Here is a 990,379-nt window from a genome sequence, read left to right as displayed (position 1 = left end):
TTTTGAGGAAAATTCTTGCCATGTTGCAGGAGTTATAACAACACCGCGTGTAGTAGGGTATAATATTTTATTTTGTTCCACACATTCACGTAGATGAATGTTCATTCTGTTTTCAAACTGATTTATGGACACAAAATATCCCCAACCAAGAGTCCACTGTGCAATCAACTTCGAACTTTCTTTTTTCTGTTCTCGATTATTCGGCATTAAGATATTTTCAGGAACAGACTTCATATAGTGGGCAAACCAGTCATCCTCTGGAAGTTCATCCTCATTATCTTCCAAGCGTCGTTTTTTAATTTTCGAAATTTTTATGTTTCGGAATGTGATACTAATTCTAGGATCTTTAACGTCAGGTTGAGAGGGTATTCCGTGCATCCAAAATTGATTCGTTGGGGGTTTCATTACAAGGAGAGTTCCATGAGTTAAGTCCACGCTTCGAGATGTGAAATTTCGCCTGGTAAATACCATTTGACGTTTTGCACCTAAACTGATGATAGGTATATCACTTTCAGGTTCGAGACAAATTTCATTGTCTTTATGCGTTGAAATTTTCGCCATTCCGTCAGGATAATAGTTCAATAAAGCAAAATTATATTTTTTGCCAGTTATCCTTTCAACATAATCTTTTACATTTAGAAGAGTTTGAGTCCATGGTTCTGCACAAATGCTCGTTCCAGAGAATTTGTAACTAAGTCCTTCATCACCAAAACCGAGTACTTTTCTTCATGGAACATACTGAGTCCCATTAATTTCAAAACTAATATTTTTAAAATCATAATTTGATAGTTCATCTAGCAAAATATCAGCTTCATTTCGTGAATAAAATTCTTCGTATAATTCCACATTTAACTCTGTATCACATATATTCCTCATATTCGCTTTTGAATCTAACGACAATTCTGAATGATATAGAAATACGTAGCATTCTTAAATAGCAAAAATTATCTAAAACATACATTAACGAAATGATTTCATCAACACTTATCGTAATACATTCTTGTCATGTCTTGTTTATGAAGCCAGTCTTTCCGGCGTCATATGTGTAAAAATAATCATGATAGGATAGTGGGAAAGAGTTATAGTGTCCTAATGTTGTTATTCTGAACCTCGATATTACATATATGCATTAGGACACTATAACTCTTTCCCACTATCCTATCATGATTATTTTTACACATATGACGCCGGAAAGACTGGCTTCATAAACAAGACATGACAAGAATGTATTACGATAAGTGTTGATGAAATCATTTCGTTAATGTATGTTTTAGATAATTTTTGCTATTTAAGAATGCTACGTATTTCTATATCATTCAGAATTGTCGTTAGATTCAAAAGCGAATATGAGGAATATATGTGATACAGAGTTAAATGTGGAATTATACGAAGAATTTTATTCACGAAATGAAGCTGATATTTTGCTAGATGAACTATCAAATTATGATTTTAAAAATATTAGTTTTGAAATTAATGGGACTCAGTATGTTCCATGAAGAAAAGTACTCGGTTTTGGTGATGAAGGACTTAGTTACAAATTCTCTGGAACGAGCATTTGTGCAGAACCATGGACTCAAACTCTTCTAAATGTAAAAGATTATGTTGAAAGGATAACTGGCAAAAAATATAATTTTGCTTTATTGAACTATTATCCTGACGGAATGGCGAAAATTTCAACGCATAAAGACAATGAAATTTGTCTCGAACCTGAAAGTGATATACCTATCATCAGTTTAGGTGCAAAACGTCAAATGGTGTTTACCAGGCGAAATTTCACATCTCGAAGCGTGGACTTAACTCATGGAACTCTCCTTGTAATGAAACCCCCAACGAATCAATTTTGGATGCACGGAATACCCTCTCAACCTGACGTTAAAGATCCTAGAATTAGTATCACATTCCGAAACATAAAAATTTCGAAAATTAAAAAACGACGCTTGAAGATAATGAGGATGAACTTCCAGAGGATGACTGGTTTGCCCACTATATGAAGTCTGTTCCTGAAAATATCTTAATGCCGAATAATCGAGAACAGAAAAAAGAAAGTTCGAAGTTGATTGCACAGTGGACTCTTGGTTGGGGATATTTTGTGTCCATAAATCAGTTTGAAAACAGAATGAACATTCATCTACGTGAATGTGTGGAACAAAATAAAATATTATACCCTACTACACGCGGTGTTGTTATAACTCCTGCAACATGGCAAGAATTTTCCTCAAAAATATATGAATTTAATCTTGTCTATACGACTGCCAGCATCATTTGCAATAATGAGTTGGTAGTTTTCAACAAAGAAGGTGAGTGTATTTTTCAACAATGTTTTTAAACAAGATGAAAATTCTTTTAAACTAAAACCTACATACCTAAAAGTAAACTGTGATATTTTAAAAAAATTGAAAGAAATTATTCCTGATGTATCTAATACTTTATATAAAAGTATTTTTGAAATTATTTTACCGTTGCAAATCAAATGTAAAAACAATTGTTCGGATATGGTAAGTGATGATGATGAACTTTTTAAAGAACTCATAAACTCTATCAAAACTGAATTAAATTCAGTGATTAAAAAACTATTTAAATGCGAAGGTTGTATTGTAAATCATCCTTCACAAACAAGACATGATTGCATTATAATAAGTGTTGAGGATAGAATTAAATATATTGGGGAAGATATATTTTTATGTATTAATTTTAAAAATATAAGAGATTCTTTAAGGCAGAAAAAAATGTTTCATTTATTTTGTAATAGGTTTTTTGAATCGAAATGTTATGAAGATTATAAAAATGCACTAATATAAGTACAGCTATTCTATTTAAATTTCTGTCTTTGGTTGATGTTATGAGTATTTTTTTTTCCTTATGTTTTTTTTTAATAGAAATATATTGAAATTTTAGTTTTAATTTTAAATCAAACATGTATATCAAATATCAGTAAATGGATATTGTTGTTAATTTGATATTAACTAATGAAAGAAAATTCTAAGTATATTTTATGTATAATACAGAAACTTGTTCTTTGGAAATAAATAAATGTATTTAAATAGAAAAGCTTCTTGGTGAAATGAATGTATTTTTATTTTTTATAACAAATTTTTTTAAGTATTGTATGTTTACAGTGCAGTATATGCTTCAAGTGATTCACTCGTGTTGAAAATTTAAGAGTTTATGAAGCGATTATTCGCTGAACTTATGTGATATATTTGTAAGGTTTCTTGAATACGAGTAATCTGAAGAGATATTTGAAATCTCATGAAAGAAACATCAGATGTAGTGTATGTCCTAAGAAATTTAAGTTTGTAGTTTGAAAAGTCGCGAAGCTTCTCGTCTTAGAATTTTGTAGTGAATAATCACAAGTTCTTTTCATGTAAAAAGGATATGAAAACTTATAAAGTTACTTTTAAGAGTAAATCGTGATAAAAAATATTTAGTGAGCATAAGAATTTAAAACAATATGAATCTTTACATCGTATTGAATGTTCGGACATTTTTTTCAAGTAAAACAGAATTTGAAGAAAAATCTCACGAATCTTTTTTTTTTTTTTTTTTTTTTTAAATTTTGCCGGTGTCAAAAGAAACAGAAATATGCTGATGATGATGTTTTGAAACAGCATGATACTTCTCTTCTTATAAATTGCATCCATTGTTTACAAGTGTTTAAAAGAAAAAGTGATCTCTTACACCACATTCGAATGCGACATGATTTGATGTGAATCTTATAAAAACGAAGAAACGTTGACATCGTTAATACATGCAAGTCTTCTAAAATCGCAAGTCTTAATAGTATGTTCGCAATTGAATCGATTTGCTAGAACATAGAAAATGATCATGTCTTAGATGTACTTCTTGAATATATAAAATTGTAGTTAGTAGGGAAAAAATGAGTTATGATGTAGTTACACTGAGTTAACACTGAGTTATGATATCGGTGTTTGAAATGGTAATCAATAGTTACATTTAAAATGTGTCGTGAGTGTGAAAATGCAGAAATAAAAGAGCTTTGGCGAATTTAATAAACTTGGTTCAATGTGGTTGATGGGAAAAATTTGTTCCATGTGAATTAAATAGTGTAAGATATGAACCTCTTTCTCTCAATAGTTAATTATTCAATTGTAAGACAATTAAACTTTAAATATATATGCATATAATACATGTAATGATTAATATTACATTGATTAATGTAAATAACTGATGATATGTGTATTAACATAGTGAATGTTCGCTTTTATGAAGTTCTAAGCATTACTTTAAATACCATTCATAAAACTTTTATCTCATATATACAAACATGACAATATCTATTGAGTTTTCGTTTATTCTTTGGAATGTATGAAAGTTTAAATATTTTTTTTTAATTTAATGTAGATTGGAGTAAAATATCTGTATCTTTCTTCATTTCAATCGGTAATATCTGTATGCTGGTAAAGGTACATATGTTCGTAAGAATTATACTGTGTCACATTTTTGACAATCTTCTTTCATTCATATTAGCTAATAAGAGAATTATTGAAGTTAGTAAAGTAATGAAAATCAACGTTATTGAAAGAAAACTCTAAAAGCATTTACCTTTCCAGAAATATATCAAAGTTCCTTTTCTTAAAAACAGCAGGTGTATCGTAGTTTTTATTTCTATTTCATTAAAAGCTGAACTTGTAAAATGAAAATTTTCTATTAGTGTAAGGTAAACAAAAAGAAAATCAAGAGACAATCCGTATCATGAATGAAATTCAAGTCTTACATCGGATTAAAAAGAAATATTATGAATCTAAATGTTTATGCCTATTTAGCACAAAATGCGTTTATTTGTGTTATAAATTTAACTAAAACCATTCTTATAACAGTATGTTGCCTTTAAACTGGGTAAAAGTGTTAAGTATATTTTCTGATGGTATTGATATACTTGTCAAAGAAGTTCTAGAAACCTCAAATGTCGAAAGAGCATATGATAAGAATCTCCTTTCCTATCGCTACGTCAGTTACAGGTTAAGGGGTGGCTTGAATGGATAAAGGTAATGTTTGTGCAAAAATATAGTAGTTCTATTTTGAAATGAGAAATAATTCGCTTTTTGTCAATTAAGGAAACTTGTGGTATTATTAAACAGAATGTCAGTGAAAGACATTGCGTTTGCATAGTGAATTATGAAGGTACTGAAAGGTAGTAAAGAAGGTGAATGAAAGAATTAATTTGAACAAATAAGGTAAGGCTATCATTAAAAGAAAAAACTGTTTAAAAGATGTATGTTAGAATTAAAAGTAAGATGTTAAAATTTAAAAAGATGTAACAGAGTAAAACCAAAGAATACTGGTAATTCCCATCTGGAAAACAGTAATTTGAGTACGATATTGAAAAAGTTGGTTTTAAGAATTTCTTTATGCATGTGATGCAAAACAGTTGCTAGTTTATCATGAGTGCTGACATAGATGCAATTAGTGCATGAAAAATAGTAAAATTAGTATAATTAGTCTCTCTAAAACATGAAAAAATAATAGTGTGAGCAGTGTAAATTCATTTGAAGTACTGAAATATGACATAGACTAAATATCAGAAAATGTAAGAAATATTTTGGTATGTGTGGATGAAACACTGAATGTGGTTGTAAAATTAGAAATGCAAATTATCAACACACTTAAAGGTAATCGGGATTTAAAACTAAACATGATGTTAGAAACTTTGAAGACCATAAAACTATATGAGAAAGAAATGCATTTAGATATAAATGGTATTAAACTGTAAAGTTGTGAATGGAAATTTCTGAGTAAAAACTGTAGATGATCTATTATGATCGAGGAATAAAACAAGTATTATAAAAATTGTAAGGAAATATTTGAATATGGAGTAAATGAAAACAATTTATATCGTCAAAATGAATAAAAAGGGATAAAATGTTGGAATTACGAGTGATGAGACGGAAATAAAAACATTATAATAAATAAGTTAAACTAGAATTAAGAAATATAAGCACAGAAGGGAAATCGTGAACGTAAAAAAAGCAATTAAGAGTTATAGACTTACGTTTTTAAAAAAATATTCGGTAATATAAGGAAAATATTGTTGAACATGTGAAAGAAATTAGAAATTCTGTAGGAAATTTAGCAAAAGAACTAAGATCACGAAAAATAAACGTTTCTTTTTAAATAGAATTTCAAACCACTAAGTTAAAGTGTGTATAGAATACTAGAGTGGTTTAAAAAAAGTAAATGAAGTTAAAATTCAGAATATATTGAACATTATAACGTTAAAAAAAGTGTTAAATTGCATCTAAAATTAAGTAATGTAACAAATAAACAGCATGTGCTGGAACGTTTGTGAAATATAACATATAAGTTAAAAATCAGGGTATGCTGAAATTTATGAAAGGTATGAAAAAAAAATAGTATGTGGAAATTAAATAAATATTACAAATTAGAAACGTGTTAAGTATTAAAAAAATATGACAGTAAATGAATATGTTATTATGAACAGAAAACCTAAGAAATAAGTTAAAGTTTCATTTAAAACTACAAAGGATAAAAGTATCAGAATAAAATTGAGTAATAAAAACAAATTATCTTGTAATTTCATTTTCATGACATGATGAACTATCATTAAAGGAAAGTCTTTTTTATATTTGTTTCTTTTACATTGTTTTCAGAGTCGCGCATTGAATAATTTTAACACCAGACTTAAAAAATATATTTCTAAAACATATAATTCACTTTTTAGTCAAGAGAGGGCAGCATCGCTATATCATCAAAATTAAGATGCAGAAAATATTTCCCGTTGCCAATATAAAAAAACTAACTTTAAATGAAAAGCAGGAGGTCTACAACTCAACCAGCAGTCTACCAACACCTCAACTCAACTCGAGACCACGCCCCTTTGGTGTGATGACGTTGCCTTTGGCCCCGCCTTCTGTGTGACGTCATTGACCACGCCCTCAGCTCCTCAGCTCCTCCTGCCGCAGAACGCCCATTTTCATGCTACTGACGAGACTTCATAATGTTAAAGAACACTAGAGCCTATAAGAAGAGATGTCTTCATGATGAATTTCTTTAGAGAACTTCGAGTGTATTATCATTTCAGATCAGTGAAACACTAAAATTTCATAATATAGGGTGAAGCATAATTAAAGTTTAATTAGATTAAAGAATAATAATTTTTCTTCCAGCTTCATTTACATTTTGCCGTTATTAACATTAAATACAATTAATGGAAATATGTTTACATTATGGTTTAAAAATAATATTTACAAAATGACGGACATTGTTAGTCATGATCTGTCGTGCTCTATTCAGAAAAATTTCGATTAGTTTTACTAGAATCTCAAGTTCTCATTTTTGAATTGCACGTCCAGTATGCGTGCCCCTGTGTATCATGAGATTTTTCATGAGTTTCCTTATGTGCCATGTAAATACGAGCCAGTTTCCATTGAGAAAGTCACGCCCATATTCACGCAGAACTATTATGCGATGTAAGAAAGAAGTTGTACTACTAAAATTGCTGTATAAAATTAAGTGAAAGAAGGAAATAAAATAAATACGAATAAAGAGGCAACAGAAATTGAATAAAAGTGAATCTTAAGGAGGTAAAATATATCTTATATCTATCATATTTATTTCCTTATTTTTCAGCATACGACGATAGAAATTTTTGGTTTTCCAATACGTTCGTTCTTGAATTCATAGGATGGATTCCTTCATAAGAAACTGTAAAGAACTTTACTGAACAGAAGTCTGGTTTTGCATTCAGTAGTAAGTGCAAAAGTGAAACCTGTTGATCAAATAATATCAGGTAAGTTATCAGGAAGACTTACCTCAGTTTTCATCTAATGGATGTTTCAATGAACAACCATTAAAAACAGACTCTCTTTTAATCAGTTCTACAACGAGTAGACGTGAACGGGATTTCGTCGTTCATTCACAACCGGAAACAACTGGGTTCTTCTGAGCCGACTTCCTGATGGATTTTGGATGCAGGGTTGTCTTCGTTGATACAGCAGCAATAATAAAAAAACTAATAAAATTCGTGAAAAATAACTGTAGGAATAGCATAATAGTCAATGGTCTTGAAGATTATTTCACATGGTCTCAAAAAGAAAATGTCGGTAACGCTGATTAATAATGGCGATATGAATCCGGAAGCAGACGACACAGACTACAAGAATGATATTTATCTACCTCAAATTTTAATAATGGAGCAAAAATGTTGCAGCATTTCTCGTTTCTTAGTTTATTTTTATAACTATAAATTACAAGAATTTCCTAAATTACTTAATAAGAAATTTGCTTGCGCACGTAGTTTAAGGAATGGGTAAACATATGATGCGAAAGTAAAAAGAATACTTGAATACACTAAAATGAAGACAGCAAGTGTAACTGTCTTTCTCAATTCCTTGTACGAAGTAAGTAAAAAAGGGTTACACTTGCTGTCCAGAAAAGTATTCTTTTTACTTCCGCATCATGTTCGAAATAAAGGAAGTATTGTAATCCCAAAAATTTCGGGTGTCGTAATGAAAATATCTATTTTGATAGCTCTCGAATCCATCTGAACAATGCTTTTGCGTTACATCTGTACGTACGGACAGAATAAAAGACTCCTTTTTCCAAAACGGATTGTCAAATGAATTTAAAATGGATTCAGAAAAGATTTTTTTCGTGACGTCTATACGTAGTACGTGTATTTCTTGCATAACTCAAAAACGAGCAGCCATAGAACAGTAATATTTTGTATATGAGACTGCTGTAACATGTTATGCACATCTCTTTTTGGTTGGAATTGGCCGCACCAGACGGATATATATATATATATATATATATACATATATGTACATATAACCCCTCTGTTACCCGGCTCGGTGAGCTCGGTATTTTTATTGTTATATGTTGGTAAATCGTGCCTTTTTTGCTTTAAAGTGATTGAATTAGGTCGTTCTTGTGCTCCGGTTAAAGTTTTTATACCTTTAGTTAATCTTCATGCAGTAGCTGTAGAATTATCAACAATTTAAAAGCTTAAATGGAGCTAAACCTAAAGAGGTCACCATTTGTTTACATTTGAAATTCTTAAAACATTGAATTCAGTTGGTGCACCAACTTCAATGTCTTTTTGCCCACTGTGGCCGAAAGTTAACTTTCAATTGTGTGCAACAAAAAATCTGTCTGGCCGTGTCATTTGTTTTTGCGTAGAAACTTTAATTTTAACTATAAAAACTGCTTTTAAAATGTTTTTTTACTGTGTTTGGTGTTTTATGTTTTTCTGTAGTTTACAATTTTGAATGAAGATGATTTTGAGTTTTTATGTTTTCGTACCTTTCCGCGAAATGAGAACTGAATTAATGGAATGCGAAACATTTCACTAATGAAATTCGAGGAAATAAGTTTAAATGAAATGTAGCAGCAAATGTGTGTAATTTAATAGGCCTTACAAAGAAGTCATGTGGTGTCCACATAAAATACTCTATACTTACACTAAAATGAAGACTGCACTCTAAATGTTTCTGATCAACTAATCACGTGTACAGTCCTGAGCTCTCGTCCAAAAACTTTTACTAGTAAATCTAGGCGTCTCTCTTAACTGTTCCGTTGCACTCTGAAAGTATTTTACAAATGGCTCGCTTGAAAACTGAACCTTTAGCTTAAATACATAATATTTTAGGCCTACATTTTGTATTTAGTTGTATGTCGTTTTTAACTTTTCATATTAGTTAAACGTCTAATTTATTTGTGCATAAATGCTTGCATACATTTGATTGCACTGCTTATTTTGTTTAACGTGTCCTTTAGTTGATCTTAACTTCTTCCCCGTTTTATTCACTATTATTCTAAATATGACCTCTTACGTCATCGTTGAATACATATTTAAACTATTTATCTTAAATTTTATAATTTTGTTGCGTTGTTGTTGCTGTGACTAATCTCGCTTGTCTGTCAAGCAAACCCACGCAATTCATCATGGCAAGCAGGGAAGATTGTGTCTGTCGTTGGAAGAGCTTTGGGTACCATACAGCTGGCAGTGCGACTTTGCTCATTTCTGCCCTCAATTCTGAAGAAGAGCTAGGGGAGAGGGAGGTTCCCAGGGTCTTCCACCCCTCTTCCCCTACCACTAACTTTTCGAGAGGACCTTTGGCTCTCCGCATATTTTGAGTGCCTCATGGCGCACAAACGCTACACATTTACAAACATCCATGCCTCTTCCGGGATTCGAACCCTGGCCCTTCGGTACGGCACTCAGCGTCGATAACAACGATTTCCGTTAGGACTTATGTTTTTGGGCGTAGCAAAAGTAATTTAAAGCAGTTTGCATTTAAGGATCGATTGTGATGAAATTTTAATCTCCAAATTATTATGCATCTGCTAAAGAAAAATTGTTTTCAGTTGAAAAGTCATTTCGCCTTTGGCAAATAAAAAATAATTTAATTTCAATTTGTCTTTGAAAAACGTTTTCACAGTTGTGTTTCATTTTCCTAATTTTCTAATATGTCGTACGTTCAGCATTTTTAATTTAATTTTTGACAGCATTTTTAATGGTTACTATTCATGAGCCCCATTTGACTTTTATATTTCGCACTTCTAGATTAGTTGAGTTTAATTTAATTTACTTAAGTTACAATAATATTCAAATATGTTCCTAGGAGGTACTAATTAAATTCTAATATTAAATATATATGTATATATATTTATATTTTTTCTTTAACTCTTATCTACCAAAATTGGTATAGCTTTGATAATTTTTCCTTTCTCGATTTTTAAGTGACAAAATTAGGCAAAAAGCGAGTAAATATTCAAGTAAATAGAGTAGTTAATAATAATGTCATTCGTATTTTTATATTATTTTCAATTTATAAAAGTTTCCTTTTAGAGTAATATAACTTATCATTCTTTATGAACTTAATCACATTTTATTGGTAATAGATTAGTAATAAATAATGATTAAACTTAAAATAGAACCCGAAAAGAGATTAATAAAAACTCACTTTATTCAAAAATGCATTATGACACTTTTCTTCGAATGTCGTAAACGAAACTCGGGCTGGAGATATTCTGGGTTGATAAACAAGTCAATTTCCTCCTTGGTGTTCCTAATTGAGACGAGGCTAAGATTACGGACTTGACCTTCCTTGTCTCTTAACTCCTTTTAGCGACAACTGTAATGAAAGCATCTTATAAATTTTAATTCTGACTTTATGATGCTTTAGTTTTAAAAATGCAGATCAACAATCATATCTGCCATTAGAGGACTGCGGCAATAAGAAACATAAATTAGTTAAACCTTAGGATTTTTAGATTTGTTCTGTTTTTAACCGAAAAATTGCTCGCATTTCTCATAACTTTCTCCTTCCTGGAGTTTTATTTCTAAACAGGTCTTCTCTCTATAAGCAAACTATTTCTAGCAGTTGATTTATATTTTTATGCGTAAATGCATTAGGTTATTTTTTTAAAATTTATTTTTCTTTTATATTCTATGTGATATAAATTATTGTTACTGAATAAAAGATTAAGGCTAGAATTTTTTTTAAGCCCAAAAGGGATAAATGCGTTGTATCACTTTTCAAATTGTTGCCACCAAATACTATCGCGCTGTATTATATTTCAAGAAATTAAATAGTGAAGAATCTGCATGAATCTGTATGTTACTAGCATTGTGATAAAGCAACGGTACTTACAGCCATCCAATTTTAAATAACGTAGTCCTCCAGCCGATCACGGGCACCTGAAAACCCGAATTTTGAATTTGTTTTATTATCTATTTCGTATTTTGTAAAACTTTAAAGAATTTTTATTAACAAACTCAACGATTTCAAAGCTTTCAAAGTAAGAGTTGATAGGTAGACTGCGAACTCAGGGAGAGCGTAAAAGACCTTAACGAACCCTTTTAGGCTAATGTTAAAATTTAAACCATTCAGATTAAAAATATTTTGTTGAAAACAGACATATGAGCAATATATAGTACATTTATGAAATAATTTTCTTTACAAATGCTTGAAATTATTAGATAGCTTTCATGATCTGAAACTTAAATATCGTGATGAAACTTCTTTAAGCGTTTTAATTGAAAAGTAAAATTTCGTGTCGTTACTAGCTCTGCTTTACGATGCACTAAATCAAGCAACAGAAAGCTAAAATATATTAATGCGAATAAATTTTGTAGAAATAAAGTAAAAAAGAATTTTTAATTTCATCATTAATGATGCCCGTTCCTTAAATGATCCTAATTTTATCATTACTGCATAGTCACGTAGTGTTTAAAATGAATTTTGACATCACTAATAGTTTCATATCGTTGAACATTAATACATTGCATTTCTAGTTTCAAATGAAATTCAGAATGATCCTGTTTGCTTCCCGCTCATTGCAACGCATAAAACAGCGAGTTTAGCATCATGCGGACAATATGCGCCTTAGAGTACACTTCAACGGAACATGTTACTTTTTATAGATGTGTCTAGATTCAGTGTGAACATTGATTCTCGGCGTACCAGTATTAGGACAGAGCCTGGAACACGATACCATCCTTCCCTCATCAGGGAAATGCTCATTACGATGGAGGAGATTTAACAGTTTGGGCAGGCAAGACAGCCTCATACCCTTGCATGAGTTTGATAAGGACTCCCTGACTGGTATGAGGTATAGAGAAGAGATCTTAGAACCCTATGTTCGAGTTTTCAGGGCGCAGTTTGTCTGGGTTCATGTTAATGGAAGACAACGCTTGTCCACCCAGCTTGGCTCAGCCGGTCGACTGTTATCTGGAAAGTAAGAATATTCACCACATGGATTGTCCAACCAGGTCTCCTGACTTTAATCCTTTACAGCATATCTGGGACATTCTTGGGATGACAATTTCATCTCGCCATCTCTCTTGAAGAAACACCCCGGAGTTGAAAATTGCCTTGCTGCAGGAATGTGATCAACTGTTGCAGGGACTCTCTCAACTGCCTCCTATCCAATATGCCGTCACGCTGGCTGCGCGACCTGTCTGGCGGTAGTGGCTGGACGTCCCCGACCAGAAGCTTTACTAATGATTATGCGCGCATAAAATATCTTTTGGAATGGTACATCTCTTTCTGTTACAAATGTATATTCATAGCAAATTCCATTAAAATCTGTCCATTTTTTTTTTCAGAAATTCGGCATAATGTACGAATTCTCTTAATTTTGCACACGAGTGTATTAAAGTGACAGATTAAATCGAGATTTTACTTTAGACTATATCACACAGCACTATTATGTTTATGAAATTAGGGCTGTAAATAAACGCAAATCTCATAAAACAGGTAAAGGAGTAGCCTTATTTTTGGTTACAAATTAGATAATAGAACAAGTGTAAAATAGTTGCTTCGAACAGTCCAAAAGCAAACAATCAAGTTAACAGATATGTGATTATATCATCTTATTTAATCAAAAGCTATAACTAAATACGTTCTCTAATCTATTAAGTATTATTCAATCTACAAAGATTTACTATTCCCTTATGAGCATACTGAGTAACTTTGTAGATGGAGGAATTTTAAAATTAGTTATTTAAATAAACTAATTTAAATGACTTTACATTCAATACTTTTGAAAAATACTGAGATTTATTTCTGAAATAAATATTTTAATAATCACAAAAACTTCGAGCAAGTTATTTATCTAAAGCCATAAAGGTCATCTTTTAAGTCTATCTCCATTGTATGATAATTTCAAACTCTCATCTTATTTCCGGAGTCGGTTACAGTATTTCAAGTTGCATAGATCGTAACCCATAGGCAACTTAACTCTTGTGTGTGTGTGTGTGTATTATGGCAAAGCCTCGAGGGCTATCTGCCTAAGAGGAGGGATGCCTTCGTGGAGGACTTTCTAAGGGAAACTGGCTCGTATACACGTTACACATGGGGAAAACCACGAAAACACCCATGCAGCCAGCCCGTTCGCGGGATTCGAACCTCGGACCGAACTACCAGTGTTCAGCGACTTTACCGCTCGGCCGCTGGTGGGCCAACTTAACTCTTGATTTCTTCAGGTTCAACGATGAAGCTCAGTCAAAGAACTGTGTTAAAGTTTGGGTCAAGGTTAAAATTATTTGCTTATGCCCACATCACGCTCTCCATCGATAAATCCGCAGCATTAATTATTCCAAAGCCAGGCACCAACCCATCACGGAAACCCTGTATCAAGCTACAGCAAACCAATATCAAGATCGTTTCTGAGCTCAAATACCTCGGGATTATCTGGGATCGAGGCCTGACGTGGATCCCCCATCTTCAGTACATACGCAGCAAAACAAACGCAATAGCCAGAAAAGCCAAACTTTTCCAAGGAATCAACTGGGGTCAGAATCCTCATATCAACAAAATCCTGTACACAACCGTCATAGAACGCATTTGCTTGTATGCCGCAACAATCTGGGCAAATCCAATGCAGGGCAGAAAGCAAAAACAGCTACTCACTATCCAGCGTCCTTTCGCGCTTATGATATGCAAAGGTTTTCGAACCACTGCGACATCCGCAGCACTAACACTAGCCGGCATCCCTCCCCTTTATCACAGAGCCACGCAGGAAGCAGCGACCACCAGGATACTACAACTCAGACAAGATGCCACCTTTAATGGACACACCTTCAGCCCCACCTCCTACGAACACCTAAGGCATCACAGCAGACAACATCCAGGTGACAAAGGAAAAGGAGTCATCATCAGCATCCCAAAAGCTCCCTCTTCAAATATCACAAGCGCTCATCCTGTCTACTATACGGACGGCTCTAAGCAGGACGCAGGAGTCGGCAGCGCCTTCCTTCTTACCCACCATAATGAAGTCATCACAAGCTGGAAGGGCCATCTCCAACCACATAATAGCATCTTCCAAGCTGAGGCACTCGCCATCCTGAAGGCCATAGCACACGCTGCACGCTTCAACTACCGCTCACCCATAATCTGCACTGACAGCCAGTCAACACTACATGCCATAAAAAATCACAGACATACATCACCAATCATCAAAGACATTCAAAGTCTACTGCAGCAGCATCGCTCCAACCCAGCAAGACTCATATGGGTGAAGGCCCATGTGGGCCTTGCTGGCAATGAAGCTGCAGATGCCCTAGCCAACGAGGCAGCCACCAACCATGAGGCCATAGAAGTGAACCTACCAGCTCCATCCTCCTACCTCAAGTCACAGCTCACACGAGCAACCATTACAGCCTGGCAACGCGACTGGCACAGCTGCGACACGGGGCGTCGCGCTCATATTTTTCTACCAAAAGTCTCAACTAGCCGACTCTGCTCCATACCGCCGCTTACCAGGTTTATAACAGGGCATGGGCCCTTTCCCACGTACTACCACAGACATGGCATATCCACCACAGACATCTGCATATGCGGACAAGAAGGCAACCCTAACCACTACCTGTTCGCATGCCCTCTTACCTCGGCCATGCACCTTCCAGAGCCTACCACCGATCTCGATGCCTTTCTCCGTTTCACGGTTAAAAACCGTGCAGTGGTGAATAAAATTTGCCAAATGGTTAACTACCTAGCCACACAGGGTCAAGACGTCTGTCACCCGACTTAAAACGTCCATCGCCGTTCTTCACAGAAGTCCTCAACCGCAGTATACTGAGTGCCTGTGCTAACTGAGCTACGCTAACTGTGCTACGCTAACTGTGCTACGCTAATTGTGCTATAATCTGTGCAACAAACGTGCATAACGGACCAACGCATCATATGTTAATTTTTTTTTTAAGCATGATATATGCCATGCATGTTTATATCCCTGTTTATTACATATGTGCACTATGTATAGTAATTTAAGTGTTGGGGTATAGTGTTTTGTATCTTAAGCGCATGCGTTTTGCTCATCTGTGTATTTTGTTTTCAGCATTGCGTTATATGTGTTTATCACAGCATATTTATTTTATGTGTATGTCCAATGTGTATCGCACTATATGCATCTGTCACTGAATAAGTATTTGCCTCAATGACAGCACTGAATGTACATTACTATTGCTTCTGTATTGCGCTCGTAATATACTCATGTCTCCGAATTATAACTTATGTGTCACGCATATCGTCTCCTGCATATCTGCATTTTGCTTCTTGTACCTTTTGTATATTTTGCGCATATGAGTACTACACTACAGTATATGTGTATATGTAATTATTATTGTAAATTGCAAGATTGCAATAATTGCCAGACTGCAATTTATCGCCAGATTGAAATGTGCGCCTTTGTACGAAATAACCAAACTTTGGAAATTGCCATTTGATTTGTAATTATGCTATTGCAACAACACTGTGCGCGGAAAATGCTTATATTTGATTTTAATACGTAATGTGTACATTGTAATGTTTAATTATGTGTAATTATGTTTACTTGGGTGTTTTAATTATGTTGATGCAATGTTTAATTATGAGTATAATGAAATTTGCGTAATGTGTTTTAATGCGCAATGTATGCAACATGTTTATATCTCTGTTACTTATGTGCAATGGGTATAGTATTTTATGTGTCGGTGTATAGGGTTTCGTATATTAAGCACACGCGTTTTGCGCATCCGTGTATTGCGATTTGTATCAATTGAGCATGAGTCTTGCTTTACATATGCTTATCACAGCATATTGTATTTTATGTATGTATAATACGTATCGCATCATATGTATACCCTGTACAAGTACTTACCTCTATGGCGGCATTGCTCGTACACTACTATTGCTGCTGTACTGCGCGCGTAAATGCTAATGCATTAAATTATTACTTATGCGTCATGCATATCATTTCCTGCGTTTTGTACCTTTTGTATCTTTTGTGCTTATGAGTATTGCATTACATTTGCTTATTATTGCACTTTATATCATTGTATATTGCATTACTTCTATTGCACATCGTATTACCTCTATGGCTTCACTGATTGTACACTATTATTGCTACTGCACTGTGCGCGTAATATGCTAATATCTCCGATTATTACATATGTGTCCTGAGTAAAGTGTTCTGCGTATTTGTGTATTGCGTTATGTAAATTATATGCATATGAATTCTGCACTATATGTGATTATTACTGTATTACTGTATATTATATTACCTCCGCTGCATATTGCATTGCATCCTGTGTCCTACGTACTGCATCCCATGTATCTGTGTACTGCGTCTGGTATCAATTGTGCATATGAGTACAGCATAATATGTGTTTATTATTGCACTTGCATCTGGTTAGTGGAGGGCGTGGGACATATGCCTGCTTACCCCTGTTAAACACCAGGCGTCCCCGTCCTCCGTCACCTGTCACCTGCTTATGCCCACATGAATATGGTATCTAAAAATAAAATCTCAGCGTGCTTCGATTAGCAGATAAAGAGTAGAATAGAAAGAACAGTCAGGACAACAACTGCAGCCGCATTCTTCTTTTATAAACTTTCCGATTATTTCGGGCAAATTTCGATTATCTTATTATTGTGGGAAATTTTTATACTATCTCCGCAATTTTTCATATGATAATTCGCTGTTTTTTCGAAAATAAATTTCATTGTATCGACCAATAAATCTCGAAGGAAATTTTGCAAAATTACTTCAAGAACGTCACTTTTCAGTTCATTTTATTAACTCAAAACCTCCCCAACAGTGTACCCTCTCCAAGACAACCATCTACGGTTTCAAATGATTCTAACCTTCTGACAAAGTGACTGTCTTCGAAGGTGATTTTTAATACCGATATTTGTTTATGTTCTGAGAAATACTCGCTTCTGAGAAATACTTTCAGAAATGGTCGTCTTAGGGAAGTGGTAGCCATGAGAAGATGTACTGTGTTTATTATTCTAAGTGTAATTTTGTAGGTATTTATGTTAATTAACCAATTATTTTATTATTCTGTTTGTACTTCTACTTTTGTAGACTCCCACTAGCTACAAATTAGCTAGTGTATGAAACCGCAGAGTTCTTGAATTCGAAAAAAAAAAAAGCCTTCATTGCCATCATTGGTAGCCATCATTGACCAGTCACATTACTACTTCTTCCTGCGATTAAATTACTTTATTGATTTCAGCTTCATTAGCCGTAATTGCTTCTTGAAAATACAGAGTCCTGAAAAGAAGCTCATTTAGACGCAAGATGCTTGTATCCAGCATTTTAATTTCACTGGAACGTATATTCAACGTTTTCTCGCAAGAAGAGGCATTTGTATTATTGAATAGCATAAGTAACCGTAAGGCTGTCATGTGAATAAAAAAAAGTCTGATGTGGACACCACATTACTTCTCTTTTTGGTGTATAAAATTACACACCTGTTTCGCAGCACTTCAATTAAGCTTATTTTTTTAACTTTCATAAGAGATATATTCCTCATTCAATTAATTCAGTTATCACTTCGCGGCAAGGCAAAAATACATAAAAACTCAGAACATCTTCATTAAAAATTATAAGATGCAGAAAAATCTATAACACCGAATACAGTTAAAAATATTTAAAGAAAAAACTTTTCCTATTAAAATTAGAGTTTCTAGGCCCCCAAAAAAGGAATTTAACCGGCGGGCAGAAAGGCCGAATTTTCGATGCACAAAAATTTGAACTTTAATTCTGCCCCCACTGGGCAAAAAGACACTTAATTTGCTTTGCCAAATGACTTAATTCACTGTGCTACTAAGAGTTTCAAATTTAAGCAATTAGCCGACACGTTAGGTCAAGCAGGTTAGTTTTATACTGTTGATAATTCTACAGCTATTGCATGAAGATCAATTAAAGGCATAAAACCTTAATCAAAGCATAAGAACATCATAATTCAATCGCTTTTAAAGCAAAAAAATGTCAAGTTTATCAACATACAAGCGTAAAAAGACAGAGGTCATTGAACCAGATAAGCGTCATATACATATACATACATATATATATATATATATATATATATATATATATACATATACATACATATACATATATATATATATATATACATATACATACATATATATATATATACATATACATACATATACATATATATATACATATATATATATATATATATATATATATACATACATATATATATATATATATATATATATATATATATATATATACACGTTTGGGTGCGGCCGATTGTAACAAAAAAAGTGAGTTACATAACTAGATGTTATAGATAGCACTCCCACATACAAAATTTCAATGTTCTAAGGCTTATCAGTTTTGAGTTATGCGAGATATATATACACTTACGTACGTATAGACGTCATGAAAAAAAATTCCATCTGAATCCATTGTAAATATATTTTACAATTTTTGGAAAAAAGAGGCTTTTATTCTGTCCGTACGTACAGACGTCGAAGTACGAAGTAAAGTCCGTACGACAGACTTTACTTCCTTCAAGGAAGTAAAAAAAACTTTTTATCAAGCCTTTTTCTCAATCTATATTTGTTGCATTTTAGAAGGTGAAACTAAAAGATTGGTCGTCGGTCTATATTTACTATTTTAGAAGTCAACGTTTAAAGTAACGTGGAAAAATGAAATAGATGGTTTGTAAAGATAATGATTGTAAATTCGTAGTTACAAAAATTTAAAAATGTCAAATTTAACTCTAACACAGAAATATACTAATGGCACAGCCGCTTTGAAAGAAACTTTAAAATAAGAAACGCCTGAAGGTTCTTTGCAAAAAAAAAAAAAAAAAAAAAAAATTTGTATGATTATCTCACTACGCGGAGAACCATATCACAAGAACTCCAGTTGTTTGACTTAAATTCACTTTATGACGCATGATTCAGGTTATAAGACTATATAATGTGGTTCAGATGTAAAATAGATTAATATTTAAGTTAGATATTCAGAATTTTATGCTCTTTGATTAATTTCACCTTGTAATATTCTCGAGAAAAATACTGAATAGGGAAGATCTTTTATTTATCAAAGTGTGTTTAAATGATATGAAAATAAAATTAATAATTCAGGTATACATTGTTGTGTGGATACTCTTAATAAAGTACAGTTCATTGATGTATAACAAAATTAAATCAAAATATTTTATTGAATTTTCACACAATTATGTAAATGTCTGCAGAAAATTAAGGCAATTCATGTCAAATAAAATCTAATTAGAAAAATTATGCTGAAATTCATTGGGATGGGGAAATGGAAAGTTTCCTTAATTCAGTTTAATTTCTCTTATTACCGTAAAATATTTACCTCAGTTTCCTGAATGAAGGTTAAAAATTAAAAACAGTTACACTGGTTACCTATCGGGAGATGAGATGAAGAACTGGGAGAGTCGGCAACGAAGTAATAATGATTATTATTAAAGGGACTATATCCCTTTAAAGACAACCTTGAGAGTTTAAAAAAAGAACGCAAAGAAAAAAAAAAAAAAAAAAAAAACTGAAAGGTTTTAGATTTTAAATTACGTCAAAGGGGCGTTTTTTTAACGTTTTGAGTGTTACCTTTATTTATTCATGTTCTTTGCACTTAAACCATAAAATTCAGTTCAATAGCAATGTCGCAAAATAATTTTAAAATGAGCATATCTTTAGAATTTCCGATACACAGTTCCGTGCGCTGAAGATAAAAAAGGTTCTTCCCCCCCCCCTGTAGAGTGTTGCCATGGTTTGGTTGTCATTCAAAAATCGATGGCTCTATGTACTGTTGTTTTATCACAATGCGAGAAATAGACAAACATTTATGCAAATTTTTCATTATTTAATTTCTTCAAATATAATGCAGGACTCTAACGTTTGGTGGCAACAGTTTGACAAGTGAAACGAACATTTATAGTGATTCAATGCAAAATCGCAAAACATCACAATCAATGATAAAGCCCCTTTGGACTAAAAATTCTAAATTCTTTATCGCTGACTCAAATGAAAACTTTTTAATTAATTAATTATTGAATTACATGAAACTGTATCTGGAAAATTAATACTGTTTTAATAATAAAAACACAGATTTTCAGTCTAATATAATTTCACTGCCATACGCGATGCAGCTAAAAAAAAAACAATTTAATGAAAGAATGTTTGTAAAGATCGTGACTTGTAAAGATCATGACTTGTAAAGATCGTGACTTGTAAAGTTCATGACTTGTAAAGATCGTGACTTGTAAAGTTCATGACTTGTAAAGATCGTGACTTGTAAAGTTCATGACTTGTAAAGATCGTGACTTAAAGAGAACGTGAAATATAAATAATAGGACAAGAACTTGCATTTTACGGTGTGGCAACAAGAAGAGGATTCAGAAGATTTTTATATATTTTGTTTGTTTGATTTTTATATATTTTGTTTGATTTTTTAGTATTTTAATAGTTGTAAGAGTTTAACTGTAGTAGTTAAGAGTTTAAAATTTTGATAGTTAAGAGCTGCAGCATTTATTTTATTTTATTTTATTTTATTTTTTTTTGTTCTGTTTTAAAATTCAAATAAAAGTATTTGTTCATTCTGAAAATTTAGCTTTGTTCTTCCTACAAGGTTCAATATCCGTTATATTGAAATAAGGAAAGGATTTTCATTGGCGCAGCCGGTAGGATCGGGGTTTCCCCGCATATAATTACGAACCAAAATAACTCAGGTGAGAGCTCAATTTACCTTGTAAACGTAAAATAATTAATTAAGATTATGAAAAGTTAATTATTATTTCCGTCATGGAATCTTAGTTTATTTACTTGTCAAGGTAATGAATACGCCAGTGTTCAAATGTAATTTCGTTTGACTCGCCAGAGTAGGTCAACAACACATTAAGTATTGATTCCACTGATTGATTTTCGTGCCGAATAAAATTAAATTCATTGTGAATTATATTTAAATAGAAAAAGAAAAGAGAAAAAAATTAGTTTTTTATAAAACTAAGAGTCTATTGGCTGAATAAAATCGAGACATGGCTTTTATGGGACGTGGGAAAAAAGAGGATTTGCTGGCTTTAGCTGCTGAATTAGAAATTCAAGTAGATCCAAGTATGAAAATCGTGGCGATAAAAAATGAAATAATTCAAAATGATACATATGATGAAGCATTTGCTAAAGAAGTGTTTTTAACGATTATTGAAGAGAGGAAAAGAAAAGAAGAGGAACAGCGAAGAAAGGAGAAAGAAGAGATTGAGGAACAGCGAAGAAAGGAGAAAGAAGAGATTGAGGAACAGCGAAGGAAAGAAGAGCTTGAGGAACAGCGAAGGAAAGAAGAGCTTGAGGAAAGGCGAAGGAAAGAAGAGCTTGAGGAACAGCGAAGGAAAGAAGAGATTGAGGAACAACGAAGGAAAGAAGAATTAGAAGCACAGCAGAAAAGAGAGCAAATGGAGTTTGAATTGAGGAAACTCGAAATTGAATCTCGTGTTCGATTAACACAAACTCCACCAACAAATGAAAATGGACATCATAATTTTGATTTAATTAAGCTTATTCCCAAATTCAATTAAAGACACGATGATATCTGGACCCATTTACAAAATTTGAAAGGCGACTTAAAATATTACCAACGGGAAGGACTATTTAAAGTACTAAAATCTTATGTAGATGTTTTCAGTAGCAAACCTGGTCAAGCCAATGTTGATGGTCATGACATCAAGGTTACAGATGAATGTAATCCAAAAAGATTGAGGCCCTACCATGTTCCTGTTTCACTTCAAGAGGAAGTCGGTCGTCAAGTTAAAGAACTGTTAGAATGGGATCTTATAGAACCCAGTGACAGTGACTGGGCACATCCTATAGTATGTGTTGCAAAAAAGAATGGCGGCGTTAGACTGTGCATAGACTTCAGGCTTTTAAATAGCTTCACAATTCCGGACGCCTATCCGATGAAGATTGCTAAAGATTTACTATTCGAAATAGGGAAAGACAAATTCATAACAGTTCTCGATTTAACCAAGGAATATTGGCAAATTCCTATGAAAGAAGAAGCTAAACCCTACACAGCATTTATCACTCATTCCGGCCATTACCAATGGAAAGTTCTCCCTTTCGGTTTGAAAAATGCTGGAAGTACCTTCCAAAAATCGATGGATAAGGTGCTTGCAAACCATAAGAAATACTGCCGTTCATATATTGATGATGTGGCAATATTTTCTGAAACTTGGGATGGCCACCTATATCACATCGACCAAGTGTTTCAGACACTGAGAAACGCAGGTCTAACCGCAAATCTAGAAAAGTGTGATTTCGGAAAGAGTCACATGAAGTTTCTAGGACATGTAATAGGTTCTGGCACTCACTCTCCAGATCCTGAGAAGGTAAAAGTCATCAGAAATCTGTCTAAGCCTACCACTAAAAAAGAAGTCAGAAGTCTTTTAGGGCTAGCAAGCTACTATAGGGATTATATCCCAAATTTTTCTGAGATTGTTTTACCTCTAACAAACCTTACAAAGAAGAGTGTTCCAAATAATATTCCATGGGACTCTGAAAAAGAAGCAGCTTTCAACAAACTTAAAGAAGAGTTGATTAAAATGCCATCTCTGCATACTCCGGACATCAGCAAGCCCTTTCAACTCTATACGCATGCATCTGCTTTCGCAATTGGAGCGTGTTTAGCTCAAAACGACGAACATGGCAAAGAAATGCCCATAGCATTTTTCAACAAGAAATTAACGCCCTGTCAACAACGATGGTCAACCATCGAACGAGAAGCATTTTGTGTCATCGAAGCCTTAAAAAAATTTGACATGGATTTTCGGTGCCAATGTGCAGATTGTGTCTGATCACAATCCCCTCACCTACTTGACCCAAAGCGCCCCTCATGGTGCTAAACTGTCTCGTTGGGCCTTAGCGTTACAACGGTATAACATGACTGTGACATACCGCAAAGGAAGTTCACATGGGAATGCTGATTCTTTGTCAAGGTTAGATGTTAACTCTTTCTTTCTCAATGAACTCTGAGCAACATTGTCTCTACGGTGACGAATGTGCTTCTTGTGGGGGGACTTGTAAAGATCGTGACTTAAAGAGAACGTGAAATATAAATAATAGGACAAGAACTTGCATTTTACGGTGTGGCAACAAGAAGAGGATTCGGAAGATTTTTATATATTTTGTTTAGAGAGTTTAATTTTTTAGTATTTTAATAGTTGTAAGAGTTTAACTGTAGTAGTTAAGAGTTTAAAATTTTGATAGTTAAGAGCTGCAGCATTTATTTTTTTTTTTTTTGGTTCTGTTTTAAAATTCAAATAAAAGTATTTTGTTCATTCTGAAAATTTAGCTATGTTCTTCTTACAAGGTTCAATATCTGTTATATTGAAATAAGGAAAGGATTTTTACTATGTTAAAAAATTATATAATATATTAATCAATATAATAATTAAAAAGTCAAGTAGATTCATTCTTGAGCAAATGTTTAAATATTTTCTCTCTTTCGCTTTATTTATATAATTTACTTATTATTTATTATTTATATAATTTCATTTAATTTATATATATATTATAATTAATTAATATATATAAATTAAATTAATTATTATTACATTTACATTTAATTTATATATTTTTATTTATTTATTTATTATATAATTTATTAATCAAAATAATAATTTAAAAGTAGATTCATTCTTGAGCAAATGTTTAAATATCTTCTCTCTTTTATTTATTTATTTTTTTATTTGTACGTATATGTAATAAAAATATATGACTGAATCATATTTAACAAAGCACATAGAAAAATAACTGAAGGACTTCTAGATCTCGTGTGCACATGACTCTCAAAAGAAAAAAAAAATAATTTAATTTAATAATAGTTTAACAATAGCTGGTTTAAGGTGATGTACAAGCTTCTTTTGTGCTTAATATCAAGTGATATTACAAATAAAACGTGTTGCTCTATGAAGCACTAAATGCCGTAATTAAAATAATAATAAATCTGAAAGGTTTTCCGATTTTAACAGGCGTCCAAAAAAGGGTTTGTTAAGGTTTTTTTACGCTCTCGCTGAGTTCGTAGTCTATCAGTCTGCTGTTACACTCACTCCTCCTAATAATTTTTTGGAGTTTTTTTGTTGCTTGTTTGTTTGTTTGTAAAAGTGCTTTTAGCTTTCTAAATAAGCATAATTTTCTTCGCCAAATCGTCATACACAATTAAACAAATTAACAAACATTTTAAAAGCACCATGGCAGTATACACTTAGAATTCCCGACGCAGCGTTAAGTGTGGATATACATTTTTCTGATTATTTTTTCAGTCTTGTTTCAGTTTATCATATCAAAGTTCGGTTTTCTTACTTTACAAAACTTGCCTTTACAAAACTTTTTTTGTGATGTTTTATTATTAACGTTTTGAGCGTTTACTGTATTTATTAAATACCACGTTCTTGGGGCTTATGCTACATGCGATTCCATTCAACAGCAAAATCACAGAATATTTAAAAACAGCATATTTTTAGAATTGTTGAAGCACATTCTCTCGCGCTGGATATATATTTGTTTTATTCCGTACAGTGTTGCATTGCTCGCTTTGAAATCGTCGAGTTTGTTAAAAAAATACATTAGTTTTACAAAATATGAATTTGATAATAAAACCAATACGAAATTCAAAATTCGGGTATTCAGGTGCTAATGATGAGGTGAAAAACCACGTTGTTCAAAATTGGATAGCTCTGGGTACCCATTTTTCACAGATTTTTAAAAGGGCGACTGGGGAATTATCGTCCCCTACCTTTTAGTTCGGAATTCTTTGTAGAGTCGCATTTTAAAAGAGGGAGTATCTAAGGTAGTTTCTCCCTCCTTTTTCGCATGCCTTCGTGGTGTAACTGGAAGTACGTTCGACGCGTAATCGGGAAGTCCGGAGTTCGAGTCCTGCCGAGAACACTGCGGATTTCTTCAGTGTTCTAACATAAAAAAAAAAAAAAAAAAAAAAAAAAAAAAAAAAAAAAAAACTTCTAAATGACTCTACAGTGTCTCAAGAACTAAAATGTGGTAGACAATAAATCTTTACCACCAGGATTTGGCGGTTGGGTTCGCTCATCCCCAGTCGCCTTTTAAAAGGGGGGTATATAAATTATTTTCTCCCTCCTTTCCACATGCTTTCGTGGTGTAACTGGAAGCACACTCGGCACGTATTCTGAAAGTCTCGAATTTTTCACGTTCCAGCATCGATATAAGCTAATGACACTACAACTGTTTTGTATTTAACTGTTTTTCATTTTTGTGGCTTCCACATCAACGAATTTAAAAGAATTCATAATTAACCAATACCTATTTATAATAATGATAAGAAAGTGAATTCTATTTTAGCTCGGGAAAATTATTTTGAAAATTAATTGTACTGAGTTAGCAATGGAAATAAAAATAATATTCCGAGTAAAATCTCAAAAAAAAAAAAAAAAAAATTATTTAAATAGCTTTTAGAGATATTCCAAAATTCCATATAACATTCCAGGTAAGCAATTAAAATTGCAAATATACCGGGCAAACAGATATATTTATAATATATTAATAACATATTAAACTTCATTAAAATATATTAAAATATTGCTGAAAATATATTATAAATTTGCTTGTAAAGTGTATATTAATCTTTGTAGTAACATAATTATAAACTGAATTCCTTTCCTAATAAATTGTAATTAATTGATAAATTAAAAACTATTAATATAATTAAAAAACAGTTTCGTATTTAATTAAGATTTAAAAGCATCTAAAATCTGAAAGAACTTGTAAAAGCAGCACATTAGTTCTATAGTTTCTACCATAGATTCGCATTTACTTGTTTTTAAAATGGGGCACTGCTCCTTTGGCCTTCAAAATCTAACCAAGTTAAAATTTTTATTTTCAGCTCCATCTTTTATGTCACGTATATCTTATTATTTATCAGAGAGGATGACGTGATTAGAGAACACAGTAGCATTTTTTTTTCTCTTTGTACATGAAATATCTCGACAATTTTTCACCTGCAGTTACAAGTTTTAATGGTATCAGTGGTTAGGTGAGTAAGGTCATCGTTACAATAGTTGCTTGTTTTGAAAATCGTTAATTTGTGCATTTCTAGTTTGTACATTTCAGTGCTGCTTGTATGTGATTGCATTTTTAAAAGCATTTGCTTTCTAATTTATCTGTATAACTGGGTAGAAAATAAAGCTTCCAGAAGACAATGAATCTAGGTTATATTAACTGAATATTGGCCTGAATATAACGTGGTCTCATGTATACAACGATCCTCAATTTTTAATATATTTTACAAGAAAAACGAAAGACATATACAATATGGTCTCTTATACACAAAACTGATTTGTTAAAGATATTGATTGTATATCCGAAATATTTGCTAACTATCTTTATTGCTCTTTTACACCGGTATATGTCGACAATCCCTGTGCACGGATTGTGTATGCTTGATAAAAATACTTTTGTTACGTTTTTAAATAATATTTTATTATTAAAACTTATTGTGATATATGTCAAAATAAAAGAAAGCTTAAGTAACAGCACATGTAAATAAAAGGTTGATCTTAAAACGAATAGTACTTTCGAAACAAGAAAAGAAAATAATACCAATAGTAAACTTGTGTAATTAAGTGGCTGACGTTATACAATCTTATTCATTGAAACAACTTAAACTATTATGACACTTCGAATCGCACAGTCCCTTGCTTTTGTAACACCTTTCTCGGCTTCTTGTTTCGACCTCCACCAGACTATATCTGTGCTTATCGACATACACCGGAGAATGGCGACATTCTCAAATTTTAGTCTTTCACGGTAATTCTTATATATAGAAAATTAGGATGCTTAAATAAAATATACTAGTATTTAGGCTGCTTAAAAGATAAAAATGAAAAAATAATAATGTATATATAAAAGATAACCATACGCAAAACTTCTAGAATTTAAGGAAGCACTGGGCAACAGAATTTTGGGGCTACAAAGTTTTTAGAGTTTAGGGAGACACAAGGCAGCAAAAATTAGTAACCTGCAGTGGTTGCATCGGATAATAAAAAGGCCTAACTCTGGCTTTTCTTGAGGGAGCACTTTTTGCACCGAGGGTCTCGCATGAATACCATTTTAATATGAATCGCAAAACCTTTCTTAGACCAAAGGATCGATAAGCCATAGACCAAAGCGTAGAAAATACACTTGACACCGCTGAAGCGTTTGTCGAAGAATATCGAGAACAATATGCTCTTTCAACCACAGCAACATGCGATTTCTTCACAGTTTCATCTGAAATCGGTTTCCGTCTTCTTAGAAACACAGTCTACCTAGTCTCATCAAATTTAATAATCTTCTTTTTTAAGCCATTCATCGACATAGGCATTTCTCGCAAGCCTTTCAAACGTCGAATTTCTAACAGTACAGTTAAACTACTATTGCAGTTCTGATAAAATAACCTGAAGATTTAAATTCGACATTTCTTTCCTAAAGGTAATGGATAAGCATGATTTTACGGCATTGACTGTTGAAAGGTCAGTGAGTGAAAAGCACAGCTGAGAGACAATCTTACAACTACGAGAAAAGGTCAGGGCAACCAAGCCAGAATTTACACGGCAAGCGACGGATGGATGATGAGCCAAGCCAACGGGTAAAGTTCCAGGCGAGCCAAAAGAGGTTTCCAACAACATAACTAAGTAGCGAGAAAGCGGCCGGCTATGCCAGAATTCCCACAGCTTTCAGAGGAAATCCAGGAGAATAAGAGACAGGGCCTTAAAACGCAAGCTACCAGTTGATGAGGAAATCAACGGCCTAAAAGGAAACTACGTATCCATCACATCAGTACTTTCACGTCCTGGCACGAATTTCTGCGAGAAAAGAATGGACGAGTTCTAAAGAAATACAGATAAATGAAAATTTATCTATATCTTTATTCCTTTGGAACTGAAAATTTAATTTAATTTATTTTATAAATGAAAACTGAGTAATCTTTTGAATGTAAATGAATTTTAAATGTTTTTTCATAAAGTATGTTAGTTAATTGTTTTATAAAAGTTAAGTGTTTGACTATTGCGTCTGATAAATTTAAAGTTCAAGCTGGCAAGTGATAATGATTTGAAGTAAAGAAAAATCTAGCGATCTATGTCCAGTAGGTGTAGAATAAGGTGTCGTTGAGGTGTAGTAAGTCTAAGTAATTAACATGTAGGATTTTGATAAGCAGGTAGATGTTTAAAACTCTGCATATTTTCACATGCATTTGCACACACTACAACGCTGGAGACTAGGGGTGAGAAACTGAGTTTAAAAGAAAGAAAAAGTTAATTTTTTTTTGGAAGGGTAAGATGAAATGAATAAACGTCAAATATTTTATAATTTCAGTTTTTACTGTAACTTTTCCCTTCCGTATTCTTCACCAGAATGCAAATGAGTAGCTAGTATTTAAACTGAGGTTTTTGGTTTTGATACAGAGCATGTTTTTGGCATAGCGTGCGTACTATGTTTTTAGTTTCCTTCCAGCTCTGATAGTTGTAATTATTCGTCTTTGCTTTCTCTCGCTGCTGACACTAATTCTGAAGCTTCGGTAGAATTAGTGAGCCATTTTTAGTAGTATTTAATTGTGTAGTCCTTGATTACTGTTCAATGGTTAGCTTAATTTGAACTATTGTATTTTATTTTGCATCACAAGTTGTTGAAATTTTAGAACAAGAGAGTGCCTTTATGTTCTAAATTCTGTTTAAATAAAAATATTATTTTAACCTTCTCAGGACTTTATCATTGTTCTCAGACATAGCGATAATTCGCTTCACGTCTTTTAGGGTTATTAAACTAAAACAGATCAAATGTAACCATAAAATCTTAAAGACTCATTCAGTGGAAATGTTTGCCAGATGGCGTGTAAAAGCATGTAATGCATAATGTCAAGCATAAATGGCCAAGTAAATTTAAGATTTCGGTAAAAGCGTTTAAAATGTCAAAAAGTGTGCGTGGAGGAATTTCATAGAACTCCGATGATTTCATGCATTTCTTTGTTAATTATGTTTATACATTGAAAACTCAAATACAAGTTTTAAAAGGAATATTTTTATATCCCCCTTTTTATATCACCGTATATTTATTCAGGAATAAAACCATGTAATTTTATTTTTAATTTATTTTATATTAAACACTTACTTATGGAACAATCTTAGAACTGGTTGAGAGCATGCAAACTGTCGAGATCCAGAAAATAACCTGAAGTGTAGAAAGAAAAACAACTCATGGTAATCATTAATTATACGTTCCTAGAAGCATATATATGCCCACCCCCCCAAAAAAAAGCAGGGATTCTCAACTACTTTCTCTAGCCCTTAAAGTTTTCTCGACTATATTTTAGGAAATCATCGAAAAGTGGAACATTTAAAGTATACTAAACTCCTAATGTATTAAAGTAAAAAGGAGAATTCGATTAGAAATATCACTCAGAAAAATTTTCTAATATTTTAGATTATTACCTTTAAAGCATATTTAAGCTTTATTCGGATTTTATTATTAATGTCTTAAGATAAATAGTGTTTATAGTTTACACAGAGTATAAGTTAAATTATACAAATTTCATGCTAAAAGGTTTTCACCGATATTAACTGACACCCTCTGGCTCTTCTATTCTTATGATTTTTCTTTTCTATGTGCACATGTGAATGTTATATGTGCGTCCGTACCATAACATCAGAATTCGGATAATCATTATAGAATTATCAGCGTAAACTTGTTATAAGCGGGTATGACAGGAACTTAACCAATCACAAAAAATCTACATTATAGACAGAAATATGCAGTAAATTTGTGAATAACAGGAAGACGTTTTGTAAATATTTGCAATGTTTTGATTCGAATGAAGCTAGAAACGTACTATTTTGTCTATGCGTAGATATTTTAATGGTGTGGTTTCACACTCATAACTTGGTATTTTTATACCAAATTTGCAATGTATGTAACGTTTTGAGTTACTTTGTAACTGTAAATTAAAGCTCGATTATGAAGAATGTATATTATTAGAATTTATTTTTCCAATATCTCTAGTTAAATGAATTAACTTACAGGGCAGGAAAAAAATAAAATTATATTATTTATCAGTAATAAAATACTAATAGAATTTTCAAACAGATAAAAATATATAATTCTGAAGTATATTTCGAGAAATTTTATTTCGAAACGTTTTCAAGTAACTGGACATCACATAATATTTGATAACTGAAATGAAATTTATGAGTGAGAAAAAGTTTCATGAAGTTTTTCTATGAAAGATTTACAAAATAAGTTTAGTTTAAATACCAGGATGATGGCAGGTTCGATTTGCCAGTATATCCCTACATCTTTCCAAACGCTTTTAACTCTAAAATGCTCAAGTATCTTTGCTTAAAGAGAAAGGATAAAAATTCTTAGAAATTTAAATAAATAAAAAAATAAAAATTAAAGAAAAGAAAAGTTTCAGATTTTAACGATAGCCCAAAAGAATTTGTTAGGTTTTTTACGCTTCGCTGAGCTCGCAGTCTACCAGTGTGCTCTTGCACTCACTTTTGCTAGCCCATCTTTTTTTCTGTCTTTTTAGCCTTATTATTAAGCATCGTTTTGTTTGCACTTAAACCACATACATTTCAACAACAAAATCACACAATTTTCTAAAGCTGTACTTTTATATTTTTTTCATTCTTTTCTCAGTTCATCACATTAGTATTCAGTATTCAGTTTTCTTATTAACAGGCTAACAGAATTTTGTGGTCTTTTTATGTGTTAACTTTATTTATTACATAGCATGTTACGCCACATAAAATTCAATTCAATGGCGAAACAGAAACTATTTGGAAACAGTATATTTTTAGAATTTCCAATTGAGTGTTAGAGGTTGCCGTACATGCTTTATATTCACTATATTATTTCTTTAAAAATTAGTCATTCGCGCGTCCAGTCGCCTAAAATATTCATCATAAAACAGAAAAAAGTATATAATTATTTTATTGAGTCCAGATTGGATAATTTCATAAAAATACTGAATATTTTTAATTGGACATCTTACGATTTTATTATGCATTTAAATCAAACACATTAAAACATAGAAAAAAATATTCTTAAGAATCATTTTTAAATCAGTCAGTTTATTACGCAATAACCTTTCAGATTAAATCTGAAACTATCTTAGGCTTTCAAATGGCAACACGCTGATGCACAGAAGATAAAAGTATTTTATTTCCGGCCGAGGCAACACATTTCTTTGACAAATTCGTGTTTGTTAATTAAGATTGAAACACAAATATCTTACATTTTTTCGAAAGGCAACAGTCTCTCGCGCAGGAGATAAAAATGTTTAATTTCGAATAGTTTCGCCACTGCCTTCTTTCAGATCGTTGAGTTTGTTAATAAAAAATTCATTAAAGGTTTCCATGCGCACATGTTCGAGTGGAGGATTACGCTATTCAAAATTGAATGGCTCTAGGTATCGTCATATTTTCACAGTGAGGGAAATATACATACATACGAGTACATGCAGTTTTTTTTCATTGTTTAATTTCTTTAAAATTAATTGAGGGCGATAATATTGGTCGCAACAATTTGAAAAGTGATCTTCTGTTTATAATGAACAGACGCAAAATCATGTTTCAAGACTATATTGCACCTTCTGAATTAAAAATATAGACACGAGAAGCGTAAAGTTTCAATATTTCCGTTAATTATGTAATGAAAGCCATGAGCACCAATGAAGCTACAGGTGTTTGTATGTTTTGCCCTTTTTAAACTCAGATACGCCCAAAGTAGTGGAAATGCCAGGCTGATGAATTGACCAAATAAGAGAAACCGGTCTTATGGTATTTAAAAACCGAGGTAAAAATAGAGATAGTTCCTCAAACAGTCCTGCGTCTGAAGGTGAAGTTGGCGGTTAGTGAGTAACTGTATCAGCTCTGGCTCGAAGATATGCATCTTCTTGGCGTCTCTTATCGGATTTTTTTTTTTTTTTTTTTTTGGTATTAAACAAAGCATGAAACATCTTATTTACCACATTCTTGAGCAAGCTTAGTCCCATGTATTCTAATAAAAATAGGACAATATTACGAAGAGGCTGTCATGGATAACAAAAATTCGAGCAAAATTTATGCTTAAAGTCTTACAAATGAAACTTAACACTTAATTTGCAATTCTTACTGTCTTATAAGAACTGCTGCTTGCGTTTTCTATACAAAACAATATTAAATACATTTTTACTAAAACGCCAGGATGATTGATCAGATTAATAAGGTATTTTAGTGAAAAAGGTGAAGAATTTTGAATAAAGAAAACTATTTTCAAATAGTACTACTGAATGCGATAACCGTTCTTAAAAGTGTGAAAAGAATTAAAAAATACTCTTCCTATATGTTCGACTGTAGTGCAATGTTGTCGCCCAAAAGGGATAGTGGCTATTAATGCTGACTGCCATACCGAAGGCTCGGGTTCGAATCCCTAAAAAAGCATGGATGTTTAGAATAGTGTCTGCGCGGCAAGGGGGCTCTTAAAGCACACGGCGAGCCGAAATCATCTCGAGAGACAGATGGTAGGAGAAGAGGGGTAAAAAGACTCTCGGGCTCCCCTTCTTACCCGAGCTGTTCTCAGCTAGAATTCCAAACTGGGAAGGTAGTTTAACAGTTAGCTAGGTACAGTAACGCTTCAATCCCCTACAGGACTACAAAGGCGCTAACTTAGCTTCTACCTGTACTTGTAAATCCATAAGTGTGACTCACCTACTGCACCGGATTTGGTACAACTTTAGCATGTATTTGTACCTCTAGTACAATGTTTAGCGTATCAGTCCAGCATGCCGAAGATCCAATATTCGACTTGTAATTTTCAAATATTACTTGATTTTTAGTTTTAGAAAGATTAATATTGTTATGAATTTAATATAGTTTTGTTTGAATTATCTCCTAAAGATTTCTTAGTTTATTATTAAACGTTTTGCTATAATAAACCTGTAGAATACAGAAGCAACAGACGTAAAATTCAAATTCTATTGAAAATTCGAATATACATTCTGACTTCCCAAACACTCAATAGTAGAAGTTTACTGTTCATTGGAAGCCTTATCATTACTTTAACAATTGATGAACTCATAATTCGTATGTTATCCACATTATAGTAGCATATTCCTTTTTTAAGAAAAAGGTAGGATCTACGTCGTAGGAAAATCGTAGAAAAGAGGAAACTTTACTTTACTGTCGTAGCATTTTTATCAACTGATAGCAGCACTAAGATACCTACTGATAACAACTACGATATCGTCTTTGTTTGCGACATGGCTCGTCTGTCCGTCAGCATCTTCATCAGTATTATCTCATATGATACAAAAACCACATCAGGCCTTTATCACTTTACTTTACTTTGCTTTTAATTAAGAAGACTTTACGTACGTTTTTTGGTTGAAAGAAAAGATTTCTGCTTTTGAAAGGAAAAGGCGAAAAACGAAAACATAACCCAACGTTTGTATAATGAAATGACTGGCGAAATATTTGCTTTTAAACCTGGACGAGTAAAAGATGCAGGGAAGTTTTGCAGAATGTTCTGATTAGCTACAGCGATATCTACAGTAGAAAAATGTATCATGTTTAGAACTCAAAGAGAATGTCTTCGATATCTTATAACACATGACAAAACTTTAATTTTTCACATTTTGGCAGTGAAATGAAAAAAACTGAATGATTAACGTAAATAACGATTAGAATATCAACAGATAATCTTCTATACCTAGGGCCGTCGTTAGGCATTTTATACTGCACAGTGTAGTCTTTGCCTCCCTAAGAAATGTTGCCATGCATAAATTACGCTACCATATCTTTCTTAAATGCTAAAAATTCTGCCATTCTTAAATTTTATTAACTGGCACTTCTTTAAATTCTAAAATTTTGTCGCTCAGTGCAACTGCAATGGTTTCACTGGTTTTGGCCTTTTACACGTTGTATCTTCTATTACCTAAAGTTCGACGACTCAACGCATCACCAAATCTTTCTCTATCCACAAGTCATTATGTTCTATGTTTTCCCGACTTTTTTACCAATGACAGATTGTGAACAGTTACAGTTTTGTAACAGAGTCATTAATCTATACCAAGGCCAGATGTGGTGGTCTCTTTATTATGGAGGCACCGGTGGGCCACCATTGCCTCCTATGAAGGGACGAACAGTTACAACCATGCCTTCTCCGGGATTCGAACCCAGGCCCTTCGGTATCGCAAGCAGGCTACCCTAACCACTATACCGTCTGGGTGGCTCTGTCTTCTCAATTTTGCGGCAAAACTTCGAAGTCTACCTGCCTAAAGGAAGGGATGCTTTCTTGGAGGATTTCCAAAGGGAAGATGGCTCGTATACACGCTACATATGGAGAAAACCACGAAAACGATCATGAAGCCAGCCCGTTAGCGAGTTTCGAACCTCTTATCGAACTATCAGTGTTCAGCGACTTTACTGCTCTGCCACTGGCAGGCCTTTCAGTTTTAGAAGACGAAACTACAGGATAAATATATTCAACTACAGTGTACTTATCATATTTTTTTTAATGTTTAATGTAAATAATTATTTTGTGCAATTGCAAGATCTTTTTTTCAAGAGCTGAGAATGCTCCAATTCTCCTTTCAATGTAAATATGTAAATTAATGGTAACTATTTCCTCGCTTTAGGCCATTATGCGGCTTAGGAAAAGTTTCACAGGAATATTATACTTTCGCAAAGTTAAGGAAGCCTATGTTAAAAACACAAGCATAAAAATCCAGTGCTTGTTTATGCATATTTTATCGTTTCAAACGCAAATATACATATATCTGTCCTTGAGTGAAAACATCAATTAGCTGGGCTTCGCTTACCTGAAATTCTGTTTAATCTAGCCTAAGATAAACTCAGGAAACTTAAAACAAGTCAGTTCCGCTTTTTCTGTAAATGGACTTTTTCATTTCCTCATTATTCAAATGTAAATACTTATTTCATTGATGCAAGCAACAGATTGCAGCATATTTGTATGCAAAAATAATGGGCAGTGAGATCTTTGTCTTGGAGATGGCCATAAAGCGCGTACGTTCACTGTCTGTCATACCTACATAAATATTATTTATCATGGTACAAAACAAAAACGCAATGTAAAAAAGTACTATCTTAGATAGCATGAAACAACAAATTTTACATGCATCACTTATATGTATTATAAAACACAGTTGTTTGTTTCGTAATACATATGAGTAATACGTACAAACATTTTTAATGATAGCAAATGTTATACATATCACAGAACGCAACAGATGTTATACAAGTTAAAAATTAAAATCCGCCAGTTAAAATTTCCGCTATCCTGAAAATTGATCAGAATATGAGTAAACTACCGAAAATGAACATGTCAGAAATTTCAATAAATCCTAAACGAATCTTGAAAAATACTTTCATAACTGCTTACCATTTTCTTAGAAAAGACGCTCTTTTGTCATCAAAACGACAGGAAGAAAATGTGCCACATATTTCACTCCTACAACAAAAATTCCTTTTTCGGTAACCACAGTAGAATACTATGTTCTTTATATGATTTTAAAAAATTAATTTAAAAGAGAAATTTTGAAATTTACTTTATTCTTAAGGTATTCAAAAGTAGCATTATGTGAAAGAGCCATATCTATTTTTAATCAAAACAAATCTCACCACAGGCTAGTCGAAAAAAATGTTTAAAGGAAACTGCTAGTCCCAGTTAGCTCGGATAAGAAGGGTTCTATAAGATACATAATATAAACTTTAGTTTCTTAAATTTTTCACATTTCTAGTGTACGTATCGAGGACGAATTTCTCATTCTGCCGCAGATCTCTAATATGGTTTCTAGTGAAATGATTGAATAAAATCAATGCATAAGTTCTTTTCCGCAATTAAAACTCGCGTTTTTTCAAGAGAAAACTATGTGTTTTAATGTGTGCGAGGGGAAGAAAATGACATAAAAACCTCATTAAAACATTTTAAAATATTCAATTTGTCTTTCAGTTTACAATTTTTACTTCCTTGTATGAAGTAAAAGAAGTACTGTAATCACTAAAAATTTCGGGTATCATATTTCAAAGGAAATATCCATTTTGATTGTTTAAGAATCCATTTGGACGATTCTGTACGTAAGGACAGAATAAAGGATTTTTCCCTCCAAAACGGATTGTAAAATGGATTTCAAATTGATTTAGAAAGGAATTTTTTCGTGAAGTCTGTACGCACGTACGTAGGTATGTATCTCGCATAACTCAGAAACGGGGAAGGTTCTTATTATCACAGAATATTACAAAGAAAAAAAAACTTTTCCATAATCATAACTTATAATTAAACGCAAGACACAAATATTTACGGTACTAATTTTCATATTGATATATTATATTTTAATACCATAAATAATAGTAGTAACATTTTCAGAAACTATGATTTCACCGTTATTATCTTTCATTTCCAATTCCTGATTTTACCAAACTGGAATGCCTCGCAGTACTAAACAAACATATCCATCAATAGGCTATCCTCTTGAGCTAACCAGTATGTTCTCTGCGCTAGTGGCTCAGGGTGCCTTGGTAGTTAAATTTACGTTGCTATGTTAATCTTTTACATATTCTTTATTTTTCTTACGGATATATACCGCTCTTTTAGCTGGTTTCTATTTTCGCATTTCCTTTTTTGTTTGTCGTGGGCAGATCCTTCCATTTACAGAAATGTTTAAATAACGAAAATATTCATATTTCATGTTTTGGCAAAGTCAAATTTTAAAAAAAAATTAGGAAGGGATTTTAATGAACTTGCAGTTTCCGATGTCATTTTCTGGCTACCTCGAGGCATCGATTAATTAAATTAGAGCAATTTGAAGAAATAAATTTAAATGAAGTGCAACCAAAAATGCGTGTAATTTAATAGGCCGTACAAGGAAGTGTGCACATCAGATTTTTTATTAAATACTGCGAATAATATTACTAAGCGCTAATACTGAAGCCTGCTAATGTATTCTAGAAAACGAATTCTCTAACTTTCTTAGAATAAAATTTCTTTTTTGAGAGTGATTATAATAACAATAACTATCAATAGTTTTCACAATAATCTACATAGGAATGCTCGTCCCGTAACCAGAATCCTTTTTCTAAACGATATTTTGTTTTAATTTATGCAAACACATCTCAATTTTTGTACGGCCCCTGAATACGATTTCAGATATCTATATGAAATATCTAGGTAAATGTTTTCGGTACCATATGTTTTATGTTTATTTTTTGTAAGGTATACAACATTTTTCTAAATGTTAAGTATAGGAATCGGAAGAATGTGTAAAAATTTAAATTTCGTAATTTTGACAAAACTGATTTTTTTTTAAATTTAAAAATGACAACACCGGAATCTTTGCGTCAATTAGAATTGTTTTGAAATAGGAAAATATGTTTAAAACTGACAGTTCTGAAAATAAAGGAGTTTTGTGGACACAGTGTATATTACATATATATATAATTAATAAGCTAGGTTGTAAGTAAATGGATTTAAGTTCATACAACATTTGATATGCTAAATAGCAGCTACTATTAGCGCTATTTATCTCTTACCTAATGTACCCACTTTATATATTATCTCCAACCTTTTTAAGTTTTAAAGTTCTTATACAAAAACTTTACTGTATTGAAGGTTAGCAGCCTCCTTACTTTTATATCTTGCTAGTTTAACTCATATTGAAATCACTAAATGTCATTCCACTAGATGACAAACTTGAAAATTTAACGCCATGCCTGCTACAGGTAAACCCAAAAAACAATTTCTATGAAAAACATTTAACTGTATTTACATGATTACATGCGGTACTTGACATATTAAATATATAGGACAGACTAAAAACAATCTTAACTTTCGAATCAATAACCATAGAGCTCAAATCAAAAAATTCAACGCACAAAAAAATAACATTAAAATAAGTACACCATCACAACTTAATACAGCAGAATTAGAACACTTTAAACACCATGACTTCAACTCTATTCAACTTCAGATACTAGATATAATACCCAATCACAAAACACGAATTTTTCAGGAATCTCTCTATATACTAAAACAACGTTCACTTTATCCATATGGACTTAACACTTATATACATAGTCATAGAGATACTTCTAAGAAGTCTATTTTCAGCCAATTTAAACTCTACAGCATCAAAACGCAGAGAGGAAAAAGAGGAAGCAAAATAAAAAATAATGCGAGATTTTTATCCACTTTGGATACACTTGCATTGAAAAAACAATTGAAATGTTTTTTTGACTCAGACTGTTTTCCCAAGAAACTTCTCAACTGGTTACACTCCTGTACTAATAAATTCCTTATCAAACTAAAAAAATTCATTCAAGAAAGCTACGACGACATACAAATCATTAAAGACATGATTCTTGATTTTAGTCTTTTCAGACTCTCTAATAGTCTCACTCAACGCAAAATTTATTTTAAAGTCAATTTTCTGCATCCGCAGTTTGACAATATTCATTTCTCAAGAATCATCAGAGATTGTAAAGATTACTTCCCCGCAGTTGACACTATACCAATGATTGCATTTAAATATCAAAGGACCTTAAGCAACTTGCTTACTAACCACCATGAAATAGATGAAACTGCAGAATGACATTGTAAGACACCAATTTACAGCAATTACGTAGATTCTCATCACCAGCACATAATTACTGGCAACCTGAATATCATACAAAACCATCAACTAAAAACACTAATGAGTTATGGTACAAAATTTAGACCAGTCAGAAACATGACTACAAATTACTGTTACAAGACTTTCGAAAACAACATCAACGAATTTATAGTTAAAGCAAGCTATCAACTGAATTTTCCCATAGATACCTTCTTAAAATGGAAAGCTAAAATTCTTCAACGCATATCCACAGAAATCAGTCACCTCAAATTTAAAAGTACACTGAACTGGTCGCAACTTACATCTGATATTAGTAAATTAAAACAGCTTTTTACTATTACAAAAATAGATAAAGCAACTAATAACTTTAGCATTATATGAAAACAATTCTACACTGAGATTATTCATAAAGAACTTCTCAACGCAACTACTTATCAATCAGCCAACCTTACAGAAACATCTATAATAAACAGGATTAAAACTTTTCATAAGAAACTCAATATTCCTTTCAATGCAAACTACAACAGATTTACTAATCTTTATGCGATTCCCAAATTCCATAAAACACCATTAAAATTTAGATTTATAGCTAATGGAACTAATAATTACAAGAAAAATATAGACTATTATTTTTCAATTCAACTTAATAAAATCTGTAAATTTATTTTCAATGATTGTAACACTAATCATAACTATTGCTGGATCATTCATAATAAAACTCCTGTCATTAATACCATTCATACCATTAACATCCAAAACATTAACTGCTATGATTTTGAAAACTTATATACCTCACTTCCTCTAGAAGAAATCTATACCAGTCTACTTGATCTACCAAAACTTTTCCCTAATATACTCAATATCATGACTCTTGACAAATAGAAAACCTACCTAAAATGCACACTTTTTCATAACTACATCAAGTTTCAAAATCAACTTTTTAAACAAGTCAGAGGATTGCCAATGGGCTTACATTCCAGCACCTCGATCTGTAATATCTTTTTATTTGTCAAAGAATTTAACTTCCAAAAAAATCTACAACCACAAGAGTTAAATTACTACAAACACACCTACAGATTTATTGATGACCTTATTACAATTAATAATTTTGGTAAAATTGAAAACTCCGACATTTATCCGAATTGTCTTAAACTTAATAAAACTAAAAATTCACAAAATAGCATAGACTTTCTAGATCTTCAAATCATTAACTACAAAAAAATTTTACTTTTTGACAAAACAAGAAACTTCAATTTCAATACTAACAAATTAATAAATTGGAACTCCAACATATCCAAAAAAGTAATTAACAATACTATAATTAATCAAATACAACGAATTAAAACTATATGCACAGATACAATAGATTCACAACGCGAAATTTTGATCCTTATCAAAATTCTCAAAAATAATCTAATTCCCTTTCAATTTATCAACCATTGCCTTAAAAGAGCAGGCGTTAAATACTCACTCTAAATCATTTAACTGATAGGGATATGATAATTTATTCCTAAACCTGAGAAGGCGGTATAAGTTGGATGACTGTCAGTTGAAAGATTTGTATATAGTGTAATTGCTCAATTGTATATATTGTAAAAAGCTAATTGTCTTCAGACATATACTGTTACTATACTGTTACTAAAAAAATGGGCCTATTTCCTGCCTTTAGACTGTCTACTAGCTCTTGGATAGCGAAAATGCCTTTTTCCTTTCTTAAATTCTTAATCATTGCGACACGACAATTAGCCAGAAATTAATTAATTTCCATTCACTAGTATTTTTAAAAAAATCTTAACAGACGGTCTCTCTCAGATAAGAACTCCACAAAATACATCCCTCAAGAATTCCAAGTCCCACCCACTACCATAAATTTCTTCACCCAAGTCTTGCCGACTGATATAATTCAAAGCCCCTACTGCCGCTAAGAATTTTCGGACACCCTACACTTCTGAGTCAGACACGAAGAGAACACACTGCCAACTCCCCCACTAGAAAGAATGTAAGTTACTTAATACCTTTCTGGCCTTTATATCTTCATGTACATTCACTGATCTTATTTATATTATTTTCTATTTTATTTTTATATTATTTTTATGTTCTCTTTGATTTGTTTTTGCAAAGTTTGCATTATTTATCTTTTTTATAATCTTCTATGTTTATTTCAACTTTACTTTGATTTCGATTTCATAATGACAATTTCCAATGTTTAATTTCTACAAATAATATAGTACTCAAATACATAAAGATGATAGTGTCGGGGACGATTACTCGAGTTTTACAAGATTTCTCTACAGTAATTGATTTTTACTCCAAATTGAATTGACTAAAATGCTTCATGAGAATCAGTTCTTTGAGTAACAACTATTCGCGGAAATATTTGGCCTGACTAGAATTGCCGGTTTGGCTTTAATTTATAACTCGAGTAAAGACGAAACACTTTCATATTTACGTATTTCTATCAATTATTGATCATTGAACGGGAGTTGGTTTGTTCCCCTTGAAAAGTCAACTAATTTCCGATCAATGACAATAATTACATGTTTTAATTTTTACTTTTACAATTGTAATATTATTCTTCGTGATGATTTAACTCCAGTCCCCGTTAAAACATTATTAACATTTTGCTTTCAAATTACTTCAAAACATCTTTCAAAATATAACTTACCAGTATGGATGCACACTTTTAAAATAATTCTACTTTAATTAAACTTAGGAGATAATATAATCAATTAATCAATACGGTTTAGGAAATAAATTATTATTAACTAACTTTGCAGCAATTGCGCAAGTAATAATAACTTGTATTCGCACTAAATGGATTTAAGTTCATACAACAAAAAGACCAATTTGATATATATATATATATTTGCATTGTTACGGTATTTGTTCTAACCGCTGGTAATATTCATGACATAAACACAACACATTTTTTAGAATATCACAATATTGTAATCTAGGAAATTCAAAACATGTATTCTGACAACATTCACACTAAAATGCGGAATAAAGTAGATGTAGCATTCAGCTGAGTGTATAAACACGTGTAGCAGGGAATGCCAAGTACTAGGAAAGCACCTCTTTAAAGGCAGCTGGAGCGACGTGTGGCGGCTAAGGTTAGAAAATTTATCTTGTTGAGGCATCCGGCAGAATTACATTATTTTTTCTTTGTTACAGGTGCGCAAACCAAATTTCATGAATATTTCATGCAAGAAGCAAAATTCTGCAGGTATAGGTCGTGATTTTTCATGTATATATTTGAAGAAGCTCTTAAGCTGTACACAAACTCACCTTGTAATTAATTTAATTCCCCATAATCCTTCTCCTGAAATTACATTTCATTTATTTATCGGATCATCCGATTAAATAATCTGGTGTGGATACCACGTAACTTCCTTGTACGGCCTATTAAATTATGTACACTTTTTGCAGCACTTTATTTATTTAAATTCTTTTCAGCAGATGTTTTAACTTAATTAACCGATAAAATTGAAAATGACATCAAAATTTGGAAATTTTGAAATTAAATATTCTTGTCAAGTTTTGTCGCCCGGGTGTCAAACTTCTTACCTTTTTTTTTCATAACGAGTATAAAAATTAAAAGTTAAAATTCTTTATTTGTCAATATATATCTATATTTTGAATTGACATTGCCAAATTTGAATATTTTCGTCTTTAAAAACACATCTATAGTTGGAAATATATGACTACGACCAACGAGGGCGAAAATGAAAGCCAAAATATACTACAGAAGTACTTTTAAGCCGGAGAACGGGGTGGATATATTTGAATTTTGAGTTATGCGAGATTCATGCATACATAGGTGAAATATTGGCTGGAACTTGAGCTTTTACGACCATCTGATTAGAAAGACGAAAATCATGAAAAACTGTGTGCCATTGTTGCTGATATAATAAGAGAGAATTAGTTTATTTTTCTATCGAACTTTTTTATGTGGGCTCCATATCGTATCAGACTGAAAAACGTATGACTATAAATCGTATTTTTTGAATCGTTATTCGAAATGGATTAGGGTGGCATCCTTCTCTCTGTTGTTAGATACATTACTCTCAAACTAACTTAACTGGCATCGGTCACTTCCGCTAGTTAAAAAATAAATAACTAATGAATAATCTGAATGTTCCTCGCATTTTGGAAAAACGACAATCCTAGAGCTGCCGAATTTTTAATACACATAATTCTCCTTCCGAGCGGTACCTCGAATCCCGAATTTATAATTTAGAGTTTGTTTTTGATTTATTTTATATTTTGTACAAATTTAACGAATTTTTTAAACAAATTCAGCGATTTGAAAGTGAGAAGTGGCAACACTGCTCTAAATAAAACATTTTTGTCCCCAGCGAGCCAGGCTGTTGTCATTCGACAAAATGTAAGTTATTTATTATTCAGTTTTAATAGACGAATTCCGCTCTTTCAAAGCAATGGGCTTTTACTGCCTCATATACAATATTTATTTATCTCCACGCAACAGCGTGTTGCTGGTGCGTAAAATTCAGTAAAGCGTAAAATAGTTAAATTTCAAATTTAATCTTTCTGATGTTGAGTAGCAAACAAAGCAATAAACATAGTTCTTAAAAATAATTTTTCTACTTTTTAATTTGATTAATTTAAATAAAACCATTTAAATCATGAGATGTCTAATCAGAAATATTAAATATTTCTATGAAATTACATTAGTTGGATTCATTAAAAAATTATATCCTTTTTTCTTTTTACGATAACTCTTCTAGGTGGCTTGCTGCACGGTAGGCTGTGAACTGCGCGAAATTTAATTAAAGATTTCTGCTTATCTAAGTGCCAACTTCCTTACAACGAAAAAAGGCAGCTTTTCCATCCATCTTATATACGTAGAGTAAACAAAGCAAAGAAAACTCACGAACTGCGCGACTTTGCTTTTCCTCTCTCCTCTTTCTAAGAACCAGCTTTTGCTTCCCAGCTTCTTAATGTGAAATGTTAACATATCAACTACTCTCATCAAGTTATATACAATAAATTATCATATTTACAGCCAGCTTAACTCCTATTAATTTCCTTTAATGTTTATAAAAATAATTATAATAATTATAATAAGTTAATAATTATAATAATGATTAGTTAACTCTTTTCATCTTTCTAAGCTACCAATATATTCTATAAGGGGTAGGGCCTTGGCCCAGGCATCCCGGTGTCTCAAAACACCGTTCTACTGGGGAGTTCTTTCCAAGAACCTGTATTTCGAAAAGGATGGTGCTACAAAAAGTCATTTATCCTTATAACTGGGACATTTGATTGAGATTACTAGCCTCTATTTTCGTTTATAAGATATTGTAAAAATTGTGCGTACAAAGCAAATATTACATGCTGTTCGGGTTTGACTAGAAACTTTCACTCTGCCGATGTTCCCGTTTGATTAGAAACAAACTTTTCTCTGCCTCAGAATGACAACAGTGAGAACTTGACTTTCGATTCGTTATGCTAGAACGCTGCTCCTGAGATGAAATATTAGATTCGATTCTAGATTCTAGATTAGATTAATTTTTTTAGTATTTGATAAATCTTTTAAAACTAGATTGAGTATTTGATCATAGAATTATAGTAGCTGAACCACCGCTTGCAGAAATTTAGATGTGGCATTTAGATACGTCGTTAGATAGTTAGATGCGTAGAAAGCGACATTTGTGATTCGATTAGTGTACAATAGTGCGTACATAAACATATGCTAAAGTAAAAAAAGTATTTCTTTTTACACTCATATTTATAGTTTTATAATGCTTAAAAGAATAGTGAACCAGATCCTGTTTATTCTCCGAAGGAATTCAAAAATGTCCAAGCTGTAGATTTTAGCTGCTGATATTAGGATGATTTGAAGAAAGTTGCAACAGACTGGCGATGATTCTGTGCGTTATATGATGACTTGGAGAGGCTTTACTGCGTAGTTAAAAAAATGACACTCGAAGACAGACGTAGGCGTAAATTCCACATATAGTTTTATTCCTGGATAATTAATTCTGAGGAAACATATTATTTTTCATTTCTTAGCTGGCAGTGACTAAGCGAGCGAACTAGCGTCTTAACGGGAAAAGAGCTGAAGCAAAAGTGCACAGTTACCCAACACGGAAGCTCACTAAGACAAGGTTTCGGTTTAAGTTGGCTTATTAAGAGACCGTTCTCGAAGTTTTGAGTTCAAGTTCCGAATCAGCTACGTCATGAGCGTTACACAAGTCATACGGGATGGACTGATTAAGAAATTATGCAGTACAGAAAATGGCATTACTATTTTTAGAACACAATAGGGGAATTAAGGGCTATTGCTAGTATAAATTACAATTTTGAGATTTACATATTTTTTTATCTTACACATATACATGTACACTGTAAAAAAAAAACTCGAAGTTTACAGACAAAAGTCTTGTATAGTTACAGAAATGCGAACAATTACGAAGGAAATACCTGTAACGAACACAGAACCAAACGAAACTGTAAACTCTACAGGAGTTTTTCAAGAAGTTTTTCTTGGATTTTGTCCGTAGCGTGTGATCACGTGGCTTAAAACGGCTGAGAAAGAAGAACCAATCAGGAAGAGGTGGAAAAACAGCGTCTTAGCGGGAGAGTTCAACGATAGTCGCCATGTTAGCCATTACTTTTGCTATGGTCGAGGTAAGTTCGAAATAGTGTTTGACGTGTATTTTACTAATTTTATGTAATGTATTTGTTATGTTCTTTACACTATCTATAATTAAATTCTTTTAATGTTTAGCTTATAATTCTAATGCTCCTAAATAAACCTGTGTTGAATTATTGTTAGAGTTCAAATCACAGAGCTTGTGTTCCATTTAGTAAAATAACAACTTTTATTCGTTACATCTGCAGGTGTCTGCATTTAAACTGCTCATATTTATAAACAGAAACAAATTTGTTAATATGTTAGTTTAAAAACAAATAAGCTTAATATTAATGTTCTATCTATAGTCTAATAATTTCTCATGTTAAATATTTATGTATCTTTTAAAACATATCGCGTTAGAATATTCATATTTTTCATTTTGTTGACAGATGTAACATTATTATTCCATACATGTTATGATTAATCCCAGCGTGAACTGCTTTAGAATATTTTTCAGAGCATTATTACACTATGTATGTTATTATTAATCTCAACGAAAAAGAAAAAATAAATGTAATATATTTAAAAAATTCGACAAAATAACTTAACATACATTAAAAATGGAATATCATTTCATTAATACATGCGATAAGTTCGCCTTAAAAGATTATATAGTCGGATAGCAATTACATATTTCTAAAAGTATTCAATGTATATTATTTTTTGTGTTAAAGATAGTTTTAATCCAGGACAGTCTTTACCAACTTATAAAGCATCTATTAAGTTACATTATAACCAACATTTACAAAAGGCAATCGAAATGCCGTGACTTTGACATATTTTTAACTATGATGTAACATACTAGGAACATTAAAGAAAAAAAAATCTATTTTTTCCTTTATGCTTGTTGAAAAGTAAAATATTAATAAAATGGTACAACATTCATTCTAGTACTTACAATGTAAATTTACATATAAATTTACTATAAATTTTGGTGCAAAGTTCATTATAAAATGCATTTGCTAATATTTAATAGTTATAGCATTCAATATCAAATCATGGAAATATTAGTAATGATACGTCAGTTCCATATATTAATTTCAATACTCAGCTCAATGCCAAATTTCTTCTATATCTGAGATAACATGTATTTTTTGAGAATAATTCTTTTGTGTCATCTTTTCATTTAAAAATCTCTTTGAGATATATTTTAATGTGAATTATTTTCAAAATTATCCTCATTAGAATGAATGTTGTTCTCTTTATTATGTTTGAAACTGCCGTTACGCTAAAAAATATATTCAGAAAACTATTTATTGCTGAATGTTTAAAATAAGTTCTACTGCTCCTTTTTGACAAAGAGTATCCATTTGAATTGCAGTTGGTTTTAATTAATCGTTGGTTGTATTTTTAAGAACTACTTGATAAAATTCAACAAATTAGTTCAATCTATGAGTTCATCTGAAAAACCTAAAATTTTTATTCCAATTCTGTCATGTGTATATATTTCAAGAATGAAAAAGAATTACAAATCCACTATCCAACAATACTGAGTAATATGTTGTTGATATAGCCAAACTTAAAATGACTCATTTTAAAACCAGATTAAATAAATCATCGCATATTTTCGGTCATCGAATTTCTTTGGCGTTAAAAGTGTCATAGATTTAGTAAATCCAAGGGTCAAGGTAAGCTCAAATATTTTTTTTCATAGTTCATATTTGCTAAGTTATAAATTTTGCTGATGCAAAAGTTATGTAACTTATGCAAACATATGCTTAGAGTATTTGAACTAGTGTTGAAAAATCACTGGAATTTAAAATGTAATTGACAGTAGGCCTTAAAGCTTGTTTTGGTAAAAGCATATTTATGGGTGCCCCTTGGCAAAATTTGGCGATTTTTGGCAGTACATGGATACCGAGTTTGTGCAATTCTTTGACCATGTTATTTTGGCTTGTGTAGCGACGATTTGTGTGCCAAAAACCGCCGATACACGAAGACAGATTGCACATACTCGGTATCCATGTACACATCGACCTATTTTCACTTAAAAAAAAATCTGTGAATTGTACAAACTTGGCATCGCGCACTCCCTTGACTTTATCCATGTACACATCGACCTATTTTCACTTAAGAAAACATCAGAGAATTGCACAAACTTGCGCTCCCTTGATAATACAGGGAGCACCCTTCAATATACTCTAACTGCTATTTTTCATAAATTAAAACATTTTAGGCATTTAAGATATCTTCCTGTAAGTTACAACTAAATGAATGACTCTTAAGCATAAAAATTTCAAATTTTTATGCTTAAGAGTAGAAGGAGTTATACACTTTTTAAATAACAGTGTCAGAAAAATATACTTTTTAAAATATGTAAACCATTGTTTGAAGTATAGGAAAACCTTCCTTAGCAACTATACCTCTTTAAGTGATTATGTCAAGTATTCTGGTGATACAAACATTGATATTAATTATCACTGAGAATCATGCTTTGTGAAGTAACCACCTCCATTAAATATCAAAATTGTACAAAATTATGGAAAAGTTATAGAGTGGTTTTACTGTATACTTAAAGTATATCATATCACTGTTAGATATTGATGATGTAAAAGATATTATATAATCATAAATATTTCAAGCATTAAATAGCTTAGTGTAAATCAATAAGTTTTCAGATTCTGACTTTGTACCCTGTCTTTCACTATGTAATATTTTTCTAGCAACTGTGTTAAGTACCAGTAAGTAAGTTTCTGTCTTAAATACCACTTAATGTAATCAGGTATCATCTGTTCTGTCTGTAAAACTTAATCGTAATAAGTGAACAAATGAATATCTGTAAAACTAAAGATGACACTCTATGTAAAAAATACAAGTATTAAAATGTCTATGAGAGGAACATTTAAAATATTAAATCCATGATCAATTTTTGCGACATCTAAGATAGAAATCCAAACTGACTAGTTAATTCAGAGGATGAATGCATGTAACATCATTGTTCTAGTGTAAGTATTGAAGTTCATGCATTAGTTGTTGATAACTATATTATTGGCCTTATATATATATACTTGCATTTCAAAATTTTGTATATTTTGCCAGTGAGCTAAGTATTAAATGCTGTTACGTATAAGTTCATATTATGTGGAAAAATAGTTTTTGATCTAACACTTTCTGAGAATTTTTTAATGTTGATCATCAAGCTTAAAGCATATGGCTGAAATTACCAGTATTAACCATAATTTAATTATTCTCCTGTTTCAGCGTTTCTCAAACTTTTTTCGAATAGAGATTATGTGAATTATCATGATTTGTGAATCACCTTGCTGCTGTTCCCTTCGAAAGCAATTTTGTAGCATATATTACTACTAGTACACTTATATTTTAATATATAATTAAAATCCGTTATATTTCATAATTAAGTCCATTGAAGAAAAGTTATATTTCTAATATTTCAAGATTATTAATGAGAAGGATGATTTGTAATTCTTGCATGGCTCTTCTATATTTGGATATATGATGGTAAGACCACAGTCTTAGTGGATATATGATAGTATATTTGGATATATGGTGGTAAGTACCACAGTTATAGTGCTTTAAATCCATCTTTTACTGCTAAGACTGAGTGGGAAGTCTGTAAGTAGGGTAACCAATAATAAATTTCATAAAATGTCTATCTTACGAGAAAAGGGGATAGATGATTGTCATATGTAACTTTTTAAACTCTGAGATTTTTCAACTAAATTTTTTTGTCTCCTTTGGAAACTTCGGAGGACCATGAGGGCAAGCTGTATGATCCACAGATTGAGAAGTGCTACCTTAATACATTTCAATTTCTAGAGAAATTAAAAAAAATCTGATCATTATTAAAACTACTTTACAGATTTATTTTATATTACAAATAACTATAGTAAATATCTAATAAACCTCAAATTATTTTCTTCAAAATGAATTATTTAAATTTGTACTGTTTTTGCTTCAAAAATGGATGATACATGCAATTTATGATTTCATGAAAGGACCAAAAGGAATCTTGTTTGCAATTTAATTATTTAATTTAAAAAAAGATTTAAATCATTTGGAATATGTGCAAGTGCATGCAATTATTATGAAGAGATTCTAAATTAAAATGTCACATAACAAATTTAGAATATGTTATGTACTTCTAACGAATGTGATTTTTTCTTTATTTAGGAGCCATGCTTTGAATCCTAAGAAGAAGAGGACTGCACCTTCACAAAATAATTAAAAATAACAATAATATAAATTTTACCTATTTTTTTATTTTATTTTCCTTTTGGATAGTTTTCAAATAAAAATAAACCTATTTTTGTTTCTATATTCTGTGTATTGGAATAAAGAGTCGAAATCCATTGCAATATCCAATATTTTCAAAATATGATATTTTTTGAAATAAAATATATGATTATGGAATATTACGTTAAAATGAAATGGTTCCTTATGTAACCTGTATGTTACACTAAAAGGCTTCATCGAATACTTGTAAAGTAATGAGCAAATACTAAGTTAATATCTTGTGTGAATGAATATTATCTTACAGAATTTTTTATTCCATAAAAATCTATCTAAAAATATAATTTTGTTGAATGAAGATTTAAACATTTTTCCCGAAGATTTAAAAAGTCGTTTGAAATAATGATAACAAAAACATTAATCTGAACCATTTAATAAATGAATAGAAAATTTTGAGAACAATTAAATCATCCACAGGAATTTTGAAATAATCATCGTATTTTTTACATCAATTAAAGAAAGAAAATCTGAGTCATTTTGATTATAGTGATAAATTAGTTCCATTAATAGTAAGATAGAAAATTAAAATTTTAAGGAGCCATTATGCATTATCAATTTTTCATTAAAAAATTTTTACATTATTACTACTATCATATCAATTATTAATGCTGAATTCTTTATCTTCAGTTTTTACATTCTTTTCTTAATTTTCTAGGCATAGCAGAGAAAAATATAATTATAGGATCAAGGCATTTCCAAATACATTATATTTTCTTCCTTAAATTTTTAAGATCATTCTATATTCATCATGTATTATAGACACAGTATCAGGGGATTCTGTTCAATTTTTCAGTTAGAATTTGGGACGAAGTTGTGAAGTCATACCTACATTAAATGCTTGAATTGATTATTTGAAATATGACAAAGCAAGAGAGGGCCATCTGTCCAAGGAAAGGAATATTTTAAGGAAAACTTCATGTTACACAAACATTTACACAGGCAGCCCATTCTCTAGGATTTAAATCTAGAGCCAAATGCTAGTGTTCAGCTTACTGTCTGGCTGCCTGTAGGCAATAAATGTTTTAGTAGAAGGAATACTTGAAAAATTAAATTTAGGACTAACTAATTCTTCAATTTTGTATTCAATGAGAAGAATGTAATTTATTAATAAAGTTTTAAATCTGGGAAAATACCTGTACAACTGTCCGATTAATTAATCTATTATTTCAATTAATGGTCAGTAGCAGAAGAGATTAAAAAGCATTTATGCCTAAAAGAATTATATGTTGTAATTAAAATGAATAATGCAATTAAGCATGAAAATAATTTTGGATAACTTGTGATAACTGAATTTAAGTTCATTGTTGAGTTACATAAGTAATTTTTTTTAGAATTTGAAAAAATATTTAGAATTGTTTATTGAAACAATTTCATTAAAATATTTTTTTACTGTAATCATATCCAATTGCAGTCTCTTTAGATTACACTGTTGGGTATAAGGAGAATGATTTGGTTTAGTTTACTTAAGTATGGCAAAGCACACTAGGACTATCTGCCTAAGTGGAGAAATGCCTTTGTGGAGGACTTTCGAAGGGAAACTGACTTATATACATGTTACACATGGAGAAAACCATGAAAATACCCATACAACCAGCCCATTCGCGGGATTTGAACCTCGGACCGAACTACCAGTGTTCAGCGGGAGAATTCTAGAACGTTACTAATTTATTGCCAAAAAACCATTAAGTCTAATACACAAGTTTTTTTTCCAGCTATTTCGTGATGCATATGTAACTTTGAGATGTCTTAAAATTCAATAAAGGAAAGTAATGAAGATGTAAGAAAAACATAAAATTTCAGCTTCTTTTTAACACTGGGAATATTTTGAAAGAAAATGTTGTATATCTTTTAGAAAATCTAAGGTATTTTTCCTTAAAAAAAACTTAATATTTAAAGTTACATAACTTCCCTTTCCCCACAAATAAATAAATGCAGCATATTTTGTTACAAGCAGTAGCTGTAGACATTTCACATAAAACATATGTTCTACATGTGTAATTATTTATAGTAATATTACAATCAAAATATTTAATATTTGAGAATACATCATTTTTGTATTTTGTATAAGACAAATATGTTCTATATGCATAATTATTTGGAAGAACTTTTAAGTAAATTATCTGCAACTTTTACATATATATCCTTTAAAATTTCACATGAAAATACATGTTCTTACATAATCACTTGCAATAACCTTACAAGCAGAACACTAGTAATCTACAAATATTCCCTTTAGTAATTCACATTCAAAAATTACGATCTACTTACCCTATTATTTCCTGTAATCTTTACAGATGTTTACATTGGTAAATCACATATGAAAAACATGTTATACTTACACGATAATTTCCTGTAACATTACAGATCTTTGATCTGTAACCTTTACAGGCATATGCTTCGGTAATCAACATACAAAAACTTTGTTATGCCTACAGAATAACTTCCTGTAACATTACATGTCAAACATCTGTAACCATTACAGGTATAATCTCTGTAAAGTTACTAAGAAAATTCCTGTTTTGATTACTCAAATAATCCATGGCATCCCAGTTTCCACGACTTTTCTTAGTAACTTTACAGATTGTTTTTTACAGTGTACTATCTTTTAACATGTTTATTCTAGAACTATACTTTAGTACCGAATAACCGTTTGCACGCCAGTTAACTACATTAAATTTACCAGTGTAGTTCAGACACCATGACTTTTTTTACCAAAGAAAGATGCTAAACAATAATAGTATTAACAGATGTAATTTATACGAAATATAATTCGTATACTTTATAATTATCTAATTTATAATACTATTATAACATTATTTGCTCTAGTATTGCAATTAATGAAAAATGTTTCTAATGCTAGTATGTGTGCTTACTAATACCTTTATTTTTTCTGCTAGTTCTTGCATTTATTACTGTTATTAAAGTAATTTACCTGCTTATCAGATATTCGTGTAACTTACTTGTTCTTATGATATGCAATTCTGTTTATCTATTTTTCTCTTCCTTTTCGCTGCTATTGGCTTCAAAATTTAAACTAAAGGGAAGGGCATTCTTAGAATGAGGGCGTTAAATTCCCTGGCCAGGCAAAAGGAGAAACACCGATTCTCACAGTTGGGCTATACCGGGCTGTAATGTAAGGGTAATGTAAGGGTGTAACTGATCCGCAGTTACATTCAGATTTATTTTCGCTCTTCTACCACACTTTCACTTTCGCTCTTCTACCACAAATAAGTGCCGCCCATGGGAACGTCCTCCAAAGCATAATACCGCCACCCCAGCCTGTGTATGACCTGCTATACAGGGACAGGAGCAACTGTTTGCTTGGAAGACGGCGTATCATGACACAGCCATCGACGTAACGAATGAGAAATCGTGATTCATCCGATCAGCCAGTTGTCTTCCACTTGTCTATAGTTCCGTCTCGATGTTTCCTGGCCCACTATAGGTGTAGTTGACAATGATGCTTGATAAACAGAGGCACACGAGTGTGCCTCTGTTTAGAGTGTGCCGAGTGGGATATCTTCTGCGCAGTCCCGTATCCAACAGCATCTGCTGAACTGTGTGCTACGAAATATTTGCACCTGAACATGCATTGAATTGGGCTGTCAGCTGATCGGGACAGACGCGCGGACGTCCAATACCTTGGTGTATACTGCTGGTTTCACCTTCATTTATCCACTTTGCATAATTACTAATAATGGTAGATCGTGAACAACCTATCAGTCGTGCAGTTTCGGAGATACTCGTTCCGAGTCTTCGGGCCACTACAATCTTTCTTCCATCAAATTCGCTTAGATCAGCAGCCTTTCCCATCACTAGCAAAGATAAGTGCAAGAATGATTCCGTACTTTCTCCAGCAAGTTTGGTACACTCTAAGTTTTATACACGTTTGGTACTGCTCATTGCAATAAAGAAGGCACAAGTAGGCGGATGCACAACCATAGCATTCCCACATACAAAATATAAACTTTCTACAGCTAACCACTTTTGAGTTATGTTATATGCATACATGAATTTATATATACATAAGTCCGTTAAGTCCCATGTGTCTGAAAGTCATTTTTGACCAAGGGAAAATTTTGAGTAATTTTTTTTTTCTCATTTGAGGTTCGCTGGAGCTTCTGTCACTCTTTAGTTGTTGTTGCGACTTACCTCACTTGTCTGCATTAACATCAGTTCAAGTCCTTAAATGATACATAGGTTAGAAGTGCAAAAGCATTTAGTCTTATTTTATAATTAATGCTAATATAACTTGAAAATAAATAGTTTACATGTAGTATCTACATTTATTTATCATTAAATTTTCAGACATTAAGCAAAGTTTTAATCGTATAGAGACCAGAAAAGTATAATTTTAATTATTATTTTAATTTAAAAGACCTTTAAAGACAATGTTACTGGCTGTCTCGCACGAGAATTTCAAATAAAACCTTAGAATTTTCCATGAGAAATGATTTTGAAAAATACCTTAATATGCCTACCATAATTTCCCTGATTCCGCATGAAAACTTGTATTAATTCTACTTATATCTCAAAACCTTATGCCTTTTAATAACGATAAAGACACAAGTATGTGATATATAATTGAGTTAATAATGAGTCCTTAAAAATACACCTTAAAGCTGTCTGAACGATAATATACGAGGAGTTACAAGAAAGGAGGAGAACAAAGAAAAGTTGAATCCGAGAAAACCATATTTCAGCTTATTACTAAATCAACTCTTATAACAGGACGATCCTAGTGAGACCGAGTCTCTAAATGAATGGTCTCTTGTAAGTCAAGAACCGCTCCTCAAAAGAGCAATCAATCTTACAATGTTTTTAAATCATCATTCAGCCGGACCTTTGAGTGTTGCCACTTGGCACCCCATTCATACCGGCCTCGATACATGATCACGCATCATTTGAAATGCTAAATGAAATCCAAGCAATCGTGAAGGCCGAGTTTTCCTTGAATGGAAATGCAGTGCTTTCAAAGTAAGGAAATTGGAACTGGATCCTGGGCATACTGCGCAGCTCGCGCCATCCGGCAACCGGAAGTCGTGGAACATCCTTTTTGATTTTTCGTGGCCGGTGAAAGGAGTAGGTAGGAAGGGGGTAATCAAAGGATCTCCCAGCGCGTCTTCATTTTTTCCATTTAGTTTGTTGCATAAGAGGATAACGTTACAGAAATTCCAGATGTTATTTTAAAGCATACATATTTGTACTTCTGTAACATTATTTTATCTTGTAACAAACTATAAGAAGTTTTTTTTTTTTCAAATACGTTATTTATCATGTTTAGTATCATCACAAACTGAATTAAAATTAAAAATAATATTATTCTAAGATAACTGATAATCCTAAGATATTCTAAGATAACTAATAAATATTATATTCAGAAATATAAAATTCAAATATAAAACATATGTTCAGAAATTAGGCTAAGACGTAATTAACAGAAGCTTTTGATACTCTAATAAGTAAATAACACCGAGTAATAACTAAATACATTAAGCTGTATAGTCTTCGCCCTACGCATACATATCGATACGAATATCACGTGATCTCACATATAAAATTAGCCTACAATTTTTTAGTACTTTATAAGAAGGGGGGGGAAAGCTTCCACATGTATAACGGCCTCAAATATGCGAACTTTGTTGAATGTATTCCACTAAAAATTAAATGCTCTAAATACTGAACTTTGAGATAAAATTTAAAAAAGTATATTTTACATTAGTGCAAACTGTAACGAATAATTGACTTTTAAACAGAGACTAAGCATAACAAACGCATACGATTTTCAAAGCTATAATTCAGGGAAAAAAAATGGTGACTTATATATTCGGGCTAATATTGTATATAACTAAACAAAACATACAGTTCAATATATAATATTCATATATGTAAGATTACTTCTGCACTGATTATCTTCGCCAGAAACTCTCTGGAAAGGGAAAACTGTGGTTAAGATCAAAACAGTTTGTAAAGAGAAATTGACTGTACTTAAGTTATACAGAGTTCATTCTGAATATACTTATAAGCTTTATTACCTTCAATGTTGCTCCTAGATAAGTGCTTATAAAATATAAAGTTTCTTAAAATAAAGTTGAGAATTTTACGGAAACATTGACAATACTATAGAAAGGAAGATTTTCGTAAATACAGAATTTAGCTTTTATATGATAACCATAGAGCAAAAGTTTCAGTTAACAAAAATTTCAGTATGTTTTAGTGAATTAAATGCACATTTACGCTCAAAAGTCACAGACGTATGCGCACTTAATATTTTCATATGTTATGATAAAAAATTTAATTAAGAGTGCTGTTTCATCCAATACAAATATATCAGTCGTTAAGAACAGCAAGTTCTATTTTGCACTTGTTTCTGCAAATTTCATTAAAAACTCTTGAAATAGGTGTCTGGAATTCGGTTTTAAAGTGATCTATGTCAGTAAACTGGTTCTAAAATATCGAAACGAATTTTGCATCGAGTGATATTACTATTTAAAGGCAAGAATTAATTTATTCACTGAGATTTTTCTATAAGAGCCCGCAAAAATTTTATACATTCGGAATTTTGTATCCGAATTATTAGAATTAGTCTCATAAAGTTTCTTTCCTTAATTTGAGAATTTTTTTCCGTTTAAGAACTTGAGATCGAATTAGCAGTACACTTTTAATACTTTCTTTCACTGCTCATGTCTATTCCAGTTACAGTATGCTCGAATAAACAGCAATTCTTAATTGAGCTTACATTATTTTAATTAATATATTATTATAATTAATAAGTTATTACAAATTGCAGTTAATGTATTATAATTAGTAGATTATTATTTCTACACAAATTGACATATATGAATTCGTAAGGCATTATGTGAAATCCGTAAATTTACGTGCTCATCTTGGCGGACATGCATTTTGCAGAAAGAATGAATAAGTTTTAGTCTTGATTGAGCCTGCACTATTTTAATTAATACATTATTATAATTAATAGGTTACTACATTTTAAAATTAATGTATTGCAATTAATAATGCATTACTTCTACAAAAATCACTTTATATGAATTCGTAAGACATTATGTGAAATCCATAAATTTAAGTGTTCAGCACGGCGGCCATGCATTTTGTGGAAAGGATGAATAAATTGTAATCCTTAATTGAGCTTCGCAGATACGCATTTTGAAGAGCGAATTATAATGCGTTCAGAGAATAAAAGCTGTAGCCACTGTTTTTAGCATCATCGTGGGCAGTGGAAGATGAGTAGAATCCAGGTGATTAAATTTTAACAATAAACATTAAATTAATACCTTTAATAAGAAATGTGCCTCTTTCGTGTATTTGGCAATAAATTTGGAATAAACAATGATTTTCGTTAAAAAATAACACGTCAGAAATCTGTAATTAACATGGATTGTTTTGTAGTTTAGAAACTTTTAACTCTCTGTTTTATATTAAGGGAAAATGAAGCATTAAAAAGGCATTAGGGAGATAAAAACTGCTGATTGTTGGAATAATAATTTGTTTTCGAAAACATTCGTACTGAAACACTGAGAATACTTTTCGCTAATGATATTTTTAGAGCATTTGAAGGGGGGGGAGCAACATGTGGAGGAAAGCAACTCACTGCAGGAGGCTTAACTTTAGAGATAATTAATAACATTATTTAGTTGTATAATTAATTACAAAACTCCGTGAAACTAAATTATTTACATCAGAGTTAACTGTGTATGACATTCCACAGTGGCTTTTAAAGCACTAGCAGAAAAGTTTAATGATTTACCGGCAATTAATCTCAGTTTTTTTTAAGAGCGATAAATTTTGCAGGAATGTAAACGAATAAGTTTATAAGCATAAGGTTATTTACCTAGTCGGGGTTGTGGATTCAACCCCTTCTTGAAATGTATTTCAAGCATTCATTTTAATATCTTTCAAAATATGCGTAAATAGACAAGACTTCATTCCAGATGTCAATGTAAGTCTGCTGCAGATGAATTTTTTAATACTTAATTTACTAACGTATTTTCGCCTTTTTTATACTACCCTTATATACCTTTTACTTCTTTATACTTTTTGTACTTTCTGTACTAATTTCATCGTACGAAAATCAAGAGGAGGAAATCATGCGAATAATTTAATTTTAAAGGACTCGGCTACAGAAAGAACATGACAAATGAAAAGCAGTCATGAATAAACTACAGGTTGTAAGGATCCTAAGTTTTACTAACGTTTATTTTGTTTTAAATCTTTACTATCACTTCTTATTTTCTACTTCCGGCCAGAATTAAAAGCTTTTAAATATTTATGCAAATTTGTCCTGCGAACGCCAAGTACTTAAGTTGTGGCTTTTTGCCAAGCAAGAGAGAGGAAGGAGCTATTAGAAGCAGACCGCTTGCCATAGTAGTTTTACTCGGTTGCTGGTTGCCTTCAAGGCCACAGGTTTAATCCTCTTGATAATTTTAAACGTATCGTAGTGTTAGCAGTTCTCTGTACTACATACGGCTTTTTGTTAATATACGGCCAATCTTGGAGTTAGGCACTTGTTTATTAATCCAAAGTTAGTTTAGTTAGATTTTTAGTTAATATTTTTTATATTCTTACGTTCAGACCACAAGTGGTTGGTCTTGTAAAGTTCCGGAAATCATTGCAAAGAGAGAAAAATAAAGGGTTTCGTATACCCTTCCTGTGTGTATTGTCTACTTCCCAAATTTATTGAACATAGCTTTAGTAAGCTCTCTGTTCCGAGTCAGGACAGTTAATGTTCCCAAAGCAAGTAAGGAGGAACATAGAACCTGATAGTGGCACCCGACGAAGAAGAATAACCATGGCCGAGTTTCAAGAAGAACCTGTGCTGCCTGTAGAAGCGGCTCAGAATCCAGAAATGCCAGCTGCCGCCCTGGAAGGATTTGGTTACATCGTCCAGACCATGCGCGCATCGATGAAACTAGAAGCAACATTTAATGGAAACTCACAGGTAACCATTTTTTTGGAAACATTGGATGACCACTTCATGCTGTATCCAGTACATGAGTTCCAGAAAGTCACCTTAGCTACCAGCGCTCTGAGGGGCCAAGCGCTTAATTGGTTCAAATGTATAGGCAGAAGCCTCTTGGGTCAAGCGGGAAGTCCCACCTATACTTACGAAAATTTTAAGGCTGCCTTAGTAAAAGCCTTCCCTGTCGTAAGAGATCGTGCAAGATTAGAAACGGAACTCTTCAGCATATACCAGAAACGAATTGAAAATCTCTCAAGCTTTATTTTAAGAAAAATTCACGTCTTTAAACTCTTGTATGGAAACCGTCCGAATCCTGAGATAATCCAAGTGATTTTGCCGAGGTTCCTTCCCCAAGTACAAGACTTTATTGAATTAAGAAATCCGACTACACTGGAAAAGTTGTTTGAGCTAGCAATCCAGTTTGAAAGTAGAAGAACGGCGGACATTGAAAGAAGACGCCAGTATGAGCAACGAAGCCAATTTGGTGCGCCAAGACCACAGCAAAGTCAAGAACAGCTACGGAAGCAAAGCGAATCAGTGGGCAAGGAAACCCGAGTATCCAAAAACAACCGGTGAACGTCGACAGTTCAATAGTAAGCCAGAAAAAAAGTCTGAAGGCCAACGGAAAGAGAAGGAAGGCATGGAAATGAAGAAACAACATTTAAACTAAAACGGATTTCTGCTAACGGGAGGGTGCAGAAATCCGAAGGCTAAGAAAACCCTTCTTCCTTTAAGTTAAATACACTTATGGTGAAAAATTTGACTCTTCCAAAGATTTTTGGTGAATAACAAGTTTTGGTGAATAACATCCCAGCCACCGCACTCCTGGATACGGGCGCGCAGTGTTCCTGTGTGGCAGAAGACTTTTTTAGGAAGTATTTCCGTAAATACCGCATATGTATAATTCGGATAATACGACAGTGTTAGCTGCGCAGGGAGAAAGATGCAAGTGCATAGAGGCAGAAGCAACGCTGGATTTTAACGAAGCGTCCCTTAAGCTGACGATGAAACCAGTTCGAGAAGAAAAAAACAGAACCACCGACGTTAAACCTCGACCACCTGCCTAAGGAAGAGCAACAAAAAATTCGACAAGTGGATCCGGCACGGCAGGCACAAGCTCCAGAGGTGGAACAACGACAATCACAAGGGCAAGCTATTAGGAGGCAGGAGCAATTGAAAAGAAAGTTTCCCCGTTGGAAAATTGAAGGTAACAAGAAAAAGAAGCCGTTCCACAGACCAGAAAAGAGAGAGCACGACCACCCCCAGAATGAAGAAGGGAGAAGTACGACGAATGCAAAGAGAGCCAGGAGAAATGACGGCAACTATAACCCGGCTCCAAAACGGAAGATCTACCCATCGGATAGGAGTCTACGCAGCAAATGTCGACGAATTGATGAAGGAACACCAGCTGCGGAGGCAAAGAAACAAGGAAAATTTGAACAGCCAGCAACGAGATCCAAGCAGGAACGAGAGAGAGTTGTCCCAGTTCTGCCAAGACCAGCTGCCATAAAACGGCCGAGACCACAGGCAGAGGCTAAAAAGAAGGTCTTCAAGGGTGACCGCACTGGAAGAAAAAGAAAGCTCATCGAGGAAGGAACCGAAGGGCGAACCTACACAAGAAGGAAGATAAACCAAACCGTAGTCTTCGCTACCTTCCAGGACTGGGCAGAAAAAAGGATGTCCGAATATCACAAAGATAAGTAAAACTTTATGTTACTTTGAAACCTTAAGTTAATTTTTCATTCTTACTGCAAGTGGCAGAATTCAAGAAGTTTTACCTCATGTGAGGCCTACCTTTATCGCCAAAAAGGCGAGAAATGAGTTGTTACCTATTTTGATATTGTTTTTCAATTACTCGCGAGTAAAACTAAAATTAATGTATAATAGGAATGTGTAAATACTTGAATATTGTAAAAGCATTGATAATCTTTGAGAAAGGTACCTTATTGTAAAAAATTATTGTATAAAATTTTATTTAAAAGATTCTGGCAAGAAAGAAGTTTTAGTCTGAAAGACTTTTGAAATGTAGTATTTCAATGTAGAAGAATTGGCACTTGCTTGGAAAAGAATAGAAGTTAACAATGTACTACTAATGTATGTTTTAAAATGCGTAAAATTAACGGCATGTTAATATGTCCTTATATACAATGTGAACTGTTATTTTAAACGTTAAGAAATACTGTGATATGGTAAAAGTGAAAGTAATGCCAAAAATTTTAAAACTTATTCGTGTGACTGAAAAAAGACCAAATTATGGTGAATATGTGTTAAAGGTTGAATGAATGTAGTTAGGCTCTCTGACGCTACACTTCAGAATTAGCCACTTTCAGAATAGTACCTCAGGGTTTAGACTTGAAGATAGGGTGTGTTACGAGGTCTTGTCATGTTGAATTTTAACACGTTAGTGTTTTGATTGTAGGAGGCAGTGTTGAACACGTATACATAAACACATTCGTGTTCGGTGTTTTTTTACAACACATGTCAGAGAGCACGGGGAGAGATAATTAAAATAGTCATGAATGAAATAAGAATGTTAAGAGAAATATAAATATGCATGTTACTTGCCATTTCATTGTGTAACATTTCATTAAACTAGTTTTCCTTCCACAGATCTGGAAGGAACCAGATTTGAATAAAAGCGCCTGTTTAGATGCAGTACAGATGAAAAATTGGGTGTCCATGGAGCTGCTATTGTAAAAACAAATTTTTTTTTTAAATTTCTAGTTTCTAGTGAGAAATGTTTGTAAAAGATTGGCCTCGCGTTAGATTCTAGAGCTAAACGTTTTCAACAAGGTCGTTTTAGACCTCAGTTTCAAACTAATTAAGTCTGGCGGGAAGTATGTAAGGATCTTAAGTTTTACTAACGTTTATTTTATTTTAAATCTTTACTATCACTTCTTATTTTCTACTTCCGGCCAGAATTAGAAGCGTTAACTTATTTACGCAAAATTTGTCTGGCGAACGCCAAGTACTTAAGTTGTGGCTTTTTGCCAAGCGAGAGAGAGGAAGGAGTTAGTCGAAGCAGGCCGCTTGCCTTAAAAGTTTTACTCGGTTGTTGTTTGCCTTCCAGGCCAGAGGTTTAATCCTTGTGATAATTTTAAACGTATTGTAGTGTTAACAGTTCTCTGTACTACATACGGCCAATCTTCCTTGTTTATTATTCCAAATTTAAGTTATAGTTATATTTTTATATTCTTACGTTCAGACCACAAGTAGTTGGTCTCTGTATTCCGAAGTACGGAAATCATTGTAAAGAAAGAAAAATAAAGGGTTTCGTATACCCTTCCTGTGTGTATTGTCTACTTCTCAAATTTATTGAACATAGCTTTAGTAAGCTCCCTGTTCCGAGTCAGGACAGTTAATGTTCCCAAAGCAAGTAAGGAGGAACACAGAACCTGATAAGGTAATCAACAGAAAATTATTTATTTAAAAGAAACCTACATTCTAATAGGAGTACATTATAATACTAGCATCACAATAAGATATTTCCATTTCTACTTCCCAATATCTTGAATCTCAACTGCTCTTACTGTTATTAACTTCCAATCCCAAGGTCTTGAATAATTTAATGATACTGGAGACGCTGTCTGTATCTTCTTGATACCGCTTACAAGTTGTCGCTATTGTCGCTGTCTTCGTCACCGTTCGGTCTGTCTTCTCGCATGCAATGATCTCAACCTTCCTGAGTGTTAGATATCTCCGTTTTTCTGAAGCTCTTCACTAGTATTACTTCATTAGTCAGAGCCTATGCACACAAAATTCCCTCCCAAATCAATCAGTAAGACGAAATCGACCATTATGTGTAGGAATTCATTTTCAAATTTAGTGGAGTTTAGTTTATGAACAGTTTGAGGAAGGGGAAAATTACGTGGATATTTAAAAAAACTTTTAGAACTTTGGGAATACGTGGAGGGGAACAATATGGGAGTAAATATGGCATTGTAATCGTTTACAACCTTTCTTCTGTATAGGAGCTAAACACATCAGATTATGTTTTATTCTGAATGTAAAATTAATTTGTTTTTGAGTTTTATTTAATATTTTCTGGCCAAAAGAGACAAATGAGAATGCATAACGCAGCTTCTGTTAACTTATTACACTCGAATTACAGTAATGAAAACTCTATGTATAAAAATCAATCTGAGAACAGATTCTTGAAATAAATTTTGTAAGAGAATAATTTTTTTCCTCACATTAGAAAATAATGATAATGGCAAGTATTTTCGATTCGTTAGCCAATGAGATCCAAATTTAACCTGTACAATTGATCTTTAAAGCTCAACTAATATTCTACAGGGTATCCAAACAAGATCGCCCAAACTCTTCACAGCCAGATTCCTCGCTTGGAATAGATAAATGATGCCCAAAGAACTGTACTTTTATGATTCACAGTTTTCCATAGACCGTAGTTAGGAGATAAATGAGGAAAAAAAAGTATGAAGTCATATCCGTCGCCTATGGTTCCAGTCATGGAGTCCAGTGTGATGGAGCTCCTGCGCATTTCAGCGCTTCAGCACGCAATCGTCTGGGTGCAGAATGTCCAGGTTGCTGGATTGGACTTATAAGTCCTATGAGACTATCTGAAGGAATAGATCTATCAAGACCTAGTTTTTACAGAAAGTGACTTAATTGCTCATTTTCACGCTACGTGTATTTTGGTTGACACCAAGCTGCTGCAAAGTGTCCAATCAGCCATTCTACGGTGCGTGCATGCACGCCTCGATATGTGCGATGGACATTTTCAACATCTTCCCCCGTAAACATAATGCAGATACGGATGATCATTGATTCTAAAACAGGTTTTTTTTTTTTTTTTTTTTTTTTTTTCCTTCCCATTTTGCTCTTTTGTTTAGAAGTGGATTTTGAGAAATACTTTTGAAACTGCGTATTAGATTCTATTGGAGCTTCGCAAGTTTTGGATACAGGTTACAATATAAGCAAAATCACAATATAAAAACAAAATAACTCTAAAGGTATGGATGCAAAATAAGTTTAAAAGCGCAGAGAGAAAGAAATAATTAGTTTGAAAATTTAAAAAAAAAAAAATCTTTTACAAAAGAAATACCGAGTTTATTGAAAAACAGAACTTTATAAAGACATACAATAAACAATATTGCCTTCAGAGAAATAAATATAATTTCAGCTTTCTCTTATAAACATAGATACATCGCACTTAGTGCTCGTACCAGCCTTTAGGACATTGGGAGCATATATAAGCATGTTAAGCAACGTAATATAGTCAGTATTTTAATATATTTTCAGTTTAGCTCCACTAAGATTCTGTCGCTCGTTAGAACTTGGCTGGCTCGTTAGAACTTGGCATTTCGTAAATCAGTGCCTAAGCATGTGTCTCAGCTGCCTATCTCTGGATTTTAGCTTTAAATTAATAGCAATAGTAATTAGTCTTAAAAAAAAAGAAAGTCTGGAAACTTTCAGATTTTATATTCCCCTTCCCCCCCAAAAAATGCCTTTTTCATATTTACACACACATACACGTTTCGAGAGCATTTGGGCTAATGTCTTTTTGGGCTGAAAATATTTAAAAAAGAGTATATCTTTAAAATTTCCGATAGACAGTCTCGCGCGCTGAAGATAAAAATGTTCCCGCCCCCGTACAGTATTAGCACACATTTTGAAATCGTTGAGTTTGTTAATCAAACGTTGGTCATAAAGTTTTAGAAAATATGAAATAGATAATAAAATAAATTCGAAATTCAAATTTCTGGCTTCCAGGTGCTTCATTCGGACGGAGAACTATGTATTCAAAACTGGAGGGCTCTAGGTACCGTTGTTTCTTCACAGTGCGAGAAACATACACATTCATGCAGGTTCTTCATTATTTAATTTCTTTAAATATAATACAGGGCTTTAATAATGGTGGCAACAATTTGAAATGTGATACATTGCATTTAAGTAATTCAACGCAAAATGCCGTTTATATGCTAATAGCCTTTCTGGGCTAACTCTCCTTTGGGCTAAAAAGCTACCAAAAAAAGACACATTTATTCTTTATTTTTTAAAACATCTATAAAAAGATTTTACTCGATTTATTTGAAGAAACCCTTTTAAATATCACATAAACCTATTTCTAACACATTTATGACTTTGGAAGAAATGCAGACACCATAAGTACACTTTCTTCAGTTTCGGAAGTGAATGTGAGAGAAAATATTTATGCATCATTACCCATAATTCCATGTATGCTTTTGTAAATACGCGGAACATTAGTAATATGGGAATAAAAGAGGGAAGCTGTTATTCGAATACTTTGTACGCTTGAAAAGCAGAGGCGATTTCAGTAATCCATTTCTTACGTATTCCTGAACTTCTGATGCAAGATAAAGCGACGTAAACAGCAATAGTATATCGTTTCGATTTTCCGAATTGCTATGTGATGAAAGTTAACGTTGTTTTAAATGTAAGTTCTACGTGATTTCTAGTGCATGATTGCACAACGTCTAACAACCTTGAGTCCCCCCCTTTTTTGTAATCTCCCATTTTCCGAATGTGACAAAATGAAAAGCAGTATATATATCATTGGAGTTTTGCTTCAATACTCTAAGTTTGGTTCAAAAAATGAAGGGAAATAACTAAGCTTCAGGAAATTGCAAAAACTTTATATTTATTATTTTTTGCAGTTTCCTCCATTGCTTTCTGAAAATGATGTCCAAGCTTAAAAATTTTAGTGATTTAGCATACTTTTGCTTCATTCTACAATGTTTTCAGATTTACTCCAATTCAGGCTTATAAATATACGTAAATTATAAAATATGAAACAAAATTATTAAACTTGGTAAACGTTGCACCAATTTTCATCACTCTGCAGCATATCACATCACTATTTCCCTGCGACGTCTCTGCACTGCGAAATCTTTAGCTCAGTTGCTGCTCAGGATTAACAAAAAGACTTTCCGGCTATGAGAATGACTGCTGTTAGCACGCATTACTTTTTCTCGCCTGCTGCTTGAGTAAATCACGTTTCTCATTTAGCTTTCATTCTCTATTGTTTAAAATGTAATCTGCGTATATAGAAATTGTGGAACACATTTTGCATTCTTAGTGTATTCTTAAGCAAAAATGAATTTCTTAAAATTTTCTTCCTGTTCGAAACAAAAATAATATTTTAACGATCAAGCTAGTAATGATTTTTCCTCCAGTCATCTGCACGGCAGTTTTTCTCTGCTACGACTCAAGAGTGAATTGGTTTCACCTACCGTGTAAACCACAATACCACGTATATACGTAGCGTATTCGGAAACTAAGTACCGTTTCATTCTAGCGCCATCGCAGCGCTGTAGTAGGCGTCCCGCGCATGCGCACTAGTCTTTCTTGTTCACTGACTTTCAATTGTCGCCATTTTGGTTGCTCTATGTTGTGTTTTCAGTTTGCTGTGCACATTCAAAATGTTTAAGACAATTAGTTCTCCCGCTGACTGTGAGATTCGAGCCGTGATTAAATTTTTGAACGCGAAGAATGTTAAACCGGCCGAAATTTATCGTCAAGTGACAGAAGTTTACGGTGAATACGCGATAAGTGATGGAATGGTGAGAAAGTGGGTAAGAATGTTTAATGCAGGTCGAACAAATGTCCACGCCGAGGCTCGGAGTGGTCGGCCTTCTATTGTCACCGATGATTTGGTAAGGAAAGTTGATGAAGCAATTCATGAGAACAGACGCTTCACAATGACAACTCTTTCAGAGGCATTTCCACAAATTTCATGTACTGTTTTGTTCGAAATTGTGTCTGACCGCTTGAATTATCGCAAACTGTGTTCCCGATGGGTTCCAGAAATGCTCACTGATGTTCACAAAACAAAGCGACTTGGTAGTGCCCTGACATTTCTCACGCAGTACAGTGATGAGGGAGAAAACTTTTTAAACCAAATTATGACAAGTGATGAAACTTGGGTGTGTCATTTCACACCAGAATCGAAACAACAATCGATGGAGTGGAGACACACTCATTCTCCGAAAAAACAAAACTTCAAAGTGACAATGTCATCACAAAAAATCATGTGCGCTGTCTTCTGGGATAGGAAAGGCGTTTTGCTTACTGAATTTCTTCCCAGAGGTGAAACCATTAATGCGGCACGATATTGTGAGACTTTAACAAAACTAAGGCGTGCCATTCAAAACAAACGAAGAGGAATGCTCAGTAAAGGAATTGTGTTGCTCCATGACAATGCTCGGCCCCATACTGCTGGTGTCACTCAATCGTTAATTTGACAGTTTCATTAGGAGCAGTTCGATCACCCGCCGTACAGACCGGACTTGGCGCTGTCTGACTTATCACTTGTTCCTGCAGATGAAGCGCGAGCTTGGTGGCAAGCGCTTTGGATCTGACGATGACACGAAAAATGCTGTGTAGTCGTGGTTATCGAAACTGGCGGGAAGTTTCTTTGACGATGGTATACAAAAACTGGTCACCCGCTATGATCATCGGCGGAAACTATGTTGAAAAAAAGTTTAAGACATGTATTTTCATGTAAAAATAAAATTGGATTCGAAAAAATTTTTTTACTATTTTTTTTTTTTTTTTTTTTTTTTAAACGGTACTTAGTTTTCGAATACTCCTCGTATTTATTTCTGTTAGAAATAAAGTGGAAAGCAAAATAAATTTCATTTAAGTAAGTATTCAAATATTCCATCTGTGGCAGTATGGCAAGATAAACGAGCGAATGGATTGTTTTTATTCGCTTCGACCTTCCATTATAATTGCCAGTATCAAATCTGCATGCCAATTACATAAATGAGCCAACGTCGAGGTAAATTAATTTTTGTAGCTTTGGCTATTAGCTTATTTAAATTTAACTTACATTTGAACTGGCTGTTATTTTAAGTTACCTCGCCATAAGAGTTAGCTGAACTTGTGAGCACCATGTATGCCTTCTGTTCTTCTTAGTTTTAAATAAAAAAATAGCCTTTTACACACTTCTCAAGTTTCAGCTGTTATTTCAACTTAGCGATAGTTCGCTTAACATCTTGCGAAGAGTTCGGTATCAACTATCGAATGATTTCAAAACATGCCAAATGTTGTAGTCTTTATGTTCATCTTTGGGAGTTTTGCTACTGGATGTCACAAACGACTTTCAGTGTTCAGGCTGACGAAGGCCTTGATTTCTTTATATTTGCAACAGAGATGGTATGACTCCATTTTTGAACTAGACTCTGAACGCTTAGCTGTTAGTTTTATTCCTGTGTAAGCGAAGAGCTATTGCGCTTCCTTAATCAATCCGCTTTGCACGTAGTTCTTCAGAATCATTACTGGCTGTGTAAGGAAAACACCATCGTTTGGATGCAATGTGCATAAAGGACTGAGTAGGAAAATACAAAATGAAACCTGATTACTGCACAAGGCTCGCCATCAAGTCACCAAAGAGACGGACAGATAGCAGATTCTGGAGCAAGCGTCTATGTGCATTTCTGAAAAGCGTGGTATGGTTATAAAAGGAGGGATTGCCTACCCTGTGTTTATAGTTGATGGCGTTTCACACATCCGTTTGCTTGGGAAGAATAAATGAGCTACGATTTCAAGTAACTTCTACTTCTCTGAAGGCCTTAGCGTTGCAAGAAAGAGGCACGATTTTTTCTTTGCTTCCGGGAAAAAAAAAAAAAAAAAAAAAAAAAAAAACTGTAGATTTTGCTTTTTTACTACAAGCGTTCTTTTTTGGTCTCTGTGTTTGCAATAAAAACGCAGTTTCCTTTATACAGGAGAACCCAAAAGTGTTTCTTGGTGATTGGCTGTTTTATATCATGTGATAAAGCAGAAAATTTGCTTTGAACATTTGTTCTTCCGAAATGCTACGAATGTCTGATACAGCCTTAACAATCGCAAGACATATATTGTGTCTTGTTCCCTATACTATGGGCATGCATGCACAAAATATAAGATTGGGTGGAAAGGCCTTAAATTAACATAGATTTTATGTAAAATTCTATCGATTTTGAAGGCGAAGGATAAAGTCCTTCTTTTCCAAGATGAATTTTTTGCTTAAGTTTATTATTTGCATTAAAGTAAGCTTTCCCACGTATAATTTTGTAAAATACTGATATAAGTACATTATATTTTTTAAAAATATAAATGAAAATGGAGCAAAGCTTCCTTCACTGGACGATTAAATAGCAAAAATGTTGGCTTTGAGATTTATAGTTCATGGCTTAGATATCTTTAAACACATAGTCTCTTAATAGTTTTGTTTGTAAACATACTTAACGGACAGAGATTAGAGAGCAGCGGAAATATCTGATAGCACAAGACTGGATAAATGACGTCATGAGACTGCTGTCATGGACCTTATAAGAGATAGACTAACCCAGTGGGGCGTGCGTCACCGACATGTCGGCAAGAAAGAGTAGGGACGACTGGTTTACTGTAACATTGAAACCTATGGCGTTTGTATCACATAACTCTTTTTAATTATTAAATGTGATACGTTGTAAAGTGATGAGATTATGAAAGGCACAGTTTTTTCTAAATAGGATTTAATATATCTCATTAAAGCACTTTTTACTGCATTTTTTTCATGCGCAATTCTTGTACGAACATCTTTACTTTGGTAAAAACTCTAAGCACAAAATTTATGAACTTAATTTTGCGTAAAAATAAATTAAAATTAAATAAATTAAATAAGATTGATAGTACGTGATACTTTGAAATAAATAAGGTAAAATTAAACAAGATCTGACAATTTTCTTTTTTTAATTTAATGAACATTTTCAGGCAGTGATTTTCCAAACTATAATAACATTCAAAACGATCATATTTATTTGATTATATGATCATTAAATTATTAACATTAAAGTGGATTAGTTATTTTAATAATTCATAAAATTCGGAGCATAAAATTTTCTGAGCGTAATGAAGGGAAGGAAAAAAAAAAAAGATAAACTAAAATTTAGAAGCACTCAGATTTTTATTACTCCCAAAGGGAACCTTTTTTTAAAGTTTTGTGTGTTTATTGAATATATTTTTAAAGTTTCTATATTTATTGAATATCATGTTCTTTGCCCGTAAACCACATACATTTGAAAACAGCATATCTTTAGAATTTCTGCACTGGAAATAAAACTGTTATTTTCCGTACAGTGCTCGATCTGAACTCGTTGAGTTTGTTAATCAAGAATTCGTTAAAGTTTTAAAAAATATGAAATAGATTAAAACAAATTCGAAATTCAACCGTCCAGAAGCCCATGTTCGGGTGGAGGATTACATTATTCAAAATTTGATGGCTCTAGATACTGTTGCTTTTGTCACAGTGCGAGAAACATACATGTATTCATGCAGATTCTTCATTATTTAATTTCTTTACATATAACACAGGGCGATAATATTTGGTAACAACAATTTGCAAGGAGACACGGACATTTATAGTAAAACAGCGCTAAATGCAGCTTCGAAACTAAAGGCCTTTCTAGGCTACCACCGCTTTGGGCTAATAAATTAAATTAACAGTAAATAAAAAAAATCTTTTGCAAAATTAAAAATAAATTTAAAAAATAATCTCTATAAAATACAAGCAAAATTAATTATTACGGTTAAATACATTTTTAATATTAGAATTAAATGTATAAAAATTTTTAAGGAGTCAAAGGTTTTTATCACTATGATGTATTATGAAATATAATTGAAATAAAATTCCTTTATAGAAATTGTGCTATAATACTCATCTATAATTTAAAAAAAGCAGCGCAATTTAGAATTTTAAACAAAACTTTCAAAAATTCGTTTTTAAATATTTTAGTATTTTTTACTCATTTACACCAATAAAAAGCATAAAAATTGCAAGAGAAAATTGCTTGTTTGAAATTATCTATTAGTTCAGATTTAAAATATAATTTTCTAAAAGAAGTAGTTACAAATTTCCTTACGGCATAGGAAAAGCTAAAAAAATATCCAGCTCTGAAAGCATGCAATAGCTTTATAATTATTTGGAACGTTATTTATGCTTGATAAATATGCTAAAATTTTAAAAATCAATCTCAATTTCAAAAATAAAAATATGTAGAAATTCTAATTTGTGAAATGAGGCGCTACAACCAGATTTTTCTTGACAATTATACGCGCTGCAATAGACGATCAATGTTAAATTTCTGCAAGTCTTCCCTACTCCTCCGGATGTGATCAAGGTGACAGGCGGCAACGCCTCAGACGAGGGAGAAAACCCGTTTGGGTTAGTCTGTTTCTTATAAGGTCCATGACTGCTTTGGCCCTACTTAGCCAATGACAGATACTGTTATGATATGGCATGGAAAAAGAAAGTGTCCTGTTTATTATAGCAGTTCGAATACAGTTTTCGTATATTGATTAGAACATAGGCATATTAAGAGTACTAATAAATTTAAAAGAACTGTATTTTTAGTTTCAGTAAATAAATATGCAATCAATAATCAGTAAATATATGATATCAAAAATTTAGACATCTTGGGACATTTATTTACTGATGTTTAACTACTTCAACGGCGAGCAAAACTTCTATATTTTGTACCATTTTTCTCTTCCAAAGGTAAACATTTTGTGTCTGAAATTTAGCTCAGTTAACGAGAGAAATATTTCCTTCCCCCTTCCACTACCTGTGAGGTCTATTGAGAAATTCTATTGAAATGAACCTGAACCCCGTACTTGTCACACTCAAGGACGTCAGTGACAACCCCATAAAGGCAACCATCGAACACAAAAGCTGGTACCTCGTAGAGGAGATTTTATCACCTTTGACCACACTACCATTTAAGACCAAGCTATGTCGTCCCTGGAAATCTGTTTTTATGATTATTTTAAATATAGGAATAATTTTAAAGTGTAATATATCATACATCATTTTATAAATAATAAAACTATATTCGTACGAAATATTCCTAAATTAAAAATCTTACATAAAAATAAATAAAATATCTTAATATCTTATATAATATATATATATATATATGTGTGTGTGTGTGTATTCGGGGTAATGATCTGATGATAAAACGTCTTAAAAACTCGCATCCGTCTCATCTAATGCTATGCATTTTAGGACTTTTCGATTTGCATCTGATAATTAGTAAGAAGAGTAAAATCGATTGTAAAATCGATTGAAAGTTATTCAAATTCAAATGCCATTTTTGATTGTGAAATAAAAGCTTTGTTAATTAAAGCAAAAATCAGTATATTTGCTTATCTGAAATAGCTATAAATAATGTTTTGCTACTATTTTTCTTAATGCACTGTAATAAAACACGCTCGAATTACTTCTCATATATTTTCATACATTTAATTATTAGCCCAAAAGCGCTATTAATCTCATATCGGGATTTTTCATCCTGTCACTTTAAATGTCTGAATCATTTTTAAATTGATCCCACCAAGTATGTTATCGCCTTGCATTATTTTTAAAGAAATTAAATAATGAAGAATCTGCATGTATTGTGAAAAAATGATGGTAGATACAACCGTCAAATTTTGAATAATGTAATTTTCATGCGAACATGTGCACCTGAAAGCACAAATTTTAATTTCGAATTTGTTTTATTATTTTTTCATATTTTGTAATACTTTAATTAATTATTAGTTAACAGTCTCAAAGATCGGAAAGCGAGCAGTGGCAACACTATTCCAAATAAAACATTTTTTATCTCCGACTCGCGAGACTGTTGCCATTCGGAAAAAAAATAAGATATTTCTCTTTCATTATCAAATATTTTGTCAAACATCTCGTTTATTTTTGTGAGCCCACCAGCAACTGAGCGGTAAACTCGCTGAAAACTGGTAGTTTGGTCTGGGGTTCGAATCCCTGCGGAGAGGCTGGCTGCATGGGCGCTTTCGTTGTTTTCCGATTTGTAACATGTATACGAGCCAGTTTCCCTTACAAAGGCCTCTACGAAGGCATCCCTCCTCTTATGCAGATAGCCCTCGAATGCTTTGCCGTATACATCTAAACCAAACCGAAATACTTTGGGGAATGAACAAAAAGAAGAATAAAAAAAAAAAAAACTGATGTGAACACCACAAGACGACTTATTTACATCATACATATTTTTTCTGCGTTTCATTTAAACTTATTTTCTCGAATTATTCTAATTAACCGATCCCTCATGCAAGTTGAAAATGAGACGAAAAATAGCACTGAATATCCCGGGAAATTTTTGTCGTGCAGATGTCAAGCTTCTTGTAAATTTTTTTTTTTTTTTTTTTTTTTCATAACGAGTACAGAACTAGCCTAAATAGGCATGGGAACCTGAAGAACACATTGAAAGATAGATTTCAATATTTATCCAAATAATTTTTTTTCTTTTAATTTGACATTGTCAAAACATGCATATTTTCATCATTTATAATACTTTCATAATTGGATATACATGACTACCACCAAAGATTGAGAAAATAAAATAAAAGCCGTGTAAAAACATTTAAGCTGGTAAGGGGCAGTATATATATATATAGATATATATATATATTTGGTACTGCCGATTGCAATAAAAAAGAGAAGTGCACAACTAGATGTTATAGCTGCCCAACATACAAAATTTCATTGTTATAGGACTAATCGTTTTTGAGTTATGCGAGATACATACATACGTATGTACGTACCATACAGATGTCAGGAAAAAAAATCTATTTTACTGTTTAACTACCCATTTAAGAAAAAATGACTTCTTTATTCTGTCCGTACGCACAGTTGGAAAAGGATTGTGAAAATGGATTTGGGAACGGGAAAAATGGATATTTCCGATGAAATATGAACCCCAAAAATTTTCGCGCTTATAAACTTCCTTTACTTCTCACAGTAATAAAATAAAACAAAAGCGAATACAATCACTTCAACTAAAAAACAGCCAAATAACATGAAAAAGTGGTACGTTTTCAAAGTGAATTCATTTCTCTACATTCAAAAAGTTAAAAAAAAAATTCTTCAAGGAATCAAAATTAAAACAGAAAATATTTTATTTATACTAAGTTAATCATGAATGGGTAAGGGAATTATTTCTATGCGAAATTCTTATTACTTCAGAAAGAGTTCAGAGTATACAGTGTATGTACTCAAAAAAAAAAAAAAAAAAAAAAAGGCCACGTTCGGATTTGAAAGGATAGCATTTAAAACCTTCAGACTTGTTTGTCAGTTAATGGGAAGGTGTGTGAATTGTTGTGCATCTCTCGAAATCTGTGTTAAGGGGGATTATTCCCTCGGAAAAAGCGATCCCCCGTCGTTTGCTTTTCAGGTACAATCTGTGGAGTGAGTCTGGTCAATTAAGCCATCAATCACTTCTTTTCCTTTTCGACTGGTACTGAGGGGTAGGAAAAATAAGAAGCGTCGAATCTCTCTCGGGGTCACGGTTCATGCCAAATTTCACCTCGACGATAGTCTGCCGTCGCTGACGGTTAAATAAACATTTCAAACTGACGATACTCTATCGGGGCAAACGGTGAAGTGGTTAATCAGTTCAGATAACTTGTGACATTTATTTTAAATGCTAATAAAAATGAAGTTGGTTTTAACAATTCTCTAATTCACTTCAAATACATTTTTTCTCCTGTCATTAAATACTAGTTTGTGGAAGTTAACTGAAACTTATTCAGCTTTCAGGAAGAGCATCTTGGCTACTAGAGATTGTTTGAGGGAGGGAACTAAAAGTTTATGAATGGGAAGTAAGAAGATTTGGGAGATTCAATTCGAGTGCCTTCTTAGATGATGAATGAATCCCTTTTACAACTGGTTAGGTAAAAATGACAAAATCGGTGTTTTGCTTCCGAAGTTAAAAATCTCTGATAGTTTTAGTAGGTTGGTAAAAGGGCAACTTGCCCTATTTGTTGTCAGACCAATATCGATAAGTAATCGAAAGTTTTAAGCTACATATGTGCTCTTAACCGGGAAAAGACCAGATCAGGTCAAATAAAACTTTGCTGATATTAAATGTGTTTTTAATTAAAGCGATAACTTTACTGCAATTTTGGAGATAAATTGATCTTGTGATTAATTAGTCCGCTAGGTAAATTTATCTTTAATAAAGTTTGGCGTGTTGTTAAGTTTCTTTTCATTAGAAAAATAAATCTGATGTGAACACCACATGACTTCCTTGTACGGCCTATCAAATTGTACAGAATTTTGTGCTGCATTTCATTTAAATTTATTATTTTATTAGATATATTTTTTTAGAATTTTATTAGATATACATTTTGAATTTTATTAGATATACATTTTGAATTTTATTAGATATATATTTCTCATTCAGTCAACAAAGTTCTCATTTAGCGGCACGCCAAAAAACATAAAAACTCAAAACAACTTCATTAAAATTTACAAAATACAGAACGGAATATAGTTGCAAAAACAATTTTTACAATTAAAATTAGAGTTTCTAGGTGCAACGGGCCAACGGGCAGGAAGACACATTTTTTGGTACGCAAAATTAAATGTTAACTTTTGGTCTCACTGGGCAAAGTTTCTTTGAAATGTGATACCCGAAATACTTCGCGATTACAATACTTAGTACAAAGAGGTTAAACTGCCAGAGATAGTTACAAAGTTATGAAATTAGAAGTTTTTAGCTATATTTTTCAACTACCAATTTATAACTTTGAGAGATTCAACTAAATTGATATAGTATTCATCCTGCATTTTGCTTTCATCTATAAAAACAAAATCTTCATTGTCTGGATGACCTCAAAAATTTCTTTCTTTTGACACACAAAGGAGCCTCACGCGCACGCATTCAGAATATCGCCGATCTTCATCAACGCTAAGTGTCCAACTGCATCTTATTAGTGTTATGTTTCGATGATTAATAATTCATGCGCATAGCTTGGTATTTCGATAACGAAAAGAATGAAGGGCATATATTCTGAGCTTTAATAGGTCACTATCAAATTAATAAAATAAAAATTTATACAAAAAACTTAACAGAGCATTCTGTTCAGGAGAACCTGGAAGGATGCCCCTTTTTCCCAACCTTGAAAGAAGTGCATTGTTTTAACTTACCGTATAAAATCTCATTCTGCAAAAATGAAATCAGCAGACCGACCATGCTGTACTAGTGTAAAAGTCGAAAGGAAATACTCTAGGAGCAAGTAGCATTTGGCAAGTGCTGTCACTATGAGCAACATAAAACATTAAAATAAAATTAGCAAAGCAACAACCTTGTGTTTGGGAATCTGCAGTCAGTCTTGCAGATATTTTTGTTCCTGATGAAAAGAGACCTATACCTGTTGCCCTAAAAATCAATTAAGTTATTGACTAAATGTACGCCATACACAAGATTGTTGCTTTGCTAATTTTATATTTCACTTTGACATGTTTCTCTTCAGTTTCGATAAAACATTAAATTTGTATCCTTCGCGCTTTGGCACAGCAGATTCTCAGAATGTTGCCATTCGACAAAGCACAATATATTCAAATTACCTTTCAAATCAATTCAGTCTGTTTCTGAATAACAAGCTGAGCAATTTAAAAGAAATAAACGCACATCTTAAGCAATTTAAATCTTTATTTAACGTTTTAATGATATATAAAAATGCTGTAAACATTTTATTTGTAATATATTTAATTGATTATCTTTATGAATATTTACAGCATTTTTGTAATTAATAAAATATTTCTAACCCAGTATGTTACGTGATTAGTTCGGAATCATTTATTTTTTTTAATCAAGAATGGTTTGAAGTATCAAATATTTTTATGATGCTTTACATTCCTTTAATGTTTTAAATACTTGAAATATTTAATAATAAGTCGCTTTTTAAAGTGTTAGACTACAATCTAATGTCTTCAGACTGCAATAAACCCTAGAAGATGAAAAATTCAGAACTATAGCTATCGGTATTCCATATAGCTGTATTTTTAGTGATTCACATCGACTTTCTTTTTTCATTGGCTTGATAATGTTAACGGTATTAAGTGTTTGGATTTTGATCACTAATTTAAATAATGTACAAAAGTGCAAAAATGTATATATATATTTTTTAAGAGGCTACTCAATTCATTTGATGAAAGGCGATTGCCCTGAACTAAAAGTACTTATCTTATAAAAATTAATGGAAAAAAAATGGTACTATCTTCTGTCCGAGACCATCTTGTTTAACGAATGTGCAAACTGCAACTTGTAGTAATAGTATTAACTATGAACTCGATCTTTATTTAATACAAAGCATATTTGCAATAAATAGATAGAGTAAGTTATGCTGCAAGCTAATTGCTTACACAGAAAATATTTCGGATAAATATAAATACATGTACATTTGTTAAGCAAATATATGAGTTAACTGCTTGTTTAACTGAATGCGGCAAAGTAGCTAAGGGTAAGAATGTCTTCGTGGAGAACTTTCCAAAGGAAGTTGATTTGTATCATAGAAGGAAAACTACGAAAATACCATAGACTGTTTCCTGGAATTCGAACTCGGATTGATTTACCACTTACCAAAAAGGGAGATGCACAGCGTACTGAAAAGGGAGATGCACAACTAGATGTTATAGCAATCCATATACAACTCGTCTACTCGATTACTTCTGAACCAAAAATTTAATTGCTTTTTCAGTTATATCGTAATTCTAAATACCATTATGTCGTAACTGCAATTACAGCTTCATTAATTATAGTTTTAACTGTGACTACAAAAAGTACTAACTTTGTTCAATCGGTAAAAGATAGTTTAAGTTTTGATGATATATTAAAGATCTTATGCTTCGCGGAATGGCAATATTCTAAGAAACTGCTATTCGCGAAGGCACGTGGAAGTTTAATCAAGATCTCATCTTTCGCGCACTGGCATTACTTCCCGACAGCTGGTTCTAGATTACAACTGTTCAGCTTGTCCGTCAATTGCCGAGGCATGACCCCGCGCCTGAAAATTTTGTTTTTCGAGGACAGCATTTTATACCATAAGTAATAATAATGTGCAGTCCGTTAAGGTGTAATAAACCGCCAGTACTAATAAATCTAATTATAACTGCATTGTAATTCTAGTTAATGTAAATACAATGTAATTATAACCGCGACTGTAATTTTATTGTAACTGTAATCATAATGTAATTGTAATTATAAATCGAGCAATTAGAGTCCATTGTAATTCAATCATATTGTAATTGTACAATTTATAATACAATTACATTGTAACTGAATTAACTGTAACTGCAATTACTTTGTAATTGAATTAACTACAATTAAAATTAAATTGTAACTGTAAGATTTTAATACCGTTGTATTGTAACTGAATTACTTATAATGTTCCGATTTATAATTACAATTAACTTCAATGGAAGGAATTAAAACTTTACATTAAAATTTTATATTCGGAGAATTAGATAACATATGAACACTTACACATACGTTCACAAACACTTACGAATGCATCTGAATATTATATATTTTTATGTTGAAAATATATAAAAATCACCCTCACATTAACTCTATCAGCATGTGAGAGGATTAGTAATTTCTAAACCACTTTTAACATATGGAAATCATATGTTTTATTATTGACAATTTATGGTTGTTATCTTACTAAGAATCAGAAATGATAAAGGATCTTGTCTATTCTTTATTAAGAGTTATATCGAAATTTTATCAAACGGAAATATCATAAACAGTGTACTTTCTTACAACATAGTGAAAAATAGCAGACTTTAGTCATAAAAATAAAAAAGGGCATCTGCAAAATGATGCGAAAAAAAAAATATTTCTTTTGCATCTGTCTTGTTTTTATGTGCAGAATGTTTCGAAATATAATGAAGCTGATTGTCATAAGATAACAATCTCTCAGCTTTTCAAGGTTGCTAGTGCTCATTCATATTCAGGTTTGGTTATTACTCATATCATATTACAATATTTGCGTTCTTTACAAAGTAATAATAATAAAGTATAAAATTTGAAAGCTTTCAGATTTTACATTACGCCCAAAGGGGCGCGTTTTTGTAATGTTTTGTGTGTTACCTTTATTTATTAAATATGTTCTTCACACTTAAACCATAAAATTATGTTCAACAGCAAGATTGCAAAAATAATTTTAAAATGAGCATGTCCTTAGAATTTCCTGTACACACTCTCGCGCGCTGGAGATAAAAATGTTTTTGCTGCACGACGTTGCCACTGCTCGCTTTTAAATAGTCGAGTTTGTGAATAAACAATTCGTTAAAGTTTTACAATATGAAATAGATAATAAAAGAACTTTCAAATTCCAAATTTGGGCTTCCAGATGCCTATTTTCGGCTGGAAACGTACGTTATTCAAAATTGGATGGCTCTAGGTACTGCTGTTTTATCATAATGCGAGGAACATAGATACATTTATGCAGGTTCTTCATTATTTAATTTCCTTAAATATAATACAGGGCTCTAATATTTGGCGGCAACAATTTGAAAAGTAAACCGACGTTTCAACGCAAAATGTCAGACAATTTGCCTCTTTGGACTAATAATAAAATAATTTAAAAAACCTGAAAGGTTTCAGATTTTAACAGTTGCCCAAAATTATTTTTTAAGGTTTGTTTGTTAATTATTGATTTTTTACTCTCTCGCTGAGCTCGCAATCTACCAGTAAGCTATTACACTTACTCCTAATAACCCATTTCTTTTTCTCCTTTTAGCTTTATTATTAAACTTAATTTTCTTCGCACATACGCCATATATACAATTCAACAGCAAAATTACAAAAAATTTAAAAGCAGCATAGCAGTTTATGCTTAGAACTCACAATGCAGCGTTCAGTTTTGGCACACATTTTTCTATTTTCTCTCTTTCTTTCTTTCTTTTTTTTTTTTTAATTTTTCTTAGTTCATCATATGAATGTTCAGTTTTATTACTAAGATGGCTTTAAGAAATATATATATTTTTTTTTTTGCCTTTTTATTATTAACATTTTGTGCGTTTACTTTATTTATTAAATATCACGTACTTGGCGCGCTTACGCCACATAAATTCGACTCAACAGCAAAATCACAAAATGTATCACAAATACTTAAAAACAGCATATCTTCAGAATTTCCGATAAATAGTCTCGCACGCTGGAGATAAAAATGCTTTATTTAGTACAGTGTTGCCACTGCTTGCTTTGAAATAGTTCAGTTTGTTAATAAAAAATTCGCTAAAGTTTTACAAAATATGAAATACCTAATAAAACAAAGTCAAAATTCAAATTTCGGTTTTCCAGATGCCCAAGTTCGGGTGCAGGACTACATTATTAAAAACTTAATGGCTCTAGGTATCGTCTTTTTTTCAGCACTCGAGAAACATGCATATATTGATGCCGATTCTTCATTAATTAATTCCTTTAAAGGAATCACTTACAGGGCGATAGCAACAATTTAAAAAGAAATACGCCGTCTATAGTGATTCAACGCAAAATCCCGTTTCGAGACTAATATCCCACACGAGATTAACATCCTTTTTGGGATAATAGATTCATCCATTTAGTTGAAAATGTAGTCAGAGACTAAGAAACGTAGTTAGGATTTTCACCGTCTGGGGAAACAAAAAAAGATTCTGCCCCCAAACTCCTGTTCATGGAGGTAGGAAGTAAGATTCTTAATAGGAGGCTAAGGTTTTCTTACCTCCATGCTTCCTGTTTGTCACAATGCAATGGGGAACATTAATTTGGTGCCCGCTGGATGCTATGCCCGGAGACATATGTCCCGCCTTGCTGTCCCGTACCTACGACACTGCAGCATAGAGGTAAGAAGGGACTTCCTACCTCCATGCGCTGCAGAGCAGTGGCGTACATGGAGGTAGGAAGTAAGATGGAGTAGCCCTAAACAGGTTTCTCCCGTACCCAGCTCTGAAGCACAGGCGATCTCTACGTGGTGACCAAAACATTGGGTCATTTACCATTCAGTTCAATGGGTTTTGACGCGATCGGATGTAAATATTTTGTAATTACGTCGTAAATATACATACAAATATATATATTTTCTTTTTCTACAACACTTCAGAGTCCTAAGTATATAAAAACAACATATTTTTAAACAACATTTCATTCTGAATTAAATTAGATGCTATACTTTTCGCAGAACAGTTTTCTCAGAATGGTTTAATTTCAATGAAATATTTTCACACGTTTTCGTTAATTACATTAGAAAAGAAATTTAAGGTAATTAGATTTTATTCGGTTAAGATACAAAAATTAAGATCAAAGTTTATTGTATTATTAATATTAAAATTATGCATTATTTCTTTTCTATTTATAGAGCTTCTTCCTAAAATACTTTCTTAAATATGACATTTTTCGGCTTCTGAGGCATCTTTTAAATCGAAAAATATAAGTCAATTTATAATTAATGCTCTATTCGGTTCATTTTAAATTAGAGAATTATTAGAAATTAGCGAAATACTTTAAATAGTACTTAACTTTCTCTGAATATTTCGAAAGGGAATAAAATAAGGATTTTTTTAAAGTATTATTTAAAACTTGTAACTGAGTTGTTATAAAATGTAAGAGGAATAATTATTTTAATTATACTTATGAGATTTTTTTTTACCATTAATTTCAACAATACATATTCCAAAACTCTTTATTACTTTCTTAAGTGCGCATCTCATAGCATTTGCTTTACAATGTTTTTTAACAGATTGCTCTCCAGTACGAATAATTCTTGCTTAAATAGTTTTATAACGTATTTGTCAACAGGATTTCAATATATGTTTACAATTCAATATTAAGGTTATTATACATTTAGATAACATTTGTAATCATTATAAATTAGATACATTTAATAATTAGATTTCTTCACAGTTGTTCATAAATGAATAAATTCTTCATTTCAAATACATTTATAAATAATTTAATGAATATTTATGTATTTTGTTAAAGGCAGATACATGCTTTTTGCAAGCACATGCATAAATACCCATACATATTTCATATTTTTCATTTCCGGCATGTGCAAATCTTTAATTTATGTGCATTCACTATATTTTATTTTTAATTAACCCAAATAAGTAAAACGTGTAAGCCCAAAGGGATTATTTTTCAGATATATAAAATTAAAATGATGAGTTTAAAATGAGCAACAGTAAAGCCTCTCCTCTGAAACATTTTAAAAGGTACATGTTACAATAATATATGGATGTGAAAAAAATATTATTTTATTTAAAACATTTTTGCGTTTGGAACATAAAATAAAAGTAGCGAATACTCTATCAAGGGTATCGAAAGATGTTTACAATTTTAAAGGTACCGTAAGGTATTTTTCATTCTTTAAGCATAACATTTTTGTTAAAATTTATATTTTTGTAGTTCAACAGCTTAGAATTTTATAAAACAAATTCATAATCAAAATTGCTGTTGTTAGTTATCGAAAAATAACCAAGATGTGATTTTTGAGTAAATGTCACTAAACTATGCAAATTGCTATTATCCATTACACTATGAATGTTTCCTTCCTTTCTTACCATGGAGGTAGGAAAGGAAGGAGGGGCCAACCGGCACTAGAAGTGAAGCACTGCTTCGAAGCTTGGGTTACCAGATGGGGTGTTCTTTGTTTACATTTAGAAGCTCCCTTGACAGGGTTCTGATAGTATTTCGACACACCACAGTTCCATACAAATCGAAAAAGGGACACTTTCGCATGAAAGAAACATTCATAGTGTGATGGATAATAGCAATTTGCATAGTTTAGTGACATTTACTCAAAAATCACATCTTGGTTATTTTTCGATAACAAACAACAGCGACTTTGATTATGAATTTGTATTATAAAATTCTAAGCTGTTGAACTACAAAAATATAGATTTAACAAAAATGTTATGCTTAAAGAATGAAAAATAGTTTACGGACATCTGCCTTTGACAAAATACATAAATATTCATTAAATTATTTATAAATGTATTTGAAATGAAGAATTTATTCACTTATAAACAACTGTGAAAGTACTGTGAAGAAATCTAATTATTAAATGTATCTAATTTATAATGATTATAAATGTTATATAAATATATAATAACCTTAATATTGAAATGTAAACATATATTGAAATCCTGTTGACAAATACGTTATAAAACTATTTAAGCAAGAATTGTTCGTATTGGAAAGCAATCTGTTAAAAGGTATTGTAAAGCAAATACTATGAGATGCGCACTTAAGAACTTAATAAAGAGTTTTGGAATATGTATTGTTGAAATGAAGGATAAAAAAAATCTGATAAGTATAATTAAAAGAATTATTCCCCTTACATATTATAATAACTCAGTTACAAGTTTTAAATAATACTTTAAAAAAAAAAAAACTTATTTTATTCCCTTTCAGAAATGTTCAGAGAAAGTCAAATACTATTTAAAGTATTTCGCTAATTCCTAAAAATTCTCTAATTTAAAATGAACCGAATAGAGCATTAATTATAAATTGACTTACATTTTTCGATTTAAAAGATGCCTCAGAAGCCAAAAAATCATGTCATATTTAAGAAAGTATTTTAGGAAGAAGCTCTATAAATAGAAAAGAAATAATGCATAATTTTAATATTAATAATACAATAAACTTTGATCTTAATTTTTGTATCTTAACCGAATAAAATCTAATTACCTTAAATTTCTTTTCTAATGTAATTAACGAAAACGTGTGAAAATATTTCATTGAAATTAAACCATTCTGAGAAAACTGTTCTGCGAAAAGTATAGCATCTAATTTCATTCAGAATGAAATGTTGTTTAAAAATATGTTGTTTTCACATAGTTAGGACTCTGAAGTGTTGTAGAAAAAGAAAATATATACATTTATATGTATATTTACGACGTAATTACAAAATATTTACATCCGAACGCGTCAAAACCCATTGAACTGAATGGTAAATGACCCAATGTTTTGGTCACCACGTAGGGATCGCCTGTGCTTCAGAGCAGGGTACGGGAGAAACTTGTTTAGGGCTACTCCATCTTACTTCCTACCTCCGTGGTGGCGTAGCTAGGGTGGGGCACGAAGGGACATCTGTCCCTGGGCGCAGCATCCAGACGGCGCCAAACTGATGCTACGAATTTTTTTAATGAAAAGTTTTCCATTCTTGGCACACAGAAAAGGGGCGCAAATTCACCAGTTGTCCCCGGGCGCTGGAATCCTAGCTACGCCACTGCTGCATAGAATAACTATTATACTGCGTAGCAGGTATGTGATTTAATCGCATCTTTTTCTTTCTTTCTTTTTCTTTTCTTTTCTTTTTTTTTTTTTTTTTTTTTTCAGAATTTGAATAAGTAAGCTGGAAAACCACAGGACAGGAATTAGCATAATGAAGAATGGGAGAATAAGACTTTACCATATGGTGATAATACAAGTACTGTTCGTGATGTTTCTGATTCAGTGAAGCATCCTACAGAAGCTCCGCTCAAACGTCCTTTTCCACAGCATTTCCATGCAGTTATTATTTAGAAGAATTTGGATACTAATATACTAAAATCCATTTTATAACAAATATTTTTCACAAATATCTTGCCCTTCTTCTGAAAGGTATTTTATTATTGATATTGCGATGAAATTTTGGATTATTTATGATATATCTTCGAAACGCAGGTTTGTTTGAAGTTGGTCTAACGCTGTGATGTGCTTGAGGTAATCGGCATGACAACAAGAGGTAGTATTCTGAAGATTCTCTTTCGCCATAAACACATTTGTCGGAGAAAGAGGTAATTCTGCCGTAGTAATAAGTGGGAAAGGATCCATGTTTAGATATGATTTGGTTTAAACGGAGCTATTGGGACATCTTTTCCCATTTGTAACGTTGATTAGCTCTTCTGCCTTGGGGAGCAGTGTTCCATTAGTTCTGCCAAATATGATTTCTTTTATTGTGTGCTTCTATTTTTTTAGGTATGACTTAGAAGAACTTAAGTTCATATCTTCGAAATCAGGAGTAGCAAATGCATCTTTAGCAATAAATGACTATTGAAAAAAAGAGTAAAAATCGACTTGTATCTGTTGTGAAGAAAAACGTGTAACCAACTATAAATGCCGCTTTAAGGTCCCTAAATGGGGGGGGGGAGGATTCATAAGAAAACAATTAAGAAGAACCAGCAGATGTTACAGATCAGTTTAAAATTTTGAGCCTCCAGTCACGACAAACTTTATTCTCAGCCACAGGAAATAGCAACAGAGGTTTATAAATTAAGTAGTGAATTTTGATAACAGTAGCTATTTCTCTGAAATTTATTTCATGCCTTTCTTTACAGGTGAAGATTTTTCTAGAACTCCTACCCGAAGTGTGTGCCTGATAGAAGTTTTTTTTTAGCATTTGATAATTCGGCAAACAGGTTCAGTTGTAGTCAATGCCCCATACAACATCTAAAACCAAATTCGTCTACATATTTTACAGTTCATAACGCTTAATATTTATTAATTCCCTCCCTATTGGTAATGAAATAACCGTATTACACACCTTCGACTGAAAAGATTGCAAGGAGGAAAAAAAAAAAAAAAAAAAAAAAAAAAAAAAAATCAATGTAAGCAGGCTCTCAAACACAAGTTTTTTCAGTTTGTGGCTATATTTCTCCAGTTCGAGCTATTTCCACTGCTCGAACGTTCAGAAACTTTAATACAAGCTGCTTTATCGATACACTAAAATATAAATTTGACTGTACGAAGCAAGGAAATATTGCAATCGAGAAAAATTTCGGGCATTATATTTCAACAGAAATATTCATTTGGACGATTTTTTTTCCCTTTGCTTATGGACTTCCGCATGTACGAACAGAATAAAAAACTGTTTTTTACCAAACGGATTGTAAAATGGATTTAAAGTGGATTCAAAAGATTTTTTCGTGACGTTTGTACGTACATAGGTACGTACGTATGTATGTATATCGCTAACTCAAAAACGATTAGAGAACTTTGAAATTTTGCATTTGGGACTGCTATAGCATCTAGTTGTGTACTTCCCTTTTTATTGCAATTGGCATACATATAAAATGTAAAAAAAAAAAAAAAATTATAACTAAGTAGGCAAGAGAAATTGAGCAAAAAATATAAAGTAATGATACTGCAATGTATATACATATATATGTGCATTGCAATACATTGTAATATCATTATTCTTTCTTTCGCAATTGCAATAAAAAAGGGATGCACACAACTAAATATTATAGCAGCCCCATATACAAAATTTAAGCGTAGTTGCGGCTAATGGTTTCTGAATTACGCGAGATAATTACTCACGTAAGTACACATATTACGAAAAAAATCAATGTTGAATCTGTTTTAAATCCATTTTACAATCCGCTTTGTAATTATGAGTCCTTTATTTCGCAGGAACGTACAGATGCCAAGTTAAAAAAAAAAAGCCAAACTGTATTTGGAAACGGTACAAATGGAGATTTCCGTTGAAATCGGATTTCCTCTTCTTACAAGGAAGGAAAAACAATTTTGGGTTGAAGTTGAGAGTATTAAATGATTAAAAATAGTGTAAACGAATTGTATTATTTAATTAATATTTGCATTAAACTAGCAATAATAATGTAATAATTATTAGTCCAAAGGGGCAATTTGCCCTGAAGCACTATTAATTTCATTTTGGCATTTTGCGTTGAAAACTTTAAAATGCAGTATCATTTTTCAAATCGTTGCCACCATATATTATCGCCCCGTCTTATATTTAAAGAAATTAAATAACGAAGAATCTGAATAAATGTATGTATGTTTCTCGCATTGTGATAAAACAACGGTACCTAGAGCCATCAAAATTTGAATAACGTAATCTTTCACAGAATATGGGCATGTGGAAGCCCTAATTTGAACTTGAAATTTTTTTTATCATTTCAGATTTCGGAACACTTCAACGAATTTTTGATTAAAAACGCTAAACAATTTCAAAGCGAGCAATGGCAACATTGTACGAAAAAAAAAAAAAAAAAAAAAAAAAAATATATATATATATATATATATATATATATCTAGTGCGCAATATCCTGTATCAGAAATTCTAAAGATATGCTGATTTTAAAATTAATTTGCGATATTGCTGTTGAACTGAATTTTATAGTTTGAGTACGTTGCACATGATATTTAATAAATCAAAGTAACACACAAAACGTTAAAAAAATTGCCCGTTTGAACATAATTTAAAATCTGAAATAGATTAAAATTTTTTATCTTTAATTTTCAAATGCGTCAATAATAACAGGAGATACATGAATCGCACTATATCTGTTAAACTGAGATCTCCATGTTTAAATAGAAATTATATCAATCCAATTATTTTTTTCATCATTTTTTCCATTACATTATCTGAGGGTTAAGTAGAGATTTTTCTGTTAATTGTAGTTCTGTTAGTGGCGTCATCTAGGAGCAAGGAAAGAACACAGCAAATATTCTCATACAAATAAGTGCAAAGTAATAATTAGTTGAACAAATTATAATAAAAGCAGTATTCTAATTAAAAGCTAGTATTAAAAAGTATTTACTATAGAAACTCCAACTTCATATGTGATTTAAAATTTGAAATGAATTTGTTTAAAATATATCTGATATGTATTAAATATCGAGACATGCATCTATTTCAGCATACAGACAGACAAAGTAGACACATATGTCTTGTTTTGCACATTGGGTAATATTTCATTATGGTAAAAGTTTACAATTGGGTGCCCCTTGTTTTTTGGCGATTCTTTTTTGAGGCCAAGATAGGCACCAGGAAGAAACAATTTCAAGATGGCCGTTACACAAAACCAAAATAAGAAGTCAAAGAATTGCATAAACTCTTGTGTCCATGTACACATCGATCTGTTTTCACTTAAAAAAACATCCCAGAATTTCACAAACTAGGCATTGCGCACTGCTTTAAACTTGTCCACGTACACATCAATCTATTTTTATTTTTTTAAAAAATCAGGAGGCTAAAGCAAAGTTAAACTATCTTGGTAACCAGAAATAAGATTTTATCGCTAAAATTTTACAAAAAATTGTCACTAATCGAAGGGGCAACCAGTGGCGTAGCTAGGGTGGGGCAAGGGGGGACATCTGTCCCCGAGCGCAGCATCCAAGGGGCGCCAAATTGATGCCACGAAATTTTTTAATGAAATGTTTTCCATTCTTGGCATACAGAAAGGGGCTCAAATTCTTCAGTTGTCCCCGGGCGCTGGAAACTCTAGCTACGACCCTGTGGGCAACCGAATTCTACACTAGAGCCTTTCATTATAATTAAGTGGTTACAGTTTTTTTTACTAATCACAGTTATTTATAGTATGTCTTTTAGCAACATTTTAATATTTCGATAAAATTATTTTCGTTATTTCATTTAAGTTCGAGAGTTAAGAGATAGATGGCGCCAGTATTCATGATTCATCAATTCTATTGAAAATAAAGAAAAAAGAGCAGCCTTTGTTTGGAATAGATTTTATATAAAACTCTCTATTTCATTTGATAAGGAGCAGCACTTTCTTTCTAGTCGAGTAATCGAAAATATTTTTTCTCTCTGTAAAGTCAATCATTGGTGTAAATTATAAATGACCGTTGGTAACAGCATATGAAATACAATATGTTATAAGAAAACCGAAGGGCCCGCGTTCGAATCCCGGAGAAGGCATGGGTGTTTGTAAATGTTTAATAAAAAGTTGTAAAAACGTTTGATGTTAAAAGTCTTCGTTTCAATATTAACCCTCACGGAGTGGAGAAAACGGCGTGATACAGATACAAATAAGAAAATCAGCCGATGCAAACAGATGCAGCTACATCAGGCTGTAGAATTTAGGAAAAGCAAAATTTTTATAATTTAGATAAGCAGAGAGCATCAAAATTTAACATTTGCAAAAGTTTTAGAATTTAGGACACTATGCATTAGAGTTTAAGGGCTACAAAATGTTTAGAATTTAGGGAGGCACATTGCAGAATAATTTGCACGATGTGGCAAAATGCCTAGCACTGGCTTGACATATATATATATATATATATATATAATGTTGTATGATCTTAAATTCATTTAGTGCGAAAACTAGTTACTACTACTTGCGCAATTGCTGCAAAGTAAGTTAATAATAATTTATTTACTAAATAATATTGATTAATTGATTATATTATCTCCTAAGTTTAATTATAGTAGGATTATCTTAAAAGAGTGAATCCATACTAGTAAGTTATATTTTGAAAGATGTTTTGAAGTAACTTTAGATTAGATTTTAGATAATCCTACTATAATTAAACTTAGGAGATAATATAATCAATTAATCAATATTATTTAGTAAATAAATTATATATATACAGAAGACTCCCGATTATCCGCACCTGCCGCACAAAGGTTTTTTTTTTTTTTTTTTTTTTTTTTTTTTACAAGCGTAAAGTAAAGAAATTAAAAATGTTCACGAAACTGAACGAAACGTTAAATTTGCTAACATCGTGCTTATTTATGGCAAAAATATCCCAGGCCTTCTCGGAATCTTCCCCTTTGATGAGTAAGTGATTTCTTATTCACCCTTGCCGTGCCCTCTCCCCCCTCTCTCGTCTTAATCTTACTGACACGTCCACTTCCTCCCACTCGCCATTGTTAGTTTAAGCCTGATAGTGTTTGCAACTGGTCGGAGTTAATTATTGTGTTCAGTGCTTGTGCTTTTTGGTTTTGTGTTTTCGTTACCGATTTAAAATGTCAGGAAGACGGAAGAAGGTTGTGTTGACGATTGCACAAAAACTAGAATTAATTTCCAAAGTAGCAAATGGCGTTACAAGGCAGCAGATGGAATTGGATTACGGAATCGCGGAGACAACAATGCGTGAGATTCCAAAGCAAAAAGACAAACTGGTAAACTTTGCATTAATGTCGTACAGTGCTTTCGCAATGAAAACGCGAAAAACTATGAAGGGTTCTACCTTTGATGAGCTAGACACGGCATTGACAGAGTGGTTAGCTGAAGTTCGAAAAGAGGGTACTCCTGTAAATGGTCCTATCATTGCGGCGAAGACAAAAGCCTTTTTTGAGTTGTTAGGCCTGAAAGGAAATTTTGGTGCGCCTTCTGGCTGGTTGACTCGTTTTAAGCAGCAACATGGAATTCGAGAAATTGGACTTCACGGGGAGAAACTTAGTGGTGACCAACAAGCAGCGGACGATTTCCACCATGGATTTGAAGAATTTGTTTTAAAAGAAGAGCTATCTTTTGGAAAAATTTACAATGCCGACGAATCGGGAATTTTGTGGAAATGTCTTCCCACTCGCAATTTAGCATTCGAAAATGAAAGTAAAGCGGTGGGTCATAAAAGCAGCAAGGAAAGGATCACTATCATGTCTTGCAGTAACGGACATAAACTTAGACTTGTTGTCACTGGAAAGTCAAAAAAACCGAGATCTTTCAAAGGCACAAGGATAGAAAATTTGCCCGTTGATTACTTTAACCAAGAAAAAAAAAAAAAAAAAAAAAAAAAAAAGGATGGATGAACATTTTTCAAGAATGGTTCGAAAAAATCTTTGTTCTTCAAGTGCGTAAACATCTTAAATCGAAAAACCTGCCTGAAAAATGAAAAAGCTGTGCTATTGATCGACAACGCACCTTCTCACACAGCAACAAGCGTGATAAAGTCTTCTGATGGACAAATTTTTGCAAAGATTCTCCCCCCAAACATTACTGCGCTAATCCAACCCATGCACCAAGGAGTCATTGCAACAATGAAGAGAACATACCAAACCAAGCTGCTAATGACCAAAATTGAAGAAGGTTATGATCTGAAAGAGTTTTGGAAACACTACATAATCTTGGACAGCATCTACGATATTGCATCTGCATGGGACTCAGTGAAACCGTCAACTCTCATAAAATCATGGATAAAACTTACGCCTAATTCTGAAGCCAGCAACAACCTAACCCCTTTGAGTTGTGAGGAAGAGAATGAAGATGTAGACACGCCTACGCCAACTCTCGCCGATATGGTGAAAACAGTTCCGGGTGGTGAGAACGTCGATGCTGAAAACACTAACGAGTGGTTGGAGTGTGACGTCAACGAACCTGGCTTCGAACGCTTGACAGATGACGAAACTGTGAAGAAAGCAAGAGGAGAGACCGAGAATGAAGGAGAGCGAAGTGAAGGCGAAGAAGAGCCCACTGTACAGATGCGGAAGACTCACGAAACGGCTTTACAACAAGTCGACGGACTGCTGAGCTATTTGGAAGAATAAGATGACGCGGAGTTGTCCGAGAAACTTATGCAACGAAAAATGCAATCTCGGATCAAGAGTAAATGCTTCCAAAGCAAGAAGCAAACACAAATGACAGATTTCTTCAAAAACGTGTAGTTTTACAGTTATGCTTTTGTAATTACATAATACATTAGAGTATTAAAACAGTACATATGTATTAATTTTTCTGTGTATCCTTGACGCCTCTCGTATATGCAAAGCACTTTTCAGGTTTTCATTAACAAAATACATTTTAGGTTAGTTTTGAGTGATATTCTAAAATATTAAGCGTTAATTAAACATTTCCTGCTGTTTATTTTACGTTTTATTGTACATAAAACGATTTTTCAAAGTTGGAATGACTGTTTTCTCTTTTGCTATACCCGTTTTTAGATTTTTTCGGATAATCCGCGATTTTTGTTATCCGCGGCGGCCGCGCCACCCAATTCCGCGGATAATCGGGAGTGTACTGTATATATTTGCGCATTGAGTTGCAAAATTTTTTAAAATTTAATAAGTAAGAGGAATGTTAAAAAGTTAATGCTAAAATATACATTTGACACTGTAGTTCCTTAACAAAAATGTAAAATCTTGTCACAATTAGAAACAATAATAAAGTAGTAAAAGCTATCTCGTAAAAACTAAAGGTAAAAATTACAAACGAGATGACTTCAAAATTAAAAAAAGGGTGATAAAAATTACAGAAATTTTAATGTACAAAGAATTTTAAACAACTCTTTTAAAAAATAAATACATTTCAAATGCACAGTAAATAGGTGCAAAAACATGCAATAAATGGTAAATAGCTCAACTCCAGTTTTGAACCGGATTTATCTAGGGAAAAGCAGCTCAAATCTCGAATTAAGTTAATACCTAAAGCGCTTTCGTCAAACGATAATAATTGAGATTACAAATGTAATTTCACGAACAGAAAAATCCAACTCAATAATCTAAAAAAGAGTGTAGCAAGTCTCAGTTGTATCGTTTCTTTTACCAACGCGCGGTAATTTAAATTGCAAATGTGAAACTTACAAACAAACAAGAAAGCATAGTAAGGCAAACGTACAGTGAAAATATACTAGCTGAAAAGCAATGGACGCGCAGTAATTTAAATTGTAAATATAAGTGATTATTAACCAAGTAAAAGCTATACAAGAAAGCTTAGTTAGGCAAATGTACAATTAAAATAAATAGCTAAAAAGCTATTAGTTCAAAAATTACATAATTTTAAGGGATGTCCCTTTATTTAGAAAAAATATAAACTTTTTTAATGAGAAGAATCAAAAGAAACAGAATAAAACGTATCGGAATGGGTCTTGTAAAGACCAAAGAAGGAAATAAAAAGGACGAAAAATACTTACGTCCAGGGCTATAGTCTGTTCAACGTAGGAATGATCAAAATGGCTGCTAAGGGTGTCGTAAAAAGAATTATTCTCAAAAAGTGTTACCAGAAATATATATACATACATACAAAACACTTATGTATATAAAAATCCTTATGCGGTCTTTATATTCGCAGCTTCTTGTCACAGACATAAATACATCCATTTACAAAAAAAAAAAAAAAAAAAAAAAAAAAAAAAAATACAGCAAATATTTGTTGGGATTTTTTAATTAAATAATTTGAATCAACTCCTGATCCCTATAGTAATATTTATAAAAAGTATATACTTATTGCAAAAAACGAAACACAAATTTGACATTTGTTAAGATATTTATTTTCAAAATTTGACATTTCGCCAAATTTTTTGGCTTTCTTTGAACAAAGAGCTAAAAATAAATTATAATAATTCAAGATTCCCCTTTTTTAATGTCAATCAGTGATATTCTTGTGTGATTTGATAGTGTGTAACAAGCTTTAATTTATACTTTTGTTGCTTATGTTATGTCAAAAGAATATTCACACAAATAATTTATAAATTTTCATACGTTGTGCCACTTTTCAATTAAAAAAAAACTCAGTCTTGTAAAAATTATGAAATCTATATTTTGATATGCTCCCCCGATGCTTATATTTATATTTAGCAAAAGTTTAGGCTCAATATATATATATATTAAAAAAAAAAAAGTTCGATTGTTGTGCAACCGAGATAATTTGATCGAGATATTTATATTTCAAAGTGTCATATCACATCCGTAGGTCGTACACAAATTGAAAAGAGAAATATTTCCAGTTGTACGTATCTCACTTTTTCAAAAAGCATGCATTAAATCGAGACTAAGAAAGACTTAATTATCGTTATGTCTAGAATATAAACGTACGCTTTTACTAAGAACTGAAATAATTGAACAGGCGGTAATGCTTGCGTTTACAAAACCAGCCAGCACTTATGGCGTAACTCAAAAGATAGATTTCAAATGTCAGCTAAGTCTTAATTTAGCCAAAGGCTACACAGAAGCATTTTGGTGTTAAATTCTCCGTAAGTGGTTCAAGTTCGTAGGAGAATCCGCTGGCGTCTCATACCATCAAGTAACGGACTTGTATGGAACTGCATCATATGTGTAGTGTTGAATCAAGCGATTAAAAATGAATTCATCAATCGTAATTTTACATACAGAAGCGGAAATTGGGTGAAAAGACTGAGCATGGCCAGTGGGCATCTATGTATGATCACTATTAGTTCTGTACTTGAATTTCCAAAGGATACATTACTGTGCGGAACGTGACTGGTAAATCTTATGCCATCTGCTGGCGCAATCAGGTAATGGACTTGCATGGGACTGCATCATGTATGAAGTGTTCAATCGAGCGATCAAAAATGGATTCAACGATCGTGATTTTATATACAGAAGTGGAATTTGGGGAAACAGACTGAGCATAGTCAGTGGGCATCTATGTATAATCGCTATTAGTTCTGTACTTAAATTTCCAAAGGATACGTTACTATGCGGAACAAGACTGTTAAATATCATGCCATCCGCTGGCAGGTCATGCAATTAGGTGATGGACTTGCATGGGGCTGCATCATGTATGTAGCGTTAAATCGAGCGATCAAAAATGGATTCATCGATCGTGATTTTACATACGGAAGTGGAATTTGGTGGAACAGACTGAGCATAGTCAGTGGACATCTATGCATGTACACCTGCATTTGAATTTCCAACGGATTCATTGCTATGCGGAACGCCACTGTTTAACTTGCAACCGTTTCATAGCTTCTGATGGTACCAAGTGAAAATACTGATATAACGTATGGACCAAATTTTCACACTTTTGAATTTAAGTATTTCAGGGAAAATGAAATATCGGTATCATACATCTTCCCCGAAATGAATCAAATTGGTGTAATTCTGATCTGCATCTTTAACTGCGTTCGTGACTGAGAGCTGATATTTGTGCAGTGCATCTACGATTCAGCTAATGACTCAGATTCGTTAGTGTTCTCGAACGAAGACGTTATAAAGATGGAAAAGGAACTGGAACTGCTTTGATCATCTCGCATCTGTCGGGAATATATTAGACATTCTACCGTCGAAGCTCATTTGACTACACAATCGACGGTATAAAGCAGTCTTAGAAAATATTCTATAAGATCCTAAACTTATAATGAGATGTGTCACAGGAGCGATCATGATATTATTTATACAATAGAAGAGAAATATTTGTAGGTAATATTAATTAGGCAGTATGAATCTTAATTAAATTATCTTGCGTTCTATCATGATGCGTAATATTGGTCACGAGAGCTGTTTGAGCACTATTAAGGACTTCGGAGATATTAAATTATTTGGATTAAAATGAATTCTATACAAAGCTCTAAACTTGCCTAATCATAAATGAACTTCTTATACATTTATTAGATTTTTATTATGTTTTATATGTTGACAATGGCGGTAGTATAATGAAATCTAAAAATCACATTAGATTTTTATGTTATTCTTATACATTTATAATGTAAATAATGTGATGAAATGCTAAAAGTCACTTTTTCTCTCACTTCTTTGATCACCAAGTTGACAGCTGACTCACTAATTAGCTTTCAACTTGCACTTCTTATTTGCAGATGCTTGCAGATATTTACGAAATTCACCAATTATGAGTAGTCACGAGATTAATAATTCCAATACGTTGCTCCTCTCGAAATCTCGGTAGTGAGCCGTATATATGGAGGGTTGAGAATAAACATTCTTCAGGTATAGTTGCTGAAAGATTCTATATTGTAGGCCATAGCTACTTTTTATTAGATAATTATTAGATAACTATTAGATCATTCATAAATATACATTTCATTGTGCCGCTCAGACAGAAATACATTTCATTGTGCTGCTCAGATGGAAAAGTGGTTAGTATCACTGGCTACGGTACCAAAGGGCCGGGTTTGAATCCCGGAGTAGGCATGGATGTAATTTGTCCGTCCCTTCATACGAGGCAAGGGTGGCTATAGGAACAATTAGGTGCCTTTATGAAAACGTAACCACCTCTTCCAGCCTTAATAGTGAGCAACGCTTATAACGGCTAGTGCTTACCGTTGGAGGAAAAATCATTGTCATAAACATGTCTTTCATGTCCTATAAATATTAAACTGAATCAACAGGTTTTTGTGACTACTTCAAGGTTTCATAACAGAGAACAGGATCGATAATTCCTTGTGTTGAAGGTCAATGGTCCTACTGTATTGATATTCTAAAACTTACAAAACGTTGCATTATCTTGCCGAACTGCTTCTCTAACATCAGAATAATCGCCAGTAATGAAACTTTCAGAAGATCTGTGACTGTGTTTTTGTTTCTTATTGCAGTCAGAAATTGTTTCAAACAGGTCTTAAGGCCAAAACTATGCACAAGAGTTAATATGTTGACTAAAGAATGGCGAAAGTCGCCTGAGTAATTGAACATGAAGGCTCTTTCACTGATTTACATGCTTGAAAATGCCATCAATAAAATTATTATTTGAAACTAACCAGTTATTTATACTTCAGAATTTACTATAACTTCCGTTCTCTTCCGTTTCGTCACCAAAATGCAAACCAGTTAGCCAGTATTTAAACTGAGATTTTTGGATTGTAAGGCAAAGCATGTTTCTGCCATTCGCAGGTACGTTATGTTAGTTTCTTCCAGCTCTGATATGTTTGTAATTATTCGGCTTTGCGTTATCGCTGCCGACATTTGAAATTTTTAAGCCTGTAGAGTTATTGAACCAGCTTAGATTAAAATTTAGTTGTATAGTCTTTCACTACTTGTCCAGGTTTTAAATTGAATTTGACTGTCACTTTAGTTGCATCACTCTGAGTTGTGGTCGATGCTGTCAGCAAAAGAACGTGCACTGATGCTGATGTTCTAAGCTACGTTTGAATAAAAAGGTTTATTCAAACCTTTTCTAGTCTCTGCAGTTACTTCAGATAACGACACATACAGATAATTCGCTTTATGTGTGTTAGGGTTTGATTTGGATTAAGATTAAAAAAAAAAAAAAAAAAAAAAAATATAAACTTTGACACCTTAACTTTAGAAAACAGAAGTTTTGCACGATTTTTGATGTTGCATTACCAGTCACAAAATCAGGTTACTTTCAACTTTCAATGTGCGATGAATGAGTTACTATTCTGAAATGTGCTGTGTTTGTAAGGTTTTCTGCTGACACACACAGGAATTTGTTGAACCATCATGCATACAGAGCTCTAATTTACCCTTAGCGTTTCAATTCCCATGACTATTTTAGGTAAACAAAAAACATGTTCGGCCAAAATTCTTTCGAGGAGTGATGGTGAAGGAAAAAGAATAGATTTTTCGCAAATCGTGATAAAGGATGGTAACAGAAAGATAACAATAGGAAAAAATATTACAGATTTCATCAGATTTTATTTTCTGGAGTGCTGTTGGTTAAAATCAAGGTGGAGTTCATTCAAATACCCTTTGTTAGGGAATCCAATATAGTTTCACGCCTGTTGGCTTGTTAGCGTAAATGAGTAAATGAAATTCAATACTAAATGAAGTTCGGTCTGTTTGCAAGGGTAAAAAAGTAAATTAAAGAAGTTAAGATTTTCTAAATCTTAATTCGATGCAGATATAAAGCTATATTTTTCCAGCGAAATTATCATAAAATGAAGCCATGAGAAATATTCTTTTAATCAATGGCTACAGCAGATATAAAATTACTTCCTTTTAAAAGTGCATCAGAAAAGAATTAAGGTAGTAGAATCAAAATTTTATCCACTTCTAAGCATCGCAAAGGAACTATTAAAAGAAGGCGTAAAATTCCAAGCCACTTGATCATAAAACGGAATATGTTTTTAACTTTTTCAGAAAATAAGTTCAAAATTTCATTACAAGAAAACCCATATCAGTGACGTTGAAGTCTTGCAAGATTTTTCACGAAGAAAAATTGATGATAAGCTCTCTCTTTTAGTTTAAAGAACCGATGGTGTTTATTGAGTACGATTACTAACGGAAGTGGGAAGATGTTATAGAACAAGTAAAACAAACAAGTTTTTACATACACAATATATTTAATTTTTTTATTTATTACATATATTCATTAAAAATGACCCTATGTAAAATTAGTCGATGATATGAGAAATAAGATACATAATTTAAAATGTCTGCAGTTGTATTCCTAGTAAATGTTAAATCTATAAATGAAATGCCAAGTGTCATGGATAGTTACTTGATATCCCATCATAATGATAGGAACACCTGTATTTACAGTAAACTCGTCATCGATTAATAAAGTAGTCTCAGAATATTTCATCAATGCACTAAACAAGAACGTCTTCAAATCTCCCGAGTTAGCAATTAGATGAATATATACGGATGTTTGACTGTCCATGAACAATTACATCAATTATACAAATATCGTCTTCTTCTCAATCTTGTATTCTTTTACGCTACTTAACAGTAAATTCCATTGGTACACAATCTACTACACTCGCCAAATTTCTATAAATTGCAACACCACTAGCTTGCCGAAATAAAATACAATACAGCAAACACACCCGAACACGCAGATGACCTTGCAACTCACACGGGGTCGCGTATGTGCAGAGTTTTGACTTCACCAAAATTTCGCTACTTCTGTGCTTTGACGTCACCAAAATGCGTTTCTATGCGTATGCCCTTTGTCCAATTAAGTTTTTATTGGGGTTTGTTAATGTGCGCTTTCATCTATTTAATGATGCATTTAGATTGATTGTAACATTTGTAGCTTTGAAGATATAAACATTTCCGCACACGTCAAGTACTGTCTTATCTCTCGCTTTTCCACCAGAACATTATGGAGGAATAATTCTGCGTTAACAACTGCTTTGGATTCCTGAGAAATTGTTTGAAGTATAGAACAAATAATAAAATGCTGCAGAAATGTATCCATCAAAATATGGGGGCTGCTAGAAAATGAAATTAAAACATCTTTTGTATTATATACCCAAAACAACGGGAAACTAAGAAAGAAACGCAGAAATGGGAAGAGAATGGTGGAAGACATAGAGGATAGCGATTGAAGGGAATGAATATCTTTAAAAAACGTATACCTGCTATGATTTTTCGAGTGCAAACATTACTCAATAATATTTTGCATTTATCATACTATTTAGTATTTAGCAGCTCATAATTATGATAATTTTCCATTCGGCTCTGTCAGTTTTAGACATGTAACACTATCATTGAATTTCTGGTAATATTTCAAGATTCCAACTTTTATGAAAGGGAAATTTGAAGGAACAGTCTTTTCTGAAAACTGAATATCAAGTATATATAAATCTAATTACATTAAAATCGATATGAATTTGTATTAATTTTAGGGATTCCGAATAGTAAATAAAATTATTAGTCGTATCGCTAAATAGATATACTCTATCTGAGGTTCCATTCTGCTTTATTAAAATATCGTATTTTTAAATCTGGCCCTGGAATAAGCGAAATCAGTTCTGCAAATAAACATTTCTACTCGTCTCACAAAACTTATGATCTATCTCCATCGGTGTAATGATTAACGAAATTTAGTCATTACACAGATATTGTTTGGATAAATAGTTTACATCTGCACTACTTAAATAATTTCATCCAATTATCGTAAAATAGCCATTAAATTTGCAATGCTACTGAAGATGTTAGCAATATCTGCCTGTTTGGTACATCATAGGAAGACATGGATCACCAAAAACAGCATATGCAAATCATGTGGATCAATAACGCTTCCTAATAGTGGTGCAACCGTGTTGACGAATTTCGACTCTGAATGTAGAAAATTCTTGCTTATTGAGAATTAATAATTATCTTCCCCCCCCCCCCTAAAAAAAGTGGTAGTCATGTTGGAGAAAACGCAGCCTCAAGCACACATGAGTCAGAGAAATGAGAATTTTCTGACTTGAAAAACTTACAAAGACCATGCTATACTTTCAGCTTAAGCGTGAGAGTGTGTTCAACAAAAACTAGTCTCCGGCCGAAGCGTTAAATATTGTTTATACAGCCGGGGAATTTCTCCACTGCTTCAAATATCTTACACGACTGGCAACTGTGGTTGCAGTAATGCTTAGAACATCGTAGACGCGCGAATGAATTGCATGATATCGTCTTTTCAGAGCAATCTTGCTTTTGTCTTCACCACCATAACCCCATACAAGAACTGCAATACAATATATCCGCAATTGAAGGTATCTTGGCGTCAGAGAATTCTAATTTAAACATCATCATACAATCCTACATCTGATATATAGTGTAATAAGCAAATTTATTTCTGAATTGCACCTTTCTACTCCAAAAAGAATTACAAAAATTCTTCCATGTTACAGCGTATTTGAGTCTTCCTTCCCCATACAAGAACTGCAATGCAATAATGAGTGTAGATGATTAAAAGTATGTTCGTCTATGCCTTTGAAGCATCTTTACGAAAGCCATATATATATATATATATATATATGTTTTTCGTAAATAGGAATTGACGTTTCTCTTCTCTTTCAGGATAGTGCTGTAGAAAATGATTGCGTATCTGAATATCTACAATTTCTTACGGAAAAATAAAAAGAATGTGCAACTGAACTTACGGAAAGGGAAAAATAAAAAGAATGTGCCGACTTTTTCTTTTAAATCGTTTAAAGCTAAGGGTTCACGAGCTTTCGGTAAATTAAACGTATCGACTTGCTTTAAGTAATCTTCGATAAAATAGCACATGCGCACTAAGGTAGGCACTAAAAAGTTCTTTAAAATTAGTTATCGAATATATTATTCTAAATGCATTTGTTAACAAAATAATAATACATAAGAGTGTTATGGTGGGTAAAACTATCCCTGCCCTTGGCCTACGAATAGCTGTATCAGTATATATTTTTAATCATCCACTCTTGTTAACAGGACAGGTTGAAATAGACCACTGTATTCAAAGGATTTCTGTCTTATTTCTAAATCTTTGAGTGCAATGCACGCAAGTAAGACAGAATATCAAATTCCGTCAGCTGCATGTAGCCGAATTCAATGAACAGTGATTCTGTTTAGCAAGATAATCCTCTACTCTCTTCAGAACAGCAACTAGAGTAACCAAATGGACTTCTGCAATGTTATCGATGATTTTGTTAAAAGGAAATACCCAGAACAGCATTTTAGAATTTTGGGATTAAGGTTTTACTCAAAAAATAAATTTAGAATTAAATTTTTTTTCCTGATTATGCCATTAGATAATTCTATTCCTATAATACATTAGACGTTTTAGAGCTTTACGTGTACTGAGAGGGACTGGCAACTCAGAAGCTGGCCCTGGTGGCAAAAGCACTAGCAACTCAATTGAGCTTCATTATATGAATGGGTTCAAACAGCTCTTGAAAGACACAGTTAGGGTGGATTGCTGTTTAAAGCTTAATTACTTAGTTAAATTAAATTTTAAACATTAGAAGTGCAATGGACTCTTACACGTAATTACATTTCAGCGTATAATTTTCACATAGAAGGCATTATAGATACACATTCTGGGTAATGAGCCTCTCATACAAACTACTTTAGCATAATTATGCGCAATTCGATGTTAGACTGAGATCATAACAGACAAAATGGTTATGAGATGAAAACTATATAATTCTAGCCTTATGCACTTCCAGAAAGTGCATCCAATAAATTATAATCAATATGAATACACACACACCCACACATATATAATTTTATATTCTCATGCTTTTGAATTAGTGACAAATTGTTTTCTGCAGAAAGGATAATTTACTGTAAACAGTGTAGATGCAGTTATGTTTATAAACTTATGCAACAAAAATGTGTTGGAAAAAAGGTAGCATACTGATATAAAGAATTCCGAATGATTGGTTTAAAAACAACTTATTACTCCTATTCGACATTAACATCTGAACCCATTTCTTTCATACGTACTGTAATTTCCTATAAGATTATAAGGTATTTCTCCCACTTCCCTAGCGTGCCTTCGTGGTGTAACGCTAGCACGCTGGGCCGGTATCCAGAGGTCAGTGGTTCGATTCCAGGCGAAGGCGGTTGCATATTTTTTATCTTTTCTGCTTCCAATTAACCTAATGACTCTACAAGTGGAGCCCGAACTAAAAGGGTTGTGGATGATGATTCTCCGCACCCAGGATTTGGCAACTAGGTCCCCTAAAACCCTAGTCGTCCTTTAAAAAGGGGAGTATATAAGGTATTTCACCCACTTCCCTAGCGTGCCTTCGTGGTGTAACTATATTATATTAACTGTCAAGAATTTCACGATATCTTGGTTCAAAAAACACTAATTCGAATCACACACAACATCAAGATACATGAACACTACAAATCAGGTTTCTAAACTCCCAAGTTTATTCATGTCTAACACACATTCAACTGGCGGTGCCAGATCCAAGAACAAGAAGTATACATCATGAAAGATTTACGCCCTCTTTGGCAATTAAAATATATTTCGACATAAAATTTCTTACACACTGGGCCCGGCTGAACTGTAGTTCAGAACAATCAAGATTATCAGTGTTACATGAACATTTCAAGAATTATTTTCAAGAATCATTATGCATTTCAATACAAATTCAAGTTTTGTAATAAAGAAATGTCCCAGAAATATCAAGAACATGTAAAACTTACCATATGTTTCAAGAATATCAAGTAAATTTTCAAGTAAATTTCATCAAGAATTATTGTTATAACATTCCTGTTCAAGCATCAGGATTTAAATCAAGAATTTATATAACTCAAAATAATATTAAACAAATTATTTCAAAATCAAGATTATCATAATTCAACTAAAATACTAGAATTATTACAAGAAACCTGTCTTTTTTTCAGAATTAAATTAAAATTTTTAAATACACTTATACATTTCTACAACCTTAAAAATTTCTAATCTATACATTTCTTTAAATATTAAATATACAGTACTTTAAATAGCAATTAAATAAAATAGATACAACATTAGTAGCATTACGATTACATTTTCAGTAAGAAATATATTATCATACAATATTAATACTCTTAGCACTCTAAATTTAGATAGAGGTAATGGTGCTATGATTGTCGCATCGGTTGCGAGTTATAACGCTGACATAGTACACAGTTTCTTATAACACGTTTCGCATTTTGTCTGGATCTAATTATCCAGTACTTTTCACGGAGGAACATGAGAGTAGTATCTACACCTGTAAGAACTCATTCATGTGCATCACGTACTAGAAGATCTGTAAAATGAGTTTTTGAAGGAATAATTATAGGATGCTTTTCATGAAAACTTAAAGTTGATTTTTGTAGTCTTCCTCCTACTAACAAAACTCTTTCCCCACTTAGAAAAGGATTTAGTTCATAAATGTTTGAGTGTTTTGAAATCAACTGTCCCGACTTTAAACTATTAATTTCATCAGAAAAACGTTCATATTGAACTTCTTTTATCAAATACACTGACTACCAATAAGTATTTGGACACCTATGCAAGTGACAATATCTGCGGTCCTAAGGTACGTCACAGACTCCGCCGGTATATATCGTGTAGGAAACAGCATCGGCTTTAGTCGCATGCAAGATGCCTCGCAGTTCGGAGCTCTCTGGTTTCGAGAAAGGTATAATTATCGGGTATCACAAATGTGGCCGATCCTTAAGGGACATATCTAGCGATCTGAAATACCCAAAATCGACAGTGGCCTATGTGATTAAGAAGTGGAAGGTGAGCGGTGATTGTCGGAATGTGCCCAGAGTCGGCAGACCAGCGAAACTGGGAGATAGAGACCGACGAGTGCTGTCCAGAGAAATTCGGAAGAACCGCACCCAACCGATGGCCCTCAACCGAGAGGAGTTTCAACAGGCATCCGGGAGTATTGTTTCAATGAATACTATCCGTAAGGAAGCACATTTGCTTGGTTTTCATGGTCGTGCTGCTGGCCATAAGTCTTTGATCACAAAGTCCAACCGCGCTGCTCGGTTAATGTGGTGCAAGGCACATCGAAATTGGACCGTAGATCAGTGGAAACGGGTTCTTTGGAGTGACGAATCAAAGTTCACCCTTTACCGTTCGGATGGCAGGGTCTGGGTCTGGCGTCTACCTGGAGAACGTCTCCTGCCAGACTGCATTGTGCCAACAGTCAAGTTCGGCGAAGGTGGAATTATGGTATGGGGGTGTTTCTCTTGGTATGGGCTGGGACCCTTGGTCCTCATTCATGGTAAGCTCAACTCCGATGCCTACTGCACTATTTTGGATGACAATGTGCTTCCTACGTTGTGGCAGTTTTACGGGTTGGACCCCTGTTACTTTCAGGACGACAATGCCAGTTGCCATGTTTCGACGTTAACCAAGGCTTGGTATGGTGCCAATGGAGTTCATCGAATGGACTGGCCTGCCCAAAGTCCAGACTTGAACCCTATCGAGAATCTTTGGGATGAGTTGCATCGCCGAATTCAGTGGTGCACTACCCGTGCAAAATCGGTGAAGGAACTTCTATGTCTTCCCCAAGCCGAGTGGAAGATAATACCACTAGTTGTCATACAGACTTGTGGAAAGTATGCCCCGGAGGGTCAACGCTGTAATTACCTCTAGTGGAGGCTCTACCAACTATTTTGAATAAAGTTAGTTTTTCTTTTCTATCACAGGTGTCCAAATACTTATTGGTAGTCAGTGTATTATTCTGCGGCAAAAATTTCTTCCGCTATCAAGGGTCCGGTTTTCTTGTCAGTTTTATTTTTCAGATTATGAATAAACCTAAATATCTATGCAGTTACTCTAATAGCTCTAATTAATTTACTATAATTTTCAAGATTGAAGAGAGATTTCAAGATTCAACAGAGAATTAGATTTTTTCTGCAATAGACGGTAGTATTGTCGTATCATTTATACACTTTTTGCGCTCTAATTCAGCATCAGAAAACTCCGTTGTCACGATAAATTTACTAGGCCAAGCACTCACTGATTCAACTAACCAGTCTGGTCCAAACTGCCATAACCTTGAAGACAACAAATATTCGGCAGAACATCCTCGAGATAAAATGTCCGCTGGATTGGACTTCCCATTACAATGTCTCCAGTTATTTGGGCAAGTTAATGATTGTATTTCGGATACTCGATTTTTTACAAACATTTTCCATCGTTCAGGAGCACTATGAATACAGTGAACCACTATCATACTGTCAGTCCACAGATAAATATTTTCTTCATGAATTGAAAACAGCTCTTTTAAATTTTTAGCAAGTCTTGCCGATGTTAATGCTCCTAGCAAGTCTAACCCTGGAAGTGTGAGTTTTTGTTTTATTGGCGCAATTCTAGATTTTGCCATAATGAATGCTACCTGTCCTTCTTCAACTGACCTAAAATATGCAACTGAACCATACGCTTTAATAGATGCATCACAAAATAAATGAAGTTCGATATCTTTATTTTGATTCAATTTGCCGGGGAAATATTCTCGAGAAATTTCAAATTTCTTTAACTTTTCAATTTCACCGCTCCACTCGGACCACAACTGCTTACATTCAATTGGAACTTCATCGTCAAATTCTAAACCCAACTGCCAAAGGTTTTGCATTATCAATTTTGCACGTAATACAAATGGCGCCAAGAAACCTACTGGATCGAAAATAGTAGCAGTCACCTTTAATATATTTCTTTTTGTGGTTTTTCTACAACTATTTAATGTTTCGCACAAGTTGTCTATGTTCAAGGAAATTACATCTTTACTCGTACACCAGTTAAGCCCTAATACTTTTAAAGAACTATTTAGTTCATTTTCTGATTTAATTATTCCACAATCATCCCAAAGTTTCTTTAGTTTCTCGGAATTTGTATTAAACTGACGCAAATTCATTCCGGCATCTTTATGCACGCAAGAGGCTCCAGTACTTAACTTAAAAGCCTGTTCCACAGAATCTGCACCATAGAAAACATCATCTACGTAGATCGAACAGTTCAACATCTCAAAAATATCTGGATTTACTAACTCTATTTTCTTTATATGCTTTTTTATAGTGCACGCTAGAATGAAAGGGCTACATGATACACCGAAAGGAACGCGAGTCATTTTATAATGTTTCAAATTGTAATTATTATCAAAGTATAAAAACCGTAATACATCTCTATCAATTTCAGAGATTCCAATCTGGAGAAAGGCCTTTTCAATGTCTGCTGAGAACGCATGTTTGTATTGTCTGAACCGCAATATCAAGTCCAAAACAGAAGGATTCAAATTTGGGCCGCGGCCCACCAGCGGCCGAGCGGTAAAGTCGCTGAACACTGGTAGTTCGGTCCGAGGTTCGAATCCCGCGAACGGGCTGGCTGCATGGGCGTTTTCGTGGTTTTCCCCATGCGTAACGTGTATACGAGCCAGTTTCCCTTAGAAAGTCCTCCACGAAGGCATCCCTCCCCTTAGGCAGATAGCCCTCGAGGCTTTGCCATAATCACACACACACACACAAATTTGGGCCAGGCATCAAACAATTGTTCAGAGGTACCCTATTACACTTCGAAGATGCGTCAAACACGATATGGACTTTAGTTTTTGATGCATTTTTTCTTACAACTGGAGCATGTGGCATGTAATACATTTTACTACTATCACAACTTTCAATTTCGCACTCTTCAATTATTTCATTTTTTAACTGTTCGTTTATTATGCTATCATAATTCGCCCTAAGCCATTCCTCACTTTTTAGTTTATTAACCAAAGATACTAGACGTCGCTTGGAATTTTCTAAATTATTACTCAAGTTTGCATGATGTGATTTCCATAACAAACGAGCTACATATCTACCATTAGTAAAATGCAATTCTTTTTCAAATTTCTCAGTGACTGATTTATCGTCAGGATTCTCGTTCTCCTCTAAACCCAAATGGTCCAGAGTCCAAAACCTTCGCAAACAGTCATTAACTGAATTATTATCTTCCTTCAAGCAATGAGAAGCACCAGTTGTAAAAATACAGGCACTAGACTGATCACCTTCTAAAGATCCAACTAAGGACCAACCAAATATAGAAGACACCGCAAATAATTTATTAGTTACTCTTTTCTTTTCTCCTGCTTGCACTTCCAAACATGAATCAGATCCTAACAATATTTTTATTTCAGCTGCTTCACCACTATCGGCTAATTTTAGATTTTCTGATTTTAATATTTCTAAAATGTTTTTGGAGGGAATTTTTATGATCGCTCCAGAAATTGTATCTAACAAGAGCTTCAATAGTGATTGAGTGATTAGGGAAATGCATACTTTTCAGGGTAATTTGAACAACATTATATTCTATTAGTCTACCTTGGCTATACCCAAATGAATAAATATATAACCTTTCTTTCCTTAAAGTCCTTAATTTCAGTTCTTTAGCCAAATCAGATCTAATAAATGACCTCTGTGATCCACCATCAATTAAGATTTTTACTATTTGGCTTCTAGTATTATCTGTATCTGAAGCGTTAACAGTGCAAGTTTGTAAATATACACCTTTATCAGCAGTTTCAGAAACAATCTCAGAGTTAAACAACAGGGATGCAACTACATTCTGCTTAGAATCTGATACTGTAACTACTTTCTGTTTAACATCTGAAACTGCTTCCACTTTAGGAAGAATATTTTTACAAAATAGCTTATTATGATTTAAACCATTACACAACTCACAAGGCTGAAGTTTCATTTTACATCTGGAAGCTACATGACGTCTCTTCACACATCTGTAACAACGTCCATGGTATTTTAATATCGCTCTTTTTTGCTCATTAGTTTTCTCACATTTTCCTACATCATGTGTAGTTTGATTACAATAGAAACAATACGGCTTAGTCACTGTAGCTAACGCCGAAGCAGTAGGAACACTTGCCCCTTTTAAGTAATTATTTTTATTCTGTTTAACACCGTAATTTGCGTCCCTTTTCTTTGAGTTTATTATTAAATTAGAAGCTTCCCGACTCTCAACTTCCAATCTAATGAATTCGAGAAGTTCTGTTAGGCTATATTGCTGTTTAGAGTTTCTTTTTCTATTAAACTTCAGATTCATATCGTCTGGTAAAAGTTTTAAAATAACAGATCCTAAAAGGGTTCCGTAAGCTTCCGACACAATACCCAATGAATTTAAGAGCTTCTTATATTGATTTCACAGGAATCGTATAGTGTTCTTAGTGCTTTCACATTGGACGAACTTCTAACCGGTTCAAGATTCAAGAGTTTATTCATGTGCGAAGATATTAACAAATCTGTTCGTCCAAATCTTTCTTTAATTAAACTTATAGAAGCGTCATAATTTTCATTAGATAGTGCAAACCCGGATACTGCACTTAAAGCAGGTCCTGCGAGTAAGGATTTAAGATAGATAAACTTCTCGACCTTTGTTAACTCATTATTATTACCGTAAATTTTCAAAGGAATTATAAAATTCCAAAAATAAACTAGGATCACCATAATATTTTGGAATTGAAATTTTAGGTAATCGAATGTTAGTTTTGTTTTCGACCTTTACGGCAGCAGTATGGTTACCAGGCGATTCACTTTCAATGCTCACTATCTGATAATTTAAATTAAGTTTCTTTTTAGCCCTAAAAATACATAAACTTATTTTTTCATCATACTCTAACACAGTATTACATTTTTTCTCAATTTCAGATTTATCCCCTTTAAAACAATCCAATATTTTTTCATTAATTTCTTTTAACGCAGACTGTTTAGAAGTAAGTAAAAACACATTTTCTTCTACCATATTCTTATCCCAAATGTCTTTTTTAATTTCAGGTTCTAGTACATTTATTATTTTAGAAATAGCTTGTCTCATGACTTTTCTAGTAGCTTTCAATTTAATAATATCGTCTGCCATAATAACAACAAAAGTAATTTTTATTCTCTTACCTGGTGCAGGCTTCAAATGGTTAATTCCTAATTTGGTAACTCACTTTCCTGGTGAAACACATTCACACGTATTCCGAACGTTAATCCTGCCACGTTCAGTGCAAAGGAATAATTTTTCAGTAACACGAAAAACACCGCATTCTAAATAAAAAAAATTGTTCGTGCCCCACGTTGGGCGCCAAAAATATAAAATATTATATTAACTGTTAAGAATTTCAAGATATCTTGGTTCAAAAAACACTAATTCGAATCATACATCAAGATACATGAACACTACAAATCAGGTTTCTAAACTCCCAAGTTTATTCATGTCTAACACACATTCAACTGGCGGTGCCAGATCCAAGAACAAGAAGTATACATCATGAAAGATTTACGCCCTCTTTGGCGACTAAAATATATTTCGACATAAAATTTCTTACAGTAACGGTAGCATACTGGGCCGGTATCCAGAGGTCCGTGGTTCAATTCCCGGCGAAGGCGGTTGTATAATTTTCATCTTTTCTGCTTCCAATTAACCTAATGACTCTACAAGATTTTCTTTCGCATGATTTCTTCAGAAATATAGTATCTATCCTATAAGTACATTGACAAGCATATATGCACATTTAAAGTGTCCTAAAATTATATTTAATGAAATATTAATTAATTATTGTACTACAATACCTCTTTACCACGTTCAGGGCACTTACAATAAACAAACTGTAAGAGAAAGATTAAGCGCTTGATATGAAATTTTGTGTGCATTCGTAACGTCGACAAATATACAATCTTTACTTAAATATTTGAAGAAATTAAATTTTTTTTCCAGCATAACACATTGTAATATTAGAATATTACATTTTATAATTCTTGTATACGTCTGTAATGAAGTTTTAAAGAAATCTCACCATTTTTGAACAAACAACCAACTTTATTAGTCAAAACTTACAGAGTAACTGTAAGTTTTGACTTAACATATTTTTAAGCGCGTGCATCGTCTGCGGATATTCTTTGCGGATAATTGTCTGCGGTAATTTATATTTCTTAGTGAATTATGTTGGTAGCGTAGCAACGCAAATACGTTACAACACTTACTTTTGATCAGTGCCTCAAATATTACCCGAAGTTGTTGATTAATATGTCTTTAAATGTAAGTTTTCACAATTTTTACGCTTAGGAATGATTAAAATCCCCTCTTTACATAAGTTAAGAAGATAATAACAAATTGAAAAGAATTAAAGAAAAACTCTACAAATATGTTTTTTCTTTAAAGTGAATGTTCTTAATATAAGCTTTTACTCGCTTCTCCATCTAAATTTTTTTTGGGGGGGGGCTAAGGACTTTCAGATTTTTAACCTGTAGAACTAAAAGGTTTTTATTAAGGTTTTTCTATGCTCTCGCTTCAGCTCACAGTCTACCAGTCCACTTTTGCACTTACTCCGGCTAACTCATCTTTTTTTTCGGGGGGGGGGTCTTTTTACCTTTATTATTAACTACCGTTGTTTTCACAATTACGTTACATTCAAATCAGCTATAAAATCATACAATTTTTTAAAGCTGCATAGCAGCATATGTTCAGAATTCATAATGCAGTGTTAAGTATTGACATACATTTTTATATATTTTCAGTCTTTTTCTCAGGTCATCATATAAGTATCTAATTTTTTAGTAAGATGGATAATAAACACTTTTTTCTTTTTATTATTAACATTTATATGTTAACCTTATTAAATCTTACGTTCGTCACACTTGTGCCATATCACAAAATATTTAAAAAGAGCATAAACTTTAGTATTTCCTATAGACAGTATCGCGTGCTGGAAATACAAATGTTACATTCCGTACAGTGTTGCCACTGATCGCTTTAAATCGTTGAGTTTGTTAATGAAAAATAGTTAAAATTTCACAAAATATGAAATATAAAATTCGGGCTTCCAAATACACATGTTCTGATGGAAGACTACATTGTTCAAAATATGATGTTATGCGGTTCTAGTTAAATTGTGTCCTTAGCAACTAGACCTTGGAGACGAGTATAATGACTATTCGCTGTTTTTCTTACAACTATAGAAACAAAGTTCAAAGAAGGCATAAAATACCCTTTTATTCCCCTCAAAGAATAATAACAGTTGGCCCTTAATTATACTTCACCGGCGAATACTAGCAGGCACGTAAGACTATGGCCGAGCGTAGTAAGATAGGCTTGAAACAACGACGTGGCCAGAAGGCAGAACATGCTCTACTGAGAACTGAGCTATTCTACGGAAGTGATTGAACTTCCCATCTAATATTGGTTCTACCTCACTTACATAAAAAGGGATACTGAAAACTCATTCTGGCAAAGAGAGACTGAAAACTCATAATTCAATTATTTTGCTTATTCCTCTGAGTGACACAAAGTTTGCAATATACTTATTTACTATACAGTACTAAATCGAGATCATCATCAAGTACATCAAAATAAAGCTAATATAACATTAAACATATATAAATTTTTGTTGTTTGTCTTCTGAATTAGTATTTATTCAACGTGTTATTGTGTCTTAATTAGATATATATTTGTTTCTAATTGCATTATTTTCGGAGTATCAGTCTTTATATGATTTGCAGGTCCATACCCAAGTAGCACGGCAACGTCGTAATGACGCTGCAAACTCGTCGTGGGTCAAGTTGCAAAAACGTTGCAGTATGTCCTTTTTAAGACGCCCAGATGTCCGCGAAACTCCACTGTTTTGCAACCGTTGCAAAGATGTCTTTATTATGTCTTTGCAGATGAGGTTTTTGTCGCACAGACGTCGTTATTGCGTCTCTCTCAGGTTATATTTTAGCTGTGAAAGCATCGTATCACGACGTCTTAACGACGCCTAAATCTTCGCAAAATTCCACCTTTTTGCAACAGTTGTGAAAATGACGTTATTATGCCCTTGTGTTACATATTGATTTATGCAGAAAAAATAGCTTAATAAATATATTTTTCTTCTTTTTTAAAATTTTGTATTTCTTTTATTTTTCTAAAGTTTAAAGATTTTACCATTTCCTTAAAACCAGAAGATAATACAGTTTTTTCTCTTTAGACTAAATATGCATAATTAATAATAGCCTTAATTATTTTCAGTACTTTAAACTATAGCTTTTAAATTTCTCTTTAGACTAAATATGCATAATTAATAATAGCCTTATTTTCAGTACTTTAAACTATATTTTTTAAATAACTTAAATTCCAAGTTACGATTATTTAAGATTTCATCATTTTTCCCCTTAATCTTTTACTATGTACGTGACAGTAATTATGCAAGTTGGTATTATAAATATATAACAATAGTAGTAGGTTTTAAGTAAATAAAACTAAGACATAAATAAATGTAAAGCTACATATATGGGTTTAAAAAAAGAGCGTTTCTGATTATAACAGCATTATCGCATTTACTTCTGTTAAATCTCAAAGACAATGAAAATTGCCACTGTCATAATAAATTAGGAAGCGTAAGGTAACACAATCAGTATATTACCTTTATTTATATATCAGTATTCAGTATTTTAACTCAAGTATACATTTATTCGCGTTTCATAGTAAAAAATATAACCATCAATTTCTAAATCTATATGTAAATGAAAGACTGTATAAAGTAGTTAATAAATGTGATCAAAAATATTTCATACAAAAATATACTTAAATATAATAACCAAAAAATAAAAACTTCCCATATTCATATCTAAAATGAAATAATAACCTAACAAACAACATACACAGCACTATTTAAGAAAAAACATGTACTAGCAGTGTTTGAAAGTATAAAATAGCAGAAGGAAGGTAACAGAACTATATAAAATTTCCAATTAATAAAGAATTATTTGTGTTTTTAAATGGTAAGCAATTAAAAGTGCAATAATTATGGATTACAGTACTTACTAGTAATGCTGATGTTTCTTAACACCGTTTATTTCGATCATATGTAAATTTATTTACTTATTTTTAGTTTCTACATTTTACAAATAGTGGTAGATTACAATGGTAGTTTCATGCAAGTTTATAATCAATAACTTTCCTTTAGGTATCGTGCAGAAATAATTTAAATAATATAGTATACTATAGTAAGCCAAGTACGTTAAAGTAAGCAATTCGTTAAATAGCACATGAAACTTTTTGTTTCTATTTATTATGAATTTCTTTGTTATCACAAGCACATAGAAAGTAAGCGAAGAAAATAGAATATACTTGCATTTAATAAAAAATAAAACCTAAATTCCAGCATTCATTTATTGAGATAATCCAATAAACATACATAACGGCAATATTTAAAAAAAATGCGAATTATACAGTGTTTGAAAGAATAGATACCAGACGAAAAAATTTAATTTTTTTATTGATAGCAATTTGCAATCAATAAAAAATTTACTGTTTTTTAATATTACACAATTAAATATCACACAATTATAGATTCAATATTTCATAGTAATGCTAATGTTTCATTACTGCTATTTTTTTGATCATATGCGGATGTATACACATTTTTATACATTAATTCTGAGCACCAACCTTTCACTATGAACATAATAATCAATTAATATGAATGTTATACGATACAGCACTTAGGAGGCTATAACCGAAACACAACGCTAATCCGTGTTTCCAAATATTGCACCGGTGGTACCGCTGAAGTTTGGAGAACACAACCATATAATTTTAATCACCGAAAACACATAAAACACCAAAACAGAACACTATTTTACTCTATGGACGACTGTAGCACGTTGCATCCGATATTTTCTAAACGATGTATCCAAAATTCAAAATTCGTCTTGTAGAGCAGATATTCACAAACAAAATAAGCACAAATTCGGAATTCCCACGATGATTTCTCCTCAACTGAAAATAAACTGGCCATATTATATTCTTGTGCATCGTCCTCTTTCTGTACTAAAGCTGAGTATTTAATTAATGAATAAAGTATTTAATTCCGACGGTGAATTAGAAAACCGTGAAGAAAAAACTCACGAAAATAAAATGGAGTCTCAACTAAATTGCGCAGTTAGCAACCTGTTCGAATTTGGCAGCTAGCCAAAGCGCGCAAACCTCGAGATGTTCGTTTATATAAGCATCCAGTAAATAACATAGGCCGAACAGCAATGCAGTGTAACTTTCAGCGATTTATACGATTGCATTAAAACCTTTCGACGGTTCTTCTGATAATTTAATAGAATCTTTTTTAAATGGCCTACAGAAGAATTATTTCAACTGAATAGAATTACGAACAATGTTCGCAGGATTATATTTACAAAAAAATATTTATCGTGCTCGCTAAAATATTTGTAATGTCAATGTCACCAAATCCCGAGTGTACCATATACTAGGATTAAAACTAAGCATTTTTGAATGCATAGAGATGGACGAAAAAATAAAAACATAACAAACAGTTCAGAATTTTTATAAGTAATGAATTTCGTATTTTTGTTCACAGTTTCTCTAATTTTGATGTCAACATTTATTAGTAATTTATCAAATCCATTAATTTTGTCGTTTTCCATGAAAAGTGTTAATATTTCTTTCTCCTTTTCCATTAATTTTTCCGTTCTGCTTCTTCTGACTGTCGGTGAGTGTTCCGTCATATATATGGGAGAGCCGTTAAATATGCATGAATATGCATCGTCTTTTAACATTGGACGTTTTCTAGGAATTCTTAAAATCGCCCCATTTATAACCGTGAATACATCTTCACGCACAATCATATCTTCGCGGATTTTGTACTTTTTGAACTGTATGCTGTAAAATGTTTCATATTATGTCAGCATATTAATTTAAATAAATTCGTCCTTACTTCAAAATTAATAAAGTTATAATTCTGTAGTGAAATAATTGCTAACATATGATTTGCATTGATTTTGGAAATATGATTTTTTAAAATATATAAAATGCATAACATAATAACTTACTTTATAGATTAGTTTCATTTTTAAATATTTTGCTATAATATTTATAAAAAATATTTTAAATATTAATTATTTTAACAAAATTTTAAACAATAATTTAGCCCTTATTTTTAGTACCAATTAAATTTAATAATTCAAGTATACTTACGTTAAATTTATATTTCATTAGATGAATCTACCTTAGATCAATGCATTTAGATGAGAAATAAAATAATGAAACATTGCAAAATAAATCTTATGCGGACTTCAGATACTTGAAAGGGCAGATTTAGTCTCTTTTCATTCCAAAAGTAACGCTGATGAACTATGAAAAATATTCTAAAACGAACACGTCTAAAAGCCGTCATATTATGGCGTTTCAGTGACGTCGACAAATTACCAAGATGCAACGGCAAATATCTTTCGACTTCGCTGCTTTGTAAAGACGTCGTAAAAGTTACCACGACCACTTTGTAACCTCTCGGATTTGCAACGTCTTTGCTACGTCGTGTGCTACTTGGGTAATTAACAAGATAATTATCTCCAAACAATATTTACATTGCAAAAACTGCACTTAAATATTAAACTTTACACAAGTACGCATTTCATTCAAACAAAATATTTTTAATATATTTTCTCAATATGCCATTTATTTTTCCTATTTTCCAATTTAATGATGATATAGTATATTTTACAAGGATAACAAACACAGTAAAAAAGTCATTTCTTTTCTTGAACAAGTTTCCACTGTAATATCCAACACATATGCCAATAGGATATGCAGAGAAAGAAACAGAAGTAGATAGATGTCTGCCTATTGCTTTACGAATGGTATCATTTTTCTGATAAGGGAGTTAAAGCAGAGTGATCGGTTGAAAGAATTCATTTACATGCTCCCTGCTGGTAATTCAATTTCAAGTTGTACGATTCGCTTGCAGAAATTTCAATTTCACTTTTTTTTTTCACTTCTTTTTAATTTTATTTCAACGTATACATTAGCTAAAGCGTTCACGAGCAGAACATCAAGTGGATCCTGTTTCAGGGTTAGAACAGGTGTTCTGAGTTTTCCCAAATTCATTTTAATGAGAATAGTGTCTTCAGCTTCCTTTATGCATTCCCCTTTCCTTGTAGATATCTAATGTTCTGTTTAAAAGTGATTCTTGTTTGTAAGGATTATGTTAATTTTATTAACAGTTAAATTTTAAGTTAAAGTTCCTTTTCTATCAAATTCTTAACTTCAACTTACTACTTCCGACCAGAACGTAGTTTTGGAATCTTGCTGAATATTTAATGAGGAGGAGCGGTATTTAAACCACGAAGTTACTTACTGAGTCAGAAAGAATCAGAGTTTGTGACTTACGCGCGTTTGCCTTTTCGGCCACTCTCTCTCTCAAAGCTGTTATTATGCTCGGCCGTACTCAGGCCCTTGCTAAGCTTCGTAGTCAAATAAGTTAAGGGGCCAACTCGATTTGAACCTTCATAGCTTCGGCTATACTTCTTTAGTTAATCTTAATTTTAGTTTAATTCTTAGTCTTTTAAGTTCAAGTCCGAGTGCGGGCTTTGCTTGTACACTCCCAGGCGGAGTTTTGTTAAATCTTATTGAAATAATAAAGGGTTAGTTACCCTTCTATCTTGTTGTTTCTTGCCACCGAACTCAAGCGATTATTCGCTTATCAGTTCTTAGATTCTTCACTTCCAACATTAATTTAGAATTCCAAAGTGGGGAACTCTACATGTTCCTAATTCTTCAATTAGTAGTGCAGTTTAGTACATCTAGTTCCCGCAATTTACTTGGAAGCAAATTTTGTGTTCCTTAATATTGGAAATATATTTGTAAAAATATACCTCCCTCTAACATAAAAATTTTAAGAATTCTGTATAATTTATTCTTTTGAAGAATTTTATTATTATTTCGAAATTTTTAGTGTGCTTTTCTGAAATGAATAAAGCTATAATATGTGTAAATACGATAGTCAGTCACTTAAAACTGTACAGAGATTCCTTAAATTAAAATTTTGCAGTTACAGTATAGTCATATTCCCTATTTATAAAAGTAAATTATAGTTTTAGCTAAGTCTCTAATTAAATTTTTGTTAAGAAATGGTTTTTTTAAAGCACATTAAATGCTAAACTATGTGTCTGAAATGTAATGCGGAAGACCATCCAACAAGGTATGTCAATGCAACAAGTCATATTTCGGAAAGTACCAGTGCATTCCTCGAAAAAATACAGACTGATACAGATATAGTATACATACATTTTTAACGTATTCCTGCGAAGTCCCCTGACGTTTCGCCTATGAACTTTTGTGTCTCTGGCTCTTGAAAAGAAAACTCTTTCTAAGCGCAAACCACCACAATTGATGGACTCCTGAAAGTAGTGGAAGAGAAAGGGAAATCAATACCCACGGTAATTTTGAGAAAAGACTTTCTATCACGGAAATCATGATGCAGACATACAGTACAGAAAGAAAGTTATAAGATGGAACACTTAAAAGAGTACTCTTTATATTTTAAACATTAATTAAACTGCTCTGAAATCGTTCTAAAAATATATAAACACCCTCTATATATTTAAGCATTTTATACGCTTTTGAATATTACGTGTAGTCTTTTTAATTGACAATTTTGAGGAATTAAAAAGGGTGATAGTTTTTTTTCCTTAAATAATTCTCGGAAATTAATTATAGAAATTTAAGAAAAAATTATTGCAGATTTTGGAAAGTATTTTAAAAGATGATAACAAGAAGTTATGCATGGAACTGAGCTGTGGGACGAGCAGATAATAAAAGCAAAGATAAATTAAGAATTTCGACCAGTATGACATCTTGATAGTTTAACTGGAGTGTGCTTCATAATTTGACATTTTCTAATTTATTGATTTTTCTTTATTATTATTATTTTACCTATTAACATTGTAACTTGCGAATGTAGCTTTCAGCTACATACACATACATATGAAAGGAAACTATAAATCTGTACACACTTGTAAATGATACAGACTCACAAAATGCCAGAGCTGGTCCTGCCAGGACTGTCGGCTTAAGAAGTGCCTTCATGGAGAATTTTTAAAAGGAAACTGGACCATATTTTTGTTACACATGAGGAAAATAGTGGAAATTACAGGAGTTTGAAAATAGACTAACGATTCGATTAAGAGCGAAGCATTTTATGTGTTATTGCAGTTTTTTAATTGCAAAACAATATTTTCTTTTCTCTTTCTTCTAGATTTAAATTTGATGCAGGTAAGTTAAAAAAATTAATCTGATTTTCTTTAAGATGCTATTATTTTCAGCCCAATGGGGTAATTTAGCATTTGATGACGTATATAAATTTAATGCATTCATGTAACTACTAGGCAATAACAATAAGCTGAAAACTGCATAAAATACGAAATACTGATTTTTCTGTTTCGTTTTAAATATTCAGTAATTTCAAATCATTTATAATTAAATAAGATTTCGATTTATTTAGTTAACTGATTAAGGCAAAGCAGGTGAAAGGTATCTAAATTAGAAGAATGGCTTGGTGGAGAACTTTATGAGGAAAATGGTCTGTTCTGTTACACATGGAAAGAGAAATACGAAAGCCCGCTCGTTAGACTGAATTGAATTACCAATGTTCAGCAGGCTTATCCACTCGGCTGTTATTGGGAAAGTAAGTATCTGATAGTGATTATTTTCTAAGAACCGTAATTATTACTGAATATATCCGCTTAAGGCATCCGCAGAATATACCAACGCTCGAAAATTTGAATGAGTTGAATTACTTGAATTCGTCTCCAATTGTCGTTTTTGTAATGAAGCAAAGTATTTCATTTTCATGCCTTGAACCCAAGACCATGTTCGGACCTCAAGAGGCCCAGCGGGAGACTCTCGCTTCGTACTTCGACCCACAGATGTCGCCACGAGCAAGCCTCTGTTGAAACAACGAAAAAGAACCAGACGTAAATCAACTTCTCCACCACAGCAGACTATTTTTGTAATTTAATTTGGATTGTAATAAAATTATTTATGAAGAAAAATTTTATTTTACGTTTACGTAATCATTTAATAAAGCAATGTTTATTTGCTACCATTCTTGCAGGCATTAGAGTTACATTATTTCTTTATTATTATTGGGCATTGGCAAATATCAGTGTTTTTGCAATTTTCCTCTCTATTATTTTAGAATTCACCCAACAGTTTTTTCTAATTTTTTCAAAAAATTTCAGAATTTTAAACAAAAAAAAATTTTTTTTGATGTTAAATTATTTATTGTTTTGTTTCCAGGCCCGGGCCTGGTTTCAAAACTGACGTTTGGGGTTGAAACCTTTTATAAATCTCCATTTTGCTCTCATTCTATTCAGTGTGACATATTACTGATGTGAATAATGTAAGTTATTTAGTGAAATAGTCTATTTGTTTATTACCTCTTCATTTAAAGTTCTTTAAGCAAAAAAGTAAATCATCGTCCATATGTTTCGTTTTTACGGTTTCAGTTAGTACTTACTGTATCATAGGATACTATATTATAAACCAGGCTTTGCCCCCACCTCTTCTAACAAGAAAAGTGAGAGTACAAGGCATACGTCTGGAAGCTTGGATTTTGGAAGAATGATATTTAAAAAAATTAAAAAAATAAAAATAAAAATAAAAATAAAAATAATAATTTAAAAAAAAAAAAAAAAACTGAAAGGGTTTAGATTTTGAATTACGTCCAAAGGGGCTATTTTTTTTAACGTTTTGTGCGTTACCTTTATTTATTAAATATCATGTTCTTCGCACTTAAACCATCAATTTCAGTTCAATAGCAATGTCCCAAAATAATTTTAAAATGAGCCTATCTTTAGAATTTCCGATATACAGTTCCGCGCGCTATAGATTAAAAGCCATTTTTTTTTTTTTTTTTTTTTTTTTTTCCTCCCATAGATTGTTGCCATGGCTCGCTTTCAAATCGTTGAGTTTGTTACTCAAAAATTCGTTAAAGTTTTACAAAATATGAAATCGATCATAAAACAAATTCCAAATTTCAAATTGGGCTTCCACATGCTCATATTCGCAGTAGGATTACACCATTCAAAATTCGATGGCTCTATGTATCGTTGTCTTATCACAATGTGAGAAATATACACACATTTATGCAAATTTTTTCATTATTTAATTTCTTCAAATATAATGCAGGACTCTAAAATTTGAAAGGTGATACTGCCTTTTAAAGTTTTCAACGCAAAATCGCAAAACGAAAACAATAGTCCTTCAGAGAAAAAGCCCCTTTGGACTAAATATCAAATTAATAATTTTCTCTACTTCTAAATTTACATTTACGGATGTGAATTTATACATACTCTTGTGAATAAGGCAAGCTAATACTTAGTGAAATAATTTAGTAATTTATTAACTTTTCATTTAAAGTTCTTAAACAAAAGTACATTGCATCTCCTATACGTTTTCTTTTTATGGTTTGAGTTTGCTATGCGTTATAGAAAAAATAAGCTTGTATACTTTAGCAGATTAGCTAAGTATACAAGCAGATTAGCTTTAGCAGATTAGCTTGTATAATAAGCAGATTCTGTTCCCCCCCCTTCCTGGAAAGAAAAGGGAGAGTAAAAGGCATAGGTCTGGCGGCTGATTTTAGAAGAAAGACATAAAAAACTAAAATAGGAAAATATTTTTTTAACTACTTCTAAATTTACATTTTGAAAACTAAATTAAAAAAAATTATTAAAAATGTTACCTATTTTAAGTACATTAGAAAGATTCGAGATTCCTTGAATGTTGAGGCTACGTTAGCCTTGTGTAAATCAGGTCCTAATAGTGTCTTAAAGTACATAACAATCCAAAAAGTCTAGTAGGGTTATCCTGTATCTCTCTACAGGTTTAAAGAATGACACTTAGGTGCCTACTCACCTAATCCGTATAGTAGTATTGTTACTATTTCGTATAGTAGTATTGCTCCTATTCCAGGAGTAATCTTGTATGAAATCAATAGCATACTGCTGAATGTAAGTACGGATAACAAAGGAAAAATCTCTGACGATACTTTTGCTTCAGTGATGAACTTTATATTGGAAATAATAATTTAAATAATGATATTTTGAAAAAAGGACATCAACAATCGCAAATTCTGATATTAAATATACAAGTCAATTTTTGTCGTACAGGATCAAACTTCTTAAAATTTCATTTTTTTCATAAAAACGCTTTCCAACTAGAAATTTACATTCTAGCAAGAAAATGGAAATGAGGAAGCTAGGAAAGTAGTTTAACATAAAATAACTAGTTAAAGAACTTAGACCTTATAAAAAATAAGTGATTGTCTTTAGGAAATAAAATTGGCATTTATTAGATTTTACTCCAGAAAGTGTATATATATAGTATAGTATAGGAATATAGTATAGGTATAGGAATATATAGTATAGGAATATATTCCTATATATATATAATATATATAGGAATATATTCCTATATATATAATATATATTCCTATATATATAATATAGTATAGGTATAGGAATATATATAGTAGTATATAGTATAGGAATCGGGAGATCGCATAGAGAGTTATATTTCGTTACTTGCCAAAAATTAAATTTAAAAAAAATTGACATTGCCAAAAGATGAATACTTTCGCCATTTAAAACATTTCTGTAGCTAGAAGTATATGACTACGGCTAACGATTGAGAGAATAAAGGCTGGGTAAGAATTTTAAGCCGCATAAATGGAGGAGTATATACGTTAGGTACTATCGATTGCATAAAAAAGGAGGTGCAAAACTAAATACTATAGTATATAAAAAATTTCCAACATTTTACGACTAATAAGTTTTGAGTTATGCGAGATATACTCATACATACGCCCGTACGTACGTGCGTACAGGTGACAGGTGACGGAGGACGGGGACGCCTGACGTATAACATAGGTAAACAGGCATATGTCCCACGTCCTCCACTATCTCGAAGAAGCAACTCGCTGGAGCCCCGTGAGGCTGCACCAGGAGTTTACATGGCCATACAGGGGCTAGATGTCGGGTAGTTTTCACATAGGACGTTGTTAATAACACAAAGTAACTTAGAAAGAATATAAAGGATACCATTAAAACACTAAAACACTCATATAAGCTGAAACACATAGATATACAAAATTAAACGTAAAAGCATAAAACACACTCGTAATTACGTAACATAAAGACATAGAAACACACACGAAAATACATATCATGACACATAGAATACATATGGAAACACGTAGAGCACATAAATGCAAATATTACACTCAGAGGAAACATATAAGACATAGTAAGGTGTGCGTAAAGCAGTAGTGCTGTGCGGAAATATGCTCAGTTCCCATAATACATAATGTACATACTTTCATTAGGGGCTTCTGTTGCATGAATTACATATTTCGTTGCATACACTACATTCGTGCATTGTACGGATATTATATATTTCGATTTACGATAACACATCATTCCATTGGGTGCCCAGTGCTTCACACTGATAAACATGTCAGTAACATTATATCTGCAAGTTGGTGGCTATTGAAAGCAGATGTTAACACGAGGCTCGAAATTGAATGTGGAATGTGTATTACAGAATGTGTACATACTGCGAATATCTAATAGTTGAGTACATTGTCTGCAGTACCATGCTACTGTGGCTCGCAAATGTCTTGCCCTAGGGCGTTGATTTGCTGTACAACTGCGCAGATGCTCCTTATAGCTGGCGGGTGTTTGATTATGAAACGATAGTAAAGTGTTCTATCATTCGTTGGATGTGGTAAGTGGTGGTTTGTTGTTAGACTGCAGTCAAATAGATAGTGCTCGGGAGAACCTAGCATGCCACAGACACAACTGTCAGATGCTGAGATGCCATGACGCATAAAATAAGATGGAAATGGGCCATGACCCGTTATGTACTGTGTCAGTGGGGCTATTGTTATAAGACGTTCCGTGTCTACCTTTGGTAGGAAGTTATACGTCCTTCTCCCTGTGTCGCCACTATTCCATTCTTCTTGCCACTTTTCTTTACAGATGTTACGCAGAGTTTTCTTGAGGTGTGAGACGGGGGTAGGGGCACTTATAGTTTGAGCTTGGATGTTGTTGGCAGCCTCATTAGCCAGTCGGTCTGCAACGTCATTCCCTTCGTTGTCGGAGTGTCCTTTTACCCATACCATGTTAAAGCAGGCTTGATGATTATTGCGTAAAAGTTGCTGTATATCTATGATGATGGGTGAAGTGTGGTGATGATCCCTGAGTGCGTGTAGCACTGACATGCTATCTGTGTAAAAAGTCGCATTGGTAAGGGAAAGGTTGAGGGCATGTCGTAGCGCATTCAATATTGCTAGTGCCTCTGCTTGGAAAATACTATTGCTGTTAGTGAGATGTCCTTTCCATTCCTTTACTAGTGTGCCATGTTCGTAGTGAGCAAACGCGCAGCCCACTCCCTGATCATGTTTTGATCCATCAGTGAACAGTTGTGTAATCGCACAGGAAGTGCATTGTCTGGAGTGCGATGGCTGATGTTGGATTTTGACATGGATCCCTCTACCTTTGATGGCAGGGTGGATGTGTTGCACACTGCCAGGGAGTTCATAGTCTGTTGTTCTGAACGTAATTCCTGCATATGTGGCTTCTTGTCTGTGATGAGTGATTCGTACATAGGTAGCCTCTGCCTCTGCCTTTATGTGTAATGGCAGCAGGCCTGCAAGTATCATGCCGGCGCTGGACGCTGTTGTGCGATAACCTCCGCAGATGTTTAATGCAAACGGCCGTTGAATTGTGGTCAGTAGCTTGGTCTTTCGGCTGTTCATTGGTTGTGCCCATATGACTGCTGCGTAGAGAATTATTCTCTCTGCCACTGTCAGATATAATAGTTTCCTGATATGAGGGTTTTGTCCCCAATTTCTCCCTTGAAATTGCCTGGCTTTCCTTGCGATGGTCGATGTTTTTGTACGTATTTCTTGGAGGTGCGGTAACCAGGTGAGTCTTTGATCCCAAGTGACTCCTAGATATTTAATCGTCTTCGTTATTTTTAAGTTCTTTCCCAGTAGCTTTATACATGGACGTCTTGTGGGATTTGTGCCAGGACGTGGAATTACGATGGCTGCGGACTTTTGCCGAGAGATGGTTAACTTAAATTTATTGCATAGGTCCGTGAATATCGAGCAGGTTTCTGTGGCATTCCGTTCCAGTTCATCTCTTGTGCCGAACGTGCGTACATACATCCCAAAAAAGTCCCTGTTGAAACCATATTAAACCCATTTTACAACGAAAAAACAGTCCCTTATTCTATCTGTACGTACAGGCGTCACACAAAAAAAATTGTTCAATGGATATTTCTGTTAAAATATGATACGCAAAATTTTTCGCGATTACAATGGCTTCCTTTACCTCGCACAAGGAAATAAAAATACGAAACCATTGTAAAACAAAATACAAATAAATAAATAAATAAAAAGTAATAAAAATTAAATTAATTCTATGAAACGAAAACAAATAAACAATTATGCACAAATATTTACGCAAATTTACAGCAACGTACACTGAATGGAAAACAGTTCAAATATTCTAGAATAATCTATCTGTAGAATTCAATTTTTAGCTGAATCACGAAAATTAAGAATGAAAAATAGAGCACTGTCAGATATTTTTATTGAAAACGATATCTATACTTGGAAAGCTAAGCATCGAAAATATCTATTTCCCTCTGAAAAAAAGGAAAAAGAGGGGGGAGAAAGGAAAAGTTCTTGATGCAAAAGCGACAAGTTGCCTTAAGCAAAAAACTTGAAAGAGAATCTTAAAATGAAAAACCGTTTCTAAGAATAAACACTGTAGTGCAGATATCCTTCGTTAAAGAAAAAATATGTTTATACGATATATTTTAAGTTGCTTGGAAACTTCAAAGAAAACGTGTCTTTGATCTTAACGATATGCGAATACAAGGTACCGAAAATGTAAGATATAAATTTTAGAATTTTTTTCCACTATGTTTGCATCCTTTTGGAATGGTAGTAATCCAGAATTATGCATTAAGAATTCTATTTTTTCTTTGAACATCTGGAATAATATTTTTTTCCCAACAAATAATTTCAGAAAAAGTTGAGTTTCTTGTTATGTATCTTACGAATTTCATTAGTTAAAGAAGAAATTCTCTTATATATACAGCACCAAACATTCAGAGAAAAAAAGTCGTCACAGACCACAGAGGAATTCAAGAGTAAAATATTAATCGTTTCATATTACAATATCGCGAAAGAAAGAACTTAAATCCGTACACACTAATATTAAGGACGAAAAATATTGCAATCAGGAAACTTCAGATTACAATATAGTATTCTAAAAAGTTTAAATTCAACAATTAAAATAAAATACCTGATGTAGACACTACATGACTTCCTTATACGGCCTATTAAATTATACACATTATTTGCTGCATTTCGTTTAAACTTGTTTCCTCGAATTTCATTCGAGATATATTTCTCGTTCGATTCATTCGGTTCTCTCTTCGCGGAAAGGCAAAAATACACAAAACCTCAGTCTTCATTAAAAATCGTAATATACAGAAAAGTCTAAAATACCAAATACAGGTTAAAACAGTTAAAAAATTTATAATTAAAAACAAGCAATCGCCCGGCCAGCAGGAAGACAAAATTTTCTTGGTGCACAAATTTTGTAGGATCTTGTTCCCTTTGCTATCATAAAACAGATCTCTTTAAGAAACCTGGCGACTTCTCGCACAGCGTAAAGAATACCAGCACAGAAGAAGAGTAAAAGAAACCCTTCATTATTCGTTAAACAAGGCTGACTCAACAACATATATATAAGATATTAAATGGCCAAAAAGTAGTATTAGTGACTCAACGTAAGAGCAAAGACAAACTAATATCGTGCGCTGGATAGCGAAATCATGCTGTGAATAAACTGCATGATACGCCCATTTAAATACTTTTTCCACCTAACTTTAAATTTGCATCCTGGCGAGGAAATGCGAGGGAAAAATGATAAGATCAGAAAACATAAAATAATTTGTTATGAAATATAAGGCAAACCCTACAAACTGAAAGTTAACTTTTGGTCACATTGGGAAAAAGGACACCGAAGTTGGTGCACCAAAAGACTTAATTCACAGTTCTACCAAGTGTTCCAAATGTAAACAAGTGGCGGGAGCTTTAGGCTTAGCTCCACTTTAAAATTGTTAATAATTACAACTGTTCTCATTTTTGAGTAATGCGAGATACATACATACGTACAGACGTTACAAAAGAATCTCTTCTGAATCCAAAATCTGTTTTGGGAAAAAGAGTCCTTTATTCTGTCCGTACATACATATGTCCCGTAGAAACACAGTTCAAATGGACATTTTCTTTGAAAATAATGCTCGAAATTTTTGGAGTTTACAATCTTTCCTTTACTTCTCACAAGAAAGTAAAAATGCAGTCGGATCTCTGTATTCAAAATCCAGTTTAGTACTTGAAATAAGTTGAAACTATACAACTACCAGAGGTCTTCTGACCTTAAAATTAATTTTACAAAACTTTGAGGTGCAGAATGTGAAATCATATATTTAGAAAAAGTTTTTCAAATGAGCAATGCTAGATATCAGGTAAAATAACGGACGTGCTTACAAAAGCCAACAGTTATGGCTTAAATCAAAGAAAATGGCTTAACTGAAATTAAGAAAAGTAAATTAGTCTAATGGCTCCACAATTAGAATAAAGCGAAAGTTGGCTCTGACTTAGGTTGGTGTAACAAGCAATGGCAAGACTAACGCAACGCCTCAGAATACTACTCGCAAGGAAATCAATTTAACAGCTTGGGCTTCAGCATACTCTAATTCTACTTTCTAAAACCTTCCTTTAAATACTCTCTTCTTTCTACCTCATTTGAACGCCGCGCGAACTATAAATTTACATTCTAGCAAGAAAATGGAAATGAGGAAGCTAGGAAAGTAGTTTAACATAAAATAACTAGTTAAAGAACTTAGACCTTATAAAAAATAAGTGATTGTCTTTAGGAAATAAAATTGGCATTTATTAGATTTTACTCCAGAAAGTGTTTCATCTCATCAACGTTTATATCTGCAGGCAAGCTAGAGATATGACAGTCCTTACATTTTGATATTGGAGAAGGAGGTAATTGGGAAATTTAATATCTCAAAATTTTTAATTCTCTTTGTCTTCAGAGTCTCTTTTACATACAGTGGAAGGGTACGAACTACAGACAGAATGGAGAGCAAACAGCCATTATTCGGTTTGCTTCATTTCGTACATATTATAGATACTTATGGAAAAAAAAGATCATGAATCAGATCGCATCATCGTGGATTTGGCAGTAAAAGAAGGATCCTTTATATGCGAGAAGGAGTCTCTCGCGAAGTGTTTCTATAGTATCTTGAAAGCTATTAGGCCTACAACTGAAACACTATGCTAGGAAAAGGAAGAAAAAGATGCTGAAAAGTTTAACTGTTCATAAGAGTAGGAAATTCTAATAAAATGTATTTAATTTACATTATTTGATACTATTACCTATCTCAAATTATCTTAATGAAAGTAATTTATATTTTTTAGAAGGCCTAGGATCTAAAATTCTTTTTCTACTTGTTAAATATGGAAAGAATTTCTCTTCTCTCTCTATATATATGTGTGATTGTAATGAACACAAGAGACAAAGATGTAGCAAATGTTGATCGCGTAGCACATAGATAGTGTATTAAAAAGGAATAATTCTGACTGTAAAAAGTGTAAATATGTAAGAAAAATAAAGAATATGTAAAAGATAAATTAGAATTTAAATTAGCAGCTGAAATTAGTTTCCTTTCTCTATTCTAAAACTAGTAATCTCTTTTTGCACTGCCTCATTTTGAGACTAATCCAAGTCATATAATTATTGCATACTTCTGATGATGTAAATGGAACTAAAACTGAAAGAGCAATAATAATTTTACATCAGTATTAATTATTCAACCAAAATTCATTGAGAAGGAAATCAGTCTGGATTAAGATTTTATCCTGAACGTAACGCATTCGCTTGCTTTCAGTCTAGCTGGACTGCTGTCTGCTGCTTCTTTCTTACTGCAAAGTTATCAAAAATATAAGCATTTTGAAATAGGCACGAATAATGTGCCAAGGTGTTTGTGGCCGCAACATGTTTACTGAAATAAAATGAAGATTTAATCTGCCTTGGCTGCAAGTTTCCCATTTAATGTGGATCTCGGCATATCAGCATTCTACGCCATCAAAATTCTTGCTCTTCATTACGGATTCAACCTTATACGTTCTACACCGTCAATATTGCAAAGTCCTTTTCTGTTATATATATATCTACCAGACCAAGAAAAGACACTTCGGATCATCTTATAGAATGCTCAGGTTTCTAGAGGCAAAAATATATGAGAAACATAATTCTTTTAAAGAATTGCGATACTGGATCTGAAAGAAAGGCTCTTGTTTCGGTTATTTCCCTTTGAACACTTTCTTTTATAAAGTAAGAAACCAGCATACAGAAAAGTATTAAAAAGGAAGAATTCTGACTGTAAAAAGTGTAAATATGTAAGAAAAAGACTGCATCTGTTGATAAAATCTCATGCATAGTATACATTTGCAAGAGATGAAAACAAGATGCGTTGCCTTCTTTGCTCCAGAAAATGAATTATTGATGTGAAATGCTACAAGAAGGGACGTGTTTGCAATCAATTTTATTATGATATCGCTCTGAAAAGAATTATTAATAAAAATCGATAAACTTTTAAGAACCCGGAAATGTCAAAAAGGACTGGGCCGTTGATAATCAGTATTACCCTTCAAGAAACATTTACACGTGGGAGGTGAGCGGGTCTAAGAAAGAAATTCGGCTCTCTGCCGCATCAAATTCACTTATTTCGTGATAAAAGATACCGCGTTAAAATGTTTTGTGACACAGGATAGTGGGATGACACCAAGTCACATTTGGGAAAAGCTTAGTTGTTTATTTATGGAGCCTGTTTTTTTCACAATCTTGACACGTGTTTACTTTGTATTATTTTTCTTTCGAGCTTGTTGCTGGGTTATTAGAATCAGTTCTCCACTTTTGAGCTGGGTGATAATCGTGATCTATCACAGAAATTATCTGATCTCATCGGGATAAAAGTGATTTTTTAAACTGGGTTAAGTTAATAAATATTCAAACGGAATTGCTATAATTAATAAAACTTGATAGCTTCAACTGATGCCATCAGCTAGCTGTTTGAGTCGTGTAATCTCAAATAAAAGTAAGTAGTTAAACTGACTATATTGGCTTTATTTGTTATGCATTATATATAGTTAGTATATTTAAAGCGCGTAAGATAATAATGTTCATTCAAGAAAAACTTAAAAAATACTAAACAGGAAAAGTACGAAGAATGTAATAAACTAGAATCATGAAATAATAAATCAATAAATCAATCTAAATATATCATTGACTGCAAGCATAAACGTTAAAAAATTGCTAAATGAAATATATAACTTTGCTATTTAAACTCTCCTATGATCTTATGTCTGGTTAAATGTAATTCTTGCAAATTACTGAGTTCACCATCGGCCAAGTCACTGAACCCTGGTAGTTCAGTCCGGGATTCGAATCCTGACAAAAGGGCCGACTGCAGCCCTTTTGCAGCAGACTGGTATTTACGACTAGCAGCAGACTGGTATTTACGAGATTTCTTCATGTGCAGCGTGTATATGAACCAGTTTTCTTAGAAAGTCATCCACGAAGGCATTCCTTTCCCTGAGGAATATATCCCTGGAGTGCTTTACCACCATCAGTAAAACGTTCATTCTGACTTTGAGGCTGTTATCCTCTCCGGAGATGTTTCACATTATGTGCTAAAAGTTTATCATATTATCACTAATAAAAAGTTGTTTGTTAGAGATTTTTTAACGCTGTCTGTAGATATCTTTTTGACATTTTATTTGAAACTATAAAATTTAAAAGCTTTACGCACACTAAGCTTTGTTTATCAAATCCCTTTCAGCGAATGTCGTATTCACTACGTATGTTACCTGGATCTAAAAAAAAAATCTTAATTCTAGTGCTTGTTTCTAAAACGTAATTTAATATTACAATTTTAATGGAATATGTGTTCCATTCATTCTCGAAAAATGAATGAATTCCAAACATACAAAGACACGTTTACAGTCGTCTGCCCTCATTCACAGCAGAACCTAACGCTTCAACCGTGGATTTCAGTACTCACATTAGTCCTAGCACACTTTTTTAAAGTTTTGCTTCCATTTTTGCATTTTTTATTATTTTTCAAGATCAGTAATATTATTTCTTTTGAATATCTAGTTCTAGATGTACTGCTTATAAGAACTTCAGAGGTGAACACCGGTAAGAATTCGTTGTAGAATATTCCAGCTCCGTCTATGGCATATCGCTGATTTTGTCACCAACAGGCGATTTCAGGCCAAATCTGCAACCCTGCCTTTTTTTGCACTTTCTGACAACCCTACCCGGCTTTGCGGAGCAGCTATCTTACCGTAACTGGGCATTTCGTAACAGAATTCTCTTTTAAAAAACTGAATTATCCCTCTCTTGTAGGTAGCGATTTTAATGCGAAACATCAATATTGGAATCCTAGTGCAAGCAATAGAAAAGGTACTGAAATTTTCAATTTGATCCAGGATAAAAATTATGCTATACATGATCCTGATGAACCAAAACATTTTGATTACCATAGCTCTTCCATCATTGACTTTTTTCTTTCAAATAACCTCAGTTACAATAGACAAACTTGTGTTATTCCTGCTTTATCTTCTAATAATAATCCTATCTTGCTTGAAATTAATATCAACTGTTTCCTTCCTGCATTAGGTTGCAGCATTGGAATTATCGGCCTATCAGTTTACTTAGTCAAATTTCTAAAATTGCTGAAAAAATTATTCTGTTTTATATTAATCGAATCATCATTTTCATAATGATGAAGCTCTTATACTCCTGATGAACAATTTGGATTCAGACATCTGCACAGCACCAATCATCAGCTTCTCCGCGTTATCAATTACATTACTGATGGATTCAATTGAAAATTTCCTACCGGAGCAATTTTCTTAGATATTGCTAAAGCCTTTGACAGTGTGTGGCACCAAGGACTTGTATTCAAACTAATTCAGCTCAATTTTCGGAACCACTTTATTCGACTTATTGCCTCTTACTCAGAAATCGAAATTTTGCTGTCAAAGTTGGAAACACCCTCTCAACTACTAGAAATATTACTGCAGGTGTCTCTCAAGGTTCAGTTCTCTCTCCTTTTCTTTACAATATTTATACTTAAGACATTCCAAAAGAATCTCATATTACTATCTCCTTATTTGCCGACGATACCGCTATCCTATCTCAAGCTTCAACCATCAATAATATGCAAATTTTTCTACAAAACTATTTGGAGCTTCTTGAAAACTGGATGACGTTGTGGTGAATTGCCGTTAATACTGACAAAACCAAAGCCATTATTTTCAGAAAAGGACAAACAAACTTCCTTCCACCTAATCCCATCTTCTTTGACGACGAAATTCAGTGGACGGATCAAGTGAAGTATCTTGGAGTCATACTTGACAAAAAACTCCCTTTTCGGCAACATTTACATGAAACTGTCAGGAAATTCAATATCTCAATAGCTACTATGCGTCATCTCCTCGGCAGACATAGCAATCTGACTATCAACAATAAGTTGAGTGAGATAATAGTTTTTGTTGTGAGTGAGCTAATAGTGAGATAATATTTTGCAGAAATTTAACTTTCGGGTTGTTTATTCTCCCATCAATAAAATTCCGAGTTCCATAATCAAGGACCCCATTCCGGATATGAATTCCTGGGGTATTTATAGGATTCCTTGCCAGTGTGGTTTAATTTACATTGGCCAAACTAAGAGAGCCTTAAAATTTCGCGTCAAGGAACATGAGGCATATGTTAGAAAAAAAGGAAACACAGAAGTCTTCTGTTGCTCAACATTGTTGGTCCGAAAATGACACTTTCAATTTTTCTGCTGCCAAAATTATTCAAAAAACATCTTCCATTGGAGAACTGGATTTTCTAGAGGCATTTCACATTCATAAAAATCTTTCTGTTCTAGTTAACGATCCTAAATCCAATCCAAATTTGCCTTCGGCCTTTAAAGAAATTATGTTTTAGTTCTGATTTCACCAACAGATGGCGTCACTTGCTTATTCTTGTCCAGGCTTTCTTATCTTATCTAATTATTATTTCCTATCTTGTTCATTTGCGGTTTTGCAGCTGAGGATGGTGGTTCGGTAAAACCATCGAAACTAGTCCTGTGAAAATTTTGTAAATATAACGCTGATTTTTGTTGTTTGACTTCTGAATTGGTATTTGTTCGGCGTGTTATTGTGTCTTAATTATAGAAGCCCCAAACAGGCTTATTTTTTGCTTTCTTTTTTGCACGTGGTGTGGCCGCCATTTTATGATTGCATGAGTTTCGGTAAGTACTTTTTTGCAATTTTCAAGTTATGTTTATGTTTTGTATATTTGGATATTGTGCTTTGGTTGTCTGATTTCATGCATTTTGCTTACAAACGTTTTGTTTGTTTTGTGTGTGCTTTATTATTGCTTAGTTAATTTAGTTTGATTTTCTGCATTGTTTATCATGCCTTCATCAGTTAATCGTTTCACTAAATTACGCCTGAAACGGCAAAAATTCCTGAATCATCTTGACTTTTTACTTAAATGTAAATGTAAAAAATTGCTCCCCAATTTTATTCAAATCAAATCTAATCAAAAACCTTCGAGTCACGTTTCAAGAATTATGTTAAATTGCAAGCTTGCCTTACTTCGGTCCGTCATAAGGGATACACGTCAACAATTGTCCAAAATTGAACATGAACTCTATAAGCTTCCTCTGGAACTCGCTAAATCATATCCAAAATTCACTGCTCTTGAACAAAAGTCTTGGTCTAGAACGGAGAAAGCAGTTTACCGTCATAAAAACACCCTTGCAGTTAAATTCGAAAAACTTCTTTTACAGTCTTCCAGTTCAAGTAGTTCAAAAAATCTTCGCATTGTAAACATCAAGCCAATAGTTAATATTTCTAATTTCAGAAGAACAAGAGAGAATTCTAACATATAATTTTAACTTTTCACAAACCTGTAAACCCTCCATTCCAAAGATTTTGGCTCCTATCGAAAAAGCTTTCAAGTTCAGTAAAGTTTCAGATTCACAGAAAGAAATGATTAGGCATCTTATCGCTCATAATGTGAAATTCAATAATAAACCTTTAAAACCAAATCTAACTGCGAGAGAAAGAGCTACAATGCGCGAAATTCATTCTAACCCAGATATTATCATTTCAAAGGCCGACAAAGGTGGCCAGATAGTCGTCATGGATAAGAACACTTACATTGATGGTGTCACTAAACTCTTAAACGAAGGACCATATAATCCGATCCCTAAAGATCCTTCACCTTCGGACTTGTCAAAAATAAAAACTGCGAACTTCGCAAATCATTTCAAGCAACTTAAAACATTCGCTTATCTCACCTGTTGCGAATTGTGCCAGATTATATGCTCTTCCCAAAATTCACAAAAGTGGTATTCCTTTCCGTCCTATTGTATCAAATTTAGGTACTGCCGCCTCGTATCCATTAGCTAAATATTTAGTTTCTAGATTTTCAACTCTATTAGACAATAACATTTACACCATAAAAAATTCAATAGAGTTTGTAAAAAAGGTTAAAAATATTTCTCCTAGTAATGTACTCATGGTTTCTTTTGATGTAAAATCATTATTCACCAATGTCCCAGTTGAGGTTGCATTAAGATGTCTAGAAACCAGACTTCGCAAATTTCATTTCTCTTGTATTGAAATTGATGAGCTCATTTCTCTCACTCAACTCTGTTTGAAACAAACACATTTTGTTTTCCAAAATAAATATTACAAGTAAACTGAGGGATTAGCCATGGGAAGCCCCCTCAGTCCCATCCTGGATGATATCTACATGCATTATTATGAATCAAAATTGTTTGAAACTTTAAACTTCCCGGCATGGTTCCGTTATGTAGTTGATACTTTTACTCTGTTTGAAGGTAATAAAGATGATTTAAATAAAGTTCTTTCAACAATGAATTATATTGATCCTGCTATTCAGTTCACTTTTGAACTTGAGACTTGCAATTCTCTACCGTTTCTCGACATTCTGGTCACACGTAACACATCCAACTTCAGTACTACGGTTTACTGTAAACCTTCATCGGTTTGCCTTCCACCACACTTTAAATCATGTCATCCGACTAAACAAAAGTTAGCTTCATTTTATTCCTATGTTTTCCGTGCTCTTCAAGTTTGCTCCTCCAAACTAGCCCTTGATGAAGAACTAAAATATTTAAAAGCAATAGCTATTGACAGGGGCTTTTCACTCTACATTATTAATCAAGCAGTTAAAAAATTATCATCTCAACACACTAAAAAGCACATGCTTGTTTTAGGAGATTATAAAAATTCTGTTGTCATTCCCTTCTTTCCATTAATTAGCTATAAAGTTGCACATATTTTGCAGAAATTTAACTTTCTGGTTGTTTATTCTCCCATCAATATTCCATACTCAAGGACCCCATTCCGGATATGAATTCCTGGGGTATTTATAGGCTTCCTTGCCAGTGTGGTTTAATTTACAATGGCGAAACTAAGAGAGCCTTAAAATTTAGCGTCAAGGAACATGAGGCATATTTTAGAAAAAAGGAAACACAGAAGTCTACTGTTGCTCAACATTGTTGGTCCGAAAATGACACTTTCAATTTTTCTGCTGCCAAAATTATTCAAAAAACATCTTCCATTGGAGAACTGGATTTTCTAGAGGCATTTCACATTCATAAAAATCTTTCTGTTTTAGTTAACGATCCTAATTCCAATCCAAATTTGCCTTCGGCCTTTAAAGAAATTATGTTTTAGTTCTGATTTCACCAACAGATGGCGTCACTTGCTTATTCTTGTCCAGGCTTTCTTATCTTATCTAATCATTATTTCCTATCTTGTTCATTTGCGGTTTTGCAGCTGAGGATGGTGGTTCGGTAAATCCATCGTAACTAGTCCTGTGAAAATTTTGTAAATATAACGCTGATTTTTGTTGTTTGACTTCTGAATTGGTATTTGTTCGGCGTGTTTTTGTGTCTTAATTATTAAACAATAAGCTTATTTTATACAAGTCCATCCTGAGACCTACTTTACGCCAGTCCGGTATGAGGACACGCCGCTAAAACCCACATAAAAAAGATAAAATTTTTCAAAATAAAACCATTCGTGAAATTATTAATTGATATTATTTCTGGTTCATCCTAAATTCATATATTCACAGAGATCTTGAAATTGATACTATACAAAATTATATAAAAAAGACGTGCAACAAATTTTTTCCTTTCCGTACTATTACTTCCAAACAGCTGTATCAGCTCTTTGGGATGCTCACCTTTTCCTAGAGCAAAACGAAAATATCCTTCGGATATTTTAACCTAACATTTTATTAATTATTTGACGTACCTACTACCTTACTGATCCAACTTTTTTTGACATTGCTGGCCTATTTTCATTTATTTCATCTTTTTTCGCCGACTGATGGCGGCTAAGTGAAATATCCCATTCTACCATCCCTTATTCATATTTTCCTTTTGTTGTTCCAGACATTCTTTTATCTGATGCAAAGTAAAAGCGCGCTGTCGCACGCTGTCACTATCTTTCCTTTCGACACAAGTTAAGTGTAATCTTAGAGAGGTAATCTTTTTAAAACGTTCACGCAGTACATCTTTGCGTTTGCATTCGGGAGCTCCAATACTTTCAATTTTTGAATAACAAATGTATTTGAACTTCACTGACACACCGTCATATGCGCACTATATTTTAACCATATAACAAAAAGGAAAAAATTATGTTTAATATAAAGAAGGAGGATTTCATAGACATAAACATAAGTGATAGTGATGATTTACTAGTGGTTCGGTCATTTGGTCATTTTTAATATATTCATCCAATGACTCCAAGAGATCTTCACGATGTACCCTTACTTCGTAAGTTATAAAGTGTTATAGGGTTGGCTGCCGTTTACCAAATTGTGTACCATCAAATTATATACTGTGTATTACCTATGTGTTTTAAGTCTGGAGATCTGGTTAGCCAACCCATTCCCTCAATATCTTCAATCGGAAGGATCTCTCTTGTTTAAGAGTTTTGAACGAAAATGGTAATGGTAATCTAATTTGCATAAGAGAAGTTTTATATAGAATACTTTTTTTAATGTTTATGAGTTGTTGAACATTGTTTGAAATATACACATAATAATACGTGGAATCTGCTGGTAGCGACCATTTTTCTAGGAAGGTCATCTCTGAAACTGCCCAGTATTTCTTAGAACGTAAATAAACCTCGTTATTGGGCAGTACCTCTGTAAAGCGAACACTTCTACAGAGATATTACTATAGACTGCCGTCTTAGGGAGGATTCATTATATACATATTAAAATACGCATATAAACAAATGACCGTTCACAGAAACGGCTATAATATTGTAGTAAAATTAGATTCCTTTTACAGATTTTTATAGATATTTTAAAATAAAAGACATTCCGAGTTTTGTTTTTATTGCCTGCAGAAGAAATAAATTGAAAAATTCCCTTCATGTTTTGAATAAATCTGATTATTGAAAGTATAAATTTATAGGACTAATTTAGGTTTACATCTTGACAAAGAAATAAAAATTACTTTGCAGATTGAAAAGAAAGCCGTCCACTAGAGTAAAAGCAATTCTCAAGACTGAAAACAAAACAAACAAAAAACAAACAAAAAAAAAAAATACACAAAATTTATATCAACATATGCCAGCACTCTAAATTATTTTAAACTCATAAAACATTTCTCAGAGAAAAAAAAAGATCGTTTTACGATAACTTTCATGAAAAACTGTTTATTTTATTATTTGTGAGAATCTGTAATGGTTTTCAGAAAGCCATTTTCTCCTGGCGATTTAGTTTTTAGACAATCGAGTCAATATTTATGATTGTGTTATAAAAAAATTAAATTTGTTACCTCGAAATGATAAACCTGAGAAACAACAATTCAATTTTCTTCAATATTTTTAAAAGAATCTTTGTAGAAATATATTTAGTTTCGTCTAAAAGTATTCTTAGTTTAAATTCATATTTGCCTGAAATAATTATACTACTCAGACGTAATGATAGCTCGCAATCATACTTCTTTTATTAAGTTTATTTTACAGGGGATTAATTGCTTTTCTCTAGATAAAGATTCTTTAGAATGTTCTCGGAGATCCCTTAGAGTTCTCTTGGATGCCTCATCTGTTTTTTTTTTTTTTTTTTTTTTTTTTTTTTTTTTTTTTTTTTATCATATCAAATGCCTTTGCTTACAATTATAAGCACATATTGTAGGATCGTACTCTCTTTGGTAACATAAACTCTGCTAGATCCTACTAAGGAACCTTGCGACTGCTCGCACAGGTGTAAAGAAATACCAGCACAGAAGAAGGGTAAAAATAACCCTTTATTATTCATCAAACTCTGCTCCGCGTAACAGCAAGGACAGACTCGTAACGTGCGCTGGCTAGCGAAAACGCGAATGTAGTCTGAATAAACTACAAGATTCACTCGTTTAAATACTCTCTTAACATTAAATTTTCGCCCTGGCGAGGAAATGTGAGGGAAAAATGAGAGGTTCAGGAAAGGTACTAAGCTTAAAATAATTTGTTTTGCAAAATAAGGGAAACCCTATAATAATATGAGTTGCGGATTAGATTATTTGGGCTGGGACAAAGCATGCGAAAGCTGTCTGCCCGAAAGGAGGATTGACTTCGAGGAGGACTTTTTAACAAAATCAGCTTCATATTTGTATTACGCAAGAGGAAAACTAGAAAACCTTCCATGTAGTCAGCCCATTTCTCGAGATTTGAACCTAGATGCCCCTGTTGGTCTGGATGCCACTGGAACAATGCTCCTGTTTGTTTGCTACGCAGAAGGAAGTAGAAAAGGAAAATAATATTCTAATAATATGGTAGGTATATAACGTTGAATGAGATACATCCTTAAGAGAAGAGGAAGAATGAGCTTTTTTGTTTTCATTAGCTGTACATAAATTACGCGATCTTTGTTTACATTAGCTATACATAAGACACATGATCTCTGAAGTCATCGGAATGTATCTCACTAATGCAAAAGCACGCCTTGATCAAACAACAAATAACTCGCGATAGTAATCTTTTCATCTCCGAAATGTATGCCTAAGACGCGAGAAACGGGCGAATATATGCACGCTGTATTTAGTTTTCTAACAAACGCATTTGTGAAATGAATATATTCGTCGGTTGTAATTTAATTTAGATGGCGGTCAAATAAAGACTCTTGCCGGAAAAGATTTAATCAGAGATTCATGTGCATCTGAAAAACGGTACTTCTTTTCTAAAGGAATGTAACTTTATTATCTTCTGAAAAACATTTCTTCCGATAGATATTCGAGTAACATGCATTGTAATTTACAAACAACATTTTCTGGAAATGTAATCACATCATAAAGTAACCCGGAATCTGTTTTATGCGAGTTTTGAATATCAGGTACACTACACACATTCAAACACTCACTTTTATCAAAATTCGCTTTGAAGTTTAAAGCTATCAATCTGAAAGCTATGCCAGTAGATGTGCACTGAGCAAGAAAAATCATTGTTATGAAAAAGTGTTATTTCTTGTTTAAAAATGTACTAATAATTATTGCCGTCTACGTCATCTTGTATTGTAGCAATGAAAAATTCATCTTGATAAATATTAATATTATTAACTTTCGGCTTTCGAGTAATTTAAAATTTAGTAATTTGGGCTATGAAATAGGGATCCCAAACTTAAAAGATTGGATTTTTTGATTACGGCAAAGCACTCGAGGGGTATCTGCTTAAGGGAAGGGATGCCTTCGTGGGGATGCCTTTTTTTACGTTTTAAGGGAAACTGGCTCTTTATGCCAGTTACACTCGAGAAAAACCACGAAAGCCAGCCCGTTCGCGGGATTCAAACCTCGGATCGAATTACCAGTGAACAGCAATTTTAGCGCTCGGCCGCTAGTGGGCCAGACATAGAAAAACTATTTTATTTTTTGTACAAACCTTATTCTTGAACCGAAGATTTGTCTCAAGGCAAAAATGTAACTGAAAATTGTTGAGGTTAACAGTTTCCTGTCTCTCAAATGTAAGATAATAATTTAAAAAAAACCAATGAAAATTAAAACTTTTGAAATTCCGGTGTTCACCACAGTGAATTTAATTATCCTGAGATATGAAAGAAAATTCAGACTACATAGTTGGCAACATTGAAAACTGTGGGATCTTCCTTTAACAGTTCTCCAGTGTTTGAATGATCTGAAAGCTTCGCGTAAGCCCTATCGTTCACATCGAATTGCCACATATTTTTTATGATCTAAAAACTAATTTACAGTTTAGTTTGTGTTATAAAATTCATTCAAAGTGCGAGATAGATCAATTGAATTTCAGCATAAAAGACTATAAGTAATTATTGATAGTCATGCACGCTTCAAAATAAAAACGTTTTATAGAATGCATCCTTATTTAAGTTCCGATAAATAATAAATAAGGGTATTTGAAATTATTGATAAATGCAGATAAAATACACAGTTTTGTTCCAATCACTTATCTTTCAGAGGCTTCATCATGGTTTATCCTTTTTAATCTGAATATAATACCTTAATGTGCCAATTACAGTTGTAGATATGCATTAATACAATGTTCTGTTAAGCTATATATTACAGTGAAACATTCGCAACCTGAACAGCCTCAATTCGTAACCTTAAAAACACTATAAACCGCGCTATTCTTAAAATGTAATACAGCGTTATTATAAATGATTGCTTTTCAAAACGCAGTAAAGTATTGCAAGTAAATGAAAACTCGAAAGTATAAATAAAGCAAAAATATTCCGGATTATAGTTACAGCATTTTAAATGCTCGTATATACTTGTATTTGTTATGGGACCAACGTCCAAGCGGAACTCCAATTCTACTTCCACACGCTGTCACTTTCTCATCTTTGATGGTCACCAAAGCAGTTGTGCAATAATGGAGAAACTTTTAATGTTACTTTCAACAGAGCAACATACGCATTGTCTCCGAAAAGAGAAAAACTGGGACTAAAGTCGGGAGACCTTGATGACCCTCTGAAAAATATCAAAGCATCCTCCCCATTTTGACTAAGCTTATGACGAGCTTATCATTCAGGTAGCGACGTTCCACTGTAATAATGAGGTGGAGGTGCATATTGCTGGAATATTAAATTTTCTGAATCATCTTCTGTTTGAGGAGATGATCACAACTGCAATGCACTAAAATATGACAAATCTGTCATAGTAGTCTCAAATAAAAAGGATGGTTGAAAAAATTTAGTTTTTATGAAAACCGTGTTATTCAGTGGGAGCATGACAATTTCCTGTGACCCACATCAGGATATTGTGGGGCTCTGCCATTACACTTCATTACTGAATATCAGATGTGTGGGGGGCAAAATAGTCTTCTTGCATGTGATTACAAATTTCATAATGCCTTATACAGTCATCTTGCTCCAAATGTTGCAATATACGTAAAAAATATAGTCTAACTTACAGTTATCGCAGGAAAAATTTTGTCAAATGTTTGGCTTCAACCAGTGTTCATGAACTCTCTATATATGTGAATTTGAAGAATTAACAAACGATTTTTTTAAAAAAAGATTTTAGGAAAAACTTTCAAGTTACAAAATTCAAAACCTAGTGAATCATTCTTAGAAATCTTTTGTTATTAATGTAACTTTAAAAATCAAAGTATGTAAGTTACTTTCTTTTTATTTCATTTGCAGGTTCATTCATACATTTATTTTATATTTCTTAGTATTCTTAAATTTGTTTAAAGAATTAACAAGTCCATAAGCATTTTGATATTTCACATTCAAGATTGTATGTAATACTCTATTGATTTCTTAAAAAATATTCTATGGTTTAAAGAACATCCATGAAAAATGCAAAATGCAAAACTGTAAGCAGATGTTCAAAAAAAACTTAACTGTAATCTGTATGTAAAATGAGACTGTGTATATATATGTTATTGCTATTCTTTATTACCTTACTTGGAAAATACGCCAAGAGGGCATCCCTCTCTGTTGATAAATAACATTAGCGTGATTTGCGCAATCAAATAAATCCAATCAGCTTCACTATCTTGACTTTAGTTTGATGTTTAATACGCCAGAAAAAAAAAAATTTGTTTTTATGTAATATCGGTTAATACCTTTCAGTTATTGAATTTAAAATACGACTCTTCAAATTTAAATAGCGTAACAATTATGTTTTATTGAATCAGTAGCTTTTGAGTCAACTACAATTATCTAGTGTAAACATACTTCAAGATCATGTTTTAAATAATACAGACTCATTTATTCAAAAACCAGATCTTATATTTTCACTTTAAAAGCAAATATCGCAAATTTTATTATAGATATGCATTAATGTTTTAAGATTTATTTTAATTAGAAAATGCTATGAACTGTGAACATTGATTTGGTCCATTTTAAAAATAAAAGAGCCAAATTTGCAGAACACTTTGTTTTATTAAATAGTACTCACACACGGTAACAATCAAGAACAATTAGCTATTTTAAGAATACTACAGTATTGATAACTCAAAGGATTTTTAAGGATTTTTAAGGATTTTTTCAGTCTTCAATTTTGTTTTCCGTTTTTCTTTTGTGTCGAATTACTTTTCAGATAAAAGAATGCTGCCACCCATGGCGTACTACGTATTATTTTTTAAAGAAATAATACAATAAATATCATTTAGAGAATGCAAAAAATGTATGGCAACACTTGACACTCTATTGGGAACTCTAAAGAAACACCATTTTTAAAGATTTTGTGTTGTTGTTGAGCTGTATGTGACGCAAATGCGGAGAACGGGATATTAATAACTAATGAAAAATAAGGAAATTTTATCTTATAAAGAAAACTGAACATTAGTATCTAATGCTGTGATAAAGGAGAAGAATTGTATGGCAACACTTAGCTCCCTGTCCGGAATTCTAAATTTATACTGCTTTTAAAAATTTTGGTTAAATCATTGATTTATGAATTCGAAATACTATATGACAAGAAGATATACTACGATCGACGCGTTGTTTTCAAATCAAAGCAAGAGAATGGATGTCCACAGAGAACGTATAATTTTCATTTCCCCTTGTACGGGAGAAATTAATAATAAAATTGTATAAGAGGGGGGACTATAGCATACTGATGAACTGTGAGGTCAGAGAGATCATATTGAAAAAAGCTTTCTTGGGCAAAGTAAAAATCTGAACCTTTTTAGATCTTTTTTTTTTTAATTTTTACTTCTTTGCACGAAGTAAAAGAAGTATTGTAATGTCGAAAATGTTCGGATATCATATTTCAACGGAAATATCCATTTTGACCGTACTCGAATCCATTTTATTGCCTGACACCTGTATGTACGGACTGAATAAAGGAATATTTTTTTCCAAAACGGATCGTAAAATGCATTTAAAATGTTTTCAAAAGGAACGTTTTTCGTGATGTCCGTACGTATGTATACATGTATGTGTATATCTCGAATAACTCAAAAACGATTAACACAGAACGCTGAAATTTGGTATATGGGATTGCTAATGACATCTAATTCTGCAACTCCGTTTTTTATTGCAGTCGGCAGTACCAGCATGTATAAATATATAAATCCATCCTTGACCCGGCTTAAAACTCCTTCCCGGCCTTTATTTTCGCAATTGTTGTCGTAGTCATCTTTCCAACAACAGAAGCGTTTTAAATGACGAAAATATTCATGTTATGGCAATGTCAAATGAAAAAAAAAATTATTTCTGCTACATAGCGAAATTTAACTTCAAATACGGTCTCCCGGTTTCTGTACTTATATTTGAGAAAGTTTTATACTTGTTATGAAACAATAAAATTGTGAGAAGTTTGATTCTCGTATGATAAAAATCAACCGGTATATTTATTTTGAGCTCCTTGCCTGAACGAATCGGTTAATTAAGTTAGAATAATGCAAGGAAATAACTTTAAATGAAGTTCAACAAAAGTGTACACAATTTAATAGGCAGTACGAGGTTGTCAGGTGATGCTCACATCAAATATATTTTATTGTGTCATTTTTGAATTTTACTTCTTCAGTCTATAAGGTATTTCTCCCACCTTCTTGGCGTGCCTTCGTGGTGTGGGGGTCTACACACTGGGCTGGTATTCCAGAGGTCCGCGGTTCGATTCCCGGTGAAGGCGTTTGCTTCTTTTTTACCTCTCCTGCTTCCAAAAAAACATTATGTCTCTACAGTGGCGCCCGAACTAAGAGGGTGGTGGATGATGATTTCTCCCCACCCAGAATTTGGCGATTGGGTTCCCTAAAAACCCCAGCTGCCCTTTAAAAGGGACAGTATATAAGGTATTTCTCCCACTTTCCTAGCGTGCCTTCGTGGTGTAGTGGTTCTGCACGGTGGGCCGGTATTCCAGAGGTCCGTGGTTCGATTCCCGGGGAAGGCGTTTGCTTCTTTTTCACCTCTCCTGCTTCTAAAAAATCTTAATGTCTCTACAAGTCCTTCGTTTTTTCTTCTAATCTTCCAGATTTTATGGATTCCTTATAAAAAGTTTTTGCCTTCGTATTTAGAGGTACTAATAATATATTAACCGTTTCTATATTCACAATGTATTGCTCATCTAATAGCAAATGAGTATCACTAGACATTTGTTCCAAAAGCCGTATAAGATATATTGCATTGCAGAAATAAAGGGAGAACGAGGGTAGTGATAATCATAATTATTCCTGTTGGAACCATAAGTGTTTTTCATGCTCTCAGAAGAGTATCCGAGATGAGATATTATTTTCGGGACATATCCTGCATATTAAACATATTTTGTTCTTTTAGATCTATCTTTTTTCTTCAGTATGGGCAAGAACAAGGAATAATATATTGCTAGCTATTTCACTGCGATTATTAAATTATGGTTGTTTGCTTGATAGAGTAAGGGATCTTTGACTTACAAGAAGGAAATATTTATAACAAGAAATTTTATTTTGTTGCAGCAAGGAATTATGGATGCTATGTATATGTCACACGCTGCTGTTCTTTCTACTTTTCCATATTTTCTATTATATTTCTTCGACATTGTTATCAACCAGCATTTAATATGTTATTTATACAGAGTTCAGTATAGTATTTAATCAGTGTTTCTTTTAATATCTTTCATTGTTATTCTTTACTGGCATATTCGCAGAAATGTTATATACGAAAAATTGGAACCATAATTGCTTGCAGAGAGTAAAATGGAATGAATCTGATCAATTATTTTATCAAAGCAAAACTGGAACATAAATGCACGATTCATACCTACGATGAGACACTTGTAATGATATAACTTAAAGTAATAGTATATTCAAATTTCAGATTAAAACTAAGTCTAGCAGCAATAATAGCTACATAATTTCATTAACGCGAAGTTGGCTAACACTTCTCACTGGCGTAACATTTAACTGATGGCAACTATAATGAAAAGCCAAATCATACAATCTTATTTGAGCTAGCGAAACCTAGAAACACGGCCTCGAGAAGCACAAACATGCTCTGTCTTAAAATCTGACAACTCAAGTTTAAGTACGCAATCTAATTTGCAGAAAATAGAAGAAAGAAGCTACAGTAAAGATCCAAAATATGAAAAATAATAGCATCATTATAAGGTATTTCTCCTGCTTTCTTAGCGAGCCTTCGTGGTGTAGTGGTTTGCCCGCTCAGCGCGTTATTGAGAGGTCCGCGGTTCGATTTCCGGTGAAGGCGTTGCTCATTTTTCACTTATTCTGCTTCCAAAAAAATACCTAATGCCTCTACAGTGGCGCCCGAACTAAAAGGGTGCTGGATGTTGATTCTTCTCACCAAGGATTTGGCGATTGGGTCCGCTAAAAACCCCAGTCGCTTTTTAAAAGGGGGAGTATATAAGGTATTTCTCCCGCCTTCTTAACGAGAATTCGTGGTGTAGTGGTTTGCACGCTCAGAGCGTAATTGAGAGATCCGCGGTTCGATTCCCGGCGAAAGCGTTGTTATTTTTTCCACTTGTCTGCTTCCAAAAAATACCTAATGTCTCTACAACCTTACATCCGTAATTAAATCAACAAAAAAATACTATAATTAGTTTACTTGTATTTTTAAGCAGTTTAATCCGCGAATACATTGCTAGTAATGGGATAATAACCGCCAGAAATTAAGGTATAAATAAAATTTTTCTGTTGTTTTACAATCTAAAACTTAACATTTTTAGACAGGAATCCGGTTTATCTGAATCAAGCAAAGCAGCAATTGAATATACGAAACTTCATTTGAATATACGAAATCGAATATACGGAACTAATTGCTAGACTTTCAGTTATTACTGCAGGTTTCTACGCAATGCCCAGAATTTTCCAGAATATACGGATATATTTAGGTGGACGATGTGAAAACGGTTTTAGAAGTAGTGGGCTGTTATTCGAGCAGTTTTTATAAATTGAAATTAACTTTATTACTTACTTATGAAAGTCTTAAAATTATGTTTAATTTGCTTTTGCGTTTATTGCGTGTGTTTGTTACGTTTTTACTTCCTTATACGAAATATTTGAAAAATAACGAAAGATTTTGGTCATCATATTTCAATGAAACTATCGGTTTTGACAATGTTTTCTTTTGCGTGATATCTGTACGTACGGACAAAATAAAGGACTCTTTTGGCTCCTTAATATTGATCTAAAATGAGTTCAGAAGTGATTTTTTCGTGACGTCTATACGTACGTATGTATGTATCTGGCATAACTCAAAAATGAGTAGACGTAGAACATTGAAATTTTGTATATGTAACTGCTATAACATGCAGTTGTGCACCTTCTTTTTTCGTTGCAATCGGCCGCACCGGCTCAGTGAGTTCAGTAATTTTATTCTAATGCGTTGGTAAATTGGGAATTTTTTACTTTAAAAGTGGTTCAATTATATTGTTCTTATCTTTCGATTAAGGGTTTTAGGATTTAAGTAATCTGCATGCCGTATTTAAAGAATTATGAACAATTTAAAAGTGCTGCTAACCCTAACAAGACCGCCATTTGTTATCCGCAAATTAAACCTTTTTCAAAATAAAGCGAATGTATTGCTAGTAATGGAATAATAACCACCAGAAAGGAAGGTCTAAAGTCCTAAACGGCATTTTTCTATTGTGTTCCACAATCAAAAACTTTACACTTTTTAGACAGGATCCGGTTAACCTGTATCAGGAAAAACCAGCAATCGAATACATGAAACTTCATTTGATGAGGAACTACTTACTAGATTGCCATTGGCCAAATTGCTCGCTTTGGCCTAGCTTAATTGCAAAAGTTATTTTTTTAACTATTTTTAACTGTATTTGATGTTTTAGTTTTCCCTGTATATTACAATTTTTAATTTATGAGTATTTTGCATTTTTTTCTTGCAGCTAATTGATAATTGAATTGATTGAATGAGACATATATCTCTAATGAAATTCGAGGAAATAAGTTTAAATGCAGGCAAAAATGTGTATAAGTTAATAAGCCGTACAAGAAAATCATGTAGGATCCACATCAGATATTTAATATGTTTTGATCAAAATAAATAAAGGTAATCCTTTTTGACACTTTGTTTTCTGATATTTTATCTTAATAATTTTGTCTTTGCTTTTATTTTTTATGCTACGCCTATCTCTTCATAATTAAAGAAGAATGCTTTGGAAAAAGGAATGAGCGCTTCAGAACCTAACCTTGAAGGTGAAATATATATTCTACCACAGAAAGAGTTTGTTTTGGCCTGTCTATCATCCTGTTATATTGATCTAACAGTTTTGAAAATATATTTATGTAATGCAATGCAGTTTTTGTATTATCAGGAAACAATGCAAACATTGGACCGTTTCAATATTCTTTGTTAACGTTATACAGATTTACACACAAATTCCTTAACACGTAAGATCCGAATATAAACATGTACTTTTAAAGCGTACGAAATGTTTGAATTATTCCTTAAGATTATGGAATAGTTTACTTATCAGGACTGATTACTTCATCCTGTAGCACCTCTTCTCGCCAGAGGCTTGTGTTTTATAGATTTGTTCTATACTATTCCTATATTATTCATATAATATTCGTATACCAATCCTGTACTTTCTTATTTGTATTTGTACTTTTTTTGGATTTCTCTTATTTTTCCTTCCTATATTTTTATTACTCCCTCATACGAAGTAAAGGAAAATCACGAAAGATTTTTGGGCATCATATTTCAAAGTAAATATCTATTTTAACCGTTCCCGAATCAATTTTGACGATTTTGTTTTGCGTGTCATCTGTACGTAGCGACAAATACAGAAGTTTTTTTTTTTTTTTCCAAAACAGAATCTAAAATAGATTGGAAACGGATTAAAAGATATTTTTTTTTCTAGACGTCTGTACGTACTTATGTATGTATGTATATATCTCATATAACTCAAAAACGATTAGCAGTAGAACTTTGAAATTTTGCATATGGGACTGCTGTAACGTATAGTTGTGCACCTCCCTTTTTTATTGCAATCAGCAAGACCAGATATATGTGTGTGTGTGTGTGTGTACGTATATACCCAGCTCCTTACCTGGCTTATAACTACTAACCTGCCGTTTATATTCGCAATCGTTGGTCGTAGTCACATACTTCCAGTTACAGAAGTGATTTAAATTATAGAAATATTTTAAATTATAAAATCACGCTGTGGCAATGTCAGATTTAAAAAAAATAAAACGTTTTTCGATAAATAACGAAATGTAACTTTTAATTTCGATCTTTCGGTTCTTGTATTTTTATCTGTGAAAACGTTCGTTATGAAAAGATAAAAATTTAAGAAGTTTGACCCCTGTACGGCAAAAATTGACCGGGATACTTAATTTTAAAATTTGCAATTTTGATGCCATTTTCGACTTGCCTTGTGGGAGCGGTTAATTAAGTTTACAAGAAAAGTCATGTGGTGTACATATCATATTCTTTCGGTGTGCTCTGCATTTTTCGTACCATTAAAATAATCGGTTTATAAAGAAATGTCAGATATGTATACCGCTATAAACATAACCGCTGTTCTAAATGATTTTAATAAATAAAATATTTACCTTAATATAAAATAATTTCTCTTAATATAAAATGCTTAAAATAAAATATTTTCTCCAATAAATCAATTAGTTTTCCATTGAAACGATAACATCTTAAATAAATATTCAGAAACTCTACATAGTCCCGAAATTAATATAATGTGTAATTGGTTCCATTTTCTTGATTATGAAAAAGCACACACGAGCTATCTGCATTCGTGGATGGCTTCGTGGATGGCTTTCTAAGGGAACCTGGCTCGTACATACCACAGGCATGAAGAAAATCATGAAAACGCCCATGAAGCCAGCTGAAGCCAGCCTGTTGGCGCCCGCCAACAGGCTGGCTTCATGGGTGTTGAGTTCATGGGGTCAACTATGAGTGTTGAGCGACATTACTGCTCAGCCGCTGATAGGCACATGCCATGCGAAATAATACCAGCATATTAATGTCAGATAGTACAACAAAATATTATTAATGCATATAACGAACCGCAGCAACTTTCCCCCACTTCTTCTAATGTTAATAATTTATCTAGCATTTTAGGAAAAGATATCGGGGGTAGGGGAACGTTGTTAGTGATTCGCATACAAGATGTCAGTGCCACTTACTTCCCCGTGTTGAGTAAACAGCTTAGGAAAAGAGCACAAAAACTAGTTAATGACGGGATGACAGAGTTGTGGTGGCAAGTCGGGAAGCTGTAATACCCTATAAAAGAAGCCATCGTGTTTAGCTAATCGATTCATCTTTATTTGCCAAGATGAATCATCGATGATACGCACTTCCTTTTCGAGGTAAAAAAAGCTTTTGCGGCAAAATAATATTTTCGTAACTGCGTGTTTTTATGTCGGGTGATATTTGATTTATAAGTTATTCTAGCGCATAGGTGTTTTTCATGGACTTACATTAATCAAATGACAGCTTCCTAAAATTTATTTTTGTTGATTTGAATTAGGGATTCCCAAACTTTTTCTTGCATCGATCCCTTTATAAAGAATGTTTTCTTCATCACCCCCTTACATTTTTCTTCTTAATACAGAGCATAACAATAGAATTTTAATAGTGTGTGTGTGTGAGGGGGGGGGGAAGAAAGCTCCGCTTTCAGCCATCGATGAAACACTGGCAGTCAATTGCGTTATAGGTTAAACTTTCCAACTCTTCCATTAAACCATGCGAGTTATAGCAATACAAAAATTCATTGTACAGGAACGTATTTTCTCTTTATCAAAAATGGGAAACTTTAGCTCCTTTTTCGAGCAAGTTTTTCTCGCGCAGTCTAGGTGCTAACAACTGTAAAGCTTTTTTGGACAGTCCCAAATCATTCAATTCATGCTGGTCAACTCTTAAGAAAGGAATCATCTTCATTTCAATTATTCGCCGTTGGGATTAAGTCGATATTCACCAGAATCGTACTGCTTTATTTCCAAAGACGGTAGATCTTTGAAAACTGGCACTGGAAGTTCAGCTAAGTGAGGCACTGGGAGTATACCCCCTCTGATGATGAACTAGGATACTCTATTTTATATTTGTTTTTCTTGTTACATTCTGACGTTTTCACTAGATAAAAGTAACAATCACTTGAGTGATCCTTGAGCTTTTTCCAAATCGCAGGCACACCAAATGGAAATTTAGGACGTGTTCCTTTCATCCCCATTCCGACATACTGCTTACACTCTTTATGAGAGTCCCATAATTTACCTCGATCCCCAATTTTCCCATTTTAATAGGTAAAGTAGGCTTGCCTGACAAATGTACCGAAGTTTTGTTGACTGGAAATAGTAAAATTACCATACATATATATAACAAAACGAAGCGGGACTATTTAAGCACTTCCGATGCGAACTAATAGAGAAAGACATAAGGAAGGTTTTTCAGGTCAAATATAAATAAAAACTAAATTGTTCCACAGTGTTATTAATATATGAGGGTATATTTCGATGAATACCCTTTTTTTATATACTCGTGTCAGAAACCAGATTTTTGTTCTTCAGAAGCACAGTTTAGTAGTTTCTGAAGAAGAGGGAGCATTATCAGTGTTCCTCGAAATGAATGAAATTTTATGTATGACCGCATGTCCTATGACAAACTAAGATTGAATTTTTATATTTTTAATAAAAAGATTGATGTTTCAAATCTATGATTGACGAAACGTTTTAAATTCATTTATATCAAATGAATGGACAGTTTGTTAATTAGATAATTACACAAGAAAAGTATAGCCGCATACAGAAGTAGCTTTACTAATTATAGAGCTTTACTAATTATACTTAAATATAAATTTTCGCAACAGAATACTTCAAAATTTAACTTTACAAGGCCAACGACTGTAAAGACAGAAAGTTCCAGGGAACATTTTTTGTTATGTATAACGTGAACGAGTGTTTTTCTTTAAAATGTTCTCCACGAACGCAACTTTTCTCAGGCGTTTAGCTTTCAAAACGTTTTGCCGTTAACAAAACTAAATCAATAAAAGGCAGAAAGCATTTTTACGCTTTGAAAATGTTTATTAATCGGAGTCGGTAGCAGAGTCGCAGAGACTGCTGCACAAATATAGTAATCGATTACAATTTAATTTATGTTGGAAGTTTTCACGGAATTGTTTTATATATGGATAGAATAAGTCTACTTCACATCCGATTTACATTCACGAGACTGATGAACAGTATTCGTTTGTTGTTGAAATAAAAATAACTCACTTAGCAAATTATTTGCAGGATTTTCGCTTTTTTAATTCTTATTGAAGACAGCGATACTAATTCTTGAAAACAATAAACAGAATTACAAGCCCCTAGGCTACATCGAGTACCTTCTGTACGTAGCCTATAGTATAAAATCTTTACTAAATTTACACGGCAGACTTCAAATGTTCAGTCTTACCATCCGACACGTCGTATATTATTCATGGAGTAACTAACGAGAAAGGTAATACAATTTGGTTTCCTTCTTTCTGTAAAGAGTGTTTATGTTGTGACGCAATGCCATAACATAATTAGCAGTAGAAAATTATTCAATCAAATCAAACATTATGTAATCAAGTTAATCAATAAGTAGAGATTACGCATTGCTATCTTTATAGCTTTGAGTACACTTTTATGTGAAAAATAGCTATTAATTTTCACCCAAGGTCCGAGAAATAAAATTATTTCGTCGTCTCTTTTCTCTCTCTCTCTTTTTTTTGGAGGGGGGGGGGCATTGGTTTAAATCTTGTAAAATTTTAAAACCAAGAGGAAAGATTTTATATTGTTGAAAGGAATCAGATGAAATTGATTAATCTTAAGGGCCTTTTCTCTAAGCGATACAATATAAATCTTTAGCAATATTTTAAGCCTAGGCATTTAGAGTATGTTGTGTAATAAAAACCGATCCAAATATGCAATGATGATATGTTCCTTCATAAATGACAACTGATAAAAATATTGTTACGAATTTTGTATATATGTAAATAATTTCAAGAAAATTACTTGTAAAATTTTAGTATCTTTTGCAAAATGTAACACGAAATGCTTGAAAAAGCGAAGCCTTGCCAGAGAAATAAGGTTACAGGGGCAAGTCTATTTAACATGTAAATGGCTCTCTCGCTAAGCTGGCAAGACATCACCAAGCTGGCGGTGGTTTTGGCACTTAATTTTTGTCTCCAAATTTGGAGAGAAATCGGCCAAAACTGACACACTTGGTGATTATTTGGGTCCGGTCCCTGTATAACTGAACTTGGTACTGTAATTGATACCTATAGGTAGCTTTCTTTCTTTTCACCATCGACGGAATAGCTGGCCCACTGGTTTAGGTGCTTTTCAGCCTGTTGGATCCCGTCGATGGAATTAAAAATAATACATGAATAAATACAAATAAAGAGCTTAGTACTGTGTCCTCCGGGGATTGGCCACGAAACGAGGAACATTGAAGTAAGGACCAGAACATGGAAAGAAGGTGCATGGTGGGGACTGCTGAGACTAAGCGGAACACTTTTCACTATTATCGTACATGTTAGGCATGCAGTTATATTAAGGATGTGCTTTAAAAATCAGGTACAGATGTAAAGATGACCAAATACATTACAAATTGTGGAATACATTAAATGAGTTCTGGATTAGTCATAATATTAAATATAATTAAAAACCACAAAAAAAAACACACAAGACATTAAGTAAATTAATATATGTACAGAGCAGGCTGCTGACGGCATGGTGTCCAAGGAAATAAGTAACTCCAGGTTGTCAGCAATGCTTTTAGCAATGGTAGTGCAGTCTCTAATGCGGCTGAGTGCATATTTATTCTTAATTGTGTTCTTGAACCATGCTGGCATATTGATTGCAGTTGGTCTTTTCAAATGTGAATTCCCTGTGTGCGAGCAGTCAAACAGATAGTGATCTGGGTCACCAGTACTGCCACAAATATATTGGTCACTGTCTCTTAGGCGAAATCTGTGAAGATAGGACATATATGGGCCATGTCCTGTCAGATACTGTGTGAGGTGCGAAGAACTGCTATTTAAATTGTGGTTAACTTTTGGTTGGAAATCATACAGCCTTCTGTCTGTGGTGCTTGTCTCCCAGTAGTTTTGCCACTACTACATTAGTTCACATTTGAGAGTAGTTTTAAGATACGAATGCGGAAGGGGCACACCAATGCTACTCACGTGGGGTTCATTGGCTGCGCCCTTCGCAATCATATCTACTGCTTCATTTTCTTTAATCCCTATATGGGCCGGAACCCATTGTAGCTGGGGCCTCAGACTTGCAGGAGGCGAAATTAATAGTTTTTGTATGTCTCTGACAATTGGATGTCTACTGCGGCCGCCTTGGATGGCCTGCAAGCTTGACTACCATTGTTAGCCATTGTTAGCAGTAAAGTCCAGAGCTGCCGTTAGGGCTGTAAGTTCTGCCTGAAACACCGAGTTACTGAAGCTTCTTAGCCCAGGAATGGATTATGTGGTCACCCTCCATTGCACACCAGGCAATCCCACTCCCGAGTTCTCCTTTGGAGCCATCAATATATACGGCTAAGGATTGTAATGCACTTGGAGGATTACAGTTTGCTTCTATATCGAAGTCTGCAGGGTGGCAAGGAGAGTGGGCAATGTGATTCTCGTAGTCCGAGGATACATAAGTCTTACTCCAAATAGTAACGTATTGTTTTAGTCTGATCACTCGCACCACAACACTCTCGCTCTGTACTATCAAGTGCAGGGGCGGAACTCCAGCCAAAACATTTAATGCAGTTGTAGGAGACGTACGGAATCCTCTACAGATACCCAGAAGAAATGGTCTTTGCGTGGACTTCAATACATGTTGCATGTTAATCGTGAAATTGACGCCCCATATGGAAACGCCATGAAGAGCTATGCGCTCAGCGACTGTGGCATACCATATTTTGAGCATCTGTGAGGAGACACCCCAGTTAGCAGCAGCTGTTCTCCGCATTGTATTAGACAATTTATGAAGCCTTTCTTTAAGATCCTTGATGTGAGGGAACCAGGAGAATCTGTCGTCTATAATCACACTCAAGTAGCGGAAATGTCTCACACGAATTGTATGTTTCTGCCATGAAGGTTTACGCACGCGGTACGCTCGTGCCTTTTTTCTGGGCTAATTATTCCTTTGGTTTTTACTCTTGAAACTGTGAGCTTATGTTCACTGGCCCAGCGGACTATTTTGTCTAACGCTTTTTGGGAATTTACTCGTAACTGTTACGCCTGTGACCGTTTGAAATTAGCAAGAAGTCGTCAGCATACGCTATTATTTCTGATGCTTCATCATCATCAAACAGGTTGATCGCGGTGTCTGCTACCAGGTTCCACAGAAGTGGACCTAGGCAGGAGCCCTGCGGGCAGCCTTTCGTCACCTTTTGCATGTGGACGCCTCCGTCCGTTGTACCTTGAATTCGTCTTTTACTCAGGTAGCTATAGATAAAATCAAATAAAGTTTTGGAACAATTGATATCTTTGAGACATTTCAAAACATCATGCCACCACAACGAATCGAAGGTACCTTGAATGTCTATACTGATGACAACAATGTGCAGTTTATTCTGCTTGTTTTTAAGTACCGTGTTCCGTAGGGGATTCAGTGCGTGATCCACTGACTTTCCTGTTATAAAGCTGATTTACTATAGGTAACTGTAACCGTATACAGCCCTTATATGGAACTTTAATTATATGTGCCTTCAAATTATTTTAAGAAATAAAAAGTACTAGAAATTCTCGGCCGCCGGGGAAAACTATATGAAACTGGAGAGAGCATCAGTTCTCAGATGTTTTTAGCTCAGAGCTGATTTCGGAGTATTGAGATCTCCGTGAGAGCTTAGTCTTTTAGATGCGTTTTGTATTGCGTTGTAGTTAACATTTCTAGCAGTTTGAAGTGTAACTACTTATTGTGTTCTGCGGTACTAAGAAAAGCTGTACGAAAGCTTTCGTGGTTCCAGGATTGCAAAGTGTTTCTTTTGAGAAAATAAATTTTATCAAGCTATCATCGGTTCTGTGTGCATTCAATCCGTTATGATCATGTGCGGATGTAACAATGTTATAAAACGTATTGTACCATAAATTAATGAATATGAATATTAGGTTCTTATAGAAGTTCTAATGTTACAGAAATTATTTATTTGACAGCCACTGAACTGGGATAGTGGTTAGGGACTCTGACTGCCGTACCGAAGGACCCGGTTTTGAATCCCGGAGAAGGCATAGATGTTTGTAAATGTATAGTATCTGTGCGACATGGGGACACTCTAAATAAGTGGCGAGCCGTAAGTCCTCTCAAGAGGTTGGTGGTAGAGGAAGAGGAGTGGAAGACCCTTTGGCTTGTTGCTCCGGAGTGCTCTCCTTCAGAATTGGGAGCGAAACTGAGCAAACCTTCACCTGTAGGGTGCCCACAGGCGCTATCTTGCCTTCTTGCCACGATGAATTTCGTGGGCTTGGTGTGATATTAAAGAAGCGAGATTAGTCACAACAATATTTTAGAGAACTATTTTAGACAATGAAATATGCATTTAATCATATACATTTAAGGCACTATGTAAAGGAATATTCCAAACTACCTCAAACAAACAAACAAAAAAAAAAAAAAAAAAAAAAAAGTTAAAATTTATATAAACATGTCAGCATTAAAGATGTTACAAGGGAAGATAATTTAAGCGAAAAACTTCGTAAGGGGCTTTTGCTGTTATTTGTAGAATAGACACTTAATAATTTACTTCTGAATGGTATCTGCAGAACCTTGAAAGGCGAGGTTTCGCTCGTAAACTCGTTGTTTAAATCCATTAAATATCATCGGGCAAACTTCCTAAAATGAATGTAACAATACGCTGATTTAAGCTTTGAAATCTCCCAGAGCTGAATCTGCATAATATCTATAAACGTTGCGTATGAAATAACCTTTTGACATCATTCAAGACACCTTCTCTAACAATTTTAATGTTTTATTGATTAACAGTAACGGAGACAAACAGAATTTTAAAATCCCTGCTTTGCACTCCACTTATCACGTAAAGCTCCCATTTTGACGTAAACAATGATCCCTGTAGATGATAAAAGACTTTTATTAATATCGAAGGTGATCTGTGTTTAAACAACAAGGTAAAATATTTCGAAACAAGTTTCAAAATAAAGTAAACACCATCAACGCTATTTTCAATCAAGAGAAAATTATTTCTCTTTTGATGTTAGTTTCTTTGTTTATGAAATGAAATTGCTTTACATGCATTGCTAGTTTGCTCATCAAGTATCAGACCATTCTATAATGTATTTTAATATATGTAGTCTATAATGTAATTCTAAGTATTGTAGCATGTAGCTCTTCCCATTGTCATCTCAGAATTTCCTAATTTTGTAACAGAAAAGCGAAATGAGAGTAAAACCGTTATATGCAATATATATGCAGCTCAATTAAATTCCAAAATTCTTCCTTTAAAAAAAAAACCTTTTTTTTTCTATTTATGGTTCGAAATTAATTGATTAAACGACTAACTTATAACGACGCACATTAGCATATAAAATTTATTTTAAATTTGCGAATCCATTAATTTAAAACTTCTCAATTCTGACCATTTTAATTTTTTTCATTAACATTGCCTTATTGGTAAAGCAGCAACAGTCAATTGCCGTAACCTCGATTTCCAATTTAAGTCGTGTGTTGAGTCTTCACAATTCTGTTAACCTAGCTGCTTGCTGCAATAAAAGACTTTAGGGGCCACCAATTGACTCCAGTAAAGTACAATCAAGATTCCAGAAAACACTCCAGCAAAGTGCACCAATTTAACTAGAATAACAGAACACAAAATAAACGAACAGAAAGCTAATATTATCATTATGATTTGTCATACTGTACAAGTGCCACTGATTTTTTTGGGCGAGCTTTCATTAACAATGCAGAAAGAACCGCCACTTTTAGGCAATAAGTGAGCAAAATATTTTTCTGTTGACGGCAATTGGTGCCACTGATGACTCGGCGACCGTAAACTTAACTTCTTAATTTCTTCAGTTAGCGAAGAACTGTTTTGAGCCATTATTACCAAGTTAATGTTTTTATGAATATCATCTGTGCGAATGCATTAAACAGAGGAAAAAACTGAAATTATATTGTACCCTAACTACAAGGGGCAGAAATTAATAGCTATTAAGCTAATTAGTAATCATTTATGTGTTGTGTTCTTCTGAACTTCATTTATACTTTTTAAGACAGGTGATCGTAATTCATGCAGACACTTTTCAGTACAATGGCTATAGTAGTCAAGTGAATATTAGATAGTAAGGTAGATCCTTATAAATTAGTCTGTTACATTGCTATATGTCGATTATATTGGCGAGTCTGTGGTATTGCTGTACTACTCTGATATGATAGCTAATAATATTTATGTTGCCTATACAATCAAATTTTATTCGGTTATTTCTACACAAATCTTCTATTTACAATTTCCTTGTCTTTCAGCTAGTCGTGATTTAATGGCAAATAACATATATTAAATACACAGTGTTGCGTTTAAAAGAGTCAAGTCTCGTAAATAGAACGTAGATTATATAAGCGTGTGATCAACTGCTAAAATTAGGAGTCCACTTTTAAATTAAACACATGTAATGTGTTTAATTCTAAACACATATAATGCGATATCAAACAAGAGCGATTACTCAGAGCTCTTAAATTCTCCATTTTAACTAAAATTAATGATTTAGTACCAGTGAATTATTTTAGTTTTTCATTTTCACTGCTTCCTCAAAAAATAAACGAACGGACCCTTATTTTAATAAACCACAGAAAACAGATGCCTTATTAGGTGCAGAATGCTTTTATGAACTATTAAAGGCTGATGAAATTCATCCACGAAATTCGAATTTAACTTTTCAAAATTCCGTAATACATTGGTAGGGGTTTAAGTTTGGTTAAAATTTCAAACAATACGATTCAGTGAGGATTTATGAAAGTTGAAGAAAACTTAAATTCACTAATCAAGTCTTTTTGGAAAATTAAGGCTGTTACAGAATAATAATAATTCTCAAAATAAAAAATAAATAAGAAATTGAATGTGAGGATCATTTTGTGAAAACTCATCATCATCGGGATATCGAGGGTAGATATACAGTGACACTACCAATAAAGTAAGATGTACAGTTGGGTGATTCTTCGCAATTGACCACACAACGGTTAGATAATTTATGAAAGAGACTAAAGAAAACCCCTGACATTTCTAGGATGTACTGTGAATTCATGAGTGAATATGAAGAGTCAGGGCATATGCAAAAGATGCAGAATGTGAAGGAAACTCCTAAATACATAATGCCCTATCATAGTGTTTATAGAGCAGAAAGCCGTACAACTAAGTTACGAGTGGTATTTGACGCTACGGCTCTTTCATCGTCTGGTTTTTCATGAAACGACTGCTTAATGAACGGAAGTATGGTGAAAGATGACCCGAGATCTATCCTGCTGAGAAAACACAAGGTGGCTTTCACTGCTGATATACGTAAAATGTATCGGCAGATTCGTATAAATTGTGAGCAAAGCAGACTTCAATGCATTCTTTGGAAAAATACATTAAGTGATGCATCTAAACTTTATCAATTACTTACCGTAACATGAGGAACAAAATCAGCGCCTTTTTTAACAATAAGAGTTTAGAGGGAATTAGCTATAGATGAAAAGGATAGGTATCCGTTAGATTCTGAAACGACAATCAACGATTTTTGTGTTGATGACATTTTGTCTGAAGCAGAGCATGTCACCTCTGCTGTAGAATTGCAAAGACAGTTAATAGCCATGCTACAGTCTGGAAAAAAGGAATTGCACAAGTGGTGCTCAAACGAAATAATTCTTTCAGAACAAGATCCATTTGAAAAACAAGAGTACCATTTTGAAGAATCTTTACAAAGCACCATAAAGACTCATAAAATCATAGGCTTAAGATAGAATCCAGAAGTATCTTTTAGTCTGTGTCTAGTTCATCTAATATCTGTATTAAGCGTTCGGTTTGGGGAGATATTGCTAAAGTGTTTGATCCCTTAGGTTTCCTAGGACCTGTAATCATACGCGCTAAGATGTTTCTGCAAAGACTGCGGATTTTACATCTAGAGTGGGATGGTCAACTTCCTTTCAAAGAGCGACAAGAGTGGGAGACATTTCAAAATGCTTTACCAGAGTTGAAACAAATTAAAGTCCTTCGTTGCATTCTAATAGAATCAGTTGAAGAAATTGAGCTCCACTGTTTTGTTGATGCATAAAAGATTGGATATTATGGAGTTATTTACTTGTTGTGTCTCTGAAACTGGCGAAGTTAAAGTGACTGCTTTGAAGCAAATCTCGAGTATCGCCTATCAAAGTAGTAACAATTACTTGTCTGGATTTGTGTGCAGCAAACCTTCTTTCCAAACTTGCGTGTAAAGTAAAATTATCTTCGAGTTTTCAAATTGACAACTTTATTCTGTACGCAGATTCAAAAATAGTGTTATCCTGGATTGCTACATTTTCGCATCTTCTAAAGGTATTCGTGTCAAATAGAGTAGCTCGTATCCAAGAGCTAATTAAGGATTTCTCCTGGCAACATGTCAGAACCACAGACAATCCTGCTGACCTAATTTCTCGTGGTTTGAGACCGGAAAATATTGTTGATAACTCTTTATGGTATCAAGAAACAAATTTTCTGCATCAACAGGTCATTAATTATAAAAGTGTTATAATAACTACTTGGAAAAATCCAATGAAACCTATTTGCATGATCTAAAAACTCTTTCTAATGTAAATTTCACAGTAACAGTTAACAATTCTCTTTTTTGATTATGTTTCTAATATTAATAATCGTTATGATAAATTAATTAATGTTTTTGCTTATGTTCTAAGATTTATAAGAAATTATAGATCCATCGAAAAACAGCTATGCCCTCTGACAGTAGTTCGTCATGCGAAAGGAAATTGATTTCATTAGTCCAACAGTAAGAATTTCCTGAATTCAGTTACCTGGCTGAAGAGTTAAGTAAGGAAAGAGAAGTAGGTAAAAATAGTCACTTTTAGTTTTTATGTCCCTTTGTAGATGAATCTCAAGTTATTAGAGTAAATGGTAGACTGCAGAAAGCTAACTTGTCTTTTAACACAAAGCATCCTGCCGTCTTGCCAAAAAATCATAAACTGGCTAGCTTAATTATGTTAAACCACCATATTCGAAACTTCTGTACCGGAGCACAAGCGCTCTTGCATAGTGTTAGAAAAAGTGTTTGGGCTCTTGCATAGTGTTAGAAATTCTGACAGTAGAGGAGTTTTCGTCATGCGAAAGGAAATTGATTTCATTAGTCCAACAGTAAGAATTTCCTGAATTCAGTTACCTGGCTGAAGAGTTAAGTAAGGAAAGAGAAGTAGGTAAAAATAGTCACTTTTAGTTTTTATGTCCCTTTGTAGATGAATCTCAAGTTATTAGAGTAAATGGTAGACTTCAGAAAGCTAAATTGTCTTTTAACACAAAGCATCCTGCCGTCTTGCCAAAAAATCATAAACTGGCTAGCTTAATTATGTTAGACCACCATATTCGAAACTTCTATACCGGAGCACAAGCGCTCTTGCATAGTGTTAGAAAAAGTGTTTGGGCTCTTGCATAGTGTTAGAAATTCTGACAGTAGAGGAGTTTTCGTCATGCGAAAGGAAATTGATTTCATTAGTCCAACAGTAAGAATTTCCTGAATTCAGTTACCTGGCTGAAGAGTTAAGTAAGGAAAGAGAAGTAGGTAAAAATAGTCACTTTTAGTTTTTATGTCCCTTTGTAGATGAATCTCAAGTTATTAGAGTAAATGGTAGACTTCAGAAAGCTAAATTGTCTTTTAACACAAAGCATCCTGCCGTCTTGCCAAAAAATCATAAACTGGCTAGCTTAATTATGTTAGACCACCATATTCGAAACTTCTATACCGGAGCACAAGCGCTCTTGCATAGTGTTAGAAAAAGTGTTTGGGCTCTTGCATAGTGTTAGAAAAAGTGTTTGGGCTCTTGCATAGTGTTAGAAATTCTGACAGTAGAGGAGTTTTCGTCATGCGAAAGGAAATTGATTTCATTAGTCCAACAGTAAGAATTTCCTGAATTCAGTTACCTGGCTGAAGAGTTAAGTAAGGAAAGAGAAGTAGGTAAAAATAGTCACTTTTAGTTTTTATGTCCCTTTGTAGATGAATCTCAAGTTATTAGAGTAAATGGTAGACTGCAGAAAGCTAACTTGTCTTTTAACACAAAGCATCCTGCCGTCTTGCCAAAAAATCATAAACTGGCTAGCTTAATTATGTTAAACCACCATATTCGAAACTTCTGTACCGGAGCACAAGCGCTCTTGCATAGTGTTAGAAAAAGTGTTTGGGCTCTTGCATAGTGTTAGAAATTCTGACAGTAGAGGAGTTTTCGTCATGCGAAAGGAAATTGATTTCATTAGTCCAACAGTAAGAATTTCCTGAATTCAGTTACCTGGCTGAAGAGTTAAGTAAGGAAAGAGAAGTAGGTAAAAATAGTCACTTTTAGTTTTTATGTCCCTTTGTAGATGAATCTCAAGTTATTAGAGTAAATGGTAGACTTCAGAAAGCTAAATTGTCTTTTAACACAAAGCATCCTGCCGTCTTGCCAAAAAATCATAAACTGGCTAGCTTAATTATGTTAGACCACCATATTCGAAACTTCTATACCGGAGCACAAGCGCTCTTGCATAGTGTTAGAAAAAGTGTTTGGGCTCTTGCATAGTGTTAGAAATTCTGACAGTAGAGGAGTTTTCGTCATGCGAAAGGAAATTGATTTCATTAGTCCAACAGTAAGAATTTCCTGAATTCAGTTACCTGGCTGAAGAGTTAAGTAAGGAAAGAGAAGTAGGTAAAAATAGTCACTTTTAGTTTTTATGTCCCTTTGTAGATGAATCTCAAGTTATTAGAGTAAATGGTAGACTTCAGAAAGCTAAATTGTCTTTTAACACAAAGCATCCTGCCGTCTTGCCAAAAAATCATAAACTGGCTAGCTTAATTATGTTAGACCACCATATTCGAAACTTCTATACCGGAGCACAAGCGCTCTTGCATAGTGTTAGAAAAAGTGTTTGGGCTCTTGCATAGTGTTAGAAATTCTGACAGTAGAGGAGTTTTCGTCATGCGAAAGGAAATTGATTTCATTAGTCCAACAGTAAGAATTTCCTGAATTCAGTTACCTGGCTGAAGAGTTAAGTAAGGAAAGAGAAGTAGGTAAAAATAGTCACTTTTAGTTTTTATGTCCCTTTGTAGATGAATCTTAAGTTATTAGAGTAAATGGTAGACTTCAGAAAGCTAAATTGTCTTTTAACACAAAGCATCCTGCCGTCTTGCCAAAAAATCATAAACTGGCTAGCTTAATTATGTTAGACCACCATATTCGAAACTTCTATACCGGAGCACAAGCGCTCTTGCATAGTGTTAGAAAAAGTGTTTGGGCGATAAGTGGACGTAATCTTGCTAGAAAGATCGTAAGGGAATGTGTAACGTGTACCAAGGTAAAACTAGTATTGCTAGATCAAAAGATGGGTAATTTGCCATTAGAGAGACTAAATCCCTCCTTTCCCTTTCATCACACTGGTGTTCACTTTTGTCGTCCTTTTTGTATAAAATATATAAATCAGAGGAAGGGCATAGTGCATTAGATTTATGTTGCAATTTTTGTTTGCCTCTTGACTCGTGCAGTCCATCTAGAAATCCCCCCTCCTGGGGGTTGACTCAGGCGAACGCCTGGGAAGTACTGTTTAGGATCTGTACCTAGGCAGTCTCAACCACGGGGATATATAATTTGACTTCACAAGACTAGAGCCCGAGTATTGTACTCAGGTTGGTTCAGGCTTGGAAGGAACCGTACTGTCGTGTCTGTTCCTTTGGCTGTGGTGGAGCTAGATCGGAGATCGTCGACTAAGTCCCCCGGGGTTTAACCCCATACATTTCTCGTGGCGGGGACTGACAGAGTGGACAGAGCACCCACCAACAATGGAATTTTTGCTGATGGAGTGGTGCCTGGAGGCAAGGTGATAGAGTTTTTGATTTTGCAACGATTTAGTTCTGCCCAATGCTTTGTAAAAGCCGGGCGGGGACTGCGGGGTTCGCGCCCGCGAGGACGAGGTCCTACGGACGATGGATATTTCAAAATTCTGTATGGGTCCTGTAGAATGAGGACCTGGGTCGGAGGTCCTTTGTCTGGTGTGTCGGTCCATTTAGAAATCGTTTCAAATTTGTCTACAGAATCATTTATTGTAGCCTTGAAACAATTTATTTCTAGAAAAGGGAAATGTGCATCCATATTTAGCGACAATGCTAGAAATTTTGTTGGGGGATAGCAATGAACTGAAGCGACTATATAATTTGGTGAAATACCATAATGAATTTTTAACCAAATATCTGACATCTGAAAGGATTCATTGGAAGTTTATCCCTCTTAGAGCTCCTTACTTTGGAGCGATCTGGGAGGCAGGTGTTAAGTCGTTTAAGTTTTATCTTAAACGGGCGGTTGGGAGGCTGATTTTGACATTTGAGGAGTTTCTTAAAATTTTAAACCAGATTGAGGGAATTTTAAATTCAAGTCCAATATCCCCTCTGTTGAATGACACCAGTGATTGAGAAGTACTTATACTCGTACACGTTTTAGTCGGGCGACATTTAACATCTATAACGCAGCCTGATCTTACTGCCTTTTCTGACAACTCTTTAAAGCGCTGAGAGCACACTACTAAAGTGACTCAATATTTGTGGAACAGGTGGCAAAATGATTACATTAATAATTTACAACAACGATTTAAGTATTATTTTTCTAAAGATAACGTTAAAAAGGGCACTATATTTTTAGTAAAGAGACACAACATACCCTTTTCAACTTGATTACGGAGAAAATAGAAGAACTAATTTATGGTAAAGATAAAAAAGTTAGAGTCTGTACTGTAAAAATCAAATCTGGTCTTTAAAAAAACCAATAGATAAATTAGCTATACTACCAGTAGATGTTACATAAGTTCAACGTATATTTGCTGAGTTCAAAAAACTGTTTATGTATTGTTTTTGGATTTATATTTGGTTCATTTCAAGTTCTGTGTTCAATTATGTTTACTGCCTTTGTGTATCAATTTTAAATTTTGTGATTTATGATTTGGACTATATGGTGGTTTAAACTGTTTAATTCTGGTCAGACAGAGAGAACCGAGCGGTCGTTTACTCGGCTTCTCTTAATAGAATTTGATTTGAATGGGGTATAATCCCTATCTTTTGATTTAAAATTAATCTTGAATCATGTAAATAGTGTATAGCAGATGTACGTTAATAAGTGGTCATTGAGACTTCTTTTGAATTGTGATTCGAGTTTGAATTGGATTTCGAAATCGAAAGCTCTCTCAAATCATACTCATCGGCATTTTGAATTCGTGGATTAGAACAACCATATTAAAAATAATATTTGAGATATTTAATTAACTTCAGTATATTATAAACGTTCCTGTTAGTATTTAGTTATTCTATTACTATTACCATTATGAAAACATATTAATAATATGAAATATATTAATATAATATTACTTATTTTAAAACTTAAACGAAAACAATGTATTAAAGTTAGAACAAAACATTTATTAGCTGCATATTAAATATAATACATATATACAAAAGAATACAGGTAAGTTTTAGAGACTAGAGAAACAAACAAAATATCAAATGATTAAATTGATAATTAAGTGCATCTCACATCGTATACAATTTCCTGTAGTACCAAGAAAAATGTAGTTATATTCGATATATAGTTACAATTGGCGTTATTGTTCGAATGAGCATAAAAATTTGCCTAAAAGATTTATAGAATATAATATTGCCACTTACTTTAAAGTAAATAGCACAGGAAAAAAATATTACATTACATTTTCCCCTTCATTCAATAAATTAGGTACAAACAAACATGTACATTATGCAGTGATAACATACAAGCAAATTAGATTACATACAAATACGCACATTCATGTGCAAAATTAAGTTAATTTGGACATTATGTCGCATTTCTGAAGAACTAATGGACAGATTTTAGCAAAATTGGGTATGAATATCTATATATTACTTAGAAAGAGATTTATTGGTCAAAAGTCATTTTATGTATCCATGATTATGAGTAAAGCTTACAGTGTAGGGATATCTAAAACCCACATTGCGATATCGAACTGGAAATGAGTTAAAATATATATATATATATATATATATATTTTAACTCATTTCCAGTTATATATATATATATAATATATGTGGGAGATCATCACCAACGTCCGGTGCTGAATTAGAATACCAGGATTATGACGTCATCAGTATAGCATCGCTCAGTAAGAATTATCCCAGACGGCAAGAGACAGCCGGCAAACGTGGACGCGAGCAGACGGCTCTGTCCTCTTCAAGAGTTAAAGAAGACTGATGGTCTTCTTGTTCTTCTTTTGCTGTTATGCCTTTAGCTGTGATGACTTTCGATGAGCATACTATTTAAAACTAGTTGGAAACGCTTATTGTATCAACGCCGGAGGAACTCTGTGTGAAAGGACTGTTCATCATTATGTTAATCCTGCATACCGTTTACTTCATCTTTACTTAATTTACTTTTCTTATTTTATTTCTTTCTATTAAAATAAAGCAAATATCCGTGCTCTCATGATCTGAGTTAAGTCGAATTTTACACACACACATATGTATATATATATAATTCCCCTCTCACAGCCGGACAGGTCTCACAACTTGACAGTATATTTGATAGGAGGCAGTTGAAGAGTCCCTGTGGCAGTAGATCTCACTTCTGCCGCAAGGGAATTTTCAACTCCGTAATGGCTTTCGGCGGGCGATGACGAGGGAAATTGCCTTCACAGCGTCCTAGACGTAATCAATAGGGTTAAGATCATGTGTTCTGGTTGACCAAACCATGCGGCAAATATCCTCACTTTCCAGGTAATCGTCGACTTGCTAAGACCTATATGGACGAGCGGTTTCGTCCATTAACAGGAACCAGAGCCAACTGTGTCCCGGAAAAGTCGAAATTAGGGCTCTATGATCTTCTTTCTATATCCCAAAGCAGACATATCGAGAGCTTTGTCAAACATATCATACTTTTGGCAGACCTTTGTCAAACATATCGAGGAGTGTGCGGCCGTTCAACATAAATGCCTGTCAAACCATTTCATTTCAATCACCGTAATGATCCTTTTTCCTAACGAGGGAGGGCTGGCATCGTGTTCTTGGCTCTCTCCAGATACAGGTAAGCTGAGAATCAAGGCTGAATCTCGACTCATCTATAAAAAGCACAGTGTTACACTGAATTCTGGTTCAAGGAACATGTCGGACCATGCTAAATGCGATCTTTCGCGTACTAGCTTCATAACTAGTTTTCGTGTTTTTCCCATGTGCAACGTGAATGCGAGTCAGATTCCAGTGCGGGACAGATCCTCGATGAAGTAATCTGTCCCCTTAGCCCTTCTTTCCTTTGCTCAGTACCCTCGTTTGTTTTGCCTTATTGAAATAACCTAGCCTAGCCTTACCAGGGCGTACTGACATTTACATACACTATTTTGAAGTTAAATTGGTTTGATTTGAGTTAATTGATTACAGGAAAGCACACGAGAGCTGTCTGCTTAAGGTGAGGAATACCTAAATGGAGGATCTTTTAAGAGAAACTGGCTCAGATACACCTTACACATGACGAAAACCACAAAAACTCCCATGCAGGCAGCCATTTCGCTGGGATTCGAACACCGGACCGAACTATTAGTGTTCAGCTATTCTACCGTTTGCCGCTGGTGGACCTGAAATAAAATGACTTGAAAAGCTACTTTTCGGCTTTGAGATCGCTACGTAGATCACACATTTGCGCTTTTTTGATGCTAACAAAGAAGGTTTATTTCAGATTTATCTGTTATGAATATGCTCCGGTTTGAAATTGAATCTCTTAGTTCTTTTCCTTCCCTTGATAATGTAATACTCCGCAATGAATATGATTTCAGCGCCACTATTTATTGTAAGCCTTTTTTTGTTTGTCTCCCGTTAATCGTGTCAACTTGCTAAGCGAAAAGATGGTTTCCTTTTACGTTTATGATGCTCTCAAAGTTTGCTTGAAGCTCAATTTTTAAGTCATTTTCCAAATTACCATTAAAATTCGTTGTTAAATTCTTAAATATTTCATCTGTTATTTTAATTCTTAGGAAGTCCAAGCATATCTTGTTCAGCGTGGTTTCGCAGCAATATTTTGCTTTTGAAGAATAGGTAGCAATATGTCTAATCGCCTTCGAAATCGATAGAGTGTTGTGTTGTTTAAAATTACGGACAAATAAATTTACTGTTTTGTTTTATTTTAAGTTTTATATTGTATTTTTCTTTCTGTTTGATGTAGTTACTAATAATATGATAATAGAAATAATTGCATCAAACAGGAAGGAATTATTAGCAAATCAATCAACAATAGGTATGTTTATCTATCAATTAACATTATATCGCTCGCTTTATGTCATTCTTTTAAATCATATTTTACATTTTATTGGTCTTAATTTACTCTTGAACTACACTTTTTCTATATCGATCTATTTATTTATCTCTATCTCTATCAATTTGCTCATACACAAATATTTTGCTAATGCAAGCTCCTAAAAATCAATGAAGTAACACACATATAAATTAATTAAACTGCATCCACTCATGTAATTACAGAGAGGTAATACATCATTTGTCTCTGGAAAGAAACAATAAAGTAATTATATTCTTTCTTCCATAGTTAATCTGTGTTCTGTTCATTTTAAGATAATCTTAAGACTAAGCCTTCTTCAAAGCACTTCAGTTAATTACATGTACCGAAGAATATGTTCTCTTTGAAGCCTGAAGTATTCCGTAATTAAATCATTTAAGTCTATTATACGTCCCTAGGTAATACTTTTTACACAATACTGAAGAGAAAACTTATGCTTATAATAATGTTTTGTTTTGATCTTTGAACACAGAAGGCTGTAACGAAATTTCTTAGCTAAGGAAAATTAAAGGCGCTGAGAAAATTGCTGTAATATATTTGACAATTGTTTTTTTTTTATTTACGAAGGAATTCTTGAAGTCCATGAATATCAGTAATGTTTGTCTGAACCAAGAAGAAAGAGACAGAAAAAGAACTATTTATCAAGCATCTTCTCATAAATTATAAGGTTTAAAATTATTATAAACGAAAAGAAACGAGAAAAATTCTTTAACCATATCTATTAGCAATGTGATTTTATGGTGGCTGCAAATCATATTTATTTTGTTTGCTTTAAAAATATTAATTTATATCCTATTTAATTTTAAATATGAGTAAATTTTTGCACATGAATTCATTATTTCTAGACTTTGCACTTTAATTACAACATAACATATTTGGTTGTAACGTAAGTTTCCCACCAAAAAACGTTCTTAATAAAGCTAGAGGAAAAAAAAAAAAAAAAAAAAAAAAAAAAAAGCGAAAGCAGTACCTTTAGTGCGGGTAGTAATCACCGTCCAAATCTCTAATTTTCTGCCAATGTTTTATGGTAATGTTTTAAAGCCTTCGGCCCAGAAACTTGGTGGCCACGAATCCAAAAACAGATCAACCTCATTGCGGACGTCCTGTGCAGGATGGAAGGCAGCATCAGAGTCCAGCCGGTGAATGCAGACACATGTGGTCTTGCATTATCTTGATGGAACAGTACCTTTTTGTACCGGAACTCGGTTCGAAGTTTTTCCTTGATAGCAGCGTCAGCATGGATTAGCATCTCGCTGCCCACCTTGCTGTCGAGGATTTTACCTTTTTCCAGATACATTTTGTAGATCCACATAAATTCCACCAGATACAAAGCATGGTCCTTTTGTTAGTCAAATTGCGTTTAGCGATGCTCCCGAAGACCAAACCCCTTTTTGGCCTGTGTTGTTCAAGCAAATCCACTTTTCATCATAAGTGACGATCTGGTCTAGAATTTTGTCCTTGCGTTGATATTCCAGTAGATTAGTGCAGGCGTGAACATATCTGTTCTTATCTGCTTGAGTCAGCACATGAGACACCAAGCGATTGAACCTGTACCTCAAGTTTATTCGATGGATAGCGCGACTAATGGACATAGGACTGACGTCTAATTCCTTAGCAAGCTCTAGAGTGGTTGCATATTAATCTTCCAGAAATTCTCGCAGGCGGGTCTCTTCAACATCACTAGGCCGTCCAGAGCGCTCTGCTTCTTCAGTGTCATAGTCCTCGTTCTTACTCTTTCGGTACCAAAACTTCACAGTGTCATATGATACAACCTTAGTACCTATAGCTGCACGCATGATTTGATGACATTCTGTAGCAGATGTTTTGCAAAAGAATTTGAGGTAAATGATTCTAATCGGCAGAGTGATAGTTCCATTTCAGACACCTTATACTTAATGATAACAATATTTGTTTTCAAATTTTACAACAGTATTTTTAAGCAAGTCTTTTTCTTTCAAATGCCAAAAATCGTTTGACAAAATATCATTAAACACGCCAACGCGAACGGTTTGCGCAGACGATATTTGAGGTTGCGAGAAACTTTCGTTAAAACCCGATATCTGTACATATCACACTGTTTTTAATTTTAATAGTCTAGATTTGCTTTCATTCTAGTGTTCCTTGCTTTCATGAAGAAAATTATTATTTTGAGTTTTGTGACTAAAATTTTGCTTTTGAGTTATAGTACTGATCAAGTATATGGGTTAATGCATTAATGGAATATGAAAATAAATAAGCCATATATAGATAAAAAATCTGATGTGTACACCATATTACTTCCTTGTACGGAATATTAAATTATACGCATTTTCTTCCATTTCATTTAAACTTATTGGATTGCATTAAATCTACTTCGCCGACAGCGCATAAAGCACAATAGAATAAATGCGTTCTTTAAAATTCACTCTAGTATTTCTTTACCATACCGACACTCTGGAGCTAGATTCACTTAACAGTATTATATTTCGTTCATATTATAACTCATAATGCACAAAATTTATATAATTTAAAGAACCGAATTATCTAATCGTTGTCACATGTTCTATTCAAATACTATAATAAAGCTAGCATGATTTATAAAAGAAATTAAGCAAACAAAGCAAAAAAGAAACAGTTTTTCACAGACGATTGAGTATTTCTCATTCAATTAATTCAGTTCTCACTTCGCGAGAAGGCAAAAATACATAAAAACTCAAAATATCTATATTAAAAATTACGAAGTAAATCTTAAACACTTATTTCCTCGAAAAAATTCTAGAAAGGATTAAGCATGATTTAATTGACAATAATAAATGAAGGCTATCTTTGTTGTTGCGAAGCTAAGTTTCTCTAGATTGGCAACAAATCCACTAGTCTCCTGTTTCAAATGTAAACATCAATGGCCGCCATTAAAAACAGGCTTAGCGGCAATTAAACAACTTTAAAATTGCTGATAATTCTAAAAATATTGCAAACAGATTTACTAAAGGCATAAAATCCTAACCGGAAGATAAAAACAATATAATTCAATATTTTTTAAAGCAAAAAATGTACAATTTACAAATATATAAAAGTAAAGAAACTGAGATCACTGAGCCAAGTAACAGAGTGGATATATATATAACTATATTTATATACGTTTGGTGCTGCCGATTGCAACCAAAATACGAGGTGCACATCTACATGTTATAGCAGTCCTATATACGAAATTTCAACGTTCTGAGGCTACTGGTTTTTGAGTTATGCGAGATAAATACGTACCCCAGTACGTACATACGTTCGTACAGACGCCACGAAAAATTCTCTTCAGAATTAATTTTAAAGCAGTTTTATAATTTTTTTGGAGGAAACGAGTCTTTTATTCTGTTCTTTTTCGTTGAAAAATGCTGCCTGAAACTTTTTGCGATTACAATACTTCCTTTTTACTTCGTGCAAGGAAGTAAAAAAATATGCCTTGAAAAATGATCAGTGATTCTTAAATTACAATGTCGTTTAAAGTAGAGCTTGAAAAATCATTAAACAGAAACTACAAGAGAACAATGAAGTATAGTTCGGAAATGAACTATGAGCTAACAATGAACTATAGCTCGGAAAATACATATAGCATGAAAAATCTGAAGATCTGAAGAGATTGAAACTCTACGTGAAAATAAGATTACAGGAGTAAGTCTATTTACATTGATGTAAATGGCTATCTTGCTTAATTGGTGAGATATCGCCAAGCCGTTGAGCGTTTTGGAGATTTAACTTTAACCTCAAATGTCTTGAAGTAATTTAGAGAAATGGAAAGCATTGGAAACTCCTCAGCGTCAGGAGAAAACTGTATAAAATATCAGAGGGCATCAGTTATACCAATTTTTAGCTCAGTGACGACTTCGAACTATTGAGATATTTCCGTGCGAGCTTCGCCCTTTAGGTGCGCTTTGCATTGCGTCGTGTTTAACATTCTTAGTACTCTGAAGTGGTAACTGTTGATTGCGCTCTGTCATATTGAGATAAGCTGTACCAGTATTTTTTATGAAATGTTCCAGAACATTAACTTACTTTTGTTAAAGTAAAGGAACTTTTGGGAAAATAAACTTTACCAAACTATCATCGGTTCTGCGTGAATTCAATTTACAACGAATCCGTACGAAAATCAGCACCTCGAATAAAAATGGATTCGTGATATTTTTTTTTATATGATTTTACATATTGAAAATTTTCTGGAAGATTTCTTTATGGAGAACTGTTAATGCACTGATAATGCGCTCCGATCATAATACATAAATTCGAATTAAAAAGCTACAGTTGTCTACATATGTATTGTGAATAATACTTCAAATAATGATTACTGTGATCTTCAGGGTAACTGGAGACAGCTTTTTAAAGTAACTACCGTATTTACGAATTACGAATTCCCCCCTTTTCCTGCTAATTTTAATACGTGAAACCATGAAGGGGAAACTACACGGTGTAAGAAACGGCTTAAATGATAAATATAGTACTTCATTTCTTTATATTACGCATATTTTAAAGGACTTACCGATTTCAATAACATTCTTTTTATTTACACAAAATACTTTCCTACTTGTGCATACCATGATTACTCGCATAATAGTCGCACCCCCGTTTTGAAGCAGAAAAATCATCGAAGTATTTTCCCCGTATAAAAGTCGTAGTAGCATATTTGACGTTCATCTACAAAATGAAAAGTTATCAGCTATAATCTTCTCAAATCTAAGTACTCATAATGGATTCATCTGTTCTGTCTCTCTCATTAACATTCTGTATGGTCACTCCATAACAAGATAAGAAATGGCCTGCTTTCCCTGGGAGGGTGGGAGAGCTCCCTATAGCAGTATTTCTTATTCTACCTCATTTTAAAACTTTCATCTCGTTCTTCGTTAAAGAAAGTTTGCACGCGCTCTAAATTGACTGGGCTGCATGTATTTATACAGAAAAATAATCTTTGTCAATATTTTTTTTTGAGGTGAGTGTCGTGGTGGTGTGTTTTGGAAGTTTTTTAGTCCAAAGGGGTAATTTGCCCTGAAGGACTATCATTTGCTTCACTATAAATGTCCGATTCACTTTTCAAACTATTGCGAGTAAATATTAGCGTCTTGTATTATATTTAAAGACATTAAATAATGAAGAATTTACATAAATGTATGTATGTTTCTCGCATTGTGATACAACAACGGTGTCTAGATCCATCCAATTTTGAATAACGTACGTTTCCACACGAATATGGGCATCTGAAAGCCCAAATTTGGAATTTGGAATTTGTTTAATTATGTATTTCATATTTTGCAAAACTTTAACAAATTTCTGAGTAACAAATTCAGCGATTTAAAAGCGAGCAATGGTAACACTTTACGGGGGGGGGACTTTTTATCTTCAGTGCGCGGAACCGAGTATCGAAAATTCTAAAGATATGCTCATTTTAAAATTATTTTGCGACATTGCTATTGAACTGAATTTTATGGCTTAAGTACGAAGACCGTGATATTTAATAAATAAAGGTATCATACAAAACATTAAAAAAACACCCCTTTGGACGTAATTTAAATCTGAAACTTTTCACATTTTCTGCACGTTTTTATTTATTTATTTATTAATTTTTTTGCTTGAATATGGGAAAGTTTAGAAAGAATAATAGTTATACGGCGGAATTTAAATTATGGATTATTGAATATGCTGAAGAGGATGGAAACAGAGTTGCTGAATAGAATGGAATGTAAGTGAACAATTAATAGGAAACTGGAGAAAATCCAGCCAATCGCTTAAAAGAAGCAAATGTAAATAGGCGAGCATTCAGAGGACGAAAGCAAGGAATTTTCTAAATTATAGAAAATGAAACTTTTGCTTATGTTCGTGCATTACGAAATGATGGATGTGCGGTATATCCAACGCTTTGAACGGAAGCGAAGATGACATTTAATGTAATGACTGAGATTCTTCAGCCACCGATTCACATTACAAAAGTGTAACTGATACCTTCAGTGAAAGTAAAAGATTATTTGTGAATTTAATGTGTATAAAAATATTACCATATAAAGAAGAATCCGTCTTTTTTCTGTGCGGTTGACGAAGAGACTATTTAATAAACAGCACATAATCTGGAAACACTTGGTAAGTTTATTATAACGTATTCAAGTTCTACTGCCACCGTCTGTAAAAATATTTTATTCTTACCGATGCTAATATGATTGCACGCTGAATTTTCTACACCTCTTGATTGCGATGCTTCGAGTTTTTTCTCATTTTTGTAACAAAAGGTTGCATTATATTTGTTTTTTGTGGCAGCATACACAAGAGTTTTTCTCAGAGCAATTTGACAATCTATGACCTTGAGTCAAACATACATAAATCTACCTTGCATTTTTAGCACATTTCGTTTTTCAGTTACACTCATATTACACTTTTCACTATTATGTGTGTTCTTTTTGCAAAAATTATAACTTTTTTCTTTTACGGGAGCTAATAATTCTGCCGCCGACGGGAAGTTAACTTTAGAGTTAAACTTATTGTTTGTGTATTTAAAATTACTTTTGTGTTTGTCGAAATGTTTATTCTTTCCGTTCAATGGAACGAATTTCGGTTCCGGTTTGTTAACTGCGTACGTTTGTTCACGGCATTCAATTTCTTTTTTCGAAAAAGCAATTAAACCTGTAACATCAGATTCCTCTTTTGGATCACGCTTTCGGTGATATTCGAGAATCAAATCATATGGCAATAATTTCAATAATATCGGATTTAACAAATGTCCGTACGAACCTGAAGTTACTCCTAAATTACTTAAGCTTCGAATGTTTATTTCACAAGCGTCGTGTAATCTTCTTAGTGCATTTAAGTTAGAAGAATTTTTAACTGGTTCTATGTCCAAAAGATTATTCACATGTGATTTTATAATTTTCTCTGGCTTCTCAAAGCTTAAAAGGTCTATGCACGAATAGTAATATTATTCGGTTAACTGAAATCCTTCAACGACATTATATGCTTGCTCTATCAATAATGATTTCAAGTACTATACGAATTTTTCAATCTTGGTTAACGCTTTATTCTGATCAATCGCAGCTTGAAAACTGTTAAAAAATTCTAATAATTTTCCTGCATCTCCTGGAAATTTTGAAATATTTAACTTTGGCAATTTCACAGCCGATGACGATACATTTATTTCAGAAACAGATGTGTTCAAAGAATTTGCATCTGATGCATTTTTCACAGATGGATTTTCTTTACATTTATTCAATCTTACTTTAATTCTAAACTTTTCAGACATAATTTGTTCATTATATTTATTCTTAGAGCCTCTTGTGTCCAAGCAGTTTGAGATGTAGCAATAAATAAGATTGCAAAACATCAGTCACATAATGTAGTATATTTATTACTCGTATTATTTTCGTTTCTGATTTAGAGAATGAGCTGTTTGTTTTAAGTTCATTAGTTTATTTACGTGAGCTGTTACATAAATTTTCGCCTATTTCGACATACAATATGTTTTGATAGTAAATTATGATTTAAAAACGTAACAAAATATTTTTGTTCAACATTCATCATCAGGGCATAGTGAATGTCGACATTTACCAGTGGTGTAAGTTAGAAATTGCGACGTTTAGCAAATATTTCGGACATGGACCAAGCGATTATATGAATGTTGACTTTCATAGAGAGCATCAGGATTCTCTAGGTTTCCGTCTTTCACGATAACACATACATTTTACATTGTTACCATAAATCAGAAGTTTCTAAATCATATGCTGAGAAAAATACTAGGTGAAAATTACTTGATAGAAAAGTGCGTGTAAAAACAGTATTTATAATTTGCATTTAGTTTTCCATTTAGTTTCCTATTAAATAACTTGCAAATTTACAATTCTCCCATTTTCCTCCTACGCATTTTCTTTTTTCATAGGATCTTTTTAGAGTAGTAATTACTAAGTCATTTTAAATAGGGAAAAATTACCTCCTAAGCGCTTTTATCAGTATTTGCATTTATCATTAGCCTGGAGGTGGATAAATAGGCAGGAAACCTGCCATGATTCGTCAACAGTTGGTTTTTATCTATATGGCAGCAAAATTATTAAAAAAACATCTTCCATTGGAGAACTGGATTTTCTAGATTCTAATTTTCTAAATTTCTAAATTTAATTTTTAATAATTAGTAATTTTTAATACAGATATTTTGAGCTTTTATGTATTTTTGTCTTGTCACGAAGTGAAAACTGAATTAATTGAATGAGAAATACTCAATCGTCTGTGAAAAACTGGTTCTTTTTTGTTTTGTTTGCTTAATTTCTTTTTTACATCGTTTTAGCTTTATAATAGTGCTTGAAAAGAACATGTGGCAACGATTAGATAATTCTTTAAATGATATACATTTTGTGCATTCTGAGTTATAATATGAATGAAATATAATACTGTTAAGTGAACCTAGTGCCAGAGTGTCGCTATGTTAAACAAATAGAGTGAATTTTAAAGAATGCCTTTATTCTATTGTGGTTTATGCGCTGTCAGCAAAATAGATTTAATTCAATCCAATAAGTTTAAAAGAAATGCAAGAAACAAATGCGTATAATTTTGGGCTTGTCCTGCATGCGCTTTTACCCACTTTATTTTTATAGATGTCCTATTGTGCTGTGATATTAAATCGTAGATATCTTGTACTATTGATGATTTGTTTCTTGCATCATCAACAGCTTTAATTGCCGCTTGGCTATCACTGTAGATGGTAACCTATGCTAGATGCTTTTGATGAGACCATAGAATAGCGTGTTTTATGTTTTATATCAGCTTAGAAAACGCTGTTGTTGTTTCTTAAGTGTCCTTTCCATTCTGTTGTTTCTTGTTCTGAGAGGAGTACTAAGAAAGCGCATCCTACTTCTTCGTTTATCTTTGACCCATCTGTGTACACGACTGGAAATATAGGTACATCTAGGGTTTCTTCTTTTGTAGATATTCTGAGTTTTGCGTGTACTGCAGGGTGTCGTAGGTAAGGATTTTGAAGCTGTTCGAAATCAAGGGGGCACAGGTCTTGATCTTCTACCTCTATGTTTTTCTTCAGGTGAAATAAATGTGGCTAAGTCTGCGTCTTCTTTTGCTTTCAGATAGAGAGTTGGGATTCCTGTTAATACACAGAGTGCTGCCGTTGAGGTAGTTCTGTATGCTTTTGCTATTTGTAAAAGGAAAGGGCGTTGGATCGAAGCTAAAAGTCTTTTCTTTTTCACTGTCGTGGTGTGAGTCCATGCTGATGCCCCGTAGAGGATTATTTTTTCGATCACAGTATTATAAAGAATGTTTTGAATCCTCAATTTGAGGCCCCACGTTATGCCTTGCATCCTTGTGAGGGTTCTAGAAATAGTTTGGGTCTTCTTCCGAATGCCCATGAGATGTGGCATCCAAGAAAAATTTTGGTCAATTTTCAATCCAAGAAATTTTATTTCTTTTTAGATCTTGATGATTCTATTATTGATTTTAATGCAAGGTAGCCTTTGTAGCGATTTGTCCAGTTTTGGAAATAAAATAATTACTATTACTATCCCCACTATTACAGGTGGCAGGTGACGGAGGACGGGGACGCCTGATGTTTAACAGAGGTAAACAGGCATATGTCCCGCGCCCTCCCCTATCTAGTGGCAGCAACTCCCAGGAGCCTCATGAGGCCACCTTGGGAGTTTATTGAAGAATTTTACGTAATTGTACATGGCCATACAGAGGCGTCTTAGGAATACATTAGTTATGATCGATAGGCGGATGATTTGTTACATCTTGGTTTTTAGACACTGTTAGACACTAATTACAGCATATACATACACATACAAGTACATACAATTGCACATATAAAGATACATACAAAACACTTGTAAAACACATATAAAAGCACATATATAACACATATAAAACATGTAAGCACATTATATAAAAATAGAAATTAGATACTAGTTTGTACACACTTATACAAGTAAAACACATACTTATAATGAAACATATTTAAGCTAATATATAGTATACACTTACACTAAAGACACATTTAGATCATATAGACACATTTAGATCACATATCACATGTAAAATGCGCAAATAAACATACATAAAGCATGCAGGCACACTGTAGAATATTAAATTTTGTTATTAGATGATATAGTAATTACAGATGAAACTTTACTCTGGAGAATACATTATGCAATACATTATATCAGGTACACAATACTTATTTAATTTGAATAGATATGCAGCGCTTTTATGTACATAATGCTTACAGAATTGATACACAATGTAAAAACAGATACACTATGCTTGTAAAGCATTAGATATTAGAATTTATACTGCGCACAATTGTATAAACGAAATAAGACACTATACTACTATATACAACACAGTTATGGTGTACAATTATGCAAACACAATTATACTAACGTATTAAAACGCAGAATAAAACACTATACTACGGTATATAACACAATTGTGCACAATTATATAAACACAATTATACTTACACATTAAAAAAAAATCTATACTATTGTATACACACAATTATAGTACGCAGCACCATGCATGCTATGTTGCCAAGATATATATTTCTATGCGAAGCTATGAGATTATACAGGTAATGCAGATACAATATTTATAGATATAGATGAATTATACATTATGCATATGTCAGATACAGTGCAGATATAATACAGATAGTTTGAGTAATACAGATATGATGTGCAGGTAATAACTGTAATGGAGACACTATGTTATAGAATGCGCTGAGCTTATTTTATATTATATTAGATGCACAGTGTTTATTGGATTAAAGTAGGTACACAGTACTTTTTATATACACATTGCTCACAGAACAAATGCACAGTGCAAAGTCAGATACACCACAGGTTGTAAGGTATTGCAGGTAATGCACACGCAATGTAGATAGTTGCATAGTAATTATATGCTTTATATACAGCAGATACTGTGCAGAATTTGACAAATTCAGTGCAGAATGAGGTGCATATTTATTGCAGATAGTTTGTAAAACGCGTTTGTGTAATACAGTACTGGCAATGACTGTAGGAGAAACACTATGTTGTAGAATACACAGTGCATATTAGTATTGTAATAGATACATGATGCTTGTTGTATACACAATGCTTACAGAATGGTTACACAATGCAAAGTCGGATACACATTTGTTTTACACTGTTCAGTTAAGCATGGACTAGCATGGACATGCAAGTAGTAACCTGTGATTAGTCAGTGTTGAGCTCTGTACACTGTTGATAGGTTCTGTACACGATCCCCACTATTACACAAAAAGATATTTTAAAATTCATCTTTCTCAACTTCACTTCTAAGTCTCAGCTTATTCTTGATAATAGCATCGTAAACTTCCATGGCGGACGTGGTATCACTTGCTTTATCACTATAAACTTTTGTATTTTTCTAATAGAATTCGTGGCACATTTATAAAATCTATCATAATACACATTAATATTCCGAAAAAAAACTATCTCTATATTCTCTTTTAGTCTTTTAAATAATTTTCTTATAGCAAAGGAAGATTGATTACAAGAGCTGCAAGCAATCTCTTGTAATCAATCTTCCTTTGTAGTCTAATTTCTGGTTCAATTTCTTTAACTTGAAATCTCTTTCTATAAGCCCTAACTTTTCTTTGTAACGTTCCCAACTGTTCGTTGTACCATCTAGTATTGACCTTATCAATACATTTTTTAATCTTTAAGAATTTATTAGCTTTTACAACAACACAATATTCAAACCATTGGACCAATCCATTCAGAGCATGTCCATCCTTCACATTCACTTAATTCATCTTCAAAATGTATTAAATCCTGTCTCAAGCTTCCTATAAACTTCTTAATTTTATAAGGACTCCAGGAATAAATAACTTTTTGTCGTAACTTAAGTTCAAATTTATTAATATAAACCTTAATATATTTATGATCGCTTAAAGTTTTTTCGTCTAAAATTCCCATCTGTATATCGTTAAAACTAAACTGCTGTGATCCCAATAACAGATCGGTCCATCCCTCTCCATCCGGGAAAGAAAATGTTTGCTTAGAAGTTTCATCGTTGAAAAGTTTCATACCATTAGATAAAATAAAATCGTAGGTTAAAATACACCTTTCATCTAAACTCGATGCATCCCAATTAAAATTCTTCGCATTAAAATCTCCAATAATAACAAAATCATGATTATATCTTTTCATACTATTTTCTAAGTTGTACAGATTACAATTGAGATCTTCCACAGGAGAGAAATATACAGAAATTATTTCAAGATTTCCTCCATTAATGCTCACAGAAATAGCTACAATACAATCAGTTACCACCGAAGTCAATACCGAAGTCAATATCGTTCCTCGTAATAATAAAAGCCGCCCTGCTACTATCAAAATGAATTGCGTTCCAGGTCCCCTGGGTATAAACTAATTTTCCCTTTATATAATAGGGCTCTTGTATAGCTATGACTTCCGGAACATAGTTATCTACTTTATCTATTGCAGAGAGCCGGCAAGCCGCAGCTGCGCAATGATTCAGGTTTATATTCAATCAAATTATATTTAATCTCATTCCAGTAAAATCTAAACAAGTGATAAAATCAAAATAATTAAAATATATAATAAAATCAATATACCACCTTTGCTGAGTCCAGTCAGTCCTCAAAATTATCGTTACCGTTTTTTTAATTTGCCTTGAGGGATATGTTAATTGAGTTAGAATAATTCGAGGAAATAAGCTTAGTTGAATGGAGTTCAGCTAAGAATATATATAATTTAATAGGCGTACAACGAAGTCATGTGGTGTTCGCATAAGATTTTATTTATTTATTTACTTTTTATTGAATAAGTACGTAACTTAATTTACAAAGATATAATATCACAGCAATTTTTTTTTCTGTATCGTACGGTTTTGCTACCTTGAACAGCTCACAGTAGAATAAACGATTTTATATTCTGCATGTTTAATTTATGCGACTATAAGGTATTTTCTCCCTCCTTTCCGCATACCTTCGTGGTGTAATTCGAAGCATGCTCGACGTCCAGCGTTCGAGTCTCGCCGTACTTACATTCTTCAGGAGATCTCCCGCTCAACGTAATTTAATGACTCTAGAGGAATACTTCTTAAACAACAATTTTATCAAAACTGCTTAGTTTGCTTGTTTCAGGTGTTAAATTAAAATCTGCGTACCGAGCTTAGATGGCAGTTTTATTTTCTTCTTAAGACTTTTAAATATACTTTTTAAATATCTTTTTTTTAAAGTTTTTTTAAATTTCCCGATAAACTCTTTTAAGTGTTAGACTGCAATCTTGAAACTTCGGATGAAAGTTTACAGTTTGAATTTTTTTTTTTTATTTTTTTAATTATCGAATTTTATAAAACTTGTATCCTTTTAAAACGTTTTGATATTAAATAAAAGTCAAACCAATTGCTTTTACCGATCTGACGATTTGATTTTCAAATATAACTCATGGATTTCTTATCTTCAAATTAACGTTGACTGATCGATGATTTGTAGTTGTTCCTGTTGTTTATTTTATTCACTTACTTCGATTGCACTGAGCGAGTGTTTATTGCTAGTTGAATTAATTGCATTAAGCAAAATTTTCGTGTATATTTTTTTAACAGCTCGAATAGGGCTCTGACGTGAGGTAGAGCGAAAATTTAATTACTGCTTATTTTTACCTATTCATTAATTTATGCATGAGAATTTTTTCCTCTCCTTTTGTTTCGCAAAAAGGGATTGTTTTTCATTTCTATTTTATTTGCTTAGTATGCGACAAAGATCTTATGGAAAGAAGGTTTCCCTTCCTGTCTTCACCAGAGAGACTTTCTGCAAAAAATAGAATGTGATACGACAAAAAATTTCGCCCCCCATTTCTTTCCCTGCGACTCACATAGACTACCCACAGTGTATTCGCGTAAGAATTTTTAAAATGAAAAGGAAGCAACAATGCAGTTTTTTACTTATTTCAATTACGAATTTGTTTTGTTCTTTGTTTTGAAGTAGAATGAACCTTTTTTTAACTCAAAATTGAAAGGTGATATTTTTGTTATTGTCTGCAGGTTCTTAACGAAATCCTTACAGCTACCGCAGCAAAAGATTCTTGATCTGTTTTCCAAAATAATTTTCTAGCAAAAGCAATGATTTAAAAAATAATAAATAATTTGAGATCGTGCTGCATGGATATTCTAACAAAAATTCGTGTATATCGAATAATTTTGATTACTTTGCTGACTTCCCCCCCAAAAAAGGGTGTAGCCTTTTTTTTTCTCTTTCTCTCTCCCCGCCTTTTTTTTTTTAAAGTTTAATTCTTCGTTTGTATTATGAGAAAGGCCAAAATTTAATACAGAATTTAAAAATTGTTTAAAAGTAAAATAATTTGCTGTTTTTGGTTTTTCGCGAAGTATGAAGTAATAAAAATATTTAATTCGTATCATTTTGATTGAAACAAAACAAGTGATTTTTTATAATATATTATATATGTTCTTATTTTCGATGACGTTTCTTTTAATTGTATTAATTCTGTACTCTTTCTAAAGAAAAGAAAGTTTTTTTTATTTATTTCTTTTTTGGTATTCTTGTACAACGAAAAGCTATAATCACAAGCAAAATTACCTATTTTGACAAACCTTTTCGATGATTTAGGTTACAATTTCAATTTTCACTGATTCTATCTAGTACTTGTAACAAAATTGTAAAATTTTTTTATTCAAATAAGTTTTAACTTTTTCTTTTAATTCGTTGAAAAAATATTAATAATTACTCCATTATCTAAAAAATATTACGCAGTTTTTCTGGTTAACCTTTTATGAATTATTGCCTGTTTCTATATTTTTCCATAATAGACCTAGTCTTTGTAAGCAAATTTGTAAAGCAAATTATGTTTTTTTCTTCAGCTTTAGGTTTTCATTTTTGTTTACATAATTTTTCGCAAGGCCTTAACTCTTAATGGCCATCACTCTTAATGGTGCAACCTTTTTAGTTTTACTTTAGCTTTGCCTTTAAATTGCATAGCGGCATGTATATATGTGATATTTTACTACGTAGTCGTGATGGCGGAGTGGAAAAGGCAGGAATAAGACGTTGACAAAACTAATTTCTGTGAATCCCCATCTTTACTTTTAGGCACATCAAAATCATTAAAAGTAATCACCATCTTGAAGTAGATGTATTTCTAAGCATACCTGCAAAAGATTACAGTTTTTTATTCAAAAATTTCGAAGATATATGTGAATTTATATATTGGCGAATTTTGAAATTTGGCATATTTGTTGGAATCAATAATAACATCAGATGTGGTTTAGGCACTTTGTTAAAAATTATTTGAAAGTAGGAACGATGTGGCTTTTTTCTGCTCATGCACAATGTAAAACGGTAGCAAAGATATGACCTTTTCCGTTTCTGCAGAATGGAAGGGAAAGGAAGATAGGTTGCTATATATTAAGAAGTTCGCGAAGAGAATTATTCTCGGCGCAAACTGAAGACAAAATGGGCCAAAATTTTCCAGTAAATGTTGCACCAAATTTTACAAAATTTAATATTTAGGCATAATTTGAGTCGTAGAACAGAAATATGCGAAAAAAATTTGTGTGTTATTTTAGGAAAAGTTCCATTTTGTGTTAAAATATCTATGCTAGAACTATGCTATATATAAATCTAATATATATCTTAAGTCGTGCTTTCGAGACATGAAAAACGTAATTAGAATTTCGTCAATCGGCCCAATAGAACGGGAGATATAGAACTGTCCCTTTTGTTTTCTTTTTCTTTCGTACTATACATATAAAAATCTAACTTTTGTATGATGATTTTTTCATTATTTTTAATCCATCATTTCATTATCTAGCGTATGACTCGCAGCCGTAAATTTCGATCTTATATTTTATATTAAAAGGGCGCATTATACGCCGAAATATACGATATATATATATATATATATGATCGAAAAATCAGTAAATGCATAAAAATCGAATTTATGGTTTTTATAAACAATGAAGGATATACATCTGAGTTTCTAAATGAAAATGTCGAGTAAGAGTACCCATTTCAAGATTTCTAAAAGTGAATGCATTTGTAAAATAAAGATAATCAGACCAGAAAACGTGAGTCATTAGCTAATGTTATTAAACTGGTAGTGTAACAGAAACTCGAAATTCATATTTATATTCCCATTTATTATACTTATACCAAACCAAAATTTTACGGATAATGAGCAGGAAGGTACGGATGGTACAAAATATAATATGCCTTTATAATAAAATTTCGAAATGCATCTGAGTAAATACGTTGATTTTTGACTGAGAATGAAAATAAATCTTTTAAAAAACAAACATGACTGGACACTGATTTAATATATGAAAATCAACTATGTAAGATATTTGATGTAAATCTTCAACTTAATTAAAGCATTTGAAAGATTCGAGTGTCGCCCAGACGGTATCGTGGTTAGGGAAGCCTTCTACGGTACTGAGGAATACGGGGTCGAATCCCGGAGAAGACATGGATGTTTGTAAATGTATAGTGTCGGTACGGTATGGCGGCATTCCAAATATGCGGCGAGCCGAAAGCCCCCTCGTGTGGATTGGTGGAAGGGCAGAGGGGTGGGACCCTTGGATCCTCCCCGGGTATTCTTCCTCAAATTTGGAGGTACAAAATAGAAGTACAACCTCTCTTCGGAGTAGGATCTGGAAATCATTGTTCCATGTACTATGGAAAAGACGACAAGAAAAGATTCGAGTTTAAAAATATATTATGTGTTAAAAATATTCTAGTGAGATTCAGAGACTTCTTTTTACTTTAGATCACTCATGACTACCATGCTTAAATGTAGGAGATGATTATTAAATTTTGCTTCATTTTGCCATATTACTCATAAATATAGTGGCCAAAATCCTCTAAAATTGAGTAATGTGAATGATTGAAGAAAACACAGGGGAACTGTTGATTATTAATTATGAATCTAGCCTAAGTTTCTATGCAACAAATTTTCAATTTATAATTTTTATCATTAGAGACCTATTACAAGAGTTTTATGTGAATGTAAAGAGATAACACTAAAATTTATAATATTTTGATGCTGGATGAAAAAAATGTTCAGATAAGATTGCATATAAAAATAGATTCTTTAAAAAACTAATTTTCATACTCTTGTTCCAGAATTACAGAATATTCAACAAAAATCTCCGGAGGAGCATCTTCTTCTTCTAGTTTTTTTTTAGGTAAATATTGTTTTTCTGGCAATCACATAGTTCAATGTTTTATGAATTCATTTATGCACTGAGACATATACACATTTTCATTTTCTTTAAAAGTGCTCAAACAGTATTTAGAAAGTATTCATATATTTTATTGGGATACTTTTTAGGATAATAAGGATTATTGAAATTGGTTTGTATTTTCACAGATTTTACTCCACACACAAAAACATGATAACAGCTCTTTCGAATGAAAAGTCATGTTATTTAACACTACAATGTTAACTATAATTTATGTTTCTCGGGTTTATTCTTTTGCACAGATACAAACCTTAAAATTTCGCTTTATGATAAATTTTGCTTAGTTATCTACGCAAACTGATTCAAAAATAGCTTAGTCACAGTTTTCATAAATACAATGTGGCAGTTAATATTATACGCCTTATAAACCAGCTCGCGTTTAAGCATTATATTATTTAATTAAGCTTATTCCTATTCACAGCTTCCTGTTATTCAAAATGACACTGCCATCAGATCGGAATATGAGCACCTTAACCAAAATCGCAAAATTCCGGCTTTAGGATTGGATAATTAGCAATAATTCCTCAGGGAAAACTAGATAAATTAAACCCCATTAGGTGTCGCTTTGATATTCTAGAAAATAATTCCGGAAGGGATGAACGAATTATTATGAACGGCGTTTTATTAAATTTGTATTTTTATTCCTTTCTCACATATTTATTGAACAGCAAATTTTACACTGGAAAGTAATTTGTTATGTCATGCTTAATTTTAGGAATACTCTTAGAGCTCTGTTATTAATCAATGAAAGTGTTCTATCATTCGCTTCGATACGTTTTAAGAATGAATAATTTCCCCAAACTTATCTAGAATTAATGTATAATTAATATGAAAGAAATGGATACATTTTCCGCAACGATGGAAGCAGGAAATTAATTTTGATTATGAGAATTTCTAAAACCAGGCTAATTCCAGAACAATTGTAATACATTTTCAGATTGCTTTAGATTTGATACTTCGAATAAGACGAATCAGTAGTGCAAGAGATCCCCATGGGTCAATTTTCGTCAAATACCTTTGTCCTTGGATATCTAGTTTTAAGCAAATACGTAACGCCCTATACTCATAAACAATATTGCTGTTTCGGGCAGAAAAAGGAGGAGGAAAGAAAGAATGTTGTTTATAATAGTTTTGAAATAACTCATTTTTCATTTAGAAATTGTCCTTTCGCGTACAGGATATTTCATTAATTATGACAGTTTACACGTCCTTGCACGAAATAAAGGCAGTATTGTAATGCGGAAAATTTCCGATATCATATTTCATCAAAAATATCCATTTTGATTGCTCTCAAATACTTTTAAACGAATTTTTTTGCTATACATCTATACGTGCGGACAGAACAGAACAATATTTTTTCCCAAAGTGGATTGTAGAATGGATATAAAATGGATTCAAAAAGGATTTTTTTCGAGACTTCTGTATGTACGTATGTATGCATCTCGCATAACTCAAAAAGATTAGCCGCACAACTCTGCCATGCTATGCAAGATGAAATACTTTGATGCATGTATAATGTTAAAGAGGGATAATATATAGGATATTTTCTGCCTCCCTTCTGCATGGCTTCGTGGTGTAACGGCAGCATACACGGCGAGTATTCGAGAGGTCCAGGTTCGAGGGCATCGCGTATTTTTCTCATCTTCAGCATAGAGAAACCTAATGACTCTATAGTGGCGTCCGAACTAGAAGGTGGTAGATGATGATTCTTCATCAGCAGGATCTGGTAGTCCCCAGTTGCCCTTTAAAAGGAGGAGTATATAAGGTATTTTCTCTTTCTTTTCTGCATGCCTTCGTGGTGTGAAGATAGCACACTTGACATGTAATCGAGAGGATCAGGTTCGAGTCCCGGCGATGGCATATCTAATTTTTCGCATCTCAAACATAAAAAAAACCCTAGTGACTCTACAAACATTTATTTCTTTCTCGGCATTCTTGCAAATCTTGAGTTTCTATAAATTCAATCCAAAAATTCTACAGAAGAATCGTGCACATAGAAAGCTAAATAGATATGAATTCAGTCCAATTCCTTTATAATACTTTATTTAAGTAGATTGTCATTTTAATATTTATTTCTACGAATTTAATTTGCCTTTTACATGATTGCATTGCCGAATCAAAATAGGCAACCAAAATTAGCATAATACGCAATTATGGAGTCACATCACGACGCCTTGTAAACGGGCATGGCTATACCTCAGTTCCCAAGCAACGATAGTTCCGTGCAATCCGAGATAGCCAAAGCGGAAAGCATGAGCTGAAGGAACAATATGCAAGATGAAATACTTTGGAGTGCTGTCGGGATGTTGCAAGCTGGTGCAAGACAATGCACCAGATTGCAGCAATGAGAAAAGCTGAATTTGCATCGCAGCGTCATTAATAGGCTGTGGAATCGTAAAAAAAGAGATCAGACCAAAGAGATTCTGTAGAAAACGTGGGTCTGGACGTCAGCGATTACCACAACGGCAGAAGATCGCTCTCTATTGCTACGTGCAAGATGCCATACATCACTAATAGCACGACCATTGGCTTCGCATCTCTCTGCTGCTGAAGGACGGCCTATATTCCGTCTAACTGTGTCAAGTGGACCGCATGAAGAATAAACTGTATACCCGACGACTTGTGGTTTGTCTTCCTTTGTCCCCATCGCAAGTCAGAGAGCGATTGAATTGAACCCGTGAAAATTATAGTTGGACACCAGAGCAGTGGGGCCACGTATGTTTCACGAATGAGTTTCGATTTAATATCCAGAACGATTGCCGAAGGGCAATGATATGGCGAGAGCCAGGAACACGTTGTCGGGCGCCAAATATCGTCGAAAGAAATCAATACAGAGGAGGAGGCTTACTTGTATGGGCTGAGATAGCAACGAATGCCGCACAGACCTCTCTACGCGGTTCCTGGTGATTCCGTCACATCAGTTCGATATCGGGACGAAATTCTATACACTGTTGGATTATAGGAAATGTGAATTTAATTATAATAATCAAAATAATATAGGCGTTAATGGAAAGTGCAAAATAAATGAGACCAAATGAAAGCTTTCGAGTGAGTACGAACTTAAGCTAATCTGAGTTACAGGTATTTTAAATATTCGTTTGATTTTTCTTCCTCTATGTTGTCCAAGAGATGGTTTCAATTGACGAAAAAGCTTTCTTCGAAGTCTTTGACAGTTACAAAAGCATACCAACTTTAGTTTTTAAAATTTATCATTGCTTCATTGTTTCCAGACAAAGAGTCTTCCTATAATTTGCTAGTTTTTATTAATCCATTGCAATCCAACAGTGCTTTAAGAAGCTTAATTTTAGAAGTTCTCCTTGTTTTCCGAATAGATAGCAGCATTGTAATGATTAAGTTTATTATTAATATTTTATTTCCAATAGCGGGCTCTAGCCGTTTATAGGCGTCGGCCGCTACTCAAGCCAGAAATGGTGGTCTGCTTATTATGGAGGCTACTTAACAGGCAGGCTATCGTTGCCTCCTATGAAGGAACGGACAAATTACATCCGTGGTTTCTCCAGGATTCGAGCTTCGGTATAACAGCCTGGCCTAACCACTTTTCCATGTGGGCGTGTGGGTGGCTGAATAAATTTATTTATTTACTTATGAAGTACTAAGGGAACCTCTTCGAGATGTTTTTTGTTTTACATTTGTATACTTTGTGCCACGATAAAATAAAATATTCTATGATCTAAAGGAATATTTATTGCAAACCTCGCGTGCAAACGATTGTCGAAATAAATAAATAAATGCAGTATTATGTTTTAGGACGGAAAGTAGAGGTAATTGTATAGATAAAATAGTAAGATAACTGAGTTAAATGAGATAAAAATTTGTCAGCTTTAAATCTGAACTTTATCCAGTTTTTAATTTTTCTTATATCTATACACAAGTTGAACGTCTACTGTTAACTACAGTTAATGAAATTTTTTTAAAAATACCAAAATTATTTTTGCTGGCAATCTGAAACTAATATGTTTTCCTTCTATGCAACGTTCCTTTTTCCAGCTGTGAAAATGTTAAAACATAAAATGCGTATATTTTTGTGTATCTAGTTTACTCTTTTAAATGCAAAATAGGCTTTCGAAAACTTGAACAAAAAATACCTCTTTCAGTTTCATAAAATTCAAAATTCAGCTATGTAATCCAGTTCCAGGAACAATCAATGTGTTTTTTCATTTTTGAATAACATGTTACTTTAGAGATTTCATAGTAATGTAAGTTAGGAATTCTAAAAATAAAATTAACGTTCATATATTAAATAACATTAAAGATGTTTTACTTTTTAAGAAACGTAATGCTTGACATTCATATGTCATTTTTGTATTTGGATAGATTTATTGAAGTTAACTTGAAATTTTAAACATGCTCTAAAAATGCAGTAAATCTTAATAAAGAACATTAATTTAATTAAATGCGATATCAATAACTTTTATTTTACATCAACATTCCTTATTTTTATAGCAACATCTTCTTAGTAATTTAATAAAATAAGAAAAAATATTGTTCCAAAATATACCTTTTCTACTAAAAATTAGAAAATTAATATTTCTTGAAGTTCATTAAAAAATAGCAGATTTAAGAAGTACGGATGACAATCGTTGTTTATTTCTTTCCTTTATTTTTTAAAATATACATGCAGTAATTTGATAATAGACTAAACAGTTACATATTTCTCTTTAGTTAAACACTGCTTTAGAATTATCACATTAAAAAAGCTATAAATCTTTTTACATTACAAATTAATAATTTTTTTTGCCTTGACCTTTATTAACAATTTAATAACTGAAAACTTTCTTTCGAAAAGATATATTTTATCACTTTATTTAAAATTAACGGTTAAAATATTACATAAAGTACTCTTTCGTTTATTTATAATGAAAGTATATGCGCTTTATTATAATTAACATTAATTACTATAAGCTTTACAATGCAGCTCAGACGGTACAGTGGTTAGAGGAGACTACTGTGGTACTCAAAGGCCCGGATTCGAATCCCGGAGAAGGCATCGATGTTTTTTAATGTATAGTGTCTTTGCGGCATAAGGGCAGTGTAACTATATGGCGAGTCGAAAGTCCACTTGTGTGGTTTAGTGGAAGGAGAGATGGGTGTAAACCCTCAAAACAACCCCAGGGGGCTTTCACTCAAAACTGGGATGGAAGTAGAACTCCAACATCCTTGAAGGTCTGGGCACCATTCTTCCATGACAAGACAACAACAGCATAAGGTTTACAAATCTAATAATTGGAGTTTCAGTGGATAGATGTAGACAAATAAGGGTAACTGAATGATATTTCAGACGATATATTAAATGTTTAAACTTTTAATCTTATCCAGTTTCAAAAATGCTATTCAGATTTCGAAAAATGAGAAATTTGTATATTGTATGAGGTTCAATGCTCCTTCTAACCTTCTTCGGGAACATACAAGGACCTGACTCGGAACAGAGAGCTTACTAAAGCTATGTTCACTAATTGTGGTAAGTAGACAGGATACAGACGAAGGGTATACAAAACCCTTTATTTTTCTCTATATACAATAACTTCCGTACTTCGGAATACACTGACCCTCCACTCGGGGTCTAACGTAAAAAAGTATAAAAATAAAACTAAACTCTAATTTAACTTTAGAATAATACACGTGGAAGATTGGCCTTATAATAACAGGAAGCGTATGTAGCACAGAGACTGTGAACACTACAATACGTTTAATTTATCAAGAGGATTAAAACCTCTGGCCTGGAAGGCAAATAGCAACTGCGTAACTTCTAAGGTAAGCGGCCTGCTTCGAACTCACTGCTTCCTCTCTTACGCTTGGTAAAAAGGCCACACTTAAATACTTGGCGTTCGCCAGACAAACTTTGCATAAAAACCTTCACGCTTATAATTCTGGCCGGAAGTAGAAAATAAGAAGTGATAGTAAAGATTTAAAATAAAATAAACGTTAGTAAAACTTAAGATCCTTACATACTTCCCGCCAGAGTTAATTAGTTTGAAACTGAGGTCTAAAACGACCTTGTTGAAAACTTTTAGCTCTAGAATCTAACGCGAGGCCAACCTTTTACAACCATAACTTAACTAGAAACTAGAAAATTTAAAAGAAACAAATTTGTTATAATAGCAGCTCCCGGGATATACAACAATCTTTTTTTTTTTTTTCATCTGTACTGCATCTAAACAGGAGCTTTATTCAATTCTGGTTCCTTCCAGAGATCTGGAAGGAAAACTAGTTTAATGAAATGTTACACAATGACATTGCAAATAACATATAGAATATACTTCTCTTAACATTCTTATTTCATTCATGACTATTTTAATTATCTCTCCCCGTGCTCTCTGACATGTGTTGTAAAAGAACACCAAACACGAATGTGTTTCTGTCTACGTGTGCCACACTTCCTCCTACAATCAAAACACTAACGTGTTAAAATTCAACATAACGAGACCTCTTAACACACCCTACTTTCAACTCTAAACCCTGAGGTACTATTCTAAAAGTGGCTAACTCTAAAGTGTAGCGTCAGAGAGTCTAACTACATCATTCAACCTTTACCATATATTCGCCATGATTTAATCTTTACAGTCACACGAATAAAAAATTTTTAACATTACTTTCACTTTTACCATATCACGGTATTTCTTAACATTTAAAATAACAGTTCACATGTATATAAGAACATATCAACATGCCGTTAATTTTACACATTTGAAAACATACATTAGTAGTACATTGTTAACTTCTATTCTTTTCAAAGCAAGTGCCAATTCTTTCTACATTGAAATAATACTACATTTCAAAAAGTCTTTCAGACTAAAACTTCTTTCTTGCTAGAATGTTTTAAATAAAATTTATACAATAACTTTTTACAATATTTAAGTCTTTACACAACGCTATTATACATCAACTTTAGTTTTACGCACGAGTAATTGAAAAACATAATAAGAAAATCGGTCACAACTCATTTCTCGCCCTTTTGGCGATAAAGGTAGACCTCGCATGAGGTAAAACTTCTTGAAATCTGCCACTTGCAGTAAGAATGAAAGATTAACTTAAGTTTGCAAAGTAACATAAAATTTTACTTATCTTTGTAATATTCGGACATCCTTTTCTGCGCCCAGTCTTTAAAGGTACTGCAAATAGTAGCTTGGTTTATCCTCCTTCCTGTACGGGCTCGCCCTTCAGTGCTTTCCTCTGGAAGCTTCCTTTTTTCACCAGTACGGCCACCCTTGAATACTTTCCTTTTCTCCTCTGCTTGTGGTCTTTGCCGTTTGATGGCAGCTGGTCTGGGCCGAACCGGGAAACTTCTGTCGTGATCCTGCTTGGATCTCGTTGTTGGCCGTTCAAATTTTTCTTGTACTTTTTCCTCCGCCGCTGATGGCCCTTCCGCAGTTCGGCGACTTTTGCTGCGGAGAGTTCTGTCGGATGAGTAGATCTTCCGTTTTAAAGCCGGGTTATAGTTGCCGTCATTTCTCCTGGTCCTCTTCACATACGTCGTCCTTCTCCCTTCTTCATTCTGGGGGTGTTCGTGAACTCTGTTTTCTGGACGGTGGAACGGCTTCTTTTTCTTGTTACCTTTCATTTTTCCGCGGGGCAATTTTCTTTTCACTTGCTTCTGTCTCTCATTGGCTTGCCCTTGTACTTGTCATTTTTTCACTTCTCGAACTTGTACCTGCGGTGTCTGCCGTGCCGGATCCTGCAAAAGATCTGAAAAGATTTGCATTTTATTACGATCGAAGTAGGGCTTGATTTGATCAATGTTTGCGGAACAGGTTTCACCATTTCTGGCTTTTAACACTACAACAGCGTGAGTTATTTTTTCTATAACATATGGTCCTTCAAATCGTGGAAAAAATTTGGCAGTTTTATCTTCTGGTGCTGAAGAAAGTGAATGCTTAATTTTTAAAACTTCATCCCCTACTTTATAAGTTACCCCCCGTCGTTTCAAATCATAATATAATTTCTGTTTTCATTGTGCTACTTCCGTATTCTTTTTTGCTTCTTTTATTAGTTTTTCTATATCACCCATTTTAAATTCTGGGGCTCTTTGTTGCACATAAAATAGTTTATCTAACGGTGTTATAATCTTTCTGCCTAGAAATAACTCAGCAGGAGTTTTGCCCGTTGTATCATGTTTTGCGGTCCTAAGGGCGAAGGCAAATTCATTGACATAGTTATCCCAGCTTTTATGAAAATTTTTAACATAACTACGGATAATTTTCACTATATTTCTGTTGACCCGTTCCGCTATATTTGATTGCGGCCGATACGGGACCATTTTTAAATGACGTATGCCCAGTTTTTGGCACATGTCTTCAAATATATTACTTACAAATTGAGGACCATTATCCGATATAACTTTTAGGGGCGCCCCGTATTTTAAAATATATTTATTTAAAATAGAATCGGTAACCAATTTCGCGGAGGCTCGTTTTAAGGGAACAATTTCGGTCCATTTACTAAAATGATCAACCATAACAAGGAGATAGCGACTTTTATTTAACTGACTTTTTGGGAAAGGGCCCAATAAATCGATGCCAATTATTTCATTTGGAAATTCGGATTTAATACTATTTAGAAACCCGGCCGGGCGGAAATTAATATAATTAACGGCTTGACATGTTGGGCAGGACTGGACATACGCCCTTGTTAACTTTTGCAGTTCAGGAAAGTAGACTGCCTCGCGTACGCGTTGGATAGTTTTTCGAATACCAGCATGAGAAGCTAAAGGGCTGTCATGGAGCTCATGCAGGATATTTAATCTAGGACTAGTTGGGATAACAGGTCGAAATTCGTTGTTGGAATTCGTAGTTTTTGTGTAGAATAATAGACCATCTATTAGTTCGTAATGGGCCGCCCTATTTCTTATCGCCACAATATCTTGGTGGCTAAAATTTTCAGGATCCTTCAAATACTCATAAATACTTCCAAACTCAGGATCCTTACCCAGTTCTGTTATTACAGTTTCTCGGGAATTTATTGTACACGCTGTAAGCATTGCAACTTTTACGGTATTACCCTGTTCGTCTAATTTAATTCGTGATAGGGCATCTGCTACGATATTTTCCTTTCCGGGGGTATGCTTGATTACCAGATTATATTCTTGCAGCTTGAGTGCCCATCTTATTAACCTTGGGGATAAATTTTTCCCTGAGTACAATCTAGTTACCGCCGCATGATCAGAGTATACAGTTATCGGCGCCTTTCCAAAATAGACTCGGAAGTTTTGCACTGCTAACAGAACTGCAAGTGCCTCTCTCTCGGTCGCGGAATAGTGTCTTTGTGTTTGATTTAAAGTTCGGCTAAAAAATGCCACGGGCTGCTGATTTTGCGAAAGTACCGCTCCTACCGCATAATCCGAAGCATCCGCTGAAATTTCTAAATTTTCATCCTTTTCAGGAAATTTCAACACAGGGGCTTGCGTTAATGCTTGTTTTAATTTTTCGAAAGCACTATTGGCTTCGGCCGTCCACGAGAATCTTGCCTTTTTCCTTTTTAATTTTAACAATGGCTCAGCGATAGCCGCAAAATCTTTTATAAAGGACCTATAATATGAACAAAGTCCTAGAAAAGAAGAGAGTTCTTTGCCGTGTTTGGAGTCGGATACTTTTGTACAGCGATTATTTTTGATTCATCTGTCTCGATCCCTTTTTGAGATATTTTGTAACCTAAATATTTTAATTCAGGGGCTGCAAATTTGCACTTTTCGACATTAACTTTTAGACCGGCCTCATTTAATAAAGAAAACACCTGTCTTAAATCCTGTACATGTTGGTCTAGATTATCACTAGTAATAATGATATCGTCTAAATAGATAAATGTGGACTTTCCAAGAACAGGTCTTAACACAATGTCCATGCATCGCTGAAATGTTGCTGGGCCCCTGAAAGGCCAAACGGCATACGCAAAAATGCATAAGTGCCAGACTTGGTTATAAAAGCAGTCTTAGGCACGTCCTCAGGCCTCACCCCTATTTGAAAATAACCAGTCGTTAAGTCTAAAGTCGTCATAAATTTGGTTGATTTTATGTTCCTTAAAATTTCTTCTATGATCGGCAACGGATATACCGGATATTTCGATATGGAATTTAATTTACGGTAATCAATAGCGAATCTCCACCTTTTTGGATGCTCCAAAGGATAATCATTATTTATCTTACATAAAACCACCGGGCTAGCATAACTACTTGAGATGGGCGTTATGATCTTTTTACGTAGCATATCGGTAATATGCCATTCTATAATTTTTTCCTTATTCTTATCATACCGGTATGGTTTTTGACGAACTGGCAATGCATCTCCGGTGTCAATACTATGGTTAGTAACCTGAGTAAATCCTGGAATATCACTAAATAACGAAGCAAATTCACTTACCACTTGTCGGATTCTATCTTGCTCGTCATTAGGCAGGTGGTCAAGATTTAACCTTGGCGGTTCAACCTTTTCTACACGCACTGGTTTCATTGTCAGCTTAAGGGACGCTTCATTAAAATCCAGTGTAGCTTGTGAGCCTGAAAGAAAGTCTATTCCTAAGATCAAATGTGCTTGCAAATTCTTTACTATAAAAAACATCACCTTTACTTGTTCGTCCTTGATACGGATATACAAAGGTACTTTACCTATGCGGTATTTGCGAAAATACTTTCTAAAAAAGACTTCTGCCACACAGGAACACTGCGCGCCGGTATCCAGGAGTGCGGTGGCCGGGATATTATTCACCAAGACTTCAATCTTCGGAAGAGTCAAATTTTTCACCATTACTGTATTTATCTTGTAGGAAGAGGGGTTTTCGTGACCTTCGGATTTCCGCACCCTCTCGTCAGCAGAAATCCGTTTTAGTTTAAATTATTTTTCCTTTCCGTGCTTTCCTTCTTTTTCCCCTGGCCTTGAGACTTTTTTCCTGGGTTGCTATTGAACTGTCGACGTTCGCCGGCTGTTTTTGAATGCTCGGGTTTCCTTGCCCACTGATTCGCTTTTTCTCCGTAGCCGTATGCTTGAGTTTGCTGTAGTCTTGGCGTACCAACTTGGTTTCGCTGTTGATATTGGCGTCTTCTTTCGACGTCCGCCGTTCTTCTACTTTCAAACTGGATTGCTAGCTCAAATAACTTTTCCAGTGTAGTCGGATTTCTTAATTCAATAAAGTCTTGCACTTGGGGCAGTAACCTCGGCAAAATCACTTGAATTATTTCAGGATCCGGACGGTTTCCATACAAGAGCTTGAAAACGTGAATTTTTCTTAAAATAAAGCTCGAGAGGTTTTCGATTCTTTGTTGATATATACTAAAAAGTTCCGTTTCTAATTTCGCACGATCCCTTACAACAGGGAAGGCTTTTAGTAGGGCAGTCTTGAAATTTTCGTAAGTATAGGTGGGACTTCCTGCTTGACCCAAGAGACTTCTGCCGATACATTTGAACCAGTTAAGCGCTTGGCCCTTCAAAGCGCTGGTAGCTAAGGTAACTTTTTGAAACTCGTGCACGGGGTAGAGCATGAAGTGGTCATCCAATTTTTCCAAAAAACTGGTTACCGGTGAGTTTCCATTAAACGTTGCTTCTGGTTTCATCGAAGCGCGCATGGTCTGGACGATGTAACCGAATCCTTCCAGGGCGGCAGCTGGCATTTCTGGATTCTGAGCCGTTTCTGCAGGCAGCACAGGTTCTTCTTGAAACTCGGCCATGGTTATTCTTCTTCGTTGGGCGCCACTATCAGGTTCAATGCTCCTTCTAACCTTCTTCGGGAACATACAAGGACCTGACTCGGAACAGAGAGCTTACTAAAGCTATGTTCACTAATTGTGGTAAGTAGACAGGATACAGACGAAGGGTATACAAAACCCTTTATTTTTCTCTATATACAATAACTTCCGTACTTCGGAATACACTGACCCTCCACTCGGGGTCTAACGTAAAAAAGTATAAAAATAAAACTAAACTCTAATTTAACTTTAGAATAATACACGTGGAAGATTGGCCTTATAATAACAGGAAGCGTATGTAGCGCAGACTGTGAACACTACAATACGTTTAATATAGATTTTATTAAGAGACTGTGAACACTACAATACGTTTAATTTATCAAGAGGATTAAAACCTCTGGCCTGGAAGGCAAATAGCAACTGCGTAACTTCTAAGGTAAGCGGCCTGCTTCGAACTCACTGCTTCCTCTCTTACGCTTGGTAAAAAGGCCACACTTAAATACTTGGCGTTCGCCAGACAAACTTTGCATAAAAACCTTCACGCTTATAATTCTGGCCGGAAGTAGAAAATAAGAAGTGATAGTAAAGATTTAAAATAAAATAAACGTTAGTAAAACTTAAGATCCTTACAATTGTATCAGCATCATATACCCATTTTGTAATAAAACGTAATTTAAAAAATAAGCTTCATGAATAATAACGTAGGAGCTGTAGTGCATTTCTAATTCAGTGCATAACTTAGAATGTTTATTTGACAATAAAAGTGGCAATATTGTTATTTCGGAGAAATATGGCCACTTAACTATCTTTTCGAGGTTAGGGTTTTTTAAATTTCGCAAAGAAGAGTACAGACAGGAGACAATGTACAAGACATCAAATCATTATAGCCTGTAAAGTTTAAAAGATTCAGAGGTCTTAAACAATGTAATGTTGCAAGTGAAATTTTTCTGAACCCCTGGTGCTTCTCTGTGACCTTGTCTTTCTGAACCCCTTGTGCTTCTCTGTGACCTACAGTTCTCAAATTATTACATGATGATGTGCAGCTGGACCCACAAAATCAAGTACAAAGACAGTAAAAACCCAGGCACAGAAAAACTTCTAGAGATCTTGACTTTAGTGGAAGGAGAGATGGGTGTAAACCCTCAGAACCTTAAGAAACTCGATCTTAACTTGAACTTAAGAAACTTGAATAACTTCTTAAACTTGAACTTTAGAAACTTGAACCCTTAAGAAACTTAATCTGAAGAAAATGTAATCTCTGCATTTATTGATGAACAAACATTCTAAGTTATACATTGAGCATAAAAAGTTATTCTTCTCTTCATATTATGAATGTACAGAGGAACCTCAGTTAATTAGTTAGAATGAGTGTAGGCCGGCCCACCTGGTGAAAATGAATTCACGTTATAGCCCGAAATTTCCTACGCCCTAACGAACACCAAAAAGTGGGGGGCGGGAAGAAGAGTCCTACAATTTTGACTTCCGATACTATCCTTATTATTCTTCATAATTTTCATAATATCCTGTGCGATTTTGACATTTCTACCAGAGTAATAATGCCATTCACTGACAATTTCGAAATCTCTTAGACCGCCAGTTAGTTTACATGACCCCAGAAAATGCATATTATCACCTATTATTTTACAAGTTTTACAGAGTAATTTGCATGGAACATAAAATCTTGGCAAATATTGTTGGAAGAGGCCATGGCCCATGATTGAAGTCGATATCGTTCTTGATTTTCATTTTCGTTTTCACTTTAAAAAACGCTAAGTGATCATTGTTTCTGTTAGACTTCATCCAATATGTATTCCAAGATTCCAGGATTCCAGTATATTTTTAAACAATTATTTTCTTTATTTTTAAACATAACAGAAAGGGCTTTTTGTTTCGAGCCCGGAACCTTTAGATGCCAGGCAAAAAATAATTATAAGTACGAATCATTATCATTATCATTATCTTTATCATTATCATTATCATTATCTTTATCATTATCTTTATCATTATCTTTATCATTATCATTATCATTATCGCTATCATTATCGTTATCTTTATCTTTATCTTTATTTTTATCGTTATCGTTATCGTTATCTTCATCTTTATCATTACGTTATCGTTATTATTATTATTATTATTATTATTATTATTATTATTATTACTACTATTGAAGACCGGCAGCTACTTTCAAATTATGCATTTAGTCCGCATGCAATTGAGTTTGAGAACACTGAAAAACTTTACAGAATGTAACAAAGAAGCCAAGCTGATTGCAAATACCTTGCAACAAAGCATTCAAAAGAGAAGGGAGAGATGTGTTTACTTTATTGTTGCATTCCCTAAAGCATTATAGAATGAAACAGTGAAGCCAAATTGATTGCAGTAATACCTTGTTACAAAGCATCCAAAAGAACAGATGTGTTTACTTTGCCATAAAACATTACAACATGAAACAATGAAGCCAAGCTGATTGTAAGAATTTGCTGCTACACAGCATTCAAAATAAAAGGGAAGATGTGTTTACTTCACTGTTTCATTCTATAAAGTATCATAGAATAAAACAATGAAGTCAAGTTGATTGCAGTAATACCTTGTTACAAGGCATTCAATAGAAAAAATGTGTTTACTTTGCCATAAAACATTACAAAATGAAACAATGAAGCCAAGCTGATTGCAAGAATACCTTGCTACGCAGCATCCAAAAGACAAGGAAAGATGTATTTACTTCATTTTTTCATTTCACAAAGCATTATAGAATGAAACACTGGAGCCAAGTTGATTGCAGTACTACCTTGTTACAAAGCATCCAAAAGAAAAGGTGTGTTTACTTTGCCACTAAACTTTACAGAATGAAACAATGAAGCCGATTGCAAGAATACCTTGCTACACAGCCTCCAAAAGAGAAGGGAAGATGCATTTACTTTTCCATAAAGCATTATGGAATGAAACAATGAAACGAAGCTGATTGCAAATACCTTGCTACAAAGCATCCAAAAGAGAAGGGAAGATGTGTTTACTTCATTATTTCCTTTCGTAAAGCATTATAGAGGGAAACTACGAAGCCAGGTTGATTGCAGGAATACCTTGCTACAAAGCATCCAAAAGAGAAGGGAAGATGTGTTTACTTTGCCATAAAATATTACAGAATGAAAGAATGAAACCAAGCTAATTGCGAGAACACTTTGCTGCAGAACATCCAAACGAGAAACAAAAGCCGGTAGCATACTTGCAAGAAGTATATAAAACATTTTCAAAACCGTGGAAGAATAACTGCATCATTCAAGAAACAATATGCCATTAACGAAGATGGAATAATGGCCTGTTATAGCATTTCAAAATTATTTGAAAAAAGCGATAAAAGCTATATAATATTGGAGAAACTTTAATAAAGCCTCTATAAAAAATTTGTCTCAACAGTAATGCATCATAAAATAAACACTGAAATGAACACACACTTCAACAAATACTGAAATGAACATATTAAAGCATTGCTTTTAATAGATAGCACAGTAAAGCGATAAGTTACAAAAATGACACTTAATGTTGAAAATAAACTTTTAGATACTCGCCAAAACTTAAATTTTTTTGTACAGTTGGACGAGTCAAGTATAGCAAATAATAATATTTTATTGATCATAAATGCATGTTAATTTGATAAAAACAATATACAAGAAGAAGAAATGCTATCTGTAAAAAATTTTATTACAGATGCAATAAAATTATCAATATTCAACACTGAAAAATCATACTTTACAAAAAATAATACAAAGTTGAACAATATTGATGCAGAAAACACGAAGAATTTCAGACTGCTGAGAATCGCTAAGCGTTTTGTGTATTCAATGTATGGTGTAAAGATAGCATCCAGCAGCAAAACATTTAAGTCTCCATTTATGATTAAGTATAATAATTAATGCTGCAAGCAAGATCAAATCCAATGCCAAATATGGCAGAATGTTTCGACAGTTATGTCAGGATAATAATGAGGATTTTGTTAGGTTGCATTTACATACAAAAGCTCGATGGCTGTCTAAAGCTATATGCTGATTTTGTTTTGTAGCACTGTATAATAGTATCATACAATTTTTTGTAATCTTTGATGAGACCAGTCTTTGTCAAGAATTATAAACAGTAAACAACGGTGTTTTTAATTTGACAGACACTTTTACGAGATTGAATGAAATCTTTGGCAGACACGTTGAAACTCCTAATCAGTCATTTATTTATGCATAAAACCGATCTTCTTTATCCTATCCATTGAAAAGAGAACTTCATCAGTTTTCCGAATTGTTATCTATAAAATATGAGGTAGCTCCAAAGGAGATTGAAAGTTCAGTATTCGCCTTATTAAACTGAAATAGGAATTGAGCAATCGATATGAAGATATTTTAAACTTGAAAACTCTTTTACTGCAAAAAATGTTATATTGCTTGTCAAGAACTACTAGAACTGAAATATGATGAAGACAGTAAATATAATTTTCACAGTTGCATATAGAAAACCGTAGGCTAAATAAAAATTAATGCTTGCGTCATTCCAGATGTATGAAAAGTTTTATTTAATGTATTTGATACTTTTCCCTACCTCATATTTTGTACAATGAGATTTCAGCAGAGATTTAATCAGATTTAAGCATATAAGCAGAGCTTAAATTGAGCCGGAGCCTATCGGAGTTCGGCTTCGGTATTTCTTAATTTCCTAAATAAATCATAATTTTATTCTTAGTGCAACGGAACCCTAAATAAGAGGGATCTGGTACTTCATTTATGTAACTAAACCGCTATTTCAGCATAAAATTCTTTTGATTTGGCAAATTTTATTTTAATAATAAAATTAAATTAAAAACCGATTCTAACTCATCAATGCATACTTTTCATTTTCTAGGAAACAAACCGCTAGACGGAGATTGAGACGTTTAGGGAAAGAAAAGCCCCACCCATCACATGCCGAAGGTCTTTTCTCGAAGAAATGCAACGAATTTATGATAGATTGGGAGATGTTTCGTTCCAGGCGTAGTGTCTTCCATGGAAAAGAGCATGGGGAAATTTTCTACCCCTGCCACTTTCTACTTGACAGCTAGAATTATATTGGCAGGGAATCGGGGTTAGGAAGATTCGAACTCATTTCTCTTTGTTTTCATTCTTATATATAGTCAGTTAAAATTTCCTCATTGCTGTCGTTCTAGCATTCTCTATATTTTCATGAGTGACACTTTAACCGTTTTAACACTTTTTTTCATTATTGTGCTGAAGAAAAAAAGGTCGCTATTTCTAGTATCCCTTTAGTTATCTTATGCTGTATATTTAGGGATTAAATAAAGTCGGAGCCAAGTTGAGCTATTTCTTAGTGAAACCGTATTTCCAACTTAAATAAGACGATATTCAGTATTTTAATTTATCAGGTTCAATGTTCCGTCTTACTTTCTTCGGGAACATGCAAGGACCTGACTCGAAACAGAAAGCTTACTAAAGCTATGTTCAATAACTGTAGGAAGTAGACAGGATACACAAGAAGGGTATACAAAACCCTTTATTTTTCTCTATTTACAATAACTTCCGTACTTCGGAATACAAAGACCCACTACTTGTGGTCTAAACGTAAAAATATAAAAAATAAAACTAAACTCTAATTTAACTTTAAAATAATAAACGTGGAAGATTGGCATTATATTAACAGGAAGCCGTATGTAGTACAGAGAACTGTGAACACTACAATACGTTAAAAGTTATCCAGAGGATTAAACCTCTGGCCTGGAAGGCAACCAGCAACTGAGTAAAACTTCTAAGGTAAGCGGCCTGCTTCGACTAACTGCTTCCTCTCCCTCGCTTGGCAAAAAGCCACAACTTAAATACTTGGCGTTCGCCAGACAAACTTTGCATAAATACATTAACGCTTATAATTCTGGCCGGAAGTAGAAAATAAGAAGTGATAGTAAAGATTTAAAATAAAATAAACGTTAGTAAAACTTAAGATCCTTACATACTTCCCGCCAGAGTTAATTAGTTTGAAACTGAGGTCTAAAACGACTTTGTTGAAAACTTTTAGCTCTAGAATCTAAAGCGAGACCAATCTTTTACAAACATTTTTCACTAGAAACTAGAAATTTAAAAGAAAGAAATTTGTTTTTACAATAGCAGCTCCCAGGACACGCAATTTTTCATCTGTACTGCATCTAAACAGGAGCTTTTATTCAAATCTGGTTCCTTCCAGAGATCTGGAAGGAAAACTAGTTTAATGAAATGTTACACAATGAAATGGCAAGTAACATGTATAATGTTATTTCTCTTAACATTCTTATTTCATTCATGACTATTTTAATTATCTCTGCCCGTGCACTCTGACATGTGTTGTAAAAGAACACCAAACACGAATGTGTTTATGTATACGTGTTCAACACTTCGTCCTACAATCAAAGCACTAACGTGTTAAAAATTCAACATACCAAGACCTCGTAACACACCCTATCTTCAACTCTAAACCCTGAGGTACTATTCTGAAAGTGGCTAACTCTGAAGTGTAGCGTCAGAGAGCCTAACTACATTCATTCAACCTTTAACACATATTCACCATGATTTGGTCTTTTTACAGTCACACGAATAACAAATTTTTAACATTACTTTCACTTTTACCATATCACGGTATTTCTTAACATTTGAAATAACAGTTCACATTCTATATAAGAACATATTAACATGCCGTTAATTTTACGCATTTGACAACATGCATTAGTAGTACATTGTTAACTTCTATTCTTTTCAAAGCAAGTGCCAATTCTTTCTACATTGAAATACTACATTTCAAAAAGTCTTTCAGACTAAAACTTCTTTTTTGCCAGAAAGTTTTAAATAAAATTTATACAATAACTTTTACAATATTTAAGTCTTTAGACATCGCTATTATACATCAACTTTAGTTTTACACGCGAGTAATTGAAAAACATAATACCAAAATCGGTAACAACTCATTTCTCGCCATTTTGGCGATAAAGGTAGACCTCGCATGAGGTAAAACTTCTTGAAATCTGCCACTTGCAGTAAGAATGAAAGATTAACTTAAGTTTGCAAAGTAACATAAAATTTTACTTATCTTTGTGATATTCGGACATTCTTTTCTGAGCCCAGTCCTGGAAAGTAGCGTAGATTCTTGTTTGATTTATCCTACTTCGTGTGCGGGCTCGCCCTTCAGTGCCTTCCTCTAGAAGCTTTCTTTTTTTTTCCAGTTCGGTCACCCTTGAATACCTTCTTTTTCGCCTCTCCTTGTGGTCTTGGCCGTTTGATGGCAGCTGGTCTTGGCGGAACCGGGAAACTTCTTTCGTGTTCCTGCTTGGACCTCGTTGCTGGCCGTTCAAATTTTCCTTGTAACTTTTCCTCCGCCGCTGGTGGCCCTTCCGCAGTTGGGCGACATTTGCTGCGGAGAGTCCTGTCGGATGAGTCGATCTGCCGTTTTAGAGCTGGGTTATAGTTGCCGTCATTTCTCCTGGCTCTCTTTGCATACGTCGTCCTTCTTCCTTCTTCATTCTGGGGGTGTTCGTGAGCTCTCTTTTCTGGATGGTGGAACGGCTTCTTTTTCTTACTACCTTCAATTTTCCCGGGGGGAAACTTTCTTTTCACTTGCTCCTGCCTCTTAATGGCTTGCCCTTGTAATTGTCGTTGTTCCACCTCTGGAGCTTGTGCCTGACGTGTCTGCCGTGCCGGATCCTGCAAAAGATCTTTGAAAATTTGCATTTTATTACGATCATAGTAGGGTTTGATTTGATCAATGTTTGCGGAGCAGGTTTCCCCATTCCTGGCTTTTAACACTACTACAGGGTGAGTTATTTTTTCTATGACATATGGTCCTTCAAATCGTGGAAAAAATTCGGCAGTTTTATCTTCTGGTGCTGAAGAAAGTGAATGCTTAATTTTTAATACTTTATCCCCTACTTTATAAGTTACTCCCCATCGTTTCAAGTCGTAATACAGCTTTTGTTTTCTCTGTGCTACTTCCGTATTCTTTTTTGCTTCTTTAATTAGTTTTTCTATATCACCCATTTTAAATTCTGGGGCTCCTTGTTGCACATAAAATAATTTATCTAACGGCGTTATAATCTTTCTGCCTAAAAATAACTCAGCAGGAATTTTGCCCGTTGTATCATGTTTTGCGGTCCTAAGGGCGAAAGCAAATGCATTAACATAGTTATCCCAGCTTTTATGAAAATTTTTAACATAACTACGGATAATTTTCACTATATTTCTATTGACCCGTTCCGCTATATTTGATTGCGGCCTATACGGGACCATTTTTAAATGACGTATGCCCAGTTTTTGGCACATGTCTTCAAATACATTACTGACAAATTGAGGACCATTATCCGATATAACTTTTAAGGGCGCCCCGTATTTTAAAATATATTTATTTAAAATAGAATCAGTAACTAATTCCGCGGAGGCTCGTTTTAAGGGAACAACTTCGGTCCACTTACAAGGAGTTATGGATCAACCATAACAAGGAGATAGCGACTTTTATTTAACTGACTTTTGGGGAAAGGGCCCAATAAATCGATGCCAATTATTTCATTTGGAAATTCGAATTTAATACTGTTTAGAAACCCGGCCGGGCGGAAATTAATATAATTAACTGCTTGTCATGTTGGGCAGGACTGGACATACGCCCTTGTTAACTTTTGCAGTTCAGGAAAATAGACTGCCTCGCGTACGCGTTGTTTAGTTTTTCGAATACCAGCATGAGAAGCTAAAGGGCTGTCATGGAGCTCATGCAGGATATTTAATCTAAGACTAGCTGGGACAACAGGTCGAAATTCGTTGTTGGAATTCGTAGTTTTTGTATAAAAAAATAGACCATCTATTAGTTGATAATGGGCCGCCCTATTTCTTATCGCCACAATATCTTGGTGGCTAAAATTTTCAGGATCCTTTAAATACTCATAAATGCTTCCAAACTCAGGATCCTTACCCAGTTCGGTTATTACAGTTTCTCGGGAATTTATTGTACATGCTGTGAGCATTCCCACCTTTACGGTATTACCTTCTTCATGTATTGTAATTCTGGATAGGGCATCTGCTACGATATTTTCCTTTCCTGGGGTATGCTTGATTACCAGATTATATTCTTGTAGCTTGAGTGCCCACCTTATTAACCTTGGGGATAAGTTTTTCCCTGAGTACAATCTAGTTACCGCCGCATGATCAGAGTACACTGTTATTGGCGCCTTTCCAAAATAGACTCGGAACTTTTGCACTGCTAACAGAACTGCAAGTGTCTCTCTCTCGGTCGCGGAATAGTTTTGTGTTTGATTTAAAGTTCGGCTAAAAAATGCCACGGGCTGCTGATTTTGTCAAAGTACCGCTCCTACCGCATAATCCGAAGCGTCCGCTGAAATTTCTAAATTCTCATCCTTTTCAGGAAATTTCAACACAGGGGCTTGCGTTGATGCTTGTTTTAATTTTTCGAAAGCACTATTGGCTTCGGCCGTCCACGAGAATCTTGCCTTTTTCCTTTTTAATTTTAACAATGGTTCATCAATAGCTGCAAAATCTTTTATAAAGGACCTATAATATGAACAAAATCGTAGAAAAGAAGAGAGCTTCTTCGCGGTGTTTGGAGTCGGATACATTTGTACAGCGATTATTTTTGATTAGTCTGTCTCGATTCCTTTCTGAGATATTTTGTAACCTAAATATTTTAATTCAGGGGCTGCAAATTTGCACTTTTCGACATTAACTTTTAGACCGGCCTCATTTAATAAAGAAAACACCTGTCTTAAATCCTCTACATGTTGGTCGAGATTATCACTAGTAATAATGATATCGTCTAAATAGATAAATGTGGACTTTCCAAGAACAGGCCTTAACACAATGTCCATACATCGCTGAAATGTTGCCGGTGCCCCTGAAAGGCCAAACGGCATACGCAAAAATGCATAAGTGCCAGACTTGGTTATAAAAGCAGTCTTAGGCACGTCCTCAGGCCTAACCCCTACTTGAAAATAACCAGTCGTTAAGTCTAAATTCGTCATCTATTTGGCGGATTTTATGTTCTTTGGAATTTCTTCAATAATAGGTAACGGATATACCGGATATTTAGTTATGGAGTTTAATTTACGGTAGTCATTTGCGAATCTCCACCTTTTTGGATGTGTCAAAGGATAGTCATTATTTTTCTTACATAAAACCACCGGGCTAGCATAACTAATTGAGATGGGCGTTATGATCTTTTTACGTAGCATATCGGTGACATGCCATTCTATAATGTTTTCCTTATTCTTATCATAACGGTATGCTTTGTGGCGAACTGGCATTGAATCTCCGGTGTCAATACTATGGTTCGTATCCTGAGTAAATCCTGGAATATCACTAAATAACGAAGCAAATTCACTTAACACTTGTCGGATTCTTCGTTGCTCGTCATTAGGCAGGTGGTCAAGATTTAACATCGGCGGTACAGCATTTTCTCCACGAACTGGTTTCATCGTCAGCTTAAGGGACGCTTCATTAAAATCCAGCGTTGCTTGTGCCTCTGAAAGAAAATCTATTCCTAAAATAATATGTGCTTGCAGATTCTTTACTATAAAAAACATAACCTTTACTCGTTCGTCCTTGATACGGACATACAGCGGTAACTTACTTATAGACTTACATTTTTCTCCTTGCGCCGCTGACACTGTCGTATTATCCGAATTATATATGCGGTATTTCCGAAAATACTTCCTAAAAAAATCTTCTGCCACACAGGAACACTGCGCGCCTGTATCCAGGAGTGCGGTGGCTGGGATATTATTCACCAACACTTCAATCTTCGGAAGAGTCAAATTTTTCACCATTACTGTATTTAACTTGAAGGAAGAGGGGTTTTCTTGGCCTTCGGATTTCCGCACGCTCCCGTCAGCAGAAATCCGTTTTAGTTTAAATTATTTTTCATTTCCGTGCTTTCCTTCTTTTTCCACTAGCCTTGAGACTTTTTTCCTGGATTGCTATTGAACTGTCGACGTTCGCCGGCTGTTTTTGAATGCTCGGGTTTCCTTGCCCACTGATTCGCTTTTCTTCCGTAGCCGTGTGCTTGAGTTTGCTGTAGTCTTGGCGCACCAAATTGGTTTCGCTGTTGATATTGGCGTCTTCTTTCAATGTCCGCCGTTCTTCTACTTTCAAACTGGATTACTAGCTCAAATAACTTTTCCAGTGTAGTCGGATTTCTTAATTCAATAAAGTCTTGCACTTGGGGCAGTAACCGCGGCAAAATCATATGAATTATCTCAGGATCCGGACGGTTTCCATACAAGAGTTTGAAGACGTGAATTTTTCTTAAAGTAAAGCTTGAGAGATTTTCGATTCTTTGCTGATATATACTGAAAAGTTCCGTTTCTAATTTCGTACGATCCCTTACAACAGGGAAGGCTTTTACTAGGGCAGTCTTGAAATTTTCGTAAGTATAGGTGGGACTTCCTGCTTGACCCAACAGACTTCTGCCTATACATTTGAACCAATTAAGCGCTTGGCCCCTCAAAGCGCTGGTAGCTAAGGTAACTTTTTGAAATTCGTGCACGGGGTAGAGCATGAAGTGGTCATCCAATTTTTCCAAAAACTGGTTACCGGTGAGTTTCCATTAAATGTTGCTTCTGGTTTCATCGAAGCGCGCATGGTCTGGACGATGTAACCAAATCCTTCCAGGGCGGCAGCTGGCATTTCTGGATTCTGAGCCGCTTCTGCAGGCAGCACAGGTTCTTCTTGAAACTCGGCCATGGTTATTCTTCTTCGTTGGGCGCCACTATCAGGTTCAATGTTCCGTCTTACTTTCTTCGGGAACATGCAAGGACCTGACTCGGAACAGAGAGCTTACTAAAGCTATGTTCAATAACTGTGGGAAGTAGGCAGGATACACAAGAAGGGTATACAAAACCCTTTATTTTTCTCTATTTACAATAACTTCCGTACTTCGGAATACAAAGACCCACTACTTGTGGTCTAAACGTAAAAATGTAAAAAATAAAGCTAAACTCTAATTTAACTTTAAAATAATAAACGTGGAAGATTGGTCTTATATTAACAGGAAGCCGTATGTAGTACAGAGAACTTTGAACACTACAATACGTTTAAAGTTATCAAGAGGATTAAACCTCTGGCCTGGAAGGCAACCAGCAACTGAGTAAAACTTCTAAGGTAAGCGGCCTGCTTTGACTAACTGCTTCCTCTCCCTCGCTTGGCAAAAAGCCACAACTTAAATACTTGGCGTTCGCCAGACAAACTTTGCATAAATACGTTAACGCTTATAATTCTGGCCGAAAGTAGAAAATAAGAAGTGATAGTAAAGATTTAAAATAAAATAAACGTTAGTAAAACTTAAGATCCTTACAAATTTATTATTTAACTACTCACCATTAATTTAATAATTTATTAGATTCGTATTTATCTCTTATATTTAATTATAATTCTAATTAATTAATTGTTTTAACTATTACACAGTTTATTATTTTAATTATTAATAACTTTACTATTTAATTAATTATTAGTCCAAAGGGGCAATTTGCCCAGAAGGACTATTAATTTCGTTTTGCCATTTTGCGTCGATTCACTACAAGCGTTGTTTCACTTTTCAAATAGTGGTCGCCAGATATTATCCCCTTGTATATTTTAACAAATTAAATAATGAAGAATCTGCATAAACGCATGTATGTTCCTCGCATTGTGATAAAATAACGGTACCTATAGCCATCAAATTTTGAATAATGTAATTCTCCTGCGAATATGGGCATCTGGCTCAAATTTGAAATTTGGAAATTGTTTTATTATCAATTTCATATTTTAAAAACTTTAACGAATTTTTGATTAACAAACTCAAGGGTTTCAAAGCAAGCAATGACAATGTTGTACAAATATATATATATATATATATATATACGCTGACTACCAATAAGTAATTGGACACCTATGCAAATGACGATATCTGCGGTTCTAAGGTACGTCACGGACTCCGCCGGTATATATCGTGTAGGAAAAAGCATCGTCTTTAGTCGTATGCAAGATGCCTCGCAGTTCGGAGCTCTCTGATTTCGAGAAAGGTATAATTATCGGGTATCACAAATGTGGCCGATCCTTAAGGGACATATCTAGCGATCTGAAGTACCCAAAATCGACAGTGGCCTATGTGATTAAGAAGTGGAAGGTGAGCGGTGATTGTCGGAATGTGCCCTGAGTCGGCAGACCAACGAAACTGGGAGATAGAGACCAACGAGTGCTGTCCAGAGAAATTCGGAAGAACGCACCCAACCGATGGCCCTCATCCGCGAGGAGTTTCAACAGGCATCCGGGAGTATTGTTTCAATGAATACCATCCGTAAGGAAGCACATCTGCTTGGTTTTCATGGTCGTGCTGCTGCCCATACGCCTTTGATCACAAAGTCCAACCGCGCTGCTCGCTTAATGTGGTGCAAAGCACATCGAAATTGGACCGTAGATCAGTGGAAACGGGTTCTTTGGAGTGACGAATCAAGGTCCACAATTTATCGTTCGGATGGCAGAGTCTGGGTCTGGCGTCTACCTAGAGAACATCTCCTGTCAGAATGCATTGTGCCATCAGTCAAGCTCGGCGGAGGTGGAATTATGGTCTGGGGTGTTTCTTCTGGTATGGGCTGGGACCCTTGGTCCCCCCTATTCATGGTAAGCTCAACTCCGATGCCTACTGCACTATTTTGGATGACAATGTGATTCCTACGTTGTGGCAGTTTTACGGGTTGGACCCCTGTTACTTTCAGGACGACAATGCCAGTTGTCATGTTTCGACGCTAACCAAGGCTTGGTATGGTGCCAATGGAGTTCATCGAATGGACTGGCCTGCCCAGAGTCCAGACCTGAACCCTATCGAGAACCTCTGGGACGAGTTGCATCGCCGAATTCAGGGGTGCACTACCCGTGCAAAATAAGTGAAGGGACTTGTATGTCTTTTCCAAGCCGAATGGAAGAAAATACCACTAGCTGTCATACAAAGACTTGTGGAAAGTATGCCCTGGAGGGTCCACGCTGTAATTTCCTCTCGTGGAGGCTCTACGAACTATTGATTTTGAATAAAGTTAGTTTTTCTTTTATATATATCTCGCGCGCTGGATATATATATATATCCAGCGGAAATGTATCGGAAATTCTAAAGATATGCTCATTTTAAAATTATTTTGCGATATTGCTATTGAACTGAATTTCATGGTTTAAATGCGAAGAACATGATATTTAATAAATAAAGGAAGCACACAAAATGATAAAAGAAACGCCCTTCAGACGTACGAGGGCAATCCCCCAAAAAAAGGTCTCCTATATTTTTAGATATACAAAGAATCGTTTATTTTCTATAATTGCTACATCACTTTAAAGATTGCAGAATGCTTTATTTTTCAACATAATCGCCATTTCGGTCGATGCATTTTTGTAGATGCTGTGGCAGTTTTACAATGCCCATGTCATACCAGCTTGCCGCCATGCCCTTCAGGAATCGTTGAGGAGCTACAGGAACATCCAGATGATCCTCCGATCTTTACGCATTTTACGAACTCAACAATCGCAAAACTCAACGAATACGAACTCAACAATCTCGTCGGCAATTGACGGCCTCCCGCTCCTTTCTTCGTCATGAATTTCAGTACGACCGGCTGTAAACTCTCTACACCACTTGCGAACGTTTTTGACATCCATGCACGACTGTCCATACGCTTCTGTCAATAGGCGGTGAATTTCAACCGGTTTAACGCCTTTTGCGTTCAAAAATTGAATAACTGCGCGCACTTCGCACTTGGCGGTAACGTTTACCGGGATCTCCATTTTGAATGGCTGCCAAGCCAAGACTGAGCATCCGAGCGAAGCGCCTGCGTGCTTATGTGGTAGCGGAGAAGGCACCACTCACAACAGTGTTGCCAACAACCGTATTAAAACTTTCTCTATGTCCCCAAAAAATAGGAGACCTTTTTTTTGGGATTGCCCTCGTAATTTGAAATCTGAAACCTTTCAGATATTTTTCTTTTGTAATTTTAATGTTTCTGATTATAGCTGGTATCTTCGTTTCTTAACATACAATGATATATGCTAAAATTTAAACTGTATAATTTGAACTTTTTAGATAATTCGTGTTATAATTTTCATGAAAAGTAAGAAATCAGTTGTTGCAATTTTTATGAATTGTAAGTGTATTAAATAAAGTAATGCTTTTGTTTATGTATTAGTTATTATTCATTTTTAAATTTTGGGAACTGTTTTGAATATTATTGGTGCATTCGATCAGGGCAAACTGTTCTGTTGTTAAAAATTGTTTTATTTATTTATTTTTTTGTTCGTTTTTCTTGACGGTGTTCTATAAGGTTCTGCGACTTCTAATTTTAGAAATTAAGCCCTATCTTTTATTACTTTTATCAAACAGAAAAACTGTCTGAATATTTCCGAAAGAGGAGCTCTTTCTTTGTACCTACAAAAAATGAAACAAGTATCAAATATTTAGTCTCGCAGACCTCATTAGTAATTATTTAAAGTTTTACATTTTATTTTAGTTTTCTTGAATTTTGGCAGCTTTTTGATAAATTCAATTTTTTATGTGTATTATAAATACAGGGGAAGTATAAATAAATGGATAAATTTAACTACGTACTTTTTACTAAACCTCCACTGAAAAAAATATTTTGTATTTACTGTAAATTAAGTTACTGCAAAACGGTAAAACGGCAAAAGAAATTTTACTACCTACAATGTGGGCGGTAGGTATAAAAAGTTGATAACTCCTGAACTAGTCGTTGGAGGTGTAGCAAATTCTTCAGTCCCTTTTTGTGAAATATGTAGAGACGACATGTATTTTTGGAAGCAGGCAAGATGAGAAATTAGCAACGCCTTCGCCGAGAATCGAACCACGGGCCTCTGGAATACGCGCCCAGCGTTCAGACTACCACACCACGAAGGCATGCTAAGAAGGTGGGAGAAATACCTTATATACCCCGCTTTTAACGGGTGACTGGGGTTTTTAGGGGCCAATTGCCAAATCCTGGGTGTGGGGATTCATCATCCATCACCCTTTTAGTTCGGCGCCGCTTGTAGAAACATTAGGTATTTTGGAAGCAGGAAAGATGAAAAATATGCAACGACTTCCCGGGAATCGAACCACGGACCTCTGGAATACGCTTCCAATGTGCAGACCACCACACTACGATGGCACGCTAAGAAAGCGGGAGAAATACCGTATATACTTTCCCTTTTAAAGAGCGATTGGGGATTTTAGGGGACCAGCTCGGGCGCCACTGTAGAGACATTAAGATTTTTTGGAAGCAAGAGAGATTGAAAAATGAGCAACGCCTTCGCCGGGAATCGAACCTCTGGAATACGCGCCCAGCGTGCAGACCACCACACTAAGAAGGCGGAAGAAATACCTTATAAGTATTTTTTCTCTTTGATTGTCTTTGTGTAATGTTTGCTTTCATACTTTTGTTGGTCACTAAAGAGACCTTTTCTTAATTATTTCAGATAATGACGCCTGATTAAACAGTAAATCAGTATTATGTGAAAAAAATCAGAAGTTGGGAGTGCAAAATAATAAAGGCCTATAAATAATAATAACATAAAATACATGACAGATAATAAAGAACTATGTATAACTCGCAAAACTGTATACTTACTTTTGCATTAACATGCGTATTAAAAGCACAAATGGTCACATACCATGAAATAATCGCATGAAAGGAAATTATGTATTTATTACACTGTGTGAAATATATCTAAACGGATAATTTGTTATGCTAGTTTAATAGGGCTGAATTTTACTTCTTAAAAATATCATCTTTCTAAATTTTTAAGGATGCTAGGTAAAATTAAGTCTCTTTTAATATAAGACACACATTTTGAAGTAATAGAATGTGTGTGTGTGTGTGTGTGTTATTATGGCAAAGCATCGAGGGCTATCTGCCTAAAGGGAGGGATGCCTTTCTAAGGGAAACTGGCTCGTATACACGTTACACATGGGGAAAGCCACGAAAACGCCCATGCAGCCAGCCCGTTCGCGGGATTCGAACCTCGGACCGAACTACCAGTGTTCAGCGACTTTACCGCTCGGCCGCTGGTGGGCCCGAATTAATAGAATGAACTTCAGGGTTACACGTAATCATGCTACATGCATCAATTTGTAAAGTCTTACTTGTTTTGGTAACAAACACAAAGTCAAGACTTTGATGTAGACATTAGAGGTTTATCGTTAGATATACATAAACAAACATAAACATATGAAGGGTGTAAAAGACCCTTTTATTAAGAAACAAAAGTTGAACTGAAGACACTTCTTCTGCTTTTAAACCAACTAGCATTTATGGTGGGAACTCAAAAAGTGGAATTTTAAATTAAAACTAAATCTAAGTCTTCTTTAGCCAAAGTCTATGCAGAAATACTTAAATGCGCAAGTTGGCTCTTAACGTACACTAGCGTGACAGCACTATCTTCAAAAATAAACCAACGTCGTAGACAGGAAGGCTTATTGTTGAGCAACTAGTAAAATAGCCTTCAGCAGGTAGAATACGTTTTGATTAAAACAATCTCAAACCCTCACTAAAATACACGTGACCTAAAATTTGTATTCTAGCAGGAAAGCGGAAAGGGAAAAGTGATGGTAAAGTTTCGTAACATGAAATTACTGCTTAATTAACATACCTAAATTACAACTTTCTCATTCGTTTTCGGTCATTTCGTATGAATTTCTAGGAGCCATCAACAAGCGGCAAAGCTGTAGCAGATTTAGAGTAACCCAGGGTGCACCACGAGGAGGTCTACTACATTACACCCCAAACCAAGAGGTGAGGGCAAGCCTTGGAGTGTTCTCTCATCAAACCCAGCTTTTATTCCTAACCACCTGCGAACAGTTTCGGTTGCACCTTTTAGACTATTGACGGGACATGACTGCCTACAGAATCATTTATTTCGCATTGGACTAGCTGATTCACCGTTGTGTGTTTTATGTAATAGTGGACGGCCAATGACGGCAGAACATTTTTACGAGTGGGAAGCACTGACAAATTTTTCTTGTAAATTTCAGCGCTATTGGCAAGCAAGGAGGTCTAATGGCCTATATGCCAATGTAACTGGCATTTGACAAATAAAATAAAACTTCGTATGAATTTGCAAATTCAATGATTCTACAAATCTAATTTGAAAATATATTCTTCAAATACATTATATCTGAGTGAAATTTAGTCATGAAGCCAGCACATAAAATATGCTTTTGTAGGTAATTAATATGTCAAACATACGCTGTTTATCAGCCACATCGACAAGATGGCAAACATTTACATTGAATATGTTAATAATAAACAACTGTTTGGCTAGTTGAATAGTAATAACCTCTACGCTTATATCTAACATTGTGTTCATATCTTTCTAAATGTAGCGACAATAAAATTAATGATACTTTCTCTCCATACGGAAAGATATAAAAGTAAAGGGTGAATGGCTTCAGCGTAAACACATCTCGAACTTTTGATGTTTAACTTCATTTCTGTGTTCATTCGCAGGTCAAATGATACATATTATGTATTCAAAGAACTAAGTCTCCCTTTAAAGTGAGTAATTAATTAAAGGTGGTAAATACCCTTATTATGAAAGATTTAACATTAAGATATCAAAGGACATGAAATTCGAATATAAACATGTGGGTACTGAAATGTATTCTATTCTCCTCTTCTATGAGGTAATTCTTGTGCAAGTTTTGTGAATTCATTTACTTACATTGAAATGTTTTTGTAGTCCTGAATATTCCATCTATGTATTTACATACCTATATATATACATATAAGAAGCTTTTTCAGAAAATGTATAACCTGTACAATACCTTATATTTCATATTTAACAAATCATATAGACCGAATCGTCAACGCCTTCCCATTTTAAATAAAATACAATGGAAAAAATATCCTTGAGAGAGAAAATTTAATCTGTAGAATAATGGGAATAATACTGAATGGAAACTAATGGAATGCTTATTATTATTAAAGTTTATGCTCCGAAAATTCGGATTATTGAGTCAGAGAAAATGTCTTACTCGACAGAATTTCAGTGAGAGATAGTTTTCAAATATTTGTGTTGAAAAGAGGATCTCCCGAGAGCTTTAAATTTACGCTAAAGAGAAACGAATATATAGTTTCTTATCTATAAAAACGTGATGAAAAAATTATAATAAAATATGGTATAAAATTATAGTATAGTTCCAGAGGCATTAGGTTATTTTTTAAAGCAGGAGAGAAGAAAAATGACCAACGCCTTCGCCGGGAATCGAACCACGGACATCTGGAAAACGCGCCCAGAGCAGACCACCACACTACGAGGGCATGCTAAGGCGGCGGCAGAAGTACATTATAAAGTATAGTAAAACATAAATCTTTAAAGTAATTATATAAAATTTTGAAATGCATGGAATACTAAATAAAACGTAAATAGATAGATTTGTTTCCAGTGTAGATAACGGTTACGTCTGCAAGAAGAAATCATGCGGTTTTCATGAAGCATACATATTTTAAGTAGCCTATATGTAATTTTGAAATATCTAGTGTAGTCATATGAAAGATTACAGCTACGCCTAAGTACTTTTTCTCCTGAAGCAAAGTGTTTTGGTATATTTTATTATAGCAAAGCTTTGTGGGTTAAGAGGAGGGATGTCTTCGTGGAGGACTTTTTAAGGGAAATTGACTCGTATACATTTACACATGGAGAAAACCTCGAAACGTCTGCAACCAGCTCGTTTCCGGAATTTGAAAATCGGACCGAGCTACCAGTGTTCAGTGATTTTACCACTCAGCCACTGGTGGGCGAGGCAAAGTGGTAAATGCGCGTCCTTATATGTATTCCTATTAAATGTATGTGTATACGTTTATTTTAAACAGAGATAGTTGAAATCGTGCGAAACTTCTCATAATACGTTTTTATTATAGATTTATGTAGTTAGAAACTCAATAAATGTAATCATTTATTACTTTTAAATGAAAAGCTAAGAAACACTTTTTTTTTAACTTCTTTTTATTTGATGAAAAGCGATAGTTAAAAGTTCTTATTCAGACATGAGAAGATTTTGTTTTTAAAACTGAACGAACTATTTCTTATAATTTAAGATTTCTGAAGCTTCTAGCAGACTAATAAGTTGTAACACTAATTATTCATATTTTTATAGATGTTTTACGTTATCAGGTCAAATGCTGAAGCCATAAACAAAATACATAAGCAACTCTAAACGTAAGTCCAAAATATGCGAGAAATATTGCTATTGCAAAACAAGAATAGTTTTATTTCTTAGACATTCGTAACATCCATTTAAAATACTGTGGTTTACAAAGTTTTAAAAGTGCAGTTAAAATATGTATTTCATTTTTAAACAAGTAGCATTCAAATAGTTGTTAGTTTGTAAAATGCCCACGGGAAAAGCATGAAAACTCGTCTCATTAAAATCTCTTCAGGATGGAATGAAGTTTCTTCTTTCTTTATTTCATTTTTTACATTTTTAAAGAACTTTTAAATCTGCGTGGATATTAATTTAAAATGTTAATAAAGGGATATTTTCAAAAGCCTTTGAAATTACGATTGAGAACTGCCCTAAAGTTTGCATTTGTTGTTTTACGTTTTTAGTTGCCTTTGCTTTTTTTAACTTCAGATGGCATATATTGGATTTAGGCAATTATGATTTTAATCAAGTAACTTTAAGGATTTTTAAGTTAAAAAGACGCATCTGTTTGAGAAGAATATCCCATCCAGAAAAGATATTAGATTTATGGATTTAAACAGCACAGAATGTCGTTATTCCGGGTGATCCAGAAGTCAAGCACATCAAACTTTCAAAAATGGATATTATTGACAAATAGTTTAAATGGATGACATCTCTATACTTTTAATAAAATAAATAATAGTTACAAATCACTTAAAATTTCAATTGTAGTTTATGTTCTTAGTTTTGAAAACCGTTTGATAAGTGCATAATGAGCGATTCTCAAACAGAACGAATTTTTATGATTGAGCATTATTTCGCAATGCATAAATTTAATTGTAATGTCATTATTCTCATATTCGGCGTTGACGATAGCAATATTTTATTCCCGACTTCCTCCATTTGCGGGAAATCATTTCTAGGGTCATGAACATTTGGGAAGCTCCCTTTAAAGGTATCAAAATATTTTCCATACAAATGCGTTTTAAAGTAATGGTCAATCATAAAAATTTCTTTTCCTTGGGGGAAAATCTTCTGCATCTCGCTTCAAATGGTTTTAAATCTAACAGCATAAAGTGCAATTGAAATTAAAGATGATATATTAATTGGATGAGTATAGGAATTCATTCATTTAAATAATTTGCCATTAATATTCACTTTGGAATTTCTCTAATTTTTAAAAGTTTGATATACACGAGCTTCGAATCACCGTATATTTATTATAGTAATAAGTGCCTTTAAGACCTTTAGATTTTTTTCTAGTCTTTCTATAATCTAGATAGGAAATGGATTATTCTATTCCAATGTTGTTGGTTCAAACCAGTTGATACAAAAATACTCTAAGAAAGCTGTATTTTAAAGAAAGTTTCGTAATCGCGAACAATTTCGGGTATCATATTTCAACGAAGATATCCATTTTGGCTGCTCTCGAATCCATTTGAATGATTTTTTTGCGTGACAGGACTATTTGTTTCAAGATACGGGTATTTTTTCCAAAATCGATTGCACTCGTAAAATGCACTTAAAATGGATTCAGACGGGATATTTTTGAGGCGTTTGTACGTATGTACGTATGCATGTATCTTGCATAACTCAAAAACGACTATCCGTAGAAATTAAAATTTTGTATATGGGACAGATATAAAATGTAGTTGTGCACCTCCCTTTTTTGTGCAATCGGCCGCACTAAACGATGTTTGTATATGCTTATTTATATAAATTTCCAATATATATATATGTGTAAAATATATGTATATATAACATACAGCGCCCCTTTGACCAGGCTGAGTGAGCTCTGTTTTTACTTCCTTGTACGAAGTAAAAAGGAAGTATTGTAATCGCGAAAAATTTCAGGCAGCACATTTCAACGAAACTATCCATTTTGACCGCTATCGAATGCAATTTATCGATGTTTTTGCGTGATATCTGTACGTAAGGACAGAATAAAATACTCTTTTCCTTCAAAAAAATTATAAAACTGCTTTAAATATAATTCTGAAGAGAATCTTTCGTGACGTCTGTACGAACGTATGTACGTACGTGCGTACGTACGTATCTCGCATAACTCAAAAACGAGTAGCCTCAGAACGTTGAAATTTTGTATATAGGACTGCTATAACATGTAGATGTGCACCTCGTATTTTGGTTGCTATCGGCCGCACCAAACGTATATAAATATATTTATATATATATCCACTCTATTACCCGGCTCAGTGATCTCAGTTTCTTTACTCTTATATGTTTGTAAATTCTATATTTTTTTCTTTAAAAAGATTGAATTATATTGTTTTTATCTTCCGGTTAAGGATTTTATGCCTTTAGTAAATCTGTGTGCAATATCTTTAGAATTATCAGCAATTTTAAAGTTGTTTAATTGCCAAGCCTGTTTTTAATGGCGGCCATTGATGTTAACATTTGAAACAGGAGACTAGTGGATTTGTTGCCAATCTAGAGAAACTTAGCTTCGCAACAACAAAGATAACGCATTCATTTATTATTGCCAATTAAATCATGCTTAATTCTTTCTGGAATTTTTTTGGAGGAAATAAGTGTTTGAAATTTACTTCGTAATTTTTAATATACATATTTTGAGTTTTTATGTATTTTTGCCTTCTCGCGAATTAAGAAATAATGAATTAATTAAATGAGAAATACTCAATCGTCTGTGAAAAACTGTTTCTTTTTTGTTTTATTTGCTTAATTTCTTTTATACATAGTTCTAGCTTTATTATAGTATTTGAATAGAACATGTGGCAACGATTAGATAATTCTTTAAATGATATACATTTTGTGCATTCTGAGTTATAATATGAATGAAATATAAATACTGTTAAGTAAACATAGCGCCAGAGTGTCGCTATGGTAAACAAAGTGAATTTTAAAGAATTTTAATGTGAATTTTAAAGAAAGCATTTATTCTATTGTGGTTTATGCGCTGTCGGCGAAGTAGGTTTAATTCAATCTAATAAGTTTAAATAAAATGCAAGAAAAAATGCGTATAATTTAATATTCCGTACAAGGAAGTCATGTGGTGAACACATCAGATTTTTTATTGTTATATGTTGGTTAAATGTGTACTTTTTTTGCTTTAGAGATGATTTAATTACGTTGTTCTTACGTTCCGGTTAAGCTTTTTATGACCTTAGTTAATATGCACGCATTAGTTGTAAAATTATCAATAATTTAAAAGTTTAAGTGACAGTAGGCCTAACAGGGCCATTCGTTTATATTTGAAACTTTCGGTAGAACAGTAACTGTAGTCAGTTGGCCCCACAACTGCAATGTCTTTTACCCCAGTGGGACCAAAATTTAACTTTCAATTTTGTTTAACACAAATTTTGTCTTCCTGTAGGTTGGCGGAATTGCTTATTTTAGAACAAAAACTCTAATTTTAAATACATTTATTTAAACTGATTAAAACTATAGTTGGTTTTGTGTATTTCACAGTTTTCAATGAACTCTAAGGAAATTCGAGGAAATAAGTTTAAATAAAATGCAGAAAAATGTGTGTATAATTTAATACGCCGTACAAGGTAGTAATGGGGTAAACACATCAGATTTCTTATGCTGAATTTATTGCACAATAAAATGACACCTACTGTGAAATAATTGAAGCAGTAAGAGCTGATGCACATCCTCAGATCAGCGTGACTTTTCGGAAGAAATTATACCAAAGAAACCAATTATTTAGTAATTGACTGTCCAGTTGCAAGCACTTCTGAATATTGTTTTAGAATAGACCAATTTAAACAAACTGCTGCCGTTATTTATTTTACAGTGTTTGATGAAAGAAGTTCCTATTGCATCTATATCACTTCATCTGTTACCTGAGCGGAAAGAAGAAGAGCGTAAAATCGCGATGCAGTGTTTCAAAATAAGATAAAAACTCTTTTAAAAGGCTATTTGGATCCTAATTTAAGATAATTGAATTCCTTAATGCGCTGATTGGACCCAGTGAAACCTCCATAGTTGTACTAGATACGAGACATTTAGGTTTTACAAGAGAAATAAAAAAATTGTAAGTTGGGATACCAGGCATATTTTACAAAATACGTTAAATAATAAAAGCAAGGTACTGTTAGCAACTGAAAAATATATAATTAATTTGAAAATAATCAAGTTAAAATTTTGGATCCATAATTTATTTGTCACGAAAATTCGTAAAATATCCGAAGGACTATGTTGAACATATGAAATTTTTTTAAAAAAAATCTGAAAGGCTTCTGATTTTAACGGTCGGCTAAAAGGGTTTGTTAAGGCTTTTTTGACGCTCTCGCTGAGCTCGCAGTCTACCAGTCTGGGTTTTACACTTAATATTGCTCTTTTTTATCCTTTTCTCCTTTTTGCCTTTTTAGCTTTATTATTAAGCATCAGTTTTCTTCGCACTGATGCAAAATACAATTAAACATGAAAAATTGCAAAAATTTTAAAAGCAGATCAAGTTTAGAATTCTCGATGCAGTATTAAATGCCGGCATACATTTTCATAAACTTTTTAGTCTTTTCTCAGTTCATGTTATCAGCGTTCAGTTTTCTTAGTACGAGGGCTTGCAAAACTCTTTTTTTGGCTTTTCATTATTTACGTTTTGTGTGTTAAATTTATTAATTAAATATCATGTTCTTCGCACTTAACCTACATACAATTCAATTCAATACCAAAATCACGAAATATTTAATAACAGCATATCTTTAGAATTTCTGATAGAAGTCGAAAGATAAAAAGTTTTCCTTCCGTACAGTGTGGCTATTGGTCATTGAGATTCTTAATAAAAAATTGATTACAGTTTTGTTAAACATGAAGTATACAATTCGAAATTCAAAATTTGGGCTTTCAGGTGAGAACTACTTTAAATTTTTTGATAGACAGTCACCAAATAAATAAACCCAATGGCCAAGTGCTGCCACATCATTTAGCCATGCTGAACCAAAACGTTCACCGTTCACCGTGACAGAAACTTCGGTTTAAAAAATCTTGTGTAGAGACTATGTTGATGAAATTTTATAATTAGAAAGAGATAATTTATAAGGAATGTGTCCACCTTCATTGGTGTGGTCGCGACACAGTTTGGCGGAATATGGGAGGAAAACCTTTGATGGCAAGAGACATGTAAAACAATAGAAACATGTTGGAATATATAATATTATACAAAAGTCCTTTGATAACATATATATTATGCAAATTTAAATTTTTTGTATTAGCGTTGGAAAGGGCAAGGAAGAAAACAAGCATAGAATAAGAATAAAATTAATTAAAAGAAAGTTATATTTTTTTTAGCCCAAAGGGCATTAGCCCAGGAAAGCTATTAACTTCATTTTGGCATTTTGCGTGGAAAACTTTAAAAGTCTGAATCACCTTTCAAATTGTTGCCACCAAATATTATCGCCCTGTATTGTATTTAGAAAAATTAAATAACGAAAAATCTGCATAAATGTATATATGTGTCTCTCGCATTGTGATAAAACAATGGCACCTAGAGCCACCCAATTTTAAATAACTTACATCTCCACCCGAATATGGGCATCTGGAAGCCCAAACTTGGAATTTGTTTTATTATCTATTTTATATTTTGTAAAGCATTTGTGAGTTTTTGATTAAGAGACTCGACGATTTCAAAGCGAGCAGTTGCAACACTGTATGGAAAAAAAAATATCTCCAGCGAAGAACATGATATGTAATAAATAAAGGTAATACATAAAACGTTAAAAATCGCCCTTATGGGCGTAATGTAAATTCTGAAATCTTCCAGATTTTTCTTTTTCTTTTTTTGTTTTATAATATTTTATTTATTATACGTATTTAAAATGATTAAATACTTTTAAAAGAAAGTAACATTATATTAAATGTTGAAGCTAAACTTCGGACACACATTTCTGAAAGAGATGCAAGACTACGTTAAATGTTTCATTTAAACATCTGAAACACCTGTCATGAAAAATCAGTGTGCTCTCATCCTTTTCGTATTCGCAAATACAGAAACGTAGAGAGGCCTCAAATCCTTTTTGACAGGTTTTCAAGTTTTCTTCTGTGATATTTCGTGAAATGCCTATCGAAGAAAATTTCTATGCTTTTATTTTCATATTTAGAATAAGACAAAACATATTCAAAACGCTAAAAAAAGCGTTTAATATAGTTCACTTTAATGATACCTTTTAACATAGATAGAACGGACTGAGTGTCAGTTATTTAATGGAATTTACTAAAGAAATACGTGCGAATAAAAAATAACGTTGCTATTGAAATTGCTGGTAGTAGTTTATTCTGTGTGACGATAACAACTTATTTAAAGTATCTAATTTGCATACTTTCTTAACCATTAAACCTAAGACTATTTTTTGATAAATCAATGGGTAGTATTAGCCAGTTTCGTTTAAAAATACCCCATCAAAATTCCACCCTTAAGGCATATAGCTTTTGTATACGTGTAACAAATATGAAGAAAAATAAAATACGTTTTTTTCATTTTTATGTTTACAAAACCTATTCAACCTATCGTGTATAAATTTATTTGAAATATTCCTTAACTAGAAGAATGAGAATTATCAGTAGTACAGTTACGTTACGACAACGTACAGTTACGACTACGAGTACTAAGTACAGTATTAAGTACAGTTACGATTACAGTTACGATTGTTAACTAATTTCTTCTTAGATTTACTGTTTCCTATTTGGTTTAGTAAAGTATTTACTGTTTTATCCTAGACAAAAATAAAAACAAAAATTTCCTAAATATAATAATTGTAGAATGGTGTAAAATAATTCGATTTCGCAATTTTTACAGAATTGATTTTTTGAATTTAAAAATTAGGTCTACATGACTCCTTTGTACGTCTTATAAAATTACGCATATTTGTTTTTGCAACGCTTCATTTAAACGTATTTACTCGTATTACTCTCACTTAAATAACCTAACCCTCAAGGAAAGTTGAAAATGACATCAAAAACTGCAAATTTTCAAATTAAATATCCCGGTTAACTTTTGTCGTACGGGAGTCAAGCTTCTAATAATTTTATTTTTTCGTAACGAGTATAAGATTTTCGCATATATTATAAGTATAGGAATCAGAAACCCGCATTAGAAATTAGATTTCGTTATTTTTCAAAAATTTATTTTCGTAATATTATTCTTTATATATTGCGTAAATATCTCTTTATTTTCGTTAAATTTAACGTTGCAAATCATGAATATTTTCGCCATTTAAAGCTCTTCTGCTACTGAAAGTATGTGACTACGATCAACGACTGCGAAACTACAGGCCGGATGAGGATCTTTAAGCAGGGTAAGAGGATGGGTATACATACACATACAAACATATATACATATACGTTTGGGTACTGATTGCAATAAAAAAGGAAGGTACACATGTAGATGTTATAGCAGTTCAACATACAAAATTACAACTTTTTAATGCTAATAATTTTTGAGTTATGTGAGATACATACCTACATACATGTATATGTATGGATGCGACGAAAAAAAATATTTCATTTATATTAAATCAATTTACAATCAGTTTGGGGAAAAAGTATTCTTAATTCTGTAACTGCTTACAGACACCATGCAAAATAATCGTCCAAATGGTTTCAGGGACGGTCAAAATGGACATTTCCGTTGAAATATAATACCTGAAAATTTTCGCGATTACAGAATATCCTTTTTTTCGTAGAGGTAAGCAAAAATCCCAAAACATGAATACTGTCATTTAAAATAATTGTGTAATTGGAAGTATACGGCTGCGACAAATTATTGCTAAAATTAAGGAGGATTAGGATTTCTGTGGACACGCTGAGTATATATCCAGCTATAAATAAAGCACTGTATTTATATGTAAAATCATAGCTAAATTAAAGTTAATTTTTTGGCTAGATCTTTACTTTAACTGAGAAGCGATTATTATCTAAGTTAGAACTATTACAATAACAATACATATAAAGGGGGAAATGATTCTTTTATTCAAATCAAGAAAGGATTTACAGCGGCACTCCTGGTGCTTGCTCTTTTAAACTCAAAACAGAAATATAAAATTTAAACTAAGTTCAATTATCAACCGAAGCTGCACAGAGATGATTAACGCGAAGTGGCTCTTAGTCATTCCACCAGCGTTCACAAACTGGCAGATAATATGCACGGCCGTAGCAAGTTTGAATAATGGCGAACAAAGGTAACCGAAAGGCAGAACAAGCTGTGTCTGAAGTAACTCAGACACCAGCTTAAATAGTATCTTTTTACCCTACTTTGCATAACTCGCGATACTGAAATATCATTATAGGGTATTTCTCCCGCCTTTCTGTGCCTTCGTGGTGTGGTGGTCTGCAGACTGGGCCGGTATTTCAGAGGTCCGTGGTTCAATTCCTGGAGAAGACGTTGCTAATTTTCATCTTGCCTGCTTCCAAAAAATGCCTAAAGCCTCTATAGTGGAGCCCGAATCAAAAGGGTGTTGGATGATGATTCTCCTCACCCAGGATTTGGCGATTGGGTACCCTAAAAACCCCAGTCGCTATTTAAAAGGGGGAGAATATAAGGTATTTCTTCCGACGTTTTAGATTGCCTTCGTGGTGTGTGGTCTGCATTCTGGAACGGTATTCCAGAGGTCCGTGGTTCGAATGACAAAAATGGAATAGGTAATTAACTGAACTAAACTGGTAAAATTAAAGCTGAAGAAGGCTTTACAATATCTCTATATATTTATGTCATATAAATTTCACATGAATTTGCATCTAAAGTCTTAACATCTAAAGTCTTGACATGCTTTAGTTTTGTGGTTTGCTTTCTGAAATACATTTCCAACTCAAATAAGGTTGATATTTTAACAATTTTGTGGTTTTTGGTAGCATTTCGGCTCCTGAGCTTTTGAATAAGAAGGTACAGAATGCAGTAATAAAGAGTTGAAGGTAAGGAATATAAGAAAATACAAAAATTCAATGCATAATGAAATATACGTGAAACAGAAAAGTGACAGACATTTAACAAATAACAATACAGAGATATTTGTGGTACTGAGGCAATCATTGTAATATTTTTCAAGCAACAAAGTTGAGATTTTAACAAACCTAAACACATGATGTATAAAAAGAAGTCTAAGAACTAAAAGAAATTGTATGAAAAAGGCCTGAAGTCCATTTAGTTTCTGAAAGAGTGTTCAATATCCAAAGTATCACATCTTCCGATTCAAACATTAATTGAACATGTATCTAATTTTAAAATGAAAGTTATTATTATGGAAATTGTTATTGCCATTTGATATTTATTCTTCAATATAAATTATGTGCAATTTTCGAAAGACTTGAAATCTGAGAAATAGAATTTTATATAAGTATGGTATCATATTTAAGAGGTACATTTACAAATACACATGATGTAATTGACAATTATAGTGATGTATTTCGTTTTTCTGTAATTTTTTTCATTTTTGATTAATAACTGATAAAAGTAGAATGTGGGTAAATGAAGAGAAATGAGGGGCATAAAAACTCTTTAGAAAGGAGAAATATTATCCACATAATTTCCCTAATAGCTGTAGGCGACATTAAATTATCTTGTATTATAAACTTTTGATTTATTCTGGAAAATTTAAAGCATATTAATGACTTTTTAAAACAGATTCATGTTAAGTAAAAAGCTATCTTTAATGACTTTCTTCTTGAAAAAGCGGAAAACAGGAGATTTTCCGGTCACCATTTAGTCTTTTAAAATAAATGGAAGGATAATTGTTTTCCTTACGTGAGATGTTTATAAATCGTTTAAATCTGAGACATGAGCTTAAGTTTCTTAAGGTAAATTTTGTTTCATTTATTTAGATCTAGTTTTACTATTGAAAAGTGGCATCGGAAATTTACTTTTATTTTCAAAAGTATGAATATATTAAGTTAACCAGATAAATGTATGCACAGGATAATGCAACATGACAATTTAGTACAGAAAAGTCACACATGTAAATTAACAAGAAAACTAGCTACACCTAATATATCTAAAAATGAAAATCAGCTAGACGTAAATATCTACACGTAATATCTCACCAAGAAAAAATGATTATTTAAAGTAGTGTTTGCGTCATTGGATTTCACGGTTTGGATTCCGCCCTTTGTGCAGGTTATTGCTTCTGTTTAGCACAGAGCTCCAGTCAGTACAGTTCAGAAAATATGCGTATATCTTTAGTACATAAATCTATTATTCGTTATCTAGTTTACTGTTTAGTGATTTTCTCAGGTACTGGTTCCTGTCTCTTTTTCTGTTAAACATAGAAAATGCCGTGGTTCGCAAAGCAAATATTTATTACCGAGATATGCAGAGATACACGCAGAGTTACGTGCAAGCAGAAATAAGTAAGTACAAGCACTAGCAGCGATAAGCGGTTACAGAGGTCATATATATAACTTTATAACAGATCATGGTTTAACAAATCATAAACAATACACAATAAATAACCAATCAAAAGTAACATACAGAATGAGATTTAAGTTTCAGAATAACTCGGACCTGGCTGAAAGCTAATGAATGTATCGGACTTGACAGAAAGCTATACTTCCTTTTAACCAGTAGGAATGCGATTACAAATATCTCAACACTCCCCCTTAATCGCACATTATACAAAACATAAAAGAATTACACAATTTTTAAACAGCTCAATGATAACAGTTCATAGAATTTTGTTTTGGACAAAGCCTTAGTTAACATATATGCAATTTGTAAACCTGATTGTACATATTCAATTCTAATATTATTTTCCTTAACAATCTTACGAGTGAACTTTAATTTTATATCTAGATGTTTCAACCTACCTGAAAAGTTTTCATTAACAATACTTTTGATAAATGACTGGTTATCCACAAAAATATAAACATTTTTAACACTGGAAATTTTATTTACTACATTTTTTTTATCCATAGAACATCTTGAATACCTTTATATAAAGCAATTATTTCAGGTTCTGTTGATGAAAGTGCAATAAACTTTTGTTTGTTACAGAACCCCATAATAGAACAGTTTGAAAATAAAGTAACCAGTAATTGATTTCCTATCTTGAGTATCTCCCCCCACCAATCTGCATCTACATACAATGCCCTTTCCAAATTTTCCCTTTTGTATATCAATTTTAAATTTAAGGTGTTTTTGAAGTACCTAAGAATTCTTTTTAGAGCACACCAGGCAACATCAGTAGGATGCTCCTGCAGTTGGCTTAAGCAATTTACTGCAAACACAATATCTGGCCTTGTGATATATGTTAAGTAAAGTAAAGATCCAATTAATTCTTTGTATGGGCCATGAAATGGCTTTCCTTTCTGAAAATCAGCTGCTGTAGATTTTGGTTCAATGGGAGTTTGGCTGTTTTACAATCAGACATTATAAATTTATCAAGTAATTTTTCAATATACGGTTTCTGATCTAAATACAAACAACCAGACTCAAATTTCAGTCTAATACCCAAAAATTCTGAGACAATTTCAGATTTTGACATTTTAAATTCATTTGATAACAATGATATTATAATATTTGTTTCTTTTACATCTGAACCTGCAATTAATAAGTCATCAACATAAAGAGCCATAATTACTTTCTTACAATTTAAATTTCTGATGAAAATACATGATTCAGAGTCCAATTGCTTAAAATCTAATTTAATAACAAAATTAAGAAATTTCTGATACCATTTTCGAGGAGACTGTTTAAGACCATATAAACTCTTTTTAAGTTTACATTTCTTACCACTCATATCATCATATCCTTTTGGCTGGTCCATGTAGATGGTTTCATCTAACTTACCGTTCAAGAAAGCTGTCTTGACATCTAAAGTAAAAGTTTGCAAACCTTCATTATTGATAATTACCAAGATTAAACGTAAAGAGCACATACTAATCACTGGAGAAAACGTTTCTGTATAATCTATGCCTTCTTTTTGCATAAAGCCACGAGCAACAAGCCTCGCTTTGTAAGTTCCATCTCGGTTTTTACGTAGAACCCATTTGCAGGAAATAGCTCTTTTATCATGGGGTAAACTTTGTAGGTCCCAGACATCGTATCTTCCATAGATTTTATTTCCTCGTCCATAGCTCTTTTCCATGGTTCTTGTTCTATTTGTGGTAGATTTACAATATCTTCAAATGTCAGAGTGTCTTGTGCAAACATTACTTGGTAAATCTCAGGATCAGGACACCTAACTCGCTGTTTCTTTTCTCTTGAAGATTTTCTTTGTTCCTCCTTCTTATTTGCAGCATTTAATTCGCCGTTATCAGTGTCTGAAATTGATTTGTCTTCATTTTTAATGTCATCATTGTCATTTTCACTCAAATCAGAACTATCGCAAATATATTTTTGATTTTCTACTTTCTTCTTTTCTTCATTAAATTTAACATTTCTGGAAACAATGATGCGTCTTGTTTCTGGAATCATTAAACGATATTCTGACAGAATTTTCATCTAGTTTCTTTCTTTGCGATGGTGGCACTAGAGTATAAGCATCACAGCCAAATACACGAATGTTTGTTAAATCAGGATCTTCACCATACTTCAGAAAATAAGGAACATGATTGTCAATTGAACTATTTGGGAGTCGATTATTTATGTAAGCAGCCGTAAGTACTGCTTCACCCCAAAGGAATTTTGGTAATTTTGCCTCAAGTACATTGCTCTAGCTTTTTCCAGTACAGTTCTATTTGCTCGTTCAGCAACACCATTTAGAAAAGGTGTATAGGGAGGTGCAGGATCTATTTTTACACCTGCTCTTTTAGAAACTTCATGCAATTCTCCACTGATATATTCTTTCGCATTGTCACAGCGCAGTTTTGTAACAGTTGGATTCAGTTTAAAGAATAGCTTGAGTTCATCAGCAATGTCACTTTTTCTTTTGAGCAGTCTGATTTCCATAAATCTCGAATAGTCATCAATTATAGTCATGAAATACCTTTCCCCATGGAGTGTTTGAGGTTCTATTGGACCACATACTATATCAGTGTGTATAGTTATAAGCGGTTTGGATTCTTTGATGCGAGGACCCTTTCCTATAGGCAAAGCACTGTTTGGCACGAATACATACTTCACAAAAGGATTCTTTTACAGGAAGATTCATTAGTTTTAATTTTTGATCACAGCAGTGTCCTAACCTTCTGTGCCATAAATCATTATTCTTTACTGCTAAAGCTGTAAATAAATTTGGTGAAAAATCACTAAAATATTGTCCGCATTTGTCCAAATATCCAAATCTAAAACGCTTGTTTTTGTTTTCGATATAAACTATTTCATTTTGAAAAATTACACTCATACCTGCTGCTTTAATATTTTTGACAGAAATTAATTGTCCGATTAATTTGGGAACGTAAAGAACATCTTTTAACATTATTTCAACACCATTCTTAGTTTTACCGCAAATATCACCAATTCCTTCCACTTCTAAAACCGCCGACTTAAACGCGCACATAACAGTTCCAGTCTTAGGCTTAATTGAGCCTAAGACATTCCTTATGAGAAGACATATGAGAAGTTGCAACAGAATCAATAGTAAATTGATCATGCACAAGATTTCCAGCCATAAAAGATATTGCAGGGGATGCATACTTATTACTATTTGAATTTGCCTGCTTTTTAGAATTATCAAAACATTCACTTTTAAAATGACCAGTTTTCCCACAGTTATGACAGACGCAGTTCTTTTTCCTACAAAATTTAACAGAATGTCCTTTTCTTTTACAATAAGTACAAAATTCTTTACGAGCACTAATAAAAACAGAGTTAATCTGTATTTGGTTTAGAATACTTATTTTCATTTTTATAACAATAAGTTATAACAATCAATAAGTTTCACAATCAATAAGTCTACTTGTAACAAAATCTAAACTCAAATTATTGCTTGGCTGATTTTCGAGAGATGCCTTAATATTTTCATATTCCTTTGACAAAGACATTAAAATGTAAATAATAATATCAAAGTCACTTACTTCAGAGCCAGAGACGCGTAGACTACTCACCAGGTTCATTATGCTGTCTCATTGACACATCCTTGGATTTCCTTATGGTAGCTAGACGCTTACGCGTTAAAATTTGACTCACTGCACCTTTAGCGCTATACGTAGCTTGTAGTTTCTTCCATATTTTACATGCAGTGTCTTCACCTTGAAGAGAAGCAATAACATTATCACTTAGAAGCGCAAGTATTAAGGCATAAGCCTTTTTTGATTTCAAAACATCTGCAACTCTGTCCGCAACTGTTTCTGTTTCCAAAAACGTATCCAATTCCCTTGCCGTAAATACTGCTCGAACTCTTCGACACCAAACAGTAAAGTTATTAACACCGTCAAATGGCGCTATACCAAAAGCTTCCCTTTCTCCTCCGGAAAAAGCCATCATTCACGATACACCAAATCAAAATCACGCGAACGATAAATTATTACACTGAATGTTCAATTAGGGAACTATCAGCGAATTCTAACTTTTGAAGGAACCACGCTCTGCTGCTAAACATAGAAAATGCCGTGGTTCGCAAAGCAAATATTTATTACCGAGATATGCAGAAATACACGCAGAGTTACATGCAAGCAGAAATAAGTAAGTGCAAGCACTATCAGCGATAAGCGGTTACAAGTTCAGTTCAGTTCAGTTATCTGATTTAGACAGCATTTAGCAGCCCACTGCTTTAACTGCCTGTCATGGTATTGCCCTAAGGCTTGGAAAAATGAGAATAAGGCGGTAACCGCCGCGCCTCTATAGGCGGAGCTAGAATAGTACATGAGTACACAATGAAATTTAGAATTTAGAAGTGCATCTGGGAAACTGTTAAAGCTGGCAACAAAATATGAAAATATATTAAGTTATGTAGTAAACTAGTGATGGACAATCATAATTAAATCACTAATACTTTGAATTTCATAATTTAAATCAAATGGCACTTGCCAGGCTGAATTGCAATGAGTTCTACCCAGTGCGTGTGGCTTGAAACGTCGTAGGTCGGCGGCAGTTACGACAGGAGTCACCCTCCCGTAAACTGACCTCGGCCAATGTTTCTTGAAAGTTCACACTCCGGTGGAAAAAGAAATCAGTACTTGCAGGTAAGCACAGTCAAATAATAAAGTGAAAATGAAGAATTCACACTTGAAGACACACAATAGTTGTAAAGCATAGTAAATTAAATGTATACACAATGAAACAGCAAGAGAACACTTGATCAACCAACAGACAGTGGTTTTAGTCTTGTACTCTGTAGCTGTTATTCTCAAAACGCGAAGTGGTGAATTTCTCTATATACACAATATGTACACAAAAGCAGATACCTATGAGCTAAGCCATTACCCATTTGGGTGTCGCAAAGTCAATCATAAGTAGTAGAAAACAAATTGAACATAAAAAATATAAAAAGCTACCAAAGAGCAATGCCATTATCCATTAGGATGTCGCAATGTTCATCTGAGGTAGTTGAAAATACGAAGAATAAGTGAGCTTTAATCCAAAGTCCGATGCTGTGGGATATTGTACAGTCTCATATAATAAAATTGTTTATATACACTATTTACAATTCACCATTTCACATTATGGAAGATGCTTCTGGGCCTTTTTGCAGTACATTCCAGGGTAGGATCATAATTAATTAGCTCCCTTATATGGTCATATCTTGAGTTAGCTATTTTTTGAAAGAAATTGTGGCTTGTAGTGAGTGTCTCATCAGGAACGGGCCGGATCTTCAATTCTTTATGAATCTGTAAGTTTCTGACAAACCACGGCGCATTGATGATATCGCGTATAATTTTATTTTGAAAAATTTGTAGTCTTCTTCTGTAGGTTTTATAAACGGTGGCCCAAACAGGGATAGCGTACAGAAGTATCGGACGAATAAGTGTAATATATATTTTCTTTTTAATTCTCACATTTAACTTGGATTTTCTGCCAATCAAGGGTTGAAGAGCAATTTTTGCGACAGTCGCTTTTCTGAGTGCATATTCGGAATGTTCTTTAAAGAGTAATTGTGAATCAAAATAGATACCTAAATATTTAGTGCTGTTAACCACAGGAACTTCTTGATTATTAATTTTAATGTTCACTTCAACTGAGGTGAATTTTCGATGTCGGCGAAAAAGTAGAATGTTGCTTTTAGAGGGATTAATGCTGAGTCTCCATGATTTAAGGTAATGCACAACGTGATTCACTGCAATTTCAAGCTTATCAACAGCAAGTTGTGGTTTCATTGATCTGGTCAATATCGTTGTATCATCAGCAAACTTAACTATTTTTGAATTAAGTGGGACGGGCATGTCATTTGTATAAATGCAAAAAAGACTGAGTTCAAGAACACTTCCTTGTGGAATTCCGCTTTTGATATATTTCTTCGTAGAATAAGTGTTATTAATTTTTACTTGAAAGGTACGGTTTCTCAGATAACTTTTTAGAAGTTTAATGAAGTTAATTGGCAGATGAGCAAGGTGTAGCTTGTAAATTAAACCATCATGCCACACCTTGTCAAATGCTTTTTATAAGTCCAAAAAACAACTTGCAATTGTATTCTTTTTAACGAATGAATCAGTGATATACTCTGTTACATTAAGCAGTTGATGAACAGTACTGTGTCCAGTTCTGAAGCCGAATTGTTCACTATTTATGATATTTTTATCTTGAAGGTGCTTTGTAAGTCTTCTTTGTATGACCCTTTCGAAAACTTTGCCCAGCTCAGGAAGCAGACTAATTGGACGGTATGAGTTAAGCTCTCTTGGGTTTTTCCCCGGTTTAAGGAAAGTAACAATATTTGCATGTTTCCACTGCTGTGGAAAATAGTTTAACCTCAGACACGCATTTATGATATTAGTAGTTAGGACAATGTAGCTTTTAGGCAGAATTTTTAGAATTTTATTTGAAATCCCGTCGAAACCCGGAGCTTTTCTGACTTTTAGATTTTTGATGATGTCATAAATTTCATTAGGTGAGGTGGGATTAATATGCTCATTACCAATGCGGTCCGGGAGGTGAATATTAAAATTATAAACATCCTCTTCTATTTCCTCATTGTAATAATTGTTGTTAGTAAAAATATTTTCCAGATGGGCAGCAAGAGCTTCTGCAATATCTTTTTCAGAGTAGGCGATGCCATAATTAGTGTTAATAGGACCAATATTATAGTCTTGATTTTTACGGAGTGTTTTTGCAATTTTCCAGACAGTTCCTGGGTTAAAGTCCATGGAATCGAGGAGATCATCCCAAGAATTTGACCTATATTCAGAAATAGCTTCTTGAATTTCACGGATTTTTCTATTTAATTGGTTTTTAATAGTAGGATCAGCCGTCCTTCTCCATTGCTTGGCAGTCCTATTTTTGTCTTTAATTTTATCAATTAAGTAGTTAGGTAATTTGGGCTTCTAATATTCTTTAAAAGTAGTAGAATTGATAATAGCAGTGTTAATTCTTCTGTTGATTTTAGTGATTTGTTCTTCGATGTGTGAAATATCAGCTAAAACCGGATGTGCAGGTAGTGTTTCAAGGATTTCCTTAAATTTAGTCCAGTTAGTGATGCTTTTGAGAGGGAGTGACCTTTCATATCCATAAAATGTGAAATTGACTGGAAGGTGATCTGAACTCAGTTCATTATTGACTTTAAGATATGGAATTTGAAGAATATTTTTCGTAATGACAATGTCAAGAACATCAGCTGTACCTGTATGGTGGTAACGAGTAGGGTCAGTAGGGCCATAAATTCTGAGATCGTTATTTAGTGCGAAACTATAGAGTATGTTACCATTAGTGTTCCTGATTCTTGAGTTCCATGAATTATGTTTGGCATTAAGGTCGCCGGCTATGACAACCGGAAAAGCGATGTTGCTAAAGCTGATGAGATCGTGACCACTGATGGTGTTCCTTGGTAGATTGTAGGCAGAGATAAAAACCACTGGTTCGTTGGTACGAGAGTGCACAATGATAGCTGTGTGTTCGATGCTGGTATTGCCGCTGAGGATAAATGGAGTGGAGCGAAGACAATTTTTATCAAAGTCCCGCCTCCTCTACTATGAGAGCGGTCAGAACGATAAGTTCTAAATCCTTGTATTTTAAATTTGTCACATGCTCTAAGATGAGTTTCGTTAGCGAGAAAAATATCAATATCATGACGATTAATGTAATTAAGTATCTCGGTATTTTTATTTCTTATACCATTTGCGTTAAAATATGCGACATTTAAACTACTCGAGGCAGTGACATGATAACTAGTAACATTAATATAAGGATTAGAATTCATAGTTCATATTGCTTAAGAGTTCAAATGCTTCAAATCCGATTTGGATTTTGTCAATTAGTGATTTTGCTGTCATAAATTTCTGGAAAAGTAATTTGCCTTGGTTGAATAAGTTTTTTAGCCATAATATGAATCCGGGGGCGGAGTTTTGTTCTTCTCCTGAATTTTCTGTGTTCCGATTGGTTTGACTTGTATTATTTTCGTTGTTATTATTTTCAACATTTTGGGTTTGATTTTGAGTAGGAAGCGGGGGAAAATTTTCTAAGTCCCTTGGAGGTGGGGGTGGGTTATTTCTTCTGGTATTACGATTTTCTTCTCTTGATTTCTGCTGGGCTATCTTCTCTTTTATATTATCAGGGTGCATTTCACACCCACGATAAGAACTTATATGCGGACCTCCGCAAAGAGCACAGGTACCAGGTAGATTTTTATCTTTAGCACAAGTATACGTAGCATGATTTTGGCCACATTTTAGGCAGCGCGTTTTATGCTTGCAGTGCATTTTACTAAGACCGTACCTTTGACAGTTGTGACACTGTGTCGGACCTGGCGTAGTTTTGAAGCTAACAACTTTAATTCCTAAATCTAGGATATGTGTAATTTTATAAATATTTTTCCCTTCGATGCTTCTTTTTACTTCCACTAAGAAGGTGGGCATTTTGACAATTTCGCCATTAATTTTCTTGGTGAACTGCTTAACAGCTTTAACTGGGATTCCTTTTTCAGTTAACTCTTCAAAGATGTCTTCTGTTTTAGTGTGTGCTGGGAGTTTTTTAATCACAGCGCGTATGGGTTTTTCAGTTGGCAGAGGAAATGTGTGATACGAGATAGTTTTATCATCTAAGAATTTAGTGATTAATCTGTAATCATCTGAACTTTTAACTTTGATGTGTATATCAGCGCCTTTAAAGTTGCATTCCATTTGGGAAGTTAGTTTCTTAATTTCATCGCGGAGTTTTTTCCAATCGTTTACGTCCGAAATGATTATAGGAGGTATTCTATTAGCGGTTTTTCTGGGTTTAACGAATCCTTCGCTATCTTGAAAATTCTGAGAACTGATGACTTGAACATCCATATCGTCTTCGTTAGGGAGAGCGGAATATTTATTTTTAACAGATGTGGTTGAATGATTGCTATCTTCGCTAAGATTGCGTTTGTGGGTTTTTTTGGGATAGATCCATTCCTCTTTCTGTTTATCAGCAGTAGCCTTCTGAATATTATCGGGAGGTATTATTATGATTTGCATATTTTGAGAATCAGTTGGTTTACTAGTACTAGGCTTACTAACAGAAGATTCATTATCAATGGGAAAATTTTCATTAAGTTCATCAACGTTTTTGAACATTTTCATGCCTAAGTTAAGGACTTCAGTGAGTTTACAAATTTCATCAAGAATATCAGGAGCAACAGTAACCTTTCCATTTAGAATTTGATTACGATGCGTATTTAAGTTAATCCATAACTTATACTTATCCACCAGAGTGCCATTATCAATAATATCATGAATTAAATCCCTATTCCTAAGAAAATCTAAATCCATAACAAAACCTAAACTTTATGAGATCCTTATCGTAACTCGAAGCAAGGCATTTTTCATCAAAAGAAAACAATCGCTAAGAACAAAGCTTGAAAATGCTTACCAAGAATCCGGATGCGTGAAAGAAAACCAGCTCGAAGCAAATCCAAACCAAAAGCGAGATGAGCGGTTACAAAGGTCATATATATAACTTTATAACAGATCATGGTTTAACAAATCATAAACAATACACAATAAATAACCAATCAAAAGTAACATACAGAATGATTGGTACAGAAAATTAGTACTGGCCAGGGTGCTGCAAATAGTAGCCTCATCCGATACCTCACCTCTGGGCAGTGAAAAGGCGGCAATGTTTGACGGACTGGGGCGGCTGCGGGCCCGTTACTAAGCTGCTGGCGATCTCCAAACATGCGGTGTCATGAGCATTTCCTTGGTAGTATATACAAGATCAAATTCGTAAAACGTATTGGGATGCTCGTAATGGGGCCATTTCTGAGTAAGCTTATGTGAGTTTAAAAAGCCGGTGATAGGATGTTACTTGGAACCAGATATTTCCAATAGTGTAACTAGAAGCCCATCTGGCCAATGGTCCGGCTAGCAATCGAATGTCCGAAGTTCGAATCACAGCAAAGGCATTGCTCATTTTTCATTTTTTCTGCTCCGATAAAATCCTTTTAGATCAACTGTTGCGCCAGAACTAAAATATGGTGGACAACAATTCATCACCACCAGGATTTGGCAATTGCGTCCTCGATTCTCCAGACACTGTTTAAGTGGAGAGAATGTAAGGTACTTTCTCCCATCTTATTGCACGCTTTTGTAGTGAAATTGGAAGTATGAACGGCTATCATTCAGGAGGTTCGAAGTTTGAATCATGGCAAAGTCATTGCTCATTTCTTATACCTAATTCTAATAGACTCTACAAGTTTACAGGTTGAGGATCACTTTCGCTCAACCCCTAAGTCACCACTGTATGCAGAGCAGTTAGTAAATTTATATAGCTCTTAAAATTAAGACAGAAAATATCTGTGAAAGGGTGCTGGCCGTTGTGATCTGCAGTTTGAGAGTAATTTATGGTCAATTTTACATTTTCTCAATTTACGGTCAATTTAAAGTTTTAGAGTCATTTACGATCAATTTTGCAGGTCACCGCTGTGGAGTAGTGTAATGAATTTACATTATTTAAATTATTTAAATTTGCGTTATTAAATTTAATCGAAATTATGTATTAATATAAAATTAAATCAAAGTACACAGATGTCCAGCAAAGCTTTTAGTTGCCAGTATTCGTCAATGGTGGTCAAGTCATCGGTGGTCAACAGTTGATGGTGGTTGGGAGTCAACCTTTCAATCAGTATCAGGGAATGAAATAAATTTAGATATATTTTAAATTAAATGAGTATGCATTACTTTCCGAGGCTGCTGGTAACCTATGATTTGAAAACCGAAATCTACTTCTATCTAACTATCTTACTACGGGTTCAAATCATACCTCTCTACTGTCGGGCAATCTGATAAATTTAGAAAATATATTCAAATGGAGAATATACACTAGGTTCGTTATGGCTGTTGGTCATTAGTATTCGTCAAAGCCAGGTACGGTCACTGGTGATCTATATGTTGATGATCACTTGGATTCAAACATTGAGTAATAAATTTGAGGACTTGCAATAAATTTAGACAGATTTTTAAATTAAAATTATATAGAAGCACAATTTACTCGAGAAGGTTTTTGGCCACTCATGATCGGCGCGTTAACGGTCTTATCTAGTGATATAGAGGTTAACAGCATCACCCAGACAAGTAACCAATAGATCACTAGTATGAGGCAGTGCAATAAGTTTATATTTTTAATTCAAATGAAATGAAGCACATTAGTGCCCAACAAGACTGTTAATTTCGAGTGACCTACAATTTGACAATTATCGTAGGTCAATCAGTTTGTCACCAGTATTCGCCAGTGTCAGGAAGCTCAGTAAATTTAGATCATTTCTTTAAATTTAATGACACTGATAAACACCATTCTTCGTAACGGAACGATACCGATGGCCGTTAAACCTATTATCATCAGTCAGCATAAATGTCATTAGTGAATTATCTATTTACAAGCACGCTGTAAGGCAATTCCATGCGCTTTAATTGGCAACACGTTTCGAAGCAATGGATGATAAGTACGTGAGAGAGTAACGTAATGTAGCATAACGCTCGAGAAATTTTGAGACTCAGCTAAAGATGCTTTTAACGTTAAAAAATAAATTGTACGTTACAGATGGGCGATGCAATGACCCAAGGAAGTAAAAATTTGAGAATTTCCTTCGTTTTATATGATTATAGAAAGAGTTAAACCCCTTCGAAATATCTTCGTTTTCTCTATTTACCTAAACCTGGAAGTACTAAAATCTTTTCGTCTTCATTACGAAACGGAATGAACAAAATGCATGAATATCATGTGATAGTCCATTTCGAATCGGATTCACTCTTGAATAAGTTGTAGTAACATCTTTGGCTTCTTCACTTGACATGACATCAGATTTCGTGCACAATTTAAACGTACTCTGCCGCCATTCAGAATGCAGCCCTACGAAAAGGCATCCACTGAGCTTGAAATTTGCATATGCGCAGACCCTCGGCAGAAAATGCAAATGCAGGGATTTGCGGGGAATATGCAAATCTTAAGCCCAGCAAATAGTGTCATCTAGAAGCAGAAAGGGAGACAGTGGGATGTTTTAAATACTGAAACTATGTATTTTCCTGTTGTTCCTTTATGTGGAAAGCTTCATCATGCGACAAGAAAGGATGACAGTTTCGAGTTTTCGTTTCGAGTTTGATAGAGGAAGAATGGATTCGTGGGTGCAAGAACGACGAAGGCACTGAGAAAAATTACTGCACCAGCCTCATCAGACCACCAGACTAAAAGATAAACATATTGTTTGCACAGCAATGATAGATTTCACAACACCAAGAAAAGTAACGCAAGAATTAGGGTTTGTTACATAACAACCTGCGTCAACATGTGCTCTTCGATATTGTCAACAGAGAAGGGAATCTTCGCGAAGCATCTACTTCTGCAGTTATTGTCTTGTATTTGTCTGTAGTTATTGTCTAGGCCTTTGCGGCTACAATGCTACTTTGAACTCCGGACATTGCAAATGGCACGGCATTCTCTCTTGAGACCAATTTTGTTTCTGGCCATAACACTCCGATGGCCGAGACTGGAAACACTTTGGTGACAGACATCATGGCCCTTGCATTATGCGTTACCATATTGATTTGTTATCTAGATATACAGTTTTGGGTGCCATTGGATTTCTATTCTGAACTACTACGCACTACCGGCCCACTCCATGACCACTACATCTCTGATTGGAAAATATTGTCTTCCTTTAATTTCAAGGCTTGCTTGCGGCCAGATTTCAGCAGAACAATGCCTGACTAAACATGGCACGCAAAATTTAACAACGTTTCGTTGCTTTATATGTCCCACTGCTGCCTTGATTTTCCCGCTCAATGTATACATCGCCCATCGAATACGTGCCGGCAGTTATTGGCAAATAAGTAGAGTATTATTCACCACTTGTGATTTCGTAGGATGAACTTTGGCAATTTATCGAAACAGCATGGTAGTATTGTAAGGATCTTAAGTTTTACTAACATTTATTTTATTTTAAATCTTTACTATCACATCTTATTTTCTACTTCCGGCCAGAATTAAAAGCGTTAACTTATTTATGCAAAAATTGTCTGGCGAACGCCAAGTACTTAAGTTGTGGCTTTTTGCCAAGCGAGAGAGAGGAAGGAGTTAGTCGAAGCAGGCCGCTTGCCTTAGAAGTTTTACTCGGTTGCTGGTAGCCTTCCAGGCCAGAGGTTTAATCCTCTTGATAATTTTAAACGTATTGTAGTGTTAACAGTTCTCTGTACTACATACGACTTCCTGTTAATATACGGCCAATCTTCCACGTTTATTATTCCAAAGTTTAGTTAGAGTTTAGTTAAATATTTTTTATATTCTTACGTTCAGACCACAAGTAGTTGGTCTCTGTATTCCGAAGTACGGAAATTACTGTAAAGAGTGAAAAATAAAGGGTTTTGTATATCCTTCCTGTGTATCCTGTCTACTTCCCACATTTATAGAACATAGCTTTAGTAAGCTCCCTGTTCCGAGTCAGGTCCTTGCATGTTCCCAAAGAAGGTAAGACGGAACATTGAACCTGATAGTGGTGCCCAACGAATAAGAATAACCATGCCCGAGTTTCAAGAAGAACCTGTGCTACCTGCAGAAGCGGCTCAGAATCCAGAAATGCCAGCTGCCGCCCTGGAAGGATTTGGTTACATCGTCCAGACCATGCGCGCTTCGATGAAACCAGAAGCAACATTTAATGGAAACTCACCGGTAACCAGTTTTTTGGAAAAATTGGATGACCACTTCATGCTATACCCCGTGCACAAGTTTCAAAAAGTTACCTTAGCTACCAGCGCTTTGAGGGGCCAAGCGCTTAATTGGTTCAAATGTATAGGCAGAAGTCTCTTGGGTCAAGCAGGAAGTCCCACCTATACTTACGAGAATTTCAAGACTGCCCTACTAAAAGCCTTCCCTGTCGTAAGGGATCCTGCGAAATTAGAAACGGAACTTTTCAGCATATATCAGCAAAGAATTGAAAATCTCTCAAGCTTTATTTTAAGAAAAATTCACGTCTTCAAACTCTTGTATGTAAACCGTCCGGATCCTGAGATAATTCAAGTGATTTTGCCGAGGTTACTTCCCCAAGTGCAAGACTTTATTGAATTAAGAAATCCGACTACACTGGAAAAATTATTTGAGCTAGCAATCCAGTTTGAAAGTAGAAGAACGACGGACATTGAAAGAAGACGCCAATATCAACAACGAAACCAATTTGGTGCGCCCAGACCACAGCAAAGTCAAGCACACGGCTACGGAAGCAAAGCGAATCAGTGGGCAAGGAAACCCGAGCATTCAAAAACAGCCGGCGAACGTCGACAGTTCAATAGCAGTCCAGGAAAAAAGTCTCAAGGCCAGTTGAAAAAGAAGGAAAGCATGGAAATGAAAAATGATTTAAACTAAAACGGATTTCTGCTGATGGGAGGGTGCGGAAATCCGAAGGCCAAGAAAACCCCTCTTCCTTCAAGTTAAATACAGTAATGGTGAAAAATTTGACTCTTCCGAAGATTGAAGTGTTGGTGAATAATATCCCAGCCACCGCACTCCTGGATACAGGCGCGCAGTGTTCCTGTGTGGCAGAAGATTTTTTTAGGAAATATTTTCGGAAATACCGCATATATAATTCGGATAATACGACAGTGTTAGCGGCGCAAGGAGAGAGATGTAAGTACATAGGTAAATTACCGCTATACATCCGTATCAAGGAAGAACAAGTAAAGGTTATGTTTTTTATAGTAAAGAATCTGCAAGCACATATTATCTTAGGAATAGATTTTCTTTCAGAGGCACAAGCAACGCTGGATTTTATTGAAGCGTCCCTTAAGCTGACGATGAAACGAGTTCGAGAAGAAAACGCTGAACTGCCGATGTTCAACCTTGACCACCTGCCTAATGAAGAGCAACGAAGAATCCGATAAGTGGTAAGTGAATTTGCTTCGTTATTTAGTGATATTCCAGGATTTACTCAGGTTACGAACCATAGTATTGACACCGGAGATTCAATGCCAGTTCGCCACAAAGCATACCGGTATAATAAGAATAAGGAAAAAAATATAGAATGGCATATCACCGATATGCTACGTAAAAAGATCATAACGCCCATCTCAAGTAGTTATGCTAGCCCGGTGGTTTTATGTAAGAAAAATAATGACTATCCATTGACACATCCAAAAAGGGCTAGATTCGGGATTGACTACCGTAAATTAAACTCCATAAGTAAATATCCGGTATATCCGTTACCTATTATTGAAGAAATTCTAAGGAACATAACATCGACCAAATATATGACGACTTTAGACTTAACGACTGGTTATTTTCAAATAGCGGTTAGGCCTGAGGATGTGCCTAAGACTGCTTTTATAACCAAGTCTGGCACTTATGCATTTCTGCGTATGCCGTTTGGCCTTTCAGGGGCACCGGCAACATTTCAGCGATGTATGGACGTTGTGTTAAGGCCTGTTCTTGGAAAGTCCACATTTATCTATTTAGACGATATCATTATTACTAGTGATAATCTCGACCAACATGTACAGGATTTAAGACAGATGTTTTCTTTATTAAATGAGGCCGGTCTAAAAGTTAATGTCGAAAAGTGCAAATTTGCAGCCCCTGAATTAAAATATTTAGGTTACAAAATATCTCAGAAAGGAATCGAGATAGACGTATCAAAAATAATTGCTGTACAAAAGTATCCGACTCAAAATACGCCGAAGAAGCTCTCTTCTTTTCTAGGACTTTGTTCATATTATAGGTCCTTTATAAAAGATTTTGCAGCTATTGCTGAACCATTGTTAAAATTAAAAAGGAAAAAGGCAAGATTCTCGTGGACGGCCGAAGCCAATAGTGCTTTCGAAAAATTAAAACAAGCATCAACGCAAGCCCCTGTGTTGAAATTTCCTGAAAAGGATGAGAATTTAGAAATTTCAGCGGACGCTTCGGATTATGCGGTAGGAGCGGTACTTTGACAAAATCAGCAGCCCGTGGCATTTTTTAGCCGAACTTTAAATCAAACACAAAACTATTCCGCGACCGAGAGAGAGACACTTGCAGTTCTGTTAGCAGTGCAAAAGTTCCGAGTCTATTTTGGAAAGGCGCCAATAACAGTGTACTCTGATCATGCGGCGGTAACTAGATTGTACTCAGGGAAAAACTTATCCCCAAGGTTAATAAGGTGGGCACTCAAGCTACAAGAATATAATCTGGTAATCAAGCATACCCCCGGAAAGGAAAATATCGTAGCAGATGCCCTATCCAGAAATAGAATAGATGAAGAAGGTAATACCGTAAAGGTGGGAATGCTCACAGCATGTACAATAAATTCCCGAGAAACTGTAATAACCGAACTGGGTAAGGATCCTGAGTTTGGAAGCATTTATGAGTATTTAAAGGATCCTGAAAATTTTAGCCACCAAGATATTGTGGCGATAAGAAATAGGGCGGCCCATTATGAACTAATAGATGGTCTATTATTTTATACAAAAACTACGAATTCCAACAACGAATTTCGACCTGTTGTCCCAGCTAGTCTTAGATTAAATATCCTGCATGAGCTCCATGACAGCCCTTTAGCTTCTCATGCTGGTATTCGAAAAACTAAACAACGCGTACGCGAGGCAGTCTATTTTCCTGAACTGCAAAAGTTAACAAGGGCGTATGTCCAGTCCTGCCCAACATGACAAGCAGTTAATTATATTAATTTCCGCCCGGCCGGGTTTCTAAACAGTATTAAATTCGAATTTCCAAATGAAATAATTGGCATCGATTTATTGGGCCCTTTCCCCAAAAGTCAGTTAAATAAAAGTCGCTATCTCCTTGTTATGGTTGATCATTTTAGTAAGTGGACCGAAATTGTTCCCTTAAAACGAGCCTCCGCGGAATTAGTTACTGATTCTATTTTAAATAAATATATTTTAAAATACGGGGCGCCCTTAAAAGTTATATCGGATAATGGTCCTCAATTTGTCAGTAATGTATTTGAAGACATGTGCCAAAAACTGGGCATACGTCATTTAAAAATGGTCCCGTATAGGCCGCAATCAAATCTAGCGGAACGGGTCAATAGAAATATAGTGAAAATTATCCGTAGTTATGTTAAAAATTTTCATAAAAGCTGGGATAACTATGTTAATGCATTTGCTTTCGCCCTTAGGACCGCAAAACATGATACAACGGGCAAAACTTCTGCCGAGTTATTTTTAGGCAGAAAGATTATAACGCCGTTAGATAAATTATTTTATGTGCAACAAAGAGCCCCAGAATTTAAAATGGGTGATATAGAAAAACTAATTAAAGAAGCAAAAAAGAATACGGAAGTAGCACAGAGAAAACAAAAGCTGTATTAGGACTTGAAACGACGGGGAGTAACTTATAAAGTAGGGGAAGAAGTATTAAAAATTAAGCATTCACTTTCTTCAGCACCAGAAGATAAAACTGCCAAATTGTTTCCACGATTTGAAGGACCATATGTCATAGAAAAAATAAGTCACCCTGTAGTGGTGTTAAAAGATAGGAATGGGAAAACCTGCTCCGCAAACATTGATCAAATCAAACCCTACTATGATCGTAATAAAATGCAAATTTTCAAAGATCTTTTGCAGGATCCGGCACGGCAGACACGGCAGGCACTAGCTCTAGAGATGGAACAACGACAAGTACAAGGGCCAGCCATTAAGAGGCAGGAGCAGGTGAAAAGAAAGTTTCCCCGCGGGAAAATTGAAGGTAGCAAGAAAAAGAAGCCGTTCCACCGTCCAGAAAAGAGAGCTCACGAACACCCCCAGAATGAAGAAGGAAGAAGGACGACGTATGCAGAGAGAGCCAGGAGAAATGACGGCAACTATAACCCGGCTCTAAAACGGAAGATCGACTCATCCGACAGGACTCTCCGCGGCAAATGTCGCCGAACTGCGGAAGGGCCATCAGCGGCGGAGGAAAAGTTACAAGGAAAATTTGAACGGCCAGCAACGAGGTCCAAGCAGGAACACGAAAGAAGTTTCCCGGTTCCGCCAAGACCAGCTGCCATCAAACGGCCAACACCACAGGCAGAGGCGAAAAAGAAGGTGTTCAAGGGTGACCGAACTGGAGGAAAAAGAAAGATTCTAGAGGAAGGCATTGAAGGGCGAGCCCGCACACGAAGGAGGATAAATCAAACCAGAATCTACGCTACTTTCCAGGACTGGGCTCAGAAAAGAATGTCCGATTATCACAAAGATAAGTAAAATTTTATGTTACTTTGCAAACTTAAGTTAATCTTTCATTCTTACTGCAAGTGGCAGATTTCAAGAAGTTTTACCTCATGCGAGGTCTACCTTTATCGCCAAAAAGGCGAGAAATGAATTGTTACGGATTTTGGTATTATGTTTTTCAATTACTCGCGCGTAAACCTAAATTTGATGTATAATAGGAATGTGTAAATACTTAAATATTGTAAAAGTTATTGTATAAATTTCATTTAAAAACATTCTGGCAAGAAAGAAGTTTTAGTCTGAAAGACTTTTTGAAATGTAGTATTTCAATGTAGAAGAATTGGCACTTGCTTTGAAAAGAATAGAAGTTAAAAATGTATTACTAATGTATGTTTTAAAATGCGTAAAATTAACGGCATGTTAATATGTTCTTATATACAATGTGAACTGTTATTTTAAATGTTAAGAAATACTGTGATATGGTAAAACTGAAAGTAATGCCAAAAAAAAAATTTTATTCGTGTGACTGTAAAATGACCAAATTATGGTGAATATGTGTTAAAGGTTGAATGAATGCAGTTAGGCTCTCTGACGCTACACTTCAGAGTTAGCCACTTTCAGAATAGTACCTCAGGGTTTAGAGTTGAAGATAGGGTGTGTTACGAGGTCTTGTCATGTTGAATTTTAAAACGTTAGTGTTTTGATTGTAGGAGGCAGTGTTGAACACGTATACATAAACACATTCGTGTTCGGTGTTTTTTTACAACACATGTCAGAGAGCACGGGGAGAGATAATTAAAATAGTCATGAATGAAATAAGAATGTTAAGAGAAATATAAATATGCATGTTACTTGCCATTTCATTGTGTAACATTTCATTAAACTAATTTTCCTTCCAGATCTCTGGAAGGAACCATATTTGAATAAAAGTTTCTGTTTAGATGCAGTAGAGATGAAAAATTGATTGTCCATCGAGCTGCTATTGTAAAAACAATTTTTTTTTTAAATTTCTAGTTTCTAGTGAGAAATGTTTGTAAAAGATTGGCCTCGCGTTAGATTCTAGAGCTAAAAGTTTTCAACAAGGTCGTTTTAGACCTCAGTTTCAAACTAATTAAGTCTGGCGGGAAGTATGTAAGGATCTTAAGTTTTACTAACGTTTATTTTATTTTAAATCTTTACTATCACTTCTTATTTTCTACTTCCGGCCAGAATTATAAGCGTTAAGGTTTTTATGCAAAGTTTGTCTGGCGAACGCCAAGTATTTAAGTTGTGGCTTTTTGCCAAGCGAGAGAGAGGAAGGAGTTAGTCGAAGGAGGCCGTTTGCCTTAGAAGTTTTACTCGGTTGCTGGTTGCCTTCCAGGCCAGAGGTTTAATCCTCTTGATAATTTTAAACGTATTGTAGTGTTAACAGTTCTCTGTACTACATACGGCTTCCTGTTAATATACGGCCAATCTTCCACGTTTATTATTCTAAAGTTTAGTTAGAGTTTAGTTAAATATTTTTTATATTCTTACGTTCAGACCACAAGTAGTTGGTCTCTGCATTCCGAAGTACGGAAATTATTGTAAAGAGTGAAAAATAAAGGGTTTTGTATACCCTTCCTGTGTATCCTGTCTACTTCCCACATTTATTGAACATAGCTTTAGTAAGCTCCCTGTTCCGAGTCAGGTCCTTGCATGTTCCCAAAGAAGGTAAGACGGAACATTGAACCTGATAGTACAGGGTGATTATAATTAAAGTTTAAGATTCAAAACGCTATAAAAAAAGAACCACTCATGAAAATGACGTCAAATTTGAAAGGAATGTTATTGAAGAAGGCGGAAAGCGTATGGCAGAAGAAAAAATTTAGTTTCAAAAGTTAGCAACAGATGGCGCTGGAAGCGGAAGAAGACGTAAATTAAAATGTTAGTTAAATTTCAGTGTTATAAAGCCGCCAGGTACCAGGCTGTTCCTCATTTCGCGTCTCAGACGTTCGCCATGGGTGTTTCACTGCAGGACCGCGCTCTGCTGGTAAAGCTGTATTACAAGAATGATGATTGTGCAAGAGTAGCTCTGCAAGAATTCAGTACACTGAAGGGTATAAAAGAAAGCGTTGGTCCAATGAGTGTCTTAGGTCTAAAGAAAATGATGCAAAAATTCGAAACGACAGGTTCGTTTGATGTGCAATCTGGTAGAGGGAGAAAACGAGTGCATTCGACGGTAGTTGAAGAAGTGGCCACAGCATTACAGGAGGGGTCGGCCGGTGGTGTGCAACCGTGCAGTGCACGAGGAATTGCCCGAACATTGGACAGGCCTACGAGCACGGTGCTGAAAATTATACGAAACATCCTGCAATGCTATCCGTACAAAATTGGCCATGTGCAGGAGTTGCTTCCGCCTGACCTGACAGCTAGGGAGACGTTTGCGTTAGAATTCCTGGCTCGCAGGGAAGTGGATAATGAATGGCCGTGGAAAATTTTGTGGACAGATGAAGCCCATTTCCATCTGACAGGGTACGTGAATACCCAGAATTGTCGAATATGGGCAACAGAAAATCCACTGGCAACGCACCCCGTACCACTTCATCCTGAAAAGGTCACGGTATGGTGTGGCTTTACGGCATCATTCATCCTAAAACCATATTTTTTCGAGCAGACGGCTGCTTCCGGTCCTGTTACCGCAACCGTCACTGGTCAGAGGTATGCGTCTCTTTTGCGCAACCACGTGATTCCAGCTCTGCAACAGCGTGGATGTTTGGATGAAATCATTTTTATGCAAGATGGCGTTCCTCTGCACATTGCACATCCCGTGAAGTAGCTGCTGAGGCGCCATTTTGGAAATGCTCGAATTATCAGCCGTCATTTCCCTACAGCCTGGCTGTCCCGATCGCCTGATCTTACTCCGTGTGATTTCTGGCTGTGGGGATATCTGAAGGATGTTGTGTTCCGTGCTCCAATTGCAAATTTAGCGGAAATAAAGGCACGCATTTCGCAACACATTCTGAACATCACCCCGGAGACACTGCGATCCGTTGCGGAACATGCTGTTTGTCGCTTTCAACTTGTTGCACACAACGGTGGATACCATATTGAACATGTTTTGTGCCAGTCTCGCGACAGTTCCGAACTTCTTTGATGAATGGTTCTTATGCGGTATGTCGCCGCAAAACTCTTGAAACCGATTTGTCCCTTTCGATGTGATATGTACAGTCATGCAAATAAAATTATTCAACAATTCTAATTTCTCAATGCGTTTTAATGTGTAACTTCTACCTTAGCCATTGTTTTACGAATCGTTTATCGTTTCTCGTCGTGATTCTGCCGCTTACAGCGCCATCTGTTGCTAACTTTTGAAACTACATTTTTTCTTCTGCCATACGCTTTCCGCCTTCTTCAATAACATTCCTTTCAAATTTCGCATCATTTTCATCAGTGGTTCTTTTTTTATAGCGTTTTGAAACTTAAACTTTAATTATAATCACCCTGTATATACTACAAGCGCAACATCCAAAGCTTCTTTTTTCCAGTGTTGACGCATGTCACAACTATTGTTACCATCCATGACTGCTAAATGAAATATTGATTTCTTCATGTTCCTGTTGATAAAAATTATATAATTTTAATAAATTCACCATTGCATATTTTATTATTCATCTAATAAATATGGCTTTAATATATCTTGTTCTTCATGATGCTGCAATTTTGATGAGTATTCCACGCAGTCCTCTAGTCAAAAGGCTTCTTTGTTTTTAGCATTGAACATGGACTGGAATAATTGATGAAATATGCTGACGAAGCAACCTGCTTTCTCAATGTCTTTTAAAATTTCAGTTTTGTCTTAGAAAGTATTTTGATATTCTAGATATTTTAGCGGCAAATCAGGTTTAAAGATAGGTGGAAAAGACAAATGCTGGTCTGTTTAAAATATGTTTGCGAAAATGGCACAAAAGTGAAGCGATTTCCTTAACAAATATCTCTATTCAACAGTCCATTTTCCAATTCACCTCAGTGATCCCCTTACATTCAACCAGTCCAATTTTTTCCGCTTTTCTACTCTGAGATAGCTCAGGTCTCTAACATTCCATTATCTAGCTTTTTAAATACAACTTTCAAAAGCTACTGAAAAAAAAAAAAAAAAAAAAAAAAAAAATTATTTCCGGAGAAATAGTCTAAGGTGCGAAAATAAAAGTCGGCGATCACATGCGAGGAAAAAACGATGTATAACCGAAGTTTTGCTTCTTGTAATTGAAATATTTTACCATTAACAAAAATAGATCAGATCAGGACCGAAATGAAACGATAGATAATGTAACGTAAAATATATATAAACAGCGCTTTAGATTATAATACTCACGTTTTAAAAATATAACTTAAAAATTTAATATATCGTCTTTAAGGCATTTATGGAATCAAATTTTAGAAAATTTGTAAAATATTTTCTCCATCCTTTCAGTGTGTCTTCGTTGCGTAACTGTAAGCACATCCTATGCTTAATCTAAATGTTCAGAGTTAGAATCTCAGTGACGGCATTGCGGATTTGCTTAGCTTCCTTACATCAAAAATTTTAAATGTCTGTACAAGTAGTGCGCAAACTAAAAGGTGCTGGATGATGATTCGTTACCAGCGGGATTTGGCTTTTGGGTCTATTAATTCCCAGTTGCCCTTTAAAAGGGGAATATATGAGGTATTTTCTTCCTTCTTCTGTCATGCCTTCGAGGTGTAACTGGAAGCACACCCTACACGTAATCGGGAGGCCGGAATTTGAGTCCAAACGAGGGCACTTCCTACTTTCACGTCTCCTGCTACAAAAATGTAATTACCCTACAAATTATCGAAACATTTCTAAAGATATTAGGATTTTTCAAAGCAGGCCACACCATAAATCAGTTCTGTCTTCGCCGAGATTTGAACCACGGATCTTCCAACTGCTGCGTGGGTACGCTACTTATCGCATCGTGGTTAGATCACTTAGCGGTAGGCAATAATTGGTTATATTCTTTACCACGTAAAAGGCAACTGGTAGGAGGACAAGATCCAGTTGCTCAAATCCAGCTGGCGTCGAATTACAGCCTACACATTTTTAGTTCGGGCGCCATTATAGAGCGATTATATTTTCTATTCGGAGCGAAGAACTTTAAAAATAAACTATGATACCTTCGCCAAGATTCGGACCATCGATCTCCTAACTGCTTAACAGCTATGATACTAGGTACACCACGAAAACGCACAAGGGTGAAGTTATAATACGTTACTTTGAATGTCTAATAAACGGATTTAAAATGATTTCTTCTTTTCGCAAAGATAAGCGTCTAAAATATTTAAAGTGTTCTTAAAATTGATCAAAGACTAGCATGACTTGTTTTCTACTTGATAAACACTTAAAGATCCAGCTTGTCACTTCTTAGTGACTTTCTTTTCTTTCAGCTCATCTAAAGCTTGATGAAGAACAAAGAATAATGCTGAAGATTAAGTTGTCGGTTAGAGCTGACGTTACTACCGAGCGGAAAGAAATAGTTCCATGAAAAGAAAGTAATCCATGTTGGCTTGTTTACATTAAGACACGAAAACAAAATTATAAAAAAAATCTTATAATTATTATGAAAAAGAATCTAACTATTGATTATCAGTCTTAAATTTTTGGGCAAACATATTTATGATTGTTGCAATATTCTACTTGGTTTAATGGGAATTTCAGTTCTGAAATTTATCAACAGAAGGCTAAGCGTGTTTTCTGTCCTTGCATTAGTTCATCTATAAATAAGAAAAATTTTGTAATTTCACTCATTTCTTTAAAATCTTACTTTAAGATTTGTTATAGACCTATATTAGTATGTTGCTTTTACAATAACACAAAAATTATAGACCTATATTAGTATGTTATAGACCTATATTAGTATGTTGCTTTTACAATAACACAAAAATTATAGACCTATATTAGTATGTTATAGACCTATATTAGTATGTTGCTTTTACAATAACACAAAAATTTCAAATCAAAACCTACAGAGCAGATTATTATGTTTGTTAAATATACGTATTATTGTTACGGTTGCTGTATTTATAGTTTGCTATTTTATGTTATTAAAATTGTTTTATATTTCTGTGAAAAACAGCATGAGACTTATTTCAAGAGAAAGCTACGCCAAAAAATTAAAAGTACAGGAGCACGTGCATTTCATAATAAGATATCGCGTAATTGTACAGTTGCGAAGTTATCCGTCTAAAGCTTTCGATGGGTAACCTTAAAACGTAACGTTCGATGGGTAACGGTGTAAATGTTGACGGCATTTACATGACACCTTTATAAAGGAGCTTCGTGATTTGCCAAAATTAAGCAATTGAATTTAGGCTTAGAAATTTGCTCGATATTTAGAAATCAGAATATTACATTGAGTACCGCAAGGAATTAAATGGAAAGGTATATGCTTAGAAGAACCCAAAAATTTGTCGCTTTTGTTGAAAACGAGAAACAACAAATGGCCAATAAGGCACTTCGGCTCTGCCAAAAGTAAGGAATAGAATTTAGGCTTAGAAATCTGCGCGAGTTTCAGAAATCACAATATTACTTTGAGTACCAACTATTTATAGTTATATATCAAAATATATGCTTGGAAACAACCAAAGCTTTGTCATTTTTTTGGTGAAAAGGGGAAACAATAAGTGGGAGATAAAGGCGCTTAGTGCTCTGCCAAAGTTAGGAATAGAATTTAGGCTTAGAACTCTGTGCGATTTTCAGAAATCAGAATATTACATTGCGTACCGCAAGGAATTAAATAATTGTCAAAAGGTACAGGTAAAAAATTATTATATCAGTAATGTTAATAAATTCGGACGCTTCGTAATAAAGTACTTTTTATTCCTTTATTCTATAGTTTGCTTTACAAGTTTTATTGCAAAATTCCTTAACGATATTTGCACGTGCTTTGTTTCTTATGTTTTAATATTTAATGGTTATTGTTGAAAAAAAATTTAATATGTATCACCAGTAATACGAATGCTTTGGTGCTTACGAACTATATTGAAATATGATCTTATTTATATTTTTTTATATTTAAGTCCGCTTTTTGCTCTACTTAGCTTTTCAAAATTCTTCTTCATAGATTACATATTTCAGATTTGAAAACAGCAGTTTTTTAGGAAGACGATAAATTCTTTTTTTAAATCTTCTCAGTATGTGGGATTAAGGGAAATAAATGTGTTCTAAAGAATACCTGCTTTTACATTTTTTAGTAAACAGATAATATTTATAATCTGAAAATATAAGGAAAAGAGAGAAATTGCGGAAAGAAAGGAAAATACAGTCTTAAAAGTACAATGAAAGAAAAAGATAATCCGTATCTTTTTCGGCTTACCTTTAAACAACCAAAATATATTCAATATAGTGAATATTATTCATATAGTGAAGCATTTGAAAAATCATGTTCTGCGAAATACGCATTTTTAAAACATCATTTTATAAGAATAAGATTCTCAGGATTTGAATATTTTTATATAATGTTCGATAAAATTTAGGAAAAAAGATAAGGGTTTTTTTGCAGTTCCATATTTGATCTCTAACAGTTTAGAAAAATTATATCATGTCTAGTAATTCCAGATTTATTTAGCATAAAACTCAGATTTATATTCCCTAGATGCAATCTCAGTTGGAATAAAAAAGAAGCAATTGCCATCAACCTTGATAAAATAGTATAATGTAGATTTTTTTTAAGACCAAGTGAAACGTTGTCATACCGATTTTATCCTTGAACAAGGCAAGAGATTATTGTTGTTAGTAGATAGAATATACCACTTTGGGGCTATGAGGCGCTGAGGCGCTCACAGGGGGGGGGGATTTACAGAGGAGCACGTGGGGTTGCTACTTCATCAACCCTGTGGCTCAAGCACGGATGCGTTGCATCCTGCTCCTGACGTCATCACGCTTTATCAGCTCGGATTATCTTGCTATTGCTACGTCAGCCACATGTTTCATCCTGTTTGTGTTGTAATCCGGTTTCATGTCCGCGCTTATCCATTGACGTAGAATTCCCCGCTGCTCGGATGTCATACTTAATCCGCATCCTGATTGCAGATACATGTTAAAATTTCTAGAACATTTTATTTAGTTCAGAGCAATCACCGCTAGAGGGCAGTAGTCTTACCCATAGCGCTTTCTGATTGGTTCTCCTGGATCCTGACCAAGGCCTATATAGAGAGACGCTGGAACCTTTCATATCATTTCCGCCTGTGCTGTATGCTTCGCTCCTGCTTTCGCCCTTCCTGTTTGAATCAAGATATGTTATTTGAGGTATGTATTTTATCATATATCTTTTTCGTGTTCGTATATTTGATGTTACTATTTAATTTGAGTACGAAAATCTGTATTTGTTGCATTTCCTTTATAGTTTGAATTTATATTTTTCAGATGGATTTGGAACAACAGTTCGAGAACAAGCCTCTCAACATGGATGTGCCGAAGATTTCAGATTCCGATCGTAATTCTGAGCCACACCATGAGAAGTCTAAAGAAACACCCATCTCGCTTAACACTAATGGCAAACGAAAAATAGACGAAGATAATACATCTAAGAAGAAAGTAAGTATTACGAAAAGAGTTTATTCTTGCTATAACGCAGACTTATTATTCTTTTACCAAACGACTCCTCATTATTTTTTCTCTTTTAGCGCAATGGATGCTTTACTGAAGACACAATCCCAGAAAAGCTGACACATATTGGCAACAATGTCTTTGTGGGACCTACTCTTTTCAACGGAAAGATCACCGTGCACATCAGGCAATACAGCAAGTACGGGAGTTCATATTATCCGACTCGTAACGGTGTGAATTTAGAGCCTTCGTGTTTGGACACCTTGTCTCAACACAGCCCACAAGAGGTGTTCACAATGAATCTGCGACTACCCAAGAATTTTAGTGCGGAATATGATGGTTACCACATCACGTTAAAGCAACTAACAGTAAAAGGAGTGGAGAAAAGCAATATTAGACTTACAATCGCCCAGTAGGAAGAATTGTCCACAAATTACAGTCGTATCAGTACCATCGTCACTAACCTCGTATATCAATGTATGGACTTTTGTGAAGCCTACGAAAGTGTATCCGAGGAGCCTATTAAACGAGGAAAAGCTTCCAGAATCTTTCGACATTTCTTTGGAAAGAGCATGCCTACAAACCATTCTAAAGACGTCACTAGAACGGTGTCCGCCGATAACATCGCGGACGAAGACGTCGCAGAGAAAACAACGCAAGGCGAAAACATCGCAAAGAGAAAACATCGCAGTTCTAAAACATCGTGGTACAAAACATCGTCGTCGAAAATAAAGCTGTTCAAAAACTTCGCAGTTTAAAACATCGTCGTCGAAAATATCGTGGTAAAAAAAAAGTATCTACAAATCATAGCTTGACGATAATATCGCAGACATGCTTTTTTCAGACTTTAATAATTGTAAATAGATATTCCCATAATAATTTGTGAGTGCAAGATAGAAATAAGGATAATTTGTTTTTCATGTTTTATATTAACTAATAAATTTTTGCTGAGAAAATAAGAAGGAAACTTAAGCATAGAAAATTACTATGCTTAAGTAATGCAACTTATAGCACTTAATAGAATTTTAAACCGACATAGTTAACCAACAAAGACCATTAATAAATCATTTTTTATAAAGTTTTTACTGGTAATTTTTCATAAAAATTATAATCTATAAGTTGCATTTAATTTTCTATGCTTATGCTTCCTTCTTACTTTTTCAGCAAAAATTTATTAGTTAATAAAAAAATGTGAAAGTAAAAATTATCCTTCTTTACATCTTGCGCTCACAAATTATTATGAGAATATCTATTTACAGTTATTAAAGCCTGACAAAAGCATGTCTGCGATGTTATCTTCATGCGATGATTTGCAGATACTTTATTTTTTACCACGATATTTTCGACGACGAAGTTTTCAAACTGCGAAGTTTTTGAACCGCTTTATTTTCGACGAAGATGTTTTGTACCACGATGTTTTAAAACTGCGATGTTTTCTCTTTCCGATGTTTTCGCCCACGATGTTTTGTAGCACGACGTTTTCGCCTTGCGTTGTTTTCTCTGCGACGTTTTCGTCCGCGATGTTTTTGCCTCGATGTTTTCGGCTGTAACCCACTAGAACAGCTGAGCCAAGAACACGGAGATTTGAAGTATCCTAAACTTATAGACTGTGAAGAGCTCGCTATTTATAAAACAGAAACTATCAACTCCTTAGCTCTGAAATTAAACTCTATCGACATAGCTAGGCAATTTTATGGAAATGTATGGACTGAAGAGCCTTATTTACTTCTGATTAAACCAGCACATTATATCACAAAACACTTTTTAAAATCTGTTTGTCTCAAACATGTACTTGATGAAGTGAAAGACACATTTTGTCCTACCAATTTGGAAAAATATGGTGCTTATTGTATTGAATATTATGAATGTTTAAAAAGTAAATAAAATTATTTGTTTATAATGGTCTCTTTACTGTCTCATAATTAAGTTAAAAATAAATATATATAAAATTAAGGGAACACTATAAATACTCATACACATTTTCTTTCCGTTCATAAGAAGGATTGATATAGAAATAAGAGGTTGTATGTTTTAGAGTAAACTATAAATTTAGAGAAAACTATAAATGAGCGTTCACATTTCTATTAGTAAAAGTCACTGCTGTACATACCATGAATCTGACTCAGATGTATCGCGATCCACCCCTTCCCGCCAGTTTTGGTGGAGTGAGTGCTTTGCATCGTGCTTTAAGGGGACTCATACACATTAAAACCCATAAGATGTTCGAATAAGTGACTGTTGCAAGAATTGGGATAACTTACTTATTTTAAAAGCAATTACCACCAACGTTTTGCAGGTGATTGCATAATATAGCTGATTTCTGAAATAGTAATCAGAAAGTTTGTGGTGCCACAAATATTTTTATAATTGAATACGCTTTGTGACAACATTTTTCGTCATGTTTCCAACTTGCGCGCACAGTTTAAAATATTCTGCTTCATAATTTAATTCCATGTTTAATATATATCTTTTATAACATCTGGAAACTACTGTGAACCTAAAGTTCTAAAACTTTCATGTTAAATTTTTATTTTATTTGGAGTTGAGTTTATAAAATGCATTTTATTAAAAAAATTTGTAATGTTTTCGTCCATAAAATTTTTCAGTGTTAAAATATTCATCAGATTGTTGGTTCAGTTAAAAAATAGTGCCCATATAAAGAATTTCATCAAATTTCAAGTATGTAAAATTAGCTATTTTTAAAATATCATGCGCGCAAGGTGGAAGCATGGCGAAATATTTTGTCACAAAGAGGGTTAAATTACAAAAATATTTGTGACAACACAAACTTTCTGGTTACTAGTTTCCAAAGCAACTATATCATATAGTCAGCTGTAAAAAGCTGGAAGTGATTGCTTTTAAAATAAATAAAATATTCCAATAATTACATATTCGAAGATCATGAGGGGTTTAAGGTGTATGAGTCCCCTTAAAAGGCAAAGAAAGTCACAAAACGATCAAGAATTGGCTTACCAGCAAAGGGTCATATTTTCGTCGCAATCGCGTCCTCGTCAGAGGCATCGACGCTCAGTTTCAATCTGATTTGGCAGATATGCAGTCTCTTGCCAAACACAACGATGGATATAAATATTTGCTAACGTACGAGTATATTGATGTGTTTCCCAAATATGCTTGGGCTGTTCCACTCAAAGATAAAACAAGTCAGAGTGTCAAATCAACTTTTGAACATATTTTTAGCGAGAGAAAACCACATGTGTTACAGACTGACAAAGGTAAAGAGTATAAGAATAAAATCGTTCAAACTTATCTTAAAAAAGAAGAAGTTCGTTTTTTTCACAACTGTGGAGAACAGTACAGTAAAGGCAAGCATCATCGAACGATTCCACAGAATTCTCAAAAGCAAAATGTGGAAGTACTTCAGTGAAATGAATACATATCGTTATATTGACGTCATAGACAAATTAATTCACAGTTATAATCATACCTGGCATCCCTCTATTCAAACTGAACCAGCGAATGTCAATAAACACAATGAGAAACAAGTGTGGAATCAATTATATAAAGACCTACTTAAACCTCAACCTAAGTTCAAAGTGGGAGATACAGTGCGCATTAGCAAATTAAAAATGATTTTTGAAAAAGGCTATGAAAGTAACTGGACAAGAGAAATATTTACAATCCATGAAATCCTTCCTAGAAATCCACCTGTTTATCGACTTAAAGACCTTGCCGGAGAAATCATTGAAGGAACCTTTTACGAAAAGGAACTGCAAAAAATTTCAGATTCGGGATATTATCCTGTTGAAAAAGTGTTGCAAGAAAGAAAGAGAAACGCTGTGACGGAATACTATGTGAAATTCGTAGGTTATCCGCCAAAATTTAATGCATGGGTGACCGATGTGAAAAGAATATAAAAACTCCACACCGTATAAAGAATCGTCATTTGCCAAGATGTCTTTCTACATGTCGTTACCTAGTGATAGCTCTCAACGTTATTTTCCAGAAAATACTATCTCTCATTACTCAATTGCCTATACCTATATCTTTAAACGAGGAATGGAAAGTTGGTCTTTCTGAGATCATTTACCCACATACCTGGTACAATATTAACAAAGATAACAATCTCTTTGGCTTTGATTTGGGTGACTCTTCAGGTGTAAGGGAAGTTGCCAAAGAAAAATACCACCAGGATGTTACGAAAGTGTCCCAGATCTCTTAAAGGCCATGACTTTAGCATCATTTAAAGATAAAATCTCCTTACAGTATGATCGTTCAACAAAAAGAGTAAAAATTGTCACGCAAAATGGAGCTCGGTTAATCTTTTATGATTCGGGATTGGCAAGTTTATTAGGCTTCGAACCGCAGATTGTCGAAGTTACTTGGAATATTCTATATGTGGGCGATCTGCATTCTGCTTATACATTACTTTATGTGTATAGTGACATCGTTTCGCCTCAGATCGTTGGTAATGTACAAGCTCCCCTCTTAAGAGTCGTGACAGTTACCGGAAAAGATGGTGATAGCGTAAATGTACAATACGACAGACCGCATTATGTGCCAGTAACAAGAAATTCATTTAATACAATCGAAGTGGAAATCCGGCTCAATTCGGGTACATTCGTTCCTTTTGAGAGGGGTAAGTTAATTCTTGTGCTTCATTTCCGAAGGCGACAAATCCTATAAATATGACAACAGAAGAGGAAAAGTTTTATTTGTAAAAAAGACATCAAGATGCTCGTACCATACGAATGTTGCACTCAAAATTATGAAAATCATTATCAAACCGGCTCGGGCCTTCCTTATTACCATGGTCAACTCTATCAAAAGGGCTATGGTCTCGGTGGATTTTTTCGCAGTCTATTTCGCTCTGCTATGCCTTTGTTTGTGAAAGGAGCCAAAACGGTGGGAAAAGAAGCTTTGCGCACCGGCACTCTCATCGCAAATGATGTGTTGGCAGATGAAAACATTAAGTCTGCTGCTAAACAAAGAGCCAAAGAGGCGGGAAAAGTATTAGCGGCAAAAGCTATTCGTAAAGCCCAGACCATGGTTGGTAGTGGCAAGTATAAAAGGAAGCGAAAATTATCAAAACACTTCATTTCTCCGAAAGCTGTGAAGCAGAGAAGACGTGATATTTTCGATTCATAATGGCTTTTATCATGAAAGATTCCCATGAATGTGTTAAATCCGAATTAGAACTTTTTCATTTACCTGGAACTCAAACAGCGATTCAAAGCGGCCAATGGGTTCAGTTTCATCCTCTATCTAATGTATTTGACGGAGGTCCCGTAGAATTTCATATTTCAGGCAGTGGAGAAGATTATATTGACTTGTCACAAACACAACTGTACGTGAGAGCAAAAATAATAAAAACGGATGGTTCACCTATGGATAAAGTAAATTTGTCAAGTAAATCGGTCCAGTAAATTTGTTCCTGCATTCTTTATTTTCTCAGGTGGATGTCACATTAAACGAACGACTTGTGTCTTCTTCGAGTAACACATACCCCTATAGAGCTTACATTGAAACTTTGCTGAATCACGGCCATGATAGTAAAACTTCAAAACTGACAGCTGAAATGTATGACAAAGATCTAGAGAAGCGATCTTCCTTTTTCAAACTGAGTTCTACTGTTGATATGATTGGCGGCATTCACTTTGATTTATTTCATCAAGAAAGGCTTTTATTAAATATGGTGGATATTAAATTAACTCTTATCAGAAGCAAGCCGGAGTTTTGTTTGCAAGGAAAAGCAGGTCATAAAGTGGTTTTAGAACATGTATCTCTTTTGGTGAGAAAAGTGCGTATGAGCCCTGGAGTTATCCTAGGTCATGCCAAAGCATTAGAGAAGCGTAATGCCAAGTATCCTATTAATAGAGTATTATGTAAAGTCTATTCCATTCCCCAAAATAGCATGTCCTTGATACAAGACAATGTTTTTGTTGGTCAGATGCCTCAAAGAATTGTAATTGGATGTGTTGATAATGACGCTTTTCACGGAAATTTTGCCAAGTCGCCATTTGAGTTTAAACATTATTACCTGAATTTCATTGGAGTGTACGTCGACGGACAGTCTGTGACTTACAATCCACTGGAACCAAATTTTGATAACAACACTTATATTTGATCTTATCATAGCCTGTTTTTCAATAAATCCCAGCAAGATAAAGGCATTTCTATCTCGAGAGAAGACTATTTACAAGGTAACGTGTTATTTGATTTCGAATTATCACCAGACCTTTGTGATGGAGAGCATATGAATCTCATTAAGCATTCTAATCTACGGATTGAGTTAAAGTTCAGCCAACCTCTCGAGAAAACCGTGTGTGTGATTATCTTTACAGAATTTGATAACGTGATTGAACTTAATAAATCGAGGAACATCATTTTTGACTTTAACTGATGGATGGTCGTATTATACAAGACATTTTATCTCGTGAAGCAGCAGCTGTCTTTCGAGGAGTTTATCTAGCAGATAAAATACCTCCCTGAATTAGAAGATCAGCCATCGTTGTGAATACAGTCAAGTACACAGAACCCGGAGCGCATTGGGTAGTCTTTTTTCAAGATGAAGAATTAGAATTTTTTGATTCTTATGGACAATCTCCAGATGTTTATGGATTTCACTGTTCAAATGTAAAATGGAATAATATTCCATTACAGAGTGTAACTTCTAATGTATGTGGAGCATACTGTATCAGGACTGGTATTCATCTTTACTTGCTTTGGAAACATGAACTGTCCTGACTCGGAACAGGGAGCTTACTCAAGCTATGTTCAATAATTTTTGAAGTAGACAATACGCACAGGAAGGGTATACGAAACCCTTTATTTTTCTATCTTTACAGAGATTTCCGGACTTCGAAATACAGAGACCAACCACTTGTGGTCTGAGCGTAAGAATATAAAAATATAAACTAAAACTCTAACTAAGCTAACTTTGGATTAATATACAAGTGCCTACTTTAAGATTGGCCGTTAATTAACAAAAAGCCACATGTAGTACAGAGAGCTGCTAAAACTACGATACGTTTAACATTATCAAGAGGATTAAACCTCTGGCCTTGAAGGCAACCAGCAAACGAGCAAAACTACTATGGCCAGCGGCCTGCTTCTAACAACTCCTTCCTCTCTCTTGCTTGGCAAAAAGCCACAACTTAAGTACTTGGCGTTAGCAAGACAAATTTGCATAAATAAGTAAAAGCTTTTAATTCTGGCCGGAAGTAGAAAATAAGAAGTGATAGTAAAGATTTAAAATAAAATAAACGTTAGTAAAACTTAGGATCCTTACAACTGTATTTATTATGTATTCAAACGAAGCCAAGGCCAATCTATGTTTGCTATTATTGAAAATTTATGTAAAATGAGTGATTTTAACTGCATCAATTTGTGAAAAAAACTTATGGTGTAAGAATGATTTTTAAACAATAAAATATTTGAAATGTATTTTTTCTTTTGTGTTTTATTTTTCTGACTGAATAAATTTTTTCAACTTATATAAAAGCATATTGTGGGTTTTAAATATAATGACAACGAAACTTTTTCATATGAAGAACAATACAAATAACACTTTTCGACCTAAAATAGTAAAAGTGGAGATTTTTCTCTTCAAAAAAATTAAAGTGAAATTTTTTCTACCTAAAAAAATCTAACTGAATTTTTTTTCAACTTTATAAAAACAAAGTGTAAATTTTTCCCATTACATTTTGAAATTAAAATGGGTTTTCCCATACACAAGATAAAAGTGAAGATTTTTCTCCCTAAAAGAATTAAAGTGAAATATTTTCGACCTAAAAAAGTCTAATTGAATATTTTTCAACTTTATAAAAACAAAGTGTAACTTTTCCCCCTTACATTTTGAAATTAACACGGGTTTTCCCATAGGCAAAATAAAAGTAAAGATTTTTCTGCTTAAAAAAATTGAATTTTTTTAAGTGAATTTTTTTTCAACCCGAAAAAAATCTAGATGAGCATTTTTCGATTTAACAAAAACTGTAAATAAAATTTTTCCGTCTTAGAAAAAATCTTTTTAGTCATCATAATTATTTTTAATTTCGGGAAAGTATCTTATTCCTAAGAACACAATAAAGACACATATATCATGTTCACATTGTCTTATTTAATATCTAATCCATACATTTTTTTCGAGCATACATGACATTTAATTTGTTATAAACATCATACATAGTAGGTAAACCTAATTCTTTTAACACAGCATAAAATTCATTTTGTCCAACAACTGTTTTTTTCTTATTTCTTAAAAAATGATTGATGAGAGTCACAACATGAGTTCCTGGAATGACTTGATCCCGATAAATGAGTTCACCACCAGATGAAATATGTTTTTTCACATTCTAGGGTTTATATTTATTTTAATTAACATTTATTTTAAGTTTAAACTATCTTTCCTGTCAAGCCTTACTTTTCCCTGGAATTGCCAATGCCAGAGTATGTAAATTTTAGTAGAACGCGCAAGGATTCAAATTATCAGCGGAAGTATTCTGAGTTAAATAGAAATGAAACGAGTTCGAAAGGGACGAGTGTGGAGGTGGCTAGTTAGAAATTGAAGAACCACGCGTTTCGGCCTGTGTGCTTGCCTCGCCAAATTGTTAATCTTTCAACGTAATATTCAGAGTTTGCTGAATTATCAGCGGTATTTTAGAACGCGGTGAGATTAGTTACGTTTAGAGAGCCTCGTAGTTAGTCACTTGTTATTATCTCTTTTCAGTTTCTTATTTTTATTTTACCGCCGGGTCGGCGTAGTTTGTGAGAGTCAAGAGGACGCATTTGTAACTTCTAAAGTTGAATAAAAGGGATTTAAACCCTTCTCAAGACTTTGGGCTATTTCCAATTCTCAGCAGTCACTACTTTGTTGCGTGCAGGTTGGAAGCGCGCAACTTTACATTGGCGCCCGAACACTTGTCGAACTGAAATGGCCGAAAATCGGATGGAAGCCGCGGGATAACAACAAGAAATGGCAAGCCAATTGGAAGGATTTGGATACCTGGTCCAGACGTTGAGAGCGTCAATCAAGCCAAACGTCAATTTCGACGGAAAAAATTCGGTGGCGATATTTCTAGAAAGCCTCAACAATCACGTTCAGCTCTACCCTGTGCCTGAAAGACAAAAAGTTGCCATCGCCACATTTGCACTAAGAGGACAGGCCGCGCTATGCTGGAAGAATATAGGCAAATTTTTATTAGGGGAATTCGGAGGCCAGACATATACATTTGAAAATTTCAAAAAATCGTTATTAAAGGCCTTCCCCATAGTGAAAGATCGAGCAAGGCTAGAAGCCGAACTATATAGTTTCTATCAACGGAATATAGAAGAGTTGACGGACTTTATTCTGCGAAAAATTAAGCTGACGGATATGCTGTATGGAAAGAAACCCGACGCGGAGATTATTGAAATAATTTTACCAAGATTACTACCTGCTGTTCCAGATTACTTTGAAATCAGAAACCCAAGCACATTGCAGGAGCTCTTCGAATTGGCGGTCAAGTTTCAAAATCGCAGAATAGCGGAAAAGGCTAGAGGGGCATCGTATTCTCAAAGTATCCGAAGACAATCTTCAAATGAGCAGACCAGAAATGCAAACCGCTCTTATGGGGAAAAGAGCTATCAAGCTGACTCATCGAACCTCGAAGGTCAAGGCCCAATAAAACAAACGTCCGCGTACCCAGAAGGCAAAAGTTGAAAGGAAAGCTTTAAACGAGTAGAGGGGCCTGTGAAAGCGAGGGTCCAGACCCCGGAAGTTTTAAAAAAACCCTCAAAAAGACACTTAAATACGGTCATCGTAAAGAACTCACATGTACCAATTATACAAGTCCTGGTTGGCGATGTACCAGTAGAAGCCCTCATCGATACAGAAGCAGAAGGTAATTTTATGAGTGATACATTTTTCAAGTAGAATTTTGTAGGTTACGATTATTTAAAAACAAAAACACAGAAATTATAGCGGCGCAAGGAAAAACCTGTCACTGCATCGAGAAATTATCATTAAACATAAAATTAAAAGAGGAAAGCCTCAAAGTATTAATTTTTGTAGTAAAACATTTGCAAAACCCACTTATTTTAGGTATGGAGTTTTTAAGGGCCGCGAGGGCCAAATTGAATTTTCAGGACAGTTCCATTGTGCTGGAGATGGACCAGAGGGTGGTGGAACCAGTGGAACAACCGCAAGTTGACCTTAGCCATTTGAATGACCATGAAAGTCAAGCCATCCAGCAAATGGTGAGTACTTTTTCAAACTTGTTTTCAGACCGGCCTGGTAGCTGTCAAATAGTTACGCATGAGATACAGTTAACTGCCATCAAACCCTGTAGGACTAAACCTTATCGCTATGATAAACAGAAAGACCTAATTATAGAAGAACATATTCAGGAAATGTTGAAGAACAAAATAATAACGCCAATAAATAGTGAGTACGCGAGTCCAGTCGTACTATGTAGGAAAAAGAACGAGTTTCCTCCTTCGGATAAAAGGACTTGGAGGTTTGCTATCGACTACAGAAAACTGAATAGTATTACTAAATTCCCAGTTTACCCTTTGCCGGTTATAGAGGAAATTATTAGAAAGATTAAATCTACTAGATACATGACTACTTTGGACTTAACGTCTGGCTACTATCAAATAGCTATGAGACCCGAAGACATACATAAAACCCCGTTTATAACAAAATCGGGCACTTATGCATTTTTAAGCATGCCCTTTGGGTTGTGTGGGGCCCCATCAACATTCCAGAGAGCTATGGACATTGTTCTAAAGCCTGTCCTAGGAAAATCGACTTTAATCTATCTAGATGATATAATTATAACGAGTAGTACGTTGGAACAACATATTAAAGATCTAGAAGAAGTTTTTAAATTTTTAAAAGAGGTCGGTCTTACAATTAACGCCTCAAAATGCAAGTTCGCAACTAAAGAACTTAAATATCTAGGTTATAAAATTTCGCAAAAGTGTATAGAAACTCAAGATTCAAAAATAAAAGCCATCAAGAATTTTCCACCGCCCAACACCGCCAAGAAACTTTCTTCTTTTTTGGGTTATGTTCTTACTATCGGTCATTCATAAAAGATTTCGCTAATATTGTTGAACCCTTGTTAGCAATTAAAAGAAAGAAAAATAAATTCACGGGGACAGCGGAAGCAAATACCGCTTTCGAAAGGTTAAAAGAAGCGCTTATCAATGCCCCTGTTTTGAAATTCTAGGACGAAAACCTAGAAATTGCAGCAGATGCGTCGGACTATGCTGTGGGTGCCATTCTTATGCAAAATAGCCATCCTTTGGCATTTTTTAGTAAAACGTTTAATCATACACAAAGGAATTATACAGCTACAGAGAGATGGCTGTATACAAATTTCGAGTTTATTTCGGGAAAGCGCTAGTAACAGTCTTTTCGCATCATGCGGCTGTTGGTAGACTTTACTCGGGGAAAAACCTAACGCCCAGGTTAATAAGATGGGCTTTAAAACTCCAAGAATATAATCTAATAATCAAATATAAACCGGGCAAGGAAAGCAATGTAGCTGACGCACTTTCTCGTATAAAATTGGACGATGAAGGCAACGAACTTAAATGCGCTGTGTTGACTTCAAAAATTTTAGATTCTAGAGATACAATTATCGCTGAACTGAAAGCTGATCCTGAATTTGGAAGTACCTATGCATATTTGAAAGACCCCGAAAGCTTTGAGCACACAGATATCGATGCGATAAGAAATAGAGCAGAAAACTATGAAATAATAGATAATTTATTATTTTATACGAAAACAGCAAACGAAAATCTCGAGTACAAACCAGACATCCCAGCCTCGCTTCGATTAAGCATTTTGAAGGAATTACACGACGCGAAAACAGCGGGTCATTTAGGGGTCAGAAAGACTTTAAAAAGGGTACGCGAGGCGGTATATTTCCCGCAACTATACAAAATAGTAACTGCGTATGTCAGGTCCAGCAATCAATGTCAGTTAATAAATGATATTAATTACAGCCCGGCCGGATACTTAAATAGCATTCGCGCTACATTTCCGAATGAAATTTTAGGCATAGATCTTCTTGGTTCTTTCCCCAGAGTGAGTTAAATCAAAATCGTTTTCTTTTAGTAACTGTAGATCATTTTTCAAAATGGACAGAAATTGTTCCACTTAAACGCTCGTCAGCCAAAACTGTCGCAGATGCATTCTTACACAGATACATTTTAAAATACGGTATACCGATAAAAGTCATTAGCGATAACGGGAAACCATTCATTAGTCAAATATTTGAAAACATATGCACTGGACTTGGCATACGCCATATCAAAATGGTTCCGTATAGACCACAGGCAAACAAAGCAGAAAGAGTTAATAAAAACATTGTAAAAATAATTCGCAGTTACGTTAGCACACATCACAAGCGCTGGGATGGCTACATAAATGACTTAGCTTATGCTTTAAGAACGGCAAATCACGATACTACGGGAAAACCCCCAGCAGAATTATTTTTAGGCCGAAAGTTAATAACGCCTTTAGATAAATTATTCTTTGTGCAACAAAGAAAGCAAGAATTTAAACAGAAAGATGTGCAAACGCTTATTGACCAGGCGATTAAAAGCTCGGATACGGCAAGAAATAGGCAAAAAGTATATTATGATAGAAAACGCCGTGAAACAGATTTTAAGGTTGGGGATAAAGTGTTGAAGCGGAAATTTTGTTTATCAAGTGCCCCAGACAACTTTACTGCAAAGTTAGCGCCAAAATTTGAAGGCCCCTATGTAATTCAGGAAATCAAAGGAGTCGTATTGTACCTTAAGAACGAGAGAGGGGAAATCTGTAAAGCAAGTCCCGACCAGGTGAAAAAATATTATAATCAATATGATTTTGAAATCCTTAAAAGTTTCTTGCAGGACTCAAGCGTAAAAGAAGTAGAAGGTCCAAAAGTAACGTCACCCGTTCCACCACCCAAGAAGCAGAGAAATGAAGAGAAACCTAGCCCTTCTACAACCCATGTGACGGTATCGAAAAGAAGAAACGAAAACTTTCAAACTCCAGCTTTTAAGGAAAACAAGAAAGCAAAGCCGCCGCGTAAAGAAACCTTGGTAAAGAGGAAAACACCACTTACAACGTATCGCAGTAGAAATTATACATCAAGGCGAACGCTCCCAGGGCCATAGAGTCAGGTGCAAACAAGGCCGCCGTTCCCGAAAATAAAAAGACAGCAGGAGGAACGAGAAGACCACCACCAACAGAAGAAATTCAAGCATGACTCCAGACCGGAGGACGCCAAGACCAGCCGTCCAGGGGAAAAAACGGAAAAGACAGCAACCCGACGACTACCACTCCAAGAGGCCAGCATGCAGAGGGCGAAAAAGAAAAATTAACTTGGACGACACGTGGGAGCAGTTCTGCCAGAAAAGAATGACGGAGTTCCAATCATCGAAAACTCAAAGATAAGTTAAAATCTTCTATAATTTTTTTTTCTTTCGTTCCGAAATGTTATGCGTAAATACGAAGTTCTATGTTTTGACGGAAGTCAATGTGTCTCGGTTGAGACTTAGTTTTGTTTTACTTTATTTAGCCAAGGCAAAAGTATTATTCTCTTTAAGTATAAAATCTAAGAACAAGCAGTTTCTGTCGGTCGAAAGACTAATTCTGTTACGTTAAAGCCAAAATTTGGCCGAAGATAAAAATAACTTCGTATTCTTGTATTAATAAGAACTTTAGTTTCAGTGCCGCCAGCTTGGCGAAGAATGAGTAAAGTAAAAATTTATTTTTCTCTTATTCATTTTATGGTAAATTGTAAAAATCATATGTATTAGAATTTTGTAAATATACGTAAATTCTTCAAAGTTATGTAAAAGTAGAATTTAGTCTAGAAGCATAAAATTTTAGATGCTAAAAGTAAATGCTCAGCAATGAATTCATATTTAAGTATTAAACTGCAGATAAAATCATGCTTTAGAGCGAAAGCCTGCATGTTTAAAGATGAATCAGGGGGAAGTTTGAATGAATGTGTTTTGTAGGGTCCCCCCTACACTTGAATTTTAAGAATGTTAAAGTAGCTCATCGAGTTGTAGAATGTCGAGAAAGGTGTGTCTATTTGGTCGTTGAATTCTAACAAATCATTGTGGTTAGGAGAAGTGTTGCAATACTAAAACACGGATATTCCCGTTTGACACCACACATGGTGGAGAGCCAGGGTAAAGTTAAATTCATGTTTGAATACTTGAATGAATGTGAATTAAGCAGTAACTAAGGAAAACAAATCGTTTAAAAACAAAAACTTAGTCAGTGTGAAGAAAGTGTAAATTATAATGTATTTAGAAAGACACTGATACTTATTCGTTCCAGATGCTGGAAGGAAGAGAACAAGATTGATTGCTGAAGTCCAGGAAAAGTTGCTGTAAGAAGAGAGATTTAAATAAGTATACACAGAAATTTATTATACCTTTTGTGAGATAAGAGTTTTTTTATGTAAACGAGGCTCTTAAAATTTAGTTCAGAATTGTAGAAACTTTTCAACAGGTTGTTTGTAGGACCTGCTTCCAAGTGTTCCAAATTCTGGCAGCGGCAAATGTAGGGTTTATATTTATTTTAACTAACATTTATTTTAAGTTTAAACTATCTTTCCTCTCAAGCCTTACTTTTCCCTGGAATTGCCAATGCCTGAGTATGTAAATTTTAGTAGAACGCGCAAGGATTCAAATAATCAGCGGAAGTATTCTGAGTTAAATAGAAATGAAACGAGTTCGAAAGGGTGCTTTCTTGCTTCACGAGTGTGGAGGTGGCTAGTTAGAAATTGAAGAACCACGCGTTTCGGCCTGTGTGCTTGCCTCGGCAAATTGTTAATCTTTCAACGTAATATTCAGAGTTTGCTGAATTATCAGCGGTATTTTAGAACGCGGTGAGATTAGTTACGTTTAGAGAGCCTCGTAGTTAGTCACTTGTTATTATCTCTTTTCAGTTTCTTATTTTTATTTTACCGCCGCGTCGGCGTAGTTTGTGAGCGTCAAGAGCATGCATTTGTAACTTCTAAAGTTGAATAAAAGTGATTTAAACCCTTCTCAAGACTCTGTCTAATTTCCAGTTTTCAGCAGTCACCACTTTGTTGCGTGCAGGTTGGAAGCGCGCAACTTTACAACATGATGATAAATGTCTTTTGCTTGAGACTTGTACTCGTATTTTACGGGAGCCACATTCACAACTTTTTCCTCAAATGGATCTACCGTAGGAATTTCTTCTTTCTTTACCAAAGTGTCTTCTTTTCCATAGTTTCTCTGTTTTTTCAACGGGTGGTGGTAATTGATACGTAATATATTTCTGGAGTACTTGTAGATACAAAGCTGCTTTTTCACTTTCATCAAGGTCTTTTTTCTTTAAAATTCGATCCATTTTCTCATCCAGTTCGGTAAGATGTTCCACCGTTTGTCGTCTTTCTTCTGGTACGATGAGAAGTTTTTTACTGAACTCCATGAATAAGAGAACTAATGACAGAAATAGCCGCAGGTAAGAGAACACTGAGAAAACTTTAAAGACATTTCCCTTTTTGTACAAGCAGTCTTCTTTTCTTATAAAGAGGAACTTTTTTATTGGCAAGTTTTCGTAAACTTCGTTTATAAGGCGCTAATTGAGCCTTTCGTTTGGGAGAAACGGCGAGATGACTTCGAGGCAAGTTTAAGGCACACTCACACACAGTTTTTATGACACTATTGGGACACTTGCGAAGCAAATCACTTGAAAATTTACTTTTCGAGATGAGTTTCAGTTGCTCTAATTGGTGCTGCGAACAGTTTGACATTTTGTACGCAAATGAAAGGAAAGAAAAAAGTGTTTGGCTTTTATAGAGTCTCCACGAAGCGTGCATAAGCGGCGGCTTTTTGCACAGCACAGTGTGAAAAGTTCTTCACATGCAAATAAGGGCAGATTATTTCTCCTGGAGGTAAGTCACGAAAATGGGGACAATTTACATCATTCAAATTAATCACTTCTTTTCTGGTATGATTTTGAAAAAATTTCTTTTTTTCCAGACCTTTAACATATATTTTTTTAAATGAACGAAACAGCATTTGAAGGACTAAATTTAAATCGGTATATGACACTTCTCCATATGTCCAGTCCATATGATGTAGATTTAGAGATACCCACGAAAACGTGAGTTGTGTTTTCTTGCCGAAATCTTCAAAGGAACATGGGGGTTGAAAAGTTCATCTGCCACGATACATTGGATCCCCTACGGCAAAAGCTGCAAGTTCTTTAATAACAAACTGTTCTGGAGAATGTTGGAAGCCTTCAAAGTCGATCACCACAGACATCTTCACTCGTTGACAGCTCACCAGCAAATGACTAGCGAGGTTGATAGACATAGTATTTATCGTTTGGAAAAAATCCCGTTCTCAGACGCATGGAGTCAGATGTTTCAGGTTTGAGGTCAACCAGTAAATAACTGTAAGGTTTAGATGTAGCATCCTGATACACTTCTTGAAAAAACTTGTTCTTTCCTGGATACAACTGCCTTCCCAGATGCATAATTTGAGACTTGTCTCTTGTATTTTTAAAGAGCACTAAATAATTAGCGCTCAAAGACATTTCCTGAATACCTTTATGAAACAAATTTTGTACAATGAAAATAACACTAAGATTTCGATGATGAGATCCTTTGGTAAATAACTTCGTGAATCTTACATCATTTCCGAGTTCCGACATAAGATCATCAATAATAATCAGAGAATCTGATAAAGTGTGGATGTTTTCAGGCAAACCATCATAAAATTCAATATGATTCATCTCATCGTAAAGATTTTGATAAGCACCATAGCACCAAATAATTTTAGGAGGAAAAGGAGTGATCATTTGGTGGTTCATTAATTTTTTAATAAACATGGTTTTTCCGCTGCCACTAGGACCAGCAGCTAACATCGTGAAAGGATGCTTTAATTTCAACAGTTCCATCTTAACTAAATTCTTATCCGAAAACCAATTCTATTTATAGCTGTTCCACTAGATTTTTGAATTTTTCAACTTTCCATTTTTTGATAAAACTAAAATTAATTTTTATAACTTGTTAGGTTAATTATTCTAACCTGATTAAAATACTCTAACGTGTTAAACATTTTCTTAAAAAATTAAGAGAACTCTCTCTTTACTAAAGAATTAGTTTTTTAAAGTACAAAACAAGAAATAATATATTTAAATAAACATTTATTAAAGTTTGAAGACATTTCATTACACTTACTTACATCATAAATTTTCACAATAAAATACTTTAGAATTTTGAATGAATGTACAGGGAATTTCGAAGATATATACAAAGATAAACTTATTAAAATTAAAAGTTATATGGCATAATGTCGGTATGCATAAGATGATATCCCATCGTCTAAAAGATAACGTTTTGTATCGAAAGGACACAAAGTAGCTTTCGTATAGGCCAAAGTCTTTACCTGATGACAATGGCTGGCAATACGTTTCCCATGGGCAATACCGTGTTGTTGTTGTAAAAGGCAGTTAACGTAGTCCACATGACGAATCTGTCTTTTAAGGATGGTTCTCGATACGCCCTTAGCAGTTTTTTTCTCAGTATAGTTACTGAGTAGGCTGTACATTTTTGGCTTGAGTCCAACAAATTCTTGGGCAATTTGTCCAGATAGTTCATCTTTCATTTTACCGATCGTCTTTTTATTGGTAAGGCTGTAGAAGGGATGATTTTCTGGGTAATCTGAGGTATTGAATCAACGTTTTTGATAAATCCAAGATGCTAAAGCCTATGTAGATAGGAAGATTCAGAACCAAGCTGGTTTTCCGTCGCTCAATGGCTGCCAGATCGTGGGTGATGATCTTGAAGGAATGAAATGTTGGAGCAGCGACTAACTTCTTGGCTCGTTTCTCTCGATGAACCAGATCAATGCAGGTACGTTTTCTGAGATTTTCCATGGTCTTTCCGAAAACTGAATTGTTTAAGAGTTTAAATAAATCTTTTTCAAATGAAGATTTAGCCAATTTACGTTGCCTAGTGTTGAATTCAATGTATTTTGCAAGCCAAGATGATTGTTTGAAAGTCAGCACTCGATGGATCTTGGTCACGTGAAGCCCCAGTGAAACATACTGCTTCAGATTACGGTAATGTATCACGTACCGATGCTTAGGTCGTAGATTTGGCACCAGTTTGGTAGAACTGCTCGGTGGGATTTGGAACTTAGTTGCCAGGTCTCGAGTGTAAGGTGACCACATATCAGGAGTCACGACGACTTGTTCGGGAGCAAGAGGATAGTCCGAATGGTCATCGTGAAGTTTCCTTGGATACTCCAGATCAACTTCAAGGATACATCCTTCTTCCGTATCGTCAGCCATCTCCATGAAGTTAAGAGGTTCGTCATGCCACTTGAAGTCATGGGTTCGTAAAGCTTGGCTCATGGCCCATCTAAAAAGATAGAATAAAAATAATGAATATCACAAGTAAATAATAGATAAAATATTATATCTAAACATTTGGAAAGGATACTTACCCGTAAAGGTTATTGGAATCCAAATACATAATATAAGATGATGGCTTCGTTGGGTCATAATTTTCCATATATTTATTATTGGCTTGGCTGAAGCGATGTGAAATCATTGCGATGCCACCTCGAATACCCTTTTCTATAAAGAGATACATATCAGAATTGGTGAGTAACTCCAGCTGGACGTCGGACATGCGTAGAGCGGCTTGCCAGGCCAGACCAGGTGCTGTGTAAACGTGTGCCGGATCCAGTTTGTAAAAATCAAGACATAGTCGTCTGAAGTTTTGAAATATATCCGCCAGAAGCAAAACATCACATTTTACATAGAGGTCGTGGTAGTCTCCTAGATGACGTAATCCGAATTCTTCCCAGACTCTGTTTGCATGCTCCCGGAACCCACGAACATACCTGCCTTCCACAAGTTTATCCTTAAAAATAAAGCGGCAGTCAACACAGTGTGCAAAATCGTTAACACCATTAAGGCCTACGGCCAAGACCTTTGCCTCCCATTATAAAACAGTGCTATTCATAATGGTCTCAGTGACTGCATTCTGCCTTAACAAACTGTGCAACAACACATACTGCATGCTGGGTACCGCCAGTGTTTCACTTGTGGGTATTGCGTACATTCTATGCAATGTGCCTAGTACTGCCACTGTACTTTTCCTGAAACTATACTGAACTGCCACTATAACTGTGCACCTTATAAGTAGTTTTATGTGTTTAATGCAATGTGTGTGTTTAACGTAATGTTTATATATGTTTTATGCTGTTTAATGTCTTATTGTGTGTACTTTGTATCATTGTACTGTTATGTTTTGTATATTTTGTGTTGAACTGTGTTTTCTCTATGTATATTTATTTGTCATGTATTTCAAATGTGTGTGCTTAATTATGTATCATATTAATGTGTAATGTGTATATGTAATAATGTATGTATATAATGTGTATGTAATTATGTATCATATTGATGTATAAGTAGTATTTTATGTGCAAGCAGTAACCCAAGTGTAAGCAGTAATTTATGAGTAATAATATGTAATGTAATGTATATATTTAAGTATATTAATGTGTAAGGTAATGGGTATATGTAATTATGTATCATATTAATACGTAAGCAGTATTGTCTGTACAAGCAGCAAATCATGTGTAAGCAGGAATATGTGTGAGCAGTAACTTACGTGCAAGCAGTAATTAATGAGTATTTTTGTATCATACTAATGTGTAAGCAGTAATTAATCAGTATTTACGTATCACACTAATGTGTAAGCAGTAACTTATGTGTAAGGAGTAATTTATGAGTATTTATGTGTCATACTAATGTGTAAGCAGTATTTCATATGTAAACAATAACTTATGCGTAAGCAGGAACTTATGCATCATCAGTAGGCAGCAATTCCTGTGTACGTAGTAATTTACGTACAGTGCAACTGAATATGTATGTAATCTTATACATGTAATTTATGCATAAGCAGTAACAAGGTGCAAGCAGTAACTTATGCGTAGGCAGTAATGCATCATATTAATGTGTAAGCAGTATTTGTATTAGCAAGCAGTAACTTATGCGTAGGCAGTAATGTATCATATTAATGTGTAAGCAGTATTTGTATTATAGTAATGAGTTATAATGTATCATATTAATGTGTAATGTAATGAGTATATGTAATTATGTATCATTTAAAGTGTAAGTAGCATTCTATGTACAAGCATTAATTCATGTGTAAGTAGTAATTTATGTGTAAACAGTAATTTAGAACTAATAATGTGTAATATAATGCATATATTTATGTGCATACGTAAGTATATTAATGTGTAAGGTAATGTGTATATGTAATCATGTATCATATTAATATGTAAGTAATATCTTCTGTGCAAGCAGCAAATCATGTGCAAGCAGCTTATGTGTAAGCAGTAATTAATGAGTATCTATTTAACATAATGTGCAGCAGTATTTCATATGCAAGCAGTAACTTATGTGTAAGGAGTAATTTATGAGTATTTATGTATCATACTAGTCTGTAAGCAGTAACTTATGTATCATCAGTAGGCAGCAATTCATGAGTAAGTAGTAATTTATGTACAATGCAACAGAATATGTATGTAATGCAATGGTATAACGCAACTATGCACATTGCAGCTATGTAATATAATCCCTGACTGAAACAGCATGCTGTTTCATACTCCGCACTGAATAACCAAATACGTGTAAACTGTGATCCGAATGTTGCCATATGTACAATGCTATATGTAATAATGTATCATATTAATGTGTAACCAGAATTTTAAGTGCAAGCAGTAACTTATATAAGTAATAATTTATGTGTCATCAGCAGGCAGTAACTTATGTGTAAAGTAGCAGTTATGTATAGTGCAACAGTATATGTGTGTAACGCAACGGTGCATTGCAACTATGTAGTATATTCTTTAACTGAAACAGCATTTTGTTTCATACTCCGCACTGAATAACCCAATATGAGTGAACTGCGACCTGAATGTTGCCATATGTACAATGTATTATGCAATTGTGTATCATATTAATGTGTAAGCAGTATTTTTCAGTATTTGTATCATAATAATGTGTAATTATGTATCAAATTAACGTGTAATGTAGCATATTCTTATGTATATGTTAGCATATTCATATGTATATGTAACTGAGCATCATATTAATGCACCATATTAATGTAGTCATATTAATGTAAGCAGTATTTCATGTGTAAGCAGTATTTCATGTGTAAGCAGTAATTTATGTGTAAGCAGTAATTCAGGTACAAGCACAAGCAGTAACTTATGTGTATGCGATAATTTACGAAAAAGCAGAATTTATATGTTATCAGTAGGCAGTAATTTATGAGTAAGTAGTAATTTATGTTGAAGTATCGATAAACTCCCGGTGCGCCCTTATGGGGCCACAGGGAGTTGTTGCTTCAGGATAGGGGAGGGTGTAGGACATATGCCTGTTTACCTCTGTTAGACGCCAGGCGTCCCCGTCCTCCGTCACCTGTCACCTGCTGGTAATCCTCATTCCTGATATCATTCTCTGTTAATGGCTGTAGAAGGCAGTGAGAGGTGGAAGGTGCGGCTCATCAAATCGTTCAAATGAGTCTAAGTACTCATAAGGGTACACACCTGGGAAAAAAAATTAAAAAATAAGATAAATAGCCTATATGAAAAAGTAATAATACACTACCTTATATAAAAAGTTATAGAAATTCTGATTACCTTTTCGAAGCATCAGATTTGTTTTTTCTCGGAAACAGGCTCTTGTCAGTTGAAATTGTTGGGGTTCCAAATTAGCCGTGAGCTTGTCTAAAGAAACATTCAGAAATTGCAGAGAATCGATGAAGCATAGACGACCCAAAGAAACGGAGATGAATTTTTCTGAATTCTGCGAAATACACTTAATCTCTTCGTCTTTGAATTTTCCCACTGCTTGCATCAGGAGGTGAGAGTCATATCCCTTCAAATTATGAAAGACCACGGGTAGAAAATTTGCAAATTTGAAATTGATGTTGCATCCATTATGAGCTGCTCCTCTGTAGACTCCCGTAAGATGGCAATGGTCCCGCACCTAGAAAATTAAAAATTAGTTTTAAAAACACATTATTATAAATTCATATTACTGAATAAATTTATAATATTCGAATAATACTTACCTTATCTCCATTCAATGGCTTCTCTCAGATATGACATTCAGAGGCAGATTCATAGGCCCACTGATTTTCTTGGACGAAAATCATGGGCTCTACAGTTTTCAAAATTTCAAAGATGCCCCTTTCTTCTTCCAGTAAACATGATAGAAAGTGGTTGACAGCGTCTTTCCCTCTATAGACTTGAGGTCCCCGATAAAATGAACCGTCGGGTCCCACGATCACGTAACAGTATCCACAAGGAAGATGGTTGGCTACAGGGATGGTTGAGGACTTCGAAGGATCCGGTAGGCAGGTAGCTTGCTTTATTAAAATGCATTCGAAGTCGGCGTAGATAACACAAGGGACAGGAAGCTGAAACTGGTGCTTGTCAAATTTTAACCATTTATTTTCCGGCATTTTAACTTTTTGTACTCCATGCACTCGACAGTCTTCTACATGAGCGTCGAGATTCTCTTTCTTCGTGAATCGGTGAAGGCAGTAATCACAATAAAATTTTTCATGTCCATCTTTCGTAAGCCCTGCAAGCAGATGAGACATGTTCTTGATGAGACAATAATGTCTCTTTTCCTCATCGGAAATGAGCAGCAGATTGATATGCCGGTCACCTAAAAAAGAAAAATATCATTCCATAAAATAATTTTCAAACTTGTCTATTAATATTATTAAACTTGTCTATTAAACTAAACGATTTCAAACATGTCTATTAAAGTTTTAAAAAATAAGGATAAATTACCATTTCGACACTTGGTGATCCGAAGAGGTAAAATCTCATTGTTTTCCCAGCCAAACACGTTGATCGATAGGTTGTTCATTTTCTCAAACTTGTCCAGCTTGTGAATGGGGGTGGGAAAAGACAAGCCATCCACGTTTATTTCGTTTTGATAGGGCTTGTAATGAGATACTCTATATGCATGTTTCCCATGACCTTCGATGGGGTGAAGAGCTGCTAACACACTCCAGACAAGATATTTGTGGTCCTCATTCTGGATACTGAGAACTGCCATTTTACTGACTAAAGCTTTCGGTAGAGGTATGTAGGAAGAGGCCGCCAGAGGTTTGTAGACAGCGGTTTTGAGCTCCAGATATTGGACGGAGTCTAAAACCCATCCTGAACCTTTTCTCAGAAATTTGTCCAAGGAATCCAGCACCTGTAAAACATTTCATGAATATTACTAATTTTACACACATTTTAAAATAAATTAAAGTTCAAATAAAATTAACTTTCTTACCTTTTCAATAGCTGCTTGCGTGTCGGGCATTTCTCCCGTGAGCGTAGTGCTGCATCTGGACCGAAAGTAAGACTCCTCCTCGGTCTCTGACACTTTTCTGACCATCTTCACAGAAGCATTCAAGTACCATTTGATACCTTGGTGCTGTGCGGCAGCTTCTTGAATCTTTCCCTCAACTTCAGTTCTTGATGACTCTAAAAGCACTTGCAAGTCATTGTTGGTGTCTTCACTGGGATAAATGACCTTGGTATCAAACGTACCAAGGCATGGTGGACGCTCTTGCCTTGGTCGTTTAGGGGCAGGTATGGTGGCAGGGGGAGCTGCTCGTTTCACTGCGTGAGAAGGCATGCATTTCTGGGGTTCTGAATGCGTTTTCATATGCCTCATTAAATTGTCCCTGCGTGGAAACTCCTTACATATGGCACAAATGTTTCTGTGAATTGAATGCTGCACGTTAATATGTCTTGTCAAACTTCTCTGGTGTGCAAAGGTTTTATTACACTCCGAGCAAGTTAAATTTGAGGTATCAACAAAAGGCAAATCAAGCTGCGATGATGTAAGGTCACTAAAATCCATGATAGCAATGGTTTGATCATCCAGAGGTATGTCTTCATGTTCGAAAACATATTCAGCATCCATCTAAAAATATAAGAGTACAAAAATAAGTATTATAACTCAAATTTTTCAAACATACGATTTTTTAAAAAGAAAAATACTTACGTTGACTTGTGGTTGAGCAGCGTCATGATTTAAAAGCATGGCCTCAGATGTATGTTCCATCTGAAAAAATAAAGAAAAATTCGATTGTTCATGAAAACATATTAAACAAATCCAGGAAAGTTAAAATATTAAAATAAACTTACTTACAATAGTAAAATGGAAACAAACTTATTTAAAAATATATTGCAGCGTTAAATAGAAAGAATGCAAAGGGCAAATCACCAGTTTAATCAAAGCTATAATATTTACATAAAAATATGAAGGAACTTTAATTTAACCAAGAAAAATTACATTAAGAAAAAGAAAGCATACTAAGTATAATTTCAGAAATGCGATAAAATTGACATGAAAACACGAAGTATCATTACATTAGCTAAGAATTACAATAGGAAGAAGAAAACATGCTACAGATAATTTAAGAAATACGATTAATATTTACATGAAAATACGAAGTATTAGTAATTTAACGAAGAGAATTTACATTAGATATCATATTTCAATAAATGTAATCTATAAATAATAGGGAAAAACACAGAATAAAAGTTAATGTAAAAAAGGTATAAAAAATGAATGACTTATGTTAAAACGAAATAAGTTCAACTGAATAATCACAAGCAAAAATCTGAAAAAAAAAATAAAGGAGACATTATAAAAACTGTATAAAATATCTAATAAAAATAAATTTAATTATTAAAATTGAATAGATGGGTACGAACACGAAAAAAAAAAAAAAAAAAAACATAAAAATAAGGCCTACCTCAAATAACACGTCTTGATACAAACAGGAAGCGTGAAAGCTGGAACGAAGCATACAGCACAGACGGAAATGAAAATGATATGATAGGATCCAGCGTGTCTTTATATAGGCCTTGGTAGGGATCCACGAGAACCAATCAGAAAGCGCTATGGGTAAGACTACTGCCCTCTAGCGGTCGTTGCTGAACTAAAAAGAATGCACTAGAAACTTCTAGCATGTTGCAATCCCGTGGCGGATTTGCGTTAATAGATAAGCGCGGACATGAATCCGGATTACACTAAAAACAAGATGAAACATGCGGCTGACGTAGCAATAGCAAGATAATCCGAGCTGATAAAGCGTGATGACGTCAGGAGCAGGATGCAACGCATCCGTGCTTGAGCCACAGGGTTGATGAAGTAGCAACCCCACGTGCTCCTCTGTAAATTCCCCCCCCCCTGTGAGCGCCTCAGCGCCTCATGTCCCCAAAGTGGTATATTCTGTCTACTGTTGTTGTTGTTATTAATCTCACTTTTCTGACAAAGTCAGCGCAAACCCAACGACGTTCCTCTTCGCAAAGTGCCATATGCGCCTGTCATTGGCCACCATATAGTGTAAAGCCCACTTTTATTTAGCCAATTTTGAGACAGAGCACCCGAAGGTCTCTCACCTTTCTAACCCTACCACCAACTTCTCCAGAGGACTTTCGGCTAACCACATATTCAGAGTGCCCCATGTTATACACACATTATATATTTACAAAGATCCATGCCTTCTCCGGGATTCGAACCCGAGCCCTTCGGTGCGGCAGTCAGAGTAACTTACTACTATTCCGGTTAGGTGACAGATAAGACATTTCAACTAAAATTCAGAGAAATGTTGCTTGAAGTGATATGCTGGACCGACTATACTTGTAATCTTCATTATAAGTTATGCAAAATTACAACCTAATGATTTCTTTGCTTATCTGCTAAACACAAGTAACTTCTTATTATCAGTTTAGTCATTTTGTGTTATTCCCTATGATGGTTGAGTCTCGTTATATTACAATACCAGGACTTTTATTATCATGGCGCTCAGCAAATATTGCTGCTCAACGAGGTAACATAATGTTGGATTATGTTACCTCGTTGTATTTTCGAGATACAAATCGTCTGAAAAGCTGCGAGTTTTCAGATGTGATGCCATTCAACGTGACACAAAGTCTGCATCTTTCGAATAAAAGCTAAACTTTGCTCAACTAATCAGGAGATTTAAAAGAAGTGAACATATATATTAATAATTAACATGAGGTGTGTGCGGCGTATTTATTAATAATTAATATGAATTTTAACTTTCTTGGATTCGAATCCTAAAACATTCCTGAATTTTTCCAATATCAGAGCTTTGTCATAAAATGCAGAAGAAAATTTCAAAGAGTTTATATGGATTATACATTATATACAAACATTACAAGAGATATCCGTTAGCTCCTAAAAAGCAAACATTCAGCAACATTATATTTTTTAGCATTGTCAGCGTTTATGCATTATTTGAAAAGTGTTACAACGCAATAATCATTCATTTTTAAAATTAGAATAAGTGTTATATTCGTTATAAGCGTTATCTGAAAAGTGATAAAAGGTATTAGATCCAATGTGGATAAGTTATAAGCGTTATATAAGTTATTATCGTTATAAACGGACAACGTTGTTGTTCGAAAAGCAAATAATCCACACTGTTATTTTTGGTTTGATCCAAACACTGATTTTTTTTTTTAATGTTATAAGGATCCATGCTTTAAAAGTAGTACGCAAATAAGTTACAAGCAACACATTTTGTTTTCCAAAATAAATATTACAAGCAAACTGAGGGATTAGCCATGGGAAGCCCCCTCAGTCCCATCCTGGCTGATATCTACATGCATTATTATGAATCAAAATTGTTTGAAACTTTAAACTTCCCGGCATGGTTCCGCTACGTAGACGATACTTTTACCCTGTTTGAAGGTAATAAAGATGATTTAAATAGAGTTCTTTCAACAATGAATTCTATTGATCCTGCTATTCAGTTCACTTTTGAACTTGAGACTTGCAATTCTCTCCCGTTTCTCGACATTCTGGTCACACGTAACACATCCAACTTCAGTACTACAGTTTACCGTAAACCTTCATCGGTTTGCCTTCCACCACACTTTAAATCATGTCATCCGACTAAACAAAAGTTAGCTTCATTTTATTCCTATGTTTTCCGTGCTCTTCAAGTTTGCTCCTCCAAACTAGCCCTTAATGAAGAACTAAATTATTTAAAAGCAATAGCTATTGACAGGGGCTTTTCACCCAACATTATTAATCAAGCAGTTAAAAAATTCTCATCTCAACACACTAAAAGCCACACTCTTATTTTAGGAGATTATAAAAATTCTGTTGTCATTCCCTTCTTCCCATCAATTAGCTATAAAGTTGCACATATTTTGCAGAAATTTAACTTTCGGGTTGTTTACTCTCCCATCAATAAAATTCCAACTTCTATACTCAAGGACCCCATTCCGGATATGAATTCCTGGGGTATTTATAGGATTCCTTGCCAGTGCGGTTTAATTTACATTGGCCAAACTAAGAGAGCCTTAAAATTTCGCGTCAAAGAACATGAGGCATATGTTAGAAAAAAGGAAACACAGAAGTCTTCTGTTGCTCAACATTGTTGGTCCGAAAATGACACTTTCAATTTTTCTGCTGCCAAAATTATTCAAAAAACATCTTCCATTGGAGAACTGGATTTTCTAGAGGCATTTCACATTCATAAAAATCTTTCTGTTCTAGTTAACGATCCTAATTCCAATCCAAATTTGCCTTCGGCTTTTAGAGAAATTATGTTTTAGTTCTGGTTTCGCCAACAGATGGCGCCACTTGCTTATTCTTGTCCAGGCTTTCTTATCTTATCTAAACATTATTTCCTATCTTGTTCATTTGCGGTTTTGCAGCTGAAGATGATGGTTCGGTAAAACCATCGAAACTAGTCCTGTGAAAATTTTGTGAATTAACGCTGATTTTTGTTGTTTGACTTCTGAATCAGTATTTATTCGGCGTGTTATTGTGTCTTAAGTTACAAGCGTTATATGTTTTGTAAGTGTCACTAACAGAATTGAAATATTTACAAAATATCGATATTGGCGATTCTGCAACACATGGATGGCGAACTTTTCTCTCTACATAAGCAAAAATTAAAGGTTTGTATAAGCAAAATATAAAGCAAAAATAAGCAAAAATTAAAGATTTGTATAAAATATATACGCAAAAATTAAAGGTCTGTATATATATGTATATATAGTGTGTGTGTGTGTGTGTGTGTGTGTGACAATTTAATGCGTAGTCGTGACGGCAGAGTGGCAGAATGAGAAGAAGATGTTGATATCAAACCAAGTTCGGTTAATTACCCACTTTATTTCGAGGCACATTAGAATAATTTTTCGTAGACAATAGACTTTTTGATCATAAACAATTATAATAATTTCTTGTATTCACACATTAACGGGGATACGACGTCAGTTGAGAATAAGAAGAAAGAGAGGCAGAGAAGCATGTAGTTGACAGTGAGGCAGGAGCTAGGAAAAGAGTGACGTAATTAACTCGCCAGCGGTATTTATACCGAAGTAGATGCCATTTTAGAGACAAGATATGAGTGGTTAATGTTAGTTACCTTTTTCAAGTAGCGTTATGTAACATAGAATGATTTCGAATTTGGGAGAACAGATGAATTTAGGGGGACAGCACTAAATCTAGAATGTTAATTTTGAGGTCGCCAATTATTCTTAAAGCAGCTATCATATTTTATTATATATTACATATATATATATATATATATATATATATATATATATATATAAGCAAAAATTAAAGGTAAATTTTGGAAACGTATATATTGTTCGTTTTCAGTATGGGTTATATTATTACGTTTCTGTACGGATTCGTGGATTTGGGAGTGATTGACAAATACACTTGATGAAGAATCAGATACAATTTATTTACCCAGTATTACTAAAGACAGCTCCAAAACCAAGTTTACAGTCTTCAAAAAACTACGTCTAAAACTCTGACACAATCAGCAACACAGCATTCAAGTTATCAGGCTATAACGGTGAAGACGCCAAAACACCATAGTAGAGCTCCCGCCTCTGTGCGGTGGTTCTCGGAACTCAACATATTTTCGAGACTCTCCAGGCTACTTCTCGTGATGCACTCCTCGATACACTCGATAGACTCGACGATGCACTCACTAGACTCGCTATACTCTCGACTACAAATTCGACACTAGACTGACGATCAACTTGCTAGACGAAGCACTGACTGACTGACTGAGTAGAATTTCACTCACTTACTACTCCGCGTACCAGCAGGGTTTATATAGCTTTTGGCTTGCCTTCGAGAACATTCTGGGCCAAACCGGTAAGAATTCGTCTAGACTTTAGAAGAATAGAAGTCATAGGAATGACGAATTTTGTTGCCTAACCGGCGATTTCGAGCCAAACTGGCAAACCTGTTTTTTTTCCATTTTCTGGCAACCCTAAACTCGTCTTGTTGGAAAGCTATCTTACATCGGCTGGGCATTTCGTAACACTGCCCCCTTCCAAGGACTGCACGTCCCTGGCAGTACAATCCTTGGTCAGAAGCCAAATTCGCTACAAACAAAACATAAAGCAAACAAATAACAGAACAAGACAAAAAACATTTACAATAACAAACAAATAAACTAAAGAAACAAATATTTACGCTATGTACAAGTTATATACACAAATTAACCACAACATTAATTTTAAATTATATAAATTAAAGTTCAGGATGAATTTCAATCTGAAGCTTTTCATTAAGTTATACTCGGGTTATATAAATTTACATTGCAGTTCTCAGATGTGTTACTGTTTTGCATATCACAATCTGAAGATTCAGTCCTTTCAGACTTTTCACAGGAGCTTTTCACCACAGGAAGATCTGAAACAGCTTCCTCACCATTCTGTAGTTTATTGACATCATGTGTACAGTTCACATCGCTACGTACATTTATGTCAAATCTTTGAAAAAATGTATTTTATAATAGTACTTGCATTAATTTAAATTTCTGTATTATACATATTTTTGGCTATTAAAACCAACATAAATATTCATTAATCACCGTGAATAATTGGTATCTTAGCTGATATTGGTACTGCGAATACCTTAGTTGGTACCCCGAATATGGTAACACGTTGATCATGTGTTAATATGTATGTTATTCCTTGATATAAACATCCTAAATGCTTCGTAGTTTCCTTAGGACCAGTAACGAAGTCAAAGACACACAAAGCTTTTACAATGATTACAAAATGCACGTTTATTAAAGGAAATTGGGTTTCATTTGGGACGAAGTTGACAAATAGTTTCCGTATCCTTAAGGCATCTTTAATGACAAAGAGGGAAATTGATTTCTGGCTCAATCTCTGGGGGAGTAAAACTTAACACTGTATATGGTGTACTGTTGTGTACTTATCTAACATCAATCAGCCTTGTTGTTTATCCATTTCTAGCAAGATAAATATTTGTCTCATAAACTAAAAGCTGCAAAATTGGAAATCGATTGATCATTTTCAGATTGTACTTGATTTGAAAGTTCTGTACATTTCGGTTGTCAGTAATCAAATTTTTGAAAGAATATAATCAAAATCATACAAGATTCATGTATGTATTAAGTGCCCCTATATTTCTTTTAGAAAGATTATTACCCCAAAGATCGTTAACCCAGAAAGGCTATTAACTTTTTTTTGGCTTTTTGCGTTGATTCACTGTAAAAAACTGAATTACGTTTTCATTGTTTTCACCAGATATTGCAGCCCTGTATTATATTTAAAGAAATTAAATCGTGAAGAATTTGCATGAATGTATGTATGTTTCTCGGATTCTGAAAAGCAACTGTACCTAGAGACATCAAATTATAAATAACGTAGTCCTCCATTCAAATATCGGCATCTAGAAGTCAAAATTTGGAGCTTATTTTATTATGTATTCCATATTTTCTGAAACTTTAACGAATTTTTGATTAACAAGCTCAATGATTTCAAAGCGTTTCATTAATTTTAACATCGTGTGCACCTTCAAGCACGGATATTTTATGTGTGAGGTTTCTTTACAACGCTTACTGGTATTATGTTGGTAGCGTGGCTACGCAAAGACGTTACAATGTCTAACGGTATTTTGCGACGAATGACTTTGAACGTCTGTATCACTTTCTGATTCAGATTTTTAGTCCAAAGGGGCTTTGTCCCTGAAGAAATATTGTTTTCGTTTTGCGATTTTGCGTTGAATCACTATAAATATCCGTTTCACTTATCAAACTGTTGGCACCAAATGTTAGAGTCTTCCATTATATTTGAAGAAATTAAATAATGAAAAATCTGCATAAATGTATGTCTATGTCTCGCATTGTGATAAAACAACGGTACATAGAGCCATCGAATTTTGAATGACCTAATCCTCCTACGAATATGGGCATGTGGAACCCAAATTTGAAATTTGGAATTGGTTTATTATCGATTTCCTATTTTGTAAAACTTTAAAGAATTTTTGAGTAACAAACTCAAAGATTTAATAGCGAGCAATGGAACACTCTACGGGGGAAAAAAACCTTTTTATCTCGAGCGGGCGCGGAACTGTGTATCGGAAATTCTAAAGATAGGCTCATTTTAAAATTATTTTGCGACATTGCTACTGAACTGAATTTTATGGTTTAAATGCAAAGAACATAATATTTAATAAATAAAGGTAACACAAAAAACGTTAAAAAAACGCCCCTTTGAACGTAATTTAAAATCTGAAACTTTTCAGATTTTTTTCTTTGTTTTATATTTAATTTTTTAAATGTATTTCTTTAAAGTGAACTTATGGTACTCTTTTGATAGAAGTCATAGGAATGACGGGTAAAAATATCATTAGTTCTAGAGTGCTATTATAGTCTCGAAATACGATTTTGCGTCGTCCACTGTAACTATTGTTTCACTGTTTGTTTAACTCTGTTGCCATTCGGCAAAATGTAAATTTACGACATTAAATCAATAGATCGGGTTATTTAGAATATTATATTTTACTTTTCAATTTTATTGATTTAAATAAAAATATTTTTAATCCATGACATAGTTAATTAAAAAGTCTAAATATTTTTATAGAATTGTGTGATACATTTTTTTTCTTTTTTCAAATATGCAGAAGATATATAACGTTCTCATGTTAGTTTAAATCAGTGGTTCTCACGAAAATCTAAAGATCATTATGATCTTTGAGGGAGGCTCTGTGGCAAATTAAAATTAATTCGTGGTGCATGGACAATACTTGGTGACCGCGAATAGTTTAAATATAAAATAAAATAATTGTGACCCATTTTCATTATTATGAAAGCTAAAATAAATACCAATAAATAAATTGGAAGTCGATTTTACATCCGGAATAAAATAAGACAAATTATGTCCTTTTCGTTACTAATACAAGTGTGAGTGAGTCGAAGAAAAAATGCAGTCAATATCGTGTTGAATATGGCTTTATTCCGATAAAATATGACTCTATGTCGTTCAGGATATAGAACATAACTTATGGCCCTTGCGTGCAATAAAACTTTGTTAAACCATAAAGAATACTAGACAGAAGTGCATAGCGACAAAAAAAATAAATTATTAACTTTTTTTAACAATAAAAAATGTTTGAAAATACCGTCATTGCGACATCATGTAAGCGAGATCACAATGGACTGCATGCTTCTTATAACATTATTTTACTAGCTGCAAAGTCGAAAACCGCACATCATGGATTATAGATCCAATTCTACCAGTTACAAATGAAAAATTATACACCGTTCTTCATAAACCAACTTTGATACTATAGAATTCCACTGAGTAAGAATACAGAAAAAAGAATGATTGATGAGATGTTTTAGGGCCTAGAAAATCTTTTATGTGAGTATTTAAAACACCTGAATTCTCTATACAGCGTGACGAAGTCAAATTTACCAGGAAACGAAGGTTTACTTTTGTTCATGGGAGTTTTGTAAAAGAAGAAAAAAATTCACAAGAGTTATTTATTAATCGTTTGGAAATTTCTACGTAAGGCTGAAACAATACTTTATGAATTAAAAAGACTTTTTCAGTGCAAAAGCTATATACTTGAGTAATATTCTCTCCATTTCAGCTGACGGTGCTCCAGCAATGGTAGATGATATCGAAGCTTTCTGGCACACTAAAATAATCTATACTGAATGCATTATCTGTATATTCATCGATAACATTTAGTTGCCAAAAATCTTGATTAAAGATTCCATGCCTCACTAGTTTATGTGATTAGTGTGTGAGTAGCTAATAAAATAAAAAGGAATGTCTTATATGAGAAATGTTTGGAAAATGAAGTGTGTGTGTGTGATCATGGCAAAGCCTCGAGGGCTATCTGCCTAAGGGGAGGGATGCCTTCATGGAGGACTTTCTAAGGAAACTGGCTCGTATACACGTTACACATGGGGAAAGCCACGGGGGCGCCCATGCAGCCAGCCCGCTCGCGGGATTCGAACCTCGGACCGAACTACCAGTGTTCAGCGACTTTACCGCTCGGCCGCTGGTGGGTCCCTTGGAAAATGAAGAAATAACTACTTACAGTTAGTACTTAAACCAGAGGCCGCCCAGTCGGGAGGGTAGTTAGTGACTTTGGCTGCCATAACGAAGGGTTCGGTTCATATCCCGAAGAAGGCATGAATATTTGTAAATGTATTGTGTCTGTGTGACATGGGGGCACTCAAAATATGCGGATTGCCAAAAGTCCTATGGAGAGGTTGTTCGTAGGGGGAAGAGGGGTGGGATACCCTCGGAACTGTACCCCCAGAGTGCTCTCCTTCAAAATTGTGAGCGGAACGGAGAAACGTCGTACTGTCATCTGTATGATGCACAAGAGTCTTGCTAACAACAGGCGTAATTTGGTCTCTTTGCAACCATGAATTTACCTCGCTTGTTCTGAGGTCAGAAGAGCGAGGTTAACTACAGCAACACAACCACTTAAACCGTAAATTCGTTGGTTATCTAAAATTGCATGTTTGGATGGATTTTATGCGCTGTTTGGTTCAGTGTTGAAATTCCTGGATACTAAAGACAAAAATTTGCGGCTCAGTTTACCTAATTAAAAAAATCTGATGTGTACACCACATGACTTTCTTGCCTGGAATATTAAATCATATGCACTTTTTCTCCATTTCATTTAAACTTACTGTGTTGAATTAAATCTACTTCGTCGATAGCGCATAAACCACAATAGAATAAATGCACTGTTTAAAATTCAATATATTTGCTTACCATAGAGACACTCTGGCGCCAGGTTCACTTAACAGCGTTACATTTCGTTCATATTATAACTCAGAATGCATATAAATTTATATAATTTGAAGAATTATCTAATTGTTGCCACATGTTCTATTCAAATACTATAATAAATTTAAAACGATGTATAAAAGAAATTAAGCAAATAAAACAAAAAAGAAACAGTTTTTCTCAGTCGATTCAGTATTTCTCATTCAATTAATTCAGTTCTCACATCCCGACAAGGTAAAAATACATAAAAATTCAAAATATCTGTATTAAAATTACGAAGCAAATCTTAAACCCTTATTTCCTCGAATAAATTCCAGAATGGATTAAACGGGATTTAATTCGCAATAATAAAAGAAGGCGTTATCTTTGTTGTCGCGAAGCTTAGTTTCTCTAGATTGGCAACAAATCCGCTATTTTGCCAAGTTTGAAACAAACATATCCGCTATCGCAAAATCGATTAGGCTTAGCTGCACTTAAGCAACTTTTAAATTGTTGATAACTCCACAAATATTGCATGCAGATTTGACATAGGCATAAAAACCTTAACCGTAAGATAAGAACAATATAATTCAATCATTTTTAAAGCGAAAAATGAACTATTTAAAAACATATAAGAATAAAAAGCTGAGATTATGGAGCCGATTAACACAGTAGATATATATATATATATATATATATGTATATATACATCTATTTATATACTTTTGGTGCGGCCGATTGCAACCAAAATACGAGGTGCAGATCTACATGTTATAGCAATCCTATATACAAAATTTCAACGTCCTGTAGCGGCTACTCGTTTTTGAGTTATGCGAGATACATACGTACATACAAACTCCACGAAAGATTCTCTTCATAATTCATTTTAAATCAGTTCTATAATTTTTTTGGGGGAAAAAGTCTTTAATTATGTCCTTACGCAGGATGTCATGCAAAAACATCGATAAATTTCATTCAATAGCGGTCAAAATGGATATTTTCTTTGAAATATGATGCCTGAAAACTTTCGCGATTACAATACTTCCTTTTTACTTCGTATAAGGAAGTAAAAATGACACAGCTCATTCGATAGATTTATATACCAAATCTAGCGAAACATTTCGAAGCTATAAAGCGTTCAATTAAATATAATCGAAACTTAAAATATAAAATATAATATCTGCGATTATTGCGAAACGTTTTCTATACACACAAAACTTGGGAGAGGAGAACGCTCCCAGTTTCCACATCTTTCAAAATTTCAAAAAAAAAAAAAAAAAAAAAAATGGATGGAAATTTGTTTACTCATTGTCAAAACGTTACAGCGTTTAGTTTCTTTGCTAGCATAACCAAGACCAAACTCCCAACAGACTTGGAGTGAATTATCGCTTCGTCGGAACAGAACTATAAAGTCTGAAGAAGGTCTTAACCTTTTTATTAAATCCAAGAGCTGGAACATTAATGCACGGATCGTGCTTACAAATCAGTCAAATATATGTGGCGATGTAACTTAAAGTAACAGTAAATGCAAATTTAAAACTAAGTCAAGTTGTCAAAGGCTAATGTAACGCGAAGTTGGTCAAATTTCTCATCGGCGCAACATTTTAAAAGTTGGCAACTATAATGCAAAGCCGCAGAATGGAATCATATCTGAGCTAGCTAAACCTAGTGTCTCGAGAGGCAGAAACATGTTCTGTCTTACAATCAGGAAATCTCGCTGTATATAATCTCGAACTAATTTACATTCTAGTATATAACGAAAAAAGAAGTGTCAGTAAAGCTATAAATCATAAAATATTGAAAATTAATATTATAAAATAAATTATTCAAAATAAATCCCCCAAAACGGTTTAATTGTTGTACCCACTCTGCCTCGAAAAATGCCAAATTTCAAAGACTATATATATATGACGGGGCATAAAATCTTTCAAATCAAATATGTTCATTGCTTATTTCATAGAGTAATTAGAATAGGATATATACTATTATAAATTTCTGTTTAATTTTCCCGTAGCAGCTTTAACTGATGTCATTTATATATCTGATTCACTTTATAAAATTTGGCAAACTTTTTTGTTATTATGAACTAGAACTAAACTCTAGATAGACTCGCAGAAAATTATCTAGAATAACATCTGAACCATGAGAAAGGTGTAAAAGCGCCTTTATTTGAAAAGTAAAGAAAAGCAGAAAGCACGCCTGATGCTTACAAATCAGCCAAACGCTTGTGGACAGATAATTTAAAGTAACAGTCCAATATAAAAGCAAGTAAACTACTATCCGAAGGCTACACAAATAAATTTAACGAAGTTGGCTCACAAACGTAGCCTGCTTCGGTATTCAAATATTGGCAAGTGTGAGGCAAGGCCGAAGGCTATAAGATGATATCTGAGCAATCAGCAACTTAATAGCGTAGGTTCGAGAAGCAGAAAACGTTCTGTCTTACAGTTTAAAAACCTAGGTTTAAATACACCCGAACTAATTTGCATTTTGACATAGAAACGGAACGCAGAAGTGACAGTAAAGGTCTAATTAATGGTTAATTAAAATTAAAAAAAACCTACAAGGTACTTCAAAATATACCTCATAATTTAGCAATCATTTATTCTATTATTATACATCTACCTTGGTAGAATAACTGCTTGAAAACTACCTCAGAAATTTAAAAAATGCAAGTTCTCATCAGTTCATACAAGGAAAAAGTAAATAAGAATCGCATGTATAATATTTAGATAATCATCTCATGAGAAAAGTTGAAAATTCATATGCACCATTTTTTAAGGTTTTTTTTTTTTTTTTTTTTTTTTTTTTTTTTTTTTTTTTGCCTTTCGATCATTGTTATCAAGTAGCGTTATTTATTCTATGGTTTATGTTATAAAATTTCCCTATATACTGAGCTAATTTGTTAATACTGCGAGTTTTTAATTATATTTAATGAATGAATGAAATCAATTCCATTCATTTTAAATAATATTATACCTGCTGTTTAAATCAAAATGTAATGGAATACTATGCCTAAAGTGTAAATTATAGATACAGTCACATCGTTAATGCGCAATAAAACCGATGTACGTCAAGTATCCTTTCGATCACATCGTTTGGAATTGCTGAATTTAAGATTTAGTCTCCCAGGCTTAAAATCAGCAATTATAAAGGCTAGTTATAATTGCAAAATCTCACCCAGTTTATTTCGAGATCTACAACTAATAACTGTTAGCTCATAAACCTAACTGTCTACGATAATTCTGAAGAATTCTAGGTTTCCTAATTCAGAAATCTTATCTCCTTAAGCGAATAGGAATTTTCTGTGTTTCGAAAAATTAATTAACCGTAAAATTCTGCATAGCAAAAGCATCAGAGACTTTAATGATTGTTCTTTAAATGATGACAACGATATTTATCGAGGTATTAGCATACTCAAAATGATCTAAACCATTGGGGAATATACAGAACCTTTCTAATGATTCAGTAAGGATTCTCAACTTTTATTATAGGGTTTGAAAACAGCATGGGAATTTACGTTTCTGGATTTTAGATTGAGTTAAAGTGATATTTTGGATGCTGTTTAAGAGAAGACTTGAGTTTAAGAATAAAATGTTTTATTCATGTCACTGCTTAGTATATAATTGTATACTAAGCAGTAAGATGGTCTTTATATATTCGTCTCCATTGTTCCATGCTCTAGTTATGTCCAGTTTTACACCGTGGTAAGCGATGCTGTATTAGCTGCTTTTATGAACAATTTATTTGCAGCTGCTTTCTCATTAAAATACAAATTTAGCAGCTTTGATTGAAATGGCAGTAAGATCATACTGCATCTAAATAACTGCTGAATTCTTCCCAAATGTGGCTGATTCCATTTAGTTTTGCTTCAGTACTCTATGAAGTGCTTTACCACTCCTGTCTGTCAAATTGCGTTCTCAACCGGAGTTTGATGGTTTAACAAATGTAATTTGAACTTTCCCGTTCACAATAATGTCTTTTGAAGTTAAATGTTCTTTTTTTAACACTACTAGAATTTCAAGAATGAATTATCCATAATGGACGAAAGTGATTAATTTTCTATTTTCAAATTCATTGAGTTGACAGTTCCGACTCATTTCGTATTTCACTTAACTTTCTCTTTTTATTTTCACTTCAGTATCTGTAACCGATATGCTATTGCCTGAGTATATCCGGCTGTTTTTAAGTGCAAAGTATACAGTATGTTCTTACAGTTAGACTGAAAAATATTTACAACACATCTTATCAGTTTCATTATTAAAACCATTAGTAAAAATTGAGTAGAGCTATTATGTTTTCTAAGCGATTGCATACAAAATTTGCTGAAATTGGTTCACAATTATAGATATAAACAAAATAATTCCAAAAGTATGCAAATAAATTAATTTTGAAGACATGTAGTTGGATAAAGCGTCAGTCTATGGGTAAACATGCCAAGTTGTGTCTCAACAGCTAACTTGGTTCATGGTCATTGAAGATAACTCCTAAATGCAATTACTACCTAAATTCAGTTTCTTCTCTAATTTGACGCATAATATCTGTTTAAAACAGACAGTAATTAGAGTTCTTAATTAACTGGAATTGAAAATATTCGACCTTAGTTGAAACTCCACAAGGAAAACAAGCTAATATGTCCCAAATATGGGGCTGCTATCATTACCAAGTTAGATATACTTTTCACCATGATGCTCCCTTTCTATTATCTCACTGGCTAAATTTGCAAAATTGTACCATTTGTAGTGCTCATATCCTTTAGTTCTTGAAAATATGAAATCTAATATAGAAACAGTGTCACCACTTTCATTATTCTTTGAGATGGACTTATCTATATTTTTAATAATGGTAAACAATTTTATATTTAAATATTAGCTTTATTCAAAAAAACTTTTGCTCTTTGCAGTATGTTTTATTTAAAACACGCGTTTGTTGTCCGATTCTGCAAACCATGTACCAAAAAAGATTTTTAATGGAATTAAATCTTGCTAACTAAAAACATTAAAAGAGAGAAAAACAGCGTAATGTTCACTTCAACAACGAATGATTATTGAAGCCTTAAATTATTGAAGCCATAACATGACATTTGCAGTTCAGGAAGTAGCTGTCAATATTTTGCAAAATTTCCTTACTTTAAACAATTATTTTTCGCGGTTAAGAATTCTATCCAAAACATTTTTCAGCCTGGGAAGGACTTATTTCAGTAGAAAAATTGTATAACCTAGGAATCGCACTAAAGAATTTCAAGCACGGTAATATCTATATCTATATCTATCTATCTATATATATATAGTACTTTTTATCCTATTGATTTGGCTACGTTTGATCTTATTGATTTGGTCATGCTTTTATTAATTTGCCTTTTTTACCTTATTAATTTAGAATAACCAAACTGTACAAATTCTAATTTTAATGAATTTATTTTATCTAATAAAAGTAATAAGAACAATTTTATGATCTTTATAAATATAGATTGGCTGTAACAGAACAGCCGTTAGTCTTTCTCATGATTTTCAGTGCAGAAAGTAATGTAGATTTTCTTGACCATTTTTCTTTCAACCAACCCACAAAAGACGACATATATTGCTGCATTGTTCTATATATAGGAGTTAGCGAAGTTAGAGCATTTCAGAGAAAGAAAGGGAATTATTTGTATTAGCCTTGTCTGAAGGAATTCTTGTTGCCGTTTCTGTAGAGTAAATAGAAGATCGTGCTTTATTGTCTTACCAAATAACATTCGAAAAGCAAGTAATTGATGTGCAGTTTCTATCACATATTTCGAATCTAGTTGTTAAATTATCCAATTACATTGGGCACTAGAATTTAGTAAATATATTTACCAGTTGCATAATGTCAAAAGATATTTTGGTAATTAGTATTAAGCGGCAAAATTATCAGATAACTTATGCGAGAATTTGTGTAAATGCATTAACTCTAATAATGTTTGTTTACAAGCATAGCGCAATTAAGTTAATCCAAACAATAGAAAATCGTATTTTCATTGGATTGCTTGCATTATTTCATTGGATTGCTTGCCTTATTTCATTGGATTGCTTGCATTATTTTATTGGACTGCTTGCAAATTTAAAGAAAAATTATTATAAACATTCTTAACTTTTCTTAATAATTTCGGCATTAAGTTATTACGTTTTAAAGTGCTTCAAAAATGAGTTCTTCGTTTAAAAGATTCTATTGATTATTTTTTAATAATGGAAAAGAAATATGCGTTTTTATCGTTCTTAAAGTTGACTAAAATACTATTAGAGTAAGCATAGCGCGTGAGTAGAGTAGACGTACAGAAAGTGTAACTGTTATAATAAGCGTAGCATCTAAATGAAAATAAGTTCACTATAATAAAAAGTGACTGAGACATTTTCTTATCACTAAAAACAAATAAAACTTTTTGTTCAGGTGCAGATTTAGGGTTGCAGTTTCAAACAGACAAGAAAAGATCTAAAGTTGAAGAGCTTATTTTAATCACTTTCCCTATTTTTAGTTTACTTATTTTATCAATTTATTTGCTTTCTCATTTATTAGCTCAAACGGGGGTAGCTCAAAAGGGCTATTAGTCTCGAAACTGCATTTTGTGGCGTTTCACTATAAAAGGAGAATCACTGTTGCCACCGAATGCTATCGTCCTGTATTATATTTAAAGGAATTAAATAATGAAAAATCTGCATGAATGTATGCGTGTTTCTCGTATTGTGAAAAAACGATGGTACCTAGCGGCCATCAAATTTTGAATAATGTAATCCTCCACAGCACATGGACGGTCTGGAAGCCGTAATTTTGAATTTCAACTTTGTATTTTCTATTTCATAGTTTGTAAAACTGTAATGAATTTTGATTAACAAATTCAACGATTTCAAAGCGAGCAGTGGCCGGTAACACTGTAAACGTTAAAAAAAGTTTCTTTGTGTGTAATATAAAATCTGAAAATTTTCGGATTTTATTTTAATAAATAATTTTATTTTTTACTTATTTATATTAGCCCAAAAGAGTGTTAAAGAGAATGGGCTGTTAATCTACACTATAAAAGACGAATCACTTTTCAAATTGTTGCCACAAATATTATCGCCCTGTATTTTTTTAAAAAGGTTAAAATAATGGAAGATTTGCCTGAATGTATGTATGCTTCTCGTATTGTGAAAAAGCACAACGGTACCTATAGCCATACAATTTTTAATAACTTAGCCCTCCACCCGAACAAGTGCACTTAGAAGTTCGAATTTTCTAATGATACACTTTTGTAATATTATTTTGTAATACTGTCGTCAGATTGTTATACATATTTCTACAAAATACTGAGCTTATCTATTGTTATAAATTAATGTAAAAATTTACAAATATTTGACATACAGATACGCATACAATTGCTTAGATACAGAAAAATACAAAACGTTTGAAATTTTATTTTTAGTGTAAATAAATGATTCGAATAAAATTAGGTATAGTACAGTTAACAAATTGATAGTGTCTTGTGTTACAAGAAACAAAGAATTATCATAAAAGAACTAGGAAATTCCGATAATTAAAAATGAATTATTGGAAACTATGCAATAGAGATTTAAACTACCCTCAATTTTTTCCACATTCTTAACTTGTAGGGTTTATATTTATTTTAACTAACATTTATTTTAAGTTTAAACTATCTTTCTTGTCAAGCCTTAGTTTCCCCTGGAATTGCCAATGCCAGAGTATGTAAATTTTAGTAGAACGCGCAAGGATTCAAATTATCAGCGGAAGTATTCTGAGTTAAATAGAAATGAAACGAGTTCGAAAGGGTGCTTTCTTGCTTCACGAGCGTGGATTTGGCTAGTTAGAAATTGAAGAACAACGCTTTTCGGTCTGTGTGCTTGTCTCAGCAAATTGTTAATCTTTCAACGTAATATTCAGAGTTTGCTGAATTATCAGCGGTATTTTAGAACGCGGTGAGATTAGTTACGTTTAGAGAGCCTCGTAGTTAGTCACTTGTTATTATCTCTTTTCAGTTTCTTATTTTTATTTTACCGCCGGGTCGGCGTAGTTTGTGAGCGTCAAGAGGACGCATTTGTAATTTCTAAAGTTGAATAAAAAGGGACTTAAACCCTTCTCAAGACTCTGTCTAATTTCCAGTTTTCAGCAGTCACCACTTCGTTGCGTGCAGGTTGGAAGCACGCAACTTTACATTGGCGCCCGAACACTTGTCGAACTGAAATGGCCGAAAATTGGATGGAAGCCGCGGGACAACAACAAGAAATGGCAAGCCAATTGGAAGGATTCGGAAACCTGGTCCAGAGGTTGAGAGCGTCAATCAAACCAAACGTCAATTTCGACGGAAAAAAATTGGTGGCGATATTTCTAGAAGCCTCGACAATCACTTTCAGCTCTACCCTGTGCCTGAAAGACAAAAAGTTGCCATCGCCACATCTGCACTAAGAGGACAGGCCGCGCTATGCTGGAAGAATATAGGCAAATTTTTATTAGGGGAATTCGGAGGCCAGACATATACATTTGAAAATTTCAAAAAATCGTTACTAAATGCCTTCCCCATAGTGAAAGATCGAGCAAGGCTAGAAGCCGAACTATATAGTTTCTATTAATGGGATATAGAAGAGATGACGGACTTTATTCTGCGAAAAATGAAGCTGACGGATATGCTGTATGGGAAGAAACCCGACGCGGAGATTATTGAAATAATCTTACCAAGATTGTTGCCTGCTGTTCAAGACTACTTTGAAATTAGAAACGCAAGCACATTGCAGGAGCTCTTCGAATTGGCGCTCAAATTTCAAAATCGCAGAATAGCGGAAAAAGCTAGAGGGGCATCATATTCTCAAAGTATCCGAAGGCAATCTTCAAATGAGCAGATCAGAAATGCAAACCGCTCTTATGGGGGAAAGAGCTATCAAGCAGACTCATCGAACCTCGAAGGTCAAGGCCCAATAAAACAAACGTCCGCGTACCCAGAAGGCAAAAATTGAAAGGAAAGCTTTAAACGAGTAGAGGGGCCTGTGAAAGCGAGGGTCCAGACCCCGGAAGTTTTAAAAAAACCCTCAAAAAGACACTTAAATACGGTCATCGTAAAGAACTCACATGTACCAATTATACAAGTCCTGGTTGGCGATGTACCAGTAGAAGCCCTCATCGATACAGAAGCAGAAGGTAATTTTATGAGTGATACATTTTTCAAGTAGAATTTTGTAGGTTACGATTATTTAAAAACAAAAACACAGAAATTATAGCGGCGCAAGGAAAAACCTGTCACTGCATCGGGAAATTATCATTAAACATAAAATTAAAAGAGGAAAGCCTCAAAGTATTAATTTTTGTAGTAAAACATTTGCAAAACCCACTTATTTTAGGTATGGAGTTTTTAAGGGCCGTGTGGGCCAAATTGAATTTTCAGGACAGTTCCATTGTGCTGGAGATGGACCAGAGGGTGGTGGAACCAGTGGAACAACCGCAAGTTGACCTTAGCCATTTGAATGACCATGAAAGTCAAGCCATCCAGCAAATGGTGAGTACTTTTTCAAACTTGTTTTCAGACCGGCCTGGTAGCTGTCAAATAGTTACGCATGAGATACAGTTAACTGCCATCAAACCCTGTAGGACTAAACCTTATCGCTATGATAAACAGAAAGACCTAATTATAGAAGAACATATTCAGGAAATGTTGAAGAACAAAATAATAACGCCAATAAATAGTGAGTACGCGAGTCCAGTCGTACTATGTAGGAAAAGGAACGAGTTTCCTCCTTCGGATAAAAGGGCTTGGAGGTTTGCTATCGACTACAGAAAACTGAATAGTATTACTAAATTCCCAGTTTACCCTTTGCCGGTTATAGAGGAAATTATTAGAAAGATTAAATCTACTAGATACATGACTACTTTGGACTTAACGTCTGGCTACTATCAAAGAGCTATGAGACCCGAAGACATACATAAAACCCCGTTTATAACAAAATCGGGCACTTATGCATTTTTACGCATGCCCTTTGGGTTGTGTGGGGCCCCATCAACATTCCAGAGAGCTATGGACATTGTTCTAAAGCCTGTCCTAGGAAAATCGACTTTAATCTATCTAGATGATATAATTATAACGAGTAGTACGTTGGAACAACATTATTAAAGATCTAGAAAAAGTTTTTAAATTTTTAAAAGAGGTCGGTCTTACAATTAACGCCTCAAAATGCAAGTTCGCAACTAAAGAACTTAAATATCTAGGTTATAAAATTTCGCAAAAGTGTATAGAAACTCAAGATTCAAAAATAAAAGCCATCAAGAATTTTCCACCGCCCAACACCGCCAAGAAACTTTCATCTTTTTTGGGTTATGTTCTTACTATCGGTCATTCATAAAAGATTTCGCTAATATTGTTGAACCCTTGTTAGCAATTAAAAGAAAGAAAAGTAAATTCACGGGGACAGCGGAAGCAAATACCGCTTTCGAAAGGTTAAAAGAAGCGCTTATCAATGCCCCTGTTTTGAAATTCTAGGACGAAAACCTAGAAATTGCAGCAGATGCGTCGGACTATGCTGTGGGTGCGGTTCTTATGCAAAATAGCTATTCTTTGGCATTTTTTAGTAAAACGTTGAATCATACACAAAGGAATTATACAGCTACAGAGAGATGGCTGTACACAAATTTCGAGTTTATTTCGGGAAAGCTCTAGTAACAGTCTTTTCGGATCATGCGGCTGTTGGTAGACTTTACTCGGGGAAAAACCTAACGCCCAGGTTAATAAGATGGGCTTTAAAACTCCAAGAATATAATCTAATAATCAAATATAAACCGGGCAAGGAAAACAATGTAGCTGACGCACTTTCTCGTTTAAAATTGGACGATGAAGGCAACGAACTTAAATGCGCTGTGTTGACTTCAAAAATTTTAGATTCTAGAGATACAATTATCGTTGAACTGAAAGCTGATCCTGAATCTGGAAGTACGTATGCATATTTCAAAGACCCCGAAAGCTTTGAGCACACAGATATCGATGCGATAAGAAATAGAGCAGAAAACTATGAAATAATAGATAATTTATTATTTTATACGAAAACAACAAACGAAAATCTCGAGTACAAACCAGACATCCCAGCCTCGCTTCGATTAAGCATTTTGAAGGAATTACACGACGCGAAAACAGCGGGTCATTTAGGGGTCAGAAAGACTTTAAAAAGGGTACGCGAGGCGGTATATTTCCCGCAACTATACAAAATAGTAACTGCGTATGTCAGGTCCAGCAATCAATGTCAGTTAATAAATGATATTAATTACAGCCCGGCCGGATACTTAAATAGCATTCGCGCTACATTTCCGAATGAAATTTTAGGCACAGATATTCTTGGTCCTTTCCTCCAGAGTGAGTTAAATCAAAATCGTTTTCTTTTAGTAATTGTAGATCATTCTTCAAAATGGACAGAAATTATTCCACTTAAACGCGCGTCAGCCAAAACAGTCGCAGATGCATTCTTACACAGATACATTTTAAAATACGGTATACCGATAAAAGTCATTAGCGATAACGGTAAACCATTCATTAGTCAAATATTTGAAAACATATGCACTGGACTTGGCATACGCCATATCAAAATGGCTCCGTATTCCCGACCAGGTGAAAAAATATTATGATCGAAATGATTTTGAAATCCTTAAAAGTTTCTTGCAGGACTCAAGCGTAAAAGAAGTAGAAGGTCGAGAAGTAACGTCACCCGTTCCACCACCCAAGAAGCAGAGAACTGAAGAGAAACCTAGCCCTTCTACAACCCATGCGACGGTTCCGAAAAGAAGAAACGAAAACTTTCAGACTCCAGCATTTAAGAAAAACAAGAAAGCAAAGCCGCCGCGTAAAGAAACCTTGGTAAAGAAGAAAACACCACTGACAACGTATCGCAGTAGAAATTATACGTCAGGGAGAACGCTCCCAGGGCCAGAGAGTCAGGTGCAAACAAGGCCGCCGTTCCCGAAAATAAAAAGACAGCAGGAGGAACGAGAAGACCACCACCAACAGAAGAAATTCAAGAATGACGCCAGACCGGAGGACGCCAAGACCAGCCGTCCAGGGGAAAAACGGAAAAGACAGCAACCCGACGACTACCACTCCAAGAGGCCAGCATGCAGAGGGCGAAAAAGAAAAATTAGAAGGTGGACGACACTCGGAGGTCATTAAGGAGAAGACTGACGTCCATGAAACCTATAACGTGGGAGCAGTTCTGCCAGAAAAGAATGACGGAGTTTCAATCATCGAAAACTCAAAGATAATTTAAAATCTTCTATAATTTTTTTTTCTTTTGTTCCGAAATGTTATGCGTAAATACGAAGTTCTATGTTTTGACGGAAGTCAATGTGTCTCGGTTGAGACTTAGTTTTGTTTTACTTTATTTAGCCAAGGTAAAAGTATTATTCTCTTTAAGTATAAAATCTAAGAACAAGCAGTTTCTGTCCGTCGAAAGACTAATTCTGTTACGTTAAAGCCAAAATTTGGCCGAAGATAAAAATAACTTCGTATTCTTGTATTAATAAGAACTTTAGTTTCAGTGCCGCCAGCTTGGCGAAGAATGAGTAAAGTAAAAATTTATTTTTCTCTTATTCATTTTATGGTAAATTGTAAAAATCATATGTATTAGAATTTTGTAAATATACGTAAATACTTCAAAGTTATGTAAAAGTAGAATTTAGTCTAGAAGCATAAAATTTTAGATGCCAAAAGTAAATGCTCAAAAGTAATGGATTCAAATTTAAGTATTAAACTGTAGATAAAATCATGCTTTAGAGCGAAAGCCTGCATGTTTAAAGATGAATCAGGGGGAAGTTTAAATAAATGTGTTTTGTAGGGTTCTCCACCTACACTTGAATTTTAAGAATGTTAAAGTAGCTCATCGAGTTGTAGAATGTCGAGTAAGGTGTGTCTATTTGGTAGTTGAATTCTAACAAATCATTGTGGTTAGGGGAAGTGTTGCAATACCAAAACACGAATATTCCCCTTTGACACCACACATGGTAGAGAGCCAGGGTAAGAAGAAGAAGAAGATTAGGGCATTCCCCGTATCGAGAACTCAATCTCATTCCGGGTCCACTCCCCCTTTGGGCACATCGTGGTGGTTCAACCTCCACTATTACCCATCAGGAGAGCAGCGCACCACCTGGGGAAGTACCCCAGGCAGCACCGGTCGTCTAATGCTCCTACCAGTCGCTTGGGCGAGCCCGTCGCAGCGGGACATTACCCAGCGACACCGGGGGAGACCCCCCGGGTTACTAGTACCACGCCGCGCTAGGACGTGCCAGACTCCGGGGCCGGCCAATAAGTGACCTTTCCCAGAGCCTTCAGAACCACCAAGTTCATAAATTTTATACCCCCGTGGGCGAGACTGCCTAGGTACAGATCCTAGCCAGTAGCTTCGCAGAGTTCTCTACGTCGACCCCCGGGGGGAAGCCATATTAAAGTTAAATTCATGTTTGAATACTTGAATGAATGTGAATTAAGCAGTAACTAAGGAAAACAAATCGTTTAAAAACAAAAACTTAGTCAGTGTGAAGAAAGTGTAAATTATAGTGTATTTAGAAAGATACTGATACTTATTCCTTCCACATGCTGGAAGGAAGAGAACAAGATTGATTGCTGAAGTCCAGGAAAAGGTGCTGTAAGAAGAGAGATTTAAATAAGTATACACCGAAATTTATTATACCTTTTGTGAGATAAGATTTTTTTATGTAAACGAGGCTCTTAAAATTTAGTTCAGAATTGTAGAAACTTTTCAACAGGTCGTTTGTAGGACCTGCTTCCAAGTTTTCGAAATTCTGGCAGCGGCAAATGTAGGGTTTATATTTATTTTAACTAACATTTATTTTAAGTTTAAACTATCTTTCTCTTTAGCAGATAGTTTAAACTATCTGCTCTTACTTTCCTCTGGAATTGCCAATGCCAGAGTATGTAAATTTTAGTAGAACGCGCAAGGATTCAAATTATCAGCGGAAGTATTCTGAGTTAAATAGAAATGAAACGAGTTCGAAAGGGTGCTTTCTTGCTTCACGAGCGTGGATTTGGCTAGTTAGAAATTGAAGAACCACGCGTTTCGGCCTGTGTGCTTGCCTCGGCAAATTGTTAATCTTTCAACGTAATATTCAGAGTTTGCTGAATTATCAGCGGTATTTTAGAACGCGGTGAGATTAGTTACGTTTAGAGAGCCTCGTAGTTAGTCACTTGTTATTATCTCTTTTCAGTTTCTTATTTTTATTTTACCGCCGCGTCGGCGTAGTTTGTGAGCGTCAAGAGCACGCATTTGTAACTTCTAAAGTTGAATAAAAAGGGACTTAAACTCTTCTCAAGACTCTGTCTAATTTCCAGTTTTCAGCAGTCACCACTTTGTTGCGTGCAGGTTGGAAGCACGCAACTTTACAAACTCTATAATTAGAAATTATAAAATATGATTGTCTTTGAAATGTATATTTGCTTTCTTCTTTTAATATTAAATTTTTGTTTAAAAAATAAAACTTTGGCCAATCAATCGCGCTCTAGGAGTACAAAGGGGTCCGGAGACTGCAAGCAAAATTCTATATACTATTTTAATTTCTGGCACTATTTTACATCAAAACAATGAGAAAACGGTTTAAAAATTATTCTCTTGAATTCGTTGGTCAAATTGTAGAGTCTCACTCTTTATGGTAACATACATTAAGTCATTCTAAATAAAAGCAAGCGACTTATCACTATGCTTAAAATGTAAAGAAGAGGAGGTAACGTATGGAGGGTGTAAAATATTCTTTTATTAAGAATTCAAAAAAGTTGAACAAAAGGCACTTCAGGTGCTTACAAAACCAGCCAGCAGTTATGGCGAAAACTCAAAATGTAAAATTTTTAATGAAATTTAAAGTCTAATTTTTAACGAAAGACTACACAGATATATTAAACACGCAACTTGGCTCTAACATACGCCCACGTGACAGTTTTATTTGCAAGATTAAAGCAACGTCGTATACAGGAACTTTATCGTAGAATATCAACTAGTAACGTGGCTTTCAATAAATGGAACACGCTCTTACTCAAGCAATCTCAAACCCTCACGTAAAGTACACGCGAGCTAAAATTTTATTCTGGCAGGAAACAAAAAGCGAGAAGTGAAAGTAAAGTTTCGAAACATAAAATAACTGGTTAATTAAAATAAATAACTTATAAAGTTTTCTTAGAGTTTGCAATATTTAAAATGTTTCTTCATGTCTTTATTCAAGAAAGTATACGTGCTTATAAAATCGCAAATTTATTCTTGGTTTTTCAGTTAGAAAAAACTGAAATCTATTGTAAAAATTGTTGAAATGACTAATCTAAAAAATTAATAGCTTACCGTAAAATGCTCTTCATGCATATGACAGAATTGAAAATGGAAGATCACATGGAATGCAACCAAAGCTATGCATTCTTTGAAATATAACGAAATATTTTCAAAAATAATTAAGATAACTTAAAATAGAATGTTACTAAATTTGAAGCGAAATTTTTATTAATCATGCAGAGCATTCATTGATAGAGATGTATTTAAAATAATTGCACAATATGCCGACTGCATTGATTGGGTAGCAGTTTAAAAATTATGTTTCAGTGGAAGAAGAGGAAATTTCAGCTTTCTCAAAATCTATGAAATAGAAGAATTCGGAATACTGAAATAAGGTTAATATTGATGGGAGAAGCTGATTTAATATTTTAGTTCTGGGATATTTAGCTTTTAATAGGCAGAATATTTAAGTAAAAGCTTCAAAATTTGCAGATACTTCGAACATTATAAAATGGCGGGGCAGGAAATATAACACAGTACTGCATGAACCTCTTTGAAATTGTAATGTTACGTACAGTGATATCATAAAGGATCGTTACAATTAATATTTTGAAATGAAATTTGAGATCATTTGCCCAAACTCTTCTTGCTGCTGTTAAAACCTTTGCTGAAACACTCAAAACGCCTTTTCACAGTTCACATTTAGAGCTAATCGAACACATTTGATAAGAAAGGATACTCAGAATTTGAAAATAAAATATTTTTGAGACAATAATTGAAATTAGTCGTACAAGATTAGGACATAAATTAGGCTAGATATAATGAAAAGATATATAGTTGCATTCATGCCAGAAGAAGAAATCACGTTTTTGAAAGTCAATATCTATTCAACAAAGATACGTCTTCACAAGTAACATTTTGAGTTTCTTCAGTTAATTCTCTTGATTAAAATGGAAGTTGACTCGGAATTGAAAATCATAATGATTCGTAATAAATTAAGTAGTAATTATTTTTCAGAATAATTCGTAATACATTTTAAAAAGTTTAGTTTTGTTTCTTAATTTACGCTTTAGGGAAGCTTTATATTGCTTGTTTAGCTTAATTATGAATAAAATTTTCATTTATTACTTTAAAGTCTTCAGGAAAAATTAGTTACACAAAGCGTTCAGATTTTATTCGTTTGGTTGTTGAACTCAAGAAAGAGGAAATTATAACAAATATGAAGAAATTGTTACAACGTAATATGTGTTAAGACAAAATTTTTTTTGCTAAACCTTTCAGAACATAATATCTTAGCAAACTTCCAAGTACTTTCCTTTGGATTATCTAAGAATATTATGGTGCCCTCAAATAACTGAAAAAATAAGATCCCTAAAAGCTGGTAATTTGATACGAGCTCGAATCTTAGAGAACAAGCTGACTACATGGATTTTTCATGGTTTGTATCACATTGTAGAGACATTAGGATATTTGGAAGCAAGAGAGATGAAAAATTAGCAATTGCCTTCGCCGGGAATTGAACCATGGACCTCTGAAATACCGACTGGGTATTCTGACCACTACACCACAAAGGCACGCTAGGAAGGCGGGAGAAATATCTTACAACGTTTAATGTTAATACCAGACGTTTTTTAATAAAAATTCCTTTGACTCGTAAGGGGACAAGTGGCTAAGACTGCTGAATACTGGTAGTTCAGTCTGGCTTGTTCAATCGTGAATCTGAGCCAGCTTCCCTTAGAAGGTAGATAGACTTCTCCTGATTTTTTCGCAATTAAATAAACCAAAACTAATTAAAATGTCTTAAAAGAATCTCCTCTGTTAGGCTAATAAGCCCACCAGCAGCCTAGCGGTAAAATTGCTGACTACTGATAGTTTGACCTGGGCTCGATTCTATGCAAACGGGCTGGCGACACGAAGTCATCCATCCTCTTAGGCAGATAGCCTTTGATTGCTTCCCGTAATCGGATAAAATAGCCAAACCAACCATTAGGCGATATCTGTCGTGTACATTGTCATATTCACTCAAACAAATAAAACTAATTAAGAATATTAGTCTAACTTTCTATGCTTTTACTTTCTACTGATTTGTTGAAAGTCCTTCAAGAATCGTTCAGTTGTTAGTGCAATTGGATAATCATGGTTAATCTCAGTTTTAAACACATCTGGACAATCGTAGTTGGCCTGGATTTCTCACAATCATAGCAAGGATACTGATGTTTCCGTTATGGTTTCCAGTTCCTGATTCGTATGCTTCGATGAGACTGTTTGCAAACTCATCTGTGTATGAGCGAGCACTAAGCTAACAATCAAAGATTTCTCTCATGAGATTCTTAATAAAATAGATAATTTTTTTGATGCCTTACATTATGGTAATAAACCGTACAGAGTCTCACTTTCGTTGGTAACATCCACTGAGTAACAGCTCTGGAGACGAGCGACTTCTAACGTTTTATTGAAAACGTAAAGCACCTTAATATTTATTTTATGTTCTTTATGACAACAGAAAATAATGGGAAAATATTTTAAACATACTAATGATGCAAAATAAGCATAATAGATCCCCAGCATAATAGATCGAGATTTTATTCAAGAAGAAACACATTTTAAATATATACTTGACTAAAGTCAAATAAAGAGTACACTTCCAAATATAATTAACAATTCCTTTCTTCTTTATCGTTTAAAATTCAGCAGAAAATACATCCAGGTATGTTTTGCTTCTTACGAGATTAAGGAAAGTACTCCACGTGCTGAAAGGGACAGAAAACAGTAAGAAAATAAGAAGCAACTATCTTTGATTGAATAGGAATTTCGACTTGTTTTAAAAAGATTAAAAGAATGTTTGTTTGTTGGTAAAACAACAAACTATGGTTTGTTCTTTGTTCACTGTGTCAACAGCAAGGAAACAAGATGACTTCTCTTTTTTTAATTTCTTCGAAAGAAAGTATGCGCCATTTCTTTTGGTGTTGCGGAAGAGCGTGAAAAACTTGAAAAACAGCTGCTAGAATTCTAAAACTTCTCTATTTTGAGAAAGAACTCCTTTTGATTTAAGTAAAAGGTCCAACTTATTACGTTATAATCTGAAAGAATGAATAAATCTGCAAATATTTCAATATACAATGAGATTTGAAAAAAAAAAAAAACATTTAAGAATCTGCGCTTTACGAATAAAGCGATAAGCCTTATCAAATACAGTATAGTTATTTTTCTGATTCTTTGAAAGCATATGAAAAAAGATGAAAATAATCATCTTAACAGGAAAACTATAATAAAACTAAGATGCACACTAAAATCGCGAATATACACTAAAATGGGATTCAAACTGATTTTTTCTGAAAAGAATATGTTCCATAATAATCTGAATGAAATAAAATGGAACAGCAAGTAATGAATGAAAATTCTATGCCTTGTCTGTTATGTTCACTATCTGAATAAATACTTTCTCAGATATTTGTTAAATAAAAGAGATATTTTATATTGAAAAATTATTTTTCACCTGTAGTTCACTACTTCTTACAAATATGACAAAAACGATAAAGATAAAATAATCAAATTTTAATTTATTAGCCTAGAAAGGTTATTAGCCTTGAAATAGCATTCTGCATCGAATCACTAAAAGCGTTAAATCACTTTTCAAATTGTTGCCACAATGTATTATATTTAAAGAAATTAAATAATGAAGCATCTGCATGAATGTGTATAAGCTTCTAGCATTGTGAAAAAACTACGGTGCCTAGAGTCATCCAGTTTTGAATAACGCAGTCCTCTACCCGGATATGGGCACCTGAAAGCGCAAATGTTTGAATTTAGAATTAATTTTGTTATCCATTTCATATTTTGTAAAATTTAACGAAATTTTTTATTAAAAATCTCAACGTTTTCAGAGCGAGCAATAGCAACATTATTCGAAATAATAATCTCCAGCGCGAGAGACTGTCTTTCGAAAAGTCTGACGATAATGCCGTTTTTAAATCTTTTTAGCCCAAAGTGGCATTACCCAAATGTTCTCGAAACGTGTGTGTGTGTAAATGAAAAAAAGCGCTCCTTTTGTTGTAATATAACATCTGAAACCTTTTCAGAATTTTTAATTTTATTTTTTACTTTTTTTTCTTTGGTTTCCAAGGAAAGAAACACTTTGAAACTAAATAATAAATTAGAACGAAGCTACTAGCGTTTGCTTATTTAATGCTGTTTTTCACTGGTAGGCTATTGCCATGAACTTCCCAATTTCGATTCGTTAGAGAGAATTTCTTTCATTAAAACGGGGATCTCTCTTCTATTTCTGCAGTCTTTTTTGATGAGTTTTGATTGGTGGGCTTCAAAATGAAAATTCTGATGAGTACGCCTTTTCTTAAATCTTATTTTTACTTGTTAGAATTAGTTCTCATATTTTTTTGCATTAAATCGTAATTTTATCTAAATGACACTTGCATATTTTGAGGAATTTTGAATTAAATATTACTCAATTACTGCTTCCGTTTTCATATTTTTACGGTTACTCTCATCTACATTTCTTTAAATATAATTTTGTATTTATATTAAATTTACGTATTTTTAATCCTTATTTTAAGCAGATGCTCACAGATAATTCAAACAGGTGGAAGACAAATAATTATTCACATACGCTTGAAACACAAATAGTTATTAACACGTGCTTCTTACTTTCACTTCTTTCTATATACGCATTTACTTTTACTTCCTTGTGCGAAGTAAAGGAAGCATTGTAATCATGAAAAATTTCGGGTATCATATTTCAAAGAAAATATCCACCTTCAAATCCATTAGAATGATGTTTGTGCGTGACATATGGACATACGGAGAGGAAAAATAACTCTTTTAAAAAAAAGTATCATAAAATCTATTTAAAATGGATTCAGAAGAGTTTTTTTCGAGATATCTGTACGTAGCTAGGTATATGTATCTCGCATAACTCAAAAAAGAACATCCGTAGAACGCTGCAATTTTTTACATGAGATTGCTATAACATGTAGTTGTGCACCTCCCAAACGTATATATATATATATACCCACTCTGTTACTCCGACTCATTGAGCTCAGGTTTTTATTCTTATATGTTAGTAAATTGTGCATTCTTTGCTAAAAATGATTGAATTATGTTTCCTTATGTTCTGGTTAAGAGTTTTTTGCCTTCAGGTAATCCGCATGCAATAGTCATATAATTATCAACAGTTTAAAAGTTGTTTAAGTGGTAGTAAGCCTAATGAGGCGCCATTTGTTTACATTTGAACTCTTAGTAGAATAGTGAATAAAGTCTCTTTGTGCACCGACTTCAATGTCTTCTTCCCAGTGGGACCAAAACTAAACTTTCAGGTTTGTGCATCGGAAAACATGCCTTCCTGCCCGCTGGCTGATTTATTTGTTTTTGAGCGGAAATTATTTTTAATTGTAAAAATTTTTTAACTGTTTTTGGTGCTTTACATTTTTTTATTTATGTTTCTCATATTATGTTATCGAGTGCAATTTTTCGACGCATTTTTGCTTTCAGTAATTTGACATAGGTAAGTTCTGCGATCATTTCTTTCTTCTGACAAATTGACTGACGAGAAACGCAGTGTCGAGTGGAGCTTTGTTCCACAGTCGTAAAATTGTGATTCAAAACTATCATTCAGATTACTTTTGGAAGAGAAGGTTTCTAGGAACCGTTCTTACTACATTAAGTTTCCGTAAATGTGGTACCATTTCTACGCATAGGGAGAGTCAGATTAAACTACCAGCGTTCAGGGACTTAAACATCTGGATACCTGGTGGGTCTAGAGTTTAATTATATCTCGCAAAATGTTCCATTTAATGAGGATGATTTACCTTTCATCGTAAATTTTCAAGCAATTAATTTTGGGCATAATAATAGAAAGTAAAAAAAAAAAAAAATATTAATCACATTGTAGAGACAGTAGGAGTTTTCTGAAGCAGGCAAGATGTAAAATTAGCAACGCCTTCGTCGCGAATCGAATCGCGGACCTCTCAATTACGCGCTGAGCATGCAGACCACTACACCACGAAGGCTCGCTAAGAAGGCGAGAGAAATACCTTATAATATATTTCACCCTGCCTAAATTCGCAACAAATAATATTGCATTCCTTAATTCATATATTAGTTCTGCACAAATAATCAGAATAATATTGGCGCATTAAAAATCGAAATCGAAATTGATATTTTTTTCTTCCCCTGTAATTTCCAAGGTTAATGAACTTTAACAGAAAATTCAGAATACTGTCGACAAAAATGTTACCTTGCTTGAGAAAGAGACATTGATTCTCGAAATTTCTCAAACCATTGAAACTTCCCTAACAGGGTTATGAGCGATGGGCCTACTATCGATCTCTTGGAGCATCAGAGCGGATCGTTGAGGTGGAAGGAGCGGACGATTTACTATGATTAATGAAAAGTTTTCTCATTTATTTTGAACAGCAATGTCGTCTTTGTTGGAGACACATGCCGAAGCTTAAGTTGCGGTCTTCTAATAGCTGGCAATAGAAATATTTATGATACTTGATGCAATAATTTAAAAGTATGCAGTCTTTTTATTATACTATAATGTACTTTCTCCCTCCTTTCAGCCTACCTTCGTGGTGTAACGGTTAGCACACTCGGCGCGGTTAGTACTCGGTGTAACGGTTAGCACATTCGAGAGGTCCAGTTCCGAGTCTCGGGAAGGGCATTGCTGATTGTTTATGTACTCTTGCTTTAAAAATACCTAATGTCTCTACAGTGACGCCCGAACTAAAAGGTGGTGGATAATGACTCTTTCACCACCCCTGTTTGGTGACTAGATCCTCTAATAACCAGTCGCCCTTTAAAAGGGGTATTTTCTCCCTTCTTTCAGCATGCCTTCGTGGTGTAACAGTTAGCACACTTGGCGCGTATTCGAGAGGTCCAGGTTCGAGTCCCGGGGAGGGCATTGCTGAATTTTCATGTACTTCTCCGTTAAAAATGCCTAATGTCTCTAAAATACTTTTCAAAATTCATGAGATAGTGAATGATGTGTAAATGTTGTAAATTACATGAGGAAAAAAATCTTCATTTTTGAAAAGTTATAACTCTATAGATCTTGGAAATTTAGAAGAGAGAAATGCAGACAACACTTCATCAAGAAAACCATATATTAGAAATTTTAGTCTAATATATCGTGAGAAATATTAGACTAATTGTTTAATTAAAAACATACGCACCGGATTCAGCAATTTTACCGCCTAATTTCTTACCTTGGGATAAAATTGAAACAATTAAATCTGTAGGGTCATTAGGTTATGTGAAGCAGAATATCTGAAAAATGTGCCGGGACTCGAAGCCCTAGCCGGGACTCGAAGCTGAACTTCTGGATTACGCACCGACTGTGCTACCATATACACCACGAAGGCATGCTGGCAGGAGGAAGAAAATACCTTATAAGTCTTTCATAAATGAAACAAAATAAATTATTTAATTCTAATGCCGATTTCTAGGGCGAATTATTATTTTTCAGCCAAGTTTGTAAAATAAAATTTGGAGAGTCTTTTATTTTTAATTTGTTTTATGTTGGTAGCTTTTTCTACATCTTCCTCAGTTCATCGTACCAATGCTTAGTTATCTATATAAGATGACCTACTATCTTGTGTCTTTTTTAATTTTATTTATTAGCAATAACAACAATACTATACAAACACAGAATATTCACTATCCTTTTGTCTGCTTTCTACACCGACGCTCATCTGCTTAACTTTAGTTCCTATCTCCCTCTGCCTCTGTTTGTATTGCCCTCTATTCGTTGTGTCACTAAGTTTAAATACTTGCAGGTAGCAGAGGCTATGCAGACACAAGAAAAGACCAAATTAAAGAGACATAAAATCAACCTTAGAATGATGTTCGCTTACTAAAAATACTTTGCCCATATCTAAAGAGACGAACATGGAATTCGTCAAGATGCAGAGGATACTACTATAAAATGGAAGACTTAGCCTGGCGTTTTTCAAACAGTGACTATAATGGTGTAAATATGTAAATAATAAATTATATTAACAGGTGCTGCTATGGAAAACTAAAACCATTATTATCAATAAATGACTGGTCTATACGTCACGCAGTACATCATTTACGGAAATTTTTTTTATTAATTTCTAGATGTAGAAAATTTGTATTTTATTTAAGCTGCACCAAGCTGGCGATGGTTTCGGCAATTAATTTTGTCACCAGATTTTGGACAGAAAGCCCTAAAAGTAGCCAAATTTGGTGATTATTTGTTTTCAATATCTATGTAACTGTACCTGGTCTGATCCCTATGCAATTGTAATTGTATCATGCCATATATAATTATAACCGTGCATGCCTTCCAGGAATTTCGAGAAATCGGAGGTACTAGAAACTTCTAGGCAGCCGGAGGAAGACTATATAAGACCGAAGAGAACAACAGTTTTTCACTTTACTTCAGAGTTCAGCTCAGAATTTATGTCAGAGTGTTGACAGTACTGAGAGATCACTGCGCGAACTTACGCATTTCAGGATAACATTCTTATGTTTAACGTTCTCATTAGTTTGAAATGTTAACTACTGATTGTGCTCTGCCATACTGCAAACAGCTGTACGAGTACTCTTATGAAAAGTTCCAGAACCGCTTTGTGAGAACTTTGTGAAAAATTCAAGTCTAGGTTTTCTTTTGGAAAACTAAATTTGTAAAGTTGTTATCAGTTCTGTGTGTCCATCATGTTAAAACGAATCTAATCTAAAATTTTTATGGATAGAATACTGGTATCTGTTGTCTGCCGATAAAAGCTACTAGAACTTGAGCGTTCATATATGTCTGTGGATTGCTTGACTCAGCAATTTCAGCATAGCAAATGTTATATCCTGCTTCGCTGAAGTAGAAGAAAGTGCACTTTAGCATTTTAATGATCATATGTATAACTCATGTTTATGCTGAAAACCAGTAGTTAAACAAGGTTAAGTGCTTCCCAAAGCTGACGTTATTTACTTAACAGACATGGGAGAAATGAAAGCGTACGGAGGGAATGGAAGAAGTAGCTTAGATAATATGCTGATCATCAATTGTAATTAACTGTTTTATTATACTGGGTTTAGTTTTATGCATTTATATATTTATTTATATATTGCTAAAAATATAAGTATTTTTCAAAGCTTAATTTTGCTATATATATATATATAATTTTATGGTAAAGTGCAATAAATTACTAATACTAGCTAATACTTGTTATTATAATTATTTAATTGTTATAATTTATTACATAATTTTCATTACAATGAAGTCTAATAAAATAATTTTTATAACTGTCTATAATAATTTTACGATAATAAATAATAATTATAATAATACTATAATTAATAATTATTATATATCTTGTTTATCTTCGAACTCAAATATATGACTTTGATGTGCACTGAAATAAATAAATAAATGCCCTAGTAATTAAGTATAATAATTATACTATAATAAATTATTATAGTATTTAAATTAATCATAAAAATTTATTATATTTCTTTTTAATTTTTTGAGCTAAAATCTATATGCATTATTATACCTAGTTGAAGCGTGGGATGGAGAAAATGAGGAAACCAAATTTAGTTTAGAAAAACGAAAAATAGTTCTTGCATAAAAGGTCATAGTATCAGAAAGAATATTTCAACTGAAACTGTGGTTACATTATTTTTAGGGATCTTAACTTTCAATGTAAGCAATGCATGAATTCGTATGCTATGAAAAAATTGTATGTTACGAAAAATTGTACTATGTAATTTTTAACATTTTCGGTTTCCAGCGTTGCACATCAGTGCGAAACTTCACGTTTATTTCTGCGAATATGAAATAAAGGCATAAAAGACAACTGATGACGGGATCATTCCATGACTAGGGGTCTTTGCGTCCTTCAATAATAAATTTATATTTTCTCCCATATGACACACACAGCGAATACAGCGAACTCTCACATATATAAGTACCTTCCCGAGCGGCACGTAATTAACACCCCTTTTGGACAATTCTTAGTGTTATGTCAGAATGCCAGCCAAGGTTAAATTGAATTTTAGATTGCGTTAGTGCGAAGAACGTTGTATTCAATAAATAAAGTTAACGCATAAAATGTTAATAATAAAAAGACACAAATAATTTTGCTAGCCATCTTACTACGAAAACTGAATATTGGTATGATAAACTGACAGAAGACTGGAAAAATAGAAAAAATATGAGTCGACACTTAACAATGCATTAGGAATTCTAAACATATGCTACTACGCAGCTTTTCAAAAATTGGTTTTTGTAATTTGTAATTTGGTTGTTGAACTGCATTATGATAAGGGCGAATAAAACAATGCTTAATAATAAAGCTTAAAGCTGAAAAGACAAAAAAAAGTAGGTTAGTACGAGTTAACAACAGACTGGTAGACTGCGAACTCAACGAAAGTATAAAAAACCTTAACAAACACTTTATTGTGACCATTAAAATATGAAATCTTTCAATTAAAAAAGGTAATTTTTCACTATTTATTCTTTATTTTTAAAATAAATTTTTCTATATGAAACTTTACTATACACAGATTTTACTGGAAACACTTGCATACGGTTTCTAATATTTTGAATTAATCGCATCTTTGTTAATTTTACTTGGATGTAGATAGATAGTTTTTGTTTAACTTAGGTAATATACCGTTTGCACTTTGAATTTCTGTCCTATCAGAGCACGTGTAAAAACTTCATTTCCGTGTATTTTTTTTTTCTCTTATTTCGCGAGATCAAATCTCACCCTGTTCGATTCATTCCGTAAATTAGATCGATGGACTTACGAACAGATATATGATAAAGACATATTTTTTCAACAGCATTTTTTGAAAGACGTGTTTTCGTGCTGTTGTTTAAATATTTATTGTGCAAATTTTACGATATTTGATAAATCAGCAGGTGCTTTTAGTTACTGAATTAAAAACGTCATTTTCAACAAAAAGTAATAAGAATTATATGAAAATTATTTGATAACAAATAATTATTTGTCAAAAAATAAATGCACTTACGGCGAACCATTCAATATAATTTAGTTCACAATATGCAGATTTTAGTTTTCCAAACAAAATATCGTGTTTACATTAGTTTTTGAATAAATGCAATTTAAATTAATAATTAAAAAATTAACTATGTATAACATACATTTTAAATTAATAATTTGTAAACATTCTATCGTTGTTAGATGTGTTCTGCGTAATGCAATTAGAGTTCTATACCTACTGCTACCTGCATTCGAGAATACTACTGTGTAAAATTTTATGCGGGGAAGTTAAATTTTATAGAGTTTTTAGAAGGAACCATTTTGAACAGAAATTATCGAATAATTTATAAAAAATTACATTGCATCGTTCGAATCTGGTCGCTCAGATTTGCAGGTTACACATAAAAGTGACCTGAATCAAGTTCTTATCGATCATTTAGAAGCTCGTAATTAAACGAATGTCAGTATGTTTCTTAGAAAAACAAATTAGCCAAACAGCCGTTTGGAATTGCTTTCGGAACGTCTGAAGTTTTGATGCATTTATTACTCTTTACACCCCACGTTAATCAACTTTTACTGCCGTGTGGGCAAAAACAATTTAATGCTGTGGAAGAGATTTTTCTAACCTTAATCTGTCTCGTAAAAGTTGAAGGGTCTATAAATTGGTATTTTTATTGAGGTATGGAAACGCTGCAAGTCATTAGTAACAAAACAAAAATGAATTTTTACTTTTTAACTTCATGAAGCGCGGAGAACATGTGCGGTAAGCTACACTAATTAAGGAATTTTGTCATAATATGCGAAGAAATGATTTCAAAGATAACAGCGCCTCGGGGGCGTCGGTGAAATATTGTTGACTTTTCACACATAGGCAAATGAAATACGAAATGAAGGGAAGTACAAGTCAGTGAATTCTTTTGGTGAACTACCTTTCTGATAATTTATTATTTTGCGAAGCTTTAAGAAAAACAGAAAATTTTAAATTGTTATTTTCATGTACAAACGTATACAGTTAAATAAACACAGATCATTGCGCTTATTATCGTCTTTCATAATTATTTTAGAATATTAAGATAAGAAACTATTAAGTATATAAATTACTAAGTATGAACTCAAGGGATTGTTTCTATATGTTAACAATCCTCATAATGGCATATTTACATAATATGAAAATTATACCTAAAATACACATTGCAAAAATGCTAAAAAATAACTGTTACCAGAATGAAATTAAGTGTATATTCATGACAATTAAACTAATAGTTCCAATTTCTTATAAATTTGATAATTTTATCCATTTGTTTTATAGAAAAATTATTTGTTTAATCTTATTTTGCTGTTAAATACGTATTTACGATTAGCATATAACGTTTTGAACATTTAACGTAAAATTACACATAATGTAGTTTAACTTTCATAATAAAAATTGAAGTATTGAGTAAAAAAGATTTCAAGTGATATAAAATTTGAGACTCTCGCTAAAAACCTTTAGATATGCATGTAAAAAGTATAAAATATTTAGCAATACAAATCAGAAAATTATAACGTAAGTTAATAATGCAAATTATATCCATTCGCTATAAAACTATTGCAACATAATTACAATGACCGGCACCGTAGACCCCACGGCGGCGATGTTAATCTAGATAGCTAGCGTAAGAGGCTTTTACCTATTCATTCAGGTAAGTAATAGGTGACCCCTGCATTTATACGTAACATAACCTAACCTATCATTCTAAAAAGATTGATAAAAAATATGAGAATCATCACGATCTTGAAGCTTGAAAAATTATAAATATGATTTCAAGAAATGGATATTTCTCTTCTTCCTGGAACCACTGATTCTAAATCCAACTAAATCTCCCAGTCACCCAGTTTTGTACTGACTGATTAGCTAGATTTCAGCCCCTGAGTAAAATCGAGGGAACACTTGATCCACTGCTTCCTCCTGTTCGTGAACGAAAGTCAATCCTGATCCCAGATCAATATGGTTTCAGAAGAAAACCCTCAATTACTCACCAACAGTATGGAGTGGCTTAAGTAATTTGCTATTGGTAGCAAAACAAACTTACAACCGGCCCAATATTCACTGATGTTACTTGGGCATCGAGTCTGATTGAAAATGCCTCATAAATAGACTGATCATTCTGAATTTCTACCGGTAGTTCGGTCCGAGGTTCGAATCCCGCGAACGGGCTGGCAGCATGGGTGTTTTTGCGGTTTTCCCCATGTGTAACGTGCATACGAGCCAGTTTCCCTTAGAAAGTCCTTCACGAAGGTATCTCCCCTTAGGCAGATAGCCTTGGTGTGCTTTGCCATAATTAAATACATCAACACCATTCTGAATTTCCTTTACATAAGATTTGCTATTTAAAAGGAACACACTATTATTTCTCATACAAATTGTCCATCACTTAGCTTAATCAAACAAGTACTACAAATTCACATCTATACATTGGAGTCCTGGCTTCATGCATGAAAATTAAAACAATGTTAATAAACATGACATGGTACTGCTTATTAAGAAGAAGACAGAAGATAACCGTCATATTAAGTTAAAGACGAGGAAATCGAGTCAAAAACATCGCGGACGTAAACGACGCAAGGCTGAAACTTCATAGTAGAAAATATCGTGGGAAGAAGAAACCAGAGAGAAAAATCGCACTACTTTTCTAAAATATTGTAGTACAAAACATTGTAGTCGAAAATAAAACAATTCAAAAACTTCGCAATTTAAAAACATCGCCGTTGAAAATATCGTAGTTAAAACTAAAGCAATTCCAATTGATTGCATGACGAAAACATCACAGACACGCGTTTTTCAGGGTTTAAATGTTGTAAATGCATATTCGCATAATGAATGATTCTTGAGAGCAGGAAGGAATGAGGAATATTTCTACATTTACATTTTTAAATTTACTATTAAATTTTTTCTGAAAATTTAAGAAGGAAATTTAAGCACTAAAAACTGAAAATGATTAAGAAACTAATGCTACTTATAGCAGTCAACAGAATTTTATAATTCGATAATTAATTAAACAGTTTTAAAAGAGGTTATTCAGTTACACGCAGTTACTCATCTTCATTTCTCTAATCTTTCTTAGACAATATATTTTTATAAAAAATTAACAATAAAACTTTATAAAATAGAATAACTAATTGATGACCTTTATTCGTTAAATATATAATTTTAAAATTCAATTCACTGCTACAACTAGCATTGCTTTTCTTCTTGTTTTCAGTTTTGTAATGTTTAAATTTTCTTCTTATTTTTTGAGCAAAAATTTACTAGTTAATTCAAAAATATAAAAGTAAAAATATTCCTCATTCCTTCTTGCGCTCACAAATCATTATGGGAATACGCCAATTTTTAAAGCCTGAAAATACATGTCTGTGATGTTATCCTCATGCCATGATTTGTAGTTGCCTTATTTTTTGTCACGATATTTTCGACGACGAATAACTGAATTAAAAGGATTCAAGTAGTTCAAAATTATTAAATTATAAGAATTCAAGTAGTTCAAAATTATTAAATTATAAGAATTCAAAATTATTAAATTATAAGAATAAAGTAGTGCAAAATTATTATGTAACTCAAGCCACGCATTGCACATGGTTTATTCGAAATTAAACTTGAATATTATATTAAAACATATCAACATTAAACCATATTAAACATCTTGAATATAATATTGGAACAAATAGAATTTTCTTCCTCAATGTTTTGTCTGCAATCCAGTTGTTAAGTACGCTGTTTGAAATAATTCCACATTTTAAAATCGTAGCACATTCAACTATATATATCATAATACATAGTACCATCGTTATACACATCTCGTTATGCTTCGTCCAGACGACGGTTTAGTCGCCATAAAGCTTTGTGGTTTAAGGCATAAATGTCATTAAGTCCATTCACACCTGATTGCTTATATTGCCTTTATGCCCATCCCAATTCTTAATGAACCAAAATTTTTCCTCATTTGGTTGAAATGTGCTATAGCTTCCCTATGACAGATCTCAACACCATTTCCTAAAGCATACGCGAATTACCTAAGAATATTTTTTTATGCCAATCCGTATGAAGCAAAATGACCAGGTTAAATCTTTTATTTTTGAGATTTTTGACTTTTGTCTTTTGCCAACAGACAAATTCTCACAATGTAAGTCAAATACAACTTCATTATAAATGAAAATTATTGCTTAACTCTCTAATTAGTAAATGATGAAAACCCTTTAATTGGCAAGTGGTGAAAACACACTTTGCTTCTGAGCAACCGTACCAAATAAGGAGTTAAAATCTATCGAATTTAGTAATAACTTTCGAAAGAATAAAGCATAATTTCATAAAGATGAACACAGTTATAGATCTCATTTGACTGGAAATAAAAACATAGCTAAAAAACTAGTAAAATATAGATTATTAAAATTATCCAGTTTTACTCCAGTATTGTATCCCACAACTTTAAATATTATCTAATACTGTACGTCTTTCTATTGCTTCATATAGGGAACTTCATGACGGATAGATTGCCCGTAGAGATTTAAAGTAAGTTATAGTGACAAAATGCGCTTCTGGAGGTAAACAGGCTGGTCTGTTCTCAGCCTCTACTTTCATCAGATGAAAGAAAGAGTAGAAATCTAAGATAATAGATAAGTTCTAACAAAGTATCCTGTTTGTATGGAACTAGTGAAAAGGAAATAAAAACTGCGCGACGACTTGCTGGACAACTGTAATATCCTAAATAACAATAATCGATACTTAGTTTTGGAAGCAATAAACAAATCTGTTGGTCAAGAGCTAAGCTTATTGGAAAAGATTTTCTAGAGATTATGTTGAATTTGATACAGAAATAGAGCATTTGGGAATAAATACTCTTTCTGAGCTATTTCGATAAATTAATCACAATACAACGCGTACCACATGAGGTAATCCTAAATCCACAAGGAGAGGCATCTGGGAGCAACATTTGTTTGTCAGAACTTAGCAGAGTGAAAATGATAAATTATTATTAAAAAATACATACTTTCTGTGTAGCGTCTCTTCCAAATAATGCAACGCAGCATTAATTAACCCATTTTCTAACTCTTTTGGTTAAATTTTATTTCAATAAATATCAACCACTATACCGATATAAGCGGTGAAGCAGATACTTTAAAACACATTTTAGACCAGCAAACAAATAAATAAATAAAATGGTAAAGTTATTTATATTTCTGGTCCTCTTCTGAATTAATACAGATTTGGAAATGAGATACCGAAACAATTGGAAAGATTGCGCTTTTTTTTAAATGCACGAAAGAGTTCCTTTCCTTTAACTCGCACACATTGTAAGAAGACAACGCCTTCTATTAGTGCAATGAGCTTTAAAAAATAATATATCTCTTACAAATATTTTAATATTCTTTAAAGGCATTACAACTACTAATAAAATATTTTCTACGGGAACTGCGGCTTTTATAAATATGCAACTTAAATACGATCCCTGTACAGCGTCAATTATAAGGAGCACAGAAAAAAAAAAAACACCTTCGGAAACGGAGAAAAAAATGTGTCTGCGAAAAAGAAAAAGGAATAATGAAATAAATCATGAAAAAAAAAAAAAAAAAAAAAAAAAAAACGGAAATATGTAAATTTAGCACACTATGCTCCTGTACGGTTTACTTACGTATGAACAATATACGTCGGGTATATGATGATGCAGACTTTTAGATGAAATCTCTACTAAAAGGCAAAAGCAAGCTCTCTTCGACACCCTTCAGAGGAAGCAAAATGACGAGGAAAAGGAATTGTCGATACCGAATGTTTTGTATATTTGACTGTTTTCTCACGCCCAAGCAATATGGAAACAGGATACGGGTTTTGTGTGTTAAGAGTCCATTCAATGGCCAAGGTCTTCCTGTATATGTATGCAAAATATGTTCGACTTAAAACATTCAGCAACTCGATTATCGAATAATAAGTCTCCGTTGAGCATCCTTGTGAGATATTTATTTCACATTACATTTAGATGGACCAAAATCACTTATTGTGTTCATTCATTCAAGATCGACCAAGATCATTTCAATAGTTTGTGTTATAGAATAGGTAGCTAGAGAATGAAACAATCCGAGATGCCACAAGACACCGAGGCAATATGAATATTTATTCAGTATCTTCCTATCATGCATGAGAATATACTTACAACCCTACTGGAATTATCAGGTCCCAAGACTAGCACCTATCATTGCCTTGTTAAACTCACATAACCCTACTTTGACATGACTACCCCACTGCGAGCATCGCTCATAACTGGGTATTCCATAAAGACCGCTCAAACTCTCCTCAGCCATATTCTTCGCCTGGAGTACATAAAATATGCCCAAAGAACTGCACTGTACCTGCACGACCCATATAGTTTTCGAGATAAATGCAAAAGGAAAAATGAAAGAAAAAAAAACATTTTTAAAAACACGAACATCGGTATTTGCATACATTTATATAGGAATAATTTCAAAATGTCCACCGCGCCTATTAAGGCATGTATACGCGAGCCGTAGAATAGCTGACTGCATGCGTTGCTACAGCAGCACTGTGTCCACCAAAGGACACGCAACATGAACACGAGCAACTCAGTCATTTTCCGTAGTAACTAGGTCATTTCTAGCAATCGATCGGCGTTGTGTAGGCTAGAATTTCATTGTTTTGTTCTAAGTGCCAATACAGTTGAGCAAGTTAAACACAAGATTCAACAAACTACGACGAACACAGTGCGGCAAGATTTTTGTACTCACGATCAATTAGTTTAGCAAATATTGCAGCTTTATTGTTCTCGTGCCTTAATTCCTTTATTTGTGAACGTGTTAAACTGAAGGGATAAGGATCACAAGTTTTTATTTAATTCTTTGTAATAATTTTGCCACCCACAAAAATAATTAGATTTTTTGACTAATTCATACTCCCAGGATGCCAACGAACGCTGTCTGATATCATTATTTCAAGCAATTAAGAAAGTACAGCTCATTTAAATAGCGCCATAATCAGCTCAATTAATACATGTTTTTCCTGGATTACAAGCTTATTTACAAGATTATCAGGTTGAAATTGTACTCAACAGGTTCTGATTTATTGTCTTGTTTTGTGCGAGCTATAAAAGTTTTGTAAGCTCCTACCAATGGCTTCTAATGATAAGGCTTCCTCACCCTCATTATTAAGCATCTCACACTTTGTTATTAGCCATCCTGAAAATAAGACTGATTCTTTCAGATTATATGATATTCTACGAATTTCTGATAAAATTAAGAAACAACCAAATATTTTCATAAATAGAAAATTAACGCCCAAGAGCATAAAGATACTTCTGGCCATTTAATAGCTCTTCGTCAAATAGCGGCAGACCAAGAATTTACTCTAGCAAACCAGGAAGTCATGATCTTGGAATTGTTAGAGTGACTTTCTCTTCAAATTCAAATACTGCAGTTATTCCTGAAGTGAGGGAACATTTATAGCAATAACATTAGTAAGTTAAAAGCAAACTTTCTAGATAAAGGCCAATATTCCTAGGCCATTGCTTCTGCCTAAAATATTTCTCCAAAACAGGCTCAAAAACATCAAATCAAAGATCATATTCCTACAACCTAATGATTCAGAGAAAATACCTGAAGATATCAGAAATCACCTAAGTTAGGCAATTAATCTATAAAAACTGAGTATTCATATAAATAATATTCCACTACTAAGTCTACAGAGCTTTTCTTCATCGTCGAAAAGAAAGGAGATTTAGAACGTTTAAGCTATAGTTGAAAACTCACTGCAAGCTTTCGTGACTGTTCGTATTTCAAAACCCAAAAGTAATGCGCAAATGTAATGTCACTGCGCGAAAAGAAAAAGACAGTTCTATACATCTCCCTTTCTACTGCCCCGAAGACGAAATTCAACTTGCGTTTTTCATGTCTCGAAAGCGCTACTTAGGATATGCATCAGATTTATATATAGCATTGTTCAAATATAGGTATTTTGACACATAATCGGATTTTTTCTGAAATGACATGAAAATGTTTTTCCATATTTCGATTCTACGACTCAAATTGCGCCAAACTGCCGAGTTTTGTAAAAATCGCAAGAGTAGTTTTTTTAAAAAATTAGCTCTCAAAATTTTAGCTCCTCTATGTTAATTGAATCTTGTATATATTTATTAATATCGCTTTTTTATAAAATTTTTTGAATCTTCCTTTTATGTTTCGAAGTTAAGGTTCATTCCAAATAAAATTCGCTCATTTTTCATGATTTATTTTAAAAATTTGTACTTTTATAAATTTTTCGAAAAACATTTTGGATTATAACCTATAAAATGTTAAAGCAGATTTATTTTTGAGCGTACCTGCAAAAAATTAGACCTTTTTTATTCAAAATATCCTAAGATATACGTGAATTTACGTATTAGCGAGTTTTGAAATTTGGCATATTTGTTATAAGCGATAATAACACCAAATGTGTTTTACGTACTTTGTTAAAACTATTTGAAAGTATGAACAATGACGTTTTTTCAGCTCCTCTACAATGAAAAAGAAAGGAAAGGAAAATAGGTTGCGACAAATTAAGAAGTTCGACAAGTGAATTATTCCTGTCGCAAAATGAAAAAAAAAATGGGTCAAGATAAATTTTTAAATTTCTCCCTAATTTTACAAAATTTAATATTTAAGTATAATTTGAGACGTAGAATTAAAATATGGATAAAAGTTGGCGTTTCATTTCAGAAAAAGTCCGATTTTTTGTCAAAATAACTATGTTATAACAATGCTATATATAAATCTAATATATATCCTAAGTCGCGCTTTCGAGACATGAAAAACGCAATGTGAATTTCGTCAATTGATCCAGTAGAACGAGAGATATAGAACTGTCCCCCCTTCTCTTTTTCTTTTTTCGCAGTGTACCTTCTTCAGCAGTTGCTGAAGCTCTCAAGTTGGCATTTCTGAGAATCACATCCAATAATAATCTTGATATCTCTGCGTGTTTTCCAGTTAGCCTGTCTGGAAATACAACTAACTGGATTGCAGAAATTTTCTCAGATTCTTGTGATTGTTTTACTTCATAAATAGTGTTTATTGGATTCAGCTCGCGTTCTTTTCGTTCTTAAGTTTCAATTTTTGTTTTCATTATTAGGGTCTTGAACAAAATAGTCGTAATTGTCCAATTCTTCCCTTGTGTTCCATTTGCGCAAAACAACGTTCTCATAGAGAGTGTTCCTGAAACGTAAAACTCTGTGTCAATTGTGTTCTCGGTAACCGTGAAACTGGATTTTCATTGACTACTGATCAAGATTCTCACAAAAGAACACGCCAGACTTATAGGTGTCAACTCAACAAATTATTATATTATACCCAGAATTATACCAGAACGCAATTTAAAGAACAACGGTTCTATTCAAGACTTTAGCATATACAATAATGTACAAAATATATTCCGTTCAATTATTGCTAAAAATTCGATACCATTTTCTTCAATTTAGTTTTTCCAAATCAGCTTAGGGAAAAACGGCATTTGCCTATCTTGTAGAATTCTTATTGCCAAACCATAAATACTTTGTTTTAATTCAGGAACCCTGTTGTATTAAAGGTAAGCAGCATTCGAACGTTTTGGAATGTCTTTCAATAGTCTACTCAGTCCCCTAATCAACATCTCAGAGTAGCTATCATCAGTTTCAATCATAACTGGCACCAAATCCTAATAAGAGCGTAAGGAGGCCTAGTTACAATCAGTCTTAATAGGTCCAACTCTCAACTACTTATTTCAAATGTTTATGTATCTCTCCTCTGAAGATATTTTTCCATTGCTTCAGGATTTAGAAACCATTGGTCTTTCTTTCAAGTTCCACACATTATTTTTAAAGGATCGAATACACGCAATCAGCTTTGGGGCTACACCTTCAAAAGCCCAAGAGGTAGGTCACTTGAGGAATTCTTCAGTTTACATAATATTGTCATTCATAATAAAGCTTAAAATTTACATTCTTTCGAAACAATGTAGTGGAGAGAGTGGCCAGGTCTCGTAGTTTCTTCCCATCACCTGATTAATTCGATTTCAAATCGCAAAATCGAAGAAGACAACTCCCACTCAGCTCATAAATTTATTACTTTTGAAATTAAAGAGAACGTCTCAAACGAAATGATGAAATGAAACGTCTCAAAATTAATAAAATGAAAGAAAGTAACTTTATTAAGTAAATTCAACAATCTGCATTTCTCGTGATTTCCTCCTTCGAATTTCTTTCATCAAAAGCAGAAAATGAAGCAACAGAAGAATTTATAGCATAAATCTAGGAAATGTGTGAAAATACCTTCCCAATTTACTTTCATATAAACTGGGGACTAAAAGGTTACGCACTCAGAAGCATAACAGAAGAACATTGAATTATAAAATGAAACCGACTACTAAAGATGAATAAAGACACCAAGCCCGGATTAATTTCAAAAAAGGAAATGCAAAATACAAAAAGATGATTCTCGAAGCATCAAAAGGTTAGCATAACTATTGTTCAAATAATAAAGGAATTTATGACACCTGACGTAAGATAGCCAGTAGCAAAATAATTAAACCGTCAGAAATCCAACTTTTCTCAAATTTGCTAACTGTCTATGGGGCATGCATGGACAAAACTGAAGCTTAAACCCTCATATAACACGTATTCTTCTGAAAATGGTTTTATAAAAAATGGTAAATTAAGGAGCCGGAATCTGGGCACAATCAGTGACAGTGAGAATGATTAAACGTTTAAACTAAGTTCAAAGACATTTTACTCGTTGCATTACTCGAACGTATCGTACAACTTCAAATATAGCTCTTGATAATTTTGCAGGCACTCTTCCACTATCAGTCAGAGCAAAAAGGGAAAGCAACTACATGAATGTCCTTCAACTTAACCAAGCTGCAGAATTTAACAACCAAACCTTTCTGCTATCATTCCTATGAGAAGAAAAATAATCTCTATTTTATTCATCTAGGGCTTCGCTTATGCAAAATAAAATTCCCTGTCTGTCGAAATTTCAAGTAGTTCATCTCCAGCTGCATATACTGTTGAATCACAAATTGAAGGAAAAGTTGGTTCAACAGTCTATTTTCAAATTTTCCCTTCAAATTTTCTCAAATGTAAAGGTTATCTCCATAATAATAATAGCATTTTCAAGCTGAATGGTCAGCTATAAAATCAACGACTGAAATATTCATTCTAAAAAATTCTCAACGAATTTACATAAAATCTGGCCCCAAGAAGCTATTGTTACGAATTTGGTATTTAAAAAGCTAATGTTAGTTCAATTATAAATTAAATGGTTTTATTTCTCGCGCAGTGCAGCGCGTGACGAATATTAAAAGAAAGCTAAGCCGGAAAATTGAAAATACAAGAGCGCGTGCATTAAACAAATAAATATCTCTTTTTGATTTCGAGAACGTACTGGAAAATTCTAGGGTGTGATTTTTAAAATCCTATTAAAGGAGGAAAACATCTCAGTTCGTAGTTGTTGCTTAGTTTGTTGTTGTTTAGAAAACTGCTGTTGTTGATTATAGCGAATTCGCTGATTAGCGTTCTTTAGCTGTTTTGAATTACGTTCTATTGTACATTTGAGTAGTTAAAAGATAACTACTGTGAGATATTGTAATACTGCATGATAATTTGAGAAAATTTAAGCATATTTTTTGTAATAATAATAAATTTTTATTCATTTTTCATCGGACTTGTGCATTCATTTCATAACGAACCCGTACGCACGCAACAATTTTTGGTGTCAGAAGTGGGATTTGAATGCCAATAACAAGAGGGATGGAAGAACAATTGAGACAGCTCATTACTGCTTTTGCTGCGTTCCAAGAAAAGATGGAAGCTGGCCAATCATCTTTTAAAGAAGAAATTAAAGAGAAAATGGATGCTGGTCAAAAACCCGTACAGGAAAAGATTGAAGCGGGACAGGAAGAAATGAAATTAGGCCAGGAATCCCATAAGGAAGAAATGAAAACGGCACAGGAACAAATGAAATTGGGCCAAGAATCCGTTAAGAAAGAGATGAAGGCCATTCAAACTGGTCAATTAACTTTTAAAGACGAAATAAAAGTTGTTAAGGAATCTGTTAAAGAAGAAATAAAAGCTGTACAAGTCAAGATTGAAGAAAGTCAATGCGAAATGAAAAGAGAAATTGCCTGCATAATAGAAACCAAATTCGATGCTATGGAAGGCAGAATAGATGTGGTTGAGAATAAAGTGGGACAAATTGAGGAAAATGTTTCTTCTGTTAAAGAAGAAATAGAAGGAAGAGTTTGTTCCGTTCAGAAACAAATCGAACAACAAATTGATGACCGGGTTTCTGCGGTTGCCAAAGAACTGGAAACTTTAAAGAAATTCGTACCGACGGCTGGGAGCAAGAGTGATGATTTTAAATTCTTACCGATGCCTGCTCGTCCATCTCTGAAGCTATCCACATATGATGGGAAAACATCCTGGCAAGTGTATAAGACCCAGTTTTCTATCGTGGCGGATGCGAATGGATGGGATTCCCAAGCTAAGGCCTGTCATCTCGTCGCTTCTCTGAGAGCAGACGCAGCGGATATCCTGCAGACGCTTCCCGAAAATCAAAGACTAGATTTCGAAGCTCTATCCGGCGCTTTGGAGCTGCGCTTCGGCGAGAAATGTTTAAAAGACTACAGCAGGCTCCAATTAAAATCCCGTCAACAGAAGCTCACCGAAACACTTCAGGAGCTCGCCACGGGTATTGAAAGGCTGTCACATCACGCCTTTTCGAAGTGCCCGACAGAAACAAGGTTAATCCTGTCCCTGCAATATTTCATCGATGGCATCCGGGACTCTGAAATACAGAAAGCACTGCGAATGGCGGATGTTAAAGATCTGAAAAGCGCTTTAGTGTACGCTATGAAATTCGAGGCAGCCCAGCAAGCCACCCGTCGAGACTGCCATCCAGTCAGAGCTGCTCAAGTCCAGCAGCCAGGGGATCAACTCACTGCCCGTCTAGACGATTTAACTAGACAACTGAACGCATTGAGATGGAATATTGGTGACAAGAAACCGACTGTAAAGTGCTGGAACTGCGGTGCTGAAGGACACATACGACGAAACTGCAGAATACCCCAGGGTACGGATGTTAAGACCGATCCTAACAAACAGCAGGGAAACTAATTAGTGGCCATCTCGCGGGGCGGAGGTTGCCAGATAAAGAAAAGCCCCAGTTTAAAGCGTTTCAGATCTCTGCAGTGAGAGGCGGCAGTAATGGACGTTTCATAATAGGATATATTAATAGAGTTCCCTGCAATATGACGATAGATACAGGAGCCAACGTTACCATCATTCGAAAAGATTTGGCTCAACAACTGGGAAGCAAACTTATCTGGACGCCGCCCTGCGTTACCCTACAGACTGTGTCCGCTGAGAAGATCGACATCGATGGAAAAGTAAATGTTAACATCACGTTTGGAAGTGCCGCTTACCATCACACGGCATATGTAGCAGAGATCACTGATTCTTGCATACTCGGATTGGACTTTCTAAGGAAATACAATTTTTCCTTGGACTTTAAAAATAACGAATTGCATTCTACATCTGAGGACATAGCGTTATTTGGAGTTAATGATGAAGAAGTTAAATCTGTCCATAAAATCATAGCACAAGACAATATCACAATACCTGCAAGAACAGAAATTTTACTTCCTGGATCCATAGCCGAAAACAGAAATTTCCGTTACGGCATCATAGAATATCCCAATAACTGTAATAGCCCAAAAGGAGTACTAGTAGCCTCAACACTCGTCGACCTATCCAGAACGGTTATCCCGGTGAGAGTCGCCAATGTAACTGAGAAGGGGAGAATTATTAAGAAAGGTAAAGTGGTTGCAGCATGTACTCCAGTAACCACCGTTGAAAGAAAGAGTAACATCCAAGAATCCGTGTCCTCAGTGAGCATTACATCGGAGTTATTGCAGAATACACAATTAAACGATAAAGAGAGGAATGCTTCCAATCGCGTCATTAAAGATCTTCAAGTTGTTTTCTCCCGCTCGTCTTCTGACGTGGGTCGAACTAGTTTGACACAACATAGAATAGATACCGGCGATCATCCCCCGATCAAGCAACATCCAAGACGTCTACCGTTTGCTAAACAGGAAGAGGTGCGAACACTGTTAAAAGATATGAAACTATATTGTAATCTCTTTATGCCCTAAAACATCAATTTTAGTAAATACTGGGTGCGGGGTGTACGGTAGGATAGCACGATGTAACCAAAATAGGTAAATTATAGATCCTTTGGAAAGCTTCAGCTGCGCATTTCCTCAATCTTTCTTTGTAAATTCTTATAAAACTTGCAAATTGTTTTTATAGTTAGTATGGGAAGGCATTATCAGTTGACTCATGGTACATCGCTTGTGTTCTGTCTTACTTTTATCTAAGCAACTGTATCTATAGCAACTAGGTCTTGTTATGTCAATTCGTTCAAAAGCAACTCAACAGAGTCAGATCTGGTGATCGTAGCGGCCATAATATCGGACCTTACGTCTAATCCGGTGGAGTGTGTATCTAACCATTCATATACAGAACACATTATCACCATGGGAAGATTACCGGCAACTACTCTATAAATTCACTGACATTTTGAGCATCTTCCTGTGCAAACATATGCAAATACCGATGTTCATGTTTCCGATAAAGTTTCTTTTCTCGCACCAGACATGACGTCATACCTTTGTTTCGCATTTTTCTTGGAAACTATTGGTCTTACAGGCACAGTTCTTCAGGCTTTTTTATGTATTTCAAGCGAGCAATTTGAGTATGCAGAGTTTAAGCTGTCTTGATGGAACACTCTTATAAAAACGTAGGCAGTTAATGTAGGCTTTACGTCATTGGAAATAGAAAGTAATTGATAGTAGTTAAAATCTGAAACGCAACTTTAAATATTATTGGTAAATATTGCTGATACCTGTCTTCCTTGAATGTTATATCGGAATTTAAAGAACGATTTTTTTTTTTTAAATTCAGAGAACAAATTCTACGTTTCTTTCAATAATAACTACGTAAATAGAATTGTTGCTTGACTTTTGATTTTAAAAAGTTCATAAAGATGTAGATTTCAGTTGTGATATTCAAGTCAGAACTCATCATTTGCTATTAACGCTCTGCAGCGGCCACAAAAGACGAAGAGTTAGCTTCTTCAAATGAATTCAGTTGAATGTTTCTTCCCAAAGCTAATTCACAAATTTCTCCAGTGGTTTGTCATCCTATGGAAATCTTTCCGCAAAAAACTTCATAATTTAATGGAATAGCTCATAGAAAATTGTGATAATCTAAAGGAAGCATAAATTAAGGCATCACAATTCCACATCAGCATTTTTTCGGCATAATTAGCATCACTTCAAGACAGCCCAACTTCAATGAACAAATATGAAACTTACTTCACACTAACTATAAAATTTCTCGGAGCTTTATCAGAACTTACTTCAGACTAATTATTAACTTCAACAGATAAATAAACTTTAACATACTTATGAACTGTGCACTATAATGAACAGTGAACTATTTATGAATTATTAACTATTTACCAACTGTGAACTATTATTGCAATTCAACATACCATCAAAATCCTATTTTATTTATTATGTATATAACCAAAATTTTTTATCTAAATCTTTATTTGTACTCTACATTACGCATTCTATATTCTATGTACGTACCATCAAAATTTCTGTTAATATCTTTATGAATTCTGTCAATGTATGTCAAGTATATGTCAAAATTATGTGTACATGAAAATTAAAATTTTTATTGTAATATAAAATTTTAAATAAACGTGGTCCCACTGAGTGAGCAATAAAGCTGAAAGTCTTCATGTCGGCACAGCTGCTCACCCAGTGGTCTCCTGTCATCCTATGGATGAGAACTTGTTCATTAAGCCTTTCCTGAAAGATGTCTGAAACCATGACATCTTGCGATATCACCATCAAAATTGTTGTCTGGGTCGCAGGGTGGAAAAGAAACGATATTTCACCCACAAGAATTAAGGAGAGACACAGACAAATTTCGGTCTTATCTGGAACTCGAAATGGAAAGTATTCTGAAATAAGAAATTGTAGTGAAATGTTATGCCGATTTGGTTGCATTCTTCGTAAAATAAAGCAAATCTAAAATGAAGCGGTTATGTTTATCCTACTTTGCAATGCTTTTGTCGAAACGCTACTACGCTTACTTGCTGTTACTCTTAATTTTTCAAATCATTATGGAATTTACTAGTGAGATGAAAGAAAAAGATATTGTTTTGTTTAAGGAATTAGAGAGAAAAAACAAGGTTAAGTAAGGAAATTGCTTAATTTATAGTAACATTTGTGAGGTTTGGGTATGAGCTGCTACATGCAGATACACTATCAACAGTCTATTGACGATGAAATGTATTTTCCGATGATAAAAGATCGATTAAACATTTTTTTAAACATCTGGAGAAGATTGGTAGTCACATTAGCTAGAGTGTTTGTTTCCTCGACAGTTTGCCTTTTCTTCGCGCGGACTTTCTCCCTGATATCCTTCAAACGAATTCCCTAATAACATTGAGCAATTTTGTTAAATTTAATTTCCACTGTAACGCGTTATTCTAGAAACGTCTACTCGTAGGAAAGCAAACTTGTATTCGCTGGTGGTGTGTCTATGATTGTTCGAAATATATTGTTATATATTATAATTATTGTTATATATTATAATTATTGTTATATATTATAATTATGTTATATATTATAATATATTATAATTATAATTATAATTATTGTTATATATTATAATTATAATTATTATCTGTTAAGTTCGAAAGCTGATAATATGTACTACATTATCCAGTTAATTTGCTGATTTATCAGATTATCTAATTTGTTTCACTATAATTCGGAATCATATTCAAAATAACAGTTTTCCGCACTATACCAAGGTAATGAATAGGAGGAGCAACGTATTACAAATCGTGAAAATATAAAATTTTGTTCCTGTTTCCGTTTGGGGGCTTGGTGCTTTTGACCCACCAGCAGCGGAACGTTAAAGCCGCTGAATACTGGTAGCTCGGTCCGAGGTTCAAATGCCTCGAACGGGATGACTGCACAGATGTTTTCGTGGGTTTGCTCATTTATAACGTGTATATGATCCAATTCCCTAAGAAAGCTCCTCCACGAAGGCATTCCTCCCTTTAGGCAGGTAGCCCTCGAGTGCTTTGTTATAATCAAATTAACCAAACCAAACTAAACCTTGGCATTTCGTTTTTGGTATTACTTTCTCATAGTTCGTGTCATATTTTGTTACAAAAATCAGTCAATATTCAGTTAAAAAAATCACCATTCATTAGACTGCACTAATGAGTAAATATGATTTTTAAACCATTTAATACATTCTTTGTGTTCTGCTTTGTTCATTGGCTTATTCTATCAACTAGTTTGTTGATTCATTGATTATATCTACTTGATTCTCTAGATATCAAAAATAAATATACAGTAGTATATTTAACAACTGTTAGTGTTTTTTGCTGACAATCTACAGTTAATTAGTGCTTAAATATTATTATCTTTCGAAAACTGCCGATGTATTTTATTCATGATCGGCTGATTATTTTACAAAATTGCGTATGTTGTTGTCACCAGTCTCAGTTGTCTGACAATGGTCAGCACAAGTTCACGATGTTCATCGTGGCAAGGAGTCAAATGCGCCTATCATTGGCAAGAGCCTTGAGTATCATATAGGTAACAGCTCAAATTTACCTCATTCTGCCCCCAATTTTGAGAGAAAGCAGCCCGAAGAATGGTTCGGGGGAGTTTCCCATCTCTCTTCCTCTTCCACCAACCTCTCAAAGGGACTTAAGGCTCACCACATATTTAGAGTGCCCCGATGCCGCACAGACATTATTCATTTACAAACATCCATGCCTTATGCGGGATTAGAATCCAAACATTTCGGTACGGCAGTCAGATTCAATAACCAGTAACCCGGTTGAGTGGTGTCTTGAGCACCTTACAAGTGACAGTGCCATATTACTAATTTCCGCTCCCAATTTTGATGGAGAGCACCCCGGGGGAACGGTTCCGAGGATCTCACACACCTCTTCCCTTCCACCAAACCACACGAGAGGACTTTCGGCTCGCCGCATATTTAGAGTGCCGCCATGTCGTACCGACTCTCTATATAAACATCCATGCCTTCGCCAGGAACCCGGGCACTTCGGCACGGCAGTCAGAGACGCTAACCGCTATACCAGTTGGTCGGCTTTTTAATTAGTAGTACCTAACATTACTAAGTTGTTTTTGTGGCTTTTAAATTAAGCGTGCATACTACTGTTACAGAAAAGATCCCATTTTTATTTTAACGAGTGTCTAGTAATGTGAATATTATCGAGATAATCTACAGATTAACTTGGTAATGTAAGAAATGACATGGCTTTCTGTCCCCTAACAGATCGGTCTAGTTAATCTGCAGACCACCTGACTTCTGTACTTTAGCGGTAACATACAAAAAAATGCCAAATACAGGAATATAACAAGATAATAACCGAATACCAGATTACGTAACAGTAACAGCGAAACCAAATCTCGCCCACGTTTTAACTAGAGAACTGAATTTGAGTCAAGCCTTAATGTATATAAAAAACACTGAGAAGTGTTTTTCCTCGTTAAGCAGATTTCAGTTTTAATAGTATAAATGCAAAAAATTCATTCCCATTCTTCTTGTATTATGCTATTCATTTACACTTTTAAGTCTTTATTTTACCTTTATTACAACATTTAAAAGTAGGAAACAGAAACATAATTTTACATTGCTAACGAAATCTCTTAAGCAAGTATATTTTCAAATGAGAATACGAAGTTCATTCGTCATCTTGTTTCGCAGAGATGTTGCACTGCGTTTCTCTCAGTTTTTTTATATATATAATATTTTTTATTATTTTTTATCTCAGTTATAATCTCTCAGTTTAAATAATTTTCTCTAAGCAGCACATTTACAAAAAATAATCCTAGCATTTTTTATATACATTAAATTACGTGTTAATTAAAAAGGATGCATTAAATATCTCAACATCTTCTTATCTTAATGCTTTTTACCTTGTAGTCTTTAGAAATAAAAAGAAGAGTACAGGTAAAATTATAAGTCTTGGTTTCAGAGTTCCTTACTTTTTTTAGTATGTAATTATACGAAAATCTATTTTTAGACTTTTATTATTATTTTTAGACTTTTATTAACCTAAAGAGCGAATTCTTTCTTTTAGAGAAAACTACTCAGAAATTTTAATTTTAAACCGTGTGGCTCCTTTTAAAACAATTTAAAAGTTTGTAATAACAGTGTCATATATTTTACTGCATTTCAGACATTATATTTATGAATTTTAGTATTTTCAAGTTTACGAAGTGTTAAAAGAGTTTTAATTTTATACATTTAAGGCAACTTAAAAAAATCATCACCTGCTATGTGCCTTTGTCAAATAAGCAGAAGATTAAGACCTTGCTAATATTATCGCAGAGCGTTTCTCTTTCTAAAAAAGTAAATTTCTCATTAGCATAATTTTAATAAGTCATTTAAAAACATTTTAACAATAAAGCGGTAATTTTTTCAATAGTGTATTTTTAGTATACTGGCTTGATAGTCATGTTTGAGGATTCAAATAATCTTTCTGCACTGAAGTTTGCTAATCTTCCTGTCCCATAGGATTTATACAGTATTTAAAATGAAGATGAAACGATCATTTTCGCGTAGACTTTATCCATTTCCCGAAGGCCAAAATAAAGAAACAAAACATATTTTAACTGAATTAATTTTTAAATGCATATTAATGATTAATAGGAACATAAAAAGTGTTTGAAATGTAAATGAGGCAGATAAATACTACGAAGCCATTACTTATATAAAAAAAGCTTCCGTTTCTGAAATCTGGGAGATAAATTTTCCCATCTGATTTAATAATATCGTTAATTAAATTGCATAGTTAATTTTTAAGCTACTTTTAAACATGTGGTATGGAGTAATTAAATTAAATAATTAATGTAATAGCATGTAGGAAAAATCTTTAGAGAAATCCTTTTTTTTCCGGGCGTTAAAATTTGATTAAAATATGCTCTGAGACTATATAATGTATCACTATGTTTCTCTGAAATGTTACTGAAATTTTTATAATAGCTGAACCTATTAGCAATTTTTATTTTCCTAATTAGCTATTTTAAAATAAGTTCAAATTAATGGAAAATTTCCTTTATGACTGTTTAAAATATTTTAATGATTAGTTGGAAAGTTAATATTTGTCCTTTTAAGTTGCAGTCTAAAATTGATATAATAAATGATTTAAGAATTCAAGATTTTAAAAATGGTTTTTTGTTTGTATTGTTTATTATGAAAGATTGCCATACATAACGGCAAAATTCAACCTTTATTTAATTTTGATTTCTTGGAAAAAATGGCTAACAACATAGCTAAAAACAAATGATACTAAACCAAACTGTTAAGTGTGCTGAGCATTTTTCTTTGGAACAAATGCCGAGGGTAAAAAGCCGTTTTTCAAATTATGAACGTAAAATTAGGAGTGAATTTCCTGCATATATTAATTTACATATATCTTAAAAGAGACTTCTGTAGTTTACCGTTAGATCATTTCCAGTTCTAGTTGCCAATGAAAACTTTGATGTAAATTGATTTAAGTCTTGTAATCATTGAAATCAATTCTGTATCAAGAACACAGTTTAACCTAATTCTATTTCATATGAATCGAACTTCGCAGTAAATTTATACAGTATTACGCGACAAAAACATATGTAACAGCCTGTTCTAAGCTTTATTTTTCGAATGATTCAGATATTTTAATAATTACCTAGTATTTAAAATCATGCTTGCTTTTGAAATATAACATCAAAGTCTAAAATCGGTATTGAGCTTTATAAAAGTAATCATTATCATTTATCTGATGTTGACACCTCATGACTTATACGGCCTATTAAATTATATACATTTTTTGATGCACTTCATTTCCTCGAATTTATCACAGATATGTTTCTCATTCAATCAAATCAGTTTTCACTTCGCGGTAAGATAAAAATACATAAAAACTCAAAACATTTTCATTAAAAAGTCCAAAATACGGAAAAACCTTAAACACAAATACAGTTAAAAACAGTTAAAAAAAAGCAGTTTTTTCAATTAAAATTTGAGTTTCTATAGGAAAACAAGTAATACGACCATCGAGTAGAAAGACAAAAATTCGGGTGCACACAAATTTAAACTTAACTTTCGCTCCCTCTGCTCCAAAAAACCCTGAAGTTGGTGAAACCAACTGAATAAATTAAATATACTACTAAAATTTTCAATCGTAAACAAATAGCCTCCCCGTTAGGCTTAGCCCAATTTACAGTTTTAAATGGTTGATGATTCTACAACTATTGCATGCAGATTATTTGATTACCTAAGGGAGGGATGCCTTCGTGGAGGACTTTCTAAGGGAAACTGGCTCGTATACACGTTACACATGGGGAAAACCACGAAAACACCCATGCAGCCAGCCCGTTCGCGGGATTCGAACCTCGGACCGAACTACCAGTGTTCAGCGACTTTACTGCTCGGCCGCTGGTGGGCCCATACAATATTATAAATACGAGCTAGTATCCTTGAAAATTACAGCCATGAAGATGTTCGTTCCTTTAGGCAATTAGCTTTTGTCTACTTTCGCTTAATCAGCTAGCTAAAAATCCTGGCGTGAAAACCAGTTTTTTCAATTAAAATAACTTACTTGTATGGCCTAGTAAATTATAGACATATTTTGCTGAACTTCATTCAAACTTATTTTTTTAACTATTCTAACTTGAATAACCGATCCCTCAAGATAAGTTGAAAATGGGTTCAAAAATAGCAAATTTTGAAATTAAATTTTGTCATATGGTCAACTTTTGTAGTACGAGAGTGACACTTCTTATAATTATATTTTTCTTAACGACTGTAAAGCTTTCCCAAATATAATTATAGGAACAAGGAGACCACATTAAAAGTTATATTTCATCATTTGTCCAAAATTATGTCTTTTTTAAAATTTGACATTGCCATTACGTGAATATTTTCTTCATTTAAGACGCTTTTGTAATAGAAAGTATATGACTTCGACCAACGATTGCGAAGACAAAAGTCGAGTAAAGCACTTGAAATCGGGTAAGGAAATTGGTATATACATATATATGTTAGCTTCCGTCGATTGCAACAAAAAAGGGAGGTGCACAAGTAGATGCTATAGCAGTCCCACATACAAAGTTTCAATGTTGTACGGCTAATCGTTTTTGAGTTATGCGAAATATCTACATACATACGTACGTACGTACATACACAAATACATACATACAGACAGACGTCACACAAGGACCCTTTTGAATCCACTTTAAATCCACTTTATAATCCGTTTATGGAAAAAGAGTTCTTTATTCTGCTTGCACATGAGACGTCACACACACAAAAACGTCCAAATGGATTCAAGGGCGTCTAAACGCATATTTCCATTGAAATATCATACCCGAAATGTTTCGTGATTGCAATACTTCCTTTACTTTGTACAATGAAGTAAAAAGGAGAAAAACAATGCCAGTAAGCAGGGTATTGTAACAGAAGAAAAAAACCGTATTCTTTTCTTTTTCGATTTAAAGTCCAAATATGTGAATTTATATTAAATTATATAATATCTTAATGCCTTTTAGAACATTGGGCCTGCATGTCCCCAGAGTAATTTGCATACCATTATTTACATCATTGTCTACTAACGTTTGGTAACAGGGGTTGCTCGAAAAATTTGCCATTTAGTTTTCGTCTAGGACCTCAAAGAAAGATCTGCGTTGCTCTCTTCTGCATCAATAGTGGTGAAGATAGCTTCCGCGACAATGGCATTTATATAGTTATATGAACAAGTATTATGCTGAATGAAAAAGTGATAGCAACAAGTAAGTGAATGTTGATAATGCAATAATTTAATAAATTTTGAATACAGCATAACTCTAACAGTTCTTCTGTATGTATCTGGAATTTTAATTATTGGGATAACTTTCATTTTTTTAAGCTTTAGCAATTAACAATATGAGATGCAATAAATATTGTAATGCATATTTTTAAAAACTAAGTTATAAAATGAATTTATGTGGAAGTATGTGATATATAGATTGTTCTTCAGAAGTAAGGAAATAACTATATAATGAATATGAATGAAAACACAGTTACCTACTGATTTTAGGAGTACATTAAAACAATCATTTTCATTTTTATTATTTTAACTTATAAAAATGAATTGTGTATTTTTTCAGATGAAAGTAATTCAATTTTGCAGGAAAACTTGCATTAAGTTATAAGGTATTTCTCCCGCCTTTTTAGCACGCCGTCGTGGTCATAGTGGTCAGCACGCTTGACGCGTATTCCAGAAGTCCATGGTCTCGGCGAGGGTATTGTTAACTTTTCATCTCTCCTGCTTCCAAATAACCTAATGCCTCTACGAAGAATTTTTTTTATGAAAATAAAAATATATTTCTTTTCTTAACTATTCTGTTTGAAATATAACTCATTACATAAAAAAAAAAAAAAAAAAAAAAAAAAAATTCCTTATTTCCATTAAATCTGCTGTCTGAAATTCAAATTGCATGCAGACCAAATCCACAATTTTAAAAACTGCTCAAAAGCCGGAATTTTTATTTTAACAAAATGAAAACGTTTTTTACAAAATAAATTTTTTGACTAAATTTTAAAATTTACTTAATATGTATGTTATAAATATTAAATTAAATATTTATAACATACATAAACATACAACAAACATATATAAACAGTTATGATAATGACACAAACAAAAAAATTTTAATTTGTGTGAAATCTAAGGGTTGAAATTTCAGCTAAATATTAAATTTTTCGACTGACATTTATTTCAAATAATTTTAATATGTTGAAGTAACTAACAAAAAAAAAAAAAAAAAAAACTAACTGATAAGTTAACCAATAAATAAATTACTTTTAAATGAAACTAAAAACAAACAAATTACAAAACCATACCAAATGGGACAAAAGTTGAGAATAAATATTTGCAACTTATTCTTATTCTTTTATTTATTAAACTTTTCTTCTACGCATGCAGAATAAATACACACCTTTTTATATAAATAGTTATAAATCTCTTTGTTTCATACTACGACTTTCAGCTGCAACGTCTGATGGCTTTTATATTTTGATAAAGTTTGTAATCTTTAAAAAATTATAGAAACTATCTTCATGATGAAATGTAGCTGTTCGTTGGTCAGTCTGGTTCTTTTCTTAGATGCATTAAATTTTAACTGAGGAAAAACTGTTTACATGTAAATGTACTCATAAAAGAATTATTCTAATAGTAAAAACTCATAACTGAGAGTATTTATCTTTTGAAAAATACGAATAAAAAGTAATCAAATTTGTATCTTCAAATTTTTCTTAAGATTTATATCACAGTGTAAATTAATTAGAAATTAATAGCATTATATTTACTAATGTAGAAGACAAACAACACAAATCAGGGTTATATTTACAAAATTTTCACAGGACGAGTTTCGATGATTTTACCGAACCACCATCCTCAGCAGTTTTGCGGTTTTGCAGCTGGCTAGGCTGTGGTCCCAGTTAATTCAAATGCTTTAAACTATTTTTTTTCAAAATATGCAATTTATTTATTTTCAAATTACAATTTATTTATTTTCAAAATAAGTGAAAAAATATGTAAGTAATTAATAACAAGCTTCGCTTCACGAAGAGGAAAGAACAATCTGAATAATTTTAATTCGAGATGAATCCAGTTTATTGTAATTTCATTATAAGAATTTAGAAGATCAATGAAATGCGCTACAGCAAACCCTACGAAAAAAGAAAATCGCCGTAAATATATTTATGGATATTTGAAATTTTTCATGACGTCAGCAGGGTGAAACAATCGGATGCTTAGGGGGATGCACAATATTCTCTATTTTTAGACATCTCCACCCAATTCGGAAAACAGTAGGTGGGAGAACGCCCTCGTCATTCGATGATTCCACAGGTTGCGCGCCGCACTCTTTTGCTCCTATAAAAGCGCTCGCACGCACCACTCCTGTACTTCTCTCGTAACTGTCCCCAACAGCGTGCGACACAGTGTGGGTGAAAAGTCAAGAAAAGGGTATTAGAAAAAGAAAAAGTTTCACTCTCTTCCCGCTGCCAGAGAAAGATAACAAAAATTTCTCAAAATATTTCAAACAAAGAACTGGGAAAAAGAAGAAACGATATCTTTCTGGTACTGATTTGTAAAAGTTAATAGCGTAGAATGATGAAAAACGTCATTTTATTCATAACTTTCTGTTTCGGCCATGCAGTGCTAGCGACACCAGTTTCACAGGTAACGTTCCTTTATTATATATGAGTAAAATGCGTTCTTTTTCACTTCTAGTTTTATCTGAATGTAAAAAAAAAATTAATTAAAAAATTGCTTTAACATACGAAGTTGAATTTTATAGCGTTATTGCATGTTTTAAAGAACCTCAAGAATTTTATGCTAATTAATAATTTATATTTTAGTTTCATATGATACCATACTTATTACAATTTTTCGAATGGAAGTAATTTTTCTACGATCAACTTTATTACGTGCAAGTAATAAATCTTTTCAAATTTACTACTGCTTCTCGAAAATAAATTTCTTTACGTAACTTTTCAATATCTTGATAACTTATTTGAGATTTAATAGCAGTAATATTACTTAGTAATTATTGGTTATATTTATACTAAAATTATTTATAATTTGGATATATTGAAAAATAAAATGATAAAAATAATCTTAGGCTATATTTTCATAACTGTTTTGATTAGTTATGTTGAATGGCTTTCGTTTAAAACCAAGCAGCACACTTTATAACACTAATTATTACTTATAGTCAAATTTAATTTCTAAATATATTTGTTTTCAGTGATTATTAGATATTTATCTGAAGATAAATTTGGAATTTACCTATTAGGATTTGCTTCATGAAAAATTTTCATCGTTCTCGCTTTAGTACTATATATTTAAATAAATTGCATTAATTGCCAAATTTTACAGTTTTTTATACCGTACTCAATTAATGAGATGAAAAAAGGTAGATTATTGCTTTTATTTTCGAAATTTTAATAAAGTGGAACGCTAATTATCCGAGGCGTTATGAAATGGTGCTAGGCCTTCTAATTGAAAAAGGAAGGCCACAGCCATATTGCATAAAAAATTACAGATATTTTTCTCATTTTATGTCGTGCTGTAATACTACATTTAATAAGGTTTCAGTAAGTTCAATTTTGTTCATAGAAAAAGAAATATGCATTTCGCACTTACTTTTGCGTGCGATTTTAAACAAATATATACTACAGTTTAATAAATTAAAATGCTCATTGTTGCACTTATATTTCAATAACAATTTTCGTCGCACATTGAATCTTTTGTAAAAATATTAAATGATAAAATGCAACGAAAACAAATAAGTTTGTAATACTTGCAATTTTAAGTTTTTAAAAATTAAGATATAAAATATAGAGTAGCAGGTGCAGTGTTTTATTCTGTTCAACAAGTACAGGGGCTGCTTCGATGATATTCAAAACACCTGTTTGAGATGGAGGGCAAAACAAACGCGGCACCGATAACATTTGTATTATTTTTGTCCTTAAAAGCTCTTACGATGACCTCTCGTGCTCTCATTAGAATATTGACGGTAAAGTTATCATGAATTGTAAAGAAACAACTGTAGAACTCCATTTACCAGGACTTAGCGATATGGAACATTAATTATTCGATCTTTTATTGCTCCTCATCCTAGGCTCAGTAAAGTTGATGTTATTAAATTTCATTACATGTTTTTGAATTTTTAATTGATTTAAATAATTTTTTTCATTAAGACCATTAAGTTTATTATACAGTTAAAAACAGAGGAAAAAATAATATCTATGACGTTGTAAGTTGTATTATTTTGTAGCAATAAAAATAATGTTTATTCAACCTTAGTTTTGTTTGAATAGAAATAGGTTGCGTGTTTTATTTTATACAAACAAAATTCATTCTTTATTAAATTTTAATACATAAAAAACAGCGTAGTTTTTGAGACAATGTAAATATTTATTAATTTTGTTGTTTTATTCTAATTGAAATTTTTAAAAATAACTTAATTTTGTTGAATAAATGCACTCTGCGTTTTCTTTTATGAAAATGCAAATATTTTCACTATGGAATCTTTATTAAAATAAATACAATTAAAAACAAGCTTCTGTTTTCTTATAATTGATATGTATTTAGCCTATTGAAATGCGTTCTAGCGATGATTCCAGATTTCCGAATAACGGAATGGGGTGTTGTGTCTACCAGTTCGGATGTTTGGAGTTCTTCTGTAGTATATTGCCATGCCATAGTATCCATCCACTCGGCAAAAGCTATTTACAGCGAGCTGAAAACAAAAATTAAAATTACGCGCTTAGTGAGTATGGGGCATAACACAAAGAAATGCAGCAATTCTGGATATCGTTTCCGTATAGATGTCGTGAACATGAGCATTTTCGTGAGCGTTTCGTATTAATGTAAACAATTAGAAGGGATCTAGATGGTCTGTGGGTAACCTCGTGCTTGTTTGTAGGTTTTACAACCTTCTCAAACGTACCATTTTCTTTTTTACAACCTTCTCAAACGTACCATTTTCTTTGCTCACGCACAAGGAGGATATAATAGCAGGGGGAGGGCATTGTTATAAGTGATAATAGTAAGGCAATATTTATTTCATCTTTTCTCTTTTATTCACACATGTTGGGAATAAAATGATATTTACTTCTGTCATCCGTTGAAACAGTGCATGTGCTGTACAGTAGAGGTACTGCATTTTTTCGTTTCTGTATTACGTTTGTAGAGACATTAGGTATTTTGGAAGCAGGCAAGATGGAAAATTAGCGACCGCCTTCGCCGGGAATCGAACCACGGACCTCTGAAATACCGACCCAGCGTGAAGAACCACTACACCACGAAGGCACACTAGGAAGGCGGGAGAAACACCTTATAGATTAAGCTAATCATTTCAGAAATCATTACTTTTACATTTGCGGGAGAGAGACAGAAAGAGTTGCTCCTTAATATCCAGGTTTTTATTGATGTTGATGAAGACGGAACTGTACCTGTTTGGACTTGAAAGTGATAGAGATTTGACTAATATCTACGCTAAACACAAGGTTATTGCTTTGCTAATTTTATGTTTTATTTTTATTGATGTTGATGAAGACGGAACTGTACCTGTTTGGACTTGAAAGTGATAGAGATTTGACTAATATCTACGCTAAACACAAGGTTATTGCTTTGCTAATTTTATGTTTTATTTTTATTGATGTTGATGAAGACGGAACTGTACCTGTTTGGACTTGAAAGTGATAGAGATTTGACTAATATCTACGCTAAACACAAGGTTATTGCTTTGCTAATTTTATGTTTTATTTTAGGGTGTTTCACTTCTTTTTTCCTTCTTAATGTTCAACTTGTTTTGTATTTTTTTAACAGTATTGTATTAATGCAGTATACAATATTTATTTAAAAAAATTTAGTACTAATAATATCTATCATACGTAATTTTGAAATAAGCTAGACCGTATATATGTATTCGTTAATAATACGTTTAATATAGCAATGGCTGTTATTTAATATTTAACGAATAACTGGGAAGCTTTGAAATGTAACGGATGCGAAATGTATTACTCACTTTGTTGTATTACACTTATAAGTGCACTTCATCTTTAGGAAAGCACTGGGACTTCTACAATGAAGCTTACATTATACATGCGAATTCCGTTATGTTGAATAAAAATACTATTACGGATATACGGGTTCGTAGTGAATTATACATACAGAATCAGTGATAGGTGGTTAAAACTCATTTTCCAAATTTCGAATTGTACATTTCTGGAACAGTTCTTTCCGGTCTTACACAGATTTGGAAGTCATGCACAGTTACATAGGACGGGAGACAATTACAGTTACATAGGGATCGAACCCGTTGCTGTTACATAGGTATAGAACCAAAATGTCCCCAAATGTTCTCTAAATTAAGCGACATTTGGCGAATTTTTACCACACTTGGCGAAAAAATTAGTCGTCAAAACCATCGCTAGCTTGACGATATCAGCTATTTACTTCCATGTTTAATGGATTTACCTTCTTACCTTATTTTTCCGGCGAAGCTTCTCTTGAGATCTTCCATGTTACATTATACAAGATATAATATAATTGTAGGTATAATTTCACTGAAATTATTTACATATATACAAAATTCATAACTATAGTTTAAAGTACAATACATTACTTTCTTTTTTATTTTATAATTTTGCAGTACTTACTTTCTTGTAGTAATGATATGGTAGGAAAACAAGGGAGAGTCATGGAGTAAATTGTGAAACGTTGCATATATTTTTTGGGTTCAAAATTTGCGAAGCTTCTGAAAGCTAGGATTTACACCAATAATTTTGCAGTCGAGGCTAACATTGTCAATATAAGATAACATTTAAAAGTCTTACTCAGTAGTTCTTGAGCTTCACAAGTTTAGGTATCCCTTTCATAAGATGCATATATTTCTAGACCCTTACCCGCTAACTTTTATGAAATTTCAATAAATTTCTTCTCATAATGAAATGAACAACAACAACAAAAAAAAAAAAAAATCATTCATGGATTTCTGATTATTGTCTCTCAGTCTCTCAGATCTCTGTGCACCACAGTTTAAGTATCGCTAATTCAGCTTACTCGATTTAGATAAAAACAATTCTATACATTGTAATTATTAAGCGTCATATTTCACATTGCTTAAATTGACACTAACAACATTGCTTAAAGTGACACTAACACCTATAATCAGACTTATTCTGACAATATTATCCATGCCGTTGCATGTCATCAAGTTTTCAATTTAAGCGGCCTCAGTGGTAAACCGGAAGTGATAGGAAAACGCGCCTTTTCCACCCAATCACGTGGGAAAATCTAACAAACTACGTCACTCGTGCCACACACGGCGCCCCACTCCACAAGTGCTCAATGGACAGAACTAGCTGTGTCCAATGAACTGAGCTAAATCACCACCCACCAACGCAAGGATCAACCACATCAACGCATTGGGCTCAAACATAAACTACAATAACAAGTCGTACCTTCTCATTAGCATAATATACTGGGGAAGGGTGTATGGCGTACGCGAAGTCAGCCAACACACGCAAATTTGAAAGAACTGGAATTCTTGAATCTAAAACACGAGCTCTTTTGCTGAACCGGTAGAAAATTCCACTCCCATGACACAGATTCAAATTCTTTCAAGACCAAAACAAGATTCTCGCATCGAACTTTTAGTTTTCATAGTCACGAGCAAGCATCTCCATCGAAAGGTACTTAACTAACTACTGAGAGCAATAAATCAAAACCTGCTCCGCCACAACTTTATCAAAGGTTCATAGGATTGAATCTTTGTAATGTCTTTCGAACACTTAATAACGACATTAAGAACTTGCCAGCTTCATCCCAACTTTGAAGACGTTTCCTCCGACGGGAGGATCCCAAGATCTCCCAACCCTTCTCCGCTTTCACAGATTTCTCGAGATAAATTCTCAGCTCATCAGTAAGTTCATCGCCCCTATGCCGCAGAAACCCTATACATTTACAAACACTCAAGCCCAACGATATGGCTAGGCACTATACCGATCAGAAAATAGAAAGGAACTCTACCAATTAATTATTTCTGTACGTCGGACGATAAGTTAATATATCTGACAAATACTTTTATATTAAGCATTTAAGTAAAGAAATATAAAGTCTGTTGACTGTCCGAAATGAAACCGATGAAAGGAATCTGGGTTGTAATCGGTTAACCTTTGTAAAAAGAGAAGACAATTTTGTTACTTAATCAGGAAATTCATTAATTTAATTCTGAAGCGTTTTATTTCTCAAAAACTTCGAATTTATTGTCTTTTTAATGTTTAAGCTTCCATAACCCCACATCTTTAATTAATAAATAATTCTACGGATTTAGTGAAGTTGATCTTCACAGATTTAATGAAAATTCTTTACATGAATGAGTTGAAGAGACACCAGAATATATGTGTCTTGCGTACGAACTAATATTTTGATTGAAGCAGCTGAATTATTGATGTTTCAACATCAGATCGTTATACAAGACTAGAATTAAAGTTCCAACAAAAGGCGAAATTGTGCCTTTAAATGTGGCACTGACTTCGAGGTAATCACGGATAATTCAACATGTTGTAAAAAAAAGGTTAATTTACTTTAAACAGATCACACCGAAATTTAACAAAAGTTAGACTGGTAGCCCCTATGGCAAAAGTATGTTATCGTAGCTGCAGCCTAGGCTCATATTACGTCCCTCTTTTCAATTCAAAGATTAAGCTTCATATCACAATCACACCGCGTGGAATTGAAATTATTATACAGAGAAGTGTTCGACCTAACGCTTGTGTTTTGATTTGATGGGGAAGATTATTCATGCGCAATGGATCACAGCTTTATTTAGGCAAAATGAATCTGTAGTTCATTGGTTAATAAATAATCTCTGAGAAAGCACTTAAAATTATTTGAATAGCCAGGAAGCTGCAGTAAAAAATTTTCTAAGGGATGTTTGGTTCGCATTTATGCTACACATGGGAAAACTGATTTGGATATGTAGATTGTTGCATTTGAAGTAATATTTAGGATGCATTTAATCTGGATTCCTTGGAATTAAATGTATCCATGAAGAATTTGGCCATAGTTTATACTAGCTTGTTGATTTTGGCAACATGCACAATGTTTCAAGATATAGCCATCTTTCTTAACTTTGCAGTTTCATGGTTGCCACGATCCCCATACTTCACAACGATAGATTTCTGATTTTGATGTTATCTGAAATCTAGAGAATACACATCAAATCCACGAGATTTGTCAGGATTGGCAGATGCCATAAAACGTGAAGTTATACAGATTCTTCTTACCTTGTTACGTTCGTTTGCTGTTTCCCGCATGCATTGCGTTGTAGAGGTGCGCAAGTTGAAAACTTATAATTCCAGTAAAAGATTTTTTTCCTCTCCTCTCTTGTGACGTCATTGGTCTTTTACAACACACTCTGCAAATGTTTTAACCGGCAATATTCCTCATACAAGTACCGCTCCAACGCCATTTATGGTTTTTATGGTAGAGAGAATATAACATAAAGAGAACTGGATGAGTGTTTGAGGGTATATATACATGTGTCTATTTGTGCGTGTAAGTTTCAAAAACAAACTCAGATTCTGGGAAACCGATTTCAGGAACAAGGTTTGTATAATGGATTTATGACGTAATATTCTATTTTCTGAACTTTTTAATATTTGCAGTATGAATAATTAATATGTTCCAAATGAGCGTGAGTGTTTTCCCAGATCAGACTGTAGACGAAAAATACAAGAAGCCCCGGTTCACGAATTTAACCCGCTTATAGAAAGCCATTGAAAATGTCATCCAAAATGTTCGTAAACCAAAACTTATTCCTCCATAGGCATTAAATGGATCACTTCCTAGACCACAGATGATAACTTATTTAAATTTACAAGAGTACTTTGTACAAAAGTGACGGGAATTATAATCTAAGACGAAGGAAAAGAAACACAATATTGAGCATATAAAATAGAAAATTTAATCTAATTCTACTAGGTTCTTACGAAAGAAAGTGACTGGTGTATTTGGAAAGTGATCAGGAAAGAAATTAGAAGAAATGTTATTGCTTGATAAGTCTTTTTTCATCATCAGGTAACAACAGGTAATGGTCTTTTAGATGTCTCTTAATAACATTAGACTCCTTAGCACTCAATGGGTTTTGCTTTTCATTCAAAATTTATCCTATGAGATTTGCTATTGGCTGCGTTTTAAAATTCTTTTAAAGTGAGACATGGCATTTTTATGAAATGTGTTTTGCTGTAGCTTTCTATGTCTTTATCAGGAAGATATCATTATACGAAACGTTTCAGACATTTCGAGTATCAAAGAAACTGCGTTCATCTTTTTTTTAGTCATTTTCCTCTGAAAATATTTAATTTTTGTTTTTTCTGAAACAGCTCTTGTTCTTTATAAATGAGTTCACTTTTATGGGCCTCTAGTAGAACCTCCACATCTTTACTGTTAACGTCCAAGCCTATGGTTGAGCCTATGAGATTCATGCGATTGTGTAGCAATATTAATGGCCAGCAGTGTATTTTTCGACCGCACTTGTGGCCGAGTGGAGAGAACTTTCGAAAAGTGGAGAATTAATTTTGCCACCCCGGACGCAGATTTTCGATTCAAAATCCTGATTTTCTGTTGTTATTTTCGGTTTGAAAAATGGTTACTAAACAGATTTGCGATGAAAGGCCTTTATTAAAACATATTTTCCCTTATTCCGATAACCCTTTTCTATTTGACATTAACAACAATACATTCTATGCATAATATAAACATTCTATCCATATAGAATACTTTATCTGGACAGATTACTTATGAATTTAAATTTGTTGGACACTTAATGTATAATGAAATAATATAACTCGACTTTAAGTTAGATAGTTTTTAATTAATATTAAATAAAATTAATTAAAATTAAATACAAATTAGACATTTAATAAATTAGTAAAGCTTTAAAGCATTCTTCCGTTTGTTTAATTAGGCTTAGCACATATATTAATGGCGCTGAACCTTAGGTAACAGGTAAAAGGTTTGCTAATCCTAATTTTTGTGGTATATTGCAGCACAAAAAAAATCTGGCAGAAATGCAAAATATTTTAATCTGGAGAAAGTATTTAGCGCTCTTGACGAAGTATCTTCAACAGGCGACTCATGGTACATTTAGAATATTAATGCCTGAAAAATCTATCGCAATAATAGGCAAGTGACTACCGGTTTTATAAGAGTCAAATAAAAGCAGAGTTATTTGCGAGATATATTTAGCCAAAATGGATTTTATTTCCTTTTTTACGCGACTTCCACATATTCTGGGGACAAATTTATTAACGATACTCATGGCGCCATTGAGGCTATTCGACAACATTGCTATGCTCTTGCAGGATATCCACCCTGCGAAAGGAATTAGAAAGCCTCTTGAGATCTCATTGACAAATTGTCTCTTATCCTTTGTTGTATGATTGATTAATTCTTGTGAGTAGAAAACGGTTTGTTTAGAAACGAGCTTTGTTATCGACCCTATTTCTTAAATTACTTCAGTTGTATCTTCCATGAAAGAATTTTAAGAAGATTTTTTAAAAAAAGAAGTGACAAAAATTTTAATTTATTTACTGTATACGTTTTACCACTCTGTTGTGAACACCTGAATACCCACGATTTGATGAAAAAAATTTAACTGAAAATCGTTTATCAAAAACGAATAAACACTCTTTTATTTGCAAGTATTCTTCTGCATCAAATAATCGAAAAAAATGAAGTGATTTTTATTAAAAATAAAAATTTACATCAAATTCTCATATAACTTCATTTAAAATTTTTTTTCTATTCTCTCCGATAGTGCAAACAGCAAAATTCTGATAAATTTGATTTCTTCATCAAACGAAGTTATGAATACAAAATCGGTTCATTATGAAAGTTTAGAAAGTGTAAATTAAGTCTCGAAAGCATTCTATTCAGCACGTTATGTTCTCGTCCACAATAAATGTATGTGCAAAATGCGATACCAGGCAAATGTTTAAAAATGGATGGAAAGGTTTTTGATTTTAGTGCCAAATAAGATGAACGAGTCTAAACGTGAGAGAAATGACAATTTTTCATTTATCATTCTTGTTTTAAAGGAGAATAAAGAGTTTCTTTCATAACCTTTGGAAATTTCAAATCTTTTTTTAGGAGACATATTTTTTATGTTAGAATTTTCCACAAAATATAATACTACGTACCACAATTAAATTAAGGAATCAACTCTTTAAAATAAAAGCCTGAGAAAAATGCATTTAAACTTATGAATTGGAAAAAAATTTTAAAATGGCATGGCAGATTTATGCTGTCATAAAATCATAAATTTAAAATTATGTTTCCGAGTCATAACGATAGAGATTTTGGTTCACATTGTAACGCATTAATAAAAATATAAAATTGCCCAATTTATACTTTTTTATTATTTTGTTAAAAAAGGGCAAGGAGTTTGCTTTACAATCTATGAAAAATTCAAAGTTTTGTAATCGACAGATATTTAGGTGTTGAAATTTTAAAATCATTAATGTCCAGTAGCCAAAAAATTTGAGCAATTTTTGAAAATTCACAAAAAATCAGAAATGCGGTTAAAATTTTATAAAGTTTCATTTAAAAGTTTTTTTTTCGGCTCTATCCGATGGTGAAAACAGTAAATTTGTCAAATTTTTAGTTTGTTCTTTGAATGAAGATCAGTGCGGAAAATCACTTTTTTAAACTGAAAAAAAAAAAAAAAAATTCTGAACAACAATAGAATTTTGAAATAGTGTCTTTATCAGATTGCATTATCATCCACAAACTGAGTGCGCACTAAATTTGAATTCGAGAGCATATAAGGAAGTAGTTTAAAAATCGATGACAAACTTTCTATTAATAAAAATATAAAATTGCGACAAACTATTGCGACAAACATCACGAGTGAACTAAGTAAAAGCCTATTAAAAAGTTCAAAGAGCAATAGTAATAAAAAATTGCATTTAGAAGACTTCAGCTTACATTCCAACAACTAGGAGATGTGTCAGAAATTTTAAAGTGTCAGAAACATTTAAAGTGTCAGAAACATTTAAAGTGTCAGAAAGATTAAATAAATAAATAAAAAATATCACAAGGTTAAAAGAAATGGCAGTTTAATTTCTGCATGCAGATTTATAATCTGAAATAATTTTGAGCTGAAGAGTTTACCTATTTACTAGTAGAAACAGACCTAGTAATAGAGATTTTAAACTGAAGAGTCCTACTAGTTCAAGATTTAAGTCCCTAGAAATTGAAGATATGGAATGTACGATCTTATATTAAAAACAAACTGTTACAAATGCTAAAAACCATTAAAAAAAAGCTGAAACGCTCAAAATTGTTTGTTAAGGTATTTTACGCTCTCGCTGCGTTCGCAGTCTACCAGTCTGCTCTAGCATTCATTCCTGCTAACCTCCCTTTTTCTTGTCTTTTTAGCTTTCTTATTAAGTATCGTTTTGTTCGCTCTTACACAATTACGACTCAACAACAAAATAACAAAAATTTTAATAATCACTAAATATTTAAAAACAGCATATCTTTAGAACTTCAGATTCTTATCTCATGGGCTGGAGATAAGAATGTTTTATTCTGCACAGTGTTGCCACTGCTCGTTCCCAACTAGTAGTTAAGTTTGTTAATCAAAAAATTTTAAAATTCTGCAAAATATGAAGTAAATAATGAAAAGGTTGTAAGAATTATGTTAATTTTATTAACAGTTAAATTTTAAGTTAAAGTTCCTTTCCTGTCAAATTCTTAACTTCAACTTACTACTTCGGCCAGAACGTAGTTTTGGAATTTGCTGAATATTTAATGAGAAGGAGCGGTATTTAAACCACGAAGTTACTTACCGAGACAGAGAGAGAAACAGAGTTTCTGAACTACGCTCGTCTGCCTTTTTGGCCGCTCTCTCAAAGCTGTTATAAGCTCGGCCGTACTCAGGCCCTTGCTAAGCTTCGTAGTAAAATAGGTTAATGGGCCAACTCTCATGGTACCTTGATAGCTTTGGCTATACTTAGTTAGTTAATCTTAGTTTTAGTTTAATTCTTAGTCTTTTAAGTTCAAGTCCAAAGTTCGGACTTTATTTGTTCACTCCCAGGCGAAGTCTTGTTAAATCTTATAGAAATAATAAAGGGCTATTTACCCTTCTCTCTTGTTGTTTCCTGTCTTCGAGCTCTAGCGATTATTCGCTTATCAGTTCCTAGGTTCCTCGCTTCCAGCATTAACTTAGAATTTCAAGTGAGGAACCTTACAAGGTATATAACACCATTCTATGCAAATCTTGAATATTGTTAATTTAATGAATTATAAATTAAATGCCATTTTATTATTTAAATCGATTCTATTCAAAAACAAGAATAATCTTAAGAATTGCATCCGTTGTTTTCAAATAACTTAGTTTTTTAATTCACAACAGAGAATCTGAAAAGTCTAACATTTTGATGAATGACTCGAATGAAAAATGAAACAGCCTATTTATAGTTATTTGAAGCAAAATTCCGTTTCAAAACTAATAATGCCTCTTGGGTTAATAAAAGAAAAAATTGCTTTGATATTTCATAGCATATGAACGCCATGCGGAGATTAGTTAATGAAGGGAAGTCTTATTTATTGAAGAACTAGCTATGAATTTATTTCACTTAACCACTTACAACAGATACTTCTTGAAAGGGCTCTTGAAGAGACTTACAACAAATGTATCTTGAAGGGAAAATACTTTTTTTAGTTTCAAGGGCTTTTTTACTATCACGGCGAAAAATTTTCAGGATTTTTTGCTTCGTTTTCTGAAAATAATAAATTTGTCATCGATATGCTTAAAATTTGGGTAGAAATAAATCGTTTCTGTCTTTTTCAGTGAAAAGAATGCTTTAATTGTAAACATCTTGTACTTTTACTTTTCGATGACTGGATGTAAATTTTCATTAAGGTTGATATCCATATTAACATATTTATACCTTTGATTTTTCCAAAGGCAAATAAATTTGCAATTTTCATTCAGTTAAATCTTTCATACTAATTAGTATTATCATTATGTTCGATTCCAAAACACCAGTAATGATGTTTGCAAAGTGGATTACTGTAAGTAATGTGTATCTTATAAATTGGACATTTTGCGTTATAAATTGTATGCGGATTAATTTTTAACTCTATATAAGTTAAATGTGGCCTATTAAAAATAGAATTACACTTCTATTGGCGATATATCTTGTAAGGCTAAAGAAGTTGGATGCGGTATCGTTCGATTCGAAGTCAAATTGCGGATATAGCATGCATTTATTTTCCCAAAAGAAAGACTTTACAGTTCTGGTACTTTTATAAAAGCACACATACAACTGTTCTCAGTAAGGCAGCGCACAATAAGTAGTTACCCCTCCAAACTACTGTGAAAGCTTTAATGCAAAACAATATAAAAACCTCAGCGAGTAAACTCGCATAGTGATCTCTCAATGCTCTGAGTTAAACTCTGAACTCAACTCTAAACTCAGCTGAGAACCGGTATTTATAGTTTCCCTCCAGCCGCCGGGAAATTCCCAGTACCTTCGATTTCTCAAAATTGCTGGAAGATATGACCAGTTGCAATTACATATAGGGCCGGATGCAGTTACAGTTACATATAGGGATCAGACCAATAACAGTTATACAGGAATAGGAGAAAAATGTCGCCAAATGATCGACAAGTTTCGTAACTTTTGGCAACTTATCACTAAGTTTGGTGACACAAATTAGTCGCCAATTTGGCGATATGATCATTTATCTCAGTGTTAAATGAACTTGCCCGTCTAACTTCATTTCTTCGGCGAAGCTTCACTTTTTTGAGACCTTTCATGTTACATTATACAAGAGATACTATTATTTGACAAGTAATTTCACTAAAATTATTTATTTTCTTCCTCCTTCCAGCATGCCTTCGTGGTGTAACGGTAGTACATTCCAGGCGTATTCGATAGTTCCAGGTTCGAGTCCCGGGAAAGGCATTGCTCATTTCTCGTGTCTCCTGCCTGAAAAAAAAAAAAAAAAAAAAAAAACTAATGACTCTACAACATATATACAACATTCATAACATTGCCTTTGAAGATAGAGATTTAAAAATTCATAGAGCAGAAAGTTCCCTTAAAAAACAGGTGGTAAGTGAAGAGGGCTACGAAATCAGCCGAAGTCGTTTCATCAGAAAAATGTTTTAATGAGAACTGAGATGCAGGTGCAGAGTAGCATACCACCTATGACATGATAAAGACTTTATAACAGATAATAAGGTTATCTGATGTAGAGAATAATCAAATAAAGAGGGTAGCTTATTGGATCAACAGTTTTTACTTGAATCTGAGATTTCCAATGCCCTGCTATTGCAAGATAAAAGCGCTTCCACTAAAAAAATACTGGAATGGATTTTGTAGACTTACATCGAGCACTTTTGCTTTTTGAAAAATCATACTTGGCGACCATTTGGCAACACTTTGGTTTGGTCTCTGCATAATTTAATTTGCATTGCAGTACTTGAATAAATGTAATTGATTTCTGTATGCAGTTGTAACCATATTCGCCCCACATATGCCTGCCAGTAATTTTGAGAAGTAGTAGAGATTACTGAGTGGCCGGGGGAAAACTATATAAAACTGGGCAAAGCATCAGTTTCTCAGTTTTTAGTTCAGAGTTGATTTCGAAAAGTTGAGAGTATTGCGAGCTTCGCTTTTAGATGCGCTTTGCATTGCGCTGTGTTTAATGTTCTCTCTAGTTTGACTTTTAACTGTTGATTGTACTCTATAATACTGAGAAAAGATGTACGATTATTTTAGTGGAAAGTTCCAGAACTGTAAAGTGTTTCTTTTGGTAAAGTAAATTTTATCAAGCTATCATCGGTTCTGTCTGCATTCAATCTATTACGAAACCGTGCGCACGTAATAATATGATTACCGTAATTTTTTTTTTTTTTTTTTTTTTTAGAGTTTATGTATTTAGATACAGAATTTGGCGTTATGTTGTTCCTAAAAGCTTCTTTTTTTGCAGATATTCCAATTCATTTGTTGTTGTTTATTCTCTTAAAGACATTGCATATACGACGTCTAACATCGTTGATTATTCTAAAGGAACGTTATAGTCAAATTATTACAACATAAAAATAAAGTAAAGAAAAAATTTTCTTTAACAATGATGCTTGTGTAAACCAAATTAGTACTTTAAACAATGGCTAAAGATGATATGAGTTTTAACGTATTTCTCCCTTTTTAAAGTTGATAGTTTATGATGGAGAAAATGCCTGTGAAGCGTGCATAAATGATGAAAAATGATATTGGGGAAAATATTGGTTTTAAACCATTTCTTACTCCTACTAGTAATGACAATGTAACTTTTACACGCTGCCTGATTCGTCGAGAGACTTTTGGTGCAAAACTATTGGAAGGTTTTGTTAAAGGAATGGTTTTGGTTTGTTTAGTTTATTATGACAAAGCACGCAAAGGTTATCTAGCCTAAGGAAAGGGATGCCTTCGTGGAGGATTTTCAGAGGGAAAGTGGTTCGTATATATGTTACACATGGGGAAAAGCACGAAAACGCCCATGCAGCCAAACTGTGCACCTAAATTCGAGCCCAGGTTGGAACTACCAGTGTTCAGTGCTTTCACCGCTCGGCGGCTGGTGAGCGCAACGGAGTGGAATGATGTACTTCCGGATGCTCTCAAAATTATAAACTTTGTACATATATACGGCTTCTGTAATTAATTTTTTTTTAATTTGAAAAGTATGGAATCTGATAAAGATTTAAAATTTTTCCTAGAAGGGAATGTTAGAATAACATTATTTTTACAAAGATTTACTTTAGAATTTCTTGAAGCTCGATTTCAAATTGGTTGAAAATTCTTTATTTTGGATGGAGATTTAAATACAGATACATCATTTTTTACACATATTCATATGAATGAAGTATTTAAATTAAAAATTCGAATAAAGAAGGAAATTACTATTTAACCTTACTTGAAAACTGACTTGAAAACTGATGTTTGAGATAGGACACATTATCGAGAATTCTAAAGATATGCTATTTTTTTAATTATTTTGTGATTTCGTTCATGAACTGTATACGGCGTAAAAGCATCACTTTCTTCGCAGTTGCGTTGTGTTAAAACAAACAAACAAACAAAAAATACGAGTGAGCAGCAAACAGCATGCCTTCGTAGTGTAACAGTTAGCCCACTCGGCGCGTATTCGAGAGGTGCTGGACCTCTCGAATAGGCTTGAGTGCAGGTAAGGGCGTTGCACATTTCTTCTGTCTCCTGCTTCAAAATAACACAATGTCTCTACAAGATAAGCAGCAGTGCTCAGCGAGAACATAAAAACTTCAAGTTTTTGGTACGTTTCGGTAAATAGGTGAGTCTTCTTTAATCGAAAAGGGACTCAATTATATAACTTTTAACACCGTAATCTAAATTCGGCTCATTTTCTATTGGACAACTGTTTAGTGTTACAAAGCATTTTACGTCATTCTCTTTGAGATATAATGACCGCCTGTTAAGTCTTAAAACTTAATCTGTAACTAAATGTATGTTTATATTTTTTAGTTAATAGACACTGGCGAACGACAAGGAGTGTTTTGTAATTTTCTTTTTGAATATTTCTAACCCATAACTGAATGTATGTTTATATAGTTAATAAACACTGGCGAACTATTGGGGGTGCTTTGTAATTTTCCTCTTGAATTTTTATTTTGATTTACAGAGCCCTAGGCTTTGATATGTATCATTTACATTGTTCAACAGAGATATAGTTCTAATCCCATAATTAAACTCAAATACTTTAAAATATTAATTAGTAAAAATGAATAAAAAAGTAAAAACTGATAAAAATATAAGATACTATTAATAAAAACAAACTAGATTTAAGTTCTCCTTTAACTCTTAAGGATTATATTGATATATTCTATCAGAATATAAAATTTCACAGTCTTCCAATTATAAACTTAAGTTACTTCCTATTATAAACATACGTATTATAAGTTCAATACGAATCAGAGCCAATATAAAAACATCCTTTCAATGACATTTGCACTTAGTGGCAAACTTATTTCTGAATTATCATAAAAAGTGCGTTTCAAAAGTATGATTTTAAGCTGACTGATTCTTCTAAATGCTGTGACGAAATACGACTTGTTGCAGACTTGCGTTTACAATCTAATCAATCATTACTAATGTTATCTATCTTTTTTCTCCATTCGGAATGGTGATTAGCAGTGCTGGCTATCACATCGTTGCACATGGGTTCAAACATGGAAAAAAAAAGACATGTTTGATTGCAATTGTATTCTAACTTTGGATCATGAGGATATTTAAGGCATCCTGAAGAGCCGGAAATTCTCTACAAAGATTGATATCAGGAAGTGAGGAGTAGGAGAATCTTGGATCAGTCTCTCTCGTGATGTTCTCGAACACAATTAGTATTAAAATGGGCAAAATTAAACTTTTGTCCTTAAGATCCCTAAGACCTTGATCAGCGACAGACGCTCTCTTCCTTTTGGTTACGATTTATTCGTGCATGTTGTCTTCTGGGGTAAATTTTAATTTTATACCAGTTATTTTAATTTAGTTCACCTTTTCTGTCTTTCCTAGCTTCAGCTTACAACTACCTACCGGAATGAGGTTTCAGTATACCGTTAAATGAAAATGAGAAGGAGAACAGTGGTTAAGTCGAGTTTAACTGACTTCGCCAGATAGAGTGAGAATTCCTGAGTAGCACTAGTTTGCCTTTGGGCTACGTCTCTCTAAGCTCTAACTACCCTCGGCCGTATTACGTACCCTTTGATAGTTCGCAGACTAATTTAATATTACGGGCCAACTAGTTTAGAACTGTGTTAGCTTAAGCTAAATCTCTTTAGTTAGCCATTAGTTACTTATTATTTCTTACATTTTAAAGCCCAAGTGGAGGCTTTGCTGTACGCCCTAAGAAATGCGTCGACCATCAATCTTATTTTGAGTGATATAAAGGGTAATTAACTCTTCTTGAGTTTATATTTACATTCTTGGACTTAAGCGATTATTCGCTTAAGCAGTTCACTAGGTTCGTCGACATTCCATTTAACATGATAAAAGTGAGGAACTCTATAGTCTGATCAGGTATTTCATGATCATCATTATCAGCGACAGCATATAAGATATCAATAATTTAATTTTTTAAAAAATTCTTTATTAACAGTGTTGATTTTCAAACTCAGTTTTTTTCCCAGAAGATTCACTAGTAGTCAAGTTGATAAGTCCTCTGAACACTGGTAGTTCGTCCTGTGATCGGTACGCGGCAAATGCACTTGTAGTTTTTGCGTTTTTTTTTTATCTCATGTTTAATGGGAATATGACTCTCTCTTTATTTTATAGTCGATTACCTTCGAATGCTTTAATCAATTAACTCCGCTAACTATAAAAGTTGGTCTAATGTTGTTAGTTAATAGACATTTTTCTTTGTACTGATTTCTGTGCAATACAATATTTTTTTAAAGTGTTGAATTTATTCATTTTTTCAGGCTCTATTCGACTTTTAAGTATAGTACTATAGACTCATTAGGTTATTTTAAAGCAGGAGACGTGAAAATTGTGCAATGCTCTCCCCGGGATTGGATCTCTCGAATAAGCTTCGAGAATTCTTCCAACTACACCATAAAAGTGTGTAGAAAGGAGGAAGAAAATACCTTATATACAGTACATAGCTTTAAAAAATTGCAATAACAAATTAATAACTTGTAAAAGTTATTTGTTAATTTTCATAGCATATGGAAATTAAATTCAAAAGATTAACGCAAGCTGAAGAGAAATTTTTTTTCAGTATTAGCAAAATGTTTTTTAAAACTTTAAGATTTTGCACACAACTTACTCAGTACTGCTGTTTATAATGAGAACGTTGTGTACATCTGTCCATAACTTGAAAATGCATAAAACTCTTGCTAATCTCTTGTATGAAAAGTTTCAGTTTTTACTAATAAATTCCCATTTGTGTCTAACAATAAAGTAAATAAAATTGTACTTAATTTAATAGTTTTAAATTTTAATGATTCAGGTGCTGTGGGATATCAGTAAAAATAAATCACAAATAATACTATAACTTCTTGTTATTCATAATGGAATATTAAATTTAAAAAAAGATAGCTTTTATCACGCTACATTTATTTCAAGTGCTCAGCTAGACGCTACTATAATGCAAAAAGCCTATATTATTTTGAGCTACGGGTTCTTTGCCCAAAAATCTCTCTGAGGAGTCTTTAAATGTAGACTCTAAATTAGCAGGAAGAAATTTAAATTCACAATTTATCATAAAGATAAATACAAATACAAGGTGCTGCCATTAATTTCTAGGGCTGATAATAACTCCAGAAAATATATGAAATACAGACCCATTAAACACGTTTCAAAGCAACTCCCACCTGACGTAATGCACTTCTGTTCTCGGCTGAATAAGATTCGGAAATAACGTTTGAAGTACTCTTTCGGAATTCTTTTTAATGTGGACGTCAAGTTTTCTCGGTGGCTTCAATATCCTCAAATCTTACTCCTTTCAGCAATATTTTAGTTTTGGAAACAAGAGAAAGTCTGCCGATGCTAAGACGAGAGTGAGGAAGATGTTGCATCTTCCCGACCTCATGCTCAGGCAAAGAACCGCTTCACAGGTAATGCAGTGTGACTCCGGATATAGTCTTGATAAAGCAGCCAACTTCTGCTGAAAACGAGGCCTTAGTCTGCAAACTATTTGTCGAAGTCTCGTAAGAAATGGCGTAAAACGGTCCAGTGACAATCTTGTCAGAAGAAACAAATTCATGATGAATTAGTTCTCTGCTATTGAAGAAAGCGATTATCATTTCTTAATTGATTTTGGACTTCTGGAATGGAATTTGTTTTGTTCTTGTGAGCTTGGAAACCGCCATTCGGAGCTTTGACGTTTGCTTTCAGGATCATACTGGTAACAACAAGACTCGTCTCCCGTTGCTATCCAATCGAGAAAAGCAGGACCAGCGTTAGCTTTGTCGATGAATTCAACGCACGAGTCCATTCTGAATTGCTTTTGTTCCTCCAATAAACAGTGAAGAACGAATCTGGAGCAAACCTTAGGCTTCCCTAGATATTGTGGCAAAATTTGCCAAACCACCTACTTGGAAACGTTCATTTCTTCGACGAGTACTCAGATATTTAATCGACGATGCGAAGTTACAAGCTCAGGAACTTTCTCAATTTTGTTTGGTATGAAATTTCCGGAAAAGTGCGATTTTGGGTCAAAGAAACTATGTTAGAACAATGTTATTCATAAATCTAATAAAGTTGAGCTTTGATGAAAAACTGATGAAAATTGCAAATTAAACTTTGCCAATCGGCTCAGTAGAAAGAGGACATAGAAGTGTCCTTTTTTGTGCCGAATACACTTCTTAATTCAATAACACTGAAACGAGCTTATTTTTAAACATTTTGCTGATGGTCTTAACTGATTACACACTTTCTATCATTTTAGCTGAGCATCATTTTAGTTAAAGGAGATTTGATTGCATCGATGTTTCAATTTTTAAAATTTTAAGTATTCCTATGAAAATATAAAATTTAAATGTTCCGTGAATGGGTTGTAATGGAATCACATAAACATCACTTGATAGATTGCACCAAAATTATATATGTATGTGGTGAATGGATTAGATTAAAGCAATGCTTATGCTTTCCTGAATTCTAACCATGTTCGTAAAACACAAAACTAGATACATAACACTTAATTATTTAAACCTTAATGAATTCTGAATAATAAAATGTGTTAATTTCCGGTCTGTTCCACTACTACACTTAGTTTGGTTCGCCCGCTTAAAAATTTAGGTACTGCTGTAAGATGTAGTACGCTATAAAGTGCAACTAGATCTACCTATGTGTTGAACCTTGCGAATTCTCACACAGGTTTGAAGATGAACACAACTAAGGGAAGGGCGTAAAATACCCTTTTAATTGAACACACAATATTTAACAGATGGCACGAACTCACGATGCTTGCGATGTCAAAAACACTGACCACTTGCGATGAGAGCTTAAAAGATAAGGTTAACAGCTGGTAGAAACGAACTACATACCCTCACAATAGCGAAATAACGCTCTGTCTAACCTTTTCGCTCCAACAGTTAAATACTCTTGTTCACCCTAATTCATTTACATCCCAGCGAGGAGATGACAGAAGAATAAAAGAATTTAGGAAAGGCTGACAAAATAAAATAACTATTAGAAAAAATATACAAAACCCTATACCGTGATATTCAAATGACCACTGTTTCAACATTCACTCTAACGCAAACTGGAAAAATCATGTGATAAAACGATCTTTATGATCAAGTAGTCTCAAGAATTAGAAATATTTCTTTTTAAATACTTTGAGGATGCAAATTCAACAATTTGAACTAATGGTCTCATGGTAGGGTTAATTCGAAAAGATGGTTATATGTTCGGGTGCCACTTGTGCTAACCACGATGAAATATTGGAATCCCATTCACTTCTATTTACCTACCTATATATCTCGTGAAGGTTACGTCTGAAAGTGATCGGTAGTTCTTGGAAAATAAGCAAACACTGGTAATGGGCGTTATCTGAGATGATTATCTCCACAAAAAAACAGTATCATCTAGAATAGCAGGTAGTCATCATAGAGGGGGTTTGCTAATTATTATTATGGTTATTATTTTGAGAGTCAGCTATCGGATATTTGTCTGCGCTTCCTAAAATAACGCATTTACCTCTTTTCAGAAAAATGATGCAAAAAATATAAAAGCAACTTATGGGAGCTTTTTGAAGACTTGTGCAATGATTATTTCCCAAGTTGAAGGAATATTTGCATAAAGAGGCAAGTTGCGTTGAACGCCAAGATGATTTGCGTGCTGATAAACTCAAAAAACCAGAAAATATTATAAGTCGGTGCCCTACTAAGTGCCATTTTGCTTTTGTAGTAAAGACGAATTTTGTCTCCTCGAATTTCAAACAGAGCTGAATTTCATCGAGGAGACTTTCAATTAAGAGATACAACAGAATTTTACAAGTTAAAAAAAGCCATATATATTTATTTAAAGCTTTCAAATAGCGATACATTAAATGCAAATTTCTCTTAAATGCGCAGCGGTTAGTGGTTAGCTGGCAACTCTGATAAAACGAATGAACTCGTTGATTAAAATTCGTCTCCTGTTTGCTTCATGTCTAAAGCTCTTGAATTGTAATTTATTATAGAATTCGATAAGAAAATATATTAATTTATTATCAACTTAAACGTGTTCACTATGAAGAATTATTCTTTAATAGGACACATTAAATGCTTTCTCTTTTATTGAATCTTTAAGAAGTATTATTTCGATTACCTCTTCAGTTTCTTTCGAATTAAAATATTTACATTAACATTTCTTTCAAATGAATTATTAATCTTGTCACACGCTCTAGATAATTTTAGAGATTACGAAAGATCAGTGTAAAGAAGATTACTATATTAAAGTGCGCAAATAGAAATTATTAATAATAGTCTATCCTAATGAAACAGAAGTTTTTTTAATTAATTATTCACTCATTTATTCTATGTTTATTACTGATATACGCAACACAGCTTCTGGTTACAAAAGATCTTTTGCGAAAATTGCTTTATTTTGAATCTACGAAGCAATTCCACAAGCTTAATCAATTCCACTTCAGAAAGAGACTAATATTTTAATCCTTCTATTCCACTACCTTTTATAGGAGAATTCTCTTCCACAGAGTTTGTTTATGTGTAACCCATTCTCTGACATAAAAATGCAATCTTCATTAATATTAGTACTTTAATGTTAGAAGCAAATAAACACACCAGTAGTTGAATCATAATTTTAACGGAAGACTTAGAAAATAAGCTTTAGTGCCCGAAGTATTTTCAGCGATAAGATTTTAGAAAAAAGATTCAAAGTGAAACAGAGCTATTTCAACTGACATATTTGAAAATTCGAATGGACATTTTGATTATTTATATCTATTTTCTGTAACAACGTAGCAGAAACAACGTTAGAAACTACGCTTCGAATTTAAGTTTTTGCGTATATACTTTTCTAAAATGTCTTATTTTATCTATTTTCTATTTTCAGTTGATTTTAAAGTTATATGACAGAGAGTTTAGTTAATATTGGGATATATATTTTAATTTTGAATAAAAATATTGGGACATATATTGTAATCTTGAATAAAAGCTATGCAGTGTCTTAGCTTTCTTTTGATTAATGCGGCATATCTATTCATTCAGACTTGAAATTAAGCAAAATGTGAAGCATTCAGAAAAAGACTAGAAAAGTTTATCCATAATTATTCCTTTTTTGCATGAACTGCTGCTTTGCTGTTGAGTTCATTCACGATGATCCAAGATCAAGTTGGTTTGGAAGAAAATTAATACTGCTTTGGAGCTGTTTAAGATAACTTCAGAGTTCAATCCTTTGATGAACCAAGAGTTCATCGAGGGGGAGGATGTTTCAAAGAATTCTAAGGACTCATTGAAGAAATTCATAAGATACTTGGAATTTTTTCAAACGGAAAATTTTATTTACAGCTATTTACAGTTCGTTTGCTTACAGCAGAGCATTAATCTTTTTACTGTCGTTGCCACTACATCTCAATCAAATAATCCATAAAGCAGTAAGGAAAAAATAATAAGCATAAAATAAAAATGTTGTGCCAACATGAAACTGTAACATGGGGCACGGGAAAAAAGAACAATGTAGTGAATATGAAAATCAGCCTTCTAATAATCTTAACCGATATTTATATAGCGTTGTTAAATTTTCTTTAGTTGAATCTGGTTTAAAAAAATCGCCAGATGGTAAAGATGTGTTTCGTCGTCCAACAAGGAAATGAGCTGCTGTCAGCGGTTTTTGTTCTCCAACTTCACTATAAACATACGTCAGCGCACGTGAATTTAATATATTGCTTCAATTTCAATTATAACTGTTTTCAGCTCTTCAAATTTAAGTGAAGCCTTCATGAGTGTTTTTTTCAAACATGATTTGATAGATCGAACTAGCTTTTCCCAGAAACTGCCCCACCAGGTCGCCTGTTCCATTTTGAACTTTCACTCAATACCTTTATTACCAAAATAATTTTGAACTTCTGTGTCCTTGATGGTATTTAAAATTTTTTGGAAATCCTTGTCTGCGCTTTTGAAGGTTTTTGCATTGTCTGAATATATCACTTGACATACTTCTCTTATCGAAATAAATTCTTCTTGAATTTTGTGCTGTTTGGCTAGACACTAGTTCCAGATGCACCGCTCTTTACCTCCACCTTGTATTATGCCTCATTAATAGGCATCATCATGTGCTGTGCTGCATGAAGTAGCTTTGGTATATCAACTGTGTTTGGCTTTCGTCGAGTTCATCTTTTGAGTTTCACTAATTGTGCGTGAAGCCAACAGCACACAACCGCACCTGAGAGTTGCTACTGAACAGTCGCGTCAGATTCGGTTGTTATTGTATACAGTAGGAGAAACTTTTGCATAGTTGATTACGTAAGGACCAAAGCCAGTTGTCTTGTGTAAAGATTTTGAGTTTTGGTAGTTTATGTATATGTGTAAGATATGTCCCCTGACTGCGAACTCTTAATTTCGAAAAGTATTGACTTGTTAAACTTCCTGTTTCCCCCTCTTGTTTAGTTCTAAAATCGAAAGTAGTGGTGAAATAAAAATTTTATTTTCGGATTGATTTGTGTGAATCAAGGCTATAACTTGCTGACAATTTGGTGATGTAACTCAATCAGTAGTTTGGAGAACAGATTGTAAGAACTATTGAGTATTAAATTTAAAATACAATTGTAAAAAGTATCATGATAATTCATCTAAAATGTAAATATTCAGTTTGTTTCTTGAACATATTAGAAGACCTAAAATACGGTATTATAAAGTTTGAGAACTCGACATATGTTTCGAAAAACTATTTTTCCTGTCAGAAATAACATCTCCAAAACTATAAATCTGCAGTATTTTTCTGTTTTCACTTGAATGCATTTTCTGGGCTGTTTGATGATGCTTTACCCTGCTCCACTGAAGGCAATGTCCCGGCTACCCGCATATTTTAAAATTTTCCCGAAAATGTTTCTTCACGCTTAGACGTCCAATCATCAAAAGAAAGTTCTGCTTCTGAAGGATCATAGGAAATTTCTAATATAGCGATAGCTGTAGTTTGAGTTTATATATGATAGAAATAAATGCCGATTTTATCGAAGAAATACAAAAAAAATTCTGGGCTGTATTTTTACAATATATTTTTAATATAAAGTGATTTTAAAAATATTTACATACGGATTAAATTTATAATCATGAAAATTTCAGAGATAGTACTTCATGATATTCTTTTAATTTTAATGATTTCTTTATGAAGATTTGCTAGCCCAGTTTTTTATGTTTCGTACTTAGCCACAGCGTATAAAAATATCATTGTTATATATCAGAACGTTGCTTAATTGAATTTAAAGTGAATAATTTTAAAAATATATTTATATATGCCCGATTTAAGTTAAAATATAAAATTTTAGAAAAACCTGAATTAAATTTTGTCAAGGAAAAGTGACGGCGTAAGCAGAATAAGGCAAAAAGCCAAAGGGGAAGCTGTTATTGTTTGAAAGGGAAATTCTATTCCATAAAAAATATCAAGCATCTGCTTGTTGTTCTGAATTTTCTTTGCTCTTTTCTCTTAACACCGCTCGCTTCTGTTTGAGACCTGCTGAGCCTTTGCCCCATTAAAAATTTATCTACTATGATTTGCTTCTGTCTAAGTTTTAAAATGTTCGTCAAGCAAAACATAGCATTGCCATTGCAAATGTTTATGTTACGGCTTACTGTTGTTTTATCAGGGTGATAATGTTATGTGAAACTTTGCACCTTACTCCACTTTGCATATAGATTTCACGAAAAAAATAACTAGAAGCATCTTGCCTTTCATTTTCTTCTTCTGAAGACTAAAAGATGAAGCTCTCACGGCTGTCTTAACACTCCGAAGTAGAAACAAGAACTAACAATTAAGAAACGGATTCTCTTCAAGGTCTTATAAAGTTTTTCCCTGGATGCCAAGAAAGTAACTATAGTAACTGGAAGGCATGCGAGGGCCGGATACGATTAAAATTACATATAGAAATCAATTACAGTTATTCAACATATACCAATTAAACCAATTACAGTTATACCAATTGTACCGGTTATGTATTATACAGGATCCGAACCCCAAAATCGCCAAATGTTCGCAAGTTTGGCGCCTTTTAGGGATTTCTTGCAAAATTTAGCAACAAAAAATATTAGCAACAAAATTTGTCTCCAAAACTATCGCTAGCTTTGTGACGTTTCGCCAATTTAGCGAAACTGCCATTTACTGAATGTTAAATAAACTTGCCCTGTATTCTTGCTTTTCCGGCAAAGCTTCGCTTCTTTTCATGTTACAGTACACCCCTCCCCACGAAAAAAAAAAAAAAAAAAAAAAAAAATACTACAATTTCACTAAATTTATTTACATATATGCAAAATGTGTAACACTACAAAGAAGGACATGATTGTATAGCTCAGGCAGCATATTCATTGAGCGCATCCGTATCTACTCTTTGTAATTCTTTTATTTATGACAGACATTGTAATTATTAACAATTTTTCTGACAAAAATCAAATTCTTAAGTATTGAATCAAATGAGCTTTTGCATCTCCTCTTTCTGCTTCTAAATTATGTATAATGAAACAGAAATATGTATTATATAAACAAAAATTGTTAATCTTGTAAAGTTGTATATTATTTTAAAGTAAAAAAGTAGTTACATTACCGAAATTATACAGCGAATGTTACTAGAAATTTTAAGGAAAGAGCTGATATGAAACAATTAAAAACATCCCTGAAAACTTTCCAGGTAAGATGCAATATTATTTGAGAAATAAATAGAAAAATGTCTAATTTCTATATCGTAAATAAAACACTACAACAAATTTGGACACAAAAAATAGATTTAATATAAACAAAGACATTTAATCATATTAAAAAGGGCTTTTATTTTCTCCATCTCTGATTTAGTATTTCACTAATATTTTGTTTTTATATTCATATCATTCATTTCAACGCAAATGTTTTGTTTTGTCTTCTAATTTATATTTAGTCAATGCTTCTTCTTTTCCTCGTTATTCCTGAATATTTTATTTAAAAATTCTCATGTGTGCACCACATGACTTCCTTTTACAGAATGTTAAATTATACGCATTTTTGATACATTTCATTTAAACGTATTTCCGCGAATTTCATTAGAGATATACTTCTCATTCAATTAATTCAGTTCTAATTTCACGGCAAGGCAAAATACATAAAACCTCAAAATATCTTACTTTGCCGCATTTAAAAAACTTTTAAATTCTTGATAATTGTACAGCAATTGTATGAAGATTAACTAAAGACCAAAAAACCATAACCGGAAGATAAGAAAAACATAATTCAATCATTTATAAAGCAAAAAATGTGCAATTTACCAACATATAAGAATAAAAGAAACTGAGCTAACTGAGTCGAGTAACAGAGTAGTTATCTATCTATCTATCTATATATATGTGTACTTTTGGTGCGGTCGATTGCAACCAAAAGGGGAAGTACACAACTACATGTTATAGCAGTCTTATATACAAAATGTCAATGTTCTGAGGCTATTCGTTTTTGAGTTATGCGAAATGCATATATACATACCTAAGTACAGACGTCACGAAAAATCTCTTTTGAATCCATTTTAAATCCTTTTTGCGACTCGTTTTGCGAAAAAGAGTTCTTTATTCTATCCTTAAGTACAGATATCACGCAAAAACATGGTTAAATTGTATTCGTTAGCGATTAAAATGGATATTTTCGTTGAAATATGATCCCCGAAAATTTTCGCGATTACAATACTTCCTTTACTTCGTACAAGGAAATAAAAATTCATTCAATTATTTGTGAATCTGTAGTAAAAAATGAATTGAAACCTGTTTCATTAAATCCTCATAGAGCCTGAAAAGAGATAACTTACGTACAGATTGCTGTTTCTTTCAATCAATGTGTTCACTCAATCATACTAACTCTGTCTTTTCCCGTCTTTAATTTAGATATTATTTTATATACATTTGCAGTAAACGGGCTATTTATCTTTAACAAAAATAAGGGAGTTGATATGATATAAAGTAAAAATTAATTAGCTAATAAAATAAAAATACTTTAAAATAGTGTTCTATTGATAAGAAATAATTTCGAATTCATGCTCCTAAAATCTTTAAATTTTCTCCTGACGTAAGATCATTTACAGCTGCATTTCTAATTAATCATAACTTAAACGTAATCTTCTTACTTTCTTGTACGATGTAAAGGAAATATTATAATCACGAAAATTTTAGAGTATCATATGTAAATATCCATTTTCACCGTTCCCGAATCCATTTCGACTGTTTCTTTGTTTGACATGTATACGTAAGGACTGTTGAAAAGTGGATTCAAAATGGACTTTTTTCGTGACGTCTGTACGTGCGTAGGTATGTATGTGTCTCCGTAGTATGTAGTCTCGTCTGAATACTTATGTATAACTCAAAACGATTAGCCATAGAACGTCGAAATTTTGTTATATGGGACTGATATAACATCTAGGTGAGCACCTAGCATTTTTATTGCAATTGGCAATACAAAAAGCATCTATATATAATTTACTAGTCGTTAATTAAATGGCGCCGAAGTTGGTGAGAAGTAGAGTTTTGAAATAACTTTAATAAATTCAACTACTCCCAGTTTATACAAATCAAATTGTGAACATATAATAAGTAAATATCCATACATAAACATCTAATAATAATCCGATAACATAATTAAGTTTTACAGTATTAAAACAGTATTAGGTCATCTACACATTTTAACGACTGAATTCTATGGACGACAATTCCAAAGCGTGTTGCTAACGCAGGGCAGAGAATACAAAATGACGATTACTCGTAGATGCATTTTAAATTTAAATTATAAATTTAATTATTAATTTTACTATCCTTCAGGAAATGAAGAGTAAAACTATTATAATAGGAAATTTAGAAAATTGAGACTGAACTATGGAAAATGAAAATTAGCAGAAGTGTTAAATTGCATTTGAATCATAATAAAAGCAAAATGTTTTATTTATGATTCAAATGCTAATACGAGCACCAATTTCATATTACAATAGGTTTTACTCTAGGAACCCCACAAGCTTATCAATTTCTGGGAATTAAACTATACGTTCTTATTCCATGATCTATCCGCAGTATTCTGTGTTTTAGATTAAGTTGATGAGAAAATTTTTCCATGCAGCAAGTAAACTACAACAGTTTATCTAAACTACATCAGAAATTTTCTTAGAACTTTAAGCAGCTATTAATTTTAAGATTAATTCTATGAAAAATGCTACAAAAGCGGATTTTTCAAACAATTAATATATGGAAAAGCATTTTATTCTATCTGCAGGCTTTTCATGCATAATAAGGCATAATATAATTCTACGAAACGTAACTGGGTACTGAATTTTCTATGCGATATAATAAAAATACCTGACATTTAGTTTCTTTGTTCAATACATTTCCCCTTTCTTCCTGTGGAATTACATTCATATCAATTCTTTTTACCCGGAACTTGGCTTATTGTAATGTTTTCTTAACGCAAAAGGAATGCGTATTTTCTTAGTAATAATAGTACATCTGTTGTCTGTGAAAGATTGGCTATAGAGATATATTAGATTCTTTAACATTTATGAAATCTGGCAGAGGTTATCGGATAAAGAACATAGATACTTCTACATAAGTGATGCGTGGTATATCTAATTACGTTTTTATTTAGAAGTCATATGTTTCGCAGAGAAAAATTCTTGATTTCTTGTTTTTTAATTGAAATAATAACATATTTGATCTCAAGCTTATGAAATCAAGCTCCTGCCTAATGAATACTTAATCTATTTTCTTATTGGTAAATGAAATACACTTTATTCGAATTTCCTTTTCGTATGAACAACCTAAGAATGATTAAAAGAGCTCTAAGTTGAGCTTTTTGTTATTCTAGTCTATTGATGTATTAAACATCGTATATTTTCTGAAATATTGTTGAAAATATATCGTTCGGTTCTTCTTATCTAATGATTTTGTTACTGCGTTCCATAAACGAACTGTAAGATTCTTATTTTAAACTATCCCGTTAGGCTGGTTTGGATCTATACTTTAATTTCTTTACGTAATACTTACCAGAATGCATATTAGTTGTTAATGAATTTAAGCTAAAATTTTTGGATGTTGAGAGTAAGAGTATTTTTGGCATGCGTTCTTCGTGATTAGATTCTAACAGCTCTAGCTATTTGTAACCGTCTTGGCTTTGCGTTCTCTCGCCGCCGATACTTTAAACTTACACGCCATTAAGTTGTTATAGCTTAATATTTAATTGTGAAATCTTAGACTACTGATCAACGTTTTGTATCACTACAAGCTGTGGATATTTGTGACACAAAGTTGTGCAAATGTTCAAAGTTCTATTTAAATAAAAAGATCATTTTTGAATAAATAAATGGAAAAACCATGCTTTTATTTACTAATATTGCACACGAAAACTGGTATTTCAGTTGTATATCTATGACTTAATAAACAGAAATTAGAAATTAAAAGAACATAACTAAGTGTATTTATAATAATTTATAGTGTGCATCGAATTTTGTAACTCATAAAGTGTAACATAAGCAAGAAGATTAAATTTACTTTAATAAACCTGAGTGAGATCTTCGCATGACTCTGCAGAAATGTTGAAGCTTGTCAAAGGACAATAATGCTCATTCCGCTATTAGAGCATTTCCTAATTCTTTGAAATAGTTAGAGGGGGTAAACAGGAGAGAAATTATGTCCAAAGGCATCCTGAGAGTGATGCCTTCATTTTCGAGGAACTCATCCTCCAAATTAGCTCTTTGTGGAGGTATATTGTCACATAGTTTGCTACAGTCAATACCAGACCAGCAGCTGTAGTGCAGTCTCATAATAACATCAGTGACTTCACCCGAAATCTTTGAGCTCTTGCTGGATCATTTGCAAAGATATGTGGATTATTGCTGTAACTTGAAAAAAATCTAGCTCGCAACATCACATAGCTGATAGCGATGGCGTGTTGTTCAAAGAAACTACTGGGTTCATTTCGTTTCCTTCCTCTCTACAGAACTTTGAATACTTATTAAAGATTATAGGTCAAATTTTGACAAATCTCTGAAGACGCTGTTGGATCATTCAGCTGTTGTTTCAATCCATATACGGGTTATTTCGCTTCAATCATCTTTTCACTTTTTAAGGATTAAAGATACACAACTTAGTAGTATTTTGGGCATACTGTCCTTTCAGGTAAAATCGAAATGTGAACTGTCTTGGCCGTTTAGCAGTCCGCATACTGATACTGCCTTTCCAGTTGTTGCAGGAACTTGTTTATCAAAATTTTTTTAGAATTAATTTAAACTGTGCTTTATAATTACAGTAAACAAACATTAATGCAGCTAATATGGAATCAGAAAATCAAATTTATGAAAAGTGTTACATGATAGAAAATTTTAGTAGCAATTTTTTAAGGTTTCATAGTTATCTAATAATAAATAAAATTTCCAAAAGCACATTTGTATCACAGGGCAATGCAAATTTCATACTCTTTAAATAAGAAATTTTTCTTCCTTAAATATAAAAGTTAATAATATAAATTATTCAATTTTAAAGAAACAATGATCACATTCTTCGAAAGAAATTTAAATTGTTTGTCTCTGGAAAATTTAAATTGTTTGTCTGTGGAAAATTTAAATTGTTTGTCTGTGTAAATTGTTTGTCTTCGAAAGAAATTTAAATTGTTAACTACAGCGTTCAGTATTTTATGTATGCTCACGATATAAAATATTACATTGTTATAAAACTTTCTTTTAAGGAAGTCAGTATATATTTCATCACTTTAGTAATCTAAGTGTACACTTCCATAATTTCTTTAGTAATTCATCCTCAACTTAATAAGGCCTACTGCTGATAAATTTCTCGTAATACGTACTTCGTCGCCAAACCATAATGAAAAATATGTAATGTGGATACCACATGAGTTCCTCATTTGGCTGGAGTTATAACTGTTATTTGTTATTGGGGCTTAGGGTTCTGATTCCGCAGACCTGCAGTGAATCAGAAATAAATTAAGTTGAAAAATAAGTTTCCCCTGTCGACTGTGGTCAGAGTTGTGTATGAAAGTCAAAAAATAGAATGAGACATTAAAGATATGACATACCTTTATTTTTCCACATAGGTACCAAGTACATTGAGACATTTGTCATATCGCTTGATAAGCTTCAAAAAGCCCTCCAGAAAAAAAATCAGGGCTTTGCATATGGAAGAAGCGTTGAACGGCTTGTTTCACTTCAGTATTGCTTCCAAAGCGCCTTTCCCCAAGATTTTTCTTCAAAGCCGGAAACAGATGGAACTTGCTTGGTGCGAGATCAGGACTGTATGGCGGATGGTGTAGGCGCTCCCAACCAAGAGTTGCAATATGGTTTTGCGTTGCCGTCGCTGAATGTGGTCTGGCATTGTCATCCAACAGCAGAACGCCAGATGTGAGAAGGCCAGACCGCTTTTTCCGAATCGCCTCTTTTAATTTCGACAGGGTGTCACAGTAGCGCGTAGCATTGATGGTTCCAACCTCCAAAAAGTCCTGCAACAAAACTTCTTGGGCGTCCCAGAAAACTGTGAGGAGCACTTTACCTGCAGAAGGAGTTGTCTTGAACTTCTTTCGGACAGGTGATGATAGATGTTTCCACTCCTTCGATTCTGGCGTGAAATGGTGGACCCACGTTTCATCCCCCCCGTCACAATCCGAAACAGAAAGTCATTGCCATCTTCATGGTAACGCACGAGATATTCCAGGCTGACCCCCATGCGTTGTTCCTTGTGTGTCGAAGTCAATTCTCGGGGCACCCATCGTGCTGACACTTTTCTGTATCGAAGAATGTGCGACACCATCTCCGCACCATTTGCTTCGACATCACACCTGGCCCATAGACTTCCACAAGGCGGTTATGAATTCTTCCATCTGTTTCCGGCTTTGAAGAAAAATCTCGTGGGAAGGCGCTTTGGAAGCAATACTGAAGTGAAACAAGCCGTTCAACGCTTCTTCCATATGCAAAGCCCTGATTTTTTCCTGGAGGGCTTTTTTAAGCTTATCAAGCGATATGACAAATGTCTCAATGTACTTGGTACCTATGTGGAAAAATAAAGGTATGTCATATCTTTAATGTCTCATTCTATTTTTTGACTTTCATACACAACTCTGACCACAGTCGACAGGGGAAACTTATTTTTCAACTTACCTACGTAGATACAATACAAGGATCCTGGTTGCTGCTTCTGAATAGATGCTTTAAAAAAGTCTCGACGGAACTCGTTTGCATATTGTCCGGTACGCTACCCCTCTCGATATTTTATTCTTTTTATTATGCTAAATTTAAATTACGTTGAACGAATGCTGATTTTATTTCTTACAGAAGTTTTGAAGCATATAATACATGTTTTTCTGTCTATAATATGAACAATATACATCCTGCACTAAGAAAAGCAGTGATGTATCGTAGACCTAATGTTTGTGTAAGAGAACTGGATACATTTACTGACGTCTCGGGTTTGCAGTATATATGGTTTACTTGTTTGGTATAGAAATAGACTATGGCAAAATTAGACTTGCTCCTTACAATTCAATTTTTCAAGGTGAAATAGCTGCTATCACATTTACTCTTAAATGGATTGAGGGAAGACCTGACAAGCATATATTAATATATATACAGACACACTATCTGGATTAAAGGACTAGCAGATGCTGATTACAGTAATATTTTGGTTTCATATATAAAAGATCTCCTGGTAAAGACTGAGAAAATACACGAAGTGAAAATGAACTGCATGAAAGCCTATATTGGTGTAGGCAATGAGAGGACCGACATGCTGGCCATAGAGGCTGCTACGAGTAATGCCGGGGATGCGCTCGATATTCAGACATAAAAAGAATTGTTATTGGTAAAAATAAAGGATTTCTGTTATGTCTGCTGGGAAGATAAATGGAACATTTCGGGAAAAAGGAAAGATTATTTGTTGAACTTTAAAGTTTTAAAAATATGAGAATGATATTTAATTTTGATTACAATCGGACAGGGGCGTTTCACCGCGTACCTGAAAAGATTAAATTTTCAAAATAACAATCTGTAGTTTTTGTAGTTCTGAACGCAATGCACGACGTTTCGTGGAAGACTGCATATTATTGCAACATGTTAGGGAAAAACATTTTAACATAAAGGAATTCTACTATCTCAATAATGAGTTTAAATTTGCAAGGGATTTGATGAACTTTATTGATGGAAATAGTGGAATTTGGGTATGATGTTTTTAACTGCATTTTTGTTTCAATCTGTTTTTTTAATTTTTTGTTTTAATCTTTTAACTGTATCTTTGTTCGTCTGTATTGGGTGTGCTACGTTAACCATGAGGACAATTACTATCGGCCAGGAGGGTTGCAGCATACTCGTATGTTACATTACATTACCACATGAGTTCTTTGTACCACCTACTAAATTTTAAACTGTTTTTGAACTTCATTTAAAACTATTTCCTCGAATTTCAATAAAGATATATTTCTCATTCAATGATTTAATTTTTCACTTCTCGGCAAAGCAAGAATGCATAAAACCTCAAAACATCTTCATTAAAAATTGTAAAATACAGAAAAACCTAAAACAACAAATAAGTTGAAAACAGTTTAAAAAAATTTTTGCAATTAAAATTAGAGTTTGTACGCAAAAACAAGCAATTCGTATAATGAGCAAGTCGACCAAATTTTCGGTGCACACAACTTAAAAATAGGTTTTGAGAATTCTGCGCAAAAAGATTTTGAAGTTGATGTACCAATTGAATTCATTCACTACCCTACAAAAAGTTTCAGATATAAGCAAACAGCCGCCGCAAAAGGCCCAACCCAACTGTTAAATTGCTGATAATTCTACAACTATTGCATGCAGATTAACTAAAGGCATAAAGACCTAAACCAAAACATAAGCTCAACATAATTCAACACTTTTAAAACAAAAAATGCACAATTTACTAATATATAAAAGAATAAAAAACAGAGCTCACTGAGCCGGGGAAGAGAGGGGATATGTATACAATTATACGTTTGGTAAGGCCGATTGCAACATAAAATGGAGGTGTACAACTAAATGTTACAGCAATCCCACACACAAAATTTCAACGTTCTACAGCTAATTGTTTTTTGGAGTTATGCGAGATAAATACATACGTACATAGATACGTGAAATAATCTGCTCATGTCACGAAATGTCCTGACTGACATAAAAAAAAGTTTTCCTTTTGAATCCATTTTAAATACATTTTTTTGTCCGTACCTACAGATGTCATGCAAACAGTCGTCCAAATGGATTCGAGAACGGTCAGAATGGATATTTTCGTTGAAATAATATGATACTTCAAATTTATCGCTTTCTTTAAGTCGTACAATGAAGTAAAAAAAATCAGGGAACGACAGAAGCAAAAAATGGATAAAAATGAGGAGCAGATCTCCATTCTTTATAATAAGTAAAGGTCCCTTTTGTAAAAAGAAGAATAGAGTATGTTGAAGTTCAGCAAATTTTAGCAAAGAAAGAAAGAATCAAGTACTTAGACTGACTCTTAAAGTAGACCTGCGTATTGAGAGGACTGTGGGAAACAGCGTCAGGCAATACTGTTTATGAGAAGTGCTCAGGAATAAAAGGACAATCAGTGGTTAAGGATGCTGCTCTAACAAGAGAAAAAAGCAAAGAAATTTCAACAGAGTTTTCCAGGAAATAATGTTCATTTTGCGAGCTTTCAGTGAAACTTCTTCAATTACTCTTAACCATTCATTGCATTCTGCTTTCCTTAGAGAAAATATTCTTCCCTATGGAGAAACTGAAAATATTCTCTCAAAGCAGATTAAACTTGAACTTTACTCTTTAAATTGTTCCTTCATGCAGAAAACACAATAAAACGTATAATTATTTTTAAACAAAGATCTATAACATTTTTTCATTTTATTGCATAAACACATAAACATAGTTATTTTAAGAAATTTTGGATTTTAAATTATAAGGTATTTCTCCCGCTTTCTTAGCGCGCTGAGTGTGTAGTGGTCTGCACACTCAGCGCGTAATTGAGAGGTCCCCGGTTTGATTCTTGGGGAAGGCGTTGCTAATTTTTCTCTTCTCCTATCTCCAAAAAAAATCCTAATATCTCAACAACAGTATTAATCTTGCTTTTTTGTATCTGTTAAAGTTTGAGCAAAGGTATATCACATGCATGCGTGATTCGGACTAATTAAATTATAAAATAGGATGGATGCATCTGATATGCTATCTAAATTTTATTATAATTTATAAATATTTTAAAGTATTTTCAGTAATTTTTATAATTTCGTCTTCAGTAACAGGATATTCTAAAGGCATTAGAGAGTATTCCTGAAATTGGTTATGGTCTTTAATTATTTAATTATTGATTCTCGTGTACAATCAGTTACAAAATTTCTCAAAATAAGGTATAGAATGTCATGAAAACGTCGTGCGGGAAGTTTTGTAAATGTAGAACTTGCAAAACATAGCGTATAGCATAAAATGCCAGTTAAAAGAATTTGCAGAGATACAAGTGATTAACGGGGGGGCAAGTTACAAAGTTAATAAAGAGTATTATTTTACAAAGTATGGAGTCATAAATCGAAGAAATAATCATTTTTTACAGTTGTTGCCTAAACTTGGATCGGTTCGAATCTGTCAGATAACAGAAATTTAAAACATGTCTAAGTTAATTTGACCCACAAGAGGCCGAACGGTAAAATCGCTTGACACTGGCAGTTCTTTCCGGGCTCGAATTCCGTCAAATGGGCTGGCTGCACGTGTTTCCATTATTTTCCACACTTCGACCTGCGAAGTTTCCACAATTTCGCAAGTCGCAACTCCCAATCAGCATTTTTCCTTAACGTGAATGAGTCAGATTTATAGATTTTATCCATTAGTTGCTGCTAGACATACGTATAATCTGAAGTTGATAATTTTTCATGCATTGCGGATGCAAATAAATGTCAAAACAACATTTCACTTCATTTAGAGAGATATCACACTACATCTCACATCTGTGGTGTTTGATAAAAATAAATTATTGCACATGATTTCCAGTTTTTAGGCTTTGCAGGACAAAATAATTATAAATGTAATTACAAAGTAATTTAAGCATTTCTCAACATTATTAGAGAATTAGCAGCCTAGAAATTTCAACCAATTACCAATAAATATACTTTCTCGTGTAATTCTTGTTATAGCACCCTTTCAGGTTAAAATACAGAGTTTTACACATGTGCCAGTGGCACAAATGGTTGACGGTATACAGAAGTTAGTTAAGTTGAATTAAATGTTGGGATAAAACACAATATTTTCAGCAAAGAGAAAAAAAATAAAGTTCTTGATAATTATATCAGGGAAAAATGTGTTTTCAAATTGTGGAATTCAGTGGAATCAAGTAAATTCGACATTTGAAATGAATTTTCATCCTATTGTATGTCCATTTGAAGATAAGACTGTGTTTATTTTCTAAGGAAAAAACTAATGTGTTTTGGAGATTAACTTTTTATAACAGTGTGGTATTTGTACTAGATTTGAAATATATCTAAAATAGTGTTAATATTAAAATGACAAAATAAGCATTTTGTACTTGGGGGTTCCTCTTTCAAGTTTATTTCTTTTCCTGCTATTACGTGTACAGAGGGCTTCTGTGATTTACGTTCTATGTTCGCCCTAGTATTATAGTAATGAACTTGTTGAAATATGCCGTAAGTACGATAAAGTTAGCTAGATTTCAGCAAGAAGTATAAATCCAGAGATAGCATAATAAAATAAATATAAATTACGTGTATTAATACGTTATGCTGTAACGTATAATAAATACGTAATTTATACTTATTTTATTATCTTGCTTCTGGATTCATACTTCTTGCTGAAATCTAACTATATCGTACTACATAATATAAATGTAAATAAATTATATACATAATTTTAATATAAATTACATATATAATTTATTTAAATTTATATTACAATATTTTACAAGAGTTAATAGGCATATGCCTTCAGTATTAAGATTAACATTGTCCTTATTGCATTCATAAAGTTAAGTAATCAAAGTATTCCAGAGATACAATGCATGGAGCGCCAGCTAACGTCTGACGCCATTTATTTATAACAAAATTTTTGATTAAATCCGTGTTGATGGTTCGCTTTTTTAATTAGTCTAAAGGAAATTTATAATTTTTTTATTTAGTAATATCTTGAGTTGTAGTTTTGTGCAACATGACTTCAGCTTTATGCATATAAAGCTAATCGTTGTGAAGTTTTGTAATATATAATATAGAGATATATTATAAAACTATATATATAAGTTACATTTTATGGAAACAAACAATTAGAAACATAGGCTGCTGTAATAGCACTGTAAAGTAGTAGCTACATTTCTAATCGAATTTAAACATGACTAAAGAGCAAATAAAAATCGAAACCATTTTCACAATATGAGAAAGAATTTAGAATTTAAAAGGGAGCTTCTTTTTATATTTCTTCAAGTTCTAAATATATTTTACGAAAAATAGAATACTCTCCAAACATTTTGCATATTTCTAAACAGAATTTGCGTCTGTACACGCATCTGAATAGTGATTTTGCATTCAAAGGTCTACCTCTTGTCTCCAATAAATGCTTTCTCTCTCAGAGTGTTTTCTCAGCCAGGTTTTCACCAATTCTTCTTTCAGTGCTTGTCATTTCGATCCGCAAGCTGGCGTTCTTGTGTAGTACCTGGTTCCAAATTTTATTCAATGCATTGAGCTTCTTATTGCTTCATCCCTTGATCTATTTCTTTATGGAATTTTATTTTTTGCAGCCAATCTAGTTCTGCCAGCTCTTTCAGATATATCTAACATTAAAATGTTTTCCGAATTCTTTACGCCTTATATAATCTGCTTTCTTATATGTAGCTGTCTATTGCGTAAAGGACAACATTATTGTTACGACCAGTATAAAAAGGAATCAAGATGTTATGTTACCATTACTAATTAATAATATTTAGCATTCAAAATAATTACGATACCATTTGCTTTTTTTTCCTTCCTGTAACTTTTCATAGCATATCAGGTATTACTTTTTTCTGTAGCAATACAACTACACTAAATTTAAAGATCAGGATTTTTGAGGAAGGAACTTGAAAAATCAGCTGTGAGCTCACCAAAATTTGAACCAAAAATCTTCAGCTTGATAAATGTATATGCTAATTACACTCGCACACAAAATCAAGGAAATTAGTGCATTATGCCGAATTTCTGAAAAACTAATGTACAGATTTTACTGAAATTGGGTATGAATGTACAATTATAACAGAAGCAGCTGATAACACTAATGTAGGAAGTCAGTTTTCACCTTCGGGCTGGTTCTCGGAGGGGAATGAAGAGAAGAAATTTGCCTCCAAAGACCCTCCCAGACGTGCTATATAGGGTTAAGATCAAGATATCTGACTGGACAATCATGCGGCGAATATCCTCACTTTCCATGTAATCGTAATTCCATATGAGTCCTATACGTAGCAGCTTTGCCATCCTAACCAACACAGAACCAACTGCACCCCCGAAAAGCCGAACGTAAGGCTCTTCTCTTTGTGCCTCATAGCAGTCAGGTGTCTTTGTCAAACATGTGTAAGGATGAGTAGCTATCCAACATAATAGCTTTCCAAACCATTACACCTCCACCATCGTAATAATCTTTTTCCCGGATGAGGGAGGGATATGATTGTATTCCAGGCTCTTTCCAGGTACAGTGGCTCAGTATCCGGGCAGAATCTCGACTCATCTGTAAAAACCGCAGCATTCCATTGAAGTCTGGTCCAAGACGCATGTTGCCTGCACCATGCTAAATGCGCTTGTGTGCTGCCGTGAGTCGCAAGCAAACAGCGGGTCTTCTGGCATACAGCCCTATCACATGAAGCTTCGGGCAACTATAAACCATGAAATTCGAGTTCCAGTGGCAGCATAAAGCTCACATGACAGCTCACAGTCCTATGTTGCCGTGCTGGAATGTGCCAAATAACGATCCTCGTTCGTTGTTGTGGATCTTGGCTGAACTTGTCCAGGTCTTCTCGATATGAATGTATTCCGAAATTGTTTCCTCAAACTGCAGACAACAGAGTTACACTTAGCTCTGTAACCACCAGCACGTGTGATTAACTTGTCTATAATTTACGAAGAATTCTCCATCTCATTCTGTCATCTGATACGTTCGTGGCTACTCATTTTGCCTGAAACCTCATAAAATTTACCCAACTCTTGCGAGAAACACGGCGAGTATCGTGAACGAATACGAGCGCACATACAGCCGAAAAGATCTTGTGCGCTTATATTCCTTCGATAGTCACAGCTGTGCAAACACGCGCGTACCCTAATATATTCAACTAAAATATTTGCATAATTCTTCGGAGGTGTAAGTAGCACCTTTGATTTAGTACTTTTCGTAAAAATTAGTATAATTTACAAATTCTCTTAATTTTACGCACGAGTGCACTTATACCACAGAAGCATGCAACAGGAAATGCAACAATTCCTTGCATTCTAAACCAAGTAAAGGGTGACTGAGAAGCCCATGATCTAGCCGATCAAATTCTGGTGGTGACATATGATCACCCACTATATTTTAATTCACGGGAACATGAAAATTCGAATCTGTCTCTCCGGTATTCGAATCATTGTTTCTTCTGCTTTTCACCTCAATACTGCCTACATGTAGGAAAACAAAAGGCGTAACAGAGATATAGAAAACATATTGTCTCATACTCTCACACTGACTTTCTTCAGTATCCCTTCAATGTTAGAAATTACATGATGTTAGGTGATTAATTCAGAAAATCCTGGTTTCAAATTATAAGTTTCCACTGCTTGTTTGATTCTTTGCGCTCTTTGCTCCATCTTTGTCTTTGCTCTTGATTAACTTCTCGTTCCCGATGTTTTTCGTCAAGGTTATTGTTGATGAGCGGTAAGTCATAAAAACGAACTGATTCAGCTCAGTGGGGAAACTGTTTTGATCCAATGCTATAAAAGGGAGGTTTTTCTCATCACTAAAGCAGCTACTCATGTACTGCCTTAATTGCGTCATCTTGATCCTTATAGCTTTTTTATCTGTATACATGTTCTTAATTTCGTGAAAAGGAAAAAAAAATCATCTTAAACCACAATTATAGCACATTACAAAATTTGAAACAGTGATTTCCGAGACTCTAGAATAAAGCATTGCTTTGGTTCTCGAGTGCTGTAAAAAGGGATCCTTATCTAAGAAAATGCTTTTGCAGTGACAAATGTTATATAGGAAGGTATTCAATGTAAAACCTTCGAATGGAAAACGTTTGGATATCTGAACTATGACTACGAAAAATAATTATGACAGCATATTTTAGATTTCTCTTTTTAGTTCATAATTTATTCAATATAATAATGTAGAAAAAAGGGTTTATGCTTAGTTGATCATGACAAAGTTCACTAGGCTGTCTGCCTGAGGGAAGAGGTCCGTCCTGGAGGGGGTTCTAAGGGAAAATGGCTTGTGTAGAAGTTACGCATAAGGAAAACCACGAAAATTCCTATGCAGCCAACCCGTTTGCTTGGAATCCAACCCAGGTCGGAAACACCAGTGTTAAGCGATTTCATAGCTCGGCAGCTTGTGGGCTGCAGTAAGAATGTCTCAAAAATAGCATGTAAACACTCGAAGATTTATAGAAGACTTAAGCACGAGCACCATCTTGAGCAATCAGAGAAAGTCAAAATTATAACAGCATGGATTGAAGATAGTTAAACTGGTGCTGGTCAAGTTAGTGCGTAACATTTTATAGTTGAATATATCATGTGAATATGTGGGCAGTTAAAAAATAAGCAGTCATATTGAAAATATACATATTAATATATAAACATGTAAGAACTGAACATGGGGAACAGTCTGGACATAGAAGAAGATAATGGGTATTGCTGTATCAGGTTCAATGTTTCTTCTAACCTTCTTCGGACCTGACTAGAACAGAGAGCTTACTAAAGCTATGTTCACTAATTGTAGTAAGTAGACAGGATACAGACGAAGGGTATACAAAACCCTTTATTTTTTTCTTTATATACAATGACTTCCGTACTTCGGAATACAATGACCCTCCACTCGGGGTCTAACTTAAAAGATATCAAAATAAAACTAAACTCTAATTTAACTTTTAGAATAAGATTGGCCTTATAATAACAGAAAGCGTATGTAGCACAGAGACTGTGAACACTACAATACGTTTAATTTATCAAGAGGATTAAAACCTCTGGCCTGGAAGGCAAAGTAGCAACTGCGTAACTTCTAAGGTAAGCGGCCTGCTTCGAACTCACGGCTTCCTCTCTTCTGCTTGGCAAAAAGGCCACACTTAAATACTTGGCGTTCGCCAGACAACTTTGCATAAACTCCTTCACGCTTATAATTCTGGCCGGAAGTAGAAAATAAGAAGTGATAGTAAAGATTTAAAATAAAATAAACGTTAGTAAAACTTAAGATCCTTACATACTTCCCGCCAGAGTTAATTAGTTTGAAACTGAGGTCTAAAACGACCTTGTTGAAAACTTTTAGCTCTAGAAACTAACGCGAGGCCAACCTTTTACAATCATAACTTAGCTAGAAACTAGAAAATTTTAAAAGAAAGAAATTTGTTACAATAGCAGCTCCCGGAATATACAACAATCTTTTTTCTTTTTCATCTGTACTGCATCAAAACAGGAGCTTTATTCAATTCTGGTTCCTTCCAGAGATCTGGAAGGAAAACTAGTTTAATGAAATGTTACAGAATGACATTGCAAATAACATATAGAATATACTTTTCTTAACATTCTTATTTCATTCATGACTATTTTAATTATCTCTCCCCGTGCTCTCTGACATGTGTTGTAAAAACACCAAACACGAATGTGTTTCTGTCTATGTGTTCAACACTTCCTCCTACAATCAAAACACTAACGTGTTAAAATTCAACATACGAGACCTCTTAACACACCCTAATTTCAACTCTAGACCCTGAGGTACTATTCTGAAAGTGGCTAACTCTAAAGTGTAGCGTCAGAGAGCCTAACTACATCATTCAACCTTTAACACATATTCATCATGATTTAATCTTTACACTCACACGAATAACAAATTTTTTAACATTACTTTCACTTTTACCATATCACGGTATTTCTAAATATTCAAAATAACAGTTCACATGTATACAAGAACATATCAAGATGCCGTTAATTTTACACATTTGAAAACATACATTAGTAGTACATTGTTAACTTCTATTCTTTTCAAAGCAAGTGCCAATTCTTTCTACATTGAAATAATACTACATTTCAAAAAGTCTTTCAGACTAAAACTTCTTTCTTGTTAGAATGTTTTAAATAAAATTTATACAATAACTTTTTACAATATTTAAGTCTTTACACAACGCTATTATACATCAACTTTAGTTTTACGCGCGAGTAATTGAAAAACATAATAAGAAAATCGGTCACAACTCATTTCTCGCCCTTTTGGCGATAAAGGTAGACCTCGCATGAGGTAAAACTTCTTGAAATCTGCCACTTGCAGTAAGAATGAAAGATTAACTTAAGTTTGTAAAGTAACATAAAATTTTACTTATCTCTGTAATATTCAGACATCCTTTTCTGGGCCCAGTCTTTAAAGGTGCTGCAGACCGTAGCTTGGTTGATCCTCCTTCTTGTACGGGCTCGCCCTTCAGTGCTTTCCTCTGGAAGCTTCCGTTTTTCACCACTACGGCCACCCTTGAACATCTTCCTTCTGTCCTCTGCTTGTGGTCTTGGCCGTTTGAAGGCAGCTGGTCTTGGTGGAACCGGGAAACTTCTGTCGTGATCCTGCTTGGACCTCGTTGTTGGCCGTTCAAATTTTTCTTGTACTTTTTCCTCCGCCGCTGATGGCCCTTCCGCAGTTCGGCGACTTTTGCTGCGGAGAGTTCTGTCGGATGAGTCAATCTTCCGTTTCACAGCCGGGTTATAGTTGCCGTCCTTTCTCCCGGTCTTTTCCACATACGTCGTCCTTCTCCCTTCTTCATTCTGGGGGTGTTCGTGAACTCTGTTTTTTGGACGGTGGAACGGCTTCTTTTTCTTTGTACCTTCAATTTTTCCGCGGGGCAATTTTCTTTTCACTTGCTTCTGTCTCTCATTGGCTTGCCCTTGTACTTGTCGTTTTCCCACCTCTGGAACTTGTACCTGCGGTGTCTGCCGTACCGGATCCTGCAAAAGATCTGAAAAGATTTGCATTTTATTACGATCGAAGTAGGGCTTGATTTGATCCATATTTGCGGAACAGGTTTCACCATTTCTTGCCTTTAACACTACAACAGCGTGAGTTATTTTTTCTATAACATATGGTCCTTCAAAGCGTGGAAAAAAATTTGGCAGTTTTATCTTCTGGTGCTGAAGAAAGTGAATGCTTAATTTTTAGTACTTCATCCCCTACTTTATAAGTTACTCCCCGTCGTTTCAAGTCATAATACAATTTTTGTTTTCTTTGTGCTACTTCCGTATTCTTTTTTGCTTCTTTTATTAGTTTTTCTATATCACCCATTTTAAATTCTGGGGCTCTTTGTTGCACATAAAATAGTTTATCTAACGGTGTTATAACCTTTCTGCCTAGAAATAACTCAGCAGGAGTTTTGCCCGTTGTATCATGTTTTGCGGTCCTAAGGGCGAAAGCAAATTCATTGACATAGTTATCCCAGCTTTTATGAAAATTTTTAACATAACTACGGATAATTTTCACTATATTTCTGTTGACCCGTTCCGCTATATTTGATTGCGGCCGATACGGGACCATTTTTAAATGACGTATGCCCAGTTTTTGGCACATGTCTTCAAATATATTACTTACAAATTGAGGACCATTATCCGATATAACTTTTAGGGGCGCCCCGTATTTTAAAATATATTTATTTAAAATAGAATCGGTAACTAATTTCGCGGAGCCTCGTTTTAAGGGAACAATTTCGGTCCATTTACTAAAATAATCAACTATAACAAGGAGATAGCGACTTTTGTTTAACTGACTTTTTGGGAAAGGGCCCAATAAATCGATGCCGATTATTTCATTTGGAAATTCGGATTTAATACTATTTAGAAACCCGGCCGGGCGGAAATTAATATAATTAACGGCTTGACATGTTGGGCAGGACTGGACATACGCCCTTGTTAACTTTTGCAGTTCAGGAAAGTAGACTGCCTCGCGTACGCGTTGAGTAGTTTTTCGAATACCAGCATGAGAAGCTAAAGGGCTGTCATGGAGCTCTTGCAGGATATTTAATCTAAGACTAGCTGGGATAACAGGTCGAAATTCGTTGTTGGAATTCGTAGTTTTTGTATAAAATAATAGACCATCTATTAGTTCGTAATGGGCCGCCCTATTTCTTATCGCCACAATATCTTGGTGGCTAAAATTTTCAGGATCCTTCAAATACTCATAAATACTTCCAAACTCAGGATCCTTACCCAGTTCGGTTATTACAGTTTCTCGGGAATTTATTGTACACGCTGTCAGCATTGCAACTTTTACGGTATTACCCTGTTCGTCTAATTTAATTCGTGACAGGGCATCTGCTACGATATTTTCCTTTCCGGGGGTATGCTTGATTACCAGATTATATTCTTGCAGCTTGAGTGCCCATCTTATTAACCTTGGGGATAAATTTTTTCCAGAGTACAATCTATTTACCGCCGCATGATCAGAATATACTGTTATCGGCGCCTTTCCAAAATAGACTCGGAACTTTTGCACTGCTAACAGAACTGCAAGTGCCTCTCTCTCGGTCGCGGAATAGTTTCTTTGTGTTTGATTTAAAGTTCGGCTAAAAAATGCTACTGGCTGCTGATTTTGCGAAAGTACCGCTCCTACCGCATAATCCGAAGCATCCGCTGAAATTTCTAAATTTTCATCCTTTTCAGGAAATTTCAACACAGGGGCTTGCGTTAATGCTTGTTTTAATTTTTCGAAAGCACTATTGGCTTCGGCCGTCCACGAGAATCTTGCCTTTTTCCTTTTTAATTTTAACAATGGCTCAGCGATAGCCGCAAAATCTTTTATAAAGGACCTATAATATGAACAAAGTCCTAGAAAAGAAGAGAGCTTCTTTGCCGTGTTTGGAGTCGGATACTTTTGTACAGCGATTATTTTTGATTCATCTGTCTCGATCCCTTTTTGCGATATTTTGTAACCTAAATATTTTAATTCAGGGGCTGCAAATTTGCATTTTTCGACATTAACTTTTAGACCGGCCTCATTTAATAAAGAAAACACCTGTCTTAAATCCTGTACATGTTGGTCGAGATTATCACTAGTAATAATGATATCGTCTAAATAGATAAATGTGGACTTTCCGAGAACAGGTCTTAACACAATGTCCATGCATCGCTGAAATGTTGCTGGGGCGCCTGAAAGACCAAACGGCATTCGCAAAAATGCATAAGTGCCAGACTTGGTTATAAAAGCAGTCTTAGGCACGTCCTCAGGCCTGATCCCTATTTGAAAATAACCATTCGTTAAGTCTAAAGTTGTCATAAATTTGGTTGATTTTATGTTCCATAAAATTTCTTCTATAATCGGTAACGGATATACCGGATATTTCGTTATGGAATTTAATTTACGGTAATCAATAGCGAATCTCCACCTTTTTGGATGCTCCAAAGGATAATCATTATTTTTCTTACATAAAACCACCGGACTAGCATAACTACTTGAGATAGGCGTTACGATCTTTTTACGTAGCATATCGGTAATATGCCATTCTATAATTTTTTCCTTATTCTTATCATAACGGTATGGTTTTTGACGAACCGGCAATGCATCTCCGGTGTCAATACTATGGTTAGTAACCTGGGTAAATCCTGGAATATCACTAAATAAGGAAGCAAATTCACTTACCACTTGTCGGATTCTATCTTGCTCGTCATTAGGCAGGTGGTCAAGATTTAACCTCGGCGGTTCAACCTTTTCTACACGCACTGGTTTCATCGTCAGCTTAAGAGACGCTTCATTAAAATCCAGTGTAGCTTGTGCGTCTGAAAGAAAGTCTATTCCTAGTACTAAGTGTGCTTGCAAATTCTTTACTATAAAAAACATCACCTTTACTTGTTCGTCCTTGATACGGATGTACAAAGTTACTTTACCTACGCACTTACATTGTTCTCCTTGCGCCGCTAATACTGTTGTATTATCCGCATTATATATGCGGTATTTGCGAAAATACTTTCTAAAAAAGACTTCTGCCACACAGGAACACTGCGCGCCGGTATCCAGGAGTGCGGTGGCCGGGATATTATTTACCAAGACTTCAATCTTCGGAAGAGTTAAATTTTTCACCATTACTGTATTTAACTTGTAGGAAGAGGGGTTTTCGTGGCCTTCGGATTTCCGCACCCTCTCGTCAGCAGAAATCCGTTTTAGTTTAAATTATTTTTTCTTTCGGTGCTTTCCTTCTTTCTCCACTGGCCTTGAGACTTTTTTCCTGGGTTGCTATTGAACTGTCGACGTTCGCCGGCTGTTTTTGAATGCTCGGGTTTCCTTGCCCACTGATTCGCTTTTTCTCCGTAGCCATGTGCTTGAGTTTGCTGTAGTCTTGGCGTACCAAATTGGTTTCGCTGTTGATATTGGCGTCTTCTTTCGACGTCCGCCGTTCTTCTACTTTCAAACTGGATTGCTAGCTCAAATAATTTTTCCAGTGTAGTCGGATTTCTCAATTCAATAAAGTCTTGCACTTGGGGTAGTAACCTCGGCAAAATCACTTGAATTATTTCAGGATCCGGACGGTTTCCATACAAGAGCTTGAAAACGTGAATTTTTCTTAAAATAAAACTCGAGAGGTTTTCCATTCTTTGTTGATATATACTGAAAAGTTCTGTTTCTAATTTCGCACGATCCCTTACAACAGGGAAGGCTTTTAGTAGGGCAGTCTTGAAATTTTCGTAGGTATAGGTGGGACTTCCTGCTTGACCCAAGAGACTTCTGCCGATACATTTGAACCAGTTAAGCGCTTGGCCCCTCAAAGCGCTGGTAGCTAAGGTAACTTTTTGAAACTCGTGCACGGGGTAGAGCATGAAGTGGTCATCCAATTTTTCCAAAAAACTGGTTACCTGTGAGTTTCCATTAAACGTTGCTTCTGGTTTCATCGAAGCGCGCATGGTCTGGACAATATACCCAAATCCTTCCAGGGCGGCAGCTGGCATTTCTGGATTCTGAGCTGTTTCTGCAGGCAGCACAGGTTCTTCTTGAAACTCGGCCATGGTTATTCTTCGTCGGGCGCCACTATCAGGTTCAATGTTTCTTCTAACCTTCTTCGGAAACATACAATGACCTGACTAGAACAGAGAGCTTACTAAAGCTATGTTCACTAATTGCAGTAAGTAGACAGGATACAGACGAAGGGTATACAAAACCCTTTATTTTTTTCTTTATATACTATGACTTCCGTACTTCGGAATACAATGACCCTCACTCGGGGTCTAACTTAAAAGATATCAAAATAAAACTAAACTCTAATTTAACTTTAGAATAAGATTGGCCTTATAATAACAGAAAGCGTATGTAGCACAGAGACTGTGAACACTACAATACGTTTAATTTATCAAGAGGATTAAAACCTCTGGCCTGGAAGGCAAAGTAGCAACTGCGTAACTTCTAAGGTAAGCGGCCTGCTTCGAACTCACGGCTTCCTCTCTTCTGCTTGGCAAAAAGGCCACACTTAAATACTTGGCGTTCGCCAGACAACTTTGCATAAACTCCTTCACGCTTATAATTCTGGCCGGAAGTAGAAAATAAGAAGTGATAGTAAAGATTTAAAATAAAATAAACGTTAGTAAAACTTAAGATCCTTACAGCTGTAGGAAACTTCTGTTATGGACGTCTTTGGTGCAGGCTGCATACAGCTTCACGGCTGAGTAGGCAAGTAACATAGTATACAATGATTAAGCAGACTTTATTTCGTGCAGATCTTTTGCTACTAATATTAGCAGCCCATTTGCCCAGTTTATGGAAGCTAGGTTTTTTAGTTGGTATCCTAATGCTTGAACGAAAATATTTATTCTGAGACTGTCTCTCCACTTATAATGCCAACAATAAGAATATCCACTCTCCACCCTCATACTATGCAGGAGTGCCTTTAGAAAACACACTTAAATATCTCCATTTATTGAGACAACCGTGACTATTCTCATAAGTACTCAAACTACGAACTATGAACTACTTCATATTGTGCAGTGTGTGACAGATACACCAGCACTACGTACTCAGCACTATGTACCATGAAATGAATTCATAAACTGTGTTCTGAAATATGAACTTTACTATGAATGAACTTATAAACTGCGACCCGTGTAACAAAAAAACCAAACAAACAAAGAACCACGTACCATATCCCAACCATACCACCAACGAAGCTCCAAACCGAAACACAAAATAAATATGTATTATACATCTATAAATAACTTATTGTATTTATTCATTGCATTTATTGTATTTTTTCCATGCAAATGCAAAGTACCCGTGCAAAGTACACTTTATGTCAATATTATCTGTAATGCAAATTATGCACCATTAATATTTAACTATTATGAATGCTGCAATGTAAACAAATGTCCGAGCATGACGTTAGCGTGCCACGTAAGGGTGCAGTTCCACGGATTTTTAGTGCAGTGGGTGGATACCAGTTTTGCCCATGGCGATGTTTTGGTGCCCCCTGTACTTCTTTCTGTCTGTGCAAAACCTTTTACCGTCTGTGATAGAAGGAACTGTGATAGACAGCTTCAGTTACAATAATCAGCATACGATCAACAATAGGCATGGTCAGTCTTATACTAACTCCAGAGAGCATGAGCAAATAATTTGCATTTGTTCAGTTAAGGACGATCAAAGACAGTTTTATTGTAGTTTATAGATAATCTTAGTTTTGGTAATATTTCCTTAACAATCATTAAGTGGAAGGAGAAAAAACTGCTTAAGTTTTACAAATGTTTAAAAAACAGCATAAAAAATTACTATTCCTACCCAAAAAGGCGATAATAAGTCTTTATGAAGGATTTCAATAATAATATAAATCGTGAATCATTTAATGTTTAGTTAGGTTTGCTATGCAATATAAATTTTTAATTTTTTAACATTATGGCAATAATGTAATTATTCAAATCATAGAAATTTCAGCACTTGAGCATTTTAGAGCAAACATCTTAGTAGAAATTTAGAAGTCACACAACAAAAATCAGCGTTAGATTTTCAAATTTGTTGTTTGACTTCTAAATTAGTTATGGTAATAATAATGTTCGGCGTGTTATTGTATCTTAATCATCTTAGTAGAAGTTTGGAAATATGCAGATTGCCTCCAACTCTGGCAAACATGCACATAACAGTTCTTGAATTTGAACAAGCAACGTCACCGTTTTCATATGCATTAGTTTTATTGCATTCCAAGTGATAATGATTTTTATGCACAAATTATTATATTTTTAATTCTGAACCCAATTTTAAAATAGTCTGTTACTGAATTTGCCTCTAATGAAAGAGCCTGGCTGTAAAATTTCTGCAAGAATACACCATATTTTTGGAAAAAGAGTTGAAAAGAACAATTGCTTTAAATCTATTCTTAAAAGTTATCGCTTTCAAATTTCTACCAGAACAAAAGAAACAAGAACTCGCAAGTTTACGATATAAATATGTGTGTTATATATAAGTTTAACGAATGATTTTTCAGATAAACATTTGATTAAAAACGCAAAATATGCATGTGATAAGTTTCTACAATTTAAGTCCTTTTCTTCTGTAAATAGAAATGCTCGAAAGTAGCTGCGTTAATACCCAAAATTGAATAGACGATGATAACACTAATGCTGATATACAGCAATGTTGATACAGTAATGATGGCATTAATGATGATCTATAGTAATGATGGATGTCACCAGTTGTTCCCTGTATTCATTCCATCCATTTCTCTTTATCCATTTCTCTTTCTTTCGCTTTTCACTTCGTTGTAGGAAGTAAAGGAAGTATTGTAATTACAAAAAAATTCGGGCATCATATTTAAACGAAAATATCCATTTCGACCGCTCTCGAACCCACTTGAACGATGTTCTTGCATGACATCTATACCTATGGGCAGAATAAAAGAATCTTTTTTCCAAATGGATTATAAAATGCATTTAAAATGGATTCAGAAGAGATTTTTTTGTGACGTCTGTACGTACGTAGGTATGTATGTATATATCTCGCATAACTAAAAAATGAGTCCACTCAGAATGCTCAAATTTTGTATATGGAACTGGTATAACCCGTAGTTGGGCACCTTTTTCCCTTTTGGTTCCGAACAAAAATGTATAAATTACATATGTTACCACTCTGTTACCCTGCCTGGTGAGCTCAGTTTTTTAATTCTTATATGTTGGTAAGCTGAGCACGTTTTGCTTTAAAAGGGATTTAACTACGTTGTTCTTATGTTATAGTTTTTATGCCTTTAGTTAATCTGCATGCAATAGTTGTAAATTTATCAAGAATTTAAAAGTTGATTAAGTGCTATTAATCCTGAAGAAGCCGTTTTGTGAAGTTTGTTTACATTTGAAACGCTTTGTAGAGTAGTGAATTAAGCCAATTTCTGTACCAGTTTCAGTGTCTTTTTGCCGATGGGACCAAAAGCAAACTTTCAGTTTTGTACATCGAAATATGTCCGTTGTCCTAATTGCTTATTTTTGCGTAGAAACTCTAATTTTAATTAAAAAAATTAAAACTGTTTTTAACTGTACTTGGAGCTTTATGTTTTTCTGTATTTTACAATTTTTTTTTTAAATGAAGATGTTAGTTTTATGTATTTTGTTTTGTCACGAAGATATAACTGAACTGAGTGAATGCGAAATATATCTCTAATGAAATTCGAGGAAATAAGTTGAAATGAAATGCAGCAAAAATTGTGCATAATTTAATAGGAACAAGCAAAGTCATATCAAATTTTTCTAAAGTCCAGCCAAAAGAAGCAGCCGGTATATGCATTTTTTTATTTTTTTACTGCAAAATAAGTTAGGCCGAATGGGCTATTAGTCTTCAAATCGGATTTGGTGGCGTATCGTATCACTTTAAATGTTTGAAATGCAATTTTCTATATTGTACAAAGAGAATTTACACATTTTTAGAACGATTTTAATAAAGAATTAAAAAAAGGCAAATGTTTTTAAATAAAATTTCTGGCAACAGTTATTATCTGAAATGCGTATTATCGTCTGCTGCTTTTAAATTTATAATGATTTCAAAATGTCGCACACAAACAAACTATGGATTGAAGGATATGCTTTTGCGCATTCTGAAGAGAAATATTCCTATTCCATACTTTGAAAACATTGCCAAATGTATAGTATTAAAATTTCTAAGCGTAAAATAAGCAAAATTATTAATCGGACAGAGGAAAACCGTCAATCATTACATTTATATCTAAAGATTACTCCAAAGGAATGCCCGAAAAAGGTACGTACTAACAAAAAAAAAAGTCCGCCTACACAAATCTTTTAAATATATCTGCAGCAACATCACCAGCTTTTGCTAAGGCATGGAGCTCAACGTTTTCCAAGACATGGGGTAGAACAATTGGTAGAGCCCAAGTATGAAACATATTTAGCAGGAAATAAGTAGAAATACCTTGAGATCCTCTATGAAACACGGGTTTACCTAAATGACTGCAACAAGGAAGGTCTATTTTTTATCGAAAACGAAGAGGTGGAAACCGTAGTTCCGTCAGTGCAAAGAACGTTTCAGTACGGTGTTTATAGTTGTCACACGATGGTTGTCACTAAGTTTCTAAGAACGAAATTCATCGAGACAAAGCAATAAGTCAGATTTCGGAAACTACCACTGCATTCCTTGAACAAATGAAGAGTGATACAGATACTGCATATATGCCTTTTCAACGCATTCCTGTGAAGTACCATGACATAGGGACTATTATGCCTTTGGTCTCTTGAAAAGACCGCTTTCTAAGCGCAAACCTAACATCATTGATGGATTTTGGAAAGTAGTGGAAAAGGAATGAAAATCAATATCCTATGAAATTTTAACAGAAAGCTCATATCATAGAAATGACTGTGCAAACTTGCAGTCCAGAAAAATATGTTATCAGATTGATTATTAAAACAATTTTATTTACCTTTTAAACATTAAGTGAACGGCTCCGAAATCATTCTAAAAATGTATAAACACCCTCTGTATTTAAGAAACCGATTTTCTAAAACAACATTCTTTATTCTTGAAAAAATATCAGCTTATATATATAGATACGTAAAGTATTTCAGATAAATTCATTAAAGTCACTAGTTATTATAATTTTATACTTTTCTCATTTGCAATGATTATTAATACAGGAACTTAATACTTACGCAAACTAGACAAAATATGTATGAAGACAATGGGATTTCTGCTCAAATTTCTCTCTTAGAAATGCATACAATTAGTTTATCTCTCTCTCTCTCTCATATATATATATATATATATATATACATATGACATAATAGAGCAAGGAAAAGACGGACCACTGTTGATGCGTAGTTATCCTATATTGAAGAGGAAGTATTCTGATTGCGTCGTAAGCTAATGTGTTGACTTCGTAAATAAAACTTGGCAGTAGTAGAGGCGATTTTAATTCCCTTTTTATTTCCAAGTGACATTATGTGGCCACAGATCACTTGGCACCCTAGTCGTGCCTATTCAAGAACATTTACATTATTGATACTTTTGCAATAGGAAGCAGCATAGCGAAATTGCGCAGCACATACACAGCACAGACACAGCACAGACCAAGCACAGCACAGACGGAAGTTGAAGTGCATAGTTATGAAAGATAGAAGCACGCGAAGAGAAAAGTTTTGGTTTACAATGGTAGTTTCAGTTCCCAATTATTACGTCATCAGAGCTGCGCAGGCCATAGAATAATCTAGAAATGATGCAATCTAGAGAAGTTATTGCGATTAGTGTGAGAGAGGGTGTGTATATATTATTATTGCGAAGTTATTGCGTTATAGATTTTTAGAATAGAAAGGGAGAATTAATGTTTTACCGTTAGTTTAAATTATAATTTTGATTCACATATTTTTTTAATCTTACACACACACACACATATATGAGTTAAATAATTAGATTAAGATTGGTGATATTATTTTCGCCGATTTGGCGAAATATTGCCAAACCACAAAATTTTAAGTTAAACTCGAAAACATTAATAATAAATATAATAGCCTTTTTAATTCGAAATCATGATCTAGAAATTTCTGAATTTTCTCTCCTTCATTTACAGAAAGAGCCGAGAAACATATTTTATATAAACGCAATTGAATCCCTTTTGAGAGCTTGTTTTCTGTTTGTTTATATTTTATATATGAAATAATAAGTAGGACTCATTAGTTAAGAATTGATTTTGTTTAGAATTATCTAAACGCGCGGTCTCATTTTTCTAAATGCTTTCAATGTGCTTCAAGAAGACGGTGTTCCTGGTTTTCTTAATGTGTTTTTGATATCTCGAGAAAATTTTTTCTTTTACTTTAAAATTGCATAGTTTGGGAGGTTTGCTGCTTATTTTTGAAACATAAACTATTTATATATATATTTTTTTTTATTTCCAAGGAATAATTCTCAGGAATAAAAAGAATTATGAAAGATTCTACTCCTGATTGAAGATTACTAGAGATTGTCTGTAGTGTCTTCAAAATTAGCAGAGCTCCCTCAATTTATTGTTTATCATTTATTTATTGTTAGGCTGATATACAAATTTATTGAAGATAAAGTGTTATTTATGACTAGCAGCTTCGCTGCAAGCCTTCGTCTGGTTTTTATATGTACCGGAAAAATGGCTGAAGGGAACACCAAACGTTAAATTTAAAAACTGCATAGAATTTTACTCTGCAGAAAAACTTCATAAAAAAAGTTATAATGTATAATAAAATTACAATGAAATAAGCAATATTTCTTAATACAAATATTAATTATCCTAATAAATAAATTAACCAACCTTTGCAAAATCTTAATAACTCAAATGGTATAAATGAGGTTAAGAAATTTGTTTCCTAGAAAAATCACTCAAAACTTTTCAATATCTTAAAAACAGTGAAATGAGCAATAAATAATATAAAAGAATACAAAAAACAAAAAATTCTGAAAAGCAAAGTATAATTAATGTTATTTTATCTTATATTTTCAAGAGAAAAAAATTAGGTGCTACTTTGGTAGACGGTTGCACGGATTTTTGGCGATTTACATTGGCGCAATTGTTGGCGCGGTTTTTACAGTCATATCAGCCTTCTTGAAAAATGCTGTTTTTACGTATTTTACACATATAGTAAAGCAGTAGAAATTTAAAAAAAATAAATATCGTTAAAAATAATGGATTAATTTTTTGTTGACAACGTTGTTTTTTAAGATGGCTGGCAAATGTAAATAAATACATTTACTAAAAGTATAAAATGCTAAAGTAAGGTTAAATTATTACTTTCATATAATAGAATAAAAACACCGCTATAAAAACATTGCGCCAACATTTAATTGGATTAAAATATTACTTAAATTGAATATCGAATTAAAAACATCATACCAACGTTTAAAAGAATTAAAATATCACTTAAATACTTTAAAATAAGTTTTATAGGATTTAATTATTTATTAAATCCTATAAAACTATAAAATATATATAAATACTATAAAACTATAAAATATATATAAATATAAAACTATAAAATCCTATAAAAAATTAAAACATATGTGGCAATAAATATCTCAGGAATTTTTGAAAACATTGTATTAATTGTTTTATAAAAGTTGAAGTATACAATTATAAAGTAAAAAAAATTATGAACTTACATTTTTTCAAAGTATTTTATCTGTCGTATATTGATAAGTAACACTCACACACACACACAAAAAAAAAGTCTTTTAAGGATCTTCATCTGTGATCCACATCTCTCGCACTTCATTGAAGAAACAATTACCGATGTTTTCTCCAAAAATTTAAAATAAATTTCATCTGACGCTATTAACAATTTATAAATAAATCTTTGATTAGGAAAGCCAGGTTGGCCAAAATAAGGTCTCAAAGGGCAATTTTTTTTATTCCGAATTCTTAGTAATTACCAATAACAACATTCATCTTCGAAACGGACATATCCATTCCATTTGAAATCTGAGGAATTCGAAGAGATGAATAATAAAATTTTAAAATAGCGCGGTAATGCACAAATATTCAGTAACCAATCAGGAAGCTGATTACATCACGCATAGAATTAAAATTATTTAAATAATCATTCATAATAAAATCATTTTTAAAACGAATGCAAAATTAAATTGTATTTTAATATTTAACGGCCATAAATAATGTTTAAAACATTAGATTAAATTTATAGATATTAATAAAACCAATTACTTTATAAGTAAGGTGACGTCATTGATAATGTCATCCACAACATAAAATTATATAAAATATTAGAAACAACAAAATTTTTATTTCAAATAAAAATGCAAAATTAAATTGATTTTTAACATTTAGAAACCATAAATAATATTTAAAACACGGAATTTATGCATAATAAAATGCATTATTTTTTAAATAAAATGACAACAAAGTATCGGTTACCATAAATAACTTATCCAGCAATGGGTTTATCATAAGTCGTAGTACTCGCCAAAAAAAATCGCCAAAATCCGTGCAACCGTCTACCAAAGTAGCACCAAAAATTACAATGAAATAAGCTATATCCCTTAATACAAATATTAATTTTCCTAATAAAAAAAAATTAACCAACTTTCCGTTGAAGGAAAAAAAATCATGCAAAACTTTTCAATATCTTACAAACAGTGAAATAAGCAAAAAATAACATGAAAGAAACTCAAAAACAAAACATTCCGCGCACAATTTTACTCTACAGAGTAAAATTTTATAAAGTTGTTCTACAGAACAACTTTATAAAAAACATCAATAAAAATGTATTATATATATAAAAAATCTGATGTGTACACCACATGACTTTCTTGTAAAGAATATTAAATTATGCTCATTTTTTTCTTGAATTTCATTTAAATTGATTGGATTGAATTAAATCTACTTCGTCGACAGCGCATAAACCACAATAGTAACAATAATAAATGTACTCTTTAAAATTCACTACATTTGGTTACTATAACGACACTCTGAATGCACAAAATTTATATCATTTGAAGAATTATCGTTGCCACATGTTTTATTCAAATACTATAATAAAGCTAGAATGATGTATAAAAGAAATTAAGCAAACAAAAAAGAAACAGTTTTTCACAGACGATTGAGTATTTCTCATTCAATTAATTCAGTTCTCACTTCGCGAGAAGGCAAAAATACATAAAAACTCAAAATATATATATCAAAAATTACGAAGTAAATCTGAAACACTTATTTCCTCGAAAAATTTTAGAAAAGATTAAGCATGATTTAATTCGCAATAATAAATGAAGGTGTTATTTTTGTGTTGCGAAGCTTAGTCTCTCTAGATTGGCAATAAATCTACGATTCTGCTGTTTCAAATGTAAACAAATATGTACGCCATGTTATTTAAAACTTAACCGCACTTAAACAGCTTTTAAATTGTTGATAATTGTACAAATATTGCTTCCAGAATTACGAAAGGCATAAAAACCTTAACCGGAAGATAAAAACAACGTCATTTTTAAAATCATTTTTAAAGCAAAAAATGTACAATTTACAAACATATAAGAGTAAAGAAACTGAGATCACTGAGCCGGGTAACAGAGTGGATATATTATATAAATATATTTATATACGTTTGGTGCGGCCGATTGCAACAAAAATACGAGGTGCACATCTACATGTTATAGCAGTCCTATATACAGAATTTCAACGTTCTGAGGCTACTCGGTTTTGAGTTATGCGAGATACGTACGTACATACGTTCGTACAGACGCCAGGAAAAATTCTCTTCAGAATTCATTTTAAAGCAGTTTTCTAATTTTTTTTGAAGGAAAAGAGTATTTTATTCTGTCCTTACGTACAGATACAGTGGATGGACAAAATTTTGGAAACACCTTGTGAAATGCATGTTTGAAAAGAAAGATTGATTTTAATGAAATATGTAGGTGGCGCCGGCGTTTTTGACTACTGACGCCACCTGTACAACTTCGTAAATGTGCTAAACAGTTCAGTTGTTGTCGGAGTACTGTTATGTGAGGTTGTCATTGCATTATGTCAGAGTTAACAGACTTCGAACGTGGCCAAATTGTTGGAGCACGTATGGTAGGTGCTTCCGTAAGCAAGGTAGACGAGGTGTTTAGTGTTTCAAGAGGTACTGTATCGAAGATTTATTCCGCATATTTGAAAAGTGGAAAAACATCATCTGCTAAATCACAGCGCGGACGAAAGTGCGTCCTGAGTGATCGTGACAGACGATCATTAAGGGCAATTGTGACGAAAAATAAGAAGACCACAGCTGCAAAAGTTGCTGCTGAAATGAATGTTGTGTTACCGAACCCTGTGAGTACCAAAACAATTAGAAGGGAGCTTCATAAGCAGGGAATTGCTGGCCGTGCTGCAATTGATAAGCCACTCATCAGTGATGCTAATGCCCGTAACAGGAAAAGGTGGTGTTTAAGTCATAAAGCCTGGACTATAGAGCAGTGGAAGCGAGTAATATGGTCTGACGAGTCTTCTTTCACATTGTTTCCCACTTCTGGCCGAGTTTACGTCTGGAGAACGCCATCTCAAGCCTATAATACAGACTGCTTGTTGCCAAGAGTGAAACATGGTGGGGGTTCTGTTATGGTTTGGGCAGCCATATCGTGGTTCTCTGCTAGCCCCATGATAACTGTGTCAGGGCACTTGACTGCCAAGTTTTATGTGAACATTTTGGCCAATCAAGTTCATCCCATGGTACAAACTTTGTTCCCCGATGGTGATGGTGTCTTCCAAGACGTCAAAGCCCCTGTTCACACAGCTCACATTGTCCAGGACTGGTTTTCTGAGCACGAGGATGAGTTGTCCCATCTCCCCTGGCCACCACAGTCACCAGACCTGAATATTATCGAACCTTTGTGGTCTACATTGGAACGGAAAGTGCGTTCTCGTTATCCATCGCCAACATCGTTATGTGAACTTGCCACCGTTTTGCAGGAAGAATGGTATAATATTCCCTTGGCAAACATACAGGAACTGTATTTATCCATCCCGAGAAGACTGCAAGCTGTTTTGGATGCCAACGGGTTACCTACACCATATTAAGCAAAGAAACATGTTTTTTTAAAGGTGTTTCCATATTTTTGTCCAACCCCTGTATCACGCAAAAACATCGTTAAATTGTATTCGATAGCGGTCAAAATGGATATTTTCATTGAAATATGCTGCCTGAAACTTTTTGCGAATACAATACATCCTTTTTACTTCGTACAAGGAAATAAAAAAATGACAATGAAATATGCCAATCTCTTAAAAACAGTGACAAAAGAAATACGATGAAAAATTGTTGCCAAACCCATATTTCTAAAAGATTGAAACTATTCAAAATGATGCGATTTCATCAAAAATCTATCAACAACAATAAGAAAGGAAAATGGTTGCCAAATTCACATTTTTAAAGATGTGAGATATGAGAAGTGTACTCGGAAGCTTCATTTAAATTTTTTTTAATACAAAATATTATCATTTTCCAAAATTCTTTTTGTAAAAGCAGTCGCGAAGATGAAAGTTTAACGTGTCCAAAAATCAAAGAAAAATAAACTGTACATTTTTAAGCATAAACGTTTTTAGAAAAAATCCCGTTGAAAAGGTGTTAAGCTCACTTTGTTAAATAAATTCGTATTTAATCGATTTATTGAAACACGAAATTTAAAAGTTCGTAAAATAGCTAAGTGCCTACATTTCATGACGATATGAAAATGGAGTGCGTAGAGTAAAATCTCGCTTTCTGTTTCAGCCCATTATATCTCAAAATGACGCGATTTCGTCACAAAACATAAAATAAAAAAAATTCGAATTCAAATTTCGAAAAACTCGCTTCGAGGTGCACTGACTCTTGTCTAAATGCACCTATGTACCAAATTTCGTTCCATTAGTTTACGCGCAGCGCGAACAAAAGACACACACACACACAGACAGACGCTTTGTTTTATTATATTTAGAGATGTCTGAAGCTTTAATTTAGACAATTATGAAAGACAAAAAACTGATATATGTATAGATACAGCAGAATGTTATTAAAACTAAATATGATAACACAATTTAAGTGCTTTGTCGCGAAATATTCGAGAGATAATGCTTTACTTTAGCTATTCCGAAGATAAATGTTTAAACACAAGTTCCTAGTATGATAGTTATGAGAAAGAAAATGCTAAATTCCTAATCATGTTTATTTTTCGCTAGTAGTCGATTTTAAGAGTAGTTAATTCCACGATTTAACCATTTGATCATTTCAAAACTTAGCTCAGGCATTCTAAAAGTAAAGATTACCGATGAAAGCAGATTATAAATTACTATACTCAATGAAATATAAAGAAGGAGATAGTGACATAAGAAGACAGTAATAAACGCAGCAAGAAATGAATTTAGTGTGAATTAAAATAGATATAAAAATATAGAAATAAAATATCTGATGTGGCCACCGCATGACTTTCAACGGCATATTAAATTATGTGCATTTATTGCTGCACTTCATTTAAATTTTTTCGTCGAATTTTATTAGAGATATACTTCTCATTCAATCAATTCATTTCTCACTTCGCAACAAGGCAAAAATACATAAAACTCAAAATATCTTCTTGAAAAACTGTAAAACACAGGAAAACTTTACACCAGATACAGTTAAAAACAGTTAAAGAAACAATTTTTGTAGTTAAAATTAGACTTTCCACTCCAAAACAAGCAATTCGAACATCGAGTAGGAATACAAAATTTTCGAAGTACAAAATGAAAGTTACCTTTTGGTCCTACTGGGCAAAAAATGACACTGAAGTTGGTGCACCAAGTGATTTAATTCACTATTCTACTAAGAGATTTAAATGTATAGTAGTCCCATAAACAAAATTTGGATATTCTAGTCTACCCATTTTTGAGTTATGCGAGATACACATATACGTACATATGCACAGACGTCACGAAAAAACATCTCTTTGGAATCCATATTAAATCCCTTTTCGAAAAAAGAGTCCTTATACCGTCCGTTCGTAGAGATGTCAAGCAACAAAATCATTCAAATGGAAGGACAGGTTCTTCAATGATTTCCTTGCTGATAGTGAAATGAATTGAAAATCAATTAAGAAGAAATTTTTTCGTGGTGTCTTTACGCACGTACGTACTCTCGCATAACATAAAAAAGTGGAGCCTCAGAACTTAGAAATTTTGTGTATGGAACTGCTATAATATGTAGCTGTGCACCTTTCTTTTAGGTTGCAGGGGGCCGCCATGCAGGTTAACTCTGCATTTTTTGCTTTAAAAGTGACTGAATTATGTTGTTCTTAAGTTTCGCTTAAGATATTTATGCCTTTAATTAATCTGCATGCCATAGTTATAGAGTTATCAAGAATCTAAAAGTTAAGCCTAACAACGCCGCTATTTGTTTACTTTTGAAACTCTTGGTAGAACAATAAAATAAGTCAGTTCATGGTCCAACTTCAGTGTCTTTTTGACCAGGTGGGCCAAAAAGTAAAATTTTAGTTTTGTGCAACGAGAAATATGTTTCCCTGCCCACTGGTTGGCAGAACTGCTTACTTTTGATTACGAACTGTAATTTAAATTGTATTTTTTTTAATGTTTGCTTACTGTATTTGGTGTTTTATGGTTTTCTCTATTTTACAAGTTTTAATGAAGATGTTTTGAGTTTTATGCATTTTTACTTTGCCGCGAGGTGAGAAGTGAATTGATTAAATGAGAAATATATCTGTAATAAGTCGAAGAAGTAAATTTAAATGAAATACAGTATAAAATGTGTATAATTTAATAGACAGTCCAAGGAAATTATTTGGTGTCCACATGAGATTTCTTTTAATTACCATTTACCATGAGATTTCTTTTAATTTACAAGTTAGAATTTCAGTTAGAACTAAATAATAGCAATTAAAAAACAGGAGAAAATGAGCAAAGGCGTTTAAATATGTCTTGACGTGATTATGTCTTTGAAATTTGCAACACATAACCGACACTAGAGAAAACATTTACAAAGTTTATTCCAGTTTGCGTCGCAAAATGTTTCATAACTCATTCTTCAATTCAAGCTTATTTGATACGATTGAACAGAAAGAGTATGGAAATTGAAAGAGCTCAAATTGCAGCTACCGTTTGTTTCAACGCTTTTGATGACGCTAGCTAGCGCTTCAACGCTTCAGATGTCGCTAGCTAACGTAAAGGCGAAATCAAGTCTATATTAAGATTCGAACTTTCGTATCTGGCAGACGTGTGATTCGTTGCACTGAACTGACTATCATTCGATAAAAAATTTCTTAAGCACTATTTTTATTGGGGTCTAAAATTCAGAAGTTGTCATATTTATCATAATGATGCAGAACTTCATGAAAAAAAGCTAAGAAAATTTGGAAATGTCCTGCTTCATATCAAAGAAAAACAAACGAAACAGAAAGAAATGGAAAAAATTGATTTCTCGTATCATGAAGAATCCGAAAAAATGCCACTAATCGCGGATGGAAATGCTAAACTGAAAACTGATGCGTATCGTTTCCGAACTAAGCCCCTGTGAAGCTGCTTTACGTTAACCCTTAGAAAACCGATGCCTTTGCTAACCGAAACTCCGGAAATGCCTTGCGAGATCTACAGTAATTTCCTACCCTTCCTGTTCATTAACACACAGAGGGGTAAAAGCTGCACAACCTAAAAATAAGAAACCACAAATAAATCCTTTTATGACAAGCTGTCTGCAATAAACTGATGCAAAGTATTTGGGAAAACTGCATCTGCTTCTGCATACCTTAGGGATTGAAGGAAACAACCTCTCAATGTCGTCAAAGGGTTAAACTCCGACAATAAAACAGCTGCTTCGAAAGAAGTGGAGCTTCCTGCATGACCAACAGTGTCGAATGGTGGGCATACGGTGATATGGATAAATCGAGAACATTGAAATATTGATCATAAGTTAAAAATGGGGACGATTCTTGAAAGTCTCATATGATCTAATTAGTCATACGTTGAAATTCTGCTTTTGCAATTTTTAATTTATACAAAGCAAGTCGTAATGGTTTTGAGTTGATATGTGACAATGAACAATCTTGTGCTTAATATTTTGATTTGGAAGAAGAGTTTTAATTATATCTGAAAATTTTAGAAATTATTGGCGATGCTTACTTACTATTTAATTAATCAACTTAATAAATTCATGCTAACCTTATTGGTACTTACGCATTAAAGCCCCTACCTTGGAGCAATTTGGTGATTTTTTTAGAGATGACAAGGTAAACATTACCTGTCAGTTGCAAATTGGCGGTTTTCGTCGCCTTTTTTTAGAATGATTACGAAACTATCAATTAGTGTAAGTCGGTAAACATCATCAATATATTAAAGAAAACATACTTTAGCAATTTTAAGATACAAATTCGAATTATTATAAAGAATTGCATAATGCATTAGAAAATGAAATAATTGCATTCTTATTCAAATCTTTCTGTAATTGCGCTGTTTTTCTCTCGAAGTACACAACTATCTGTTTCGTTTGAAAAAAAAAAAAACAGAGAAGTGCAGAGATTCATCATCATGGAACCCCCAGCAACAGTCGCTATCCAGGAAACTCATTTTCTCGTCATTTTTTGAAGCAAAATTCTGTGTTCTTGTAGAAATTTTAACGCTGTTTTTTGCTATGCTGGCAAATTCCACAAGCTCATATTTTAAAATTTAAAGTTTAAGGCAAAAGACATCACGATTTGTTCATAAAACATTTGGAATGGAACAAAAAATAGTTTATGCGAAAATCGCGGCTGTGCTTGATTGAAAGATTATTATGAGCATGGTTGCCGGACGTATGGTTAAGACACGGTTGCTAGAGTTTGGCATATTCTGAAAATTTGGCGACTTCCATTAAAGTGGTTGCATTAATACGTAAGTACCTAAGTTATATTTGGTAATATTAATAGCAACTGGTTTTCAAACACCAAGATGAAAGGTACTTTCACGCATAATGAATTATAATACTGGATCAATTTATTATATCCCAGTACCTTAACTATAGCAATCTCCAACATTTTGACGATAACTTATAACATTTAGCTACAATGACTCAAAGATATCATCCCAATTTTAAAATTTGAAATTCAGGTAACTCACCAAATTCCATTTCAGTAAACAACCGGCCACCATTGCTGTGAGTTTGGCATATTAAGGTTGCATGTTTACATTAGTAAGAGACAACTATCTAAACTCAACTATAACTTATTGAAATTTAACAAATAAATTGCAAAAGTTATAATTCACGCTTGGTACTTATGTATTATCGGCACCATCTTAACAGAAATCGCCAAAGCTTGAGAGTACAACAAACTCTGGGAACCACGTGCATAATGATTATTCTAGGCAACTATGCGCATGACAAATATTCAGTTCCCAACGTCGCCATTTTCATATGAATTCTTTTTTTCATGTTCCAAGTTCTTACGGCTTTTATGGAAAAATTATGATTACTTTATATGTTATACTCGATTTTAAGATTTTTGCTTGAAGAATTTTGATATAATAAAATAGAGGTGAAATTTCTGCAGGAATACATTATTTTGGCACAAAATCGCTAAAGGAATAATTCTTCTAATTCCTTCTCAAAGCAATCGTTACGAAATTTCCACCACAACAAGAACAACAATGCGTTTGTAGCTAGGTTTAATGATTGTTTTTTTTAATAAATATTTGAATTGAAACGTGGAATATGTATGTAATATATATATATATATATATATATATTTTGCAATCAAAGCTATTGTTCTTTTTCATCTGTAAAATTTGCTAAATTACGCCAAGATGGTTGGGATAATACGTAAGTGCCTCGTACTCTAAACTCTATATTATTGCAGCCCTTTTACATCTCATAATTTGCTGAAATATTGAGGGAGCATATGTTTACAGTTACTCGTTGCCATAAGCTTGCCAGCAGTATCAGACTTGAACTCATAGTAGTATTTGTCTATTCTTCGCATTGAATTCGTCGATCCAAGTCTGGCCGCATTCAGTATGCTGAAATGGGTCAGCATCTTCTGAAGATCAGTATGACTGTGACTCAATATGTTTGGATTTGGCTAGGCTTATTATGGCAAAGCACAATAACACTATCTGCCTAACGGGACGGATGCTTGACGCTGACTGCAGTTTCGATGGTTCGAATCCGCATGAATTCGAACCATGGAACCGCATGGATTAGAAGAGAATGCATGAATGTTTGTAAGCGTACAGTGTTTATGAGACAAGGGAGTGCTCAAAATACATGATGGCAAGCTGAACGTCTTCTCCAGAGGATGGTGATAGAGGTAGAGGAGTGGAAGACCTTCGGAACGTTGCCGGAGTTCCCTCCTTCAAAACTGCAGCAAGTCGTGGCAATACTCAATAAACCTATACACACAGCTATCGTTCTTGCTTCAGTTTATATCTGTACTTGGGGCCATTTACTTTCATGCCAATATGCTCCAAAAAGCAGTCGAATGTTTCATCTCAATGAACTTATCGAACTTCGACACTAAGTCTTCCTCACTAAGTACACATGCCTGTTGTACTTTGAGGAGATAAAAAGAGAAAGAAAGATATTTTTACAAATATTTATGAAATTCAAATTCAATTGGAGCTACATTATTTCAGCGTCTGTTATTCTGACTTTTATTTTCATAGCTTCAATCTTACCATTCACTAGAAAGACTTTTGTACTGATCTTATCGAACTACTTCTCGTACCATAGACCTGTATTCAATAGACGGATATTAATTAGCGAACAATAAACGTGTTTAGAGACAGAGTATGTAGGGTTATGATTATTTTAATTAACCAGTTATTTATAATTTAAGCTGTTACTATCATTTCTTCTTTTCCGTTTCCTCACCAGAAATGCAAATCAGTTAGATAGTATTTAAGTTGAGAGTTTGGGATTGTAAGACAGAGCACTTATTCGAGGAAATTTTGAAGCATGTATATAATATAAATTACCTAGGGGTTGTCATTAACCAAAGGATCATATGGAGTTGTCATATTCATCCCGTCATAAGAAAAGCCTGTGGTATCGCCAACCAACTTTCAGTACTTCTTGGAAATTACCCTGGACTGTTTCTCAACAAAAAAGAAGGATATACCTGTATACTTGTGCATTATAAAGCCGATTGTATGCTGCGCATAATTTTCATGTCCAGCTTATTAGGGCACCTTCTGGGACCACATAAGAAACATTATAATCCGTATCATTGGAAGACAGAGCTTGTTCATGCCTCTCGAGGCCACATTACTGGGTTTCTCCAACTCTGATAACATTGTAATTCTTCAGATTACTGCTGCCGGTGTTTAAATGCTAAGCAGGGAAGGTCGTCTTAGTAAAATTAGAATTTAAAAATTAATTCTGAAGTCTTTGATTACAAGGTTTACTTTTAATTTTGAATTTGTTACTTTAAGTTACATCGCGACAAGGGGTGGTTGATATTATCAAAACAAGAGGTAAGTTCAAGTTTTGTTTTAATAGGAAGGTTGGTTTTAAATGTTTTCAAGACTCTGTTGTTACTTCAAACTAATAATAATTAGAGACTAATAATAAAAGCGATAATTCGCTCCAAATCTGTTAGAATTTGAGCTAGTTTATGCAACTAACGCAAATCAGACTTTATAAGTGTTATTAAATAAATATATTCGTAATGTAATTCAATTAATTTCTTTTGCCTCTTAAAGACGTATTGTCGGAAAAACTAACGAGCATGCGGTTAAAACCCCCACATTACCATCACGTCAAGCTTTTAGAGATTTGGTAACTAAAATCATCTTGCTGAAATGAGCAGAATTCGTTGCTGAGAAAATTTTGTATATTGTATTTTCTCTTCATGTTTTGTTCTCATAACTAAAGGACACAAAAAAGAATATCTTTTAGACAAGAGTATCGCTAAATAGATTTATTGCATAACCGAGACAAAGAGGGAGAAAATTGCATCACAGGAGTGACTTATATAATTCCCACTTCAGACTTCTGGAAAATCAAAGACAAACTGATAATGAATTGCAATTTTCTTGCCATTTTTTACTAGGACTTAAAACGTTTTGGTAATTAAAGAATTAAAATTTGCAAGAAGTTTATAAATAAGAATTTCATTATAAGCGACAGGTATTAACTTTTGAAGAAGATTATTAGAAAACTCCTTGAGACTTTTATGTGAATAATTTAAACATGTTTAAAAGGCAGGGAAAATGTAAAAACACAGTCATTTCTTTATGTCAAACAAAGCAAAAAAAAAAAAAAAAAAAATTACCAGTTTTTTTATTTGTATTTTAATTCCATTGCTTCACGTCAAACTCAAGAAACCGGGCATCATTTCTTGGCAATTAGAGAAAGAAATTAGAAAATATGGCAAATGGAAATGGAAATATCGAAACCAGAATATGGTATTTTAGTAAAAGCAAATTTAATGATAAATTTACTGCTAAATTACACTGCAGTTGTAGCGGCATCTTTTCACGATACCAATTTATTAGCAAAATCAACTTATATGTGTCTATAAATCAAACATTCTTTCAAAGTATTTACGTCGGATGGCATAAAACTACATTGAGAGATATTATAATAGCATGACAAAGGCTATTAAAAAAAAAAACTTTCCTGGGCTATGCTATACTACTCTTTGTTTAAATTGCAGTTTACCATTTATTTTTTCTAGTTTGATTAAAGCGAAGCACAAGAGGGCTATGCCTTCGCTAAGAGTCCCACAAGCGGCCGAGCGGGTAAACTGGTAGTTCGGTCCGAGCGGGTAAACTGGTAGTCGTTGAACACTGGTAGTTCGGTCCGAGGTTCGGATTCCGCGAGCGGACTGGCTGCATGGACAGTTTTGTGATTTTTCACCATGTGTGACGTGTATACGAGCCAGTTTCCCTTAGAAAGTTCTTTAAGAAGGCACACCTCCTCTTAGGCAGATAGCACTTTGGCTTTCCATAATCCCACAAACCAAATTATTATTGTATTAGTAGTATTACATAGTATCTGTGAGGGAAAATTTGAAAAGAAAAAAGAAACATCAATGCACCCTCAGGCCATTGAATGAAATGCAAGGAGTGCAGATTGTGCCTGTCATTGGCAAGAGCCTTGAGCACCATAGAGATGACAGTACAATGCTGCTCAGTTCCGCCTCCAATTTTGATGGAGAGTAAATCTGGGGGACGGGTCCGAAGGTCTCCCACCATCTTTCCCTGCCATCAACTTCTCGAGAGGACTTTCAGCTATCCACATATTTAGAGTGCCGCACAGACACTATACATTTGCAAACATAAACCTCGGTTCTTCGATACCGTAATCAGCTTTGCTAACCACTATCCTGGTTGGGCGGCACTCTGTCATATGCTAAAAGACTTAAATACAGTAAGTTTCTTTGTTAGGTAAAATATTTTAGTCCGTTTCCTAAAAAGGTAATTTTTCATTTATCATTATGGTGGCTTGGTGGTTATGTGCTTGGTGTATATTCTTGAATTGACACGACTCCTTTTCCTTAAACATAACCTTTATTCACACGCACCATAACTTTAAACACAACTGAAATAACAGAACAAAATAACAAAATCTACTAAACTAAAATTCAAACATCCTATGTTGCAGCTAAGGGCGAAGTGAGCGAGTTCACTGCCGCGCTAGCAGTTTTTACATAAACCACATGAGGTGGATTGGCTGCGCACGCAATCGTACATTAGATTGCCACAGAGTATCCCCCCAGTGACACAGTCACGACACAAAAGGGATTGGCTGTAAATTTCCAATTTAAGATATTCACATTCAAATAACAGTTATACTTTAAAATTGAACGTACAAAAAGGAATACAAATGTATGAATAGTAATAATACATTTACAATTCTGATTGGAATATATACCCATAAAATGCATAACTTAGTTAAACAGAAATAATGAAAAGTTAATAAGCATTTTATATAACTCTCAATACGCATGCAAAATAATTATTCCAAGTATCTATACATTGTAACATTTGCTGCAAACCACAAGAGAAAACTTTAAACATATTACAGTAATTAGTTTTTTAAGAAAATGAACACGACGTCCACTGCGGGTAACTACTTGTTTTGGAACAATTTTTGAGTCTTCTTTGAGTAATCTAAGTGTAGTACCGTAGACAAGTTTAGCGCAAGTAGCATTTATATCTTTCTTAATGGCAGATCTAATACCCAACAGAACAATAGGCAGAATTTCAGTCCATTTTGGGTTGTTATGAGCCATTATTGAACTTTTAAGTTGCCTGTGAAATCTCTCAATCAATCCATTGGACTGAGGATGATAAGCAGTAGTTCTAATGCGATGTGTACCCAAAATTGTCATCCTTAAATAAGTGAGATTCAAAATTTCGTCCTTGATCAGTTGTTATTGATACCGGGCAGCCAAATCTTGCTATTCAGTTATGCACTAACACTTTACAAGTCGTCTGAGCTGACATGTTGACAGTAGGTATGACTTCTGGCCATCTGGTAAAACTGTCAATAATTGTCATGCAATAACGGTTACCTTCAGACGGTGGAAGAGGACCTATGGATTGGATTATTGTAATTTGGTACAAAACCTGTCAAGGTTATCTGCGCTAGACAAATGGTAACAATGCAATTAGTCATTTGTAAAACTTTCCAGCTTAGGTAAAAAGAGACAGATTACAATCTATGATAAAAGCTGATATCTTTTAAGAAACAGGTTAAAGTCTATTATAAAAGCCAATATCTTTTAAAAACGGAAAAAAATTACGATGATGTCTTTTTCCAATTAAATTTCCTAAGTCCAGTTCTGAAAAATTAAAATGTTTTTGGCGAAAATAATTAAAACTCTGGCATTCCACCAAGATATGATGGACTGTCAGATCTGCATTGCAGTTTGTGCAGCTGGGATTCCCTTCTCCCTTCAGAAGATACTCATGGGTCAGGCGACAATGGCCAATTCTCAGTCGAGTCAAGAGGACATCCTCCTTTCTATTAGCCATACATGGCCAGTATCCAATGGTGGGTTTTACATTTCTCAGCTTGTTATATACTTTGTCATCCCATTGCTTCTGCCATTTGCTCAGGGCTAAAGGGCTAGTTCATCAGCTTCTCGCGGCTGAAACCGAAAGAAGAGACTGATGACGTAGTTGGGTTCGCTTGCTCAGTTCTGCTGTTCAGTTTCTTACGCATTTGCTTGAGAATCAAAACGCTTTGAAAAATAGTTTAATAACGAGTATGAGCCGAGATTTTAGCTCATGAAATTGCAATATACATGCATTTATATATGAACTAGAAATGTATTTATGTTAAACTCTAATATGCGTAAAACGTAAGTAAAACATGCATAAACATAACTATTTTTTAATTAACACATATGCGTAAACATAACTAATTTTTTAGGTCGAGTGTACCCTAAATGTAGTAATTCTTTTTCATAATCATCTTTTTAAATATATGTAAATAATAACCCACCGATAACATACGTAAATTTCTACATTTACGAAGAATTCTTTTTGCTTTAAAATATAAGTTAGTCACAAAGTAATTTGCAATATAGAAATATTAAATAAAAATATGCAAATACATTTTGAGAATACATGCTAAAGACCTTACACATCTATCTAATTAAAAATTAGTTAATGCTAATAATAGATTTTATAACACATTAAAACGAAACAAATTTCACTTCTTCCATTTTTGCTTTTCAATTAGCGTTGATAATGAGTAGTAGAATTTTGTAAGCTTTTGCAATGTCTATTATGAAAGCATTATTATGGAATATCAGTATCAGTATTATTATTTAACGTCAATTACTCAAAAAATAATGAAAATATTTTAAAATAGTATTTATATATTTTGGAATAATAGCATGTATTCTTACATTTTAAAAGTATATGCTCTGATACTAATTTATGTTTATTCAGAATTTCATGGTTTATTTTATATAGTAAAATTTAGCAGTCTAAATTAGTATATAATAAATATAATATTTTATATAGTAGTCCAAATAATTAACTGAAACGTGCATAAATTAGGTCACAAATTAAGTGAATAATAAACAAAGTAATGATTCAAATTATTATTTTTGGTAGGAATAATATGAATCAACTTACATGATTTTTTTCCTATATAGTTTGGTTCGATAATCCTCTATTACTCTTTATCCATTTATTTGCTTTCTGGTCAGCTTTTCTTGCCGATACAAGGGTTGCATTCCTATTCAAGTGCCGAACCCTTATAAATGTTCGTAAACGGCAAAATAAACGAATTGCACTCTTATTCACGGAGGGAAAACGTTTCTCAAGTTCAGAAATGAGATTCTGAATTACACCTCTACCTTTTCGAAAAGAACTGCCATGAAAGGAACGGAAAGCATTTTCCATTTTCATCATCGTTTCCATCCAAACTGGTGATGGTACAGTTAATCCTCCTTTAGATAATAAAAATATCCAATTTGAGTCGTTAGGAATATCTACGAATTTTTTTGATATTTCACCCAAAGTAGGATCTTTATCTTTCACACGATATGCAATATAACCTGCCACATAAGCGAGCGATTCTTGTTCATATGCAGATATATCTTTCGTCGAATCATAAATTTCGGTTTCCCAAGGAAGTGACGTACATTCATCATAGATGTCTTCGTAATTTATTAAATCATCTTCGTATAAGGAAGACTCAAACATTTGTGCTTTTTCATTTGAAGAAAAAGCTGTTTCCAACAGCTCTTTTGTCAAATATGCTTCAACTTTCTTCACATCTTCACAGTCATTAGCATTTGTCTTTAACGACAATTTAGGCAATTTGTTTGCCAATAGCAACTTTTTCAGATGAATTATTACGTCTGATGGAGACGGATGGTCATTAAAACGCCCTAGACCCCGAATCTGGCTGAACAAGCTTTCTAATACATCTTGAGTCAGTCTTGATGTTAAAATATATTTCACATTTATAGATTTTACGTCGTCAAATAAACCGAAAAGCGAATTTATCGATATGATAATACCTTTCTGAAAAGGTAGCATTGTCTTCTTTCCGCATACTCTGAGATCAAAAATCATTTGCTTAATCTCATTTAATTTCTTTTTTTGTACTTCATAATAGCTTTCTAGGCCGAAAGCAGCTTTTAAAGGCTTATTGCTAGGGGGTAATGGTACACTACTATTCATAATGTCAAAAAATCATCAACCATTGAAAAAAAATTACTTGTTGCAGCATTACCAGTCAAATGCATAATTGCTTTAGCCGTTGTGGAGGAAAATAATGCTTTTGCTGGTGCTACTTTCTGTCTCTCGTTACCCTTTACAGATAAAAATTGAGGTTTCAGTTTATAGCACAGTTTAATTTCTCCGATACCTTTATTGAGTACTTCATATATAACGTCTTTGTTTATAACTGTATCAATTCCGAGCATAAAACCTTTATCAAGAAAATGGTTTCTCAAAAGCTTTATGCAATGCGGCATATCAGCGAAAACCCATATTTTGGTGCTGAACTTGGGACTGTAAAAGAAAGATTTATCTGTTGAAATTTGTAATTCTTTCCAAAGGGTCTGACTACCTCCCATGTCTGATACAATTGCTTTGACTCGAAGCCCAGACGATTCAAGTGCAAACAAAATGGAAGACAGAAGATTTTCCTTCATTTGACGATCAAAATCAAAATAAATGGGCTGTTTCCTTTGCGAAATGAGTCCTCGAACCAATACAAATTGAGTCTTTTTAAAAGGACCTAATATCTGATCCAATTTTGAATCATAACAGAGTCTTGAATCTATATGAATTTCATCGAAACTTAATACGCATAATCTTTCTTCGTCAGTTGCATTTTGGCAAGTTTTTTTAATCAATAACAGTACATCATTTAAAATTCCAGGAATGCAACTGAATCTTGAGCACCATCTTTTCAGTGTACTTGCACTTGGAAGCGGAATACCCATTTTTTCTTTCCAGAAGTCGTATGACTTTACGGATAACGATCTGATTACTATGCTTTTTGAAATGTCGTCTGGAGACCATTTAATTCGCTTTTTTTTTCATTAATGCATTTATTTGAGTTTCGGTAAATATGTTTTGAATATACGTTTTCATTTTTCTTAGTTTTTCATTTTCTTTATTCACTTTTTTAATGTCTTTCCTCAGTTTCTGAACTTCTTCTAATATTAGTTTTCTATTCCTTTTAAATCTTTTTCTTTGCTGGGAGATAGTTTTTAAATGCTGCTTTCTCTCAGTCTGTAAAACAGAAACCTTATTCTCAAGAGCTGATAATTTTGTGATTAAATCATTCACATTTTTCTGGAGGTTGGAACAGTTACAACATTGCTGAGTAATATTATTTTCAGTGAGCTCCTCATAGCTATTACTGTTATCGTTTTGAAGTTCCAGACATGCCTTTTTAGGACTTAAATTCTGAATTCTTTCAAATGCACTTTGTAAATTTTTTCTTTTTTGTTGCCTTTGCTGCCTTGGTGTATTCTGATAAATAACCAAGTCAGGAATACAAGCAGTTGGAATAGCAGTTGACTTCAGTATCTTTTTTGTCGGTAATCCAAGCAACCTATTTTTCATATCATCCTCATAATCAGATTCAGTGAAGTGAATGCTGCATATTCGAGCACTCTTTGTATTAACAATATCCGCTCTTCGACACCTATGCAACCATTCTTTCGTTAACTGAATATTTTTGTACGGAAATCTATGAAATACCACGCTAGTTTCTTTCGTATTATGATACGTATTGCTACAGGTAGCAACGTCACACGATACCATTTTTTTCAATGATTTCTCATTACAAGAACTTTCGAAATACAAAATCCCTTTAAAAGTATCATCATTTATAACTTTCAAGTAAATAAAAAAAAAAAATTAAAAAAAAAAAAAAATTTCTTTCTCTGAAACTAACAGGGCTAAAGAAAGAGAATCCAAGACTAAAGATTCAATCTTTCGCACTGATGCTCTGGTCAGTCGACGACGGGACGAACCCAGTGACGTCACATAACATCCGGTATCCTCCCCAAGAGGGGTTCGTGTCGGCATCGTTCTTCTCAAAGGGATGACCCAGCCCTTCTCTTTCGTTAGCCCTGCCATTTGCTGAGAATTTTGCTTTTGACAAACCCTTTGATGTCTGCTAGTGGAATCTGAAGATTGTACATTGTGGTTGCAGTTTTAGCTGCAATATTGCCAATTCATTTTCCTTAATGGCAACGTGTCCAGGGATCCACGAATAAAGAATATGGTATCCCCGAATTTTTAAAGAATGATTCAACTTCAGGATTCTGGTTGCAACTGGATGAGTACATTGAGCGTGATTTTCCAATGACATTAAGGCACTCATGGAATCTGTGTAGATAATAAACTTTATGTACTTTTGTTTTGAAAGGTAAGTCAAAGCCAGTTGGATTGCAGTAAGCTCAGATGTAAGCATAGAGCAAACTGTATGTAATCGAACCCCTACTATTGTTTTCTCTGTGACGAAAGCGGCGCCAACATGATCATATTTGTTTCTATGTTCAAAATAAATCTGCTTGTAGATGATTTCGTTAGCATGTGATTTGCTCCAGTGTCGAAAAGTATCCAGAGAATGGATTCTCCAATCCTCCCAGGGAGGAATTCCAAAAAACAAAATCCTCCACCTGTATATCTATATTAGACGAATTATACTCCTCTCCACCAAAGCACTCATCCGCAAGCCGAAAGATGGGGCACATGATGGTCGTGCCTGATATAAACGGGAGTATTGGTCACTAAGCAATTTTGACCGCGTAGAATTTTCGGTTTGTGATAAGACTTTGAAATAATGCTTAAAACAAAGATTTTCACGTCTTAACCGCAGGGAGGTCTCGTTACTTTCCACATATAAGCTATCCACTGGAGAAGTTCTAAAGGCGTCAGTGCATATCCGAAGTGCTTGGTGATGCATCGGATCAAGTTTGGCTAATACTGAAGGCCTTGCCGACCCATAAATGATTGATCCATAATCTAGTTTCGAACGAATGAGAGCTCTATATATAAGAAGCATTGAGTCTCGATCAGCACCCCAAGAAGTATTTGACAGTACTTTCAGAATATTCATAGTTTTTAAACATTTCTTTTTTAGATAGGTAATATGGGGAAGGACGTAAGCTTATGGTCAAATATCATTCCTAGGAATTTTATTTCCTTTTCGACAGGGATCAGCACATCTTGCAGATAAAGTTCGGGGTCAAGGTGAGGAATTTTCTTTCGACAGAAATGTACACACACAGTCTTTTGAGTAGAGAATCTAAAACCATTTTCCTGCGACCATTTAACAATTCTATTGAAAGATGTCTGTAGTTTACACTCAATGTCTTTCAGGTCTTCTCCCTGGCAACTGACTTGCAGGTCATAGACGTAGAGCATACCCTTGACTGCTGGAGGCAGTTGTTTTAAAATATAGTTAATTTTTATACTAAATAATGTAACATTTAATACACTTCCTTGCGGAACGCCCTCTTCTTGATGGAACATGTCAGAAAGTGTATCGCCTATCTTCACATGAAACTTACGATCCTGTAGGAAATGTTTGAGGAATATCGGCATGTTTCCTCGTAAACCATTGCTATATAGGTCACGAAGGATACCGTATCTCCAGGTGGCTTTCTGTATATAAAATATCATAGTCTTTCTGTATATAAAAGAAATTGGAAACATAATGATTTCTTCTAACGAACGCTCTACGGATACCTGTTTCTAAGAGTAGGATATTATCGACAGTTGCTCTTCCTTTTCTAAAACCGTTCTGATAAGGGGAGATACAATTATTTGTCTCTAAATAATAGACCAGACGAGTGTTGACCATCTTTTCAAAGAGTTTGCAGAGGCAGCTAGTTGCGGTAATTTGACGGATTAGTAGGGTCTTTTCCCGGTTTAACAATGGGGATGACAAAAGCTGTCTTCCAGGCATTTGGAAAGACTTGTTTCTTCCATACTCTATTAAAGAGAAAGAGGATGGCTGCCAATGACTTGGAAGGGAGATGTTTCAGCATAGGATAGGCAATATCATCTGGACCAGGACATGAATTTTTTGTCTGCAACAGAGCTCTTTTCAGTTCAGGCACAGTAAAATCCTGATTATATGGTTCAGTATTGGGAGATTTGAAATTAATTAGTTGTTTTTCAATGCATTTTTTTGCGGAAAGAAATTCAAGAGGGTAGTTACTACTGTGTGAGAGGCTGAAACTCTGTCCAATAGCGTTGACAATTCCTTCCCTACTAGTAACTGTTTCACCACTTGTCTTTAAAATGGAATGTGTGCTCTTTGTAGATACCGGACGCTTTCCGGACTCTCTCCCAGACCTTCTTACTCGAAGTTGAAGAGCTAATCGAAGATACATACGAGGTCCAAGAATTCTTCTGACTTTTCCTTCGCACCTGCCTAGCTTTTGCTTTAGCCCTTTTGAATATTATGAGATTTGATTCTGAAGGATATCGCCGAAAAATGCTCCAAGCTTTCCTTTGTTTTCTGATGGCATCCTGGCATTCAGGATTCCACCAGGGCTTTGGGTATTTTGGCTGTTTTACCGACGTTTTTGGTATACATATATCAGCTGCTTGAATAATTTTATCTGTAATGATCTTCACAGCCTGATCAATGTGCACATTCTTTACTATTTCTTCAGTGAAAAGAGCATAATGTATGAAAGAGTCCCAGTCGGCTTTCTCCAACAAAAAGCGTGGTGTTCTAGGTATAAAAACACTCCTATTTCCTGTAATGCTGATGATAATAGGAAAATAATCGCTATTATATAGATAATTCTCGACATTAAAGAAACAAAATGGCAAAAGCTGTGGAGAAACAATAGCAAGGTCAATAGAATGGAAGGTCCTTGTTGGCTGATTAAAATAAGTGCTTTCTACGTTGTTAAGGATACAGAGACAGTGGTCGTGGAGTAGCTGTTCAATTTGCTTCCCTCGTGGGTTTGTGTCTTTACTACCCCACAAGGGATTGTGTCCATTGAAATCACCGAGTAGAATAAACGGAGCTGGTAGTTGGGCAATTAGATCCTCTAAATCTCTTAAATTAATGTTCTCATTAGGCGGGATGTAAATACTGCAAACAGTAGTCAGTGTTCGAATGCTCAACTGTACTGCAACTGCTTGGAGAGGAGTATCCAAAGGGAGAGCACTCGAAGGACAATTAATTGAGGTAAGTAGACAGACACCACCACTTGCGCGTTCAACTGAATGTCTTATCCTTTCTTATCATCGAGTATCTACGTAGCTTTGCAAAATTACCAGGTTTGAGGAATGTCTCTTGTATCGCTATACAAATAGGTCGATATTTATTAATAAGTTGCTTAATGCCATCAATACCCTGATAGAAGCCCCGGCAGTTCCACGAAATGAGAGTAGCCATTAGGAATGTTTATTGCTTCGAGGTTGTTTCTTTGTTTTGTGAGGTAGAACATTTTTCGAGAGATCTCTGCCTCCATCTATTTCCATCTCAGATTCGATAAAGTCTGAAAAGATCCCTTCAATAGAGCTTCGGCTTGAGCTTCTCTTTTCTGAGCTTTTGATTTTCGTTTTTGAACTCTCTGTTTCTTGTGTTTTTATTTCTCGACTTTCTATTGTCTGTTTGGGAGGAGGTAGAGAAAAAACATTTTTTTTCTCATTTGGTTTTGGTTCATGTGTCTTCTTCTGTGTGCTATGCGATGTTTGTGTACTTATTGACCGATATGATTTAGTGGCTTGTGCATAGGAGACATTTGCTTTTGACTGACCCGTGCTAAAAACTTTCTTAGCTTCAGGATAGGAGATTTTTCTTGTAGTCTTAATATGCTGTATTTCTTTCTCTTCTTTCCACTTAGGGCAGTTTCGTGAGTATGCTGGATGATCGGCATGACAGTTTGCACATTTTGGATCAGCTACACATTCCTGACTTTCGTGACCACCTGCAGAACAGCGAGCACATGCCAGGTTTCCCCGGCATGCGGCCTTCGCATGGCCAAACCGTTGACACTTGAAACAGCGCAGTGGGTTCGGCACGTAAGGTCTGATGGGACAATTCAGGTAACCTGCCTTAATGGCTTTTGGTAGCTCTGGAGATGAATAAGAATAAGAATAAGAGTCAAAATAAGATGTTTTGTGTTGACGAGTTGCCCGTCTCTACAGACTTTTATTCGGCGGACCCCACACACATTTTGCCAGGCGAGTTCTTTTGAAAGTTCATCCTTAGAGACTGGTATCAAGTATATTTCCGAAATGACACCTCTTGACGTGTTCAAAGACTTATGTGGGGATACAGTAATAGAATGTTCCCCCATTTTGGTCATTTTTAGGAGAGAGGAAGATTGTGCATCAGATGTAGTCTTGATGAGCAGAGATCCTGAACGTAGCCTTTTTATGTGTTTTGGCTCGCCTGCTGAGGACACAATATGCTTATGAATGAAGAATGGTGATAAATTTTCTAGCTGACCAGTAATAACTAAGAACTTTGGACATTTGCTTGTGCTAACTAAGGTCGAAGTGCAAATTCTTTTAGCAGCTCCAGAATTTTTCGTATCCATATGGTTAGGAGAAGAAGTTATAGTTTTCACATTGAAAAGAGAGAAAGTTTCGGGCCTGACCGCCCCACCCACCATGGAGCCCAACAAGGTAACACAGATCCCTGTGTTAGGGCTAGCCGGGCCTATACGCAAACTGAAGCCCCACAGCCGGCTTTCCCGAAAGCGGAGACTTCCGAGAGCTTATCCCTTAGCCACCTACCAACAGGACTAGTGACCAGCCGATTGACACTAGCGGGGACAGCTAAGTGCCTCCCGTTTTAAGTAGAAGCAGAGGCCAAAGCAGTGTGTTGGGGACAGTACCTCGCCCCTCAACTTCCAGAATCCTCCTTTCCCACCCTACGGGTCACTATGCACGGCAAACGCATAGGCGGTATTCTCACCATGGTGAAACAGAAACCAGAGTAGTAGCTGCATCTCACAGTGAGCCCCAACCTCCAGTAGAGGAAACCACAAGGGAGAGAAATAGGAGAGAGAGAGAGCTAGACGAGAGGAGATGGACTCGGAAAGGTCACTGGGGCCCCGGGAGTGTGACACCCGATCACCAAGACGGCAATCCCCTGAGGGTTATTCATTTGCTATGCTTTGCTATGCTGGGCATGTTGATACGGCCTTCATGCCTAGAGTGGCCCTACCAGAAGCCATGTTCCCGACGTACCTATGAAATCAATATGGATATGTGCAAATCTTGCATCAGGCAAGGAAAAGGTACCCAACGGTGATTTCGTATGCCTATGAATTTTAGAACGTTGGAGCTGTAGACATGATTGAACTGCAGTTTTAATAAATTTCTTCATATTAAGCCAAAAAACGCGCTTAGTAATTAGCTTTATTGAAGTTGAAATACCAGCATGAGAAAGACAGTGAATCTTCTGAAATATTTTAGAGCGCAAAGATTCAGGTATGAACGGTCGAGGTATACCTGTGTCCATATTACAGTAAAGAGTAACATTTTCTAAAGGAAAGTAATGTTTCTCAAGTTTAAAAACTGCTCAAGATTGAGTTAAGGAATTTTGAATTTCAGAGTTCTGAAATTGTGCTTCGGATAACTTTTTATAATCAATGTGTTGATTATCAGATACTGCGTCTATTTCTACCTTAGATAAGGCATCAGCAACGATATTGTAATGACCTTTGATGTATCGTATGTCAGTGGAAAATTGTCCAATAAAATCAAGATAACGAAGTTGTCGTGGAGAACACTTTTCGGGCTTCTGCTTAAAAGCATATATTAAGGGCTTTTGGTCAGAGTAGATTGTAAAGACCCTGCCTTCAAGCATGTGCCGAAACTTCCTAATGGACAAATAATTTGCCAAAAGTTCTCGATCATAAGTTGACCATTTCCTTTGACTTTTGCTGAGTTTAACGGATAGAAACGCAATGGGTTCCCAAACTGAATTATTCAGTTGCATTAACGAGCTACCAACCGCAACGTCCGATGCATCAGTACAAAGTTTCAAAGTCGCATCAGGAATTGGGTGTTTGAGAAGGGTTTCCTCGGCAATTGCCTTTTTTCGCATTTTCGAATGCTTTCTCGGCCTCGTCGTCCCATTCGAGAGGATATTCTTTTGTTTTGCTTGGTTGTGAAGGTTTCCTTTTATTAATGCGGCCTTCCAGTAACCTATTCAAGGGAGCCAAGACATGTGAAGCTCTTGGGACAAAACGTCTGTAAAAAATTAAATATGCCAAGAAATTTCCTTAACTGAGTTAATGTGTTTGGTTTAGGAAATTTTTGAATAGCTTCTACGCTCTCGGGTAAAGGTTCAGATACATGAAAACCCAAAAATTCCAAAGAAGTTAAGCCAAAACTGCATTTAGGTACATTAAGTCTTAACCCCTAATTACTTTATCTTCCAAAAAAGGCTTTTAAGTGTATCAAATGCTCATTTTCGTCTTTTGACGCTATCAATATATCGTCGACAAAAGCAAATACTCCTGGCAGCTCGCGAGTTACTTCATCAATAAAGCGTTGAAAAGTTGCAGCTGCACTGCATAACCTAAATTGCATTCTTGTGCTCTCAAAAAGTCCAAAAGGAGTGGCAATAGCCGTTTTATGGATATCAGCGGGATTAATTGGAATTTGGTGATATGCCTTAACCAAATCTAATCGAGAAAATATCTTTGTTCCATGTAACTCCGCTGCAAAATCGCAAATATTGGGAATAGGATACTTATCCTTCACTGTCTGAGTGTTTAATCTCCAAAAATCTCCTACAGGTCTCAATTCGTTTGTGCCCTTTTTTGACACCATGTGAAGAGGAGAGGAGTAATTACTTTTGGAGCGCCGCATGTGACCTAAATTGATCATTTCCTGAATTTCATGCTTAGCAATTTTTAATCTATCTGGAGCTAATCTCCTTGGCTTACATGAAACAAGAGGACCAATGGTTTCAATGAAATGCATAGCATTATGCTTAACAGTCTCATTGAGATCAGGAAACTTTGACAGTGAAGGATAGTTAGACAGTAATTTATCATAAATACAATTTGAAATAATTGTTTTAACAGAATATAAATGTGTGTTAATTACACTGCAGTTAATTTTTAAATGTATTTTTAAATCAACAAGTTTTTTGTTCCTTAAATCAGGTAATAAATCAAAATAATACAAGAAATCAGATCCAATAATATTTGTTGATACTCTACACACATAAAAAGTAAAATTAAAATTACGACGAAGTTCAAGGTCAATACTTAACGCTTTCTGTCCATAAACTGGAATAGGGGTACCATTTGCTGCAGAAAACGTCATGACAGGTGTTTGGCGCGCTTCCTGTTTTGTTGCTGAAAGAAGACTGACGCCTGAGCCAGTGTCGCACAAAAATATTCTGTTCGATTTCCTGTCTGTTATGAAAAGGCGACGAGACTCAGAGGGTAAAGCGCATGTCGCCACTACATTTTCCCTGATAGGTTTCCCTGGAATGTACATGGTGGAACACACTTTTTAGCTTTGTCGCTAAATTTATGATGATACCAACAATAGGAGCAGTTCGAAGCAACTTTAGCTGAAGGGCTTCGCTTCCTGTTATAGCGATTTTTGGAAGTACTGCGTGATCGTCGTAGAGACAAAAACCTCGCTACGCAATTTGCACACTTCCTCCAGCAGGGAATCCAATTTAGAATACTCAGAGATATTGAGAGGTACACAAGAAGAAACTTCGCTTACTTGAGCGGGTGTAACTTCCAATATTCTCTCCGCGATACTTGCAGCTTTCGATGAATCGAGCGGCTCAACCGACGCTAGAATAGTCTGAACATTTAACGTCATCTGGTACATGAATAATTCCAGTAACAAAAAGTCAGGCACGCTGTATTTTTCAGCCCTCCTAGTCATTACTCGTAGAAGTTCTGATGGCTTTCTATCTCCAAGTTGGCTCGCCGGTGAGTAATTTCCGTATTTCACTCGTACTGCTTTCACCACAGCATTCCGTAATAGCAGCTTTGAGGTCTTCGTAAGAAGAATCTGTACGTTCCCGGAGAATGATATCTAAACAACGCAGCAATTTCCGGTGGCAAATGAGCGACGCAGTAGTTAAATTTTGTCTTTGAATCCGTGATAGGCTTGGGTGCGGCTAAAGCAAAAGTTGCATCACACAGAGCAAACCACAAAGCCGGTCAATCGGATTATAAATTGGCATCTTGACAGCTGCTGTTTCCTCCATATCTGTGGCTGAAGGAAAAATACACAAAAGTTCTGGAACCAAGCTCTTGAACAAAAACAACCAGTAGAAGCTTCATGCGAGTAGCCGGATCGCCATTTTATGGTCGTTAACGCCGGGTCACCATTTTATAGTCGTTGACGCCGGGTCACCATTTTATAGTCGTTGACGCCCAGTCACCATTTTATGGTGGAGTGGTGGTTATGTGCTTGGTGTATATCCTTGAATTGACACGACTCCGTTTCCTTAAACATAACCTTTACTCACACACACCATAACTTTAAACACAACTGAAATAACAGAACAAAATAACAAAATCTACTAAACTAAAATTCAAACATCCTATGCTGCAGCTAAGGGCGAAGTGAGCGAGTTCACTGCCGCGCTAGCAGTTTTTACACAAACCACATGACGTGGATTGGCTGCGCACGCAATCGAACATTAGATTGCAACATCATCTACAAATAAACAAATTAATTCTATAGATTAACATATATTTAAGTGGAGTGTTAGAATCATATTTATTGATATCGTGAATTAAAATGGAAATAAAGCTATATCTATAAATTTGATGTTTTTAAAAGTATTTCTTCATAAAACAATGAGAAGGAGTTTGAAAAGCATCTGTGTATTTTGGCATAATTTGAGATATATTGAGAAATTTTGAGAGTATTTAAAAATGTTTAGTTAACTGAATAGTTAGGATCATAATTGAACTCAAATGTAAAATGCCTAGCTTAAATATTTGCACAGTTTTTGAACACTTATGAGACCTTTGTTAGAGATATTCTTTTTTTAATTATTTAGCCCAAAAGAGGCTATTATTCTCGAAACGGGATTTCAGGAAGTATCTCTGTAAATAACGGTTCATGTTAGATTCATTTTCCAAATTATTATCACCAGATATTATCGTCTTGTATTACATTTAAAGGAATTAAGTAACAAAGAATCTGCATGTATGTATATTCCTCGCATTTTGAGAAAACAACGGTACATAGAGCAATCAAATTTTGAATTAAGTAGTCCTCCATCGGAAGAAGTCCACATGGAAGTTTAAAATTTGAATTTTGAATTTGTTTTATTATTTATTTCATATTTAAAAAAATTTTATGAAATTTTTATTAACAAACTCAACGATTTGAAAGCGATCAGTGGCAACACTGCGCAGTGTTCTAGCTGATTCAGATTTCTTTGTGAGCTAAAATACTGAAGAACCTTGTGGCGTCTGTTTTCTGAGTTCTTGTAAGTAGAAAGCAATCTACAAGTTGCGGAAGTACAACCGGCCCTTTTCTGCAAGAATGTCCATGCTTATACAACGATGCTTGAAGACAACAACGATCACTCTAATACCCTTAAGATTTATACAGATGGCTCCCAGGTGAATGGAACGACAGGCTGTAGCTATACCATCAAACGAAATGGAATCACCTTAAGGTCTTGGAAAGGCTTTCTGGGCGCAGGAAACTCGGTCTTTCAGGCGGAAGCCGAAGCCATACGCCAGGCAATCCTAGCAGCGAGTCAATTTAGCTACTCCACCGCAGAAATACACACCGACAGCCTGTCAGCAATTCATGCAATTCGGAATCCTTTTCACAGGTCGCCCATCATAGGGTGCATTCAGCAAACCCTGCACCAGTACAAGGGACGCATCCTCATCTTCTGGATTAAAGCCCACGCTGGACACCAGGGGAATGAGGAGGCAGATTTACTAGCCAAAGAAGCCGCGAGCAATCTCGATGCGGAGCAACTGGCAATAAAATTACCAAAATCCTATGTAAATAAGGCTGTTCTAAACGCCGCACTCAAGCAATGGCAGGAAGAGTGGAATTCTATTCCGCAAGAAGGACCTACGAATTCGCTCACAAAGTCAGCCTTGACAGACATCTCAGCCACACATCACCAGATTTATAACGGGTCATGGTCCACTCCCCGAATATTTTCTAGAGCGAAGAATAACAAACACCAACATCTGTGTGTGCGGCCAGCCAGGTAGCCCGGACCATTATGTCACCTTCTGCCCACTAACACGAGAGTGGCACATGCCGTTTTACAACACAGATCCAGCCTATAAAAGATTCTTTATTCGCCAACCAGCGGTACTTAAAAAACTCAAAAGTATTATGGACAGACTGCAAGCATTAGGCCAGGACTTGGGTGATTCGGCTTAACCACAACCCTATCCTTTCCACATAACCAACCTTTATATCCAATGTACCTATGGCAATGTGCTTATGTATCGTGCCTTCATTAATTGTCACTCATTCTTACCTATGTTATTAATTGTCATTCAATATTTCATTAATCACCAGTGCATCTCCAATAATTGTTGCATACCATTACTTTAGTTTTAACTATCTAGATCAACGCACTTTTGTATCCAACGCACATCATTCGTTTAAGTGTACCATCCCTGTCTATGTATGTAAAGCCATGTAGAATAACACAGGACTTTGTGTTATGACTAATCGTCATGTATCGTTTTACTGTACAAGTACCATTTTCAGTGCATCTTCTGTAGTAATGTATCAGTGTTTAAGCGTATCATTTCTAATGATGTCTATATTGCCATGTAGGATAACACACGAGTATGTATAATCATTAATTGTCATTTTTCGCATTAATACACCATTCAGTGTATCAGTTTTATTAATGTATAGGTGTTAAAGGTTTCATTTCTAATAATGTATACATAGCTATGTAGGATAATTTATGTTCATGTATTTTTATTAATCGTCATCTTTTATATTTATCCACAAGTACCATCTTCAGTGTGTCATTTCTAGTATTAATGTTTAAGTGTAGCACTTCTACTAATGTATATATGGCCACGTAGGACGATATGCGATTATGTGTAAATATTAATTGTCATCTCTCGCAATGATGCACAGGCATTACACTCAGTGCAACATTTCTGTCAACTTACAGGTGCATAAAATGTCTTATTTCTATTCATGTACGCATAGCGCAGTATGATAACACTGATTATGTGTTATCATTACTTGTCATCTTGCGTATTAATGTGAAAATATCATTATCAGTGTACCATTTCTATTAATGTATAAATGCATCATTTACCATGTTATAAATGTATATTAATGTATAAGTGTATCATTTCTATTACTGTATGTATAGCCACTTAGGATGATACACGATTACGTGTTACCATTATTCTTCATCTATCGTATAATGTATAAGTGCTATTTTCAGTATTTCATTTCCATTAATGTATAAGTGTTTAAGTGTATCATTTGTACTAATATATATGTATAGCCAAGTAAGGTAATATACGAATATGTGTAACCTTTAATTGTCATCGTTCACACTGATACACACTTTTCATTCTCAGTGTATCATTTCTGTCAACGTATAGGTGTGTATGTATCATTTTTATTGATGTGTGCATAGTCCAGTAGAATAATGTATGATTATGTGTTTTCATTTATCGCCATCATTTGTATGTGTTTATGCATATCATTTCTAGTAGTTTATGTATAGTCATATAGGATGACACACGATTACGTGTATTCATTAATTGTCATCTTCTGCATTATTGCGCCAGTTGCGTCAGTGTTTCATTTCTTTTAATGTATAAGTGTTTATTGTTTGCCTATCTCATTAACCACTTAGACCAATATACATATGTATCCAATGTACCTATACCACCAACGTACCTATGTATGAAACTTTTTATTAATTGTATACTGAAGCATATATATGCACACGCCCTTGTTTGGCCACGTCAATACTACATATTCTCCATTAATATATTCCCGATGCAGCCCTTTCAGGAAGTCGCCAGGGTTGTGTTGTTCTAAATAGGTGCGGGTACCGGACGACACCCGATTTGTCATATTAAGCCGTCCGGGTGTCCGGGCCCTGCATTCACCTGTCACCTGTAAGTAAGAAGTCCAAAGGAGGGTTAAATTACCCTTTATTTTAACTCAAAATAAATGAAGATATAGCCCCTTCTCCGGCGTACAATAAGCCTACATTTGAGTTTTAGCTCAAGATATAAGATATAAAACTAATCTAATATTAACTAAAATTAATCAGCCGAAGCTTAACAGAATCAACTAACGTTATGAGCCCATATTTAAAGATCATCATATATTAGCACGCACGTAGAAGTACGGCCGTAGAGCAGTAAGCTTAGACTAGATGCAACAATGTCACTAAAAAGCGAAACACGATCTTCTACTGAAGTGCCATATACTTCAGTTTAAATACTCGTTTCTAACTCCTTGGCAAAAATAGTAATCCTGAAAAATAATTCTAGCAGGTAAACGTATACAGATATTTAGAATGTATAGGAAAAGCTTGTTCCAAAATAAAAATTTAGAAAATTAAATTAAAACCCTACAACTGTTCGAAAATAAAACATGCTTATCGGCAGCGCACGAGACTGTGGCCATTCCGAAAAATTTAATATAGTTTTCTTTCCGTTTTAATTAAGAAACTAAAGCTCTACGAATGCAGAGCATTTCCGCGGCCGTAAAAAATACTGCTACCTTCCGCACACCAGCGTGTTGCCGTTCAAAAAAACATAAGATACTTTCAAATTTAATATGGATGTTAATGAGGAATAAACATAGCGATTTCAAAACAATAAAAAAAATCTGAAATCTATCAGATTTTATATTACGGCTAAAGGGGAGTTTTTTAACGTTTTGTGTTGTTATCTTTATTTAGTAAATATCATGTTCTTCGCACATAAACCATAAAATTACATTCAACAGTAATATCACAAAGTATTTAAAAGAGCATATTTTTAGAATTGCCGATACTCAGTCTCCCACGGAGATAAAAATGTTTTCTTATTTCGCACACTGTTGAGTGTTTGAAGTCGTTGAGTTTGTTAATTAAAAATTCGTTAAAATGTTGTGCATCCAGTTGCCCATATTCGGGTGGGGACGTAAGTTATTCAAAATTTGATGACTCTAGGTACCGTTGTTTTATCACAATGCGAGAAACGTATATGCATTTATGCAAATTTTCCATTATTTAATTTCTTTGAATATAATACAGGGCTTTAATATTTGGTGGCAACAATTTAAAAAGTGATTCGCCGTTTACATTGAATCAACGCAAAATGCCAAAACGAAATTAATAGCACTTCTGTGAAAATTGCCCCTTTGGGCTAACAAAATTCTTAAGAATATTTTTTTCTACTTTTATGTGATTGATTTTAATACGCATTCATAAAAATTATGAGCTGTCTAATTAGTAGTATTGAATATTTTTGTGAAAACGCTTCATCTGAACTCATTTAAATCACAGTATACTTTGTCTTATGATAAGTGTTTTAGGCGGCTGGCTGCGCAAGCAGCTATTTTTTTAAAGAAATAATGTAACGAATTAAAAAAATATGTATGGCAACCTCTAACACTCCATCGGGATTTCTAAAGGCACGCTGCTTTTAAATATTTTGTGATTGTGCTGTTGAATTCAATTTTTTGCGGCGTAAGTGGGAAGAATGAGATATTTAATAAATAAAAGAGAAAAAGGTCACTAAGAAAAAGAAAAAAATAAGTTTTGTAAGCCATTTTGTTAAAAACACTAAACATAGATATAAACTGAGAAGCGACTAAAAATATAGAAAAATATGTGCAAACTCCTAACACTGCATTGGGAATTCTAAACATATGCTACTTTAAAAAAATCGTGATTTTGCTGTTGAAACGTATGTGGCTTAGGTGCGAAGAAAGCGATGCTTAATAATAAAGCGAAAAAGTCAAAACAATTGTTAGTAAAACTGAGTGTAAGAGCGAACTGGTAGACTGCGAGCTCAACGAGAGCGTGAAAAATTTCAACAAACCGTGCTGCGTGATCGTAAAAATTTGAAACTTTTCAGATTTTCTAAAAAAAATCATTTTGTAATATTTTAACTTATATTTATAGGTTTAAAGGTTTAAAAATATTTTTTTAATATATTTATACATTGCATATATTTAAAAAACTGTTTAGATTTAAAGAAAGTCACTCCTAACGCAGACATATACCTTAAAAAAAATGCCACTCTGGAATGCCGTACGACAAGTCCTTTTTTGCATTGTACGATTTAACATGTTTTCTTATTCCACTGAAGATTTGATTATCATTTTTAAAGTCACACCCACCCAAACTTGAAAAAATTGTTATTTTCTCTCTTCCTGCTGCTACATTAGTTTTACGTAACCTACTTCCCTGTTGTTACCGATGGGAATTTGATGCAGCGGAAGTTTCTATCATGGCCAGATTGGTTAGGTAGAAAATCTAAATAATTCAGAAAACACAATGCAGGAAAAAAATCGCTTCATTTTAAGGAAATTTATTTATTACTTGTTTCATTCCATTCTGTTAGTTCATTCCTACTTTGGACGTATGGAGAAGACTATTTAGTTCCAGTGAGACATTGGAATCTGTCGCTTAAAAGTGGCAATAAAACATTCTTGAGATACAGATGTCTCTAAGCAAGTAAGTGCACAAATATTTCGTCCCTGCGTTACTCCAACTTGTTAGGGAAGAACGTAAATATTTCAATTGGGTCTTGCAATATTACTTTTTCGAAGTCTTTGGACTACTTTCGCGGTTCGTGAAATATTTATCTTCTTCGTGACATTAGATCGAGCAAAGATTAACACAAGGTTTGGTTTTTCCATACAGTAATGAATAGTTAACAAACTCTATTTACATGGTAGAGATACTGTAAAGTGAATAACTGTGTTATTCTGCCTTTGCAGTGGATAAAATATGTTCTGTATAGACTGAGATCTACTAAATTAAATCAGTTGAATTTGCTTCAGTTTAGTAAATTTCCTGTTTTTCTATGTGAAGTCGTAAGAATCTCATTTTGGATCTTTTATAGCGAAATTTAATGTGTTAGTGATTTAATGCACATAAAGAATTTACACTGAAAAAAAATATGGAAATTCTATATCTCCCGTTCTCCTGGGCCGATTGACGAAATTCAAATTGCGTTTTTCATGTCTCGAATGCGCGACTTAGGATATGTGTTAGATTTATGTATAACATTGTTTAATGCAGTGGTACCTCGATATACGTGTCCTCTAATATACGAGTGTTTTGAGATACGAGCCGCCGAGCGAGCGATATTTTGCTTTGAGATGAGAGCAAGATTTGAGATACGAGGAATCGCACACTACACCGCTGCACATGATCGCAACATGCGCGCGCAAGCCTTTTTGATTTTTGTCCATTTACAAAACATTATCACATTTATTTTTATAACCATGGGTCCGAACAAGAAGATGATGTCTATTGAATTAAAGCCGGGAATCACAGGAAAACATGAACAAGGTGTGCGAGTAATTGACTTGGCGAGGATGTACGGGCATAACACATCAATGATATGTACTGCGCTTAAACAGAAGGAGTTGATAAAGGGTATAACGCCAGCTAACAACGCCGGATTAATGGCATTTCAATTAATTTCAATGGGAAAACTGCTTTGAGATACGAGCAATTTAACATAAGAGCAAGGTTACGGAACGAATAAAACTCGTATGTCGAGGTACCACTGTATAGGTATTTTGACACGAAATCGAAATTTTTGATACAAAATTTTGACTCTTATTCTAAAATGACATGCCAGTGTTTTTCCATATTTCAATTCCACGACTCATATTATACCTAAATATTACATTTTATAAAATATGATGAGGAACTTACGGAAAGATTACAATAACTTCTAAGCTCCGGACCTCTCTCCATGAAAAGATGGAGAAACTACTGATGGTGTGGGTGACAGAGAAGCAGCTTCAAGGAGGAACCCTAACACAAAGCATCATATGGGACAAGGCACGAGCGATTTACGGTGATTTTCTGCAGCATATCCCACACACTTTCCCGATCTACACTGACACGATCTACATTCGGAACAGCATACGGTGGTTCAACGAAAAATTAGATTTGAAGAGGAGCCAAAGATGGAGGAGGTTATCGCTACAAAAGATATAAAGAAGATCTTGGGAATGTGGGAGAACGTTGTACAGTTCGTGGATAAAAATCACCCCGAAAAAGTTACAACTGGTCGTGCATCGGAGTTGTTCAACGAAACTCGCCTAATTTATTTCCGCAATATCCTGAAAAGGAAGAAGAAACAAACCTTCTTGGACAGTTTTTTTAAACGACCTGCAGGTGAAAATGAGCAAAGCGTGACGAAAAAACTTTGAGATACGAGCAATTTAACATAAGAGCAAGGTTACGGAACGAATAAACTCGTATGTCGAGGTACCACTGTATAGGTATTTTGACACAAAATCGAAATTTTTGATACAAAATTTTGACTCTTATTCTAAAATGACATGCCAATGTTTTTCCATATTTCAATTCCACGACTCATATTATACCTAAATATTACATTTTATAAAATATGATGAGGAACTTACGGAGAGATTCAAAAATTTATTTTGGTGACTTTTTTTTCCTAGTTTGTGCCAAGAATAATTCATTTGGGAAAAATCTTAATATTTGGCAACCTATTTCCCTTTCCCTTTTTACACTGTGCAGGAGCGAAAGAAAAGCCACATTGTTCCTACTTTCAAATAATTTTAGCAAAGTGCCTAAACCACATTTAATATTATTATCGCTTTCAACAAATATGCCAAATTTCAAAATGCGCTAGTATATAAATTCAAGTATATCTTCAGAAATTTTGAATAAAAAATTCTAATTTTTTGCAGGTGGGCTTAGAAACACATCTATTTTAAGATAATGGTAAAAATTTTATAGATTATAATTCCAAATCTTTTTCGAAAAATTTATAAAAATTATTTAAAAATACAAATTTTTAAAATAAGTCATAAAAATGGGCGAATTTTATTTGGAATGAAACTAAATTTCGAAATGTGAAAGGAAGGATCAATAAGGGTAATAAAAAAGAGAGATTAATAAATATATAGCAAACTCAATATATAAACCTAACTGTCGCACTTTCGAGACATAGAAAACGTTGAATTTCGTCAATTGGCCCAGTAGAACCGGGGAGGTAGAACCGTCGATTTTTTTTTTTTTTTTTTTTTTTTTCCCGCAGTGTACATCAGGAAAAAATATTAAACTGGACATTTCAGATTACAGTGTAAAACCTCGAAGCGTGAACTTTTTTAAACTATTTTATATTTTTAAAACTATTTTAGTTTCAAAAAGCTAAAAAAATGTTAAATTTTTAAAAAATATGAAAAATTTACGATTTTTTATATTTTTAAAATTTGTACTCATCCCTTCGTATCTAGATTGAAGTTTGATGCCTAAATAAATTTTAAACTAAATAATTACAATAATTTTTCTACCTTAAGAATAAATCTACTAGGAAATTACGTTGTAGAATATAAGCAGTGTCGAATGATAAGAAAATAAGGCTTTTGGAATACTATTTCATAGCATATTAATTCCACATGCAGACTTATACACTTATTTACTAAATGAAAGCCTTAATTATTCATGACGCAGTTGCAGCTATATTTCACTTGATAGTTAACGCAATATTTGCGCAGGCGATCCTGTGAAAGCAAATACCTAAATTAAGAGGTAGTACTCGAAATCCGCTAACTGAAAGCAATAAATCGATCTCTGTGGTGTTTAAAAGCTTCAAAATGTATTAGATACTCATTATTAACAAATATTAATTATTTATATATTTAAAAATTTACGTAGTTTAAATCCATTAATTGAAAGGAAACTAAACACTGTAACAAATTCTGTAATATAGGACATTGAAAAGGCTTCTATTAATTATAATTCTGTTGCAAGCATGAACTATATACATTCTAAATAAAATTAACTGTGAATTTTATGAGTTGAAAATATTATAAGCTCATTAAAATGAATTGTTTTTAAATTATTGAAAAATCTTGCTTCTGTTTTTAAATCGCTCAGTTTATAAAACAGCTGCAAAACGATTAAACTTGAAAAATATTTGAAATACCGTAAAAACAGCTTACACTGTGTTGAATGGCAAAACCATCAGAATAGCGTGTTTGCAAGGTCATATAGAAGCTAAATAATAAACATATATTTTGTGCACTGACAAAACTTCTGAAATCTCAAGAATTATAAGTTAGTGTAAAGTTACATAGAGTAAAAATTCACAACTTTTGGAAAAATCCTCTAAAAAAAAATCTGATGTGTACAACACATGACTTCCTTGTACGGAATATTAAATTATACGCATTTTTCTTGCATTTCATTTAAACTCATTGGATTGAATTAAATCTATTTTGCCGACAGCGCATAAACCACAATAGAATAAATGCATTCTTTAAAATTCACACTAGTATTTATTTACCATAGCGACACTCTGGCGCTAGATTCACTTAACAGTATTAATAATTATATAACAGTTAACTTATATAATAATTATACAACGGAAACTAAGTTAACTGTTATATAATCCAATAATTATATAACAGTTAACTTATATATTTCGTTCATATTATAACTCATAATGCACAAAATTTATATCATTTAAAGAATAGAATTATCTAATCGTTGCCACATGTTCTATTCAAATACTATAATAAAGCTAGAATGATGTATAAAAGAAATTAAGCAAACAAAAAAGAAACAGTTTTTCACAGACGATTGAGTATTTCTCATTCAATTAATTCAGTTCTCACTTCGCGAGAAGGCAAAAATACATAAAAACTCAAAATATATATATCAAAAATTACGAAGTAAATCTGAAACACTTATTTCCTCGAAAAAATTCCAGAAAGGATTAAGCATGATTTAATTCGCAATAATAAATGAAGGCGTTATTTTTGTGTTGCGAAGCTTAGTCTCTCTAGATTGGCAACAAATCTACGATTCTGCTGTTTCAAATGTAAACAAATATGTACGCCATGTTATTTAAAACTTAACCGCACTTAAACAGCTTTTAAATTGTTGATAATTGTACAAATATTGCTTCCAGAATTACGAAAGGCATAAAAACCTTAACCGGAAGATAAAAACAACATCATTTTTAAAATCATTTTTAAAGCAAAAAATATACAATTTACAAACATATAAGAGTAAAGAAACTGAGATCACTGAACCGGGTAACAGAGTGGATATATATATAAATATATTTATATACGTTTGGTGCGGCCGATTGTAACCAAAATACGAGGTGAACATCCACATGTTATAGCAGTCCTATATACAAAATTTCAACGTTCTAAGGCTACTCGCTTTTGGGTTATCCGAGATACGTACGTACGCACGTACGTACATACGTTCGTACAGACGCCACGAAAAATTCTCTTCAGAATTAATTTTAAAGCAGTTTTATAATTTTTTTGGAGGAAAACAGTCTTTTATTCTGTCCTTACGTACAGATATCACGCAAAAACATTGTTAAATTGCATTCGATAGCGGTCAAAATGGATATTTTCGTTGAAATATGTTGCCTGAAACTTTTCGCGATTACAATACTTCCTTTTTACTTCGCACAAGGAAGTAAAAATGAGACACTGACGTAACAGAATCACAGTTGGAACAAATTGGCTCACTCTTCCTGCTTTTAAGTAAATAATTATGAGTAATTCGCGAGTGACCAAGTGTAAGGCAGGCTAACAAGACTTCCTCTTTTCGTTTTCTAGCAGCCTCCAAAGATTCAACGGTAAGTCTAACCTTTTTATACTTATTATCTAGCTGAACATCCCTGAGTTCTTGACATTTGACCAAGATTATTTACGTTTTGGTAAATACAGGACGGTATTGATATCACTTAAAGAGACAAGTCTGTTCAGCAAATGTATTGCAGACTTTGCTGTAATGGCTGCCTTCTCGTTTCCTTTTATATTCACATAACCGGGAATCCAGTCGCAAAGGATGTCGTACCCATGGTTCTGTAATTTAGATTTAAACTTAATATTCAACGATGACAGGGTTCTGAATATTAGAATATGATTATAAAGATTTTAATTCACTAAACGAGTCAGTATATATTATAAACCTTCTCCGATATAGCTTAGAAACAAATTAAAGCGCACAATATAGGACATTTAATTCTGAGGTGAAAACTCAATCTGCTCCATGTGATCTTCTGTCCTTCACGTAGTTTTCAATATGAAATGATGCACAGACATGTCCTACTGCTTTCGACCCATCTGTTAATAAGGCACAGAAATTTATCTAATTTTTCTATACTCTATAAAAGGTTGTCTGTATATAAACTCCATAGTAGCTCTTTTCCCGAGAAGTGGAAAAACATCAAAGAGCCAATCTAAATATCCTTCCAAGGTGAGATTTCGAAATGCGTCACCGCCTGGGTAGTAGACCTATCATACGATATTTCTGAATGAATGAAAGAACCATAAAGCAGTAAAAATGCACATAGGATACTCGAGCTCAAGCAATTATTTGTACTTGTTATCAAGTGAAAGAAACTTGATTAGATGGAAGTGACAATACATTGAAGCAATAGCAAACCGAGAATTGCTCCTGTTATAATTCAAAAATGTGTCGTTGCAGTCAACGTAGAGACTCTGGACTGATGATAATCTAAATACCACATAGTACATGCTCAGATCTTTATGATGAACAGGATCTATTTACAGCAATACAAAAGTCGTGCAGAACTGTAAATAATTGAGCCGAACTGTAAATAAAATAGTCAAGTCAGAGCGTATAAAGTGGTCTATAGATCCGAAGTAAAGAGCAACAGTCTGCGCTCCAAAGAGGTGTTTGCCAAAACCTTCAGAAGGTCCAAAGTTTTCAATGTAAAGACTATTGAAAGGAGGAGAGAAACTACATGGTCAGGAACATTGCTGTGAAAAACAGATAAGCGAAAACACTGATAACGGGTTATCTGATACAAATAAGTTGATGTTACCTGCCTGCAAGGGGTAACTGACTAATAGAAATGTTATGTTAGACGCAGTGACTTTGTCTGATACAAGATGTACGCAGTTTTGATATGTGTCGACTATTTTACACTTAAAATTTCAAAAGATCCTAAATTACAATAAGCTTTGCAAATCTGCAATATGGATTTCTATTGTAGTTAAAATATTCCAACACTAATGTAGTTTATATTTACAAAATTGCAGATTCAAACACTCAAATTATGCACTATTGCTGCTTACATACATAGAGAATAAATGTCGGAGATAATAGGCTAAAGATTTGCTTATATAAATGAACTTGATAGTTTTGCTACCGAAAAGAAATATAAAGAACTGAAATTTAAGGATATATAATAAATTCCATGCAAAAAAATAATCTAATAGTCACTTTGATTTTATATTCGAATCTCATACTGAACGTATTTTATACTATTACAGCATAGACAGTCATAAAATTAGTATGAAGATTAGACTCAAATGTGAAAATAAGGGAGTAAGATGGCTTAGAACTTAAAAAAAAATGAAGTAACCTACGATTATTTGCATAAAAAAATATTTATCGCTGCTTGGATATTTTTCCCTCATGTAACAGTAAAGGCATTTCTAATACCTTCCATAAGCGAATATCATTTGCTCAAAAATATAGCACAAGCCGCATAAAAGTTATGAGTTAGGTTATAATTATAATAACATGCTAAATAAGATTTTCGATTTTTCAGTAATTCAGTTTGTCAATATTTTGCAATAGTTCAGAAATTTTGCAATTATCCTTTTAAGTAACGATATATCTCAAATGAAAAATTTTTCTGTGAATTAATGACTGGTACTCAAGTATCCGTATTGAATTTCAAACGCATGCGCTGTAAAAATTGATAGTCTTGAACAAATTAGTTTGAGTCTTAGTAAGTGTCACTATGATCCAAATTATGTCTTTTTTCCAGAATATAAATGCTCTGTTTTTGAAAATTCCGAAATGAAGTGAAATGTGATATATATTGCTTAGCAAGCTTATTTTTGGGATAATATTTCGTTTCGGGGAAGTGTCGTTAGACCAAAACAAATCAGAATATTATACATACAAAGAATTTCGCAACATTTCTTGTATTGATTTTCATTGTTTTATATATTGGCTGAGAGTAAGTAAAGGAGTTATCCGCAAGACAATATGGGATTAGATGTATTTCTGTGACTATGTAACTAGTAAATCCTATCTGATAATTTGCTGCTAATAAATCGATCTTCCCTTTCTTCTACAAGTTTAGTGCCAAGGAAAAGAAAAAAATATTTTTGAAAATTATTTGAGGCAATTTCTGATTCTAGTGAAGCTTGAGATTTGAGACGAATGAATGCATTTGGATTTCAACTTCAACGACTAATCACCAAACTCCAAATTCTAATATTGTTCGAGAAAAGTGTGGAACACACCCATCAGCATCATTTAGTTCGCGATACATTTGTATGTACATTTGCAGATGAAATTGTTGATTTCACAATCATATATATATATATATATATATATATACTGATGGCCTTTAAAATTGACACACGATGATGGCTGCATGCAACAAACGTCAAGTTTTCATGGAAAGTACTACATGGTGGACTATGCAAATGCTTTGTATTCCAGTGCATGCTCACGCACTAAGTACGAGTAAAACCACCTACATTTTGAACAAATGGGAACATTGTACAACGAGTTTTGTATTTGAACTTTGTTCGTTAATGCAAGGGTTCTGTTCTGCCACAAATAATAAGAAAAAACTTTTGACAGCCCGGTTTAGTTTAGCTTAGTTTAGTTTACGAGTGTGTTGCAGACCTCCTGGCCGATAGTAATCGGCCTCATGGTTAACGCAGCACACCCCACGCAACACGGTGTTGCATTTTCGTTCATGTTGCTCCCAGATTATATGTGGTAGAGCTTTGAAGCATAAGTCCACTTGCCAGGTTAGGTGAACTAACGAAACACAATTTTATGGAGTAGTGACAACTAGTATGTAGCCATCGATAAACCCTTTTATTCACAGAAGATGGGTGTGTTTTGTGCATTACCACAGCGGCGTATCATTGGGCCAGTTTTTTTACATTATTGTCACCAATTAAGTGTACCAGCACCTTTTGCATGAATTATCGGAATTCGATCGTGGCTTATCGGGACTGCAATTTATTGTTGCATGATATAAATGCTGCCGAAAGAATGGCACTCCAGCATTCGCCAGCTAAGCTTTTTTAAGCTTTTGTGTAAAGTTGAAGTCTCATAAAGTACCTGTATATGTCACCCAGGTTTAGTTCGATATGATGCCCTTACGGATTACAGCCGATCTGGCCTGAATTTCATGACTGTCAGTCGAATATAGAATCAATGGATATAGGAGGGCCATAGTTAACGTCATGGAAGTTTTCAGTAACCCCGGACCACTAACACCCAGGAGGACAGACATGTTGTCCTTTCAGCCTTGCTTTTTGATCTTTTAGCTAAGTCACTTACCTTGAGTCAGGTACTTGGCTGGTGGGCAGGACAGCAACTGTCCACACGGACAGTGCTAGGAAATTTGCAGCACTATAGACTGCAGCACCACGGAACCATTGTCGCCACTTATTAATACCAGGGCTGCACCCCGTCGTCTTTTAAGACGAATCCCAGTTCTGTGTACAGAATCATGACTGAGGAATCCATGCAGTGATGCACGGAGGTGAATAAACGTTGTCATCTTGCATTTATAATCATCATAGGAACCCAATACTTATACTGCACTGCTATGGTAACCCAATACTTAATAGTGCACTGGTATGGAGTGTCAATGGTACACATCCCAGTCCTCTCTTGTTCACAAAGTTAGTGATGTGGATAGTCGCCGCCAGTTAAGGCCCTTGCCTGTAACTATGGGGACTACCTTCGAGACCTGCGTGATGGCATCATTTCACAAGATAATACGTGATCTATGGGAACTTACTGAACTATGGGGACTACCTTCGAGACCTGCGTGATGGCATCATTTCACAAGATAATACGTGATCGCATGTTTCCCGTGTTATCCTGACCTTGCTCGATGTAGAGGATGTTCGAATGTTGTTCTGGCTAACACGTTCTCTAGATCTCTCATACACTCAGATTATCTGATTTGGAGCTGCCAAGTGAATGGCACTGCACCATTTGCCAACCACTAGGAATATAAGCTATGGTGTAGAGCTGAAGTCTCATGGAATATTTACTTGTCATCCAGGCTTAATTCGACATAATACCCAGACAGATTACAGCCGTTGCTACTGACAGAGGTAGCAGCTCTGTGCATCAAATTCTGCAAGGTGTGTAACCCAAACCACCTGCAAATTTAATCATCTCGCATTTTTACTATGTATGTACACTAAATCAGGTTTTCCTGTTTGCGTTACTTCCTGGTATAGCAAGTTTAGCGGGCAGCAGTGTAGAAATCAGAAGGCGACTAAAGTTTATGAGAAGTGCGATCGCTGTAGTTCGACGAGTAACGTTACCCTTAGTCGTAAAAATTATTAATCTTGTTTTATTCTGAAGAATTTAAAAGAAAAACTGTGTTTCAGAATCAGTCTCTAAATAGTAAAGCTATAAATACTTTTCTATCATATCGGATAGCTTCAATGATCAGGCATATTTAATGAATTTAGCATAAAAGAGCTTGATATGTCTTTAAAATCTGGCTGTACATGTAGTGCCAAAAAACAAGCTGCTCAAGGTTTTCAAATATGCTTTCACTGATCCTGAAAAAAGAGGCAGAAAAACTAAAATATCATGTCAAAGTTGTGTAACAAAATGTGAATGAGCTTTTAGATGCTATGTGTCGTTGCAATATGCATTCTAGAATGAAAACTAAAAGTTTACAGAAATAGAACTTATTTCGCTATTATTTTAAGTTGTTTTATTTTTCAAAAGTATTTTTCCTAAAACATTAATTACTCTTAATCCTGTGAATTGATAAAAACATAGGATACTCAGTTACTGATCTATGGAACAAAATATTTAAGGCAAAAAAATTTGCATATCTGTGTTTCCTAACAATTTGTTTAAATTTCATGCTCCCTCCGTAACGAAATGATCGTGAAATTTATAAATTTGTATGGGACTATATAGACGGAAGCGGTAACAGTACTTTTGAATACGTTATTTTCTAATTTTACAAAATAGAATCTTGATACGATGGGGATTTACTTCTATTATCTTTTATAGAACTATGGGGAAGAAACGCAAAGGTCTGCAGAGAAAAATGGGATTTTACAGAAGTTAATGAGAAACTTTAAATAGAAAGACTTAAGCAAGGTATTATAGGTAAAAGCATGATGTGTTGGTTATTGGTAAAAGTATGCTGTGTTGGTCAAACTGTTACTAGGATACAGCAACGAGCCAAACATGCTGTGACGCGGGAGAATCCGCTAACTTTCAGGAAAAAATAAAAGACCACAATGGTCTACTCTGACGTGAAGAAATTGCGGAAAAATATCAGGAAGCTCCCACTTCACAAACGTACTTCATTAAAAAGCCTTCCTGCTGCAATGAGAGAGCCACTAGTAATGATGCAGAGGATGAAAGAACAAAGGACGTATATTGAAGCTTGTTTCAAGTACAATGAAACCTGAAATAAGAGGTAAGAACACATGAAAGAGGCAATGTTTGGATTTCAAAACAGGCTACCGGAATTCATTACGTGTACCAGAAAAACCATTATTGTGACCCATAAAACAATAAATAATTTTAAAATAAAAGATATTTAAATTTTTATTATATTCATATTGTAGTGTTTTATTTAATAAATGATACTTACGCCTTGAAATTAGTGGCGGAGCAGGAAAAAATGTTGTTTTTAAAATGGAAATGTCCCTTCGATGCAAATCATTTATGCGAAAAGCACAATCATTTCAATATGGAGAGAATATTACCAATTAAAGACCATTCGAAAGTTTAAAGCAATATCTGCATACCTTTAATTAGAACCAAAAAGTACACCGGTAAAATTCAAAGAATGTTTTCTCCGAGTACCCAGGTACTGATATTAAGCATAAATGCTTATAAATACTTGAAAGAAAATTATTAATAATATATAGTAGCAATTAATATCATATAACTAAAAATAAAGATTAAAACTTTAAACATTAAAAAATTATAATTGTAAAAAAAATTGTAAAAAACTATATAAATGAGCTAATGACCTCTACATAGTGATAATGGATATAATTGCAATGAATCTGTAAAAGAAGAAAAAATATATATATACAGATGTTTAGAAATCAGTTCAGAAAAATGAATCAACAATTCTGATGGAAAAAGCTTTGAGGATGAACTGTATATATATGTAAATTATTATAACATATGAAAAGAATATATTTTATGGTTCTTACACTTTGTAATCAATTCGAATAACTATTATTTATTTTTAAACAAAAGAGACAAATAGAAAAGATTTGAAGTCTTATTCAAGTGTTGCTTAATGAATCAAATTATTAATTTTATTAGAGTAAAAGGAAACAAGTGATGAATATTTGACATCTGTATTAAGACAGCTAAAATTCAGCTTATAAGTTATTTTCTCCATCCTTTCCGCATGCCTTCGTGGTGTAATTGGGAACATACTCGACGCATATTCGAATGGTCCAGGTTTCGGCAAGGGCACTGTACATTTCTCAAGTCTTTTGCTTCAAAAAATTCTAATGACTCTATACTGGCCTCCAAACTAAAAAGTGGGGGACAATATTTTTTCAGCTTAGGATTTGGCAATTGGTAGTCTCCAGTCGCCCTTTGAAAGGGGGAGCATATAAGGCATTTTCTTCTTCCTTCCTTCGTGGTGTAACGGTAGCACACTTCGCGCATATTCGAGAGCTCCAGATTCAAGTCCCGGGGAAGGCATTACTCAGCTTTCATATCTCCTGCTTCAAAATAATTTAATAACTTTACAAGCTGCTAAGATTAACCCTGAGTATTTTTCTATATTATAATATTATTACTAAACTGCTTATAATTTAAATTCACTCTTACGGAGCTATTCTTATAGTTTAAGTTTGCCATTTCATTCAATCTTTCTACTAAAATTTACGTTAATCCTGAACGAATAAATGTCAGAAATAAAGTCCTAGCATTTAAATTACAAAATAACTGAAATTATCACTTGTGTAACTGTTCTTTCTAAATTTGATAATTGTAATATGTCGCAATTCCAGTAATAACGGTCTGTTACAAATTTCATATTACTGAGAGCTAAAGAACGAGAAAAATTAGCCTTTTGAAACCAATTGAGCATTCCTACTTTTCCAAATATAATATGTTCGCTGGAAAAAGAATTCCTTTATTTTCTTATAGTAAGCACGCACATGAGTCTATATTTTCTTAAATAGACAATAGTTGCCAGCAAGCTACATGAACAACAATTTAAGTGATTGTTTTTCTTTCGTATAGACTTCGTTAAGCCCCTCTTCGGAGCCCAATTGTGACCTCTATGCGAGTTATGTACTTGGCAAATCGTTGCAGACGAATAGCATAGAAAGGTAATACTATCAGTAATGAAAATACGACTTTCAATAAAGGAAGCACAGAGGAAAAAGAAAAGAAAATATTAATACGTTATCGGACGGTAATAGAAAGAAGCATTCCATTACTGCGATTTCCCGTCTCGAACATCTGCCGTTCTTCAGGAGTAGAATATTAGTTTGGTACGGTATTTATGAAAATACCGGATTTTATGTATGTTGCAAAAAATATTTTATTCCTACAATAAGAAGTTTTCCTTAATTTTATTATTGCTTTTATATTTTAGAGAAATAGATAATAAAAATTTTGTTTCTTTATTGAAATTTAATTCAGGTGAAAGAATCAGTATCATGTAAAATTATAAAAGCAACACCTTGGTTATGGCGTAGTTTAAGTCAAAATTTCGATCGATTTTCGCAGCAAATAGGTCCAGGTTCGTCTTCATCAGAAGCAAAGAAATTTGCAAGACTAGAAAGCAGAAGACATATCTTTGTGAATGTGAAAAGTATAAAAAAAAAAGCCAATTCATCAATGAAAGAAGCTTTCTGAATAATTTTTGCAGAGCCAGAAATCAAAATAATGATTAATTTTCCAACATTGTTTAGCTATCGAAGACTCCTTAATTTCGCCTTTTCGGCCATAAGATTAGGATTCTTTGATATGAAATGTTCATGCTCTTTGAGTTTGGCTGAGGTATCTCAAACCACACTGATACGATATGCTATAAATTCCTCAAATTTAAAGTCGTAAATTGAATCCTTAAGAATCGAACCATGGATTATATTGATAGGCGAGAAAATGACTTGAAAATGGAAATTCTGGAAAATCTGTGCAGTTTTATAACTGACAGAAGGATGAAATGGAAGCACGCTATGGTTATTAATGTTTTTTCTAATAACCGAATGGCTTCTTTGCTAGTAAGTTGAAATTTTTTTAAAGGCTTCCAATGACCATACAAACTATGGGATTGAAAAATACTTAATAGTAAAAATGAAGCCATTTTTTTACTAGCCGGGTGACATGGCTTAGCATGGGGAGGTATGACTCAAAACACAAGATTGTTCTTTTGGTAATTTTATGTTTGATTTTGGCGTGTTCTCTTCGGGTTTTAATCAGTATCATGGTTAAATGTTTCATAATTTTTCTTAAATTATTTCATTTCTTGTTTGTTTTGAATTTAAAATTATTTAAAATGTCAACAAATCTTGATGACACTCATTATAAAATTTCTCTTTCTAATTAAAATGTTGGAGTTTCATTATTGCTTAATCAAGATCTATAATTAACGAGTAAGCAGGTTTCTTAATTTGAATGGTATAGTCATTCTCATTACAAGATTTTAACTGCAGTTAAGTAAAATCATTACATCGTAAGTTGTGGGTATAACCATTTTTCAATAAACACAAACGGCGGCTAGTTCTAAAAGTAGTTATTAACAGATCACAGAAACAGTTACAAAGGAAATATCCATAAATCATCCCTAAAACGAAATATAGACTAAAACAGATTAGAATGAATGGAGATATAATATTGGAGAACTTATTATCATCGTAGCGGGAGGTCCACTGCTGTATGTTATTCTCGCTGCCACTAGATGACGTTAATAAAATAGTTTGTGGTTTTGAGATACATCGGCCAAACTCAAAGAGTATGAACATTTGACATCAAAGAACCCTAAAGGTTACATCTAAATAGTTCTGTTACATAGGTAAAATATTATGATCGTTTTAACATTTAGAGGTTTAATATAGTAGCATTTTAACGGTATTCTCTAAATTTATTTATCTTACTACGAAGAACATTATATGAAGGAAAACAAATAATCCGAGATTTTGAACTGGAGTAATAAAACATATCGTATATTTCCGAATATAAGCCAACGACTAAACTTTTCTGCCCGAAAGAAAACATAAACTGAAATTTTTGTATAAATGGAATTTAAACTCACCCTATAAAGCCAGTTGTGCCTTTTCAAAAGAGCAAATATTGCTCGTTAACTCAATGGTTTCAAACTCTAATTGCATGCAAGCCGAATGCCCGATCTGAAAGCAAGTGACGAGCTGTATTTATATTTTAATAAAATGAAAGTTTTTAACAATAAAATAAAATATATTTCAACTTAATTTTTTGCTTACTAAATATTTATCAAAACAAGCATAAGTAATAATAATAATAACGCAAAGAAAAAATAATCCAATTTGTATTAGTTTTCTATTTGAAATCTTAAATTTGGTACTTCCAAGACATTTTTATTGGTCACACTTTATAATTAAAGTATATTGACCGCTAACTGTTAATATTTAATACTGGCGTTTATTTCGAAAACTTCTAGTCATTCGTTAAGTAATTTCATTTAAACTATAAACATACTTTTCCATAATTCAATGAAAAACTAATGGAGAAAATTATATAATTATAAAATTTTGTTTTAAAAGTTTTTATAAGTTTTTCTTATTTTAAAGTATAATAAAGAAGGATTTTTTTCCCTTTATATTTATAATATTGTTACGAGATGTCAAGGCGCGATAAGATGGCTTCAAAACAGTTTTAAGGGCAGTTTAATTTGGCAAGAAATCGCCCATTTGGCTATAAAATTAGTGATATGCCATGGACGGATGGAGAACCTTCTGGAACGAATTCAGTACTTACTGGTTTAACCCAAAATGTTCTCAAGCACAAGCCAAAAGCTATATAAACCCTGCTGGTACGCTTAAAGTTAGTTAGTGAAAGTTTAGCGAGTTAGTGTGTCGTCTAGAGAGACAGTTAGTCCGTGCTGAGTCGATCGAGTTGTCAGTCGGTCAGTGAGTGCCGAGTTGGTCATCGAGTGTACCGAAAGAGTCTCTTAGCGTATCGCGCTTAGTGCATCGTCGAGAGAGTGTGTTGAGCTCCGGGAACGACTGAAGCGAGGAGTCGGGAATGTACTCTTGTGTATCGTCGAGTGCATTGCGAGTTGGAGCGTGGAGCCTCGAGAGTACGTGGAGTTCCGAGAACGACCGAGCAGAGTCGGGAGCTGTACTCTGGTGCTTTGCCGTGAAGCTGTGTTCGCCGTTATAGCCAGATAACCTGGAAGCTGTGTCGCTGATTTTTTCAGCGTGTTTATAGTAGATCTTCGACGACTATGTAAACGTGATTTTGGAGCTGTCCTGAGAACAATGGCCAAGAAAGTGTGTTTTGATAATTCATCAAGTAGTGTTATTGGTCTTAACTTATTCTGCCCAGTGTAACTATGTATGGCTTCCAGTAATAGCTAGAAATCGAAGGTACTGGAAATTCTATATAAGACCGAAGAGAACACAAATCTAGTTTTACTTCAAAGATGATTTCATAATTTAGCTGAGAGCATAAGGCAGGGGTGCCCAACCTTTGGCCTCTCGCGAGCACATTTTTCCCTATCGCGAGCACATTTCCAAAACATCACTATTTTTGTTAAACATATTTCCAATCTTATGTGATACATCTGAAATATTAATTTCGGCAAATGGCTTTGAGATGTTGGTTGAAGCATATGAAAATCAGAGAAGCTGAGTTCAAAATTATTTTTCAGTGCGTTTATTTTTCTAAGCATTTCTATGTTTCAATTGCCTTGTGGTTATTAATATGGCTTGATAAATTCTGAAGATGGGTGAATTTTCTTTCTTGCCTCTGATTTATCACAAATTTATCTTTATCTGAAAAGCAGTTAGTCCCAGTCAATTGAAAAATGGTTTTTTTCTTTTCCCTGGAGATCTTCTTTCAGTTTGTTCAGTTTATCTGTTATATCCGTGAGAAAATACAGATCAGATAACCAATTAGTATCGTCTAATTCTTTATAACTTTCGTTTCCGGATTCCAAAAACTGCTCTTTTGGCGAAAGAAGTTCTACAAATCGTTGAAGTACTTTACCCCTGCTGATCCATCTAATATCAGAAAGAAGCAATAAGATTCCATATTGGCTATCAAGTTCATGAGTCAGCAATCAATTATTTTACAATATCTTGCAAGATATCTCTTATGACTATTAAATGCTTACCATATTTTAACAATTAAGAAATATAAATGAATGGTTATTTTTAAAATAGTTTTTGTTCATAGTACCTAATCGGGCTGGCGAGCACATACAAAACGATCGGCGAGCACCACTTTGGGCACCGCTGGTATAAGTCCCAGAGGCCATTCTGTATTTTTGTCAAGGGGAGTGCTAACCTTCTTGCAATTTTCTACTTCCTTTTTGCATTCTTCGGGGTGTAACTGTAGCACACTCGACGTGTATTCGAAAGGTCCAGGTTTGAGTTTCGGCGAGGGAATTGCACATTTTCCATGTCTCCGGTATTAAAAATATCTTAATGACTTTATAAGACTGCTGAGACTATTCAGAGATTACTGAACGAGCTTACGCACAAAGGCCTTTTATAGCGTTTCTGTTCATGTTCTTTGCAGTTTGAAGCGATAACTAATTATTAGGCTTTGTCGTACTGAGAAGAGCTGTAAGAGCACTTTTGGGAAAAATTCCGGAATTGTGAAGTGTTCTGTGACGTCGTGGATGCTTCAGTGGGAACGGAATCAACACTGGTATTGGTGATGCATCACTTTAATTACACAACATAACACAGATACAACATTTAATTAATACATTTAGAAAAACTTGAGTACACATCCGAGTTGGTGACACGATCAGAGACGTTAGCGAAGATAGCACTCGTCATCACTGGACAAATTTAGTCTCCACACCTCAGCTCGCTGGCGGAGCTTCCCAAACTCTCTCTCACAGGCGTATCACAGAAATCTCATCTCTTTACGCATGCGTAATTCTCAGTTAAGTCGTTGCCATTTACAGTTCTTTAAATAAGGTGTTAAAATGAATTATAGTACTCGTAGTGTGAGGAGTTTGCTAACGACGTTCTCTCTAGTCAAGAGCATCATAGGTCTTTCTAGTAGAGAGTTCAGGAGCGTTCTTTACAGTTTCTATGGGGAAGATAAATTTTATCAAGCTGTTATCGGTACTCTATGCATTCAATCCATTACGGGGCCATTATGCAAGCAACAACACTTTTTCATGCACATAATTCCAAATAAAGCTAAATATTTGAAAGTAAATTATGAAATTTCTCTAATTGGATTCTTTTGAATTTACACTACTTCTTATTTCTTGCCACTAAGTGAAATTTTTTTGAATTCCTAACCCGAGTTTTATTTTGCTGCCGTTCATATTTGAGAGTCATATCAGCGGCAGCAATAACACCTATGACATCTTGATCTTTATAGTCAGCATAAAGTCCACGAAAAGTGTAAATACCGTCATTCATTTTTCGGTAATAATATGTTTTTTTTAGTACATAAACGTTTTGCATAAAATAAATTTTAAAATTTCTCTTTTAACTTTGCAGATTCATTAGGTTTTTTTTTTTTTTTTTTTTTTTTTTTAAAAGCAGGAGACATGAAAACTTTTTATTTCTCTTTTCGGGACTCGAACGCCTCGATCTTTCTAATAAGCATAGCGTGTGCTTCTAATTACACCATGAAGGACTGCGGAAAGGATGGAGTAAATACCTTATAACTTTCACTTAAAATGCATGTAAAAGAATTGTTGGTCTTAGTGTACTCCTCCAAAAACGTTTAACTTTTATATCATTAAAATTTTCACTTTTAAAATTACCAAACTAAAAATTCACTGAACAAAGCTGGGAAAAGGAAAAGAGAAAGTTATAATATTATAGTCTGAATCATTAATAATTACGAAAATAACAACTTATCAAAATGTTAAATTAAAATTAATCATGCCATTCTATAAACAACCATAAATTTCCAGTTTTCCGAATTTCTTCTTGAAATATTTTCAACATTAGTGTACTTGAACTTGTACAAGAACTTGAAATCATTTCTTGAATATAAATATTACTTGATCATAAACTAAGTATGTACACATAGTGCCCTTTGTTACTTCTACAGCTTCATCAGAAGACTGGAACTGATGATCTTATATTTACTACATAACCCTCAACAGTCAGTAATTAGTTTAGCTCAAAGCTTCAATTGATTATTTAAACCCAGCCTGCTTTAACACTAGATTTACGGGTCGTTATTTTGACAGATTTCGGATTTAATGAGTATATTTTCATACTTTTCTAATTTATGCTGACAATTATCGATGTAATGCGACGAATACACACCCATATTTACTTCCATTTCAGCATTTTAATTTCAGAGTTTTGGGCAATGTATACCTGTCTCTAAAAATACCCGTCAAAATGACGGGTAAGCTAGTTTGTTAATTAATGGTAATAAACCAGAAGTTTAATAAAATTAAAAGTTTAATAAAATTATTTTTCTCCTGACAAATTAAAAAATTGTAGAACGTACTATCAGGACTACTATTTCATCTAATTGCTTTGGTGTTTGGTCTTCCAACCTGTTGGCGTCCTTATGTCGAGCAGTGAGATTACTTTAAACTATGTTCGCTGAAATTGTAGAAGATAGACACAGATGGGAAGGGTTTAATTAGCCTTTATTCTTCACAGTTTACAGTTACTCTTGCACTTCGGGATACAAAAGCCAGTACTTAGAGTCTGAATGTAAAAAATAAGAACTACAAACTAACTAAATTAAGTAAGAACTAAACTCAAATGCTTTACAAAGATTATTAAAGCGACAATTGGGCTTTTAATCTTTACGTATGTAGTACGTCGAATGCAGGAAAACTACAATACGTCTTCAGTATCAAGAGGACTAAATTTCTGGCCTTAAAGGCGGAGAGCAACTGACTGAAAAGCGTGCGTGTGGCGAGCAGTCTCTCAGTTGCGGAATAATTCCTTTGAGTATCATTTAAAGTAGGACTAAAGAATACCAAGGGCTGCTAATTTTGGGAAAGTACCGCGTATATGGCGTAACCCGACGCATCTGCCGCAATATCTAAATTTTCGCCATTTTCGGGAAATTTCAAAACAAGGGCTTGTGTTAACGCTTGTTTTAATTTTTGTTAGCTTCGACTGTCCAGAAGAATTTTGTCTTCTTTCATTTTAATTTTAATAGCTGTTCGGCAATAGTGGGGAAATCCTTTATGAAGGATCTGTGGTAGGAACACATTCCTAATTAAGAAGATAATTTTTTCGCAGCATTTGGCGACGGCTAATTTTGAATGGCAATTATTTTTGATTTATCTGTTTCAATTCTTTTCTGGTAAATTTTATACCCCAAATAACGCAATTATTTAGCTGCAAATTTGCCCTTATCAACATTAACATTTAGACCGGCCTCATTTAACAACGGAAACATATTTCCTAAATCTTTTATATGTTGATCCAAATTATCACTGGGGATAATAATGTCATCCAAATACACTCATGTCCATAAATTAAGGATAACTCGGAGTCACGCGGAAATCGAACTCTAAAATAAATATATCACCTGTAAAATCACTACACACATCTTCAAGAATTCATATGCAAATTTCAGGAAGTAACCAGATGACACCGATGGGACGTCACAATGACGAGAGTGTAAGAGAGTGATATATAAGGAATACAGGCAAAGAAGTAAAATTGTTTGCAGGCGCTTTATAAGCATTTCAGTGCAATAACCGAATAGTTATGACACAAAGGACGCATTTGCATGATTTTGTACGTGGTAGAATTATCGGCCGTATGGAATGTGGGCGTACCCAACTGGAAGTATCAGACGAACTTGAAATTGCCCAGAGTGTCATCTCCATGCTTTGGCAACGATTCCAAGATGATGGTAATATGAGTAAACGTTACAGCACAGGTCGCCCTAGTTACAACGCCGAATGAGGATCGGTATTTGGCAGCTACTGCCAAAAGAAACAGGCGGAGCACAGCCTCATACCTGTGTCGTCAGCTCTCTTCAGCCACTGGTACAACAATTTCAAGGCAGACCGTGCACAGACGCTTAGGGCAGATTGGTCTATATGCTCGTAGACCTGTCACATGCGTTCCACTTACTGCAACTCACTGTCGCCTGAGGTTAGCCTGGAGTAGAGAGCATGCATTGTGGACACCGCAATAGTGAGCTTGTGTGATGTTTTCCGACGAGTCCAGGTTTAGCTTGCAGTCTAATTCTCGCCGGACGTTCATATGGAGAGCTCCAGGTACCCCTTAGCACCAAGAAAACATCATTGAACGACACCGTTACGGTGGTACAGGAGTGCTCGTTTGGGATGGAATTATTCTGGGTTCCAGAACTCACCTGCATGTTCAAATTGGTACCATGACAAGCCAAATCTATCGGGACGTCATTCTGGAACAACATGTACGTTTGTTTCGGGGCGCCATGGGCGCACAATTTGTGTTTATGGATGAACACGCACGTCCTCACCGTGCAAACACCGTAAGCGAATGCCTTCAGTCGGAGGATATCACCCGTATGAACTGGCCAGCATTCTCACCGGACTTGAATCCAGTAGAGTTCGTGTGGGACATGCTTGGCCGACAAGTTGCAGCCCGTCAACCTCCTCCTACATGTCTACCGGAACTTTGGAGAGCATTGCTTTTTGAGTGGTGTAATATCCCCCAAGATCAGATCGATAATGTGATACTCAGCATGCCTAGACGTTGTACGGACTGTATTGCATCGTCTGGGAGACATACAGCGTATTAACAATCATACCAATCATGTAATATTGGTCTTTTGTAAATAGGTTTATTTTTGTAATTTGATCCAGGGAGAAAAAATTTGCTAATTTTTTTTAGTAATATCAAACATATAGTACCTTTTTTTGATCTTTACCTTTTGTTTAATAAATAAGCTTTACAAATAAGTCAAATTTGTTTTGCTTCTAACTCTTCCTTTGCCTGATTTTGCATTATCCTTAATTTATGGACATGAGTGTATATAAAAGTTCTCTTCCCTAGGACGGATCTTAAGCCTTTCTGGCACGCTACCTTTTAAAATCTGAGTTTTGATACACACCAAAAAAAAAAAAAAAAAGGTAAGCAGTCTAATTAGGCCTAGAGGAGTACACAAGTAAAATTTTGTGAAGATAGCACTTATCGTTTTAATTCTGTGGGTGTTCCCAAAATGGCACGCTGATTGAATAGAGCTCCGAAAAGAGTGCTGAGACGAGCATTGTTGTCAATGAACTGACCGATGAGATGCGGAGAAACAAAGAATACAGACTCTCAGTTGTCCTAGATTATCGGTGAGCCTGGTGTGGGCACACCTAGGGTTCGACGTTTGATTTTAGGCAAGATTTTAAGGTAAACATTTAAAACTAATATAGAATAAGGAGATTAGCATACAGCCAAGAAAATAACATGGAAGTTTCTTTTCAAACTACTCCTTTCATACCCTAAAATTTCTTTGAACCTATAAATCCTTAATTAATTTAGTAACCTATAAATCCTTTTTCATTCAATTTTTCTGTGCGTACAGAAGGAAATTTTTAGGTGCGTCCAGACTGGACACATTATGCCGCAAAGGGTTAAAACAGTGTCCATACAACGTTGAAATGTTCCTGGCGGCCCGACAGGCCAAACGGCATGCGCAAAAATGCATATGTGCCAGACTTAATTATAAGAGCAGTTTTAGTTACATCTTCAGGCTTATGCTTATTTGAAAATATCCAGATGTTAAATCTAGTGTGGTTATGTATCTAGTGGAAGTTATATTTCTTAAAGATTTCCTCAATAATGGGTAATGGGTACGCCGGATATTTTGTAACTCTATTGAGCTTGCGATAGTCTATTGTAAAATGCCACTTTTTCGGGTGAGTAACTGGGTATTCTTTGTGTTTCTTACATAGAACCACGAGACTGGCATAACTACTGGAAATTGGCTCGATTATCATTTTATCTAACGTATCTTTAATATGTCATTCGATAATTTTCTCTTTAGATTCATCATACGGATATGGCTTATGCCTAACTGGTTGTGAGTCTCCAGTATCTATTGAGTGATGTGTTACTTGTATAAAACCAGGAATATCGCTAAACAAAGTAGAAAATTCACTTACCACTTGGCACATCTTTTCTTTTTCTTCGATTAGCATGTGCTAGATTTACTGTGGGGAACTCCGCTTTCACTTCTGGGACTGGCTTCATGGATAACTTAAGTGATGATTGTTGAAACTCTAGTTGCGCTGCAGATACTGAAAGAAAATCTATCCCCTAAATGATGTAAGTCTCAAGATTTCTTACAATAAGAAACATAGTTTTTACCTGCTCGTTCTTAGTCCGGATATATAAGGTTACTTTACACTTACATCTTTCCCCTAGCCGGCTATCACCCGTCGTACCATCCGTACTGTAGCACTTATATCTACGAAAATATTTTAAAAAAAAATCTTCTGACACGAAGCTGCACTGAGCGCCTGTATCCAGGAGAGCAGTAGCTGGGATGTTGTCCACTAGAGCTTCAATTTTGGGTAGAACTAAATTTTTCACAATGACTGTATTGAGCTTGATGATAGAGGAGTTTGCTTGGCCTTGGGATTTCCGCACCCTCCCGCCAGCAGAAATCCGTTTCAGTTTAAATCTTCTTTATTATTTTTTTCCAGCCTTCCTTCTTTTTCGGTTGACCTTCATACTTTCTGTCTGGTTTACTACTGAACTGTGGACGTTCGCCGGTTGTATTTGAATTTTCGGGTTTCTTTGACCACTGATTTGATTTGTTTCCGTAGCCTTGTTCTTGCCTCCGCTGTGGCCTTTGCTCACACCAAATTGGCTTCGTTGCTCATACTGGCATCTTCTATCGTTGTCCGCCATTTTCTTGCTTTAAAACATAATAACCTAATGTTTCTACAGTGGCGCCCGAACTAAAAGAGTGGTGGATGATGATTCTCCACATTCAAAATTTGGCGCTTGGGTTCCCTAAAAACCCCAGTTGCCCTTTAAAGGGGGGCTGAGGTTTTTAGGTAAAGAAATAAAGTATTTCTCCCGCCTTCTTAGCATGCCTTCTGCAAGCTGGGCGCGTATTCCAGAGGTCCGTGGTTTGATTCCCGGCGAGGGCGTTGCTCATTTTTGATCACTCCTGCTTCAAAAACCCTAATGTCTCTACAGTAAAAAAATCAGAATTCAACGAAAGTAAATTTCAATAACTTCGAATCCAATATCAATTCACTACGGTTCGCCAAGCCGGGAATATGTCACGTGTGATTATTTTTCAGTTGTATGTGCCTAAAGCGTAAACATGAAATATAAGACTTAAGCCTAAGGAATGGTCCGCAGTTATTGAGTTCCAGTCAATCTGTCAAGACCTTTTAGGATGGGGTTCAGTTAGTGCGAGTAGACACGAGCGAGAAGAAAGTATTAGATTATTATGTGTATTAACAACATCATTATAGAAATAGAGGAAAGTTATAGTTTATTCTGATAAAATAAGCTTCTTTGGTCATCATGATTAATTTAAGAAGAGTAATGAATTCGTTGGTTGGTTAGTTGGTGTCGTGTCCTTTGAGAAGACAAATGGATCCATGCGATAAAAATCACAGCTTTTGCCAGTTCCACTATATTTTCACTATACAGCTCTCTCTGGAAAGCAAATTCCCCTAAGCTTTGCACTGCAAGTATTGCCGGATAGGTGAAAATGTGTTTTAGAGAGAGCTCCGTTTCAGGGCAGTTTCTGCAAGTTCTGCATGATCTGGTACCATCCTCATTAATTTTCTCTCCTCTAAAATGGCGGGTTCTCAATCTAGTAAGGGTCTTTGGACCTCCCTGTTTGCATCAATCTCACATCTCTGATGGTCTTTCTTAATACATTTCTCTTTGAATCCTTATTATGGCAATGGTATTAGCATCTTCAAGAGTAACGGGGATTGAGATAAACGAGATCTTCAAGACCAGATTGAGATATTTAATTGCTGAAGAGAATAGTTAATATCATCTAAGATTGTGCTGCACATCTAAACTACAGTAATGTTTTTGCATCAATAAAAACAACTACAAATCTGACAAATTGATGGTTATCGGTAGTTAAGATTGTAAGCAGTTTAAAATTTAATTAATCGTTTTTTTAAATATATGGTTTCCTACATGGGTTGTCCGTAAATATAGGTATACAAAAATTAACATAAATCTAGTGTTAAATTATATACTTTATTCGTGAATGCCAGTACGCCACTTGGTGTTACACTTCCATTTCGGTATTAAAAATTAAATGAAATACTAAAAATATAAGGAACTAGGATTTGTGTTTAAGTCAAATTTAATTGGTTAAGTCTGCTGTTTACATTTAAAATCGGTTAGATTAATCTACGATTTTTGGCAGATTAGGTATAATAGGTGCATTTTAGATGTCTGATATTTTAAATTTACTTTATATAAATACATAAACATAATGCAACTATCAGTCCAACAACATCTGCATGTACATTTTCTCCCAATATGAGAAAACTTGGGAAAACTAACATTTAAAATTCTTTCTGACCACACGAAATTTTGCGATAAGATATCACTATGAAAAGTTTACTTTTTTAAAATTTTGAATTACTTAATGTAAAAATGCTAGATTCGGAAAAAAGTAAACAAACTACAAGGGCTTTTTTGTTCAAATATTATCAAAATATTAATGATTTGATAAAAATAACCTTTTCCTAAACTGTTGTGACTATTTTCAAATATATTAGTGTCAAAGAAATAAACGTAAATTGCACGTTATGGTTTTAAATGTGTATTAAACCATCACTTAGTTAGAACTATAATTTGTACCAAACTTTATTCCCTTCTGTTATGTATATTTTAAACATTTCCGTCTCCACAAAAACGGAAAGCACTGTTGACGAAAGCTGTCTATAGCACTGATGAACACGTACTGAAGTATGCTTTACAGAGAAGGATTAGATGAAAGCAGGTCTGCAATGAAATAGATATTTTTCGTGGTCAATTGGCTAATCTGGATTTTGTAAAACAGGCCATTTCTCATAGTAAATTTGGGCCTATTTACTTGGAATGTAGTCATAGTCGCCCTGTTTATTCCGAATGAAATAATGCTGGACTTTTCTAGAGCAAATAGTTTTTAATTTACTATACACATAGGAAAAATTGAGAAGATATCACTTTGGGGAATGGAATTTTATATAAAATGTTCTTGATTGGTTATGCGTTCGAATGCCTGTTGGTCATATGCCATCTTAATTTTTCGCTTACATAGTTTCATGAAACATGGGATATTTACATCCAAAATTCACGATTAGCAAATGACGGCAAAACTGTTGAAATACGCTCAAAATATGTCTCAGTAGATTCGCCTTCATGTCCTATTGTGAAATCAGTAAAAATTAGATTGAAATCTGGCTATGATAAAAATGAAAAACAAGTGTTCGAATAGATTATCTGCAAATTAAGGTAATTGGATTAAGCTTATTTTCAAATATTTTATTTGCACCAAATATAACTGTTTCTTAGTTGCAATATCCAGAAAATACTTAGTTGGTGACTGTAGAAGTTATTTTCTCCCTCCTTCCAGCATGCCTTTGTGGTGTAACGGTAGCAAGCTTGGGGCGTATTCGAGAGGTCTAGTTCGAGTCCCGACGAAGGCATCAAAACACCAATGACTCATCAAATGACAAACACCAATGACTCATCAAATGACAAACACCAATGACTCATCAAAACACCAATTGAAACTTAAACATAGGCAAAATAAAACAATTTTTCAGATGAATAGTTTTCAAATTATGGATTTAAATAATTTTTCAATGCATTATTTTTTACCATAAAAATACGGTACTTCTATTTATGGCCAAAAATTACGATACAGCTAGTAAGTAAAATAGAAAAATAAGTAAATAGTAAAAACAAAATGTTGTCTTTTAAAGTAAAATTTACTTTAAAAATTTCTTGAACTGTAAATAAGGTCTTTAAGAATTAAATTTAAGAAAGAGATATTTATGATGTTCATTCAAAATATATGTTCTGCTCATGTTTCAATTATTTCCTTGCATAGATTCCTATTTTTAAAAAGAAGAATTCCATCTTCTTGGAGTTTTGAGTAGCTACGAATTTTTTTCCCGCTTTATACTGTGTATCTCATTTTCTTCCCATCCGTCAATTTCTATCCAAGTGGCGTTATTTCTATGACAGTGTAACAATGGAGTGGCAGATACGACGGATATTACGAGATGATGAATGATGGCTTACTTCTTATTCATCATTGTTGAGTAGCTCTAAAAAATGATGACGAATTACTTAAATTCCCCTTGGATCGAAAATAATAATGCTTGAGGTCGTATAAGATGTAGATGTACGTGAAGGAATACTTTTTTGTACATCGATTTAATATTTAATTATTACGTATCTAAAATTTAAAAAAAATCAAACATTCCAAAATTTTCATTTAATTAGTTGAGAAAAATTGCCGAATACTTAGAAGAAGCTGGTAGAAAAATATTGCTCAAAATATGATTATCTTAATGAGGAAAATTAATCATCTATTAAAAATTATTACTTTAGTGTACTGCTCTTTAAACTTTGTTTACATGAGGAACCCATAAATTATAATTTCTTTTTGGTGAAATATTTATGGTACTCTCCTTGCTTTGTGTTTGCGTTAAGATGGTTGGATTAATATGACTGATATGGAATCTAAATACTAAGTGCCACTTACTTCCTCTCCCGAATTATCGAAATGGAAGGTATAATTGCATGCAGGCAGAGATATAATGGCATTTAACATAAAAAAAAATTAATGAGTCTCTTCTTAAGCATTATAATAAAAAATATAAGGGTAACAGTGTATTTAACGAAACAAAAATTCACATTTCAAAAATAACCCTACGAGTAACCACAATTTACCACTTTTTTATCAAGTTAGCCATAAAATCTCAAGGTTACCGATTTCAATTGGAACTTTTTCTCTCGTCGTTATTTACTCGAACGCGAATAATCAACGGCTACAGCTTCCAGTGGTTCCATTACGAGTATTATGATCAGCCACGTTTATGACCCGATTTCGGCCGCCGTGGACTCCAACAGACATCCAAATATAGACAAAAGCAAGCGATCGACCAACTGATCGACTACCTGTTCCACTTAACCGTTTATTCCTTACACTCTTCTTAAAATCTGCATAACCATCTGGAGGGAAGGGCTTGTGACAGTTATCGAAGTCATAGAACAGTACACAAATTGTCACACGTTTACTATTAGTAGGAAAGTAAGGATTAAAAGCATTGAACATATAACAATATTGCTAACAGTTTATAAGGAAGATGAAAAGAAAATAAATAATATAATTTATAAGATATTTTCTGCCGCTTTCCAGTACGCTTTCATTGTCTAACGGTAGCACATTTGGCGCGTATTCGAGAGTTCCATGTTCGAGTCCTGGAAAGGGCATTGCTCATTTTTCATCTCTCCTGCTTCAAAATAACCCAATGACTCTGCAGTGGCGCTCGAACTAAACATGGTGGTGAACGATAATTCATCGCCCCCAGGATTTGGCGATAGGGTCCCCTCGTCGCTAGTCGCCCTTTAGAAAGGAGAGTATATAAGGTACTTTTTCCTCCTTCCATCGTGGTGCAACGGTAGCACAATCGGTGCTTATTTAGGAGGTCCAGGTTTGAGTCCGAGTAGGGCATTGATCATTTTTCAAGTCTCCTGCTTTAAAACCTTATAACTCTACGAGTTCAATAACATTTACTTTGTTATTTAAATAATAATCAAAATAAAAAAAATATTAATTATTTTAGGTGTGCAATTTTATTATCCACCTGATGTTAAAAATTCATTCGATTTCGGTTCATAACAAGTGCAATTCCTAAAGCAATTGCATGATAATCGGTCGAGTACAGTTTGAAGATCATTGCCAAAAAATTGATTAAACCTATAAGAACAAATTTCATGACATGAAAAAGTGCTCATATATTTCGAAAACATTTTGTGAATGGTTATGTAATTTTATAACCAAGCTTAATATTCTACTATTTGCGAAGATTTAAAAGCCAGGAAGAAAACCCGAACAGGCAAGCAATCGAGCATGTAAATAACAAATAACAATAACCCCAAATTTTTAAGAAAACAGCTCTTAAACGATTGTTAAAATAAAAACAAACTTCAGTACGTAATTCCTTTTAAAAATGTATTTGTATATTTTCTAAAGTTTTGCTTAACTGCTGTCTGATACCTAAAATCAGAGATCCAATAATTGTAATTTTCAGGTCATGCTTTCGTGTTCTGCCAGGCAAATGAATTCTTAATTCTGAACATCATGATGTTATGCCAAAGAACCTTGATAGCATGTAGTAGTGAATATTAGAGACGAATTCATTCTTTCATCACACTGCTAACGCAGATAGTATCATGGATATTTTGCATGATTCATAATTATTTTATCATTCTCGTTAGTAACGCCTACCATTCATAACTGTGAACAATTGAACCTGGACTTTGACAGACTCTCATGTGGGAAATATTCTATTCAATGGTTGCATCAACTGTGTCTTCGAAATATTTTTTTATCCTTTCGGCACGAATTGATCAATTATTAACACTTTACATAGATTATCTTACACTTTACATCATCAATACGCTTATTTTAATTGTCTGTGAATATGAAAAAAGTTTTTTTTGTGTGTGAAAAAGCACTGAATGCAGATTGATGAACATGAATGAAGTATTTAATGAAGTATTAATGAAGAACATGAGTGAAGTGTTAATCTGCATTTTTAATTGTTATTGTAAACGAAGTTTACTAAAAATTACTTCTAGTACGACATTCAGATGAACACTTAAAGCAGTTCGCATAATATTCGAGTTGTGTTCCTATTATCTATCATTCCTGCATTGCTAAAATTCATATTTTATTTCTTAAACAATAGTCAAATAACAAAATAAACTTGATCTTTGTTGAAACTCCAAAAACTGCGCACAAAAAAAAAAAAAAAAAAAAAAAAAAGGAATAACAAAACCATAACTTCATATTGCAAAATTTTAGGTCAATTTCACCAATGTTGCTGACTCGGCATATCATCTGCTTTGACCTCGCGTAGTGATACAGGCAGTTCTAATGAGCAGTATATCTATCGACTCTTTGGCATCAGTAGAAGCGAAAATCTGTTTCACGCAAACATCTTAAATGTCCGTATACATACATACATATGTCCGTAGAATCTCCTTTCCCATGCCAAGTAGAATGCTATAGGGCTAACAATAACATACTTGTTAATAACATAAATGAAGCGACAACTTTTCTATTGTGATCATCATACGCTTTCCCCACTGCACTCAGTTTCTTCTTAGGACAGGATTGCAGTTTCTGGCATCATTGATGCTAAACAAAGGAAAAGAGACTTTTGGGTGACTTCGATGTAAAAGAGTTAAAGGCAAAAGCACAGGGCATGTGGATGGTGAAGACGCATTTGTTGAAAACATTCAAAGAACCAGATATTTCTTTTTAAAACCCATAAAATATTCAAAACACGCTCTCTCTGAATTAAAATTGTATTCCACAAATCTGTATTTTCCAAGAAATCATATTTTTAATGCTGCAGAGAAAGTAATCAAGAGTATTTTGAAACAAAAATTTTATGTTAAAGATCTTTAACTTTTCTTCTTTTCTACAAAAAAAAAAAAAAAAAAAAGTTAACGCTTACGGTTGAAAGTAAAATTTTCACGATAGTCTTTTTCATTTTATATATCAGTCACTACTCTGCGTTTGCAAAAATAAAGTTATTTGAATACGAGTCAAATACTGAGGAAAAGCTTTTGCTTGCGCTTAGCACCGTTGACATGATTGCCGGAACGTAATTTAAAATTTCTACTTCTTTGTGAAATAAGTTATTCGTTGGACATTCATTGCTGTCATCTCAGATTTCCCGTTGGGACGTCGTATGACGAACGTTAAACGTTAAGTGCTCAAGCAGCAATATTTCATTGAAAGGGACAACGTTACCGCGTTAATATCGGCAATACTTTGATAGATAAACTGTGCTATGTTATTTTTAGTGGTCAAATAATTTACAAATGCGAAATTTCGTAAATATTAAGATTGAACAAATTTGGGAATAGTTTGAATTTCAAGAAGATTTAATGGAAGGAGCGAGAATGAAGTTGGAATTCCATAAATGTTTTGATTTTGCAAACTGGAAACATTGCCGTTTCGATGATCTTCCTTTTAGTATATTATTGTAACATACATTATATTTAACGTGTTGAATGCAAGTAAATGAATGAGTTTAACGTATTGTATATTAAGATTACTTTTAACCTTGATATACCATTAATGTAACATTAAGTTATTTAAAAATTCGCTTATGTACAAGAATATTTTATGAAAGATTGTAAAATAACAGTTCTGTTTCAGTTCGATGATGACAGATTAGAAGCAGCACTCAGTCTTCAAGATGCTGTTCAGTTGGAATTGGACGAAACAGGACGTAAGTTGAGCATCTAACCCTTATTTTCAATTTTAATATTATTTCTGCCTTTTTGCCCATACAGATCTTTTCAGGCAGCAGTGTTTTAAGATTATAGAACTTCATTATTGTTTTTTTTAAGGTGAAACGCAATCTACGGAAAATTCATTTATGCTGAATTAATTCCGGTGTATTAATTTTCTTCCTAAAACTGAAATTTATTTTCCAAAATCGATTATCTTATCCTTCTTATTTATAATGAAGTTCTGGCAGTGACTGATTCAATACGAAATTGCATCTGAAAAAAAAGATTGAATATAAAATTGCATACGTATTTTAAGCATATACTTATATTTTTAAAACTTTAGTTCTTTTAAAATAAATATACAGGAAAAAAATTTAATCGATTATGCAGTTAAAAATAAATTATACTTTCAACGGCTTCGACGTGATGGTAAATTTGTTTTTGAATCATATAAAATAAAGTACGACGTAACATAATCAATCTCGTATAAAGGTTTTCATAAAGTACAATAAAATCGTACGTTTGTGCTATTATTTATGTATTTATCACCAAATACTCAATCAGTAAAAAGCTGATTTTAACCAAACCGAACATCTTGGGTTTTCGGAACTACTGAAACTATAGTGTTTTAATTGATGCTGTACTGTTTTGATACTATACCGTTTATAATTTAGTTAAACAATGTTTCACAGTGCCATGTTTTTGAAAAGCAAGTAAATAAAATACAAAGAATAATTTTAGGAAGTCTTTAATTTTGCTTTTTCAAAAAAAGCATATTCGGAAATCTTTTTGAGTGTCTATAGATATTATACTGTGTTGAGAAAAATAATTACACTGCTAGAACAGAGGCCATTATCAGTAATAGTCTGAGGTCAACTAGACAGAGATGCATGATGATTGGTCCAATTTAGGAATTACTTTTTAGTGCTCTTGGATATTGCATTATTATTTGAACATTTTGTATTATTTACAAAAATAACTTAATTTTTAAATGCTAATTACCTGCGTAATTTAATGCATTTTCATTTATTTTCATTGATAGAGGAAGTGTTTTAATTAATATATTTTTTTGTGCCCATTGGATCTGATGGCATCAGAAACTGTCGAATTTGAGAACTGTTCTAAAATCGTTAAACTTTACACCTAGTGGCAGTAGTGAGCCTCAGCTGAGTGTAAAAGCAATGAAACACACACACACAAACAAAATATTAACTGAATTTTCTTCTTCCCATGACTTGTGATCGCATATTAAAATAATACAAGCACAAATGTAAGTCTTTTCGATTTTCAGTTACTGGTTGGAATGTGCAACAATCTAACTGGCTATAATACCTATAGGCCTCTACTCCAGGCTATAACACTTTTGTCTGACAACCTATCTCTAAATTAAAATCACACTTATCAATCACATATCATACCATTCACGTGTTGATTTAACGCATTTATAAGATTTATTCCCGTATTTATTTAATTTCATCATATTTTTCTCATTTACGGTACTGAAAGAAGATAAGAGAGTATTGTTTGAAAAATATCCGTATTTGTCTCAAATATTATTTCTGAAGTATCTTTGAAGTAATCAATTAAACATACTGCTATCTTGTATTGCTTAGACAGCCGCTAGTCTTGCCCTTAATTTTTATTCCATATCATGCCAATGTCTGAGGGAAGACATATTTCGCTTTAGCTAGAAAATTTAAGTAATATTTTACGAGTAAGCAGATTTTTTATTGCGTTTTCAATGAAATTTGAGAGAATTCTGTGTTTTATTACTGGCGTGAGTTTCTATACGAAACAAACACATTCAGAAATTATAATCAAAATATTCTATACAGGTACATTTTGCTACATAACTATATGATTTTCGAGCCGCTTCCATAAAGAAGCAGACCGCGATGCATTTTGGCCAAAGCTATTCGTTTTGCAACATTTCTGGTATACGCAGTACGATGTGATTATATTCCAGGCTGATACTGTACAAAGGATACATGCTAATTTAATTATATTCAAGTAATTCACTATGGTCTTACGTTGAGGAATTATTTTATATTTTTAATACATTAGAATTTATTTAATAGCTAGCTAAATATTAACTATTTTTTGTGTCATACATTCGCTTCGTTATGATATTGTTTGATCTCTCTGCAAATTCAGCTTCGAACTTATTTTTCGTGCTCTTAATGAAATCCTTTGTTAACTTTCGAAGATCTTATTTTAGATAGTAATTCTTGAGGAACTTATAACTGTCATCATCAGTAGGGTTACAACACGATGCCCAATTAATTTTGACATCGGAATTTCACGTAATAGGATTGTTTGCGAAGTCAAACTGCAGAAATCACGCAAGGAAAGAAAATAACTAACTAAATCATCCACAGTCACTTATTTTTGGAAGAATAATAATATTTTTTTATTTCAATATACCTGAAATTATCTAAAACGTATACTTCTTAAATTTTGAATTATGTTTTCTAAGCCTTCCATATTCATAAAAATTTATATTTAGTTAGAATCTTAATTTTGATTAAATTTTCCTCTAGGCCTTTAAAACTGTAGCCTTATAGTTAAATTCCCTCTTTTTCCACGGATGGCCATACATCCTTCAGTGTATTTTGATTATTTGTCCCGGTTTTGGCCCACGTCCACATACTAAACTTTTGCTACTCGAAGTCTGGATTTGCAAAGCATTCAAACGCTTTGCCTGTGGAAAAGAATGCCTTCGTGGAGAATATTTTATGGGAAGCGGCTTCATATTCACATAATATATCGCGGAATGCCCCAAGAAGTCCACCAGTTGCGAGAATCTGAATCGTGGTCGAAGTACTAGTGTTTAGGGATTTTATCGCTCAATCACTCAGGTTCTTGAAGAAGTGTAAATTCATCACCTGATTCTCTAGAAATCTCTGGAGCTTCATGCAAAACAGCACGTAAAGCTGATTTTTGCTTATTTTGATATTTATCTCAGGCACGAGTTCCTTCTCAGTATATATATATGTGATATAAATTCCAGAAGACGTTTGTAGATAGAATTATGTAAGCTATTATTTCCACTAAAATATATAATAAATTATTTTCTTCCGTTTAGTGCATTATTTATGATATGCATTTTAATGGCTTATTGTATTGTACATTTCCTTGTATGAAGTAAAGGAAGTATTGTAATCGCGAAATATTTCGGGTATGATATTTCAATGAAAATATCAATTTTGTCCACTTTCGAATCCATTTGAATGATGCTTTTGCGTGACATCTGTACACACGTCAGAATAAAGGACTCTTTTTTTCCAAATCGGGTTATAAAATGGAATAAAAATGGATTCAAGAGAGATTTTTTCATGATGTATTTATCTCGCATAACTCAAAAAACGAGTAGCCGTAGAACATTGAAATTTTATAGATGGGACTGCAATAACACGCAGTTGTGGAGCTCCCTTTTTGGCTGCAATCGGCCGCACCAAACGTATATATATCTATATGTAATAATATGACTTGGTGAAAGAAATTTGCAAAGGATTGACGATGGTTCTCTGTATTAAAACTTGAAGAGGCTTAGTTAGAAAGATGACATTCCTAGACAGATATGTAACAGAAACAAGCTTAGAAATAATAAACAGCAGGAATTTTGATGACACAGAAATGGTGATCCATAATGAATAGAAGACTGGCAGCCGAGGCACATTAAATCTTCATTTTATTTTCATTAAACATTTTACACCCACAAACAACTTGGCAAATTATTTGCGCCTATTTCAAGATGTTTAAATTTTTGATAACTTCGCAGCAAGAAGGAAGCAGCAGACAGCAGTCTAGCTAGGCCGAAGCAAGTATATGTGTTATGTTCAGGGTGAAATCTTAAATCAGACTGAGTTAGTTTTGGTTCTCAATGCATTTTGATTGGATAATTAGTACTGCTGTAAAATGATTATTGGCTGTTTAATTTTGGTTCCATTTACATCATCCGAATTATGTAAAAGTCATGTGCCATGGATTAATCTCGAAATGACGCAGTGCAAATAGAATAGAGATTACTATTTTTTGACTACAGAGGGAAAATTAATATACGTTGCTAATTTAAATTATAATTTATCTTATGCATATATTTTTTTAATTTTTTGTTACACACACATATATATCAATACCCACTCTTTTACGGCTCAATTTTTGTTTTCTGTTGTTGGTAAACTGCGCATTTTTTGCTTTAAAAGTGATTAAATTATGTTTTTCTTATATTCCAGTTAAGTGTTTTATGTCTTTATGTAATATGCATGTAATAATTTCAGAATTATCCACAATTTAAAAGTTAGCCTAACAAGGCTGCCATTTATTTACATGTAAAACTATTAGTAGAATAGTGAGTTAAATCAATTTATGCTCCAAATTTAGTGTCTTTTTTCCCAGTTGCATCAAAAATAAACTTCCAGTTATGTTTTTCTATATCTTTCAATTTTTAATGAAAATATTTTCAATCTTTGTATATTTTTGCTTTGCCGCGAAGTGAGAACTGAATTAATTGAATGAGAAATATATCTCTAATGAAATTCTAACACAAGATTATGAAATGCAGAAAAAATTTGTATAATTTAATGGGCCGTACAAGGAAGTCATGTGGTGTCCAAGTTAGATATTTTATAATTGTACTTTATTGCTATATTTTGATCTCAATTATACGCTGTCAATGATGAATTTGTAGTCATTATTAAATCAAAAGATTAAGCATGAAAGAAAATCTGAGCATCATTCACAGAATGAAGAAATTTATTTGAATATTCACCTAAAAGGAATTTTTCAGAGAGAAACGCTTTTTTTCTCCCCTCTGCTTTAGACTGCAACACATTTTTGAAAATATGTAGAAAATTGCTCGATTAATATATTTTATTTTTCTGTTTTTAAAAGAGGGCGAAACGTTTGTTTTACAATCAATGAAAATTTCAAAATTTTATATCTGTCAGTGTTTTAGACCAAGACAAGAGAAATACGTAAAACATAAAATTAGGAGACAAACAATCTTATGTTTGCCTTAGATTTTATTCAATACTCTTTCGATTTCGAAGGCAAGCAGATACGGATCCCTCTTCATCAGAAGCAAAGAAATCTGCCAAAATATGTCAAAAATCTGCGCAGATTTCTTTACTCCTGATGAAGAGGGACCTATGCCTGGTTGTCCTCAAAATCGATAGAATTTTGTCTAAAACCTACGCCAACTTCCTAATCTTACATTTTTACATGTTGAGATTTTAAAATTATACACGTTTAATAGTCTAAAAAAATCGAGTGATTTTTAAAAAATTGCCAAAAATTCAGAATTTAAGTGAAATTTTCATACAAGTTTCACTGAAAATATTTCTTCCGCTTTGGTTAGTTCGTTAAATGAAGATTGCGAAAAATCGTTAAAACATCAAATGAAAAATTTAAATCGAATTTAAAGAAATCGCTTCACCACACTCTCGTCGACCAACAATGCATGTACAAATTTCGAGTGAGTCAAGTTAAAAAATAAGTTTGTAAAAACTGCTCTTTTTTACAATTTTCACAAAGATGTGTTAATATATTTATGTGCTTACACGATGCATTATCATTAATATTTCTCAACTGAGTATACATATCTTATAAATATGGTATATATTCCACCCAAATCCTTAAAATAAATATTTCCCAAGTCAAATAATTTAGCATTATGTTATTAAAACTGACTGACATAACGGGATGTAGTAAAAGACATTAAATCTCTTGAAACTCTTCAAGTAATAAAAGCTTGCATCAGAATTTAATTATCCAGGAAATTCTTTTCCAATTAAGACAATTAAATAAAACATCTTACATTTAGTTAATAAGGATTTCACGGATAATTAGCGGAGCTTTCAAGTGGAATTTCGAACCGATGCTTTTACAAATTTTCTAATTGCATTAGAAATAAGTCTGTCGCGTTTAATTTATGATAGCTTTATTTAAATGAAAACTGTTTTAGGAGAAATTGATTTATGAATGGAAGTTATGTCTTCAAACAAAAGAAACTTCTAAAATTCAATTACTGTTTTACTTTCCTCAGAAATTCGGAATGCCAAATTTCTTACTAACAGTAACAGACAAACAAATTAGTATTTAAAAACATTTTGAGGCAGTAATATTTTAATAAATATACAGGAATAATGTTTTTTGCTTTTCTCTTTTTGAAAGTGCAGTTAATTTTGTTTTCTCTTATTAAAAATGGAGTTAATTTTGCTTTCTCCTTTTGAAAATGGAGGTGTTCTTTTACATTATTATAGAAGCAAATGAAAGTCTTTCATAATATATTTTGCATTATAGAAGTAACACGACGAGCAGTATGATAATGATAATAGAATTGCAAGAGCTAGTACGGAACGCATGCTAGCGGCTTTATTAACAGAATACCATTGGTACAAAAAACTGTCTGGTCAACAGGAAGAACAACAAACTAAAGAGACTTGGTAAGGCATATGGATATTTCCTCTAAAGTATCCCGCCCATTTTTAATGGAATTTAAACCAAAAAACATGCTGGCAAATGAATTCTGTGGATATCTCGCTTTGCAGGAGCTCCTCAACAGTATGATCCTGTTTCGCCGTACATTGTCATCCATAAAACAAAGTCGAGACCAATGACACCCCGGAAAAGACGCATGTGGAGAGGATAACTCCATCCGTTCATCACTATGCCCCTCATACAAGTAGGCTAGTACCACCCCATCGGTCTCTTTACCTGATGTAAATGTGATAAATGCGTGTACCTTCCTCTGTCCGTATCAGCTGACGCCGAGAAGCGTTTTTCAGATTGAAATGACCCTCATCGGTAAAGTGGACGTATCTCCATTGATGGGGTGCCCAGTCTTCGTATTCTCTACATCACTATAAACGGTGCCGCCGATGGGCAGTTCTTACAGGTATGCAGCGCTCAGGATGGCGGGCAAATAGACAACATTTAAGGCTGCTATAACACGTTGGTTTGTTTCGGAAGAACAACTGTTAGGAACAATTTTTCTGCTTTGTCACAACAGCCAATCACCATAAATCGCTTTGGGGTTAACACAGGGAAAACTGGTTCCCCATTACAAACAAGCTGATAGCATTCGAAGCTGATTGGTTGAAAACGAACAACTTGCAATTTTTTTGGAAAGGAAGGTAAAAGTCGCACGTTTTTCTTTCAATAGTAAACCAAGCAGAAAAATTGTCCGAAACAGTTGCTCGTGTGAAAGAAACGCCGTGTGATATGGGCCTAAGAAGACGTCTGGCTAGAGTAAACCGGGACACCTGTCGTTCGGTTGCCCTTCGCAACATTTGAGCAATGTGCCCACTGTCTGATTTCGATCGCTTTTCGCCTGCGCAGCGTTAATCTTGTTCATCAGTCACAGTTGGTTTCTTTGGCGTACCATCATCAACCTTTCTTAAAGCTGTTCCATGTCGTCTGGAAGGCTTTCCAAAGTCGTAAAGCAACACTCTTATCAATCAACTTTTGGATGACAAATGTCAAACTACGCCTTTCCTCAAGTTTGCCGATTCTTCTACCACGTATAAAGGTATCTTGATATTATTTTGTAGCCACACTGCACGAACAGTCTCACTTTAATGCCTGGAAAATGCCTTTTCTTTCTTCTTCATTTCAAGTTGTCTTCCACCACTCGAACTGATTCCTCGCATTACGTGTTTGCCCTGATGTATCTTCTGACGTGATGGTGCTAATATTTGTATATGCATCACCTTTCTACCGAGTTGGCTTTTTATTGTACTGATCACAATAAAGCTGTTTTCAACAATTTCATGGTTGCATGTAGAAAAACGAAGTTGTTGCTTAAGTTTTGCGCTCTAGTATATTTAACCTAAAAAGCAAAACAAAATACAAATTCATTAAAAATATCACAGGTTTGTAACAGACCTATTTAAGTGTAATTGAACTATTTTATTCACGCCATGAACTCATGAACTGTAACCGAACTATTTTATTTAAACGCCATCTCGTGGCGATATGAAAAAAAACGTCAGTCGACCTCCAGCCGCCATGATGAAAGCTTACTATGTTATGTTATTCTCAATGTTTGATGTTCCATTTCGTTTATGTTTCATTTTTATATATATTTCTTTTGTTTGTAACCGTTCCTGTGTGCTCTGTTAATAAATCCTTTTAAAGCTAGCCGGCATTAGTGTCTATTGAGGAACGGCTACATCACATTGGCGCCCAACGAAATTTGAATCCAAAATGGCGCAACAAAATGTTTAAAATTTCTGTTTGGCTTTAACAAGCCCTTACTCCCGAATCTAACTTTTAGTTGCTGGAGATCGGCTCAGTTTCTTTTCAGGTGTGGACTACTAGTCAAAAATTCTGGAAACCAATTCTGGAATTAAAATTGTCATACCGTGCTGCTAGCACATCGAATCATCAACTGGACAATTTCAACGGAAAAGATAAGTTTCGTTTACATTATTGTTTAATCTGAGTTTAAAGTTCTTTTAAACTGATTATTTATTATAAGCTGCTTCTTAAAGCAAATGTAAATTCTTTATCGAAATCTCATTTATTGATACTACATAAGAGTACTAAAGGAAAGCAAACGGCTTTCTGTTAACCAAACGTTATTTCTTGAATTGTAATTTGTTATTTTAAAATGTTAATGCGCATAGTAAATTAATTTGTGAATAATATTGTTTCACTGAATACATGTTTTGATGTTAAAGTTTGAATATATTCATGGACGTTGTTCATTAGAATTTATTAGTTTCGCTTCTGCATACAGCAGCAGATGTTTTCCCCCCGCGGAAATGTTTAGACTAGCGATGATTTATGATGTGTTTACGTCAAATCTTTTATTATTTTTATTTCTTTTGAGTGCTGTTGTTCCTTATTAAATGTTTTATTCTACATAAAATAAAATATTGTACTTGTTGATTTATCTTTCGACGAACATTTTGAGAAAATGATTATAGTATAATACTTTAAGAAAATACGATTGTTTTCTTTTAATGAATGCATGTCTTGAAAATATTTCTTGAAGCGAAAGAAAATAATTATGAATAAAATCGAATGACTATTTAAATAAAGTAAAAGAGTTTACTAAGTGTGTGTTGCTTAATCAGCTTAATATTTTGTTAAGATTAAGATTTCGAAGAATTCAGCTTAAATATAAAAGCTTATGGTAAGACATTTATGTATATTTTGTATGTTTTGCTAAGTAGTAAACAATTTTTGAGCAATTTATTATATGTTATTTTTTTGATACAAGTTGAATTTATGAGGGTATTTTATGATATTTTTACGACTCCGAAATAATAAACTTTGTGAGTATTATTGTTTACATTTATAAATACTGTTTAATAGTGGTATATAAATGTACGAGTAACATTGTTTACATTCATACATGCTGTTTAATAGGGGTATATACATTTTACTTAAAGGTATAATTATTAATTCTAAAATACTGTATTGTGAATAAAATCGAAATAACAACAAATTCAACTTCATCTTTTCCCTCCCCCTGACCTCTCATATAATTATGGCTTACCTTGCCAAAGCACGAAAAGAGGATTTAAAATCTCTCGCTGCAGAACTGGGTCTCACTGTAAACGACACTATGCGAGTAATAGATCTTAAAGATCTTATTGTCAATTCTGACACTTATGATGAGGCTTTTACCAGGAATCTTCTGGAAACTTTAATCGAAACTAGACAACAAAAACAACGTGAAAGCAACGATCTGGAGACACGTCAAAGAAAAGAACAAGGACTTTTATTAGAATTGGAACGTTTAAAATTAAACCTGGCAGCTGCTAGCTCAAACCCTAACTATGCCGCCTTTGCTTCAAATGCAGCTATTGGAACAAATATTCAACACCTAATCCCTAAATTTACAGGAACTTCTGACATTGCAACCTACCTGCAAATTTTTGAAAGACAATGTGAGAAAGTTAATATAAAACAAATAGATTACATCACTCATCTCCTACCTCTTCTGCCTATAGACATTTCGCAAATTATTTTAAGAGAACCAAAAGACAAATTAGAAGATTATTCTTACATCAAGAAGATTCTGCTACAAAGATTCAAATTAAATGCTGAATCATTTCGAATTAAACTTACTACATACCAAAAACACCCTGGGTCTTTATGGAAAGATTTTACTTACGAATTAAACAATTATCTCGAAGAGTGGCTCCATAGTCTCGATGTTACAGACTTTGAATCACTCAAAGACTTGGTCCTGACGGATCAGCTTAAAAGAAGAGTCAGTAGTGACGTTAAGGAGCATTTTATTGATACTTGGGGGAAAATAAAGAGTTCATCTGAATTAGTACAGAAATTGGATGATTATGAAGCTGTACGTGTTAAAAATACGAACTATAAAACTGAACTTCCTGGCAGGCGGAACTATTCTTACAAACCGACTAATCCATCCAAACACAAAGTAGAAAATCGAACAAGGGACATACAGGGAACTCATAAAACCTTTTCAAATCGTGTTCAGCAACAAACAGAGGAAAAGCGACCTCCTTTAACATGCTATGGGTGCGGAAAAGCTGGTTTTATCAAGTCTAAATATCCAGACTGTAACCCCCCCAAAGACTTCAAATTCATCAAATTTTGGCACTATCCAAATACGATCCTGTTTATCTTCCACTCGGACTGCTGTATTTCCAATTAGTATTGGTGGTGTTTCCGGTACAGCTTTCGCCGACACTGGTGCTAGTCACTCAATTGCAAGTGAATCCCTCTATCATATTCTGCAGAAACAAGATGCAGTATTTGAAAAGACAACACTAGAGGTGTCTTTCGCTGATGGTTTGGTATCTGAAAAAGAAGTACTTCGCACCGAACAAATTATTCTTCTCGAAGGCAGAGAGTTCAAAACTCCGCTCCTTGTGTTGCCTGATGCCAAAAATAACTCGACTCTGTTAGGAACTGACTTTCTTCAAAAAGCTAAAATTGTTTTAAATCTTGCTGAAAATAGGTGGAACTTTTCTGATGAACCTCGAAGAAAATATAGCTTCGTGAAACCTCATCAATCCCAAGTACTGGAAGAAACCCCAGTTGTTGTAAACAACTGCCGACTACGAGAAAATGAAGGACAACAGTTAACTACAGCCCAACGGCTTGCAACTGATGCTTTGCTTAACAAATATCACACTGTCTTCAAAGTAGGGGGAGAAGCCACTCCATTCATTGAACACCATATTAACACAAGAAACAGCCCCCCTGTTTCAGTCCCTCCATATCGGATGAGCCCAAGTAAGAAAGAACTGTTGAAAAAGGAACTTGATTTCCTTCTAAAACAAGGTATCATAAAAGAATGTGAAAGCCCCTATGCCTCTCCTGTAGTTCTGATTCCCAAGTCAAATGGAAAAGTACGGTTATGCATTGATTATCGTAACCTAAATGCTCAAACCGTTCCAGACACTTATCCTTTGCCACGTATAGATGATTTGTTGAGTGAAGCAAAACCGACACCTTATATGTCAACTATTGATTTGAGATCCGGTTATCATCAGGTGAGAGTAGCTGAAGAAGATCAAAATAAGACTGCTTTTGTTTGCCCTTTTGGTACATATAAATTTACCCGAATGCCCTTCGGATTGAGAAACGCTCCTGCCACTTTTTCTAGATTGATAGATAGGTTCCGTTCTGGACTTAATAATGTGTTTGCTTTGACATATTTAGATGATATCATCGTGCTGTCATCTAGCTTCGAAAAGCACCTTTCTGACTTAGAACAAGTTTTCCAACGTCTATCGTTATTCAAGCTCAATGCTAATCGTGAGAAGTGCCACTTCTGTTGTGAAAAAGTGAAATATTTAGGGCATTACATTACTAAGCATGGTATAGCTGTTGATCCACACAAGACTGCTGCCATTGCAGACATGCCATCGCCGAAAACTGTTAAGCAAGTGCAATCGTTCGTACAAACGTGTTCCTGGTATCGTCGATATATTCCAAATTTTTCTCAAATAGCCAAACCGTTAACGGATTTAACAAAGAAGAAAGCGCTGTGGAAGTGGGAAGCACAACAAGAAAATGCTTTCCAAGAGATGAAATCCAAATTAATTAGCCCGCCGATTCTTAAGCAAGCTGATGGAACGAAGTCTTTTATCATTCGCACAGATGCTAGCAATGTAGCCATTGGAGCAGTGTTGCTACAAAGGGAGAAAAATGACGAACACCCTATAGAATATGCCAGCCGCTTGCTGACTGCATCAGAACGAAACTATTCCACCATAGAAAAAGAAGCCTTAGCAGTAGTATGGGCACTCAACAAATTTAGAGGATATGTTGAAAGCCAGTCTATCACAATCACCTCTGACCACCAACCATTGAAATGGCTGATGTCTTTAAAGTCACCAACTGGTAGGCTCGCAAGATGGGCCTTACAAATCCAATCCTACAATCTGACTATCAATTACATTCCTGGACGATTGAACTTTTTTTGCTGATCTATTGTCTCGTCCTATTTGTGAACACTCAAGTACAGATTCTTGTCAAGTATGTGCTGTCTCTGTTGAAATACCTACTATTAGCCCTGCAGAATTAAGACAATCACAGCTAGAAGATGATGATCTTCGGAAGATCATCGAAACTTTTGAGAGTCCAGAGAAAGAAGCAGACTGTGCAACTTGGACTGGAAGAGGCTACGTTATGAACAGAGGAGTTTTGTACCGATATTCCCCTGATTCAGAAGAGGAAGAAGCTCAACTAGTTATACCTCAAAAAAGAAAAGCAGAAATCTTGAAAGAATATCATGATTCGCCAACGGCCGGTCACTATGGATCTGAAGGAACATTTTATCGAATAGCAAAAAGATACTACTGGGTTGGAATGAGAAAGGATGTAGCAGAATATGTCAAAAGCTGTCTCGAATGCTGTCGTTATAAAGCCAGTAATCAAAAGCCATCTGGCTTACTTCAAACTCCAGTCTATGCTCAACGTTTTGAAACCTTGTCAATTGATCTTTTCGGTCCCCTTCCTGAAACACCGTCTGGGGGAAAAGGGATTTTTATTGTGCAGGACTGTGCTACGAAGTGGACAGAACTATTTGCTTTAAAGGAAGCCACGGCCAGAGAATGTGCCACTATTCTTTTGGAGGAAGTCGCCCTTCGATTTGGGTTACCCAGGAAAATAATAAGTGTTAATGGTACCCAGTTTACTAGTGCTGTTATGCAACAACTATGCTATATCTTGAACATTGATCAAAGTCTTACTCCTGTCTATCACCCACAATCTAACCCAGTTGAAAGGAAGAATAGAGATCTGAAACCACGTTTATCAATACTTGTTGGTAACGACCATCAGTCATGGAAGGATAAACTGCCAGTAATAAGGTTTGCTTTGAATACAGTCAAATGTGCTTCAACAGGACATTCTGCTGCTTTTCTTCAATTTGCACGAGAGTTACGAACCTTAGATGATGTAAAGCATGATATAAAAGCCGTAATTGAGAACGATAATTTTGTTCCCGAAATTACTCCATATTTGAAACGTTTTGCAAGAAATGTACAACAGGTACGAGAAAGAGTCGAAATGCATCAAGATAAGCAGAAACGATATGCTGACAAAAAACGAAGAGAAACACCGAAATTCGTTCCTGGAGATAAAGTTTGGGTCACCCTCCACCCAATCAGCAAAGGTCCACTGAAGAAAACTGCTAAATTCATGCCCAAGAGAGATGGTCCTTATGTGATAGTGACTACAAGATCTCCAACCACTTATGATATTGCCGATCCTCATTAACCAGACAAAATTCTCGGCAAGTATCATGTTTCAGCCTTGAAACCATATCAAGATCGAAATAAGCAAAACTCAGCTCGTGTAATTCCAGTGGTTCCCTTAAAGAAAAGAGGACGCCCGAAACGTGTAATACCATCCGAATCTGCACCTGTTGCACAAGGTGCTGGTGACGCAAAATCTACTCCTCGTCAAACTGGAGCCCGTCCATCTGATTCTCCGCCCGCTGCACAAAGTAGACAAATGTCAGTTCCTGACTTCTTGCCGAGACGTCTACGAAGTCAGAGGGGGAGGATGTAACAGACCTATTTAAGTGTAATTGAACTATTTTATTCACGCCATGAACTCATGAACTGTAACCGAACTATTTTATTTAAACGCCATCTCGTGGCGATATGAAAAAAATCGTCAGTCGACCTCCAGCCGCCATGATGAAAGCTTACTATGTTATGTTATTCTCAATGTTTGATGTTCCATTTCGTTTATGTTTCATTTTTATATATATTTCTTTTGTTTGTAACCGTTCCTGTGTGCTCTGTTAATAAACCCTTTTAAAGCTAGCCGGCATTAGTGTCTATTGAGGAACGGCTACATCACAGGTTATATTTGTGTATTTTAAAATGTGTATTTTTAGAATGCTAGAAAATTAATGACTGAAATTTGATACTGAATTTGAATTTATTTACTCGAAAATAACATGTATCATTATCATCTACACACAGCAGTTTTACATAATTAAACTGCTCCACAAAGTGATAAACGTTTTGATATGGATGATATTGATTTAAACTTAGGCAAAAGAGCAACCTGAAATCGATGCAGAGTTCGTATATAATTACCAGTTTCAAAGTTTTGTTACCAAAGTCATAACGAAGACATACGCCCTTCTTCATGAGCTTTATTCCTGGAGAAGGGGAACTATTTATACAGTCTAATTAGTTACAATACTTGTTAAATATGATAATTATTCACCAACCGTCTATCAGAAATGCATTCAGTAAAAAATAAGGTTCATTGTACAATGATAATGCAATTTATTTTCACATCAGCTTGTAAGTAAGTAGCACTTTATCGAAAAGTAAACACTTATCTAAGGATGTACTATAATAAGCCAATACAAAACATATTAATGGCATATTAATAAATTAATAGAATTAATACATTGGTGTCATAGACTTTTGAAGTACCAAAATGTGCATACAGAAGCAGACAAATGTTCATTCCTAATAATTTTCTTTTCTGTCGTTTCGTAAAATATTTAGACCTTTTATCTTTGTTTAATTGCAGATACTTTAAAGACATCTATATGCGGGTTAATTTTTTATCGGAATGTTTTATTTTTGAATACCAATTCTAATTCAGTGACAGAATTATTGGTATCAATAGAAATTATCTGATTTCTGAAGTGTCTAAAAGAACACTCTCTTGCTAATTAATTTTATACATTGAATTATTGTCCCCAAATCTTATAGAAATAATCTGTCTTTAAATCATCTGCGAGGAAGACATTTTTTTAAAAAGAAGATCTGATAGTTAAATTAAGATACTAATATACATTATTATATAGGTAATTTTATTGGAAAATGCGTGTACGAGATTTGTTTTTATTTCATGCCCATTATTTCTGGTAGCTCGCTGAGTTGTGCTGGCGGAAAAGTAATTACGATTTTTAGTGTGAAATAAAACTCAGTTCTTTTGTACAAAAAATCAACTTTAAGCAGTCAAATAGTTTTCTAGTCATCTCATCTAGTCTCTAACAGCAAAAAATTCAACCAATGATGTCATCTTTATTATTTTATTATTACTAGGATTTTTACCACTTAAACGTTTTTAAAACTTCAAAATAAATAATAATCTGATGGCGCAAGGTCTGGGTCATATATGGGGTGCGACATCACTTCCCAGCTAAGCTCCAATAATTTTGTACGCGTTGCTGAACATGTGTGAGGTCTCGCATTGTCGCGGTGGAACACGATTCCTTTACCATTTGTTAATTCTGGCCTTTCTCTTTCATTGCTTCCTCCAGTTTCATAAGTTATTGGCTGCAAACATGTGAGTTGATTGTTTGGTTACTTGAACCCAGCTCAAAATACACAACACCCTTGTAATCCTGCCAAACTGAAAGCATGATCCTTTTCTGACGCAAATTAGATTTCAATTTGATTTGTGCTGATTCACCATACTTGGATCATGATTTTTTCGATTAATGTTATTGCAGACGATCCACCTTTCATTAGCAGTGATAATTCGTTTCAAAATAAGGTCGAATGCAATACGCTTGAAATAAATATCGTGTATATTGTTTCGTTGTGTTAAGTAAATTTCTTTTCTCTTCTCAATGCAAGCGCAATCCAAATATTCAGCTTCTTAACGAGCCTAAGACATCTTATGTGATTTTCAATTGTTCTGTGCGATACAATTAACCCTTTTGCATTCTATTAAACTTTTTGAAATTATTATGTTAAAGATTTAGGTATACAATTTTGTAATCTATAACTACGATAATTTTTTACTTTCTAACGCCAGCCATTTTGGCTCTTATGCTGAAAGTTCTTGTGATCAGCAGTATTTGTGAGTAAAGTGTTCAGAATCCTCTAATGTACAATTAAATGTGAGCTTCCACTGACGATCTGGAAAATTGGTTGTATGACGATTCGATTCAATTAAGGCTTTAATTTTATTATCATCTACTTTAGAAGGTCTGCCATAAGATTGGTCACCTGCAAGTGAAAAATCTCCAGAACGAAATTTTATAAATGAATTCTGAAGCATGCATTTTGTTAAGCAATCATCACCATAAACTTCAAAACTTCACATATCTCTTTGGGAACCTCAGCAGCTCACTTGCTTTCATGAAAGCCAAGTGAGCAAAATATGCCGATTTTTTTTTTGTCTTCTATGTTAAAATTGACAGTAAACTAAGTGCTGTTAACAAAAATACACAGAATGTTTTTTGTAGCAGCATAAAAGTTTCGGTTGCCACATTTCAAATGAAAAAAAATGTACAATTGAGAGAAGAAAAAGAAACATAATGCTATCTGTTTGTGCAAACCGAAATTACTTTCTTGCCAACCCCAATACCTTTACAAAATTACTTGATACCTATTATGCACTAGTTGTCATATGCGTATTACTGATATAAACTACAACATTATTTACTTAAAAATTGTATTTTACTTTCTTTACTTTTAGAATGTATCTTTGTGAAATCAGAAGAAGGCTTGTATTCATTCAGGTCACCGGGCACAGGTGAACAAGTCTGTGGTTTATATATCATCGCCGAACCTGACAAGCAAGTAGAATTTGAATTCCAATCATTCGATATATCTTGCACTAAAGGAGGATTACTCAGCGTAATTATTTTTGTTTTTATTCACTTATTTAGAATTTTTTAACTGTTTCCCTAAAATATTTTATCAGTAGTGAAAACTATCAGAGAAACGTTTCTGCTTAAGATATTTATTGCAGATAAATCTTAGGTTTGGATAACATTAAATATTTGAAAATTGTTTATAACTGCCTCGCTGTTTTGCTTCGAAGAATTTTAATTTTTTTGTTTGCGTTACTGACGCAGAAATCAGTAAAACGTTAATGTATTCTTAGGCAAATTCTAAGCAAGATTTGCTTCTTTGCTATTTGGATCTTTTGTTAATTACTTTACTTATTATGTTTTACTTTTACTAAGTAAAATACTTTCTAAGTAGAAGGTTTATTGTTAATTTGAGTAGAGTTATTAGGAATTCTTCTTCTTACAGGTCATAGATGGCTGGGAACTCAATGGACAATTTTTCCCAAGTCCTGAAGATCATCCGATACCAGCAGAAAAACGATTTATTGAATTTTGCGGAAAATCCAAACCTAGAAAATTATTCAAGACCTCTCAAAACGTAGGGCTGCTAGAGTTTCGAGTGCCTACTAAAGGACAAGGGTACACTGTCTCAGTCAAGTTTCACTCCAACCCGAAACGTAAGATTTTCTTTTCTCCAGTAAGCAACAGATAAATTATATTGACAGAATAGTTGCATATTTGTTAAAGATTTAGGTATACAATTTTGTAATCTATAACTACGATAATTTTTTACTTTCTAACGCCAGCCATTTTGGCTCTTATGCTGAAAGTTCTTGTGATCAGCAGTATTTGTGAGTAAAGTGTTCAGAATCCTCTAATGTACAATTAAATGTGAGCTTCCACTGACGATCTGGAAACAATCAGTTGAAACAGACAATCATTTGATGTCAAAATCTTGTTTTTAAGCAAATATAAAACCCATCATTATTAGCAGCCTCTTGCCATCTACAAAACGGAAAGGGAACTTGAACGGAGGAGTACAGTCGCCTTAGCACAAGTCGAACTGCCACGAATATTGAAGTTGTCCGTCAAGATCGTCGATTAGCGATTAGAACGCTTGCAAAGCATTTAATCATTGATAAAGAAGCTATCCATAGATTAATTAGTGCCAATTTAGGAAAACGGAAATTATATGAACGTTTTATTCCGCATTCACCAACAGCAGAACAAAAGAATGATCAAGTAGCCTCTTGTCAGGATATTCTTGATATACGAAGTCGCGATCCAGACTTTAACCCTCCAAGTGTTACGGGTTTAGCCCTGAAATTTCAAAGTTCTTCAAAATGTCATGAATAAGTGATATTTTTTTATTTTAATTAAAAAATGACTCTCTAATTTTGTACATTGATTCCTTTTCTTCCGATATACATTCAAACTGAAACCATATACATTAAAAGCTAGCAGAAATTTTCATGTGTAATGAATATAGAAGGCAACCTTCTATACGGAATTTTCCGGCCGTAACGCTGAAAAACAATCATCACATTCGATGAATGATGGTGTTCCATACGATCCAGAAACGAAAATAGATTACAGAAACCTCGACAAAGCCAAAGAAAATGCTTTTCGGAAAATCGAATGTGAAAACAATGTGTTAAAGTTTTTTCTTTTACTGCAAAGGATTGATTCATCCGGAATTCGTTCCTGAAGGAAAAACAGGTGCGGTGTTTTATATGGGTGTATCAGATCGGCTGCTGAAATGCAAACAAAAACTGATTCTTGCTGCATAATAATGCGCCGTCTCACAATGCAGCTTTTACTCTTTCGTTTTTGGCAAAGAAGTATGTAACTGTGCTATGCCAGCCCCCCTATTTGCTGGGCTTATCATCACCATATTCCATTTTGTTACCAAAACTGAAATTAAAGCTGAAAGGCCGTCGATTTGACGCTATCAATACTATCCCATAAAACGCTACGAGGGAGCTAAGAGTCATGCCAACTGAGTATTTCCAGAACACTAATCGAATGGCTTGAGGATCTCTGCAAACTTCACAAGGGTTATCTGTGGAATAATTGTTTAATTTTGTTTATTGCACTCATTGATTTTTTTTATGAGCTCAATCCGAAAACGCTTTAACCAGACTGTGTATATTCTTTAATTAACACAAATACTGTGTTTTGGACATAAAAAAAATTAAACACGTTACAACTTTAGAATTCTGAACGCTTGTGTTTGCCATTTTCAAAAAGGCATTTTTTATAAAGTACACAATTTTACCGTTATCAGCAGATAGCCCGTAAAATATTTCATTATACCTGCATATTTATTTACACGAAATATATAGCTTGAAGCTTGAGGTATTTATAGATACAAATAAAGACCTTCCTCTGAAGTTCTTGGTTGCTATGGCAACTTTTAGAAGTGAGTCTAAACTTCGCTGGGTAACCTGTTAGCAGATAGTTCTCTTTCCACAGAATCTTTATTAACGGAGCGTATCATTTTTAAAGTTTTTTTCTGCTTTTCTCTTTCTGTTTTTGTTGTTGGAGGATAAATATTTTTGCATAGGTAGTTACTATCCAAGTTTGATATTTCATTTGATGTTCAGTCATAATGTATCTACAAAAAATAGGCTACTAAAAGGGTGCGTACGACGGTGCACAAAAGAAAACTTAGTGTCAACTTCATGTATTTTACTTAAGTTTCATGTAACTGATGTATTTTAATTTAATAATATGAAAATGATAGTTTTAATTTAGACAAAATATTTCATTAAGAATGTTGAGATCGCACGTATAATTCATTTGACTTATTTCATTATTTTTTAAGTATATTTTATTGCGAATGAAACATATTTTATTGCGAATGAAATTTAGGAATATCCTACGTATAAACGGGAATTCTAATTTTTAAACTAAAGTTTATGACTGCTATTCCTCGCATATGAATACCAGTTTGTCATGCGCATAGTTTCCGAAACAAAACACCCAAAAGAAAACATATTATTCTATAAAGATGGTATGAAGGAAAAACTGGAATTTGTAATTTATTCCTTTTTTAATAAATCTATATTATGCTATATATGTCAGTGCAGCTAATTTGCGCAGCTAATTTGTGCAGCTAATTGTGCGCATTAGAAGTAGATTAATTGTGCGCATTAGAATATTATTTAAGTAAATAATATTGTGCGCATAAGAAAGAGCAGCTAATTTGTGCGTTTTTTTAAATTTTGTGCTTCCATATTGATTATTTTCAGTAAATTAATTTTTCTGTCAGATAAAAGAAATTTTTTCTTAATGAATATTCCGAATACTAGAAATAGAGGAGATTTCTAATTTATTACATTTATATCAATTAAAATTTAGCAACAGCGATACTGATAAATGGGTACTTTTATGGAAGGAAATGGACGCAACTATATTTTCCCTTATATTTATCTTATAAAATACAATTTAAATTTCATTGGAGACAAAGCGTACATTTCCATGAATTTGTATTACAAAAATTAGAATGATTCTATTCGCCAATGATTATAAAATAAGCTTTAGCTAAGCTTAATTCTCAATTTTTTTTTAAATACTGTTTTGAAAGATAGCACAATATAATATATGCTGGTATCATGACTTTTTTTGCTTCATGACATGCTACTGAGACATTAAGCATCTTGAAAAACTGCTTGTGTCCTTGCCGAGAATCGAACTAGGTTCTTCAAATTACTCGTCTGATATATTGTTGCTATACACAAGATCACGTAAAAGCAATGTTTTCAATTATTTACAAACTGAGTATTTCCAGAACACTAATCGAATGGCTTGAGGATCTCTGCAAACTTCACAAGGGTTATCTGTGGAATAATTGTTTAATTTTGTTTATTGCACTCATTGATTTTTTTTATGAGCTCAATCCGAAAACGCTTTAACCAGACTGTGTATATTCTTTAATTAACACAAATACTGTGTTTTGGACATAAAAAAAATTAAACACGTTACAACTTTAGAATTCTGAACGCTTGTGTTTGCCATTTTCAAAAAGGCATTTTTTATAAAGTACACAATTTTACCGTTATCAGCAGATAGCCCGTAAAATATTTCATTATACCTGCATATTTATTTACACGAAATATATAGCTTGAAGCTTGAGGTATTTATAGATACAAATAAAGACCTTCCTCTGAAGTTCTTGGTTGCTATGGCAACTTTTAGAAGTGAGTCTAAACTTCGCTGGGTAACCTGTTAGCAGATAGTTCTCTTTCCACAGAATCTTTATTAACGGAGCGTATCATTTTTAAAGTTTTTTTCTGCTTTTCTCTTTCTGTTTTTGTTGTTGGAGGATAAATATTTTTGCATAGGTAGTTACTATCCGAGTTTGATATTTCATTCGATGTTCAGTCATAATGTACAAAAAATACAATACAAAAAATAGGCTACTAAAAGGGTGCGTACGGCGGTGCACAAAAGAAAACTTAGTGTCAACTTCATGTATTTTACTTAAATTTCATGTATTTTACTTAAGTTTCATGTTTTTAATTATTTACAAACTGAGTATTTCCAGAACACTCACCTAAGAAAACCAATCCATCTCACCTAAGAAGTGACTAGAGGGCAAGGAATGATCAGTCAACCAGTCTAATTTAGTGACAATTATCACTTATATCATGTAGTTCTGTCATTACTGAGACATTATGCCATTTAGGTTAAAATAACACGTCGAATTAATTTAGAGGTCAAACAACAGACAAAACAAAAATCAGCGTTATATTTGCAAATTTTCACAGGACTAGTTTCGATGGTTTTGCAGCTGGTAGCTGAGGTTAACCTCAGCTACAAAACTGCGAATGAACAACATAAGATATAGTGATAAGATAAGATAAGAATGGCTGGAAATGAGTTAAGATACTGGCGCCATCTATTGATGAAACAAGAAAATTAAAACATAATTTCCTTAAAGACAGAAGGTAAAGCTGGATTGGAATTAAGATCGTTAAATAGAAGAGATAGATTTTTCGAATGTGAAACTCCTCTAGAAAATCGAATTCACCAATAGAAGATATTTTTGAAGAATTTTAGCTGCAGAAAAATGGAAGGGGCGATTTTCGGACCAACAGTGCTGGGCAACAGAGGAACATTGGTTTACTGAAGTAAGAAATACGAATAAAACTCTATGTATTTATCGGGTGCGAATTAACAGCTGAATTGTTCGAATTACTTAACTTTCAACTATTAACTGGATGTACAACGACAAGAATATGCATTGGGGAATGCGATATTTTTTTATATTGCTCCTGACTATAAAGACGATCAGGGAGATGCACGAGATCCATTCGATGGAGGACCAATCCAGATGGGGGAGATCAACCATAGTTCAGTTCAAAGAGAAATTTTAAAATTTACTAGATTTTTCGAAGCATAAAAGTTAAAAAATTCGTTTTGGTCTCGTCGGGATTAGTAACTCGTATTTTCCGTTTGCTACGACAGAGCACACGAAGAAATGAGATATATTTTCACATCTAAAAATAACTGACTGTACCCTTGTCAGGAACTGGACTTTGATTCTCAGATTAATGAATTTGTTACTACAGGAATAGATAAATAATATGTATTACACTACAGTGTCACTGTAATGATAATATGAAAGTATTTTCCAAAATTTGGATCTCGGCGCAAGTTACTGCATCATGCCAAAATATTAACATAATAGTTATCAGTTTACAATATCTAGTCTGATATTTTGTACAAATTTAAAAAGGAGTATTACTTCATAAGTGAAATAAATGCATTACTTCATTAAATGTTCACACGCCAAATCCAGGAACAGTTACAATTTTATTTTGTTTTATTTTACTTATTTATTTTAATGTTTCATTTCAGTGCCATATATTTATAGTTGAAAAATGTTCAGCATAAATTTGTAGCTTGATTCTATTTGAAAATACACACAGCTAGCTCACACGTGCTCTTTCACTTGTATGCATTTTCAGAAATTTTATATTTTTAATATACGTATGTAATTAGCTAATAATTATTTAATTTTTTTTCAATTTTGAAGCAAATCAAGATTACCAAACATTCTTGTTTACGATGAGTATTAACATAGTCATGTATTATGTTTTAGCCAAAAGAGCTTATTTATAAAGTTATTTACTCGGAGAGAGTAATTAAACCTTAATAGACGGGTTGTTTATTTTCTGTCTTCCTCGGTTTCGAAGCATTTTTTAAGAGAATAGATAAACATATGTATATATATATATATATATATATATATATTTAACAAATATTCTCTATACGAATAAAGCTAATTTAAATTTAAATTTTAAATTATGAAATTTTAATTGCATATAAATAAAAGATTAATTATTGCTGCGAATTTATTTACAATATCATTTAAATTCTGAAAGCATATGTAAATTAAGTGCAAATATATAAAACCATGAAAAATATATAATATTTCAAAAAATTAATCCCTAAATAAAAAAATAGACTAAATTAATTTGCATAATTGAATAATAGTTGAGCAGACAGGAGATAGATCTTATCAAGGTGAAGTTGCCTCCAAACCTAACTCTTCAATTACTCAATTCGTGTTTCGTCATCCATATAGGCATGGGAATAGTAATATTCAAAATCAAAAGTAAAACTAAATGCAGTGAATTACTTAAAGAAATTTAAACTAAACGAATTTTGAGAATTTGTCTAGGAATTAAAATATTAATTAAATGTAAATTGCCAAAGTAATTTAAAGTAGAATACATATTTTAATAACATAACTTAGAGAACATAAATAAATAATTTAGAGAAAAATAATTAAATAATTAATAATTTACAGAACAGAAAACATATTTTAATAACATAATTTAGAGTAGAAAGTATTAGAAACCTCTGTCTATTGGAAACTTTTCCGACACGAATTGTGCATGTAAACCAAAAATAAACTATATATACAATGTATCAAAATTCTAAAAAGGCAAGTAAATAGTAAGTTTTAATTTAACTTATCTAGTAACTACACATTTGAGCATACATACCTATTTCGGAGAGTGGAGTAGCATTTGCTAAACTAAGTGAGGTTGAGTAGTTTGTTTCTGCTAACTGTAGACAATGTAGAGTTGAGTGTTAAGCTGCTACCTCTGTGATCTATTGTAAAAACCTATTCTGTAAAGAATTATAAAGAATTGTAAAGAATAAACCTATTCTTAAGAAATGTAAAATGTAAAATGCTTGTTCTGTGTGCAAAAATGTTGTTAACTGTGAAGAATTGTAAAAATGTGATAGGCCCACCAGCGGCCGAGCGGTAAAGTCGCTGAACACTGGTAGTTCGGTCCGAGGTTCGAATCCCGCGAACGGGCTGGCTGCATGGGAGTTTTCGTGGTTTTTCCCATGTGTAACGTGTATACGAGCCAGTTTCCCTTAGAAAGTCCTCCACGAAGGCATCCCTCCCCTTAGGCAGATAGCCCTCGAGGCTTTGCAATAATTACACACACACTGTAAAAAATTGTAAAAATTACTAACTGTATGGTTTGTGAAAATAGATGTTACAAACTATTAACGATTGTAAAAATTCGAAAAAATGCTTTTGGGGGGGGAAATCGAAATTTTTTTTTTAAATAGAATAAAAGTTTGAATAAATATTTTAATAGAATTAATATAATTAAATTTCAAGTTTTAAATTTTTTTAAATTACAAATTGAATTAAATAAATAAAGAATGGTTATTGTAAGACATTTTTTTGTAATAAACTGAATTTATTAAAACTGAAGCTGTACACGTTTAATCAAAACTTTAACTAAATACTGGTCAAAGGTAAGGAAAATTAGAAAAAGATAAAGAAAAGATAAAAATCTTCACTCAATTCGGGCTATAATTGAGACTTTTGAAAAAGAGTTGGCCCTTCATTAGTAAAAGAGAAGAATCCAGTATTGATTTAATACACATTTTTACAAAATAATTAATTAATAATTAATTAATATTTACAAGTATAATCCATTAACTCTTCAAAATCCTCCTTTATCCTCCAGTTAAGATTTAAGCTAACGTTATCATATAATAAAGAGTTAAAAAATTAATGCCTGCCTTTTTAAATATAGGAATTAATCAATTTTGTGTGGACCCGATTATTAACTTGAACATTAATTAGCTTTATTATTTCTTCCTTTAAATAAATATTTAATTAATATTTTGATTCCTAGTCAATTTGCTTACTAAATTTCTTAAAATTTCTTTAGTTTAATTTTTTTAAAGTAATTCACTACATTTAGTTTTACTTTTGATTTTGAATATTACTATACCCATGCCTATATGGATGACGAAACACGAATTGAGTAATTGAAGAGTTAGGTTTGGAGGCAACTTCACCTTAATAAGGTCTGTGTCCTGCCTGATCAACAATTATTCACTTATGCAAATTAAATTTAGTCTTAAAATTTAAAAGAAACATTTTCGGGATTAAGTTTCTTTTAATATTATATATTTTTCATGGTTTTAGATACTTGCACTTAATTTATATATGCTCTCAGAATTTAAATTATATTGTAAATTAGTTCGCAGCAATGATTAATCTTTTATTTGTATGCAATTATAATTTCATAATTTAACTTTAAATTAGCTTTATTCGAATAGAGAATATTTGCTAAATTCAAATTTCATTCCTTGCAACAATGGCGCAAGAGAATTGTTAAAATTTAACTTAACTTTACGCTTTATTTATCCTTATGTTATATACATGTTTCTATGTTTATATATAACACATTCTACATATATAAACATATATATATATGTACATATATATATATGTTTATATATGTAGAATCGGTACTTACTGTCTAGGAATATGATGTTTGTAAACTTACTTCCGATGTGGCTGTCTAGGGGCTTGAAATGACTAATTCGACTTGTGAATAACTGGATTATTTAATGAAACATAAACAGTTGCTACAGACTACAAATGATTACATGTGTAGAAAGATGAATTTACATAGATGATATATACAGATGAAGAGAATCGACTGAATTTTACATGTAAACATCTTTCAGTCGCGTCATCGTCTTAATGGCGGAATCGTCTGAATTCTATCATCGAAAAAGTAAAAGATTTATTCTCACAGCTTGTCGCGCATACCGATTATAATGAACGATGCCATCTTCCTCTAACGGCTTTATTCTCTTTTTCAATGCTCTTTCAGTGTTCGTTTATTTTTTTAACAGTCTATCTGAATACACGTATTTCCCAAACACGTCTTTCTTTTATGTTGCCTGGAACAATTCGTCTGGATTCGTCTTCGTATTTACGTCTTCTTAAACATCGTCTGAATGCGTTTTCTTAGATACTGTCTGCTTTAAGCCGTCTTCCTTCATACATTTCATCCTTAGACATCGTCTTCAGTCTTCTTAAATTAGTTCACGTCTTTAAAACAATAGTCCATTAGTCAAATCGGGAGAAATTCGTCTAGTCCAGAAAAAGCCTAAATCAGGAATCATCAAAATCGTTATTTCATTATCAAAGATTTTCAATTTTTTTCCTGGTTCTTCTGAATCTGCATTTCCGCTTCTTTTTTCTCACCTTCTTTAGTTTCTTTTGTTCCGTCTTCGCTTTCTGTATCAGCGTCGTATTCATCAGACTTTTTAACTGTCTTCTGCTTTTCAATCTTCTTTTCTTCTTCGGTGGTCTCTGTAGTTTCCTTGTCTCCAGTAGATTCTTCTGCTTCTCTATTGCAAGGTATTTTACTGGAATTGTTCTAGTAGAATTCGCGTTTGATTCATCATCTTTAGCAAATGACTCTTCTTCGGGAAAGTGTTTCTCTTCAGAACCTCCTTTTGCAATGGCGTTTCTCCTCGTTGGCTTCAAAGATAATTATATAGTGCTTGAGTTTCCTTTTTTCACTAATTCATCTTTAATAGCATCATTTTCATTTACAGCAGAATCTGCATCACTCGGGACATCATCAGAATTCACAATCAGGGAACCAATGCTACTTGTTTTGATTGTAGATGAAGTATCCAGTTTGATCACATTCTGTGCTGTAACAGGAAGTATACTAACAGGATCAGTTTCTGGTTTTGGAAGTAAAAAACCATAATTAACAACTTTTTCAAATACTTCTTCAGAACCATTTCCGTTGCAATGAGCATTTTTATGCCCTTCGGAATCACTATCAGATTTTTTATTTTCTGCGATAACGAAAATATTTGATTTAAATAAAGAAACATCAATTTGGAATTCAACTTCAAATCTCTCTATAGGTTTGTTGCCAAATTCCGTTAACTGTAGATCTGCCGACTTAAGTTCAGGAGAACCTATCTTCTTATGTATATCTTCTCGGATTAGCGTTACTTGACTACCAGTATCTATTAAAGCATCAATTTGCAAATTACCCAAATTAACAGTTTTATGCATTTCTTTCTGACAAGTCTGAGTTATTGGAGTAACAGCTTTGGCATCTTGGATATTTTTAGATGATGTTTTCGAACAATCTACGGCTTTGTGTCCAAACAAATCGCATTTAAAACACTTAAATCCTTTACTCTTATTGTTACATGAGTTAGATTTATGACCAATACTTCTACAGTTATAACACCTTGGTTCCTTACTCTTAGATACAGCGTGTATTTTATTTTGTGTGTTAGTACTTGAATAACCCTTATTCTTCGTATCTGGAACGCGAATTTTCTCATAGATTTTAAATTTCTCTTTGAATTCAGAAATAGTTTTACAACCGTACAAAACAATTTTTTTACTACTCTGATCTGGTGTCCCATTGATTACGTCATCAAGAATTGATGAATCATCAACAGAACCGCAAATGGCTATTTCACGCAAGGCAATTAAATATTCGGAAAGTGATTCACCAGGTTTCAAGTGTCGTTTCTGTAACAAATTATGAAATTGTGCACTGTTTATTTTAGAACCAAATTCAGATAAAAGATTTTCTTTTAATTTGTCCCATGATATTATACTCTTCAAAGACCTAATAAATACTTTATCAGAACCAGTAAGCAATTTTTTAGCAAACACAATTTTCTGTAATTCCGATAACTTAAATAATTTAAAAGATTCTTCTAAATCACCAATGAAGGATTCAACTGGATATGTATCAGTGCCATTAAATTCAGAAACAGTTTCTAAGATATCACGAAAATGTAGGGAAATATTGCTAGGCATTATAATGTTTTCATCCACTGAGTTATTTATGGGAGGTGATGCTGACCGAACAGAATTAATATCATCATTTTTATCAGAATAATAAACACTTTCGTTTTCAGATAACTCATCATCGTCATCACTTTCGGATTTTAAAAGCTTAAAATCACAAAGACTATTCTATATTAAATCACCGTTTTTGGTTGATCTTTAGATTATGGTAACTTGGTGATTTTTTGGCGAAAATTTGGCGACCAAATCTCTTACAGCAACCCTCTATTTTTTTTCCCCGCCGCCATTTTGTCTTCACGAAGTAAAGACATGTTTCTTTTCTTTTTATCTACTGAACACTTCTTCCAACAATCTACTAGCCGAATTACACTTATGCTAGAAATTTTATCTAACAAAACTGCTTAATCATGACAAATATTCACTTCAAAATTGGGAAAAAGTGCACAATACCATACTCCTTACGCGTTTTTCAAAATAACACATACACATAAACCATGTACACGTCGGCTTATTTTTACTTAAAAAAAATCCCAGAATTACACAAAAATGGCATTGCGCACACTCTTCACTATATCCATGTACACTGCTTTTTTCTCATAAATTAGAAAAATTTCACGAAAATACATGACAATTTTCTGAATCTTTAAACCCGGTAAAAAGAACATATATGAAATTACCTGATCGCGAAAAAGTATATACCCTTTCCAAATATGAACATTTCCCCGTATAAAATAAATAAAATATCCAAAAACTTTTACCTCTAAATTATCTATTATATTATAAACGTCACCAACAAATTCATACCGCAAACATTACAAACACATAGTGTCAAAAATTTAAATTATTTCCATGCACGTTTACTTCAACTAAAATGTATACCAAATTCCTACAAACATAAAATTCACAAAATAACTATCATTTAATTAAAATATAATTAAATTCAAAAACACTACTTAAAATATAATAAGCACATACATTAAATTAATAAAAATTAGCTTACAATCCTAATTACTTTAAACTAAATCATTGCTAATAACAATTTTCCTAATAATACCAAATTACTTTACTTCCACCTTACATTTAGAACAATGCATAAAAATAATATCCTCAAATAATTAAAAATACTAACTTACCTAATCTTCTTCAGAATCTTGCTTACATGGTGGATACAATTTTATTATGGATTCAATAAAATTATTGAACGATTTTTTCTGTGAATTTTTCCTCCACACTTCCTCCACTAAATAAAAAGCAAAATTCTCTTTATCACAATGCCTCGGAATGACGCATTAAAAATCTAGAATTCACTTTAGATAGCGCCATACAATCCCAAAATTATTCAGCCCTACTTCACACAACACACAATGAAGCTTAATACAAAATAATATACAGCCACAGATATTCTTCCAAATTCCCCCCTTTTCCGATTAAAGAACCGTAATTCGTCCATTAATATCACATGACATATCCCATGATCTCTCATTTCCCTCACACAAAATAATGCGTAATCGGAACTGAGTACTGCTCACATTATTACCAAAGTCCCAGGTACCATTATTACCTTTATCGCCTCCAAAATGTCGCCAAACTACCAGTTACCATATTCTAAAGATCAGCCCAGTTTTTATCAGGATTTGAATCATAATTAAGATGTAACAAATTACACACAGCAATAAAATCATTTGCAGTAAAAGTTTTAAGTAATTTTTTTTTTTTTTTTTTTTGTTTCTTCAATATTAAAATCAGATGGAAAACCACAAAAGTTACGCAATCTAGCTCTATTATTTCGAACACCGAAAGTTCCAAATACAATTTGATGTAAAAGTTTAATTGACTTAGTAGGCCCAGTCTTTAAAGAATTTGAAATTCTAGGAATAGAATTTAAGGTAGTCATCTTAATTCACAGTATCGTAAAATACTATTCATATAAGTAACAATGTGGAAATAATCGAAACAAAACTTACTTCTCTTCTTTTGTAATATTCATCATGCTTCTTCCTAGGCTCATACCGGCCTGAGCGCCCAATTCTCTAGAATCGGTACTTACTGTCTAGGAATATGATGTTTGTAAACTTACTTCCGATGTGGCTGTCTAGGGGCTTGAAATGACTAATTCGACTTGTGAATAACTGGATTATTTAATGAAACATAAACAGTTGCTACAGACTACAAATGATTACATGTGTAGAAAGATGAATTTACATAGATGATATATACAGATGAAGAGAATCGACTGAATTTTACATGTAAACATCTTTCAGTCGCGTCATCGTCTTAATGGCGGAATCGTCTGAATTCTATCATCGAAAAAGTAAAAGATTTATTCTCACAGCTTGTCGCGCATACCGATTATAATGAACGATGCCATCTTCCTCTAACGGCTTTATTCTCTTTTTCAATGCTCTTTCAGTGTTCGTTTATTTTTTTTAACAGTCTATCTGAATACACGTATTTCCCAAACACGTCTTTCTTTTATGTTGCCTGGAACAATTCGTCTGGATTCGTCTTCGTATTTACGTCTTCTTAAACATCGTCTGAATGCGTTTTCTTAGATACTGTCTGCTTTAAGCCGTCTTCCTTCATACATTTCATCCTTAGACATCGTCTTCAGTCTTCTTAAATTAGTTCACGTCTTTAAAACAATAGTCCATTAGTCAAATCGGGAGAAATTCGTCTAGTCCAGAAAAAGCCTAAATCAGGAATCATCAAAATCGTTATTTCATTATCAAAGATTTTCAATTTTTTTCCTGGTTCTTCTGAATCTGCATTTCCGCTTCTTTTTTCTCACCTTCTTTAGTTTCTTTTGTTCCGTCTTCGCTTTCTGTATCAGCGTCGTATTCATCAGACTTTTTAACTGTCTTCTGCTTTTCAATCTTCTTTTCTTCTTCGGTGGTCTCTGTAGTTTCCTTGTCTCCAGTAGATTCTTCTGCTTCTCTATTGCAAGGTATTTTACTGGAATTGTTCTAGTAGAATTCGCGTTTGATTCATCATCTTTAGCAAATGACTCTTCTTCGGGAAAGTGTTTCTCTTCAGAACCTCCTTTTGCAATGGCGTTTCTCCTCGTTGGCTTCAAAGATAATTATATAGTGCTTGAGTTTCCTTTTTTCACTAATTCATCTTTAATAGCATCATTTTCATTTACAGCAGAATCTGCATCACTCGGGACATCATCAGAATTCACAATCAGGGAACCAATGCTACTTGTTTTGATTGTAGATGAAGTATCCAGTTTGATCACATTCTGTGCTGTAACAGGAAGTATACTAACAGGATCAGTTTCTGGTTTTGGAAGTAAAAAACCATAATTAACAACTTTTTCAAATACTTCTTCAGAACCATTTCCGTTGCAATGAGCATTTTTATGCCCTTCGGAATCACTATCAGATTTTTTATTTTCTGCGATAACGAAAATATTTGATTTAAATAAAGAAACATCAATTTGGAATTCAACTTCAAATCTCTCTATAGGTTTGTTGCCAAATTCCGTTAACTGTAGATCTGCCGACTTAAGTTCAGGAGAACCTATCTTCTTATGTATATCTTCTCGGATTAGCGTTACTTGACTACCAGTATCTATTAAAGCATCAATTTGCAAATTACCCAAATTAACAGTTTTATGCATTTCTTTCTGACAAGTCTGAGTTATTGGAGTAACAGCTTTGGCATCTTGGATATTTTTAGATGATGTTTTCGAACAATCTACGGCTTTGTGTCCAAACAAATCGCATTTAAAACACTTAAATCCTTTACTCTTATTGTTACATGAGTTAGATTTATGACCAATACTTCTACAGTTATAACACCTTGGTTCCTTACTCTTAGATACAGCGTGTGTTTTATTTTGTGTGTTAGTACTTGAATAACCCTTATTCTTCGTATCTGGAACGCGAATTTTCTCATAGATTTTAAATTTCTCTTTGAATTCAGAAATAGTTTTACAACCGTACAAAACAATTTTTTTACTACTCTGATCTGGTGTCCCATTGATTACGTCATCAAGAATTGATGAATCATCAACAGAACCGCAAATGGCTATTTCACGCAAGGCAATTAAATATTCGGAAAGTGATTCACCAGGTTTCAAGTGTCGTTTCTGTAACAAATTATGAAATTGTGCACTGTTTATTTTAGAACCAAATTCAGATAAAAGATTTTCTTTTAATTTGTCCCATGATATTATACTCTTCAAAGACCTAATAAATACTTTATCAGAACCAGTAAGCAATTTTTTAGCAAACACAATTTTCTGTAATTCCGATAACTTAAATAATTTAAAAGATTCTTCTAAATCACCAATGAAGGATTCAACTGGATATGTATCAGTGCCATTAAATTCAGAAACAGTTTCTAAGATATCACGAAAATGTAGGGAAATATTGCTAGGCATTATAATGTTTTCATCCACTGAGTTATTTATGGGAGGTGATGCTGACCGAACAGAATTAATATCATCATTTTTATCAGAATAATAAACACTTTCGTTTTCAGATAACTCATCATCGTCATCACTTTCGGATTTTAAAAGCTTAAAATCACAAAGACTATTCTATATTAAATCACCGTTTTTGGTTGATCTTTAGATTATGGTAACTTGGTGATTTTTTGGCGAAAATTTGGCGACCAAATCTCTTACAGCAACCCTCTATTTTTTTTCCCCGCCGCCATTTTGTCTTCACGAAGTAAAGACATGTTTCTTTTCTTTTTATCTACTGAACACTTCTTCCAACAATCTACTAGCCGAATTACACTTATGCTAGAAATTTTATCTAACAAAACTGCTTAATCATGACAAATATTCACTTCAAAATTGGGAAAAAGTGCACAATACCATACTCCTTACGCGTTTTTCAAAATAACACATACACATAAACCATGTACACGTCGGCTTATTTTTACTTAAAAAAAATCCCAGAATTACACAAAAATGGCATTGCGCACACTCTTCACTATATCCATGTACACTGCTTTTTTCTCATAAATTAGAAAAATTTCACGAAAATACATGACAATTTTCTGAATCTTTAAACCCGGTAAAAAGAACATATATGAAATTACCTGATCGCGAAAAAGTATATACCCTTTCCAAATATGAACATTTCCCCGTATAAAATAAATAAAATATCCAAAAACTTTTACCTCTAAATTATCTATTATATTATAAACGTCACCAACAAATTCATACCGCAAACATTACAAACACATAGTGTCAAAAATTTAAATTATTTCCATGCACGTTTACTTCAACTAAAATGTATACCAAATTCCTACAAACATAAAATTCACAAAATAACTATCATTTAATTAAAATATAATTAAATTCAAAAACACTACTTAAAATATAATAAGCACATACATTAAATTAATAAAAATTAGCTTACAATCCTAATTACTTTAAACTAAATCATTGCTAATAACAATTTTCCTAATAATACCAAATTACTTTACTTCCACCTTACATTTAGAACAATGCATAAAAATAATATCCTCAAATAATTAAAAATACTAACTTACCTAATCTTCTTCAGAATCTTGCTTACATGGTGGATACAATTTTATTATGGATTCAATAAAATTATTGAACGATTTTTTCTGTGAATTTTTCCTCCACACTTCCTCCACTAAATAAAAAGCAAAATTCTCTTTATCACAATGCCTCGGAATGACGCATTAAAAATCTAGAATTCACTTTAGATAGCGCCATACAATCCCAAAATTATTCAGCCCTACTTCACACAACACACAATGAAGCTTAATACAAAATAATATACAGCCACAGATATTCTTCCAAATTCCCCCCTTTTCCGATTAAAGAACCGTAATTCGTCCATTAATATCACATGACATATCCCATGATCTCTCATTTCCCTCACACAAAATAATGCGTAATCGGAACTGAGTACTGCTCACATTATTACCAAAGTCCCAGGTACCATTATTACCTTTATCGCCTCCAAAATGTCGCCAAACTACCAGTTACCATATTCTAAAGATCAGCCCAGTTTTTATCAGGATTTGAATCATAATTAAGATGTAACAAATTACACACAGCAATAAAATCATTTGCAGTAAAAGTTTTAAGTAATTTTTTTTTTTTTTTTTTTTTTTTTTTTTTTTTTTTTTTGTTTCTTCAATATTAAAATCAGATGGAAAACCACAAAAGTTACGCAATCTAGCTCTATTATTTCGAACACCGAAAGTTCCAAATACAATTTGATGTAAAAGTTTAATTGACTTAGTAGGCCCAGTCTTTAAAGAATTTGAAATTCTAGGAATAGAATTTAAGGTAGTCATCTTAATTCACAGTATCGTAAAATACTATTCATATAAGTAACAATGTGGAAATAATCGAAACAAAACTTACTTCTCTTCTTTTGTAATATTCATCATGCTTCTTCCTAGGCTCATACCGGCCTGAGCGCCCAATTCTCTAGAATCGGTACTTACTGTCTAGGAATATGATGTTTGTAAACTTACTTCCGATGTGGCTGTCTAGGGGCTTGAAATGACTAATTCGACTTGTGAATAACTGGATTATTTAATGAAACATAAACAGTTGCTACAGACTACAAATGATTACATGTGTAGAAAGATGAATTTACATAGATGATATATACAGATGAAGAGAATCGACTGAATTTTACATGTAAACATCTTTCAGTCGCGTCATCGTCTTAATGGCGGAATCGTCTGAATTCTATCATCGAAAAAGTAAAAGATTTATTCTCACAGCTTGTCGCGCATACCGATTATAATGAACGATGCCATCTTCCTCTAACGGCTTTATTCTCTTTTTCAATGCTCTTTCAGTGTTCGTTTATTTTTTTTAACAGTCTATCTGAATACACGTATTTCCCAAACACGTCTTTCTTTTATGTTGCCTGGAACAATTCGTCTGGATTCGTCTTCGTATTTACGTCTTCTTAAACATCGTCTGAATGCGTTTTCTTAGATACTGTCTGCTTTAAGCCGTCTTCCTTCATACATTTCATCCTTAGACATCGTCTTCAGTCTTCTTAAATTAGTTCACGTCTTTAAAACAATAGTCCATTAGTCAAATCGGGAGAAATTCGTCTAGTCCAGAAAAAGCCTAAATCAGGAATCATCAAAATCGTTATTTCATTATCAAAGATTTTCAATTTTTTTCCTGGTTCTTCTGAATCTGCATTTCCGCTTCTTTTTTCTCACCTTCTTTAGTTTCTTTTGTTCCGTCTTCGCTTTCTGTATCAGCGTCGTATTCATCAGACTTTTTAACTGTCTTCTGCTTTTCAATCTTCTTTTCTTCTTCGGTGGTCTCTGTAGTTTCCTTGTCTCCAGTAGATTCTTCTGCTTCTCTATTGCAAGGTATTTTACTGGAATTGTTCTAGTAGAATTCGCGTTTGATTCATCATCTTTAGCAAATGACTCTTCTTCGGGAAAGTGTTTCTCTTCAGAACCTCCTTTTGCAATGGCGTTTCTCCTCGTTGGCTTCAAAGATAATTATATAGTGCTTGAGTTTCCTTTTTTCACTAATTCATCTTTAATAGCATCATTTTCATTTACAGCAGAATCTGCATCACTCGGGACATCATCAGAATTCACAATCAGGGAACCAATGCTACTTGTTTTGATTGTAGATGAAGTATCCAGTTTGATCACATTCTGTGCTGTAACAGGAAGTATACTAACAGGATCAGTTTCTGGTTTTGGAAGTAAAAAACCATAATTAACAACTTTTTCAAATACTTCTTCAGAACCATTTCCGTTGCAATGAGCATTTTTATGCCCTTCGGAATCACTATCAGATTTTTTATTTTCTGCGATAACGAAAATATTTGATTTAAATAAAGAAACATCAATTTGGAATTCAACTTCAAATCTCTCTATAGGTTTGTTGCCAAATTCCGTTAACTGTAGATCTGCCGACTTAAGTTCAGGAGAACCTATCTTCTTATGTATATCTTCTCGGATTAGCGTTACTTGACTACCAGTATCTATTAAAGCATCAATTTGCAAATTACCCAAATTAACAGTTTTATGCATTTCTTTCTGACAAGTCTGAGTTATTGGAGTAACAGCTTTGGCATCTTGGATATTTTTAGATGATGTTTTCGAACAATCTACGGCTTTGTGTCCAAACAAATCGCATTTAAAACACTTAAATCCTTTACTCTTATTGTTACATGAGTTAGATTTATGACCAATACTTCTACAGTTATAACACCTTGGTTCCTTACTCTTAGATACAGCGTGTATTTTATTTTGTGTGTTAGTACTTGAATAACCCTTATTCTTCGTATCTGGAACGCGAATTTTCTCATAGATTTTAAATTTCTCTTTGAATTCAGAAATAGTTTTACAACCGTACAAAACAATTTTTTTACTACTCTGATCTGGTGTCCCATTGATTACGTCATCAAGAATTGATGAATCATCAACAGAACCGCAAATGGCTATTTCACGCAAGGCAATTAAATATTCGGAAAGTGATTCACCAGGTTTCAAGTGTCGTTTCTGTAACAAATTATGAAATTGTGCACTGTTTATTTTAGAACCAAATTCAGATAAAAGATTTTCTTTTAATTTGTCCCATGATATTATACTCTTCAAAGACCTAATAAATACTTTATCAGAACCAGTAAGCAATTTTTTAGCAAACACAATTTTCTGTAATTCCGATAACTTAAATAATTTAAAAGATTCTTCTAAATCACCAATGAAGGATTCAACTGGATATGTATCAGTGCCATTAAATTCAGAAACAGTTTCTAAGATATCACGAAAATGTAGGGAAATATTGCTAGGCATTATAATGTTTTCATCCACTGAGTTATTTATGGGAGGTGATGCTGACCGAACAGAATTAATATCATCATTTTTATCAGAATAATAAACACTTTCGTTTTCAGATAACTCATCATCGTCATCACTTTCGGATTTTAAAAGCTTAAAATCACAAAGACTATTCTATATTAAATCACCGTTTTTGGTTGATCTTTAGATTATGGTAACTTGGTGATTTTTTGGCGAAAATTTGGCGACCAAATCTCTTACAGCAACCCTCTATTTTTTTTCCCCGCCGCCATTTTGTCTTCACGAAGTAAAGACATGTTTCTTTTCTTTTTATCTACTGAACACTTCTTCCAACAATCTACTAGCCGAATTACACTTATGCTAGAAATTTTATCTAACAAAACTGCTTAATCATGACAAATATTCACTTCAAAATTGGGAAAAAGTGCACAATACCATACTCCTTACGCGTTTTTCAAAATAACACATACACATAAACCATGTACACGTCGGCTTATTTTTACTTAAAAAAAATCCCAGAATTACACAAAAATGGCATTGCGCACACTCTTCACTATATCCATGTACACTGCTTTTTTCTCATAAATTAGAAAAATTTCACGAAAATACATGACAATTTTCTGAATCTTTAAACCCGGTAAAAAGAACATATATGAAATTACCTGATCGCGAAAAAGTATATACCCTTTCCAAATATGAACATTTCCCCGTATAAAATAAATAAAATATCCAAAAACTTTTACCTCTAAATTATCTATTATATTATAAACGTCACCAACAAATTCATACCGCAAACATTACAAACACATAGTGTCAAAAATTTAAATTATTTCCATGCACGTTTACTTCAACTAAAATGTATACCAAATTCCTACAAACATAAAATTCACAAAATAACTATCATTTAATTAAAATATAATTAAATTCAAAAACACTACTTAAAATATAATAAGCACATACATTAAATTAATAAAAATTAGCTTACAATCCTAATTACTTTAAACTAAATCATTGCTAATAACAATTTTCCTAATAATACCAAATTACTTTACTTCCACCTTACATTTAGAACAATGCATAAAAATAATATCCTCAAATAATTAAAAATACTAACTTACCTAATCTTCTTCAGAATCTTGCTTACATGGTGGATACAATTTTATTATGGATTCAATAAAATTATTGAACGATTTTTTCTGTGAATTTTTCCTCCACACTTCCTCCACTAAATAAAAAGCAAAATTCTCTTTATCACAATGCCTCGGAATGACGCATTAAAAATCTAGAATTCACTTTAGATAGCGCCATACAATCCCAAAATTATTCAGCCCTACTTCACACAACACACAATGAAGCTTAATACAAAATAATATACAGCCACAGATATTCTTCCAAATTCCCCCCTTTTCCGATTAAAGAACCGTAATTCGTCCATTAATATCACATGACATATCCCATGATCTCTCATTTCCCTCACACAAAATAATGCGTAATCGGAACTGAGTACTGCTCACATTATTACCAAAGTCCCAGGTACCATTATTACCTTTATCGCCTCCAAAATGTCGCCAAACTACCAGTTACCATATTCTAAAGATCAGCCCAGTTTTTATCAGGATTTGAATCATAATTAAGATGTAACAAATTACACACAGCAATAAAATCATTTGCAGTAAAAGTTTTAAGTAATTTTTTTTTTTTTTTTTTTTTTTTTTTTTTTTTTTTTGTTTCTTCAATATTAAAATCAGATGGAAAACCACAAAAGTTACGCAATCTAGCTCTATTATTTCGAACACCGAAAGTTCCAAATACAATTTGATGTAAAAGTTTAATTGACTTAGTAGGCCCAGTCTTTAAAGAATTTGAAATTCTAGGAATAGAATTTAAGGTAGTCATCTTAATTCACAGTATCGTAAAATACTATTCATATAAGTAACAATGTGGAAATAATCGAAACAAAACTTACTTCTCTTCTTTTGTAATATTCATCATGCTTCTTCCTAGGCTCATACCGGCCTGAGCGCCCAATTCTCTAGAATCGGTACTTACTGTCTAGGAATATGATGTTTGTAAACTTACTTCCGATGTGGCTGTCTAGGGGCTTGAAATGACTAATTCGACTTATGAATAACTGGAATATTTAATGAAACATAAATAGTTGCTACAGACTACAAAATGATTACATGTGTAGAAAGATGAATTTACATAGATGATATATACAGATGAAGAGAATCGACTGACTTTTACATGTAAATATCTTTCAGTCGCATCATCGTCTTAATGGCGAAATCGTCTGAATTCTATCATCGGAAAAGTAAAAGATTTATTCTCACAGCTTGTCGCGTATACCGATTATAATGGACGATGCCATCCCATATATATATATATATATATATATATACATACAGGGTTTTAAAGCTTTGCAGTTCTGTTAAATCAACACTATTTTTGATAAAATTTGCGAAGTTATTTCCTTTTATGCCTAGTATTTCTTACGATTTGATATTTTGTAAAACATACGCCCTTGTGAAATGGAACTTGATGGAACTGATATATATATTTTGTTTTGCTTGCAGTTTAAAAAAAGATAACTAATGTAGGGTGATAAAAATTTAAACAAAATTCTGCGTTGCCCGTCCAAGGAAATCAGAATGAAAAACGTAAAGTTACGTGACCGTTCGTTATGTGTTAAAATTCTAATTCTCATCTCATCTAATCATTCTAAATTCTCATCGTTCTCAGGAAATTTCAAAACAGGGGCTTTCATTAACGCTTGCTTTAATTTTTCAAACGCACGATTGGCTTCGGCCGTCCACGTGAATCTTCCCTTTTTCCTTTTTAATTTTAACAATGCTTCAGCAATAACTGCAAAATCTTTTATAAAAGACCTATAATATGAACAAAGTCCTAGAAAAGAAGAGAGCTTCTTCGCCGTATTTGGCGGCGGATACTTTTGAACAGCGATTATTTTTGATTCGTCCATCTCAATTCCTTTCTGAGATATTTTGTATCCTAAGTATTTTAATTCAGGGGCTGCAAATTTGCACTTTTCAACATTAACTTTTAGACCGGCCTCATTTAATAATGAAAACAACTCTCTTAAATCTTTTATATTTTGATCCAAATTATCACTAGTAATAATGATATAGTCTAAATATATAATAGTGGTCTTTCGTAGAACAGGCCTTAGCACAATGTCCATACATCGCTGAAATTTTGCCGGTGCCCCTGAAAGGCCAAACGGCATACGCAAGAATGCATAAGTGCCAGACTTGGTTATAAAAGCAGTCTTAGGCACATCTTCTGGTTTTACACCTATTTGAAAATAACCAGTCGTTAGATCTAACGTAGTCATGTACTTTGTAGAAGTTATGTTCCTTAAAATTTCTTCAATAATAGGTAACGGGTATACCGGATATTTAGTCATGGAGATTAGTTTACTATAGTCAATTGCAAAACGCCACCTTTTCGGATGTGTTTCTGGATAATCGTTATTTTTCTTATATAACACAAATGGGCTAGCATAACTACTTGAGATGGGCGTTATGTTTTTTTACGTAACTTATCTCGAATATGCCACTCTATAATTTATTCTTTATTTTTATCGTACCGATACGGCTTGTGGCGAACTGGCAGTGAATCTCCTGTGTCGATATTATGGTTAGTCACTTGAGTAAATCCGGGAATATCACTAAATAACGAAGTAAATTCACTTACCACTTAGCGAATTTTTTGTTGCTCTCCCGTAGGCAGGTGTTTGAGATTTAACGTGGGTGGTTCCCTTCTTTCTTCGAGAACTGGTTTCGTGGTCAGCTTAAGGGACGCTTGGTTAAAATCCAGCGTTGCTTCTGCCTCTGAAAGAAAATCTATCCCTAAAATTACATGTGCTTGTAGATATTTTACGATAAAAAACATGATTTTTACTTGCTCGACCTTAATGCGAATATACATTGACTACCAATAAGTATTTGGAAACCTGTGATAGAAAAGAAAAACTAACTTTATTCAAAATCAATAGTTGGTAGAGCCTCCACGAGAAGTAATTACAGCGTGGACCCTCCGGGGCATACTTTCCACAAGTCTTTGTATGACAGCTAGCAGTAGTTTCTTCCACTCGGCTTGGAGAAGACATAGAAGTTCCTTCACCGATTTTGCACGGGTAGTGCACCCCTGAATTCGGCGATGCAACTCGTCTCAGAAGTTCTCGATAGGGTTCAGGTCTGGACTCTGGGCAGGCCAGTCCATTCGATGAACTCCATTAGCACCATACCAAGCCTTGGTTAACGTCGAAACATGACAACTGGAATTATCGTCCTGAAAGAAACAGGGGTCCAACCTGTAAAACTGCCACAATGTAGGAGGCACATTGTCATCCAAAATAGTGCAGTAGGCATCGGAGTTGAGCTTACCATGAATGGGGACCAAGGGTCCCAGCCCATACCAAGAGAAACACCCCCATACCATAATTGCACCTCCGCCGAACTTGACTGTTGGCACATTTCATTCTGGCAGGAGACGTTCTCCAGGTAGACGCCAGACCCAGACCCTGCCATCCAAACGGTAAAGGGTGAACCTTGATTCGTCACTCCAAAGAACCCGTTTCCACTGATCTACGGTCAAATTTCGATTTGCTCTGCACCACATTAACCGAGCAGCGCGGTTGGACTTTGTGATCAGAGGCTTATGGGCAGCAGCACGACTATGAACACCAAGCAGATGTGCTTCCTTACGGATGCTAGCGTTGGCCTGTGTAAACTGTGGACAAGCTCATAGCCAGGATAACTGCAAAGCAAAGACTCCACACTGCGTCAATTGCGCAACTCACAATAAATCCAAAGGCACTAGCTTCGATACCACACAGCCGTCTAGTGCAAGACAATGTCAAGCCTACAAGGCAGAACTGTTCAGAATGAAATCAACGGTGCAGTGGTAGATGAACAGCAGGCTGTTGCATATCCAAGAACAGTACATGGTTTTGCAGTTCTTCAAAGCAACTTGCAACGCAGCCAAGCCGCAACTGTCCATGCAGCCCTGGTTATTCTAGAAAACAATGTAGATCTAGCCGCACTACAACAGTTTCATTCCATTAACAACAGGATCACAGGATTCAGCAACTTCAAAACTTACCATTCAGTAGGCAATCAAGCAGCCATCGCCTACAATGGTCCACTCAAGCCCCTGCTAATGCATAAAGGAGATTACACAGCTACTGTACAACTGGAAGGGCCTTATGGTCAGATTGCCATCACCAGCGTGTATTTTCCTCCTTCGCACGACATTGTCACTGCACTCCAGGAGCTGGAACAAGTCATGATGATTCCGACTAGGAATAAGATAATCGCTGGGGACTTTAACGCTGCTAGCCCTCTATGGGGTGCGCACAAAGACCATTCCTCCTGAGCATTACCCGAGGATATAAAACCTCGCCCACTAATGCTCTAAACGTGATTTCAGGACTACCGCCTCTGCATCTCTTAGCTCATCGCGAGAGTGCAATAGTGCGAGTGCTCCGACTCAAATAGACAATAAGTTTATGGGATAGGACTTATGTTTATACTGACTATGAGCAAAGCATTCCCGAGCCACCTTGCCACCCGGCCGAATTCAATATCTCGATTAACTGCAGGTCACCAACGTGGTTCAATGCCGCTGCAATCTACACCGATGGTTCCAAAGGAGAATGTGGCACCGGTAGCGGATACTGTGTTCTACTTGGGAGCCAGATCTTAAAGACCTGGGAAAGAAAGCTTAAGCACCACAACTCAGTTTTTCAGGCTGAACTGATTGCATTAAAAGCTGCACTTGTCTACGCACTGGAAAATAACTATTCCAGTATATATTCAGACTCAACCTCTAGCCTCCAGGCAATCCAAGGCAAATGTAGTAAAAATCCACTCGTCAGGGCCATACAAAAACTCTTACTAAGAACACCAAAATACTATAGGCCTGAACTCCAGTGGGTACCTGCCCACACTGGAATACTGGGTAATGAAATTGCAGATGCAATAGCCAAAAGAGCAGCAACTGACCCCCACGTTCGCACACTTGACGTGCCTCTCCCGGGTTCGTTCTTAAAAGCTGAGCTCGAGAGAGAATTACTTAAATGTTGGCAACATCTGTGGGAGACAGAAACCACCGGCAGAAGAGTTTACAGATTTTTTTCCAAAAGTCTGCCGCCTTCTAAAATCTGGCTCGTCTCACTTCACTCAGTATCTAACAGGACATGGTCCCTTCATGACTTACCTGCATCGCTTCAGACGACGCGAAAACGAGCATTGCTCATGCGGGATGGTAGGAGATCCGGACCACTATCTGTTCGCTTGCAGAGAGACCGCTAAATATCATCTTAGGCAACCAGTAGCAAACCACATCCATGCATGGGCCGAAGCTACTTCAAAAAATCGCAATGCATTGAAACGCATATGCGATTGCATAAACATTGCACGCATAATCTCAGACAGGCTGGAGTAATTCTCAGCCACCATCCTCGTCACCAGCACAGCCCCTGTATGCTCTGTACCTGTAGCGAACTAATTTTATCTTAAGTTAGCTTATTCGGCTTTTCTTATTCCCTGTATATATTTATCTTCTTGAACTGTAAACCTTGAATTATGAACCTTGAACTATGTATTTTGCCTTATTTTATGTATTGTTTCCACTGTTTTGCCTTTTTTTATTTTATGCATTGTTTTACTTTCTAGTTTTTTACTTCTTATTACTTTTAGTATTTGTAACCACCTATCCATTACTCTGTAAATATGTAACTGGAATTGTTCTTCACGCCCGCAATGCACCCTTCTTCCATCATGCACTATCGTCTTCGTCCAGCATTTGTTTGCACTGACCCCAGCAGTCGTCTTGAGCACAATATGTATTTATAAGTGTGTCTTTTGTTCAAGTTATTTCCGTCAGCGGGCTACCTGGCCGATATGCTAACTACCCAGTGGACCGGCTGCCTCGCTGTCGGTGGAAAGAAAGAAAGTGAAACAATACTCCCGGATGCCTATTGAAACTCCTCGCAGATGAGGGCCATCGGTTGGAAGCGATTCTTCCGAATTTCTCTTCACAGCACTCGTTGGTCTCTATCTCCCAGTTTCGTTGGTCTGCCGACTCTGGGCACATTCCGACAATCACTGGCTAGATATGTGCCTTAAGGATCGGCCACATTTGTGATCCCGATAATTATACCTTTCTAGAAATCAGAGAGCTCCGAACTGCGAGGCGTCTTGCATGCAACTAAAACCGATGCTTTTTCCTACACGATATATACCGGCGGAGTTCGTGGCGTACCTTAGGACCGCAGATATCGTCATTTGCATAGGTGTCCAAATACTTATTGATAGTCAGTGTGGAGTGGTATTTTACCTATGCATTTGCATCTTTCCCCCTGCGCTGCTAATACTGTCGTATTATCCGAATTATCTTCTGCCACACAGGAACACTGCGCGCCTGTGTCCAGGAGTGCAGTGGCTGGAATATTGTTTACCAAAACTTCAGTCTTTAGAAGAATCAAATTTTTCACAATAACTGTATTTAACTTAAAGGAAGAGGGATTTTCTTAGCCTTCGGATTTCCTCAACTTCCCGTCAGCAGAAATCCGTTTTAGTTTAAATCTTTTTTCTTCTTTTCCATGCCTTCCTTCTTTTTCCGCTGGCCTTCAGACATTTTTTCTGGCTTACTATTCAACTGTCGACGTTCGACGGTTGTTTTTGGATACTCAGGTTTCCTTGACCACTGATTCGACTTGCTTCCGTAGCCGTGTTCTTGCCTTTGCTGTGGTCTTGGCGCACCAAATTGGCTTCGTTGCTCATACTGGCGTCTTCTTTCAATGTCCGCCGTTCTACTTTCAAACTGGATTTCTAACTCAAATAACTCTTCCATTGTAGTCGGGTTTTTTAAATCAATAAAGTTTTGTACTTGGGGAAGTAACTTAGGCAAAATTACTTGGATTATGTCAGGATCCGGCCGGCTTCCATACAAGAGTTTATATACGTGTATTTTTCTTAAAATAAAGTTTGAGAGATTTTCAATTCGTTGCTGGTATATGCTGAAGAGTTCCGCTTCCAATTTTACACGATTTCTTAAGATAGGGAAGGCTTTTATTAAGGCAGTCTTAAAATTTTCGTAAGTATATGGGGGACTTCCCGGTTGACCCAAAAGGTTTCTTCCTATACATTTGAACCAATTAAGCGCTTGGTCCCTCAAAGCGCTGGTATCAAAGGTGACTTTCTGGAACTCATGGGCTGGATATAGCATGAAGTGGTCATCCAATTTTTCCAAAAAACTGCTTACCGGTGAGTTTCCATCAAAGCTTGCTTCTGGTTTCATCGATGCGCGCCTGGTCTGGACGATGTAACCAAATCCTTCCAGGGCGGCAGCTGGCATTTCTGGATTCTGAGCCGCTGCTGCAGGCACCTCAGGTTCTTCTTGAAACTCGGCCATGGTTATTCTTCTTCGGGCGCCACTATCAGGACTTGTATTCCTCTTGATTTGCTTTGGGAACATGAATGGTCCTGACTCGGAACTGGGAGCTTACTCAAGCTATGTTCAAGAAATTGTGAAGTAGACAATACAAGCAGGAAGGGCATACGAAACCCTTTATTTTCTATACTTTACAGGAATTTCCGAAACTTTGGAATACAGAGACCAACCACTTGTGGTCTGAACGTAAGAATATAAAAACTACTAACTAAAACTCTAACTAAAACTAACTTTGAATTAGTATACAAATGCCTAGCACTAAGATTTGCCTTAATTTAAAGAAAGGTACGTATGTAGTACGCCGAACTGCTAAAACTACAATACGTCTGCAATTATCGAGAGGGCTAAACCTCTGGCCTTGACGGCAACCAGCAACAGAGTGAAAACTCGTAAAACTACAATGGAATGCGGCTTGCTTCCAATAACTCCTTCCTCTCTCTTGCTTGGCAAAAAGCCACAACTTAAGTACTTGGCGTTAGCAAGACAATTTGCATAAATAAGTTAAAGCGTTTAATTCTGGCCGGAAGTAGAAAATAAGAAGTGATAGTAAAGATTTAAAATAAAATAAACGTTAGTAAAACTTAGGATCCTTACAATCCTACTTCGTGGTGTCGACGAGAAATCACCTGCGAGATCTTGTGTTCACAGGGTTGCGAGTTCTTTTTACCGGCTTGTGTAATGACGAAAGTGAACAAATCCACAAATATTTTCCAAAATATGGGGCAAAATCAACAGATCGTTAGCAAAATTAGCAAAGACTTTTGCGAACGAAACGTGGGGAACTTCAACAGATTAAGTGCCTGCCGTGAAACTGGAGGAGGACATATGCCGGATGTCATTTTTCAATATTAAAGTGAAGCATATGAGGAGATAAATAAAGAAACAAATATGAACTTTGACAGATTTTTTACTTTTTTTATAAAACTGCTCAAACTGAAAAATAGTGAAACACTTTGTAGTTTCATTATTTTCCAGATAGTTATTTAAATATAATAAATGTTATTGCTTATTTTCAGCTTGTAATGCAGTACTCCAAGAACCACAGGGGACATATACGTTGAGGAATTACAACAGGAAATCAAACTGCAGTATTTCTGTCATTTTTCCACTCAGCGTAAAGGTTTTAGCGGCCTCTGTCGGTGTCCAGAGTGGATGGCCTAAGCAAACGCTTGACTTCGAAACTGGACTTCTCTCAAAGGTACTAATTGCATAAATTAGATACTATAAATCATAATATTGTCCTCTTTCTATAAAGTTGAAATTTCTGCTGTTTTATGAAACGCAAGCTTCAACCTACTTGCTTCTCAATTTACACTGAGTTGAACATTGCATCTTGTATTGCAAACAAATCACTAATGTATATAAATTGTATTTTAAAATATTAAATGGAAACGTCTGATGTGCAGTTAAATTTTCCGATCTCTTGTTTCAGAAAATTATTGTACCTTAGAAGCGAAATAATTTTTACATTTGCTTTAACGCGATGTTGAATTTTCTAGAACCGTCAGCAGATATCCAAATATTCGCAACCTTCCGCTGAATTGCATTTTTAAATATGTTAATGTTGGTATGAGTAAAAATGTGAAGTTTCAAATATTCCTTAAAAAGGTCTGTAACAAAAAATATCCTGGATGTCGAATACAAGCCGGTAAATGTTACCAAACGAAGAAAAAAGTTTCGAAAGAATACAGCAGACACAGGAGTGCCTAAAAGCTTATGTGTTCGACACTTCCACCAGACAATAATAGCTATAGAAATGAATCCATTAGGAGACTGAAAATGTCACGCAGGTACTTTATACGAAGTTATGCCACGAGTTCCTGGGAAATGACAGCAATACAGTATTAAGCAACAGCGTTAATGCTATGTTGCGCTTTCATGTATCTTCGGTATATACTAATTGCATAACATTTTGGTTTGTTATATTTTCTGGTTATGTTAAATGCTATATTATTTTCTGCTTTCAGCAGATAATTTAGTACCATGTTTTGATTTTTTACAATTCAGGAATCAAAGAAAGACCTGCATACCACAGACTCTGTTGTAAATATTTCTAAAAATAAATTACAAAAGTAAGGAATAGAATAATTTCTTACATTGTCTAATCGGTAATGCCCAGCGTCATCATAGCTAATCCATAATCCATAAAATGAGGTTTTACACGAAAATTGTAAACGAACACATTTATTTTTGACATAATAATAATCGAATAAGATTTATTAGAATTTTATATTTATAATATATATCAAAAGGGTGTTCATGAATTACTAAGAGAGTTTTAACACTGGGGGGTCCTTATATGAAGGAGTGAGAAGGAAGAAGGAAGAAGCGAGTCACTCAGTTAACTTCTTCTATGGCGCACCTAGATTACATCTTCTATCGCTCTATTGACGTCTGTTCAACACTGCATACCAACAGATTCATGTACGGAATTCGAGTTTTTTTATGTAGTAAGACATTCCTTAAGATTATTTCTTGCAATTTAAGAAATATTACCACTAAAACATGCACTCGTTCTATGAAATTAAGGAAAGTAAAATCTATAAATATAATGATACCGTGAAAAAGAAGTCCATTTTACAAAACTCTCGTTATGAGTCACTGACAATAGAAATTAGCCAATACTATTTCAATTAGCTAATCAGAAATTCAAATCATTACATTCTGGTTTCGAAACGGAAGCAACAGGTGACGAGGCTATCATGTGTTATAAAGAAATTATATGATTGAGAAATACAAAATCTCCTTGCTGACAGTGGGTGGAAAGACACTGAAGTTTAGTAAATATTAGTATATAAAAATAACGAGATTTTATTTAGTACAGATCCTTGTGTCAACAAATACCATGTAAATATGTTACATTTCATTCAAGACATATACAAGGAGTATTGAAAGAGCTGTTTAATATAGATTTACTAAAGCTAAAATGGATATTTGACGTGGGGATTAGGAGAAAGGTTCTTACAAATTTTCCAAATGCTGTTTCATTGAGAGAATTTTCGCAAGAAATCGCGAGTTGAAATTCCTTTCTCAATGTTACAATTTTAAATTCGTGCATTCTTATTCATATAACATTGCAAAATTATTCTTGAACCTTTTTACTGTAAGATTTTTCAAAATGCTATTTCCTTCTTTGATATTCGATATTCCAAAAATACATTTGCTCATCATACAAAAGTTGTACTATGAAAAAATATTGATATAGCGAAAATTCACCTTTTACCTTCAGTACGATATAAGATGATATTAATTTCAAATGCACTTCGCATCCTAGTATTAAATATACGCCTGGATTCTAACCAGTGGAAATCACTTACCTCAAAGTTGGTTTGAAACGTTTGCATATTTTAAGTGCCTTTATGGAAATATTTCATTCTAAGAAACTTTACATTGAGAAAAGAACCTCTATAAGCACACTAAGCTTGGATAATATAGTAGTTCACGAAGTAGACAGATGAATGTTTATGAATAGTATATTATATTTATATTGCATCAAAAAAGCAACTATTTACTTGGTTTCTTTAATAATAATTTTGGACATATATTTCAAGTTACGGAGATTTGTTAAAAGTAGTTGCGGAGTTTTAAAAAATAATCTCAGCACTCTTGTTGTGGAGTGTTCTTTAAAAATAAAATCAAATGTTTTATTTGGGAAAATGTGCAGTAAACATTTAGAATTTTATCATACATATAGGCATGTGAGGATAAAAGTTTTTTGATGGTAGCATAGAAGGTATTGCATGATGAAGATTACGAACCTTTCCCTGATCACGTTTATCGAAGCTTATTTCATTGAATAATACTACTGTCGCGTGCGTATGGGTTTATAATTGATTGAATGCACATAGAACAGATGACAGCTTGATAATATCTGTTTTCCCAAAAGAAACACTTTACAATTCTGAAATTTTCCACACAAGTACTCGTACAGCTTTTCTCAGTATACACAACGCAACACAATGCAACACAACGCAACACAATGCCCATCTAAAGGACGAAGCTCGCGTGAAGATCTTTCAGTACGCCTAAGTCAGTTCTTTCTGTCTCCGGTCCTATATTGTTTTTCACCGGTCGCCGAAACATTTTCATTTTTCAATATTACCGGAAGGTATATACGGTTAAAGTTACACATAAGGACCGGGTACAGGTACAGCTACATATAGGGATAAATTATATAATATTATACAGGGACTATAACTAAATGTCGCCACATAGTCTTCAACATAGTCAACTACGAGGTAGGTTAAGAGTTTTTCTTACTTTTCCTAAGTATAACGCGAGGTTATCTTTTAATGACGTATCCAACAATGGCTTCGGGACTGTGGCTACTCAATACTTTTTTTTTTATCAACATGTGCATAGGTTCCTATTCCTGGTTTCCTGAGCAAATTGTACACGTTCTGTATTTTTGTATGACATGCTTCTCCCTAGCATCTGATAACATTTTGTTTCAGTATCAACCTTGTATGATGAGACGTTTAAGGTTAAAAAGCTTCCACAAGTCTATATCTTATTCTCCAGGAAGCGCAATAAATTTATTAATGTATTTTACTGTATATTTGAATTACCGTGTTTTTGTATTTATTACTGTATTTTTGTATTATTATAGAGCTGTTATTCCCGAAAATTCTAGAGATGATCACTCTGATCATCGCGACAATTTCAGATACCCACGATTTTGACAATAAGATAAGGAATAGGAGCTATTGTTTATATTCCTAGATGCCCTGCCTAATTAGAAAGGGCCTAACACAGCGGTACACTAAGATTAATGGTTTAAACAAACATGTACAACGCTAATAGTAACTTCCCACGTTAAAAAGTTTCTGTGGACATTTCGGAAAGAGGAATTTCCGTACAGACCTTTAGGATTAATTTAGATTCGGAGAATTATTTTTTCCTTGTCCCGATTTCTACTTAACAGCTGTCATTATATCGGGAAAGAACCAAGATTAGAAAATATTATAAATTTGCCTTTTTTTTAAGCACCTAATTTCTCCGTTAAAATTTTCTTTTATAATATTTTTAACATTCCATTTTTTTATTAGTGACGCTTTAACCGATTTTTTAATTGGTTTACTAAAAAAAACAGAATGCTTTTTATTTCTAGCTTTACTTGAAATAGCATATAGTACTATAATTTCAGCCATAGCCTGACTCCGCTACATCTAGTTTTTTTTTTTTTTTTTTTGTTTGTTTATTTGTTTTTGCGTGTGTGTGTGTATGTGTACAATTGTAATTCCAGCCGAAACCGGAATATAAGACGAGGTCAGATATTTTATATTGCTATACACTGACTACCAATAAGTATTTGGACACCTAAGCAAATGAAGATATCTGCGGTCCCAAGGTACGCCACGGCCTCCGCCGGTATATATCGTGTAGGAAACAGCATCGGCTTTAGTCGCATGCAAGTTTCCTCGCAGTTCGGAGCTCTCTGATTTCGAGAAAGGTATAATTATCGGATATCACAAATGTGGTCGATCATTGAGGGACATATCTAGCCAGTGATTGTCGGAATGTGCCCAGAGTCGGCAGACCAACGAAACTGGGAGATAGAGACCAACGAGTTCTGTGAAGAGAAATTCGGAAGAATCGCTCCCAACCGATGGCCCTCATCTGCGAGGAGTTTCAACAGGCATCCGGGAGTATTGTTTCACTGAATAGCATCCGTAAGGAAGCACATCTGCTTGGTGTTCATGGTCGTGCTGCTGCCCATAAGCCTTTGATCACAAAGTCCAACCGCGCTGCTCGGTTAATGTGGTGCAGAGCAAATCGAAATTTGACCGTAGATCAGTGGAAACGGGTTCTTTGGAGTGACGAATCAAGGTTCACCCTTTACCGTTCGGATGGCAGGGTCTGGGTCTGGCGTCTACCTGGAGAAAGTCTCCTGCCAAAATGCAATGTGCCAACAATCAAGTTCGGCGGAGGTGCAATTATGGTATGGCGGTGTTTCTCCTGGTATGGGCTGGGACCCTTGGTCCCCATTCATGGTAAGCTCAACTCCGATACCTACTGCACTATCTTGGATGACAATGTGCCTCCTACGTTGTGGCAGTTTTACAGTTTGGACCCCTGTTTCTTTCAGGACGATAATGCCAGTTGTCATGTTTCGACGTTAACCAAGGCTTGGTATGGTGCTAATGGAGTTCATCGAATGGACTGGCCTGCCCAGAGTCCAGACCTGAAGCCTATCGAGAACCTCTGAGACGAGTTGCATCGCCGAATTCAGGGGTGCACTACCCGTGCAAAATCGGTGAAGGAACTTTATGTCTTCTCCAAGCCGAGTGGAAGAAAATACCACTAGCTGTCATACAAAGACTTGTGGAAAGTATGCCCCGAAGGGTCCACGCTGTAATTACCTCTCGCGGAGGCTCTACCAACTATTGATTTTGAATAAAGTTAGTTTTTCTTTTCTATCACAGGTGTCCAAATACTTATTGGTAGTCAGTGTATAACTGACTGTTATTAACTAAATTAATTAAAATTGAGTTACATCCTTTATTACTTATTTTGTTATTTATTATGTTATGTTTTCTTGTTTTACTTTTGATTATTTTTCCTGACTGTCTGCCATAGGATGCTTCGGAAAACGAAAAGCCGTTTCTAATTCGCGTGAATTACACATTGGTAGTCTATTTCATAAACCGTTACTTTAAGCCTTAATAAATTCTCTGATTTTTTTTTATTGATGTAATATACTGAATCCTCCTAGATAAAAATTCTGCTGCTTGCTGTAGGTGGTTTTCCTATCCCCAAACTAGCAAAAAATGAATAATTAAGTCTAAATGATCATTTCCAAATTTTATCAAGATCTTCCTGTTCAGAAACCAATGTATCCATTTATCCGTTAATCATTTATCATTAAATCTAACTTTCCAGTTATTTAAAATCATTGATTTACTACATTCACAACGAAGATGTTTTCTATATATTTTACCCATTAATAGTAGCAGAACATCTACTTCACGATAATCCACTCATTAAATACATTTAAAATCATGTTAAATTTTCTATCAAGAAAACAATATCAGTAAATCAGCTTTGCACAATGGAATCCCATGATGTAATTTTTGGCAGTATTGCATCAGACAGAATGTAAAAATCTTTTTATGTTGCTTCAACAGCAACATGTGGTGAAAGTTGCAAGGATACTGCGGGAAACATCAGTGCTATTTATCAAAAATAAATAAATAAATAAGATAATTACAATAGGATTTGCAGAATTTGTGTTTATCGATTTTGTAAATAAAAAATTAACAGAATCACATCGTTGATAAGTCACTTACTTTTATATTTACATCATTCTGATATATCTGCACAAAAAAATAAAACATCAACTTTTAAAATGGGTTTAAGAGCTAAATTATGTTTTGCTCATAATCTGTTTTCTCAGGAACCACCAAGAGGCATTAAACGATCATCGAGAAAACTGTTATTAACTGAGATTAAACATTTCTTTTTGGTTTTGTTTTTAATCTAGATTATAACTATGACGAAGAAACTTGAGTTAATTAATTAAGTTTCAAGAAGGCGGTTGCTATATGATAATCACAGCTGGAACTGAACAGCTACGCCTAGTGATCTATACGTGATTAGGCTAAGATCCGTTTTGATTAAATTTTTATATTAGGATCTATAAAAACACGGCTGTATCATTTTCATTTCGAAACTGTACGAATTATAAAGAATAAAAATATCTTTTGAAGTATTTGATTACTCACATGTAGAATTTTAGACTTAAATTAAGTTTGACATCCTTTATCTAAATACTGGAAACGAATGGGCTTCATCTTTGCATTTTTAATCAAATATTTAATAAGAAAATCGTTTATAATAACCCTTTTAACAGAGGTCATAATGTTTCCTAATTTCAGTGCATCTACAATTTCGTAAAAATTTTAATTTTAGTTTATTTTGTAGAAAATATTAATTGCTTTAAATAAGAATTATGGCTCATTAAAATCTTAAGAAATTCGAGGCAATGCTTACTAGTAACGTTGTAAGAATTATTATTTAAATTAAGCCGTTATAATTTCCCGTTAATAATTTCACCATTTACTTTAACTTCCCCTTCCCGTTTGCTCACTAGAAATTTAAATGAGTTAGAGAATATTTAAGCTAAGAGTTTTGGATTGTAAGACAGAGTATGTTTCTGCCTCTCGACACCACTTTTCTTAGTTTTGCCAATTCTGATAAGATTGATATTAATCGGCTTTGCGCTGTAGCTGCCGTCATTTATATTGTTACTCCAGTGAGAAGTCCTGAGCTATCTTAGATGTAAATTTAATTGTGCAGTCTTTGAGTTCTAGTTTACATTTTACATTTTGAATTTGACTGCTACTTTAAGTTTAGTAAAAACTGTTGGATGATCCTGTGATTAAGAGAAGTTCGCTTATGCTGTATGTTTCGCTAAACAAAAAGGTTTGTTTGAAACCTTTTCAAGGCTTTGTAGTTTATTTTAGACAGGCAGGTAATTCGCTTAACGTCTGTTTTAGTCCAAGAGTTTGATATTAGTTTATGATACTTCTATAAAGTCTAAGCTCTCGATAACGTAGCTGATGTTTAATTTCAAGCGAATTGACAAAGGAATGCCTAATATGTTAGATCCCTAATTTAATAGGAAAAGATGTTCAGTTAAAAAGTACTGAGATTAAAAAATACTGAGTTAAAAAATACTGGCTGCGTTGAGAGAAAATACTTTTCTCGCACATTTAATCTATTACTAGTTAAAAAATATAAAAATATATAAAATTATCTTGAGCTGTATACATTTCAAAATGTTACGAGCTTTAATACATTTTACTAATACATAAGATTTTCATTTATCTAGTTCTAGTGCTGTAAATGGACATTTACAGAATTTGCTTCAGACTTATCTGTCCGCAAATGATTCTTCCTTTTAAAAACACTTAAACGAAATTGTGTAACATTTCAGGAAAAGGGATTATTTGAGACTGGTTCACAGTTTTATTCACATTTATATGTATGAAGAAAATTATATAAATTTTTAAATGAATTTTTAAAATTTTTAATTTACGAAATTTGTACCACATTTGCCAAATTTTAACCTAGTAGTAGTACATCCACTTTTAATTCCGGCTTTCCGCCAGAAGTAAGTATGAGCTGTTGCTAAAAACTATTTCAAAAGATACATTTTAGATTAAACGAACTCACAGAAGTGGGAAAAAAGTCACTGGAAAAGAAAGAAAACTGATGAATTGAAACGAAACGAAATTACTTCTACCCAGCCAAAGTGCCAAATTAGATGATATGTAGTTTTCTACGGTATGTTATGTTACCGAAAACTGAAACCTCTGTCCATAGTGTTTTGTGGTGCATTATAAAATACATAGCATTAAATTAGCAAAGTAACAACCTTGTTTTTGGCATCAAAAACTTAATCTATTTCGAGGGCAAATAGATACAGGTCCCTCTTCCTCAGGAGCAAAGAAATCTGCAGAGGGCTCAACGGTCGTATTTATGCCCTACAGCAGTAAAGCGAATGAGAAGGTAGCTCCATCTGTCGGGAAAAGCGTAAAGAAATTAAGTTAAAAAAATTAAGTTAATGGAATTTTTAAAGCGTTAAGAAGGACTGGATTGGAGTTAGAGTCTCTAAATAAGCAAGATAAATCTTTATGAATGAGAAAACTTTCAAGAAAATCTAATTCACCAAGGGAAGTGAATAATTAATCTTCGAAAGGTTTTCAGGCATTACGAGCCATAGATTTCCGGTTGCCAATTCAAAATATTGCAACTACAACGCTCGAAACTTAGAACATGTATTAAAAAATGCCAGAAACTTATAATTTGCATTGAAATTTCGAAGTAAACTTTATTTGGATGAATCTTTTCCGATCTGTTCAGTGGAGCAAAGACTGGAATCGGCAATGATTAGTTGGACGATTAAAGAAAAACATACGAGAAAATTCCCTAACGATTACTTCCATATGAAATAAAATAAGGAAAAATGGAATTCAGAAAAGGTACTACAAGTTGCTCGAGGTCGTCTCTGAAGAACCTATGTCTTGAAATTTGTAAAGTTTGGTCTTTACAAGACTGAACTACACAATATACAGACAGAAGTGCTGTTTGTCATATTAAATACATCGATTAAATCACATCTGATTTTAACTGCATAAGATCTTCATTTGCATGATAGTTTTCATTTAAAAGTTTACGTTAAGCAGGTGAAACAAAAAGCATGACATTTGATGAATAAAGTAAACACATGAAACGTTAATAATAAAAAGGTAGCGAAAAGTTTTGTAAAGCTATCTTACTAAGAACACTGAATATGGATATGATGAATTGAGAAAAGACTGTAAAAAATATATATATATATATGCCAACAACTGCATCGGCAATTCTAAAAGTCATACTGCTATGCTTCTTTTAAAACTTTTGTAATTTTGTTGTTGAACGGTATATGCGTAAGTGCAAGCAAAATGGAATTAATTGTATTAAAAAAAATTAATTGTATTTTTACCACGAGCAAGTTGATCGAGGACCATTACGACTTTTTAAGTGTCATCTTTTAAAGAGCGTGGTAATTTCGTTGGAACGTTTTTTATTTGTAACTATGCGTACAATTATTGAGTAGTTTTTTGAAGTTTCTCACCAAAATGTGTTTAGTCACCTTTGAAATTTCTTAAAAATACTTTACCATATTTAAACAGATTAGCGCTTCGCGTAAACTGCCAGTAATTCTATGAAATCTCATGGAATTCTAACAGGGTTTTATTCTCTATAATTTGGAAGAAACAAGTAAAATCTTGCTCTTTCATTTTTATTATAGGTGGGAGATTATAGGAATAATTTTCAATTTATATTCTTGTACACTTCCGAAGAAAATCAATTAAATATTTTAATGTAAAAGAAACCTATTAGTCGAAGAAGGCCTTATATTATAACGAATATACTTACTTAGCTTTCCTTGGCAACCCTCAAAATATTATAGAAACAGGGAACTTTGAGTTAAATTTTCTTTATTCATAGCGATCTTGGCCTTTGTTTTATCATAGTACACTTTATGTAACTACTGTACGCTTAATTTGTAAATACTTCTTCTAATTAATGTAAATTTTTTTTAAAATGAGTTTTCCAAAATTTAAGTCAATTATTAATTACAAATTTAAATAATTTAATTACATCCTGTTTTATAAAATAATTTAACTCATTTCATTGTCCAAGACAGAATTTAAGCTTTACGGAGACAGTGTGTTCTTTATATTAATTCATTAACCCTTCGAAAGAATTTTTGAGCGATTTCTTTTAATACTTTAAAAGTAAAAAACCTCACTTAAGAATTCATTATTTTTTAACAATTTTTCTTTAATTTTCAACAACTTCTTTTCAGCTTTCTAACTGACTTTTGATTTTGAAATAGCAGAGCACTAAATTAAATGACAAGTACTTAGATTTTATTGAAAGCTAGCATATGATATAATTTACTTGATTCCTTATTTGAAATTAGTGTTTACAGTTTCTGTTACTGTATTGAAAATCAGCCGAAATTTAATAGATGCAATATCTTGTAATATTTAGTTGAGCTTAGAGAAAATTACAAAACAGAGCATTCTTGCAGAGGAAAAGAATATCCTTTAAACGTCCAACTTTAATCATGGCTCTGATATTAGACTAGAAGCGTTAAGTTTTATTAGTATTCTATGAGGGATCCAAAAGCAAACAAAAACTATTAAATGCACCTGCGGTTTTAACCGAAATGTTTTCGATCGATGTAAACAGAAAATGATCGCTCATTTACCATTAAAGCACCTGATATGCAGGGCGATGATTGATTAAGTAATTATTATCACCGATTATGGAAAGCATTATCAGAGCATATTTCGAATAAAAATCTAAACTCTTATTGAATTGCGTTACTGAACAAATGAAAAATCAATAAATGGATCATTTAAGTAATGAAATCTAGAAAAATAGTGTCAGTTGTGGAAAATTTCCCTTGAATTTTCTATATATTTGTAATTTTCCTCTGATATTAGGCTTTCACCGCCGCTTCTTCAAAATGTTGCCTTCTGATTTTTTAATACATTAAAGCACAAAATGATAGAAAAAAGTTGCTTTTGTATTTTCACATTTACTTTCCATTTTAAAATTATATATATGTAATAAATTCTATAAATAACCTGAGATTCTTTACTGCATATGCAGAATGATCACTTATTGTATTGTAAGTTTTATCCTAAGTGTTTAACAGTTAATGTTTAGTTTAAGCCACTTTTTTATCGCTTCTTAATTTCAGCTTACAACTTCGGCCAGAACGTGTTTTTAGAAGCGCGGTTAAATGCAAATGAAGGAAGAACAAGTATTTAAATTTGAAGTTCTACTGACTTTGTGAGAGCCAGAGATTATGAGCAGCGCGCATTCGTCTTTTAGGATACTCTCTCTCTAAGCTATTTTTAGCCGTTAGTTAGCGCTAAGGGACCAACTCTAGTAGAATCTTGATAGTTTCGGCTATATCTTTTTAGTTTAGTTAAGTTTTATTTCTCAGCATTCCTGAGTTCAAGCCAAAGTGGAGGCTTTGCTGTAAACTCCAAGAAGGAACAAAGCCTCCACTCAAAGTTTACAGCCTTATTTTGAATAATAAAGGGTACTTAACCCTTCTTGACTTCTGCTCTCTGCTACTAAACTAAGCGATTATTCGCTTGCCTCATTTTCAGCTGTAATTCAAAGTTTTGAATTTTACAGTATTAACTTAAGAAAGCTCGAAGGACTTCATAGATGAATAACGGAGAAGAAAAACTAACAGATATGAACTTAGTTACTTCACCTAATTTTAATATTTATTGATGAATAAAGCTTTGAAAAGCAGAATCAAGTGTATGCATTATTATGAGTGCGATGGGCAATCCACGGTGTTTTACAGTCCGCATATTTAGATAATGGGCAATAGACAACAGAGGCAAGCAAAACGTCTAAACAGCAGCAAAGTGGAGAAAGTAACTGCGCATTTAATGGCAGCGATATTTATATTGATGTAGCTTTATTGAAATTTTAATCTATGCTTGGCTAAGGGCTGTTGCATTGCAGGAGGATTACATAAGTAAGCATGAAACGGATTAATTTTGAAAGACGCAGTCTAGTGTGTCATTATACATAACACTATAAACATTTTCTACTTTTAGGACAAAAAGGCAACAGTAACCAAATTCAAATGAGGAAATGTTTAATGAAGACATTTTTCTAAAGATTTCTCTTTTAAAGTCTTTTAATGTATCTTAAACAATGTGTAATTTAAGTGTAAATTAAGAAATAGACTTAAATTACACTGACTGAGTTGAAAAAGTATAATTAAGCAAATATATAAAGTATTCAAATTTTACAGTTTTATCAGTGTCAGACTTAAAAAACATTTCAAGATGTCGTAGAGTCCCACAATGATACTACTGCCTTATCTGGCATTGTCAGACATGTTTCTGCTCATCTCAAATTAGCTGAGATGTTGAAATTAATTATTTTAAATTATCGGTACTTCTGAAAATAAAAAATACCCTCTCTTTCATTATCTGAGGTACAAGTAGTTGTTCCAGCATGTTCCACATATGTGGTTTCAAGCGCAAAGGAGCGCCACCCTATTTCAATGTGGATATACTTGGTTGTACAATTTTCAGTTCAATACAAGTGGGGTAATTTCATCACTTGATCGGGACGATTGTGCTATCTCACTACGGAGCCTCAGCTAAAATAAATTACTCAATTTCAGTAAAGAACACATTGTTTCTATGATTTCTGTTGCCGCATCTCCTGTTGGAGAAACTCCTGGTGTTTTAGCCAAACTATATCCCGATAATTAAAATAACTAGTAATAGTAACAACGTTTGTTTAAGAAATTTGAATTTTTTAATTTTAATTTCGTTTCGTTTAAAAATATCCCTGCTTCTGAAATCTCAAAGTAAAAACATTAAGTGAAATTTAAGTATTGCATCTTCCTAGTTAATTTATAAAAATTAGGGCGGCAAAAATGCGTTGCAATTTGTGCTGTTAAGCATTAAAAAATTTCTTTTTAACTTTTCTTTTCAAATTATGAAAATTAAAATAGTATTTCACTTGCATATGCAGTGAATTATTCAGAAGCTTCAAATTATTGATTAGAACTTATAAATATTTGTTTATGTTTTTATTACTAAGAATTTTTTTTTTTTTTTTTTTTTTTTTTTTTTTTTTTTGCCAATTAATAGACCTAAGAAATCATTTTCTTTACCCATTTCGTGTTTAGACAATACACAGTAGGTCAATAACTAGACTAATTAAGGGGGCTTCGAAGAAGGAAAGTGAGGAATCCGTTAGAACTATCTCAGAATAAGTCAGGTTAATAGACCCTCTACTGTACGAAAACAAGAAAAGAATGCATATTATGATTACAGTTAACATAACTGCCCCCCCAGAAGTTTCCAAAATATTAAGATTTCACCATAGTAGAAGACCACATAAGATAAAGCAGCATGTAGGCATTTGGGGGGGTACGATTGTTTAATAGAACATCTATATTAGCCCCGTGGATGAGGCGGCAACACTATAACAAGGTACAAAAGGATTTGCTTAAAAGAATAAAAACCGAACGTTCAGTTTTGTTCACTGCTTTTATATTTCCTGGAAAAGAAGCACTGGAGCAACGCTATAAACTGGTAAATCTGCCTTACACGAAACTTGCAACGTTACAGAATTATCATCGGATCCATAATTTATAGGACACATGAACAAACAATAAGTATGGATAAAACAACATCACTTACGTTAATTTTACCTTAACACAAGTGCTTTCAGGATTGAACACTATCGCCTTCTTCAGTTACAGCTGAAGAAGATGGTAATATTCCATTTTGAAATAGCCACCTTGTTGAAATGGCAGTACTATTACAAAAATAGGTTGCAAGTGAGAATTTCATAATCGGTCTTACAGGTATATTTTCACATCACCACCTCTATGTTTATAAAGAGTAACCCCGAGGAACGGCCCGAGTCCATTGCTCTTCCCCCACCATAAGCCACTCGAGAGGACTTTCAGCTTGTTAGTATTTTATATGATTCCTATGCCGCACAGACACTATACGCTAACAAACATCCATTGCTTCTACAATATTAGAACCTGGGCCAATTTGTAGAAGAGTCAGATGCCATAACTTTGGACCCATGTTCGAATTCCGAAGAAATCATGGATGAGGCATAGAAGACTTAGTTACGTCTCCCAAGAATTCTTCATAAAACCAAAACGGTCTCAAACAGTGACGGGGCTGAAGTTTATATGCTAAGAATTCAAATGATCTATATCTCAAATAATCCCCGTCCTTCTTGGGAAGACAGGGTCACTTGCCAAGCAACTCAAGGATGAATTATCTTTTCCATCTATTGTTTTTCCATTTGATTATTTTTACAGCTAACCAAGCAGTGTACAGGAATTCTTGCTCATTGTTAATTTTATCTGTATACGGTAGCAGCGCCTCATTGTTGCTGCACACTTGTGTAAATTTAATTATATTGGCATAAAGGATCTCGTTAGTATTTACAAATTTCAAAAGGTGACGCAAAAAAGGTTTTAGCTAAGATTGCCAAATTACCTAATTATTTATTTCTTCTCACTGCTCACCCTTAGAAGTTAACTCTGTAGATCGGTGATTTACAGCCTTTATCTGGATATGGACACAGTGCACAGCAGAATAAAAGTAAATTTTATTTTCTCACCGCTCGTGAGTAATTTAAAAATAATAATCAACATACATTTTAAACCTCTTGGACTATAGAACTTGAATCTTACTATATGTTAACTGGGTACAACAGTGATTTGATGCAAAGCACATCCGCTTGGTCAGCCAATGAAAGCTCAACTAATGTATATTTGCCAACGTATTAAATGTCTGCATTCTCTTGAATCAGCGGCTTTCCTTCAAAAAAACAGGTAGCGGCGGCGGCAAAGCCAGGTCTCCAAGTTAGGCTGGTTGCTATTCTTACTCTCAATTCAAACTATGCAGCTTGTCTTTAAATCTAAAACATCCTCTGGGCTGAGTGAGTATATGACGAAATAGGCATAAAGGAAAGTATTAGGAAAGCTTGAAATGAATTGTTACAAAATAATTATCATGTCAAAAAATTCCTCCAGTGAATTTCATTCCAACCAAAAGAAGTGCAGTTTGTGAAAAACATTTTCGTGGAGATATTTTCATCGATAAAGATTGGACGAATTTATCAATTCAAAGTAAACGACTGATGTTGAAAGATGCTGCATGTCCTTACATATTTTGGGACTGTTCATATTTATGACTGAAAAAGGATCGGTCTTTGGGAACAGAAATTTGTTTAGTATTTCAATAAATTTAGCTTAGGAACATAAATAATGAAAATACAAAAAGCTATTAAAAATAGAAGCTGCGAAATTTCCTGAATATTTAAGTAAACTTAGAATATTTTGTATTACATTATATCCGTAGAAAATCAATTAATCAATTAATTAGGAGATAATTATAAATGACGTTTTATTAACACCTAACAACAACATACAAGAAAACGATAAAACTGAATATGGAATTACATGAAATAGTTTTAAAGTTTAAAGCGTGAGTTCAAACAATAACTTCTCACTTCTGCAGTTTGCGTGCGTTGAGCTAAGTATTTTCTCCATATCGTCGGTAGAGAGCGTCGCAGACGATATTCATTTATGACAGTCTCCCCCGCCCGACTACGAAGACGTCTCGGTGAGTAGCCAGAGGAAGAATTGTGTGGCTAATTCTTTTTCGAAGCATCCTTAGAAATGTTCATTCTTGGTCTTCCTCTTTTCTTAAGCGGATAGACCTGGCTCGGTTTTATTGGATATTTCTTTAAATGGTCGGAGGGCAGACATGTGATACTTTCCATTGGATCTTTAATATCAGCTACTTCATAGCTCACAGAAGAATGTCTCTATAATATTATGTAGGGACCATATCGTTAGGGTGCGAACTAAGTATTTTCTCCATATCGTCGGTAGAGAGCGTCATCAACGATATTCATTTGTTACAGCACCTAATTAAAGAATGATTAATATCTAATTTTTTTCCCACAAGTTTAATATTTCTCACACGAGATGTAGTCCAGTTTGTGATTTTTGGTACCAACAGTTAGCCTTCATTTGTGGAATCTATTAGGTTATTTTGAAGCAGGAGACGCTAAAAATGAGCAACGCCTTTGCTGGGACTCGAACCTGGACCTCTCGAATACGCGTCGAGTGTGCTAACCGTTACAACACGAAGGCACGCTGGAAAGAGGGGAAAATACCTTATAAATTCCCCTTTTTCTAATAATAAAATAGAAATCCTGTAAAGTGCGTTACTTGTTTGTTTGTTTATACTATGAAATGAGGAAACATTAAATCATATTTTTTTTAACGCGAAGCTGCTGTGAGAAACAGCTTTTTAAACAAGCAGCACCTCTTTGCGCATTAATAAGCTTTACTGCGCACTGCAAAAAATGCTGTATTTGCTCTTCAGAATAGAATACAAAAAAGGGGATGGAATTTAATTGATTTTTGTTTACTTCTTTATTTATTTTAGATGTAGTGCTTTTGAATCACTTTTGGTATTCTCTAATATATATATATATATTATACATATATAAATTAATATTTTTTAAAAGGAGTATTTTGAAAGAGAAATTTTATTAATTGTAGTTATGTATATTTATTCTGATGGAATCTGTCAATCTATTATTCATAACTTATTACTAATAAAGTTTTTTTGTTATTCCATTGCTTAGTGCCGAAAAAGAGGTTTTCATGATTTCGTTGAAATTCGCGGAGGAGATGGTCTTGACCCAAACCTGATGAACGTAGCAGTGGATTTTTGCGGACTGAAATCCATGCCAAGTAAGGTTAATTATATTTCTTAAGTCAATACATTTATTTTGAAGTTACCATTTATACGCATTCCTTTGTCACATGTGTCAGAGTCGGGCATTGGTTTTAACATGCATAACAACCTAAATCTAAAAATTAAAGCTTAAATAATAATTTTGGGAGAAATATTCATTTATATGTGCCGTTATGCGACATAACCACGTGCTCTCCTTACATTTCAAATCATCATCCTTGATTTACTTGTAGGGTTTATATTTATTTTAACTAACATTTATTTTAAGTTTAAACTATCTTTCCTGTCAAGCCTTACTTTCCCCTGGAATTGCCAATGCCAGAGTATGTAAATTTTAGTAGAACGCGCAAGGATTCAAATTATCAGCGGAAGTATTCTGAGTTAAATAGAAAGGAAATGAGTTCGAAGTGTGCTTTTCTCACTTCACGAGCGCGGAGGTAGTTAGTCAGAAATTGAAGAACCACGCGTTTCGGCCTGTGTGCTTGCCTAGGCAAATTGGCAAATTGTTAATCTTTCAACGTAATATTCAGAGTTTGCTGAAGTACCAGCGGTATTGTAAAACGCGGTGAGGTTAAATATGTTTAGAGAGCCTCGTAGTTAGTGATTTGTTAGTATCTCTTTTAGTTACTTATTTTTATTTTACCGCCGGGTCGGCGTAGTTTGTGAGCGTCAAGAGCACGCATTTGTACAGCTATAGATCGAGCTATAGATCGAGCAAGGCTAGAAGCCGAACTATATAGTTTCTATCAACGGGATATAGAAGAGTTGACGGACTTTATTCTGCGAAAAATTAAGCTGACGGATATGCTGTATGGGAAGAAACCCGACGCGGAGATTATTTAAATAATCTTACCAAGATTGCTACCTGCTATTCAAGACTACTTCGAAATTAGAAACCCAAGCACATTGCAGGAGCTCTTCGAATTGGCGGTGAAGTTTCAAAATCGCAGAATAGCGGAAAAAGCTAGAGGGGCATCGTATTCTCAAAGTACCCGAAGGCAATCTTCAAATGAGCAGACCAGAAATGCAAACCGCTCTTATGGGGGAAAGAGCTATCAAGCTAACTCATCGAACCTCGAAGGTCAAGGCCCAAAAAGGAAATTCGAAAACAAACGTCCGCGTACCCAGAAGGCAGAAGTTGAAAGGAAAGCTTTAAACGAGTAGAGGGGCCTGTGAAAGCGAGGGTCCAGACCCCGGAAATTTTAAAAAAACCCTCAAAAAGACACTTAAATACGGTCATCGTAAAGAACTCACATCTACCAATTATACAAGTCCTGGTTGGCGATGTACCAGTAGAAGCCCTCATCGATACAGGAGCAGAAGGTAATTTTATGAGTGAGACATTCTTCAAAAAGAATTTTTATAGGTTACGATTATTTAAAAACAAAAACACAGAATTTATAGCGGCGCAAGGAAAAACCTGTCACTGCATCGGGAAGTTATCATTAAACATACAGGTAAAAGAGGAAAGCCTTAAAGTATTAATTTTTGTAGTAAAACATCTGCAAAATCCTCTTATTTTAGGTATGGAGTTTTTAAGGGTCGCGAGGGTCAAATTGAATTTTCAGAACAGTTCTATTGTGCTGGAGATGGACCAGAGGTTGGTGGAACCTGTGGAACAACCGCAGGTTGACCTTAGCCATTTGAATGACCATGAAAGTCAAGCCATCCAGCAAGTGGTGAGTACTTTTTCAAACTTGTTTTCAGACCGGCCTGGTAGTTGTCAAATAGTTACGCATGAGATACAGTTAACTGCCGTCAAACCCTGTAGGACTAAACCTTATCGCTATGATAAACAGAAAGACCTAATTATAGAAGAACATATTCAGGAAATGTTAAAGAACAAAATAATAACGCCCATAAATAGTGAGTACGCGAGTCCAGTCGTACTATGTAGGAAAAAGAACGAGTTTCCTCCTTCGGATAAAAGGGCTTGGAGGTTTGCTATCGATTACAGAAAACTGAATAGTATTACTAAATTTCCCTGGAACTGCCAATGCCAGAGTATGTAAATTTTAGTAGAACGCGCAAGGTTTCAAATTATCAGCGGAAGTATTCTGAGTTAAATAGAAAGGAAACGAGTTCGAAGTGTGCTTTTCTCACTTCACGAGCGCGGAGGTAGTTAGTCAGAAATTGAAGAACCAAGCGTTTCGGCCTGTGTGCTTGCCTAGGCAAATTGTTAATCTTTCAACGTAATATTCAGAGTTTGCTGAAGTATCAGCGGTATTGTAAAACGCGGTGAGGTTAGTTACGTTTAGAGAGCCTCGTAGTTAGTGACTTGTTAGTATCTCTTTTAGTTTCTTATTTTTATTTTACCGCCGGGTCGGCGTAGTTTGTGAGCGTGAAGAGCACGCATTTGTACTTTCTAAAGTTGAATAAAGAGGTACTTAAACCCTTCTCAAGACTCCGTCTAATTTCCAGTTTCAGCAGTCACCACTTTGTTGCGTGCATTGTTGGAGGCGCGCAACTCTACATACTTATATAATACTTTTATACATTTTATTATTTTTTTAAACTCTAATTCATTTCTGACTCTTTCTGAAAGAAAAGCGTAAATCTAATTTCGGTATATGTGGTTATCAGATTTACAATGTTCTGGGCAAGCTTAAAATTCCCTCTGATTGAAAAGATCTTTCGTATTTTCATCTGATGCACATAAGATGTAAAAAATCACATATTTTGAAACCACAATTCAGATCATATGATGAATTTTAAGCTTTTGATTGTCCAGTGCATTTAAAATTGCATTTAAAACAGTTTTAAAAACTTTAAAGCAAAATCACTGATTAAAACCTTCAACATGTAAGACATAGATACATGCTCACGTTTGTTAGATGCATATGTAAAATGTACACCAGCCAGTTTTCCCTAGGATGTCCTCCATGAAAGCAATTCTCCCTTTAGGCAGATAGCCTTTCTGTGCTTTGTCATAATCAACCATACCAAACCAATCAAAACAATTTTTCCATTAATGACTTTTTTTTTTTTTTTTTTTTTTTTTTTTTTCAGAATTCTGTATTCTAGCAGAGATTTCACCGTAATTCATTCCATTGCTGGCAGATTGCACAAGAGCATATTTTGAAACTGAATTTAAGGAAACAATTTCCACGATTTATCCATAAAAATGATTGGAACTTCCAATGCAACCAAAAGAACGCATACGAAAATGGTAACGTAGCTAAACTGAATAATTATTAGGAATATGGTTTCTGAAGGACTGCTATGCTCATGGTTGGCAGTGTTTGACATATTCAGCGGCTTCTATCAGTTGTAGACACTAAGTACACCATTTTAATCTTAGTCGTGCGTAATAAAGATTTGTATTGAAACTGCGATCTCACACAGTTCTTCCAGTAGTATGTTACTTGTCCCACTTTTAGAAGCATATGAAAGTTCTGGAAAAACGTACTAAATATTGCTCTATCCATTAAATTACATTAAATTACATGTTCCAGTCGTTACTTAATATGAAAATATGTGAATAAATAAATAGATATGTGCAATGAAAGGAATTTCTTTGATATACTACGCTCATTAAATTTATCGAAAATAACTTTCTAAAACGCTTTGAGAGCTACAAATTGCAATACTACTTGCAACCTAGGACATTGTTAATATAATAAAGATAAAATATAAATACTAAAATGATTTGATATGTTCTATTTTAAACTTAGTATTTTTATTTTTGCCGCCCAACCGGGACAGTGGTTAGAGAAGCTGACTGCCGTACCGAAGGGCCCGGGTTCGAATCCCGGAGAAGGCATGGATGTTTATAAATGTATAATATGTGTGCTGTATGGGAGCATTCTAAATATGCGACAAAGTGAAAGTTCTATCCAAAGGTGAATGGTGAGGAAGAGAGATGGGAGACCCTCAGACTCTCCCCCTCGGGGTGCTCTCTCTAAAAACTGGGGACGAAACTGAGTTAGCTCTGACACATATATGGTGCTCAAGGCTCCTTTGTCACTTTGCCAAGACTACCTCGATGTTTGTCGCTACGTTGAATGCCATGGGCTTCTGCTGATCTTTGTCAGACAAGTGAAATTTTTAACAGCAACAATAATTTCTATTTTTAGTAGCAGCCTAAAAATTTGTAAAATTTAAAAATTGTTACTTTTATTTGATGCATGCTATAATAATTGTATTCTGTAGCAATTTTAATTGTTATAAAATATTTATTTGAACATTATTTATAAATTTTACACTTATGCTATCTTTTCGTCAAGAATGCTACGATAAGTTACAGAAGTTTTATTTTCTCTAGACTAGAATATCAGTCATATAACTTTTATTCATGAAATTATGTATTTTAATTTTTTTTTTCATTTTTTTCGACTATTTTGATTTATATTTAAAATAATGATCGGGGCTATTTATGATTGTTAAAAAAACTTCTCGATAAACTTCAAATTCAATCTACGATTTAATATTTCTAGGAGAGCCACCAATCACAATAGCTTGTGGTAATACTGCTGTCCGTTTAGTGTCCAGTGGAGACTACGAGAATTCAATTACCTTCAGTTTCGATATTCCTTCTGACTTTTCATCGTTGGATCTGGTCTGTCCCTCTTTCTTAGCGGCATTCTAGACCAGACAGGTAATTATTCATCCTTTCCTGTGCTCAGCAAATCAAAATGCACAAACAATGTTTACTTCAATTCTTTTCGCATTTCAATACATCCAAATAATATTTGTGTTGAAGCTTTTCTTGCGCATATTAATGTGTGTGATTAACTTCAACACAACGAATCGTCAGACATTAAAAATCAAACAAACAAAGGAATTATCAGATTTTAAAGTTTAAGTCATTTTATGAGACTTTTATTTGTTTTTCGAGCTTACTGTCTTCGAAATCAAATGTTGTAGCAACACAGCTCGATGTTTTAGTACTTTCCTTTTTTTGGGTAAATCTGAATAAAAATTGGTAGCAGAAAGTAAATACAGAAACTAATTTTTAACTAAAGATTGCGTAAATAAGGGAAAAGGACGGAAGAAGAGAAGGCTAGTTGTAAATATTATGATATATGCTGAAAAGTTACTTGTTGATATTTTTTATTTAAAATATTAATTTTATATTATGATGCTTTCTCGTATAATCGAAACAAGGATCTATTTGGTAAACAGCGCAAATTGTCAAATATTCTTTAAATGGACAATGCGAGGATGTATTAGTAACATTATCGAATATACAGTTGTTTATTATGATGTACAGCAGTACTGTCTGAAGCCAATTTATCAATTATTAAAATAAAACATTTCACTTAGATGCATTAGAATAAAATGCTGTATTTGAGATTAAAGTGTTAATAAGAAGTTGATTAAATAAGCCCGAATTCGTAGAAATAAAAATGTAATACATTATTATAAAAATATATGACGTGGATATGAATGACTTCCTTGTACGACCTATTAAACTACGCACATTTTTCCTGCATTTCATTTAAACTTATTTTCCTCTGATTTCATTACAGATGTATTTCTAATTCATTCAATTCAGTTCTCACTTCGTGACAAGGTAAAAATGAATAAAAACTCAGTCTTCATTAAAAATCGTACAATACAGAAAACCTAAAACACCAAATACAGTTTAAAAGACAATTTTTATAATTAAAATTTTTCTGCGCCAAAACAAGCAATTTGGCCATAGGGTAGAAAAAGAAAATTTTCAGTGCACAAATATTTATTTAACTTTTAACTTAAAAAGACTCTAAAGTTGGTGCACAAACTGGATTTTATTCATTATTCTACTAAAAGTTTCAAATGTAAGCAAATAGCAGCCTCGTTAGGCTTAGTGCTACTTTTAAATTGTTGATAATTCTACAACTATTACGGGCAGATTAACTAAAGTCATAAAAACCTTAACCGGACCATAATAATAACATAAATCAAGCATTTTTAAAGCAAACTATGCATAGTTTACCAACATATAAGAAAAAAAAACCTGGACTCATTGACCGGGTATCAGCAAATAATATATATACATGCTTTATGCGGTCAATTGCAATGAAAATGGGAGGTACACTACTACCATATTATAACATTAATATTTTTTCCAGAGTTGAAGTAATGCGCTGAAGCGATTTTTGTACCGCTTGTAATTTTTGTAATGCTGAAGGCAACGCACTACAGTTACAACAGTTTAGATTTGAGATTGATACAGTTGACATAAAGTATTTAGGAGAGTGTTAACAGCTAAAAATGGTACTTTTTTCTTTCAGGATATACAATTTTCGTTCCATTCCCTGTTGCCTAAATAATCACACATCCTCAAGTCCTATCACCAGACTAAATGGAAAAAAGGATATCAAGCTACAGATGTGGTATTGAATAAAAAATATTAGCAGGAAATTCATTTGGAATTTATTTATCACATCATCAAATGCATGCTGTCATAAATTTCTTACTCGATAATAAATGTTGTGTCCTATGTAAGAAATGGATTCTGCATTTTAAAAGCAGTTCTTAATTTCGTCATGTAAAAGTGTTGTGATTATAATTAAGCAGCGTGCAATCTAAGGATAAAATATAAAAAGAAACCATTTTTTTAATGTTTAAATTTATGTATTTAATGTTAATTCCAAAATGTTTCTGGCATTCTAGTCACATTACTCTGTTTTCATTGTTGTATTTACGTGCACTATCTCACATTTTTTAGAATATTTATATTATGTATAGTGCGAAGTCCTGAAAGTTATTCATTTATTACATTCTGTACATTTTGTGTTCAATTATTTTACCCAGATGTTGTGATTTAGAAACTTTTCTTCACTTTAATGAAAAAAAGCAATTTTCAAGCGTGCTAGTTTGTCTTATTATTTAAAAAAAAAAGTAGTTTATGATAGACTTTTCATAGATAACTCCATTTAACACAATTTTAATTACTTTCACATGGCTCCTTAAATAAAAAATACGGATTTAAACAAAATATAGCTTAAGTAATATCTGCGAATTTTCAGAGACTTGTATATTCAAATGTTTGTTACTTATTTTGCCAGCCAGACGGAAAAGTTAGTTATTGACTCTTACTGTCGTAGCGAAGGCATGAAGGCTTGAATTAGCATTTTAACATGCAGCAAACAACCGGTAATAATCACGGGCGCAACCCCCACACTCCCTGGCCGATGAAATTGGCCTTATGGCAAAAGAGGAACAGACCCCTCCAACACACAAACGAGGAAGCCAGCGAGCCGGCCGTGCTACAAATTATTTCAATAACCTAACATTTCAATAAAGCCAGAAGTTCTAAATTCTACTCTTAAACACAGCTCCGAGAATCCAAGCCCGAGTCCCGAGTAACAAAAGAATTAATAAAACGAAAACATAACAAAATCAAAAATACCAGTATAAATGGCTGCAAGCCTTTTAAAATCTTTTTAATTTAACTCACACCATAATTAACATAAGAAAATAATAATATCTACAACGTTAATAATCTACAAGGTAAAACGCCACATAATCATACATGCTCATTGAAAACACCAAAATCTAAGACATGTGCTCCCCAATTACGAATCTAATATTCCAATTAAATCCTTATTATTGTTTATTACACTCATAATATCCTTTGAAAAATTTTTCAGAGTATCATACTTTACATTCTCATTTTACAATTTTGTATTTTGCCCTCACACTCCTTGTTAACAAACAACTCTCGACGAAGTGTTCTGCGTTACCTATCATATTACAATTGAGGCAGTTCTTATTGCCCTGGAGGTGGAATCGATTCAGATATTCAGAAAATCTCCCTTGATTAGTGATCAGCTGGTTAATATCGTAATTCTCATTTTATTAGATATTCTTATATTTTTCAGTAGATACGATCTTCTTTCTGAGGAGTTCCAAGAATCGTTCCATATTTTAACACAATGATTTTTAACTCTAGTAATTATCTTTCTTCTCCCTGGCTTGACTTTATTATATAAATTGCCATCCCCCAGGGCTGCCTCTTTTGCCTGTGTATCCGCCCTCTCATTATCTTGATGACCAGCATAAGCTTTAATCCAGTGAAACTGAATACAGTGCTCCTTATTCAGTTTACAATAAAAATCTTTTATATCTTTTAAAACATGATTCTTTGGCTCTGGACGGGAGAGCGCCGTAAGAACTGAGCATCAGAATACAGATGGATATAATGTCTAATAAAGTTACAATCAATCCACTTCATGGCTTCTCTAATAGCTATCATTTCAGCCTGATAAACGGAATTCATTTCCTCCATTCTGAATTTTTTACTGTCTATTTCCGGGCCATACAAATATACCACATATGCAGCACCAACGCCCCCCCTCGAATCCACAGCCATCAGTATAATTTGAGATCTCATTAAAGTTCGTAACATTATTATCAAAGCAAATTCCAAAAAGCTCATTTGGGTTTTTGTCATCATTATTGATACATTCCATAAAATCAGCATAAACATTTAGATCATATGCATAATACATTCAACAAGTTTGCTCCTCAGTAAAAATTTATAATAAATTGAGAGAGGGAGCACACCGGCAAGTATACAAAGAACCTCCATCGAGACTGTACGGACTGCTCTAGTGATAGCCAAAAGCCAGCTTCTCTGCATAGAGTCCAATTTCATTCTTAATCTTACCAGCTCGCCTGCTGGGGGACCCCATGCTCCAATTCCATTTGTAATTTTCAATAGAATCACATTAAGATATATATCTCTTTCAGAGTCGTACTTTTCCTTACTGAAATTCCAGGGGAGAAAGTATTTATGTAAAAAGTCAGAATCCCCTCAATGGTTCTTTGAATATTTTTAAAATGGGTGATAAAGTTCAACTTTTTATCAAGAATTACGCCCAAATAGATTTCATCTTTAAATTTGATGTTTCTATTAATGAATCTTAATTTAGGTGGTCTAACATTTACTCCACCTCTTGGAAAAAATAAAGCATTGGTTTTACCCACGTTAAGTTCTATTCTTTGTTTCTTGATCCAATCATTGAATAGTGTATTAACCAACTTAAATTTCTCCTCTAATTTCTCTAATGAAGACTCGTATACCATTACTAAAATGTCGTTTGCAAAACAGACTATTTCTGCATTTGGAATATCCGTCAAGATCTCGTTTACTATGAGGCTCTGGTAACCAACCGATATAGTGGTTAGCGTCGCTGGCTACCGTGCCGAAGGGCCCGGGTTCGAATCACGGAGAAAGCATCGATGTTTGTAAATGTATAGTGTCGGTACGGTATGGCGGCACTCTAAATACTAAATATGCGGTGAGTCGGAAGTCTTCTCGTGTGGTTTGGTGGAAGAGGACAGAGGTATTGTAGGTGTGAGATATTATTTTCAATCAGGAGAAACATTACTTCTTATTGAAACTTATTTGTATCCGAGATATCCTACTGTTTGTTTGTACAACACTGTAATGTATTTTGCAGTAATTGACAAAACAGATAATCTTCTTAGTAAAACATAAATTTTATTTTTAGTTTATGGAGATAGATAATTTGTATACAAATCTTAAGTGGTAAAATTTTCATCCATCTATTAGCTGGTCAAACTTCAGAATCATAATTTTTAAACAATTTCTTCAGTTGTTGAGCAACGGTTACATCTTACAAATATGGCGTTGCCACTTCAATAATTAATATAGTTATTTGTTAATAACAAGATATTAAAATATGCTCAAATTGTAAATTTTTTACAGACAGATTTTTACAGACATATATATATATATCTTCAGTGAAATTTAATCATTATTTGTTCATTGCTTCTTTTTCCACCAAAGCATTTCTTCATCCGTAGTTGTTTATATCCAAAATAATTATATCCCCTAACTGTTTTGAGCAATTTATATATGTAATATTAACACAATTTCGGAAGCATTGATGTAAGAACACTGAAATGTAGGTGCTCAGAAATGCTGATTGTGAATATACATGATGCTTAGAGGGTCCATCCATTTTGAAGAAGAAACAGTCGAGGTGTATTAAATGCCGTATTTATTTAAATTCACATTTTGGTGGTGATAACTCACTTGGCACTCCAATCGTACCTATTTCCAGAAGAATTTTGACACTATTGTGATATAAGCGATTCTTCCCTCCTGGGGTTGACTCAGGAGAATTCCTGGATCTGTACTTAGGAAGTCTCAGCCATGGGGCTACTTAATTTGACTAAAGCCCTAGTTCGGTCTAAGGCAGGTTCAGGCTTGGCAGAGACCGTACTGGTACTGTCCTGTCTGTTCCTTCGGCCGTGGTGGAGCTAGATCGGAGATCGTCAACCAAATCCCCGGGGGGGTTGACTCCATTCAGTTCTCGTGACGGGGACTGACATAATGGTCAGTACGCACTTTACGACATACTCTGCCAATGGAGTTATGCCCGGAGGCAAAATAACTAAATAAATTCATATCTGCTATTTGTTCTCCCAATGCTTTGTATCATGGAGGTAGGATGTTAGACTATCATGGAGGTAGTTTCTTACCTCCCTGCTTTGCATAAAGCCGGGCGGGGATTGCGCCTGCTAGGATGAAGTCCCCAGGACCACAGATATACAAACTCCGCATGGGTCTGCTAGTCGGACCTGCGTCGGGAGTCTATGTTCGTCTTCAGTTCTGTGATATAAGCGATCAATGCAGCACACAGATGATTGCAGCAAAGCGTCTGGTCATGAGGAAAGCACAAGCGAGAAAGGGAAGAGTGTCACAGTAGTAATGCAGAGGAAGGTGGAAGGGAGTCAAACAGTTTTAGTTTCAATTTTATGTTTTGGTTTATAATTTGGTGATTCCTCAAGAGGCATCTGTAGTAAGCGTTGCGTAAGATCGCATGATTAATTTGAATGACGCAGTTTAGACTTACGGCGCTATTTCTAAGACAGAAAGAGAAAGTCCCCAAATTAAAGAAGAAATAAAAGAGGTTGCAGACAATTAAATTTAAAAGTTTACTTTGATATTTTTTATCTTACACACACACACACACACACACACACATATATATATATATATATATATATAACGAGAAAAACTGTCAGATCTTCACTACATTTTAATCGGATCTCATTTATTAATTAAATAACTGAGCAAAATTCTCGCAAAACTAATTAAATTTCAGTTATTTGTTTATGTGTCTGTTGTTTAATATAGTTTAAATTATTGTCTGTTAGCAGTGAACACAGAGTATTACTTTTCAAAAATAAGCAAAATGTATTTAAAATAGTGGGAGATAATAACATCATTAAAAATGTGTTTCCCGAAAATCAGTATGTTAATATATGCCTTACAAAATAATTCTAAATCAGAACATGCACTAAATACGAAAGAAAAATTGATTACATAAACAAAAGAGGGCTTTATTGAGCACTTAGATACATGGACACTCAGAAAAATGTTAGAAACTATACAAAAGTTTTACAAAGAAAGATGTTATGTTACAAATGTAGATTTTTCATTTTCCTAAAAACAGAATAAAACACTATGTCTGTGACACTTTTATAATATAATTTATCAAAACAAATGCTGTTAAAGTGCACATAAAAAGTAATAAACAGATATTATAAATAAAAACATCGTAAAATTATAAAAGTGAAAAGTTCATCTTTCAAGCAACAAATGACGTTTTAAGTGGTTTGAATTCCATATGCATTTTAATCATTCATAAGCACCAGGATATGTTTTAAACTATTATACACTCGCATACTTTAAGAGTATACGAGCATCTTTTGAGGTTTTTTTTATTTTTGATTAAAATGATTACTAGTTTTATGGCAAATTCAAAAGATGAAAATGTAATCTGTATTTGTTACTCTGCAAAAGAAAGAGAAAAGGTGTGTTCCTTTCTTTTGAAAAGTAATCAGTCACTAAACCTCGATTCCGTTATATTAATAGAAAATACGATATTTGCATACTTTCCACCAAATTATTAACAGCTTCAATGGCTGCGTTTAGGTACGCCATAAATGCAGCGTGGTTAAGTCCATATTCTCCTTTTGTTTAGTGAAGTACGATAGGAAATGTTACCGAATATATTTAACTTCAAAACCATTTGTTATGCTGTTATTTCTTCAAAGTCATGAATGGCTTTCACCTTGACAAGATGACATCCTGAGATGTGTTTAACGAATGTCCAAGGATATCTTCGTCATAAAGAAATGCCTGTCATGTATTTCGTACAGTATGGGCTCTTGCGCTTTCTCTTTTGGCAACAAATATTGCGAGATTATCAACTATAAATGAAAGTTCGTTGTTATTTGTGATAATCTTCACAAAGTAAGTTTTCGGAGCACCTCAAGAAACCATACTGAAGCGTCTAAAGTGCTACAACATGTAGCACCAAAGTAAGTATTTTTGACATCACTGGTATATGATCCCTTTACAAGTATTGTATTTGCACCTTATTTACCCGCTCTGATCCTGCTCTTGAAGGAACACAGTTTTGAAGAAGCTCATAACTCATAAAGTGATCATGGCGGGTTGTTGACTGTAGTCATGGTCTTTTAATTGTGAAAACTAAGTCTTTAAAATGCCGTGCTAATGCGACGCCCTGCGTCCATAATTTTCTCACCAAACATACACTTGACCGTCATAGACGGTGTAATTCATAGGCTTGTTGGGACCTTGAGGTTGTCTAGCCCTGGGAATCATGACTGGAGGAGATGTGTACCCCGTAGATAAGCTGCGATTCAAACTCAGGTCACTCCTTTTACTGCTTTTGTAAGGGGTGACATCACCACTTTCCTGCAAAGCAAAATCAAATATTGCAATGAACGCAATTATTATTTACAAGGAATAAAATTTTACAACAGAAAGAAGAAGCTTGTTTTGAGTATAATTGCTCAAGTCTTTATACTTAAAAGGGTTTGGATCTTCGGTTACTTGCATTAAGATTTATTTGCATTATTTCTTTCTTTTACTAAGCATTATAAACACATCAAAAAATAATGGAACTTATAAACGTTTGTACATTCAATTAGGTTATTTTGGAGCAGAATACGTGAAAACCTTCAATGCTCTGCCCAGGACTCAAACTTTAGACCTCTGGAATACGCATCGAGTATTCTTCTAATGACACCACGAAAGCATGCGGAAGAGGGAGAAAATATTTTATAAGTTCAACTAGCTTTTATATTCTGTTCAATTTTGGGATAAGTCCAAAGATTTCATAAAAAAAATAACTTTTTTAAATAATAAAAAACACTTTCTTGCATAAAATTTTTCTTCAAAAAAAATATTAAATTCACAGACAGATTGGAATTCAGTATTTAAGTAGACGAAGCATTATAAAAGATTGATTAAAATAATGATGTTTCTGCCTCGCTCTGTTTTTACGAATTACTGCCCTGGAAAATATAAAATATTAAATATTAAATATTAAATATTTTCCAGGGTTAAAAATTAATTATGTAATATGTTCCCTTACATTAACAATGTAACATTTTCCAGTGTTTTCTAAGGTTCCAGTAAATAATATATCAAGGAATGATATCGCTCTTTGGTATGTTTCCCCAAAATGTGCATTTATTACACTTTGGAAGTATTTTGAAGTCTTCTTGACTTCTGTCATAGTGTTTGAATTTAACACGCATGACTAAAATTCAGTGTTGTGCAAATAATTCGTCATTTTATCATATGTTTGAAAATATCCATACATATCCTGGTTTCATTATGTCAGCTAGTAATATCAGTAACACCACAGTGTAACAAATAAAGTGAACGATTAGAGTGCGCGAAAAAATGAAAAATTAAAATAATAAGTTTCCATATTATACTTCTAGTCCAAAAACGAAATTTAGTGATCTTTAAAACGGAAAAAATATAACTGATAACGTAAATCTTCAATCACTATTGCAAGTGAAAACAATCTAGAAAAGAAGGAACGATAATAACCAAATTGAATATAACATTTGCCTTTTCTGTAAACAAAAATAATTAAAAGTTATGCACTAGTGATGCAATATATGACTTAATAAATCCTAATGACACTTTTTAGCAAAACAAGACTGAAAAAGAACATGAGCATGAAGCGAGGTTTACGTCATCAAATAAATGTAATAGAGATATTCTGAACAATTACTAACAGTTTTTTAAAGTAAAGAATCCAAGTTTTAAACCGCAGTTAAATTTTAGACGAAGAGGCAAATGCAGCTATCTGGATATAAAGGAAATAGGAAGCACAAATTAAAAAGCTTATTTAAAATTTGAGAAAAATACATGACTGATAAATGTAAATTAACTTCGTCAATAGCGCATAAACCACAATAGAATAAATGCTTTCTTTAAAATTCACTATATTTGTTTACCATAGCAACACTCTGGCCTTAGATTCACTTAACAGCGTTATATTTCGTTCATTTTCTAACTCAGAATGCACAAAATTTATATCATCTTAAGAATTATCTAATCGTACATGTTCTGTTCAAACGCTATAGTAAATCTAAAATGATGTATAAAAGAAATTAAGCAATGAACAACAACAACAACAACAGCAAAAACGAAACAGTTTTCCACAGACGATTCAGTATTTCTCATTCTATTAATTCAGTTCTCACTTTGCGACAAGGCAAAAATACATTAAAACTCAAGATGTCTGTGTTGAAAATTATGAAGTAAATCTTAAACACTTATTTTCTCGAAAAAATTCTAGAAACAATTAAGCATCATTTCATTGGCAAAAATAAATGAATGCGTTATCTTTGTTGTTGCGAAGCTAAGTTTCTCTAGATTGGCAACAAATCCACTAGTATCCTGTTTCAAATGCAAACATCAATGGCCGCCATTAAAAAAGGCTTAGCGGCAATTAAACAACTTTAAAACTGCTGATAATTCTAAAAATATTGCACACAGATTTACTAAAGGCATAAAAACCTTAACCGGAAGATAAGAACAACATAATTCAATCATTTTTAGAGCAAAAAATGCACAATTTACAAACATATAACAATACAGAAACTGAGATCACTGAGCCGGGTAACAGAGTGGATATATATACACATATTTATATACTTTTAGTGCGGCCGATTGCAACGAAAATACGAGGCGCAAATCTACATGTTATAGCAGTCCTATATACAATATTTCAATGTTCTGAGGCTACTCGTTTTTGAGTTATGCGAGATACATACGTACGTACGTACAGACGCCACGAAAAATTCTCTTCAGAATTCATTTAAAATTATTTTTACAACTTTTTTGGGCGAAAAGATTCCTTTATCCTGTTCTTACGTACAGATGTCACGCAAAAACATCGTTAAATTCCATTTGATAGCGGTTAAAATTGATATTTCCGTTGAAATATGATGCCTGAAACTTTTCGCGATTACAATACTTCTTTTTTACTTCGTTGAAGGAAGTAAAAAGGGTTCTAGAGGAGAATACCCTTATACTCTAATCTATATTTCTAATTTGTATGATATACTCAAATCTTAATCGTAGTCAAACAGCGTCAGTCTTTCACGCAAATGTTTGAAATTTTCTAAGTAAAACTGCAAAGCAATTTCATTAAAATCATCATTTTCTTATACTATGCTTTTCTCTATATGATGCAATGCAATGTTATTTGTATTACTATGGGGAAATAATAATAAATTGTATTATAATAATATTATCGAAGTAAATGACTATTCTATTTAACCAGATACAACTGTACCAGATATGACAATTCCATTTAACCGGCCTTAGGAAACATGTACTAATTTCCATCAGAAACGACAAAATTGATTGTCTTCGTAATCTTAGTTTTATGAAACGATAATGAACGATTTGGTTAATGAAAACTACAACGGCAATTCCTTCTTACCTGATATCCTTCAAATGAATTCGGTCCTTTTCTACCATGTTCTCCACTACTTTCGCTGGAAGTATCAATCATAGCTTTTCTGTCTAAAGTGCCACCCACAGGTCCTTTTAGAGCAATGCCCCTAAATACACTGCCAGGATCTCCTGCATTGGTAGAGGGAGCCTTTCGTTTACACTTTCGGCAGCAACAAAGCACAGCGCACAGCAGAAGTATGACAACAGCTACTGCAGTTGGTAATGCTATGGCAAGTACTGAAATGGAAATAAAAATTTATGTGGGATTTCACAACAAATGGTATTATTATTTGTAAAACCTCCAAAGTTTAAATTTAACCAAATCTGTTATTTTTGACTGAATACGCAGTGAAAATTAATACCATAAAATATTTACTCATCTGATATTTTAAATTTTAAAATTTTGCAACAAATAAATAATTTAAAGGCAATGAATGGCTGTTTACGTTGTAATGCAATAAACCCGAAAACTGTACAGTACTATTCAGTTGCTCTCTGAAAGCGCATTTTTAAGCTTGTTATAATCAAGCAAATCTCCGTGAGAGCAACGTAAAGTAAATATGTTTTATACTAAATTTAACAACAAAATTCGGAGACGTATTTGTAAATTTGGTACTGCAAGCATGCGCTCCAAAACGAAATAATCATTCAGAAACTTTATGCATAGTATAAAATAATATGTAGCTTTAATTCTCACTGCAAATAACTTAGAGGAAAGAAATTAAAGTTAAGTTCTTAACTGAAAAGAATAACAGTTTAAATAAATTTCTATACAGGATTATATTAAAAATTATGTTATACTATAATTGAGCAGAAACTATTATTAATTCATAAAGATATGATTTACGCGCTATTATGTTAATGCATCAAAATGGGAATTTTTGTTTTCAAGACGTGACCAAAAATAAATAATAATTAAAATTGAAAGTAATAAAATAGTAAAAATAGTAAAAAATAATTAAAATTGAAATAATTCACAGCAAAATGCATAATTTCGGGGGGGGGTTATTGATCCGTATTCGTAATAAATTATACAACACGAATTCATTGCTTGATTCATTGCTTGCATTGAATATAGTTACGAATTCGTAGATTTTTCAATTCCGTGTTTTTGAGACTGAAGGAATATATTTCCCTACAACAACAAAATAGAAATTTAGTAACTTTCTTTACGGATATATTATCTTAGAAATTGATGCATTCCCATTACACAGATGCTCACAAACGGCCGAGCGGTAAAGTAGCTGATCACTGGTAGTTCGGTCAAGGGTTGGAATCTTGGCGAACGGATTGGCTGCATGAGCGTTTTCGTGGTTTCCCTATGTGTAACGTGATTATGAGCCAGTTTTCCTTAAAAAGTCATCCACGAAGGTATCCCTAACGCTTAGGCAGATAACCCTTGAGTGCTTTGCCATAAATAAATACACCAAACCTAATCTCTTTGCACCCAGCTATAAAAAGGCTGATATTTAGACTACGGAAAATCTGGTAACAGGATGCATTTTAGTAAAATAGGCTTCGTAGACAGCAGACGTCAACCAAAAAAAAAAAAAAAAAAAAAAACCTTTCTATAATCTGATTAATCATAAAAAATCAATCTCTTATAATAAAATTTATCACTAATTACCTAACATTAATATGGATTATTATGATGTTTCGTCAGACAAGAGACAGAAAAGGACTACAAGCTGATCAAAATGCAACGCAATATATATATATAAAGACAAATCTGACGGGCTAAGACAAAATTTGCCTAATACTCGGAAATGTGGAATCTGCGTTCAATCGTTCTCTCTTGAGGATAAATTTAAAGCTGAATAGTGAATAATATACTTCTCATAAAATCCATTCAGTTTTAAACAATAAGAAAGAGCGTAATGGCAGCTATTAAAGAATCTCGAAAAATAGTTGGTTACGGTATAAATTAATAAAAGTTAAATACTGAGCCATTAATAATTTTCACGTTGACACATGAATTTCACTACAAATTCATGTTTGAAATTAAAATTCTGATGAAGATATCACATGACTTCCTTGTAAGGGCTATAAATTATACGCATTTTTGGCTGCACTTCAGTTAAACTTATTTCGTCGAATTATTTAACTTAATTAACCGATTCGTCGAGGCAAGTTGAAAATGACATTAAAAACTGCAAACTTTGAAATTAAATATCCGGGACAATTTTTATCGTACGGAAATCAAATTTCGTATTTATTATTTCATAATGAGTATAAAACTTTTCCTGGTATAATTATAACAATCGGAAGACCGCATTGAAAGTTAGATTTTATTATTTGCCGAATTTTGTATTAAAGTTCATATGAATCATTAACATTTTCGTCATTTAAAACACTTCAGTTATTGGAAGGATACGAGTAGCGTGTGCGAAACTAAAGGCCGGGAAAGGACTTTTAAGCCGGCGAGGAGGTATATATATATATACTAAATGCGCAGTCATGAATCCGGTACGTTTAATTTCTGGCTGTAGACATGGCTAGGTGGATAAGGCAGGAATAAAACGCTGAAAAATTTCGGCAAATCACCATGTTTATTTTTAGGCACATCAAAAATTATTTCTTTGGCAAACAAATTGCTTTATATACACAGATAAAATGCTACGAAATCATTTCAGACAGGGAAGCTTAAGCGGTGCGAAGTTTTTTGTATGGCAGAAAGTCAGGGGAAAGTAGTGCTCGTGACTCAGTATTTATACTTCGTAGGTGCAGAGAGTATTCAAAGTTATGATTGCTCAATATCAATTTTAGTTACCTTTTTCAAGCAGTGTTACGTAATTTGGAATGATCTGGAATTTAGAAGAACAGATGAATTTAGGGGTGAGAGCAACAAATTTAGAATGTTCATTTTGAGGTGATTCATTTGAGGTTTATTATTTTTAAAGCAAACATATATATACGTTTGGTTTTAAAACATATATATATATGTATACATTTTGTTATGTTAACTGCAATGAAAGCGAGAGGTGCACAACTAGATGTTATAGCAGTCGCCTATAAAAAAATTCAACGTTCTATGGTAAATCGTTTTAACGCGAAATACACACATACGTACGTACGTAGTGTGTACAGACGTCAGTGCATTTTCAAACCATTTTAAATTTCTTTTACAATCCGGTTTGGAAATAGTCCTTTATCCTGTCCGTATGTACAGCTCTGGCACAGAAAAATAGTCCAAATGGATTCGAGAACGGTCGAAATGGATACTTGCATTGAAATATGATACTTGAAGTTTTTCGTCATGACAATACTTCTATTACTTCGTATAAGAATGGGAAAACGAAACGACATCATCAAATATTAAAGAAAAAAATAACAGATCCTTCACTTATTGTCGTCCAGTAAACATTACCTGATATGAACGATGATAAAAAAATCGTAAAACATAAATATTTTACTGATATGATTCTACTATTTTGATATAATTTTCAAGTTAAAAAATAAAATAAAAGTCAACAAATATTTAGTATTAAAAGGTTTATAAGAATGTTTTTAGAAGTAAAAGTATTCTAGAATGAATAAAAATTAAATACCTTGAAATGTATTTTATTTCATACTTGCTTCATTAAAATGTATGAACCAAATATGAAGTTTCATTCTTTATAAAACTCAGTTTTAAAATGACTCTACCATTTTTAGGTTTTTACCATAGTCTCTTTAATTATCTAGCAAAATCTAGATGTACGTATCCCAAACTACTATATGTATCTTATTTGCTAAAACTTACCCAGTCCATTAATTTCGCACCTACGTCCTACAAACATTGGCTGACACCTAAAACAGGAACATAGTTGTTAATCGTTATCAAACTCACTTTTGGAATTTTAAAAGGAAATGTAAAACATGTTGCAGCCAGTTTAAAATTTATTATTTTACCTGCAGAATGTTTTCTCATCATCTCCCCTTAAGCAGTCGCCTCGACCGTGACAGTAGTTACAGTTCTCAGTTTTAGCTAAAAGAAATATTAATCATATATATTTCTGTGAATATCAATTCATCAATGAATGAATACAAAATGTTTTTAATAAAGTTATTCAGAATGATTTTTGAAGTATTTACAGTTTTTTAAAATTTACAGATAGCTAGATATAGGTAGAACATTAACTATCCACGTTTCACATATCATTTTTAAATTCTTGTATGTGACTTATAGTTAAAAGAGTAGCGTTGATATCATATTCAAACTGTTCCTATGTACTTGCTGCATCCTATACCTTATCAATGAATCTGTGTATGCGACTGTGAGCTCATCCAGTATTATTTTACAGAATTCAATTGTATATTCATACCAACTTTTTCCAGAAGCCTTATAGAGGGTACTTACGTATTGACCCAACAACCAAAGTAGAAATAGCCAAATTTTTCAGAATATGCCAAACTCTGGCAAGCATGCTCATAACAATCCTTTAGTCAAAAACGTTACAGTACAGATAAAATTAATAAACATTCTTATGAAATTTTAATGATAAGCAGAACAATAAATGTCTGCCATACTGAGCTTAAATAAACTATTATTGAGGAAAAGTATTATTTGCTAGATAGCCATTTCTCATTAAAACATAAAGATATGATTGAATTTAATAAAAGCATTAAAAATTATCATTAATACAACAGAAAAGTGATGAAAATTATTTGTTGTTGTTTCCTTATTTCATGATCCACCTTGAGGACCATTAAAGAGGAAAAGCATAAACTGCACAATTTTCTCTTTTTCGTGTTCTCATAGCTAATGACAGCTCACCTGCGGCAGAGAGGTAAAATCGCTGAACACTGGTGGTCCCGACCTGGACTCGATTCCAGGCGAACGGGCTGGGTGCAGGAGAGTTTTCGTGATTTTGTGTGTAACACGTGTGCAACGTGAATACGAGCCTATTTTCCTTAGGAACTCTTCTTCAAAGGCATTCTTCTCCATCGGCAGGTAACTCTGGTGTGCTTTGCCTTAATCAACTAAACCAATCCAAACCATACTTGATGATAAAACCTAAATATGAAATTTACTGTTTCATTAAGGAAAGCTAAAAGAAATTATTCAGTAATTTCTGATTCAGTAATTTTTCATTGTAATTAAAAAATCTGATAAGCTTCCCGAACGGAACAGTGGTTAATGACTCTGATTACCGTAACGAAAGGCCCGGCTTCGAATCCCGGAAAAAGCATGGATGTTTGTAAATGCACAGTGTCTGCAGCAAGGGAGCACTCTAAATATATGGCGAGTCGAAAATCCTTCTCTTGTAGATTGATTGTAGGAGAAGAAGAATGGGAGAACCTCAGCGCCCCCAGCACCTCAGACTGCTCTTCCTCAAAACTGGAGTGTAACTAGGCAAAATCGTACAGTCTCCTGTAAGGTGCCCAAGGCTCTTGCCAACGACAGGCGTAATCTTGTACTTCTTGATGCGATGAATTTCGTGGTCTTTTTCTAACGTCAGACAAATGAGATAAGTCACAACAACAACAGAAATCTGATAATTAATAGCTCATTATTTTGAGATTAATGTCCTCCTAATTTGAATTACTTGTAGCTTTTTCAGTATCCATAAAAGATAAAAAAAATGTTTTAGTATCTATAGATTAACGACTCTACGAATTGTTAGGAATTAATAGAAAGAATGCTAAATTATGTAAATTTCAAAAGAATATTTTTCTTACATACCTAAGCAAGTTCTTCCAGGTAACGTCAGATCCATATCCTCAAAACCTTCATTACACTGGCAAGTGTATGTTCCTGGCAAATTGACACATGTTGCTTGAAGAGCGCAGTCATTATGCCTAATATCCAAACATTCATCGTAATCTAAAGAAGAATTATACTGCTTATTATTAATGTACTAAAATAAATTCAATATTATTAATATACTAACTTCCTCCATCCTTCAGTATATAAAAAAATAAGATTTTTCTCTCCCCATTTCTGTGTGCCTTTGTGGTGTAACTGAAAGCATGCTCGACGCGTATTCGTCTAGAGTTTGAATCCCAGCGAGGGTAATGCAGATTTCCTCGAAAAAATTTCTAATGACTAATGTTCTAAATTTCTAATGACAAATTTCTAATGACAAAGTCTAACGTTACTTAATTTTGTTAAATAACAAATTTTACAGTATTTTGAAAATCCTTCATTTTAAATAAACTTCTTCACGAAATTTAGTGTACATAAGATAAAAATATTAATTTTGAAAATTAATTAGAATTATCAAATGAGCTAAAAGTTATTAAATTAAATCATAATTACTTACGTTTCGCTAATTTAATTTTAGAGGTAAAATTTCGGACTCAATGAGACTTACCATAATATCCAGAAAAAATTTCAAATATGTGTCGGATTTTATTAAATACCTAATATGATTAAATTTTTTTGTATTTATATTTTTAGATCATTTATTAGTCTACTGCTGAGATAAATTATCAAAGACTATCATTAATTTATATAACAACAAAATACCGTTGCGACTTCATTTTACAAAATCGCAGACTTTTATTAAAATATCAGGGAAAACTGTAACTACTGCTTCTTAGTAAAAATTTAGTATCTTATGTACAATTTGAGACATAACTGCATAAATTTTCGTGCAATAGAGTTTAGAGATTTACGCGCGAAGAAGTTCATATCTTACAATCACAACTGCAACGTTTATTTAAGAAGGAAAAAAGTAATTTCTACATATTAATTAATTCATAGTTTTGAAAAGTTCCACTATGACATGTTCTGATAAAAACGTTAATTCATTTTTATAATCAGAGTTGGTGCACCAGCTCAGCAATATCAGTATTGAAATTTGTATTTATAAATAAATAAAATAAAGCAAAGAAGAAATTAATTATTAAACAAAGAAAGTAAACGCGCAAAAATTTATCAAAGTTTTAATATTAGTGGAAACAATCTTTCTCTATCAACATTTTTGTTTATTCTTCTTTACTTGTTTCATGCATATATGGTATAACAAACTGCATTTCCTTCTTATAGAGCTGCTAAAGTGCTCGTGGAAAGAAAGTCCGAACTCTAACCCGCAGTCTCAAGTTGTACAAATCACATTTTTGCAAAATCCGATGATTATTTTCTGTATTTTACAGATGATATTGTAGCTTTGAATAAACTTAAAAAGAGTGTTCTTTTTATATAAACATTTATGTTAATAATATTTGAATTTTTTTATAATTAACATTGAAATGGACTGTTTCTCTTTCATAAAAACTGAATATGAAATTTTTCTGATATTTCATTTTCTTCATTTTTCTGATATTTTAAAAACTTTAATTTTTCTTACATTTTTCATTTTCGTTTTCCGAACATCAAATACAAAATACAAAAAATGCTCTATTTTTCGCGATTTCGAATTACAACTCTAATGACATACCTTGCACAGTTTGTGCCAGAGGAGCTGCCAGCAGCGCAGAATCACCGACTTTCATTTCAGACAACTGTAGAGATCTTGTCAGTTCTTGCTCCAGTAAATTTCCACTCACACTCTTGCTCACTTGCAATGTAAAATTAACTATGACCCCTCCTGCTCCAGAGTTTATAGATGGTGTCACCGTGGCATCAGCATTCTTAGGCATGGCGTCAGCTGGTATGATACTGTTGACCTCAGCATCCCAGATATGGTCCCTCACGTTGCTTATGCTGTATGCATCAGCAATCTGAAAATGATAAATAAGTTATAATTTGTGGTGCTTGGTTATTACAGCAGTTAATTTAAATTTAGCTTAAGCGTTTAACCCTTTTGGATATTATTATTATTACATAACGTGAGTAATATTGTGAATATTTAAACGCATTTCGCTAATGAAAATATAGTTTAAGGCGTTTAATTTGAGCTTTGTTTTTTAATTCTCTCGAAAGCGATTAGCTACTCATGAAAACGTGTCATGATTTTCGGGCATTCTCAATTTGTTTAAATATCTATGTAATATATTGAATGCATGTACCCTATAGTAATATGTAGGATGTCTTGATGTAGAAATCATAAAATTTATTTTGCCTCTTAAATTACCTTTTCTTATGTAGAGTCAATTCTAATTTTCTTTCGAGATGTTTGGTTGAAATACTCTGTTTAACATATGTTTCACATCATCGACTTTTATATTCTAAATTTTCAGAGTAATTCAGCCTATCTAATAGAAAAAATATTTGAGTAAATCTTTCTTTAGAAATTATACCTTACAAGCGTCATTAAATTTCTACTTAAGAAAATTAGCATCGAAGGTAGAATGTTGGAAATGGAGGATGACGTTTATATATTTTTCTAAAATTAATATTTCAAGTTACATTTTACTTAAAGATTTCAAGAGTCTACCCTACGTTTATAATCTTTCTGATTTCCTACATCTCATGATTATCTCATTTCATTTATTGAAATTACTGATCAATGAGATTTTTCAAAATCTTTTAATCGCTTCAGAATTGTGAAAATTATTTGAACTTATAAGAAAAAGAAAGTAAAGGATGTTTTCATATAATTTTTGTAGGTATTGACTTAAATTTATTCAAGTTAGGTCTTCCTTAGAGTTAAGAATGTGAAACTTTTTTCAGCATATTTATAGACTTCGGCTGATGAACAAAAAGTTAAGATTTAGTGAAGCACATAAAGAAAAAGCTGCAAAAAATTTTCAGTTTAATAAATTTTCAAAATCCTATTATAATATTTGTACTGAATGTCATTTCCAGCTTTTCTAGCATCTCTCATAACGATCATCTCTTCGAATAATTCCCGAACTATTGGCATACATTTTTACAGCGCAGAGTGTAAGCAGCACAGAGAATATTTTTACAGCACACAGTAAGTGTTCTTAAACACAGGGAAATTCTACGATACTTAAGCGGTGTTTTTCATTGCAAATAAATTAGCTTACCTTGAGATATACAGAAAATGTCTGATAATCCGACCTATTTACGGCAGCGATGCTGAATTATCAAATATGCTGGTTAAATGGACTAAAATTGTTCCTTGTAATACAACGAGGTTTTTCGCATTATTATATGTATTGAGGAATGAAACAATTACACATAGGAGCTCTGAAAATGTACTTAATAAGAAAAATGCATTAGCAAATAAATATATTCATAGCGTAACGACATTTAATCAGTTTTTACTTTGAAATCGTTATTACTAGTTCATGAAATATTTTTCCAATAAAATTGGACGTAAATTTGCTTTTAATCAAACAATAATACCCAGCTTTTAGTGAATTATTAAAGTAACACTTTTAGTCTGTATTCTCTTTTCAATATTTTAATTAAATTTTGAAAGCATTTTAAATAAATATGTTAAAGAAAGAAAGCGATAAATAAGCGTAAAGCTTTGAACAAACTAAAGAGGGCTAAAACTAATAGGGCGAAGCAACTGCAAAGCATTACAGAATATTACCAAATGAATTGTTTAATAATGTTATCTTACTGGTTTATAGGGTGTTTTAAACAACTGGATACCGATTTATAGGATATTTACAGTATATTAATTTCAAAAGATATTAGAAAACAGAAATTTAAAAAAATTGTTTATTCTTATTTCTCTTTGAAAGAATTATATTGGTTATAATTTTTCGATATATTTTATTTGTTCTATGTTTCCCTTTTTTGTCACCATACGAAATTCAACAAAACGAAATAAGGAATAAGAATTAATATTTAACTAGCTTACGAAAAACTCGTGAATTCTGATATGATAAGACTGTGGAAAGGATGCACCAGAATGAAGAAATACAAAATTCTATTTGCTGTTAAAATAAATTTAGTATAAATTTCTATATCATAAAACTTACTCCTTCCATTGCGTTCTTTACGAAATTCTTATACTCCCCGGAACTGCTGTCCGAAAGCGCATTGTTGTAATCGATGCTTTCATTTCCGAACTTAATAACCTTCAAAAGCACCACAAATGTTTGAATCTCTGAAAACCAAAATACATACCATTAAGTTATATTCGACAGGTAATAATCCTTTAGTTATTAAGAAAGAAATTTTTCATGCTATTATATTGAAAGTGATAATATTAAGTGAAAATATAAAGTATGAATGTAAAGCTAGAAGATAAAACATAAAGACTTTATAACGTATTTTCTCCCTCCCTTTGAGCATGTCTTCATGGTGTAACTGGAAGCCCACTCGACGCGTATTCGGGAGATCTGGTGTTCGAATCCCGTCAAGGGCATTCCACATTTTTCACGTCTCCATCCTCAAAAACGCTGATTTTTCTACAAATGGGGTTCGAAATAAAAGGTGGAGGACAATAAGTCGTCACCTCCAGGATTGGCGATTGAGTCTCCTAATTTCCAGTCGCCCTTTAAAAGGTGCAATATATAAGGTACTTTCTCCCTCCTTCCAGCATGCCTTCGTGGTGTAACGGTAGCACATTAGGCGCGTATTCAAGTTCAGGTTTAAGTTCCGGTGAAGGCATTGCACATTTTTTACATATCCTGCTACAAATTTAACGACTCTACAGCTTTATATGCAGGCTTATCCAGAAATGTCTTCGAGTTGTATTCTATTTTCCATATGATTATAACATTCAAGAATAATATTGTAAGTAAGATTTTTTTAGCAAATATTTCCCATTTAGCGTTCTTCAAATATAAAGGGAGCCAGTTTCCCTTAGAAAGTCCTCCACGAAGGCATTCCTTCCCTTAGGCAGATAGCCGTAGTGTGCTTTGCCATAATTAAATACACCAAAAACACCAAATATAAAGAATAAAAAATGTTCAACAAAAATATCGGTAATAACAGTTTCAAAAAATGTGAAAGAATTATTCACCTAGAATCACTTTAATTCTTGTTGTAAAACATAAGAATTCATGATATTCTACTGCACTAGTCTCTCGATATACGTTATTAACCTGTTCGAGATCATTGGGCAGCAATTCAGGAGAGCGATGCTGGATTATCAGATATGCTGGAGCACTGGCTTAAAATTGTACATTATTGGAAAGCGATTTTTGCGCCTCAAACGAATGAACAAAGGGAAAATAATTAACCCCTTATGGGCTTTCATTTGATCTGTTAAAGTCAACTAATCCAACAACCTCAACAGACGTAAAGAGAATTATCTCGCTCTATTTGAATTAACTACAAAATCATGGAAAGGATTAAACAACCATTTTTTATTTAAAGATAATTTAGAACATAAATGCATTTTCACATGCTAGCAAAATTAGCCACAACTCGTGGTGACGTAACTAAATTGACAAGTTCAAGTTAAACGTGGAACGGTAGTTAAAAACTACATAATTAAAATTTTACTCTAGACTGGTTCAGTAATTCTAACTGGAGCTAAAAATCAGTTTGTCAGCAGCGAAATAACACAAGCTGAATAACTACAACTATCCGAGCTGGTAGGTTTGGTTTGGTTTGGTTTGGTTTGGTTTATTTGATTCTGAGAAAGCACTCGCGAGTTATCTGTCTAAGGGGATGGATGTCTTCGTGAAAGACTTTCAAAGGGAAACTGGCTCGAATACACATTACTCATGAGAAAAATCATAAAAACATCCATGCAATCAGCCTTTTCGCGGGATTTTGATCTCGGACCGAACTACGAGTGTTCACGAATTTTATCGCACGGCCATTAGAGGACCCCAGCTTGTAGGAACTAAATGTAGCCTGCACGGGTAGCCAGAAACACGATGCGTCTAAACCTCCAAAAACCTCAGCTTAAATGCTAGGTAATTATTTTGCATTCTGGTGAGGAAACGGAAAAGAGAAGTTATAGTAAGGACACAAATCATAATAACTGGTTTATTTCGATAATAACCCTACACCATTATTCTAAAAATTCTGATGTGTACACCACATGACTTCCTTGTACGGAATATTAAATCATACGCATTTTTCTTGCATTTCATTTAAACTTATTGGATTGAATTAAGTCTACTTCGCCGACAGCGCATAAACCACAATAGAATAAATGCATTCTTTAAAATTCACTCTAGTATTTGTTTACCATAGCGACGCTCTGGCGCTAGATTCACTTAAAAATTATTACTGTAACTAAATTTGTATTACTGTTAGTTTGCGCGCAGTGCTTCAGTACAAATTTTAAATTTTCGGAAAATACAGTTAGTTTTTTCTTTATAAAACAAATTCTTATACACTATTAAGTAAAATAAATCAAGAAAGTTAATCATCTATGTATAAAGATGACACACTGAAAATTTCATATATGTATGACAAAAACAATTTGACTTATTAAAACTCGAAAATAAGCTAAAATTCTTACTTTTTGTGTTGCGCAAAACTTATGACTCCCCTTCAGTATTATATTTCGTTCACATTATAACTCATAATGCACAAAATTTATATCATTTAAAGAACAGAATTATCTAATCGTTGCCACATGTTCTATTCAAATACTATAATAAAGCTAGAATGATGTATAAAAGAAATTAAGAAAAAAAAAAAAAAGAAAAGAAACAGTTTTTCACAGACGATTGAGTATTTCTCATTTAATTAATTCAGTTCTCACTTCGCGAGAAGGTAAAAATACATAAAAACTCAAAATAACTATATTAAAAATTACGAAGTAAATTTCAAACACTTATTTTCTCGAAAACATTCTAGAAAGAATTAAGCATGATTTAATTGGCAATAATAAATGAATGCGTTATCTTTGTTGTTGCGAAGCTAAGTTTCTCTAGATTGGCAACAAATCCACTAGTCTCCTGTTTCAAATGTAAACATCAATGGCCGCCATTAAGAAAGGCTTAGCGGCAATTAAACAACTTTAAAACTGCTGATAATTCTAAAAATATTGCACACAGATTTACTAAAGGCATAAAAATTCTTAACCGGAAGATAAAAACAACATAATTCAATCATTTTTAAAGCAGAAAATGTACAATTTACAAGCATATAAGACTAAAGAAACTGAGATCACTGAGCCGGGTAACAGAGTGGATATATATATAAATATATTTATATACGTTTGGTGCGGCCGATTGCAACCAAAATACGAGGTGCACATCTACATGTTATAGCAGTCCTATATACAAAATTTCAACGTTCTGAGGCTACTCGTTTTTGAGTTATGCGAGATACGTACGTACGTACGTACGCACGTACATACATACGTTCGTACAGACGCCACAAACAATTCTCTTCAGAATTAATTTTAAAGCAGTTTTATAATTTTTTGAAGGAAAAGAGTATTTTATTCTGTCCTTACGTACAGATATCACGCAAAAACATCGTTAAATTGCATTCGATAGCGGTCAAAACGAATATTTTCGTTGAAATGTACTGCCTGAAACTTTTTGCGATTACAATACTTCCTTTTTACTTCGTACAAGGAAGTAAAAACACATTGATATATTTATAACATTAGTTTAACTTTAAAATACAAATGCAGTGAGTGTAATATATTTTGTACATAAAGAAGCACTGCACATCGTACTGTACATAGACGCTTTTCTGCTATCCAGATCCAAAGCAACTTTTCAACATGCTTTGGCATCTCTGATGTTTGTTTGGTAATCGATTTCCCCCTTCGCAATGTTACAGCCAAGTCTTATATTTTTAACATCTTATATTTTTTATTTATTATTTATTTTAGCATAACATCTTATATTTTTAAACACTGTATTTTTCATCCCCCACCAAGGTCATAATAACAATTTACTTCGTTGCATGATTCTTCTCATTTACTTTCCTGAAACTGATTGTTAATGAATTTATACGATAAAGTACAAAATCACTGAAATATTGGAGTTTTATCGGGTTATTTACTGAACAGTAATAACAGGCATATTGATGCTCATGGGCAGTCCTAGCATAGTGTCGAAAGAGGTAAATATATTAGGGCCTCCAGTTACGACTCATCTAACTCGAGTCGTATTTCAAACAAATATCGTATGCCAAACAAAACTTTTGTCGTTCAGATAGGACGTATGCTAAGCTGGATGTATTTCTAAGCCGATGAATGCCTAGCTGTTACTGTATTTAAAGGTGGATTGATGTCATTCCTTTGAGAAATCAAATGGATCAATGCGTAGAAATCATAGCTTTTGCCAGTTCCACAATTTATCACTTATAACTCTCCCTGGAATGGAAATTCCCCAAGCTTTGCAGAGCTGCAAACAAAGTATTGCCGGACAGTTAATGATGTGCTCCGGAGAAAGCTCTGTTTCCGGCCAGTTTCTGCAAGTTCTATATGATCTGGTACCATCTTCATTATTTAAAGGGGGTGACTAAACAATACTTTTAAAAGTGAAAAAATTCTCAATCGACGCTATGCTTTCTTTTCTCTTCTGAAAAAGATTTTTTTTTTCACATTCATAAATAAATTTAACAGAAGATGCTATTTTTAAATGATAAAATATAGAAAGCAGTAATAAAATTTCGAGGATTATGACGACAGGTAGATCGTAAACTCCGATTTTTCACGCTCACAAGAATTAAGAAATTTAAATAAAGATTTCAAATACAGTTTCTGATTGGTATTACCCATTTCAACCAAAGTACGGTAGCGTAAATACAAAATTCGTTTTAAATTTTGGACTTAATTTAATCCTTTAATTTTTTAATTTCATTTAATCTGTATATATACTGAATATTATTTCAAGCAAAGTGTTTTTAAATAGGGTTACTAAAACTCATTACAGAGAGTATCGTAAAAGAGTAATTATGGAATGTCTGATTCGATAGAGCAGGGCTTCTTAAATTTTTCTCACTCGCGACCCCTTTTTATCACTAAGACGTTTTTCGCAACCCCAGAACCCTGTAACTTTTACGAAAATTTTTGTGGGATTCCAATAAGCATTGCGAAAATCCGACACGCGTGAGTGAAACAGTCAATTTTTTCACTTGTACTATTGCATTTCACTTGTACTATAATATACTATTGCAGTTTTAGGTCATCAACTTTAATTTCTAATTTTAAGACATAGAACAATGTGAAAATTTTGAATAAGTAACAGACGAAATGACAGCGGCCCGTACAAAGCAAGGAAAATGAACATTTATATTATAAAAAGAATGCATCGAAACGCTTTTTTTTTTTTTTTGTCTGTTTTTGTTCTTTGTCTGTTTTTTCTTTGTATGTTTTCTTTGTTCTGTTCTTTCTAGGTCTTATCTTTATCTATTTTCAGATACATTGTGTAAATATACTTGGTAATCGTAAAATTATTATAATAAATTAAAGAAATATAAAATCTGGTAAAACTTTTGGCAATCCCCTGATGCAATTTCTTAAACTGTGGGTCGCGACTCCCCAGTTTAAAAAACTCTGCGATAGAGCATAACTGAGATAAATATTCTAAACTTTGCGTTTCAGGTAGCATATTTTCTTATTTCTATATACAATTAAATATAATTTTAGAAAACGTAAAGAACCATAACAAACAAAAATTATGCTGTTTAAATGAATACATGGTTTTTGAGAAAAATACATTATCATTGAGATTCGGAAAACAATTATTTGATTGAATGTGAAATTTTTTAAAATTACTTTTGTAAATTGTGAAAATAAACATTTTACTTAATACCGCTTTACAAGAAAACACTTGCTAGATCCGTAATTATTGAAAATACATGTAAAATAATGGAACTAAATGAATAATTTACAATGCAGTATAAGATATATTAAAATGTTAATAACTAAAATTTTGAAACATTCATTTGAAAATCAAATTCTTTTAATAAAATGTTAATTTGTAACTCTCAGTTCCATTTAAAAAAACAGAAGAATCAGACTGCTTTAATTTACCTTTACAGATTTCATGTTCATCTCTTCTTGCATGACCAGGTCGGCATTGGCAAGTCCAAAAACCTTTTTCTCCTTTGCAGATTTCTTTTTTATATGGTTGACACTTAGGATCGCAAATGCCATTTCTGCCATTCAAAAAAGGATCCTTTTCTGGCCGTACACTCTCAGTTACAACGATCGGTGGTCTGGGAACTGTTTCTTCCAATCTGACATCAGGTCTAAAATCATGAAGTCTGGGACCAGCTGCTCTTAAATAAGTCTCATCTCTTGCTTTCTGGTGTGGCTTTTCAGAAATAATCCTTTCTTCAGTATTTTGGAAGGGATCAGTGTTCGAAAGAGACGTACTGTCTCCAACTTCTGGTGGTTTTGCTGGTTTCTCCGTTCCTGCACTAAAAATATCAGAGTCTGATACTGCGTATGAAGATGAGGTTTCGGATCTTATTGTTTTCGTTGGAACTCCCGTTGGCAAAACTAAAGTTCTAATAACTGTAGACGGTATTGAATTAAATATGAGTGTAGTTGTAGTAACAGTAGTTGTACGCTCAGAAGGCTGAATAGTTTTATGGATTTGGACTGTTTCTGATGGCTCTGGTAAAATACCTAGAATCGTCCTTGTTCCTATTATAGTCGATACGAAAGTCCTTGGTGGAATTGTAGTTGTATAAACAGAGGGAACCATTAACGTTGAGTCCCGTGTGTAATATGTCCTTGTTGTAGTAAGAGCTAATGTTCTAGTTATGCTTTCTACACTTGTTACGTAACGAGTGGATAAAACAGGAACAGTGAATTTTGGAATTTGTGCAGGGAAAAATATTGTTGTGGCCCCAGAAGTTGTTCTACTAATAACAGTTTGGCCATCTTTAGTTACAGTCGTGAAGGTTTTACTACCTTCCAGCTGAGCATTAGCGCGTCCTAATATTGAATCTGTAGCTGTTGATACCGAAGGCTGTGGACTGGTAGTTTTTCCGGAAATGGAGCCAAAGAAGACAGTTCTTATACCACTAACGACACTGGTTCCAATGCTTGGTTTTAATTGTGGAGTAACAGTTGTTGTAATAGCTTTAGAAGTCATAGATGAATTGACAGAAAATTCCTTTGAAGTCTCCAACCTTGGAATTCTTTTTTCACTATCGGATACTATGCTATATGCATCTTTACTGTGATCTGTTACTGTGGACTGTTTTGTAGGTACTATAAATACAGTTCTTGCACCTGTTATGACACTTGTAGACACAGATGCAGGAGGAACTATAGATTTCGACGGTGAGTGTTCGCTGTTGCTCACGGCAGTTGATGTAGAAATTTGCAATGTGGAAGTTTTCTTGCTTTCCGTTGGAACCGAAGATGAAACATAAACAGGGGCAAGTTGTAAAGATTCCTTTCCACTGTCGTTCTTAGCATTATCGGGGAGAATGAAAATTGGATAATCTATATCTTTCGTTGGCTTCCGATCTTCTTCAGTAGTTATACTTCCGGTAGTTGTACCTGATGTAATTTCCGTTTCACCTTGTTCTGTAGTAGTTTCTGTGAATTTAGATGTCTCGGTTGTCAGTTCCGTTACATTTTGTTCTTCTGTAGTCACATCAGTCGTGGTAAATTCAGTTGTAGCACTATCCGTTTCAGTTTTATTTTTCTTGCCTGTTAAGCGACTCACAATGTCTTGGATGGCTAATCCAATATCTCCACCCAATGCAGTATTACCTCTTAACAAATCGGATAACTCTATAACTGTTGCAGGTTTAATTTCAGATGGAGTACTGGAAGTAGGTTCTTTCAGTTCGGGTATAAAAACTGGTGATAAAGACACTGTTGCAATTTCAGGAACCTTTGTCACAAAGCCGTCAAAGCCAGTTACTAACTTCAGTGTATCGCTAGGCATTAAAGTAGTAATGTGTCCATCTATACCAACTACCTCAGTATCTTCTGTAATGATACTGGTTGATGTAACTGGAAGAGATGTTTCTTTAGATGATATTTCTTCGGAAGGTTCGTATATTACAGGAGATTTACTAACTTCAAAACTACTTATAAATGCACTTAGTTCATCAATGCTACTGCTCATTAGATCACTCTCCGCGGACGATTCTATTGATGATGAAATAATGGGAGTTGAGCCTACTTCTGAATGAACTTTACTTTCGACTTGTATCATAGTTTCAATGCTAGGAGAGATAGCTGTACTAGTATCAATAGCACTGGATATTCCAATAATTTTAATATCGGTTTCAAAACTGCTGATAATATCTCCTGCACTTGCAGTAGATACACCAAGAATTGTTTCAACAGGAGTTGACTCTATCAATATTTCCGATGTAGGTGTAATAGAAGGTGGTGCTTCAATTGTCACAAACTGAGTAACAACACTTTCACTCGATGCAACAACAGGATCGGTTCCACTAAAGTATGTTGTGTAATATGTGAAAGTTGTTAAGAATGTTAAAACAGATTCTCCTGATGTAGCTGTTTCAGATTGCGAAGATGTTGACGTTGGTGTTATTGTCGCTGTGATAACGTCTGGCACAACATGCTCACTCGAGATTACGACAATATCGTCACCACTAAAGAGAGTGGTATACAAAGTTAAAGTGGAATAATCTGTTGTAGTAAATACATAAACTGATGGATCAGTTGTAGACTCTGAACTTGTCACTTCTGTGGTAGTTTCAGTAGATGTAATTAGTGAAGGAGGAACAAAGAGAGTTACATAACTTGTTAGAACTTCTTCTTGACTTGCAACTATAGAACTTGTATCGCTGTAGTAAGTTGTATAAAACGTAAGAGTCGAATAAATCGTCCTGATAGACGGCACAAGCTCTGGTTGATATGTATGAATTTCTGAAGTTGATTCTGTCGTTTCTTCTGGAGGTGTAAATGAGTTAAATGAAGACACTGGTAACTTAGAGGATACAAGCAATAACTCAGGTGAAGAGGTAAAAGAGGTTTCTAATATGTACGATGGAGTTGATAATGTAGCCAGTTCCGTAACGTAAGTGGTGACAACTTCTTCAATAGTAGATAATAAACTTTCCCCGTTATTAAATAAAGTTATGTAATGTGTTTGAGTATTCAAAACTTCCCTTGTTGTATATACGGCAGACTGTTGGCTGGTGAAAACGTCATAAGGAATGCTTTCAACTGTTGGCGATGAAGTTAACGTCAATGAACTAGCGACGTCCGCCGGTAGTGTAAGAGTGACAATATTAGATACGGTTTCTTCAAGATTAGTAACTATAGTTTCTGAATCTTGGAACAGAGTCACAAAGTTCGTAAATGTTGTATACAAGGTTTGAGTTACAAGTACAGATTGTTCCAGTTCTGATTTTTCTGTAGTCTCAATACTCGTTGCTGTCGTCGTTTCTGTTGCAATTGCTGGAAGCAAAGAGGGTGAAGGTGTAGGAAGAATAGTTCTAGTTATAGTATAAGTTTCAGTAATTGTTTGCAACTGCGTTTCGATTTCTTCTATTGGAGTCACAAATGAGCTTGTGTCTGAAAACAAAGTAGCATAGAAAGTAACAGTATTGTAGTTGGTTTTAGTAACCACGGTTTCGCTGGTATCAAAAACAGTTACAGGCCCTGTAACAGATGGACTAATAAATGGCACACTTGAAATTTCTTTCGTAACTGGTACTGTAACCACATTCGTAACAACTTGCTCTGAACTAGAAACCACAGGTTCGGTTCCAGCGAAGAAAGTAGTAAAAAATGTGTAGGTTGTATAAAAGGTTTTAGTTTCATACACCACAGGCGTAGATATTTCTTCAAAGGGTCTTGTTATTTCTGAAGGTTGGTCCACATACGTAGTAATAAGAGGCACTGTAAAAGAAAAATGCATATTTAGAAAAGAAACAGTCATAAAAAATAGCTGATATAGTTTAATTCATGTGTTCTATATTAAATAAAATGATAGCTAGACGGAATGTGTACCCTTATAAGATCTGGTCCTTTATGCTATCATACAAAGTTTCCAGATCTCAAAGTTTAGCCAGGCGACTTCTCTCACAGACGTGAAACGTGACACAACAGATAAAGGGTGTAAAAGACTTCTTTTTATTTAAGACAACTCTTTAACAGAAAGGCACAGACTTCCTGTTCACAAAAAACACCGACTACTTGCGGTGAGAACTTAAAGGTAAATTTAAGGAAAATTAATTCGAACGCCAAGAGGTAGTGCTAGACTTCACAATTTAATTTAACCTAACAGGCTGACTCAGCAACTAAACCGGAGATAGACTAAATAAATGGCCAGAAAGCATAACTGCAATTAAGATTAACAGCGGGAGGAGAAAACCGCAAACGTGCGCTATACTAGCGAAATTACGCTCTGTCTAAACTACTTGTTGCAGCCGCCGTTTTACTACTCTTTTTCGCCCGCTTAATTTCCCCCTGGTGACGTAATGCGAGGGGAAATAAATAATTCAGAAAGATACGAAAATTAAAATAACTGGTTAGTGAACTAAGGGAAAACTTATACCCTTTACCAAAATAAGCTCAATCTCACAGATAGCGATGTTTGCCTTTTCACTAGAAATTTCATCCCTCATGTAGTACTGACCTTACGCCATCGGACTGTCAGTTATCTCGAAGTTTACAAAACATTTTAAATAGTAAATTTTTCAGTAATAATGATGGGCTCAAATTGGTTTTGGTTGAGATGTTTGCCAATTAAGATCAGAAGTTCCTTGAGAGCGGAATCATGAAGTTACCACAAAGATGGCAAAAGATCATTGAACAGATTGGAAGATATTTGACTGATTAAAATTCATTTTTGCATAGAAAAAATTCAGTTTTATTTCATACTAAAAATCAAAAGTTACGTTTTTGCTAATCCGATATTTTATACCAAAAAAACGCAATTATTCAAAGAACTGAAAAAAATTCAGAAACTTTCTGCCTGATATTAAAGAACATCTTAATCGGAAGCAAGTGCCCAAGACTGATATTTACCGTATTTGACGGCATATAAGACGCACTTTTGTTTCCTAAATTTGATCTCAAAAAAAGTTACCTGCGTCTTATACGTGAAGGACACAGGTTAACTTTCAATACTGAATGCTATTTTTATTCCGGATAAAGGTCTAGACACACATAACGTTTTCTACATCTGCATGTGTGTGGCCTTCTAAATAAGGGTGCGTCTTATATGCCGTCAAATACGGTAAGTAAAATAAAGCTTGTAGTCATCTTTTCTGAAACCCTGTACATAACAAAACAAAATAAAACAGAACACTTACAATACGAACGGTAAAGAGGAAAGGTAACCATTGTATAAGCAACGTGAACGACACATACTATATACTTTGCCATTATGATCATCATACACAATATTAAAGCTATTTACCAGATGACAAAGTGTAGGTTGTTGGACCTTCGATTCCGTATTCTATGCTAGTAACTGGGCTTATAGTCGGTATAATCTCTCCTTCAAATGGGGTTCTTGTAATTGTAGAATACGAAAGTGCATACAAGCCATCTAAAATTTAAAACAAATTTAGTGTAAGTGATAGGAAAGCATAATTATATTAAAAATTGAAAAGGGTACACTACAAACTGAAAAAGAAGCTTTAATTTCATAAACAAAATAAAAAAGTTATAGATAATTGACTTAAGCATCATATCCCTACTTTATAGAAATAATACAATCGTTCATTACATTATAAGCCAATGTAGAAAATTATGCTGCTTTTATCTTGATAAATAGATAAAGCATCAGTTAAGTGTCGCCCAGAGGGGAAGATGGTTAGTGACTCTGACCAAAGGTCTCGAGTTCGAATCCCGGAGAAGGCATGGATATAAATTGTCTGTTCCATCATAAGAGGCAACGGCGGCCCACCTGTTAAGTGCCTCCATAATAAAGTGATCACGGCTTTCGGTTTTAGTAGTGGCCAACGCCTATACTGTCTGGTGTCCGCCATTGGAAGGGAAAGAAATATTAGTTAAGTTACTTGATATAAAATGACGTTTTATTCTATGAAAGATTTTCATTATAAGAGATAAAATGAAAAAATGCATAACAAATTTCGCTTTCTTTTCATGCTACTTCACAACAACAATATTAAATCTGCAAGCAGATTCATTACATGTAAAGGGCATATATGAAATACACGCATCTTTATGAAAATCACAATGTCATGAAGGAAATAAGAATAGAATGGCACATTTAGGAAATGGTCAGCAGAATCTGACTTGCAAATGATTAGAAATGCAGGGTAAATGCGCCTGTTTAGGGTCCGCAGCATCAACAGAATAATTGTGTGTCGTAGACGAGCCAGACAATTAGTATATTGTCCTCAGTTAGCTGGAAACTTTCCCAAAGAAATTATTATACTTTGTTCACGTCAAAAGGCATCATATGAAATAACTGTAGATTTCCAGTGGTGTTCACTCCCATGCAGAAGGATTTTTGGAATTTAAGGCTGTTGCTGTAAAAAATATAAATTATCACATACCATGCGAGTATGGAAGCCGTGAATTAAGGACAAATGGATACGATAAAATGTTGGCAATGGTATATAAAATGCAGTAACATCAAGGAATTATAACTATCTCATCCACATGGCACTTGCAAAACTGCAGCTTTCTTTTAGCGTTGGCATAGCATTGGTGCAGTTTCAGATATGACGTTGTCTACTTCCACTATTCAACGGAATCTGCTATGTACACGATTGCGTGTAAACATTCTTTTGAGAAAGAGTCTTTTAAAAATGAATCATAGATGCCTTAAACTACAACACGCGCACACACAGAAATCTGCATTGGCAGCAAGTTATGCTTTTCAATGAGTCCTGTTCTAAGAGACCATAGTGATGACCACATGTACATTAGGAAGGTACAATAATATGTGCCATCTTTTAGCATGTATTTTAGAGTCGTATTTCCTAGTCATCTTTGCAGTTAAGGAGATGATGCTTCTTTCCTAGCCTGTAGATTTGCCAGATATGTTGCTAACAGAATATGTATGAGAAACGGCCATCTCTTTCTGTGAGTAGACACAGAGTCGTAGCTAGGGTTTTCAGCGCCCAGGGACAACTGAAGATTTCGCGCCCCCTACTGCTTGCCAAGGATGGAAAACATTTAATTCTAAAATATCGTAACATCAGTTTGGCGCCCCTTTGATTCTGCGCCCGGGGACAGATGCCCCCTTGCCCCCCTCTAGCTACGCCCCTGACTAGACAGTAGTAATGAATCATGGATTCCAATCAAAGCAGTATAACAAGCAGGTTCCCACATGGATATTATCTACATGGCGGCTTCACGAAATACTGATTTTGCACCACGTTTAAGAGATTAAATCATTAACTTAAATTGCAAAGATTTTTGGAGTTGTACAAAGATTTTGACAAAGTTTGGAATTTCAAAGAAATGATGAGTTACACTTCAGTGAGTTTAGTGGCTTATAATGAATCGAGTTAAAGTTTATTATGATATATCTGAAACAAAAAATTTCATTACTATAATCCACATTATTTCTATAATCCACATTATCCACATAATTTCATTACTATAATCCACAGTTATCTAATTAAGGCAAAATGTGTCTTCATTAAAGAATAGCTTGAAAATTGCACTGTATTTAACAATATGTACGAGAAAATCCATAAAGCTTCTATGCTGGTTGATTGCTCAACTATAGATAGTTAATAATAGATAGTCAAATAGATGTTGGTATGAACTAAAAGAGTTTCTGTGTATATATTAAATACAAACTGTTTAACTTCATTATTTAACCCTTTTCAAAGTAGCTACATTATTGAAATTTCTTCAAAGACTTTAATTATATTCTTAAATTACTCAGTTTTTCTTTTATTTCTTTTAATGCTTTAAATCTAGGAATTAAAAAGAGTCTAATAATATCTTGTTGTAAACATTTTGAATGCCTAATCAGTAAGTAACGCGCCTCATAGTTTGTCCTGGCTACTTTGCCCTGGATGCGCATTAGTCGAATAAGAATTTCATGAGTTTTCTTCCATGTATTACGTAAATACGAAGTCTGTCCCATTGGCACGTCTTCAATGGAGACATTCTTTCTAAGGCATTGTAGCCCTCAAGGACACTGCCATAAGCAGTGAGCCAAATCCTTTGCATTTAATAACTTTCTGTTGATATGCGGGTCTATAAAAATTATCTATAAAATAACGCAGCTTTATTAAGTAATGCTTCCAAGCATAACTTTCACAGATTTTGACAGATTTTTTCCCCAATGGCGGGCGCTTGCCTATAACGCCATTGGCCACGCCTAAGGCCAGAAGTGGTGGCCATTTTATTGCGGAGGCACCTAATGGGTGGCCAATGTTACCTCCTATCAAGGGACAGACAATTTTTATCCATGCCTTCTCCGGGATTCGAACCCGGGCCCTTCGGTCGGTCTTCCCTAACCACTGTACCGTCTGAGCGTCCCTTTTACAGATAAATTTATGTCTTCTCCAGAAACTCGTAAAGCACATATGTGTACTTATTAGACAAAGCATTGTGCCAAATATAAAAATTTACGTCTTTAAAATAATTTTTATACCTTAATTTAATGTATAGCAAGTGGACTTATATTTGTGCTTTAAAAGGAAAAGTAGCTTGTTTATTATAAGGAATGTTAAAAAAATATCATTTGAAAATCACAAATTAATACTTAAAAAACAAAATAAAAATATTCATTGCATATACTTTAATTTGTATTTGCTATTCTTATTAGAAACTACTGTATAAAATAAATCTGACCTAGTATTATGCGTTCACCAGCCATGTGATTTTAGCTAATCTAATGCAAATGAAAGCAAAAATCAACCTTTAGGTTTGGGTTGATTTTATATAAAAAGTTTCAGTTTTGCTGTCAAACGTAAGTTATCTAAGTTTGAACTTTGCCTTAGTTTAGATATTTCAATTGGTTTATTTCGATGCTATGTAATACTAATGCTTTTTTCAAGTATTTTCAGTGAATATAACTGATAATTTAAATCAATTTTTAATAATTCCTGACTACTTACCTAGAGTCTGAGTGACTATTCTTGAATTGGTTTCTTCTAAAGTGGTCAGCAAAGTCTCATTTCCTACAATATATGGTATAGTGAATGTTGTAGTTGTGAAGTAAGTCAGAATAACAGATGATGGCATTATCATGGGAGATTCTGATTCATAAGTTGGTGTTGGGACAAAAGAAACAGTAATGGGCGAGGAAGTGGTTAGGAGAACATTTCTGAAACTTGTATCCAAACCGAAAATAACTGGTACGGATGTAAGCGTAGTATAGGTGTCATATATAACTGTAGTAGAAGGAGGTCCAAGTCCAATTTCAGTAGTTGTCGGTTTGAGCTTCCTACTAATTTTTACCGTAAATGGTCGCTGAGAGTTTGAAACTACACCAAGGGCACCTAGAATCAAAAATATATTTAAGCAATGTAGTTACTGATAAATTGAATATGAAATATACATATATATTTGTAAAATGTAAAATATGAACAAGATTAATTAACTTAATTGGAAACAACTGGCAATAGACCTTCAAATATTTTAATTTTAATTAAACGTATCCCCGCTTCAAAGGATACACTTTGCGCCATCTTGCGTCACTCTCCCAGCATGCTACGTCACTTTTTCCCTACAATTTCTCTGCACTGTGAAATCTTTAGCCCAGTCTCTGCTCAGGATTGACAAAACACATTTCCCGCTTATAGATAAGACTGCGGTTAGTATGCAACATTTTTCTCATCAGATGCTGCTTAAATAAACCACGTCTCTCGCTTCGCCTTCTTTGTATTTGTGAAGAATTTTTCTTATTTAAAATAAAAATGATGTGTTAATGATCACGCTGTAAGGATTTTAAGTTTTACTAAACGTTTATTTTTACTTTAACACTTTGCTATCGTCTCCCATTTTCCATTTCCGACCAAAAAAAAAAAAAAAGCGAACATATTAGTTATGCAAATTGAGCTTGCAAACTGTTAAGTATTTAAATTGTGGCTTTTAGCCAAGAGAGTGAGAGAAAGACTTCTCGCCACTTTACCTCGCACGCGCTTTTCAGTCAAATCCTGTCTGCCCTTAAGGCCAGAACTTAGTTCTCTTTGATACTTGACGACGTAGTTTCCCGCATTCTACTCACTACATATGTACAGTTTAAAAGGCCAAGCTCCGCGTTATTAGTCTTTATCTAGTTACTAGTCCGCGTTATCTGAGTTTAGTTCTTTTAGTTTTATTTCTTATTTTCTACGCTTCAGAACCTAAGTACTGGTCTTTGTATTCGGAAGTGCGAAAACTGTGAGACTGTAAACTGTGAGAAATAAAGGGTAATTAAACCTGTGTCATATCCTCTACATTTGCACGAACACAGTTTTAAGTAAACACCCTGTTCCTACAAAGGATTCCAGTTATGTTTACAAAGGCAATTCGAAGAAATAGTAGTCCTGATAAAGCAAGTTGTGATTTTTCTCCTCCAGTCATCTGCGCAGAAGTTTTTCTCGACCAGGACTAAATAGTGAGCTGGTTTCATCTTCCGCAATAACTACAACATCTCATAAATATCCGCTTTTTTATGGTAGCTGTCATAGAATTTCAACTGTTAGTTAGGATTGAATATATATATTTTGGCCTATATTTTTGTATATACATGTAATTAAGCTATTATAATCATATAAAACTTTATATTACATAATATTCTTACATCTACCTCCCCATCAGCTTTTATAACAAAATTTTTATAATATTGTTTTTTTTATTCAAGTCGGGGAATTACTTTTATGTTTGAAATTATGAATTATTCATTTAAATACACATTTTATGCATTACTTTTTCACGATTAAAGGAATCCATTCAAACATACCAAGAGATGAAACTCGATCGTACACAAATTATTGCGGATTTTTTGAGCGAGGGTTATTTCTCTTTGATATCTCAACCCTCTTCCGGGAAATCGGCAATAATTATTTTTTATGTATATACTTTTATAGCTTATTTTTACTTACGCTCCGCTCTTTTCCTTTTTCTTTTTTAAATTGTGCGTTTTAGATGATACCATTAAAAATTTTAAATGTTTTTAAATTTATTACACGTTTTTAATAGTTTTAACACAGTCCTATTAAATATTACATTTTCTAATTACAGTTTGGAATAGTTTTTACATTTCCTTTCTTAGAAGGTAATAAAATTGATTATATTATCATCAAAAATATTAACTAATATTCAGATTTCTAGAAATAGTGAAGATTATTACAATTTTAAATGTAAAACGTTTAGCGTATTCATACTTCACTGTCAAATTTGGAAATTATGTAAGGTTATCATACACTCGTACAATTTCAAGGAGTCATCATGTTTATGTTCATAAATTATATAATAAGTATAATTTACATACCATTAATAAAAGTATATAGTATAGTATATAGAAGTATATAGTAAAGTATATAGAAATGCTCATTTTTTTAGGTTTTAAGTTTACACTGAAATATATAAATATATATATATATTTCATATATATAAGAATATATTTGAAATATTTTTATTTATTTAGTTTAATTTTGATCTCGCGGCATCGAAACATTATTTATATTTTAGTGTCTTTTCGTTTCTCACACAGCGTCAAGCTCATAGTTCTATTTTTTATAGAGTGAGCTCCTATGATTCAAAAATAATTTGATAAATGTGTAGGGTTTATATTTATTTTAACTAACATTTATTTTAAATTTAAACTATCTTTCCTGTCAAGCCTATTTTAGTAGAACGCGCAAAGTATTCAAAATAGTCAGCGGAAGTATTCTGAGTTAAATAGAAGGAAAAACGAGTTCGAAGGTGTACTTTCTTGCTTCACAAGCGTGGAGGTGGCTAGTTAGAAATTGAAGAACCACGCGTTTCGGCCTGTGTGCTTGCCTCGGCAGATTGTTAAATCTTTCAACGTAATATTCATGCTGAATTGTCAGCTGAATTTGTTTGCTGAATTGTCAGCGGTATCTTAGAACGCGGTTAGGTTAGTTACGTTTGGAGAGCCTCGTAGTTAGTCACTTGTTGTTATTCTTTTTTTTTTAGGTTCTTATTTTTATTTTACCGCCGAGTCGGCCGGCGTAGTTTGTGACCGTCAAGAGCACGCATCTGTAATTTCTAAAGTTGAATAAAAAGGGATTTAAACCCTTCTCAAGACTTTGTATACTTTCCAGTTCATAGCAGTCACCACTATTGTTGCGTGCAGGTTGGAAGCGCGCAACATTACAATGAGCCAACTTATCAGTCTCTTCCATTATTTAGAAAAAAATTCGGAGCCAGATATTTTGCCTGCGAGCACAAACTTTGCGTCATCTAAATTTTGCAACCGATATTTTCCTAAATTCGAAAAGTGCTGCCGCCTGGTACAACCACTGTGGTTGTACCGACTCTGCCGCAAATTCTGTTTAGGTATAATGTTTAAATTGACATGACTATTTATGACACGACATGACTACACAGTATTTAAAATATGCCATAACATCTATCAACTTTATGTTGCACAGTATATAAATATGTCATTAAATAACAAGGATTTCGATAAAAGACACTTGAAGTTTTGCATAACAAATTTATGAAAGAGAAGTATATTTATTTACCTGTTCTGGTAACTACGTAAAACCTTGGTCTGCTGGTGATCTCAAATCTCGATGGCAGGACAAACCTAGTATGAGTTCTGCTTACACTCTCACTTTGTGGTCTTCTTACAGTAACTTTTAGTTTCTTCCTAGAAGGTACAACCAAGCCATCAATGGAAGTTGCATCATCGACTCCAACTGCCAAATCATCTGTAGATATTTCATTTTCACTGCCTCTGATATCTTGTTGAGTAGTTGAAAAATAGGGCGCTTCCAAAACTGGCGTTGGTACTAGGCCCATACTCAGTGCTGGTGGTATATATTGGGGAGATACCAAATATTCTTCAGGACGATCTGTAGCCAAACTGTTTAGATCGTATGATATATCGAAAGATGATACTAAATCGCTTGGCACTACTCTTCTGGATACAACTGGTCGAACCCTTACTCGAACACCAGGTCTTCGGACAAATACTCCACTTCTTAGAGGACCAGATGGTTTGTGAATGATCGACGTTACTTTTACCACTGGTTTGGGTTCTACCGTTTCTGCTGAAGATTCATAAACAATGCTAGAAATAAGAGGAGATGTCTCAGTAGCTTTGTTTAGTTGATTAGTATTAAATAATTCATTAGCAGAGGCGTAAGAAGGTTCGAGTGAGAAAGTAGGCAGAGGAGTCACTGATTGTGAAGTTGGAATAGCTGTGTGCGATTCAGGAATAAACGATCTAGATGGTGTAATATATTGGAATGGTTGAGTTTTTTCAATGGCTATGTTGTGAACTCCTTCAACTTTTATCAGTGTTTTTAAACCCAAATTTACCTCAGTTGTAGTTCCTTCCACTTCTCGGGAGCCCAAATGAACTGTTCTAGTTTGAGGAGCAACAATCAAATATCCGTTTTCGTCTATTTGAGAGCCAATGCTTTCTGTAAGAAACTGACTAGGATCAGTAGCTAATTTTGTCATAGTTTCTGCTCTTGTAGATTCTCTTTTATTGATCCCATCGTAAAAAGTGTAGGAATATGTGAATAAAGTTATATACGTTTTTGGAAGCTTTGCAATAGCTTCTATATTAGCAGTACTTAAAATTTTAATGCTTTTAGTAGAAATAGGCTGAGATCGAGGTACAGTAACTTCATTTGCATATGCTGCCTCATTGATAAGTTTATATACATCACTGTTAAAAATATTTTGCACTGATGCTAAATTTACAATAGTAGTTGTGTCTCCTAATGTCCTGGAAGCAAGATGTACGATATCGGCTCCATTGGTTGGTGTTATTTTCCCATTATTGGACTTAATTGCGGAAATCAAATTAGGATTCAACGTTTGTTCTATTACATTAGAAAATACTGCTTCTCTGCTTGCATATTTTGTTTCCGGCCCATGTAAAAATGTTGTAAAGTACGTTAGTGTTGTATAATAAGTAATGGGAAAAGCTCTTGAAGCTAAAATTGGAAGAGCTGTTAAGTCAGAGGATCTTTGTTCATTGATTACAGCTACTCGGTTAAAATCATCCAGATCATGGTTATCGTCTGGGAATAAGTGAGCATTATCAGAAATGAAATTATTTCTTTGATTATCACTTATATCAGATACTGAAGTGACAGGCCCTCGAGCTTGGATAGAGTTGGGTATGATGATATTACTATCTGTAGGTTTCCTGCTGATTATAACGCGCATTCTTTGTCCAGAAGGCACAGAATTTATATTTTCAGGTTTTCGTAACCGTACAATTTTCTTTATTGGTGGTTTATTGTAGTTATTCAATTCTTCATTTTCTTCAATAATTGCTGGCACTGTTGCTATAGGGTTGAGGTCCTCACTTTTTGCAATCTCTGGAGTTTCTGTTACAGGGGATTCTGTTTCTGCTGTGGAAAGAGGGGAAAATGAAGATGCTGAATGATCATGTATTCTAGTTCTGCGAACTACCAATGGTCTCCTGGCTCCGCTACCATCACCTGGTACAAATGACGGCCTTAAACGTTTTATTACTGTTCTGCGACCTCCATTATTATCACCAGTTAAATTCACTTCATCGTCGTACAATGGATTTTCAGCTTCTTCAATTGAATGTTCTATTACATCTGTCAATCGCGATGGTTGATTTTCAGCAGGAGTTATAGTAAGAGAGTGTCTCTCAGAAGTAGATGTAATTTCATCTCCTGTGGGTATAGAAGATGTGACTGCGCTTGATGCTCTCACTCTTGTTATTCTTCTTAGTCCATTGCTCGGGAATTCTCCATTTATTGGCCTTGTGATTCTTAACCTTCTCGGTCTGACACTGATGTCAGGTTGAGGATTCGGTTCATCCAAAGTGAGGCCCGGTCCTCGTCTTAATCCAGGAGGACTAGATAATGGTCTGAAGCCTTCGTGGTTTTCAGTTTCCAATGGCGAGCCTACAAATCTATTGATTTCCTTAGAATTACGATTAGCATCTTCAAGTGAGGTTAATAAACTACCTGTTCTAACAAGATCATGTGTCACAGATAAAGTACGACTTGGTTCGACCAGAGAATCAGATTCGAATGACCGAATCAACTCATTTTCGGAATTCGCTGAAACAGGATTTGGTCTCTCGATAAATGGCCTAAAATTCCTATCTGGTCTGTGCTGTGGTCTCCTAGCGAAAGAAGATCCTGGAAATTTGTTTCCTAGGTTACCAGCCTGAGAAGGCTGTTCATTGAAAATTTCCACAGGTGGCCTTCTGGAGTATGAAGTTTGTCTTGATCTACTTCGAGGCAGATTTGTATTTGTAGACAATTGAGGTAATGCAGACGGATTTGTCGCAGTCGCTACTATGACTGCAGGTGGTGGTCTCCTCAGCCGAGTAAAATCTCTTTGCGGACGAAATATGGGCTCTTCTTCAATAATCTGTTGCAATTTACGGAAGCTATAACGCGATTCTAGCCCATACACATCTCCATAGCTATCAATTTCATTCTGAGTAGCACTGTTTTCTGCTGCATTCAAATTTATCGTGACTTTCTGCTCATATATTTCAGTTAAAGGACCCTTTGATATAGTTGTAACGTCATATGATATAACACTTGATTGACTGCTTGTGATTCGGGTGTTATCTAATGGTTCTGTCTGTATATATGAGCTGCTCATTTCTGCCAAGTCATTTATTTCTTCTAAGCCTGAACTTAGAAGTTTATCATAATGAGTATCAATATCCATATCCCTTGAGTGTTCATGACCAATAGAAGATCTCAACGGGAAGTCCATAATATCTGCAGTTTTTAATGTGCGCTCTGTTACTGCATTCTGCTGTAGGCTTCTTGCAACTTTTGTGTGGAATACAGGCTGCTGATACAAAGGTACTGTAACTGTCGTAACTACGGGTTTCAGTTCCCCGTGTTCACCAGTTACATACAAAGTTAATAGGGTTGTGAGAGGCTGGAAAGCAAAATACGGTTGCGGTATAAATGGAGCAGCAGAAGGCACCTGTGGTACGCGCACCACAGTGGATTCAGATGTTGATGTTGTAGTCAAAGTACTCAGAATAGTTCTTCCTCTCAGAATGATTGGTACAACAGTAGTTGAAGTTACAATTTGAGTCGTCACAAATGAGTTAGCTGAAGCCAGTAATCCAAACTCTTGCGGATTCTGTGGATTTGGAGGGAAAACTGGATTTTGTGGGCCTAGCTGAGGAAAGAAGTTAGGTTGGAATTGTTGGGGAAATGCAGTAGGCTGTGGAGTATCAGGAGTAATCGTGCTATACATAGTAGATAGCGTTGTTAAAACTTGTATATCTGTAATTGTATCAGTTCTGGTACTGAAACCAATTTTTATTGGAACTAATTTTACTGATGCCAATGATGTTGTTGTAACCACAACTTCTGTAATGGTGGTGTGAAGGTTTTCGATACCGTCTGGATATCCAGTTTTAGAGTAAAATAAAGTTTTTGTAACTCCATCGCTTACTATTTCAGAGTACTGAGTTGGATTTATAATACTTGTATCCAAAGCAGTTGTTGTTAAAGTAGCATAAGATGTTCGGAACCCATGATATATTGGTAAAGTTTTTACTGTGGTAACCACTGAAGTAACAGTGAGATAGGGTTTCTTAATTGTCTGTGTTTCAGTTGCTGTTTTTGAAGGTCTTCTAGTTCTTGGGTTATAAGAAGGTCTCCGGTTTCGGTTATTATTACGTATTCTATTAAGAGGTTGCAGAGACTGAGAATCTTCGTCTTCGTCTCTGCTAACAGAATTAAAAGATGATTTCAGAGAAGGAGAGTTATTTCGATTATACCGACCTCTAGATGATTTGCGCTGATTGAGTCTATTTCTGGAATTTCTGTAATTAGGCGTGGTAGAATCAAAATCGTCATTTTCTGTCTTCTCTTCTTCTCTATGGCGGAATCCTCTTTTATTTGATGCGCTTCTCCTTTCGCCAAACCGATTCAGTCTGGGTGGCCTACGAGTAGAGCGAAAGTTTCGGTTTCTGTTTGCTTCCTTTTTATCACTGATATCATCATATTCATCAAAATCATCGTCTTCAGTCGTATTTTCCTCATAATCTGGAATAGTGTCTTTTATAGATGGAGTTGGAGATGGGTGTATGGCTGTGGATCTTCCAAAAGGCCTACGATTTCTTCCTAAATTTAGAGGGCGTGGTGTAGTTGAAGAAGGAGAATTGCGGCCTGGTGGTTGGTATCTACTACTGCCAAAAGGTTTGCGCCTACTGAAAGATAATACTTGAGGTGTGGCTGTGGTAACAACAGCTTCACTAGCTTCGATATCTCCTTCTTCTTCTTCTTCGTTTAATTCATCGTCGAAATCATTTTCGCTATCGGAACGATGACCGAATGCTCTAGAATTTCGTGTTCGACTAGGTCGTCTAAACTGTATCGTAAAAGAAGCTTTTGTTGAAGATCGTGATGGTGTAGTATATGTAGGACGACCTCTTCCAGTGAAAGGTCTAATTCTAATTGAAGAAGATGGAGTTTCTTTTGAAGAAATATCACTACTTTTTGTTGGCTTAGCGGAAGTAGTCTCATTCTCATTATAATCATCATAATCATCATAATCTTCAAAGTCTTTATTATTATATGTTGTAGATTTTCTTTTAGATTGTCTTGTATTTTTAAAACGTGATGATGACAAACTTGGGGTTATTTTTCTATTCATCTTTCGATCTTCAAAATCCTCATAATCATCTTCAAATCCATATTCATCGTAATCATTATCAGATTCTGCTTTTCTTGAAGAAGATATTGTTGGAGCTTTGTTTTTCCTCAGATTTGCTTCTTCCCTCACAGTAGGCTTTGATGTTACTGACTCTTTATCTTTAAACGTTTTATTATCGACGTAGTCATTGTAATCATCATAATCATCTATAGGAGGCTTTGGACTCTTGTCTTCCTTCTTGACTAATTTATTCGGATCTTCGGAATTTAATTCAATTATAGATGCTGCGGTAATTTCTGTAGTAAATTTGTCTAGAGGTTCCGAATTTGTTGTAGGAACAGACTCATAAGGTTTTCCCTCATACGTTTCAATTCCAGTTATAATACTAGAGACTAAAGAAGGGGTACTTTGCTCTGTACTCTTAGTGAAAGGCAGTTCTGTTTTCACAGAAGGACTTAGTAATTCTGTTTCAGACTGAAGATTTAGAGGTGTTTTCAACCCTAGATCGCTGTCTTCTGTCAAAGAAATATATTGATTCCCATTATCTAGTTCATTCACTCTCGCAGTATCCAAATCATCTTTAGCTGACCTAAGTGACAAAAGGGTTTTAGAATCCACATCAGAGAAAGGTTTTGTGATTGCTTCAGGAAAGAGGTGAGAAGCATATATGATGACTGAGGTGACTTTTACAGACTGTGTATACGTTCCATCCACTTCTGTACCAATTATACTAGTTCTATATAATGTAGTATCTCCATTATTAATTTCAGTGGACGTAGTCGTAGAGAGAACACCAATAGGCTTTTGAGATGTGATTGCTATTGGCGTTGTTGTAACCACATTTGATGTACTTCGGGCAACATGGGCATAATAACCATTGATTTTAGTGCCAAAAATTTCTGTAGTATGCAGTGTTGTAATACCATCGTTCACCTCAGTGCTAGTTATGGCTGAGAGCAGTCCTGTCGAAGATGAAGCAGTTGGAGTGATTATATTCGATGTGCTTCGAGCAACATGAGCATAATATCCGCCAATGTAAGTAGCATGGATTTCCCTTGTGTGCAGCGTTGTTGTGCCTTGATTAACTTCTGTCCTTATTTCGGAAGATATTAGACCTTCAGGTCTACTATTTACAGTGTTCGGTTGAGGTTGTTCTGCAGTCTTTGTTGTCATGGGAATAAATGGAAGCACCGTAGATGTTCGTCTGGCAACATGAGCATAATAATTTCCCACGTATGTCCCGTGAACTTCTGCGATGTGTAAAGTAGTGGTACCGTCATTAACTTCGGTCTTAACGCTGGATGATATTAAACCAGTTTTCTGAGAAGTAGCAGAACTAGCAGACTTGCTTTCTGTTGCTGTTGGCTTTATAACTTTCGAAGTGGATTTTGCGACATGTGCATACGCATTGCCAATGTAAGTACCATATATTTCATTAACATGCATTGTTGTCGTCCCAGAGTTCACTTCGCTTCGAACAATACTTGATGAAAGAAGCCCCGTTTTCTGTTGCATTTGCAACTGAGTAGAAGATTCGGAAGGCCTTGTCGGTAAAACTTTGTACTCTGTAGTTGTTCTAGCTAACTGAGCATAATGCTGTCCAATATATGTACCAAAAATTTCTGTTTTGTAATAAGTTGCTATGTTGTTATTAATGACACTGTTCACTAATGTTGATAATAATCCTATAGATCGCGTAGGGTTTTCGACTTTAGAATGTAAAATAATTTTAGATGTTGTTTGAGCATGTTTTGCATAGTGATTTCCAATGTATGTACCATATATATTAGTAATATATTGTGTAGTTGTTCCATCCGACTCTTCATTAGACAAAATAGAAGACAAAAGCCCTGTTTTATATTCTCTAGGTGCCTCCTCTAATCTAGGTGATGGAGTGGACATTTTAATTTCAGGTGTCGCTTGAACATATGGCTGGTTCTGTGAATCGAACAATAAAGGTGTAGTCTGAGTACTCTTTTCTGGATTTACGAATACATTCGAAAATGTGGAAGCAATATGAGCGTAATAATTGTTAACATAAGTACCATAGATATGAGTGGTCCATAGGGTCGTAGTACCATAATTTTCTTCAGATCGAATCATGGATGATATTAAACCGGTTGGGCGTTGATTCTGTATTGTTGGTGTTGGCTGAATAATGCTCGATGTTGTTTGTGCTAAATGAGCATAGACCTCGCCAATATATGTTCCATAAACATTTGTGGTATATACTGTTGTTGTACCATCCTTTACAGCTGTATTAATCTTTGATGACACTAAACCAACTCTGTTCGTTTCAGTTGCAGATAATTTTGGTGGTATATCTGTTGGCGATGCTGGTGAAAAGAAAGGTGTTTTCTCAATTTCGTTGGAAGTATCTGAATAAACTCTAACTTTGCTTTGAACAACTTGAGCATACACGCCATTTATAAAAGTACCGTGTATTTCTGTCCCATAAACTGTCGTAACCCCATTATTAATAGCTTTCGCTTCCATTGATCTAATCAATCCAAGAGGATAATGTTCTTTCTCACTGTTTCTCCAGTTTGAAGAACCACTATTTTTCTCAGAAATTAAATCATTATTTTTTAAACTTCTTTCACTACCCTCCTCGTCAGGGGTAGATAATAATTTTCTTCGACATAATATAACATCATTACTTATATCTGGGTAAAAAAAAGATCGACGTCGCCTTCTCGCAACTGTTTCATCGCTCTCTGAGTCATTGAGTGGTTTTGGTGTTGGTCTCAAAGGACGCAGACGCTGCAAAGGGTTTACTCGTGGAGCTAAACTTGGCCTACGATACAATAGTCTAGTTGAATTTCTCCTGCTAAAAGAGGAAGTTGCTCTTGTTGTAGTAGAAGATCGTATCCTGCTAGGCGATTTAGTTGTAGATGGCGCAGAAGTAGTAGTTGTTGACGAGCGGAATGAAGGACGAGGCTTGTAAACAGGCCTATTTCTACGCCTTGAAAATATGCTTCTTTTAGGAGCTTCTGTTACAGTTGTTGTTTCGGTCGAAGTCATTGGCTCTTGAGTTGTCGTCTGTTCAGTATCCTTGGTTATTACGGTTGTTAAATTTTCGGTTACTTGAGCGTCACTTTCAAGGATATATGCAGCTGTTGAGTTACTATGATCTGAGGTAGTTAGTTGATCAGTAGAGGCAGTTTCAGTTGACGATTCAGGTTCTGAAGTAACACTGATTTGATTCATATCTTTCTTTTCTTCAGTACCTGTGCTGCCAGAAATATTTTCCTTTTCACTTATAGTCTCAGATGTTGTTACATCTAATGTAATCTCCTGTTCAGTTGTTGCTTCATAAGATAGTGGCGATACATCAGTCGGATTCTTAGACGTTAGTTTTGTTGTACCATGATCGACATTTTCAGTAATTACTGATATCAAAGACGTAGTAATAAGCGGAATATTAATATTTTCGTCAACTCTGCGCGATTTCATTACGTCAGGTTTTCCAAATCTTGGTGAAGCTGGTTCATAATGACTGTTAGAGGATGCAACAATTTCAGAAGTTGGTGTAAATTTACTTTCTTCATTTAAGGTCGATGAACTAGCAATAGAAAATTTATCAGACTCGCTTAATTCCTTTTCTGTTAACGTTCCAAGTATTGTTGTTGATATAATTGGTGCTTTTATAACATTTGTTATAGTTTCATATCTAGTGTTGATTATTGGCCTTTCGCCATGAAATCTAGTAGTGTAATATGTATAAGTTGTAAAAAATGTGTATGGATATTGGGTAGAATGTAAACAGCATAGTTGAACTGGTGTAGGCGATTCAGACTTGTCATCTACAGCACTTATAGATGGCTTCACAGTTGCTGAAGCTACAACTTGTCGAGTTATGAAACTAGTACTACCATCAGGCTGAACACTTGTAGTGACATATGTATGCGTTGTATAATAGGTAACGACAGGCGTCGGATGAACACGTTTTTCATGAAGTTCTCCTTCAGCCGCTTCCAAATCAGATGTGGATTTTATAAAACTATCTGTTAACGTAGGTGTAACTGTTATTGTTAAGACATTTGAAGATGTCTCATAACGCGTACGTATTTCCGGGGATCCATTTGGGAACAAAGTTGTATAAAAGGTGAATGTAGTATATATAGTATTTGTCAGAGTAGAGAGGGGCGTTGAGATTACTTTAAAAGTATTACTGTCCGTTGGTCTGACGCTAAAATCAGTTTTTGTAAAATCTTCTTCGTTCACAGGGGATGAAACTACATGAGTACTCGATTTTATAACTGAACTACCACCAGAAAGCAAGGTTGTGAAATATGTGTACGTTGTATAATATGTTGTAGGCGTAACCGTAGATGATTGCTTAGTAGTAATTTCATAAGAACCTTGGATAGTTGTTGAATGATCAGTAATCGGGTATGACTGAGTAATAATTGTAGTGGTACTTGGTGATTCTGCTTGAGTTTTAGTAATAGTTTCAGTGACAAAATTAGTCACAGTTTCAAACCTCGTAGAAACCGAAGGTTGCTCCTTAGAAAGATAAGTTGTGAAAAATGAATATGTCGTATAGTATGTTTTTGTAACTACAGCTGTAGGTTGTACTTTTTCGTTGTCTAATATTAAGAATGGTGTTACAGCATGAGCTATGGTTGATGGATCTACGTCAGAACTCAGTGTAATCACTTTACTAGTTGTAACTTCTCTCGTGGATGTAACTGGTGTACCAGAACTCATTTGTGTGGTACGATAGGTATATGTAGTGAAATATGTTGCGAGAACTGGTGAAGACTTTATAGACTCTTCACTAACTATAGTTTTTAGATCCTGAGTTGGCGTTGCAAGAGCTACGACATCAGTCAATGTACTGTAAACAGTATTCACTGAAGGTTTCCCTGCATTGAAGAGTGTATAATATGACGTCAGAGTTGTATAGTATGTAGCAAAACTTCTCATAGATGATGGTAGAAGTTTAAAGCTACTTGTAGTTGAAAGAGGAGACGTTGCTCTAGGAAGAGCAGATGTACTAGGAAAATTTTCAGTCACTACGTCTGTAACAGTACTTTTTTCAGTTGAAACTACTGAACTTCCGTCTCGAAGGAATGTAGTGAAATAAGTGTACGTAGTAAAGTACGTTTTCACGGTATTCATTTTTGGAGTACTTTGTATATCTGATGGAGAAGCAGTACGTGAGATGGGTGAAGCTAATATAGATGTTGAATGTCCTTGAATGACGTTAGAAACTGTTTCTTTTCGTGTGCTAACAGTTGTCTTTCCATTTTTAAGAAGCGTTGTATAATAAGTATAAGTTGTGTAAAAAGTTGTTTTCTGTGGAGATTCGATAGATGCTTTGGTCGTTAAAATTTCTGTAGGCTCCGTGGATAATATTTTACCAATACTAGTTACAACTTCTTTTCGACTTGAAACGACAGGATTCCCGCTCCTTAAATATGTTGTATAGTAAGTATATGTAGTATAGTATGTTGTCATCTGAGGAATTTCGTGCAATTTACTATCAACTGTATTAGTTTCAAAAATGGTTGTTGAGGGAGTACTGGAAATAGAATTGCCATTGGGAATTATATTTGATACAGTTTTATAAGTGGTACTCACTGATGTTGTACCATCTTTATGAAAAGTAGTGAAATATGTGTATGTCGTATAGTAAGTAGTAGGTGCTAGAGTTGATTCAATTTTTCTTGGCGGCTGTGTTTCTTTTATAGACGTTTTTGGTAACTGTTCGTTAAGCAATGGCGTTACAACATTTGACACAACAGTTTCGCTGGAAATTACTTCCGTACTGCCATCTTTAACCAAAGTCGTAAAGTACGTTAGTGTGGTATAATAAGTAGTTGGATAAGTGAGGACAGTGTAAGAAGGTTTGGATTCAACTGGTGGAGTTGAAGTACCATCGAAATTTTCACTTTTAGTTTCTTCTCTGGAAGAAGTTATTTTAGTTCCGTCTTTATAAAAAGTAGTGAAGAATGTATACGTAGTTAAAAACGCACTAGGATCAACAACACTAGTCGGCTGAATAGTTTGGGGTAGTATTATGGTTTCAGTGGGATTGATTTTAGCTAACTTCAGTTGCTCACTATCTGTGTATACTTGAGAAACAGTCTCTTTCCTGCTCGATACTACTGTATTTCCATCAAGAAGGTAAGTAGTAAAGTATGTAGATGTAGTATAGTAAGTTATTGGAAATGAAATTGAGGGCAAAATTTCTTCTACCTTTGGATTTGGAGCTTCAGGAATCGATTTTAGTACCTTTCCTAATCTCACAGTTGAATCGTCTGAATGGTTTCTTTCAATAGTTTCATCTCCGGCATCTTTACTAGTTGATAAAGAAGCCGAGTGTAATACATGTGTGTTAATTATGTCATCCAATGCAATGAGTTTATTTTCGTCTCCAGCACTACGACCACTAGTTCCTTTATCGACAGTTTCTTCGGAAAGCAAAAAATCAGCTGTGAGCAACGCAGATGACGGAAGCGCATTAACAATTGTGGTTTTTGTTTTAGAATTTTCAGGTTCTTTATCAGCTGCAGGTAGAATAAATCCTTCTGTCAGAATGCTCACTGAATCTGAGGTTGAACTCAGCTCTTCACTGGGTGTAGAAACCGCAGTCTCAGTGGATGTAGTTGACGTTGTATGTTCTGCAGGTAAAATAAAGCCGTCAGTCAATATACTTGGAGCGATAACTGTTCTTGATGAAGATTCACTTATTTTATTTTCGACTGTGAAGAGTCCTGAATTCCTTGATTTACTTGGTAAAATAAAATCACCAGTGAGAAGAACTACAGATGGAGAAATTATAGCAGATTCCAAGGAGGTCCTACCTTCTAAGCTACTACTTTCACTTTTGACTGACACGTCACCTGTTTCAAGCGTGTTTTTGACAACACTTTTTTCAGATGACACGTCTGGAATTCCAATAATTAAACGATCTAAGTCATCAATATACTGTGTGCTTGTTGATTTTACTGCTGAAGTACTTTCAAATAAATTTTGATCAGTACTTGATACGCCATCTATGGTTTTGATTGATGGAGATTGTGCACGCGATTCATCTAGAGCAGGTAAAATAAAACTATCTGTTATAATATGAACTGCTTCATCATTCGATGGACTGGTCAGCGAAGGGATATCTGACGAATCTTCATCAGCATATATTACACCAGGTGTAGGCATATATGATTCAGATTTCTCTGTAAAAGAAGTTAAGGATATTAAACTTGAAGCTATACTTGAATTTTCTATTGATAATGTTGGCTCCGTATCTTCTAATCGACCATTTCTAGGTAGAATAAATCCTGAAGTTAATATTTCTAATTTAGGAGTTGATGCAACACTATTTGTTGATTTTGAAATAATGTGTTGCTTTGTTGAAGATAAATCAGCTATAGATGAAAGTAATTCTATTCCATTTACGCTTGAAGTTTCTACATAAGCTAACACAGGTAAATCACTTGAAATTTCTGTAATCTTATCACCTAAGATATTTTCTGAATCCAAAGTTTCTTCTGGTAGAGCAGTGTTTGACACAGTAAAGAAAATACTAGAAGTGCTTTGAATAATATGTGCATATGTATTTTCAATATATGTGCCAAATATTAAAGTAGTCCAGTGAGTTGTAGTGCCATCAGATACTTCTGTTCCAGTGATGGAACTTACAAGTCCTGTGGGTTGCATAAGTTCATCTGTTCCACCAGTCTCTTTCACAGAATCAATGATCTGGCTTACGTCCAGTTCACGTGGACTATCTGTACTTATTCTATGTTTATTTACAGACTGGAAGTTAAGGAAGAGATTACGGTCTGCACTAGATCTAGTCCTTTCATATTCGTTATCATATACAGTGGCTAGATTTAATGGCAATGTCTCTGCAATTACACTTTCTGTGTTGCTTTCAACCTTCCTCGCTCTCAACTGACTTTCAAACGGTTGTTTTGTCGCCACAGTTGAAGTAAACATTGTTTTTTGTATCTCAATAGGTTCTTTCACTGTAGATGTGAACATAGATTTTTGAGATATGAATTCCCTTGTTTCGGTTCCGTACAACGGCTTACGAAAAAATGCTTCTGGCTGAGATTCCACAACACTATCTTCGCTTCGAGTTCTTAGAATTAGTGAATTACTGTTCGAAAAACTCGTTCTTGTCACTCTTGGCGTAAATGTCCTTGGTCTGGTTGACGCAGGTAAGAATATGTACTGAGTTCCTGATATTCTGGTACTGAATTCAGCAAAACCATACAAAGTAGTAGTAAAATCGTTTTCGTTCGATTCGTTCGTACTCGCAGTTGTTAGTGGATTAGTTTCCGATATTGTAGCTGATGAAGTGGTAAATTCATCTCTTAAGTCTTCAATTTCATAGATAGGCCCATACAAACCAACAGTCCTAGTCAATCGTTTGTCTTTAACAGTCTGACGATCATAAGCGGCAGTAGGTCTCACAATTTGTCTCAACTTTTCCTTCAAATCGGCACCATCCACCTCGTAATACGCGTTATTTACATCCGTGTTATAAGCTGCATCTGCATTTTCTACCTTTGAAGTTTGTATTCTGTGGGCGGGAAAGAAAAACTGGTCAGTTATCACAGTAGCGCCTCCTGGGCCAACACGCCTGCCAGTCGCTGCATTGTTATACATTCTTCCTTGTCTATAATATCCTTCATGGCCTCTTAGTGTAGACACCTGCTGCGGTTTACGTATATTACCGACTATTCCAATAGTATTTCTGCCAGCCATGGCAAGAACTGGTTCGTTTGTTTCTGGGTATGCTGTAGGCTGCACGTAACGAGTAATTACTGCAGGTTTAGCGTATAATAATGTTGTTGGTTTGGCTAGATATTCTTCATTGCTCTTATTTAAAAAGCGGTAATAAGGCTCTGGAACCTCTCTTTCGGCAGTATTGCTATATTTTCTATCAAGCATTAGGTCTGCAATTGTATCTTTCCTTCTCGTAACAGACCCTTGGAGCTCGCTTTCTTCAGCTGCGAAATATTCGGTCGAACCAATGTCATTACTACTAACAGTTGGCAATATAACTTTAACATTCGAAGTAAGTGGATGGTTACCAAAGAAGAATTTATAAGTCGTAGGATCTACTGTACCACTTATGTATGAACCAGTGTACACTGGGTAAGCTCTTTCAGACGTGGCATCATGATGGACAAATGTTCCTTCTGTACCTGTAACAGTGATAATAGAGGCATCAGTTTTTTCTGGAAATAACACTCCGATGGTCTTGGCTGAGATATCCAAGCCGAAGTGCTTTGTTGTTATTTCACCCACTGGAGGTATGAAAGTTCCAGAAATTTCAAATGGTTGATCAGTACCAGGAACTGAGGAGCTTATAGCTGATACGGGCTCATTCACAGCCGTCAGATAAACCTACAAAAGACGAATTCACTGTTATAAACTGTTATTTTCAACTGAAATTTGCTATGGTAAAGATTTAATACATTCATGACAGCAGCGGTTGTTAAAATCGCAAAGAATTTATGAAATATAGTATCACCTGCGAAGTTTAGTAAAATGTAAATGTAATGTTTGTTTATATTAACATATGCTACATATATATCATGTCAAAAATATTCCGTAAAATTTGCATAATTCATTAGTAATTTGTATATAAATCGTTGAGCTATAAAATGTCATTACAGGAATACGAACTACATAAAAAGATTTTAAAGCTGAATAAAAAGATTATTTTTGAAAAAATAATATAATATTCGTAGACGGGCATAACAGAGATTGATAAACTAATTTCTGAAATAGGAAATTAAAACTTTTTTTCCATGTTACATACAAGCATTTTATACAAAATATTATTACGTTATTTTTTTCTTCTTCACGTACGTTACGGGTTTGTGAGGGATTTGGAGTGAATAATGACGACACTTGGTGAAGTATCCAAACACACTTTATTGCCCAGTATTATTCAAGACAGCTCCAAAATCACGATTTACAGTCTTCGAAGATCTACTATAAACACGCTGGAACAACGCAGCCTTCAGATTATCCGGCTATAACGGTGAAAACAGCTTCACTGCAAAGCACCAGAGTATAGCTCTCGACTCTCCTCGGTCGTTCTCGGAACTATACGTACTCTAGAGACTCTCTACGTTAAAACTCGCGATGCACTCGACGATACACTAGAGTATAGCTCGCGACTCCTGAGTTCAGTCGTTCCCGGAGCTTCACACACTCTAAGATAAAACTCGACGATGCACTAACTCGCGATACACTAAGAGACTCTTTCGGTACATTCGACGACCAACTCGGCACTCGCTGACTGACTATCTACTCGATGGACTCCGCACGGACTGACCGCGTACCAGCAGTGTTTATGTAGCTTTTGGCTTGTGTTCGAGAACATTCTGGGTTAAACCAGTAAGAATTCGTTCCAGAAGGTTCTCCATCCATCTTTGACCTATCGCAAATTTTGTCGCCAAATGAGCGATTTCTCGCCAAATGTGACAACTATAAACCTGCCTTGCGGGGAAGCTATCTTACCGCGCCTGGACATTTCGTAACAATATGAATTCATTTTCCATCTACTTATCAAAATTAATGTTTATCTATAACAGACGTTGGGAAAAATCGTAGGCTCCAAAATTTTACATATATATATATATATTTATGTAAAATTTTGGAGCCTACGATATATATGTGTATGCGTCTCAACTTTAATGATTCGATATCTTTATATTCATCAACATTGCTTTCGGAAATGTGGTCCTTTAAATGTTTTCGCAAGAAAACGTCAAGAATGTTTAAATATTTTTCTCTGGGAAAATACCGATGTTAATCTGATTTTAGTTCGGATCACATGTAAAGTCGATGATTCATTCTTCAGATTCATGTACATTATTTTTCATATTTTATTAATAGACGATGTGACCTTGAGTTTAAAAAATATTTCCTCATAATACACCACGCTCTTTATAATTATTAAGTTGGCACTTTTAGGATGAACGTAGAATAGCATAAACGATTTAATATAATAAAGTAAACGGAAATAAAATGTATAGTGAGAACATGTCTTAGGCATGTTGGTCTCATTTATTTTGCTGTAATTTATCAACATATCTTAATAACTATATGGCGCTTCAAGAAGAAGCAGATTTTGAGCGGTTGCAAAATTACTAGTGCTTACAAGACAAAACTTTCCCAGCTGAGAAGAAAATAGGACTGTTTAAAGCGACAGATATCACAACGATAACTGATGTCCTAACACGTACGTTTTAGCTGCGCAAGAGCTATGAAATAATTTCCTGCATTAAGTAATTAGTTCTCAAATATGTGGTAAAGCTTGTGGGTAATAACGATATATATATGCATCTATCTATTTGTCCGATTTGGTTTGGTTTATTTTACTATGGAAAAACACTCGAGGGCTATAGGGAGGGATGCATTCGTGGGCGACTTTCTAAGAGAAACTGGCTCGTATACACATTACACTTGGAGAAACCCACAAAAATGCCCATGCAGTCAGCTCGTTCCAGGGATTCAAACCTCAGACCAAACTACTAGAGATCGGTGACGTTATCGCTCGGTTGATGGTTGGCCTCATTATCTATCTATATATCTATATCTATATCTATCTATCTATCTATCTATCTGTATACATACATATATATATATATATATATATATATGTGTGTGTGTGTGTGTGTGTGTGTGTAATGTATAAAATATGAAACATAATTATTAAACTTAACAACTAGGACCACAGACCTTCAAATTCATAAATTTTGATTAAGCACATCCCTGCTTTATGAATATGTTTTGCACCATTTTGCGTCACTCTGCAGCATTTTACGTAACGCTTTCCTTGCAACTTCTCTGCATCGCGAAAACTTTACCCCAATCGCTGCTCAGGATTAACACAAAGATCTTATGGTTCATAAACACGATTAGTACACATCATTCTTTCTCGCTTACTGCTGCCTGATTAAAACACGTCTCTCACTTCGCTTTCTTTCATTATTATCTGAAATGTAATTTGTGTATATAGAAGTTCTGGGGCGCGTTTAGCTTCTCTAGTATGGTACGAGTTCAAAGGAAAAATGTATTTCTGAAGAATATTTGCTTTTTAAAATAAAAAAGAAAAAGATGTTTTAACGATCAAGAAAAATTTTCCCTCCAGTCAACTGCGCAGCAATTTCTCGACCATGACTCAAGAGTGAATTGGTTTAATCTTCGCAAAAACTACAACATTACACATAAATACATATACTGTGATGAGGTCGCATAAACCTACGACGAATGATTTCAAATTGCAAATTCAGAGTGCAATATACGTGATGAAATCACGGGACTAAATATAATTATTTAATTGTTATTAAAATAATATTAAGTTGTAAAAAAATAGTTGTTATTAAAATAATATTAAATTGCTGGCAATGTTAAAAACGCAGGCTCGAGAGCCACGTATGGCTCTCGCACGATTGATGTATAGAATTTGTTTTTTAAAAAAGTTGAAGTTTCTCTCTTGTCGAATTGTATGTAGCCATTTTTTTAGCATTCAATAAATTTTGTTTTATGCTGTGTTTTGTTTTCAACCTGATGTCACAAACCAGGGTTTGCATAGCGGTTTCGGCCACTACACCACATATATATGAAATGTAGAATCTCATACATTATTTGTGTTGTGCAGCCGGGACAACAGGAATGAGACAAATTTGGGAATATACAGTGATACGTTTATTTCAGCATCCATCTCACAAGCGTTCCGCACTATATACCTTGAGGAGAAGCCCTATTTATAGATGTGTGTGCGTCATGGGGCTCATCCAATCAGTGATATTAATTGAAAGCACGAGGTGACGCTATCTTCTCATCAAGAGTGTTCTTAAGGACTTTATGTAATATGACAGAATTATGAGTTTGGCGATTTGATGGGCGCCAACAGGTTAATATAATTTATAATAAAGAAAGGATTTCGCCAAAATTTAGGAACAGGGATGCAATTTAGGTAAAGAATCGCCAACACATTATTAAGGAATATGATTAGAATTTAATTAACTCAATTGATTTAAAAATATCATTACATATATATATATAAAATAATAGTAGTAGGTAGAAACATTGCAGCGATCTTGCTAAAAAGTTACCAGGAGTTGTAGCTCCATGAAATATTTCAACGCTGTATTACTAAAATATAAACTAAGAAGAAATTTTTTGTCTGGAAAAACTGGAAAAAACTGAAAACACGCGAAAAAAACTGCCAAAATTAATTATGGAAGACATGCTAATGTACAAAAAAATTAATCTGACCGTTATATATGTGTGTGTGTGTAGGAATTGACAAAAAGTTAAATAATCGACTGAGTAATACATCAGAGTGATATAGTTTGATTATACTATTTAGAGTTATTAGAATACCTTTTAGAGTTGGCAACAAGAATTGTTTTAAATTCAAAGCTAGATATAAGACGTCAGCAGTTTTTTATTAGTATCTTGTATATTTGCATTTTGTGTGCCGTATGTGTATTTGGCGTGCGTTCTGGTCCATTAAAATGTCTTTCAAAATCAAGAAGCCCCATAGATTTTAATTCTTTCCCCCTCAGGGATTATACATTTATATATATCTCAAGAAATCTCTCAAAAAATCGCAAAGGATCAGATTTCGGAATGAGGGATGGCAAGAGCTCACACAGCACATGGCCAGGCACGTATTGTAACACATACGGCTGTATAGAAGAGCTGTATTTAGTTAATATATAAGGTATTTTTTCCTCTTTTCCGCAAGCCTCCTTGGTGTAAGCACGTTCGACGAGTATTCGGAAATCCGTAGTTCAAATCCCGTCAAGGGTTTGCGGATTTGTTCAGTCTTATGAAATCGAAAAATTCTAAAAGACTCTACAAGTGGGGTCCGAACTAAAAAGGTGATGAATCATGATTCTTCACCTTTTTAGTTTCATGATTCTTCACCACCAGGATTTGGCGATTGGGTCTCCTAATCCTCAGTCGTCTTTTAAAAGGCGGATCATATAAAGTATTTTCTTCTTCCTTCCCGCATATCTTCGTGGTGTAACTGGAAGCACGCTCAACACGAATTCGAGAGTTTTGGAGTTCGAATCCTAGGGAGCGGTTTGCGGGTTTTTTCAGTCTCCTGACATCGAAAATTTTAAAAAAAGGACTCTACAAATAGTTTGAATAAAACTAAATAAAGAACTATAATCTTCTTAATTTTTCATATCACGTAATTTTTCAATTTCTCATATTCACAAGGAATAACAAAAATGTTACAATGGAATAAGATTTTTTTCTTCTTTATGAAACACCTGTAGACGTTGGACAAATTCTTACTGAATATTGAACGAATTGCATTGAGCAACCTTTCTGTCGTTAATCAATTTTTCGCAGTGAAACGAATTCCTAATTTCTCCATCTAAGCTGATCTTACGATAACCTTAAATGTAATAGGGAATTAAAAAGTATTATATACTAGAATAGTAAATTTTCAGAAGCTTGAATGCAAATGGAAAATTAAAAACAAGAAGTGAATAAAATACAAAAACTGGGAGAATGTTTAGCCAAGTCTTTTGATAGAAGTAAAATTGCAGGTAAATAAGCACTTTAAAACCAAGCAGTTTTACAGTTCGATTCATAAAGTAACAATAAAATGATTAATAACGAATAATAATAAAGTAAAATAAAATAAATTATTTAATTAATTTGTTTTATAAAACTACAGATGACTGTTTTGTTACAAGAACTTAAAAGTCTTTTCTTATGATACCTGCTTTTACTGTATTTATTGTTTTCATGTAAACTTGTGTATTTATCGTATATGAAGCATTTGCAGAGGAAAGAAATAATTTGTTTTTATTTATAAGCTTTCTACCCCTTTCTTAACACTGGATTGAGTTGTTTTATAAAAATATAGATGACTGGTTCGTTATGAAGAACTTAAAAGTTTTCTTTTATTGTGATATTTGCTTTTATTGCATTTATTGTTTTCCTGGTTTAATTTATTCTATTCTAGTCTTAATTTATTGTATTTAAAGCATTTGCAGGGGGGGGGAATCATTTCTATCTATAAGCTTCCCTCCTTTCTTATCACTGGGTTAAATTGTTTTATTTTGTTTTATAAAACTATGGATTCCTTTTTTGTTACAAGAATTTAAGACATTTCTCTTGTTATGGTATTTACTGCATTTATTGCTTTCCTTCAGATTTGTTTATTTATTGTATTTCAAGAATTTGCACGGGAAAGAAATAATTTTATTTTGTTTACAAGGTTCTTCCTCCTTAGAACTGAGTTGAGATGTTTTATTTACAGCAAAACATGTAAAGCTATTTCTCTAAGGGAAGTGTTCATGGAGAATGTTTTTAAAGCAAACTAATTTTTTCATTTATATTACGCATGGGAAAGCAATGAAAACATTGAAGCACCTGATTGATTTCTCAGGATTTGAATTTGGGTTTTTTTCCTTCAAAAACATGTTACTTTCTTTAAAATATCTCTAAACATTTACTCATACTTTCAGAACTGTTTCTTTATGATGATTTCTGCACTAGCTTGCTGATCTACAAAATCGATCATTAAAAATGATTTCGATTTTTAATTTAAAATTTAAATTTTTTCAGTATTCTTTTCTTCACCTTTATGCATGATGCAACTTTGAGGAAGCCCAAGACAGTGATGGATGTTCTTTAATTCTATAAATTTCTATGTAGGATACACACATCCAAACACACCTATATATCATCTACTCTACAACTAAACATCGAAAGTGCAAAATGCTGTTTACAGAAACGTTTCTGAAAAATTGTGAAAAATTATGTTTCGCGAACATTTGGTCAAATGTACGGAAATATCAAATTATTAAAAGTTATTTGAAATTCATCTCGGAAATCGTGGGCTCTCTTTTGGTATGGTAAAACGAAAGTCAGAAAAAGCATTTAAGTTTGAAAACACAAAACTCCATACCTAGGGTGGGTTTGGGCAGATACTGATCAAAATCACACGTGTGACTTTTTAAATGAAGAACATATTAAAAATTGAAAAAAATTTTAAAAATCGTTCGCTTTTCAACTTCAGAATAAGCTTGATTTTGTTTGAAGCATGATTGTACTAAATGGTTTAATCTGTTACTAATCTGTTACTAAATGGTTTATCAGACTCTGATATAATATTATATTCTCTTTCTTTTCATAACTGCTCCATTTTAATAATGAAAATCTGTTCTTAAATCTGAAGTAAACACGGAAGTAGCTCAATACTTCATACCTAATTACTGCACTATTGTTATATGAAGAACTTTTAAGGAAAATGTAGAGCTTTAAAGCCCTATTAAAATACATGGCCCTTTGGGAATCAAAGATTAGATAATGCAGATTCTAATTCACAAATTAGTAAGTGAATAAGAAATTCTAGGATTATTATATTACGTATTTCGTATTAGAGATTAGAGTGTTTTTCTCAAATAAGCTGTATTATATGTTTTAAGCAATGTTTTCGAAGTTAGGTAGCATGAAAGTTTCAAGCAAGATGAAAAAGAGTTTAAAAGTTTAATTTTTTTATTACTAATTTTTTAATAAATATGCATAAGTAATATTACGAGTTTAACGTTTTTATCTATGTGGTAATTCGCTCCTATAACTCATCCTCCTCTTCCTAAATCTGGCAACAGCGACAGCAGCGAGATACTTCTTCAAGCTGTGTGAGGAAAGGGACAGACTGGCATTCCGATTATGTAAGAACGTGGCGTTGGATGGAGCTGAACCATGCCGCTCGAGAACATTGATTGATGAAGCGATTCTGTTTCATGATGAACTTTTTATCTTACTTCCTTTCACACTGTAAATAACATAATCATGTTTATTCTTTCATCATTAAATACCCTTAAAATGCTACTGCCTTCCTCTATTTTAATCCTAACCTCATCCTACATGGGAGCTCGGCCCCACGAACTCTCTCGACTCCTTGAACTAAAATCTATTCTTTTCTTCAACTTTTTAAATCCCCTAGACTACCACCGAGTATAAAGATTAATGATGGACTACTGTGGAATAATATCGCAAGATCCCAGTTGTTGTGATTCGTCAGCATGTAAGTACATCTAATTTTATTTGATGAAGTAATGCTAATCAGGAAGTAATATTCTTTCAAGTTATTATGAATATTTGATGACGCCTTTTTATGAAGTTTATTTGATGAAGCGAAAGGCATTTGATTTTGATGAAAATTCATTTTATTTTTGAATGATTATTACTTTGAAGAATTAACACTTCCGTTTTCGAATTTGATGTTAATGATAATTAATTAAACAGTTTTGATGAAGTTTAATTGAATAAACTAAAGGTATTTGATTTTGATGGAACTACATTACTGATTATTTACTGAATTGTGATGTATTAAAAAAGTTACTTTGAAGAATTACTTTCGTTTTCGAATTTGGTGCATAAATTTCTTATTTCTTGTGATGCCTATATTTTACAAAGACTGTACAATATTTTTTGTAGTTAATAATATTGATATTATATTTTAACGTGGAATTCTATTTTTCATTCTTAACATAGTCTTATATGAAGATTTGTTTGATGATATATTTTACTATTTGTTTGAATCATATGTTCACAATTTCATTTATGATTTTTGAGTGTTTTAACATCATAGTTATTGTGTAATATACTAAGAAGAATTAATATTATTTTGAAGAATATGAAAAATTAAGAGTATATTTTGGTATACTAATTTCTGAAACCAGAAAATTAATAATTGATGAAATCGAAACATACATATTTTGTGAATTTCATATTTGGTTAAAACAAAACTGATAAATAATGGCTACACTTAACGATTATCCCAACATTGCACAGTCATTAAAAACCGCCAGTACCAAGCATATCAAGCTTTTACATCGTTTAGGTTTTGGCTCAGATGGTGATCGGCAGAATCGTTCTAGGTTACGCAATTTTTCTGGTTTTCCCAAACCATTTAACTTTGAAGATACGAAACAAAAAATTATCAAAGAATTTTCTCTCACAGATTTAATTGCCATATGTACCTTACTATATTTAGAATTTTCCATCGATATTGAAAACTGTGCTAACAATATTCTTACGAATCTAGCTGATGTATCGTTATTAAAATCAGATTTCGCTGACTACAGCGACCTTGAAGAAGACGCTTTGGTGCAAAGTTCACCCTCGACGCATAGCGTCGCCCAAAAGAACATTAATCACGCTTCAGATGACTCTTTATGTAAACAAATGGAGGCAAAAATCTCTCTTGAAAGTGCGCCTGGAAATTTATTGCTTTCACAAACACAGACTGTTCCGTTTCAATGTTTTGGCTTAAAAGACATTGTTGATTTGATCAAACCCTTTTCCTCTCGGGATAATTACAGCGTTGAAAATTTTATTTCTGACACTGATGACATTTTTAATCTCTATGAAATCACGAATCCTGTACACCAAGTAATTTTTGTTAAAAAATGCCTTACAGGTCCAGCTTTAACATTAATTAGATCAATCAATTCGTGGAATTACTAATTGGGAACAATTAAAACACCATTTATTAGAGGAATTTTCGGAAAAAATTAATAGCCTTCAATTACATAAAATAATGGAATCTCGTCACATGAAAACATCTGAAACCTTACAAGAATATTTTTTAGCTATGAGAGACCTCGCATACAAAGGTTCTATGGATGATTCTTCTTTGATTGATTACGTTATCAATGGTATTCCTGATTCATCAAACAATGAAATAATTTTATACGGTTGTAAATCCATTCCTGAATTTAAAGAAAAACTGAAGATTTATGAAAAACTCTTTAACAATTCAAAACATTTGAAGCAAAATACCCCAAAGAAATTTACAAATTCCTTTCCCAGTGCTAAAATTGATGCTAAAAGTACATCAGATACTCAACCAATATGTTATTCTTGTGGTTTAAAAGGTCACAAAAGCAATACTTGTCCAAATAAATCTAACGGCAAATTATGTTATGGCTGCCAAAATTATGGTCACGTTCCTTCCAATTGTCCCAAACGTTCTGGTAGTTCTACCACGGAATCTGATCCTAGTTGTTCTACATCTGATAATACTGTAAATGCACTTTCCACCCAAAATTTTTCTAAAAATCCTATGCATGTTGATATTCAACATAATGGAACTCAGTTAACTGCTCTCTATGACACTGCATCACAAGCAACGCTAATTTATGAGCAAGCATACCGCAAAATTGGTTCTCCACCATTACATCCTTCCAGAATTACATTCTCAGGACTTGGCCGAGATACAGTTCAAAGTATTGGATTCTTTCAGGACTACATTCAAATTGAAAACACTATTTTACCTGCTAAAATCCATGTAGTAACAAACTATATGATTCCTCTTGATGCCATTATTGGAATAGGCTTTTTGCAACAAACTCGATTTACATTTGATAAAAACGGTATTCATTTATGCAACAATAATAATGATCAAATTTTTGTTAATGTTGCTAAAGTTACTGATGATCAGACATTTCCACCTGATCTTTCACACATCTCAAAATCGGAAATTCTCGAAGAAGTTCAACATATCATTACTCCACACGACGTTACAATCCACACGACGTTAACACTGCTGTGAAAGATCTTCAGACAATAACAGAAAATGCAAATCAGTTGAAGAAAACAAGTAAGAAAAATTATGATGCTGCACATGACGATTCAGAATTGGATTTAGATGATGATAATTTGGTTGATCACGATCACAAAGATGATGCTGATACCAATCATGGAGCTCATGACGATGATGATGACGATCATGTTGATGAAGACGGTGATGACACAGACGACGACATGGATCAAGATCATGATATTGATGATGACGACAATCATAACGCTAATGGTGCTGATGCTGATGATGGCACTCATGAAGCTAATGAAGATGATGTTAATCAAGATGACGTTGCTGTTGTTGATGAAGATCATGTAAATGAAGATGATGTTGATGAAGACGAAGATGCTGATGACAGTCATGAAGCTAATGATGATGAGGATCTCGATAATGATCTAAACGTGCAGAATACTGAAGAAACTGTGAAAAATCTACTGAATCCGTTTGAACAAGGATGTGCTGATCAAGCAAACGAGAAAACACACCTGCTAAAAGTGCAGAAACTCCCAAAGCACAGACCAATAATCCAAGGAAACCACTTGTCTCTGGCATTCCAGTTAAAGCTTTTGAGGCACAAAAGAATGCTGAAATATTTGGAAGAAAAATTACAATTTCATACACTTTATCTACTTCACACACCAAGGAACGCAAGAAGAGAGCATGGAAGTATAAGCGAAGAAAATTTAAACGAACTTCAAAGACAATGAAATTGCTGACACAGCATGATGATAAAAAAGCTGCATTATGCATTGAAGCTCAACGGAACCTCCTCCGTTTACAGCAAGCACATATACGACAGTATAAGAAACGTCGCAAACCTGCCCGCAAATATAAATTTGGACACCAAATTCCAATCCAGCCTGAACTGAAACTTCCACTTGGACTGAATCTTCGACTTGAACTGAAACTTGGACTTAAACTTCGTTCCAAATTTTTCGGTCCTTATGAGACAGTACATCCCTCTGATTGTTATGAAGTACGAAATATACGCCATGACGAAACCATTATGATGTCAACCTGTGCTGATAAGATGAACTGGTGGTACACAAAGCTAACATTCGCCACCTGGACATTGATTTTTCTGGTGGTACACAAAGCTAACATTCGCCACCTGGACATTGATTTTTTTTTCACTTTCTCTGCTTTTTGTTTTTTTTCTTTCTTTTCAGATCAACCCCCAGGCGAGGACGCCTGGCAAGGCAGAATGGCCGTGTGGTAATTCGCTCCTTTAACTCATCCTCCTTTTCCTAAATCTGGCTGGCAACAGCGACAGCACAGCAGCGAGATACTTCTTCAAGCTGTGTAAGGAAAGGGACAGACTGGCATTCCGATGATGTAAGAACGTGGCGTTGGATGGAGCTGAACCATGCCACTCGAGAACATTGATTGATGAAGCGATTCTGTTTCATGATGAACTTTTTATCTTACTTCCTTTCACACTGTAAATAACATAATCATGTTTATTCTTTCATCATTAAATACCCTTAAAATGCTACTGCCTTCCTCTATTTTAATCCTAACCTCATCCTACATCTATAAAGGTAATATCGTATATTTAAATATTTTATATAAGTTCCGGCAAAGTATGACATCCGGTATTCTATAGAATACCGGCATTTCATACATTGCTGGTAACGTATACATAAACAACACCATGTAGGTTTTATTTAATCAAATAATATCGCGTTTTATCGCTATAGGTAATGATGGTAGGTCTTATGGTAATGATGCTTCTCCATTAAAATATTTCAAGACTTTTCTATATTTTTCGCTTACATGTATATAATTATTATATACGCGTATATTATTAACATTCAAGGTTATACATATTTAAGAAGGCCATAAACGCTGAGCTAACTAATTACACGTTTTAGCAAAATATTTACTCAAGAGAAGCCTCAGAAAATTGAGTGCGTAGAGAAGAAAAAGGGTGTTTTCTGTTTGGAATTGCTACCAGAGTAATGCGCTTGATGTGAGTGAAGTGCTAATGCAAGACATGATAATAAACATGACTCGTTTATTAAGAATGGCTAAACCCACAAAATACATAATAAATTTCAAAGTATATTTATTGCATTTTAATATAATCGTTTAGTAAAAAACAAACTAAATCGATATAATACACATTATTTTAGTACTTGATACCTTGTGCCTAAATAGTACCTTAATGTGCTAATGTTAAATAGCTAAATGTGCCTAAATATATATATATACATTGAAGTAATATAAAAAATCTTCAATTCAACCGTTCGGTTGGTATTAATCAATCTCCAGTTTTTTTTAAAAAAAAGATATGAATTCTTTAATTATAATAAAGAATAACGTACTTTTCCAGAATTAAGTGAGTCAAACCGTTGCACATGCGCTGTTGTTTCCATCACATACGCATCATCAAGAGTCGGGGTGGGCATGATGACAGATGTGGACTGCAGCAGCTCTCTGTACGTGCCATCGATATACGTTCTGTACACCTGCGTTGTATGAAGTGTCGTTTTGTCGCCATTTACTTCGGTTCCAGTGAAAGCAGAGATGATACCCGTAGGATAAACAACGGGGTCATTACGTTGACCTTCAAAAGAAATAAGCACTTAACGATTTAAATAAGTAAAAAAAAAAAAAAAAAAAAAGATAAAAGAAAAGTGATAGATAAAAATGTAAAAAAAAGTTAATAAGTAATTACGCCGAAGATAACAAGTGAAACATAAATGAATAGAAAATCAAAAAATAAAATAAGTACTAGCATAACATGTCTTAATATGTTTATTAATACCATCTCAGTTTCAAGCCTATTAAAGTATACATCTTAAGCAATTACGTGCAGTTAATGCAAACTACTTATTTACCTATTTATTCTCCATTTTTTTTTTCAATTATGAAAAATTATTGCTGTAAAGCAACGGTCTTCAAACGTTGTCGATTCATTGAACTCTAGGAACTAAAAGTTTTTTTCCGGGAACCCCATCCCATCCTAAGAAAAATATATCTTAAAATAATATTTGATGTAGATCAATATGTTATACGTATTTTATGTAAAGACAATAAAAAAAAACGTATTATATTTTTATTAAAATGTTTTAACATAAATTAATGTAATTTAATCATTAATAGCATTAAATCGTGTTCCGGGTGTCACCCACCCTTAAATTATATTTAGTGAAGGGGGCGCGCATTTTTTTTTTTTTTTTTTTTTTTTTTTTTTTTTTTTACACCAGCTGGGGAAGTCTTGCTCTATCCATGTTATCTGCAATCGCACTTCATATTCTGCCTTTAATTTGTTTCTGCATTCGTTTTTGTTGCCGCATTCTTTAAGTAAGATTTTTCATTTAAATATCTGCTTTCTGTAACTATTTGAGAAAATTTCAGATATTTTGCATGAATCTAAATCCAAAAATTTAGGAGCTATTCTTATATCTTAAATTTAAAAATTTTAACGTGGATTCTGTTTATTTGTTAATAATTCGTTCCCTTTCCTATATTAGCAAGCCTTATCATTTAGTGTAACATTCGAACGGATTTTTTATGCAGTCACACTTAATTTTCTCCTCTTGGAAATATTCTCTTATAATTTTCTTCAACTGAAAGAGGTGCTGCACTGTATAATTTTAACAATGACGTCTACTTCAATTTATTTTTCATTAAGAAGCTGTTTAATTTCACAATGTATTTCACATCATTCTCTCGTCATTTCTTTGCCATATGACGACCACATTTTAAGTTTTAAAACTAATTTGTAACTAAATGCATTTTTATATTCTTTGAGTTAACAAACACTAGTCAACTAGTGTAAGTGCTTTATAATTTGCTTTTCGCACTTTTATTTTGACTTGCGGAACCATGAGATTTGACTCGCGGAATCGTAAAATTATGTGAAAAGCGGAAGATGGCTTTACTCTCGCAACGCGAAGACAACGAGTATTCAAACTGCGACAGTAAAGACATCTCATGCTTTTGAAAAATCTACTGTTTTTCATTTACAATTATAATCCGCGTATCACTTACCTACTCTTTGTATCTCTTCACAATTTTGATTAAGCAAACTTGAAAATATTTTATGGCTATTTTTGCGCCATTATAACAGATATAGTAAATTATTTGATTTTAACATATTTGCGAGAACTTATAATTTTATGAAGGAAAATAACCTTACTCTTTCTTTAAACGTAAGAAAAGTGTATAGTTATTATCTTATGAACTTTTGTATGAAATTATTTTAAAACTGATATACTGTATTTTTATTAATAAAATAATATATATATATATATTATTTTTAGTAATTCAGTAATATATTAGTATATAAAAATTTTGATCATTGCTGTGATTTGAAATTCGACCTCCCTGTGCATTAGCGTAAAAAAAATAAATGTAATTTAGTACATGTAAAATTTTGCATTAGATATAATTAAAGCATTTTAACGTATCATATATGAATTAGGTACCACACTTAATGAACTTTGGATTTCTTTTATAATTTTCAGTTAATTTTGCCAGTGCCAAAATTTGGGTGTACTGTGAACAAATGTTTCAAAGTTCTAGCTTTTCAATTATCCGGCTGTTGTTTTTTGAATTTAATTTTTTTCTGATTCAACCATTAATTTATGCAATATTAAATGTAACAACGTTTTTACTTACCATTCCTGTGACTAGTAATTTTGTGATTCTTCAATAAAAATTCTGTTCAGTATTTATGTTATTTACAAACAGTGCATAAATTCGCGTTAAAAACTAACAGTTCGGAATTATCAAAATTTGTGCTTTATTACGTTATTATTAAAAAATCTGATGTGTACACCACATGACTTCCTTGTGCGGAATATTAAATTATACGCATTTTTCTTGCATTTCATTTAAACGTATTGGATTGAATTAAATCTACTTCGCCGACAGCGCATAAACCACAATAGAATAAATGCATTCTTTAAAATTCAATCTAGTATTTGTTTACCATAGCGACACTCTGGCGCTAGATTCACTTAACAGTATTATATTTCGTTCATATTATAACTCATAATTCACAAAATTTATATCACTTAAAGAATAGAATTATCTAATCGTTGCTACATGTTCTATTCAAATACTATAATAAAGCTAGAATGATGTATAAAAGAAATTAAGCAAACAAAACAAAAAAGAAACAGTTTTTCACAGACGATTGAGTATTTCTCATTCAATTAACTCAGTTCTCACTTCGCGACTAGGCAAAAATACATATAAACTCAAAATATCTATATTAAAAATTACGAAGTAAATCTTAAACACTTATTTCCTCGAAAACATTCCAGAAAGGATTAAGCATGATTTAATTGGCAATAATAAATGAAGGTGTTATCTTTGTTGTTGCGAAGCTAAGTTTCTCTAGATTGGCAACAAATCCACTAGTCTGCTGTTTCAAATGTAAACAATCAATGGCCGCCATAAAAAAAATGGCTTAGCGGCACTTAAACAGCTTTAAAATTGTTGATAATTCTAAAACTATTGCACACAGATTTACTAAAGCATAAAAACCTTAACCGGAAGATAAAAACAACATAATTCAATCATTTTTAAAGCAAAAAATGTACAATTTACAAACATATAAGAGTAAAGAAACTGAGATCACTGAGCCGGGTAACAGAGTGGATATATATATAAATATATTTATATACGTTTGGTGCGGCCGATTGCAGCGAAAATATGAGGTGTACATTTACATGTTATAGCAGTCCTATATACAAAATATCAACGTTCTGAGGCTACTCGTTTTTGAGTTATGCGAGATACGTAGGTACGTACATACGTTCGTACAGACGCCACAAAAAATTCTCTGGAGAATTAATTTTAAATCAGTTTTATAATTTTTTTGGAGGAAACGAGTCTTTTATTCTGTTCTTACGTACAGATATCACGCAAAAACATGGTTAAATTGCATTCGATAGCGGTCAAATTGGATATTTTCGTTGAAATATGCTGCCTGAAACTTTTCGCGATTACAATACTTCCTTTTTACTTCGTACAAGGAAGTAAAAAGGTAACAAACAGCTACATATGTTACCAAAATTTCAGTTGTTTCTCAGGAAATACCCAAAAGGAAAAAAATCACCTGTCAATATCAGGGCAATGTAGCCAGTTACAGCCACAAGTAGTGCGTCTCATAAACTATTTCCATATGCTTCAAGGAAGCCGTTAACTGATCCCAGCATTCTCTAAGAGTGCTGCCTTTAAGAAAGAGACTGTTTGCTATGGTAGAAGTTTAAAATAACATCAAATGCGTCGTAAAAATGTGTGGTACTTAGCAGTGGGTGTCGCTACTTCTGCGGAAAAAATGATCATCATGTTCGAAATTACAGACACCCCAATCCATCCTTGCTATCGGGCTCCTTCACTGTAGGCCTCATTATAGTCTAAATCGTCTATTGATTCTCTGTAATAGTGATACATGGAACATAGGTGGTTTATCCCATGTGAAAGCGATCCCACATTACAGAATGGATATTTCAATAAGATCATTCTAGTTGGCACATGACATGAGTTGCCCAAGACTATGTATATCATGTGCAACACGTATATGGTCTGCTTGCTCTGCGAATTAGTCCTCTGTCGAAACATATCGCATCACAAGAAACGTTAGCTGCAGTGTGTAGAATTTGGAATGAATCGTGTAAGAAGTGTGAACCCGTCAGCCACAAAGCGACAACATATTTTTATCCATTTCATACCAAAAGGCATTACTACTCATTGTTGAAGACGACTGAGCTGAAGACTTAAATCCTTATCTATTTCTTCTGATGTTCTGTTTATGCGATCATATACTACTATCATTCATTTGTATCATAATGAAAAGAAGATTTCAGTTAAATCTAATGCTTCCGTTTTTTCTTTCTTTCTTTTTCGCTAAAGTCATTGTGCGCATTGTCGTTATAATGTGAAATGGAATTTAAAAACAAAATGTAAACATGCGTTTTTTTTCGGGGGGAAGAAGTTAGTGTGTGTGTATTTATTCCGAGTTGAATTATTTGGGTTGAAACTGCTTCTACTGAAATAAAAGTAGACTTTTACTACGTAAGCTTATGTAAAATACCATAATATAACTAAAAATGCGCTTTTAGATTGAAAAACAGTTTATTGAAATATAACGCAAATAATTTTACCTGTATGTCTCCTTCTTCTTTTTTTCATCTCCACAGCAAATAGTGTTTCATCTCCGGAAGACTCAGGACACAAATAATTGCTTCCATCTTCACCTAAATAATAAAAGTTGTAAATAAGAATCTTTACTCATAAAATAATAAAGAAACATAAACGAATAAAGTTCAAAGAATAAAGATACATCTAAATCTATTGATTGATGAAAATATAATATTCAACATTGACAATTAAAGGATGAATAGCATACATCTAAACCAAATGCAGTTATATATTAAAATTAAACAGATTACTCATTTTAATTTCCATGCGTAAATGATGTCAAAAATTGTTTGGAGTAATTAAATTGCATCTTTGTTTCATGATCCATGTCAAACTATTTATTTTTATTGAAATCTTCATAGAATTCCTTTATAACATAACTTTTCATATTTTATCATTTTGTAGAGGATCCATAATAAAACTGTAAATATTAATAAAATTTCAAAGTTAGTAAGTTTATTTCAAACTATAAATTTAGTCGTATTGTATGAAGCCAAATATGTTTCGGCAATATCAAGACCACCTTCATCAGTGAATCTCAGAAACTTAATTAAATCTTCATTTCATTTTACATTTTATTTCATTTATTTATTTAAACATTTCATGAATCCATCGAAGTTTTGAAGAAAACGCACGAACAACCCGGTTGTTATGATGTCAAAAATTTTATCAGTAACAAAAACATTTCCATTTTATTGTTCCTAAATGATTTAAAATATTCTTAACTTCAAATTAAAAATTATTACATATCCGTATATAGTACTGCGTTTTACGAATTTTGAAACATCCAAATTTACATTAATACAATACTCAATCAATTGAAATCATTTACTGAGATAGCATTTATAAAATAAATTGTGTTACGACGTTACTGTTTGCTGCTGTTAAAGTAATTAAATATATTTCCGAGGATCCTGAGAACGAACTTCTGTTAGAAGGAGTTTATTTTATACAATTTCTGCCTTAATTCGTAGAGAAGGAGAAATCAATTGTTGGTCTAATTAAATCATCTACTTAAGTACAGCTAATTGTCAGAAAATAGGGAAACCATAGCTTTAATTTGATTTTGTTCCACTTGATTTAAATCTAATTAATTTTACTGCACTGAAAATAGTAAACCACTAAAAATAAGTTTGTTCTTAACTTTTAATTCAAATATATGATGATGTTTTCGACTTCATTTACATTTATAGTTGTAATTTAATGCAATGTGTTGCATGAATTATCAAAATGAAACACTAAGGTTATCTCTCACTCTTTCTAAGATATGGTTTGATTTGGTTTATTTGATAATTCAAAGCACTCGAGGGCTATCTGCCTATCAGGAGGGATGCCTTCGTGGAAACTGTAATAGAAAATAGCCGTAATAGAAAATTTACACATAATGGAGAAAAACACGTAAGAACCCATGCAGCCAGCCCGTTCGCCGGACTTCGAGCCCCGGTCCGAACTATCAGTGTTTAAAGACTTCGCTCGGCCGCTGCCCTTTTCTAAAATGTGAAAAAAGATTTATCATTTTAGCATAAGCAATAATATCGTGGCTGAAAAAATACTAACAGCCCCTGTACACAGTACCTGAAGATACTGTTAGTTAATTGATATACTGCACATGTTTTCTTCCTTCCTCGCATTTTACATTCTGTCCTATGAAAATGTGCCAATGGTTACAGCTATAGATATCACATGTTCCGCTATGCATTCACATGTCCCACCAGCGGCCAAGCGGTGGTACTGAACAGTGGTAGTATGACCTGGGTTAGATCCTAAGCGAACGAACTGATTGCATGTGAGATTTCGTGGTTTTCCCCATGTGTAACGGGGATACGAGCCAGTTTCTCTTAGAAAGTCCTTCACGAAGGTATCCCTTCCCTTAGGCAGATAACCCTAGAAGCTTTACTGGAGCAAAAAGAAAGAAAAAAAAAAGCTGTTTACATGCTTTGCATCGCAAGTATTCGTGTTGTTGCAAATATCTTCCAAAAGTGTGACGAAATCAGACAAAACCCAACAAATCGTTGACACTAAGAAAGTCGAAAACAAGAAGGGGATTGGAAAATATACCCTCTCTTGAAATGCCTAAACAATCCAAGATGCGTTCGGCTGAAGCCTGATGCTCACGGCATTTATTATAGAAGCCAAAGACTCCTGCCATAATAGAAAGAAAGGCACTTAATGTGACGCTTGAAATTGCAGTCTGGGAGCCTCTGTCAAGTGTAAGGGTTAGAGCCAGTCTTGCCCTAGAACCCAGACACCACTGATGAGTGGGAGCATCAACCACTCCAGCATATTTTGTGATTTAGAGATAATAGTTCCAAAAACGTAAGGGAGGAGGGAATAGAATACGTACTACCCTCCTTTGTCATTTTATTCGCTATTTCTTTGCCTATATCTACATGACATGTGTTTCGCTGGAGATGGACATCATAGTGCAGCGAAACCAGTTTTAACTAATGTAGGATGGAAACTTTGGTTTTATCTCCCACAGAGATCAAGTTGCTAAGTTGTTGAAGGAAATTACGACTGTCTGAAAAGATCCATAGGTCTCCAAATTTTTTTTTCAGGTATAGTTTTGAGTCCCATATCAGTTGCTATTAGTTAGTTTCAAATCCATACGCATTAAAAAAATATACATTATCAAGAATCCTTACCGTTCTTTGTCACATAGTTTTTTTTTTAATGTTTAATATATTCGATTATTAACACTGAAGTCCTTGAGGTAGTGGGAATGATAAAGCAGGTGTTAGTATCTTGGTATGTAAAATCAAAAACGTAAGGCAGCCGATATTTACAGCTTTTTCACTGAATAGTCAGATCAACAGTCTTGGTACTTAACGTTTGTTTCATGATTCGCATGAGTTGATTCTATATAAGTTTACAAGCTGTGAAAAAATTTAATTTTTGCCTTTTCATGGAAGAAGATGCATTTCTAATAGCCATTATATATTTCTAATTTTGTTCTTAAAAATATGAAAATATTATTAAAAGCACCTTATTTATAAATGGTTTCCTTAGTTATACTTATCTATTATGTTTTTTGGTGAGCATAGTATACAAAATGTTATATGTTATGGGATTCGATTTGATGTTTGTTTTTAAATAACGTATTTTTCAAATGCTAGTAAAGACAGTAATATGAATGAATTGCGCACTTAATAAACAAGGTATAAGAAGGTATGGTAAATTTTCATTTGGCAACAATATGTTCTTGCATGCAAACTTTTAACCGTTGTGAGACTTTTTTGTCTCTATTTGCGTAAAATCTGGAACTTTTCAATAAAAGTCAGTTTTATTTAGTTACAAAAATCGCCAAAAGAGTACACTTGCATTTAATTAGTCTCGATCACAGTTGTTCTTAAAACCGCTTTCAGCCGTTTTCTGACCTTTATTTTTTCCCTTCCTTTTCTTGTTCTTTTCTGTTGCAATAATCATTTACTTATGTGACGGATAAAAAATTTAATTTCGTATTTTAAAACAATAATATTTGATTAGTTTTTAGTCGTAGAAAATTACGTGTTTTCTTAAAAAAAAAAAAAAAAAAAAAAAAAAAAAAAAACTTGTTTATATTCTACATTTCTAATGCGTCATCTTTTAATTATCAACACTGATTTTCTTTTCGAAATCTATGATATTGATAATATTTCACTGCCAGAATTACAAAACAAATACAATGAAAACGCTTAACGTATTTTATTAAATAGCAAAAAAATAGCAAAAATAAGAAGGTATGGTAAATTTTCATTTGGCAACAATATTTTCTTGCATGCAAACTTTTAACCGTTGTGAGACTTTTTTGTCTCTATTTGCGTAAAATCTGGAACTTTTCAATAAAAGTCAGTTTTATTTAGTTACAAAAATCGCCAAAAGAGTACACTTGCATTTAATTAGTCTCGATCACAGTTGTTCTTAAAACCGCTTTCAGCCGTTTTCTGACCTTTATTTTTTCCCTTCCTTTTCTTGTTCTTTTCTGTTGCAATAATCATTTACTTATGTGACGGATAAAAAATTTAATTTCGTATTTTAAAACAATAATATTTGATTAGTTTTTAGTCGTAGAAAATTACGTGTTTTCTTAAAAAAAAAAAAAAAAAAAACTTGTTTATATTCTACATTTCTAATGCGTCATCTTTTAATTATCAACACTGATTTTCTTTTCGAAATCTATGATATTGATAATATTTCACTGCCAGAATTACAAAACAAATACAATGAAAACGCTTAACGTATTTTATTAAATAGCAAAAATAACTAGCTTTTTAAACAATTATAATAATGAAGCATTATATAAATGAAAACTGTGTGATGGAAAATTAGTTTACCCAGGCCAATAGGGAATGTAAACCAGTTAAACCGCATAATAGTATGCTTTGGAGGCAAACTGAAAACAAGATTATGGGTTACTAGTGTTTTAATCTGCCACCAGATGGCCCTGCTTGAACGATACTAGCAGGAAGGCGCCGGATTTAGCAGAGGTAATGTGCTTAAGGTAGGAGGATAAACTACTGTCTCGTTCGCTCAACGTAAGAATAAATGTAATTATGTATAGTATATAGTATTAATAAAACAAATTGCAGAAATATTACTGTGTGATAAATGTCTGAACGCCATACAGATCGTATTTAATACTGGAAGCAATAAATTTTTACGATAACAATTCAATCTCATATTTCGGGGTAAATAGACTGGTATAGTGCATGCATGTATATACGACTTCATACCCTGTACTACAGATATATGTTTAGAAAGGTAACAGGTAACAAGAAAGAATATAAAAAAAATTAAATAAAATAACAAAAAAAGTCTAAAAGCTTTCAGATTTTACATTACGCTCAAAGGGGCGTTTTTTTGGTAGGGTACGAACTGCGCCAAATTTGATCGAAGATCCTCGTCCTCCTCTTTTCTAATCTACGAACTGCACGACCTTTCCTGTCCCCTATTTCTTTCCCAAGAAGTTTGGGTGCTACAAAAAGTCATTTATCGCCATTAATGGGACATTCTATTGACACTGCAAGCCTTTATTTTCGTTTATCAATATTGTAAAAATTGTGCATGCAAAACAAATATTAATTTAAAGTCTGGCGTATGCTAAAGTAAAAATAAATTTCTTTTACACTCATTTTAAAGTTTTATGATGTTTAAAGGAATGATGAGCCAGATCTTTTTTATTCTCTGTAAGAGTTAAAAACTTTCCAAGTTGTAGATTTTAATCGCTTTTTGAATAGTAAAATTGATAGATTAATGACATACACAAAACTGATACATAATCAACGTATCAAATATCGGATTTGTAGCTCACCTTAAATAAGTTTCTTGTCTAGATAAATATTAACAAATCTTCTTAGATAGCAGAATGGTTTTAACTTTCAAATTTACCATTTTAGGTAAACAGTTCTAATTTAATTATAAAAAAATATCTTTATTAAATCTAAAAATTGGACTTCTTAAGTCGTTCTAAATTCACACTAATATTATTGCAATACATTCCCGTATTAAGCTTTCCATTTTTAATCAATGAAGTTATTTTAAGGTTATTTAAATTTGTAACAAATTCCATATATTAATACTAGAAATGTTTAAATATTTATTCCGTTTACCATCTGATGTACATTGGCATACATTTAATTTCTAATACACATTTAATTAATAAATTAATAATTATGAGCGACAGCAAAATTTTCATAATTAACAAAAAAAAATAAAAATAAATAAATAAACTCCTTTATATTCATATCCTGGGATTTTCAGTTCTCTTTTAATCCATTCCTTTTTCACATATTGTCGCACTATACTCAAGTTTTCATGTATGCAGAATTTATATACTTTGTATTGAATTATGCCAATTTATATTTAAATGATAATTTTTACATATTCTTGCATCACAACTCTAGTTAACAGAAGATGTTTCTAACACCTTCGCAAAGCTTAATCTTCAGCATGTAACTTATTTTCCAACCTAGTTTCAAAATGAATTATTTGTAAAATTAATTACTTGAAATTTAATGAAGTAAAAATACTTTTTTAATTTACTCTTTAAAAATATTGCAAAAATTTTCACCTTTACCTTAGCATATCTTTTTACAAATCCCTCTAATAAGAAAAAATAAAGAAAGAAATTAACTCGGTTTCGGTTATTGATACCTCGGTGCAAATTATATGTAATATTTTTCCAAAAGCATAGAATTTATATGGTTATCAATAAATTAAGGATTATTTCTCCATCTAATTTTCTTAACATGTTTATTCCAGAATTTTCTTTTCACACTGTAGCGCTTTATGATTTATAAAACTTTATGAGTTTTCTATAATCATTCAATTTCTCTAGCCATGCAACTTTGCATACTTTCTGACAAGTAGTTATATTTTTAACCACTGTATTTTAATTCCTGTTGACTATCAGTACATTATTCACTTGTTTCACAAGTGAAACGTTTATTTTATACTCAAATCTACGTAAAATAGCATTAAAACTTCAGTTATGCGGAGTTCCTGATCGACTGCTTGTTTTAGATTGAATAAAATTAAGCTTAATGTTACTGTTAATTAGCTTGTTATTAATTTAATTATACATTTCTAATTAATTATATGTTCAGATATTTCCAAGTATATTACTCAAACATTTGCATCCCAATTTTTAATTTTTGGTTAAAAAAGTAAACTTTTATTTACTGAGAGGCCTGATTGATAATATTAATTTGCAGTATTCCTTTCTTCTAGATAAATTTTAGAAAAAACTTCTTAGCGTAATAGTTTAAATTTATTTACAATTTATACGTCAGTGTTACAAATGCATAGTAATGTTGTTATAATAGATTTCATGCTAAGCTTTTTAATTTCTGCAAACATTTGCATTATTACATTAATTAACGAAAAATATTTTTAGTGCACTTTAACATACTTTAATATGGAATAATTTTTTGCACGCTAGTGAACTCTATTAAATTTTCCAGTCTCAGTTCAGACATCTTGACTATTATTGATGTAATTTATTAAAAATATAATTTGTATGCTTTATAATTATTTAATTTATGATATTATTATAATAAATGAAAGATGTTTGTAATGCTAATATGTATGTTTACCAATACCTTTTACTTTCTTTGCTAGCTCTCGCATTTATTACTGTTATTCAAGTAATTAGCCTGCTTGTTAGATATTTTTTACTTGTTCTTGTGATATGTAATTCTATTTATTTATTTTTATTTTCCTCTTGGCTACAATTGGCTTCGAAAAGTTAAATTGTAACCCTGTAGGCAGCAGGGGGAAGAAATTTTGATTCGCGCAGCTCGACCCGCAGGGGATTTTCATTAGCGCAGTTGGAGTACACCCTTTTTTTAACGTCTTGTCTGTTGCTGCTATTTATTAAATTTCATATTCTTCGCACTTAAACTGTAAAATTCAGTTCAAAAGCAATATCGCAAAATAATTTTAAAATGAGCATATCTAGAATTTCGATACATAATCTCGGAGCGCTGGAGATACTGTTTTCTTTTTCCCCCGTACAGTGTTGCCTTTGCTCGCTTTGAAATCATCGAGTTTGTTAATCAAAAATTCGTTAAAGTTTTACGAAATATGAAATCAATTATAAAAAAATTCCAAATTAGGGTTTCTTGATGCCCGTATTTAGTTTATATTTTACGTTATTCAAAATTTGATGGCTCTAGGTACCGTTGCTTCATCACAATGCGAGAAACATATATACATTTATGCAGATTCTTCATTATTTAATTTCTTTAACTATAATACAGGGCGATAATATTTGGTGGCAACAATTTGAAAAGTGAACCGACATTTATAGTGAACCAACGCAAAAATGCCAAAACGAAATTAATAGTCCTTCTGTGCTAACGCCCTTTGAGGGAAAAAAAAAAAAAAAAAAAGAGTTCAGTTTTAATGAAAAGATATGTTTATGGTATTTTTGCTGTCTTTGCTGTCGTTTTTCTGGGTAATTCTGTAATCCGTTCTGAATCTTTTAATGGTTTTTCTTGCGAAAAATTATAAAGAAATGTTTAAAAAATGATCTTTTTTGAATCAGTTCTGATTGTTGAGAAAACTTTGAGGCCCCAGGTGAACAACTAGAAAAGGCGTCAAACTGATTATTCATTTTAAAAAATAAATTATGCTTATTGACTGTAGACTTTGAGGTATCTCTAGAAAGTATAATTTTGAAACATTATATTTAAAATAATAATGTTTTGTTAGAATTATTGACGATAATTTTAAAGTATTATATTCTTGATATTGTATTAAAATCAATGAAATAATAATAATAATAAACCTTTAAATATGAATTGTTTTATTTTATTATCTTCTTACAATCAAGCTTATTTCCTATACATATGTATTGCAAAGTTTCCATTAATTCCAAGAAAAGGTAAAGAAAGGCCTTTTGTTATAAACAATTAAGTTGAATTAATAACATTAAATTTTTTCTCAAAGGTATTGAGGTTTCACAATACTGTGTACATTGTTTTTAATATTAATTTTTATTGTTCAAGTTAAGTTTATTTATGTTTGAAATAATGAATTACATGTATTATCTACCATTATAGACAAGTGGATTCTTTTCTATGTTACTGCTGCGAGAAGTCCCAATGAACTGTAAACTGGTTCAACTTTGCCATAACAAATTTTTGCGTCTAATGTGTATGGCGACTGCTTAGATTTCGTTTAACAGATCTAACGCACAAAAGTTCATTGAAATGCCATGGAGAAACTGTGTAATTATTTCCGAAAATGAAATACACTGCATTATGAGTTTTATTTTCTTTACTGCATTCATCCATTTTTCATGTAAATTTTGCCTTGCTTCCTTATTTATTATAAAGTTCACCGTTGAATGAGACTTGTAGTTCGAATTTTTACCTATTTAGATGTCTCGCAACTATATGCTTTGTTTTACTTACTGCTATTCATGAAATAGCTTAAGTTATTATTAGACTTTTTTTTTAAATAATCGTCTCCTTAGTTTAATTTTTTTGTCACAAAGAGAGAAAGTCAGCCATGCCTCCATTTGGCTTAAAAGTAACTTTGCAATTTCCAGTTTCGTTGCGCAAGAAATATAGCAATCCATCCCAATTAGGTTTTAGTTAACTAATATTACGGTTTGAAAAATCGATGATTATTCCTAATACAGATAATAACCTCCCATCCGCCCAAAATATCTGTGATATCTGTAAATACTAGGAGTGAATAAAAATATTCTTTTAGAGGGAAAAAACATAGGCCAAAATCAAAGTAAGGTTTGATTAATATTTGATTAAAATATAAATTAATTTACCAAAAAATTCAGTAATAACATTCGGTAATAACTAAGACTCTTAGAATGTAACTACGTCGAAATATATGTTTGTACTCTAATAACCGAGTTACTAAGACCAATGAACAATTGTAGTTTGACTCAGATTCAAGTCCTGGTGAATAGGTGGACTTAATGGGCATTTCCATATTTTTTTCACATGTGACATATGTATGATACAAATTTCTTAGAAAGTACTATATGAAAGTAAACCTTTAAACAAATAACACTAGCTTACCTTTCCTTAGTAAGTTAAATAAACCAAATCAAAATATTTACTGATTATTAACGATTTAATAATTAAAGTTTCAGCAAATCGGTTTTCAATTTTATAAATGTTTCCATAGAATTTAATATTTTAACGAAACGAAAACAATAAATAAAAAATATTAACGATATATAAAGCTGCACTTTCAAAGAGCGATCGTGGTGAATGGGTTGGCTGGATGCTGTTTTAATGGTTTGACCTTGTAAACATAAATGTGAGCTAATGACTAACAAATGCCCATGTAAGCATAATATGATGCCGTGTAAACATAAATATGAGACAATGCCTATGTAAATATAAATATGAGCTCGGCCGCACTCTTTGCTTCAGTTAAAAAAATACCTAGGTATGTCTCTGCATTTCAACATAACTATTCTACTCCTGTTACTTAAACTTGCTAAAAGTGAGAATAGCTTATTAGTTCATCGAAAAGGCAAGTCCGAAATTAAACGGTGTCCGCCGAAAACATCGCGGACGAAAACCTGGCGGAGAAAACAACGCAAGGAGAAAAAGTCATGGTACAAAACATCGTGGGAGAAAACATCGCAAAGAGAAAACATTGCAGTTCTGAAGCATCGTGGTACAAAATATTGTGATCGAAAATAAAGCGGTTCAAAACCTTCGCAGTTTAAAAATAACGTCGTAAAAAATAAAGTACCTACAAATCATCGCATGACGATAATATCGCACGCATCGTTTTCAGGTTTTGAAAGATGTAAACTGAAGTTCGTATAAAGATCATAGCGCTCAAGAAGTAAAGAGGGAATCTTTTACTTTTATATTTTGTATATTTGAACGAACTAATAAACTTTTGCTGAAAAATTAAGAAGGAAACTTAAGCATTTAAAAACTTAAAATGAGTAGAAAATTAAGGCAACTTAAAAAGCTTAATAGAAATTTAAATTTATATAGTTAATTAACAAAGATCATTAATAAATTAAGCTTTCTTTATAAAGTTTAACTGAAAACTTTTCATGAAATATACAATCTAAAAATGCTTAGAAAAGAAGAAGATAAATAACTCCATAAGGTTACGTCTATAAAAATTGCTTAGTTAATGATCCAATTATTTTCTTTTGCATTTGTTAATCTGATATTGTTTTAATGAAAATTATATATTGTTTTGTTTCCATTTATTCTTAAAGTATCGTTAACATTTCTATGTATAGCATGCAATAAATTTTTGAATGTCGATTTGTTCGTTATGACGAAATTCAGTTACATAATATGTCACTATGCGATTTGAAAAAAAAAAACTCTGTATGCGATGTTATCGTCATGCGATGTATATATACGTACTTTATTTTTTACCACGATATTTTTGACGACGATGTTTTTAAACTGCGAAATTTTTGAACCGCTTTATTTTTGACCACGACGTTTTAGAATTGCGAAGTTTTCTCTTTGCGATGTTTTCTATCGCGATGCTTTGAACCACGACGTTTTAGAATTGTGTTGTTTTCTCCACGACGTTTTCGTCCGCAATGTTTTTGCCGCAATGGTTTTGGCTGTAACCAAATTAAACAGAAGCACGTGTGACTTGGCTATATGAATGGCGTCACGAATGTAAACTCCAATCAGACAATCGGTATACTTTTCACTGAAATCTGAGCATTTTTATAATTCTTTAAATTACATTGTCTTATAAATATTTAAAGTTACATTGTTATAATTAAAATAAATGCCATTTTTTAATTTTAATTGTTATAAATATAGCACCTGTAATTTCATTAACGGAAAAGTTTAAAAGAAATATGTTCTAAACATCACCAATTTAGGGAAAAAGTGCTGAACATATTTCAGTTTCTCTTCTTAATGAACGGAAAGTAGTGGTTACGTTAAGTTATTTGAATAAGGCAAAGCGCAATGGCTATCTGCCTCAAGAAAGAAATGCCTTCGTGATGGATTTCTAAGAGAAACTGATTTGTATTCACGTTACAAGTGGGAAAAGAACCAAGCAGCTAGCCCATTTGCCTAGGATTAAGCCTCGGTCTAACTCTCACGATTTTAGTGGCCTCTCTCTGCCACTGGCGGGTCTACAAACTGTAGTAATTGGGCATATTATATGCTTATAGCAATATAATGAATAACCGAAGTAGCTAAAATCCTATTTTTTCATTTTGTATCCAGAAGCAATCTGATTTTTATACGAAACTCCTTTTTATTAATTTGATTACTTCTTATAATATAATAGCTATGTCAGCCTTTAAATACATCAAAAACAAATTTTAAAATACAGCTGGGTTTCGATCACTGTCAACCGGTGGCGGCTGATCATCGTCATAATTATGACACCTCAAATTTACTTTTATGAGCAATCAATTCAAGAATAAAGTTCATTATAACACAGGTATTTGATAAATTATCCTCAACCCACTGAGTAAACATGAGACATTTTCGTAACAATTCGCATCCGTTGCAGAGAAAAGATAATTTTAATGCATTGGTAGTAATATGTTATTACATTCCGAAATATGCATTAAATAAGTGACATGAATAACCATAATTAATAAATTTCCGGTGGTATAGTTAATTATTTGTTTTAGAAAATAAAATCGCGATGATTTTAAGCTTATGCTTTGATGAGAAATAAGTAGACAGATGTATAGAATAAGTATACATTTTAAGGATTTAAAGAAAAAAATCATCGAGAAATATAGAAATTCTATGGTAGCGTAACAAGGAAATCTTAAATACTATAATTTATTTTAGGAATTCTAATTAAACAGATACAAATTTAAAATCATGGTATAGGCTAAAGCAGTTCATTCTGATCTTATGATATTAAAAATTTATGAAAAATTCTTGGCATCAAGTAAACAAACATGAAAGGCAATCAGGTATATATTTTGGAATTGTGTGTTTTACAAATTTTGATTTCAAACCCATTTTATTTGATTTGTTAATTGTTTTCTCAACTGCCGAATCTTTTAATCATCCAGTAGCTGGCCTTCATACATTACGATATCAGGCAATAGCTGAATACATTTGGCATTTTTTTACCATCTTTATCACCAATAAGGTTATCTGGATTCATTATAGAGGACAAAGAAGGTAGGAAAGTAACATCTCAAACCATCCCTGTCTTATCAGGAATTTTAATCTAGCTCACTGGTGCTCCAGTCTTTGCTAATTACTCTATTAAATGAGGTGGCATGAAATACACTGGTGTGCAAAAATTAAGGACGAAGTCGAAAAATTAGTATATCAGCTGAACGAAGAGGCAGAGCGGACAGAAAGACCAATCAGGAGATTAAGTAAGGTGATGTACGGTAGCAGATATGCAGCTAGACGTAATGGGGGAGTGTCTGAGTAGTATAAAGCATGTTGTCGGTGTAAGATCAGTATTTCTGGCAAAGAGATTGCACGCCGTATAGCAGTTAAAATCACACCGAGTTGCTGCCTCAGCGAGAAATGGCGAATAATCAATCTGTTAGACGACATCTGGATGCTTTTACCCGAGGTCGAATCATTGGGAAGTTGGAGGAAGGCCGCAGTGTGACAAGTGTGGCTGCAGAGTTCGGAATTGCTCACAGCATCGTTTCACGACTTTGGAGACAATTTCAAACAACAGGAACAGCTATCCGGGGGTTTAGTAGTGGTCGTCCACGAGGAACCACACCCGCAGATGACCGGTATATTGCCTTACAGGCCAGAAGAAACAGGCGGCAGACAGCGGGAGAAATCTCTAGACACACGACACAGGCGACTGGACGACCGATATCGCGTTTTACCGTGGCCAGAAGACTGCACGGTGGTGGTCTGTTTGCACGACGCCTGTACGGTGTGTACCTCTAACGCCTGCATATCGGAGAACGCGTTCTCTGTGGTGCCGGGAACACCGGAATTGGAGAGACAATGAATGGGGACGAGTACCCTTTACAGATGAGAGCAGATTCAGTCTGAGTAGCGATTCTCATCGCATACTCATCTGGAGAGAGCGGGGAAGCCGCAATCATCCCTCGAACATCATTGAAAGGGACAGGTATGGAGGTGGCGGTGTTCTCGTTTGGGGACGCATCATGCTTGATAGTCGTACAGACCTTCACATCTTCGACGCAGGTTCAGTCAACGGGACCCGTTATTGTAACGAGATTCTTCTTCCATATGTGCGTCTTTTTAGAGGTGGTATTATCAGGTTCAATGTTTCTTCTAACCTTCTTCGGAAACATACAATGACCTGACTAGAACAGAGAGCTTACTAAAGCTATGTTCACTAATTGTAGTAAGTAGACAGGATACAGACGAAGGGTATACAAAGCCCTTTATTTTTTTCTTTATATACAATGACTTCCGTACTTCGGAATACAATGACCCTCCACTCGGGGTCTAACTTAAAAGATATCAAAATAAAACTAAACTCTAATTTAACTTTAGAATAAGATTGGCCTTATAATAACAGGAAACGTATGTAGCACAGAGACTGTGAACACTACAATACGTTTAATTTATCAAGAGGATTAAAACCTCTGGCCTGGAAGGCAAAGTAGCAACTGCGTAACTTCTAAGGTAAGCGGCCTGCTTCGAACTCACGGCTTCCTCTCTTCTGCTTGGCAAAAAGGCCACACTTAAATACTTGGCGTTCGCCAGACAACTTTGCATAAACTCCTTCACGCTTATAATTCTGGCCGGAAGTAGAAAATAAGAAGTGATAGTAAAGATTTAAAATAAAATAAACGTTAGTAAAACTTAAGATCCTTACATACTTCCCGCCAGAGTTAATTAGTTTGAAACTGAGGTCTAAAACGACCTTGTTGAAAACTTTTAGCTCTAGAAACTAACGCGAGGCCAACCTTTTACAATCATAACTTAGCTAGAAACTAAAAAATTTTAAAAGAAAGAAATTTGTTACAATAGCAGCTCCCGGAATATACAACAATCTTTTTTCTTTTTCATCTGTACTGCTTCTAAACAGGAGCTTTATTCAATTCTGGTTCCTTCCAGAGATCTGGAAGGAAAACTAGTTTAATGAAATGTTACAGAATGACATTGCAAATAACATATAGAATATACTTTTTCTTAACATTCTTATTTCATTCATGACTATTTTAATTATCTCTCCCCGTGCTCTCTGACATGTGTTGTAAAAACACCAAACACGAATGTGTTTCTGTCTATGTGTTCAACACTTCCTCCTACAATCAAAACACTAACGTGTTAAAATTCAACATACGAGACCTCTTAACACACCATAATTTCAACTCTAGACCCTGAGGTACTATTCTGAAAGTGGCTAACTCTAAAGTGTAGCGTCAGAGAGCCTAACTACATCATTCAACCTTTAACACATATTCACCATGATTTAATCTTTACAGTCACACGAATAAAAAATTTTTAACATTACTTTCACTTTTACCATATCACGGTATTTCTAAACATTCAAAATAACAGTTCACATGTATACAAGAACATATCAAGATGCCGTTAATTTTACACATTTGAAAACATACATTAGTAGTACATTGTTAACTTCTATTCTTTTCAAAGCAAGTGCCAATTCTTTCTACATTGAAATAATACTACATTTCAAAAAGTCTTTCAGACTAAAACTTCTTTCTTGTTAGAATGTTTTAAATAAAATTTATACAATAACTTTTTACAATATTTAAGTCTTTATACAACGCTATTATACATCAACTTTAGTTTTACGCGCGAGTAATTGAAAAACATAATAAGAAAATCGGTCACAACTCATTTCTCGCCCTTTTGGCGATAAAGGTAGACCTCGCATGAGGTAAAACTTCTTGAAATCTGCCACTTGCAGTAAGAATGAAAGATTAACTTAAGTTTGTAAAGTAACATAAAATTTTACTTATCTTTGTAATATTCAGACATCCTTTTCTGGGCCCAGTCTTTAAAGGTGCTGCAGACCGTAGCTTGGTTGATCCTCCTTCTTGTACGGGCTCGCCCTTCAGTGCTTTCCTCTGGAAGCTTCCGTTTTTCACCACTACGGCCACCCTTGAACATCTTCCTTTTGTGCTCTGCTTGTGGTCTTGGCCGTTTGAAGGCAGCTGGTCTTGGTGGAACCGGGAAACTTCTGTCGTGATCCTGCTTGGACCTCGTTGTTGGCCGTTCAAATTTTTCTTGTACTTTTTCCTCCGCCGCTGATGGCCCTTCCGCAGTTCGGCGACTTTTGCTGCGGAGAGTTCTGTCGGATAAGTCAATCTTCCGTTTCACAGCCGGGTTATAGTTGCCGTCCTTTCTCCCGGTCTTTTCCACATACGTCGTCCTTCTCCCTTCTTCATTCTGGGGGTGTTCGTGAACTCTGTTTTTTGGACGGTGGAACGGCTTCTTTTTCTTTTTACCTTCAGTTTTTCCGCGGGGCAATTTTCTTTTCACTTGCTTCTGTCTCTCATTGGCTTGCCCTTGTACTTGTCGTTTTCCCACCTCTGGAACTTGTACCTGCGGTGTCTGCCGTACCGGATCCTGCAAAAGATCTGAAAAGATTTGCATTTTATTACGATCGAAGTAGGGCTTGATTTGATCCATATTTGCGGAACAGGTTTCACCATTTCTTGCCTTTAACACTACAACAGCGTGAGTTATTTTTTCTATAACATATGGTCCTTCAAAGCGTGGAAAAAATTTGGCAGTTTTATCTTCTGGTGCTGAAGAAAGTGAATGCTTAATTTTTAGTACTTCATCCCCTACTTTATAAGTTACTCCCCGTCGTTTCAAGTCATAATACAATTTTTGTTTTCTTTGTGCTACTTCCGTATTCTTTTTTGCTTCTTTTATTAGTTTTTCTATATCACCCATTTTAAATTCTGGGGCTCTTTGTTGCACATAAAATAGTTTATCTAACGGTGTTATAACCTTTCTGCCTAGAAATAACTCAGCAGGAGTTTTGCCCGTTGTATCATGTTTTGCGGTCCTAAGGGCGAAAGCAAATTCATTGACATAGTTATCCCAGCTTTTATGAAAATTTTTAACATAACTACGGATAATTTTCACTATATTTCTGTTGACCCGTTCCGCTATATTTGATTGCGGCCGATACGGGACCATTTTTAAATGACGTATGCCCAGTTTTTGACACATGTCTTCAAATATATTACTTACAAATTGAGGACCATTATCCGATATAACTTTTAGGGGCGCCCCGTATTTTAAAATATATTTATTTAAAATAGAATCGGTAACTAATTTCGCGGAGGCTCGTTTTAAGGGAACAATTTCGGTCCATTTACTAAAATGATCAACTATAACAAGGAGATAGCGACTTTTGTTTAACTGACTTTTTGGGAAAGGGCCCAATAAATCGATGCCGATTATTTCATTTGGAAATTCGGATTTAATACTATTTAGAAACCCGGCCGGGCGGAAATTAATATAATTAACGGCTTGACATGTTGGGCAGGACTGGACATACGCCCTTGTTAACTTTTGCAGTTCAGGAAAGTAGACTGCCTCGCGTACGCGTTGAGTAGTTTTTCGAATACCAGCATGAGAAGCTAAAGGGCTGTCATGGAGCTCTTGCAGGATATTTAATCTAAGACTAGCTGGGATAACAGGTCGAAATTCGTTGTTGGAATTCGTAGTTTTTGTATAAAATAATAGACCATATATTAGTTCGTAATGGGCCGCCCTATTTCTTATCGCCACAATATCTTGGTGGCTAAAATTTTCAGGATCCTTCAAATACTCATAAATACTTCCAAACTCAGGATCCTTACCCAGTTCGGTTATTACAGTTTCTCGGGAATTTATTGTACACGCTGTCAGCATTGCAACTTTTACGGTATTACCCTGTTCGTCTAATTTAATTCGTGACAGGGCATCTGCTACGATATTTTCCTTTCCGCGGGTATGCTTGATTACCAGATTATATTCTTGCAGCTTGAGTGCCCATCTTATTAACCTTGGGGATAAATTTTTCCCAGAGTACAATCTAGTTACCGCCGCATGATCAGAATATACTGTTATCGGCGCCTTTCCAAAATAGACTCGGAACTTTTGCACTGTTAACAGAACTGCAAGTGCCTCTCTCTCGGTCGCGGAATAGTTTCTTTGTGTTTGATTTAAAGTTCGGCTAAAAAATGCCACTGGCTGCTGATTTTGCGAAAGTACCGCTCCTACCGCATAATCCGAAGCATCCGCTGAAATTTCTAAATTTTCATCCTTTTCAGGAAATTTCAACACAGGGGCTTGCGTTAATGCTTGTTTTAATTTTTCGAAAGCACTATTGGCTTCGGCCGTCCACGAGAATCTTGCCTTTTTCCTTTTTAATTTTAACAATGGCTCAGCGATAGCCGCAAAATCTTTTATAAAGGACCTATAATATGAACAAAGTCCTAGAAAAGAAGAGAGCTTCTTTGCCGTGTTTGGAGTCGGATACTTTTGTACAGCGATTATTTTTGATTCATCTGCCTCGATCCCTTTTTGCGATATTTTGTAACCTAAATATTTTAATTCAGGGGCTGCAAATTTGCATTTTTCGACATTAACTTTTAGACCGGCCTCATTTAATAAAGAAAACACCTGTCTTAAATCCTGTACATGTTGGTCTAGATTATCACTAGTAATAATGATATCGTCTAAATAGATAAATGTGGACTTTCCGAGAACAGGTCTTAACACAATGTCCATGCATCGCTGAAATGTTGCTGGGGCGCCTGAAAGGCCAAACGGCATTCGCAAAAATGCATAAGTGCCAAACTTGGTTATAAAAGCAGTCTTAGGCACGTCCTCAGGCCTGATCCCTATTTGAAAGTAACCATTCGTTAAGTCTAAAGTCGTCATAAATTTGGTTGATTTTATGTTCCTTAAAATTTCTTCTATAATCGGTAACGGATATACCGGATATTTCGTTATGGAATTTAATTTACGGTAATCAATAGCGAATCTCCACCTTTTTGGATGCTCCAAAAGATAATCATTATTTTTCTTACATAAAACCACCGGACTAGCATAACTACTTGAGATAGGCGTTACGATCTTTTTACGTAGCATATCGGTAATATGCCATTCTATAATTTTTTCCTTATTCTTATCATACCGGTATGGTTTTTGACGAACCGGCAATGCATCTCCGGTGTCAATACTATGGTTAGTAACCTGAGTAAATCCTGGAATATCACTAAATAACGAAGCAAATTCACTTACCACTTGTCGGATTCTATCTTGCTCGTCATTAGGCAGGTGGTCAAGATTTAACCTTGGCGGTTCAACCTTTTCTACACGCACTGGTTTCATCGTCAGCTTAAGAGACGCTTCATTAAAATCCAGTGTAGCTTGTGCGTCTGAAAGAAAGTCTATTCCTAGTATTAAGTGTGCTTGCAAATTCTTTACTATAAAAAACATCACCTTTACTTGTTCGTCCTTGATACGGATGTACAAAGGTACTTTACCTACGCACTTACATTGTTCTCCTTGCGCCGCTAATACTGTTGTATTATCCGCATTATATATGCGGTATTTGCGAAAATACTTTCTAAAAAAGACTTCTGCCACACAGGAACACTGCGCGCCGGTATCCAGGAGTGCGGTGGCCGGGATATTATTTACCAAGACTTCAATCTTCGGAAGTCTATCAGTGTTATTTTATACATTTGTGCACCAATCTGTGTAACTACGTTTGCGGTAAATTTTCTTGCTATTATTTTACCCTGACAAAACATTTTATTGAATAAAGTAAAGGTTCGTAAATATCATAATTTCTTCCCAATACACAAATACAGAGAAGATGTTTTAAGATATCTCTTTGAAAATTTTGCTTTCCCCAACTGATAACCGAAAGCATTATATTGCTATTCTTTTCTTTATTAAGTTGATATAAAACTTACCTTCATCGGAACCATCCTGACAATGCTTTATACCATCTCCAACTTTATTTCTTTCTATACACCTGGGAAGGCCACAGATACATCTGTGCATGCCTCCTGGGCATTCTGTAAGTAAGTAAACAGAAATTAGAATTCTGAAAGAGAGAAACAGGAAGATAAAGAAAATTAGAACATGATTTCTTTCGGTTGCCCTAATTTATTACGAGACATAAAAAAACTACGTATTTTAAAGACGTGTTGATTGATTACGAAACAACTGAAGCCATTCAAAATACAACTCGAAAACCTTCATATCTAATGCTGCGTATACAGTTTTCCACTGCATAGATATGCGAGTCCAAATTAATTTAATTTGAAAGTCACTATGCAATGGTATGTATGTATTTTTAAATAATGGGTATTCTATTTCTAGTTAACATTTAAATGGAAGATAACGTTTTGCCCATCAAGGGTATTTATTATACAAAGTTTTGAGGCTCCTTCAATGGATAGATACATCAACTAGTATAATTTCGTAATCGCTTCGATTGTTGCTGCTCATCGTCTAGTGTTATCTTTAATAAAACATAATGGAGCTATTTTAGGGATTATTGCTCTTAAAAGTAACATGTAACATTGCACAATAACAGAAATAGGAATTACGTTATTCGAATAATCGACAGAATGTTAGATCCTTCAGAAACTGGAATTATTGTTTTAACACTGGAATACAAAAATTAGATTTTTACATGTACCTAAATGCTGTTTATTTAAAAGAAATGACATACCTTATGTACCTAAAATTATTCAATTTCGGATAAAATGAAAAGTTCGTCATGTTTATCTTTGGTTATATCTTCACGTATTACATCATCGAATTCTGTTTCGTAAAAATCGTCATTATTACCCTGATCCATTAATAAATAATCACCATCCGTTCCGTCTTTCACCAGCATTAAATTTCCTTGCTGGAGCATGATTATCATTTTCTTTCCCAAATTGAATGACTTTGCATTTGAAACCAGTACTATGTTTGTTTCGTTTGGAAGAAGTCCTATTTACTACTTAAAGGAACACTTGATCAACTGTGTCAACTAAAGCAAACACGATTTACTAAAAACCTTCGAAGTTCACTTCAAAGTCGCTGATTCAAACGGTTAGAGAAAGTGAAAAACGTCTGACTCCTAATTCCGCAAACACATTTGTATCGGAAGGGCATATTTACCTAACATTTTGTTCCCCTTTTCTCGAAACCCTAGAATAACATTTTTATGCAGAGCTGCATTGAATACAATCCATCCTCTTTGCAGAATTATTTACTACCTCAAGCATTTCTCCCTACACACGTTTTTCCCCATATGGCTTGCGAATTCAGTATACCATTGTTCAAGCGCTTGGGAAAAATCTTCGAATGAATGACTTCAAAAATTAAGAGCCTGGCACATATAACTTTCAGGTTTCTTGGTTGTGCATTATACTGCGAATATACCTAAAAATTACTAAATATAGCTTGGAATTAAAGGTGCGCGTTATACAACAGGGCGCGTTATACGCGGAATATAATCTATATCAATTATTTTGGAAATGTAAGCAAAAAAAGAATAAATAAATAAATAAATAAATAAAAATACATTTGCTAATGTGGCAGTTTAGAATATGAAATCCCGCGGATGTTAATTGTAGATTTTTATATAAAATTGTGTTTCTTGAGCATACGCCACATGGTTTCAACATCTTCAATGGTGTTTCAAGAAGAAAAAAAAATTTTTTTTCCAACCGCTCTTTTTTTTTTTTTCGTTTTCTTTGTTTATTCTCTTATTTATGCTTCAAACTGTTCTCAGTTCTCTTTCTCTTCTGTGTAGTGTAAGAATTAGGATAATCAATGTTTCTTTTCATTCTTTCTGCGTACACCATCGTACCTCTGACGTTATTTGAAAGTGAGCACCCGTGTTGACATGTCGTGTCATGAACGTACGGAATTCTTAAATATGTAACAAGTCTTGAACGAAGTAAATTTATGTCAACATGAGAAATTTATACTAATTGTAAGATTTAAGGTTATAACTTCTTGCATAAATCATTCCTTATCACTGAATAAATATCAGAAAAGTCCCACCCCCTTTTTTTTAACTTCTTAACAGTAGGTTACAAGACAACTATAGACTTCTCTAACGAGAAAATTAAAAACTCAATGATCTTTGTTCGTTTTGATTACCGGTTGGTGAAATATAGTCTAGCAACTAAAAGAAAACTATTTTGCTGAAATTTCAAAAGTTTTTATTTGCGAATTATGTTCCTTCTCCAGTTAGCATATCGGGCATTGATTATAAGAATTTGGATTACGCTTATTAAGATAGTAATATAGTATAATAATTGCAAAATTTGTAAAACGTTTGCACGCAATTCTTGTTCTTACATTTTCCTTTGTGCCGTTTGCACCCTGTCTAGATTTTTCAATCAAGTAAATCACCAAAATACTCTCTCACACAATGACAAGACAAAAAAAAAAAAAAAAAAAAAAAAAAAAATTCAAGATTTTATGTTTACAGGTTTATTTTATCGACAAGTTTTTGTGTAGTTTCTCATTAGGCTTGTACGATGCAATGAAAACTAGTTAATTTTTTTAATTACTAAAGAAAGTAATTAAATTTTTAATTAAGTATTAAAATGAAAAGCAATTAATTCTTTTTAATAATTTTTCATTTCAGTTCAAGATGAAATCAAATATAAACTATCAAATAATATATAAAAAGAAACAAAGCTAATTGTTTTGTAATATTTTGTTGCATCGAAATACTTTTTATAATGTAATACAAGCAAGAAAAGAAATTATTCATAATTATTCTTATTCATAAAAACATAAAAAAAAAAACTTTTCTATTTTTCCCGATGGTGAATTGATTGGAAATTGCATCTAAATTGTTGATAGAACATTTAAAACTGAATTATAAACATACATACAGTTTTTACTGAATTTTGAGTAGTTTATTAGATTACGGCAAAGCATTCGAGGGCTATCTGCCTTAAGGGAGGAATGCTTTCGTGGAGGACTTTTTAAGGAAAACTGGCTCGTATACACGTTATACTTGGGAAAAACAACGAAACCACCCATGCAGCCAGCCCGTTCGCGGAATTCGAACCTCGGTCCGAACTACCAGTGTTCAGAGACGTTACCGCTCGGCCGCTGGTGGGGCTACTAAATTTTGAAATTACACTGAAGCTAAAAAACATGGTTGATGCCAGTCTTAATTTGTAGCATCGCTATATTTATACTTTTACTGCAAAATATAAATTACGAGATTTCTGCTGTATGTGTGCTTAAACTTTCATTAAATATCCAGGAAACTTAGAAAAGAATTTCAACGCATTTTCTTCAAGTCTTATAAAAGAGTTTAAAAATCCATTATCAGGTTTTGTGTAATTTTTTATTCGTCTTGCGCAATACCAATTACTTAACAGAGCATGAAGAGTTTATTCTTTTCAAGTTTCAATTGAAAGAAACACTTCAGTGGAAAAAAAAAATGTTTTCTCCATTGACAACAACAAAGAGAAAACCTGTGAAATTCTTAAATGTGCAAGAAGGTAAAAATAGTTTAAAAAAGTGTGTAACACTAGCTGATTCATTCAATTGGGGTATTTTATTTAATTCCTATCTACCGTCATATATGATTTAATAAATATGCACATTTCCAGCTTCTGAATAAGTGTATTTATTTTGTTAAATAAAATGGAGGAAACTGTTTTCATTGAAATGAAAATTAAAATTACAAATAATGTAAATAGCATCACAATTTCCTTTCTTCATGTATGTAGTTTTTACTATTTTTATAAAGTAATTAAACTTAATTACAGTACGTTTGCTTTAAGGCATCAAAATGCAATAATAAACACGCATATTTTGCATGCCCATATGTTACTCCGCAAGAGTTTTTATAGCTTATCTTGAAACTGGTTAAAATGGTTAATCTAGAAAACAGATGTTTGGACGAAATGAAAATACAACTGATTTATGTTTGAAAGGTGTTCGGGAACTTTTTGAAAAAGTGCGCAGAACCCTTTCGTAGGTACACTGCGCGGGGGGGGGCAGGACAGTTCTATATTTCCCGCTCTACTGGGCCCGTTGACGAAATTTAACGTGCTTTTTTTATGTCTCGAAAGCTTTACTTACGATATATATTAGATTTATATACAGCATTGTTCTAATATAGGTATTCTGACATAAAATCGGACTTTTTCTAAATTAACATGTCAATTTTTTTCCATATTTCGATTCTTCTCAAGTTATGCCAAACCGCCAAGTTATGTAAATATCGCACGAGCACGTTTTAAAAAATTAGCTCTCAAAATTTTAGCTCTTCTATGTTAATTGAATTTGGTATATATTTATCAATATCTCTTTTTTATTAGATTTATTTGATTCTTCCTTTTACATTTCGAAATTTAGGTTCATTCCAAATAAAATTAGCCCATTTTTATGATTTATTTTTCAAATTTGTATTTTAAAATAATTTTTAAAAATTTTTCGAAAAAATTTTGAATTATAACGTATAAAATTTTTACTATCATCTTAAAGTAGTGGTATTTCTAAGCATACTTGTAAACATTAGAGATTTTAATTCAAAATTTCTTAAGATATACGTGAATTTACGTATTGACGCGTTTTTAAATTTTGCATATTCGTCATAAACGATAATAACACTAAATGTGACTTACGCACTTTGTTAAAATTATTTGAAAGTATGAACGATGACCATTTTCCCGCTCTTTTACAATGGAAAAAGGAAAGAAAAATAGGTTGCTATTAATTAAGAAGTTTGCCAAGTGAATTATTCTTGCTGCAAACTGGAAAAAATGCGCCAAGATAAATTTTTGAATTTCTCCGTAAATTTCGAACTAAATTTTACAAAATTTAAAATTTAGGCATAATTTGAGTCGTAGAATAGAAATATGGAAAAACATTGGCATGGCATTTTAGAAAAAGTCCGATTTTATGCCAAAATACCTATATTAGAACAAAGCTATACATAAATCTAATATATATTCTAAGTCGCGCTTTAAAGACATAAAAAATGCAATTTGAATTTCGTCACTTAGCCCATTAAAACGGGAGATATAGGTTTTTTTTTTTTTTTGTTCGCAGAGTACATCCTCTCCAAAGCAACCGCCTGAAGAAGCGGTGTGTATTTTAGGGAGTATACACAGTCATCGGTATTGAATGCCACCTCTCTATGACAACCGTTTCTGCATAAGACTAAAATCACTGAAAACTAGAGTGGTCATCTCACAGGAAATTTATTGCCATTCATTTGTTGACATTTAAATAAACATAGTCAAATGTTATACCAAAAAAATTAGAGATACTTCCCGCTTAATGGAGCTAATCTTCATTAGTAGGGTATAATTATACAAAAATATATATTAAAATAAGATAGGCCATAATTAAATAAAATTTATACTTTCTTAATTATTTAACTTACATAATTTAAATATATTATTCATGAATGGTAAGAATGCTCCATACAGGGTGAACTATTTACAATTTATTCGAATTTTATGTAACATTCGGTGAAAATATAAACTGATTTATAACTCATCGAATGCGTAATTGTAATATCATTTAAGACATCTACAAGACGTAGAAAAACGTCATCATAAACTAACGAAAACACAAATTAACAGTACAAGTATCAGGCGAGAAAATACAGAAATACACATTTTTCCTCTAATTGAAGAAACTAATTTGAAATTAATAATCCTCAGAAAATAAAGACTGTTTCTCCCATCCATATCTTACCTCTGATCAAGAACTTAACAGAAATACGTCTGATAAATAATCATTCTGCAATTTCCTCAGAAAATGATGTAATATGTTAAAGAATAAAATATCATAATCACATTAGAACCAAAACATTTTTCCTTTTTGCTGCCTAACATCAAAATTACCTTAATAACAACTTGCCAGTAACTCAGTCAACATAATGCTCTTTAATACTTTTTTATTAGATATTTAATAACAACTGTCTTAATAGGTCAAATCCTATCAGTTAGTGAAAGCGAAGAAAACTGACTTATGTCAAATGTTTTATTTTTACCTAAAATATTTATTATAAAGAAAAACACATTACTTTTCTTGGAACATTTTAATACGAGAATCCTAATTTTTGACTAGAACATAATTAAAAATATTTATCTTATTAAGTACTTTTATTACAGAACTAGCAAATAAGAGTTACGAAACTTATAAAAATATAATCGTAAATTACTTACTAGAGGATATTTTGATAAAATATTCTAAATTTTCGATAAAGCTGGGTTATAATATTTCTTCATTGCCGTGTTTTGGCACTAAGTATCATTGGAAATAATTGATGGAAATTGTATTATGCAATAAGTGCATTATGCAAAGCTACAGTAATTCATGTTCGTGTAAATTATTACGGAGTCACTCATTTTTGAAATTTTGTTTGAATGTAAACGCAAGATATTTGAAAATATTATGAAAGGAAACTCTGCGATAGTGGCAGTTTAATCAAGACACAGAGCCTTGCACCACTAATTTTATGGCCAAATATAGATGCGCTTAACTTGAAAACATCATGTATTATGAGGAAATTTGTAATCATGCTCTGTAACGTTTTCCTAAAAGAAGCCATAATTCTCATAACAGAGTTTATATGCTATACGAAACGTCTTTGGAAAGATGCGTTTTGGAAGAAAGAAAGCTCAGTACTCTAGCAATTTACTCAAAAGCCTGTTGTCGTAGGTTGCCGAAAAGGGCATTCCCTCCTTTCAGCACGCCTTCGTGGTGTAACGTTTAGCACACTTGGCGTGTATTCGAAATATCCAGGTTCGAGTCCCGGCAAGGGCATTGCTCATTTCTTATGTCTCCTACTATAAAATAACCTAATGACTTTACAGTAGCGCCCGAACTAAAAAATGGTGGTGGATGATGACTCTTCCTACCAAGATTTGGCGAGTATATAACGTATTTTCTCCCTCCTTTCAGCATGGCTTCGTGGTGTAACGGTTAGCAGAAGGCGCGTATTCGAGAGGTCCTGGTTCCAGTCTCGACGAGGGCATTGCTCATGTTTCATGTATTCTGCTATAAAATAATCTAATGGCTCTACAACTAAATAGCACGTTTCACAAATTCTGTCGCAAGAGATTTAATTTTCCGTTTCCTTTATAGCAAAAAGGACTGTAGTTAATATTTGGCATCAAGCCGTTATTTACAATTTAATTATGAGTCATTATGAATCTATAACGTATAGTTATCTGAAAAATGGAAAATTAAATTAATTATTGTGCTAAGTGGTTCTGAAAGTTCCTTTATCGCTTCATTCCATTTAAAATATACCTAAACCATATCATTAATCCAAAAGGAAACCTTTTCACGCAAAGTGCTGATGATACAGCTCTGCTGTTTATCTGTACCCGTGTTGATCATGATGTAAACTGGATACAAACAGCAATGAATATCACAAACTAAATCATAATTAATGAGATTATCATAGGTTAATAAGTTTAATGACAGGAAGATGATTATCAACCTTAATAAAGACGTATGATATTCCTTGCATGTAATAGAGTGGAGATCCTATTAGAACGTCTGCTGTTAATGGTAATGTAATCTTGATTTAAATCCACTTTAAACTATATATATATATGATATTAGAAACAGAGCGAAAGAGGGAAGGAGCGACGATAAACATAACATACCTTTCAAAAGCATATAGTGTATAAAACAAAATAATGCTTCGTTAATGCTACCTTTCGAAAACACTTTCAAGTGAAATTTTTATCAATAGTAACTTATTCACATTTCTATCTAAATTTTATGTGGATTATGAGAGCCAAAACTCTGAGCTCATAAATATTACCGGGCATTATGATACTTTAGCTATTAAACTGCTCAACATACATCATATCTTTTTTACAGTGAAAATGGGTAATTCATTTTGTACCCTGGTTGCAGGATTATGAGTTTAATCTAATACTCAAAAACTGTATAAACTATTTTCTCTCTCCTTTCCGCATCCTTCATGGTGTAACTGGAAGCATGTTCGTCGCGTATTCGCAAGGTCCGGTTATATCGACGCAGGAACATGAAAGAGAACCCCAGTACCCTCGCCGAGATTCGAACTCAGGACTTCCCGCATACACGTCGAGGGTTCTTCCAGTTATTCCAGGAAGGTGTATGGAAAGGGGAGAATAATACCTTATGTACTCGCCCTTTTAAAGGGCGACTGAGGATTAGAGGATCCATTCTTCAAATACTTATGGTGACAAATTATAGTCCACAACCTTTAAGTTCGGATGTCACTTGCAGAGTTCTTCTCAATTTTTGGAAGTCGGGAACTTGAAGAAATCTGTAATGCCCTTGCCGGAATTCGAACTCCGGACATCCCGATTACGCTTCAGACATGCTTCCAGTTACACTACAAAGGCATGCGGAAAGGATACAGAAAATGCTTTGTAACCGTAAATGGCATTATATAGGAATTTGCATGAAGAGACCACAATTCCCGGAAGTGCACATCTGTATAATCACTAAGGAAGTGGCTTCTGGAACGGACCAATGGGGTTCCAGTAATATTTCTGGCATATTACATGACTTTTCCGTGCTTTAATCAAGTTAATTGAGTGGCAAACTTTTAATCTGCCACTCAATTTCCAACACAAAATAATTAACGCGTTGTGGATTTCTTTTGAAAATTTTTAGAGCGACGTTAGCTCAAATATAAGCATAAGTATATATGTAAGTAAAAGAAGCCTTAGTAGTTTTAAGACAGTCTACATAAGCAGTTTTATTCAGAATATGACGAAAATTCCTGAAACTGAAAGTAATTAAATGAAACAGAATTCAAGTTGAGAATGTCAACTAATAGTAGAAATATTTATATTGGAAAAGTTTTACTCTAGAACTATTTTTGCTATATAGTAATTTTTAATATTCCAATTAGTTCAACTTTGAGCTGTAAATAAACTATATTATAAGTTTGAAAAATAATTTTATATAATTCATATCTCAGCTTGCTTCACATAATTTTATAAAAATAATTTGGTAAAATGAAACTAACTCAATTAAGTCAACCTAAAATTAGGTAAATAAAATAAAATAAAATGTGGCCTTTTCCTCTTATATTCCCTCTTATTTATACAGTTTTAATCATCATGTTCCCAAGCGTAAATACTGACTCACATTTCAGTTTAATTTTCTCCCCCTTTTTAGTCCAAAGGGGCTTTGTCCCTGAAGTACTATTGTTTTCGTTTTGCGATTTTGCGTCGGACTCATAAACGTCGGTTCACTTTTCAAACTGTTGCCACAAAATGTTAGAGTCCTGCATTATATTTGAAGAAATTAAATAATGAAAAATCTGCATAAATGATTGTCTATTTCTCGCATTGTGATAAAACAATGGTACATAGAGCCATCGAATTTTGAATGACGAAATCCTACTGCGAATATGGGCATCTGAAATCCCAAATTTGGAATTTGTTTTATTATAGATTTTATATTTTGTAAAAATTTAACGAATTTTTGATTTACAAACTCAATGCTTTAAAAGCGAGAAATGGCAACGTTATATATAAAAAAAAAATATAAATACTTTTATCTCCAGCTCGCGAGACTGTGTATATCGGAAATTCTAAAGATATGCTTAATTTAACATTATTTTGTTTGTTTTTTGTTTAACATAAAAGCCACTTTCAAATCTTTGTGTTTAAAAGCTAATTTTCGTGCTTCGTCTTCTTTGTGCTAAATTCATCCACACACAGAAACAACATACTCTAGTGCAGAATTTCCTGAGAAATGTGATTTATAGTAATCCATTGTTAGGAAATCCTTCCTTGGGATTAAGTAACAAAGGTTAAATTCATTACGGCGACCGAGAACTTTCCGGAGAAGCAAGAAATTTCATTAGTGAAAGGAAATTATCATTGCAAACTGAAATTTTTAATGCCATATGCAAGTTTAAACAACCTTAATTCTCCATGCCACCAGTAACCATTAAGCATCCCAGTGTCCTTTAATTTGACACACACCACTCTTGCGCGAAGTAGAAAAGAGTTGATTGTCCTACTTTTACCTTCGTTAGAAAACACTGGGACAATCTCTGTGACCGTCTCGTATCCTCTCCGGGGTATGGAACAACTTCCTGACTTGCATCGCAGTTGCCCTTCGGCGCTGCAGCCATCTTAAAGGAAGTAGGAATTGATCATGCATATTAAGATATGGGTTAACGAATTTGTCGCCAATAATGATATTCTACTTTTTTAATCATCAACATGCTTTTGCTATTTAGATAAATAACAGAAAAACGAAAGAGAGAAATGTGTCTATACGTTCAAGAACTGGATTATTGTGAATGAATTTCATAAGCGATATTTCATGAGCTGCTCTTGAGATTATGATTTAATTGTGTACACTCGTAAAACTGAAGAAACTTAAACCAAGAGGTCCCATGCAACTTCCTTCTACCATAACACCTACTACTTAACAAGAAAAAACATTTCGCAATTCTCTGAATTTAGGGATCGAATGCACACGAGTATATAAATAGACGGGAGATAATCATGACATTAAAATAACGAAAAAAAAAATAAAATAACAAGTAATGTTTAAACACATTAAATCAGCTTACAACGTAACTATTAAAAAAATCTGAAAGGTTTCAGATTTTAAATTACGTCCAAAGGGGCGTTTAATTAACATTTTGTGTGTTACATTTATTTATTAAATATCACGTTCTTCGCACTTAAAACATAAAATTCAGTTCAGCAGCAATATCGGAAAATAGTTTTAAAATGAGCATCTTTAGAATTTCCGATATAGAGACTCGCGCGCTGGAGATAGAAATGATTTTTTTTTTTTTTTTTTTTGTACAGCGTTTCCATTGCTCGCTTTGAAATCCTTGAGTTTGTTAACGGAAAATTCGTTAAATTTTCACAAAATATGAAATCGATAATTCCAAAAATTCCAAATTTCAAATTTGGGCTTCCACATGTCCACATTTGTAGGAGGATTACGTCATTCAAAATTCAATGGCTCTATGTACCGTTGTTCTATCACCATGCGAGAAATATACATACATTTATGCAGATTTTTCATTATTTAATTTCTTCAAATATAATGCAGGACTCTAACATTGGGTGGCAACAGTCTGAAAAGGGAAACGGACATTTATAGTGAACCAACGCAAAGTCGCAAAATGAAAACAATAGTCCTTGTGAACCGACATTTTATGAAACGTTTGGAAAAGTTTCTGTGTACTGCCCTACTGTGTTATCCAAAGAACAACAGTTGCAGTAGTTGATGATAATGTGTGTACAGCCCCAATAATGGGAGACAAGGACACTTTGGAGTTTGTTCAAAGCTAAAAAAAATATCATTGATGCAGATTCCGACAAAGAAAACGAAATGAATAATGCAGTTCTTGTGGATGATTTTGTTTCATTGATTTTTTATTAAATACATGCCTATATGCATATCTGTGCAAATAAAATGTACTCTAATAAACTTAGTTTTGTTCAATTTTTTTCCCCCCAATATCCTTTAACACGAAAATTTCTTCAGTCCCTTCGGTTTCGTGTTAATAATAATGAAAGTGAGAAAAACAATTTTAATCATAGATTTAAAATTATTTTTCTGTTTTTCATTTAAATATAAAATATTTCCACAAATTTCACACAGAAACTATTTTAGACACCAGCAAAGAATTGAGTGGGTGCAGCCCGCCCATCTGCAATACTTACTCGGTAGATTTTAAAAGTTATTTTCTGTTATTTATTTATTTTGAATGCGATAAAAACAGGCGACTAACTAATTTTGTTTACATGTATGTACATATATATTTTCAAATGTATATACAGGGGATATTGGACACATAAAACACTATTGACACAATATGAGCTATATCCACACAATGATGGAACAAGGTGTGCAGCAGATGCAAGACATGGGCATGATTCACATGATATTTGATATACTCAAGGGATAGGACTGTAATGAGCAAATGAGTATGTTCCACAAAGTTGCGCCTTTTACAAACACCCAACATTCGAATCCCAGTGATGTCTTTCCCTGCATTGGCGTTTTTGTTATTTTCCCCATGCGTATACGAGCCACTTTCCCTTAAAAAGCCGACAAGAAGGCATCCCTCCCCTTAGGCAGATTGCACTCGAGTGCTTTGCCGTAGCTGAATACGCTACACCACTATTTTACACACGGAGGTAAAAATGACACTTCCTGTGGTCGTTGCCTAATTATTCAAAATATTTTGATAATTGTTATATGTTCTTGGAATTTCCATAGCATTGCACATATTATTTAACTTTCTGTTATTTATCAGCAATTTTACAATCTGCAAGTTTTGGTTTCACAATTTTTGATTTTTTAAAATTAACACCTTTTTACGCAATGTCCAAATGAGTTCAATAGCCAAACATTCCCTTTCATATTACATCTGAAGAACTGTTGTAGCATTATGCAACAAACATTTCGCTGTTCATTAAAATATAGGAACACTTTTCACTCACATTTTGATTAGAATTTGATGTAGATTGAAAAGTTGTTTTCAACTCAACTGCCTTTACACTCGCAGTTGTATTCACAATTGATTTTCACGCTGGACTTTCATCATTTGTCATATCCGCTAAAGGAAATTTATTTTAAGTGTCAGCAGTTTTTTCTGCGGTAACAGCATCTACAAATGACCATCTTCCATGAATATTCTTCACACATGCACGAGTTTTATTTTAGAACCGCTGATGCTTTGGGTTTATGATACTACTTGCTAATAGTATGCATTATGATAGCATACGTAAAAAGAAAGAAATTTAGCAGTATAATCAAAATAGAACAAATTCACGACTAAAATATTATCAAGAGTCTTAGAAGACCCTTCGAAGAACATTTTTAGAAGGTAAACAAAGATAACTGACGAAAAACAAACGCCGCCGAAAGCAGTTACAGTTACGACTAAGATCAAAGGTTTGCTCGCAGTTAGAAGTATTACTTCCGAGAATGAAAAAATTGTAAAATAATGCTTTTAAATGTTTTCTACTATTTTACAGGCATTTAAATACCAGTATATATTTACTGTTATGAAACATAATTACAAAAGAGATGTTAAGTATAAAATTGATAGACAGGAGTTGGAGTTTACCATAAAGAATTTAAATAAAGGAATTTTAACAAAGAGTATACTGTTGGAATATCACACCCGAAAATTTTCGCGATTACACTTCGTACAAGCGGCTGAGCTGTAAAATCGCTGAACACTGGTACTTCGGTCCAACTTTCTAATCCCGGCGAGCGGGCTGCCTGCATGTGTGTTTTCGTGATTTTCCGCATGCAGAAGATACTGCATGCATACGTTAATAAAGCGAGCGCAGCAAATGTAAAATCGCTATACAGTGGTAGTTCGGTCCAACTTTCGAATACCACGAAGGCATCCATCCCCTGAAGTAATGGGCTTCAGCCCGCTCAGCTGGCGGGCTCGCCCGCTAGTCTAAATTATTAAAATCTGTGCCGTTTGTCTGTTAGTAATATCTTCTCCGAAATTGCGGGCAGTAGAGTTCTGAGAGAGAGGTTGCCCCCGGAATCAAAACATATTTGGATTTCCTGGAAAGTCATTTCAACCATTCTCATCTTCGTACGACTTTAATCAGCCGAGATATTAATTAAAATCTCAAACGCTAATTTTCGCACTCACAAGTTGATTTTTCGCTGAACACCATTGCTGAACGGCGTGCTGCGTCGAAGCGCGTACGTGGTAGAATTTTAGAATTGTGATCTGTCTTTTCTAAGAAGTAGAGTAAAATATTTTATGAAATCACGCTGACCGTTTATTCCTTTGTCACTTTTTCTCTGTTTTTGACAGTCATGTTTTTTATGAAATTTTCTTAAAAATTGTCGATTTTAAAAAAAATTTCAGTTTTTTTTTAAATACGAAATAGCTCCACAAATTTCACATTTTTTTCAGTTGTGTATCTGATTTCATTCATATTGAAATGCTTTTACACATTATCTTTCCAGGTGTACATAGAACTTAAGAATTTTGCTTTGGCCGCAATATCTAGTTTATAATAAACAGGAGAAGCATGGTAAAAAAAAATTATTGATGGTTTTTGATGTATACTACTGATTATAGCAAAATCAAAGTTAAAGAAAATTTTCTTCACTTATTTTGTTAAATCGCTCAATCGAAACTTGCTAGAGTACCTACATACAATTACGTTAAATTGCCCTATACGTAATACTGAGAGAAATAACATATTTTTTGCATTAAAAAGATAATGTAACATTAATCGTAAATCAAATCTACAGAAAGGTACAGTTTGTACTCTACAGAAAGGTAAATTATATGTTAGATATAGGTTAAATCGTTTTCCCACCTAACTTCTTTCATAGACAAGCAGTTACCGTTGCAAATAAACTGATGTCAAAACTGTACTTTGAGAATTAAGTCACTCAATGCATATGCTTGCTTTCAAGCATTAAATGGATCCAAAGTTACTATTTATGTACTACAGAAATTTCTTTAATCTAAAACCTTGCATGGGTTATAGTAATAGTACTATTAATAGAAACCCATTAATCGGGCAGACTACATTTTCCACTTCCAGATCTTGCTGTCATGGCTCATTAGGCCACTTTTCATCATTCTAGTGTCCAGTCAATGAACGGGTTGTCACAGAAAAACTGGTGCTCAATCCAAATTTTTAGGTTTTCCACCTCGACGGAAACCGGCTCCACAAGGGAAAAGAAAAAAAAACCTTAAAATTTTGTTACATTTTTCAAGTTGTCGCTTATAATTCAAAAACTAAGCATTTTTCGAAGATGACCGCTGTATGCAAAATTAAAATAGAAAAATTTCTTACAAAATGCCTATATTAAGCTTAATATTTGGATAATCTGAGACGCCACTAGAGTGCACCGAAAAATAGCCACGTTTTGGCTTTCCGTGAAAAATACAAAAATAAGCCCTTCCAACTTTGCGATGCTGCCTTAATATCAACTTCATTAAACTAATTATTTTACGTCTGCCTGTTATACTTAGGTCACACTAAGGGAATTAATGAGCTTCAGTGAGGTACGTGATGGTCAATGGACTCATTAACTGATGGCAAATAGCGCTACAACTCTCCTTGCCACATTTGCAAATGGTAAATGAACGTGAACATTTTGAGTGAAATGACAGTATAATAGACTACTTTTATGATTGTCGAACGTTTGTGAGGTACCATGTCAAGGGGCATTTCTTAGCCTGTATGTTTGTGCCATGTTACAAGCTACAATTAAACGAAGGGAAGTATTGAAATAGGTTTGGAACGAAATTTTATTTACACACACACACACACACACACAAAAGATCATGTCACGCTGGCTTCCGACATTTCCGAGATTTATCTTCATTGGGGAAAAAAAAACACTGCTGTTTCAGATGACTATTACTTGCAAAATAGTCAGTTTAGCAGTGGAGATTTGTGCAAAGGAAATGGAAAAGATAGAATCTGCTAGAATGAATTAGTGTGTGAAGTTAATATCTGCACAAGACTCAGGATTGCTTCCTCGTTTTTCTTCTGGATGAACCAGCCTGGTTATCCTGTGGGTCGGTATGTCGTCTTTTAGGTTGTCCTGTCTTCTGGATCTTGTGTTGATGGAGTTGGACTGAATGTATTGAATCCATCATCAGTTCGCACAATGAAGTCTAGTCTGTATTATTATATACCATTTGAGAAAGTGCTTGTTGATTAAGAGTCAATACTAGTTACAGCATTTCAGAACATGTGGTTTCCATGTATGATGAGCAAAATGCTAATCAACTTAGCACATCAAAGTAACCTGCGTGATGCTTTCCATATAAAAATGCTGCAAACCCTGTTTCCAGAGGAGCTATATGACTTCGGCCTCACGCTTGTAAGTAAGCAGTCGGCCATTGCAAGCGAGTTTATCATCCACTTGTTAATATTTCCTTTCTTCTTGCTCATCACTACAGCATCTGTAAAAGCCTGAACGGCTTGCAGAATGAGATTTTCAACGTTTCCGAAAATATATCTGCTAAAGGGTACCTTGTCATACACGTGAGTCCGTGCATCCTCAATGATAGTAGCAGCTATTATTTTAACAATTCTTAAACTTGTCTTCTGGCAACCTCTCCTGATACCATAAATCAGTAATAACCTTGTGACCTGTATGTGGCCTTGAAACACACAAAAAAGGCACATTAGATGTTACCAACACATCATCGCCATACCTTTCAAGGACGGTCGCTTTTTGCTATTTTGAGGTGAGATAAACGGTCACCTATAGTCTCATTGATTAGTTCATCAATTGTAAACTGGCATTTCTCTACACTATTTTCAAGAAACTCGAAAACTGATTTCATTCCTGCATCTTTATGCCTGCCAGTATCTGGTTCTCCTCTTTATGTGGTAACTGATATAGAAATTTCATTCAAATGAAACAGTATTGTGCATTAGCAGTTGACAAATCATGCAATGACTGTATACGATATAACAATGGAACGTTCATAGTCATCATTTCGATGTTGCTTAAGCTGTTTCTTCGAGTAATCTGATGGCACTTACTCACTACACATAAAGCAATGGATTTTGAATCTGAACTCAGGTATCTGTGAGCCTAATGTAGGTGTATTAGCACTCTCTACTCTCTTTATTTTCTTAACAAAAGCAGCAACAATTTTTCGCTAGTGTTCCGGTTTCTATATTTTTTCTGAATTTCAACTTATGTACACCTTTTAAACGAAACTTCCATTAAATCCTACCTCTTTTTATTTGCTTCAGTAAAAGATTTTGGCCTTAATACACCCGTTCGTGTTTCATCTTCCAACAATCCGTCACATATACTTTATTCCCAAGACATTATGCATACATAATAACTGAAAGGGTTCGTAAAATTTTCTTGCATGCGATCACAACCGGACACCAACTGAATGGTTGGTTACAAGACCAAACAACTTCTAGAATGTGTAAAGGAATTGGGGGAAACGTTTCCTCGGACTATTATTTATGGCAAGCAGGTGGCTCCGCGGCATTGTGCAAGATTGACGTCAAAAAAGATTCAGCTGATTCATGTTCACACCACGCATTTCTTTGCGTTTTTGAAATGACCTTGAAATGACCAAAAATGACCTTTTTCAACGCTCTCTAGCGGCATCGCAGATTGTCCGGACATTAAACTTAATATATCCATTTTATAGGAATTAGCTATTAACAAAGTGGTCATCTTCAAAAATGCTTAGTTTTCGAGTTATATGCTAAAAACTGAAAACAATGCAAAGCATTTGAGGATATTTTCGATTTTTGTTGTGAAGCTGGCCTTTGACGGGGTAAAATTCAGATTCAGCATAAGCATATAAAATTGAAAAATATATAGAGAGCCTTCGATACTTTTTTTTTTTTCAAATCTGAAAACATTCTTTTTCAGCCTTCGATGACTAGACTATATTCGCGAAGAGTTGGCATGACACTGCGTCGTTTAATAAAAATGTCTAATTTTACCTTTAAAAATATCATTATGATAAACTGAAAAAAAAATCATTTTGCTGCATGCAACTTACTCGGAAATCTGAATTGTGGGTACGCCTGTAATATTTCGTTTGCGGAAGATTTTATATTTTCGTTTTCTGTCATTAGCCTAGTCACTTTAAATTTCAGTTTATATATCGAGTCTAAATTTTCTAAGGTTATATTTAGAACGGAGTAATGGGTCATACCATGGTTTTATTTCTTGGATTTCTTTAGGCTACAACTGGACGTCATATTATTATTAGAAAAAGAGGTCAAGATTCCTTTTAGCCAATTAGTGTTAGTGCTTCCTTAGACCTAAAACGGAGAAGGTAGAATTTTCCGAGGAAGACAACTGAATACGAAAATGAAGATTTCCTTAAAGTATTGATTGGTCTATTTTTAGTGGAATAATCGTCCAGAAGTTCTGAAATTATTCCTGACACTTTAGCACAAAAGTCTAAAACTGAAGTTTTTTGGTACTCTTTTTAGGAACATAAAGGGCAGTACAAAAACGCTGTATTTTTGTTGCGCCATCAACAGAGTTTATGCTTTTAAGCTAAAATTTCAAACTGTTATGCAATACTTTCTTTTAAAAATTTCCTCCTATTAAAAAACAGAATGTTTAATAAAGATTGCATGAGTAAGATATCTCTTGATCTTTTGATCGTTGCGGTTTCAGTTAAAGAAATTAATCAAAGAATTTAAAATTTGCAGACGATCATAAATTGGAACACATGATATATTTTATAAAAATGCCCCAAACTGAAATTACTCTATGTGTTTCATGGAAGAGGAGGCAAATGTCAAAAGAATATTTTCCATAGTCAGACAGAAAACATATCCTTATGTGACGGTAATTCCTCGACATAATTATAGTATACAAAGGGTGTCCACACATTTTTAAACCGATTTCGATAAAGAATTTTTAAAAAGTTTATTACTTGAAATGAGAAATATCGTCTGCTACTTTTAAATTTATTCTTCTTTCAAAATGCCGCATGCAAACAAGCTGTGAAGGATATGTTTTTGCGCCTTCCGAAGACAAGTTTCCTATCCCGTAATTCAAAAACGCTATCAAATGCATGGTATTGATATTTCTAAGTGAAAAATAAACAACATTATTAATAGGAAAGGGTAAAACCGTGAATCATTACCTATACAAAAATAGAAAATGTTTGCTAATTTGTATGGTACAGCACATCATTTAAGCCGCTTTACATAAAAAATACACTTTTACATTTAATTTTACAGTATTCTCTATTACGCATTAGATTCAAAATGTATACTCCTGTATCTCATTTTAAAAGAAATAGTTTGTCGAAGGGAAGGTTTAACAATAAAGTGTTAAAAGATTTTCCTTATTTTTAAACCCTTGGTAAAAATGCTTCAATTTATCATTTTAAGCTTTTATAGAAATGTTTATTAGATATATAGATATAGAGATGTTACATAAATTTTGTATTTGCTCTCTAGATCACTCTGTAAGGATCCTAAGTTTTACTAACATTTATTTTATTTTAAAACTGTACTATCACTTCTTATTTTCCACATCCAGCCAGAATTAAATGCTTTAACTTGTTTATGCAAATTGTCTTGCTAACGCCAAGTACTTAAGTTGTGGCTTTTTGCCAAGAGAGAGTGAGAGAGGAAGGAGTTATAGGAAGCAAGCCGTGTAACAGCTTTACATATTATTAAAATCTTGTAGTTTAAATAATTTAAATAGATTAACATTAAGGTATTTGTTAATGGCAATATTTGAAACCAGACTCGAGTGCCACGTGCGACTCTGTTCCATCATTGGATTTTGCTTCATATCGCCAAAGAAGTATTACAGTCTTAATTATTTTGGAGGCACCGACCGAGATCGAATAATCGTGCGTATTTTTATTTTATTAGTTCATCACTGAACATAATATTAGTGATACCAGATTATTACTTCCTGTTTATATAGAATTGTTTTATTTTATTAGTTCATCACTGAACGCACTATTAGCGATACCAGATTATTAATTCCTGTTAATATTGAATTGCCTTATTTTATTACCGTATTTGATATTATAATTAATATTCATTTTAGTTGTCCAGACGGTAGATATACATTGCTCTATGTTATTATTCTTATTTTAATCACAATTAATGTGGTAGAGAGAACTTCATATAATTTAAATATTTCATTTTTGAGGTATACTTACTTAACAAAGTGCATTTAATTTCGTGATTCCTGACTGCATTAATTAATGAAAGTAATTGATTTGAGATATTTTGAGGAAATATAAAGAACACAGTGTTCGTTAATTTTAAACATAGAAACAATGTCTTACTTAGGAAGAGCTCGTAAGGAAGATTTGCAAAATCTCGCGGCTGAACTGGGAGTTCATGTGACTGCAGATTTGAAAATAGTTGATTTAAAACAGAAAATTGTTGAAAGTAGAGATTATGATGAAGTCTTCGTCAAAGGAGTCTTAGACACAATAATAGAAGAACGGAAAGAGAGGGAAGAAAGGGAAAGAGAAGAAAGGAAAGAGAGGGAGGAAAGAGAAGAACGGAAAGAGAGGGAGGAAAGAGAGGGAGGAAAGGGAAAGAGAAGAACGTAGGAGACAGGAAGAAGCAGAAGAGCGGAGAAGGAACGAACAGTATGAATTAGAGAGATTAAGACTTGAAGCAGAGACAAAGTCTCAAAATACCGGACAGATCCGGCCGAAAACGGAGCTGCGTCACCTTATGCAGAAATTCGATGACAAGAAAGGAGATATCAGTCTATATTTGCTATTGTTTGAAAGGCAAGCAGAATGGGCTAAAATTGATAAAGAAGAATTTTTATCTCATTTACTAGGACTACTTCCTTACAAAGTAACCCAGTTAATAGCTAGAGAACCCTCCGATAAAGCTAAAGACTATGAACACGTGAAAAATTTATTGTTAAAACGGTTTAAACTAAGCCCGGAAAAGTTTAGGCAGAAATTTATGAAACATCAAAAGAGTACCGAATCCACATGGGTTGCAAAGAATGGGTGACTGGTCTAGGAGTTAAGACTTTTGATCAGTTGCTAGATTTGATGGTGATTGACCAACTTAAACGTCGAGTTCCTCCTGAAATTCGAGATCATTTTCTTGATGAGTGGGTAGAGATGATTTCATCTAAAAAAAATAGCTGAAAAACTTGATGCCTATGAAAACGTTTGCGGAAACTTTCAAAAAAGGCCTGTAGTGGATCGGCAGAAAGAAAGATACAATGCACTAACTCAAGGTAAATTGAATTCAGATAATAAAAATAAAACTGAAGAAAAATTGTCATCAGGATTTAATTCTCAAAGCTGGTTTCATAGACCTAGAAGTCCACGTCCAGATGATAAATATGAAAAGCGAAAGACGCCACAATGCTATCAGTGTGGGTCCTATCAACATTTAAGACCCCAATGTCCAAAACTTAAGAATAGTAATGAATCTCCTGCTAATCTTAACAGAATTAGTGCAAAACCAGAGGATAAATTTCTATTACCTTATACTAGTATGGGTTACGTAAATGGTCATAAAATTCCTATATTAAGGGATTGAGGTGCTAGTATTGATATTGTTTGTCGCAAATACATCACGCCAGAAATGCTGACAGGTGAAAATGTGTGGGTGCAACAGCCATTAGATTTGAATCCAACCTGTTTACCATTGGCTGATATCGAACTAAATTGCGATCTTGGGCGAGTAATAACTAAGGCTGCCATTATTAGAAATGAACTCGACAAAGGAAGGTATTTATTAGGCAATCGAACTTTTGCACTGTTGAATAAACACAGAAAGGAACCTGATAATCATCAGGTTAATGCCGTCTCTACTAGAGTTCAAAGGAAAAGAAAAATAGCTGAAGAGAAGAACCGATGAAAGAAGAAAATAAAGCATCCAGAGATATCTTTGAAGAAGTTAAATCACCGGAATTAAACGTGGAAGATTTTCACGAAAATTTGAAAAACGATAAAGAAATTAATATTGAGAATCATTTTGCATTGCAGCGTTATCATCATCTTTCGGCTTTGATATTAAATCAAAAGATTTAATATCAAAGCCGCTACTAATAGACGAAGAAAACAATTGTCGAAAGCAAATGACAATTGAATATTATCCGAAAGGCACAGATGAACTGAGGAAAGGCTTTGCTGTGCATTATAGCCGAGGAACTGGTCCACCATGGAAGAGATCTAGGCGCCGTCAAGAAAAAAAAGGAAGACTAAATCATTCTCCATTTTTTCCTATTTAAATGTGGTGTAAAAGTATTTGTTGAAAACTTAAAATTTTGGTTTAAAGTTTAGAACTTATGCGAGAAATTACTTCTTCTTAAAATAATTCAGAATGCCGAGCTTATAAACCTTCGAATTTTACAGAACTTTTCCCTTCGGCAAAAGTCTCTCCGTTGGGGGAGAGGTTGTAACAGCTTTACATATTATTAAAATCTTGTAGTTTAAATAATTTAAATAGATGAACATTAAGGCATTTGTTAATGGCAATATTTGAAACCAGACTCGAGTGCCACGTGCGACTCTCGCACGAAGAATGTAATTTATTTTTAAATGTTAGAATATGTTTTCTCTTCTTGTTTGTATGTCGCCATTTTTTTTGAGTGCTAAATAAAGGTTTTTGCTGTGTTCCATCATTGGAGTTGCTTCATATCGCCAAAGAAGTATTACAGCCGCTTGCCACTGTAGTTTTACGAGTTTTCACTCTGTTGCTGGTTACCTTTAAGGCCAGAGGTTTAGCTCTCTTGTTATTTGCAAACGTACTGTAGTTTAAGCAGCTCGGCGTACTACATACGTACCTTTCTTTAAATAAAGGCCAATCTTAGTGCTAGGCATTTGTATACTAATTCAAAGTTAGTTTTTAGTTAGAGTTTTAGTTAGTAGTTTTTATATTCTTACTTTCAGATCACAAGTGGTTGGTCTTTGTATTCCGAAGCTCGAAAGATCCTGTAAAAGATAGAAAACAAAGGATTTCGTATACCCTTCCTGCTTGTGTTGTTTACTTCACACTTTCTTGAACATAGCTTGAGTAAGCTCCCTGTTCCGATTCAGGACCATTTATGTTTCCAACGCAAATCAAGAGAAATACAAGTTCTGATAACTCTAGCAAAGATTTTATAAGCTGTAGAAAAAGTTTTTTATAATTACAAACTAACACATTAATCTCGGATTAAAAAAGAACTTCAGTAATCATATTTTGTGCACTTTAATTTTTGTTAAATATTCTACTACAAGTAGAATTTCTCTAAAGTAGTTAGTTTATTTATATACACTAAGTAAAAAGCAATTAAAATCCAGAAGTTTATATTTCTTAGGAGTCACCCAGACGGAGTCCTGCACTAATGAAAGGACCGGGTTCGAATCCCGGAGAAGTCATGATTATAACTGTCTGTTCCTTCATAGAAGGCAAAGGTAGCTAGCTTCCTCCTGGCCGCCACTTACTGTTAGCCTTAGGAATGGCAGTATGCTTAATAAGTAAGTGCCTGCCAGAGGATAGAAAAACGAAAAATAAATTTCTTAGAACAAATATGGATATGAGAAGATTTTTAAAAATTAATGTTTTTCGGTAAAGCGGTGATAATTCTTAATCCACTTTGCTCTTAGAAAGTGAAAATAAAAATAAGCTATTGTATAAACCCTTTCCATCTCATTATACACAAGCCATTAATAATAAATTCAATACAGGAAACGGCTGAAAATTTTAATCGTTCTAATTACTAATTCAATTTTTATCTCTGAAGTATTTCCTCCTGCGATTTTCATCTGTCAAAATATCGCAACCGATTTCCTCCTAGGGATACCAATGCATTACTTGCATCCTCGTTGTATCAAAGAATGAAAAAAACAATTTTTAAGCTTATTTCTACTTATCATATGCCCTATTAACTTCCAGCCATTAATCCCCAATTTCTTTCAAGTAATCTTGGAATTTAATCTTCAATGAAGACGTAAATGGATTCGTTATGACTAATATTAAAGATATGGCAAATGAAAGATGAGATAATTGATTGTATGGTTAAATGCACGCGTGTCTTTGTTTAGAAAAAGAGATATTAAATATGTTACATGTTCATTTAATAATGTAATATAACAATAGAAGAATATTAAGCACTGAATTAATCATACTAAAATATGGTATTTTCCATAATAACTATTTACATTTGTGCTTATTTATGGTGAAACGTAGCTTTGTATATTTCATTTTAGAGTGGATTACTGTTGACATTTCTCTGATCATTCCTTATTTCATTTTTTGAAGTTTTAATATCAAAATATATGTATTAATGTATAATATTATACTCTTAAATAGTAACTGATATATCAGATGATCTTGATATTTATGACAATATTATTTCGAAACATTTCCTTGTGCATGTAAAATCTTTCTGAATAATGAAATATTTTTTAATATTAAAATAGTTTTACTAAAATATTTATTATATATTGATAAATTGTGTATTTATAAATAAAATATCGCTAATGTGATATTAAAGAGTACTATGAAGAATGAGTAAATCTATAACCATTTATTATTCATTTATAAGATATTTTACCCTCCTTTCCTTATGCCTTCTTGGTGTAATTGGAAGCATACTCGACGCGTATTCGAGAGGTCCAGGGTTCGATTTCCGAGAGGGCACTGCAATTTTTCACATCTCCTGCTTCAAAATAATCTAATGACTCTGCAAGTGGTGCCCGAACTTAAAGGTGGTGGACAATAATTCGTCACCACTAGGATTTGGCAATTGGGACATCTAATCCCCAGTCGCCCTTTAAACGGGGGTGTGTAAAGTGTTTCTACCTCATTTACGCATGTCTTCGTGGTGTAGCTAGAAACATAGTCGACGCGTATTCAAGAGGCGCAGGGTTCGAGTCCCGGAAAGGGCACTGCACATTTTTCATGTCTCCTGCTGCAAAATAACCTAATGACTCTACATGATACTAAGAAAGAATTAAATATTTAAACTCAAATTTACATTACATTTACATATAATTTGTTATTATGATTACGTTCATAAATATATATTGTTCATATATAATTATGATAGTTGTTATACAGAAACATTAGAAGTGAAGAATTTATTATAGGAAAAGGAACTTATATTGTGTAAAAAGCAATTTTGGTTTACTAGATAATAGACACTTGCTACTTGGAAATACCTTTAATAGAGTTTACTGTAGAAATAAATGCATATTTTAATACGACTAAATATAAGTATTTGATTAAGAAATAATTTTTCATAGTCATTTAACATTTATTGAAAAGGATTTCCCATAATAAAATGCTTTTAGGTAAAGCATTTTGGATATTTAACACGATAAATCAAAGTGCTCGTAGATGTGCAGATTTATGTATGTACAAATAAATCTCTCTTCTACTAGAATTTCTATTTACATCGAGAGAAGAGCAAAATAAAATATTTTTGCCTATAGTAGTCCATCACTTAGATTAAGTTTTGCTAGAAAATTGCTCATCAAAACAGATTTTGCTTACAGAATGTGTATGAAACTGATAGAAATTCTTAATGCAAAACATAAAATTCGCATAGAAATTCTAATTTTTATTAGCTGATATATTTCGCGTGTTATAAGAAATAGAAGCAGGAAAAAAAGGATTTAAATACAGTTCGCTCAGGTTTCACGCTGTTATCGTAATCTCTTAAGTACAACTGTTCAAGGCCAATAACAGTTAACTAATGCACCCACACAACGTTTGTGAAAATAATTTCTATTGATGTGTCAAAATTTTACTGCTTTGATGGAACGGATTTACTTGCTTTTGAAGTTACTGTCATGAGATTAGATGGCAGTGGCAATTCATCCTTCATTTTTACAGTTAATCCATCAATTACCTTGGAACTGAGAAAATGGGCATAAATATTTTTTCTCTTTGTCTTTAGCTGCTAAGCAAACGATTCAGCTGTCATGTATTAATACTTACATAATTTTAAATAAATAATATATACTATAAATAATTTAATAATAATACTATTAATACTTTACTGTAATTAATATTATAAACACTTTAAATAAGGAGAAAAAAGAGGCCCGGTGGCGCAGTGGCTAGCGTGTATCTCAGCAGCACCGCAGGTCTGGGGTTCGATACCCGGGTTGGGCAAGTTGACTTAGTCTTTCATCCCTGGGTCGATAAAATGAATACCAAGTTCACTTGCGGACTAAACACCGGCGGTTCTGCGAAAACTGACCACTAGTGCAGACTAAGATGCGCAAGCACCCCGGAGCCCACGGTGTAGAAAGCAGATATTAGGGCACTGCCGGCCATGGCTCTCTAGGGGCTGTTTGCGCCGCCAAATTTAGTTTAAATAGCATTTTTTCATATTTGTAATATTACGAGAGAAAGTGTGTACATTATTGAAAAATCAGGTAAAAGAAAGTGTAAACTGTTAGCACAACAGCTAGTAGCTCGGTATTTGTAAAGAGGAAAATGAGCTGCAGATTTGGTACTGAGTTAAACATCTGATTTTTCTTTAGATTTAAATTCCGTTACATAAAGGTTTACTTTTCGTTTCAGGGCGGTTCGTTTAGTTTTTGTTTAGTTTATTTAATTCTGCAAAGCACTCAAGGGCTATATCTGCCTAAAGAGAGGGCTAAAGAGACATTCTGAGGAAAACTGGCTCGAATATACGTTGCACATGGCGAAAACCATTAGGGTCGGATTTAGACTTGATAAAGCCCTAAGCTATTTGAGATATGGGGACCTTTCTTCTACGTTCAGATATTATATGTCAGTGCCAAATATGATTTTCGAATACCTAAACTTTTATGGGACGGCAACAAATCGGAGGCCCGAAGCTATAACTTGTGTAGCTCATACGTAAATCCTGCACTGAAAATCTCGTAAGCGCAAATGCAGCCAGCCCGTTCACCGGGACTTGAGTTCCAAACCGAACTACCAGTGTTCAGCGACTTGATCACTCAGCCGCTGGTGGGCCCGTTTCAGAAAGGACAAGTACACTGCGCGAGTAAATGTTTGATAATAAAAGAATTAAGTACGTACGTTCTGTTTCGTGCTAGCTTGGCAGATGCTGCACCGTTTTAAATTCGTGACAGTGGAATTAAATCTGTTATAATTAAGGATATTATTTAAATAAACCATATAATTAAAGACGTTAGCTAAAACAAACTATCAGTTTTAGATTTTCTGACATGTTTTCTTTACACTGTTAATTACGATTAGTGTGGTTCCTTTGCAATACAGGTCAAACCTAGTTAGGTAACTTGATTTGAGTCAAAACATTCTGCGTACTGACGTTGATGATTCTACCTGAAAGAACGATTTGAAATCGAAAGTTGTCTGAATCCTGGTGGCTTGGTTTGCTTTCCGTTACTTCAGCATTCATTCGAACACCTGAGTTCCTCACTTTCCTCCTAAAAAAAGGTTCTCTTTCACCCCAGGTGCAAGTTCAACGACATTTAAGGATAGAATCAGGGTAACAGGTAAAAAAGAGACCTAATGAGGGTTTGGCAGGCATTCTGGTTTCTTGTATCCCTGCAGAAAGTAGACCATTAGTAAGGTGCTCAGAGAATAAAAACGCAAAGGTGTCAGATAGATTTTATCAAATTGCAGCTGATTACGAAAAGAGTTACTTGCTTGTAGAATTACCTGTGGGCTAAATATTAGAAAGAAAACAATGAACATCATTCAAATTCCATAGGCCAGAAGCCATTTCCTTTGTAATTTTTTATCTACTTTTTATGTAATGTAATAACGAAATATATTTGATTAATACGAATGATTGAAAGTAATACAGAATTATGCTTAGTCGCAAACATATTACACTAATAAAGAATTGTAATTGATGATAAAGAAGCACATATAAATCTTACCAGATTTCATGAAAAAGATATATATAACAGATATAATAGAGAGTATATAACAAATGTACTCTATTTATTTATTGTGACTAAAATGTAACTATTTCTAAATGGAATTTAGTATATTTGTTTTACAGTCGTTCACTGAAAGGTTAACAGGAATGACTATTAATTTCTAGATTGAAATCTTAAGAATTTTCCATTTCATGAAATATCTTTTACTCAACATACATCACGAAATCTTTTTAATCGTCGATAAATCCTGTTCTTATATAAGTACTATGCCTTCTCCAGGATTCGAACCCGGGAGCTTCGGTACGGCAGTTAGCATCGTTAACCACTATATCGTTTGAGCGACTCCTAAAAACAACCTAAAAGCATGTAAAACGTTCAATAGAGTTGTAAGAAGATATTTTTGCAAATTCATGTAATTGATTGTTTTTAATTTAATGCATAGCTGTTTTCTTAATTTATATTCGAACATAATATTTTTATTTATCATATATTATTGAGTTTTTAAACATTTAATTATAGATTAGTTTTTTATTATTAGTCCAAATGGGCTTTGTCCCTGAAGGACTATTGCTTTCGTTTTGCGATTTTGCGTTGAATCACTATAAATGTCCGTTTCACTTTTCAAACTGTTGCCACCCAATGTTAGAGTCCTGCATTATATTTGAAGAATATAAATAAGGAAAAATCTGCATAAATGTATGTCTATTTCTCGCATTCCGATAAAACAACGGTATATAGAGCCATCGAATTTTAAATGACGTAATCCTCCTACAAATATGAGCATGTGGCAGACCAAATTTGAAATTTATAATTTGTTTTATTATCGGTTTCATATTTTGTAAAACTTTAACGAATGTTTGAATAACAAACTCAACGATTTAAAAGCGAACAATGGAAACACTCTAAGGGGGGGACCTTTTTATTTCCAGCGGACGCGAAGCTGTGTATCGGAAATTCTAAAGATAAGCTGAATTTAAAATTATTTTTAGACATTGCTACTGAAATGAATTTTATGATTTAAGTGCAAAGCAGATGATATTTAATGAATGAAGGTAACATACAAAACGTTAAAAAAACGCCCCTCTGGACGTAATTTAAAATCTGAAACCTTTGAGATTTTTGGAGGGGGGGCTTGTATTTTTAGTTATTTTTTATTTTATTTACCTTAAGTTATTGTTTATTTAGTTTGTATTTTATGTATTGTGAACCTGAGTATATTTCTTGTGACGTTTCTATTTAATAACTGCATATTCAAAATTATAATTAGGTTATTATAATTTTGCTCGCTTATGTGCAACAGCACGCAGTGTATAACTTTATAAGATGAATAACCCCACGTAATTTGTTACAGGAAGATATAAAATAAGGGTCGGAGCATTTATGTACTAACTAATTTCAAAGCTGTCATTGTAATTTTTCAGTAAGTAAATTTTATGCAATGCAATTACTTTTTGCTTATTATAATGTAATGTAGAATATCTTGTTCCTTCCTTTAAGTGAAAGCCTTACGCTTAGCTTATGACTAACGCTTTAAAAAGAAAAAAAGTGTTGAATTATTAGATATCTATGTTTTATTATGTTAGATAGCTGATGCATATTGAAAGCATTACGGTTATTTCCTTTTATAATATGACTTCTATTACAATTCAGTAAAACTGCCGAAATTTCTCATTTATTACTTAAAACTGGGTGTACAGCAAGATTCTCAAGGGAAAGCATACCTCTTAAATTAATTTTGAGACGGAAAATATGAAAAACATATTGTATAATTCTTGAGATTTTTTACTGAAAGAAAGTAATCTTAAATTTGAATTTCGAAATAATCTTAATGAAGAAGTGGAAAAAAGGCATCTCAATACTCAACTTTCATCATAAATATTTTATAAAACTTGTATTTTTTCTGAATAAGCTAGATAAGGCGCTTCACTAACAAGGGAAAAATAAACTTCATACATTCATGAGAAAAGAAATGTTTAAGAGAAAAATGGGTAATGCAGTTGAAAGTGCTTTTAAGGTGATATATGTGAGTCAGGAATTCTTATGCATAAAATAGACCGCTTGCCCGTTTGCATTAGGTTAATGTATGACATAAGCTTCTGAATATATATGCAGTTAAAGGATATTTTGAAAGAAAAGAGTTTAAAAGAAATTTAACAAAGAAGACCTCTGATAACTATACGAAAAAAGGATTGTAAATATATTAGATTTCGTAATTTCAAATTTTTAAATCCAGAAGTATGAATATTGATGTTATTTAAAACTTGGAAGTAATTTTAAGTACTTGTCTGTGGCTAATGGTTGCTGAAATAAAAGGAACATGTCGTAAAATGATAATATTGATTCAAATTCTTGCATAAGACGTGATTGCAGACAAATATTGAATATATAATCTTAGATAAACATTTTAGAGAAGACCAAAGCATTTTAGCCAGATAAAGCAGAATTTCTCTTTTGCCTCATTTTAAGAATGGAAACAATGTCCTTCATGTTTACATTTATGTATTTTTAAATAGGAGGATTTATATCATCTTATTTTATTGGTTAAGTAAAGAAGGTTTTAGATGGCTATTGGATGATAAATTGTGATTTTATGATGATTAAGCAAATTTTTAATTTTCCACAAGCTGCCTACCAAGTATACATAGGTACAAGAACAACAGAAATAATACCTTAAAATTAAAAAGAAATTGAAACTTAAAGTTACAATTTTACATTTCTCCTACCCATACCCACAGGGTGATCATAACTAAATTTCCCGATATATAAACACTTAGCGGCCTATCCGCTCAGCCAATCGCAATGAAATTTCAGATAAATGTTTGAAGGAATGCGTTCGAGATTGTGGTGATTTAAAAAAATAGAGCTCCCACAGCTACGGTTACACTGACAACATTTCCAAATTTTCGAATGGTAACACCAAAGTTTTTCATGCACGAACTGATTGACGCAGCGGTTTTCAACCTTTTGACTAACGCGTACCATCTAAACAAAAATTGTAAACCTTTAGTACCACCACTACAAAATATTACTACTACGAGCACTTTTGAATAAAGCTCAGATCGTATAAATTTACGAATGTTAGAAAAAACTCAATCAGGAGGTTGGAGTTTTAATTTTTGAATTTAATAGTTAAAAATACTTGGCTTCTTTGCGTACCACCTATTTTTCTCTTGCGTACCACCGGTTGAGAACCCCTGGATTGAAAATCATAAACGGAATTGGAAGGATACATATATGATGAAAATTGCCGGCCAGCGACAACACAAGATAGGATAGGAAAAAAAAAACTTTTATTGGATATAAAAGTTTTAAACTTGTACTACGTTCAAGGTAGCATCATGTCCCTTAACATTGTAGTTTCGGAACACCGTGATCCCCCGACCTCACTCCGATGGAGTTTTAGTTCTGGGATCATCTGAAACATCAAATCCATGAGATTTGTCAGAATTGAAACATGCTATAAGACGTGAAAGTTATGCAAATTCCTCCTGCGATATTACGATCGTCAAGGTTATCAACAACTTCCTGCATGCAACTCATTGCATGCGGAAAGGCGAGCACGTTGAAAACTTGTAATTAAAATTAATTTTATTATAATTCCAATTTTCCTCTTTTCTCTCTTGTGTCATTTGTCCTTTACAATGCTTTACTTTTCAAATGTTTTGAGCCGGCTATTTTCGTCATACGTGAATCGTTCCAACGCCGTTTATGGTTCTTCAATGCGCTGATTACTTTGTTCAGGAAAAAAGCGGGCGCTGACATTTGAAAATATCGCAATTGTTTCGCTGTAACCGTAACCTTGAGAGCCCTGTTTTTTAAATCATCACGATCTCGAGTACATACCTTGAATTAAGACACAATAACATGCCGAACAAATACTAATTCAGAAGTCAAACAACAAAAATCAGCGTTATATTTTCAAATTTTCGCAAGACTAGTTTCGATGGTTTTTACCGAACCACCATCGTCAGCTGCAAAAGCGCAAATGAACGAGATGGGATATAACGATCAGATAAGATAAGAAAGCCTAGACAGAAAATAAGCTAGCGGCGCCATCTGTTGGTGAAACCAGAACTAAAGCATAATTTCTTTAAAGGCCGAAGGCAAAGATGGATTGGAATTAGGATCGTTAACTAGAGCAGAAAGATTTTTTTTGAATGTGAAATGCCTCTAGAAAATCCAATTTTCCAATGGAAGATGTTTTTTGAATAATTTTGGCAGCAAAAAAATTGAAAGTGTGATTTTCGAACCAACAATGTTGGGCAACAGAAGACTTCTGTGTTTTCTTTTTTCTAACATATGTCTCATGTTCCTTGACGCGAAATTTTAAGGCTCTCTTAGTTTGGACAATGTAAATTAAACCACACTGGCAAGAAATCCTATAAATACCCCAGGAATTCATACCCAGAATGAGGTCCTTCAGTATGGATCTCGGTCGTGTATTTATGGCAAAGCACACTAGGGTTATCTGCCTAAGGGAAGAGATGCCTTGGTGGAGGACTTTCTAAGGGAAACTGGCTCGTATACACGTTACACATGGGGAAAACCACGAAAACACCCATGCAGCCAGCCCGTACTACGGTTTACCGTAAACCTTCATCGGTGACCAGACTGTCGAGAAACGGAAGAGAATTGCAAGTCTCAAGTTCGAAAGTGAACTGAATAGCAGGATCAATAGAATTCATTCTTGAAAGAACTTTATTTAAATCATCTTTATTACCTTCAAACAGGATAAATGTATCGTCTACGTAGCGGAACCATAGCAGGAACTTTAAAGTTTCAAACAATTTTGATTCATAATAATGCATGTAGATATCAGCCAGGATGGGACTGAGGGGGCTTCCCATGGCTAATACCTCAGTTTACTTGTAATATTTATTTTGGAAAGCAAAATGTGTTTGTTTCAAACAGAGTGAGAGAAATTAGCTCATCAATTTCGATGCAAGAGAACTGAAATTCGCGAAGTCTGGTTTCTAGACATCTTAATGCACCCTCCACTGGATTGCTTTTCAAGTTTGCTCCTCCAAAGTATCCCTTGATAAAGAACTAAATTATTTGAAAGCAATAGCTGTTGACAGGAGCTTTTCACCCAACATTATTAATCAAGCAGTTAAAAAATTCTCATCTCAACGCACTAAAAGGCACACTCCTGTTTTAGGAGATTATAAAAATTCTGTTGTCATTCTTTTCTTTCCATCAAATAGCTGTAAAGTTGCCCACATTTTGCAGAAATTTAATTTTATAGTCGTTTATTCTCCCATCAATAAAATTCCGAGTTCCATACTCAAGGACCCCATTCCGGATATGAATTCCTGGGGTATTTATAGGATTCCTTGCCAGTGTAGTTTAATTTACATTGGCCAAACTAAGAGAGCCTTAAAATTTCGCGTCAAGGAACATGAGGCATATGTTAGAAAAAAGGAAACACAGAAGTCTTCTGTTGCCCAACATTGTTGGTCCGAAAATCACACTTTCAATTTTTTTGCTGCCAAAATTATTCAAAAAACATCTTCCAGTGAAGAGCTGGATTTTCTAGAGGCATTCAAAAATAAGCTTTCCGTTCTAGTTAACGATCCTAATTCCAATCCATCTTTGCCTTCGGCCTTTAAAGAAATTATGCTTTAGTTCTGGTTTCACCAACAGATGGCGCCTCTAGCTTATTTTCTGTCTAGGCTTTCTTATCTTATCTGATCATTATATCCCATCTCGTTCATTTGCGCTTTTACAGCTGACGATGGTGGTTCGGTAAAACCATCGAAACTAGTCCTGCGAAAATTTGAAAATATAACGCTGATTTTTGTTGTTTGACTTTTGAATTACATACCTTCAATTAACAATATCTGGAATTTCATTTCGATTCGTTGAGCGGATAGGCCGCTAGGAGTTCATATATCTGGGAAGTTATTTTATGATAACCTTATATTGTGGCTTGTAACTTTGTCTATAATTTACGCGCCAAAAATGATATGAGTAATTTATAGAAAATGCGCAAGCAAGGTCATTGGCCTTTTTAGGAGCGAAATTAATAGGCCAGAGGTTCATCCAGCTTTAAAGCCTTTTACTTATGATTATGGAAAGCAATGAACACTGTCCAGTATTGGAAACAGTGCAATAAAAAAGTTCGTGAATTTCAGTCGAAACATCGAGATGACTCATTTTTATTTACTCTGAAGAGTTATTGTGGTCATAAGGAGACTGTTCAAAAAAAAAAAAAAAAAAACTGCGCAACTATATAATTAAATCTTAATATTTCGTCAATTACTCACGATTTGAGTTAAGGAAATGTCGCGAGTGCGATTGTCTTCAAAATTAAGAAAATTTCGTCACAACCGAAAAAACGACCTTTTTAAACTTCTGCGCTCCCCTTATATACAAAATTCCAATCAGTAAGCGGTTGCACTAAAATTATAGTTTTTAGAGATAAAAAGCTCTCTTATAACGCATAAGTGGTACCTAATAATATCGACAAAATTATATCATTTTAAAGAATTCTTGACGAAAATAAAAAAAAGAAAGATGTAAAATTTAAAAATGTATAAAAACTGAAGCATGTTAGATAACAGTTAATACACTTAGTTACAATAAGTGTATAAATAATTACAAAAAATTATGTGTTGGAGACATTATAAATTATTTCATTTAGATGTATTACATAACACATTAAGACAGAATATTAAAAACGAAGTTATTAATTAACAACTGTATAGTTTTTCCCTTATAAATAAAAGCTATATTATTTATAATTAATGAAAACAATATTTCAAAAGATGTACTTTCGTTGTTTTTAAAGGTTTTGTTTTTTTTATGAAACTGCAGTTATGATTTTAAAATGAATTAAGCATCAAATAGCAACAGTTTAAAAGTTGGCCATTTTTCAGACTCCTAGACAGTAAATGTCCCGATAGCGTAACATGTTACACAACGAAACCTCATATTTAGAGATTCCGCAATAACATTTCTAGTATCAACAGAAAAATTTCATAATTTTTCTTTATAAACTTTGAAACATTCTGTACATTTTGTTCGAACAATTTTAAAAATAAACTTTTTTTTTCGCTCCAAGTCTTCTATTCAAAAATGCCAAAATATTTAGACTATAGTCCTATAAAATCAGCTGCGTTCAAGAGATCCCTATGTTTTCTTAAAATTTCTCTGAAATGTTAAAATCTGTACTTGGAAACAGGAAAACATTTTTCGGGGAATAAAAAATTTATAAATGCAATCTAAATTAGTTTCTTGAAATTACAGATGGGAGTAATAAAAAAAATATTTCCCTCTTAACTCTCACCTACCGCTTGACTGAATTCTTAGAAACAGCTGTTACCAATAGGAAAAGGGCCTTATGTTATAGAACACTTCTAAAAAGCGGAACTGCCTTTGCCATTTATGTTTCCAAAAGAAGTTTTGGAGAGAAATATTTATTGGTAACTTGATCTTAAAATTCCGATAACTTAAAATTATTCTCCATTATGTACTGTCAAGCGAGCGATATACACATACGATAACGTGTCAGCTATAAAGAACTTTATTCCCTATTTTTCCACTAGATATCTTTGCTATAAAAGTGTGGCTAGCTTCTGTATAAAATAGTAAAAAAACATTAAGCTGGAATTTTCTGTGTATTTAACTGTATTAGAAAGAAATAGTAAAATCATTTTTTGCTCACATCAAAATCTGTGCATTTAAAAGGACAACTACCATTTATCTTCCGCATGTACTTAATATTTCTACGTAGCTTCAGGTACCTTAGTTCTTCAGTATGTTGCTCAACAATAAACAGTAGTTCATATCTGAAAGGTAAATATAGTTAATGATTGTTTGAAATGGAGTAAGAAATTAATATAAACTCTTTGTATTCATGAAGGGACTTTAAATGCGGTAACTCTTGTGGCGATTAAAAGATGACATTAGAATAACATCAGTTAAATTTTTTTATCAAAATTTAATTTTAAATCACCTAAAATTTCATTTTATGTAAGCTGTAGTAATTCTTAACGCCCGTCACTTTCCATCCGCACCTCGAATTTTCGCGAAGTATCATTTGGGTAAGAAAGAGTTAAAAACATCTGTGGCAAATATTTACACAAATAATTAAGTTTTACTGATGATGTAGTAAAGCTTAATTAGAAAGTTTACTAATTAAACTTTGATTTAAACATTATCCTGTTTTTCCTCTTGTTCATGTCCCAGTATTTGCTCACATTAGAAAGTTATTGGAGTTATAGCAGAAGCAAGAGAGTTTAAAAGCTATCGGATGTTAACTGTAATTCATGCCTTTATGAGAGAAGAAACATCTCGTTGTTCACCGTTGACTAACTATTTGAGCGGAAGGAGTTTAACACTGATAAAAGATGGTATCGATTCTCTTGGTATTTCGGCTTTGGTAAGTGCTTCCCATCAAGACAGGGTGTCCCATTGTAAGATAGAGTGTCCCATCAAGACTGCCCAAAATCTGCATTACAGTCAGATTCCTAGCTTGGAACATATAAAAGACTCAGAAAGAACTGCACCTGTTGGACCCATATTTATCAAGATAAACATGTGATATATTTCTTTAATTTATTATATGCAATTATAACTAATCAAAGATAGTATCAAATATTTTCGCCTTACATGGCATGAATGTCTGACTTATCAATTCTCTCGCTTCGAAAAAAATCTAATAGTAATATGCAAAGAAGAAGGATCAATTGCAATCTTTCAATAACGATTTGCATCATTTTAATTTTTTTATTTAAACTTGTGCATATTTTCTCGCGTATGTTAAGGCATGTGAGATTCCTTACTTTTTATATCCAAAACTTTAGCATTTTACAGGAATCAAGCAAATATACCCATACTATGCACCTCCATGAGGACAAGACTATTACTATTATACTTAAGCTGTTATTACGTGTACTCCGGAAAAAGGAAATTTATCTGTGCATCACGATCAAGGCCCTGGACAACTGACGTAATTTAAATAGGTGTTGCTGAGTTATAATATCATACAAGGCCCTTAAAGAAATACAATAGAATTCTTAGTAGCTACAAATAAACAGTATATCATAAGCTCAAAAGTTGCACTACATAAATTATAGGATTATTTATATCAGTTTCATAGTGGAAGATATTATAGGAGCCTTTTTTACAGAATTATCAAAATAATATATCAAATAAATATTTACGTACTATTTACAATGAAATGTACAGAGAACGTGAAGGAAATATATGCGTTATAAATTAAACGTTATGCGAGACTGAGCAATGTACTGCACAGAACACAGTTCTGCATTAAAAATAATGTGCTATGAGAAAAGACTAAATATTATCAGCATTAGCGTTAATATATGCAATTACCTTGAGAGCTTTCGTTACATCGTTTTTCAATTTCCATTAGTCGTTGCGCGCATACCGACTGTTAACTTTATATTAAACAAATACTTATTTTAAAGCATTCTTTAATCATTTAAGTAAGGAATACTACATGCTGTTTACAAAGCCGAACAGGATGAAAACAATTTATAGGTTTTAAATGAAAAATCTAATTTGAATAATTAAACATTCGATTACAAAAAAGAGAAAACATTACCCTTTTAATAAATAAACGCAACATGTTTACACTTTAGTTGGTTTTCTTTCAATACTAAAACCTGGTAAGCAAACAATCCCACAGTTTTAAATTTTTCTTGACTTCTTTTTTTAATTATTGCTTTTCTTTCCTTTCAATTGATGTAACAAATAGTAACGAAACTTTTTTGAAAGAGTTAGGTTTTCTATTATGAGTTAATTTTCAATTCCTAAGCCTTCCGTTGTGTTATTTTAATTCAAATTCGGGTCTTTGAAAAGCGAAACAAGAGGATGATACTACTTGGAAATGATGACAGACTCTTTTATTGGAGATTTAACAGCTCTTACAATTTAATAGCCCTTACAAAACGGAAAAGATTTATATAGTAATATTTTGCAATAATATAAGAAGACTTTATGAATAAAAATGTGCAAGTCGTAAAGTCTGTAAACATTTACAAACAGGAGGAAATAAAAAGGAATTTTAGCAGTATGTTTCGCACGTATGATAAAATATCAAGTTTAGGCATTTTGTTCTTGTCGTATTTCTTTTCACAACAGACAGACAATCCAAATATAAAAGCGTTTAACTATTTCCTTGCATATGTTCTGAACTAAAATCGTTTATAAGAAACAATTTAAATTAATAAATTTCAGGTTTTACATTTACAAACATTTATTTCAGCTGTAGTCGTTGTGTTTTATTCCCATGTCTTGGCGTATAGGCCCGACATTGAGTTCATAATCATCCTTAATAATATAATAATAATAATCGGTGGGCGCAAAAGTAACCATTTTGGACCCAAAGCATAAAGTCTCGCTCTATCCGTTTGCTGTCAACAGCCTCTAAATGTGATTTTTCGAGTCTTTTGCTTTATTTATATCCATAGAATCTGGAATTCGACTCCGACTTCAAAGATATATTTGGCATTTTCTTTCAATTTGCCTTTAATTTTTTAAACGATGCGTTTCGAGCAAAACGTAATATATTATTATTTATTGTAAAACGATATTACTGTTAATTTAGATTTCTTTTAAATTTCTTGACAAAGAAAATACAGAGTAATTATATGATAGTTACTTGATGAAATTCTAGAGATAAAATATATAGCCTGCAGTATAAGTGATTTAAATACACAACAACGATGGAAAACAAATGCTAACAATGTTGTAACTGAATTCGAGGAGTAAATAGTGAACTTAAAGTACATTTAGTGAACTGTTAACTTATTTTGTTACGACATTATACTTTACGACAATCCAGAAAATTTTATTTGCATTTAATCAAATATAATATCAAATATTTTCGCACGGAGGAATGAGACAAATGTATCAACGTAATTGGGGAACGGGCGTGGTAATATTGTATTTTAAAACAGGTTCCGAAACGCCAGTTTATGAGACTATTAGAAAGTAGCAATTGCCTTTCTAACCATTAAGAACAGTTATTTTGAATCTAAATTTCTCAAATCGATAGTAATATTCCAGTTACACATATTTCCTCCTTTTGAAATAGAGAAACTAATATGGTTGTCTTAGAATAGCATAAATGACTTTGTGTTCACATTTTCAGTTTCATAAGCCTGTTTAATGATTCACATTTTATGCTGAGAAAAAAATCGAAAAGCGTATGTGTTAAAACTGAAATTATCAAACTTATTTACTCCGTATTATTTCTAAACACGTAAAATTTACTTTAAAAATATAAAATAATTTCATTTTGTACTTTAATTTCAAATAATTATGAAGTAATTTGATATAATCTTCGAATTACTGAAAATATATGTTGTGTCCCATATGCAAAGTGAAATGTAAAGAAAATAAATCGCCTTTTATATAAGAATAGAATTACTAGGAAGATACAAATGCAAAGAGAAATATAAATAGTGTTACGTGCATATGAGCTACTAAGAAGATACAAATGCAAGAAGAAATATAAATAGTGTTAGGTAGACGTACATGGGTTTGCAATGGATTGAATGCATCTAGAACCGATGATAGCTTGATAAAATTTATTTTCCCAAAAGAAACCTTTTACAGTTTACGAACTTTTCACAGTACTCTTAGAACTCTTGTCAGTATGACAAAGCGCAATCAGTAGTTATCACTTGGGATTATTAAGAATGTAAAAAACGAGATACCATAGAAAACCTCAAATGCATAAACTCACACAGTGATCTCTCAGTACTCTCAATACCGCCTGAGCTATACTCTGAACTCGACTTTGAACTAACTAAAGTAAAACTCTCTCCAGCTCTCTCCAGTGAAAAAAAAACCCTCACATGTAGTTTTCTCCATCCCGCCGAGGAACTTCCAGTACCTTAGATTTCTCGAAATTGCTGGAAGGCATATACAGTTACAGTTACATAAGGCCGGATACAATTACAGTTACATAAAGCCGGATACAGTTACAGTTACATAGGTTCGGACCAGTTGCAATTATACAGAAATCAGACTAAAATGTCACCAAATGGTCGTCAAGTTTGACGAATTTTGGGCAATTTCTCGCCAAATTTAATGACAGACGACAAAAATTAACAGCCAAAACCATCTCCAGCTTTGCCATATCTCGCCAAACATTTGTCTCACCGATTAATGGACTTTTCCCTGAAACGTTATTTTTCCGACAAAGCTTCACATTTTCGAGGCCTTTCATGTATATTATAATAACACATACTACTACAATTTACTTATAATTTTACTAAAATTACACACACACAATACTCGTAAAATAGTAAAAGTTGTTCATCATATGCAAAAACAGTTACTGGTTAATTGTTCTTTATAGACAGTTTACGGCGTTCATTTTATAACTCTTTGCTTTTATGAAGATCTAATTTCGTACACTTTTCTGTCAACAAAGAAATTCCAAGATGACTGTAGTCTAATTATTATATAGCATATGGCTTAAGGTACTTTTTGAATAAAGGTTTGATTATTCCAAGATGACTGTAGTCTAATTATTATATAGCATATGGCTTAAGGTACTTTTTGAATAAAGGTTTGATTATTCGCGGGGAATTGCGTAGTAAAAAAATAAATAAATAAAAAATAAAACTACTGACTAGTCTTAATCAAGCTCTTGTTTAACCAGAATATAACAAATTTTGACTATCGGCATTTTGCTAGACTAGAGAAATTATGGATTAAAATAATAAATGATTTTCGTCTAATATTCCATATGCACTAGGCCAGGGGTTCTCAACCGGTGGTACGCGAAAGAGAAATAGGTGCTATGCAAAGCAGCAAAGTATTTTTAACTATGGAATTCAAAAGTTAAAACCCTAACATCCTAATTGAGCTTTTTCTTTAACACTCGTAAATGTATGCGATCTGAGCTTTGTTCAAGAGTGGTGGTGTAGTAGTACTTTGTAGTAGTGGTAATAAAGGTTTTCAATTTTTGTTTAGATGGTACGCTTAGTCAAAAGGTTGAAAACCGCTGCACTAGGCCATATATTTCCCATTACGGAATCTTCTAAAGGTCAAAGCATGATCGTCAAGATCAGGATCTTTACAGCTTCGGGTCTGTTCGCGCCTTTTTCAGTTTTCGGTTGAATTACATCTTACATATGCTATGTGTATTTTATGTGGTTTTGTCGTCTGTATATTTTCATATCATTATTTTTTCACTGTTATTTGACGTTTAAGGACATGTTTGGTATGACGGGCAGATGTAAGAATTCCCCAAACTGTTTCTGATTTAAATTAAAGCTATTCCATCACTTTGGCCCTGAAATTTCAAAGTTCTCTACAATGTCATGAATAAATGGTATTTCTTTGATTATAATTCTAAAATGATCCTCACACTTTGTACTGTGAATCTTATTTTTCCAATATACATTCACCCAGAGATTGGATACATTAGAAGCTGGCAGAAAATTTCGTGTGTATTAGAAAATCATTCTTCTGTACGGAATTTTACGTTCATATCCCTCAAAGAGTTAAATTATTTCAGCATAAGGCAGGTTCTCTGCATTCGAAAATCGGGGTGTGTGTGTGAAGACCTGTATAAATGCTCTAATGTACAAGAAAGATAGAGCATAAGACTAGTTATCCTTCATATGGAAGAAGAATTATAAAACATATGCTTCATTCTGGAAATTCAAGAACTATGAAGACGATATCCTGCGTGGGACAACAGAAATAAGAAGCTAACAAGATGGATCAAGTTGCATCAAAGCATCACAAACCTCACTTTAGAAACTTACTTAAAATGCAAAGAAATGCAAAGAAAAAAGCGTTTAACATCTAAACTTAGATCAGACTGGAACCGAGATCTCTTCACAGCTGAGCATGTTACGGAAACCAGTAACCTCTTCTCATAACTTCGTGAAGGATTTTAATTTGATAAGAATTAGGTTCAGGATTATTTAATTTAGACAAAGCACGTGACAGCTGCTTTCTTATTAATTTAAAGAGCCTTTGAACTTTATTAATTCACACATGCACCATTCACTTGGACAAACTTCTGTTTTGGAAGAAACGTATCTCGGCTAAGCGTAACATCAGTGACGGGGGGGGGTTCTACGAAGGTTCTTCTATTATAAAACAGCGTTATGAAGGCTAGGTTTTGGTTTAGATTTCAATAAAGAACTCTTTTTCCCTCGAAAAGGAACATTTTCGCCACACAACTACGATACATACTTTTCAGTATTAATTTGGTAATTCTTTACCTGAAATATCATTCTATTAACTTCATATCTCACAAAGCATGTTTCAAATGTGGATTAATACATGTTTTCTATTCCCTAATGTACAAGACATCATTTCGTTAAGTCGCTGCAAGCACGATTCGAGGCTTCGAGAGAAAGCGAGGATGCTTAGAGAAGGGGATGAAAATTCAATTCCGGTCGTGCAGTCATAATGACAAAATGTTTGGAGGCGTCGAATAAGTGGCGATCGAAATCTGGGCCAAGGAAATCCACCGCCTGATGACGGGGTTTAAGTCGTCACGCGCAACACAGCCACGCCACATAAGGGCGAAAAGCTAAATATGTCTCTCTCGGTGAATCCGCCGATAGAATTTTAAGCCATAATCGCGTATTTCCTATAAACTGTTCTGCAAATGTGCATATTCCTCACATACTGGATTAATTTCTGCCTAGATTATTGCAAAGTGTCAGTAATGCTGAAGATAAACGAGCACCTATCATAAAATGAAAAGCATAGTTAACGAAGTCTTAATAAAGAGATATATACAATTCAAAATGTATGATTTTAACATTTTCTGCCATAATTTTATTATTTTAAAAATGGATTACCATGCATATGAAAAAGAACGATCAGGTTAAGGCTTTTCATAATACTTGTTTCTTAATAATTTCATTCTAGGGGGAAAAAGCAAAGCGATCATTAAAATACATCAGACTTTACTTTCTGTGACGGAAAAATAATGTCGTGAAATGCATCATATGTTTGTTAATTCCAAGTTCAATAAAGTGAAAAAAAAAAAAAACTCTTGGGCTTTTTTGAGTTCGACTCGTTGACTCGATAGTTATTTAATTACAGCAAAGTACATATTTGCCATATCTTAATGAAGGATGTTTTAGTAGAGGATTTTATAAGAATTTGGTTCAGGTATACATGTTACAAGCCAGGAAACCTTTGAATCGCGTGCAGCCATTCTGCGCTTTGAAGACATGATGAGTCTTATTCGCATATGGACACTGGAGTCATGCTGTATCTAAACAAGAATATCATCGGTATGATACAAGGAAGTTTCATACATCAGTTCTTCTTACCTCACTCCCACTGAGCATATGAAATTTCAGCAGATTTTCCGTGAGATAAAAATTTTAACATCGAGTAAATGACTATCTCGCTTAGTGCCAAGAGGGCTACGGTTTTGGCGACTAATTTTTGTCTCCAAATTTGGCGAGAAATCGCCAAAATGCGCCAACATAGTGACCATTTTGAGACGCTTTGAACCAGTCCCTGTATAACCATCATTGGCATTGCAACTGAGTAATTGTAATTTATCTCTATGTGTAACTGTAACCGTATCCGGCCCTTATATTTAACTTTAACCGCATATGCCTTCTAGTAATTTTTAGAAATGGAAGGTATACTAGAGATTTCTCAGCGGCCGGGGGGAAACTATATAAGTTCGGTGAGAGCATGAGTTTTCAGATTTTCAGTTCAGAGCTGAATTCGAAGTGTTGAGATATCTCTGTGTGAGCTTTGCACTGCATTGTGTTTAACGTTCTTATGAATTTGACATGTATCTACTTATTGTGCTTTGTGATGCTGAGAAGAGCTGTCCGAGTATTTGTTGTGTAAAATTCCAGAAGTGTGAAGTGTTCTTCATCAAAAATCTTTATAATTCGTAACTATTATTAAAAATTTATTAGAGTTAATAGAGGATTTACATACAGAAATAGTAATCTTTACTTCTTCATTTTCTTATAATTATGTTATTTTCTACAGATTCTAATACAGTCAGTCTTTATATTTGTACCACAAAAGAACTTAAACTGAGATTAATTAATGGCAGCAAATTTTAATAATAAATCTAATAATACATGTTGATAGTACATATATTGGGATTAATAGGAGTTAGTGTATGTTTGATTTTAAAAGAAGCTCATATATACTATTCTGAAGGAAAACAATTAAATCACATCCGTTTCCAACATTCAGGTCTTCTAATAGGGCAGAAGCGGCTTTGATGTAATATATCTCAAAAGTTAAGAAATTGTTTTTACACGTTTGCTTTCTATTGTCTGATATGAAGCAGTTTTGCGAGAAGGAAAACATAACCATTTAGCACAATTAATCAATAACTGCATTTCAAGAAGGTCGTCCATTAAGATGGCCGTCCATATACGCTTTGGACAATAATCGTTACAATACAAGAGAAAGCCTGAAGCATAAATTCGAAACTCTTTTATAAGAATGATCTTCATTTGAAGAAAGAAGGTTCTACGCAATCTATCGTTTGTCGCCTTATTTGTTATATTAATTATTTTCTTTATAATTCGCTTTTCTTCTTTTAGATATTTTTGAGATTGAAAACTGAACCCCAGGACACTTTTCATCTAGTTTATTAAAAAAACTGCAGAACGAAGCAGGAATTTGGAACAGCGGATATCCTGAATATCATGGTCGGAATAAAAATTTCGGTTATATTTACACGCAACTGTAATGATATGCTAATAGGTAATATACATCCGAGTAGGTAATCTTCATGTGAGGACAGTCCTTAAACTCATAAAATTGCTCAGGGTGGAGAGATAAAGAATAGAAACAATGCAAAGTGGAGGCCAGAGAATTACCAAAGGCAGTTTTATTTGCATCATGGAGTATGGAAATCACGTTCGGAGGTGATAAAAGCGTTTTTATCTCTCTTTAAAATAAATGGGTCGTTTCGGCATTACTTTAAAACACTCTGCAAACCCAAAAATTGCATACCAATACTACTAATACGTTCAACATCTTTTATTTCTGTACCTTTTAGTTACATTACAATTTTATTTTGATGCAATTTTCTGAAAATATTTCATTTACCGAAAATATACATTACAATTGACACGTCGCACAAAAGACAAAAGATAGATCTAATCCTTGTAAAATTACACCTATAATCAAAAGCAACCAGGAACCATTGCTGTGTCGTATTAAGTTAAATTCACCATCATTTTAAGCGCGTGATAAATTGCTACTTTTTAAAGAAAGCAGTTTCTTGCGTTTTAAGAGTACGAACTCTACTTCAACTGACCTTTTAACAGAGAATGCAGGCCATGAATGAAAAATAACTTATCCTAAATATTTCAAATATTTCTAGCAACCATTTCCGATGGTCAACGTTTGTTTAGATGAATTTCAGGGCATTTTAAAACTTTTCTTCTAAATTTTCCTTTCGAATTTAATTTGACTTTATTTTGTAGATTACGTAAAAAAATTACCACTCTTAATTACTGCCACTCAACCATTAATATTATCAACTTAATGTAATAAGAATTATAAAATATTACTAACTGTTACATATTCATATCAATTAAATTCATAACACTTAGAAAATTATTATTATTGCTTATTTATGAAAATATATACCCACCATCCAGCCACGTACACGCGTTCACATATATTTAATCCAAGAAAAGTAATTATCTTTCTCTTTTTTGAGTTTTGTTCATAGCTTATAATTTAACTCTAGCAAAATAACTAATTTGATCCTTACGTGGAAAAAAGACGAAGCACTCTCACTTAATTTGGTTGTTTTTATTTGATAGTGGATTGTTTATTTCCCTTGACAAGTCAAATAATCTACGGTCAATAAAAATGGTTACCTTTTTAGTACATTAAATTTTACGTTTTAGAATTTTTCCGGTTTAAAATAGCGTTTCTATACAGCTTATTAAAATATTTTTACTAAAATAGAAATCTAAATTACTTATACTTAAAGTACCGACTCAAATTTATTCCAATAATTCATCGCATTAATTTTGTTACTTGAAGATGATATATAAAAAAAAACTTATATATATATATATATATATCTGTGTGTATGAAAAAACATTATCATAAAAATGCTAGAGGTTCAAGAAAGGAATTAAAATATCCTGATTTAGATAAACTTTATGGCATTTCTTACCAAGCGTAATACCGTTGAAAGTATATTATTGGTCTGAATAGCTTCAACGTTTCGGCAGAATATACCTTACAAAATAGACGTTTAACTTAATTTAAAGAAAGATTTAAGTATATCTACAATAATACTATAAAAGATAGATATATATTACAAAAATTCGAAATGAAGTATATTACTTGGCAATTTAAGAGTTTGTAACCTTTCGATGCATTTTATGAAAATATAATAAGTAACTTTTTTCTGATTTATGTTTAAAATAAAAAGTGAAATAATAATGAGGAACAAGAAGAATTCAGGGTGTGTGATTTCACAGGAGTTTAATTTACGGGCTTGAAAAAATAGACTCTTATGAATTTCAAATCAACTAGGAATGGTCTAGCCGTCTAACCCACTAAGCAAATAGGAAGACATACTTTCTGTAAAAACTTCTTTTTGAAGATCGATAGCCAATTATCCACAGGTTTATACATAGTAAAGGATGCGAAAGGTCATTAAACTTATTCAAAGTTTCTAGTGACCTTAATTGAAGCATTTCTTTATAGAATCAAAGAATACAGTAAGAAGAGATAGGACATTTGTCAAAGCGTTGCGGTGTCTAGACAAACGTCGCTTTCTTTTGAATAATATAAATTATAATTTGAAATTTTAATGTACGTAGATGCAATTTTAATGATCCATAGAGGCTATGACTTCAAAATATCGACTTAAATAAAAATTATAAAAATATTTAAATTGAATGTGGAATAACTCTATCATCTATGTGGGAACAAAAGACGAAAACATTTAAAGAAAACCGTATTCACTACGCTGTTTTAAAATCCATTAAAGTGGAAGGAAAATAGTTTGGTTTATTTTATTAGGGTAAAGCATTCGCCAGTTATTTGCCTAAGGAAAGGGATGCCTTCATGGAGGCTTTATGGGGATAACTGGCTTGTATACACGCTGCGTGTTGGAAAACCCCCGAACCATGCAGCCAGCCTGTTCACCGGAATTCGAGCTCCGGACAGAATTACCAGTGTTCAGCGATTTTACCACTCAGCCACTGCTAGGTCCAAAATGAATAAAAAATAAAGCTTCTTGAAATGTTCAAGTTTCTTTCTTCTAATGCACTCCTAGTCAACCTTTTTATACCTACCACCCATTTTTAGGTTGTCAAATTTCTATACCGCCCCCCCCCATCTACAGTAATTTAATAGAATGCAGTTGCGAAGGAATTTTTTGAGTGGAGGTTTAATAAAAATATAAAGTTATCCATTTATTTTATACTTATAGAATACATTTATAATAGACAGAAAATGCATTAAAAATAACGAAAAGTAATGTATGCAGGAGACTGTGTGAGGTGGAATGGTCAAGAAGAAAATCATACTTTTTCCTTTTTCACATGTGTATATATGCATCCATATATGTGTGAGTGTGTTTTGACTTTCCTTAATCTTCATTATCAGACAAAAGCATCCATCGCATAGAGTGAAAGGTTGAATCAGGGACCAGGTTGATTATCCCTGCTCAATGTTTAGTTTTCTAAAATTGGACCAGATATTGAAACCGAGCATTTATCAGATAATAACTGACTTTTCTTTTCCGAATAAACAATACATAAATTAATAAATTTAAAGCCAGCATCTTCGAAGAGTAACAGCTTTGAAATAATTTACGTTCCCAGAAATATATTGAATAGCAAGTTTATTTAATTAAGTTCAATGGCTATCGCAGTAAAGGAAAATGTTTTCCCTGATACAAAAATCGAAGTTTCTGCGTTTATACTAGCTGTGTAAGCGATGACGTATGCATAAATAGTATGCACTAAATTTGCGAATATTTATTTTACATATTTATATATATATATATATGCAATGGCATGATTTGGAGAATAGCTGCTATGGATTGGCGACTGTTCTTTGCATTATAATAACTAAGCTTTACTGCCTAGTTACCTGCGGTGCATAAATAAGAAAACCCAGAAGAGTAGTGAAGGAAAATAATAAGATAAAATTTATTTCTTGACACATAATTCTTCTTAACACAACACACATCATTTTGGGCATGAGATAGACACAAAAATTTCGTGTGTCTTACATACCTTGAAACAATAAATGAATCACTGCAATAAGCGCAGGTTGCCAGCAGCATCCAAAGCAAGGAAAAATAAAAAGGATGCTCAGTAGTAGCAGTGGTATTTATAATCAAATATTTCTTTCATCTGATTAGCTGAGAATGTAACCAAATTGCAGCATGATTATTTAGACGGACTACTTTTGAAAGACGCAGTGCAGAAAAATTATTATAAATAATTTTGAATAGAGGAAGGATACATTCAATTTAAATAGAGTTTGAAGGATAAATTAAAGTTAGTAATTTAGAACATATTTTTTATCTTATATATATATATATATATATATATATATATATATATAAACATACGCACACTATATTTACAAATTTAAGTCTGTAAATCACTCTTCCTTTAACTTATATTAATTACCTTCTTTTAAAAGGCTAAAACAAGAAATTCACAAATGTCCACTACTTAAATTTTCACGGTAATTTAAAAATAAATAGTTTTAAAACTATTGTGGATCTTGTATTATTTCTCATAATATTTTTAATTATTGTTGATTGTGATAACACAATCGCTTTACATTTCTATTATTTCCGAAGACTTTGGAGAGCAAACGTACCTATGCATTCCATTTATAGATAGAGAAACGGCATTAAATAATCTCATATAAAAGGTCATTACTCTACTGTGATGCAAAACGTCATTGTGTAATAATTCACTGATTAAAATTAAGCTGTTTAAAATATTAATATGTAAGCCTTTCATCAAATTTATACAGCACGCTAAATATCAATAAATACCATAAAACGGTTTCCATACTGAAAAATAAATATTAATCATAAGACTGGTGGAAAATGATAGTTATTTTTATGGATGGTGTTAAAAATTATGTAATGTAACTTTACAATAAAGCTGTTATTTTTTTTTTTATTTATTTTTTTTTGTTATCGGTACGGGATTAAAATGTATATATGTATATGCTTATACACACACATAAATACTTACGTACATATATGCATACATATATGAACACATATACGCATATACACATTATACATACGTACATTTCTGAATCCTCTTCCGATAACAGAAGAAAACCTCAAAGCGCAGTCTTTTTAATGGAAACAGAGAGCATTTGTTTTTATCAGGTAATTAATTTAAATTTTATTATGTATTGGAATCGAAATACATTTTCCATGAATGCATCTCCTACCATTTTGCATCTCCTCCATATTTGCATTACAGTAGTAGTACATTATTACTACTACTGTAATGCAAATATGCTTCGAGAAAGACACACCTTTGCAATTCTTTAAATTAATTGGTGCAATATCTATTCTTTTATTCTTTACTTCCTTAAGTGACATCAATATATCAACAGTTATCTTTTAAAATCAGTTGGTAAACCCCAAATACTTGTGGGTTTCACAGCTAGCTTACAAAGTAGGTCGGATTTGTAACATGCGAAGAGATGTAGAAAAAGACTGTGATAAAACTGTCGTTTTTAACCTCTCCACGTTCCTTGTGATGAAAACTACACCAACTCGCAGAAAGGAAAGATCATTGTGATTCCATTCTACACTCCGAACATTTCCTTTTTTATTTTCCAGAAGACAAGAGAATTGAAATAAAATAAATGCACTCTGATCTCTTACTGAAATACCTGAAATGTTCTCACAAACCAGTGACCTTCAAGTCTGAAAATAGTCATTCTATCAAAAAGTCTGAAAATAATACATGTAACTATATATATAATGAGAATTTTTTATTATACGTCAGTACGACATAGAAATATAGAATGAAAAATAGAAATAATAAATGTGAAGATTGCAAATGTGAAATTCACTTTCTAGAAACTCAGATATAAATAATACTGCTATATTTATGTATTTGTTTTCTTTTTAAATAATAACTGTAACCACATGTTGAAAAATAACTACCATAAAACTGCAGATTTATATCGTTTGAACACAATTAAAAAAATTAAAACAAAAGACAACATGTAGATTATTATATTTTGTATACAGCTGCAGAATTATATTATTAGTTTCAGGCTGAAATCCTATAAAGGATATAAGCTTATATCCTTTCTAGGATATAAGGTATTTTCTCCCTCCTTTCCGCATGCCTTCGTGGTGTAATTGCAAGCATATTCGAGAAGTACTTGAGAGATCCCCCGTTCGAGTCCCGACAAAGGCATTGCATATATTTACGCTCTTGCATTAAAAAGAAAAAAAGAAAAGAAAAGAATGACTCTACAGTGGAGTCGAACTAAAAGGTGGTGGACGATAATTCATCAGCACCAGGATTTGGCGATTGATCTCCCTAATCCCCAGTCGCTTTTTAAAAGAGGAAGTATGTAAGATATTTTTTCTCTACTTTCCTCATGCCTTCGTAGTGTAATTGGAAGCATACTCGACGCGTATTCGGGAGGTCCAGGATACCCGGCGAAAGCATTGGGCATTTTTCATGTTCTTACACCGGAAAAAAAAACTAATTATTTTACAAGGAAATAAACATTATATAGTAATATATACAATTGTTTTAAGCTGTATTGATGATATAAACATGAATAAAACCTATTGCAAAATATTATTAATAACTCAATATTTCATCTTAATGGTTTCATTTTGTTTTACACTGAGAAGCAAATTACTGTTATAATTCGAAAGATCAATGAAAAGTATGTTGGGAAGATTGGTAATAATATTCTTAACTTATCCTGTATGTGCTTCGAGAAGAATGGAAATAATTAATATCTGAAAGACTTGAACCAATGCAAAAATTGGAGTTTAGAAACGTTTGACAATTGTATTGGCAAATGTACTAACTATGACATCAAATTATTTTGTAGAATAAATTCAACAAGTTATTATACGGGATTTTCTCCTCTCCCACTGGATGTGTCATGACGTAACTGATAGCACGTCTGACCAGCCAGATGGAAGATCCGGAGTTCGAATCCCTGCGAGGATATAGAAGACTTTTACTCTCATAAGGGAAATACGGAAATTTCACCTTTTCCATTGCGCTCTTTTGTAATTTTACTGGTAATGCACGTTGATGTTACTAGATCCATGGTTCGAGCCCGGGAGACTACAAAGTTGATATTTTGTGTCTCATGTTCCGAATAAATCAATAGCTTTAAACAATGATTGGACTACACGTGGCCTATTGTCTATAATAAAGTTTATTTTTGTATTTTTGTCAAACGTCAATTACGTGGATCGGTACACGCATATTGAAAATAAAATTTGTAAGCAAAATAATTTGACTACTAAAAGCAAAAAATTTTCTATGTAATTATATGTTGTTCGCTTAAGCTAATAACTTCCTACTTTATTTATTTATTACAGCTTAGTATAAACATTTACAGAAGTTGAGAAAAATCCTGCAATTTCTAATTTTAAAAGTGCACGATTTCCAAGAATTGATATTTGTTGAATTTGCTCATATTCACATTATACTTGTGGGTAAACATGAAAACACCCATTCTGTAACGAATGGGCATTTTCATATTGATATTAACACGGCTCAATCTAATACTGCTTAGCGGTCTTACCTTTCGGCTGCTGGTAGATTTTAAATGTTAAGGGATAAAGCAGATTGATTCAGTTTACAACTAACTAATTGCTTTTAAAGGTGAATGATATTTAAATCGCAACTTTTCAATATGTTCTCTTAGCTATTCTTCCTTTCAATACAAGAAAATATAATTATCGCTGTGAGTTTTCTCTGTTTAGCCCTGAAGAGAACATTTGCTAAAAATCCCTGAGTAAGAATGTTCTTTACTGTGGGAAATTTCACATCTGTTTAAACCGGACTATCGTAATTTAAATGCCGGTTTAACAAGACTGTATGCGTCAACCTTGCACGTAATATACATACACATAAATAAACAGCAATACTTCCGAACTTTGGATTTGGCCTTTTACTAAATATCTCTTGCCGACAATCGATTTCCTATCTTTCGAACAATTGTCAACACTCCTAGAGAAAAGAACGACAGTTTCGCTGGAGAAAATGCTCAACACTATTATTAGTAATGTAAAAGGAACTCCATGGCACGTACTTGAACATTAATTAGTTAAAATACGTTGTCTCAGTCACGACAGCGTCAGATTATTCAAAACAAAACTATTTCCCAATGCAAAGAGTTGTCTGTAACAGTTTCTACTTTGTTTGCATCGACTTTCAGATTCAAATCTCTGACTTCGGTAGCCTAGGGTGGAGCCGTCTCGAAGGGCGAGGCAGGAGATTAACCTGCCGAACCTCTCTGTTTTTTAGATTAATTTCATTGCTTTTTCCATTGATCTTAAAGTAAGAATGATGTACGAAAATGTAGCAGAGAGTGCAATTACGACACGCAGTAAGATTGGTATTACAAGGTCAGGGTTTGCAAGTGCTTTCGGTTGAAGTTTCAGCTAAAGAAATTGTTTTATTAATGAAAACAAGTGTTAGCGTTTGGGAAAGGTCTAGATTTATATTTATTAGAAGACAAATGAAGTTTCAACATTTTCAATTTATGACAAAATTTCCTATTTTTTTTCTAGTAAAAAATAGGAAAATCTAGAATTAATCCTAGTAAAAGATTTTTAGCTTAAAAGTGGATACTGGTCTCGAAATGAGATTTTACGTCGGTTCACTCTAAATGGTGTCATCGCTTTTCAAATCGTTGCCCCAAATGTTATTGCTGTGTATTATTTTTAAAGAAATTAAATAATGAATAATCTGTACGTATTCCTTGCATTGTACAAATTGTGCCCATCTTGATCATGGATCTTTCAAACTTTGAACAACGTAGTTCTCCACCCGAACATATGTGTCTGAAAGCCCGAAATTTGAATTTCGAATTTGTTTTATTATTTTTTTCATGTTTCGTAAAACTTTAATGAATTTATCTTTCAATTTTAATTAACAAATTAAGCTCTATGAAAACAATGTGTTGCTGCGGCCGGAAACAAAATACTTTTATCTTCCACGTCCCAGCATATTGCCTTTCAATAAAGCCTAAGATATACATTCAAATTTAATCTCGAAAGATATTGAGTAAGAAACTAAGCTATTTAAAAGCAATAAACACAGATTTTAAGAATATTATTGTTACTTTTTTATGAGATTGATTTAAATAAGCATAGCATTTGACACTGCTTATCATTTTCTTAGCAAGGCATATCACGATAGAAGGGGTAACACCTCTTTTCTGAATAAATTACCATATGATTAAGCGATTTTGATTTCATATAATCAGCTTCAGATTAACAGGTGTAATACCGGAGACTATATCTATGGTTATATAAATCATGGTTAAACCGCGAACAGTTTTAACTGAAAAGTACTATTGAAAATTTCTACATGTTTTCCAGCAGTTTATTATGAAGGATAACTTTATTATTTTAAAACAGAAAAACACGTTGTATGTAAAAAACAATAACTTTATTTAAAGGTGAAAGAAAAGTAAATTAAAATGTGTCTGACATAATATACCGGTGATTCTCAACCACTGTACCGCCGCACTTTTGTGTGCCGCCAAATTTCAGAAATGCTTATACTAAAAATTATAATGGCATTAATCCTAGTATACGGTACACATCAGAATTTGCGAAATTCGGTTTTTAAGGCATTAATAAGCGCGCCAATTGTGATATCCAAGCCGATTTTGGTGCCGAAGGTTTCTGTATTTGAATTAACTTTGAACGAAGAGGAAGAACTAATTTCGTTTTCTAATAATAGAGATTTAATTTTAAAATATTCGGAAGAATCAATGAATTAATTTTGAATTAACATTAGATGCGATCATCCCACGACGGCCAAAAAAGCTTTAAAAATTTTATTACAATTTTCCACATCTTATTCATGTGAATTCGGATTTTCAGTATTAACCAACATAAAAACGAAAACAAGATCGAGAATGTTAAAGGTAGAAGACGATATGAGAATAGCATTGTCATTTTTACCACCAAATATAAATAAAATTATAAAAACATCAAGCTCAAATTTCTCAATAAAAGCATTCTTATTATTAACTTGTAATTAATCCCTTAATAAACTTACTGCTGTTTTTGTAGTACATATTATTGTGGGTTGGCATCGTTCATTATAATCGGATGACGCGACAAGCTGTGAGAGTAAATCTTTTACTTTTTGGATGACGAAGGCAGACGATTCCGCCATTAAGACGATGACGCGATTCAAAGATGTTTGCTTATAAAATACGATTCCTTCTCTTCGTTTGTAAATAATCTCATCTATTTCCTTCTACGTATGTAATTACTTTGTAGTTTGTAGCAACTATTCATGTTTCATTAAATATTCAAGTTTTACATAAATCGGACTAGTTTATTAGCACCTAGACAGCCACATCGGAAGTAAGTTTACGAACATCATATTCCTAGACAGTAAGTACCGATTCTACAGATTTGGGCTCTCAGGCCGGTATGAGCCTAGGAAGAAGCATTATGAATATTACAAAATAAGTAAGTTTTGTTTCGATTATTTCCACATTTTTACTTCTAGGAATAGTGTTCTATGATACTGTGAATTAAGATGACTACCTTAAATTCTATTCTTAGAATTTCAAATTCTTTAAAGACTGGGCCTACTAAGTCAATTAAATTTTTACATCAAATTGTGTTTGGAACTTTAGGTGATCGAAAAAATAGAGCTAGATTGCGTAACTTTTGTGGTTTTCCATCTGATTTTAATATTGAAGAAACAAAACAAAAATTACTTAAAGCTTTTACTGCAAATGATTTTATTTCTGTGTGTAATTTGTTACATCTTAATTATGACTCAAATCCTGATAAAAACTGTGATTTAATATTGAATAGTCTTTGTGATTTTAAGCTTTTAAAATCCGAAAGTGATGACGATGATGAGTTATCTGAAAACGAAAGTGTTTATGATTCTAATAAAAATGATGATATTAATTCTGTTCGGTCAGAATCACCTCCCATAAATAACTCAGTGGATGAAAACATTATAATGCCTAGCAATATTTCCTTGCATTTTCGTGATATTTTAGAAACTGTTTCTGAATTTAATGGCACTGATACATATCTAGTTGAATTCTTCATTGGTGATTTAGAAGAATCTTTTAAATTATTTAAGTTATCGGAATTACAGAAAATTGTGTTTGCTAAAAAATTGCTTACTGGTTCTGCTAAAGTATTTATTAGGTCTTTGAAAGGTATAATATCATGGAAAAAATTAAAAGAAAATCTTTTATGTGAATTTGGTTCTAAAATAAACAGTGCACGACTTCATAATTTGTTACAGAAACGACACTTAAAACCTGGTGAATCACTTTCCGAATATTTAATTGCGATGCGTAAAATAGCCAGTCGCGGTTCTGTTGATGATTCATCAATTCTTGATTATGTAATCAATGGGATACCAGATCAGAGTAGTAACAAAATTGTTTTGTACGGGTGTAAAACTATTTCTGAATTCAAAGAGAAATTAAAAATTTATGAGAAAATTCGCGTTACAGATACGAAAAATAAGGATTATTCAAGTACTATCGCACAAAATAAAACACGCGCTGCACCTAGTAAGATTAAAGAGCCAAGGTGTTATAATTGTGGAAATTTAGGCCATAAATCGAATTTCTGTAACAATAAGAGTAAAGGATTTAAGTGTTTTAAATGCGATTTGTTTGCACACAAAGCCGTAGATTGTTCGAAAACATCATCTAAAAATATCCAAGATGCCAAAGCTGTTACTCCAATAACTCAGACATGTCAGAAAGAAATGCATAAAACTGTTAATTTGGGTAATTTGCAAATTGATGCTTTAATAGATACTGGTAGTCAAGTAACGCTAATCCGAGAAGATATACATAAGAAGATAGGTTCTCCTGAATTTAAGTCGGCAGAGCTCCAGTTAACGGAATTTGGCAACAAACCTATAGAGAGATTTGAAGGTGAAATCCAAATTGATGGTTCTTCATTTAGATCAAATATTTGTTTTATCGCAGAAAACAAGAAATCTGAGAATGATTCTGAAGAGCAAAAAAATGCTTATTGCAATGGAAATGGTTCTGAAGAAGGATTTGAAAAAGTTTGTTAATTATGGTTTTTTACATCCGAAACCAGAAACTGATCCTGTTAGTATAGTTCCTGTTACAGTACAGAGTGTGATAAAACTGGACACTTCATCTACAATCAAAGCAAGTGGCAATGATTTTTTGATTGTGAATTCTGACGACGTCCCGAGTGATGCAGATTCTGATATAAGTGAAAATGATGCTATTAAAGATGAATTTGAATTAGAGCAAAAAGGAAACTCAAGCACAGTACAATTAGCTTCGAAGCCGACGAGGAGAAACGACACTGCAGAAGGAGATTCTGAAGAGAAGCATTTTTCCGTAGAACAGTCATTTGCTAAAGACGATGAAACAAATGCGAATTCTACTAGTAGAACAATTTCAGTCAAATACCTTGCAATAGAGAAGCAAAAGAAGCCACTGGAGACGAAGAAACTACAGAGACCACCGAAGAAGAAGAGAAGATTGAAAAGCAGAAGTCAGTCAGAAAACCTCATCACAACGACGCTGATACGGAAAGCAAAGACGGAACAAAAGAAATTAAAGAAGGTGAGAAAAAAGAAGTGAAAAAGGAGATTCAGAAGATCCAGGAAGAAAATTGAAAATCTTTAATAATGAAATACCGATTTTGATGATTCCTGATTTAGACTTTTTCCCAAGATGACAAATTTTTCCCAATTTGACTAATTTTTCACTATTTGACTAATGAACTATTGTAAGGATGAAATGTATGAAGAAAGACGGCTTAAAGAAGACGATTTTAAGAAGACGCATTGAATGACGGATCTTGAAGATATCTAACACGCATTCAGAAGACGTATCCAGACGGTATCTAAGAAGACGTAACCAGACGGTATCTAAGAAGACGCATTCAGACGATATTAAGATGTATGTAAAGACGAATCCAGACGAATTGTACCAGACAACATCAAAGAAGACGTGTTTGTGAAATGTATGTATTCAGATAGACTGTTAAAGATGAACGAACACTGAAAGAGCATTAAAGAAGAGATAAAGCCGTTATTTCTGAGGATGTTAAGATGATAAGGGAAGATGGCTGAAATAAACCATTTAGGACGACTTTTCCCTCAATATTAACTAAAAATCTTCTTTTTTTGTTTTTTTTAATTTTATTTTTCAGATCCCTAGATGTAGACAGTGGTGCTACGAGAATGCGAGGCCGCATTCCATCAGGATGGACGAGCAGTTGTGGGTTGGCATCGTTCATTATAATCGGATGACGCGACAAGCTGTGAGAGTAAATCTTTTACTTTTTGGATGACGAAGGCAGACGATTCCGCCATTAAGACGATGACGCGATTCAAAGATGTTTGCTTATAAAATACGATTCCTTCTCTTCGTTTGTAAATAATTTCATCTATTTCCTTCTACGTATGTAATTACTTTGTAGTTTGTAGCAACTATTCATGTTTCATTAAATATTCAAGTTTTACATAAATCGGACTAGTTTATTAGCTCCTAGACAGCCACATCGGAAGTAAGTTTACGAACATCATATTCCTAGACAATAAGTACCGATTCTACATTATTTTATTTTACATTCAAAATCATTATCATAAACTATTTTACGCAGTGTATTATAGGTAAGTAAATAACTTTTAAACTTATCTTTTTCTTTGTGTGCCGCCAAATTTTAAAATCGTTAAAAGTGTGCCGCTACAAAAAAAAAACAAAAAAAACAAAAAAACAAAAGGTTGAGAATCACTGTCCTATACCATCTTTGCTGATGTCCCAGACACTTTCGTTTCTTTTCGTATTTTCAGTAGATAGTTTTTTTTCAAGCTGATAATTTCAACAGAATTTTTTTTATCATTCTCCAATAAGCAAACTCAACTTTTTAGACAAGTCACGAATCCACCTCGGTTAATTGGCAGATGATCGTGTATTATAATTTTTTGCTCGGTGCTGCAGATAGATTTTTTTGAAATTCTCTTTCCCATTTTCAGATTTTTATTCCACATTTAGGGAATTATTTTATCATACTAAAGGGTTATTTTCTCTCTCCTTCCAGCCTGCTTTCCTGGTGTAACGGTAGCACACTCGGCGAGTGTTCGAGAGGTCCAGTTTAGAGTTCCGTGGAGGGTATTGCTCCTTTTTCACGTCTCTTGCTTCAAAAAAACCTAATGACTGCCCTATACAATAAGTATTTTAAATCCTTGCCTTTTGAATCTATCATGCTTAACATGAATTTCATCAAATTATTTCAATATAAAAAAATATTTTTTGTTTCTTTATGTTTAAATTACATCGAATTTAATATCTTTAAAAGAATTTAATAAAATTAATTAGCGATAAAAATATCTTCATACAGCAAAACGAAAAAAAAATTAATTAATTACTAAATATTTAAATGCAGCGCAGAAGAAGTCTACCTCTAATAACACACAGTGCCCTTAAAAATGGTAATTAAATTCTTATACATAAATTAAATGGATTAAAAATTTACTCTTCTATGTCTACATTATAGAATTGTTTTAATACCATATCTGACTTGTAATTGGGTTAAAGCAAAATTTGGTTAAAGCGTATATTAAAATATTATATTTAAGATAATTTCTTTATCGAATTATGAATATTCAAATTTGTAAATCGAAATTTGCTTGTTATACATTTTTATATCAATTGTTAATACAATAATGAATGTAATATAAAACAATTGTTATCGGATTTTAATCATAGGAATACCTAAACAAAAGTTGGTACTTTTCTGTTTGGCCGGCGCAGGCGATAAAGTCGCCAATAAGGATACAACTAATGCCAAACGAAATATCCTCGCTGGTAACCTTTTATTTACACTTCATTTTCAAAAAAAGTCGAAGCCATTTTTTATCAGATTAATTGGGTTTTATTTTCAATGCTGGTATACAATTACATAGAATTTTTACCAGATAGTTCAATTTTATGCCCTAAGGCCATTCGTGGTAATTAAGTCAATTAGGATGCAATCACACAGCTCACCCGAAATATAGAAAAGGCAAAGTCAACGGTTAAATTCGTCAATTGTAATGAGAATGCACTAGCGAAGTAAAGCACTGCGGTTTTACATCATTTCTGAGTAAGCTATTCCTACGAATTGAAATAATTCTTGCATTTAAACTTGTATTCTAAATTAAGATTTAACTTGAAATTAATGTAGATAATTACTGAGAGAAATAGAATTTTGTAGCGTTGTTTACGTGAGATGAAATCACTTGGGATCGCGTGATACCAACCGGCGAATCAGGATGTTGAACCATGAAAGCATAGTAAATTCTTAAATGAATGTCCTTTTTTAAAATTTATTGGCTTTTTACAGAATTTTAAACGATATTAAAATGTCTATGCCTTCAAAATAAACAATTCTTAGAACTAACATTTTTTATGTGTGTACTTTATGTTGTCGCCAATAAAGTCTGCTTGGCGAGATTTGCGCCGGCGAAACGGAAAAGTACCCAAAAGTTTTATTGAGTGAATAGACCTCGTGTTTTTTGTTCGTTTATATTGCTGACCTATTATGACAGTCGCCGCTTTAGCCCGAATGACCTTGCTTACAGTTCCTTACGTTAAGTAGCGAAAGTTACGATTTGAGGTCAGGTGTGTATGGTAACTGTTACGAACTCAGATATCGCATTCTTACATTTAGAAATTAAAGGATATATGCATATGCTGTTGTTGTTGTTATTTATGCTCACGGGATATATGCATATGCTGTTGTTGTTGTTATTTATGCTCACGGGATATATGCATATAATAGGCGTTAACGATAAATGATAAGGACAAGAGCAGTTCTTGGTTTAAAGAAGAAGTAGTTTAGTCATTGATCAATGCTTCCTACACATATACTTTTCTATGCTTCTTTGTAAAGTGAATGAAATACTGTAATAGCGAAAATTTTCGGGTATCATATTTCAATAAAAATACCCACTTTGACCCTATCTAGAGTGCATTTGGACAACTGTTTTGCGTGATCTGGAATGTACATATATTATTTCACAAAATTTTCTGCATGCGAAAGCTATTCAATTTAGAAAATATCTCATTTTCAGGAAAATTTCATAAACTATTTAAAATGTGTTCTATAGAAATATGTTAAATGTTTCTACAGAAGAATGCGATATCTGTGTTTTAGGTTTACTTAATTATGCAAGATATGCTTTCGTGGAGGACTTTCTACGCGAAACTGGCTCGCATACAGGCTACACATAGAGAAAACCACGGAAACGTTCATGTAGCAAGTACAAATCACCATCATTCTAACACTGGATAGAACTACTAGTCTTCTGCGACTTTACCACTCGGTCGTTGTTGGCCAGAAGTAGCATGTTTAAGAGCTGTAAATTACTTTCCACAAGCATTTATCTGGAAATCAACATACCATTATATATTTTTCTGAACCTAACACTTTTTTCTAAGAAAATGCGATTGTGTTATTATAATAATCTTAGCCTTTTATCAGGTAGTTGTGCTATTTTATTGGATATTTATATTGCTCTGATTGTTGCTAATTAAATAAACATTCAGTTCTTAATACAGCTTATACATGTCAAAAACGTACCTGTATTCTATTAAGATTATATATGTATTTATATATAAAAAATAAAATAACTTTTAACTTTTTCATATTAAATATTTTAATTAACGTGAAAAGATGAATGTAGCATTATTAGGAAAAAAATACGTAAAAGAAAAAAAATGCCGTAAAAAACAAAATCTGATACGGACACCACATGACTTGATATGCTAAATAACGGCCTGCTCAATTATGCACATTTTTGCTGCATTTTGTTCAAATTTATTTTCTGGAATTATTCTAACACTAATTAACCGATCCCTGAATGCAAATTGAGAATGACATTAAAAATTTCAAATTTTGAATTTAAACATCGCGGCAAAGGTTTGTAGCAAAAGAGTCAAACTTTGTTTTGCTTTTTCATTCTTTTAAAACAAGTATAAAAATTTCCAACATAAGTATAGGCCCCGAGAAACTCCATTAAAAGTTAGATTTAGTTATTTTTCAAAAATTAAACTTTTTGAAAGTTTGACATAGCCTAAACATGAATATTTTCGTCATTTTAAATACTTCTGTAATTGAAATGTATAAGTTCGACTAACATTTGTGAATATAGAGTCCGGGTAAGGATTTTAAGACGGTTAAGTGTTTTAAGACAGTATAGATATATTTACTAAAGAAATATTGACTATATTATCTCCTACTATAAATTTCGTAGTGAATTTAAGATCATTCAACATTAGATATAGATATAATGTTTCGTAAGAATTTAATTTAATTTAAATTAGGCAATTAAAATTTCAAAATTTAAAATTTAAATGTTAATTAACTTTAAATTGAATAGAGAATGTTTATAAATTCAAATATATATATATATATAAACGTTTGGTATTGCTGATTGCAGTGAAAAAGGGAGATGAATAACTGGATGTTATAGCTGTCCCATATACAAAATTTCAGCGTTCTATGGCTAATCGTTTTTGTGTTATGCAAAATACATACAAATATTATAAAAATTCATACAGACATACGTATAAATGTCACAAAAAGTCCCTTTTGAATCCACTTTGAATCCATTTTACAATACGTTTTAGAAAAAGCAGTCCTGTATTCTATCCGCATGTACAGATGTCACTGTTATACAAAAATATCGTTCAAAGGGATTCGGAAATGGTCAGAATGGATATTTCTTTTGAAATATGATACCCGGAATTTTTGTCTGTTAGAATATTTCCTTTACTTCGTGCCCACCAGCGGCCGAGCGGTAAAGACGCTGAACACTGGTAGTTCAGTCCGAGGTTCGAATCCCTCGAACGGGCTGGCTGCATGATCGTTTTCGTGGTTTTCCCCATGTGTAACGCGTATACGAGCCAGTTTCCCTTAGAAAGTCCTCCACGAAGGTATCCCTCCCTTTAGGCAGATAGCCCTCGTTTGCTTTGCCATAATTAAATAATCCAATCCAATCCATCCTTTACTTCGTACAAGACAGTAAGAATTCCAGTTGTAAAACTTTAACGTTAAAATATGTAATGTAAACCTGTTATTTATATAATAACTGTTACCAATTTGAAAAACGTTTTCAATATTGATATAACGTTTTGTATGCATAAATATATTAAAAACTATAAATAATTGATTGCAAGTCGTTAAACGAATTACAAAATATCGATCAAACGCTTCTCATCCTAATGAAGAATGTGTAGGTTTTAAAAAGTGTGTTTTCTAAATTTAATACATGAGTTTAAAAACTAACCAGCCTTCCACCTATAAGAAAGCGCAAGTCAGAATCAAGTTAATACTTCTGATCCGCACAAACTCTGTACAAAAATAAAGACGAAACTGAAATCTAATCAATAAAAAAGAGTTGCTCTAGTTCTTAGTAATTAGATCAGCCAGAAGGCAACAGTTTTTCCTGATATGTATTAGTCTTCAGGCACCAAACTCTATTGGAAAAATGAATCTTTACAAAATGGTTAGCGGATCGATTTATCACAATCCCATAATTATGGAAATAGCAGAATGTTTTTACTCTGTATCATTGGAACAACAAGTAAATGAGATCCTTATTATGTGACTTACTATTAAAGTACATATTTATTACGGAACAAACCTAAAATGGGACAAATGCCTTGATACTGAACAGAGAAAATATATTTCGTTTTTAAACCAATCAAAATAATTTTTTTTTCTTTGAAAACGATACTTACTTTCGTGTATTTACACTTTGTTTTCAATATAGTCATTGCAATACTTTTTTTCATTCAATAATAATTATATATTTTTTAACTGAATATAAATGCTTTTTTAATCTCGCACAGTGTTCTGGAAATACACATTATTATATGCTAGATGGTATAGTGTTTAGGGCATACTGACTGCGATACCGAAGGGCCCGGGTTCGAATCTCGGAGAAAGCTTGTATGTAAAATTATCCGTCCCTTCGATTGGGGGTAACGGTGGCCGCCTATTAGGTGCCTCCACAATAATTATAGGCAAGTGCCCGCCATTGGAAAAAAAATAAAAAAATATTGTTAAATACGTTATCAAGAAAATGTTAACCCATTTCAAACATGAAGAGATTAGGTGTCTCTAATTTAACTATATTAAGGAATTAAAATTATTTTCTGTTCTATTTTTTATGTGATTAAACTGAAAGTGCATTAATTCCAAAAAGTAGTTGATTAAAATAATCAAGCAGAAGTTAATATATTCATACTCAAAATTAATTGAATAAAATAATCATGCTTAAAATTATTTAAATTAATTACTTTATATCTCACAAATGAAGGAAATTTCTTCAAATAATTAGATAGCTGTTTTTTGTTCATAGGGTTTCAGATAATAAGGTCATGTTTTAATAAATGGGGATTATTCTAAATGCTGACGATTAATGTATTATCAACAGAAAGATGTTTCAGATTTCTGGGCTACGTGGCATCAAGTATTTAAAAACGAAACTGCTTTAAAATGTATTAAATACGTTAAAATAGTTTAAATTCACAAAATATGTAGTTTAGAAGATTCCTCTTGGGAATTAAACTTGAAAATATTAATTAAAATATACAGTAAAAGTAATTTTTGACTTAAATAAGAGAAGCTTCAATATTTCGTTTTTTACGTTAATGAAATAAAGATTTATTAATGCTACCGAACCGAGGTAATGGCTACAGACGCTGACTGCCGTACTGAAGAGCCGGGATTTGAATCTCGGAGAAGGCATGGATGCTTCTAAATGTATAGTGTCTGTGCGGAATGAGGGCATTCTAAATATGCGACGAACCGAAAGTCCTTTCGAGAGATTGTGGTAAAGCAGTGGGAGACCCTCGAATCCACCCTCCCACGTGGTGCTCTCGCTCAAAATTGGGGTGGTCAACTTTATAGTGCCCAAAGCTCTTGCCAAGGGCAGACATAATCTCGTACTCTGCCACGATGAATTTCGGGGGTTGTTCTGATGTCAGACAAGCGAGTCTACTCACAACAGAAATAACTTTTTTTTAAAATTTTAAATAGTTTTATAACTTTTGAAATTTTCATGGTAAGTAATAACAGTGTTAGACTGTAATCTGAAATATTCAGATCGTAATTTGTCTATTTTAATTTTGAGTTCTCTTTTACTTTTTGCCTGAGAATCTGCCTCATTTATCCCCACCCTTTACATAACTCGTCTGTTCACTTTTATACTAGATATTAAGATCTATCAATTTAGTAAATTAATATCTGTTATGAATAACTATGCAATAATTATTTATTTTGAATATTTAAGAAAGTCAGTCTCAAAAATTTAAACTACAGCATTAAAATTTCAGTTAATTTAATTGCCAATTTTTATGTTCAAACTAAATATTTAAATTTACACAAATGAACGTATAGGGCAACTGCATGAAATCGTTCGAATTAACAACGAGCTAGAGTTTTTAAACCTGACTTTTAGAATAAAAACAAAACAGATAATTAAAAGTCTAATATCAAGTCTCCAAGAATTAAGCAATTCTAAAAAAAGAGCTGTCAGCAACTTTATTTCCATTTAATGGAAAAACGAATGCTTTATAAATCTCTTGATTGTTGTTTCTTATGAATTTTGAGCTTTAGTCAAATGTTTTTAATGTTAATGAAAGCAATAACAGAAGAAAGGCAAATTAGAACAAAATTAAAATTGTTTTAATTTCCTGTTTCCCAAACTTTGAAGTTGCTCTAAATTTTCAGTTAATGTTCGTTGTATATGAACGATGTATATTAAAGTTTTTTATATGACAGATCAATAATTGTTAATTAAATCCCACAGTAAAATATTCTACCACACACTTAAAACTTTAACGTTGCACTGAATGATTTAATGATTGCTAAAATAATTTTATTATAATTTTAATAATATTATATATTTTATACTTTCGACTATTTCATAATACTTATTGTCTCTTTCATGCTAATTTACATATCATTTTAAAATTCTATTCAAGTAGAGAAACATTTCAGAATGTAATAAATTCGGTTTAGAGGATATCTAGTTACTGATTTATTACACTGGTCATTTTATAAAACGAATATTTTTTACTAGCCTCTATTACGCTTTATTACTATTACTGCCGATGTTTGAATGCACGAGCGTTTCAGGCGACTTTGCTGTGAAAGAGTTAAATGTGCTCTACGATGGAATCTGTAGAGGAGAGCGCAGAACGAATGTGCCTTTCTATCGTCAGTATAATATTTCAATTTAATCGAAATTCTTTGCACAAATAAAATGGTACGTATCGTTATCGCAGATATTTAATTGGTCCAAGAACTAAAGAATAAACACATTTCAAATTTATGGACAATTAAAGCTACCGAAATGTTAATGATTTATTTTGATAATATCTGTTTAAGTATTTCCTAGATAAAAAAATTTTTTTTAACATTCTGAAGAGTTATATTTACCTAATCTCCCTTTTTTAGCCCAAAAGAGATGTTAATCTCCAAACACGATTTTGTGTCGAATGACTATAAATGCGTTGTTCCACTTTTCATTCGAGTCTGTTGCCATTCTGCAAAGTGTAAGAAGATATTTATTTATTTCGAACTGAATGTGTCTTCTAAGCTACCTAAAAGCAACAGATGCACTTCCTAGGTACATTCATTTCTTACTTTTGAATCGGATTGATTTAAATAACAGAAAGGCATTTAATTCATCATCTATCTATTAAATTTACTTAATATTTTGTAAAATTTTAATGAGTTTTCCGTTCGCAAGTCCAATGACTTGAAAGCGAGCAGTGGCAACATTGTACGGAATAGAAAAATTTTATCTGCAGCGCGCGAGTCTGTCTATAGGGAATTCTAAATATAAGCCGTTTTTAAATATTTTGTGATTTTGCTGTTGAATCAAATTTTGTGCGGCGTACATGAAAAGAACGTCAGATTTAATAAGTTAACATAAAAAATGTTAATCATAAAAAGACAAAAAAAAAAAAAAAAAAAAAAAAAAAAACCGTTTGCAGGCCATCCACTAAATACACATCCACTAAAAATTGATACGATAAATTGAGAAAAGGCTGAAAAAAATAGAAAAATGTATGCCAACACTTAACACTGCATAGGTAATTCTAAACATATGCTGCAATGATGCTTTTAAAGTTTTGTGATTTTGCTATTGTATTGTATTTGGCATTAGTGCAAAGTTTATGCTTAGTGATAAAGCTAAAAAGCAAAAACAAAAAATGGGTTAATAGGAGTTAGTGCTACTGAAAACTGACAGACTCTGAGCTCAGAGAGAGGGTAAAAAGCCTTAACTAACCCTTTTGAGTGACCAACTTCTCTTCAACAACAATGTCATATTTGAAGAAATAATTATGACAGCATAAACATTTTAAAACACTTGTAGATTTTGCTGTTCATTGAATAAAATTCATAATTTAAATTTTTCAAATTGAATAATACATTTTGTAGTTATTTTACAGAGCTGATACAGAAATTGTAAAATATGTCTTCATTTTGAAAAGTTAACTACATTTGCAACTATGCACTGTTACAGATAAAAGCTAAGAAATTAATGTTATTAAAAATAATTCTAACCAAGGCAAGTTAATAAAGTGAATACGTCATAAATTGCGAGATACAACATTTAGTTCGCAGATTAATTTCATAAATTTGCGAAAATGTACTATACTAAACAGTGTACCTTGGAGATACGAGAGTCACATAATTAATTCATGCAATAGAAATACAAGTTACTGGGTTTTAAATAATTCAAATAAACTGTTAGAAAACAAAAGTGTGTTTTGACCAGGTTAAGGGAACATTTATTTTATTTTTTGAACTACAAGAAAAGTTAGTCAAGTAGATAGAAAAAAAATTGCAAAAAGTAATCCGGTTAGAACAAATTTCAAGAACTACCGGGTTTCTGACTAAAACAAGTTGAAAATGTAGGCGGATTCATGTTACTGTGCTTGAATGTCACCACCCTTTGTTACTAGATTATCTTAATCATGCGCCGTTTATTGTTTATTTTTATCAATCACGTCTGGAAATTAAATAAATATACAACAAATAAAAAATTTAATAATACTTTATTCTTATTTGAAACTAAAAATATTTCCAGTAACGCACATTAAATAGGTTTACAGATAATTAAAATTAATTTAATTAATCTGTTTGGTTTTTCATTATAATTTAAATTTTTCTTTCTTGTGAAGTAAAGGAAGTCTTGTAACCGCGAAAAATTTCGAGTATCATATTTCAATGGAATTATCCATTTTGACCTTTCTCGAATCTATTTGGACGATTTTTTTGCGTGATTTCTATACGTGTGGACACAACAAAGAGCCACGTTTTCCAAGATAGATTGTAGAACAGATTTAAACTGAATTCAGAAGGAGTTATTTTGTGATGTCTCTACGTACATATGTTTGTATGTATGAATGTTTTTATCTTGCATATCTCAAAAACGATTAGCCGTAGAACGCTGAAATTTTGTACATGGCACTGCTGTAACATCTAGTTATGAACCTCGACCAATGATTTCAGTCTAGATTTACTGAAAAACCTCTTACCCATACCCCAAATTTAAAAACAGATAATTAATTAGAACAAATATTGGAAAAGAAAGAAATTGAGAATGGAGAGGTACTATAACTGACTAAGAGGTTACGTGTGAAGAAACGATAGAAAATGTTTTGAAATTTTTGAATTTATGAATTTTTGGGGAGTTTGTTTTACGAAATCAAGAAACTATAAAGTTGCGAAATCAAGATAAAACAAAGATAAATTAAGATTTCTTACTAGATGATAAAACAGTTAATCGGAAAGAACCCGTAAGAAAAATCAAAGGAGCAAGCAATTCAGCAAAAGATTGCCTTTGGATTGCCTTTGGGAAATCTGAATAAAATTTATGGACAGCTGAAGCAAAAGGGAATTGATTCTGGTGAGTTTTCCTCTTGAGCATTGTTTTTTTCTTTTCCAGTGCTTCTTGTAGCAAAATGGTTTCCAAAAATCCGTTTATTTTATCAGGCTATCAGAATTTTTAACCTTCAACAGAAAGCTTAAGTCTCAGCTTTTAACCTCTTCATTGTAACACTTACGCGAATTGAGTACAGTCATTTGAATTAATTATATTTCATTACTACTAATCGCTTTCGGATTAAAAACAACGGTTTCCATTAACTCCCCAAACCACAATCGGATTGATTTACATGCATGGGATTTTTTTCCTTGCAATTGAAACTGCGGAGATAAAGATTCCTCTTAACAAACATATCAGTCATCCGAAATAAAACTGTTCCGTTTCGCTCAGACAAATGGCATTTCCAATGAGCAATATCCCTGATAAAAAATTCATAGGAACGATGTGCTTGTTTAACTTTTCCTCTATACCCTACGAGCGGAATTGAATTATCATTACTTATCTCAAAATATCGTCTGGTGGAACGTTATCAATGACGGAAATGCCGGAGGATAGATTACACGCAGTATGTTTTTGAACCATTTAAACTGGATCACTAGAGTACCCTGCAGCATCCCTAACAATGTGTAATCTATGTTTCCTGATGATTTAATGAAATGTTTTCCTTCGTTATTAAAACCTACGTTAAGTTAGGCGTTTCTTGAGTTGCTAATTCATAATTCTATTTACAAAATGCTTCACAGAAATTTAATATTAATTGCATTTCATGACATAGTTCTGCTTAGTGTTGTTTTGCATATAAAGAATAAATGATCAAAATTGAAATAGATTGGTCATTAAGATACCAAGGTAATTTTCCAAAATTAAATTTTTGGGATTTGACAAGCTGTAATTTTATAATAGAAATCACCTATAAGAAATAGACCACCGAAAAAATTCGAAGTGCATGTGTATGGGGCTCATCCCCCCCCCCCGTATGACATAGCAAAGCCAAGTTCGTCCAAGATCCCTCCCAGCATTGCAGGTTCGGTCAAAAATTTCAAAGTTTAAAGATGTCATGAAGAAGTGGTATTTTCTTGATTATAATTCCTAGAATGTCCCTTTCAATTCGTCCGTTAACTCATTTTCTTCTAATATCCAAACCCGAAACTGAATTGATCAAGATCTGTCAAACATTTTCATGTGTAACGAATGGGAAAGCCATCCTTCGGTACGAAATTTTACGTCCATAACCCTTGGAGGGTATACATTATTTTTTTAAACTATTTCGTCCATACCTTAGTTAATATGAACCGATTTATCGGACGCCTTTTAAAAAAGAAGGCTAGTTGGGGGTACTTTAAAAATTTAAATAACTATAAAGGACACCACTTTTATTTATAGCTTAATACTTTTATTTCAGACAATTAATACAGTGTCCTTATGTCATATTCTGTCCCGCTACAAATGCCCACATTATTACAGGTACAAGTGGACGGAATAAAAGAATTTCACCATTAGTCATACTGGTATAGTCATACCGTACTAACTGTATAATGATTTTGATGGAGAACAATCCAGGGACGGTTGAATGATCGCCCACATCTTTTCCCTTACAGGGAAATTATTCGAGAGGACCTTTATCTTTTCATTACTTTGAAAGCTTCCACATCGCAGAGACACTGACAAACATCCAAGCCTTATCTGAAATTCGAAATGGGAATGGTAACCAGCGACGATTATAACTACTCCAAACAATGTGCGAATGAAACTTCTCTTTCTCTGTTATTCTGTGTTATATTCATATTCTACAATGTTTATGACCGTTAATCGTATTTTGTGAAGTAGTCGGTATCCTTAAAAGATGTGATATCTGTGAAATTTAGAAGCATTACCTATACACTGAAGTAATAATCAACAGGAAGTATTACCATGAAGTAACCACGAAAGGTTTCTCTGCATTTAATATTGGAACACATGATCACTTGCTGTTGTTATTTCCAGTAATGTTAAATATCTGAAAATTAGAGGTTTTTAAACATTTATGATTTTAAGTCAAAACTGACTCATGGTATCGGACAAAAACTCAAAAATATATATATATATATATATATAATCATATAAACATATCATATATCATATTGAACAGTCAATCGTATAGTGGTAGTACAAATTAAATTTTAGGTTCGCGTTGTGAGTAACCTATGCAAAAGGAAAAATTAATAACCCCAAATTCAATTAAACTCCCTGTTTCTTAAAAAGCCTCCCGGCTCAAACAAATGGAGGGACATAACAGACCACGGTAAATTATACACTTAATTTAACAAATGAAACATAAAATATATATCAAACACATTTATTAATTTCTAGAATATTCAAACATATGATCAGTTCCCTACCATAATAATACTATGCAAAATAACACTGAATATCACACCCAGTTACAGCTTACACATTATTTAAGTTAACATTCTCAAATCCTACAATATCATAATTGTAACAATAATATTTTACCCATTTCATTTTTGACATAAAGTGTTAAGCATGGTAATTTTCTATAAGAATAAAGAAATTTGCAAGGTAACGATTAATTAATTTTTTAAGCAAATTTAACCCTACGATATCATATTCTAATTTCAGCAAACATTAAACTGACAACCCCAGCTAAGTTATTGAGAATAATCATTAAGGTAATTCAAAATAAATAAAAAATACAAAATCATCACTTACTGATTCTTCCGCACCATAAAATCCTTCTAGACACATGGAAAAATATCTTTCTTTTCGTGAATTCATCACTTAGATTTCCTAGGAACATTACAACCCTTCTATTCACAGAGAAAAGTCTTTCTTTATCGCGAATTCATCTCTTAGATTCTTAGGAACATTACAGTCCTTCTACTCACTGAGAAAAGTCTCTTTCCTTTTCGTGAATTCATTTCTTTGCGGAAGGTAGTCAATGACCTCCGAAGAACCGTTGCCGAAACCCGCACCGCTCCGGATACTCCTCACGGATTTTAAAATGATTCGCCTTCAACGCTGCGTTCATAACAGCAGAGTTTTCAAAGAGTAAAGAAGAAGATACCAGAAGTAATCAGTGCTAACAGTTGTCGGTAAAGTACTCTTGGAAATTAGCACTTTATTTTAAATCTTTCTAGAAGAAAATGCTCTTCTAGTAGCTTAGTCAATACAAATCCCGATGCCGTTTTGGGCCGAAGCCAGCCGCAGGGCGAAAGCCCCCCCTCCGCAATCTTAATCAATAGCCGGCGCTCGCGAGAGCAAGACCCACAAGGGGTCAAGCCCCCCCCCCACTCTTTTTCCTTCATCTTCAAAAATCAGAATCCGAATGAATCTAACAAGTTCCAAGACTCCCAAGAAATCTCGGTTTCTCCGCCTCTGTGAGTTCACAGGCCTACAAAAAATCAGCAAATTAAATCTTACCAATCCCAGAATTTTACTTTATCTTTAACTGAGAAAATTACACCTCCATGACTAATCAAACACGAGAAAATCAGACAATGCAGTCCAAAAAACATCTGTACACACACAACGGGCGAACTAAAGTGGATCTCCAACTAACAAGCGGAAACTAAGCTTTACGAGAATCTAATTACCTAAGCTTACAACAACCCCACTGTCTTAAAGTAAGCAAAATTGCAACTATAACAAAGCGAAAGCAAGACGATTTCCGTTTCAAACGCCATTAGTAAAAGGCGACAACACAACACCCTACTGCCTCCATCCATTGTTAGTAAAAAGACCATAAACCAATAAACCATGTGGCTCTTGAAGCCGTTTCCTGTCTTTGTTACACTACACTTTCAAGAACTACCAGTTAAATAAAGCTTTAACAATTTAAGAATACTCTTTTTACCAGATTAAAATACACATGATTACAAATAAAAGTATTAGAATAATGAAAACTTAAAACACATATTAATATAATTAATATTTGCGACATGACAGTAAGTATGAAGGCAAGCTCTCACATTTTCACTTCGAATTCCATTTCCACTGCAGCAACGGATGTTGGCTAAAAGGACTATAAACAGATCGGTTTTGAAGTTATTCTGTTTCTTCTCTCTTTAGTTTTACGTTCGCACGCTTGCATGAAGGCTTCAAGGCATGTCTGGTAATTAATTTCGATTTCGATTTGGCGCCACAGTTTTCGTCAGCAAGTACACGTGCTTGTTCGTACAATTACTATCATACCAGTGAACGTATCAAATACTCGTCCTCAAGACTTCCCTCTTCGCATAAATTGCTAGGATGAAGAAGAATTCATAAATTCAGATTTGAATCTAGTGGCAATTACTTTGCGTCCATAGTCACGAAATCTACCCATCAGAGCATTTTGTTAAAAAAAAAAAAGGTGAGCATTTTTTTTTACCTACCAAGCCCTGTAGTATTCTGTAAGCACGACGCGGAAATTTAATAAGTTACTTTTGCAATGTTTCAAGATTTGACATCTTTCGACATTATGTTATTCTTCAACGAACTCGCTAATGTCATTATGTGGCTGGTATTATCTAGGTTTCCTGTGACCCAGTATTACCTAAATTTCTACTACAACACTAATGTTCTGAATAAACACGTGTTTAACAGGTGAAGATAGTATTATGAGATCCTTTTTGGTACTATACATGAATAAGTCAACTTTTATCTTTAATCCAGTTTAAGTTATTAATGCAAACCGGAGTCAATTCTTAGTATCCTCTTTATTAAGGTTTATTACGGTAGTAGTGCAGAAAATTAATTAAAGTATCTATCTCTAAATAATTCACTAAGTAATGTTCAACTATGTATTTAAAAAAAGCGTATTTGGTTTGAAAAATGGGAAATAATTTTTTATGTTTCTCTGAAATTGAGTTTTACATTAAATTATTTTTGATGTTCACAATTGTTGCATACCTTTCTGAATACGGTGACTGATTAAAAAACTTTAACTTTTCATCCTCTATAAACGTTAAGGTTATTTTCAATATCAGACGCTTTCAATATTTCAATTCAAGAGACGATGCTTTTGAAATGCTATAGGTTATTTTTTCAGTTTCGAATTTTCCTAATTCCGAGTACTAAACGTATTGCAAGAAAGGTGTGGAATTCTGTACTACTTAAATTGCCAGTAAAGCGGAAACTCTTGGTAAAATAGTGAATTAAATCAGTTTGTGCACCAAATTCAGTGTCTATTTACCGAGTGGGATGAAAAGTAAACTTTCAATTTTGTGAAACCAAAAGTCTGTCTTCCTGATCACTGGTCGAATTGCTTGTTTTTACGCAGAAACTCTTATTTTAATTGTAATTTGTTTTACTGTTTTTAAATGTAATTGGTGTTTTATGTTTTTCTGTATTTCACAATTTTTAATGAAGATGTTTTCAGTTTTTATATATTTTTGCCTTACCGCAGAGTGAGAAATGAATAATTAAATGAGAAACAAATCTCTAATGAAATAAGTTTAAATGAAGTGCAGTAAAAAATGTGTGTAATTTAATAGGCCGCGCAAGGAAGTCATGTGGTGCCCACATCAGATATTTTAAAACACGACTAGAATTTTGGCAATAAAATCTCCATTTTGAAACAAATTATATTGATCAAAACTCATGATAATCTTCATAAACGTGCTCGTCGCTTAATTACTTAAATCCTTTTTTAAAGCAGATATTTTATTTTAGTTATGTTACAGTCTGGCGTGCTTTGATAGCATAAACTAGGATCATACTCCTAATAGACTTAAAGCGAATTATCACTGTGTCTGACTGAAACGTGATTAGGTTAAAATATACTTTTTATTAAGAGCATAGAATGCACGTCTTGTGCTTAACAAAACAACCACCAATCATGTCGATGTAACTTAAACTAACAGTCAAATTAAAACGTTAAACTAAGCCAAGTAGTTAGAGACTACATATCTGATATTAACTTTAAGTTGGATCAAAACATCTCACCGGGGTACAATTAAATACCTGCAGCAATTAACGCAAAGAGTTATGATCTTGTCAGAGTTGGCGAAACCTAGAACGTAGCCTTGAGAAGCATAAAACACGCTCTTTCTTACAATCCGAATCGCTCGATGTAAATAATCCCTAACTGATTTGCATTCTGGTGAGGAAACGAAATGGAGAAGTGATAGTAAAGGCTGAAATTATAAATAATTTATTATCGTAAAAGATTAGTAATCGTGTAATGAACACATAAACATTTCTTTCTTGAAATTCTCTACCGCCCCTTAATATAATCCTCGAGTTTAGTACCAAACCTGTCAGTCAATTTTTGCGTATGGGTGTGAAACTTTTATTTTTTATGACGAGTAAAATATGTTCTTAAATATAAGTATAGAGTAGGAGGAACGTAGAAAATTACAGATTTCATATTTTATAAGCGTACCTTCTTTTCTACAGTTTAAAAATACAGAAACATGAATATTTGAGTTATTTTAAACATTTTTGTGACAAAATTTATAACTTTGAACAATGGTTGAGAAAAGGAAGGCTAGTTAAGTACTTTATTACACATGGCGTAAAAAATGTCGCCTACTCGTGTGGGTCAATATATATATGAGAAAATATATAGAACGAATTCCAGATAATCTATTTCATTTTTACCAGCATCTTTCATTCTACATATGTGTAATAGACAAAATATAATTAATTGCTTTTAAAGACATATATGTATTTTCAGGATAAATTTGGGTACAATATTTCGCCATAATAAAGGCAATATTTAAAACAAACTTGTTTTCTTTCCAATATTCCTTTCACACATTTATGCGTAGAAACAAAATGAATATAACTATTTAAATTCCATAAGCATTTTAGCGTATTAACGAATTCAAAAATTATTTTCAACAACATTTTATTTTAGAACTGATACGTTGCCACCCGTACTGTAATAAAACTCAAGTATTTGAACATCCTTTTAAGATATGCTAAACATTCTTTCTTATAGACAAAGAAAGGAAAAGAATTCCAAAGCTTGGCTCGAAACCATATACAGCAGCTATTCGGACGGAAATTTCATCTCTAATGGATAAGCAATAGCTCTACAAAGTTCAGCCACGCGTAACAAAACGAAATTGTAAGAGAGATCGGATATTCTTCCACAGATAGTGAACTTTCACATGAGGAATCAATGAAACATTTAAGAAGATGCCATTAGAACTGGATCAGGGCGTTTCAACGTTAAGAATGACAAGCGTAATCCTAGATTAAAGAAGTGAGTTTCCGTATGGCACAGAGACTCTATTCTTCCTTTGGTATTTCAAATGCAATTCTTTCAACTCGTCGCGTGGAAGAGTTTATTTATTCGTCCAAGTAATCAAGATTTATGAGCTAAAGTGCTTAGCAAAAGACTTCAAATAAATACCTCATGGAGTATTACATTAGTATTGCTTAAATGTGTTATGTTTCTCATTTCTGTGAGATATACTATTCTGTAATTTAAAAACATTCGTCATTCGATCACGCAACTGCTTTACCTAAATGATCGCTTGGTTTGCTGCAACATATTACTATGTAACTAAATGTAATTTAACCACTTTGGACATAATTAGATAAAGGAGTGATAATAAAATCATAGGTTTTATTTCTGTAACTCAAAGATAAAGGTTATGAGGTATTTTCTTCCTCGTTCCAGCGTACCTTCATGGTGTAACGGTACCATACTCGGCGCGTATTCGAAAGGCCCAGATTCGTGTGCTAGCGAGGATGTTGCTCCTGTTTCAAAAAGATATTATGACTCTACAGTGGCGCCCGAACTAAAAAGGATGGTGGAACGATCATTCGTTCGGGATTTGTTGGTTGCATCCCCTAATCCTCAGTCTCCCTTTAAATGGAGGAGTATATAAGGTATTTTCTCTGTCCTTCCAGCATGCCGTCGTGGTGTAAGGGTAGCACACTTGGCACGTATACGAGAGCTCCAGGTTCCAGTGCTGGCGAAGGTACTGCTCATTTTTCACGTGTCCTGTTTCAGATTATCAAGTTCTTTATATTACTTAAAAAATGCACTTCTCTTTCAATATAAAGGACTCCCCATATGTCCTGTTCAAATTTCCAGATTAAGAAATTAAGATTAAATTAAATAAATAATAATCATTACTGCAAGCCCTTCCGCATATTTTGAAGAAAACTTGACTATAATCAATAGTTCACGTAGCTGTTACACAAAGTGTCACCATTAAATTCGATATCTTCTAAACAAGTTTTGGGTTAGTTCGTGTGAACAAGAATTTTTTTTCTTGAGTAAGTAACATAGTAGTGAAAGAATTTGACTAGGGTGTAATTTTCAGGAACTGCAAGATTCCAAGAGGCACAAGCATGTTGGGAATGTAAGTAGTATCAATTTGTTCTTGCCTCACACTGTGTTAAACATTTGTATTTTCATTGCTGTGCACGCGTGAATAAGCGGATATCTCGGTATAAGTCTAGAAATCAAATGAGCCATACCTCAGGTGAGAGTTGATGTTAAATTAAAAGGAGGAATATTTTAAATTGATGTAATTCAATTTTAAATGTTTAACACCTATTACTGACATCATTAGCAGACTCGTAGTTCTTCGGTTTCATCAGGTTTACTACATTTGTAAATAGCATAATGCAGTTTTCTCCAGGTAGGTTAAAACATTTCTCAAACAGAAATATTTACTTTTAAAAGGCAGTAGGTAGAAACTAAAACACAGCTTACTCGCGAGGAAAACAAACTTGGTCTAAATGTTTGCACCTTCTTAAACACAAAAATTGTAGAATAAAATTATCTAGTTATTCTTTATATTTAGATAATATATAAGATGGTATTCGAAAGAGTGATAATTTCTGTGCATATAATTTAAAATACAAAACACCTCAAGCAGTCTTAGCTCAATCAAATCCGATACTAATAGAAAATTAATGATAGAAATATATTTCGGTCCAGTATAAACCTTATCGAAAGGATACCTTATATACCGGGTGACCCAAAAGTCCGTTAACATTTGAAAATTCAATAATTCACGGAATAATGTAAGGAAGAGGTAAAAATTGCCACACATACTTGAAATGGCATGGGCTTTTGTTGAAAGAAAAAAAAAATAAAAAAGGCAAAAGTATGGCGCTGGGCAGAAAAATGTCAGTGATGCCCCATGAAAATACTGTATGAAATGAGCTAAAAGAAAATCAGTCCCTTCATGACTTTGTCGCTTTTCTAGCCTCTCCTCCGGATGTTGGTCACAGTTTGATGTAGATTTATTACATCAATAGTGATCGGACCTTTTTCTTCGAGGAAATGCGTAATTCTGCTATTAAAATCGTCAGTGTGACGGGTGGGAGATACGATGCTATGTTACAAAAGCGCATCATCCCTAGTGTGGCTGATAAACACCTGTTGGATGATCTGACTTTGTGCAGGATGGCACACATCGTCTGGATTAGAATCGCGTGTTGAGACGCCACTTCCGCCATGCTTGGCCTCTCAGGTCCGCAGCTCAATCCGTGTGATTATTGATTGTGGAGTTACAAGTCTATTCTGATCGTCCAACCTCATTAGGAATGCTAAAAGACAACATCTCGACGGTAATTTCTCACCATACCTACAGATATGCTGTACAATACTGCTCACATTGTCCCTCGACTACAGATATTGTTGATGAATGACAGTCGACATGTTGAACATTTGTTATAAAGAACAGTCTGTGCTAAAAATCAGTTGTTATGCTAATTATCGCTTTTGATATCATATGAAGCCCCATCTGTTGGCCGTTTTAAGCACTTTTTTTCTGCTTTCAATAAAATCCCATGACACTTCAAACATGTGTGTCAGTTCTTACCTCTCTACCTATATTATTCAGTGAATTACTGCATTTTCAAATGCTGCGTCACCCGTAAGTAAAAGATTATGAATAATCACGAGGAAAAATTAAATCTTTTATAAACACCGTGAAGTTTCAGATTTGTTAGAAATGCATTTGTGAATTTTTAGATACAACATATTTCTGCTTATAGAACCTGTAGACTGAAGTGTTTTCTGGTTAAACAAGAATCATTATTAAATCACGCTTCACATTATTTTACTAGTTCATAATCGCGCAAATCAATTTTTATTGAAGTACATCTTGTATTTTATGATGAGTGTAGGGCAAATAGGTAACTAAACTTGATAAGTCATCTACAACGTACACTTTAAATCAATGGTGTTAAATATCAAAAGGAAGCCGCATAAGGCAGCTTTCATTGCGAAATAAAGAAGCAGTTTGTAACCTGTTGTTTTAAATAAAAGGGCATGGAACGATGAAGTTAATTTTGTAACAATGAAAACAATCGCTTCCGAAGACCGTAACATGCGCCGTCCTGTTTGCACAAGCAATTTCAGGACGAGCGGTTTGTATTGTTTGCTTAATTTAAAAGCAGACACTTAAGGAAATGGATACAATCTCCAAGAAACAATAATTGATGGCAGCAATTTGTATTCGAAGAGCACGTACTGCGATGGTTCACGCTTTCACGCACTTGAGAATAGGGGTTTAACACAGATACTGTAGTCATTTCTTTTTTTTTTTTTTTTTTTTTTTTTTTTTTTTTTTCGGGAGGGGGTTACCCCTTCTAAAACTCCAACAAAATAAATAAACTAATGTACAATAACACTGAAATTGGAAATCTGAAAGATTTCTGATTTTAAATTACGTCCAAAGGGACTTTTTTAACGTTTTGTGTGTTACCTTTATTTATTAAATATCATTAAAAAATTAGTAAAATTTAATCCAAATATTGGGTTAAATTTTGCTCATTTAACCCAATATCTGGGTTGACGTACGGATAGAGACTTCCCCGTACATTGTTTTTAAATAGCTTCCACATAAAAATTTAAAATTTGAATTTATTATATAAACTAATGTATTATATCAACTTGATTGCAATAGCTGACAACATTAGATTACTGATGTTCAATTACATTTTAACTTCGAATATATTTTTAATAATCATATTCAAATATGTTTCTATTTATTAATGTTCGTATAATTTACATGTAATAAATATGTTCAAAAGGTAAACGACGCATACTTAAAATACAAATGCTCTTTTTATTGAAGGTTTTTTGTTGCTAATTTTTATTTAGATAAGAACACGCAGTTAAGAATACAAATCGCTCTACTGTAGAGTTACAATTATAGTACACATTTATAGTTAATTTAAATCAGGATATACCTCGAAAATTATACTTTATTATAAAAAAAAGTTTCGTTTAAATTCAGTTTTAAAATCTGCAGAAAATTCGAAATAAGTAAAAGTTAACATTAATTCATTTTTATTTGTTAAGCATTATTTTCACAGAATAATAAAAGTAGTTTTTTTTTTTTTTTTTTTCTTTTTCTTTTTTTTTTTTTTTTTTGAAATTTTTGACGAAATGTTAGTAAATGATGATAATAAGCTCATAGCAGATTGCAATGCAAACTGCTACGAGCTTTTTATCTATAAAGAGTTTCCTCCAAAAACCTTCAATATCTTCATCATTTTATCAATATAAATTTACATAGTTAATTGTAATTTACAAATATAATTACTTTGGTACGATTAAGTCCACTAGAACCTTTATATCACCATGCCAGGAAATGGAAAATCATGACGTGGAATTCGAAAAATTCAAAGGTAAGATGGATCAGTTACCTTCTATTCTTCCAATACATCATGACTATTTTCGAAAACTTTCCCATGATGATAAAAATTAAAAATGGCACATATTAATATAAAGTTGTAATTAAATTAATTTAAATGACATTAAAAAGAAATATTAAAATTAAGCCTTTTTATTTTTTTGGACATATTTAATAAAAATTTCATAAAAAATAAGTTTTATTCAATTGAAATTCCATATTTAACATTTTATAAATGTAGAATTTTCACATTTTCTTGATTTGATAGTGGTGCATGTCCATTTGAATCATCAAAATTATAAATTTCTTTTAACTAATACTTTAAAAGCGATGACGTTATAAATTAAAATAAATTTAATATTTAAAAAACATAAAATGAGCGGATTAACATATATATTTTAAACCATTCAAATACAAACCCTTAAATATCTCTATATAATATAAAATGGACTTAAACCACTTTCAGAGAAAACGACTCATATGAAAATACCAATTATATTCATTAAGAAGTTTGGAAATTAATTCTCAATCAGTGGTTCTTCTTAAATTTTGTTCATGCAGTAATTAATAAAATCGAATAGGCAAGTATTTCTGTTTACTAAGAATATCGCTCTAAAGGTTTCAGTTTTAAATGGAAAATTCCGCATTCTTTTCTGCATGATATTTCATTTTAAAACAAAATTCACAATGCATGGATAACTATGACTAATAAATGACTGAATACATTACAAAGGAAAATTCTTTTTAAAAGGATGTATTGACTATCTGCCTAAGGCGATCATTCCTAATGCATGCATCATCTCGCTTTCATTCCTAAGTATTAATCATTCTGCAGAAACCAACGACATTATACGAAAAGTTCTCGAGAATAAATAATTGAAGCTCAGCACAGGAAAATATTTTATCAGAAGATGTATTAAGTACGTGCTTAACAAATTATTTTTGTTCCATCTTCCGTATACAAAGGCTATTAGGAAATGTATTAAAACCCAAAACCTGAATGATCTTTGTGTTAAAACAAATTGATCAGTAGCGAAAACAAAATAGCTTTCTAGCCGAGGGAAAACAAACTATACGAGGAATAAATAATCATTGGCTTGCCAGATGTCTTTAACGATAGGGAACCTTGCTATTTCACGCGCCGTTGAGCACAAGTTTGATGTCATGTATAGCATTATTTAGTTCTAACATAGTTGGCCATGATATTCAGCCAGGAATTCCGAACAGATTTGCGCCAATTGCCTTTCACCTTCATGAGTTCAGAAATAAATGGAGTGTTTCGGACTCCTTAGTTGATCCAAATTTAGTTCTTTTCCCTTCAACGGCAACTGGTATTTAGGATTTTCTTGCATTTTTATTCTTTTGCTGGCCTTATTCAGTGTTTACTTTGCCAAATGTCCACACATCATAGTGCCCCATTTGTGCCATCATTATGGACGAAGCTGATTATATAAACATCTCCAAATTGTATACTTAGTGTTTATAGCATTGACCGTTACGATAAATAAAATTTCTTCTTTTTCGAAGTACTATTACTCGATTCATCAGCGATAGATATGAGATATTTTAAAGTTGATAAAACAATTATGTTATTTCTAAACTGGTTGATCTTGGGAATAAAAATGTTTTTAAGTAATTACGTGTCTAGATTCGTTCGGTATCAATTAATTATTAAAGGATTAAAATAGTATCATACTAAAAATCTATTTTCTTAAATAAAGCTTTATTTACACTTTAGCTAGCCTATGAAAGCAGGTCAATGTTTTTACCGAATTTAACCGTCTAATGAGAAAACATGTATTCCTAGACTCGTCTTATGATGTCACATTGAACAGGTTCATATCTGCCAACAAACGCAGGCTACGGCGCATTGAAAACGTTCATGTAAGAAAGCAAGGCTCAAACTTGTATATAAGCTTTGTATTAGCACAATGACATCATATTTTTAATGCATGTGGAAAACCTGTAATGTTTTCATTGAGAAAATTTACGCTAGTAACCGCTTAAGCTGACTACCAACTGTTCCAGATGATTTTAGCTTTTTAGACAGGTGATCGCATTAGAAAATATAATGTTAGGCGTTAATGTTTATGTTTTAGAAATATTGGTCCCTTTCACGTGTTCAGTGTCAACGGGCGATGATTATTATTATAGCTTACGTGTTCCGGCCTAAGGCACTACATTGAAGGGAGTGATACCTTCGTGGAGGACTTACTAAGGGAAACTGGATCGTATTAACACGTTACACATGGGGCAAACCACGAAAGCGCTCATGCAGCTAGCCACTTCGCGTAATTCGAACCTCGGACCGAACTAACAGTGTTAAAGGACTTTACCGCTCGGCAACTGGTGGGCCAACGGGAGCTGATTGCCATAAAATGTTTACATGTGTATCTATAAACCTATCTATCTGTATCCATACATATATTTAACTATTAATTTCTATTTATGATTATCTCCTAGAAAAGAATGTCTAAAACTATTAGAAAAAAAAAAGGGGTACTGAAATTCAGAAATGTTAATTCATAAGATTCTTGCGATAAGCTATTAAAAAATTCTTAAGCTTAGAAGAAGTTTAAAATTTGAAAATACCTTGATAATTAGAAGATATCGGCGTGGATACATAAAGGGGATGACAATCACAGACAGACATAGCTGAAAACAATATATTTATTTCTGGATACTTAATTCTTAATCACATATCGATATGCACCTGCACAATTTTGTATAGCTTGCATTTTCAAACATTAAACAATAGACAACAGAAGCAAGCAATATGTCTTAGCAGCAGTTAAGCGAAGTGGGAGAAGAAAGAAGTAAATGCGTTTCCAGAAAAATAGTCAAAAAGTTTTTTTGATTGAATAAGAGTTGTCCACATTGCAGGTTTACATAAGTAGACATGAAATGGATTAATTTTGAAAGGACGCAGTTCAGGATAGATATAATAAATAATTTCGATTTTTAGAACTTCAGAAAGGGAAAATATACAAATTAAAACGAAAAATTCTGGGGATACTGCTAATCAAAGTTATATTTTTAACTGCACTATTTTTTCTTTTATTTTACACAGGATTCGATACATTTTCTACATTCTGCCTAAACCTGAGGATATATAATGAACTTGCATAGCTTCAGACAAAATCTATCGCAAAGTTTAACTAACGCAAAGTTTAAATAATGCAGAATTAATTTTTCTGAATGTTTGTTAGTTTTTTTTTATCTTTAACGCCTTAAATTATCATTTCATACATTTCAATTAATTTTAGAGAAATTTTTTCTTTCACGAAATTCCATTCAGTCTTTACATAAAAAGGGTCGCTCAGTCTGATTTATAATTACAGGTGTAGATCAGTAACACCATATCATTCTAACATTTGGCTCATCAAAAAAGTCAGAATTTGAAACCGGATCTTAAGAAGAAAACGATGATTTGTTTGATTTTGAAGTATATGTGGTTAATGGGAAAAGAAAAATAAACTTATATTATATAGAAAAGGTTTGTTGATTATTGTGGATTACAATGGTAGGAAAAGATAGTACTACCAGTCTGTGCACTGTGGGTATAATGATAGGATAAGATATTTATATAGGAAAAGTTTGCTGTGTACTATGGATAAAATAATAGAATAAGAGAGTACTAATAGTATATAGAAAAGGTTTACTGATTAGTATGGATACAATGATAGGATAGGATAGTACTAACATTGTATAGAAAAGTTTTGCTGCGCACTGGGGATAAAATGATAGGATAAGATATTATACAGGAAAGATTTGCCGTATACTGTGGATACAATAATAGGATAAGATTGTACTAATAATATATAGAAAATGTTTGATTTTTACTGTCGATACAATGATAGGATTCTACTGTATAGAAAAGATTTGCTGTGTACTCTGGATACAATGATAGGATAAGATATTATCCTAAAAGAGCATCTGATATCCTTAAAAGCTTAAGAAAGTCGTGAAGCCTTTTTATCGATTTTCATGAGCACATATATCCTAATCATTACAATTAGAGAAAGGCGAATAAACTTCTAGCATCAGCTTACACATCAGTTCTTAAACAGGACTAACACAATTCCAATATTTACTTCCTCTGCACATCCGCAAGCTAATGGCGTTTGCCCAAGGTGTTACACTGTCTTGAAAACGGTCTGCATCATGTTATATATTCACTACCTGAGTTATAAGACCATCGTACTATACGTTTATTATGGGCATATAAAGAAATGCGTGGTAGAAAAAAATGTCATTCTGTTGGTTAACATTGGGTTAATGAACTCTCCTATGCATATAATTCTCAATAAGAAGTATCTATCCCGGTTAAAGATTGAAATCTGCATTTTAAAACAACAGATATATATCGATAATTACAGTATAAAGATTAAAATTATTTGGATTAGGAAACTGTATGCACAGAACTATTAGTTTTCATTCTGACATCAGTAGTAAATTATTAGTAAAATGGATTGGCTATACAATAACAGAAAGCAGAAAAATCAAAAGAGTTATTTCACTATATTATCGGTTAACACACCGCTTCTTCAAGTGATATTAGAAAATATCATCAAAAGTGAATACTGCAATAGTTAAAGGTTAGAATTTAGGTTAGAAAGGTTAGAATTTTAAAATGTTTGAGACCCATGCATGCAAAGTAAATGAAAGACTTGAAGGAAATTTGACAAAAATAAAGATATATTTCCCTGAAAAACAGAAGCTAAGCTAATTCATATTTATGAGATTTTGGAAGCATTTAAGTATAAAGTAAAGCGAAAAACTACTAGATAATCACTGATCACAGGAGTGATTTCTGCAGTGAATTTCCAAACACACCCATCCATTGGTAAAGTGTTCAAAAACGTGATGTTGTAGAGTCATTTGGTTAATTGGAAAGCGAAAAGACGAAAAATATGCAACCGCCTTCGCGAGAATCGAACCACGGACCTCTGGAACACCGACCCAGAGTGTAGAACCACTACACCACTAAGGCACGCTAGGGAAGTGGGAGAAATACCTTATATACTCCCCTTTTTAAAGGGTCACTAGGGTTTTAGGGGACCTAGTCGCCAAATCCTGGGTGCGGAGAATCATCATCCGCAACCCTTTTAGTTCAAGCGCCACTTGTAGAGTCATTAGGTTAATTGGAAGCAGAAAAGACGATAAATATGCAACCGCCTTCGCCGGGAATCGAACCACGGGCCTCTGGAATACCAACCCAGCGTGCTACCGTTACACCACGAAGGCACGCTAAGGAAGTGGGAGAAATACCGTATAATGTATAACGCTTATGTTGTGATTGTAACCCGTTAAAAATGGTTTAGCCAATTAGTTATTGTATAGCCAATCCATTTCAAATATTACCAATGAAAACTATAGGTTCTTATTAGGGAAACAAGCGATAAATTCACATAACATTACAAAACAGACATATCACTACAAAATAACCATATCACTAAATACATATATTATACCGATACAGTAAAAATTGAGCAATTCTTTCACTTTATAAAATTGACGTAGCAATCTATCTCGAATTTACTAAGAAAACTGCACTTGCTTGAACAAGAATTTAAAGTGCACTGTAATGAAAATAATTTCCTTATTTTAATGCATATTAAAATACAAAATATGGGAACTTTACAGTCTTAATTCATACACATAATGTTATATTTTGTTTATCACAACACTTTATTATGTTTTTTGAATTTTATAGATAGACATATAATTAATTACTGCTAGTGGTATACGAACTATTTATTGATAGGGAGGTCCCTACAAACAATGGATGCCATTTTAATAAAGGAGAAACTTTCTTTAGAATCAATGAGGTTATACGAAAACAAATAATTAAAAAGAGGGTAAAAGGTAGTTTTATTAGTATGAAGTAATGTCCTTCCAAGTCAAAAAATTATGCCATCAAGAAAAATTAGTTAAGGAGTTTTGCATTGCAATCATTTTCATGTTGAAATTCACTATTACACTCATAATAATTTCGCATACAAATGGAAACTGCTACGAACAGAATGAAATATGTTGTAGAATTAATGAAAAATGGTGAAATAACTAGAGCAATATTTTGAACCCTGCTTATCTGTATATAATCACAGCTTTTTTTGGCATTCTTTGCCCATTTCCGAAGTATAAATTGAGCAATGGATGAAGATCAACCGTCGACCGGCTGGAATTTCATCAAAGGAAGTTCTAAGTTTTATCGAAAGGGCCCAAGAGACCGGTCGAGACTTAGATGACCTGGTTTTTTTACCTTCTGCCCTAGACGGAAATCACTGAGTGAATTTTAATTGATGTCTAAGGAATGAAGTAGATTCATCGAGATCAAGTTGTCAGTTCGTTATGTTGTAAGTATACAGGGAAATTTATAGCATCCTATGCATCCTTCTCAGTAGTGCATAACTGTAACCATTATGTATTCAGAGGAAATATCCTGTATAAAGTCATAGGAAGTTCTTGAACAGGAAGGAATATTTTTAAGAAAGAAAACATACTTAAAAATAAATGTCAACGTGAGGGAATTTTATTTATAGACGACGTGATATATTATTGTTTATATTTTTCTGTTAATCATTTTAATTAATGAATTGCAAATGTGCATCAAATTTCTGCGTTTTAGACCTTTTATAGAATAAAGAGATTAAAATTTAATTTATTCTTTAAACATTTTGATGTTTTCTTTTTCATATTACTCTATAAATGGAAAATATTGATAATTTAATTAAATCTAACTATATTCTTTCATTCAAGTTAGCAAAACTGGCGCATTACCATGGAAAAGATCTTTTAAAATTCAAATTCATCTGCTTAAAAGTACGTTTAAAAACGAAAGCTTACATTTTCAAATTTCGTGCCTTAATTACAAAACCATCCTTCCATTACTTTAATGAACAGAACATAAATTTTAAGATGGGAATTCAAAATCACATGTTACATTTATTTAAAGAAAGCATTGAAGTATGCATAATTTGCAAAGAACTCACACATTTTTACTCTACCGTTAAAAATCATATTTCCATATTATTTATAAAGGAAATAAGGCAAGTCCATGTATTATTGAAAAAAATTATTTCGACAGATTTCCCTGTTTCTAACTCAAATGTGCGTTAGCCCGAGTGGGCTATTAGTCTCGAAATGGGATTTATTGGCGTATGACTTCGTATGAAGGACTGAAACAATTTTCAAATTGTTGCCACGGAATTTATCGGTTTCTCGAACTGTGAAAAACAACGGTTCCTAGAAACATCATATTTTGAAAAAAGCAGGAATAAAAGATTGTTATCTCCAGCGCGCGAGATGGTATATCGGAAATTCTAAAGATATTTTGCTCTTAAATATTTTGGGATTTTGCTATTCAACTGAATTAATTATATGTGGCGTAAGTGCGAAAAACATGATATTTAATACAAAAAATTAACACACAAAACTTTGTGAGCCGTCTTGTTAAGAAAACCGAACAATGATGTGATGGAGTTAGACATAAACTGAAAATATAGAAAAATGTATGCTGACACTTAACTCTAAATCTAGAATAAAGAACATATGCTCCTAAGCTGCTTTTAATTTTTTTGTGATTTAGCTATTGAATTGTACATGACTTAAGTGCGAAGAAAACGATACTTAATAATAAAGCTAAAAAGACAAAAAGAAATGGGTTAGCAGGATTGAGTGCAACAACAGACTGATAGACTGCGAGCTTAGCGAGAGCGTAGAAAAACCTTAATAAACTTTTTTGGGCGACAGTTAAAATCTAATTCCTTTCAGATTTTTCTTTTTTAATTTATTATCTACCTAAACATTATTGATTCTGCAAATTTATGCCCATTGTTTTTTAAAATTGATGGACCCAAAGAAATTATCGTCCGATACGACGGAAGTGATTACAATATTCGTTGCAAGGCTCCCGAGAATGGAGTGAACTATTACACATTGTTTATATTTATTTCTATTTAGATGGTTTTTATTTAACTTAACTGTGCGGCTCAGATGTTAAAATTAATATTTCGCTCCTTTATTCTGAATCAAATACCTGAGATTTTCTAGGAATATGTATTTGTACTGGCAGTGCAATAATGTATAAGCGTATTTTAAAACTCAATAAAGAAATTTTTTCCTTGCTAAATTATTTTCACATATCACCATAATAAAATTAACCGTTACTAGAATTTCACCTTTACACTATCAACTAAAGCAAAAAATAATTTTCCAGGTGAAGATTCTTCAGAATTTCTTATGGAATTTTGGCGATTAAAAAAAGGTTCAATTCCTCTGTTGTCATGCTATCTAATAAAAATGAGGGATTTTGGGCAATAAAAAATATAAAATAAAATGCATAGAAATAATGCTATTAAGTTATACTACTTAAATTAAATGCACTAAAAAATCAAAAAATAATTTTTAAATACCAATATATACTTAATGGGCCATCAACTGCTGAGTAGTAAAGTCACTAAACACTGGTGGTTCGATCCGGAGTTCGAATCCCCACATGGGCGTTTTCGTGGTTTCCCCCTTGTTTAAAACGAATACAAGCCAGTTTCCCTTAAAAGTCCTCCACGAGGCATCCCTTCCTTTGACGAATACTAGTGTGTGTGACTACGCAATTTAATAAATATTCTTGATTATAAGGGACTCAAAATAAATTCATCGGGCTCTCATATACGAATTATTGGATGAAATGATTCTTCAGGTAAAACTCTTTACATAGATTCTTAATTTTATAATTGCTATCACTGCATTTCTTATAGCATGAAAAGAAATATGCGCTTTAACTGTATTTACAAGAGTGATATTGCACCTGAGTCCATCAATTTCATAAGCCTGAAAGTCTGATCACAGTAATTTGCTATCGACATCAAACACATTTGTGGTTAGGAAATAAGAGATAATTGTAATGACAATATTTTATATCATACACGAATGCATTATTTTTAGTTTTAAATTGCATTAAATTACCGCGAAATACATTAAGCCTAACTTCCCCCGCCTAATTCTAACGATAAAAATATGTTGATTTTTTTATGTCGCCAGATTTTCTTGCGTAGTCTTCGTGTTTCCAGATTAGTTTTGAGTTGGGTCGCAACATCGTTTCAGTCAAGATTAAGTATATTATCAGCATTAAGAGGGAAATTCGTGGGATACTGATGCTACGTGTCTTTTCAAGCCATTTTCATGAACGCTTCATCAAGAAAATTCGGAATACTTTTTTGCTTCTTCCAACATGTAGTCTGCAACAACCACTAGCTACAGTAAATAATGGGGCTGATTATCATCTTGAAAAAGCAACAGAGAATTCGTTTTAATAGCAGTTTCATATAGTTACGAATTTTGTACATATGTAAATATTTTTACTGAAATTATACGTAAATCTAGTATCTCTTGCACCGAAGGCTTGCTGGAAAAATAAGGTTACAAGATTAAATCCATTTACCTCAGTGTTTACCTCAACTTGGCGCTATCTAACGAGAGCCTGGCGACTAATTTTCCTCGCCAAATTTGGCGATAAATCGCCGAACCTAATGACCATTTGACGACATTTTGGTCTCATACATACGTAACTATAATTGGTAACTATAACTATGTAACATTTAACTAACCTATGTAACTATAAATATGTAGGCCTTTCAGTTATTTCGAGAAATAGAAAACACAAGAAATTTCTTGGCTGACAGGGGAAAACTATGCATGACTGTAGAGAGCATCCGTTTAACTTAGTTCAGAGTTTAGCTTTCTCGTGAATTTGATTCAGAGAAATGAGAGATCACTGAGCTTACGTATTTGAGCTTTTTATATTGTCTTGTGCTTAGCGTTCTTAGTGGTTTGAAGCCGTAACAACTGATTACGCTCTAAAGGAGAGCAATAAGAGTACTTTTGTGAAAAGTTCCACAACTGTAAAGTGTTTCTTTTGGTAAAATAGTGCTTATCAATATGTAATCGGTTTTGTGTGCATTGAATCCATTACGAGCCCGTACGCATTTAACAATATAAGGTATTGACAGCTTGATGAGCATATCTAAATTCCATTAGATATTAATGTTTCCACACTCTCTAAAATCATTCTATTCTTTTCCTATATATTTTGTGAAGTCTTTTTAGCATATAGTTTTATTATAATTTTTTTTTCAATTAGAATGGTCAAACGTCTGGTTATAATTAAGAAATTATTTAGACGTAAGGGACTTGATTCACCAATAACACTGTGCACATAATTAAGCCTCTAAAGTCGCCTCAATTTCAGATAATATTATCCGCAATTCCTGACAGCTAAGGAAAGCTCTTTCTATCATTCTCTATAAACACGATACGATAAGATGTAAAGAGTCTCTTCAATAAATCTTTCCATAATGGGACTCGTTCTACTATGAATTTTCATTCCATATTTGTGTAATTTAATCATTTTAAGTATTTTTTGATAAATCTTTTAGTTTAATATATTTATCAGTCGAAAATGTATTTTTCATTTATATTCTAACAACCCTAAACGAATTACTTTGGGAGGGACATGGTAATTGTTTAATTCAAAGGACCATAAGTAAAACACGAATATTCACATGAGTAGTAAGATAGCTTTGAAAATGTTTTGGGAGGAAGAAGATAAATGTTTTATTTAAAGGACCATAAGAAGAACCCGAATATTTCACACAAATAGTAAGATAAGGAAGCCTTGAAATGTTGTCGGGTTTTGGAAATGTTTATCATGTGAAACGAGTTCGGGAAATTAACTCATATCACAATTATAACAGTACATTTGTATTACCGAGAAATATGTCTAGCTCCTTTCATTGTATATGTAATAGTATATTCTGAAATTATGGAACTAACTATCATCTGTCTATTTTTATTTTCGATGACTAAATCCTGGCCGAATTACTAACGCCAAATCTTAGTCACTCAGCTGTATTCTATAATGAAATTACGGCTAACAAAATAGACTTAATAAGTAAAACTTTAACTGAACATATGCGAATGCATAACGGACTGCACTGCCCCATATTAGGTAATTTATTATTTGCCATAATAATATATAATCAGTGTAATAATCTCTAGATGAACAGGAAATCAGATAAATAACATTGTAATCACTTGTAGATCGTGATATCACTCCTTTAGAAGGAACAAAAACGTAAAGCACTGCTCCAGTTTTTGCGGAAAATTAAGAGAATGACTTTAATAACATCTGTGACATCGCAAGCCCTTTAGGCAGTAAGTAAGTAACATGTAACACATATTTATAAATTGTAATCACAAGTTATTAAAATCGCGAAAAGGAAATGTAAAAGATCACCTAAAAATGGACAAGAATCTGCTCCAGATCTGTTTAGAATTAGAGGAAAAACTGAATACTGCAGATACAACATGTCTCAAACGCATGTCGTAATGTCGTAAGTTATGTCAAGGCCACTTACAACTGAATCAAACACAAGCTACGTATATCAAATTCACGAGAAATCAATCAAGAAAAAGTGGAAACAGCTAAAGAAAAAATAGAGCGATTTTTGAGTTAAAATACTTAAAAAATTAATTTAAAAAATAAAGAAAATATTTTCAAAATTATTTAGACCTTGATGAATATTTTCTTTCTGCGGAAACATTTAATGCATGACAATGTACCATTATAGAGACGAAAATACTTAAATAGAGTGAACACGAACATTAAGAGGGAAGAACAAATCAGGCAACATTTTTGTCAAAACTGCAAATTCTCACTTTTTCTTTTTTGTTATTCCTGTCTTTTACCGCAAGTTGAAATAAGAAATACAGGACACAAAAGAAAAGAAAAATAATGTATCAATTGCCATCTTCTAACTTTTTAAGAATTTTTGGCCCATACAAAATAAATAAGTAAATAAACATTGTCTTATATTTCAAGAATGTGGTGAATATACAAAGTACATTCTACTGAAAGAACCAGAGCACAAATTGTTTTATACAACTTTTCATATAATAATGCGAGCAAGGTATGTGAATTATATATTTCATTACACTCCATAAACACAAACGTTTAAGCTAGACATCATGAACACACTTAACCAACATTGAGTACAATTTCCTTATGAGAAAAAACACTCTAAACAAGGAAGACTCAACCCGAGATCCTCTTCCGCCATTTTCTTTATAAAAGAAATCAGTCGCGTGGTTGCGTACGTTGTAGAAAGGTCAGTTTACGATACAATAGATCAGCTGTGGTTCTAGTCTTCTAAAATTAATCTATTATTATCTGCATCCAAGAAGTGGATGGAATAGCATTCGGGTCAAGGGATCTAAGATTAAGAGAAAAAATAACTAGAAAATAATGGGATGGCAAAATAGTGGGAGTTTTTTAATAATCCTCAGGTAAGCAATTTTTTTCTGTAGTTTTTTGGCAGATCCCAGCGGTAGACATTTTTAACCACAAAATCATGCAACGAAAGTATACCGGCAGCCTTATTATCTGAAGCATTTGATAATACGACAGGATAAATTTATCATAAATCAGCTTATATTTAACATTTTCAATTAACTCTTACAGCGATCTAAATAACGTACAAAAACTGTAACTATGTGTAATAAGGAATAAATCTAAAGCTGCTTGAAGTATAGTTATTATCTTGGAAATGACTGCTGAACCCTGGATTAAATTAAATATATTTTTACAAATGGTGTGAAATAAAATAACGGGATATGGTAACGTTTGTCTAAGTGTTTTATGAAAACGTAAAATACTTTACATCACTTTGTACGGCCAGTAGAGGTTTTTGAAGCAAAAGACGTGAAACATGTGCATTGCCCTCGCCGTAACTCGAAGACTGGACCTTTGGGATGCGCGCCTAGTATGCTTCGAGTTACACCGCAAAGCCATGTAGAAAGGATGGAAAAAATACTGTATATAATCCCCCCTTTTTAAAGAGAAACTGGGGGACCCAATCGCCAAAACCTTGTGGTGAGGAATTATTATCCACCACCTTTTAGTTCGAGGTCATTATAGAGTCATTAGGTTATTTTGAAGCAGCAAACGTGAAAAATGTGCAGTGCCCTCGCCGGAACTCGAACACTGGACATCTTGCATACGTCGAGTACGTTTCCAGTTACACCACGAAGGCATGCAGAAAGGAGGGAAAAAAAACTTAGACACTCTCCCTTTTAAAGGACGACTAGGGATAAGCCAAATCCTTGCGGCGACGAATTATTGTCCACTACCTTTTTTGCTCTGGCTACATCATAGAGTCATTAGATTATTTTGAAGTAAGAGACGTAAAAATTATACAATGTCCTCTCCGAGATTCGAACCTGGACCTCTCGAATACGTGCCGATTGTGCTACCATTACAACACGAAGGTAGAAAGATACCTTTCAAACTTTGAAAATCTAAGCGAATAGTATTGCCGCAGATAAGAGTTTAGATTTACAAAGGATTTGATGAACTTTATAAATGGCAATAGAACAATGCTGAAAATTTTGGTTTGATGTTTTTAACTGTATTTTTGTTTTAATCTGTGTTGGGTGGGCTTTGTTAACTATGAGGCCAATTATTATCCATTAGATAAGTTGCAGCATACGCTTACAATTTATTACATTATATAGTCCGTCTAAATGGCGAATGGGAATTAGTAGACCCAGTAGCCAAATCTTGGTGGTGACGAATTATCATCCATCACCTGTTTTTAATTCGGACGCTATTCGTAGATTCATTATGGTTTTTTGCAGCAACAGACGTGAAAAAAAGTGCAGTGCCCTGGCCAGGACTTAACCCTGGACCTCTCGAATATGCGTCGAGTGTGCTTTCAGTTACACCACGAACGCATGAAGAAAGAATGGAGAAAATACCTTATAACCCGAATCAATTATTGGCCTTTTATATTCTATCTGTATACACAAATTCCGAACAATAAGTTTATTGTGCTTCCAAAATTATTCTGCCCACTGATGACAGTAACTCTTTAAGAATGGTAAGCTTTCGTTATTGAATGCAACTGAAAACATATCTCTTCATGATATATTTTAAAATCTTATCGTAACTAGCCTATGGACCCAGGAACTTGGAATATGAGTAGCTACACAGATGATAAGATTCAGAAGCCTTAAGCATAAATGTTACTCATAAAAACATATTCCATTTCCCTCATATTAATTTCCACCATACACATTGAAACATGATAGAATCAGATATATAAAAGTTTCTATATAGTATGACAACTTCCTACATTTTAATTAATTTTGAAGATAAGAGAACTTAAAAAGTGAGGTAGGAAAACATCTATGATTACGTAAAAAAAAAGCAAACTGCAATCTTGCAATGACGATCCAAACATTTTTATGGAGGAGAAATTTTTCATGTAATTTAAAACTTGAATTATTCAAGTTTTTTGACAAAATAGTTAGATTTTTAAATTTGAATTAATTGCTAGAAATTTAGTTCATGAATATGAATGGCGATAAATTAAATACAATAAATACCCGAATTTTCTGTAACCACGCGGTTGCAGATTACTGTAATTAATTTATTATCCTTAAACAAACTTTCAATTTACTTTAAAGAGGAAATGTTATACTCTGACTTCTTCATAATGGAACTGAATGCTTTTGAAATAAAATATATTTAACTTTCCTCAAACAATTTAAAGCATTAGGGTTTTTGATAACATACATTTATCTTCTCAAAATAAATTTCTAAAATATCGCATATTCCAATGAAGCGTAACTCAGCGGAGAAAGAAGATCGGAATAAGGTCAGAGAGTGAAGCTTTTTCTGTGTATTAAAAATACTTCATTTTCTTTTGGTTTTAGGTTTTCTTAACCTATTATTCTACCTGATAGCCTAATATTTAACTTTATTTTATTATTATTTTTTTTAAATATCTGGAAGCAAGTGTTACTTTTTCATTACTCGAAATTCGCATTCTAACAAAACAAAAGTATTGTTCTCATTTCACGTGGTATAACATAATTTTTTAGTCATTCAACGATGGCTCCAGTATTCTGATTTATCAGTTCCACTTTAATTATCGAATCTATGTTCTGGATTCAGTATGGGTTGGTTTATTTTATTATGGCAAAGCACTCGAGGAATATCTGCTTAGAGAAAGGGGTGCCTTCGTAGAGGACTTTTTAAGTCAATCTCTCTTGTATACACGTTACACATGAGGAAAGCAACGAAAACACCCATACAGCCCTTTCGCCGGGATTCGCAGCCTAGCCTAACAACCTGTGTTCAGTGACTTTACCGCTCGGCCGCTGGGGAGCTCTGAACTCAGTATGAATCATATGAAATAAGAATGCGTTTGCATCTAAGGCAACTACCAGTAAACATTTTGCAATGAATAAGCACCTCTCATCATTAAAAAACCATTTTTAGTTTTATAATCAAGAAAATGAGATGATACCACATGACAAGTTTCAACTATTAAGCTGAAGTCAGAAGAATCAGCTAGCACGTTGTTTCAGATGCAAGAAAAACACGCGAATATAAAATTTAAAATTAAATAATTTAATTTAAAAAACAAAACAGAAAAGCAACTTTCAATTTTTATTTGCAGTAGATTTAGAATAAAACTATCAATTTTAAGGGTGACGTTTCCCTTCTTCAATAGCAAATATTTCAGGCAATTCTTTTTTGCTCCTGAAGAAGAGGAACCTTGTGTCTCATTGTCCTCAAAATCTACCTCAAACTAGGATTGCTTTTTTGCTCAATTTTAAAATTCCTATGTATTTATTACTTTACTCTGTCTATATATTAAAACCTGGTATTAGTATTATTGCTTTAATATTGGTATTTTTGTCTGGCAAAAATAAAAATGAGGAATTGCGTAAGATGAGGCCTAAGATCTTTCAATTTTCTTTCATATTTTAAAAGTCCTTTACTCATAAGTAAAACAAATTTATTTGCCTAAAATCAATTTCACAATAATTTTAATAACGTTTTTCGACAAGTGTTATTTTATGATATTAATGTAATAAACAAAATACAGTTTAACACCTTATTATATGTGGAATTCAAAATTTCTTGAACAAACTTAACTTCTTGTGAGCAGTATCATCTGTGTTAAGATTAAAGTTTAAATATAATGACGAAGTTATAATAAAAATACTAGATTTCAATCCTTCTTATTTCATTTATAATTTATTTAAATTACAATCTTATTTTTCAAAAGGTAATTACTTTTAAGTATTTCACTAGTTCGTTTTTATGCCGTTTTATATTCGAAAAAGAACTATGGAAACAAATGCTAGATTTTTTCAAAATTCGAATTTTTTTTAAAAAAATTACTTTAATATTATCTTACAATACAGGTTTAGTTACATCATTTAGCAGCAGAAGTATTATATTTATTCATTTAATGACAAAATCCTCCGTGAGTCATTATACTATTCATTGAAGATTAAAGATTGCAAATTTTTCGTAGCTTACATTTTCTTTCATTTGTTAGCCCAAAGTGGCAATTTGCCCAGAAGGCTATTAATTTTGTTTTGGAATTTTGCGTTGGTTCACTATAAACAGCGTTTCACTTTTCAAATTGCCGCCACCAAATATTAGAGCCCTGCATTATATTTAAAGAAATTAAATAATGAAGAATCTGCATGAATGTATATATGTTTCTCACACTGTGAAAAAACAACGGTGCCTAGAAACATAAAATTTTGAAGGACATAGTCCTCCACTCGCATATGGGCATCTGAAAGCCAAGATTTGGAATCTGGAATTTGTTTTACTAGCTATTTCCTATTTTGTAAAACTTTAACAGATTTTGATTGTACTGAATAAAATATTTTTATCTCCAGCGAGCTAGGAAATTCTAAAGGTATGCTCTTTTCAAATTACTTTGTGATATTGCTTTGACTTTATGGTTTAAGTGTTTTTATGGTTTAAGTGCTAAGAACATGATATTTAATAAATAGAGGTAACACACAAAACGTTGAAAAAAAGTCCCTTTGGGCATAATATAAAATCAGAAAGCTTTCAGATTTTATTTATTTTGCTTGTTTGAAAGGCAATTAGATATTCACACTCTCTGTTTTTTCTAAATAAATTGAATTATGTTTCTGTTTACATGCAGAACAAGTGGATTCAAAAATGGCACACACTCTCTGTTTGACGTTTAGATATCCAGTTTTATTGTTTAATAGAAAGAATCCAGTTACTTTGTTTGATGTTAAAACACAAAGTAGACTGTATATAGAACTAGCAGTGAGTTAGCCCATTATAAAGGAGCTTATGTTTGTAAAATACGTAGGTTTGGCATGGAAGAGAAGTTGTAATTATCAGTTATTGTTAAGCAGAGACCATTAACACCTGCTGCAGGGGGGGGGAACCTGATATTGTGTGAAAATCACTGTGGCGTAAACCTTTTTATTTTTCTGTTCGCATTTACGAAAAAAAATTTATAAATGTTCTACTCATGTTGTTTGAACTTTTGTTTCCAAATCGGCAATTTTTTTTAATTTAAAAAAAATGATCAAGCAGCTTTCAGACTGATTCAATAATTCACTAATTTATTTGCAACGCGTCTTAAAAAGTTAAAAGAATTATTTTAGAAATATTTATTTTCCTCTAAATGATAATAAAATACATTTGAAGTATTGTAATGATTACGAAAAAATTCTGGAACCAGATTTATTTTAGATAACGCATGAAAATTTTCCCATCTAGATATTTAAAAACATTTGAGGATTTCCGAATTATATAGTCATTGCTCGTTTATACAATTATTATCATAGTCTAATAGTGTTTTAGGATTCTCTTAACATATTTTTCTCAGCACTTGAGAAAGAATTTAAAAATAAAATCTAACTAAAATTATAGCCTTTTATTGGAAATAAAACACTTAAGGTTCTATCTAAAACTAAGCTGACTAAATGCATGGTGCTCTATCAAGACCGTCCAAACTCTACACAGCCAGGTTCCTCATTTGGAAGACATATAAAAGCCCCCAAAATGAACTGTATGACCCATAGTTTTCGAGATAAATGCGAAAGAATACCATGCCAGAAATACCATGCCAGAAACAAAGGTATAATGGAGCTCTGACGGATATGACGTCATACTTTTATTTCGAAAATTTTGGATCGTAGAGGTATAGTTCTTAAGCATTTTTATGTATTCCAAGCGAGAAATTTGGCTGTACACAGTTTCAACTATCTTAGTGTGACACCTTGTATACACTAACCATTTGAAATACAGTTACTTTTGAAGTCCTACATATGTTATAAAACATTATTTGCAAGAGATAGTTAAAAATGGAAATATTTACTTTCCGCATTTACTAAGAGAAAATGTTAAAAATAAAAATGTATAGTGATAAAATATAATAAATGCAGAGTTATAAAGGCCAATACACCGAAAACTATGGAATAGTGACTTAATTTTTTTCTATAGAATTCGAACCAATCATCGACCAGATATTCAGCAGGAGTAATATAAAAGTACTCACTGATTCTCAGAACAGTTTTGAGTTTTTGCTATGTATGTGTTAAAGAATTTTCAAGGATAAACAAATTATTATTATGACAGCATCTCATGCAATTAACATTTATGGATAAGACCATAATAGTTTAGAATGCATAGCTGTGCATTAAAACATTTATTTGTCATCAAAATATTTAACGAAAACCATGAATTAAGATTTCAGTAACTGGATCTGCATACTAAATCTCACCACACTACAGCAATAGAACTGTTTAAAAGCTGTGAGATTAAATCTAGTGAATGTGCTTAAGAATATTATTGTACGGTAAACAGTTATTCCTGAAAGCATACCCCATAACAGTAAAATAAATATATAATGGTTACCCCTCACGAGGATAAAGAAAGAAACATAAACTTGTAAACGCAAAAGGAATATTTTCTAGTGTACTCAGTAGATGAACCTGCTTATTAAGTCCTAGCACAAATAACACTCTGTAACCATACATATTTTGAAAGGTAGTAAGATTAAAGAGATTAATATAATTACATTAATTAATTACAATTGAAACAGCAAGTATTTATAAAGGTAATACAGTACATAATAGTCAAATAAGTAAAAGGTAGAGAAATGTACATGCGTTTTGTTTGTAACTCAACGACATTTTTAATAGCATATAGTCGGCACTATCAGCCTCTCAAGAATGGAAGCCTACTGTACTACTGTAGGATTTGTTTACCTCTTCTGTTGGCAAAAGTCACACCTTCACATACAGAAAGTACCCGGCTACATTCATTCAATAATTTTGTCCTCAAACTAATAATAAAATCTTACCTTCATCTGAACCGTCTGGACAGTCTGTCCTTCCGTCTCGTACTTGAGCTAGATCTATACAAATAGATGGCGTTGTCCTGCAAGGAAACTGCGTCCTGAGATTGCAAGGACTCCTTGAAGAGCCTGAAAGGAGATTAAATAGCTTTTATTCTCACGAATTTCCGCAGAATATGCTTGGAAGAATAAATTACCATAAAGAAATTACTTATTTTTCATAAAAAATTATAACACTACATTTTCCATCAAATTTGTACGGTTAGATTACGATACTTGAAATTTGATTGTTAGAGAGCTTTAGCGTGCGCTCTACAAAATAGATACATTAAGCAAAATATTCTGGAAGCAACTAGAGCAGTTTGTGTAGCACTACAAACGGAGTTAAAGTATTTATCAACCATTTATAGCAAAATGCTCATTCTTAAAACATCTTGAGCTTCTTTGATGAATGAATAGCAGATCCTTGTCGAGCTGCAACCACCTTATTTGCTAAAATTATCTCTCTCTGATTCTGCTATTATCTCTTATCAACACGGTTCTATGTAATAAACTTTCTCAGACAACTGAAGACTAAGACAGATGAGACAGCAATTTATGATAGATACCAGATGAGATATTCTCGAAGTGCTTCAAGGAATGTCACAAGCGCTGAACAAGCACCGCATATTCCGGCGATAATAATTTTTAGGTACATTCAACGTATAATGCGCATTCTTTTCTTTACAAAGAAACGTGAAAGGTATATGTGCGATACTCTAATCTTTAGTCATTTTTACAAAGCGAGGCAGCGAACAATATGTTCGTGGAGGAAATGCTTGAGGGGGTAAATAATTTTGCAAAGACGGGGCGTTGTATTCAATGCAGATGTGCACAAGAATGTTATTCTAGTGTTTCAAGAAAAGAGGGAAATTATTTAAAAATGCTCTTCCGACCTGAACGAATTCGTTGAATCAACAGTTATACTTTTTTTTTTTTTTTTTTTTTTCCCTGTAGTCATTTGAAACCGTGATTTTGAAGTGAATATCGAAGATAACGAAGGAAAAGGAGACCAAATGCATCATATGCATCATGCCGGTCTAGAAATAGTGAGTGGATAACATGGAATAAAATTAAACATGGACATGGAACGGTAGATGATTAATTATTTATGGATCAGAATAACAGTGATGGTGAAGATGAAACAGAGTTCGATGATGTGCCTGAAGTTATAACGGAAAACGAATATGACGATACTTTTCATGTTATCAGATAAGGACATTTTTTAAGTTCGTAAAGAATGCCATTTCATCCTATTGAGACGATATGGCTGATAGCTTAACTCAATGCACAAATTACAAATGTTGCTCTGATTGTCTTAAATACATAAATAAATTATTTTGTTCTTTTATGACCATTTTGTTTTCTGTTTCTTCAGTTCTAGAAAAAATTAATTAATATTGTTATATTTATATAAAATAATTAATCTTCACTAGAAATTTCTGGAAAATCTAGAAGAAATAATAAAAATAACCATATTTACTTATAACTTGGTATTCTTGCGAAAGTTAATGATGGGAATCTCTTGTAAAACATCGAAGGTTGCAAGTCCTATACATAATGTCTAGTAGTTCATATTTGAAGTAGTCGGAAGCTATGTTTATCGCTTTCATTGAGCAATTTAGACCTAGGAAATAGAATTTAGCCAGAGATATTCCTGAAGAATGCATAGCAAATTCTTCCATAGAATAAAATAATGCTGAAATAAAAAACAAAGGTAAAATACTTCTTTGGCATTTCCCATGCAAGAGAATTAAAAATAAATCTTTTAACATCTCGTTCTATCGACTTAAGAAAACAAAAGAAAATACCCTTTACTGAAAATATAACAAGTGAAAGCTTTCTCGGATTTTATTATAAATTATAATAATGCTGAAATAAAAAACAAAGGTAAAATACTTCTTTGGCATTTCCCATGCAAGAGAATTAAAAATAAATCTTTTAACATCTCGTTCTATCGACTTAAGAAAACAAAAGAAAATACCCTTTACTGAAAATATAACAAGTGAAAGCTTTCTCGGATTTTATTGTGACCTGTTCACTTATGTATGAACTCCGATCCTTGTTTTTACTTTTTCCTCTTTACTAGAAGCTGAGTCAAAACAAAGGAACTCCCGCGCCGTGGGTAATTGCAAGGAGATCAAGTCCGTCTTGCACTTTCTCATGGTATTGAGCGAAAAGAGAGGCAAAAATCCATTGTTATCAGGGGGTTCACATCGTTCAAACCAGTTCCATCCCACGAAGATCAACCGCGGAAAATGATATCGTCTGCGGAAGGGTATGTGCATGTTGGCCAGAGTAAGGAACAAAAAATGTATTTGAAAATCACGTTTCATCCCTTTCATTTTACGATTCCTTTTGATAGTAGAAAGTTTGGGAGACTGACATTTTATTGAGGGGAATGATAGTTGCAAAACTTCTATTGCATCGTTTGTTCGCTGATGATGTTTGAAAAATAAATTATTCTGTTTCAACTATTGCGAACATTACTAATGTTCACAAAAGTAGTAGCACCTTTTTGCCCAACTGAACAGGCTAACTTAATGAATAACACTTAGATTCAAAAGGTAATCTGCCCACTCTGCACTGAGTTTGGCTCACATTACATGTATCTTCGTTTCGTTTTGGAAAATTCAAATTATGTGCTTCTTCGAACGAATGAAGAAAGCATATTCGTAAAACATTTTTTCACATTTCAGTTAAACAGCCAACAAGAAATGTGATGTTGGCTGGAATGTTTCGCAGAGGTTCCAGACTAAAATTCTTACTTAAATCAAAACAATAATTAGAGAAATAAAAGTCAAAATTTTAAACATTGTTTTCTCAATATTATCGTTCGGAAAGCCTCACATCTTGGTGATGATTGTTTCAGCCACTATGGCAATTGGAATTTCCGACAGTTATCTTGACAGATGTATTATTCCGCATTTTTTTTTTTGATGGCGTAGTAGAGATATCATAACATGTTTTTTAGTATTTCTAACCGGATCAAGGCCCACCGGCAGTCGAGTGGTAAAGTCACTGATTACTGGCAGTTCAATCCAGGATTCGATTCCCAGAGAATGGACTGGCTGCATTTGCGTTTTCGTGGTTTTCTTCATGTGCAACGTGAATACGAACTAGTTTTCTTTAGAAAGTTAGACGCATCCCTGTTAACATCCCACAAACTCATCCCTCTGTTAGGCAGACAGCCATTGACTGCTTTGCCTTTGTAGAGACATTAGGATTTTTTTGATGCTGGGAGACATGAAAAATGTGCAATGCCTTAGGCGGAACTCGAACCTGGACCTCTCGAATACGCGCCCAGAGTGTTGCTGTTACACCACGAAGGTAGGCAGAAAAGAGGAAGAAAATACTTTATACTTTAATTAAATAAACCAAATCTGATACGATCGAGGTAAACTCGAGTGCATTTTGTTTCATTATTTTATTTGAAACTAGTGATAGAAACAATAAATAGTTTATTTTAATTCTGATACCATTAGAGCCCCAAAACAAGAAAATGTGGTAAGATTTGCATTGCAAAATATCTTCGCATATAACTGAACAAACAGCACCCTTTGAGGAGGATAAGGATCATAAAAGCGCCTTTAATTTTCATGCATATGGTTTTCGTATGTATTTTGTTTTCTTGTGTAACGCAGGATAAGCTTAAAATATTCTGGAGTGCCAATCAAATTGAAAAAAAAAAATGTAGCGAATTTCGAATAAGGAATGCAACTAAACATATTGCTGTAAAATGCCTGTCGTGTCTGTATAAAGACTGAGTAATACCCGAATAAAACTGCATGCTCCGATCGGCAGAAATTCATCAGTAGTTTCGTGACATTTGTAGCAGCAAAAGCTGTCTTCTTAAGATTATCATATATCTATCTGAAAAAATTGTCTTGGCATGAATATGACACAGTATAGCAACTGCTCGTCTGTATCTATATTTTCCTTTGATACTTAACGCAGAGTATGTTAATGTTTTTAAATCTAAATCATTCAGATTAAGCAGCAAATTAATCTTTATTTGACATAGACTTCAAATCAACCCCCAAACTAATGCTGCTTTTCGGATAATTTAAAATTTTACTTGGCTTGTTTCTCTTCCATTTGATCTAAATCATTTATTTTTCGTAATTTTTACAATTCAAATACAAATTACAGTCTATTTTCTTGTTCTAATAATTTTTTATTGTCCCTCAATGGGTAGTTTATTCACAACAAAATTACTTTGGTATTATAAACGAAAGATTGAGAAACATAATTAAAATGATTTTGCATACACCAATAAGGAGATTAGGTACACATTTGTTTCATTAATTTGAAGCTGTATTTTAAAGTTCATGCAAAAAATTAATTTTAAAATTAAACATAACAGTGAATTCCAAAAAACCGTTTGTGTGATGGATGGTTTACATATTTTAGATACATTTTTTGGTTTACTTTATTATGGCAAGGTACACTAGGGTTATTTGTCTAGGGTAAGGGATGAATTCATGGAGGACTTTCCAAGGGACACTTTGCTTATATACACATTACACGTGGGGAAAACCACGAAAACGCCCATGAACGCCTTTTAAATTTAGTATTTAAAATATAATAAAATAATTATATAATAAATGTCTAAATTAATCTATTGAAGTACGCAAAATCATTTTATTGATATTTCATGATCTGTCGTTTATAATAATATAATAAATAAATTTTTTATTAACATATTTAAATTTTTAAAAAATCTGACGTGTGCACCACATGGCGTCCTCACACGGAATATTAAATTAGACGCGTTTTCCCTGCATTTCATTTAAACTTATTGACATGAATTAAATCTACTTTGTCGATACCGCATAAACCACAATAGAACAAATGCACTTTATAAAATTCACTACGTACGCGAGTCACTATTTCAAAGCGAGCAATGGCAACGTTATATAGAAAAACATTCTTATCTCCAGTGCGCGAGACTTCGTATCGGAAATTCTATAGATATGCTCAATTTAAAATTATATTACGATACTGCTCTTGAACTGAATTTTATGGTTTAAGTGCGAAGAACATGATATTTAATAAATAAAGGTAACCCACCAAATGTTAATAAAACGCCCTTTTGAACGTAATTTAAAATCTAAATCCTTTCAGATTGCTCCTTTAGGTCCAAAGGGGCAATTTGCCCTGAAGGACTCTTAATTTCATTCTGGTGTTTTGCGTTGAAAACTTTAAAAGGCGGTATTACTTTTCAAATCGTTGCCACCATATATTTTCGCCCTGTCTTATATTTAAAGAAATTAAATAATGAAGAATCTGCATAAATGTATGAATGTTTCTCGCACTGTGATAAAACAACGGTACTTAGAGCCATCAAAATTTGAATAACATAATCTGCCATAGATGTCCAGCTCGCGAGACTATCGGAAATTCTAAAGTTATGCTCATTTTAAAATTAATTTGCGATATTGCTATTGAACTTAATTTTATAGTTTGAGTACGTAGAACATGATATTTAATAAATAAAGGTAACTCACAAAACGTTAAAAATCGCCCCTTTGTACGTAATTTAAAACCTGGAACCTTTCAGATTTTTTTTTTAATTTTTTTTTTAATCCGGGCAGTAGTCATTTTTAGCTTTTGCCGCTACTAAGGCCAAAAGTGGGGGATCATTTTATTATACAAACACCTAATAAACTTTACCTCTTGTGAGGGTATAAATAATTTACATCTATGGCTTCTCGGGTATTTGAGCCCGGGCGCTTCGGTATCACAGTCGGCTCACCTAACCACTATACCATTTGGGCGGCAAAATTGATTTTTTATATTAAGTGAATTTGTTTCATTTCATGAGGAACCCAAATATCGAGTTTCTTAACGGGTCTAATACACCTTATGTAATTTTAAGTTGTGTGTGATACATTTAACTTCTTTGCAATCCCTCTCCCAGTTATATGACGATTCGATTCAAGTATGGTTTTAATTTTATCATCATCAACATCAGATGATGGACCAAACGAAGGTAAACGTTAAGTAGAAAATCTCCAGAACGAAAATATTTTTAAAGCCAATTCTGCCATATGCTTTCTATTGAGTAATCAACACAATATAAACTTCACATGTGTCTTCTTCAGACCGTTTTTTTATGAAAATTAAAATATATCAAAAATGTTTATTTTTACACCCCATATTAAAATTGACCGTAAACTAACAGCTGTAAACAAAATCACAAAGAATTTTTTTTTTTTTATAGCAACCTACTTTGTAATCGCAAAAGAAAATAAATTACAAGATTGACGGAAGAATAACATAACGTTATCTATTTGAGCAAATTGAAATTATTTTCTTGCCGATCCAATATTAGATTGTTTACTGATATATAATTTCACCGTAAATTTCAAAATCTCACAGAATGTACACTTATCTTAATTAATGTCAAAAACACTACTGAAGAAACATTCAACCTTGCCATGTATATCAGACCTCAATTATACGTTTATTTGCTAAATTGCAAAGTCAATATTTATTTGATGTACAATTTGCTAACATGTATTTGCTAAGGTTACGAAATGGCTCACCAGGCGGTGGATAGTCAGAAACGAGAGTAACAATAGGAAAGACCAAAAGATATAATTGTTGTATAATACAAATAAGAATTGAAATGATGTTTAGAATATCCACAGGTGCTTACAGGTTAAATAAACAAGGGAACGCTTCCTAAATAAACTAGGTTATTTCAGCATTTCTTTGAAGGAATTGCAGTCTGTTACTAGAGTTCTATAGTATTTGGAAAACCATGTATGCTACTCAATAGTAGTTCATTTTGTTTTAAATTATAAACTAATGAGGATATTTTGAATAAAGGAGCGGTTTTGAATTTACTGATATATTTCTAAAATAAGATAATTATGCTTCTAAATGGCATTGTTATTAAAAACACGTTGTAATATTCAAAACGCATGCTTGTTGCAGAATTTTTCGATTTCGTTTTTTATGGCTGTATTTTTCCTGCTTTGGCTTCCTTTTGACAGAATTTCGTTTCTTGTTTCTATCAAAATTTTATTAACATTGTTTCAGAAGGATTTAACCGAAATTACTGATAGATCCATTTTATTATTCATTTTTATCAGGAAAAGCAATGCCATTTCACTATCAGTAATATTTGTTGACTTTCAAAAATGAATATAAGTTAAAAGATAGTTCATAGAAAGAAGAAAATTTCAATGAAATTTCATGTAAATAATTAATTGAATTTTGTAACTTGTTGGTATAATCAATCCATCTGATGATTTCTCAAAAGGCAATACCGGATTAGATATTGGATTATTCATAATAACAAAATTCAGGAGATTTCTACATTCTTAACATACATAACTCTGACAAATTTTGTGAAATGAAAATCACCCGAAACTATTTTAGTTCGCAAAACAAAGAATTAAAATAATTCGTTAGATAATGTGAAATAAATTCCGTATATATGTTACTGTGAAAGACCGAAATTGGAGATTGTCGACATTCACCGGTGAATGTCAACACATACCAAATGCGTCGGTTAAAAACCGAATATTTGGTTATATTCTTGTACATTCGGACTATCACCTGTGCATGTCGACAATCACAGATGTTCTGTGGTGGAGGTCGAAAAGAGAAGTCGAGTTCAACAGAGGGGCCAATTGTCTGTCGCCAAATCCTTTGCTCTGCTGCGATTGAAGTTATGTAGCATATATTTGTTATACTCTGTAACATTGTTTGTCAGTCTTATGCTAGGTTTGATGGTACGTGCAACGTTTTTTTAAATTTTGTTTTTTTTTTATCCAATACCTTTATTTATGTTGAACGGATACTGCAGTGAATCGTGAACTTTTCCTTGAAAAGTTAAATGCATTAATTGCGAGTAAACGGGAAAACAATTGTTTTTATTTTTCAAACACATATCTCCTCAGCGGATTGATTACGCCTTATGAATCTATGTTTGACATTAAACCAAGAAGAGGCATAGCATCGTCTTTTTTGCCTGGCGAACAGATCGCTAATATTGAAACCGAAGAACAACTCTTAAGAAATTGCTGATACTTTTGAAACCGAAGAACAGCTTGAAGAAACTGTTAATATTTTTGAAGAAAATCTGAGCAGTGGCCAGGACCTGCAACCTACCACGTCTTCGTATCAAGCCTGGATTGAACAACACGATTTAATTTCTAAAAAAAGATCGGCCGCGAAAGAGAACATTTTACTGCAAGCAACAAAAATTTTACGAACCTCAATTTTTTTTTCCGAATCATATTGGTGATACCGTACGAATACAATTCCTTGATGCCAACCGTGGTCATACAGATGGCCGAAATGTGTTGGCAGTTTTGTTGGAATAAGACTCCGGCTTTTATAAAATAGCAAATAAAAATGACACCTTCAAGCAGCTCTATGCCTGTAATTAGTTCGTAATTTGGAAAGAAAAGTTACTTTCCGTAGATGAGATTTCTTCTCAAGTAATGTCGCTGAGAGAAGCAGCTGCGGGTAATTCAAGAAGTAGAGGGCAAGGCTACACACGTTGTCACTGCAAAAAAAAGTGTTCCACAACTAAATGCAATTGTAAAAGCAAGGGACTCTTGTGCAATTTAAAATGTCATAAAGTTTATGTTGTTGCAATATATAAGATTTCAATAACATAATTAAGTTTTTTTGTATTATTTTCTTTTCTCATTTAGAATGTATTGTTTAAGTTGAAAAGTTTATTTACATGTGTTGTTACTTAAGCTTTTCCATATTTTGACATAGACGGTATTAAAGCAAAAGTAAAACAAAAGTTCTTTATTGACTAAATTTAAAACTAAATGCTTAACATTTATCCAAACACGACCGCTGTCATGATTAAGTAGTCAAATAATATCAAGTAGCCCTTTTCGCGTTAGAATCAAAAGCTACATGTCACGCAGTGAAAACGCCTCTATAGAGTTACGAACAACTTTTCTCAACAGAGATTGATTACTCCTCTTGGAGCCTGAAATACGCAGAACAAAATGCAAATCTCCGACGTATTTAACATCGACATTTGCCGGTGTGAGTCAGAAATAAGGATATTTGGCAAATATTTTGGACACGCAACAAGCGACTATGTGAATGTCGACATTCTCCAAATCTCCGTCTTTCGCAGTAACAAATATATATATATATAATACAACTTTCAGAATATTTGTCATAGTAATGCCATGTGCCTCATTTGACTTCTTCAAAATAAATAACACTCTTTTTTTTAATGAAAATCAAGCTAAGTTTTTAAGATTATTTTTAAATTTTCAATAAAAAATGTGAAAATATTTTATTTTAAAAAGAATTTGTTCCTGAAGTGCAACACTATCGCAAATTCTTTTTAGACACATCGGTTGAATTGGATCTTCTATGATTATTGGCCACCTCAGTCACTTAAGTAATGAAGCATACTTCAAAAGCTATGCATTTAAAGGCTTCAGTATCAGATAGGCCTGAATTATCATTGTTAAAAAAAGTTTTTCTCTCTTTATTTTGCTGATTTAAAGTATGATTTCGAAACCCACCAGCGGCAGAGTAGTAAAGCCGCTTAACTCTGGCTGTTCGGTCCGGAATTGAAATCCCGCCCAACTGGCTGGCTGCAAGGATGTTTTTGTTGTTTTTTGAATGTGTAGCGTTGTATACGAACCAGTTTCTGTTAGAAAATACTCCACAAAGGCATCCCTCTCTTTAGATAAATCGTCTTCGAGCGCTTTGCCATAATTAAATAAAGCAAACCAAAAATCGAAATTTGAATAATTTGATAGTTCTTATAGTTGGAGTTTGTACAGTCGGCGCTGTAATTGTGTAAAGACGCAAGATGATTGCCTGGATTTGGTTACTAATAACACAGTACATTATTAACCGAAATAAGGAAAATTATGCAGAAATAAGGATGCCCCAGTATGTTGCCAAGAGTTGCAATAGCAATATTATTCTGACAACTTTTCTCGCATTCAAGTGCTGACGAGAGGGAATAGTAAAAAGTAAGCAAGACAATATTACTGCAGTTTCAGAAATAATTAAATATGTAGTTATACATTATAAATTTAAACATTATGCCTACTTTTTAAAAGTTGTACTTCTTCGTTTAAGTCATTTTTCGTGAAGTTAAGATCTCAAGAAACATGGGTTAATATTTAAAGAATTTTCAAAGTGTCATAAATTAAATGTAGTTTTTTAATTTCTGACACTTTAAAAGCTCTTAAAAATGAATCCACTCTGTCTTAAAAATATGTTGGACATACGTCTTTACGTAACTGTTTATCTATAGAAGTTTATGCAGTTTATCATATATGAACTTTAAATTTTGCGATACATTAAATCGTGCTTAAAAATGAACTTATTTTTTTATAAATAGTGAAATAAAGAAACTTTTGCTTTTAGTTCTTGGTAACATGTAAAAGAAATAGTGTACTGAGGAAAAAACATTCTGGTTTCATACTTCAATAAAAATATCCATTTTAACCGTTCGCGGATCTATTTGGACAATTTTTTGTTTGACGTCTGTACGGATTGACAGAATAAAAGAATCCTTTTCCAAAACGGATTTTAAAATGAGTTTAAAGTGGATTCAAAAGGGATTTTTTTACGGGACGTCTGTATGTGCCTATGTATGTACATAAGTATGTGTCTCCCATAACTCAAAAACGATTAGCTGTAGAACGTTGAATTTTATGGACAGCTATATTTGTATGGGACTGCTGTAACATATATTTAACCACCTCCCTTTATATATATATATAATCAGAATATTTTTATTTTAAAACAAAATTATTCCAATTTATTTCCGCGCAATATGCTGCTGAAAATCAAAGTATACACAAAAGTAACAAATTTAGAACCAAATCCACAAAGACCCAAAAGAAGAGAAATTCGGAACAAATACAATTTCAAAATTCTTCCAAAATATGTAAAATTAACCAAAAGTAAGAAGAAATAAAGAGCTGTGAATTACAAAAAACCACAAAAAGTACTTAGAAAGAGGAATGCTATCAAATCTGATTCAACATTATCAAAAGAAGACTCAATTTACTCCCCCCCCCCTTTTTTTTTTTTTTTTTTGATAAACCACTGCGTTTCTATTCATCCAAAATTAGCTGATGAACTATTCTAAATTATTTAATTAATATTTATTACAGTTCATACGAAAATTCTACGCAGTGGTTTATTTAAAAGCACAACTCCTATTAATAACATTATATTAAAGTGTAACGCCTATTAGTAGTATTATGTTAAAGTACAACTCCTATTAATAATATTAATTTTAACTATTAATTATATTGATTTAATTAATAGGAGTTTTATTCATTTCATTATTTTGATTATTATTATAATATATATATATATCGGCCTATACCTACCGTCTTACTCAGCTTAAAATTCCTTACCTGACCTTTATTTTCGTAATCATTGGTCATAATCTTATACTTCCAGTTGCAGAAGTATTTTATAGATGAAAATATTCATGTTTTGGTGTTTTGGCAGTGTCAAATTTAAAAAAAAAATTAGTGAATAACAAAATCTAACATTTAATGTAGTCTCCTGTTTCCTATACTTATGTCTGGGAAATTTTTATACTGTTATGAAAAAATAAAATTATAAGAAGTTTGACTTCCGTCCGACAAAACTGACGGGAATTATCAAATTCAAAATTTCATATTTTTTATGCCATTTTCAACTGTTTATGAGAGATTGGTTAATTACGTTAGAATAATTCGAGGAAATGAGTTTCAATGAAGTGCAGCGAAAAATGTGTGTAATTTAAAGTGCTATACAAAGAAATCATGAGGTGTCCACATCAGGTTTTTTAACAGAAAGATCTGACGTATTATTACATGTATTTGAAATGTTCGTAACGATAAAGCAGTATTTGAATACTGAAATTATACTGTTTTCATTATGCTCCTTATTTTTACATTAAATCTGTTATTACTCAAGATAGCGAAAAAATCTCGCATTTACAGAAAGACTATGTACATATTCATTTAAGAATTAAAAAAGGCATATACGCATATGCACCGACTTTACTTGTTATGATTTTATTGCTTTAGAAAAACTATTACAGTTATGTAGTTATACTTTATGCGTGCATTGCAAAAAAAGTTATGCTGTAAAAAGTGCAGCAATATGTAAGAAGAAACTCTCCGTGAATGCTATGTACTTAGTTACATCAACACGTAAGATATGTCTAGACAAAATGTCACATTCCTAGAATTAAACAAAGAAAATAAATTAAGTTTTTTTGAGTATATAATGAAGGAAGACAGAAATATAAAACTTTTATTGATGTCACAGTATAGCATCTAAAGCTGGTTAACTGAACAGTTTCACCAAATACTTCACGCAAGACGGATCTTGATTCTAATCAAATTTGCTGTTTTGTTGGCAGAGATTTAATCTAAAAAGTGAAATGACATTTTTTAAGAGTAGATGTTAAGGAGTAGTTTTCATTTTCACACATAAAACCGAGAACAATTTAAAAGCATTATGGAATGTAAGAAAAAAAATATTATCTTTCAGACTCTCGCTTAATGTAGTTTTAACCAATACAGAAAATAAATTTTCTGCATATTGAAGTTCAAATGCATATTGAAGGCCATGTTTTTAAAGAACATAACTATTCCTTTCATGAACATAAAATAATTCTGGTTACAAAAATAAAACAAAGCTTTTAATTTATTGATCATACTAATAATATAATCGACCAGCGACATAGCGGAAAAAATCGCTAAACACTGTTGATTCCACCCTGGAATTGATTCTATGCGAACGGGTTGGCTACATAGGTGCTTTCTTGGCTTTTCCCGCGTGAAACGTGTATATCAGTCAGTTTCCCTTAGAAAGTCCTCCACTAAAGCATCCCTCCCGGTATGCCGAAATGCAGTGTACTTTGCCGTAATCAATTGAACCCAAACCATAATCTCCGCAGATGGAGCATTTTATGCAACGTCTGAATTGATTTGTATTCGCGCAAACTCTTGTTGTTGTTGTCTTGTCAATGAATTTCATGGAAGAATGTTTGCCAGCTTCAAGGATGTTGAACTTATACTTCCACCCCGATTTTGAGGAAGAACGCCCCGTGCAGTGGTCTAAGGGTCTCCCACTCCATGCCGCAGACACTATACATTTACACGAACATTCATGCCTGTTCCGGGATTCGAATCCGGGCCCTTCGGTACCGCTGTAGACTCCCCAAACAACTATACCTTCTGGGCGGCGCTCAAATTGTTGTTTATATTAATATTAACAATTTTTAAAACCTGTGTTAAGATAATCAATAAATTAAAACTATGTTTTTAATGAAGAAAGAAACATTTTATATAATTTTACTCGCAAAAATAAACTTGATTCGGATGTAAGGAACATAATTTTTTCCTTGCAGACATAATTAATTCTTCCGTTTTATTAAATCAAATGTTACGCCCATCATCCTAATCAATGCACAAGGTTTGCTAGTGTTAAAATCCATATTTTAATGTCTGAATTTAAGTATAGCACTTTACCACTAACACTAAGCAAACACATTTTTAGTCACTTTAAACGAGGTTTCCCACATGAACTTTGCTAGTATTTAAAGAGCGACAAACTGATGATAATTAATCAGTTATTCAAAGAACGTGTAGTAAACAGAGTAAACATGTCTTAATTACACTATGCAAGTTACAGTTTTGTAATAAAATTAATGCAGAGATCAACATGTACTATTTAAATGATTTATTTTGTAGTAATGATCCTTAGATATTTATGTGTCAGAAAAGTTACGGTGATCTTAATAATATGATTTTAGATTTAAAAATCGCTTTAAAGCTTAAAAATATATATAAGAACTTTTAAATATAAAATTTTGTAAGTTTTGAAGTAAATATTTTAAAATGCCGAAAATCACACTTGCAACGAAATCAAAATTTGAAACTGCTACCTTATATTAAAGTCAATAGGTATCTAGTATATAGCATTGTATTTTATATATGCCTTCCATGAAGTAGCATCAATTCTCGGTGTTTATTTATTACATTCAGTAAAGCGCAGAACTAATATGGGAAGGAAGTGAAAAAGATCGCATTGTCATTTTTACTTCCTTCTACGAAGTCAAGGAAGTATTGTAATCGCGAAAAATTTCGGGTATCGTATTTTAACAAAAATATTCATTTTGACCTCAAACAATTCCATTTGAATACTGTTTTTGCGTTAAATCTCGATGTACGGACAAAGTAACGGACTCTATTTCTCAAAACGGATAGTGAAATGATTTAAACGTCTCAGAACGTTGAAATTTGGTATATGGGACTTCTATAACATATAGCTGTGCACCTCCCCGTTTTAGTTCCAATCGGCTGCTACAAAAGTATATAAATATATGTATGAATTTATGTACACCCAACTCTGTCTATTTAGAATTTTATATTTCATGTTTTGTAAAACTTTAATCTATACGGAATAAAACATTTTTATTTCCAGCCCTCGATACTGTCTATCGGAAATTCTAAAGATATGCTGTTTTCAAATATTTTACGATTTTGCTGCTGAATTGAATTTTATGAGCTTGAGTGCATCTAGAGTTCTAAAAATGCTATGCTGCTTTTAAATTTTTTGTAATTTTGCTCTTAAATTGTACATGACATAAATGCGAAGAAAACAATGTTTAATAATAAAGCTAAAAGGACAAAGCGAAATGGTTAGCAGGAGTAAGTGCAACAGCAGATTCATTGACTGCGAGCTCAGGCATAGCGTAAGAATCTTAACAAACGTTTTGGGTGCCAGTTAAAATCTGAAACCTTTCAGAATTTTCTTTTATTTTATTTTTTTCCCGTATGTTGACATAACTTTAGTCAAAACTTTCCATGTTATGCAAGTTTAAATACATGAATTTAATCTTAGCACGCTCAAGCGAAAACAATGAAGCAAATGCTTCTGAAGACGTCTGTTAACCTGGGCGTCAATAGACTTAATAAACATAGTTAATGTTTAAAATACTATTACATATTTATTAGTTTACATTATAATGCCTAGAAATTCCAAACGATAAATCAAAATCAATTCCTATTTGAAACTTCTTCGGTTTGTTGTGGTTTATTTAATTATGGCAAACCACACTAGGGCTATCTGCCTAAGGGGAGGGATGTTTTCGTGGAGGACTTTCTAAGGGAAACTGACTCGTATACACGTTACACATGGGGAAAGCCACGAAAACGCCCGTGCAGCCATCCCGTTCATGGGATTCGAATCTCGGACCAAACTACCAGCGTTCAGCAACTTTACCGCTCGGCCACTGGTGGGCTGAAACTTCTTCGGAAAATGTCCTGGAAGAATTTTATACAAAATCGAAGGTAAGAAGATAAAAAAAACGGAAAGAGCTTTTATGAAAAATTAACTATAATAATAAAAATTCCATTTTAACTGTAATAATAAGATTCCCATTTGAGCAGGATTTAATTTATATTTCCTATAATGACAATTCCTTAGGATTATAGTTTCGAGAAAATTACATTCTTTCTAAATTCCTTGATTTCATTCTGTTAAAAATAGTGCTATTTTTAAAGTTTCTGTATTTGTTGCTTTTATAATTGCTAGTTCCATACTTAGATAAATTGCCTTTTATTTTATGTTAACAGCAAAACTACTCTTCCAATTCATTTCAGTTCTCTATCTTATCTTTGAAAGTTTAGCTAAGAAGTAGGCTATAAATAAAGATTACTTATATTCTCTCATTTCAGTACACGACTGCAGTTCAGTCATTTTTGTACAAGCTAGTAGTTAGTCGTAAATTTATTATTAGAAGGGAGAAATTTAAGAAAAACTTACAGCGTTATAAATCTCAATTGTATAATTTTCCATGGCTATCAAATACATAATTGAAATTTATTATAATTAATCTATTGCATGAATCTAAATTATTCATTCATCCATGATTATAGATATAACTTTCAAATTCATAAAAGTTAATATTAAACTATTTTACAAGTATATTTATACTTTGTAAGAATTACGGCTTCGGAAAATTTATTTAAAGAATAAATTTATTTGGAATTCCCAAATTTTGCTTTTAAGAAAGCGAAATGGCTTCTTAATTACGACCATAAAAATGTCCTACACGCATCACCGGCAGCGGTTAATGAATCATAAACGATTATTACTCAGTAAAATTAAACAAAAACATTAGAAGAATGAAAATATTTCCGAGAGTTTCGAATCATTATCGAAACGAAACTACGAGAAATTGAGCATTTCGTCAAAAATATACTAGGATTTTTATTACATTTGAAAGAGTTCTGAAAGTAATTAAAGTTTTAAAAATAAGTTTTAAAGCGAAATGTTTAGGTACAATTTTGTAATGACTGTGTTTCTCTAATTGCAATCCAATGCTTCCAGAAAGTCCTTTAAAATAGAGGTGGCCTATAAAATTTTTATAAAAATTAATCGGAAGTAATCCATTAATTAATCAATAGAAACCCGTTTTTTTCACATTCTTTCACATGATTTTCGGTAAATATTTCATAGCTAAAATGAAAGTTAAATTTTAACTTTCAGAATATAAATAAAATATTTTATGTTACGCTTAAATTTAATTCAGCTTTATACAATTAAAAATTGAAACATTTCACTTTAAATTCGTTATAAAATGCTATTTAATTAATTCTGCATCAATGATATTTCAAGATAAAATATTTTTGCAGAAATGCTTTTATTTAAACATCATTATTTTCCTTCGCATTACATTTGAAAGCGAATAAAAATCATTGAATGTTACTTTATTAAATTTCAATAAATAGTTCTAATTTATCTCCAAATTGCTTATTATGACTGACCTTAATTTTCATATTTCTTCAAATATTTTATGTTATTCTTTTCATAAACAGCAATGAAAAGGCGTAATTATAAATCTTTATTTACCCGCACTGAATATTTAATTAATTTGGCGAAATTATTAGCTTATTTGAAAATAAATCACCATTTCACTGCAAAATTCCCCATTAAAAGATTAATTACAGTCTTTTTCCTTTTTATGTAAACATGGGTAAATGTTTAGCGCACCATACAACATTTTATGAAATAAATAGTTATTCAAATGGTATCTTCTTAATTTATTGCTAACTATACTAAACGTACTTCAGAAGGAAATGTTTAAATGTGTGATAACAAGATTTAGGTAGAAATTGTAAAATTAATATTTTTATTAACATTTTGGATCAGAAAAAGTTTTATCAAAAGGGAAAAGTGTCAGTTCTATGAGAAGCCTCGCGCAATGAGAATTTCGAAAAAACAAAATTGTTTTATTATTCATTTTGGCAGTTTGATCTTTTGTATAACAATTATTCATTTTGATGCTTGAGACATTATGGTGCCGATTATACGTTCTTTTTATGAGAGTCATTAAGTTATTATTATCTGGTCGCAAAATTGCTTGTGAAAGCTTATTTTTATATATAGCTTTAAGATATGAAATTTCTTGATTTAAAACGATTAAAAGTGAGTGATATGACATCTGTCTTATCGCTAAAGGAAATCACCATGCATCACCATCATCGATCCGAAACAATGTGATGAACGTTTCATGTGCTCATTCATCATTGGATAGAATCACACATAATTAGAGAACCAGTGTTAAGCATTCGAATTGTACTTGATCACAGCTCTTCTGTGCAGATGATGTAAATAAGCTTCAACGAAAATAACAGTTGTGTTGATAAATTTCCAGTTATGATGTTAGATAATTGTGGTATATTGAGACCGCGGATTATCCTTCGTAGAAATTGGGTCTTGCGTTATAAGGAATGCTACTGCAGTGTTACGAATAGGACATAAGTGTGCCGATAATGTATAGATCCTAAAGGCTGCTTCACTTCATTGGATAAGTGACTTCGCTATTCGTTACGACGTGGCAGCCACATCAGAAGCGCATATCACAGTGCAGCCATATCGCAAACCATAATTCAAAAATTATAACGAGTTGCACATGGACTAGCTCCCACCTGTTTTTGTATTCCACATGTCTGCAAAAAGTTTTCCCAACCTACCTGTGGCTTTGGCTACCATTACAAGACAGCTGTTGCTGCACCATTGCTAACACAGGATAACACACCAAGTAATATAGTCGATGCTTCTCGAACTGGAAGAATGAATAGCAGGACGTAGACTTTCCAGACGAATCTGAATGCTTACCTCAGTACAATGATAACTGCATCAGAGTTTGTGGTACTGAGTTAACAAATTTAGTGAATCGCATTTTACCGAAATTTAGTAAAGCATCACCATACCAGTTCGACAACTGGGCGTTGGGATGGCATAAGTGACTTATGAGTATTATGCAAAAGGACTGCCACTGGGCTCCTTTCTTACCCACTTCTAATATGCATTTCCTATTAATTCAGCAGCAGTTAATATATCTCTAAAATGATAAAGGTCTGCCTTTACTGCTGCCTGGAGCCACTTATCAAGAGGATAATGTGCAAGAGCACATGACTCGCTATACTGAACAATTCTTTGAGAATCAGCGTGTTTAGTTTACATTATCACTGTAGTTGTTTTCTAATAAAGGCAATTTGTCCATGATCATATGAAGAATGGAACGCTTCATATCATTCAGTGCTATACCATATGAATTTTGGCAGTGGTCTAAACCCATTATGAGATTCAAACACACATCCAGCATATTTCCCTTTCTATGCCGGCTGACAGCATCAGTTATCGCAGTGTATGCTGACTACACGAGGTACTGATTTCTTTAAATTTCACGAAACAAATCGAACTGTAATTGTAATCATTTTATCCTTTAAATGATCCATACGGTATTCATAGTTCTTGTGTTTCATAAAATTTGGTTTCTAAAAGCTAACAATATACTACGAATAAATATATTCGTAGCACATTGTTAGCTTTTAGAATCCATATTCTGGTTCGAAGTAATTAAAATTTGGAGTTAATAATGCTTAGAGAATATAATTTCTGAGATCTGTCAGTTTCACTCGGGTTCTGTTCCTGCAATTTATCAACTGGAATAAAACTATCGGATACTGGTAACATGGTTTAGGTTGAATTTTCGGCTAAACGGCTGGATAATGCCAACCTATTTATGTTTTCAGTGTATAAAATATAAACTAGCTTACTCTAAAATAGTCTTTGTGAGCTTGCATTAAACGAAATACATAACCTCCGGTTGATATTTTGCTTATATAGGCCTTTTGCCTAACAACCAGCACTGAATTGCAGCAAACAACATAAAAAGAATAACTTGTTCTTTAAAAGTTTCGCACGAGTTTTCTTTCTAAAGCTTAGAAGATACTTTCTTCCTCCTTTTCTCATGCCTGTAACTGGTATTCGGTTCATGCCTAACCTGTACACTTGAAGCGTATTCGGGAGGCCCGGAGTTCGAATTTCGGCAAGAGCATCGACCATGCAGGTAACAGTACGACCATGCAGGTAACAGTTCTGCCTTCAGTTTTGAAGGACAGCACTCGGCAACCCGGGTCCAAAGGTCTCTCACCTCTCATTCTTACCACAACCTCTCGAGAGGATTTTTGGCTCCCGCATATCTTGAGCCGCATGCCGCACAGACACTAGAAATTTACAAACAACCAGCCTTCTCTGGGATTCGAGCCCGGTTGGCAGATATTATATAAGGTATATAATGCAATGTATATGTAATGTAACGTATGTAATTTAATATAATGTATATTTAATGCATATAATGCATATTTATATAATTTAAATAAAGAAAAATCTGCGATTAAAAAACGAAAATTTGAAAATATATTCCCATTGTTAGTTAAGCAAGTCTATGTTAAGAAATATATTATCACTCCACGTATACATAAGCCACATTAAGCAAAAAATTCATTTATGCAATTAGAACGAAAGACTATGCGAATTATAATTTTATAATAATTTAGTTATATTATTAAACCGTATTATTAAATAATCACTTCATGATTAAGACAGTAAACAGAGTAAACAGAGTAAGTAAACAGAGAAAGAAAGTATTCCGTGGGTAATTAAAATTTAATATCCATGTAAAATGCACGCAGAAACAAGCAACACCTGCATTTCTCTTTGATTTAGACTGTGACCCAATTCTGTTCTGTTAGGTAATATTGCGAAGGGTTTGCACAATAATTGACCTTGCCAGTGACTGTGTTGCGATTTCTCATTGGCGGCCTTTTTGCTTTACAGTTTGACCATGAAATCATTTTATACGTATCTATATCTTTTAACAAAGCATGGTAGAGCAAATAAAATTTTACTAGAGGGAATAGCTCTGAAAGATTTATTGACGCAATATGTAAAAGTTCACAATACGTAAAAGTTCGGCGTATATTAAGGCAGAGACTACTCAGTCTTATTCAATGCTTTTATTCTGTTGGTATAATTTGTTCCGGAAATTTTTAAGTAACTTTTATTGATATCTTTTTTCTTTATTTACAGTATTTTATAAACAACAGGATTAAAAATGAGAAACTACAATTCTTAAAGTTATGGAAAGACTATTTCTTATCAAATTACATTTGAACTTATTTTAAATTTTACTTTTTACTTTAAAGCTACGATCTGAACCTCTGTCGAATTACCAGTGTTCAGCGATCTTACCGCTCCGCCTTCGAAAAAATGAAAGCGCAACTGAAACAAAGTATTAATTTAACAATATAGAACTCTAATCACACTACCCCGGAAAATGTTACTTTTTAAACTTTGTTTTTATGCAACAGAAACAATTCTTTAAAATTGTGAAAATTAAGAATATTGAAACTAATCGTTAAAATAAGCAATTTTGACTGTTTGTATAACTTTTAATATATTTTAAACAATATTTTTTATCTACATATATTTACGCATATCTCACCTTTAAACTAGTCATATACATTCAAATATACAAATGAATGACTAGAAATCGATTTATAATTTTATTTTTGCCTGCATAATAAGCATATAATTAATCAATATATATTTAAGATATTCATTGGATAACTAAAGGTTTACTGTAGCTTCAAATTGGTTCTCTAGACAAGAATTTTAAGCAAATAAATAAAACATATTTGTTGAAATTTCTGTTTCTACTAATATCAAAGTAAACTTTTCATTCGTTTCAAAGGCAAAGACTGATGCTGATTGCGTAAACTAAACCGCTTCGCTTTGAACTGAACCCATTCATTCGTTGTTTATTAAAATGGTTTTGGATTTAATAACTAGAGAATCAAAAATAATCAGGTGTTTATATCAAGGAAGAATGCTCTGCTAGAATCCCAGCCGTTTTCTCTTCAAACATAAAATTTAAAGATTTGTGAAGAAATTCCCGTCGAGTTAATTTCTGTCTTATATTAAACTAAAAATTGGCTTGTACAAAGATAGTGTTAAAAGCACTTTTTTTATAATTTGAAGAAATTTACTAAAATTTGTTCTACAGTCCCCAAGGAGTAATAAAAAAACTAACTACGAAATTGTTTTATTGTTTTAATCTTTAAAATCTTTTAAATATTAAAATAGGTTCAATATTCTATCACTCCGATTCTCAGCTCAATTAATATTCCGTTGCAAACTGCTTTGTTGAAGTTATAAGAGGGAAAAGAAAATTCGTTTTGCTTGCTTTTATTAGAAAACAAAGATTGAAGAAACATATGCTCTGAAACGTACACAGTCTAATTTATTTTACAATGCATTTTGTTTATTTAAAAATTGATTCATTTTTTGAGTTTTACCCAAGCAGGTGGAAGAAAATTTTATAAGATTACACTATAAGACGGCATTAATTTACATACATTAGAAAAAAAGAAGTAACGCTCATCCCGAGCATAATTTAGAAACAGTAAGAAAACAACTCATTTCTTAAGTTCATTGGCTTAGATAAAAGTGCTTCACATGCTATCTGAAATCATTACTTCACATCATACTTCGTATAGTTAAAGCTGATTGGTTTTCTGCAAATTGTACTAATGAATGCAATCCATTTCTAGTTTCAAATGGCAGTTTTCTGAAGTAAATATGTTTTGTCATTTTTAACAAATCTGAGTAGTATTTATAACGATAACCATCATTAAGCAATATTTATGGAAAAAACATAAAAGTTAGCAATATTAGTATTTCAGAAAATTAATTATTAAGCACTTAGTAAGTTATGAAATTTTACTCTCCTTAAATTCTAAATTACTGCTATGAAACTGCAGGAGTTAAATGGTGACATGATAAATAATAATATATTCATAGCTTTCCCGTTCACATTTCGCCATTTTATCTCGAAATTTTTCAGGAAAAACTATCTCAAAAATCCCTTAAAACCCATCATTAATCTACTGAACTATGAATAATTTATGACAAAAACATAATCATTTCATTCTAAGGAGGCTGCAAAATAGATTTCCAGGAGAAAAACCATCGCAATTAGTTTTAAGGAACAAAGCAACATCGATTCCCAAACGATAAATAACAATATATCGATTTACTTGTCAACAACCATTCCCACGGCTGTAAAACAATGAGATAAAGGCTTAACATCGATAATAATTTTCGAATGCCGTTAGTGTCATTTGTGAGCAACTGAATTGTTATTTTCTTTGCTTATCAATTTTTTTCTTCTGTCCGTCTCTTTTCCCTCAGTGTCGCGGAGATCGCGCACTGCTAACCTCAATATCCAGTCTGAGTGGAAAAGAACATTATGCGCATTTTAGCGTTAACCTCTTTTCACCTCTTTTCGAAGATTTAACCTCAACTAAGAGCTTCTGGCGGCTTGAACTATCTGCTTGTAACCTAGGGAGAGGAAGTCACGGATTTACTTGTATATCGATTTGCATGCCATCACGCGGCGCCATGAAGCATTCCAGGAATTGAAATTGGTTAGTAACGTCTTCTTCGGTCTAGCGAATACGCCGGCGGATACATTATTTCCGTCAGTGGGAATTTCGCAGAGAATTTTAAAGATTCTGATTGATTTTTTCCTCCCTTTCGGCCTCCCAACATGGTAAATTTCACACGTACCCAAAAATACCTTTTTCGCAAACCTGCTTATAATCTTCTACCTGTAAGTGTAGCCACAGTACAATTTTCATTTAAAATCGAATAATCGTAGGAAAAAAACATTCAACCGGATTTAACATTATATTTCTCCTTTTGATCTCTTGAAACGAAAGCACGGGACACATATATAACTCTAGGTTGTTTAAAATATGCACGAAAACAAGATCATAGATTTCATTTATTAATTTTGATATATATGCGCTGAGCAGTTTTGGAACATAAATATTTTAGTAAATTAAATATAAATAAATTAGTCTTAGGTTATAAAGTGAACTATAGCAATAGTTCACTTTATAACCAACCTACTTTACTATGAATTCCTTTAAAATATTTTAGACTTTAGTATCGGATCAGTGGAAAATCCTCAGTAACTGCTTTGGGTACTACATTAAAAGGTCGATATTGATTCTTAACAACTGCAAATACTAACTAATAATAAAAGTGGAATTTAGGCAATAAATCTTATCAAATTAAAAATTTTATTTCTTAAGCTATAGAAAGTCTAATTTGCAGATCTTTTAGAGAGCATCTTTTAGAGACCAGAAATATTGCTGTAATTCTCAGAGTACACTCAAAGGAAATTTAAGTGTCTGCAACATATCTCTTATTTTGGGATAACTATGAATGTAAGAAAGATATCTTCTCGACTACGATATCAAAGTGAAGTACAAATCCCATAATGCATTTCGTAAGTCTAACTTAATTTCCAGTTAGGATTTTGTAAGTTATTGCTACAAAACAAGACATTCCTGGAGCAGATCAGTGGTTCAGCCGTAAGGCGTTGGTAGTTCCTTTCTTTCTTTCAGCTGTTAGCAGTCGGTTGATTGCATAAAATTTGTTGTTTCTTCCATGTGCAACTCAATTAGCTTCTTTAAGAATGTCTTCCGATGATATAGCTTCTTTTACGTGTATATTCCTAGTTCGGTTTGTTGCGATTAATTTATTCATTTCAGGTCAAAATTCTTTAGCGAGTGATGAATAATAAGGTTTAAAGAGCTTTGATTCTGACATAAAGGTATTTATATCTCTAACTAATTAAATAATATTTTATGAGGGAGAAGTTCATAAAATAATTGCATATGATTATGATTTACTTAAGTATAGAATGTAAAACAGTCAAGATAAAGCCCAAAAGCCAAATGAAGTCTCTAAAGCTAGCCAAACTGCAGAGTCCTGGATCTTCTTTTTAAATAAATAAATGTGGCAATCTAAACAACTATTAGGCGACAGCGTCTAGTTCATGTTATTTCAGAACTAAAGCAAAGACATTCTATTTTAATATGGTTATACTATCTCAATAACATACTGCGTGGATATAATAACTTAATTAAAGTTGCCTAATGTGGAGGAAAATTGTGGCGGGATTTTAAGTTTTGTTACGCGCTGAATCTGTGTCTATTTAATAAGACCATTGTTCTTTGTTTACAGGGGTACAGGGACGAATAAATGTACCTCAATCATGATCTATTTATTAATTCAGACTACTGCCTTTGAAATATATGAATGTATCGTAGCAGTAAATGCTTCCCGAAATGACTTACTTTATCAAGTGCAGTATCAGTTCCTTTTGGTGTGAAAAACAAAATTGCACGCTTATAGTGTTTAATTTTTGTTAAATTTTAAAATTAATTTTAACTCTTTCGTAATACTAATTTCAAATATTGTCTGTGTGGTTGCATGGTCATTATATTATCATAAATTGATATATCTTAGATATACAGCTTACATAGCAAGTTATATGTAGAAAATGCTTTACTAGGAAGAGATAGTGTTGTTCTGCAATTACTTTAATAACATCATGCATACTGATGAAATAATCAAAAATAAAATTAATATATTCCTTCGTTTCTTTGTTATGATATATGACGTTATGGATACTATACACGTTATATACATACTGTATACGCTTTATACCTCATACGTCTATTTCAATTCTAAAGCTAACAAAGACAAAAGTTGGCTAACAGCTAAGCTTATTTTAGAGACTCCCTATGATACAAAACTGAAACGGTTTAAATTTTAGGTAAGTTGGACAAACAAAGTTCATGATAGGTACCGAATGTGGCCATCATGAGCAATAATAACTTTGTTTTTCCAGCGTGTGTGTGACAAAATACATCGCATATGTTGATTGGGGGTGGGAAGGATCTAGTTCTACCGGGAAAACAGAACAAAAGCCTACAGAGTGTCGAATGTTAACTGCGATAAGGAGATCAAGCACTATTTTCTTTAAACACGACTCTAAGGCCCCTTGAAGATATATAAGAATCGTATACCTTAACACAAAAATTGTGCAACACTGCTTGGGCATAATGCAAGATGTGAGTGCCAGATGCGAATGGAGATGCTCAAGTCACACCTCATATACTAATACCGCTAGATACTCGACCTTCATAAAGCAAGATTTTAATGATAGCTCCCTATGGTGGCTCCATATGTCCGTGAGACCATCGTAAAGAATTGCACGCAGAAGCAAGATTCGTCTGCGAAGACAGTAATATCACTTAATGTCATATAATGTCAATTTATGTCGTATAATGGTTCGGTAAAACCATCGAAACTAGTCCTGTGAAAATTTGAAAATATAACGCTGATTTTTGCTGTTTAACTTCTAAATTAATGCTTTCAGACCACAAGCACCGTTGCGTTGTTAATTGTCAAGTGTTGAGTAAAGAGTTTGCTGATGTTGATTGATAAAATAGTTGATCATCATTCCCCTTCTGAACTCCACCATTTTGTGGCCCTTTATTTTAGTCACGCAAAATTTTTAAATATTTTAAAATGTGCATAAAAGTTATGATTTGCAAACATATTTTTTGTCAATTTTACTAAATATTCCCGTGAGAAAACTGATGGGATAAACAAGAAAGAGATAAATATGTTTGCGAACATCTTACGGTCTGCTCTGTATTATTATAGCATTTTAGTTTTTCATATTTATTAGTTGAATTATATTCCCATATCATAGTCTTTAATACTCACTTCACAAAGTAGGCAGTAACCCTTGCATGCTTTGCCATAATTAAATAAACCGAATCATTTTCATAACATTTCTTTTTAACATAATTTTGGGGTCATAAACTGAAATTGCTATAAAGATCAATGATAATTTTAGATTTCGCTTATGGTTTTTAGAAATAATTGTGATACCTTAAACTGTATAATTATGTAGCAATAAACTAAAGACGATGCGTGAATGAAATACTATCTATTTTTGTGTTATTTATTGAGATGGAAACAATATTAGTCATGTGTAACTATGAAAAGGTATTGTTACTTTAATGTGTAACATATTTTACGGAATCTAGTGTCCAACTAGCCAATAAATCATAAATATTTGCTCTTGAACTTATTTCGTTTCAATAGGAGAAAGAAGAAGATTTTGAAATTCTATCATGTTATGAGAAACAGAAGTCTTTGTATAGCTGAATCACCTTTTTGAGAAGCATGTCATTGCAAGTTCAAGATATCGAATCTGTTTGTAAACAAAAGCTCTTTGAGCAAAAATGTCAGCATTTGCTCTGAATCTGTTAGTACTGTCTTCGCGAGAATTTCAATTTCGAAAACAAGCAAATCTATAAATCACAAAAATTTGTCCTTGAAAGTTCTTTTTCTATTCACATAAGTGAGGCCTTTTATTGTTCCATATCTAATTCAAAAATGAGCACGTTGCGTGTTTTGAATCAATATTTAGTAGTTTCTTGCGTCGTCCAGCTTTTAGGATCCAAATTTGACTTCATAGCAAGGCATTAAGATACGATAAATAGGTTAAGACTAGAGGAGGTAGCCTCTTGGGAATCTTGTTCGGCAGGTTCTGCACTTGCATACACGAATGCATGCTAATACGTAGAGAATGTAATGAAATATGCGACGATATAAAACGCGAAAAACGAGTTATTTTCTTTCTTTCTTTTCACTTCCCTTCAGAATTCAAGTCCTCAACGATGGTTTACGGCAAGACCTGCAAATATACTTGTCAGACGTTGACAAGAAGCAGTATTTGCAAAGCTTTCTCATTGAATTACGGCAAGTTGTTCAAAAAAAAATTAAGTGATTACTCGAATTTATCTGAAATTTATGCTGCAATGACGAATTGGAATTATAACTTGTTATTAAAATGTCTCTCGAAGCATGATAAATATATATATTTGATGAAATTAAAATACAGCAAATGCATGTGCAGTGATGAATTTATTTTATTATCTATATATCTTCTAGCTGTATGATTAAACTCATTTCATAATATTTCATGAATTATAGAACTTCAGCGAATGAACCGATTTGTACTTTGTTAATCCCGATCATCAGATTTTTACTGAAATTAGTGAATATGCCTAACTACATTACATTCATTTATTATTCATACTCCTTATCATTTATTATGGTTTTGAATTGTTCGCATGTGCTTTTCAGTCCTTTAACTATTTTCGTGTCAAAGGCACGTGTTAATTAAATTAACATTTTATTTGCTTATATTTTGAAATTAGAAGCTTGCAATTATTCCTGTTTTCCATATCATATTACACTGCATACCAAATTGCATCGACTGTTTTGACATGCATATAATATGCCAAACTGATTATTCTACGACTTTTTTAAACTTATCAAAATGTCTGTAATGCTTAAGACATCTTTAAGTTACACGATTAACCATGGTATTAGTGCACAGGTATGTACGGCTAACCGGAAACTAATTTAATCAAAAACCCAGCATTCAGTTAATGCCCGGAAGAGTTAAAAATTGGATTTAGCTTGCAAAATACAACTGCATTTTACTTACAAACCTAGCTATGTAATTACTCTGCGTGGAGATTAAGTAGCATTTTTAATATTTATTCTTATATAAATATAATTGATAACAGACATTTCTACCTGTATACTTCAAGCTCAGAATTTCTATATTGAAATTAAGCATGCAAATCAATTTTTATTAAATTAATCTTTTCATTCATTATGCTTAAATCGTTAATTTCAATTACCTTACTTAAGTTTCAGATCTTTGACTAATGCGTTCATAATGCGGAAATCAAATTACCATATTAAATGCTTTAATATTAACAATTTAGGAAACATAATTGAATTATACTCGCAAATAAAGGTATCGCTTTTATCCTAAGATAAAACTTTATGTGTAAGAATCCAACTGGTATGTAGGCTCATACTGTTAAATATAATTTAAGTATAATGAGTTATCTAGTCCTAGGTTCTATGGTAAAAACTACCTTCTGAGGACTATAAAGGAAGTCAGGATTTATTTTGCTTTCCACCTATGCATATGAAACGTATCAGCATTTTATGAAAATGTCTGTAATGCTTAAGACATCTTTAAGTTACACGATTAACCATGGTATTAGTGCACAGGTATGTACGGCTAACCGGAAACTAATTTAATCAAAAAAACAGCATTCAGTTAATGCCCGGAAGAGTTAAAAAACAGTTTACTGTTACAATTATGATCTAATTAAATTAATAATGTAATTTATGCTGATTATTTATATTTTCTTCTACAAAATGTGTTTTATAGGCGAGCCGAAATTCCTCTGAAGAGGTTTGAAGAGGTTGTGGTAGAGGTAAATATCTACATGTAAAACTCTGAGAAGGATATGAACGCAAGACTTCATTGGCTATGCAACACTAGCATTCTATCTACTATTATATATACCTTCTGATTTTGTAAATGAATGCCATCTGACCTGTCAGCCCTATCTGGTGGTGGCGGCTCCTGGATGGTAGAGCTATCCACTGAGCTAGCACTATTCTGTTTGGTATGTACCTTAAGTCAGAAGTCTTCTCAGTTGTGATAAATAAATAAATAAAAATTGGGGGCGGAATTGAGCAAAGTCGTCACTTGTATGGTGGCCAAGGCTCGTTCCAATAACAGGCGCAATTGATTCCTTGCCACGAAAAATGTCGTGGGCTTGTGCTAATCTTTGTGAGACAAGTGAGATTGGTAAGAACAACATGATAGCACGGAATTCGAACTGAAGTTTTTATCTAGCAAATTAACAGCATGTCTACACATTCGAATACCCCACTGTGACGAAAACTTTCATCATTTTCTTTATTTACCGCTTTGCCCCTTCTGTAGGTTCATCATCAAGGATGCCTTTTCTTCATTATGTCCTGTAGTCCTATTCTTTTCTAGTTTTTAACTTTCACTCTTCTTTGTTTTCTTTGCTCATGTTTCCAAATCACTGAAAGCTTGCGAGAGAGTTGACGCTTTTAACCTTTTTCGACACAATATCTTACTTTGCCATATTAGTTTTTCTGCTATCGATCAATGCCTTTTATTTTATTCAGAGACGTAGCAATGAGATTTACTACAGTAAAAATGTCAAGTTTCTTATAAACTTCCAGAAGTTTGTCTTCGTCAAGTCCCATTTCGGAAATGGTTTTGGGATGTGATGCGCGGATTATCGCAAAAGAGAAAACTCCCGAATAGTAGAAACGGAATACATTCTTTTTTCTGGGGGTTGTTTTCTTTTTCCGTTTAATTGATTCTTTTAATTTTCTCAAAAAAATCTCACCTAAATATCCTAAACGGAACTATAGAATTGCTTTGCAAGCGAAGGTGCAAACGTTTTGAAAATCTCAAGGTTCAAAATAACAGAATGAAATATTGCATCTTAATAAGAAAAATATTTGAAATTTTATTGACGTAAATGCGAATATATCCCGGAACTTGAAATTTATATTTTAAAAATCGTCTTTCTCATAAAACTGAGAAATATCAGTTTGGTAATCTCTCTATTTCCTAGAATCAATTTTCAACTACAACTACAACAGAAACAAAAAAGAAAGAAAGGGAAATGTTTGGAAAAACATTCGTATAGGCGGAGTTTTTGCACTTATGTGGGTATATTAACAACAGGTATCAAACCACAAATGAAATTAATTAGAAGAATATTTTAGATTTAAGAGGTTGCACATGACATTGTTACATAATTATGTTATTAAATTTAAAATGCTGTAATGAGGGAAAATTCTTTATTTTGTTTGCCAGCCTCACGAAATCTGATCTGGAATACGGAAATTTTAAATTTAGACGAAAGGAATAAAATGTATTGTTTAATATTATTGCACCGAAGTTCTCCTTTAACAATATTGTACTAAAATTTTCTTTCGCTTGCCTGATGATAACTTACCTTTTAAAACTTACTACAACACTGGTATTAAACTTCTTAAATTTACAAATAACAAGTATAACAAATATCTATGTAACCAGTAACAAATATCTATAGTTCATTTGGCAGTTTAAGAATGCGAAAAGGCTTTTGATTAGACGCTGTTATCAAAAGATGCATTCAAAAACTTGATTTAAAAGGTTAAACTGAATATGAGACGTCTTATACATTTTCTTTCAGAAATCATTAGATAGGTGTTACAGTAACGTTTAATGACGAAAAAAAACATAGCATTTAAACACAAATTTAGTAGACTAAGTAATAATTTTAAAATACTTCATTAATAAAAACTTTTGTTTGTATTAACTGCAAATGAACCGAAACTTGTTTCCCATGTTAAGGAAGTATTTATCTGAAAGTTTATGATCTTTATTTAATTTTCCTTTTGCGAGAAACTTTTGATGAATAATTCATTCATTCTTAAGCATGGTGGTAAAATATCACTGCTGATCGAAAAGAAAACACCTCACACAAATGGAATCTGATAACTTCCTGAAAATCATCAGAAACTTCGGCAACGAGGGAAATCTTTCTCATACAATTAACATATTACTGCGTGCGTACGGGTTTGCAATGGATTGAATGCACACAGAACCAATGACAGCTTTATAAAATTTATTTCACCAAAAGAAGCACTTTGCTGTTAATTTAGATTGATATGCTTTATATTATTTAATGACTTATAATGAAGATCAGATTATCGTGAGCCAATGGGCACTTAATACATATCGATATCATTTAATTTAATACGTGAATGTTTTCATCTGGGATATATGAAGCTTACAAACTTTAAAGAAAACTATTTAAATCCTGAATATAAACCCATAATTTGTTTATTATTTATTTATTATTTTATTCATTGTTTGACTTTATGTTAGTGCTATATCCATACGAGAGAAATAAGTTTTTTGGTTTCAATTTTAAGGCCAAATTAAATAGAAATTTATTTAATTCATTTATTCTACTGAAGTTAGAAATTATTTTTGTATTTGAGCAAATAATTTTGTTACTCAGTTTATATCAAAATATGTATATTTGCATTTTGTTTTACGAATGTAAAAACGTTTTATTATTTTCAATTTCATAATATTTGCCGAATCATAACAAATTGAACAATGGAGTAATAAAATTCCTTCACTTAGATCACTTACCTGCATTTCCATTACAATGAACATTGCGGTGCTTTACAGAACGAGCGCAAAATAAAATTTAACAGATTAATACCAATGGTCCTTTGTCACAGTAATGCCGGATAATAGCTATCCTAATATGTTTATAGATACACGCCACTATTCTGTGTATTTATGCTTTATTAGCAGCATGATTATTAAAATTTGTCAATCTCTGGTGAGTTTAAACGTATTCTAGGGGGTTGTTAAGCACATACGAAAAAAGATGTTATTCCTCTGCATTTTCTGTTGGTTTGTTCGATAAACTATGGTTATCGAATGGCTTATTTCAAAAAGTTTTTTTCTGCTTACTCTAAAAAGTGCAGGTGATGTTTGATTTTGTTTCTTAAAACTTCTTGCTTATGATTTGAATAAGAATTAATACATTAAAAGCTTTAAAAGTTCTCATTTTACAGGAAATATTTTCTGAGTACAATAATGTTTGAAGTTTATGTTAATAATTGAATTTGACGAACATGTTAATGATATCGCTTGAACTGTCTAATCTCTCAACAAATAATTCAGTTCATAATGCTACAAAATTTTAATTATGCTTAAGAAATGTATTTCGAAGTTGACGTTTTGCAATATAATTATTTTAGATAAGATGATCAATTAATAAATATTGTTGTCAATAAATAGATAGGAATATATGAATAATTCTTCTTCTTCATCGGATCGAGAATGGGTCCTGGCCTTCTCCAAAGGTCTTCTCCAGACATCTCAGCTTTTGGCAAACAGGTTTTCCAGTTTTTGACCTTTAGAATGTTTAGGTCATTTTCAACACAATTGATCCATCTTAACAGAGCTCTATTCCGAGTTCTGGTTCGCATGGAGTTCTCCAGAAAGATTTTCTTACAACTCTGGCCAGATGACCAGCCCATTTAAGTCTGTAGTTTGAAGAATTTTACATCTGATCGTCTATTGATCCTGTATAGCTCCAAATTAGATCTTCTTCTCCATGATACAGGTACACAGCCCAACAAGTATGGAACGCAATACCCTTCTCTCAAAAATCCCCAAAGCTTTCTCATCACATAAAGTCAGCGCTCAGGTCAGAAAAACAGATCTTAAAAGACTCTTGCAAAGAAGTACTTCAGTTCTAATTTGAGAAAGCTGGATTTTAAATAGCTCTTCAGGCCATGAAAACATCCATTTGCAGCAGAGATTCTTTTAAATATTTCAGAAGTTATTACATTTTTAGAATTCATCTCAGCTCCCTGATAAATGTAGTTGCAGACGTTTTCAAATCCATAGCTACTAATTTCTAAATGACTAATACATTATTAATTATGGTTTCGAATAATTACAAGTTATCTACAACCGTATTCATTACATTCGTTGAATAATGAGACTCGAAGAGATAATCTGTTCATTATTAAGTAAACTGAATGAAACTGCACTTGCTAAATATAAAATACCAAAATGCTTAAACGAGCAGGTTTCAGCATAATACAAATATATATTACCGCATTTACACGAATGTAATGCGCATCGTTTTTGGCCAAATGTAATATTCAAAACTGGGATGCGCATTAGATTCGAGTGCAAAGTTCGCCGATGACGTCAACCAAATTTAAATCGTAACAATGGATTACTGTATTTGTCGACTAGATTTACCGTTACATTTATCGTTAACACATTATTGCATAGAGGATACAAATTGCAGAGTACGTAGTCACGAAAGGGAGGGCAAACAGAGGAGAATGACATATGACGCTACTTTCAAACGTAAAGTAATTCTCTATGCTGAAAAAAATGGCAATAGAAAGGCAGGGGAGAGTTCAACGTAGCTGAGAATGTTCGCTTGTGGCGGCAACAGAAATTGGCACTGTTTGCAACTAAAGCTAGTAGAAAGAAATTCACTGGCTCTCGCAAAAGAAGACACCCTAAAATTGAAGAAAAAGTTTTGGAATTTGTACGCGAAAGGAAGAAAAATGAACAACCTGTGACTAGTGACACCATAACAAATAAAGCAAAAGAGGAGGCTGAAGTTCTTGGAATACCGAAACATGAGTTTAAGGCTAGCCGTGGATGGGTGGATCGGTTTATGAAGCGGATGGGCTTATCTCTAAGACGCCGTACAACAATATGCCAAAAGCTTCCTGCAGATTTTGAGGGAAAACTATTAACATTTCAGCGGTATGTCATCACACTTCGGAAGGAAAAGAATTTTTCAATGGGGCAAATTGGCAACGCTGACGAGACGCCAATTTGGTTTGATATGCCTCATAACTACACCATTACGGAGAAGGGGACTAAGGAAGTTATCATTAAAACTTGGGGATGTGTAAAACAACGCGTAACAGTGATGCTGGCAATAACAGCAGATGGGTGCATACTTCCCCCTTTCTTAATCTTCAAACAAAAAACAAAGTTTAAAACCCCTAAGAATGAAAAGCTGTTCCCAGATGATGTCCTGATTCGGAACCAAGAGAAGGGGTGGATGATTAAATCATTAATGCTTGATTGGCTCCGAAATGTATGGGAACGCCGTCCCAGTGGGCTCTTCAATCCACCATCAATGCTTTGTCTGGACGCATTTCGTGGTTATCTCACCGACGACGTAAAAAAGAACACGCGCAGCCTAGGCAGTGATCTTGTAATCATTCCTGGAGAGATGACGTCTGTGTTACAACCACTGGACGTTAGTATAAATAAACCTTTTAAGAGGTACGTTCAGGCGGAGTACGAAAAATGGTTTTGTGAGCCAAACCGTGAATTGACCCCGATAGGAAAAATTAAGCGTACTGCACCGCACATTGTTGCACACTGGATTTCTGCTGCCTGGAAAAGCATCGAGGATACAATGATTGGGAAATCTTTCAAGAAATGCTGCATTTCAAATTCATTGAATGGCAGTGAAGATGACGTACTCTGGAACGCCGAGGATGACGATGATGACGATGAGGAAAGAAGAAATGAATCTGCTTTTGACGAAGAGAGCTGCGAGGATTCCAGTGATGAAAACATTAGTGAATAAAGACGATTACTATTAATCACGGTTTGTAGAAACTGTTAGCTATAGAAATGTTACGATTTATTTCATGTTCATATTTTAAGATAGATACTGTATATATGGTAGTAGGTTGTGGTAATGAACAATGATTGTTTCACATAACAATAGCCCACTAATAGGTTAATTCTATGTTGTGCTACTTTATGTATATATCCATTGTTGTATAAAATATGGTATCTAAATTTAAATAAAATTATCATACCATTGATTGATAGTTTATATTTGTATAAAATAAGATTCAATAAATTCCTCATACCATTGTTGCGCATTACATTCGCCGACAAACTTTTTTTTTTATTATTTAAAGTTTTAAAATGGGGATGCGCATTAGATTCGCATAAATACGGTAATTTATTTATACAGAGAGACGAAATGTTTTGTAAACATTTTTATAAATTTTCAAATTTGCATGAGTTAAAAGAAGGATAGTAGCAATAAAATAAAATGAAAATTGAAGTGATAAAATTGGACTTCTTCACTAGCTAAAAAATATTTTTGGATTTGCAATCTCATAAAACATATTTGGAAGCTTCTTTGAAAAATGGCTAATGTTTAATTTATACTTTGCTGCATACTTTGACAAACAAAGAAAGGAATTTGTAAATTAGTTTGCAAAGAAAAATCCGTTGTTTATTTAGTTTATTATTCTCATTAAATTCCTACTATTAGCTCAAACTCTCCTTATATCTTGTTCAAATTTTCAATCTTTAATAAAATACTTTTTATTCATCCACTCAAGTTCGAATTCATTTTTTTAAACTTGTAGTGGATGACCCTTGATGTTAATACAGTTTTTCACATATTAAAGTCAATTGCTACTTATTTACTTACTACTTAAATAAAATATTTCTTTGTTGACCTAAGTAAGAAGCGACTTTAATTTTTTTATAAATTACTTGTTTGATTTATTTTCTTTGAAAGAAAGAAAAGCAATTTTTCTTTCAGAAAAACCTACCGATTTGCATCATTCTAATTAAAACTAATGCAGCCTTGGGCGTGGCATTTGAACTGGCCCACACGCCTGGTATTTTCTCTAAGCGTATTAGCGATTTTTAATTATTTTTCTTTTCTTTCTTTTTTTTTGGGTGGGGAGGGGGGATAGAAAAACCGTAGAACGAAATTATTTTAATTTAAAGAACATTGTGTCATGCAAACGTGGTGGTATTAAAGTTACCGTTATCACTGCTCACTTAAGTCTAAAAAAATTATTTTCTAACTACATCAGAGTAAATACGAAGCATTTTTAAAATCAGAGCTTTTACATGAATGAGTATTTTATTCTGAGTTTCATTAATTTAAAATCCTTTTTTTGTGGTTTTCACGGAACCAAGAAAATATGAACTATTGTTAAAATGAGAACTTTGATGCGGATGTGTGTTCTATCTATTTCGAATAAAATTTGTTTAACTTTCATGAAGTATAAAGTGAACGTTTCAAAACAAACGGAACTATTGTGCATTAATCTGGAATACCTAAAACCTGGGGTCCATCTAACAACTTATTAATTAGAAAAACGCATACTTTTCCAAATTAACGCATAATACGTTAAAACTTGTAATTTTGAAATAAAATACTAAATAAATACATCTGCTGCCTAAATTTTATTTAGAAATAAAAATCATTCTTTTTCCGTGTGATTAGTAACTATAGAATATTTTTCTAAGATACTACACAGGTTTCTAAGTGACTTATGCAAGTGGTTGTGATCTTGGAAAGTTGATACTCAGTATCGATTCTTTGCTCGTATTTTCAGATATACGTCCACTTACAGAGAGGTAAACGTTTCAGGAAAGCGGCTTTATTGTATTTCTGCAGTAAATTCATGATGACTTTTCATATAAAAGCTAAGATAAGTTATTTGAACACCCTGTTACTCTCGGATTACGACTATTGGTGCTATTTTTATAAACAGCAGTACTAGACTCAAAAACACATTTAATGAAAATAATGTAACTGCAGAAACTGCCTTATCCTTAAAAATAGCTTTTAACAACGAAAAGAAATGTGAAAAATTTAAGGATTTCTGTAAAAAGCTATGTAATATCAAACCTAACAAAAACAATTTCAAATGGTTAGATTCATGTGATTACGGCAAAGCCTCTAGGGTTATCTGCCTAAGGTGAGGAATGCCTTCGGGAAAGATTTTCTGAGGAAGCTGGCTCGTACACACGTTACACATGGGAAAGCCCCGAAAAAGCCTATGCAGCCAGCCCGTTCGCGGGATTTGAACCTCAGACTAAACTACCAGTGTTCAGCAACTTTACCGCTCGGCGGCTGGTGGGCTCTCAATTTCAAATAGTCAGGCTGTCAGATTCGACGTCAAAAATATAATCCTCACTATCACATAAAATTTTAATAATTTCTCATTTAATTCTACAGCGAATCTTAAAGATACTCTTAAGCACAAACGCGTTTTTTATTACAAACACAGGATGATAGTACTATCAAAAAATCTATTATTAGGCTAAATTTTATTATATTTATGCAAAATTTTGTTATTAAAGTTAAATTATATCATATCGCATTTATATTTATTGCATTTATGCTAAATTTTGTTATTAGGTTAAGCTTTATTGTATTTAAGTTAAATTTATTTTTGAACTTAATTTTGTTAAATTATTAGGTAAAATTTAATATTAAATTATAAGGTATTTCTCCCACCTTCTTAGCATGCCATCGTGGTGTAATGGCGAGCACACTCGGCGCGTATCGGGAAATCCGGGGTTCGATTCCTGGCGAGAGCATTGCTCATTTTTTCACGTCTCATGCTGGGAAATAACCTAATGTCTCTACAAAGTATGATTTTATCATCATTGTGTAAATTTGTTGTAATACTGTTCTGTTTCATCAGCAAATATTTTCGCTCGCGATTATGATGTAGTAGTAGACTGGTCTTAATTGTGACGCATATTTCTATGTGTTTTAACTCATAATTGAAATTCTATAATCAATAACTGCAAATCTATCAACTATGTAAACTCAAAATTGTAAACCAAGTTTTTGTGTATTTTAACTCAATACTGTGACTCTGTAAATTGCTGTAACTCTAGATGTATGCTACAGAAGAGATTCACAGCTGAAAGTTTAAAACAGGGAAATTGTCATTCTTGTGGAATAAGGGTGACTCTTTCTCAGTGGCATGACCATTAGTTTAATTTTTCTGTTATGACAGATTTCTCTGAAAATGTTTTCACTAGCCATCCATTTTCTCATGAACAAATACCACCTAAAAACCGTGTAAGTAATTCTGATGTTATCATATTGAAGGCTGATATGAATAAACAAAATATAATGCTTCAGAATAAGTTTGATGATACTACGTTAAGACAAAAACTACGAAAGATAGGATTAAAATTAATATGTAATCGATTTTTAAAATAACTGCTAAGACGAAATGCAGTTATAGTTTAAAAAATAAATTTCTCCTTCCAGTCCTAACAGTTGATTTCTGTCAGTATGCTTATGTATTCAACTAAAAAGAATCAGAACTTTTAGATCATGCTACATTCTGTTTTTTGGCTGATTGAGTGAGACTTTTTAGTAGCACAGAAACAACACTGAAACTTATCAATGGCTCACTGACCTTTATAACTCTACACAAGATAATATCAAATAAGCTAAAAAACCCAAATGAGAGCCACAACTCTAAAGGGAGTTACTATTAAATTAATTCGAGTACAAAACCGTACAGTGATGGTAAAAGGAGCAATTGTTCTTTGAATATGGCATAACCCGATTAGAATTTTAAATAACTCACTATCTGATGTGTTCTCTATGGTTTATTACTCTTAATAAGCAACGATGCAATCATGCTCAATTACGCAGAATAACCATTGTTCGAAACTGTTCAACTTTCGTTTCGTGTTTTTTATAATCCCTTCTCTGAACAGATAAAATAATCTAATGTTTCCTTAAGCGGAAAAAAGTAATCACTATTATTCAGAAAAGAGTTCGATTTAGAAGCGCTAATACAATGGAAAAGGATTAACATTGCTTGCGGTTTTTTTCAATTCATTGAAGAAAACCGCAAAATTGCTTTTTGCAAAATTGCTTTTTGCTTTCTAACAATTTGTCTTCAGTAATTAATCTTGAATCATTAAACTATATATACATGACTTAAAACAAGGCATAAATTTCAAATAAAAGAGCTATGATTATTTCAATGCAATTTGTAATGACTATAGACAAATCTATTGCAATTTTTATTTCATCTTTTTTATGAAACTGTGCTAGGTTTTTATGGATAAAATGTATTGGTATGCAATGAACATTTTGATGTGAGTGATGCAGAATGTGATCCAGCTGGTGCATGAAAACGTACTTGCAATACTTTCGGTCGATCCGTCACTATTCTGAAGCAAACATTTTTGAAGCAGACGTGCACATGTAACCGGCACAAGAAATGCACCTTATCTTTAACAATTGCTTTTTTTATTTTTTGAGGTTGTATGATATATTCGAAGTTAAAAACAGAAGCAGTAAAACAGAGAAGATGAAATTTAATGCATGGATTCCAATATGGAAGGCTGTAAAGTTATAGTTTTGGTTTATTTCTTTGGTTCATTAAAACTTTGATTTGCAAATTTTAACGCTGATGGCTAAAAGATTTTGCATTGCTTCTAGAGCATACGTTATGAGAGTTATGCAAAACGTTTATGACAAAGATTGTTATTAGGTTATTTTTTAAAGAAGGAGACATAAAAAAAAGTAGAGCCCTCACCGGAACTCGAACCTGGACGTCTCGAATAAACGCCGATAGTGCTACCATTACAGAATGAGGGCATGCCAGAAAGGAGGGAGATATACATTATATACTCCCTTTTAAAGGGCGACTGGGGATTAGGGAACCCGACCGCCAAATCCTGGTGGTGAAGAATTATAATCCGCCTCCTTTTTTTTTTTTTTTTTTTAAATTCGAGGGCCATTGTAGAGTCATTAAATTATTTTAAAGCAGGAGACGTGAAAAATGAGCAACGCCCTCGCCAAGACGGACCTCCAGAATAATCGCCGAGTATGCTAGCTTTACACCACGAAGGCAATGCAGAGAAAATACCTTATAAGATTAATTCTGAAATGTCGCAGTACAAAAAGATTTTTTATAATCATGCTAGTCTTTTTACTATGGAAAGGAAAACAACCAAATTAAGTAGGAAACTTAACTATTAAAATTAAAGTTTGAATGTTTTTTATTCCTTATCTTATCAAAAATGCGGACATGATAAAGTGGAAAAGTGAATAAAAACAAAACAAACTGCTTTTGAACTGCTGAGATATAAAATGTAAACCGAACCACCTAAAAATACTAACGACGAAACATACTAAGGCATTATGAAGATGAGAAATAAAACACCAGGGAAAGGTAAAAAACCGACTACTAATTTTCAGAGGTAATAAAGCAGTATAAGCAAATGTCAACAACGGTTACAAATTTGAAAAACTAAAGAAAAACTAATATATATAATATATGTAAAACAAATTATATATATTTATATAATGTATATCACAAAAAGAATTAGAAAAATTTAAGCAGGTAAGAAATAAATAGAAATATATAGGCATAAGCAATGAAATAAATAAATAAAGGAACCCACTAGAGTTAATCTGGTAACAAATCACGAGAATCAAAAAATGCTACCTGGCAGATATGGATAGATAGTTTAGTACAGAAAATCACCTAATATTTATTTTCCTTATTACAGCTGCCTTCAGAATTCGTGTAAATGGAAAGTGGTTTTTATTTACTTAAACATAAAGAAAAACCACAAAAAAAAAAAAAAAAAAAAAAAAAAAAAAAATCCAACATATTATTATTTAGAATCGAGGTCAAGGCAATGATCAATGACCGCAAGCTTTCTGTCCTGGTCAGAACCCATAAATGTAAAAGTTTATCTACTCATTTATAAATATTTACGTGCTGAGCGAGCACGTAAATATTTATAAATGACAGCACGTAAATGTTTATAAATGAGTAGCATTATTAAACTAGCATCTCGCTAGTTTAATTCCAAGTAGCAAAATAAACTTATTTAATTTAAGAAAGTTAAGAGAAAAACTTGGAATGACTCTGAAATCTTTAGGGCAAAAATTAGCAAATTTACGCAGATTTTAAATTACCGTCATTTAATTTACAAATCCAGTGTTATTATATTAAATACTTGCAAACATGTAAAACAATTAAGTGTGAAATATGTAACATTCTAAAACTATTAGTTTAGTATTCGAAATAGGGATACAAATTAACAGCCCACGAATTGCAATGTATCCCATGACGTCATATCTTCGGCCCATGAGTAAGTTAAGAAAATTTGATATTACTAGCTAAAATATGATAATTTATGTAAATTTTATAAATCTTAGGAATAAATTCATAAAGATTTACTTGAAGTCAAATACTGAAGAATCTTGAATTAATCGTCTTCCACATTTCCAAATTAATCGTTTTTAATCCAATATTGTGCTTCCAGTGCTTTTCATGGGCATGAATGTAATAAATGTATGCCACAGAAATATTTTGACGATAGTGATAATCTACTAGAAACCCCTCGATTTACTAGATGACGATACTGATGATTACTATACGCTAAGCTACCCGAAATGAATTGCATCAAATGCATTTATATTGCAAATTGAAAACAATCATACTTCCGCTTCTTAGCTATTAATGAAAGTACCGTTGCACTTTTGGAGAAAAAAAAACATATTTTTGAAATTTTATGCATAAGAAAAAATATTTTGCTAAATTACTGAAGTACGGTTAGTTTATCTACAGTTAACTCAGCTCCAAATAAAAACTCATTAATTTAAATGCAAAGCATAATGCAAGAATGATAAATTCAGAAAATTTTTTAATTTCTTAATCAGAAAGCAAATAACAAATGAAAAAACTGACATCCCAGAATAATTTTATTATGAATTTAAAACACTTTATTTATAACAACAAAACTCAAATTATGCCTAAGTGCTAAGTTTCGTAAAGATCTCACGAGTAGTTTTTAAAAAATTAGTTCTCAAAATTTCAGCTCCTCAATGATAATTGAATTTGGTCTATATTTTTTAACATTTGTTTTCCCACTAGACTTGATTCCTTCTTTCGCAGTTCAAAATTAGGTTGAACCCCAAAACAATTCGCAGCTATTTCCTTATTTATTCGTAAGATTTGTAATTTTTATATATTTTTCCAAAAAATGTTTTTTGAATTATAACCTGCATAATTGTTATCATCACCTTAAAGTACTGTATTTCTAGGCGTACATTCCACAAATTAGAGTTTTTATTCACAATTACCCAAGATATACGTGAATTTATACACTGGTGCATTTTGAAATTTGGCATATTTGTTATAAGCGACGATAACGTAAAATGCGCTTTACGCACTTTTTAAAAATTATTCGAAAGAATGAATAAACGATTTTCTTTTCCGGTCGTGCGCAGTGAGAAAAAGTAAAGAAAAGCAGGTTATTATAAATTATGAATTTCGCCACGCGAATTAGTCTTGGCGCAAAGTGAGAAAAGTACGCCAAGACAAATTTTTAAATTTCTCGATAATATTTTTAAATTTCTAGATAATAGCAATTTTTCAACAATTTCTCGATTTTTAAATTTCTCGATCTTCTGTTCTCAATTTAATATTATAACAGCATCGATGATATTTGCAAATCAAAGAAAAAAGTGCGAACTTTGATTTAAAAATGACGTTAATATAAAAAATACCTGAAGTAGTTTTCTTGTTTAACAACAGATCCTAAACATTTCAGTCGTTGAACTTTCTGGTTCCTTTCTTAATTCTCGTTTTAATTTTAGTTTATATTTGGCTAATATTTAAAGCATTTTTATATAATAATTTTTATAAAATTTTATACATTTTATAAAAATTAATATTTGGGCATAATTTGTGTCGTAGAATCGATATATGGGAAAATAATCGGTATATCATATCAGGAAAAGTCTGATTTCGGGTTTGAATACCTATGTTAGTGTAGTAAAAATATATTATATACTTTAATTTCTTATGTAATGAAAAATGTGTTAATTTCTGTAAGCTATGAGAAATATTTAATATAATTATTCAGGTGTATAAGTGATAACCAAAATTTTGAATATCAATTTTATCAGCGATGAAGTTATAACAATGATTAAGAGTACATCACGTTGTTTCCGCAATAACCCGAATGACAGGGATAAAATATGTGACCCACAAATGATAGCAAAATAAAGTACTTACCCCAGACTTCGTGATAGTTGAATAAGAAAATACAAGTTATCTTTCCTATCAAAAATTTTATTGCTGAGCTCACACAAATAAACAAGAAAATTAAATATCAGATCATAACTATAGTCCTACTATAAATACAGAGCGTCCATTCGTTTATCAATATACTACAGAGCACTATCCATTTGCATCACTTTCTATAGATCACGAAATATCTGGAATCGAAGAAATATGTAGACCCGGAATATACTTATCTTGAAATTTCTTTTGATTTTGAAGCTTCTACCAGTGAATTAATTTGGAGCAGCTCACCACGTGGCGATTAGACAATGGATGAGTCTTAAATTGCACAATGAGATCTTTTAAGATTCTTGGTTCGAAACATCATTCCACCCAGGATGAATTTTCAGCAACTGCATATAGAATGAAGATATTCAATAATAAAACTACAGTTATCGGACTTTTCAGGAAAGCTAAACGTCTATGATCACACGAGGCTGTAGGTGAAGAGACAGTCCGTGAATAGACAGGCCGAAGCCCGTCCTTCACCCTTGAACTCCCAGTAGCGAAGAGGAAAAAAAACCGGTCCAACAACTGCCACCAAAGGCTTGGACGATACGATGACGATTCTTGAAGCGATAGTCTGAAGGTAGATGCCGGCTTGCTAGCACAGTTAGAACAATGCTAAATATAAATATACTAATATCCTAAATCCCACTTTCGAGATAAGAAAAATGCAAATTAAATTTCTTCGATCGCCCAGTAGAATGGGAGATATAGAACTGTGCCTTTTTATTTTGAGTATATGCAAGGTGTACTTTAACTTCCTTACATCTGAATACAATCTGAATACAATTAATTAAATACTACTTCTGGTATGAACTATTAATCTTAAACTGTTTCATTATGTAATGTGTACTAAAAAGTATTAAGAATTAGGATGCATTGAACATTATTTATATACTTCTGTTCTCAATTTGATCAATATTAATGCGCAAAGTAAAAGCAAGAACATTTAATTATAGGAAGTAATTAAAGGTATTTAATCAATGACAAAAGAATCAGGTAATTCTAAAAATGTTAAGGCTCCCGGCAACTTATAAGGAAACACAGATCTAGATAAAGTAAATTGCTTCATAAAATTTTATACCATGAAACAATGACTGAAGTGGACGATCTAATCCATTTTAATTTCATAAATTACTATACTTCTAAAGGTGTGAATATTTCCATATTTATCAGTTAATAAAAGCCCAACGTATCAAGGCACCTTATGTCCCTTGAAACTGCTTTAATTTAATGAGGGCTGGTAAAGCCTTACTCTAATTAATCAGGAAGTATCCAAAAAGCTATAGTCCTTGCTCTTGCGGAGATAACGACCCAGCTTAGCTTTACCATGTAAATAGTATCCATTCCGAAAATAAATAGCCATTTTATAACAATGGATTTTAGGTGTGAAGGAACTTCCGAACAAAAGCAGAGAAAGTTTTTGCCTTCAAAACAAAGCATCACCGCGCAGTCTACCCAGGAAGTGTAGCTATTATTGTAACCAAGATTCGCTTTCTGTTATCATTGTTCAGTTTGTGATCTTATTTGACACGTTACTTGGACGTTTATTTCCTAGACTGTTGGAGGAAAATCGCATCCTTTTTTTATTGCTATTAATTAAACTGCTTCTTTTTTTTTTCACTTCCGTGTCTTGTTAGCAATCCTTTTTATAACTTTTAGCGAGAATTTTTTGCGAACGAATTCGCCGAGAGGTTTAGTAAAGATTAGAATTTTTTTTATTAGTTTCGAAACGGGATTTAGCCGTCGTCCACTGTAAACGGCGAATCACCTTTCAAACTGCTGCCACTAAATATTATCGTCCTGTATTATATTTAAAGGAATTAAATAATAAAGAATCTGCATGAATGTATGTATGGTCCTCCCTCTGTGAAAACTATGACGGACCTAGAGTCATCAAATTTTGAATAAGTAGTCGTCCAACCAACAATGTGCACCTGGAAGTCCGAATTATGAGGTTCGAAATTTATATTTCACACTTTGTAAACCTTTAATGCATTTTTATTTACAAAGTCAACGATTTTAAAGCGAATATTGCCCAACACAGAACGGAGTAAAACATTATCTCAGGTGACAGGTGACAGAGGACGGGGACGCCTGGTGTTTAACAGAGGTAAACAGGCATATGTCCCGCGCCCTCCCCTATCTACCGGAGGTTTATTGAGATCTTAAAAGATTTATTACATTGCCATACAGGGGCAGATGAGAGATACGTTGGCTATTTATATTGTATTACAGATTTAGGTTTGCAAGGTATACGTTACATAACATACTGGTTACACATTTAAGAAAAAAAAAATATTAACATAACACATACATGACATGACACATAAATACTATTAATAAAGAAGGTACATGCGCTTAGCAGAAGGAAGATGGAAGATACTGTATTTCCTTAGATGCAGAGGAGTACTTACATTCACTTAAGACCCTGAATTAGTGGGGTTGGCATAGGTCTTGCCCCAGGGCGGTTATCTGGCTGATTATTCTGCAGATGGTATTCACTGTGCCTTTGTTATTAACGATGAATCGTTTGAAGGCTATTTGGTTGTCTGCTGGCAAGTGGAGGTGATTATCCTCCGTGAGCGGGCATTCAAAGATGTAATGGTCTGGAGTTCCGAGCGACCCACAGACGCACAAGCCTGTATGAGAGATACCAAATCGCTCAAAATAGGTGGAAAACGGCCCGTGCCCCGAGATGTAATTAGTGATGGGAGGTATGGAGTATTGGCGCTCCATTTTCACTCTAGGCAGAAATAAATTGGTTCTGCGACCCGTATCACAGGTCTCCCATTCAGCTTGCCACTTCTGCAGACCTTTTTCCTTAAGAGTTCTCTTGAGATACGAGGGTGGCGCTGGAATAGTTACCATCTGTGCAGCTATGTTGCTTGCTGCGTCCTCTGCCAATTGGTCAGCTATCTCGTTACCCTCGTTGTTAACGTGTGCCTTAGTCCATATTAAATTTACAATTAGTTGAGGATGTGATTGTAGAATATTCTGGAGGTCCGCTACCAATGGGGAGGTGTGGTTATGGTTGACTAGGGCGAATAGCGTTGACATGCTATCTGTAAACAGCATTACATCGGTGATCCCGCTGTCAATTGCATGCTGAATCGCATTATCTCAAGAGAACGAGACTGTCTATCGGAAATTCTAAAGATATGTTGTTTTTAGATATACTACGATTTTGCCTTGAATTGAATTTTATGTGGCGTAAGTATGAAGCACATAATATTTTTAATAAATAAAGTTAAAACGCAAAACGTAATAATAAATGACAAAAAAAGAAGAAATTTTGCACGCCATCTTACTAAGAAAACTGAACGTATGATGAACTCAGAAAAAGACTGAAAAAAATGGAAACAAACACAGCATCGGGAATTCTAAACATATGCTGCTAATTTTTTTTTTTTAATTTTATATTTTTTCTGCTGAATTTCATACAGCAAGAGTGCGAAGAAATTGCTGCTAAATAATAAAACTAAAAAGAAATTGGTTAGCAGGAGTGAGCCCAACAACAGACTTCGAGATCAGCGAGAGCTTATAAAATTCTTAACAAATCCTTTTGGGCCATCGTTAAAATCTGAACCCTTTCAGATGTTTTTTCAGCCCAATGGACGTCAGTCTAGAAGGGTTATTTAATTTCGTTTTGGCATTTTGCGTCGAAAACTTTAAAAGTCTGGATCAATTTGTAGGGTTTATATTTATTTTAACTAACATTTATTTTAAGTTTAAACTATCTTTCCTGTCAAGCCTTACTTTCCCCTGGAATTGCAATGCCAGAGTATGTAAATTTTAGTAGAACGCGCAAGGATTCAAATTGTCAGCGGAAGTAATCTGAGTTAAATAGAAGGGAAACGAGCTCGAAGGTGTGCTTTCTTGCTTCACGAGCGTGGAGGTGGCTAGTTAGAAATTGAAGAACCACGCGTTTCGGCCTGTGTGCTTGCCTCAGTAGATAGTTAAATCTTTCAACGTAATATTCAGAAGTTTGCTGAATTGTCAGCGGTATCTTAGAACGCGGTTAGGTTAGTTACGTTTAGAGAGCCTCGTAGTTAGTCACTTGTTATTATTCTTTTTTGAGTTTCTTATTTTTATTTTACCGCCGGGTCGGCGTAGTTTGTGAGCGTCAAGAGCACGCATCTGTAATTTCTAAAGTTGAATAAAAAGGGATTTAAACCCTTCTCAAGACTTTGTATACTTTCCAGTTCATAGCAGTCACCACTATTGTTGCGTGCAGGTTGGAAGCACGCAACATTACAAATTTTCAAATAGTTACCATCAAATATTATAGTCCTGTATTATATTTAAAGAAATTAAATAATGAACAATGTGAATAAATGTATGCATGTTTCTCGCATTGTGATAAAACAACGGTACCTAGAACCATCCAATTTTGAATAACGTACGTCTCCACCCGAATATGGGCATCTGGAAGCCCAAATTTGCAATTTGTAATTTATTTTATTATCTATTGCATATTTTGTAAAGTTTTTATGAGTTTTTGATTAAGAAACTCAACGGTTTTAAAGCGAGTAATGGCAGCACTGTGCGAAAAAAAAAGTTATCTCCAGCGTGGGAGATTGTGTATCGAAAATTCTAAAGATATGCTATTTTTAAACAATTTTGCCATATTGCTATTGAACTGAATTTTATGGTTTAAGTGCGAAGAGTATGATATTTAATAAATAAAAGCAACACAAATGTTGATAAAAACCTCCTTCGGGAGTAATATAAAATTTTCTATTTCATATTTTTGTAAAGCATTTATGAGTTTTGTTTCCTTTCTTTTTTTTTTTTTTTTTTAAAGATCTTATCGTAACTTTAACGCTATCTTTCATTAATTAAAAGTCTGCTTACTTTCTTATAATGTTATTTAATGAAATTTTTATATTGTTCATCATATTCTGCTCTTCATTATGATCTTGAATGCTGTTTTTGCAGTTTAAATTTGAATCAAAATTAATAATACACTTGTCATTTAAATACTTATAAATTTAAATGAAATAATGAGATAATAATAATAATAAACATGCCCGCTTAATGAATTGATTTTTAATTAGTGTGTATAAAACGAAATATTCTGTTTGTTTGGAAGGTAAGAAGAGATATTTTATTTTCTGCAGAAGGAAATCGTTCTGACTTAAATAAGAAAGAATTAAAAGTAGCAGTTTTATGAAGTTTTTCTTATTACTGTATGCTGAAATAAAACTTTATATTTTGTCTAAATTACAGATCTACTTGAACAATTGAATAAACAATCGTGAGTATTATGAATATGCAAATTTATGCGCATTTTAATTTTCAACGTTTCTGAATGTGCAATAGTTTAACAGTTTTTATATTCATAAAAATAATTAAATTGTTACTTACTCACATACTGAAGAACAAATAAGTTCAGACAGTAAAGAAAAAAAAAATAATAATACACAAATCAAAGTTTGAAATGCTCGTTTTTATACGTGAGACAAAAATTATGAATAGCATAAAATAAATTACAGTTTAATATATATTTGTTTATTCTGCTGAAGTTTAAAATTTCTTGTAACAGATTTTATTCAAATATGCACTTATTTGCAAAGAATCATAGATTTGCATTACATAATGAATGTCCTTATGCGTGAAATTAAATTTGTTTACACTTATTCTTCAGAATCTTTGTTTCTGTTATTTTCAGTGAAATGCATGGTATACTTTCGACACTGGTTTCATTTTTAAAGGTTATAATATAGAGCAAAAAAAATTTAAAGAATTTTAATGGTAATAATATGGAATTTTAAAGGTGATAACATGGAACATAACGTGTGGTACAAGCAAAAATACTGTTATGGGCATACTGTTTTATAACTGTAAAATAACAAATTTTAACGCGTCTTCTGCTCATAGCAGGTTCCTGACGTTGTTGTAACTAATCTTGTCTAATATCAGAGCTATTTCACAAAATTCATTGTAGGAAGGAGGCAGGATTGCGCCTGTCGTTGGCAAGAACCTTCCGCACTATACATGTGTCAGTACGACTTCGCTCAATGTGCCCCTCATGCCGCACATACACTATACATCTACGAATATCCAAGCCTTCTCCAGGATTCGAACCCGGAGAAAGCGGCAGTCAGCGTCACTAACTACAGTCCCGTTTGCACGGCGACGTATTACTTCATGACAATTTTATTTATGTCTGTAAACATTTTGCTGAAAAGAAGTCGTGAGAGTAAAGCATAATTAGTTTCTAGAAAAGAGAGACATCATTGACCAATGAAATATTGGAAATCAATGAGGGAAAAAGTACTAATTTTGATTTAAGAATGACATTTAATATGAAAAATTCATGAAGTAATTTTCATGTTTAACAACAGGTCCTAAGCATTTCAATTGTTGAACTTTCTGGTTCCTTTCTTCATTCTCGTTTTATTTTTAGTTTATATTTGGCTAATATTTATAGCATTTATAGCTAAAATACTGCATACAAATTATAAATTAAGAATATTTTTCATATAGTAATATTACTTAAATAAACATAATTATTGCATCACATTTTTCGCGATTTTGTTATTTATGACAATTATACAAAAATATGATCATTTTTCGCAACTTTGTTATTTATGACAATTATACAAAAATATGATCATTTTTCGCAACTTTGTTATTTATGACAATTATACAAAAATATGATCGCGTATGAACTCTGTGCGATACTTGCTCGTTCATGTTCTTCTAAAGCTATCAACTGGAACATAAAACATATTGATGAAAAATTGCACCTATGCTTGTTTGAATTTTGATTTACGCTCGTTTTTATTTTGCTTGAAATAAAATGTCACCAATCGTCGATATAACGCAATGCTGAAATGTAGCTGTGCTCTATTTCTTATTAAATGTTTTATTTTTTGACATTTGCTAGACGGGTTCGCTGAAGAATTTATTTTTGTGCCCACGTAGTAGAAAAAAGGTAAAAAATAAATAACTTTCTTAAAACAGTTGAGGCGTATCTTTCACAAAATTTTTCTTTCTGTTTTAGTGAGGGGGGGGAAACCTGTTTCAAAAATATTTTACATGTCTAGAAAATACAAGCAAAACGGTAAATATTGAGAAAAATTTCACTCCGAGGGAGAAGAATTCTTTCATTTCTAAAAACTGATATATGAAAAAGGATTTTCGTTTGAAACGCTGAGATTATTTTTCATTTGATATGTGATTCACTTGAATGAAATATTACCGAAAATCTGTAGAGTATATTAACTACATGGTACATTTTTATTTTAAACGATTTTATGTAAAAGACATCTCCGATTGTGTATTTTTTTTTTTTTTTTTTTTTTTTTTTTTTTTTCCAAAAGGGGGCTTTGTCCCTGAAAGACTATTGTTTTCGTTTTGAGATTTTGCGTTGAATCACTTTAAATGTCCGTTTCACTTTTCAAACTGTTGCCACTAAATGTTAGATTCCTGCATCCTATTTGAAGAAATTAAAAAATGAAAAATCTGCATAACTGTATGTATATTTCTCGCATTGTAATAAAATAACGGTACATAGAGCCATCGTATTTTGAATGACGTAATCCTCCTACGAATATGGGCATGTGGAAGACCAAATTTGAAATTTGGAATTTGTTTTATTATCGATTTCATATTTTGTAAGACTTTAACGAATTTTTGATTAACAAACTCAAGGATTTCAAATGGCAATACTCTACGGGAAGGGAACCTTTTTATCTCTAGCGCCCGCGGAACTGTGTATCGGAAATTCTAAAGATAGGCTCATTTTAAAATTCTTTTGCGACATTGCTATTGAACTGAATTTTATGGTTTAAGTGCAAAGAACATGATATTTAATAAATAAAGGCAACACACGAAACGTTAAAAAAACGCCCTTTTGGACGTAATTTAAAATCTGAAACCTTTCAGTTTTTATTTTTTTAGTTTTTATCAATTTTCTTATTTAATTTCTTACCTTTCAAAATTTATGTATGCTATTTGATACATTAAAAATCGGAATATTTCAGAGAGCTTCTTTTATACATGTTAGATGCTTCGAGTAGCTTTCTGTTAGACTTCAAATAATCTCAAGAGAAAATGAAATACACAAGTAAATAAAATAAAATAAACGTTTCTCATCCTTTTGTAACGATTTCTCCTCACCTAAGACGTTTACTCTCATTCATGACATATGACTTGTTTTATCAAATGCTCAAGCGGTTCCAAAAGATTGGGGTATTTGTCCTCACTCTAAAAAGTTTATTTACCGTCACCGCATCGTTGATTTCGACACATGCTGGATTTAGTATTTTACGAGCGACAGCACCCTTAGACGTGACTGCATGCGGTCATTTGCGAACTCAATTTGCGCTCTCGAAAGACTGTGGCGGCGAAGGAATAGACTTGTGATTCGTCATGTGCTGCGAAGATTGAACCAAAGGCACACAATTTTACGATAACGTCCAGGCGAAGCGAATTGACCAAAATATCTTCATTTATGGAAAACAAAATACATTATGATATCTCCAAATCACCGTTTGTACTCGTAATTTGAGTAGTAATAATAGAAAAACGCTGCATAGATTATTAACATTAATACGCAGTCTAAATTCATATGCTAGAATTACTAATTTAATTCCTATATTAATAACTCATGTTTAAGTTTTTAAATTGTTTTATACACAATTAGATTGGAACTAATGCAAATAGGAGTAACTATAATATCGTGAATATTACACTGTATAACAGAAATTAAATCAATATAATTAAATAAATGGGAAATGCACCGTTTCACTTTTCATAAAAATAAAAAGTGATAAATATAAACATTGTTACGAATTTTGTGTATATATAAATAGTTTTAGTGAAATTATACGTGTAGTATATAGTTTTTTTTTTTTTTTTATGTGCGTGTGTATAATGTAACATGAAATCACAAAAATCGCCAAACTTCGCGACCATTTGGAGACATTTTGGTCAGGTTGCTGTATATTTGTAATGAGTATTGTATATGAATTACTGTAATTTATTCCATATGTACCTGTAATCGTATCCGGAGTTTCCCCAACGTTCTGCAAGTAGTAAAAAATCTGATGTGTGCAATACATGATTTTCTTGTATGGGCCAATTAAATTATATACACTTTTTTCTACACTTCATTTAAACTTATTTCCTCGAATTTTATTACAGATATATTTCCCAATCAATCAATTCAGTTCTAAATTCGCGGCAAGGCAAAAATATATAGAAAAACTTAAAATACCTTCATTAAAATTTACACAATACACAAAAAACCTAAAACACCAAATACAGTCAAAAACAGTTAAAAAACAATTTTTACAATAAAATTAGTTTCTGCTCCCAAACATGCAATTCGCCCAAGGGACAGAAAGGCAAAATATTCGGCGAACCAAAATTTAAATTTAACTTTTGGTCTCAGTTTGCAAAAATACACTTAAGTTGTTGCACCAAATGACTTAATTCACTATTCTACTAAAAGTTTCAAATGCAAACAAATGACCGCTTTGTGAGACCTAGCGCCACCTAAACTTTTAAATTTTTAATTCTATAACTATTGCATGCAGATTAACTAAAGTTATAAATACCTTAACCAGAACATAAGAACAACATAATTCAATTACTTTTAAAGCAAAATGCACAATTTACCAACATATAAGAATAAAAACATAGCTCATCCATACATTTGGAGCGGCTGATTGCTACAAAAAAGGTTTTGCAGGATGATTCGTCACCACCAGTATTTGGCGACTGGGTCCCATAATCCTTAGTAGTTCTTTGAAAGGGGTAGTATCTATGGTATACTCACTTTTTCCGCTTGCCTTCGTGATGTAACTGGAAGCACACTCGATGAATGAGGGCTGGAGTTCGAATCTTGGCCCAGGCACTGCACATTTTCACGTTCCTGCACTGATATAACCTAATGAATCTACAAGCTAATATTTTAAACTGTATTTTAAAATAACCTTCATCAGAAATCACTTCGATTTACATTGAAAATTATTGAAAGGTAAGAAGGGTTCTAATGAGGATAATCTCCAGTCAGCTCTTTAACTGAAAAGAAAAACTGTTTTAAATTTGATTTGGATATCAGACAGGCGTCGTATTTTGGCTCAAGATGCTTTGCTTTCCATCCAAATTGTAACATCAGCTTCTTTAAACCATTTAAATAAACAGCTGGCAAAATTACATTATTTCAGATTTATAGATTTTATTACAACAATTTGCAAATACATATTTTGACTTACTTAGAAGATAGCAATTGATTTTTCTCTTTAATACAGAAAGCGAATTCTTAGCGTTCCTTCAGTTTGTAATCTAACTGTTCTTAAGACATTTACCTTCTTAATGGCGATTTTCATCCATTATCACCTTGCTATACTGACATAATTTTGGGTAAATTTCTGTTTTTTGTTTTTTAATGAATGACACTCATGAACCTATTCCGAAGATATCAGCCGTGCCTTTGTTTTATTTTTTTTTTCCTTTTATTTTTCTTTCTCTTGTCACTTTTTGCCCTAATGAGTCTTTTATAGCTCAATAACATTCACTAAAATGACAGTTTCATGACAGTAGTCTTCTTGGATTTAAATTAAGCGGATTAAAATTCCATCAAACCTGCTGAAGATAATGTCACATGAATTATCAGTATGGAATTACATTGGAAAAAACCTCTGACATGTTAAAACGTTAACTATTAGGGCACAAATTATTTATTGGAAGCTGATACCCAAGCATTTACGTAAAACCTTAATCTTTTTAATCTTGATGTTCTTGTTACAGATGTCTGTCAGGAAGTGTATTTCTAGCTCACATGAAATGTGATTTAAAGTGATGACAAGCCAGTTAGAACTAGTAAATAATATTTCAAATCTTTTTTTTTCATCTTGCGAATCAGGAAAGAGAAACTCTAATGGGAACATGATATACATGTCATTAGAAATTTTCTCGCGCTAATCTTTCACTACGAATTGCTTTATCTGAAATCTAAATGAAATAAATAGAGCAAATACTTCTCTTACAGATCATCACTTTAAAATCGCAGGTATATCTTCAAGTGAATGTTGAAATAATCGTTTTTCTTCTTCTTCTTTTTTAACTTCAACTACCTTTTAACCCTTTAAATAAATGTAGATTAGAGCATTTTATAACAGGAAGAAAAAGAACAATATTTAATTTTTATTATTTTTAAGATTTGAAAAATATAGGAGCTTCCACTTCACAAAAGATAACTAGTTATTAGAAATAATATAGGAGGCGCTAAAAGATGCTTTAGTGCAAAGAAATAAATCATGAAATAATTTTTGATGCCTTATTTGTACATTCTTTCTTCAAGCATCTCAACTAAATTTTAAAGCTTTGTCTGCTTTTATGGTCCACACGCGCCGGAGCGATAAAATTGCTGAACATTGGTAGTTCGGTCCGAGTTTCGAATTCCGTGAAGGGGCTGGCTCCATAAGCGTTTTCGTGGTTTTCCTTCGCGTTTAACGTATATACCAGCCAGTTTTCCTTAGAAAGTCTTCCACAAACTCATCCCTCCCTTCCTTTCCACGATCTCATCCCTTCTGCTTTGCCTTTATCAAATAAACCAAATCTGACTGCTTATACCGTGCAACGTGCAGAATGCATGCTTAGCAAAATTCGCTTGTTCTCTCTGGAAGGGTATATTTTAATGGCAATTAATCTGCCTACAATAGTGTAAATATCGCTAGTCCTAAGGTAGAAGTTATATGCTTACATTTGAAGTTCTCAGTGGGTCTGAAGTATGCTACTTTAATTAGAGAACAGAGTATTTAAGCTGAAGCATTAACATTTTTTTGCTGAAGGTAAGAAAGTTCTTTTTGAATTTTGTTAAATCACGTCTGTTTGTGCATAGTAATTTTGTGTTTCTGCACGTTGACCGCATTGCTTCTTTTCGCCTACAAAATCTAATTTCATTTGCAAAAATTAATTTTAAATGTTTTTAACTGTATTTGGCGTTTTATGTTTTGCTGTATTTTACAGTCTTTAACGAAGATCTTTTAAGTTGTGTATTTTTGCCTTGCCACAAGGTGAGAACTGAATTGATTGAATGAATCATATGTCCCTTATGAAATTCGAAGGAATAAGTTTAAATGAAGTGCAAGCAGATTAGGCCGTACAAGGTCATATGGTGCACACATCAGATTTTTTAAAAATTATATCTTACCTATTTATTCACTAAAATGCAGTAAAGTAAACGCATAGATTTCTCTTTCTATTACGTATATGTAAACACTACTTAACACTTTTCAATTGTTGATAATTTTAACACTATCACATGCAGATTAACTAAAGATATAAAAACCTTATCCGGAACACAAAGACAACACAATTCAGTCACTTTTAAAGCAATAAATGCACAGTATATTAACATATAGGAATAAAAGAATAGAGCTTACAAAGCCGGGTCATAGTGTGAGTATATAGAAATATATATCGATATATATACGTTTAGTCCGGCCTATTGTAACCAAAAAGATAGGTGCACAACTAGATATTATAGCAGTCCCATATGAAAAAATTTCAACGTCTTTCGGCTAATCGTTTTTAAATTATACGAGATACATATATACATACGTACAGACGTCATGAAAAAAATCGCTTATGAATCCATTTTAAATAAATTTTACAATCCATGTCCGTACGTACAGATGTAGTCAAAAACATTCATTCAAATGGGCTCAAGCGCAATCAGAATAGGTATTTTCGTTGAAATATGATACACAGAATTTTTCGCGATTGCAATACTTCCTTCATTTTAAAAAGAAGTAAAAAGCGAAGAGTAATTCATTCAACCAGTTTAGGAATTGTTAACAGTGCAAAGGAAAACCTGAAACAATGCCAGACATATATTTCTACGAAATACATATCTATAATTACAAGTTGTAATAATATAATATTGGGATGCACTTTCAAAAAATGTACGTTACGTACATAAACAATATTCCCGTTTTTAGAAGCACGCATGGAGGGAATTTTTCGGAATACCTATTGAATAACTGTTTCATATTCTGTGGATATTATTTATGTTAAGAAATCTTTGGCCCTTTACAGCATCTTTTAAATTTAGAAAGAATTGGAAATCACTGAAAATAGAATTACCTGAATGGGATCGATGATTTAACAGATAATCGATTTTTTTTTTACCAGGATGACCTCTCGCACAGAGTCCTCTGTGACTGAGTGTGTGAAGCACAGCTTGGGAGAATTACTTCACATGTTCATGTTTTAGTTAAAATCAGCCGAAATGCTTCTTCATTAATCTGTTATTCTTTAACTATCATAACTCAATCAGCTATCTGGTTGTTTTACTTCGCATTCTGTTAATATTAAAGTATATCCGCATATTAAGCTATGTGCTTTTGACAGCATTCATGACATGCTCTAACTGATCTTTGGGTCTGTAATACCACATAAACGCTCTCGATGTTTTGATTGCATCTTCGCCATTTGCTTAAATAAAGCTTTTAAAATTTCTGATACTTCAGTAAACATTTTTTTTTTATTTTTTTATTTTCACACAAACTTTTATGTTAACAAGGCACTTCAATATTTTGGCTATCCATATTTACACAACAGTATGCTGAGTGTGATCTATTACCACCCCAGCCCAACAGCTAAGTGAAATTGTGACTAACAGCTTGAAATTTATAGATATATTATAATAGTAATGCTCTAGAATGAAAGTTTATGTCATTTATATACATTTATATCACAGGGATATTCCCAGATCATATGGATATTCCCGGAATGAAATTTTCACACATCACATTCTCAGCGAAGGCATTACACTTATCGTGATAAGATAAGGTAAACCAGATGAAGGAAGAGAACGTTGAATTAATTTAATTTGAACTCTCGATTTTAGAGGTGTAATTTACGTTCCGCTTAGCTAACCGCCGGTAGAGCGAAACAGATTAATGTTAGAAAATAACGTTTTCACTCATTTAACATTATCATTAAACACTTCGGTATAAATTTTGTTAGTCATTTAAACAACCTAAAGATACACATCACTTAATCCGAAACTTATTGATTGCTTTACAATAAAGTAGGAAGTCCGAATTTAATGGAACATAGATATAACTTCGTAACTTGCATCAGTAATGAGAAAAAACTATTCATTTGGTACGACGGTAAAAAATTTCTGAAAAGGTTTTGTGTGTACAAAAGTGAATACAATGCCATTGAATACTATGTATTCTTGTTAAAAATGCAAAAACATTTGCTAAAACTGCTTCTGCATAAAATAAAATAAGATACTGAAGCTTTGAAAAACTTAAAACAAAAGTTCCTTTTCTCTGTCAAATAAAATACTATAGACTACTGTACCGAAGAGGCCGGTTTCAAATCCAGGCGAAGGCATGGCTATTTGTAAATGGAACATAGATATAACTTCGTAACTTGCATCAGTATTGAGAAAAAACTATTCATTTGGCGCAACGGTAAAAAATTTCCAATGAACGTTGAATAATGTATAATGTCTATGCGGCATGAGGGCACTTTAATATGAGGTGAGCTGTAAGTCCTCTCGAGAAACCGGTGGTAAGAGAGGAGGGGGCGGTGAACCTCGAGCCCGTCCCCTCGGGGTTCCTTTCCTTCAAAATTGTGGAGTGAAGTAAGCAAATTCACACTGTCACCAGTATGTTGCCAACGACAGATGCTACCCTGAATCCTTGCCACGATGAATTACGTGGGCTTGCTGTGATTTCAGACAAGCGAGATTAGTGACAACATTAACAACAATAAATATTAAATTAAAATTTATCCCGTAAGAAAAGATATAACTGGGAGAATCGAGTTTAAGATAGGCGCCATGTATTACGTACTCGATATCAAAATTTACACTGTCAAGTCCAATTTTCTAATCTAGATAAGAAATAAATTACAAGAAATGTGATTAAGTTAAAAGTAATTATGATAAGAATTATTCATTGGAAATTCTTTTGGAAAAATTGGAAAATTTTTTGTTAAAGTTTTCACTTTTACGAAATTTGTTGAGAAATATGAAGCATACAGATCACCATTTAAAACTTTAAAATCCCCAAAAAGATATTTGAATTGTTAAATTTACGTTGCCACTTTCCTTTTTACACATTTTCATCCTAAATAAAATAGTATAACTTTTGTCCATTTTTCATAACACTTTACCAAAAACACGTTCATTTATTGATTATTTTATGTAACTATAAGCTTCTATTCATTAGTAATTGTATAATGCAAGGATGGGCAACTTTTTCATGGCTGAAAGTTGCAAGTTAATTATCAGGTTCCTAAAACTTAATAACATCCGCATGTGTTCCTACTTCAATTGATAACGTGATCGGAAAATATTGAGGAAGCATAAAAAAATATTAAATTGGCTTAATAACAAAACCGTGTTTATTCTACTGCGTAGTATGATGTATGTATGTACGGATATACACAAGTGTTCCCTAGCAGCAACAATCGATCAAAATTTGCTTATCGACGAGTTTGTTACACCTCATATAGGGGATGTTTAAAATAATTCCCTAATAATGTATAAATCCAAAGTGTGAATGCATAGGCTGGCTTTAAAATGCTCAAACTTACCCCGTCTGAGTTTAGAACATTGAATACGAGTTTTCATTACTGCCGAGGCTTAATGAGTTAGTTTGGATAACTCTTGAATGATTTATTTAAATCATTAAAACATGCTTACAGTAATTAAATTCATTATTCGAAGTTGCGTAGTTTAGTTAAAGTACGGCAAGGACTTAAAATGTCTTGGAGATGTGTGTCCATAGAGGACAGTTATCAAGTTAACAGAAGGTATAAAAATATATTTTGCGTATCTTTCTACTACGTATTCTCCTTCAGATTCTTTCAACGGCACTAACATGATATGTCAGCTCCGGTTAACTTTTAATCTACATAGATAAAGTTCCGGGCTACCGGTGAACTCATAGCTTATTAATATACATCTGATTATATTTATTATTTTAGCTGACCCTGTCCCTCGCTCGAAAACTAAAATAAAAGAAGAGCAGGACACACACACACACAAAAGCACGTAGCCTACATCGCAGAGCTTCAGAAAACAAATTTCCAAGATTCACCTGAGGCATCTCATTGCATGTACTGACCTACATAGTGGCATCCAACGCTTTTCCACGAACAGGTTCTGACAGAAATCCTCGGGTGTTGAATTCTCAAAGTAGAAACTAGGAAAATAAACGGCCACATTTTGCACGCCGAAACGGGTTATAAAGAGCGCGTGGTAGCTGACCAGGGGTAATCATCTAAATTACAGCGGTTCGATGGCGCACAGCAGCTTGCCTTTAAATGAACTGAATGAAAGAGCGGGCCAGGAACTGGAAAGTATGTAAAAGATCACAAATGTAGCCTTGCTTTCCACAAATTTTAGGTGCTAAATTATTTACTTTAATAAGTGGCTATACGGAATCCAATGCATCCAAAATATTGAATGTTCATAAAAGCTAATCTAACTAATACTTCGAAAACACAAATTTAAACAACCAAACTTCAGACTTGCTTTTAGGTAATGGCATTTGAATTAATTAGGTGCATATTTGGTACTGAATCAAAGCAAATATACAAATTGTGCTAAAGAACCCTAAAAAAAAATAAATAAATAAAAATTCTAACAGAGTTTATTCCGATTTTGAGCATCTTTAGTATTTCTCTAGTATTTTACTATAATAAAATAAGTTTTCTAGTAAAGAGTATACGTACATACATACTCACATATTGATAAATTATAACGGAAATTTAAATACAAAATATATTTAAGTTGGAGTAAAAAATAAATGTACGTAAATAATATATATATATGTATACTTGAATGAAATAATTTATAAATACTGCCCACTGGTTATTGTAGCTTAATCGCATAATTAGGGTTTGGTTTAGAACCCTTTCCTTTATTATTTACACGCGTACGACAATAAGGAGAATCATATTTCAAATATACCGCTCGCCCGGCATTGTGGTTAGTAACCCTGACTGCTGTAGCAATGGGCCGGGTTCGAATCCCGGATAAGGCATGGTTGTAATTGTCCGTCCCTTTATAGGAGGCAATGATGGCCACCTATTTATGTGCTTCCATAATGATGTAGGGTTCTCCACTGTGCAATTCTCAGTTGAAAGTGAACAATCTTAAAAACTAGTAAGCGAATAACCGCTTGAGTTCGTGTACAGGAAACAACAAGTAAGAAGAGTGAAATAACCCTTTATTATTCCAATTCAAGTTTAACAAAACTCCGTCTTGGAGTTGTACAATAAAGCCGACACTTGGGCTTGAACTTAATAAGCTAAGAATTAAACTAAGCTTAACTAAAGAGATATAGCCGAAGCTATCAAAATTCTAACAGAGTAACGCTAATTGACTGCTAAGCTATCAAGGGCCTAAACTACGGCCGAGCGTAATAATAGCCTACGAGAGAGTAGCCTAAAAAGGCGGGCGCGTGGCAGCCAGAATATCTGGTATCTCTCTCGCTAAGACTGTAAAACTTCGCGGTTATATACCGCTCATTAGCATTCAGACGTGATTCTAAAACTACGTTCTAGCCGGAAGTGTTAAGTTGAAATTAAGAATCGATAGGAAAGGAAGTTTAACTCAAAATTTAACTGTTAATAAAATTAACATAATTCTTACAATGAAATGGCCACCACTTTTGTCCCCTGTAGTGGCGCAAGGCTAATGGCTATTAAATAAAGCTCCCAGCCATTTAAAAAAAATTATTTCAAATATGCCTGATAATCGCACATGTGACATCCGAATTACATTCAACACAATGTATGTAAAGATCATGATATCATTAAATATCCTAATAAAATTAAATAATAATTAATTAAATAATAACAAAATTAAAAAAGACTGATTAGGAATTTCAAAATAAATGTGTGTACTATTTCAGCCAATGGCATCAGACATGACTGCATGAAATATTTTATTATTTAGACAACCTTGACAGAGAACAGCGTGAGTGTGCACATCCTTAGATGAAAGGTGAATCACGAATAGGCTTAACGTGGAACACCCCTTCGAAGTGGGTAGAACAAGCGATTCATTGCCTATAGAAATTCATAGTTCTCCCACCTACGCTCGACCACAAAGTTCTTCTCACTCCTGTTTTAAAATTTCTGAAAATAAACTCCAAACAATTCATGTATTGTTGCACTGAAAATGCGAACTTGGTTTTTAAAATTTTGGAAAAAAATAATTAAAACGCAGTGTTTATCTGGGCATTTTGCGACAAAGCATAACACGTTTGTTAGCATAGCATGTTGTAAGATAGCATTTTTGTTAGTATAGCTTGGGACAATGCATAGCATGTGTATGTAAAAATATTTATACAAACATAAAATGTTTATTTTGTTAAACTTTAGTTGCTCATAATAATTGAATTGTTACATAAATGAGTTTAATTAACTTTAATAAACTACACTTTACACAATTAGTTTTAATAAACTCATTCATAACAAAACATAAATTATTTTTCATCATTTCATTCTTGAATCATCATATTTAAATTAAGAAATTTTTTGAAGAAACAGCTATTATCATGAAGAATTCTGCGACAATGTATTTAATATATTCTTAGGCAAACTTCTAAACATCGTCTAAATAATTAGAAAAACAGTTTTTAACGACACAGTTTTCACCTCATTTCAGTATAAAAAATCATTCAACTGCAAAATATTTCAGTTCCATTTCGAAGAAATCTATGGAAATTAGGGGTATCTGAAATCTATTTAAACAAATCAACATACTTGACAGTCGCTATAATGCCTTTTATTGTAACACATATTCGAATATGCTGTGTGTATTTTGTACTACCTGACATCTTCTTTATAAATTTCTGGGAAAAATACAGCTATTTGCTACTGCTATTTGAGCTGAAACAATGTTTCAATAAATGATGCAACAAGAGAAGCCTGCCTGAAATCAAAGTACATTAAGCTCTAGAGAAAAAAAAAAGTTTAATGGCTAAGATAACAGGTAAAACAATTGATTAAATATATCTACTGATAATTTTTATGGTGAATTATTGTATATACTGCTTTAGACTAAAGCTCTTAAAGACGGTGTTAGTATATATTTAACTGATTACATTTAATCGTTTTATCTGTTAACTTTGCACAATACGTTTTCCTTCTATAGCTCTCAAAGTAACGATACGACGTAAAGATTAAGTTAGTGTCGTGCAGTTACTTTTAAGTTAGGTATTATTTCCTACATATTTCAATTTTTTTTATTACTTGTTTAAGAGCGAGCTTTATCAAACACAGTTACATTCATTGTTCTCAATTGTGTAATAATGCTGGAGAAAATTTTAAGCCACCAGAGTATATTTCAATCAAATAAATTTAGGTACTAATCCCGTTAACTATGCTGTTGTTTATAGGGTTATCTAACATAAACCAAACCATGTTCTAGAACTAAAAATAGTTACATATTTAAATTATAATTTTCTTATGAATTTACCATATCTTCTTGTAAGTAGTTTGGATTGATGCAACGGGTCTGCTAATATCAACTAGATATACCCTCTTCCGAAGTCTTTTCTGAGGTAAGTTAAAGATTTTTTGTACTACAAATTTATTATGAAGATGTTAGTTTGTAATACACTTGTATGCCAAACGAGTTTCTAAGAAAGTAACAAGCAAATTTGTCAGAATAACATAAACAACAAGTAATAAACTGTAACAATTAGTAAATTTGTCATAATAGCAAAAATGACAAAATAGTAAAATATGCTAATATTACAGTTGAAGAATACCACAGTTGTCCAATCATCGTAAATTGAAGAAAAGGCCAGTATAAATAACAGCGGTAAGAGTTTTAAATAGCATACTTATAAAATGTAAACTTGTAAAAATAAAATCATCAGTTAGTTTTAGGATTTTATACAAAGAAAGTGATAAAAGTCTCAAAATAATAAAATACCAAAACACAATTTTGCATTTAACTTCTTAAGAACACATTTTTAAAAACATATTTTAGAATACATTTATACAGCTTAATTTATTATTTTGGTATTAACAGCGGAATTGATATGTTTCGTAAATTCATGAAAATGTTGTAAATAAAGAAAGAAATTTCTAACATATGAGTTTGTGAAACGCACTACACTTTTTAAAACTCCCATATATTTTTTGAAAGAAAATTGACGAACTGCATTCATTCTGAACATTGCGAAAGCAGAATTGCAAAGAATACTTTAAATACATTAAAAGAATTCGGAAGCCAACTTCCAGGGAGTTAAGATATAAATTCTCCAATTAATCGACAATGAAATTTTAGGGATTAAGCCTATAAATTGGTTAAACTAATTTCAAAAATTTTACACCAAACAGTGCATGCATTTTAGAAGAAATGTAGCACATAATGACCTATCAAAACATAAATGAAATAACTATAGCTGCAGAGAAAAGCTCTTTGATGCCAAACATTACCTATTTTGTTTTCATAAACCAATACTAAAAGAAAGCAAATTCGGAACACGTCACTGGAATCCATTGTTACAATTTCTTTTCAAATTACAAGTTCTTTATAATGAGAGCTCTTACGTCATTGGTGACCGTAATACTCCATTATTCATATATCGCCTTTTTGATGCCATTCAGTAATGCTGAATAGGCTTAGAGATACCGTATATAATAATTATATGTAACGCCAAAGTGAAAGTAAACGCTTGCCCTTTAAGGTTTAAAGAAGAACAAACAAAGAAAATTATAATTTCCTCTAATTTAAGTCGATTTTAATTTAACAGGCATTTTAGATTATTTGTAAAACAAAGAATTTTATTCTATTAATATCTATACTCTTCAATGTTTATTTAAATATTCATCGTAATGCAATTGAACTAAATGAATTAATATTACAACACATATATGATAATCCATCATATGCATAATCAATCATATCATTAAAAATGATATGATTGATGATTGACGAATGATATGATTGATTTTTTGTGTGTAATATAGACCTCCATCTATGTGTTAGAGAAATCGGATACTATTTTTGCTGTATTGTAATTTGTAATTGAATATCGATGAAACTGCAGAAAGAAGCACTAAAAATCTGTGATACTTTCAATGTAATCAAAATTTATGTCCATTTCTCATCTTAAATCACTACCTTTAAGATGAAGTTACTTTTCAAAAGTAAGGTAACTTTATATAATTATTTGAGAATTCTCGATTAAGATGATTCCTCTCTTTTAGTTGATGAAAATGTAATAGAACTTTTTTGTAGTTTCAACTAATATGATTGTTTTGTACAGTAGAAACCAGAGCACTCCCTTCACGATGAATTAATTGCGCAGCTCTCCAGTACTTGGTATTTAATTAATCTCAGTTACTTTATGTTGTAATTTTTGGTATTAATTCATGTTTAATTATTATTTAACTTTTACTTTAATTTTCTTTTAATTACTCCTCTATCTAGTGCATTTCGATTTTCTTATAACTATAAATTTAAAATTTAACTTTCCCTCAAACCGAACATCACCTCGAATTACCCGCTTAGAAATTATATACAATTATTTAAATATTCTGAATTATAAAAACTTCGGAGGTCAGTCTTCCTTTTTAGAAATTAGAAATTAGATCATTAAACACAAATTCATTTCTGTGCAATTTTAGTATTCGTCAGTCTATTGGAAAATTTTTTTTAAATTAAATGCAAAAAAGTTTTTCTGTTTTCCGAAAATTTTTTGCATTTTCTTGTATTGCTATTGAATAAGCAAAAGAAAGCAGAATTTTCAACAACTTGGTTTTGGCTTATCTAATTATGGCACAGCACGTTAGAGCTATCTATCTAAGGGAAAGGATGCCTTCGTGGAGGACTTCGTACGGGAAATTGGCTTGCATACACGTTACACATGAGTAAAACCACGAAAACGCCCATGCAGCAAGCACGTTCGCGAGATTCGAACCTCGAACCGAACTACCAGAGTTCAGCGACTTTACCGCTCGGCACTAGTGGTCTCTGAAAGATTGAAGTACTATTAGACATGGGCACTTTCAACCACTTTAATTTGATATTTATTTATTTGTTCAGGTTCCTTAGCATCTTTTAAATTAACGAAAACTTCTGGTGGAATAGAACATTTTACTAGGAGCAAATTACATATTTTAAATCCCAGTTAAAATCTTTTACTTAAAATGACGCACATTGTGTTATTTAATTTCAAAATTTGAAATGATTTTAAATCCAGTTGCATTATTTCCTTTTTAACCTGAAGAAATTTTACCGAGAAACCTTCGTACTTTAACCTACACAGAGAAATATATTTGTAGTTAATATTCAAATTAGCTTTTAAATAGCTGTTATTTATTAATAAATAAATGCCTTAGAAGGAAAAATGAAATATTGAATCCCCAACTACTAGTGATTTTCGTCAAAAGATCTAGAGACATTGATATTGGCAACGAAGATTAAATGTGCTGGCCGAAAATAGAGTATCTTGCATTTAAAAACCAAGTTATCTGTTGAAATTTACAGATATTATCAGCCCCGTTTCATGAACTTTTCTGCTGTTTTTGAACAAGGATTATCTTTTAAAAGATACTATTGTTGATCTTCATAAACACCTAAATAAGAATTTCACACCAAAGCTCACTCCACGTGAATCTCTGACAGCGTATATGCAAATTAAACATTTTGAATCCATTTCTTTGTGTTCTTTAATTATAAATAAACACTTTGAGAACATTGCTTCTGTCTGCTGTTTTTGTTAGCAATAATTATTTCATCATGAACTAAATGAAAATAAATGCCGCAGTTTTCACGCATAGAAATTGTATCTGTATGAGAGTAAAATGTGAAATAAAAATAAAACTCTAAATTAGGAATCTGAAAATGAATTTCCGTGGGTGTTCCAGGGACGAACAACGGAACATTTAATTATGGCGTAGTTTCAGGGGCGTTTAAGGAAAATAAATGACGGAATGTTTTTCGCCTTGCTGATATTTAAGGACATCTGCGGTTTATAAACAAGTGTGTTTCACAGAAGAAATAATTATGACCACACGATGGAAGTTATAATTGTAAAAGCGTACTTTTCATAAAGAGCATTCTTTATTTGATGATATGTGAAGAAATATTCGTTACATAAAGATACTACCAAGAGCAGAAATTTTTATTTGTTTATAACAAACTATTCAAGGACTTCCTGGCTGAAGGAAGGGATTCCTTAGTGGAGTAAATAAGGGAAAAGTTACTAACAACAATTGTCACATAAAAGGTATTAACAGCAGTAGGATTCGGTTGTTCGCGATTCCAGCGAACGGGTTGGCTGCATGGGTGTTTTCATGGTTTTCCCCATGTGTAACGAGCCAGTTTCCCTTAGAAAGTCCTCCAGGAAGGCATCTTTTCGCTTAAGAATATAGCCCTCCAGGCTTTGCCATAATCACATAAACCAAACCAAATCATTATCATCAGTAGAAATTTTATTTGCTTTATGGCAAATGTACTCGAGGGTAATCTGGCTGAAGGAAAGGATGCCTTCGTGAAGGCCTTTCTGAGAGAATCTAGCTCGTATACACGTTACACATGGTGAAAGACACAAAAATGCCCATGTGAGCCAACAAACCGAACTACTTGTGTTCAGCGTTCTGCCACTGTGGTGGCACCACTAATGAAAAATTAATTGTTAAATACAGAAACGTAAAAAAAATTTTGGATAGTTTCACTGTGAAGAGGACTGTTTATATGTCTGCTAACAGTACGGCTCAGTGTAGGAAACAACACAGCGGATTCTAGACCCGAAATTGTGTTTTTTTTAAATTTTTTATTATGATATTTATTATCATGTAATTCGGGCGGGGTTATTAAACACACAGTCGGGTTCAGTCTCTGATTCGTTTTTATCTAAGAAAGCAAACTTGATATGGCCAATGTCTTACTTTCTGGAAAGTAACTTTTATTAAATCTTGTTTACCATTGAATCATATGAACAGTTTATACCTAACTACTTTACTGGTAGTTCGGTCCGCGGTTCGAATCCCGCAAACGAGCTGGCTGCATGGGTGTTTTCGTGGTTTCCCCATTTGTAACGTGTATACCAGCCAGTTACCTTAGAAAGTCCTCCACGAAGGCATCCCTCCCCTCAGGCAGATAGCCCTAGTGTGCTTTGCCATAATTAAATACACCACCACCTAACTACTTTAATCCTGTAGAATTGGTAATTTGGCGAATTTTAAAAAGTACGCCGTCTCGCAATACCGTTTAAATAATACACAAAAGTACGTTAAATAAGTTTAAATATACAGCAATACTGTTTAAAATGATAAATGTAATAATGGTGGTTTTTTAAGCTAATATTTTTATATTTCGTTTACTTTTTTCTTCTGAAAATTGGTATTCGCAAATTAAAAAGCTACCATCCAAAACTGTGGAATGAACTTGTGGATATGACATAAGAATATTTTGCAATAAATTAAATCAATTCATAAATCTTATTTTATTTTTCAAATTATTTAGAAATAAATATTTTACATACTTTAAAAAAATTCTTATAATACGAAAAAATAATACTGCAGTTTTGTACGCTAAACAGACATTAAGTATCATGTGATGAAATGTGTTTGTTATACGAAGGAAAAGCGTAAATGTTTCACTAAATGCGGCTGGAAAGTACGTAAACGTTTTTTTGGATGCTTACGTGGGTGTGTCTTGAGGATATCTTTTGGTTTAACACGAAGAAAATGTGTTCATATCCGCATTATATACGTATCTCTACACACTTTAAGTTTCACAGCAGTAAATGTCGAAGCAAATTATATTAATTTTTAACAGTAAAATAACTTATAATCACATGGTTCTACTGCTTATGTAATAATAACAGTTCTTTAAAACTTGTTATCTATTAAAACAACTTTGCGAGACATAAAAGAATAAAAGACCTTGTATGAGTTTCATAGTTCAGCAAGGCAAAACAAGTCTGACATTTCTTTTACCAGCGATGTCAGAAATATATAAGGACTGGAAACTCAAGTGGACTTCGGGTTCCCAGAATTGCATCATATAAAAAACGATGTTGAGTGCGGTCATCGCTCTGGTTTTAGATGTTAGGACATAATTTGTTCTTCTGCTTAAGTGATACTGTCAAGTGTATTTAGGAAGCTTGCTCATTCGATAATTGTGCTCTGTAAATACGATGACAATAAATAAACGAATACAAATTTACGGTGATATAAAATAGTATCATCAAGTATAATACCTAGATGGCTAAGAGCTTCGATTAATTTCTGAATCTAGATTTCTTCTGCGTGAATACAAGTACTATACAGAGATATCCTGTATCCGATAACATTTATTTAAAATTCTAGATTTTATTAGGCAGTTATTTGGAGCTAGAAACACAATAAAACAGCTGTATCCTTACCTGGATTCAAACTCTGATCTTTCCGCTGCTAGAAGGAATTGCTACTACTTACTTCAAGATGTTACGCAGCGGAGAGGTAGAACTTTCAATTATAAAATTATTACTGGTGCCTAAGAGATTTCGATTAAATATGATCTAACAGAGAGACACCTTTCTACTTCATAATACTCAATTTTTGCTTCAAGCACTTTTTTCTCTTTGTTTACAATCGGATATCTTAAAAATTACTGTAATTACAGGCAAATAAATTGAAATATTTAAAACTATGTTTAATATTTCATAAAAAATAAAAATAAATTGAAGAACAATGGCATAACAAATACCGAAAATATTAAAAATTACTATAATCATTATTTTAAAAACTACTTTAAACTTACAATTACGCATTTTTAAAATTATTATAAATTTAAGAACGTTTGAGTAAGAGGCAAATCCTGCTAAATGTAACACTAAATCGTAGCTTTAACTCAACGCAATATTTTATAAGCTAAATCTTGCATTCAGAAGATACAATTCTTGTTTCATAAACTATCATCAGTGAGTGTAATTGTATTAAAAAATAACTGTTATTATTGTGCTTAATCACACACACACACAAATATGATTACTTTCTCAGTTACTGATTATGCGATATGCGTATGGATGCTATTTTACAGAGATTATTTGTCAATAGATACGGAACTGGATATTTACGAAAGCTGAGGAATTTACAGTTATGTTACATCTTTATGCAAAAATTCGCCAAGAACCCTAATATTTGTGTAAAATTAGAAACTTATCAAAGGGTATCGGTGAAACTAATTAATAATGAATGGAAGATATTGAGATATAACAATCGTAAATTCTTTAATTTAACTTATTCAGAAAATGCTATTTACTTTACTTGCTATGTATTTTATTAAAAAGCAAAATGCAGTATTCGACCTAATACTAAATTTAGATTTTAAGGTAACAGACCTCGTTCGATGGGCATTTTTCAAAATTTTCGCTATATTTCAGAATTTTTGAGATTTTTTATTGCGTTGCAGTCACACTTAAATATAATCACGAGAAAAGTGATAAAAAATCATTATTTTGTAAACTTTATGCAAAGTTTACATCGAAATTAACAAAAACGTCAACCATAACTCCCAAGGAAGTAATGACGATGAAAACAAATTTTTGATTTTATTTTATGTATATTAACCATAAGCATACAATGAAGTAGAATAACTGGATAATATTGATTCACTATTAATGTATGGCTAAATAAGTTAGCCAACATACACAAATTAAAAAAAAATTCACACACTACTGAAGGAAAAACTACATAATTTAAATTATGTAAGGCTATTTTTTAACTCTATCATACATAATAATATACAAAGTATGTGTGCAAAATATTCAAGTGAACCTATAAGGAACTCTTAAGAGTTATCATTGCTGTTGTGAACATAAATCGTAAAAAAAATTATCAAAAATCGCATTTAAAGTTCCCAGATTAAAATTACATGTCACATATATACACAACTTTTTACGATGCCAAACTAAAATGAGAAAATTCGTAATAAAAGTACTTATTCAATTAGTCTAGAGTCCAGCTTCTCTAGACTAATTGAAACGCTTAAAATAATTTACTTAACAAATAATATAAAAAAGGGCGAAAACTGCATTTTTAGTTTGCTCTTTAAACTTTCACTTCCGCTGTGACAAACAATAACTTCCGGTTTGCCGTCTGTCAGAAAAACTGGTATATCTCCACCTCTATCAATAAAAGAAAAGTTGTTTTTGATAGCTAAGAATATGGACTTAATTTAGATATTTAAAAAAATGAGAGTTTTAACCACAATCGGCCTTTTGAACTAGGTAAGTTACGACTGAATGCTATTGTGCAGCTAATGACAAATCCATTTTGTCAATTTAACCTTCCGACATGCTACATATCATGTTCCAAAAAGACGCAAGGGAGTCTGCTTAAATATAGACCAGATAGCTAGGCTTTATTAAAGAAATCACATTGGCTGCGCAACAGTTTTCTTTAACGATGAAATAAGATAAATACGTAATGCTTCTCTTTATTTTCATACATTTTTCTTTTTGTTAGAGCCATTCACAGTGCGGTTACAAATGTGGAGCAACGAAGTCCAATGGCGCTGATCAATACAGCAATTACACAAGATTAACTTTCATTTTTCGTATTTTCAATTTTAACGCTTTATTAATTTCCTATTGAAGATAGATGTTTAAAAGGTTTGTGAGAAAATATCATGGCAGTGAAATTTTACAAAGGGAGAAAATACTCTCTTAATGGAAGTGTCATTTTATACATTTTATGAAACAATCAATATAAAATGTTATCTTATATAATGCAAACAGTAAATATCATTTAATATAAAAGGCCAAGCTTAATTATTAAATTTACTACAATCTTAAGTTAATTCTTTAAAGTAGTTCGTTAGTAGTTAAATAGTTTATTCTTTAAAGTAGTTCGTTAGTAGTTAAATAGTTTATTCTTTAAAGTAGTTCGTTAGTAGTTAAATAGTTTATTCTTTAAAGTAGTTCGTTAGTAGTTAAATAGTTTATTCTTTAAAGTAGTTCGTCAGTAGTTAAATAGTTTATTCTTTAAAGTAGTTCGTTAGTACTTAAATAGTTTATTCTTTAAAGTACTTCGTTAGTAGTTAAATAGTTTATTCTTTAAAGTAAAACTTGCTATTGGTTGTAGTAAAACGTCTTGCTCCGAATACAGTTACACCTCGCTTAACTAAGCATCGTTTGAGCCAGCGTTTTCTAAATGTTTTTCAGCTAGGAATCGCTTTTATAAATTAGGATATCCTGCGGACTACCTTATTATTGGGAGGACCAGAACAGAACACTTTGAAGACAAGTTACTGTCTCCAGACCACAGATAGGGAAACACTGCCTTGAGCGAAACCTGGTTTAACTGAAATAATTGGATAAAAATAGCTCAATCAACAAGAAGTTGGAAAACTTGAAATCTTAAGTTTTTTAAATCAATTTGTTCTCATTGTTTAGATACGCATTATATATTTTGTGATGAAAAATATAACTTTTAATTTATTGTATATAAAAAAACGAATGCTTAATATCTTCAATTATTCCACATAAATCAATTTTTAAGCTTCTCAGTATTTAACTTTTATCTAATATACACTGGTGTGCAAAAATTAAGGACGAAGTCGAAAAATTAGCATATCAGATGAACGAAGAGGCAGAGCGGACAGAAAGACCAATCAGGAGATTAAGTAAGGTGATGTACGGTAGCACATGTGCAGATATGCAGGTAGACGTAATGGGGGAGTGTCTGAGTAGTATAAAGCATGTTGTCGGTGTAAGATCAGTATTTCTGGCAAAGAGATTGCACGCCGTATAGCAGTTAAAATCACACCGAGTTGCTGCCTCAGCGAGAAATGGCGAATAATCAATCTGTTAGACGACATCTGGATGCTTTTACCCGAGGTCGAATCATTGGGAAGTTGGAGGAAGGCCGCAGTGTGACAAGTGTGGCTGCAGAGTTCGGAATTGCTCACAGCATCATTTTACGACTTTGGAGACAATTTCAAACTACAGGAACAGCTATCCGGGGGTTTAGTAGTGGTCGTCCGCGAGGAACCACACCCGCAGATGACCGGTATATTGCCTTACAGGCCAGAAGAAACAGGCGGCAGACAGCGGGAGAAATCGCTAGACACTGACACAGGCGATATCGCGTTTTACCGTGGCCAGAAGACTGCACGGTGGTGGTCTGTTTGCACGACGCCCTGTACGGTGTGTACCTCTAACGCGGAGAAGGCGTTCTCTGTGGTTCCGGGAACACCGGAATTGGAGAGACAATGAATGGGGACGAGTACTCTTTACAGATGAGAGCAGATTCAGTCTGAGTAGCGATTCTCATCGCATATTCATCTGGAGAGAGCGGGGAAGCCGCAATCATCCCTCGAATATCATTGAAAGGGACAGGTATGGAGGTGGCGGTGTTCTCGTTTGGGAAGGCATCATGCTTGGTAGTCGTACACACTGATACGATACGCAGTCGCATGGACCTCCGACCTAAGGTTCTACACCAATCAAAGTTACACCAATCAGTCCATGCGAAGTCGTACAGACCTTCACATCTTCGACGCAGGTTCAGTCAACGGGACCCGTTATTGTAACGAGATTCTTCTTCCATATGTGCGTCTTTTTAGAGGCGCTATGGGTCCGCAGTTCCTTTTCATGGACGACAATGCACCATTTCATCGCACAGTAGCTGCCGAAGAGCTCTTAGAGAGTGAGGATATTGAACGTATGGATTGGCCAGCACGATCTCCGGATCTCAATCATGTATGGGATTTTCTAAGCAGACGCTTGGCAGCTCGTACCTTACCACCAGTAACGATTCTGGAGCTTCGATTGGCACTGCAAGACGAATGGGCAGCAATGCCTCAACAACTCATTGACACCCTCATTCTCAGCATGGGCAGACGCTGTGAAACCTGCCTAAAAGTCAGGGGAGATCATATCCCCTATTAAAGACCGGATGTTTCTTGCTGGACACCCATCACAGTGATGTTTCGGCCTTCAGTCGCATTGCGCTCCATGCTACTTTTTCAATAAAGCTTCTTTTTATCCCTCCGATTTCTCTTTTAGTAAGTGTTACTTACATTACTCATGTCCTTACGTATTGGGGATCTTACGGTATTAAATGTGTTGATTTGGAAAGCTTTTGTACAAAGTTATATTGAAAAAACCGTCTCGTTCTTAATTTTTGCACACCAGTGTATATATTTTTCCCCAATGGCGGGCACTTGACTATAACGGCATTGACCACAACTAAGGCCAGAAGTGGTGGCCATTTTATAGTGGAGACAGCTAATAGGCAGCCACCACTACCTCCTATAAAGGGACAGACAATTTTACATCCCGCCTTCTCCGGGTTTCGAACCCGACTGTGATATCGCAGTCAGGTTCACCTTATTGCCATTCCGTCTGGGCGGCGTATACGTATTTCAGAATTTATATAATTAGTGCACTGAGGTTAAGAACTCACGTTTAGGCACTACTAATCTAAATCTATAATAATTCAATAATAATGAAAATAAATTTTTAATAAATGTATGAATTATTAAAAATAAATAAAATAAAATTAGAACAACTATATATATTATCTGTCTATCAACATATCTGTGTATCTGTCTATCTATCCATCTGTTTACCTATATGTTTGTCTCTTTTCCATCTATCTATGTAGCTATCTGAATATTTATATATGAAGAGAAAAAGAAAGGACTGCACATTTTTTAATCATATAAATAGTTAAGGTATATACTTCATCGAAGATGTTTTTCAAATGAAGCAAAGATTTAGTTCTGGAGTTCATTCATTCCATGTACTTTAATTAACTATTTCTAAATCGCGTCTCAAACTCAGCACGATATTTTACCAATGCATAGCACTTTACAAACATAAACCCAAAACAACAGCTAATGCGAAAAAGAAGAAGGAAATGAAAAGAGGGGGGATAAAAGATCCCGTCGGAAGCTTTCATCGTCAGGGAAATTACCTTTTAGTAATCTTCTGACCAAGATTCATATCATAAAAAACATTTTAAATCGGCCATTTAAAGGAATTGCACGGGGAAAAAAAAAGATAGCAGTTCTTTAATTCATTTTTTTGATGCGAACTTTCATTGTTTGATGGGAAATGGAATATTTTGCATCTTCTCATTTCGATTTCCGAAGTTAACCGCGGTGGAATTATCAAAGCATATCTAAATTCCTAATGTACATATTTTTTAAGGAGGATGATAGCGTTTAAATATTTCCTTTCCTCATTGGCTCTTTGTTCCATTCTTCTTTGAATGGAATCTAAAACTTCCTTCTTCCTAGAATTAAATATCTTGCGCACTGAATTTTGAAGCAATGTGATATTTCTGGTAGATCTGAATTAGAAAAATGATCGTAAATATACAATATAGATTATCTGTTATATACGCACTGGTGCAAATTATGCCTTTTAAAATATTATGCAGTATTTAATCATAAGGTAAACTACATTCTCGAAATTTTAGTTGCGGGTTAGTTTCCCCTACGAAAATGATACGTAGAAATACCTGCCGTGCATTACAGTAAACCTTTGCCGAACTTGTATTTGAACAACCCGACTTAATATGTGTTATCTTGATTTCGTCAATTTAATTTGTCCAAGGCGAGAATTTCAAATATAAGCGCTCGGCTGCAGAGCTTTGGCCGCGCTGCGATAAGTTCTTTCTAATGACTGACTTTCTAATGATAATAGTAATTTTTGATGACTGGCTTGATTTATTTGATTATAGCAAAACACACGAGGTCTATTTGCCTAAGGAAAAGAGATGCCTTCCTCGGAGACTTTCTAAGACCAACTGGCTTGCATACACGTTACACATGGAGAAAACCCCGAAAATGCCCATGCAGCCAGCCCGTTCGCCACGAATAGAGCCCCAGCCCGAACTATCAGTATTACCGACTTTACTCCTCGGCCGCTGGTAGGCAATGGCTGGTTCGAAATTCATTCATTAACGAAGCCAAAAATTACTTAGAAGTTCTCCTAATTCTCAATACTTCTCCAGAACACATTGCTGAATCCCTCACAGCACTGGATCCAAATGTTGAGGTTTTATTTTGTACATTGAACACAATTTCTTTAATCCAACCAATTGATGAAGGAATCATAAAAACATTCAAAGCCTATTAAGTCAGGATTATTTACACCCCTCCAAATAAGTGAGGTTTCTAGGTGAAGTACAACACACTAATGGCAGTTTGGAAGCAATTCAGCCTAAGACACTGCATAAAAATCATTAAATACTCAAGGGAACGAGTGAATTCATCAACAATAATGAATGCTTGTTGGATTCAACGCTAGCCAGACGTTGTCACAAAAGTTAAAAAATTTCCATCAACTGAAACTGAAGCTAAGGAAATAATACAAATTGCACAACCAAAAGGTGACGAAAGGTTTTCAGATATGGAAGGAGAAGAACTCAAAGAATTATTCGAGAATGACTATCGTGAAATGACAAATGAAGAACTGGACGATATCATAACAATGACCATGATCTTATAACACCAACCGAAGGTGACCGTAATGATATTTAAGAAGCTAAATATACAACGTCCAAGAACTTACACAAACTGTTAAAATAGACACGGGAACTGTCTTATTTTGTAATGGAGATTGATTCATATTAAGAAAGAAGAGAACTTCAGAACTTTGCACTTCTTACCGCCAAACGTTTAATAAGTTGCATCAGATATAGTTCCTAGCAAAAATCACCATTAATTAAAAAAATAATTTTACCATGTACCTACTTCTTAAGCAGTAATAGAAATCCTTTCAAGTAACAGTTGCTCTATTTTTCCTTTTTTATAATTGAAATAATATTTAGGGTGTATAGTTTGTATGTACTTTTTTAATCTGAATTATACTCACCCGGTTTTTTCACAGAGAGCTAACAATACGGAACTCGATTCTGTCGTACGCGCAATGTGTTAATGACATAAGCCCCACGTTAGGCAAGAGTTCGCTGTACAATTCTCGAAAAGACAAAGTGACTGTTGATGGACAAAGCAACCGTAAATCTTTCAAAAGTTTGAGCAGCAACGAAACAATAACAGCAGTAATAGAGTGAAGCATCTTAAAATGCATAGTTCAATAGCTGTCCTATCGAGCATGAAACAGAGGTCTTTGCTGCGCGAAAACAAGGTACACATGTTGTTGCTGTGACTAATCTCGCTGGCCTGATATCTCCCTTTAGATTTGAAGAACAACACCCCTGGGGGACGGGTCCACGGTTCTACCATTCCTCTTCCTCAACCACCAGCCTCTCCAGAGATTTTTCGGCTCATTTTTCTGCTTAGAGTGCCCCATGCCGCACAGACACTATACATTTAGAAGCATTCTTGCCTTCTTTTAAGATTCGAACTCGGGCCTTTCGATACGGCAGTCAGAAACACTAACCATTATCCCGGATGGGTGGGTTGAATAAGCATGATATGCCATCATAAAGCAGAAACAAAAACCATACTTTTTTATTATTATGAAATTTGAACAATTATATAGTGCACAGGGCGAATTTGAAATTTCAAGTCTGGGTCCTGTTTACAATTTTATTTTTAATGACACCATTCCAAAATTTTGCATTCACGGTATATACATTTGATTTCTTTTTAATTTCTTAAAATATATTCGACCACTCATGGCCAAACGGATTATAAGATCGCTAAAGTCTGATATTTTCGACTTAAGTTCGAATCCCCCTGAACCAATCGGCTGTAAAGGCGATTTCATAGCTTTTCCGATGTGTAACGTTAATAAAGAAAAATTTAGAAACTAACATACCTGTCTGGAATAAGCAGACAGTAGAACGTGAGCTAAATAACACATGACACAATTTATACTGTGTCACATGTAAACTGATAATAGAAAATAAGCTGACTCAAAATAATTAACAGCTTTTAACAGAAGAATGATTACTAGTACTCAGAACGGAAACATTTAGTTAAAAATACTTTCTTGATTCAAATATGAAGAAATTCAAATGCTAATAATTTGAATCATCTAACCTCTAAATATACTCCGCCTCGAAAGCAATACGTGGTGTAGTGTATTTAATTATGGCAAAGCACACTAGGGCTATCTGCCTAAGGGGAGGGATGCCTTCGTGGAGGACTTTCTAAGGGAAACTGGCTCGTATATACGTTACACATGGGGAAAACCACGAAAACACCCGTGCAGCCAGCCCGTTCGCGGGATTCGAACCTCGGACCGAACTACCAGTGTTCAGCGACTTTACCGCTCGGCCGCTGGTGGGCGCCGAAAGCAATACGAAAATTTACTATCTGATTGCAGTCAGATTCCTGCTTAACAAAGTGAACAATTTTAATTTAAGCGTTATTTGTTTAAGATTAAATTCTCAGAAAATCGTACTTCAAATTAGGTTTTTAAAGTGCTAAACCGAGATGGGAAAGACAAACATTTGTTTTGATATTATTTCATCATAAGGAAACATTCCGTAGAGACCTTAATTTACTTAATAAGTTGTTCAAAACGTAGCTGTGCATTTACTGGTTCGTTTGTACAGGGAGCTTGCAAAAAATAAAAGCAAGAGAAATAGCAACTATTTTTTTTTATTTTTCTTGGACAAGAAATGAGTGTCATCAAAGCAATAAGACATCTTTCAGATATTAGAAAGAAAATTTATTTTAATTATCTCAAAACTAAAAACATTTTTTGCGAATTTATTAAAAGACAAATAATCTGGCATTATAGAGTATCATCTATAAATATTGCATCTACCTGGGAGTCATTGAGGACAAGGAAATGATATAAATTTGAAATAATATTGTCTTTAATTTACGTAAAATCTTAAGCTTGCAGCAGATATTTATTTAAAAAATTACTTTAAGTATGACTTTTCTTGTTATTTATTTAATACATCACAGTAACGGTATATCTTTAAGTTTCAGAATCGTCGAATTATCATTAAAAGGAAGGAAACGTTTCAAGTGTTTCAATTTAAATCGGAGATTTTTAACTTTGAACTAGGTATGTTAGATCTTAGAAACTTCGAAACTTCAGATCAAGAGACTAACTTGAGATTGATTAATTCATTCTTCAAAAGTAGGAAAGTATTTGAGCGTACGGATTACCACACAAAATTAAGAAGAGCACCTACCTTAGAAAACTGATAAAGATCTTTGAATGATTTAGCTTGTTTCATTTTAAAGAGATTAAGATAAATAATTATTTGAAAAAACAGATAAGATTTCACAAGAAACCAAGAATCATAAATTCCTCATCAGGTCGATGACATTTTTCATAATTCTACCTTCATTTCTTTACTTTTTAGGTTATCATCAGAAACCAGACGCAAAACGAAGTCAAAGATGACGTGCAGGATGATTATAGTAGTGCATGTAACTTACAATTTTTTTTTTATGATAATAGTGATTTTTAAACTGTAAACATGCACGCAGGTTTTATTTTCTCATGTGAAAATCGTTAATTGGTCACAGAAAAAGAAGTTATTGGGCAAAGAATGTCTCAGGTCGGTGATTTAGAACTAAATGCAGTGATTAAACTCGAACATCATTCTTTCCCTTTTTTTTGTGAATCATTTTCCTTCATATGTAATTTCTAAAACACCTTAATAAAATGATTCGGGCTATAGAATTGCAAATGAGTATATCTGAAATACATAATTAGAAACTCACAATTTTATGAATGCAAAATAGACCGATCTATTGTCTTCCAACAAGGAAAACATTTCTTACGTTAAAAAAGAAGAAAATCTTTACGAGGTACGATTTTTTTTACGTTTATGGTTTGTTTTCATATTTAGATTATGCGCGAAAAGCTTTATTATATCAAGCTATATTTCACGCTATTTTAGTTTTAAAAACGCGGTTCTTATTTCAGTAAAATATGCATTCGGTCAGAGATAAAGCTTGAAATCATACCACTCATCTCCAGTTCCAAATTATATCTTTAAATAAAAAATAACTGAAAATATCTTTTCAAAAGTCGTTCTAGTGCATAGATAGTTCAGTGTAATAGGTAGCTTAACCAAGATCACAGACTACAGTCATGTGACAGTAGTCTCTGTGTTAAAATAACAATCAAACTAAACGTGTTGAAAAAAAAAAAAAAAAACTTTGGAGACGTCTAGATGCAACTTGTATGAAATATTGCTGAGTAACTCTATGAATGCACGATAGAAAGTTCAAGTACTTTTGCAAATTGTGCCTTTTAAATACAAGGAAATTCTAAATAATACGCCGCGATAATATTTGTTGGCAACAATTTGGAAAGGGATTCTCTGCTTATAGTGAATCAACAACTTTTTTGGGCTAAAAAAGATGATTTTTTAAAGTATTGCCAAACTTAAATTCTTGACGTTAGCGATAAAAAGGCCATCCTTTGCTAAATATTTTAAATGAACTACTGCAGCATTCATGGAAAGACGTGAAAATTATCTTACGATATATTTCCCGGACTTCTTAGAGTAATAATTCATGTCAGTAGGGTCAGAGGCGAAATACATGATCAAATGTTCGCCTAGTTTCTTATCTTCCCCTCAAGGTCACCTTCATACACTATAAAAAAATAAAAGAATTTTTTAAGAATATTTATAACATCTAGCCAAAGGCAAGGTGAGACAGAATGTTATAAGGTCGGCGCTTCTTTAAAAGCTATTGACGAATGATGTTCACTGTGTTTCTTTTAGCGCTTATTAATAAAGTATGACTCGTATCATGATTACTTAATGTGTCTGCAAGTTATCTCCACTATAATCGGGGGTTGCAATAGAGGATTGCAGATAGTAGTGCAATTTAATGTGGTTACAGGAAATTCTGCAGATCATCGTCCTAGTTTCGAGCATGTGGGGCCTAATTTTGTGTCTTTCGTTGCGATAGTAGAAATTTACGATTCTAAGTAATTCACATTTACCTACATAATCATACTTAAAGTATTTAAAATTCCGTAATATAATTTATTAAGTGATTATGTCTTTTACAGTCATAAATGCTTTAAGTTTACTAATTTTAGCAGTATGAGGGGTAAAAAATGTTTTCCACAATTGAATCAAATTATTTAGATTGACATGAGATTGTCAACTTAAATATATAAGTTATCTTTTTATAATAAAACATATCTGCATGTGCGGAAATTAATACTCTAAGTATTTTCGTAGAAATATAAATTCTGCTTTATCGTCATTTTTTGAAGGTTAATTTTTTCAGGTTCGGAGTTCAGTTTCATCAATAGAAATTTGAGCTCTAGTCACCCCCTTAATGGAAAAGAATCCCAAAATAAGAATGTCAGCATAGAATGAAACAAACAGTAATAAAGTTGTAATATTTTGCGCTATAATTGATATAATTAACGGTAACAGTGGTATCGCATTAGGTAACAATAGTTGCACTAGTGTACAAATCGTAAGGAAAAAATTTCTTCAGCAGTTTTTTCGCAGTGGCGGACACTAACAAATATTAGCGTTGACCACCACTAAGGTCAGAAGCAATGGCCACTTTATTTTGGAGTTACCTAATATGTGGGCCATCGTTGCCTTTTATGAAATTATAGACAAATTACATCCAAACTCGAGATTCGAATTTGGACTCTTCGGTAAGACAGTCAGAGTCACTCATCACTTTCCTATCTGGGCGACCGTGTTTCAACGTACAATGATGAAAGTGTTGAAAAGAATATTTCCCGATCAGTACAATGAAAAGTCAAGTCAGTAGAAAGATGATGCACCTGCAAATATTACCACTATGACGTCGGAAGGTAAGTTAGGGCACACAGAACCCGAGGATGAGCACGCATTGAGAGAGACAACCTAAAGAAAAAAGGAAGATACATTACCACGCATGAAAGTGAGATTATATATGCTGTATGGTTGCATAGAAACATCAGGCAGCCTTTACACTTTATAGAATGATTCGCAAGTTTCAGGAGGGTCCTAGTTTGACGTCTGTCACCCAAGAGTTTTGAAGAGCTGTTTCACGAGCTTGAAAAGCCTTCCAAAAGGCATCTGTAAGAAACGTTGGTGGTGGTTAGCGAAGGAAACCAACGATGACTGATAAGCGGTATACCGCTCTGCAGACGAAAAGAGATCAAACGCAAACAGTAGGCAACATTCCTCAACGACGAAGCTCAGTTCCGAAGAACAACCGGACGACAGGTGTTCAGTTTACTATGGCCAGACGTTTTCATAAAGGTAGTTTACTCTCCTGCCGTCTTGAACGCTGCATATCTATGACAGCAGCCCATCGTCGGTTCCGTTTTACAGTAGTATTGAGATCTCAAAAACTAGAAACTCCTTAAACGGAGTCACCTCCTCTTTACTGATAAGAGTCATTGCAGTCTGACAAACGCTTCTCGGCGACAGTTGATCTAGAGTAGAGACACGCATTGGTCCCACTAACATCAGCAAAAGTGACCGTTTTGGTAGTCCTGGCGTGCTTGTATCGGGACCCATTAAGAGGAACGGAAGGACGGAGTTCCCCGTTTTTGATAGATTGATGCTGTTTAAGAGCTCTTCGAATATCCACAGAATGGATTGGCCAGCCTGTTCCCCCGATTTAAATCAGATCGAAAATGTGTGGGATAGTGAGTATCGACAGACGTGCAACGCAACTATTGGCAGTCAAAGAAGGTCATATCCCTCACTAAGGCTCTTTGGTTTGTTGTTTTCTCACTTGGCCAGACAATTGTTTGTATCAACGCCCTTCTATCATGAGCCTGCCCATTGTGCGACCAAAAATTACGTTGAATATGGTAATTAAAATGCAGCTATTCAAGATTTAAGAATCTCTAAATACAGCAACAGAGATCTCCATATCAGCTCTCAGTCATATTTTAATGCCATTTGTCGTAATGAAAGGATTCTTGGATATTCGTTTTGGTAATCGAGAAGAGAAAGCAGAGAATTACGGCAAACCACTCGAGGGCAGATCACCTAAAGGGAGGGATGCCTTCATGAAGAACTTTCTAAGGGAAATCGGCCCGTATAACACGTTACACATAAGAAAAACCACGGGAAAACTCACAAACAGCCCCCCCCCGTTCGTCGGATTCGAAACCCTTTTTCTAGAGGAGTAAATTAAGTTTTAATTTTTCTGTTGAAATTTTACAAGCTATTTTGATATTATCGACTAAACAGGCAAACAGTGTTATTGAAATGATTTAAGCGCTTTTGAATTATGGAAAAGTGAAAATGTATGATCGTATGATCTTAATTTCGATTAACTGTGTACTCACAGCCGGTTGGGGGTGGATAATAGGATACAACTTCGAAATATTCTTGTTCAAGACTACATGAGGACATATAGATTAATTCTGAAATCTTGAAAAGAAACAGAAAATTGAACAAGGAGTTGAAAGAGAAGTTTTATACTCTAAATCCGTCATCTGCATACTCCAGTATCAGTGAGATCTAGATTAAAAAATATCAATACCGAATAGAAGGGGACAAAATTATATTTCATACATTGATAGATTTCTCGAAATGGAATTTTAATTCCTGTAGGAAAAGAAAAAGAACCATCGTAAGCATCAGCTTAATATGCATGAAAAAAAATTATAATTAGTACCTGAAAATACCGTATTATAATTTAATACTTCAAAATGTTCACTTCAAAGTTGCAGAAAATTAGAAAAAATATGCTTATAAATTTTTAAAAATAACTTTTTTAAAAAAAAGTTACAATAATATCTTCGCACGCTGAGGCCATTTTAAGGCATTCAAATTAACTTTAAGTTAAACAGCTACGTGCAGCCTACAAAGAATCAGTGTCTCAGATATTCAAGACATAGGACAAAATATCATGTGTTCAAAAGAAGTTGATAAAAATGCTGAAAGCAAATGAGGTACGAAAATAATTTGCCATGATGGTATTTGATCGTATATTACCGCAAAATGGAGATTTATTTAAAAAAGAAAACTCCAGACGTTTATGTGCATATATTTTACTCCATCGCTTGCGCATGAGATTGGCAACAAATATTTCTGTTTAATTTTTTATTTTCCTATAGGACTCTAGATACGCTTACTGAAATCAATAATTAAATTGAAAAATGTCTTTTGAAATTGCTTAGAAAGTTAATGACACAAATTTTTTTGTCTCTGGCCCAGAAGCAGAACGGAATTCCTTAAAATTTTACATTAGTAAAAATGTGTCTTCCTTAATGATCTTAATTTGTATAGTTTAGTAAAAATGCATAAGACGCGTAACTGATTCTCAGTATTAAACAGAATTGCAGATAAACAATTGCAAAATTAGGCTTCCATTGAACAAAAATATCAATTACTCAATCTTTAAAAACATGTCACTTGCAGAAGTGCAATCTTGAGTTTTACACAATTGCTCAAATTTGAAGGAACCGTTTAATAAATCAGCTGTAGCAGATGTGACGCTTTGCTTGGGTTTCTGTGCAATGATATACGGCATCATTCACAGCAATAAAACAAAACTGCAATTCTCAACTTTTGCTTAATGAGCCAAATGTATCTTAAATATATGTTTTCAAGAAGTTAACTGTCAGTGGGGACTAATACGTAGGCTCAGTAACTGAACATCCTTGAAAAGACGACCACTACGTACCAAGGCCACTATGAATAACTTCCGTTAACGGATTCCAGTTTATACCGTTAGCGGATTCCAACGACACGCCGAGAAGTTTTGATGCGTTTGTTCCATGACTTTATGGCCTTCATGAACAGCCTACGGGCAGTTCTCAAAAGGAAGGGATCCGTGATGTTTGAAGAATTAATGGCTTAATTTAGCGATTTAGTTTCAATTAAATCCTAATAATATGTATAGCTAATTCCGTGCTTGTACAAAAATGGTGACTATTTTCGATGCATGTACGAATTTATTGCAAATATTGTGTTAGGTAAAATTCTAAGGCAGGTCAAGATGCAAAGAAAGTATTTAAAAATAATGTAAAAATACATGTTCTTAAAGCTAAAGGCTATAGAAATGTCTACTAAATGGTTGAAAGCGGGTCGTTTAAAAATATGCCATGCTTCTGGATGGCCGAGTTTGATCATAACGACTTGTTCCATCTCCGGTTAAAGCTAAGAATAGGAACATGCCCCAGGCAAATAAAAAGCCAAAGTTGACATATTCACAACTATACAACATTTTAATAGGAGTTTCTGCTGTCACAAATATTTAATTTAAATCTCCAAGACTCGTGTTAATTGATTTCTCTGCAAATAACTCCGGCATAGCATACAAATGACCTGCTTGACATACTTCGAAATGTTTCCTTTAACGCTGGCAAATATAAAGACAGAAGCGAGTTTGCCAATACAAGGCGTGCAAAAAGAATTTTAAATTGTTATGAAATAGATTATAGATGTTTTGAAATAAAAAGTCCTGCTTAACATTATCTGAAGTACAGTGAATGAGCTAGAATGAGTTAAAGTTTCTAGACAAAATATTCAGAATGAATAGTGAAGTTTTGAAATAGTTAAATGATTGTATTTTTCAATAGTCTGTTTATTTAACTAATACTTGGATAGCACTCAAGCACTTTGTTTTAATCAAATAAACATTTTTTTTTTTTTATCTGAAAGGTTTCAGATTTTTAACAGTCGCCTAAAAGGGTTTTTAAGTTCTTTTACACTCTCGCTGAGCTCGCAGTCTACTACCACTCTGCTGTTACACTCACTCCTACTATTTTTTTTTTTTTTTTTGTCTTTTTAGCTTTACTATTAAGCATCATTTTCTTCGCACTTACGCCATATGCAAATCAACAGCAAAATTGCAAAAATTTTAAAAGCAGCATAGGCGTATACGTTTAGAACTCTCGATGCAGCGCTAAGTGTTAGCGTACATTTGCTCGTGTTTTTCAGTCTTATCTCAGCTTATCACATCAGTTTTCTTACTAAAATGGCTTTGCCATCTTTTTTCTATCTTTTTATTTGTAGCGTTTTGTTTGTTTATTTATAAAATAGTAAGTTCTTAGCACTTACGCCACATAAAGTTTGATTCCACAGTAAATTCATAAAGTATTTAAAAACAAGATATCTTAAGAATTTCCGATAGACAGTCTCGCACGCTAGAGATAAAATTGTTTTATTCCGTACAGCATTGTCACTGCTCGCTTTGAATTCATAGAGTCAGTTAATCAGAAATTCGTTAAAGGTTTACAAAATTTGAATTAGATAATAAAATAAATTCAAAATTCGGACTTCCAGGTGCCCATGTTCGGGTGGAGGTCCTACGTTATTTTAAATTGGATGGCTCTAAGTATCGTCGTTTCTCACAATGTGAGAAACATGCATACATTCAGGCAGATTCTTCATTATTTAATTTCTTTAAATATAATACAGGTCGATAATATTTGGTGGCAACAATTTGAAAAGTGATACGTGATTATAGTGACTGAACGAAAAATGCCGTTCGGAGACTAATATCGTACAGGGGACTACTGCCCCCAGTACGATACATTTCATTTGAGCTACATTTTATTGAAATCGGCAGGTAATTTGTTAACAATAACGTTATAATAATAACAATAATTTCTTAGAGTTTTACTAAGAAGTTAAGAAGACTTCTTTCTATACATAAGTAATAAATACTGTCTTCAACCAGCGCTTAATTCTCATCTTTAAAAATCATTGAATTTGTTAAAGAAATACAGTTATAATTCATGACAATATATATCTTCAGTTCAACAGATTATACGTTTAAAAGTTATAACAATTATACCTTTAACAATTAATTAATCTTGAAAGTATGAGATCATAAATTAAATTAAATAATGCGTAATTTTTGTGACTTATAAAAAATAATATATTTCGGTAAGTACGTATTTTGTTCTTTAGCCTATCTTGTTTCTTACAGTTTAGCACAATGTTTAAAAGTGTATATACCTCGATCTTTTATGTATCCTGTTTTTTTACTATTTCCTCTTTTGAATACTTTAATGTTTTTTCTGTTATACTAACTCTTAAACTAGTTTCGATTTAAAAGGCATGAAAATATAGTCATAAAATCGCAGTCAGAATAAAAAGCACTTTAAAATGCATATAATGCATTATCGCAATTTGAAATGCATATAATTCCGGACATAACAAACCTTTAAAGCTACAAAGCTATAATCCGGATTCGAGTTTTGTACAAAATAAGAAAGAAAATACTTGACATTTTGCATTCTGAGAGAAGAAAACAGCCTTTTCTTCCTTAAAGCAATCCCTGAAGCAAATCGTGTTTCTTAACGATGTTTTTATATCGTTTCAGTAACTCCGAAAGCCTTTCTGTGACCACAAACCTATACTGGCAAGAAGCATTTATTACACTCATTTACCGCTTTTAAAAGATTGCCGATGTTCTGCATGACATAAGACAAAAAGTAAGAAAGATGCAAATTTAGCATCTTTGCCTTTAGGCCAAATTTAAATCGGTTATGCGTGGTTATGTTGTCTCAGCGCGTCGATCTGCCTTCAAAAAATAAACTTTCCTTCTTTGTTACTTTTTTATTAGTTCCGGAGTTTGATATTTAACTGAAACGCACATACTTAGAACAGCAGTCTACATTTGTCAACAATTTATCTTTCTTGAAATGTTCCAGTTAAGTGAAATCATAGCGTTTTGCTTAAGTAACTACACAAATAACTATATTTTGAGCAGAAACTATGCTTCTAAAACAGTTGATGATTTTAAAATAGGGCTTTACGAAATTGGCAAAAATAAACGTTGTCTGTTTTTGCTTTTATAGATGAAATTATATATACATATGATATTGAATCTAGATTTTCTAATTTTGATCCAAAATTATGCAATTTGATGACAGCACACAAAGCGGATAAAATTCAAAGCGCGTTGTGACACATTGGAAATTTTTTTTAAATTTTTATAAAATGTAGGATATTAAACGCCTTAATTTAAAGGAAAAGTGGAAATGCTAAACTTCTTTCTGTCTTTTAAGAATTTTTTTATAATTATTAAAATCATAGTTGTGCATGGTATGAAGATTATACGGACGATAAATGAACAAAATAGGCAAATTAAATGTACGTACCATATGAAAAAATTTCTAGGACATGCCTGTTGTTATTTTATATTACGTTTTACTGAGTTCATAGATTTACAATTTATAGATGTTTATTTTTTTTAAAAAAGCTCACTTCTATATTTCTATTCAGTTATCTACTTCTAAGATTATTTATTATAAATGTCACAACTTGAGAGGCAAAAAAAAAAGTAGTTAAATATGGCAATAAATACGTAGATCCTCTGAAACATACTTCATGTACCGAATGAGATGAAATTAAATATGCTAATAGAAACACCTAAATCTAATTATGAACTTTAAAAATAAAATCCAAGGAAGTAAGTTTAATTTTAGAAATTCTTTGTCTTAATGACGCAGAAAAAGTTCGGAAAATTCTCTGAGAAACAATTAATTAGAGATTTAGAAGTAAACTCGGAAATGTGAAAGGATCTTAGTGAAAATATCTTAAATGAATAAATATGAAACAATAAATTTTAGAAAGCATATATTTGGATTTCCTTTCCCTAATGTATGATTTCGGAATCTAAGATGCTTGGAAGGCTTAAAACTTTCTGACAAATATGGATAAATTCTACTAATTAACTTAAATATTATCCAGCTTCATCGAAAATTCAGTTCTTAGTTGCTGTGGCTTTTTTTCTCGCATCATGTATTTAAATGAAGAATTTATCCAATTGAACGAAACTGTCACTGGAATTGACGCTATCAATTGAAACTAATAATTATCAGGAATTTTTTTTTATTTGGAGATAAACAAGTGTTAAAGAATTATTTGTCACTTTCCGAAGAAAGAGATATTTATTATTATTGTTTTAAACAAAACAAAAAAAAAGTTGTCCTTCACAACATAAAATGTTATTTGCCTCTAGAAAATAAAAAAATCCAAAACTCAAATATGAATTTGTCCTTCGATTTTTCAAGCTTCCCACGAGTAATGAAAAGGCGTTTGTTTGAGAGAAAACTTCGAAAAACCTACTTAACTTTGCATTGTTACTCGGCTTTGAGAACACCCGGTAATGATAATAATACTCATCTCACATTTAGAGATTCCTGAATGGCAACGGGAACGAGTGGAAGAAAATATGTGGTGGCGTGAAGTTGAAAAGGCAAAGCAAAAAAGAAAAGCTTTAGGGCGCGTTTTGACCCATAAATGAAACCCCAAAACCTTTTTTAGCCTTTAGCGATTTCAAACCGGTGTCGTCGAGTTTTATTTGAGATCAGCAAGTTCCTGAAAGAAAAAAAAATGTACAATTTCATGATTGATCGAAATATCTGTATTTTGTGGTTAGAATGTTTACTGTTCAGAAATAAGGATTTTGTTCATCGAATATTACTTTAGATACCCAGTTAGCTTTAAACTAGAGTTTCTACTCACAATTATGGGTAAATAATCAGGTACTGAAGGTTCTTTGCATACTGTATTTCATGCTTAATGCGGAAAACAATCATATCTAAGAATTTTCAACAAAAAATACTAAACAAAAACGTTAACTATTTTTTTTGCCTTGTATCAGCTTTTGCATAGAATTTTTTGTGTTATAAGAATGCTACGGAACAGGCGTATTTGTAATTTTAAATTCTATGATATTTCTTTTGTATGCTCAGTCATTTATATTTAAATATCCTTATTGCATGTTTAAGTAACATTTTTTATTTTTCAAGCATGCAAGGTAACTACGCTATTTCGTAATTACATGTAATTTTATTTCATTAAAATGCATATGAAGATATAACGTATTATTGGGGGGAAAACAAGATATATTATGCAAAAATAACAAATCATGACTCATGCCATATTTTCTAAATTTTAACTAGTTTTAATGCAATGGATTTATCTCAGAATTTGAAAATCGTTAATAAAAAATTGAAGTGTTTCCATTAAAAATTCAAATACTAAAAAATTCAATTATTTTCGCAATTTAATTTAGTATTTTTTAATGTGTACAAATTCATCTTTAAATTGATGGTACAGTTTGTTGCTGCATTAAAGTTTAAACTATAGTATCTAGTTTAAACTATAGTTATAATGTTTTTGTGAAGTCTAAGATCATAAAAATAAAACAAGTAGATTTAAAATTAGGCAAAACTCAATCCAGGCCTAATGAAAAGAAGAGCTTCTAAATAAAGAAACTGAACATTAATTTTTGCTTAATTTTATCTCTACTGGTATAAAAAATTACTACAGATGTTTAAAAAAAACGCCACAGTCCTGAAAAAAAAAACAGTTACTTCAAACTTTCAGCGCAGTTGCTTAACCTGTATTTTAAAACTGAGTATTTATTACGCTTAATTTTTAACAAAAATATAATTAACACGTTTAAAGAATATTTTAATTTGATATCTTCAACTATTTTAATGTTAAAATGCAAAGAGTATTTCTTTATGAGTATATGCATAGTAAATGCCGTATGGTATTTACACAATTTGAGAGCGATTTCGGAGCCATTTAATTAATGTTTAAAATGCAAAGAGTATTTTTTTAATATTCGATCTTTATCGATCTTTATTCGATCTTCTATCGTTTTTTTTTTTTCGGACTATAAGTCTGCATCGTAACTTTCATGACAGAAAAAGTCTTTCTAAAATGTCCAGGATTACTGATTTCCATTCCTCTTCTACTATATTCCAAAGTCCATCAATCATGGCGGTTTTGCGGTTAGAAAGTCCTTATTTCATGACACGAAAGGCACAACAGTCCTTAAGGGAAACGTCAGGGACTTTGCAGGAATACTTTGAAAATCTACGTTAAATGCGACATTTCCAAAAAAGAATAAAAGTAGAAGACGATACTTCTCATTTCAAAATCCAGTTTTCCTTTATAATTTAATTTCTCATTTTAATCCTTTAATTTTAATCTTTAATTCTTTATCAAAATCGATTTCCTTAATTCGTTATTGAAATTGTGTATAAACACCTCTTTATATATGAAGCAAACATATTTCAGACCAACATAAATATGTTGCTAAAATTCCTCAATTAGAGCTAAATATTGCAAAAAAGGAAATAAAATATAGAGTGCGATTAGATTAAGAAATGATGCTCTGCTTATTAAAAAATCACGCATATAAATTTGCATTATATATAAACACAGAGTTCACTTTCAAAAGACGAAAAGAAAATATGCAAAATCAACTATAAAAAACTCATACATTTGTCAAATAAACGTAAATAGTGATTTCAATTAATATTTGCAGGAACTGCTTTAAAACGAAAGTTTTTGACAAATATTCGAGTCGGTCGAGTTTTGAATCGGTATTGATTGACTATTAAAATATACTTATTTTTATATTAGAGAAACGTATGGTATTACAACAGCGAGCATACCGAGGCAGATGTTTCAGGTGAACGCACAGAACTGTTTTTAAAATGTAAGAAATAATTTCTTAAAAAGGAAGGCAAAATGAGCAAAATTCACGTTAATTAAGTAACCTTTTTACCTGCTATAACAATTATTTAATGAAACTTTTATAACATTTTTAATGTATGCGTAATTTTTGTCGTATGATTTAACCATAAATTTGGTGCAAGAATTATCAGATATAATGATATATAAAATAATTACCTCAAAACTTTATTTAATAAAAAGTGCTTTCTTATACTGAATTCTCCAGAGTGTATGAGCCCGCATTCATCTTTTTTTCCCTTTGCTTGAGATGAAGAAATATATCAGAACTCTTTTGCAGCAATTTATGAAGCTCGGCAAAATTTATCTCCTTTTATTTGCAGCATCCATTGAGTAATTCTGCAATATTCATTCTTATTAAACTCTTGTTTGCTCAACTCATTCTGAAATTGGGTATGCAGCAACACAGGTTTGAACATTAATTGAGCTAGCATCATTTTTTAAAAAACACGTCTTTCCTAACTCTCTAACTGCACTTCACTTTCGTTCAGCTCTGACATTTATTTTACTCGACAATGCTCTTAAAGAAAGGGTAAGTATTATCGGTGTTCTACTGAGTTCTTCTTGAGTAAGTAATCTATGCTATCATTCGATCAAGAAAGGAAAAGGATTTTCGCAACGTACCCGTCACGGTCTGTGCTCCATTCACGTTTTTGTTTAAAACCCATAAATCGCACACAGTCGTAAATTGCTAGAGGTACGGTGAATCTAATGTATTGCTTTTTTATAGATAAACTGCAATTGCAATGGAAGTTTTCGTGTGGGAGGTATGAATACAAAGCTTTAAATTATATACATAAAAAGGTATTTAACTTACACTAGAAACTTAAAATTTTTCGAATTCCCACAACTTTTGAATGTAAAAAACAATAAGCACTCAGTGCGTTTGTTAATTCTTGACATAAAACTGTGTTAAGTAAAGTTTGTTACATTTTGGTATTTCATTAAATTAAAAAAAAAAAAAAAAAAAAAAAAAAAATCTGAAAGATTTCCGATTTAAAAGGTCACCTAAAAGGCTTTGTTAAGGTGTTTTACACTCTGGCTGAACTTGCAGTCTACCGGTCTGCTGTTACACTAAGTCCTACTAACACCCTCCCCTTTTTCAAGTAATATTATTAAGCATCATTTTCTTCGCAATTACGCCATATAAAATTCAGCAGCAAAATTACAAAAATTTTATAAGTAGCATAGTAGTATACGTTTATATTTCCCAATGCAGCGTTAAGTGTCAGTATACGCTTACTTTTTTTATTCTTTTCTCTGTTCATCGTATCAAGTTCAGTTTTCTTATTATGATCTTATTATTATTATGATTATTTTTGTTTTGTTTTTGTTTTCTACTATTAACTTTTTATATGCTTACTTTATTAAATACTACGTTCTCGGGCGCTTACGTCACATAAAATTCAATTCAACAGCAAAATCACAAAATTTTTAAAAAAGCTTATCTTTAGAATTTCCGAAAGATAGACTTGCGAGCTGGAGTAAAAATGTTTTATTCCGTCCAGTGTTGCTACTGCTTGTTTTAAAGTCATTAAGTTTCTTAACCATAATTTCGTTTAAATTTTACAGTATGGGAAAGAGATTATAAAGCAAATTTCGAAATTTATAATTTGGATGGAGGACTAAGTTATTCAAAACTGCCCATGTTTGGATGGAGGACTACGTTATTCAAAACTGGAGGGCTCTAGCTACCGTTGCGTTTTCATAATGCGGGAAACATGGATACATTTATGTAGATTCTTCATTATTTAACTGCTTTGAATATAATGTAGAACGATAATATTTGGTAGAAACAATTTGAGAAGTGATACAACGCATTCAAATGTTTCGAGGCAAATTGCCGTTTTGAGACTTATACCACATTCGAGATTAACGCCCTATTTGGTCTAATAATTTTATTTCTTAGAAAAAAGTTTAAGCAATAGTTTTTCAAGAAAATTTGGGATTTTCTATAATATTTAATCTAAATCTAAAAACCCTTAAAAATCATAAAATCCTGAAAGAAAACAAAGTAATGTAAACAGATTTCTAGTTACATATCTGCTTCGAAGATACATAACTAAAACTTACACTTATTTAAAAATAATTTTATTGTATAAGAAGTCGGCCCAGAACAATTTGAAATTAGAAATTAAATTATGTAAAAGAACAAACAAATTTCTACCTTAGGAGTTTCTTCGGAGAAGATATTAAAAAGAACTAAGTTTGTATTCACATATCCTACGGCAAACCTTCCAAAAATTCCCCTCCATTTAGTGCATTTCCCAAGGAACTGAATTAAATTTCCTAAACTACTTATGTAATGAAATAACTTCATATTAGGAATCGAAATACATTTTCATTAGAATTTAGTATCACAATTTCTTTTTATAATAGCTGTAATTTTCTCAACTAAGAAAATGAAATCAAAATTCCTCTTTCAGTTAAGAGCTGTTTATAAGTTTCGCACAATGATTGTACGTCTTTTCACTAGAAAGTGATTTTACCGTGTAGAGACATTAGGTAGTTTTTGGAAGCACAACAGATGAAAAATTAGTAACGCTTTCGCCGGAAATCGAACCGCGGACCTTTGGATAAGTTCCCAGCGTGCAGACCACCACACCACGAACGCATGCAAAGAAGGCGGGAGAAATATCTTATAAACGATCTGTGATATCAAGCTTTCTACATTTAATTATAAATAATAAGGGACTGGAGCTTGAACTATTAAATTAAATTAGTGAGTTCTTAAGACAGCATTGCAATAAACAATTGAAAAGAGAATACAGGGCAAAATTTTAATTTGACTACAATGCACCAATAGTTGCTATTACATAAATACTTCTTGCAAAACAAATTTTAGAGCATTTTCGCTATTTTGACAGCTGTGTTATTAAAGATAATACTCCGATGCTGTGTTCTAAGACGATATACTACTATTTCCATCAACCATTTTATTTAAGACAACAAAAACGTAACTGAAAACAAACATTTTGTAAGAAGTTTTCGAATTTAACTGTCGACCAAAAGGGCTTGTTAAAGTTTTTTACGTTCTCGATGAAATCGCAGCTACCAGTCTACTCTTACACTCACTCCTACTAACCTTTTTAGTCCAAAGGAGCTTTGTCCCTGAAGGACTATTGTTTTCGTTTTGCGATTTTACGTTGAATCCCTGTAAATGTCCGTTTCACTTTTTAAACTGTTGCCACCCAATGTTAGAGTCCTCCATCATATTTGAAGAAATTAAATAATGAAAAACCTACATAAATGTATATCTATTTCTCGCAGTGTGATAAAACAACGGTACACAGAGCCATCGAATTTTGAATGACATAATCCTACTGCGAATATGGGCATGTGGAAGACCAAATTTGAAATTTGGAATTAGTTTTACTATCGATTTCATATTTTGTAAAACTTTAATGAATTTTTGAGTAACAAACTCAACGATTTGAAAGCGAGCAATGGCAACAATCTACAGGTGAAAAAAAAAAAAAAAAAAAGAAAAACTTTTTATCTCCAGCACGTGGAACTGTGTATGGGAAATCCTAAAGATAGGCTCATTTTAAAATTATTTTGCGACATTGCTATTTAACAGAATTTTATGGTTAAGTGCAAAGAACGTGATATTTATTAAATAAAGGTAACACACAAAACATTTAAAAAACGCCCCTTTGGACATAATTAAAAATCTGAAACCTTTCAGCTTTTTTTTCTCAGCTATTTTTATTAAGCATCATTTTCTGCCACCTGCAATTCAACATCAAATTTACAAAAATTTAAAAAAATAATAATAACCACAAACGCATTTTTTTAGGTTAAGTTTAAGGCGGAAAGGTATCACGATATGTTTATGAAAACGGCTGGAATACAACAAAAATGGCGCATACAAAAATCATGGCAATGCTTAAATGAAGTGAATTATGACCATCACTGCGATAACACGTAAGTACTGAATTTTTATTTGTAACGGACATAAAATTATTTACTTGTTTATTTTCCTTCTCTTCTCTTTTTTTGAAACAGAAGGTTTAAAATATACGCTTCCATTAGCACTACATTACAGAATTTGCATTTTCTTTTTTTTTTTTCCGTATTATTTAACGCCTACCAGCGGCCGACGGAAAAGTTGCTATATATCGGTAACTCGGTTCGGGACTCGAATACCGACGAACGGGCTGGCTGCATGGGGGCTTTCGTGGTTTTCGCTCTACGTAACGTTATACGAGCCAGTTTACCTTGGAATGTCTTCCCCGAATTCCTCCCCTTAGGCAGATAGCCCTCGCGTGCTTTGCCGTAATTAAATAAATCAAATCTCATCGTTTACTATGACATGCATTAGATTTCTTCTGTTAATAGAAACAATTTTATTTCTTCCCCAAGTTTATTTTACGCGAAAAAGATTCAACTTTCAACAAATGCTCATCTTTTTATTTTTCATTCTTTTTCCACTACATATTTGCGCTAAGAAAAAAAAAAAAAAAAAGATTGCACTGTTTTTTCTTAAAGTGTCTTATTTTAAATATTTGGCAGTTTTAGAAAAATGTGTTATATTTTTGTAATGTAAATTCTGTTCGAAGAAGGAAGAGTAAAATTTATAATAAAAGAAGGAAATCCCTTTCACAATTCTAAACTGATATACGTACCGCATGAATTTGAAAGCATTATTTCTGTTTTATACTTTAAATGGAGACATTATGATATTTTTTTTATATGCAACTGAAAGTTTACTTAGTTGTTGTCACTCTTTTTTTACAAAATTAACTTTAGTTCTGCAGAGAGGCAAGCTCTTATGAAAAAACATTGATGTCGCTTTAGATTTCACAATAATGATGAGCTATGTATTGAAGGTCATAGCTTAGTATTCTGTACAAAAGCTTATAATTTGAGTGCCACCCAGAAAGGAAAGTGGTAACGCTGACTGCCGTACTGAACAGCCAAGGTTCAAATCCCGGAGAAGGCACCGATGTCTGTAAAGGTACAGTATCTGTGCGGCATGAGAGCACTCAAAGTCCTCTCGACAGGTTGGTGGTAGGGAAAGAGGGCTGGGAAACTACTAGATCCGCCCTCCGAGGTGCTCTTCTTCGAAACTCGAGTGGAAATGAACGTAAAGGCAGATTGTCACCTGTATGGTGCTCAAGGCTCTGGCTAACGCAGACGTAATCTTCTACTCCTTGCCACTCCAATAATTCGTCTGCCTTTTTCTGATTGCATCAGACAAGACTAACAACAACAATATAATTTGAGTAAAAGAAAACAAATTAATTCATTTATAATTATGAATTTAATTAAAAGACAATGAAGTAAAATTCCTGATTAGTCCCCCTTAAACGTGTGCGCTTCGGCATTTACGATACAAAAGTGAAAAATTCCATATAAGGTAACGAAAGACTTTTATTGCACTTCTTGCATTATTAATACATTGTGATTTCTTGTGATTTCTATGTTATTTACACGATCATATTTAGTTTCAATAACCATCAAAATGGCTGCTACAATTTGTTCTTGTACATCTAACAGAATTATTCATCTCTTTCCTGGGAATTTGATATAATCATATAACGTGTCTGGATTATAATTTCACTGTAATGTATACAACATTCATATTACACTGAAAGGCCCATTCGCAATGGTTAAAATATTCGGATGTTTCAAAGAATTTGTTAAAAGCCAATTAGAGACTCTTTAAGGATGGATTTCTTTGGGATTCTTAATCACCAGAAAACAACCAACAAAGGATCTCAACATAAATTTTACAACAGGTTATTTTTTTAAAGGGCATATCCATCAATCTCAGATCAGCTTAACCTGTCTTGTTCTAATGTATCCTAAAACATATCAGACATTAATATCCATTTAAAGTACGTTTCGCGCTTGTATCTTCCTTATTGGAAGAAAATAAAAAGTTAAGATCGTTTTAATAAATGCCCGATTATGACCTAAGGGTCAAGAGGTCCTCAAGGGTGCTGCAATAAGTTTTCTAATTTAGAAGTGAAGGTCGCCAAAAATTCTGTTAGAAGCCATGGCGTTTCTTTCTATTCAAACCTACAGCACAAATTCTGCAAAATCTATAAGCTATGATGAGCAAGATCATGATTAATTTCTTCTAAATGTACTTTAATGAGAACACCATGCAGCTCATACACATAAGTTCAAAGATCAAACACGAAGTCAATAGAAAAAGAAAACATGAAAAAACGATTTTCTTTACATAATGTATAATTAATTGAACACAAGGAAAAACCTCATGAATTAATTGGTACACAAAGAAGACAAATATATTTTTATATAATTTTAACGGTTCAAAATAATATTATATTGATAGAAAACACAGTTATATTAATTTTTGTATAAGTGTAATCAAAACTAATAATCTCATTGTATGAAGATATAGAGAAAGAAATCTGATATAAACACCACATGACTTCCTCATATGGCCAATAAAATATACACATTTTTTGCTGTACTTCATTTAAACTATTTCCAAGGATTTGATTAGAGATATACTTCTCATTCAATTAATTTAGTTCTCACTTCGCGGCAAGGCAGATATGCATAAAATTTCAAAACATCTTCATTAAAAATTGTAAAATACATAAAAATCTAAAACACCAACTACAGTTAAAAAATATTTTTTACAATTAAAATTAGAATTTCTACGTAAAAACAAGCAATTCGGGCAACGCGGAAAAAGACAAAATTTTTGGTGCACAAAATTGAAAATTATAGTTAAAACAATTAAAATACAGTTAAAACAATTAAAAAATATTTTTTAAAATCAAAATTAGAGTTTTTGCGTGAGAAACAAGCAATTCGACCAACGGACAGAAAGACAAAATTGAAAGTTAACTTTCTGTCCCACTGAACAAAGAGACACTGAGCCAATTGTACCAACTGACTTATTTCATTATTCTACTAAGAGTTTCAAATGTAAATAATGGCGACCTCGTTAAGCCTAGAGCAACTTAAACTTCTTTTGCATGCAGATTATTAAAGGCGTAAAGATCTTTACAGGAACATGAGAACAATATAATTCAGTCACTTTAAAAGCAAAAAATTCCCAATTTAAGAATATATTAGAATAAAAACACAGATCTCACCGAGCTGGGTACGAGAGAATATACATATATATATATATATATATGTGTGTGTGTGTGTGTGTGTGTGTGTGTGTAGGTCGATTGCAAGAAAAATGGGAGGTGCACAAGTACATGTTATAGCAGTCCCATGTACAAAATTTCAACGTTCTACGACTAATTATTTTTGAGTCATGCAAGATGCACTCGTACGTACATACAAATGTTATAAAAAATTTCCTTCTGAATCCATTTTAAATATATTTTACAATTCGTTTTGGAAAAACGAATCCTTTATTCCGTCCGTATATTTTCTTTGGAATATGATACTCGAAATGTTTCGCGATTACAATACTTCCTTTACTTCGTACAAGGAAGTAAAAAAAATAAGAACTTTGAAAGAAAGATTGATTTTCATTAAATTTAAGAGTTTGAATTTAAATTTTCATCTTCAACATTGAACCTGGCAACATTTGATATAATCTGACATCTTATAAAGTAATGAAGGGCATTATAAAAAAAACTCCAACGCAAAACATATTAAACTCCGAGAGATAATTTTGATGATATGATCAGAGCAGAACATTTTTAGTACGACGGGAAATTTTGGAAACTGGCTGAAGCAAACTTATTAAAAAACAGCTATTTTGGGGTATGAAAAAGAAAATTATTTTTTATTAACAATTTTAAACTGAGTAGTATAATTACGCAGAACTGTAATCAGGTGTTCAGCTTGTGATGTTGCGTGGCCCCAACTTGCCCGTAACAGTAGTAGTGACTGCTAAGAACTGGACATTACACAAACTCTTAAGAAGGGTTTAACTCCCTTTTTATTCCACTTTAGAAGTTACAGCTGCGTTCACTTGACGCTCACAAGCTACGCCGACCGGGCGGTTAAATAAAAATAAGAAACTACAACTAAAAATGAATAACAGGATGCATAACTAATGAAGTCACTATCTACGAGGCTCTATAATTGCCACTATCTTAACCGCGTTCTAAGATACAGCTGAGATTCAGCAAACTTTCGGATTGAGAAGTTGAAAGTTTCAACTAACTGCCGGAGTAGGCACAAATTCATAAAAATTTTGATTTTTATGAATCACTTAATTAAATTAAATTCGCTACACAACAGTGTTGCGTGGCCCCAAATTTCCTGCAACAATAGTAGTGACTGCTATGAACTGGAAAGTACACAAACTCTTAAGAAGGGTTTAACTCCCTTTTTATTCCACTTTAGAAGTTACAGATGCGTACACTTGACGCTCACAAACTACGCCGACCCGGCGGTTAAATAAAAATAAAAAAGTACAACTAAAAATGAGTAATAACAAGTCACTACCTACGAGGTTCTCTAAACGTGACTAACTTAACCGCGTTCTAAGATACAGCTGAGATTTCAGCAAACTTTCTGAATAAAAATTTGAAAGATTCAACTAACTGCCGAAGCAAGCACACAGGCCGAAACGCGCGGTTCTTAAATTTCTACCTAGCAACCTTCACGCTCGTGAATCAAGAAAGCTACAAGCTTACAAACTCGTTTCCCTTCTATTTAACTCAAAATTACTTCTGCTAAAAATTTGAATACTCTGCGCGTTCTACTAAAATTTACATACTCTGGCATTGGCAATTCCAGGGGAAAGTAAAGGCTTGACAGGAAAGATAGCTTAAACTTAAAATAAATGTTAGTTAAAATAAACATAAACCCTACAAACTTATCTAAAAAAATGTTTTTAACGCATCGAACATTTCATTATCCAGACTTTTTCGATGAGAAGTCAAATATGTAACTTTATCAAGAAAGACCGATCTGAAGGGTCATCCATTTATTATATATGAATCTGAATTTTTCTAAATCTTAGGGCATCGTTAAATGTTTTATCAGTTCATAAGCGAATTCATTTAAAATTAATGCTGATTTTTACTTAAAGCTCACTTACGTAGAGAATTTCAGTGACCTAGTTTGGTTTATTTAAACGCCAGATATTTTTCTCATATTTTTGAATATATATATATATGTCATAATAAAAGCAAATCAAAAGACGGTTGCGATTTTTATAACAGAAAACCTGCTTTTTTTTTTTTTTTTTTTTAAGGAATAGTGCATTTTGTCCTTCCAGTCCTTTCATTTTTAAAACAGTGATATTTTAAAATATTTTTAACATGTAGGTCAAGGTCTGTTCAACTCAATACTTTATTTTAATGGCCGGTCGCTTTATGTAATAGCCACTAGCTTTGCCACACTACAAGGGCCAGAAGTAGTGGCCATTTCATTATGGAATCCATTATCCACCTAATAAGCAGCCACCGCTGCCTCCTATGAAGGAACGGACAATTACAACCATACCTTCTTCGGGATTCGAACCGGGCTCATTGCCTTGGAAGGTCAGGGTCTCTAACCGCTATACGTGCTGGGTAGCTAGCTACCTTCTCATTATAGAAAGTTATGTATAGTAGTGTTTAATCTCTCGGATCTCACCAGCGGCGGAGCGGTAAAGTCGCTAAACGTTGGTAGGTCGGTCCGAGTTTTGAATTCCGCGAAAGTAACTGTATGTAATTAATTGGTAACTGTATGCAATTTGCATTTAAAAAATAATAGGGAGGTACTGCGGCAACAAAAAATAGCGTCATAAACTTTCAGATAAAAAAAAACTGAAATTAAATACCCAATAGTCTCTACAATGGCGCCCGAACGAAAATGTGGTGAACTTTAGATCACGAATCGGTCCTGAAAATTTATAAAGAATTACGCAGATTTTGCCTTAATATCACTAATTATGCTTATTCGGCATTACACTTTTACTAAAATTTTGAAAGCATTTTGCAGTTTTTAAGAATCTCAGAAAATCACATTATTTAAATATGCTGAATTTTCTACAAATTATGTCTGTTCTTGACTGACAGGTTGTCAAAAACAAGCCAAAAAGAGTAAAAGGCTAAAGTATTCAAAGAAGGTTCGACTGAAAAAATATTTGAGAAACGCTAGTTTATTATACCCGCAGTTCATCGTGATATATGTTGCATGATTCGTCGCTTTATTATATGCTAACAAGGTTTCAACAGACTACTTAGTGTTTATCACAAGTAAAACTCTATTTTAAGCCTTTCTAAATTGAATTAAATCTTAAACATTTTAGTATTTTTCCCCAGTGCTTTATAATCATGTATCGTACTTAGGAATGTTAAAGCTCGCTGCACAATTTTTTATGAATAAATAACTGCGCATTTTTAATGAAGCATTTTTTTTTTTTTTTTTTAGTAAATACCCACGATAATGCATCTTGACATCCTGAATGTTCTGACATAATCCTATTAAATAACTAAAAGTAATTTAATTAAATCGTTACCAAGAGCTAAAAATAATTTAACTGTGCGCCATTTCAAAGAAGTTTTTTTTTTTTTTTTTTTTTCGTTCTTCCGGATTAAACGTTTGTTATTACTGTTTTTTCTACTTTACATAGAACTCTAATACCGTTATTTGAATATTTTTAAACAGTGTATGCTTCAAATTAGATAATTCCATAAATTACCATGAAAGGTAATGAGTGACTGCTTTAATTTTACAATAGCACTTCCGTATTTAGATTGTTCTAAGAACTTTTTTTAATTGCGGCTTCTTTTACTTTTAGCGCTTTATATGAGGTGGAACTGTTTTGTAACATTCAAATTTATTTTATTAGATGTAACGGTATGGTAACATAAAAAACAATCTGCTCAAAAAAAAAAAAAAAAAAAAAAAAAAAAAAAAAAAAAAAACTTTCAAAAATTTAGGATTATCGAGGTATTACGTGATCTAACTTCGAATTTAGCCTCAGTTCATTCTGGTTAACAGACGAACTGATAGGTGCGGAATTACATTTTATCGTTAAGAATTTTAAATGAAATGCATGTTTAAAAATGAGATATAAAATATGTGTCTACAAGTTTCCTTTTAAATGTACTCTAATAATGAAGAAAATTTATCGAGCCATTGTTATTTATTTTTTGAAAACGTAAACGTAAAATTTGTTTTCCTTTGCGAATGTTTTAATCATTCGCATTTATAATAAAATTAAAATTTAAAGGTATCTGAGTAGACTAAATTTACATTAACTGTTATAGATATTTATCCTAGATAAAACTAATAATAAATAAAATTTACCATTGTTATTTACGACAACGTGCTTTAAAAAAAAAAAAAAAAATCCTGAATTCTTCCACTTATGTTTAATAATTTTTAAAACCTTACTTTATAGAAAATTGTAAGATGAATTTCTTAAAATAGCTAATAACGTTATTATGTTTGAAAATGATTTTCCTAGCCATTAAATATATAAGATTTTTCCAACGAAGATTTAATGAATATATAAAGGAATAATCCCTCGGAAAGGTACGACTTTTACTTTAGGAACTTTCTCTTTACCGATCCATAGCTATCCGTCTTAAAAAAAGTAATATAATTCATGTAATTTTTTTATCGTAATTTATTATTAATATATATATACGTAGCGGGATTTAACTATAAATATTTACATTTCTTCCAATTTTTTCTAAGTTTTCTAATTTACGGAATTTTGTTTTACGTAAAATTGACTTAAAATTGGCTGAAGTCGGTAAAATAAAATAAAAGCTATAATCTTTTGCAAATTCTGGAGTAATCAGTTTTCCTTGTCTCTAAATTCAATTAATTTGCATGTCAAAAAACTTTTGTTGAACTTTTGCATTAATATAAGCAAGTAAAACTTAAAATATGCGTAAGTAATACTTCATTAATATGCGCAAGTGTAATACTTAAAAGGTTAACGCGTAACTATTTTTTTAGATTCATTCGAACGTGTTTGATTTCAAACATGTGTCTAGAAATTCATCTGGGAAGAAAGTCATTACTTCATCTTTCTCTTAGCTGATAATATTAATTTTTCTATGAAAATCGGTGTCTTTGATCTGATTCTTATTTTATGATTAATTTTTAAAAAAATGTTTGCCTTCATTGTCGTTTAATTTTAGCACGAATTATATTATAATGTAATTCTGCAAGCAGGTTTAGGTATTAAGATAGAGGTCAATGATTAAAAACTTATAAATGTGTATTATGATGTAGAGCCATTAGGTTATTTTGAAGCAGGAGATGTGAAAAATAAGTAACGCCCTCGCCGGGACTCGAACCTAGAACTCTAGAAATGAGCGCCGAGTGTGCTAACTTTACTCCTCGAAAGCATGCAGAAAGGAGGGAGAAAATACCGTATATACTCCCCATTTTAAAGGTCGACTGGGAATTAAGGGACCCAGTGGCCAAATTCTGAGGGTGAAAATTCATCTTCCACCGCCTTTTAGTTCGAGCTCCCCTGTAGAATCATTAGGTTATTTTGATGCTGGAGACGTGAAAAATAAGCAACGCCGTCGCTCGGAATCGAACCTGGACCTTCCGAATGCGTGCCGAGTGTGCTACCTTTATAGCACGAAAGGATTCGGAAAGAAGGGAGAAAATACCTTATAATGGGAAGAGAAAATTATAAGATATTTTCAGAGTTAAACGCAATTTAATGTTCTAGACAAATGATTCAATGATACGCATTTTAACGAATGTATTCACTCACTCGTAATAAGCCTCATGGCTCATGTAAATGAAACCTCATGAAATAAATGAAGCAAAATTAATAACTATATATCAATAAAATACTATAAAAATTTATTTGCATTAACATAACATCTTTGTTATTATTTTTATTTCTAAAAAACTGTATCATATCTTTCACTTTACTCGGTTCTTCTTAAATAAAAAAATAAACAAACATGCATTTTTTTAGTGGCCTTTGTAATTCAGAAACTAATGTTTTCTAACTTAATTACAATTATTATATTTCGTTTAAGAATACATTATAAAGTGCACGGTGATTTGGTAGTAAAAGTTTTCTATTTTAGTTAAAGGATTGTCTTTTCGGTTGCATTAACATGACATCCTTGTTATTATTTTCATTTTGTTTATTTTGTAATTTAAAAAAAACTGTATCATATCTTTCATTTTACACGGTTCTTCTTAAATTAAAAAAAATTAGCAAACATGCATTTTTTAGCTTGCTTTGTAATTCAGAAACTAATGTTTTCTAACTTAATTACAATTATTATATTTCGTTTAAGAATACATTATAAAGAGCATGGTAATTTGGAAGTAAAAGTTTTTTATTTTAATTAAAGTGTTGTCTTTCCGGTTGCTAAATTCAAATGTAAGGAAAAACTAAGAGAGTTTCAGTTAAATAACATCAGTTTTCAGTGGCATATTTGAATTGTTTTTTCTGGATAATAATGGTTAATTAAACCAGTAATGGCATAAAAATAGTACATAATACTGAAAACGGTTTGAGTGTTTGCGATAACATTCGAATATGTATTTAAGCCAGTTGCGTGCAACGTCGGCGTCTTCCCCTCGCTATAATAACATTAAGTAGAGATTTTTTATCGTACGTAAAGTATTAAACTTCTGTTACGTTTTGCTTATACTGAAAAATATTACGATTTTGGAGAGAAATAAAAATTGTTAAATACGGTGACATAGAAATAATATCCTACATCTAAGTACACAATAATAATTACATCTAAATCTGATATCATTATTATCTAATAAATAACCATCTAAACCAAAATTTCATTTAAAGTTTCTATACTTATAAGTATTGTGCGGTGTAATAGCAAGAACTTAATGATTTGAATTAATTAATTTCGCATAAACGTAAACAATAGCAGCAAGATGAGTATCATCCTTAAGAAGGACGCCATTATGGAGAACATTCTAAGATAAACTAGATTCCGTTTGATTTATGCTCAAGGAAAGCTACGAACAAAAATTATTATGAAGGTTCCTAAACTTTCAGAAGTTGAATCCTGGAGAATGGAGGCAGCAGTTCGTGTTTTATATGTTCGGAGAGTGGTCAGCTCCAGCTTATGTCTAGAGGCACTGCTTTAAAAATTCTTTTTTTCAGACCAAATATCAATTAACATAAAGATATTTCCTATTAATGCTTACTGATGTCCATCTTCCTGTAGTTTTTCGGGAATTTAAAATACATATGTAATTTTATATGAACTTTAATTCCTTCAAATCAATTTAAATAATTACTACTGATTCCTATGTATTCAATTTACATCTTATAAGAATAGAGAACAAAATGTTCCCTATTAGTGTAATTACAAGTGATTTTATCTTTGAAAATATAAGATCGCATTTAAATAATGGATTTAGAGTTATTTTTTTTTCTTTCAAACATGTTGAAATTACAAAAAAAAAAAAAAAAAAAAAAAAAAAAAAAAAAAAAATATAAGTGTTGGCAGATATCCTATATTTTCAATCTACCCCTGAATTTTTCTTTGCCAATAAATATGATAAATTCATTTCGTATCCTTCGATTTTATCAATGCATATATAAAAAACAGTGTTTGCACAATAATGTTTTACCAGCCCTCTCTTTTTTTAATCCATTCACTATTAAAATAGTAAGTTTTTCTTAAAATATTATATTGTGAACCAAGAAGTTTGCACTGTAAGGAAGGCGGGTAACAATTACGTGGTGACCAAACTCTTATAAGATATATCTATGATAAAAATACTAAGTTCGTTAACCAAATTAAATATTATTTAAAATTTTTAGATTTGTCAGCTTTCATTCTCCGTTTAAATTAACCCTTCTGAAAACTTAATTTTTAGGTTCGCATAATTTAACAATTTATTTTCTCACAAAGGACTTATATCTGCAGTTGGCTGTCCTTAACTCATTCCCTAAACGAATTTTGCTCAGCTTTCTATTACGTGACAAAAATTTGCCATATTATTAAAATTTGTAAAAGGCAACGGTATCGCATATATTGCATCAAGTAACTGCTTAATTAGCACAAATAAAAAGCGATAGCTTAGTTTACTAAAAGCCTTCTGTTCAAGAAATTAATGGAAATATATATATATATATATATATATATATACATAAATTATTTCTTACCTGTCTGTACACATAGTAATCCTAGAATAAGTCCACACACAATAGAAAATTGAAATTCTTTAGACAACACGCGCGGTAAGAGTGGTTGGTCCATGCTTTGGCTTGGCATCTACATTCACTCCAATATATCACAATACATACACCACATATTAAAATTCAAAACTTAATAATTCAGTGAACTAAAAGAAATGAGCAGCTTCTGTTTCAAGAGCCCATTTTCTTGTTAATGAAACAAATTTCAACTTGTATACGATTCAGAAATTTAAATGGACATCCTGGTTCAAGGACAGTATCCAGAGACAACCGGCTGTTCAGAATTTCAGTTAAAGCTTTTGAGTGCTTTAATTCCCAGGTGCTTGCTCTCTTGTTGGAGGCAGGCCGACTTCTGACACCGTGCTGATACAGGTTGAGTGACTTTTCAGTCACGTGGTACACGTGAAACGGGGAAAAAGTCATCCAGAAGTTGTACCGAAGTAAGAAAAGTTGACCAACTGGTTGGATGTACTTCAGAACGGGTTCCAGGTAGGCCTCTAATCTCGTAGGATGATGATGTAACCAATCGGTATCGCTTTCCAAAGCCGCTCTTAAGATTTCGTTTCGGTTCCATTTTGATTGTTTCGAGTTGTAAGTGCAGTTTTGGATTTGCGCTTTTACACGTTTCACTGAATTTCCTTCAGTGTTCTGGCATAAGTGTTTGAATACATGCATAAGTATCCTTGGAAAAGGAGTTTAGTTAGTATGAAGAAAGATAGTTTTGGTTTAGTTCTGTAAGAAGTTTCATAGTTGAAAGTCAGAATAGAGAAAATATAGAGCCCATAAATATTCACTTTTTTTTTTCCTTTTTTTAACAAATATTTTTTGCAGGAAAAATATTTGTTAGATGTATTAGTTTAAACAACCGTTAAATACCAATTCTAGTATAAGCTTATAAATATTTACTGACAATAAATACTGTGATTATAATATATTAAATATTGTTTTAATGATATTTTAAATAACTGTTATTTGCAAGAAAATTCGTGCAGAATATCAACGAATGAAGAAACTTTCAAATTTTTTATGTAATAAAATATTTGAAATTCCCTCAATGCTGCATTTTGCTTTAAGATTTTCGCAAGTGGACTATGAAATTAAATACATTAAATGTCTAGTTAAAATATTTACCCTTTCCTCAATAAAAAATTAATTTAATGAGAACTGCAATATATTCATAACTACTCGAGGGTAAAAAATTACGAAACTTTAAATTTTTCATCTAAAAAATAACCTCGCAGGAATTTTAGATGTTTTAAAGAAATTCATAATATTTGAATGCATTCAACCAGACGTATTTTCAAATACTTTTCTGAGAAATTAAATAAAAGAGAGATTTTTATTAAAATTTCATGTCGTTAGAATTCTGAGAAAAGGTTGTTTTTATACAGAAATATATTTTCCAAAAATAATGACACAAAGTGAGATTGTTAACATGTGCTTGTAATTCCTTCATTCATTTTAAGCAATTTGCGGAAAAATTTAAAGATATATTCGGCTTTAGTGTTGAAATTTAGAATGTTTTAAATGCTTCTGTAAGTTTTAGGTAAAATTTATTATAGGTATTTATTTTAGGGAAAATAATATTATAAACAGGCTTAATAGATATGTATATATGCACGATATTTCACTGAATAGGTTAAGTTTGATTATTTAAATAAAATAAATCATTCAAAGGCTTTTTTTCCCCCGGGGCGCGTAGCTATCGTTTCTCGTTTTCTTTTCTTGAAAGTGCTGTTATTATAACTTAGTTAAATCGTAACAAAATAAACTGCACTAACTACATATTTTTTTTTTATTATTTTCCTTTTCATGCATAATTTGTTATGATACCGAATTTTAATCTGATTGATTAAGAGGTATTTTAAACAGTTTTTAATAACAGCAGTAAAAGTAGAGCTAATGGTAAATGCAATTAAAAGAAAAGAAAAAGAAAGAAAAGGAAAAATCTGAAAGGGTTCACATTTTAACGGTCGCCCAAAAGGGTTTGCTAAGGTTTCTGGCTGAGCTCCCAATTTACCAGTCTGCTGTTAAAGTCACTCCTGTTAATCCATTTCTTTTTTGTCATTTTAGCTTTATTATATAATAATTTTCTTCGCATTACTCCTTTTTATTCTGTTTTCTTCAGTCTTTCTCAGTTCATCATGTTAATGTTCAGTTTCCTTCCTATGACAGCTTCACAAAACTTCTTTTTGACTTTTATTACTAACGTTTTGTGCGTTGACCTTACTTATGAAATATCAAGTTCTTGGTGCTTACGTCACATAAAATTCGATTCAACAGCAGCCCACCAGCGGCCGAGCGGTAAAGACGCTGAACACTGGTAGTTCGGTCTGAGGTTCGAATCCCGCGAACGGGCTGGCTGCATGGGCGTTTTCGTGGTTTTCCCCATGTGTAACGTGTATACGAGCCAGTTTCCCTTAGAAAGTCCTCCACGAAAGGCATCCCTCCCTTTAGGCAGATAGCCCTCGTGTGCTTTGCCATAATTAAATACACCAACACCAACGATTCAACAGCAAAATCACAAAATATTTAAAAACAGCATATCTTTAGAATTTTCGATAGACTGTCCCTTGCGCTGGAGATAAAAATGTTTTATTCTGTTTTATTGCCACTGCTCTCTTTGAAGCCTTTGAGTTTGTTAAGCGAAAATTCGCTAAAGTTTTACAATATATGAAATAAAGCAAATTCGAAATTCAAAATTCGGGCATCCAGGTGCACATGTTCAAGTATAGGACTTTGTTATTCAAAATCTGACGGCCTAGTTACCGTCGTTTCTTTCACAATGCAACGAACATATAAATATGCCTGCAGATTCTTAATTATTTAATTTCTTTAAAAAATGCACGGCAATAATAATATTTGGTGGCAACCATCTGAAAAGTGATTCGCCGTTTATAGTGGATGATGCAAAATTCCGTTTCGAGACTCATAGGCCTTTCTCGCTAATGCACTGTACGGCTAAAAATTGATGAATTTTTATTTTACTACTTAAATTATAATAAAAGCAATTAACTTTTTGTTACAGGCACTTCAATTACTGAACTTATTTTTGCTCTGAATTCAATCAACAAATCTGCAACTATTTATTAAATATTATTATTAAATATTTCTGCAAATATTGCAGCCGTTGCGTCTGTATGACCGTCATTTCATTTCTTGCAAGATTGCAAGGAAATAAAAAGTAAATGAAGATTCTACCTTTAAATTGTTAAAATACCTAAACTCCATAACTTAATCTGGACATTTCCCCATTCCATCCTTTGCGTAGCTCTGGTGACGCAGATAAATTGCAAACTAAAATTCAAACATCCAATATAAAAACATTTAATAGTCAATGAGGAAACTTCGAAAAGTTTTTTTCGCTTGAACTATGTTCTTCATAGACTAGAAGAGAAACACGCTAATGTGACAATCAAAATCGTAAAAAACAACCTTATATTTAGCGTAGGTATAATGAGACACTCAATCGATTTCGAGGGCAGCTAAAGGTCCCTCCTCATCAGGAGAAAGAAATACATAGAAAGAAGATATTGGAATCACAGAAACACGTGGTGCTTATCAGCACTGCACGTGGTTATAACTAGATTTTTAATCAGAGTTGCACTGGCCGCCTACTTTTACTGAGCCAGGCTGTCCGATCAAGCATAAAGAAATATTAGCGAAGTTAAAATAGGGAGCGAGGGGCAAATGCACATTACGCTCAAAATCTGAACTTCAAATAATGGAAAGCAACCACTGAACGGATTTTTATACCCTCTGGTAGTACCAAGTGCGAGGAGGTAACGCCATCTATCGGCAAAAATAATTGAATTAAGATAGTAGAATTTTAAAGGCATTAGGAAGGACTGGATTGGACTTCAAATCATTAACTAAACTTTCTAAATCTTTGTGAATGTGAAAAGCCTCAAGAAAATCCAATTCGCCTATGGAAGAAGCCTTTTGGATGATTTTTGCAGACCCAAAATCAAAATTATGGTTAAAAGTCCAACTATGATACGCTATTGAAGACTTGTTAATTTCCCCTTTTTTGACATAAGATTCATGTTCCTTGATACGAAACTTCAACGCTCTTTTTGTTTGGCCAATATATCTTAAACCACACTGACATGATATACTATAAATTCTCCAAGAATTCAAGACAGAAACGCAATCTTTTAGAATCGAAGGGTGAATTTTATTAATAGGGGAGAAACCGACTTGAAAATTGAATTTCTGGAGAATCCGTGCAATTTTATAGCTAACAGAAGGATAAAATGGAAGCACGACAAGGTCATATGTTGAAAAGAAATAATATCAATGTTATGGCTTAGGATTATATTATCAATGTTATAGCTCAAAGTTATGGCTTAGGATTTTCTGACTGGCTATTGAAAATTTTGGTATTGCTTGTTTGAATTTCAATTTGTAAATTATCTCCATCACCAGCAATATATGAGAGAGGGAAATATCCAAATTAAATTAGACAGTTAAGCTTTTTCTCAGAGAGAGTTAAATTTGAGATTTAGGGTATTCATTTTCTCCCTCGTTTCTGCATGCTTTTGCGGTGTTGTTGGAATCATACTCGTATTCGAGAGGTCTAGGTTCGAGTCCCTGTGAGCGCAATGCACATTTTTAATTCTCGTGCTTCAAAATAACCTTAACGGCTCTCCAAAAAAGACTGCTGCAAATTAAAGTTCGAATTTTATTTACATGTTTTTTATCTTATATATTTCCCTCCTTCAAGTTAGCGACAGAAAAGCGTTATTAAGGAAAAATTTAAAGTATCAGAAAATGAATAAAATATACTTTGTAAAATATGAATCATAAAATTTTGTATATATATATGTATTGTATATAAGAATAAATAGTAAAGTTAAATTAAATTTTAATAATTATCTTGCGACATTGCTGCAAGTATATATATATATATATATAATGTTTTTTACTTTCTACATTATATATATAAATACTGTGATTATAATATATCACAAAATATTTAAAAACACAAAATATTTAAATATATAAAATATACATATAATATAGAAAATAAAAAACAGTTCAAAGCATGGTCCATTTTGTTCTCTGATAGCAGAAACGAGAGTAGTGATAATTATTTTGTCACTTTAAATTATTTTTGACTTAAGTTTTATGTTAAGATGTTTTAGATATATTTATTTAATTGTTAATATTGTTAAGATGTTTTAGATATATGTATTTAATTGTTAATATTGTTAAGATGTTTTAGATATATTTATTTAGGTATAATATATATTATATATATATATGTGCGTGCGTGTGTATGTATATATGTGTTTTCTAATAATAATAATAATAATAATAATAATAATAATAATAATTTATAGTAATTTATAATAATCATCATAATTTATAATAATAAGAATTTAATAATAATAATTTTAATAGTAATCATCATAATAATAATTTATAATAATTTTAATAATAATTGAAATAATAATAATGTATTATAATAATAATTTATAATAACTTTAATAATAATTACAATAATAATAATGTATTATAATAATAATAATAATTTATAATAATAGTAATAACAACAATTTATAAAAATTTGTAATAATAATAATTTATAATAATATTTTTTTCATAATGCAGTAATATCTCGAAGTGCTTCTAAATGGGCAATGGAAGTCCGGACAAATATTTTGTTAGGTGAAATATTAAAATACAAATAAGAGTGGCGACTGTTAAAATTTCTCCCCCCCCCCCCCGAAAAAAAAAAAGACGATATTACTACTTTTTTTTCGTGAATGACGTATAGAATTTAAGGGCAGAAGGACCAAAAACATCAAAATATAAGTAACGCAATATTTGTAGCTGGCCAGAAAGAAGGAAGATCATAGAGTAACATGCAAGGAAATATGTGTCATAATGTATAAGGATTTCGCCAATATTAGTATATCCTATTCTGATAAACTTTATAGGAAACAAACAAAGAAGAGAAAGAGATTCTGAAAGAGATTTCTTAAGGTGGTTTCCCAGCCATCCGAGTTCTGAATAAAAGTAGCAATTTACAAGGAATATTAAATCTTCCGAGGCATTTAATCGTGGCTATTGAAAAACAAAAGGATAACATAAAAGATCTGTAAGAAGAAATTGCCTGTAATAAATAAAGTGCATGATTTTGAGATATCCCTTTTGTCCTATTCCGACAGCCGTTATCTGACCTAAAGATACACAGTGCACAAAAATAAATAAATAAATAAATACATTTATATTTTCTGTTCTACTGGGCCGACTGAGGAAATTTAACTTGCGTTTTTGATGTTTCGAAGCGCCGACTTTAATATATATTAGGACATATATTAGATTTATGTATAGCATTATTCAAACACAGGTATTTTGGCCCATTTCCGAAATGACAAACCGATTTTTTTCCATACATCGATTCTATGAATAAAATTATGGCATAGCAGCAAATTTTGTAAGACCTCGCACGCGTACATTTTAAAAAATTAGCTCTAAAACATTTTAGTTCGATGCTAACTGAAATTTGGTATATATTTATTAGTATGTATTTTTTATTAAATTTACTTTATTTCTTCTTTCACAATTCAAAATTTATGTTCAATCCAAATAAAATTCGCAAATATGTTGTGATTTTCTTTTAAAGTTTGTAATTTTTAGTAATTTTTATGTATTTTTAGAAAAGAATTTGGAGTTATAAAGGTTTTGCCATCACCTTTATATCAGCAGATGTATTTCTACGCATACGTGCAGAAAATGAGAGTTTTTTATTCAAAATTTCACAAGATATATTTGTGAATTTACATATTGACTCTTTTTGAAATTTGGCATAATTGTTATGCGCGATAATACAGTCAAATGTGATTTACGCACTTTATTAAAATTATTTGAAGAAATTAACAGTGCAACTTTTTTCTGCTCATGCATAATGAAAGGCAAAGGAAAATAGATGACCATAAATTAAGATGTGATACTATAAATTTCGCCAAGTGAAATATTCTTGGAGGAAACTGAAAAAAGTGCATCAAGACTAAGTCTTAAATTTCTCGGTAAGTTTCCCACCAAATTGTATAAATTTCAATATTTAGACATAGTTTTAGTCGTAGAACCGAAATATGGAAAATCTTTGGTATGTCATTTCAGATAAAGTTGTATTTTGGGTTAAAATACCCATGTTAGAACATTACTACGTATAAATCTAATATGTATCCTAAGTCGCGCTTTCGAGGCAGTAAAAACGGGACTGAAATTTTGTGAATCGGCTCACTTGAACATGAGAGATATAGAATTGTCTTGTTTCTGTACTTGTTTTTCAAAGGGTACTGTAGTCATGGTAGTAATTCATAGAAAAAGATTTATTTGCCATTTTGTTTCCTGCTGTTTCAATTCAGCTGATATAAATAAAGAAATTTTAATTATTGTTTGATAAGGAAGCATGACCTTGCGCAAGTCTGTTTCAAAATGATATCACAATTTAAAAAATAAAACTGCTGTTTGTTGAAAACGGTCCCATTTTAGGAACCAAAGGACTCAGCTAATAGCTAGTAAGCCGTAATTTGGTCCTGCTTGAGTAAATACTGCTTAGGTGAAGGAAGGAAATCCTGTGACAATTTTAGAGAGTGGCTCTTTAGGTAAAAAATCTATGACAAACATCAAGTATGGTTTCACGGATAGAATTCCTGGATTCAAGGAATAAAAACGCGTATTTTGTCTCTCGTTTTCATAAGCAAAAGATACATGTGGTCTTCTAATTATAATTTCTCTTCGGATGATAGCGCGAGTGCTTAGTAGAATCCCAGAATGAGAGATACACTGATAAATTAGAAAAACCTTCACAGACGAAAATTCTTAGTCAAGAACAGCATTTTAGCAGCTCTCGAACATTTACTTTTTAAAACATTGAAATTACAAAAGGCATTTAACGTTAATTATCCAGGTTACTGTCCCAAACATTTCCAAGGTGATTCAATGGCAAGGAATTGAAAAAGTGTAGAAGTTTTTTAATCTCTAGCATTTATGCATTTACTGTTTTTCATTACCCTGCACGCAAAGAAATTGTGTATCATTTTTAAATTATGTCTTACATTTGTTTCAGAAATATCATTCCTTTAAATATGAAGCTTTGATTAGGTCAAAACATCATCTAGAAAGAAAAAATTTGAAACCAAAACTTTTGGAACCTAATCCTTTTTATTGATAACTACCACTTATAAGCCTTTTTTCGTCAATTTATAAAACAGATTATATAGAAAACCATTTTACAGCTACAGAGAGCCTTAAATAAATAAATAATGGTTCATTCCTTTTGGATTATTGGATTAAAATTTGCATCTTGCAATCGATTTACTCCAATAAAGTCAACGAATGAGTTTAAATAGCCAAATATAATTTTTATATGTGCCCATATTAGTCGAAAGGATTGTCGTTGACACAGGTGAATCGATACTCATGGTTTTATTAGAAATTTTCACATTAGCGAATTGTATCATTATTGCGATGTCCAGCATGTGATCTTGAATCACGAATTGCATGAAATAACCTTTTGCACAAACAAATCTCCAAATAGTACTTTTGCCTCAATTTATACATTTCATTTGAATCGTTATAATACAGAGGCTGTTCACACATATTTTAGACGATGTATATTGTATTCACAAAACTAAATTACATAAAATTCTTGTATTTTAAATGTTCTATTTGACATCCCTTATCCTGAACTATCTTTCGACACCGCAATTCCAGGATAATAATGCCTTTTAAGTGGCAGAAGAGGTATTCTATCCCATCCCTCCCGAACAGCTTTCCAGAGTCTTGATAGGGTTTTGGGACAACGTTTGGATAATGCAGTTTTTAAAAGTCCGAAAGCACAAAAACCCATAGGTGACACATCGGAAGATTTCGTAGGGATATCAGTAAAGGGTATGGTCTTGATACCAGTTTTTTGTTCCATTTCCTTAGGAAATTTACAGTGGATTTTGATGTGTGACTGCTAGCTTTGACCTGATGGAGTCTCACAGATTGATGGCACTGTGGGTAAAGCGATGGTATTTCATTCAGAAAAATTGGCGGTAAAATATGTTCCTGATAGTATCTGGAGTTAACCTTGACATTTTTTTGCACTCTCCTTATTTTTAACTTGCCATTATAAGAAAAACTAGCAACAATCATGAATCCCTTAAAAAAACTTTCTTTCGATTCTTTGAACCATGTACTTAAATTTTTTCTCCCCTTTTATGATAATAAATGGCTCTTTTTTGTTACAATCATTTAAATACACCCATACGTCATCTATTGTGACAATTGTTTTCCATTTTTCTTTGGATAAGTGTTTCTCAAAGAATTCTGCAGCATGTCCTGCGTTGAGGGATATGCTTTGGAAGAAGACGATGCACATTGCGTTTTTTCGCTTTCTTAAGATTTAAATCAACGTTTATCATTTTGTTTACAGTGGACACCGATCATTTTAATGATTTTGCAACTGTTTTTTGACTAGGGGGATTTCTTTTAACATTAAACAACGTACCTTTGCAATAGTCGAAGATATCCGTTTTTTCCTTGGATATTTGTTTGGAATTTTCGTCCCACTTGAGGCTCCAATTTGACGTTCTTTTTCCTTTCTTGTTGATGATATTACCTATCGACGCTTTAGATATCACAAAAACATGACTCTCACATCGCTTTTGGATAACGGAGTATGTATATTTCTCTTCGGAAAGAGCGTAAATGTAGCCTGCGAACCACTGCTTCGTTAAATTCGCCATTTTGAATAAAAACAAAACTTTCAAGCCACAGACGATCATTTTGACTTTTAACATTATAGTACAATTGCAATTACTTTTTTTGCAGGAAACGATGTTTTATTACCGCTTATGCAAATCGTCTAAAAAATGTGCGAACAACCTCTGTATTATGTTACCTTAAATGCATTAAACCATCAACAAGTTTTCTTCCTAAATTGACCTCTTTGGAAAGGTAGGAGGAAATAAAGCTTAATTTTTATATATTGATATTTTTATGGCGAATTTTCTATCTAATATGCTGATTTAATTTCTACACAATGAGCAACACAAACTTCAGAGGATTTCTTTACGATATTTTTGAAAAGCAGTGGCAACTATAAAACGCAAAAGTGGGTAGATCCTTTAGCTTAGAACTCACTTTCCTTTTATGACTAACCATATGTCTTGGTCTGGAATCTATTGTTGTCTTTGAAATAGTTTCTGTAACTTAGTTTCATGCATATTTCTTCTTTTTCATATTTGCTCCTTCTTTCATGCATATTTGGTCCTGTGATATTAGCTATTCTTCGTCGCTGTCCTCCAAAATATCTGAAGCTAGTTTCCGTCAAAAACGTAGGGCTCTGTTGTAAGTGGAAGTTAAAGTCCTGCAGACGAGGACTTGAAGAGAAGGGCTAGCTCATAGAGCTTCTCCCCCTGAAGCAGAAAGTGAGAAGTGATGACGTAGTCATGATGACACTGAGCGCGCAGATGCAATTCACAGCTTGAAAATTAGCGTTTTTGAACCAGCGTTTGAAATGAGCTGTGCGTGAAAGATAGCTATAATTTGGAAGAGATAATGCTACTGCTTTATGCATTTTAGACAGAACCATTAAAAAAATTTAATAATACTTACTCAATTTTAAAATAATAGATAAAATGTGCTACTCTTTTAACAAAGTTCCGTGGGTTTTTTTTATTTTTATTTGCAAGTTTTTTTTATTTAATGCACGTTTATTTCTAATCATTTCTTTATCTGCATGTTAACTGAGAGAACTTTTATACTGCTTCTAAGATAACTATAATAGCAGCTATTTAAATTTACTCAAAAAACAATTTTACATTGACATAGTTTTAAACATATATGACATATATGGCAACATTTCTGCTAACCTACGTTTGATTTTTTGCCTAATTGTAAATTTTATATTGTTACAATTCTCTTCCGATTCAATATAATAATAGATATTTTTTATATAATTTTGTAATTTATACTTATATCTATATTACAATTAAATAAATGTATGTAAGATTGCTACCTTAATTTTGACAAAATAGCTTTACTCAGAGTACCTAATACAGTTATTTAATTTTTCAAAAGTGTGAGTAAAGGATACAAGTTTTTTATGCCAATTACTTTGATGTTTTATACTATTATATTTTATCTAGAATGCTAATCTAGCAAAAAATTTAATCAATAATTAGTTACAAAGGATACAACAAGAATAACTTTAACAAGTACTTAACGGAATTAGTTTGTTAAATACTTGTTATTCTTGTTGGTACTATTCATAATACTGAAGATATTATCGATTAATTCATAGAAGTCAGATGCTTTTTGATTTCCTGTGGGGTGGAGTATATCTTTTGCGGTACTTTTTGAAAATAATGTTTTCTCTGGAGCGACTTTTTGTCTCTCGTTTCCCTTGACCATTAATAGCGGCCGAGCGGTAAAGACGCTGAACACTGGTAGTTCGGTCTGAGGTTCGAATCCCGCGAACGGGCTGGCTGCATGGGCGTTTTCGTGGTTTTCCCCATGTGTAACGTGTATACGAGCCAGTTTCCCTTAGAAAGTCCTCCACGAAAGGCATCCCTCCCTTTAGGCAGATAGCCCTCGTGTGCTTTGCCATAATTAAATACACCAACACACCAACCCTTGACCATTAAATAATTCGGTTTGAGTTTGTGACATAGTTTGATTTCTTCTCAATCTCTATTTAAAACCTCTTTAATAATATCAAAATTGAAAACAGTTCCAACTTTTAAAACAAATCCTTTATCTAAAACGTGGTTTCTCAGTAATTTGAGGCAAAGCGCGAAATGAGACCTCTGATTAAAACAAACTGCACATTTTGAAAAGAACCGAGAACTTGGTTCAGTTTAGAGTCATAGCAGAGTTTTCAATCTATATGCATTTTATCGAAACTGAGAACGCATATTTTTTCTGCAGAATACGAATATTCGCCTCTTTCCTTCTTTAGAGTAAGAACATTACTTTGAATTCTTGGATTACACTAAAATTTAGCTCACCATTTCTTTAATTTGCTAATACTAGGTAAAGATATTCCAATTTTTTTTCTTTAAAAAAATCATAGCTTTAAGATGACAGAGCTCTTATGACAATGCAACGTGAAATATCTTCACTAGTCCACCTGATTTTTTCCTTTTTCTTCAGTAATACATTAATCTGCGTCTTTATAAAAATAGGCTTTAGACATTTTTTCAAATTCTCCGATTTGTGCTTCCCCCACCCAAAAAAAAAAAAAATTTCGCTATTTGAGATTTTAATTTCTGATACCAATTTCTGTCTAGATGTCGTCCACCTTCTTTGCCGCTGAAGAAACATTCTAAATTTTTTTTCTCAATTTTTAATACTTTAATACAATTTTCTAAGGATATTATTTTGTTCTTCAAATTATCAATGTATTCTTGTCTATCCTTAAACTTAGGGCATTCAGGAATATCTACATTTTAATTTATGAGTTTCAAAATCATTAAAATTTTATTTATTATGGTCATCATCAATTTCGATTTATTATTGTCATCATAATTTATTTTCGGCACAGCATTCCATTTCAACAGTTTCTTTTTGTGGCTATCCAAACAAGCGATTTTTCATATCATCTTCATATACACTGCATAGAAAATGTTCGCTGCAGATTTTTCCGCTAACAGAATCTAGTCTTTGACATTTGTGTATCCATTCTTTCGTCAAAAGCAAAATCTCATTTGGATCCTTTGGTACCATGAAATAAAATATCTCATCCTTTAGTACTTTTTTAAGTGCTACGGCACGTTACTACAGCGCAAAATGCCATATTACGTAAACGGTACTTTACAATATAGAATTTAAAATAAAAATTGACTAAAATTACATATATATAAATTATTTTAAATATATACATTATTAGAAAACAGATATATATATGATTAAAATTAATTTGGGATATGTAACCTCTAGAAAATCGTCTCGCAGCTGAATGAAACTACAGTTTTAAAAGCGGGAAATCAGAACAGGTGGCATCATAGTGACGTCAGATTACTGCCTGTTAAGTCCCCACATTAGGCTTGCGCCGGCGAAGAGTCGAACAAAGAAATGAGCTAGCCCTTTCTATTTATCCCTGCTGCAGACCCTCCTCGTGGGTACTTATCTAAATTAGCATAACACACAATTAGATTCAAACGTAGATGACGTAGTGAAAGACTACATATAAAATAAATTACTGAAACTGGCATAGAATTAATTAATCTCTACTTAACTTATTCCGTAAAAGCGGATAGCTAAACGGATGTTCATTTGGATTTCATTATTATTGAAGAAATTACTTAACAACTTTTGTTTTCTCAATTTATTAATATTTCAGGAAACTTAAACAACGAAGATAAAGACCGTAGTAATATTAAACCATAAGATAAACATCTTCGTGATACACTATCAATTCAAGTAGGCATTTCAAATGCGGTACATTAGCAAAAACGTGCTTCTTTATTTTTAATTCGGATAAGAACCATCTGAATGTGAACTTTCATGTGCGAAATTCAAACTCACTTTCTTTAGTGGTTAAAGATAACACATTGGAAAACTCAAAATGCAAAGAAATTAAATAATTGCAACGTGTAGAATGTCCAATATACAATGCCTAATATTACAGAAGGTGATTATAAATTTCTAGAAGGATTTAGACAAGGAATTATAAAAAGCAAACGCTTTAGAATAAAGATTTCTGGCAAAAGTTTATTATTTAAAATGAGAGATATTGCCTGCTACTTTTAAATTCATTCATCTTTCAAAATGTCGTATATAAACATGTTGTGGATTGAAGGATGTATTTCTGCGCATTCCAAAGAGAAATATCCCTCTTTCATAATTCAAAAACATTGTAAAGTGCATGGTATTAAATTTCTAGTGAAAAATAAGCAAACATTATTTATTGGAAAAGGAGAAACCTTCAACTATTATATGTACATGGAAAGAAACTTTCAAACGACAATCGGGAAAGGGTACGTACTCTTTTTAATGTTTCTAAAGTTAAATCGTTGGTAACAAGAAAAAATATGTCGGTGAAGAAATTAATTGAAAAATATTGAAATATTTCTGTAACAGTAATTAATAACATAATAAACCAATAGTTAGAACTTTAAAGCTAAAAACGTAGCGTTCGCGAACCTTTGCCGAGGCATGTGGCCCAACGCAGAACAATTCGTACGCCCCCTGTATGAAAGTTGTTTAGCAGCGGATAAATGGAAATACGTTGTGACTCTTAATGATGCCATGAGTTAGCGTAAATGACTGTAGAAAAATAGCATTACTTACTATCTAAAATGAAGGGGGGGAAATGTACAAACCTATTTCCACCAATACGAAGGAAGTTTTGGTAAGAGGTTTATGACTGTAGCAGGATTCTCAAACAATAAAGAAATTGGAAAATAAGAAGACTAGAAAAAGTTGTTAAAATCAAAGAAACATTAGGATTTTTTGGAAGCAAGAGAGTTTGAAAACTGAGCAACCTCTTAGCCAGGAATCGAATCACGGACCTCTGAAATACGCGCGCAGCGTGCAGACCACCACACCCCAAAGGCATGCTAGGAAGGCGGGGAGAAATACCTTATAATACTATCCAGAGAAAGTTTTACGTTGGGTATTTTCAGGAGAAATTAAGTTTCTTTATCTCAATGGCATTCAAAGACTGAAACTTCGTCAAGAACAACAAATCATGCTTCGAAAAGTACCCTTGCTTTCCTTGAAAAAAATGAAGATTCGAAAATATTTTGCCAATGTACCTTTTCAACATATTTCTGTGATGTTCTCAGACATTTCACAGATGGACTGTTGTGTCTTTGGTCTCTTGAAAAGAGCTCTTTTACGCGAAAACCCATTGATCGATGTACTCTGGTTAGTACAGGAAGAAGAATTCAAATGAATACCTTTCGAAATTTTATGAAAAGTCCTTCTATTAAGGAAATCACGATGCAGACTTATGGTCCAGAAAAAAGGCCATCAGTTCGGACATTTAAAAAAATGCTCCTTACATTTTAAACATAAATTAAGTAGCCCCGGAATCATTGTAAAATGGGTAAACATCCTTTGTATATTGATTATAACAGAGGAAAGAAAATGGAAAAGATTTAAATTTAGAAAATCGATAATCGCAAGAAAACTAAGTTCATCAAAATCAGATGAGTTTGATAACAATTTGCCGCGATTAGCATGAGCAGTTTTTTTTTCCACCCCTCGTCATTCGTCTCCTGCTCGTAGCCTTTGATTAGACTAAATTTGGGTCACAATCTGCTACCCATTTTTAACCGAATGAGGTCTTACTGTATAGTTAGTTTAAAATTACATTACTCTCTGTTGAACATTAAGGCAAAAGTGCATCTATGAATAGGTGCAAAAAAGGTGTTTTTCACTCCACGCAAATGATGACAAATGGGTTCGAACAGGTCAATTAAAACCTAGAGATTTTTCAATATTTTATTTTATATTTTATAAGTGTGTATTTAAGTTGCTGAATTGCAACAAAGCAATAAATATGGCCTGCGGAAATCACAGCAAGTTTATTTAATTTAAAATTTTTAATCCACGGTGTTTCACCTTCTAAGATATATACACCATTTACAGCAATTTTTACTTCCTTGTTCGAAGTAAAGGACGTACTGTAATCGCGAAAAATTTCGGTATCTTACTTTAGCGAAAAATCTGCATCTGACGCTCTCGAATAAATTTGAACAATTTGTTTCTTGCTTGATATCTGTACGTACAGATAAAATAAAAAACTATTTTTACTAAAACCAATTGCAAAATGGATTTTAAAAAAATTCAGAAGAAATATTTCTCATGATGTCTGTACATATGTAACTCAAAAAAGAGTAGCCGTAGAACGTTGAAATTTCGTATATGGGACTGCTATAACATGCAGTTGTGCACCTCCCTTTTGCTGTTGCAATCGGCTGCATCAAACGCACATATTATATTGCCCCTCTGTTACCCGGCTTGGTGAACTCATTTTTTATTCTTATATATTGGCAAATTGTGCATTTTTTTACTTTAAAAATGATTGAACGTTGCTCTTATGTTTCAGTAAAGGATTTTATATCTTTAGGTAATCTACATATAATAGCTGTAGAAGTATCAACAATTCAAATTTTAAGTAACTTTAAGCGTAACAAGGTAACATTTGTTAACATTCGAAACTCCAAATAGAATAGTGAATTATATTCAGTTGTTGCTCCAACTTAAGAGACATTTTTCCCAGTGTGACTAAAAGTTAACGTTCAGTTTTGTGCACCGAAAATTTTGTTTTCCTGCCCACTGGTCGAATTGCTTATTTTTGTGTAGAAGCTCTAATTTTAATTGTAAAAATTGTTTTTTTAACTGCATTTGGTGTTTTAGGTTTTCCTGTATTTTACAATTTTAAGCAGAAATGCGTAAAAAACTCAGTTCTTATAACTGAGTTTTTTACGCATTTCTGCTTTACCGAGAAGTGAGAACTGAACTGAGTGAATTAGACATGCCAACTAATAGCTTCATTTGCATGATATTTTAAGCTACAGCTTAAAAATTAAGAACATTTTAGTTGAATTTTTTAGAATTAAAAATTTTTAGATGAAATTTCAATCCATTTTACAAATTTTTCAAGGCATTTTGCTACTGGGGAAATATATTGTTACGGTTTTTGTATTTATTTCGCTGTTTTTAGTAGAAGTTGTAATTAAAATGTTTTATATTCCCGAGCAATGCAGCACGAGACTTATTTGAAGAGAAAGTTACGCCCAAAAAATTAAAATAAAGGAGCACGCGTATTTAACATGTTTAATAAATAGATATCACGTAATTGTACTCTTTTGCTATCCAGAAAAATCGAGAAATGTTCTTATGCTTATAAAAGCCTAAGAAAGACATCTCAATTCAGTTGTTGTTTAATAGTTGTTCATCGATGTACTTCGTCGATGGCATTCGGGATTTGGAAATACAGAAGGCTCTATGAATGGCGGATATCAAGGACATAAAAACCGCTCTAGTGTACGCCAGGAAATTCGACGCAGCCCAGCAACCAACTCGTACAGAGCGCTACCGAGTCAGAGCTGTGCGAGTCCTTGAGCCAGTGGATCAATTGATGGCTCGTTTAGATGATTTATCCAGACATTCGATGCTTTGATACGGAGTAAGAAAAAACTGACTCTAATGAATGTTGGAAACGTGTTGAAGGCCACGTACGAAAGAAATGCAGAGTACTCCTGGGCACGAACAATAAGACAGATTATTTAACCAGACATCTCAATGTCTTGAGACGGAATATTAATGACAAGAAACCGATCCTAAAGCGCTGGAACTGCGGTTCTGAAAGCCACATACGAGGAACTTCAGAACACCACAGATCACGGAAAATAAGACAGACAATTAAATGCCATGAGATGTAAAAGGAGTGACAAGGACCAAAGTGCTGGAACTGAGGAGCTGAAGGACACGTACGATGAAACTGCAGAACACCCTAGGACAAGAAAAATAAGACCATTTCCCAGCAACGACGCAGGAAACAAATTAATGATCATCTTGAGTTTGCCAGATAATTAAAAACCCTGTTTTAAAGCGCTCAAGATTTCTAAAGGGAGTGGCAACAGTAACGGACTGTCCATCAATGGGCATATCGATGGAGTTCCTTGCAATATGATCATTGACACAGAAGCTAATGTTACCATCCTTCGAAAAAATTTAGCTCAAAGATAAACTCAATTGAACGCCTTCCTGTGTTACCCTCCAGACTGTGTCTGGTGATAAAATCGACATAGATGGGATGTTAAACGTGAACATCGCGTTTGGAAATGCCGCTTACTATCACACGCCATATGTCGCAGACATTACAGATCCCTGCATACTCGGATTGGACTTTTTAAAGAAATACAATTTTTCCTTGGACTTCAAAAACAACAAACTGCTTTCAGAATCAGAGGACATAACTATCCATCGTTGGAAGGGATTCTCACCTGGAAACGCCGAAATCTTGTTCGAAATACCCAGCTCAGAAAGCTGTCGAAATCATACTAGGGTCGAAGAGAAACACGAGACCACCGGCTGCATATAAGCATTCTGTACCGCGCCACGCTTATAGGGAAAACCCGTACTTGTGATTGGACGTACTTTCAGATGACATTATTTTCTCTTGGCATAATGACGTTTAGGCGGGATTCTTAGGGTTTTGTTTCCGTTGAATGACACGCATTAGTGGCACGGAAGCGGGAAAATTCCCTCTGTTTTATGGAATAATAAAATTATAAAATCTTTCAAAGATGCTGTTAATATCAGAAGCAATCTTAAGCGCTTAGATTTTATAAATAGCTGAGTTCATGAATTTAATGCAAAATCCTAAACACGACTATCTCAATCTAACTGTAAAGGCATTGCGCGCTAGTAAGTATATTATTATTATTGCAATTTTGTTGCCTTCTGTTCCTTTCATATTGCAGAAAATATTTCCTTTGTAAATGTGATATTATTTCCATATTAATGTCCATGTCTTTCACTTTTCTAATATTCTGTTGCCTTAAATCAAAGAAAAATGTGATTTTAGTATTGTCTTTGAATTAAATCCGCGTGTATAAGAAAAGAAACTTCCTTCTCTGACAGACACTATTTTTATGCAAAGGTACAAAAGACGTTATACATTAAAAAATGGGCAATATTCATAAAATAATACTATTCAATTTAAAATACGTATCTCTGTTTCTCTGTTCCAAATCTACTACATTAGTCTAACTTCAAAAATAAATTTCTCTTTTCCAGCCTGCTTATAAATGTTGCGAATTTGCTGTGTACTATGTTAGCTCCCTAAATCGTTTTTACTATTTCCGAAAACTGACTTAACTCATGCTTTCAGAGATCGCATCTGCAGAGAATGGTATATAATGAACATGAAATAATGAACTAATAATCACAGTACCTTAAATATGGAGGATTTTAAATTAAGAACACATTTATTAAAATCTCTGCAATTAATACACATGTACGGAGCTAGCACATGAAAAAATAATACTTTTTCTCTCTAGGAAAAAAATTGTTACATTTTTTATATTAAGTTCACCACACGAGTGTTGTAATCTCGAGAATTGTAATCTCATAGCAACAAAAATACAACGCACGTAATAATCTTTTGGGTACTGCTATCAAAATGTAAACAAACAGTATGGCGGTGTACCCTCGAGCCCAAGCAAAGTCAAGGCGTTCCTAAGCGTAGGAAAAATTATGCCATCGGAAGCCAAATCCAATCACGAGAAGGGAGTTTTCCCCATGTGCGTGGCGCGGTACAGAACGCTTATATGCCTACCCGCTATTCTCCATCTCAGATGCTCTTCGGTCGTGACCTTCGTCTGCCTTTTGATCTTTTGCTTGGTAGCCCGCGGATGCTCCTTCATTGCCTGAAGAATACATCCAAAATCTCCATGCCCGGTTTGAAGAGCTGCAAGAGCGAGTCAACTTGGCGACGGAAAAGGTGAAGACCCGATACGACACGGGAGCTGCTGGACATCGATTCAACGAAGGAGACAAGATGTGGTTGTGGAACCCGATTCGACAGAAAGGACTCGGTCCTAAATTACAGTTACCTTTGAATGGTCATTACACATTTCTAAACAGACTGAACGACCATAAGCCATCGTAGGTCATAGGATCCGTAAGCCTTCGAACTCTAAAGTCGTTTATTCCGGCAGGTTAGCTCATTACTATGGCCATAGTACGTAGTGTATCTAATTATAAATAGTATAAGACCATGGTCCGTTTTGTTTCTAAATTTGTAAAATTTATGCACTCATTTGATTTGTATTTAGTATTTGATTTCTTACGTATAGCAACAATTGTTTACGTTGTTATTGGAATGTAATGTTTATTATTGCATTTATGCCTTAGTCGTAAATTTGGCTTCCTGTCCAGTGATTGTACTGCCCGGGACGTGCAGTCCTTGGGAAGGGGCCAGTGTTGCGGTTTTTGTATTTATTTATCAATTTTTAGTAGAATTGTTATATGGTTTGATTACCCCGTGCAATGCAGCTCGAGACTTATTTGAAGAAAAAGCTATGCCAGAAAAATTAAAATACAGGAGCACGCGCATTTAACATTTTAATAAATAGATATCTCGTAATTATACTCTTTTGCTGCTATCCCGAAAAATAGAGAAAACACCAGAATGTTCTCGTGCATGATTAAAAAGCTTATAAATGCCGAAGAAAAACATCTTAATTCAGTTCTTGTTTTATAGTTGTTTACTTAGTTCTTGTTCTTGATTGTAGCGAATTCGCGGGGAGATCATATTAGCTTTCTCTGCGTTTTTGAACTGAGTTCTATTAAACGTTTTTAGTAGTTTAAAATATATATAACTACTGTGCGTTTTTAGTAGTTTAAAATATTGCAATACTGTACGCATATCTCTGACGAAATTTCAGCATTTTGTTTTATTTCTTGAGATAAGAATAAGTTTTATTAACTTTTTATCGACTTGTGCATTCAATCCATTACGAACCCGTACAGTAGTTTTGGGTCAATTACTAATAAAAAACTGTTTTGAAGTAAGTTAATATTACCAGTGTGTTCATTAATCAGAACTAATCGATTTCGTGAAAAATTTGGGATTACTCAAAAATTCTTCTAAACAACTGGATATGTAATTTACCAAAGAATAGAGAAGAGTTTACTGTAAACATTTCAAAGCAGTATGTTTCGATTTACGGAAGATTAAACCTGTCTGCAGTTGGAATGGTGAAAGACATTTCATCCACTCTTATAAAAACCTACAAACTGATAGTTAGTTCTATTCAGAACAAATACGCTATTCGAGTGCCTGTCATCTAGTTCATTTCACATAACATAACAAAACGTTACAAACATTAGTCGAAATAAAATATGATGATTATGAATGGATTGTTTTCAAAGTTGTTTGATACGGTACATCCTTATTGGCCAACAGGGAAGAGAAAAAAAATTCACAAGGAAAGAATTCTGACTATATTGAGGATATTTATGCTAAACTGTAAGCTATAACTCTGGCAGAAAAGAAATTTCTAAAATTTGGAGCCAGGTGCATCTTCCATTATATCCCGGTTGACGTAAATGAAATACATTAATCCTTTCTTCAAGCGAAACAGTTGCATGAACATTTTTGCTGAAACTGTTAAACAAGTTTTAAGTATCCATGGCAAGGGGTTTCCAAACTAAAAAAACTATTTTATGGATTCGGTTAGAAGTCTGAAATCAAATAAAAATATTGTGTGAAGACTAAAGTAGAATATTAATAAAAGTATCTCTTCATTAATGATGATATAATACTAATAATATTACGAATATTAAAAATTCTAATTATGTATTCATAATCGAAAATTTGTTTATTAAATTCAAAGGTATAGGTTGCCCAACTCATGCTTTTGGTTTTCATTGTAGTGTAGTTAGCAAGCAAAAGTGACCATGTTTTTTCGCAGACATTAAAGAGACAGAAAAGGAATAGAGAGACCAGCAGATTATAAATATGATGGTAAAGTATTGAATAAATATTTCATTGTGAAAAAATGGAAGGCAAGAAAGCATTGAGAAAAAGCAACAGGTTCAATGGTTCTAATTGACGAGAAGGCTGATATTAAGATTTTCGGTTAAAGTAAAATTGAACAAAACTATATTTTTGCTATTGTATATAATCAGAAAAGTTCCACAAAATAACAGTAAAGGATAATTTTGATTTTTTATTTCAAAATCTCATATTTCATTAAAACTAAAATGCATTTTTGAAAGTTTTTTTCATGTGGCTTGATACTGTAGCTTTGTGTTAAATACATTTATTTATTTATAAACAGAAATGACAGGTTGTAAATGTTAAGTTAAATATGAATAATTGTCTAACCTTAAAATTAAGCAATTCTGAAGCACTTAAAACACACAACAAGACATGAAACACATTAACAAGACAGGGAAAACAAAAAAGTCATTTGATATTTCTAAAACTTTTTTAACTTTAAAGCATGTCTTTTGTTACCAATATCCGACAGTATTTAAGTAATAACTCATTGCATTGTTCGTCGATGAACCTCCAAATTGTTTCATTTTTATTCCTTAGATGTCACAGTAGAGAATACAAAATTAATAACAAAATGACATCTTAGGCCAAATGCATATTCTTATAATAAATACATTTCCTGCACGAAACCTGCCAACAGCACGCAAACCCAGAGAATTGTCCTCTGACAATAAAAGAATGACAATTGTAGTTATGGTAAGACCTCAAAACTGAGGACATACATCTTACTTAAATTTGAACAAAAATTTGTTTCGAGATGTAACAAAGGGAGTTTTCCTTGAGAGAGATTACGAATTTTATCAGAAATCATCACGCCGAAGATTTTAAGAGCTTTGTGAGATTTATTCGGTAGAAAATAAACCGAAGATGTAGTTTCAGACTTATAGTGAAAGTATTATACCAAGAAAAAACTGAAGGATAGTGACCAACTAAAGATAAACTGGTCGAAAAATAAATTATGTAAAAACTGCATCATAAAATGAGGTTCACTCAGTTAAACCCTGTTATGATTCTTTTATTTCTGAGACACGCCACCTGTGTTAGCCAGCGTTTTTGGAACAGCCTAATGATTCCCAAGGAAGGAAAATTAGTTTGAAAGAACATATTTCCTTAGAAAAAAATAGTAAAGATTTTCTCTAGGCGAATATTTTTGCCTGAATACAAAGCTTGTCTCGTGAAAGTTTCGATGTCCCATTTTCGGTGCATTAATCCTTTAAAAATGAGCTAACTAATTTTATTGATGTACTAAGATATTATGATGAGATATTTAAGAGATTATTTTGATCTGGCCGAAATCCAACTAGTCCTCGGATTTCTGGACTGATATGCTGATCACTGTATTACAACAACATAACACGAAAAAATGTCTTTAACTCTGTAGATCCCTTCCCTAAAAAGTATTATAGGAGAAGGTAAGCAACGCTCAATTGACCAATCCAAGTAGTAAGGTGTTGTGTCATTCGGTTCTTCAAACTGGAAAACTGTGGGGTTGCATAGTGCACTCACCCACCCACACACAGACACACATATATATACCTAATGAGTTCCGGACTTTTGTAACTATATATTTGGTTAAAATTATCAATAAAAGTTCAGAGGTAATCGAGGAAAAGACATTGGATCAATGAATCCGAAAACCATTCATATCCAATATTCGTTTTTCCTTTCCCATATTCTTTAAAGGTAATTAATATATATAATAATTATCTAATATATTAATTACCTTTATATTTATATAACGTATAAATACATTTTTCATAATACAAATAGGTATCTCAGTAAAACTGCACGTAAAAAATCTGATGTGGACACCACATGACTACCTTGTATAACCTATTAAATTAAACATATTTTTTGCTGCACATTTAATTAACCAATCCCTCAAGGCAAACTGAAAATGGCATTAAAAATTGCTACTTTTGAAATAAAATATCCCGGTGAATCTTTATCGTACGAGAGTCAAACTTCTTATTTTTTATTTTTTTAAAACGAATGTAAAACTTTCTTAAATACTATAACTATAGGAATCGGCAGACCGGATTAAAAGTTATATTTCGTTATTTGTTGAACGTTATATTTTTTTTAATTTGACATTACCATTCGAAAATAAAGGCCGGGTACATACTTTTAAGCGAAGTAAGGAGGTGAGTAATGCAACAAGTGGAAGAAAGGTGCAAGAAATGGAGAATAAAACATAAATGCAGACAAATCCCAAATTCTACTCATCAGGCGCTACAAGAAACTGGATAACATCTCCGCTACAGTGACTTTATTTGGCAAACCAATCCCGTTTGTAACCAATATACATTTGATACTGTCGATTACACTATTATAGAAAAGGGGCAAAGTTAGATGTTTTAGCAGTCCCCTATACATTTTACGGCTACACAGTTTCAATATTCTACGGTAACATACTTTCAACATTTTACAGCTAATCGTTTCTGAGTTATACGAGATACATACATACATACCAGCCCACCAGCGAACGAGTGGCAAAGTTGCTGAACAGTGGTAATCCGGTCCGGGGTTCAAATCTCGGTAAACAGAATTTCGCTGCATGGAAGAGTTCGTGGTTTTTCCCATGTGTAACGATTATACAAGCCAGTTTTTCTTAGAAGGTCCTCCACGGAGGCATCCTTCCCTTAGGCAAATAACCCTCGTGTGCTTTGCCATAATCAAATAAACCAAACATACATACATACAAACGCCAAACGTCATGAAAGAATTCCGTTTAAACCCATTTTACAATCAGTTTTGGAAAAAAGAGTTCTTTTTTCTATTCATACCTACAGACGTCATGGAAACAAATGATTCAAATGTATTTTGGAACGGTCAAGTTGAATATTTCCATTGAAATACTACACCCGAAATTTTTCGCTATTACAATATTTCCTTTATTTTGTACATGTATTCATTGTGTAAGGATTATGTTAATTTTATTAACAGTTAAATTTTGAGTTAAACTTCCTTTCCTATCGATTCTTACTTTAACTTACCACTTCCGGCCAGAACGTATTTTAGAATCACGTTTGAATACTAATGAGGAAGAGCGGTATATAACCGCCTAAATTCTACATTCTTAGTGAGAGAGATACCAGATATTCTGGCTGCCACGCGCCGGCCTTTTTAGGCTACTCTCTCGTAGGCTATTATTACGCTCGGCCGTAGTTTAGGCCCTTGATAGCTTAGCAGTCAATTAGCGTTACTCTGTTAGAATTTTGATAGCTTCGGCTATATCTCTTTAGTTAAGATTAGCTTAGTTTAGTTCTTAGTCTCTTAAGTTGAAGCCCAAATGTCGACTTTATTGTACAAATCCAAGACGGAGTTTTGTTAAACTTTAGTTGGAATAAAAAAGGGTTATTTTACCCTTCTATCTTGTTTCCTGTCACACGAACTTAAGCGATTATTCGCTTATCAGTTCTTAAGATTCTTCACTTCCAACAGTAACTTAGAATTACACAGTGGGGAATCCTACAATTGAAGTAATTCTGCAATCATGTGATTCATCACGTATGTATCTACTATGCTCTTTTTTTAATTCTATACTTGGTATATGGAGAGACATTTTTTGAAAGTTATTAAGTTACGAAAAATAAATTCATTAACGATATTTTCGAAAACATTTAAGAGATTATCAAAGATGTATATATGAAAATTTGAGTGTATACTAAATTAATTTCTGCCATTGTGTGAGGCAATCTATCAAAAAAGACATATTGACAATATACAATGCATCTACAAAATCTGTTAACAAAAAACGCTGACAATATTAAGTGCATCTGTAAAGTTTTAGGATTAAATGGTTTAGCCATTCTCGTAAGTCTGCGGAATAACTAGTGGTAACGACTAATAACGTAACTAAAAGGTTTTTCCGCTTTAAAAAAAAAAAAAAAAAAATTCCGTTTCATTAAAAAGCGGATATAAAACTAAATGTTTTATTTGAATTCATTTAGTCAATACCTGCTGCAACGGATTCGGGGTCTGCAAAACAAGAACAATTAGAATGTGATTGAATCGGCAGTAGTAATCCGATTGTTTTAAGTTCTTCACGAATGACGAAACTTATAATCCAGAGGCGAACTAAAAACTAACTGCCGTCGCTAACAGAAAGCTCGCCTTGACCGGGAAACTTCGCTTAGAAGTTTCTCATAAAGATCGTGGTGATGGTGAAGAGTTTTTTTAATTGACAGACAGCAACAAGAACTTTGTTCAAGGGGAATTTTGTTTCAAGTTTGCATTTTATATTTCTCAAAGAAAAAATTCACTCTTCTTGTGATAGGAATTCTTCTCGTCAAACCAGAAAAAATCTCAGTTAGGCAACAACTGAGTTTTTCTCCTGCACACTGCAACTACAGAGGATGTTCGCCAATTTTTTAGACGATTTTCATTGTAATTTTCGAAACATTTTACCTAACATTTTCATACTTCAAATGTTCTGTATGATAACCTGTATTGTTCACTATCTTTATACACTGTAATTTCTAAGCTAATAAATACTAACGGAAGAGATATTTTATCCCATTGATCTCGAACAGCTTTCCAAAGTCTAAGGCGGTTGTAGGTCGACATTTGGAAAAATCGCTTTTTAAAAACACATTGGTGATAGATCACAAGATTTAGTGGGGATATGAGTGAAGGGCCGGTCCTTAATATCCGTTTCTTGTTCCCTTTTTTTCCAGGGAATTAACAGTAGATTTTGACTTGTCTCTGTTTGCTTTTTCTTGACTCAGTTCTACTGATTGATCACACTGTGAGTAAAGAGAAGGTATTTCATATTTTAAAACTGGATATAAAATACGTTTTTGATAATATATGGAAATGATCTTAACATTTTTCTCAACTCTCTTTATTTTTAATTTGTCGTTGTATGAAAAACCAACAACAATCATAAATCCTTTTGAAAAGCTTCCTTTAGATTATTTGGACCATGTTTTAAGATTTTTTTCTCCCCTTTGATGATAATAAGTGGATTTCTTTTTATTGTAGTCATTTAAATACACCCAAGGTTCGTCTATTGGGACAACACTTTTCCATTTTTGTACGAATATATGTTTCTCATAAAAATTCTGCAGCGCGTTCTGCGTTCGGTAATATGTCGTGGAGAAACACGATGAACATTAATTTTCTTCTCTTTCTAAATATTAAAATCAGCATTAATCACTTTATTTATACTTGACACTGAGCATTTTAGTGATTGTGCAACTGTCCTATGATTTGGCGATTTTTCCTTGAACATTTAAGCTCTTACTTTTGCAATATTCAAAAAGTTGCGTTTATCCCTTGGATACGTATTTGGAACAATTTTCCCACTTGAAGCTAAATTTTGACTTTTTTTCCTTTGTTGTTGATAACAGTACTTATCGTAGCTTTAGGTATCGAAACTACATGGCTTTCACAACGTGTTTTAATAACTAGATACCAATAATTTTCTTCTTAAAGAACACAAGCGTAGCCTTCCATCCACTGCTTCTTTAAAAGCGACATTTTACATGAACAACAAAACTGCCAAGTAGCAGACTATAATTCATACTTTCAAAAATATGGTTGCAGTTAAAAAATAAATTCCAAGCACATTTCTTCTTTTTACAGCAAAGCAAATTCGTCTAAAAATGTGCGAACAACCTCTGTATCCTCGAGCTTTGGATTAAAAAAAGAACTCGAATATCTTTAATCATCCATCTTTTAAAATTTTTTATTTAGGTTATGTAATGAAAGTAGTCCAAAGATGTCATATTTGGCATCTTGTGGGCTACTTTCAATTCCCTAAAGCAAAAACTGTTAGGAAAAAATGTACAATGTTCGACAGCATTTCACATTTTCAAAATAAATAACATAAATAGATGTTGTTTGTTTTTCAGAGAATATACCAAGCAATACAGAAAATTAGAAATTTAAACAGTGAGACGTAGATTCTTTCAAATATCGGATTCTTACAACTCAGCTCTAAACTCGTGTAGTTACTTTGAGTATTCTAGATAACTATTTTTGAAAACAGGCTTATTATTATTAATGAGGTTTTAACTTTATTTCATATCTTAACAAATGTTGCAACATCCTTAGGCTTACATTACGTTACGCTACCATGAACACATCCTCTGCTTACTTTCACAAGAGTTGCCACTGTGAAGAACATAAAGTATTTAAATATTTTCCCAATACTTGCGCATAACCAGTTATCTGAGAATTCTATTCAGTAGAAAAAGCAAGTTATTTAACATTTACTTTCAAATTTTGTCAGTATTTAATTGTTTTAAATACTGAGAAGTTTAAAAAACAATGAATATTTAGGAATTAAATTTTTTTTATAGTATGATTACCTAAACTAAATTAAAGTATATTTTACTTAGGTTACCTCAACGAGCTACATTTTAAAATTTCCAACATATTTATACTAAATGCAAGATGTCTGTGAAATAAAATGCTTTGACTTTTATCATTAATTAATAACTGCGCATTCTACTTACCTCGCATCTTAAGGGTAAGCAGAAACACAATGCGGCCCTTCTAATTTCTTAATTCGGACCCCTATGAAATCCTGTGCAACGACATTTCATCTCTTTCGTAGCAGTTATGTGCAGTTATGTGTAATATGAGCAGTAGCACGAATTAATATATGTTCTTACAATGCATATCCATGACTATAAAGTAGCGATCAACGTAAGCTGAGAACACTAGGTATGCTAGAAAACATGTCCATCCTTAAAAAGTGTAGTCCTTTCATTTCTAGTAGTTTTAATTTAGAAAATAAATAACGAGATATGAATATTGTTGAGATAAAAAAACTGATAAAAAAAAGAGCTTAAGGAAAGCATATTTAACACCTAAATTTTTGTCTCAAAATCTTATGTGGACACCACCTGACTTCCTTGTACGGCTTATTTATTGAATTACACGCATTTCTTGCTGCACTTTATTTTATAACTTATTTCCTCGAATTTCATTAGAGATATTTCTCATTTAATAAATCCAGTTCTCACTTCGTGGCAAGACGAAATACATAAAAATTGAAAATATCTTCATTAAAAATTGTAAAGCACAGAAAGACAGAAACGCCAAATACAATTAGAATCAGTTTTGGTTTTAAAATGTGCAATTAAAATTAGAGTTTATACACGAAAACAAGCATTCCGGCCTATGGGCAGGAAGACAAGATTTTTGGTTCACAAAACTGAAAGTAAATTTCCATTTCCACAAAGCAAAAGGAGTTCGTGAACCAACTGACTCAATTCACTGTTCTACTATGTGTGGTGATAGTGAGTTTTCTGGTCCAAAACCTTAAAGGTTATTATGCGGCGCTATTCTACTAAGAGTTTCAAATGTAAATAAATGGCTGCATCGTTAGGTCTAGCGCCATATAAACTTTTAAATTACTGATAATTCTACAGCTACTTCAAGAAGATTAATTAAAGTATAAATCTTTACTGTATTTTTGTTTGAACTCCAACAAGTGAAAAGTAAATATCTGCACATTATTTTTGACACACAATTCTACTTAACACGATCAAAGATTGCACGAGTACCTCAACATTAAACAATTGAGAAATTTCCCAATAAATTGAATAGAAGTTTTTACAAGAAAGCTTCAACTTGTAAAGACCTCACGAATTTCAATATCATTTGAATTGTATGAATACGAAATACCACAAAAAGAAAAAGAATTATTTTTTTCTGCTACACATCTCTTAAGTAATTTGAATTTCCCTACATAATTTCTGTACACGCTTTTCTATTTTTGTATAGGATGTATATATTATACATAGTTATTTTTCTGTTTCATTTTAATTTCTTGTTTGCATTTTGTATATCTATTTTTATCTGTTTTTATGAATTTCAATGCATATTCCAGTCCATTTGGCCTCTGGTTTGGTCTTTTAAACCTAAAAGAAAGTGTTCTCATCTTTTTCCACGTTTATTAAATATCTCTTTTTGAGAATCTCACTTGATGTATTTTTACTCTGAATATCGGAGCTCACTTTGCGAAATTTGCAGTATCGCGGCATAAAGTTATTGTTCTAAGTTCTGTTGTACTTAGTACATTTAGTCTCCTTTTTCTTCATTGTGCTCTGTTTACGTGCAGTTCATTCTCAGCAAATTTTCTGATGTCAATCTCGATCACAGGTGCCGTTTATGTCTTTGTCTTTGTCTTTTGAATGGTTAGGAGGCAATTAGCAGCCTATGCTGCTTTAACCACCGCTTTTGAAAAAAATGCCCTTAGGCGTTGGTATATATATATATAATTGAAAAAATGGGCGTGTAACGCCGCGCCTACTAGGCGAAGCTGAAGCAAATACAAAGGTATGTAGAGTGAAAAAGCATCTGGGAGCTGTTCGAGCTGTGACAAAAGATATAACTAGCTGAAAAGTATGCTTAATAAAGCATTTGAAAAAATAAACATTAAGTAATTTAAATTAAGTATGCTTTTGAAACAGGTTCAGAATGAAATGGATCGTAATTATACTGGTGGGAGTGGCTCAAATGAGGAATAAGTCAACAGTAACATATTTCTGGTGAATTTCAAGAGTTCTCGTACGAGAAATGTTAAAGTCATATAAATTAACAGTATTCACAAACAGTTCACACTGTACAAAGTTCTGGAATAAACACACTTTTTAAGAAACACTTCTAATTTTAAAAGACACAATATTTCAGCATAAGTCACAGTTTAGAAGGTGGGATGGTGAAACACACATAATTAATTCAGTTTGTGTGTCCCTAACAAAGTCTTTTTATAGGAACACTAATAAAATATAAAATTCTTGAAAATAATGATATAAAGTAATAATCCACTGAGCTTTTGTAAGTCCTAAATAAGTTGAAAAAAAAAAACACAAAAGTCTCTAGTGGGAAAATATTTACAGTATGTACAGCTATTTGCAAGTTTCACCACCTTGGATTATGAAAAATGCTCCTAGGACGCTTAGCAGCATTTTCAAGTGTTGGATCATAATTGATTAGTTCCTTAATATGATCGTATTGAGACTGTTCAATTTTACTATAAAAGTTGTGGCAGGTTGAAATAATTTGATCAGCAATTGGTCTGATTTTTAATTCTTTGTGTATTTGCAAATTTCTAACGAACCAAGGAGAATTAACTATTTCTCTTAGAATCTTGTTTTGAAAGACTTGTAACTTGTGTCTGTACGTTTTGAACACTGTAGCCCATATGGGAATTGCATAAAGTAGTGTCGGTCTAATCAGCATCATGTAAACTCTTTTCTTTAATTGAATGTTTAATTTTGAGTCTCTTTTGATGAGGGGGTACAGAGCCATTTTTGCGGCTGTAGCTTTCCGTAAGGCATATGCAGTCTGTTCCTTGAAAAAGAGTTGTGAATCGAAAATGACACCCAGGTATTTAGTACTATTGACGACGGGGAGTGGCTGATCTTCTATCTTTATATTTACGTTTACTGGAGTAAATTTTCTATACCTTCTAAAGAGCAGAATTTGACATTTAGCCGCATTGACTTTAAGTTTCCAAGATTTGAGGTAATGTGCGATGATGTTAACTGCTTCTTCTAATTTGTCTACTGCAAACTGTGGTTTTAAAGATTTTGTAAAAATAGCGGTGTCATCTGCATATTTCACAAGTTTTGAATTTAGTGGGATTGGCATATCATTAGTAAAGATATTAAAGAGAATTGGCCCCAAAACACTTCCCTTAAAGAGTAGCTTAAAGAGGAGTCCCTCATGCCACACCTTGTCAAATGCCTTTTCTAAATCTAGGAAACAGCTTGCAATAATATTCTTTTTGAAAAAGGAATCGGCAATAAATTCAGTAACATTGAGAAGTTGATGTACTGTGCTATGCTGTGGGCGAAAACCAAACTGTTCATTTTGAATTATCCCTTTATCTTCCAAGTGTCTGGTCAGCCGTTTCTGTAGAACTCGCTCAAAAACTTTGCTAAGACTTGGAAGCAGGCTAATTGGGCGATAAGAGTTAACATTTTTTGGATCTTTTCCAGGTTTAACAAAAGTAATGACATGTGCCATTTTCCACTGCTGCGGAAAATAGTTGAGCCTTATGCAGGCATTAATTATGTTGGTGATTAGGACAATATATCTCTTGGGGAGAATTTTGAGCACTTTATTTGTTATCCCGTCGTAGCCGGGGGCCTTTCTATTTTTCAGATTTTTTATAATGTTTTGAATTTCAATGGGCGAGGTGTAACCAATATGCTGTCCATCTGTTCTATCAGGAAGGTGAATAATGAAATTAAAAACTTCCTCTTCTGTATCTTCATCTTGTGAGTTATTTGTCGTGAAGGTTTTTTCAAGATGTGTTGCAAGAACTTCTGCCATATCTTTGTCAGAATATGCGATTCCAGTATCGGTGTGCAACGGTCCAATATTGTCGCTATGAGTTTTTCTGAGCGCTTTCCCAATACGCCACACTGTATCAGGGTTGAAGTCCATTGAGTCTAATAAATTATTCCAACTATCAGATCTGTATTCACTTAGAAGATTTTTAATATTCCTATTTTTTCTGTTAAGAATTCTTTTGATATTAGGATCAGCAGTACAGCGCCAAATTTTAGCGGTGCGATTTTTGTCCTTAATTTTGTCAATAATGTTATCCGGAAGTTTTTCTTTTTTATGTTCTTCATATTTAGTATATTTGTCAAGAGCACTTTTTATACAATTATTGACCTTAGTGATTTGATACTCAATGTCAGTAATATCGGCTAAAGCAGGATACGCTGGTAGTTTTTCCAGAGAATGAATGAATTTATCCCAGTTTGTGATTGTTCTAAGTGGAATATTTCTTTCAAAGCCGTAATAAGTAAATCTGACAGGCAGATGATCGGAAGTTAGCTGGTGTGAAACTTGTAGGAAGGGAATTTGTGCAATATTTTTTGTGATAACAATATCAAGAACTTCAGCACTGCCAGTATGGCTGTATCTGGTGGGACCCGTTGGTCCAAAGATACTTAAATCATTTGTAAGGGCATAATTATGAAGGAAGTTCCCGTTTGCATTTGCACGTCGAGAGTTCCAGGAGTGATGCTTCGCGTTTAAGTCTCCGGCTAGTATTGTGGGAAGCATAATGCCGCTAAAGATGCTCATGTCACTGTTGCTGATATTATGTCCTGGGGCATTATAAGCAGAAATAATCACAATAGGTTCATTAGTGCGAGAGTGAGCTATGATGGCAGTAGTTTCAATATTACTAGAACTTGGGAGATTAAAGTAGGTGGCCTGCAAGTGTCTTCTGATGAGAATCAGGGTGCCACCGCCCCTGTTATTTTCTCTGTCTTTTCTAAAGGTTCTATAACCTTGGATGTTAAATTTATCACTAGCTCGAAGATGTGTCTCGTTAATTAAGAAAATATCAATGTCATGGAAATTAAGAAAGTTTATGATCTCAGTGTTCTTGCTGCGAACTCCGTTGGCATTAAAGAAGGCGAAATTTAAACTGCTGGAGGCAGTAAGTTGGATGCTTGCATAGTTATTTACAATATTAACATTCATAATTTAAATTTGCTAAAAGTTCAAAGGCTTCCCACCCTATTTGGAACTTTTCCATTATTGACTTGGCTTTAAAAAAGCGTTCAAATAGCGCTTTGCCTCGAGTAAATAGATTTTTGATCCATTTCAGGAAATCCGGGGCGGAGCCTAACTGTTCTCTTTCGCGAGCCCCACTCTGGTTGGCTGATGAGGGACTGGCTACATTAACATTTTCGTTAGTGTTTCTCCTACTCGGTAATGGGGCGAAGTTCTCCAAGTTGTTTTCTGGAGGATTTGTTCTTGTCTTTCTCCAGGCATCTCTTTGATTTTCTTTTTCAGCAATCTTACGTTTAATATTGTCAGGGTGTATTTCGCAACCCCTATAGGAACTGACGTGGGGTCCCCCACAAAGGCAACACTTTCCTGGAAGATTTCTATCTTTTGTACAGCTAGTGGTGATATGGTTTAATCCGCACTTTAAGCATCTTGGTTTATGCTTGTAGTGGGAGCGACTATGTCCATATCTCTGACAGTTATGGCACTGTTTGTGTCCTGGGGTTGGTTGGAAAGAGGTAATTTTGACCGCAAGGTCCAAGATATGTGTTACCTGAAATATCTTTTTTCCTTCAACAGTCCGTGGGACTTCTACAAGGAAAGTTGGCAATTTGACAATTTCATTGTCAATCTTTTTGGTTATCTGTCTAACCGTTTTAACTGGAATTTTTAATTGTTGGAGTTCTAATATTTCTTCAGGTTTAGTATGCACTGAAAGCTTCTTTATTACTACTCTAATGGGCTTATCCCTTGGTAGGGGAAATGTGTGATAAGGTATTTCCTTATTATCCAAAAATTTTGTGACTGAGCGATAGTCATCGTCAGATTTGACTTTTATGTGGATGTCTCCACCTTTTTGTACGCCCTCCATAGCTGTGGTAAATTTTTTAATTTCATCTCTAAGGGGCTTCCAAGACGTAACATCAGATATTATAATCGGCGGTACACGGTTTGCAGTTTTTCTAGGGGCTATGAATTCGCCTTCTTCTGATTGGTCCATATCCTGAGGGTTTGTGTTGGGCGTTTGATTGACTTCCATGCCGTCATCTATTCTAAGGGTAGAATATCTATTTTTTATTGTTGTAACAGATGAGTTACTGCTATCACTTAAAGTACGCTTGTGCGTTTTTTTGGGTTTAATCCAAGTTTCGCCCTGCTTAAGAGAGTTATTGTCTTGCACATTGACATTATTCATGTTTTGTTGGGTCAGAATCTGACCAATTCCTACAATCTCATCAATTTCCTTTGAAGATTTAACATTTTTTAATTGCCGTTTACTGAAGAGTTTGGCTACCATAACCTGAAACAATTTTTCAACTTCGGGATCAACTATTTTTTGACCACTGTCAATAAGATTTTTTTGGATTTGCAAATAGGTAGATATAGCATCTAATTCCTCTTCTGAACCACTTTCAATAAGATTTTCAATAACATTTTTATCATTAATTAAGTTTAAAGTCTGAATGTACTCTAAGTTGGGATTCATTGCAACAGTCCAAAAAACCTACCTTCCCTAACGGAAAGGCAAGTCAATCATGAAAACACTTGGAAAAATCAAAAACCAAACTCGAAAACTACTTACGCGCACGATCGATCAGGAACACTTCACCAAGCGACCAGCTCGCAGTAACTCCAAAGCTCGAATGCGAGAGTAGCAGCGATAAGTGCCGAGCAACAACCAGCAACAGGAGCTAGGACTAAGCGCGGAGCTGAAGCCAGGTGCCGTTTATTTTCCACCAATAGTTATATATGTAGTGCCTCATTCGCGCATCATTCATTACTGAAACTCTTTTTAACCAATGAGCCGCGTTTAGTAGTTTCAGATACAACTGGCCCTAGTCGTGAAGGAGTTAATGTCTTAATATTTGTCGAACTTCATTGAGATATTTTCATAGTTATTCGAAAGGGTAATTTTAAAGGAGAAATTTTGTTTTTACAATTGATAGTATGGCTATTACTTTTACAAGGAACTACTGTATTCACTGGTGTCTGTGTGTGTTTTTCTAATGAAGGGGAACGTACTTTCGTGATTTGTTTAATGGCTGTTGAAGGATCCGTGATTCAAATCTCGGAGAAGGCACTTAAAAAAACTTATTCATCTATATGTTGTTCATAATTAGAGTGAAAGCTAGTAAATCACGTTTTTGACTTAGTAGGCTGAGCCTCTAGCTCCTTACCTAAAGCCCTTTAAAGGGAGGAGAATAGAACGCTTTCTGTTGTTCGTGCTCTCATGGTAATGGTGTAACATGCTGTGGTTTTTTGTACGTTCGTGGCACACACAGCTGCCATTTCGAAAACCTGAGGTTGGAATCTCGCCGAATGCAAAGTTTACTGATCGCCTTTAGTAGCTTTGATTGACTTTACGATCCCCACGGCTTTGGCAGTTGAAAAAGAAATCTTAATTTCTTTTACCAAACCTTTCTGAGTACCTGCAGTTAAAATTCTTTTATATTTACAGTAATTTTATTAAACTCTTTATAAAATAATGTAAATTAAATAGAGCAAAAGCTTAGGTCTGTGTATATATTTAAAATGTTTACAGAAAATTTTGTAAGTAAAGAGAGAGAAATATCTCGAAATATAGCTAGTGCATGTACTCAAACAGGTATATTTAGTATTCATTTTAATTTGTCCTTTAGTCCATTTTATTCCTTGTGCCTTCATGAATGTAAGTGAAAAAAAGTAAAATATTGATAAATAATTTTGTGGGAACATATCTAATAATCACTAAATATCTATTTAATCTAAAATTTTAATATATTTTTAACCCAAAATATGAGGAAAAAAAGTATACTTTGATAATATTTTTGTCACCTATTTCTGCCATTTTAGTAGCAGTCTGCTAAAAAACACCAACAACAGATTTATTTGAATATTTCTCAAAAGTTGTGTTTCGAACATAGTCGGATAACTTAATAAACAACTATAATCCACGTTTTCTTAGACGAAATTATTAACATGTCAGGAAAGTTATTAAATTGTATTTCTTTTATTTTGAAACAATTGCTGAAGTACAATTAATTGAGAATAAAATGTTACGGTTTAAAAGATACAGCTTCTCAAGAACAATTTAACGCTCCAGATGCAAACCCACAATTAAGTGATACGAGTATACCATACTTCGCGATTTGGGAAAATCAGCAATCCATGTGACAATAACCGGAACTCTTAATTGTTATGTGGTAATTTAATGAGCTTTTGAACTGTAAAATTTCCTTAGCTAATAACAAGTAAACAGGAAAAAAAAATATGTTACACTAATTACTATAGTTGGTAGTCAGAGAGGCGATATTCTCTAAAATATCTGATGTTCTATGGTTCTTTCAAGAAGATACTATCCTCACTTCCTGTCACGAAGGCCAGTGTTGTATCCTTTGGGAGGAACTTGAAGACAAGGCTAGTCACGGCAAGATCCAAAAGACTGTGTTATTGGGGCAAGAGCAGCTTTGGAATGCTGAGTGCTCCTCAGCTTTGTGTAATAAGAGGCCACAATCCAGGTAGAATCCTGGTTCTATTTAATTTCGGTAAAAGTCTATGGAGATGAGATGCCTATCGTCGCATTTTATGTCGAAACTGATCTTAAAGGAAGTGGCACTTTAAATGGAAGAAGAAATGTTACGAGCAGGAATTTTTCGATATGATTACAAATGAGGTAAAACTGGAAAAATTACGTATTTCTATGCAAATACAAAGAGATACTATAAAGTAGAAATAATGAAAATTTTAAAATAGTACTTTTTCTTATGCTGACAAGACATTTTTTTCATTTCTTTTCGGAAAATATTTTTTTTATCCATACGAAAAGTGACAGTTCAACTAAATAATTAGTTAAGAGTTTTTTCAAAAACTAATTCTTTGAAGTGAAAGACTGCTGATTTCTCGTAAGTAAAATGATTATTAATATGTAGTAAAATTATTATTAATATGCTGATAGTTCAATGTGGAATCAAATTCCGATGAACTGGCTGGTTATGGGAATTTTTGTAGTTTCCTCATTTGTAACATTTATATGAACCTGTTTCCCTTAAAAAGGTTCTTCGCTAAGACACATTTCCACTTGAGAATAGAGCTCTCGTGTACTTTCTGATAATAACCTAACCTATTAAAAAGTTGGATTTTATTGTCTTTGAAGTTTAAAATTTTGATTTATAAAAGCAGTTACTTATTACGGGAGTTCAATTTATTTGATAAAGTGGTGTCAACATAAATGCATTGAGTCTTTATAAAAGTAACATTCTTGCTTATTTAATTTCAATAAAAATAGTTTTGCTTAACATTATGGTAGAATATTGTACATAAGTTATCCCATTTTTCAAAAGTAAGTTTTTGAAAAACACGCTTTGAAACTGGCTTTATTACTATTCTGTATTCCAAGAACGACTGCAAGCATATACGAATAGACAAATGTATTGCACTTAAGCACGTACAGTTACATTTAATATATTTTAGGAAAGCATTTAAAATAATTAATTTGAAAAGAATATGAATGTCCGTTCTTCTTTTAAAATAATTAATTTAATATTATGTTTTTTGTTTCATTGTTTCTTTCCTTTCCGTTAAACGGAATGAAAATATTCTAAGTTTTGTTTATGTTTTCAGAATCTTAAAGTTTTTGTTAATAACCTATTCACTTTTCTTTTTAGGATCCCTACTGCAAACAACATCCGAAAGAGTGAAAAATGACTGCAAATTTTTCTGACTTATCTCACTTGTCTGACAGTAATATTAAAACAAGTCCCCCGGTTTTATCGTAACTAGAAACGCAGGATTGCTCTTATCGTTGGCATGAGTCTTGGGCACTTCGAGGGTTACAGTGCGATTTTGCCAGTTCTGTACCAGTTTTGAGACAGAACCCGTTTGAACCAGTTTTGAGACAGAAGTCTAAGAGACTTCCATTACCTTTAAATCACTCGAAATGATTTTATTATTTATTTTAATCATATTATTATGTACACCCATGCTGTGCATTTTAAGTACTCTCATACCGCAAAGACAATGTACACTGACATAATTTAAAAATAAAAAAATTTAAAAATACGTCATAAAAAATGGGCAAATTTTATTTGGAATGAAACTAAATTTCGAATTCTGGAAAGAAGTATCAAGTTTAAAATAAAAGAGATATTAATAAATATATATCAAATTCAATTAACATTGAGAAGCTAAAATTTTGAGGCTAATATTTTAAAAAATTACTCGTGCGATTTTTTACAAAACATAGTGCAAAACAGTTTGTCATAATTTGAGTCGTAGAATCGAAATATGGGGAAAAATTCGCATGTCATTTCAGAAAACCTCCGATTTTGTGTCAGCATACCTATAGTAGAACAATGCTATATATAAATCTAATACATATCCTAAGTTGCGCTTTCGAAAAATGAAAAACGCAAGTTGAATTTCTTTAATCGGCCCAGTAGAACAGAAGATATAAAACTAGCCCGATTTTTTTTTCGCAGGGTACCAAATAAATTTATCATATGTATACATATATGTATGTGCGTGTTTGTGTATGATTTCAAAGCAAACCATTTAGTAAAGAAACGTACCTCATCGTATAAGTAATTTTCTTTAAGTCATATTTATAAATGAACAGCCTTTAAGCTCGCCTTTAAGGTCTTGTTTGTTTTTCTGAATAATTAATCATTCGTATAGTGAAGATAACGCTTTATTACTGTTTTTACTTATTTCCATGCCTGAGTTTATAGCTACCGGAACGGCCTCCTCATGAATAACAATAAGTGACGTGAATACGCGCTTGTATTTGACAAAAACCTTCGACATTTGTGACACAATAATTTTGCTCTGCAAACAGCTGAAGTCACATGAAGATAGTCACCTCAACTTTCATTGATTAGATAGGAAAATGTAATTTAAGCGTCTCCTTCACACTTTCTGTTTAAACCGAATGTCTTTCAAAAGATTTTACACCGACAGATGTTTTTAAGTGCTTCTTTCGTCAAAAATGCTTTGTATTCATCAATGTTTATATTTTTTGCTAGGAACAATAAGTAATGGAATATGTATTGTCCTAATGATATAGCAGCCTAATTTGTTAACCATCGTATTGCAGAGACGAAATAAGTTTAAATGAAAGACATAGAAAAATGTATATAATTTAGTAAGCCATACAAAGATGTCGTGTGGTAGCATCATTCTTCCTTTATGTCTTTCTCTATTTCTTTAAACGTCCTTGAAGAGAGTAGAAAAACAATTTGGTGTCATACCCTTTTATTGAATCAGTTAATAAAATCCTGTAGACACATTAGGTTATTTTGAAGCAGGAGACATAAAAAATGAGCAATGCTCTCACCGGGACTCGAACCTCGGACCTCTCGAATACGCGTCGAGTGTGCTGGCCTTTACACCACGAAGGCATGCTAAGAAAACGGGTGAAATACCTTATATACCCCTCTTTTAAGGGACGACTGGGGATTAGGGTACCCACTCGCCAAATCCTGGTGGTGGAGAATCATCATCCTCCCCCTTTTTTATAGTTCGGCGCCACTGTAGAGTCATTAGGATATTCTGAAGCAGGAGACATTAAAAATGACCTATACCCTCGCCGGGAATCGAACCTCGGACCACTCGAATACGCGTCAAATGTGCTGGCCGTTACACCACGAAGGCATGCTAAGAATGCGTGAGAAATACCTTATAGGCCGTTAAATAAAATAGGAAATTTATCAAATTTTGTTTGAAAATTAACATTTTTTCTTCTTTCAATATAAGAAAATCTTCAAGTCGATAACCTTCACTTTTAAAACTTAATATATATATATAAATGAAATTAATTTTTTTAGCTAAATTTTATTTTTTTATATTTTTTTGATTATGTCTGATTTTAACTGAAAGTTATTTTTTTGCAGGATGATAATATGGCAACCTGACCTTTTGCCTTCCATAACAGTCTTTTTGGAAAAGGAAAGTTTAAAAGAATTTAGCTTTTCTTGACGAAAGCACATCTTTTCGATGTCAAAAATACTTACATTGTAATATTTAATTTATGACATTGTACATCTTGTCTGCGCGCATTACATAAAATAAATAACAGTAATAGCTAAAATTTCAAGCATCATCACCTGGCATTTCGACAAATTATGCTATTTCTCATACTTTCCTGAAATACCGGTGACTGAGTTAACATATTCAAATGTTATCTGTATGAGATGACAAACTGGTTTTACAATTATCCTCTTCTCTTGTATTTCTATCATCAGAAGCTTAAATATTTAAGCGAAGAATTTTTGCAGACATACATTTTATTTCTGTTATTTTAATGACCTGCTCTATTAATTTCTGACAGTTCTGTTGTTTATTTATTTATCCATTTATACATTTTTTGCTTCAAGACTAACCTTGGAATATAATCGTCTGCATATGGCATTCGGAACTTCGGATCTTCTTCGGATAGTGCGAATTGGGCAACCAATGAAAGAAGATCTATATGAAATCTGTCCCTGACCTATGTAAAAGCTTCAACAGCTTTCCCGGAATCGGTCCATCGCAAATGAAAGAACATAAAAAGAAAAACTAAAGCCATAAATAACGAAAATTTTTCTGGACAAATATTTTGAAACTGATCAAGTCATTGGGAATTTTGTTTGGAAAGATGATATCTTGTTCGTAGATATGACCCTTTTGTAGCGATTATTGTTGAAAGTAAGCCACTGCTTGATGCGACTGAGTAGAACAAAGCAAGAAGAAGGAGCGATCATAAAGCTGTTTTCATTAAAGGAATAAAAGGCTGAGATATTAGCCTTGAGATAAGATTTACATGGCCTTTTCTTTTAGAAACATTTTTTCTAAATGAACATAACTCGGAACTTAAAACGATGTTGTGGCATATATTGTATTTAGCTCAGTTTCAAAGAAATTCTAAGTAGCTAGCAAAAGTTATACCAGAAGCTAAAGTATAACGTAATGAAAATACAGAGGTTTTTACTCTGCTGTCTTTGTTTAAGTCTATGTAAAAGTACTTTTTTCTCATGAAATTCTCTGCACATATAATTCCATTTTAAATTTTTTTAAATCTTACTTTTGGTACCACAAATAAAATTAATACTTTGTAAGGTTTATCCTAAGTTTATTAACAGTTATTTTTACGTTAAATCTCTTTTACTATATCTCCTAATTTCAGCTTACAAATTCCTTACCCGAATGTGTTTTTAGAATAGCGTTTAATGCAGATGAGAAGGGTAGTATTTAAGTCGAAGTTCGGCTGGTTTCGAGAGAGAGAATCAGAGTTTCTGACTAGCGAACGTTTGCCTTTTAGCCACATCTCTCTAAGCAGTTACTACGCTCGGCCGTATTATGAAATTTTTATAGCTTCTCTAACTAATTCGATATTTAGGGGCCAACTAATTAGAGTTATTTTAGCTTCGGATAAATCTTTTTAGTTAGTCATTAGTTAAGTTCTTATTTCTTGTAATTTTTAGTTTAAGCCCAAGAGGTGGCTTTGTTGTACGTCATGAGACAAGGGCCGTTTGTTACTCCTTATTTTGAGAAATAAAGTGTAATTAATCCTTCTTGAGCTGCAAGAATTTGTTACTGAACTCAAGAGATTATTCGCTTAGCTGTTTAATGGGCTCCTTCACACTCAGTTAGTAGATGAAAGGGAGGCACACCACAACGTTAATGTTATAAAAAACGCAGTGAGACATTATGAATTAGAATTCTTATGAATACTGATAATATTAATCAATTTGCTTGTTATTGCTAGCTATGCACATGCAGTGCATAAAGTCTGAGATCCTTATTGCATGATCAAACAATGCAATAATATATTATGAATAGCATCATGATAAAATAATAATAATAGCAATCAATTTGCTTGTTATTGCTAGCTATGCACATGCAGTGCATAAAGTCTGAGGTCCTTATTCCATGATCAAACAATGCAATAATATATTATGAATAGCATCATGATAAAATAATAATAATAGCAATCAATTTACTTGTTATTGCTAGCTTTTTCTGGAGGTTTCCTGCACAGGAGCAAGAGAGACCTTTAGGACCAAGAGGAAAGTTTTAGGGACTTGTACAGAAGAGGATATACAGATATTTACCATTCTTCGCCCGCTTTGCAATACAGATACGAAATAAAAATTCCCAGGATCTTCAAAAACGGCCTTATTGAAAAACAGCTAACCAAATATCATGCAAGTACACATAAGTAGCGCATTACTACTACAACATTTCAACTTGCTTTTACTAAAACATCGTTCTGCTTATGGACTAATTTTTCTATGCAGTTAACCGTTTGTTTTGATCCAGATAGCATTTGCTGTCGAGTATTTAAAATCTGAACAAAAAAGAGCAGTAACATTTTGCTCCAAATCAGTTATTTATTTCAATTTTTCAAATAAATAGTTGTGATTAGAGATGAAATTTGGGGCCAGTTTGATTCTGGCAATAAACAGCAATCATCTACTTAGGTTGGAAAAGGTTCAGCATCACCACAGAATTTTCAATTTCAGAAATCTCGCGTGGAAAACCTGTCAGAGGCATTTTTATTTGAAAGTGATTATTCACAAAAAAAATATTTTTTTAAGCGACAGGTGATGAACTGAATTTATTAAAATATAAAAGACAGACTCCTGGAACGAATTCGGTACTTTATGCTTAAAAAGGTTGCTTAGAGTAACTGGTTTTTGCCACACGACAACGCCCAATTGCAGAAGTCCATTTTATTTAAGTGATTTTCAGCAAACAGTGTTTTCACAATTATAAACTATATTTTTATTTACGCTGTATAGCACTTACCGACATATTTCTCTAAATGAAAATTATAGCGTTGAAACGATTCAGAAAACCATACTCAATAACTTAAAGAATATTCCGAAAGATAAGTGGTGTTAGGAAATAAAACGTCTATATGAACTTTACAAGACTTAAAAATTGCACATTTAAGGTTTTTTCTTCAGCTTTCAATTTTGTACGAACTTGTCCTAAACTTTTGTAGATAAATTATTAAATCCAATGAGAAACAAAGTTTACATAAACTAAGGAGCAATGTAGGTACATTAGTGTGCAAAACTTTGCAGCAAATTCAATTTTTAACATACAAAAATTAAATGGTTAAAAAGGGCCGATAGATTGAAAGTTTAGAGATTAGTGCAAGAAAAGCCAATTCAGTAGAAAACTGATGCATATACCAATAATCAGTACCAAGACATCAGATGGTACGTCTGAGCACGTATACGAGAAATCAACAAAGGGCAGTGCAAGGCAAATTAAAAAGAAGAAACGAAGTCGCATTTTCCAGAAATTCTACTGCAAGTGAAAGTGAGATTTTACGTGCAGTACGGCTACAAGAAAAGATTAAGACGCCTTAGCACGTGGTAGATTGATTGACAAGCTTGAGGAAGGGCATAGTCTGACATCTGTCGTCCAAGAGTGGAACTTATAAAAGTGCTAGTTCATGAGCTTGGAAAGTCTTCCAAACGACATCTGTAAGAAAGGATGGTGGTGGTTGGCCAAGGAAAATAACAGTGACTGATGATCGGTGCGAGAGACATAGCTCAGCAGTTGCGAAGGACAACCAGACGACAGGTGTCCAGGTTAACTGTGTGGCCAGGTCAGATGACTTCATAAAGATGGCCTGTTCGCATGTCCTTCTGAATAACGCATATCACTGACAGCAGCCCATCGTCGGCATTGTTTGCAGTGGTGCGTCCTTTTCGGGGTGCCATTGGTCCCATTTTTTATGGATAAAATGCACGATCACGCAGGATTCATTATGTTGCTACTAGAAAGGTTTAAGGGAAACTAAAGATTTAAAGGTTTAAAGGATATAAATAGAACAGACAGATCAACGTGGCCCCTGATTCAAATTCATCGAACGATTCAAATTCATCGAACAAATGTGGAATATTTAGAGAGATGCCTGGCGGCACTATCCTACCTTAGAGAGAACACCTGATAATTGAAACAGTAACTTCTTGAATAAGCTCTTACACCATTGCCGGATAATTTCATACTGAGTATCGACATACGGTACAACGTAACGAATGTAGTTAGAGGAGGCCATATCCCTTACTATAACTCTTTGGTTTGTTGTTTGTTTGTCCAGATAGTTGTTTGTACCAATGCCATTCTGCCAATAAAGCTATTTTCTATTCGTTACGCCAATAAAGCTATTTTCTATTCGTACGCGCGCTACTCATTTCTTTTCAAATATACTTTTCTCATCTTTTAAGTACTGCATTCTTTTAAGTATACGTATATTATGAAATTTATGTCTCTCAGTTGAATTTTTGCGGAAATATGATCAAAATTGGAAAGGTTGCTTAAGTGTCATACTCTGGTTTATATACTGAATCAAAAGCCACCATTACTTGAACAATACGATTCGTTTTAAAGGTGCTCAAAATTAAATCTATTTTCGTTCATGATATCTTCGCAAACAATCTCTATTGTTTTCACTGGTCGTCAATTAACAGAAAATATGAGTTATTGGATCTACATTCAATTAAATGGCGCGACGTTTCACTATTTACATACATCTGTGCAATTTTCTGCATGATGTATACAGAGAAAAATTAATTCTAATTACCTTGCATCATTCCCGGATATTTCCCAATCATACTGTTTTCTGTCGAGTATAATGAAAGAACTGCAGTGTAACTGGAGAGCCTCTACTCTTAATCGGTTTAAGAAATTAAAAAAAATAACACTACGCCATCCGAAGGCTATGCGTCATTTAAACAGAGTATTTGAAATAGAAAGCTGTTTGTTGTTTAATAATAAGTAAAAAAAAATCATAAGAGTTAACATATCATTGAATGTTTCAGATGGAACGGCTTTTAGTCTCCCCAAATTGATTCTGAGCTCATACTATGCTAGAAATACATATATGGCTTTCAAACTCCTTGGAAGCCAGGATAAATTATTACGAGGAGGAGAAACTACTTTTCGTGATCACTTATCTTCATATTAGTCGTTTCAAAAGGAATCTGACTGCTAGGTAGTCTGCTAGGTAGCAGTTTATAGTAGGTTTAATGAGAAAGGTCTTTTATGCCAAAAATGCAAAGGTTAATATTTCAGTGGTTATTGTGATCGTAAACAGCCAACCTAAAGTACCTCAGAGAATATTCGAACTGGAAGCTACAGAAAATGGGAAGTGACGAACTAATGTTTGAGTTTAGTAATAACTGATTCTAAAAGCGTTCCCGCCTGGCATATATTTGATAAATGCTGTGCTTACCCAGAAGCGATTTCATATATCAAAGTGAATATGACACATTGAAGTCTTACAATTCTAAACAAGCCCTTATAGAGGTGCTCATTGATCTGACTTTCGTTTCATGGATATAAAATGGCAAGGAAACATTCTTAGCCTTTATTTCTTAGATAATCTATGAAATTTTACCAAACTATTATTAACTCTTTTCCTGGGAACAAAGATCGCATTTTCATACATGTATAAGTTAATAGGTAACGCATTCCACTTCTTAAAAATTGTCTTTTTCAAAGCATATTCATATTTTCTATAATTTGATTTTTACTATTACTTTAGTTTTAGATATTTTTAAGGAAATTTCGAAATTTCCTGTCGTATGCGTTTAGAATGGGATGAATGTCAACAAGGCCGCATCACATACTACTACATCACACAGGTAGGCGGCAAACGCAGTATCACTTCCCCGCAGGAAATGGATCCTTTCACGAATATTTTAATAGACACAGCGTCAGCAACATCAGCTTCTATGTATATAGAGAAACTGGGACCCAAGACCATCATCTTAACATCTGTCCACTCATCAGGGAACACTACCTCGAAATTCCTGGTAGCCGCCCAACCGGGAGTGTGATTAGTGATTCTGACTACCGTACCGAAGGGTACCGGGTTCAAATTCCAGATGCAGGCTGGTAATCAAATGCAGGTTCGTAAGCTCTGTGTAGCAATGCATACCTCTCGAAATTCGTCCAGACAGGGAAGAACGATTTATGCCATCGTAATGATTTTACCTACTACTCAACAGCGCTTTCTCTTACCTCAAAGCGTTACTTCAGTACACATATTCCGAAATCTACTTATTCCAGAAGAAGGCATGGATGTCTGTAAATGCATAGTATTTGAGTGGCATTGGGGCACTGTAAATATGCAGCGAGCCGGAAGTCACCTCGAGAAATTGTGATAGGGGAAGAGAAGTGGGAGACCCTCAGACCCGTTCCCCCGGAATGCTGCTCTACTTTAAAATTGGGAGCGGAACTGAGCAAAATTGTTCTATCAACTGTATATTGTCCAAGACTCTGTTGCCAACGACAGGCGCAACTCTTGACTCCTCGTCACAATGAATTTCATGGGCTTCCTCTGATTTCAGGCAAGCGAGATTAGTCATAACAACAATAGCAAAAAATCCCTAGTAACAATATACAAGTCTTGTGCAAGTTTATAGTAAATCAACGTCATGTGATGGCAAGGATCGCCCATGCTATCGGTAAAACTCAGAGCTGACCTACGCCTCTTTGTATAATTTTTGTAAAATTTTTATTTCACTTTTGGGGAGGGGTTCACAGTAACAGTGCCTAGAGTAAGAATTTAATATTTACTCAGTTTGCGTCTAGAAATTGCACGCTCTATACTACCACTGTATTTTAGTGTAGCGTAATATATGTTTGTAAGTTTCTGTAAAGTGTTGTCTTTAAAAAGTGTATTTGTAATGTGTATTATTGTAAGTGTATGTATGCTCAGCTGCAAAGTAATTGGATTGTTTGAAATAACAAGAAAATTATGTAATTATGTCCTGAACCCCAACAGCTACAATGTCTTACAATGGTATTTCTCCTAATGCGGAGACCCCAGACAACAACACACTATCTTTTGGAAGAATAATGGTGTCTCCGTTTCCCGTTAACTGTCATATGCATCAATATTTGAATTTTCGCTTTGTATTTGTTTTCAGAGACTAGTATTCAAATGAATTCATTAATTTTTTTAAACTTTTTTTACTTCCGTACACACATTCCGAATCTGCTTATTCGGTTTCTAGTATTTTTATATCTTTGTCAGATGTTTTTGAGTCGCTCTGTATGTTAAAAATAGTGTTGAATCATTTAAGTTCATTGAATACTTTCCTGACTTCTCAAAATCGACTCTTTAGGCATTTAGCCAGCCTTGAGGCATATTTGAAATGTTACAAATAAGCCTAGACTTAAAAAATTTGAAATATATTGAATATATTATCATATTATTAAGTTTGTAATTTAATGCGGCCTTTAGTTTTTTCAATCTTACTTGAATTCAAAATATATGATTGAATTTTATATATATATATGCAAACTGTTAGTATGAAAGATTATATTATTAAATTACGTACACAAGCGATTATATAATTAGGTATCAATAAATATAAAAATGAAGCTATAAAAAACTGAAGCGAATTGTAGATTCCAGGTCACTTATTTTGCAAAGAAAGGTAATAAGGCCAGTATTTGTGTAAGAGATTTTTAAATACGCTTGAAGGTAAGGAAACGATTATTGACTTCACTATTTTCCCAGACACACACGCAAAGAAAAAACAAATCTTGAAATAACTGAATTTTGAGTTTATGCCTTGGAGGAATTTTAATTTAACCGTTGTTTTCAAGGTAATAAAACAAATTTTGTCCTTCATTTTTGAAAATGATTGTTAGTTTCCGTTTGCGTGCGTTATGATAAATTGTTGATTTTGCATATATCATCATTTATCTTTTGCAATCTTGATATTATTTTAAGAGCAAGATGACGATATGCACAAAAGTATCAAAGCAGACGATGTAATACACGAGACAGGCGAAATCTCGTCAGGTGTGTCATGTATTAAGACTGAGATTATGCAGTGACTCAAAAAAAGTACAGACTAGAAGAAACTTTCAAATATTTAATGGTAAAAATTCAGTCATTATTGAAAACCTAAATATTTTTCATTTCTTTCAGTGTTTAAATACAAAGCTAAATCTATTGAGAGGAATAATATCAAATAACACTAATGAACATATGCGATATTTTAAATACCTTGCTTTTAAGTACGAAATCCAGGTTAAAAAAATGTCGAGGCATTGCATTGCAAATGTTATAAAGAGCCACTTCTAGCAGGATATTCGTATAAAACACTTGGAAGAAGATTTTTAAACTTGGAAAAGTTTAAGATTTAGGAGCTACTTTGTTAACACAGGTCGAAGAAATTGACATTTCTTTCGATGCTAGCAAATTTAAAGGCTTTCATTGGCATCGGGAAAAATCTGAGAAGAAAAACCATTGAACTGTTGAAATTAAAATAAAATCTACTCTTCAATTCAATTCTGAATTAGTGTAATGCAAATTTCCTTGAACACAAACCCCTAACAAAGCACCAAAGGAGATTCAGTGAACTCGAAAAAAGAGTGGAAAGGTTCTTCTAAAACTAATTTCAAAAGAAATTCTAAAATTAATAAAGTCAGATTGACTTTAAATAACCAGCAAATATTTAATAATAATCAAGCTGTTAAAAACATTTTGATAAAATATACCTTTTAGGGCCGATTACTTAGGAAAATCGGGACATTGGTTAAACGGTACCTCCCGCGTATAATTATTCCAACCCACTACAGTATTACTGGCAATAGTTTTGGTCCTTAGCTGAATTTTGAAATATGCACTAGTGGGATTTGCCTACGAATAAAAAACAATTTTGTGAAATTTTTGCAAGAATATAATATTTTTCACAAAGGGGATTTAGATTCACATTTGATGACGCTGTATTTTGCAAAACAACTTTATTTGGAAATGCAACGTGAAAAAGCTTATCTAATGGACTTTGTAGTGCTCAGCATAACCAGCTAATACTTGGTAAGCCTAGAGTTTGATTATCAGCTAAGGTAGAGGTGATATTTCGAGATTTACTGCTCTAGAAATATTATACTAGATTACGTTTAGATAAAAGTTAAGAATAATTTAAATATATTTTTTAATGCTTTTCTGCGTAAATGCAGGTTTAAAGAAAACCTATTATCCTCTACATTCGGTATAAATGGTACGGTATACAGTACAAAGATTGGATAACAAAATGTGCTTCAAATAAATGTCATTTAATGCTTATGTCACATGAGAGCAATACTAAAATCTAAATTTGACCAAGAACATTAACAGGAGACTAATTTTGTATAGTAAAAAAGTAGACAAATTAAGAATTTTAACGTCAGAACTAGCATAAGCGTAAGATTTATTATCGATTACGATTTTATTCGACCGCAGGCCAACATTATCAAAGCATTACCGTTAACGATACTTGTTTTCAACAGAAGTTATAGTGCTACATTCGGAAGCTAGAATGCTTCAGGCTTTTAACCGAAAGATAAGGCAATCTTGTCTCAAATTTATGGGACATTTTTGTGTTCTGCATGTCTTAAATTTATGATTCTTCTGAATGAGAGTTAACCCTATTCAACTTACCTTGAACTTGTCTTTTTCATGGACATAAGCTTCAGTATTTTACAACGATCAAATACTTTTGGACATTAATCGAATATTAATTAATAAAGTTTTTTTTCAGCAAGAATTCATTCAAAGCCTACGGCTTTAATCAAGAGTTTTTAAGCTTGCAAGGAATAAAGGACAGCCAACTTCAAAAGATGTCTGACAATAGATTATTTTCAATGACCTTTAAAGGTCATTAATTTCAAACTGGCCAGGGTTATTAATGTCAAATGTCTTAGCAGTTGTAACTGACAGTTCGATCGTTAGATTCATAGTTGCTCAAGGGAAACATAGATTTTAATTCCATAAACATTGAAGAAGAATTACATTATCTAAAAAACATCAAATTTGTCGCATTCATTTCTAATCTATACTTTTCAGATGAACTGCTTTCGTTAGCTCATACTCTTGGGATTTTCAAAGGGGAAAAGTGTTCGTAAGGTGGTTCTTTATCTTGACCATAACAAGTGCGGTAATTCCTATTTGCAAAATAATTTGAGTCATCCATCGCCTATTATTTTTTATTCCTCAAAGAGAAATCTTGTTTGGAGGATTACACAAACATATTAGAATTATTGGAATCCTTTTAAACCAAGTATGCCGATGTATGGGTCAGTTTCAGATTAGCAAACACTGAAATGTGCAACTATTCAATTAGAGAAGAGGCTGCTTGAATTTTTTAGTTACGACCTGCGGAACTGCAACCAAAATGTTCTAGTAAACCACTTACACTTTGACACGAAAAATAGTATGTAATTATATGCATAAGGCAACCCTAAGAACGACTGATTAGAACACTAAGACCGCCTGATTTTTGTTTAAATTTTATGTGAAGACCATATTATCGAAATAAAATAACTTTTCACTGTTTTGTCATGGCAATGATTTTAAATAGACTGTTTTTAATAAAAAAAACATGAAACTAATTAATGTTAGAGTTATTTCGAGTTATTTGATTTACTGCTTATTATGGTTACTCTAACAGCAATAATTTTTCAGTTATTTATATACTGTACAATTAGCTGCAAAAAATTGTAATTGAATACTTTTCAAGTAGTGAATTAAATTCTAATATCTCTTTTTCTAAAATCCCAGTTAAACTCAAAATCTATGTTTTGTTTTATTATATTACAATCTATATCATTTAATATCTCTGTCAAATATTTAAAAATATTTATTTGTTACGATTTTCGTTATTTATTTTTTATCACGACCACCCATACATAATTACACGTAATCATTAGGTTATTGATTCCGATTCATTTTTGTCGATTTATACGTTGTATAAATTTCATTCCACATTAATTTTCTTACGGTGAGTTGTTATAATAAAATAACGTATGCACTTCCGATTCTCAGTTTTTGACTGTGAAAAAATGGATGCTACTGCATTTGATGACTAGAGAATAAACTTAAAATATCCTAAAATACACTTGATGTAAATACTGCAGAGATTCATACTTTTAAAAGCCATTTAACTGTAATAATTTCAAAAGCAAAGCAGTTATTTACAAAAGTTTACGGGTATAGTTGATCTGTGTTTTATACAGAGGCAGAAAATGATTCTCTTGCCTCAGGTAAAAAAATGCGTAGTCATGGCTCTGGTTTCTTCTTAGATATGGATCTACAAATGCGCCTTATTTTGCCTTATTTTAAACTTACAGCCTAAGATCTTTTCAATGCACGGAAAAGCAGTCCCACAGGTGTACTTGCTTTAATTAAGAAATTCAGTCCACCTGATAAATCTTTCAAGTTCACCTTCCAGTGTTCTTGATTTCTTCTAGCTTTCGGAAAATGAAATTTTTATATGTGCTGGTATATTACAATGTCATTTTTGTTTTTCGTACTATTTGGAACGTTCAAAATTATTTTTCCCTTATTTCTTATGGTAACTGATTCTTCTCTTTACGACATTTTAACTTGAGGCAGAATTCTTGGGAAAGCTTTTTTTTTTCCTAAGCTGCCCAAACTTGTATATTAGTTGAGTTCAGAAAATGACATTTATTAGAGTAATAAATCGATCAAATTAAACCCGGTAATGCGGACAGAAAAAAGTAATCTTAGTAATAATTCATTTCAATGGATGTTAAATCACACAATTGTTACTTGGAGTTAATGCTTTCTGTTTATATTCGTTTCTCGTTTCAGCTTTACATTAGCTCATTCGCATGTTTTTCTGAAGTGAGCTTTCATGCATATGAAATCAGAAGATAAGAGGTAAAAGTTAAAGATAACTGATTAGTAAATTATAATAAACGTTTTTATGTTAAGACTTGTTCATTTATTCCAATGATATAGAACTTTAGACGAAAGTTTCTGCACGACTTTCTCTCTATGTTCCTTCTGTTCGGGTGAACAGGTGAGAGCAGGGTCAGGACACCCAGGCGGCTTTCATAGAATTATTTCTGTTCAGACGAAATCTTTCATAATCGCTTTATTTTGTTTTTATGACACTTCTCATTGGCTACAGGCGCAAAAATCGCGGAAGAAAATCTGGCAGAGAAAACAACACAAAGCGCAAATAACGTAGTTCTAAAACATTGTGGTAAAAATTAATCGTTGTCAAAAATAAAGCGGTACAAAATATCATCGTAGAAAATATCGTTGTAAATAATAAAGCATCTATAAATCATCGCATGCCGTTAACATTGCAGATATGTGTTTTTCAGCTTTTTAGAGTTATATATGTATATTTCATAAAGATTTCTGAGAGGAGTGAGGAATATTTTTCCATCTATATTTAATAATTTTGAATCGTTAATAGATTTTTCCAAAAAAACAAGAAGGAAATTTTAACAATTAAAAATCAAAATGAATTAATTCAACCACTTTAATGCAGATAACCAAATGTAGTTACTCGTCTTCTCTTTTGCAATAATTTTTAAACCATATTTTTCATGAAAAACTACCACTACAACTTTATAAATGAAATTAATTAAATAATGACCTTTAATAGCTAGCCCCACAAGTTTAAAATTCTATTAACTGTTACGAGTAGCTTTAACTTTCCACTCAATTTCAATTTTTGAATGTTTAAGTTTCCTTCTTACTTTTTTAGCAAGAAATTACTAATTAAATGAAAAATATGATATAGTAAAGGTAAAAATATTCCTTATTCCTGCTTACGCTCACAAATCACTGTCGAATATTTACAACTTTTAAAGCCTGAAAAACATGTGTTTGCGATATTATCGGCGTGCGATGATTTGTAAGTGATTTATTTTCGACGACGATGTTTTAAAACCGCTTTACTTTATGACGATGTTTATTAAGGCCATTAGAACTGCGATGTTTTCGCCCTGCTTTCTTTTTTTCCGAGATGTTACGTATAGCGATGTTATCGCCCTCCGTTATCTTATGCGCGGCGTTTTCGTCCGCGATGTTTTTGCCACGATATTTCCAGCGGACACTTTCTCAGTCAGGAAGATATTCGTCCTTTCTTACCCACGTGGTACATTGTTTAGTTCAGAGATTCTCAGTTCAGAGTTCAGAGTGGTACACAAGAGAAAAATAAGTGGTACGCAAAAGAAACAAAGTATTTTTAACTATTAAATTCAACAATCTTATGAAGAAAAAGAATAATTTATAGAAATTTCTTGTGATCGAACTCTAACTGAAGATTTCAAAGATAACACACTCGTTAAATTTTGGCTCAACTCCCCCCCCCCCCAAAAAAAAGGATTTAAAGGCATTTCAAATAAAACTATTAAATTTTTATTACCTTTTTGCCCTTTGTTATTTTGCACACCCTATTTGTGTGAACAAAGCTTTTCTTCTATGTTATATTTGAAAAATAAATACGGAACAGAATAAAAGTGGCTCCTAACTTACGATTAAAACTAGTGAAATAAGGCCAGACATAAAGAAATTGATATCTCTTAAACAGACCCAAATTTCACTCTAAATTTACAATTAAAGTATTGGGTCCCCAACATTTTTCTCCCTAAGAGCACATTATAGAATATCTGTTGGACGGCAGGCACAATTTACGTTTTCAAAGTAAATCTATAGTTGAATAGAGGTGGATAGTTTCAACCTGAATTTATAATTGAATATACGTACATTAAATAAAAAAGAGATCGGTAGCATTTCGCTTTGTGTTGGTACCTGTGTTGGACGCAATTTTATTTAATTAAAAATGAGAAAATTTTTACAGAGAATTTTATTGAAAACTTAAACATTTTTATTGCGATCGCACAGCGGCTGGCACACGTTAAACGATCGGCGGGCGCCATGATGCCCACGGGCATAGGGTTGGAAACCCCTAACTTAAATTCTGATAATTAAAATGGTAACCAATTTTTAATTTAATTTTTTATGTGTGCATATTTAATATAAATAGAAAATAGATTGTGCAAATGGCTGAATATATTTTCTGTAATATTTTTACAAAAGGTTGAGAACCTCTTGTTTAGATAATTTAGCTTGCTGGAAAATCCTTGATTCAGTTCTCGGCATAAACACATATGATGTTTTCCCTTTTCTTATTAATTAAATGTTTAACATTTTGACTAATTATGCAAGAAATTGTTGTAAACTACAACTTTTGAATCTGTTGTGTAATCCATATACGACTTCTAACAACATTAACGTTTTGTTTACATACATAAATGTCTTGTAAAGTTTCGCAAAATGATTCCGCAATTTCAAAATATTTCTGCTATTGTGAATAGTTTTAAGGGCCTTCGAGTGGGTTTCTACTTCTGACTTAGGCTGTTTAAAAGCACTCTAGTATGTGCACACCTCAAGATTTCTGCACATTGTTTTGAATTTCTTATAACAAGATTTGCTGTGCTGCAACTGTAATAGTTATTACAATGTTTTTGATTGCTTCGTTTATGTAAAAGAGAAGAAACACAAAATAAACATATGAGAGGGGAATTCTGTGGCAGGAAAAATTGTCTTAACCGAGCGGAAACTAAATAAAGATGGAAGTCTTACGTTCATTATTAGGCCATCGTTTAGGATTTTCAATTAATAAAAACTTTGGAACGTCAATAAAATTTTATTTTTAGTATTTTGCATTGTATTTGTTAGCAATATTCGGTTTAAACGCAATAATGCATTTTCGTTAAGATTATTTACAAAACAAGATCTGACTATAAAAATCTCTACATAACAGAAGTTATAAAAGAAACATTTCAGAGATCAAAATCTCAGGATAAAGCAACGTAGATGCTTTTGCAGTGCATCAATCAGGCCGACCGAGAAAAGGTAGTAATTAATATAGCATATACTAGATTTTGTTTTTAATGCAAGGTCATTTTACCTTGAACTTGTTGTTTTCGGCAACTTACCTTGAACTTGTTGATGTTTTCGTGAAAATATTAAATGGATGCTTCTTGGAATGATGGGATGATCAGGCACAATAATGCATCAAAAAGTTTTTAACAAGTGGTTTCTTAAATAATGCATGTCTTGAACACGATTTTTTATGCTTCTACACATACAAGAAAATAAATGACTGGAGGCTTTCGGTTGCATTTACTTCAAATGTTTGTTGGGCTTAGATGCGTAGAATTAGTTCCTAAGATTTTTAAATATTGTGTACACAACTGATCAGTTTTTTTTTTGTTTCCTTTGACAGACACCGTCGAAGAATCTTTCCACTATAATCTGCTAGAGCTACATCTAAATTTTGCAACTGATTATTGGCAACAGTAGAAGAACTTGAAGCACCTTGATTTCTTCGAAAAAAAACTTCAGTCGATTTTATTTTCTTCTTATTTTATCTTCATAATATCGCCTGTTGCGCTCTTTCCTTTTTCCAAAGCCCACCAGCGGTCGAGCGGTAAAACCGCTGAACACTAGTAGTTCCGACGGAGATTTGAGTCCCACGAACGATCAGCCTGCATTGGCGTTATGTGGGTTTCCCCATGTATAACGTACATACCAACTAGTTTCTCTTAGAAAGTCTTCTAAGTCATCCCTCTCTTAAGCAGAGAGACTTAAGTGCTTAGTCGTAATCAAATAAACCAAACAAATCCTTTTTATAACTAAAAGCTTTGTATTATCATCTTTTAATAAATCGTTAGCTTTACTGCTTGAATCTTGCGCTGCGTTCTTAGTGCATCTTTATTTTCGGGCATTTTATATTTGATTTTGTACAAGCAAATCCGGTACGTCGCTTCCATAATTGCTCATCGTCGACTGTAACATAGAACCTAACGGTACTATAACCTAACTCGTGCGCGCGCAGTTGTGACATCATCAACATGTTGCGTAATTTTGCATATTTTTGAGACTTTACTCTATATTTGAGACTACTACCCACAATACCGAGTTTAAAACTTTTTTGCAGGTTTTGTAATTGTCTCCTTCTCAACTTCCTGACATAATAAAAAAATCTGCAACTGATTTTATTTATTTATTTTGTAAATTGAAGGTGTTTGAAACATAATTGCCTTAGTCGATGTTTTGCGTTACATATGAGAACAGCACTTGTACACTGACGTGATTCAATATGCTGTTAAATATTATTCTTTTCATTCAGTTCTTGCTTCCGACATACAAAATTTAACTTTCATCGGAAGCAGTACTCAGATATCTTCGCCATTCAGACATACCAGTTTTACTTTTGGATTTTTTTTTGGGGGGGGTGGATCTTGAAAGAGAAAGAAAATATTCTCCTAAACGATTTTGTAACTCAACTGTAGCAAAATGAAGCGATTTTGCTTCATAGTTTCTCTTTTGATAGTACTGGTGTTTGAATTGCAATGTGGAGTTTTCAGATTTCTTTGCTATTTTTTTTCCTCTCTCAAATCTCAGAAAGAAACAAATAAAACCTTTTGGTACTAAATTAACAGTTGTAACAGAAGTTTACGAAAGCTTGGGGTGACAACGCTGTTTGAATTACGAAGTTGATGGATACATGATGGATAAATTTGATAAGAATAACTTGAGAATATCTCTCCAGTTACTTTTTAAATGCAAAGCATATATTATACGCTAGGTATATAAATGCGTTACAACCCTAACCTGACAACCAAGCGAATACGGAAGGTGAACAGTAGCAGTTCCAACCGAAATCGAATCCCGGCAAACAGGCTGTCTGCCGGAGGTTTGGGAAGCTGTCTTAATGTTGTTATCTTATACTTTGTACTCGTATGGCCGTGTACAGTGAAAAGTTTCTATCAAGCTCCCGACGCCTCGCTTCTGGAGCGCCAAAGAGTTTTTCATTCTACAGTTGCTGTTTCTGGAGAATACAAGAATAGTCTTTGTAAGCTGCCCAGGTGTCGGTACCCGCTCACCTGTCACCGTTTCTAGGTGTAACGTAAAAAATAGTAGGTTTCCTTTACAAAATCCTCCACGAAGTCCTTTTGCTTAGATAAATAGCCGTTTAGATAAAATTTGTGTTTCATTATTCTGTGCTTCATAGATAAATAGTGCGTTTAATCATATTCTAACAAATCTAATTCTATGCCTCTAAGTTTCGGAAATCTTTTTCCTTTTGAATTTTATAATTGAATCAATGAAATTTTTGCAGTTCACAGTTTGGAAATGATTACCCAAATTATTTTCATTATTATTAATAAAAGTAGTGAATAGTTTACAATTATCTACTGTAAACTATTTATCTGGGAATTTTTAGATTACCGATATGCTTTCTCAGCTTTAGTTATTACGCATTTATGCTAGTTTAGAAATCGGTCAGAAAGCTGTCAAGTGATCGATTACCTTCTTTAATTTTTTTTTAAATATATTTTTATTTGAACCCTAAATTATGTTCAAAGTTATAGGAATTTAAATTCTGAATGCTTTCCTCTTTAAATTTTGTCATCGTTATTCTTATACGTGCTTGTATTGTTTTCTCCACAACGTAAAATTCGTTTGTAAAAGGAAAAACTTTAAGTTTTACTAAATTTCACGAAAAAAATATTTAATTCAATTTGTGGCCAGAGACAACATAAGAAATTCAGATTTTTGAGATAATTATTTATAACAGTTACGAAATGATTTGCCACTTTTTTCAAACGAAAGCGCATGGTATTGTCGATGCTTGACTAAGACGATATGCTATATCAGATTACGCGTAATGAGATTATCTATTCTACTAATGTCCCTTGTTATTTATGATCGTAAGTGACGATTCTAAATGTGTGGGGTTCCCCACCCCTGGATAATTAGATTAGGATAGTCCAATTACTTAGACCTTACTTCATTCCATACTACCAACTGTTCGCTCAGCCTCGTTAATTAACTGCTTAAAATTGAAAGTGTAGCTTCGAATATATACATCTTCTGTTTTCTCCCGAGATTTGTCATAATTTCGACAGTGTTGCTAAGTTTTGGAAGGAGAAAAAGACAAACAGAATAAGTTGATAAGAATCCTGCGGCATAACAATGAATTTAAATGAATAGGAAACGAAGCGACACTTTGTTTCTAGACTTAAAGAATTAATTAATTAAAAAATCAAAAGATAGAGAGACTAAATATTCCTACAATTACAATATAAATCTCTTAATATCTTACCTTATAATTATAATGCTACTTTTCAAAACTGTAACTAAGGGTTAAATTTCATCTCATGCTGTCTGACAAATGAAAATTAGAAATTAAGTTAGGTAAACTGAGAAAAGCAAAGCCTACAAGGGCTAAAAAGAGAGGCACACAAGGACTGTGTAAAATGAGGAAATGCCTTCATGAAGGGCTCTCAAGGCACACTGGTTTCACGTTACACATGAGAAAAACTACGAATAATATCTTGGAGCCAACACGTTAGCCAGGATTTGAACCAAAGTAAAATTACCAGCTTTTAGGGATTTTTATCGCTGAGCCACTGGTAGGCTGTGAAACTGAGAATATGAATGCGCTCTTCAAAATAACAATAATACGTATAATAAACTGTACTGTTCAGATCACTACCACAGAATGATGTGCCTTATACTACTGAATGTGCTGTGCAGTGTAAATTTATAACTCTTTTTTCCTCCTTTAAAATTATTCAAAAAATGCATATTAATTTCATTTCAGTTTAAATGAAGGAGTTTTTCATTTATTCATAAATATTTGGCAAATATTTTTCAATAAGCCAATATTTCCTTCATTTGCATTCTTATATGAAAATGTTTATATTGCTAATCATAAAATAATTTTTACGGGTTTGATCCAAATATTTTCCTTACGACATTTCATTGTATTGATGAAATTTCTCTACAATTTGTCTATAGTAAGGGTTGTCATAGCGTAGCTTGCGAGCCATATGCGGTTGTTGTAGGCGAGTGGTGCTATTCTTTTACAAATATATATATATATATATATATATATATGTTTTATATTTACTATTACGTATTCGAGTGTGAAAGGTACCATATTTTACAATTATATTGTAACCGTATGTAAAATTGTAAATATGTCAAAATTCTTCAAAAACATAATGTTCAAATAAAGATTCATAGTGCAGTTGGAAAAATACCCACACTACCAATGGTTAAACAATGGGTGTCCGCTGCACTACAACCTGAACCTGAACCTCGCATAAACCTGACCATTCCTGGACTGTAGGATAAAAATTGCTTGCTATATTAATTTCGAACACTTCGTTTAAAATTGGAAAGAAGCGACTCTAATTGCTATTAATATTAGACAATAAATCAAATACAAATTATCAAAAATTGCAATCAAAATCTACCCGTTAGTATTCCTAAGTAAAATAATTTGTTTAAAAAGGTAAATGTAAATAATGAAATTAAGCATATTTAAATTTTCTTTCTATTTATCAGTAAACTTGACGCCAGATTATATGAATGAAAAAAATTTAAACAAAGATTTTAGTTCTCTGTAAATGATTTCGATTCGATTAGTATAGAGGCAGTGAATAAGTAAATTTAAAGGGTTCTGGATTGCGTCTGCGGTTAACTTACTAAAAGCAGAAAATTTCTCAAACATTGTTTTAGTTATATTTTCACTGCACTGCTTAATCAGCTTCATTCAAAATAATAAGAAAATGAAATACAAACGCTTAACTTTACTTTTTTAACGAAGAATTATTTTGGCGTACATAACTGCCTTAATTCAAAACACAATATATGTGTTGTAAATATGATGCTAAAAAGTAAATGTCGTAAAAACATTACGTAAATAATATTTAAAAAGTTCTTTGACTTTATTACTGTAAAATTGCAATTTTTAACACGCTTTCTGCTGATAGCAGGTTGCTGTTGGTGTTGTGACTAATCTCGCTTGTCTTATATCAAGCGAAGCAATATGTGAAATCTTGCCTCGTTCCCACGAAATTCTGTTAAGTAACGAAGTCACTCAGGCAGGTTCCTGGGAATACTTCCCTACCCTGTATATAACGTAAGGTGATGTGCATAACTTTTTCTTTCGCATAGCATAATTTTAAAGTCCAAAATTCAGTGAAAGTCCGTAATAAGATGTTGTAGATTAAAGAAGAAGCAATTATAGCAAGAGTTCGTGAAGCAATTATAGCATTAAATTAATAGTACGTCAAGAAAAAATTTAGCGTTGACCACGAAATTCATCGTGGGAGGGAGGCAAGATTGCACATGTCGTCAGTAAGATCTTGGATACAGGTGACAGTAGGACTTTGCTCAATTCCGCCCTCCCCCCAGTTTTGAAGGACAGAACCCTGGGGGGACGGATCCACAGGTCTTCCCCCACCTCTTTCCCTACCACCATACTCTCGAGAAAACTTTCGGCTCGCCGCATATCTAGAGTGCAGCATGCCTCACAGACAGCTTGCATTTATAAACATACATACTACTTCTCCAGGATTCGAACCCGGGCACTTTGGTATGACAGTCAGAGTCACTAACCACTATTCAGGTTTGACGACGCTCATAGCAGGGTTTTATGTTAAGCAAAAAAATTTTACAATTAACTAGTAGTTTATTAGTAATACATCATTTTTACAATATGGGGGTAAAAAGTAAATATTAATTATTCAACATAATTTTAAAAACATATAAGGAAACAACTTAATGCGATGTGCATTTTATCCTTTTCTCTCTTGAGGTTCCACCCCTTTGAGATAGTTTTGCTCCACCTTGTTTCGAAGAATGATATTATTTTTATCCCTCCCAAGCCTGCAGCTTATCCAGCAAAAGTGCATTTGACATAGATAAGAAATAACGGTCAATATCAAGACAAATCCCAAATGGCAGCCTTCTTGTAATGATGACCCACCCGGGAAATTACCCTTGTTCCCCCTCTACTTTCTACCCTTAAGCCAGTTGGGAGCCCAGGGCACTTACTTGCCCCAGTTTCCCAATTTCTGAAGTGTGCCTTAATTCATTGAGGATATATTTCGTCCTCCGCTAACTCCTGAAATCTAATATATTAATCCTAGCTGTCACTTGCACTCCCAAAAACCTGCTTTCGAAAACCTAACAATAAAAAAACAAACTGTCATGTTGAAGGAATAATAATTTTATAACATAAATAAACATTGCTTATTTAAAATCAATTTTTATGAAGTAAAGCAAACTCGTATATTTATGCGGAAGTTTTTGAAGAGATGCGAGTTTCTCTGACAAAATTAAGGTTAAAAAATGGGTAGTTTTGAAGAAAACATAAACGTGCACACCAAACTGAAAGAAAGAACAGGATACTCAAAGCTGGAGTTGCTGATCAAAGAAAGTTCTCTTTGTGAAGGAAGGAATTGCAAGCATTTTTAGTCAATACATTGAAGAATTAGAATGTGTAGAGCCTTTCTAAAAGTTTACGTTTCCAAGCATTCAACTGAGATTTTCAGTATTTAAAAGCAAGGCATTTATACGAAACATTTATATTTAAGTTGCACTGTTAGTAAGCAAAATATTATAGTTTCTATAATTTAAATTTGTAAAAACTCTTTAAATATAAAAAAAAAACATCTTAATAAATAGTAGGAAAGATTTTTTTTTTTTTTTTTTTTTTTTTTTTTTGAAAATCTCAACTACCTTACCCCCGAAAGCATATCCGGGGGCAAGTAAGAGCAGATTAAATCTTGAAAATTATTGTTTTCAAAATAGCATAAAAATGACTTAAAACTACTATAAATAAAATTATACGTTTTACTGTGCATTCATGTATACAGGAATTATTCATCCAGAATACAGGAATACATGTCTACAGGAATACAGGAATTATTCGATTCCAGGCGAACGGGCTGGCTGCATGGGCCAGCCATGCAGCCAGCCCTTTATGTGTAACCCTTTATGTGTAACGTTGTAGTTTTCTTTATGTGTAACGCGTATGCGTGGCCAGTTTCCTTTAGAAAGTCCTCCATGATGGCATCTTCCCTTAGGCAGATAGCCTTCGCGTGATTTGCCGTAATTAAATAAACCAAACCAATCCAAATTTTATTTAACAAGCGTTATAAAAATGATCCAAGCCTGTTTCCGAGCAACAGATTTTGATCTATCGCTTTAACATTGTGCTTTTTTAAGGTCACTTCCTAGTTATTTTCGGACTTAGCAAATATACATTTCGTACGCTAAACTTCCTAAAATAAAAAAATTGTTTTCTATGTTTTATTTTATAAATACTTAGTAAAAAATATTTCACTTGGGAATTAGTTTCTGGCTTAGACAACACACATTTTATACACTAAAATTCCTCAGATAACAATTATTCTACCATAATTACACAGCAGGTTTTCTCCATTTTATTTTATAAGCTCTCCAAAAATGTCTTCTTTTGTCTAAAACAACTCACTTTAATCTGATAGCTCAAATACTCTTAGAAAAGCAAATTTAACTTGATGACGAATGTTTAACCGTAACAGAAAGAATTTATTATTCGATACTGGAATAGATGTTTAAAAACGTCACACGTAATGAAACGCCAGAAAGTGATAGAATAAAACCTGATTAATAAGCATGCGTATAAGTTTTAAACTTTTGCTTTCCTTTTTTAAGTTCACGACATATAATTTTCTTTACGAAAGATAATTTATTTAATGAAAACTGATAGTATAAACGGATGTACATATCAATTTACAACAAATTACGACTAATTAAAGATTTTGAAGCAATGTTTTTACTTTTTTGTCGCATCTGGGCCATTCCACAAAATTTCGGCTTCCCCGCACGCATAATACACTTCTTAAAACAATTAGGGGGGACTGTGAGTTCAGTATGAAATAATCGAACACTTTTTTGTCCAAAAGAAAATGGAAGATGCTAAAAAGGAAAATTATAACATTTGTAAAGTTGGGAATATGCAAGTTTTGTCGGTGACGTCACAAACTTTGCGTTTTAGATACGTGGTGAAAAGTGACCTGCAGCAGTCCTTCTGTAATTAGACTCACGTTAATGAGACTGAAAAGCATGGTAATATTAACAAACTCAACGAAATTTGTTCTTTTATATCTCAGATAATGGCTAAATTAATGATTTCACATGATAAATTTATAAGAAAATGAAAATGGTCTTAAAACAACTCTTCCTGAGTTTAAGAAAGTTTGATTTATTTCTAGAATCCTGCAAACTTATAAATGAAGACGATGCTACACAAAACGGATATCAATTATTAGGAAATTTGCATATATGTAAATAATTTTAATAAAATTATATGTAAAATTGTAGCCACTTTTGTATAATATAACGTGAAAAATCTCAAGAAGCGAAGCTTTGCAGAAAAATTGAGAATATAGCGGCATATGTATTTGACGTTGAGAAAATGACTATCTCGCTAAATTGAGGAGATATCGCCAAGCTGGCGATAGTTTTGGCAACTAATGTTTTCCCCAAATTTAGCGGTATTTTGGTCCATTTATGACTTCAATTCGTATTGTGACTGAAAAAGTGTAATTAATCTATATATGTAGCTGTAAACGTATGCAACTCTCATATGCCTTCTAGTCATTTCGATAAGTAGAAAGTAATAGAGACTTCTGGCAGCCGGAGAAAAACGAGAGCAACAATTTCGGAGATGTTTAGTTCAGCATTTTCGGAGTACCGTGATATCCCCATGTAAGCTTCGCTCTTTAGATGCGCTTTGCATTACGTTGTGTTTAACGTTCTTGGTAGTTTGAAGTGTAACTTCTGATTGCATTCTGTGATTCTGTGAAGAGCTGAACGAGTATTTTTGAGGAAAGTTTCACAGCTGAAAAGTGTTTCGTTGGTAAAATAAATTTTATCAAGCTGTCATCGATTCTACGTTCATTCATTATATTACGAACACACAACAATATCATTTCATATTTTATCATTCATTAAGCATACTTATAACAGTACTCTGAAACTGACCTAAGTTAAATAACATTTTAATCAGAAAATAATTCAACGGCAGCTTTTCCTCGATAATAAGTAATATTCAGCCTAAATGAGTCTGAATTTAAAAACTGCCATTTTCCAATTTAAAAACAAAATTCTTAGAAATGCGCTTTCATATTTGCTCTATCATTGGCATTTATCTGTATTTCAGTACCCTTTCTCCCTTTACGTTATATTAGTCATTCAGTGGTTATTATGTGAAAAACATCAGAGTTAGATGAAGACAAGCGAAACCCAATCTTTCTTAATGAAAAAATTCACTATAATAAAATTTGAGCTTCTGAAAATTACATCTTCTTCATAAGTTACAGTATTTTATTGGGCATATCCATTTCTTTATACGTGAACAACAATGTGGTAGTTGTTAGAGGTACTTGGGGGGCACCTTTGATATATTAATACCAAGATTCATCTTGAAATTACTGAAATATAGGAACAAATGCAAGTTTGCATCAAACCGGAAGCAGATGGTAAACAAAGCTGCACAGACTTCATCGATGCTGATTGGCACGAAAGCCTAACAGCATCGATCACAAGAGATTTATTATTGCAACTTATTGTAATAAATCACAACAGTAGCAGAGAGAGTGTTTCAGAAATTGCACTGGACTAGATTCCTTCAGTAAGCGGTGCTCGCTTCAACGTGATTATAGCAAATTGTATTCATGATGGGTTTTGGGCTTGTAGATACTCGACATAAAATGGCAATGGTTTAATTTTTCTACAGACTTCAGGCCACAAGCGGTAGAGCGCTAACGTCGTTGAACACTGCTACTTCGTTCCAGGATTCGAATCCCGGCAGACGGGCAGGCTGCATGGGCGTTTTCGTGATTTTTTCGAATGTGTAACGTGTATACGAGCTAGTTTGCCTTAGAAAGTCCTCGAAAAACGCATCCATCACTTACGCAGATTGCCCTCAACTGCTCGAGTAATCGAATAAACCAAACCAATCAAAATCTCAGAGAAGGGTTGATGTACTCGTAGTTTTCATTTTTTTCGAAAAATATTTTGAATTATAATCTGAAAAAGTTTTACCATCATCTTAAAGCATATGTATATACCTGCAAGCATATGTATATACCTAAGTATAACTGCAAAAAAATCAGAGATTTTATTCAAAATTTCCTAGGATATACATGAATCTACATATTGGCGTGTTTTGAAATTTGGCATATTTGTTATAAGCAATAATAACGCCAAATGTGGTTTACGCACTTTGTTAATATTATTTGAAAGTATGAACGATAGCCCAAACGGCGTTAGCACAGAAGGGCTATTAATTTTGTTTTGGCATTTTGCGTTGGTTCACTATAAATGTCGGCTCACTTTTCAAATTATTGCCTCCAAATATTACAGCCCTATGTTATATTTAAAGAAATTAAATAATGAAGAATCTGCATTAAATGTATGTATGTTTCTAGCGTTGTGATAAAACAACGGTACCTAGAGCTATTAAATTTTGACTAATGTAATTTTTCACTAAACATGAGCATCTAGAAGCCAGAATTTGGAATTTGAAATTTGTTCTATTATGAATTTCATATTTTGTAACACTTTAACGATTTTTTATTAACAAACTCAACGATTTAAAAAAAAAGTTTTATATCCAGCGTTAGAGATTGCGTATCGGAAATTCTAAAGATATGCTAATTTTAAAATTATTTTGCAATATTGCTGTTCAATTGAATTTTATGCAGGGACATGATATTTAATAAATTAAAGCGGCACACAAAACATTAACAAACGTCCCTTTGGGTGTAATGTAAAATCTGAAAGCTTTCAGATTTTATTTTATTTTTATTTTTTTCGCGTGCAGTGAACCTATTACAGTAAGTTAAAAAATAATCAAAAGAAAAATAAATACGAATAATACGATAATATTATTGTGCCTGGTATAGATTATTGTGAGATAATAAATAATCAAGAGAAAAATAAAAGCGAATAATATGATAACATTTTTGTTTATAACTTATAATTTAAAATAATATGGGCTTTATTTACCACCAGACTGCATTAAGACAACACGAAAATCTATTTAAAATTATAAGATTATAATGTATATTAAAATATAACTTAAATGTATATTGGAAGTTAAACGCAAATTATAAGTCTGCGGAAATATCTTTTATAATTTTGAGAATGGTAAATTCTAAAGGTTTTAATTTAAATCCTTGCAACAATTATTTAATATAGCTGTTCTAAAACTATTAGATACAAAGATAAATGAATTAAGGAATGCTAAATAATTTACAAATATGCCAATTAAATATTAAAACATAAACAGTGAAAGTAGAAAAATGCGAACTATTTACACATATTAGAATTTTAATAATAATACTAAAAAGGCTTATAATAAACGAAGGTCACTAAGAAATGTAAATTTATGGATAACGTTCATGAATCTGGCTAGTGTAATTTCACGGTTCCATTCAAATAAAAGCCACAATCTGAGTTTGTGGCTTTTAAGTCACTTATTTTTTTTTATTAATAGCAGAATAAATTCAGAAGAAAATTATAAATCTTACGCTTTGCCGAACGATAACATATTTAAAATACTGAATTTGAGTATTGGCAACACATTTCTCTTAAGTCCCTGAATTTGTTTATTAATTTCGAAAGATAAATAAATATATTGTTTTTCCCGAACTTTCAACTACCTTCTTTTATATTGCTGAATTTTCTGATTAAACTTGAAGCATAAATATCTTATACTTTGCAAAGTGGAAATACAAAGATTTGAAATCGTCGAGATTTTAATTAAAATTATTAAAACAATACGTTAATTTAACATAAAAAATATATAGAGAGAGAATGCATGCCAACTCTATAGAGTGCTTTTTGAGACATTTTATGTAGACAGTCACCTTCCTATTATTTTGAAGGTCAAGTGTGGCACTGTTTCATCAAGATCGGATTAAAACTGTAGATTTGTAAGAAAGACGGACGGACGTGCTTCTTTATTTATACTTTATATGAACTCAGTCTTTATTTGAACAGTGTAATAAAGACTGTGGGCGTATATTAAGATATCTCGCTAGAGGTATTTACTTTAAATTGTTAGAGGCAAATTTTATTAAAAAAAGTTTTATTTAAATAAAAAAAATTCTATCAAAAATATTAAAAATCCTCTAAGTGCATAATTAATTTAAGGCTGATTTTATAAAATCAATATTATTTAATGCTCATTTAACTGAAAAAATTAAGTTGTTTTCCTTCACGTATATTTGAAAGCGGCTGCATAGAAAAATTGATTTTTTAAACATATTACTTGAGCAATTCTGTGCTGCATTTTATCATAAAAATTAAACATTAATTAAAACTTAAATAGGAAAGAGTCTTACGTATTGAGACAGATACATTATTGTGATAGAATATGAAATCGATCTTTAAAAAACTTTTTTTAATTTGTAGCTTTCGAAACAAGCGTGGGTGTCACATTAAATAAGGAGCAATTTTAAATCTCAATTTAAAAAGAATTAATATGGCAACAACTGTTCTGTTATTTTAGGTATTAGTTTTTTAGGGAGGGGGAGACGGGAGAGAGAATTAAAATGGTTCCTCTTGTAATTAATACCTTTATTTGAAAAAAAAGAATATATATTCTCAAAAATTAAGGAATTCTTATGCAATGTTTAATGTGAATTTGTAGCAGATTTATTTTAATTAAAATTACTACATTTCACCAAGTTCCTTCAAAATATTAATTCTCATTTTAGAGTGCAATAAAATGTTTTTAAAGAAAAGACGGGATCGTTCTTATGAGCTTTCTCCAATTAGATGAAGTAAATAAAAGCTTTCTCTCTTCCTTGAATGGAAGTAAATATGTAAAACCTTGCAAATGCATAAATAGATTTTATTATTCTTTTTTTATCTGAAACTTGATTAATCAAAATAGTGGAAAAACACGAAACGTCAATCAGAAACTCAATTATGCTCACTTCTTAGAAGCAACGTTTTCTTTTCATTTCCTTTCTTTACTTTTTTTAGTTATTAATAAAAAGTAAAAATATATTTCAGACAAGAGATCTCAAAATATTATATTCAGAATTACTGAAAATTTCTATTCACGAAATTTCTATTCAACTTTAACGTACGTATTCTCACAAATGAGTTACATGAATGGTTTCATGGAACCTACATGAAAGGTTTGCTTTAGTTTAAAAGAGTTTCCTCAAAATGTATAAGTATCAATCATGGAAATCTCAAACTTTCAATAAATAATATGAAAAAACTTAACACGCACAAATGTTTTCCATTCGCTTTCTCACTTGGTTATCTCCAATACATGTGCGTTTTAATATATATTTTAATGTTTCATATAAGATTTCATTTAAATCAAAATATTGCTTAGTGAATAGATTTTTTAGGGAGAAGTATTTATAATACTTCAACATTTAAATTAAAATAATATTAAGTTTCATCATACGATTTATCTCCTATAGCTTAATCAATAGAATAGTCTTTTAAGAACCTAAAAGTAGCACTTATAAAGAATATAAATTTTTTAAAAAAAATCTGAAAGTTTAATGATTTTATAATAACCCCCAAAGGGGCATCTTTTTCACGTTTTGTGTGTTACCTTTATTTATTAAATATCATGTGCTTCGCACTTAAACCATAAAATTAAATTCAACAACAATAAAACAAACTAATTTTAAAAGAGCATATCTTTAGAATTTCCAATACACAGTCTTATGCGCTTGAGCTAATTTTCCCCTCCCCGTACAGTGTTGCCATTGTTCGTTTTGAAATCCTTGGGTTTATTAATGAAAAATTCTTTAAAGTTTTACAAAATATGAAGTCGATAATAAAACAAATTCCAAATTCCAAATTAGGGCTTCCAGATGCCCATATTCTAGTGGAGGACTATGTTGTTCAAAATTTGATGTCTCTAGGTAACCTTGTTCTTTCATAGTGAAAGAAACATACATACATCCATGCAGATGCTTCATTATTTAATTTATTTAAATATAATGCAGAGCTCTAATATTTGGTGGCGGCAATTTGAAAAGTGAAACGCCATTTATAATGCACCAACGCAAAATGCCAAAACGAAACTAATAGCCCTTCTCGGCAAATTGCCCCTTTGGGCTAAAAAAATTAGGAGCTTTTTCTCCATGTATTTCTTTATACATGTTGCGATTATGCGATTTACGTGTGAGTGAAAAGTCTGAAATAAGAAATTCTGAAGTTTATTCTAGACGAAATATATTCATTGTCAATAATGTGCCAAGAAATGAGTTATTTCCATATTTTTTATATGCAGCTAATTTAACTATGGATATTCTTAAAAAATGTAATCCGAAGTGGTTCTTATTTAATTACCACTGTTTAATAAGATTCAACCGTGTTTCCATCTCAAAGAAAACTAAGCGTTTCATATTTTGTCACATAGTAAGCAGGTGGATAATTCAGTTTACGTAACTTTCGATTGGTGCGCCATCTAACGGCAGCCAATGTCATTTTATTTTAATAAATAATACTCGGTGCGGAGTATTGCTCTCGTGCACTTATTTTTAAGATTTAAAATTTCTGTTAAAAAAATGAGTATTATTTTTTAATATTATACTTTAACCCTTTACTGCGGAATTATTTTAGACTCTAAATAAAAATTACTATAACTGAATAGAAAAAAAGGAATTTAAAAATATAATCAAAATAAATTCTGTAATGTATTAAAATAGAGCTTAAAGTGGTATTTTCTTTTTCTATTACAACTCGTAATAAATAAATTACTTTCAGATGATGTGTAAAATCTTGTAGTGACAAAATAAAATATGTAGATAAGATCATGTCTCGAAACTGACGAAAGAAAAACTGAAAAAATCTAGAAATAGCATGTATGAAGTACGCAGCATGTATCAAGTGTTGTAACTTAAATAGATATTATCCTGTTAATTCATCTTCAATGCATATTAGCGTTAGACGAAAATAAGAGCGTTAATTTTTCTTTAAATTTATCTTTATTTTTATTTTAGTCATTGATTAATACGCTGAGTGATTTAAAAGAAATAAATGCTTATTTTAATAACATAAACCCCTACTTTTTATTAATGTAGATAACTAGTACATTCAAATACATTTAAGTTAATAACGTTCTAACTGATAATTTTTATGAACATTTAAACTATGTTAATAAAAAATAAAAAAAGTATTTTTAATATTTAAAATAAATTATTAATATTGAATAATTATTAATTAAAGATAATTAATTATTATTAAATAAATAATTATTAATTAAAATCATTACTTAGTATTGTTAAAATAATTATTCATCAACTCTGTTGAGCAATGATTATTTTAATAAAATTAATAACATTTAATTAATAAAACTAATTAATAAATAATTAATAAAATATTCTGCTAATAGCGAATGGAACACGATTAACAGGTGGAGCCATTTTTTGAAATTTCTGTGATGTTTGTACATCTTCTTTTTTAATTTTTTGATATTGTTGTGTGCGCACGGTTTCGTAATAGTATTGAACGCACACAGAACTGATGATAGCTTGATAAAACTTATTTTATCCAAAAAAAAAAAAAAAAAACTTTACAGTTTAGAAACTTTTCAAAAAAATACTCATGCACTCTTTACAGTATCACAGAGTGCAGTTACCAGTTACACTTCAAGTTACTAAGAACGTTAAACGCAATGCAAAGTGCATCTAAACTACAAAAGCTCATACGTAGCTGCCAAGTCAACTTTAATCTGAACTGATGCCCTCTCCGAGCTTATATAATTTTACCATTGCCATTGAGAAATTTCTAGTACCTTCCATTTCTCGAAATCACTTCGAGACATATACGTTTAAAGTTATATATGAGAGCCAGATATAGTTATAGTTATACATAGAGATCAATTACAATACTAATTATAGTTATACAGGAACTGTTGCTAAATTGTCCCCAAGTTTGACGACCTTTGGCGATTCTCGCCAAATTTGGCGACAAAAATTAGTTTCAAAAACAATCGCTAGCTTGGCGATATCTCGCTAATTTAGAGAGACAGTCAGTTACTCAGTGCTAAACAGATTCGATTTTGTAATATTATTTTTCAAGCAATCCTTGCTTCTTTAAGCTTTTCGTGTTACACACAAAATTCGTAACAATACTTTTAACGGTGAATTCTTTTTTTAGAGCTGTAAGTTTTGTGTACTTTTTTATTTTTAAATAATATATTAAAGATATATTTTTATTAATTATTCCAAATGCGCATACCTGTAAAAGAAAGTTGTGAAACAATGAGAAATTTAGAATTATTTTGAAACTCTAAAATGTCTTCTGTCAAGTATAAATTTGGAAAAGACTTTTATAAGCTTATCAAAGTGGCTTACTCTGCGTTCTATCAATACAAACAGTTGCCATTTAAATGTTCATTCTATTGAGTCGTTCGTTTATTTAAACAACAATGCCCTCGAGAGCTATCTTCTCAGGGGAAGGATTCGTTCGTGGATTTTCTAGGAGAAACTGAATCGTATATACCTTACACATAAGAAAACCACGAGAATATCCATGCAGCCAGCTCATTCGTCGGAATTCGAACCAAGCACCGAACAACCAGTGTTCAACGACTTCACCACTTTGGCGCGAGTGTGCTTTCATTGAGCGATGGTAGCGGAATAAAATAAAACTCAGTTTCAGAGGAAAAACTTTGTATCAGATCTGACATGGTAATCGCAAAATCTAACGTAAGGAATAAATAAAATATGCTTTGTCTCATTTGCTAATTATGTATTTTAAATCTTACAACCAACTCATAATTAGTGTCTTAAGAATAAAAAGGGGTTAGGAAAATTGCTCTAAAATATTTATATTTATGTTAGCCATTTTAATGGCGGTGTTTGCTGCAAAAGCAAACAGAGCCAAGTAAAAGCTTGCTTTATATTATTTATTTCTATCGTAATAAAAAAGACCTGCAATTTTATGTCATCTTTGCGTCAACATTAATTATTTTATCTCTATTCATGAGCTGTTTTTCCTTCCCCCCCCCAAAAAAAGTAAATAAATAAAAAGGGGAGAGAGAAAGAAATGCGTACTTTTAAGATCAAAAGCAAGTGTTACAGCTGTCAAAGGAACACCTTTATTTTATTCTTATTTACATAATTACCACGAAGTTAGAGTCTGGCCTGATGCATGAAGAGTTATCAGTTTTTAATTTATAATTATCTTCGAATAACACTAAATAATTTAGTTGCAATTCATCGAATAACTCTAGATATTTTAACTGCGATTCGTTACCTATTAAGATATCCTTATGAATACACATAAAATACTGAAATTCTAAAACATGCTCTGAAAATTAGATTTCACCTTATAAGGTATTTCTCCCATCTTCTTAGCATGCCTTCGTGGTGTAATGGTCAGCATACTCGGCGCGCATCAAGATGTCCGTAGTTCGAGTCCTGGCAGGAGACTGCTCATTTCTTCAGTTTTCTGATTCCGAAAATTTCTAAGTGACTCTACAGTGGCGCCCAAACTGAAAAGGTGGTGGATGATGATTCTCCATCACCAGAATTTGGCGATTGGATCCCCTGGTTCCCAGTTGCCCCTTAGAGGGGGTGTATATATGGTATTTATCCCGTCGTCTTAGCATGTTTTAGCATGTGTAGTGGTCAGTACGCTCGGCGCTTTCGAGAGGTCCGAGGTTCGCGTTCCGGCGAGGGCATTGCTTATTTTACATGTCTCCTGCTTCAAAATATCTTAAAGTCTCTACAACCTTTCAAATCTCCCAAAACATGAGTCGCATGTTTTGCAGAATATATTGACAAAAATATATATGCTGCCTCAGAAAGTTCGCAGAAAGTGCTTCTAGGACACTTCTGTTCAAAATGTGAGAATATGTATCTAGCCACCTTTGAATTAGACATTGTAACATTTAGATATGTTCTTATGCTGCCTCATGTTCTTGAAAACATTATTTTTGACACGCAGGTTGGTCTCCCGACGTTTCTAATAGGCTTGGATTGAGTAAAATCCTTGATTCCGTTGAACTGCCTGGATAACAGAAAATAGCAGAGGGTGAACATTTTAGCAAATAAGATAGTTGCGACATTCCAGAAATGTGTTTCTAACAAAAGAAATTCATTCCCCCTTGTTTACAAATTTTTTGCTTAAAATACGGTACCGCACCGAATAATTGAAAGATTCTTTAACTATTTTTGCACTAGAATACGAATTATGCTGTCTTTGATGTGTCACCTTTTACATTTATTCCCTACAGAATAATCTAATACCCTCTAACGGTAACCAATCTAACATCCAAATTTCACATTACCTTGCTAACAGCTAATACGTAGCAGCTAAAGTGAATGATAACGTGCTATCAGCTAACGTGCAAGCTTTTCACATGAGGATATACCGTTTCCTCTAATTTTCTCTATCAGAGAAGGCTGCATACATGCGTGTATATGTAAATACTAACAAATGGCCACTCTTATGTGTCTCTGTACATATGTATTTACGTGATATTTACTAATAATAAAAAAAAAAGAATTAAACACTACATAAAATAACTGAAAGTCTCAAAAGCTTAAAATATTGAAAAGAACTTTATATTATTTACAAGAATTTCATATAATGTAACTTTTTAAAATGCTTTGAAAGAGAACATTTTAATAAGTTTCTTTCAGAAAGTTTATTGTGAACTTTTAAGTTATGCTAAAGTCGTTTTACTATATTTTCTCTTATATTGAAAAACGAAATCGTTAACATGAAAGATAATTTAACTTTTTCAGTACATTTTTTAATCTGTGTCAAATCCTATTCGACAAATAGCGAGTGATTTTGTTTCGAAAACCTTTAAATTAATATAAACGTTTACACAAGGTAAAGTGAAAGTAATTACTAAAGGTATTTCGATTCGAGATTTTATTTAGCTTTCTTCGGAATTTAAGTATGCTGTCGAGCTTGAATACTGAAAATCAGGATTTAATGAGAACAATTCCTAATATATTTTGGTTTGTGTCTTTTTCTATATTAATTTACCACGTAGAATTGAAATGAATGAATCACAGAAGCTGTTTGGTAGTATGTATTCATGCAGCTTACACTAAGCGAAACTGTGCAGATTTATTTTACGCACGCACAAAATCCTGTTGGAGTTAATACGTTTAACCGCAGGAAATTAAAAACCTGTTTGAGGCTTTACCTATTCATTTTGTAATAGATCTAATATATTTAAAATGTAGCTAGAAATATTTATAGCGAAAGAATTTAATCAGTCTCCCTGGGTTTAATAAACCTAGCTTTTTTTATCAAGGAAAAATAATAAACTTATTTTGGTGAGGTATTATTTTGCCCATAATTTAATTTAAATTAATTGCACTTCATAATTTATTTGAATTGAACTAAAAATAAGATATTAAACAAATTATGTCGATGTATTTTTACTTGAATATGTAATTTAATGTTCAGTTAAAACTGTCTGAGTACTAAGGAATATCATATAGAATTGGAAAAAAAGATTTTTAATTTTTCCTCTTTAATGTAATGCATAACAAACTGAAACGCATACCTTGGTTGAAAATTTCAGTAACACGTCACAAAAGCTTGCATTTTCGTATCTAATCACAAATTAAAAATTAATTTTAACGCTAAATTTAATTAATTGATTTAAAAATAATTCTATAGCAAATTCAAAAGAATTTTAAGATTTAAAATAAGAACATTATTGTTGTTGTTGTGACTCACTTGCTTGAAGTAATATCAGAGCAAGCCCACGAAATTCTTCGTTACAAGGAGTGCAAGATTACGCCTGTCGTTCGCAAGAGCCTTGAGCACCAAATAGATGACAGCCCGACTTTAACCCAGTTCCGACCTCCAGGTTTTATGGAGAGGATATCACCCTTCGGCCTTTCACATATTTAGAGTGCCCCCATGCAGCACAGGCACTATGCATTTACAAACATCCATGCCTTCTGCGGGATTCGAGCACGGGCCCTTCGGTACTGCAGCTAGCGTCGCTAACCGGTATTCTAAGAACATTATTGTAAATATTATGCACGAGAATATGGAAAGAATCTGAAAACTAATATAAATACATTTTTTATCATTCTTGTAAACTAAAAATAATTTTTAAATTCAGAAGAAAACAACAAGTTAAATTAGAAATATATCAAGCATTTTTAATTTATCAATGAATTTTAAGCATGTATCAGGTTATACGGGTAAATGGTATTTTATTCGAAAGTCTATATTTAAGTGCTGATGCATTTCGCTTGAGCACATTATAAGTTTGTCAAATACATTCATTGGAGTTAGATTACACCAGCATGAAATTAATTACAATTTCAAATAATTTTACATTATTCGTTCGATTCGTTGAACTATCTTCTGTTAAATATAGTCCAAATAGTTTCGATAGCTTGAGATTTTGTAATTGTGCATATTACTGCTATGCGTTTGAATTAATTTGGAGGAAAAGCATGTCTATCGTTCGTGTTGGATTGCATGGTGCGTGTTGGATTGCATGGTGCGGTAAAAGATGAAATACTATTTTGAAATGTCTTAGTAACTGAAGGAATCATTTTTGCTTTCAAGCACATTAATATTCTACAGCTGCTTTTATGACAGCAAGTTTTTGTATCACGATGTTGCAGAACTGCAATGTTTCCTCCTTGCTTTCTTTTCTTTGGCGATGTTTTATACAGCGGCATTTTCTTTTGCCTTGTTTTTCCCGCGATAGATTCCTCCGGAATATTTTTGTCATGACGTTTTCGACGGAAACCTTAGTACAGGTTTTTGTACATTCAATCAGCATTTTTAGATGAGGAACATCGCAGCAGACGCCCTTCTCACATTCCTACTTAGTATAAGATCGATCACCAACGTTTACGGCTTTAATGGACCTATAAACAAAAGCATGATTGTACTAGCAATAATGGAAGAAATTATGTAACTTTTTCAATCATAGTTTCCTTTGCATTACGCAGCTCGTATCATCAAAGTACTCCATTTTCCGAAAAGTGATAATCGAGATATCTACCGTGGAATGTACACAGGCTGACAGTACGTATGTTGGCCTGTATTACACTTTGGATGATATTATCATTTGCCTCTCTGGAAATTGTGGTTATAATAAATGTGAAATATTTCTTTTAGAAAATTTTAAATCAAGATGCGTTCCTGCTTTCAAGACTTCTGTTATCAAATCTTGGACTTCACTTTAGAATGGACGAACAATTGACGGTTCTAAAGATACTGAGAATTGCTAAACAACAGGTTCCATTTCTTTTTCAATCATCTTAAGATATCGCGGTCAGGACTCGTATCTATCTGATTCATTTTTGCATAAATAAAGGCACAAGCACTGCATTTGAAGCATTGAAATAATACATTTAAGATTTCATCCTTTTCTATGAAAATCGTATGTTGGAAACAATGAGAGAAAATTTTTATGCGCAGAGTTACATGTATACATTTTTTAAGTGTGTAATTGTTACAATTTGGTGTAAAAAACGTACCTTAGACTATTTTTTACACCGAAGAATTATTAACTGTTTCAAAGAGAAAAGTAAATTGCTTTTTGTTGGACACTAAATCTGTATGTATGTGTCTTTTCAAATGTATTGTTGCGTGCGAGTGAGTTCGTAATGGATTGAACCCACACAGAATCGATGATACTCGTAGCTTGGTACCACTTATTTTCCCAAAAGAAACAGTTTACAATTCTGGAACTTTCCACAAAAGTAATCGCACAGCTGTTCTCGGTATGAGAGAGTAAAATCAGCAGTTGCCACTTCAAATTGCTAAGAACGTTAAACACACCGGAATTGCAAAGCGTATCATAAGAGCGAATCTCACACGGAGATTTCTCAATACTCTGAAGTCGACTCTGAACTAAAAACTGAGGATGCTCTCTCCGCTTCCGCCGACTGCAGAGAATTTTCTAGTACCTTTCTAGTACCTTTTTTACTATTCTTTATGTGCAATCTGTAGCATCTATTACTCAGTATTATTACTGATGGTACCTCTATGTCTATGAATATTTGAATTTTTTTTTTTTTTCATTTCCTGTGACTTACTTCAACCTTCCGTTAATGATATTTCTTATGTCGCGTCTTCAACCCGTATTTAAATTTTCATTATGCTTCTGCAGGGTGCCGTAGAGGGGCCGAGCTGCTTGCAGATGTGTTGAGGGAGTCTTCGATTTAACCTTGCTCTTAGAAGACGAGGGGCGCCATAGGAACCAGTGAATCAACACGCATTATCTGCAGGAGGACAACGCACTTCACCATCAAGAAAGAACTTCACGACGGAGTATTCGTGTAACCGGTCAAAAGGATATGTAGCTGGCGGAAGTAGCTGTATTTTACCCATCGTACTGTATCTCATCCCTGTCCGCAGACCTAACTTTGCCAAGGAACGGTGGGCTGCATGCCATTTATAAAAGCCAAGAACATGGGAGAACACGAACGCACCTCGATTACTCAACAGCGGTGATCGTGAAATGCTTTAACCTTTAACTACTGTGAGCGGTCTGTCAGACCGCGCGACATTTTCCATTAAATGCATCCACCTCTTAGAATAATTAATGGGTATTGCCATTCTTAGTACCTTCCTAAAACAGTTGTCCAAGGTCACATACCAAGTTGCGTTTGGCTAGCTCTACTTCTTCTTTTATTTTTTTTTTAAATCTCCCCCCCCCCTCAGCGGTCTGTGGGACCGATCACAGCAGATACGATTCAAATTTGGGCCGATAAAGTTCACTTTTTGTTGTTGTTACATATTTCATTTTTTTCATAAATATTCTTGAAATTGCTTCAAATGCGTGCAGGAAACATTCTATATATCTTACCCAAGACCAATTTTAATAAATAGTTCGAAATTGGTCTAATTCAGAGTTCTCTGATGAAAGTTACCATGATGAAATTATTGAGAGCGACCACGACACAAATTCAGAAATATATGGCGATGAAAATAAAAATCCATGTTCTCCTTCTGCAAGAGATTTTTTTATTGGAAAAAATGAATTCAAATAGTCTGTTCAAGTGCCCAACAATGGTGTTCGAACTCGTAGTCACAATATTATTCTTCGTTCAATCTATACAACTGCTCGTAGAACCCGACGTTGGCGTATGGCAATATTCTTCAGAAACTTGGATTTATATGTATAATAAATGCATTCGTATTATTTCAATCTTATCCCATTGGCTCCGAAAATGAAACGAAAAGATTTCATTAGCAATTCAGTTGGTGCAGTCTCATGTAAAACGGAGGATAACTTCATCATTTTTACCTAAAGAACTCAAACTTACAATAAGAAGAGTTTTCGGAATAAATGATGATGAAGGAAACATTGCGATCGAAGACGATAAATTAGATAAAAAAAGAACGTGCTATATTTGTCCACCGAGCCAAAAAAAGGGGGGGTAACAGCTTACAAATGTACATATTCCAACAAATACAGTAGTTATGCGACAATTTAAGTCAAAGTAGTTAAAGGTTAAATACCCAGAAGGTCCGCCTTCGAATAGTAGACAAGTCCACTTGTTGAGTAATAATTTAAGCTGTTTACAGGAAAGCTGCCCTTCTTAACGGTTCACAGAGGTTTCCAGAGCCCAAGTTGCAGGGTATAAATACGGGTCGGAGAGCTAAGGAGCTCAGTTGTGAAACAGTTACTAATCGATTGTAAATCTTAACGGCTAGCTAACTAAGAGGTAAGATTTGCCCTGAGGGTTACCTGAAGAACTTTATCATTTATTTATTTCGTACGAAAGAGGAACTTCTGAATTTCTTTGAGTCATTTCCAGCCATTATTAGTGCTCTGTGTACTATTTATTGTGCTTATTTTCCTAAGATTTCCTCTTTGCCTCGAAGCAAGCCTCTCTGCTAACCTTAGACAGGCTAACAGAAAACAAACGGTTTCCACTTTGGATTTGAAGAGCGGCTACTGTGAAGTGGAAATAGATCCTTAAGATTAGGAGAAGACTACATACATTGCCGGTCAAGGACTCTGGCAATTTAAAGTAATGCTGTTTCTACTGTGGAACACTGCAACGATACTTGAAACTCTAACAGAGGTAGTTCTGAAAGGACTGTCAGGCTAAGCATGTCTTGGGTATACATTTTCATTGATGAATGCACTTTTGAAGAATTGACGGAAAATATTTGAAAAGTACTACACAAACTTAGAGAAATTAACTTGAAGCTGAATCCTGCTAAATGTAAATTATTTTGTTAGCTAGCTTGGTCACATTATGTCTGCCGAAGTTGTACGCACAGATCCTGGGAAAATCAAAGCTATTAGCGACTGGTGTCGCTCTTAAAATGTTCACAAGTTCTTGCCTGTGCGCTTGAAAAGCCCTACGATCGATTCTTCCAGAACCCTTGCTGCACGTATAAATATGGGTCAAATATCTCGCGAGCTCAGTTGTGAAATAGATGTGAATAGGCTACGAGACTTGCATCACCTTTTCGATTACCTTGCATCGAAAATTTCTAAAAGTTTCTACGAGTGGCCCCCGAACTAGAAGATGGTTTAGATAATCGTCACCACCAGGATTTGGGGTCTGAGCCTCCTAATATCTAATTGCCCTTTAAATGGAGGAGTATATAAGGTATTCTCTCCGTCCTTTCCGCATAATTTCTTGGTTTAACTGGAAGCTCATTTGACGCGTATTCGTGAATTCCGGAGTTCAAATCCAGGCGAGGGTATTGCGCATTTTTCGATGTTCCTGCATCGTTATAAACTTAATGACCTTAAAAGTTTTTGTTTTAGAACAAAAGAAATTCTGACAGTTTATAATTATACTAGGATGATGCTTAATTTATTAGCTGGGAAATCAGGATTAGTCGTCATGGTATTAGTACGAAAGCATTTATATACGGGTATTTTATGTTTTATATTCATTACGCAGATCATTGTCAACTGATTAGAGTGCAACATAGAGACCTACTAACGGATGCAACACAGAAGTAGGAAACAATAGAACAATGCTGAACACAATAAAAGAGCAAAGGTAGAGAAAAAAAGAGATGATCAGATACCAGATTTTTTTACAAAATTTTTCTTTCTATCTTTGACATATGGCAGTGACTTGATTGTAATTTCAAGTTCACATTACTGGATAATTTTCATTTCCTGTTTTATAAATGACTAACTATTGTAACAAATGTATGTATACATATTATATATATTTATATGATATAAATTCTGTAGATACTTGATGATTTTTACTGCACATAGGAAATAACAGAGCTGTTTAGATTTCTAAAAACGGGAAAGGGAAAATTACAGACGTGACGTAGATAACCAGACACAATTTTCTTCTTTGATAACTAATTCTAAGGACACTTCTTGTGTACACATGGGTGTGACCTAACACCCCAAAATTTTGTACAACTGATCACATCGCTAGACAATGCATTAAGTGAAGAAATGGGCCTCATGTGTCTGCATTAGTGAGAATAAGGCAATAAAGTAAGTGGACATTTCAGCAAAGGTGTATTTATAGAGTTGATTCCTTTGTTTAAGTTTTATATAATGATTAGACTGATTGGTTGATGATTAGACTGAAGGCGTATCTACAGTGCTACTCTTACATCAGACAGGAAGGGGACTATACAAATTAAAATGAGGAATTGAAATGTATATTTCGAAGTTAGCAGTTTTCTTTCATATTTTTTGTCTCATATTGTCTCATACATTATAGATGATTTATTATTATAATGAAAATTTTATATTTTGTGCTGAGTTACATTTAATTCATTTCCTATACAAGATAAAAATTTTAGGAGCCTATTTTTTCTTGAAAATATTCATTATGTATGAATTATGCATTCGTTATTGATGAAATCAGTAGTCTGTGAGTAATTAATATATCATTAGAAAATATCTTATGTCTCAATTTTAAATCTGTACCTATCATTAAACAACAATACTTTTCACTATTCGTTATTTATTATTGTTTATGAAATTTCATTGATGCATACAATGCAGATCATCTTATGCAAACTAAATTAAGACAGGATTTTGAAGATTCAGTTTTTACATTTCAAAACTAATAGAATTTTTATTGATTTCAGTAAGTTGCCTTCGCACTAAAAACTTTCCACCAATAAATTGAAAAAATTAAGAAGTAGCTAAATTAATAATAGCTACCTTTCTTGAGATTATAATTTTTCATTTAAGGAAACGCTACTAGTGCTATTTTAATTACTGATAAAAAATATCGTTTCTGTAGGAATTACAGTGTTTTTATTTACCAATAGAGGCTGAGAAAAGTGTTTTCCTATTATATGTTATAACGTATTTTCTCCCTCCTTCCAGCAGGCCTTCGTGGTGTAAAGGTTAGCACACTCGACGCATATTCGAGAGGTCCAGGTTCAAGTCCCAGCAACGGCATTACTCTTCACATTCTTCTGCTTTAAAATAACCTAATGACTCTACAGTGGCGCACGAACTAAAAGGTGGTGGATAATGATTCTTCACCACCAGAATTTGGCGATTGGGTCCTCTAATCCCCATTCGCCCTTTAAAAGGGGGTATATAAGGTATTTTCCCTCCTTTCTGCATGCCTTCGCGGTTAAACGGTTAGCAGACTTAGCGCATATTCGAGAGGTCCAGGTTCGAGTCCCAGCAAGGGCATTGCTCCACCCGCCATATTCACTAGACACCACCCTCTTCCGATTACTATTTGTTTCGGTCCATGCAGCATGGACTTTCTGAAAGCTTGTAGCTGCCAAAGAACTTTGCTTTCAGTAAATTATCTTATACCATTTTATTAAACTTAACACATGCTTTCTGTCCAATAAACAGAGCGAATTAATTCAAGTGCCCAAAGGATACAATCGCAGCATATTTATTCTTCTTATTCGCTACAATGATACTGAGTTAGAATTCCTTGTGACGTTTGCAGCAAACTGGCATACCACATGATGATGAGGATATTTGAAATTTATGCTGGCAATCCAAAGGAGTCAAATGTTATGTCAATTCGTTTTTGCTTTGGCAGAACGCCACTTAATGGCAGCACAGAAGGTTGCTAACGCAATTTGGATGCTTCAGGCATATTTTTTGGTGGGTAAAATTGTTTATGGGAATGTCCTCATCTTAGACTAGAGTTGAAAGATGGACTGCATAACTGCATACAACAAAGAAATAAAATGACTATCAAAATTCTGTTTTTGAACCCTGAAACTGCTATTCACCAGATGAAGCTTCTTCAATTCAGTGGTTTCCAAACTGTCTCATGGAGGACGTTTTAGGAACAATATCTTAGGCGAAGTCCCTTTCATTTATCTTGTGTCTTACAAAATAACGGTGTTGAGGAGTAATATTACAGAGGTAGGAAGACCAGAGAGATAGTAATAAAGAGCTATGTAAACAATTTTTCAGTGTCCATGAAACTGAAATTATACATTGAAAATGTATTCAAAATATTTTCTTAAGACTTAGAACATAATTAATCGAAAAAAATATAACACCAAAATTTAAACAAAACACAGGTTATCCATATAATTGGCTTAATGTAACCCCAAAGTAACCTCGTTTATGTCAGTTTCTTGCCATGTTTGTTTTAAGCATAAATTACAGCTGTTACATTAGTTATTTGATGCTTTAGGTTGAGACATGTCAGAAATTTATTCGGTGGATTCGATATTCTTTACATAGCCTTATAAAAAAATTTAAAATGGAATAAAATAAGAGGAACAAAATGGGCAAGGCTAGAACTTGTCCAAGATGCAAATGCTCAAGAACTCTGGGGCACAAAAGATGTGGTCCACCTCTTTGATCGAAAATAACTATTGATACATTCTAGCGTTCTTCAGTAAAGAAGAACGGTTCAATATCTTTATCATGCTTAATGATATATTGCACTTGAAGTTTTGAAAATACTATGATTCTTTGAGGGCTTCCAAAATTCGTATCACATTGAGCCTTTTAATTTTGCCTTTAAGCAATAACAAACACTGAATATTAATTAAACACGAAAGCAGAAACCCATTTTTTTTAATTTAAAGTGGTGATACGATCTATTTAGAAAGCAAAATGTAAATTCTTTCCATCGCACTTTTTCTAGTAATATGAAAAACTCCGTAGCTGGATATCTTGTGCATAAAGTTACGCAAGAATAAACGATCTTTAAATCGTCAAAATAATAGTTAGATGGGAACCTGAAGTATTTTTCTTAGACAAGAAACACGTTCCATCAAGCTGTTCGGAAGTAAATATTTGGCGAATTTAAAAACTGTAGTGATAAATTATGAACGCCGTATCTTATGGTATCTTAAATTTTAGAGTCTGAATTAAAAAAAAATGTCTAATGAAAGAATTTAAAAAAATAATCTAACTAAATTATTGTTAATAGAAATCAGAGTATGGCTCCTTTCCTACGTACTTTTATGCAAGGAACTTAGCTACGCCATATCAATGTGTATTTGAAGAAAGAGACAGCTCCGAACGCTACTTATTTAAATGTTTGCTCATCATATAAAATTTCCGCACTTATAAAGATACACTTTTACAAGATATGCTATTAAGAATAACCATCTCAGAAAGGAAATTATAAACACAATGAATTTCCTGTACACAAGAAACACTGAGATATGCAACACAGCTTAAAATAGCATAGCATATTCCCTGAGCAAGAAATGAAACTTAAATAAGGTAGCAATTTTAAAAGTGCCATAACACTTACCATTTATCGTTAGAGAAAACTGCGTGCAACTATAACAATCGAACAATTAGACTCTTAAAAATGGAAGCCTAATGAGAGAACTTCTAACTTACAGAATTCTAAAACTTTATCACAAAAAAACAGTTGTATATAAAAACCTAATAATCTCCCTCAGAATTGTAGAATGCAACCCCAAACACCCCACTTAACCGCAGCAACGTGAAAATACAAAAGAATTGGAGCTGTCCTCCATAGCATGCTGTGCTAGAGGCACCAACTGTGAAGACATCAAGAAAAAAAGTAATTGTTTCTTTCCAGATCTAAAGAAACCAAGCCAAGCGGTAGAGAGATACCCACCAGAAGCGGCAGAGCCCGTGATGTGGAATGCATCAAATACAACGCATTGCAAGTATCGCCTGGAAGGGCCCCTTGCGGGCCCTGTAGAGTGTAGTTTTCTGGATAATTGGTGCGGCTGGACAATACCCATATTGCCAATGGTTAAACAATGAGTATCAACTACACTTCACTCTATGCCCATACCTATATTGTTTCTAGAAAATATAAGAAATTACAGATATGTTTTAATATTAAAATGCTATATTTGTTTTACCAAAAATTGCGTAACATTGTAGACTAACTTAAAATCTTTTACGTCAATCATTGAAATATAAAACTTGTTCAAATATACTGAGATTTTCATACCATACTAAACCATACTAACCATTATATGAAAATCAACAAATAGATAAGAAATATTTAATTGGCTTATTGCATACAGACAGCATATAAACACATATAAATTACAGTTTAGAGCATGCAATTTCCGCACTTATAAAGATACACTTTTACAAGATATGCTATTAAGAATAACCATCTGAGAAAGGAAATTATAAACACAATGAATTTCCTGTACACAAGAAACACTGAGATATGCAACACAGCTTAAAATAGTTTGATATCGGATAAATCGCTACAGATAATTTGCATTCAGTCTAAATAATTATACAAGGAATATATTTATTGCTACTGATCTTCATTAGAATTTAATCAATAAAAATAGCATTTGCATACAGTGTTAAGAATTGGACATTTCACATATCATTAAACAGCAGATAAAACTGTTAGTATACTATTTTACTTCCGAAACATTTTGTAAAAAGAAAACTTCCGAAGGACACAATAAACTAAGAAAAACAAAGCGGAAATTAAAATTCTGCTCTATAATTATGACTATATAATGCTATTAAATTTTATATGGGAACACAAAAGAACGAAATAAATTAAAATTACAATGAAATGAACTGTTTGAATTTATCTCATTAACAACAACCTTGGCTCGTTTAACTAATCAAGCCTATTTATTTATTTTATGCAAATTCGTAGATTTTTCATAGTAAGAACAAGAGAAGATTTGTCATAGTAAATGCTGAAATATTTCTTTGCTACGTGTTTGGATTAAGTTTCTACAAGTTCCAAAATGTTTGACTTTAAGGTGTGGTGTGGCGTATTTAATTATGGCAAAGCACACGAGGGCTACCTGCCTAAGGGGAGGGATGCCTTCGTGGAGGACTTTCTAAGGGAAACTAGCTCGTATACACGTTACACATGGGAAAAACCACGAAAACGCCCATGCAGCCAGCCCTTTACTTTAAGGAAAATAGCGAATTTTAGGGCTTGGGTGCATCTTTATTGCTAAATGTAATATTATATATAACCAACTTAAAAATTAACAAACTTTATAAATTAAAAAGTATTAAAGAAGTTAGAAAATTAATCTAAAGTATAGCATACATCATATAAATTCATTTAACTTCACGTGTATGATTACAAATAGATATATATTTAATAAAATTCAAAGGTTTTCGAGTTGGATCTTTCCAGTTTGTAGATTTATTTCACATTTCATTTTAAGCTTTTAAAATTCAAGCTTAAAATGAAATGTGGAAGAGATCAGCAGGTAAATTTTTGCAATTTAATTTTTTGTAAATAAAACATGTTTCGTTTATAAAAATGAGCAAAGCGCTTTTTAAGACCCATATCAAGACTTAATAAACACGTAAATATAAAAATGTTTACAGTATAAAATGAGTAGTTCAAAACACTGACACACTGTTTCTAAAAACCTTTTAACCTTCCTTGTTCCAATTCTTTAATTATATATATATCCTTCTTGCAATGATACTACATTAGTGTCTATTGGCAAGTATTTAGAAATACCTTTTGTTTCTATCAAAAAAAGATAAATAAATTCATTAAAAATCAATACAAGTAAGAGGTTAAAAAAAAAGGAGATAAATAAAAACAGCGCTAGCTTTAAAATGCTATTGTAACACTTCTTCTTAGTTATTTTTCAAAGGAAAAAATTCAGCATTGATATTCTTCGCATCATCAACTATTTCGACCTCTCTAATGTTTTAGAACAGCCAAACTCATAAAAAAAACTTTTGTAGTGAAATTAATCAAGGAAGAAAAGAGTATCTTAAAAGGAAACTCTCTGTGACTGATGATGGATTTGATGTATTTGTTTTTCTTTTTTAAAATGTTTTTTTCCTTTGTGTTCTATTTCCCTCATTTAAAAGCAATATATGAGATTTTTCGTTGCACAAATATTTTTAATTAGAAACATTTTGCATTTATTAAAGTAAATGAACTTCCAGAGGTTAGCTTGTAGAAAAAGAAAAAAAATTAACCATTCAAAAGCTTCTGGCAGACTCTGCTGTACAATAGTTATTCGTAAATTAAGTACCGTATACCATGGTGAACAACCTGAAAAGTTTAGGACTTTAAATGTTTTAATAATGGTTATAATATTGATATTAATATTCAAAGATAAAACATTCTTAAAATTAATGATTTCATACGTGAATGGTGACTCTTGCATATACCTCTAATCACATTCAGATCACACCAATTCGCCTCCACCCTTTTTATTTTCGAAGAAGAAGAATTGAAGAGATTAAAAAAAATATTCAAAGTTTTATAAATATTTTTGGTTTCTTTATACTCCTAGGGATCAAATTTTGTTTCAAAACTCTTAAATACCGGGTGCGTCATAAATTCGTGCAAAGTTCAAAAATTCGCAATATAAAGAGGATTTCACGGAATAATTTTCTATTTGCGCCAATATGGTCAGAAACACATTGGAGTTTTTCTATGTAAAAAAAAATGTTTCTAAAAGTAACCGACAAAGGGCGCTTACACGTCATACTGAGATGTTTTATGCAAATCAGGCTATCAATAAAGCACTTGGCTGGAAAGGATCCGTCATTCAAAGCCGGCAACATGCTTTCTTTACCAGATTGGGTGTTGAACTTCCAGATTGGGTGTTGAACCGCATGACTTCCTTGTATGGCTGTTAATTATACACACTTTTGTTGCATTTCATTTTAACTTCTTTCCTCGACTTATTCTAACTTAATTAACCAATCTCTCAAGAAATTTCAATATGACATCAAAAACTGCAAAATTTGAATTTTAAAATACCGGTAAATTTTTGTCATGCGGGAGTCAAACTTCCTGAAATGTTATTTTTCCGTAATGAGCATGAAAACTATCCCAAACATAAGTATAGCAATCGAGAGACAACAACGTTATCAAAATAGAAATATTCTCGTCATATCAAACACTTAGGTAACTGAACGTGTATGACTACGACCAACGATTGCCACAATAAAGGACAGGTAAGAACTTCTAAGCAGGTAAAGGAGTGCGTATATTTTATATGTTTGTTTCTGCCAGTTGCAATAAAAAATGAAGGTGCGCTGATCGATGTTGTAGCAATCCCATATACAAAATTTCAGCGTTCCATGGCTAATCGTTTTTCAGTTATCCGAGATAGGTATGTAACCGGCGTCACGAAAAAAATCCCGTATGAATCCCTTTTACAATTCGCATTGGAAAACAGACGCCTTTATTCTGTCCGTACGTGCAGACGTCACTTAAAAAAAAAAAACGTCTAAATATTAGATTCGGGAACGGTCAAAATAGATATTTCTGTTGAAATATGACACCCAAATTTTTTTGCGATTATAATATTTCCTTACTTTTTACAAAGAAGTAAAAACGTTTAGTAAGTTCATAATTTGTTGATCAATAACTAATTAGTCAAACTATATAACTCAAAAATATTTCTCGCAAAATTTAATTTATTGCTTTATTTTCTTTTAGTTCTCTTGCTATGTTATCTGTCTTAACTAAGGTTTACTTAAATCTTATATCTTCATTAATTTTGCAAAATGCATTTTAAGTGTTCGACTATTTTGCAATATTTTGTAATTTTTCATAAGACCTAGGTTGACACTAGAATGGACTCACTAGGAAACTAAACGCAATGTAGAGAAAATTAAATTTTCTTAGGTAAAGAAGTTTTTAACGTTTAAAATTTCCTCAAATTTGTTAACATTCTGGACGTGTTAGAAAAGCTAAACCGTAATGAAAGATATTTATTAAACACTGCTCATTGAACATACAGTAATCAAGATTATGCATAGTAAAAGAGTAGTAGGTTTTAAATTTTGCATCCGAGGAAATCCAAGAACCTCTTTAACTGTCTATAAATGAAAATCTATAGTAAAAATTATTAAGCTTCAGCTGTACTCTTTCATATAACTTTAGAATCACGAAACTCTTGAGATCTCGAAGATTGATTATGCTTAAGAAGTAATTAGCTACTCATTACAATACCAGATGTTAATAGTAATATCATCAATTTACAAGGAGACGTCACATCTAATTGTCTTTATGCCTTTAAATGGAGACACATGATAGAACTGCATTAATTTCAAATTTGATTAATGTGGTTTTAAATATGCAATATATCTCACGTTACAGAAAAGGTGTAAACACACAAAACGTGTTTTGCCTTTGATTACAGTAATTACACTAATCCATACTTCTTTTACATTAGAAATATGCAAAACTCAGATAATGATAATTTATAGAGTCTGGTATTCTTTGGTTTCGTAATCCGGTATCCGAACTCCAAACAGACTTGGAGAGAATTATCACCGCGTTTGAAGATAACGACAAAGGTTTGAGAAGGTTACAAAATAACCTTTTTATCAAGTCAAAACTTTGACACGACTCTAGCTTAAAACACTCAGCCATCATTTGTGGAGAAGTAACTTAAAGTAACAGTCAAATTCAACATTTAAAACTTAATAGCTAAGCAAATTGATTTAACGCGAAGTTGGCTCAAACTTCTCACCGACATAATAATTTAAATGTCGGCCACTACAATGCAAAGCCCGAAGGATACAATCTTGTTTGAGCCTGCAGAAAGCTAGTACCATGGCCTCGAGAGGCAGTTTTAGAGTCCGAAAACCTAACCTTAAGTACTCTTGAATCTAATTTGCATTCTGGTGGGGAAACAGAAAGAAGAAATAATAGTAAGGATTTAAATCATAATAACTGGTTAAACGAACATAATGGAACCTTACAAACTAATATGGATGAAATCTAGTCAATACATAAAAATAGATAAAATGAATGAGCAATAGAGATTTATATAAATAGGAATGTTTTCAATAATCATTTTCTAAATTTATGGGAAATCCAAGAACCTTATATACATACAACGAATTTTGATTTAAGTATCCACACAAAATCGCTAATCCCAGCTACAGTAGGCTACAGTAGGCGCCGCTTAATGTAATCACATTTGTCCTTGTCTGTTGGCATTAACCGAATGATAACATCAAACAACAAGAAAACATATCCGTCAAAATAGAACTGGAATTTAATACAACAATATCCAAAAACATACAAGTAGGTATTTTATTGCATTTTAATTTTGAAACTGCAAACAATTGTTGATCATAAAGTCTTTAATGCAGAATTTCATTTTGGAACTGTTTATAACATTTCGGGAAATAATTTGATCTATGCTGCAGCTCTAATTTTAATATTTGAAAGAATTCGTCATTGAAGAGAACAAGCCAAAGTAAATATTTAAATTAAGCTAAAAATCAACTTAGTTTGTCGTAGATATATTCTAGGAAATATTTTTTTTTCTCAAGGGAAAAAATTCAGCAGTTTTTTTTCCCTGAAGAAGAAAGATTTGGGTCTAACCATCCTCAAAATTAACCGAGTAGTTATTCAAAATCGAAGTCAAACTAAGATTGCTCTTTTGCTTAATTTTTAAATGGTGCACTGAAATCGAAACCAAGCTATTTGGCAACATTTCCCTGTCAACTGGTAATTTTTATAATCTATTTTTTATCTTTTGTTTGGCGATTTTAGTCTAAAATATATTATATAATACTTTAATTTAACCGAACTGTTGATCATAAGCTATGTATTGTCCATATTTTCTCATACGAACATGTGGGACTCAGGAAATCGATAGCAATAACCGAATGGTAACGTTAACCACAATCACATTTGGCGACGTCTACTATAATTTAAATAATTATGCAAAATATGCTACCAAAATCTTATTATAATTAATAGTTAATCTTCTCATATTGAGAACCTTCCAAAACGACCAAATCTAAAAGTAATCTTCTTGGGGGAAGTGAGGAGGAATATAAATATTATTATTAACTTATCTAAGTAATACATATTCTTGGAAATCCTAAACTATTTGCAGTCATAGCTGATCGTCTTAGAAAAGAAAAGTTTCACTCATTTTCCTATAGCTTTCAGGTAAATATTAATATATAATTACATTGCGGTAAAACTTATGGAAAACAACATCTATTTAAATGAAATTCTAAATTTTAGAATTGCGAACGATGAAATTGGAATAAATCCAGAACTTGCAGTAGTTAACATAAAACGATCAAAAGATCAAAGTATCGCAGAGATACAGTATAAGAATTTCCATTGGTCTGCATTTATGTGGAATTTTTGAGTTTAATTCTAACTCGCAGCAATATATCATCCGTGTCATCGAAATTAATTTTCTAAATGACATGGTTCGATACGAAATTTTCTTAATAGGATTCGAAGTAATTAAAAAGATTTATAATTAAAATTTGATTTATCCTCCCCAATGGAAAAGCGATCTGTCTAATTCAATTCAGCTATAAAGATTTAATCAAGCACAATTTTCAATAATAAACGAATCTCAGACCAAAATTCTTTTAACATTAATAAATTTTTACAAATGAACAGTAGCTGTAATTTGAATATAAATAAATAGTTCATTTCACTTTATCTGGAACTATAACTCGCTTGTCAGTTTGCTAGGCTCTAAAGGACTTTTGAGCTAATTTTACATAAGAAGAACCCTGTGAACTCTCATTCAATTCTCATTATTAGACCGTGCAAATACTTAATTGATACTCAAAAGCCTTGAAAAGAAATTTCTAAACGACAAATTTCTATTAAAGAACAATAGATCATTGACGGTTTCAAATGTCATTGCTCAACATTCTTTATTAAAACTCTCTAACCGAGGAGAAAAATTCTAATGTTTTTTTATAAAACGATGAATCTTAAAAAGGTATTGATCTCTTTTAAATAGTTTTCTCTTTAATAAATCTGAAGTCGACTTATTCATGCATGAAACATATTCCGAAAGGATTTATCGTCTGTCTACCATCTCAATCCATTACAGTAATAAACAATGTAGCATCATCCAAAAGGTTGTTTTTATTTATTATTTTGCAATAAAACAGTCTGATAATCTGACAGATAAATTTCATTATCTACTTCACCTTGTGTAGACTATTCAATGTCATTCTGCTATACCAGTCGGACAGGAAAATCATGAAACCACGTCAAGAGGAGTGAACAATTCATGAATGCTGTCAGCTACCACCCTCACAGAAAAATTATTTGAAATATTTATTACTTACTGTCCTATATTTCTAACACAGTTATAATAAGCGCAAGTTAGTTTATTTTTAAAACTTTCTGTATTGTTCTAAAATAAAATGCATCTTTCAGACGCAGGCACAGAATATGAAAATCAGAGAGAAAAAAAAAGCATAATATGTTTCGCTACGAAAATTATGGCAGCATAACAATGAAAATGCATTTTGCTTGAGAATAGCTCCTTTGTATCTCTTCTGCATCGTTTTCATAATTTCAGTATAATTTTGTTAGGGTATAAAATCTTTTAAGAAAGATTTCTTTTATCTAAAAGAAGTATTTGTTTCTACACTTTTCACCAATTATAAATCTCTACTGAGAACCAGTCTTACATATTGTACATCTGGCATATCGTTTCTTACAGTCTCTTACATACTGCCATAAATCATCTTCCTGTCTCCCAAGAAACTACACTTTTATCGTACAATAAATGAGCACTACTAATTACTATATTACTAATAAATATTACTACGTTTTTACATATTATTTTGTGACACAGAGAAACGAATACGCTAAAAAAACTCTATAATAATAATATATAACTCTGCAATACTTAATAATGCAAAGTAATGCGCTATAAAATTGTAGAGACATTAGGATTTTTTTCGAAGCAGGCAAGATGAAACATTAGCAACTGCCTTGGCCGGGAATCGAACCACGAACCTCTGCAATACCTGCCTAGCGTGTAGAACCACTACACCACTAAGACACGCTAGGAAAGCGGGAGAAGTATCTTATAAAATAAACATAATATACATAATTTATAATATAAGTTACAAAGCATAATACCGAGCGCACAATTATTAATTACGATATAGTTGGTACCTCACATACTCATCAAGAAAGTAACGACTCACCAGAACTCACGACTCACAGTTCAAGAAGTCGAGTTAAATATGTTGAGATGAGTAAATATGCATGCTCAGAAAATAGAACTTTATGTTTAATATAAATGGTGCCCATTATTCATTCACTGTATATAAATAAGTTTTAAACACTTCAGAATAAGATATTTGGCACTTCAAAGAATTTTATATAAATAGACTTCAACATAACAACCATTAGTTGCTCTGAGAATATAAAGTCTGTTCTCGATTTATCTCCAGACGTTATAAAGCATTTTCGGAGTCACAGTAGTTGTTTCTGTGCTGATTCTATTTTTTAATTCTTTGATGCTGTGAATTATTGGAGCATAAACTCGGTTCTTCAGGTATCCCCAGGAAAAGACGTCGAGTGGTGTGACGTCCGGAGAACTGAGTGGCCATAAATTTGGTCCAGCTCTACCAATCCAACAATCTCTAAATGTTTCATCAAAGAACACGTACATGGGTAGCCGGATAACAGAGGGTCCCATCCTGTTCGAAAAAACGTTGTGGGGCATTTCTTCTAATTACGATGTCAAAACCAATCTCAGCGTATCGAAATAATCATTCAAATTAATTTATGACTCCGAGTTAGTTATGAATTAGTATGCATTAAAGGTTAACTTAAGGGCCATCTCGCTCAATTTCCTTTGAAGAATGCGAATTTTCTGATCCCCCAAATCCTAGAGCTATGTCGGTTATCCTCTCCATAAACATGGTAGTTCGGTCCGAGGTTCGAATCCCGCAAACGGGCTGGTTGCATGGGTGTTTTCGTGGTTTTCCCCATGTGTAACGTGTATACGAGCCAGTTTCCTTTAGAAAGTCCTCCACGAAAGGCATCCCTCCCCTTTGGCAGATAGCCCTAGTATGCTTTGCCGTAATTAAATACACCACACCACCTCTCCATAAACGTGAAATGCGTCTTCATCGCTGAATACTATTTTCTGAAGAAATTTATCATCATTACTGTTACGGTCAAGAATGTCTACAGGAAATTCCTTACGAATGACTCGAATGACTCGGTTTGCCTTGTTGACAAACCTGTAATTTATACGCAGTCAGTTTCAACCCTTCATAAACAACTTTATGAGCAGTCGACCTGGGAATTCTTGTTTGCAGGCTGGCATAGTGAACGGATTCATCGTACGCAAACGTATCTCGAATATCAAAAAGATTTTCATTACTGACGCTTGGTCTACTTACTCTTGAAACATGTCTAATCTGTCGAAACTGTTTTAACCACCTTTTAATTGATTGCTTTGTTGGTGGATATTTATTAAATTCAAGTTAGAATCACCTCTAAACTCTTTTCGGCGATTCCGTTTCACATAACTAGAGAACGCACATTGAGTTTTAAATGCATGACACCATTTTGTCTGTAAACGAAGAAGTTCTATGTTGCCGTTCGCAAAATTTAGAATAAATAAAATTCCTTAATATGAAGATTAGATCGATATAAATTCTTTCCGATTACTTCGTAAATTAACGTTTCAATTAATTGCGTTATCCGGTGACACCCTGTTTGCGCTGCATGCACTATAATATCATACTTATATTTCTAATGAAACAATATTGAAAATTCGTATTCATAAATCTACTACATGTGCTATTTTTGCAGTTGGTGGGTTATTGTACATTAATATTTAGTGACTGCAGGTGTCAACTTACTTTTTTAGAACAAAAAAAAATATATATATATTTTTCTGGAAATACTTATAATATCTATAATACACGTGATATAAATTTATCTCAGGGAAGATCCAAAATGCTTAACCATCTTTTTATGTAATTTTTCGTAATAAATCATCATACTTTATTCGATCCAATTACAGTTTCCAAGCCACCCAATCGGAATAGTGGTTAGCGACGCTTACTGCCGTATCGAAAGGCCCGGCTTCGAATCCCGGAGAAAGCATGGATGTTTGTAAATGTATAGGCTGTGTGCGGCATGGGGGCACTCTCAATATACGGCGAGTCGAAAGTCCTCTAGAAAGGTAGGGGAAGATATGTGGGAGACTCTCATAGCCATCTCCCAGGGGTGCTTTCCTTTAAAATTGGGAGCGCAAGTGAGCAAGAATGTCACTTGCCACTGTCACTTGTATGATGCTCAAGGTTCTTGCCAAGGACAGGCGTAATCTTATACTCTTTTCCACGCTGATTATCGTGGGTTTATTTTGATATTACTATCAGACTGGTCAGATACGTCACAACAACATAGTTTCCGAAAGACATCATATCTTAGGCTATGTCGTTCAGATGTTGCATTAATGAGAGTGCATGTATATCAGATACCGTGATTCTAAAATATTTGGCAAAAATATAGAAGGCGCAAAATAAGCGAATTTTGTAAATGAGTAAGGCAGACCGTTAAAGTTGCTGAACGGAGATAGATCGCTTTGGGGTGCATATAAGCAAACTGTACACTGCTAGAACAACCGGCATGAAATTGGCCATCAAAAGACCCAGTAAGCATCACTATTAACTCCTCTCAAAGTGATAATCGCATATTGGCGGAAGTTCATATGTTAAGAAGTAAATCTGCAAAATGTACTGAAAACCATATGGCCAAGCATGTTTCATTTGCCCTTTAACAGAATGCACATCAAACCAATTTACTCAGCTATGATGTTCTTTATAGATGAAATTTCTGAGCCATAATACTTCAAAATAATCCTAGTAATACATGAATGCCAAATGCTAGTAAGTATGTAGTACATGAAAGCTAGAAATAGATGCCGTTGTCCTATGTACAGTTTGCTATGTCCACGATGTACAGTTAGCTTATATTCGTCCGAGTGGTTCAAATTCGGTTGAAAGGGTATAAGGTTCTGTTTAGTTCTATTAACAGCTATTTTAAATTTTTAACCTTTTCTGAATTATTTTATTTCACCTAGCCTTTTTTTGCTAGGATGAATATTAAATAAGTGAACGAGAGTATTTAAACTGCTGAAACGGAAAGGTTAGACAGAGTGTCATTTCTCTAGTGAAGCGAATATTTGCTATTTTGTCCTCCAGCTGTCAATCTTAGTAGCGGTTACCCATTTTGGCCGTCTAGTTAATAAAACCCCCGGGGTAAGGTGCTAAGTTTCTAATTCAAACTTGAATTGTGTAGTCTAACACTATTCTTATATTCATTGTTAAATTACATTTAAGTTTCCAACGCAAGTCATCGTGCTGTTGTACTCAAGTAAGTCGGTGACATTTTGTTAAAGAGTTGTGACTTGTAAAAGGGTCTTTTATACCTTTTCACTGTTGTGTTCTTGATGCCTGTGCGAGAATTCGCAAAGGTTTGATATCGAAATAGCTCTAGTCACATTGCATAATAGGCAAGAAGATTAGATATCACAAGGGTTGGCTGCTTAAGCGTTTTCATGGTTTTCCGAATGTGTGACGTGGATGCGAACCAGTTTCCCTTAAAAAAGCCATAGGGCCTCCCTCCTTTTTGTGGATTCTACTGTGAGCATTGCCGTAACCAATTAAAAGAATTGTGTCTGAGGAATTGCAGCGAATTGATTTATTTAATAATGGCAAAGCACTTGAGAGCTACATCCCTAAAAGGAGGACTTCCTAAGGGAAACTGGCTCGTATATACTTTACACATGGAGAAAACCACGAAAACGCCCATGTAGCCAGGCCGTTTGCTAGGATTCGAATTCCGGAACAAACTACCAGTATTCAACAAAGAGGAACTGAGTATATTGAAGCGATAAAGGGCACATCTTTTGTTCGGTAAGCAAGAGAGATTGTTGGCATAGATCATCTTTAGAGCAGACTTCGAGTAATATGCATTGTTACATGAAAGCAGAGCTCACTGATATGCATTTTGAGTATGAAAATGAGGGTGGAAATGGAGCCCAAAAGCTGCTCAGGGAACAATACCCAATTACAATTTTTTGCCCTCCAGCGGCCGAGATGTAAAGTTGCTGACCACTGGTAGTTCGGACCGGGGCCTGAATGCCCACGAATAAGCTGGTTGCATGAGATCTTTCGTAGTTTTTTTCCCATGTGTTACGTGGATACGAAACATAGCGTAATCATTCACGAAAATCACCCTCACCACCATCTTTATAACTTTCTTAAGTACCAGTGGCATTTCAGCACGTATATTCGACTTTAACTCGCACATTCCACTATTTTAGCATCAGGTGGACATTTTAGCATTAACTTGTATGTTGGCTGTAGCATCTTTGCCCCCTTCCCAGTGGTATTTCTTAATTCTTTGATGTAATTCCACAAAGAATGTAAAAACCTTAAACATTTTTATATTAAAAACATATTCATAAAGTGTTAAAGCGTTATAAAAGTGTTAATGTTATTCTATAAACTAAGTAATCCTTCTTAGCACGTAAATCTGATTTGAACTTGAAGATTTCAAAGCATTTCTAATTGAACATATATCTTAAAGGAATTATTATCTTATGGAATAAATATGAGCTAAAAATTCATATTATATACGAATGTTGATCTTGAACACTTTTTTTTCCTTCTTTTTACGTATACATATGTCATCTTGAAATTTTCTTCCTTAAAAAAATGTGGACATCTACTTAAAACTTCATAATATTTCAGATTCAGTGCGACGGGTTTAATTGGCTGGAACAGGTTCTTTTCCGGACTAACAGCGAATATTTTAAGTATATAGGATACGTTAACCTCTTATTCGGCTCCGTCTACGCAGTTAAACTGGCGCAAACACATTTTTTGAGCAAGAAGGTCACATTGTTTTCTTAGATGAATTTCTTTGCATTACTCAGTAACATTCTTTATAAGCAACTATGATTTGTTTTAAAAAATTCATCTTTTTTTAATTAGTTTATATATAGATATATGTATTTAAAGAAATAAATACAAAGTTCAAAAACCTAGTCCAATTTTGCGCAGTAATGCAAAATAAAACAAAAAATAAAAATACCTCTATAATCCAACCCTCCATTCCATATTCTATTCGGAATAAACCACATGAAAAACCAAAAAACAATGCACAGTGGCAAACCTCTAGAAATAGCGGAGCAAAAGCAAAAATGATATTTATATCTTTTGTCGTCAGGGTTTGATGCAAAGATAAAACAGTAGTCAGTTTCTGAACTGACAAAAACATAAATTAAAATTTTAAAATATTCTTAGACAATAACAAAAACATTCTTAGACAAGAATCTTAGAAAAACGATCAAAGTTATCCGTGTCTTTATCAGTCGAACTACTACAGGCCGAAGTAAACAGCGCACAAATTGTAGCATCAAATGAAAAAAGACAAATTCAAAATGATTGCGAAATGAAAGAAAAATTAAAAAATTGAGTAGATCGAGTCCAAAAGCGAAACTTGCAATAATAATAATCCGACGCTTGAAAAAACAAAACCATATACAAAATTTTAATTCAAACTCGAAAAACAAAACTAAAGGCAAATTTTGAAAACATAGAGTCTGGGTAAAAAAATAAAAGCAAAATTCATATACAAGTTAAAACGCTTAAAAATGTAATAAATTTTTATTACATTTTGTGGAAAGAGTCCAAAAACATGTAAAACAAAAGTAATTTAGCATATTCAAATATTAAAGAAAAATTAAAAATTTATCTGACAAATAAAATAAAATATGAAAATAACAAACAGAGGAGCAAGTTCTTAAAATCTGTAACCCAAGAGCAACAAAAGTTTTGAAATGATAAAATATATTTTTATAACCCTCTATAGCAAAGCCTAAAATGTGTTGAGAAATGTTTATATATGTATAATAAATTGCTGAAAATATAGCATATCATTTATCACAAGTGCATTTATTTGTGGAACTTACATCTTAAATACTTGCATTAAGTAATTGATATTTAATCTGAACTGTATTCTGTGACTGATATGTAGGTAATTATAAGTAGTTTTCTTTTCTTCACGTATTCAGATTACTAAAGCTAAAACAGCAAATAATAAACACAAATTTAGTCGTTTTTTTGACCTAATAAACGCGAAAGGACAGTTAGAGAAACATGTCCAAGTAATTCGTAAACATATGTATTCAGGATTTACCTTTTAAACTAGTTCAAATGCAAATTTACAAATTTTTCAAACACTTTTACTTTCAAACATCCTTTTATGTTTACTTTATACTGCACTATGATCATTAATGCTTACAATCTCGGTTATAAGAAAATGTTTTTTTTTAACCATCGTTCACAGTGAAAAAGTATTAAATGCAGAGAAACAGGGGTAAGACAGTTTAAATTTCATGTAACTCAGAAATTCTAAATTTAAAAAATTGCCAATATTGATTTCTCCTAAACACAGTATTTTATAAAAAATACTTATACTAATTTTACCTTTTTATTGATACTCATTCAAATGTAGATGACAGACGAGAGTGGGTCGTGACACCCCAGAGGCTTACCAGGACTATTCGGTATCGTCCGGAATCCACAACTGTGCAACGCAAGAAATCCCTGGCGGCCCAGGGGTTTAAAAGTACGTGTCGGGAGTTTATAGGAAGCTTTTGACTATACACGGCAAGGTATAAATAAAGGGACAAGGTATAAGATAATAGTTTCATAGAAGATCTAAGATACTGCTACACTGATAATGCTGTTGTGCTGATACTGCATACTTGTTTTATACAAATATCGAAACATTTTACACTGATAGTTGAACATTTCATACGGATTTTACTAGACATTGAGAATACACTAATGCATAACATCTATTTTACGCTGATGCATATGTCGTTGCATACACATAATCAAATTACAAGGATTTTTACAATTACATTTAAAGGTTTGAAAAAGGGGATTATTTTTGGTGCCCGTTTAGCAGGATCCTCGATTTCGAAAACAGCAAATCTCACTGGGCTCTCAAAAGCAGACATATTAAAGGTTTTCAAAAGTTGGAATTAGAATCCACAGTCCTTCTCTAGAAGACGTAACTGCAGTTCGAGCACAGTTTGCCAAGAGAGTAATCAACGTCGTCTCTGACGAATTGTACGGCTGAACAGGGACTCTACTGTGCTTCAACTAACACAGATCGTCAACCAAGGGTCTTTCCAACAGATTTCATCTTGATCCATGAACAGAGAATTGCAGAGGATAGGAATAGTTGGATGCCTGTAAGAAAACCACTCATTTCTGGCCGACATGCAAGAATTATTTTGCAGTGGTGTCGAGAAAGAAGACACAGGACCTCTGATGGCTGGAAACGGATAATGTGGTCAGATGAATCACGGGGCACCTTATTTTGCACTAATGGAAGACGTCGTATTTGACGAGAACTTCATGAAGCCATGAATCCATCTTGCCTTGCTCTCACTGTGCAAGGGTCTGGTGACAGTATATTGATATGGGCCACGCTCTGCTGGCATGGAAATGATGTCTCGGTGTTCCTCGAGGGTAAACAAACAGCCATGAGATACCTAGATATACTGGTAGATCAAGTGCACCCTGCAATGTTGCATTTTTACCCCAGACGGCGACGGATACTTCATGGAAGATAATGCAACTATATACCGTGCCAGAAGTGTCCACAATTGGTTCGGTGAACACCAGTCTGATCTCCAACACCTTCCCTGGCCGCCGCATAGCCCGAAGCTTAACCCCATAGAAAATGTAAGGGATATGGTGGAAAGACGCATCCCACAGCACTCTCCTCTTCCATTTAATTTACAACATTTAAAAATTTGCGTAACAATTGCATGGTATTCTCTGGACGAAAATGCACTCCAGATGCCAAAACGAATCAGAGCAGTTATTCGTGCAAAAGGTGGTCCAATAAAATATTAATCTTCAGGTTTAATTCATGGACCAGTTTGCGTATTCCCATACTGCATTTTATCGGCATTTAGGTTTAGACACTGATAATACATTCATACTTAAAAGTCTTTTTGACACTTGTGATTTGTTGTGTATACACAAGCATTTAAACTAATATTTTACATCGATATTTAAAAATTTCACACTTTTTTAAGCTGAGACGCACACAAATTCTACACTGATGCGCATATAAAAACAAAATTTCCCTGGCGTATTTTTGCGCACATGCTTTAGACACTGAGGATAAACTGACATATACGCAATAGCATATATATAAACATTTTATACTGGTATTTTAGCATTTTATATTGATTTTACTCTATATACCATATAGATATATTGAATGAACTGAAATTCATTGAAATCGAAAAAGTTTTTAATTCTACTAAATTTACATTAGGACATACTAATACAATCAGCATTTCTTTATATATATATATACATACAATTCTAAAATATTTGGGGGCATTTCATGAGCACTTACAGCTTTAGGCACCAAGAGCACACTTATACGAAAACGTCTCTTTTGCAACTGCTGTGCATATATACGACCATTTTACGCTGATATTTAAAATTATTGATGTTATTCCGAGACACACACAAATTCTACGCTGTAGCGCATATGTAAACAAAATTTGGCCTATTGCATTTTATGTGCTCATAGGTTTAGACACTGAGGCTACACTGATACAGTAATTTCACCCTGATACTTTTACATAAATACTGTAGCCTTACATAAATACTATACATTAATGATTTAACATTTAGATTGATATTACTACAGATTCCACTCTGCTGCGCATATATAAACATAAAATACCCTGGTGCGTATTAAGAGCACATTGGTTTTAAAACTGAGAATAGACCGATACAATAACGTCTGTTTTGCACTGATGCGTACAATGTTGCATTTCCATAAATGTTTTAACACTGGTACTTTTCACTGTTAGTTAAACATTTTAAACTGATTTTGCTGTTATTCTGCCCTATAAACATAAATTACCCCGTAAGTTTATGCGCACATAGATTAATACACTGATACGGTAACTTCTATTTTATACTGAGGCGTACATTGTTGCGTATACATAAACATCATACACTGGAGTTTAACGCTGATATTTAAACAAGTTACATTGATTTTACTCTGTTACGCATATAAATTCTACACCGATGCGCATATATATAAACAGAAATTTTCCTTCAAATACAAGGATAAACTGTTGGTGAAAACATCCGTCTTTGATTTTCTTAGATTAGCTGACCAGGTATAGTAAAATTCTCCTTGCTACCGCCGCCAAAAAGAACCAATATTTCTAAAAAGCATAAATAAAGCATGTTATTGATAAATTTAACGTTAAAGTACATCCCGCAAAAAATGAGGTAACACCATTAGTTCGGTATGAGCCAATTAAGTCAAATATGCAAATATTTCATGCTAAGATAGAAATAGTGATTAATTTAATTTCAAAATAGATTTAGTTTAATGCTTGACTCTTTTAGGAAATGCTACCGCATTTAACGAATGTTATTCAGAAAGAAATAGCAAGCTTCTAAAAGTGTGATGCCATAGAAGAAAAACTGCTTTTTTAAAATATCACAAATATCAAAAGCGATGATTCAAAAGAATATATGGAGAACGGATATGTTGATATAAATCAAATGATATAGGAAAAGGGTCCCCCCTCTAAAAAAGGAAACATGTCATAAAAATTGCCAAATGAAATATTTGTCCGTTAAGTCGCACAAAAATTTCAAAATATATAAATTAACTACTGATAGAATAACGAACATTCTGGACTTAAATTTTATACCACAAAGATTATGCGCACCGTACTTTATGTCTGCCACAACCATATGCGCACGCACCGTATGCCGCAAACATATGCGCATTATGTAATACGTCGCGGTGTTCCCCCGCGACAATATGGGGCCTGTCACACCTTTAGTAAGAAGTACAAAATTGTTGGAGCTTGGTTGGGAAGTGATGTCTCATCCTTCATACAGCCGCGACTTGGCTCCATCGGATTATCCTTTATTAAAGGTCATTATTACTGAAATCTTTACCATTTAAAAAGGTTTTTAAAGTTTAAAAATCCTTTTTAAATGGTAAAGATTTCAGTAATAATGATGACCTGAAATGGCACTTGGTTGAGCTTCTTGCAGATAAAGACCAGAAGTTCTACGAGCAAGGAATTATGGAGTTACCACAAAGATGGTAAAATGTCCAACAAGAAAATGGAAGATATTTGAACTGAGTTTTGTTTTGCACGAAATAAACGAAACTGCTTTCTTGCCAACCTAATACATGGAGCCTGGGATAGTTTTTGAATGGCTTAAATCCATTACGTAAATCAGTAATGGACTTACCAATAAACATCATTTCTAAGATAATAGTCGCCAAGAAATATCCAGTTCGTGTAGAATTAAGTGTATTTTCCTATATAGGATTCATCGTATTTCCATCTGCTAAAGAATGTTCATCAGAACATACTTATGCAGAATGTTTTTCGCTGGATCATTAGATTTATTTTGAAAGGAAACACGTTATTTGCTCAGGCTTCGTATGATAATGTATTTCATAGAGTCAATAAAAATAGAGAGAAGCTTTATAAAATTGAAGTAGAAAAATATACGCCTTGAAGCAGTCGCTTTTACAGCAATTTAGAGAACTGCATGGAAGCAAATATTTAAACGAATCTGCCAGTGACAGACAAGTAAACAGACTATTCTAAGTAGATATATAATTTTAGCCAGAAAGACAAATGCTTGGTGAAAAGGAGGGTTGTCTGTTCATCTGCCATCGATAAGTAAACAAAATATTTAAACAATACCTTCGTGAAAATCTCAGTTACAAGCATTTTATACGCTAAAACGGATTGCGAAGGAATATATCATATTTGTTGAAAATAAGTTTTCAATATAAATATTATTAGTATATTTTTGCGCTTTCCTGCCTTCTCGAATCTTTCGTTGACATGGAAAATTACACTGCTCTTCAAAAGTTTTTTTATATAAATTGAAATATCTACGTATGTGTATGTTTCCTTTTTTGGTTGTAGAAGAAAAGAGAACTGAATGCGACTTGTAATAAATTTCAATTGCAATGTCAGCACTAAAGTTCGAATTCGACATCGAGGCATAAAAGTATTTAAGTTAAGAAATATACTTTCTCTAAGCATTAAATATTTTCTATAAACATTTAAATCACAATTTTTTAATTGTAAATTTTAGAGAGTTCGTACCTCTACCATATCTATGAATTTTAATCAATCATAAGCAGTAGTAAGCTGTAGGGGAACTCGCGGAGGCTTGTGCGAGCAGTTTGTTAAAATTGACTTCAATTTGCGAGCCCCTTCCCTTCTTTTTTTGGGGGGGGGGTTGCTTTTTTATTTATTCCAAGTAAAGCACGTCATACATGCCCTAATCATACTTTGGGTTACGTTATTCTTTATCGTCTGATTTCGTTAAGTTCCGTCAATGCGTTATAGGTAACGAAACATTTACAGCTACTAGAAATAACTTTTGTTTTTGATAAATTTATTGCTCCGTTACAAATTATTTACTGAGCATGGATTGAAGTCCCATTGTTCATTTTGCACAAATGCTAATTGATTTTGAAATATTTTAGGTTTAATGACAGTCTTCTTATCTGGGAAATGTTTAAGAGAATTTATTCCTAAACTTTATTAAGTACTTTTCTGAAATATCATGGCTTGGCCTTAGATGATCAGTTGATGAAACGATATATTGACTAAAATATCACGGATGTGAGAGAAGAAAAAAATAATGTACTGCAGAACCTGCATGAGATGTGCTGCTTAATTAGTGTTACTCGTTATTTCATATCATTTCTTGTAAGTTTATAATACTTTTTCGAAAAATTTTTGTTTCAATTTTAACTTTTTGCATTTTAAAGCTTTTTTATTCCAAAATAATTTAACTTTCGCGAATTCTCACTTATATTATCCCATTATTGAAGAATTTTCGCTTTTAACGTTGCAAATAACTTAATTTTCTCATTCTGGTCACCATTAGTTACGTTTCGCTACATTAAGTTGCGCTACCAGGGTATTTATCATCAACGTAGTTTGCTGAATTGCCGTTTCGTAAATGTTGCGCTTCGGCATTTCGTAAGATCTTCAATTACTGAAAAATTGCATGCCTTAACTAAATGAGCAATTTATAAAAAATTGTTTCATGTAACTTATAATATAAATTAATGGTACGTTTTAGAAATGTTTGCACCTTTATTTTAATTTAAGACATGTAATGCCGTATTTGAGGTACTTCAGCACTGGATAATCGATCGCATGCTACATAATTATAATTTACATAAATTTTAAAGAGTGTAAATGACATTTAATTATTATGTCACCAATCTCATGCAGAATTTATGGATATCCTAAATTAAATAATCATTAATAGATCAGCATACTAGTATCGATAATTTTTCATCTTAAATGCTAGGGATGAAACAACAACTTTTAATTTTTCTTCCACAAAAAGCTGGTCATATTTTTGAAAGTCATATCGATAAAGCATTAAGACGAGTAGTCTCAGATTTTTTAAAACTTCATGAAATTTTTTAATGATCTATACATTTGAATCGCTTCTGTCAGCATTATAGTATTTAATATGCAGTGTCTCACCTTCTTGGGAAGCGTGCAGTAAATCGAAAGCTCTTGACGGATCTAAAAGACTTATCGCTATGCCAAGTCAGAAAAAATTTTAATGTAAGAAAGGTGTAAAAAGACCCTTTAATTAAGAGTTCAAATAATTTAACAGAATTTCTTGTGCTTGCAAACCAGCCAGCACTTACGGTGTGACTCAAAATTAATGAATTCAAATTAAAACTAAGTTAAATCTTAAGTTATACAAAGGCTACACAGGAACGATAATGCACAAGTTGGCTCAAACCCATGACAAACACTGTTGGCAAGAATAAAAGAGGGCCGCAGACAGACTTAGCTACCGCAGACTTTTAAATAGTAACAGGGCCTTCGTCAGGCGGAACACGCTCTGTCTAAACAGTCTGAAACTTCCCTTTAAATACCATCTCTTTCTACCTCATTTGAATACGCGCGAACCAAAATTAGCATTCTGACAGGAAAACGAAAAGTGAGAATGACAGTAAAGACATTGAACATAAAATTACTGGTTAGATAAAATAAATGAATACTTTACAAATATAGTGCTACTGATTATTATTAGCATCATTGTGTAGTATAATTTTAATCGAAATACTAATTTGTGTTAAATAAAAATATTTAATTTTCGCGCAGTTTAATATTTACTGAAATTTATTCCAGTAAATGATTAATAAAACTCGTTCAAATACTATAAATAGACATGGTAAATTTTTATTAAAATTTTCTAAATTTTATTAAACTACATAAAATAAATTTCACAAGAAACTTCTGAAAGTTTCTTTTCTGCTTACACCTGAACACGCGTTTCTAGTTGTTTTGTTTTAAAATGTTTTGTTGTTTTATTAACGACTCAATCCATTTCAAGGCCAAAGATGTACAAGTCCCTTTTCATCAGGAGCAAAGAAATCTGTAAGCCTAGAAAGCAACGGTCATATTTATATCCTACAGAAGTAAAGCGAACGAGAAGGTAGAGCCATCTGTCGACAAAAGAAGTAACGAAATAGAAAAATGAATGTTAATTTAAGTGTTATTTAAATCTTGTTTAATTAATGACTTTAAGTAAATACTTTATAGAACAAAGAGAAAAAGAACAAGAAAAAAAAGAAAGAATTTTATCACAAGTTGCAGGACGATATGAACTGATCTGCTCTTTGTGACTCTAAACTATAAAAGCAGTATTGTTGAAGAATGTAATGAAATTTCTCGATTTGCCCATTTTCATACTGTATCTATCTATCTGTACGTAATAAAGAATTTATCCTGGCGCAGGGTTTTAATCTGATCATAAAACTAATTTAGATGTAAACGACACTGTATGAATCGAAAAATCAGACGAAATGTTTTTACCAGTAATACGTTATAATTGATTGTGAAGTTCCAAAATCCTGAAAACTGCACATTTCTCATAAAATTTATACCAATACAAAATTGGAGGAGTTTCACAGTTTCTGAAAATCTTATGAGAATTATGGAAATATACAGTTTTGAATAATTCTGAAACAAACAGGATTTGGTCTGATTTAACTCCTTTAATTCACTAACCAATAGTTTATTAACTTAAACTGAAAAGCTGTTTGAATAAAAATATTATCTATTGAAAAGCAATTTTGGTTTTTAATACAACTGAAACTTGAATATATATATATATATATATATATAAAGCAACACAATATTTTCATTTTTCATTTTAATGATTTGCTTATTTAAATTAAGCATTTTAATTAAACATTCGAAATATTTCGAAGGGTAATCTCAAATGTTGAGGAAAAAGGAAGACTGATCAAAAAAGATTTCTTAATCGTAAGAAAAAGTGATAAAGTTCAGTGTTTGTAATAATGTAACAAAATGTGTGAGTTGTGCTTATTTTCTCTATCATCTGCCTTAATCTGTAATATACATTCACAATATACATCCTTTTAATGTTCTCCAATTTAGAAAATATTTATTAATGAACTAAAACAAAAGATTGAAAATGGCATAGTCATTTTAAATGAAATGCAGTTTCTCATAGGAATTGAAATGTAATGAATATTTAAAATCATAAAACAAACTTTTAAAGTATGGAATTCATTTAAATGCTCTTTTTTATGTTTCAGAAAATCGACTGAATAAAACTTGATTCCAGTTGTAAAGAATTTATTAATATATTAAGAAGAATCTTTCGAATATATTAATGGTGAATAGAAATCTTTTCTTTATATTCAATTCAAAAATATAGTGGTTATCTTTATCAGAAATTAAAACGATATAAAATACAAAAATATTTCAAAATTCTGAAAGTTTACTATGAAATTCTCAAAGTTTACTTAAGCTTATAAATACCTCTTCTTTCCCTCTTATTGTAGTACATTCGTTCTTATTATTCAGCTTTAAATATAAGATTGCACATTCTTTAAAATGTCAAATGCAACAGGTAATTTTAATGAACCAGTTTTGTTAACAAATATTTTAAAAGATTTTTATTTTCACTTGGTAGCAAAGCTCTTCTTTCAATGCAAAAAGATGTTTTAATGCTTTCGTTCTGCGACTTTTTTGTATACACGGGCGATGTTAATAATAAAAGAAAAAAACATATTTATGAATGCTGATTTTAATAAATTTGTTGATGAAGCACATTTCTCTGTACAACTGTGCCTTTTGTGTTTGTTGGTAAGTTCAATAAATAATAATTATTAAATAGCTTAACTTGAATTTGTGAAAATACTTGAATTTGACACAGTAAAACGACTCAAAGAATTGAATAAGATGTTGACTTTATCCAGCTGTTAGAATTGTTTACAATGAGTTCATTCTTTCTTAGCATCGAATACTAGTCGTTTGGTTTTATTTAATCTGTTGTCACAAACATACGGCAAAATTAAAAAATACATTACGAATTAAACATCTGGCGCGAGGGCAGCGCCATCTATAGAAAAGTTAAAATAAGGCATAAACATTTTTAAAACTGAACAACTTGTTTCACTTGAATTCTTTGAAAATGTTTTCCAGCAATTGAATTTGAATTTTAAACTATTTCCTTTATTTACTTATTAATTCCATTAACATTCCATTTGCATTAACTGCTAACAGTTCTTATCCGTCCAGACGGGAAAGTGGTTAGTGACTCTGACTACCGCACTGACAGACCCTGGTTCGAATCCCGGAGAAAGATGTAATTTGTCCATCGTTTCATAGCAGGCAACGGTGGCCCACTTGTTAGATGCCTCCATCTTTAAGAGATTTCCTGTTGTAAGTACATACAGTCATAAACTGTACAGTCATAAACTTCCAACTGAAACTTTCTTTCCATTGACGGAACTAGGGATTTCTTTTTAACTCTTTCTTTTCAAAATAAGTTGACTTTTTTATTACAGTCTTTTAGATAAACCCATGCTTCAGAGGGTCACAATGAGTTTCATTTTTCCGCTTGCTGAGTAGGTTTCATACAGTGCTCTACTAATAATTCTGCGTTCAGCTACATGCTTATGTTGTTTAGTATTTTTAAGTTGTAAATTTTGGTTTATTGTTTTATCTTTTACTACTACAGATTTATTTAAAATTTTTGCGTCAGCGAATTTTCTTTTTTACCAACAATTTAATTTTGAAAACATTAGAGCCAATATGTACCTGTTTCGTGCATTCGTTTGGAGTTTTCTTTTCACGTAGAAGTAATGATTGACGCTTTTTTTCCTTTCCCGATAATAATTTTGATTATTTGTCACCTTACAAATTTTAATACCATGCATTTCCCAATGCTTTTGGATCACAGAATAGGAATATTTTCTTGGGAAAGCGCAGGAGCATATTCTTGAATCCACAGCTAGTTTACAGGCGAGGTTTTGAGAGAAAAATAAATTTAAAAGTAGCATACACTGTTTGTCATTTTAAATAATAAGCTTTTGCCAGAAATATTTATTCCAAAATCTTTGCCTTTGTTTTGTATTCTTTACTGAAATCGTTTTAAAAATGTGTAAACACCCCTTGTTTTTAAAATAATTATTGACCTTCAAAACGTGGAGTTATTATTATCAGTCTGATAAATCAAATAAAAGAGCGATGACCAATATCTGTACATGCAAAGGTTAATTTAATGTGTTTAATGTTCTACGTATCGCTTAATGTAATTGATTATTATGAAAACATCCTAAAATAAAAAACATGGATTACAAATGTTAATCAACGCAAGATGAACAAAACCTTCATTACTAGAATATGAAATAATGAAAAAGGAGAACTCACTGCTTCAACATGCATGGTGTTTATAATTAAAGAACTCTATTTCAAAGCTGCGTACCAGCGAAACCAGTGATCGGGAAATTGTGAAATTTTGTGGTGGACTTAATGCAGGGATGAAAATGTCTTTCAGCGAAAAGAAAAGTTACAAGTATCCTCACCAGATGGCATTTTACTTTGAGAACTTGTAGCAGAAATGTAAATCTTTGCTGACGTAATGTTGTTATAAAACCTAGAAACATTCGCGGAGACTTTGTTTTCAATGTGCTTGTTGAATGACGATAAGTTTCCTAGATCGCACTTTGTTAGTAAATTTCTTTTACAAATACAGTAACCATAGTAACTGTTCTAAAAACATTTTGGACTTTGAAGGGGATTTTAAGAGTTCCAGTGAATGTTAAAAAAAAAAAAAAACCTTCGAAAAATTATAACGAAATTTGAAGAAACAAGATCATTTTCTGTTCCTCCTGGAATATGAAGAAAACCTGTTTCTGCAGAAGCAGTACAGAAGATTGTGCTTCAGGTTCTACAGGGCACAGCTTTAAAGTTTCAGCACTATACGGTGTATAGCATAGGTGTTGGATAGACCACATTCAACTGTCCATAAGATCTTACGAAATGTCCTCCGATATGATCCTTACAAACTTTTACTAGTGCAAGGGTTGCTTCTACATGATTTTGATACTTTACTCCGGTTTTCACTTCCGTTTCTTGCTCTCTTTGAGCTAGATCCAGAATGGCATTGAAATACCGTCTGGACAGGCGATGTGTATTTTCAGTTGGACGGTGCAATGAATGCTTACAACTGGAACATTTGGGAATCAGAAAATATACGCCCTATCTAAGAGATTCCACTATATTCACCAAAAGTAACGGTTGGTGTGGATTTTCTGTGTCATTTAATCTCGAACCATACTTCTTCGAGAAATTAGGTTCCTCAGGTCCAGTTACATGCTCGATCACCGGGAAGCGATTTGCATCGCTGTTGGAGAACGAAATTGTTCCGTCTCTGCAAGCACATCAGTGCCTAGCACGCATAATTTTTATGCAAGATAGAGCTCCTCCACACATTCCACGGTGTGTTCTTTAACGTTATTTTACCGAAGAGCGGGTCATTAGCTGGCACTTTCGTAATGTATCATCTCCCCGATCCCCAGACCTCAATACATGCGATTTTTGGATTTGGGGACATTTAAAACACCTTAATGTAATTATGTACAACGCTTAACATTATGTACAACAGTACATACTTTGGTCATCTGTCGAACATGTCATCTTATGATTATCGTAGGTGAAAATGATGGCATCGTGTGGAACATGGTTTTTGTAAAATTGTAAAACTGTGGTAAAGGTTTAGCTAAATGCATTGTTTATTAATATAATGCCTTCTGGTGACGCTATTTGTAACCAATTTTCTTCGCTGAAAGACATTCTCATTCCTTAATTAAAACCGATACAAAATTTCACAATTTTCTGATCACTAGTTTCGCTTGTAGGCAGCTTTGAAATAGGGTTCTTTACTTATAGACGCCCTGTAGTTTGGGCTTTCAAGAGTAATCAGCAACCTGCGATGTAACTAAATTCATAGCATTACCGAGGCGAAGTTATGAAATGTTTTCATGAAACCAGAGCACTTGGAACGCATGCATGACACATAACCGATTTCATTTATTTAACCTGTAATTCTAAAGCATATTTGAAACTCATGTGTTTGACAGTGCGAATGGCTACACTGCTTGACAAGGAAAATTTGTTACTTGCGCTTAAATGGCATGAGTTTGTTCTATTATAATACAAAATTCGTTATAAAATTTTTTACAGAATCTTCTATTTACGGATATTAAGAAAAAAATTGCTATTACAGTCACTCTAAAATGCAGGATAAATTCTTAATACCTTTATAATATGTAAATCGGATGCATTTTTATCAACACACGCTTCATTAGAATTGATCTGTGGTCAGTAAATTGTACATATCTTTGCGCAGATTTGTAAATTTATCAAATGTATTCTCTTGTTATTTAAAAATTTACAATCGATCTATTTATCTGTCTATCTGTAAACGAAGAAGAAAGTCCTTACATTTCTCTTTCGTACAAATATGCAGTATTATTTCGAAATTGATGAAACTTCCATTGATGAACACTTCCCCATCAGAACACAAGGTAGGTCACTGTCTGCATAAGATTTCTCAAAACGCACTCCAAATGGTCCTCACTCTTTATATGCGTATATTTTACGTTAATTTAACGAACTTTTGATTTCAAACTCTGCGATTTAGAAGCTTTGTGTTGCCACTCTGCAAAGCTTAAAGTAAATGTTTCAAATTTAAGCAAAAAACTCCAATATAAAATAAGTATGTTGCCTCTCGGGAAAAAGCAATATATTTATTTGTCTTTCGAATTTAATAAACAAACTCATGGATTTTACATAGACATAGTAATAATAATAGATCGCACATTGTGCAATAAATTTTGATTCCAGCCAGAAAGTTCGTAACAGTCATGCGAGTGAACAAAAAAAACCCACTGGCAGTTATAGAAATTGTTATGCACTATATATTCTTGTTTGAAATCTGAGCATCAGTTAGTTACACCACGAGTGTTTTTAAGGTCTATTTTATATTATGTCGTTAAAATTACCGAAGCATAGAAAATATTTGGAATTCTAATAGTTTAATAAATACTGAATAAGAATAATGTACGTCAAAAATTAAAATAATTTTAGGCAAAATTCCAACTTAAAAAGATTCAGATAATTATACCTTTATTGGCATTTTCTAATCATTCGCTCCCCCACGACGATTTAATAAATATTTTGATTTTTGCTTTCACAATTTGAAATTTAGGTTCAATCCAAATAAAATTCTTAGTTCTTTTCTGACTTGACTTTAAAATTTGTATTTTTAATAACTTTTATAATTTTTTCAAAAACATCCCTGAATTAAAAATAAATAAACCTATAACATTTTTGTTCTCGTCTTAAAGTTGTATTTCTAGGCCTAATCTTCAAAAAAGAGTATTTTATTCAAAATTTCGCAAATTATACGTAAATTTATATATTGGCATGTTTTGAAATTTAACATATTTGTTATAAGCGATAATGATGCAAAATGTGGTTTACTCACTTTGTTGAAATTATTTTAGAGTGAACCATGTACCTTTTTTTCTGCTTGTGCATAATGAAAGAGAAGAGAAAATAAGTTGCTATAAATTAAGTGTTTAGCCAAGTGAATTATTCTTGGCGCAAACTGAAAAAGGTGTGCCAAAATATATTTTAAAATTTCTCGTTATGTTCCTCACCATATTTAAAAAAAATTAATACTTAGACATAATTTGAATTGTAGAATCGAAAAAATATTGGTATGTCATTTCAGAAAATGTCCGATTTTGTGTCAAAATACCTATGTTAGAACAATGTAAGAATTATAAGAATTGGAAGCTCCCTTCAGCTCACCTGGACACTAGTATAGCTCAAAGGAAGGGGCCCCGTCTTTCTACAAACGAAGGAAGTTATCGACCCAGCCGCCCCCAAACAATAAATAAAGAAACTAAATTAAAAATAAGGAAGCACATCTAACACAAAACTACAAACAAAAACCACAAATCTAAAATCACAACTTTAAACACCACAGATATTTAAATAAAATATATAAATACAGAATTCAATTTTGACAGGAGATTCCAACAAGCCCCTTATTTTCATTAACAAACTTCATTCGAGCAATGGTATATGATTTAAAAACTTCACAATTAATGGCATTTACATTAATGGTATGGTTAATGGTACAATGGTATATATTACATTAATATCTCAAATAAGGGTTGTTAAACCACAATTAACCACAACATGTCTAGCATCATCATCAACTTGAGAACTATTACATAGTTTATTTTCCTGAAGATAAATCGGTTGAAATAGATCGGAAAACTACCATGTCCAGTTAAAATCTGATTAACTTCAATATTGACCATGCATTTCATCTTATTCGAGATTTAAATTAGTTCCATAAATCCTTTGTTTTTAGATGAAGAAAAACACCGTATTTTCCATATGTTAACATAAAACTCTTTCATTCTTCTAATAACAATTTTCTTCGAACCTGTTACTTCAATATCAATTGCATTGACATCTGAGACTGTCTGCTTCTCGACCTTCTAACTGCCAATAAAGCGTACATGGGCTTAACCCAATGTAACTCAATATTTAAATATGAACTCAAAGTTTCTAAATGACTTTTAATTTCGACAATTAATGGGTTGAAATTGCCATGGCGGAAAAGCGCAAGTAATAGGCATTCAAAGTAAATATTTACAGACGGGAGAATATAAACAAGGTATTTTTAATCCATAATAACCTTATGATAGCTGCTTGGAAGACTGAATTATATGTATTCAACTTAAACATTCTCCACTCCACCTCAGTTCTATAGTAAAAAATAACAAAGGCAGCTCCTACGCTCCCCGACCACATACTATACTATATCAAACACAACAACAGATAGATTACTTTTATCAAAACTAAAACCAAGTCTATTCGAAAGATGTATTAAATAAACATTCAATTTTAAAAAAATTCTTTGCAATCAAATAATTTTCATACATTTTCAGATCTATTCGTCCAGTTCTAAATAAAAATTTATCATAATAAAATTCATATAAATTTGAGAGAAATAGCAACTTAACCAACACAAAGATAGATGCAATACGCATCGTTCTAAAACATTGGCTAAAGTAAACACCAAGCTCTCTGAATACAGTCTCACTGCATCCGCAATCTAACCAATTCCCCCGACCTGGATCCTCAAGCTTCAATTCCATATATGATGACTGGCAGTAAAACATGTAAGTAAATCTTTCTCAGAATGGATAATTTCGAAGATAAAATCTCAGCTGCAAAAGGTCTTCCATAATTTAATGACATCAAATCTGTTTATCTTTGTATCAACTTAAAATGTTCTATAAACTTTAATTTATCATCAATCATAACGCCAAGATATTTCATATTATCTACAAATTTGATTCTTTAGCCTTGATATTTCAAATTGGGGGGCGGTCTAGTCTTATAAGCTCCTCTGGGGAAAAAAACAATGCACATGTTTTTTCAGTATTAAATTATAATCTTCGTTTTGCCAATCACTCAGTATTAGAGCAGTTTAATCAAATAAATTTTCCATTTTTTCCAGGGAATTGTGTTTCTTAAGAATCTTAATATCAGCAGTATATGCAATTAATTCCACATTTTCAAATATCTTCTGTTTTAGAAATTTATCCACGATAATGTTCCAAAAGAAGAAACAGAGGAGCACTCCAGAAGCCCTGCAGTGCTCCTCTGTTCTGGAACTTTTATTACGGCAAAGCACTAGACAGCTATCTACTTAGAACAATGTTATATATAAATCTAACATATATTCTAAGTCGCTCTTTCGACACAAGAAAAACGTAAATTAAATTTTGTCAATCGACCCATTAGAACGGGTTATATACAACTGTTCACCCTCCTTTGTGTGTGTGCAGAGAGTTCGTTGACATGTTCTCTTCCAATGAGGGATGTTCTCCGAGGATGAAGGTTAGTGGTACAGCATTGGCCAAATTATTTCCAGAAAAGTTATATTAATTCATAAACAAACTTTCGCATTTTTCTAATTGCCTATTTATATATATTTCTAGTGATATTTATATTAAATTAGTTAAATTCGGTTGCTATTTTGAATAATAGTTTTTCATTTGTTTAAAGTTATCATTCATTTAATGTTTAAAAATTGCGGTAGATAAATGTGAACACATTAAGAGGCGCCTACTACAGTTTCAAAAACAACAATCTATCTTGTGTTGCATAATAGAGTCACAAATGCTCTACTCCATAATCTAGCACATAAACATTTAATCCATCATACATCATATACAAAGAAGAATTAACATTTTAAAATCAATAGTATGGTTAAATATTTTCGTACTTTAAAGTGATTCTTTACTCTTTTAGGTTCATAAACTGAACTACCTATATTTTTGTCACATAGCGACCTAAATTTGACGTAACGCTCCCTTTAGCATGTATTTCTAAAAACGCAAAGCAGTCCGTACCATAGCGATGAGAGACGAATGTTTTCACTGCTTGAAACTTAAATTACTTCAAGAAAAGAGACTTGCGAAGAGAAGGGAAGGAAGTTATTTTTTTTTAAATTTGTGCGATAAAGCTGACTCCGTAAGTGAAATCGTCATGCTTCATAATTTGTTTAGAAAACTATTGACAGAATACCTTATGACTATTCAAACATATCTGAGCTTACCACAGATATTAGAGGACGTAAAAAAAAATCTTATTTGTAAAAGACTATTGTTGCAGGAAATACCGAAATCTATTAACAAATACCTTACAAAATTACTCTTCATTACAATACATCTTCCTCCAATATATAAACTCCAATATATAATCAGGTAAAGAAACTAATCAAATACTAAACTAAATAGACTTAGCCGAAGCTAGACACAAATACCTAACGTAGTTGGCCCCTAAAAAAAATAACCTAGTCGGCGATTATCAACAGGCACGTACAATACGGCCAAGCGTAGTAGATTCAAGATGGAAGTAGCCAGAAGGCAAACATGCGCCACTAATAACTCCTAAGCACTCCCTGTCGAGTAAGTTGAACTTACTTTAAATAGTTCTTCTAATTTGCATTCAACGCGATTCTGAAATATATTCTGTTAGCGAGTTATAAGTGGGAAACAAGAAAGGAAAGGGTTTCAAAATTAAAAATAACTATTGTAAAAGTAAAATACATCTTTCATCATATTTGCTTTTAAATGGGTTGATCAAAAAATATTAATATACACTGGTGAAATAAATTAAGAGAATTTTCATATTTGATCTACGATCTCCAGAACTACTTGACAGATTTTAATAAACTTTGGTGTGAACATAGGTTGATGTAATGCAAACAAAACAAACATTCAACAGTTATAATAGACACGCATGTTCGTGTGTAACACTCATGGAAATCCGAAGGTCTCAAACAGCGGTTGCAGAAGACACAAGAGAAGTGGGTTAATAGGGGATATGGTTCCCTCTTACAGCCATAGAGGCCTCGTAGCGTGATGTCATATTGGAAATAAGGCAGTTTATCAGTGACTGTGGCGATTGGTCCCACTCATTCAGCAACTCTGTTTTCACTTCCTGGATGGTTCTTGGAGGGGGGATGCGAGTTGCAATTGCCCTCCCCAGAGCGTCTTAGACATTCTTTAGAGGATTGAGGTCTGGAGACCTGGCTGGCCAATCCATCAGGTGAATACGCTCACTCTCGAGAAATTCGTCGACAAGAAGAGCTCTATATAGCCTGTCTGCATTCCCGAAAAGGTGAACATCGGGCTCCAAGGCCTCATCCCTATACCTCACACCAGTCACAGAGCTTCTGTCGAAGATGTGGAGAGGTGTGCCGCCATCCAACATGATGCCTGCTCAGACCATTACGCCGCCACCACCATAATTCTTAATTTCGAGGACATTGGAGGGTGGATAGCGGGTCCCTGACTCTCTTTCCATATCAAAGTACTGCGAGAATCGGTGTTTAGGGTAAAACCGGACTCATCGGTGAACAGAACGGTCGCCCATTGCTCCGTACTCCAATCACTATGCTGCGTGCACCATGCTAATCGGACTCTCCTGTCCGTAGATGTGAGCGGGACGCAAACAGCTGGTCTTCTGGCAAAGAACCCTCTCTCATTCAGTCTTTTGGAAGCAGTCACCCTTGTTACACGGGTTCCTGTGGCTGAATGCAAGTCCCGAGAGAGCTGAGAAGCTGTAGCACCTCTATTACGCCTCGCCAAAAAGGACAAATAGCGATCTTCTCTGGCAGTTGTGGCTCTTGGACTGTTCCGATGTGCATTTAACCGATTCCTGCAAGATAACACCAAAACTTTCGCCGAGGTGTGCTAGCGAATGCAATTCGTCTTACTCTCCACGCGCTTAATAAAGCCTGTTTTTCTGTAGGCTTCGTCTAAACACACGTGTACGCTTACGTATTTGCCGAACAAGATTTGTATTTTTATCTAGAAGCAGTGGTTTTTCCTTCATTTCAGTTCTTTTCATGCAATTCGATAAAACATGCAAATTCTTTTAATTTATTTCACCAGTGTATATAAAGAAACATTATCTGTTTTGGGAGCGCTAACAGATGCTGATAACACTAATATTTTGGTCTCATATGTAAAGGATCTCCTTGTGAAAGTTGAGAAAAAACATTAGGTGGAAATGAACTGGGTGAAAGCCCCTCTTGATGTTACAGGCAATGAGAGGGCCGACATGCTGGGCAAAGAGACTGCTATGGGTAATGCCCGGGATACGTTCGATAATCAGGCATCAAGAAGCCTAATTGTTATTGGTAAAATCATGGATTTCTATCATGATTGCTGCAAAGAGAAATGAAATAATTCGGGAAAAGAAAATATTATTTGTTGAACTTTGAAGTTTCTTAAAATATAAGAATGATACGCGCATTTGATTACAATCAAACAGTTACCCGGGAACTTCCCGGCGTATCTGAGAAGATATAATTTTCAAAGTAATAGTCCTCGAAATTTTTGTAGTGTTGAAGGTAATGCACGACATTTCGTTGAAGACTTTTGTAAGCATTTCTTATTATTCGAGGCATAACACTATATTCTGAGCAAACTTCAATCTTACAAAGCACTTTCCGAATGAGAAATCTACTACACAAGTTTCCTTTTATGCAGCGTTCTCGTTTCTCTCTCCTGCGTCATCTAAATGCGCTGAAATACAAATCATTTGCATATCCAAAACTCTTTTTCTTTCATGTGATTTTGACATTCGTCAGATCATTCCTTCCTGGTGTTGCAAATTTAACACATGAGCTGCAAGTTAGTCTGAAGTTTCTTCTTCACAAACTTAAGCTTATAGGCTTTGCAATAGCGATAACTGCCAGTGTGCTCTTCTTGGCAAAAATTACAAGAAAGTGTTTTTTCCTGGTTTCATGGGGCATAGCTTACTTCTATGTGATTTTCCATACTTGCAGCATCTTTCAGAATTGTTTGCAGAAATGCTGGGAGCGCCCTGGCAGCGGTAATACTGCATGGGTCGTTTCTTGGGCGAAACTTTTTCTATTTTTACATTTACGCCAAACATGTTGTTTAGGATGTCGATAGCCTTTCCGTCTGCGTTTCTTCTTAGTTCTAAAAAGTAAATAAGTAGCTTCTCAAAGTTATTACTTCATGTAATAACAAACTATTTCACTTTTAAGATCGGAAATTTTCTTCTCTCCAAGTAGTGAAAAAATTGCTTCTTCCTTAACAAATTTCCCGAAAAACTTCATCTATTTCCAATCAATCATATGAATGTTGAGAAAGCATAATAGGCGGGAGCTTTTCCATCGGAGTAGCTCCTTCTTGATCTTTTTGATAAGATGTCAAGGCTCTGAAAATGATTTTCTTGCTTAACGTATCCATGGGTTTGGAAATTACCGGAACTTTAACTGAATTTCTTTGAAATTTCCACTCCTTTTCTTTTTCAGGGGATATACTTTCGTCGTCTGAACGGATCTTTCTAGATTTAACTTGATCATCACTTTTTGAATGTCTTTCTTTCGGTTCTGTTGCTGGCTTAAAATGCTTAAGAACAGCATCTACTCCATATTTTTTTATCATCAAACAATTTATTCTTTCCTCAGCATAGTCTTTCTGTTTCTGCAGAGCAAGAACGCTATTCTTTTCGATGTCCAACATAGCTTTTGGATTCAAATTTAATCAACAAACCTAGCTATTTGAAACCGTCGATATTAAATACACTGAAAGATTACATTGTAGAAAAAGAATATACAAGAATTTGTATTATGATGGAAAAGAGAAAAAGATGTAGAAATGTTGATGGCGTAGTACGGAGGTAGCTTAGATCCATATTGAGGACGAAGAATTATGTTTGCGTTAAATGCTAAAGCGTTAAATCAGTAATGACTAGGAAACTGGGCAACGGACTAAGGTTAAAGTTTCATTTTTATTTCAATTAACATTTGCGGCCACAGTTTACTTGGCACTCGAATCATGCCTATTCGAATATTTACATTTCTGATACTGTTGCGATAGGAAGAGAGCACAGCGAAATAGCGTCATTACAGGAAGAGAGGCAGAAGCTAAAGCGCCCAATTATCCAATATGAACCTCATTAACAATCGGTTTTGGTTTAGGTTAGAAAAGTTCAGTTGGAGCTTAAGATCCGAATCAACTACGTCATCAGCGTTACGAAAGCCATGTGACATAGACTAATCTAGAAATGGCGCAGACCAGAAAAGTTATTACTACTTTTAGAATACAGAGAGGAAATACCAAATTAAAAATGAAGAATTAAGAGGCTATTATTAAATTAAATTATAGAGATGATTCACATATTTTAATCTTAAACGCACACACACATATAATATACATATACATTCGAAACTGGTTCTAGAAAGCTACAGTTCATAAATTGCAGGATTTAGAAAACCAACGAAAATGTTTTGTCACAGAATTGCGTGACAGATTGATAATTGGAATATATTTGATGAAAAAAATCTATTCTTATTTTAAATTCTGAGATTCATCAACATTTCAACGTTTTCTATGCGTTTTAATGTTTAAAACATTTATAAAAAATATTTTAAAAACACATTAAAAATTGAGCTAAATATAAATAATTGTGTATATGTATTTTTCGAGTTTGGGAAAGAGCGAGGGAATGGTCTTCCAGCGGTGAAGAAGGGATGAATCGGTCAAAAATAAGTTAAGAGCCACTGATTTAGAATTTATGCAAAAATATTCTACAAAATAATTCAAATCCACAATCAAATCAGTTATTTAATCGATCAAGGCACAGAGCGGGAGGGCCATCTGCTTAAGATGCTTGATTTAAATAAAGAAATGCATATAAATTCAATATAATAAAAACACAAGCCAGTTAAATCGTAACCCTGATCTAGTTTTTGAATATATAGTTCAATAATTAGATCTAGAGTTGTTATTAGATTTTCAAGATTAGGTTATTGAAAAAATTTTCAGGGTTTATTTTTAAATGCAAATTTCATTAAAAAAAGTATGATATAATTAATATTATATTATACTTATTTATCTTTAATCAGTTATTTGCGTTGCTGTTTCTTTCCTTCTCGATTGTTGTTTCCAATATTAGTGGAAATCCTCGATCACAAAATTTTTGTAAAATTATTAATACAAATTCTAGGATATGATAGTCCGTTAATTTTCAGCACGGCCTCACGAACTTTGCCTTTTATTCCCATAATAAAATTACTCCCCTAGTAAAACAAATATTCGTAAATGAAGTAATATCATAAGAAGGGTCAGAATACAAATTGTTTAAACCAAATGAATAACAATAAGAGGGATTTTAACTCTACATACCTCACACTAGGAATGCAATTTTGTGATCAAATATATGTTTAATTATGGAGGGTGTTTACACATTTTTTTGAACAATTTCGGGACCGATTAAAGTAATGTTTAAAATGTAAAGAGTACTTTTTAAATGTTCAATCGGATAGCCCGTTTTCCTGAAGAGAGGCACTATGGGTGCCAAAGTTTGCACTGTGGTTTCCATGATACAAGGACTAGCTAGGGCTATTGCTTTCCATTCTACAATTTTCCGGTGTCTATCCGTTGTGGTAGGTTTGAGCTTAGAAAGAGGTCTTTCCAAAAGCCTAGAGACATCATAGTCCGTAGTTGAAACATCAAGGGACTTAGCGGGAGTACGTTGAATATGCATATCTATCTATATATGCATAGACATATATATGCAGGATATCCATAAATAAACTTGAAATTTGCGAGCAGTCTGTAGCAAAAACTATGCAGCAGTATTGCATGATAATTGGGTAATGGCAGAATGAAATGATGGGAATTTTATCGAAGGTAAAAACTGTAGGTTTCAAAAACCACCATAACATGTGCGTTGTGCAATGTAAACTATTGGCATATGCAAATATCGTAACCACAGTACTCCTGTGCGCGACAGCAACCCTATAAATATATCTCCTAAAAAGCAGAAATTAAAAGCATTACCTAAAGGAATATACAACATTGGAAACTTGCAAGGACTCAACTTACAGGAAATCTCCCAGCCAGTTGCAGCCGCACAGAAGATCATGCCAATGTCCACGTCAAAGCAAGTCACTCCCCCTACTCCACAGCAAATGAGGAAGAGCACGTCTCTGCACGTGACACAGACTTTGAATATCCAAGGAGGAACTCCAGACTCCCACCACTGATCATCAAAGGTTCTGATTATTCATGAAAAAACCTGACTAAGCTTCTAGACGACTCTGGATATAAAGATTTCAAGGCCCAGATGAAATCCCAACATGAATTTCATGTTAAACTGTTCACCATTGAAGCTCATCGACAAGTCACCGATTTGTTGGATAGCAAAGGCATTAAATTTCATTCTTACCAGCTTGCTGTTGAGAAAAGTCTCAAAATCGTCATCCGCAGCCTTCCAATAGGTACCAGCGTCACGGATATTGCAGACACTAACAGAAGAAGGATTTCAGATGCACAAAGTGATCCAATTGACACTCCGTAAAGGAGCTGAAATCATCAAGATGCCGCTCTTTTGGATCATCACGCCCAAGACCGATAAATCGAGGGAAATCCATAACCTGAACTATCTCTTCCGCGTACTAGGTCGAAAAATACAAGGGCAGGCGTGGAATTACGCTGTTTTTCCAATGCCAAGCTTTTTTTTACACTCAAAATCAGTGTCGACACGCACCTCGATGAGTCAAATGCGGAGCTGACCACGAATCTAAGAATTGTACAAAATCCAAGGAGGAATCTCCCCGCTTCTGCCACTTGTAGTTTGACACATACAGCAGGCTTTCGTGGATGTTCTTACAACCCTAAGATTCGCTCCTATGCTGTACAGAATGGAATAACTTATGCTGATCGTGTGATTAGCAATAGCAATGCTGCACCAGCTAGTCCTGCTACTCCAGCGCTCCCTAAGCTTTAGGAACTTAAAATTAAACTAAATGAAGCAAGTGAGGTAATTGGTAAGCTAACTGCTGCCGCTCCCATATTTTCTGAACTGCCCAAATCCATACCTTATGTTCCCGTAATGGAATCTTCAGCCAAAGCAACTCAGGAAGAACATGCATAATTACAATTCACATTGCTCCCTTATTAAGATCCTACTGTGGAATGCACAGAATCTGACTAATAAGATTCCTGAACTGCAGAACTTTCTCTTGCAAAATGATGTGGACATTTGTTTAATTCCTGAAACACACGCAAACCCTCTAAAATTTGCTAACTACCGTTCATATCGAAGCGACAGACTCCACCACAGAGACGGCGGAGCACTCATTTATGTCAAAAGATCTATTGAATCCTGTTTTATTAGTATAAAATAACCCGGCGGGCTATGAAGCCTTCAAATCAGCTGTAAACCAACCAAAATGTGGATTTATCACGTTTTGTGCAGTGTATAACAAACCGGATAACCGTGTTACTGCGGAGCAACTGGATGATCTTCTGGATATGAATTACCCTACTATTCAACGCAAAGCATTGCGATTGAGCTTGCAACAGAACTAATCACAGCGGCCATTTTCTCCATGATTACATAAATAATAACCCAGTCTTTCTTCACGTTCTGGAGGAACCAAAGTACAGACCAAACGTGTTAAATAGAAGGCACGATATTTTGGACTTGTTCATTTATACTACCAATGTTCCGATATCAATGTCCGTGATGAAATCAATGACTAGGATTTGTATCACAACATACTTATCACCTTCAATTTGGATATTGGAAGTCTTAAATCAACTTCTGATACTGATAGGGTTGTCGAAAACGTCACTGAGCACCTACAAAATGCAAGACTAAAGACTACAAAGACTACAAAAAGTGTTGATAGGAATAAGTATGAATTTCAACTTTCTGCTAACATTAGGGAGGTCATAGTGGCCCGAAACAGGCTCCATGAGGAGTTCAATCGTTCCTGGGACCCAGCCACCAAAACAGCGACTAATCGGTTTAATCGTCGAATTAAATAAGCACAGGACTAGTGTGTGGAACTTTGAGAAGATTGAGAATCTCAATCTAGATAGCGGTTTAGTTTGGAACTATGTTAAAAGTCTGAAAGGTACCCGTAAGATCAGAGGTAAGAATGGCTTTGTTTATTTCGAGGACGAAAAATATGAAATTTTCGCAGAGCATTTAGCCGGGCAATTTGTTCCAAACACCTTCCCTTCTGATAGTGCTATAGGAACAGCGGACCCATAGCGCCTCTAAAAAGACGCACGTATGGAAGAATAATCTCGTTACGATAACGGGTCCCGTTGACTGAACCTGCGTCGAAGATGTGAAGGTCTGTACGACTACCAGGCATGATGCCTCCCCATACGAGAACACTGCCACCTCCATACCTGTCCCTTTCAATGATGTTCGAGGGATGATTGCGGCTTCCCCGTTCTCTCCAGATGAGTATGCGATGAGAATCACTACTCAGACTGAATCTGCTCTCATCTGTAAAGAGTACTCGTTCCCATTCATTGTCTCTCCACTTCCGGTGTTCCCGGCACCACAGAGAACGCCTTCTCCGATGGGCAGGTTAGAGTTACACACCGTACAGAGCGTCGTGCAAACAGACCACCACCGTGCAGTCTTCTGGCCACGGTAAAACGCGATATCGGTCGTCCAGTCGCCTGTGTCGTGTGTCGAGCGATTTCTCCCGCTGTCTGCCGCCTGTTTCTTCTGGCCTGTAAGGCAATATACCGGTCATCTGCGGGTGTGGTTCCTCGTGGACGACTACTACTAAATCCCCGGATAGCTGTTCCTGTAGTTTGAAATTGTCTCCAAAGTCGTGAAACAATGCTGTGAGGAATTCCGAACTCTGCAGCCACACTTGTCACACTGCGGCCTTCCTCCAACTTCCCAATGATTCGACCTCGGGTAAAAGCATCCAGATGTCGTCTAACAGATTGATTTTTCGCCATTTCTTGCTGAGGCAGCAACTCGGTGTGATTTTAACTGCTACACGGCATGCAATTTCTTTGCCAGAAATACTGATCTTACACCGACAACATGCTTTATACTACTCCTGCTACTTTATACTACTTCCCCATACCTGCATATCTGCGCATGTGCTACCGTACATCACCTTACTTAATCTCCTGATTGGTCTTTCTGTCCGCTCTGCCTCTTCGTTCAGCTGATATGCTAATTTTTCGACTTCGTCCTTAATTTTTGCACACCAGTGTAATCTGATGTTAAAAAAACCTGCTTTTCAAAACAATCAGTAAGCTTACCTGCCTTAAAAAAAACTTTAATGATAATGATAATGACAGGCTTTAAAGCCTGTCGTTTTCACAGCTACCTTCCTCAAGCGTGGAAACACGCTAATGTTCTCATTTCAAAACCAGAGGAAACGCAGGACATTCCATCAAATTATCGTCGCGATAGTCTTCTGTCATCGGTAAGCAAAATTCTAGAGCGGCTGATTTATAATAGAATGATTAACCCATTAACCGCCAAAACTACAAGGAATCTTTCTTTTCTCATGAAAATAATAACAAATATTAAATTAAGCATTTATAACATAAATTTACATTGAAAATAAAAAAAATGCTCTTAACTGTGGAAAAAGCGAGTGTTGCGTTCGCGCAACGTCAGCGGAATAAGACTACGGATGTTTAGTGAGTAGGATTATACTCGTGTGATGTTTCTTTTGAGTGGAGCGCAGGATTACTTTTTAGGTGTATAACGTTTTATAAATCTACAAATCACTTTACTTGTAATTAATTTAATATTAAAATATACATTGTATTTCTTTTACAAATACAGATTATTTCATTTGAAAGATTCAAGCATGAAAAGCTTGATTACAATCATGATGTAAATCTACATTACATACTTTGCATCTATAAACAGTCGGGCTATGGTACTCTTTACAACAAAGTCTTTTGTTATCAACGGACTTTACGATAAAATGTCTACCATCTCCATGCAATGGTTTTTGAATGCTGAATTTACTAGGTCTTCCTATTGCTGATCTATTTCTGGCTAATTCTACAATCTCAATAAGAGTTTGCAAAAGGAATGATGCATTCTCGCGTCTGGAATCTAATAGAGACTTTATATTTTCAGTAGTAAATAGTGGTGATATTTAGTAAGTTTAGATACGGTCTCACCTCATATAATTTATCAATATTGTCAATTTGACTATTGTCAAATGCAAATTCTGCTTCATATTTTTGTACTGCAAACGTGATATCAATTCTCGTACAACAGGAATAGAAATGTCTTTATCAAAAGACCAATACATTTTTTCTTGAGGTAAAGAATGATATCCTGTAAGCAATAATATCCCAATAAATCTTCTCATATAGGCTTTAAATGCAATAAATTCTGGGCAATTTTTTTTTCTGAGCGTATATATTTGTCTGTTCAACGAGAAGAGAGTAAATGTCTAAACCAAAAAGAAAATCGAAAATCTGTGCACTAGTTTTACCTTGTGTTTTGTCTTTTATAATTTCTCTTCTACCCCTTTCTTCATGTTCTTCGTGAGACATAACTAACAGTTCCTTTTTTATCTTTTTATCCACTTCAAGATCTCAGTCTTCTGCTTTTTAAACTTTTTAGTATGACTATAACGGCTTTTAGAATGCTGAAACTTACTTCGTACGTGAATTTCAACTTCCCCAGCAGTATCATTTGGTAAAATATCATTATCATTATTTAAAACATTGACATTCCTTTCTTTTTCGTCACTAGCCCCTGTAATTTCTGGGGAAACAACAACAATATCAGTTTCATTCTGGTCATTATTAACATTATCATCGTCTGTTTCTTCATCAAAAAATCTTTGAAGGGATTCTTCTAATGTAAGATACCTCGTTCTAGGCATTTTTAAACAACTAGAAGATGAACCAGAATATCGAAAGGAATGAGTGCAAAAGGAGATTGACTACCCGTTTCCTGCTGACGTTGCGTCAACGCAACACCTGTTTTCCATTCGTTCCCAACAAAAATATAAACATCTGACTGATGTAATGTTCTGATAAACGGTGACCTTGACTAAAAATAGATCACTCATAAAGACGGCGATTCTTTCGTTAAATATTTTCAGCAAAAATACCCGACAATTTTGCTTAAAGTATGAGATTAATTATTATAAACAAAATGATTGTTGAAGTTAAATATTTTTGCAGAAAAATCTGCGTATTATTTCCTACACAAAATCATCTGCTGGTATAAAATATCTTAAGTTGTTATATTTATATACGCATTTATTTTGACCATTGCGTCAACGCAACACCAGCAGCTAATGGGTTAACAACCTTCAGTGCTTCGCTGCGGTTTTAGGAAGAAGCTTTCTACATCTACCCAGCTGGCTCGACTTACCAAGATCATCGGCTCAGCGATACATAATAAAATGAGTGTTTTAATCCGATGCTAGACGTGGCAAAAGTTTTTGACCGCGTCTGGCATCCAGGCCTCATCTACAACTCATTAGGCTCAATCTGTCTCGGGAACTGGATTATCACCTCATTCTTGAAAGATTGTACTTTCTCTGTCAGGCACGGCAGCGCGACTTCGAGCATCAGAAACATCCTTGCGGGTGTCCCCCAAGGTAGTATTATTGGTCCGATATGTTATATCACTTAGTGAACGATTTCCCTAACATTCAAGATGATATTAATTTCCTCTTGGTCAGTTACGCGGACGACACGGCTCTTGTTTGTAAATCACGTTACCTGACCATGGTCAAACTCCAAGGAAAGATTCCAATTATTGAGGACTGGTGTAGTGGCTGGAAAACCAGCATACAGCCCACCAAATCCAAGATGCTGCACTCATTAGGAAGTATCGGAAAAGAGCGGAAATCAAGACTCACGTCACTCTTCGACCGTTCTGTCTCAAGCATTAGCAAGGCAAATTATCTTGGAGTCACACTCAATTGTAACTTTACATGGAAAGATCATATGGCATAGGTTTGTGGAAAAGCATACAGAATCATCTTTCAGCTGTTCCCCCTGCTCAAAAGTGAGAAGCTTTCTCTTCTTCTGAAGAAAAGACTTTTTCTCACGGCCATCCGGCCGATTTTGACTTATGCCTCCCTCACCTGGTCTAATGCTAATGAAAAGGACTACAAGAGACTTCAAGTCGTCCAGAACAAGAACTCTGAGAATTATAACTGGTTCGCCAATAGAAGCCTCAACTCAGACTTAAAGTTAGAATCCATCAAGGAATTTACAACTAGAAATAATAAGTTTTTTACTAGAACGATTAGTAATAATCCTGCAAACTTCGCCGAAATTCTCAGCTACGAGATTCTGAGTGAGGATACGCTCATACGCCCTTCCGCCGCTCACCTCATTTGCATGAATCAAACGGACCAGTGAGAGAATAGATTGACCCCTTGGACTCGGCGGAAAGATATTTTCCTATTTTCTGTTGTTTTTATGCTCTATGGAATACTTCTGATGTAGCCAACACAGAGAACGAATTTTTATAAATATTTTGAGTGGGTACTCTCTGTATTTTGGACGTTTCTTCCAGTTTTCTTGTGCGAATTGCTATTTCTGCCTTTTGAACTCCTTAGACTGCAAATGCCGCTGATTGGTGAGGTAGCTCCTGGCCTCCAGATGCCTGGCAATTCGCAGAAATTTATTTCCGCTCTTTGATAAAACGATAGAGATGTTCGATCTAACTCTCTATTGTATACAATGTTAATAGTGAACTTTTACTTGATTCTTCTTTAATGCTTGCATCCTGTATGTTTTACTTTGTACAATAGTTGGCAAGTTGGGAGTTTCGGACTCACCACCACCACGTGACCAGTCTCATGCGTTGCTTTCAAAACAAAGCAAAGGGTTTCTTCTTGTATCACCTCTTCAATTCTACCTCATATGGAGAACTCTAATCTTCGGTCTTCATCATATGTCAGGCCCAGCCCGGATTCTCTGAGGATGCTGGCAAGAACAGAAACGAATCATCCTGCTGAATGCCAGGAAAAACACCAAAGTATCAAGTATCAAAGTATCGCAGTCATACTCGTTTCCAAGTCAAGGAAGATGACTTTGACTCTCCAGGAGCGTGCTCTTACTTGTGAAATTGTTTTACCAAAATGGAGACTCTGCTACCGAAGCTTTGTGGAAATTTCGGTCTTTGAAGCGATTACGAAGAGGTCCACTCACTAGTTAAGGACTAGAAAACATGATTAGGAAATTTTTAATATTTCACTTCTGAGAGTTTTAAAGTAATAAAGGAAATTAGGGTAATATTTAAAGATTTCCAGTTATAAGACATAACAAGAAAGTATCCACTACAAGGCTGAATGTCCACGGAGTTGAAACCTCCATGGTTATTTTACAATTCTTTTGTCGATTTTTGAGAACAACAATAATTAATCACTTTTGTGTAAATTCGCAGTGTTTATTGTTATGAATTATTACTAAATCTCATTTATTATTATATCTCGTTGCTTACTACGTTCTGTTTTTATCTTAACTTGGTAATTAATTCAGTGGTACGTGAGAATAAATCTACACAGAATTATGGACAAAAAATGCTGTGTAATATTGCATTGATTGAAAATTTTCAAAATATTCTGCTCGGTGATCATTCCAGATTTGATGAAAACAAAAATATAATTCAAATTAAGAACATAGTATAAACGAGAAAACAACGTCTTGATATACAAACTGGAAAATTCCGTATAAAACCGTAAACATAAGAATTGAATCACAGTAGGAAATAAAATATTGTTACGAATTTTACATGTATGTAAGTAACTTTAGTGAAATTGCAATACCTTTTGTATAATGAAAGCGAAGCTCTGCCAGAAAAATACGTTTATAGGTGCAAGTCTATTTAACATTGAGGTAAAAGATTTCACCAAGCTAACGATGGTTCTGGCGACTAATTTTTGTCGCCAAACGTGGCGCCTTACCTGGCGACCATTCGGCCACATTTTGGTCCTCTCCCTGTGTAATTATAATTGATACTGTAGTTGAATAATTGTAATTGATCCCTACATGTAACTGTAACCCTATATGTGCAATTATATGCATCCAGGCCCTTATATTTAGCTTTAACCGTATATGCCTTCCAACAATTTCAATAAATGGATAGCGCTAAAGATTTTCCGGTGGCCGAGGGAAAACCATATAACACTGGAGAAAGCATCAGCTCTCAGTACTTAATTCAGAGTTAGATCTCCGTAGGAACCTCGCTCTTTAGATACGCTTTGCATCCCATTCTGTTTAGCGTTCTTAGTAGTTTGAAGTGGTAACTTCTGATCGTGCTGCTATATTGAGAAGAGCTGTACGAGTACTACTGAGGAAAGTTCTAAAACGTAAATTATTTCTTTTGTGAAAATAAGTTTAATCAATCTATCATCAGTTCTTCGTGCATTCAATCCATTACGAACTCGTATTACACATCATTTATTGTTGCTCTTATATAAAATCCCGCCAAGGAAAAACATTAAAAATCTTGTATCTAGAAGAAATGAACTAAGAAGAATTTTGGATATCAGTAATATTTTTTACATGCAATTTTCTCTGAAAAAAAACATAGCTTTAAAATTAAAGATAATCTGAATAAATAATGTTTCTAACATCATGCTTCATATGCTTCATAAGAACATTGATATTGACCGAATTTGATGAAAACATTGCAAAATAAAAGCATAGATCTAGTTTAATTTACCTAAATTAAAGTATATATGCTTCTGGTAAAAACAAAAGGACTAAGTAAACAGCAAGTCCGAAATAAGAGATAATACTGCAGCTATAGCAAATGCTGTAGCTGGTCTAAAGATTTCGTCTAAAGATTGATACTTCGTTCTGATCTACATGTGACAGATTATAATAATTTACACTGCTTGAGATGACCACTTCACGCTTCAAAGAATATATCTTATTTTGAAAACATTTTATGTATACAATTTTTATATGTATTTAAGTACCGTCTGTGGAAATTACACACTGTAAATCTATTTCTTCTTCTTTTTTTTTACAATATCATGCCCTCATTATGAAGTTACTTCCGACAATGTGGACGAGTCTGAATGACAATGCATCTTTTTATGGTGTAATTGAAAACATATGCGACGCGTGTTCGAGAGGTCCAGGTTTCGAGTCCCGGTGAGAGCACTGCACAATGTTTACGTCTCCTGCTTCAAAAAAGCCTAATGACTAATTACAAATTAACCTATAGCTCAAAGCGAGTTGAAAATGACATCGAAAGCTGCAAAATTTGAAATTAAATATTCTGGTCACTTTTTGTCACATGGAAGTGAAATTTCTAATTATAATTTTTCATAACGAGTAAAACTTTCTCAAACATAAGTATAGGAACCAGGAGAACACATTAAATGTTAGATTTCATTATTTGTCGAATATAATTCTTGTTTAATTTGACATTGCCGAAACGTGAATATTTTCTTCATTTAAAACACTTCTGTAAATTGAAGAATATAGCTGCGATATATGTATATATGTATATATATATATATATATATATATATATATATATATATATACATATATATACATATACAAAATTTCAACATTCTACTGTTAACCGTTTTGAGTACTACGTTTCGGAGTATATACGCACGTATGAACTTTTCAGATGTTATCAAACGATCCATTTTAAACCAATTTTACAAACCATTTTAGAATAAAAGAGTTCTTTGCTCTGCGCTTCTGCACAAAAAAAAATCTAAGTATAATAAAATAAAACATTTAGTATTTGAGCTAATATCGGTACTGCGAATATGTAAGGAAAAAACATAATGTCCTACCCAAAATAATATAAATATAATCGAGAATGTATTAATTAAAGAAGTAAGTTTGTCCATACCTCATATTCCTTATTTAAGTATTAATCAGTAAGGTGTTTTCTGCACGGAGGAACAACATTAAAACATTTTTCTTCATATCAGGCTTCTTCGAAACATAATTGTAATTAGTTGTCATATGAAAGACTTTGTACAATGAGCTGCAATATTCATTACAACTCAAAGCATAATTTTTATTGCATCTAAAGTCTGGAAATGTTGGACAGCAAACGGCTGATTCTTTTATTATAATACATCAAAAATCATTCAAAATTAATAAAATAGTAATAATTATAATAGTAAATCCTTAAACGTTTTTATAAAATTTTACTAGGTCGCCCAGCTCGGTATAGTGTTTAGTAAAGTAAACCACTAATTTGGCTTCCGGCCCACCGGAAGGAATCATGCAGAATTGGAACGCTAACTTAGCAAGAGTTTCCACTATTAGCCAGCCGTAGCCCAGGTGCCTGGCCGGCAGCTGATACTGCATTTATTATATCATAAGTAACATTGCAGAAACACAATGTCCTGCACATCAAAATTACAAAGCTAATTCCCCTAAGCCCATCAAAGTGATTGCAAGTAATACATAAATGCAATGAATTTCATTACAAAGTGTTACACTGCCTACTCAACAAACAAAAATATTGCTAACCACGTTACATGCTAAATATTTACATTAAGACTCACAATATGTGATTATTCTCGCTATAAAGATAACGTGCGATGGGTGGAAAATTATGTCACAGTTCTCAGTCGAGAAGTAATAAAAAATATGTAACAAATCTCCCAATAGCATATCATATCTTGATAGAAAACATTCGAAAAATCCTATCATGCAATGTTATATTTCAAACGGTTAGAGCGGCATGCCATATTGTTGCCGTATTGAAATATAAGCAGGACAAGCTTAGAGTCTCCGGATATACTTCTGCAGTTCGTCTAGTTAATGTACTTATGCAATTATATTAATCTTGATCTTATACTAAGAGTTGTTAAAAACGAAATGAAGGATTCACAATCAGATCAATGGATACTAATGGGGTTCGCAATCCTCAAAATGAGTGGATGCGTGTCTATACTGACGGAGCTATGTTACAGAAAACACGCGGTGCTGAAGCAGGTATCCACAGCGAGCGTTTTAGTTTCTACTTACCAATGGGCCCCCTTACTACTGCCTTTTGATGGGAAAATCGAAGGCTTTGCTGTGGCTACATAACAACTGTCCATTCATAGCCACTCTTTTGTAAAGGCAGTCATATTGTCAGATTTAGGCCTTTGCTTAAGGAAACGGCACACAGAATTTCTTTCCAATGGAGTGCAGCTCACTGTGGAAATTTGGACAACGAAAAAGCTGATACACTGGTTGAGAAAAGAACTTTGATAAAGTAATGCATTAATCGATAGCTTTCCTTTCATCGACTAAATTGATTGTTAACTTGACTCTTAACAAAATCCTTAAACAGGATATGATTCAACATGCTGTGGATAAGAGATGGAGGATTCTGGGGGAGCAGAGAACTTTCATTCCCAGTTTTTCGAGAAAGACAGGTGGCTCATAAAACCTCACATGTAGCCAGCGTGTTCCCAGGGACTTTTACCCAGGTCCGGCTGCCAGTTTTCAGTAAACTTACCCACTAAGGCCACATGGCATATGTGAATCCCAAACGCAACGTGTAGCATATGTGTTATATGGAACATAACAGACGTGTGACATAACACATGTGTAATAACGTTTCAGTTTGCTTTTAAAAATTATCATCTTCTGTATTACTCTTCTTTTAAGAGTAAGTCAGAGAGTTCTCGCCATAATCTTTAATCTCGTTATAAATGTTCTTTGCCATAATCAAATTAAGCAAAAAAGAGCATATCATTTTGTAATTTCTAAGCTAACATCAAACTAAGGAACTGCTAAATACTCCTTGAATTCTTCATGTATACAATCTTCATGTATTGCCTAAACACTAGCTATCTAGAGTATGAAAAATCGGAACTGACTATATACTCCCCTAAGGAAAACTTGAGTTATACGTCGAAGCTGTTACATTAAAACATAAGATTATAATGCCATAAAATTAGGCATAGCGTGAATACAATAGAGTTGATATTTTGGAGATCATTGCACTGGAATGTTTGCATTTTTTGTAGATAAATAAACATTTGGGATCTGATTTTGCTAACATATAGGAATGATGATTCTTGTTATGTGAGGATATTTGTTTCTTTGTTTCAGGTAATACTGCACTGAGCTCAAATCTTTCAGTCCAAAGTTCATAAATAAAGTTCATGGGCTCAGCTCAGTATGTTTGGTGTTTTGAAGCATAATGGAATGTCATTTCTAAGTTAACGTCCAGTTAGGAATTGTTATTGTTATTAGATTAAAAGTTAGCTATTTGATTTTTATACTATCAATATTTGTACTTCAACTCTCTGCTACATAAGCTAATTCCTAAAATCAAATATGAGGCATATCATAATGATTAAGCTGAATTAATTTATTAATTGCAATCGCATGTTTATTTGAAAATTTCTGGTTTAGTTAACCAAACGTTTGAAGGAGACTCGTTTATTTTCAATTCATATACACAGGGTGTCCCACCAAGATCACCCAAACTCTGTACAGCCATATTTCTCGTTTGGAATACATAAAAAATGACAAACAAATTGTACCTGTAAGGGAAACGTTGGACGTCATATCCGCTGAAGAAATGGTATTTGCATATGTTCACAAAGGAAGATGTTCAAAATGTCCACAGTGCATGTCGATTCATGCATGCGCGCTCCATAGAGTGGCCTAATGTACGCGTTGCAACAATATGGTGTCCACCAAAGTACATGCAACATGAAGGCAAGCAACTAAGTCATTTTCTGTAGTAACTAGGCCTTGTTAGACCAATACTTTCAGATGGCCTCATAGGAAGAAGTCCGCAGGTGTCAGATCTGGAGATTGTGCGGCCATAAAAACGGACCCTTAATCCAGCAGCATCGGTAAACAATATCCAGCCAACCTTGTACGGAAGCACTGAAACGCTCTAGAGCTCCATCATGCTAGAACCATAGGCGGTGTAACAGATATGACGCCATAAGTTTCATTCGCATTTATCTCGAAAACTGTGGGTTGTACGGACACAGTTCTGTGGCATTTTTTCTGTATTTCACATGAGCAACTAGTTGTGGAGAATTTGGGCAGTCTTGACGGGACACCCTGTATATGGCATATATTCCTGAATTTATTACTAGTGCACTTTTCCTTGCATATAGCCAGAAATTTGTGAATTGCTATTATATTTAGGTTTTTGTTACACAATATAGGTTTCAAAGAATATTTTAGTCGTTTTTGCATGATATTATACCATTTCTGTGCAATAACAAAATAGGTTGGTTATTATTGGGAAAACCAATTACCAACAAAAGTTAGTCTTTTAGTTCAGTGAATCAGGTAAAATTGGCTGAAAATGTTTAAGACAAAAGTCTTATGCATTTAAAAATTTCTAATTTACTTGATTTCATTTTCAGAAGATCACGTCGCAGATTCCATTTGTGAAAGAACTTTACCCCTCCCCCACCCCAGTTTCGTCTAGCTGTAGATTAACTTTCTAACTTCTTCAATGTTTTTGATGTTCCATGAATTTACCGATGTTCTTTTTAGTGAAAATCAATGTCATAGCGCATTTATACAAAAGAAAAACTATAAATAACTCATACCTCTTTATTATTTTATTCACTATATTGTTCTATCTCTCTCGTTTATGAAACCACTTTTGAACTGCGATGCAGTCTTCTTTCATTGAGAAATGACTCCCAAATGGGAAAAAGTGCCGATGGAAAATTATTTTTATTTTCACCGTTGAAATTCATTTTTTTCATTTATAATTGGATTTTTAATTATAGAGATATTTCAATAGACACTTCTAGCTTAAGAAGTTTAAAGTTTTCCTTTCTCTCTTGATTTTCTATCTCGTCGTATTTAGTTTTTTTTTTTTTTTTTTTTTTTTTTTTCCCTCACTTGTTATATTTTTCTTTCAAATCATCACGCCAAAAGTTTAATGCACATATTTTGTAATACCAGCTACAAAATATATAAAAATTCAAAAAACGCATAATTTAATTTCCATGCAAACATGGATCCCGTAATTTATTGTTACTGCAGAGCATGCAAGAAAATATGAAATTTTTTAGTTCTATAGAAATTAAACAGTGAATTTTTTTCACAGCGAACAACATTTTGATGAAATATTTTTACTTTAATGCTCAATGAACTAACTCTTGTATCCATTTGCTCATTTGCGTAAATTGTCTCTCTCCTCACCCTCTCTCTCTATATATATACGAGATGTGTATGTGATGTGTGTGTTATGAAAGAAAACTGCTAACAAATTACTAACATAATATGGCAGTATCCCTTTTTATTCCCGATTTTAATTTAGTTACGTTCCCTTTAAATAATATATATTGTCTCAATTTCATCTGCAATGATCCACAATGTTGTGAAGCTCTTGGACAATCACTGTTCAATATTTAATAAAAAGTCTCCGATCTTATTAATAGGTCTTGCAGAAGTACGCATTCACCTCTCCTTCCTGAACTTCATATCTTAGAAAATGTGTTTTTTCTTTAGAAAAGTACAACTTTGAATGTTTTAATTTTATATATTCCTTTTCATGTGTCAAATATTATTTTACTATGCTCCAAATGATTTTCAAAATTTTGGGAAAATACTATGACGCCATCAAAATAATTTAAAGCGAACTGATTTAAGCAATATATATTTTTAATTTGTTTTAAAGCTCTTGGAAAAATAGCTGGAGAATGTTTCCAACCAAAAGTTAATCTGTTTAATTCATAAAGACAAATATTGGATGTAAATGCTAAATTTTCAGTACTTTTTAAATTAACTTTATATGCCAGTAACCAGATGTTAAATCTAATGTAAAAAATGCTTTTGCATTCGTTAATTGGTCTAGTACTGCATCTGTTGTAAGTATGGATTCGGAATCGGTTTTAGAAATTTATAAGTTTTCTTAAGTCTTTTAGTCAATCCATAATCAAGTTTTTTCATTTTCACCTCCTTTATAAGCTAAACTTAGAGTGGCAGCTTAAGAACCGCATAATTGTTTTATAATACCTGCTTGTAATAATTATCCTATTTATTTTATGATTTCATAATCTGCCCGATATCGTCTATAAGCTACAGGAGTTCTGAAGTCAATATTTCTTTTGAAAGTTCAGTATTAATACAATCTACACCAATTTACCTTTTGCAAATATATGACTATAACTGTTTAGTAATTCTTTGAACTTGTCATTTACATAAGAATATTTACACTGCTTATTTTTCCAAAATATTATTGATATAGTCTTTTTTATTATCAGTATTATCACCTAAATATAAGAAATTATTCTCAAAAGAATTGCTTAAGCATACATCTTTGCTTACATTTCTCTTAAATTGATACAGCTCATAATCAGTGCACCTCAGTTGCAATTTAAACAAAGAAACATAAGATGATGACAACAAGAAATAATTCAAATGAGAATTTATAACATAAAATACCACATTTTTTCTTAATCTTCCAATTTTGCATGACGACGTAATTAAATATAGCGATAGGAAGATCCTTATGTGATACTTTTGTTGACTCATACGTAAGTATGTGGAAAGGCACACATGAAGACTCTACCCTGCCGCTTTTCTCCTTTCTTAACATATAAAACAACACATTAAAAATATAGTTTGGGAAACATTACAACAATATATTATATAATACCTAAGTTAAACGTCGAACCCATTTTGAAAGTATCTGAAGTATAAATTTTTAAAGTTCATGAAAAGTTTTCTTCAACTAGTATAAAAATTGTCCTGAATTTGGAATATTAATCTTTTGACTAAATAATTGAAAACGTTCACAGGTCTTGTAACTTCGAATGAATATCACAATATAAATTTTATATACTTTGTCTCTAAAGACAAAGTTTAAGGTTTCACTATGCTCCATTATTTAGTTTATATTTTTCAAATTCAACTTCAGAATATTGTTTTAAAATGTTATTAGAGTCTACTGAAATTCGTCGTAAATTGCTAAATCACCAGGTTTAAAACTACTTGCTTTAGAATGGGAGGCATAGCTATACTTGTTTATCTTATGATAATCAGACTTTTCCTAAGCAATTTTCCTTGCTTCTTCAGCTGGTGGGGGCAGATCTTGGTTTTCGAAATTATAATGGTTTGATTAACACTTTCTGATCTAAATAACACTTGTGGTCTCTTAGCAGTAGTTAATAATTGTTTCTAAAAATTCTTAAATTTTGAAGAAGAAGCATTTGTATCACTCAAAATTTTCTTCGGGACCTGAATTTGAAAAATTTGTTTTAGACGGTTTATGTACACTTTTAGAATTTCACCAAGGTACACTACAATAGGTACACTTTTAGAAGCAACTCTCCATATATGAGGAGTATCATGATCTATAATAATAGGAATATACGTTTTGGTGGAATTATAATATTTTAAGCCACCAACAGTATCAATAGATAACAGTTTGAAAGGTTCACACATAGATGGTAAATTTTAACTGGTAACATTTCTTTCTAAACTGACATACTTCACAATGTTTTCAATAATTTCTAATATCGTGTACTATGCCTGCCCAGTAATATCGGAAAGTAAATGCTTCCTCCAGCAAGACCCACAAATAAGACGGGAATCCTTTGTTTGAATTTTCAGTGGTGAATGACGAAGAGCTTAACGGCATCGAGGATCATTGCAGATCATTTCAGTGACGCAGTACAAATTCTTTAAAGGGATGTAGTTACATTGAAATCAGGAATTAAGAGGCCATCGCGAAATTAAGTTAGTCATTTATTAGTAATTTTCTTGCATATTGTATATCTTACAGGCACCCCCACCTCTCTCTGTATATATATATATTGTATACACCTGTGCATAACAAATTCTCCTGCGTATAGCTTAACACGCATAATGTATATACCCTCTTCTGTGCATAATGTTTTTTCCTATGTATCACTCATTTCCCTGTGTATAATTTAATGCGCATCCTGTGTTTAATGCGCAGCCAGTGCGAAACAACATCATTACAATGTGATAATAATATATCTGTTACCAGTATACGGCATATTAGAAAAGAAAATTAATGTAATAAGTATAGTTGCGAAGTTAATGTAATGTTAAGGTAAGGCGTTATTTCGTCTTGTCAATCTGATGTGTAGAATATAATGTAATGTTTAAACTATGTATCGCAATGTATAATGTAATATGTAGTGTAGTATGTACTGATAAACGAAGTATGCACTATCTTGTTAATTTGATATGTAGTACATTATTTAATGCGTAAGCCAAGAATCGTAATATATAATGTAATGTAGGTTTTACTTTCAAAACACTCACATAGAGCACGGATATTGCATTTTAAATGATTTTATTTTACTAATAAGAAATAGATAAAAGTAATGAAGGGTAAGTTAAGTAAAAATTAATATCGCAAGGAATTTCCTGATCAGTCCACAGGATTCATGTAATGATGAGCAATTCACACACACTATTAGTTCCACCGGGGGTTGATAGAATACGATATCCTCTTAACATCCACAGCTAGCTTTAAATAGTATGATCAGCTTGGTTAAAGTAACTTAAAAAGGAAACCCTCCGTTTCCTACAACTCTTAGAGGACAAGCAAGCCATCTGCTCGCATCTGCTACTCTCCACTCTCTTCACGTCTGGACGCTATCTGGCCTTGTCTTAACTGCTCCGCACTGCGCTAAGCTCATGGACCTTATAAGAAATAGACTAACCCAATGGGCGGGGGGCGCGTCACCGACATGTCGGCAAGAAAGAGTAGAGACGATCTGGTTCACTTTAACACTGAAACCTATGGCGTTTTTACCACATAACTGCTTTTAATTATTAAATGTGATACGTTGTATAGTAATGAGATTATGAAAGTCACAGTATTTTCCAAATATTATTTAATAAATCCCATTAAAGCACTTATTATTGCATTTCGCGCATTTTTTTCACGCGTAATTCTTGTACAAACATATTTACTTTGGTATAACGGTAAACACTCTAAACACAAAATTTAAAGACTTACTTTTGAAACAAATAAAGCAAAATTAAACAAGATCTGATATTTTTTTTTTTTAATTTAATGAACATTTGAGGGCAGTGATTTTCAAAACTATAATAACATTACAAAACGATTATTTATTTGATTATATCATCTTTAAATTATTAACATTAAAGTAGATTATTTATTTTAGTAATTTATAAAATTCGGAGCATAACATTTTCTGAGTGTAATGAAGGAAAAAAAAAAGATAAAATAAAATCTAGACGAACTCAGATTTTATATTACGCACAAAAGGAACCTTTTCTTAACGTTTTGTGTGGTACCTATATTTATTGAATATCATGTTCTTCGCCCGTAAGCCACATAAATTTGAAAACAGTATATCTTTAGAATATCCGCACTGGAGATAAAAATGTTATTTTCCGTACAGTGTTACCATTGCTCGCTTTGAACTCGTTGAGTTTGTTAATAAAAAATTCGTTAAAATTTTACAAAATATGAAGTAGATTAAAACAAATTCGAAATTCGACCGTCCAGATGCCCATGTTCGGGTGGAGGATTACATTATTCAAAATTTGATGGCTCTAGATTCGGTCGTTTTTGTCACAGTGCGAGAAACATACATATATTTATGCAGATTCTTCATTATTTAATTTCTTTAAATATAATACAGGTCGGTAATATTTGGTAACAACAATTTGCAAGGAGACACGGATATTTACACTGGTGTGCAAAAATTAAGGACGAGACGGTTTTTTACAATATAACTTTGTACAAAAGCTTTCCAAATCAACACATTTAATACCGTAAGATCCCCAATACGTAAGGACATAAGTAATGTAAGCAACACTTAATAAAAGAAAAATCAGAGGGATAGAAAGAAGCTTTATTGAAAAAGTAGCATGGAGCACAATGCGACTGAAGGCCGAAACATCCCTGTGATGGGTGTCCAGCAAGAAACATCCGGTCTTTAATAGGGGATATGATCTCCCCTGACTGCTAGGCAGGTTTCACAGCGTCTGCCCATGCTGAGAATGAGGGTGTCAATGAGTTGTTGAGGCATTGCTGCCCATTCGTCTTGCAGCGCCAATCGAGGCACCGGAATCGTTACTGGTGGTAAGGTACGAGCTGTCAAGCGTCTGCCTAGAAAATCCCATACATGCTCGATGGGATTGAGATCCGGAGATCGTGCCGGCCAATCCATACGTTCAATATCCTCACTTTCTAAGAGCTGTTCGGCAGCTACTGTGCGATGACATGGTGCATTGTCGTCCATGAAAAGGAACAGGGGACGCATAGCGCCTCTAAAAAGACGCACGTATGGAAGAATAATCTCGTTACGATAACGGGTCCGTTGACTGAACCTGCGTCGAAGATGTGAAGGTCTGTACGACTACCAAGCATGATGCCTCCCCAAACGAGAACACCGCCACCTCCATACCTGTCCCTTTCAATGATGTTCGAGGGATGATTGCGGCTTCCCCGCTCTCTCCAGATGAGTATGCGATGAGAATCGCTACTTCGACTGAATCTGCTCTCATCTGTAAAGAGTACTCGTCCCCATTCATTGTCTCTCCAATTCCGGTGTTCCCGGCACCACAAAGAACGCCTTCTCCGATATTCAGGCGTTAGAGGTACACACCGTACAGGGCGTCGTGCAAACAGACCACCACCGTGCAGTCTTCTGGCGACGGTAAAACGCGATATCGGTCGTCCAGTCGCCTGTGTGGTGTGTCGAGCGATTTCTCCCGCTGTCTGCCGCCTATTTCTTCTGGCCTGTAAGGTAATATACCGGTCATCTGCGGGTGTGGTTCCTCGTGGACGACTACTACTAAACCCCCGGATAGCTGTTCCTGTAGTTTGAAATTGTCTCCAAAGTCGTGAAACGATGCTGTGAGCAATTCCGAACTCTGCAGCCACACTTGTCACACTACGGCCTTCCTCCAACTTCCCAATGATTCGACCTCGGATAAAAGCATCCAGATGTCGTCTAACAGATTGATTATTCGCCATTTCTCGCTGAGGCAGCAACTCGGTGTGATTTTAACTGCTATACTGCGTGCAATCTCTTTGCCAGAAATACTGATCTTACACCGACAACATGCTTTATACAACTCAGGCACTCCCCCATTACGTCTACCTGCATATCTGCGCATGTGCTACCGTACATCACCTTACTCAATATCCTGATTGGTCTTTCTGTCTGCTCTGCCTCTTCGTTCAGCTGATATGCTAATTTTTCGACTTCGTCCTTAATTTTTGCACACCAGTGTATAGTGAAACAGCGCAAAATGCCGCTTCGAGCTAATAAAGTAAATTAACAGTTAATAAAAGAATTCTTATGCAGAACTAAAAATAAATTTTAAAAAGAATCACTATAAAATACAAGCAAAATTAATTATTACGGTTAAATACAATTTTAATATTAGAATTAAGTGTATAAAAATTAAGGAGTCAAAAGTGTTTATCACTATTATGCATTATGAAATATGATTGAAATAAAATTCCTTTATAGAAATTGTGCTATAATACTCATCTATAATTTTAAAAAAGCAGCACAATTTAGAATTTTAAGCAAAACTTTCAAAAATTCTTTTTGAAATATTTTAGTATTTTTTACTTATTTACACTAATAAACAGCATAAAAATTGCTTGTTTGAAATTTTCTATTAGTTTAGATTTAAAATATTATTTTCTAAAAGAAGTTGTTACAAATTTCCTTACAGCATAGGAAAAGCTAAAAAAATACCCAGCCCTGAAAGCATGCAGTAGCTTTATAATTATTTGGAACGCTGATTATGCTGGATAAATATGCTAAATTTTAAAAAATGAATATCAGTTTCAAAAATAAAAATATGGAGAAATTCTAATTTGTGAAATGAGGTGCTAAAAACCCTGCAAGTCGTCCCTACTCCTCCGGATGTGATCAAGGTGACAGCCAGGAACGCGTCGGACGAGGGAGAAAACCCATTTGGGTTGGTGTATTTCTTATAAGGTCCATGGCTAAGCTGGGATGACGTCATCACGCTGGTTTTCTAATTCAGCATCGGTCGTCGATGATCTCCACAGTAATATGTAAAGTAACCATAATAGTATCATATGTATCATAATATGTAATGTAATATGTTGTGTAATCGTAATAGTGTCATATGTATCCTAATATATGACGTAATATGTAATGTAATCGCAATAGTGTCATATGTATCATAACATATAATGTAATATGTAATGTAACCGTAATAGTATCATATGTATCATAATATATATTGTAATACGTAATGTAGTATGTACTGATTAATAAGCAACATGACACACAATGCAAAGCTCAACTGAAACAAAGTGAATGCAAACTGTATAATAGTATTATGTATAACGATGTAGGCAATGTATCGAGTGACGGGTACAATTTATCCTTTATAATGCAATACCTGTGTATAACTAATCTCCTGTGAATAATTTAACATGTATCGTGCTTATAACCTCCTATTGCGTATAATGTTCCTATGTATCATTAATTTCCTCGTGTGTAATGTAATGCGTACCCAGTGCATGATGATAATATAATGAGTATTCTGTGTCTAATGCGAATCCTGTGCAAAATAACCCTTTTATAAATCTACCAATATAGGGATTATTAGGAAAGAATTTTAATGTAATAAGTTGATGTGAAGTTAATGTAATATTAGGGTAAGGTATTAATTTTATATGTAGTATATAATGCAATGTGTAAATCATGTATCGTAATATATAATGTAATATGAAATGTAAGATAAAGGTGGGCGTGGTGCTATACCTGGAGTGGCAAGCACTATTAGTAAGAATAAAACAAAGCCGCAGATAAGGCAGTTATCGTAGAAATTCAACTAGAAACATAGCCTTCAGCACTGTTTAAATAATATAAAAATTTCCTGTAAATACTCTTTCTCCCTCATTTGAATACGAGTGAACTAAAAATCAGCATTCTGGCAGACAAACAGAAAAGGAGAATGACAGTAAATCTTACTGTCAGTATTTAACATAAAATAACTGGTTAGATAAAAATAAATAATTTTTTACAAAACCAGCATTTTAAATTATGAAATATTTTAAGAAATTTCTTTTAACCTTTCCCCCCCCCTTTTTCTCAGTTGGGAGCACAGAGGAAATTTTCAAAATATTTTGTTTCAGGGAAAATACAAATAAATAAATAAAAATAGGCATGTAAATATAAAAAAGTGCAAAAAAATAAAATTTAAAACTTAAAATATTAATCAGTTAAAATATTAAGTCAATTTTGAAGGAAATTAAATAAATTAATTTTCGTTCATTAATTGTATATTTCTGTCATTTTTATTGATGCAGAAATTAGAAAAGAAATTTATGACAAATTAAAAGTTAAATTATTCGTTGATTATTTAATGGTACTGAAGTTATATTTACGAATATACAATGCAAATAATTTTATCAATAAACGTTGCATAACAATTAACCCCTCTTTCTTTCTTGTTGTTGCTCTTTCTTTCTTTCCACAGACGTCGGGGCATCCGATCCACTGAGGCGACTAGCATACCGGCCAGGTGGCCGCTAGATTGCAAGTTTACCAGGCCTATATTTGGCGAAGATTCAAGTAAAATGCAGAAGTCGATAAAACATTTTGCGTCGAGTGCCTTGAGAAGTGCTAAGGGATGCAAAAAAGAGTTCTGGACGAGTCAATGCTTCAGGGATGGAAGAAGGATGCAATTTCAGTGTCCACACATACGGCGTTATAGATGGATATATATATATGTTAATATTATCCAATTTGATTAACTATGTAAATTATTTTTGACTTCTATTATCATAAAAAATTTAGAGCGCAAACATATTTTCCTTAATACTTTTCCAAGTAGAATCAAAACTGGGATTGTTGTGAGAACGCAGGATTCTCTACCTCTTCTACAACTACACATAAAACCTGCAATTCCGGGTGATGAATGAGAATAACTGTAACAGAAATAGCTGTAATCTTGAATTCTTGAATTTCTTTCGCAGTGAATCAAGTTACGTTTTTCTGGGTCAAATCATCAACTCAGTGCCCAGTCGGGATTTGTTTTTGATTAAGATCAATGTGAAGAAAACTATTGTTCTTAGCTAAAATTCAATCTTTGTTTCTATAACATTTCACTTAGAGCAAAGAGAGTTGATTCGATTTCAGAGAAACAAGGAAAGAGAATTAAGGTAAATTAAAGTGATTTTATGATGCACTGTTTTACAGTTTTTGAACCAACTTCCTCAAAGCATATTTTATCAAACCACATAGGTTTGCACAGTAAGCAATCTTTGCTTTATAAAACAGTTTACGTTGGAATTCTTCTTTGCCGTATGTGACTGGAAAGCTTTCATATGCAAGCCGTTATTATCAGCTCTACAATTTTATTTTTAATCGCTCATGCTTAAGAAATTAAGTTTTAATACATGGACTAAATGAGATTTTTACAGTATTGTAATTTTCTGAATTTAAAATTTATTAATTATATTTTAATTAAATTTTACTCAACTGTTTTAAATTAAAATTTCATTTAATTCTAATGAACAATCTTTTAGATATTTACGAATTTAGAACTTAGGTTATAAGGTATTTAACCCGCGGTCTTAGCATGCCTTCGTAGTGTAGCGGTCAGCACGCTCTCGTATTCGAGAGGTCAGTGGTTCGATTCCTGGTGAAGGCACTCACTCACTAAATAACCTAATGTCTCTATAATAGCTCTCGAACTAAAAGGTGGTGCCTGATGATTCTTAACCACCAGGATTTGGCGATTGGATCCCCTAAAACCCCATTCGCCCTTTAAAAGCGGGAGCATATAAGGTATTTCTCCCGCCTTCTTATAATGCCTTTGTGGTGTAGTGGTCAGCACACTCGACGAAGTTCGAGAGGTCCGTGGATCGAGTCCCAGCGAGGGCATTGCTCATTTTTCATCTCTCCTGCTTTCAAAAAATACCTAATGCCTCTACAAGGTTTCCCATTTATAAACTCTCTAACCTAATTTTAAAGACTTTTCCTAATAGCCTGCTTAATTACAATGCGTAAATATTTATTCATTATATAATGGAATGCCAGCTGCTTCTCTAATCCCATTTGTCAGTTTCAAATTAAAATAATCTGCTACTTTATTTTAAGTTTAAACCCTGCCTTCAACTTATTTTTCCAGTCTGCAATAACAATTTTAAATTGTAAAATTTCGTTTCTGACGCTCATAAATAAAAAAAGGAAAAGGTCGATATTGAAACAGCGATTATTATTAGAGCAACTTAAATTGACTTCATAGATAATTTTACATTAAAACTTTAAATTTTCATCTATTAATTTAAAATTACAGTTTTAAGCCAAACATATTAGCAAGACAATCTGAACGATTTGATCCAAAACCTATCGTCAAAGCAATTTGGAAGTTAAAAAATACAAACATACGAGTGACTAAATAGATAAATAAACTCTTATAAACATCGTAATTTGCATTTTGAAATAATCTGAAATCTTAATTCTGGTAAAGACAAAAGAAACAGACAGTTTAAGCTAACATTAGGACATTTTGTAAAATTTGGCAATATTACATACATTCTGTAAAATTCTAGAAATTACTTCCCCTTAAAATTTTGCATATTTATCTTAAGTACTAAGGAATATGGAATTCAACATTTAATTATTTAAATTTGAAGTTAATTTTTCGAAAGACAAATGCATTTGTAACTCAGTTTTTATCTGTAAAAATTTATTGTCTCTTCCTGAGTTATCCTTTTTCAAACAAATGCACCTATCGTCAGTTTTATATCTAATTTTCCAAATAGTTTACTGTTCGCCAATACCTGAAACTATTAAAACTATTTTGAGGTATAATCAAATTTGTATGCTTGTCTTTTAAAATCAGCAACTGTTTTCAAATGAGAAATGGTTTTAAATTGCTTCCTTAAAAATAAAACAACAAGAAAATTTACAATATTTAATACATATATGTGATATAAAATAATAAGCAGATCATTTATTTTACTCAAACTCTCTTCGCATGCACAGTAAAGAGAGTTTAGCAACTGATCTCCACCCAGCTCTCTTATGTTTAAACTTATCCATAATTGCAAAATGTTCTGCCTCTGAAACAAGTTTCTAACAAGCCATAAAAGAACTTCATACAGTAGCCTTAGATCTAATTATAACAAAAATCACTTTGATCTCCATCTCCACCTTTTTAGCTTCTTATTTGAAAACAAAGCTACGTCATTAGATCAAGTTCGAAGGTAATCATTTTTCCAGCAGCGGTCATTAATTGTTTTCAGATTTCAGCTTCCGTCTTGATTCGGTCCGCCAACGAATCTCACGCCTTACATAATTGCTCTCTCCGTACAAAGTAGATGATTTTCTCTGTGTCCTTGTTTCCATTTATTTATTTTAATTTTGTAACGGATGGCTGATTCTGAGAAATTCTGTGATTAAACTTCAGAGTTATTTTTTTTTAATCAAACCTTTTGAGCACTGATACTTTTCTCCTTAGCTCTCGGCCTTTTAATAAAAGGATAACGGAAATCTTGACACAAATATTTGTTTATTTATTTATTTATTTTCTTAATTCAGCCGTTAGGTATTTCAGTCACTCAAAGAGAAACTGGTCAGCGTTTGCTGAGAAATGGTGGAATGTATTTATTGTTTAATTGCCTGTTCACCTGAAATATTGCAAGAAATGTATCAGGAGTAAGATCGTTGTTATACCCCCACAATGAGAAAAAGACAGTACAAACATTCAAAACTAAAATGCATGATACATTTCAAGAGCATTTCAAGAGAAAAATCTTTCTAAAAATATGCCGCTGTAGAACTAGCTAAAAATATTGATTTCATCATGATATGTTGAATCCGCTAGTACTGAGAGTTACAAGTGAAACCATCGCGGAGAAAACAACGTAAGGGCAAAACGTCATTGTAACAAAATATCGTGAGAGAAAAGAAAGCAAGGAGAAAATTTTACGTCTTATTTCATTTATTTCAGTAGCCACCAGAATGATATGGTTTTTGAAGCTAGAGGAAGGAAATATACGGCTGTATATGATATCCTGCCCCATTAGCGGCCGAACGGCAGAAACCGCTGAACTCTGGTAAATCGATTCGTGGTTCGAGTAGGCCCGACTGCATGGGCGTTTTTGTAGTTTTACAAAATGTGTAACGTGGATACGAGCCAGTTAACCTTAACTCGACCTCCACTGGGCATCCCTCCCTTTCCATGTAGGACCTAATAGCGAAATACGTAATAAATAAATAAGTTGTAGGGTGTACATTTAGATTTACTAATCTTTTATTTTATGTTAATTACCTTTACTGTCTTTACTCGCTTTCCATTTGCCTGACAGAATGCTAATTTATAGTTCGTGCATATTCAGATAAGGTAGAAAGAGAGAGTATTTAAAAGAAGATTTCAGATGATAAAATCAGAGGTTGTTACGCCTGCTGAAGGTCAAGTTTGCTATTTGATTCTCTTGAGAGCTGTTTATCTGCCGCGTTGCGTTAATGGGTAAAACGTGGTAACACGTGGGTAAAACCGAAAAAACGCCCATGCAGCCAGCCCGTTCGCCGGAACTCAAACTCCGGACCGAACTATCAGCCTTCGGCGGTTTTTATCGCTCGACCGCTGGTGGGACAGGATATCATATACAGCCGTATATTTTCCCCCTCTCTAGCTTCAAAACCATATCAAACCTTTCACGACATTTTATACCACGATGTTTCTCGCCATTAACCTTATCAGGCCGATATTACATCTGAGACAATTTGCGCTCCTTTTGTCTTTGTAGCTTTTTGGTAAACTTGCAATTAACTTAGTCTAATTTAAATCCTCTTACGTTATGTTTTATACCAAAAATTCTAGCTGGTTCTGTAAGCACGAGGAGTGTCTTCTGTTAAACGTTTCTCTGAGTTAAATAGAAGGGTCTTTTACATCTTTCCCATTTTTCTGTCATAATTTCAAAGATACAGGGATACACTTAAGTCTTAGGTAGAGTTTTTGTAGTTAATGTTAGCAAAAAGAATGAGACATTACAAAATATATCAGACGTGTAGAAAAGAAGGGATGATAAAGAATGACTCATGATATCCGAGTATTATGACTTCTGCATATCTACATATTCATACTTTTTCAGTAAATGTTAATCAAATAATTATTTTAGAGCGCTCTTTTTGGCTAAATATTGAGTATAAATTGACCAATTATTAGTCTTCTCGTTTAAAAATTTTAAAAATTGTCTTTTACTTTATGTTCAAAATTTACACTTTCGGAATCGCAAATGTAAAAGAAATGTTATTTTTTAAGAGCATACTATAAATCGATTACTTCTAAAGTAGGTCATTTTAATCATGCATTATTTTTGCAGCTTGGAAAAATTAAAAATACTTTTTTACCCATACTGCGCAGTACTTATTATAATTTTATGTCGATGACGAAGAAGCTATTTTATTTATTTATTTGTTATAATTATTGTTCCAATAATATAATTATAAATTGTTATGATATTATTGTTATAATAATTATAACAGTTATGTTATATTTATTATTCTTATTATTATCATTATATTTATGAACCTTATGCTCCAGATTTTAAAGTATTTTAAATATAATAATAATAATAATTATTATTATTATTATTATTTTTTAAATACTTTGTAAGGATTATGTTAATTTTATTAACAGTTAAATTTTAAGTTAAAGTTCCTTTCCTGTCAAATTCTTAACTTCAACTTACTACTTCCGGCCAGAACGTAGTTTTGGAATTTGCTGAATATTTAATGAGAAGGAGCGGTATTTAAACCACGAAGTTACTTACGGAGAGACAGAGAGAGAAACAGAGTTTCTGAATTACGCGCGTCTGCCGTTTTGGCCGCTCTGCGTCTGCCGTTTTGGCCGCTCTCTCTCTCAAAGCTGTTATACGCTCGGCCGTACTCAGGCCCTTGCTAAGCTTCGTAGTAAAATAGGTTAAGGGACCAACTTTCATTGTACCTTGATAGCTTTGGCCATACTTAGTTAGTTAATCTTAGCTTTAGTTTAATTCTTAGTCTTTTAAGTTCAAGTCCAAAGTGCGGACTTTATTTGTTCACTCCCAGGCAGAGTTTTGTGAAATCTTATAGAAATAATAAAGGGTTATTTACCCTTCTCTCTTGTTGTTTCCTGTCTTCGAACTCTAGCGATTATTCGCTTATCAGTTCCTAGGTTCCTCACTTCCAACATTAACTTAGATTTCAAGTGAGGGACCTTACAACTTTAAAATCTGGAGCATAAACAGCGAAAAATTTCCCAAAAATTAAAACCAGTTAATCATAAAGATATTTCACTTTAAAAATGTGATATATGCTTGCCATATGTTGACTGTTTTTAAAGGTACCTAAACCCCTAAACCAATAAAATAAAATAAAGTTACAAGCGTGAAAATTATAATTTTCCTTAGACGTTATTACCTAAGATTAAAAACCTATAAATAACATAGAGTTGGAATTAAAGATAAAAATGTAATATTTCGAAATTTTTGGTTATTTATAATCTGATAAATGTATAGAACATTTGCAAAAATACAAAGTAGAAAGCGGTTCTAAACCTAATTCAATTGTGCACTGAAAGAAACAAGTAGTGGTAATGATGCGAAATAAATTTTAAAATAATACGTTCAAAATTCAACGTATATTTAATATAAATAACATATGCATCATATGCAAAAACCAGAAGGATAGTGGCAGACTGCAAGGAGAAGGGGACTGCAAAAACATGCCGAAATCAAAAATGAAATAAGAAATTTACATCTTTCGCTGCACCGTCATCGGGGGCAGGGGGCGGTTAGTGGAGGGAAAGCAGTAAATAAAGCGGTCTGCTTCAGATTCCACTAGAGTTTTATTTTCTGTAACATTTGACAGCTTTTTTCGTTTTCTGCTTTTATTCCGTTTTAGCTTACATATGATTTATAGCATTTTTGACAAATTCCCCTTTTGCATTCTCTAAGATTTCTTACAGCTTACCTCATTGTTTATCAGACACTGCCCTAACTTCATCACAATTATTTAACTTCTTCAAATTTACTTACTTATTCTTCCCAATTTTTTAACTCTTCCGAAAATATTTTTCATAATTCTCAATCGCTGAATTAAAAAAATCTGATGTGTACACCACATGACTTCCTTGTCCGGAATATTAAATTATACGCATTTTTTCTTGAATTTCATTTAAATTGATTGGATTGAATAAAATCTACTTCGTCGACAGCACATAAACCACAATAGAATAAATGCACTCTTTAAAATTCACTATATTTGTTTACTATAAAGACACTCTGGCGCTAGGTTCACTTAACAGTATTATATTTCGTTCATATTATAACTCAGAATGCACAAAATTTGTATCATTTAAAGAATTATGTAATCGTTGCCCCATGTTCCTTTCAAATACTAAAGCTAGAACGATGTATGAAAGAAATTAAGCAAACAAAACAGAAAAGAAACAGTTTTTCACAGACGATTTAGTATTTCTCATTCAATTAATTCAGTTCTCACTTCGCGACAAGGCAAAAATACATAAAAATTCAAAATATCTGTATTAAAATTTACGAAGTAAAACTTAAACACTTATTTCCTCGACAAAATTCCAGAAAGGATTAAGCATGATTTAATTCGCAATAATAAATGAAGGCGTTATTTTGTTGTTACGAAGCTTAGTCTCTCTAGATTGGCAACAAATCTACAATTCTGCTGTTTCAAATGTAAACAAATATGTCCGCCATGATATTTAAAACTTAACCGCACTTAAACAGCTTTTAAATTGTTGATAATTGTACAAATATTGATTCCAGAATTACGAAAGGCATAAAAACCTTAACCGGAAGATAAAAACAACATAATTCAATTATTTTTAAAGCAAAAAATGTACTACGTTTTACAAACATATAAAAGTAAAGAAACTGAGATCACTGTGCGGACTAACAATGTGAATATATATATAAATATAGTATTTATATACGTATGGTGCGGCCGATTGCAACCAAAATACGAGGTGGACATCTACATGTTATAGCAGTCCTATATACAAAATTGCAACGTTCTGAGGCTACTCGTTTTCGAGTTATGCGAGATACGTATGTACGCACGTACGTACATACGTTCGTACAGACGCCACGAAAAATTGTCTTCAGAGTTCATTTTAAAGAAGTTTTATAATTTTTTTGGAGGAAACGAGTCTTTTATTCTGTCCTTACGTACAGATATCACGCAAAAACATCGTTAAATTGCATTCGATAGAGGTCAAAATGGATATTTTCGTTGAAATATGCTGCCTAAAACTTTTCGCGGTTACAATACTTCCTTTTTACTTCGTACAAGGAAGTAAAAAGTATTTTTGGTGTTAGACACTGCAACGTATTCCATTTGGTTGAAATGAAGAGAGTTGATGCTTCACTTGTATTTAATTCTTCTGGAATTCTTTAAGGTTTATTAATCCAGGTAATTCCATGTTTTTTCGTTTTACTAATTTTTCATTTTTGCTGCTACTCGTTTCTGAGGCTGATTATATTTAATCATATGATTATATTTAATCTTACAATAAAGTTTTTTCTAATTATTTTCAATAATATTAACCAGTTCAAATCGTATTTTTAAATTCTTAGCTTTTCTAAATTCATTACATAGCGAGCGCATTTTAGGCTTAGCCGCTAATCAGGTCGAATATATTTTTTCAACTCTAATCTTCTGTTGATATATTTTTTCACCTAAAAGAAAATAGTTTTAAGAAAACTAAAATTAAAGTCTTAAAAATTCAAAATAAGCAAGAAAAATTTCAAACTTAATGCCTTTATCAACTGCATTCGATTTTAATTTTTTGTACTACCATTTCTTTTGTTCCTCTGCAAACAAAAATTACTGAAATAAAATTTCATCGCTACGTAAAGAAACAATAAGAAGAATAAGAGATAGTTATGGCTTGAAACCCACATATTCCATAAAACTAAACAATGAAATAAATTAGAACAATCATTGGCAAAGGCAATTAACAGAACAGGTTTTCTACAAAATCATTTCACAACGAAGTTTTCTAATGACCTTTATTCTAAACAGACAGTCGTACTTCAAGTTCCTCAAGACAGCGGTCATTGAAGTAAATGAGTGGGGGAGAATATCTACGATATTGGTACTTGTTGACAGCTATGCGTCTCGAAGTGGTTGCTGTCACCTAGAGATAATATCATTTATTTTCGTATCATGGTACATTAGTTTACATTAAAAATCAAAACAATAGCCTCCACGTATAGGTTACGCCCGTTATAATATCATACAATTTAGTTTATTTATTGAGTAGGGAGAAATTTCGGTTTGCTTGTTCCACACTTTCATGGCCACTCAACAGCAAATAATTAATATATCACTTACAAAAAAACCATAGCATACTTTAAAATTGAAGGTTATGATTATCACCAGGGAAATAAAAAAGTAATAGGAGAGTTTTTCTCTCATAAAGGCGCTGGGTAATTTTTTAACTAGGTTTTCGGGGATTTTTGTGTACCTATATTTACGGACACGCGTCAAATTGACAGATATAGGACACCACGTATTTTCCTAAGAAAAGATTAATTAGATTTAAAAGCGCTTGCAATCTTAATCCTAGAACTACCGAAAACTATTAGTCTGATGAATTTGTAATTGTTTTTATCGGTGTAAAAATATTACGGTAGTTTTACTGTTAACAGACTTACCAGAGCTTGTCCCAGAGCAATCTTCGCTGATACTGTAGATACATTAGGTTTACTTTGAAACAAGAATGATGAAAAATGAGCAATGCCCTCGCCGGGACTCGGACCTCTCGAATACGCGCCGAGCATGCTGAGCATTACACCACGAAGGCATGCTAAGAAGGCGAAAGAAATACCTTATATACTCCCTCTTTTAAAGAGCGAGTGGGGATTAAGGGACCCAATCGCCAAATCCTAGTGGTGAAGAATTATCATTCCCCACTTTTTTTAGTTGTAGAGACATTAGGTTATTTAGAAGCAGGAGATGTGAAAAATGAGCAATGCCCTCCTTGTAACTCGAGTTGCGGACCTCTCGAATACGCGCCGTGTGTGCTGACCGCTGCACTACGAAGGCATGCTAAGAAGGTGGAGAAATACCTTATAATACTAGCTATTCTGTCTAGCAATTTAGTATCTGTTCTTGAATACTCATGTTGATTAAAGAAGTGCATTTCGTCAGAATAAAGTAAAACTAGCCCACTTTCCTGTTTTTCTATAACGATATTGCTAATACCTATAATAATCGAATACTGTCTTCTCAATCGTCTAAACTCGTACTAACTGAAACGCTTCCTTGACACATTGACTGGAACTCAACGATTGCAGTTTGTTCCTTAATGATGAGCTTAACATTTTATGTTTACGATTTAGGCACGTACGATTGACAGATAATCACACTTGATATATCCCTTGCACTGGCGAACCACGAGGAATTGATATTGGGTTCGAAGTTATCGAAAGATATTTCTGTTGAATTATGATTTTTATTTAGTATCTATGTTCTAACTACTTTTACATTTGTCACCAGAAAAATTAATTTTATAGAAAACCGGTTTATTATGCTTAACACTGAAACTAGCTTACCCGTCATTTTGACGGGTATCTGTAGAGATAGGTATACATCATACAGAACTCTGAAATTATAGGGCTGAAGGGGAAATAAATTTCGCTATGTATTTGTCTCATTACATCGATAATTGTCAGTATAAATTAGAAAACTATACAAATGAAGTGTTTTTTGTTTCTTTTTCCTCATGAAGTCCGCAGTTCGTCAAAATGACGGGTCTCGTACAACTAGTGCTAATAAATGATAGAGATGCAACTTTTTGAACACTAACTTTTTTAATATAATCATTTCTTTATAAAGAAGTGACTTGTGTTTTATCATTATTTTTGTAAATAAACATGCTACAATGTTTAAATAGTCTTCTCTCAATTATTCGCCTCCCAGACGGTATAGTATTTAAGGTAAACCGCTGAGTATTTTAAGTAAACCACTGAGTTGGCTTCCGACCCAGGTATAGATATATCCATGCAGAATTGGTTACCAACTCGGCGGAAGTCAACCACTAGCTACCAGGCCGCAGCCCTGGGCAGCCCCGGCTGAGCAGACGACATTTATAAAATACAAAAAAGAGATATACATATGCATACAAGGCACTTGAAGAAGAGTACAATAATGTACAAAGAAATATATACATATGCATACAAGGCACTTGAAGAAGAGTACAACAATGTACAAAGAAATATATACATGTGCATACAAGGCACTTGAAGAAGAGTACAATCAAAATATATGTATATACATATACAAACTCATATACAGATATATAGTACACACTTACATACATAGATATTCCGAAACAAATAAAAGTATACATACTCTCGCTCATATTGATATATACACCCATACATATACGTTATCATGATAGTTAAAGTTTACAAGAAGCATGCCATTGAGGTACGCGTGATCCGTAGTATAAATTAGGTACCATAAATAAAAGATATAAACATGTACAGATACATTCCAGCATTCAGATACAGTACGAACTTTATGTATGAAAACCTGGCACGGCATAAATACAAAATTACATATTGTACATACATATCACATACTCTGTTGCTGACATATTGAACTAGCTTATGTAGACTTTTATGGCTACTATCTTCCAGTGTCAGAAGACTAATTGCTAGTACAGTAGTCAATTATTGTTTTCAGTTTCCGCTGGGCAACTCTGTTACTTTGTAGATTCTGGAACCAATTTGGCGAGAATCTGGCTCCTGGTTGCTTGAGGCTGTTAAGTGCTGTGTGTGGGCAGGAGAACACAAAATGATCTGGTGACCCTCCTTCCCACATTCACAGTTACCATTCTCTCTCAAGCCAAAGCGGCAGAGGTAGGAAGGAAAGGGCCCATGACCAGTGAAAAAACCAGGAAATACGTCATGTAATTGCTATTAGTTTGGATTGTTGTCTTGACCTTGGGAATGAGATTGTAAACACGTCTGCCTGTGGAGGCTTGATCCCAACGTTCTTGCCATATTCTTAGGAGCTGATGGAATGTCCGACTCTTTAGCTCCGAGACTGGTCTAAGGTCGGGACTTCTCGCAAAAGTTGATGAATCCTCTGCTTCCTTTGCGACAACATCTGCTCTTTCATTTCCTTCTATTCCCGTATGAGCGGGCACCCAGATGAGTGAGGGTCTTTGCGAAGCAGGCATGTGTGTTAGAATGTCTCTAATGCTGCTGACGATAGGACTGCGAGAACGAATTCCAGCTATCGCAGCGAGGCTTAAGGCTGAGTCTGTGTAGATGATATTGGGCACTGTGGGAATATTCTTCAGGTGGAGAAGAGCTGGTCTGATTGCTATGAGCTCCGCCTGAAAGACAGAGTTTTCAGAAGCGAGCTTTCTTTTCCACTCATACGTTAAAGCTCCTCCAGAAAGTATATAGAATCCGCTTCCCGTGCCCCCTGGAGTTTTAGAGCCATCAGTGAAAACACCATTTGCAAATACCAAGTCCTGTGTTCTATTAAAGTAGATATGGAATACCCAAGGGTCAGGGCTCGAATCCCGGAGAAGGCATGTATATAAATTATCTTTTACTCTCATAGGAGGAAACGATGGCCGCGTATTAGGTGGTTTCATAATCAAATGACTACCACTTCTGGCCTTAGCAGTGGCGAAAGCCTAAAAGTGGCTAGTGCCCGCCATAAAAAAATATATATTCAATATATAATATAAGAGAAAAATATATTCAAATATATTCTTTCAATTATGCAGATAAGAAACGCTTTTGGCGTTTAGTTTCATTTTACCAGTCAAAGCTCTGACAACTGAAGAAATCTGTAAAATGCTAAAATGAAGATAAATCTGTCTGCTAAAATAAAATCCTGCTAAAATTAAGATAAATCTTTTGTTTACCCATAGTCAGATTTGCTAGGCGTATAATTCTTTCTTACAATAGCCTTTTGTTATTAGTTCGCAAATGTTTTCCTTTCTAAACCAACGATTCAATTTCAAACAAAAATCAGTCAGGAACAAAATTATAATTTCTGTTTTAGATGTCTGCAGTCATTCTTTTAGTTTTAAAATATATATGAAATGTAACATGATTTTTATTTTGAATATTGAAAGCGTGAATAGTATTTCAAAATTTACTTTCTTTGCCTGCAACAAAAATTTAATCCTAAAATTTTTCGCGTTAAATATTTCATTTCAAGTTCTTAGAGCGAATCAGATTTAATACAATTTTTGTACCTTTTCCAAGAATATTAGGTAACGTATTTTTTACATTTTTATAATTGCTAGTGCAAAGGCAAGAAAGCAAAATTTTTAAATGTAAACTCAGTCTTTTTTGTATATTAATAACTGTTCTAAATAGCAGAATTATTAATTCAATGACAATGTTAATTTTTTTCGTTCAGAAATCATTTTTAAATTCTTTTTGATTTGGTTAAATTCTTTTTACAAAATATTTAAGAGAATTCCAGAATTTTCATTTTGTATTAAATTAATTATTAAATTTTATGAGTAAAATGTGCTTCCATTTTATTGATGAAATTATGCTTTAAAAATCTAAATTTATCAATCTGTAAATCCGTATCTATTATTCATTACCTTACAATAACTCAATCCACTTTTTGTAAACAATGTTTTTTTTTCATTTTTCATTATTCATTATTCATTCAATCTACCATTTTTGCACAAATCTTAAAATATTTTTGTAGGAGTAATTAGCTTGAATTATCTTACTACATAACCTTCAAATGTTAACAGGAAAAAAAAGAATTTTTACGAAATTTTCTTCTAAACATTTAAAGAAAAAAAGATGAAATTGTAAACAGTTGTGTATTTTTCATTACATCTTTGACAAATATTAATGGACTTTAAAGAGCTACAGTATTTTTAGAATAACTAAAAAATCATGAAAGAAACACGAATACTGTTATAAAAGTAATTATAAAAATAAATTCTTAATATAGTTTTTTTTTTTTTTTTTTTTTTTTAAATTTCAAGTTAACTTCTATTTTCAAGCGTTTTTCTATGTTAGTCTGATTTGTGTTCGTTACGTCCGTTTATGATCTTTACATTATTTAGCCTTGTGAAGTTTATCTATTTATTTGTAATTAATTGTTCATTTTAAGTTTGACCACTTTCCTATTACGCTGTTTTACCACACTTTCCTGCCATAATGTAAATGAGATAGCGAAACATTTATTCAGAATAAGGTAGAAAGAAGTACTATTTAAGCAAGAGTTTCGGAAGTTAGTGTTAGAGCGTGTATGCGCATTCCAGGCCACGTTGTGCTGTGATTATTAGCGACCTGAGATAGTGACGTTGAGTGTTTCTAGTTCCATTTAGCTTTGTCTCGCCGGTTTACTACAAACCAGAGCCTATCCTGAGCGTTAAAGTATTCTGAGAACAGTTTAGGCTAGTCTACGACACCTTGAAATTGTAATTTGTTACGTATTTTTGTTAAGCCAGAAGTACTTGGCTTATGCAAACCCAAGCTGGGTCATTTTGTTAAGTTCTGTTGGAATAAAAGGTCTTATACACCCTTCTCCTGATTCTCCTGATTTATGTTTGTTTCATAAGGCTAGAACATAGTTCTTGAATAATCCTTTTAAAGTCTATACTTTATGTTCCCAAAGAGACATAGATTTTATAAACTAAAGGGGCGGCAGTCCAGAAGGGCTATTAGTCTCAAAACGGCATTTGGTGGCGTTTCGCTATAAACGGCGAATTACTTTTCAATTGCTGCCACCAAATATTATCGCCCTGTATTATATTTAAAGAAATTAAATAATTAAGAATCTAAATGAATGTATGCATGTTTCTAGCATTGTGGAAAAACGACGGTACCTATATTTCATAACATCATATTTTTAATAACGTAATCTTCCACCCAAAAATGGTCATCTCGAATTTTAAATTTCGAATTTGTTTTATTACTGCTTCATATTTTGTTTTAAAGAATTTTCAATTAAAAAATTCAACGACTTCAAAGCGAACAATAGCATCATTGTCCGAAAAAAAACACATTTTTATCTCCAGCGCGCGAGAGTCTATCGGAAATTCTAAAGATATGCTCATTTTAAAATTACTTTGCGATATTGCTGTTGGAATTAAATTTAATGGTTTAAGTGCGAAGAACATGATATTTAATAAATAAATGTAACATACAAAATATTAAAAAAGTCCCTTTGGGCGTAATGTAAAAATCTGAAATCTTTCGAATTTTTAAGCAGTTTTTTTATTAATTTGTATCTTATGTTTCTTAAATTTATACTAACTTTATGTTATTCGTATTAATGTTTATGTTAAACTTTATGCTTTTGTTTCTAAAAACAAAACATATATATATGAAAAAAACATAAATATTACTTCAAAAATTATTGCAAAACCAGATCTTACTGTGGAAGTTTGTCTTATGTTAATTTTTGTGTTCTTTTAGGACTTTTGTATTCTTAGGCTCATTTATGTTTTTAAGTTTTTATTTATTTTTATGTTTCATTTTTTAAATTTATGTTAACTTTCATGTTATGTTTATACTAATTATTTTCTATGTTTCTTAAGATTTTATCAATTTTATGCTTATATTAAACTAACATTTATGTTCAGGGTTAACTTATACGTTTATAGTTAATATAAGATTGTCTATTAGTTAATTTGTAATGAGATTTGAAACTGAAATTTTTAAATAACATCAATTTTTTTTAATTTGTTCATCTCATCGTTTAAATTCCATAAAAATTCTCAATTGCAATAGTTCATTTAAAATACGTTTTTGACAGAGAGCTCATTAGATAAATTTCGAAGAATTACGGGAAGGTTGATCTTTGTACATAAAAGAAATTGCTTGTTTATAAACATTTGTAACATTATAAATCAAATAATTTGTTGTAAGTGAAATAACAATACTATCAGCATTTTCAGGGCTGAAGCAACAAATTTTCTTTATCTACTTCTACACTTTCTTTTTCAACTGATTATTATCATCGCAAAAACAATCAGAGTAGGTTACTATGCAACGAAATTTCCTAATATTCTTTTCTTCTAAATAGTTTACCTTTTGTGCGATTCTCTAGGCAGCAGCACTTCGCTATTTCAAAGAGTTCAGAAATGTGTCTGCTTTAGTGTAGTTAGCTAACAAAGACAAACAGTATTATAATTTGTATAATTAAGGCTTAGTAAAGCAGGGCGCAGCGATGTGAATAGACAACTGAGATACATAAAAAGACAGAAAGTCAGACTAATGGCTAATGAATTAATATGGCGAGGGAAGATTTTGTATACAACAGTGAATGAATATATTAATAAGAAAGGCTTAAGCACAAATTCCTGTCATGCATCGTATTTAGGGCAAATGAATTGTAGAGATAACTTGATTGCAATTTAATTACGAATGGCAAAGCTTTGATTGACTTTTAACAATGAAATGCAGTTTGAATTATCAAAATGCGTGATTCCCAAACTACTGTGTGAGTTCTATCATTGTTCAGTTCATACAGTGAGAAATCCTTGTGAGGAAGTTTGTAATAATTTTATATTTATTTAAGTGTCTTTGAAGCAGCCTGTTGAGTTTTAAGCAGCAGTAAATGAGAACAAGCACCCGTAATTAACTATTGTGTTGAAACTATTGTTACACTTCTGATTGACAGTAATTTAAATGTCATTGGCTGTTATGGCTGATGAAAATTTGTGCATGAATATTTAAATTATTGACTCTGTGAAGTCTAACAATGGCAAAATATTATGAGAAATATATATTATATAATGTGGTAAACAAATAAACATGTTTCCATTAGAAGAGCAATATATTGGGAATTTCTGGAAGCCGAAGTAATACTTCAAATTTAAATGCATGGCATCCGAGACGAAACGCGCTAATTTGAAATGTGCAATATAATATAATATTAATACAGCGTGTATTCGATACATAAAGAAGATTCATGAAATAATGGCGACATAAAGTTTTGAAGTTTCGTTTGTTCAGTCGCACTATATCAGCCCCACGATTGGCACAAAAGATGTTCAATCGAAACTCGATTTCTTCTTAGGTATTCTTTAGAAAATCCTTTAGCGCTCAAGGATTTTTTCGGCAAAAGTTGCTCGTTTGAGTTTAACGTTTGATTTCACCTCATGTAACAGTTGCACTTTGTATGCATAAAGCTTTAGATTCTTGTGTAGCACATCGTGGATAGTTGTCTTGGGGATACAAGACTCAATACCGCACGAATGGATTTCTTAAGACTTCTCGTAATCTTATCTGAAATGTGATTATAGTCTACTTTAATATTATTGATGGTCCACCACCAGGCATCTTAACAACAGATGTCTCTAAAAACACTGTTTCTCCACTCCTTGATTCTTATAGCATCGAGAGGGCTTCTGTGATACTCTGCCAGGAAACGTTATTGAACTACAATAGACCCTAGCTTTGCATACCACCACACGTTTGTGCTTTTTCAGCATTCATTGCCTTTTTTCAATTTCTTCAGTCTTCAAAGCACATCCAATAAAATGAAATAAAAATTATTACAATCAAAATCAACTGGATAGAACATTATAAAATTAAATTTTCATAACTAATCATCCATATCACACCTAATAAAATTGTTTGGGTTGTTTATCATATCCAGTATAAGTGTTTCAAATTAGGACGTTTTATCTTAGAAACCCTGTATGTATATCTACAAATAAGTTTATTTTAGATATTATATTACTAAATGAAATGAAATTCTAAAAACGTATTCTTTTCTTTGAATTTCATTGTATGTTCTTTATTTAAAGTTTATGTACTTTAAATAGAAGTATTCGTTATTCCAAGCGATGTATTCACTCTCTTGAGTTCCTCAGAAATTCTTTTTACAAAAGGATTCTTATCACGCATTGAGGGTATTGCAGAAAATCCAAATTTGTTTATAACTGAAGATTTAGATTATATGAATATTATTAGTAAATTTTTGGATATTAGTCAATTGTCAATAGTTATATACGCTAAGTTCCAAATTATCTTCAGTTGGGATATGAGACTTATAAATTTTCGGCGAAATATCTATTTGGCCAAAATTATAAAAGCAATAATTAAGAAAATGATCTTCCGAAAATGATCTGCTGATTTTTTTTTTCCAGTTAAAGGTCGTATTAAGGCTCAATGGCGCAGCAGCACCACAGGTCCGGGGTTCGATTTCCGGGCTGGGCAAAGTCGACTCAGCCTTTCATCCCTTGATTTCCATCACTTGGTTCGATAAAATGAGTACCAAGTTCGCTTGGGGACTAAACACTGGGGGTCCTGCGACAAACTGACCACTTGTACAGGGGATGTGGCTTACGTACCCCGAGACCCAAGGTCAAGAAAGCAGCAGATTTCGGGCACTGCAGGCCTTGGCCCATTAGGTCTGTTACGCCACTGAGTTTTTTTTTTTTTTTTTTTTTAGTTTTTAAAGGTAGTTAGTATTTGGAGCTATTAACTATGAATTCTTCAAATGGACATTTAGTTGAATATAAGCTTCTAATATCAAATGCTGAATTGCCATTTTTTAGGCAGCTGGCTCTGAGTGTTAATACTAATATTTATGCTAAAAGCAGTTATTTGAATCACGAATTTCTCCGTTTAATTTCTGTTAACTCAAAAATCCAGTTGTTTAATGAATGCATATGTTTCTGGTGATTACTGACCACTGATGCTAAGAACAAATCAAATGATAAGCCTCCCTCCTACAAACGGTCTTCCCTTATCTTCATATCACGTTCTCTTCTACTCAGCCGCAATATCAGTATTATTCGTCGAGATGATATCCGTGAGAAAGGTTTTATTCGCATCATTCATGAAAGTTCAGAGCACTATAAAATCTGTTAGAGTTTGTAAACTACGCTCTTTGCTCATTTCAGCGATGTATTCTCCAAAAATTGATGAACATATGAAGAGGAAATAAAATTCAACAGAAAGAAGTTTCTTGAAGTAACACACTTCAGAGTATTTAATAATAAAAATAAATTTTTACTAGATTTTATACGAAAATTCATCAAATATCCAATGCGAGAAAAATCGAAAGGTCATAGAATCCCAGATTCATAAGGCAGATATTTCATCAACAGTCCTGTTGCCATTGATATGTATTAAAATATCATTAAGAAGCATAATGGTTCGTTGTTTTATTGTCATCGACAAGAATAAAAATTTTATTAGGAATTACAGTGGTTGATTTGATATTAATACAATAAATAATAATTTGCAAATTAACATAAGCGAGTGTTAAGTATTATATTATTTTAAACTGCTAGCTAATGTACTTTAAAGATGCTATCAATGATTGACAATACCTGACCTTGATTCATCGAATTTTGTTGTTTAAATTTTCTTTTTTGAGATACGGGAAAAGTGAAAATATTTTTGAGTACAGTTAGGATATGTAAGCAAAATATAAGTGAATTTATAATAATACAAAAAATATACAAATTTATAACTATATAAAATACAGACAATTACATTCAGATTGCTTGCAAAATCAAAAACATTCCACTAGTTAGATTATACCAAATATACCATATTTTATTTACTGAAACTGCGTTTTAAGCCTGTCTTAAAATTGGTGTCCGCCGATAACATCGCGGCAAAAACATCGTGGACGAAAACGTCGCGGAGAAAACAACGCAAGGCGAAAACGTCGTGCTACAAAACATCGTGGGAGAAAACATCGCAGTTCTAAAACATCGTGGTACAAAACATCGTCGTAGAAAATAAAGCGGTTCAAAAACATCGCAGTTTAAAAACATCGTCGTTGAAAATATCGTGGTAAAAAATAAAGTATCTACAAATCATCGCATGACGATAACATCGCAGACATGCTTTTTTCATGTTTTAATAATTGTAAATGGATATTCCCATAATGATTTGTGAGCGCAAGGTGTAAAGAAGGATAAATTTTACTTTCACATATTTTATTAACTAATAAATTTTTGCTGAAAACATAAGAAGTAAACTTCAGCATAGAAAATTAAATGTAACTTATAGATTATACTTTTCATGAAATATTACCAGTAAAAACTTTATAAAAGTGATTTATTAATGGCCTTTTTAGTTAACTATGTCGGTTTAAAATTCTATTAAGTGCTATAAGTTGCATTAATTTTATGCTTAAGTTTCCTTTTTATTTTCTCAGCAAAAATTTATTAATTAATAAAAAATATGAAAGTAAAAATTATCCTTCTTTCCATCTTGCGCTCACAAATCTTTATGGGAATATCCATTTACACTTATTAAAGCATGCCTGAAAAAAGCATGTCTGCGATGTTATCGTCATGTGATGATTTGTAGATACTTTATTTTTTACCACGATATTTTCAACGACGATGTTTTTAAACTGCGATGTTTTTGAACCGCTTTATTTTCGACGACGATGTTTTGTACCATGATGTTTTAGAACTGCGATGTTTTCTCTTTGCGATGTTTTCTCCCACGATGTTTTGTAGCACGACGTTTTCGCCTTGCGTTGTTTCCTCCGCGACATTTTCGTCTGCGATGTTTTTGCGGCGATGTTTTCGGCTGTAACCTTAAAATTGCAGTTGTTTTTTATTCGCTTAGTGTTGATGAAATGAAATTCATTTACAAATTTCTATAAAAAATATCGCAATTGAATGTATGATAATGTAATCTATCGTCACTGCGAAAACGTCGAGGTGTTTACTTAAGCAAACATCTTCTAAATACAGTTAAAACACAGCACTAATTAAAGTTCTAATTTCATCGACGTTTAACTTAAACAGTGCCTTAAGTTACATTTTTTCTGAAAGGCAGCCCTTAACTGAAATTGAAGAAATTAGTAATTAAACATCAAGCCAATTAAGTCGAATGTCATATTATAACAACAGGCATCTTGTTTTAGAATGTTTCAGAAGGGATTATTTCGTAATAAATTTTGTAAAAAGAAACTAACTCGTACTCACGTTTCATATAAGAAATCCTCTAAATTATAATTTGAAAATTATGATAGTAAATAATATAAAGAATTTAAAATAAGCTCAAAACTGCATTTATCATGAAATTTTTATAAAATTTTTTACGCATTTTGAAATTTTTCTTGTATGTGCACTGAAATATTGAAATAATGAATAAATTATTCTTTTGTAGATTTCATTAATCCAGCTATCGAACATAAGGTATTAACATGCCTGTAAAAACTTGCGTTAAAATAAAACATCCATTGTAGGTTTTATTCACTTTTACTAATGATTATTTTTATTTGTGAGACTCTCCTCTTTTTTCTTAGTACCCTCGCGTTTCCTCTCCTGGATGTAAATGAGTTAGCGAAAAGCTTAGTCAGAGCATGATCTCGCTATTGTGAACGTAAGTTGTTATTTTCTTCCAGCTGTTAGGATTAATATCGGCTTAATATCCGCCGAGTTATTATTCTCCTGGTGTAGTTTTTTATCTGTTAGCTTAAATTGAATTGTGTAGTCTAGCACTGCTCTTTATCTTTAAATTTAGTATTACATTATCTTGTAAGTTCTCAAGATCAGTGTTTGTAAGCACGCAAGTCCGTGCCGTCTATAAATTATATTGTGTTCAATAAAAGGGTCTTTTACAGCTTTACCCTGGTTGTGTTCTTTATCAAGCCTGGGCGAGAATTAGGAAAGGTTAACACTTAGGTGGATATATTCACATTTTGTGGTAGCTGAACGACTGGATCTTACAATGTTAATTATATAATTAATTACTCTCCACATCCAGTTGTTACCTAAAAATATAAAAGACAAACTTTACAACCCTTTTTGCAAATTTTTGACAACTATAAGTTCTTAAAAATCTTCCTAAATACAATGACAAATATTTCACGAGATCTATCTCTAGAGCTTCCCTTAACTACTTCATAATTTTTTTTTTCATATACGGCAAGCACTAGCCATTTGCAAGCTTCGCCACTACCAAGGGCGGGCACCGTTACCTCCTTTGAAGACACAGACAATTTACATCCATGCTTTCTCCGTGTTTCGAGCCCAGACCCTTTGGTACTGCAGTAGGCTTCCCTAACCACCATGGCGCCCGGGCGGCAGTTCATAAATGTTGATGAAGCTTTAGATTCCAAGCAAAACATACTGCCATTTTTTTCTTTCAAGAAACACCCAAAATTAGCTCAAAAGACATATTTATTGTGCACTAATGCAGTATCATCAGTGAAACGTGAAATTTCACTCACGCACTTATCTTGAAATAATGTTTTTTTGATAACTTTCTAATGTCAGAAAAATATTTATTAACAGATAATAGATAACTTTCTAATGTCAGAAAGTTATTTATTAACAGATAAGTATTGATTGAAGCGTGTGTGCATACTTTCTAACTAATCGTCGAAAATGCTTAAAATTTTGAATTTTGTGAAACCTTGATACTATTTTGCTAGTCGAAACATCACTTGTGGAGTATTTATGAAATTTTGAGTGTAGCGTTATGTTTTATTACGAAAGCATACAATTTATTTATCTTCCTTATGACTTATCAAATTCAATTTTCAGCATGCTGCCATTCGAAAAATCTATAATTTAGATTTCAAATTCTATTTGCATCATTGAAGAAACTGAGAAATTTAAAAGCAATGAATGTGCTGCTTAATAATTTAAATATTTATTTATTTATTTATTTCGCATTATACCTCACTGATGAAATTTAAAAACCATTTATGTATAGTATACGCAGATGAGGATTTTGATGCTGGTATCTTTATTGTAATAATGTTCTATATACATGCAAAGGTACACTTAGAAAGGTGTCTATTAGGCGTCAAGAATACTTTTAAGCAATGTATTCCCGCGAAGCTTAGAAATCTTCCCGGGAATTCGGGAAGATGTGATGACACCTCTTTCCAAGTTGTCTACGTCGGTTAGACTTACTTCATCTACCCTTTACAATTATTCAGTTGTAAATAGGACTTTCATCGTATTCAAATTTTACTCTTGAGCAATATCTTAAGATGTCTTGCTATGTCAGGCATAATTATTTTTCTGTCTTCCATTTTCAAATTTTTCACACAATAATAATTTCAATACTTTGGAGTCTGCTTCATGTATTCCAAATTCCTGTTTGTGCCCATGCTCAGAAAATCCTTTTACAATAGTTGACCGAATTTTATGTGCAATATTTAAAGCTCTCTTCGTTATGCAAGAATGGCAAGCAAATTTTGAAAGGGAGTAGCTGACCAAGAAAAGCAAAATTACCGTAAACCTAACATTATGCATTGTTTAAGCGAGACAATAAAATTATCTTATGATCTAAAACAATAGTTTCGAAAAACGAAACTTTGCAATTTAAGGCATCACATATCATAAGACAAATGAGAAACAAAATTTTATCTTTTAAAATTGAATGAAAGCACAAATTTCCCAAAGTCAGCGATAATATCGTTCTATATACATGCAAGGTACACTTACTAATGTTTAACATTAGGCAAAATACAGCTTTAAACTGGATGGATTTTTTTTAACAAAATCTAAATTTCTATCTGTTCCGAGAACGATTTATTTAAGTCCTTCTTCTAGATTTTTTAAAAATTAATTAAATGTCCCCGAAATCGTTCTCAAATTGTGTAAACAGCTTCTAGTATTTCTTTACCGACAATAATTTAAAAAAATTAAGCAAAAGAATCGTTAGACTGGCAAAGATTTTATATAAAACTCTATCGATTTCGATGTCACCTGACATAGGTTCCTATTCTTCAATCCTTAACCCTTTAAAATGCTGTGAGGTATATTTAAATTTCGTAACGGTTGTTTTAATTTCGCCGCCCAATCGGTACAGTGGTTAGCGTCGCTGACTGCCGTGACAAAGGGCCCGGGTTCGAATCCCGGATGCATCGATGTTTGTAAATGTATAGTGTCGGTGCGGCATGGCGGCACTCGAAATATGCTGCAAGCCGAAAGTCCTCTCGTGTAATTTGTTGGAAGGAGAAGAGGGATGGGAGACTCTCAGAACCATATCCCCCCGGGTGCTCTCCATCAAAATTGGGGGCGGAACTCAGCTAAATCGCACTGTCACCTTAATGGTGCTCAAGGCTATTGTCAATGGCAGGAATAATCGAGCGCTTCTTACCATGAGGAATTTCGTGGGCTTGGGCCGACTTCGTCAGACAAGTGAGCATTAGCAACAACAATATTGTAATTTCAGAGCATTTTCTATAAAATCTTATTTCCACTTACAATTCAGAAACCACCGTAATGGTAGACGGATGGTGCCCACGTCCTCCGTTACTACTACTACTACTACTACTACCACTACTACTACTACAATTCAGAAACCAGGAATGAGTTTTTAGAATCGCGTTGAATGCAAATGAATTACAAGAAGTATTTAAAGAAGGTTCAATTTACATCCAGAGAGACAGTTAAGAATCCCTCGTAGCGCGTGTTTGCCTTCGCGCTAAGTCGTTTTTGAAGATGCTACGCTCGGCTGTATTATTACGTGCCTTTAGATATCTTCTGGGTAGTTTAAATTAAGTGACAACTGCAAATTCTGTTTATCTTCGGCTAAATCTTCTTTAGTCAGTTACAGTTTAGTTTCTTATTTCTTATTCTGAGTCAAAGCCCGAGTGGAGACTAGAAGAAAGAAAATTGCAGCGCTAGAAAATTGCCAACTGTTATTCTTATTTGTGTGAAATAAAAAGTTTTTTAACGCTTCTGGATTCTACGTTTTAGTTGTTTGAACTCAGCAAGAAGTCGCTACACAGTTCACTAGGTTCCTCGAAATTCATCTTAGAGAAAAAGAGTGAGGAACTGTACAATGTAAAGAGAACGTTTTTTTAAACGTTCGATTTGATAGCATTTTTGGGAGGGGATTATAAGTTTGAATCGTGATTTCGATAGAAATGATGAAATAGAAAGGTTTTTCATAAATTTTCTACGAGTATTGATTTCCTTCCTCTTTCATTACTTTCAAGAGTTCATTAATTGTGGTGCGTTTTCGCTTATAAAGAGCTCTTTCCAAGAGGTTGAAAGCATACTAGTCCATAGGTGAAACATTAAGGGACTTTACAAAAATGCGTTAAAAATATATATATATAATACCTGCATCAGTCTTCACTTTTTTTTTTCAAGAATGCAATGCAACTTTTCGAAGTATGACTTTCCACTTTCTCTTATTAATATTTCACTTATCGAAGTTTATTGGGATAAAGAAATGGAGTTTCTTCTGTAAATATCGGATATAAATTGTTCTCTTGATAGTACATTGCCCTGTCTAAACAATTTTTTACACTCTTTTTATTTTTAATTTCCCATTGTAAGGGAATCCACCGCCAAAACTCCTTACTTCATAAACCCCTTACTGAAACTTACTTTACTCTGATGGGACCAGGTGTGCACATTTTTTCCACTTAATTTTCGATAATAAATAGACCTTTTTTGTTGCAGTCACTTAAGTAAAATCATGCTTCCTCAAGGGTCACGATGTATTTCCATTTATCTCCTCCTAAATAATTTTCACATAAGGTACTACAAATTGTTCTCCCTTGGAACACATGCATCAACAAAAGCTGGAGATTATTATGTTTTTCTCCACTTTTAATTTTTAAATCTTGGTTTACGATTTTTATGTATTATTGTCACAAATGTATCTGTTTGCAATTGCAATCAAAAGCTTTCAAGCTACGTCAAACGATTTTCCCTTGTTACCAACGATTTAACTTAGAAACCATCTCAGAAACATTAAAAAACCACTTTTGGATATCCGTTTGTAGTAATGACTGACTTCTTGCCATGTAGAAGCAATGACTGACGCATCTTCCCTTTTGCGATTATAATGTTGCTTAATTTCCACTCAGAAATTTTAATGTCAATCATTTCGCACTGTTTTTGAATTATGAAATAGGAATATTTTTCTTCGGAAAGTGCAGATTCATGTCCTTCAATCCACAGCTTTTTGATATGTGGCATTTTGAAAAAAAAAATTCATTTTAAAGTATCAGGAGCTATTTCTCATTAAAAAAAATACGATATTGCCTGACGTTTTTATTCCAAAACAGTTGCTTTCTAAACTTTCATTAAAATCATTCTAAAAGTGTGTAAAGAGCGTCTATATAATGCAAAGTGACACAAAACTTTAATTGTTCAAAATTTATATATGTATATATTGTTTAAATAAATAAATAACGACTTGTTTAGGTTAAAATAACATGCCGAATAATAATTATTGGAGAAGTCAAATAACGATATCTTCTTGTTTGACACAATATATGTTGTTACACATATGAACATGTCTTTATATTGCATTTACAACCTTTTTTTTATGTAACGCTGATTTTTGTTCTTTAAAGTCTCCAACAGCGTGTAATATACCTCACTTATCTGTCTATAATACTATCAGGTTCAGTGTTCCTCCTTACTTGCTTTGGGAACATTAAATGACCTGACTCGGAACAGGGAGCTTACTAAAGCTATGTTCAATAAATTGTGAAGTAGACAAGATACACAGGAAGGTTATACGAAACCCTTTATTATTCTCTCTTTACAATGATTTCCGGACTTCGGAATACAGAGACCAACCACTTGTGGTCTGAACGTAAGAATATAAAAATATTAACTAAACCCTAACTAAACTAACTTTGGATTAATCAAACAAGTGCCTACTCCAAGATTGGCCGTATATTAGCAAAAAGCCGTATGTAGTACAGAGAACTGCTAACACTACGATACGTTTAAAATTATCAAGAGGATTAAACCTCTGGCCTTGAAGGCAACCAGCAACCGAGTAAAACTACTATGGCAAGCGGCCTGCTTCTAATAGCTTCTTCCTCTCTCTCTCTTGCTTGGCAAACAGCCACAACTTAAGTACTTGGCGTTCGCAAGACAAATTTGCATAAATAAGTTAAAGCTTTTATTCTGGCCGGAAGTAGAAAATAAGAAGTGATAGTAAAGATTTATAATAAAATAAACGTTAGTAAAACTTAAGATCCTTACATACTTCCCGCCAGAGTTAATTAGTTTGAAAGTGAGGTGTAAAACGACCCTGTTGAAAACTTTTAGCTCTAGAATCTAACGCGAGGCCAATCGTTTACAAACATTTCTCACTAGAAACTAGAAATTTAAAAAAAAATCGTATTTTACATTATCAACTTCATGGACAATTACTTTTCATCTGTACCGCATCTAAACAGGAACTCTTAGTTGAATTCTGGTTCCTTCCAGAGATCTGGAAGGAAAACTAGTTTAATGAAATGTTACACAATTAAATGGCAAGTAACATGAATATTTATATTTCTCTTAACATTCTTATTTCATTCATGACGTTATTTAATTCTCTCCCCGTGCTCTCTGACATGTGTTGTAAAAGAAAACACCAAACACGAACGTGTTTATGTACAAGTGTTCAACACTACCGCCTGCAATCAAAACACTAACGTGTTAAAATTCAACATAACAAGACCTCATAACACACCTTATATTCATCTCTAAACCCTGAGGTACTATTCTGAAAGTGGCTAACTCTGAAGTGTAGCGTCAGAGAGCCTAACTACATTCATTCAACCTTTAACACATATTCACAATAATTTGGCTCTTTTTACAGTCACACGAATAAGTTAAAATTTTCTGGCATTACTTTCACTTTTAACATATCACAGTATTTCTTAACGCTTAAAATAACAGTTCACATTGTATATAAAAACATATTAACATGCCGTTAATTTTACACATTTTAAAACATACATTAGTAGTACATTGTTAACTTCTATTCTTTTCCAAGCAAGTGCCATTTTTTCTACATTGAAATACAACATTTCAAAAGTCTTTCAGACTAAATCTTCTTTCTTGCCAGAATCTTTTAAATAAAATTTTATACAATAACTTTTACAATATTCAAGTATTTACACATTCCTATTATACATTAATTTTAGTTTTACTCGCG

General features: G+C 33.4%; 3 protein-coding genes, 1 long non-coding RNA gene and 1 other non-coding gene across 5 annotated transcripts; 3 read left to right on the top strand and 2 right to left on the bottom strand.

Moving 5' to 3' along the window:
• The first annotated feature begins 257,939 nt into the window (after positions 1–257,939).
• On the top strand, positions 257,940–258,919 carry LOC146999480 (uncharacterized protein F54H12.2-like). The gene is made up of 2 exons (XM_085808218.1): positions 257,940–258,188; positions 258,248–258,919. The coding sequence occupies exons 1-2, from the start codon at positions 257,940–257,942 to the stop codon at positions 258,917–258,919; spliced, it is 921 nt and encodes a 306-aa protein (XP_085664344.1).
• Positions 258,920–338,256: 79,337 nt separating this feature from the next.
• Positions 338,257–527,583, top strand: LOC118184848 (corticotropin-releasing hormone-binding protein-like). Its single transcript, XM_085825994.1, has 8 exons — positions 338,257–338,539; positions 457,885–457,957; positions 474,870–475,030; positions 475,433–475,643; positions 504,394–504,575; positions 521,123–521,231; positions 525,672–525,832; positions 527,454–527,583. Exons 1-7 carry the CDS (start codon positions 338,468–338,470, stop codon positions 525,821–525,823), a joined length of 960 nt encoding a protein of 319 aa, XP_085682120.1. The 5' UTR covers positions 338,257–338,467; the 3' UTR covers positions 525,824–525,832; positions 527,454–527,583.
• Positions 527,584–532,521: 4,938 nt separating this feature from the next.
• On the bottom strand, positions 532,522–820,227 carry LOC118184846 (uncharacterized). The gene is made up of 16 exons (XM_035354573.2): positions 819,846–820,227; positions 714,803–714,925; positions 616,476–616,580; positions 597,097–597,189; positions 592,300–592,541; positions 565,251–579,735; positions 561,672–562,055; positions 558,035–558,166; positions 552,697–556,509; positions 546,767–546,894; positions 544,363–544,645; positions 542,664–542,804; positions 540,890–540,965; positions 540,741–540,787; positions 536,985–537,235; positions 532,522–533,926 (listed from the first exon to the last, which is right to left on the bottom strand). Exons 1-16 carry the CDS (start codon positions 819,952–819,954, stop codon positions 533,750–533,752), a joined length of 20,589 nt encoding a protein of 6,862 aa, XP_035210464.2. The 5' UTR covers positions 819,955–820,227; the 3' UTR covers positions 532,522–533,749.
• Positions 700,755–700,826, bottom strand: TRNAT-GGU (transfer RNA threonine (anticodon GGU)). The gene has a single exon. It is a non-coding gene; the product is annotated as a tRNA-Thr (tRNA).
• LOC118184847 (uncharacterized) lies at positions 776,668–861,495 on the top strand. The gene is made up of 3 exons (XR_004757492.2): positions 776,668–777,042; positions 808,620–808,747; positions 859,776–861,495. It is a non-coding gene; the product is annotated as an uncharacterized LOC118184847 (long non-coding RNA).
• Positions 861,496–990,379: the final 128,884 nt, after the last annotated feature.

This window comes from Stegodyphus dumicola, chromosome 1 (genome assembly GCF_044657685.1).
Source record: "Stegodyphus dumicola isolate Sdum_Otavi_A_Nest chromosome 1, ASM4465768v1".
NCBI lineage: Eukaryota > Metazoa > Arthropoda > Arachnida > Araneae > Eresidae > Stegodyphus > Stegodyphus dumicola.
This window is presented reverse-complemented; position numbering and strand designations above follow the sequence as displayed.

Excerpts from the sequence above, each read along its gene's own strand:
- LOC118184848 (XM_085825994.1), top strand. The coding sequence starts at position 338,468 with ATGATGAAAAACGTCATTTTATTCATAACTTTCTGTTTCGGCCATGCA. Across the intron at positions 475,031-475,432 it reads CTAAAGGAGGATTACTCAGC|GTCATAGATGGCTGGGAACT; the intron begins GTAATTATTTTT and ends TTCTTCTTACAG. Across the intron at positions 521,232-525,671 it reads CGGACTGAAATCCATGCCAA|GAGAGCCACCAATCACAATA; the intron begins GTAAGGTTAATT and ends TAATATTTCTAG.
- LOC118184846 (XM_035354573.2), bottom strand. The coding sequence starts at position 819,954 with ATGCCAAGCCAAAGCATGGACCAACCACTCTTACCGCGCGTGTTGTCT. Across the intron at positions 579,736-592,299 it reads ACTCACTTAATTCTGGAAAA|GTTTATCTGACGGCTGTGAA; the intron begins GTACGTTATTCT and ends CGTCTTTTGTAG. Across the intron at positions 562,056-565,250 it reads TTACGTAGTTACCAGAACAG|GTGCCCTTGGTGTAGTTTCA; the intron begins GTAAATAAATAT and ends TTTTGATTCTAG.
- LOC146999480 (XM_085808218.1), top strand. The coding sequence starts at position 257,940 with ATGGCTTTTATCATGAAAGATTCCCATGAATGTGTTAAATCCGAATTA. Across the intron at positions 258,189-258,247 it reads ATGGTTCACCTATGGATAAA|GTGGATGTCACATTAAACGA; the intron begins GTAAATTTGTCA and ends TTATTTTCTCAG.